This window comes from Copidosoma floridanum, unplaced genomic scaffold (genome assembly GCF_036245765.1).
Source record: "Copidosoma floridanum isolate Cflo_tuat_1 unplaced genomic scaffold, Cflo_Japanese_pri ptg000028l, whole genome shotgun sequence".
NCBI lineage: Eukaryota > Metazoa > Arthropoda > Insecta > Hymenoptera > Encyrtidae > Copidosoma > Copidosoma floridanum.
The window spans coordinates 5,074,561-6,227,993 of record NW_028321905.1 but is presented as its reverse complement, the minus strand read 5'-3'; the positions used below and the strand labels follow the sequence as shown (position 1 = coordinate 6,227,993).

The 1,153,433-nt window shown below is 33.9% G+C and overlaps 3 protein-coding genes and 1 long non-coding RNA gene across 5 annotated transcripts in view; 1 reads left to right on the top strand and 3 right to left on the bottom strand.

The window, feature by feature from the left end:
• jef (major facilitator superfamily domain-containing protein 6 jef) overlaps positions 1 to 155,980 on the bottom strand; it is a 467,956-nt gene extending 311,976 nt beyond the window's left edge. Inside the window, exons 1-4 of the mRNA XM_089595806.1 lie at positions 155,442 to 155,980; positions 154,750 to 155,203; positions 113,825 to 114,268; positions 22,344 to 22,465 (exon numbers count right to left, since the gene is read on the bottom strand). Of these exons, the coding sequence (XP_089451932.1) occupies positions 22,344 to 22,465; positions 113,825 to 114,268; positions 154,750 to 155,203; positions 155,442 to 155,842 (1,421 nt within the window). The 5' untranslated portion in view covers positions 155,843 to 155,980. The remainder of the gene's footprint in view (positions 1 to 22,343; positions 22,466 to 113,824; positions 114,269 to 154,749; positions 155,204 to 155,441) is intronic.
• Positions 155,981 to 240,482: 84,502 nt separating this feature from the next.
• nmo (serine/threonine-protein kinase nemo) lies at positions 240,483 to 737,595 on the bottom strand. Its single transcript, XM_023391687.2, has 9 exons — positions 737,166 to 737,595; positions 669,501 to 669,630; positions 623,705 to 623,760; positions 599,934 to 600,040; positions 515,317 to 515,402; positions 430,838 to 431,047; positions 332,261 to 332,449; positions 331,984 to 332,185; positions 240,483 to 240,984 (listed from the first exon to the last, which is right to left on the bottom strand). Exons 1-9 carry the CDS (start codon positions 737,372 to 737,374, stop codon positions 240,887 to 240,889), a joined length of 1,287 nt encoding a protein of 428 aa, XP_023247455.1. The 5' UTR covers positions 737,375 to 737,595; the 3' UTR covers positions 240,483 to 240,886.
• Positions 737,596 to 760,387: 22,792 nt separating this feature from the next.
• On the top strand, positions 760,388 to 851,668 carry LOC106645209 (cytochrome c oxidase subunit 7C, mitochondrial). The gene is made up of 3 exons (XR_016293312.1): positions 760,388 to 760,758; positions 831,447 to 831,565; positions 851,493 to 851,668. It is a non-coding gene; the product is annotated as a cytochrome c oxidase subunit 7C, mitochondrial (long non-coding RNA).
• A 49,015-nt stretch (positions 851,669 to 900,683) lies between these two features.
• On the bottom strand, positions 900,684 to 1,122,458 carry eIF6 (eukaryotic translation initiation factor 6). Of its 2 annotated transcripts, none has more exons than XM_089595814.1 (6): positions 1,122,044 to 1,122,458; positions 1,071,000 to 1,071,085; positions 1,019,632 to 1,019,807; positions 951,661 to 951,837; positions 950,301 to 950,482; positions 900,684 to 900,830 (listed from the first exon to the last, which is right to left on the bottom strand). In XM_089595814.1, exons 1-6 carry the CDS (start codon positions 1,122,148 to 1,122,150, stop codon positions 900,821 to 900,823), a joined length of 738 nt encoding a protein of 245 aa, XP_089451940.1. In that variant the 5' UTR covers positions 1,122,151 to 1,122,458; the 3' UTR covers positions 900,684 to 900,820. The 2 variants fall into 2 exon arrangements, with proteins under 2 accessions (XP_089451940.1, XP_089451941.1); XM_089595815.1 differs by lacking the exon at positions 1,122,044 to 1,122,458 and adding an exon at positions 1,121,901 to 1,121,975.
• Positions 1,122,459 to 1,153,433: the final 30,975 nt, after the last annotated feature.

The following is a 1,153,433-nucleotide window of genomic DNA, read 5'->3' as shown; positions in this document are numbered from 1 at the left end:
CTGGTGTGTATGCCTTTTATGAGGTTTTAGAGAAGCCGTGCAGATCCCAAGAGGACGTAGGATCATACTGTATCGGAGGGGATAAGGATCCTGATCGAGCCTATCTTCATGAGCTCGAGACGAAGCTCTAACCAGGTTCACTTGATAAGAGAAGATAAAGTTTGATCCCACTTGACTCCTAAAAGCCACCGATCCTATAAGATAAGCTTTGCTCTTACTATAAAAAGGGAAATCAGACCCATCAGGACTTAAAGCTTCGCAATTTCGTACAAGATCCTAATCTTGGTCGGTTCCTTCTCAGACAGGGTCTGTGAGATTCTGTAATGCATGACATCACCAGCTAAAGCTCACAACATACCTAGAGCAACAAAAAAATCGTCAAAAAGCCTTGAGAGCTCAATAGGCTGAGATGAAGCACCAGAAATTTCTGAGAGCAGGCAAGCAGAGTTTGAGGCCCATTCTTCAAGTGACATATCAGCAGAGGCCAAGATTTCCCGGAGATCAGTAGCTTTCTTACACAGTCATAATTCTGTGTTATTTCTACCAGAAAATCATCAACATACCAACAATCTTTGACAAGTCTAGCTCTTTAAGACAAACTCGGGCTGCTAGCTCGAGCATACATGCGTTAGCAAGAAACAAGAAAAGGCACCGTGGTGGTGCTATAGGTAACCGTGTTTAAACAGTAATGTATAGGTAGGCGATCCAGAGAATTGCACCACAAAATACTTTGGCAATTGCGATCTTAGAGGCGTACGAAAAATTGGTGAAACATCCTTACGATGTCACACATAAATGCAGGATGATAGAAGCGTCATTGAAGAAGAATGACTCCGATGTCCCCGAGAAGATTAGGGCCTGGGTGCATAAAGGTTTTGAGGGTGATACCGTGACGATCTGTGTGAGATGCGTAGAAGACCACTCGCAGCTTAAAACAGGACTCGCCTCAGATCCCAGGGTGATGAGGAATGTATACAAAGGCACAGAGTAAAATATTGGACGAAATTCAAGCAGCGCCTTAATTTTCAACCAATTGAAACAACCACAAGTAAAAAATACTCAGACAGATATCTGCTATATCATGCCACTCCTACATTTTCACATTTCATAAATCTACAACCCCTAAAAACCACCCCTACCAGACCACAAGCACCTCAACCAACCTGACCCTGGAAATAGAATGATAAAGCGTTTATTTTTCTTAAAATGATTATGTTACATAAAATAAGCAAGATAACCCACCTATGCAGCCCAACCAAAAGGACACGGGGAATAGGAAGTTTACATTCTTATTTCTTCTTTGAAAGCACAATCCCACATCACAAGTGGGCTAACCCACTTATTTCTTATACACAATAAGCTGACCCACCCATCACAACCCTTGAAAAGCACCCCTACCAAACCACAAGCATTTTAACCAACCTGACCTTGGAAAGAGAGTGTTTAAATATTAATACTCCTTCGAATCATCCTATCCCAACTCACAAGCTTACCCACCCACCCCAACTTATCTACCTCAAACTATCCTTCCTTAACCTCTAAAAAACACTTCTATCAAACTATAAGTGAGCCAACAAGAAATCTACTTGTTTTCAACTATTCTAACTAAAAACTGATAATTATGCTACACCTCCTTACTACCCCATTTCTAAGAATCACTTCTAAAACTACTACGCCATATGCTAATAATCCTATAATTCACAAACCCTGAAACTTTAAAACTATTAAATCCTGAAACTAATAATTCTTCTAATCCATTCTTAAAATTTTAAAACTTATTAAAGTACATTTCGCTTTTGAATATTTTCAAAAAGGACTGCAAATATCATATCCCATTCATTTAAAAAAAAAATGATTGGGCAAGTTTAATATTTTATAGATAGACAATGTTTTATTTGAGTCTTAGTTACACTTACACAGTAACAGTTGTGTATAAAGAAATTTTTGTACTGAAATGTTTTTGAGGCTTTAAAATTATTTAGATGCGGTATAAAACTAATTTTTTTTTTTTTTTTTTAATAACTTAATTTTTTTGTTTTTACATTAACCGTTTGAAGTATTCTCAAATTTTTATTTAAACGTATACACAAATAATAAAAATAATTTCTTGACTCTAAATTTTTCATATAATTAAGAAGTATAAAAATTATTTTAAATCTTTGTGTAGGTTTCTACATATTAAAACTTTCATCATACTTATTGTCATGAAAATTTAAAACATCGCAAGGTAGTAATTGTTTGTTTAAAATGTCATTGTACTTGAAATATTCGGAATAATGTAAAATAATTTTGAACAAGAAAAATTGTTAATCTCATATTGATTTGGTTGTTACAAGTCTGAAATGCAAATATTTATTTTCCGAATCGAATAAAAATGAAATAAAAAATTAAATTGAGTAAGACATTAACCGCTTAGTTTAAGGATAAATAGAGTAATGCTTTTCGTAGAAAACATAGTTTTAAGACCAAGTATGACGATTTTTTGCAAAAAAAGGTCTCTATTACTTCAAAAAGTGATTATTCTTTAAATCAATCGACATTATTTAACAACTCAAATTCATCTGAATCAGATTGTACTCTGATTGCAGTAAGAAGACCACGTGTATCTTTTATAGAAGAATCTTCAAAAACGAAATATAGAAGAGCTGTTGAGATTGCTAAAATGTATACCAAAGAACTTCCTCTGGCATTAAAAATCAAACTACAAGAAAGCACCACTCAGGGTACCTTTGAAAATGGAGATGTTTCTGACCCTCAATTAATTTATAAATCGTTAGCTATGTTTTCAAACTTCAATTCATCTTTTTGCAAATATTAGAAACTAAGATCTTATAATTTTATAATAATATGGAGTGATTACTAAAGCTAAAAATGCATTTTATCCTGAATATATAAATATATCTGATACTGGAACAGCAATTAATATTATATCTCTGCTCGATTTAACCTTACAATGGATTTTGACAATGTTAGAAAACCACAGAATTAAAAAAATGCAGTAAGAAGTTAATTTTTTCTGGTAAATACGGAATGGATGGAAGCTCAGGGCAACAAAAAACAAAGCAGCCTTTTACAAACAATTCTTTAGATTACACTTTAAGTGACGATGAAAACAATAGCAATTATTATTGAAAAGACTTTTCTAACGAATCTGTGTTTATTGCGAATCTAGTTCCTATTGAAGTGAAGACTGTTGACGATAAAATTTTGTGGTTAAATGAAAAACCTTTCTTCCACAGTGTACTGCTGTCCAAGAAGCTTAGAAATTGTTAAAGAAAGCGATATTATTACAAAAAATTGTTATAAAACGACTTTCAAATCATTGACCAAAGAAAAACATTATATTTTGAAATTTATGGATATGAAATGAAAATATGATGATGATAATGATGATGATGATGTCTCCAATGACTTTACTATGATAGAATGGTAAAGTAGGACATGTTTTAACAGATCAAGAATCGTCAAATTGTTGCAATATTTGTAACGTTGGACCGAAATGTATGAACGAAATTAATTATATTTTAGATGTTCTTTGTTATACAGAGTATTACAAGTTCAGATTTCCAATATTACACAGCTGGATTCATGGAGTATGTATTGCATATAGCCTATCATTCCGATTTTTAGTAGTAGGTGGCATAAGGTTTAAACAAAAACTTAAAATTAAATCATGAAAGACAAATTCAACAAGCAGTAAGAGAAAAAATTAGAATAACTGATGATATCGATAAAGAAGGTTCCGGTATTGCAAACACTAGCAATGTAGCCCGTGCCCTTTTTTCTAAGTATAAAGATGTTTCTAAGATGATTAGTATTCATAAGGACATTATAAAATGATTATTTGTAGTATTACAAGTTATATCTTCTAAAAGCAAGGTTCGTTCAGACTTATTTACCAATTACTGTTTAGAAGCAGCTAAAAAATATTTAGCTCAAAAGCAGCAAAAGATCTCATTCATGGTTGTAATATAATCGAAATATTTCCAAAACCTATGGGATATTATTCAAAGAAAGCTCAGGAAGCCAGTAACAAGATTTTTCGGAAAGCTTATATTTCCCATAGTAGAATGATGAACAGAATCCAAACAAATAAGGATATTATGCATTGTTTATCATGAATATCAGATACCTTAAAAAGTTAATTAGAAATCGTAGAAAGTAAGAATAATAAGCACGTCATTACTAAAGCAAAAAAATTCCTAATACTTAACAAAAGTAAATAAAAATCTTGATTTTGTTTCTCAATTAACCAGCATAATAACATTGATTTTGCCAACGCGATTTCTGCGTATTCTAAAACGCTAAATCTAAAACTAACCTAAGCATTTAAACAATAGTGTTACAAAAATGACTAGCTCTAAAAGGATAGTTTGCGAGATTAAAAAAAAATCAATAACTAAGCATTAGATGTGTAGATAGGTAATCATAATCGTGTTTTATTAGGGGTAATTCTAAAGGGTTAGAAGGGGGTGGTTTGGGATAGATGAACTGTGGGTGTGTGAGTTAGCGTACTTGCGAGATGGGATGGGATGATTCGAAGAAATATAAACATTTAAACACTCTGTTTCCAGGGTCAGGTTGCTAGGGATGCTTGTGGTTTGTTAGGGGTGGTTTTAAAGGGTTTTGATGGGTAGGTTAGCTTATTGTGTATGAGAAATAGGTAGGTTAGCCGGCTTGTAGTGTGGGATTAGATTTTCAAAGAAAAAATAAGAATGTAAGCTTCCTATTCCCCGGGTTCGTTTGGTTGGGCTGCTTGTGGTTTGGTAGGGGTCGTTTTAAGGGGTTGGAGGTGGTAAGAATAGACTGAATATGTTCGATATAGGTCGGTTAGCTTGTTTATCGCATAGAACATAATTGTGAAAAAAATAGGCGCTTTACGCTCTGTTGCCAGGGTCAGATTGGTTGGGATGCTTGTGGTTTTATAGGGGTGATTTTTAAGGGATGTGATGGGTAGGTTAGCTTATTGTAGTTGAGGAATGGGTGGGTAAGCCCACTTGTTGAGTGAAATTGGATTTTTAAAGTAAAAATAAGAATATAATCTTCCTTTTTCTCGGGTCAGTTTGGTTGGACCGTTTGTGGTTTGGTAGAGGTCGTTTTTAGGGATTAAAGGTGGTTAGAATACGCTAAATAGGTTCAGTATAGGTGGGTGAGCTTGTTCATTGTACGAAACATAATTATTTTGAGAAAAATAAATGCTTTATCACTCTTTTCTCAGCGTCAGGTTGGTTGGGATGCTTGTGGTTTGATAGGGGTGGTTTTTAAGATTGGTGATGAGTAGGTTGTTGTGTATAAGGAATGAGTGGGTTAGCCCGCTTGTGGTGTGAAATTGGGTCTTCAAAGAAAAAAAAAGTTTCCTTTTCCCTGGGTCAGTTTGGTTTGGCTAATTGTAGTTTGGTAGGAGTGGTTCTTAGGGGTTGTAGGCTTAGGAAAAATGAAAGTGTAACAGTGGCATGTTATAGCAAACATCCTTGTGAGTATTTTTATTTATATATCGGTTGACAACTGAGCCACAGCTCGAATTTCGTCCAATATTCTACGCTGTGAGAGGGCTCGAGCAAACCCTTAGCCGCAGGCATGGGACTTATGTGCCCCAACACTTGATACTCTCTCATGAACTTTGTGCATGCTAGACGCAGTGTAAGATTGCACTCTTATTTTCTCTCTATGCCCTGCAGGCATTCGAAAGCAGCTTCTCGTGAACTTACAAGATCAGGTCTTTTGGTTAAACGGTATTTGGACGACAAAACGTCCTGATTCATCGCGTCGCACTGTTTGTTTGAAGTGCTGACTGCATTTTTCCTCGGTAGGGCTGAAAGGCTGGCTAGCCTGAAGCTCCTTGATTTTCCAGAATTTCTGAAGAGCAGAAGAAAGCTCGTGATCAATAAAGACATTAAAGGTATATCTTAAGGTGACCTTGGTGTTGGATAGGTATTTTGAGTACCTCCTATGAATACCCATTTGAATGTAGTACATAGAGCTGATGGCGTGCCTGGAGGTTCTGTGATGAGGCCAGGAAGCAGGGTATCAGTGAAGACTTCAGCTCCAAGCAAACAATTAATCTGACTGGGCGTTTCACAGAAGGAATCGGCTCAGTCAAGTCCAGCGGTGTGGGCCCAGCTCTCCATTTTAACGCTCGTGGATGGCAACTTTGAGGTAAGCTTCGCCATGGTGTGGGCGTTACCCTGTAACTTGAAGGCAGAATCAATGAGAGAATGAACAGTATAGGTGACCACTCCCTTTGCTGTGGAGGTAGAATTACCTAAGCCAGACATGACTGTATATTAACAGGCTCTCTCTAAGAATGGTGCTCGCACACTTGCATACGTCCAAACATATATTTAGCCTGCTGTCAGGAAAGGTTTTATCACTGTTGCTGTTGGCACAATGAAATCTAGAAAGACCACTGGATATTTGGCCCCAATGATGAGTTGTGTACCAAGTCGTATAGATTATGTTCAATAACTTTTTTTTATTGCAATTTATAAAAACAATATTGGTGCACGAAGACATAAAAATTTAAAAAATTGAAGGTAAATCAAAGGATATGGTGATGTTGAGCATTCAGAATAAATATATTTAATCATTCAAAAACATTTCTCATATAAATCAAATAAGTTTGAAATAAATTTTTATCTGGGTCGTTTCTTGACGTTATTTGCCCCGATCAAGTTGTATTTGAGCTACACGTTTACAATATATGTTATCTAATTCACTATAAGAGTTACTAACATTTCGTAAATTTGATTTAGCTAAAGATTTTTTGTTTGTATGGGTCACTGGATTCAGATACTTTCGTTATATTTCCATCAAAATATATCAAAAATTGATTTTTGCAACATTTTATCGATTCAGAAGACAAAAAACATTTGCAAAGTCACGGATTTATTTGAGGAAACTACACAAAATCTTTAATTTTTATTCCAAATCATAAATATGTTACTAGATCAAGGTTTTGGCTTGGGTTGGACGTCCAACCAGCTTGTTCGTCCCAGCATACTGGAGAAGATGTTTTTCAGCCTCTTGGTACTATTGCTCATGGGCTGAGCTGATATGACAGGCAACAAGAGGCAGTACTTCTGCTATTACAGCTGATGAAGTATTGTTCTTTGTATTGTAATAAGTATTTATACGAACAATTCTCTAAATCCATATTTATACTTGCTAGCAAACAGCCGTGTGATACATAGTTTTGCAATTTTTTTTTTTTGATTACTTTATCCTTATCTGTAAAACATTTTGTACCCTAAATAAGGTTTTAATACGCTTATCAAGAGACATCAAAATTTTTTGTTTTGTTATCAAATAGCAATTGACCACTTAATATTTTTACTCGAAAGCAATTTCATCTCCTAATTGTATAAAATATCAAGTGGACGTTAATGTAAATTTCATTTTAATGTATTTTGCAAGGTATCTTTGAAAAATTGGCTTATTTCGTTTGTCTAAGTGCTAATAAATAAATAAATTTAAACTGTTAATGTTGAAAAAAACCTGTTCCAATTTCAATTACCCAAGCAGATGTAACTGCTCCAATCTAAATTTTCTAAGCTATGTCAATAAATGACTAAATGTGATTTAGTTTTTGGACTGTAGGTAAGCATGAAGAAAAAAAAGATCAACATGGTTTGATTTCTTGACCGTTGACAAGGAAGTACATGAAACGACTTGAAACTTGGATATACAATGCAACATCTATGAGGTTGCTTTCAGTCTTTCATCACTTAAAGTACTTACCGCAACTGCTTATCACAAAGAACAACCCATGTCAATCAACAAAACAGTAATTTTAATTTAAAAGACTGAGAATTAGGTGTTTATAAGACTGAAGAAAAGTAACAAGTTCCAAGTACCCACGTCATTGAAATAAAGTATGAATAGCTAAAGGTTCTAAAAGGTTCTAAAAATAAGCAAAAGGTATTCACTACTTTGTTTCTCCAGACACAGTTCTCACTCGTGCATTTCTCCAACAAAAATTCTAGATAGCCCTCCAAAAGCAAAAAGTTTCAGTGCAATAGAAATTACGTTACCTGAAACGGGTTCATCAACTTACTGAATATTTTTCAGGTGGTTCATCAGTCAGTAATATTAACACTTATATGATAGAGATGGCCGATCCTACTAACGATGTGATAGGCTGTTATTTCAGAACCGTCACCGTGCATCTCATTAACTTTGGAAGTCAAAGATAAGCAATTTCTATCGTACTACAAGTTATATAGACAATAGTTTTGAATTTCAATAAATAACAAAAGAAAAGAAACATTTCAGGTTTTACGTGAAAAATTTTTGCCTGATCATTCAGGACCGTCTATGATGAAAAGTTTCGACATTCGAATTATATGTCATTCTAAAAATGTTTTTCTAGTTTCTGATTAACTGCATAAGTAGTACATTGAAAAATTCATTTGTAGGATATCATTATTCTAATGTTTTTATTCTGCTATACTTATAATTTCATCTATTTAAGGGACTTAACAAATACGTGACAAAATTTACCTTCTAGTAAAAAGTTTTAGCCATACCGAAAATGTTACGAACTTAATTATTACAATTGACATCTTCTGTAGGACAATTTTTTTAATTTTTTTACAAAAAACCAAACACAAATCGCTGAAACCGAATAGAAAGCATTATTACACTAGCCTATTCAAACATTTCACCTTACCAAGAAATTCAATTTTTCCAAATCTAATACTTCTATACCCACTACGACGTCATTTTTTTAGAGCATTTCAAAAGTTATGTTGTTATGCGCTCTCTAATTTTAACATAATGTTGCTCCTTGTACATAAATTTACATAAATTGAAAAGAAAATTTTAATGATTCCTTAAAAAAGAATTTTTTCAAGATTTTTGTTACAGGTCTGAAAACAGATTTTTAATTTGTTTTTAAAAACAAAGTTTAACGTGTTCAAAATAATGTACAAAAAAAAATTTGCCGTATTTGTTAAATTTGAACGACAAAATTAAATTAAATTAGTCATTTTTTATAAGAAAATTAAAATGGTATTATTTAATAACAAAACTGTGTTTAAGGTACGATGTTATTTGACGTATGCAATAATTTTTAGGGACTTATGCAAAGGGGCCAAAGCTTCACTAGTATTAATTGAAGGAGGCTTGGGCGATTTTGAATTAAATGCTGGCTAGGTCTGAAATTCAGAGATTATATAGATAAAGTTTGCTAGATTTTTTTAGAAAAACAAAATAGGTAGGTCAACACATTTATTTTCGAGAAAATCGCTTGTGAAAATTCGTCATTTTAACACGCAACCTTACGGAACCCGAAATTAAATAGATTACCGTACCGCAATAAAAAGCTGTGGGCCCACACATTAAATTGGTACTTGTACTTGAAAGTATAAGGAATCTATTATTTAAAAAAAAGAATAGGATCAACACGTTAAATTTTGAGAAAATAGCAAGGAAAACATCGAACATGAGAATTGTTTTGTTCAGGTACTGTAAGTGCGCTTGCGCTGTACATTCATAAACATACAAGCATGAAAATTTAAGTCTAACACAAGTATAGGTATATAATAGCAGATGTACAAGAGAGTACAGTGTCGTCAGCTTTATCGTGGCAGGGCCGTCATCTTTACACAAGGTACCTCGGGAAAACTAATAAATTTTTTAATATCGATTTTCCCAATGACTTTTCCGCATATTACTGCTATTTTGTTTACACATGTGTATAATCAAAATGATTATAAAAAAAATATTACAAAGAATCATTTGTATGACAAGTATCCCACAGGGGCCCCTCAACAGATACGACACCAAACGCCCAAGCCTCCTTAATGTGGCTGTAAGGATTTAAATGGTAGCTAAGCCCTCATACGCCCATTGCTGCATCAAGTAAAATTGGCTTATTTAGATTAATTTAACCTTACAAAAATTTTTTTTGTCGTCTTTTGCCATACCCATCCACCCCTGTCTATTCCCGATCAGCCTTAGGCACTTTTTCACTACCTCTGGATAAAAAATAGTACTATAATACTAGTTACAATCATACTTTTGCATTTAATGTTATTTTCAAGGTACCACCATGGTGCATTAGCCTTTTAAAAAAATTTTAATAAAACTATGGTAGCCATTGCAACTTCATCATAAAAAACTATTAAAAATAGTTTAAACATCAAATAATCATGTTTAATATAACGTAAACAGCATACATTAAAATAACTGACTTTTTTATAATCATATCACTTTAAGAATCACCCAAAAACAATTTTCTGATTAGTTACCTGAACAGTTAGCTAATAACATTTTTTTCTATACAACGGATTTGTACGTATTATAATGGTAACTAAGATGCCCCACTTTCCCATCACCCTTGCTGTATCTGTTTTAATCTAAGAAATTGCTACTAAAACTTTCAATCGCTAAAAATGATATTATTTAAAAAATTATCTATCAAAAGCTCCTATCCAAATAGTATTCTTAATCTTAAATTAACTGTTTGCCTCTCCCTGTCTTTCTCTCTCTCTTTCTCTCTCTCTCTTTGACTCTCTATGTGTGTATATATATATATATATATATACACTAGTGGGACTTCACACCTCTGTGCCCTCTGCACACCAACCCCCCTAAAGAGATAAAAAATTGTCTACATTACCAAATATTATTTTTACGTAAATACGATCAACATAAACAAAGGTATCATAAATCACTAACAGCAAAGTGTGGTACTTCTATCGTTTTAGCGTATGGTTAAACAGTAAATTTTAATTTTTGCATGTACCCAAAAAACTTACTAAGAAATTTTCTTCAACAAACATAATTAAATAAATTATCATATTTTGTTGATCTCATGATTTTTCTATTATTGTCTCTATTAAGAGACTTGGGAGAAGTACTAATTATTTTTTAAATTATTTAAACAATAATAACAAACAATCAACTCTTTGACAATATTACTTATTCAAAATATCTTACAGACCGAAAGAACAAAATTTCAGTCCTTAATCACATGCCAGAAGATTACCTTAACAAGTATTTACATATGCTAACGTTATAATTGAAAATAATTGATTAAATTATGTAAGAAACATTAAAAAAAATTTAAAAATTAGGTGTTAATAAATCTGACAGCATTATTTATATCAGTTTTGCAATTGAATTTCTAAATAGTGTTCGGAAAGGTCTTCCACCCCATGAGCTTCATTTAAAAGTTGGAGCATTTATGACATTATTAAAAAATTAAAGTACATGTGACAGTTACTGCAATAATACGCGATTAAAAATTGAAAACTTATTTATCAAAAATTGGATAAGGACAAGAAAAATAGTGTAAGGGCTGTAAAGGCGTTGTGAATGGATAAGGGGTGATAAGATAATGGTGTGGGGGGCTGTGGGGGGTCTGTGGCGAGATAAGAGAAATGGTGTGGGAGGCTGTGGAGGGTCTGTGGGGGAGCTGTGGGGGGTTTCAGAAAAATGTGAAAAATGTTAATTTAACGGTGAAAAAAGTCGAATTTTATCTTATTTGTGGGGGGGGGCTGTGGGGGTGTAATGAATACTTCACACAAATAACTATATAATATAGGGATATATATATACACATATATATATATATATATATATATATATATATATATATATATATTTGTTGTGGATTCTTATTCCTTAGAAGAAAAACCTAGCACAAGAAAAGAATACCAAATACCATCACAAGGTTTAGTCCAAGCTTATCAAAACTTTGTTTTTGTAATTTATATATTTTTATCCTAAGAGCTTCTATGAATACACATTGTTTTTTGCAAAAAGTAAAAGGAAATGATGAAAAATTTTCCATAAGTAGAGTGGTTTGCAGGATGAAAAATTTATTTCATGCGTTATTACCTATCATAGTTAATTCAAGTTCAATTTTGAATTCTAGTAAATGAAGTGAGAGGCCATTATTTACACTTAGCCAGAGTAAAGTTTGTTCTAGAAGTACTAAAATTTATTTTAAAAATCATCCGACAAATAAATTCCTAAATAAAAATGTAGCAAATAAAATATGTATGTACCGTAGTCAGGAGGTTGGGAGATCGGCAAGCAGAGTGAGCAGGGGGACTGAGCTCTACTAGTATAAATACGTACATATATCTTATTACACTATACAATAAACTGTATGGAACACTTCCCATAAACCTCTTTAGTGCGCTCGCCATCACCCCCAAAGGTACTTCCACTGTTACACTATCATTATCCTCTCTCTTACTTATTACAAGAAAAATAATATTATTTATCTGCTATTTTTATCTAATACTGATTGGTTTAAGTATACTTTTCACTTTTTCTTACATTTTTAACGCCTTGTCACTGCCCCCTTCTAAATTTTTTACACCTTCCCCATCACCCTACTACTGCCCTCCCACATGATTGTTGGGATAGAAATTTTCAGTCAATTTTATTATTAATCGATAGTGAATCACTGTAATTTAATTTGGTACCAGAATAATATGATTCAAGTGATCATATGAATACTACAATTATTATTAAATAGTAAAGCATGACACGATTTACTCCGATTTCATAATTTCATAGTTCTGTCTCAAAATTATGTTAGTAACTTTTAAAAAAACTATGTTTTACCCATTAGACATATCTATTTAGGTTAGTATTAGAGTATAAATAATTAATTTAGCTTTGCTAACTAAATAAAGTTTTTCTATAGTTACTTAAAGTATGTGCTAAAAATATTATTAAAAATGATATTATGTTATTTCATCTTTCTCATACGCATCTAGATTTATTTGTTAAGGGTATGAATTAAGCATTAACCAAGAAACAGCCAAGCTCCTTTAATTAAGTGTTACGTATGAAAATTATTTGCCTAAGTTCATTGTTCTCATTTTGTCACGATTTTCATTCGATACCTATTATTAAAAGAAGGGACAAGAGAGTTCTGTCTCTTTGACTTGATAAGACAGTGAAATATATCTCATGCAAACAAGTCATTTTGTCAGGCCAATATTCTAACAGTTTTTATTATTCTGTTACATAGCATAATTAATATTCCTATGTAAATTGTAATATGTTATACAATTTTTGTATAAGGCTTTAAATTTAATTTTTTTAATTGAAAAACAGCTTTTTTATAGTATGGACTGGAATCTTCTTAATCTATTTGTCTAAGGAAATAACAAGTCGTCAAACACTTATCATAAGAGTTAGATAATCTCTTAGATGCATCATTAAAATGATAATTAAAGAATCAGAAAATTGCACTAAGTTTATGTTATTTTGCATAAAACAATAACAATTCTCAGTAAAGCCTTAAAAATAGTACGTCAGACTGTGCAAGATTCATACAACAATAATGTATCTTTTCGAGTTACCCAGTTTTACATGGAACATAAAAATCTTGTTATATTTAATAAGTCGTCTTCACTATTTTTTTTATTAAAAATAAAAACCTTTGCCAATAAAAAATGTAATTGGTTATACAAATTTCATTTTGCCTATTTTTTTTTTTTTTTTTTTTAAATCTCTGTCTATAATTTATCTATCATAAATTCTCCTCGTATGTTGCAAGTCCTTAAAATACAGTAACATTAGTTTGGCTCGTTTGTAAACTAGTAACCACAAACACAATAACAGCACTGTCGGAGACCACCAGTTTGAAGTGAAAAAGAAAGTTTATGAGTCTCTAGTTACAATACCACCAAAGCATGAACAATATGTGTACAAGAAATTCAGAAGACTCTTGTTAAAGAGCAATAAGATTAGACGGAAGACAGTTCATCCTTGGAGTTATGTCAGATAAAAACATTATTCGGGCTTGAATTAGAAAAGTAGCGATGACACACATACACAAATAGTTTATCTTACTATAAAAATATCGATATGTTAGCTACCGACGCCGTAGATTTCTTAAATCTTGTCAGTCATGTTCATATATAATAGATCATTAAATCTTCCTCTTATACATTTTTAATTGACTTGACTTGGATGACCTGACTTTTTTTCGTTATTTAGTCTTATTTGGTCCACATCTCCTTTTTTCAAACTTAGATTAAATTTTTTCAAATTTAGTGGTGGAAATTGTTTTCGCCTGACACTGTTAAGAATGTATTTCAGTAAATTAGAACCACTGGTCCTCCAGTCACCAAGTTTACTGAAAGACACAATCCAGAGAAGTGTAAGGTGGCTTAAGAAGATTAAAAAAAGTAAGTAAACTGAGATATATGTAGTTTTTCAGTTAGTTTCTGAGATAGTTTAATTCACACAATCAAAAAAAAAAGGTGGCTATTAGCATATACATCAGACTGCTTGTTAATTTAATGCTTGTACTTTTCTAAGCTTATTTTCTATCCTGTCCTTATATAACTGTTTTATAAGTTTTTTTTTAAACTAATTTTTTTTTTAACGTTTACAGAGCTTATGATAATTGCAGTAACTTTTACTGATATTATTCATTTAACTGTTATCCTATCTTTTGAACTGTTTAAATACAATTTTTTTTAATGTAGTCTTAAAAATGTTTTTCAAAATTTTTAAACAATAACTCATCAGGTTCCAGGTTATTCTATCGTATATTTCCAAAATATTTTGAACTTTTCGTTTATTTCTAAGACATACAGGCCATAATTGTCCATCTTAGATCAAGGAACTTCATGGATTTTAAGGTCCAATTCAGTTCTTGCTACAGCCCTCTACATGTAGCCTTCTTACTTGTTTTCATTTTATCTCTTTACTCACAATTCCTAAGATGATGACAAAATTGTCATGACGAAAAGTTATTACTGCTTTTGATAAAATAACAGTTGACTCATCTTAAGCTTGTTTTCTTGTTCATCGTTTATTGGAAATCTTAGCTAGGCTTCTTACTAAGGTTTTGAAGTTCTTCTTAGGTACTTCTCTTAGATAAACCATTGAAGGATGTTGGATGTTCGAGAGAGAAATGTTCTTATGATGTCTTTGTAAGACCAAGCCTTGTATAGTGGTCTGTTGACTACTGCATTAGTGAGAAAGAGAGTGATTATACGCATGAACGCGTGGGTATGTGTGAGTGTGTGTGCGAGCTTAAATACTCTGATCTAGCGCATTGTGCCATGTCACCAGTATACGTATGTCCACTACTTTAGTCACACCACTTGTAAAACCACTCATACTTAAGTAATCATTGATAAGTCCCCAGGCAATAGGACTCAGCCTTACTGAATTTAGAATTGTGAAACTCGTTCACGAAATCTTCAACTATTTTTTAGTTACAATACAGTTTCGCTAAAAAGATATGTCGTGTTAATTGATTTATTGCTTGATAAGTGTTAAGTACATGCTGCACATGTGTCCACTTTTTATTAGAAGCATAAGTCAGCTTATTTATTCTACAATGAGCTTTGAAAACCCCTAAGATTATTTTTTGAAAGTTGTTGTTTTATTCACGCACTGATGTTATTTGTGACAAAAGTTTTATGGTTGTTTGTCAGTCCATCCAACATACCCCATGATTTTTGTACAGTCATAGTAAAATCTTCTCTGACCATATAATAACTATTTTTGTTTCCCAACAAAGAGCTCACAAAGCTTTACCATAATAACTGCGTTGACTATGGTGTATCTATCAATATTACACTCACATAGAAAATTTTTCTAGCAAAAACAGCATCACAGCTCATGCAGTATCTTGCCGAAATTCAGTTTATCCTTCTGCTGATGCTCATCACCTCCCTGGTCAGCACTTTGTTACTACAGATGACTCAGCACCAATTAACACAATTGTGAACCCAAAAATAGTTACTTACGTAACAAGTGCGGAAAAGACTATTTCCTGCACGAGTCGTGATTGACTGGCACGAGTGGCCAGAGTTGATGGGAACGAGTGCCAGTTGAGCACACGAGTGCGTAGCATGAGTGTGATCGCACGGCACAAGTTACCGTAACCGGCCACGAGTGCGAGTCTATCACACGAGTGCGGGATATCGTCCCGCACGAGTTGCATACAAGTTTTTTTGCAATAAGAGTGCGGAAAATAGGTGTTTTCCGCACTGATATAAGTGTGGAAAATCGATTTTTCCAAATAGTGTGCGGAAAAGGTTTTTTCCACCCTCGGGTGGTTTTGGGAGGCTGGTACTTCCTCGGGCAAAAAAGCAGTTTTCCGATACTTGTTCGAAAAGTCTCCTTTACGAACTTCGTTACGGACCTCACCTTCGGCTCGGGCCGCAAACCTCTCGGTTCGCAAACAAAGACTTTTCAAACTCGTAGGAAAACTTCTATTATCGCACACTTTTTCCGCATACTGTGCGGAAAAACCTTTGCCATCAAACAAATCAACTTCTTTGTTAGTAGTACGGAACGTTACTTAATAAGTCCCACATTGGTATCTAACACATCGTCCACCTTTGTACCCATATTACGGAAGCGACTATCCACCATACGCGTGCGCATCGCAGACGTGCAAGTTAAGTTGATGCGTGCGATGTTATCACATGGAATGCATGAAGTATTTGTCAAAAACCAGTAGGCAGTGGGTGCTTAGGCACCCTAGTATGGAGTAGTACTTCTGTAAAATTATATGGCACACAAATCCTATTACAAATATAATTACGCCTTTTATGAAATGATTTTGCGTACGAAGCCAGTGCAATCATCTTTAGAATGAGAATGCCGATGTTAGTTGGGTATGATTTAATTAATATTTTAATATTTAATGAATGGACGATTATAAAGAATAAATCACTTAAAGTATTTTGTCAAAAAAATACTTTAATAAATAAAAATGCTTTTATTACTAAGGCTAAAACAATATTTCGAAAAATTTTAATGTTTGTCAAATATTTAGGAAAGTATTAATTGTATTTACAATAATTTATAAATAATCTCAATTTCAAGGTTATACCAAGCCACTGGTAAACTGTTATTTAAATGACATTTAACAAATTGTTTATGTATAAAAAATTTACAGGTTTTAATTGGAAACTTCCTTAGTCAGCACTTAATAATATTATATGCACATTATTAAAGGAAACTAAAGATTAAGAAAAAGTACAATACTTGTTATTCAATTTTTAAATCATCCAAGTAGACAAAGACTTTTATTGGTTCTTTGTTGGCAGAAGTTTTAAATAATAATGAATACATAATTGTTTGTTCCTCCATTGTTAATAACAATAATAATGTCCTCTACAGACTTTGAAAAAATATTAAAATCATGAGAGCAACTTAGGCTAGAGTCACATAGCTATTCTTATGTCTCATTTGTTGATTCGAAAAACCTTACCAAATTTGACCAAGTGATAGACAAGCCAACTCAGGATACTGTAATAACTATTTGTTTGGAGATTGTTCAGTGTCATCTTCAAATGCTTCTTGAGTTCATCTTTTTTAATGTTTGTTATACTTTCTGTATTATGTTTTAATAGCTCTATACAAAGAAAAATCATTTAGATACTTATTTTTAAATTCACATAAAATTTTTGCTACATCTGATATCAATCCACTTGGACCTTCGAGAGTAAAATCAGAGAACCTTTTAAGTAAAACTATTTTAAATACTTAATTAATCGACAATTTATTCTCTATGTTCGGAATTTAGTTTTTACAGAAAAACTAATAAAAGCTTCAATCTTTCAAAGTATGTAGAATTTCTCCTTGGCTTTTCTCTTCAGCGTATAACCAGATTCCATCATGCAAGTGTAAAATGTCTTTTTCAAAAGTATATTTCTAGTGGTGACGTCAGACATTACGTTAAAACCTGCTAGAACGGTTTCGTTACTAACAACTTTGTCACCTCGTTTTACAAGCGGTAAAACTTATCTAAATAGCCAGCATGAAACAAAACGCGTCCTCGTTGGTAGGAAGACCCAACAGAAAGACTTTCAGTTCTTCTTTTGCTGTTTTCTAAACTGTGCTCAGACTTTCAACATCACCACTTCTTTGAGTGATGAAGTAATCTTCGTAGGCAACCATTATTTTCAATCAACGCGGTTGAAGTGGAGCGTCTGTGTGGATGTTCGAAAGTCAAAGGGTATGAGTCTTCTAAGACTGTCCCTCATATTGATTTCAATGTAGTGAAATGAGTTAATTAACAATGGTATATAAATAGAAGATTAGAAAATTTTACTTTTGGCACAACCGTATACGTCAGCTTGGCGGTTCAATGACACTACCTGCAACAATCGCAATTCAACGCCTGATACGATGTATGGATCACAAATATCACTGATGATCTTGAGAATTGGCAAGATTTTCTGGTCAAACGGATCAAACTTTGTTGATTTTCAAGAGTAGATTTTTTGTTCTTTTAGAACCCAAAGCCTAACATAATTTTTCGGATGATACTAAGCAATATGTGTGTAACTACACACTGTTTTAAAACTGAGAAACTTAGCAACTATGCAACTAACTCTTTTCTATCTCAAAACTACGTGATCTTACAGAGAACAGGAACTGTTGATTTCTTATATTATTTCTTAAATATTTGTGTAAAGACCAATGTATGAACAATAACTTACATCAGTTTAATGACGTTCTGTGTATACATGATCGTGTGTTGTACTATGTTTTTTGCTGTAACCTTTCTCGTGCTACACTTTTGCTGCATGTTATAACGTCACTTTTATACCAACACTTTATTGTCCTTCCAAAGAAGTTTTCGAAAGTAAGCTAGTAACATAATGCAAACTAGTAGTATTAGGGTAGTACTGCATACTACTTTCTATTACCCAGGGTATTAACGTAACTACTCATTACTTATATAAGTACTTATTTATAATTTCGATAATTTTACATTAATCTTAATTTTAGTCATGGGGCCCAGTACCAATTTTTAACAAAGCACCTAATGGTACAGCCTACGACTAACTAGGTGGTGACCACTGACCACAAGTACTAACGCAGCTTTTAGTGTATAAGAGATACTGCCTAGTTACTCGACCCATAACAACCACTGGGTCTTTGATCGCTTGGAAAAATTCACGCAATGGCAGTAGCTAGAGTATCACAGTTTTCTTACTGCCATTCAATCTTAACAGCCAACTTGACACCCCGGAGACAATTCAAGCCACTCCTAACTTCCTATGTTAGGAGCTCTCCACTAAACAGGCACCTATTTACGTATCAAAATCGATAATTGTTCGGTGTATTTTGTTGAAAATGTTAAGAAAAACGTCTACAAATAGTTGAGAAATAGTGTTCTAGTAAGCTTTTTGCAAGAATCAGGGATTATCTAGGCACATGTCTTGTCCCAAAAGAAGTTGTATTTAGACACCATCTTGTTAATGTTTAAGCATTACAATGTGTTACAAGGTTATACTACGTTGACTGTCACCTTGATAATATGTCACCTCACCTTTATATAATAAAGTTCATGACACCTATGTTGCAATCGAGTATCCATACCGTCAAACTTAACTCTGTGAAAAAGCTAAGCGACGGTGGTAGTAGATAACTTGCAGCACCGTAGGTGCTATTAGAAGATTAGTACTGTTAAAAGAGAAATAATTAGACAAAAGCTTAATGGTTTTAGAAAAACAGCACAATAGTGTATCGATTTATCTTTTCAAGAGACCGCGAGCGCTTTCGGAGTGCTAGCGCAATGGCATCATGGTGTATTATGCAACCAATCGGTGATCCCTAAATTATGCACCAAATCGCTAGTGCTAATCAAATCGACTGTGAATATTGAACAATAACGAAAATACCATGCTGGAGGCTGTAGGCGTTATTAAATGGTTGCTGCTGATGATATCCAAGCTGTCACTGGAACTGATGGAAGACTGGGTGGTGATACGTAGTGAGTTGAGACAATAGCCAGTATGATTAGCTTTTGACTTTTCCAGTCCCTTAAATGGTACAGATAATTGACGTGGACAATAGTAGTTTGAAAAAGATAAGAGTAAAAAATAACATAGCAAGATTATAGTGTCAATATACGGAGTCGTTTATTGATTACGCACTGCTCTAACCACTGCCATAACATAGAATTTACCAAGTGAGTAAATAAAGTGACTTTCAAATACTGAATTTTTATAAAACGATTAAAATCATTCCACAAATTAAGTTATTACATTAACAATTAATAATTATAGAAATAATACTCAAGATGGTAGCAACGTTTTGAAAGAAATCAGCAAAAAGAGTAAGGAAACGAGATTCTCTGTTTTTTATTCTATCCCTCTCTTTTATTATTGGAGCAACTAAATTAGCAAAAATAAAGATAAGAAAAAGTAGTGTATCTTTAATTCTATCTCTCTCTCTTTTATTAATATTCCAACTACAAGTAGATGTCATAAATAAAAACAAACATTGAAAGTTTTATAACATAAGTTATTTGATCGTGTAGTATCAAACATGTCTAAGCTGGTTTCGTGACAGCTACTGCTTTTAGAAAGCCAGAAGAGAACTATGGCATGGGTATATCAGCAAAAAAGTTTATTTTCACAATCCGTCCATGACTTACAAAATTGTTCGTGCATTCAGAGAGCTAGCTAAATGATGATTCTGGTGACGAACAAAGAGTTTTTGGCATGGTGATAATAAAACTATGAGCTGTAGCCACAGCCGTAAATTTGTAGTCTATGGATAGTTGACAGGCAGCAGCATCACGCATGATACATAGTACTTGCTACAGATCGAGTATTATGCTCACTGAGACCCATAATTACCCTCACAGAGCATAAACATGTACTACACTTAAATTAGTACGTAGCAGCTGCTACTGTGCATCATTTTCACTGATTTACCCTTTGCTGAAACGTTTGCGCTCTGTCCATCATAGTATTGCACTGTTTTCTGTTTATTTTCTTAAATTTTCTGATAATTAAAATATTTTAAATGTAATACAATCTTATTACAGAAACAAGACATAATTGTTAAAAGTTAAGTATGTAAATCAGATCACGGATTCACATTCCCAGAGTATTGTTATCAACATGCATGCAAGTACGCTGAGGTAATATTAGCAGTGAAAAAAAAAGAAGTGTATAGGGTAACATAGTGGTCAATTTGTAATGCCTCACCAATTACTATCAAACCTTTTCGCTCAGAACAATCTTTTTTTTTCAAGTTTTCTGCTTCTCCCTCTCTTTTTTTTTCCATCTTTTTTCATACAATAATTTGATAAACTTTATATATAATAGGGCAATATAAATGTGACACCACGTCTTTTTCTCTCTCTCTCTCTCTCCACTACTCCAAGATTTCGCATGTCTTCCCACGCTCAGCAAAATTTTATATTCTTCCTACCCGTTGTACCATCTCTTTTTCTTAGGGTTCAGGTAAACATAAACAGTAAAGAGGAGGGATAACGTAGGCCTCCCATTTCTTAAAAAGTAAACGGTGGTACGATTGCCCATTTGTAAGCTTTTAGTTATCTAAGTAGTAGGAGTTTGTTCTGATAGACTACTGTGCTGAAATAACAACTTATGTGCAAGTTACCAAACTTAGAAATCATGTCCAAGTATTATAATAAACAAAAGTACAACAATTCTAATCATTTTTTTCCTAAAAATAAGTAAAACTATGCATCCCAACTTAGTTTTCAAGTACACTGAAAGAACATTACTGATACTTGAACAAAAAAACAAGAAACCGTTCTGTTTGGCTTTGTCACAGCAAGTTTCTTACAGCAATTTATGGTGTTTAAGAAATTTACACAAACAAAACGTTAGTTTTGAGATGATGCAATCTATTAGAAGCATAACTGGAAGCCAAAAGTCTATAGGACATCTATGGCGGCCAGTTTAGAAAAAGAAAAATGTAGAAAGACTTCCAGTAGCGATGTTGGTTGAAAACAGCTGGTGCAAGAAAAGACTGCTTTACTATACACAGAAACTGTAACACAGTAAACAGAAAATATGACAGCTCTTTGGCCTTTAAAATAAGCTTTGACTGCAAGAATCACAAAAGAAACCATACACCACAAAACACAGGGTAATAAGTATCTTTCAGTCGTCCACAGAGTAAGATAAAACAAGTGGTCAGAAGGCTCACCACAAGAAGCTTTGCAGTCCTTCGTCATAAGATTGTGGTACTAATTTACCAAATGGATCAGTATTTGAAATTAAATGTCTGTTTATATCATATGTTAATGATACAAGGCATTTAACTTTACCCTCTCTTACACATTTTTTTTGCCACACGTTGCCCATATTCTTCTATAAATACTTTGTCTCAATAATTAATATTAATCCATCAGTCAACCCAAAAAAAAACCTATTAAGCATTATAAAAAAAAGAATTAAAAATGTTGTTTATCTATTTTACAACACTACCTTTGAAGCCATAAGACAGGATAGATACATTTTAATAACATAAGCACGAATAGTTAGCCTAAGTGAACTGTACATTGCTACTATTTCTTTTACTGAGGTAGTACCATCAAAAATAATATATAAAAATGATATATTTACCTATCAGCATCCTCTCCTAAAAGAGTGATAACAGCAGAGTCTGCAAGAGTGATTGCAGGAGCAGAGAAAAATTCTCCAACTATCACCAACAGTAGAAGAAGAAAAAAAGTCTTCTGAATATCCTGAAAAATTATTATTTATTTTGTTAGTATTCACTGAACGTATTATTTGTGTTAATAAGATCTTATTCTTACAACATTTGGTAAATTTGATAGATAACTTATGAAATATATTCGTGGTGCAAGTATTACTATCAAAAGCCGTAGTTAAATTTTTCTTTCGTATTTGACGAAAGTTTTTGTCCGACGTCTTTTTATTACTGAAAAATTTCTAGTAAAACCTGTCTAAAAAATTTTTCTTTTGTTTTTATTAAAAATACTAAGGAATTATAAAAAATTCCCTTGAAAAATGAGCATTAAAATGTTATTAATCGTGTCTGTTTGAATAAAGTTTTATAAGAAATATAAGTTTGTGACAGTGCAAAGTGATTTTGACAGAATTAATGCTAAATTCGTTTGCATGTCTTAAGCAATTGCACTATATTAAAACTAGATCTCAAAACTGGAACTAAAAAATATATGAAGAAAAAGTGTTGTGTTATATTTTTCAGGCAGACTTACAAAATCGTCCACAAAAAGTCAAATAGTAAAATACAAGTAAGGTTCATAACTTTAGCATGATATTGCTAAGAAAAACGTTTGTACAGTGAAACAACGTCATAACACAGAAGAACTTTCACTGTAATTTGTATTTAAATTATGAATTAGCGTTAAATATTGTAAGAAACTTTACATAGAATCATACGTATATCGGCAATATCTGCGCTTTCTTAGGAAAGTCGTAGTTGATACAAATTAAAAAAAAAAAATGTTGATTGCAGTTTGGCAATTGTGTTAATAGATCACATGAATCAGCCAGTGCGTGGACTCATGGCACTTTTAATTTTTTTGTAATTGCGATTAATTCTTAATGAAGCTTAAGATTTTTTCAAAGTACTGTTAAAAGCGGCCTTTGGAGGTGGGCGACTTTGAACAAGGGGGTGTAGTTGGAAGAGATCGGAGTCACTCTCAAGTGTCTCAAGCCTTTCCTGTAGGTTAAACCACGATAGTGGAACTATGTCCGATGTTGTTGGTGTAGTGGCTCTGTTTGATTTCTCGGAATCCGATTCATAGGAAAGATGTGGCGTTTCAGCAGTGATGCGTAGAAGCCTTGATGGGTTGGTCGCCAGGTTGACCGATGGGTTTTTTTTTTTTTTTTTTTTTTTTTTTTTTTTTTTTTTTTTTATTACAAATTTTCCATATAACCTGTCACCATCTTTCCTACCCTCGCCTAGGTCTCTTGGACTCGCCTCGATAATCGTCTCTCGATCGAGAGGTCTCGGAGTTTTGGAGTGGGGGTAATACCTGGACGACACTCCGGATAAGTGGCTTGGGATCCTCCACCACCTCTGGGCTTGTAGCTGGTGAGGGTGTACTGGGTGGAGGTGGTCGTCGAGAGACAAATGTACTTGGTTTCAGTGGGGTGGTCCGAATCCTCTGGGTGGGGTCGCTTCTATGCTGACCAGTGGAAGGAAGGGTTGTACCTTCAAAGAAATCCTCCAGGAACTGGATCGCCACGTCTCGAGTTGCCTTCCTGGGTTGGAACTCAATGGAGGTGACTACTGCATATCCCTGGGAGATACAATCGTCGATTTGTTGGCCCGGGGTCAATTGTCTCCACTCCTGAGTTACAGGGGGGGAGGTCATGAGCACCCCGAAACGAAGATAGGATTTAGGAAGAGGTTTTGGTGGAAAAGAAGTTGTAAAAAAATTGTCTTGTATTGGTACAGTAATATTTATTGAATATGTACTTTAAGTTATTTTGAGTGGCTTAGGAGATATGCAATACACGTATTTGCACATCTCGGATCGATACAATCAGTCGTCGCACAGTCCTTCTTATATACTTTACTTCGCTTTCTTACTTGCGATTTTGGTCGCCACCTGGCGATTGATAGGTAGTACTATCAAGTACTAGTTGGAAGTCGGTGCTGCGCGCGAAAGTTCAAAATTCAAATTTATGTTAAACGATCGAGTTTAAAGAAATTAGTTATTTAAATATAATATAATTATTAAAATAATACCCCTGACGGTAACAGTACTTTGATATTTTTGAATATTATCGCAAAAGAAAATTAATATTTTAAGTACAGATTTCTTTGTTATAACTGTGTTTCATAAAACGTACATCTAAAATTTGAATTTCTTGGTATCAACCATCCATCCATTAGAAGTAGCGATTTGCGTGTACCATATTTACATACACTTTGAATGTATGCCTATGGTCTGGAAAGTGAAATAAAGCAAGATCACCTAGTATTTACTGGTAATTAATGAGTTCCATTGCTTTACAGTGAGGAGAGGGCAAATTAATGATTTTGAAGTTGTTGGTACTGTTATTGACATTAATGGTAAATTAATTATTGTCATACAGTGAAAATTCAGGAAGATAACCTCAAAAAGTTGACTCTTAAAAGTAACTGTATAATTATTCAGTGATAAGTGATTATTTATTGATAGTAGATTGATATTTCATAATGAACGGCAAAAAAGAGCAAAAAATAGAGACAAAAAGATAATGGTGTAAAGAAAGTTTTAAGTAAGAATAATGTTAACAAAAAACAAAGGTTGTTATTGGTGCCAGAGCTAAAAACCTTGTAAAAAGGAAAAATAATAAGAAGAACATTAAAAAAAAACCACTAAAGCATACAAAAACTCTGGTCTTTCTTTGATAAAGATAGCTTTAGGATATAATGTACCTACAAGTACATTATAAAGTAGAGAAGAAAATCTGCAGCTTAGAGAGATAGATCACAAAATCTTAAAGGAACAAAAAAAAGAGATTGATAACTAGATTCTGTACAGAACTGAGAGAGAATATCCAGTCACAAAAGATGATCTCCTAGATGCAGTCTAAAAGTACATTGTCACAATAAACAAAGAGAATCCACCTATCCACCGTCCAGGTATTCATACAGTATCTCATAAATTATGGAACTATTTGACTTGCATACTTTATTCGTTTACTTTAGTATGAGGTTTTCAAAAAACAGCACTCAAGTTTGTCTTTTAAAAAGGTCCAAAAGTTAGGTTCAAATAGGGCTAGAGTAATGACTTATGATTTAAAACAGTGGTTTGAGAAACAGAAAAATTATTTGACAAGCAAAGGCTTACTTAATATTTTAGCTGAACGAGTTTTTAACTATGCCGAAGCCAGTGTACAACTGTGTCCTGATTTAGGCAAAACACTTCTCAAATAAGGATCTTCTTAAGCCTATACAATTACTGATGGTAGTAAGGATTGCTTGACAGTCTTCAGTATGTACACTGCTAAAGAAATCAGAGCCCCACTTCTATTAATGTTTTCATACAAAGATTAAATTTTGAAAAAAACGATTTAGAATACACTGAGTAGTTGGGATCTTAGTGTCTCTGACGACGGATGGATGACAACTAAGTCGTCTTATGAATACTTAAGAAACGTGTGTTACACTTGGCTCATCGCTAAGAAACTACAGTATCCAGATATCATTTATCTTGACAATCATTTATCTCACGTGAATCCTCCAATAGTTAAATTTTTTCTTAAGAAGAATACTAAAATAATCGCCTCACTTCCCAATGCTACTAATATGTATCAAAAATTGGACATTTGATTCTTCCACCTATTTAAATTAACGTGGAAGAAGAGTGTACCAAAATAAAAAATGACAAGAAAGTTCATCGCATAAGCAAAGAAAACTTTCCATTGCTTTAAAAATACACTATGAATCCAATAAATGAAAAAAAATTGTTATTAATGCATTAAGAGCATCAAGTGTAAAGCCATTTATTTGTAATAATGGGGATTGATCAGTTTTAATAAAAGATAAGAATGTTTTTGCAAACTATTTGCACATAAATCCCGAACTTAATCTTTCTAATCTACATAGTATCGCATCGATGGACCCATCAATCGTAATACTATTTCTGAGCGCTGGATGTTTGTTTGAAAGATGAGCTAAAACCAACGCTCCAAAAATATGAGAAGTTAAAACGACTTCCTCAACTAAAAGGGGCAACCCATCATCGCTTATTACATACCAACTCATACGCAACTAACCTTACACATATACAAGCAAGAAACCGACCATCAATAAAGCTGGAAGTAGGAAAAATCTCATTTAAAAGAGCTCTTTACATTTATGGGGTTAGGCAGGTACACGTGTCAGGCACAATTTTCAACCAATTCTTGAATAGCTTTATCAGAGATATGTTAATAAATGTGTCACTGAATAACTCTGAATTAATTTCGGAAATCATCATTAAACACTAAACAAAGCGAGCTTTTAAAACAACCCTTAGAAACTCAACTAACGGTTTTCAGCATCATGAAGTGAGAAAGCTTATAAAATACTCCAAATAGGATCAAGCCAAAAATCGTGAACGAGGGAAGTCTTTATTCAGTACAGCTGGCATGACATACGCTCCCCTTTTGGAGCAATTCCCGTTAGGAGGGAAAGGCTATAAATAACATAAAATTCCTCAGCAACGAAAATTTTGTCTGCTTGCTGCGCTTCTACCACTTATTATTTTTAAGGTAATGAAGATTACATTATGGTAAGATTTAAAAATCTGCTCATGGTATTATTTTTCTGTAAAATGCACTTCAATCAACATTCTGAAATAAATTATGTCAACATAATGTCAAAAAATAGGACAGATGCGACAAGTATTAAAAATAAAAGCTACTCAGATTTATTTGATGTTTACGTTATAGTTAATTTTTTCAATAACAATATTTAAGCAATTGAAAATTAAAGAAGTAATCTTAAATTAAACTAATTTTCTTTTGAAATTATTGATTCTAGTCATTATGATATATGAGACTTTGAAAACCTTACAAGAAATTTAATTGATAATATCTTACAAAATTTATTTAGAAAACAAAAAAAATCTGTCGTTATAATGATAAAAGTATTGATAAAAGAAGAATTGAAACCAATTACTCAACAATACTACAAGTCAAAGACACGAATTTAATTTCTTCTGATACATCATATAATATAATAAATTATTATTATTCAGAAAAAAATCTTTCTAAAAATAAAAAAAATTTAAATCCTTGAAGAATAAAAGTAATATTTGAACAAAAGTTAAAAATTCGATTGGTAATAAATTAAACATAACACAAACCAAAACCTTAAAATAACTCAATAGTTAATCGTACTAAACCTAAACAATGTAAAAACTCTTTGGATAATAGCTTATATAAAAGAGATGGGAATGAATTATTCAAAATTTTTTCTCTTTTTCTTGTATTAGAAAGACTTTTTTTAATTCCAAAACAGTTTTAATAGTAGTTTGAATTATCGGGAAAAAATAAAACTTTTGTATTAATTTTATTTTTAGGAATAAATATTTCAAAAATGAGAGAATTGTACAAAACCATTTTAAAATATTGATTAATTAAAAAACTTATGGTACGTCAATTGAAATACAAAGTTTTGGGGATATAATAAAATGACAAATTACAATTGTTATTTAAAATTGTATTAACGTGTTACATTTTTGTAATTGTTCAAACAATTTAAAATTGAATATTTAGTTCTCAGGAACTGTGTATCAAATTTTGAATGGTATTCTAAATAAAAATAGTGATTTATTAGTAAACCCTGCGTTTTATAATGGAATGAGTTATAAGGGTATGTATAATTTAGCAGTAGTTTGGCTAGAAGAAAGGAAAAGTTAACGTGTTGTCATAAGGACAAAGTTTGTGTTAGTCCGTTGAGTAAATATAATTCAAAATTGAAAGAACTTTTACTCCTTGATAAAAGTTTAAGGATACTTATCAAGTACTATAATAATGTTTTCAGTTTTGCATCTTTAATAAGTAGAGAAAAAGAACAATAAAAAAAAGGTATACAAAATATTAAAACATGCGTACAACTGTACAAACATGTATATACGGTGATAATGGAATTGCTAATGATCTAAGGTTGAAATGTATGATTATTAGTAAGATTCCTAAAAAACATTAAATCTTTGACAAAAATTATAAAGGAAATGCAATAGAAAAAAAGTAGAAACATTAACATCCTATTGCAAATGTAGAAGAACTACGTAATTATAAAATGATTTTTTTAAGAAATCCAGCAAGCAACAATAAATACCATAAATCATTGACCGCAGAATGTGGTGCTATTAGTTTCTAACTCTGGACTTCCAGAAGCTTTGATCTTTGTGTATTTCCAAAAAAATTATCCAATTATAAGATACGACTACTCTGGAACAGTACAGTTTTCGATGTAGTGAAGAGTGTGTATATATATATATATATATATATATATATGTGTGTGTGTGTGTGTGTGTGTGTGTGTGTGTGTGTGTGTGTGTACGTAATGAGTTCGCATGCCATTCGTTAGATAAGTCTGGATTATAAATACCACGCAGAGGGATGCCGAAGCAAGAGAGACATCATCCAACTCTAATGGGCATCAAGCGCAAGCGTGGACCCCAATGTTATATGTGTGCGTTCAAGTGCATATTTATAAAAAATTATGAGATAGAGGGGTAGGGGGTGAAAATGCTTTTGCATGGCACGCTTTTGTCACTGAGAAGTACCTATACTTACGATATCGTTAAGAATAATAATTTAGTCCTCTCTTATTTACGATTTTTTGGATTGGGGGTCAAAAATTGAGACTTGTACTCACAGGGGGTGGGAAACTCAAGTGCCCAATTTTTTTTTATCCACTCCGTGGTTTCGAATCTCCGACGAGTCGTGGTAATGGTATTGATGCAAAAAAAAGCAACAATTTTTTGGGCATATTTTACAAGAGTAGCTTACTTTTTGCGTTCCATTGACTACTTGAATGTCAAAACAATTGAATTTAATTAACTGTTCAATCAAAATCCTAGTGATTCACGCACAATTGCTAACTGTGTACAGAAGGGTAGTTTTACGAAGATTTCAAATAGCAACGACTCTGCCAAACTCGTAAAATTTATGTACCATGGTTTTTCATCTGCAATGGAAAACAGCAAAAACAGCTGGTCAACGCTGCACTGCAGCTCTCTGGTGCCAATGCTTTGAGGGATAATAGTATTCTGATGGGCTTCCGATGATATCGAGTCTTATTTTGTACCGATTAGCTGACATATATATACATATAGTAACAACGGTAATGTCATTCGTTGTTACTATTGTTATATTTAACCATTCTACTGATTAAAAGTTAATAAGTAGTGGGGTCGTAAATGCTGTAAAATACGAGTGACTTAATGCGAAACAATCAGAAAAAATTATCTTCAAGTGGATATTATTGCATATCTGTATGATGTAGATAGAATTTACATAACATATTATTTGTATGATATTTGAAATTGTATTCTTTTTCAATGATTTTGAGTAAAACATACATACATACGTATATATATATATATATATATATACATATATATATGGTGTTTTATGAGTACTTTACGTGCTTTGAGGCGTCAGAGATGATTAAAAAGATTTACATAAAAGAGCAGTATTGCAGAATCTACGAGGTGCCGCACGCATAAGCGTAAGTGGCCAAGATTTCGAAAACCTCGAAGCATTTATAACCCATTTAAAGAAAAGATATGCAACAGGAAAAATCGTTGCTTACTATCAAACTCAGCTACAGAAAGGGCGCCAACGACAAGGCCAATCGGTTGGTGAATATTATGATTATGTAAACCTACTGCTAAGCGGTGCTGAAAAAGCCTTGATGAAAGATAAAGGCAATACATACAACGCATATATAATGACTCCTATAAAAGACATGGCGTTAGACATGTTCATAAAAGGACTAGCACCTATGATAAGCCAGCAGGAAGATGCGAAAGAACCTGCTTCTCTAGCTGACGCCTTCGATTACGCATTGAGATTGGAGAGCCAAATGAGAGCGGGTATAATTCCGGATATGTGATATCAAGGACTACCTCGTAGTGACTTTAGAAATAATTTAAACAATTCATATCAACAGCAGAATAGGTATCCCGATCAGCCATTCTCATCACATCAAGTGGCACAAGTTAATGAACAACAGATCGACAATGAGAATAATCACGCTGATAGGCAGTATAATAATTATCAAAATTATAATAGACAATATTAACAATAAAATAATTGACAGAATTACTCTAAAATTATCAGAATCAGGAAAAAAATTGGAATTTTCAAAATCAATCGAGAAACTCAAATTATCATCCGAATAATTTCGGACGATATAATAACGAAAATCCTAATGATTATTACACTTAAAGGAATGCTAATTTTAATTCTGGTAATAATCAAGGATACCGATGCAGAGGTCAGGATTATAAGAGGTACCCCCGAAATAATAATTATAATAGTTATAATCAACAAAAATTTAATCCTAACTATCAGAATTAGAACTTTCAAAATCAATACCAACTAGAAGGCGACCGTTTGCCACATCATTTAAACTCTCAGGTGGCTCACCCCAATCGTCGTTTAGAGGTGAGCCCCAAAAGACAGAATTCAATCCCTACACCGAATGTTTCAGCGCAGGTAATGAAAATAGCAACAGAATTGAAACCATCCACATTGGTACCTGCCAGGGACTTAGCGTAGATGATGAACCTACAAGCATAAGAATATTAATCCCAGGAAGGAAAAATCACTTTATAACACTCATGCTCGATAATGGCGCCGCCACAAATCTGATTAAATTAGATCAATTGCAACCATATTCACGAGTAGAGACTAGTGAAATTATTAACCTTACTGGAATCACACTTCACCCAGTTTTAACTAAAGGAACAACGTATATGACCATACAAGGAAAACCTACAATTTTTCATGTGATCCCTAACGATTTTCCGATTAAAGATGGCGGTTTATTGGGTCGAAACTTTTTTAAGGAACGACGAGCCACATTATCATATCATCATGATGCTATACTAGATGATGACGTAATAAACCCTATCCCTTTTTTAAAAACTCTTAAGAAAATAGAGCAATTAAAAAGAGATGAAAAAAAACAAAAAACCATACTACTCAAAAAACAAGCACGGGAAAATCAAATTTTAGCTAAAACCCTTGATACTAACAAAGAGACAGAATGCCTTAAAGATAAAGTTAACCAACAGAAATTTTATGATGAATAGGCCCACCCGAAAGGTCAAATATACCTAAATACGAAAAATTTGGAGAAATAAAAGCTGATTTTCATTTTCGAGATGAGTTTGACAAATTAATCTTATTAGAAAAAGGTAAAAATCTTATGAAGGCCACTGATAATTAAACTGATAAAAGTGGGATATATATTAAAAAAAATGAATTAGTCGATCAACCCCATGCCATTAAACAGAATAAAAATACTCCTAGGTTAGAATATTGCCCTAATGAGGAACAAAAAAATACCAGTTAAGCAACTAAACATACGATTAAGGCTCGAAAACGTCAAATAGTAAGAATTAATTTAATTAATACTAATTTAACTGAAGGATACTTACCGCGAATAGATGTAGGGTGTGATAACACACATTCAGGAGAAGGAATAGTAAAAAATGAGAACGGTCAATGTAATATTATGGTGATAAATACTTATAAGGATGATATTACGATTGAAATAGACCTAAAGAAAATCCTACCTTTTGAATACATTGCACCTGAATTTGATCCCGAAACTAGCAGCGAACATGAGAGACCAATTGTTAAAAATAAACGAGATAGAATAAACTACCTAAAAGGACTTGTGCGCACCGGTCATTTAAACTTGAAAGAACGAGACCAGATATATCAATTGATTTCTAAATTCTCAAAAATCTTCTTGTTACCAGGAGACACTTTACCTTGTTCTAACCTCGTCGCACACGAAATCCTGACGGAAAATAACATCCCTATCAACACTAAACAATATCGTCACCCACCAGTACATACAAAAGTTTTAGAGGAACACGTAGCAAAAAACTAAACGATAGAATAATTGAACCTTCGTGATCACCGTATAATTGACCTCTTTGGATTGTCCCTAAAAAACCTGATAGCCATGGAAACCCAAGATGGAGGGTAGTAATCGATTTCCGAGATCTTAATAAAAAGACCATTGGTGATGCATATCCATTGCCTAATATCGCAGATATTATGGACCAGTTGGGAGGAGCCGTATATTTTTCAGTTTTCAATTTGGCAAGTGGATTCCAACAAATTCCCATGGATGAACATGATAAGTATAAAACAGCATTCGCGACACCCCATGGACATTACCAATATAAACAAATGCCCGAAGGCCTGAAAAACGCACCTGCCACGTTTCAACGACTAATAGATCTCATATTGAGAGGCTTATTGAATGATGAAATGCTAGTGTATTTAGATGATATTATTATTCACGCAAAAGATCTAGTAGATCACGAGCGTAAAGTTAGGTTATTTTTCGATCGGTTAGGATCAGCAAATATGGTACTTCAACCAGATAAAGTTAAATTTTTGCGAAAAGAAGTAATATTTCTTGAGCATATAGTGAGTCAACGAGGAATTGAACCGGACCCTAAAAAGATACAAGCCGTTAGAGAATTTCCCCAACCAAAAACTATGAAAAATATGAGAAATTTTTTAGAACTTGCAGGATACTATAGACGTTTTATTAAAGAATTTTCAAAAATAGCTGAACCATTATCAGATTTATAAAAAAAAGGAGAAAAATTTGAATAGACTGAAGTGCAGGAAAAAAGTTTTGAAATACTAAAGGATCACCTATGCCAAGAGCCTATTTTACAATTCCCCGACTTTAGTAAATCATTCAAGTTAACAACAGATGCATCTGACTATGCAATTGGAGCGGTATTGAGTCAAGAAAAAGATGGGTTTGATTATCCTGTCGCTTACCTTCCAAGAACTTTAAATAAAGCCAAAATAAATTATTCCACGACTGAAAAGGAATGTCCAGCCGCACTATATGCAATGCATCACTTTCGTTCGTATTTTTTGGAAAATAAATTCGTTCTCGTAGCCAATTATGAGCCATTGAATTGAATGCATACAAGAAAAGACGCAGATCAGTGTTTGATGCGCTGGATGTTTAAATTCACCGATTATGAATACACTTTTAAATACAAACCAGGAAGACTCAATACCAACGCTGATGCATTATCTAGAAGACCAGTAGGACCATTTCTTCATGCAGAAAATTATATAAACAATGGATTACCATAACTAAGAGTTATGATGATGGGTCGAAAGAAAATAGAGAAAAAGAAGAAAACAGAATTACAAAGTCAGAGAAAAGGAAGAGTAAGAGCACCCAAATTAACGATGATCAAACCTAAAGCATTGCCAACAACCTTGAAGGAAATAATAGAAGTAACAAAACCAAGAGGCATGACCAAATTAGAACCAGATGTACCTAAGTTAATCAAGGGCCCTGGACGACCCCTTGGTTCGAAAACAAACAAAGAACGGCCGAAATTAGATCATAGTGTGATTGCTCAAAGAACCCGAACAAAAACATTTCCTCAGCGACGGAAATCATCTTTATATCAACCAAATATATTAAGAAATGTCACTAAAAATACATCAAATGATTCTAGCTCATTAAAAGTGAATTTTTTAGAATCAGTAGCCTCAACTACACACGCTAGCGATACGAATTTAAAATCTACAAAACTAAAACATAATAGTTCCAAAAATAAAGAAATGCCACAATTACCAGTAAGAGATATAATTAACCTTGGTGCATCGTCAAGAACAAGTATGTTCCCCAAAAATGACCCAAGCGATACTGAAGAATCGTCAAGAGAAGATACTCAAGTACCAATATTTAACCCTAGACGAAGTGGATTACGGCAAGAACTGACTGAAACAGAAATAGACTCAAATACGGATACTGATTCAGACTCAGACATGACAAATACTAAAATTTCCGTTACACCAATTTTACTTAGCAAAAGTTCAAATGATGATGTTTTGGAAGACCAACCTAAAACTACAACAAATAATACTGATGAAGTTACTTATTAAAAAATAGAAGGGTTAACAAAGAGATTTAACTAAAGCCTTCAAGAATATTTGGACAAGTCTTACAACGATGACGAGCCTGAACAGGCCGATTTTTTATAAGTAACTAGATTTTCTGATGGAGATAAACCGGATCCCGAAATTCAAGACATATTAACCGAAATGGACACCTACGATCCTGATAATTTTGATGATTCTGTATTAGATGAAAGAATTGCTGATATATTAAGACGTACAACAGATCTTGAACCCCTATTCGATGGAAAAGAAATTTTAAGAAAATATAGGACAAGTGGAAAATTATCAATTACCCCACGTATTCAGGAAAACATACCCTTAAGTTCTAGCACACCGACACAAACGAGTGCTTTTGCTACTGCAAAAAACAGACGATCTTAAGCGCCGGACTTGCAACAAATAACAGAAGAAACCCCAGATAACTTAAATGAAAACAACAAATAAACTGTAATGAAAATAAATCAAGGAATCGAACTATTGCACCTGATTTCATGTTACTATCAGACTTATACTCTTTTCAACCCATCAATCGATACAAACAACAGCACGAAAAAGTGTATGTAAGTCTTAGTGATAGTAGCAGTAGTACTGATAATTATAAAAACGAAAATGAAGCTAAGCTAGTAAACAATGTCATTACCACCAGATATTGCCTTACATACAAAAGAGACAATATAGTTCATATGGTTAGCAAGGATTGTCAACCAGTCACATCTATCTCAAGACTGTTGAGATCGATAGGTGCACTGGACTTTAGCTATTGGAAATCGAAGGAACCAAGATTTGGCCGAATTTTAATAACACCTTATGGAGGACGTAATATACTGTCAATCGTTATTAATGAAACGTCGAGCTATTTAGTATCTTCAGAAAGTCTTACCAAAGCTTTTAAATCGCTTAAAAAAATATTGTTAAGACAAAAACTTAAAACCTTCTGAATTTCAAGAAGAGGAGATCTTACAGGCAAATTAGAACCTGGATTGATAACAGAAATGTTATTAACAATTTTTGATAAAACACCCATACAAATTACTGTCTGTTATGGTAAGGTTGATTTTCCAAAAATCCAAGAACGTAATGAAATATTACAAACATTACATGACAGCCCTGTTGGAGGACATAAGGGAATAAACATAACTTACCGGAAAATAAGAGAACGATTTTATTGGCTCCGAATGAGGAATGATATTCCTTATTATGTACGTAAATGCAGCAAGTGTCAAGAAAAAAAATTGAGCGACTAAAAACAAAAGAACCCTTAGTACTTACAGATACACCTATTGAACCTTCCGATAACGTTTCCATTGATACCGTTGGTAAATTATGAATAACCCCAAATGGTAATTGCGATTTGCTGACCATACAGTGTAATTTGAATAAATTTATCATATTAGTCCCTGTACCAGATCTAAGATCAAGCACTCTTGCCGATGCACTCGTACAAAATTTAATATTAGTTTATGGTGCGCCTAGAGCAATTCTATCAGATAGACATGCTACATTTATGTCTAATGTATTGGAACAACTCATGAGAACCCTTAAAACCAATCATCTAACTACATCAGCTTACCACCCTCAAACAAACGGATCACTAGAAAGAAGTCATGCTGCCCTAGCTGACTTTATACGACTTGACTCTGAAACATATGATGACTGGGACAACTTAGCAAAATTTGCAGCTTTCAAGTATAACTCGAGTGAACATGCAGCTACAAATTTTACGCCTTATGAACTAGTATTTGAGAGAGTAGCGAGGTTGCCCTTAAAGATACTTAAAGATGAAAGATTACGAACATACCCACTATATCTACAAGATCTTATAAGGCGACTTTAAGAAATGCAAATTGCGGCAGGAAATCAACAAATAAAGATGAAAGTACAAACAAAAACAAGATATGATGAAAAATCAAAGCCTCTAAATGTCAAACCAGGAGATTACGTTTGGGTAAAGAAAGAAGTGCGTCCCTATAAATTTAATCGCTTTTATAATCAAACCCTAAAGGTTAGAACAGTTTAAGAGGGAAATAATGTGTTGCTTGAAAAAACCAATGGTGAAACTATATGCAAACATACAGATAAATTAAAACTAGTTCCCCGATAATAATATCTTGTAAGAAACATATTCTACATGTCTTCCAGAAAAAAAAGAAACACAACGATGCAGATTATATTGGCCATCTTAATGACAATAGCGTTTGAAGGTCACGCAGATTTAAACTATGCTAATCATGAAAACTACAGCATAGAACCACTTAAAAAAAACCCTGGAATATACTACTAACCAATCGGTATAACAAAAATTAGGAGAGCCAATTGGAAGATTGTGATATGGCTGGATGTTGATAAATTCATATTGGAACAAACACCTACTCAAGAATTAAACGAAACTTTTCGATATTGTATTGTACAGTTTGGTTATTCTTATTGCCCTCGCTACATGGAATTGGACCTCATGAATTTAAAAATAAAGCGATTGACAAACCTCAAAGCAACACTATTGAACATAATACATACTGTGGGAATCCATGCAGGAGATAACATTATTCCACCCCCCAGCATACGAGCAAAAAGACTGACACCTTTTGGAATTATTGGGAGCATTGCTAAAGGACTTTACGGCTTAGTCACAGAAGATGATATTAACGTTATGAACACTAACATCAACAATTTGGATACCAATCAAAAAGAATATATGAAATTGTACGAACAAAATAGCCATATTTTTGCAGCCGCATTCAAAGAATTATACAATACCACTAAACGCCATGAGCACATTTGAAAACAAGTTGCTGATATATTAACTTCAGGACAGGATTTTACTCTTGACAGATATTTGATTTGTTTGTCAGCATACCTTAGAAGAACTGAGGCTACCCTAGATCACATTATTCGTTTCCATGAAGATCTGATTGACATCTTGCATGATTTACAAAGAGGTCAAGCACATCCAAAGCTATTTTCTCCAAATATATTTAGAACAGTAGCCTGGCATGTAAGGAACCTTGTGGGAAATCTAGAATTTGTAGCACTCATAGAAAACCTTTATGCTGGCGAAATAAGTACCCTAAGCAAATAAGATGTTGTACATCAAGAAAATAGAACCATGGTGATATTACATTTGCCACTCGTAGATCGAACCCCTTACAATCTTTATAGACTGCATCCAGTTATGATACCCCAATCTGGACAAAATGGATCTGCCTACATAAAACCGTCGTACCCTTACAGAGCCGTAGCAGCAGACCATAATTCTTATTTAAGACTAAACGAAGTTACATTTAAACAATGCGATAAGACGGTATATGGTTATATATGCTCAGCTATGGAACCGCTGAAGGAACCCTATTCTATGAACGAATGTGAAATTCTTTTGTTATTATGACCTGGACCAGAAGTATTCAAATACTGTGAAATTATGTTCACGCCGAAAACCGAAAGTCAATGGATTTATTTACCAGCTGATAGTTCATGGTTATTCTCAACACCCAATGAAGAACAATTGAACATTATCTGTCCTAATAAAATGGATCAACAAGAAAGAGTAAAAGGTATAGGTCTTTTACAAATGAATGATGGATATACGGGAAAAACTCCCGGATTAACTTTAACCAGTAAACATAATATTATCACTCAAATACAATATATCTAACAAGTAGAAGTGAACTTAAACTTAACAGTACTACATGAACCCTTTAAAGACACTGATGACTTCCATGACGCTATAAAATCGATTCAAGAATTAAACTTTAATGAACAAGCATGGACAGATAAAGAATTAAATGTACAAAATGTAATAAATCAAATGGAGAAAATACGGACCCGAAAGTTGGAGGAAAAACAAACTTCTCTTTTTTCTTTAATACGATATGTCATTGGAGCTATTATTATTATGATTATAATAGCAATACTCATCAGCAAAGCAAGAAGCTGTTTCAAGAAGATTATGAAACGTAGTGTCTCAGAAAAATTTATAAAACCTACCATCAACCCACTGAACGCAGAACCCCGAGTAACCATAAAAGAAGAACCAAATGAACACAAACTAACTGAACTGTACGTTGAAATTAAAGAAAAACAAAAATACCTAAATCATCTAAAGCTAGACCTATATTAAAGACACGGAGTTTAATACTCCCACGCCATACACCCCAAAAACTGGAAATGGACTCATAAATCAATAGTCATTTGATACTATTTTCCTTCCAGGTACAACAATGAACCCCGATTATGAAATAACAATAAATACTAGAGTCAAAATAAACCAACCTTCACATGAAGTTATCGAACAATTAAAAAATAAAGAAAATATTAAGAAAATTCACATACTTATGGATTTACATAGTTATGAACATCGAAATATAACTGCCAAATACAATAGTTATTCATTTACTAAAGTAACTGATGGAACCCTAAATACAGGAGAAGAAGTTCAAACACTTTCTCCTTTAAAGATGAAATCCACTATTTGTCAAGCAGAAAAGATCTCTTCACCAACGCCATCAAGAAACGACAATGATACCCCAAACATTGGTCCAAAAAGACTTATGGGTCTTCTGCCATGGGATATAGAAAAAAGGAAAAGGGAAAGAGATTTCTTTAATCATTTCTCTCAATTTAGCACCCTAAAATATTGTTATGCTGTTAGAGATCGGCGGGGAAGATTATCCCAAGGATATGTAAAATACATGGATTCTAAAAGCGCTATTTTAGCATTGCAGAACGATGAACCCGAATATAGCACGAAATACGCTGAACCAATTAAAAGGATTACTAAATACAAAATGAACTGAAAATTGACTCACCAATTATGTTAACAACAAGTTGAGTTAATGACCTATTACAGACATGTGATTACATGCAGAAGACAACGCTGTACACAAACTACAGAAACGAAGTCAATCTTTACCAAAACCATTGATCTACGAGAAAAGATCAAAAGTAGCAGAAAATGAACCCAATAATTGAACCCTACCATTCAACTGGCCACCTCCTACGTCGAATACACATCACTTAGGTCTAAGATTTTAACTTCAAGCTTTGTAAAATTAATTTTTCCTTTCACGTATTCTTTTTTCTTAACTTCACTTCACTTTATTATTTAATTTTATCTGTAGGATTTATATGAAGTACGTTTATTATTAGTAAAAAAAATATATATATATATATATATATATATGTATATATATATATATATATATATAAATTAATAAATAAATATCATAGTTATAAAAATAATAATAATTAGGCTTTAAATTTGAAAGCGCATGTTGTATTCTGTTTTAACTGCATGTTACGCTATTGTCCAAATTTTTTTTTTCTTCTTTTTTGTAACATTAAGCTTTAGCATGTATTAAAACTACTTATTCAATTGTATTACATATACGCAAATATTTCGGCATAGCATGATAAGTAATAATTGTATCTATCTATGTATTTCCTATACATTATCCAATAGTTTTATAAACCTAATTTTATTCTCATATCTGCATTCCATACATCACTTACAAACAATAACAACACGAAGTACACTACAAGAACACTCATACATGTACAGTATCAAGTGAGGATCCTCACAACATCCATCATATTTACGCTTGCAGAATTACACACACAATGAACAAACAAAACGCTAATATCATAGAAGCAATGGCTGATGGATCCCAGCTTAGCATACTGCTGCAGGGAGATTATAGTAGGCTAATGCTAAAAAAAATCCTAGAAAACTTCGGGATAGTGAGGTCCATCAAACGGGAACCCTGTGCTATGGGGTACTCAAGTTACAAAGTGGCATTCCTTTCACCACGGAAAGCAGCGCTAGCAGCTGATAACCTAAATGCAGCGCCAACGCTACAGGAGCTATTCGACTCATTGTCGAATGTATCAGACGAGAGGAATTGGGCAAAGTCAACTGCACCTGTCCCCTTGCCAAACAAAAGACAAGTCAAGGTCCACAGTATATCGGAAAATGGACGTTGGTTAAACATAATGACCGAAGAACCAATTAATAAGCGCCAATTGGAAACATCGCTTAACAAATTTGGTCCGATGTTATTATTAGAAGAACAGCCATGTTCGGCCCCATACACCAGCTACGAGGCCGAATATTACCAACTATGTGATGCAGCAGTTACTGCAGCAACCTTAAATGATACAACAACCATTGAAATAGAAGACAAATCATCTTTACGAAACATCGAAGCACCAACTAAGAATGTAGAGTCAACGTCGGAAGTCAAAACCCTTTAAAAAGTTAATGAAGAAGAGCTTAGTCCAATATTAAGATTTGTAAGAGTAAATCGTACTGGGACTCAGATAAGCGTCATTTAAAAAAAACCTATTAACACAAACTATATTATTGAATTTTTCGAAAACAAATATCCAATAAAAAATATTCATTTTTCAACCAAAAAACAAACATGGAAAGATATTATTCTCGTTCATATAACGTATGGATCTGCTGAGTGGGCAGAAAACATGCGCCAGATAGTGGTGTATTGCATAACTCAGCAGCCAAAAAATGTAATCACAAAAAAACCAAAAACAGAAAACACGATTAAAATAAATAACGATCCAAAAGACAATGACTCACTTCCGCAAAAAGTAGTATCTAAGGTACCGGCCGTTATGATTACGGATGAATACACCCGGTTGTTAATGACCTTTGGCCGTTTGAGCCATTTAAACTACAACCCATTAGATGTCAAACGCGACGATGGAAGATAGTTATACCTAAGCTTCGCTACATACTGTAACGAAGAATCGATGGAAAGGGCCCTCAAAGGACTCAAAATGTATGGGGCGAATTACTCCCAAAAAGACTCGCAAAAAAGCCGTGAAATAATAACACATTCATTGTATGGAAATTTAATATCCAAATGCCACCTTGAGGTGCACAGTCTTCTGTGCAAAACACAAATGAAATTAAAAAAGATCTGCCCATCATGCCAGGAAAATATCAACTTGGTAAAATATGACTGGCACTATAAACTATGCCTTGAGATAGGAGTTTTAGCAAATCTTGATGCACTTAATAGACTAGTAATTAATAACACAAAATCAGGGGCCAAGGAGGAGAAGAAGACGTAATATTCACGAGTCCATTCCTTCCCTTACTCTCGGTCCCTAACAAACAAATGTAATAATTCTGTAAATTAATACTTTATTACATTACTATAAGGATAATTGTAAAATGTTTATGTCTCGTTACTACTCAATGTTTACCTGTAAGATGAAAATATAGCAAAAAAAAAAAAAAAAAAAAAAAAAAAAAAAAAAAAAAAAAAAAAAACCAGTAAAATAATATAATGTAATATATTCACCGAGGACGGTGATAGTCTTAAGAAGAGGAGGCTGTTAGGTTACGACTTGCATAAATTAATAAATTTTTATTTTTATTCTATTTTATTCTGTTATAATTCATTCCCAATGATGAAATTTTAAGACTCTTTACAGAGTCATACTCAACGAGAGTCGTCGCCTAACAAAGCTGACTGTGAACTTCGTGGGTCTTGGAAGTGTCAAGTGACAACCGAAGCGAACCATGAAGCCTAAACACATGAAGCCAGCAAGTACCGGCCCCATAGCAAGTAAGACAAATAAGTTTTAACTAAAACTTCGTTTAAGGTGCATTTCTTTGCGCGGCGTTTTAGTTAGTAGCCCGCTGCCGCTCATCAAGTGCAGACGTAATAACTAATTTTTATAAGATTAACCAGACGTTTCGTCTATTTGTTTTCTTTTCTGTTTTATTTTATATGTATACTAGTTACATAAAATAAAGTGACATACAACTTATTGGAAGAGAAATTTAAATTATAATAAAATAATAAATAACAAATAAATAAATATTAGAATAAATAATTATAAATCGACAGAAAGAGGAAGTGCAGGTCATCCGAATTAATAATTAGCGGAAAGAAAGGTAAGTTAATCTGGATATTATACTTAACACTCTACTTTTTCCTTCCTTTTAATTTTTCTTAAACAAACAAATAATTGGACTATCTGCTGTCCCACAGCCTGTGAAGGAGCGTGAGACTGTAGTCCACAGTTTTTAGTTTTTGATTTGAAGCTGAAAACAAATTTAAATAACATTAAACGTTATTCACCATATATATATATGTATATATATACATATGTACATGTATATATATATTTCCTATTTATCCCGTTCCTACCGTAGACAAGCATTGTGCCAAGCAGCAACTGCCGAACCTGCACCTGCAGGGCTGAGGTTGTATGGAGTCAGGCCAAGTCGGATAGTCGGGCAGAGTAAACATTGTATAGAAATACTAATAAGTTCTGAGTTATTAATAAATGCAAATAAATGCTTGGATGTATACTGATTGCCAGCTCCCTCTCCTATCTGCTTAGCCCTGTAGTGAGTCATAGTAAAGAATAATTTTATATTTGCCGTGTCTTGCTGCTGACTGCAAGGTGAGCAAGGCACGACACATCACATGGCGCTTGACTAGTTGTACAGGTAATTGCTCGGCACAGGGCTTTAAGCGGCCATTTCGTGTGCGCGCCGTATGCTTAGGCAGGTAGATTAGCTTACGTACACTGCCTGGCCTCTGTGATTATTTTACATGTATGTGTAGGGGATATGATCGCTTGCTGTACCGTTACATGAATTCTGATGGCAAGCTGTGTTTATAATATAAAATAATAAATATGCAATTATGATGCACAGTGTGTCATATTTAAGTATCTATTGTGTTTGAAAATTTTATTGTCTGTTGGTCATTCGTTTTTGCACTACCGTTTTGCCCTTGCTTGCGCGCAATAAAATAATAATAAAGTATCTTCTTTTTATTTTGAGGCGTGACCTTGTACGGTATTAATAGTCATCATGCAATGTAAATAGTATATACTGTATAGTTTCTAAAGACACGAAGTGAAAGTTCGATAGTAGGATCAATACAGTGTTTACATTCGTATAGCAGATTGCTAGTACGAAAATACGGTATTTTGAAAAACTTGTTTGAATAGAGCCCTGTAAGAGCCTTACAGTATAAACAAAGTGCTACAAACGTACAGTATATTCTCTATCGTCCGCCTTGTTTTGGGTAACCTCTAGTACAACGTACACATAAACATCATGGTTCTATTTGAGGACTCGGAATTTTCCTTTAGTGCAAGCGTGACCGGGGGGGGGGACGAACTGCAGGCATTAAGCCATGAGACGATAGCAAGAGTAATCGCAGATATTGTTGAACAGTTTATGGACGGGGAAATATTTAATGTTAATATTTAAATATTTAATATTATTAGGATTGAGAAGTAATGGGACCGTAATAGAAGCTAGGGATCGGTTGCAGCATTTTTTAAATAGAAAATACATTGGACCAATAGTTAATACATAGAACAAAGACATAGACGAAATTACGCGAATAGATCGAGATAATTCGGCCATGGAGCTTTCGGACACAGCGGAGAGGCCGAAACGCCGCGAAACCAGATTCGTACCTAACAAATCATTGACGACGAACACTAGCGTGGCAGATGACGATCACGCCAACACCTTGACAGCCGCACCTCGGCAATTCCATGAAGTTGTAAGCGAGCAAGTGCGTCGTGGTCTCAATAACGCAAAAGCAGTAGACAATCGAGATGAAATAGAATTGGTAGTGCGTGATGCACAAAGGTTGACGCACACATACGAGGAATCGCAATCCTACAGAAGGTCATACGAATTGCCTAAAGAAGATGCAATTCAAAATCTCACGAATAGACCGTCCAACGTGTTGGCTGCAAATCCGTTACTTAAGTCTGGGGCTAACTTGGCACCCACGATGGGGGCAAGTGGGGCTCCTAGAGAAAATATAGGGGCAGAAGTAGGACGGGATGACGGGGAAACTTGGGCACTTGGTAACAATGGCCACCAAAGAAATTTGGGAGCCGCGAACAGGGTAAATTGCGATGCGAGCGTACGTCGGGTAACATGGTCAAACGAGAATTCTACAAATGATCATCCAGAAGCCCCAACAACTGGTTGTACGGTTATAACACACAACCGGCATACCACGACACACTCCACCATGTACAAGGAGGAGGTGGGCATAACCCCGCGGCGGCATCCCAAATGCCTAACTTACGCCAGTACAGCTTGAATATACCCCAAGCGCACTCAACTATTCATCCGTATAATCCCGACATGACACCTCAACAAAACGTACCCCTGCACTTACTAAGACATTATGCGAGTATACATCTACCAATAACGGATAGCATCAGCCAACCACGGGTGGATATACACAGCCACAACACGCATAACTTCCCTGCGTACGAACAACGATCCAACCCAGGAACCCAAAATACTTACCGTTCGGTCCCGAGTAGCGATTTCGTAAAAAGGGGGGAGGGGGGTCTCCATACGAATGCTATACATGGACCACAGGGGTTGCCAGGAGCAAACGCACAAATGTCAACACACCATCGCGAATCACAAATTAGGTGCGAAAGATACACGCTAGACCTTTTGGCTTGCTAAAATGTGGAATTTCGTGGACGCGCTAAAGACAACCCGGTATTTTTTGACGGAGTTGTGGAAATGCGTGACAACATACAACCTATCGTTAGAGGAACTGTTAAGAGTGTTACCAGCAGTGTTTGACGCGGAAACCAATAATTGGTTCCGACGAGAAAAATACCACTGGCATACAATAGGTGAATTTATCACTGCTTTCCAGTTGCAGTATGGAATATACGACTTACAGAGCTCCGTTGAAAGATGTGATGCTAGCAGAAAGATGCCAAAATGCACAAGCATCAACCTCCAATGAACAAAAATCAGCCGTCCATAACACGAAAAATACGGGTGAAAATGCAGCTACAGAAAATAAAGACCATTCGTGTTTTATTTGCCGAAATGTTGGACAATGGCGTAATGATCGCCCCTACTGGGGGTATTGTTGTTATACCAAATGCGGCAAGATAGGGGACAAGCGTTATAAGTGCTCTAAATGTAATACGGAGAGGCCGGGAAACGCCAGAGGAGGGGGGCAATAGGAGTAGGTGCCACCTCACCGGAACAAACCGAGACTCCAGACAAACTGGTGGCAACAGTAAGAAACACCGATGAAAACAAGGAACGACAAAAACTTTTTAAAATTGGTTCAGCAATAAGACTTGCAATACTGACATTTTTAACATGGTTAGTAGGTAAACTAGGCAAGGCACAAATATGTAGTATACGGCGAGTGTGTTTGCTGGGAAATTTTTTAAAGGTGGCTCTGTCAAACTTCCAAAATCATTGGATAGATGCTATCACCGCCTTAATACGCTGGACAACCGAAGTGATGAAAAAAACCAGTTCCATAACCGACCATGTGCACAGTAAGGGCCTAGGTGCTGGGGAAGGAAAAGGAAACATCCATTGCCGAAGCAACGGACGGAAGAAACGGCCGGAGCCGAGTTTTCTACCGTCCACCGAGGACGTACTGTCCGCCACAGGTCGAGGACTTGGGTGGGGACACATGGAACTGGAAAAGTGATAGAGGTTTTAGCGTTGGCCGGAGACCCACGTCACTATCTACCACTTGATATCGCAGGTATTAGAACACAGGCACTCGTGGATAGCGGTGCGGTACATTGTTATTTCGGAAAAGGAATAACTAGGCGACTGAAACATTTCCTACCATGTCGTGCTACGATTTCTGTTGCCAACGGAAAGATACGGCACGTTCAAGGAACCATAGATGTTCCGATAACCATCGGGCAAACGACCAAGACACTGACATTGGGATTAGTAGATGAGTTGGAGTACGAAGCCATTTTTGGGATAGATTTCCTGAAAAGGTTCCAAGTTATCGTGATTACGGTAAAGATGAATGGTGTACTCCCACAAGTCCATGTCATACGTTCAAGGGCAATAAGAGCGATCAGGAACGCCCAACAGCGGTCGCTGCTACGGGAGGATTGATAACGATGACTTCTTCCGAGGAACAAGAGTTAGTAAAAATCCTCGATAAACTGATCGTTCCTCGCCCGGAAAAGCTTGGCATTACCACCGTAGCCAAGCATAGCATAGACGTCCACGGCCACCCCCCAATTAAACAACGTCCCCGATGGTACGCGCCTAAAGTCCTACAGATTGCATACGATGAGATCGATCGGCTGTTGCATGAGAAAATCATCGAGGAATCCGAAATCGCGTGGTGTAGCTGTCCACTTCTAGCACCAAAAGCCAATGGGAAATTTCGATTTTGTACAGATTACCGGAAATTGAATGAAATTACGCGAAAAAACGCTTATCCCATGCGACTCATGGACGATATTTTGGACAAACTGCGCCGAGCCAGGTACATATCAAAAATCGACCTTAGTGAGGCCTATCATGAAATCCTTTTAGATAAAAAGAGCAAGAAATACGCAGCCTTTGCTGTACCTGGTAGAGGGTTGTGTCAATATGTGCGCATACCCTACGGACTGACCAACGCCCCAGCAACATTCCAGACCATCATGGATCAGATTGTTAAACTGGAGTGGGAACCCTACGTTTACACGTACATGGACGATATAATAATTGTCAACGAAACGTTCAAAGAACACATTAAGTGGTTGAAGATTGTTTTGAGGGCACTTAAGGAGGCGAACCTCGTGATTAACCGCGAAAAATCAGAATTCGGATGTGGAGAAGTTAAGTACCTTGGGTACGTGGTGGACGGGAAACGACTTAGGACAGATGTTGACAAAGTCCGGCCGATCTTAGAATACCCCGCACCCACCACCCTCAAACAACTTAAGAGATTCATAGGAATGATTAGATGGTATTCCAGGTTTATCCCCGATCTTGCCGAAAAGAAATCGCCCCTAACGAAACTAATGTCCAAAGACATGAAATGGCAATGGACTGAGGAGCAGCAGTCAGCCTTTGAGAGCCTCAAGCAAGCCCTGACCGAAGCCCCTGTCCTATCGAGGCCTGACTTTACGCAACCGTTCGTCCTACAAACAGACTATGCTGTGGCCGCAGTGTTAACCCTAACCCTTGAAGGTGAAGAACACCCGATATGTTATGTCAGCCACACACTAAGCAAGCCGGAGCGTAACTACACCGTGACTGAGAAGGAATGTTTGGCTGTGCTGTGGGCTATAGATCGATTAAGGGGATATCTGCAGGGGGAACGGGTAACAGTAATTACTGACCACAGCAGCCTGTTATGGCTCAATAGATTGAAGGACCCAGTAGGAAGACTGGCTTGGTGGAACACTGCGTTGCAGGCATACGATTTGGAGTTTGTTCATAAGAAAGGAAAACTACATCAAGTTCCAGATGCCCTATCCCACGCCCAAGAAAATCCAGTCGCAGTAATCACGCCCGATATCGAGCAAGTACGCGATGAATGGTTTTTAAAGCAAGTCAAGGTGCAGGCGGTCCCACGGAAATTTGCAAATTGAAAATATGAGAACAGAGACCTTTTCTTCCACAAACCAAACCCTATCGTTAGCTCAACGATGGAGGATCTCGATTAATGGAAAATCGTCCTACCAAAGGAACACCGAGTCCAGGCACTACACAATGCCCTCGACGCTCCCCAGGCAGGTCACCTAGGTGTGGAGAAAACTTATGCTCGCCTCGCCAATTATTATTATTGGCCCGGGTATTTCCAAGATGTAGTCCAGTATGTCTGGGAATGTCAAGATTGCCAACAGCAAAGAGTCCTACAGAAAGCTCCTGCCGTTTTCATGGGGGAACGAATTACTGAACAACCATGGATGGCCATAGCAATGGATATCGCAGGGCCAAAACCTCCATCGAAAAATGGACACAAACACCTACTTATTATTCAAGACCTATTTACTAAGTACGTCGAGTTAAAAGCACTCCGAAAAGCAGACAGTAAAAGCATCTGAAAAGCGATGGAGGAACTAGTAATAAGCCGATGGGGAAAGCCAAAATACATCTTAACTAACAACGGTACGGAGCTTGTCAACAGGGAACTAAAGGAAATGTGCAAAATTTATGGCATCGAACACTCGACCATTCCACCATACCACGCACAAGCTAATCCAGCAGAGCGCGTAATTCGCACTTTAAACCCGATGATAAACTCGTTCCTAGATAAGGATCACCGGTTGTGGGATGCACACTTGCAGGAGTTTGCATTTGCAATAAATACGATGGAGCAAGCATCCACAAAATTGACTCCAGCGTTCCTGAACTTCGGTCGGAATCCAACACCAATAGCACTTCCGAACCGTGATACGCCGGCAGCGCCGTTAGATCTGACTGATACAACGTTGTGGGCAAATAGGATTAGCCACCTAGAAATGATTAGGGATTTGGTAGTGAAGCACCTCGAATTAGCGCGAGAGAAGCAGGCGAAATATTACAATCGGGGGCGAAGGGCAGAATCATTTGTGTTGGGAGACTGTGTGATGCGGAGAAATCACGTACTATCCTCGGGAACCCAAGGATTTGCCATGAAACTCACGCCCAAATTTATAGGTCCCTGTATAGTAACTGAATTGCTCTTGGATGTAGTAGTGGAAGTGAGGGACAACGCGACAGAAAAATTAGTAAAAACTCATATTAATGACCTCAAGCGGTACACCCCCCTCCCCCACGCCTGTTGGCTGACAATGAATCTAAAGTAAGCTATATCTCTACAGATATCAATCATAAGAGGTCAAAGAATCCTACGCCAACCAACCGGGCGCAAGGCCTGGGCAGACGCGTCGAGGCGAGGACGGGATTCCTGGCTCGACGACCTGTATCGCGAGCCAAGCGAAGAGGAGTGGAGACGACCAGGCGTGGTCACCCACCAAGCACGATTGACCATCCAATCAATGCCACCAGCGGGGAGGAGACAACCGCCCAGGGTACCAACCCAAGCCGACGGCCAGTTACGAGGTCTCGGGGCCGAGGGGCCACCTACACCAAGGGAGATCAGTGAGCCTCCGGCACCAGTGAGGGAGGTGGATGTGGTTCCTTTCCCTCCAGGGTACAACTTGCCACCACTGATCCCAACCCAGGCTCCCACAAGAACCATGGCACGCCAGATCCGTCCCAACCCAGAACCGGTGGGCCAACTGAACCCTGAGATGTTGGACCAGCTCTTGGAGATCGCCAGCACCCCGGTGGAGGAACTTTGGTCAGTGGGTGATATGGAGAGGATCCACTTGGTGCTCAAGCAGATCCATCTGGCACAGCGAGGATACGTGCCCCTGACAGCATCGGCGCCGTCCTGCCCACTATGACGAGCAGTACCACTATCCCTTCAGGTGATTCCAGAAACGGAGGGAATTTCACGACTCCTGGACTTGCAGGTGGCATGGCCAAAGGGAGCGCCTGGACCCCCACCGTTCATCCCAGAAGCTGACCTCCAGGCAGAGGAACCGGTGCACATTCCGGAAGCCATTTCGGCTCCTTATCAGGGATGTTGGGAGTGCGGGGATCTGGGGCATCGTTATGTACAGTGTCCGACGCACGACCCAGCGAAAAGGTTTTGCCACAAATGCGGCAAAAAGGGCGTAAGCGTCGCGAACTGCCCACATTGTTGTGATCTCTGGGTGGCGGAAAGGCGAGCCTGTTTGGCAAGGCAGGCGTGCACCAACACGCCACACTAGGAAGCGTACAGTGACTATCCCTACAGTTAGAAATTTTTTTTTTCTTTTCTTCTACCCCTTTTTATTTTTCTTCATATTTTTCCTTATTCTTTTTGCTTTCTCTTATTAATCCTGAATGGAGGATTTATTTTTTTAATTATTCCTCCGAACTTCTGTCATTTTCTATTATTATGTATTTTTTTTCTTTTATTCTCGATATTGTATAATATTTTGTAATAAATGTAGTCCTTTGACCGGAAGATAATGGCTTTACAATTTATTTACCCACACAAAGAAAAAAGTAAAGAAACGAATGATTAACTAAAAAAGAGCAGATAATCAATTAGCGCATCAGGCAGATCTATATATTTATTCTAATTACGGGGGGACGGCGGCATACGTTTTTTTTTCCACACACGTCAATAAAACACTTTACTGTTTCCTTCCATCCCGTCTATTCCCTATCCCAATTTTTTACTGCAGCTTGGTGATCTCCTTCGTCTTGTTACCAGCCAAGGTGTTGGCTGAGTTTGGGCGCGGGGAGGTACCGAAGGGCAGGTAAGTAAAATTGTAAAGTGCGAATAGCACTATAGCATTTATGGGGGGAGCAGGGAAGAGCCCTTACGGCTCTGACCAATCAAAAAGGACGAAGTCATTTTTTTTATCGTTTCGTAACATTAAAAATTTACTTATTTACGTAATTTGCTATTTCTAACAAAAAAGAGTCTTTTTGTTTAAGTTGTGCAACTTTTAATTCATTGCCACAGTCAATTTTTTTTTGTGTCCGATAATACGACATCCCTCAATATCGGGCATCGTATGTTACTTTTAAGTTTAAGTAAGCACAAGCGAGTGCACCTGCGTATAAGACTATCTGACAATAGGGAAGCGGTAATAACTAGTGCTTAACACTAACACCACACACAACACCGCGACAATACACCGATTATTACACTGACAAGGCCACCAATGTAGGCCGACCAGTATTTCCTGCCAAATCCTGAAGAAGTAGACGACCTGCGATACTTATACGCAAACAGATACTCTACACCAATTTACACACCCGTTCTCACAGGGTATTTAGCGTCAACAATTGCTCACCCCTTAGGACTAGCGGAAAAATCAGGGTGAAGCCAAGGTTTGTAAAGGGGGGTTTGTGACCTGATAAACCGACGTCACAGTAGAAAGGTATATCATAGTACACCATATTACATGTGTGACAAAAAATGATTCAGGAAAGGAAACCTTCTGCACCACCTACAATGACATGAAAATGAAAAGAATACAAGGGTCACAAGTGTAAAAAGTAGTTTGCCGCTAAAAAGAGTTTCAACACATATTTAAATAAATATTTAATAGTACATCACAAATTTTTTTACTTTTTCACTATCTTCTTCAGTAAAAAGAAAACTGTGTCATGCTCTTTTTATACTTTTTTTTGAACCTTCAAACATCTTTTGTATTGCAGTAATATCTTAACTTAATTAATAGCACTTTCACGCTACTTGATTTCTTAATAAATACAAAAACATTTTCAAGAAAATAGTAAGCCAGCATTAGAATGTATGAATTTGCCATAAATTATGGGAAAGAACCAAAAAAAGTCCGTATGCATACAAATAAAATTATGTTTGTTAAAACTAATAATATATAAAATTTTGCACACTAACTTGTTTACGTCACTATTTTACTTCCGACACGATAAAACATACTGTAAAATGTGTTTTACATGTTGTTGCATTACACATAGGTTAGTAAAAAAAGTTACTACAGAGAGTTATAAATATGTCCATTCTGTTGTACTACACAAAATATTTTTTATCTCAAAATAGTAAATAAAATATACATAGGAATTTTTACCATCGAACTTAATTTATTTTTAAAAATAAAACAATGTACAGTTATCCACATAAGTGAATATATTTTTTGAATTACTATATAATACGACCTATTTTGAAAAAAAATTTTGGTCAACGTCATTTTGGTCAATGTACTCAAATTTTATTTAAATTTAAAAAAAAATGGTCAATCTCTTCAATAAAAAAATTTAATGCTTTGATTTTCCATGAAATCTTGATGTCTCTTTTCTTGTAAACAGTAACATGCTTTTTTTAAGGAGTAATGAGGCCTTACTTTTGTTTGAGCTATTATTTCTATCATCTGAATAAATTTAAAGGGGTTGCTCAACCAGTCAATAACCATTCTTAAGAATCTTCTCTGACATTAGTGAATCATCAGTTAAGATCACTTTTTTTTATTAATTTAGTGATAAGTGTTAAAATAGAGATCGTAAGACTTGCTTCACTTGATACATATTTTTGGGGATTACCATGTAAGAGCCTTGTCCTAGTACTCAAGGATGGTGAAGGTACGAAGCAGGTTGCAAAATAAACGAGCGAGCGAGTTTTGAATTACTTAACATTTATTTAACTGCAGAAAAGATGAATTAGGCTTAATTCGTTTGCAGTGAGGCTCATGCCATTCCTCAAATGTGCTGGTTGGGAAGCATCGTCATTGACATATTAATAATAGTGGTTCTAGCCCAAGCTATAAGAACCACAACCATCTTGGATAAGCTTCACGATGGTACTATTCATTTTTAAGTACGTTATCATAAACATACGTTAAAATGAATAGCACCATCGTGAAGCTGCTGCACTTTTTAATAAAACTTGGTAATGGAGCAATGAATCGGGCAACTAAGAATCCACAAGCAACACCATAAGGCTCTGCGAAGTCCTTTACTGTGTCCTTAACTCTATGGTATATGCGCAATGCTGCATTGGTACCATGGTTTCCACGCTATTACTTCCATACCTAAGTAATATTTGTTAACAAAAAGACTGACCGTATTGGCAGGAAAGAGAATTTAGTACGGTACAATACATCTTTAATAAAAGGACCGTGTAGCTCAAAAGTATCAAATATATCACCTAAAACTTGTAAGAAACTGAAATCATTGTATGATGGCTACTACTGGTCTTACGGCAATTTTTTTAGTTATACTTATGTAAGCATGTTATACGCGAAAGTAAATCAACGATTTTGGACTTGTAACCTTCAGAAAATGTGTAACGAAAGTGGATTTTTCATGTTGCACTCCTTCCACCCCACCTCCCTTGTCATACTCCCCCGCTTCGGTCCCCTTCAAAACCACACCACACAATACTACACAATGCCACGCTATCACAACATGAATTAAAAAATTTTTTCTTCTATTTATTCAATTAATCCTGAAAGGAAAAAAAAAAAACACTTTTTAACTGGATATGAGCCTCTGACCTTCCGTACCCAAAGCGAGTTCCTAACGCATCCTCGTGTTAGCAGGCCTAGTACAGGAAATTTAATTACTTCTTGTTACGGTACGATTCATAACTTATTTTTCATGTGAATATGCATTGACTGCTTAATTATTAATTAAGTTTGATTATAAATTGCGTTAAAAAATAATTATTTATTTGATAAACTAATTTTTTTGGTAAAGTGATTTTTTTCAACTTAAAAACTTGTATCTTACAGCAGTGTAGCTTTCCTTTGTCTTATTAGATATTTATTTATCGTTTATTCGTTTTTTTTTATAATAAATATTTAATTTTTGAAGCAATTTTTCATTTTTTCTCAAAATTTCCAAAAAAATTTTAAACTTCTTTTTTTGTATTCTCTACATACAATAACTGATTTTTTGCGTGTCATTCTTGCGCAAGTGTTCTATTCGTGCCTAAGGTGACTTTCTTACTTAAGGAAGTTTATCACAATTAGCGGCGAAGAAGTTCAGAGAGGTGAGTGGAGCAGAAATACATACAACAGCACAGGCAATAATTTTGATCATTATTCTTTTACATATAAAATTGAGATTTTAAAAAAAATATTAAAAAAGGTACAGTTAAATAAGCTAAAATTTTTTGTCGTTTTTCGCTTGTTTTAAGAATGAAAAAAAAAAAATATAAAGGCTTAATAATTATATAAAACTACGAGATAAGCTACTTTAGATGGCTAAATAGTTTTTTTTTTACAAAAGATTACTATTTTACCCAGTTTTTTTGGGTGAAAACTTTTACAAAATCAAAGAATTCGGAAAAGTAAGCAATGATTATATGTGAATACTTCTAAGGAATGACTAAACGCTTTAAAAAATAAAGGAGAAGATGTACTGTCAATTAGAAGCTTGTAGCCTTTCATATTTAATGATCCAAAAGTAAGTCATTAATTTTAAAGTGGAACATACTGGCATGACTGATAAACTTTGTTTTGGATGCCGAGATGAGAGATGATTGAAAAAATTTCTAGTGTCGCACTAGAAGATTACAAATTATAGTGGTGTTCGATGGCAGAGGTTATAAACATACTAAAAGAACGTGTAGGTGAAATTGTTTCAGATTTCAAAAGATTTGTGCAATGTGAGTGCCATGTTTGTTAATATCTGATAAAAAGTTGCAGAGAAAATTTTTTTGCACTAGAAATGTAGGACACTACCAGAAAAATCCCTGTAAATTTTTGTAACAGATTGTTACCATGAATAAAACTTGGATACAATACTATACTACAGAAATCAAATTGTAGTAAAAATAGTTGATTTCAAGAGGCGAATCAACTTCGAAAAAGGTAAAGCCAATTTTGTCAACCAATAAAGTTATGACAAGCATTCTATGGAATGCACACGAAATAATACTGATTGATCTAATTGACTAATTAAAGAAGGTAAGTTTCACTAGTGGCTTGTAAACAAGCTTATTCCAACAGCTAAGTGATAAGGTAAAGAATAAAAAATCCTGTTTAGCAATAAAATCGTGTTCCATAAAGACAATGCTCCAGACCACAACTCAGTCATTGTAGTTGACAAATTTTGTGAATTATATTGCCTGATCTTTTACACATTGATTATCACTAACTTTTTTATTACCTATAAACTAATGTCAAAAAATTTCTTGAAGAATAGAAATTTCACAGCAAGGAAGAGATCCTACATGGGGTAAAAAATTACTTTGAAAATCTTAGTTAGCATTATTAGAGATGTTCAGAAACATGAAAAATATATATTCGTCCTCCTTAAGATAACAGTATGGAATAAATTTAAAAAATCCGCCATGAAAGGCTTATCAACCCCCGATCCAAATAAAATCTGTTTCGATAGTTCATAAGCGTTTGCTATAAAGTCATTACAATGTGTATTACAAATATTATGTAAACAAATTTACATTAACGAGTTTCGAATAACTTTTGTTCATTAATCATGAAATGAACGAAAATACATCATGTAGTTATAACAAATAAAAGTTGAGGAGCTGTATGAACTTTTTTTTATTATTAAAACTTATTAATTAATCCTCAAACAGAATAGAATAAGTTATTTTTTTGGAAACAAAGAATAACGATTCAGTATTAAAAAATTAATGAAAGTTAAAACGTATTCAATTATTATTCTATTGGCAGTAATTTTTATCTCACAAATAAAATTGTTTAAACTTGGCATCTAAAAGTTGTGTAAGTTGCTTTAATGATTTATTTGAGAACCCGACGTTAAAGTCTCTAGCTAAAATAAGTGAGAAATCACAAAATTTTTTATTGTATCTGCTAAGTATCTAAGATACATATTAGAATGTTGCAGTAGACCCAAACAAATAACGTTTTTAAGGTTTTATTTTTTCTGATTTAGTGAGGCGTAGACATCCGGTGTCATAAAAAAAACACCATTTTTCATTACAAACCTTGCCTTTTGCATACCTTTCATACGTGTTCTTCTTATGAGCCCATTATAAATAGAACTTATAATTACGTGTATATTTGGTAAAATTTCGTTGGTTGTATCATTATAGTTTTGATATGGTGCAGCAATACCTGCATGTACTGAATTACTTTTAAAATAAGCTGTACAATTAAAATTTTACAAAGATAGTACATTTATCGATGTTATCTAGCTATGTCTTAGATAGAGATAAAATGTGGTTTCTTTTAGTAACAAAGTCATTTAAATCAATGCAATGTTTTTGGAGACTTTGAATATAAAAAATAAATGTTGATACACCTTTATTAATGTTCATCAAATCAATACTACTTTGTGCTTTAAATTTTAGTTGATTAAACGATAGTTTATAAAACTCTTCAATTAAAGATACACTTGCTCCAGCTTTTCATCATCAGGTGTAACGATACGTAATCCTTCAATGCTTGTTTCATGAGACAGTGCAATAAAAACAAGTTATTGCTAATAATTTTTTTTCGTATCCCTAAACAATTTGATCAAAAAGTTACCCTTTTGACTCATGAAAAGTCAATAAATAAACCAAAATTATTAAAATGTATAGACATTCAACTATCAGTGTCTCATTCCGAAGCAGCTTTTCTTACTCTTTTCATAAAGTTGTTTTAAATAGTGACTTTTGTTTATGCTAAGATAATTTTTTCGCAACGCCTTAGTGTTTCTATACTAAGTTCAGAGAGCACAACAAAGTATCTCCCGTCACTTCATCTGCTTTCCATTCACAAATGTATGAGTAACTTGACACTGAAGACCAGTGAGTATAATATATGAGATACTTCGTTTTTTCATGGTAAAATTTAATATTTTTCTCGATAAAATTTCTGTATACTATTTAGAGCGTTCAACAACAAATTGTTATTACCATGGTATTACTAAAGAACACGATAAAATGATCATCTGTTGACATAAAAACTAAGTCCAAGGGGTAGTAAAAAAATTTGTTCTGTATTGAGAAAACCTGTGTTAATACTATTCATTGAGTGTAATATAACGTTTAGAGTTCTGCGGGGTGGCGAGATTTTCGCAACCTATTTTATCTAGTTTGTTTACTTCTTATAGATACTATGTGAAAAATCAGAGGTACCGCGAGACAAAGTAGTATCTAAAATTTTAATTTCTTAATATAATGTTAGCACATTAAACTGGGAGCTTACTAAATAAAAAAATGTAATTTTCTTTTTCACTGCAGTACAACTGACGTTTGAAGAAGAGGTAAAGTGTATTTTTGTAGGCTAGTGCAGTAACCAGCATTACAAACAGTAAATGTGTATAGTGATATTTTGTTGTGCCAATGGACTTTGAGTTGTGGTTCTGTATTTCATAAATATCTTTCAATTCTAGTCATAAGCAGGAAAAGTACTGTTTTTGGTTAGTATTTTTATAAACTACCAGTCCTTTAGAACAGAAGCATTTTGATGGTACATACGATTTTTTTTCATACTTGATGAGCAAAGAATGCTCAATGCTTTGTATTTATAATTCTGATAACAAAAGGTTCTAAACCATGAAGACTGATGTTAGGATGAAGTTACATAATATTACTTATTGTTTGGATAGAAGTTTTTTAGCCAGTTCCTTTTCTCCATTTCTTTTACGTTAAAAATATTAATATTCTTGAAGAAATTTTAGACAACAAAAGTCGCTGCAGAGTAATATAAGTATAAGATATAAATATATTATGATTAAAAATAAATATAATGTAAGATATGCTCCCTAAATCTTTGGGTATCCCATGCAAGTTTCTCTCAAGTCAAGCATCAACCAAACGTTCCTGAAGCAAAATTTTTGACCATTTATATGAAGCATAAAAAAAAAAAAAAACTATTCATTAAGCATTTTACTTTAAAGAGAGGATAACAAGCTCCAAAGAAATACACATTTTTAAGAACTTTCAAAGCCCAAAACATCAATAACATAGTCTCTGATAAAGGAAGTGTGATCCCTTGATTAGCTGGTTGACAACTGGGCTCTCTAGCATTAGTGAGCCTCTTATATTTACTCTCCCCCTCTTTTCTTACATTTCAATTATTCTATATCACCATAACTTTTTAAAAGAGAGGAGTGACAAGAAAGCTAGGAGACTCAGTCAGGGCTCAAAGTCGTAGACTGACACATCTATCCTTAATAGTATCTATTCACTTACTGAGCTCTTCATCTCATACTTACTCTTTTCATTATCTCTACTGCTGATCTTATTTTATGGATCTGACTCAGAAGATGAGTGACAGCTTTGTCAAGGCTGCTTACCACACGTTTCTACTAACACTATAAAAAAAGTGAATGTGTCGTAAGCATAAAAAGTCAGGAGAAAACGTAGAGGCTCAGTCTGTACAAAGAGGTCAACAAAAGGAGAGCTACCAGCACTGTCTCACAATCACTATGGTATGTCGTCATTTAAAGTAGTAAAGTAAGACCCAGAGCTAGAGACAGAGTTCCCTGAATTTATTATCAACAGTTTCTGAAGATCGGTATTTATGATAACATTCTATTCCATTTAGGCACATCATACATGTTTAGGACTCTAAGTACACTGTAGATTTGCTACCAAAAGCCTTGAGGCAGATTTCTGAAGTAGACGATAACGACCTATAAAAATGGTTGGAGTTCAACAATTAAGCACCTTGAGCATTGAAAACGTACATCTGGACAGCATTATCCAGATAAAAGATACGATTCTATCAATCCATCTGGGCTACTTTGCTCTGCATTCAAGACAAGTTAAGAAGTTTACTGAATAAGCTGGTGCAAAATTACTGCAGCACCTTCCTGAGCAGAAGTATAGTGAGCAAAACAGTGCAAATAACCACTACAGGGATAGTGCAAAGAATAGAGCGAATAACTCTAGTGCGCAACAAAGTGACAGTAAAAAAAACATTGCAGATGATTTCAGTGTACTATAGAATGTTGATGAGCAATACGGTGTAGATCGTTCTAGGGTGCAGTAGAAGAAATTACCATTAGCATTTAAGGACTACTTAGCAATTAGTGTGAAAATTAATTGTAGACACGTAACATAAATATGGCTTCTTTCCTCAATGGTGCAGAAGTTATTGTTACGTATAAGGGTTTTAGTGCTATAAAACAGCATGATGCTTTGAAAGTTAATTTAAAGCTTGCCACAAAGTATATATTACAAAATAATAATGCAAAAGTCATTGATCTAAAGCATTTTAACACTGAGAATGCTTAAGTGTTAAGGTCAACTAACACAGTAAACTGCGATTGGTTTCATTTAAATATAAAGCAGCATACTATGCATCAAATAAAAGAAGTTCAAATAATAGACTTAAGCTGCTAATTTTAACAAATAATTAGTTTGGAAAAGAATATTCATAATCTTGTCTCTTTGAAAGTAATCTGCTATATATTTTTCATTGTCTGATTATAAAAGATAGACAGAAACTTGTAAGAATATTGAAAATAATCTTAATAAGAGTTTTATAAGTGCAGTACTTTCCGCTTTGTACTGAATTAATGGGCCTTTATGAGAAGTTAGTCATTATGTGGTAAACCAAATGAAATTAAACTAAACTTTAACGGGAAAGAGTTTCCAATTTCTCTGAAGCAAACAAGAAAACTTGAAAAAGAAAATCCTGTCTTTGTTTATATGCATTTGTTGCAGATATGTGGTAATGAACATAGGGTCTGACCATGTTACATTACCTCTATGAAAAAAGAGAGTAATACAAATTCATTTCTTATGCCAAAGTTTTGTAATAATAAAGATAATACGGATGAGCATAAAGATGATAATGTTCCAGAAAGAAAAAATCACTGTGGTAAGATAAAGAGTCTGTTATGATTAAGAGAAGAGCAGATATCAATAAGACTAATGAAATGTTCGATTAGTAATGCATGGTTACAATGTTTTCACACTTAAGACAAGCTCAAGAACCATAAACTTCGTTGTACTAACTTGAATAAGTGTCTTATTAGATTCCCAACAGAAGAAGATTATATCATAAAGTTTAAGAACTTATTATGCCAAACTAGTCCCTTAGTTCATCCATGCGGACTTTACGTCTTTATCGATGTAATTAGATGTATGCCCTTCCCTTTAGAAAAATTAGCATTCCATTGCGATAAGCATAAGATTATAAGCAGTATAATAAGAGCAGACAAAGTTCTTGTTGACGAATAGTATCTTACTTTACAGCTATGTTAGTTCTTTGCGGATGCTAAGAAAAAGAGAGCTACCATTAACAGTAAAAACCATTTATTCGCTATTGACCAGTCATAGGAGAAACATTCACACTAAGTTTGTCTGCAATTTGTTCTGGATCGAAAACACAATATGTTTCACCCATTGAGTAACTATCGAAACATAACTATATTTTTGGCACAGGGGAGCTCCTAACATTTGATTTTATTTACAATAATAACAAAGGTTATAATTATTTTTTGTGTAGCTTATTAAGAAATCGATCTACTAACAGGCAGCTACAAAATTAAAGACGTAAAATTTTTTTTAGGGGCTGTACAACAGCCTAACGATATAGCTATCGATATAAAAATCAGCAACAATACTTTTCGTAGAGTAATTACTTATAGTCACACATTTAATTTAAAAAAAAAAGATTTAATAGGCTGGCCTTTAGGTTTTACTAAGCATATTTTTGAAGATCGCACTTCCTACAGCTCAAAACGATCTATAGCTATTTTCAAACTGGACGCACTGGTAGTTTATTACTACTGAAGCCTATACAAATGGTAAAAGAGTTCATACAATTTGCGAATTTTTTTAGCTGTACTACCAGATTACAGTATTATTGAAGTAGCACCACCCATTTTCTACTTGGTAATTGTTGGACGCATCATCGACTACGTACAATCATACATGTTAAACAGGATGGTATTTTAGTCAATTTTCGCAAAGAAGTCATAACTTTCAAGTAGCATAGTATAAGACCCTCATTATAATAGGGATCGTTTACAACACTCAAAGCCGTATAAGTAGTTAAACATGCACTCTAGAAGTCACTTTACGAAAAACATTTAAAGTGTCACCACATCAGTAATCAAGATACTAAGAGGTTAAAACATTCAATTCCTGAAAAGTTCAGCTTTAAAATCGCGCAAACTAACTTGTATATTCTTATTTTATTGTATAAAGCATGAAAGATGTTATAATTTTTGAGTCTCCTATCATCTTCAATAAATCCATAGCGTGCCATTTAATATTTGCCTCTCATTTGACACCATTTACCACTTCAAAACAAACTCTTATAAGAATGTAAAGAAAATTTGTCAATGGCGTCTGATTCAAATATTTTGCTTAATAAGATTTATAACAGAAAATTAATGACAATAATGGCAGCACCATAAAAGCAAATAGCGAATAAGATTGATGCTCATCAGCCATACGTTTCAACAACTTACAGTAACAGCAATAAAATCTTTACTTTCAGTCAACATCAAGACCTATGTTTATTACCATCTTACAGCTCGTTACACATTCATAGAAAATTAGTTGCAGCAGATTAAAATAAAGCAACTACAATTACTAAACTAGTGGAAGCCGCCATTTTCTACCTTTTTGCAGAATCAGATATCAGATGAACGCTATTCAGATAGATAAGTGTAAGAATGTGCGTTTAAGAACCCTCATGAAATATAAATTAACGTTAAGCCCTGATCTAAAAGTCCTAAGTGAGAATGCAGATTAAAAAAGAACTTGCGCCTTCAGTCTTACTAAGAATAGCTACTTTGATGTCTTGATTCTTCTTTGCATAGCTTATGGTTTTGTTAAAAATTATCATGGGATTTTTTCATGGTGCTATTCCTGCTGCTGCACATGCTTATTAGCCATCAACTTAGAAATAGTTCAATATAGTCGTACTGAATATCTTATGCCTTATGTGTGATGTAGGATTCTCATTTAATTTGTCTGCTTAATTGTTTGTAGAATAAAACTTATCAATATCTATGAGTTTCCGTACTTAAAAGTTCTATAAATATTCAGTCTTACCAAAATCACCGATGCATGTGTAAGCTGTCAACACATTTATTCAGTTGGAAAAGTCACGTTATATGGCTTATTAGACAAACGAAAAGAATCATAGAGTTGCTAATGATAGCAGGTTAAATCACTGTAGATATAGAGAAGATGTGAGACTTGTTTAGAATTTACAATATAATCCTTTTGTAACTTCAATCTTGGTATGACGAACAATCAGTATGCACTGCTTCACGATATGTTCATTCTCATACTTTTGTTCGGAGCTCACATGATGTTAAGGACCGCGCAACTATGTTATATAAATATTATTTTCTGGACGTCACGCCTCTAACTATAATTGATTGCTCTTAGCAAAATGAGACATTGAAAAATTTTCTTGTAGATATACGTTTGCAACTTAAATCTCAATTGTCCCACCCATACATCAGTGTATTGCTTGATTTAACACGATCGTATTGTTGAATACAGTCCAACGAGCTGAGACGTAAAGAAACGTATGTTCAGTAGTAGTGGATGTAGGCTATATAAGATGATGCATGGTTTTTCTAACATCATTAGTCCTTCGAATGTTAAGAAGAAAGGTCAAGGCAATGTGACGAAAGTAATACATAATACCATAAATTATTGGTGAAATTTGACAAAAGATACGTAGAAAAGTGAGTAAAAAAAATCTAGGGAAAAACCGGAGTATTAAAAGTGGTAATAATTTTAATAACTGATTTTTTTAAAAACATTTATGGACAAATTGCATAAGCCGACCATAATGTCAACAACTATACCAATGACGTAATTTATCAAAAATTGTCCTCTAAGAATGATGATAATAAGGAAAAATCGTGGTTAAGGAATTTAACAGAAAAGCTTTAAATTATTTAATCATTGTTATCTAAACATGATGGTTCTAAGAAAACTGTATTTAATGGACGACATAGTTCACATGCAAGAATTTAAAAAGCCTGTTGATGATTTAGCTCTTAAGGAATAAGCTACACTACCACTTTACTCTGATAGTGGACCTGCAGTATTTGTTTTTAAAAAGCCATTTCCATGGTAAAGACTCTCAGACACATATAGAAAAAAATACTTGTGGTTAAAACATTGTTTCCATGATATACGGCAGCATTTAAAAAATTTTCTGGACAATACTATTGAAACAATTTTTCAAGAATACCTACACAATACAAAAAGAATGTATGTATTTGGCTCATTGAAAATACAACGGTTAAGGTGATTTAAGGTTTTAGTTCATGATATTCCAGATTTCAGATATGCTCCTACTAATAAAACAGAACTGTCCTTAGTTTGCCCATATCATAACTGCATGCATAAGGCCAACCTTGCTCAACATAATGTATGGCTGACATAAGAATTCCTCCTAGATTTGCTCGAGGCCATGGAATAAAAGTAATACTTGTCTTTAGTGTTTTATAATTTTAATTAATTTTCAGGATGCCATTTTTAACTAGATGTACAATTTCAAGGTGTTAATGGGCGATGAAATTAATACGACAAAGGATAAGACAAAGCTTTTTAAAACATCTAGTACACATACGGGTATATATCAAGTAGAAAAGTCATGTTTAATTTATTTTAAGTTATCTTTTAATTGATTTAAAGACTTTTATTAAGGAAATATCAGATAATATTAAATTCATGTTTAAGTTATGTTTAAGATATTTTGTACTACACACTGTGATTTTCAAAATTAAAATCAGAACACTGTTTTGACACAATAAAAATCCAGCAGTACAACATAAGAATAAAGTGGTGCACTACTGTATAAGCATTAAGACAGTTCTACCAATGAGAGAGTGCACTATTATCTCTTATACATATCAGTACACGTACTTGCTAACTGTTCAATAGCACAGTTGGTACTGTATCTGTATATCACCTCAGTAACCAATATGAGGTTAAACTTCAATAGAGGGAACGAAAGTTTTGTATTTAAAAAGTTACTTGTATACTTATTACAATGGACTAAAAAAAAATTAGAAATGCACGCTCGTATACATCTGGTCAGAATAACTAATTTTATTTAAAAATCTATCTTACAACTTAGTCAAAACCAGGGGAGGAGGAGGCCTCGTACCCTGTCTATTAATCTATGAGAGCAGTTTTATTTAACAGTATGTGAATTACAAAATTCAACAACTGTATTTCTTACTTATAACAAACGGTGACAAAAATGAAAAATCAAGTTATATTTTATTAGTCTGCTATGTAACCTTTTACTTTTCTCTGTACACTCCAAAGAATGTTGTTAAATGTGGGCTTGACTAGTTATTCAAAAAAGTGAAAAAATTTCAGCCATTAACCATCTCTGCTGCATCCTTCTTTCGTGTGTTTAAATTACGTTTGCTGTTCGTGATAAAATAGAGACTTAGATTTTTCTGCGAAAAAATCATACTGGAATACTGTTACGGTATTTAAGTGAGAGGGAGAGCTTAAATCCCAGTGCCAAAAAAATACAAAAGTAAATTTCATAGAAAAATCTGTAATAATTGTCCTCATTGGTAAAATAACCACATTATTTCTGCAATAAATATAATAACTGTTATCAAGTATTTTATTCATTGATGTATTAGTAATTTACTGGTAAAAAACGAATTCCTGTTTACTTCCTTTTGTTGTAAATCAAGTCACTAGAAAGCTTGACGAAGAAAATTTAAGAAGTAAACGATGCCTTATTAGCCATGCTACCATGTACTAGAAAATTTAGAGAGCAAAAAAATATAATTTTTTTAAAATTGTCTTATACATGTTAAGTAAAAGCAACCTCTTGAACTTCAAACAATAACCATACTAACAAATTTTATTTCAAAACGCCATATTTAAGTTGCCAAGAAATGACAATCCTGATATGCTCTAATTAAGATTTTTCGAGTGACTGTTTCAAAAAGTCACCAATAGTGATCTTACTTTTAAGTTAGCTGAAAGTCAAATGATTCCAACATTGCATACAGATAAGCATACTTTTAAAGATACAAAATTCTGCCAACACTGTAATGTTAGCAAGAGGATTTTTACTGAGCTCACTCTCCCATGTTCTCGTTTGCATCAGAAATTTGAACACTGTAGCACGGCAGCAAGTTTTTTTTTTTTTTTTTTTTTTTTTTTTTTTTTGTTTGATGGAGCGGGGAGGGGAAAATCTTCATAGACACCCCAGCTAATCCGGTGGTAGTGTCGGATTCACCCGGTGTGCCTACCGACTAAAAACTAACCTCCCCGCACGGGACAGGTCCGTGAGGACCACTCCCCTAGAAGACAAAAGGGCATAAGAGGAGAAAGAAGAAGGAAAATAACGGAGAATTTCGGAGGCCACCTCGCTCTCGAAGAGATGAGAGGAGGGGGCACTTACGCATCTGGGCAAAGCTCGAATCTTGGCTTGCGCCGGAATAGAGTTAGAGAAGCTTAAATTTTGTGTTATTGTATGTGTGTGTGTGTGTGTAGATGTGTGAGTCCGCTGGGTATTGTGTATTTGGAAGCGTACTTGTGATTAGTGTAAGTGTTTTAATAGCAGCAAGTTTAAATATCCTTCCACCAAACTTATTCTGTTTTTACAATATGACTCAAAATATAGATATTTAACTACTCAATAATACAATAAATGGATCAGAAAGTCTTTTTTGTTTTTAAAAATTCAGCTTTGCTTGTAATGCAATGATATAAAAAAATGAACAAGAACAATCAATTTTCTTTAAAATTGTTATTTCAAACAATTTTAAGTTTTTTGTCAGCAAGATACTTTCATTGCTTAAAGCCTGTTATAAAATAATACATGGAAACATTAGTACCAAGAAATCAATATACAAATATCAGTTACATTCAAAGTACTTTAAAAGTGTCCATTTCAATTTTCAACCCATCGGATGGAACGAAATGTCAAACACCGATTTTTACACTACTAGAAGTGTGCTTGGTATGATTATGCTCTTTTTTAGCCTTCATAGATTTGCAGTTATAACACTTGATTTAACTTTACACTTGATTTTAAATAAAAGTACTTTGTTGAGAACTATTTTAATACTGTTTGAAATCACAATCTTTTGTTGTGAGTTTTCACTATTAAGTACCAGACACAAAGTGAAGACCACAGTTCTCTGTAATCCGAAGAAGTAATTGGTCTTTACAGAAACAGATCAACTAGTGTACAAGTATATATAGAATCTTTTCCCATCTAATTAGATGAATTTAGACGACGGAAAATAGGATGTACAGACTTATAATATTGAAAGTCTGCTTGATGTATGAACTGAAGGGCTGAAAAAGTTTTCTAATTTATTAAAACTTTCTGATTTGGCAATTTTTAACAGGGAAAAGTTGTTTTCTCTGAGTAAAAAGCTAAGAACTAAGGCAGCTACTAAAATTAGTGAAGTAGGCCCCGGGCGAGTGAAGCAAGTTTGCCAGCCCAGCTGAGAGGGCATTAAAAAAGTTCCTCTAAGTGGGGTTTATGGAAGTAAGGATATAATTTTAAAAGCATTTGTGATTGACTCATCAACATTTAAGGCACATGAGGAATTTTATTATTTATTTACTTACATATATCTTCCTATATTATATAGTTGTTAGGGCAAGGCTTACGACACTACTCTTCACAACTCCCCTCTGCCCACTATGATCCCCCCCCCCCCCGAAAAGTAAGAAAGAAATTAAGTGATATTAATTTTATTTTACCCTAATAAGACAATATCCAAAGACCACCAAGGGAGAATACTGTAAAATGTAAAAAGTTGGAGACAAGCACCAATTTTAGAAATTATTGTTGGTACGTAATCTTTAGACCTCCTGGATCATTCATTCCTACTAACCTTTGCCTCAGGAGAAAAAATAAATCAATGAGGGTAACTTCAAACACCCCAAGTTACCCCTAAAAGTAGATCTTTTGTAAACATCGATATTTTGCCTTTAAAATGTGCTCCAGATGGTTTATTTTTTGTTACTAATCATAAATCCAACATCTTAATAGAGAAAAAACGAATAATTTAACCCCCTCCCCCTTTTCCAAAGCATCCCAAAAAATTGCTTTGCTGTAAAATTTAATAAATCAATATTTTGCCTTAAAAATGTGCTTTAGACGGTTCTTTAGATCGCTGGTAACAAATCCGATGTCCAAATTAAGAAAATACTGATGGTTAACCCCCAGTGGTTAATTTGAAGACCATCTGATCGCCACTTACTATCACTGTTTTCTGTTCCACTATCTTTCACAAATGCTGAGAAATTTACTGCAGAATGCGCGAAAGCACAAGTGGTATCAACATGATGAGGCTCCTGCACACTAAGTTCGATCTGTTATTCATACACGTGACAAGATTTTCTCTGAACGTTGGATTGGCAGAGAAGATTATTCATCAGTCTGTTCATTATACGTCATGAATATTTCCTTTTTAATTAAAAAAAAAATATGCTTAATCAAATTTATGAAAGCACTGTTCTTATTGACTAAATTCAAAGAATTATAACTATTTGACTTAAAGTCAGTATCTTGCTAAACAGCCCCAGCAGAAATTTGAAAACGTAACAAAATGTTAGAAAAAGTGAGCATGTAATAATATGTCGTAACCCGCAAGAAAATGTAAGAAAATGTAAGAAACTGTAATAGTCTCATGGATTTCGGATGTTTCTTACACTTTATTATGTTGTATTGCGTTTTTTTACAATTTCTTACGTTTCAATATGATTTACCACATACTGTTACACTTATACTTTTTCATAATAGTTACTCAAGTTTTTTTTCATTTAAGGCAAATTTTAATTAAAAATGTAAGGAAATGTGTCCAAAAGTTATCAACGATAATAAAATATAAAAAAGTGTAATAAACTGCAAAAAACTACAAGCTGGTATAAAACATTACAGATGACAACACTTCCTTACAGTTTATGAAAGTTTACTACAGTTGCTTTTTCACGTGAGATTCGAGTGTCTTTTTAGAATTATAATAAAATGTAACGAATCGTAGGATAATGTGTTGGACTGTAGTTGACTATAATCAAACGTAACAAAACGTAACAAACTGTAACTGTGGTTCGAAATCCAACCAAACTGTACATTACATCGCAGAAAGTTACGGTTTGCTACGTTTTTTCACACTAACTTTTTCCGTTGGGGAGTGTTTGATAATTTTTAGTTATGATAACTTGATTACGATAAACATTCTAGAATTTTCTCAAAATCGATATCTTCCATAGTTTTTGAGGTACCAGTGTGTGGTTAAAATATTGGTTTTGCAGTAAAATTAACTATTAAGAACCTACTGCAGTACTATTAATCTCTCAATCTTTATGAAATATTTTTTACTCACGATCTGTGCATGCCAGTAGATAAACTAGGCCGATACGAGCACACGCCGAATCCAGCACACGTCCCCCTCCCTGCTCACGTGCACGACTGTGCGCGGACAGCTACGACTCTGCACGAAGCGCTAGGGGTTGTGCACAGCTTCCTTCTCTCTGGTTTGCCTGTAGGAGAGCGTGTTGTTTTGTATGTATATGGATGAGAGCCCCAACCACACGCTTATATCTGTGAGGTGTGAGGTGTGACAAATAAGTGTTACCTTTCCAAGGTAATACGTGTACACATATACATGTTTATCTACATACATAGATAAATACTTACGTACGATGCGTGTATGTATATATTTTTATAAAGATTTTTAATTTAAAATGTATGATGGATAGGTAATAGGGTAGGATTAGAGTTAATGATGTAGCACAGTATATTTAGATCGAGTGGTCATTGGTTTCAATTTGACTATGTATAGATTTTTTTATGGGTGGACTGTTTATGCACAGCAGGAATAGAATCAGGAAAATAAGAGCAGTAGGAATCATCTTGTTAGTGTATTGACAGGTCCTTCGTTTGAATTTGACTACCAGCCTATGTATAATGTGTTTTATTGGTGGACTGTTGACGCACAGGTAAAATCAGCAGTAGGAGTTATCTTGTATTATTATAACCTTTCTACGTATAACTAAGAGATCCAACGATACACTTACCTATAGGATACATCAGTAGCCAGAACTATCTTTTATTTATGACCGAAGTGTCTCAGCCATACGCTCTTTCGCATGCAGTACAACCAATACTTATTACTAAGACAGGGTTTATCTGAATAGATACGAACACGAATGGGACAAGGATGGAATTTTGAAATTATAAGGTGATAAGTTTCGTTAAAAACAAATTTTATTTAACTTTTTTATCATTTATTTTTTAAGTAATAAAAACATTTGTTTTACAACATTTTCATGAAATTTAGTTTGTATATAATACTTCAACGTTCTTTTTTTATATAATACTTCGACATACTTTTTTTTTCTTCTTCCCTCCATTGATGGTACTCTTCCTCTTCCTTTTTTTTCTGACGGTTGTCGAGTTTTTAAGTTCAACTGGTGGCGGTGGGGGTGGTAGTGGTGGCATATTATCCTGCTGACTGAAGTTTTTAGTTGATAAATCCAGAGGCTGCAGTACATCACTATTCGGGCCAACTATTGGCAACGCTGCCTCAGACATCACCAATTGTTTGACGGGTGACCATGTAAGATCAGTTATTGGTGGTAATGCAGGTCGCGGTGACAGTGATGTTGCCCGATGACTAGTATGCTTCTTTTCGAACTCCTTTGTAAATGAAGGAGTTGGGCTTGATGGTGATATCAACGGCAAACGTATATTTAGTATTACTGGTGATATAGGGTCAACATTTGACAACATTGCCTTTGATACCGGTGACCACGTGAGGTCAATTATAGGCGGCAGTTCAGGAGGTGGCGGTGACCACGTGAGGTCAATTATGGGCGACAGTTCAGAAGGTGGCGGTGATGTCTGACGTCTAGCGATTTCACGCTGCTCATCGAACTCCTTCGTAAAATAAGGAGTAGGACTTATTGATGTTATCGGTGGAAAGGGTCCATCGAATAATAACGGTGATATTGGGTGAGCGGCCAATCTCTGCCAAAACAAATCATCGTCGTTGTGGTCATCACTTTGTAAATATTCAACTAATTCACCCAGCTCTTCTTCAACTGGCAGCGATGGAAAAAGGCGATCAGCGATGAGCGGCCCTGCATCCTGAGAGTTATGTGGTTGCAGCAGCAATTGATGGTCAGCGACGACTTGTCCTGCATCCGGAGAGTTGGTGGTTGGTGAAGACTCAAACAACTGCTTGCAGACTTCCATTTCCAAACGCTCCGTCGGTGTAAAAGATACTTGGCGAGAATCCATGTCGATGAATGAATGAATTTCTGAGGGACTAACTTCTCGTTTAAATAGGCAGTCGAACAGCTACGCCGAAAAATTGTAGTATTAGAAAAGGATACAATTATGTCTGCTACTATCTCTCTTCTTCAAATGCAAATAGCATTATACATATAGAAATTCGTGAGAAGGGGAAAACTACGTCTTTCATCTATTGGACCATCAGTGAGCAGAAATCCATAAGTAAGGGAAAATTGTATTAGAAAAGGATACAATTATGACTGTATCTATCACTCTTCTTTAAATGTAAACAGCATTATACATGGAAAAATTCATGAGTAGGGGAAAACTGCGTTTTGTAGCCATTGGATCATCATTGTGCGAAAATTCATGAGTAGGGGAAATGGCACATCCAAAATACACCCCCCCCCCCACCTAATACATACATGTGTATGTACGCAAGTTAGTCATGCACTTGATTTTCTTCGAGTGGCAAAATAAATTTGCCCACTTTTACAACAGCATTCAAGGAAGCAACAAGTCTGAAAGAAGAAAACAGCAAACAAGGAGCTCAATTCCAGAAGGAAAAGGAAAAAGAATATCAACGGTAGCCGAAACAGAAGCAGCAGTAAAGGAAGTGGTCTATAAATTTGACGCAGCAAAAGTAAGAGTGCCTCGATTTTAAAATCACAAAATCTTTAGCTTTTTTCCCTTACATAGTTGCCTAAATATGTATGTCTAAAGTTGTTTCTACTTTTTCCTAAAACTCGCTTGACTAAAACTATCTCTCTGAAAAACTTTTCGTAAAGAAAATATTTTTCATAATTTTTTTTCTGACACATTTTACTTTAAAATTAAGCTACTAAAAAATTTTTTTTTCAAAACTAAAAATATTTTTTATCGTAGTTTATTATATCCATCTACATATGTTTAATACAAGCTACCTTTCATAAATTATTTTTACTTTTCTTGTACGCGATTTAACGCAACAAAGGTGAGAGTGCTTTGACTTTAAAATCCTAAAATATTTTTCTCTTACAAAGTTAACCAAATCTAAACTTCTAAAATTATTTCATACTCGCTTGACTAAAACTTTTCGTAGTGAAAGTATCTTTTCCCAACACATTTTACTGTAGCTACTAAAATTTTTTTTCAAACTTAAAATATTTTTTCTCAGTTTTATTATATCAATCTACATAGGTTTAATACCAACTGCTTTTCATAAATTATTTTCTACTTTTTCTTATACGCGCTCAACTAAAACTATATTTCTAAGAAAAAATTTTCCGAGTGAAAATATTTTTCCTGACACATTCACCGTTTACTTATTTTTTATTCTCAAAGTGAAAATTACTTTTCCTTTCACATAATTCATTACATCTACTACATATGTTTCATTCACACTGCCTTTAAATTTTTTTTTATTTTTCAAAACTTAAATTATTTTTGTTCGTTTTAGCTTGACTCAATTTCTGTACCCACACCAGCATTAGGAAGAAAATAGCTAGGACGATAAGCAGCAGCAAGCAGTGTGCCATAAAGTTACAAGGACTGAAGTATCCCACGAGACCCATCCAGCAGCAGCAAAGGTAAGTTATCTGTATTACAATGATTGGTTTTATTTTTTCTTTCTACGATGTATTGTGAAAGAATGTTTTCACTTTCTACTGCGGTCATGATCTTCATATTATAAATTTCAACCATTTCTCAGATAGAAAAAAAGTATTTTTATTTTCAAATAATACATAATGCAGTGTTCATTCACGTATTCCTATTTTTTTACAGCATTACGATGGTCAATACACTATTGACTCATCATTCAGGAAAAAATTCAACCTCACGGTCTAAAGATCGATCAGTAGAAGAAAAAGGAACAAAAAAAATAGAAAAAGGTATCTTTTGATATTTTTTAGTTTTTCCAATTTTACTTGCTTATAATCTAACATCACTTTTAAACTAAAAATTTTTTACAGAGCAGATGTCAGTATTATTTGACGATATCTTCGAACAAGTCATCCCGTTACCACCACCAGTTTCACCAATTCAATCAGATGGTCCTTTATGGTGGCTCTTTGATGAAGAGGATGATGACAACGACGATGAATTACCTCATTAAAATCAAACACAACCAAAAGAAAAATTAGAAGTGCCAGCAATAAAAGAAGATGTCCTTTTAATGCCACCTACAATAGAAGTAAAGGATATACCGCTACCATCTCCTATATCATGGAGCGAGTGGATGGAGCTGTACAAGCAACCACCACCACCTCCTCCATCATCAACACCACCATTACCACCAGCTCTGACTCTACCATCACCATTTAAAGAATCACCGCCACTACCACTATCACCAACACTACCACCAACATCATCGCATCAGCAGCAGCAGCAGCAGCAGTCACCATTGTCAATTCAACCGCTGCCAGAGAATATTGAGGAATGGACAGAAGCTGATAAAAAAGAACTGGATATGAGAGTCCAAATCTTGCTAAAGCAGAAGGAATTAAAAATAAGGGCAGGTGAAATCATAAAAATGATGAAAGTTCGGTTGAAAATAATCGAAAATAATCGGAAAAAATTAGAAGTAAAAGAGAAGCGTCAAGCTGCCCAGCTAAAAAAAAAAACAAAGCGATTGAATCAAAAGAAAAAAAAGAAAAAGAAAAAATGAAGAAAGTGAAGAAAAAAATGTTAATGTAAAAAAAAAAAATTATAGTTGTTAAATAATAAAAATTATATTTGTAATTTCGTAAGAATATAACTGTATTGTTAAATGTAATAAATATTATTTAATTTTTTTAATATTCAGTCGTTTATTGTAACATAATGTTAAACTTCTTTTTAGATAAGAAAAAAAACTTTTAAAATTAAAGTTTTACCACAATTATTAATTAACTTTTTGTTTAATGTTAATACCTTTCTAATAACTATATTATTATCATACCTGTAATACTGACTTGTAAGGTATTTACCAACACCCCAAGTCATCTTTTTCTCTCATTAACACACATACACACGGGCTTCCCACCCCTATTTAAATATGCTTTTTTGCTAAACTCTGAAGGTATTTAAAGGAGTTTACGTTGACAGAGCAGTCCATTTTAACCCAGTGACTCGATTACTAAGCTTCCTTCTGCAAGAAGTCATGGCTACTGTACAGCATTTCAAGGATTCGGCTACTTGCCTGTGGCAATCACACCAACAAGTTGTTGAAAGTAAAGTCAACGCTGCTCAAATTCAAAGACTGTTAGATTGTAGTCTTGTAACACTGAAGGATGCTGATACTTTTAGTAAGAGTTGCAAGTTAACAACCTCTGAAAAACAAAAATTTCAGGCAGCTGTGGCTTTACTCAAAACTACCGTACAGTTTCTTTATGACCATTTGGAAATAGTAGAGGCGGAGAGAATTTTTATAGATGAACCTCAAGTTTTTGTGGCAGACAGTGAGCAAGAAGTGACAGCAGCAGCCAAGGCATTCGAAAATGAACCTGCAATTTTTATACCAGAAAGTATACAAAAAGCAGGCCTTGCAATAAGCGTCCAAGGTAAAGGTGTGACTGAAATGGGCCCTACAACAAGCATTTAAGATGGAGGTATCATAGAAGCGACAGCAGCTCCCATTCTTCAGGATGATAGATCAGTAAATTTAAATGACGTTAATAGTGCATTTGAAAAACGCATTACGACAGCTTTGATCGTAAATTTAAAACACCTAGATCTGAAAAAGTTTTTAAAAGACGCTAAACATGAGTTTGTAAAACGGATCCATCGATCTCTTAGTGAATATGAAGCGTTAAAAGTAAATACAGTGTTGGCAGCTGAATATGTAATAGTTAAAGATAATTTTAAAAATGTAGATTTAAAATACTTTAACACAAAATCACGAGCTATATTCCAGACAACAGACTTGAATGAGTGCTTTGATGTGAATATACAACAGCCAATAGAAAAAAATATGGATGATTTTAGTGACAAAGAATCAGGCTGGTCTTTGCTTTCGATTTTGAATTTAGTTGTGAATATTAATAAACTGAATCCCATGCGAGGTAGTTCTTTTATAGATTTGCCTGGTTACATAAAAAACAAAAATGCTTGTGTAAATGTAGTGAACAGAGACGTTCAGTGTTTTAAATGGGCTATTCTGTCAGCAATACATCCAACAAAAAGAAATCCAAATCGGGTCTCGAACTATGTTCAGTACGAAAATGAGTTAAACTTTGATGGAATTGATTTTCCTGTTAACCCAAAGCAAATTAGGAAATTTGAAAACAAAAACAAAGTATCGGTGAATTTATATTTTTTAAAAAAGAGAAATGATGTATACAATGTTTTTCCCAGTCACTTAACAATAAATAAAAAAGAAGTCCATGTGAATCTTTTACTTCTTGAAAGCTTCTATGTAGATCATGAAGAAGATGATGATATAAATGAAGGTAATAATCATTTAAACGAAGAATACAAACATCATTACGTTTGGATAAAAAATTTATCCCGCTTGGTATGTAAACAATTATCTAAACATGGACATGCAGTACATACATGTGATCGTTGCTTTCACTATTTTTCGTCAAAACAAAAGTTAGAAAAGCATGAAGTCAATTGCAAAATTCTAAATAAGTGCAAAATTATACTGCCCAATAGAAATCAGAAAGATGAAATACTACAATTCAAAAATTTTACGTATAAAAACAAAGTACCTTTCGTTGTATATGCAGACTTTGAGTGTTTGCTAAAACCTACGAAGAGCAGTCGTACTTATCAAAGTCATAGAGCATTCAGTATTGGTTATTTTGTTAAGTGCTCTTACGACCATAGTAAATCAGAATGTAAGAGTTATAGAAAAAGTGACGAAAACGATGATGAAACACCTGCTAAGTGGTTTGTACGTTCTCTGTATCTTCTTGCTCTAAAACTAGAAGAATTATACAAAAATCCTATAAAAATGATAAATTTGACACTTGAAGAACAGTTTAAATATAATGAAGCTTCTTTGTGTCACATATGCAACCAACCCTTTGGCTTGGATGATATAAGAGTTAGAGATCACTGTCATCTCACTGGAAAGTAAGTGTACTTTTTTTTAACATATTATATCATAAAGCGTACAATATTTTTTTATTTTAGATACCGTAGTCCCGCTCATAAAAAATGCAATCTTAATTATCAAGACTCAAGAATGATACCCGTAATTTTTCACAACTTGAGCGGATATGATTCACATTTGTTCGTAAAAGAACTTGCTACATGCTTCTCGGGAAGAATCCAACTTCTACCACAAACAAAAGAAAAATACATTTCATTTACAAAATATGTTGAAGGGACTGATGTCAGTCTTCGATTTATTGATTCCTTCAAGTTTATGACTTCATCTCTTAATAAATTGTCATCTTATTTAAAGGAATTAAAAATATTGGAAACAGTATTTTCAAATGATAATCATTACACTACAGATAAAATAAATTTATTAAAAAAAAGGGTGTGTACCCTTACGATTATACATCTTCTTTTCAAAAACTTAAGAAACGTAGGCTACCATCAAAAGAAAGTTTCTACAGCAGCTTACTCGAAGCCCATATCAGTGATGAAGAATATGAACATGCTATAAATATTTGGAATACTTTCAACATACAAACACTTGGGCAGTATTCCGACTTATATTTAAAGACAGATGTATTGTTACTAGTTGAAATATTTGAAAACTTTAGAAATAATTGTCTTGAGGCATATCATTTAGATCCAGCTCATTATTACACAACGCCTGGCCTAACATGGGACGCGATGTTGAAATTTACAAATGTGCGTAATATGTGTAAGGTATTAAGATCGTTACACATATATAATTTATATAAATAAAATTATAATTACAGGTAAAATTGGAACTGTTAACTGACATAGATATGGTTATGTTCATCGAGCGTGGGATTCGTGGTGGTATAAGCCAATGTTGCAATCGGTATGCCAAGGCCAATCATTCGTACATGAAAGAAGGCTATGAAGCTAATAAAAGTGATAAATATTTGATGTATTATGATGTTAATAATTTGTATGGATGGGCTATGACCAAACCATTGCGTTATGGAGGCTTTAAATGGATTCATAATGTTAGTCCAGTTGGTATTTTGAACGTGGCAGATGATGGAGAAATATGTTACATACTTGAAGTGGACCTTGAATATCCTAAGACTCTTCACGATGCCCATAAGGATCTACCTTTCTGTGCAGAGCAAATCGCACCTCCAGCGTCCAAGCAAAAAAAATTGATGACTACACTATACGATAAAAAACGATATGTGATCCACTATCGCACGCTCAAACAAGCCGTAAGCCATGGTCTTCGCATAAAAAATCATAGAGTTTTACAGTTTAACCAAAGTCCATGGTTAAAGGAATATATAGACTTTAACAGTGAAAAGCGTAAGAATGCAACGAATGACTTTGAGAAAATGTTATATAAATTATTTAATAATGCTTTGTGTGAAAAAACGATGGAGAATGAGCGCAAACGTATTGATGTCAAGCTTATTAACAAATGGGAAGGACGTTACGGTGCAGAGAGTTATATCGCTCGACCAAATTTCCACAGCTGTGACATATTTGATGATCAGTTAGTGGCTATACAATTATTACGCACTGAAATCACCATCAAGAAGCCAATATATGTTGGATTGAGTGTCTTGGACCTATCTAAGACACTTGTATATCAATTTCATTATGACTTTATGAAAAGTCAAATGGCAGATCAATGTAAACTTTTATACACAGACACCGACAGTCTTCTGTATAAAATATCAAATAACAATATCTACAATGTGATGCGTGAAAATATCATAGAATTTGACACATGGGACTATCGTATCAATAATGATTTTAACATGCCTCGTAGAAATAAAAAAATTGTTGGCCTTATGAAGGATGAGTGCAATGGAAAAGTCATGTTGAAATTCGTAGGATTGAGGAGCAAAATGTATAGTGTAAGGATTCAAGACCAAAAGCCATTGAAGAAAGCCAAGGGTGTCAAGAGCTTAGTAGTAAATGCTATGATAGACTTTGATGATTACATCAAGTGCTTATGCGAAAATTCTAGTATGACTCGAGAGCAAAAAAGTATCAGGTCACGACATCATCAGCTCTTTACTGAAAAAGAAACAAAAATTGCGCTCAGTACACATGATGACAAACGCTATTTTCAATCTGGTTCTACTGACACCCTACCATGGGGTCATTACAGCATAGTAGTGAGGGGATTAGTACACCAAGGTAAAGAGCTAAAAGGGGGAAAGACAGCTAATCTGATCGAAAATGAAGAAGTAGGGATCGAAACAGCAAATCAGAATAAAGAAACAGGAAGAGGGAAGACTGCTCATCTAAAGCCATCCAAAATAGAGGGGGAAGTTGCAGTGGAGGGGCAAGCCACAGTAGAGGGGCTAGCTCCATATAAGGAAGTGTCACAGTCAGCAGAGCTCATTATACTACAAGCCAGAAGTTCAAATAGGACTGGACTGAAAAGACAACAAGAGCCCCTATCACCATCAGTAATCGTTTCTGACAAGGTTACACCGAGTAAAAAGCCTAGACTTCACACAGGTTAGCATGATTTTTTTAATTTTTTTTCTTAAAAAAAAAAAAAAAAAAAAAAAAAAAAAAAAAAAAATGTTGCAGATGGATCTTGCACAACTCAATAACATCGCTAACAAAGGTTTTCTGCTGAAGAAGAAAATTTCCGACATGATTCCATACAAAAAATATATGGTGACCAAACTGAGGAAGGTCAACACTAGATTTGGGTCAACAGTAGTAGCTGAGTTGGCTAACGATTTTCAAATATTTTTACCGTTTAAAATATGCATAGCTCTGTATGATAATGATGATTTTTATAACGAACTGCTGGATGCTGTTTATAAGTTTAGATTATATTTAATGTACAATGGGAAACATATTGTATTTTCTTATGATTAAGAATAAGTAAATAAAATGACAATTTCTCTCAAATTTGAAGTATTTATTTCTCGAATACACTTCCTGTTACAGTTATAACGATTTTTTTCTTAATATAATATTCAATTTAATACATCATATTAAACAAAATTTTCTTAACACATTTTTTAAAAATTGAAAAAGTTTTATTTTAATAATTTATTTGATCAATTATATAAAAAGTATTTTTTACTTGTTATGGAAAAAAGATTTCTTCATAATTACGCTTATCAATCCAACTATTGTAAGTGTTGTTAAAACCCAACCACTTTACAGAAACTTGCTGTCCAAGTCTTCGAAGAACTTTTTCCACCAGGTAAATATCAGAATTTTTTGTTTTTTGCAGTTCCTGCTCATAAAAACCTCCGGAGATAGGTTGATCTCGATAATCTTTGAGACGATACGTAGTTGGATTTGTTCCTGCTACATTAGTGATTGTAAATAATTCTGTTGACCAATTAGGAGTATAGCCTTTTTCGAATACTTGTTTTATTTTGCTCACACGTACTTTATCACCAACTTTGAATTTTGGTTTTGGTTTGCTGCTACGTTTGCATCTTTTTTTAAATTTTGTCAGGACTTGAATTTCGTTTTCAGTAGTAACATCTTTTGGTTTCATACCAATTGTTTGATGTTTTTTACTATTATATAATTCGATCAATGTTTGTAAAACATGGAACCATTTGTAATTGCCATGTAAGCTAAATTGTTTCCACATAAGGTCTTTTAAAGTACGATTGAGTCGTTTGCATATAGATGCTTTGAGGTTGCTGTAGGTTGAGTATAAGTTTATTTTATATTTTTGCATTAGATTTTGAAACTTAAAATTGTAGAATTCCTTGCCATGGTCAGTTTGCAAGTTTACTGGCACCCTTCCGTCCTTTAATATAGACTGCATCGCTGTTGACACTATTTCACCTGTTTTTTCCTTTATCGGTACAGCCCATGCATACTTTGAAAAAACATCTATTACAGTAAGTATATACCTATAACCTTTGTTTTTACTAGCGTAAGGCTGCATCTCGACAAGGTCCGCTTGCCAAGTCTCATCTAAGCCACGCACGTCAAATTTTCGACGAGGATAGTTACGTCTTGCTGCCTTGTGAAGTTCCTCGACAACTCGTTCCATGTGTTAAATGTCTAAATTTATTTTTGTTGAATCAGCTTGAATAAATGGGAATTTTTTTTGTAAATTGTATATGAAAATTCGAATGCTATCTATTTCTTTTTCAATACTTATAATTTTTTCAGTTAAGTAAGCACGATTTACAGCATCTCGAGGTTGTTTCGGTGCTGCAACATTGCACAATCTTTTATTATCTAAGTCATACTGTCCATCTTCAGTAAGTTTGTATCCGACCCCAGGAGGACCTTGGGTACCGCCTTTACTCCTACCTAGTTTACGACCAAATACATCAACACTCATTGTGATACTGAAAGAAAATGACTGCTCACCTTAATATATATACCGTGCCTCACGTAGCTCTTCAATAATTGATATTATTTGATTGTCATGACTTGGATTTCCTGCCGATCTTTCAGCTGTGAGTAATCGTAAACGATCCACAAGTTCGTTGGGATTGTCCCAGTGCACGTAATCTACATGCTGTGTTTTTTGAGCGATTTTGTATTGTGGTAATAATGATCCTCCAGTTTTACTTGGAACGTAATCGAACATAGGAGCAATAATTTTATTAAATTTGTGACTGTTATGTTGCCTAAGAGGTTTATTTTTATCAAATCCTCTTTTATGAACACTCGAAGTTTTTAAAAGCATATAATATTTTTGCATATCCTCTTCCGTTGTAAGATTTGTATTCGGGTGTTTTTTATGAGTAGCTCCATTAATCCGTCAGTCATTGGAAATTCGAGTTTGTCCATTGTAATTTTATTATTATCAAAATAAATTGGTAAATTCCCAAGTTTATATGTTCTATTTTCTTTTCGTACCCCATACATCAAATCCAATAACTTTTTTTGATCATTATCAAGCATTTGCAAATATGAGTTCCTCGATAAGTTTTCATTGATTTCAACATTATAAGACATATATTAAATAGTTTTATTTATTTCATCAGTATCTTCATTCATATTATCATCACTTTCACTGGCAGCAGACTCGAACACCGTGCTATTATCATCGTTGGGTGGTTCTTTAGTTTTTGCTTTCGTAACATCTTTATATTTATCGTTATTTAAGTAGTTATAGGTAACAGATAAATTTCTTTTATTTTTCTTGGTTGTAGTAACAATTTCATGTAAAGGTTCTGTTATTGGTTTAAAAGTTTCGCTTAGGACTTTTTCAACTTCACCTTTTTCCAACTTTAACTGTCTGTACTTTTTTTTCACGGCCTCTCTTGCCTTTACTAATTGATTAAGTACGTCTTTTTCTCCTTCATACATGTTGATGCTTTAATGGCTTTCGTTGGACTACAAATTTTTGCTATGTATCTCTTATATTTAAAGCAAAATTGTCAAAACCTTTTCTATATCGACCATTTTTTATCTGTACATCCTTGTTTATAACAACAAATCCATATCGATCATCATTCCAACAGCTAGAGCATAACTCTTTAAATTTATCATATGGCATATCTGAATTTACATGATCATTATACACATGTCTCAAATTTACTTCATCCTGACGAAATAAAGCTAAAAAATTTACGTTGTCTCTCACAAGATGTTTTGGTACTTGAGCATATGACTGACAAAGATAGAAACAGTCTACATTTTTATGTCTTCCCATGCAGAAAAAGGCTTTCACATTATCTTGTTTTTCACAAGCTATATCATCGAAAATAATAATAGAATTTGGTAAGGCATCATCTGGTGGGACTACTGCTTCGCGTTCACTGAAAGGTAAGTACTTCACACCATCTATAGGTTCTAATAGCTCTTTTAAAAATTTGTATTTGGGTTGATTCAATGACTTTGAATATACGTATATATTTTTGAATTTCAGTCCGTTAGGATGTACTATTAATGCTAATAAGCTATTGGTTTTACCACAGTTGGATGGACCACAAAATACAGCACGAATACTATCTGGAAGGAGCTCACCATGTCGATTTACACGCTTTTCTTGTTTTACAATAGCATCAAAATTTGGAACTTGCAATGTTACAGACTGTTCTTTAAATTTCATGTCTGTGCTGTATAACGTAAAAGTTACAACTGAACTGTGAGATAAAATGATACTGCCCTTTATACTCTTGTATTTTTTATGTTATACTATGACTACATTGCAACTGATCTGATGAGTATAAGTATACATATTTTTTTGGCAATACTCAGTCACAATCCAACCTTCAAAGTGAAATGATCATACATTGTAAGCGAGGATATGGTCTTGCAAATAAAATCATAAATTCTTTACCTGTAGAAATTCATTTACCAGGTTATCAGTACTGTGGTCCAGGTACTAAGCTTACGGAACGCCTTGCTAGAGGTGATCTTGGAGTAAATCCTCTGGATATGGCGTGCAAAGAGCATGATATAGCTTATTCGAAAAATCGATACGATCTTGAGACTAGAAACAAAGCAGATAAAATTTTAGCTGAGCGAGCTTGGCAAAGAGTTAAGGCTTCAGATTCGAGTATTGGTGAAAAAACAGCTGCTGTTCTGGTAACAGGTGCAATGAAGCTTAAGAGTAAATTAGGTATGGGTTTGGAACAGAAAAAGAAAAAGAAAAGAGGTTCAAAAAAGAAATGCTGTATAAAAAAAAAGCTAAAAACTACTATGAACATAGTTATTCAGGCTGCCTCGCATCAAATGAATACTAAGAGCAAAAATGCTCGTAAAGTAATCAGTAGTGCTTTAAAAGGTGCTCGCAATGCAGTTAAAATGTGTGGTGGTAAAAAAAAGTATTAAAATTCCTCGTATTTTACGCGTTCCTGCTCGAATTGGTGGAGTTTTACCTCTGATTCCTTTATTTGCTGGCTTGAGTGCAACTGGCGCTTTGGCAAATGGTATTGCAGGAATTATGAAGAGCGTAAACGCGGCTAAGTCTGCAAAAAAAAAACTAGAAGAAAATCAAAGACATAATAAAACTATGGAAGCTATTGCGTTAGGAAAAGGTCTCTATCTTAAGCCTCATAAAACTGGATTGGGAGTATATTTAAAACCATTTGGTAAAGGTCTGAAAAAAAAAAAAAAAAAAAAAAAATTTCTAAGAAAGTAAAATTACCTTTAAGAGCTTTAACAAAAGTAGATTTAATAAAACTCTCTAAGAGTTTAAGAATTTCCTTTTTTTCGTGGAGTATTTATGCGAAATGACTTACCCAGTGATGGGCCATGGTATTGTGAAACAGCTATAGTAAATCTTGACGACAAGAATGGACCTGGAACTCACTGGGTGGCGTATCGAAAATATGGCCAGAATGTTGTTTATTATAACAGTTTTGGAGATTTTCAGCCACCTATTGATTTAATGTTGTATTGGGGTGTTGATACAGTTCAGTATAATCACAAACGATATCAAAAATTTAACTCTTACAACTGCGGTCATTTGTGCTTAAAGTTTTTGTCAAAACATATATAAGTACTTCAAATAGTAAAAAAAATCTCAGTTTTACATTGACGGTCATGGAAGAAACATTAACACTTAGTTTGTCTGGTACCTCTTCTACCCTGGAGGCGCAATATTTTCCACCTATTGAATTATCACCAAAACACAAATATGTTCTTGGTTTAGTAGAACTCCTAACGTTCAATTCAATTCCTTATATTGACGTAAATAACAATAAATTTTACGTGGGTGATCAAGTGGTAGTTATTCCAACTGGCAGTTATGAAATTGAAGATATTCAGTCATTTTTAGTCAATGTGTTACAACCGAAAGATAAAAGTATCAGTATCAAGCCAAATCATAATACGCTTCGTAGTGTTATTAGGTGTAGTCATACTATTGATTTCAGACCAAAAGATTCTATAGGGCGACTACTAGGTTTTACTGAACGATTACTACAAGATAACTTAACTCATGACTCCGATTTACCTGTATCCATTCTCAAGATTAACGCATTACGAGTTGAGTGCAGTATCACTAGTGGAGCTTATATAAACGGAAAAAAAGTCATACAATTCATGAATTTTTTCCTGCGGTACCACCAGGATATAAAATTATTGAAGTTCCATCACAAATAATCTACTTACCTGTCATTGGACGAGTCATAGATCACTTACAACTACGCGTAGTTGATCAAGATGGTAATTTAATCAATTTTCGTGGAGAAGTCATCACGATAAGATTGCACATTAAACCTTCATCGTAATGGGTATCATTTATAATCACAAAAATTATATAAACAGCTTGACATGTACTTCTGCGCTCAGTCAACGGCAAGCTTTTAAATCGTCGAGATGTCAGAAAGGACAACTGAAGCATCAAAAATTGACCAATCAAAACATACAGTTTCTTAAAAGTCTTGGCTTAAAAATAAAAGGTGTAAACTAACGTTCAAATTGTTACCTTAAAGATGGATGACATTTTAAGCATTCAGTCCCCCGTTGCGTTTGATGAGTCTATCGCACACTATGAAATTCATGCTCATCAACCATATGCATCATTAACATATAATAATAGTGATGAAATTCGTATATCAATTCAACATCAAGACCTATGCCTGCTACCATCCCGCAGTTCCTTACATATTCATGAAAGGGTAGTCAAAGCAGATGGTACTACGACAGCTGCAAATACTAAATTAGTAAACAATGCTATCCTTCATCTATTTGAAGAAATAAGATATGAGATTAATGCTATAGAGATAGATAAGTGTAAAAATGTAGGTTCGACAACTCTCATTAAAAACTGGCTAACGCTCAATCCTGATCAAGACGTATTAACTGAAAATGCTTGGATCTTTAAATGAACTTAATCTAACAAATAATAATGGCTACTTTGATCTTTTGATTCCTCTCAGTATGATTTTTGGTTTTGCTGAAGACTATCGTAAAATAGTTGTTAATGTAAAGCATGAACTTATACTCACAAGATCTAGAAATGATTTGAATGCAGTTTTACAAAGTGAAATTCCTGCTGCAGAACCTAATGGAGTGGCAACTTAGGAAGACTTCAAGATTTTAATATTAAAACTAGAATGGCTTATGTCTTACGTTGTAATGTCGGATGCACATAAAATTCGTCTACTTAATTATTTGCAAAAAGACAAATTTGTATCTATGAGCTATCGAACTTGGGAACTTTATGAATATCCACTTTTACCTACTACATCGAAACATATATGGACGGTCAAGACGTCCATTCAGTTGGAAAAGCCACGCTATGTTATACTAGCCTTTCAGACAAATCGTAAAAATCAGAGAGGTATTAATGCTAGCCAGTTTGATCATTGTAATATAAGAAATGTAAAACTGTATTTAAATTCACAATATTATCCTTATGGGGATCTCAATATCAATATAACAAACAATCATTTTGCATTGTTATATGATATGTATGCAAACTTTCAAAATTCATATTATGGTAAAGATCGTGCACCTTTGTTAAGCAAATATCAATTTTAACATGCTGTACCTTTGATTGTCCTTGACTGTTCTAAACAAAATGAGTCGTTAAAGAATGCTCCCGTAGATGTGCGATTAGAATTCGAATCTCACGACAATTTTCCTAATAATACATCAGCTTACTGCTTAATTTTACATGATCGTATCGTTCAGTACAGTCCCATGAGTGGGGATGTCAGAAAACTTATGTGAGGCTATAAAACCCGATGCATGACACTACAAACTTCATTAATCTGTTAACCATCATGGAAAAAGGAAAAAGGTCAGAGCAGTTGGACTAGAGAAAAAGAAGAGAATAGGCGAAGGCAAGAAGAGTGGAAAAAATTTGAGAAAAGACACGCTGAGGAATGGAAAGAAAAAGAAACTAGGCAAAAATCAAAAGATCTTAAATGTTGTAAAATCCTTTAAAAATAAAAAAATCAACTTGCTCAAAAAGATATTTATTGATCAACATGTCTCATAAGCCAACCATTAGCAAATTCACTACTGATGTCAAATATCAAAAAATTTTAACCAAGGATGATTATGATGACGGAAACAAAAAATCTTGGCTGAAAAATTTAACAGAAAAGTTCTCAACTAATAAATCATCATTTCCTAAACGTAAAAATTATGAACGATTCTAACAATAATTTAAGGTTTTTATGTAGAAAAAAAGATAAAATGGAATACATCGTAGACATGCAAGGCTTTAAGAAGCCTGGCAATGATTACGTGCTTAAAGAATTAGCTATTCTACCGCTCCATCCAAACGATGCTGAAGTACAACTGTATCTTTTCAAAGCACCCTTTGCTTGGCGTAAATTATCACAGAAATATAAAGATCAAAATTCATATCTTAAACATAACTATCATGGACTAGCCTGGAATATAGGCAATATAAAGTACACTGAGATTGGGAATATTCTACGAGAGAATCTTAAAGATGCCACCAAAATTTTTGTGAATGCAGAACTAAAATAAAAGTGGCTTGAAAGATTTGGATTTAAAGTCACTAATATGACAGATTATCCTTTGTTTGAGCTCCCAAAACAGGTTACCAGTTGCCCTCATCATAATGGAGCTTACAAAACCATGTGTGCTCTTCATAATGTTAAACGCATGAAAAAGTTCTACTTATATACAGAATGGGAAGATGAAAGTGATGATAATAAAGAGCTGTATACTTAAATATTTAAGAATTATGTAATTCGTACTTTGTAAATTGTAATTCAAAATAAATTTTCTAAAAAATAAGAATAAATGTTTTAAGATTTACTATTATTTTCCTAAAAAATAAAAATCCACTCCTTGTCCTACCCACTCTCATTATACATTTTAAATTAAAAATCTTTATAAAAATATATACATACACGCACCGTACGTAAGTATTTATCTATGTATGTAGATAAACATGTATATGTGTACACGTATTACCTTGGAAAGGTAACACTTATTTGTCACACCTCACACCTCACAGATATAAGCGTGTGGTTGGGGCTCTCATCCATATACATACAAAACAACACGCTCTCCTACAGGCAAACCAGAGAGAAGGAAGCTGTGCACAACCCCTAGCGCTTCGTGCAGAGTCGTAGCTGTCCGCGCACAGTCGTGCACGTGGGTAGGGAGGGGGACGTGTGCTGGATTCGGCGTGTGCTCGTATCGGCCTAGTTTATCTACTCATGACCATACCCCTAGTAGGGGACTTGTCTAACACCCATTCTGAAACCCCAAACTAATATAAGAGTTCTTATTCGATGTATGCCTTAGAATTACGCCCCTTCCAATAGTGTATATTTGTGGCATTAGTTTAGCTTGCCTCAGTACATACAAAGTAATAACAATACAAAATATTAATTATTATTTCTTTAAGCTCTACACTTCTACTCCAATATTATTGCAAGGTATTATTAATAATTTTAAGTACTTATTTACAGCAACTCACAGTATAAACAGCAGATATATAGTAATAAACTGAGCATCCAAATGGGCTGACAGACACCGAGATGTGAGAAAAGGAGCAGGACTGAGTAGAGCTCGTTTTCTTTCGAGCAATGGCTGGCACTTTGTCTTTTAATTCTAGACGTCAGCCAACTTATTTGAATACTTAGTTAGTCAGTATATGGTGTTACAGGTACAGGGAATATGGCAATGATAGAATTAAGGTGGCTCTAGCGCCTAATGCCGTATCAAAATGGGGAGACTAAAAATTATTAATTATTTTCTTTAAAATATGGTATAAAATTATCGTAGAGACTGTTGTAAGCCATATTCTACATTTTATCTGTTACTTTAGTGAGTCAATATAAAAAAACAAAAAAGTTTTATGGTGCCCTAATTGATGAACTGTTACGGTACGCTCCTAAGTTCAAGAGTAGTTATACCTATATATATATGTGCTTTGCAGAATGCAGACAGCTGAGAGCTGACTTGCACTCGCAAGTGTATACTTAGTCTCTGATTATTTAAAGATTTTGTTCGATAACAATACACTTTTCTCATGTCATCGAAAACTGCGTAATAATATATACAAGATAGTATGTTTTTTATACCTTACGGGTTATTTATATAAGTGCAGCAGTAGGTTGTATATCGCGTAAGCTTGCATTTCCTATCCAACCCGTCTTAAAACTACGATTTTGTAAGCATGATTTCTTACAATTTTCATCGTCAACCTTAATTTTTTTTTATAGGAATAGAAAGATGGGAATTCAAAGAATATAATTCAATTTTATTAACCTTGGTTGGGTTATTTATAATTTTAACATTGAGGCCACTGGAGCCACCATAAGAGAATTGATGGGATACAAATTATTGTCTTATGGTTTTTACAACTAACAGTACATACAACTAATTGATTTTTGTTAGTGAGTGTCATAGAGTTGAAGCTCACGTGCCATTGCAATGAGTGTAATTTGATCCAAATTCATCAAAATACGAAGACTGTGATCGTGATACACATATAATGGATAAATTTAACATTTCAAATGAGAGCCATAAAGGACAAATAAAAAAATGTTAAGGGCGGCCAGACCTTTTTTCTTGCATACTTGTGGAGTGTACGAATACATATGATCTCCTGTGCTTTCTCTTGCATTTCTATTTCTATCTCCTGTTCACGAAGGTGTGCAAGGAAGAAAGACTGACTGCTCTCAAGGTCTCTATATTTTTACGTAAGCTTTACAGTTACTAATTGCAATATGTACCATATTCTTCATACGTCTGCTCGAACTGCCAAATATACAAACCAAAATTAAAATTTATACGATCTACTAGGTGTGATTGCGTATTTGGTGAGCGATAATGGCCTGGTAGCACAATCTTACGCACTGGCATTACATAAGGAAGAAAACGATTTATTGCCAGTGTATGAAGGCTTCCAAAATGCCTTACAAAAAGGTGCACTCAACGCATCAAAATTATTAAACATTTTATTTTTGTTAAAAGCTATTTTTAAGGGGATATCATAACTTTTTAGGAAAATATCATTATTGGTGTTTATTTTAATAAACTGAATATAATAAGATATCGCTTATATTAGAAATTACTAGGTAAAAACTGAGTCTGTACAACTACAACGTGATCTACAATGGTCCTACTAAATTTCTACTTGAAGTTGCTGATATAAAAATGTTTTGAATACATGACGGTTTTTAGAGGATAAGTTTGTACAAATTGCTCATAAATTTACGGAACGAAATAAATTTTCTTAAAAAATAAAGTTTCAGGATTTTTGTTTATGATGATTTTATTTTTTATGAAACTATTTTATCATATAACTCTCTGCAGTTATTATTTTAGCTAACTACATAAATTAAATTACTCTCTTTAACAAAATTTGTAGGTAAAATACTAAGTAGTTATACGCATCAAAATCCTAAATTTGTCACTTATTCAACTAGCTTTTACTATTTATTATGTCCTTTTTATGCATTGATTAAATCAAAACATTATTAATTAAAGTTATTTAGTAACGAAAGAAGTCTCACAATAAATAATTAATAAGTTTGAAAATACCTAGAATAATCGTAAAAGTGACTTCAATAATTGATTTTATAAAATGATTTATAATTTTTCTACGACTTAAAAACTTGATTATTAATATATGATTATAAACTAACCAAATCGCTGAGATTGTTAAGGTTTAGGTTTACACCTTGTGAATCAGGGCACCCAAGAACTATTTATAGTTTCCTACCTTATCTATGAGATTGTGTTGACACTATAATAGCTCTATTACACGATGTATTTTAAATGGTTAAAGTACAAAAAAATTCAATCGCTGATAATTAATTTATTCATTACAAATCCTAATTTAGATACTAAAATTAAGGTGTTTACGTTTATTGCACACAAAATTCAGGGTTGCAATAATAGGATGTTGATATATTCTAAGTATAAAAATTTTGATTTATATGTAAAATTTGCCGCTGAGTAGGTATCTTACCTCAGCAACGTCACGTCTTGTTAAATGGCTGTAAGCACGTACATAAATATACAACTTGGATTTGCCCCATATGTCTTATGATTAAAATTATTGATTATTTATTGGATGATTCAACTATGAGAAAGTCATGCACCCAACTCCTCTTCTGAGGCATCGTTATTCTTTACTATTATCTGCAAATCTGCATGTCACGGTAAGAAACATTATAACAATTACCTACTTAAACGATATTCTAGTAATTAAGTTATATAAAAAAGAGCACAGAGTTACCCAGAAGACAGTGACAGAGTAAGGTCTCGAACCCGAGCCCTCCAGGCGGAGAGCAAACGCTCTAAACTCTTAGCCACTGAGAACGTCCTATTTACTGTGAAATTAGAAAGTATCTGTAGCTGATATTACACTATTAGCACCTCAGCTTGATTTTAAAAACAAGCCTATCCTAATTCTATTGTTCCGTCGGCGCGACAAATTATTCAAGTCTAAGCTTGTGCTTAATAACTTAGGACTCACACTGGGTGTGTAGGTGGAACGCAGGGCTAGATGATAATTGAATAACGTGATAGAACATGTAAAAAAGGGGTACGACTGTTTTCAAATGAAGAGAATCAAGCTTCAATAAATCAAATTAGTCGTTGTGCAGTATTCCGATGCACTTACTCTCGGCACACCTAAGATTAGTCAATGTTACCCACAGCGGCGAATTGAAGATATCCCGTTTGCAATCTAGTAACTACTAGTTCCGTCATGAATAAACGTGTTGTTCTAGATGTTATGTAAAGGACCAAGTTGTCGTTTGATTCGTGACTGGTCTAGAATCTACCAACACTACTACGAGTGATGGTGTTAGTCCTAGATTTTATGTGTAGAACAATCGATTATTTATTTTCTGGGGTTCCGGGGGTACCATTACTGTCGCGAGCAATGGTGAGCACGTTGACCCTATGCTTGCACCAAAAAAAAGAGAAGAAAATATAAACATTTTATAAATTTTAAGCACTATTTCTTATTTCCAAAAAAAATAATTATACACACAGCAAACCAGCGCGAAATATCCGAAACTGAAATTGAAACCGCGCTCATGGAAGACCAAGCAATAGAGGCAGACTCTAGCTATCCAGTTGAGCGTTCGAGGGTACAAAAAATGTCCTTATCTCGTGATGGATTGGGAAGTAGCAGAGGCACACTTAAACTACTCAGTCTACCGTTTGATGGGTGAAAACCAAGAGAGTGAGTTTTCGAGGCCTCCAGGCCTTTTTATAGGGAGGAGTGGACCTCGGTTACGCACTGGTTCAAAATGGATGCAGGGAGGCTTACCAGAGGAAAATCTTAAAGAAAAGACAATAGCCGAAAATTTAATTAGCTAAAGTGGCTCTAGCTTAGCCACTCAGAAATTGGCACTTCCCACATCCGGCTTGCTCTCCTGCATGCATCAAGAAAAGGAAACTTAATTAATTTACTCTTGCCCTTCCTTTCTCTTTTACATTAAAATTTTACAGAATTATATTGTAAACTTAGTATTAATATTTAGATAGAGTATTATTATTATTTACTAATGATAAGCACTTTTGGCTTATTTAATTAAACTTCTTGTGAAAAGAGTGGTGGAAATTGCTTAACATCTAAATTTAACACTCTGGTGAATAAATGGTCGGTGTGTCACGATATATCAATAAGCACATATACTTAAGCAGTAGTTACGGTGGCCGTTGCTATAATAACTTATAATTATAACATTAGTGGGAGTAGTAATAATAATGATAATAATAATAGTAATAACAGTAAGAATAAGAGTAGTAACAATAATAATAATAATAATAATAATAATAATAATAATAATAATAATAATAATAATAATAATAATAATAATAATAATAATAATAGTCGTAACAGTAAGGAGAATAAAAAAGACAAAAGTATTACGCGGGCCACGAGTTAACATTATTAGTATTACGGGTAGTTTTAGCTGATTATACTGTTGCACGAATAAATCAGAATTTTGGATAGAATTTTGGTCATCACGTCTTTTACTGCTAGTCATTGGAGAGAAAGTCGGGTCGTGGTGCCCTTAGAAATCAGAAATTCCGTTACCCTCGTTAGAGGCAGGAGTACAGACTCACTCTTAACATATCTGAGTCAGGAAATGAGGGAAAATCTATGACTTTTTCGTTTTTCGTTACATTTAGAAAAGTAACAAAATTTAACCAGAATACTTATTATGTTATGATATTGCAGCATACTAATTAAATTGTGAATGCGATAAAAAAAGAGTCACTTGTTCATCATGCACCTGCAAACATGAACGGTACGAATCAGATAATTCTTTGAAAGTTTATAAAGTTGCTTCGCTAGGTCCACCGTAGTTAATACTTCTATCGGTAATGAAATGTTATTGCTTGCTAACAGTGTAGCATGTATATAATGTTTCGAACTATACGTAACAATTCTAGCTTTGAATATTGTTTTCACTTGCTTCTAATCTATATGTATTAACTGTGTTAAGTTTTACGTCATTTAATCTCAATCTATAAATAATAAATTTATTCTAGAATTCATTATTACATCTTAGTGTAGCTGTTCCCATTCAAGCATTTGCATATATTAGTTTTTACAGTTATTTCATTTATCTGTACTAAAAAGTATTTCGGTTGCTTTTCATTTCCAGTCAGCATAAACTAGTGTGCACGAGCATGAATCATAGTTGGTCATTGTGCTGCAGCTACAAGTAAACTTGCAGATGATTCACTTCTTTTCTGATGCACGTTGGCCCATACTTTCAAACTAACATGAAAAATTTTAAATAATTAGCGAAAACAAAAATTTTTTAGTAATTGTCGTTTACTAACACTTTTTGTTTAACGACTTCCTGACCTACTTTTTTTTTTTTTAAGCTGTAAAGTTGAATTAAGGAGACTACATTTAACCAAAACACATCAGGCATACTAGCAAAAACAATTGTTTTTCGATGTTGGAAAATTTGAGTATGCAAATCTGAAGTTAATAGTATCACGATCACCAAGGCTTCATCTGCTTCTCAAACTTACCTTATTATATTATTACCTTCCGAGTAACTCGATTTGTTTGACGTAGTGATTTGTTATAGTAAATTTTAAAAATAATTTATGAATGCATAGTAATTATTGACAACAAACCTGTATTTCTCAGCTGCCCTGGAAAATTAACTGAGATGTAAACCACTACCTTTTATTTATGCATAGCTGCATATAAATTTTGTTCAATTTTCTTTCAGCTATTTTATTTAAGTAGTTCTGCAGATAACCTTGGATTCCTTATGTTTATCACCAGTGGTAGAAAGACTGAGCAAACACTCTTTACCCGTACATTACATGCAATTTCTTTAGATTTTACATTTTGAGTATTTAATCTTTGAGATATATGACCGTAAGCTATTTATATCATACCAAAAAATTTTAGTTAAGTATACACCGTTGGCAAATTTAATATTTTTACGTAATATTATCTACAAATTTAAACACTAATAAAAAAAAGTGTACAATAAGACGTTGGGTTGTGAACAAAGAAATGCAAGTAATAGAATATTAGAGAGAAAACAGCATGTTGCTATTAAAGTACTAAAGATTTCCATATACTTTATAAAATGATACGATTTAATACAAATTGAAAAATTACGGTGTTTGTTAAACGTGCCGTTCTGCTCCCAATTGTTTCCATGATTTCTTGAGGTTTTGTGCATAAGTACACGATCAGTAAGAGCTAATTTAGGAGTGAGAATAAAAACTCCAAAGTCAGGTGTTAGTTTGAGCAACGTTTCGTTGGTCTTAACGCCAACCTCATCAGGCTCAGTCTATATCGTTAAGACGATCGTTACAGACTTTGTGGTCTGTCAAGAGTCAGAACGAAAGTCTAGAGTCTGTAACGATCGTCTTAACGATATAGACTGAGCCTGATGAGGTTGGCGTTAAGACCAACGAAACGTTGCTCAAACTAACACCTGACTTTGGAGTTTTTATTCTCACTCCTAAATTAGCTCTTACTGATCGTGTGCTTATGCACAAAACCTCAAGAAATCACAAATTGAAAAATTTTTTTCGGAATAATTGGGTCGCAATAACAGCATTCTCAAAAAATGTCGTGTAGAATTTTTTTAGACCAACCGCAAAACACACTTTGAAGTCACCCTATCACCCTGTGATGCAAATGTAATTAGAAGTTTTTAAACTTCCATTGAATGACAATATGAAGAATTTATTAAATTTTTCAATAAAACCGTCAGAGTATAACAAGCACCTGACTAAAGCAACCATACCTCCACTGTGTTACAGATCATGGCATGCAGTTATCTTAATAAGCACTATGGAAAAAAAAATCTTACTCGCAAACTAAAAACATGTACCTTATACATTTGTTTCGTATGTAAAAAAGCAGAAATTGTGTTATTCGTTTCAAACTATTATTCAACATTAAAAATCTTATATTGTTTTTTGAAGTTATGTTTCTGTTAAACAATAGGTGAACGTCATGACCTGATAGAGAGCTATGGGTTTCTCTGTAAAAATTTGTGTATTTTATGTACACAACATTTCGATTTAATTTATTTTTTTGATACTTTGACCAGATATTTACTCTTAAGACATAAGTCTTAGTCAATTAAACTGTAACTAATCCTTTTTGAATAGCTTAGTAAAAGTAATTCAGATACTAAAGTTATCATAAGTTTTGCAATAAAAATAAAAAAACTCTTTCTATTTTATATTTCTTGTACCTCTTGATTCTCACTGAAAGTTAGTAAAGGTTTTACTTCACAGAGTTGTGCTACGGAATTTGCCTGTACATTTTCAGCTTCACACGCTTACAACAAAACGATGTGATACAAAATAACGTTTCTTAATTTTATTACATTCGTTGAGAAAAAAGGCATGTAAAAATTGTAACAGTATTAGAAAAAGTAGTATTAGAATATTAATACATGTTAACAATGAGTATTCAAGTTTGCACACATAATGCTACAACGTAACAGAAAAATAAATATTATGACCTATTATAACTAAAAGCAACTGCTTTAGCAAATTGAGCCTGTAAGATGCGTTGCTCATAATGAGATACGATGTTGTCGATAAAAAAGTGTGGAATAAGGAAAACCAGATCTGCTGATGTCTCACTTGGAATTTAAAAAAATATTAACACATAAAAAAAAAGCTATTTTAAATCCAAATTTAAAACCAAGTTATATCTTTTTTAATTACTAAATAAATGTGGTAAGGTCTGAAATATTCGATTTTTACAAGTGATATGAATTATAAAGTTTCGATTTGCATTGACAATGTTTTAACAGTGTACAGTTTTCTTTAACTTAACTTACTTTTATGATAGTTGGTTAGCCACTGCTTGCGTACACGCAGTCGCAAGATCTTACAAGGTTGACTACAACGATAATTTTAATCCTACACGAGAGTACTCGTGGTGATGACAATAATGAGACTGCTATTTCTAACTTTAAAACTTAAGTCAACGGTCCTTTCTTTTTTTGTTCCTCATTGATTCACTTCTGATGCAAGTCTACAGTGACCTGATTTACTTGAGCTTTTCTTACACAGCTTAGTCATCAATCTAAGTCTTATATTTGCTAGAAATCCACGCTTCTTACACGCAGCTGAATCACCGAATTCAGTCTTACATTCGCTGAGAAGACGCAACAGAACTTACTCACCAAACTTTATAGTTAGTTAAGAGCACATGATCAAAAAGAAAACGCATATATTGGTACGTGCAAGGAGTTTTCATACCTTGCTCTTAAGAAGGACACATCAGATTGGGGGCAGATCGAACGAGCGACCAATCAGATCTTAACCTAATATCTCTCGATTGACACGAGCACAAATGTGGTGCAACAATTATACAGTAACTAATGGTTAAAATTGCTGATCTCTCGGATCTTATATTAAGTAAAAGTTGCGGTCGAAATTTCGTATGATATTTCTGGGGACATACAGAGTAGAGAATATCAAAATTATTGGTTTTTCTGGATGTAAATGTTATTGACATTTTTGGATGTAGTAGTACGAGCTGATGTTGTAAGATGAGCGCTGTATAAAATTGTTTGGAAATTGCACGCGTAGCTTCAGTTTTGCAACGGTAGCTTGTTTCAAAAGACATAGATTATACGTAACGCGATTGCAGGTACACAGCTCAATGTTTGAAGATCACTGAGTATTCGCTTTTTATAATTTTAGAACGAATCTCTGTGTTTTAGGGTGATAAATATTAAGTATATGACTGGCAATGTTACGCGGTCGAGTCAAGAAGATACTTAGTTTTTAATTCAATGGATCTAGATTGCATCCTGTATTTTACTATAAGTGTTGTTATTTCTTATGAATTTTAGTAACGACAATATTAATAAAAAAATTTTTTTCAAATTTCACTATACATTGATACTTTTCTTATTTTATTCTTTTTAATTAAATAGAGTTATGTTCTAACCACAAAAAAATTGTTTAGAATTCCGAAGCAATCGGAAATTTGCGCTTACTTAAAGATTTAAATGTGTTTTTTTTTTTTTTTATTACTCTTTGGTTGAACGAATTTTTCTGGAATTCTTATTGACTGCATGTCATAATCTGTCTACGTATTAGGAAATTACCTTTACACCACGTAGATTCTTAAAAATAAAGTATCCTATTTACGATTTTTAAAATTATACGGTTCTATGCTATAAAACCCCTTTATACTACGTCACAGAAAAAAATAAAATTCAACGGTCGTATGTATGTACATACATCAGTATGTGAAGATGTGCGTATATAATCTACTAATAAAAATATTTTAATTATTACTATTTTTACGTAATACAGAGTAACAAGAAATTTCTTTATGCCTAACAGACTAGTAAAGACCACTATCATTTATTAAATGGTTTTGTATTATGACTTTATCTCATTATATTTCAACATACGTAATATTTAAATAAATAACATAGAGAAAAAAAAGCTAGTTTTTGGGATTTTTGAAAAAGAAAACAAGTCGATGAGCACAAATAGAGGAGTGTGAGTATATACAAACCTAACCATTATTTCAAGCATCTTTACCAAATAAAAAAAAAAGTTTAAGCAAAAATTTTTTTATGTGAAGTCGATAATCACAAAAATTTTTTAAAATATTTTCTGCATTTATGCGTGTGAGTCACTTAAAAATATTGAAAAGACGTTCTATTTTAAAAAATAAGCCAAAATTAATCTAAAATAACTACTTATATAGGTTTTTCTTACAGAGGCATGACCTGACAATAAACAAATAGAGAGATAACGATCGATTTTTAAACACAACTTAAATTTTATGTACCCCATATTTATTTTCATGCAACGGAGAGATAAAACCGGGAAAAGTTTTATTATTTGTAGAAAATAATTTTAAAAAAAAACATTGTTTCGTACAGTCAGATGGAAGCACCTCCAAATATTAAAAAATTTACCATCTTATCAAAGAGTATCTATATACTTTAAGACAGCTAGACCTAGCCGTATCTTCAAGATAGACCACAAAGAATGAGTCTTATGTGTTTTCAAAGAAGAAAATATGACTCACCGCACAAATAAACGTGTGTTTGTGGATATACAAACAAAATCTTATTTTTATGTATTTTAAATGTATCTTCATTTATTAAGGAGAAAATTTTTCATCCATCTATAATAAAGCTACAATTAAGGCAAAGTATAACTTACTTCTGTATGCAACGAAAGAAGTTTAATAAGCAACGGTATTTTAGTGACATGTTAATATACTATTACGCGCTTTTTAATTTCAAATATTTTTTTTAATAAACTTGTAAAAACTTAGAGCTATCGGTACTAAAAAAATTAGAAATATTGAAAATATCAGTGTCACTACAAGTATTATTGTGTTCTATTCTCAGATGTAAGCTCACTGGAATATTCTGGTAGTTTGATTTGAAACCATAATAGAAATTTGCCTGTGCTTGCCTGGCTGCCTATACAGGTCCTAAGTAGGAATAAATTAATCTTTAACAATAGATGTATGCACAGGGCCTGCTCAGGCACTGGATCTCTGTGCCTGAACTGACGTTCAATGTCGTCTGCAACGCCAGTAAAAACAATTTCTAGTTTTTTAAAAGTAAATAATCAACAGTTTATCTCTTTACATACAATGTCAGGCTTTAGACTATATGCTGAAAGACTGCCTGAGCAACGGTAATTTGTTTTAGTGCCTGAGCAAGTTCTGTGCCTAACTCTGTGGTAAAAGTTCTGTTTATGCCTGCTCAGAGCCTGAACTGAGATCAGGCATTTGCGCCAGATCTACTCAGTGCCTGAGCTCAGTTTCTTTTCGGGAATATGTATAAAGTTAACGTGGGCCCCTGAGTTACAAAGCTTTTAATAGGAATATTGCTTCGTTAATAATCTGGTTTTCAAATGCATAACAAATTATATATCGTCTGATCATCATAAATAAATTCAATTAATCGTTTTAGTCATTAAATTTCGTAACGATTTCTAGTGGTTTAATAGTATTACTTACACATATAGCTGCAATCACAAGTTTAACTTAACCAATAAAACAATAGTATTGTTGACATTAAACTCAAATTAAACTAACCTTTTTGATTTTCTAGAGGAACCAATAATATTAGCGGTATTATGTATGGGTCTTATTTATTTTTTTTTTGTTTATTGTACATACCTGATTCTACCTAACGTTGAATTTGTTCGGATGATGTTTACTGAATATTTTCTCTAGTATCTTTAAAGACATTTGATATTTCTATAGCTGTCAATATCATGTTGACGGCACTACTAGTTTGCTGAGGGTCTAGAACTTCAAAGTTTGATTAATTTCTGTTGTAAACATTCTACATATTGTTTGAACTCTCTAACAAATCCTAAAATAGCTTTTTCCACGTCAAAACTATTGAAGTCTATTGAAAGACAAAATAGTTAAGAAAACAAGTTCAGTTTTCAGTTTTCAAGCATTTTTTAACTAATTTAGGCTTGAAAATGTCAACTATGGCATCATTTTTTTGTTGCTCTTTTACATGTAATCCAAAAGAGTTTTTTAAAAACTTTATAAACTATCCACCATAATAACAGTTTAAACATTTTAATCGTATTTACCTATAAGTTTGATGTACAATAAATAAATACCGCATAAGTTTCGCACCTTAAATGTACTGCTCACGGCACAGCAGCAATGAACACATAGTAAGTTAACTGTTTCATCGACTGATCATATTTCTAAAAAACTTATCTTTGTTTCCATTCGAAATTCTATTTATAGTAAAGTGATTTTGTCTTTTTGTACAGAGTTTTCTATAGAGTTCCGATTCATTCTACACATGCTCGTATTCTGTTATTTCCATTTCTATATACCTTTTTTGGCTCCATCTCTGTATGTGTAATGTAAGCAGATATTTGTTTTTTCTTTTTTATTACGGCAAGAACTCAAAAATGCCCTTTCTATGATCTGACTTTTCTTATTCTTCTAGTGCTTTTTTGGATTCACGTAGTCTTTAATGAGCATTGAATGTAACAGCATTTGTCCTAATTGATTTGCTCTATGGTCCTAATTAAATAAAAAAATCAGGCCAAAATCTAGTTGCCATCACCTTTAATATTCCTTAACTTGCACTCCTTACAGGGTTTTGCAAAATTTTTATCTAAATTACGCATTTGTTCATTAAGTGCTTTACTCATTACAAGTAACCTAACTTCTTATGTTTCTTCATTTCTCTGATAATCCAACGCCATAGAAATTTCATCATTATTGAAGAATAGCCTCTATTATTGGTCATCCCATAGAAGGTTTGCTTATTCACTGTTAGTTTTACTTGCACTATTTTCTTCCTTACTTTTGTTCTTTAACTTTTTACTCTCTTCATTCACTTTTCTTTGTTGTTCTTTGTCTTAGTTACTATTTTTACTACTCACATCTGACGCCTCGTTTGCCATCTTCTCAACATTATCTAACTTATCTCATTCATAATAATTTATTAATTATGTGTCTTTTGACGCTCATGTAACAAATGACAAACATTTTTTTTAGGTTACAAAGCTTAGACCAAAATTATTTTAAGAAACGTCAAGACTGCACGAAGGCCCAAGGTGATCTTGGTCAGACGATTGGAAAGCAAAAATTTTGCTCAGGTCCTGAAGGTTAACGTATCCAGGCTCAGAACTGGTGTGGGATCCATTAGGAAAATAAGAATAAAAAGAACTTCTGTTGTTCTTTATTTCACCCTCCATAGTTTTAATTTTAGATAGTTTTGATCTTTTGGTGTAAATAATTGAAAAACACACGATAATGTCGTGCGACGTTTCGACAGCTAGTGCGTTGCCCTCATCAGGCTAAGATGAGCGCACCAGCTGCTGTAACGTCTCACAACATTGTTGTATGTTTTTCAAGTGTTTGCTCCAAAATATCAAAATTATTAAAAAAAAAAAAAAAAAAAAAGGAGAACAGAAAATGTTTTTATCAACGCTCGTGGCGTAAGGGCTCTGACCACACACCTGACCTCAAAGATTAGGGACTTTAGCAATGCAAGATATGGAGGTTCCATTAAGGGGCTGTTTTGATAAAGGGAAAGGGGGCATGACCATATGGATATTGTCTGGCACTGTAAGGGTTATCCAGGTAGCTTAAGTTAAGGCACCTGCAATGGTAGCAACGACCCTCGACACAAGGAACCATATAATGTTGGGCTGGGTAAATTACAGGACGTAGCCTAAATCAAGAACTGAATGGTGCTTCAGATCCATGGGATTCAGCCCCATGGCAAAGCAGTGGGTTACCTGTGCTACCTATGTGAGAGCGTGGACCCGAATCTGGACAACAACCACGTTGCTCGGACTGCCAGGTGTCAAGTGCTTTAGGCATCTATGGCTTATCACTGTTACAGTAAAGGGACTAGATGTACGGCCATCCTGATCTGCAGTGACCAGTTCTCCATATCCAAAAACTGCGGTGGAGATGGATTCATGTGGATTACATGTAGCCGTATAACCTACGATGGTTGCTATTCATCTTTCAACATAGCGATTAGCGTTTTCAGAGAACAGCCAGCTGAATTAAAGACGCCATTCATGAGTGGAAAAAGTGTTCTGACATAGTCCTGGCTGATGACTGTACACGTCTAGAGATAACATATAATTATAATCTCTTACATTGTGACGAGGCAGTCTAAATTTTAATAGTACAATGGGTCGGGGAACAGTGACGCAAAGAGGTAAGTTTGCTCCAGTTTCACTGTATTCAAAACCCACACTTACAACGGAAGAATTTAAGTTACAGCATGTATCTTTATGAATTATAAAGTGAAATATATAGGGCATACCACACAAATCCCCAGTGGCCACATTACGTACTTTTGTCGACCTCTGCAGAATTTTTCTGGGGTTTTTCCTTAAAATGCATGAAATAATGAATAATTATTGGGATTTGGTTGCAAAGTGCGCCAAAGGGTGTAGCCCTTCAAGTATATCTATAATACAGAAGCTGATGTTAGGAATTACTTACACACCTTCCAGAAACCCCCTTCCCCCACTTTCCTCCATACACTCACACTAAATCCTACTGAAGCCTACTTTCTCCGACAAAATAAGGTAAAAGTTTATTTTTTTCCCCTTGATTCGGCATAATTAACTTCTTGCCAAGATCTTCCACCCACAACCCCTATATTCCAACAGTGGCCTCTAAAATCACTAGTGCATTCTACAGAATATTTATAAACCCCTATATTTACAGTTTCCACATTATTTATATGTAATCTTACTGATATTCTACTAAACCTCACAAGCCCCAGCACCTACCAACATACATGCATGTACATAAATTTTTTTAAATATTTTTTAACAAGTACGTACCAACGTAGTGTACTTTTTATTAGGCTTTACTATAAACAAATACATAAAGCCTTGTTGCAGTGAGGCACATTTTCTTATTATTAGGTACATCTTACCTTATTGGTTACATTTCACATTTATGGTTATAGTTTTTTAATTCGTTCATGTGATGATAATCTTACATAAAGCACTTTAACAGCGAAAGATCTAAGTGGTAGATAACTTTGCTGTGAGAGAGTCACTAATATTGTTTACGAGGAGCATTTTGTGGTGAAAAAGCACATGCTAAAATTCACAGAGGTGCTAGCTTGAAAGAGCTGCACTGGCTGAGAATCAAACCATGGTCCCCCACGTGCCAATCCATTACCTAGCTGACTGAGCCACCACGCGCTCTACGAAAGAGAAGCCTACTTAGATGAAACCTAAGCTTTGAAGATAAACTAATACACATATGTATTTATGTAAGTGAAAATTATTTGCTCATAACGTGCATATAAGTAACATAACAAACGTATGCGGATGGGATATTCCTTAGTCTGGCTTAAATTTATTATCAAGGTACCAACCTGCCCTCCACTAACCTCATACATATTTACATATATATATTTTAAATACATATTTTTATGTATTTTCAACAATGCCAAGGACGCCAATAGATGGACTTTATGCTAACGAATAAATAATAATACTTAATATATTTACACTACTATGATTAAGATTATAACCAAGTTAATGTTAACTCTTTATTTGTCTTTGTATGACATTTTTATAATACACGCATACATTTAAATAACACTTTGGTTCACAATAATAAAAACGGCAGAAGTGTTGCCTTGTTAAGAGACGGCTTATTGCTGTCAGTCATCTGACAAAACCTGTCATGTTATTTGGTAAATATTAATTGTGCTGTCAGTTGTTTACACGTTTATAATGATATTTCGTAATTATTTGTTTTTTAAGTAGGAAATAATGAAATGAAAATACCTTTCTTGTTGAAGGTAAAGAAATTATAAACATCATATAAAGATGGAAGCAGTAAGTTTACTTAAAAACTAATTGCTTATTACCATAAAAGTTTTATCACGTGAAAAAATGTTTCTTATTGTGTATATCATTATATTACGGAGAAGAATGAGATCAAATATTGCTTCTTATACTATTATAAATAAAATATCAGAATCTAAGAAATTTATAAGAACAGGAGATACATTCAAATAGTTTCTTATTTTTGCACGTTTTCAAAACAAGAACTAATTTACGTTTCACAAATGCGTTTTTTATGTAAATTTTTTTTTTCACCCAAGAACAATTGTCAGAAATAATTATGTGCATTGGCTTGTAAGAAGTGCAGGTAGGCAGGGCATATACAGCTCAGTAACAAGATGTTTAGGTAAGAAATTTAAAAAACGTCTGTATACATTATTATTTCCTTAAGCAGTGTGTGATTGGCAATTGTTTATGCAACAGTTCAATTTCGTTTGTGTATATATATATATATTTAGGTGTTAATCTACACACAGCATCAGTCTGTTAAAAACGAAAAACAGTTTGCTTAAGGTACCAGTAAAGAAAGCTGCTGCTTAGTTGTAAGCTCTAAGGCTGAAATCGCAAGTAAAGATTAACGAACGAGATGTTATTTTAGCCCTGATGGGTCTACCTTATACAAAATACATACCTAACACCTGTTTATTGGTTGGTTGTTTTTAGCACTAAGTGTGAAGATTTCTAAAATGCTTTAAAGTTTTCAAAGCTACTCCAAAAAATATACATGAGTTGAACTAAGACAAAATAGTCAAGGTATCTGTATTACCTGTAATGGTGTATGTGAGCCAAAATTGATAAGCACTCTTAAATGACATAATCCTTAAACAAAGGAGGATTTTTAAACTAAAGGCATACACAGTACTAACAGGATCTGATCGAAAAAAAATACAAAATAATTCACTTAACATTAACTGTGTGAGAGCTTTCAAAAATACTTAAGAAGTTAACACTTTACAATCTTTAATAGCAACTAAGATGGAATGAATAATAGACAAATAATCAAAGATTACTTTAAACAACTCGTAATACACTTAAAACATTAGTAAAATAAGGTTTTTTGAATCGAGCTGCTGAAACTGATGAAAATTTTAATGTTATGATGTTTCTTAGAACTCAAGCTGAAGGTGTACTTAAATTATGATCTTGTTTGCTAAGGGGGGGCTTCAAAAAGCCTGATCATGATCGTTAAAATAAAACTTGTGAGCTGGTGACCACTATAGTCTGAATAAAAATTATAATTACGATAAGAAATGTCAAAGATTTTTCTAATACATCAGATAACACTGCAAATGCATCCCAAACTGAGCAAGTTGCTGTTTGTCTCAAAATAGTTTCCAAAGACTTACTTATAAAATAATGTTTCAACATATTTTTCTAAACCAAAAGTACTGTATCTAAAACGTTATTTGATTTTGTAAATAATATTTTTATTGAACATAACGATCTCTTATCAAAGAGATTAATATTACGACGACATATCGAATTTTTTAGGCAAATTTACAGGTTAAAAAAAATTTAAAACACGAAGAAAATACTTATCAAAAATAATTTAAATGCATATTTATTTGATTCTAATGATAAGGCTTTTTCACTGAAAATAGATTTCGATCATGACTTGCAAAAGTCTGAATTATGCGAGATTGCATAATGTAATAAAGTTAAAGCTCTAACCTACTTTTAAAACGCCTGTTGTAAATGAAAATTTAAAAAAATGTTTGATCAGAGCATTAAAATCAATATTGATATTAAAATTGGCAAACTTTCAGTTCCATAAAAATGGAAAATTTCTTAACATCTTCATGGTGAGAGGAACGATACCATAGTGAAAACACCTGAAATTGTTTTCAGAACATCTTATTTTCAAATTTTTTACCACCAAATGGCTTTTCTAAAATGCCAATTTAATTACGATTTCACTAAATTATTGAAGTCTTTGATTTAGTTTTTACTAGGATATCCCACAAATAAAGATATTTCTATCAAATTTTTCAGAGTTTACTGTAATACAGATTCACAAAAAATAATGAGGCCATGTCGTTACAACTATTTAAACGACAAAATAAGCAGGTCAACAACTCAAAAACTGTAGTGATCTTCTTTAAAAATTCGATTGGATTTTAGGATTCCTTTCAAACTGTGTAAGCTTCATTCGCTTACGCTAACTAATTTAGATAAAAGAATGATTATGTTCTAATGAAAAAAGTTTTTTTTTACGGTGACTTAAGGTAGCTCCCTTGTCTACTGCTCTAGTCAAGTAGAAGAGTTTCACTTGAGCATGTATACGTATGTACATACATCAGTGTTGGTATTCTGCTACTGTCTGTCATTTATAACCATGAAGCTGATTTTATCGTCTTTCTTGGCAAATATCTTTGGAAAATGCCCTATTACCAGCATTTGACATAAAAGGATTGAAAAGAACCGAGATTTTTCTGCAAGTACATCATAATTTGTCTGCTCGGATTTTTTATTGTGAGTTGGGAAATACCTGTAAAGCTGATTTTTTGGTGCTCTGCCATTTGAGCTCGTGTTAAACAGTTTAACTTTGAGCTTAAATATCTAGAGATTTGGCTCCACTTTCGGTATAAACAAGGACACCGTTGGATTCAGTAAATCAAAATCTATTGAATGAAACATATTTCATTCCGTAGGTTTTCGCAAGGGAGCTAACTTATAAGTAGCTTAAGGATAACAATATTACATGATCAGCTTCGTTCATATATGCATTAAAATTAATTGCAGGTTAGTTATCTTATCCTTGGATTAATATAAAAAATCAATATTTGCTAGAATCATATTGTCTTATAAGAGAGGCATAGTTTTCTTATGGACGAGACACTGAATATCATGTCTCATGAGTACGGATACCTTCTTAGCAAACATACCTTTTATAAGAAAAGTATATGTTTATTATTATGTACAACAAGCTTCATCAAAATAATACTTTACTGTACTTTATGTTTATAACTGGCGATTCCGTCTCAGTTTTGCACAAGATCCACTAAGTGGAATATCTCACTGAGTAAATACGTGTTTGATATATATTTGACGCACGTAGCTAAATTTTAGTATACGCGTAGAAGCAAGGAGTTCAGATACTAAAGCACTGCACTGTAGCATAAAAGTTGTATAGTTTGATTTATTCCTGCGCAGTCTGCCAGTAATTTAAGTCTGCCAGTTTTAATTTTCATTTGTTTTGGTGACAGTCAAAATAGTTTACTTCAAATTGCATGATATGGGTTCTTTCAAATGTTTGCATTTCTTCGTTCATGAATTTGTGGAACTCGAGACACGGAATCTGCTTGTTTTTGCGTGGAGTAGGCTGGTATTGTGACAGGGGAGATACATGCTATTGCCAATGCAGTCAGTTATTACCGAGAGAGACGCCTTAATGTGGAAAGGGGAGGCACGCGTTACGGTTATAGCTTGCGTTTGGCCGAGCAACGTAAGCTCGTTTTCTTATATTACGGCTAGTGGCACTCGTAAAACAGCAAATTCTGATATTCAGCCATTTTCTCTCTTTCTATGCCTGTCGTATATTATGCGGACGCCATTTCTACTTTGGATATACTCACGTTTGCTTTTTATGTCACTTGCATAAAAAGTTTACTGACCTCACCGGCACGTGGACACATAGAAGTAGAATACCTTTGTTTCTTCATTCCCTATCAATCTGAATATGCTGAACGATGCCTATAAAAAGATTGAAGACGATCCAGGGAAACTTAATGAGGTGCTTGTTATTCCTAAAAATAACCTGGTTATGTTTTCCAGGAACAATGAGACTGTTGCATAAGCGGGTAATATAACTTGAAAATTTATTAAATTTGTGTCTAAGTCTGCGAGAACTATGCGGTTGCGGTAAGCAGCCTCAGATATGTTACGTTCGCATACTCAGGATGTCTACCGTAGCACGTCCCGAAAGTAGCACGCATTCATTCCGTTTGTGTGAGCACCCCACTTGTGTCATTCCCTGGGATAAAGCTTTATCTGATTAATCATATACTTCTTCTCTTTTGTCTTTTCTTTCTTTTGACTTGGTTTGGATTATTTTAGGAGGAGATGCACATCAAAACCACGACATGCTAGCTCTGTTTAATTTAATAGAAAAAAGTACCGGAAAAATTCGACTCATTTCTAAATAACAGCGTATTCCAAGTAAGGCTCCATGGATAGAAATACATATTTGATTGATACTTTGCCTAAAGATCACAAGCTTTAAAAGTTAAATAATGGAATGATAGATTTAATTGATACCTTAACTAGAGATAACAAGTTAAAAGACTTGAAAAATAGAAATATATATCAGATTGATACTTCAATTATAGACGATAAATTTAAAGATCTACAACATAGAAATAGTTCCCTAAAGAAAGAGCTAGATAGTTTACATAAAGAAATGGCACCCGCAAATCATAAACTCACGATAGAATTAAAGAAAAAAATCTCTCAAAATACTGTATCTCATATCTTTAAAAACTCCTAAAATAAGATTTCAGGAGGCGCCTTCACGAAAGATATTAAACAGATACAGAAATTGATATAAAAAAAGAGATTTTAGCAGAGCTCCTGGCTGTCAATAAGGTTTGAGGCTGTTGGCTCTCAACACAAAGATGTTGTTTAGCTGCTCAACAAAGAAAAATAGAGGATCTCGAGTGAGAGTTAGCCAGAAGATATATACACAAGGTAAAGAAATTCACTATGGCTTATGAACCCAAATTACGTAAAGAATTAATTAATTTAAACTCTGAATGCACTGATAATTCACTAATAATTGAGCGTGGTTCATTTGATAAGAGTTTCAAGATGACAGTCAATAATAAAAAATGGCTTAGGTTTTTCTAATTATTTTCTTAGTATTTAAGCTAAAGTTGAAATAGTTTTACGGTACTAGCAGTTAGAAAAAAGATTAAAAAATTACTTTTCACAATTAATCCAAAATTGGAAGCTACTATTAATATTACTCAAGAAAAGATGGAGGAAGATGAAGAGCAGGCCTAACACGTTATATTTGGTAGATTTTCCAAAGACTACTCAACCAGTGGATAGTGAGTGCTTGGGTACCCGAGTATAAAGCTATACTTCTATCAAATAATATGGCAAACAATATAATTTTGAGTATAACAATACCTTCTATGAAACAATATTGTGTACAAAGGTGGTGCAATTATCTCGGGAATGAGTTTACCTACGTTGATTGGGTGTGATTTTCACTAATATTTAATAAGTTAATGATTACAAACAATGTATTATGGCACAATGCAATAAAAATAATATATAGGCTGGCCAGTCCAAGACTGCCCACTTTCATCGAATTTCCCGGTAATTTCAGAACAATATTCTACTGTCTAGGCTGATTACATCTGTAACGTCACGCTCACATCTATCACGTACGATCCCACACTTATTTGTCGTCGATATTTAATACTCGAAATACAATTAAACATAGAAAATTCAGAAAAATCATCCTGTAATATAGTTTTATTCAATAGGGTGGTATTGCACGCCAGTAAATGTCCCTTCAAGACGTTCATCACACATAGGTTCTTTGAACAGATATTATTCAAACCTCAAACATACATTAAAATAGCATAAAAAATACTCACGAACATTGCAGCTCATTTGACTGTACCATTATTTTATACGTCATACATTACATCAAAAAAAATGGATATTTAACATGTGATTGTATGCAAAGAATACATCAAATATCATTTATATGATTTGTAGGGATCTCCTAATGCTTTGGGTACAAAAGATTACTTTTAGCAAAACCTATCGAATTTTTAAATAGACCTACAAATTACATTTTAAATAAATTTAGAAAGAGGGGATGGGGTGTGCGTGAAAACATCTATATGAGTACATCGACGTAAGAAAAAGAATTGCTAGCTTTACTCTACACGTTCCTGTCATTTCTCTGAACTTTTTTCCACAAACTATGTGAAGAACGTCATTAAAACAAAAAACCACTTGAATTACGAATAAAAAATTTTTTTTTAAATAAAATAGAGTAAAAATTAACTGTTGTATTCGTACAGTACAAAAAAATTTTTTATAATTGTTGAAAATTTTGATAAAATATGTAAGACATGTATATAAAAATTATTTATTTAGTGTAAAAGTAACAAATTGAATACGTAGGAATGGATATTCATTAATCAACGGGAAGGGTGCTCTACTAAAATATACTAATTACCAAGTTTTTATAAAACATTTTTTTTAAAATTTTTTTTGTAAATAAATAGTTTCTTTATGTAATTTATAACCAAACCAAATAAATAAATGTACATTAAATAAAAATTTCCGTGATAAATAAGTAACAAATTGTAAGATAAGATGAAATTATTGATTTTCCTATGTTGGGCCTGCTCATAGTAGAGTAAGTAGGTGAGAGCCGTGGCCAGACAATAAAAGGTCAGGGGCTTTAATATCTTTGGAAACTACATTTTTTTTTTTTTTTTTAGAGTTGGTTAAAAGAAAAAAAATAAAATTCATAAAATTTAAAATGTGTGGCATGGAGATGTGGTGTGGCATCATAGAGTGTAGAGGAAATCAGAAGTACGTCATGAGGGGTGGGGAAAGGGAAAGAATCAAGCAACATCCACTTCCATCACAGTTTTTCTCAAGGTCAAAATCTGAAATCGTTGATGTACCCCCGCGCATAACGCGCCTATAGAAGTATAACTTCAAAATGTTTTTAGATATTACCAGCCCCTCGATAATGGTGCAAGAAATTAAAGATATAAAAAGAATTAATATAAGCTCAATGCATATCAGATACGTAAAAAAATTTACTCTGTTGAATTTGATCCCAAACACCAAAGTGCTACTAAATTTTTTAAGTTTTATGATCGATGTACTCAATATACTCATTTTTTAAAGTAAAACTCATAGTTTCTTTGAAGATGAAAAAAGAGGAAGCTTAGATTATGCGATTATCAATGTAGTATAAGATGTAAAAATTACAAATTTTAACAGATTACTTAAAGGTGAGAATGGTTTGTCTTATAAGTATTAACGTCAATATAGTTTGAAACAGGAGGCTGAAGGATTACTACCATGACCACAACTAAGAGCAAGCCAAGGTGAAGCTGGTGCTGAAGCAAGATGGAGTAGATGCTGGGACAAGCCAAGATGGGGCAGGTTCCTGGTTTACTACTACCGTGACTGCTGCAAATGCAGCCTCAACCAGTATTCTTTGTTACGAATGTAACGACAGGGATTACACTTCAAGAGACTACGCGAGAAAGGGGCAGAATCTTTGGTGGTGTTACACCTGCTAACAATTTGTCCAAAATTTAAAGATCTACATTAAAAAGTGCAAAGGTAATTTAAATAAGATTGACAATTGAAACTTTAAATGTAACAGTTGTAGTAATGCTAGTAATAGTAATGAAAATAATAATAATAACAACGGACAGAATAATAAACAAAAAAGTCATAGGCAGCATGCCAAAAGTAACAACAAGAAAACTAAGATTGATAACAAGAAACAGAGTCAAGAAGATAAAAGTAACATAGAATCACTTAGATCTAATGCATATACTGACTTGTTTCTTGTTAACCCCTAACTCTGCTCTTTAGGAATACAGAGGAAAATCTTGTAAAAGACTGTAACAATAATAAAATTAATTTTGTAGCAGACTCAGGTACTACAGAACTATTTGTTCAATCCAGACTGTTTTTAAAGAATTTTAAAGGTTGTTAAAAAAAATTAATTAAATGCAAAAATGAAGATTTTTTCATGAACTGGAGAGCAAAGAAAGAAAAATGTGTCTTGGATAGTTTGAATGGAAACAAAATAGTCCTAGATGGAGTAATACGTGCTAAGGCACTTGCTGAAAACTTGCTGTTGCTTCACCAGCTTGCGGAGAGAAGTATAAGTATGTACTTAAATAACACAAAGTGAGATATGTTTGACCAGTGCTCTAACGAGACTCTTATCTCTGGCGTCTATAAAATTCCTCATTAGATAAAGGAAACAGTACAAGATAGCCAGTGTACAAGTTACAATAAAAGTTTAAAGAATTCATAGATTGTTTGATGATTAAAAATTTCTTCACAGCAAGGACTGAAAAGGTTTTATAAATCATCACCAATGATAGTAGGAACTGACCTAAAATCATAAACAATGTATCTGATAGTGCTTGCTTGGATACTACTCAAAAAAATAATTTTGAGAAAACTATTTAAGATAGGAAAACTAATAATTGTGAAAAACTTGTGAGTCTACGGACTCTGTAATAAGGTCACTTGAGAAAATTCCCGCTGACATAATGGGACTGATCAGCTCAGCCAATCATTCTAGAAGATACAAATTTTATGAAAAGTGACCTCCTGGGCTTTGATGCTAAGATATGCTATCTGCAAACTAATTGAGACACAGAGTTTACAGGAGATCAAACGGTAGAAATTATTTAGAGATTGATGGCTGAGCTTTAACTAACCCTTCTAGATACTCCTAAATACAATAGTGTCTTAGAGCAACTTAATCGAACATTGCAAGACAAACTGTCAGCCTATATGTACGACTCGAGTTTAATGGCCAACATAAGGAATTAAGCTATGAACACTGCAGTTTACACCAACACAACAATCGCATACCCTACCGGTCTAACGGAATGGTATCCCCTTTTAAAAAGCATCCAATTTTAAGATAGATGTGACATAAATCCGAAGATTTGGTTGTATGGTATTCATCAAGATACAAAAAAAGATTGAATCTAAATTTAAAGTACAAGGTATACAAATAACAATGGTTGGTTATACAATCACTAAATATATTTTGCTAAGACCAGAAAACTGTAAACCTAATGAGAGTTTGGATGTGAGATTTTATGAAAGATTTGTATCCAGAGATATCTGGAAAAAAGATAAGATATCAAACTGGAATAATCACAATAGAGACATCAAACAATAAAAATGGTTTTTTAAATTTCATAAAGATAGTCCTCAAAAGCTATTAAAAATGAAGGGAGAACAAGGAGTCAACAGAAAGTGAGGATGACGCAAGAAAAATGGAGAGCTTGTTTAAAAAAAACTTCAGACAACCTGCTACTATTAATAATACGAGTTTTACAGAAGTCACTGAAACACACAAGTAGAATTAACTGCTTTAGTCTGAGGGTGATGTTAATTGTTTTATCACAGAGGTTGGAGATGAAATGGCACACACCCTGATTGCTGTATAGAACAAGGATTCCGCAAACTACAAGAAAGCTGTTGCAGTTCCAGATCAAGATCAATGACTTGAAGAAATTAACGAACAACTAGAATCAGTGAGTAAAAATTAAGTACGAAAAGTTGTAGATAGGCCAACCATAAATGCTGGAGGAGGCAAGCCAAACGTCATCAACTCTAGCTGGGTCATAAAGAGAAAGATAGATAAAGACGGAAATACGGAATTTTAAGAGAGGTTAATGATTCTTGCCTTTAAATATAAAAACAAGTACGACCTACAAGACACTTATGCTTCAGTATCTGGGTTAGCCCTTGTTAGATCAGAAATATCACTATAAATAGATATAATCTGGAGACTTGCCAACTTGTTGTCAAGACACATACCAGTAAGCCTTGGTTGTATACATGGAGAAAAGAAAATGATTTTCTTGTTTTAATTCTAAACGTAAATAATATAATGATAGTAAAAATTGTGTAAGTAAAATTAACGAAATCAAGATTAGTCTGCAATCTTAGTTTGAGATGTCACATCTTGGATAGCTCAACATATTTTTAGGTATTGAAGTAGAAATAGATAGAAAATAGGGAACAATTTTACACCATATGTCGACAAAACGCTAGAAAGATTTAAACTCAACGATTTGAAACCAGGAAAGCCCAATAATGACAAATTAACTCTTCAATTAGCAAAGAAAAGATAGAGAAGAATCTGAAAATGCTGGTAAGCTGAATTAAATAAGAACTAAGAAAAATGTGCCATACAGATAAGCAGTTGGTAATCGTATCTGGCCAACAGAATTAAACTAGATATCTCATACAATGGTACCCAGCTGCATGACGGACAGCTCCATTTTTGACGTCTACCACTGAACGACTTTATTATTACAATACTCACTGATTTAGACTATGGGTGGACAATGCCACTTCGTGAATTCTACTGAACTGAATCGCAAAAGAAAAGATTTTTATTAAACTTCAAGCGTACTCAATGTTACTGTAAATAACTTTTTCAAAAGAAGCAGTATGCAAAAACTGCATAAAAACTCTCAAAAGTCAGTACGCACAATTTCCAAATCGGTTAGGTAGTTTTTATGGATAACAATCCCAATGCCTTTTTTGGACTCTGCTTTCTGTGTATGCACATATGTATGTATATATATATACTTTTGGAATTATTTCTAAAAACCTTTTTTCTACAAAAATATCTCATGAGCATTAAAATCATCATCTACATAAGCCTATTACCTCAGTCAGTTTAAAAAAAAGCTACTAACGGTAACTTGTATCAAACGTAAAAGAAAACCAATGGCATTATCGTCATAGTGAGTAAATAGAGTGTAAGGGTAAATCCTACTATAGTTCTTAACAACACTTTTTTATGGAGTTATTAATTGATTGTGGTTATTGAGTAATTAAAAACTTTTTTTCTACTCCTCATATATAAAGTAAATTATTTAAAAAAAAAAATATAGTGCTACTAGCAACTCAAATCAATGGCATACTTATGTTTTTTTTATGTGATGTACTTTCAATTATTTAAATTAATTTGATCATAATTTTTTATGACAAAATTTTTTTACCATTACCGTTGTTTTATTAGTATTGATGTAGAAATTAGCTTTTTACTATTAAAACTTATCACAACTGGAAAAAAAGCACAGAAGATACAAACACTCTTTGGATGTTTTATTGCTCGTGATACTGTATTTTCTAATTTATGTAATTGTTGACAATCTATATTAACTAATTCAGCGTAGACGTAGTGTGAGTAGGCTAAACATGTCAAAGCAGCTTGTGTAGTAAAATAGTTGGACTGATATAGTAAGCTACAGCTGCCAAGCATGCATGGAGTCAAGAAATTTGATGTCTGCTAGATATACAATAATAGCGGTAAAAACTCTGTCATCTCCTAAGCTGATCAAGCAGCATATTAATAAACAGTTTACTTCTCTGTTAAATATGCTAATAAAACATACCCTTATCCCAACTTGTTAAGTACAAAAAGGAAGTTAGTCATCTTAGCTACAAATCCGTCACGTTTATTTAGCTGTCATAAGATTTTTCACTGTTATATTTATCTGACTTCAGTAAAAATCAATTACCATTCGAATGTCATTTTTCAGAGCTCTTACGCTAATTTTTTAACGCTAAATGGGTCAGAAATTTTAAGTATGAGAATGTTTGGGCTTAAATAACAACCTCTTAAAATTTCATGCAATTCGTGAGACATTTCAGTTCACAGGTAAATTACCTAAATTAACAGTTTATTTGCTGGTCTTGGGATAACTTTTTTTAATGAGCATTAGCAAAAAAAGTGTCGCAAACAATTAAATTCTTGAGTAAACTTAAAAACGTTATGTTCTGTATTTTTACTTAAATAACAGCTACACAAAGAATTTTTGTGTTAATTTTAAAGTAGGCTGTCAACTTTTTTATTGTATTCAGTTATTTTTACATAATAATAAAGGAATTCCTAATTTTAAAGGTGAAAAATAAAAATCTGAATCAGTTATCTTACAACATTAGGTAAATTTAGCTTGAAACTCTGACTACATTACGATTTCACATCCATTTCGTAAGAGTCAGAGGTATGTTATACATGTAACTTAATTTGCGTTTATTATATTTTACTTGAATTTGTATTGCAAAGAATTTTGTTACTCGTAGATTTTTGTACCTGATGAGGGCCGGGACGTTGTCCAAACGGCCGAAACGTCGTTTTGTTTTTTAGGAAATTCAAAATATGACAGTACCACCATTGGACGTTGTTTTTAATTAAACATTAGGTAAACTTGGTTTTTTGCCGTTCCTTTTTTTTTTTTTTTTTACTAAAGACAGAAAGGCCCTTTTTCATTTTTATTTTATCAAACTGCTTATTCATTAAACAGCCCTTCGAAAATTAGTAAAAAAAATATGTTGTTGTGGATAATACATTTTTTTATAGACAATCATACATTTAAAAGTTAAATAGAATCAAAACAAAGTCTTACCTGTAATTTATAAACAATTGAACTAAACTGTGGCTTAACCCATTCCTTATGTTTGTTTCCCTTGTAATTTGCAGCAAATGTCACTGATAATGGACTTTGCCCAGTGGGATATTGAGAATTTCTGATTTGTCGTCGTTGCCTCGGGAGATAAAACTGAGGTGTTGTTACTTTTTGATGTTCTAATATTATACGATTCTTAAAAAATTTCTCACTCTTACTCGTACTAGCAATATATGGTCTACCTGGCAAAGAGCTTGTTATTATATTACTGTCTTTTGTATAGTCTTCAGATATGTTTTTTGAAATAGAAGCATTTAAGGATTGTAACTGTAGTAACTTATCTCTGGTCGTATTGTTTGTAGAAAATAACTGTGTCACTGTGTTAGGTTTGAGCTTGATGGTTGAGGAATTTTTTTTATTCTCAACTGCTTCATTCACACTATTCTGAAATGAAATAAATTTTTAAATTTAGAATTTAATTTCAGCATGGTGGTCACCATTAAGTTTTATAGATAAACAATGATAATTGCATATAGATGTAATAAATGTATGAAAACTGATCATGCACTTTGGTAAAAGTGTTATTTTTTTTTAGCCTTTTATTATGTGTTAAGTCTTAAATTGTAAGAGCTAATATAGATTTCCTTAGGGTTAAAAATTTTAGTGATTTGTGTTACATTTATTTGTTTAAGTAAACCGTACAAGATTCTAATTGCTGACCATTTCACTCTTAAATTTGTGCTTTCACTATAGTTACAAATTCTGGGAGCACTAATCTTCAAAGTGTGAGCAAAGAATTTTTCCAACGTTAAAATCATTGCTTATTTTTCCTGAATTTAATTCTTATTTCTATACCTACTAAGTAATGACTTTGTATAAATACTTAAATTGACTTTACTAAATAAGCACAGTACAATTTGGCTGTGCGTTGCTCTGTAACAGAGCATTTAACTGTAAAAAGTATTGAATTTGAGCACAGAAATGTATAAACAAAAGTCAAGAAAGATATGTTTAAAAGTGATAAAAAAATAATTTTTATAAGATCTTTAAAATTTTTATTTAATCAATGATTACAATAAATTTCTAACTGTATAATGCGAAGTTTGTTAGGTTTTGTTTTTTTAAATCAGAATTAAACAAGAGTGTTTTATTTACCACAAAGCCGTAGTTATTGTCTCATAGAATTTGTGTACAAAAATGATGTTTTGATTGATAATGCGTACGATATAGTATACCGACGATATGTATACCTACAATATAGGGCTCATTTTACTAGTAATATCATGTACTACAGGGAAATTGTTTTCGTATTTCTAGGGACTTGTCTAAAATAGGTTCTATAACTTGAAATATTCTACCACTTGATTAAAACGTTCTATGTATTAACTAGGAACCGCTTTGATGCTATAAAATAAGACAAACATGTTTGTCCATACGTTGAGAGTGCTGCAATTAACATGGGTGAATAAAATTCTTGAGTGTCATGGTTTTTGTAAAACCCTAGGGAGAAGTTTCAAACTACTATTATCTTTAGAATTTTCTGTTAGCTGTAAATTTTTTAGCGGCCTCATTGATTTTACTATTTAAAATTTTCTAAGTGTGATATAAGCACTCAAAAATTTCATACACACGTATTTTTTGAGACTTATGAAGATTTTTAATTCTTTTAGACATCATATTTGATCATTCATTTTCAATCGAAAATTCTGATAAATGATCCGTAAGAAGTACTCCAAAAAATCCTCTTATACTTATTGTTGAGTATGTTAATGAAGGAGGATGCTTTTTACACAATCTAAGTACACTTAAATAATATAATGATGTAACATTTTTATCATAAACTTATGCAAATGATTAACAGAGAAGAAGCAAGGAATAATGAATACGAAATTCCTCATGGGCTACACCCAAAATTTTTTGAGTACTCATGCAGAGTCGGTAGTGCCTTATTTAATGGCCGAGTGCTAACTACGGAGTCTTCTTCTACAATGTTACTCGAGGAAGCTGCTGCTTACTTCACATTTTAATTGTTTGGTAGTTTGAGCCCGCTACTTAGTTATTGGCTTATATAGGGCTGATAATCTAATTCTTACTACGTCCAATAATCAAAAAGATTAAAATAAAAGTCTCTTTTCTAAGCACTTATTTTTGTGAACTTTTATTATTTTTTTTGCCTTCGTATTGAATCCACTATTTTGCATTTTCAGATGCTGATATTAGAAAAATAGAGAAATCTTGTAGCCTGCTAAACGATGATGGAGTCAATTACTAGTTGTAACGAATGCCTTACAGGGCAGCTTACATCCAGTAGAATTTTTTTCTTATTTTGACCAGTTTTATGCTATTTTGTTATATCTTACCTTTAATGTTCACAAAAAGTCATTTCATTCGGCAGCCACTATTTTATTGATTAAAAAAAAAAGAAGTTTTTGACCACTGCACAGCATAGTCACTATCTCGATTTGACACCAAATTTTTTATATGAATGTTGTCACCTCGACTTAGTCTTGCAACCCACCGTACATTTTTCATATTTTTTTGAGTGCTCACAACTGCATGGGGTACTTGCTTGGAGTACAGAAAGATTTCAAAACTTTTTTTTCTTTGAGAAACTAAATCCCTTTAAGGCGCAAGCATCTATTTTTGCAATTACTTTTACTTTGTTTATTTCCATTGTGTCTTTCTATATAACTATGTTTTTACTTATCAGGAACTTCATAAAAACAATCTGCAGCTTGCAAGAAAGGTAAAGTTCTTTACAGCTGATCCCTAAATCCCTAAAGCGCGTCGCTCGTTACAGTGGAAGTAAGGGAAAACTTTATGTCTTGACATGGTCAGCCAAAATTTGATGACTGTGAAAAGCCTAAGCTACCCGTGCTCACACAAGTTTAACAAAGTTTTCTTTGGTTTAGCTTGGATCACCACGGATGATAATTAGCAGATATACACAAATGAATAAGAGCACGTGATTATGCATGGAAAAGGTAGTCTTCAAACAGACAAATCCAGAGATGCCAGAGAGAAAGAAGACCTTAGTTGATTGGGACCCTTAGTGACTGAGATGAGTTCTGAAGGAACGCTTGTTCTTTTGTTTACTTGTATAAACTGTGGTGATCACGAGTAGCCCATGGTTACCCAATTCAGGTTTCTAAACAAAACTATAGAATGCCCTAGAGAATTTTATTATTTTCGGGCATCTTTAGCTGTAGAGTACCAGTTGACATTAAAAATATAAATGGCTTCTTTTAATGGCTATCTCTGCTGATTACGTTTAATACAGTTGTTTTCAATGATAAATTGGTGAAAGTTAATGGTAAATCTGATTAAAAATATCATTAAATGGTTAAGTGAAAAAAAAAGTTAATAAAGAGAATGGAGCCCTGAAATACGGTCTCATTTGGTCCATCGTAATGAGCTTCGAGGGGTAAACTCCATTTTTTTTTTTTTTTTAAGAGAGGAGTCATGCATTGACATATACTGCAAGGGCAGCCGTAGTGTAAAACTCCATGGTTTTTTTTTATTAGACCATTAATATCCACTAAACTCTCTTTTGCTGCGTGGCTTTCGTTCCATCCCAGAACTTCATTAGCATAACTTCAGGGTGGAATCACCAGAGAGAGCATTGCATTTTATAGCACAAGCGAATAAGCTCTTCACCAGTTGCTAGAAGGACTAATCCTTTTGATCACTGGACTTAAAGTCTCTAAGAACTTCACATATGTATCTAGTGCTCATTCTTAGGCTGCATTTTTTCCAGATGCCACTATATGCTTAAAGCTCTCCCTAGCTGACCAGTAAATGTACTCAGTGTAACATGGATTTGCGTTAAACTCTTTTTTCTTTTAAAAGCCTTGCCTCTTTAATTACACCTTACTCAAGCCTTTTTGTTATGACCCATTCCAGTGCTCTTCTTAATATAGGACAGCTTCTACTGCCAGCCTCGTAATTTATATTATCTTTCAAAGACAACACCATAATTGGGTCAAATAATCCTTCTTCTGGTAGTTGCAGCAGTCACAACGAAGGCACAGCTTCATTCCATTCACTTTTTCACATTCTGATGAGATATGTCTATATTGTAGTCATCAACTTGTCTAAAAGTATAATCAACTAGGCATCAGAAACAACTTGTCAGTATTAGACTTATTCTAATACGGCAGAAGATACATCCATCTTGAATCTTGCTACCATGCTCTACTATTTTAGCTCCTTTTTGTCTAGTCGTACCAACGCCACTCTTTGTCCTTGAGTATTCCATCGTAAGAGTTGAACCATCACTTTTTGATTATGATCACTGATAACTTTAGAAAATGACTCCTTAATTTCGTTTTCTGGAACAATAACGTATAGGTCTTAGACTTCGAGCATCGTTTTTCATACAGTAGTAACTGAATTTTTTTGGCCAACTACTGACTCTTTGAAATCTGTAAAATTCAGTGGTATTTTTATACCTCTAGCTTCTCAAATCTAGTCTCCTTCTTTGGTGGCAACAACACTCTCCACAACAGCTTCTGCCTCATCTGGGTTAAGACGATCCGTCATTGTTTTAAGTACCCCCAGCAAGTGATTTCCCTTTACCTCGCTTCACAAAAACATTAGCCATCGTGTTGAAAAATTCATTTTAAAATTTCTGAATACTTGAAAAGTTATCTTTATACTTGCCATCGCTTTTTTTCTTTCTCTAAGAAGATACAGTTCTTTGACTATTCTCGAGGCTGTTCGATGGACTCTTGTTTTCTTTAACTCATTCTATTTTTTTGAGGAGAGCTCTGTTTGAATTTTTTTTAACATGCTTACCAAAAGTGTCTCTTCTCTGTTTCCTAATTTTTAAGAATTTGACTCTCCTTCCAGAATTCACTGTTGTGTACTTCTTTATAAAAAATGTCTTATCTTATTATTGATGCTATTTTTGAGTGCTTAAGAGCAGCCTTAAGGCCTTTCTCAACGATTTTTTCCATGTTCCCATACTTTTGATTAATAGTTTTAAGCGGTATACATAGGTTACTACGGCAAAATCTTCAAAAATGAGCGCCCGAAAGGCAGGATTGTTGTATGTTGTTCTCTAAGTCGCGTACAACGTTTTTCTTACCAAGGGTACCAACTGCTCTTTCGACTACTTTTACTATACACAGCACGTTTCTTAAAATTTTTAAAAAACTCGTTCTCACGTACTCTCTATCTTCCTCTTTTAACTTACTATTTACACTGTTTATCTCCTTCAAGATTTTCTCATTCTAAGTCTGTTGAGCTCTTTCTTTTTACTGTGTATTTTCCATTTACCTATACTCGAACGTTGTTTTTTCACTTCATTCCCTTAAACACGTGCCGAACTTTCTTTTTCATAAAACTTTTCAATCCTTTTGCACCTCAAAAAATTTTGCAATAAAACACATGTGTAACACATCACTGCACTTATTTTATACTAATGTTTTTAATACTTTACATGTTTTTTATCCCATTTTTAATTTCAGCCTTACTTACAAGTTATGTTACTTACAAGTGATTGTTATGTGCCTCTGAAGAGATACGTGAAAAAAAAAAAAAGAAAAAAAAACGATACAGGCAACTCAAACCACAGACTGCTACCAAGTTAAAAAATAAACGAGCCTGGAAAAATAAACAGTTAAAAACATATCTTCTATAATATACTGGAATTTATTATACTTGATATTCCATATGAAACACAAAGCACCTTGCCTTAGCAACGGTTACCTATTCACTGAACATCTGTATCGTCATTGAACATGTATCAATCATGCAACCCGAGAGCTCTTACGCATGCTGATGGCGTATAACTCTAGCACCACACACGTCATTTCAAATTTACTTTTATAATAACAGTAAACAAAGGTAAGCAATGATAAACTTAAGCAAGAAGAATCAGAAAATAACTTAAATTTTTTTTCAGAGAAGAAATTTTGAAGAATCTGTCAATCGAACACTAATGTCTACGTAAAACAGAGGATACTTAACAGAATATTTTACATAACGTTAAAACACAAGCACCTTGTGTATCGACCAAGTTCTGTGAAATCAATTGATCCATGTCCTACATAGTTATCACTGGTGCAAAGGCTTCATTCATTAAAAAATCCGTCGTTCCACTTAACATAAAAACTTTCTAAGCTATTGTTTTGCACCTAAAAGGCACAACAGACGAAGAAAATAAACCTTCATTGTAAGTTATACTAAGTTTACATAAATGCCTTTTTGAATTTCACATTAAAGTCGATAATATCTGCACAAGGTACGGCCTCATAGAAAGTAAATATTTTTTAGGCATCAAGTACGAATTTATTACTATCGAAACTACGTAAGAATCTGAAATTACGTAATACCTATTAAAATCAGAATAAATAACCCACAGCAATCTTAAAAACAAAGTTTACATCTTGTCTTATGCACGAATATTTTATTCAACTTCTTACGCTTTAAAAAAATAGAGCACTCTTACTGAGAACTTTCAAAAACCGTAAAATCCGAACTCATTAGTAATCAAAAAAAGAAAGATTCCAAAGTATAGGAATCCTTTGAAATTTGAAATCATCAAACAAAAAAGAAAATTATAAATCAAGTAACCGTATTTGAAAATCCAAAAAATACAATTTCTTTAAAAAAATAGTGAAACTACCGACAATTGCCAAAATACTTAGGTCAAAAATCATAACAACATATTTCAAAAACTACTCAGAACTCGATACACGCAAAGTTATCATACAAACAAAAACAATACGGAAAACAAACTCCTTGGAAGCCTCAAAAGTTAAGAAAAATAACTTATGCATGACAATAAAGACTTCGACTACACTGAATATTCAAACCTATTCAAAAAATGCTCAAACACTAAGTACTAAGAAGGGCTATTACTGAAACAAATGGACGTATATTTAAAAGGTTAAAATCCTTAGAAAATTATAAATGCGAAAGAACGCGCTATTAATTGTATCAAGAACCTTAAATAACAAATAAGAGGATTGTATACTATTAACATTAAAAATAAAAAAATCTTTAACACATCGATTTTTGAAACTTAATACCTCGTAAACAAAAGATTATAAGTTTATTATAACTCGGACACATTGAGCATAAAAAGCTAACAACCATAAAAAAAAAATTGTGTACTATGCCAAAAAATATTAAACTGAAAGTAAAATTTTACCTGCTACGGACATCATGGAGCTAAGCATCCCAACAATAACTAGTACCCCCATTAAAGTTAAGCATTTTTAGCAACCTTCTATCTTAAGAGGACAAAATAAATAGATAAGTTAAAAAACGCTTGACAACGAAGTTACTAAGCCTATCATAAGCACTTACGTGGCATCTATTTTCTGTGTACCAGAAATACTAGGACCAGACAGACAAGAGAGATTGAAAATTGTAATAGACCTTAGAAAATCAACGACTTAGTATCTGGCTGTCACCGTTTCCAATATAGCAGATATTTTAGACAAAATCGGCCCTTCTGAATATTTTACAGTTTTTAATTTAAAAGCTGGTTATTGCCAAATCAAAAGAAGTAATAGAGACAGACATAAGACCACCTTTATGTGCCATCCAGCGCTTCTTCATTTTAAAAGATGCTGTCACGTACGATATCATAGCTACTCATACATGTGCGCTCCCTCTTTCACGGGCCTACTAAAGACAGTTGTAGTGGGAGAGAGGAAAATAATTAGTAGATAAAATGCTAAAAGGAGCCCTGTCTCTGGTTGAAACTGCTAAGGACAAAGGTCTTACAAACACGATGCACTCTTCTCTCGTTTTGGATAAATTAAGAAGTTGATACTAGTTCCTCGACTATTTACTTCCTTAGCACCAGAAGGCCACATAAGTGTACGTAACTGTTTGGTTTCAAAAGTAGGATGGTCACTGCACATAAATAAAATAAAAATTAATATTTTTGTGGTTGTCGGTGGTCAAGCATCGACTCTTGCGATTTTTGGGAATCACACAAAGTTTTGTGCCACAAAGTGAATAAGAAACTAAGTATCAATTACTCATAGAAAGACACTAGGTTTTTGAAGCATGACTATTTATTAAGCAAAAGTTTTTATAAATCAATATTTCACCATTCCGCAGATAGCCTCTTTAGGATAACAAACATCATGTAGGTGCTAGGATAGTATGTTAATCAGACAGTAAATTAATTCTCAAATTTTATACATTATAAATAAATGCTTAATAAATAGTCATGCTCCAACAACCTAGTGTTTTTTTATGAGTAATTTATATTTAATCATGACAAAGGAGCAAGTGATAAAGTGTTGTACTACATTGAATAAGGAACTGCTATGAGAGAGATCGGCGAAACAAGGAGTTGCCAAAGCATAGGAAGAAGCAACTTCCAAATAAGGACCAAGGCAAAAAAGGACCTGGGACTACAATAAGAGATCAAGCAAACAAGGATGGTAAGAGTTTTAGTCAACATCATTCTAGCTGGGAGCATATAGTAAGTACAGTATAGGGAGCAAAGTGATACAATGAGTGTTAGGATATACCAAATTCCTTTGAATCAGAAAAACGAGTCAGAGTCAGACATGCAAAGGACGTCGTAATTTGATTTCCTTTTGCAGAGAATAAATATAAATTGGGAGTTCCTTCTACACGAACAACATCCGGTTCAACCAGGTGTGGTACATACCAGCACCATAGTACACAAACAAGCTGAATACATGCAGCCTTCGAATGCACACAATATACTATCTCCAGAAAATAGCACATCGGAAGGCATCCAAATATTTAACGGGGATCCAATTAAATTCCCGCTATTTAAAAAGATGGTATAGACAGCGAAAACAACAACTTTGTGGCCGTACATAAAATATTTTATAGGAACATTAGACGGTAAGAGAAAGGGTAAAGCTGCAGGGACTTGAAACAAGGACTGTTCAATTCCTATGCAACATAAGGAAGTTACCATAGAGATAAAAGGTATTCAAAAATAGGTGCATGAGCAACCAATGATGGACCAATGAAAAACACAGACACAGAGTACGAAGTGAGTGGGTTGGACAAAGACGATATATAGAGTTCATATTGTACAGGACACTACAAACAACTACTAGGGAAAGCAAAAAGCTGTATAAAGATGCACTCACTAGAAAAATAACAAATCCTGATAAGCCGCCCAACGAACCGTGCGAAAAATCTGCCGTAAGGGGGACCAAAAACTGAGCTACATAAAATAACTCATCTTATGTTACGTGGCAAAATGGTTTTAAGGTTGAAAGTAATAAAAACTATTTTTAACAGAAAATATAAGCATGGTGGCAACATACTTCCTAATCATTATAACTATAATAATAAAAACTATTATAATAATTACTATTAAAACAACAATAATAACGATTCTTACATCAGCCAGTGGTCACAGAATGGTTATGCAGGTAATTATAATAGACCAAACGAAGAAAATCAAAATTTTGATAATAGAAACAGAAATAACAGCACAAATTAGGGTAATTTCTAAAGGGGGTAGTATCAATACTGAACGAGTTATAATAACCAGGGCAAACAACGAGGAGACGAGGCCATGCATTTGAGAAAGGAGTCACAAGCGGCACGAATGAGCGAGGGGAACTCAAACTCCAAAGATGCTCGATGCGCTCCACAAACGTCAAGCATTCAGCAATAGGCAATGAGATACAAATGCAAAAGTAGAGGAGCAGAAGGCATATGTGTGGATAACGAAACGCATGAAAGTGTATACACATGGCAGGTAGAGACAGAGGAACTCAATAACAATACTCCAAGCTTAACACAGCCCGTAAGAGAACTTGTTGGTGAGTTGTGTGAGATAAATATTAAGGAGAGAGAATCACTGACTACGAGCGCGTACTTTGATAGGATGATGAGTAAAAATAATCTGCTTCAAAACAGCCTGCAAATGGAAGAGAAAGAATGAGGAGATAGTGGATACAAACTCTCTTGTAGAACCATGAATATATTTAGAGCAGGTAAGACCCCCCTCTTAATATATATGAAAAGCTCTTAGCTACGAAATAATAAAGTAAACTTTTACGCTGACACAGGTGCAGAGATACCAATCGTAAAACAAGATAGCCTTCATTGAGACACTTTCGTTGGCAAAAGAACCCAAGTTAAAATTATTAAAGTTACGTACGACAAGCGTAGCCCGTTGGGTATAGTAGAAATACCACTAAATAGCCTCGTTTTTATATTACATATGGTCCCACATGACTTCCGGATAAATGTGGAAGGTATAATTGGTTGGGATATTTTTAAATGTACAATGTCCAAATATGTAACCATAAAAATATTTTACAATTAGAAGGCATAAAAATGAAATAAGAGCCAGAGATGCTCAAAATTTCTGTCAGAAGAAGGCAAGTGGTATATGCTCGTGCAAATATTACGAGCAAAAATGTTTATATTGGTTGGGTTCCTTTGCAGAAAATGGATAAAGAAGGCGTACTTTTCGGAAATTTTATAACCATACAGAATAAGGAAAAGGTCTACGCAGAGTGCATTAGTACAAAAGATGAAAGGGTTAAAGTATCGGTTTTCAATATTGATTTATTAGAATACAAAGTAGTCCAAGAGGCTGAACCATTCAGCGTCGGAGGGGATGATGCGAGGGGCTTGAATGAAGCAATGATAGGACTGTATGAAACAAGTGGAGGAAAAGTTAAATTTGATGGAATAAAAAAATATGAACATAAAACAAGCAAGAATAATTTTAATTTAATGAGTGCCCATAATTTTGACGGTGCATTGAATAAAAATAGAATTCTGAGATAAGAAATCATAAAAGAAAGATAAAAATAGAATTCAGAGATAGAAAGCAGCGATGACGGAAACTTTAAAATTATAGTGGAGGGAAGAGTAGAGAGCAGATCAATAAGCTGAATAATGCATTATGCGAAACAGAGAGCGAGAATAAAACTAACAGTGCCATACACTCACTATCAATCGAAAAGTATACAGTGTGCAGAACATGCTTGCCAAATGAGATGCCACCACGGGCACCAAAAGAGGGGGAACGTCCACCTTTATGCCAAAAACTCAACAAGATTGAAAACCATCCCTCTAGGTATCTCAAAAACCTGGCGTTCATGACGGTAACAGAAGCGGTACCTAATGTGAAAGTGATAGATGCCTTACATAAAAGAGGGTACATAAATCTAACGTGCATGAAGAACGAGAAGAAAGTCGTAGGTGAAGCTCAAAGAACTAAAGAGAGAAACGTAACGGTTATACATATGTATGTCAAGAAGTATTTCGAAGAAACGGTACTTAAATCAAACATTAAAAAGTGTATTAAAGTGCTTAAAGAAATAAAAGTAGCAAACAGCATTAAATCAATTCGTATTATCAGTGATCTAGCGATTCTCAATTTCACCTCATGGCGGTACTTTGTCGACATTTTTCATACAAAAGAAAGACAGGAAAATTAATATAAGCCATCAAAAAAGTTTTTTACAAGCATAGTCACGAATAAGAGAGGCCTTACGCGTAAAGCAGCAGGAACCCTTCTGGGTTGGACGCTGACACATCAACAGGCACAACAACGAACGTACCATGGTACGAACAGCCCACAGTCACGACTTACGAAGCCTCCAACTCTAAAATGTCACAGCCAGATTGCAGCTCAGAACCAAATAAAGATCAGAAAAAAGTCTGGAGAAAATCCTGGAACAGCACGGTAAACAATCATTTGGTTAGGCAATATACGTCGCAACTTGCGACGCCACCACGGTACTTATACCTTTGCACAGCGAAATACCTAAAAGAACAAATAAGAGTCACAGCATTCAGTGATAACGAACAAACACTACAAATAACAAAGAACTACGAGAGAATACAGGAAAAGTAAAAGAAAAAGGGCTTGAAACATCCTAAGATTGGGTAAGCAGATATGATAAAATGTCAGAAATAAGCGGCTGACCGATGAACAACAGCAAAATTCGAAACAGCAATGGATATAATACATTTAGTAAGTCGAGGAATATCGCAGCCTTAAAAGTGATACCCGAAGCAGCCTAAAAAGCGATATCAGAGGCGCAAATATTGGTAAGGCAGTTCAGACCAGATCTCAGGATCCCAGGAGACGAAGGCATAACGACAGAGGAGAAGATAGGAGAAATAGCAAAAATGGCGATAGTAATACTTAGTAAGAAAATAATATATCACATTGAAATACTGTTGGTGACGAAAGAAGAATGAGACCTACTTAGAATAATACCGCTAACCGCAGAGCAAGAAGAGTTAAATATAACAAACATGGTGGCATACCTAAAACTAACGTACGAATACATAGAAGGTAGCATTAGCAAAAAAAGGTTTGCTCTGGTATCGTGGCAAGCAGTCGACCAACATAAGATATTAGACCAGATAAACATATGCTCACAAATAGAACCGATGCAGGAGGTAAAGAAAGATCACTTTTGCGAGATATGGCTCATTCTAAGAGAAAGGATAGACAACCTGGAGGAGTGTCCAATCGTCTTAGTGAAATTAAAAGGCTTGTACTGGACTCACCTCTACGCAATAAATTAACATGCGTTTAGCACCAGGAAAGAGAAAAATGTACATGTTTAATGCAAATACACCTAACACGGGACGATAAAAGTGTTCTACGCTGGAGTAGTAGACTTGGCAAAAGACTGCACAGCCCAAGCGTCGGAAAAAAACTTGAACAGGGTCAGGAGGAAGGTAAGAGTCACGTCCGTAACTTTGAAGTCCCAACTCTGAAGTCAAAAAAAATTGTACATAGGATCAAAGGGTAAAGATAAGAAATTCTGAACTTAAATAAACAGTAATAAAAAAGGATGGAATACAGAAACATGATAGCCAAGAATACGGACCCAAAGATAAATTAACAATAGATACTAGGCTAAGGTATATAGTCCAAAGAGTACGCGAAGTAGATTAAACGGAAGAGGAATTCCCCAACTAGGAAGAGTACGCATGTATGGCAGCAGAAATAGCTTTAGGTGTGGCGGTGGAGTAGTTCAGATTCTTAAAATGGCAGGCCCCGTTATACTTAATTTAGCTAGAATATTGACAGGTAAACAAACAGATCCAGAAGTATAGGCGCAGCAGCGGGTTTAGTGACAATGAAACCAATAATGTTACAGAGCATACAATGACCAGGTATACCAATCACATCGCAAAATAGAATGTGCGTAGCAATCAAAGGCGCACCATCAGCAGCTTAAAATATGCGATGTCCGCGGGAATAAGAGGAGAAAATAAAGAAGCAATCGTTATATCAATAATAATAATAATAATAGTAGCTTATTTTTATATATATATATATATATATATATATATATATATATTCCTATATTATATGATTAACTCAGTGGGGCATTCCACACAAACCCCCCATCACCCCCTACAAAATAAGGTAAAAATCCATTATTTTCTTGCTTATTTTGACATATCGTAGTTTTTCTTAAAACCCCGGACAGCCCCCCCACCAACCCCCCACAAAATATCATATTTATAGTATAGAAGTATAGTATGTCTTTAGTTAAGCCAGGGGGACAATCACGTATGGCTTCATGGGATAATAACAATGTATGTTTCAATATTTGATCAAATAGTTACAGATTAGTGCACAATACTGTAATCAGCTAAACTTGAATACAATCAATTGTATTTCGATTTATTTGATCCCTTGGTTTCATTGTAAGCATAAAGTTTTTGGTGGGCTGACTCTTTTGTTAGCATTTTGTAACGTTGCATTTTGCCAGCCCTGTCAATGTGTTAAAGTCTATTACCACATTCCTACCAAATCACATGGAAATATTGTATAGTATTTTTTCTCAAAACATCCCACATCCCCCAACCTACCCCCCACGGCCCTTCCACCGAACCCAACGAACTTTTTCATGGCCCCCACCGTCTCCCCACACTACTTTTGGGGAACCTGACCGTGATCATACCGTCTTTACCTATCTTTAGACAAAACTTTCTTATTGCCATGATTTATTTCATCGTCAAGAAAAAATTTAAAGTCATATATTTAATTTATAGGGGGTTGTTGCTCAAAACATCATTAATTATACAACTAAGTACGTTTAAAAACCAATTTATGTGGAGTTAAAAATATTTTGAAACTAAATAATATATACACATATATTGGTGCGCATAATTATTATATTATCATCACTTACATAGTCCTTTAATACACAACACTTCTTTTTACGTACATAAATATAAGTTGAATTTAGAGTATCATTAATATAAACAATGAAAGTTTCGCATCACTTTATGAGTCATCTTATAAAGCCTGATTAAACCACGAAGACTTACGTCCATTTCTATTCTGTTTTAAATTAATGCTTAAATCGGTACAATAGATGAACACGATATGCATCATTAATTAATAAATTTTACCTATACATAAAAAAATAATAATTAAATCTTGTTATAAATATTAGATACATTATTATATTCAAAAATTTCTTTTCAAACTATATTTTCAATCTCTAAACTGTTTTCTCTATCGACTTGAACAAAAATTTTTTTCTTATTTTTGCACCTTGATGAAGCCACGTATAATTGACCATGAAAAAATAAAGGTTTTCTTAAGTATAATCCCACATTAACAAAACTTTGACCTTGAGACTTATTTATGGTCATACCAAATGCTACAACTAATGGGAATTGTTTTCTATATAAAATAAAAGGTAATGATGAAGTATTTCCAGTATTTAATGTAATTCTTGGAATGAAAACTTTATTACCAATTTTATCTCCTTGAATGCTTTCTGAAATCAAAAACCAAGCAAAAAATTGTCTTAACTGGTATGGAAACATAATTGTCATGGCTTCTTTAAAAATATTGTCGATTTTAGAATCATGTTCTATTGAACCCATTGCAATTGCAGTATCCCTGAAATTTTTGTATGTTATTCTATTATGTTTTTTAACGTCTTCAAACGATGAAGCCCCATGTAATTTATGTATTTCTTATAAAATATTCAAAAGTTGGGGGGTTGGCGCGCAGTGCGCGCAGGGGGGCGTAAGCCCCACTAGTGTGTATATATATATATATATATATATATATATATATATATATATATATATATATATATATATATATATATATATATATATATGAGTGTGTGTGTAAGTTGCACTTCCTTATTATAATTGAGTTACAGTATTAACATATTACACAAAATCTACAATTAATAAATTAAAATAGAATTAAGTAATTACGCTAAGCACTAAGACTAAATAATAACCCTTTACTGTTAAATTTGAAGGATTTCGTTACATACAACAATATGGTGAACGAGATCGAAAGAACGGAAATAATAAAACCTTCCAGCCATATATTTCATGTTGAATAATGTTTAATAACTCTTTGAAAACCTCTTAAGATTAATACTCTCTAGGAATGAGTGAATAAGAATTTTGCAATACTGCACTATATTATTAAAAGAGAAGAGTGTGAACAAAAATAATAAATGCTTACACACAAAAAAAAATCAGCGTATTTATGTAAAGGAGAAAGAAGGGCAGAATTTATTTTCTCTCTCCACCATTTTACTCCTATATTAGGAATCTCATAGACAACGCAAATAACATAACATCATCATAATTATTTAACACAACCCACTAAATAGTACAATGAGTATTACACCACCAAGGACGATAGCATCGTGGCATCGGACAAGTCACGTACAACATACTAGCTTGAAGAACTTGTGACCCCTCTTCCTTGTGCCTACTCGAGACAGTTGTAGTAGTAGAGAGAAGAGAGATGAGTAGATTTGATGCCGAAGGGGCATAATATGTCGAGATAGAGAAAACACAACAAACATAAAAACAGAACTAAATGAGACACTTTGATCAACTTTAACAAAATATATTTGAAAAAAAACATATTAACAGCTAGCATTGCTCAAACTGCTGAATTGTGAAACATAGAAATCCAAAGAATATTGCAAACGTTATAAAAACACATAACTGAAACAAACACAATAGTTTGTTTGGGAATAGTATAACACGCACCTCCGAAAGAGAGTAACAATATCATCAAAGAGATGCATAAGCGTACTGTAGGAGGATACAGAGAAGTTACTAAAACTTTCAATGAATTAAAACACAAATACTTTTGGGAACATCAGAAAGAAGACGTATGAACATGCATAAAAAAATGCCTTGAATACCAAATAAAAAAGGAAGTGCATGTAAAAAGTAAACAAAAATCAACTGTTACTGACACACCCACCCACCAAACCTTTTGCAAAACTTGCTTTAGATATGATGGGTACGTTACTAGCAAAGCAACAAAATAATGAGTACATTTTAACAATTCAGTGTTTATTTTTAAAATACGCTATAACCGTACTACTAAAGGATCGAACTGATGTATCAATAGCAAACGCATTTGTCCAGAAATTTATTTGCCCAGTAGCCATACTGATAGGCCAAGGCACTAACGTACTTTGTAAACTAATTAGAAAAGTAGCTAGTCAATTCATAATAAAATAATTCAAAACATCAGCCTTCCACCTGCATCAAACGGCTATCTTAAGAGACCATATTATACACTTGTCAAGTACCGTAAAATATTTGTTATAAGAGAACAACAGTGGGACGAATGGGTAGACTCAGCAACATAAAATTTCAATTCTAATAAATACAAAACCACACGATACACACGTTTCAAATTAGTTTTGAGAAAATGGCATGGCTACGTAGTTAGTGTTGCCTACTTTTTTTTTTTTTTTTAGTAGCTAACTACGTTATTGACGTCAAGTCGATGGCTGATAACCTTGCAAATTAATTGTATTATGTATATTATCTACATTCGAAGTTGTCTGCTTCTGCTCTCAGCTTAGTGTCTCGTGTACCTACATATATGTACGTATATGTGATGTGTTTGTGTTTATACGCCTAAACAAAAAAATATCACTAGAAAGGTAGATATGTTTTGAAAAGTAGGTACTTCATAAAATCAGACACACCCTTTGACTTTAAAAATACCACCAAATGACACTACAGATCCGAGTAGTAGCTTCTGCTCGCTGTAGATACAACGTTGCAAGACGTCTTCGATTTATTTTATTTTTATTATTCTGTCACAAATATTTCCATGATATCAATTATAACGACAGTTAAAACTTTTTTCAGTTGTTTCTCATACTTTATTCTCTCTGTACCTCAAATTTTGTTGTCTTGTGTGGTTTTCATCACACTTTTTAATAAAAAATTTACAGCTGTCCCATAAGAGCATGTGCTAACCATTACATTTTCATTGTCACATTTCTTACTAATTAGTACTAAAACGTACGTTTTAAAAAAACGTGTGTATTCTAGACGCTTCTTATATTCATATACTTGATTTTCATCAACTTCTGTGATTATTTTCAATAAGTAGGCAATGTCCTTAAAGTAGACAATTTACTATCCATATACGCACAATATAAAATCGATCTAGTCACCTAACCTGATATCCTGCATAAGATTGCTTAAGAAAAATTGCTAGTGTCTAAAAACAAAGCAAAACAGACAAAAGATAAAAAATAAAACTCTCAATTATTTAAAATAGGAGACAATGAAGGACTCCTATAGAGCTCTGAAAGTTACAAATTCATAGATCAATATTCAGGACCTTACTTTTATCTTGACAAATGGGAAAATGAAAATGTAAAAATTAAGATCAATGAAACAGACAGCAAAATAGTAGACAGCAACCACTTACGCCACTTATATATTTCACGTAATTTCGAAAAAAAATATACAGACGCATGCACTATCTACAGATAAGTATAACTTTTTTTCTTGTTTTGTTCGCTCAAAGCTTGCGTATGCTCTAATTGTAGTTTTTGTTTAATGTTCTGTAAAATGATCCTGCTTAAGCACCGAACCATGAAATAAATTACAGTAAGCAAATGCAAATTGGCTCTTTTTACGAATAAAAACAATTGTATGGTTAATTATCTTTGACAAAGTCTTTTACCAAGACACAGCAGCTATTGGATATAATTGTGGATAATCTTTTGCTAATTTTACAATATTTTCTCTAGTCAATAAACGAGAACGCGATACTTTGGAACCAACCATAAACTCCACTAAAGAATACGTAAGCTCATTCAACTAAGCGACTATGCATCTCCATGTATTATACATTGCAAAATAAAGCTTAAAAGAAGAGTACAATATTGTAGCATGTGGTCGCATAATCTGGTAATAAAGAAGTAGAAAAATAGAATACCTCACAAAAATAACGCAAGATAAATGTTGTAAAATTCATTTACATAAAAACATAATACTACATGAAAACACAACGCAAGATATCCTCGTCAACAATACAAAAAAATTTTTTTTGGAAATTAGTCAGCTCCGTAGGCTTTAATGGTGCCTGTCAAAATCAAGGATCATATTCAGATGCGTACGGTAAAAATAAAAATTCATTTCCAAAAGGTTGCGCTACAATTTCATTAAAGTAGCATTACAACGCCATTAATTTAAGCAATAACAAGATTAGACTTGAATTGCAGATGATTACTGTATTGACAGCGTTTATGGACCCGTATTTTAGAATGTAATCCCAATTAACTTACGCAACCGTAATCGCTACACAAATCTCTTTACAGGATACGTAAAAAAGATACTTAAAATCAGAAATAAATTTAAATTATCGAGGTTTTTGAATCAGACCATGTGTCATACGCGTTCATACATATAAGTACTGTAAGCACATACTTCTTCTTGCTTGTTAAAACAGAGCATTTAAAAATATTTTCATTACTGGACCACAAAAAGCAGAGCTTTCAAGTAGAAGAAAACGTCAATATTAACAATATAGATGTGCTTACATAATTTAATTTAAAGTTTATCTGAAAAGAAAGATACTCCAGAAAACAAATAAAATAACGATATGGTAGAGATGTACTGTTAAAATAATGTGAATCAGAAAGAAAAGCAATCGGTAACGTGCATAATATCGCCACCATTTGACTCGATAATTTTGCATATCAACTGATGGTCAGCCCAGGTTACATTAGCTTCTTAGCTAGGAAAATTGCACACGTTATAAAATGTGAAAAAGTAGAAGTACGCATAAGAGGAACCAATAGATGCTATCGAAAATTACCAGTTTTTTAAAATGAAAAACCTTACTTTTTAGCGCCACTCAAATACGTACTTAAAAAATATGATACCAAAACAGGATGCAATGTAGTTATTCCCATAATATTTGATTCGAAATCATGATAGTACACAATCATACTACCAATTACAACGCAAGGTGACCCACAGTTACTGTAAAAAAAAATATGAATGTTAAAAAAATAGATCAGTCAGTACTCTCTCAAACATTGCACACGTGCGAAATAGCTGAAGAATATTTTCGGTTGTGCCAAGGTACGTCTGATACACGGGGCCACGCATGAGGCATGTTGAATACCACTGGAGAATGTCTGACAAGTGCATGATTACAAAATCTGGTTAGATGGGATTGGAGTCACTGGTCATACGCAAATGATTAGTGGCGCTCAGAGGATAAGATGTGCTTGTTAGCCTTGGTACGCATCGCCTGTAATACACAAAAGCACGTCAGATGGTACGAAAGTACACCTAATATATATGTATAATTATGAAATTAAGATGCAAGGAAGCTATGGTAGCATAGTGATAGGCTCAATTTTTCTATATTATACTATCTTAACTAGAAATTGGGTCGCTTAAAAGTGCATATGCAAGTTCAGCAAGGCATTGCCCAATACTTTCATGTTATATGCGTCTTATATTCGGGGTTTACACGAGTTGCCTTAGCAGCTTGGTTGTATAGGTGTAGTTCAGGTGGTAATTGAGATTGTATGTGCTTTATTCTAGGATGAGCTCGTAAAAATTATAAATTTTCTAGACAGTTCGACAATGTAAATTATCCACTCAATAGTTTGGAACGCAATAATTTGGACGAAGCAAGATAAAAACGAATATGGACAATAAATCACTCTCTAAAAATGATCGTGTACGTCAGTTATACGTAAGACCTGGTAAAATAGCACATCTACACTGAAAAAATACAAACTCTACAGAAGTGTGAAAAACTAGAAATAGCTTGCTTTATAAAAAGACTTAAAACTCTAGTAGGTAGATATATGTGCCCTATCGCACACTATTTAACTTTCAAAGAGTGTCGTTAATACGCTAAACACTATGATAATCACTTACAAGATCTTAAAAATATAAAACTGCAGCAGTACTTAAAGACAATCATGGGTTCTTTTAATAATTGGGTAAAAATGATTGTCCTATTCTCATTTAGAATATCTTTATTCTATTTTTAAATATCAGGAATATTTTTCAATCACTTTATATTTACTATGGTTGTTATTACAACTGCAGAGAAAATACCTGAATTTTTTTAATGAACAATAATGAAAACCTGAACATTTTCTGAAACAACTGAAATTTTAAATCATATGCGTAGCACTAAACAACAAACCATCGCTAAACCTGGAAAATGCTTTCAGTATATTTACAATGAAATAAGCTGAAGCGAAAAAACGGTAGCGGCACGACTGCAAAACCTACATTTCAATCTCACTAAATTAAAAAGTATCACAAACACACTAACTAAGATGCAAGAATAAGCAGACGCCTTATTATAAGAAACTTACCACATCTTTATTATTATTAAAAATCTTATAAAAAAAATTACTAACCTAATGCAACAAAACAAGTCCATATTCTCGGTAAGACTAATCTATTATGTTAGTTATTTTATAAACACGATTACTAGAAAGGAAATGCTGATCCCGGTAGATGCAATAAATACTCCACCTTCATACAAATACAGTCAACTTTAATTTCATGCAATTGATAGTGAAATCACAATACAACTAATATTTTTACTAGCACAAATAATAAATTTTAAACTACTCTAGTGTTTTTCATGGCCAATTTATCGAGAAAAAAAAAAAAAAAAAAAAAAGTAGCCGTAATAGATCTACCGCAGCTCACAATACTCACCACGGATAACTCAGTGCTAACGGATGGCCACCTCGAATACTATTTTATGAACCAGTCAGAAATGAAAAAATATCCTTTTGTCGACCCGTATTTATACTAATCACTACCATATGGCATAGATCAAACTCTTGCAAAGTAGAAGTATTTCGAATCCCTTAAATTATCCATCACATTGTATTGAGCGCTATGCCATCATATTTTACTAAAACGATCAGTTCCTTTTGTTGGCATTAAAAAAAAATCCAGTATTACAGTTCTCTGCAGAGAAAGTAAATATCGCCCACCATCCTTTGAATATAGCATCATAAATGCCAATTTCAGATAAACCATAAAGGACGCAGAAAAATACTGTGACTCTCGAATTAATAGATCCGTAAACAGCAATGTAATATCTCATTTTTTACTCTTACCGTATACGAACCAGAAAAATTTTTTAACTATACTTGATCGTATTTACCAGAACAAAAACGAACATACATAACAGTTACTTCAACAGTTAAAACAAATTTTTCTATAGCAGCAACAATAATCTTAATGGACATAATGCTTTTTTTTTTAGTCTTCAATGTTATGCAGTATTTACTACAAGAGCTTTAAAAAAGTTTATAAAAAAGCTAGACCAAACCAGAATCAGCTATACACCTATCTGTAGTATTAACCCCGATTTTTACTGCGATTTTAAAAATTCGACACTCACTTCAGAGTGCAATATGAGTCCCGCAACCAAAAGGACTGAGAAAATATATAATGTCCGTAAAATCTCCCCTATAAGAGTGGTTCACAGCCTAAGATCCATAAATAGCGACAGAAAATGAGTCACAGTTGCAAAAAAAAAGGACAATAAATGCAGTGCATTTTTTTAACGTTAAAAAGACAATTTAATGACTTTTTAATGATGACATTAACACCCCCCTTATGCTCACGTAAGGAAATGGGAGTGATTGAAAGTATACTCAGTATCCACATGGTCTAATTAAATTTTTCAGCAGCCAAGCCATATTTTCCAAGTTTTCCTGAACTTAAGACCTTTTTTTCCAGAGTTCCAATTAACGTAAGGAGAGCATAGCTAGTCACGCTCTTTTTTATGCACAATATCTAAACAAGAGGATCACAAATGGTATTTGAACATGATCATGGCACATTTTTTTTATTATTTTTAGTCTTTCAAACTAATCAATATTGTTGCCTCGAATATCTTCTGTGCAAGGTAAGATGGCCTCAATCGCCCAGTAACAAGAAAGTCTAGCCGCAGAAGTTTTGTACTACGTAATACGTAAGCTTGCAATATCGAGTATAAACTTGCCCGGCGAGTGAGACCCCAGGAGAGGCTTGTCACATCTTGTGATGTCCATCCACCGTCGGTAACAAATACCGTACTGCGTTCCTTGTCTAGCAGCCAAACCAACGGATCAATACCAACGCATCATGAATCTGAATCCTACTCATGGATTATTTCTGCTCCCTAACTTCACCCCTGACAAATTTAATATCCAGCTTAGGCCTGCAAGCTGTACCTTCCTTTCAGGAATGTGTTAATTATGTCAACCTCCCCTTCCTAACTCACCACAACTTTTACCTACGATTATTTATCCAATTTAGAGTTTAAATAAGACCACGCCCTGTGGGCTCGGCCTCTTTCCTGGAGAAGCAGCCGGCGAGTCAGCAAGTAGTTGGTATCAATTTAGCGAGTCATATTTATAAGTGTTCATCTATTTGTTCCAATTTTTCTTTGTAACATTTGTGACTGATTAAAATAAAGTTTGTCGTGTTACTCAATCAAGCTTTTTTAACTCGTGAATGAATTGCTAACGCTATAGCTAATCTACTTAGATTATAAAAGAAGAGCTCTTTAAAATCTTTACCATAATTATAGAGCTAAGTAACTGTTGGACGATCAATACTTGAATATATCAAAAGTAATGTCTCAAAGCCTTCAGAGTAAAAAAGCGCATCTCAGGTAAGTGGTGTTGGAATTTTTACCTATAAATTTATATAAAAAAGGCCTAATCAGATTTATTAAAATAATTTTCAGTTGTAACAACTATTTGCTATACTGACTATTTAATAAATATATACATACATCAACTTTTTTTTCAAATGATTAGATAAGCTTTTAATTACTTATAATCAGTTTACTTATTTAAAGTCGTGTATATTTTGTTTGCACTCATGCTTACAGGTGCAGTGAGTCTGGATTTTGTCTCTATCTTGACTTTTTCACACAGTTTCCTAGGCAGTTTTTTTGGCAGCAGTCACCTTTCTTGGCACAATAAATAAATTTTTTGGACTTTGTTGACCTTACAGGGCGAAATCAAAACTTAAATGTTAAGTAAAACTTGATGTTAAGTAAGAATAAGAAAAATATCCTTCCCGGGTGCGAATCGAATAAACATCCTCTTTAATAGACAGTTGCTTTACCACTTGAGCTACCAAGGAGTCGTACATTCACTTGCTTCGTTGGTTGAGATAAATGCCCCTTTTTGATAACAAATGCATAGCCATATTCAGATCATAGACTCAAAGATATATAATAATAACAGTATAACCTTTTTCAGGAATTGATAAATGTAAGAGTACTTGTAACGAAAGTTTAGCTATCTACATATATGCCAATTTATCCAAACGTAAATGTGTTATTATTTGATGTATAGCTCTAAGAGTCATATTAAATTTCTGACTTATCTACAAGCATTAAAATCATTTTTTACCGTACCTATTTAAATTAAACTTGAAGTAAAAACAGTTGAAATTAGGTTGAAACAGTTGAAGAAGTTAGGTTGAAACAGTTGAACAGTTGGTAGAAACAGTTGAAGTAAAAATTAGGAATGGGAACTTATCTCAAGCTACGGTGCAACTAAATGTACAGCTCCTTGGTAGCTCAAGTGGTAGAGCAACTGTCTAGCAAATAGGAGATTATGTGTTCGATCCGCACCCAGGGAAGATATTTTTCTTACTCTCATTTCCACACCACCTTTGAGGTAGTGCTATGGCGCACGGGTATTTTTTTCTTAAATTTCTAATAAGTTTATTAGTTGCAATAGTGAATTCTTATAAGAACATGACATAATATTTTTATACCTAATTAAATAAAAACGAATAATCTTACAAAATATTTAAACCATGGACCTTGCTTGTAGCCTTATTAACCACTAAAAGATACCAACTATCTTGTCCTCTTTATTGAAATATGTCAGATAGTTAAATTAAGTTTCCCATTTTGTCTTCAACCCAGATAATGTGCATCGTACTACAAAAAAAATTAATATATAATAAAAACTTCATGTTGTTTGTCAATTTTGATGTTCATACATTTTTAAAATATTTGTATAAATGTTGTAACTCAATGTTTTAATACAACAAATATGACTTTTTTAAGTTAATCAGTAATAAAAAAAATTTTTTTTTTGGAATAAACAGTTAATAAAACTAAATGGTATACATAAAAATAATATTAACGTACAAAAGTACAGTATACATTTTATTTTTAATGTGGTTTCTTCGAATATAATCCAATATTATTTAAATTTTGACTTTGGAATTTATTTATACCCTTGAAAGACGCTAAAGAAAATTATTTTCTGTATAAAATAAAAGAGACTAACGTTCAATTTTCTGTATTCAGAGGTATTTTTTGTATAAGAAATATCTTTTTACTTTTTTCTTCAGTAAGAGTTTTGACTTTAACATTGTAGTTAGGTAATTTTGTAATTTGTATTTTTTTACCGTTACATAAGCCATCAACTATACTAAAATTTCGTATAAACATAATAATTGTTCCAATTTTCAAATAAGACTCATGCAGAGAGATTTACAATTGATTTTTGGAAATTCCATAGAAAAATTTATATAAATATAACTATGAGATTTATCAACACCCTTGTAAGAAGCATAATCTATGCTGTAATACGTTTTAATATCTCCACATGCACGATTAAAAATTTTATTATTCAAATAGTAAGTATACTTGTAAATGAAAGTATCTTTACCAAAAATACCGGAACGTACATTTGTTGTTTTTCATTCATTTAACCCTTACAGTAATTTAATTCTTCTTTCTCTGATGTTTAATAATAAATTTTAAAATGTTTAGTCCATTAAACAAATATTGATAGTTAATTTTATATTACGAAATAATGACAAAAGATAAAATAATTAAATACTTTTTTGTATAATCACGTTTCTATTTTTTTTTTACAAAAATCTATCTGTAACTTACTCCTAAGGCAGTAGATTTATTACCGAAAACGGCATTTGTATGATACGAATTATGTAATGTTCTTTTAAATATTTCTAACGATTTTTGTAAATCTTATGGAGTCTTCTTCGAAGGCCATAGCGTGTTAATATGGCGGCATCTGCCCCAGCATAGATCTTTATTTTTAATGAACCAATTCAAAGTACGAACTAAAAGAGTACTTGAGCCTAAATTTCAGTCCCCTAGGTGATAGTAGAGTACTGGTATATCAAAAAACGCGCTTTTTAAAAAAAATTGCACCCGCTTAACTGCTCTATCCAAAAAATCTGGAAAACCTCATAGACGTTTTTGTTCTTACTAAGGAATGCTATTTGTTTTTTCAGATTTTTTAGATCTAATCTGGATGAAGAAAAGGTATTTCAATTTTTAAATCATATTTTGTGTTATGTTTAATTTTAAATAACTATTTTTTTTCATTTATTTGTGTATACCACGACCCAGCTATAATAATTGTTTTTTAACAAGAACATGGTCAAAAATCGGACAAATCTGGTATGTTGCATTTTTTAAATATTTCTGTAATGTAACCTGAAAATTTTATAGTGTTATATATTTTTAGACATCTCAAAATACTCTGCGATTATTGAAAATACTATTTTTTTGCGTAAGTACTGTTCTCAGACCAAAACATAGTTAAAATTCGTTAGAAACCCTTTTTCCACCCTTTTTTTAATTTTCAACATAGCCTAAAAATTTTATAATTCAACTCACCTTAGAACACCTTAAAATAATTATTACTTACACATTTTTTACATTTTTGTCACGTAACCTCAACATTTAATAACTTAATACACTTTGCGGGTCTTTGAAATACACTCTAAAGCACCGGAAAACACTCTGAGATCCTTTAAAATACTATTTTTTATGAGTAAAAGACTTTTTGAATGAAGTGTTACTTTGCTGTTGCTACATAGGGCCTGCAGTAGATACTGGGAAACTTAAATATTTCATGAGTTAATATCCATAGTAAAAATGAATAAATTAAACTAATAGCTTTATTTTCACATGTTTGTTGATTTAAAAAAACAATAAAATAATTATGAATGAAAATATCTAAACCCATGGTCTGCCTTTTGTTTGAGCCTTGATTTCTTTTCACACATTGACACCGTGGCCCACGCGTCACATTAAAAGCATGGCAGTTGTTTTTAAATTTAATTTATTTATTATTTTTTTCGTATACAAATACATTTAGCCTAAGACATTTATGGATCAGATTATAATACAAATCGCTATTACATAGATATCGCTCAGTACATACCTTTTTTATCACATAAAAAGCACATAATACATATTTGATGTACATGTTTGAGACTTTCTATTTCTAGGTATTAAAACCCATATACACAAAGATCAGTAAAGTTTTTATAAAGTCACTTTTTGCACAAACACATTTGGGCAATTTCATTGCGTGAAGGTCGTCTATCTTCTTTACGAGGAGCATTACAGTGATAAAACACATGTGAAAACTCGCCGAGGTGCTCACTCGAAATAGTCGCACTAACCAGGAATTGAACCATGATTTCCCGCGGGATGCGTAGCAGATCGAGGCCACTGCTAAAGCCACTATATTCGCTTTGAGCGCAATTTCGAAAGGGCACCCCCACTGGGCATTTTGAGAACGATTAGTGGTGATTAGAAAAGGACAGTACTATGAATTGATTTCCATATGCTTGTAGAGAAGTGACATTTAAGGGTTGGTCACCTGGTGAATGAAGCTGGAAGCTCGATTTCATAATAATTACCTTTTCTCATCACGACCAATCGTTCTCAAAATGCCCAGTGAAGGCGCGATTTTGGAATTGCGCTCAAAGCGAATAGCGTGAGCTCGGGGCTCCAACTGAGTATACTAGCCCAAGCTTGTCTCTCCGTGTACGGATGTCTATCTTATGTCTGCTATAAATATGAAGATGGGTTACAAGGTATAACTTTATTGATAGAATGATTAACTCCAATTAATAGAAAAATTTTTTGGCTATCGAAGCTGTAACAGCTAGATGGTCTGGATCCAGACCGACTATTTTAACCAAATTGACAGCCCGAGAAATCCCTGATTTTCATGAAATAACTAAAAGGGATTTTAAGATATTTTTCACAGGTTCCTATCAATTAGAACAAGCTATCTGTTAAATTCGTAAACCGATGGATGACAATGAAAACATTGATCTGGGGGATATCAAAATAAAACTGAATATTATAAAAGTTTTAATAAAGTCTACATACATAAAAAGTAAGACCCGTAAATGCTACGTTGAGTACAAACCAGGTTCTATCGGATATAGTGGCATTTTGCAACACAGGTGTGACTGTACAAACGGATAACGAACTCTAGGTTCCTGCTCACATACTGCAGCAGTTATTTATTATCTGAGTAGTGCTTAATACAAATCAAAAATTATTAGACGAGCAAGAGTTCTTTGGGATATGTTTGCTGCATCAGACAGTTATCCCGTTTTAAATGAAGATAGTAATGAAGATTGACGGAACTATAAATGTGGCAAAAATCTGCAAAATATTTAGTTGTAACGAATTCATCATTCACAATTATTTCATTATTCTCTAAAATAAACAAAATCATTTATTCTTAATATAGACAATTACTCATGAAATATTTAAGTTTGTCAGTATTTACTACAGGGCCAATAAGGCAAGAACAAAGTATTACTTGATTTAAAAAATCTTTCACTCATAAAAAATAGTATTTTCAAAGATCTCAGAGTGTTTTCAAGTGCTTTAGAGTGTATTCCAAAGACCCGCAAAGCACAGACTGTTTTAAATTATTAAATTTTGAGATTATATGACAAAAATGTGGAAAATGTCTAATAAAAAACTATTTTTATGTGTTTTAGAATATGTTGAGATATTAAATTTTTAGGCTATGTTACAAAAAAAATGTGGAAAAGGGTTTTTAGAAAATTTTAATTATGATTTGGCTTGAAACCGGTGTCTATGCATAAGAAATAGTAACTACAATGATCACAGAGTATTTCGAGGAGTATTCAAATGCATTGAACTATAAAATTTTGAGTTTACGTTACAAAAATATGAAAAAGATGCAAAAAATCAGATTTTTCGATTTTTTATCAAGTTCTGTTTAGAAAACGGTTGTAACAATAGCAAGATCGTGATATACGTAAATGAATACTTAAAAAACAGTTATTAAAAACCTAGCCAAGTAAAATTAACATAACAAAAAATATGATTAAGAAATTGAAATACTTCTTTGTCTAGATTAGATATAAAAAATTTAAAAAAACTAATAGTATTCACTAGTAAAAACAAAAACATCCATTAGGTTTTCCAGATTTTTTGGATAGAGCAGTCATGCGGGAGCGATTTTTTTTTGAAAACACGTTTTATGATATACCAGCACTCTACTATCACCTAGAGGGCTGAGAATTTTGGCTGAAATACTTTTTTAGTTTGTACTCTGAAGTGGTTCATTGAAAACAAAGATCTAGGCTAGGGAAGATTTGACCATCTTAACTCACTATAGCCTTTAGAAGTTGAGTTTAGCTGTAATAAATCATTACTCTTTTTCTTTTTTTTAAAATCTATAATAAAAATCTACTTTTTTCCATGAATTTTTGCCACACAAGTCATACGACATTAAAACTTCAGAAAAAAATTTTCTCAATTGGCACAGTAGTATAACGTTGTATGCTTTTTAAGAAATATTATGAATTTTCGAATCGTGCTTCACTTAACCCAAGCAGCATTTTCAAATCTACTATGGAGTATTCCGTCAAATATTGTAAACATTTTGAACGAATCTGCTTCATTGATGCAATTTAAAATTAGTTTCGAAAAAAAACGCTCAGAGTCCTTGAGGGTTACTACGTTAAGTCGATTTATTGTTGAATTATTTTGAACTCTACCGTTTTACGCAAAGTCTTGTTATTGAGTTAAAATAGTTATTTTCCGAAATATTACAATAGCAAATTTTGTTCTGCAGAATTTGGGGAAAGTGAGGCACAAAAACCTAATTTTTGTGAACGTCCATAAATATTTTTACCCGCTTTGAGTCTGTATGGTAATAAATTCAAGCTTGTATTGCTAATTATTGATCATATAATATAGTTTTTTTAATATCACAGTAATGTTTCCTCTTTTGCATCATTGACTGCCACTGTCGTATGTGACGAAAAAAAAGATTATTATAATTTTAAAATTGATGGTCATGTGTGTCACATAGCAACTAGATTTATTATAAGTAATTCTCATTATTGCTCATTTGTTGACACATTTTTGTGTCCAAATTTATTACTTTCTATTTTTAATTTATTATTTGTGATACTACAAATTTTTTTTAAAGAAATTGTGATATTCACATTATTGTGCATTTTTTTGAAAAATTCTAAGAACATATACGCAAAATCCTTTATATATTGGACGTTCCACGTCAACCATGACACCTGAATGGACAAAATTCAACGCAATCTTGAAAATTCGTTTTGGGCTTAAATTGTTCGTATTATCATAGGCTTTTGAAAGTTATCTGGTCTTTTAAAAAATTCAAAATGGTGGATCCAATATGGCGGCCTGATTCCGAAAAATTAGAGGATTTTATTTTTTTTAAATATTATCATATACTAATAATAATTCCTAGCAAGAATTAGCTCTTGCGAATTTCTATTTAATTTCGCCATTTTCGAGAAAAAAAATTATAAATATTAACAAATATGTCCAACTTGATAAAAACGCGTGTTTTGGTCCAATACAGAAAGAGATAGCTAACTGGAGAGCCTAACTGGAGAAGTTTGCAAAATACGTTGATGTTTAAGGTCGCTGACTACGAATCCAAGGTCAGGTGTACATAAATTAAAAATGGTGGATCCTAAATGGCATTGAAAAGGATAGGAAACTTTTAATATTTAAATTAGGTTATCAGTAAACCGCCATTTTTCTACTCAATGAAAGTATGTGATAAATTTCAGCATCATTTAATAGAATTTGACATATTTCTGTACTGTAGTGCATATATAGGTACCATAATATCCACACTGTGAATGTGCTATTCAGTTTCCAAGTGGAATATACAGGGAATCGATAAAGATTTCACTTGTATTATTTTATGTTAGATTTTTCAACGAAGTTTACATTTGAAGTAGTGTCAAATCAATGATTTCAGTTACGAACATACCCTTGCCCTTATTATATACCCATAGCTAGGATAAACGTACGATAAAGATAAAGCACTCAATGTTATTATCTTAGAAAATATTGTAAGCTCTTCAAAATAACCTGACCTTTGTATCTGATCGTGATATTTAACCTACCTTTACGGTCAGAAGTATTTTTTTGTTCAAGAGTCTAACCTCTGTATCATACCTGGTACAGAGGTTAGATTTATCAACGAAAAAAAATATTTAATCGTAAAGGTCGGTTGAATTTTAGGGTCAGATAAAAAGGTCAGGTCATTTAACATCCCAGGCTATAGGGCAATCATATCTTAGCAAGATAAGACGCTTAAGACGATCCAATTAAATCCATTAAGATATGTTTAACAACCTTGCTAAGTCTCCTTTAGTAGGCCGCTTCCATATAAGAGCGTGCGGACGCGTGCGTCCCGTGGATTTTAAAAATACTGGAGGTCTGATAGACTTATAAGACTTGGATCTGATAAATCTGGTAAGTCTGTTGTAATACCACGCATTATACAAAAAAGTATCAAGAGAACATTTCTACTTGAAATGGATTACCGATACCAGAAAATTTTTTTTACATAAGTTACTCTTTTTAATCTTTAATTAAATAATTTTTTTTCAAACAACCAAATACCTAAACTGAAACCATGCTAATAGGTATTATCGTGTAACTCAAAATCTCGCGCTGACCGATTAGATTGAAACTGCACATATGATGCATGCAATATCTATCATACAAAAATAGTCATACGATGAAGAATACGAAAATTAATTTAGTTAGAGAATACGTCAATAAAAATATGTTTTATTCATAATTGAGATAATAATAAATTTTGAGAAGTAATCTAAAATTAATTTATTGATAGGTAAATTGAAATTTGAAGTAGCTTAAGAGCAAATACAGCAATATGTTACTTTATATAGTAACAAGACAGTATCTTTTTTCCAGCTTTGTGAAAATCTAGTAGAAAATTTTTTCGTGCTGTTTTCAGGAGCTGCTTGTCAAGTTGATAATATTTTTTCTATTTTTATTACTGTCGTGTTCATAACATCTAATATATTGTTATCAGTATGTCTACATTTCAGAAAAAGATGTATACTGATAGATGTGTTAATTTTTATAATAACCCAGGTCACGTAGGCAAAGAGCTAAGATGTATTTCTAAAAGTATGCAAGCAGCATTCCCAAGTATCCTTTCCACAGCTAGAGTATGTAAAAATTGTAGACAGTTGTTCTCGGTAAGTCAACATTCAGTGAATGAGACTGATAGCCAGTTAGTTCAGATGATCCAGTACCCGATTCTTCGTGTTTAGTATCGGAAGATTCAGATGATGAGATGCTTTCACCAAAAAAAAAAAAAAAAAAAATACGTATATCAAGAGAGACTGCTCTAGAAAATATTTTACAAAATTTTGACGACAAGTTTTCAAGTTTATCTGCAAACGATCGTCTGTGAGTAACAATTTTGACTATAGCACCAAGTTGCTGGAGTATACGTGACACTGCGGAAGAGTTTTGTACCTCTCAGAGAAGTGTTGTTTAAGCACAAAAGCTGAGAAAACTTAATGGTGTGCTAACATTTCCTCAGATAAAAACTGGAAAATCCTAACCTGATAATACTGTAAAAAGAGTTGTAGAGTTTTATAAAAGTGGTTTGAACAGTCGGATAATGCCCAATAAAAAAGACTATGTTTCTGTAACAATTAATGATGCTAAGATTAAAATGCAGAAAAGATTATTGTTACGTGATATAATGGTCCTTCATAGTTAATTCAAAGAACAAAACCCTACATTTTCCATTGGCTTAAGTAAATTTGCAGATCTCCGACCGAAATGGTGTGTACTGACTGGTGCCAGCGGTACACATTGTGTATGTGTTTGTGTACTACACTAACACTTTAAGTCCATGATCGATGCTTTAAATTTACCTAAATTAACTCTGAATTATAAAAATAAAATAACATCTCTAACAGACTCGTTCAAGATTGTTCTGTGTGACAATCCATCGGCATCTTGTTATTTGGGTGATTGTAAAAACTGCCCAGATAGTTAAAAGTTTTCGAATTTCATTTATGATATTTCGAGGGAAAATGGCATCTTGGAGGCTATTTTTTTAACTTGGCAAACAACTGACCATTGTACTCTTAATAAAAAATATCTTCCAGTCGATGATTTCGTTGATGATTTATCTACAAGACTTAAAACTCTTTAACCCCATCATTTCATTTCCAAAGCACAGTCTCAATTTATATCAGACTTAAAAAATAATTTGAAAGAGGATGAAGTCTCAGTACATACGGACTTTTCAGAAAATTATGCATATGGCTTCTAAGATGCAGAACAGGGATTTCATTACAATAATGCAGAATGCACCGTACATCCCGCTGTTGTACATTATAAAGAAAAAGGAGTGGTACAGCATAAAAGTTTTATTTTATTGTCTGACTGCTTAATACACGACACTACTGCAGTGTACATAATGCAGCAACTGGTAATTCCAGAAATTAAAGAATTTTGCCCACAAGTCAATAAAATAATATATGTCAGCGACGGGGCTAAGAAGCACTACAAAAATAAGTATCAAATGAGCAATTTCATCAGCCATGAGAAGGATTTTTTTGGTGTAATAGCTAAATGGCATTGTTACGCTACTGCACACGGTAAGGGCGCGTGTGACGACACGACGTAGGAGCTGTCTTTAAACGAGAAGCGTCCCGTCCTAGTCTCCAAGCTGATTGGGCTAAAGCAATGTTGACACCAAAAAGCCTACTCGATTGGGCAACAGAAAAGTTTAAGAACATAAAGTTTTTTTACTACAGCCCACAGCATCATGAAAAGACGCTAAAACATTTTCTAAAGCTCCTACTGTATCAGGAATATCTACGGCTCATGCATTTACTGTGATTCCTAGTAAGAAATTAAAAGGTTATGAGATTTTCAACAGCTCAGGATCCAATACAGATTTTGCAATATTAGAAGTCGTTAAAAGAATATAATATTTTAAATAAGATTTTAGGAAAGAAAACTCTTTATAGTAAAAAAACTGCTATTTGAGTTTAAGTCACAGAAACCTTGAGTTACATTGTTATTATTGTATCAAATTATGTTAAAATTTATTAAGCATTAAATAATAAACATAACTGTTAACTGATAATCTGAGTTAATTATTAGGAATTTTCTATCCTTTTCAACGCCATTTAGGATCCACCATTTTTAATTTATGTACACCTGACCTTGGATTCGTAGTCGGAGACCTTAAACACCAACGTATTTTGCAAACTTCTCCAGTTTAGCTATCTCTTTCTGTATAGGATTAAAATATGCGTTTTTATCTAGTTGGACATATTTTTGAATATTCAAAATTTTTTTCTCGAAAACGGCAAATTTCAACAAAAATTCGCAGGAATTATTTCTTGCCCAGAATTATAAGTAGTATACCATAGAACTGTTTTAAAATACAATCCATTAATTTTTCAGAATTTCGCCGCCATGTTGGATCTGCCATTTTTAATTTACGTACACCTGACCTTGGATTCGTAGTCAGCGACCTTAAACACCAATGTACTTGAGAAACTTTTCCAGTAGGGCTATCTCATTCTGTATAGGACTAAAACATGCGTTCTTATCAAGCTGAACGTATTTGTAAATATTTATAATTTTTTTTCTCGAAAACATCAAAATTAAATAGAAATGTGCGAGAGACAATTCTTGCTAAGAATTATAATTAGTATATGATAGTATTTTTCAAAAATAAAATCCTCTAACTTTTCAGAACCAGGCCACCATATTGGATCCGCCATTTTGAATTTTTAAAAGACCAGATATTTTTTGTAAGTCTATCATAATACGAACAATTTAAGCCCAAAACGAACTTTCAAGATTGCGTTTAATTTTGGCCATTCACGTGTCCCGGTTGACGTGGAATGTCTGATTTATATAGTCACACTACGTTTAACAAAAATACAGATTTTTTTTTAGATTAGTTTTAAGTCTTATCTTCGGATCAGTTCACAAACTAGTTTTTTCATTGATTTTTATACTTATTTTAAGATTGATTTCGTAACCAATTTTGCGATTAGTTTCAACATCAGTTTTAATATTTGTTTCAGGAGCAGTTTTGAAATGATTTATAAACCTCATATATATAAGTGAGGCCAATTTTTCGACCAGAATTTCGATTAGTTCAGGGGCCTGAATCTATTCTAAGATTTGTTCTAAGACTACCCAAAAGAAAATAGTGTAAGTAAAAAAAAAAGTTAGAGAAAGATACAGAAAGTTAATAAAAAAGAAAAAACAAGAAAAATAAATTGAAACGATAGAAAACCAACGAAACAAAAAAACGGTTTTGTATACTGACTGTAACAAATGAAAAAAAAAAAAAAAAAAAAAAAAAAAAAAAAAAAAAAAAAAAACTAGTGGACAGTGGGTGCTTGGGTACCCATGTATAAAGTTTTATTTACATGGAATTATGTGGCAAGTATCATTATAAATATACTTTGTAAGAAACGATACTGTGTACGAAAGTGATGCTATTGTTGGTGTGTGTATACTTACGTTAATTAGGTGAAGTTTTATCTAATGTTCTAATGTTTCGTAAATAAGCGATTGTAAAAATATATTATGTCACAATACAATGTAAACGATTTATAGGCTGGCCTACATCTCTAACGTCACGCTTACATCTGTCACATATGCTCAATTCCTACTACACATGTTTTGCTATTTCATATCTTATACCCAAAATACATTTGTATCAAAAAAGTCAAGAAAAAACCATCCTGCATTACCGCTTTCTGTAATAAGCTAGTATTAAATGTCAGTGAATGTTCCTTCATGACGTTCACCACACATAGATTTTTTTAACAGATATTATTCGAAATAGCAGAAAAAGTACCCACAAAAAAATTTATATTTTCTTTATCTGTTACCTCTTTAAATTGTTGAATTCAAAAAAATTGCAATTGAACATGTAACCTTATAAAAAAAACCACATAAAATTGTATTTATATGATCATTAGAAACCTCCCAATTTATGTTTGTATGAAAGATTGCTTAGGAACAAACCTATTTAATTTTTAAATAGATCCACAAGTTGTTTTCCATAATACATGTATAAGATAAGCCATGGATAACAGACAATTAAATCCTTCTATTGTTCTGATTAATGAATAAAAAATTTCCCTACTCAGACAGAGATTTAATTTGCGAGGATACGACTTTATTTTAAAACGCGTGTCTACTTAGGATTATCTTCTGACTGAAAAGTTGAATAACTTAAAAGATTGAAGTAAGTATCCATTTCATGATATAAAATTAAACCCATCAACATAACGGAATATTTATCATGATACTTTGTTTCTGAAATCTCTGAAAATTCTTCGAATATTTTTAATTTTTGTTAAGCATAATTCAGAAAAGAACACTGTATTGAAAATTGATTGATTTTCACTGTTGTTATTTTTACATACTCCCACAAAACAAACAATTTCTTCTAATGCATAGTTAGTGTAACAATAAATTAATGTTTCATCAAAACAGCTGCCTATATCTCTCGTTAGTAGAATTTGGCCTATAGTCAACATAACAGTTATAAGTTTCTTTAGATACGTGCATTGATTTATACTATTGTAGGTGTCTGCTTCAAGTATGACACATTTATTTTACTTTTTTTTTAAATGTTTCTGACAATTACGATACAGTTTAATGTAGTTCATAAGATCCTGTAAAAATTATTTTCAAATCTTTTTTGGTGAAAATCTTCAAAATCTTGAGATTTATAGCACTTTAACCAGTACTTAGCCGATAGCCAACATAACAGTCATAAGTTTTCTTAAAATATGTGCCGAGATTTCATACGAAACTTCACTATTTTAAGTATCTCTTTCAAGTATTCAACATTCATTTTATTATTTTTATTTACTATTTTTGTCATATTTCCAGATTTCTAAGATTTTTTTTTCATCTGATGCCATGGCTTAAGAAACCTGGAAAAATTTAGAATAGTACAAAATCGGATTTTTTTTTTTTGGAGCTGCGCACCTAATAATTACTTTTAATGACGTTCTGAAATTTTTAAAAGACAGCCAACATTTTAATTTGGTGCCCAAAGCTTTGAAAAATTATTAGTAAGCATAAGTTGTATTTATTCTTAACCTTCATCGGAAATTCTTGTGATCGGTTAAGAAATGGCAGAGATAACTTGAAAGAACCAAAATTTATCATTGAGGGCCTGTGAATTTCATGAGTTTATCTTTTTTTGTTTATAATATTGTGAGACTATTTATAAGGCAAGCAATAACGTTTCAATAGTTGTATAAATCTCCACTTGTTGTGGTAATCTTGGCAATAAGGAGGCAGAAAAATAACTAAGAAAGTGAACTATAGTTAGGTGTTTCATTAGCATATATAAATATATTTTGTAAATCTTAATAAAATGCTTAGATGATTAAGCGTAATTCAACGTTATCATTATTATTAAAAACCATTGTTACAACTTTAACTTTAGTTTTTAGATGCTATCAACTTAATACTGTTAAACAACATGCAGATATTCCTTGCAGTATTATTTCCGAAATCTTTTTTTCACTATGTTCATACTTTTGAGAAGATTGGCCTTAACATATAATACATTAATTTTTTTAACAAGTGATTAAGATTGGAAAACTCTACGAAGCAAAATAACTTCCATGTGTACTGCAGCTTAAAGGCACGCTGTCCCGAGTCATGAAAGCTACAAAGTTTTTCTTACAGTACATTTTTTGGAGACACGCTACACTACCTTTTAACCTTTATGGATTTTAATAAGAAAGTGATTGTTAGATATTATTCCTTCATCAAAATATCTGGTGTAAGTCACAATCTGGATCAAGGAGCTAGGTATCCTTAACTAGAACTTTTACAAAAATTAAAACTAATTAAAACCAATACAATACAATCTAGCTTTGAGAGTGAAAAAAATAAACTACCCTTGACAATATTACACGATTTAATAAATTTGGAGTAAATCGAGGAGTAAATTAAGATGATCCAGTGTTTATAAGAAGCCTAAGGACTTTTAAATTATTTGAAATAAATACCTTGCACAAGAAAATAAGAGTTCTTTGAGATCCAAGTTTCCGTACTTTAAAAAAAAGTATAATTATTCGAAAGAAGTACTTTACTTTAAAAATTACTAAAATTTTCTTTGGAATATCGTAAAAAGAGAGCTTGGGTTCATTTTGAATTTCAGTTTTGATTATAGATTTACAGCTCATTAATTTTTTAAATGCAAACTTCAGAAACTATAGATCGAAAAAGCGCTAAGTTACAAAAGAAATTTCTGTACACTATTTCTACAATGCTAAATCAAAACTTTTTGCATTGGAGGGTCACGATGTTTATCTTAATGATAAAATATTTTGTAGCACGTCTTTCAGAATCTACGATAGTTTTTAGCTTTAATATAACATAAATATCTTAAATTGACCCAGATTCTAGCACTGCAGTAGGTTGGCTGCTAAATCAATGATACTCTCAATATTTCGTTACGCTAACGTGAGTAGCGTTGTGGGGAGATGTATCAGCAAGGTCTATAGCGATTTGAAACATGCGCGTTAGTTAAATTATCATTATCTCTGCTGTTTGTTATCCCATAAAAAAGTTATTGCTAAGCGATTGGGTTGTAGCTTTATGATACTGAACAGAAAGTTAAGTGAGAGTAAAATAATAAAACATTAACGCTTGAAATATGTAAATAGGGTCCATCAGTAATTATTACACTTAGACACAGATGTAAACCTTTTTACAAAATTCACGACTTTCTTTGTTAATAATCGTTTTGTTATCGTGGAAAATGTCATGTAGGACTATAATAAATTAAAAGTTACACATTTAAAGCCATTTCATCAAGAAATTGAAGAAAAGTTTTTATAAAAGAATGTGTTATTATCTTTAGCAAAAGCATATGAGTTTAAAATAGGACAAATTTTGAAATTTTAAATAAACTGTGGAACATTAATACAATAATTAACAAAATGTTTAAGCCTGAAAAAAAATCATACACCCATGTTCTAAGCAAAGTTAATTTGGATTGGTGTTATTACACAATGACAAGAAGAAAAGATATTTTTGCTAACGCATACGTCCCTAAATTATTCGCTTTGGCCATTATGAGGCCTTAATGCTTAAATAATGCTATCGGTTTATCAACACGATGCAGCAATTAAACACGATGGACTGTAAAGTTCACACAAATATGAATAGAGAACAAACTTCTGCGTAAATGAAGGACTGCTATCTGATTAATTAATTACATTAGACATAGTATTGAATGTAGACAAGTATTTCAGCTTTTAAGTGACCTAACGCAAAAATTTTTACATTATAATTATTATAAAAAATAGTGCTTATATTATAAACAAAGTTTTCCATTAGAATCGTTAGAACTGCTTGTAAAAATTTGTTTCGCAACAGAGAGCTTTATTTTAATGAACTTTCTGGTGCCCATATTGTAAAAATTAGTTAACAGCATTAAAATTATATTTGACGCTGAACAACGTGAAAAAATTAGCTCCTTCTGCTTCTACTCAAGTTAATGAGAATTTTAATAATATTGTTGCAAGCAAGTGTCCAAAGTCTAAACATTACTCAGGATCGGAATCCTTGAACTATCGCGTGGCAGCTGCTGTGTGTCAAAAAAATTTGGGGCACTCATACATCGATAACGTTTATAAAACATTAGGAATTAGTCCAACGCGTCAAGGATTGAAATCCAGGAAAGTCAAAGATAATAAAGTTACAAAAAAAAGATTATTTGCAAGTACCAGGTATGGAAAAATTAGGCGTAAGTCTTTAAAAAACAAAAAATTATCAAAAGCAAATAATGCTCAACGTACCGAAGGACTGACTTATCAAAGCAACGTTGGTCTAAGTGGAGTATTAGATATACCTATTGACAAACTTGATTCACCTTTCATTGATTCGTCAGAAAGTGAAATTAAAAATTTCAAAATTGTTTACTTCGATACAGAAACAACTGGCCTTTTTTCTTCTGACCAAATACTTCAAGTACGTACGAAATAACATTATTTTATTTTTCTTTATTTTTCTATTGTTAATACATTTGAGGTACCCATTAACAAATTTCACATTGAAGATAGCAGCCTACGACGGTCAAACACTTTTCAACGCATACTCTGTCCCGACTGTGCCGATAAAGCCTGCAGCCACTGAAAAAACAGCATTGACTTCTAAAAGGGGAGAGCTTTTTTTGAGAGGCAAAAAAGTTAATACCATGTCAAAGGAGGCAGCCTTTCAACAATTTTTGTTAAATAAAATTTAATTATAGTATTAATTTATTACTGATATTCATCATTTTTATTATCAATTTTGTACTAATATTCATTCATATTTATTATTCATTAACCGATATTTTATGTTTAGTGCACAAAAAACGAAAACAAAATTGACACCACAAGCATTTTCGTTACTACTCGCTTTTAAAAAACCGTGCGCTAACATATACCAATATGGCGGCTTCCCCGACTTCCTCTCGTAATCACAAAACCAGTATTTATGTTCGTTTTTGTTAAATATTTCGAGAAATTGGCCGTCAACCCATATTGTGCTCAACACGATCCGAAAGAAGAGGATTTTCTCTACAAGTTCCATATACTCACTTTACTCAGATTTTTGTGTTTTATTCGTAATATGTAATTACGTCACATTTTCCTCGTTTTTTGGTATGCGCCTGTATAAAACATTCGAACTTTGAGCTTTAACATCTCGAGATTTTGCCCGTCATTGGGCATAACTGAAGGTACCATTGGATTCAGCGAGTCTTCATCTATTTAATTACATAAGTCTTGTACCCCAGATTTAGGCGGAGGTCCAACCTTAACAAAACTCTTTTAGTTCAGTAACGGTACCAACCTACGACCTAGTGGTAACTAACGAAGATTACAAATATCTCTTTTCCAAATTCACTCTGAATTTATGAAAAGAAGCTTTTTTTCAATTATTTTTAAAGTGGTTTCAGGTGACATACTGTATTACGTAATCACCGTTTTTGCTAAGTAAATGCAAAGTTGTGTTACCCATGGATGGCTTTAAATTTAATCCAGGTTTGGGAGTGTAAAGTCTTGGAAAGTTATAAATCATACTTATATTTTTTATAAAAATTATTCAGTCTTTAGTAGATCATTAATCATGCAGGGAGCATTTATTATAGGGCACCTCTTAATTCCTTTTATAGAAGCTTTAGTTGAGTAAAAGTTACATATTTAATAATCTCAGTTCTGATAACTCTCGTCATTAAATTCTATTTTAAAAGACTTTCATAAACATCGAGAGATAAAAGCCATGAAATGTTTTTTTACGAAATGCTTTCTCATAAGTAAATTAAAAATTACATAAAAATTATACTTAAACTGTGTGTACTAAGCGTGTATACACCCCTTTTATAGTTTATATTATCTTCCTTATGCATTTTATTTGAACAAAAAAAATTATTGTGAATGAAACCCCTAAGATCAAAATTTTTAAAGCCTAACTAAAAAGTAATTACTAAACTTACCTTGAGCCAGTTATTATATTTTGGTGCGTCATCTAATAACATATTTGTTTGTGTAGAATTTTTGATAATATGTTTAGCTTCATTGTAAAAACTCCCGTGATTATTGACTGATATGTTAAGAGCTGTGTTTCTCTCCAACAAGTTATTTTCACTTATATCGTAGTGGACAGCATCAGATTTCTTATTGTACCCATTAAAAGATCTTTCAAATAGTGTACCGTTAGTGTCATAGTGAGCATTCTGATAAGAAAAGACTCTTGAATTATACTGATTATTTCTAATACTGACAGATCTTTTAACAATTTTTTGATCAGAATCTGGTATATACAAGTAATAAGTATGATTTTCATACAACATACATGATGTAGCTGGTGGTTGAATAAATCCAAGTGGTAAAGTAAATATTATCCAACAAGATAATGATGCCAAAAGAAGTTGTTTTCCTTTTTGCCACCTAGTACAAAAAGTATTTTAAAATTCATTTACATTATAAAAAATTTAGTCAAGTGATATAGTGTTAACGACATTAGAAGTATTAAATTTTAGATTATTATAATTGAAACTGAGAAGTAGTTTGTTTTAAACTGGGATGACGAGATAGACGAACTAAGAAGTTTTATTATATTATTTAAAATTGAATAAAAATAGTGTTTATTAGTATACTTTACTCTTGTTATTTGACTATAACTCACCTGTCAGCCCAAGAACCCCAAAAAGGAGCACTGAAAAATTCAACAAATGGCCTTAAACCTATAATTAATCCACATTGACCAGCATTCATACCCATTTGCTTAAAATATACGCCCATTAATGGAAACAGAGAACCAAATGCAGAATAAAAAAAAAAGTAGAAAGTCTTGACTATAAGAAGTTCTTGATCAACTGTTCCAAAGAGGTATTCTAAAAAATCATTTTTTCCACGAATTTTATGAGTAGCTTCTTTGGGTTGTGGATACAGGTTAGGATCAACATTTCCTTCTGCAGATGGATCTACTATGGGTCGAGCTCCAAATATATGAGCTGAATCGTTCGATTTGATTGTTTCACTTTTATTTAACCATGCTTCAGCTGTATGATTATTATATTCTTGCATCTTCTTACAATTTAAGAGTTATTTAAGGTACCAGCGTATAGTTATAAGAAAAATGATCTTTAAATTTTAATGTAAAGGACGTGGCTTTACTTTCTGCAGTTTCCGATACATTAGAATTTCTCCTAACCCTCAAATAGAATGAAATCGATGCTTGTGAAGGTAAGAGCTTAATTTTCAAAGCAATCAATACTGATGTATGCTGCGCCCGCGCACCAAACACACACATGCATATGTATACATGTACGCATACTTACAGATTTGTGTGAATGGGTAGCAGCGTATATTAAATTATCATGTAGAAATCAACTGTTACACTAATTTTTCTATTAAAGTTATAAAAAATACTACTTCCTGAATGATTTATTATATTCCTTAAATGTATTATTACCATCACGATAAACTGTTAATGGTACATCCTATTAATATCTCATTAACTTTATACGTATCATAAAGTTAATGCATATGGGTTTAATTCTGAAAAAAACGACATATATTAACAAAACTTGACCGTTAGTTTTCAACATTAAATAATTGAACTATAAAAAGTTACTCTTAGAGAGATAATGAATTATTAAAATGTTAGAATCATAAAAAATTTTGCTCTAGAAACCTCACATATTTTATTGAAATTATTTTTCTTGTTCTGAGTCAAAAGAAAGGAAGGGCTGAAAAATTAATTATTTACTTTGTCTTATATTAAGCAGGGTAAGCAGGTCAGAATTTGACCAGCTTGATAAATAGCTATCTTAATAATAATGGCATAAATTCTTTCAATATTATTCATTAGAATTTTTATCAAATTTTCCCCTAATCGTTTCAAATTTTATGTAATAAACATGAACATGAGATACCTACAGTTACATGTATTGAAATACGGTGATAGTCAAGAAATAGTGATAAAGCTAGTAATTGGTTAGCACAATGTAGTAATTAAATGCAGTTAAACCAGTTTTTGACTGTTTTATAAAGTGTTTTTATTTATAATCTAAACTATTGTTTTATTAAATATTTTAGTAAAACAAAAATGTTTAAGAATAACAACACACTAATAATATCTACACTAATGAAAGATATATCCAACTGACTTCAGGGTTGAGTTAAACAGAACTGAACGATCTAATATCAAACTTTTTTATTTTCCCTAAAACTAGCCAAAACTCTTTCTGGACTTAAAGTTTGTTTGAAACAAATTCCTCTCAACCATAGAGAAAGCTTTGTTTTGAACACATTAAACATTGAAATGGTATTATGCACATAAACGTGTTTCATGAGTACTAGAATAAAAAAAGAGAGCTCTAGCTAATGAACAGCTCTAACTAAATCTACGACTATCTATTTATTCTAAATATCTATTGAAAAAAAAAAATCATCACTAAAAACATCTGAACCTTACAAATTTTTAATGCGAGTGAGTGTGCGTATGAGTATGTATATTCTAATGTTTACCAAAGTAGTACCTTATTTCACCATAACACACGTTATAAACATTAAGTATCTGTTTAAGTTACATTCACCAAACACATGTATATGTGTGATTAATCAGATCTCAAGATACCATAAACTAATTTATATGAAGCTTGGCTTGCTTTCCTACTCCATATTTATCACTGCCAAAAACTTATACTTCAGCTGTACAATTATATTTATTCTATTCAAGTTCATGATTTAAAAAATTAAGTTGCCGTTACAATATTCATTTTTTAGTTTATCTCACTGTTTTACAAGATTTTCTGTAGTAAACTCTAAAATGTTCCAAAAGTACGCACAAAAAATATAAAAAAAAAAAAAATACAAAGAAACACCTATTTTAATTCCATTTACTTTAAAAAATTAAATTTTTAAGTATACATTTTTCTCTGTACTAGCATTATATAGAAGGCGAAGTGGAGATGAAAAATCACATACACAGATAATGTGATAAACTATGTTTTTTTATATTTAGAATCACAATAAAGTCATTTGGCAAGAGGATAAATCACTTGCCTCCCTCTTTCTAAAAAACAAAAGTATAATAAGTCTTTGTTCCAAAGTTAATAAATAAATTACATAAGTGTGTTTTGCAATTTTTATTATTCACACAATACAATTTCGGAAGGCAAGTTGTTTACTGGATCGTCAATAGAAACTGCTCCGTTTACCCTATATGGAGAAATTTTATCATTTAATTTGATAAATGGTAAAAGACATATGACTGTTTGAAAATTTTTAGATATTAGTAACTTTGTGTTTTTTAACTAATTAAGGTTTAAAAAATTATACTCAGAGGCAATAAATTTAATTTATTCGGACGACTTGTGAGTTTTGCAAGAACGTAAAATGAAAATTAAAAAGATTGTACTTAACATTTGTTTTATCTGTTAGTAAAGCATATTTTGTTCCTGAAATATGTTGTATTATATTATTTTGTTCTCATATAAACTAAAACGAAATCAAACTATGTAGTTTTCACTCTTAAGCGGTACGAAATGCGAACCTCATATCAAATATATTGTTGTTTTATAACATTATTAGAATATAAAAACTTTAAGAAATAAGTTAAATCCATTTATTCAGATTTTTACATACAATACCAGTAATGAGTAAAATCACACTATTCGCTTCGTGCAGCAATTTGAAACAACGCCACCTGCAGAGAAAAAGATGTCAATGCTAACTAACAAGAATACACCCCAATACGCAGAAAAATTATTTTAATAATTCTATAAGAACTCCAAAAGAATTCTTTTTTCGCGAAAGTAATCAAAAAGACTACTTTTTAACTTCTTTAAGTAATCGTGAATGTCCACTATATTAAAATTCTCAAAGAATTTCTTTTGTTTAATGAAAAAAACTGTATCGGGCGTAAAAAATATTATTTTGTAGTAATAAGATTACTTTGAAATTTTTATAAGAAACGCATTAACTTTAGTTTTTTCCAAGAAGACGTTAGAAAAAAATTTTTTTACTCATTTTAATAGTACTAAAAACTAAATTTTTTAGGTCTAGTTTGTTAGTTATACCATTGTCTATTTATATAAATTGTTTAAGAATCCTGTTAATATTATTAGCCCTTGACTAAAAATGATTAAAAATATTTGCAGTGACAGAGAATTGAATTTGGATCCTTTGGAATGGTACGTTGGCTGACACTTAAACGGTTAAGCTAAAACAGACTTAGATAGGTGGTGTAATTTTAATAATTATATACTGAAACTCAAATTCAATTGGCTTATAATGGAACTTAAGTTTACTTTTATTAATGACAACTGCATTTAATATTATTTTTATGTACATTTTAAATGAAATAACTTTTTTCAATATGTGCCAGTGTGGTTCATAAACAAGTTGACTCTAATAGTTGAAAGAGGTATTAAAGTCAATCGACTAGTATAGTCAGAAATGGCATGGAACTTACAACAGTTCTTATAAATAGCTGGCTCAGTCAAAAATTATTAGCTATTACTTTACCGATAAATTATAGCTACATTTACAGCTATAATGACTTATAATAATAGCTATAACTGACTACAAAGTAGCTATAATCATGTACTAATGATTACCATAAAACGTAGATATTGACAACTATAATTTTTGCGCGACTTTTATGCGACAAAATTTAGCTATTAATGTTCCCAATTATAGCTATAAATACAGCTATGATTAATAGGTAAAATAATAGCTGATAATTTTTGACTGAGGCAATACTAAATTGTTCAAGTAAATTTTTCGACATGAGATAGTTACCTGAGATCTTAGGTGAGATTTCATCTGATAGTCATAGACAGGGATAAAAATATTTGATAAAAATATTTCTTCATGACTCAATCATTTTTTCATTAAAAATACTTTATAATGACGTATATTTACACGGAGAAGTAAATAAATGTAATTTTTACCGTGAAAGCAACGGTAAAAGTGTGACACTGGGACATTCACTATATTTTTTACCGTAGTTTAGGGGTAATTTTTATCCCAGTTAAATTTGTCTTGAAAAGACCGTAATTTTTACCGTGAAGCAACTGTAATTTTTACTCAGCTGTTAGGTAAAGCTAGGGTCACGTGGTACAGAGCAGAAGCTATAGGACAGAGCAGACGTCTGCTGCATTTGCTTAACCTGCAAATTGACACGTTTTGTGTTGGCATTTATCAGCAGAGTTAATAATTAAAAATTTGTAAGAAAAACATTACCCACGTTCGTACCATTCACTAACGTGTTTAGCTGTTGAAATGAAAATATTGTGATAGAAATTTATTGATGAACACAATTTTACTTAGTAGTACATTTTTTACAGTAACGTTGTCTTTAGATGTATTTACAGATTATGAGGCAATACAATCACTTAAGTCTGTATCCGGGCACTGGAAAATTATCTAACAAGTATCAACAAACAGGCGTTTCTATATTGTCGACCTCTATTGCGTGCGAGTTTGATTTTTATTGGGCAGGATGCAAAAGACGTTTATGAGCAGACAAAATTGCTTTTCTTTTTAGATTAAACATTCACACTATAATAATTTGCAGTTATTTACATCGCTTGTACAAATTCAAGACGTGTCAATTTGCAGGTTAAGCAGGTGCAGGAGACGTCTGTTCTGTCCAATAGCTTCTCCTCTGTACCACGTAACCCTAGCTGTACCTTAACAGCTGTGTAAAAACTACAGTTCCCTGTCTTCAATGATCAGGTGAGATCTCACCAGGATTCTCAGCTGATTTATCAGGTGAAATTTCATGCCAAAAACTCAGCTGAAAATTCAGCTGAGAAACCACCTGGGATCTCTCCTCAGATTTTTGAAAAAAGTTCTTCTAGGAGCTTGTTGTTTTTTCATTTCAAACAATTTCTAGTCGCGTAAGCTATTTTGAAAATTTTTTTTTCAGTTTTTCAACCTCATATGCATTGAGACTTTAAAAATTTTCGAGAATGAAAAAAAAAGTCATCTCTAAATTAGTTTCGTTGTAGTTACGGGCATATTGTCTAATTTATCGCAACTACTCCTATAAAGATAATAACTAGAGTGGCTTTATTCCTACAACATAATGGGTGACGTCATTGGAGATATAATATGGCGGGTGGCACAATATGGAAAACGAGCTTCTTTTTCACGCACGCTCTAATAATATGTATTTAATAAATGGGTTTAACATTTATTATATTAAATAAAGTTAATAAGCGAAACGCCAATTCCGATTCAATATGGTGGTCAATACAAAATGGCGAATTACATATGTTTTTGCGACTCCCATGATATGGGTGTCACATAGTAGGGCTTAAAAAATGGAGTACACATAACTAAGTGGCCCTACACTTAGCTCAATATGGCGGCCACAACAGAAATACAACACCACGTGACTAGTTTTAAATATTACCTTAGTAAATAAATATTAATCAAGATTTCATTAGTCAATGTATGATTGAAGGATCAAGAGAGCATTGCCGTATGATTAATATTTTAATCGTCTAAAATCAATTAGGAAAAATATGAAGAATTAGTGAGACTGAGTCGTCACAGTACCTTGCATTTTTATGACACCGTTTTCAGGACTTGATGGCTGTTATTAATGCTTATTCAGAAATAGAGCTTTTACCTTAAGTTTACATCTAATCACATAAATAGAAATTTTTTGGAATGTTGAAAGAGGGGCTTGAAAATATGGTTTAACATCACAGATGACTCATGAATACATTTATTACTCTGTTCTCAAATAAATAATAACGAACTGTCATTACATCGTCCCATGTTTCGTACCCTAATTTTTTCACATATTGTGTATTACATATAATGTATCATTACAATTTATACTGATTTCTTTAGCATAACAAGCTGAGTGAACAAAGGTGTTGTATCTCATAAAATATAAGGATTTGTCGTAAGTTATAAGGTGATTTTTTCAAACTTTCTTAAGCAATAAAATATATTTTAAAAACCACATGATCTAATTATAACGGTATTTTTTAAAGAAATGCGCGGTAACGCAAGTCAAAACCACTTGGTTTATAACGCAAGACCACATGGTTTTATTTGATTAATACAGTTTTTTTGATAATCAATAATCAATAATTTAAAATGTTTGGTACTGGGCATACATGCATCACATCTAACACTTTAACGACTACGCAAATCTTGTCGATGTCTTCTGTAAGAACTATTACATCTGTTTCTTCAATTTGTTGTATTAATTGCATAGCTTCGCATATAACTTATTGAACTTTTTTGTATGTACTTTATTGCACAGCATAACATCTAAATGTCTTTTATAATCTACAGTGAAAGCAACTCTATTTAAATATACTCGCCATTTTTTAATTCGCAAAAGTTATTTTTTTTTTTTACCATTTTAGTATAAATACTAGCCTAACTTAACAAACTTAAGTTGTTAGTAAAAGACACTTAGTTTTGTGTACTTCATTTTATTAGGCCCTACTATGTGACACCCATATCATGGGAGTCGCAAAAACATATGTAATTCGCCATTTTCTATTGACCACTACATTGAATGGGAATTGGCGTTTCGCTTATTATCTTTACTAAACATAATACATAATTAATCTATTTATTTAACATATATTAATTGAGAGGGTGTGAAAAAGAAGCTCGTTTTCCACGTTGTGCCACCCGCCATATTATATTTCCAATGACGTCACACATTTTATTGTAGGAATAAAGCAACTCTAGTTAATATCCATAAAGAAGTAGTTGCGATAAATTAGACAATACCCCCGTAACTACAACAAAACTAATTAATAGATGACGTTTCTTTTCATTCTCGATGCATATGAGGTTGAAAAACTAAAAAAAAAAATTTTTCAAACGTATAGCTTAAACGACTAGAAATTGTTTGAAATGAAAAAATAACAAGCTCCTAGGAGAACTTTTTAAAAAAATCTCAGGTGAAATCTCAGGTGGTTTCTCAGCTGAGTTTTTGGCATGACGTTTTACCTGAGAAGTCAGCTGAGAACTCTGGTGAGATCTCACCTGATCATTGAAGACAGAGTTGCTTCACGATAATAATTATGTTTCAAGACAAATTTTACTGGGATGAAAATGACCCCTAAACTACGGTAAAAAGTATCGTGACTGTCGTAGTGTCACACTTTTACAGTTGCTTTCACGGAAAAAATTACAGTTATTTCTCCGTGTATGAAACAACGACGTAAAAATAGATTATTTTGGCACCCAAATGCAATGCATATTTTTTTTTACCATCAAAAATACACAGTTAAGTGTCAAGTAGGATTCCTAACATTGCAATTTATTAATATTTTCTCACAGCACAAGAGTTTTGTAAGTGGTTTTTTATTAAAAATTTCACTATAACTTCCATACTGCAGTATTACATAAGATTGCTTAAAGAATACCAAAAAAATACTCCCTCCACTTTAATAAAAATTCTTTTTGTTATCTTTTTGAACTATTCAAAAATTTAAAAAAAACTTTTTTATTATGGACATTCGCGTATTCTTAAAGAATTCTTTTACAGTAAAAATCTGCGTATTGGGACAACATCAGATAGACAATGATAGATTACAAGAGTTTATTTTAACAATAAATATTTAACAACTAAAATAAGTTTTTTGAGTCCCAAGTAGCATATTACTAGTAAATAATACTCTTATTTTTTTTGTTTCATGAAAAAAAAGTAAATTTCTAGTATGAAACGGGTATAACGTATGAGTAAGCACAATAAATATTACTTGTTCATGTGCTGATTTAAAAGTACTTCACAAAATAAATTTATTTTCGAGAAAAATTGCAATGCTGACTTATAAAATACAGCCATAAAAGGAAAAAACAAAATTTACGTCAGTTGTCAAATATAAATTACTGTTGAAATAAACGATTGTAAAAGATCATTGCCCATAAGATTCTGTGTATTCTTGTTAGTTAGCATCGACAACATTTCCCTTGCAGGTGACGTGGCTTCAAACTGCTGCTGGAAGCGAATTCGATTTTGTTAATGTAATAGTACAAGACATGATAATACTACGCGTGTCAGACAAAATGTATGCTTTAACAGCAAACGAAACAAAATTTTACCTTTAATAGACTTTCATTTCAGTACTTTGCAAAGTTGTCTCACTTGACTTTTCTGACTTTTGTCAAAAAGTTGATCGTTATCAATAAAAAAAAAACTTTCATTTATTTAAAATCAGTGCTTCGAGTAGTGATCTGAATTAACGCCATTACTTCGAGAAAAAATAGCTGTATAAATTCCAAACATACACATTTTTTATGGAATAATTTTTTCTTCTATAAAACAGAAAAAATTATATTTATGTAATTATAATTTTATAGTAACACTTCACACTCAATAGTTACTTTGTTTGTCATAGGTATGTAATTGTGAATAAAAATGGACAAAAAGACATGGTCTCAGATAAGGATATGTGTTCTGGAGAAAACGTGTCACAATTTTTTTCAGGCGCCATTTAAAATTGCTGTGAATAATCCCACTACATAAGTACCTAAGCAATAAGGATAAACGGTTTAAAAGTGTTTGAAACAGAATACTTTTTTTTCTTAAAATGTGACGATCTTAGAACTTCTTATTTATGATGCAATTTTTTCAATGATCAACTTTATCAAGTTTTAAAAACAAATTAATTCTTATTCAACACAATTTGTACATAAGACATTACGCAACTAAATACCTTTCAACATCCCTAGTGTATCACTAATTTCACTAGTTTTCATTACTGTCGTATTATAATAAATTGACAATCTCCAAGGATTCTAAGGAATATTGATGAAACACCTACCTAATTTTGCCTAATTTCTATACAGTCAACTTACCCCCTATCGCTTATGAAAGTTCTTGACGTGAAGTGCAATTTATTAGTATTTTTATTTGAAAGATCTTTAATTTATTACGACTAAAATCAGTGCCTCTAAATGTACAATCACTGACCCAAGATATTCACTAAAATAAGGCATTGGTATGCAACTTATTACCTCTATAGCCCTCGAGCACTCCAAAAACAATTGAAGTTACGCACTTTATCGATGAGACTATATATTGTTTACATAACTGTTTATGTTGGGCAGGCAGACAAGGCCTTAATAAGTTATCAATACCGAACTTTCTGTGATAATGATAAAAATTCTTTGAATTACTTCGTATAGTGATCAGAATACAAGGAAAAGTAATTTTGGGGCATAATCATTCCTACTTTTTTCATTACTAAAACATAAATAGTTAGAATCAGCTGGATTTTTTTAAATTTAGCTAATAACTTTCTTTGAGGCATTATATTGCATAAACAACCTAAGATAATTCAGGTGTTCTTTGAGTTTTTATCAGTTAGTGCTGTTAGAATTATCTAACACCTGTTTTTAAATTGTACAGCAAGAAAAAGCAAAAATCGTCTTTTGAAATTTTGATTTCAAAATTTTATTAAAATTCACATTTTTTAATAAAAGGATCTTAAAATTTGTGTTTAATATCTCTCATGGGGATCTTTAATCACACGCAACGATTCTTATCTAATCTTTCAATATACATAACCAAACTATTATAAATTAAACAATTTATTTGGTTTGCCATGAACTTTACAGTACGGCTAAATTAAATTTTCAAAATAAGTACTAAATAAAATACCAAGAACACTAACGTGAAAGAGAAAAAGAGTTTTTCTTCAATTTTGATTGTAATTTCTTACAGAAACTAATTTTGCAACATCAATTGGAGGTGTAAGCCAACTCCTAGCGCCCCTAGCATATTCAATCTGAACTCGAGTTGGGTCAAGCCACCAACGATTTAAATTTAAAGGGAATCGTCTTGGTACGTAATTTGATGCCAAAAAGTGTGCACTGCATACAGTAGACTTGGATCCAATCTGCTTGGTTATATTAAACCTTCGTATCCACTTATTTTTACGATCAACAGATTTTGGAAATTTAAGTAAGATTATTCCTACTTCGGAATTTTTTCTTTGAAAACATTTGGGAACACAGCATTTACAAACACTCGTCATTATTAAATCAGTCTTATAATGTTACTTGACCAAAAAACAATTTTTTATTTTTTAGAATTTTTGAAACTTTAACTGTTTTTTAATTTAAGAAAAAATTTTTCTTCTGCAGGATATTTTCTATCAATTCATATGCGTTAATAGATGACGCATACATTAAACTTAACATTTAAAATAATACAAAAAAATATTATACTCAAACACTTAGACTTGCTGTATCATTCTTCAAATAGTAGGTTGCATGCATCTGGGCTTGTGCCTGCTAGATGGAAAAGACGAACTACTTAGAAATCGTCTGTTTATAATATAAAACACATTTCAAACCCAGTGCAAGGGTACTCTGTGTTGGCCACATATTATGTTGTAGGTATGGATGTATATTTATAGGAAATAAAGTTTTCCAACTATCTTTAGTAATAATAATTTAAAAAGACTGAAATTTTATAAGTAACTCCAGGTTGTACGTATAAACTGATTGCTTCAATGTAAACAAGTTTCATTCATGGAAGGAAAAATTTTGACAGCATTTTTAGAGCAGCACTCTTAGAAACTTAATTGATTGTTATAAAGACTAAATTAAGACTCGATAGCTGTCTTTTATTCGGCTTTCTTTGGTTGTACTCAGCTAGTAGCTCCTACTCACGCTACGTGTCATCAGAACTATACATTTATAGTAGCCACTGTAAGTACATACGTATAGCTTAACTCAACATACAACTTATTAGTGTCTCCTCTCTCCCAACACCACTTGCCATTGCACAGATTGCACTGGCTTTAAAAATGGCTGTGTAGTCCATTGCTCAGTATAAAAAAATAGAATTCAATCTTATGGTTTCTAGTAGTAGAAAAATTGGTCATTTATCTACAAAGTTTTTCTAGGAGTACGATAAAAATAGTTTTGTCCTAATCAAAAGTTGACTTATTTACTTAACAATGTAAGAACAATTGCCATTTTTATATAGTTTTCGGCTTTTATCGCTTCTACTATTTGTGGAGACATTTAACGACCTTCAATCCTTTTATCATTCAGTTTTCTCCGAACTAGAAAATTTCAAAAATTTCGTGTTCATAGTTTCTGTGTCATAATATGCTAATGCCAATAAAATACTAAAAAAATTCTTGTACTAAAAAAACTTTTAATCAGCGTAGAAAAAACTACCATACAACATTCAACGTACCCGCGTAGAAATTTTTTGGCCAAACTTGCGCAAAAGTTCATGTTTGGCGAAACCTTAGCCAAGCTTGGACAATTAAAAAATCCCAAACTTGAGTTCTTGATTGACTGGTGCTTAGCTCAAGTTTGGCTAATTTTCGGACAAGCTTTGTAATACGCTACCGTTGTGCTTAAGTTTGTTGTTACTCACGTGAACATTCGCCTCATTTTTGTGCAAGTTTTGCTGATCTTTGTATGAAACTTTGTTAAAGACTTTTGGTACATGTTTGGTTTAACTTTTGCACTAGATTTCGTTAAATAATATTTATACAAAGTTTAGCGCAACTTGACGCATTGCATTACCAAAGTTACGCTAAACTTTACATAAAATTTGATAAGAAGTGGATTTTATTGAACAAAAGTAAATACTGCTTATTCAGTAAAAAAAACTTTTTTTATTACTGTTTTAATAAATAAATAATAAATGACAATAAATAATAAATGATTCACATTAAATAATTTATATTAATTGCTAATGAGCTATAAACGAGGCTACAAACTTCTAAGCCACTTATTTTTAAACAGATTTGTACACAAGTGTTTTAATGTTAATTTTTACAAAGATACTGTTAATTTGATTTTTTCTAAACTAGTAATTTTTTTAATTTACTGTTTCAACAAGTAAGCATAGATTTTTTAAACTAATAATAATGATCGATACATTAACTCTACAATACTTATGACTTCTTAAAGTTGATCTGTAATTTTAATGACATAAATATCATCATCCAACGGTATGTTACAACATCGTTCGTCAAAATAGATATTTTTACGAGATTACACATAAATAATTCTTTTATTTCACACTTAGAAATTGTAGCAAAGTTTTTACAATTTTCATTGCACTCAAGATAAAGAAGTAAACATTAACAGCTACATATCCACAGAAGACTTGTAATTAGACCTATGCTTTCAATATTATTGTTTACAAATTTTATGCAAGAGGAATTTGTTTTTTTTTTGTGCATATTGGGCAGTTTCACAGCACACGTTGTCCTACTAAGAAGTCTTTGGAATACATGACTTTTATTTTTATTTAATACACTATTATCATTAAATATCTTTTTCACGAATAGAGGAAAAGAGTCATATTTTGTATCTTTCCCAATATAATAATAAATGTTCTTTCACTGATATGTTTTAGTTTAATTCTGCAAGTGCCCTATTTTTCTGCGTTTTTGAAAAAACCGTATACTGGACTATTTTTGTTGTTATAAATTTGTCTTTGGTCTTGGCAAAAGATATACATAAAGATATATATATATATATGTAAAGATATATATAAAAATATATATATAAAGTTTTTACAGTAGTAATCATTTGTAGCATAGAACTATTTAAGCCATGTACGTAACTTTTCAGAGTGCGATTTAACACGATGTAACCTACAGAGTTGCGAATTTTTTTTACTTTATACGGTAAACGAAGTAGAACGTGAATGCTACGAGTCATTGATTTTTTGCTGTACAAGTACTCGTCTGACATACTCAGTCAATAAAATCCTCAATAACTCTATTATTTTAACGCTGATTCTACTCAAACTTTGTAGTTAAATTCCAAATACCAAGACAATGTAATGATGAAAATATCTACAAATCATAATATTTTTTAAGTTTGGCAGACTGTAAACTAATAAAAAGTTTTTTTATTCGTGTGCTTTCTAATGTACATAATCCAAAACTTAACGTGGCAATCGTTCAACAAATGACAAATGATGAGGGAAGGTGCTAATGTTTTAATTTGTTTGTCTTTTACGTTGATAAATTGATACAATGATGCGGGGTGATTACTGTGTTCTGCGTCAAACCAGAAACTCATAATTCTTTTAACTACTCCCTGGTGAATGCAGTGCATTTTATCAATTGCGGTTGATTCAACAAAATTATAGACAACTAAATTGAGAATATTTGGGTCTTTAACTCCTACAACAGGTTTGTTCGATTGTACAGCTTGCCTAGCATAACGATTGGTTTGTCTTGCAGTTGTTAAAGTTATATTTTTCTTAAACGGGTAAATTTGAGCATTTTCAATTCCTCGAGCTTCTACTTCACAGTTAGAATACTCATGCTTCCCATAATACTGTTAAAAGTTAAAAATAGAGCTTTCGCAGGAAGATCTACCGTACCATTTATAATCATACCCCTTACTTTAACACGTTCTTCTTAATTGAAAAAATTAAAAATACACACCGTCATACAAACCTTCTAGATCATTTTCAAATACAGATAAAAATGAATTAACTTTCTGTTTATTTGTACCAAACCACAACCTGGATAATATTATGTTTTCTTTTTTAACACGTATAATTCTGGCGCCAGTTCATTAATGGACGTATAAAATGGCTAAATACTAATTTTAGAAGATTTAAATAGTGAAACTTCATCTCAGTTCCACGTGAAAGTAATATTGTTTTTCGTTATTAGTGAAATTTTATGGCAAGGGTTGATAGATAGAACCATCGTTAATATCCTTATAATTACCATCTTTTTCTTTGCGGCGCAGAAAACGGTGACACAAATTTTCTTTAAAACCTTTTCGTTTAAACGCCAAAGCCAATTGATCAAAAATTGGAATTGCTATAAAATAGTTAATATTTGCATTTTGATCGCATTTGTTACAAGAATTCTCGACTGTAGAATAACATATGTTAAAATATCTTATCATCGGAGTATCAATGGTCGCAAAAACTTTTTAAAATTCATATAAGGTTTTGATGCAGTAATTTGGCCGTATACAATGTAGTTCTATTAGAGACAAAATATGTAATAAAAGTACTCCAGTAATTGAAAAACGCATTATTAAAGTAGAAATGAATAAAATACTCTCTGCAGTGGTAACAGTAGGTGCACCTAAATACAGCGGCACATTTTCGTTTTGAAATAGTTCATCGCTGCTAGTATCATCTTCAGACAAATCGTCACTTTCCTCCAAGGGTTCGTACTGTGACGAATTTTCACCTTCTAAAGAACTTACGGAAGTATCAGTTCGGAATTCCTCTCCATTAGAATCGTCATTTTTAATATTGATGTTCGTTGCAATAACTAGAAAATCCCCGATTGTAAGAATGAGTGCGTTACAATTGTAAGTACAGTAATCTCGTAATTGAAAATGTGAAGTTAAGAACTTTGAGTTAATTGATGATTTTATTCATTTTAAGCGATTGCTACTGTTTTGCAGTTTTTTACGTCTGTAAGTCCAGAAAACTTGTACGCGTACGCAAATATTTTAAAGGCAGTGAACTGATTGCTTCCATTTTATCTTTTGATTTTGTATCCAAGCAAAAAGAAAAAGTCTGAGGATAACAATAACCATTATTCTTTCTCTTCTAAAATCTCATGATATTTTTTGGCTGAAATTGATTCAAACTTGTAGTAGAAACTATACGAATTTATTTTTGAAACTACATAAAACTACTTGCAATTAAAACTAGATGAAAATTGTAATAACAAATCCTAATAACACATAAATATTTGTACTCGATGACTTAAATAACGTATGTAAGCAACATTAATACTTTTTTATTACTGTTACAACTTTTATTTTACAAGTTTTTATAGATACTGCAAATTTTATTTTATAGATAGTACTATGGATTTTGTTATTGTTATTATTATATTCATATTATTATTATTATTGTTACCATTATTACTATCATTATTGTCATTATTATTAATATAATTATTATTATTATTATTATTGCATAATTATTGCAGTAGTTCAATCATACAATTCCAACTAATAATTATTTGGGTTAAATAAACGAGTTTTTTTCAAAAATAAGCAACGGTTTTTTAAGCACATAACAGTAGATACAGAAGGGTTTTCTTAAGACACATATCTTTGTTTAGGTTTTAAGCTACAAAAGCACATTCTTACGTAATAAGTTATATTACACTTCTTTTTATTAGTTGTATATTAAAATTACAATATAACTGCTGAATGTAATTAATTTCAACGATATTCTGGCTTATCTTAGCTTAAGAGTCAGTAAATTTCATAAAACTGTAATTAAATTTTTAGGTTGATAGGAAAACAATACCTGTTCTGTTGAAAAAACCATCGAATTCTGAATTGCTCTCACTATTTGAGTCACTGCTAGGATTATTCGGATTGTGATCAATATCATAATCGAAAGCAGTATTTCTGTTTTTCAAGATTGCTAATAAATTATGCATTTAAATATGTACAATTTGCAATAATTAACTATTTAATAATATACTATGGTTCAATAGGGCATTTTCATGGTTAAAAAAAAAATCAATTTTTTTATTAAATTACTCAAATAATTATTAAAACCTATTTTTTACATTTCCTACGAAGTTATGAATTATCAGAATTCTTGCTCATCGAGCTTGAAGTCTCTTTTAGGTCATTTGGATCGTGTGAGCTTCCTTCGTTATCATCACTTGAACTTTCAAGTGCTCTTAACACTCGGTACTTGCTTGGCAACGAATAACTTTCAAAATCAATTCTCCGCTTGGGCATGGTGTTTTTCTAAAATACTAAAAAAAAATTTAAAGTATGTATAACATTGCCTTGCTACTTTTTTACGATTCAAGAGCAAACTAAGACATTCTTAACAATAAGCAAGTAGAGTCAGTATCAATAAATATGTCATCGAATACAGTAGTTAGGTTTTGCTGATAAGTACCCGTAAATGATTCGAGTCCACGAAAGTTTTGTTTTTCATTTGATGTATTTTGATCTATTACAAACGATAAATTATGGTGTTTGTTTTTATTTTTTTTGTAATTAATTTTTTACTAACCAATTTTAACAGCAAATTAAAAAAATAATTTTTCATACTTGACAAAATTTATTCAGACTTTTTGTCTCGTTTCATCACAAAATGTTTGTATACAAAATTTACGTTAACTCAATACTTTTTGCGTAAGAAAATCTAAGGCTCAAAAAAATAATGTTTCCATCATTTTCAACCACGTACCTATTACTTAGCCGTTACTGCATTATTTTTAGCTTACCTGATCCAAAGCTTTACCTGAAGATATGTAGTTTAAGATAAAAAAAGATTTATAACAATCTGCAGCTTGGCAAGTACATTATTGTTGATCAACGCTCGATCGTTTTTAAGTTGTTTTTAGGCTCTTTTGTACCGTTGGTCAATAGTCCAGACAAATTGAGCCAAATTTGTGCATTATAACTTTTTTTGATAGTTTGTAGAAACAATTTTTCTCATTATACTTGCATTATTTCAAGCAGAAAAGTTCTCTTGGTAAATTTTTTTAATCCCCGTTGGTTAAAATTAAAATTCTGAAAATGCAGTTTTCAACTCTTATGATTTTTCCTACACAATATATAGGGTTAAAAAAATTTATTAATAAAACTTTTTATATTGAAATAAAATAAAATATGATAAAAAAAATGTTTTCCTCAAACATCGAAAAAAATTGTACTGCACAAATTCGGCTAGATTTGCTTGTACTGCTGTAAAAAACGATCGTCTGTTAACCAACAATAACGTACTTGCCAAGCTGCAGATTGTTATGAATATTTTTTTCTCTTAAAGTACATGTTTTACGAAAAAGTTTTAATTAAGGTCAATTAAAAACAATGCAGTAATGACTAAGTAAGACACGGTTAAAAATAATGAAAACATTCTTTTTTTTGGCTTTAGAATTTTTTTTTTGCAAAAAATATTGGGTTTACGAAAATTTTTAATACAAGCATTTCGTTGTTAAATGAGCATGGAATCTAAATAAAGCTTTTTCAAGTAAAAAACTTTAATTTTTAATTTGTTGTAAACAATTGTCAGGAATAATTAATTGCAGAGAAATAAAGTCAAACACCATAACTTATTGTTTTTAGGATGTCAAAATAGACCGAATAAAAAAAGAATTCTGTGGACTCGAATCTTCTACGGGCACTTATCAGCAAAACGTAACTAAAGCGTACTTTTCAAATATTAGATATTAATTGTTTTTATATTAACCTTTTACGACTGCAAATCTAATTTTTGACCGTTTTCAAAAACAGAAAAATGCAAGAAGAAAGACATTTCTCCCATACATATAAAGAGACAGCGAGAGACAACATGAAACGAGCGGAGAGTAAGACGGAAAGGGAGTAAGCAGACAATTACAGAACCGCTGCTGATTTGTTGTCAATTTATTATTTCCGCCATTTGTGGCTAAGGGATGTATACATCTATTAGTCTTATAGCTTTGTCCATACTCTCCGAGTAGAAAACAACATTGATACACAAATACGCACACACTTTTTTGTGCACGTACATACACACATACTCGCACACGCACATACACACATACTCATGTACGCACATACATACATAGTCGCGTACGCACACAAACACACATGCACACGTGCATGCAAGTGCAAAACGAAGGACGAGTGAGCAGGCGGTAGGTGCCAATAGTTATACATCGCGACATGACTTCTCAGCCACCACTAATAATAAACAAATAATAATAGCTTATTTTTATCAGCTTACCAATTCTTACAAACACTTTGATAGACAGTGTAGTCTTCGCCCTGCAAGCAAGCTATCAGTTTCCGTTCCATAGTACAATGTACCTCTAATTACTACTTTATTGGCTGCAGTTTGATTCTTTTTATACACTTGCACCAGCACTATGACATTTTTTGATGCACCATTGCTTCTTTTGATAATATCCAAGTGTTGTGTGTCAACTGACACCAAAAAAACATAATCCAATAAGTAGCCAAACAGTTAGCTTAGACTTCCACACAGAGATAAAAAAATCAGTGTTGTTGTGCTTAAAATGATAGAAGAAGAAAACACAATACAGGCCTGTATAAGAGGGAATACGCGCATGCATGCGCTTAGTCGAAGACACAAAAAGAGAGCTCGCTGACTTACTTTTAAGGGAACCGTGGCATGGACCATCGAAGCAACTAGCCTTTCAACCACTAGAAAGTCAGAGAAAGCTGCGTCAATACCCAGAAGGTGGACGTGGTAAGCAAAAAATCGACCAAAGAGTAGGTGACGAGAGTTTAAAAGGGTGAGCGTGTCGTGGGTACCGTTGTGAAGGACTCAAAAGTTAGTGGTAACAAAAAAAAAAAACACAAAAATATGAAAGAAAACCAGCACGAAAAAGTTGTCTGTTGAAGTTGACGGTATTATAGATCATACGACGTAAAAATTTCAAGAGGAAAACGTAATCAGTGACTCTAACGGCGAGTACAAGTGTATGTTCCGAAACGAGTAAATAATAACTAGTATCTCGAATGAACAATACAAAAAATGGGAATGTTCACGAGGGGAGGGATTTATATGTTTGTGTGCGCATACATGCATACATGCGTATGTATGTCTGTTGATGTAGGTGTGTAAATGTGTAAGTGGCTTAAACCGGGCAAGTGCGACCAGGACGTTAATTAATAAATTTAGTTTTAAAAACAAAGTGTATGTATATATATATATATACAGCATAATATGTAACGGTGGCATTTCCCGAGAACCACGTGTAGAGCGATTTTTTCTGACGCGAACCCCGTTGGAATTAATTTTTTAGAGCAAATAGCTTTTAAATGGGAGCCGATTGTAAATACGTTCCAAACTACCCCTAAATGGAGTTGGAAGGCTATAGCGCCCCCGCATAAACTCGCGACGTTGCCACATTGTTATTGGAGCTTAGTCGGTAAGCAGTAGGAACTATATCCATGTGCACACGCAAGAGCGTCAGCTACTGCTGGTAACTTGAAGGTTGGATGTAAAAATGTTTACCCTAAGGTAAATATTGTCTGCTCCTTATGTTGTCAGTTGTTTATCCACGTGCTTACTGTCTATCTCACTCTCATGTTGGACAAAAAAATCTTTAAATTTTTATACTTAAGTAATGTTACCTCAAATTGAAGAGAAAATACCATATCAGTAGGGATTTTTTCACTCTACACGATAGTATTTTTGCAAAAATAGTCGACCTCACGGTCAAAAATATTGTTGTAAGGTATGTCTTGCTTACGTTCCCGGGAATTCCGTCTGTACACGATTTAGAACGAGTTCATTTATAAATTGCAATAATTAAAGTATATAACAGTTGATATTGCTCATAAAAATCGTTTATTTATCATCCAAATTTACATACTTTAAAAAAATACGTTTGAAAATGCTCTAAATACCATCTAATTATTTCAACAAAAATTATATAACATCTATTTTAAAAAATCATAAACGTTACAGTGTATTGAATGATAATTTAAAAATGTCACGTTAATAAAATGTTTGTTTGATGTACATCTTTATTCAGTTAAAACTTAACCATCAATATAAGCTGCCACAATGAAAATAAGACATAGTTTACAACATATAGAAAATAAATTTAATCGAACTAAGTCCCCACCAAGTGCCTGGGAAGTACCCGCCAAGTACCCGGAAAGGGCCTGGGAAGTACGCGCCAAGTACCCGGCAAGTTCCCGAGATGTACCAGCCAAGTACCCAGGAAGTGCCCGGGAAGTACCTGCCAAGTACCCGGGATGTACCCAAGGAAGTACCTACCAAGTACCCAGGAAGTACCCGAGGAAGTGCCTGGGAAGTACCCGCCAAGTGCCCGGAAAGTACCCAAGGAAGTACCTGTGGAAGTGCCCGGGTAGTACCCACCAAGTGCCCAGGAAGTACCCGGCAAGCGCCCGGGAAGTACCCGCCAAGTACCTGGGAAGTACCCAAGGAAGCGCCCGCCAAGTACCCGGGAAGTCGCCACCAGGTGCCCAGGAAGTGCCCGGCAAGTACCCGGAAAGTACCCAACAGTATTGTACTTGGCGGAGACTTCCGGGGCACTTGGCGGGTACTTCCGGGCACTTGGCGGGTATTTCCCGGGCACTTGGTGGGTACTTCCGAACACTTGGCGGGTACTTCCCGGGAACTTGGTGGGTACTTCCCAGGTACTTCCTGGGCACTTGGCGGGGACTTCCCGGGTACTTGGCTGGTACTTCTCGGGAACTTGACGGGTACTTGGCGCGTACTTCCCAGGCCCTTTCCGGGTACTTGGCGGGTACATCCCGGGTACTTGGTAGGTAATTCCCGGGCACTTAGCGGGTACTTCCGGGCACTTGGCGGGTACTTCCCGGGCACTTGGTGGGTACTTCCGGGCACTTGGCGGGTACTTCCCGGGCACTTGGTGGGTACTTCCCAGGTACTTCCTAGGCACTTGGCGGGGACTTCCCGGGTACTTGGCTGGTACTTCTCGGGAACTTGACGGGTACTTGGCACGTACTTCCCAGGCCCTTTCCGGGTACTTGGCGGGTACTTCCCAGGCACTTGGTGGGGACTTAGTTCGATTAAATTTATTTTGTGTATGTTGTAAACTATTTCTTATTTTCATTGTGTCAGCTTATATTGATGGTTAAGTCTTAACTGAATAAAGATGTACATCAAACAAACATTTTATTAACGTGACATTTTTAAATTATTATTCAATATACTGTAACGTTTATGATTTTTTTGAATAGATGTTATATAATTTTTGTTGAAATAATTAGATAGTATTTAGAGAATTTTCAAACGTATTATTTTAAAGTATGTAAATTTGGATGATTAATAAATGATTTTTATGAGCAATATCAACTTTTATACACTTTAATTATTGCAATTTATGAATGAACTCGTTCTTAATCGTGTACAGACGGCATTCCCGGGAACGTAAGCAAGACATAACAATATTTGTGACCAAGAGGTCGACTATTTTTGCAAAAATACTATCGTGTGGAGTGGGAAAATTCCTACTGATATGGTCTTTTATTTTTTCTTCAATTTGAGGTAACATTACTTATAAGTATAAAAATTTAAAGATGTTTTTGTCCAACATGAGAGTAAGAAAGACAGTAAGCGCGTGGACAAACAAGTGACAACATAAGGAGCAGACAATTTTTACCTTTTCACATCCAACCTTTAAGTTACCAGCAGTAGCTGACACTCTTGCGTGCGCACATGGAAATAGTTCTCACTGCTTACCGACTAAGCTCCAACAACAATGTGGCAACGTCGCAAGTTTATGTGGGCGCGCTATAGCCTTCCAACCCCATTTAGGGTTAGTTTGGAACGTATTTACAATCGGCTCCCATTTAAAAGCTATTTGCCCTAAAAAATTAATTCTAACGGGGTTGGCGTCAGAAAAAAATTGCTCTACACGTGGTTCTCGGGAAATGCCACCGTTACATATCATGCTGCATATACACTTTGTTTTTAAAAACTAAATTAATTAATGATTATGTATTTACAAGTAGAGCTCTGCCTCCCTGCGCGCTCCGCGCGCCAACCCCCCCCCCCTTGTTGTGTTATAAGTCTAATTTTTTCAGAATAAGCTTTGCGTTGATATTTTATAAGGCCTTAAAAATGATTAACATGCTTTGTTGTATACTAACAATTAATTTAAAGTATATTTGACAAAATTCGAAAGACTACGGCATTTTTTGAAAATACTCGGGAGTACATGTTCTACGCTGGGAAATGATTACTGGGCTGCTTTTAAGAAAATATGAAAAACGAGCTGCTAATTTTAAATAAACTTAGTAAAGTTTATATAAAAAAAGAGATGTGCCCTTGACTTTTTTTGGTGAGCTTTATTATCCTCTGTAGTGGTCCCGTTTTTCATATGAGCTATCTATCCTGTATGTATCATTAGATATTTCTAAAACCTCGTTCTAAACTCTTATAACTAAATCTGCCCCCTGCGCGCTCTGCGCACCAACCTTCGTAATTGCAAATATAGATTTACGAAGTACATTGTCAGAATTACAAATTGATTTTATTTTAACAGTATCAGTAGTTGATTGGTCTTATTCTGTCCATTTTTATTATTAAAATTTTGGCCCATTTGTATTTTTTTCTCCGTTTACTTTTACTTCGTCAAATTCATTTAAAAAAGTTACAAAATATCTAAACCAAAATGTGACAGTGAACTAGACTCCCAAATTGGAACGAAAAAAAAATTCTTCCTTTTACATCTACAGGGAACTTTCTCACAATAGCTTGGACAAGTATTGTTTCTATTCTGCTTCCAAAGAAAATGACCACTCACAGAACTTTCAGATTTCCTTTAGACTTAAGCACTATAGAAAGTGCGTTCTTCCAGTTTGAGCCAAATAAACAAAAATTACGTAATGTATAAGTAATTATTTAGAATGAAGCTTCTATAATACCGAAAAAAGCATAAGAAATCGTTGATAAGACTTTAAAAGATTTGTCTAGTAGTAATAAACCTTTTGGAAATAAAATAATAATTTTAGGTGGAGACTTTCGTCAAATTTTCCGAGTAGTAAAAAACGGAAGCAAAATTACTGTTGTTCAAGAAACCATAAAATTTTTCAGTTTCTGTCCTTTGTTTTATATTTGTTATTTAAAAAATAATAAACGTTCGTTTGATAAAAAATTTTCTTTATTGCTACTGGTTTTAGAAGAAGGCAAAATTAAAAGTTTTAGAATTCCACAGATACAGAAAACAAAAGATATATGTTCTAAAATTTTTAATAATTATGATCATTCTTCTATAATTAAAGCTGTATTGACATCTCACAATGAATCGACACATTTTTTTAACAAAAAATTTTTAAATAATATGGTGGGAACATTAGTAACGTATTATAGTATTGATAAAAAAACTCACAAAGGAGTAGATAATTCAGACGATAATATTTACATTAATTTCCCTACAGAATATTTAAATAGTATTAAAGAAGGTTTTCCTCTAGACAAATTGAATTTAAAAATTAACGCTGTTGTTATGTTAATACGAAACTTAAACATATCTGAAGGACGTTGCGATGGTACAAGATTACGAATCACAAAATTATTCAAATACTACATCGAAGCTAACGTAATCACTGGTGAAAAAATAGGAAATAAAGTCTTTATTCCAAGAATAACACTAAATACAAACAATTCTTCTTCACCACCATTTATATTGTACAGAAAACAATTTTCATTTACCTTAGCTTTTTCTATGACTATCAATAAATCTCAAGGTCAAAGTTTTGATGCCTTAGGATTATACTTTAGAAAACCATTATTTTATCATGGGCAATTATATGTTGCATTGTCTAGATGTAGAAACCCAAAAAAAATGTTATCCAAATTGAATCAGAAAACAAATTTGAAATTGAAAATATTGTTTGGAATAAAACTTTAGAGTAACGAAAAAACTATTCAATAGTTCATTACTATTTTTATACTTCTTGCAAATTTTTGCTTTCATCAAAAGAGCAAATTTTAATACCGTCTAGTACCCATTTTGTCAAATCATAAGCAATCCGTTTTTTGGTAATATGTTTTCAGATACACCATCATGGATGCAAAATTTTATTAGTGTGACAAATGTAACTCAAAATTTTTAAATTAAGAGTGTCTATCCTCGCTCAAAAAAGTTTACAAAAAAAAATTTTTTTATGTGATCTATGTAGCATTATAATATTTAAAAAAAAAACTATTTGCGTTACACAAAGGAATGCCAAAACATTAGGAAATATTTTAACTATATTAAATGCCGGAAATGTTTTAAAAGAAATAATCCCCTACAGAGACATTTAAAAAGTCATGAAAAAAAACGTTCAAAAAGATATTTTTCAAAGTTGTGGGAAAGGTTATGTAAGAGCAGAGCACCAAAAGAGACATTTCAGAGTATGTAATCAAAATAAACGTCGTAAGTAAGTTAAGTGTAACAAAATTTTTTGTTATGGTCAAATAAAATTATATGTAAAAATTAGACCATTTGTAACAGTTAATTTATAAGGCTTTACAAATTTATTTACATTATATATGGGAAAGCTGAAGGAGAGCTGGAGGTGAGAATAGGGAGGAGCGGGCGAAGGTGGGGGAGGGGGAGCGAGGGGGGAGCTAGCAAAAAAGTAGGATTACCCGAAAAATGCAAAAAAATGGAAGAAAAACTACCTTATTTAGGGGGAGCTGAAGGGGGATCTAGGTGGAGTGGGGGGGTGGGGGGAGCGGGGAGGTGCTAAACCTCGCTCTAACTCTTACGACTATACAATATAGGAAGAAATATGTGTATATATATACATGTGTATCAATTATACAATTAATTGTTACTGTGATTAAATCTAAGTATGTAAATTAAAATCTTACCCCTCATTTTTATTCAATTTGCTAAATACCAGTGACTTGCCCATTTCGCTTCAAATCTTTCTTTTTTTGATCTCAGGTCCTTAATGTAAACAATACTTGCTTTCTTGTTCTCTCTCCATGAAACAAGGGCGTACATTTTATAAAGATTTGTTCTACAGTCGGATTAGCTTGTCATCTGTGAAAAATATTAAGTGCCTTATGGAATTGATTCCCGAAATTCAATCCATATCGTACTCGCCTAGTTGTTATCACTTACAGCTAGGATACAATACGTACGCATGCATTGACGAGCTATAGGGCTACGCACGGACGCATACACACATACACCCTTCCTCTCATGTCAGTATCAAATAAGACCGTTCAAACACTTCATTCTCTCGATAAATTATGAATTAAATTTAACGCAAATACTACGTTTTGATTAAACTCTAATGTATACAAACTTTATGTTTGTAAATTTAAATGTCGAACTGGGCTGGTTTTAGCCACTTACACATTTACAAATCGACGTCAAGAGACATACAAACGCATGCATGTGCACACACACACTTTCGCTCGTCGCCATGTTAAACACGACTGTTAAAATTCTTTATTCTCTCGATATTCTTACTTTTTTTTTATATAAAATAAATACCTACTAACGTAGTGTATTTATTTTTTAGGCTTTATTGTAAACAAGTACATAAAGCCTTATTATACTATAGCACACTTTACATTATATTGGTACATATTACAGTATTGGTTACATTTTACTTTATTGATTACACATTTTAACATTATTGGATACAGTTGTAGTTTGTTGATGCGGTGATGATGTCACATAGATCACCTTGAGAGCAAAGGATCTATGTGGTAGGCTATTTTGCTGCGAGAAGATCGCCCATTTCTTTACGAGGAGCATTGCGAGGTGAAAAAACACATACAAAGATTCACAGAGGTACTTGCTTAGGAGAGTCTCACTGGCTGAGAAACTAGCCTGCATTCTCCCGCGTGCCATCCCACCAACCATCCGACCGAGCCATCTCACGCTCTCTCGATATTCTTATGATTGAAATTCAACGCAAACACTATTAGAGTACAATCGACACGAATATATCTTCCTAAATTATATAGTTATCTCAGTGGGGCATTCCACACAACCCCCACAGCCCCCCCCACTGACCCCCTCCACAAAATAAGGTAAAAACCCGTCATTTTCTCCCTTATTTTGATGCGTCGCAGTTTTTCCTAAGACCCCCCACAGCCTCTCCACAGCCCCCCACGCATTTTATCGTGACCCCCCACCGCCCCCCACCACCCCCACACTCTTTTTGGGAAACCTGACAGGGATCATACCGTCATTCTCAGACCTTGATGTGTATACAGACGTCTACAACTGTGTTATCAACATGATTCATTTTATCGTCAAGAAAACATTTAAAGTCATGGTTGATTTATAGGGGGTCGTTGCACAAAGCGTCATTATTATTATATTTACTAAATTATAAAGTTAACTATTATATTATATAGTTAACAATGTGGGGCATTCCAAGCCAATAATAACCTGTTTTTTTTCTTACAATAAATCTTTTTTTAATAAATACAAACCGTGGAAGTTTCGCATCAAAATGACTCATTTTATGAGTCAACTTAGAAAGCCCTATCAAACCACGAAAACTAAGTTACTATTCTGTTTTAAATTAGTTGAAATTGGTAGAGTAGGAATTGAGCATAATATACATTCATGGGATACACTCATTATAAGTAATAGATTTTATCTATACATACAAGAATATTTGAATCATGTTGTTATGATTAGATACAGTATTACTTATAATCGAAAATTTCTTTCTAAACTATATTTTTAATATCTAAAATGTTTTCTCTATCCAGTTGAACAAAAATTCCATTTTTAATTTTGCATCTCGATAAAGCCACGTACGATTGACCATGAGAAAATAAAGGTTTTTTCAAGTATAATCCCACATTATCAACACTTTGACCTTGAGACTTGTTTATAGTCATAGAAAATGCTACAACTGATGGAAGTTGTTTTCTATGTAAAGTAAAAGGCAATAATGAAGTATGTCCAGTATTTAATGTAATTGTTGGAATAAAGACTTTATTCCCAATTTTTTTTCCCGTAACTATTTCGCCTTCTACGTTATACTTCAACAATTTAGTAATTTGCAATCGTGTATCGTTACATAATCCGTCTGATATACTCAAATTTCTAATTAACATTACTATTGGACCTATTTTGCCAGGATTTAGAAATTTTAAATGTTTCTATGTCCCTTTCTCCAATTCTTAACAATAATTTTGAAAATTCTTTATCACTGGAATGAATTTTATTTTGTAATATTAAAATTTTGAAGCAGTTCTATAGAAATGATGATTTAATAGTTTCTTCCATTATCATAGTTCTATTACCGTTTTTTCATAACTGGAAGGATTTGTCGAATATCTTCCTTTATTACTATTTATTTATTACTAAAGAAAATTTTTGTATTACACAAGTCTCTCAACGTACTATCAACAATTTCTAGAGCTTTTTTTGAAATCATAGAAGCCTTGTCCCATATAATTAATTCAACTTCCCTTATTCTTTTTTTTTTCAGTTTAAAATTTTACAAATACACTCTCAATATTATCTAAGTCTAGAGGTAAACGAAAAGTTTTATAACTGGTCATACCTTCCGGTAGTAATACAGATACAATTACTGTCCAAGCCATTGACAAAATTTTTTTACCTCTAGAAAGAAAGTAATAAATAAGTGTCTTATATAAATACTAGTAGGGATTCGCCCTCCTGTGCGCTCCGCGTGCCAACCCCCTACTGTTCTAACTTAAAAGGAGAGTCTTTGAATTTTATCTGTTACTGGGGAGAGGTAAGTGCACAGAATTTCGTGAGGAAGAAGAGTTTTTAATCTAAATCGTTAAGCATTAGTTACATATTCATCAGTAAATTTCCACACCACTCAGAAGGTACTATTGTGGTACGTTGAGAGTTTTTTTTAGAACTCTCCGTTATGTTTCGAGAAAAAAGGTGAAAATTATTTTTTTATTGATCCAATTCTAAACAACAAAAAGTTTAAATTACTTCAATCTCTTATTAATTATTTAAATTTTATATTACTAATACTTTACATTATTTTTGTAACTATTATGTATCTATATTTTATCAATTGATATTAGTGGTTAAAAAAATTTTTCAGTTTCAGTTTCAATGACAAATATGGAAATTATTTTTTCACAGTATTACACACTGCAAATTTAAAAAATTGTTTGTACTTTGTAGTATTAAAATTTAATTTAAAATCAAACTAAATAGTTAAAAAAATTTTTTTAATGAACAATATAAAAGTTAGCATAAAAGGGGACGGAAATTGTTTATTCAGAACTTTTTCTTATTTTCTATACTGTAACGAAGATTTCTACATGAGAGCTCATTCTTTAGTAATAAATAATGTTGTAAATAAATAGAAAAATTATTATAAACTGATTGTAGGAAACGATTATTATCAAAATGTAAAAAGAAGTGAAAAATATATTAACATAATTTTAAAAAATGGCACTTATGGTACAAGTATTAAAATTAAAAGCTTCTCAGATTTATTTAATGTTCACGTTATAGTTAATATCTCGAACAACAATGTTCAAACATATGCAAATTCAAATAGTAATCTTAAACTAAAAATTAAACTTGAAGGAAAAATATAATAAGAAATATTGCAATTGGTCGGTTGAAAGTTGTATCTCCAAAAGATCATGAAAGATTTTTTTTTTAACTTGTATTAAATAACGTAACTGGTTCGACATCGTTCAAAGACATTAAAACATATAAAGGAATAACTTATGAAACTTTTAAAGATACTGCAATTGCAATGAGTTTAATAGACAATGATGAAAAAATCGATGATATTTTTAAAGAAGCAATTGCTGTTGTGTTTCCATATCAATTAGGACAATTTTTTGCTTGGTTTTTAATTTCAGAGAACGTTCAAGGTGATATAATATAGAATAAATACAAAGAATTTTTTACGAAGGGTTTGCCTAATAATAAAGATAATTTAGCTCTTTTACATATTAACCAAATTTTAGAATCAGAAGATAAATCATGTGGATGCTTTAATTTACCTACACAAAAAAAAGGAGAGTTAAAAAGAAGATATAGATGATGAAATACGTTTCATTACAGGAATGTTTAACTCCATGCATAAAAAATTAAATAATGACCAGAAAATATATTTCTTATCATTCGCGAATAAAGAAATGATATTTCCTTTATAGATGGTCCTGGAGGGTCAGGAAAAACGTTTTTATACAAAATGTTAATTTATTTTTTTATTTCTCAAAATAAAAAAATTATGTCAATGGCATGAACTGGCATAGCATCAATTTTGCTTCTAAAGGGGATAACCAGTCATAAAACTTTTGGACTTCCTTTACATCCTAATAATATAGAGAGTGCATTTTTAGAATTCAAGTCAGATAAAAAAAAATCAAGAGAAGTTGATTTAATTATTTGGGATGAGGCTTTAATGATTAAAAAAAAAGCATTGGAAATAGTAGACAGAACGTTAAGAGATTTATGTAATGCTAAAAAATATTTTGAAAATAAACAAATTATTTTAGGAGGTGATTTTCGTCAGATCCTCCCAGTGATAAAAAACGGCAATAGAAGAATTATACTTGAACAAACTATTAAATCTTCATTTTTATGGAACTCATTCCAAATTTTGAAATTAGAAATCAATATTCGTTCTAGTGATTAAGTATTTTAAAAATTATTATTAAAAATTGGGGAAAGGGAAATAAAAACTATTAACATTTCTAAAAATTGGATCTCAAGTGACGTATTTCCTCAAATATTTTCTAATATCTACCATTGTTCGATGAATACTGTTATACTTACATCGCATAACGAGAACATCTCTTATTTAAATAATAAAACTTTTAAAAAATTAGCTGGAGAAATTACAACTTACTATAGTATAGATAATGCAACTTATAAAGGGGTTAATAAATCAAACGATAAAATTTATTTAAATTTTTTGGTGGAAATGCTTAGCAATATTCTTGAAGGATTACCACTTCATGAACTAAATCTAAAAATTGGTACAATAGTGATGTTGCTGAGATATTTAAGTGTATCATATGGACTCTGTAATGGAACATGTTAACGAATCACAAAATTATTACAGTATAATATAGGAGAAATAATAACTGGAGAAAAAATTGGAAATAGAGTTCTTATTCCAAAAATAATTTTAGACACAGGAAAATCTTCAACACTACCGTTTATTTTGTATCATAAACAATTCCCAATTGTTGTGACATTTGCTATGGTGATAAGCAAGCCCAAAGGTTAAAGTTCCGATAATGTAGGTTTATATTTAAAAAGACCTTATTTTCTCATAGTCAATTATATGTGGCTTCATCAAGATGCAAAGATAAAAATAATTTATTTATTTAAGTAGAAAGGCAAAAAAATACAAAAATAGAGAATGTTGTTTGGAAAAAGATTTTTACATAATTTATTGACTTTACTTAATAATTTTTATAGATAAACTGGCAATATTTATGGTAATAAATTGAAAGTCACTTATAATTATTTCATCATTTAACAAGTATGCATGACATGATGTATAAAAAATTGTGTAGAGGGCCTGTGGAGGGACAAGCAAAATTATGTGGGAGGCTGTGGGGTGTCTGTGGAGGGGCTGTGGGAGCTGTGGAGGGTCTGTAGGAGGCTATGAGGGGGTATGTGGAATGCCCCACGCAAATAACTATACAATATATAGATACATATATATTTAATTGTATCTTTCAAAAAGTTTTCCTAATAGGAAGTAATAAAATTTGTTTTTCAAAAACTAATCTCAGCAATAAGAAATAATTATTGCGCTTACATTTTGTTTGTACAAAATTTTTGTCATGAGAAAAAATTGATAACACGTAAAAGTTGTATCATGGGTATCAAATATTACAGATAAGGAAGACTGGCTCAAGTCCCTCTACGTCTAAATTGACGGCGATATTATTACACCTGAATGTTGAGCTTCAGTTTCGAATGAAAAGCTCGATTAAAAACGGGCCTACCAGAAAGAAGACAAGCTGTCACGTGAAAGAAAAGTTTCAAAAATTAAAGACGAAGAAACTTTTACAACAGTTTTACAAGTAAAGGGAAAATGGAAGTGTAAGTTTTCTTCAACCAAGTTAAAATTGTATCTTACAAGTATAATTATATTATCTTCTTATTTTTCTTCACAATTTTTTTCTCAAATTATTTTAGAAATTATCTAATGTAAATAAAATGAAAAATCTAAGCACAAAGATTCAGGACAAACTATCATGCCAGAATAAAGACGTCTCAACATTAAAACATAAAGAGATCAATTACGTCGGAAGGAAAAGCCAAAGTGTAAATTTAAAAAAAATGTATATTATCTACTACGCATCAGCATATTTTCTTTCATTTTTAATTTGAGATTCTTTACTTCAACAATTGTTTAAAAAATTATCTAGGATAACTAAAAATTTTAAACAAAATAAATTTCAGTACAGGGGTTAAAAAAATGCTGATGCTGGTTTTTGTTCAAGTTTAAATGGAAAAGTATCATAAGCTCAAGATGTATATAACAATGCTCAGTATGAACACGACACAGATGGGAACAACACTCTCATAGATGATGATCATTTGAAAAAAATTAAAAGGATTGCATCTGTGCTCAATTTCCAAAAAGTAAAAACTGTAGATTTAATGACAGCAGCAATTATTTATTACGATTATTTAACATTTGTTCCAATGTAAGCATTGTAAACGGTTTGTTCCGTTTTTATAGCGATATATGACATTATCCATGTTGTTCATTTAATAATAAATTTTTTTTTAAATACTTTTTTTTCGAGATGGACGGTGACATGTAACAAAACAGGTAAATAAAAAATTACAAAGAATTTTTAAGGGCTTATGATAAAATTATTAGTTTCTATACATGCTTATCTATTATCTGTAAATATTCACGATTGCTCATTAAAAAACTCGTTAACCCAAATATAGTTGGCGTTAGCACGCAACTTCTCAACATAAGTCTGGAAAGTGACGTGTAACTCATTCCGTTATATTTTATGGTGAAAAAAAATTCTTCCATTAGTTATGCTCACATAATAAAGAACAGATCGAATGTAAGTGTAATTTTTGAATACTTTTATGTAATTGTATAACTTGTCGTGCATTAGTGCGATCGTGTCCATGTTTACTTATGATTTCGTAAACACATTTTAACTCTTAAATAGGTATCAGAACATTTGTATTGAAATATAACAATTATTGACAGGGTGTTGCTAAAAGGAATTTTTCTGACGACATGAGTTTTAAAACAAGAGGTGATTTACAACATAAAAATGTAAGTATAATTTATTCTTCAATTAAATTGCTTTTTGATTACTTGTAGTTATAAAAAAAAATTATCATTTTTTAGATACAGTTAATTAATGGAACAGAAATTTACGTTAAAGAGTATAAGTTACAGGAAATCACTTTAATATACAAAAATGATCCCAATGAAATGGTAAGATGCATAATGAAGCTGATTTTAGGAGAAGAAGAGTTAGAAGCAAGTTCAGCAGCAAATAAGAATAATTGAAAGCCTATTCCTGAAAATATTTACAAAGCTATTTTTGGTAATTATTGAAATTCAAGAAATATTTTATTTATGTTATTTATGTCACTAAAATAAAAATGTTTCAGCATACGTCAATAGAAATGTTGCCAAACAAAAATACAAGCTTACTTCACAAAAATATCGTTGCGTTTCAACTGCTATGTGTGCAACCCTTCAAAACTCAAAAAATGCTGTCAAAACCGCAAAACCAGAGAGGCTGGAACGTAAGGGCAAACTTGACCTTGACGATGATGTTGATAATGTCGATGATGTCGATAATGTCTCAAACGTCTCAGAAGAAGAGAAGACATGCTGCAAGCTCCTTAGTGAAGATGATTAGCTCGAACTCATAATCACTTCAAAATTTATGTTGCCGTTTTTTGGCATATTTGTCTTGTTGAAATGTTTTATTTGATAAAAAATAACATTAGTTAAAATTATTCTTTAATATTCAAGTGGTTTTTCTAAAATAATAATACAAAAAAAAAAAGGAAAAAAGGCTGCTTGTTAATTATTAAATGTTAATCATTCATTAAAAAAATAATAAATTACGTTCTTTATATTAAACAAGCAGTATTTATTTTTCTTCAATAAAATCCACTTCTTATTGAATTTCATTAAAGTTTAGTTTATTTGACGGAATCTAGTGCAAAAGTTGAGCCAAACATCTACCAAAAGTCTTTTACAAAGTTTCAGAAAAAGGTCAGCGAAACTTGTGCAATAATAAAGCGAATGTTCACGTGAGTAACGACAATCTTAAGCGCAACTGTAGCAAACACTATTGCAAAGCTTTTCCAACATTAGCCAAACTTGAGCTAAACACTAGTCAATCAAAAACTCAAGTTTGGGATTTTCTCATTGGCCAAGTTTAGCCAAAGTTTCGCCAAACATGAACTTTTTTGCAAGATTGGCCAAACTTAAAAATTTTTACGCGGGTAACCATGAGAAAACACAGTGGAAACGTTGCACACTAAAAAGCTGTCTGTAAAATAATACAATCATTATTGGTTTTTTAAAAAGAATTTTTTAAGTGAAACTTTGAATTTTTTTTATAAACTTTATTGTCAGTTAACAAGAATATTTGTGCTGTTGTGTTAACACAGTAACAAACCATTTTTACATTTTTTTTTATCTCGTAGGGCATGTGACAATATTAAACAAAATTTGTAACTGAAAACAAACCTTGCATGTACTCAAATTACTGATTTGTTTGGTCAATTCACTCTTAAGAATATTGTTGTTTTATTAAAAAATATTCTTGTAAGGTACCGTTATTTATTTTATATATTATAAATATACTTCATCCTAAATTTTTAATTGAACTAATCATTTTGATGTTTTGTCCTATACATTATACCTGTTCATAGGCAACGTCTACCAAAATACGAATGAAACTTCGTTATGGCTAAGGGTCCATAGCTCGCTTAAGGCTGGTTTTACTACCTTGACTAACTTGATATTCTCATGCCATGAAATCTTACCATGATGATTGATGTGCTGTAAAGCTTTGAATTTGACAAGCAGATGTAGTCTTGAATTAAAATAACTTATTTTATTTTATAACAGTTTGGCATCTTTAATTACTTTCCTATCAAAAATCAGTATAATAGCTAAGAGGCTGTTAAGCACACAAGCAAAATTTTTTTAAGTGCTGATATGGTGTCAAATCTTAGTGACAAACGAGTTTCGCCCAATCGTTTAGTATGATTCGTTTTTAATTAATAGTGATATCATCCTTTTATTTGCTCCATTTCGGTAAACTTTACCAAAAAATTTTCCAGCCTTACTCAAAACTTCATTAAAAATTTTCAATGCTATTATATTTTCTTCCAAGTCATTTCAGACCGAATTTAAATTGTGATTGTAACAATGCACGTATTTGGCATTTTTTAACTTATCTTGAATTCTTGCTTGAACAACACTGTATGTATCTCATGTTAAAGTTGTCGGTAAGTGTCAGAAAGCCTTTTTAAAGCAATGTCTCTCCAGCAATGTCCATAGTATTATTTTATTAATTATTAATTATTAATATAACTATAATTTATTAAATTCAATCGCTTAACGTAACTTCAATTTTTGAAATGTCTCGCGCAGCTCCAATTTCAAACTGTGCGCTTAATAGTACCGCCTACTGTTCGCTAGGTGGCAACTACTAGTTTCTAGTGAACATCACAAGTAAGAAAGTAGCTTATCATATATAAGCAGGGCTCCACGACTTTTCATAACCATCCTCCCGAATCACCCGATCTAAGTCTAGACCAGGTTCTCGCTTAACGAGACCTGTGCTACGGCAGTGACTACAGCGACAGTTAAGTGCAATAAATACTAATGTATAAGACCAAGCAAAAAGCTTCGTGTATCGACTCTTACTTCACCCACTCTCTTCATCATTGTCTGCATTATGTGGCATTATTGTCCAGACCACTGCGAGGACCAGACAAATACATTGGCAACGGACTCTCCTCGACTGCTGAGAGTCACTGCCCAGACCAGTGGCACCCAACTCCAGAGGTGAAAAGGAATTCTAGCAGAAGTGCACTACCTCTCCACACCTAAAGTCTCTAGCAAAGGGTGTTTACTGCTGCTCGATCCCGACTGCTGATCGATACCCTCAAAGATGACTTTGGCCACCCTCAACTGTCCCTCTCTGTTCAATGCTGCCTACCCCTAAAAGGCCGGTTTTAACACCAAAAATTCTAAAAAAAAAAAGTTTTTTGCCTGTTCAAGGAAAGTGCAAGGATGGCAATCAGATGTACAACTGGACCAGCTATACGCCCTCCTCGATCCTTGCACCCCAGTGGCATTCTCCTCCCTCCCCTGTGCTACAGAGGTGTTTTTTGGTGGACTTTGGCCACCCTCAACTGTCCCTCTCTGTTCAACGCTGCCTACCCCTAAAAGGCCGGTTTTAACACCAAAAATTCTAAAAAAAAAAAAGTTTTTTGCCTGTTCAAGGAAAGTGCAAGGATGGCAATCAGATGTACAACTGGACCAGCTATACGCCCTCCTCGATCCTTGCACCCCAGTGGCATTCTCCTCCCTCCCCTGTGCTACAGAGGTGTTAATTACGCCAGTAAGTCTGAACTTGCTTTTATACAATGCCTTAAGATCTAGGAGTCAAAAAATTTCTATAATTTCGGAACTTTAATTAACAGTGAAAATTTAAAAATGAACAAAACAAATTTGTATAATGACCTGTTCTTTAAATTTCAAACAGTTTTTTTTTTTCGAAAGAGTACAGCTACTTATTTTAATCTTCTTTTTTAAACAAATTTAAAAAACAAAATATAACATTATTATAAGCAAAACTACACACTCACATTAAAAATTGTTGCTATCTACGATAAATAATTATTTAAAAAAAATGTTTTTAGACAAAAAATAGACCACTTTAAGAAAAAATTTTCTAATTTCGTAATCAATCGTCAAATATACTGAAAAATGAATTTAAAAAGTGTTGTTACTGTGTAATAATTTTCAATATGTTTTAAGATGTGAATATTTTTTTAACTATATATTTTATAGTTGTAGTTACTTACAAAAACAACTAGAAAAACTTTTTCCTATAAATTGTGAACATAGTAGATTTTCATATACAAAGTTTATGTTACATAAAATACTGCACGAAGGTCTATATATATGTATTTGCAACATTATTGTATTAAATGGTTGTAAACTATTTTAACAAATTTTTTGTGACTATGCACTAATCTTTACTAAACGATAAATTCTTTCCTTTAGAAATCGTGCGAATTACGAGGGCCTAGCTAGAATAAATGAATGCCTAACTAGGCCCATGTTGCAGCCAAAGTACAATGTTCGATCAAGAACAAACTTTTTCTAAAATACAAACATTTTAGTTTTCAAGTCTTAATTACGTACCGATGGTCTAAGATATTTAAATACTTACCAAACAAACAGTACTAAAAAAAAATACTATTAACTAATGAATTAGCATACTTCTTGTACCATAATGAAACTCTTCAATATTTTTTTGTTCTATGCAGTTCCACTTTTCACAACAAATTCAAAGTTATTGGTATTTAGTCAGTTGTGTTTAGGAAATTGAGAGTTTTTTAAAAAAATTCATTTGCTTGCAAGCGTAAGCATTTTTATTTTTTGAAAAGTGTACATAGTTAATTAAATTTATGTTCTAGAGTATAAAAAAAAAAAAAAAGTTCCTGGTTACCGTTGAGAGGCTGCGCACCAGTTTAGCACATATTTTAGTAATGACCACATGATAAACATAATGATTTTATATTGTTTCTAATAATATTAATTGTGTTTATTGATATTTACAACTATACGATAGTTTACTATAGTAATATTATGAGTAAATAAACATATTTTTATTATTGCTCCTTTTTTAAATATAAATTTGTTTTTTACAACTTTAATCAGATAAAGTTTCTAAAGACTTAAGTAAATGTAACTAACTACGTAATTTTGCTTAAATTAAAAATCTGTATTGCTTATTTTATTTTTATTTCGTCAAAAAACACTATTTGCATTTTAATACAATTATACGTTTATTGTTGTAATGGAAAAAAAGTATTTCTTGTATGATTTTTTCATTAGTTTCATTAAACTATTAAATGAAAAAGCTTGAGTTGTTTTTAATCTGTCGGAGTACTTAATTTGATGAATTAAATAGTATGATTTCAGAAAAATATTTCTATTAAAATTTAATATAAACCTTTTTTTTAATGCTTAAAAAAGTATCTTAAAGCTTTTCAACTTTGCCTAAACATGTATGTAAGCTCCATTAAGGAGGCTTGGGCGTTTGGTGTCGTATCTATTGAGGGGCCCCTGTGGGGTACTTGTCATACAAATGATTCTTTGTAATATTTTTTTATAATCATTTTGATTATACACATGTGTGAACAAAATAGCAATAATACGCGGAAAAGTCATTGGGAAAATCGATATTAAAAAATTTATTAGTTTTCCCGCGGTACCTTGTGTAAAGATGACGGCCCTGCCACGATAAAGCTGACAACACTGTACTCTCTTGCTCTCATCTGCTATTATATACCTATACTTGTGTTGGACTTAAATTTTCATGCTTTTACGTTTATGATTGTACAGCGCATGCGCACTTACAGTACCTGAACAAAACAATTCTCATGTTCGATGTTTTCCTCGCTATTTTCTCAAAATTTAACGTGTTGATCCTATTCTTTTCTTTAAATAATAGATTCTTTATACTTTCAAGTACATGTACCAATTTAATATGTGGGCCCACAGCTTTTTATTGCGGTACGGTAGTCTATTGAATTTCGGGTTCCGTAAGGTTGCGTGTTAAAATGACGAATTTTCACAAGCGATTTTCTCGAAAATAAATGTGTTGACCTACCTTTCTTGTTTTCCTATAAAAATCTATCAAACTTCATCTATATAATCTCTGAATTTCAGACCTAGCCAGCATTTAATTAAAAATCGCCCAAGCCTCCTAAAGAGACTGCTAAGAATATCAATCCAAAAGTGATAATTACCAAAAGATCATTAAATATTACAACTAAGAATCAGAAATCTATTGTCACGTACGATATGCATGACACATTCAACGTGATGTCACCACCAAAGTCACTAAGTGACAAGGGGTGGAGTAATTCTGAGGGATTGAGAAGAAAGAAGGCTCTATGGAGCGCCACTCTTGGTCAGACCTCAGATTTGAGCGGTCTCGAGCTTTCACTTGGGCTCTTTCCTTGGTTCAGTTAATAAAAGTGTTGACTAATAATTTCTGTGTCCCTTTCATTTCACATGTACCTTGAAGCCATTATACTCTACGTAACAATTTTGGTGTCAGAACTGGGATTGGCTATCGCAAACAAATATAATTTTTTTTCTCTTATCGTTATAATTGATTCCAGGAAACACAATAGTGTCACGCTACGAAGTATGAAGAGTCACGAGAACGAGTAGCAGCACTGCAGCAGAACGTTGAGACTTAAGAACACCATCTTGAGATCAATTTAGAAACTGGAGAGCGCCACCGGGAGTCCAGCATTGACAGAGGGAGAACGACAAACGCATTAAATAAACAGTATACGGCAGTCGACTATGTTGGGACATATCCTGTTAATCACCATACTAGCAGGATATGTTAGGTAAGTAATAATGATTACTTATAAATATATTTATGCTGTTTCGTGGATTGCTAAAATTTATGTATCATAGAAAGGCACTCGTTAAGATTTTTAATGCATGCTCATTGTCTTACAAGGTAAATCTTATAAATATTTTTCGTAAAAAGTTATCTTCAATTCTATAATAACAAAGCAAATTTGGGACCCAAAAAAAACCTTTTTTATTGTTCTTGAATTGAGTTTACAAAAAAAAAAAAAAAAATCAGTGGACTGTGGGTGCTTAGGTACCCAAGTAAGAAGTTATACTTCTATACAATTATATGGCAGATAATGTAATTATAAATATAAATATACATTTCATGAAACAATATTGTGTACAAAAGTGATGTAATTATCGTTAGAATAAGTAAACCTACGTTAGTTGGATGTGGTTTCAATAAATATTTTAATATTTAATAACTGAAACATAATAAATAATGTATTATGGCACAATACAGTATGAACAATGTCCCTTCAGGAAGTTCATCACACATAGATTTTTTTGACAGACATTATTCAATCATTGAAAATACCATAAGAAATACCCAAACAAAACTGCAGATTATTTAACTGTACCCCCTTTCACATGTTTAATTTTTAAAATTTGCAATTAAACATGTACCCTTATGGAAAAATCTCTTTAAATTACATTTATAAGATCTGTATAAGGCAAGAAAGAAGGGGTCAAGTATGTGTAAAAGCGTGTTTGTAAGCTGATTCATATAAGAAAAATAATTTCCAGCGTTGTTGTACAGATTTGCGCTCCTCCCACCTCTCTGAATTTTGTTCTCAATCACAAAGGGAGTTTTGTGAAAAAAAAACGCAATAAAAATTAATTATTATATTTATATAGTACCGAAATTTTTTTTTTTAAATATGAAGATTATGAAAAAAAGTAAAAAATTGTATAAATAATTATTTACTCATTTTAGAAAAGACAAATTAATGATAAGTGAGTAAATGTTTATTAATCCATATGAAAGCTGCTCAGCTCATAATTACTAATTTACGAATTTTTGAAAAAAAACAGATACCAAAATATATATTTTATCATATAAATTATTTATTTATTTAATATATAACTAAACCAAAAGCAAGAGGACGGGGTTCCAATCTCTTTGAAAACTGTTTTTTTTTTTTTTTTTTTAAGTGGCTAAAAGGAAAAATAAAAAGAATTCAAAATGTATGCTCTGGTGTGGTGGGATAATGTTATGTGGCGTGGTGCTATGACGTTGTGTGATGTAGTACTGGGGACCAGAAGTAAGTCAAGAGGGGTGAGGCGAAGGGGGAGAATCAAAGCAAAATCCACTTTCGTTACACTTTTTCTCAACGTAACCAATCTGAAATGATTGATTTACTCTGTAGGGCAGAGCGTGCCTATAACTCCAAAAAAAAAAAAAAGTTACGACGTAAAAGATTTATAAGAAAAAAACATTAAAAACAGAGGGTTAAAAAAAAACTTGAAACAAAAATCATAACACACCCCGTTATGACCGAAAATACGAATAAATTTAATACAAATAATAGTTATTGAGTAATAGAGTACCATTATTTACACTTCTTATATCTACTACAGACAATCTTGATGAAACAATGACATGTTAGAAGATAGTTTTGAACCAATCCTTTTCTGGGTTAAAAGCAAGCAAGGGTCAGAAATAGTGACAATATTTTAAGAGCATAGTCCTGAAGCTCAAGCAGAGTAGAATAAGATGGGTAAAAAGCAGTGCATCCTTCTGATGAAATTAAAAAAAAAAATAATGAAGCCCACGATAATTCAGATATAGAACCTCTCAATGAGTAAAAGTACAGTAAAGGAGATGAACCCTCTTGAAGTAATATAAAAAATTCATCGTCGACTTTTATATGCTCAGAAAATTAATAAACGAAAACATGAAAGCAAGCAAAACGTTCAGTATACAAGGTATGATACAACATCCGGCCAAAAGAATAAGACAGCATCATACTTTGCAATAAATAAGGGACTTATCGAACCAAATAGAAAGGGGCTTATTGTTCACTTATTGGAGAAATCGTGAATTAAAACCACACGTGACAGAGGGTCAGAAAGTATGCGAAGGATACGAACTAGAGACGTCGGATTCCACGAGAGTTGGCATACATCACGTTGAACACAACTCAGAGTTTACGTATACATTTGACAAAAAGGGAAAAAATCAACAAGCCGCACCATCGCATGACAGATCCTCTGAAAATCTTAACAAAAAAATAGGGCCCTCTTAACAAAATGAAGGGAACCCAATACATCTAAGCACAGCATTACGAAGCCCAGCTATCAGCTAGCAAGTTGATTATATGCCCTTTTTTACGCACTATTATGTATTGTCCCAAATGAATAAAGCAATAAACAGCATGCCCATATTTGGCAGCAATCTAACTAATTTTTCTCTTTTTGAGCAGATGGTAAGAATAGCCAAACCATCTGTCTCGACACTGTAATCTGTCTGTCTCTGTAAGATATGACAAATGCCATATCGGAATACTGGGAAATAGACTTAGAAAATGGCAGCAGATTAACTTTGGGTCCGACTCTCCCTTTTTAGGATAGAGGTCAACTTTTTATTGGCACTCTTAAAAAAAAAACTAGATTTTTTGGGGTCACTTATGCCAAATATAAAATCAATCATATGAAAACTTATTCCCTTCACCTATTATTGAGCAACCACTGGCATAATATATCACCTAAAAAAAAAAAAAAAGAAATAAAGTCATTTATCACTTGCAAGGTCTTGGGGTCACTGATTACGAATGTCATGTTGAAATTACGGAAATTTACCCCCTATACCCCTGATTGACCACCCTTTACATGAAATATCGCACATTTTTTAAAAACAATCGTTTGTACCGAACAAAGTTTAAACATCTGCAGTTGGTTTACTGATGATTTTAGAGTTTTTTTCATCATCTGTTCCGAATTCAACCGCTTGATTTAGCCAACTTCTGTTTTTTTATAGAAATCTTCACTCTGTACTAAAGCTTCTTTCTAATTTTGCTGTAATTTTAGACAATTGTGTTTAAAAGTTGTTCTTAGAAGGCTTAGATAAAGTATGATGTAATTGTAGCTTTGTAGATATTAATTCTCTGAATAACAAATATCCTTGCAATGCAGTTACATTCGGATTTTCCGAAATTAAATCGTGAATCTTCTTTCTAGTCAATCTATTTGGTGAAGTACTAACAGCAAGAGAAAAGAGTAAATAATTTGATCTCGCATTTTTCCATTCGTTCAACTTATTTCTTGACTTATTAGATTCTTATTTATTATTTGTTGAATAATGATTTCAAAACCATTCTTAGTTATAAAACTGCCAGGATATTTTATTATTTAATATATTATTGTCAACAAAACAAAAATATAATTTGTTTATTAATATAAAAATATAATATCATTTTCAATATTATATTATTTTCAATTCATTTTTTTAGATTGAAAAAGTTATCAATATATACAACGATACTCGAGAAAAAATGTGTGTTTAATGTTTTTTTCTTATGAATCCTTCACATCGTAACTTTTCTTTTTTTTTTTTTTTTTAATGACAATTCTATAGGCACGTTCTGCCCTACGGGGTAAATCAATCGTTTCAGATTGGTCACTTTGAGAAAAAATGTAACGAAAGTGAATTTTGCTTTAATTCTCCTTCTTCACTTCGCCGCTCTTGACGTACTTTCAGTCCCTAGTACTACACCACACAACGTCATAGCACCATGCCACACAACATTATCCCACCACACCAGACCCCACATTGTGAATTTTTCTTATTTTTTCTTTTAACCAATTTCTAAAAAAAAAAAACAGACCCCGTCTCTTGCCTACTGGGCAAGCTTCTTACCCACTCTGCCAAGGATAGTTCAAATTCCCTTGCTGGTAGTTCGTCAACGTGACAGTTATAGATTTTTGTCACCTTCTACTACAACTGGGTTCCAAGAGAGAGCATCTTCTGCTCTGTTGAATATGCCTAGATTACATATTACGCTGAAATCATAACCTTTTAACTCTGCTTTCAGCCTGACATTTTTCATCTTATGGTAGTGCTTCAGTGGCTCATGGTCCATGACAACGAAAATTTTTCGTTCATACAAGTATGGCCATAATTGTTCCTTTGCAAACCTTACGGTTAACCATTTTTTGTTATAACATGGATAGCTTAGTTCACTTTCTCGAAGACACCAGGAGGCATATTTGCACAATCTATCTTTCTCAAGCTTACCTTGACCCAGTAGTGCTCCTATAGCGTTATTCAAGGCGTTACGATAAAAAAATTTGTCTAAATTGGGTGCGGTAAGTACCGGCTTGTTACACAATGCATTAATACGTGTTTAGGAGTCTCACTTATGTTATTCTTTCCATTTTAACTCTGTTTTTTTTTCAAGAGTTAAAAGAGCAGCTAATCAATTTTTGCATAATTATTGATAAATCGTCTATCCCATCCGACAAATCTAAGAAATTGCTGTGTATTTTTTGCATTCGTGGGTTTTACGTATTTTCCTACTGTCTTTAGTTTCTTTGGATTTGTTTTTATTTTTCCACCTAAGACAATATTTCCCAGAACTTTTTTTTCTTTCTTAAAAATTAGTATTTTTCTGGATCAATTGTTAGATTGGCCTTAGCCAAATAATTCAAAAGTCATATTTAATACCAAGTAAAAGCATTATTCAATACTAATAGTGCCCGTCAGGCTTAAAAAATACTGTCTTTGATGTGTATCGGCTTCGTGAATTTATACTTGGAAAAATCCTCGTTTTAAATCTATCACTGTATAATAACAAGTAATCACCAATTGTTTTAGTATATTGCTTTAAAATGGCAAGCGGTGACAATTTCCAAGAGTGATTTTATTGAGCTGTCTAAAATCAGTCGCCATGTACCAGTGCTTTTCTCTGTCCAGCCCTGCATGTTTCAGCAGTATTAAAATATTCAAGTTATACGGCAATCTCGAGGGCTCAACTGTACCTTGCTCGAGAAGTTTTCTTATCTTGATTCTCATCTGCTCTCTTAATGCGGGTAAATATTATAGATAAGTATCTATATCGCGTTTCTGTCACAGGTTCATCTGTAGTTGTATTTATGCAATGTTTTAGAATTTTTGTTGCCTTTAGTGGTTGTCTGTCTAGACTGAAAACAAACAGATAATATACTTTAAGTTTTTGGACGTGTGACTTTCCCAACACATTGCAGCTTGATACATTAATAAGTCACATTATTTCGTCAACTTGTCTTTTTCTGTTCATTTTTACTTTTTCGTGTTAGCAGTATCGGCTTATGAGCAGACGACTTGGCAAATAAATGTACACCACTCGTGATTTATTACCAAACACAGACACGTCTATTATTACTATCTTTAGGCTTAACTATCTTTGTACAGTAGCAAAAACAAACAGAAAAGTTAGGATCAAGTATAAAGGTTATACGAATACAGAGAGTGCGTGTACGAACAGTCTGAATGACCACGCGAAAGTGAACAAACTGTAGTTACTTGACGCTGAAGTGAAGGGTCATGGCGTTTCGTCTTCTTGCTGTTGCGCATGCGTAATAATTCAGTTACGAGCGCCAACAATACATCCAACACTCCCTCCCGTTTGTATCTGAATTTATGAAAATTAAAAGAAAAGACATGTTTGAACATTAACACTGAGTATGAATGAATTAATAATCAGCTGAGGATGTGGAGCACGTGGGCTTCTGGGTCACTCATTGTAGTTGATTGCGATGAGCTAAAACATACACAGAAAAACACATGTATCGCCATGTCTACTATCATTATCCATCCCCTATCAATTCATAAATTTTACTATCTCAAGTTCGAATTTAATTATTGTGCAATGTGCACTAATTAACATTCAAAATTTCTTTCGTTAGTCTTTCATAATGTTCAAACGGTAGGAGTTTTGTAAAAATATCTGCTAGTTGTGACTTGGATGGAATCCATTTAACAATTGATTTTGCCTCCGGATTCACATTCCTTAACGTAGTGAGCCTTTATCTCGGTCATGTGTCTCAGTCTTTTGCCACCATCTATCTTAGCACTTACTCCAGCGGCTTTGTTGTCACACCAAAGGTCCACAGGCAACAGAGTGTATAACAATATTAAGCTGATTGAGTGTTCCAATCCTATCAGCTCCTGATTTGCATTACGCATCGCCACGTATTCTGCCTCGCAGGTTGAAATTGCAACGTAATTATGTTTTCTCGTCTTCCAAGCAACTGTATCGCTATTTAATATTATCAGGAACCCACCTGTCGTAATTGAGCCTTTACAGTCTGCCAAACTCGCGTCTGAAAAGGCTTCCAGTCTATTTTTCCGGCCTCTGTAGGTTAATCCCAGAGTTTTAGTGTGTTGTAGGTATCGAAAGACTCGTTTGACCGATTTCCCGTCATCTTCAGTTCGACAGGTTCGGTGTCTGCTTAGTACATTCACAGAGTACGAGATGTCTGGTCTGACTGTATTGGCCAGATACAGCAAGCTTTCAACTGCTTTTCTGTAGGGTACATTTTCTTGAGTTTCAGTTTTGTTCCGTTCTCCAGTTTCTTCCGATTCTTCTCTGTCTTTTATTTGCCGATTCAGGACTTAGTTTGTCACCATTGGTGTTCTTTGTAATTTTGAGTCGTTAAATCCAAACCTTTCTACAATTTTGTCTATGTATGGTGTTTGTGTAAGTAAAATTGTATTATGTTTTCTATCTCTTTCCACTTTTATGCCTAGAAATGTGCCAACCTTGTAAAGATCTGGCATCTCAAACTCAGATTACAGACCAGTCTTAATGTCATTTATTTTGCTTACACAATTGCTGGCTATCATTATATTATCCACGTATAAGATCAGGACTAGAAAGTTATCTGCTTCTCTCCATGTATAGAGACAGGGCTCGCTCGTATGTGACTGTAGTCCCAATTCAGATGCAGTCTCGCAAAACCGCTCATTCCATCTTTTTGGGCTGATCTTAAGTCCATAAAGGGCTTTCTCCAATTTGCAAATCTTAGCTTTCTTGAAACTATCGTCATCAAGCAGGCCTTTAGGAGTCACCATGTACATCTCTTCTTTGATAGATCCATTTAAGAAAGCTGTCTTGACATCAAGTTGGCAAGTCTCCAGATTATATCTATTAATCATTGATATAACTGATCTCACAAGAGCTAGCCTAGACAACGGGGCATAGGTTTCTTGCAGATCATACTTGTTCCTATCTTTGAAACCACGAATCACCAACCTCGCTTCAAACTTCGTGTTTCCATCTTTGTCCATTTTTATCTTCAAAACCCATCTAGAGTCGATGATGTTTGGCTTTCTTCCTTCAGCGTTCATGGTTGGTCTTTCTACAAGTTTCCACACGTGGTTTTTTCGCATTGATTCCAGTTGTTCGTCAATTGCTCGGAGCCATTTATCGCAATCCGGAAATGCGACAGCTTCTTTGTAGTTTGCAAGATCTTTGTTCAGTCCAGCAATCAGCGCATGTGTCATTTCATCTTCGACTTCTGCGATCAAACAATCAACATCGCCCTTCGATTGAAGCAGTTCATCCAACTTATTTGTGTCGATGGCTCCTGCAAAGCTCGTATCATTTATTCTAGTGGCTTGCTTAGGGTTTTCTTGACCAAGCTCTCCAACTTTCTTGGGCCGACCACGCTTTCTTTTGACAACTGGTTCTCCCTCCGTTTCAAATGACTCTTTAGGGCTAGTCTTATAAAACTTAACGAACCATTCATATTGTTTAATATCTGTCTTGTTGTTCCCCCAGTTTGCTATTTTGTCTTTTCCCCAGATATCTCTAAATACGAGTCTTTCTTGGAATTTTACGTCACGACTCTCATAGAATTTTCCATCTTCAGGCCTTAAGAAAGAATAGCCAGTGGTAGTATAACCAACCAGCACGACTCGTATCTCTTGTGGACCGAATTTGGTTCCAGTGCTCCTTTGTTTCTTGATAAAAGCGACGCAGCCAAATCTTCTAATTTGGGTTATGTCTATCTTCAGATTGGGCGCAAGCTTTTCCAAAGGGGCTATCATATCGTTAGACCAGTGAGGTGTCCGATTGTAGGCACATACTGCACTGCCCAGGGCTAAGTCCCACATGTTCTCCCTAAGCCCAGAGTCATACATGTAGGCTCGCACCTTGTTTTGTAAGGTACGATTAATTCGTTCTGAGACTCCATTGTGCTGAAGGGTGTCTGGACAGACCAACTGAAGTTCTGCTCCCAACCTCTGGAGAACTTCTACCGTTTGGCCTCCTGTAAGCTCCGTGCCTTGATCGGTTCAAAGATAGCATATCTTTGCATCAAAATCCAGCAGGTTTCGTGCGCTTGTCACAAAATTGTCCAAACAGCGTCCTGCTTCACATTTTGTTTTCACTGGATATGCCCATAGTCAATCTTGAGTAGTCATCCGTGTAGACGGTTATAAATTTATATCCTTTAGGATAAGTAGCTGGGCTGATCGGCCCCATTGTATCAGCATGAACTATCTCGAGTGGTTTGGTTGCCCTATCTCTGCTAGTACTGAAAGGCAATCTCTTGATTTTAGCAACGTGACACACCTCGCATGTTATAATGAAGCTGTCAAAGACGGCCTTATTCAAATCTTTATTGTCCGGATACTTTCTTTGCAGCGCCTTGAGATATTCTGCTGAGGCATGTCCAAATCTTACATGCCACAGTCATTAAAATTTTTGAAATAGAGTTTAGAATTAGCAAAGTGCTCTGTAGCGCCTGAATCTGCTACGAACTCAATTTTGTTGCAACCGTTATTTCGTGTTTCCTCCATGCGCGTAAAGAGCAAAGTTTCGGGGTTAAAAGCAAACAAACCACTGCATGCATTGGGCCTAGGTTTTTCTACATTATTTTTACCTTCTTCGCCTTGTTTCTTGTTATCGAGCTTGGCTTTCTTGTTGTTTTGATTTGTATGCTGTTTTTAAGGTTTTCATTTATTACTATCTTTAAAATTATTCTTATTGTTACCACTACCAGTATTGCATTTAAAATCCCAATCGTTACTTTTGTTAGAGTTACCTCTGCACCTCCCTATGTGCTCTCGCAGGTTCTGCACCAACCGTTGGCAGGTGTGGCACCACCTAAGGTTCTGCCATTTTTTCGGGCAGTCTCTCGAATAGTGCCCGTTATTATTGCACTCGTAGCATAGAGTGCTGGCGGTGGCCGCGTTAGCAGTAGTTACGTTGGTAGCTGGTCGAGAGCCTGCCCCACCTCGGCTTGGCCCAGCGCCGGTCCCACCTCGACTCGGTCCAGCGTTCGCCCCACCTCGGTTTTCTCCAGCACCCATTTTTGGTAGTAGGAGTGACCCTTCTGCCTCCTGTTTCAGGATATATTATCATAAGTACTTAAAATATAAGCCATCCTCGCTTTCAAACAGCCTTTTAAAATCGGCTATTCTTACGTCCGGTACTCCATCGATAATCACATGATAGAAACTATCTCTTTTCTCATCTTCGGGAAAACTGTTAGTTTTACTAACTAGTTCAAAGTCTCTTACGAGTCCATAAAAAAATTCACAAAATTTAGTAGCACTTTGCTTTTTAGGGTCAAATCTAACGGAATGTATTTTGTTACGTATTTGATATGCGATCATTTTTGTATCACTTCTTTTCATATCTTTGATTTTTTGTATCATTATTGATGGATCAGTAATGTGATATACTTTGTTTTGGTAATCTAGGGACAACCGATCTAGTATTACGTTTAGGGCCTGTTCTTTGTCTCCTTCCATTTTTCCTTGAGTAATATTCATGGTGCCTTCCAGTTTTGAATCAATTGTGTGAAGCAGTTTTTTACTTTTTAGTTATGACTGTAACTGTTTTAAAAATAATTCTAGTTTAGTTGCATTAGTAAGGGAATAATTAAAGCACCCTAGACTACCTTTATTGACGACTTCTATGTTTAGACTATCATTAGGTACAGCGCGTTCAAACATCAGCGAACTATCAATGGAGTCGGAGTTTAGGTTAATTAATCGTTAACATAATTTAGGTCCCGGAGTAGATGTAGTAAATTTATTTACCTCTTGTATTCGACTTCTGGCCAGTTCTCGCTCAAGAGACTCCATCTTTCTTTGTTGAGTGGCTAAAAGCTGCTCGAACTCGGTTCGAAGTGTCTCTTAGGCCCTCCTATTTTCCTCCTTTTCTTTTTCCAAGGCCTTTTTATATTGGGAGGAAACAGCCTCAAATCTCATGGACATCTAAGAGCTCTGCTAGTACCTCTCTTGTTCTATCAGTTTCTTGATTTCCTCGATATCTTTCTTTGAGGCTTCTGAAATTTCGTTTCGTGAGTTTATAAGGTTTTTAGATTGGATATTTTGACAGGTTCTTTTTATTAGTATCTTTCCTGTTTCAAAAGTCTTTAAATTGGCTATCAAACGAATCGAAATTTTTGCTTTTTAAATCTTTAACCTTGTCGTGAATTGAGGTATCAGTAAAATTTATTTTTCTATCTCTCGAATCTTTATTCTTATCTTTAGATGAGGTATCAATCAAATTCAATCTTCTATCTTTAGAGTCCTTCCTTTGGATGCGCTGTTGAGGAACGAGTCGAATTTGACTAGCACATTTTTCTATCAAATTAAACAGGTCTAACATGTCTCGATTGTGATGTGCATCTCTTCCCATGCATGCAACAGTTTTATCATTTATGGAAATCATGGGCAGGTTATTTTTACGAGTTACGAACACTTCGTCTAGTTCCCCTAGATCGTCTACAATCTTTTTATTTGCATTATTTATCATGTTGATGGCATTCATACCTAAAATTAACGGGGAATAAATAGGCAAAAGTACTTTATTTTATGTATGCGTGTGCGTAAGGCTAGTGGTTTCCTTGTAGAAGTGACACAGAGATCGAGCGTGAGTAAATCTGAGAGAAAATGGCCCTAGCATCAAATATGACAGGCATAGAGAGAGAGAGAACTAAAATGGCCAATAACCAGCGTTTATTTTACGACACGCACCACTAGCCATAGCGTGAGAGGACGCGCACGCTCAGTTCGGCCGAACGCAAGCTATAACCAAGGCGCGCACCTCCCCTCCTCACCTCGAGGCGTCCCCCTTGGCAATGACTGGCAGGTTTAGCGAGAAACGCGTCTCCTTCGTCACGATGCAGGCCCTTCCTTTATATAAACAAACGCGTGTTGGCTCTCTTGAGTTCCGCGAATCTCCGAACAAGGAAAGCCTTCTAATAAAGGGAACCTTAATCATGCAATCTTAAGTAAGCTGTCTTGTTCCATCTTAAGGCAAGACACAAATCTTTTAAGAAAAACGGTAAATGAGCATGAGTTAAAGACAACAACGCTCCTCGTAAATACCGAGTCTTTAAAGCAATACATATTTTTAGTACTTACTGCTGCTCACTCTCTTCTTAATGCCGTCTTTTGTTATTGCTCGGCCCGAAGCCTCGAGAGTTAGGCCATCGTTCGCATCTCAAGGTGATTCGGCTGCTGCACCTCCATCCTGACTCTGCTCTGCCACCTCCTGGGGCTGACCCTCGCCCTTTTTGAAGGAAGTTGGGGTAAGAGGACTGTCAAGCTCTTCCATCTCACAGTGCTCGCCACCCGACACAGAGCTCCCGGTCGCTTCCACCATTACTTTAACACGTAAAAAAAATAAAGGGATAGCACACAGGGAACGCGCGATGAGCTCAAGCGCGGAGTGGAAAGAAGAAGGAAGAGAGAGAAACAAGACGCGATCGAGCAAATTCCACGCCCACACTACAATTAAGGGCCCATAACCTGTTAGCAGTATGGGTTAATGAGCAGGCAACTTGGCAAATAAATGTACACCACTCATGATTTATAATCAAACACAGACACGTCTATTATTACTATCTTTAGGCTTAACTAACTTTATTACAGTAGCAAAAACGAACAGAAAAGATAGGATCAAGTATAAAGGTTATACGAATAAAGAGAGTGCGTGTACGAACAAACTTGACTGACAGCGCGAGAGTGAACAAACTGTAATTACTTGACGCTGAAGTGTAGGGTCATGGCGTCTCGTCTTCTTTCTGTTGCGCATGCATGATAATTTAGTTACGAGCGCCAACAATATATCTAACATTTCGTCATATCTATAATTATTAATTTTTGCCATATTGCTGCTATTACAGCCTATATTTACAATTTCTTGTAAACTCACGTGTTTATAATTATTCCTGTCCGTTTTATTGTGTATTATGTCTTTACCTTCAGAAAGAAGTATTTATGCTCCACCCATTACTCCTACATCATCACCGTGGACATTACACGAGTCAGCAGCTGTAATGGTCTTGCACTTTAATATATCTACAATCGGGACCGATTCATTTAGTATCTCGTTGATTTTATTTGTACATTCTGAATACACCTTACTATTTTTATTTACTGCTATTAAATTACCTGATAAAATATCTTACGTAATGTTTTCAAGGGAAACCAGCCTACTTCCACGTTTTTGTGCGGTTTACTTACATACGTGTGAAAAACTTCTCTTGTTCTAGCAAATATTTAAAAGCTCTCTGGCTCTGTAAACGAGATCTTAATTCCAACTAGTTAGTTAGTTTATTACTTCATCTACAGCACTTATTTGGCCGTTATGCAATTTAAAAATATTCTATTCTATGATTTCTTCCACTTCTATTGGGAAGTTTTGTGGGACTACATGTAAATTACACATTAAATTATTCAGGGATATTCTTGTCAACCCCAACGTTTGGTGAGCTCCGTGAGTTACACCTATTATTTTAATTCATTTTCTTTAATTTAACTGTATCCTGAAATCTAGAAAATTCTCTTTTACTATCAAAATTTCTGGTCCCATGTCTACGTAAAACTTTGCATTTTTATTTCGGTAAGGGCTTTCTAAAATTCCTGAGGGTGGTGTGTGTCTGATACGACATATGTTAATTTTTGCAGTGCGAATGGACTGCTTCTCATTTCTTATTATTTTCTGAGCATGCTTCCTCCGATTCGGGGACGATTGCATTTCGTCAATGCATTCGATATTTAAGGGTATTTCTTCTGTGTCCCCCGTGAGCAACACTTCACTTGATACAATTTAACTTTCTTTTTCTCTGCTGTAGGCATCTATATCTATAAAAAATGAGAAGCAGTCCATTCGCACTGCAAAAATTAACATATGTCGTATCAGACACACACCACCCTCAGGAATTTTAGAGAGCCCTTACCGAAATAAAAATGCAAAGTTTTACGTAGACACGGGAGCAGAAATTTTGATAGTAAAAGAGAATTGTCTAGATTTCAGAATACAGTTTAAATAAAAAAAGAAAATTAAAAGAAAAGATGTAACTCACAAAGCTCACCAAACGTTGGGGTTGACAAGAATATCCCTGAATAATTTAATGTGTACTTTACATGTAGTCCCGCAAAACTTCCTAATAGAAGTGGAAGAAATCATAGAATAGAATATTTTTAAATTGCTTAACGGCCAAATAAGTGCTGTAAATGACATAATAAACTAACTAACTAGATGGAATTAGGATCTCGTTTACAGAGCCAGAGAGCTTTTAAATATTTGCTAGAACAAGAGAAGTTTTTCACGCGTACGTAAGTAAACCGCACAAAAACGTGGAAGTAGGCTGGTTTCCCTTGAAAACATAACATTAAAATATTTTTTCAGGTAATTTAATTGGAGTAAATGAAAATAGCAAGGTGTATTCAGAATGTACAAATACATTCAACCGTTGAAAAACTACTGGCATTCATAATAACATCACAAGCGGAAAGTATGTGAAAAAAGTTGATGATTGCTAACTGACGCACCATCAGAAAATACAAGTGAGTCGAGAAACGAAAAAAACAAAAAAATTGCATTGACGCTGGCAGACAGACATGACGAGAAATGCAGCTAGGAGATACAGAAAATGGAAGAAAAACAATAGAAAAGAGGTTTGTACCAATATTGCAGCAGGCAGTAGATCAGTGCCAAAAATTGGAGAAAATAAATATGCGTATACGAATAGAGCTAACGCAAAAGATGGAGGAAGACCACCCCTGAGAGGTACGACTTACACTAGGTGAGGCTATAGAATTAAATAATGCATGTTGGACTAACCTTCATGCAGAAAATCTATACGCATTCAGTACTGGGAGAGAAGAAAAAGTACACCTGCAGTGCAATCACTCTGACCACGAAACACTAGAAGTAACGTACACTGAAATTATAATTCTGGCAAGAGGCTGCACATCTTGAACGTTGGAAACAAGACTGTAATCGGGTCTAAAGAAAGGTAAGGGAGGTGGTCAATTTTGTGAGTTTGAATTCAATTTTTATCAGACTCATGCAAATGATAAAACGGATAAAAGAAGATGAGATGCTAAATCTAATAAAAAGAATAATAGAAGAGATAGATAGAATGAAGTTGGTAGTCAGAAACACAAACCTGACGATAGATGAACCACGGATATAAAGCTTACTAATATAATTAAACGTGTACTTAAAGTAGATCAAGCGGAGAAAGAATTTTTTGACTTGGAAGAAGTACGCATGGAGGGCAGTAGAAATAGTACTAGGCGAAGCGGTGGGGTTATTTAGATTTTAAAATAGGTAGACCTCTTGATTCTTAATTTATTGAGATTGTTTGTAGACAGAAGAAACAGAGACAGTATGGTAAGAAACGAAAATACAACCAATCCTATATCACTGCAACCAAAAGTCATCCAAGTACAGGGTAATCGGCCACGAAGAAATCAAGTGGCTAGCAGCAATAAATAAATTTTACGGTAAATAAACATTTTTTAGCTAAATAAAGCGCTAGACCTTAATACTTATGCATAATCAGTGATATCCTTCGTAACAAAAAAAAAAAAAAAAAAAAGAGACGAAAACAACTAAAGCATAAAATGCTTTTGTGACAAAAATATATACATATACATATGGGTAATTCGGCCATAACTTGCTCAGATCGTGTCCAATACTCATACTCGTATGCCATAATGAAATCCAAATTTTTAAAAACGTTAAATTGTGTTGAATGTTCTCAACTTTACTTGACATATTGTCTTATATTGGTATATTGATCCCTTCATTGAGATAATCGATCAGTTAGAGTCGAATTTCAATTATGACCCATGTCCACAACTCAATTTTACTCATAAAAACTTTCACTGGTAAAAAATGAGGCTTATGTACCACTTGCGTGTGTAAGCATTATATACTTTATCTAGTGGGGATAGGATTTGTACCTTAGGCCCACCAAAAATTGACAAAGACGAGTTAGTTTTCACTGCATAGATTTTGTCCGTATATTTGCACCATAATAAGGGTTTTAACAAGAATCAGTTCAAACAAGTAACTTTTTGGATTGAAAATACTAACCAATGATCACTCTTTGAAGTATAAGACTAAAGTTAAAAAATACTTACGACAGGAGTACCAGAAGTTGTTACCTCTCGAACAGCCAAGCTTTTCTATTTTCGTATTTTGTGCGTACAAACATTTTATTCCATTCCGACCCCCCATGGAACAACCACTCGGTGTACGTGTGCAGGTACGCAAACTTCAGTTTTTTATTGCATTTGAGGGTAGTAAACTCAGTATGGGTGGACAAGTCATAGTAATACGTCTATGAGTCATACGAGCACTATAAACTCTAAAAATTCCATTCTGACCCTAACTGACCTTAAATCGCCGTTTTTTTCGTTTTAGAGCGATCAATCCCAGCCACACCTTTTTTTCATTACTGTTGGGCTAAAAGACGAGACATGTGTCTCGGGGTTTCGTCCAATTGGTCTCTTCTTCTTTTCGCTACATGAATGCAAGAACGGTGGTGCTACTTCTAAAGTGGGTAGCCAAGTAGTGCACTCCATCAGGTGGCTTTATGTGGGATTAAATGAAAGCAAAAACATAGTCGTAATGATTTAAACATAAATCTTTGAATTTTATGCCCTGAATAAGAAGTTATAGTGACTTTGGAAAAATACTGAATTTCAGCCAAAATCACATTATTAGCAATATTTACGGTCTAATTAAAACAGCTGTAACTTTTGAATGGAGGCACAAAATCGGACAAAATTCTTTTTTAATCGATAGATTTTGACCCTAGCTTTAATTCAAGCCCAGTAAGAACACTTAAATTATTGAAGGAGCTTAGCTACACTTATTAAAAAGAGATACAATTTTTTAAAAATTGATGAAAACTGACTTTTACTAAGTTTTGTATAACTTCTGACTAGCTAATCTTGCCGTTTTATAGCTTTGAATATTTGTTACTGTTGTTGCGTACTGTAGAAATACCAAGAAAAAACAATTTTTTGAACCACCTTCTTTTTAGACAACTTTTTAAGTCGATCTGAGTAAGTTACGACAGAATAACCCATACACGTACTGAAATACATAAATAAAAGTATATAAAACTGTTACAAGTAGATACCCAAATAGAAATCTATAAAGTGCTGAGACTTAGCTGATCTTGTTGGGTGTAATAAAAACTTGATGCTAAGCAAGAATGAGAAAAATATTTTCCCCGGGTGCGTATCGAACACACAACCTCCTGTTTACTAGACACTTGCTCTACCACTACAAAGAAGCCGTACATTGACTTGCACACGTGTTTTCTTAATACCTAGAAGATATGCTAGTTTTTTCACTAGACAAAAATTAAAAATCCTATCTGGATTCGTATGCACCTCTAAAGGTATACCATAACATTGAGCCACTTCGTTAACAAAAATCTAAGTTGATGCCTTTGTCCTAACGCTTTAAAAAAAAAAAAAGCTTTTACTAATTAAATAGAATTCTTTAATGTAATAAACATTTTTATTGCATAGCAAAAAAATTAAAAGTAGACCACGACATCCGTTTTGAAGTCTTTTAAAAGATCCTCTTGAGTTTAAAAATTTGGGCTTACTAACTGCTTTACGTAATGGCTTTCTCTTTGCAATGTAACTAATATGCCTACAACACGATATTTCAACATTCTTTTTGCAGTTGGACTAGTTAAACCACTTTCTGATTTTGTCTACTGTCCTAATAAATCCAGAAAATGTTCTTACTGGTGAATTATAAACTTTTCGTATGACTAAATCTACCTAATTCTTCATACAACTAATAATTGAGTCTTGATCCTTAAGTTGAGTAACATCCATTCTTTCTACTACACTAAGTCTTTAATGAGAAATGAATTTCAGCAACTTCAGATAAACTCCATAAATTCTTCTTTTAGTGCAACCTGCTGTAAGTTATAGGCCTTCAATAACAACTCACATACGCCATAGCGCAGGCTCAAAAACACTTACGTTTTCATAAATGTTAAAATTACGTAGATAACTAAATATAAAGGCTAAAAATATAATATCAATGGATTTTTACATTACCATTATCCCTATCACTGTCAACATCAACATCAACTTGATTATAATATTCATTATGGTAGGTGTGACAATTATCATCCTAAGCAATACAATAATTTATGACAATTATACCACTAATGTCATTGTCACCATCATAATCATTGCCATTATCATCATTATCATTATCATGAATATTACAATTGTCATCATAAAAACTATCACTATTAACACTGACATTATTATGATCATCACTGTTTTTAAAATAAAGAATATTATTATTATTTTTAATATCACTGTCATCATTACAATTATTGTCGTCATTGTGACAAATATGGTATCTACTAGAATGAAAATGACTTTTACCAGGTATATAACAGTTAGTATGATTACAATAATTGTTATGAATATTTGTGTGATTACTGTTTTTACAAAAGTAACATTACTTATTTTTATAATTATAATAACTATAACTATGATTTATAATATCAATGAATTTTTTAATATTCCCATCATCTCTATTGTAAATGTCTTGATGTTATCATATTCGACATCATCGGCATAAACGTTTTTATTATAATCATTAACATCATTATTAACAGTATTCTTATGATCGTTGTTACCATTATTATTACATTCATAAATATTAACATTATTATCATCATACTAATCATTAATACTATTATCATTTTCATTAAAAATATCATGATAACTACTTTTCACACCATTATAATTATCATCATCACCATCCTCCCTTTATCCATAATTTTAATTATCTAAATAACTATCATCATAATCATAATTATTATTAATGTTATAATTATTACTGTTAGTATCAATACAATTATTTAAACCACTACGCATGCCATAATGATGTTCATCGTCATCGTCGTCAGCATCAACATCATCAATAAAAATGCTTGGTATAATTGTAGCTACCATAATAGTTATTTTCATCATCATTTTTATCATTTTATCTGGTATTATCATAATTAATACAATCATATAAAATGTTAAAATTACAATATTTATTGTTAAAATAACCAGAATTGTCTACTTCATTACCAAAAAAATAATCATTAACATTATTATTGTAATCAATATGAGAACTATTACAATAATCAAATTATTATACATTGACCTCTTTCCATCTAAATTGCGCTATGTATATTTTTTATAGGAATGTCGCGCTTATTTTAAGAGTGAAAATCGCTGGAGTGCGAGAAACTTTGTTGATTAAAAATTACAAAGCAGTGAAAAAAGTTATCTGCTACGGCCAGTAGTCGAACATGGGCCCCCTTCTTGCTGGGAAGGTGCGTTAACCAACTTTGCAACCGAAGCCTTGGCAGACACCCTTCTCCACTGCTCTGCTTATGCGTGTCCTTAGGTCGAACGCTGATATTATAGATATTAATGTAATTACTCGATGGGCGAGTATTATGTCAAATAATTATACATTGACCTTTTTTCAGTTGAATTGCGCTATGAATATTTTTCATAGAAACGTCGCGCTTTTTTTTAGAGCGAAAATCGCTGAAGTGCTAGAAACTTTGTCAATTAAAAATTACTAAGCCGTGAAAAAAGTTATCTGCTTTGGCCAGAGCAGTGGAGAAGGGTGTCTGCCGAGGCTTCGGTGGCGAAGTTGGTTGACGCACCTTTCTGGCAAGAAGGAGGCCCAGGTTCGACTCCTGGCCGAAGCAGATAACTTTTTTCACTGCTTTGTAATTTTTAAGTGACAAAGTTTTTTGCACTTAAGCGATTATCACTCTAAAAATAAGCGCGACGTTTCTAAAAAAAATATACATAGCGCAATTTAGATGGAAAGTGGTCAATGTATAATAATTTGACATAATACTTACCCATCGAGTAATAACATAAATATTTATTATATCGGCGTCCAACCTAAGGACACGCATAAGCAGAGCAGAAGAGAAGGGTGTCTGCCAAGGCTTCAGTGGCGAAGTTGGTTAACGCACCTTCTCGGCAATAAAGAGGCCCAGGTTCAACTCCTAGCTGAAGCAGATAACTTTTTTCACTGCTTTGAAATTTTTAATTGACAAAGTTTTTCGCACTTCAGCGATTATCACTTTAAAAATAAGCGCGACGTTTCTATAAAAAATATACATAGCGCAATTTAGATGAAAAGAGGTCAATGTATATGATTTGAAATAATACTTACCCATCGAGTAATAACATTAATATTCATCACAATTGATAATTTTTATACTCATTATTATCATTATCGTCCCTGCCTTTATTATCATTATTGTTATTGTTATGATAATCATCATCATCATTATTAACTTTATTATCACTTTCAATGCCATACTTATCATCATGACCATAATCATTATCATCATCATTATTGTCATAAATAAAATCATTGTAATTAACCTTTTTATTATCACTATCGACATTATCATCATTATTGCCGTTAACATTATAATTATAATTATTATCATTACTATTATTATAACTATTATCATTATCATTATCCTAATCGTACTCATTATTAGCACTATTGTCGTCATTATAATTATCATTACATTGGTTTGGTGATCTTCATCATCATTTACATCCTTAATAACGTAGTTATTATCATCATTGATATAATCAATACTATTTTTACTTCTAAATATTATTATTATTATTATCATTATCATTATTACTATTATTACGACTATCAGAGACATCATTATATGATAATGATCATTTTTATTATTGTTATTATCATTATTAATTATATGTTATTGTAATTATTATTTTTATTACAATTATCATCATAATCACAAGCATTATTACCATCATCATCATTATAATCATTATCATCATCGTCGTCATCATAATTATTTTCATCAATATTATTATCTTTCTGAATATTATCATTATTGTGATTTTTATAATAATTATTATCATTATTATCATACCCATTATAATCACCAGTATCATTATCGCAATCATTGTACACTTCTATAAACATGTTATCATCATCATCATCGTCATCTTAATTATAATTGATATCATCTATATTACTAGTATCATCATTATAATTATTTCAACCACTACATTTGTTATAATTATTATTATTGTCATCGTTGTCAGCATTAACAACATTAATAAAAATGCTTGGTATGATTGTAGCTAACACAAAAATTATGATATTCATCATTATTTTTTTTATTTTATCTGCTCTTATTTTTATCATTATGATCATACATGACATTACAACTACCATCACCATCGTTATGATAAACAGCATTTTTTGCTTTATTTTTAGAAGAATTACCATTACCATTATTTTTATAATTGTTATAAGAACTATAACGATAATCGTTAAAGTAAGTATTATTCGCCCCGTTAAAATAATTGTTGTCGTAAATTTTTCTTCTGAAAATAACAGATACTGTCATTACTGCCAACAATAATATCATCAACGTCACCATCATTACGGATTTAAGGAGGCTTGGGCGATTTTGAATTAAATGCTGGCTAGGTCTGAAATTCAGAGATTATATAGATAAAGTTTGTTAGATTTTTTTAGAAAGACAAAATAGGTAGGTCAACACATTTATTTTCGAGAAAATCGCTTGTGAAAATTCGTCATTTTAACACGCAACCTTACGGAACCCGAAATTCAATAGACTACCGTACCGCAATAAAAAGCTGTGGGCCCACACATTAAATTGGTACATGTACTTGAAAGTATAAAGAATTTATTATTTAAAGAAAAGAATAGGATCAACACGTTGAATTTTGAGAAAATAGCGAGGAAAACATCGAACATGAGAATTGTTTTGTTCAGGTACTGTAAGTGCGCATGCGCTGTACAATCATAAACATACAAGCATGAAAATTTAAGTCTAACACAAGTATAGGTATATAATAGCAGATGAGAGCAAGAGAGTACAGTGTTGTCAGCTTTATCGTGGAGGGCCGTCATCTTTACACAAGGTACCTCAGGAAAACTAATAAATTTTTTAATATCGATTTTCCCAATGACTTTTCCACGTATTATTGCTATTTTGTTCACACATGTGTATAATCAAAATGATTATAAAAAAAGTATTACAAAGAATCATTTGTATGACAAGTACCCCACAGGGGCCCCTCAATAGATACGACACCAAACGCCCAAGCCTCCTTAAATGGACTACTCTTGTTAAAACTTTTTCTACTGTTTTTGGCATTAAGATAATTACGATAAAAAACAGGATTATTACCATTGACGTCATTATTATCAGTTGAATGATTATTAAAAATATCATTGTCAACAACATTATTATTATTAATAATATTATTTTTATCATCATTACCATTACCATCCTCAACGTCATCATTATTATTGTCTTTCAAAACATGTTCATTCAAATATTTACAACTATTACCAAGAATATCATCATTGTTATCACCAATATTATAATTGGTAAAATGATCATTATCAACATTATCATCTTGACCATCATTATTTTTTTTTTTTGCACCGTTATTATTATCAAAACTATTATTATCAACATTCTTATTATAATCATTATAACCATCACTATTATCCTTATCATTATTATCATTGACATCAATATCATTATTATTATTATCATTTTCATTACTATCATCATCATCTTAATTATCATTATCATCATTATTGTTATCATCATTATTATTATCATTATTATCCTTATCACCATTATCAGTGACATCAATATCATTTTTATTATCATCTTCATTATTATCATCATCATCGTAATCATTATTATTATCATTATTGTTATCATCGTAAATATTATCATTATTATTTTTACGATTATTATCATCATCAACATTATTATCACTATCAATGCCATTATTATCATGATGATCTTTATCATTATCATGATTATCATTAATATAATCATTGTCATTATTCTTTTCATTATCAACATTGACATTATCGTCATCATTATCGTCACCATTACCATTATAATTATAATTTTTATATTTATTATTATTATGATTATTATTATTATCATCATTATCATTATCATCATCATTATTATCATCATTTTTATTGTAATTATTATTGATGTTATCATTATCACTTGTATTATTATTATAATTTTTTTAACTACTCCGTTTGTCATAATCATTGTTATTGTCATTTTGGTCAGCATCAACATCATTAATAAATATGCTTGGTATAATTGTCGCTAACATTCATCTGACGAAGGGCATCTGCGTCAACTGCTCCGTTTATGTTTTCGTGTAAAAGTTTTGGCAATATGTCTGTTTTTTTTTCTTCTTTCAAGGACCTGTCTAAAGACCCTGCACGCTCCAGTTCCAGGCACATGGTTGGTGCATTTTCCTCCATGCGCAGATTCACTGCAAAGGATACATTTCGGTTCGGCCTTGCAGTCCTGAACTCTGTGCTTGTCCTTCCCGAATCTTCAGCAAAGACCTAATCAGTCTAGACCTCTGTAGTTGTATCTTGTGGGCCCATATCCCAGGCACCTGTAACATCGCTAAACGATTATCCTGTGCCTTAGTCGGCACCTAATCCATCTTACTGTTATCTTCCCTCTCCTTTAAAGTGACAGAGCGCCAGCTTTGTCCTTTTCGGCCGGCGCCATTTTCTCTTGCCATCGATTTGGTGGTAGCATACCTATTTTGTTTTCGCCTGGATCTTCTTCTACGGTTTAAGCAGCCTCTTGGATGACTGCTATATTTTTCTATCAATCAGCAACTGCCTCTTAGTCCAATAACGCCAAAGTAACTCTAGGTTTCCTTAATTGTACTTTTTCTGCAGTTCCGATAACAGTGAGATGGCCTCTGTCAACTTCCACTTGTTTTTAGTGCATTTTGCGAGCTTTTTTAAACTACTTTGCCTTTCCGCTTTTTTTTTGCCATTTCTGGCTTATTTTCATTAAAAGTTGGTGTACTACCTAGCGGCCTCATTCTATCAGCCACTTGCTCCTTGCGGTTACCATGTGTTTGCATTCTAGTGTTTACGATTTTCTTTCACGGTTTATCGTCGTCGCCATTCTTGCTTTTTTTTTTAATGCGCTTTGATCCTTAATAGCGCCATCATCCGTACCTCTTTTTTTTTGGAAGCTGTCTGATCACACGAGCTGGCCAAAATGTCTTCAACACTAACATCTGTTCCACAGTCTTCTGGTGGCAGCATTCAAGGTCCTTTAAGAGCCAAATGACTTTTTCCAGGTAATTTCTGGCTTCCTTAACTGTACTGCTGACGTTCGGCTGCCTGTCAATTGATTTTTTAATACTTTGTAGAATGTCTGTCATCTTACCTAGAACTTTTTTCTCCTCCTTTAATGTATCACTCAGAGTTTTCTGCAGGTAAGGAACAACCATTGATTCAGCCGGCGTCAGCTAAAATTTATTTTGGCTGTTCTGGTCTACGTTCTGTAATATTTGGGTCCAATCGATTAACCAGATTCCAGTTAATACTTGCTTTAGAAAGTAACAAAGCATAGCACTTTCGTGCTAAACACCTACGTGACCTCCTTAATAATCTATAAGGCCACCAACAAAACTTCAGGCTTTCAACGGGTCAAAGTTAGTGGCGAATTCCCTCTGAGAGGTTACCGCCTGAGGTAAGTTGTTTTTACTAGTATCGACCATGTTGGGTTTCATATAGAAATAAATCATAAATGTTTTTAAGAAGTCTTCTCCTCAGCGTTTGGTCCACAGAAACTATTTTATTTCGTTTCAAGCACCAATTGCCGCAGCGCATCGAAACCATACATTTACAAAAAGCTTGCTTTCATCTGCTACCCAAAGAACGCACTATAATTATAATTATTATGATTGTTGAAATAAGTATAACAGTTATTATTATTATTATTTTATGAGCAATATTACTATCACGAATATAAAACACAGCTATAATTGTTAGTATTACTATCGTTATCATTATTTTTATAATCAGTAACATCATCGTTATTATAATTATCATTATAGTCATTACTATTACCATCATCATCATCATTATTATTAGCATCATCATTATGAATATCATAACTACGATCATGATGACCATCATTATAACTATTATAACAATCATTAATATTACTATTATCAAAATCATCAACATCATTATCATTACATTATCATCAACATCACCACCGTCATCATCATCAGCATCACTATTATTGTCATCATTTCCATCATCATCATCATCTTCAACATCATCGTCGTTACTGGTATCACTTTTAGGATAAACATCACAATTGTGATTATTATTTTCATCATTATTATCAGCGACATCATTATTAACAATATAATCATCGTAATTATTGTATAATTATTATCATCGTTATTGGCATCAATATTAACGTTGGCAACATTATTATAATAAATATTATTCGTATTGTCAACATTGTTATTAATGTTATTATCATTATTTATTTACCATCATCATAATAATTTTTATTACTCTTATCATCATTATCATCGTTATTATCAGCATCATCATTATCATTCGCATCATCATCATCATCATTATTATCATAAGCGTCTATATCATCACCAGAGTTATAAACATTATTATAATTATCTTTATCGTTATTATTATTATTATCATACTTATTTTTATTATCATTATAATTATTAGTATCACAATTATCATCATAATCATCGTCGTCATTGTCATCATCATTATTATCATTATCATAATTTTTATAATTAGTTTTATGATTACCATAAGTATCATTATTATCTTTATCATTATGATCATTATCAGTATTATCATTGTTATCCCCATCACTAATTTTATCGTCATTATTATTACTTTCGTTCGTAATATTATACCAAACATTAGCGTTATTATTATTAATATCAGATTAATTATCATTATGGTCATAAAACATTATCACCATTTTTATATAATCATTATCATCATCATTTCTATTTTTTTATTATAATCCTCGTTATTATCTTAATCATTATTATTATCATAAAATTTAGTATTATTATTACAATCATAGCAATCATTATCATTATCATCACCATCATCATCATCATTATCATCATTATTATTATTATCATCATTGTTGTCAATATTATTATCATCACCATCGTCTTAATTAATATCAATCTCATCATTTTTATTATTGTTATCACTATTATTATCATAATAATTGTAATCATTATCATCATTTTTCTCACTATTGATGTCATTACTACTATCTTTATTTTTATTGTCATTACTATTATTATTTTTATATTAAACGATATAATTACTCTAATCATTAACATTATAATCATCAACAACTTCATAACTATCGTCATTATTAACAACTTTATGACTGTCGTCATCATCAACATCATCATCATCATCCCCATCATTTTTATTATAAGTATTTTCAGTATCATTTTTATTATCATCATTAGTATTATTATTATTACCATTATAATCCTTATCCATGTCATCATTACTATTAATATTATTATCTTTGTTATCATTTGAATTATCATTATGATACATACAAACATAATCATCATCATTATCATTTTTAGAAATACCATTATCATCGTCAATTTTATTGATAATATAATAATTATTATAATCGTTATTATCATTATTTTTATTATAATTTTAATCATCATAAACCTCATTCTTATTATCCTTATCATCATTATCGTCTTTGTCATAATTTTTATCATAAACTTTGTGCATTTATTTATTTTTTTTTTTTTTCTTTCTCAGGTCATCCAGAATTCCGTTATTTTTTAACGTTGTTTTAACGAAGTTTTAACGTTGAACTTTTAACACAGAAGGTATAGGAAAGTGCCAGATTGGGGGTCGATTTGTGAACGAAATTGCTCATATCTCTAAAACGCTTCTTACAATGTTTCCAAAAAAATAGTATGATATAATTCATATTATGAAGCAACTGTAGTTAAACTTTGAAAGGGCTCAGCAACATAGTTTTTTAATACGAGCCTGGCAAAATTGATAGCTTTAGTTCAGCTGCATGAGAATAAAAAGGACAGCTGTATATTACGGACCTCCTAACCTATGCATATACTACAATGCAGAATGGCACGCACTGTAGAGCGCTCGACTACTACCTTAATGTTTTTTTGGGAAACTCTGGGCATTATGTCAGGTATCTTTTTCTTCTGTCTTGGATATATCTAAAGGCCCTGCATGCTCCAGATCCAGGCACATAATTGATGCTCTCTCCTTCGTGCGTGGATTCACTGCATAGGACATACCGTGGCTCGGCCTTGCAGTCCTTAGCTCTGCGCGTGTCCTTCCCGCATCTTCAGCAGAAAGCTATGCAGTCCAGGCCTCTACAGTCATATCTTGTGCGCCCATATCTAAGGCACCTGTAGCATCGCTGAGCGATGATTCTGTGCCTTAGTCGGAACCTAATCCATCCTACTGCCATCATCCCTTTCCTCAGGAAGGACAAAGCGCCCACCTTGTCCATTTCGGCCAGCGCCATTCTCTTCTGCCATCGATTTGGCGGTATTATAGCCACTTTAATTCTACCTGGGTCTTCTCCGATTTAAGCAGCCTCTTAAATAGCTGCTATAACTTCCTTCCTTTTCATCGTCGACTATCTCTAAGTGCAGTACCTCCAAGGTAATTCTAGGTTTCCTTGATTGTACCTTTTATGCGGTTCCGATAGCCAGTGAGTTGGCCTGCGTCAACTTCTCCTTATCTTTGGTGCTTTTGGTGGGCTCCACCATAATACAACCAGCCTTTGTGTTAAGTATTCTAGTAACTTCCGCACCGCAGTCCCTCGTGTTGTTACGAAATGCTCCCAGTAGTTCCGCGTATAACTTTCCTACTGCTGGTTTCACGAGGATGGCCTCGTTCCTCTCCTTTGCCTTCCTCTGCTTCTTTATTTCCTTTCTTAGCTGATTTTTAATTAAAGTCGGTGTGCTACTTACCGGCTCCTTTTTAGCAGCCACTTGCTCCTTGCAGTTCGCAAGTGCCTGCTTTCTTTTGTTTACGACTTTCCTCCACAATTCATCGTCGTCGTCATTTTTACTTTTTTTTTAAACGCTTCGATCCTCGGTAGCGCCATCATCTCTACCTCTCTTTTATCGGAGGCTGTCTAATCACATTATCGCCATCATAATCATCATTATCATTATCGCCATCGTCGTCATCAACGTCATTATCATCATCATCATCATCATCATCATCATTATCATCAAAACATTCAAACAGAGCTTCATACCACTGAAGATAGGTATACATTTAAAAGTAAAACCATGCATTTGTCTTCACAACATTAGAATCAAAATTATATCTAAATACGCTGATATCGATTACGGTATGTTAATCTTATTTATCCTGTGATTCGATTCTTGTAACATATGAAAGCACTAAAATTTATCTTAAAATGGAAAATCTCATGTAAAAATTTAGAACAAGTTAGTTAAAGCTGTCTCTAAAACAGTCTTACACGCATTTTGATGTGCTAATTAGAAACCTCTTCAATTTTTTCTGTTACATCATGATGTTTACATAACCTCAAAAAAGGAGGCATTTGTTTTAGTGCTGGTACTGAATATGAAGTATATCATGGCCTTTTTCTTTGAAAGTAGTATTTATCATGTGCATAACTCTCCTATTCACATGAGAAACATGGAATGTTTTGTGAAATTGAATTTCATTTTACTAGTGTGGCGTCAGTTTAGGCATATGGTTGTTAATTAAATAAAATATTCTACTTAAGTAAATGTTTTAAAATTTTTTATTTGTTATACAAAGAAAGAAGTAGACAAATAAAAAATGTTGAACATTGAGTAAAGTAAAAATAATGTATTTTTTATCAATAACCATATACCTGAACTAACACCACGCTAGTAAAGTAGAATGAAAAATTTTTATTGATATGTAGCAGGTAATCTTACCAACAAATCAATCAAAAAATTATTAATTACTGTGGCATACTCATAACACAGGTCACTTACATTTGGTAAACTACAAGAGCGGAAATTAATAAAGTGTCTTTACATAATTGCTTACATAGACTTATTTTGATATATTTTAATGTACTCGTAATAATTGATAGGTATATTTTTATATACTTTGGCGTATGTGTTTACAAGACTACTATATATAGCTATATGATTTCTTTTTTTAACTTACAGATGACAGTTCATTTATGCTGTTACTTTTTTTAGCATTAATCTTTTACGGTTTAAAAACAATTTTTTTTACGTACGAGTTCTTCTAAAATGCCTATGTTTCATAATAAAGATAAATTTTGAGTTGTTTGTGGACAATATTTACCAACTAAAGTTAGGAAAAATGTCACAGATACATGTAGAGAAATGTATAAGAACTGTTATGGTATTGAGCTGTAGATAAGTAACGATTGGACCTCCCGAGTCATTTGTATAAGATTTTTAGCATCCATCTCCAGTTTTGATAAAGGAAACAAAGAAGCAAAACGTTTTTCAAAACCTATGTTCTGGCGACAACCTGAAAACCATAAAAAAGACTGTTTTTTTTGTTCATGGGAGACTAAGGGTTTCAATTCTGAAAACAGACATAACATCAAACATCCTGAATGTAATTCAGTAACTCACCCTGAAAAGTTTACTAAAGATCTATCTGAATTGAGCTTGTCCAAATCTGATCGATCTGAGGAGTACCACGTTGACATGCAAGTATCTGAAGAAGGTTATATTAATGTTTATTAACTTTAAATGTTAATTCATCAGGTATTTATAGTAATAAGATAAATTTACCACTATGTTAGAGGCTGAAGAAGTATTAACTAGTAAGTTTGAGGATACAGATACAGATCTTACAAGAAAAAAAATGTTTGATCAAGATGAACTCAGCGATTTTATTAGAGACCTGGAACTGTCTGAAGAAAATGCTGAATTATTAGCCTCTAGATTAAAAGAGAAGACTTGTTTGACACCACAAACTAGAGTGAGTTTTTACCGCAACAGAGAAAGTAAATTTAGGCAGTATTTCGCAAAAGAAGAGAGTTTAGTATACTGAAAAGATATTAATGGTCTAATAAGCGAATTCGATAGTATTTTATATGATCCAAATGAGTGGCATCTTTTTTTAGACTCTTCAGCAAGAAGTTTAAAAGGTGTACTATTACACAATGGTAACGTATATGCACCAATACCAGTAGCTCACTCTGTAGTGTTGAAGGAAAATTATGAAAATCTGCATTTTGTATTAGAAAAATTGCATTATAATGAGCACAATTGGCAACTATGCGGTGATCTAAAAATTATTACAATTATGCTCGGACAGCAAAGCGGATTTACTAAGTTTCCATGTTTTTTATTCGAATGGGACAGCCAAGCTCGTGATCAGCATTACGTCAAGAAATAATGGCCAACCAGAACAAATATGACACCAGGGCAAAAGAATGTTTTAAAACGTACTTTGATACTGCTTGACAAAGTATTGCTACCACCTTTGCACATAAAACTGGAACTTATAAAACAGTTCACAAAAGCAATGAAAAATAATAATAGTGAAACTTATAAGCACATTTTTCTAAAATTTCCACATTTGTCAGAAGCCAAAATTAGTGCAGGAGTTTTTGATGGGCCGCAAGGTAGAGCTCTATTAAACGATGGAGATTTTGAAAAAAAAAATGATAAAAAGCGAAAAAATAGCTTGGCAAAACTTTAGAGAGATTACCCATGGCTTTTTGATAAAACAGAAAAAATTCAGAGTATAAAGCCATCGTCCAGGAAATGGTCAACAGTTTCCATGAATAACGATGCTTCATGAGTTTAAAAATACATTTCTTGAACTCGCATTTGTAAAATTTTCCAGAAAACTGAGGTAATTTTAATGAAGAGCAAGGTAAAGGATTTCATCAGGACCTAAAAAGCTTGGAAGAGAGATTTCAAGGAGTTTGGAATGAGAAAATGTTGCTGACTATTGTTGGATAATGAAAAGAGACACGAATATTTTACACAAAAGAAAGTCCATTCGAAGATCATTTGAAGATGAAAAAACTCGCTACTCAAGCAAAAAAGACTAATTGTATATGTGTATATTGTAGAAAACCCAGGAGTATATTTATTTTTAAACTGTAAGATTGTTATTTAAAACTCTAAGATACTGAGCAAACTACTCGTGAATTCCTTTCATTGACGAATTTCAATTGATTTTGTGCTTTCTTTTTGGTGGTAAACATTTTTGAGATTTTAAGGTTATAAGATTTTTATACTGTCATAGATATCACTAAAAAGTTCGGCTTACTTCAACGATAGCAAATACGAATGTCTTTTTATATATCCTTATCGTTTATTACCTTGCACTAAGGGCCAAGAATTCTCAATTTTCATGTTAAATTGTGGTATTTTGGACGTTATGTAGAAATGATGATGTTAAGGAATAATTCAGAGTGAGCATGCTTTCTCATAATTCTAAGATATGTTGCTAACTATGACAACAACTGTTTTATAGACAAATTGAAATCGATCCTGATCTTTTCCGTCGTGATGCCTTTTGGGTAGGTGGTCTCAATAGTGGTGAGAATGTCAGGGGGAGACTTAAGTTACCTTTGAAGGTGTGTAATCGGCTACAAGATTCGAACAACGATAACGGGATGGTACCAATGGTTCTATGCGTGGTATGATATTTACCTTGCTGAAGTCTATGTTGTCATTAGAGCAAATAGGAGACCAGGTGGTTTGCAACGGGCGAAATCATCAGGGATTTAGTGCAACTGATTCGTTTTTGGTCTTTTTGTAACTTTAAAAAAAATTCATTTATGCAATCGTATACTAAATATATACCCTTTACTCATCTCCTACACTCTTTCGTTTCACCTTTAGGCTGTGTCACTTCTGGGTCTGGGCGTTAGGGTGCAACTGTATAACATACCTCAAGAATTATTACTGGTGAGGGAGTTGAGAGGGTGGGAATTCGAGGATGGAGGACGAAAATGTTCAGATTATGGGTTCTGGGGTTCTATTGAAGTACTTATGTTCATTCTCATGAATTAGTACTTTTAAACATATTGTTGACATCTGCATGTGTGCAAAAGTTATATTTTATCATCTGCATATTCGCAGAAGTCAAAAATTCGCCTAAAAGATCTAATTTTCATGTATCTTAACAGAAGCTCTTGGTTTGTTTAGTTGGATACAAAAATTTAAGGAGGGTAGAATCTTTTTGACTCTTCAAAAAAGTCCTTAAAAACTAAGTTGCCTTTTTTTGACTCTCATTTGCGATGACTCTGAAGTTTGCAATGTTGGGTGCAACGAATATAAAAAAAACTATTTGTTTTTTTTTTCAGTTAAAATGCTTTAAACGGTTTAACGAAAAATACGGAAAGCTCCCATCAATTTTAAGATTATAAAAATGTACCCGTCTCGAGATATAAGAGTTTAAAGATTGATTCGAGTAAATAGGAGTAAAAAATGCGTTTAGGCATGTTAAAACGATAGTAGTAAGATTTATATAATGAATACAAATCAAAGTAAATGTCCGTCTACTCAATAACTCATAAAAATCTTCAAAAAAAGAGCTTCTTGCTATGATACCGTCACGATATAGCAATGACCTATATAACCCAATAAACCAACAATGTTAAAATAGGCTGTATACGCATGTACAAATGACTTAAAAAATAAAAAATTCATTTAACCAAAACTGTAGTCTTAGTGGTAGTAAAATTAAATAATTAAAAATGTATATTTTCCGTGATCGAGAATTTAATATACTAAGATTTCATTTTGGAAATATTCGTAATAAACAAAAAATACGAAACATTCTTATTCAAAAAGGCTGTACGACACCAGAGATAGCAGGAACAACAAAATAATCAATAAAAATGTAGAACAGCTCAAGTACTTTACGTCTTCCAAAACTTAATACTTATAAAGATTATCATTGATTTTTTACTTATAGTCTCTTCTTATTAAAATTTTTTGCTTATGTACTCTAACAGGGGAATATATTTTATGATGATATTCATATCGCAACGGCTACTATAGAAGAGCATTTTGAAACTTTCAACGAGCTTTTTAAAATTATTGGTCAGTTTCATTTAAAATTTCGTCTTGATACCTGTTATTTTGTCATATGAGTCATTAATTATTTAGAGTATCAAATCAGTTCGGATACTATCCAACCCATTGACAGGAATATTTCAGCCATTTTGATAAACAACATCCTACGCAACGCCAAAGGTGTACTACAACTTATTTGGCTCTCAGGGTTTGGTGCTTTATAGAGTAACAATTGATTTTAACAAACGTTATTTATTCCCCTGTAAGTACAAGTAAGTACAATAGCATGTAAATAATTTTTCAAGATGTATTAAATTTTTAACTATGATCGAAAAAATAAGAGAGTTTTTTAGTCAGTATTTGAAAACATAAAATTACTTTCCCTACCACACATATATTAACGTATATATCTTCCTATGTTTTATAGCTGTTTTTAAGTCCAGGCCTACTAGCCACCCCACTCTGTCCCTCGCCACTCTGTGCCATCCCTCAGCCGATCCAAGTTGCCCCAAAATCACCCCATAGAGATGTATGCCAATAAAGAGAGATGTTTGCCCTGTCGTAGGCAGGCATGTCAAAAAAGCCTATAATACTTGGATCTGATAAGTCTAGTAAGCCTGTTAGAAATAGCAGACGTGTGATAGGCTTATAGAAGCTGCGTCTTATGAATTCAGTAAGTCTGATAAACAGCCCCAAGTAATAGTAATTGGACTGAGGTCTAATAATAACTATCAAAAAAAAATGTATTTCCTACGTACAAAAATAAAAAAAAGCGATAAAAAAATAAGCTGATAGTGGCTAAGTGCAGTTGTTACGTACAATAGCATACAGCTTTGCATGCGTACGCTCCCAATGGTCTAGGTTCAAAAGAGTATAGGAATAGAGAAGTCAAAACATAGAAAGGGAGACAAAGCAATAGAGGAAAAAATTTATTATTTATATTATTTATTCCCGCACCGTAAAACTCATGTAACAGCTGGTGTCAGAAGTGGGATACAGACAAAAATTTTTTACCGGTTGTCCCGTGCGCGGAAGTCCCTTAGTCTCGAAAAAAAAAATTTATTTTTTCTATTGATAAACGCAATAAAATGAAGAGAGAAAAAAATATATGGCTCATCGTAAAGTGAAAAAAAGTGTCAAAAGTGCCATACCCCAAATTCAGTGGTCCAACCATCTTAATAGAAGGGATCTAGAGAAAGCGTGAAAAGAAAGGAAGAAATAATCAGAAAAAAAATCTTCAGCACTGCTACCAGACCAGTACAGTAATAAGAGAGGAAATTGCATTTTAATCCAGCAGACCAATTTAGCAGAAGACTAGAAGCAACTACCAATTACTGAAGTCAGGGAAGTACGGACAAAACAAAACGAACACGGTACGCTGAGCCCAGATAGCAGCCACAGACGGGACACGGGATATATCTCTCAAAAGTAGGAACAAGGGGAAAAGCTAAGGCAGGTAAACTCAGGGGAGGATCAAAGGCCAACCCATGGATATACACAGGATCATCATCATACAGACTATCGTGACAGGATCTGATAAGTAAATATTCATTTTTCTTTGTATACTCGAGTCATAACTACCAAGAAAGATATGCGCTCAAAGAGATAATTTCTATACATTGATATTATTACTAAATTGGAAAATTCGAGGACTTTGGTTGCAACACATAATCATATGCACAATCATATATTTATTGTACAAGCGACAAATACTCCATACAATAATTTTTTTTTATTAATCAATAAATAGAAGGAGTAGAACCAAAAAAAAACGGACAAAGGCTATTGACTAAAGCTCATTAAAAGTGCACATATCTATCAAAAGAATCCAATATACCCAACAACCTAAGCGTCTAACGATTAAACTAAATATACGAACGATTAAAAAAAATATACGAACACAGAAGACAAACTACAGAAAAAAAGCTAGAGGTCAACGTTACAAAAGACGTTGAAATAAACGTTACACTGAGAGAAGGAGTACAGAAAGTCGAGAGGTGCATGGATACACACAAAATGTGATCGAATAACATAGACGACTAAGTGATACGAATTAACCTAGCAGAAAGACAGCAAAACCCAGAAACCTTTTATGATGAAAATTCTGAGGAAGTTAACATCAAAGATAAGACGCGGACAGTTGTCTCATAGACAAGACATAAGCAATAAAAAAACTGATGTGCCACCCCATACAGAAATATATAGACCTCCTTTATTTGAAGAATAAACTCCCTAAACCAAGCACGGAAATATTACGACTAACATGAATTGACCATTTACTAGTCATCCTAGCGATAAAACCCAAGTCAAACACTACTCAGACCTACACGATATCATTAGAGAAGCAGCTACGCAGGCTGTAGAATACTATACGAACCAAACAGCATCTACATTTACACAATCAAGATGTACACCATCACGACAGACTTGTGGAGAGGCTACACTGCGTTAAACACAAACGCTAATCCCGGTTGTTCAAGGCGAACAAGTTATCAGGAACGATTGCTTTACTCGCAATGCAAGCCACGATAACAATAATTATAAACAAAATACTATGGGACAACCTCAATCTGCAGAAGAATTTGAGACAGGTTTGGCAAACAAAAATTACTTAAACACCCAAGACCAATTTACAGTACCCCCGCATTACATAGGAAATTTTAATTACGAACGCCCAATTCAGAACATGTCATCGTCACTTAGTCACTAAGCAACAAACGTGCCAGTCTTTGACGGCGGCTCCGTTAAGTTACCTCTATTCGAACAAATGGTAAAAATGGTGTCATGGACTGTGGGCCCTTTGTACAAAAAATTCTTTGTAGGTTCGCTGGCAAACAAATTTTAAGACACGGCAGTCGAATTCATAGAACACCTAGCACAGTTCTCCTCCATCGATGAATTTTTAGTAGAACTGAAAAATAGATACAGTAGCATCGGTAGCGTCAATACATTGTTGGCGAAACTAAAAGTCGTCAAACAATACAGAGGCGAACTAGTAGAAGAATATAGCAGCCACGTACAAAAAACGTAAAATGGAATAATAACCTTATACGACTCGGATACGACACTACTCCCTAGCCAACGATAAGCATTGAAAGGGATCGCTGAAAAAGAAGCCATATGTAAGCCTACGTGAAATAATGCCAGCACGAATCGAGGCTCACATACACCTAGCAAGAACAAAGACAAGAGATCCGGACAACCGTGTGCATAATCAAGAGCAAGCAAAAGCACGCGACATGACAGAAAAAAGTAAAAGAACCAGGGATTATCAATTTTGCTCGAATTGCAATAAATACGGGGAGCACCCTACAAAAAGAAACTGGTAGCAGATGCGACGAGTAAGAAAATCTAAAGCCCGGAAATAAAAGCAAATGATCAACCAGCGTAGGCAGCACCAGATAACCAAAATATAAGGGGTAAAAATTGCGCTTACTGCAAACGCGGGGGGCACGATAAAAACAAATGTCGCACACTAGTGAAAGACGTAGAGAGTGGGAGGATAAATCGGAGCAACGGATGGGAACAATACAGCTATGATAACCGGGAAAATACGGAAGGAAATTTTAACTACCGAAATAATTATAATTACTCCCCTAATCCATGATATGCATAACCCAAACTATAATAACAATTATAAAAGGAATCCCTATAATAATGCGGGTTACAACAGATAAAACAACTTCAACAGCGACGCTGATTAGCCAAGAAGTAACAATAACAGTTACAACAGCCAATACGGTAACTACTATAACTATAGAGGTAATTATGACCAAAAGAGGAACTATACTAAGGGTGGAAATTGTAACGACAGAGGACCCCCGAATAAAACATCGAGGAGAAATAAGTCCAGTATTGGCCGCTTTGCTATTATCTTCACTGTCAATAATTACAGCGTTGTCCATTCAGCACCGCGTCGAAGGTTACAGATGAGGTCCTTACCAAAAGTACAACGAAAAACTCGCTTCTCAGTGGTTTCGCTAAATTGTCGAAGTATCAATTATTAAAGAATGCTGTCTCACTACAAACAAGCGCATAGAGAGCTGAAAGAAAGTCCTAATAACTGGCGTTACACACAGAGAATAAACCGACAAACAGATTGACGTTCCAGTAACAGAGGTAGATATTCTCGAATGTGAAATCGGACAAGGGGTAGAACTATTCAGCATCGCTGGGGATTTTAAGGTATAAAAAAACCCGTAATTGGGCTTTTTAAAGTTAAAAATTCAGATTAAAATACAGAAGATAATGAAGTTATGAAAGAAAAAAGTGCTAAATGAGGTAAAAATAATGACAATATTAGGAGTGTCATTAAAAATCCTGAGAGTATTAAGAAATTGGATATGGCAGCTCGAGTAAAAAAAATAATGAAAATCGTCGATACATACGGCTGCAACACGGAAGAATTAGACCACATCCAGAATCTCATAGAGTATAATCCGTTCGTATGTGGCTTCAACGGCGAGACACTAAAGGCTACAAACATACTTAAACATAGAATAACAACGTCAACAAAAGAACCAATCATTGCCAAAATGGTACGCTATCCAATAAAACTAAGAGAGCAAATGCAAATAAAAGCAGACAATTTACTACAGCAACAAATAATTGAACCCTCGACATCCCGATGTAAGTTAAATATGTGGATTGTCCCGAAAAATGTGGGACCGAACGAGCGTTTATAAAACTAAAGGATGCTCTATGTAGTAAGCCAGTACTGAAAGCTACAGATGTAAACGAACTCTTCATTGTAACAACTAACGCATCCAACTACGCCATCGGAAAAATTTTAAGCCAAGGAGAGATAGGTAAAGATCACCGTTGTGAATACGGGTTCAGATGTCTTAAAGGCAGTGAATTACTATACCCAACATACGATAAGGAATTATTGGCAATAGAGTACGCCAAAGAGCAATTTAGACCGTATTTGTTCGGTTGTCAATTTACAGTCGTAACGGACCATGAACCGCTCAAGCGTTTCCCCACATCAAAGAAACCGGACTTAAGACTCACAAGACTGAAAGCAGAACTTCCGGGATGTAAGTTCAACGTTGTTTACAGACCTGGACAGAAAAATAAAGCACAAGATGCTCTTTCTCGTAATCTAGTTCTAAGAAAAGGGGAGGAAACTCAAAACTACCATGCCAGGAGCTGTATGAGCTTGCAGAAAAACAGGAAAGGGACAATTAGGCAAACGTAAGCGCACCACCAGCACGACTTTATAAAATACGTACAAGGAAACAGAGGAATCTGATACGAAAAAATAAGAAAGTCAAAATGGAAACATTTGACTTAGACGAGTCAGACGAGAAAGTAAATAAACAGAAGCCCAGGAAACTTAGAGAATGCGAACACGTATCAAGCACCAGCAGTTACAGTGGTAGAAATACGAGCAAAGAAAAAAACATGGAAAAAGAAGTAAGAACGACAAGCACACCATTTATAAGCGAGGGTATAGCAAAGAAAATACAACACACAACTCGTAAACCTTAATTGGATACACTACATAGAAAAATTCCAGATTTTCTTACCACCGAGCAACCACACAACTCGAAGAAAATTATTATCGCGCATTGTAATACCCCAGCAGCAACGCAGAGGAAACATGAGCCAGAAAAACATTGCGTATACCAATTAGCGCGGAAGAGCGAGGCAGTGGAAAGAGTAGAAAAAGAGAGAGAGCGGAAAGCTAGAGAGAGACAGTAAAAAAAACGGCAGCAGCAAAAACACCTAACGTAGACGAAGAAGGTAGAGAGAAATCGCAGCATAAAAGATAGTTTATTCAGAGGCAGTGGAAAAAGCAGAAAAATAGAGAGAGAGCGGAAAGCTAGAGAGAGACAGTAAAAAAAACGGCAGCAGCAAAAACACCTAACGGGGACGAAGAAGGTAGATAGAAATCGCAGCATAAAAGAAGGGTTCATGAACAGCGAGAGAGAGAGAGTAGAGCCAAAGACAGACAGCAGGTAAATGAGCGGGGAACAAAAATCACCAGGCCAAGCCAAACAACACTGAACGAGTTCGCGTTTAAACAACCACCATATGCACAAGAACCCGACGGCGAAAACAATAATTACAATAATAACGGAAGCCCAATTAAAAATTTAGAGTCAATAATTAATTAATCAACCAATTGATTTCTAGCAAAGGTCTCAATCAACGTCGAAAAAAAAGATATTAGGGGAAAAGAGAGCATTGGAATCGAAGTATGGGAAAGTGACGATACACCGATCGCGATGAACGAAGAAGACGACGCAAATACTCGAGTATCGGGGACTTAATGCACAGAAACCCACAAACAGCTAATAATGATCGATGTCCCTAGAGACGGAAGCTGTCTGTTTCATTGCCTAAAACTTCTGTACGGGTTGGCGGAATCAGCAGACGAGCTTAGAGAAATACTATGCAGGTCAAAATGGATAAATAAATGTAAAGACCTAAAAGGAATAAAAAAAAATACTCTTTTTTTTCTCACAACAGTATGAAGCAAACGTATGCATACACCTGCAAGTATCACCCGATAAGACAATATACAAACACTTCATGGGGAGAAAGACGCGGAATTTAAGCACATACATCTTAAAAGCCAATACTATCAAGCCCTCACAGAGAAAACCAGTAGCGACTTCTCACCTAAAAATAATAATAGAAATCAAGACGACGACCCTGATAATCAAGAACCTCTAGATAACATAGAAGAAAATCTTGAAGGTAATAGTAACGACCAATCTGTAAACAAACGAGACAAAGAGAATGACGAAGAGGACGCATGGGATACGTAGAGCGGTGAAGAAAGCGAGAAAGAGGAAGAAAGGGAGAATGCTGATAAAGAGCGCATCATGCCCCCATCTTGACCTCCACCACTGAACACTAACACCAAACGAGACTCTCCCTCTTCAGGCTTAAACAAAGCTTTAATAGAAAAAAGCGACAATAGTCCTGGTGAGGAGAAAAAAATTTTTGACAAAGCGGGCACAATGGAAAAGTATGGAGTATGCAGAACACGATTATCACTCGACATACCTCCATGGGCCCCACAAGGCAGATCAGATCCCACCCCGTTTTACAAAAATGAAAAAAGTCGAAGATCACCCGTTCAGATATCTCGACAACCTAGCAATCTTTACAATAACAGACGATATCCAGGGCACAGAGACCATAAACGCGCTATACAAGCGTGACTATATAAACCCAGTAGTCATGAATAATGAGACAAAGGCAGTCAGTGACGTCATGGTGTCCAAAATAAGAAAAGTGTGTGTTACTCGGATGTACGCAAAAACTCACTTCGAGGAATCAGTACTAAGATGCGACAGAAATAAATGTGTGACAGCTCTTAGATCACTGGTAATGGTGAACAAGTTAAAAACAATAGGATTGGTAAGAGATTTAGCGATACTAAATCTTAACCAATGGATATACGTAGTCAAACAATTTGAGGAAATCCTCAAACGCATAAAAATAAGTGCCACGTTATACACAAACACTTGAGTACTGCCACCTGTAGATCAAAGATATAAGCTAATAAAAGAAAATTATGAATTAGCAATAGGAGGACAACAGGGTATTAATCAATCATATAGAAAAACAGCGAAAGACTTCTATTGGCAAAACAGGCCATGGTAATCACGGACAATCTAAGCAGACTATTCGAAAAGATATCAATGGATTTTTATGGGCCAATAAACAAACAATCGTCACACAACAATACACATATCTTATTAATACAGGATTAGCTAACCAAATATGTAGTGCTGACCCCTATCCAAAAAGCGATGGCAGAGGAAGCAGTGAGAGCCCTAATGGACGAATTCATATTATACTTCGGAGCTCCAAAAAAATTATAATCTGATAGGGGGACACACTTCATGAACAGAACCATGGAGGAATTCGCTAAACTATTTAAAGTCAACAAAATCGGGAGCTCAGCTTACCACCTACAAAGCAACGGTGCAATCGAGCAAATGCACCACGTCCTGACAGAATATTTAAAAGCATACGTCAGCCAAACCGAAAAATGGAACGAAGTAGTACAACTATGCGCTCTGGCGTTCAACACGTCAGAGCAAGAGAGCACAGGCTTCTCCCCATACGAGCTCGTATTCGGTCGACGTGTAAAACTTCCATCAAGCTTCAAACAGCCGAAAAAAGTACATACGTACACAGAACTGCTAGAGCAAATGAAAGAAAACCTTACACGACTAAGAACGCTGGCAGCAATGACACATACACAGAATAAGTATGGATCAAAATATTATTACGATAGGAAACTGAATACAAAGTTCTTCATGAAAAGAGAAATGTTATATTTATTAAAAGAACCGCCCAAAGGGAGGTACCACAACCATTTTTAAGGACCATATGAAATAACGGGCATAGATTACAAACATCACAACATGAAATTACAAAGAGTCAACGAAAAACGCGTAGCGCATGTGGGTAAAATCAAGAAAGCGTGTATACAAAAATTTCACCATTCAGCAAAAAATGAAAGGAAAAAGGAGCAAGAAACTATAGAAGAAACACTTCTATAATAAATACTTTATTATACAAAACATACTTTTTCTTTTTCGCAGCCCTCAGACGAGCCGCGACAAAAACCACAGATTATATAGAAAGGAAATATGAAATCATTAATAAACTGCAACCAACGGACGTTTTGGCAATCAATTACCCAGTTCTAAAGAAGCAATATTAGTTGAATACGTACAAAAATAAGAAAATGTTTTTCCTTTCGTGGCCTTCGGACCCACCTTGAAAGACATACATCGATAGAAGCAGGTAAATAAACGATAACATTAAGAGAAAAAAAAAAGAAACACATACATGCACACTGGTAAAGGTAAGAAATTATAACAATAACATACGAACGATATGAGAACAAAACATGCAGCATACAAGATACACGTTTGGCATTCTCTAACGAAAATGTAACGAAAAAAATAATAATAATGTAAATACTAACAATAATAGTAAACATAATGATAACAAAAACAATAAGATAGTAAACAGGTAGCGTTACCAAAACAAAATTGAGGCACTACAATCAACGAAAAATTATGTAACACGTATACACATGACAAAAATTAGGCTGTAGGCATGGAACATGCAGGGTCGAAAGGACGAACAAAAAAAATCGAAAGGCAGAGAGGAGTCTGAAAAGAAAATGGATCAGATTTTAGGTGACGCGATGACGCAAACTAACTGTTCGTGATCACGGACTGCGCAGTAAACTCTCTTAGCTGACGGTATTATCCGGGAACAGACAAAATAAGCAACACATTGAAATTCCCAAAAAAAAACGAAAGTAACGTATTACCCAGACGCTAGGGTTAGAAAAATAACCAGCAACGCTGCCGAAAACAACACCCACAACTTCTGCTGAAATGGGCCCGGCACCTTAGGGCGTGGGACACACCAAATACCCAGAGAAATTACGGTGGCAACAAACCACCAGAATAATGCAGCAAAAAAAAATAAAAAAAGGAAAAAAATGGGAAAAGTGGTTTAATAGTCTAGACAATCTAAACATAGTATCTAGAGCATGTAAAATGAAGCGTATGAATTGACAAAAAGCCGTAATATAAGATAACGGAAAGGAAAAGAAGAAAGTGAAAAACAATAAGTGCAGTAAATGGGAACCAGCGCCGCCAGATCATCGAAATCAATTAGGCTTCATTATAATTTCATTTTCATGCATGACACACAAGAACGGAAGGAAAGGAGCGGGAGAATTTTACGAACAGAAAATTGGACTAGACTTATATAAGCCAATTAAGCCTCTGGCACAAGTTTGACAATCTTTCCGGTCTCGCCTTTGTTGGGGTGTAATGATAATTAAATATGTTCATAAAAGTGTACTCATTCAATTACTGAGGAGAAAGAGAAAATACAATAGAAAAAAAAAAAAAATAAATTGAAAAAAATATTAACGACAGAGTGAGAAAACAATAAAGCATGTAAGCGTAGCCGTAGTAGGATAGCGAGGAATATATATACACTAAATAGTGCATGCCGCAACATAAGATAGAAAAATAGATTTATGTAAAGAGAGTGCCACACTCGCAACTAAAAATAAGCACACGGTTCTTGAGTGGTATAATGCATTGAATCTTGTCATAATTGAGTAAACCACCTTCCAGTTATATACATGTGCATGAGCGTAGATATAGAAAAAGAGAAACTTAGATGGAACCGAAATGAAGACAACGTATAGCCATACGGCCAACCACTCTCTTTTCTCCCTCCTCACTCTCTCTACTGCGGTTCTTAAAAGATTTCAAAAACAAAAATATATCCACAAGAATGGAGTAGGGTACTCGAAATAAGAAAACATCACGGTGGCACGTATCACCAAACATACGAATACGAGGTAGCGCAAGTAAAAGGAGAGCTGTTAGATTGGATGGATTACGCATGGATGCTGGCGAAAATATTATTAGGAGGAGATGCAGGATAGTTCGGGTTTTTAAAAATGGAGGGCCCCTTTTACTAATCTGTTATAGATTGTTAACAGATACCTACCAGCGCAGTAGACAATGAACGGTGATAAAGGCAACATCAGAAAACAGCATCTCTGCAGCTGATGAATGAACTGAAAATATTATTAGCAATAATGGAAAAAGAGGGGGGATAGCTATAGTAAAAAAATTATACTTACAGTAACATGAATATGTATAAATAATAATAACAATAATAATAATAAAAATAATAATAATAATAATAATAGTAGTAGTAATAATAATAATAATAATAATAATAATAATAAAAATAAAAGTAATAATAATGTTAATAATACTAAATTAGGCCAAACACAGTGGACGTTGACCAGCGCATCCTTAACAATACTCATAAAATACTTGCTAGATATAATTACCAACAGTAAAATAAAAAAAAAAAAAGAAAGAAAAATTACGAGTTTGCTATAACTTAAACGTAGAAGTCCTTTCAAAAAAAAAAAAAAAATGAAAAAATTTAGCAAAAAAAACTGTAAAAACACTAGGGTACCTGTCCCAATTATGGACACTTTAAGAAAAATTTCGAGCTCAACTTTATTTTGTGTCTAACAGTCAATAGAACTACACCTTGTATAGTAACGTATAAGTCGTTTGATTCTTTTTTAAAAACATCAAATTTTTTTTTTATCAAAAAGTTTTGTTATTTTTATTTTAATGATGAAACAAGAAAAAAAAATTTTTTCTTGACCCCCTCGATGGACTTTGAACCTATCGTGGACCCCCCTATTGCGGACCCTCTCCATAATGTGGACCCCCCTATTATGGACCCTGTCCATAATGTGGAACTCCTTATTATGGACCCTGTTTAGAACTTGGACCTCTGTTCTATGAAATCTACTAAATAGGAAAAAGTAAAAAAATATTTGTATGTAATTAAATAAACATTTGAGATTTATTTATAAGTACTTCTCACACTTTTAAAAATATATATGACTAGGCACTGTTTGAGATAAGTTTTTAAGAACACATTTTTATACAAAACTAATTTTGTGATAATCACTATTACTTTTTTTTATCATAATGATCATATATTTTTTATGACTTTGTTATGGTTGTTTCGTCTTCTTGGTGCGTTTTTTAAGAGGAATTTTTCGTTGTTCTTTCTTTACTTTTAGAATGAAAACAACAGCTTGAAGTTATGGATTTGAAGGTTATGTATGCACTCAATACTGGCGGAATAAAGGGTCCATAATAGAGTCAGAGCCGATAATCATGGCTCTATTGTGGACCCTCTAATAATGTATATAAATATACTTTTTAGGAGTAAAATTTGTTTTTATTATTTTTCTGAAACTCTTCTTAATGTATTAAACAATTTTTTGAGTTCAAATAATACTCCTAATTTTTTAAATAGCATTTCAAAAATATGAGTATCTTACGGTTTTCAACAAGGCGTGATGAAGAAAATAGTCAAAAGCGTTGTGTAACTTTTTAATATATTATTTCAATGATATAACATTATTTAAATGCTATCATACGTGATTATTACAGTGAATTAGAGAGAAAATAAAAACTTAAAAATTAATTCATTGTGCTATTGAAACACTCGTTTAACTTACCATTAATAATGTGATAATGGGTCTACGATAGGGACAGGGTCTATAATTGGGACAGATACCCTACATTTGTAATAAGACTTAGCGATAAGATGTAATACTAACAATACCACTAGAAATAAGTCAAGCAGTAAATTTCTTGATCCTTGATATCTGAGACTACAAAAAAAAAAGAAAGTATGAAATTAACAATTATAATAGTATGAAGCGGTTGCTTATAAATCAGTGCAAACTTATTATACAGCTTATGTGTAAACAAATATAGAAAAAATAAGGAAAATATATGTTAGCAATTGTATACCATAAGTAACTAAGAAAATCTGAAAACAAATTTTTTGTATAAGGGGAACGCGCAGACATAAAAAAAAAGTATACACATACAATACAGCGAAATAAACCATTAGAAAAAATAGGAACAGGGCACTTAAAACCACCCTCTTCCCTTTAACCGAAAAAACTATACAACACAAACACTACTCTATTATAAATATACAATTAAGAAGGAAATCGCCGCCGAGGACGTCGGCGTCACGGCCTTGGATGTGTCTCGTGCGATAGTATGTATGTATCTATTCATGTAAGACTTTATTGAAACCTTGTGATGTAACCACGTATGGTTTCAAAGGTTATTACATAAATTAAGTACATAATGTTTACAATATATATAGAAATATATGTATAGCTATGCATGCGTCCGCTCCCGCTGGTCTGGGCCCAAAAAGGTAGGGGAATCGATAATTGAAGGCATAGGAAGGGGGACGAAGCAATTGAGTGAAAGGAAAATCAGCTAGGAAAGACCGGGCCCGTGAGATTAAAATACACGCGCAACTTCCCTCGAATATAAGTAATTCTGATAAAGCATAAATTACAACAAGTAGGCCTATTATTCATTACCGCACCGCAAAACTCACGTAATACAGTATAATAAACCTGTTTTAGTAGTGGAGGGTTGGGGCTCAAAGCGAGCAAGAAAACGGAGCCCCACTAGTGTATATATCAAACCACCCTCCCCATATGTAGCAGCATCGATGTGTATCATTGTGTGTCGAATTATTCACACTGTTCTATCTTAAAGTGGACAGAAAATTTAATTATTTCAAGGCACTTTTGTCAATATAATAAATAGTCACAGTTTTACACATCTTCCTACGTTTGGCATGCCATCACTGTGCTAAAATAAACTATAATTTCACCTTTTTTTGACTTTCGTCTCACTGCTTTGCAAAGCAAACAATTTATTTAAAAAAACAATATTTATTGCAACAGTACAAAGATCCCAAAAGTTCTCAGAAATCTTTTAATGTACCACGGCGACTTTACTAGACCTTTTACATTTATAACAAGGTAAATTCTATAATAATATAATAGTTTTTCAGAAAAAAATCATTATAACGTTTTATTCAATACACGTAAAGTAAATTAAACAATGTTCATACAACAACATACTGAATGCAAACAAAATCTAGCTGTAGTTTATCGTAATTGTCTCACTTAATTTGTTCTGAAAGCTGCTTCACAATGTTTACAATACTTAAATCTATGGTGAGTTCATTTATAATTATAATCTAAATATAATGTTGTCAAGCTAAAGTAGATCTTAAAATTCAACAGTTCATAGAAATTCTTTTTTTAATTTTTTTATTTATTTATTTATTTATTTCTTTTTTTTTATGAATTACTGTCCTAAACTCTTTTGTAGTTAAAGAAATTAAGTAAAAATTGATGATTTTATATGAACTAAGTGTATTTTCTGATTCGTTGTTTTTTTACCATACTCCGCTAAAAGACTACTTTTCTTCCCTGATTCCAGGAACGAAGGAACCAAATTTATCCTAAGTAAAAACTCTCATTCCCTGCTTCTTCCAAAGTATTTTGATAAAATCTGCTCAGGAATTGCTTCCCAAGCTTTAGAAAAAGGTAACAAATGTGCAGATTATGGCAAAACTACTTTTTTATGATAAAAGAATGCCAGCTTTTGCCCAGAAGGTAATATTGCGCTCTTGACCCTGAAATCGTCGGAAAAACTTTGTATTTTAAAGGAAAAAAGTGAAAAGTAATTAACGCTATACACAAAAAAGTATGGAATTGACTATTAGATCTTTCCTTACCTTGCTTTCAACTCGGATAAAAATTATAAACACCTGAATGAGAATACCATACTTTCGTTTTTTCTGGCGTAATATAATATGTATTAAGAAAATTGGTGAAAATTTTGGGAGCAAAGAAAAAAGTAGTAATCATTTAACTGACATATTGACACATAAAAAATTTTATAAAACGTAGTTTATTAATAAATAGTCTCTATGTACGTTATTTTGCATATGAATCGTAGTCGACAGTTTGACACCATGATTTTTTAAACTATTAAGGCGATGACTAAGTTATCGTTTAAGATTATTTTTCTTTATAGTTCTCTTCTTCCTAAAATCGAAATTGTAGTACTTTGCAGAATAATATACTAATCATTTAATGTTTCCTAATCACTAACAATTAGAACTTATAAGTGCAGAGTACTTCATCACTTGTTGATTGGTATTCAGTGAGAAGTTTTCACTTATTCTTACTTTTTGACAAATTACCCTATCTTGTGTTCTCCATTTCGCAGTTTCTTATACTGTACTTATTAACAAAAAAAAGTGATTTAAATTTTTTACATCTTTGATGAGTAGTATTACATCGTTAAAATATGAAAGTAGTCCATAAAATTTCATCTTGCAAAACTTTTAAATGCAGCCGACTGTGGATTTATACATAAAGGTACTCTCGACGTATTTAGCTGTTCAGCAATGAACTTGTGCATTTCTTCTGTAAAAAAAAACAAAAAAGTTATACTCAACATTTAAATACCTTTTACTAGTAAAAAAATTATTTTAGAATATTAAAAACTATGGCGCTATTATCAATTTTAATAAAAGACTTGAAAATGTATATAACATAATTATGAGCACAAGTCTTGTTTCGAAATAAAATTCTAAAAATCCTTAAAAAGTGATGTTAATTTATTATACTGTCTATTACTAAACAAATTTTTTTTCTTTGAAATAAACTTTATTTTATTGTATTCTTCAATGTTAGTAATTAATATAGTCCCAATAAAATATTCTATTAGGCTAGCGCTGGAGTAGCACAAGTCCAAGAACACTTTTAAAACTATATTTTTGGAACAGCCTTAAGCTCTTGCGATGATTTACTTGGTTTATCTGTACTTGTTATGTAACAATCCTTTAGTACTACTCTTAATTTTTTAGGTTGCAAAAAACTATTGGAGGCCATACTTCAGAAGTATAAAAACTACACTAAAAGAAAGTCTTCTACAGTTTTAACTAAACTTACCAAGCCGTTTTAGCGGTAATGGCACTAGTAGTTCAAATCAAGGCCAAATCCGGAGTAAGCCTTGTGGTTTTCAAATGGCTTGTCTACTACAGTCACAGTACCAGTGAGTCATACAAGTAACAAATGTGTAATACAAAACACTTTTAATATAATATTATTTGTTAAGCATATTTTAGTAAAGTCGAAGTTATCTTCACTTTATAAAATATCTTAAAGTAAGATTTAGTATGTCTTTTATTGATTTAGGAGTTGTACGTTAACAGTATATTTTAAAGTTGTAACTTATAACAACAAAATGCATGAAAACGTTCAAGTAGAGAAATTTTAAGTGTAAGCTTTAATGAGTTTTCATTAAAAGCAAATTGATAGTGACATTGTCTTATAAATAAATTTATTACTCTTATGGACTTCATAAACTTTTAGTACAGCAATCTGTGTGCCGTCATGATAAGAGTATAAGAGAAAAGAAATGTCTTAACAGGGCATACTATAGTTTTATCATTTTTCAAAACACCAGTATTACTATTAAATCACGTCGTATGTTTAGTTAAAGAGGTAGATATTTCTCAGTGCGAGGTATCATGGCACTGTTCTTTTTGATAAAAAATAAATAGGAAAGAAATGATGTGTAGATAAGTTTATTGTAATCACACAGAAAATCTCAATTTCTGTATCATAAATTACTTCGCATTTCAAGGCATAAGCCAATGAAAGTTAATTAAAAAGAAATTGTATTGTACACTTCCGTAACAAAATTAGTCAACCAATGCGTGCTATAACCAAACACATTGCTTAGGTTTGGTGTATGCATTTGTGTAATAGTGGTAATAATAATAATAATAATAATAATAATAATAATAATAATAATATTTACAATACTTATAATAGTAATAATAATACTTATAATAGTACTAATAATAATAAAAATAACAATAATGATAACGATAATAGAGACAGAGAGAATAAAATAATAATAAGAATAAGAATAATAATAATCCCAGGGCTAAGGCACTCAGCCTCTGGGACGCGTTCCTCCCGGTGACAGATAGAGAACTTCCGCGGGTGTGTGGTTCTAGGTTGCTACGGTATTCGGAACTTGTGCCCGTAGGTAATTGGAACGAAATAAAATACTTCCCATGGACCAAAACGCCGACCAAAACACCTCATAAAAAACCTAGGGTAGGTTCTCGAATAAGACCTACGATGGGCGACACTGATAAAAACTTAGTACCCCATGCGATAACATCTCTGAGAAAATCCGCTACCAGTTCCAACCTGGTGAGAACCCGGGTGACTAGTGTTGGCCTCACCGATTATGGGGGAGGCCACAAAGGCGTCCAAAATAAAAACGAGGAGACAACCTCCGATAAAAAAACACTTACAGAAGAGCTTCACATTTCTGCCCAGCCATGGACGAGACAGGCTGCTAAGCCTGTAGTAGTAGAGCGGAGCAAGTGACGTCAGTACTGATGGTTCTTTCAGCAATAATACCGAAATGGATCAGAAATAAACCAGGAACTTAAGATCAGAATAAACTATGAAGCAGTTATCGGGGATATCGTAATTACTGAACTCGAGGAAATAATCAAAGATAAGGGAGAAGCAGCAACAATGACGTACATAAAAACAGTAACGCTGATAAAAAAAGGTATAAACATAGCATTGAACTTTCTGCATAAGTTTAAGGACTTCCATTAAGGGTCAAGGAAGAAGATAGAAAACCTCCTAGAACAAGCTGATGATAGTCTGATGCGAAAGACGTATGGATCAGATAAAAGGGTGAGAACCATATGCTCTATTTAATCTAGATTTATGTAAAACGTGTTGACAGGCAAGCAAAACAGGAGCCCAGAAGGTCTGAAGAAGACTCCTAACCTGTCCATTAAAAAAACAAGATCCGGGAAAATTAAATTTATCCCCAAGATAAGAATTAATGGCAATGACAGTGGTCAACGAGATAATGTAACAGGTTAACTTTATAGGAATAAATATTTATTAATACATTAGAAATCTTCTCTGATAATATACACTAATTTTTAAGTTTTCTGAAAAGCATGAAAAAAAAAAAATCATTTTACGGAATAAATTATTTATTAATTTTGTTTCATTACAAATAATTTGACATTTAAATAATATCTATCAAAAAAATCTGTGTGTGATAAACGTCCTGAAGTGGCATTCACTGGTATGTGATACTATCCTATTATAGAAAGTGATACGACAGAATGGTTTTTCTGAATTTTCTAGATACAATGATATTTTAGGTATTAAATATGGACTAGTCATAAGTGTGGGAGCGTATGTGATAAATATGAGCGTGATATTACAGATGTAATCTGAAAATTAATTTTAAACCATCAAAAGATTCAATAAAAGCGCAATATGGTTTCATAGAAGACATTTTTTTACTCATTATTGTTTTGTTTGCCATATAGTTTTATAAAAGGGTAACTTCATACCTTAGTATCCAAGCACCTACTGTCCACTGGTTTATATAAATCTATTATACTAATGGAATTCATTATTCGTGCAATGTAGATATCTTAGAAGGGAGTTAAATTGTTGATTTCATATTCGACTGTTAACTGTGTAATGTCGGTAGGCCTAATTACCAACAAATTCTTTTTTCCCTGCGTATTCCGTAGGAATGTTGTTTTGAAAGCACTTAAGCAAGGACCAACGTGCATGTAAAAAGAGGTGAATCACCTGCAAGTTACTCGTACTTGCAGTACAATAATGATTCATGTACATGCACGCAGGCCTATACTGACCGAAAATGAAAAACAAAATATTTTTTGACAACCATAGATGCAAAAGTTCAACTGGAAATAGTTGAACTGAACGGTAATATTAAAGGCGAACATAATTTTAGATTAGGATTAAAGAACATAAAGTTAAATATTAGGATAGTTCAGAATTCATACATACAAATAAGTGGAAATATTAGTTAAAGCCAGAATCATCACAAGCAACCAGTACACACTACGACACTAGCAAACAACTGCATGACATATTAACTACGACAAGCCTTGTAAACAACTTTATTAACTTTCAAGGGATCACCCAATTTTTTTCATTCAAGTTCGCAAGCACATGATTTACCAAGTAACCTTTTTTGCATCACATTAATAATTTCATAAACATACTGCAATAGTCTAATTTATAATATAGTCAATTGCTAACACCTTTTTCCAAGTGTAAAGGAAAACGGAGAGTTAACATTTCTCCTTTTCTTGACTCGGAGATGTCAAGAGCGAGAGAGAGAGAGAGAGAGAGAGTCTATACGCCTGCCTCCAATAGAGGTAACGGAGTTTCTGATTCCCTAAGGTACCACGAGACCACTCCCTCTCCAACGACTAGCAGCAAAAAAACATGTTGACTAAAGTTCTACAAAAATTCCGTATTATTTTTGCAACATTATAAACATTCAAAACTACCAGTAAACCTAATTATGTTAACTTGCGACTGGCAAAGCACTATTATTCTCATGATTATTCCAACAACCACTATTCTTATTATTAGTACTACAATTATTATTATAGTTACTATTATTATCATTATTATTATTATTATTATTTTATTATTATTATTTTATTATTATTGTTATTATTATTATTATTATTATTATTATTATTATTATTATTATTGTAACTACTACCACTAATATTATAATTATAAGTTATTACGGCAGCGGCCACCGTTTTGGCGTTTAAGTAGTATTATTAACTGATAAATCGTAACACACCGATCGTTAATTTACCCTAGCATTAATTGAATTGTTAAACAATTTTTACCGCTCTTTTTGCAACGAGTTCAGTTGAACAAACGACTGGTGATTAGCATTACTAAATATTAATAATAATCTGTTTTAAAATTAATGTTAAGTCATGTTGAAATCCTGTCAAACTTGTACGTAAAAATGAAAGGACGGGCATAAACAAGTAAATCACCTTACCTTCTCTTAGCGCCAAGAGGAGAGTAAATCGGATGTGGGAAGGGCCAATTTCTCAGTGGCTAAACTAGAACAGTTCTAGCCAATTGGATTTTCAGCTATTGTCATTTTTGCAAGATTTTCTCCCGGCAAGCTTTCCTGCGTTGTTATCGAACCAGCGCATGACCGAGGTCTACCACTCCCTATAAAAAAGCCTGGAGGCCCCGGAAAAGGCGGTTAATTTTGTTTTTCACGCTCAAACGGTCGACTGAACAGTTAGAGTTCGCCTCTACTATCACTTAGTCTTTCACAAGCGCGGTACATTTCAAATCGGACGTCACTCGCCTCATTCTACACTGGTTCGCCGTGTACTCCTGTTATATACTTAAATAAAAGTAAGTGTTAAAGTTTCTATCTCAAATTTTTCTTATTCCCTCTTTTTCTGTTTTTTTTTTTTTTGACCAGGTCCATAACGAAACAAACGAGCACACCACTATCCACCACGGTATTGGTACCCGTGGATCACCGGAAATTACTGAGTTTTGTTTCTTTTACGCGCACACCATTATCCGCCACGGTAGTGGTACCATCAGAGCAACAACTAATCGGATTAACACAAAAACCAGTACTCGCGACGGTATTAGTACATCCGAGTCAGATAGCGAGTCAAGTTATCATTTACCCCCACGTAACCTCTAGAAACAATACCTTTACCCGTAACGGTGCCGGTAATATCTAGATCGCGGACGGGATACCCTTCGGTACGCCACCCCGGGTAAAATCGACCAATCTTAGACGAGCCACGAGTAAGTGCATTGGAATATTGCCCAGCAGTCGGTTCCAGTCGGGTGAAATAGTCGTAGCCTCCTTTGCAAATACCGTGTCGTTAATTAGAACTTCTCGTTCAGCCCTGTGTCCCATTTACGTGACCAGCGTGTGTTCCAAGTTATTAAGCGAAAGCATTAACTCAAATAGTACGTCACGCCGACGTAATAACTGAATAAATGGATTTCAATGGTTGAAAAGGTTTAGGACATAGTTTGTTCGATCAGTTTTTATATCTTATCGGCAATCATCAACATATTTCAAATACAGCAAAACAGAATAATGGCAGCCATTCAGTACTAAAGTCTCCAAAGATTCTAATGTAACTTCCGTGAACCTAGGTAAACAAAAACTTTCCATGGGAGCTCAAAAAGGTTACTTATATGTATACCTTGCCATTGGAAAAAAATTTTTATTTTAATATAATTAAATAAGAATTAAAGTAAAAAAAATAATTATATAAATGAATAATATCAATATTGAAGAAAGTTATAAAAACAGTTTTAGGAAATTTACATTCGTACCTATTAGGCTCTCGATTAAGGACCACTGTTCTCTTGAATTTGAAACTCTGCAGACAGTGTGTAGAATGGCAGTACAGGGTGGACCTGTTATAACTGTTTTTAATGTAACGTTTATGTTTTTGCAAACGCACGTAGAAGTGTCTCTTACTTTGGCCAATGTAACATAGACCGCACTTGCAGGCAATTTTATGGACAATGCTACTTACGGTAAAAAAAACAAGAGAATAATCATCTGAAATTACTAATTTTTTAATTTTTTCTTCAACTCCATAGGAATTTGTTACAGTATATTTAGATTTGCTTAAAAGTTTGTTGATAAAAGTTGAAAACCATTTATTTAGTTAATAAATGGAAGAACCAATTGAAGACACGATTTGCCTTGCCAGAAAACCATCCTTATGTGCCTTTATTAGACCATAGGCCCTGGATAACTGATTTTCGTTTAAATTTTAAATATCAGGCTCTCAAATCTCTATTGCGTACAAAACCCTTTTGTCTTCCCATTTCTCGATAAGATTCTTCAATGAGCTTATTACTTGGCAAAGGACTCCTCTGGTATCATTGCCTTTTAATTCAATGTAATATGAATAATCAGACAAAACGGCATTCACCTAACAGAAATAATCTTTTTTATACAAACCAACAGCAGTACCTCTTTTGTCTGTCCTAGTAACTGAAAATTCAGTATGGTCTTTTAAAAAGTTTTTGGTTAAATTCATATTTTTGACAGTAGTATTATCAAAACAACAAGTCCCACAATTTTTAACTATCTGACTTTTTAAAGTCTGTTTTCACTTCAAAACAAGGGGCCTAATTTGATTTTACACTTTTTCCTGGTTCACAATTTATTATTAAATTTTTTAAATCTCTGAACTGCACTCTAACTCTTAATAAATTTGACAAAGATCTTTATACAAATATTAATAAACGTGCTTAATTTTTTTTTAAATCAGATAGTAAAAAATTATAGGACTTCCTATTTTAATAATATAACTTTTAGTAATATGAATTTCACTAAAAGCTTTTTAAAATACCACTCTAAACATTTAGTTATTGGGGCAGACAAAGGAGGTGCCACTGTTGTTTTGTATAAAGACGATTATTTATGTAAGGTCAGTGCCATTTTTTCAGATGTTTTATATTATACTTAATTAAAGGACAATGATAGCAAAGGAGTCCTTTTCCAATTGATTCACTCTGTTAAGAATCTTATCACGAAATAGAAGGACAAGGGTGTTTTCAACGCAATGAAGTTTCCAGAGCCTGATGGTTCCAATTTAAATGAAAGTCATTTGTCCAAAGCCTATGGCCTAATTAAGGCACATAAGGATGGTTTTCTGACAAGATTAATCGTGTATTTAATTGGTTCCTCCATTCATCAACTTAATTAATAGTTTTCAACACTTTTGAGTACATTTTTTAACAAACCAAAATATTTTGTAAAAAGTTTCTATGGAGTTAAAGAAAAAATTAGAAAATGAGTACTTCCAGATAATTATTCTTTTGTTTCTGTTGACGTAGTATCACTATATACAAATTTTTTTTTTTTCTAATCAAAAGATGTATTTTGCCAAAAATTAACATTTTTTTAACCTCTCAGATACAGACTGGACTAAGTTCTTAGATGAAATTGACTTTCTCATCAATTCTAATAATTTTTCTTTCCATGGCAACGTATCTAAGAAATCTTCCGGAGCTCTCACCGGAGGTTATTATTTACCTTGGTTTGCAGAAGTCATGTTAGAATCTTGAGAGAGTTAAGTACTGAATGGTTGCCATGATTATATTTTTCTGTATTTGAGATATGTTGATGATTGCCTATTAGTAATAAAAGCTGATCGAATAAACCATGTCTTAAACCTTTTTAACAATTTGGATCCATTCATACAGTTTACAGTCGAATACGAAGTCAACAATCTCATTGCTTTCTTAAATATTTACATTACACGTATAATCAATTTTATTAGTACAATAGATTTATACAAAAAACTCTTAGATTGAGATAAAATACTCAACTTTTTTTCACACAACCCACAATGCTAAGATAGTCATTGTGTTTTCTATGATTGACAAAACTTTTAAACTTGCCGATTAATCGTTTGAATCAAAGAATATTACAGCAGCTCGTAAGACTCTTACGAATAATGCTCATCCTTCACATTTTATAGACAGATGCATGAAAGATCAAGTCAATTTTCCTAATAGACAGAAAACAGGTTTCCAGGAATCTCGCATCAAAAATCTACAAGAATGCTATAAAAGAGTTGCTTTTCGTGCTTCAAATCTGTCAGTTTTAAACAGAAATGTGTTCCTTGCCCTTCCATTTTTCCAATCTATGGAAATTACTTTACGTAAGGCCTTGTCAAAGTAAAATAAACATGTTGTTTACACAGATTCTAAGGATTTAATTTGTATTATCAAGATTAGAAAGCACTCAATAAATAAGTTAGACATGAGTAGCATTATCTATAAGATTGCATGTAGGTGCGGTCTGTATTACATTGGCCAAAGTAAGAGGCACTTATGCGTGCGTTTGCAAGAACCCTAACGTAACATTAAAAACAGTGACAAAAGGTCCACCGTGTACTGCCATTCTACACACTGTCCTCACGGTTTCAAATTCGAGAGAACAGTGGTCCTTGATCGAGAGCCTTATAAGTACAAATGTAAATTTTCTGAAATTATTTTTATAATTTTATTTAATAATTATATAAGTAGATAATTAGATACATAAGAACTCAACAACTCTTACGAAAATTTTTATACAAAATTAGACAAAAAAAATGAAAAATTAAATTAAAGGTTTTAGTGAAACATTTTCATAATCAAAGCAACGAAAAATCTCATATTTATTTTAAGCTATTTGTATACAATTCTACATATATCTTTTACATCCTTGGTATAAGGTCTCTTTCACTGATGGCTGTTTTCTATGATGTATATTAAGTAGGTGCACCGATCTTAGCTTACTTTAACTGTTTACATGTCTACGCTGTCCTTAAATGACTTTTGGGAAAAAACTTTTCTGATTAATATATAATTGAATTTTAAGAACATGACTGTTATTGTCACTAATTTAAATTGTTGCAATATGTGGACGAAATTTTAGGCGCTATGGGTGTCTCTATGACGTGTTGTCTTGGCACCTACATGGTATATCATTATATTTATGAATATTTGTACATACAAATTGATTGTTCTACTTTTGTTAAACTTTTACTAAATATTAATTCGATTATAATTGTAGATCTCCAATCCTGAAGAGGATGTCAGCAGAACAGCGAAATATTGATTTATGTAATTGATTACCTTAACAAATAGTCATGCTTGTTAATACCAAGTTGTGGTTCTTAATATTATTAATTATTACTATATCTCTTATTATTACCATAAAAGTAATAATGGTAATTATTAACATACTAGCTTTTTTCTCACGTATGCAAGACCTTGACGAAGATCACGCTGCTTTTAGCGGATTGGGTGAGATAGCTTTAAACCAAAAAGCATACTACCCCATTTTATGTACAGGTTAATGACGGTTACAGTATTCTTTTCAAAGCATTCACTACACTTACACTACACTAACGTAGGTTCACTCGTGGGCTGTCCTTAGAGGCTAATTACATGCATCGTTCCTTTACAGCGTGGAAGTTTTGGCGGAACAGTCAAGCCAGACGACAAGATCTGGATAATGCCACGTAACTGCATCTGACAAGGCTGTATGTCTCATTTATTAAAACGTGGTAGGCTACATAATATCGGCTTACTACCGCTGAAGAGGCTACATGGAGATAACCCAGCCGGCACTGCCAGACTCGTGGGACTGGGGGTTCGTATACAAGGCTGCCTTTCTCTGGGGCACACGTAATGAACTACCATGAACATATACTGCACATACACCTTCTAAAAAACAGTTTTCACATAATGCCAGAGCAGTTCTCTGTGGTAGAAACTGAGAGGAGTGACGTCTCCTAGCCAGTCCGAGCAAGAGGCGAGGTAACAGGGAGGCCACTGCACTGGTAAACAATTGTCAGAGGTTTTCATTGGAACAAAGAAGGGCAGCACTGTCCCTTGCCAAGCAGCACAACTCACACAAGGTCACAAAGAGCAAATATAAAGAGAACTAACTCGTAAAAATTCTTCGTGCAAGGGACATCAGATCCCTCAATAGTGGCAGCTGTACCAGCGGGAGGATAGGCGTCGTCATCATGCAACTACCCAAAGGTAGTGGGAAACCAAGCTACCTCTTTTAGCACTACACTCGAAAGGCTAGAGGAGACAACCTTTAATACAAAACACTCACAGAAGGGCTCCACATTTTTACTCAGCCATGAATGAGATAGGCTGCTAAGCACTGGAGTACCACAAACAATGTCAGTGCTATCAACTTTTTTAGCAACAACACCGAGATGGATCTGGTATACATCAGCAACTCGAGATCAGGCTAATGGCTGAGCAGACAAAGGAGGACTTTATTTTTACAAAACTTAAACTGACGATTAATTAGCACGCACTAAAAATTACAAAATAATTTGGACATTTATTTTGATGACTCAAGAGTTTTCCCTTTGCCAAATCTTCATTAGATCGCAGGTTAACATAAATGATTTAAGTTCAAGATATTCAATAAATAATTACCTATGCAAAATGGTTAGAAGTAAGTAATCATCTTTATTAAATATTCACTATGATTTACTATGAAAGAAAGCATGGAGCGTTTATGTAATCTTTACTTTTTTGAACAAAACGCTCCAAGCTTTCTTTCATAATAAATCATAGTAAATATTTAATAAATATGATTATCTACTAATAACTATTTCGCATGTATAATTATTTATCGTTTATCACGAACTGCAATTGTTTATGTTTACCTGCGATCTAATGAGAATTTGGCATTGGGAAAATTCTTGAGTCATTAAACTAAATGTCTAAATTATTTTGTTATTTTTAGTGCGTGCTAAGAGCCTGTTGTTAGTCCTTTAAACAACTATTTTTTTATTTTCTTTGTCTGTGTCTGTTTCACTCAATTTAGGTTTTTTCTCTTCGCACTTTCTTTGTTCTTTATCCACTCGTCGTTTTCTCTGCGTTGCTGTTTCTAATGGTTTTAGTTTTTTTGTTTGATTTTTCATCATGTTATTCCCAGGAATAGTGGACAAAAAGACAGTCGACCCCCCCCCCCTTCAGAGGTTCATGTAGAAACGCAAGGCTAATTACAATAGGTTTGCGCCCGGTGCCCTAAGGTGATGCTAGCGACGTGATATTTTTTACCACCCTCATACCATTCTGCCCTCGGTGCGTATCCTACCTTGGCTTAGGTGGGATATCATCGACTTAAAGTCTAATCTTCGTACTCCTCTCGTCGAACCTTATTAATTGATACCCATGACATGATAACTTGGTAAGAAAATGTCATTTCGCATTACTTTCAACAAACTCTTTCATTTTACACCTTAATCATAGGGTTGCATTTTAAATAGCCAATCCACCACCTTATATGGCCGCCATGTTGGATTTAGGTCACTTGATTATTTTTTTCGTCTCCCATTTAGCAAACTCTTTCATTTAATACCTATATTATGGGGGTGTATTTCTAATAGCCAATCCTCCATCTTGGATGTCCATCATGTTGGATTTAAGTTACGTGACTATTTATTCGTATTTCTGACAGCAAACCCTTTCATTTGATACTTATATCATGGGGGTGCATTTCCAATAGCCTGTCTACCATCTTGGACGCCTGCCATATTGAATTTAAGTCACGTGACTATTTTTTCCGTATTCCTGACAGCAAACCCGTTTATTTTATATCCATTTCATGGGGGTGGATATTAAACAGCCAGTCCACCATCTTGGGGAGGCCATCATATTGGATTTGTAATGAAGTTTCTTAGCTAGTCATGTATTGTCATTAGAACTCTGAGCGTGTGCAAAATTTCATCCTAATCGAAGACTGGGAAGTGGGTCAAATTAAGATTTCAAGATTTTCTTACATACATAGTTAGTTACAAGTTAAGCTAATAAAAGCGTGTTAAAAAGCTTGTTGATAAAAATATAGTGGAACCAGCAACAAAAACTTGTTCAAAAAACAGTGATGCCCATAAAAAAAGATATAAAAAAGACATTTAATCTTCTGTATAGGTTTTTATATACCCGTGAAGGAACAAGAAAAAAGATGAAAAATCTCCTAGAATAAGCCAACGAAATAATGCCAAAAAAAAGTAGGAAAAAATTCTTGTTTAAGTCACGCGAAGGCAGGGCTTCGCTGGGTTTCTAAAACAGATGAGGACAGATTTTAAGTCAAAAACAGCTTAAATCACAGTTAAAGGAGTAACCACGGCCTGCAAGGAAGATCTCCATAAGGTCAGAAGAGTTAAAATCATAGAGGCCCTGGATAACAGTCTAGCCAAGACTGTAGAAGGGCTAGGATCAGTTAAAAATGAATAAAAGAGAGTTACACTTTAAATACATGACCTAGATCCAATCACAAGAAAAGAGGACGTGAAATTGGCGCTAGGCAAGACTTCTGGGTGCTCATCGTAAATAAGAACGGTGATGCTGGTAGGAGTGAACAAAAAAGGGCAAAAGGTCACTCGGGTTAACACTGGAGAGGCCGATGCCAGAAAGATAGATGGTATGAAGAGTTTACTAATAGGCTTAACTAGCTGCCAAAAGAAAAGACGTATCAGTCATCAGGCGCTACAGGTGCCTGGAGTACGAGCACATAGCTCAAAATTGTGAAAAGAAGGACCGGTTAAAGTCATGCTTTCGATACTACAGCTAAGATTACCAGAAAAAAGATTGCATGGTGAAGGCCCGACGTTTCGCTGACAAAACAGAAGAAGCAAAACATAGAGCAGGTAGCAGTGGCTGCTTAGCATTTAGGAAGGCACTAAGAAAACCAAAAATAAAGTGCCCTCAAAGCGTAAATAAGATCTTGAAGAATAAAAGTGGAATACTTATTGCAGACCTTAGCTGCGCTTAATCATCCAAACCATCAGGGGAAGCAATGGGAAATGATGAATTGTCAGTGACTATCAAGTGCAACTTCTGTGACAAACAAGGAGATTTAGCAAAAGTATGCTTCAAAAAAAAAATTCGCTATTTGCAATCGAAGAAGAGACAGCAGTGGATACGGATTACATAGAGGTACTAGGTGTTTAAATGGAAGGCAGATAAGAAAAATTATTTCAAACACTTTCGGTCAACTGAAAACAAGTCAACTTTGAAGTCAACAAGGGAGCCGCCATTACGCTCATGAGAAGAGAGCAGACAAAACAACTTTTTCTAGGAGCACTGGTGCTACGAACAGATCGACAGCTAATTACGTACTCTAAGCAGAAAATAAATGTTATAGAGTACATTAAAGTAGATTTGAAGTGCGAAAATTTTTGTAGTACAGGGAATTCATTCATTACGAGTATCGAAGGATTGCCACTTATGGAGCGTAAACGGATTAAAAAAATTATTTGAAAAAATGGATTAAATACTTAATTTGATCGAATTTTACAAGTATAACTTTCAGAAGTACAAAAGAGTTCATTAATTGAGAAACTATTAAATAAATAAAAAAAATTACGAGCGAGAATATAAGCACAATAAACAACGTTTAAGTGTCATTCATATTAAAAGAAAACGTTAAACCTGTTTTTCTACAGCCTAGGGTTTTACCGTTAAAATTGATATTTTTGGTGGGTAAAGAATTAGACTTACTTGTTAAAGAAGGTGTTTTAGAGAAAGTTAATACTCCAGATTTTACCACTCTTATTGTACCTGTGCTTAAAAAAAATAATCAAGCAAGAATTTGTGGAGACTACAGCGTTACAACAAACCTAAAATTAAAAATAAGTAAGCTCTCGCTTCCTGCAGTAGAGTAAGTTTTCTCAAAAATGTCAGATTGTACTGCATTTACAAAATTAGATTTCAAACTAGTTTATTTACAATTACAAGTCAAAGATAAGAGTAAAAATGTACTAACGAATTGAACATATCGAGGACTATTGAAATGCAGTCAACTAATGTACAGTGAAGCTCCAGCACCAGCAATTTAGCAAGAGAAAATGAAAAACATACTTTGCGGTTTTATAGGCATTAAAAATTTTTTAGAAAATTATTTATGGAGCTTATGTTAACGTTAGAAGAAGTTTTTTAGGTACGGAATAAATACTATATAAAAATAAATCGAAAAAAATGTAAATTTTTTGCTTCAAGAACATATTACCGCTGTAACCTAATCGATAAAAATGGATTACACAAAGATACACAAAAATTAGAAGCAATAAAAAAAAAAGAGACCAACGAATATTTCAGAGAAACAAGCTTTTGTTGGATTTTTTAATTATTACGGTAGATTTATGAAAACCATGAGTTTAATTTTAGAACCCTCGTATGAACTCTTACGCATTTAAAATAAGTTTACGTGGTCAAACAGTCAGAAGAAAGCATTTCTGCAATCAAAGAAATCTTTTATCAGGGGAGAATACTTAAAGCATTATAATCCAAATTTATCTCTCGTGCTGGCAAAGGATGCGAGCCCATGCGGAGTCAGGGCAGTGTTATTGCATTGTTTGCCTGATAAAATCCAGAAACCAATACAATATAGTTCACAAAATACAAAATAAGGTCAGAAAAATAAAAAAGCGTTAGCCATTGTTTATGCGATTAAAAAATTTTACCAATACCTTTACGAGAATAACTTAATACCAATGGCGCACCACAGACCACATACACAGATTTTTGCCAAAAACGAAGAATTTCCTCGGGACAGTACAGTCAGAATACAACATTACGCAATCCTTACACGTGGTTTTGAATATAATATTAACTACAAGAAATCAGAGAACAATGGCAATGCAGGCGAACTCTCTAGACTACAGGTAATTGACAAAAAGAAAATATAAATACTGTTGATTTGTTCTGTATTTATACTTTTGAAACTTCATCAGTCAATCCAAGTACCATACTAAAAAGAGCACATCCAGATCGCGAATTACAATATGTGATGATTGTAGTAAAAAACGTGAAAAGTCTTACGGCAAAGGAAGCATGGTATATTGATCCACGTGAATATACTTTGAAACAAGGTATACTAATGCGAAAACATCAAGTTGTTGTGGTGAAGGAATTACGAAATACGATTTTGCCAGAATTACATAACGATAATTTTGGAATAGTAAAAATAAAAGATCTTGCTAAAGGGCTTGCTGGTGGCCAAATACACGTAACGATATATAAAAGAATATAAAAGACTGTTCACAATGTCGAATGTACAAAAATAATCTTATAAAAGCAGACATACACATATGAGACCTAGCGAAAGCATATTTTGATAGCGTCCATTTAGATTTTGCCAGCCTATTTTTTAGAAAACACTTTTTTATTCTAATAAATGCGTTTTCGATTTGACCAGAAGTGTATACTGTAAGCGATGTGTTAAGTAAATCGACGATTACAGTTAGTACAGAAACTTTTGGAGAATTTGGAATTCCAAAGATCTTAGTGTCTAAGAATGGTCCAATTTTTACTTTCACAACATTACAAAGATTTCTAAAGAGCAATGGTATTGATGACTCCGTTTCATCCAGTGACAAACGGTTAAGCTAAAAGATACGTACAATCAATAAAATTAGCACTAAAAAAATCACAACGTAAAGAAAAACTTCAGTTGGATTTGTAATTGATTTTGGCACAATTTTGTCCAATGCCTCATACAAACACAGGGGGTTTGCCAATAGAATTTATGATGAGTAGAAAAATAAGATGTTAGTTAGATTTAATTAAAGCAAGAAAAATTATAAAATGATTGGAATATAATGACAATAAAAAATACAAAGAACTTTCAGTAGAAGATAGCATAGTGGCAAGAAAGTATAAAAGAAAAGAAAAGTGGATTTTCAGTTAAATAGTGCGTTGAACAGATAAACTGCATTATAAAGTTAGATTGCATGACGGGAGAGTATAGTCACGACATATAAATCAATTGCGGCGTATAGGAAATGTGTAAGAGAAAGAAAAACTTCCAGAATTTTTTATTCTGGAAGGAGAGGGATCTATTACGCATAAACAATCCAAATCAATAAAGAATAACCTTACAGGCAGCAACGTGTCTACAAAGCCAAAAGAAGACAGTGCAAATGACACCCTTACACCATTTTCTAGTCATTAACGTACTAAAGTTGTATCAATACATATTATCTATATGGATATCATTTTCATACGTAAATTGCGGAAAACGGCTCTCACCTCCCCTGAAACTCGTGTTAAAAGTTTATTCCTTATAGTAGTATTTGACTTAACAAGTAAAATGAGTCTAGTTTTACAAGTGTTTTTCAGAAAATTTTTTTTTATGAAAATGTGAGACAAAAATATAATTTTTCCGTAGATATCTTTCTATGTATATACTAGTAGAGCTTGACCTCTCTGCACGCTGTTCGCACCAACTTCCTGTTAATAAATTATAATCCTCTATATAGGCTTTGAGGTAGGAGGTAAACAGTTTTTGACTAAAAATAAATTTTTTTTTAACTCAGCAACACAAGTTGTATAAGTAGTAAAAATATATCATTAATACCTTTTATATGAGTTAAGTACAGTTGTAACAAAAACATTAGCTTCATTGAATCTGTGGTAAACACTAAAAAAAAGGTCCGTAATAAATGTGAATAAAAAGTAATTGTTTAACTTCTAAAAAAAAAGTTTCCAGCATGGTACTCAAGAAATTTTTACTATAAATATTATTGTGTATGACTTTTATTATATTAATTTTATCTTTTAAATTTACATAAAACACTTGAATATACTGATGGGTACGCATAGACGTTTGATTTTTTGTACAAAATTTTCAATTTAACATGACTGCTATTGTTTATAGTTATTCACATAGTATAAAAATTTTTTATGTACTCTTTTCTGAACTTTCTTGTAAAGATTTCTTAGTGCATTTTTTCTTAAAAATTTTTTTTCCATAATGTTTACAAATTTCATTGTGCTTCGGATTGTGTATGTGTAAATGTCTTATTAAATGTGTTGCTCGTGTAAAGTTCTTGTTATAGATAAGACATCATATAATTCAACCGTACGTATACTATCTTACGTGGCGTACGTAATGATTTGTCTATCATAACTAAGTGGAATCCACTACATTGTAAGAATTTTTAATTTTTCTATAGTTCCAAAAACATATAAGAAATATTCAAAATTCAGTAAACTGATTGACATGAAATTATGAAATAAATACCTTGAATTTTTAATTTTTTTGCTCAAAATTTAACAGTATGAGAAAAGATTTCAGTAATTAATCTCATTACGGAAAGCGCCCCTTTATTGTTACTGAAAATATATTTAGTATGTACATTTAGTACATGCTTGCTAACTATTGATTCTTATACTTTAATCTACTTTATTGAGCAAATCTTTATTAAATATTTATTTTTGCTTGTTAATACTCCTTTAAATCAGAACAGAAAATATTTAGAGACTATTGCTCAGGTGATTCCTACAGTTTACCGCAGAAGGTGTCTGTATAAAAATCTAGTATGAAGAAAAGAATTAAGCCAGCGCTACTACTATCATAATTAAACACTTTACGTTGAAAAAAACTAGAGCAACAGAAGCTGATTTTAACAGATTAATCATTCTATAATTGTTAGAAATGTCCTATTGTAAAAGGTCAATTTATAAAAAACACGTGAAATTTCCATTCAAGTACGTTATGAATGAATCTGGAACATTAAGAATTTTTTTCTACAATTGGAACGTGTAGTGGTAATTTATTTGGTATTGATATGATGACTAACTTGAGCTCTTTCAATTCTCTTTTAATAACTGAGGTAAAAACTTTCTATTTAATTTATAAATCATGCGAAACATTTTTAGTACTTTTTTTTTTTCTTAAATTTTTTTTCAGTGGTATTGTTCAACTATGTTTTTTGCACGTATAACATATTATGTCTAAGAAAATTTCAACAGCACATTAAAGATACTTTGAAAAAAAGTTGATTATTATTAAAAAAACATATAAGGTTATTAACCTCATATAACCTGATGAACTTACTATTTCAGTATTTGTATACTTACTCTTTCTACATTTAAAATAAACGTTCTGAAACTTCAGAAACTTATAAATTTTGAGTACCATCTAAGCTTTGACATTAACCATACTTAAGTATTAGGGAAAAAAATGTACAGCTCAAAATTTATTAAATTTCTAATGAGCAGAAAAAAAAATAACAACACCTCCTGACAGGCGTCAGAGAATAACAAATTTTGAACTGTAAAAGAACTTTTCTTAACAAGATAAAAAATCTATATTAGAATTCAAATTTTTTTTGAGAAATTATGTAAAATTGTCTTCTGCATTAAAAAGTAGGGCTTAAGGTCGTCAAACTGTTGGTTCAAATTACTAAAACCTCTTATTGTCTTGGTTTAATATTAATTTATTTTATATTGCTGTAATTCGCTCGATTAGCAGAGACTCTGAAGCTAATTGAACGTTGAATAACCTTTGCAAATATATTTATACACTCTTCTCTTGTCGTACATCAACATCTTGGAAATTTAACAAACCTTGGTATAATCTTCTGCAGGTAACAATTACAAAATAAAACAACATTAGAATCATTATTCTAAAAAACATAGCAACTTGTTCATTCAAATGAAAATCCGTACACTGAATTGAGTCACAACCGCGTGGAAAAATCGCGACATAATAACAATTTATTAGGTGATGACAAAGAAGAAAAAACATCTTTAACTGAGAATTAAGCTAGATCTTTTTTGATTCGCTCAATGTACAACTTGATTTGCTTGACGAGCGTACTTCTCAAATTAAAGAAAATATGATTGAAACGATACTGAAAAACTTTCCGTAGGCCTGGACAGATACAGGTGAACTCGGACGAGGCGACACAAAATGGCTTGAAAAAGGCCCTTAAAGCGGTTTTGATACTCATTGCTACGAGAAAGTTGCTGACCCTGGCGAAGTTTACCATGCTTCATAAGATGCGTGCCAGCCTACTGCTGACCAAAGAGTATGTAGAGGCTAGCGCTTGGCGTGAGCTCGAGCTCTCGTCTCAGTTAAAATCGCTGAAAGAAGAGGGCCACGTACGCACTATACTAGTACGTACACACACAACGGACTAGAATTGTACCTGAAACTAGGTAGACTTAATGCGTGTGTCAGCGTACGCCCCTTCCAGGCACTACGTGATAGGTAAGAGCTTATCTCGTTGCGAAAGTCACCTGCCTTTGTCGATACTAGTATTTTAATGTGAATAAAAAAAAGAACATCAAGTCACTCTTTAGAAAGTTCCTTTTAAATTAGTAACTTACTTCTGCACTCAATGAGCGGCAGCGGGCTACTAACTAAGACGCCACGCAAAAAAATGCACCTTGTACAAAGCTTTAGTCAAAACTTTTTTGTCATACATTCTATGGGGCCAGTACTTGCTGACTTTGTGTGTTTAGGCTTAGCAGCTCGGTCCGGTTGTCACTTGATACTTCTAAGAGCTATGAAGTACACAGTCAGCTTTATTAGGTGGCGACCTTTATTAAGGATGACTCTTTTAAGAGTCTGAAAATTTTATAATTGAGGAAGTAACTATAATATAAAATAGAATAAGAAATAAAAAATTTATTAATTTACGCAAGTCATTACTTAACAAGTTCTCGGGGTGGTGCATATATTACCCATATTAATGTTCTACAGAAAATACGAAGCAGACTTGTAAAAATTGTAAATAAAAATATTTATATAACAGATAAACCCTTATCTGTAAAACAACTCTTTGATTTTGAATATGTTCGATTCTATTAATGTGAATTACAAAAACAACATAAGACTTCGAATAGTATAACTAGAAATAAACTAATACAATTACCAAAAGTAACAAAAACTGTGAGGTATAAAGGCAGTTACATATGTGCTATAAAATTATTTAATGAATTAACAAAAAAATCTAGGACTATTAGATATTACAAAAAAAAAATCTAGATAAAATAAGAAAAATGGATGTTGTATGAAAATATTTTTGTTTACTTTTACAAAGAACATCATATTATTTTGCTGTTTAGATGTTAGCCAAAATGGCGCTTGAGTTCATAGTTATTAGTTTATAAGATTTTTATATATTTTTTATATACATGGTAATTAGAGTTCAGGTTAACCAGTCTGCCTTGCTCTATACGTTTTGTACACTCTGGTTGTAAATAAATATAAATAAAAGAAAGTATAAATGAAAAAAGCGAAACACAAATTTTTATTTGGTTAAAGCATGCTTTACGTGAAAAAAGGCTTAGTTCCCCACAGGAAAGCCTATTTGTTAAGTGCAAATTTCTAAGTGAAGGGTAGAACTCGTAGATTTGATCTACAAACTAATAATTATAATTTCTGTTTGTCAGGAACAAAGGAACAGTTGCGTTGGCCCAAGGGCCTTGTTTACTTTAACTTAGAGTATGTTTTTTATTGAAACCGTTGCTTTGACGTTATGTTATTCTGGTTTACCGAGTGATATGTACGGCATGGTATTGGTATGCTCTATTTTTAACTGAATTGAAACTACTGTACAAATTTCTGTGTACTTTATGCGGTAGTTAAGTATGTCAATTCGTCTTTTTATCTTACGTATAAGTGAAGGTCTTAATCATTTGTGAGTCAGTTTTTTTTGCTTGGAATAAAATTTATTAATTAAAGTAGAAATTTTGTTTTTATCAATTGGAATTTTTAATTTTGAAAAATTTATAAATTTAGAAAATAAAACTTAATTAAGAACCCGGTTTTGTCTTATGTTATGTCTTAATAAATTAGGTAAGGCCTTAAATAATTGAATTTTACGAGGATCTGAATTATAACTTGTTAAGTTTGCATTTACAACGTTTTAGCAAGTTTTAATTATTGTCAATTTATTTTACTTTTATGGCCATTAGTTAGCTGCTGCTTGCGTTCACGCAGTTAGAATATCTTACGTGGTTGACCTTAAGGATATTTATAATTCTGCAAGACAGTACTCGTGGCTTTTAACTTTTTTAAACTTTTTATTCATTTTAAAAAAATTTAAACTCTAACCATCTAAAACCAACCATACTAAAAACAAAATGAATTTTATTGAAAATTTTGCAATATACAATTGCTACAATGCTAATGTACTACAAATTTTATTTTAACATTGATTTCAATGTTAAATTGCCAATTCATGTACACGGCTATGGCAGTGGTGGCAGTGGTAAAATAACCTATAATATAAATTTATTTATACCTTTCCTTACGTGCTTTGTACCCCTCTCCCTCGGACTCCATCAAGCTGCCTTTTTTGCTTATAACTTAATAACATTTCTGTATCTTTCTACCTCTACCCCCTTTCGTTTCTAACTCCCCAAGTTGACGATTTTGGTACACGGTGGCAGTGGCAGTGGTGGTGAATGAACTGTATAATAAGGCGAGATACACCTCTTTAACTTGAGAAAGTTAAGTTTACAGTTGAGAAAGAGAAAAATGTGATAAAAAATAGAGTAATTTAAAATAATTTATTTATTTATTCATCCAAGTCGTCACTTAACACCCCACACATGAAACCTTATAATATAGTAAGATTCAACTTATTAATATACCTCTAAGGATTTTTGCAGGATATGGACTTAGCATATAAATAAGTCTTAATACTAAAAAAATTAAGTGGAAAATTTGAGGAACGGTTAATTTTAAAATTTGTCGGGCCCTCTGAAATACTTTAACGTACATATATTACGTAGTTATACTTAGATAAAAAACATTACTACACCTTAGAGTCTATGATTTTTATAGGTTGTGTTAAGAATAAGCTTAAATACTTAGAAATTATAAGAAATTTGAGAAACGCGTATTTTCAATAACTTCTTGGGCTCTTTAAACAGTTTTTTCACAAATATATGTAATATTTCTATATACAACACATTATTTTGCCTTTAAGGGACTGAGATTTCTGCAGGTTACGGCCTTAACATATGACTCAGCATTAATACTCAGAAGATTCGGTGCCTACATTTTTTAATTAACCTGAATGTAACACATTCGAATACCATAAAGAGATTTAGATCCATGCAGGTTCTAGTTGAAGCATATAAAAAGCCTGAATACGCAAAAATTTAGTGGGAATTCTAAAAAACGCTTACTGTTAATAAGTTTGTGGGCTCTTCAAATAACTTACATGTGTGTATGTATGTGTACAAACAGCATTTGTTATTAGGATGATTCTGCAGTATGTGGCTAATTGCGTGTCCAGGGCTCATGCTACTTACTACATGAAACTTAAATTAAAATTCTAATCACATGAAGTTCTGTTACAAGTGTTAAACTTTTTTAGAAAAAAAAAATTTTAAGCCGATGTCTTAACTACTTAATGGGATGATTAAGAAAATGAAGTCAAATTATTACTTCTATACCTTGTCCCAAAATCAATTTCTTATCTAAAAGCTCCCACTAGAAAAAAATTAGTTTTTCTGCCATATTTCACCGTATATAATGTGTGATACATTAATCCCGTAATAAAATTAATTTTCAATCCATAAACAAGACTTATACCAAATCAAATATCACATTTATTAAATACCAAATCTCTTATGACTTGAACTGAAATGTCGATCATAGCGTAAATCACTTTAAAACCCACACTGTTGTGTTTGGTAACACCTTGTAGTAATCACTTTTTTAATCTCACATTATAATAAGAAAAATGCATAAGCCAAAGTTGTCAAAAATTTTAATCTCTTTAATTGATACATATTTAAATTTTCAATTTACGTGTGCACAAAAATTTTGGTCACTTCTGTAGGATCCCTGGCCCAAGCACTCAGTTACTCACACATATAAGTAAAACTTTATTTCCTGTACTATTTATTTACTAGTACGGACGTTTTCTAAGCCAAAAATCGTTCATGTTAAGCCTAAGAGCCACAATAGTACTGCAATGCTCGAAAAGTCAGTTCCGTACCCTTAATGGTAAAAGTGTCTCTTGCTAGCTTTCGTAAGTTCATTGGAGATTGAGAAAACTTTTTTCCTAGTATCGTTGGAATAGAACATAAGGCACTCGGCTTAACGTTTGGTTTCATTGGTTTTTTTTCGTGAGATACATTAATAAACATCGATTCCACTTCCAACATTAGTAGAAAAGGAGTACACTACTTTAGGTGGTCCAAACTAGACTCAAATGATTACTGAAACAAAGCTTTGTCAATTACAAACGAAATTTTCGAGTTTCGTGCCACCCTTGGAAAAGTACAGCAACTTTTTTAAAAACTACGAACTTCCGGCAAAAATACACGAAATTTCATTAGTAGCCATTTTTATCGCTCCTGTTTAAACAGCAATAACTTTTGAACGGAGGCTATAAATGAAACAAAACTTTTTTTCAATCGATAGGATTTGATTCTAGCTTTAATTTTATCTCATTAAAACCACTTTAACCATACAAGCAGCTAAGCTTCACGTATGAGGTGCAAACAAATCAATTTTAAAAATTTACGAAAATTGACTTATACAAAATACCGCATATCTTTTGACCTAAAACTTTTGTAGTAGAATCGCTTCATATATTCATTGTAGATGGTATATGAGATAGAACTACTACGAAAGACAACTTTTTTAACCAACTCTTTTTTAAACTATTCTTCAAGGCATTTGAAGCCATTCAGACATCAAAAGATTTTAAAGATTAATTTTTAAAATACCTAATTTTGATTAATTCTTAGGCTTTTCGTGCAATTTTCTTACTCATGTACGTAATAAACCTATATATAACACATTATAAGAACCCTAAGTCATTAAGATACAGGTTTTACAGCCTTAGCATATAAATAAGACTTAATAATAAAGAAATTCAGTAAACGTTTTGAGGGACACTTATATTTGACAATTTATTGGGCTTCTTAAGCCATTCTTAAACAAATATAGGTAAGATACCGAGTCACAATGGTAAGTAATAAGTAGGGCCGTCCTAATAGTTGGAAGCTAAACCAATTTTACTACTAAGTACATAGTTTAAATTATAGACGCGCCAATAGAGTCAAAACAAGAGGAAGATATTTTATAAATAAGTCTATTAGATTTATTTAATGATTTAGGTGGAAGATCCTGTAATTACATTAAAAAACAAAATGTAGCAAATACAAAACATATCTTTTACTGTGTGATAAACTCTGAGTCATCGTACTATCATATTGATGTAGTCTATTTATGTTGGAAATCAAATGATTTGTTAGGAAAACCATATAACCTTGATATTGAAATAAGTCTAATGTAACATCGGTGTATCCACATTCATTTTTTTTCCGTTTCTTCAAAACTTTCCGTGCCAATTTTAGAACACGAAACGCAGGGGCCAATGTGCATCTAAAAAGAGGTGAATCACCTACAAGATTGCTCATAGCTAAGGTACAACGACCATGCATGACTCACATACATGCACGCTGGCCCATGCTAACCGGAAAAGAAATCAAATGAAACACTTCTCAAAGCGTAAAATAATAAAATAACTTTAAAGATCTTACAGATGCAAAAGGTTAGCTAGGAACAGTTGCGCTGGTAGATAAGAACTAAGACAAGTAGACTAAGATAGAATTAATGTATAGTTGATAAGCAACCACAATATGAGTAGTAATATGTTAACTACTGTAAACCTAACAAAGCGAGATTATTAGTTTTTCGCTCGTTTTTGATACATGAGTTGCCAAGCTACCCTCTTACACCGTAGAATTTTTATACCATTCGCAAAAACCTAATTTTTGTAATCTGGACAAATGTTGCTACTTTTTAATATGTAAAGGAAAGCGGGAAAGTTGAGCCAACAGTCAACAATAGCTCCTTCCCCTTTTCCTGACTCAGATATGTTGAGAGAGAGAGAGAGTTTGTACGACCGAGCCAATATAAGTACCGGAATTTTCAAATCCCCAGGGCACCACGTGCCGATGTTCTCTCTGACGAGTAAGTAAAAGGAAGAATGAGAACTGATCATGCTTCTAACATTTCGAAGTACATCTATAGCTAACAATAACTGACAAGCTTAGTTAAGTTAACAATTAATGGGTCGCGTTAAGCACTCGATATGTGTTTGGACCATAACTACAGCTGCTTCACGGATAAATGGTTGGACCGCTGTTAACAATTACTCTTTCCGGCTATCAACTTGTTCGATTAATGTATCTGGCAACTCTAGCAACTATTATAGTTATTAATGTGTAAAAATTACTATTACTAACCCTATTATTAATATAGTAACGCAGTGAACGATTATTCAGTCAATATCTACATGAAATATTGGACGATTTTCACCGCTCTTGTTGCAATAAGTTTGATTGAATAAACGAACAATGCTTAGTCTATGTAAATTTTAGCAATATGTCATCCTAATGTTAGTATTAAATAACATGGAAAATCTGTAAAATCTTGATGTAAAAGAGAAAGGAAGGGTGCAAGTAAGTGAATCACCTTCCCCTCTCTTGACGCATGTAGGAAAGCTAGCCAGAGGTGGGAAGTGCCAATTTTGAGTAGCTAAACTAGAGCAACTCCAGCGAATTAGATTTTCGGCTATTGTCTTTTCCCCAAAAATTTTCGGCGACAAGCTTTCCTGCATCATCTTCCAGCCAGCGCGTGGTCCACTACTCCTTATAGAGCCTGGAGGCATAGTGAGAACAGTTACAGTTCAATTTCACCCTCGACAGGTTGACTAGATAGTTAGAGTCCACCTCGGTTATCTCACGGTCCTCCATGAGTGCGGTTTTAAAATCTTCGATCTCGGACACTTCGCGCTGGTTCGGTTCGCTGTACGTTTCATACTGAAAATAAAAGTAAGTCAAATTTAAATACTAAAGAGACAAGTATTTTTTTCTTCTCAGTTTCAACGCAAACGTGTTTTTTTTTAGAGTTCGAAATTCGGTATCGGTAAAATACCACGCTACGAGATTAAATAAAAGAATTATTCCTTATGTAAGGTCTAGGGCAATCACATTTACTCCGGATGGTACTGGTGGATCCTAGACCGGTTGCGAACTTAAACCATTTTACCCCCTTGCGTAACCTCTAGAGTGCAACTACCTTTGCTCGTTGTGGTACTGGCAACCTCTAGATCGCGAACGGGATACTATTCGACACATTGTACCAGGTATTCTCGATAAATCCGAGGCGAGTCGCAAACGAGTGCATCGCATTATTGCTCGACAACAGCGTCGATTTAATCAAAACGGCCGTCCTTGCCCCCATTCAAATACTCAGAAAAGAAAGGTAACTACCTTTTGGCCTCGCGTTCCACCTACGCGCCCAGTGCGAGTCCCGAGTTATTAAACGAAAGCTTAGACTTGAATAATACGTTGCGCCAACGTAACACTGATAAGCTCTAAAGAAATGTAATTATATTGTTTGGCTGTTCTTGCTTTGGAGTAAGCTGTAAGCATATTCTAGGCATTTTAACACAGTTGTCTAGGTGCATATGGTTTGAAATGTTAACAATATCTGTATAATCAATATCTTAGTAGTCACACACGATGTATCATATATTTTCTATCATGAATTAAATTACTTTCAAAGAAGTTGACTTTCCGAAAACGTTAACTACAAAACTTCTAAAGATAGTGCCTTTTTTTAGTTATGCAGCACGCCTTAATCCATTACATTCGAATACTAGTACTATTCAAATTGCTATCACGGCCAGACACACTACATACTTACACTACAAGGAAAGTAATATGACAAGTACTATGTACAAGACACTATCACACCTGAAAGGGACTTAGATTATTGCAAGTAATAGTATCAGCATATAAATAAGCCCTGATACTTAGATAGTCACAAAAAAAATGAAAAAACGCTCAATTTTAATAATTTCTTAGGCTTTTTAAACAAAATTTGCATGAATATCCGTAATATATTCATATATAACACATTATTACACCTTTGTTTTGTCCTAACTGTTAAGTAACGGGTGGAACTCATAAATTTGGTCAACGAACAAATAAGTTTAATTTTTTTTCATCGGTAATTAGCCGTCACCTCAAAGGCCTTATTTGCTTTTACTTACAGAATACTTTTGTTTTAAAGCACTGTCTCAGCGTTGTGGCGTTATGTTTCACCGAAGAATATGTATAGAGTGACGATAGTGTGTCGTACGCTGAGCTGGCATTAACCAACTGTTTAAATTTATATCAATGTAATGCAATAGTAACGTATCTTGTTCACCTTTTTATCTCACGTTCTTGTAAAGGTCTTTGTCATACGTTATCTATTTCATTTTTGCTTGGTATTTAATAAACTTATCAAACCTGAAATTATGTTCCTATCAATCACAGCTTCAAATCTTGAAATATTTGAATAAAGAAAGTAAATTTAATTAATATATGAAGCAGCCGTACTTCGGCTCTTCAAAAGTTTGTCAAGTTCCACCCCAGTATTCCTCAAGTGCCGCCTAAGTACTGCACAAGTTCTGCTACCTAAGTACCTCTTAAGTGCAGCCCATTTGCTGCTCAAGTTCTGCCTAAGTACCACTGCTCAAGTGCCGCCCAAGTACCGCCCAAATGTGGCCAAAGTACTGCCACTTAAGTTCTGCTAAGGTAAAGCCCAAAAGTGACCATAGAATGGCGCATGTGCCACCACTTAAGAGCTGCCTAAATTCGGCCAAAGTCTTTCGCTAGTGCCACAAAAGTACCATTGCCTAAGTGCCCCTAACGTGCTGCCAAAGTACCGTTTGTAAAATGCCACCGTAGAACCCGCCACGTGTGACTTAAGTACTGCTCAAATGCCTCCCAAGTTCTGCCTATGGGCCATCCAAGTACCGCCGAAGTGCCACCCAAGTACCACTTATGTGCTACCTAAGTATCGCCCTAAAGCCAGCAAAGTACCACCCAAGTGCCACCACTCGAGTGCTGACCAAGTACCGCCCAAGTGCTGCCAAAGTACTGCCGCTTTACTTCTGCTCTAGTAACGCCCAAGTGTGACCATAGAATCGCGCATGTGCCGCCACTCAAGAGATGCCTAAATTTGGCCAAAGTCTCGCCCTAGTGCCGCAAAACTACTGCTGCCTAAGTACCCCCAATGTGCTGTCGCGATACCGCCTGTAAAGTTCTACCCAAGGACAGCCCAAGTGACGCTTGAGTAACACCCAAGAGCCGCTGGTTAAATGCCGTCCAAGTACCTCCCAAGTGCTGCCGAAGTACTGCCGCTTCAGTTTTGCTCAAGTTATTCGCAAAAGCAATCAAAGAACCGCGCTTGTGCCGCCACTTAAGAGCTACTTATTACCAGCCAAAATACCGCCCTAGTGCCGCAAAAGTACCACTGCCTAAGTGATCCCGAGGTGCTGCTAAAATACCATTTGTAAAGTTCCACCCCAGTATCCTGAGCTCTATCCCGAAGATACTCGATATTCCTGATAAGCTATCCTACAAACCCTAGTAGAAATTATTTATACCTGGCATTGTTCTGCAACTCCATTAGATACCATCTACCATCTGCCACTGGCCTCTTGGTGACTGGAGATACTCGCTAACGTGGTATGCGTAATTAGCAATCTCATAAACATTCGAGCAACGACAATTGCCTCACTTGCTTTATTATTCATCGATTTTTTATTTTTGTTGCATTTTGCTTAAAGATAAACATTAAAACTAATAAATATAAATCATTGCACCCTATGAGACAGCACTGCCATATTACAAGGCGTGATGAAACACAGCGTAGGTACGGCTTACCTCTTATTGATCGATGATTTGGTTATGGTACGACTGCAGCTGTTCTATCATTATGATTCGATGTTTGGGGTACGATGGGGTATCCCGCGTTAAAAAACAACGAAAAACACGAAAAAACATAACTAATTCAAGGTTTTGTCAACATTCATGAAAATATATTTTTATTTTTTATACTACTTTACATTAACACTTAATACAGGTTGACAGTAGCGCCACCCGACGGTATTACCACAACCTACGTAACTTAAATGCTGACAGCATTTGCGAAATACAGCCCATGATGGATAATGAACTCGTGTTATTCGCTCCGTGCACAACTTTGAAAGAGTGCCACCAGCCAAAATTTTTTTTCAAACTTACTTAGTAAAGCACATGTACTTCTAATTGGAATTTTTTTTTTTTTTTAGTAGAAAGCAGCAAAAAAATTATTTTTCACTCAAAATTTGTTCACAACACTAAAAAAAAAAATAACTTAGTTATAAGAGATTCGTTAATGCCTCAAAAAAAATGTATAAGGCGTTATGGCACATAAAAGGCTATATTATTCTTGTGAGTAAGTACCACCGTTTTTACCCATGCAGTTGGCGCTGTTTCAGAATGTTGCAGGAAGCGAATGCACCACCACTTCTTTTTGTACAAATAGCGCTGCTGTAGACTATTCCGCAAGCCCTGAAGGCCAATAAAAGAGTGTCAAAAAAGTGAACACTAGAGATCAGACTTGTATTCACCCTCTCTACCCCTATCGCTACTTGGTTTGCAGTGGCAATTAGCAGAAGACAACCTACGACCGTTGCATCACAAATAGTTACACAAATACACACGTATGCGTGCATATGGTAGTGCAAATTGAAGAGACTTGGCGGATACTTGACAGGCACTTGGCGGGTACATGTCGGATACTTGGCGAGTACTTTCCAGAAACTTGGCGGGTACTTAGCGGGCAGTGACGGGGACTTGGCAGATACTTCCCAGGCACTTAGTGGGTACTTGCCGAGCACTTGGTGCGTGTGTGGCAGGCACTTAGTGGGTACTTGCTAGGTACTTGGCGGGTACTTCCTGGATACTTGGCGGGGACTTGGCGAGTATTTCCCGGGCACTTGGCGGGCACGCAGCAGGCACTTGGCAGGTACTTGGTGGGCACTCGGCAGGTACTTGGCGGGCACTTGGCAGGCACATGGTAAGTAGTTGGCGGGTACTTGACAGGCACTTGGCGGGTACTTGGTGGGCACTTGGTAAGTACTTGCCGGGCACTTAGCGAGTACTTGGCAGGCCCTTGGTGGGCCCTTGGCAGGCAATTGGTGGGCAATTGGCGGGCACTTGGGGCACTTCATGGCTGTTTGGTGGGTATATGCAGGCATTCGCTAGATACTTTTTATGTACTTGATGGCAAATTGGTTGGTCTTGGTAGATCGTTTTTTCTCTTGTCTTTCTTTTAGACATATACTCGTGTTGGGTATGCACTTTTTGAATACATGTGGTACTTAAAATTATACCTGTTTGGTTGTTACAAGCATTTATAGTCTTACTATTTGCGTTTTATGATTAGTTCCTTTGGTTTCGATGTATTTTGTATTAATTATTATAAAGTATTGAATAAAAATGATTTTTGCAAAATAGTATAGAGTATTTAGATTAATTTTTGTATTAAAACTACTTCTGCAACAATCGGGAATTTTACTTAACTCTAGGGTCTCACGTTATTACGGCTGCACGATAAAACTTACCATCCAATGCTCCCTTCCCTTTTGCGGAGTCCTGCGAGATGATGTGTATGTATGGTAAATGTAATAGGATTGCTGCTGCAACAGCCTGGCTCTACGCTGAACGCTCTTCAAACCACTGGCATCCGCATCCGAATGTAATGCGTGACGCTTGTAACCACCTGCACGAAGACGGCAATGTTATGCCTTTGGCTGGACGTGGTGGTGATCATGGTGGACGCAATGTTAGCGCTCCTCGAAGAGTCCATAACGTACGGAATGAAGAGTGTGTCCTGCGGTATATGAAGGAGGATTTGACTTGCAGCATTAGGAATGTTGCCAGAAAGTTGAATTTATCTTACTGGGTAGTATAGAAAATTCTCAAAGAAAATCGTTTACGTGCGTATCACTACACTCGTGTACAGCAACTCATTGAGCAAGATTATCCTGCAAGGTTTTAAAGTCGATAGTTTTTAATACAATATGTATTTTTTTAATTTTTTCTGATATTATGGTGAATCTGAAATTTCTTATCGGTATTTTTATTTAAATGCAGTAATATCATATTGAAAAACCCGTTATTATAGGACTGCATTTTTCCAAGAGATGCTCAACCGTATAGCCAATGATCCGAACTTCCATAAGAGGATTCTATTTACGAATCAACTTTCAACATTCGGTAGAGATGGGACATTCAACATCTACAACAACCACTGAGGGGCTGAAGTGAATTTTAATGTGGTAGCTGTTCGCAACTACTAAGTAAGGTTTTCAACTAACAAGCGGGCTGGTATTATTAGGAACAAGGGGGTATGTAGAACATTCCAAATATTCATTGTACTTTTGATGATTTGATATATTTTGTTGATTTAAATCGTAATTATACGAGTAAGCTTATTGTATAATATATTGTATGAGCTTGTAGTAACCCCACATATATTCTTGATGATAGCACAGTAGGAAACTGACTAAGGGGACAAACAAGCTAATTTTAAACTAATAGTAACTGAACAGTTATTAATAGTAATTTTGTAATCGGGATGGGTTGACCTTATTAGTTAAGTGTTGTACAGAACTTTTTACTCTTGTTTGGATGACGGACAATTTTATCTTCATAATTTACTAGTTTATTATAAAGGAAATGAAGTCCTCGTGAATAGTTTAACTTCATTATGCCCTTCATCCTAATCTTGTTTAAGGTATTTTTAAATAGTGGTAGAATAGATTAAGCCTTTCCTTAGTTATCATACGACTGAATCTTCATGGTTTAACAAAGCTTATGATTCAGCCCGACTGTTAGCTAATTATTTAATAGGTCATCTTTATTCACAGGATCATTAGTATATATAGTCTAGTAACTGTTTATGTAATTTATAAGAACGACTTTAAGGCCATCTCTTTTCTTGGATCTAATCCAATTTATCTTATCAGTTATCACTTTATTCTAATACTTTTTTTGTCCTCAAAAATCTGAAGATACATATGACAAGGAATAAGACATGGTTTTTGACTTTGTTTTGAATCTGAGCTCGTAGTTTTTTTTCCTGTCTAATTGTGATCCTCCATTGTATACAAGTATTTAAGATCCGTATTACATGGAACTGGACGTAGTTATTAGTTGACTTCAACAGAATACTCCGTGATTGTAGTCTGTCTTTGGTCACTTATGCCTAATTCTAATAATGTTTCTTTATAGCTTCTGGATTTAACTCGATACAGTTAAAACATGTTGCAATCGGTGTTTTTACAGCCACAACTAATAGAACGTAGCTCTGCAATTGTCAGTAAAAAATTATAATTGTTTTACCTTTTAAATCATTGAATCTCATATCATATGTCTGATATTTGGTGATCGATAACTGCAGTAAGCTTTCTTTTAATTTTTTATTTGTACCTCTGTCTCCACTAACACAACGTTATAACCATTTTCAATTTTGTAAATAATTTTTGTATACTACAAATTACATTATTCAAACTAATAATAGATTGGGCGTGATCAATTTGAAGATGGTCTGATTGTCATTAACTACCGCACTTTTTTAGTACACCACCTTCCACAAGTGCTGCAAAATTAACCACAGAATGTGCGAGAGCACATGTAGTATCAATTTGTTGGGGCTCCTGCGCACTAAGCTCAACTTGTTATTCATACCCTTTTCGAGATGTTTCCTGGACGTTGGATCAGCAGAAGAGGTTATTCATTAACTTATTTATTACATATAATAAATATTTTATTCCTTAAGCTTCCAAAAAATATGCTTTACTATGTTAATATAAACATTGCTTCCATTTGCCAAATTACCGGGTCATCGCGACAGCTTACCGGCCTAGTCAGTAGAGCCAAACACTCACCACCTATGTGTAAGAGTGTATTGCCGCACCTATTTACCAACCACCTAGCTGTTATCGTACCTGTATGACATGGACACAGTAAGAGTCTTTCCGGTAAAAACCTACCTAATCACACCTTGAAAGAGAGACGGCATGACTGGGTAAAGCTCGCTTTTTCTCTAACACCCGCTTATATTTTGCAATTCAAGTCCTGAAGTTAGCAAATTTATTGAAATAGTTAGTTAATTAGTATATGTTATTAACAATACAGGGCATATTGAGGCAATGGCACAGAATCAATAAGCTTTAAATTATTATCGTATGGTTTTTACAATTAACAGTATAACTTACAATGAATTACTTTTATTAATAAGTGCCATTGAATTGACACTCTGGTGCCATTGCCATAAGTGTACTTTGATACGAATTCGTCAGAAATAGAGATAATTTGTCAGAAATTCGCCAAGTATAAGAAACTAAATTAAAACATACAATCAACTAAGTATCGTTTTGTATTTGCTGAGCCATAATACTCCTATACATATCAAAAACAATCACAGATATTAATTCCTAAATATTTCCATCATTACCAGCGTCATTAAGTTATCCTTACTACACATCAAAATCATAATTTTTTTAGTTATTCTTTATCCTTTTTTTTCCTTTTTTTCTAATCTTATGCAGGGCATAAGTGCTGCATCCTTTTCCAATCACTAATCCTATCATTACCCTATCCCCGCTCCACAGACCTCCATTATCTGGATTACTTTCTCTGGGGTATGATAAAAGATGTAGTCTACAGACATTCAGTCAACGATGCGGAAGATCTGGAAGACCGCGTAAGAGCTGTTTTTAAAAGCGTTACATCAGAAATGGTGGAGAGAGCATTGGACAATTTTAAATGCAGACGTCAATGCTACCTTGACCATGATGGAGAACATTTCGAGCAGTATTTATAATTTTATAAGTCTATTTTTGTAGTACTTTATTTTTAAATTCTTGTTTTTATTGCATCTGTTCCATTATATTTCCACTAATTACAGTTCAAATTTACTTATATTTCTATATGAAAAAATAAATATAGTCCTTAAACTAACTGATTATCATAATTAATAAACTTATACCTGGCTATCTAAATATAACGCTTTTATTTGTTATGATAATCAATGGTACTATCTCGACTTAGGATGCGTATTCCATTTTAACTCTTATGAAACAAAAATAACTCTAGCGGCTACCACTGACGTTTTAGTCTTTTCTAAAAAAGTACATGTTAAAATGATAAATGATGCCATATCACCTCTCTAATGACATTATCAGAGCGAATTAATTATGGTTTTCAGTATTTATGTATATATGTATATATATATGTACTACTTATATACTATTTATAATATTAAACTTGTAATGAGTATAAAACGTCAAATGGAGAACATGTCAGCTTACAATGCTTCGACATGCGCTACATGCAGTAGCACTGTTGTACAAAGTTTGATGATCGTTATCTAATAAAAGTACTTGATAAGCCAGGTTACCTTCTGATCAGCCTGAGGCTGATTGATTATTTTCTATTTTCAACCTGAAACTTTTACCATATTCTTAATTTTATCTACACTTACATGTTATCCATTAAATTTTAAAATGAAATAAAACCGATTGATGCTACGTGGGAGCAATTCGAGGTTAGATGCCTGGCTACGGTTTAAGTTCTAGTTGTTGCCACATAATGTTTATTTACATAATAGAATGGCACTAAATTTTCGCACTATTCTTTTGATCACGTAAAAAGGCTGAACTTTTAGATTCGACTTTAGCCACTTCATTTACTTTTGTACGGGCTCTTCAGCGCTAGTAGTCGCGGCTCACATCGCATTAGGAGAAGTGAGTGCCCAGGCTGATTGTACAACTTCTTCTTCAAAGAAAAACTAGTTATTTCACTAATAACAATCGTCAATAGAAAAATACTTATTAACTTATTTAAATCACAAATTTTTTAATGTTTAAACTAATAACATTATTTACAAATATTATAGAAAAAAATGAGGGGCTCCTTAATCTATTACACATTTTGGTTAGAATTATCCTGAATTCACTGCGCAAGAGTTGCTTAACTAGCTCTGTTTTATCATTTACGAAATCTGAAAAAAATTTGTGATGAAAATATTAATTTTACCTGTAAGTAAGAAAAAAAGTAGTATTCATAATTTGGTGTATATAATTGTACTAAATAGCTAGGACAGGAGATTTAAAAAAACTTCCGCTATGAGACACTCATTGATACTGTTCTATTTAAACAAGTAAATACTTGAAACTAGAATAAAAGTAGAGTAAGGAGTGGCAAGAAAAAAAATACAACATGGTGATCAACAGTAAGCAGTTTAGTAAAAGGAATGTGCAATAAAACATATAATTTTAGTAGAAATAAAATCGTAAAGGATGATGGAAAAATACCGGGAAAGGCAAAAATAACGGAAAAAAAATAAGCAAAAATTATATGCATCCCACAAGTGATAAAAAAAGGTCGTGCATAATCTACGGTATCAAAATTAAGGAAGTCGGTGATTTCCTTGACAACGATAAATAAAATGATTTTAAGTCAGACAATAAGTAAAATGCAAAATATGTCAGTAAGTTCATTATTTTATTACCGTAATATGGGTGTAATAACAAACAACTTTTAAAAGAAAACATAAAAAAACTGAGAAATAGACACACTAATTATGAGCATTATCGTAACGATATATTTTCATGCTGTATAGCTGAATACACTCACCTACGAATGAATATGGGGAAAATTACGTCAACTGTCCCAGCGCCGCGGTGGACGGCCCGCGCGGTCGTCAAACACGACGTTTTTAACTCGTGGTTTCGGTGTCAAAACTTTGATAAAAAAATAATCTTAAAACATATTCTTACGTATTTTTTCCTCAGCTTTTCAGTGGTGGCATCAGTTTTTCGAAAATTTGCTCTCATAACCTCGAAAAATGCACTTGTTTGAAAAACACGTTTTATCTCCATTATCTTCAACTTTTGGAATTTTTTTGATAGTCTAGATCGGAAGATGAGACAATTTTACGTAGATATCGACAATAAAAAAGAGGGGTTTTTCGTTTTTATAACGTATTTAAACGACAAACGAGACGATGCAGGGAGCCACGGCAGCCGGGCCATGCGCGGCAGGAGCGCGCCGTCTGCTACCGTCTCTCTGACTGGATGTAAACAAATACACCTAACCGTGACGGTTTGCACTTCGCAACAAGTTTCGATTGATTAATAAAATATAAGTATTTATTATTTTTATGACTTGAGGTTGTGCTATCGTAAGTCGAAGTTTTCGTAGGTTTTACTGCAAAGAAACGAAGGTTTTTTTAGTAGCAAATCTGACTACGAAGAAGCTTCCTTAAGATTAAAAGACGAAATTTCCAGTGCGAAACTGATTCCAGGGACACTGAATTATCATGCGTTTATCCCCATTAAGGATAATAAATTAATGTTGAAGAAAAATTCTTTGAGTAACCAGTATGAAATTTTTCCGAAACTGGAAGAACGTAAAACAAGTGTTACGTGGGAATTGTGGAGTTTCGGGGTGTAAGGGGATTGAATACACGTGGAAGAAAGTATATGTTCGTTTATTAGAGTCTCAAGGCGAGAGCAGTCACGTGCGTGGCGTTAGGTTCAGAGGCTGATCAGAGAGAGCAGGCACGGGAGAGCTGATAACGCTCGGGCCCGCCGCCGAAAGGTGATCATCATACTCTGTATCTACTGCTCATGCGCCGTGAGAGGTGAGTCTTGGGCGCGAACTTACAAAGGTTTCAGATACTGTACGTCACACGTCCGAGGCCACGCGGTCATCGTCCTCGATGGCCATACTGTTCGTGTGTGCGAGTATATTTGTGTTATGTTGTCTGTGAATTATTTGTGTATACATAATTGTTCTTGTTTGCGCTGCTCTCTTTACATTACTTTTGTATATTTATTATTTATTTAATTATTCTTTTTATTTTTAATTTTATTTATTTATATATATATTTTTTTTTAAATCTGTACACATCTTATGTATAACCCTTTTTATTTCATCGTCGATCTCAGTGATCATCGTGGATTGGTTGTTAACTGAGCTGGTAGTCTTCTGCCTTCTGATCCTACCCGCTCGCCCAGTAGCACTTGTACCTCTCGTGCATTAACCATGGCCCTCTGGGTTGGCAAGTCTTGTAGTACTGAGTTGGTGTTTCCGCTATTCCTCTCCCGTCCGCCTGTAATCATTCTTAAACCTTTAAGTATTATTGGACCCCCCCATTTTAAAAATCCAAAAGATCCGGCATGGTTCCAGCCCTGAAACCCAAGATTTGTATTTTTTTTGTTCATACCGTTTCGATTGCTGATCTCGTAAGTCAGTAATATGTTCAGAATGCAGTAAGATTTTTCTTAGCTGCTTTGCTGTTAAGTCCAGATCGAACAGTACAATAAGACTATAAAACAAGCAATTATCATCGCCCTTTACATCTAATAAATCCCACTCTTTCCATGGCTCTGCACAATTTCCGTCTGATCCACGTTTTTGCTCATTAAGTGCAACGTTTGAAATCAATTGGTTGTTTTTGCTTGATTCTTCATCATTCAAATTATCGAACGCCCCAGACGTCTCACCATGATTTAAGGATAGCCTTTCTCCCTGATTATCCCACGGAAGATTTGCTCCTTCGCTGCTGGTCTTGCCTTCACTTTTCTCTTCCTCACTTTTATCCTCCGTACTAACGGTTCCCTCTTTTTCTTTGTTTCCATCACCTTTTTTACTTAAATCCCTGCTGCTATCTTCTACCTCCCATACATCTATTCTGACTCCTGGTTTTCCCTCTACCTCTCTTTCTCTGATGTCGACAAAAACTTTTTTTTTGAGTCTATCTGTCTTTTTTTGTAACATGCTGGTAAGGTCGTTAAGTTTTTTCGGATCCTTTATTGCAAAATAGTTAGACTCTTTTTGCCTTTCTCGTCGTGGATTTTCTGTTTTTTTTTTCTTCCCTGGACGTTCGATCCTCCGAAGTGCTACGACTTTTTGAGCTTCTCTCCCTACTGTCGTCTCTCTCTTTCCCATGCTCTGATCCGTTCAAGCTTATTTCAATTTCCTCCAAATTATTGTGTTTAATTTCTGGTCTTTTTTCCCAATTCACTATTATATTTTCTTCAGTCTGTGTGTTTTTTACAGGAGTGACAGAAAAATTCTGTCTAATTCTGTTTAGAGTGTCGAGCTGCCTTTGTCTTTTCTTCCTTTGCTTTTGCCTTGTTTGGTGGTCTATGACGACATAAGGTGTGCTCGTTTTTTGTACCCCTTTTATCCAGCCCTTCTCTTTCTTCATGTGCTCTAATTTATTCTTTAGTGGCCCCTGCGATAAGATTTTCTCTTCAGTTTGTTATTTTTCATCAACTTCTTCTTCCGAACACAATTCCACTTCAGTCTTTTTCTTCTTGGGTTTTTTATGTGATGAATCTGAGTCTGATTCCACTACTACCTTCTTTAACTTACCGTCAATCCGTATTTTTGATTCTGCCCTAATTTTGAACATACGCGCTGGTGGGCCATCATTTACTACACCCTCTTCCTTCTCTTGTTCATCTGCCATTTGATACAGTTCCATTCGTGGTAGTTCTGGGTTCTTTTCGCCCTCTTTTACGACTGGATTTCTTGAAAGAGCATCTGGTGCGTTGTTTGAGATACCTGGGCGATAAATTATATCGAAATCGTAACCACGCAACTCTGCCTTTAATCTGTTGAACCGAATGTCGGGTTTTTTGGACGTGTTAAAATGTTTCAACGGCTCGTGATCCGTAACCACCGTGAACTTCCTGCCATACAGATAAGGTCTAAACTGTTCCTTTGCAAAAACTACTGCTAGCAACTCCTTATCATACGTTGGATATCTAAGTTCACTACCCTTGAGGCACCGTGACGCATATTCACATGGTCTATCCTTACCTATCTCTCCCTGACTAAGGATTGCTCTAATGGCATAATCCGACGCATCTGTTGTAACAATGAACGGTTTACTTAAGTCCGGTGCTGTTAATACAGGTTCCGAACATAGCGCATCCACTAGTTTTTTAAAGGCCTCTTCCTCTTTTTCGCCCCATTTAAACTCCGTATTCTTCTTTGTCATTGTAGAGAGTGGTCGCGCTATCTTTGCATAATCTTTTATAAATTTCCTGTAATATCCCGCGAATCCAAGAAACTGCTTAATTTTCCTTGTATTTGACGGTCTTGGATATTCTTTTGCGGCTTCGATCTTCTTCGGGTCCGTCTTTATCTTACCATTTCCAACCACGTGACCAAGGACTTTGGCTTCCTTCTTCAAAAATTGACATTTTTTTGGCTCTATGGTCATGTTTGCTTTTGCCAGTCTTTCTATCAATTTTTTGAAGCGTTTTTAATGTTCTTCGAGAGTTGCTGCGAACACCATGATGTCATCCATGTATACTTCAATTTCTCGCCCTTGTTGATCGGCTAGAGCTAACGTTATCGCCCTCAGGAATGTATTTGGTGACTCTGAGCACCCCATTGGCATACGTTTATATTGATAGTGTCCGTCGGGTCTCGAGAATGCAGTTTTATGCGCGTCCTCTTCTTGAATTTTAATCTGGTGGAATCCACTCTTCAAATCAACTACTGTGATGTACTTAGCGGCCGCTAAGTGCTTTAATATGTCGCTTTGAAAGGGTAGTGGGTAACAGCTCCCAACAGTTATTTTGTTCAGCTGTTTGAAATCTGTGACCAGTCGCCACCTTTTCTCGCCGTTTTGTCCTGGCGGTTTAGGCACTATCCATATATTTGAGTTATATGGGGACGTTGACGGTTCTATTATATCCAAATCCATCAATTTTTGAATTTCTCTCCTGATGTTTTCCTTTACCGCGGGCGGGTATCTATATCTTCTGACCACTACTGACTTATTTGTTGTAGTCTCTATTTTGTGTTTAATTAAATGAGTTGTTTTTAACGGTTCTCCGTCCAACCCAAACACAAACGGGTTCATCGATATTAATTTTCTTACGTGCTGTAACTCTTCTTCGTTACAGTCCTCAGTGTCGATCAGTGTCATAATTTTTTCAATTCTTTCTTCGACACTTCTTATATCACGGTCTTTTTCCGCGTACGTGTCGATTTCTTTACCTTCATCCACGCTTTTATATCTCAATCTGTATTTTTTTTTATATTTCTTTTTCTTCCAATTTAACTTCCTCGAGCAAGTCTACAAATGCAGTCTCTTCTTCTCTGGCGCTGTCCCCCACGTTGCCAGTTATTTCCATTTTCTTCACTTCTTCGCACTCTATCAGATCCACTTCCGGTACTGTAATTCTCCTTTTTTTGTTTGAAAAATTCACGCATTCCGCATATATTTTACCTTTATTATTAGTGCCGTGAAAGTCTCCAAAATGCACATGTTCTCCCACATCTTGAAGTGGCACAAATCCAACTTGAATCTTTCCGAATTCTTTTTTGACTCTTGCATATATAACCTGCCTGGATCTCGCTGCTATCTCGAAATATTCTGCCGTCTTCAGTGGGGTTTCTACACCACCTAGGCTAAGTGTATTTGTTTTTGCGCTCACCTCGCCATTGTATTTTTTAAACATATCCCATCCAAGGATTCCGTCTACTTCGATCGGAAAATCCTGCGGGACTACATGGAAAGTGCACTTCATACCATGGATCATTGTGTCCACCGTGCCCTTTGTTTCACGTTCTCCATGACTCCAATTATTTTTACTTTTACATTCTCATCCAATGGCGAATTTTCTTTTATATAATCTTCTTTTAGTATCGAGATCTCAGCACCCATGTCAGCATAGAAATCTGATCTTTTATTTCGGAAATCTTCACTCTCCAGCGTTACTGTTGGCGGTCTGCGTCCTACTGCTGCATAGTTAATTAGTACCGTCGTGACTTCTTTCTTGTCTTCTTTTCCAATCGATATATTTTTATCTTTTAGATTTTTTTAAAAATTTGGTTCGATTTGTTGACGAGTATTAATTTTGTTTTCGTTTACCTCCTTTCCCCACACCTCCGACTGTATGGGTTTTTCTTCTTTCTCTCCAATTTTTACATCGTTTACTTTTGGTCCTTTAAAAAACGTAGCCACTTTTTCCCGATGCTCGATGTTGGGGGAGTACTTCGAGCATCGTTCTAAAAATTCGGCTTCTGTGTACTAGAGATATCACCCCGTCTAGGTTCAGCCTCCCTTGCGTCTTGTGTCCCGTTTGTGTGTCTAGGCTCATAACGCTCGTTACTTTTCCAATCATAATTATTTTGGCTATCATCCCTGCCACTTTCTCTTTGGCCATAATTTCTGCCATTCGGCTCATAATATCTATTATTACTATTATTATTGTTGTTATTGTTTTTGCGATAAGCATACCCTCTTTCAAAATCTCTCCCATATCTGCCGTAGTTGTATTTATTCTCTGCCTGAGCCATATTATTATGTCTGTAGTCTCCGGGTCTTCTTCCACTATCATTATATGATCTTCCACCTCTTCTTTCTTCACCCCTATCCTGATACCTTGTATAGTACGGTGTTCTGGTCTCCTCACCGCGACCTTTCTTCACCAGCAGCCCCTTTTCTATGTCGTGCCACAATGAACGACACTCTTCTGCTTTGTGCCCAATTCGGCCACAATAGTTACACTTATTTACCTCATCTTCCTTTTTGTTAAATTCTTTTTCCCATCTCTCATATTTATTGCTGTCTACTCGAGGTGATTTCATAGCCATCATGTCCTCGACTTTCAATGCCAATGTAATGGCCTTTGTTAGCGTTATGGGCCTATGCATAGAAACTTCGTGGTTGTACGGGGGATTAAGGCCTAATATATATTGGGTCACTACTTCTTTTTGAATATTTTTCTTAAATTCCTGCCTTAACATTTCAGAAACTTCAAGGTTTGCTTCTTGAAGCCCCATAGCCCTGTTAAACAATTTTTGCATGCGATCTGAGTATTCTTCTACAGATTCCCTATCCCTTTGTCGTTCCGACCTAATTTTTGCCATAACTGTCTCTGTGCTACTGATGGCCCCGTACCTTTCCGTAACCTCCTCGAGAAATTCTTCAATAGACTCAAACTGTGTGATTCTATCATTTAAATGTGCGGGTCCCCTGTAAATATTAGTATTGTTGGGATTATTGTGCTCAATTCTTTAATTGAGTAATTTATATTCCTTTCATACTCCCGGTGATGCGACGATCTGTGTGTAAATCCACCTGTTGTTTGCTCCCACCTCTCCTGGTTATTTTTAAAATTTTCGAACTCCCGCATCGGTCTAGCTTTCCTTCTATCTCTATTGTGGAATTCTCTTTCATTTTCTCCCCCCTCCCTTTCTGGCCATCTCTGGGGCAACTCTGTCTCCCTTCTCCAATTGCCAAGCTGATTCCTAGCGGGCCCCCTATCTGACTCATCCTCTTCTTCTCCACTATCATCACTACGCAAGGGCTCTAAATATGATTCTGAGGCTTCGTTTTCTCCAATTATTTGCTTAGGGCCCTCTTTTTTTTTATCTCTTAGTACGACCGTCTTCATGCCCTTTAAAATTTTTCCAATTAAGTCTTTTGTTCTTTTGTTCGACTTTTCTAACTCCTTGACCGCCTCGGGATCGTGGCAAAATTGTAACCATAAACTGTCGTCTGTTACGACCTCCGCGTCTGCTAAGCGGTCCACCGCCCCACCTACAACGTTATCAATTTTTCCCGACTGCATTTTGTTTTATTCGCTTGGTTATTTTTTTTGTGTTTTTTTTTTTTTTTGTTTGTTTGGTTGTAATTGTTTGTTATGGGCCAATTTAATAAAACTTATCGCCCAGCAGTAATATTATTTACCGTTTATATAAATTTTATCTACCTGGACAGTATTGTAAGCAGTATGATCCAAAGCATTTCCGTGTCCGTAAACAAAGTGTCCAAAGAAAAATATTGCTACCAGAGGGTGCGTGGTGTGATGTAGTTTCGTGTTTTGGCTCTCCCTTGTTTTATTTCCTGACGGTGCCGGCCTCCTAGATGGCTGCTGAGCGCCCACGCTGGTACTTGACACCTGCTCGTTTCTCACGTGTCTCGCCGCGTGTGTCTTCTTAACACTGTATTTTTTTTCTTTTCTTGTTATTATTCACTGTTTCTTCTTTAAATTCTTTTTTTTTTCTTCATTTCACTTTTCTTTTCACAATAATTCTTTTTATTTCCACTTACACTGCACTGTGGGTGCTTTCCGACGACGAAAGATAACCAAAAAAAATTTTCTATTACTTTGTCGTACACAACTCGCCCCACGTCGAGCGCCAAAAATCGGGGGTTGGGTTATCTACAACCTCCTGTTACGTGGGAATTGTGGAGTTTCGGGGTGTAAGGGGATTAAATACACGTGGAAGAAAGTATATGTTCGTTTATTAGAGTCTCAAGGCGAGAGCAGTCGCGTGCGTGGCGTTAGGTTCGGAGGCTGATCGGAGAGAGCGGGCGCGGGAGAGCTGATAACGCTCGGGCCCGCCGCCGAAAGGTGATCATCATACTCTGTATCTACTGCTCATGCGCCGTGAGAGGTGAGTCTTGGGCGCGAACTTACAAAGGTTTCAGATACTGTACGTCACACAAGTGTCACTTCGATTACCATGCCTAAAAAAAAAAAAAAGAACGAAGTAGGACAAATTTGTTTTTATTTTTTGCTTTATTTATGTAAATATCTAATGTTTAATCAATATTAATCATTATTTATTTCTTTATTATAAAATTGTTGTATATATGAATAAATTTTATCAAAACATTTATTATTTATCCATTGTAAGCCCCGGTTAACTAATTGTTGTTTACATCGCCACTACTACATTATATATTATATAGCCAAACAGACTCACCGTAGCAGACGACACACGGCGGACGCGCTGCTACCACGCGTGGCCCGGCCGCCGCGGCTCGCATCGTCTCGTTCGTCGTTTAAATACGTTATAAAAACGAAAAACCCCTCTTTTTTTACTGTCGATATCTACGTAAAAATGTCTCATCTTTCGATCTAGACCATCAAAAAAATTACAAAAGTTGAAGATCATGGAGATAAAACGTGTTATTCAAACAAGTGGATTTTTCGAGGTTATGGGAGCAAATTTTCGAAAAACTGATGTCACAACTGGAAAGCTGAGGAAAAAATACGTAAGAATATGTTTTTAGATTATTTTTTTATCAAAGTTTTGACACCGAAACGACGAGTTGAAAACGTCGTGTTTGACGACCGCGCGGGCCGTCCACCGCGGCGCTGGGACAGTTGACGTGATTCTCTCCATATGTTGCACATTGAAATTCATGATTAATAAATATCAAGGTATAAATGTTAGTTTAACGACATACGTATGTATAGCTAACAAATAATAGTAATAAAAGTTGCAGTTAAATTTTCGTTTAAACCCTCAGTACAATGGTATAAATAGTACATTAACTAACTATTTGTAGCAATAAAAAGTATTAGACCAACAATAAAGTGCGTACGAAATATGCAATCATAAATGGCACTGGAAATCTTCTTGAATTTACCTTTCCTAGTTGGTGTAATTTTCTTGAACTCTTTTACTCCTAAAATCATTTTTATGACTTTTCTGGCCACTTCAGCACTGTTATTCAATTTTGTTATAATTTTATCTAGTTCCCTTTTCGAAACATAGATATTGTAATTGATGTGGAGTTTGATCTATAATTTAAAAGTATGAGTAAGCATATTTTGTTTGATGTAATCATTTATTGTAGTGAGTTTTATAAATAATTATATTAAAGTTCAATAATGATAAAAAACAAACCTTTATTCTAAGCTGCCCTGAAAAATTAATCGAGATGTAAATCACTACTTTTGTTTATAATGTAGAAAAGCTATATATACATTTTGTTGAACTTTCTTACAAATACTTCATTCGAGTAGTTCTGCACGTAATATCAGGTTTCTAACATGTATCATCTGCGATAAAAAGACGGCCAAGCTTGAATTTTATACCCAAAATTTTTGGTTAATTATACATTGGCGACCAATTTAATATTTTTACGTAATATCGTCAAAAAATTTGAACAACAACTCTAAAAAAGTATACAATAAGACGATGAGTTGCAAACAGAGGAATGTAAATAATAGAATCTGGTTTAACAGAGAAAACAGCATGTTTCAATGAAAATATTAGAGATTTTTATAGACTTGTTATGTGACACGATATAATACAAACTGGGAGATTTTTGTCAGATAAACTAATTTGCAAAAAAAGGCATTCTTAAAAAATGTCATTTTAAATTTATTTAGACTAACCAAAAAAGACACTTGAAGATTACCCTGTGATGCAGATGTAGCTACAATGTTTGGAAATTCTATTTAATGACAATACAAATAATTTTTCGAATTTTTTAATGAAACTGTCAGAGTATAACAAGCACCCAACTAAAGTAACCATATCTTTACTGGATTGTACAGATTGTGGTATGCAGTTATCTAAATAAGTATAACTGTCAGTATCAGTGGACAAAATTGAGCTCACAAACAAAATAAATATAATTTAAACATTTTTTTTTATATGTAAAACAGCAGAAACCGTATTATTCGTTTAAAAGTAATAATCAACAAAAAAAATGTTAAGTTGTTTTTGGAGTGACATTTTTACAAACAACAGACAAATGTCACAGTCCCATACAAAGCTATGGGGTCCTCTGTAAAAAATTTGTGTATTTTACGTACACAATATTTCAATTTAATTTATTCTTTTGATACTTTGACAAGATATAGATTCTTAATACCTAAGTCATAGTTAACTCAACTGTAACTGATATTTCTTGAATGTCTTAGCGTACAATTCAAAAATTAAAGTTATTATAAATGTCGTAACAATTAAATTACCTCATCCTCTGGTAAGGAAAGTTGTTTTTTAAGTACATATTTTGAAAATTTTAAAATTAGTATATATTCACAGAGCAATTTTCATTATATGTAATAATAAAAATTAATTTACTTATCTTTAATTTGTTACTATTGAAACAAATAAATAACAGTTTACACAATTTTTAATACTTTTTAAACATTTTCAACATTAAAAAAAAATTTATGTTTACTGTACGAATGCAAGAATCAATATTTATTGTGTTTTATTCACCTACAATTTTTCCAATCGTAATTAAAGTCATTTTGTGACTTAAGGACGTTCTTCAAATAGTAACTAGGGAAAAAGTTCAGAGAAGTGAGAGGAACGCTAATGTGTGCAGTTAAGCTAGCAATTGCTTTTCTCATGTGGATGTCCTTACATACATGCGTTTACGCGCACTTCATCCTCTCTTTCTAAATTAATTTGAAAACCAACTAATGGGTCTATTTAAAAATTCGATAAGTTTATTTACAAGTTATCTTTTGTACCCAAAAAATTGGTAGATTCCGACAAACTATGTGAATCCCATTTAACGTTATTTTTATACAATACAACATCTTTTTACTAATATGAGATTTATCACATGTATTTGTTAAAAATTAAATTTATTTGTTTGTAGAACTGTAGTAATTTATCCTGTATAATGGCATGTAGCAATAAATACATTATTATATGCTGGCACCATTGAGCGCGTATAAGTGTATGTGTGTATGAGTGTTTGTGTTGAGTATGTTGCTATCTGCTCGTTAGGTATGCGCGTCTCATGCTTGCCTCTTTAGCCTCAGTTAGTCCCAGCTCAACAGGCAATAAAGAGCCTACGTTGTTACACATATAAAGTTAGTGTGCCTCTTATTTCTCACCCACGTTCAAGTCCCACAATCCTAATAACATCAGGTTATGGGCCCAGGATAAGTGCAACAAGCGTGGTAAGAAATTCTCTCGTAAAAGTATACCTTGAGAGCAGTTAAAAAGTTTTAAAATGGTGGACAGAGGCATGTATCAGTCGATCGAGCGGCTGAGTGGTAGAGATAATTACCACACGTGGGCGATTGACATGAAGGCATATCTTCGTCTCGATGATCTATGGGAAACCGTGGAAGCTCCAACAGGTGAGAGTTTGAGTACCGACGCAAAGAAAATCGTCAAAGCACACTCAAGGTTAATTCTAGCCATCGAGCCACAGCTCTACACACACGTACAACAAGCCGACTCAGCCCAAGAAGTTTGGAAGAAGCTCAAGGACGTGTTTGCTGATGACGGCGTAATGAGGCGTGTAAGTCTTTTCAAAGAATTTATTTCTGCGACTTTGGAAAACTGTGCCTCTGTAGAAGAGTATGTACACAAAGTCATTACGTGTGCGCATAAACTCGAAAACGCGCAAATGACGAGTGGCTGGCAATTATTCTCTTAGCTGGTTTACCAGAGGCATACAAGCCTATGGTTATGGCGCTTGAAAGCTGCGGTAAAAAATTAACCTCAGATCTTGTAAAATCCAAGATACTTCAAGAAGTCAAGATAGACAGTGCATCGAGCCAAGGTGATTCACATGCATTTGCAAGTATGCATCAGAATCAAAGAAAACCTCCTTTTGACAAAAACAAAAATTCAAACCTTTTGCAAAAAAAAAGGCTCCAGTTAAATGTTATAACTGCAATAAGCTTGGTCATCTTGCTAAGGATTGCAAGATGCCAAACAAGCGTGCAGGGCAAGTGTACATCGCACAAGAAGCATCAGATTTTGACACAGATGACGAGGCAACAAGCATGTGCGCTTATCAGATCAGTATGGCCAAGGAATTGAAAAATATCTGGCTCATCGACTCTGGAGCATCAAGGCACATGTGTAACGATAAATCAAAGTTTGAAGATTTCCAAGAAATCACCGAAAGAAGAATTGGTGTGGCAAACACAAGAAAAATTATTGCTTATGGTGTTGGTACTGTAGAGATGACGTTGTATGCCAAAAGTAAACGCAAAGTCATATATTTTAAGGATGTTTTGCTTGTACACGAAGCTGCTTTCAATTTTATTTTCGTTGGGATTTTAACCAACAAAGGCTTTGATGTCAAATTTCTCAAGGACAAGTGTTGTGTTTATTCAAAGCAAGGTGATTTAATCATAACAGGTGTAAAGCTAGGAAACAATATATACACTTTGCAAGACACAAGTGATATTCAGTGTAATCAGACTTTTGACTCTATGTTGATGGCAAATTCCGCCAAGTTAAGTGTTAATTTGTGGCACCAAAGACTAGCCCATTAAAATTTAGATTATTTGAAGATTTTAAAAAATAAAGCGGCCACAGGAATAAGTTTTCAAAGTGAAAGTACACTAAAAGACTGTATAAGCTGTATCGAAGGAAAGTCAGTCCGAAGATTTTTTTCGCAAAATTCAAAAACAGCAAAACAAAAGCTTGAATTAGTGCACAGCGACGTGTGTAAAGTTTTACAAGCATCCATAGGTGGAAACGAATACTTTTTAACATTTTTAGACGATTACTCTCGTCATGTGTTTGTCTATTTTTTAAAAAGCAAAGCTGATGTACCAAAATGTGTTGTAAATTTTGTAAATTTTGTCCAAAATCAAACAGGTAACATGATCAAAGTTTTGAGGACTGACAACGGTACGGAGTACACCAACGAAAAGGTCACTTCCATCCTGGCGTCAAAGGGTATTGTGCACCAAACAAGCATCCCATACAACCCACAACAAAATGGTCGCTCAGAGCGCATGAACAGAGTTCTACTCAAGAAAGCAAGGGCTATGCTTTCTCCCTCAGGCTTGAGTGATGGTTTTTGGGCTGAAGCGGTTGCCACTGCAAGCTACATCCACAATAGGACGCCAAAAAGAGCTCTTCAAGGTACCACTCCTTATGAAAAATGGAATGGTGAAAAGCCAGATTTGGCACACCTAAGAGTGTTCGGATGCACTGCTTATGCTCTTTTGCCTGAGCAACAGCGAAATAAAATCCAGGCAAAAACTATTAAATGTATTTTTATAGGTTATGCACCAAATCAAAAGGGCTACAGGCTATGGAACCCTGCCTCGAAGAAAGTAATTTCAGCTCGTGACGTGAAATTTGATGAAGAGGCATCAAGTATGCATCAACTTAAATATGTTTTTATGCCTCTAGATTTACAAGAACACCCTTAACAACAGCCAGCCGTTGAACAAGTTAAAGAAATGAATGTTGATGTACAGGGTATGCAAGATCTAGCTGAAGAGTCAGACGAAGAGTCTGACATTGAACCACGAACTCCGCGTCGTACATCAAGACTAACTAAGCATCCAAAATATCTGGACAACTACGTATGTTATTCGGGTGCTCTTGATATTGTTGAGCCTTCAACATACTCGGAGGCAGTGTCTAGTACGGAAGGAGCCCAGTGGCGCAAGGCTATGCTAAACGAAATCATGTCCATACATGATAACAAAACTTGGACTCTCATTGACCTACCATCAGGTCGTAAACCTATTAGAACAAAGTGGGTATACAGAAAAAAGGTTGATCCACACAATCAAACTATTTACAAAGCCAGGTTAGTCGCCCAAGTTTTCAGCCAAGTCAAGGGACAAGATTATGAGCACACCTATGCGCCCGTTGTACGTTTCTCAACCATTCGTCTATTAATGGCAGCTGCATCAAGAACTCCGGGTATATTAATTCATCATTTGGATATTGATACTGCTTTCCTACACGGAGAGTTAAACGAAGAACTCTACTTGAAACAGCCCCAAGGTTTCCAAGATCCTCAACATCCGAACAAGGTCTGTAAACTCCATAAAGCCTTGTACGGTTTGAAACAAGGGAGCAGAGTGTGGAATTCAAAATTACACGGTGTGTTTCAAAAGTTTGGATTGCTTTAATCAAACAACGATGCTTGTAAATACTATTATTATTCAGGGCATTGTTTCATTATAATTGCCATTTTTGTGGACGACGTGTTGATTTTTACAAACAATCAGAATTGCCTGTCCAGTTTCCAAATGTCCTTGAAATCATATTTTTCAGTAAAAGACTTGGGCCAAGCTAAAAAGTTTTTGGGCGTAAATGTCACGATTAATCCAGAAGGCAGTTCAATAAGTCTAGACCAAACAGATTATATATTCTCTATGCTGAAAAGGTTTAATATGGACCAAGCAAATCCATCACACACACCTCTACCAACTGGTTATGTTTTAAACAGCTCAACTGCACGTAATCCAGATATATCTCCACAGGAATTGCAAATTTTAGATCAGATTCCATATCAAAACGCAATAGGTTGTTTACTTTACATCAGTCAATGTACAAGACCTGACATTTCATACACAGTTGGACTTTTAAGCAGATTTAATTTCTCTTATACCCAAGATCACTGGAATGCAACAAAACATCTCTTCAGATATTTAATTAACGCAGCTAAGTTTAAGTTAACCTACAGTAACAAATCCAACAGAAATATTCAGGCTTACTGCGATGCAAGTTGGGCAAGTAATTTAAGTGATCCTGGCTCGACTACAGGCTACATATTTTTACTACAGGGAGCTGCCATAACATGGAACAGCAAAAAACGACCTACGATTGCCCTATCAAGCACAGAGGCAGGATACCTCTCCTTGTCGGCTGCAGCGTAGGAGGCATTATGGCTGTTGAAGTAAGTCTTGGAATAAGGAATTCAATCGAATACATCAAAAGATATTTATTGCGACAATGAGGGAGCAATAAATCTTGGTCAAAATGCAAACTTCAGTGCGAGGACCAAACATATATCCGTCAGGCATCACTTTCTCAAGGAAAAGATCAACAACAAAGAAATCAATATAATTTTCACTCCATCAAACCAGATGCTAGCTGATCGTTTAACGAAGATTGTGAATGGAAACTTAATCAAGTTATTTTATGATAGGATAGGCTTAAGATGAAGTGCATATCTTACTAATATATAAAGCAAAGTCGCTAAAACCGTTGTAATCGCTAACCGCGAAAACTACTGAACCGATTTTGCTGAAATTTTGCACACTGATTCATGATACTTCCTAGATGGTTTTAGTATAGTTTTTATCTTAAAAAATTTAATAACAATAGCAATAAATGAGCTTAAAGTTTTGCAAAAATACGCTAGCTTTTTACTTTAGTTCAGTAAAATCCGCTAGGTGGCGTCGACATAAAATCGAAGCTACCTGCAACATAATTAAATAAGTGTGGTTATAATAGGCCGAAGCGTATCGTTAGATCTGTAGTCGAGCTTCGGCAGCTCATCAAGCTGTTCAGAGAATGCTGGTGATAGTCCTGCAGCTAGGTATCCCGGTTACGGACGACACTCTTCTCTAAGGGTGAAGGGACCCAAGTGTCCCTTCACCCTGAATCTCGACGAGTGCAATCAAAGAAAAATAAATTAATTCCAACCGATGCCGTCTCTGCCAGAATACCAGGAGACATATCTAGCCAGAGCACAATCTGCACCAACTCTTCAGAGTTGTGTGGCAGTCCCACCATTCCACCTGGTGTAGTTAAAGAATTTGTGGCTACAAATGTAAGCAAGGAAAAACAGCTCTGATGGGCACGGGAAGCCACAACGGCTAACTTCTTGGTAGTCGCGTCCCCAACGCGCTTACCTACATGTTCCCGTCTAAAAATGAGCAATCGAGCAGTTGGTTATCCGGGGAACGACCCGAGACGAGATATTCTTTGGTCAGCGGCGTACCTCCCTCCATCACAGTCTCCGTACATCGAGACTCCCAGGGTAAGAATCAAGCAACCCGTAGCCAGCTCTTCATCATCAGGAATAATAATAAAGAATAACCTGGAAGTTTCACCACTGGCGTTTTTCAGGGCCATTATAAGTATTTACGTTCCCTACTTAACCATCAATTTCATCGGTTCTTTTTAGGGGCCACCTTAGTGTAAACTACCTTGCCAACAAATACATTTTTATTACCATTTCCGGAAGCGATTCGTCAACTAAAAGACTATATTAACTAAAGACGGGCACTATTAAACCAAGTCAGCTATTCACTGGCAGACGTCACCAGCGGAGTTGTTCTTCGCAAGGCTGGGAAACCCGGTGACCGACGACTCGATATTACCCTCTCGACTCTAAGCATTCAACCAGGAATCACTGATCCTCTCCAAGGTCTGCGCTGGGCAAACCTATAACAGCTATAAAGGAAAAAAAACATTGAGCCAACGGGACAGCCTCCACTGGACAAGTATCACTAACCAATCTCCCCATCTAAGATCACCAAAACAACTAAATCTGCAAAATAAAAAAGGTTCTTTAGACACCAACGTCTTTGACGTTATACCGGGAGACGTTGGGATAGAGCACTACAACTAGCCCTAAAGCTTCGGACTTAGTAATTTTTCTCCCAATCAGTCTGGGTCTTTAACAGTAAGCCAGAGAAGATCACCCTGAGGTATCCAGGCAGTCACAATTGCTGTTAACTGCAGTCAAAAAAGAGTTAACTTAAGAAGCTCACCGGTCTTTTTTAGGGCCATCGGACGTCGAACTACCTTGCCAACAAATGTATTAAAATTAACAAAGTTGACTGAAAATAGCCTTTAGGAGTCATAAAAGTCGTAAGCATACCAATAGTCGCAAAAAGGTATATTGGAAAGAAAACCTCAAATGTATCTAATGAATACAATTTGAGGCGTCAAGAAACTGACGCAGAAAATTTATCGAGATTGAAACAGCAGCGTCAAAATCGTCAACTTAAGAGTCCATTACGTGAGAGATCAGCTTTTCATTGTACCCTCACAGCAATCTCTGAAATCTTTAAAGATCCTACTTCAGATTTTTTAATGAGTAGAAAATGTATTTGTGTTTTTGTGGCAATAAAAATGTTGGGTTTAAGGTCCAAGACTTTGTTTCTCTGGTAATAAAATTGTGAGATATGAGAAAAAACAATTTTTTTTTAATATTAATTTTTTGGGGGTTTTAAATCTTAACAGCTTTAAAAAATAGCCCTTTTCGTGAATTACACAGAAGAAACCAAATCAACAACTTCTAATAGCCATCGATTATTTTATGGCATAAAGAACGCACAGTACTTTTCAGCATAATTATTTTTTTGAATTTGTACACCTTATTATTTGACCAAATAAACTATATGGATTCCGAAAAAATGTGTTTTTAATAAGAAGATTTTTGTTCTAAGATGTATCGGGAATATGTGTAATTAGTTAACTAAAAATGTTTCACATTACGTGTCAACACATTACGGTGTTTTATTTAGTAAGTCTCGGGCGAAGCCGAGACGGGAGGCTGCTAGTATTTAATATTTTTAAACTTATCAAGTTATTTTGGAATAATATAGACTTAAGATGAAGTGCATATATTTAATATTTTCGAACAATTATTATATTGTTGCTTTTTTTTTTGTCAAATTGTTATTTGTAAAAAGAAGCTCCAAATGTCTTTATTAAGGGAGCATGTTGTAATTTATTCTGTATAATGACATAGAGCAATAAATACGTTATTATTTACTGGCACCATTAAGCGCATATAAGTGTATGTGTGCATGAGTGTTTGTGTTGAGTATGATGCTATCTGCTCGTTAGGTATGCACGTCTCATGCTTGCCTCTTTAGCCTCAGTTAGTCCCAGCTCTACAAGCAATAATGAACCTACGTTGTTACACATATAAAGTTAGTGTGCCTCTTATTCCTCACCCACGTTTAAGTCCCACAATCATAATAACATCAAGAACAAATCTACGAGTTCCGCCCTTCACTTTAAAGTTTGGACGTAACAGCTTGGTTAAACGTTAGCATAATTGAATGTAGCGAATAAAAAGGGACTGTCTTTGGAATCTTGATCGCAAAATTACGTAACACATTTTCCAAGGAAGAAAGAGGTTTAAGACATGATTAAAATATTATTGTTTTTTTTTTTTACAACTTACAATAATTGTAACGAACCTTGTAGTTTAAGTTAAAAAAATTTTTGCTCTACGCATTAAACACTTTTTGATAAAATTGCACATAAGATAAGGTGTACAGCTAGACAAAAGTAATATAACTTAGATGTAAATATAGTAGTGAAAAGAACAGAGAAAATGTAAAAAACAAAAATAAGGGCAAGTAATGATAGCAATAAGTAAAGATATTAATGCAAAACAATAACGAGAGAAAAATAGTTATCAGAGGGTGGAGGGTAGAGAAATAATAAGAGCAACACATTTATATGTAAATGCAAAGAAAAAGGTATTTGACTGAATGTATTGACAATTACAACTGTATTTGCTAACGTGTTCCAGCTATTTTACTCTTACTGTACTCTTTTTAGTCGTTATTACATTAAAACTAAATTTATAATTTCTTTAAGTTGATCTTTTGGGGCAAACTTTAAAAATAAAAAACTCACACACACCGCACATTTTTTATACACAGCAACGTTTCATCGACTGGAGTGTCGACCTCTTCAGGCTTAATTACAAACACTGAAGGGTTTTTGAGTTACAAAATTATTGGGTTAAAAAATTACAAAACTTATAAAAAATTAATAACTCATACAAAAATGGAGGGCGACAAACATCATCATTACCATAACTATCAAAACTAAATTGTCAACAACGTTTAAATCGTAAATTATTTTTATTACCCGAGGCTAATAGCAATAGGTTGAATACTTATCGCACACAGTCAAACAGTTAATTTAAATCTGAGCTGAGTTAAGACAAATTACTGTAATATACCACAATTTTTTTCTCTTCTTATTTTTAATCCTTAGTTTAGAAATCTCTTTTTTTTTTTTTAATCCATGAAAGGTCATTATACCTACAATATAAAAAGCGCGTGGTGGCTCAGTTGGCTAGGTCATGAATCAGCACGCGGGAGACCGTGGCTCGATTCCCGGCCAAAGCGATTTTTACGGGCAAGTACCTCTGTGAATTTTCACATGTGCTTTTTTACCACGCAATGCTCCTCGAGGAGGAGATAGGCGGCCTTCTCGCGACAAAATTGCCTACTTTCCTTTTACCTCCCTACCAGAAAGGAGGCCTCCCATCCCTCGTCCTTTTCTTCTCCCAAGTGTTAAGTGCTTAAAATAGTGCCCTTTGTAGGAGCCAGACGTAAAGCACTATAATATGAAAAGATAAAAAATCGTCTTTATAAGTACATTTAAACTCTAAAATTTTGTTCGCATAGTAGTGGGTGCCTGAATAATTGTCAAGTACATATTTAAATTATTTTAATGTATGTTTTAAATCTCTTTTTGTTTGTTCTAATACATTTTATCGCAATATACACACATACAAGTTTATATTGGCTGGATTTCTTTTTGGTCTTTTATTTTTATTTTGTCTTAGTTTTCTTATATTCTTTTGATTTAAATGTAATATACTTTATGTAATTATAATGTAATACTTAAGATGTGATTGAGTAAGTTTTAATTTATTTTAAAGGCTTATGGTTTATTACTTTTTTTTTATTGTGGCCTAAGGGAAAATATTTTCTACTGTTATTTTACATAGTTCTTTTCTACCAAATTGTGTATCATATACTTAGGCTGTTGTTATTGTCGTATGTTATTTAAGAGAGTCCTATTTCTCGATATAGTCAATAAACAACACTCTATAGTTGAGTGAGATGGTAAGATAATACAGAGTTTCTCTACTATTGGCACCAACATTGTTGAGTTTTTGTTTCGAAAATCGACTGTACCGAGATTATTGAGAGTATCAAGTCGTGTTAAAATATTATGCTGGTGGTCGTATGTAAATATAACTTGCAAGCACAGTACACATGAATAAAAATTACATCAAAATCAGGAAAGTGTAATAAAAGTTAGAAAGAGCAAAAGTCAGAAAAAATATACTTCTAGAAAGAAAAACATGTAACAGAAAAAGTGTATTCACTAACAATAAGAGAAAAACAGAAGAAAATTGGAAAAAATTTAAGAAATATTCATAGAACTTAAACCACAATGTCTTTTTTGTAGAACGTTGTAAATAAAAGCCTTAGAGGAAAAAAATAGTACATTTGCAAACTCTGGGACAAAGTTTAATTTGTTCAAGTTGTAAATCAGTGCTATCATTACTCACGAACAAACTTCACTGGAAGTGCGTTATGGATCAGCGTCATATTTTTTTATGGAATCTCATTAGTGTAAAATAATAAATAAAGTAACGACTGGAAAAAAAACATAATATTTATGGGTAAAAGTCACACTTCGATACAAACACAAAGCCAGTCATAGGTTTGTATAAATTTTTAGTTATGGAGACTTTATGTTCAATATAGTTACTAAATGCACTCTTTCTTTCAGGCACAATTAACGGAGAGATGGGTAACACCCACTTAAATAAATTACTATCTTCATTGAATATTCCATTAACGAATTTAAAAGCATTCAAAACATACGAAAAAAATTTAGTAACATCGGAGAAGTTATGGCACGTGAAAGCTGTATTGTGGCAACAGTTGAAGAGTGGCAGCTGACTGTTTAATATGTTTTAGAAAAACAAAAGCTTCTGTTATTATGATCTTACATTCATTTACACAACCATTGCCAAGGTTTGATCTCATATCTTAGTATCTTTTACAAATCACATACTAATTCTTATTTATTACACACATCCTTCTAAAAATTTTCATTTTTTTATTTCTACTTATTTTTACAAAAAGTACATTTTTCAAAATGTATTTTTATAAATTTTTATACAATACTGACTTTATAAGTAGGTAGAAAATAGATTTAATTGTTACGTGGGAATTGTGGAGTTTCGGGGTGTAAGGGGATTGAATACACGTGGAAGAAAGTATATGTTCGTCTATTAGAGTCTCAAAGCGAGAGCAGTCGCGTGCGTGGCATTAGGTTCGGAGGCTGATCAAAGAGAGAGGGAGCGGGAGAGTTGATAACGCTCTGGCCCGCTGCCGAAAGGTGATCATCATACTCTGTATCCGCTGCTCATGCGCCGTGAGAGGTGAGTCTTGGGCGCGAACTTACAAAGGTTCTAGATACTGTACGTCACACGTCTGAGGCCACGCGGTCATCATCCTCGATGGCCATACTGATTTGTGTGTGCGATTATATTTGTGTTATGTTGTCTGTGATTTATTTGTGTATACATAATTGTTCTTGTTTGCGCTGCTCTCTTTACATTATTTTAGTATAATTATATTCCTTGTATAGTTATTATTTATTTAATTATTCTTTATATTTTTTAATTTTTTTATTTATTTATTTATTTATTTTTTTTTAATCTGTACACATCTTATGTATAACCCTTTTTATTACATCGTCAGTCTTAATGATCATCGCGGATTGGTTGTTAACTGAGCTGGTAGTCTTCTGCCTTCTGATCCTACCCACTCGCCCAGTAGCACTTGTACCTCTCGTGCATTAACCATGGCCCTTTGGGTTGACAAGTCTTGTAGTACTGAGTTGGTGTTTCCGCGGTTCCTCTCCCGTCCGCTTGTAATTATTCTCAAACCTTTGAGTATTATTGGACCCCCCCATTTTAAAAATCCAAAAGATTCGGCTGCCACTCCTAGTGCTATTTCCGTTGCCAACAATGCGTATTCCTTCCAATTTGAGAATTCCTCCTTTGTTTGTACTAACTCGTGTGCCCGTTGGAGTATATCCGCTAGCTTAGTACCTGTTTTTATCTTATTGTCAAGTCCGTGCTCCTGGTTATCGAGTTCCTGTAGTCCGTCTCTTTTTATCACTGCTTCCATTAATTCCAATAACATACCTCCTTCAGTCCCTTTCACCTTTTGTAGTATATCCTTTAAGTTTAGACTTGCGCTTTTAAGCTTCATTATGCGATTTTCACCTTTCTCTTGTCCTGGATCCAGTCTTGTATCCGATGCTTGAGCTATACAGTCCCTTGCTAAGCTGACTACCCCAGAATCCACCACCTTCAGTGTCTTGTGTTCGGTGTGTTCACACTGTATGTGGACTTTGTCCTTTCTCGTGGTGGTAAAGACATGTTGGTTTTTAGCATGGAGACGTGTCCAAAATGTGCCCTTTAACTTGGCTAATATTATCGGACATTCTTCTGGTTTCTTCACTGCAATCCCCAATATGATACGTATCTCACAGGGGTGGTCCTCTTCGACTTCCTGTGTTGGCTCCATTTGTGTGCATATTCGTATTTTTCCTAGTCTTTTACATAGTCTTATCACCTCTTGTGGGATTGGCGTAAATCTTTTCTCACTAACACTGCTCGCTATGTATTCGTATGTTGGCTGCAAATATGCCACTAAATCCGTAGTATTTTAGCCTTTTTGTTCCACTGGCAATGATGATATCCTAAGAAGGTCCAATTTTTCTTTTGTAACCAGTGGTATCCGTATGTAATATATTATTCTGCCGTTAAATGCCATGGTCATTGTTTCTGAGATTTCTCCAATTTCTTCTTCTGTACTTATATTTTCGCTTACTGGGAACTGTAGATCTGGTCTCAGCTGCTCTGCCAAAATTTTTGCTTCTAAAATCGCTCTCAATGCCGCATCTGGTATATGTGTCGTTCCCCGACTCGCCAAGTATATTATGTCCACCGTTGTTCCAAATTTTGTTAAGAGTTTCTCGGCTAAGTGTTCAAATTCGCCCACCATTTCTGTAACTCTGTCATAATTGCCGAAGTACTCTGCAAAAATTTTTAAACCTTCCTCCGTTATTCTTCCAGCTTTATCTTTAAACGTTTTTATATCTTGAAGGTATCTTTCATGGTTTCCATATGTTATGACTCTAATTTGTTCCGTTAAGTGCTAAGTCGTTTCCATTGTGTTAGTCGGGATCGCCTCTACTAGCTTTTGCATTTTCTCTTTTTCCGCGTCAGTCACACCCCCCTGCAGCGCCTGCACCGTCTTGCTTTGATCATCGATCTTTTGGCCTACTACTGTTCTATATGCCTCTTTTACCCTATCCAAGGCCCTTATGACTTTTCCTGCCGTGTACTCTACTTGTTCTATACATTCGTGTTCCTTTTTTATCGTCACCCTGCACTTCCATTTTGCTTGCTTTTTCGCGTCTAAAAACGAATTTACCTCCTCGACAACGTCATTCCAATCTACATACCATATCATTTTCCAAGTTGATGCGACTGCTTGGACTGGGCCCAAGCTCTCCACGAATATTCCAGGGTTTCTTTCAATTTCCTCTATCTCTCCAGGTTGCTGTGTCACCGGCATGGTTCCAGCCCTGAAACATAAGATTTGTATTTTTTTTGTCCATACCGTTTTGATTGCTGATCTCGTAAGTCGTCCGAAGGCCACGCTTACGAGAAAAGTATACTATTTTGGTCTTGTTGTTTCTGATATCTCGTTTTTTTTTTTTTTTTTTTTTTATTTGCTTCTTACTCTTATGCGATTTGTTTTTGTCATCCTGCTTTATTCCCTGAGTTCCCTATTATCTAACAATTAGATTTTTATAACGCATGCTTTCTTGATTTTGTCCACGTGTGTAATTCTTGTTTCATTGCCACGTTTCAGTTTTATATTGTGGTTTTTGTAATTTATTCCTACGATTTCGTATGGTCCTTCGTAGTGATCCTCATATTTCTTTCTCGGCTCTTTAAGAACATAGACCATTTCCCCTTCCATGAAAAATCTTGTGTTCAATTTTTTGTCGTAATAATATTTGGACCTGTACTTCGCCTGAACTTGATTCATGGCTGCTATTGTCCTTAGCCGCGTCATTGTTTTTATTACGTCTTCTACATATTCATCATACGTTTGTTCATTCATTGTTTTCTTGAAGCTAGATGGAATTCTGGCTGGGTAGCCCAGCAATACTTCTTGAGGCGCTATCCCTGTTGCTGAGTGTTTTGTCGAATTGTAAGCGCACATGCACATGCCCAAATGATTGTCCCAAAAGTCATCTTCATTTACGTACGCCTTTAAATATTCTGTTAATGTATGATGCATTCGTTCTATTGCGCCGTTACTCTGTGGATGGAAGGCTGTTGTTCCCATTTTGTCTATTTTAAATAACCTTGCAAACTCTTCCAACAGTTTGTTTTGGAAATGTGCCCCTCTGTCTGACAGCATTTTCTCTGGGGCGCCAAAGTATGCAATTACTCTGTTAAAAAGTGCTTTTGCTGTTTCTAACGCCGTCGCTCTCTTTACTGGTACAAGAATTATATATTTCGTGAGCCAGTCCTGAATTGACAATATGTGACTATTGCCATGAGCCGATGGTTTGTTTATCGGGCCATAAAAATCAATTGATATTTTTTCAAATGGCCTAGCTGGTGTATCTGTTACGACTAGAGCCTGTTTTGTTCTTACTCTAACAAGTTTCTTAGATTGGCATGATTCACAACCTAACACGAACTGACGGACGTCAGGTCGCATATTTCGCCAGTAATAGTCTTTCGCAATTTTGTTGTAAGTCTGGTTCATACCTCTGTGGCCTCCTACCGATGACTCGTGGTATTCTTTGAGTACATCAAATCGTTGCTCCACTGGTGGTACTACTAAATTATTCAAGTACAACACTGCCGATAATTTTGTGTTTTCGAAGGTGTTTTCAAATTGCTCTGCGAAATAGTCCCACTGTGATACGCTTAGTATTGCTAGATCTCGTATAATAATAATACCTACTGACGTCAACTTGTTAAACAACATGAGCTGTTTTAAAGACGATATGCATTTCTTAATATCCGATTTTAATCCCGCACTGTCAAAGTGCTCTTTCACGTATAACTGCATTACTGATACTTTTCTTGCTCTAGATAGGAAGTCCTCTCCAACCCTCCTATGTTCTTTATTCATGGCTGTTGGATTTATATAACCTCTCTCGTGAAGCGCGTCTATGGCTTCTGTGTCCGGTATATTTTCTGTTATTGTACAGAAGGCTAAGTTGTCAATGTATCTAAATAAGTGTTCATTTATTTTCTTAAGCCTTTGGAATGGTGGTATATCCTTATCTTTCTCTGGCTTCCAGGGTGGTTTTTGTACTGGTAGTCGTGTCCAGCAAGCTCTGTACCTATCTAAACCTGGTATACTTATATTGATTTCGCCATCATCTGTACTTTCGGCATTATCACCTGCCACCATGTTCGCATTAAGTAACTCCTTTCCATTTTCATTATCACTAACTTCTTTTTCGTGACTTTCATTGTTTACGTCGTAATCTGATATTTTTGGTGTTTCTTGTTCCACTATTGGGCTAGGCTCATCCGGTGGTTCCAGTGGAGGTGGTGGCAGATCGCGCTTCTTTGGTATTCGTTTTTCTTTTGATCCAAAATCTGACTCATCACTCGTCTCGTGATCTGTTTTGTTGTCTTCCTTTGTTTTCTTATTAACTCTACCCTTGATTTTCTGTCTCGTATATGGGAACTTGTTTTCATTCCTTTTCCTCAATGTTGCTCGTCTCACCCCTCGTACTATCTTACTGTCTTTATCACTTGAATTTTTGTATAATTCATCCATTGATTTATAGCGTTTTTGTCTTTTTTCGCAGAGCGCCTAATAGTGCTCCAGCTCATACCGCATGTGCTCATATTCATCTCCTTTTATTCCTGTGTAATAATGGCACATTGGAGGTCCATCTCCATTTACGTAGTGCACACATATGTTCTTTTTGAACTCCTGAGAAAAGACAAAAATGCACTCTCCATCCCCAAACTCGTAATCCTTCCTCAAAATTCTCTTAGTGTTTTCCGGGTCGACGCAGTTTTTAATATGTTCAGAATGCAGTAAGATTTTTCTTAGCTGCTTTGCTGTTAAGTCCAGATCAAACAGTACAATAAGACTATAAAACAAGCAATTACCATCGCCCTTTACATCTAATAAATCCCACTCTTTCCATGGCTCTGCACAATTTCCGTCTGATCCACGTTTTTGCTTATTAAGTGCATCGTTTGAAATCGATTGGTTGTTTTTGCTTGATTCTTCATCATTCAAATTATCGAACGCCCCAGACGTCTCACCATGATTTAAGGATAGCCTTTTTCCCTGATTATCCCACGAAAGATTTGCTCCTTTGCTGCTGGTCTTGCCTTCACTTTTCTCTTCCTCACTTTTATCTTCCGTACTTACGGTTCCCTCTTTTTCTTTGTTTCGATCACTTTTTTTACTTGAATCCCTGCTGCTATCTTCTACCTCCCATACATCTATTCTGACTCCTGGTTTTCCCTCTACCTCTCTTTCTCTGATGTCGACAAAAACTTTTTTTTCAGTCTATCTGTCTTTTCTTGTAACATGCTGGTAAGGTCGTTAAGTTTTTTTGGATCCTTTTTTGCAAAATAGTTAGACTCTTTTTGCCTTTCTCATCGTGGATTTTCTGATTTTTTTTCTTCCCCGGACGTTCGATCCTCCGAAGTGCTACGACTTTTTAAGCTTCTCTCCCGACTGTCGTCTCTCTCTTTCCCATGCTCTGATCTGTTCAAGCTTATTTCAATTTCCTTCAAATTATTGTGTTTAATTTCTGGTCTTTTTTCTCAATTCACTATTATATTTTCTTCAGTCTGTGTGTTTTTTACAGGAGTGACAGAAAAATTCTGTCTTATTCTGTTTAGAGTGTCGAGCTGCCTTTGTCTTTTCTTCCTTTGCTTTTGCCTTGTTTGGTGGTCTATGACGACATAAAGTGTGCTCGTTTTTTTTAACCCCTTTTATCAAGCCCTTCTCTTTCTTCATGTGTTTTAATTTATTCTTTAGTGGCCCCTGCGATAAGATTTTCTCTTCAGATTGTTGTTTTTCCTCAACTTCTTCTACCGAACACAATTCTACTTCAGTCTTTTTCTTCCTGGGTTTTTTATGTGATGAACCTGAGTCTGATTCCACTACTACCTTCTTTAACTTACCGTCGATCCGTATTTTTGATTTTGCCCTAATTTTGAATGCACGCGCGGGTGGGCCATCACTTACTACACCCTCTTCCTTCTCTTGTTCATCTGCCATTTGATACAGTTCCATTCGTGGTAGTTCTGGGTTCTTTTCGCCCTCTTTTACGACTGGATTTCTTGAAAGAGCATTTGGTGCGTTGTTTGAGATACCTAGGCGATAAATTATATCGAAATCGTAACCACGCAACTCTGCCTTTAATCTGTTGAACCGAATGTCGGGTTTTTTGGACGTGTTAAAATGTTTTAACGGCTCGTGATCCGTAACCACCGTGAACTTCCTGCCATACAGATAAGGTCTAAACTGTTCCTTTGCAAAAACTACTGCTAGCAACTCCTTATCATACGTTGGATATTTTCACTACGTTACTACTAAGTTCACTACCCTTGAGGCACCGTGACGCATATTCACATGGTCAATGCTTACCTATCTCTCCCTGACTAAGGATTGCTCCAATGGCATAATCCGAAGCATCTGTTGTAACAATGAACGGTTTACTTAAGTCAAGTGCTGTTAATACAGGTTCCGAACATAGCGCATCCACTAGTTTTTTAAAGGCCTCTTCCTCTTTTTCGCCCCATTTAAACTCCGTATTCTTCTTTGTCATTGTAGAGAGTGGTCGCGCTATCTTTGCATAATCTTTTATGAATTTCCTATAATATCCCACGAATCCAAGAAACTGCTTAATTTTCATTGTATTTGTCGGTCTTGGATATTCTTTTGCGGCTTCGATCTTCTTCGGGTCCGTCTTTATCTTACCATTTCCAACCACGTGATCAAGGACTTTTGCTTCCTTCTTCAAAAATTGACATTTTTTTGGCTCTATGGTCATGTTTGCTTTTGCCAGTCTTTCTATCAATTTTTTAAAGCGTTTTTTATGTTCTTCGAGAGTTGCTGGGAACACCATGATGTCATCCATGTATACTTCAATTTCTCGCCCATGTAGATCAGCTAGAGCTAACGTTATCGCCCTCAGGAATGTATTTGGTGACTCTGAGCACCCCATTGGCATACGTTTTACGATTCGGACACAATAGTTACACTTGTTTACCTCGTCTTCCTTTTTGTTAAATTCTTTTACCCATCTCTCATATTTATTGCTGTCTACTCGAGGTGATTTCATAGCCATCATATCCTCGACTTTCAATGCCAATGTAATGGCCTTTGTTAGCGTTATGGGCCTATGCATTGAAACTTCGTTGTTGTACGGGGGATTAAGGCCTTATATATATTGGGTCACTACTTCTTTTTGAATATTTTTCTAAAATTCCTGCCTTAACATTTCAGAAACTTCAAGGTTTGCTTCTTGAAGCCCCATAGCCCTGTTAAACAACTTTTTCATGCGATCTGATTATTCTTGTACAGATTCCCTATCCCTTTGTCGTTCCAACCTAATTTTTGCCATAACTGTCTCTGTGCTACTGATGGCCCCGTACCTTTCCGTAACCTCCTCGAGAAACTCTTCAATAGACTCAAACTGTGTGATTCTTTCATTTAAATGTGCTGCCGCTCGACCTTTTAGCCTGCTGGATAGCAATGCCAAAAAATATAGGACGTCTCTATCGTCCACCTGTCGGCCTATTGCCCTTACTACCCTTGTGAACGCCGACAAATTTATTGGGTCCCCTGTAAATATTGGTATTGTTGGGATTATTGTGCTCAATTCTTTAATTAAGTAATTTATATTTCTCTCATACTCCCGGTGATGCGGCGATCTGTGTGTAGATTCACCAGTTGTTTGCTCCTACCTCTCCTGGTTATTTTTAAAATTTTCGAACTTCCGCATCGGTCTAGCTTTCCTTCTATCTCTGTTGTGGAGTTCTCTTTCATTTTCTCCCCCTCCCTTTTTGGCCATCTCTGGAGCAACTCTGTCTCCCTTCTCCAATTGCCAAGCTGATTCCTAGCGGGCCTCCTATCTGACTCATCCCCTTCCTCTCCACTATCATCACTACGCAGGGGCTCTATATATGATTCTGAGGCTTCGTTTCCTTCAATTATTTGCTTAGGGCCCTTTTTTTTCTTATATCTTAGTACGACCGTCTTCATGCTCTTTAAAATTTTTCCAATTAAGTCTTTTGTTCTTTTGTTCGACTTTTCTAACACTTTGACCGCCTCGGGATCGTGGCCAAATTGTAACCATAAACTGTCGTCTGTTACGACCTCCACGTCTGCTAAGCGGTCCACCGCCCCACCTACAACGTTATCAATTTTTCCCGACTGCATTTTGTTTTATTCGCTTGGTTATTTTTTTTTTGTGTTTTTTTTTTGTTTGTTTAGTTGTATTTGTTTGTTATGGGCCAATTTGATAAAACTTATCGCCCAGCAGTAATATTATTTACCGTTTATACAAATTTTATCTACCTAGACACTATTGTAAGCAGTATGACCCAAAGCATTTCCGTGTCCGTAAACAAAGTGTCCAAAGAAAAATATTGCTACCAGAGGGTGCGTGGTGTGATGTAGTTTCGTATTTTGGCTCTCCCTTGTTTTATTTCCTGACGGTGCCAGCCTCCTGGATGGCTGCTGAGCGCCCACGCTGGTACTTGACACCTCCTCGTTTCTCACGTGTCTCACCGCGTGTGTCTTCTTAACACTGTATTTTTTTCTTTTCTTGTTATTGTTCACTGTTTCTTCTTTAAATTCTTCTTTTTTTTCTTTTTTTTTTTATTTCTTTTTTCTTTTCACGATAATTCTTTTTATTACCACTTACACTGCACTGTGGGTGCTTCCCGACGACGAAAGAAAACCAAAAAAAAATTTTCTATCACTTAGTCGTACACAACTCGCCAAAAATTGGGGGTCGGGTTATCTACAACCTCCTGTTTCGTGGGAATTGTGGAGTTTCGGGGTGTAAGGGGATTGAATACACGTGGAAGAAAGTATATGTTTGTTTATTAGAGTCTCAAAGCGAGAGCAGTCGCGTGCGTGGCGTTAGGTTCGGAGGCTGATCAGAGAGAGAGGGAGCGGGAGAGCTGATAACGCTCTGGCCCGCTGCCGAAAGGTGATCATCATACTCTGTATCCGCTGCTCATGCGCCGTGAGAGGTGAGTCTTGGGCACAAACTTACAAAGGTTTTAGATACTGTACGTCACATTATGTTTTAAAAATCAAGATTTTTATTTACAAAAATGTATACATGCATATTTATCGATTTCCAGATAACTCCATTTGGACAGCTCCTTTATTTTTCCAAGTACAATTAACATTGAAAACTTTTCCAACAATACATTAATTCTCCTTGGATTATGACGCCACACAACCTACATCAAAACCAAATTTTTAAACTTAAATGACAAAAAACAAACTAAAGATGTCTTTTTCACTTACTTTGTGTTTTCTGATGTTGCAAGTAAATTTCACGTTTAACTTGACCACCGACCGCCTTATTAAGACCACCATCTTCCGTTTCGTGAAATTTTTTTCTCTTTTTACATCTTTTATCTCACTCGAACAAAGTCTTTTCTTCAATGGAAAAGATTTTGAGAAAAAAGAAAAAACCTGATGATTTTGTAGTGAACTGGGTAGAAAAAAAAGGGGAAGTAAGAGGAAGAATTTACTTCATAGAGTTACTAAGGTTTAGGTCACGCGTGTGCTCCAGAGTGTGCACACCAGCTCTAAGTGTCTACGGGCTCAAACGTATACATGTATTATAGAATGGAGCTCGCACGAAATGTACAATACTCGTATGTATACTTCCTTATGAATAAAAATCTTTCATTTTCTCTATTATACATATCTTTCTATGTTATACATTTCTTAAGGAAGGCTGTCCACATCCCCTTTACCTCCTTAGCCTCCCTTAGTTTCCTTTAAAATAAGGCAAAATTTCTTTTGTTTCTCTTAAAAATTAACTGTATTTAATTTTTATTAAACCTCCTTGCCGTACCTCTTCCCTCCTCGGCGCTTCTCACACATTTCTCTTGTCCGCCTTTTTTTCGTCCCCCTCAACATAAGGCAAACTTTTTTTTTACTTGGTAAAGTTACTCCAATTAAATTTTAGTTAGCCCCTCTCACTTTCCCCTTGCCACCCCTCACACTATGTATTTTAATTAAACAAGTCGTCGCCCTTTTCGGCTTCAAAACAGGATACAACATTTTCTTTATTTGCACGTAAAATCAACCCCATACCACTTGTGTATATTTTTTTCACACCGCTTATGAGGCGAAATCGACTGATGCATTGAACTTTTTTTTGTTTTAACTATCTAAATCATTCGGTAAAATAATTTGAATATACTTATTTTTATCAGATGACATACATACGTGTAATAATACTTTATATAATGGTAAAAAAATAACAGCCATGCAGGTCGTCATTACTAGTTAGTCTTTTTGTAAAACCATGAAACTCTACCTTATTTGGAAAATAACTAGAATATTTGCACTTTTATTATAATGTCCGTTCCTATACTGAAAGTTTGTATGTATGTTAAATTGTTATTATATTGTTAAAAAGTAACTGTAAATTAATGTTCAACGTCTCCATCTAAGGGCACTTTTTTATGATACCGTAAAAAATTTTTGTGGAAGTGATAATTTTAAAAAACATCACAAAAATGCACAAAAAAATACATGATGTAACAAAGAATATTTATCAATAAAACTTAGTAAATCGTTTCCAAGTGTTGATATATTGTATGTATTTTTCAGGTTATTAAAATAGTCAACAAACTAATATTATAATATACGCGCATCTTCAGTTACGATGACTCTGAAGTTTGCAACGTTGCATGCAAATAATACAAAAAAAAGAATTTTAGTTTTTTTCTCCCATTAAAATGCTTTAAACGCTTTAACAAAAAATTAAAAAGGCTCCGATCGATTTTGAGATCATATAAGCCTACCCTTCTCGAGATATAAGAGTTAGACGATTGGTTTGAGTGTACAGGCATAAAAAATGCGTTTAGGCCTTTAAAATTATTAAAATAAGATTTATGTAGTGTATATAAATCAAGGTAAGTCTCTGTATACGCAATAACTCATAAAAATCATTAAAAAAAGGCCCCTTGGCATACATTTTAGTTTCCTTTGTTGTCGCTGTTAAACTCAAAATACCAGCAGTGAATGCTTGCCTATGCTTTCAGCAAAGCGACAACAGGTTGTGTGGCGTCATAATCTAAGGAGAATTAATGTAGTGTTGAAAAAGTTTTCAATGTTAATTGTACTTGGAAAAATGAAGGAGCTGTCCAAATGGAGTTATCTGGAAATCAATAAATATGCATGTATACATTTTTGTAAATAAAAATCTTGATTTTTAAAACATTAAATCTATTTTCTACCTACTTATAAAGTCAGTATTGTATAAAAATTTATAAAAATACATTTTGAAAAATGTACTTTTTGTAAAAATAAGTAGAAATAAAAAAATGAAAATTTTTAGAAGGATGTGTGTAATAAATAAGAATTAGTATGTGATTTGTAAAAGATACTAAGATATGAGATCAAACCTTGGCAATGGTTGTGTAAATGAATGTAAGATCATAATAACAGAAGCTTTTGTTTTTCTAAAACATATTAAACAGTCAGCTGCCACTCTTCAACTGTTGCCACAATACAGCTTTCACGTGCCATAACTTCTCCGATGTTACTAAATTTTTTTCGTATGTTTTGAATGCTTTTAAATTCGTTAATGGAATATTCAATGAAGATAGTAATTTATTTAAGTGGGTGTTACCCATCTCTCCGTTAATTGTGCCTGAAAGAAAGAGTGCATTTAGTAACTATATTGAACATAAAGTCTCCATAACTAAAAATTTATACAAACCTATGACTGGCTTTGTGTTTGTATCGAAGTGTGACTTTTACCCATAAATATTATGTTTTTTTTCCAGTCGTTACTTTATTTATTATTTTACACTAATGAGATTCCATAAAAAAATATGACGCTGATCCATAACGCACTTCCAGTGAAGTTTGTTCGTGAGTAATGATAGCACTGATTTACAACTTGAACAAATTAAACTTTGTCCCAGAGTTTGCAAATGTACTATTTTTTTCCTCTAAGGCTTTTATTTACAACGTTCTACAAAAAAGACATTGTGGTTTAAGTTCTATGAATATTTCTTAAATTTTTTCCAATTTTCTTCTGTTTTTCTCTTATTGTTAGTGAATACACTTTTTCTGTTACATGTTTTTCTTTCTAGAAGTATATTTTTTCTGACTTTTGCTCTTTCTAACTTTTATTACACTTTCCTGATTTTGATGTAATTTTTATTCATGTGTACTGTGCTTGCAAGTTATATTTACATACGACCACCAGCATAATATTTTAACACGACTTGATACTCTCAATAATCTCGGTACAGTCGATTTTCGAAACAAAAACTCAACAATGTTGGTGCCAATAGTAGAGAAACTCTGTATTATCTTACCATCTCACTCAACTATAGAGTGTTGTTTATTGACTATATCGAGAAATAGGACTCTCTTAAATAACATACGACAATAACAACAGCCTAAGTATATGATACACAATTTGGTAGAAAAGAACTATGTAAAATAACAGTAGAAAATATTTTCCCTTAGGCCACAATAAAAAAAAAGTAATAAACCATAAGCCTTTAAAATAAATTAAAACTTACTTAATCACAACTAAAGTATTACATTATAATTACATAAAGTATATTACATTTAAATCAAAAGAATATAAGAAAACTAAGACAAAATAAAAATAAAAGACCAAAAAGAAATCCAGCCAATATAAACTTGTATGTGTGTTTATTGCGAAAAAATTTATTAGAACAAACAAAAAGAGATTTAAAACATACATTAAAATAATTTAAATATGAACTTGACAATTATTCAGGCACCCACTTCTATGCGAACAATATTCTAGAGTTTAAACGTACTTATAATGACGATTTTTTATCTTTTCATATTATAGTGCTTTACGTCTGGCTCCTACAAAGGGCACTATTTTAAGCACTTAACACTTGGGAGAAGAAAAGGACGAGGGATGGGAGGCCTCCTTTCTGGGAGGGAGGTAAAAGGAAAGTAGGCAATTTTGTCGCGAGAAGGCCGCCTGTCCCCTCCTCGAGGAGCATTGCGTGGTAAAAAAGCACATGTGAAAATTCACAGAGGTACTTGCCCGTAAAAATCGCTTTGGCCGGGAATCGAGCCACGGTCTCCCGCGTGCTGACCCATGACCTAGCCAACTGAGCCACCACGCGCTTTTTATATTGTAGGTATAATGACCTTTCATGGATTAAAAAAAAAAAAAAAGAGATTTCTAAACTAAAGATTAAAAATAAGAAGAGAAAAAATTGTGGTATATTACAGTAATTTGTCTTAACTCAGCTCAGATTTAAATTAACTGTTTGACTGTGTGCGATAAGTATTCAACCTATTGCTATTAACCTCGGGTAATAAAAATAATTTACAATTTAAACGTTGTTGACAATTTAGTTTTGATAGTTATGGTAATGATGATGTTTGTCGCCCTCCATTTTTGTATGAGTTATTAATTTTTTTAAGTTTTGTAATTTTTTAACCCAATAATTTTGTAACTCAAAAACCCTTCAGTGTTTGTAATTAAGCCTGAAGAGGTCAACACTCCAGTCGATGAAACGTTGCTGTGTATAAAAAATGTGCGGTGTGTGTGAGTTTTTTATTTTCAAAGTTTTCCCCAAAAGATCAACTTAAAGAAATTATAAATTTAGTTTTAATGTAATAACGACTAAAAAGGGTACAGTAAGAGTAAAATAGCTGGAACACGTTAGCAAATACAGTTGTAATTGTCAATACATTCAGTCAAATACCTTTTTCTTTGCATCTACATATAAATGTGTTGCTCTTATTATTTCTCTACCCTCCACCCTCTGATAACTATTTTTCTCTCGTTATTGTTTTGCATTAATATCTTCACTTATTGCTATCATTACTTGCCCTTATTTTTGTTTTTTACATTTTCTCTGTTCTTTTCACTACTATATTTACATCTAAGTTATATTACTTTTGTCTAGCTGTACACCTTATCTTATGTGCAATTCCATCAAAAAGTGTTTAATGCGTAGAGCAAAAATTTTTTTAACTTAAACTACAAGGTTCGTTACAATTATTGTAAGTTGTAAGAAAAAAAACAATAATATTTTAATCATGTCTTAAACCTCTTTCTTCCTTGGAAAATGTGTTACGTAATTTTGCGATCAAGATTCCAAAGACAGTCCCTTTTCATACGCTACATTAAACTATGCTAACGTTTAACCAAGCTGTTACGTCCAAACTTTAAAGTGAAGGGCGGAACTCGTAGATTCGCTCTACAAACCAATTAATTTCAATTTTTATTTGTCAGGAACCAGCCGTCAGCCCAAAGGCGTTATTTGCTCTTACTTACAGTAGGCATTTCTTTTAAATCGTTGATCCGGCGTTGTGGTGTTAGGTTTCAACGAATGGTATGTGTAAAGAGGTGTTGGTGTATCGTACGCCGTGCTGGCGTTGACCTACTGTTCGAATTCATCTGATGTAATATGGTCGTAGCGTATTTTATTCGTCTCTTTATCTCACGTCCTTGTAAGGTCTTCATCATCCGTTATGTATTTAATTTTTCCTTGGTATATAATTAATTTATCAAAGTAAAATTAATATTTCTATCAATGAAAATTTAGATTCCTAGAATACTTTATATAATTTAGTAATTAGAGTATTTCAATTAAGAAAAGAAATATAATCAACAATCAAGTTATGTCTTATTTGATGATTTAATAATTTAGTGATGCCGAAAATAAATAATTTGACAAATAATATAAATTATAAAGGTTCAGATTCGCGTTTACAATATTTTAACAAGTTTTTATTTTCTTGCCTTACTGCAAGAAGGCACTTCTATCACCTAGAATTTATAATACACGCTTTACATTTATATTTATATTCTTTTATTTATTTTATTTTCTTCTAATAAAAAATCCGTCTCATAGACAATTCTACATTACACATTTTTTCATACATATATTTAATTTCTATTTGAAACACGAAAATTCAAATTTGAACGCCGCGCGCGGAGAATGTGCGTCTAGTACGTTAAGAAAACGCTAGAACGCGTTCACCCAAAGAAGGGAAAACCTGCTACTCAAAAGGAAAAAACGTTAGCATAAAAGGCACCAGCGCGCAATGTAAAAAGAAGTCCTCTTCCAGCGAGCCTGGGACGCGGAAACTCCGTTGCTCGCCCAGACCTGGAATTTTCCCGTGCACCGGTATAATACCGCGACGAGCACAAAGGGAGAGAAAGAGACGAAGTACGAAGGCTGATAGCTGAAAAGTAAGTATGTACACCACCAACAGGTAACACTTCCACTTACCGGTATCTACTTTCGGTGCTCGACCGCTTTAAGCGTGGAGACGACGCATCCCCAAGTAGTCGAGGCACTAGGGTTAGCAACCACGTTCTTAGGCGAAGTTCCTGGGTCGACGACTTGAGCAGTGCTCAAGACACCCAAGGGCCCTGAGAACGACCTAACCTTACGTGACTTGGTATGATAGGTAGTTACCTAACACTAACTTTCCGTGGTTGTAATAAAAATTCGTATTAGTCTAACCTAACGTGTTTAAGCAGAGATATTAAGGAGGAAAAATTCAAATCGTCATTTATGTAAAATTCTCTATCAAAAGGGTGGATAAATTTTAAGTAAGTTATCGAATATATGATATATTTTTTTTTAATATTAACGTAAATAATTGCGATTACTCAAATATAATTAATACATGTAAAAATTGAAGATATAATTTCCTTAGAATCATATAATTGAATAAATATAAGATAATTAAAAATAAATTGATTGTACTTATTCAAGCAAACCTCTTTCTCCACGTAAGATTGCGAGTTCTTTTTATAGTTCAAGATAAAAACTAGAAAAATAGCTGTTAAGATTTCAAATCGTTTATATAAACTGAGAATATTATCTGTACCCCAAAAAGGGGCAGGAATAAATAAAAAAACGATATTAGATTAGAAAAATATGGAATAAGTTAAAAAAGATATTCAATTATTAAATTAATTTAATTAAGGGAATATTCAGGAGAATTCAATAAAGTAATAATCAATAAACAATTGCTGTATATGGTGCAGGAATTAATTGATTATTTAACAAATAAATTTTGAAACTTGATAATAATTATTTTAAATATTGTATATAATCGGCAATCTGCGCAATTTTGCTCTTTTACACAGGCAAACGAACCCACCCTCCGACATATAAACACTATTATTGTTTGTGTGTTGGTTCCTAATCTTAGAGTTTCCTCGGTACAGATAATATTCTTAGCCGATTGTTACCACCACCAATTAACCGGGGTTATACTTAAAGAAAGGGAAGTCGTATACTTCTATGATCGTTGGTTAACCGCTGCTTGCGCGCACGCAGTCACAAGATCTTACAAAGTTGACCGCAACGATGATCTTAATCCAACACGAGAGTACTCGTAGCGATGGAAATTATTAGGCTGCTGCTTTTAACGTCGGAACCCAAGTCGACGGTCTTTTATTTCTTGTTTCTCCTTGGTTCACTTTTTAGGAAAGTTTACAGTGGCCTGGTTTGCTCGAGCTTTTCTCACACAGCTTAGTCATCGAACTAAGTCTTACATTTGCTTGAATTGCACGCTTTTCACACATAGCTTAATCACCGAACTAAGTCTTACATCCGCTTAAAATTCACTCTTTCAACACGTAGCTTCATCACTGAACTAAGTCTTACATCTGCTTAAAAGACGCTACAGAACTCACTCTCTAACCTTTATAGTTACTTTGGAGCACTTGATGAAAGAGAAAAGGCAATTATTAGTATGTGCAAGGAGTTTTTATATTCTTGCATTTGAAGAGAGCACGTCAAGTTGGAGATCCGAACGACTAATCAGAGCTTAACCCAATTATTCTCAATATACACAAGCATAAACGTGGTGCAACAACTATACCGCGAACAATGGTAAAAATCGCTGATCTCTCGGTTTTTGCATTTGGTACAGTTGATGTTGAAACTGTTCACAACATTCGCTGTGGATCATTCTCAGTAATAAATGTTGAAACTGCTGATGCTATATAAGATTATTTGGAAAATGCACGCATAGTTAGAGTTTTGCGATGGCAGCTCTTTTCAAAGGAAGTAAGCTATATGTCACGAGATTGCAAAAGCAGCTATACAGCTTAATGTTAAACAATCGCTGAGCATTCGCTTTTTATAAGTTTTTAACAGAGCTGTATCTTTCAAAAATAATGAAAATTAAGTTTATGACATGGGATGTCACAAAGCCACAAATAATAATAACAATAACAACAATAATAACAATAATAACAATAATAATAATGATGATTATTATTATTATTAGAGTAATAATAAAAATGATAATACTAATAGTAATAATAATAATGATGATAATAATAAAAATAATAATATTAATAACAACAATAATAATAACACTAACAATAAAGACTAGGTGTGGGCCTCAGCACCTCCAGCAGAAGTAAAACTCGGTATAAGAAAAACTAAAAAAACCAGATTACACCTAATTCTAATAGGTCTTCGATAATCCGATATTAAAGTAATAAGAAATTTATTATTATTACATATTGAAGCACGCACGTGCATAAAATGAATACACTTATACATACTAGTTATATTACACGTGATTCGCGCATTTTAAGTAATTCCATGTTTGCTATAATATATGTATTATCACTTCTACGAATTGTTGGTCATCTAATGCAGAATAAAACAAAAGTTTTTACCATGCTGCCCCAAAAAAAGGTTCTTTTTTCCTGTTACGTGGGACAATTTTCCTTTTATTTAAAATTACTCGTCGTCCATTTGATATGACATCATACATATACAATCAATTCTTGATGGAATCAGTTTATCTGACAAATAAAAATTTTTTTTAATTCTGGCTACCATAAAGGTAAAGTAATCTTTTCTATTTAATTGAGATTAAAAAAAACGAAAGACATATAACTTCTTTTCATTGTAAAAATGTAATTTTTCATTCAAGTCGTTTTTTATTTGTCATTTAATACTGAAATTTACCCGCGCTTATAACTAATTTCTACTAATCTTCAATTTAATAATAAGAATATATATTTTGGTCACGTTACAATTATTCTTATATTGCATGATAGAGAAAAGAACATAAATCAATTTATAGATAAGATATGTAGAATGTAGCTTTGCCTTTGAGATATGACTTATTGTTTTTCAAATTATTACGATTGTTCATATAAATCCATGTAACATGTATTCTAGCACCTCAATAATTATTTTCAATACGTAGAATTATTTTTGGTCTATCTGCTTTCCTTTCGAGATACGACTGATTTTCTAATTTTGAGAGGTTATGTCGTGACAAAAATTCTTCGAAGATTTTAGCAACGTCCGTAGTCCGTATTAATTTTTCAAACATGCTATACTCATTAAAAATTTTTTTTAATTAGTACTGTTTAAGATGCAGTCGAAAAACGAAAAAATTAAAAATATGTTTGTGCATAGTATAACCTCTTTCTACTGTCCGCGTCCAATGATTTCCCCTTTTAGGAAACCCATATAAATGGTTATTTTGAGTCTATTTAGCTTTCTATTCGGGATATGACTGTTTTTCGAATTTTAAGAGGTTATGTCGCGACAAAAAGTTTTCAAAAATTTTTTTACTCGATCTTTTCGGAGTACATTAAAAAAAAAATAATAATTAAGTACGTTTATGTATAGTCGAACCTCTCTATATTTGTGCACCTCAAATATGTAATTCCCTTTTAGTAAACCCATAAAAATAGTTATTTTTACGCAATTTTGCATCCCTTCCAAGATACGGTATTTTTTCTTGTTTTCAAAGGTTAGGTGTTCGAATTTCAGATATTAAATACTTTATGCAAGTTTTTTTCTATACGTGTATACTTATGAAAAGATAAATAAGAAAGTAGAACAATTTTTACTATGTTTTTTTGAATACTTTGAAGGAATCGAGCACTATTATACTATCCTGTATACGAACAGTACACAACAGCAACGCATTAACTTATAAATTTCAAAAAATATTATAAAATCTGCTTGTGGTTTCGTTTTTCTTTAAAAACGCTTTCGTCAAAATTCTAAGATAAATGAAAAAATAATATATCACCATTTTTATTAATATGGTAATATTTAATCAAATTTTAATGCTAAAATTTTACTTACTTTCTTATAATATGTCTTAACATGCCTTTTTTTGAATCTTTCCTAGACAATTTTAGAATACTTATCAGGTACTACAATGATGTGTTTACTTTAGCATCTTTAATAACTAGAGAAATAAAACAAAAAGAAAAAGGTTTATATAACATTAAAAATCAAAGACAAATTTTTTATGTTGCACAGAACATTTAATTCAGATCTTAATGAAAAACCAAAAAAAATCAGCTATATATATATATAATGATGATGAAATTGTTATTGATCTAAGGTTATAATCCATAAAAAACAGTAAAATTTTAAAAAAACATATCGAAACTTTAATAAAAATTATAAAAGAAAATTCAACAGCAAAAAAGTGCAAACATTTACATTAAATCACGGATGTAGAAAAACTACCATTGACAGCAAAATGCTGTGCTATTATAGTTTCAGACTCTGGACTACTAAAAAGTTTCGATCATTGTGTATGCCCGAAAGAATTACCCGATAATTATTCTAAAGTAACGTTTTTTAATAAACTGTCTCATTTTATCAATCCCATGGTACTTCCATTATTTTTTCCCTTAGGAGATTTAGGATGAAGTACCGGTTATTTTGAAAACTTCTTAAATAAGAGCGAAAAACTAACTATGCGACATTATTGCTACAGACTGTCTTACAGACCAAATGAAATAAATTTTAATCTATTATTTTACGAGGGACGGCTGACACAACAATTTTTTATTTATTCTTACATTATGGTTGAATATAACCGTTTAAATTATTAAAGATATAATAAAAAAAACTTAAGAATAGAATGTTATCAAGGTTTATTAGACTCAATTATTAATAGTGCATCCATCATTTCTAAGAATTTCAAGACAAAGAAAAAAATTTGAAATCTTTTTATACTCCCATCTGCATACATTGGAAGCCCAAGATGTATGCAGAAACGTGATCAAAATGCAATGTCTATAATGGAGAAATGTGGTGGACCAGATTAATTTATAACAGTAACATGCAATCTTAAATGGATGTAATTAAAGTTAGTTTTTTTTAAATTTCTTAGAAATACGCCACCAAATAATATTCCAAACTAAACTGTAAGACTATTTAACTTGAAATTAATGTCAGTTTTGGATGACATCATTAAAAACGATATATTCAGGAAAGTATTAGCATACGTTCAAACCATCGAATTTCAAAAACGTGGTCTACCTCATGCACATATCTTAATAACTTTGCATCCTAATAAAAAAATTGTTTTACCTGAACGAATTGATGCAATAATTGTTAAATGATAATTAATATCATGTAATTTTGCCTTTGGTTTAAAACCAAAGATCGTGGACTACAATCTCACGCTCCTTCACAGGCTGTGGGACAGTAGATAGTCCATGTATTTGTTTATTTGTATATTAAGGAAAGTAAAAGCAGAAAATATAAATAAAGAGAAAGAGCGTTAAGTTTTGTAAAATATAAATGTCCACAAAATTTTTCTTCCTTTTTTATTTAATTTTATATGATTCCTTAGTTCTGCTTTTTTTGAGATGATTAACTTTATTGAATTTCAATGAATAAAATGTTATGCACAGTCAGGTATATTTTTTTTAAATTTTATTAACCTTTACAATAAATTACAATAATAACTATGAATTTTTCAAGCAATGTGACTATGAATTTATCGAGCAATATAACAAGTTAGATTGAAACATTTGGGGTTGTGTAAAAGGAAATGGAGTCTCACAAAACGGTAAACGTCGATGTGATTCATGATATGTGAGATAAACTTAAAATGTAAGTAGTAATAGTAATATGTGTATCCTACGTGTTGATTTAAGAGGAATTAGGTTCTAAGGGTGGCGGTGCGTCCCACACTTGAATCTCATGTTCCACATCAAGCAATGTCAAATCTGTTGTTGTTTTATTAAAGGTTGTTAATAACATTTCTGTGATAAATCCAGGTTCTAATTTGTCTGTAAGATCTCCCCTTCTTGAAATTCGGAAAGTTTTAAGATTTCGTCTCAACAATATTTTTTAAAGTGATTTAAAAGCTTTTGTAAGACTTTCTGAAGTTACTAAATCGGTAGATGATTAATGGATAACGATTAAAAGTATATTATGTCCTTCATAAGGTGTTATTAATACTTGGCCAACTTTTGGTTTCATCGATTTCAAATAATTAAAGTCCAGTGCACCTATCGATCTCAACAGTCTTGAGACAGATGTGACTTGCTAATAAAATAAACTATTTTGTCCCTTTTGTACGTAAGAAAATACTTGGTGGTAATAACGTTGTTCATTAGCTGGGCTCTATTTTCCTTCTCATAGTGGTCAGTATCACTGCTACTATCACTCAGACTAACATACACCTTTCCGTACTGTTGTTTGTATCGATTGATTGAGTATAAATTCGATAGTAGCATAAAATCAGGTGCAATACTTGAATTTATTGATTTGTTTGCATTGCAGTTTATTTGTTTGTTGTTTTCATTCAAGTTAGCTGGGGTTCCTTCTGTTATTCGTTCCAAGTCCAGTCCTTTAGACCGTCTGTTTTGTGTAATAATAGAAGTACTCGTGTGCGTTGGCGTGCTAGAACTCAAGGGTGTATTTTCTTGAATACGAGGGTTGATTGATAATTTTCCACTCGTTGTACATTTTCTTAAAATTTCATCTCCATTAAATAGGGGCTCAAAGTCCGCTGTACGACTTGATAGATCTGCAATTTTTTCATCTAATACAGAATCATCAACATCATCGGGATCATAGGTGTCCATTTCGATAATTATGTCCTGAATTTCAGGATCCAGCTTGTCTCCATCAAAAAATCTAGATACTGATGAAAAATCCGTATCAGCTTGCTCGGGTTCATCATCGTTGTTAGACTTGTCTAAGTATTCTTGAAGACTTTGGTTAAATTTTTTTGTTAACTTTTGTATTTCTTAATGGGTAACCTCATTAATTTTTCTGGTCATAGTTTTAGGTTAATCTTTAAAGACGTCGTCATTTGAACCTTCACTGAGTAAAGTGGGTGTAACAGAGATTTCAGTATTTGTTGCGTCTGAGTCTAAGTCAGTATCCGTATGTGAGTCTGCATCCGTTTCAGTTAATTCTTGCTGTAATCCACTTCGTCTAGGGTCATATACTGGTGGTTGTGTATCTTCCTCTGATGATTCTTCAGTGTCACTCGGATCGTGCTCGAAAAACATACTTATCCTTGACGATGCATCAAGGTTAATTATATCTCTGACTGGTAACTGTGGGATTTCCTCATTTGTGGAACTACTAGGATTCATTGCGGTGGTTTCTGTACTCGTATCACTAGCGTGTGATGTTGAGGCTATTGATTTCGAAAAATTCACTTTTGAACATGAGCTATAACCTTTTGATGTAATTTTAGTGACATTTCTTAATATACTCAGTCGAGATATAGATGATGTCTGTGGTTGTAGAAATTTTTTCGTTCGAGTCCTTTGAGCAATCACACTATGATCTAACTTGGGCCGTCCATTATTTGTTTTTGGAACCAAGGGGTCATCCACGGCCCCTGGCTAATTGAGGTCCATTTGTTTTTGATTTAGTCATACTTCTAGGTTTTATTACTTCTACTGTCTCCTTCAAGGTTTCTGGCAATGCTTTAGGTTTAATCGTTATTGAATTAAATGTTCTTACTATTCCTTTTCTCTGACTTTGTTATTCTGTTTTGCCCTTTTCCTCTTATTTCTTTCGACCCATCATCATAACTTTTAGTAATGGTAATCCATTATTTATATTGTTTTCCGCGTAAAGAAATGGTCCTACTGGGTTTCAAGATAATGCATCAGCGTTGGTATTGAGTCTTCCTGGTTTGTATTTAAAAGTGTATTCATAATTAGTCAATTTAAATAACTAGCACGTTAAACGCTGACTCGGATCTTTTCTGGTATGCATCCAATTCAAGGGCTCATGATCAGCTACAAGAACGAATCTATTTCCTAATCAATACGAACGAAAATGATGCATTGCGTATAGTGCTGCTAAGCATTCCTTTTTAGGCGTAGAATAATTTATTTTAGCTTTCTTTAGATTTCTTGAAAGATAGGCGACAGGATGGTCAAACCCATCTTTTTCTTGACTTAATACCACTCCGGTATTCGCTTTTAGCGTTTGAAAATTCTTTTTTTGCACTCCAGTCCATAAAAATTTTTCTCGCTTTCTTAATAAATCTGATAATGGCTTAGCTATTTTTGAAAAATCTTTAATAAAGCGTCTATAGTATCCTGCTAATCCTAAAAACTTTCAAATATTTTTCATAGTTTTTGGTTAGGGAAATTCTCTTACGGCCTGTATTCTGGTTCTCTAACGGTCTTGTTCAATTCCTCGTTGACTTCCTATATGCCCAAGAAATATTACTTCTTTCCGTAAAAACTCAACTTTATCTGGCTGGAGTACCATATTCGCTAATCTTAACCGGTTGAAAAGTAACCTAACTTTACGATCATTATCTATTAGATCTTTTGCTTAAATAATTATGTCATCTAAATACGTTAACATTTCAACATTTAAAAAACCTCTTAATATGAGATCCATTAGTCGTTGGAACGTGGCAGGTACATTTTTCAAACCTTCGAACATCCGTCTGGAACAATCCAGAGGGGTGAATTAAACGGTGATGACGAAGGCTCAATTATACCATCATTAAGTTTTTTGCTACGTGCTCTTCTAAAACTTTTCAATATACCGGTGGATAACAATAGTGTTTAGTGTTAATAAGAATACTATTTTCCGTCGGGATTTCATGTGCAACAAGATTATTACAGGGTAAGGGGTCTTCTGGTAACAAGAAGATTTCTGAAAATTCGGAAATTAGTCTATAAATTTGGTCTCATTATTACAAGTTTAAATAACCAGTACGCACAAATTCTTTTAGGTTTTTTATTATTTCTTGTTTGTTTTCGATAAGTGGTCTTTCATATTCACTACTAGTTTCGGTATCGGATTCAGGTGCAATATATTCGAAGGGTAGAATTTCTCTTGGATCTATTTCAATCGTTATATCATCTTCATTAGTGTTTATCGCCATTATATTGCATTGATCCTTTTTATTTTTTACTATTGCTTCTCCTAAATATACATCATCATGCTCTACGTCGACTCGTGGTAAGTATCCATCAGTTAAATTAGTAATAATTAAATTAATTCTTACTACTTGACGTGTTCAAGCCTTGATCGTATATTTGGTGTATTAGTTAATTAGTAATTTTTCGTTCCTCATTAAGGCAATGTTGTTCTACACTAGGTGCATTTTTACTCTGTTTAATGGCATGGAATTGGAGTGTATCTTGGTCGTTTAATTCGTTATTTACACTGTGTATCCCTCTCTCATCACTTTAACTATTAATGGGCTTCATAAAATTATCACACATTCCTGATAAAATCAATTCATTAAATTCATCTCGAAAATGAGAATCAGCTTTTGTGTCTTCAAATTTTTTCTATTTAGGTATATTTGACCTTTCGGGTGGACCTACGATGTATTTATCATAGAATTTTTGGTTGGTCAATTTTATCCCTAAGGCTCTCTGTCTCTTTGTTAGTAGTAAGAGTGGTAGCGAAAATTTGATTTTCCTGTGCTTGTTTCTTCAATTTTATTGCTTTTTTGTTCTTTTCCATCCCTTTACAATCACTCTATTTCATCAAGAGTTTTTAAAAAAGGAAAAGGGTTCATTACATTATCATCTAATACTTTACAATCGTGATAATACGATAATGTGGCTGATTGTTCTTTACTAAAGTTTTGACCCAATAAACCGCCAATTTTGATCGGAAAATCGTTAGGGATCACATGGAAAATTGCAGCTTTTCCTTGTATAGTCATATACGTTGTTTCTTTAGTTAAAACTGGGTGGGATGTTATTCCGGTAAGATTAATAATTTCACTAGTCTCTACACGTAAATATGGGTACAACTGATCTAATTAAATCAGACTTGTGGCGGCACCATTATCGAGCATGAGTGTGATGTAGCAATTTGTCCCTTCTGGAATGAACAACGTTATGCTTGTAGGCTCGTCGTCTAGGCCAAGTCCCTGGCACGTACCGATGTGGATGGTTTCGATTCAGTTGCGTTAGTGCCACCCAAGTATCGCCGAAGTATCGCTACTTAAGTACTGCTTAAGAACCACCCAAGTGCCGTTAATATCTTCCCTTCCAAGTACAGTTGTTTACATGCCACCTAAATGCAGCCGATGTACCGCTCCACAATTGTTACTTTAGTGCCTCTCAAGTACAGCTTGATAGCCGCTCAAGTTTATTAAGTAATTATTCTCATTATAAGTATTTATTACATTTATTATTGTTATTACTAGTATTGTTTATAATTGTACTTTTACTACTCTGACTATATTTATCATAATGTTTATTATCATCATTATCATCATTATAATGAATTTTATTTCATATGATGCTTATAATAATAATGATTCGACAAAAATATCTTGGCTAAACTAAATAACTTTTTTGTGCAGTTATTTATCTATTTTACGTTTCTAATACTCAGCTCTTCACCTCCTTTCAATAACTTTACAGCTACGCATTTTTACTAATTTCATCGCATCTAAGCGCCATCTCTTGCCCACTAGGTTATCTCTTTAGACTTTGTTTACCGACCTACAGGTTCATTGCTATGTTGCCGATAACAATGACAACGCACTTCATAGCAGCCCGCGCCATTGAAATTTTTGGTCGAAACACGCTAAATAGAAGCACTTTTATAAATTCATTTACTTAACGAATAATTGTCTGTAAACGAATTTTGACTCAGAAAAAGCTGCTCTTCACGCCGGTTCTCGCTCTTCAAGTACTTTTGAATATTCCTATGTGTGTATATACATATGTGTCTCTAATATGAGCGTTTGTTTGGCGAATACACGCGCAATGAGTTTGCTTTAATTTTTATAGGTATACGTCTGCCGACGGAACGATAATTGTACTATGTGTATGCCCGGAAACTAAAGTGAGAGAGTGTAATCAAGCACGCTTGTATGATATCATCTGCTTTAAGCAAGTAAGAATATGGCGCAGGGATTTCTTATATGGCCTGTGCAGCTATGTATCGTAATTGCTGCGCCACTGTAATGTAATGTGTGATTAAAAACTCTCTCTCTCTGCGTTGAATAAAAGTATTCACCTTCTAGCACACTCAAATATGCTGTTACTGTATCTACTTTCGACCACTGTTTAGTAAACGTATTGTTAACAGTGTATGGATCTGTGTTTGTATTTCTACGCATTTATGCGAGCATCTGACAATGTAAGCGCTGACACCTTAATGCCAATTATACTGTATGTTTTAATTCAGTACTGATATGCTTGCTTATATAAGGTCTTGGGTCTTTTTTTTTATTTACTATGGTTATACATTACTAAAATATATGCACTACGACCTAATACAGGATAATATTGAGTGTTCTGTATGTGCAACGCGCAATTTATGTGCCTATGAATCATGAATAAGGAAGGGAAAAATTATAAGAAGTCTCGAATTATTAGTAAATTTTAGTTAATTTCCAGACTTTTTATTATCTTCCTTCTTTTAATTTTGCGAGTTTCCTTTCCGCAAAGATAATCGACTTGTTTATTCTGACTAATTATCGATTGATTTCTGTTTTAAAATTATTAATTTTACTTTTCGATAATTCAGTATTTAATTCGTGTAAGTTATAGAAATTTTGTATTTGATCATTAATTAATTCCAATCGTTTTTCTAAAACATCTTTCTCTCTCATAAGCTCCTGCACAAACAATTTTTTACCACTTCTTTTACCTTTTTTATTACTCGCAAAATTAGGTGGCGGAGGTTTCATTATTTATTATTTTATGAACGATTGTGTGTATATAAGTGAAATTATTAGCTTATATAAAATCCTTTCTCCATTTTTGAGAATATTTTTCCTACAACTAACAATATTAAGTGCGAATACGTTTGTGTGTACGTATTTATTATTTTGATAGATCGCTTTAAGTAGCGGATCTAGGGTAAAGAGTGTCTACTATTTTAGCAGGACTAATGGGAATAAACCGCTCCAGTTAGCAGATTCAGGGTAGGAGTAGAAAGACCGCTCTGGTTTGCAGATCTTGGGTATAGAATGTGCGCTACTTAAGCAGGACTAAAGGTATGAACCGCTCTGGTTAGCAGGTTCAGGATGGGGATAGTGTATTTGTTCTGTCTCGTAAGTGTATAGTATACGAGATCATCTTTTTTTTTCTTTTTCTTTTTTTACTATTATTTAAAACACAATATTATTTAATTTTTACTTTACTTTTTTTAAATTTCATTTCATACCAGTAACCTTTTCTTGTTTATTTTACCATAAATTTATGAATGTATTATTATTTCTAAGTTTTTTTTTTATTCACTTCTACTTTTTTAATTATAACCATGTATTGCACATACTGAGCTATCCGCACAGGCACAGCACATACGTGTCCACGCACACTTAACTATATAGGGTGTTACGCATCATTCATGAACATGCTTCTTTGTATGGTGTTTAATAATTCTTAAGAAATAGCACTAAGAGAACTTGTAGTAAAAAAACAAATAGCTAGAGACCATTAACCACGCTCTGCTACCATTTTTTGTTAAATGATAATTAATATCATTTAATTTTGCCTTTGGTTCAAAACCAAAAATTGTGAACTACAGTCTCACGCTCCTTCACAGGCTGCGGGACACCAGATAGTCTAACTATTTGTTCGTTTGTATATTAGGGAAAGGAAAAGCAAAAAATATAAATAAAGAGAAAGAGCGTTAAGCTTTGTAAACTATGAATGTCCACATATCTTTTCTTTTTTTTTTATTAAATTTTATATGATTTCTCAGTTCTGCTTCTTTTAGATTAGTGTCATAGAAGAAGAGATTATTAACTTTATTTAATTTCAAAAAATTAGGTATTCTGCGCAGTCAGGTATGCTTTTTTCTTTTAATTTTATTTACCAATACAATAAATTACTATAATAACTATGCATTTTTCAAGCAATGTAACTATGAATTTATCGAGCATTATAACAAGTTAGATCAAAATATTGAATTAAGAGTTAGGAACCACACTCGATGAACGGTGGAAAGATACTAACTAAGACGCTACGCAAAAAAATGCACCTAGCACAAGGTTTTAGTTTAAATATCTTTGTCTTACTTGCTATGGGGCCGGTACTAGCTAACTTCATGTGTTTCGGCTTAGCGGCTCGCTTCAGTTGTCACTTGAAACTTCCGAGAGTCACGGAGTACACAGTCAGCTTTGTTAGGCAACGACTCTCCTTAAATACGACTCATATAAGAGTCTTGAAATTTTATCATGGGAATAAATATAATACAAAACGAAATAAAAATATAATATTTATTCATTCACGCAAGTCGTCACTTAACAATTATTTCAGCTGAAAAATTTCTTCTGATAATACGAAGCTCACGAAATTAGTGATTTAACACATGCTTTATGGACCTTATACAGAACAAAGTCCTTGTAGCATTCATAAAAAAAGTACAGAAAATTTTTCCAAATCTTTTACAAACGTAACTTCATTTCAGACGAATGGTAATGAAAAAGAAGAAATAATACTTCTGAACAACATGTTTATAAAATTTAGAGAAAAGATGAAATTTTGGTGGATAATTAAATGGTCGTAACGTATGATAAATTTTTGTTAAGGAAATATAAATGTCATATTTAAGTCAAACTCTGTGCATCTATTTAAAGCATAAAACATATTTATAACTATACACATAAAGGTAGTGACAGAGCATACATCAAAATTAAGAAATAAAAAGACCAAGATAAAGAAATATTTAATGAAATTAGTAGTTACGTTGATGCTAGATATGTAGGTCCAATGAAAGCAGCTTGGAGATTACAAGACTTCCCAATTTGCGGTAGAAGTCGTACAGTTGCAAATTTAGCTGTTCATCTTAAAAACAAACAAAAATTGTTCTTTGAAAAAAATAATATTGAAACTGTTATAGAAAACTACGAGATACAGTTAACACTTTGGTTCAAGTTAAATGAACATGATGACTTTGCAAAATCCGTAAAGTATTTAAACATTCCAGAATACTACATTTTTAATAATAAATTAAAAATTTGACGGAGAAAAAAAATACAATAAAAAACATTGCAATAGGTAGATTAAACATTGTATTTCCAGAACATCATGAAAGACTTTTTTTTTTAATTTGTATTAAATAAAGTAACTGGTTTGACAGCGTTCAAAGATATAAGAACATATAAAAGAATAACTTATAAAACTTTTAAAGAGACTGCAATTGCAATGGGTTTAATAGACAATGATGAAAAAATCGATGATATTTTTAAAGCAGCAATTGCTGTTATGTTTCCATATTAATTAAGACAGTTTCTTGCTTGGTTTTTAATTTCAGAAAACGTTCAAGGTGATAAAATATGGAATAAATACAAAGAACTTTTTACGGAGGGCTTGGGTAATAATAAAGATAATTTAGCACTTTTACATTTTAACCAAATCTTATAATCAGAGAATAAATCATGTAAAAGCTTTAATTTACCTACACTAAAAAAAAAGAGAGTAAAAAAGAAGATATAGATGATGAAGTACGTTTCGGTAAAAAAATGTTTGACTCGATGTATAAAAAATTGAATAATGACCAGAAAAATATATTTCATGTTGTTTGCGAACAAAAAAATTTTCTTTATAGATTGTCCCGGAGGACCGAAAAAAACTTTCTTATATTAATCGTTAATTAATTTTTTTATTTCTCAAAATAAAAAAAAACATCTCAATGGCATGGACTGGCATAGCATTAATTTTGCTCCTAAACACGATGACCAGTCATAGACTTTTAGACTTCCTTTACATCTTAATAATGTAGAGAGTGTATTTTCAGAATTTAAGTCCGATGAAAAAAAATTAAGAGAAGTTGATATAATTATTTGAGATAAGGCTTCAATGATTTCAAAAAAAGCAAAGGAAGTAGTAGACATAACGTTAAGCGATTTATGTAACACTGAAAAATATTTTCGAAATAAAAAATAAAGTATGCATGTGTATCATTATAAATATTATTTAAATTTATGATTGGGTGCCAGGAGTTTTGTCTCTTTATGGTTATGATAGAGCTAAATTTAGTAAGTTATTTAACATGTAATCTTTTTAAATTAGGCGATACTTCCACGATTATTTTTAATTGATAATTATGTTACGTTCTAATTTGTATATGTAGTTGTATAATGTTATATATAAACATATAAGAAATAATGAATGTAACATTGTTTCAAAATAATAGTAACACAAAAAAAGTTGAATGCACCATGAACCTTACACTTATTAATGAGTTTCAACAATTTGATAATCATTATATAACGATTTTTACTTAATTATTCATTAACATAATTACATAATTGAACAATAATTTTATGTTTCATCAATATGTATAAAGTCTATCTATTTGTTTTCTTGGCGGTGTGGAAAAATAGATGAAAATAATAATTTTTAAAACGAAGTAAAATTAATATTTGCTGTTAACAGGGTAATTGATACTGAATGAAAAAAGTTGTAAGGGGACAAGAAAAATGGTGTGGAAAGGCTTTGGGAGACAAGAAAAATAGTGTGGGGGTCTGTAGGGTGACAAGTAAAAATGTGTGGGGGCTGTGAAGGGGCTATGCGGGGTTAAAAAAAAAAGAGAAATCTCGATTTAAAGGTAAAAACTGTCGAAATTTAAGCTTATTCATGGGGGGTCTGTGGAGGGGCTAAAAAAATTTATGTATGCGTCTCTTCCTTTCTCCTTTCTCCATACCTACACATTAGCTTGAGCAAACGCATCGGTGTAGTCGTAGCGTAGATACATACATACTTATTAAATATATATACATATTATAGGTATAAATGTTTATACGCTACGACTAAACCGATGCGCTTATTTGAGCTGAGGTGTAGGTATGGAGAACGGAGAAAGGAAGAGAAAACAACAACTGTAAATATACTAGAGGCAAAGTATATATGTGCATCTTGTTGTTTTTCAATACGTGTGTAGAGTAAGTCTTTGTTTACACATAGATATGCGTAAATTCACTGTACGGTAGATTTTCAGCGATTGGCAGAAATTTTTCTGAAGCACCTGTTTTTACATTTTCTTGATTTTCGCGAAAAGTTATAAGATTCTTGGAATAAAAAAAAAACTATGAATAAAAGACTAACAACCCTGCAATTCGAGCCTTAGAAGATTTTTCTACAATTAATACACGTGGAGTAATTGATTCTCAAAAAATCGAAATTTTTCGCTGTTTTTAATTGCTTACGCAAAAAGTTATTGTTCGGTTTAATTGTTTAAAACTTATTTTTTGTATCTTTTTAAGCGTTATAAGCGGCCGTATCTTTTTTTTCGATTTTCTTTAAGTTTCAGCACTTTTTTTACAAAAAACTTGTTTTCAGCACCTTTCCGAATTTTTTTAGCCATGTTGCTAAGCACCGATTTTTTCCAAAAGTTATACATAACATTCCTACTATTTTTCTCCTATTTATCGTGGTGAAAAACTTTACTGGAATGAGATTTAAAAAAAAAACCTCCGGTTCCTATAACTACCCATATAATAAAGACTTAATCATACATTACTTGAAAAATTCAATGATTAAATAATAAAGTAACTTATACCCCAAGCTTTTGAACCCAGTAACCCAGTGTTAGCAAGTTGATTACATAGTTAATAAGTAGATCATGTTTTAATTAAATGAACTATTGATCGAATAACAACATAACCTAAGCCAAAAGCTTTCTAACCTAGTAATGAGGAGAACAGCGAGTTAATAATTCTAATATAATAAATATTATCAACTTGCTGTCCCTGAGGTTGCAGGGTAAAGAAGCTTAGAATTTAGGATATGTACTGTATGTCTGCGTTTATTAAAAATATTAATTTTCTTATATACATAGTAATTTTAAGTAAAAGTTTTAAAACTTTTGTTTGCCTACCTAGAAAGGATACAAAACAATGGAATACTTTCTATTCAATTATTTTTTCGCTCTAAGTGGAATTTTGAAAAAAATTTTTAAAAGTACATGTTACACGTAAAATTTTGCGTGAAATATCATGATGTTTTATAATTTTTAAAATTTAAAAATTTTGAAATTGTTGGTAACCATATTGGATCCGCCATTTTGAATTTTGAAAATCTGACTTAAGATTCGCAATCAGCGATCTCAAAAACTTTAGACTGTACAATAGTTTTTTTTTAACAACTTTTTATACCGAGATACAGCAGTAAAGCCATGGATTTTTACGTTTGGGCCCTATTTTGGGCCTCTTCTGAGTCGATACCCATTATTAACTAAATATAAAATAAAAAAGATGAATAAAGGAACATTAAGGAAAAAAAAAAAACTTATCATGGCATACTTTACGAAAATCGAGATTTAAACCTTTAACCCCCCCAAAAAGGGTGAAAGCCACCCCCTTTGAAATTAAAAAAAGTTTTATCGTATTCTACGGAAAAAATACTAACAAAATACTATTTTGACAAATTTTTCCGATTTGCACCAATTTATCCAAAAAAATCGCAATTGAAGAGTCTAGATAAAAGTCTGAAATTTGTGACGGCTACAGACGGTAACGGTGTGGGTTAAAAAATATGAAAAAATTCCTGTAATGTTTTCTTGGCAAGCACTATTGATTCCTCTATGTTTCGGAAAAAAAAATTCTTTCGTCATTCCACGTTTACATGGAATGACCCATATATATATATATATATATATATATATATATATATATATATATATATATATATATAGATGGAGAATTTTTTCTCAACCGGACACCCCATCCTCTCCAGAATTCGTAAGGCTGCGTATACATGGAGTCCCGAACTTCCAGGACCAGCTATAAGCCCGTGTGAGTGCGACAAGGAGAGTATTTGTTCTTGCTTCTTACTCGCACTCACACGGGCTTATGGCTGGTCCTGGAAGTTCGGGACTCCATGTATACGCAGCCTTAGTCTCTAAAATATTGTCCAGCAGTGCAAATGAAAGCTTGGAATCTGTACTTTCCAATGCAATCTGGTCAAATTCGTACAACTCATTTTTCGACACAATATAGCGGCTTCAAATGACAATAATAACTGAGTTGAATAATGATTTTAAAATAATTTTTGCACCACTGATTATAGTTTGGCGCCATATTGGATCTAATATTTTTTATTATTTTATGTATCACTTATGCCTAGGCTTATTGAAACGTGAGTCACTATGAAAAGTCGGTTGAAGAAAAATCTCAAAATAATATTGGCTCTGTTAATAAACTAAGCCACATTACGAAGCCGCTATATTGTGCCTTAAAATAAGTTGTACGAATTTGGCCAGACAGCATATGAAAGAAGAGGTTCCAAGCTTTCATTTGCACTGCTGGACAATATTTTGGAGACTAACAAATTCCAGAGAGGATGGGGTGTCCAGTTGAGAAAGAATGCCCCACATATATACAAGACTCTGACTATATATATATATGTGTGTGTGTGTGCGCGTATGTGTGTGTAGTACCAGAGTGAGGGGGTGGAAGCGCGCAGCGTATATGTGTGTGTGTGAGAGAGAGAGAGAAAAAGAAAGAGAGAGAGACAAAGGGGTAGACAGTAGAGTGGCGCGTGCTGCAAAAAAGAGAGAGACAGAGCGGAAGGGAGTGTGTAAGAGAGGAGATCAAGGAGAGGGCTTAGGTCGCCGGGTGAGTTGCAACGTTTTTTCGTAACGCATTTCCTCTCACGGCTATTCACGGTCCAATGTAAAAAGTTTCACTCCAATAACAAACCCCAAGCAGAGGCAGTCAGCCTGTAGGGCGCGTTACTCTGGGTGGTAGATGGAGGAAAACTTTCCGTGGGTGTCTGTTTTTAAGGCGCTCCAGCGGTTTAAGCATGTACCAACGGGTGGTTGGAATAAAACAAAATAGTTCTTATGGACCTAAACGCTGAGAAAAAAACCTCAATCAAAAATCTAGGGTAGGTCTCCGAATGAAACCAAAAATGAGTGACGCTAAACAAATAATAGTACCCTAGGTGGTCACATCTCAGAAAGAATTCACCATCGGTTTCATCCTAGTAAGAACTAGGTCAACTGTTGTTGGCCTTTCGGATTGAAAAAGAGGCCACAAAGGTGTTTGGCATAAAAGTGAGGAGACAACCTTGGATTAAAAAATTAAAAAATGTAATAATTAAATCTTTACAGTTTTGCAATTCAAAGAATGAATGTTTGGACATTGTGCATTTGTGATTTCTTTCAGGATTATATTTTTTATCAAGGTCATTGATTCACCCCTATCCAAAGAAATTTTCTAAATAAAAATAATGGAAATTCATATGCGGGCTAGGTATGCCTCACCCGGTATGTCAATAAGTGGGCAAACCAAGCCATTTTTATATCATTTTTGTAACTTACAAAAACCAATCATGCAAATGGCAAAGGACATTTTTACCAGTTTTTTGTTCAGTAGCAGTGATCAGTCTATCAACTAGTATTTTTTTTTTTTTTTTTTTTTTTTTTTACTGATACACGCTTTACGCCCTGCCTTTCTCTATAAATACTACAATGCAGTATACTTTAAGCATACAAAGAGATGCAACACACTTATTACATTATTTTTGAACATATATTTTTACCTTTTACTTGCTGGATATTAATAAGTTTTTTCTCCCAAACATCGCTAAAAAAATGGGGGGTGACAGGTTCAAAGTCTGTTGTATATTGTCTTACAGCAGTATTTGATGTGTAACAACATTTACACATGCACGAATGATATCTGAGTCTTCCTTCGTCTAAATAAGGATGCGCTAATGCATTACCTATTGTTATCCGCTTATCCTGTCAAATACGAAAACTTATAAGTGATAATTATAATACGGTTGTTGTTTTAAAAGCGTAAAATTATTTACTTACAGGATCAAAAACAAGCATTTGGCATAATAGATGAACAGCTTCATGAGTTGCTTGACTACTTAGAGTATATAAAGCTGTCAAAGCTGGCGGTTTAGGTGCTCGACGAAGCATATGAGATTTTGCACCTTCACATGCGTACTTCATATCTTCAATTGTGGGTGTCCCAAGGAGTTCTGTTATTAACTCCAACTTTTTGAATATACATGAACAAATAAATTTATAAGTAATCAAGCATTTTAATATATTTTAATAGCGTAAAAAACAAATATGTATTATTAAATAATTACGTTTGACCATTATTATGTAGAAACTGAAAGAGGTTGACTACCTCAAGTGATTGACAGTCAGGTTGAAACACAAATTTGTGTAGAACTTCAAAAATGTATCAAAATATTTATGTAAAGTTTCATTTACCTTGGATGCTTACACACTGAGAAATTATTGAGACAAATTTTATCAATTTGACATACGTCTTTGTATGAGATGTCAATAATTTAGAGACTGTTAAAAGTGACTCTAATAATAAAAAATTTCAGTACGATTAACTGTTAGGTTTGTGTAAGACTGTAGTCAACAGTAAATTAATATCTGTCTCATAATTACATATCATAATCACACCTTTCAAATGCTCGTAAAAAAGTTATTAATAAATAATTTTGAGTGTAAATGCAACTTAATGTTAAACAACAGGACATGCACACACATTCGTAACCTAAAAAAGGCACAAAGTCTGACCCTTCTCTCGCCTAAAGGAAGTCAACCACCTTAAAACAACTAACTATTTAATACCAATAGAAGCACCTTATACGTCAAATAAATAACAAACAAGTATGATTTGTTTTATAAGATAAAAGAAAGATGCTGTTTACTAAAATTTATTTATAAAAGCGATAAGTAAACAGAAAAAAAAATTAGCTGTACTACAATCCTTTGTGTACATATCGTAGTAGCTTACATAGGTTTTCCCATGATATGAGTAGATGCAAAATGTTACGAGGAACCTTATCACATGTTAATATATGTAAGTACATGTACAGTGACCCCCCAAAGCTCTTTGTTAAATTAATGATTTAATCAATGTATTTAAGGTGCAATATCTAAAATTTATACAAAAATTGTTTAGTAGAAGATTCTATCCCACTAATATGAAGCAAGATTTTAAAAACCATTGTAATCAATGTGATCACTAACCCCAAAAACTACTTTGCCAACTTTGCTAAAATTTTGCATACTAATTCTTGAGGCTTTCTAGATGGATTTCGTATAGTTTTCATCTTAAAAACAATTAATAACAATGGAAATAAACCAGCTCAATGTTTTTAAAAAATTACGCAACCTTTCAACATTAATTCAGTGTGATCCACCACGTGGCGTCGAAGTAAAATCTTAGCCACCCTCAGTCAAAACAAGTGAGCCTGGTAATAATATCTCCGAGCAAATGATCGATTACCACAATTGTTTAGCAGCAGTTCATAAAGAACAAAGTTGTTAGTCGTGCAGTTAGGTAACCCAGCTACTAACATCACCCTTATTTAAAAAACAAACGACTGACGTCGAATTTCACCCCGAATCGCTAAGACTATCAAACATCACAAAAGAATACGCACTCTAAACGCAAAAATCTCCAGCATAATATCTGAAAACGTCCAGCCAAAACACTTTTTGCTACAACAGCAAGCAAGAAAAAATAACCCTGATGAGTTTTAGCAGCCACATCATCTGGAAATTCCGTTAGTCTTCTCCTCAGTTGTTTGTCCAAATAACATATCTACGAAGCAGATATTCTCCAGGCCCACTTTCCAAACCATCGGTGAGTGGTTGGTTATCCGGAAAATGACCCAAAGACGAAATATTCTTATGCCAGCAGCGTACCTCTCTCCAGCACGCTCTCTGTATACCAAGACTCCGAGGGTACGACTCAAGCTACATACCTGGCTTTCCAACATTAGAAATAATAATAAGGAGTGACTGGAAGTATCACAACTGGCCCTGCAGTCTTTACGTTCACTCAACCAACATTACTTTCATTGATTCTTTTTAGGGTCATCTAATGTTAAACTACTTTGTTAACAAATATATATTTACAACAATTTCAGACAAAAATTCGTCCATCAAAAGACTATATCAAGCTACCCACTAACAGATCAAGTCAGTCATTAACAGGCAGAAGTCACAAACAGAATTGTTCTTCAAGAGACTAGGAATCCAAAACACTAACTATTCTCTCGACTTTAAGCATTAAAAAAAAATTAACCGTTCTCCTCCAAGGTCTCTGCTGAAAGAGCCTGGTGCAACATCAGCAGGCCAGAGAAGACCACCCTGAGGTATCCAGAAAGTCACGTTTTCTGGAAACTTCAGTCAAGAAATAGTTAAGCTCACTGGTCTTTTTTAGAGCCACTAAAAGTCGAATTACTTTGCCAATAAACATATTGCAACTTAACAAAGTTGGCGAAAAAGCAGCCCTTTGGGCTCACAAAAGTTTTAACAGTTCCTACACTTGCAAGAAGGCAATTAGGGAGAAAGCTTTGAATGCTTCAAATGTACACAATTTAAAGAGTTAAGAAAGTGACACAAAACAGTCATTGAGATTGAAACGGCAGCGTTAAAATCCGACGGATAAAGAGTCCGTTAAGTAAGAGATCAGATTTCCATTATAACCCAGACAGTTATTATATATATTTTTCAGCTTTTAAAATAGGTAGAAAGTTTTGGGACAAGGAAAAAATTGTTACGATACATTTGTCGTCACTCTTCAATCTTCACAGTTCTAAAAAAAGGCCCTTTTTATTTACCATAAGTTGCGAAAGTACTACTCAACGGATTTTTAGGGCTAACAACTATTTTATGGCGTAAAGAACATACGGTTCTTTTGAGCATAAATTTTAATAACTTTGTTACAGCTTATTATTTGACCAAAACTGCATGAATTCCAAACAAAATTTTTTAATATTTGAAGTACATTACAACGTACCATGGTGCTCTACTCAGTGAATGTCAGACAAAGCCAAGACGTGGAGTCGCTCGTTCAAAATAAACGCTGGTTGGACACGCCACGCAGTGGGGCCGATTGCCAAAATGTTGGCCAACATTCCAAGAATTGAGTTATTGGTCCCAAATTCAGTCCTTGTGAGTTTTCTGGGTTACTTAGTAACAGATATGGTGTTAAAATTTTAATAACTAACTTTCTTGACTTTTACTGACTTCTTCATACTCCAAATATCACATCCATTGTAATATAATCCAAATGTATTTCATTTTCATCGTTTCTTGGGCCGTTTAGACCAAATCTTTACTATCAACAACTGAATAACTTACATATGTATTATTGATTCTTAAATATCAAAAAAAGCAAGTATAAATAAATACTAACAGCAAAAAAATGATCAATTTATTATGAGAGCATATTATTATTTTTGTTTTAGGAACTTCCAAACGCATTTTTAAAAGTTTTTTTTATACTTGTATTTGTTGTTGGACTTTCTTTTTATTCTTATATTCTGACTCACTAGAAATCTAATAAATCTATTTGCTTCATAAAAAAATTGTTGTTATGTCTAACTGATTTTTATTATTAACACTGTTTTGCATGTAAAGTTGTCATTAAAAAATTTGAATTTTTAGTAGAAATTATTCCAATATTCTTAGTAATCCCCAGTCTTTTAATTTTTAAATTAATTCAAAGTCTAAAAAATATAAAATTAGGCATTATTATTTAGTTAAACTTTATTTTTAAGTCCACACAACAGCTTTCCACACACCTTCATTGAGCTCCATACTGTACTCCACTGTCCCACCACAAATCAAGGTATAATTTTGTCGTTTTCTTTTTTTTATCGGCTAAGCTTACTTTTCCTGCAGACCCCTTCTACCCTCACAATCTCGCACAGCCGCCTAGTGGTACCCTGACAAATCCCACTGCCCGTGCAGAATTGTTCTTATTATAGAATATTATTTCAAACGCCAGTTTTGAAATTATATTGGTACAAGAACTTGTACAAGTTTTAAAATTATTTTAACACCTGTTGGTTATGAGATTACTGTTACATGCAAACCTCTTAGGAGATGACTTTAGTTTTTATTTACGCGACCAGTTTACAGATCAGTTTTGAAATCAATTTTGAGACCTATCTTCAGACGTTCTTTCAGATCAGTTTTGATGTCAGTTTTAAGACATTTTCAGACGTATTTTTCAACGTTCTTTCAGACAAGTATTAATTTGGGACCTGTTTAGAGACGTACTTAAATACCAATTTGTAGGTTTTTTTTTACCTTTTTTTAAAATATGTTTCGAGACATATCATGAGACTTGTTCTAATACTTGCTACGACACCAGTTTTTAAATGTGTTCCTTATCCTGCTTCTCGGTACACATTGTAACTTATTCTGAGATCTATTTTATGGAATATTGAAATCATTAATAAGGTGAGATTCAACTGTAGTTATTAACGTTTGTTTAATCCAAATTGAGGATTTATTCTTAGAACTACTTTCCGGTACATTTTAAGTATTGATTTAAGGTCTATTTTCAAACATATTTGAATTTCATTAGATAAATTAAATAAATTAGACATACATTACAACTTGATTCAAGATTCGTTTTAAGGTATTTTACAGACCAGCTTAGAATTCCATTTTGAGACTTACCTTAAGACGTACTTTGAAACCAATTATAAGATAAGTTTTAAGACCTGTTTTGAGATAGCACGTCAGATTTAAGATCAGTCTAGGGGTCCGTTCTAAGACATATGTTTTGCGATCTGTTTTGAACCATGTTTGAAGACCTGTACCGATTTAAACTGTAACATCAGTTTTTATATGTTTTTATAACCTGCTCTTCAATCTACTTTAAATCTGATTCTGAGACCTAGTTCAAGTCGTTTTGTGAGACCAGTTCTAAGATATGTTTTTAAATCTACTTTGAGACCCGATTTAGAATATTTTTTAAGTCTGTTTTCAAACTACATTCTTAAACCAGTATTCTGATCTACTTTGCGGGCAGCTTCTATTCCGGCGCAGTATGGCCTAAATAAGGGGAGGGCGATGTTATCTAATCTGTAGTAATCAGGAAAAAGTATTTTTAATTATAAAAAAATGATAGTGGCACAAAAACTAAAATTAATTAATTAAACGACAATTTTTGAACAAATTAGGAGTTCATACATAAAAAAAAAAAATATGTAATCTTTTACTGTAGAACAACAACGAGGAACGAGGAGAGAACCAATGTAGCCCGGCATTTTGAGGATTCATCAGCATAGCTTTTGCTCTGACACAGCATGTTCTGAACAAGGAAAGAGTGATTTCGGTCATGTACCTACATGACTTAACCTGCTATATTAAAGAAAACAAATACAAAATAAAAAACTAGAGTACTACAGCACAAAATAACGTAAAAATTGTGTTGTACCATGGTGGTTCCAACCCAATTAAAGCTGAATTATATCCTATCAGCTCTCTCTACTTTCGACTGGCCTCCCACTTTGCCACTAGCTATATTTTGTTGCCACTGACGAGAGAACCGTCACAAAACATAGTGAAACTCTTTAAATTTGAATTCAAAGTCTATTTTTAAGAATTCTCTCCCCACAGTCCTCTCCAATAACTTTGGTAATGTATTTGTCAAGTCATTATTATACTATAAGTTAATTTGGGTTATTTGCTTAGATTTTCACAAATATTTACGAGTACTCCCAGGAGAAGCCGAAGTCTTTTGAATATGATTACAGCCTTTCACAACAACATAGGTTATTTTGTTGTTAGGTCAATTTTAATGAATATTCCTGAGTACTCTCGAAAAAGCCGTAGTCTTTAAAACCAGTCTAAGCTCCCTTCCACAGGCCCTACAATAATCTTACGTTGTTTGGTTGTTAAATTATTAGTTAGTGTGCTTCCAATCAGGTTGTTTAAGTTATTGGTGCAGTTCATAATACGCATCTCGTAACAGTTCTAAGAGAAAACGAAGTCTTTCTAAAGTTTCTTTTTAAAGAGCATCGAGGGAGTAAGCGGACAATGTATCCATATTGTAGTCCTTTTTATTTGAATTTAATAAGGTGAACATAGTGGCTAATGATGCTACTAGACGCCACATTGATCTAAACCGAAAGTCGTGAGTATACAGTCTTATCGCTTTATCAAGAGTCAACAGGCCTCTGAGGGTCAAAACGCCACCATATAGCCCTGTCCTTTAAAAGTATAGATAAAATGTTTTTGAAAGACTAACATTCATTACTTGAAACTCATAAAATAACTTTCTTTTATATTATAAAAACAATGAGTTTTATTGACTGAGGAGTTAAATTTAATAACTTTAATTGATATATGTTATCCCTTATGTCGTTTTCCTAAACAAATTTCTATACTTTTTCCAAAACCTTTTACTGATGTTGGGAAACATAACTTAATCATTTAAATAACTTTTCAAGGCTTAGGCAAGAAAAAAAAAACATTTTTTTTGAGAAGATTTTAATTCAAGCATTATCTGTCACCAGAAAATTAGTGCACAAAGCGAACAAGGATGGAAGGTCTCACTTAACTGTATGTACAAATATATGTCGGCTATCGGTTAATTATGCGGGCAGTGTGCATAATAATATAGACTCGAGGTATATAGAAGGAGCGTTAAATGTTTAGTTTATTTGTGAAAGGCCTAATAGTTAGAAGTATTTTGCGAGCTCAGAAATTTTTTTCTATCAGGAACATTAAATCGAAGAATGAGTATTAAACGTTGTGTCAAAAATGAAATTAAGTGTCTTAAAAAACTTTAAAAACACTAAAAATTTTAACTGCGGCATGCGTTGAAACTGTTCCAAGTAAGAACTAGAGAAGCGTGGGTGCTTTGCTATATGAATAATTAAAATTGATTTATAACTGTTTAAAATATTCGACATACAATGCCAAAAAAGTCGAAAATTTTATTACTTTTTGACTCCGTCAAGAAATTTTTAACAGCTCTCATACTCTCTAAAAATGTGTTTTTTGTAAGCATAAAACTACCTATATTTTTTGTAAAAAATTTTTTTAACTTTTTAAGAAAATGCGTTTATTTATTAAAAATGTGTCAAATATTCAATTAAACCTGACCTGGTTGCTGTCATCCGACAGGGCCCAGTGGGAGAGCTAATTTTTTTCGTTATAACGTCTTATTTATAAATTTACTAATGGCAAATCAATCTTTGAGACTTTATTCCAAAAAAATTTTTTGAAATATTTTATTAACAGATTAACATATTAGCATAACACTAGTATGATTAAACAGTTAAGATTTTTTCACAAATTAGAAAAAAAATTGTTGTAAAATATTTACAAGCCGGAACAACTTTATGTGTTTCTTACGTCATTCATTTGTTTAACAGCACAGACATTTGAAATTTTTACTATAGGTTGATGGATACTAGAATTTTTGTATTCTGTATTTTTTTTCTTCGAAATATTATATTTGTTGGGGCTAATTTTAAAGTTTATTGACAACCATCTGATCAAATCACAAAGACACGCCGTCATTTTTGTCTGAAACTTTTTCGATCGAACGACTCTAAATTCACACCTTGAGGAAAAAAACTTGTATCTCATCCAATTGTGATCCGATTTTGACCTCCTTTTCTTATTTTGGGTAGCGTGATAAAATATTTACAACTACCGTATTGCGATTGTTGATAATTTGTCAATTAATTGAGTATAAACAAATAATTTTTTATTCTTTAAGTATGGACATTGGAAAATACATGAAAAAAAAGACATTGTTGTTTTACTACTGCATTTGCAAATAGTTGTCAGATATAGTGATCACACATTATTTTTTAACCCTTTTGATTTTGCTGATGTAAGAAAGTCGGTAATTGGATTTTAGATTTGTATTCATAAATTATAAATACTATAATGACACAGATTATGTATTTTAAAAAAAGATTATTTATCTGTATATATTATTAAATTATTAAGTGCTCCTTCTTTTGCTTCCTCATCTCCTTTTCTTCTCTTTTGCTTAATCCTATTTTCAATAATGCAGCAAAAATTTTAAAAGGTAAAGAAAGACCTATTGAGTACTTAATCGTACGCCAATACAAATTTTTTAAAAATAAATGAAAAAATATAAAGTAGTCCATGACAAAATTTTTTTGCAATGTCAAAATCATACAGTTCGTACAAATTACAATTTAGGTGATGAAGTGCATACATTTAAACAATTGTCAACATTCATTTTGACATCAGAACCTTCATTTACAGCGCGACCCTTAAAAAAAAATTATTTGTTTATAATAAATTAATTCACATATTATCAATCTTACTAATAAATAAAGCAGAAGCGCTAAAACCGTTGTAATCGCTAACCGCGAAAACTACTGAACCGATTTTATTGAAATTTTGCACACTGATTCATGATACTTTCTAGATGGTTTTAGTATAGTTTTTATCTTAAAAAATTTAATAACAATAGCAATAAATGAGCTCAAAGTTTGGCAGAAATATGCCAGCTTTTCACTTTAGTTCAGTAAAATCCGCTAGGTGGCGTCGACATAAAATCGAAGCTACCTGCAACATAATTAAATAAGTGTGGTTATAATAGGCTGGAGCGTCTCCATAGTGTTGTAGTCGAGCTTCGGCAACTCAACGAGCTGTATTGAGAATGCTGATAATAGTCTTGCAGCTGGGTATCCCGGTTACGGACGACACTCTTCTCGAAGGGGGAAGGGACCTAAGTGTCCATTCACCCTGAATCTCGACGAGTGCGATCAAAAAAAAAAAAATTAATTCCAACCGATGCCGTCTCTGCCACAATACCAGGTGACATATCTAGCCAGAGCACAATCTGCTCCAACTCATCAGAGTTGTGAGGGAGTTCCACCATCCCACCTGGTGCAGTTAGAGAATTTGTGGCTACAAATGTAAGCAAGGGAAGAAAACAGCTCTGAGCTCTGAGGGGCATGGGCAGCCACAACGGCTACCTTCTTGGTCGTCGCGTCCCCAATGCGCTTACCCACATGTTCCCATCTAACGATGAGCAGTTGGTTATCCGGGGAACGACCCGAGACGAGATATTCTTTGGTCAGTAGCGTACCTCCCTCTATCACAGTCTCCGTATATCGAGACTCCCAGGGTAAGAATCAGGCAACCGTAGCCAGCTCTTCATCATCAGGAATAAGAATAGCCTGGAAGTTTCACCACTGGCGCTTTTTAGGGCCATTATAAGTATTTACGTTCCTTACTTAACCATCAATTTCATCGGTTCTTTTTAGCATCCACCTAAGTGTAAACTACCTTGCCAACAACTACATTTTTATTACCATTTCCGGAAGCGATTCGTCGACTAAAAGACTATATTAACTAAAGACGGGCACTATTAAACCAAGTCAGCCATTCACTAGCAGACGTCACCTGCGGAGTTGTTCTTTGCAAGGCTGTAAAACTCGGTGACTGACGACCCTATATTACCCTCTCGACTCTAAGAATTTAACCAGGAATCACTGATCCTCTCCAAAGTCTGCGTTGGGCAAACCTGTAACAGCTATGTAGGAAAATAAACTTGAGCCAACGGGACAGCCTCCACTAGACAAGTATCACTAACCAATCTCCCCATCTAAGATCACCAAAACAACTGAATCTGCAAATAAAAAAGGTGCTTTAGACACCAACGTCTTCGACGTTATACCGGGAGACGTTGGGAAAGAGCACTACAACTAGCCCCAAAGCTTCGGACTTTGTAATTTTTCTCCCAATCAGTCTGTATCTTTAACAGCAAGCCAGAAAAGATCACCCTGAGGTATCCAGGTCACAATTGCTGTTAACTGCAGTCAAGAAAGAGTTAACTTACAAAGCTCACCGGTCTTTTTTAGGGCCATCGGACGTCGAACTACCTTGCCAACAAATATATTAGAACTTAACGAAGTTGACAGAAAACACACTTTAGGGGTCACACAAATTTTAAGTATGCCAAAAGTCGCAAGAGGGTGAATCGGAAAAAAAACTTTAAGTGTATCTAATAAATACAATTTTACTTAGGCGTCAAGAAACTGACGCAGAAAATTTATCGAGATTGAAACAGCAGCGTCAAAATTAACAACTAAAGAGTCCATTACGTGAAAGATCAGCTTTTCATTGTACCCTCACAGCAATTTCTGAAATCTTTAAAGATCCTTTTTCAGATTTTTAAATAAGTAGAAAATGTTTTTGTGTTTTTGTGGCAATAAAAATGTAGGGTTTAAGGTCCAGGACTTTGTTGCTCTGGTAATAAAGTTGTGAGATATGAGAAAAAAAAATTTTTTTTAATATAAATTTTTTGCGGGTTTAAAATTTTAACAGCTTTAAAAAATAGCCGTTTTCGTGAATTACACGGGAGAAACTGTAAATCAACGGCTTCTTATGGCCACTGATTATTTTATGGCATAAAGAACGCACAGTACTTTTCAGCATAATAATTTTTTCGAATTTTTACACCTCATAATTTAACCAAATAAACTATATGGATTCCGAAAAAATATGTTTTTAATAAGAAGATTTTTGTTCTTAGATGTATCAGGAATTTGTGTAAAATTTTTAACTGAAAATGTTTCACATTACATGTCAACACACTACGGTGTTTTATTTAGTAAGTCTCGGGCGAAGCCGAGACGGGGGGCTGCTAGTTATCACAATACGGCAGTTGTTAATATTTCATCACGCCACCCAAAATAAGAAAAGAAAGTCAAAAGTGGATTACAATTGGACGAGATACAACTTTTTTTCCTCAAGGTGTGAGTTTTGAGTCGTTCGATCGAAAAAATTCCAGTTAAAAATGACGGCGTGTCTTCGTGACTTGATCAGATGGTTGTCAATAACCTTAAAACCTAGCGCTTACAAAAATTATCTCGGCTTGTAAGCATTTTAGAACACTTGTTTTTTCTTAATTTGTGAAAAAATCTCAACTCTTAAATTATATTAGTTTTATGCTAATATGTTAATCTATTAATGAAATATTCCAAAAAAACTTTCCGGAAAAAAGTCGCACTTTTGAAAGACTATTTTAATAATGAAAAATCGCGAAGATCGTTTTGCCATTAGTAAATTTATAAATAAGACGTTACAATAAGAAAAATAAGCTCCCACTGGGCCCTGTCAGATGACAGCAACCAGGTCACGTTCATCAAACACATTCCTTATTAGTGAACGCATTTTTTCAAAAAGTTAAAAATACTTTTTAGGAAAAAATGTAGGTAGTTTTATGCTTACAAAAAATACATTTTTAGTAAGTTTGGAAGCTGTTGAAAGTTTTTTGGCGAAGTAAAAAAATAATAACATTTGTAACTTTTTTGGCGTATTATGTCGATTACTTTAAACATTTATTAATCGATTTGAATAATTCATTAAGCAAAGTGTTCATTATAATAATCCCTTCTAATAACATATCACAAAATATAACTTTCGTAGATTACCCTAAAGATGTCATTAAAAAACACGATTTTTTACCTCTTTTTACGTCGTAAACATGTCACCTTATAGAAAAATAACCGAAAATTGCATTTATATGAAGTAAAAAAATCTCCCAATTTTTTTTGTATTGTAACAGAGGACTTTCAAATTAACCTATTAAATTTTTAAACTGATCTACAATTTTTTTTTGTAAATAAAACGAGAAAAAGGGAATTGAGTATGCATTAAAGCGTCTATGTTAGTATGTCTATATAAAACAATATAATTTTAAGCTTTGCTGCATAGTTGCTCTCCTCTTACTTTTTCCAACATTAACCCCACTAACTGTGATGAACGTCTTCGAGTCAAAAAATCACGAATAAAAAAAATTTTTGAGAGTAAAACGCTATGAATATTAAATAATGTTTTATGATACGTTGTATGAATAAAATATTAATAAGAAGAGGATGGATAAAATGTAGAGCTGCTGAATAAATTTGTGAAAATTTAAGAAAAAAAGAAAATTAAAAATTTAATAAGCATTTATTGGTTTCATAAATTGAAAAAAAGCCATGAAACTGTTGGTTTATTTTCAAGTTATCAAATCAATGACGAATAAATAAATATTTTTAACTACCATAAAAAGCAATTAGTAAGAAACATTATCGTCAAAGTCTAAAAAAAGTAATTAAAACAAAAAACTAGCTTATTAAATTAATAAATAGTCTATTAATCGATACCATTTATAATTGAAAAAAATTAATAAATAAACAGTTGACGAATATTTAATAATCATTTTTTTATATCAGAACCATCCATAGGAGAGTAGTTGAGGAATTTATTTTGTGTGCAGAAGGTCACTGGTTAAGACAAAGGACCTCCGAATAAATTAGATAATGCACTAAATGGAAGAACAGCTGAGTATGAAACGGAGCATTCAAATTCTCAGAATACTCATCGTACTTCCCAAGCACTAAGCAGGTCCCGAGAATAGAAATAAAGGTAGACAGTACATGAAAAAATAAAAAAGAAGCAGTCGAAGGGGAGAAGGATCTAATATAGTCAGACAATGTATGCACCCGTGGTTAATTTAATGAGATATTGTGTAAAAAAAAGTATACAGAGAAGAGAACACTAAAAGTACTACTAGAAACAGACCTCTAGCAGGCTCCTCAAACAGCTGAAAATAAACATGAGTACTCAAGATTGTAACACGTCAATTATAATAAAAAAACTAATTTGATTAAACTTCTAATTATTTGACTCTAAAGGCATTACTTTATATATATATATATATATATATATATTTATATTTATATATATAAAATATTACTTTAGAGGCTATGTAGGTAGTGAAAAGTAGTATTTTTTTAAGACTTACATTTTTCGTCCACTGGGTATGTACTAAAAAAGAAAAACTTAACAGATAAACTGAAAAACTGATTCTCATTAACATTTGCAGGTATGGAGTGAAAATGAAGTCAAAAACAAATGGGAGCCCAATCAGCGGCAAATTTTTAATAGTAGAAAATGTACATGTCTTCGTACATACATACGTTTATTTGTAGAACCTAATACATTAATGTTATCTGTTAGTAAAGTAAAAATAAAGCTACAAACTAAATTAGAGGTAAATCCGATATTGGCATACAAAATTACTTGTATATCACGTTTTCATCTTCGTATAATTAAATATATGGATAGTAACTAAACTGCCAGGATATAATGGTGAGATGAAGGTGAAACTGGCAGACATTTTCTGGCAGAGTAACCGTAAAATTAAAAATTCTTTTTTGGGTACCCTTAAAATAAGACAAGGTACCCTTTTAATTTACTAAATTGGTACACTTGAATGGGCCTGAGTATACAAAAGAGAAAAGGACAGTAAATACAGATACTCAAGGAGTCGTAGGACTCTGAGAGGTCGAATAATTGTGCAAGAAATAAAAATAGAATGCTCAAAGCAAGAAGGCTTAAAAGAATCAAACGATTTAGAGAGTAGCCTTATGGAAAAAATGGATGGACACAAAACGAAAGTTTTCATAGACGTAAGAAACAGGAAAGCAGACAAAAAACCGGAAGTCAGAATCGATATATGGGAAGTAGGTGAGGAGAATGAAAATATGAGCCAAAATAGTGATCGAAACAAAGAATGAGAAGAAAAAGCGAACGGAAATGATAAGAAGGCAGAAGAAAAAGCTACCAGATATAGAAACTATAGATGTGCTTCATGAAAGAGGCTATATGAATACGACAGTGGTAAACAGAGAAAGTAAAAGGGTTGGAGAGGTCACTTTCTTTGAGGCAAGAGAAATATCAATAATGAAATTATATGTAAATCAACACTTCAACAGTGCACGGTTGAAGTTGGATATCAAGAAATGCATATCATCACTAAAATAGTTTATGTTATGTAACAAGTTTGATTCAGTGGGTATAGTATGGGACCTAAAAATATTGATCACAGCACAGTGGGATTACTTCACAGTTCAGTTCAAGAATATCTTCAAAAATACACAAATATTGGCGGTGTTATACTTAAATAATTTAGTAGCACCACGGATGAAATAGCAATTCAATTTACTAAGAGAATATGATGAATCATCTATGTGAGATCACAGTGGCATGAAACTAACTTACAACAAAATTGCAAGAGATGAGTACTGGAAGAATATGTGGCCAGATGTGCGTGAGTTTGTGTTAAGTTGTGGTTTTTGCCAATCGAAAAATCTTGTAAGGGTCAAAATAAAACAGCTGATTCTTATAATAGATATATCAAGATTGGCTTACAAAAGATATTATCCTTATACCAGTAAAGACGGCAAATGTCTAAATGTCTTGGAACCAGCAAAAGCACTTCTGAACAGAGTAATAGCATACTTTGCTACACCAGAAAAAAATAGAGGCGCGTATTTTTAAAGTAAGTTATTGGAAGACTTTGCTAGAGTTTTCAAAATAGATAAAATAAGCACTACAGCTATTCACATACAGATCAATGATGCTATGGAACGAACACATTATACCTTAGCTGAATATCTAAAGGCGTACGTGGAGGAAGCCGACCATTGGGATGAGCATCTAAGAATGTGTATGTGCGCATACAATACAACAAAACACTCAGCTACAGGAATTGTGTCTGAAGACATATAACTTGGAGATCCATCCAGAATACCTTCAAGCTTCAAGAAAGCAGCGGACGGACAAACATATAATGAATATTTAGAAGATTTAATGAAAGCTATAACGTGACTTAGAATGATTGCATCCATGAATCACATGCAAGCGAGGTATAGATCTAAGTACTATTACAATGAGAAGGTAAACGCAAGGTTTTTTTTAGAAGAAGAGATGGTGCATGTTCTTGAGGAACAATGAAAGAAATTTTAAAACCAATTTAAATGTCCGTACGAAATTGTAGGAATCAATTGCAAAAATCACAAGATAAAGCTGAAACGTGGAAATATGACAAAAGTGACACATGTGGACAAAATTAAGAAAGCATCAGTTATGAAAACTTAATTTTTGGATAATAGGAAAATCAACAACAAAATGAACGATAACATATTTTAGGCAGTCAGATTTTACAAACATCGGTAAAGCGATAATAGTAACAGCAATATAAGTAAGGCAAGTAACGGAGCACGCTACATCGTAAGCGTAATCTTTAGATTGTTACGTAAATAACTTAAAAAGTAAATAAAAAATAAAAAGCAGAATGTCAAAAAAAGTGTGACTTAAAAAAAAGCGAAATGTTAACTATGGAGATAAAAAAACAAATAATTTGTTATATGTGGACTTTCCTCGTAAGTGTGGCCTTCCGACAACTTACGAGGTATGTCCACATTCGAGTGTGTGTAGAAAAAAATGCAAGTTTAGTAAGGTAGCGATTAGATGACATCGTTCCGGAATATTTGATTAAGCTGCTGAAAAAAGGGGGTAACATAAGATAAAAAAGGCACATATTGACAATAATTCTATAATGTTAGTTGAAAATCTAAGTCCAATTCAATCAGTCGCGTAAACATGGAAAATAACATGGTACATCGATCGGAATCAGTTGGTAGATGAAGTAAAGGCTCTGTCAAATGCAAGCAGACAAGCTAAGTGGAAATGTAGAGCTACAAGGAGAAAAGAAGACGAATGTATCATACAAATACGGCAGGCCACTTAAAAAATCTTAAAAGCACTAGAAAAAATGGAAGAGGCTTGCAGAACAGCAGTCGAATAGAAAATTAATGGTCAAGCTGGAACAAATGAGAAATACAACGTTTAATAGTCATGAACAAGAACTTCAAGACATAAAAAAATTCAAGGATAAAACGGGGAAAATAACACAGAAAAGGTTAAAAATACTCACAGAATAAGAGGGTGCTATAGAGTATCAGGAATAATGAGCGAATGTAACAATGAACTGAAAAACTTGTAACTATGTTTGGAATATCAATAGATATAATATATTTAGCAAGTCAAGATATATTTCACATACTAAAGACAGCATTCAAAACGGTGTCCAAGACAAAAAACTTGTTGAGATAGCTCAGACCAAATCTCAAATTCTTAGAAAACAAAAGAACGACAACAGCAGAGGATATTGGAGAAGTCGCAGAAATGGTGACTGTATCATTTAATAGAAAAAATCAAATACCATACAGAGTTGCAGCTTGTACCAAAAGAGACCTTAGAGCTTGTTAAAATATCACTGTTACCAGTGGAACTAGAGAAGTTGCGTACAAAAACAAGTGCGAGTACAAAAAAATTTGGGCTTATGTCCCACAATGTGATCGAACAGTAAAACAATCTTTAAAAAATACGTGTATGAACACAAATAAAACCAACACAAGAGATACAAGAAGACCACCCATTCGGTATGGAAGAAGGAAAGGTGATTGTTCAGTGTAAACACATTAAGCATAAGACACTAAAAGTAAGACTCAGGAGTGACAAGCTTAGCAAGGAACTGAACAGTTTGAGACAAGATTAAACCCAGAGCAAAAGAAAGATAAGAATCGTGTGATAAAATAATGTTTTTGTTCATGCTAATATTAATAGGGAAGCCGATAATTTAAAAGGATCGCAAAATGGAAGATGGGATACTTAATGAATTTCGATCTCGTCACTGAATTTAACACAAGTAATTTTATTAAAGACTTTCTCGTTATTTTGCACTGTTTTGTTTACGTTGAATCACGTGTACTTTTAAATCAACGTTGGATGAACATCTCACGTAATTACACAATAAACCCAGAGTATTATTTCTCGACCAACTACATATGCACACAACCAAGATTCACTACGCAATGAGGCATATACTTATATATAACGATAGAGTTCTTACATTTATGATTGTGAAATAGAAATTTAAATTGAACTCAAAAGAAGTAATACAGAAGACAAAAGGGGGAGGAGAGAATAAGCTGCTAGAAATAATAGAGAAAGTGATTAAGTGACATGGGTTATAGGAGCTTCATAAGTAGGAACACGGACCAGATAATTGGCTAAAAACAGGCACAAAACTGGCAGATACAGTCCAACGGATACGTGAATTAATGCTCACGGAAAAGGAATTTTCTGATTAGAAAGAGTACGTGTGGATGGCGGTGAAGATGGCACTAGGCTTGGCAGCAGGGTCATTTGAATATTTCAAATGGGGGGCTCTGATATAACTTAAAGAACTGAAAATATTCATAGGTAGACGGGAGAGAAACCACAGATATATTAACATGGTGTTGCAAGACTTATCAACACGATAAATAGTAGCTAAAAAATAAGAAGTAAGAGGGCTGTTGGGTGAGTGGATTGAATAGAAAAAGAGAATGCAATCAGCTTAATGAACAACAAAGATATGACCAGCATAGCTAGTCGTACGAGCTCGGAAGCGGTCAAGTGTTGCCGTCTCAAAGGCCTTCTCTGATCTCTCACCAACTTCGTATTCGTATTACTACGTCATACTGTATACTTATGCGGCTGCATATTTCATGTACGTTATTTACATGTGTGTATATGTGTGTGCAGTACACACACACATACATTTTGATAAATTTCAATTATGACTATTTGCAAATGCAGTTTTTGCAAGACTTTTAGATAACACAACATCGGTAGTATACGCATCATATTTCAGTTATGATCAACCTATATTTACATTTTTTAAATAAGATCATCATACAAATACACGTGAGTGTTCAACTACGGTTAAAAACAGTCAAAATGCGGATCAAAAAAGAGCCAAAGTACTCTTAACAGTGCCAAACGTACTGTGTAGTATTATTTTTACAAAACTAACAAGAAAATTTCATTATTTATCAGTTGATATTAGAATATACATTACATTCATACGAATTGTGTCTAAACTTCATATATACTGCCATACTCTGTCCGAATAACAATTTTTTTTTTACCTCTATTCATTTTCCTCATTTTTTCAATTTTATTAATTTTTAATTATATTAATATTCATTTTCTTTCAGCAAACAATGTATACTTACATATTTGACATTAAATTGTTACATATTAGTCCCAGAAATATATGTGTGTAGGAGTGTGTGGGTGGGTTAGGGTGTGGGTGCTTGCGTATGCTTTGGCATGTATATATAAATATATATCTTCCTATATTATTTAGTTGTATTGACGAAAGTAAGTCTCAGCCCCCCTTCTCCTCGCTCCCTCCACTCCCCTTCAGCTCCCCCTCAATTTACGTAGTTATTTGCTTGTTTTAACGTCATTTTTAGTCAAATTATTGAAAAACATTTACATTTCAAATCTCCTTCTGGTCCATGTCTACTTTACCCAAATATAAAATTCTTGATTACTTAAGGACTTTATTAAGTAAAAGACAGAATTTAGGAGGAGGTAAAATTAAATAGACAAACACAATTAAGCTTTTAAAACAATAATTCATTCCGTTAGCTTAATGCTGTGATATTTCATGTGTCATTTCAACCCATCTGTTCTTTTAAAACCCTTTCCACATTTTTCACATATTTGTTTTTCATGGTTTTTATGAATTAACATACGTCTATTTGAATGTGACGATCTTCAAAGTTACATATTTTTGAATTACTGAAAAATTTCTAGCTAAACAATATTTTCAATTTCTGATTTATTCTCGGATGCAATTTGAATAAAAATTCTTTTTGGATTCTTACATCTTAAAGAAGCAATTTATAATTGTCCGTAAGAGAATAAAAGTTTTTTAATATACAATCCTAAAGAATTAAAACTCTGTTTTTCTAATTTTTTAATAAATATAGAACATGCTAATACAAATGGAAGCTGTTTTCTATAGCAGACAACAGATAATGATATAAGGTGCCAGTATTCAATGTTATTCTAGGAATAAAAACTTTGCTGTTTTTCTCCCATAATTATTTCTGCTTCTATATTATACTTAAATAATTTTGTTATTTTTAATCTTGTGCCTCTACAGAGACCGTCTGATATACTTAAAGTTCTTATTAACACTACTATAGCATTTATTTGTAATTTTAATTCGTGTTATGGAAGACCTTCTCTAATATTATTTTAAAATACTATTGGAAAATTAATATTCATGTTAATTTAATTATGTTACGTTAATCATATGTTTTATCAACTCCTTTGTGAGTCACGGATTTTGCTGCTGTGAACTAATTTTTAGCTTGCATTGATAAATACACGAGTAATGTCGTTATTTTGTCTACTCAATCTGTTAGTGGGGGGGTTGGCGCGCGGAGAGCGCAGGGGGGCGTTAGCCCCACTAGTATAGATGTGTATGTGTGTATCTATAAACATTATTGTACAATTAATGTCAGATGATGTTTCGCTGCCACATGTATGGAGCAGCTTCGCTTCTGTCAAGGGTTTCGAGACTCCTCACACTTGGTGTGTTTTTTTTTTTTTTTTTTTTTTATTCACCGGGTAACAACGACAGCCTACTGGTCTAGTTGCTGGGGCCACCCACTCACCAGTTATGTGTAGGAGTGTATTGCTGCATCGATTTTCAACCATTGTGCTTTTCAAACATGTCCCATCTAAGGATTCCGCCTACTTCGATTGATAAATCCTGCGGGACTATATGAAACGTACACTTTGTTCCGTAGATCAGTATGTCTACTGTGCCCTTTGTCTCACATTCTCCATGAGTTACCCTACTTATTTTAACTTGCACTTATTCATCTACTAATGTACTATGGGTGCTCTCCAGCAACAGAACATGAAAAATTTTTTGGTTTTGTCATTCACAAAAATTGAGCGTGGTGTAATCCATATAACTTTCTGTTATGAAGGAATTTCGAAGCTTGCAGATCCGAAGAAAATAAATACACATAAATTTAAATAGCTTTATCTTTTTATTCGTGATTCTATAAGAGAGCCGATGCGCGCGAGATGTTAGTTTTGAAGGCCGATCGTACAGATAGAGCCAGCTTGGGCAGCCTGCTATCATAGGTGATTCGTTTACTCCACTTTCTCTATCTCCATTGCTCATGTGCTACGAGTGCTGAACTTTAGGCACTAACTAACAAAGGCTTTACCGATCATACATCACAATACCATAAGCTTACTTATCCATGCCATTTGTAGTATTGTTTTAAATTAATCATTCCTCAAGAGATCTTTTAAATTTTTAAACTCTTTAAGCTAAAATACTTTCTAAAAAAATAACTTTATCTAAATACATAACAAGTGCAGTAAAATATTATTATTGCTTCTTAAAAAATGATTATTTTTATTAGATAAAAAGGTTGTAATAATTTTCTATTTTAATATTATGCTAAATAGAAGGTTATAAGAATTTATCAAAGAAATTTTTTTGATATGATACACCTATGTAACTCTAAATATATTTTGCATATATATTTATCCTAACAACGTTAGCCTTGAGATTGTTGAATATGTAACGACGCCTCCGACAAAGACACGTACTTAATAAGCTTATAGGCTTAAGCTTATATAAAGCGTCGATAATATCTTGAAGAAACAACAAAATTCATTAAAAAATTTGTTTTTCGAAATCATTAAAATTTAATGGGAATTAATCAATCAACGTATTTTCTAGTGAAACGATCTGCTGGTAAAACGATTTATATGTAAAGCGACCCTCCAGAAAAGAAATTAACCTATTAAACGATTTTCCAGTAGAACTAACAAATCACTTGCAAAACCATCCGCCTTTGAACTCATCAATCTTCGTAGCAACCCACCAGTGAATTGATCCACCTATTGCACTATCAACGGTAGAGGGAGTGAGCTTTCTTCCACCTCTGGCATAGAACACACGGACAGGATTAGTAAAAAAATGAGATTTAATGACACATTTCTAACGAAAACTAGTATTTTTACTAAAGAAATTGATAAGAATTTGCTGCACCCTGACTAGGAAAACAAGCATTTTTTACTTATCTACGTCTTCTAGGGAGGTCAGAACGGTCTCTGAAGCTCAAGGACAGCAATGTAAAAATGCATATATTTTACGTATAGTGCTATGAATTATTTAATATTCACTAAAAAAAAAAGTTTTTTTAAGTTTTTTTTTTATATCTGTAGCTGACGCATGAATAAATACAGAAATAATGTTTTAATTTTTTTTTTCTTAGTGTAATTTAATTGAAATTATTTAAAAAAAACTATTTTCATATAATCATCATAGAACTTGACACATAACCCATGCTAAACAGTGATATAAAAGAAGAGTAATATGAAAACAATAAATTAACGTTTACTAAGAAATATGTTATCGAACGAAAAAAAATCAGCCAATGAGACAAATAAAAAGTTCGCAAACAACTGAAAATAAGTTTGTTTCTCTATATAAAAGTTAAAAATTTTATCATCCCCCACTGCGTCACTATGCGTCGGCATACTTAAAAAAATTTAATTATTATTGCTTCATAAATTTTGAAACTGCTACACATTTTCTGTGTTACTTTTTTTTTTTAAATGACATCGTTTTTTACCATTGCCACTAAATCTTTTGTAGACATTAAATGTCGGCTAAATAGTGATGTTAATTTTTGCTGTAACTTTTACATTCGTAATTATTGATTTAATTTAAACAAAAAGCTAACTATCTTATCCCTTATTTTATCAATAAATAAAAGTGTTAGAATCTTATTTACTTGCAATAGAAAAAGCTTACAAAAAAATTTTTTGGAATACAACTCGATTATCAAACCTGCTAAAAAATATGTAACTTTTAAGCAGCAGCATGGAAATGATACCAAAATAATCATGAATTAAAAGAATAGACTTTGTTTTTACTGATCTTGCATTCGAAAATATAACAAAATATTAGTGGACTCTCGTCAACTTTATGAATTTCTTGTTTTTCGTTAAATTAGGTCCAATTTTTAAATAGATATTAAATGATAACCTTATTCTAAAGCAAAAGTAACAAAGATTATAAATTGGTAACAACTTTTTAAAATTCTTCCGTTATTTGGTAAAAAGACAAAACTCAGCCTATAAAATAATTTAGTTAATTTTTAAAGTATGGAGTACTATGTTCTGTTATGTCACAAAAAAGATCTTTTAGATCGAAAAATTAATTAGTCTTGTATAATGAGACTAAATTGTACAATAAAATTAAGGAAATGAAGTGAACAAGAGTCGTATAAAGATAGTAAGAAAGATAAATAAAGGATCATTATGAGTGGATGATAGCTGTAACTGACGTGAGAGACTGTCATACTCTTATTCGGTCGCCCATGTACAGGCATAATTGTGATCTAATGATGATTTTAAGAGATAGAAAGACAGAAAAAGAACGAGATGAATGGATTGTAATTACCTTCCATCTTCTCCTTCTGGCTGATGGCAAAAAAAAAAGGTGCAACCAATTTCTTCTCGCTTCCAGCTTTAAAAATGGCACGGAATCCATTATTAGCCTATGACTATTTCAAATGATATTGGAGACTGGTCCACTTGCCTCTCACAAAACGTACACGTAAAATTAGAGCCCTTATCCTAATCCCCTTGGTGGCACGGTATAGCCATAGTTGTGTATATCTTAGTTATAATAAAAATTGTTATTAAAAATTCTACCTAACAATTCTTGAATTTGAATTTCTTAGTGAAAGGAAAAAATTAACCTTCATGATCATTGCTTAGTCGATCTCAATCCTTATTATTTACGTTTTGGTCATGTTGCTGCTTTGGTCTCTTTGAAAAATGAAACTCGCGGAGGGATAAATTTTTGTTGAACTGAACCTTATTGCTTAGCAACACAAAAGAAAGTCATCATTTTTGTTTTTCATAATTATAAGTATTCGAAAAAATATGCATGCATAACAGCCTAAACATTTTTTTCACAAGGGTGCTTACTCTCTGCTCTCGTAGACAATTAACAAAAGCTCTAGCTACGAAGTGACCTGTATCGGTTAATCTCTGCGATTAACGGAAACCGACAGCCACCAAGTAACCTGCGTTGCTTACTCTCTGCTCTCGTAGACGATTAACATAAACTTCCTAGGTTACTTGGGAAAAGTTGATTCTAATAATTTTATCTACGAGAGCAGATTTTTCATTAATTACTTGTATACATCGACGCCCCTGGCGAAAAAAATCTTTTCAAAAATTCGAGAAGAAGAACATATTTCTAAATTTTTTAACGAAAAACATTACTTCTTGAAAATATGAAACGAAAAACATATTTTCTTTGAAACTCTAGAAAAAAACATGATGGTTTGAAAGTTTGAAACGAAAAGCATTACTTCGTCAGAATTTGGGACGAAAATTTTCATTTTTTGATCACGTCTTCAACTAACGTTAGTTCCGCTACACTGGGCTACACCAGCTCTTATTCATTTGCGACAAGAGAAGTCAGAATCATGTCTCAAACGTATTCTCACAAATTGTGATAAAACCAGGCCTTTTGGGGGTAGGTGGCTTTGAACAGAGAGGGAGAGTTAAGTATGGCCAGAGTCATCTTCCAGGGTATCGATCAGCAGTCGAGATTGAGCCGCAGTAAGTAACCTGTGCTAGAGATCACAGGCATGGAGAGATACAGAACTTCTCTTAAATTTCGATGCCACCACCGGAACTGGTGCCACTGGTGATAGGCTAAGCAGTGACTCGCAGCAGTCGAAGAGATCCCGTCGCCAGTGAATTTATCTGGTCCCCACAGTGTTTGGACAACAATGCCTCGTAATATAGACAATAATGGCAAGAGTGGATGAAGTAAAAGTATCGAGACATAAAGCTTTTGCGTGGTTTTTTACATCAGTATTGATTGCAACTACTTACCGCTCCAGCCACTGCCGTAGCGCAGGTCTCGTTAAGCGAGAACCTGGCATAGGCTTACATCGTATGATCGGGGAGGATGATTTCGAGAAATCGCGCAGCCCTTTTTATATACTATAAGCTACTTTCCTACTTGCGATGTTTACCAGAAACGAGTAGTTGCCACCTAGCGAGCGGTGGGCGGTACTATCAAGCGCACAGTTTGAAATCGAAGCTGCGCACAACAGTTAAAAATCGAATTTATGTAAAACGATTGAATTCAATGAATATTAGTTATTTTAATAATTAATAAATAATAAAATAATACCTCGGACGCTAACATAGCGTATTGTATATATCTAACAGTATCACTAGAGTGCAATTTTTAAACTTTTTTAAATTTCTATGGGTGTCGAGTCTCTTTCGCAATATATCTTACAGTTTCTCTATGACCATCCTCAAAATAATACCAATAACATAAATTAAGCAAAAAGTTTCCAATATTTATAAGAATTTATAAATATCTGAGAAATCTAGTTATCTTAAAAGAGTGGGTAGTCGTAAGGGCCAGTAATTTCCAGACATCTCTGACGTCATCGTCTAGCGCGGGCAGTCAAGGCCTAGGATAAGTATTTGGTTCATGGGGAGACATCCTTGCTATTGGAAAAGGGATGGCTAGTGGAGAAGAATAATTAAAGGGATCCCTGGCTGAATATTTTTGAAGCCTTCGAATAGTGGTACAGTTTTAAGAGAGGTGAAAAAATAAAGTCGCTTGAATTGGGGTAGGAAAAATTTATTCATAGCAATCTATAAAATGATACATATAAAAATACAATGTTACAACTTAAGATAATTATTCATAGAATTATATTCGTGGTAATATAATTAACACATACAAGGTGTGATCTCAAAGTAGGACCAATGTTTTTATGTCACGTGCGCTTTAAACGCTAATTTAAAATTTTTCTTCTTGTCGTGTTGGTACACTTGCCACAATCACATGCCCACAGTTTTAACTATATAACATGTGTTGTTCTTATGTGAGAGGTATTAAGGTTACTCTCATGTTTCTGTCTTCAGCGATTTTTTTCTGTTGAAAATAATGAAGCAGAGAGTTTGTATTAGTTTTTGTGTACGAAACAGTATTAGGTACTCAAAAAATTTGCTATCATTAGGGAAATTATGGCTCCATCGCTGAAGGAGCTAAAGGTGATACCGAAAAGTTCACTTCAGAAATGTTTTGACAACTTAAAAAGCGCTAGCACAAGCGCAGTGTATCGTAAGGAGATCATTTTGAAGGAGGTAACATAATTATGGATAAATAAATGAACATTTTTTTATGAAAATAAAAAGTCACCTTACTTTTTGATCACATCTCGTAAAGGTAAAGTTGTTACAGACAAAAAGTGTTGTTATTCTAAGAGGTTATAATTTTTCACAATATAAGTAATAAGAAGAATGCACGATGTCTAGTTGTATTTTGCGATGTATTTCAACGCAGAGATGGACATTTCTAAATTAATTAAAGTAAAACATTTCTGGACTTAAAATTTTGATTACATATTGAGGATGTAATGTGCCTATTTTCTACTTTCTCAAGTCAAGTTATTTTATGGGACAAAGTTACACTTATTTCATCATTACCTGATGCAGTTCTTAAAAATATTTTAAACCCAAATACCCATAGTATAATAATGATACATAAAAAACAACAAATCGATACAGAAACGACCACACACTCGAGAGTCCATCCTTTGCAATTGTTGCACGTTCCACTCGTAAGTTATACAGCTTCTTTTTACTCGATCAACACGGTGTGAGACAGCAGGTAGCAACCCATAACTGTAAAAAAACTTCATGTCCATTGGTATCCACATAGAAGGTAACCCAATGCATAACAGGTCTTGTGCTCTAGGCTGCAGTAGCTACAAAGGCACACAGTCTTGTTCAAATAAATGGTAGCTTATCTGCTATAAAAATTTCGACTGTTGGCGTCAGAATATGCCTGAGCGCTTGTTGTAATTGTTGTAAGTTCATCTTCCGTTACTTTGGCGTACACAGACGCAGTAAAGTCCCCACTTTTTCTATATTTCCAAGGAGTAATGTTTTTCTTGAGATCACTGTCCTGTTTGCAGCACCAGGGAAAGAGGAAAACGACGACGGTTTTCAACGTGCAGGTTTTCTTATCAGCCCTTTTTTTTCAATACAACGCGTCATCTCATGTAGGATAAGAGAGAATGATTTTTGTAGAATGCACAGTCATATTGATCCAGGTTTGTAACTTATAAACACAAACTAATGCACAGCTGAAAGTTTTCTTTTTTCGACCATGATAATCGTAAAGATAATCATTATCACGAGACAAGTTTTTAAATGATGGACAAGAGGACTCTTCAAAGTTTATCATTTGACGCTCCAAAACTTTCTCAAGGAATTTTTGCTTTTCATTATCTTGAACGTAAATAGACAGAGCACTCTTTGCTATGCCACGAAGAGCACTTTATACATCTATGATATTAGCTTCACCATCGAACCACTTGAGTCCGTGAAAATAACACGTTAAATAACTTTTTATAGCCAAAAATTCTTGTCATCAATTCTGTAGAGTTGTAGGATAAATTTCTAATCCAAAGTGAACTAAAATTACAGTCAACACCCACCACTGCGATTTCTTTTGGTAAAAAATCATTATTTTTATCGTAATGTGCTCAAATGTCTAGAGACTATGGAATAAAAAAAAAAGTATGTGACGTATATGCGATTTGCAACAAAAACAAAAAGTAAAACAACAAAAACAATAATAGCAACAACAACAACAACCATAACCATAACAACAACATTGTTGTTTATAAATAACAGAATTGCGGGTGTCACTGTGATTGTGCTTTTGCGCAAAAAGGTGGTGGTGTTGCTAACGTGCGAGTAGAAAAAACTATTCCTCCGATGATCCTCCGATCATGGACTAAAGGATGGAGATTTTATTAATATAATAAGCGATGTAAAAAAATATATTGAGGCGTTAAGATAAACAGGGCATCCTATTACCTTAAGATGCTATTCCCAAGTGAAAATAAAGTAACGCTTGGTAAATTAAATAGTTAATTAGCTTCTGTGATGGAAGAATTCATAGGTACAATTACAAACTGTTATTCCCAACATAATTATTTGGTAGAAGTGTCAATAGAATCGGACAAATTGACAGATGGTGCAAAAGGTTTATATTATAGGCCTCTTCACACTCTCTGAGCCAAAGATTTTCTGGAACGGTTTAAAAGGATCGAACAAAGTAAGGGAATCTTCAATGTTTTAAAAAATATAGTTGTTAAGGTAACATACGTATAACTGTCTCAGAGAATGGATGCCTCGATAGATATTGTAAGAAATACATATAATAATGAAGTACTCAGTATTTAAAATAATGATTATTTATCTCTAGCGAGGGCTCTTGTTTGCAGCAACGTCTATATAAAGAAAAGTAGCACTGACAAATATAGGGAAAAGGGGAAAAATGTCGAAAGTAGAGTCACTGTCATAGGCCTATCCCATATCGTCAGTGTCACCCAATTTATTAATGCATACAGCCAATTCCGCAAGTCCACGAAATAGGGTCAACCAACCATCACCTCGATCAGTAACATCTCCACAGCCCTAACAAAGTAGCACCCCATATATATTTATAATGATTGATTAAATAAAAAAATTCATTTACTCTTGCTTGCTTCGATATAACAATTTTTTTCCTGTAATCTTAATAACCCTTCTAATTATTCATAATCGCTCTCGGCGTTTCTTTTCCTGCTTTCAATGGTCTGTGTAAAAATCTAAGTACTAACCATTGATGCCGGTCGGTAAAAAAAGTTGTTTTGCTCAGCTATTATATTCACTGAAATTGGTAACAATTAAATTATGTAAGGAATATAATTGTAAAAATTAATTTGATTTAAAGTCTTAAAAACAACTTGCTTATTCGTTAATAGTGCTCAAATAATAGTTTCAAATAGATAACGTGTCGTAAGTCGTGCAGTAAATTGCCAGCTATCACAACCACAGCAATATCGCTGTTTTCATACAAATCCCATACAATACACTCGTCTTGTTAGTAGAAATGAGCCCTCCAAATATCTTTCACAACACATTTTTAAGTTCTTGCACTAATGCGTTCGGTAGAACCATGTTAATATATACCACCAAATATTTCAATTTAATCGCGTCATGAAGCGCGAATCTATACATAGTACACTGCAATGACACAGAGTAAAATTTTTCAATTATCAGATTCATGAAAAACACTTTAGTTATTTTCAATAACTAAAGTTATCAGTTTTGGCTACGGGTATCTGACAGAAACTAACTTTTTTTTGTAGTTTTAAGTTCATCACCAACTCTGCATCTTCTTTTCTTTCACCCTTCTTTTAAGAAACACGCAAAGAGAGGGGAGTATGCAAATCATATAAACAATAATTAAACCCATTCCCTTAATTTTCGTACAGTGTTTTTTTTTTAATTTTTAGGAGAACTCTTCATAATCTGTCTTTGACTCAAAAGAAAGCCAGAGTCTTCTTTCCCAAGGCCATGCATCTTATTATCTTTCACCATGCCTTTGAGAAAACGCAAAGATGAAAGTGTATAAAAATCGCATAAATAATAAGTAAGAACATCTCTTGATTTTCATGCGGTACAGTTTTTTTAACAAATTTGAAAGAACTTGTAAAATTTAGCTTTGCTTCGAAAAAAAGCCGCAGACACTTCTTTTCCGAAGTAATGTTTCACTTTTTACATCTCCAAAGTAAACACTCACATGCAATTTCGAGTGATACAATTTAAGGACTTGCTGTCGGCTAAGGTATGCACTATAGCTCTCATATGGTTTTGATATGCAACTGTAACACTCGACGACTTTATGACTTTCAATCCGAACAACTACAGTTTCCTTGCAACCATCCTCTCAAAGAAAAGTATAAGATAGTAAAAAAGGATAGAAGGATAAAGAGAGAAAAAAGATGAGGATCGAGACTAATATCTGATAAACAGTCAGCTTCATTTTTTTTTTATCTCAGATCCTGTTTTAGCCGTGTGTCAGCAGCTGCGCAACCGATATGTTGATACCACCCTAAACAGCCGTAAATAGCGCATTTTGTTATCGCAAGTGTGCAGTGGTAAAGTGGTCACTAGTACAATAAAATTTTTATATTGTTTGAAAACGGCAGCGGAAACAGTTGTTTCGAGACGTAATAGGGACGTATTTCTTTAATATAAAGACTCCTGTCAGTAGAAGACGAGAACACTGATCCTTTGTCTTATTCTAGCTTAAATGTATAAACTACTACATATGCTTTAAACAAATCTTGTACAAAAAAAATCTCTGTTGGATTATACTACGATTTTGACAAACAAATGTTCAAACCTTTGATTCTTTTATTGAGAAATAAAATCACGAAAAGGATAAATTTTATTCTAAAAATGTGGAGTAAAATACAATGTCATTTTACAGTTATCTCGGATTATCTCAATATTAGGAATACCAAAGAGGTGGACCGAACACGTTTTACTGACATAGAGTTGTTGGAGCCACATCTTATGGAACAAGATCTGTAATACTTGATTTAGAACAGCAATAAGCAAGATAAGGGTAAAAAATCCTACGGTACTACAGTAATGATGCAGAAACCAATTTTTTGCAAACTCACAGTTGCAAGTATTTATTTGGATGAAAGACTTCATCGTATTGAACGTGTTACGATATTAGTCAAAAAATGTAAGAATATATTAACCGAGGAGACGATTCTACTGTTGAAAAGGACTGATACTGTTATAAAAATTGATGATTTGGTAATAGAAGATGTTGTCAAGGAAAATTTGAATAAATCAAAAAAATTGAAAAACAAAATTCTAGTCTCCAACCAACAACGTATTTGTGCAACATTATAAAGAAATTATTTTCTTGAAGTTTATAAGCATGTATGTAAAAATATTTTTACAGGAATTAAGTTCAAATTTGGGGAATGAATAGATTTCAAGATCAGTAAGACATAAATAAATTTGTTAAAAATTATAACTTGAATATTTCTTATGTTTACTTCTGTTCACGTCTCATTTTGTTCTTAAAACAACTTACTCTAAAACGATCACGTAAAACAAAATTCCATAAATATTAATTTTGTTTAACTTCTCTAAAATCCTATCCCTCCAATATTTTTGAGCCCACCTACCCGTGACTTTCTTTTTTTTTTATACACATATTTTAAGTCCAACTGCATCGCGCATGTTTTTCCATCTGTTACGCCCTTCATGTATTAAAATTTTCCCCGTAACAATAAAATATTATAGCTCTCTGACTCCCATAGTCCTTTCAATTCCCTTACTTACTTGATACATTTTATCTCATATGTCAAAACTCTTTCTTTTGGCTAAAAAAAGTAACGCCTTTCGCTTTCACAGTGCAGCACACTGTCAATTAAGAAAGCAGGTTTTTCCATTAAGTTGTGAAACAAAAAATAACTCTTTTATTCTACTGGAACCCGGATTTTCTTACCCTAAAACTTGGTTTGTCACGAGAAAATGTTCACCGCAAGTAAGGATATTATGACATTCAGTCTGCATTAACACCGCTCACAAACCAACTTCTTATATCGACCTACTATCCCGATACTTTAGCACTACTTGATACCGTCCAGGGTATTATTTTATTAATTATTAATTATTTGAATAACTACTATTCATTCGTTCCAGTCGTTTAATTTAAATTAGATTTTTAAAATGTAACGCGCAGTTTCAATTTCAAAGTGTGTGCTTGATAGTACCACCTACCGCTCGCTAGGTGGCAACTACTCGTTTCTAGTGAAAATCGCAAATAAGAAAGTAGCTTATGGTATATAAGAAGGGCTGCGCAACTTCTTAAAATTATCCTCCCAGATCACCCGACCTAAGCCTATGACACGTTCTCGCATAACGAGACCTGTGCTACGGCAGTGGCTACAGCGATGGTTAATTGCAATAAATACTAACGTTTAAAACCACGTAAAAGCTGTATGTCTCGATTCTCTTTAAACCTACTTTTGCCAGCCGTTGTCTACCACCTTGGCACCATTACCTAACGGCTAAAAGAAGCAGACAAATACCCTGGCAACAGGCTCTTTTTGACTGCCTCGAGTCACTGCCAAACCACTCTAGGCTCTTTTCAACTGCCACGAGTCACTGCCAAACCACTCATCAACGGCACCAGCTCTAGCGGTGGCATTGGAATCCAGCAGAAGCACTGCCTCACCACTCCTAGAGCTTCTGACCCAGCGTTCTGACCATTGATTTATCTCTACGGCCAATTTGACATCCTCAGAGAGGATTCTTGGCCATCCCGACTCCGTTTCACTATTCAAAGCCGCCCACCCCAATTGGCCGCTTTTAGCCATTTGGCCTCTCTGTGCAGACAAGCTTGGGTGATGGCAGTATAGTTTTGAGGCAGTTCGACCTGTAGACCGACTTGCCTGATGAGTTGGTTGAACTGGATGGATGGAGGCCTCTGCATGTTTCTTGAAGGATAACAATGCCATCTGCTGATGCTCTGCTTCATGGGTGAGAAGTTACATTCTAACAGTAGCTGGGCCCGAGGAACTTCAGTGGATATTTTACTGACGATTATTGAGGAGGTTCATACCTACTCCCATTTTCTTCGAAGCTTGTTGCAGTGTGCAAGTACCTGCTATGTAACTGACGCTCACGAGTTTCAAAGTTAATTGGTTCTTCAAGTCCATATGTTTTTCGTTCTTGTTGTTGAGTTTTTGTAGGTTAGGTGTGTCAAGCGTCACTAGGTGTTTCTCCCCACCTATAAGGAGTGCTATTGGTTGCTAATGAGGTGTACGTCAGTCGGTGATGATGATTGACTCTGAGGCTCGAAGACACCTCCCTGCAGCAGCAAAGAGTTCTTCAAAGATGGCCACACATCAAGCGCCACATAGTTTGGAGGGAGGAAGGCGGCTTTAAACAGCAAAAGGAAGTCGGGATAGGCGGGAATTCTCTCTCAAAATGTCGAATTGGCCGTAGAAATGAATCGACGGTGAGAACGCTGCATTGGAGGCTTTAAGCATGGTGAGGCAGTGCTTCTGCTGGATTCCGATGCCACCGCTGAAGTTGGTGTCACTGATGGGTGGTTTGGCAGAGACTCACGGCAGTCGAGAAGAGCCCGTTGCCAGTGTATTTATCAACTTCTCTCAGCCGTTAGGTAATAGCGCCAAGGGTTGTGGACAATGGTTGGCAAAAGTAGGTTAAAAGAGCATTAAGACACCGAGTTTTATGTGGTAGTAAACATTGCTGTTTTATTATCATCAATTAGTACTATAGCCGCTGCCGTAGCATAGGTCTCGTCGAGCGAGCGAGAACTTAGCTTTGGCTTAGATTGGGTGATCCGGGAGGATGATTTGAAGAAGTCAAGCAGCCCTTCTTATGTACTATAAGCTACTTTCTTATTTGAAATGTTTGACAGAAACTAGTAAATGCCACCTAGCAAGCGGTAGATGGTACTATCAAGCACAAAGTTTGAAATTCAAACTATGCACGACATTTTAAAAATCAAATTTATGTAAAACAATTGATATGAATGAATAGTAGTTATTTCAATAACTAATAATTAATCCTATAATACCCCAGACGGTAACATACTTTTCCACTTGCATCAATAAACAAAAGAAGTAATACATGTCTTGGACACCACCATTTACCAATATCAAAGATGCAAGGAAGGCAGGATCAGTTTAGAAGTCCTATATCTCATCTTTTCTTTGAACTTCCTTCAAGAGTCCAGCCGATTTACAAAAAACGCACCTTTGTGGCCGCACTCCAAAAATGCAAAGCTGGGGACCTCTCTTCTTTCTCTCCTCCACCGTCCACTTCTCCTCCAATAGCACAGCTACATTTCCACTAACCAAACACTCGCCCCAGGCCCCAATTGCCTGCACCAGACGGTGACGTCAGAGGTGTCTGAAAATTACTTATCCTTACTACTGCGGCTCTCAAAGGGCAATCTCTCACAGATCTGCGTCTTGAAGCTTAACAAGAATGAAGTAATCCGTTCTGCTCTTAAGTTTTGTACGGTACTGAGGATTAAATTTTTAATGAAAAATTGTTAAATTATAATATTGTAAGAGAAAAACCACTACTATACAATAAGTTAAATAATATAACTCGTAGTTTCTAAATTTATTGAAACATATTAAGGGGGCATCTCTAGTCTTTTTGCATAAATTTTAAAGTTCTTTTTTCTTGCAGTAAACTTTATTATCACACTACAATTTTTTTTGTATTGAAAAAATACATATTGAACAAAATACATATTTTTTTTTGCAGACTTCCATATGTATTTTTTTAATGTAAAAGAAATTGTAGTGTGATAATAAAGTTTACTGCAAGAAAAAAAATCTTGAAAATTTATGCAAAAAGACTAGAGATGCCCCCTTAATGATACTTTTTTTCAAAGTATTAACAAATTGAATGATCAATTATAATTCGCTTATAAACTTATTATTTCTTATAAAAGACATTAATTTTAAGCAAAGATTTATAAGTTATGTAATTGGCTGAAGATTGACACATCCCTACGATTTGAATGAGATTCGCGTATAAAACAAGGACAGAATGTTGATGACATACAGTTTCTAAATTTTATTTAAATTGTTTAAAAATAATTGTCAAACTATGGAGTAAAGATTACTTCAAAAACTAATTCTTTATTTTAAATAATAAATCATGTTGAAAAAATAATTTTAAAAATTAATAGAAAATTAGAAGTTACGTATAATATGTTTATTCAGCTGCATATAAATCCGATAAAATTATCGAATTGATCAAAACTTTTCTTTGTAAAAAATAAGTAATAATTACTATTTCTAAAACTGTAATAACCATTATGCTGGATGTTGCGCACTTTTTTTAAATATTCTCAAAAGTTAGGTTGTAAATACCAGATTATTTTAGTACTGTTGTTAAATAACGTTTAATGTCATTCAAGTTTGTTTTCAGCTTCAAATCAAAAACTAAAAACTGTGGACTACAGTCTCAAGCTCCTTCACAGGCTGCGGGACGGCAGATCGTCCAACTATTTGTTTGTTTAGAAAAAATTAAAAGGAAGGAAGAAGTAGAGTGTTGAATATAATATCCAGATTAACTTACCTTTCTTTCCGCTAATTATTGATTCTGATGGCCTGCACTTCCTCTTTCCGTCGATTTATAATTATTTATTTTTTTATTTATATATTTGTCATTTATTATTTTATAATAATTTAAATTCCTTTTTCAATTAGTTTTATATCACTTTATTTTATATTACTAGTATACATATAAAATAAAACAGAAAAGGAAAAAACAGACGGAACGTCTGGTTAATCTTATAAAATTAATTATTACGTCTGCACTTGATGAGCGGCAGCGGGCTACTAACTAAAACGCCGCGTAAAGAAATGCACCTTGCACGAAGTTTTAGTTAAATTTCTTTGTCTTACTTGCTATGGGGCCGGTACTTGCTGACTTCATGTGTTTAGGCTTCATGGGTCGCTTCGGTTGTCACTTGACACTTCCAAGAGCCACGAAGTTCACAGTCAGCTTTGTTAGGCGACGACTCTCGTTGAGTATGACTCTGTAAAGAGTCTTAAAATTTTATCATTGGGAATAAAATGTAACAGTATAAAATAGAATAAAAATAAAAATTTATTAATTTACGCAAGTCGTCACCTAACAGCCTCCCTTTCTTAAAACTATCACCGTCCTCGGTGAATATATTATATTATATTATTTTATTGGTTATTTTTATTTTTTATTTTTTTTTATTTTCATCTTATAAGTAAACATTGATGAGTTACATAACATTAACATTTTACAATAATTTTTATAGTAATGTAATAAAGTATTAATTTACAGAATTATTACATTTGTTTATTCGGGACTGAGAGTAAGGGAAGGAATGGACTCGTGAATATTACGTCTTCTTCTTCTCCTTGGCCCTTGATTTTGTGTTGTTAATGACTATTCTATTAAGTGCATCAAGATTTGCTGACACTCCCATCTCAAGGCATAGTTTATAGTGCCAGTCGTATGTTACTAAGTTGATATTTTCCTGGCATGATGGGCAGATCTTTTTTAATTTTATTTGTGTTTTGCCCAGAAGACTGTGCACCTCAAGGTTACATTTAAATATTTAATTTCCACACGATGAATGTGTTATTATTTCACGGATTTTTGGCGAGTCTTTTTGGGAGTAATTCGCCCCATACATTTTGAGTCCTTTGAGGGCCCTTTCCATCGATTCTTCGTTACAGTATGTAGCGAAGCTTAGGTATAACTATCTTCCATCGTCGCGTTTGACATCTAATGGGTAGTAGTTTAAATGGCTCAAAGGGCCAAAGGTCATCCACAACCGGGTGTATTCATCCGGATTCATAATGGCCGGTACCTTAGATACTACTTTTCGTGGCAGTGAGTCATTGTCTTTTGCATCGTTATTTATTTTGATCGTGTTTTCTGTTTTTGGGTTTTTTGTGATTACATTTTTTGGCTGCTGAGTTATGCAATACACTACTATCTGGCGCATGTTTTCTGCCCACTCAGCGGATCTATATGAACGGGAACAATATCTTCCCGTGTTTGTTTTTTGGTTGAAAAATGGATATCTTCTATTGGATATTTGTTTTCGAAAAATTCAATAATATAATTTATGTTAATAGATTTTTTTCAAATGACGCTAATTTTAGTCCCGGTACGATTTACTCTTACAAATCGTAATATTGGACTAAGCTCTTCTTCAGTAATTTTTTTAAAGGTTTTGACTTCCGTCGTTGATTCTACATTCTTAGCTGGTGCTTCGATGTTTCGTAAAGATGATTTGTCTTCTATTTCTATGGTTGTTGTATCATTAACGGTTGCTGCAGCAACTGCTGCATCACATAGTTGGTAATATTCGACTTCGTAGCTGGTGTATGGGGCCGAACATGGCTGTTCTTCTAATGATAACATCGGACCAAATTTGTTAAGCGATGTTTCCAATTGGCACTTGTCAATTGGTTCTTCGGTCATTATGTTTAACCAACGTTCATTTTCCGATATATTGTGGACATTGCCTTGTCTTTTATTTGGCAAGGGGACAGGTGCCGTTGACTTTGCCCAATTCCTCTCGTCCGATACATTCGACAATGAGTCGAATAGCTCCTGTAGCGTTGGCGCTGCATTTAGGTTATCAGCCGCTAACGCTGCCTCCCGTGGTGAAAGGAATGCCACTTCGTAACTTGAGTACCCCATAGCACAGGGTTCCCATTCGATGGACCTCACTATACCGAAGTTTTCCAGAATTTTTTTTAGCATTAGCCTACTATAATCCCCCTGCAGCAGTATGCTAAGCTGGGATCCATCAGCCATTGCTTCTATGATATTAGCGTTTTGTTTGTCCATTGTGTGTGTAATTCTGCAAGCGTAAATATGATGGATGTTGTGAGGATCATCACTTGATACTGTACATGTATGAGTGTTCTTGTTGTGTATTTCGTGTTGTTATTGTTCGTAAGTGATGTATGGAATGCAGATATGTGAATAAAATTAGGTTTATGAAACTATTGGATAAAGGGTAGGGAATACATAGATAGATACAATTATTACTTATCATGCTATGCCAAAATATTTGCGTATTTGTAATACAATTGAATAAGTAGTTTTAATACATGCTAAAGCTTAATATTACAAAAGAGGAGAGAAAAAAAATTTTGACAATAGAGTAACATGTAGCTAAAATAGAATACAACATGCGCTTTTAAATTTTAAGCCTAATTATGATTATTTTTATAATCATTATATTTATTTATTTATGTTGATATATAAATATATATGTAAATTTTTTTTTTTTTTTTTTTTTCTAGTTTTACTAATAATAAACGTACCTCATATGAATCCTACAGATAAAATTAAAAAACAAAGTGAAGATAAGAAGAAGGAATACGTGAAAGAAAAAAAATTGATTTTACAAAGCTTACAGTTAAAATCTTAGAACTAAGTGATGTGTGTTCGACGTAGAAGATGGCTAGTTGAATGGTAGGGTTCAAGTATTGGGTTCATTTTCTGATACTTGTGATCTTTTCTCGTAGATCAACGGTTTTGGTAAGGATTGACTTCGTTTCTGTAGTTTGTGTACAGCGTTGTCTCTTGCATGTAATCACATGTCTGTGGTAGGTCATTAACTCAACTTGTTATTGACATAATTGGTGAGTCAATTCTTCGTTTATTTTGTATTTTGTACTCATTTTAATTGGTTCAGCATATTTCGTGCGATATTCGGGTTTATCGTTCTGCAATGCTAAAATAGCACTTTTAGGATCCTTGTATTTTACATATCCTTGGGATAATCTTCCCCGCCGATCTCTAACGGCATAACAATATTCTAGGGTGCCAAATTGAGAGAAATGATTGAAGAAATCTCTTTCCGTTTTCTTTTCTTCGATATCCCATGGCAGAAGACACATAAGTCTTTTTGGATCAAAGTTTGGTGTATCATTGTCGTTTCTTGGTGGTGTTGGTAAGGAGATCTTTTCTGCTTGACAAATAGTGGATTTCATCTTAAAAGGAGAAAGTGGTTAAACTTCTTCTCCTGTATTTAGTGTTTCATCAGTTACTTTAGTAAATGAATCACTATTGTATTTGGCGGTTATAGTTCGATGTTCTTAACTATGTAAATCCGTAAGTATGTGCATTTCCTTAATATTTCCTTCATTTTCTAATTATTCGATAACTTCGTGTAAAGGTTGGTTTATTTTGACTCTAGTCTTTATTGTTATTTCATATTCGGGGTTCATTGTTTTACCTGAAAGGAAAATAGTATCAAATTACTATTGATTTATGAGTCCATTTCCAGTTTTTGGGGTGCATGGCGTGGGAGTATCAAACTCCGTGTCTTCAATATAGGTCTAGCTTTAGACGATTTAGGTATTTTTTGTTTTTCTTCAATCTCAACATACAGTTTAGTTGGTTCGTGTTCATTTGGTTCTTGTTTCATGGTTACTCGGGGTTCTGCGTTCAGTAGGTTGATGGTACGTTTTATAAATTTTTTCGGGTCACTACAATTCATAATCTTCTTGGAACAGCTTCTTGCTTTGCTGATGAGTATTGCTATTATAATCATAATAATAATAGCTTCAATGACATATCGTATTAAAGAAAAAAGAGAAGTTTGTTTTTCCTCCAACTTTCGGGTCCGTATTTTCTCCATTTGATTTATTATATTTTGTACATTCAATTCTTCATCTGTCCATGCTTGTTCATTAAAGTTTAATTCTCGAATCGATTTTATAGCGTCATGAAAGTCATCAGTGTCTTTTAAGGGTCCATGTAGTACTGTTAAGTTTAAGTTCACTTCTACTTGTTAGATATATTGTATTTGAGTGATAATCTTATGTTTACTGGTTAAGGTTAATATGTGAGTTTTTCCCGTACATCCATCATTCATTTGTAGAAGACCTATACCTTTTACTCTTTCTTGTTGATCCATTTTATTAGGACAGATAATGTTCAATTGTTCTTCATTGGGTGTTGAAAATAACCATGAACTATCAGCTGGTAAATAAATCTATTGGCTTTCCGTTTTCAGCGTAAACATAATTTCACAGTATTTGAATACTTCTGGTCCAGGTCGTAATAACATAAGAATTTCACATTCGTTCATAGAATAGGGTTCCTTCAGCGGTTCCATAGCCGAGCATATATAACCACGTACCGTCTTATCGTATTGGTTAAATGTAACTTCGTTTAGTCGTAAATACGAATTATGATCTGCTGCTACTGCTAGGTAAGGGTACGACGGTTTTATGTAGGCAGATCCATATTGTCCAGATTGGGGTATCATGACTGGATGTAGTCTATGAAGATTGTAAGGGGTTCGATCTACGAGTGGCAAATGTAATGTCACCATGGTTCTATGTTCTTGATGTACATCTTATTTGCTTAGGGTACTTATTTCGCCAGCATGAAGGTTTTCTATTGGTGCTACAAATTCTAGATTTCCCGCAAGGTTCTTTACATCCCAGGCTACTGTTCTAAATATATTTGGAGAAAATAGCTTTGGATGTGCTAGACCTCTTTGTAAATCATGCAAGATGTCAATTAGATCTTCATGGGAACGAATAATGTGATCTAGGGTAGCCTCAGTTCTTCTAAGGTATGCTGACAAATGAATCAGATATCTGTCAAGAGTAAAATCCTGTCCTGAAGTTAATATATCAGCAACTTGTTTTAAAATATGCTCATGGCGTTTCGTGGTATTGTATAGTTCTTTGAATGCGGCTGCAAAAATATGGCTATTTTGTTCGTACAATTTAATATATTCTTTTTGATTGGTATCCAAATTGTTGATGTTAGTGTTTATAACGTTAATATCATCTTCTGTGACTAAGCCGTAAAGTCCTTTAGCAATGCTCCCAATAATTCCAAAAGGTGTCAGTCTTTTTGCTCGTATGCTGGGGGGTGGAATAATGTTATCTCCTGCATGGATTCCCACAGTATGTATTATGTTCAATAGTGTTGCTTTGAGGTTTGTCAATCGCTTTATTTTTAAATTCATGAGGTCCATTTCCATGTAGCAAGGGCAATTAGAATAACCAAACTGTACAATATTCCAGGGTTTGTTTCAAGTGGTTCTATGCTATAGTTGCCATGATTAGCATAGTTTAAATCTGCGCGGCCTTCGAACGCTATTGTCATTAAGATGGCCAATATAATCTGCATCGATGTGTTTTTTCTCTGGAAGACATGTAGAATATGTTTCTTACAAGATATTATTATCGGGGAACTAGCTTTAATTTATCTGTATGTTTGCGTATGGTTTCACCATTGGTTTTTTCAAGTAACACATTATTTCCCTCTAAAACTGTTCTAACGTTTAGGGGTTCATTATAAAAGCGATCAAATTAATTGGAACGCACTTCTTTCCTTACCCGAACGTAATCTCCTGGTTTAACATTTAGAGGCTTTAATTTTTTATCATATCTTGTTTTTGCTTGTACATTCATCTTTATTTGTTGATTTCCTGCCGCAATTTGCATTTCTTAAAGTCGCCTTATAAGATCTTGTAAATATAGTGGGTATGTTCGTAATCTTTCATCTTTAGGTATCTTTAAGGGCAACCTCGCTACTCTCCCAAATACTAGTTCATAAGGCGTAAAATTTGTTGCTGCATGTACACTCGTGTTATACGTAAAAGCTGCAAATTTTGCTAAGTTGTCCCAGTCATCATATGTTTCAGAGTAAGTTCGTATAAAGTCAGCTAGGGCAGCATGACTTCGCTCTAGTGATCCGTTTGTTTGAGGGTGGTATGCTGATGTAGTTAGATGATTGGTTTTGAGGGTTCTCATGAGCTGTTCCAATGAATCAGACATAAATGTAGCATGTCTATCTGATAGAATTGCTCTAGGCGCACCAAAAACTAATATTAGATTTTGTACGAGTGCATCGGCAAGAGTACATGATCTTAGGTCTGGTACAGGGACTAATATGATATATTTAGTCAAATTACACTGTATGGTCAGCAAATGGCAATCACCATTTGGTGTTATTCTTAATTTACCAACGGTATCGATGGAAACCTTATCGAAAGCTTCAATAGGTGTATCTGTAAGTACCAAGGGTTCTCTTGTTTTTAGTCGTTCAATTTTTTTCTCTTGACACTTGCTGCATTTACGTACATAATTGAGAATATCGTTTCTCATTCCGGGCCAATAAAACCGTTCTCTTATTTTCCGGTAAGTTTGGTTCATTCCCTTATGTCCTTCAACAGGGCTGTCATGTAATCTTTGTATTATTTCATTACGTTCTTGGATTTTTATAAAATCAACCTTACCGTAACAGACAGTAATTTGTATGGGTGTTTTATCAAAAATTGTTGATAACGTTTCTGTTATCAATCCAAGTTCTAATTTGTCTGTAAGATCTCCCTTTCTTAAAATTCGGAAGGTTTTAAGATTTCGTCTCAATAATATTTTTTTAAGCGATTTAAAAGCTTTTGTAAGACTTTCTCAAGCTACTAAATCAGTCGACGTTTCATTAATAACGATTGATAGTATATTATGTCCTCCATAAGGTGTTATTAAAATTTGGCCAACTCTTGGTTTCTTCGATTTCAAATAGCTAAAGTCCAGTACACCTATCGATCTCAACAGCCTTGAAACAGATGTGACTGGTTGACAATCCTTGCTAATAAAATGAACTATATTGTCTCTTTTGTATGTAAGGCAATATCTGGTGGTAATGACATTGTTTACTAGCTTAGCTCCATTTTCGTTCTTATAATTATCAGTACTACTACTACTATCACTAAGACTTACATACACTTTTCCGTGCTGTTGTTTGTATCGATTGATGGGTTAAAAAGAGTATAAGTCCGATAGTAACATGAAATCAGGTGCAATAGTTCGATTCATTGATTTATTTTCATTGCAGTTTATTTATTTGTTGTTTTCATTTAAGTTATCAGGGGTTTCTTTTGTTATTTGTTGCAAGTCCAGCGCTTTAGATCGTCTTTTTTTTTGCAGTAGCAAAAGTACTCGTTTGTGTCGGTCTGCTAGAACTTAAGGGTATATTTTCTTGAATACGTGGGGTAATTGATAATTTTCCACTTGTCCTATATTTTCTTAAGATTTCTTCTTCATCGAATAGGGGTTCAAGACCTGTTGTACGTCTTGATATATCCGCAATTCTTTTATCTACTACAGAATCATCAAAATTATCAGGATCGTAGGTGTCCATTTTGGTTAATATATCTAGAATTTCGGGGTCCAGTTTATCTCCATCAGAAAATCTAGTTACTAATAAAAAATCGGCCTGTTCGGGCTCGTCATCGTTGTTAGACTTGTCCAAATATTCTTGTAGGCTTTGGTTAAATCTCTTTGTTAACTCTTCTATTTCTTGATAAGTAACTTCATCAGTATTATTTGTCGTAGTTTTAGGTTGGTCTTCAAGAACGTCATCATTTGAACTTTCGCTAAGTGAAATTGGTGTAACAGAAATTTCAGTATTTGTCATGTCTGAGTCTAAATCAGTATCCGTATTTGAGTCTATTTCTGTTTCAGTCAGTTCTTGCCGTAATCCACTTCGTCTAGGGTCATATACTGGTATTTAAGTATCTTCTCTTGACGATTCTTCAGTATCGCTTGGGTCACTTTCGGAGAACATACTTGTTCTTGACGATGCACCAAGGTTAATTATATCTCTAACTGGTAGTTGTGTCATTTTCTCATTTTTTAAACTATTATGTTTTATTTCTGTAGTTTTTAAATTTGTATCGCTAGCGTGTGATGTTGAGGCTACCGATTCTGAAAAATTCACTTTTAATGAGCTAGAATCTTTTGATGTATTTTAAGTGACGTTTCTTAATACATTCGGTTGAGATGTAGATGATTTCTGTGGCTGTGGAAATGTTTTTGTTCATGTTCTTTGAGCAATCACACTATGATCTAATTTCGGCCGTTCTATGTTTGTTTTTGAACCAAGGGGTCGTCCGGGGCCCTTGATTAACTTAGGTACATCTGGTTCTAATTTGGTCGAGCTTCTTCGTTTTGTTACTCCTATTATTTCCTTCGAGGTTGTTGGCAATGCTTTAGATTTGATCGTCGTTAATTTGGGTGCTCTTACTATTCCTTTCCTCTGACGTTGTAATTCTGTTTTCTTGTTTTCCTCTATTTTTTTTCGACCCATCATCATAACTCTTAGTAATGGTAATCCATTGTTTATATTATTTTCTGCATAAAGAAATGGTCCTACTGGGTTTCTAGATAAGGCATCAGCGTCGGTATTGAGTCTTCCTGGTTTGTATTTAAAAGTGTATTCATAGTCGGTGAATTGAAACATCCAGCGCATCAAACGCTGACCTGGGTCTTTTCTTGTATGCATCCAATTCAATGGCTCATGATCGGCTACGAGAACAAATTTATTTCCTAATAAATACGAACGAAAGTGATGCATTGCATATAGTGTGGCTAGACATTCCTTTTCAGTCGTGGAATAATTTATTTCGGCTTTATTTAAAGTTCTTGAAAGGTAAGCGACAGGATGGTCAAACCCATCTTTTTCCTGACTCAATACTGCTCTAATTGCATTGTCAGATGCATCTGTTGTTAACTTGAATGATTTACTAAAGTCGAGTAATTGTAAAATAGGCTCTTGGCATAAGTGATCCTTTAGTATTTGAAAACTCTTTTTCTGCACTTCAGTCCATTCAAATTTTTCTCCCTTTTTTAATAAATCTGATAATGGTTTAGCTATTTTTGAAAAATCTTTAATAAAGCGTCTATAGTATCCTGCTACTCCTAAAAATTGTCTAATATTTTTCATAGTTTTTTGTTGGGGAAATTCTCTAACGGCTTGTATCTTTTTAGGGTCTGGTTCAATCCCTCGTTGACTCACTATATGCCCAAGAAATATTACTTCTTTTCGCAAAAATTCAACTTTATCTGGTTGGAGTACCATGTTCACTGATCTAAACCAATCGAAAAGTAACCTAACTTTACGCTCGTGATCTACTAGATCTTTTGCGTAAATAATAATATCATCTAAATACACTAGCATTTTAACATTCAATAAGCCTCTCAATATGAGATCTATTAGTCGTTGGAAAAAGGCAGGTGCGTTTTTCAGGCCTTCGGGCATTCGTCTATATTGGTAATGTCCATGGGGTGTCGTAAATGCTGTTTTATACTTATCATGTTCATCCATGGGAAATTGTTGGAATCCACTTGCCAAATCAAAAACTGAAAAATATACGGCTCCTCCCAACTGGTCCATAATATCTGCGATATTAGGCAATGGATATGCATCACCAATAGTCTTTTTATCAAGTTCTCGGAAATCAATTACTACCCTCCATCTTGGGTTTCCCTGGCTATCAGGTTTTTTAGGGACAATCCAAAGAGGTGAATTATACGGTGATGACGAAGGTTCAATTATTCCATCGTTAAGTTTCTTTGCTACGTGTTCCTCTAAAACTTTTCTATGTACTGGTGGGTGACGATATTGTTTAGTGTTGATAGGGATGTTATTTTCCGTCGGGATTTCGTGTGCGACGAGGTTAGTACACGGTAAAATGTCTCCTGGTAACAAGAAGATTTCTGAGAATTCAGAAATCAATTGATATATTTGGTCTCGTTCTTCCAATTTTAAATGACCGGTCCGCACGAGTCCTTTTAGGTCGTTTATTCTATCTCGTTTATTTTTAACAATTGGTCTTTTATGTTCGCTGCTAGTATCGGGATCAAATTCAGGTGCAATGTATTCGAAAGGTAGGATTTCTCTTGGGTCTATTTCAATCGTAATATCATCCTTATTAGTATTTATTGCCATAATATTACATTGACCGTTCTCATTTTTTACTATTCCATCTCCTAAATATATGTTATCCCACCCTACATCTATTTGCGGTAAGTATCCTTCAGTTAAATTAGTATTAATTAAATTAATTCTTACTATTTGACGTGTTCGAGCCTTAATCGTATATTTAGTTGCTTTACTGGTGTTTTTTTGTTCCTCATTAAGGCAATGTTCTACACTAGGAGTATTTTTATTCTGTTCAATGGCATGGGGTTGGTCGACTAATTCATTATTTTCACTGTATATTTTACTTTTATAAGTTTTATTATCAGTGGCCTTCATAAGATTTTCACCTCTTTCTGATAAGATTAATTTATCAAACTTATCTCGAAAATGAAAATCAGCTTTTATGTCTCCAAATTTTTCGAACTTAGATATATTTGACCTTTCGGGTGGGCCTACGATGTATTCGTCATAAAATTTCTGTTGGTTAATTTTATCTTTAAGGCATTCCGACTCTTTGTTAGTATCAAGGTTTGTAGCTAATATTTAATTTTCCTGTGCTTGTTTTTTGAGTTTTATGGTTTTTTGTTCTTTTTCATCTCTTTCCAATTGCTCTATTTCCTCAAGAGTTTTTAAAAAAGGGATAGGGTTCATTACGTCATTATCTAGTACTATAGCATCATGATAATATGATAATGTGGCTCGTCGTTCCTTACAAAAGTTTCGACCCAATAAACCGCCATCTTTGATCGGAAAATTGTTAGGGATCACATGAAAAATTGTAGGTTTTCCTTGTATGGTCATATACGTTGTTCCTTTAGTTAAAACTGGGTGAGGTGTGATTCCAGTAAGGTTAATAATTTCACTAGTCTCTACTCGTGAATATGGGTGCAACTGATCTAATTGAATTTGATTTGTGGCAGCACCATTATCGAGCATGAGGGTTATAAAGTGATTTTTTCCTTCTGGGATTGATAACCTTATGCTTGTAGGCTCGTCGTCTACGCCAATTCTCTGGCAGGTACCAATGTGGACGGTTTCAATTCTGTTGCTATTTTCATTACCTGCGCTAAAACATTCGGTGTAGGGGTTGAATTCTGTCTTTGGGGGCTCACCTCCGAACGACGATTGGGGTGAGCCGCCTAAGAGTTTAAATGATGCAGCAAACGGTCGCCTCCTGGTTGGTATTGATTTTGAAAGTTCTGATTCTGATAGTTAGGATTAAAACTTTGTTGATTATAACTATTATAATTATAATTCCCGGAATACCTATTGTAATTCTGACCTCTGCCTCGGTATCCTTGATTATTACCAGGATTAAAATTAGCATTCCTTTGAGTGTAATAATCATTAGGATTTTCGTTATCATATCGTCCGAAATTATTCTGATAATAATTAGAGTTTATCGATTGATTTTGAAAATTCCAATTTCTTTTCTGATTCTGATAATTTTTACAGTAATTCTGTTCATTATTTTGTTGTTGATATTGTCTATTACAATTTTGATAATCATTATACTGCCTATCAGCGTGATTATTCTCGTTGTCGATCTGTTGTTCATTAACTTGTGCCACTTGATGTGATGAGAATGGCTGATCGAGATACCTATTCTGCTGTTGATATGAGTTGTTTAAATTATTTCGAAAGTCACTACAAGGTAGTCCTTAATATCGCGTATCCAGAATTATACCCGCTCTCATTCGGCTCTCCAATCTCAACGCGTAATCGAAGGCGTCGGCTAGAGAAGCAGGTTCTTTCGCATCTACCTGCTGGCTTATCATAGGTGCTAGTCCTTTTATAAACATGTCTAACGCCATGTCTTTTATAGGGGTCATCATATGTGCGTTGTATGTATTGCCTTTATCTTCCATCAAGGCTTTTTCAGCACCGCTTAGCAGTAGGTTTTTATAATCATAATATTCACCAACCGATTGGCCTTGTCGTTGGCGCCCTTTCTGTAGCTGAGTTTGATAGTGAGCAACGGTTTTTTCTGTTGCATATTTTTTTTTTAAGTGGGTTATAAATGCTTCAAGGTTTTCGAAATCTTGGCCACTTACGCTTATGCGTGCGGCACCTCGTAGATTTTGCAATACTGCTCTTTTATGTAAATCTTTTTGATTATCTCTGACCCAGTTTTCTCCATTTCTAACATCTTGTATATAATTCTTCAGTGGAATATTTTTCCTATCGAATATAGGGATGGATTTAATCGCATGCTGAAATGAGAAGTTAGCATTGAGAGACTCCATCAGCGCTTCGGCTACTGTGATATCGGCATCATCGTTTCCATTGACCATTTTTTTAGTTGTATAATACCTTACGTGCGGTTTTTTTTTTCTCCTTTTTTTTTATTTATTTTTTTTTTAAACCTTTTTTATTTTAATTTTTTTTTTATTCTTTACGTGTGTCATACTAACAAAAAAAAATTATACTCCTATTTTGTTTTGTTTCTTTGTTTTGGAAAAACATTCCATCAAATCCTTGACATTTATCGCAGAAGAAATAAGAAATAATTGTGCGTGTGTATATATATATATATATGTGTATTTATTCATGTGTGAATGTGTATGTGTTTAATGTGAGCGTTTGCTTAACGCATGCAAGTGCAATAAGTTTGTTTTAATTTTTATAGGTTTACGATAAGTGTACTATGTGTATGCCCAAAAACTTAAGTGAGAGAGTGTAATCAAGCACGCTTATATGATATCATCTGCTTTAAGCAAGGGAGCATACGGCGCAGGGATTTCTAATGTGGCGTGTGTAGCTATACATACAAATTGCTACGCGAGCATCAGCTAGTGCGTGGTGTAATATTGAAGGGCTCTTTCTGCACGAGAGTATCCGACTTAACTTAACACTTTTTCCTCTTTAAGCAAGAATAGGCTCGACGGTCACGGTTTAAATACCGTATTAATAATTTTTTTATACATTCGTATGTATATAAGTAAACTCCTGCCTATGCGTTTATATGTTCTTGAGTGCCTTTAAGAAACTCTTTTTTCGCGAAAGCAATTAATTCATCAAATTGTGTATTTAATCGAATTTTAAAATTATCGCTTTTCCGCTGAACATTAATTTCTGAATTATAAAAATTATTTTTCTGAAACGTACGTACTACTTGTTTTTCGATTTTTTTGTTTTTTGATAAATTACCGTTTAATGTATTACAGTTATAGTAATTTTGTAACTGATTATTAATAAAATCTATTTTTTTTTCTAGAACGTTTTTCTCTCTTACAAGCTCCTGTATAAACAATTTTCTAACACTTCTCTTACTTTTTTTATTACTCGCAAAATTGTTCGTTGGAGGTTTCATGAAATATTATTTTATAAACAATTGTGGGTATATAAGTGAAATTATTAATTATATTAAATCTTTACTCCGTTTTTTTAAGAATTCTTCTTCTACTAACACTATTACGTGCAAATATGTCTGTGTGAATGTATTTGTTATTTTGATAGACCGCTTTAAGTAGCAGATCTAGGGTAAAGAGTGTCCGCTATTTCAGCAGGACTAATGGGGATGAACCGCTCTCGTTAGCAGATTCAGGGTAGGAAAAGAAAGACCGCTCTGGTTAGCAGATCTTGGGTATAGAATGTCCGCTATTTCAGCAGGACAAGAGGGATGAACCGCTCTGGTTAGCAGATTCAGGGTAGGAACAGTGTATTTGTTCTGTCTTGTAAGCGTGTAGTATAAGAGGTCACTATTTTCTTATTTTTCTATTATCATTTAAAACACATTATTATATTATAACTTATTTATTTTTTTGTTATTTTAACGACAGTTAACTCTTATTTATTTTTCCGCTTATTTATTAATGTAGTTGTTCGGGTTTTCTTACCGACCAAGCGGGGACCCACACCCTGCCATGCAACGTCGGTCGCTGCGCTCTCTCCCGGCCTCCCACCTCGTGCGTCACCGCGCTCGGCAGGTGGCACTCACTCGTGTACGAGGGCTCAGCGAGGACAGTCGCACGCCACGCCAGAGAAGGAGAGAGGAAGAAGACGACGATTACATGCCTAAGCGACTATCCTTTGTGCCTTTCTTTTATTTAAAGCGTTGAAAGCATTTTGTAATCCCCTGCAAAACAAATAAAGCAGTAAAAACATTCATTTGGTCCTTCGAGCCGGATCCCGAGGAGAAGAGCAGCCAACGCCGCAGCTAGGGTGGTCACAGTCTGCGATTCGACTTACACAGCGTAATGTAAGTACAGTTTAAAGAAATGTTGTGTAATGGAGGTCGTCGTGGTCGACACAGTTCCCACGATTCGACACAGGTGTTGGCCGCGACGAAGTCGTGCCGCCATTAACGCTTTATCAACAGCGTGCACACGGTGGCTACCACGGTCGCCACAGAGCCCGCGGTCCAGCAGCTGTGCTTAGCCACGGCAGAGATAAGGCCGTACGGTTGTCGATGCGACGCTTTGTTCGACGCCATTCGAACGTCGGAAAGCGAGACTTTCGCGGCCGCCATTGTTAGCCGCGATCAAGCGCTCGCGGTGTCCTCATCGGCCGCGGCCGCCATGTTGGCCTCGTGTCGCGCGCGTCCGCCTCGCGCGGCGGAGCTGTTGCGCTTCGCTGGCGCGGGGGGTCGACGCCGAGGGACAGGCTTCGAAGCTTGTGTAGCTTGCGTGCGCGTTGGCACGCGCGTGGTCTACGCACGTCCCTTCTGGCATCCTCGCCCTTTCGTGTTCTCTCTCACACTCTTTCTCTTTCACTCTCCTTCTATCTGTTTTGTCTGCCGTCGATGCACCGCACGTCGACAGCTGTGTCGAGTCTGACGATGACATGGCCCCGCCGCTCGTGGCCCGGAGGCAAGACATGCTTCGTGCAAACGTCAAGCTAGTGATCGTTTTTTCAGGTCGAACGACGACTGGACGAGCTTGCTCGGCTCCCAGAGCGCCCTCGCCGGCGTCATCAGCCGGTTCGCACGGGACGTCGAGAAGATCGACCCTCCGAACTGGAGCCTGGGTCTCGTGGAAGTAAGGCTCGAGCTGCTGGACAGCTACTGGAACACTTTCCAGGCCAATCACGTGAGTCTCCTGGAGTCACCGCCGCCCGAGAAGCTGGAGTCTCTTGACCAGATGTACTCGACGGCAGAGTCGGACTATATCGCCTCTCGATCACGCCTTTACAACGCAAGAAACACCCTCACGCCTCTCCCTGGCCCGGGCGGCGCCGACCTGGACCGTCATAACTCGAGACACGGAGCCCGCTTGCCCAAGATCAGCATCCCTTCCTTCTCGGGGAAGCGAGAGGATTGGGAAAGTTTCCGGGACCTCTTCCGCGCGCTCGTCCACGACGATAAACAGCTCACCGACGTGGAGAGGCTGTTTTATTTGAAATCCTTGGTGGACGGAGACGCCAAGGCAGCTCTCGACACCGTTCAGACCATCGGTGCCAATTACCCAACGGCTTGGGCCTTACTCGAAGCACGTTTCGAGCACCGCCGTCTTCTCATTCATGATCATATCACGGCGCTCCGTAACATCAAGTCTCTGAAGGAAGAGTCAGCTCGAGGGCTTCAGGGTCTCCTCGACACCCTGGGAAAACATCGAGATCAGCTGGAAGCTCTGGGTCGTCCTGTGTCTCAGTGGGACGACTGGATTGTCTCCTGCGCGATGACTGGCATGGATCCGACGACCCGGCGCGCGTGGGAGGACGAGATCGAGCGACTGGAGAGCGCTGGCACGGACACCACGGCGGATGTTGCCACTTTTGCTGCCTTGACGACTTTCCTTCGTCGACAGTGCCGTGCGCTCAGCTCCGTCGAGGCCTCTCGCCCTGCTCGACCAGCCAACACGGCCAGCATGCGCTCTCCGGCCCCCCCGTTTCCTGGACGAAACTTTAGAGCCCTTGTTACCAGTAGCTCGCTGCCGCCATGCCCGTCGTGCAAAGAGTCGCACTACCTGGGTCACTGCGCGCAATTTCAAGGCCTTGACGCGCAGGCCCGGCGACGCATGGTCTATCAAGGGCAGTTATGTTTTAACTGCCTGAGACCAGGTCACGCAGTAAAGTTCTGCCCTTCACGGTCCGTCTGCCAGCAGTGCAGGGAGCCCCACCACAGTCTGCTGCACGAGAGCAACCATCGGCGCAAGCCTGAATCGGATCAGCGTCCCTCTTCGCCCAAGAAGCCAAAAGTCGACCCCGCGGGCCCGTCCACCACCGACTCACAGCATCAGGGGCCTCCATCGTCCTGACTAGCCGTACTTCCGACCGCTCTTGTCCAGCTAACCGGTCCCACCGGCCGACGTGTCGCTGGTCGAGCTCTCCTTGATGCGTGCTCTGAGGTTACACTCATCTCCATCCGGTTGGCCCAGCAGCTCGGCGCAGCGCTAGAAGTCAACGAGGCGAGCATTCATGGGGTTGGGGGAGGGTTGACCATCCCTTCGAGAACCCGAGCGCATCTACGCCTTGAAACTGGAGAGCATGCACCGCCAATCCACCTGACAGCACTCTGCTTACCGCGGCTCGGGCTCACCTCTCCGTCTGCCCCCTTGCACCCAGCCGTGATGAGACAGTGGCTCGATCTTGAGCCTCTGGCCGATCCAGCGTTTGGCACACCTCGCCGTGTAGACATTCTGCTCGGAGTCGACGTTTACCACCGCCTCATCGAACCAGGTTACGTTCAGCGTGACGAGCTCGTCGGACAGCGCACGGCTCTTGGCTGGACTCTCGTCGGCCGGGCCCCTGGCCTGGGCTCGAACGCCCTCATCGCAGGCACAACTCTGCACACGAACACTCAGTCGCCCTGGGATCAAGAGCTGGCTGCGCAGCTCCAGCGATTCTGGGAGATCGAGGAGGTGCCACATGTCAGCCGCCGAGCGCCTGAGGATGTGAAATGCGAGCGAATCTTCGCCGATTATCATCGCGCTGACGACGGGCGTTACATTGTGCGACTTCCGCTGAAACATGACGCTGTGCGCCTCCTTGGTGACAGTCTGCAGGGCGCCACCGCGGGTTTGCGCTCGTTGCATCGTCGGCTGCAGCGGACTCCTGAGATGGCTTCTGAGTACGCCCGGTTCATGGCAGAGTACATTGCCCTCGGTCATATGAACCCCCTTACTGATGACCAACTCGCTGCATCGCACCGTCCAGTGCACTATATCCAACATCACGGCATTTGGCAGCACGGCGACCAAGGTCGCAAACTGCGCGTTGTTTTCAACGCATCGAGCCCGACTTCCAGTGGCTATAGCCTAAACGACGTGCTCCATGCTGGTCCTCGGCTCCAGACGGCTCTTCCCAGTGTGCTCCTGCGTTGGCGTCGTCACCGGATTGCGTTCTGTACTGACGTTCGCATAATGTTCCGCCAGATCCTGATTGATGAACGCGATGTCGACCTGCAGCGCATTCTGTGGAGCTCCGACCCAAAGCAGCCACCTACGCACTACCAACTGCTCACCGTTACCTACGGTGCCTCGTGCTCCCCGTACCTGTCACTACGGGTCGTACAGCAGCTGTGTGAGGATGACGGCCGCCGCTGGTCCGAGGCCGTCCCAGTGGTGATGAACGATCGCTACGTTGATGACATCCTCTCCGGCGCTGATGACATCGGCTCGGCCAAGCGTCTGCGCGACCAGCTGATCGGACTTCTTCAAGCGGGCGGTTTCCCTCTGCGAAAGTGGGTTGCCAGCACGCCCGAGCTTCTTGAAGACCTTCCCGAAGACGTCCGCCTCCGTCCTACTTGGGATCAGCTCAGTGTTGAAGGCCTCGTCAGCGAACTGGGCGTAGGCTGGGACCCGCCCTCGGATTTCTTCCATTTGACGCCGCCCGTTGTCGAATCTCAAACCACAAAGAGATCCATGCTCGCCGCGCTCGCAGGCTTGTTCGATCCGTGCGGCTGGCTTGCCCCGATCGTGTTGAACGCCAAGCTTTTACTGCAAGACCTGTGGCGCGCGCGCTTGGACTGGGACGAGAACGTACCGTCCTCCATGACTCGCCGCTGGACCGCTTTCACCGCCGAGCTGCAGGCCATTTCCGGGTTTTCTCTGCCTCGTTGGATTGGTATGTCTCCGTCGTCGAATGTCCAGCTGCACGTGTTTTCTGACGCCAGTCGCCGTGCTATGGCCGCTGTTGTATATTCGCGGCTGCAGTCCTCAGATGGGCCCGCTCTCTGCCACATGCTTCTCGCTCGTACTAAGCTTGCGCCCATCTGCGCGCTCAAGCCGATGACCGAGCCCGCCGCTCGCATGACCATCCCACGTCTAGAATTGCGAGCGGCCCTCATCGCCGCCAAGCTTCTTCGCTCAGCAGCCAGCGAGTTGGGAGTCGCGATCGAGCACTGCCACGCTTGGTGCGACTCTCAAATTGTGCTCCACTGGATACGCTCCGATCAGCCGGCCAACAACGTGCTCGTCGACAACTACGTCGCTCAGATCCAGGAGGTCCTGCCACCCAGTGCCTGGCGATACGTGCCGTCGCAATCGAATCCGGCCGACCTAGCCACCAGAAGTGCCGACATGAGTGGTCTCCGACAGCAGCCCCTGTGGTGGAGAGGCCCCACGTGGCTGGCCCAGGACGACAAGTCTTGGCCCCAGGAGACACTGCCTCCACCCACGCCCACGCTCTCACTCTGCTGCGCCTTCCGCGCGCCTGAATCGGACCTGCTGCAGCTCTTCTCGAGCTTGCGCGCTGTATTGGGCCTCCTCGTGCGCGTTCGTCGATGGGTGCGACACCGCTTGCGGCGCATGCCCACCCGTTCTGTGCTTTCGCCGTTGACGCCGTCTGAGATTCAGGACGCTTTTCTGGCCTGCGTTCGGTTGAGTCAATCGATGACGTTTGGGGATGAGTTGGTACTCCTGCGGAAGCGTGAACGTCTTCCGAAACGGAGCCCTTTGACCTCTCTTGCCGCCTTCCTCGATGCCGACGGAGTTCTGCGTGTTGGCGGGCGGCTCGATCACTCATCGCTGTCTGACGAAGAGAAGCACCCTCCCATCCTCAGCGGAACATCGCCGCTCGCTCGACTCGTGGTCTCTTGGGCTCACGCACGCGCCCTCCACGGTGGATATCGCGTTACCAGCGCATACGTCTCCAGGCGTGCCTGGATTCTCGGCGGGCCACGCAGAATCAAGGCTCACATTAGAGGGTGCGTCATCTGTGCCCGGTTACAGGCGCGCTCTTCAAGCCAGTTGATGGCTCCGCTGCCCGCGTCTCGCGTCACGCCGTCTCGCGCTTTTGGTCGCACCGGAGTCGATTACGCCGGGCCCTTCTCCGTGCTTACATCGAAGGGACGGGGGATCCGGACCACAAAGGGCTACATCGCTGTCTTCGTGTGCATGACCACCAAAGCCGTGCATCTGGAGCTTGTCGGCGACCTTTCCGCGGCCACCTTCTTGGGTGCTCTCACCCGTTTCACCGGTCGTCGAGGCCGACCATCCGAGCTTTGGAGCGACAACGCCACCTGCTTCCGTCGAGCTGATGTGGAGCTCCGCGAGGCGTTGCAGGGCGCAGAATTTGACTGGGACCTAGTCGCCGGGACTCTTGCCTCCCAGGGGGTTTCCTGGCAGTTCATTCCTCCTGGTGCGCCACATTTTGGAGGACTCTGGGAGGCCGCGGTCAAGTCGACCAAGAGCCATCTACGCCGTGTGCTCGGCTCTCGTCATCTAACGTATGAAGAGTTCTCTACGGTTCTCGTTGGAATTGAGGCCGGACGCTGGCCTCTGGGCCGTATCACCCGCATACACCCTGGATCCGATGGACTAGTCCGGGCTGCTGCCGTCAAGACAGCCACCGGCGAATACGTGCGGCCCATTGTCAAGCTTGCGCGTCTCCCTGTGGCATCTGCTGACTCTAGCCTCCCTGCGACGGACGATCGAGGGACTCCCCCCGCTTCGGCGGGCGGTGACTAGGGTTTCGCTCTTGGATCGAGGCGGGCGGGATGTTCGGGTTTTCTTACCGACCAAGCGGGGACCCACACCCTGCCATGCAACGTCGGTCGCTGCGCTCTCTCCCGGCCTCCCACCTCGTGCGTCACCGCGCTCGGCAGGTGGCACTCACTCGTGTACGAGGGCTCAGCGAGGACAGTCGCACGCCACGCCAGAGAAGGAGAGAGGAAGAAGACGACGATTACACGCCGAAGCGACTATCCTTTGTGCTTTTCTTTTATTTAAAGCGTTGAAAGCATTTTGTAATCCCCTGCGAAACAAATAAAGCAGTAAAAACATTCAGTAGTATTATATTTATTATTTTCTTTTTTTACTTTTTTTAGTACGGGCTATAGCCACTTTCTTATACTTTAATAATCTTTTTTAATTTTTCATTTCAGAGCTTCCTGTGTCAAGATATGATGTCAGCCAAAAAAAAGCAAGCTTCGTTGTGGCAGCCATATCTGGGCCATATTGGATGAAAAAAAAAAATTTTTTTTGCAGACTTCCATATGTATTTTTTTAATGAAAAAGAAATTGTAGTGTGATAATAAAGTTTACTGCGAGAAAAAAAATCTTGAAAATTTATGCAAAAAGACTAGAGATGCCCCCTTAATGATCCTTTTTTTCAAAGTATTAACAAATTGAATGATCAATTATAATTCGCTTATAAACTTATCATATCTTACAAAAGACATTAATTTTAAGCAAAGATTTATAAGTTATGTAATTGGCTGAAGATTGACACATCCCTACGATTTGAATGAGATTCGCGTATAAAACAAGGACAGAATGTTGATGACATACAGTTTCTAAATTTTATTTAAATTGTTTAGAAATAATTGTCAAACTATGGAGTAAAGATTTCTTAAAAAACTAATTCTTTATTTTAAATAATAAATCATGTTGAAAAAATAATTTTAAACATTAATAAAAAATTAGAAGTTACGTATGAAATCTTTATTCAGCTGCATATAAATCCGATAAAATTATCAAATTGATCACAACTTTTCTTTGTAAAAAATAAGTAATAATTACTATTTCTAAAATTGTAATAACCATTATGCTGGATGTTGCGCATTTTTTTTAAATATTCTCAAAAGTTAGGTTGTAAAATACCAGATTATTTTAGTACTGTTGTTAAATAACGTTTAATGTCATTCAAGTTTGTTTTCAGCTTCAAATCAAAAACTAAAAACTGTGGACTACAGTCTCACGCTTCTTCACAGGCTGCGGGACAGCAGATAGTCCAACTATTTGTTTGTTTAGAAAAAATTAAAAGGAAGAAAGAAGTAGAGTGTTGAATATAATATCCAGATTAACTTACCTTTCTTTCCGCTAATTATTGATTCTGATGGCCTGCACTTCCTCTTTCCGTCGATTTATAATTATTTATTTTTTTATTTATATATTTGTCATTTATTATTTTATAATAATTTAAATTCCTTTTTCAATTAGTTTTATATCACTTTATTTTATATTACTAGTATACATATAAAATAAAACAGAAAAGGAAAAAACAGACGGAACGTCTGGTTAATCTTATAAAATTAATTATTACGTCTGCACTTGATGAGCGGCAGTGGGCTACTAACTAAAACGCCGCGTAAAGAAATGCACCTTGCACGAAGTTTTAGTTAAATTTCTTTGTCTTACTTGCTATGGGGCTGGTACTTGCTGACTTCATGTGTTTAGGCTTCATGGCTCGCTTCGGTTGTCACTTGACACTTCCAAGAGCCACGAAGTTCACAGTCAGCTTTGTTAGGCGACGACTCTCGTTGAGTATGACTCTGTAAAGAGTCTTAAAATTTTGTCATTGGGAATGAAATATAACAGGATAAAATAGAATAAAAATAAAAATTTATTAATTTACGCAAGTCGTCACCTAACAACTGTTAATTGTTGACAAGGCCCATAGAAAGACTAGCAACATGAAATTTTTGTTATCCGAATTTGTACTAGTTCATATTGGGATGGTTTATTTATCGATAATAATTCGAAACATAAAAATAGCATATATTTGTATACTCTATAAAATTCACGGTTACATGTTTAGTGTAATAAATAATAATAATTAAATTTGACATTTCCTTTCATGTCAATTACAAAGCATTTTTTTCAACTTACTTGCGAAATAAGGCTTTTGTAAGGTAGTAGATTCCTGGAAATCCTTATTAGTACTATCTCATCGCTGCTCTAAAATTTTTAATCGCATTAACACATATCTCAAAAATGCTTTACAAAATACGCAAGCGTCTTGGCACATGATCAAGTTCTCATTAATTATCCATTACGTATAACAATAATTAGTTTTCTATACTACGAATAGGAACTAAAAGTATAAAATAATAATCAATATTACTGTATCAAACAATTAAAATAAAATGGTCAATTTAATGCAGTACATTATTTTTTTGTAAATTTAATTTCATTTCTTTAAATTACTTTACGCAAAAAATAATTAGATAAAAGAACTAATTTTTATGGTATTGTACTGTTTCTTTTTTTTCGTTAGGGACAGCATGCACTATTTAAGCTCGATCCCCAAATCGATGTACTCGAATACAGAGAGAAAATTCCTTTCCTAAAAACACGTCTGCGTAGCAAAGACGCAGGCATTAAGAGTCCGATTTATTACTCGCACATGTACTGCAGTTAGGCATTTGCAGCATTTTTTCCCTCACCCCCCCCCCCTTAAGCTCGTCTAAGGTTTCCATTCATTTCCACGGAGGGCCGCTATTGGAATGCAAAATATGTTAGCGACGACGAACTGGCTTTGAAGTTGTGGTGCATGTTTTTGGCGTTTAACAAAACATGCAGTCATATAGGAGGTAAGGAACGTATTAGTTATAGTGAACGCGACAGAAATACTATTTCCTAGTAATTCCGCGGGAGAAGAAAATGCCTCAGATCGAAGATTGAGGCAAGCACTTTGAGAACCGGAAATCTGTGAGCAAAACTGGAGCAAAGGGCGTATTCACGGGGGCGCAAAGAGAAGCCATAGGATTAGATCTGGAGGGCCGCTATTGGAATGCAACATTAAAAGTTGTCGAATTTTGAAGGTCTTCTAGTGACTTTTCTGGTCACATTCAATAAAAAATTATAAGTTTAAGACTGTGGACTTCCTGCAACATCCAACGAGGATAATGAGACCGTAACGACCGTAAATGAATATAGCGCTAGCAGCAGAATTTGTAATAGTGAAAAACGACACATAGACTGTTGAAGTTAAATATTTTAATACTAAATCTAAGAGCATTTTTCATACAACAGACTTGCATGATTGGTTTAAAATGAATGTTCAAAAGCCCATCACGACTGACATTGAGAAATTTCAGAAGCGCGACTCAGGATGGACACTGCGCTCAATTTTAATTTTAGTTATAAATATAAATAAGTATTATGCAATGTATGGTACTTCTTACATTGAACATCCCACTTCTATCATAAAAAAAAGCTTGCGTGAATGTGCAAAATTCAGAGCAGCAATGCTTCAAATGGGCTATTTTGTCAGCACTACATCTAACAAATGAACAAACAAATCCAGTGTCAAATTATACAAGATATGAAAACAATTACAACTTCAAGATGATCCCCATTCCAAAGCAACCACAGCAAATATCCAAATTTGAGAAACAAAATGATGTGTCAGTTAATGTGTATTGTTTGGAAAAAATAAAAAAATTATCAAACTTTACCCCTGCATTTGACAGCAGAAAAAAAATAAACATGTAAATCTGCTACTCATAGAAAGTTATTACATGAATATGGATAGTAATGGAAAATCAAAACGAAATAAAAATACAAAACAAAAAATCATTTATATAGAGAATGATGAGTTTTTTGTGATAAAGCAACAAAAGAGGAAGAATACGAGGTAGAAAAAGAAAATTTAGAAGAAAGTCGAAATGTTCACAGCAGTGCTAATAATTATAACAATAAAAAATATCACTATGTATGGATTAAAGATTTATCTCGACTTGTAAGAAGTTTTCTTGATAAACACAAGTGTAAAATATACATTCGTAACCGTTGCCGTTATTACTTTGTAACTAACAAAAAGTTACAAATCCTCACAGTAGAGTGCAAAAAAGTAAATAAGTATCAAGTGACTTTCAATAATGAGACAGTATACAAAAGTGCTCGTCCTTTAATAAAGTCATGCTCGAATTACCACTTCATATACTGTCTGATTATTGATTATATGACTATGGGGCAAGGGTTATGATGATTTACCTTTACATAAAGTGACTTTGCCGAGGTATGATAAGGTCTTTCTAAATTTTGAAATTTGTAAAAATAAAAATCGAGTACCACTTATTATTTATGCAGATTAAGAATGTCTATTGAACCCCATTCAAAATAATAAGTGTGCTATTCAACATCAGTATTGAGTATGGAATTTTACGTAAAGTATAGTTTTAATGACGCTAAATCACGATACACATACTATGGACAAGAAAATGAGAGCAATCAAGATCCAGCTACTTGGTTTGTAAGAAAAATGCATAATCTTGCCTTGGAGTTACAAAGCATATATGACAATCCACTACCAATGACCTTTTACTGATCAGGAAGATTTTGATTTTTTGATGCTGACAGATGTCATATATGTAAAAAAGCAATTAAGAATATTCACAAAGTTCATGATCATTGTCATTTAACTAGAGAGAGTAAGCAGTATGCGTTTATCATATTTAAAACATTTATTTCTCAAACTTGAAATCTAATTTTTATTATTTAGGTATCGAGGACCTGTAAACAATGAATGCAATTTCAAGTATCAAGATTGTCAATTAATACCCATAGTTGTTCGTAAACTAAGTAATTATAATGTACATTTATTTGTACAATAACTTGTTACTAGTTTTCCTGGATGAGTATAAGTCATTCCCCAAACGAAAGAAAAGTATATTTCTTTCACAAAATATGTTAAAGGGACAAGCATTAACTGATGCTTCATTGACTCGTTTCGATTTTCACCATTATCTCTAGATAAATTGGCATCCTACTTAGAAGAGTATAAAATTTTACAGTTTGTTTTCAGTTAAGATAATAGTTACTCTTTTGTCCAAATTAACATGCTCAAAAGGACAAGTATATTTCCATACAATTATGTGTCGTCGTATGAAAAACTAAGAGAAGCTACGCTCCCTTTTCAAAATAATTTTTACAGTAGATTATATGACACTTATATAAGTAATGCAGATCATGTACATGCTGAAACTATATGGAAAACCTTTGATATTATGAACCTGGGAGAATACTCAGACTTAAATCTTAAAACTAATGTGCTTCTATTGACAGAAGTTTTTGAAAACTGTCAAAATAATTGCTTTAAATTATATAAATAAGATCTAGTGCACTATTATGCCACACCGGGATTTACTTGGGATGCTATGTTAAAAAAAAAAAACGTTAGTTGTTACATACTAAATTACAACTAATATTACTTACGTACAAATTAATAATTAATAATCATTTTTTATATTTCACTGGAACTTATTACCAGTATTGATATTTTTTTATTCATTAAAAAGGGAACTAGAGGTGGAATCAGTAAATGTTGTAACAGATATGCTAAGACCAGTAATCAGTACAGGAAAAATTATTAAAAAGATAAAGCCGAAAAGTATATAGTTTATTTTAATGTAAATAATTTCTATGGTTGAGCAATGACTCAACCACTGCCTGATGGGGGATTTAAATGGGTTAAAAATATTCAAAAACAGCCTCAAGATTTATATAAAGTTGACAGTGAAAGTGTTTACGGTTGTATTTTAGATATTGATTTGGAGTACCCGAAAGAGCTTCATAATTTTCATAAAAAATAACCATTTTGTTCAGATCATACAGCAGCTCCAAGATCAAAATAGACAAAATGAATGACAACATTGTATGATAAGAAAACTTATGTATTGTATTGTAAAGCTCTTAAGCAAGCCGTAGACCATAAATTAAGAGTCACAAAAATTTCATCGTGCTTTGACATTTTGGCAGAGTGCATGGCTCAAGGAATATGTTGACCTAAATAGTAATCAGAAAAAAAGTCTAGAAATAAGTTTCAAAATATGGTTTTCAAACTGTTTTATAATGCAATTTTTGGTTAAACAATGGAAAACTAGAGAAAACGTATCGATGTTATGCTGTTAGATCATTGGAGTGGACGATATGGTGCAAGATTTTATATTTCTCAACCTAATTTTCACAGCTGTGATAATTACGATGAAAATTTTGTAGCCATTCAACAGCAGCGTACATAAGTAAGAATTAGAAAGCCTGTGTGTATTGGACTTAGTGAGTGAGACTTATCCAAAACTCCTGTTTATCGCTTTCATTATGACTATATGCTATCCAAGCTAAAAATTATTTATATATTACTCTATAATGATACAGACAGTTTAATTTAAGAAATTACAAACAATGATATTTATAAAATTATGAAAGCTGACATACAATAATTTGATGCATCGGATTATCTAGAAAATAAAAAATTTATGATGCCCTTAAAAAATAAAAAAGTTGTTTAACTCACAAAGGGTGTGTGCAATGGAAATATTGTATCAAAATTTGTCGGCCTAAGAAGTAAAATTTGTAGTATATTAATGAAAAATAAAAATGTAAAAAACGCAAAGGGTATTGAAACTAACGTTGTGAAAGCTACAATTGAATTTGAAGATTACATCATCTGCTTGAATAAAATAAGCAACAGTATCGAGCGAGAGCAATTGAATATTAGGTCTCGCCATCGTAAAAAGTATACGGAGAAGGAAAATAAAACTGCTCTCAGTTCCCACGATAATAAGCGATATATTTTTACTACTTTCACAGATACATTAGCTTAGATAATTACCTTAGGGACATTATGAAATAGTGGATGGGAAAAAAGAAGAGGATAATAAAAGGGGAAATTACGAAGAAATGACTTATCAAGAGGAAAATATTGAGCAATAGAATGATCTAGAAAATTTTTCAAAAACGGATGAAGAAGACGTGCAGCCACAAGTTAAATGCTTACGTATTGTGGGATCGAATTAAGTTTTCGGCAATGGAAACTGAGACTAGCTCGAAAAAAATATGTTGTAGAGAATAAAGCAATGCCAATCGATTTTAATGAAATCGAACAAAAAATATTTTTCGCTAAGGCTTCAAAAAAATGGCAAAAATGGTAAAACACGGTTTTGAGCGTTGGAAATAAACAATAAGCCTTAAAATAAGAAATGAAAACTATCTCTTTCGCATAAACATTAGGAGCTAAAATTTGGCAGAGTTGTAGCTTTAGTAGTTTTTAACAACCACATTAAATTTCAGCAAGATTTAATCGATAGTTTTTGCAAACAGCAGCTAAATGCAAAAAAAGGTACTTTGGCAAAAGGGCCCAAAAAAAGTTGTTTACAACGTTGGAAGTAATTTTTTTACGTGACCGTATATTTAATACCTACTCTACAATTTACCAAGTATTAAATTTTTTTTATACGTGAAATTTGCTTAAACAATGATAAACCTAATGGGTATTTTTTCCGCACGGCGGTACCACGCGTGAGGGGCAATGAGCCGTCATAGCCGCCGATGCATAAACGTCCACTCTCCAAAGCTCGACTCCGGTGTTATCGACCAAGTACGGTTAAATTGCAAATCCTCTTAAAAATAACGATATCTTGGGAACGAATAACCAACTTCTACACCAGTGCTCTCGACAGTGGCACCCAAAGAAGCGCGAAGTTCAAATTAGCTATATGGAGCAAGACGTGAGAACCCAGATATCACGACAGTATTTCATACACAAAAAATTAATAAATAAACCCTAAGCTATTTAACCCAATTACCCAGTGAGCCTACTGGTCGCTTTGTCATTAAATGAATTTAATAACACAAGCGCCAATCACCACACAACCCGGGGCGCTTACTGGTCGCTGTGTTATCAGAAAAATTAATTTAATAACACAAGCGCCAATCCCCACACGACCCGGGGCGCTTACTGGTCGCTTTGTCATTAAATGAATTTAATAACACAAGCGCCAATCCCCACACGAACCGGGGCGCTTACTGGTCGCTTTGTTATCAGAAAAATTAATTTAATAACACAAGCGCAAATCCCTAAACAAGCCGGGGCGATAACTGGTCGCTTTATTAATAAGTAAATTAATTTAATACCACAAGCGCCAATCACCACACAACCCGGGGCGCTTACTGGTCGCTTTATTAGTAAATAAATAAATTTAATGACACAAGCACCAATCACCACACAACCCGGGGCGCTTACAGGTCGCTTTGTTATCAAATAAATTAATTTAATAACACAAGCGCAAATCCCTAAACAAGCCGGGGCAGTTACTGGTCGCTTTATTAATAAATAAATTAATTTAATAACACAAGCGCCAATCCCCACACAACCCGGGGCGCTTACTGGTCGCTTTGTCATTAAATGAATTTAATAACACAAGCGCCAATCCCCACACGACCCGGGGCGCTTACTGGTCGCTTTGTTATCAAATAAATTAAATCACGCAAGCGCCAATCCCCACACGACCCAGGGCGCTTACTGGTCGCTTTGTTATCAAATAAATTAATTTAATAACACAAGCGCCAATCACCACACAACCCAGGGCGCTTACAGGTCGCTTTGTTATCAAATAAATTAATTTAATAACACAAGCGCCAATCCCCACACGACCCGGGGCGGTTACTGGTCGCTTTGTTATCAAATAAATTAATTTAATAACACAAGCGCCAATCCCCACACAACCCGGGGCGCCTACTAGTCGCTTTGTTAATAAATGAATTTTATAACTCAATCGCCAATCACCACACAACCCGGGGCGCTTACTGATCGCTTTCTCATTAAATAAATTTAATAACACAAGCGCCAATCCCCACACGACCCGGGGCGCTTACTGATCGCTTTCTCATTAAATAAATTTAATAACACAAGCGCCAATCCCCACACGTTCTGGGGCGCTTACTGGTCGCTTTGTTATTAAATAAATAAATTTAACAACACAAGCGCTAATCACCACACAACCCGGGGTGCTGACAGGTCGCTTTGTTATCAAATAAATTAATTTAATAACACAAGCGCCAATCACCACACAACCCGGGGCGCTTACTGGCCGCTTTGTTTTTTAATATGATAAATAAAATAACACAAGCACCAATCACCACACAACCCGGGGCGCTTACTGGCCGCTTTGTTTTTTAATATAATAAATAAAATAACACAAGCGCCAATCACCACACAACCCGGGGCGCTTACTGGCCGCTTTGTTATCAAATAAATTAATTTAATAACACAAGCGCCAATCACCACACAACCCGGGGCGCTTACTGGTCGCTTTGTTATCAAATAAATTAATTTAATAACACAAGCGCCAATCACCACACAACCCGGGGCGCTTACTGGTCGCTTTGTTATCAAATAAATTAATTTAATAACACAAGCGCCAATCACCACACAACCCGGGGCGCTTACTGGTCGCTTTGTTATCAAATAAATTAATTTAATAACACAAGCGCCAATCACCACACAACCCGGGGCGCTTACTAGTCGCTTTGTTAATAAATGAATTTAATAACACAATCGCCAATCACCACACAACCCGGGGCGCTTACTGGTCGCTTTGTTATCAAATAAATTAATTTAATAACACAAGCGCCAATCACCACACAACCCGGGGCGCTTACTGGTCGCTTTGTCATTAAATCAATTTAATAACACAATCGCCAATCACCACACAACCCGGGGCGCTTACTGGTCGCTTTGTTATCAAATAAATTAATTTAATAACACAAGCGCCAATCACCACACAACCCGGGGTGCTTACTAGTCGCTTTGTTAATAAATGAATTTAATAACACAATCGCCAATCACCACACAACCCGGGGCGCTTACTGGTCGCTTTATTAGTAAATAAATAAATTTAATAACACAAGCACGAATCACCACACAATTTGGGGCGCTTACTGGTCGCTTTGTTATTAAATAAATAAATTGAATAACACAAGCGCCAATCCCCACACAACCCGGGGCGCTTACTGGTTGACTTATTAATAAATAAATTAATTTAATAACACAAACGCCAATCCCCATACGTCCTGGGGCGTTTACTGGTCGCTTTGTTATTAAATAAATTTAATAACACAAGCACCAATCACTACACAATCTGGGGCGCTTACTGGTCGCTTTATTAATAAGTAAATTAATTTAATACCACAAGCGCAAATCCCCAAACAGGCCAGGGTGATGACTGGTCACTATCGTAATTATTAAAGCTATAAATAACAGTGAAAACAGTAATGTTTACATGGTAATAGAACTTGCATCATTGACTGGCGCTCTTGTTATTAAATTTATTTATTCAATAATAAAGCTTCCTGTAAGCGCCCCGGGTTGTGTGGTGATTGGCGCTTGTGTTATTAAATTAATTTATTTGATAACAAAGCGACCAGTAAGCGCCCCGGGTTGTGTGGTGATTGGCGATTGTGTTATTAAATTTATTTATTTAATAACAAAGCGACCAGTAAGCGCCCCGGGTTGTGTGGTGATTGGCGATTGTTTTATTAAATTTATTTATTTAATAACAAAGCGACCAGTAAGCGCCCCGGGTTGTGTGGTGATTGGCGATTGTGTTATTAAATTCATTTATTAACAAAGCGACTAGTAAGCGCCCCGGGTTGTGTGGTGATTGGCGATTGTTTTATTAAATTTATTTATTTAATAACAAAGCGACCAGTAAGCGCCCCGGGTTGTGTGGTGATTGGCGCTTGTGTTATTAAATTAATTTATTTGATAACAAAGCGACCAGTAAGCGCCCCGGGTTGTGTGGTGATTGGCGCTTGTGTTATTAAATTCATTTATTAACAAAGCGACTAGTAAGCGCCCCGGGTTGTGTGGTGATTGGCGATTGTTTTATTAAATTTATTTATTTAATAACAAAGCGACCAGTAAGCGCCCCGGGTTGTGTGGTGATTGGCGCTTGTGTTATTAAATTAATTTATTTGATAACAAAGCGACCAGTAAGCGCCCCGGGTTGTGTGGTGATTGGCGCTTGTGTTATTAAATTAATTTATTTGATAACAAAGCGACTAGTAAGCGCCCCGGGTTGTGTGGTGATTGGCGCTTGTGTTATTAAATTAATTTATTTGATAACAAAGCGACCAGTAAGCGCCCCGGGTTGTGTGGTGATTGGCGCTTGTGTTATTAAATTGATTTAATGACAAAGCGACCAGTAGGCTCACTGGGTAATTGGGTTAAATAGCTTAGGGTTTATTTATTAATTTTTTGTGTATGAAATACTGTCGTGATATCTGGGTTTTCACGTCTTGCTCCATATAGCTAATTTGAACTTCGCGCTTCTTTGGGTGCCACTGTCGAGAGCACTGTTCTACACTGTAAAAAAATTCAATACTTTGGTAAGTTGTAGAGTAAGTATTAAAATATATAATTCTGCAGAAAAAATGTATCTAACGTTGTAAACAACTTTTTTTAAGCCGTTTTGCCAAAGTACCTTTTTTTTGCATTTAGCTGCGGTTTGCAAAAACTATCTGTCTGATCTTGCTGAAATTTGGTGGTTGTTGAAGACTACTAAAGCTCCAACTCTGCCGAATTTCAGCTCTTAATGTTTATGCAAAAAAGAGTTATGAATTTTTAAATATTCGCTCAAAAACGAAGTTTTTTGCATTTTGCGGGGAAACCACTGGACCAATTGAGATTGACTAGAACTTATTTTGTTTATCTTTTTTACCACGCATACGCCTATATTTTTTATTTTTTACTTTAAGACTTATTGTTCATTTCCGACACTAAAAACCATGTTTTAGCATTTTTGCCATTTTTTTTGAAGCCTTAGCGAAAAATATTTTTTTTTCGATTTCATTAAAATCGATTAGCATTATTTAATTCTCTACAACATATTTTTTTCAAGCTAGTCTGAATTTCATGAAAAATTACTGACATTTCAGCTAATTCGATCCCACTAGTAACTGCAACAAAAATAAAGCGCAAACCATAAGTCAAAGAGAGTTAGTCCATATGACTAACTTATTATCATTTAGGAAGAAATGCAATCTAACCAATAAAGTACAGAAAAATAAGAAAGAGGAAGAAGAGTGTAAAAATTACACAGAGATAACAAGTGAAAAAAAAAAAGATGTGGATCAGCTAATTGTAGCAAAACCACTAGAAGTGGTAGGGGGTTCCTTATATAAAGGAAAGCTGCAACCTTTGCAAGTTTTGTCAAAGCCTAACAACTTGACAAAAATTTTATTTCCACGTCGACGGATGATTTTTTTAACAAAGGTGAGTATCTGGATACTTAGTCTTCTGCAGTTTTAACTAGAAAAAGCACCCAGAGATTGACTGCTTTTGGTAATCCGTCAAATGGTATGTTCGAGGCTTCGCAGGTACCACTCTCACAATAGTAAATGTCTTAGTTGAAAAATTAGGTGCATACCCCTTTTAAAAAACTTGCTTAGAATTACTCATTCGAACTTTATCACACACGCTAAAGAGTGACTCCAAAAATATCTCGAAATTAGCCCGTTTTTTCAACCTCGAGAATCATCCCAAATTGTTTATCAAATCATTGTTTATCGTTTGAACATTCACCTGGTAAATTTTCAAGAGGGAATCAGCTTTGGTTTTTTAGATATAGGAGGTAGAAGATATTGAAATATCACTAATGACTGTATAAATGAGGTTTACAGTGAGTCTCACAAAATAAAAAGTGTTTTCGCGTAGCTTACCAAACCACTATATTATTATGTTTTTTGGGTCACTAATTCCAAATTCGGGGTCAGATGACCTTCTTTACGGATGGTTCAAGCTCATTTGAAGGTCAAATCTGAATGAATCGTAAAAAAACTCTGAAATCACCTCCAGATAAGTTTTCGTAGTCGCTGATGACGCATCTGAAGTCAGGTATGCAAAATTCAATACACCTAATCAATAATTTCATTTAGAAATAATAAGAACAAAATATTGTTTTAACGTCATAAACTACAAAGCTTTATTTTTCTATGGTTATAGAGACATTTAATATATCTAGGTTAGGAATCCTTATGACATTATATTGACCGTATCCCAAGTACCATATAATAGTAGCAATGTGGCTGTAGCATCCAACTGTCCGTGAACCACTCTCACATGTGCAAAAATATTCGAAGATAGCCAGTCTACTTCTCTTAGCTCGATCAACAAGTACAAAAATATAATGGCTTTTTCCACTTCTATAGCGAGATTTCATATGTGATTTCACGAGCAGTGGATCGATAACGTTAATGCCATACTTAAAAAAATCCAAGCCTGCGGTTCTATGTCTTGCATAAGGATTGAATTTTTGTACTAAAAATATATCTTTCGCCACATATTCGGCGTAGTATGATAAGGCATTTTTTAATTGATAAGGGCCTAGGCAAACTTCATATAAATCGTCCAATGAAAGCTGAGGAAACTGCATTAGCGAATTATTTTCTTTATTATCCAAAGAAGTGAAAGCAGTGTCATCGAATGGAACTCTTTGTTGAGAAAGATTAAGATCAGTGACAGCTACTTTCAATTTATTCGGTACATTCAATCTTGATTTCATGGTTTCCCCAACATTTTGATATTCATCATTAGACAGAATTGGTTTGTGGAATAAATTAAGTAACGTGCAAGCAATTAACAGGTAATCAAAGTCATAGGACAGTATGGCATTATAAGCTGATACAGCAAGCAACTTAAATTTTTTTTTAAGTCGCCCAAATTCTTGCTTAATTATCCATCGCTCCTTGATAACAAATCTGGCTAGATTAGCTTTATACGTATCGCGCTCTCCAATTCCAGGAATATATGCCCTAAGCTTTTTTTCATCTTTTCAAAAGTCCATTACATCTCTAAATCTAGTATCGACTAAGACAACATCATTTTTATGAAGCATGGATTATAGCTTATCATATCTTTGAAAGCAATCATTCAAAATCTGTGCATCGTTATGGTTCGCATTGAAAGGACCCAAGACAAATAGTATAAATCCGTTTGGCGTGCATCACACCATGGGTTTAACAAGTGGCAATTTCTTTTGCTCACTCCACAACTGCTTTTGACCAGCAAAGTTTTTTGATTTTTGAGCTATCCGATAAGTGGCATCAAAAATAATACAGCCCTTATCTTCAGATATGTTGAACAATTCTTTTGCCAATAGAGTATTATTAACTATTATGGTTTCACGATTGGGAATGTTGAGAAAGTAAGGAACCAAATTTTGATTTAAATCATTTCTTGCTTTTTTTTAAATGGTTGAGACATTGATGAAATACTTTGATATCCAAAGATATAAGTCAATTGTTAATGTGAAAGTGCAGTACGAATTTTACACAAAAGAATAGCTACATCTTTTGATTCACAGTTCTAAGTGAATTTACATATTTTATTGAATTTATTTTTTTCAAATCCGAAGAAAAAATTAAAAGGCCCATCTGTCATAGTCTCAAGTGTATTGATATCGAATGTACTATCCACATTTTTGTTTTCGTTCTGATAGTATTCGAACATGATATCGCTTACAAACTTTTGCTTCGTCGGTGATACTTCTTCAAATATTTGTTTCACTAAAGGCCAATAATCGGCATCATTGAAATGTTCAGAGCACATACGGGCATTAGGCTCAACAAAGAACTTATAATTCATTAAAAAGAGCTCACGTTTATTGCTAGGAACAGCAATTAATTTTGATGGGTTCTTACACCCAAATGTACATCGATTATGTGAGCTTAAGTCTTTTCTATAAATGGACAGATCTGGCAACGTAGAGTAAGTTTAAATGCCAGGATTTTTTTGAACAGAGTCGTAGCACAGTCTGCATATTTTGCTGTCCACAGGAATTGTTTCTATAGCTTCAAGTTTTCGTTTTCTAGTATTATAAATAGTTCTCAAATTATTGATAGCCGATGAACTTAGATTGTTGGCACAAAAAAATTTTTCATCCTTTGATTTCTTTTTATGCTCACAGCCAAGACATGTCACAGAGTAAGGCATTTTTTAAAATGAATCGTAGACTGCAAATAATGTAAAAACATATTGGAAAGATAAATGGAAAGGATGATAAGTTGATTATAATAAAAAGACAAAAGTCTTTGACTATCGTACCTGTATATATTGTTACGGGGTGCTGCCAATGCGGAATAACGAGGCGGAACTGGCAACCTCAGCCGGGCCTGTGTTGCCCGGGTAAACTCGGCAACACCTCCAATAAACTTTATACGCGGGTCTCGCTCTCCGAGACACCACAGGGGCTAAATACCACGGCGACTTTGAACGTCATCGCCTCTCGCGACGACTTTAACACGGCACAAAGGGGATCGGGCACACACAGAAAGGAAGCACTCACGAGTAAATTTAAAATAAGGAACATATTTAAGATAAATATAAAGTATATAAAATTAATCCTGGGTGTTTAGGTGTGTGTGTGTGTGTATGTGTGTACGCTCGTCGAGTGCGAATACTCGACGAGCACGTGGCGCAAACTCGCAAACCGGGCAGACAACGAAGGGCTATTTGAGGGCCGCTGCCCTTTACAATCCACTGCCTGCTGGCAGGTACTTACGGCGATGCGGGGTCGCTCCCCGACGATGCCTCTTGCAGGCCAAGTCTACACGGGAGCAGTGGAGCGGCTACGCTGAGGTTCGTAGGCATCCCTACTGGTAGCGTTTGAAGGCCGAGATCGACGGTATCGGCCTTCGTGACCCTGAATCCGGTGTCACCTGCTATCTCAGCAGGATCCGGACACTCAGCACCAAGCACTGTACCAAGGACAGCTCAAGCACAGCCGCCACGACAACAATCGCAGGAACGGGAACACTCCAGAGGACGCGTCTCACGTCCCCCAAAACAGAATTCGCTTCTCGCGTGGAAATCGCCTTGGGGAAATTGCTTCTCGCAACCCCCAACGAAAATTCGCTTCACGCGCGTTCGCAGGCCCAAGTTAATCTGTCCTCTCTCGGCCTATTTCCCATTCCCCTACTTTCCCTTACCGCTTTCCCACTTAAGCCCTTTATCGCTCTCTCCCCTTTTCCTTGCTTTCCTACCTGCCCTAGCCTACTAATATGGCCTAACGTTGGGGCACCGTTACAATATAGTTAATACTTATTAGTGGTATAATTTATACATATAAACAGGTTAGCTTTAATTATTTTAATAATGTATCTCAGGAGCCCATAAGATCAACTCTCATATAAAAAAAGATTATGGATCTTAATAAATACACATTTCTGTACAAAATTATTCTTAAAGTCAGATATAGAGAAGCTGAGACTCAAATCATCTAAAACACTAGTTATTGACTTTAACTCAAAAGGATTCTGAATAATAACATTAAGGTCTATGTACAGAAAATTGAAGAGGCGACTGAATGAATGTCAATGATAAAATTAAGTCCTGTACACGAAAAATCAACGAGACACATTCCTCGACCAATATAATATTCATTCTAAATCAAGTTTATCTTGAGCTGTGATTATTGCAATCGTTTGCTTCCAATGAATCTATAATTAATTGTAAATTAGTATTACGTACTATACGCAATTGCGAAAGTTGCAGCCATGAGAATCAGTGTTGGAATCTAGTATATTCTAGATTTGGGAATTTCATTCAGATTCGACCTTCAAATGACCTTGAACCATTCGTTAAGAAGGTCATCTGACCTCGGATTCGGAATCAGCGACCCATAAAACATAATAATATAGTGGTTTGGTAAGCTACGCGAAAACACTTTTTACTTTGGGAAACTCACTGTAAATCTGATTTATACGAACATTAGTAATATTTCAATATCTTCTACCTCCTATATCTAAGAAACCAAAGCTGATCCCCTCCTAAAAATTTACCAGGTGCATGTTCAAACGATAAATAATTTGAGACAATTCTCGAGGTTGCCAAAACGGGCTATTTTTGGAGTCACTCTTTATGTTTTTTTTCCACTTTTGCTACGGATATAAATTTTTTCAAAACCTTATCTTTATTAGCAGCTGACACATCCTTAGGTTTCATCGCAATCGGTCGGTGTTTGTACTTGTTAGTTGCTGTAATTATCTTGAGTAAAATATCGGTCTACTTATAGCTACCACGCAAGCTAAATTTTTTTCACATAGCATATTTTAAAGTACGATTAAATCGCTCACATATTGATGCTTCAAGATTACTATCTGTAGAGTATGAATCAATTTTATTCTTTTGCATAAGACTTTGAAAATTTGAGTTGTAAAATTATTTTCTGCGATCGGTTTGGAGATTTTTTGGTACTCGTCCTTTAACTAATATAGATTTCATAGCTGCCGTTACACTTTCACCAGTTTTATTCTTTACTGGCACAGCCCATGCATGCTTGGAAAATATGTCGATGACAGTAAGCATATATCTATACATAGATATATCTATATATAGATTTCTATAGCCTTCATTCTCACGAGCATAGGGTTGCATCTCAGCAACATCTACTAGCCAAGTCTCATCTAAGCCACACATGTTAAATTTCCGATGAGGATAGTTACGTCTAGCGGGCTTGTGAAGTTTGTCAACAACCCCATTTATGTTTCAAGTTCCTAGATTAACAGTTGTTGTCTATGCCCGAATAAATGGACATTCTTTTTCTTAGTTGTCTGTGACAGTTTGAATGTTGTCAATTGTTTTAACAATGATTTAAAGTCTTTCATCCAAGTAAGCATAATTTACTAAATCCTGAAGCTGTATCGGTTTTGCAATATTGCACAATCTCTTGTTATACAAATCATACTGGCCATCTGGTGTAAGTCTGTATTCGATGCCCAGAGGGCCTCAAACGCTGCCACCTTTAGTTTTACCTAGCTTACGTCCAAATAACTCAACGCTCATGCTGATACTGAAGTCAAAATTAATTGTCAGCTTAATGTATAATACCACCTTCTCTCAACTCTTCGATAATATAATCCAAATAAATTTCAGGTTTGTGGCTAGGTTTACCAGCTGATCTCTCAGTAGTTAATAATCGAAGACGATCGACTAGTTCATTGGGATCATCTCAATGTACGTAGTCTGTCTGCGTATTTAAGCATGCAATTTTTAGTTGTAGTAATACACCCCCTAGTTTTTTGCAACAACCTTATCGAACGTTGGTCCAATTACTTTATTGAATTTCATACTATTCTTATTTCGTACACTTTCACTTCTGTCAAATGTTTTTCTATGTATGCTTGAAGTTTCCAAAAAAAGATGATAATTTATTAAATCCTCATTCGTGATAAGATTTTATCAAAACGTTTTTCCATAAGCAGCTTCATCAATTTATCAGTTATAAGATATTTTTACCATTTGTTTAAATTTGATTATTTTCAAAACTTATTTATGAATTACTTAGCATATAAACTTCATCCTCTTTTCGTACACCATAAATTTGATCTAACTGGTGCAATTCATTAAGATCCAATATTTAAAGATACAACTTAATATTATCAGATGAATCATATTCGGTATCACCCTACTCAACTACTGTGGCATAGCCTCTTTAAGTCCTTTCCAAAGAAACATTGACGTAATCAGTGCTATGACTCATGAGTGTTTAAGACGTTTGAGTTTGGAAAGTATGCTTGGCTAGATTGGTAGTATTATCAGTAAAAACATCAGCGTCACTATCATAAATAATGGATGACAGTAACAGTGAAGATTTATGAGCATGTTGTTTTCTTTTCTGCATGCGTTTATTTAACTTCTTTTGATCAGCTAGGGGTATAGACACTTGAGAAATAATGTTGATCTTGCTTTCTTTAGTGATTTCTTGAAGAGAATCGGTGATTGGTTTAAAGGTTTTACCGATGGCTTTGTCAAAATTTGATGCTTTATTTTTTAACAATCTATGCTTATGCCTTATAGCTTTTCTAAACTTTGTAATTTATTAAAAAACTTCTTTTTCTCGACAAAATTCAGACATGTTGACTATTTGCTGAATATTAAAAGACTAAAATAATTGTTAGGTGCATGTGTTGTATTTATAGCGAAACAATAAAACCCTATCTATATGTACTTTTCTCAACATCTCTAACATTACCTGTCACGACAAATCCATATTTTTTGTATTTCCAACGTTTTATGCGTAAGTTCTTAAATTCTGCAAAAATCATGTCTGTATTCGCATGATCAAGATAAATGTGTTTTTGAATTTATATCATCCTGTCTAAATATTTTCAACAGATGACCAATATCTTAAACCACATTTTTTGGAATTTGTGCGTAAGATGAACATAGATAGAAACAATCAACATTTCGGTGTCTCCACATACAAAAAGTGCTTTAACATTATCTTGTTTTTCACTCGCTGTATCATCGAAAATCATGATAGAATTGGGGAGTATTTTGTCAGGTGCTATAATAACTTCATGGTCACTAAATGAAAGAAATTAAATATCCTTAATATATCCTTATATTTTAAATGATTCAGTGACTTTGATTAAATATATACATTTTCGAATCTTAATCCATTAGGATGTGTTATTAAACTGAGTAAGCTCTTTGATTTTCCACAATTTGAAGGGCTACAAAAAACAGCCCTAATAGTGTCGGAGAGTAGATGTCTATGATGTTTTATTGTTTTATCTTGCTTAACAAGTGTATCAAAATTTTTGTTTCTATGCCTAACACTCACGAGGGTTATAATGAACTTAACGTGGGTGATGACATGGTTATTCTACCAACAGGTAGTTATAAAATCGAAGACATATAAACTTACCTCATCACTGAACTGACATCAAAAAATATGTTATTAAGTTTGAGGCCAAACAAGAATACGCTTCGCAGCTTAATCCAGTGCAGTAATGCAATCAATTCTCGATCGCATACTTCTTGGGGTCAGTATTGGGCTTCACAAAACGTATACTTAGATCAGACGTCACTCATAAGTCAGATCAACCTGTAGCAGTACTTTAAATAAATGCACTTCGAGTTGAACGCATAACCACTGGAGCATATAATTATTGACATAAAGCTCATACGATTCATAAATTTTTTCTTGCAGTTCCACAAGGCTATAAAATCATTGAAGTTCCATCACAGATGATTTACTAACCTATTGCAGTGAAGACCATAGATTATCTTTAAGTGCGTATTGTTGATCAGGGTGGAAATTTGGCGAATTTTCGGGGAGAAATTATAACAATAAGACTTCTTGTTAAACAATCGATATAAGTATAGGTATTATTCATAATGTGTAGAAAATTGGTAGAAGGAATATAAACAAGCTAACATTGGAAAAAATACTGAGTTGTCAACGAACAAGCAAAGTTTTAACACATCAAAACGTACAGTTCCCAAAAAGCTTAGGTTTCAAGGTAAACGTTGGCTAAAACTTATCTGCAAATTTTCCCCCTGCTTTTAAAGATGGAAGAAATTATAAACATTCAGTCAAGTGTCACATTTGACGAGTCTATTGCACACTATGAAATTCATGCTTATTAACCATACATTTCATCAGTATTAAATAATAGTGATGAAATTTGTATTTCGATTCAACATCAAGATTTATGCCTGTTAACTTCGCACAGTGCTGTACATATTTGTAAGAGGCTCACATTGACCAATGATGCTGTAGTTACACGAATTGCATTAGTTAATAATGATATTTGTTATTTGTTTAAAGAAATACTCTACGAACTTAAAGGCATTGAAATAAATGAGTGCAAAAATGTTGGCATAACAACATGGATGAAAAGATGGGTGTCGCACTATCCCACTCAAAGGTCAATGCTAGGAAACGCGGACTAGTTAGATATTGCAGAGACAAGCAAGCTGATTAATGATGCAGGTTATTTTGACATTTTCATACCTTTAAGAATGATACTCGGCTTTTCTGAAGACTGTCGTAAAGTTATTGTAAACGCAAAGCATGAATTGATTATCACAAGATCGGGAAATGCTTAAATGGAGTCATACAAACAGATGCTCATTGATGCTTAGAAGGATTTCAAAATTTCATTAATTCGTACAGAGTGGCTCATGCCTTATGTCAATGCGTTGGATCAGCGAAAAATTCGTTTACTAGATGTTATTGCAAAAGACCGACCTATTTCTATGAGTTTTTGTAATTGGAAGTTGTATGAGTACCCTCTCCTCCCATCAACTTCAAAACACGTTTGGACTGTCAAAACATCAAATCAGAATAAGAAACCGCGCTCCGTCATTTTTGGGTTTCAGACGAATCATGAAAGTCAAAAAGCAACAAATGCTAGCCACTTTGATCATTGTGGTATAAGTAATGTTAAATTATTGCTCAACTCACAGCATTATCCCTAAGGTAATCCTAATCTAAATTTGGACAACAATCAGTTTGCATTACTCTACAGTATGTATATAAATTGTCAAAATTCATACTATGGTAAAGAAATAGAACTCATGCTTGGTAAAAAAGATTTTATTACACACATGCCACCTCATCCTTATTGAAAGCTCGAAACAAAATAAAGCTTTGAAAAGCGCGCCAATCAATGTGCGTTTGGAATCTGAGTCAAAAGATAATTTTTACTAGGAACAGCTGCCAATTGTCTAATTGAATACGGTCGCATAGTTGAATATGATCCTGTGAGTGGAGACGTGAAAAAACTTGTCTAGACTTGTCTAGGGATTAAAATACTTTAGTATTAGTCATTCAAGTTTTTTTTTTATCGTGATGGAGTACATAGTCGACATGCAAGGTTTCAAGAAGCCTGGTTATTATAATGTGTTCAAAGAGTTGGCAATTATTTTGCTTAATAAAAATGTTGAGCCATGTGTTTTTCTCTTTAAGGCACCTTTTTTTTGGCGTAAATTAGGTGATGAATACAAGCGATTGAATTTATGGCTTGAGCTCAACTATCATGGACTAAATTAGCAATCAGGTGGTATAAACTACGCAAGAATTGGCAACGTGCTTCGAGAGAATTTCAAAGATGCTTCAAATATTTTTGTGATCAGTGAGATAAAAAAAAAAATGGCTCAAGCGATTTAATATTCCGGTTACTGATATGTTAGACTATCCACCATTTGAGCTACCATTTTTAGCAAGTGCATGCTCACATCATAATGATTCGCATAAATCTATGAGTACCATTCACAATGTTAAGAAAAGGAAAAAACTACATTTTCAAATGGAATGGGGAAGATTTCATTAGCTCTGATGAAAAGAAGTTATAAATAGTGATTGCTCAATATATTTTTCGCAATGTGGGAAAGTGGTAAAAGAGACATCAAAGAGAAGAAGAAGCCCCTAGTCAACGGCGGAGACCAGGAGAAGAAGAATAAATTACTGTTTTTGTTTCAGAAAAAAATCACAACCGATAGATACTAAATAAATGAAAAATCGTTTTCTAAAAATATAGGTTGTAAAAGTGTGCAGCAGTTTTTAACATCATAAATTTCATTATAGATATTCAAGGCTTTTGTGGTGCGAATAAAAATTACATGCCCAAAGAAGTTGCTGTGGTGTCATTACAAGGAAACATTTTTGGGCATTGGATTGGAAGCCACCTTGCGCTTACAATCAATTATCGCACAATGTGAAATTGTATAACAATCATCAGACGCTGGAAGTGCAAGGTATTGAGTGGTATGATGATGACAATACAACAAATAATTTTAAGTATCATCTTGCTACTCTTTCTAAAAATCGCAAAAGAATTTATGTGTGTGGTAATTGTTGAGCCAAATACTTCAGTTCACTCTAAGCACGTTAAGTTTATGATTTGTAAGCAATTTGTCTTTTCTTAGAAGAAATCGAGGATAACTCTTCACCCATATGTCTTACCCATACACAACAGCATTTCAAAAATGAACAGCTATTCTGTGAATTACATAAAGCATACTTACTAAATGAATGGTTTATCAAGACTATTTTTAAAAACCTTGACGTATCACAGTGATAAGTGTTTAAGTGCATACAAACATTATGTATTAAACAAAAAAAAATTCAGACTAGATTACAGGTAAGGATGTTATCGATAATGTAGCAAAATGAGAGAAATAATCTATAAAATTTTTACTTGCACATGTTAAAGTAAGATTATAATCATTAAGTTATAAACTAACACATTATGTTTTCATTTAAATTACCTATACACAACCTTTACTTATTACTTGCTCACAAAAATTTAAAAATTATGAAAAGATATTTTGGGAATTAATTTAAAAATTAAAATAAAGAAATTAGAAGTTCAAGTCTTCAATGGATCAATACGATTAACCATTTCATACCAATGAGATATTTAATCAACTTAGCTATTAAGGACTTACATATTACAGAGCACGAATAACATGTACGTTCCGCAATAACGGCATATGCAAATGCAGATTTTTTTAAGCACTGAACTATGTTGCTGTTTGCATAATAATTAACGATTATGATTATACTTATCTAAACTCGTGTGAGAGCTCGTGCGCTTGTGCGTGCATGCGTAAGCTCACCCGCACTGCAAACGTACGCTCACACGTGGTGCATGCGTACGATCGCGCGTGTGCATGAGAGGTTAAACATACATACATACACTGTACATACATACAACATTGCACGTTGGTCAAATGAGAATCAACTTCGCCCTAATCACAAAAAGACTAAAGTCATGATATTGGCTAGCTCCAATTGTCTTCGCACATTTGATCTCAGAGATGTCTCGAAGGTTACGATCAATGGGATGGAGCTTGAATATGTGACTGAGGTCAAGAATTTAGGTCTTTGGCTTACTCCTTCACTAAATTGGGACCGACATGCTACATATGTCTCCGGAAGAGTTTTCCGTTCGCTCTATTTACTGAAACATTACACACATGCACTCTCATTCCCTAATCGAAAACAGCTCGTTGAGAGTCTTATATTTCCACTGTTCGATTATATGTCCACAGCCTACCACTCCATCGACTCAGTGTCTAATCTCAAGCTTCATAGGGCATTAAATGCGTGTGTTAGGTTTGTATTTGGTAACATCAACCACTCCTCACGTGTTACACCTTTTCGTATAGCATTGGGCTGGCTATCGGTTGGTCGTCGACGCGACTATTTTCTAGGATATCAGTCATACTCTTTTATATCATCTTCTCACCCACAATACTTATCATCTCAATACATTCATACAACTGACCTTAATCATCTTCGTCGATCTGCCCGGCAGCCCAAAGAAGCCCTAGTATGTCCAAGATTCCACACTGAAACCTACAGGCACTCATTTCTCATTCAATCCACTCTCCTTCTAAACTCGCTGGGCATTACAGTTTTCGACACAAGGTTAAAAAATAAATTTCAAACATTTCTGTTTAATAAATTGCTTGATTCTGATTCTCAAGATTGGAACCGCGAACAAGGCATTATCTCATGACTCTAAAAACTTTTAAAATTATTTTTAATAAAAACAAACTTATACAATCTTACAATAGCTACAATAGTGTTAAAATAAGTCTAATCAATTACGTTAAATTTATTTATTGCCAAATTATACGATTATTACTATTACCAATTTTATTAATTATTTTGTCAATTATAATTATATGTATTCTACGAACTATTACTTTTGTCATCTTCACTGTATTCTTATTCCATTGTTATTAATTATGTTGATAATTTGTTATGTATCTTATTACTCTATTAATTATCTGTAAATTATTTGAGAACCATACGTGGTTATACCACAAGGTTTGAATAAAGAATTAATCTAATCTAATCTAATCTAATACATACATACACATACATAGTCCACTTGAATAATGAACCCCTTGTCTAATAACAGGAGGAAGAAAGAGAGCACTTTGTGGAGCAATATATCGTCCTATATTATACAGAGAATTTGGTGGCTGTGGCGATAAGACCCCCACCCCTCCTCCAATAGCCACCACAGGCTTCTCACACTTCCCAATCGACGAACCACAAGTTAAGGCAAGATCCGCCCATTTTCTTCGATGATTTGACCTTGACTTATCATTCATTGCCCTCACTGTCCCCTCACTGCCCTCTCTTAAGATTTGCGTACAACCCTTACATCCTTCACTGTCCCACCACACAATCAAGTAAAATTTGATAAATGTCTTTATTATTTCCATTGGGTTCAAATTTCCAATTGCCCTTCCACACCGTCCCCCCACAAACTTTAGAAATACCCCTTCTCTCACACAGGCCCCTCAACGCCCCCAACATGATAAGCAGATTTCCACACCACCTGTGAGGTATTGCTAATCGCGTGTTGATTTATTTTTTCGATTTTCAATAAGTTTATCAATGATATTAGTCAGAAGTATAATTTTACTACATTATAAAATTATACTAATGTAATATAAAAATAATAAAACAGTTGAATCAACAAACCAGCCATGGACCATGCTTGTAGCCTTATTTACCACAAAAAGATAGAAATCATATTTATTGAAATGTGTCAAATAATGTGCATCGTCATTAAACAATATTTAAATAATAATTTTATTCATTTAACAAATTGATTCATTATCTGAATTAACTGAGTAGGAATATGTCAGACAATTTTATACTTTTGCTAATGTAAAGAAATTAGTTTTTTTTTTTTACCAACATTAGATTAGTTAACATCAAAAATTTCTTTCTAAGCGATATTTTCTACTTTTAAATTATTATCACATTCTATTTTAGTATAAATTTAATTTTTATCTGTGCATCTTAATAACGCAATGTATAATTAACCATGCAAAAACAGTAGTTTTCTCAAATATAATTCAATATTTTCTTAAAACTTCAACGTTAAAAGTACCTGATAGTCATTGAAAACGCCTAAGACTACAGGAACTTTTTTTCTGTATAAAATAAAAGGTAATAATAATGAATTTTTCGTATGAAAACTCTCTTTCCAATTTTTTCTCCACTTATAATTTTTGCCGCAATATTCTATTCAAGTAATTTTGTGATTTGTAATCTTGTACCATTACATAAGCCATCCACTATACTTCAATTGCGTATCAACATAACAACTGTTCCAATTTTTGAATTAAGTTCATACGGTGGTAAGCCTTCACGAAAATTGTTTAGAAATTCAATTGGAAAATTATTATTATCATTACTATTGTCCATTATTATTATTATTATTATTATTACTTGTAAGTAATATGATCTATGCTGTAATATGTTTTTATTTCCCCTTCTACATGATCTAGAATCTTATTACTTAAAATAAAAGTATATTCGTTATGAGAAATAAATATAACGGTTTTTATTGAAAAGTTAAAATTTTTACCAAAAATATCAGAATAAACATTAGTTGTTTTTATTCATTTGGTACATAAACTAATTTAACTTTTCATTCTCTAATATCTAGTAATAATTTTAAAAATTTTTTTGTCAACCAAACAAATATAGATGATATTAATTTTTAAAATACAAAACAACGACTAAAAATATAATGATTTAATACTTTGTTGTATAATAATGTTTTTACCGCTATTTTTTAAAACTAGAAAAATTAGTGCAAAATCACCTGCTAAAACTATTAATTTATTACCAAAATGGAAATTTGTATCACATAAGTCACGTAATGTTCTTTTGACTATTTCTAAGGCGTTTTTTAAATTATAGAAGTGTCGTTCTTATCTGTACTTAATATTAGGCCTAATCAGAATCCCATATTAGGATGTTACAGTGAAGTAAAAAGAACCTATGAGACTTTTTTCCGGAAACATTATATTAGTAATAAAATGATGCAAAATATTTCTTAAATTTCATCTCCTTTGAATATTTTGCGCGATTAGAAACGAGGTAAGAATTTATAAAACGGTGTTTATTAAATTTACACTACTTCTGTTTTTATTCTCAATCTACTTTACAAAGACATTTTATTTCTTAAACTTCAAGAAGCAAACTCAAAAAACAAAGTGATTAATTGATTTAAAAATTGGAACGTGAGCGCACGGAGCGCGCAGGGGTGCAGAGCTATATATATGTATATATATATATATATATATATATATATTTATTTAATGCATGGGCCCAGTCTACAGCACAAGGCTTCAACACTGACACAGTATCGTACTATCGCCACTACCATGCTGGGAATGTTGGAGAAGGAGAGAGAGAGAAAAACATATAACGAGTAAATACTTGTCTAATAGAACAAGGAGAAAGAGAGAGCACTCCGGAAGCAGGATGTATATATATATATAACGGTTGGACTCATCTAATATTTCTCTTCATAGTACTCCCTCCACCACTGGTACAATATCGCTCTCCCCCACCACGATGGCCTGATACAACAGTAGCCCGTACGATAGTGCGAGCCACGCTCCCTCCACCACCATCTCAGGGGGAGCTAGGGTGGGTCCAGAACTCCATAGTCCATCTACTAACACAATCCCGAATCATACACGTTTGGTAAAAGATTAAATAAAGAGATGCGAGTTCTCATGTTAAAAATGCTTAAAAATATCAAACTAAAAATGTTATTGAAAGAAATTGACCTTGTCAACGTTTCCATCTAGTTCGGGAATGCTAAGACAACTCAATTTTTCCAGTTAAAACTACAGATTTGTAGAAAAATCTCTGTACGTAGCAATGGAAACAAAGTGTCACCTTGACCAGGATTTGAACCTAGAACTCTTTTCTTGTCGGAAAAGCGCGTTACCAATTTTGCCATCAATGTCTCAGCAACTTCTCTCCTCAATTGCTACATTTTATAGTTTTTTCGGCGATTTTTTTGTCAACGCATGCTCATATGGTACATAAGAATATTAGAAATTAATCTTATTTCATCGATGGGTAAGTATTAATGCGAGTCCTTAAACTTATCGACTTTCTTATCCAGTTCAAAATTGCCAAGGCAACTTGATTTTTTTAGTTAAAACTACAGATTTGTCGATAAATTGTCATACGTAGCAATTGAAAAAAAGTGCCACCTCGACCAGGATTTGAACTGGGAACTCTTTTCTTGCTGAGAAAGCGAGTTACCAATTTTGCCATGGAGTTCTTGGCGACTCCTCTCCTCAATTGCTACATTTTGTAGTTTTTTCGGCGATTTTTTTGTCAACGCCTGCTCATATGGTACATAAGAATATTAGAAATTAATCTAATTTTATCGATGGGTAAGTATTAATGCGAAGGCGAAATTGGTAACGCGCTTTCCCGGCAAGAAAAGAGTTTCAGGTTCAAATCCTGGTCGAGGTGGTACTTTTTTTCAATTGCTATGCATGATAATTTTTCTACAAATCTGTTGTGTTAACTGAAAAAATCGAGTTGCCTTGGCAATTTTGAACTGGATGGGAAAGTCGGTAAGTTCAGTGACTCGCAATAATACTTACCTATCGATAAAATTAGATTAATTTCTAGTAGTCCTATGTACCATACAAAAGTATTATTTAAAGAGAGAAATTAAAGCTCGAAAACGAATAATGCATCAAATGGGGCTGCCAGGTTATGAAATCTAGGGGTAGAGGTTGAACATTTTCATTTAAGAGGAAGGGAGCCGAGAGTGCAGTGGAAAGTTGATATTAATTTAGATAAACTAATTAATATTGAGAGTACATCTGGAGGCAGGAGAAAACACGAGAGAAATTAGGCATTATCTTACTAACATGTAAAGCAAGGTTGCTAAAATCATAGTAATCACTAACCACGAAAACTACTCAACCGATCTTGCTGAAATTTTACAAACTTATTCATGACACTTCCTAGATGGTTTTAGTATAGTTCTTATCTTTAAAAAATTCATAACATTAGCTATAATGTATACAAGGTAAAAGATTTGCAAAAATAGGCTATCTTTTTACTTTAGTTCAGTAAAATCCGTTAAGTGGCGTAGAAGTAAAGTTGAAGCTACCTGCAATATAATTAAGTCTAGTTATTATATCATCGGCAGCGCATAAATCATAAAGCTAGGAGTCATGCAGCTGAGTATCCAAGCTACACACTGTTCTCACTGTGAAAACACTATTCTCTAATAGACAAGCAACTTACGTCAAACTTCATTCCGAACCACCAAGACTGACGAGTGTCACCAGATGAAAGGCGTTCTGAGCACCAACGTCTCCAGCGTAATCCTTGGAGACGTCTAGCCAGAGTACAATCTGCTCTAGCAATTTTTCTAACCAATTTAGTGCTACCAGAGCACATTTTGCTACAACATCAAGGCAGAAAAAAAACTCTGAGGAATTTAGGCAGCCACAACGCCCTACTTCTCAATGGTTTATTTTAACAATGTACCCACAGGGCAGGTATTTTTTAAGCCCACTTTTTCAACCAATGGTGAATGGTTGATTAGGCGTATCTCCCTTCTGCACGATTTTCGTAAGCAGGGACTCCGAGGGTAAGAGTCAAGCTACCTGCAGCCAGCTCTCAATCATCAAGAATAATAATAAGAAATGGCTGAAAGTATCACCACTTGCCCTTTTTAGGGTTATCATAAGTATTTACGTTACCTAATTAACATCAATCTCATCGGTTCTTTTTAGGGCCATCTAACGTTAAACTACCTTGCCAACAAATACATTTTTACTATCATTTCAAGTTGTTCGTCGCAAGGCAAGGACCCCCGGCGACCAACAACCCCACATTACCCTCTCAACTTTAAAAATTCAACCAAGAATAGCCAATCCTTTCCGATATCTGCGCTGGGCGAAACCTAACAGCTGTAAAAGAAAAAAAAAAGCTTTAGAAAACGGAACAGTCTCCAACGGACAAGCATCACGAACGAGTCCCCCACTTTAGATCACCGAAAAGACAAAACGACTGAACTCTGGAAAAAAAAGTCACACCAGGAGACCTTATGGAAAAGCTTTAACACTAGCTCCAACACTTCAGACGTGTTAGTTTTTCTCCTGATTAGTCTGGTGCTACAACAGCAGGCCAGAGAAAATCACCCTGAGGTATACAGGCAGTCACGTTTACTGGAAACTTTAGTCAAAAAATAGTTTAGTTCATCGGTCCTTCTTAAGGTCATTAGATTACCTTGGGAACAAATATATTTTAACTTTAAAAAGATGACAAGAAATCGCCTTTAGGACTTACAAAAGTTTCAACAATGCCTATACTCGCAAGAGGGTAAATTGGAAGAAAATTTCAAATGCTTTAAGTAAATACGATTTTAGGCGTCAAGAAACTGACGTAGAATATTTATCAAGATCGAAACAGCAGCGTCGAACTCGACGAATAAGGAATCTATAAAGCAAGGGATCAGCTTTCTACTATATAACCCTGACAATTATCATGTAAATCTTCAAGCTTGTTAAATAGGTAGAATAATTATTTTTATTAATTGTGGTGAGTAATAAGGCTCTAGGATTTTTTAGCTTGGGTAATAAGATTTTGGTATTGGAAAGAAAAATTTTTAATGAGATATTTTTTGACAGTTTTTAGTCTTTACATGTTAACAAACAGCCTTTTGCATTTTTTATAACAAGGAAAGTACAGAACAATGACCCTTTAGGGCCATCAACTGTTTGATTGCATAAGGAACGCACGGTACTTTTCAACATCATTTTTAGTATTATTTTTACTTTTGACAATTTATTTATTTGACTAAATAAACTGCGTGAATTCTGAACAAAAAGATTTTTAAAAAGTAGTTTTTTGTTTCAAAAAGTGACAAAAGTAGATGTTAAATTTTTAACTGGAAACGTTTTACGTTAAGTGTTAACACACTACTGTGTTCCGTTCAGTGAGTCTCGGGTGAAACTAAGGCAGAGAAGGTGGGCTTCTAGTTACGAAATAAACTAAGATCGGGGAATAGAAATCTGGGGAGATACTTTGACGACGACAATGACAGTAGATTCAAGGAAGACGCACATATAACAAGAGCATAGAGATATAAGAATAGAGAGCGCCAAACCGACGTAACCTTGTACCACTGTATGATGGAGACCCCGAGTAATTTCTATTACTCGAACAAATGATTAAGATAATTGAAATTAACAATTCCTGCCTAATAGAAAGAATATTTTATACGATCTTAGGAAAATAAATTGCGGGGCATAGCGGCTGATCAGTTCCACAGGAGATTATCATTATTTAACTCCATTGACGAGTCTTTGTCAGCTCTCTCTCGAAGATGTGGTAACATGGGAGGGGTAGAGGCACTTTTAGCATAGTTTAAGACTATTAAGCAGCGGAATAACAAATTAATTATAAAATTTTGCGGACAAGTTTAGCAGTTGCACAATGGGATTACAATGGCACATGATGCGAACCCATACTTGACGCTGGCCGAGACGGAAGCGTCAAAAAATAAATCAGACGTTGAAGCAGTGAGGCAGTTCTTGTGCAGCTTAAAGGCTACGTATAACTGGAACGTTGCAGAGTTCAAGCCAAAGACATTAGAAATGGCTATTGAAGTAACTATCACTGTAAACAATGAATTTGGTCTTCGCAGGTCAATGATAGCTCAAAAGAGTAGATAACACCGAGAGACAGTATGATGCCATGGTAAGCCTTGTCGGCAGCTATGTGCAAGTTGGAAAATCAGATACGGGCGAGTAGAATGATGTGGACGATGTAAAATGGTGTTTATATTGCTGAGAGCACGTCGCACATTGTACTATCGAGTGTGAAAAATTGTGGTAAGACAAAAAAATAATAAAAAATCCATGTGGACGAAGAACCAAAAAACGAACAAAAGAAGAAGGTAACAATGAAGCGGCATGCAATGATTATTATCATCGCTACAAAAACGAAGGAAATTTTTTTAGGCAGCAAGAAAACATTAATATCCCTGATAGGCAATCAAGGCAATCAAACAATAAATGGTAAATCACGGGTGCTCAAGATCAAGGTGGGTAAGGAACAGCATAAAATATTGGAGACTCATACTACGACGCGTGTAGACAAAGCCATTGACAGCAATAAGGAGTTACTTGGAAATCGATCAAAGAGTAGGGAAAGTGATGAAATCGAAAAGCCAGCACATACAAAACATAGAGAGAAAAAAACTTACGGTTTTTCAGCAAAATACAAAAATAACAGCGCAGTCATACACAAAGATCGAATAAAAAGCTGATGCTAAGAAAAAAGAAGATATAATGCTAAGATATAATGTTTTAAACTGACACAAGCGCAGAAATCTCAAAAATGAAGAGGATTACTTAGATTTTGAAATAATAGTAAATGACAGGGGAAAAAGTTTCAAGGCCCTTATCAGGTTCAAATAAAATCCACACAAAAATTACAATTAACTATTAGTATTAATAAAATATACAATAAAATTTCACTTCGGCGCTTAATTAAAACTTACAATTGACCGCTCAAACGGGTCGCATCAGGCAACGCGCTAGATGTTATTATTGCGAATAAAAATATGTAAAATTCGCAAGCGCTTACATAGCTTAAATTGTCTATGTATTAGAATGTAAATATACGTTGTGATAATAAATACAAATGCTATCCCTATCTATAAGTCAATAAGTGTGGCTACTAAGATATCGAAATACTAAACGCGAGAAGTACAAGTATAAATCAATAATTTTAAATAATTATCAATGAAAAGCTTATAACAATTTTGTAAATTATTAGTATCAAACATTCTATTAACGTTATTATTATTAATCTGCATGTGTAACATTTCTGAAAATCATCTTTTGAATCTATTATTCTCAACGTCCAACATTTTAACGTTATCAAAATCAAAGGATTGCAATGTTTCTTTCATATATTCTACCAGTGCCATTTGTCTCTTAGGTATTTGCAATCACTTCTATGTTTATTAACTCTTAATTTAAGACGTCTGGAAGACTGACCCACATAACAAGCCTTACCATTACTTGAATTTATTTTATATACAATATTACTTTTCTCGCTGACATCAACTTGGTCCTTGCCTAATTTTATGAATTTAGAAAACTTATCTGTGCATTAAAAAATTAATGTAGTTTTATTTTTGTGACAAATTTTTTTAAGTATTGGAGCAAATTTATTGTAAAAAGGAAAAACTACTAACTTGTTGTTATTAATAGTTTCTCGGTTTCAAACTATTTTATTCGTAGAATTTTTTATTTGAGCCAATCTTTTATTAAAGTATTTATTAATAAAATTGATAGGGTCATTATTTATTAGAAGGAACTTTTTTAAGATTTCAAGATTTTGTTAATGGAATTTAGAGTTAGACAGTTTTATACCATGATCAACTAATGTGTATTCTATTGCAATTTTTCGAGATAAGGGGTGGTGGGAATGATAATTCAAACAACGTCCTGAATGTGTAGGTTTTCTATACCAATTCGTAATAATTGAATTGTTATTCTGAATCATTAGTTTCAAATCGAGAAAATTAATTTTATTGTCTTTTGTAATTTCAACTGTAAAGTGTAAATCTTTATAAAACCCACTGAATATTTGTTATACTTGATTAATTGAGGATGTAGAAACACAAGCCAAGATATCATCGACGGACCTAATATTAAATGGTACAGCAAAATTCAGTTTTTCAAGGCAACTCTCCCCCAAACGTCTCATGGCTAAGTCGCACAAGACAGGACTAACTGGGCTGCCCATAGCAGAGCCAAACGTATGGTTATAAAATTTATTATTAAATTGGAAGGAAGTCAAATTCAACACCAACGAGACACCTCCACAAAACTCCGCTCAAGAAAGATTGATTTTATTGCGTAGATATTTCCAGTTGGCTTCAATGGCCTTTAGAATGATGTTTTAACTAGAATTGATAAACAAACTGACAACATCTAGACTTATTAGTGTGTAGCCAGACGGCATTATAAACCAATTTATTTTCTCTTTGAGTTCTGAAAACTTTTTTTTATATATGATTAAGTTTTGGGGATGTTATGGTTAAGGAATTTAGTTTAAAATTTAAAAAAAGCGTAAGTGGGGGAATTAATAGCCGAAACTATGATGGGATGAAAAATCCTATCTTAGGCACCTTAACCAGTTCGTAACACCTTGGTAGATATGAATTTTTTATTTCTGAAGCATCCATATGAAACCCGCCATCTTCGAATATTCCCCAATTCTGCCAACGTTCCATCCTGAATTAATCAAGTATTACAAATATTCAATGGGTTTTATAAAGATTTACACTTCACAGTTGAAATTACAAAAGACAATCAAATTAATTTTCTCGATTTGAAACTAATAATTCAGAATAACAATTTAATTATTACGAATTGGTATAGAAAACCTACACATTCAGGACGTTGTTTAAATTATCATTCCCACCACCCCTTATCTCAAAAAATTGCAATAGAATACACATTAGTTGATCATGGTATGAAACTGTCTGACTCTAAATTCCATTAAAAAAATCTTGAAATCTTAAAAAAGTTCCTCCTAATAAATAATTACCCTATCAATTTTATTAATAAATACTTTTATAAAAGATTGGCTAAAATAAAAAATTCTACGAATAAAATAGTTTGAAACCGAGAAAATATCAATAACAACAAGTTAATAGTTCTTCCTTTTTACAATAAATTTGCTCAAATACTTGAATAAATTTTTTACAAAAATAAAACTACAGTAATTTTTTAATGCACAGATAAGTTTTCAAAATTCATAAAATTAGGCAAGGACTAAGTTGATGTCAGCGAGAAAAGTGATATTGTATAGAAAATAAATTTAAGTAATGGTGAGGCTTGTTATGTGGGTCAGTCTTCCAGACGTCTTAAATTAAGAGTTAATGAACATAGAAGTGATTGCAGAATACCTAAGAGACAAATCGGCACTGGTAGAATATATGAAAGAAACATCGCAATCCTTTGATTTTGATAGTGTTAAAATTTTGGACGTTGAGAACAATAGATTCAAAAGATTATTCTCAGAAATGTTACACATACAGATTAATGATAATTATGTTAATAGAATGTTCGATACTAATAATTTAAAAAATTGTTATAAACTTTTCATTGATAATAATATAAAATTATTGACTTATGGAAATCGAAAGTGATCAGTGATCCGTTGGGGGCGAAATGTAAGAAAATAAATAAATACAAGTACAGTGTATTTAAATTTTCTTGCGTTGATTTATTATTGCACAACGTTTTGCTGACAATATGCGTCAGCCTCATCAGGCTACAAAATTAAAATTTAAAACACACAATAAGTAATGTTAAAGACTCAAACACAAATACAATAAATTTTAATGTAAATTATTACTGCAGGTACGCGAGAATTCGTCAGTTAGGTGGACTTACTCGTCACCGACAGTGCTATCGACTGACAATAAATTACAACAACAAGCCAGCGCTTAAATAGGTGGAGCCGCAAAGGTAGACAGTAAAGGGCGATGAACTCGATCAGAAAATTTAAACTTTCGTAGTAAAGGAAGGTATGCTCTATTAAAGGAAAGCACATCCTCCTTTCTATTGATGTTGTGTTTGTCGAGTTTTATATAAAGCATTTCGGAAATAATTTTTTTTATGTAATTGGATTCTTTGTCAAGGATTTTAAAGTTATTCCAATCGAATTCATGGTCAAAATTTATTTGGTGTGCACTAACAACGGAATCAGAGTTTTTAATTTTTATATGTTCACTAATGCGGACCTCCGCCGCTCGCTTTGTTTCACCCACATATGACGCAGGACAATTTTTACAATAAAACTTGTATACTACATTTGTCTGTTTATGTTTATTCGTTGTATCTTTTCCTAAGCGGACGATATTGCTGCAGTTTATTGTTACTAAGAGGGTAAGTGTGAATATTGTAGGGTTTTAACACGGTTGGAATTTTTTCAAATTCATTATCAATGTATGGTATGCCAATTTTGCAGAGAGGGTAGGTGTTTGTAGTGCTTCTGTTATGATTAATATACTTGTGTTTTTTTAATCTGACCTTTATGTTTTTATTTATAAAGTTAAAAGGGTAATTGTTTGTTATCAACAGGTTCTTCACCCTAGCAATATTCACACCGTGAAAACGTGTACTAGCAAGTAAGATCACCCTATCAACTGAATTCAAAACAATATTTCTCTTATAGCTAACTGGATGACCAGAAAAATAATTTAAGATTTATCCGGAAGAAGTAGGTTTTTCAAACCAGTCAAAATTAAAATAATTAGAATTTCTTATTATCGTCAAGTCTAAAAAGTTGAGTTTCTTGTCAATCTCCATTTCGTATGTAAATTGTAGTTTGGGATGATATGAATTAAAAATGTTTAAAATTTGGTTAATATGGTCAACATTAATAAAAAGTAATACATCATCTACGTAACAAAAATAAAAAGATGGAATAATGTTATAATTATTTTTTAAGATTTAAAGACAATCATTTTCCAGGTCATCTATGACAAGGTCTGCAAACAAAGGTGAAATAGGAGAACCCATTAGCATGCCGAAAATTTGTTGATAAAAAATGTTGTCAAAAGTAAAAAAAGTGTTATTGAACAAAAATTCTGTACATTGTCGAATTTTATCAACCGGGATGCCCCTTTACGTTCTATCGTCTCTGTTATCAAAAGCCCTACATATTTTCTAGCAAAAGTAATTTGCGATGAACTCAAGAAGTCAGTCAACGTTCCAATATCACACATTAATAATAGCTTTGAATTGAAAAACAAACTAAAAAAAATAAAACCCACTACTAATAATAGACTAATGTCTTTAGATGTCAGCTCCCTATTTACTAATATTCCTCTAGAGTTGGTACTACGGAGTATCGATCGACGTATTGTGACCATAATGAACAAATGTCGAATCCCGGTTTATGAAATTCCACAATGCACAGAATTTTTGTTCAATAATACTTTTTTTACTTTTGACAACATTTTTTATTAACAAATTTTCGGCACGCCAATAGGTTCTCCTATTTCACCTTTGTTTGCTGACCTTGTAATGGATGACCTGAAAAATGATTGTCTCTCCATCTTAAAAAATAACTATAACAGTATTCCATCTTTTTATTTTCGTTACGTAGATGATGTATTACTTTTTATTAATGTTGACCAAATTAACCAAATTTTAAACATTTTTAATTCATATCATCCCAAACTACAATTTACATATGAAATGGAGATTGACAAGAAACTCTACTTTTTAGACTTGAAGAAAATAAGAAATTCTAATTATATTAATTTTGACTGGTTTGAAAAACCTCCTTCTTCCGGACGAATCTTAAATTATTTTTCTGGTCATCCAGTTAGCTATAAGAGAAATGTTGTTTTTAATTTAGTTGATAGGGCGATCTTACTGGCCAGTACACGTTTTCATGGTGTGAATATTGCTAGGGTGAATAACCTATTGATAGAAAACAATTACCCTTTTAACTTTAATGATAAAAACATAAAGGTCAGATTAAAAAAACACAAATATATTAATCATAACAGAAGCACTACAAACACCTACCCTCTCTGCAAAATTGGCATACCATACATTAACAATAATTTTAAAAAAAATTCAACCATGTTAAAACCCTACAATATTCACACTTACCCTCTTATTAACAATAAACTGCAGCATATCGTCCGCTTAGGAAAAAATGCAACGAATAAACATAAACAGACAAATGTAGTATACAAGTTTTATTGTAAAAATTGTCCTGCGTCATATGTGGGTGAAACAAAGCGAGCGGCGGAGGTCCGCATTAGTGAACATATGAAAATTAAAAACTCTGATTCCGTTGTTTGTGCAACCAAATCAATTTTGACCTTGAATTCGATTGGGATAACTTTAAAATCCTTGACAAAGAATCCAATTACAAAAAAAGAATTATTTCCGAAATGCTTTATACAAAACTCGACAAACACAACATCAATAAAAAGGAGGATGTGCTTTCCTTTAATAGAGCATACCTTCCTTTACAACGAAAGTTTAAATGTCCCGATCGAGTTCATCACCCTTTACTGTCAACCTTTGTGGCTCCACCTATATAAGCGCTGGCTTGTTGTTGTAATTTATTGTCAGTCGATAGCACGACAGGTGACGAGTAAGTCAACCAAACTTACGAATTCTCGCGTACCTGCGGTAACAGTTTACATTAAAATTTATTGTATTTGTGTTTGAGTCTTCCAGATCACTCATTGTGTGTTTTTAATTTTAATTTTGTAGCCTGATGAGGCTGACGCATATTATCAGCGAAACGTTGTGCATTAATAAATCAACGGAAGAAAATTCAAATACACTTTACTTGTATTTATTTATTTTCTCACATTTCGCCCCCAACGGATCACTGATCACTTTCAATTTCCAAATTCACCGGAGGACACTGATATATCCGAACAAACCATTATTGACTTATGCTTGTACTTCTCGCGTTTAGTATTTCGAAATCCTTAGTAGCCACACTCATTGACTTATAGATAGGGACAGCATTTGTATTAATTATCACAACGTATATTTACATTTTAATATATAGACAATTCAAGCTATATAAGCACTTGCGATTTTTACATATTTGTATTCGCAATAATAACATCTACCGCGTTGCCTGACGCGACCCGTTTGAGCGGTCAATTGTAAGTTTTAATTTAGCACTGAAGTGAAATTTTATTGTATATTTTATTATTACCAATAGTTAATTGTAATTCTTGTGTAGATTTTGTTTGAACCTGATGAGGGCCTTGAAACTTGTTTCTGTACGAGCCAAAACGTCGTTCAATAATAAACAGAAGTTAACAGTATAACCATTTGAGTTTACTGATTATTTATTAATCTATCCACTGCTATTAGAGTACGCCTAATGCTCAAGTTATTGAAACAGCTTAAACAGCTGACATCGATGGAGACGACGAAAAATCATTAGGTGAAATACTTATACGAATGTTTCGGAAAAATGAGAAATTTGAGATAGAGATAAAGTTACTTAGAGAGAGTGAAAATAAGATAAAACATTCAAATAAAAATAAGAAAAATGTAAGAAATAAAGATAAAAGTAAACATGGCAGAAACGTTGATAATATAATAATAACGAGAAAATTCAGGCTTATGAGAGCGTGTACAGTTATAACGGAGAGGAGAAAAAACACGTTCAAGAACTAATAGAATTCAATCCATACGTGTTTAGACTTGAGAAAGAGCCTGCATTAGAGGAAATTATCATAGCAAACTGTAACATACCGACGATTTTATACGAGAAATCTTAGCCAGCAAGACTTTGGGGATTTCAGCTAGCCTAAGCCAGCTTAGAGAACGGAAAACATGTAAAAAAAAAACAAAAACGGCAAAGGAAGAAGTTATAAAAATAAGTTTAGATAAGAAGCGCACTTGGGTTATCAGCCAGCATAGGCAAGTTTAGCTGCAGAAGCGTCTGAAAAGGAAGAGAGAATCCTCAAGATAATAGATACTATGAAAGTAACGAATGCAGCCGCAATTCTATTGAGCAAGAATAAGAGTAAAAGAGGAAAGGAGGGTGGCCAAGATGTGCTCCAAGATAATAACAGGCAACAGGCAACGATATCGAGTACTATCTAATCAAGCCAAACAACGCCAAAGAAAAAGGCACAGAGTGGACCTACAACTAAGAAAGTAAGCGATGGAGAGCGAAAAAATGACTCACTATTGTACATACAAGTAGGAGAAGGTCAATAAAAAGGTACTAGAATAAACAAAAAGATCAGGGCCATCCTTCACGACTGTAGAGACAATTTTCAAATAAAATTCAACTATACGTCAAGCACCGAAATTTTGAAGGAGTGCCAAGCCTCAGAATAGTTGCATGGGAATCCAATACTACCACAAATCGACTACTATGCGATCTGCTGGAGAATATAAGAGGTGATTCGGGAACACAAAAACAGCCTCTTAAATAAAAGACCACCCACCTGAACCATCACCATCACTAGACCCTTCCATCAACTCCAAGCCACTAACTGATGACAACTTACGGAGGTCAAACAACAACATGATAACATTACTAATAATTAAAAAATAATAATATTAATAATAGTAATGATAATAATAATAGTAATAATTTTAATAATAATAATTATTATTATTGCAATGATAATAATAATAATAATTTTAATAATAACAATAATAATAACAATAATAATATTATTATTAATAATAATAATAACAATAATAATAGTAATAATATTATTATTAATAATAATAACAATAATAATAGTAATAATAATAATAATATTAATAATAATGATAGTAATAATAGTAATAAGCCCCAGGCTAAGGCAATCAGCCTACAGGGCACGTTCCTGCGGTGACGGACGAAGAAGGCCGTTCCGCAGGTGCATAGTTCCGAGGCGCTGCAACAGTCGAAGGTTGGATCGAAATAAAATAGTTTTAGTGGACCAAAACGCCAAGGAGAAGACCTCAAAAAAATGAAGGGCAGGTCCCCGAACGAAATTAAAAATGGGTGATGCTAATAGAAACCTTATACCCCAGGCAGTAAACTTTCAGAGGAAATCTGCTGTCAGTTCCGAGCTGCTGAAAGCCCGGGTGACTGGTGTTGGTACTCACGGACTCTAGGGGTTGCCCCAAAGGCATTCACTACGAAAGTGAGAAGATGACTTTCAATAAAAAAACACTTACAGAAGCGCTTTACATTCTTTCCCAGCCATGGACGGGACATGATGCTACGAACTGGACGGGGAGCGAGTGATGTCAGTGCTGCCAGCTTTTTCAGTAACAATACCAAGATGCATCTGGAATATACCAGCAACTTAAAATCAGAGCTAACTGTAGATCAGACAAAGGAGGATCTCGTATTTACAGAATTAAAAAAAAATAATTAAAGGTATGGTAAAAAAAGCAACAACGACCTTCAGAAAAACAGCAATGCCGATAAAAGAAGGTGAAAAGTGGCATTGTACCTATTGTACAAGTTTAAGGATAGCCATTAGGGACAAGGAAAAAGATGGAAAATCTCCTAAAATAAGATGATACTCTAATGAGAAAGACGTACAGATAAGAAAAAAGTGAGAGAATCACACGCTTTATTTAATCTAGATTTGTGAATAGCGTGCTGACAGGAAACTAAAACAAAAGTCCAGAAGCTCTGAAGGAGACCCCTAATCCCACTTCTCAAATATGGAAAAAGTTCCGAAAAAATCAAGAGCATATCCCCAAGATAATAATAAATGGCAGTGACAGCGACAAACAAGATAATACCAGAAAAAAAGAGAAGAGAATTTTCGTTGAAGTCACGGAAGGGCAGAGCTTTGCTAAAGTACTGAAAAAGATAAGGACTGATTTCAAGTCGAAAGAGGTCGAAATCACAGTCAAACGAGTCACTGCAGCTAAAAAAGGAGATCTTCCCCAAAGTAAGAGAAGTAAAGAATAGAGGGAACCTTGTTAGCAGTACAGCTAAGACCGTGGGAGGGCTAGTATATGTTAAAACAGATAAGAAAAGAGTAATACTTGAAATTCGAGATCTGGATCCAATTACCGAGAAGGCTGTCGTCAAACTTGCATTGAGTAGAATTTTTGGCCATTCGCAACACATAAGAGCAGTGACAATGCTAGGCAATAGGCTTCACAAGCTGCCAAGTGAGGAGACGGTTTGAAGTCCTCAGATACTCCCGGTGTCTGGAGTATGGACACATAGCCCAAAACTGCAATAAGGAGGATCAGTCGAAGCTTTGATTTTGATGTGGCAGCTGCAATCACCGCAAAAAAGATTGCAAAGAGGAGGCCCAATGTTTCACTTACAGAATATAAGGTGCCAAATACAGAGCAGGTAGCGGCAGCTGCTTGGCATTTAGAAAGGCACTAGCAGAGGCTAAGAGTAAGGTGCCCACAAAGCCTAGATAGAGTTTAAGAGGATGGAAGCTATATGACCATTGCAGACCCAAGCTGCGCTGATTTACCAAAGTCATCAAGTAATAGCAACGAAAATTGATGTTTTCGCAAAACAGCCGGCGACTAGACGGAATAAAGAGAAGGCAACATCACGACAGTAACAACATTCCGATGGAAGGCCACGTCAATGGTTAACACTCCGTGGCCTTGGCTCAAAGTAATAATACGAAAGTGGATTCCGAGCCAGGTGTCTCGAAGATAGGTATTGCCAGTCTCGTGAGTATTCAGTCAATATAGCTAAGAATGTCGTAGCGAGAAACAAGCATTTTTAGGCTAACTGCGAGTTCCATACACGGCAGGGGTTTGTACCCCCTTTTATTGTGCATTAAGACATTCTAGATGACCATGGATAAAGAAAAAAAAATTACAATAATAATAATAAAAACAATAATTATAACAATAAAAAGAGAAATACTAAGTATAATGGTGATAACACTGATACATTAATATAGTACGATGCAGAATAACGGGATACGCATAATTATATATGTGTGTAAGTATTTAAAAAAGTGCTACTTTCCTTTATTTTTTACGGCCCCAGGACGGGCTGCAAAAAAAAATGGATTATTCTTCAACTTAAAGAATCGTCTGCCTTGCAATCACAGAAAAAAAAGTTATGGTTGCGTAATTGATCATAATGTTCAACTGGACTGTCTCATAAATGATGTCAGAATATTTTAAGAGCAGAGACACCTCTAGTGTAGTTCCGAAAAAAAATTAGAACCTACGTATTAAAGTATTGTTCAACAAAATAAAAAAGCTGCCAAACATGTACCTTTTACCTTAGAAGAGAACAAAAATCGACAAATTTCTAACTAAAAATTCTAACGACAATGCCTATGAATTTTCTATCTAAAGATACTTTGTCTTACATATATATCAACTGTTGAAAATAGCTTTGAGAGTACCGATAATTTATATCTAACCAGAAGAAAGTATACACTTGAATGTGATTCAACTACTCAAGCAACAACACATCCATTGTAGTCCACTAAAGTAACATAAAAAGTGACATTACAATAACATGTAAATAAGAAAACTAATATGAGAATTTTGTAGACGAAGAAATCAGCTATAAAAAATTTAAGTATTAGTCAAACACCAATAGGTGTAAAAGGGGTGCCAAATATAATAAACTAATGAAAGAAATCCTTTGACATAATTTGCAATCATGCAGATATCATTTTTACCCCGGTACGTTGGGTGTAAAAATCCATCACAGTGGCGCTACGCACCTTTTTTTTCTATATAACGTTTCTGATGAAGGTGCCTTGTTAGAGTGGTGGAGAGGGCCGAAAACAGTTAATTTATCTAGAACTATTACAGGTGGATAGAGCGGAATCACTATCGCAAGAGACAATGTGACGATGAACCCTACAGTATTGCGACCAATAATCATCCAGATACAGGGTGATAGGCCATAAGAATATCATTTAAGCTATGGCAACATTAAATAAACAATTAAAATAAATAATTGGTGGACGAAGAATGAATCAATAAGGTTTTTGTTACCATCGTCTTCATGATGAATTGTACACGTATGTCATTATATATGTAAAAGAAAAAGCCAGTATACAGTGGGTACTTGGGTACCCAAGTATAAAGCTATACTCCTATAAAATTGTATGGCAAACAATGTAATTTTTAGTATAAAAATATCTTCTATGAAACAATATAGTGTACGAAGGTGATGCAATTATCGTGGAAATGAGTATATGTATGTAAATTGGGTATGATTTGAATTAATTTATAATGAACTAACGATTATAAACAATACATAACGGCACAATAAAAATAGTATATAGGATGCCCTGTACAAGACTATGCTTTCATCGAGTCTTCGGTGATTTCCGAACAACCCCCTACTGCCTACACTGATTACATCTGTAACCATCACGCTCACATCTATCACATACGATCTCATACTTATTCCTAGTCTATATTTAACACCCAAAATATAATTATATACGGAAAATAAAGAAAAAGTATCCTGTCGTATAGCTTTCTTCAAAAGAGTAATATTACGTACCAAAAAATGTCCCTTGAGGACGTTCTTCACATATAGGATTTTTTGACCGATTTTACTCCAACGTCAAACATATATTAAAATAGCATAAAAAATACTCACAAAAATTGCAGCTTGTTTGACTGTACCACTATTTTATGTATGTTACATTTTAAAAAATCGATATTCAACATGTAACTGTATAAAAAAGCTCACGTTGAACAGCATTTCACGTTTTTGTTATAAATGAACTTCATACACACAACACAAATAACACGACAGATACTCAACACTATTAGAGAGGAAGAACTGATCACCACTAAGGACGACGACGTCGCGGCCTTGGACGTATTACGTACAATAGCATGTATAGCTATACGTCCGTGCGTCCCTTCTAATTTGAGCCCTAAAGAATGAAAGAGCAGGAAAGATAAGAGCTGTTGGTTGAGAGAGTAGAGCGAAGTCTGCCATGAGAAATGAGATGAGTCGGTCGAAAATACACTCTTCCCTTACTAATATAAGTAATAAAGGATTGTCAAATATAAAACGTTCTTATTATCTTGCGTGCACCCCAAAATACCTTTTTCCCACATAGCACTACTAAAGAATTAAGTTTTAATAGAAAAATTATTTACAAACAATGTATTGTTATTACTTATAAGTTTGCAACCGTGTGATGTACCAAGAAGTATGCAAACCTATTTTTCTTTAAGTTTTAATAAGAACAGCTTGTACTACTACACTGTGATTTACCACTGGACCTATCACATAACTTTTACAATACTACTCTTTAAATAAAAACACTGCTATTTAAAAATATTTTTCAAAAACCTAAAATTTATCAAAAAAACTGCACTAAGTTTGTGTAAAAAAGTAGAAGAGTATGAAGTGGCATGTCAGGTAAAGAGGGTCATGTCAGGAACTTCTATAACGGAGTAAGAAGCAGATAAATTTAGTTTTATTTCACGAGGAAAAAATTAAGTATTTTTCTCATTTTATACCAAGCAGTAATAATGCTCAGTTCTTCGTCTCACATATAATAATAGAATTATTATATTACTACGGTTTAGTGTTAAACACTTTTTCACCCCATTTAAGTTGGACACTATAAAAAAGAATGATAAAGAAGTACCATAATTCAAGGTATTTTTCACCTGTTGTACTGGGCTTTGTGCTTGAAACAAAATTCGGCGCCTCAAAAGCTCTCCAAAAATACATCCTACACTCCATATATCAACAGCAGTTGTGTAATGTCGAGCACCCATTAAAATTTCTGGAGCTCTATAATACTGTGTTACAACTTCTTGTGTCATGTGTTTCTTTTTATCAGGTTCTTCTACTCGTGCTAATCCAAAGTCACATATCTAAAAAAAATAAAAATATATAATATTTATAGTTGATAAAAGAAATTATACATTCTTAAATATGTCAGTTGAAAATAAATATTTATATCGTTGTTATTAGTCATAATTTCAAATCATAGTTAAGACAACTTCAAAAAATTGTAATATTAATTATTATGTTGCGTACGATTCTATGGTCTTAGGGTGTGCACGAAGTAAATAGTCGAGGAACTAGTATCAACGTCTTTATTTATGCAAAAACGAGAGAAGAGCGCGTCGCGTATGTACGACCTTTGTCCTTGCTGGTTTCAGCCAGAGAGGCCCAGCTTGCTTCAGCATCCTATCTGCTTAAGCTTCCTTTCTCTCCAATTAAAATCATCTGCAGTAAGGCCCCAAAAAGAAGGGGCACGGGCGAATTTGGTTTTTTTTACTCAAAACCTAATATCTCGCGAACATTGATAGATAGATAAGTAATTTTTTTTTATCATCTTTCTTTATTGATAGAGATTAAAGGAAAACTATAGAGGAGACAGAAAAATTTGAACCTAACCTACGAATTTGTCGTAATCGTCGATTTTTCGCAATTTCAGGTCTATTTTTTCTTATTTAGCTATAATTAGAATAAATTTCGGCTAATTTGACACCTTATTCGTTTTTTGTGTGTTCTGGGCAATACCTACTTGATGCTAACGTATCAATTAAATTATATATTAGTAAATATGTACGAATATATATGTATATATCTATTTTATAAGCATCTAGTAATAATTATCAATGTAAATGATTAATAATTAACTTGTAATGATAATAAAAATATCGACTTACTAGGTATCAGAAGTGGCAAAACGCAGAGACATACGGTAATAGTTATTCATAATAATTTGTATGTATATATATGTGTGTGTATCCATGTATGTACACGGAAAAAGAAATCAAGCATCTGTAGCATGAATACCATCCATATATCGACAGTGTGAGAGAAGTATTGGGTTAAACGCATCGGTTCACATAGCAACACTGTGCGATACAGGTATACACGGTATAAGATGCGCTCAAACGAATGTAGTATGGTCTACTAGCGTATACTCTGTGACACACATGGTCGTAGCGCGTGGAGCCCACGCGCAAAGTGTTTCGTGTGTATTTATACTGATTTTGAATGAGAGACATGCATGAGATGCACAGGCATCTTAGGTATTCTACGTACCTATCATGGGGTTGGTATTTTACACTGTACTTACTAAGGTATACGTAATCTATTAAAATACACATTACTGTAAATTCAAGGGCTGTCCTATGATGAAATATTACGTACAAAAATTTTTTTATATATTTATATAGCAGAAAAATCCTAATAATTTGATATAATCAAGACTTAATAATAGACAATTATTTGGATATAAATACGTAGTTCCAACTTCTACTGATATTAACCGATGTGATTGACATCATAGTACATAATTAGTTAAATCCATCATTTTAACACATAGTCGTAACAAAAAATTATTTTCGTATTTACCTAAAGTAATTTTGATGATTTGTTTGTATATATCAGTGCCTTCCGGTGAATTTGGAAATTCAAAGTGATCAGTGATCCGTTGGGGGCGAAATGTGAAAAAATAAATAAATACAAGTAAAGTGTATTTAAATTTTCTTGCGTTGATTTATTGATGCGCAACGTTTTGCTGACAATATGCGTCAGCCTCATCAGGCTACAAAATTAAAATTAAAAACACACAATGAGTGATCTGGAAGGCTCAAACACAAAAATACAACAAATTTTTATGTAAATTGTTACCGCATGTACGCGAGAATTCGTAAGTTTGGTTGACTTACTCGTCACCTGTCGTGCTATCGACTGACAATAAATTACAAAAACAAGCCAGCGCTTATATAGGCGGAGCCGCAAAGGTTGACAGTAAAGGGCGATGAACTCGATCGGGACATTTAAACTTTCGTAGTAAAGGAAGGTATGCTCTATTAAAGGAAAGCAGATCCTCCTTTCTATTGATGTTGTGTTTGTCGAGTTTTATATAAAGCATTTCGGAAATAATTTTTTTTTTGTAATTGGATTCTTTGTCAAGGATTTTAAAGTTATCCCAATCGAATTCATGGTCAAAATTGATTTGGTGTGCACAAACAACGTAATCGGAGTTTTAACTTTTCATATGTTCACTGATGCGGACCTCCACCGCTCGCTTTGTTTCACCCACATATGACGCAGGACAATTTTTACAATAAAACTTATATACTACATTTGTCTGTTTATGTGTATTCGTTGTATCTTTTCCTAAGCGGACGATATGCTGCAGTTAATTGTTAATAAGAGGGTAAGTGTGAATATTGTAGGGTTTTAACATGGTTGAAATTTTTTCAAAATTATTGTCAATATATGGTATGCCTATTTTGCAGAGAGGGTAGGTGTTTGTAGTGCTTCTGTTATGATTACTATATTTGTGTCTTTTTAATCTGACCTTTATGTTTTTATTAATAAAGTTAAAAGGGTAATTGTTTTTTATCAACAGGTTTTTCACCCTAGCAATATTCACATAAAGTAATTTTAAAAAATTTTACAAAAACTATGAGGAATATTTCTGTTGGCATTGTCAAACTGTTTAATTTTTTTGCGCTAGCACAGGTGTTCATTAATGTACCTTTTGCCGTATAACCTTCAAAATTGTAACTTATACTGATGTTGTTTCGGTGATTGTCTCCGCTCTCTTTCTCTCTATATGTATATACATATATATGTATATATAATGCACTCAGCGCAGGGTGTTGACAAATAAAGTTGAGCACAATTCACATGTAGTACACTTGAACAAAATATTAGTAATTAATGATGAACAATCGCCACATTAATTTAGTACTCATGAAAGAAATAACTATTACCTTGGTTATTCATCATTATACACATAAAATCACACGAGCATCACACATATCACATCAGTATATCAGCTGTAATGAATGCGTATTGCAGACCGCGTATGTTATGTATAGGGTATGCCTATAGCTCCCACTCGAATTCAGCGTGCGTACACGCGAAACACTTTGCGCGTGGGCTCCACGCGCTACGACCATGTGTGTCATAGTGTATACGCTAGCAGACCATACTATATTACTTTGAGCGCATCTCATACGATCTATACTTGAAATCCAAGCATTGCACACGTGAATCGATAGTCATACTAACGCAGTATAGATTCTCATGCTACAGCTGCTTGATTTTTTTTTCAGTGTATGTATAAATGCTTTGCCATCAAATATCCGAAATCACAGTTTCTCATACGACTTTATTAAATATTATTATTTTGAAATAGCTGGCAGGACACGATACATTGATACATATATATAGATGTATGCTAATAGATGGAGCGTTTTATATACATACATATACATATAAACTTTTACTTTGGATAATTTGGTTTAGAACACAGCAAGTTTTGCGAGTATGGCTTCACACATACAGACAAGCTTTAGTGTACATACATAATCAAATTTATTCCTTTCTGTAATATATATATATATATATATATATATATATATATATATATATACGTATACATAAATGTGTATTTACATTTATAATTACTTTAACATGCGTAAGTCTCACATTCATTACCTTTCAGCATCACATAACAATAAGTTTTTAGAAATATGAATTAGCTTAGCGTACTTCAGAACCTAATTTTGGAAAATTAATTTCATCTGCTAAGTGGTATGGATAGAATAATGGTTTTTCATTTAAGTATTTTTGAAAATTTTTATAGTTAACTTCTGCAATACTACTTCATGTTACTTTTTGTAGCATAACACATTATAACGCATAGTACAATATTTATAGAATTTATTTTCATAAATTATTTCATCGCTTACCTTTTCTGAAATAACTTTCGTTAGAAAATCAATGCAAACATCACAGATTTCTGCAAGGATTTCCGCAAGGATTTTTGCATGGAAAACTATTTTACCAGAATTTTGGCAGGTAAAATTTTACTTCGAAAATTTTTACGATCCATTGAATTATTTTCACTTTCGATCTTTCGTAAAAAATATACAATAAACAACTCTTGTAAAACATTTATTTTTGAGGAATTTTTCGAGGAATTATAATCGATAAAATCCTCAAGCAAACATTATCTATCTACACGAAAATTCTTACGGATCTTTTGCGGAAGTTTTTGGCGGAGTAACACTGTGATCTGACATTATTGTTTCTTGGATTTATGTAAATACCTAAAAATAAGAAAACAATAACATATTTTTCTACAGTATTGTTGATATTTTATTGAAAAAATCAGATTCCACGTAAATATCCGCATATAATATTTAAACTCCAGTTATCTAACCTACAGAAAAATTGAACTTATTTATGTACTACCTGACTTTCGTTCACTTGCAGCTTTTAAATGTACTGTACTACACCTATTGCACCTTAGAAAAATATCTAATTGCCATTCCTACCTTCCTACACCCTAAGGGTGCAGTTCTATGGAGTACGGAGTTCGAATACGGGACCATGACAGTCAGAGAGAGGTCTGAGAGGAACCTGTGCACTTCTTTCTCACTTTCATGACTCAGGGGTTTCATATTGCGCATTTAGTGTGTCTATGTGCCCGCAGCCTATTGCTATAACGAAATTTAATCTATCTGTAACATAGTATTCATGTGGCTCTGTATTTCAGGTATTAAGCGTGGAGTGAAGAACAACGGATTTACGCATTTTTCTAGGCTAGGTGAATTTCCGATCTAATATTGGCTTCAATAATAGAGTAGACGACAATGAACAATCACTGGGCGATAGTCATGCCAAGTCAGGCCAAGCTGTGCCCAAGTCAGTTCCATATTACGATCCCGCCTATGGTCAAGCTTGGCACCCTGTGCTGGGCCACGCAATCTGGCTGGGTAGCCCACTTTAGTTTCAAATATGGCGATATCTCGAAAATTACTGCGAGACTTACAGTGCGAGTTTAAATTGTCGATTTTGCAATGTCTCAATTACTTTGGTATAGCTTTAGCAGTTTCGAGAGAAGACCCTTATGATCACACGTTCGTATTTATATACTCTGCACATAGTTTAATCATACAATCATGGCATTAACAGACTGACGGGAATATTTTAGAGAAGATAGTACATGTCGAAGGTATTTTATAAAATACCAGTGCTTTACTAATATGATAGGTTATATAGAATTAGTATCTAATGTAGTGTATTGTCTCTAAGTTATTTTATAACTATATGAAAGAATGCATGAGTATACTATATGTTTTCAGTTTATGTATTATTGCATCATGGTTTAATATATGTTACGTATACAATATTGAAGATGCATGACGATATAGAATATTTATTCATCTTGTTCACGTATGAAATATACTATATTTATGTAAAAAGAGTCATGTTATTCTGCATGAGAAAGTTTAGTGTGCATATAAATATATAATTGATTAAAATGAAACATGTTGTATACCAACTAAAATAGTTTAATTCCATCAAAAGAACTCATACAAATGCGTCTTGTTCTCAGAAATTTAAAGTGTACAATAGTCATTGTTGATAAATTCAATAATAATACGGTCAACTGCAAAAATAACCTAAAAAATAATTTTAACGTAAGATTATTGATTATCAGTAATAATCATCCCAAAAGTAACCCTCCAAAAGGTAGGGCTGTTGAAATAGCAGGCAAATTTCTTTAGTATCATCAGTTGGCAACATTATATTATAAAGCAGGCCTTTACAATTAGTTTTCAGTCTGCTACACGTCCGCTAGTGTTGCTTGCTTATGTGCTTGTTTTTTTATCTGTCCCTCTTTCTATCTGTGTATATAGTAATTTTTACAGTTAATGATTTTTCAAACTGTAACTGTGCATTATTTACTATTCACTGACTCTGACCATTCACTCGGTCTGCTGTACGGTAGGAGAGAAAGAGGAAGTGAGAAGGCTGATAAGTAGGTCTCTCTCTTGATGAAAACAAATTTTATATAGACTGAATGTATTATCGATTGCTAGTATTGAAATAACATAAAACTTTAATGCAACAATCTTTATTATTTTCAAGTGTAGTTGCCAAAGGGCTTGAATAACATAAATAAAATATTTTGTATCGGGAAGAATTATTAAGAGAATATTTAAAATCTCAATCGTCTACATTAACATGAAAGAGATCACGGTCTGTCATTGTCGTTATAGTTAACCTACTTGCAACTGTGCATGACAATGTAATCTCTCGTACTGAACAAACTATATTTAATTATTCAAGTAAATACGTTTTATATATTTATTTTCTGTTAGCAAACAACAGTTATGTACGTAGGTGGAGCCGAACTGATGAAATCATACCTAAATGTATAAAGATAATTTGACTAAATTTCCTTCAAATTTAATTGAAACCCCTTTTAGTACATTGAAAAATTTAACAATACAACATTCGAGAATTAATAAATTAATTCCAATATTCCATGTGTATGTTTGTAAATAGTACTTTGATATTAAATTCAATTTATAACAAAACAAAACAAATTTTCTGTGATGTAAATTTTCCTTACTCTGGTGCCATTTCAATATAACTAAATAATAAAATTTGAATTGAAATTCAATTGATTGTGCACCAATAATTTATATACAAATTAGTAAGCTGCGCGTAAGATGTAGATCGATATTATGCGAGATAGCCCAGATAAACTAATTTCCATTAGAGATGAGAGGGGGCTCTTACTCTTGTCTTCCTTACCTTGTGTCGCCTTTGGTACAGTTAAGACACCTGGGACCTTCTGCCATCTCGGGGTCCGTGATGGAACCACCAGAGATTTCTTGACAATGTCTAGGCAAATTATAAACCACTTTAAATTTCTCAGACTTTCGGGTATTACCGAGACAGTTACGAAATTTCGAGTTGAGATGATTATTGTCCAATTATCCTTAATTAGAAATCTCGTAACAAAAATTTTTTACTTCTTGAATCTAGACGAGAAATTTTTCAAGATTCTTATATCCCGAACACCCCTCAAATAAGTAAATTTGTCAGTAGTAGAAAGTGTATGTAAAACTTATTTCTGTGTTATAACTATGAATAGCATTTTTCAATACAGTAATATAAAACATGGAAAAAACTATTTCACTATTCCTTATTACAAAATAAGTAAAATGGAAATTATTTTTAAATCTTGTTTTTCGAAAAAATGTTTTACATTATTATGATAGCATGTGAAGATCTAAAAGAAATGTTTTTTTCATGTATAAGCTATATATTACGTTACTTTCAAATTATAGAACGTTTGTAACAACTGTGAAAAAGTAATCGACAAGTGAGCTAGTACATATAAAAAATGGAGAGTTCAGAAAGTAAAAGTACTGGGGGCCGACCTAAAAAGATTCCGAGAGTACGAGAGAATAGTGGAAGAAAACGTGTAAATGTTTCTGAAGCTTCTTATAAGACGAAACGCAGGCGAGCCAAGGAATTGTTAACCAACAAAGACATTGATATCCTGAGAGCCGCGGTTAAGCTCGCAGAAAAATAACATCATGATAAATCTAGTCAGAGTGAAGATAGTTTTGTAGATGAGTGCTCTGATATGGATAGGCTTGAACATATTAAAATAAATAATGGTAAATATTTCCACAAAGTATGTCTAAGATGTTTATAGAACTCTCAGTTTAAAATATATGCTTCAAAGACACTTCAAATTGATATTAAGATGTTAATTTTTCAATTTTTCTTAGGAAACATGCGTAAACACACAAAAGAGAGTGCACTTGCTTTTTTTTAGAATCTGATATGAGTAAAGCCTCTTATAGAACATTAGTAAAGGACTGCCTTGCAATAAACTGTAAGATTTATCCTGGATATGAAACTATTAAGAAAGGTATGATGAACTGCAAGCCTACAGATATTGTTTATACTGAAACAGTAGTTACAGTACCCCTCCAGAGTAGGTTAAATAAAACTGCGGAAAGGCTCTGTGAAGCAGTGGCCCTTAACTGGAGTAACAAATCCTTGAAAAATCTAGTTTTATCAGCAACTCTTGGTTGCGATAGCTCATCAGGCTATCTTAATGCACAACAGAAATGTGAAGCTCCAGACAATGATTCCCCAGATGCGCAACAATCTATGTTTGTAACGTCATTACTAATCTGCCAGTTGGAGTCACGAACAAGTAATGAAAAGTGGACTAATCCAACGCCACAATCCCATAGATTTTGTAGAACATTGCGCATTGCCATGGAAAAAGAGACCGATTATACGACCAAACTTGAATATGACAGATTATCCAAAGAGATAAATGAGCTTAATGATCATTCTTTTCGGTTGTCAAATGGAAATCTTGTAACAGTTTCATTTTGTATAACAAAGACACTCTTCGACGGAAAATGTGTGAATTGTATTGTCGATAACAGAGCAACGCAAAGATGTCCAAAGTTTTTTTACATGATGAGCGATTTTGACAAGAAAGATATTGATTTTAAAGTTAAAGATAAAGACATGCTCCGTCTTTCATGTGGATTAGGACTTTTGCATTGTTTGATCAAGGTTTTCGAACATTTTTTACAGATGTCTTATAAAAAAACATAAAAATCGTGGAGTTCAAGTAAATCAGGTATGGTATAACTCGGAAAAATAACGGAGTTGGCTACTTATTTTATTTTGTACGGTCAATCTAGTAGTTTTGTCTAAAAACTAAATTTTATATTTAAAAATAAACTCCATGACATAAAGATCATTGAAGCTCAATTCTAAGAATCAAGTGACATTGTCCGCAAATTTTTACATTAAAACCATTTTCGTGTATTCCTACTGTATGTTTTATTACAAATAGAATTTAAAATGTTCTCTCTAAATGCAAATAATTAACTTGCAGACTTACGAGAATACGTTAAAAAATATTCATTTGGAAATTGAATTTTATCTTACAGTGATAAGGCTTCATTTACTTTTTTACAAAAAAAAATTGTTTTATTAATAACAGCCTTAATTAAAGTAAGACAACACACGTTCACAAAATTAATCGTAATGTGTAGGACAACTTAATAAGATTCAGACACTGTTTTAGTCACCAACTCTAGTATTTCTTAATACTATTATGTTGTGTCTACTTTCCTTCATGACAGATATTATTTTAGATTTGTTTAAAATTGAAAAAGAAAAAGTTCAAAAGGAGTTGTTAAAACAGTTTAGTGTTCGAGTGGACCAAGTTTTGCAGGGTAAGGGTACCAGCAATACAGGTAAATTGTCAAGGAGGTGCTTGGATCATCCGCAAAAATTCGCAGAAGCTTTGGGGATAAACGAAGATCTTGTAAAAAATATGGCAACAATCTTAGTTTTATTTAGATGTGGCAGAATGCTCAATTATGAAGAATTGGAAAGACTGTGTGAAAAAACTTACTGGCTTTATTTTCAATTATACCCATGGGTACAGCTCAGCCCCACAGTGCATAAGCTACTAATGCATGGTTGTCAGATAGCAAAGTCTTTTCCAATGCCAATGATTTTCTATTCCGAAGATGCCAGTGAGTCATGGCATAGATTACACCAACTGCAAATGACTAATCATGCCCAGCAAGCCAGCAGATTATTCAGACTTATGGACGTTTTCGATCGAGCTGTATATTTAACGGATCCTATTATATCATTATTGAATATTCATGAGCGACTAAAACAAGGAGAGTCCAAAAGATTACTACCAAAAGAAATGGACAAGTACCTTAAGTAATTAGGAGTGATAAATACATTATCAATAGGAAGGATAGCTTAATGCATTCGTCCGATTTTCATTTAATTTATTACAAGAGTTTAAATACGTATATTAAGGACAACAAATAAGTAAATGTGTATATGTGTTCTTTGTGAGTGCGCTAGTAAAAATAGCAATAACAATTCGTATAAATCTGGTAGATAACACAAGGAAATAAAACAATAAATACTGTATGTATCGAACCTTGGAAACACTGGTGGCAGAAAATTGAGAAAAATAATTTTAACAATGTTTCTAATACGAATATATTAATATAAATGTTAAAGTGTGTGAATGTACCAATGTAAATGAGTGTGAAATGAAAATAATTAAAAGTTAAATCTATTTTCTCTAAAACTTTTTGTCAAAAATCATCAAAGACTTATTTCAAAAAATTTTATAACAATAAATGTATGTCTTATTACATTAACATCCTTCACTCAAATAAAAAAATTTATTTGGCTAAGTTTCATACGTGTCTTATGTATGTACAAGTAATTCCACCAATTTTTCATTTTTCAAATTTTATGAATTATCTTAAAGGCTCATTAATAAATGAAGAAAATAAAATCACTAAATACTGAGTATTATGGATAAGACTGACTAGTTAATGTCGACGAGGTAAACACTTAATACATATGTTATACAACAAAAAGTTCAAAGTAACATATGTAAATACATATATATCAATATGTATAATATATATTGTAAAAAGGAATGTATTTCATTATTTATGTACACTAAAGTTTATCTGTATGTGTGAAACAATACTCACACAAAACTTGCTGTATTCTAAACCAAATTATCCAAAATTAAAGTTTATATATATATATATATATATATATATATATATATATATATAAAACGCTCCATATATAAGCATACATCTATATATATGTATCAATGTATCGTGTCCTGCCAGCTATTTCAAAATAATAATATTTAATAAAGTCGTATGAGAAACTGTGATTTCGGATATTTGATGGCAAAGCATTCATACATACATACATGGATACATACACATATATATACATACAAATTATTATGAATAACTATTACCGTATGTCTCTGCGTTTTGCCACTTCTGATACCAAGTAAGTCGATATTTTTATTTTTATTACAAGTTAATTATTAATCATTTACATTGATAATTATTACTAAATGCACATAAAATAGATATATACATATATATTCGTACATATTTACTAATATATATAATTTAATTGATACGTTAGCATCAAGTAGGTATTGCCCAGAACACACTAAAAACGAATTAAGTGTCAAATTAGCCGAAATTTATTCTAATTATAGCTAAATAAGAAAAAATAGACCTGAAATCGCGAAAAATCGACGATTACGACAAATTCGTAGGTTAAGTTCAAATTTTTCTGTCTCCTCTATAGTTTTCCTTTAATCTCTATCAATAAAGAAAGATAAAAAGAAAAAAAAATTACTTATCTATCTATCAATGTTCGCGAGATATTAGGTTTTGAGTAAAAAAAACCAAATTCGCCCACTGTCGGGCGCACGTACGTGTAGCTATGATATCGTACGTGACACGTCCAAGGCAGCACTATCGTCCTCGATGGCGATTTCCTTTTTAATTTGTATGTTTATGTTAAAGAAATTTTCGTGTGATGTTGTTTGTGTTGTATGTGACATTTCTAACATAGGAGTAAAAAGGTGGAGAGAAAAAAAATCTTGTCCTTGATCCTTCTTTACGCATGTGCGCTCAATTATTTTTTTTTGTGTAAGCATTTATTGATTTTGTTCACGCTCTTCTCTCTTTATAATATAGTGCATTATTGCAAGATTCTTATTTATAAATTCATAGAGTGTAATAATTTTGAAGTTATTTCTACTAGTTATTAACTAATTATTTAATCCTACTCTAAGTTATTGATGTTGAATTTGAAAAATATGGCATTACGGTATGTTATAATGTATTGTATAAATATGCAATAAGTCGCTCTTATCAAAGTTTCTTTAATTCTGTCCGTTTTTAAAGACTATGTACGTTCTTAGAATTGTATACTGATAATGTGATATGTGAACTGAGGGCTCGGGTCATCGCACTGCGAAACCTGTATATGTTTGTGTGTGTGTCTGTTTGTTATAAAAGCGGGGTACATTGCGATGTTGGGGCCTTTGCCAGTTTGACTTGCGTGTGAGCCATTTGCTCGATACGTTAAATGAATTGTCTTTCACGGTTTAAATTAAGGTAATTTATTTGTCATTTCTACATTATATGTATCTGTTGTTTATATTAGTCATTGTAATAATTTATTATTGTTAATAAAGCCTGAAGAGGTCGACACACCAGTCAACGAAACGCTGCTTAAACTAATTGTTTTCATTTGCCCCAGAAGATCAACGAAAGAAACTTATATTTATGTATAATATGGAGGGCGAGAAAGACTCAACTATGCATTGTATAATATTACTTATTCTCCTACTGTTGGTTCAACCATCATTTTAATGTTTTTGTTAGTGTTGCTGTTAGAATTGGCTACGCTACGAGCCTATTAGATGTCTTTACGTAATACGTTTTTGTTCGTAAATATAGTAACTAAATTATAATAAGCGAACGTAACTTAGATACATGTATGTATGCATAATTTAATTTAATTTTTTTTTTTCCTCTTCTTATGCACGAGGACGTTGCATACTGTTAGCTGCCAGAGATACACCTTTGACCGCTACGCGTACTTGGTTTTGTGACGCGACTGGTCTTTTTGTGGTCTGTAGCATTATTGGTTGCACTGTCACTGCACCCACTGCTGCGCCTTTACTTACAAAACTGCACTTTCTACCTGTAAGCATTCTAGCCAAATTTAGTATTAAGGGGCCCCCCATTTTTAACAATCCAAACGACTTCGTCGCCGTGACTAATAATATTTCCGCCGCCGTCCACGCGTAACTCTTGCAGCCTGACATCTCTTGTTTTATTTGCACTACCTCGTATTCGTATGCTTGGTGATACACGCCACCGTAACGTTTTATTATTTCGTATATCCTTCTCTATTCCCCCAGGTATATTCTTGTTTTTGACATCTTCTAAGAACCGCAGTAGAGAGAGTGAGCGGAGAGAAAAGAGAGCGGTTGGCTGTGTTGTCTTTGTTAACGTTCTATCTATGTTTTTATTTTCCTGTATCTACGCTCATGCACATATGTGTACCTGAAAAGTGGTTTACTTGAATATGACGCAACCCAATGCATTATACCATTCAAGAACCGTGTGCTTATTTTCAGTTGCGAGTGTGGCACTCTCTTTACAGATTTCTATTTTCGCATACGCTGTACAGTATACATACATCTTATTTTTGCTATTTTACTGCGACTACGCTTTCTTGTGGCCACATGCTTAGTATTTCCTTACTCTGTCGTTATAAGAACGAAGTTCTTTATGTCACGTTACTCGGGGGGCTGGAATTTTAAAACCGACAGATTTTTTTTTTTGAAAAGAAGTCTCTTCCTCTCAAGTTTCCCCCCTTACCCCGTCTCCCTCACTGACTGTTCTCTACACACTTCCCCTCTCCCCACTATATACGTATATCTGCCAACCGTGTCGTGTTACTCTTCTACACACCTTTACCCACCATTACCCCTCACACTCCCAAACAATTAATTTTCAAACAAATTTTAATTTAATTTTCTCACAATCATTTTTGTTTGACTTTGGAATTTTTTCTTTTACAATTCTTAAAAAAAAAAAAAAAAAAAAAAAAAAAAAAAAAAAAAAAAAAAAAAAAAAAAAAAAAAAACCAGGGGGTATTAATGGGTCAAGGGACCCACGGTAAGAACGAAGTTCTTTAAACATGAGATGGGTATAGACACAATTTCTCAAGTAACAAGGAGGTCGCTAGACCCACAGGAAGAACGAAGCTCTGTAAATGTTAGCACTGCATTCATGTTGTTTACTAAAACAAAAACTTGAAAAACGAATGAAAAAAAAAAAAACAATAAGTAGTTTAGTACTCACGATGGTTAAACTTCGTGAGTACTGTATTTATGCACGAGGTTCTCACGAAGTTACACCATCGTGAGTATTAAACTACTTATTGTTTTTTTTTTTTTCATTCGTTTTTCAAGTTTTTGTTTTAGTAAACAACATGAATGCAGTACTAAAATTTACAGAGCTTCGTTCTTCCTGTGGGTCTAGCGACCTCCTTGTTACCTGAGAAATTGTGTCCATACCCATCTCATGTTTAAAGAACTTCGTTCTTACCGTGGGTCCCATGATACCGATACCGTTGTATCAGTAACAAGCACACTTACCACTGAGCCAACGCCGCTCTTCTTACTCTGTCGTTATTATATCTTCAATTTATTTTTTATTTATTTTTTTTTTTTCTTTTATATTTTTTATTCTCCTCGGTAATTCAATAAGTGCATTTTATTAATATATTTAATTATTATTATACTCCAACAGAGGTGGGTCCAGAAAGATTGTCAATCTTGTGTCAGATGCTCAATTGGCTTATATTAGTCCGTCTGATTTTCTGTTCGTAAAATTTTTCCGCTCCCTTCCTTCCATTCTTGTGTGCCATGTATGGAAAGGGAATTATGATGGAGCCTTATAGATTTCGATAATCCGACGGCGCTGGCACCCATTCACTCCAATTATCGTTTTTAACTTTCTTCTCTCCCCTTTTGCTAGTTTGTGTGGCGGCTTTTTGTCGATACATACGCCTTATTTTGCGTATTGTAGCCACTATCTTTGCCCGGGTTGGTGACTACTCAATCACTTTTCCCAACTTTTTTTTTCTGTTTTTTTTTTTCTTTTTTTCTTGCTGAATTATCCTGATGGTTTGTCACCACCGTAATATTACTGGGTCTTTGGAGTGTCACACACCATAAGGTGCTGGGTGGGTTCATTTCAGCGGAAATTGTTGGTGTTATTTTCAGTAGCATTGTTGGTTATTTCTCTAACGCCACCCTAGCATCCGTGTAATCCGTTACGTTGATTTTTTTGTGGATTTCCATGCGTTGTTTGTTTTCTATTCTCCCGGATCCTAGCATCAGCTATGGGAGTTCACTGCAAAGTCTGTGGGCCTTCGCCGGGTTATGAGAATTGCTTTCAATTGCTCCAGGTCCGTACCAGAAGGATTTTGGAGGAGCTTCTTAGGGTAATGGGGTATTCTTAGGTTATTTTCGAGGAAGGAATGCGTGGTCTTTAAACACCACAAATGTGATTGCTTTAAGAAATCATAGTGTCTAGCAATAACAACAACAAATTTGCGTTACCTAAAATCTGGTCGATATTCTTTTCGGACTCTTCCCTGCCTTTCGATTTATCAATTTTTTTCGTCTATTTAACCCTTCATATTAAATGCTTACAGCCTAATTTTTGTCATGTTTGAACGTGTTGTATGATTTTAAAAGACTGTAGCGCCTCGCTTTTGTTTTGGTAACGCCACCTGTTTGTTATCTCATTCTTATTATTATTATTATTATTATTATTATTATTTTAATAACTAATTCTTCTGGTTACATTTTTCGTTAGAGAATGCCACGCGCGCATCTTGTATGGTCCAGGGACCACAAAAATTTAAGGAAAAAAAAATTTGTACGTATTTTATTAGTATTGTTTCTTTAGAAGGAAGTAACTTAATTGCCAAAATGTCTTTTAGTTCAGCAGTTATCAGTTATTTTATATTTTCTTTTCGTATAATTTGTTGTTCTCTCGCGGCTCGTCCGAGGGCCGCAAATTTATGAAAAATGACGCTTTTCCTGTATATATTTATACACGTACATTTCTGTGTACCCTGTCTTTCTATACAGACAATATTGGTATACTAGCTTTACTATTTTTATATTCTGGTTAGAATTTTGTATTAGGGGCCTGTAATGGGCGTTCTCGCCGTTACCTTCTAGATGCAAGTAGCCGACTTCTTGGTTGTCCATTACAATATAGTGCATATTAATATGATTTCCCCAGTTTAATTTCAGGTGTACACACACGTTTTTCTTAAATGTTTGCGAAAATATGGATATAAATTCCCCGTTTCTATATTCTGTACGCGACTTTCGTATGTTTTCTGTTTATTCTGGCTCTTTACACTTTCACAGGTATTCTGAATTTTTTAACATCATTCTCAGCTCATCAGTCAACAGATTACGATTAAATAAAAATATAAAGCTATGAAATAGTACTAATACTCTAGAAAGTATTTTATGAGGTTGAATACACTCATTCGTTTCTCTTCATGTAGTATTGTTAAGATATGCCAGCCACTTATCTGTCAGCGCCGATGTGTCTGACGGGAGGTTGGGTTCCTTCACTATTTGATCCCCCGGTTTTTTAAACTGGACTTGCTTATAAATTTTACGCAACGTTGGATCTGTTTTTTCCATTTCCTTCGGTGACACTTTTTCCTCAGGTACTTTTTCGTTGGGCTCCCACATATCAATCCTCATTCCCGACCTTCCCTCTACATCTCGCCTCCTTACGTCGATCATAACTTGCGGCCACAGTTCGTCTGATCTTCTCTTCAATAAATCGTACATATCCGGTTCCTTGTCTGCCTCTGTTATTGGAGTAAAGTTTGTTTTTGCACTCACTGAGGGCATCGCTCACCTTCGTTCTTCTTCTTCTGCATTTTGTGTCGTTGTACTATTTAACGTTTGTGGCGTATCACAATTAGCTATTACTATTTCCTCCGAAGGGCTCATTGTTGTCAGCGTAATAGAAAAATTCGGCTTTTGTCTGTTTAATGTATCCAGTTGTCTCTTGCGCAATTTTCACTTTCTTTTCTCCATTAGTACTGATGCTGATGTACTAGTCGTTTTCACTCCCCTTCGAAACCCTGGTTCTTTCATAATATAACTTAATTTTCCGTCCGTCATTCCTTGAGAAATAGGATCATCTCCTGCAGTAGCAATCGGACTAGCAATTTTTTTTGCTTCATCGTCTGATGTATCCGAACCTGTGCATTCTATTTCCATGTCACGCTTATTTTCATTCTATCCCTCACATAATTGTTTTTTTCCTTGCACCCTTATATTGCATTCATTAGTACCGTCAGTAAGCTGCTCATTTGCTGTATGCTCGTACTGTAGTGGCTCCCTTTCACTCTCTCCTTCCTACGATCTCTCTCGTGCTTGATTGGCTCTCTCCGATACTTGAAAGCTTCTGCTCTCAAAACCACCTTTCCCAGAAGTCTTGGTACCCCCTATTACCTCGTCTGCTTCCATTAACTATCGGGTGCCTTTCACTTTCCTCGCCTCTTCAGCCACCAAACTTGCTGGTATCAGCTGCCAGCCCCAATCATCGAGTCCCGTACTGTGATTTCCTGATTCGCTATTTATTACTACGGGTACTCCGTAATTTGCAAAAATAATATCTTTTGACGGACTCTTGTTGCGTTCCGTAATATGGTGCTTGCTCACGAGTTTTCCGTTCTTCTAGTACGACCTTATTTTTTATCGCTAGTGTGCTTGTTAAATTTACTCCATGTTGCATTTAGTCCTCCCTTCGTATATAGGCTAATCTATCGTTCATCGGCCCCTGTAAAATAATTTTATCCGTTGCCTCCGTGTCTGTTTCTGTTTTAAAATTGCTAACTTTAATATTCTTTCTTAGACGACCTCGTTTTCTCACTATTTACCTTATTTTTTGTTTATTTCTACTTTTTCCTCGGATTTGGAATCTCCCTCACCATAAGCTTGACCATCTATTTTCGTATCTCATTTATTTCCTTTCCGTCCATCAAAATTTTGTTGTTTCTTCTGTAATTTCTTATCTCAATCCTCTGAATTAGAATAAATAATTTTTCCTTTTTTAGTATTTCCCTGAATACGCTGTTAACGGTTTGCTCGCATTTGAAAAATTGGCGCCGGAGGCCCATCACTATCGGCTAGTCCTTCTTTCACCTGTTCGTCCACCAGCTGATTCAGTTCTTGGTATGGCCACTCAGTGTTTATTTCTCTCTTTCCTATTACTGGATTTCGAGAGAGCGCGTCAGGTGCTTTGTTTGAAATGCCTGACCAATAAACTACGTCAAACTCGTAGCCTCGTAGTTTCACTTTCAACCTATTAAATCTTATGTCGGGCTTCTTTGACGTATGATAATATTTTAGTGACTCATGATCTGTTACCACTGTAAATTTGCGCCCAAATAAGTATGACCGAAACTGCTCTTTTGCGAACACGATGGCCAACAGTTCCTTATCATACTTTGGGTAGCTAAATTCGCTCCCTCGAAGGCATCGTGAAGCATATTCACACGATCTATCTTTCCCCAGTTCGCCTTGGCTTAATATTGCCCCTATTGCGTAGCTTGACGCGTCCGTTGTAACTATAAAGAACTTCTTCAGATTAGGTGCAATGAGTACCGGCTCACTACATAATGCTTTAGCTAGTGTTTTGAAAGCTTGCTTCTGCAACTCTTACCATTTGAACTCTGTTCCTTCTCTCAAAAGTTTGGAGAGCGGCTGAGCAATTTTTGCATAATTCTGGATAAATCGTTTGTAATATCTAACAAATCCAAGAGATTGTTTGATTTTTTTTTTTTGCATTCGTAGGTCTCGGGTATTTCTTCGCTGCTTCAATTTTTTTTTTAAATATTTTTGTCTGTCCATTTCCTACTACGCGTCCCAGTACTTTCACCTCGCATTTCAAAAATTGGCATTTTTTTAGCTCAATTATTAAGTTTGCTTCCGAAAGCCGCTTTAAAAGTCTAATAAAACGCCTCCGATGTTCTTCGAGGTTCAGAGTAAACACCATGATGTCATCCAAATACACTTCAATTTCATGCCCTTGTAGACCCGCCAAAGCGAGTGACATCGCTCTTAAAAATGTATTGGGCGAGTCCGTACTTCCCATTAGCATTCTCTTAAACTGATAGCGACCATCTAGCCCCAAGATTGCCGTTTTATGTGCGTCATCCTCGTGACCACATGCAACCTACACATAAGGCCATTCAGTAGTATTTCAACTACACCTAAAGTGCTACGCTCTCCATGCGTAACACCCACAATTCTTACTCGGTTCCTCACGTCAAAGAATGCATTTGGAAGATCTGTCTTCCTTTATAATGGAAATTTCAGCTCCTTTGTCCACGTAAAATTTTGCTCCTCTACCTCTCTGTTGAGTGCTTATCATATATCTTGAATCGCCGCGCTAGAGCGACTAAAAATGCGTCTACGGTATTAAACAGCGATAACCGGGTGCAAAATTGATCTGCCACCATCCCCCTAAGTTAACCACTTAGTGTACCTATGAAATATGTTCCATATTGCAGCGGGACTGCTAGATTTGCTGTTCTCGACATCTGTTTGAAGAGTGTAAAGTTTATTGGATCTCCATTGAATGAGTTGGGGTTCATGTAAGTTGGATTTGGCTGCGCTTGATGTTGCTGCTCTCGCAAAATGTATTCCTTGTTCATGTTATTATGCCAAAACAGCCAGTCAGATGACGGTGCTGTTGCTTGGTCTCTCACCCTTTCATTTTTCGGGCCTGCAGGTTCATAGCTGGGTCCAGCATCAAGCATCCTCGCGCCCAAAAAACCGTTTTTCTCTTCGTCTGAACGCATGTTGAAGCGTATCTTGTGTATCCTTTCTGTCGAACCTATCTTTCGACTGCAAGTTTACGTCCCTTGAAATTTCGCTCATTCCATTTCCAGCTGTATAATCTGCATTCTTTAAGGGTGACATATTCGACACGTCGTTTCTTACGGTGTTTAAATATTCTGCACCTGTCCCCATTATGCATGACGTTGTTTGTGAAACTTTCTCCCTAATTACCCCTGGTTTCATTTTTTTTAAGAATTTTAACATTAGCATACGCTGTTTTTTGCCCATTTTTTCCCGTTCCATTTGAAATTCGGGGCTGTGCTCTGAAAATACAGTCAGTATTTCTGACTCCTATTCGATTTCCGGATACGAGGGAATGTCGTCCTCCCTAACACTAATTACGTCACTTAGCGCTTTATCGAAGTTTTCTATCGTAGATTCTTTATTATTCCTTTTTTTTGGTTTTTCTTTATTTCCTGCCTGTGTGGGAGCGCTCAAACACTTATAAGTAAATTTCTGTACGATTCTTCGCTTTTATATTTCACGATGATAAACACGCTTTACTGTAACATTTATCGTGTGTCTAATTTTTTATTAATTTATTTATTATTTTCTCGCTTTCAACCTGACCTACTTTTTTTCAAGACCCGAAATCTTTCTGACACACGATAAATTACTGCAGTGCCGCACTACCTATATTATGAGGAGGACAACGAACCCAAAATGAGTATAACAACAAAAATAAATTCACAACGCACTAAAATTTTTAACAGAACCCCTGGGACAGTTAAATGTATATGTTTATTTACAAATCTGAAGTACTTACCATATTCTCCCGGCTAGAAAGATGGCGACCACGACCCTAAACATCCTTGTTTTCTCGATTTCTATCGTAGTCCCGGGTATCCTCCGCCTTGACCCTTGATTTGAAGCTGCCTTTTTTCCGTACTTTAGCAACTCCCTGTTTTGCCAATTTCTCTCGTAGCAGTTCCTTGTTCACTTCGTGGCACGACACTATGTGTGTTTCCCAAAAATCGCGAGAGTCGATACTTTACCGTCGACAAAAACCGAAAAAAAAATTATATTTTCATTTGATCGCGATGACCATCTCACTTCTGACACCAAAACTGTTGCGTAGGATTCTATGGTCTTAGGGTGCGCACAAAGTAAATAGTCGAGGAACTAGTATCAATGTCTTTATTTATGCAAAAACGAAAGAAGAGCGCATCGCATGTGTACGACCTTCGTCCTTGCCAGTTCTAGCCAGAGAGGCCCAGCTCCCTTCAGTATCCTATCTTCTTAAGCCTCTACTCTCTTCCACTACAATCATCTGTAGTAAAGCCCCAAAAAGAGGGGGTGCACGTACGTGTAGCTATGATATCGCTCGTGACAATTAAGTGTCTATGTTTTTATCAATTTTATCATTATCATTAGTTATATGATGATGATTATGATAAATAGTATTTCACGACTACAATCTAAGCTTATTTTAGCAAGAAAAAATAATAGATTTAATCATTTTACATAATTCTACGACTGCACAAAAATTACAGGCAGAAAAGCCAAAATCGTTTAATGATAGATTCAGAGATCTTTAAGTTTCTACATTGTAGAAAAAAACAAAACTCTGTTTCGATGTATCCTATGCAAAACTAATAAACGGAAAGCTTTACTAGTACGAAATTAAAAAGATAAAATAGCAAGTGAGGGTACAAGTCAACAAGACTCGAAAGTGTAAGAACCGATACACATTGTACTAGCTAACTAAAAAATAGCTATAAAGCTGCAATAAACTATTTAAATCATAAATGACCAAGCAATCAGGTAAGAACACACAAAGTTAAATGCAAAACTAGATGCAATAAGAAGCAACGAATCATGCAGAAACTACGTGAGAAATGAAAGAATTCAAACTTTTTCAATTCGTAGATTTTATTTAAATTTTTATTTATATGTTATTACGTTAGTTCTATTATCAATACATACAGACCACATAACCTAAGGCATCAAAAGTTTTACTTACATTTTTTTTGTATTTTTGTATTTTTCGATCTTGGATAACTAGCGTACTACGTATTCCCTATACTTATTCTTAGTCACCATCGATTTTAAATGTTTTTTCAAACGTACATTAGTTATTATTAAAAAAATAATTTGAAATAACAATGTACACAATGTATGTTAGGAATATTATTTAGTTACAAATATACAAATATACTCGACGTAACATATGTTATAAGTTCTGCAAAAAAAAATATAACTTGACTTTAAAATTAGGATTACGTATGAGAAAAATGTCAAGTGCGAATTGTTAAGAAATAAATTTAGGCACTTTCGCCTATGCTTTTTAAGAGTAAAGGCTACGGACGCTTATGTTTTCTGTTACCCCGCCAGTACAATCTTTGAAATAATTTTGGGATTTGCAGTTTAAAATTAGATTGTAAAAATGCATTTAAATAATGGTAAAAATGATAGTCCATAGTATGAGAAAAAAAGAATTAAGACAATCTTAAAAATATAGCGAATCAAGTGAACACTTAAGACGTTGAGAATGAGATGAACACGGAAATTTTTGAAGATCAATAAGAAGTTCAAAGTAATAGAATCCTGTCCAAAGAAGGTAATTTTAAAGTCCCAAGAATGTGTCGACTTAACGTCGAAGTTAAATTGTTTAGGCGAGAAGTTAGAATGTAAAAGCATGTATTTAAGGATGCCATTTAAAGCTTTTAAGTGAAACGAAGGAAAAACAGACCTAAACGTAGAAAGGTAGTGTGAATAGAATTATTAAAAAAAGATCGAGAGAAATAAGAAGTATGATCATTCAAGACCATATTAAACCTTAAGCAAAAAATTAATCATTGTAAGAACGACTATAAGACAAAAAAAAGCGTTATGAAATTTAACTTTTCAGAAAAGAAAAAAGTCAGGTTAGTTGAGTATGTTAAATTCAAAAAATTTTTTTAATTACTGATGCCTTTATGCAGGTAAATATTATCCAGTTAATCTTGTTGAGTTCAATAAACAATTTTTTTTTCGATGCACCGTACTTCTTGCACGATACTCTTAGTAAAATACTGTGTAGTACTACTTCATTAAAAAAATCTAACTGTGTAATTTTTACAGAACAAGTTTATGGGAGAGGGGCTTTCAATGAGCGAAGAATGTTAAGGACGGATAGTGGGAGCGTAGGGGTGGACTTGATTTTAGATTTCAAAAGAGCATGGTATCCGTTCTGCCAGATAGTAGGCTGGACGAGCAGCAAGCTCCAGTTAGCCAAACAATTCTGCGCGTTATGTACATACTAGTGTAACAGAATTCAGAAACCCTGACTTATTTATAACTACTAGTTGTAATCCAGTACGAGAAAAAGTAAAGTTTTAAAAAATCTTGTAAGATATATGGCTCGTAAAAATAAAAAAATTGAGTCATTTAATCTAGACGAATTCTAGACGAATGGAAAACAATGAATATTTGCGTAATCAATACAGATGATGTGAATGTATCTTTAACTAAACAAGAAGATGTAAAATACTTGAATTATAGATAAAATCGCATTAAATACTAGTATAGATGCTATTCATACGTAAATAAGTAATTCTATGATTTATACAAAGGTACTCTATAACGTATAGCAAAGTAATTTTAAGTAGAAATCATAATAAAATAAAGCAAATTACAGAAGAAAGAGTAAATTTAAATGCTTCGAGAATTCATCATCACAACACACACTCTACAAAAAGCAATTTCCTACAAAACTTGCAGTTTCAATGACAACTTATAAAATAAAAGGTCAAATGATAAGCTAAACTAACATTTTATTTTTTAAAATCCTCATTTTTTTCCCAGCCATATATATGTTTTTAAATCAAGGTGTGGTGGTCTTGAAAATGTGTGCATACAAAATAATTGAAAACAATTATTTCGATAATACATATTTATTCGTAGATTCGAAAGCAAATCAAATAGAAACTGACAATATGTTATGGCAAAAAAATTAACTATGATTATACTGATCTTTTTAGTTCATTTATAATAGCTTGTAAGCTTTCTAAGATTTAATGATTAAATTTTTATTATCTTATACAGATGTACAAAGATAAATATTTAAGGAGGTTTAAGAGAAAAGTTGACGTGCCGAAAAACTGTATGTTTTATACTTAAGCAACTCAACAGTGCACGTAAAGTTTTCAGATTTTTACCAGAGAAATTAAAAACATTATCAAATATTTACAGTTTAACACAGTTTCTCATGAGAGACCAAGCTAAGGTTGCAAATTAAGGTGCATTATGAGATAGGGGGAATTAAAAAAAAACTTTTTTATATATACCCAAGTAAAAAAGAAGAATGCTTGACAAAAAAAAATCAAGCCTTGCCAGGCAGTTTTCAAAAATATAATCAATTGCAGTCGAACAGTTTCAAGCTTATGGAATAATGTAAGCAAACTAGATGAAAACTACACCTGTTTCAAGAAAATTCAGACTGGGCCAAAAAAATTTCTGTGTATAGACTTTGAGCCCAACAACAAACGCGACCACTTTAGGGTCATTGTACTGGGACTTCTAGCAAAAAAAATCAGCCCACATCAGGACTGACCTTGCCCTCGTTAATTCTATTTGGAATACAATCTCTTTTGTAAGCAATAAAACAAAAAAACAAATTTTTTACTAAAATTTACACGGAAACATTCCCAAACGCGCTTTTAATTTGGTCCAGTATCATGGTTACTCAAAGGATAACAATTTTTTTAAAATTTCCCTACATCATATACCGTTTTTTTTTTTTTAATTACCTTAATAATATCATGTACAAGGTTATTGCAGCTACTACTCAAGCATTGTTCTACTTTTTATAGATGATTGATCCTTATTTATTATATTTTCATTTTAAACTTAATGAATGGCTAGTAAGTTGTTAATATATTTATCATAAAGCATTCAAAACAAAGTAACGAGGTATACTTTTTTTACATAAAATAGACTATCATGTAGGGTTTTAATAAGTGTGACCCACGGAATCCCGACAAGAAAGAGAACTTTTTATTAAGTACTGTTGGAGCCATAAACGACTGTCTGTTTTCCGTAGTTCACCTTGTTACTTTATTGTGAACGCTTTATAATAAATACTTTTACGGCTTACTCAATAACTATTTTTTAAGTGTGGAATGGAAATAAAATATTCTAGTGTAGTAATCTTTCAGGCACGTATTTCATTGCGATAACAGTATAGATTATAACAGTTCAGGAAAAAATCTCAAAAAATAAGTACATAAAAGCTAATGTATCAAAGAAAAATTCTAGTTACTAAATATCTAGTTCTGAAAATTACAATATCATGGGTACAAACAACTGTTTTTCGTCAATATGTTCTCGCTTTTATTTAGTTAAGAGATTTTTTGCCTGACTGTTGGTGCATTGCCAATATTTCTTGCGTTAGAAAAGTAGATAATACTACAATTTAGTTCATCAGTGGATGCTGCTTCAGAACCTTGCTCACTACTGCATCTGGATAACCAGCACTGCTCCTATTTAAAGAATGGTTTGTTAAAGAATAATTAAGTTTTCAAATTTGTTCATTATTAAAAGAATTTTATCTCGAGCGAAAGCTAGTGTTGTTTCTTGATTCTTGTTGAAATATCTGAACATTTTTGTAACAGTAAGGATAATTGTGCATTAAAGCAGTTTGTGAGTTGCCAAATACACAATGTTGTAAACTTGTGTGAAAGTAGCTTCAAATAGGCTATTGATTTTGGTATTGTACTAGTGGTGTGGAGCTAAAATTTTAGTGATTTTTTCACGAGTCGTTCAAAGATCGATAAAATTGCGGTCTATTTGATTTTTAAACAAATTTTACAGATTGATCAATAGAGTCTTTATTTGTATATTGGAGAGCTGGATGTAATACTATTTTCTCGTCCTAACTAAACGTAGTAGGGAGAAATTTTGTGTCTTCCCGATTTTAATAGTAAGATAATGCGACTGCAGATGTTGAGATCGTCATATTCAACTTGTTGAGTATTGTTTTGAGTGGGCTGAAAACATAAAAAAAGGTTTTTGTCTGCCTCATAGGTGTACGGATACTTCTTGTCTTTCTGTAGGGTGTAACAGCTAAACAAGGTACGAATGTGAATTATTATTGTACATGATAGAATCAGTATTCAGGTATAATATTTTACCAACTTCTTCAACTTCATAAGACTACCTGTAAATTACCAACAATATATAAGGTAGGTCTTGTATAAATGCTTTACGGCCAACCATTACTTGATATAATTTTAAATTAGGCTGTTAATGTTCAACAAAATTGTTGAAAGTGGCTTCAATTTTTCTGCTCTTGCAACTTGGTAAATGAGTTTGAAGATTCTCTTGTAAAAATCGCAACTAGTTTTCCCCTGTTTTATTAAGGAGTTATTAATGTCGGTAATGTATAAAAAATAAATTCAACAGAGATCTAAGTGTGCTATTGAATAGGTGTGTGTCATCATCATCTGAATAACTTCTTACCCTACCTTTTAGCCTTGAAATAACTCTTCTTAAAAACATGGATTCTTCTGTATCTAAGGTAAGGGACCTGCTATTTTTAATATCTAGCAAGAAATCTTTAGGTGGCGCAATTTGGCCACTACATTTGAGTAGGTGTAAGGCAACTTGATTATTACGTAAAGCTGAATTATTACGGGGTACGTAAGGTGATAATTTATGAAACTCTAGTTATTTTTCGGCTTCCCCTGCCTTATGATAATGTTCTAGTAATTATACCGTTGTAGCTAGTTTAGCTATTTTTCAAGTATTCTTAAGTGTATGGTCCAATTTAAAAAAATTTTGAAAACAGGAAAGATAAGAGCAAAAAAAAAACAAAATAAAATAATAGCAAAAAAATTTGAGATGAACATTTTAGATTCCATTAACGCATGCTTCAAGTGATTTTCAACAGTTAAAAGATAATTGTTTGCTACATCATTTCAACTCGCAAGCAGCTTACCGCCAGCCAGTTTCAATCACAACCAATCGCCGAGTACTACGGCTCAAGTGATGAATATTGCATTAAAATTGAAACCATTCATATCAGCACATGTCAAGGACTTCGAGTAGACGATAAGCCAAAAATTATAAGATTATGCATCTCTAAAAGTAGGAATCAGTACACAACTTTTATGTTCGATCATGGAGCTTCGACGAACTTAGTAAAAGTAAACCCATGAGATCAGGAAATTTTAGTGTACTTAAATAACATAGTTAATTTGAAATGAATAACACTCAATTTCGTTTTGACGAAAGAAAATCTACAATTTTTCATATTGCCCCTAATGTTTACCTACAAAAGATAAAGGATTACTTGATACAAAATTGTTCAAGGACCAACAGGCCATATTATCAGAATATTGCGGTACTATTGTGTTAAAGAATAATGTTTTAAACCTCTTTCTATTTTTAAAAACACTTAAGCAAATGGTATTGTTACGGACAATTGTGTGATATACAGGCAAATATACAGTTTCAAAATAAGTATAGTCATCGACAACTCGACCAAGTATATTAAGAAATTTTACTAAAAAAACATTAAAAGAAACTAGCTTATTGAAAGTGAATATTTCAGAATCAATAGCCTCATTATCATATGCTAGTAATACGAATACAGTAATTATCAGAATAAAACAAAATAGTTCTAGGAATAAAGAAATGCCACAATTACCAATCAGAAAAGGTGTAAGCCTCGGTGTACCATCAAGGACAAGAGTGTTTTCCGAGAATGACCAGAGTGACACTGAAAAATCTCCAGAGAAAAATACACAACAACCAGTAAATGACCCACAAAGAAGCAGATTACGACAAGAAATAACTAAAACAGACTCAACCATTCATAGAGACTCTGATACAAAAGACACAAATATGAAAGTTGTAGAGATACCTATTTTTCATCAAGTAAATGACAACATTAACATCGAAAAAAATTAGAACCATGGAAGAAGGAATAAAATTACTCACCAAAGAGTGAAGAATCTGACAATAAGACTTTATCAAAGTCTACAAGAAATATTAAATAAGACTAAAGAAAATAGCGAGCCCAAACAAACAAATCATGACTTTCTCTATGTAAGCACATCCACTGAAGGAAATAATCCAGATCCTGAAATTCATGATATACTAAATAAAATTGATACTTATGATCCTAATAATTTGTATGATTCCATAGAAAATGGTAAAACTTCTAAAATGTCGAAAAATACTACAAAATTTTGAACCTATACTCAACGATGATCAAATTTCACAAAAATATACCACAAACAGAAAATTGTTAATTACTCCACGTATACAAAAAGAAAATCCCTTAAGCTTGAGTACACCGACACAGACGATCCAAAGTACCCGATTTAGAACAGATAACTAAAGAACCCTCGGAGCACTTAGATCAAGATAACACAACCTTAATGAACCATAATAAAAAAAATTTAATCACTTAAAGTACTGCACCTGACTCTATGTTTCTATCAGATTTGTACCCTTTTTAATCAATGAATCGATTAGAACAACAACATGGAAAAATGTATGTAAGCCCTAGTAATAGTAGCAGCAATACTAATAATTTCAAAATTAGACTAACTCCGTTTACGTATAGAAGAGATAATATAGTACATTTAATTGGTAAGAAGTGCCAGCCAGTCACGTTTGTCTCAAGACTATTGAGAGCGATAGGTGAACTTGACTTTTACTATTTAAAATCAAAAAAACCTAATGTAAGTTAAATACTAGTGACATCCTATGGAGGGCACAATATACTGTCAATAATTATTAGTTAAACCTCCACTGACCTGATAACTACAGAAAATTTTTTAAAAGGTTTTAAATTCCTCAAGAAGTTATTGATTATACGAAACGTAGAAATATTTCATATTTAAAAAAGGGGAGATCTTACAGATGAATAAAAACCTGGATTAATAACTAAAACATTATTTAAAACACTCGACAAGATACCTATACCAATTACCGTCTATTACGGAAAAGTTAATTTTTCAATAATTCAAGACCCTACCAAAATAATACAATTACTTTACGATAGACCTGTTGGATGAGGATGACGTAAGGCAACTAATCAAACTAATTAAAAAATAAGAGAACGATTTTACAAGATAAAAATCATACTCTTAATTACGTCTGATAATGCAGCAAATATAAAAAAAAAGAAGATTAAACGAATTAAAACATGAGACCTGCAGTACTTATAGATACACCCATTAAAGCTTTAATTGAAGTTTTAATTGATACCGTTAGTAAATTAAGAATGACACTGAATGTTAATTACGACTTGTAAATAATAAAGTGTAATTTAACTAAGTACAGAAAAAGTTCTTGTACTTAATTTAATATGAAGCACTCTAGCTAAGCACTTGTACAAAATCTTATTTTAATGTACGGTGAGCCTAAAGCAATTTTATTAAACATGCATGCTACTCTTATATCTAATTTATTAGAACAACTTTTAAAAAACCTAAAAACCAATCATCTAACTACATTACCCTATCATTTTCAAATAAACAGATTACTAGAGCGGAGTCATGCCACCCTAAGTGACTTGATGAGAACTTACTATGAGACTTGTAATGACTAGAACAATTTAGCTAAATTAGCAGTTTTTACGTATAACATGAGTGTACATACAGGATCAAATTTTAAGACCTTTTAACTGGTATTTAACAAAGTAGCAAGATTGTCTTCAAGAATACATAAGGATGAAAGGTTACGAACTGACCCATTATATTTACAAGATCTCATTAGGCGACTTCAAGAAATGTAAATTGCAGCAGAATACCAACATGAAAATGAAAATACCTAAAACAAGATGTGCTAAAAAAATAAGACTTTTAAATGTTAAACGAAGAGATTACGAGAGGGTGAAGAAAGAAGTGCGTACCCGTAAATTTGACTTCTACTATAATGAGCCTCTTCAAGTAAAAACATTTTTAGAAGGAAACAATGCATTAGTTGAGAAAAATGGTGGTCAAATCATAAAAAAACACACAGATAAATTAAAATCAGTTTTCCAATAATATCCTTTCAAGTATAATATTTTACACTTCTTCCAGAAATGATACAGCTATGTGGATTATATCGACTACCTTAATGATGAAAGTGCCTAAAGATTGCGCAGATTTAAGGGTAGTCCGCAGATAGCTCAAGTTTTCTACCTTATCTGTAAGATTGGTTTAATTGTGTACTTCATAACATTATTTATTTATCAGCTAGCTATTTAGCCAAAAAAATAAAAGTAAAACCATATTCTTGACACTTTAAAAAATAAATTTATCCAATACTTGACCAAATACATTGAAAATTTAAGGCAAGATGTGTGAAATCAGATGCTGAATTGATAAGGTGGAATCTAATTTTTAATTTTTTCATCATATTTAAATGAATCTTGTCAAAATCAAGCAATATTTATTCTTTATAGATTCAAGAATATGCATCTCCAATTTTTCGTAGATGTTAATATTTCAAATCAACTAATTATTGTAAGCTAAGTAGAATATCTGTTGATCGGTAAAGTAAAAAGCTTAGTTATAAATTTCTTATGCCTTATTTCGTTAGGTGATGTTATTTGTGTTGGTAACTGACGCTAAAAAATTTTTGGGAAAAAGAAGAGTAGACGCACATTTTTTAATCTACAAGAAATAAATACAACTTGATTCAGCAAGATTTCTTGAAGTATAAAATAGATAAGTGAACAATTAGATCATATCTTATCAGTCCAACATCTGATTTTTCACTTCTCGCCTTGAATTCTCAATTTATCTTGCCAAATAACGGCTTGTTTTATTCTTTAAGGTGTCAAAAACCCCCGTTTACTCTTAAAAAAAAAAAAAAGTTAGCTAGCTGTTAAATAAATCAAACTAATATACGAAGCAAAGTCGCTAAAACCGTTGTGATTGCTAACCGCAAGAACTACTGAACTGATTTTGCTGAAATTTTTCATACAGATTCTTGATGATTTCCAAATGGTTTTCGCATAGTTTTTTTTCTTAAAAAAGTTAATAATAATAACAATGTATAAGATTAAGGGTTTGCTAAAATAAGCTAGCTTCGCGCTTTAGTTTAGTAGGATCCACTAGGTGGCACTGAGGTGAAATTAAAGCCACACACAATCAAAGATAGTGAAGAGTGGTTATAAGATGCCCCATCAAGTTGTCGATTATCGTAGTCGTTTATCGGCAGTATACTAAGAACAGAGTTCTTAGTTGTGCAGCTGGGCATCCCGGCTACCCAGATGACACTCTTCTTTCATGAGCAAGCGAAATAAATCGGTTTGTAACCTGGATCGCCAAGATAACCAAGTGCCACAGAAAAATAGGCGTTCCAAACGTCAACGTCTCTGGGGGGAATACCAGAAGATGTGTCTAGCCAGAGCACAACCTGCTCCAACACCTTAGAGTCTTGTGGCTGTTCAACCATCCGGCCGGGTGCCGTTAGAAAATTTTCTACTTCGAATGCAAGCCAGAGAAGACAGCCCCAAAAAGAGTACGGGCAGCTACAACGGCCACCTTCTTAGTAGTCGTAACAACGGCATACTTACAGAGAAGGTATTCTCCAGGCCCACTTTCCCGACTAACGTTGAGCGGTTGGTTATGCGGGGAACAATCCAAAGACGAGATATTCTCTGGTTCGTGGCGCGGCGTACCTCCCTCAAGTACGGTCTCCGTACATAGAGACTCCAAACTTTAGAGTCAAGCTACTACCTACAGCTGGCTCTTTATCATCAAGAATAATAGTAAGGAATAGCTGGGAATTTCACCACTGGCACTTTTCAGGGCCATTATAATTGACGTTCTCTACTTAACCATCAATCTCATCAATTCTTTTATGGGTTATCTAAGTTTAAACTATCTTGCCAACAAATACATTTTTACTACTATTTCCGGAAACGATTCGTCAACTGAAAGACTATGTAAAGCCGGCCACTAATTAACTAAGTCAGTCATTCACTTGCAGACGTCACGAGAATAGTTGTTTGTCGCAAGGCTGGAAACTTTGGTGACCGACAACCCTATATTACCCTCTCGATTCTAAGCATTTAACTAAGAATCACTGATCTTCTCTAAGCTCTACGCTGGGAGAACCAAACAGCTATGAAGTAAAAATAAACTTGAGCGAACGGGATAGTCTCCAACGGCCAAGCATCACGAACGAATCTTTCCACGTTAGATCACCAAAACAATTGAGTCTGCAAAAAAAGAAGGTGCTTTAGACACCAACGTCTTCGACGTGCTGCCAGGAAACGTTGGGAAAGAGCTCTACAACAAGCTCCAAAGCTTTAAACGTTGTAGTTTTCCTCCCGATCAGTGTGGTGCTACAACAACAGGCTAGAAAAAATCAGCCTGAGGTATAGTGGCAATCACGTTTGCTGAAAACTTTGGTCAAGAAAGAGTTTCCTTCAGAAGATCACCGGTCCTTTTCAGGGTCGTCAGAAGTCGAACTACCTTGCTAACAGATGTATTGCAACCTAATAAAAATGAAAAAAATAGCCTTTAGAGCTCACAAAAGTCTTAACTCTGCGAAAAATCGCAAGAAGTCGAATCGGAAGAAAAACTTTAAATGCGTCTAATGATAACATTTTAAAGCGTCTAGAAAATGACGCTGAATTTTTATCGAGATTAAAGCAGCATCAAAGTTGACAAATAAAGAATTTATTAAGTGAGAGATAAGCTTTCTACTATAACTCTCATAGTAATCTCTTGAATCAGATTTTTAAACGAGTAGAATATGTATTTGTATTTTTATGATGATAAAACATGTAGAAATTAAGCTCTAGGACTTTGTTGCTGTGGTAATGAACTTGTAAGATAAGAAAAAAAAAATTTTTTTAATTACATATTTTTTGTGAGTTTTGAATTTTTGCAGCTTTAAAAAATAGCCCTGTTTATAGGTAACAAAGAACAAACTGCAAATTAACGGCCTTTTAGTGCCAACGATTATTTTGTGGCATAAGGAATGCATGGTACGTTTTAGCATAATTATATTTTTTCCACTTTTTATAGCTTCTTTCTTGACCAAATAAACTGCATGGATTCCGAACAAATATGTTTTTAATGAGAAGATTTCTGTTCTAAGAAGTTTAAAAAATAGATGTAAAATTTTTAATTGAAAACGTGTCACATTACGTGTCAACACACTACGGTGTTTTATTTAGTGAGTCTCGGGCAAGACAGGGGAACACTAGTACAGTTATAAAGCTATACAATTAAAGTTATCTCATCAAGTAGATAGAAAACTGTAACTATCACCAGACTGCCCTTAAACTATGCCAATCATAGCAACTATAATATAGAACCACTGGATATGGACTCTGGAATATACTATGAACGAATCAGTATCATAAAACTTAAAAGAAACGACTGGAATAAAGAAATATGAAACGAAGAATAAGTATAATTTGGATTGAAATGGATCGACAATAAAGAGATATCAACCTCTTACAAACGCATAATGGGTGTATGGAAAGAACACTAACTGGTAAATATAAAATTATTACTTAGATACAATATACTCGTTAGGTAGAAGTAAACTTAAACTTAATTGTTTTACAAAAATCTTAGGTAGATACTAGTAACTTCCATGATACTATTAAATTAGTTCGAGAACTACATTTTAATGAACAAGCATAAACATATGAATAACTAAACGTGCAAAACATAATGAACCAAATGGAAAGAATAGAACTCGCGAATGGAAGAAAAAATAAACTTTTTTATTTTATTTTATTACGAAATGTTATTGAAGCTATCATCATTATAATTGTAATAGCGACAATTATCAACAAGGCAAGAGTATGTTTCGAACAAACTATGAAACGTAGCGTCTCAGAAAAATTTATTAAAAGCACCGTTAATCTAATAAACACAGAACCTCGAGTAATCATAAACAAGAATCAAGGGAACATAAAATAACTCAAAGTTATGTCAAAATTAAGGAGAAACTAAGAACATCTGAATTTTTCAACATGGAGTTTGATACTCCCACACCATAATACACCCGAAAATTTGGAAGTAGACTAATGGGTCACTAGATATTTGATATTATTTTCCTTTTAAGCTTTATAATGAACTTTAATTTTGACATTTAAGTAACAATGAATACTTAAGTCAACTTAAATCATTCTTTACATAAAGTTATTGAACAACCAGAAAAAAAAGAAAACATTAAAGAAATGCTTATACTTCTAAATATTCATAGTTATATCTAACGAACTATAACTGCCATTTACGGCAATGACTTATTTATTAAAGAAACTGATGAAACACTAAATTAAGGATAGAAAGTTCTTCACCAACATCATTAAAGAATGGCAAAAATAATATACTATATATAGACCCAAAAAGACTTATGTGTCCCTTATCATGGGATGTAGAAGAAAACAAAAAACAAAAAGAAAGATAAGAAATAAGACGGCTAAGAACAAGGCATGATAATACACACACCGTATAGAAACTATGCTTCCAAATGCTCTCTACAATGAAATATTATATTGCATTGGATTCATATCAACATGGAAATAAAATGCAATATTTTCAATAAAAGTGTCAGTCTCGTAAAATATAACTAGAATCATGACTTGTGTCGTAGAACAAGGCACACCATTCTTAAACGTATACAGAAACAAACATTAGGAGGTGATGCAATCAAACCTTTTTTCGTACGAAAGTGTAAAAATACCTTAACTCCTATACCATGAAACCTGATACAATCATTCTATCATCCAATGCCTAATTTATCAACTCAATAGAAATCATATTTCCTTCCAAAGAATAAGTTTCAAATATTAAATATGTATTTGTAATTAAGTTCATAACTTTGTTTTGTCTGAAGTTTAGGGACTGGAATGAAACCCATTATTATTTTAAATAACTATAGTTATGCGTTTGCTTAGGAAGGCAATAGTTGAAAGAAGGGGTGTTTGTTAGATGATATCTTATGAATTTAAATTAACTTATTTTTCTTCTTAACAATAAAACTTTAAGTATCTTGTAATAGAGCAAAGTCATACCCTACTAACTAATTCTACGCTTTGTCGCTTTTGGAAATTTCAAACGATAATTGAGGCAAGCCGTGAAGTATCGCTCTAAGTATGTAAGTAAGAAAAAAATAATAATATGACTAAGACTTTGCGTAAGGTCTACTTCTTTGCACAGCGTTATAGTTAGTAGTTTTCCACCACTGAGCGTATACATGATTGGATCAATCTCACCAAGTATGCATACAAGTGTGCACTTATAGAGGTTATTCTAAATAGCTTGATATCGCTCTCATTAATATTAATATGAATGTAATAAAAGCTAAATTAAGTTAAAGAAATAAAAGTTTGAATTTTATTCAATAATAACGAAATCGGACGTAATGAATAGGTGATCAGATAAAAGTTTATGAAAGAAACACGGATAGTGATAGCTAACAGTAATAACATAACAAAGAAAGATTAAAAAGACATATAAATCTCAACAATTAAAAAGATAAAATAAAAATAAGTTCTACTAATTTAATATCGATGATTCTTCTATACGCACACAGTCCCTCTCTCTTTTATCTTTCTTAACAAGTAAATAACGGAATAGCTAGACAGTTCTTACAACATGATGAAGTTCAGTAAATATTACAAAGTATTCAACAGACCATAAAAGAACAGGGATTTTTATAACTAAAAACAAACTTTATTAAAGCTATGACCTTAAAACTCCTTGATCGTTATTAAAAATGCTAAGACTAGAGAATTATAATACAGCTAATAATTCCTTGTGATATTATTTATAACTCTGTGTGAGGACTTAATCCTTTATTGCACCAATATGAGGCCATTACAGAGAATTTTGGAACAGATCATTATGAAAACCGTGATTTTAAGGTCAACCTTAACATATTCCAACTATGCGAACGCAAGTAGCAGCTAACGAACGGTCCTAAAAGTAAAATAAATTAACTCTAATAAAAACTTGTTGAGACGTCGTAAATGCAAACTTGAAAAGTTACAATCCAGATTCTCGTAACATTCAATTATTTTAGGCTTTACCGAATTGATTAAAACATAAGATAAGACAAAACTCAGTTCCTAATTAAATTGATTTTTTTAATTCATATATTATTTAAAATTAAAAATCCCGATTTATAAAAACAAAATTCCAGCTTTAATAAACAAACTTTATTCAAAAAAACTGACTTACATATGATGAAGACCTTCACATAGCCGTGAGATAAGAAGACGAATTAACATACGTAACTACCACATAAAGTACACAGAAATTTGTACAGTAGTTTCAATTCAGTTTAAAATGAGGCATACCAACACCATGCCATACATATCACTCAGTAAAATATAAAAATACAACGTCAAAGCAACGGTTTAAAAGAAAATCATACTCTAAGTTAAAGCAAACAAGGCCCTTGGGCCAACGCAACTGTTCCTGACAAACAGAAATTGTATTTATTAGTTTGTAGAACAAATCTACAAGTTCAACCCTTCACTTAGAAATTTTTACGTAACAAATAGGCTTTCCTGTGGGAAACCGAGCTTTTTTTCACATAAAGCATGCTTTAACCAAATGAAAACTTGTATATCGCACCCTTATTTATACATTTTTTTATTTTTATTTAATTCATAACCAGAGTAAACAAAACGTACAGAGCAAGACCGGCTGGTTTACCTTAACCCTAATTACAATGTATACAAAAAAAATAATAAAAATCTAATAACCTAATAACTATGAACTTAAGTGCCAGTTGGGCTAATATCCAAACGGCAAAATAATATAATGCTATTTGTAAGAGTTAACGAAAACATTTTCATATAATATTATTATTAGTGATAACATTACTGTGAAAGATAAAATAAAAATATCTATAAAAGCTTATTAGTGCATTTCCATTTTTCTTATTTTATCTGGATTTGGTTTTTTTGTACTATCTCATAGTTTTAGATTTTTTGTTAATTCATTAAATAATTTTTGTAGCACAACTGTAACTGCTCTTATAACTCACAGTTTTTGTTATTTCTGGCAATTGTATTAGTTTATTTCTAGTTATACTATTCGAAGTCTTATGTTGTTTTTATAATTCACTTTAATAGAATCGAATGCATTTAAAATCAAAGAGTTGTTTGAGAGATCGATTTTTGTCTATTATTTGCCTATTTTTATTTACAATTTTTACAAGTCTGTTTTATATTTTCTGTAAAACATGAATATGGGTAATATATACACCACCCCAAACACTAGTTAAGTGATGACTTGCATAAATTAATAAATTTTTTATTTTTTATTCTATTTTATATTATATTCATTTCCTGAATTATAAAATTTTCGGACTCTTAATATACTTAACGAAAGTCGTTATCTAACATAGCTGACTGTGTACTTCGTGGCTCTCGGAAGTCTCAAGTGACAATTGAAGCGAGCCACTAAGTCCAAACACGTGAAGTCAGCACGTACCGGCCCCACAGCACGTAAGATAAAAAAGTTTTAACTTAAGCTTCGCAAAAGGTGCATTTTTTTGCACAGCGTTTTAGTTAGTATCCCGCTGCTGCTCATCGAGTACACTACTTATTTAAACAAGTAACTTGCCGAACATTTCTGTTAAAGAGAGACTTACTGTTCTTTTTTGTTTATCTTCGTCACTTTATACGATTAATTTGTATCCAAACCAAATGGAAAATAAATCAATTGAAAACAAGGCGAATAACGTAAAAAAAATTAAAACTAATTCACCTGAAGAGGCTATAAATAGAGAAAAAGCCAACAAACGACGGACTGATACCAATAGAGTATAATACAGGAAAAGCGAAATCTCAACTTACATTTTACAACTAAGGAGAATAAAACTAGATATTTGATCTTTTATCATCTATATATAAAAATAACATTCTACGAAGGAAAGTAAACAACCGAATAGTTGGACATACAGCTGGTTCCGCGGCTCATCAGGGAGCATTAGACTAAAGTACACAACCAGTTTTTACCGTATGACAATGTTAAATAATTACGATTAAATTTTTAACCCAATTATAACGTAGCTCATCATGCTGTGAAAGAAAGCAAAATACTGTATTTTTAGTGTATCACAATTCATACATTTAGAGATCTTATAAAATATAAATACTAAGTACTTAGTTTCTTAAATAATATTTTTAATAAATTTGTCCCATTTTAAATTAAAATCAAAAATTAACCCTAAATATTTGTGATATTAAACCCTTTCCATTTTTTCATCCCTAAGTGTATTATTTAATGCTTATGGTACGCTATCACAGTGGTTTTCAAATGTTATAAATACTGATTTGTCTATATTAGCTAAAAGTTCATTTAGAGCCAGCCAATCGGCTGTATGCGCCAAATATTGGTTTACATCACTTTTCGACTTCACTCCAAGAGTCTTCAACAGAAATAATTGAAGTTTTGTCAGCATAAGACATAATACAGCTATTAGGCCTAGCTATTTATAGATCATTAACATATATTATAAATAGTAAAGGACCAAATACTGCCCTTTGTGGTACCTCGATAATAATTTTTTCCATATCACTCCAATCTTGTCCCATTCTTACACACTAAAACCTATTGTCAACATAGCTTTCAATTAAGTCCAATGCATTAACCCTTATATTATAGTTATATAGCTTATTTAGAAATATAGCACGACTTTCAGTATCAAATACTTTTATCAAATCTATAAATGATATCGCAATTGACCTACCTTTATGTAAGTGATCACATAATATCGTAGTAATATATTTTAGCAAATCTTTTAATTCTTCTGCTTCAATAAAATCATATTGATTTTCAGTAATAATATTATTTTAAGATATAAAATTTATAAACCTGTTGTGAATTATTTTTTTAAATATTTGTATTATATGAGATATAAGCAATGTAGGACGACAGTTTGACATTTATTTTGACTTTCTAGACTTAAATACAGGTGTAACTTCAGCAATTTCTAATGCATCAGGCCATATCAATTCATTAATGCACATGTTAAAAATGTGCACTAGTACATCACTAATATTTTCGGATATTAAACTTTTAAAATTTGAAACTAGAGCGTGACTGTATTTCGATAACAATCTACAAAAGCCAATATTTCGACATCCAACCGATGTCCTCTTCAGGGCTACATGGTATAAAAATATATACATAGTAAAAAAATATAGGTAATAACAAATGTATCATAAAATTAAAAAATATATAATACCAATAAAAGTGCGAGGATAAAACGTGATTACGTCGCATGAAGCGCGCAAACAAAAATTAGTTACACATGGTTAATGGATGATAACACGCCAAACAAAAGAGACCTATAATTTTTTTCATGATTGACAAAGTATTATACTTAATGATGATTGATATAATAATTGACAAAGTATTATACTTACTAATCCTTGTTTTCGAACAAAAAATATTTTTGAGGTTAGGAGAGTTTTGACTCTGAATACCTATCCTTCTTTTTTTGTGGAAAACTATATCAGAACTAGGATTAGCATACCCTATAGAACTTCTTAATGTTCCAATAATAGAATCCAAGGTAGATTCTCAGACCTTATGCACAGAGTACCGTTCTCATGAGCTTCCCTATATAGAGTACTTCCATACTTTGAACCATTAGAGCATTATCTTAAAAAAAATTTTCCACACACAATATTCAAGTTATTTTTTTCAACACTTGTACGTTAACCATCTTTAAATCTTTAGATTAGGTGAGGACACAACGCCAAAGGGGCAGATTAATGGCATTGTTTGTGTTGTATTCTGCGGGAGTAGAACCTATTGTATTGGCCAAAGCAAAAGACAACTAAATATTCGCACAAGTAAACATGTTAGATTAGTTAGGAAACATGATACTAGATCTGCAATAGCCTTACATTCTAACGAATTTCAGTACTCTTTTTATTTTTTATTTTGGTCAAGTAAGAATCTTAAATCGAGAGAAGAATGCATTCAGGAGGGAATTCTCCAAAATTATCTATATTATAATTTATGACAATAATGTTAATCGACAGCTTAATACCAAAAAGTTAAGTCCTGTATATTAGAAGTTCTTGCTTGATCTTAAACACAAATTTATGTAAGCATTTCGATTGTTAATTAGTTACTACTGCATAATTTGATTTTGTTCATCTTATCTTTCGTGTATTACATGTATATTTCATCTTTTTTCATGTGTCTTTACATCCTCTCACTTTAGTCTCTCACCTAGTATTAAACCTCTACAGTTTCTTTCTCTATGTTTTTCCTTTTCCTTGACCTAAAATTAAAACTTTTTTTTAATCAATGTATTTACAAACTATGCGGTTCTTTTGTTCAGCCTGTCATTATCCATTAGCCATGTGTGACTAATTTCTGTTTACGCGCTTCATGCGACGTAATCACGTGTTATCCTCGCACTTTTATTGGTATTGTATATTTTTTAATTAGATGATACATTTGTTATTATCTACATTTTCTTTTAATACGTACATATTTTTATACCATGTACCCTTGAAGATGACATGTGCTGGATGTCGAAATATAGGCTTTTGTAGATTATTATCAAAACACAGTCATGCTCTATTTTTAAATTTTAAGCGTTATTTATTTATTTTTTGACAAGGAAGCAAGCGTTTGGGAGATTTTTAACTTTAAAAAAATTTATTTAAAGCTGTATGTCAGTTCATGTACTGCTTTTATATCCTTCCAACCGTAGTTATTAGCTATTATTTTTAGTTCATAGTAATTAAAATTAGATTTCTGCCTATCTTCTATCATTTTTTAATATTTCTTCACATCAATGAATAAAAGATAATAATCAGGCAAAAGTTGTTCTAATTTAAAAGTCCTTGCTTAAAAGCTATTGTTTTCAATAAAAATATCAATACATGAGCCATTTTTACTGAAATCTTTTGTCCAGTTGTATTAATAAAACCTGGATGATATCCTTTTCCGTTAGATTATTTAAAAATCTTCTCTTATCATATTGCACTCTGCTATATTTATGTGAAAATTTCTGATTATCAAGTGATTTTTAGTATTTTAGACTTTTTGAAATAGTTAAATCATAGTCATCCTCCATATTAACACGAAATGAGAAAATTGATAAACAATCACTCGAGGATAATAAGTAGATACCACTAATTTTTAATAAGGCGACGTTTCGCTGGCTTCTGTTATGCCAGCCTCATCAAGCAAAAATAGTTTATTGACTATATACACACAAACTAACATACAATAAAATACAAAGGTTTTATAGTATAAAGGAAATGAATATTAATACTTGATAATACTTGCCACAAAGGTGAATACGCTCTACTAAGCCCATCAACGTCTTCCTTATTATTGAAAGTATTTTTATTTAAATTAATATAAATCATCTCTGATAACAATCTCTTTTTGTAGTCAGGGTTCTAAAGGATATAAAAGTGATTCAGTTGTTTCCGAGCATGTAAGTAATTTAAGACACAATTTCAACTGGAACTCTGTAATTATATGTGACAAAGAATCTAACTAACTACGAAAAAAGATGGTTGTCAGAGATGATTTGTAATAATTTAAATATAAATATTTTAAATAAGAAAGAAGACGTTAATGGGCTTAGTAGAGTGTATTTACTTTTGTGCCAAGTTATGTCAAATATCGATAGGCACCAAGCGGTCTGATATCTGTTATTGATGTGGTGTTGCCAGCCGCTGTGCACAGATATAGTCAGACCATTACTCGATGTAGACGTAAGGTTTACAAGAATGAATTCGCACTCGTACCTTTTTCAGTGACGCCAATTTGTCGGCAATAATTTTCCAATTGTGATAATTGTTTATTAATTTCCTTTACATTATAAACCTTTGTATTTTATTGTATGTAGGTTTGTGTGTTTATAGTCAATAAACCATTTTGGCCTGATGAGGCTGGCAGAATCTAAGCCAGCGAAACGTCGCCTTATTAAAAGTTGGTGGTGTGTACTCATTGTCCTCGAGCGATCTTTGATCAATTTCCTTATTTTTTTTATTTTTTGTACAAATTTTTTAATACACAAATTTAATTTATTGCAAGCAAAATCATGACATTCATATACTAATTTTATTATTTAGCATAATTCGAGTATGTAACATTAGTAGTTTTCGTATTTAAATTATTTCTGTGTTCTTATAAATTTTATTTTTATCCTATACTCCATCAGCTTTGTTAATTTTTGCAAAATTAGAATATACCTTGTACCCTTGTATAACATATTGTTGGTTATGCTCAAGAATATTATTTTATTTTATTGTTTATTTTTCTCTTATCTTTCTTATTTTCAAAATGTTCTCATATTGAGTCATACACTTGATTATATTAACAACGTAGCTGATGTAGCTACACAGGTAAAATTACTGGAACAACACCATAAGGCAACAAAAGCCAAAAAATCATGAGGATTCCTTGAATTATTGCGTTATGGAGCCTTTAATGATCCAGCTTTACGTACCAATCAAGCTGCCCTACACATACCCAATATGGTAGCTAAAATACACCACATAGAGATTTCTTGCAAGATACTGAAAACGGTAGGTCCCTTATCTCAAAAACAGAAGAAACCCGAATGTTCTTAAGAACAGTCATTTCAAGGCTTACAGGTAAAGCAAGAAGTTGTTTGAACGAAGAAACATTTAATATATAAAACAATCTTGTAAGCCATTAAATAGCACACTATTATAACTCTACAACTTACGCTTAATACATTTCTGACATTAATAATTATTTAATGAAACAGAGGGAAACTGTTCGCGATTTCACGAGAAAATCTCCCAATCTATCATTTAACGTGCAAGAGCAGTGAAAATAAAAGCCACTACCGACAATATTCCAGAACACTACCTGCTTGATTCAAAGTTATATCTAGAATTGGTTTTCCGTGAAGCATTTATACGAGGCCTATTCGATGGATACTAGGCCAAGACGATGTCAAACGAACCAAAAACTTCGGCTGGCACGTTACAGGTAGCCTTACAAGCCGAAAAAGTTAGAGAAATATAATACCTTAACACTCTCGCTATGATGTACAATCAAAATTCACACGTGTACCTTGCTCAGCAGTAACACCCAACAAAAGACAGCAAGACTCAGTACATTAACAACGCCGACAAGGACATTTTTTATATGTTCAACGCAATCAAAACAACATACAACAAGTTAAACATGACGATACCAAAATTTGAAATTAATATAATACACACCCAGCTCTCCAATATAAAAATAATGACTTAACTGATCAGTCTGTAAAATTGTTTAAAAAATCGAATGAAGCGCAATGTTACTAACTTTTGAACGACTCGTGAAAGGATCATTGAAATTTTAGCCCCACACCACCAGTACAACATCAAAATCAATTAGTAGTCTGTTTAAATAGCTCCTTTCAGACAAGCTTATAGCAATGTGGATTTGACAACTCACAAACTGCTCCAATGCAAAATTACTCTTGCTCTTTTAAAAATATTTAGAAATTCCTATAAAAATCACGAAATGACACTAGCTTTCTCTTGAGGTCAAATTTTTTCAATAATGAACAACTTTTAAAACTAAGTTCTCTTTAAACGAACTTTTTTTCAGATAGGAGCAATGCTCGTCGCCCAGACGCAGCAGCAAGCAAGGATCTAAATCAGCGTCCACTGACGAACCAATTGGTGCAATTACCTAATTTTCTAACGCAAGAAACATCGGCAATGTATTATCAGTAAGGCTACAAATCTCGCAACTAAATAAAAGCGAAAACACATTTATCATACATACAGGAGCTGACGCCAATGCCGTAAAAATATCTATATTAAAATCGAATATTATTATGAATGTGGATACAAAAATTGCCCTTGTTAGATTAGTTTTTCAAAATATCATGAGATAAAAAATGGTGCCATTCAGTATACTTAATAAAAATGACGGTTTTCACGTTTCTCGCAAGCATAACTATAAAGACACGAATATTAAGAAATTTATTTGTAGCTAAAAAATGAGCCAGGCTTTGTTACGATATAAAAGCATCGATACTAGAAAGGAGACCTAGAAGTCCTAATCTGTTTATACAGAGAATTGCAATAATAAGTGACGAATAGCGTGGACTCAAATTGCTGGAAACAACAGTAGGATATACAAGTAAACAAGAACATTTCGATAAAATTATGGATAATATTGGCATAAATCAAGAACACTCGTAATATCTGCCAAATTCTCAACATTTTTAACTTATAAGAGTAACTATACAAAATAGCAGCCAGAATGAGAGTTCCAATTAAAAATTTTTTATCGCAAACTAACATTCAATGACAAGTATACCTGCAATAAATGAAAATCACTAGTGGTACATTCATAGACAAAGCAGCAATAACATACGATAAAGGTTACTGTTTTACGATAGCTGTAAACATTAGAAAAGAGCCCGTAGAAATCGAAATCTGTCCTCAAAATCTTGTAGATTTTGATTTGGATGACTTGGAAAATTTTCTTGTCTTCGATTTGAGTAATGATATTTTTAACATAATAACAAAAAAAAGAGGATTAAATAAATTTCAGAAAAACTTTGCTGGAATTATGATGATGATGTGAGCAACCAACCAACTAGTCCGATAAGTAAAAAATATTCAAATGTATTTTAAACTACAGGCGATGTTGCTCCACGTGCATCGTATGATTTTACTTAACAATATAAGTACCCTTCTGCTCTACACAAGAAAGTTAAAGATAAGATCGATAAATTATTTGAGAAACAGCTATTAGATACTTTTTTAACTCATATAATAGTGCGCTTTGGATGTTCCCCAAAAGCCAGGAGCCAACAGATAGAAGAGACATCAGTCTCGTAATAGATTATAGAAAGTTAAACGCTAAAACTATCCCTAATGCTTATCCACTGCTTAATATTCTAGAGATATTAAAAAAAAATTGGTAACCAATGTTTTTCTTAGTATTGGAGCTAGCTAACGGATGTCATCGAATTAAAGTATCTCCAGAAGGTTGCCACAAAACTGCTTCCAGTACTCCGTACGGACATGTTGAGTATACAGGTACGCTATTTGGATTATACAACGCACCAACTACATTCCAAAGACTCATGGATTCTGTATTATTAAAATTACGAAACTATTCATATTTTTAAATGACATTGTAATATGTGCTAAACTTTAGCAGAGAATGAAATAAAAGTAAAAAATTATTTAATAGACTAACAGATGCTGGATAAAAGTTACAGCTAGATAAATGCAAATTTTTAACCCTGGAAGAAACATACTGAAAACATAAAAACGATGCTCACGGAGTAAAACCTGATTATGAGAAACTCGAAGCAATTACAAATATTTTAATTCCCGACAAATCGTACAAAAATTCAAAAATTTTATAGACTTACTGAATATTATAGACAATTTATCAAAAATTTTGCTGGAACTGCAGAATCTTCAACTCTATTTTTACGAAAAAGTCAAAAATTTAATTGGACTAAGACTCAAAAAGATAGCTTTAGTCAAGAAGTTCCAGTACTTGTACGTATCAATCTTGATAAACCATATATTTTAACTACTGACTTCTCCAACTAAGCTATTAGTGCAGTTTTAAGTCAAAAAGAGCCAGGACAAAGTCAACCTGTAGCCTTTGTGTCCCGTACTCTTAATAAATGCGAAAGAAGTTACTTCACTACTAAAAAAGGGTGTTCAGCAAATTAAGCTGAAGTGTAACGCCTTTGACACTATTTCTACAGATGAAAATTTACAGTCTATACAGACCACAAACCTTTAACATGGATCAAATCACTAACAAATCCTATGAGGTGACTAAAATGGACCGACCATTCACAAGATTGTAAAAATTACTCTAAATTACAACGAAAAATCGGGATATCAAATGTACGAAACATCAAATCAATGGCGTAAATAACTACGTATGAATTGATGCAAAAAACTAATACCTCTGTTACACCTAAGACAACTACTAAGAAATATTGATTAACTGCAATTCGAGCTACAGCAACTGTTTTTACCAACCATTGAAGTTTTCAACTTGACTTCAAACGAATTTTGTAGCATAAAAAGAAGGGACACTTCTTTTGAGCACATGGAACAGATGTCAAAGAAAATTTTAGGAAAAATGGATACAAACAATAGAGAAGATATTGCTTCCGAACAAAACAATGTCAATTTAAAAACAGAAAATATTTTCGTCTTCGTTGCAAATCAAACATTTATTACACGATCAAACTTAGAAATGCTCGATAAGGAAACAGAACAAACAAAAACCAATAACTTACAACTAACATAACAAGTACGAAAATAACAACAAATACTAGGCATTTATCAGAACAGGGAAGAATTAAAACATTTTACTCTCAATGTACACAATTAATATAAAAATATACATTTTTAAGAATTCTCGTATTACATCCAACAATCCTGTAATAAATTACCCAAGGCAACTGAAACTACCACCGAAATTCATTTTTACTCCTACTACTTTTTCAAAAAAAATCGAGGCATATCGTAAAGAAAATTAATTCGTTCGATGAAAAACATTCCCTACCCATAGATAAAGAATGAATCACCATTTTTAAGTTACATACCTTTTATCGTACAACAGATATTATTGATGACAAAAGATAAGCTAAAACAATAACATTTCCTTTAATTAGAAATGATAAGTGTAGTAGTCAAAAGATGCATCCACTACCCATTGCGCTACCTCGTATTCGTGTACTTAGTGATAAGTGCTACCGTGATGTTTTCTTATCTCATATGTCCTACTCTATTTCCGAAAGTATATTTTTGTTTTTAAAATCTTTTAAGAACCGCGCTGGAGAGACTGAAAGGGTAAAAATAGAAGCAGTAGGCCGTATAGCTTCGTTTAAGCACTATCTGAGTTTCTCTTTTCCTATATCTACGTTTACGCAGATAAATGTACCTGGAAGGTGGTTTACTCGAATATGACGCGACCCAATGCATTGTACCATTCGAGAACCATGTGCTTATTTTGAGCAGCAAGTATGGCACTCTCTTTAGAAATGTCTATTTTCGATCTTATTTTGCAGCATACGCTATGCAGAGTACAATATCTATTTCTCGCTATCCTAATACGGCTACACTTCTTTGTTGTCACATGCTTCATTTTTTTTTCTTACTTTTTTTTATTGTTTTTTTCAATTAATTGTTTTTTACCTAATTTTTATTTTTTCTTTTATATTTTCTCATTTTCTTCGGTTATTGAAAAAGTACACTTTATCAATGTATTTAATTATTATTATACTCCAACAGAGGCGAGTCCGGGAAGATTGTCAATTTTGTGTAAAAGGCTCAATTGGCTTTTATTAGTTTAGTCCAATTTTCTGTTCGTAAAATTCTCCCACTATCTTTTTTTTGCTCTTCGTATGGAAAGGGAATTGTGATGGAGTTATTGATTTTAATAATCAGACGGCGCTGGCTCCCATTCAGTGCAGTTTCTCTCTCTTTTCGTTAGCTTGGGTTGCGGCTCTTTGTTGATTTGTACGCTTTATTTTGTGTGCCGTAGCTACCATGTTTTCCCGATTTAGTCGCAACTTAAACACCTTTTCTTTCCTCTCTTTTTTTTTTTTTTTTTTTTTTTTTGCTGCGTTATCCTGGTGGTTTGCCGCCACCATAGTTTCCCGAATCTTTGGTGTGTCCCACGCCCTGAGTTGCTAGGCAATATTATTTCAGTAGGAGTTGTAGGTGTTGTTTTCTGCAGCGTTTCTAGAGTGCCACCCTAACATCCAGGTAATTCATTACGTTCGTTTTTTTTGTAGATTTCAATGCGTTGCTTGTTTTGTCTTCTCTCGGATACTAGCGTCAGCTAAGGGTGTATACTGCGCAGTCTGTGGGCCTCAATCGGGTTACGAGAATCGCTTGCGATTGCTCCAGGTCCATGCCTAAGGAAGTATCTTTGTGGAATTGTTGGATATAGTGGGGTGCTCTTAGGTTATTTTCAAGGAAGATAGGGGTGGTTTTTAAACGCCACGAATGCGACTGCTGTAGGGGACCACGGTGTCCAGCGATAACGACGATAAGTTTGGGTTACCTAAAATCTGATTGATTTTTTTTCAGACTCCTGTCTGCCTTTCAATTTTTTTTGTTCGTATGTTCAACCCTGCATGTTCCATGCTTACAGCCTAATTTTGTCATGTATATACCGACGCTTTGGACGAAAGCAAGTCAAGTTCCAATTTTTCAATGTTATTTTAAACGGGAAAACTTGAACTGGACTTGTTTTCGTCCAAGGCGTCGATACGTGTTTTATGTTTTTTCGTTGATTGTAGCGCCTCACTTTTGTTTTGGTAACGCTACGTGTTTATTATATTATTGTTATTGTTTTTGATATTGAATTGTTGTCATTTCAACATATTGTTACTGATATTGTTATTATTTACATTATTCTTACTACAAATTTTATTTTGTTACATTTTTTGTTAGAAAATGTAACGCGCGCATCTCGTATGCTTTATGTTTTTTTTCCATATCGTTCATGTGTTATTGTTATGAGTTCTCACTTTTACCAGTATACATATATGTTTCCGATTGTTTATTTTGACCTTGCCCTTACCGTTTGCTTACCTGATTCTGTCAACGTGTGTTCTTTCGCGGCGCATCCGAGGGCTACGGAAGAAAGAAAAAAAAAATTTTTTTAACGTATTCTATTGATATAGTTTCTTTAGAAAGGAGTAGGTTCATTGTCTAAATGTCTGTTGGTTACGCAGTTATCAGTTATTTTATATTATCTTTCCATTTAATTTGCTCTCTCACGGCTCGTCCGGGGGCTGCGAGAGAATAGAAAAAGGATTTACATATATATAGTGCTTATTTTGTGGGACCCTGCTTATTTTCCTCTTCAATTTGTGCTGGGTGGGGCAATTTTAGTATACACGTTTTTTAAATTCTATCCACATGCGCTACGCGAGTCTCGTTGTCCCTTTGTAATTTTACACTGATTTTTATAGTCTATGCCAGTTATTTTATATGGCCCCTCGAAATGGTCGTCGTACTTTTCCTTTAGATGGTTCTTTTAATCTATAAACCATTTTCCCTTCCATGGAGAACTTCGTCATTAGTTTTCTGTCATAATAATATTAAGATCTGAATTTATTTTGTATTTGTGTCATGGCAGCTTGTGTTCTCAATTGAGTGAGTGACTGTGTTATCGATTTGAATAAGTAAGTGTACGTTTGGCCACTCTCTGGCGACTTAAGGTTGTATATTTGTCCATTAAAAAAAATCTACTTAACGCTTGTTAATTTATATCATTGATTTCTGATTTCGATCCAAGACCTCTCATTTTCTTGAGAAATAATTATCTACAATCTCAACTTTTTTTAATTGTAAAATATTGATTATTTCCGACAAAAAAATAATTGTTTAGGATAATTTTTTTACAAAGTAACTTTTTTGACATAAATCATTAATATTTTACAGTGTACGTATTTTACAGTGTAAGTGTACGTTTGGCCACTCTCTGGCAACTTGAGGTTGTATATTTGTATATTAAAAAAAATCTACTTAACGCTTGTTAATTTATATCATTGATTTCTGATTTCGATCCAAGACCTCTCATTTTCTTGAGAAATAATTATCTACAATCTCAACTTTTTTTAATTGTAAAATATTGATTATTTCTGACAAAAAAATAATTGTTTAGGATAATTTTTTTACAAAGTAACTTTTTTGACATAAATCATTAATATTTTACATTGAAAAAAAGTTACGATTTTAGATAATGAATTTCTCAAGAGAATGAGAGGTTTTACATCAAAGTCGGAAATCAATCATATAAGTTAACAAGCGTTAAGTAGATTTTTTTAAATGGCTATATTCTTATGAATGATTGAGTGATTTGTTCAAACAACATTTTTTCTTGATTTAGCCATACTATATGCTCATAATTCATTAGTATTATTATCGTTGAGTATTTAGAAGACTTGACAAAAAAATTTTGTTTAAAACGTGCACTCTAGCGTAAAAAAGATGTCCTATACAACCTTAAAACTTGTTGGAAGTTTAGCTCGATGCCCGAATATGAGTTCGTATGGCATGAAATTCGTCGATTCATGTTCAGCTGTATTGTAGGTTAGCATGCATAGTGGGAGCAGCTCGCTCTATCTTTTAATTTTGTCCAGATATTTTTGTAAGTATTCTGACAAGACGTGATGCATGGGCTCTATTGCACCATTCCTCTACAGGTGAAATGTTGTGCTGTCGAATTTTTCGATTTTAAATAATCTGGCTAGTTCCCCCATTGCCTTGTTTATAAAGTTGGTTTGCCTATCGAACAATAGTTTCTCCGGGGCTGGGGCTCATGCTTTTACAGTTTCTTCGGCGGTTGTGCATCGTACTGACGCTAATACAATATATTTTACCAGCCAATCTTGAATGGATAGAATGTGCGTATTTCCTTTGTCGGATAGTTTATATACCGATCGGTAGAAATCTATTGATATTTTTTTAAATGGTCTGCTTGCAGTGTCTGTAATTAACATGGCTTGTCTTGTTTTAACTCTTACCAGTTTTTTTGTTCGATATGACGGGGGTCTCATATTTCTCCAATAAAAGTCTTTTGCTAATCTTTTGTAGGTTTTTGCTAATCTACTGTAATTTTTAGGTTTTTTAAGATTTTTTCGAACTGCTCAACGAAGTACGTCTATTGCTTACATTTGCTTTATACTGTTGTAAGAATATGAGAGCGCACCGATTTACTGTCCCAGAGAGCGATTTACTGTCACCGAATTCTTTGCTGTTATTGAGTATGTATTTATTTGGCTTCTTTTGGGTCTTTACATTTATTTATCCATTCTGACCCGCGTAGTACTTCTCTAAGTTTGTATGTTCATTTTGCTAGCCCTTACTGGGGTGTAAGGCAATGGAACAAACAGCTTCCATCTCTAAGAACATTGATCATTACTAGCTGTTTGTGGGATTCTGCAAATTGGATCAACGGTACTCGAGTCCTTGCATCTGCTTCATCGTTCATCAGGATTAGTGTATCATCGATTTTCCGCACATCGATTCTTATGCCTTTTTTCTCCCTAATGTCTTTCTTTTCCATGTCAATTGAGACCTTTGCTCGTAGTCAATTGGTTTATTCAATAAGCATTGACTTTAAATTGCTAATTGGGCCTCTGTTTTTATTATAATTATTGTTTTCACCGTCGGATTCTTGTGTGTATGGCGGTCGTTTAATCGTGTACCCATGCGGTGCCATCCGACTTGGCCCAATCATCTATCTGCTGTCTGTCTTCGACCCTACTCTCTCTCCGTTCATGTACCCCCCAACTTATTTTTCGTTTTTCTTTTACCTTTTTTGCCTACGCCAGGTATTTCTGCTCCTGCGGTTTCATAAACTGCCTCCCTAGCTTTCCAGTATCTTTTTTTCTGCTTTTGTCACTGTCTCGCTATTCCGTGCTAGTTGGTATCTCCAATGTTTTGTTAGCTCAGGTTACCTCTGCGTTGCTACCAGTGTATTACAATGCGCAATAATAACATTCTTTGAGTTTCACGATTACTAAACAGTGTTGAAAAAATCTGGAAATTTCCTATGTAGCGTATCCAATTGACGTTTACGAGTTTTGTGTTGTATTTTCTTTGCTATACTCTCGTTTACAAACGGTGTGCTCGTTGTTTTCTACTCTTTTTCCATTTTTTTTTTTTCTGTTTGCGCATGTACGCTAGCTTATTATGCATTGCTCCCTTCAACAAAATTTCCTCTTTGATGTTAACTGCTCCAAGGGTATCTTTTTCTGTCTCATCTTTTGGTTTTTTTCGTTATCTCTCACTTGGATCCTGTATCTTTATCACCGTAGCTGCTGGTACTTGATATGCGCTCGCTTGCTCTAAGTTTTCTGGGCTTCTTTTTAACCACTTTCTTGTCTAACTCATTTAAATCCGATGTTTTTATTTTGTTTTTTCTATTCTTTCTTATTACGTTTCTTCGTCTTCTTGCACGCATCTTATATATGTATGCCGGTGGCGCGCTACTCTTCGTGATTGTCTTTTTTCCGTTTTTCCGCAAGCTTATACAGCTCCTGGAGCAGCAGTTCTGGATTTTTCTACCCTTCTTTTAATGCTGGAATACGAGAAAGGGCATAACGGTGCCTTGTTTATTTGCTTAAGGTCACATTTTCAAGGTCATTGATCAAAATCGTTAGCTCAAAAAATCTTAAATTTCAATTTTATAAATAGATATAAAAGAGTGGCTTCACACTTTTGCGCACTGCGTACGTCAATTTCCTATTTCCAATATTTTAAATTGATTAGTAAAATAAGAAGCTTCTTTTTTTTATAGTCTTCAACAAAAAGTTACCTCATCAAAAATATTACTAAAAATAAGGCAATAAAGAAGACCACTTACTAAAAATAATAATGAAAAAAGGCAAAAATGTACAAATATAAAATGTATCTACATATGTACAAACGTAGTAAATATATGGGTAAAATGAATAGATGAACGTAAAAGCCACATGTTTCAGTATTTATCTTCAAACTGCCTTCTTAAAGACCGTGCACACGTCTGATTAGCAATGACTTCCACGGTTATTATTATTACATATTTATATGAATTTAGAATTAGCATACTTATATGTAATAAAAAAATGTATTTACTGATGTATACATAATCACAACAACAACAAAAGTCAGCGCGCCTGTCTATTTGACTAATGGGCAGTGTTAAAAAAAGTAAATCAAGAAGGTGTCCATTTTTTTTCAATTCTATAAAGGTTGATATGAATTAGGATATTCTAAGTAACAATATATAAAAGACAATCCAATTTTAAAAGACGTCAGGCGACAACAAAAATAAAGGTATAGTATTGGTAAAATGGAGCCGAGTGTTCTCCGATATGGGACGTACTTTTACAAACCGAACGCTTTTCTGACTTTTCTATCGTTGATTCGGCAAAAATTTTTTTTACATGTTCTTCAAAAAAAAAAAAAAAAAAAGATAAATATACATATATGTACATTTTATTCTAATGTTATGAAATGGATTTTTAGCTAAGAGACTAACTTTTAAAGATTTACAATTCTAGTTCTATATAAGCTAAGGTCTTTCTTTTTATTTTGAAGGTAACAAAACAAGTATAAGAAAAAAATTGTGAAACAAATAATTAGGAACAAATTTATATAACTATAAGCAATTGACATGTTTAAATCGATTATTAACGATTGCCTCACCCCAGTAGCTAGTTTTTAATGTTACCATCGTATTTTACGACAAATTTCCTATCGAAAACGTATTTTTGTTTACTAGGGAAGTAATTATTACCATTAAAAAAAAATCAATTTATGTAGTGCAGTACGCCTTATCGACGCACGGATTCTATCACACGCCTTATTTTCTTGCACTATGTCGCTTTCCTTATCAAAAAATTGGTTAACTGTATTTATCAGTTTAAGACAAATGTTAATAAATAAATGGTTATTGAAATTCATTACTAATTATTTTTGTTCTTTAGGGTTTTTTATGATATTCATAACAGATAAAGCTTATCCGCTAACTTTTGTATTAGTCATACCTAACTTTCACATACGCGTATAGGTACGTAGCTACGTAGCTACGCACCTTATTACAATACAATTGTTTTTAATGACCCATATTTTTTAAATCCAATTACGAATACGTGTGGAAACCTTAATATACAGTATTGATAAATTCTTATAATTTTAATTTAAGAAACGGTTAAAGTGAATTACTAATACATTTTTTTTTTCAGTTAACAAAAAGAATTTTCAAATGAAACTGAAACAAAGTTAAAAAAAAATAAGGGCATCGTAATTTGTGAGTTTTCTGAAAATTTGCCTTTATAATTCAAAATTCTGTTTAAGGAATCCATTGAAACAATGACAAAGAAACAATACATTCTTTTTAATACATTATAACGATGACAAAGATATAAAAACAAAAAAAATTTATAAATCTTACTTATCATATGGATGATTTTAGAATAGCAGCTGAATGGCACTTTTTTACAACTTTACATAGTAAAGGACTATGTCATGGAGTAGGTGGAGCAGTAAAACGACTTGCTGCTAGAGCTAGTCTTCAGAAAGTTAATAGTCCTCTCCACCGATAGAAATGTTTAACTGGGCGTCTGAATATACTTACTCAGTATATCGTGTCACTATTCGACTAACAGTGATAATAAAGAAAAAGAAAAAAGATTATTAATCGTTTTCAAAAAGCTATAAAAATGAAAAGCATTGTATTTGATTGCTTAATGGTTCTAATTTCTCCTGAAAAATTGGAAGCAAAGCGATTCTTATTGCATGAAAAAAAACTATTCTGAGAATTTATAATTAACAAAAACCATACATGTAAAGTATATGTATAGTATAGCACAGTATAGTGTAGTATGTGTAGTATAAGAGTGACTGCCCATATTTAACAATGTAACTGAGAGCAAAATACTTATTAACTAATAATATTATGTTGCGATCCTTACAAAAACGAGAATTCTTTTGCTAAGATAATGTTCTTTATTTATTAATTTTTTTCCACTTTTTTATGGATTAATTTAATTTGATGATCAATACTATTTAATTGAAAATACCAAATAATAACTTATGTGACAGAAGAAACGATGAACAGCAAGAAAATAAGGTGTGTGATAGAATCCGCGTGTCCAGAAGACGTACCCACTATATAAATTGATTATGAATAGGAAATTTGTCGTAGAATATTATGGTAACGTTCAAAACTAGCTACGAGGGTGGGGAGTTGTTAAAAATTGATTTAAATGTTTTTAATGTTCCTAATAATATGAATTCGTTCATACTTATTTGTGTAACAATTTTTTTCTTAAAAGCCGTTTTGTTACCCTTAAAATAAAAAAGACAAAAAAAATGATGTCAGCTTGAACAGAACCAGAATTATAAATTTTGTAAAATTAGTGTTTCCGCCAAAAAACATTACATTAATGAATTATTGATTGTTTCTTTTCCTCATAAAATTAAATAAAAAAAAAAGTATTTTTCTTCGATATAGAGCATGTTACAAAAAAAAATCTCAGCCAAATCGACGATGTAAGAATCAATTTTTGTCAGAACCTATCTGGTTTGTAAAAGAACGTCCCATATACAAAAGAATCCACCCAACTAAAAATTGTATTTTTTTTCTTATTTCATAATAGCATCAAAAAACAGTAAAATAAGACGTTGTTAGAAAAGGGTGTGGGGGGGGAGTCGTAGACATACAATTAGTAATGTAATTTAATAGAGCACCGAGACTTTCCACCACATAAACTACCGTTGTTCCAAAAGTTTATATCTATAATTAAATTCATAGTAACTTAGACAAGAACTGATAAAACAGAAAAATCACAAACTGAAGTTATTGAACAGTGGAAGTGAGGTGTAGTCAAATAAGAAAATAACAAGTCTCTGAGAAAAATTCTGATCTTTTTATTAAGAAGGTGGGGGATCACGAGGAAAGTGCATTTGGTGGAGTGCTGTGCAACAGCTGTAGGGCGAAATAGGAAGCTATCCGAGGATGGGTCTTATTTGATTCCAAGTTTGCCTAGAAGCCTCGGCCTATCCTGTTTGAGTGGCAGGCGCTTTATGTATCGGCCGTTCGGGGCACGTCGCGTCAGTGGTCCACGAAGCTGTACTCATATTCGATCTCTTAGAGAGATTGTCGATGGACCTGTGGAATATTCTCAAGCTTCCAACACCATTGCAGCAATGCAGTGAGCTGACGGTGCCACGGTGAGCCATCAGATTACTGCAAAGTCGTGTAGATGGCTCGTGTGGTCAATTTTCCTCCCGACGCGCAGCCTGTGACTATCCAACTCAGAGCTGACTGCTGGCTCATCATATCACCACGTTGAATAACGTCAGCCAGTTCTAGTATGGGATACAGGACAGCTCATATGAGGAGGTCAATGCCCTGAGGTGTGTCGAACAAGGAGTCGACCAGCCACTAGAGATCCCACCACAATAGATCCATGAATAGATGCAGGGCTGCTGAAGGTAGTACGATTTCAAGTCAGCCAAGGCACGCTACGGAGAAGGGGAGTATGGCTGTATGGCTCAGAAGATTAAGGATCAAGCGGGTTCTAGCCATGGAACGAGCTGCACGATTGCCTCCAACGCCAGAGATAAGCAGGTCAGTAGGCTTTAGATGAGCATGGAGCCTACGGGCGAGATCAACAGATACAATGGTGACTTCCGACCACGTGTCTAGCAGAGCTTGGGCGGAGACAGACCAACCAAAAGGCCTGCTCAGCTGAACTCGGGCCATGAGCAATACGACTAATCAAGCCTGTGAACTATTCCTAATCTTGCTGTCGTCAGGATTTTGGTTGTCTAACGAAGACTCTTTCAACGGTCGGGCGTTATCTCGGAGGTCAGGACGGCGCTGACAGCTGGAACCGTGCAGCAGGCTGTAATGTGATGCTTTGTAGTGCCAACAGAAGGACTTGGAGGGGAAGTCTCTTATGAAATAACCCGACCGGAGATAGTTAAAGCATAGATATTCGCGGCAGACAAGCTCCTCCTTAGCACTAGACTCGAAGCCCTGAAACCTGGTGCAGTGCACTAGGAATAAGAGCCTCGTCGCAAACTGGGCACGGCGGGGACTGGCCACTGGTCACGAATGAACGAGAGGTGCACCCAACCATTGTTGACGCGGCTGGTCACAGGCTGGACGTACTGGACAGGCAACTCAGCCGTAAAGTCTCGATGAAGCTAAGCACGTAGCTCCGACGACGCTTCAGGAAAGTCGTTAAGTGCGAAGAAAGTCACCACATTTTTTGCGCCCACCAGATTGGCATCTTCTAGTTTTTCCGTCTCCTCTTTCCAATTACGCCCGGTTGTCGGATCCATGGCTGAAATAGCACAGGAGACGGACTAGTCATCCCAATGATCTACCAAATATCCTAGTGTTCTAAGTTATTCTCAACGACGTTCCAGCGTGTCCAAGATACGCTGCAATCCTACCACAGACTCGTCACGCAGTGGCTTGATATTGCGCAAGGTGGCGATGTATCCGTGAACGAGTTAACGCCACTGCTCAAAGAGGGCCTCCAATGCTGCCCAGGCTGTCACGTTATTAGCGTGAGCTACGCACGAGGGTCTTAGGGTGTGTCAGGCGCTCGACATCAGTGAGCTGACGGTCTTCATGAATGAGGGCGACTGCCAATAGTGAAAACTTAAAGCACTGGAAACACCTTTATACTACCTTTTATTTTGTATAATAAACAATTCCTAATAGTTGTGACACTTAGTATGGCGGTCAATTATTCTTAAGGTGAAAGTTTTTAAACGTAGATCAATAATTAAAAAATCATAATTTTTTGCGGCCAATTCTACGTAGCCTTATCAAGACAAAAAAATAAAAATAATATATTCATTAAAGTAGAAATAGATGTTAATTAAGAAATTTAATGTATTGCTTGTTAAAACAAACATACTTTAGCAAAAGTTGTAAGTGTATTTGTTAAAGTATACTTACTAAAGTAAACTTACTATATTATAGTTGTAAGACCAAATTCAGTCACCAACCCCCTTTCACACCCCCTCTTAAAATTTTGAATGTTTCCTTGAGCCCCCTCAAAATAAGGAAAAAAAACTCAAAATTTCTTCCTCAAGGCTTTTCAATAGTGTATGACCGTATCATTTTAGGGGTCCCGTTAAAGTTACTTTGTTTTTAAGAATGCATATGGTATGAGTTAATTTATACACTTAACAGTATCAAGCTGTATAAAATGTTTTGTCTCTTATGGTGTTAAATAGAAAAAAAAAAAATTTTTTTAGGTCCCCCATCAGTTAAATTCCTACGATACTGGAACAGCAGAATAGGCAATGCCACATGATATATATATATATATATATATATATATATATAGAGAGAGAGTATAGGTATATATATGTGCATGAGGCATATATTCATGTATATATATATAACTATGACTAACTTCTCGTCTGCACTGTCTGTAGCTCTCGCGTCTCTCGAAATTTTCATCCATCTTGTAAGTAATAATCGAAAAATGCCGTTTCCTCACGTAACTCATGCGACAACTGGAAAGAAGAAAGAAACGTTTATGAAAGTAAAGGTTAAAAAAGCTCTTGATAATCTCTTTGCAAGAAATGAAGTGCGTAGAAGCAAGAGCGATAGCAAGAGTCAAGTCAAAATCGAGGTTAGATGTTAATGTTTCCAAGCCCTTGTTAATAATCAATAAATCATTTGCGATTTTTTGATACTGTACAATTGTTTTAGTATAAAGTTATAGATGGTCAAATGATTGTTAAAATAAAAAATCTCTCTAAGGACTTGTGGTATCAACTTTGTCAACAACCACTATCATTGCTGTTCGTACTCGAGCAGAAAAATGAAGAAGTGGCAACTTGTTTTCAAATACAATGTCAAAATTACTCAAGATTTATAAAGTTGAAACTAGTACTCGATCGCAAATTCGTTTTATACTTGAGACTAGCAAGAGGTATGTAATAATAATTTATTGAAAATATAGATGAATGTATAATAATGCATATTTTAATTTATTTGCAGGTGCATACACACACATACCTGCAATTAAATACCATGCTTTCTATAAACAAAAATGATTTAATTTTTTTTTATTGTTTAACACTCGCCAGTTGATGATGAAATTTATCGTTCTAATCTATAAAATAAATTATTTAACTAAATTTTTATGATATTGTTAGTATTTAAACATCAGCGAATTGTTAATAACTCTAACAATGAGTACAAATATGATTTATTGTAAATACTATTTATTGTCTTTTTGACTTATTTTCATAGTGTGCATATATTTCGTAGAAATTTTTCGTACACATTCAATTATTTTTTAATACTGTACTCTAAAAATAATTAGAAATTCATACGACCAATAGTATACAAGCGAATGTTGATACATCTAAATCATTGTATCAAGAATTTCATATCCATAGATGGCAGCATTTCCAATACAAGCACTCTGTATCCTCCATACATGCCATTTTTTCAATATCCAATATATTTACTCAAAGCTCATAATATTACACCACATTAATTCTTCTTCAAGAAAATTTTATTAAGAAATGAATAAGAATGAGAAAAATATCCTCCCCAGGTGTGGATCGAAGACACAACCTCCTGTTTACTAGACAGTTGCTCTACCACTTAAGCTACCGAGGAGCTGTACATTCACTCGCCCCGTAAGTTTAGATAAGTTTCTCCTTCTTAACTTTCAGAGCTATCTTTTCACCTTTTTTAAACATTCTTATTCATTTCTTAAGAAAATTTTCTTGAAGAAGAATAAATGTGGTGTAATATTATGAGTTTTAAGTAAGTATATTAGATATTGAAAAAATAGCATGTATGGAGGATACAGAGTGCTTGTATTGAAAATGCCGCCATCTATGCATATGCACCTCTTGATACAATGATTTAGATGTATCAACATTCGCTTGTATACCATTGGTCGTATGAATTTCTAATTTACCGACACGCATTAGAATCACATATCTACTTTATCGGGCTCTGGTAAAAAGATAGTTCTGAAAATTAACAATGAGAAACTTATCTAAACTAACGATGCGAGTGAATGTACAGATCCTCGGTAGCTCAAGTGGTAGAGCAGCTGTCTTGTAAACAGGAGGTTGTGTGCTCGATCCGCACCCAGGGAGGATATTTTTCTCATTCTTATTTATTTCTTAAGAAAATTTTCTTGGAGAAGAATTAATGTGGTGTAATATTATGACTCTTTAGTAATTATTGGATATTGAAAAAATGGCATGTATGGAAGATACAGAGTGCTTGTATTGAAAGTGCCGCCATCTATGCATATGCAACTCTTGATACAATGATTTAGATGTATCAACATTCGCTTGTATACTATTGGTCGTATGAATTTCTTATTTACCGACAAGCATTAGAATCACATATCTACTCTAAAAATAATTGTAATCTTTCACATGATAAACTGTACATAAGATTTATATTATTTAAGAATGGCAAAGCTTGTAGAAATATTTAAATAGAATTAAAAATAAAAAATACTTCAGGAATTTGTAAGCAATATACCCAAATTGTGTAACCTACTTTCTTTCACGTCCCCACATACGGATATTTATATGCATATAGGTATGTTTTTTTTGTTGGTGCCATAGAATTCAAACTTCGGATTTGATTTTCATGGAGTCTAGTTAAATTACCGATTTTATTGCTCTTTATGACGTTGCCTGGATTAAAAGAGGACGACAGCATAACAGTCTCAGCGGTAAGCTATATTTATTGAAGACTTTAGTTAGACCTAAACAAATGTTTTTGTTAATGTTTCTCACTATTCCTACACGTTACGACACGAAATTTTTGTAGAATTATTTTAGAAAAAAGTATTCGTATACTTATGCTACAATATTTCCTGCAGGCAGTGTAAAAAACCCCCAACAAACATCTCAGCTGTAAAAAAAAAACCACAATGGATCATCCAGATCTATGGAAGTGGACATGGCCGTTGAGTATATTTTGAAAAATGACAATATTTTAAAATTAAACTATAAAATTAAAATCTTCATGGGTGATAATGATTTATCGGCTCTTGCCACGCTTCAAAAACTTTCACCTTGCACTATTGAAAAATGGTCAGATATAAATCACGCGACAAAAACTTTGAATGAACAACTTTACGATTTGGGATTAACTCCAAACCTTCGAGAGTATTTCTCAAAATGCTTTGCACTGGCCATAAAAAAAACAAAGGTGATCAAGTTCATATAAAAAAGATCGAATGGCAATCGATCCACATGCTTTTGGAGAGCATGAAAGTTGCGACGCTTTTTGCAATATCATTTATAAGAAACTAGAACACAAATAGATTGAGGATGGTAAGAGTATATTAAACCTGAATTCAAAAGCAAAACTGGAAAAAACTGTACGACCTTTTTCTAATCATTGCAACCAAATTGCTCCTGGTGAATCTTCTCAAGCAAATGAAAGCTTAAACAATACTATATGAAATAAACTTCTTTTATCAGTTTAATATGGTGGTTCAGAGTCACACTCTCATAGAGTTAGATTGGCAGTATGTCAAAAAAATTTAGAATACGATTGTACTCGACTATCAAATGCTTCTTTAAACATTCCACCTAGTAAACACATTGGTACTTTCCACAAAATAAAGCAAGCTAGAATTGATTATAAAAAAGAAAATCAAAGTACAATACCAGTTAAAGGCAACGTTGGGTACTAAAAAAGCAAAGATCATCTAAAAATGCAGCAATCATGAAACGTGCAGGAATCAGTTATCAACCTGGATATGGATATTTAAGTACTTCAGACTTAATTAATCAGGCTGTGGTGACAGGTAAAAAATAAATCTTATGTGCTAATGACGAGTTAAATTATATGTAAGAGCAACGTTTTCTAATTCTTTCAGTCAATTTTTATTATGAAGACTGTTGCATATTTGTGTTTGATCTTGAAACGATGGGCTTGCAAGCAAACGATCAAATCGTGCAGCTATTAATTTTTCAGTATTTCAATATTTCAAAGTACCTGATGTATTTTACTAACATTGCAGTACTATTAATGTAGTAATATTCCACAGATAGCAGCTGTCTCCGATAATGATACTGAAGTTGATGTTTATGTTTTACCCATCGGAAAAATGTGACCAAGCGCTTTTGATGTGACCGGAATAGTAATTTACAATGAGAAACTGTTTCATAATACAAAGGAGGTAATTATGTTATCTTCCCGAGAGGTATTTTTAAGTTTTATATTTTTTTTAAAGAAACAGAACAAGCCGTGCATTTTAGTATCACATAACTTCTTTAGGTAATATGTATAACAACAACATTAGCATGGTCATATTTCAATTTGTACTTATTTCGTTATGTATTTATTATCTAGGTTTGACGTACCCAGTATTATAAAACTAGCAATAAACTTAGGCTTCCTCAGCAAGTTCTCAACAAGTTTTGTAAAAGGATTTTGCGATACACTACTTTTGTTTCGAGCGGCTCTTCCACATAGAAAAAAACAAAAAAGCCTCAGTTAAACAACACTAGTCAGTGATTATTCAAGTCAAGCTGATATTGTTAACGCGCGCAATGCTTTAAATAATGTTGTAATGTTAAAAAAATTACTTGTAATGCTAAAAACAGATATTCGTAGTATTATTAAACGTACACGTAGCTGTGATAGTATTATTAATGCAAAAAACTACAGACGACACTAAAGTAAGAAAAAGTTGTATAAAAAGTTTAAATACATCGGAAGTAAGATTGCCAAGGCTAGCACAGATATTACGATTTTAAAAAAAGCTCACGACAGTAATGGCTTGTAAGACTTGACTATTCTGTTAAGCGAAAGTTTCACCGGTAGAGTTCGTGTGACTAGTAACAAAAAAATTATCTTATTAATATGTGATTTAATTTCGATAATATCGATAACTAAAAAAACGTGACAAAAATTTTTTGACAAACACCAAGTCATTTTGTTTTGTATTTAAATAAAAAGTATCAAATACGTGTAATACTGCAGGATTTTGTAATTATTTAGTATTCCAATGTTCTTCTCGTATACACCTCTTGTACATTTAAACACATACACAAATTCTTTCATACGTATACTTACCTAAGATACCATTGGATAGCAGACATCGTTTGACTCTCCGCTCACTTTGGAATGCAACGTTGACATATCTACCAAGCATGCGCGCACTGATAAAGCTCGCTGGCTCAGCTAAAATGTTACTTCACTTTCACTTTACATTTCTCATAATTTTTCACCATTACCTTTTTATTTTTCGATACAATAGGAATCTAAAATATAAAATCTACGAGCTCTTAGTTTTTTATTAAGATCCTTTTAGTTTTTTCGACGAGATAAGTTAATTTATATCTAGGTTCTGCTTATTCTGTATTCCACCCATATTAAAACCAGAATTTCCAACAACGATTGGTTAAAACTTTTTACATTTACTCTGTATTTTTTATATCAATCTAAAGACGAATAATTTAAAGGTACTTTCTAAAAATATAAACTGAATCCATTTCCTTTCAAAAATAACTCTACGAAAATAAAGACCCCCCTCGCCACTCCAAACAGTTTGAGTGGCCCACCTCCAGCCCCCCCCTCCTCCAATACCCTTCATGGTACTAGTTGAAATAAAATTATTAATCATAATTCATGACTACACAATAAAAAAACCAAGCAATACGCAGTCATATTAACCTTTAGGTGATCATTTTGTTAACGTGATACATTTGTGTTAGTTCTAAAAATTTACATTGGTGATGAAAATTGTTTTATTATTTATGTGAACAATAACATACTTCATACAAAAGTATGATTTGTGATAGATACTCTTGTATAAATATTCATAAATGAATCAAGTAAAATTTCTTCCCAGATATTGTTAATGTCTGTAGTATTAAATAATTTATCGTTAGGATGCAATGTAACAATAGTGTGAGCCTGGTAGACTTCTTTTTTTAAATTCAATTGTGTAAACGTACGGAATAACTTTTCCGAAAATATTTTGTTTGCTTTAACCTTCTAATAAAGACTTAAGTTTTGTATGACATCATCTGAGAGTAATATTCAGTATATCTGTAGGAGTGGTAACTTTAGGAAAATTTTTCAAAACTTTCTTTATTCCATTCCATTTTAGGTTAAACACGATGGTAATACATAAATCAGGTTTTCTGAACTTTCGCATAATAGCTATTGCTTTTTAGTAACGTTTTTGCATATACTTTGCATCACCAATGAATGTTGAAGATTAAATGAAAATGTTTTCTACTTTAAAAATTTTTTTTAATATTTGATGCACTACGCATCATATGATCCATGACACCTTTGCAACATTGAATCCTTAATATTTTTTAAATATTACAAAAAATTTTGATTCCTTTGCTTTGTATCATAGTATATGCGTGCAACAAAAATTGTTGCGTTAATCTTTTAGCATACAGTATAGGACTGAAAACGCACTGCTCAGTCGATAAGAAGTTCTGTACAAATATTATTGAAATAACGTAAGATTTTGTGCTTCTATAGTGTGTTTTGCCTTTAAGTGCTTCATTCTACATCTCCTCATGCAAAAAGTAAAGGAAAAACTATTGTATCAATATCCTGTGTTAATTTATTAAAATATGTGTGACTTAGAACACTATTCAGTCAATCATTTGGATACACTTGAAAGTCATAATCTGCAATATTTTATGATTTTAAAGCGGTTATAGATCTACATTCTTCTGTTTAAGGTTCATTGTACTGATGATTTTTATAATTATATTTTCTTAAAAATGCTAATTTTACAGTTTTGAAAACTTTCTATATTTGTAATTTTGATTCAAATGTTTGTATTTTTTTGCATTATGGATTTTATTGGACATTATTTGTGTAAGTATTTTAATATGAAGCTTGGATAACATTGGGTTTTACTTTGAACATTTCTCTACAAAAGTGAAGTAATCATATCATACATAATTGACTATATCACTAATTATTAGGACTGTTTACAGTAGATTTGGATGTCAAGTGACAAATTTGACCTTGACTTTTTAAATTATGAAAAGCATTTTTTTCTCACGACATTTGCACTAAATGGTAAAAAAAAGATAAGACTACTGTAATATTAAATAAAATGTGTAAAATCATTACGATTCAGCAATAACAGCATTAATTCATATTAATTAAAGTTTTAGTTTCTTCAAGTCATTGAAGTTCTAGATTCTTTAGGATTTATAGGTAACAAACGAGATTTTAATAATATTTCTTCGTCCAAAGAATTATCTTTATCATTTTCGTCTTTATTTAGTTTGTATTGAGTCTACCAGGTTTATATTTAGGAATATAAATATAACTTTGAAGTCTTGCTCTCCATCTATTTAGCCTACTCATAGGATCTTAGATGGACTCAATCGAAAATAGTGGTTCACGATTTCCGTAAACCGTATATTTTCTGCCATGTAAGTAATGTCGAAAATATAAGACTGCTGCAACTACTGCTGAGCAATCTTTTTCCGTTGAAGAATAATAGCTTTATTAAGAGTTTTTAGAATATATGCAATTAGGTGGCCTTATCTTCATTCTTCTTAGCTTAATACTGCTCCAGTAGCTATATTAGATGCGTCTACTGTTAATATCAATGGCTTATTTAAATCAACGCAAGCTAATACTGGTGCTTTGCATAATACTTTCTTAAAACTCTTCAAAGCTTTTTTGCTGAGTATCTGACCACTCAAATTCCTTTCCATTCCTTAACAAGGACGTTAAAGGCTCTGTAATTTTTGCAAAATTTTGACAAAACGACGGTAATAGTTTGCTAACCCTAAAAGTTGTCTAACATTCGATTAATACTTTGGTTTCGGAAATTTTTCAACAACTTCTATTTTTAAAAAATTTGGTTTAACATTGTAACTACCTATTTTATGTCCTATATGAATTACTTCGTGCATTAACAATTCACATTTGTCAAGTTGTAATTTTAAAATTGGATTCAAAAGCTTTTCAAGTAAATGAGTGATTTTTGTCAAATGATCTTTAAAAGTTTTTGAACATACAATGATGTCATCAAGGAATATAACGTTAAAATGTTACAGGTACATTGCATAGTCCAAATTGCATCCTTACATATTAATAATGACCGTTAGGTGTGCTAAAAGAAGTTTTATGTCCATCTGCAGGGTCAACTTCTATTTGATGGAATCCACTGGCTAGATCAAAAACGGAGAAATAATTTGAACCTCCGATTTGCTCTATTTGCTCTAATATTTCAGTAATTTTTAGTAGTGGATAAGCATCAAGGATGGTTTTTTCGTTTAGTTTACAGTAATCTCTTACTAATCTGTATCTTTTTGTTTCATCAGGTCCTTGTTTCTTGGGTACTATCCACAGGGCTACTGTAAGGGCTGTTTGGTTTTATGATTGTGTCGTTTGCTAATAATTTTTCTATTTGAGTTTTAATTTCTTGGTGTAATAATAAGGGGTAGCGGTATTGTTGGACATTTACAGGACGGTCGTCTGTTGTAGGTATTTTATGTGTCATAATAGAAGTATGAGGAGCCAGATCACCTGGAATGTAAGAAAAGTGAGCGTATTTTTCTACAATTTTTCTTATTTCTGATAAACTAGCTTTTGAGTGATAAAATCTTTTAAGCTTATCCATTATAAATTCAATGCGATCTTTTATATTGTTTAAATCGTTTTCTTCGAAGTCCGTGTCGAAAAAGTCTTCGGATTCCATGACATCAAAAGGCTCATGTTCTTGAGCAGGTATTTCTATTTTTGACGGCTCATTTCTTGTTTTTATAGCTATTGTATGACAGTGACCTTCTTTGCAATCTACTACCGCCTCGCCTATATACACTCCGGGTTCGGTAGCATTTCTACGAAGATAAGCACGGCCGATGATCTTATTTTTAGTCGATAATTTAATAGCTACTCTTGTTCTGGCTAGTGAATTATATTTTCTTTTTTTATTTACTTTAAATCCTTGAGAATAAAAATAAAAAGTATCGCGTCAAGGTGTTTGTATTTTATCTCCGTCGTAAAACGGAAAAATAAATTTTTCAAAAGTTGATTCAAAATTTTGTTTGGTTTTCAGTCTTAAGGATATTCCTTGTTTTATAATTAATTGTATATAGTTGATTTTATTATCTCGGTATAAAAAGGTATGGATTCAAGTGGTCTGTTTCTTACTATAAATGAATTTAATGTATTTAATCCATAATCGATTTAAGCGTTTGCTTGTGTAAAAAATTTATCTCCTAAAATACTTACATTATTTAGTGGCAACTCTGGACTCGTGACGTGAAATTTGCGACCTGTATCAAATAAATTTACCGTAAGAGTACCTAGAGTGTACATTCGCTGTGGAGCTTGTTCTTCTAATTCAATTGTATTATCACAATTAATTTCGATTCTGTTTTTTAATACGTTATAACTAATGTCATTGGACATACTTTTGCGCCTAAATCTAATTTAATAATTTCCGAATATTTTCAAAATGTTTCGCAACGTAACTTAACTGCTGGAAAATTTCCTATTGTTTTTGCTCGGAAGGTTCTGTAGATTTCATTGCCATTATTGATTTTGGACGCATGATCGCATTTAACCTCACAGTAACGTCCTCACGGCTAGTCTCCTTGCCGTTTTTGGAGAGTTAGGACGAGAGTTTCGGCATCGTTCTTGATTATCATTTTGATTTTTTTTTTAATTGTGGTATTGAAAAGGGGCTTGTTAATGGTAAGAATAGCCTGGAGTATGAGAACAGAAATTAAACATTTGTGGGTAGTAAGGTGAATGAAAGAGTGGTGGTTAAAAGTATAGAAATTTTTGGAAATTTGGAGGGTACTAATAGTAGTTAGGTTCATTATTCCAGGGTAATGGTGGTATACGGCATGGTGGCGGAGTACTTGATCGTCGTTGAGGTGCGTAGGTAAGTGCAGGATGTACAATTTTTCGACCATACTCGTCGAATTTTGGTTGAGTCATCTTGACATCATTTTTATCGTAGGTATGTTGGAAATAATTTCTATAGTGGTTCAATGGGCCATTAAAACTGACGTATTTTCTTTGGTGGCCAAACTCAGTAGGTATAGAAACAGAAATTTCGGTAACGTTCGGTACCGAAGATTCAGAAGTCGTAGAAGTAGAGGTCGAGTGTACGGCCTTGTAAACGTACTTGGCCTGATTGTACACTGGTGGGCAAGTGCGTTCAGTAAGTAAAGCAGCTTCAAAAGCTTCGTGAATATTTTTAGGTTTTAAAAGTGCTATACTTAATTTTCACGAGTCAGGAAACCGTTAGGAAACGTTTGTAGTACTAATTTTTTAAGTTGTGGTTTTTGTGTCGTCTTTATTTTGTCATTATTTCATTCAGTCAAATAGGCAGTCAAGGTAGTTTCTGTTAAAGAAATTATTCTATGATAAAAGTTTTAAAATGTTTCATTTTGTTTCATTGTAGTATTCAAAAGTTCTGCCATGTATTCATGATACAATTTGGTTGGTGAAAATTCTTGTTTTAGATATTTTTTTAACTGATCGATTCATGCAAAAGTAAAACTTATTAAATTTTCTTGACCTTTGCCTTTAAGTCTATAAATAACTGTGCGAAGGTACATATTTGGGAGTCCTAGGTTGAGACTCGAGGCAGCAGGTCAAAGCCAGCGAGGTTTTGCTCGTCCCGATAAATGTCAGGGTGCCGCACTGTGATGTTGCTTGGCAGCATGGGCCCTCGAGACGTATGGAGCACCTGAGAAGGCGATGCCGCTGCGAGTGCGTTATCCGGCGGGACCGGGGGGGGGGGCTGCTTGCCTCCAAGCTGACTTGACCCACGGCCGCGTGAACGCGCTAGCCCTAGACTTCGAGTTTCCACTATCATATGCCGACTCAATACCACACACGCAGAAAAAAAGTTTTTATTTGAGGTTATGTCACTCACCACTCTACGGACTGTCTCACTCTCGAGAGCATTTATTCGCACTCGAGGAGGGTAAAGTCACACATACACGAGGAAGAGTCACTGTCCGGGTCTGTATGTTGCTTCACTGTTCACTGTTCACTAATCGGGGTCACCACTTGGAGAGTCCTAGGTTGAGACTCAATACTTTGAGAGTTTCACGCGAATACGTGAGCGAGAATTTGTGTATTAAGGGTGTGCACACACAAGTATGTTTTATACGATTTTAATGCTGCAACGTCGAGCTAATGTACATAAATATGCACCAACGCGTGCGAGGGAGAAAGAGCTTGACTGAACTAGTCAAAGTCCTCTCTCAGCTACAGCGCTTGCTTGCAACGTTGGCACGCCGTCGCGTCGGCGGGCTGGATAAAGACGCTACACATAGATTCTTGAGCAGCTGTTATTATAAGTCCTCCATTTTCTACGTTTTGTGAAACATTTATCAACTGTTGTATGAGAGAGTAGTCCACTGATAAGTTTGCTACACTATTTTCAGAAATTTTTATTAATTTTTTTTTTTCTTTATTTACACATAATTTGTTTGAAACTTTTTTTTATTTTTTTTAACAAAACTAAAATTTGAAGAGCACACAAGGGATGCTAATTTGTTATGACAGGAATTGTTTGAAGTATGGCTTTTATTGATTTATTTTAGTGTCATTCATGGGTCTCTCAGGATTCAGCTCGTGAGCTTTTTTTTTTTTTTTTTTTTTTGTTGAGTAACAATGTTTATTTTTCTAATATGAGTAATTTTTATTCATATATTTTTTTCTGAAAACAACTTAATATAGTTTTTTTTCAATACAATTTACTCGGGTTACCTAAACAAGGTTCGGCGTTAATTATACTACTGATAAATAACTTACATCCATTACTGATTGTTGTTACAGCTGCTTTGGCCTAATGCTTCGTACAGTTTTTTCTAGTGGTTCCTTAAACTAACAAATGAATTTGTGGCCAGTAAGATTTGCGGTTTCTGCTTTCTCTGAAATGGCCGTAAATATTTTCGGGGAGCCTTTTCGTTGTCCTTCGCTCTTTAGTGTAGTCCAATACTATTGATGTTCTCGAAATACACTCGAGTTGCCTCAGCCAATACGTTATGCCTTACGTGTATAAGGTACTCACGAGTCGTGGGAGTCAAGAGTAGACTAAGACTTCAGAGGACAGGTGACAGACGTAAAAAAAAAACAATTTTTCCTCTTGATGGTGCGTTTTTAGAGCGTCAGAGAAGTAAAAGAGGCCTTTGGTAAAATTAGGTCGACCAATGAGCGATGTTCTTACAGACTGCGTCGACAGCAAAACAGTAGGCTTGCACGATGATATTTCATGTTATGATTTTATGTATCAGGAACCGAAAATGCAACATTACCAATCGCATCTTTCTGACACGTGCGATGGAGGTTTTTGGATCAGTGATGATGAAAGCTCGCATCAGCAATAAAAGAAGCGCCAAATACAAGTTGAGGTTGACGAATAAGTTTACAAGTTTTTTAATTAAATCTTTTGGGGATTTCACAATCAATTTTCAACATAATAACATAATGTGTTAAGTACAATTTTTGAATTAGTATACATTGTTAGAAATGGACAATTAATGTGCAAGTGAATTGTTTATTCTTACATACCATACGATTTATGCATTCATACATGTAACGCACAATTTTAATACATACATGCATTCTTACGAGGCTAGCCGTATTTTATGTCAGTATATTATGAAACATTCCCCTTAAGGCTATCACACACACACGCATACAAGGAGGACACACGTATGAGCTCCTCTTATCATATAAGCTTGCTGTATATACGCAATACGTCTTGAATCAATTTGACGGATGGATTGCGTTTTTACTTATAATATAATTAGTCTGTATCAACTAGAAATGAAACACAGCTATTGAAATAAATATTCCAGAGTTAGGTTTAGTAACGCAAAGTGGTAAAGTTTTTTGTAGTAACTATGCGCAAGTCAAAAATAATCTGGAAAATGATGGATGCATAAATACTGTATTGTATCTTAGTAAATATCACTTATTTTAGCTCTACGTATGTGATTCAAGTCTACTGATTTTCGCAATAAAACACTACTTAAAATATGTTGGTTGGCTTTTTAGTTCTACGATTGTTCTTTTCTCCATTCTTCTACCAAGTAAATTTTTGTATGCTGGACAACATTTTAAATAAATTTTTCTATTTTTATTAAATGCAAAATATAATTTTATTTTTTAATAGATATTTATCATGTACATCTTTGTTAAGACCCTCACGGGGCAAACTAGGACCCTTGAAGTTAAAGTCTCAGATACTATCGAAGACCTCCAGTTGAAAATTAATACTTAATTTACATTGTAATGAGAATGCCACTCTAAACAGTATCATGCCAGTGTTGTCATGACTGCAATAGAAGATAGGCATTACTGCGGCAAGTGCGATTACTCACTTGTCTTTAACCAGCTTGAAAGCAAAGAAATACGAAGTAATTAAACTGTTTTTTAATTTTTATTATGTAATAAATTTCCAGTTAAATAAAACTACTAATTTTTAATTTTCCTTCCATTTGATTTTCCAATATCTGATTCTATGACGTCCATTATTCAATTCAATAATTTTATATTTCTGGAATGCTTCTATATATCATTTTGCAATCATCATGCTGTTGTGACATCCCATGTCATATGCTTAATTTTTATAATTTGGAAGCACACAGTTTTGTTTTAAGACTACAAAACGAATGCTCAGCGAACTTCAAACATTGAGTTTTATACCTGCTTCTGCAATATAACCTACTTCTTATGAAATGAACTACCTTCGCAAAACTTAAACTACGCGTGCAATCCCCAAACAATCTAGTAAAGCGCTTAGCTCACAACATTAATTTACACTAGTATATCCAAGAATGTTACGTGGCTGTTCACCCTGCGATATTTTTATTTCTGGTTTTAATACTAAGATAACTTTTTTAGAAATCGTGAAATGAATGCTTATTCGCAATTGTGTTAATGACTCTTCTGTCTATTTAAGTGAAAAAAAATCAAATATTTATCCAAAAAAATTCTGAAGTAATTTCCAAACTATTTTAGTACTTGTATTGTTGTGTGTAAGACTGGAATTATTTTACTTCAACAGTATGTAAGCTTTTTCGCTGTTTAAGCAAATTTATTTAATTTTCTTCGGTTTTTGGTGTAGTCCTGAATAATTAGTATACTCAATAAATTAACTTGATAAAAACCACTAAAAATATTTTAAGATACTAACAAGAAAATCTGAAATCACTTTAAAACTTGTAAATCTAAATTTGTTTACATGTTGATCTTTTCCAAGTTTGATAAATAATCTATAGTTCAGTAAACACTTAATTATTTTTAAACGTATTACAGCAATATAAATTATCCAGCTGAAAGTACAATTTACTTCTTCATGCTCATCTGAAACTGCAAAATTTAAAACAATTAAAAACTAGACTTTAGTTTTTTTCATACAAATTTATTGTTTAACCTACCACTAATTTTAGGATTGACAGGCACTCTGAAATTGATGGTTAATAACTTTAAACTGTATAATCTAAGAAGTAATTCTGTAATAAACCAACAAGAGAAGTAGAAATATTACATACACTTCTTTCAATGACCATTGCACCACCCATGTACACAACATCGTTTCATAAAAGGTATACTTATATTTATGTACTGTCTACCATGAAAGTATAACTTTATACTTGGGTACGCAAGCACCCACTATTAACTAGTTCTTTGAAACATTGATATCCCGTTAGAAATTAAAAAAAAAAAAAAAAAAGTGCCTAGAACATCAAACGCATTCTACGCGATTACGCAGCCTAATTCTTTTATTTTTAAAAACTTACTGTCGAACAATAAACTTACATTTTTTGAAAGTCTTATTACCTAATCAAAGAAGTGAATAACAAAGGGCGATAAGATGACGCACGTCAAGGGCGTTAATATAGCATAGCTCTTTCACTTTTTATTTCTATTGTGTTTTTAAAACATATTACAATCAATAAATTACAACCATGAGAGTACAGAATATTCACTTATCGAAGAGGAAAAGGGGGGTTTACTCCAAAAAAATAAAATAAAATAAAATGCCAACCAAGATATTTTGACAGAACGTGATTCCTCTTTCCTTAAGTATTAATATTGAAAACAACCTGCAACAGCTCAGCTAGATGTTAGATTTTCGATTTAATATGAATACATACGAATATTAAAACAAAATTATGTCAAAATATCTCGTTTGGAATTTTGTTTGTAACATCCCTTCAACCGATTCTTTGAAGCCAATCAATTCTTATAAAAAAAAAATAAAAAAAAAAAAAAAACTTACAAACAAACAAAAAACAGTTTGCAAATAGATACTAACTCCAGACCTCTAGCATATTATCTGAGGCCGAGGCCGAGGCCTTTACTCACTCTGCCATGAGCGGTCCCAATGTAGGAAATTCCATTACTTCTTCTTATGCTGTGGTTTATAACTTATTTTTAGTGTAAATTTTTATTTACTGCTTATTAATAAATTTTTATGTACTGTTTATCAATAAATTTGACTGGATTATAAATGACAGTAATAAAAAATAATTTCTTTAGCAAACTGAATTTTTTAGTTGAAAATTTTTTTTTTGAAAACTTAGAGATCAGTATATTTTAGCTTTTTCACTTATTTCCTAAATGGTAATGAACATTTACCATTACCGATCGTCTCCAGGGTCGGATAAGTACCGTCGTCTCCAGGGCTATTTTGCTGCCCGAGAGACCTGCGAAGACCTTATGAATTTACGAATATGTACTTTTATCAGTGAACATTTTAGATTAGAAAAGCAAATATTTGATTATTTTTACATTTTTTTATTCATTAACATTGAAACACAGAACAATAATATAGATAACAATAATACAAAGACGGGTTAAGATGGAGTTTGAATAAACGTAATTGGAAGAACCCAGGAAACTGGAAAAAAACTCCTGTTTACAAAGAAGAAATTTCTAAGAAACGATGAGAAAATAATACTAATTCTAATGTTAATTTATTATTTTCTACAAGAGCAAAATATTAATAAAAGCAATGAAAAATGCTTACCTATATAAGTACAATAAAAAGAGAGCAAGCGCGACAGTAGACGATCAATATCACTCTCTTTCTCACTTACTCTTACAGGTACTGCCAAAATAAAAAAATGCCAAATTTTTTTTTCTCAACATTTTGAGCTGTCGGAACAAAATAAAAAGTGCTTATCGATACAAAACTTTTCGCCCTACACGCTGATATTTTCATATTTTCTGTTTATCAAACTATTTTAAGACATAAGCAAAACGAACTTTAAAACACGATTTTAGCATTATGAGAGCACTTAAAAATAGTTTTAACTATTTCATTTTAAATCAACGGGCTGAATTACATATAATATAAAAAATGCTTAATTATCGTTCAATTTTCTAATTTAGAAGACTCTCAGTTGCATATAATTTTATAATTTTATAGAAGTACAACTTTGTCCTTGAGTACTTAATCACCCACGGTCCAATAGTTTATTTATTTTTATTCAAAATTTATTTTAATTATACATAATTGAATACCTACTCAAGCTAAAAATAGCATTGTTTACCTGTGTGATACACGTTTTGCTGCTATTACGTCAGTATGTAGCAGGGAGGTAGGTAGGTAGGAAGGCACCTACGCCAAGCACGGTGGGTTTTTAAAGTTTTATAAGGTACACAGATATTTACGAATAGCTAGACTACATTGTAAGTTTTTAGTTAAATGTAGATATTACAATTTGTTACCTAATCATATTCAAAATAGATTACCGTCTTTTCAAAATCTTGCATTTAAGAGTAGATACGCAAATCATAAAAATAAAGAAATTATTGCTAGATTCAGTAAATCGATCCTAAATATTGAAATATCTGATTCCAATACACATAAAAGATTTTTAATAAACTCAATATCAATAATTGAAAAAACATTATTACATATGAATATCGATCATAACATCATATTACATTTTGAAAACTTTGTATTTTTCAAACTAAAAATTAAATTGCAAGCTTTAGAACGAAAACTTGAAAAGAAATGACATAAAAAAAATTTATATGACATAAAGTATAATAGTTTTAAAAGTCCTTCTTCGGACACACGCGTTGACGATACGTCTGAGGGTCAACGATCGTTTAACCAAACAGCGTCTCCCACTCCTGTAGCCAACAACAGCAACGATTCAAAGTGGCTGTTCAATCTTTCTAATGTTACTATACCAAAAGAAGTCCATAATATTCTGAAAATGGGAGAGACTTTTAATTTTACGACTAATATTAATACACACTCAAAGTTTGAATTTTTTAAATTATTAGAATCTAGCTTACATTTCGTACCTATTGTTACTGATAAAATTAGAACGAATTTCTCAAAAATGTTTGACAAATTTTTGAAATCTACAAAAGCACAGAAATTTCATAATCAAACAATAATAAATGATATTAACAAAACTGCTTTATTTTTGAAACACAACAAAGAGTTATTAGTAACTAAAGTAGATAAAGGTAATGCCACTGTTGTTCTAGACAGGAGTGAATATATTAATAGTGTAGAAGAACAGCTAAATAACGATAAATATTATACAGAGTTTTCAAAAAATTCATTGAATGAACTGACTAAATCTGTAACTACTTTTGTAAAGCGTTGGTGCGACTTGGGAATTTTTGAGGATTGCGAATTCAACATACGATTGTCCGAAATAAGCAAAAATGATTTATCGAAGTGTTATAGTTTGGTTAAGGTACACAAGGCTGGAAATCCCATACGTATTATAGTTTCTGCTTTTAATTCTTCTACTTATAATTTATCAAAATTTTTTACAAAATTTTTAAATGATAACATTCCAAAATCGAATTCATACATAAAAAACAGTTTTCATATAAAAGAAAAATTGAATTCTTTTATAATACCACAACATCACACAATAATTAGTTTAGATGTTGTTAGCTTATTTACAAACGCAAGTGAAAATATTATTTTACAATCTATAAGAATTAACTGGAAGTATTTAAGTAATAAAATAAATCTTTCTTGTCAAGAGTTTTGTGAAGGCGTTAGCTTAATTCTGAATTCTACCGTATTTCAATTTAATAATAAATTCTACAAACAAATTTTTGGATCAGCTATGGAAAGTCCAGTGAGTCCAGTCTTGTGTGACCTAGCGTTGAGATGTCTGGAGGAGGATTGCCTCAAAAAACTGAGTTTTTTTGTTCCTTTTTATGTACGTTATGTCAACGATATCTTGATTTGCATGCCGAAAAATTCCATCGAGGAAACATTAACAGTTTTTAATAATTATGACAGACACTTGCAGTTCACCGTTGAGACCTCCGTTGATAATGAGATCAGTTTTCTACATTTAAGACTCATATTTGAAAGTGATGGTTCCATAATAACCAACTGGTACAGAAAATCAACCCACTCTAAACGTTATTTAAATTATAACTCCCATCACCCCTTATCGCAGAAAATAGCCATTGTTTATACCCTAGTCGATTATAGTATCAAATTATCGGATAGCAAATTTCATAAGGAAAATTTAGACATTTCAAAAAAATTTTTATTGAATAATCAATATCCGTTAAATTTTATTAACAAATGTATCAAAAAAAGACTGACAATATTGTCTATAAATACACCTTTAAATCGAGTAGTCTCTAACAATAGGGGTCTCATGATATTACCTTACTTCCAAGGCTTTGACTCTTTAATTAAGAGATATTTATATAAAAATAATATTAACGTAATTTTTAAATGTATTGACAAGTTCTCGAAATTTATTCGGTTAGGCAAAGATCGAACGAAACACACAGATAGATGTAACGCTGTTTATAGAATTGTATGTCATGATTGCGATAGTTGCTACATAGGTCAATCCTCCAGGCGCTTGAAAACTAGAATAAATGAACACATGAATGATTGTAAGCATCGCAGGGATAAGTCTGCATTGGTTGACCATATTGCTAAAACGAATCATTCTTTTAATTTTGATGAAGTAAAAATTCTTGACACGGAAAGTAATAGGTTCAAGCGACTTTTCTCAGAGATGTTATACATACATAGTTACCGAAATAGTATAAACAGAATGCATGACACACAAAATTTGAAATTATGTTACAAAAATTTTATAACCGAACGTACATAGAGCAACAGATTTACTGTAATTTAAATAAGCGAGTTCGTTGACTTGTACTGGGGAGGGGTGGCTGTAGCGTTGTGTGACTTAAATATACTCATGTACAGTGACACACTTACACTGACCGATAGTATATAAGCACGATCGGGACTTACGAAGTGCGTATTTTTCGATCTATCATCTATCGTGATACCTATAGTCGCTATTGTCGTGGCTATGTGAGTGTTCATTATTGTGCAATTTTCTTATAAAGTATTGTTGACTTGAAATATTATTGTTTTATATTTTTATATTTTCACAATTGTTATTTAGAAAGTTGTACCTGATGAGGGCCTTGTAACGTGGGTTACTGTACGAGCCGAAACGTTGTTCACAGCAATAAACGATTTTGATAGCATCACCAAGTAAGTCATTATTTCTTTATAATAATTATCTGCTATCACGAGAGCCACTGACAAACCAAAACCTTATTTTGTTTAAGAATAACAAAGTTTAATTTGTTTGCAGATTGAGCACATGTGCCGTAAGCAAGGCAACTAAGTGTTAGTCGCCAATAGCAAAGTAACAAATACATGGTGAAACAGCGTCTGCTTAAAAATTTAACTTTTTTTTCTTTATTTTTTTTTTTCAACAACACTGTGTTACGATGCACTTTTTTTATACAGTTAACCCATCTTCTCACTTTTTATTTAGCAAATTTAGCTTAGTAATGTTTTCTTTTCATTTAATTATATAAATTTTAAGATTACTTAGAGTCAAAGCAACCACTTGTTTGTTTACTTTACTTCGTAATTTGCTGCTACTTTAAGCAAGTATTAACACAATGTATGATTGGCAAATCCTCACTTTGTTAAAGACCAACAAAACGTAATTTTTTTTAACGATCAAGCAGGTTTGCTGTAAGCAGGGTTACTAAATCTAAATTACTATTCGGAAAGTAACAAACACATAGCGAAATACAACAGCGTTTACTTAAGAGAGTTGGAGCGCGATTCACTGAACGATTAATACGTTTGAAAGAAAATATATGTTATAAAGAAACACTGCATAGATTAAGTCACGAAATTTGAAGAAAATCAGGTCTTCAGATTTTGAGAGAACAATTCATAAAGTTTTTCTTTTTCGTCATCTTTAACATGGGCACAAAATTAAATTGTCACAAAAATTTTTAAGAAATACCAATACGCTTGACATAGCAGTTAGAATGTTTTATAAAACTAATATGTTATTTATGACAACTTCATTGATACACTTAAAAAATTTTAACGAAATCGCATCTGCAATAATGAAGATATTTGCACAAATATGAACAAATTTGTTTCCAGCTTGTATGTTGCATTCATACGGAAGACAAGAACGTACTAAGAACACTGTCTGCCGTCAACTCGACTTTCTACGTGGCACTATGGCTTTCTAAAAAATTACTTCTAGAAAGCGTTGAACTCAAAATAATGATCTAAAACTTGGTATAAACCTTTTTATGGCGTGATACTTTAATGATATACCATAATAATCTTAACTTTCGAAAATTCATAGCACACTTTCATTGAAAGAAGATGACTAAAGAAGCCGTTTATTCTCTATTATTTATCTCCTATGAAAAAAGTATTTATAATATTTGATTTATACCAAAAGAAATTTTATACTTTGCAAAACGTTCTGTAACTTTTTAAAGCATATTATTAATACACTAACGAGTACTGGCAAGTTCAACTCAAATGCATTGTCCGTAATCGAAAAAGCAGACGTTTTTGACTTGGTTAGTACAACAGACGTTATCACGGCGCCTTATGCACATATACATGCTCCCCTTCATTTCTCTACGGAAGCCACCCAACGCCGATGGAAAAACCATCGATATTCGATGCACTTTTTTGTACAGTTTGCCTATCTTTTCGCATTTTATTTAGTGAATTCAATTAAATTACCATTTCCTTGAATTTAATTACTTAACATTTAAGATAGTTGAGAATCTAAGCAAACAGTTGCTTCGTTTACTTCACTACATGTTTCATTGCCACTCTGCACAGGTATGTATGCGACGTCCGATCATGTACGCTATCAATAAATCCTAATTTTTTTTGAAGAATAACAAAACATTTTTTTTGTGACTGAGCACGTGCACTTTAAGCAGGGCCACTGAATGTTAATTATCAGTAGCAAAGTAAAAAATACATGGTGGAACAGCGTACGCTTTAAGGATTTTTTTTTTTTTTTAATGTAAAAGAAACGAGACCTAATGTACTTCCTCATGTAAAATTTTACCTACTTTCCCGCTTTTTTTTAAAGCAGGTTTGGCAAAATGAGCTTTTTCTTATTTTACTTTCTTTAAATTTAAAATAATTTAAGGCCTAAGTAAACACTTTCTTCGATTCCTTTGTTGCATTTTCGCTATTGCATAAAGTAGGTATGTACGTAGCGCATAATCATGGGCGCTATCAGTAAATCCTTATTTGATTAAAAAATAAGAATACGTAATTTTTTTTGGTGGATTAAGCACACGCGCTCCAAGCAGGACTACTAAATGTGAGCCACCAATTGTTAAGTAACGAATACGTGGCGGAAAAGCGTCCTCTTAAAGGATTCTAAGCAAACTTTCTTAACTATCCACTTGTCTAAAAAGGTGTCGTCAAGATGACTCCTGATAAAAGCTGTAAAATGGGCTGAGCCTTTATTATGCTTGTAAATAAGTCATAGTTGTGTCACGAGCGACACGTTTTCCAATAGTCACGGCATCCGGTTTTGTAAAAAATCTAAAAATCTAAATACGCTGGACCATTGAGAAGACGAGGCAAAAATACGGGACCAATCTACAAATTAACCATCGTTCTATAGCGTTACAGACTTAATTGATGATAAATTACGTACTTATAACGGAATTCATTAATAACACTTACCAATTTCATTATTTCATTCTAACAAAATTTTCAGTAAATTATTTTTTCTCGTAGTATAGAAACTTGCAAAATAAAACTTTGGACGTATTTGAATGCTTTTAAAATATTTTTGTTGTACAAGTAATCATTTAATGATCCTGTTTCTATACTTTCTTATACTTTTCAGATAATAATACTACAATGCTATTAAAAAATAGCTTCAAAATACTTTATATCATTTTGTAAAATCACACACATATACTTATCCACAGAATTAAAATTTTCTTTAGACACTACAAAGATTTTCATGTAAGAAATAATACAACAAATATTAAAGAACTCACGACTTCATTTTAAATGATTCCTGACTCAACATTGATACTCCTGCGAAACTGAAAATTCATCACCCGCGTAAGGCGAGAATTTTCAAGAGACCAATTTTGTAATTATGTTGATTGAGTGTGCCGTTCCTCGTAAATGTGCACTCATCGGTCCACAAAATCGGCATTAACACGTACTTGAGCTAATAAACTACCACAGGAATAAACACGGTTCTAATGATCACGAAGAAGCAACGCTGGCACACGCCAAAAATGGTACGAGTGCTTCTTAGTATTTACAATAACGCCGTGCACTCTGCTGGGCATAACGTTTCACCAGTGTCCTAGAGCGCGAAATAATGTTTGAAGATCATTCTAAAAGATTTTCTCAATCCACTTTTCTATTTCTGGCACTAAAATCTTACCTAGATGTTCACCATCCCCTTAAAAAGGTGGAACCTAACTTGTTTCCATAAAATGACGGCGACTAGCACCAATCGTCTCTGGATCTAGCTGATTACCGTTAGGCCAAGGAACACGATATTGGTAAGCATCTTCCACAATATTTCCACCAGCAAGATAAAAAAATGCACTATCTGCGCATATTACTCAAATGTGCAGTTCTGCCAAGCACTATCCATTATGATACTCACAAACAGACACAACCAACCACAGAAGCCTCCTTACACAAAGTAATGAACACGCGGACAAATCTTTTTGTTGGAAACAAGTTAGCCTGACCTACAATGACATAAATGCCTACGCGTAACATATGCTTAAATGAGTCATTTAGTGTACCAAGCAATACAAAAATTGATAAAAGATGAATTTGAATGCAAGATCAACGTATCTTGTATCAAACACATTACCAAAGTTACCAAATTACATTCTTGCTTCAAATACATAAACTGAAACTATAATAAATTTCTTTTTTATTTAGAATCTTTCACTCATTTTTTTATATGTCAAGAACAAAACCTTACTGTGTTACAATAAAATGAACAAAAACGAAAATTCTAGTTTAAAATAATTTGTTAAATATTTGGATAACACAAGAAAACAATCGCGACACATCGACACGCTTTCCGCACGCGATGCTCCAACACATTTCATACTAATGTTGAAATACAAGATCTCAATGTTTTTTTACATCGAAAAAAAAATTAAATCCTTTTAGCGGACGCTATTCTAAGTTGTAAAAGTTACTTTGCTTTCCTGACATGAGAATTTATTGACAGCACGTATTATTGCACGTGGAATATTAACCAACCTATAGTAGCAGCAAAACACGCAGGAAAAACTGGGCTGGTGTCCGTATCAATTCTAATATGTCTTAAATTTTAAGTATTAATAAAAAGTAAAGCTAATTTTTTCAATTCACTAAGTAAAAAGCGAGAAGGTATGCAAAACGTATCAGAAGGAAGCACATCGAATTTCGATGGTTTTTCACATTGAAAAGAAAAAAAAAAAATTTCAGTCGGACGCTGTTCCACTGGGTAGCCAATTTTTTCTAAGAGTTAATTGCACTCTACAGTTAAACTAAATATGCACGTGCTCAAAATAAAAGAAAAATTACAAGTTCTTATTCTTGCATGAAATTAGAATTTCTCAATCGCACTTATAATCGCAGGTGACGTATCTACTTACCTCATTTTCAATACGTTTATTTCATGCACAAGTTAAATGTACAGTATGGCGAATATTAATCTCTGGCTCTTGAGAGTCTTAGGTACTCGACACACGCGATGCTAGTGTATTCGGATGTTTTTTTTTTTTTTTACTTGTGGTTACATAAAATTAATATAACAACTGCAGACACTTACGATTAAAATTCGTTTTAAAAAAGTTGAGAAGTTACACAAAACCAATGCAATTTACGTAAGCTATAATCTTGTAGTTTCGTATTTGTAATTCACTGATTATGAAATGTACTGTAAATATGATAGAAATTAAAAAGTAAAAGGGCTGTAGTATATCAACGTCCTCAACGCGCGTAATGTCATCAGCCCTTTTATTATTTTGATTATTAGGTAAAATATTATGAAAGTTTCAATTTTATTGTTTGAAAGTAAGTTTTTTTTAATTAAAAGACTAATGCGCGCAACGCATTCAATTTTCACGGCTTGTTCTTTGAAACATTTCTGATATGATACTAATATTTCAAAAAAAAAAATTTTAATCCAATTCTTTCTTAGTCAAACTTAAAGAATGAGAGAGCAGCACTGAATACACGCACTCGACGCCTGTGATCTTATTGTCTTTACTGAGTTTTTTCTAACTAGGTGATAAAGTTTAAGAAAAATTTAAATCTTGTCTTTTTAAAGTAAATTTTTAAACGTAACAGAGTTGGCCTCAATAAATGTGCTCGATGTACACACTCTGTTTGCCTTGTTTGTTTCAACTTTCTGGTATGGTACGAATGTTTCGAGAAAAGTTAAAAATAATTAAATGCTAAAAGTTAAAGAGTTGCGCTGAGTACAAGCGCTAAACGCAAGAGACTTTCTTGTATCCTAGGATATTTTTTTTTTTATGATTAAGTGATAGAGTTTTGAAAATGTTTAAATCCTGTGCATTTAAATTAAATTTTTAAAACTGAAAGAGTTGCGACTATAAGAGCTGCACTATATAAATGCCAGCTATGTGCGTAATTTACTTGACGTCTCTAATTAATTCTTTTGATTAGGTACTAAAGTTAAGAAAAAATTGGAATCCTTTTGTTTGAAATTAGGTTTTCAAAATTTTCCACAATGATAGCAGTAATAGGGAAATTTGAAGCTGCTTACAAAGACCCATACAAATATTGATCAAATAATTAGTTTTTTTACGTTCCTACTAAGAAATGAAACTAATTATTTAAGAGGGACTTTCTATGGTAATAAATAATGTACGTATTTTACACAGGATCGAAAGGATAACGCGACAATAAATAAAAATTATAAAAAGTTGTCATCAGCCTTGATCGTATAATTTTGTCATCCCCCAAACGTTTTCTCAACCAACTCTTACACCCAATGTTTATAATTTGAAAAAGATATCACCCCTTCCCCCAATCCGAATAGTTACTACTGCCAAATAAAGTTAACTCCTTACCTACATCCCAATGAAAACAAAGACATTAACTCTATTATAAAATTAGTTATTTGCATTCTACTCCACTCTGATTTGAACTGAAAAAACATTATCTCTCAAACAACTAACCCACCCATCTTCAACCTTAACAATAATATGAATGCCAGTACACCCACTATAGTGTCTTTTCTCAATTTTTAGGGGGGGGGGGCACAAAAGGTACATGGATTGATACAATCTAGTCGTCCCATATTTTTAAGTATTTATTTATAAAATAATTGAGCAAAGAGTAAATCAACACTACCTAAAAATCTTTTAAAAAATTATGAATTTAAAGACCACGCACCATCATGGTAAGCTTAATAAGCTAGACAAACACTAAAGCGCAAATGTAAGAAATGAGATAAATCCTTTAGAGAAACAGTGCCAAGAGAGTATAACATAGAACGATAAATTATTTAGAGCAGTACAAAAAGTGCTCAGAGGCAACTAAATACGATCAAAGTTAAGTGAGTTCTAACTTATTGAAAAAATAATATAAAGATAATTTGTATTGACAAAGATATATGGAAACAAGCGTATTATTACTTGAACTGGTGAGCGTACTCTTGTTAACAAACCTGTGACTTTAAACCATCCCTTGGAACAACAAGTAAAGTGACCTAGCTTTAAATGAAAGGAATAAACGTCTATAGAAACAAAGAAAGTGTACCATGAACTTCCTTACGACAAGAAGCTTACATACGTTAGGCAAATTACCTTGGGAGACAATCAAGGCATACAATACCCCAGAAATCTTAAGTACGACTTCTACCATAATCAGAAGATACGTACAGTGTTACCACAAACTAGCTGATTCAGTAAAATTAGTTGTGATCAGGAACACTTCAAGATAAATTTTTGCCAGTAACCTTACAACCATAAAATAATATATTTCGAATTCTGTGTTATAAACTGTAATATTACATTTAGTAACAGCATAAAACACATAAAATATTTCAAGAAGTTTTCTTATTGTAAACTCAATTGAATGAATTGTAATTCTTTTAAAAGATAGAAAAAATCGTGTGTTCATTTATAGGTTTTCTATTTCTTATCATAAGAGAAACATGGGTAATAGGTTTATTGGGATGGATGATGGGTACGTGTAATAAGTTTTGCGTTATTAAAATATCCAGTACGTTGGCTATTAAACGCAATATAACAATAAAAAAAGACGCAACAACGTTTTCATATTTTATTTTCATTAATCTTATTATATTTTCATCTTTATCATTAAATAGAAGAGTATAATACTTAAGACCCTAAAAAATATTTTTCTTATTCAAATAAAAAAGTATGATTAATTTCTTTACTAAAGCTCTAGTCTGCTCATAATAAGGTTAGGGATATTGGAATGATTTTTGAAAACTGAGTCATTACAAGTACTGGGATTTTTTCAGAACTGTTAATGTATTTTTCTTTATGCATCTAAATCTATGATAATTTTCAGGTACAATATTTGGAATTATTTTATGCTTATTGTTTTTAAAATAAAGTAAGCGTTATGAAATTGGCATTAAGTCCAACAAAACGTCACTTTAACTCACAATTTTATATTTTGTTGAGTATATTTTCTCTATCTAAAAAACCAGGTCTTTACAATCATATAACTTCTGCATCTAATTTCTCAAAAGAAAACATTTTCGTTTCAGTAATTGAACTAGTTACTACTACGGTTTGTGGAAAATTTTTAAAAATAGTTATAAATTTATTTACTAATTTAAACTGGGAAATTGTAGACTGAAATAATTTTTGTTTTCTGAATATTTATAGCATCAGCTAATCTACTAGCTTTAGTTTCTAGTACATATATAAGCTTCTCATTTTTTTTGCTTGCAAATTCTAACATCCAAATACTATATCAAATATCGTTAGCATAGAGATTTAAAAATGGTATTATGAGCAGAAAAGTGAAATTTTTCTCCCTCTAGAGAGAATACGACTAGCCTAATGTACTTGACAAAGAAAAAAGAGGTTTAACAGTAAAATGTGTCATTTTTTTAATCTGTTAAAAATGAGCTAAGCTACTTGGCACTTACTTATTAAAATCTATTTCTTTGGGTGTCTGAATCAGCGTATTAAATAACATTTTGTTTAGTAAATATATAAAGGATATTCTTACCTTCAAAATGCAGTTGCTATTCACCAAAAGATTTCCTGGCTTTATATCTCTATGCAAAATCCTAGCAGAATGTAAATATTTGAGACCTATAACCGAAAACACATTTCTCATTTTAGATACAACATGCATTCTATAATATTATGTATAGGGAAAAGTGGGGTGTACAGAACCAGGCGGTTAGAAGGGGCCACCTACTTTTCTAAATATTTAATTACTTTTGGATATTCCTTAATTTTTTTATTAGCAGCAGTAAACATAAGGTATTTGTTGGGCACAAAAAAGTTTTAAAAAGTTACGTAGTTTTGTAGTAAAAAAAAAGTAAAAATTTAGAGGTTAATGTGGTCATTTGGCATCATTTTTGAAACTTCTGGAAAAACATGAAAAAATCCTTAAATGGATTCGAAAATATATTTAATCGAAAGTTGGAAGTTGTAACTTTTAATACAAATTAAAAAATTTTTTTTTTACTGCAACTGAATGTCATCATCGCTTATTAAAAAAAAAAAATGTGGGGCATTTATTACCGCAGCTGGTGGAGCAGACACATTCCAATCAACGGCTCTGTTTATACTGCGTACCTAACCTCTCCAATGTCACTGCATGACACTCAACTAATTGAACGTAAATTATAGTGAAAAATTTTACTCATAGCATACACAAATAAGTAAGGACTGAGGGTCGATAAAATTGAAGTCTCCTTCGTTAGCCAAATCGGCAGAGCAATAATCTACGAATCAGAAAGTAGTAGGTTCAAATCTCTCACTCAAGAGTGATTTTTTCGTCCTTGATTATGATTCACATTTTATTAATAAGAAATGTTCTTGTATTCTTGTCTTAATATCATTGAAATTGATGAATTATATTAATAACTATAAGGAAAATAGGATTATAATAGGGTAGTTCATAAAAAATTGAATAAAAAAAGAAAAAAAAGATTTCTCTGCCTGGATAAAAACGGGTGTACATTCATGTATAATAGTATTAAAAATCATTTGATAAAATATTTATTGTTTATCTTGAAGAGAACAATTCAAAAAAGAAAAATCAAAATAAACAAAAGTATTTTCACATAATGAACTGTTGTATACGTACAGTATAGTCTAAATAAACAAATTTAGATTGTGTATCAAGTAAAATCATCACTATATATATTCACTCATTGTGTACAGTCGTCAAAATTTGACATCTGATTTTAGGGCTCGGTATGCTGCCTACAATCAATTAATGAGTAGGAGTGGTCAGTCTATCTACGAGTGCTTTTTAAATTTTGATTTGTCTTATTGTACGTTTTTTTCGAGCATTTACTTTTACGATGTCAAGTATGCTCCACTTCCCTAATATTATTCTAGATGATAAGAAGTAAGAAATCCGATGTTATTTTAAGAAACTAATTAAAAATTTATAAGATTGGTTTTATAAAAGGAGATTTGGTTTTGGTACATTTTAATTTAAAGCCCATTATTTTACAACTTCTGACAACAAAACTAAGATCATAAAAAAAATTTACTGAACAGCTACCTACTATAAAATAATTTATTGTATTGAATAATAGTGTATTTAATTAACATTTGTGCTCAGCCAAGTAATTGTTTGTTAAAAAAAATAGAAAAAAATGTTCAAAATACGGATTACTGGATAGTAGCAGAGAGAAAGGATAAGGCATATAGAAAAATAAAATCAGAATGCAATATATGTTGCACATAACAAAAGATAATACGCATATCTCCTACACCCCCCATATATATACGCATAATACAACAAGCACACTAATATAAAAATGATGTAGTATTGAAGCATCAGCCCAAGAGGGCCGAAAGCTCCTAAATTCAAACCTAATTGCGTTCAAGTCAACTCTAATTTTAACTGTCTACATTTTACTTTAAGGACGTTTATAACAGTTAAAGGGAAAATGTAGAGTGTGCAATGAGGGGGAAACGAGCATGCAGCAGCGCCAGCAACTGTTTTGCATTTATTTGTATACCTGGACATAGGCGTGTGACACTGTTTTTTTTCTTGAATTGCAAAATAACTTGTCAATTCCTCTGAAAATTAAATATAATACCAGTATTATGGTATTGCATCATGCAAAAAAAATAGACGAATTCTACCAACAATTTTCTCATCAATTTCATTTTTATGAGACTCTTCCGTAAAGGTTACATGTTAAACTGAAGTTTTTTAACATTAAATATCAAAAAAACGGTGTTGTGAAACAGTTTTAAATTTTACATGTGACTTTCTAATATTATTACAAATACCCTGTCAAAATTTCAGGAAGATTCTAGTCAAAACGCTATGTGTAATAAACATCCTTAATTACATACTTATTGTCATTATATTTACTATAATGGGTACACACATGGATCAATAACAATTTATTAAGCGTACATTTTCTCACTTAAGAGAATATTGCAAATCGATATCCTTACTTCAAGCATGATGCACTATACTTTTATACAGTATTATAACGTAGAATAGCATATAGTTATCCATCTATGCATCCCCTCTTGTTTAGGCCCGAAAGGATATTATATCAGGAAAAATAAGGAGATAGAAGCTGAGAATTGAGGCCAGTCCGTGGGAGCTAGCAAGCGAGTCAGTGAGTAGACAGTAAGAGAATCGATCAGTAAAACACTCGTTTCTCACTAATATAAGTAATAAAGGATTGTTCGATATAAAACGTTCTTGTGTGCACCTCAAACCACCGTTTTCCCACGTAACAGTTTGGTGTTTAGTGTAGAGTTGGCTTTTGTTGCATAAAGCTCAACAAAAGCTTGAACCAACGGCAATTTTTTTAGAGCACGATTTCAAATTGCTAAAAAAAATTTTGAACCAAAGATCTTATTCAAAGAGAAAAATTAGAACTTAAAAACAAATGAAGCAACAAATGAGGTTGCCGCGTCGGGTAATCTAATACCGGGAGTTTACAATTTAAATTTAAGAGAGAGAAGTGAAAGGAAATAGTGAAAAGTAAACAGTGAAAAGTAAACAGTGATTTAGAGGAATAAAATAATATAAGAAATTTACATAAAGGCGTAAAAAAAAGCGGAATCAGACATTACTACAAACTAAACCAACGGGAAATAAAAATTTCCTAAGACACTTTAACGACGATGACAACAGTAGATTCGAGGAGGACGCATGTATGACAAGACGAGAGGGTACAAAAACGAATTACGAGCAGTCCTATCGTCCACAATGCAACTGGGCTCCATTACAACAGTCGAAACGATAACAGTTTTTATCCCGAGAATACTAAGAATAAAAGGTTGATGCTTGGATAAGGCGAAAAACTACTTTACATACTTAAATAACCATCTAAAATCCAAATGCCCCATTTGATAGTTTGCTGGAGCAACCAATAAACCAGCAGATGAAAAACAGCTGACTAAAGGTAACGTTATACAAGAATTTTCCCAGCACTAAAACGTAAGACTCCCCCTTCATATGCATCGGCAGCCGTCAAAAAGCCAATTTTTTTTACAAACAAATTTTAATATTTTAACGGATCTGGATACAGAAGGTGCCACGAGCAGTATACCACTGAAAATAGTGGATACTCTGTAAAGTTTCCTTTGTTCAAAAAAATTATTAGAACTATAAGATCAACATTTCCAGTTCAATATAAGAAATATTTAACAGGACTTTTGGGGAATAAATTACGGGGTATAGCAACAGAACAGTTCTGCATGCGACTATCATTATTTAACTCTATTAAGTAGTTTTTGTCTGCTCTCTTTCAGAGATTTAGTAACATGGAGGGGTGGAGTTAAAATTATTATGCAACGGAACAATAAACTAGTCATGGAATATTGTGGGCGTATTCAGCAGTTGTACGATAAAAATATAATGGTATATTAGGCAGACCTGTACTTGTACTAGACACAAGCCGAGAAAGATACGTCAAAAAAGAAGTCAGACGGAGAAGCGATGAGACAGTTCTTGTATGGCTTACAGGCTCCATATAACTAGAACGTAGCAGGTTTCCAGCCAGAGACATTGTAAGCGACTATTGAAGCAACTATTACCCTACATAATGAATCAAGTTTCCAGCAGTCAACAATAGCACAAAAGAAAAGGTTAAGAACAAATGACACCAAGAGACAATATGGCACTGTTTACTTAAGAGTGAATATTATGAGAGAAGGCTGTCAGGATCAGTGTAGTTAACGCGTTCTGTAATGTCGGCACGAGGAGATGGAAGCCTGGCGTAGTGGGAGCACACACACTTGGTCGTTGACTCAGGTAATTAGTACAATACCAGCAGGTGTGGGTGCTTCCTCTCCCTCTCCGGCCTCGAGCGCCGAGTATCTTTGCTGGCGAGCTCGCGTGTTCAGCTGAGCTCCTTCTACTAGCACGCGAACCTTTCAAGTAGCAAGTCGCTCCCGCGTAGTCGAGCTTGATATTTAAAGTCACTGCAGCATTTCTATGGCTGAACTTGCAACCATTGTGACAGGATCAGGGCAGCCTTCTCATCGTCGTTAAATTGTCGTCTAAGGTCTAGCGCACACTTCTTTGAGTAGAGGTGATTTTGTTAACGAATTAAAAGGTTAACCGGATCAGCCTGATTCTTGGAGGCCAGCTAGTTTGACTAGTTTCATTGTCGTCTCGAGCTGAGCCTTTTTAAGGTCTTACTTGCTTACGATTTAGTCCAAGGCCATCTCGAACGACTCGCTACATCGTCGTCTCGAGCTTCGTCCTTTACACCACGTACTGAGATTCGTGTTTCCTCGTAGCGAGCTCGTGGTCAAATTACATTTTGTACATCATTTTGTTAAATACAGCTTACCATTACTTAATAGTCGAGTTTGGTTGTTTATCTCTTGTCAATCCCATGTAAAGTAAGAAAGGAGATTTCTCGGAACTGGAGCATTATTATCCAGGGAAAAAAATTTAAATGTTTATTTAAATTTTTGAGCATAAAAAAACATTTCTGCTCATTTCGTGACCTTCGTATCTTCAGGTCACGAAAGCAGAAGAGGTTTAAAAACATATAATAAACAGGCACCATGGTGGACCTTGCTGGCGGCGATGCGCCCCTTAGGAAGTCCAATAAGAACGAGTGGAATAGTATGGAGGGTATAAAACGGTGCTAATATTTGTGGGAGCACGGCCCACATTTAATAAGCGTGTGTAAAAGGTTTTGGCAGAGTGCGAAAAAAAAGTATTAAAAAAAATCCAAATATTAACGAGGAACCTAAGCCAAGAAAAAAAAAAGAATACAATAAAAAAGTGATGTACCAGTTATTAAATTAAGATAGATATTTTTTTAAATCAAGATACACGAGGACGACGCCTATGAAATAGCATTTTTTAGATGGGATGATCATTATCAGTATGAAAGAATTCCTATGAACTATACTGACTTTCCAAATACTGTCTTAAGAGCCATGACTTTATTAATTACAGGTCTACAGAGACACAAGATAGAGGTTCATCTTGACGGCATAATGGTGTTTGTTTCTAATCTCGAATAACACCGAAAACGATTTATTACGCTTTTACAACGGTCGTCAAACGCAAACCTAACAATTAAGCCAAAGCATTGCCAGCTTCTTTAAAACGAAGCAAATATTTTAGGACACATCGCGAGAAATGGCCAGATAAAAACCGACCCAAAAAGATAAAAGTTGCAAGAAAATATGTAAGACCTACAGATGCAAAAAAAATTAAAGTTTTCCGAATTCGTTGAATGTAAATAGAAGATTTATGAAAAATTTTGCAAAAATCGCTCAGCCTCTTTCATAACTTCTAAAGAAAGAAACAAGGTTTAAATAGGAGTAAAAGCATCAACAAGCATTTAAATTCTTGTGGACGCACTTTGCAGTGAGCCGATATTCAAAGCACCTGATCTGAAAAAACCATTTGTGTTAACAACAACTGCATCCAACTATGCTTTCAAAGCTATATTGAGTTAAGGAGAAATAGGGAAAGACCATTCATGCACGTATACCTCTGGATGCTGAAGCAACAATAATAGCATTTATGAGCAAAAGTAAGTTAAAATTTCAAGTTAATCTAATAAAGTTAATAATCAACGAAAGCCGACGGCTAGCGATCAGCACCTTACTACCGTTTCTATAATTATAAGTGTTTTAACTACAGTCACCACTGTTGCTGATTAATCAATCTTTTATTATTACTAACTGACCTAATGAATATATATATATATATATATATATATATATATATATATATATATATTAGTGGGGCTCTGTCCCCTTGCGCGCTTTGAGCGCCAATTCCCTAACTATCGGTTAAAGACTTCACTATTAAATTAATCACATCTTGGAGCATAGGAGTAACGGACAGTGGCTGAGGAAGGCTAAAACTAATTAATTTGGTAGAAATTAAATGATAATCAAAATTTTTTTTTATATTTTTCAACCATTTTGACGAACGGTGAGTATAACGGCTCTGCATTGTTGTGTTACTGTGCACGTATATGCTATCGTCATTGGCATAGTAAAAAACCTCGTCAAATTCAATTGTGACATCAATTACTTACACAACCAACGATTGTATAATCTTTCATTAAGTATGCTACAATTTAATTTATGGCACTTTACAAACACACAAACATATGCTGCCTTCTGGTGATTAATTTTTTTATTCTCCAGCGTTGGCCGTGATGGTCAAAAGTTTGCTGCCAATCGCAACCTTCAGAGCGCTTCTATAAAGATAACAGCACCACTGCCGGCCAAGGTGGTAACTATCACTGTGAACTACATATAGATATATACATATGTGTACATCAGCAACAGTTCACAGCTTGGCCAGCGGTGGCGCTGATAAAGAAGCGCTCTGAAGATTGCAGTCAGCAGCAAACTTTTGACCATCGCGACCAACGCTGTGATTCTCCCTCATTGTGGATTACACCTCAACACTACTCAATACTACTTGTACGCTCGATAACGGAAGTCAGAGCGTAAACATGTATTTTTATCAAAATGGTGGTGAGGGGACTTTTTTCTTTTTCTGCTGTGACTCTGGCTGCTTCCACTGTATGTAACCGTAGCCTAGAATTTGCAGTTTACAGGGTACTCTTATAAACATTATTATAATGTTTATATTTTTATGTCATCAAGCTGTGATTGATATTGGACTTGAGAGGTATTAAGAGATCTAACTGAGACTAGAGGTAAGTAAACGTTGTCAACAAACATTTTATTATGTGTAAACTTATACTGAAAATCGTGTAACTAAAATTTCTTAACTTCAAGGTCTGGAAAAAAACGGTTTTGGACTAACAGCTTTGTCTTCGATTGCGATTATCAAAACCTGTATAGAATTTTAAGATTATAATATAACATTCGTTCTAGTGATAAAGAATTTTAAAAATTATTGTTAAGGATTGGAGAAGAAGAGATAAAAACATTTAACATTCCCAAGTCCTGGATAACAGATCATGTCTGTACCAAAATATTTGGTAATTACAGTAACTGTTTTGGTTATGACGGAACACTCACTTCCCATAGTGAATATAGTTTTTTTTTAAACAATAAGATTTTGAGTAAATTAATTGGAGGAACTAAAACTTATTACAGCATCGATAGTGTAACCTATAAAGGTGTTGATAAATCAGATGATAGTATTTATATAAATTTTCCCATAGAAATGGTAGACAATAGTCGTAAGGGCTTGCCACCTCATGAAATTAAATTAAAAATAGCTACTATAGTAATGTTAATTCGAAATTTTAGTATATCAGACGGATTATGTAACGGTAGACGATTGCGAATTACTGAATTGTTAAAGTATAACGTAGAAGGCGAAATAGTAACGGGAGAAAAAATTAATAATAACGTTTTTATTTCAAGAATTACATTAAATACTAGAAATACGTCATCATTACCTTTTATTTGATATAGAAAACAACTACCATTAGTTGTAGTATTTGCTATAACTATTAACATGTCTCAAGGTCAAAGTTTCGACAAAATGAGATTATTCTTGAAAAAACCTTTATTTCCTTATAGTCAATTGGACGTGATTTTATCAAGATGCAAAATTAAAAATAAAATTTTTGTTTAAATCGGTGTAGAATATTAAAAATAAAGTTTGGAAATAAATTTTTGACTATATCTAATAATGTATCTGATAATAATAACATTATTTGTATATTCTTATATGTATAGATACAATTTATTACTTACTAATGTATCCCATGAATGTAAAGTATTCATATATTGTACCAATTTCAACATTAATTTAAAAAAGAATAGGAATAGACCTAAGTCTTCGTGGTTTGAAAGGGCTTAATAAATTGGCTCATAAAACAAGTCATCTAAATGCGAAACTTCCACGGTTTGTATTAATAATAAACTAAATGTCTTTTAAATTTATTCATCTATTAGTATTATTAGCTCATAAAAAAAATAAAATAATACATTGTGTGGTGTTTCTTGGACATGGAGAGGTACAGGTCAATTAACTTGATCTCGTGTGTACGTGTTTTCAAATAACTTTAATGCACAATCTTAGAATTTCATTACAAAAATATTTTATGTTGTGTCTCTACTAACAATTAGAAAATGAGTCACTTAAGTGAAAAAAGACCAAAACGTCCGGAGCAAAATATTCCCAATTGCAAATAAAAGAAATAAAGGATCTCACTACACAATTTTTCGCGTGATCATTTTTTATAATTTTTTAATACCCTGTGATATTAGTTCACCAAAATCTTAAAATAAAACAATGAAATGAAACTCAACTTATATTGAATTAATAAACACTTATTGAAACAAGAATGAAAAAAAACAAAGCTAATTTCACGTTTTTAAATCTGTCTGTTCGGGAATGACCAGCGATTCCAAAAAATCGGCCGAACAATAATCATAAGTAGGGAAGTTCTAAGAAATCTAATAATGGATTTATGATCGCAAAACAATTTGTAAATTACAAATTGTTTTTATTTAATATCTTTGAACTAAATAAATCTGTTTATTAACGATTAACTACTAACTTAACACAATCCAGCACTTATACTATAATATCAAATTATGCAATATGTTTTTTAAACACAATTCAGTTTAAATAGGTAACTTATAAACAAAATAAAAGCCCAACGCAATATCCAACAAGATCTTGAAATTTAAACTACACGGTATTACAAAAGAACTATTCAAGTGAAATCGAAATCTCCTGGCATGAGATGAGTGAAATGAACGTAATGTCACCCATTAGTTTCTGGTTTGATCTTAAATCTTGCAATGTTCTAATAATTGCTTCAATGTCAGCTCTGTGACTCGTTGTGTACTCGTCCCATACAATAAATGTATTATCTTAAAGAATGTTTCCAAGTGGGCCAATTTTGCGTATCAGGCACGTGTAATCTTCTCCAGAAGAAACGCATACTGGGAGTTTAAAAGTGGAGTGAGCTGTTTTATCTCTACTCAAGAGAGTGGCAGCAATGCCAGAAGATGCGACGGCAAGGGACAGTTTCCCAGACAATCTTGCTTGGGCCAACATAAAATGAATTAGCAATGTTTTTCCAGTGCCTCCAGGAGCATCCAGGAAGAAGACTTTTCCACTACTATTTAAGACACTATCAATTATAAGATCAAAAGCTTGTCGTTAATCTGGAACCAAATTTGAAAGATTTTGCTGAACGTAATTATGTAAATGGTTATAATCATAACCAGGTCTAATGGAATGCTCAAAAAGATCAGAGTTCATCTCGTAAAGAGTTCATCTCGAACCGATGAATTTAGCCCAAATGCAGCCAAATTTTTTTCTGAAAGAAAGATGATCTTGTCTTCAATTTCAATTCAACCTTCGTTGGACATTTCTTCAGAGAATTTGATTTTAAAATCGTTGAGTTAAATTCGTCAAGAGTGAAGAATATATTCGCATAATTGTTGTTTAAACATATCCCACAAAATTTGAGGTTGCGATGGCTCACAAAAAACTAAAATAATTGCAAAGAAGTCACATAATTTAGATAGATTTTCAGATAAAACAGCATCTGCGAGTGTTTTTTCCATTGATCATCATTTTCCAATAAACCAAGTGCGTAGCACGCAGCTTTAAAAGTTGCGTAAGTAACACCATCAAGGGTTTTCAAGTACTGAAATGAAGTTGAGCCTCGAACATATTGGAGTAACATTCAAAGATTGAAGCACTCCGACTGAATGGGATAATTCGTATAAACTCTACCTATGGCTGAATCTTTTCTTACTCCTGGCCAGCCTGAAACATATTTTCCTCATTTCCTGTTCACAATTTTATTATTGTCCTATCAGTAATAGGCGGCAACTTCGGAATACAAAAGAGTTTTTGCAAAATCATCCATAATGTAAAGTTCAAAAAAAGCAGTCAACGTTGTTTTTCTCGGATTTTCGAGAATCTGTTGAATGTTTTTCTGATTGATTAACTCTCTGATAATCTAAATGTAAGACTGTAGGATATGACCATGCGTGAATCTCAAAATCAAAAAACGCCAAAATCCCTTAGAGGAACAAATATAGCGTCCATTGGCATAGTTTGCAATTCCGTCAATATTTCCAGCTGAAAAAGTAATACGATCCGATCCTTTGTCGACATATTTACAAATATATTTAATTGCTTGCACTGAGTGACAAAATTCGACGTTAATGTGTGCATTGAAACATCAAGATAAGATGGGTGAGTACGGTACAACCCAACGTTTATTAATATGTACATCTTCGCCACGAATTGTAATAACGGAATAATGACCTCCATCGGCAGGAGCTCTTCTACGATAGGTCGGGTAGCCATTATCTGCAGTTAGGGTTTTTCTAACAAAATTTCGAGGATACTTTTTTGTACATTTTCCGTTATCCATACATGGTGAAGCCATGTTGAATTCGCCGCAAGGTCCATCAATCATACTTTTTGAAATGATATTAAATACAAGGGATCTTGTTGAAGATCTGGTAATTCAGCTGAAATGATATTGTCTATTTCATCTGGTAGAATTTTTGTTTTAAGCCATAAAAGTATGTGCACATGAGGTAGGCCTTGTTTTTGTCATTCAACACTATAGGTACAAGCATCAACTTCGCCGTATATTGCTCTCTTAGTGAGGGCATCTAAAAGTTTCCTTAATTTCAAGTGAAAAACCCTTGAAACAATGTCATACCTGTCTGAAGGTTTTCGATTTTTGTGTAATTCATTTTTTATTTCTAACCACTCAGAGTTACATGTGAAGGTGATAAATAAACATTGACGCCCAAACGCACGTACGTAAACTGTTGCATCTTGAGTTTTTTCATGTATATATCGCGGTGAGCCAGTGAATGAGGATGGTAAAATTACAGGCTGTCCGATACTGGAGGGTTTAATGTTACCATCACTATTTATTGCATCTCGTAGATGAATGTAGTTTTGTGTGTTTTCAGCACGCAGTTGTTTTTGATGTGTTCGCAAGTAAAGCAAATGCTCTGTGATCATTTTTGCCATCATATCAACAACAAATTTATTGAGTATGTTCTTATGATAAAGTAGATAATTTATACGATCATTTTTTAACATAAACCTATAAGAGTAGAATTGCACACAAGAAACAATTTTGTTTGGAAGACTGTGAAGTGGTATATCCATAAAATATCCCATTTCTCCGAAAACAAACATAAGAGAATATTGCAAGGAGTCGTATAACCAGTGGAGCTCAGAAACTCACTCCAACCGCCCATATCGACCATGTTAAATAATGTCTCTAGGGACTTTTTCCTCGTCAACTATTAGTGCAATAACTTCATCACTCATTTGTGAACACTGCAGGTTTTTGCTCTGTTCAGGAAGTAAGCTGTCTATTAAGTGGTATATTTAACCTTGAACTTTAAAAGTTGGCATAAACTTTCCTTCTCTCATCTCTTTACCTCCAAATGATGTCATTTGAAATTGAGTATTGTAACATCTGCCATTATCAAATAAATGTTTTGATAGAAAGTGTTCGTCCATCAACAGACACCTTACTAATTCAGGAAGATTTTTCAATGGATCAAGAAAAACTTTACCACTAGAACAACAAAGCCCTGGAGCTTCATCTCTCCATTTTTTAGCACCACAATAAGTGCAAATACAAACCATTCCACCAATTTAAATTGCTGGAAGATTTAAGTAATTAATGCCAGGGTTGTAATAGAAAGCAGATCTGTCACTTAAATGGTTATTCATTCATTGATTTTGCCGCTGCTGTTCTAATCTTGATGAATGTTCTGCATCAGTTTCTCGACGCCTGAAGTTGTAAACATTTAAAGCATTGTAAGTTCTTTTTCCGACTTACTCTCTTGCAATTCGAGGCATTGTTGAAAATTTTTGCGAGCCCTAGAGAGGGCTGTTTTCTTGCAAACTTTGTCAAGTTATGATATATGTTTGAGCCAATTTGTTCAACGGTTAAAGGTCCTAAAAAGAGCCGATGAGATTGGCCAAGTTAGCTAAGCGCTAACCTTGGAGGAAAAATAATTTCTGCTTTAAGTACTCGGAGTGTAGAGGGTCGTCGGTGGCCAGAGTTCCCAGGCTTACGACGATCAGCTCTGCTCTTGATGTCTGCCAGATAATGACTGATTTTGCTTTAACATTGACTGGCTTTATTAAATCCTTGATGGGCGGATCGTTGCAAGTTGCTATAAGACATTAGTCTAAAATAGCAGTCTTAGTAAAAATACATTTTTTGGCAAAGTAGTTCAACGTTTAATGGCCCTTGAAAAAACTAATGGAATTGATGGCAGTTGACTTAAGGCAGAATTTATTAATGGCCCTAAAAATGGCCAGAGGTGACACTTTTTTTTTTAATTCTTAATGATGGACAGCTGGTAGAGGATCGATAATCTGACACACTAGATCAGGTGCCTTCAAAGTATCTGCGAATGGAGAACGTGCTGGAGGAAGGTATGTGGCTGGCCGAAGAATATTTCGTCTTCGGGTCGTTCCCCATATCACTAACTGCTGACTGTTAGTCTAGGGAATACCTCTTTTGTGGGAATACTGTTGCACTTAACCATTGAGGAGGAGGCTGATAAAATTTTCAGCTGATGTGTCTGCTCAAACTACTCGAGGTTGTTCTTCCTGGGGCACTCTTGTAGCAATAGATGATATGACAGTACCAGTTTGAATGGAAGAAGGGCTTCGAAACCCTGTAGTGTTGGTGGAGCAGGTTGAGCTCTGGCCGGACGTCTCCTGGTATGCCGCCTGAGACGTTGACGTTCCGAACGCTTATTTTTCAGTGACACTCAGTTATCTTGGCAATCCAAGGTAAAAGCTGATTTATTTCGCTTGCCCATAAAAGAAGAGTGTCAGCGGTAGTCGGGATGTCCAGCTGCACGACGGACTCATCTGTTCTTTGTGTAGTACCAACTGCGATGATGGTCTACTGGATGGGGCTTCTTATAACCACTGTTCACTATCTTTCGTTGCGGGTGGCTTCAATTTTACCTCGACTTTACCTAGCGAATCCTACTAAAGTAAAGCGCAAAGTTAGCTTATTTTCGCAAAACTTTGAGCTTATTTATTGCTATTGTTATTATCTTTTTCAAGAAAAAAACTGTGCGAAAACCATCTAAGAGTTATCAAGAATAAGTATGCAAAATTTCAGCAAAATCGGTTCAGTAGTTTTCGCGGTTAGCGATTACAACGGTTTTAGCGACTTTGATTTGTACATTAGTAAGATTAAATTATAATTTTCATTCAAGGACTTTGAGTAAAACACAAATAAATACATAATCTTTTAACTACCAATATAAATGGTTTTGTATGGTGGAACGTTGCTTGGAATGCCCGCATAGTTAACTATATTCTATAACAGTCAACTTTATAATTTAATATATAATAATAATGATGCTTAGAGCAATGATCCCCTATAAATCAATTATAACTTTAGATTCATTCTTGGCGATGACATAAATCATGGTGATAAGATAGTTTTGTCTCAAAGTAAATTAATAATAAAGCAGATTAAAAATAATAGATTAATCAGTATACGACAAGTACACATCTATATACACATAAAAGTCCGAGAAAGACGGTATGATTCCTGTCAGGTTTTCCAAAAGTAGTGTGGGGGTGGTTGGGGCCACGAAGGAATGTGTGGGGAGCTGTAGGTTCTGTGGGGGGTTTCGGGAAAAACTGCAGTGAGTCAAAATAACGGAAAAATGACGGATTTTTACCTTATTTTGTGGGGGGTGGGAGTGAATAGGGATGTGTGGGGGGTTGCGTGGAATGCCCTACCAAAATAACTATATAATATAGGAATATATGTATGTACGTGTGTGCGTGTGTGTATGTGTGTGTGTTTGTCACCGACTGTAAATCTAGCAACTTTCATCGCTGTTACCTTCTTACCGTTACTACTATTATGATTATTATCATACTATTACTACAACGCACTAATTTTTTTTTCAAAAAAACATTTAAGCAAAATATTAAAAAACTTTCACCGCTCGTTTTGCAACGAGCTTAATGGAATAAACGAACAGTGCCTATGTATATATTTTATCATAACGTTCATATTAAGTTACAATGAAATATTTGTAAGATTCAGATGTAAAAGAGAAAGAAAGTGCATGAGTAAGTGAAACACCTCCTCTTCTCCTGAAGTATGTAGAAGAGCAAGCTGGATGTAGGAAGTGCCAATTTTTGAGTAGCTAAACTAGAGCAGCCCATTAGATTTTCAGCTATTGTCATTTCTCGAACATTTTCACCCGTCAAGCTTTACTAAGTCGTTTTCGAACTAGCACGTGATCAAGGTTAACTATTTCCTATAAAAAGGCTCAAAAGTCCTGAAAAGAACAGTATTTCTAATACCCTTGAACGGCCGATTGGGTAGTTGTAGTCCACCTTTGCTACTATACGGTCCTCCACGAGTGCGGTTCAACACTTGCTTTAGACGCCTTATTTGTAGCCTCTACAACTCTCAAGAACAAATAACAAGCTTGTTTTCTGCGTAAGCTCTAGGACAAGTAGCTCTAGCTTCTGGACCGGTCGTCCATTGAAAAAATAAATTACACCCTGCGTAAGCCCTGTAGCATGCACCACTACTCGGGACGTCAGTGGCAGCCTCTAAATCACGAAACGAGACATCTTCTAATTTCTACATGCATATTACCACTGTAGGTAGTCGTGACAACCTCTAGGGGCATAACGAGTAAATGCATCGTTGTTTAGCACGGTAGCCGCTCCGAATAATTACAATTTCGATCCCACACTTGAAGATATTTTCACCCCTTTCACTCGGTAAAACAAAAGTAATTACGACTTATAATTCAGTTATTTTGCCACATACTACTGACGATTCATTAGCCCCTCGTTCCACTCTCACGCACTGCATATATCCCGAGTTATTAAATGCAATCTTAGACCCAAATAATACGGCGGATTGACGTTACACACGCAAAGAGGAAAATATAGAAAAAGAAGTGAAAACAATAAGCACACCGTATGTGAAGCAATAAGCACTTCAGGAGTATCGTCGCAAACTCCGTAAAAGCCAACTAGATACGTTGCATAGATACCTACCACATTATTGAGTAATGTGACAAATAGAAAGAATACCAAAAGAAGTAACTATGGCGAATTGTGCAACACCAGTGGCTACATACAGAAAATCTGAGCCAGCAAAACAGTAAACATTTTAAATAGCCAAATGACTCTGAAGCTTGCAACGTTGCGTGCAACAAAAATAAAAAATAAAATTTATGTTTTTTTCAATTAAAATGCTTTAAATGCTTCAACACGTGATAAAGAAGGCTCCCAGCAATTTTAAGATCATAAAAATGTACCCTTCTCGCGATATAGGAGTTTGAAGATTAATTCGAGTGTATAGGTGTGAAAAATGCGTTAAGGCCTTTAAAACTATTAAAGTGAGATTCATATAGTGTAAGGTAAGTCTTTGTCTACGCAATAACTCATAAAAACCATTAAAAAAAAGTTCCTCTTCATGATACCGTTACTATGCAACAATGATCCATATAACCCAATAACCCAAGAAAGTTAAAATAAACTGTATACACATGTACAAATGACCTAAAAAATGAAAAATCTTCCATAAAGAAACTATATGCCTAGTACTAGTTCAATTAAATGACTGATATTGTATATTTTCCGTCCTCGAAAACTTACGATATTAAATATTTCATTCTGAAAATATCCGTAATAGATTAATATTTTTAAACATTCTAATTAAGAAGGCTGCATGACACCAGGGATGGCAGGAAAAACAGAATAAAAGATAAAAACGTCCTACAGTTAAAGCAGTTTTCGTAATCAACAACCTGTTATTTATTGAGTTTATCCTTGAAAAAAGACTGAAAAATACCTACATTTTGAAGGAATCTGATATCACAAGCTGTACACCACCGATAATGCGTAGAAATTGAATAATATTACGTAGTACTTATGAGGGTCATAAGTTGCAACAATTTTCGTCTTCCGAAATTATTAATAATGAGTATTATATCACAAAAATGACCAAAAAATACAGAAATTTAGGGAAAATTTATTATCACAGGCTGTATGCCACTGATAATGCATAGAAATTAATAATTATTACTTTGTACTTTTAAGAGGTGTAAGTTTTAACAATTTTCGTCTTCTGGAATCGATAATTGTGAGTATTATATCTCAAAAATGACCGAAAAGTACGAAAATTTAGGAAAAATTTATTATCAAAGGCTGTACGCCACTGATAATGCATAGAAATTAATTAATATTACTTACTACTTATAAAAATTATAAGTTACATCAATTTGCGTATTTCGAAATTATAAATAACAAGTATAATATTGTAAAAATGACCGAAAAGTACGAAAATTAAAAAAAAATGTATTATCACAGGCTGTACACCACTTATAATGCATAGAACTTGCTCAACATCATTTAGTTTTTATAAAGGTTATAAGTTTCAACAATTTCCGTCTTTGAGAATCATTAATTACGAGTATTATATTACAAAATTGACCGAAAAATACGGAAATTTAGGAAAAATTTATCATTAAAGGCTGTACGCCACTAATAATGCATAGAAATTCATTTACATTACTTTTCACTTAAAATAAAATTAATTGAATTCTATGAATTGTCCCTCAATCTCCGTAATTTTTGGTCATTTTTGCGATATAATACTTGTAATTAATGATTCCGGAAAACATAAATTGTTGAAACTTATTTTTTTATAAGTACAAAGTAATATAAATCAATTTCTATGCATCATCAGCGGCGTACAGCCTGTGATAATGAATTTTCTTTAAATTTTCATACTTTTCGATCATTTTTGCGATATAGTTCTAGTAAATAAAGATTCTGGAAGACAAAAATTGCTGGAACTTACGTATACCTCTCATAAGTACAAAGGAATATAAATCAATTTCTATGCATTATCAGTGGCGTACAGCCTGTGATAATAAATTTTCCTTACATTCCCATACTTTTCGGTCAATGTTGTAATAGAATACTCGTGATTAATAATTTCGAAAGACTAAAATTGTTGGAACTTATACCTCTTAAAAGTATAAAGTCATAATTATTAATTTCTATGCATTATTAGTGGCGTACAGCCTGTAATAGTAAATTTTCTCTAAATTTCCGTATTTTTCGGTCATTTTTTTGATAAAGTACTTGTAATTAATAATTTCGGAAGACGAAAGACGTTGGAACTTGTACTTCTTAAAAGTATCAAGTAATAATTATTAATTTCTATGCATTATCAGTGGTGTACAGCCTGTGATCAGAAATTTACCTAAATTTCTATACTTTTTGGTCATTTTTGCGATATAATTCTTGTAAATAATGATTCCAGAAGACGAAAATTGTTAAAACTTACACCTCTTAAAAGTACAAAGTAATAATTATTAATTTCTATGCATTATCAGTGGCATACAGCCTGTGATAATAAATTTTCCCTAAATTTCTGTATTTTTTGGTCATTTTTGTGATATAATACTCATTATTAATAATTTCGGAAGACGAAAATTGTTGCAACTTATGACCCTCATAAGTACTACGTAATATTATTCAATTTCTACACATTATCGGTGGTGTACAGCTTGTGATATCAGATTCCTTCAAAATGTAGGTATTTTTCAGTCTTTTTTCAAGGATAAACTCAATAAATAACAGGTTGTTGATGACGAAAACTGCTTTAACTGTAGGACGTTTTTATCTTTTATTCTGTTTTACCTGCCATCCCTGGTGTCATACAGCCTTCTTAATTAGAATGTTTAAAAATATGAATCTATTACGGATATTTTCACAATGAAATATTTAATATCGTAAGTTTTCGAGGACGGAAAATATACAATATCAGTCATTTAATTGAACTAGTACTAGGCATATAGTTTCTTTATGGAAGATTTTTCATTTTTTAAGTCATTTGTACATGTGTATACAGTTTATTTTAACTTTCTTGGGTTATTGGGTTATATGGATCATTGTTGTATAGTAACGGTATCATGAAGAGGAACTTTTTTTTAATGGTTTTTATGAGTTATTGCGTAGACAAAGACTTACCTTACACTATTTGAATCTCACTTTAATAGTTTTAAAAGCCTTAACGCATTTTTTACGCCTATACACTCAAATCAATCTTCAAACTCTTATATCGCGAGAAGGGTACATTTTTATGATCTTAAAATTGCTGGGAGCCTTCCTTATTACTTGTTGAAGCATTTAAAGCATTTTAATTGAAAAAAAAACAACATATTAATTTTTTATTTCCGTTGCACGCAACGTTGCAAACTTTAGAGTCACATAGCCAAAGCAAGTCTAGCAAACGAAAAATGTAAAGCAGAGACGGAAACGGCAAATAAAGAAATAATAAAAATGAATTTAAATAAGATCATGTAATGGGGCTTACGAGATAGCACAGGCGAGCTTAGCAGATGAAGCAGCTAAAAACAAAGAGAAAATCCTTGAACCGTAGGAAAAACACACGCCATCACAGGTATATTAAGCGTGAAAGAGAGTGAAAGGGAGGAGGAGAGTGGACGAAATGCTCAGGCTCACGCGCAAGGTGTACTTCAAGAAAATTACAAGCATTAACCAAACAGAATAAATACGGTCGTATTGAGCCATTCAACGCCGAAAGAAAGAGTGCAGAACGGACCGTCTGGTAACAATGTAAGTGCTCAACAAGTAACTTAATAACGAAAATAAATTCCAGGAAAGGGCGCCAGATACAATAAAAAAATCAAAGCGGCACTTGACGATTCAATACACATCGTCCAAGCAAAATGTATACTAGATGCTAAGCACCGAGATTCTTAAGGTAACTCAGGCATCAGAGTGGATGCTTGGAATCCTGATACAACCACGAATCGACTACTGAGCGATTCACCAGAAACTACAGAAAGAATACAAAAGTGCCTGGGCAACAAGAATAAATAGGCTTAAAAGATAAAGATTACGACACAAGCCAGGAAGTAAAAATAAAAGAGCGCCAGACGAGAAAAGGGAGCAGGGACAAGAAAGTAGTAGAAAATTGTAGGCGTCAGATGCAGGAGTAACATGAAGGGAAAATAATATCAATACCAATTATAATAAGGTAAATATTAATTATAATAACAAAATTACTAGCAATAATAATAGTAATAATAATAATATATTAATAATAATTAAAATTATTGTAATATTAACAATAACAGTAATAATTCTGATGATAATGCTAATGATGATACTAATGATAAGGATAGTGATAATAAGGATGATAATGATAATAATTTCAACAGCAATACTAAATATCATGACGGGAACACTAATATCCTATCCAATATGGCACTGTACAGGATGACGGGAGAAATAAATACATATATCTGTGTACGTATAAAAAGAGGTTTTATTTTTCTTTTTACAACGCTTAAACGCGTTACGTAAAATGAAACAAAAGTAAATTAAAATTAAAAAGGTTTATAACACGCACAGTAAATGCCAAAATAATAATAAATAAGTGTAATACGGATGTATTAAGCAAATTGGTATGATAAATAGAAGATACATGTCACCTATTTTTTATTCTAAAATGCCTCACCGCATCACAAAAAAGATATTATACGAAAAGACATAAACAAGATTTTATTTCTTACCCAAAAAAGCTTAAGTTAACTTCTATATTATTGCACTTATACTCTATCAAGTATATTGAAAAAAAAAAGATGAAAAGAATACATGTAAAAAATTTTAATATAGCGTGTGGCTGTACATATAAAATTCGAGAATAAAGTTATTGTATGAATAATTAGTTTATCATATTTTGCAACCTTTAAATATAAATTGTTAGAAGCGATAACGACTATTAATTATAATAAGAAAATCATATGTCAATATAAATTTATAAGGATTAACTTTAAGAATTGTACTTATATGTATGTGGCGACCCTCTAAAGATTAATGCAATTAATAGATTTTAGAGGACGTAAGACATGCAAAGTTTTTAGACAATGACATTATTTACAAGATATTTTCATTTAAATCATTGAGAAATACAGTTTTATCTAGAAATTTTTATTGATCGATTTATAAACATCTTTGTACTCCTATCCTACTATCAAAGTTATATGCTAAAAGAAATGTTTATTGTTTAACTTAAAGAATCGTCTGCCTTGCGATTACACAGAAAAAGTTGTGATTGCGATATTGGTTATGATATTAAACTTTATCATGATATTAAAGATATCTGGAAGAAAATTCGTTCAAATCAATTAATTACTGAAAATGTGTACGTACACATACTAACGTGTCTCTATAAAAAAAAAAAAAAAAAAAAAAAAAAAATGGTGGTAAAAAAGGAGTCAGACCACTCTAGGAGTGGATGCACTTGCAGTCAAGTTCTGAAAAACCTACAGCCGTTATAAACTATAAATTGCCAGAATAACTGATTGAACCTGCCACTGAACCAACAAATCCAATCGTAGCGAATGTTAGCCGCACCATGGCAAAAAAGTATACACATCAGAGCAAAGAAACAGCTCGTTGAAAAATGACGTAAAAGGAGATTAAGAGCCCAAGTATAATAGTATTATTGAACAAGAAAAAAGTGCCAAACGTGTAGCTGTCGTCCTAGCAAAAAAAAAATCAATAATTTTTTACTACGAATTTCCATTAACTGCCTATGAATTTCCTATCAAAAAATACAAGTCTTACGTAAAGAAAAAAATACTTTTAAACATATCTATGAGAGCAATTTAAATCTGACGAAAAAAAAACACATTTAAAAATGATTTATAATTAAACAGTTCGACCACTCACGCAACGCATCTTTAACCACTCTACTAACACATCCTATATAGTCTACTAACGTAAGTAACGTACATAATGATATTATAATGATATGTAATAATAACACTAGTATAAGCATTGTGTGCACAGGAAAGTCAGCTGTAGAAGTACAAGACTTAATTAAAAATAAGCAATAATATTTTTAAAAGGAGGAATGAAGAAAATCAATTAACATAATTTGTAACATGCAGATTATTTTTACTCCACTACATAATGTGCAAAAATTCAGTACAGTTACTCTGCGCACCATCTCTTTCTTCCTTACAAAGTTTCTTATCAAGATGCCTTTTTAAAGCGGGAGGAGGGGGGCGATAACACTAAATATGTCAACAATATTCGCAGGTATCCGGGCAAAAATAATATTACAAAAGACGGGGAGTCAAAGATGCTACAGCACTGCAACCAATAATCATTTGAATACCACGAGAGGATCCGCCAGGCTACGCAACTAACGGCAATATAGACCAGCATAGTAATTAAGTAAATAAGAAAATTTTAAGTCAAATTAAGTACTATAACCTAACATTTATGCATAAGTAATAATCATCTATACAAAAAATGAAAGTGTGCCTTTTTAAAAACAATTTATATAGAATATCCGTGATCAGTGATCCGTTAGAGGTTCACTATAAGGTCATTAAATATTTACTCAATGTATCTTAACAAAAACCATTAATTTCTAAAAGAGACAGGAAGTGTGCTAAAAACTTGAAATCTGCCAAAATCTTTTTACAAAAAATTCCAGACATTTTTTCACCTTCACTGATAAAGACAATATTACAGCATGCTTCAAAGAAACTAAGTATGTAACTTAAAAGCATGAACTTCTGCAAGATTTATTTTCTTATGAAATTATTTTAAAAAATTCTCTTTCCACTCTCTACAAAAGAAGACATCAGCTATATTAAACAATCTCGATAATAACAGTCTCCTTTCTAGAAATTTCCATCGTAACGCTTTGTCCCTCACAGATATTACTTTGGCTAAATATTACGGATTGCCGAAAATTTACGAGGTCAATACTCCCTTTTGTCCAATTATTTCCTCAATAAATATAGCTCTATACATTTTCTTGAAAAAACAATCTATAACGTACTCAAAAGTGCTGTTAGTATCCCGAAATTCCACGTAAATGATAGCGTTGAATTACAGAAAAAATTACAAGATGTACAACTTCCTACTGATCACAAATTCATATCGTTAGATGTTACATCATTGTTCACCAACATTCTATTAGAATTAGTGATAACAAATATTCATCGAAGAACTTTAACTCTAATTAATAAGTATCAAATTCCTATTAATAAAATTTATGAATGCATAAAGTTGTATTTAATAACACTTTTCCACTTTTGATACTGAGTTTAACTAACAAATTTGTGGTACTCTCATAGGATTACCCGTTTCTCCTCTATTCGCAAAACTTGTAATGGATAACTTGAAAAGTGACTGTCTCTTAGCTTTAAAAATAAACATAATATTCTTTTAAACCTTTTATTTTCGTTACGTGGACGACACACAACTTTTTATTGAAGAAAATCACATTCACAAAGATTTAAAAGTTTTAAATTTATACCACCCTCAATTACAGTTTACTCATAAATCCAAGATTTTTAATAGAATTAAATTTCTTAGACTAAACAATAATTAGAAACTCTAACGATTCTATTTTTGACTCATTCCAAAAACCTACTTCATCCACACGAATATAAAATTACTTTTTAGGTCATCTAATTAGTCTCAAAAGAAGCATTGTTTTTACTTTAATTGACAGGGTGAAATTCAATCAAGTTCAAACTTTCACAGTGCAAGTATAAGGTCAAAAATATTTGGATCAAAAATAACTACCTGTCAAGTTTCATCAATAAAAATATAAGACAGACATGAAAATGGCAAAAACGCCGTATTTATAAGAAAGCGTTGTGAAATACTCGAATTTTTCGCAAAATTTTCATACCATACATTACAAAACAGTTTGAAAAATATCAACAGTGTTAAAACCTTACAACATTTGCACTTATTCTCTTATTAACAAAAACGACGAATGATGTTTATAACTTTTATTGTAAAAATTATTTTGCGTCGTGTGTAAGTGAGATCAAGCACGCCACAGAAGTTCGCATTAACAAGCACAAAAAGAATACTAAGCCTGATTCTGTCGTTTCTGCACACTATAGTACATATAATATTCCATACAAAGTACCATAATATTTGATTGGGGTAATATAAGAATCCTTTACAAAAAGTCAGATTATAATAAACGAATCATTTCAGAAATGACTTACAACAAACTTGATATAAATAATGTCAATAAGAAGGAAGATGTATTTTCTCCAAAAAAAAGTATTTATTCCCTCAAGATGATAGCTTAAACATCCCAATGGAATTCAACGTACTCAACTTCCCTTGCCTATCTTTGCTTCACCATCTACATAAGCGTGATTGGCACTGTGTACTTTTAGTCTATCGTTTGCTTTCCAATAAGTAAGCCAACATACTCCCAAAATGTTTATGTAATTAACCCTTAGCGTACATCAAATAAAAAGACATATTTGCGTCTCATAATAACTTTGTTATTAGTACATTTTGAGAAAGTCTCTAAGAAGTGTATAATTAATTTTATTCAGCCTTATGAGAATGGCGCAAATGGTCGACGGAATGTTACAATAATAAAAAAGCAGTGAATCTCAAGTACATTTCTGTATGTCTTTATTATCTCCCTGCCAATGGGACCCCAAAGGATCACTGATCACGGACGTTTCTTAAACCTTCTCGGAGAGTACTGATTAATTTCTAATACAAAAATTTATATACAGTTATAAATGGATAAATAAAATTATTAGTTAGTAAAAAAAAAAAAAAAAAATTATTAGAGAACTATATAATGTAGAAAGAACATACAAACAAAAAAAGAAAGAAATAGATCTTTAAGAAAATTAGAAAAGTAATAATTATAATAATACGGCTGCACCGGTGATAGTGTTCATTTAAAAAGAAGGAACAAAATAAACAACTTGTTCTTATAATTAATTGTATAACGCAGCTCTTACGTATGTAAAAAATAAAGGAGAAAATAAAAGTATGTTTATAAAAAATTATGTACCATAAGTAGGACATAAAGGTATTCTGAAATTTATACAACAATTGTAAGAGGTAAAAGTGCACACAAGGACACATATGTATACAGTCACTACACAACGTGAGAATTCAATAGAAGAATAGGGATTAGGTAATAAAAATCACCTTTCTTCTTCTAAATTGATTTGATACAAACAACATAAACAACACGACTCACACATAACACTAATAGAAAGGAAGAAATTATCGCCATCGAGGACGACAACGGCCTCAGACGTGTTGCGTACAACAAAATATAGCTATACGTCCGTGCGCCCCTTCTAGATTGGGCTCTAAAGGATAGAAGAGCAGGAAAGATAAAGAGATAGGAGCTGAGAGTTAAGAGCAGTCAGTGGGTAGCCAGCAAGCGTGTCGCTCGGTAGACAGCTAGCAAATCGGTTGGTAATACACTTTTCTCTCACCAATATAAGTAATGAAGGATTATTAAGTATAAAAAGTTTTTATAATCTTGCATGTAACAAAAGCTAGCGTTTTCCCATAAAACAGTACTTCAACACTACGAATATCACTAAAACAAAATTGGCGAAAACGACAAAGCCCGAGTTCATTTATAAAAGTTTACTTGTAGGGTAACTTCTTTACACCTTTGGCAAGAGTCATGTCCTCAGTCAATAAAAGATATCTAGCTGCTGTTTTTATAACTTCAAGGTGATACATCCATCTTTCATTGTAAAAATACATTAGTCCTGATACTCACATAATCTATGTGTTCCTATGTATTTTTTGCCACTAAATATGAAAATATGAAAAATGATTTTTGTATTCATTACTTTTTTTAGTAATAAAGAAGTTTTGTTGGAAATTTAATACTTGTCAACAGCTGCGTAATTCAAAAATAAAAATAAAAATTGCATGTGCAATTTTCACGTAAAAAATTTTTTGTACATTTTTTCGAATACTCAAAAAAAATCTTTTGAAATATCACTAAATGTTGAAAATTTTAATGATATTCGTTTGTTCAGATAATTTCTCATCTACTTTGTACATCCTTATATCAATTAAGAAATATTTTAAAATACTTCCCCAAATCAAAATGATTTATTAAATGTGGGACCAAAGTAGTGATTTTCTGAAATTCTATGAATTACAGAGTTTTGTTTCTCGTCATACAAAAAATCTTTAATGAGTTATCGCCCACAAAAGATGAAATCGAACAGCATTATCAGAAAAGTATTTTACGTGCCACATTTGCAAGTGTTTTGTTTATATCCAATCTTTGAAATATTAACTCTATTAGATTTTGTTTTATTAACAAAAATAATGTTTCTAATCACGAAAATTTAATAGAACTTTCCTACAATTATTTCTTAATTGTGATGGCAAAATATGTTCTTTAACTACTCATAGCTGTGTTCATACTAAAATAGAAACTTGTGAATACTGCTCATATTTAAGAAATGATTAGTGTAAAAATAGTTACAATTTAAACTAATACAGTGAAAATAGATATAGTTTGTCAAGTACTTAATAAGAAAACATACATAGCAAGAGTTAATTAAAATTAATTGAAAGGTGAGTAAGGTAGTGATCCACCATCAATCATCATAAAAAAATGATATAATTTCGAACATTTAAAAAAAAGATAATTATATTGCAGAGCCTACTAAACTTCTTAAAATATTTATTCTAAAATATGTCAAAAATGTACAAGAATTTTTTTTGAAAAAATTTCTACATCGAATTCGTTATAAAAACTTGTTAATAAACCAAGTATCGACAAATATTCGATTTGCAACAAAGAATCACAATTCAAAAAGCCATTCAACCCTAGTTTTTTAATCTAAAAAAGTTATAAAAAGCGCTATCTGTTAAAAACCGTATTTAGCAATTTTTGCAGGTAAAACCAGACCACATTATGATACAGATAAATAGAAGAAAATTAAAAGAGAACAATCTTTTTTTATAAACCAAAAATTACTGTTTTGTTTTAAATTTATTATTATTTTAATGGAATATATAAGCATTTTTCCCAACCTTCAAATAATAATAACCATTTATGCTTCGATATTTTGTCTGTAACATGTATCTATATAACTTTAGTTTATTTTGGGCAACATTAGGAAAAAAAAATTTGTCAAAACCGATTTTTGCTATTTTTTCCATGCAGTGAAGCAATCGTGTGACAAACAAAATGTACCACTCTTTGTTATTTCTAAACAACAAATTTATATTCTGTGATAAAAATTACATCGAAAACATACGTTTTGTTAACTTATTTCGCATGACCAACGGGACGAATTCTAGTGTCAGGACGATATCCAGTGAAAGCTCGTAAGTGTCTTAGCTAGCATCAATAAATCCTATGATAACAGCATTATCTTGTGAACAATTAAACTTCACTTCTAATGAAATAGCCTGGACACAATGTATACAAGTGTTTTTAAATTCCTTCTGACTGTCCTCTAGAGAGAAGGGTCAGGAGGGACAACCATCGAGGTACCGTGCCAAGGAAAAGTAGAAGTGGCTACGACTACAGTGACAGTTTACTTTAAGAGAGACCATGGAGCCACGTTGTCCAGGAAAAATCGATCACTACAAGAAGTCGTTAATGAACAAACGGCTGGTCTTATTACAGATTTATTTAGTATCCATCTTTGGTGCTAGTGTTCAGCTTATCTAATCCTACCACTACATACTATGAGAAAATAAGTTGAAAGAGGAGTCGTTTTAAACACATCCCAAAGACAAGGTAGCAGCATTAATGCTTCACACTTACTGAGATCAATAGGTAGACCAGGAATATGCACTCCTGCCTTATTACCCATAAGATGCAACCATTCAAGTTTTACTACTTTCACGAGTTTATCTTACTTCTCTTATCACGTAGCTCATTGAGTCGCGCATTGGCCCCTGTTGTCAGTTTCACGACCAGATCTCAACAGACGGTAAGTCCTTGTTTTTTTAAAAAGAAGCTGTATTTCAATTCTTTAAAGACATGTCATTTAGTACGGGAACATCCTTCTAGGATGTAATGGCAGCTTTGCCACACTAAGTGACCTGTCTTGTACTTTTCAATCAAGAGGGGGAATAGTTATATTTTTTAATGTTACTAAACTTTAAGGAAACCACGCCCACAATTTATTTTATGACGTTAAGTTCTGAAGTGAGGACTTACAAACTGCTGAATGACATTCTATACTTTCACAGTAGTATATAGGTTAAATAGATGTGGTGACAGAAAACTCGATTTTTGATTGAAAAATCCAGACTGGACAAAAAAAAATTTTATTTGTATAGATCTTGAGCCCAACAACAAACGTAACCAGTTTTGGACAGAAAAATTTTTAGCAATAGGTCCAAAAAAATGGCACAAATGGCCAAAACAGATTTTTTGCTTCTACCGGACAAGCTATAACTCGGACAAGAAAACATTTTACATAAAAAAAGTGCGCAATTTTAAGATGAACAAAAAATGGGCCCTGGTGGACCTAAATCAGCATTGCCGTTTTTCTTAAAATTTCCAAAAAGTGCCAATTTCGCACAGTTTTTCGGTAGTTCGTATTTAGCGTTCTAATAATTACTTTAACTTCAAACTTTAACAGAACATGAGTTTTGTGATTCTCAAAAACCCTACAAAATTTCAAGACGATCGGATGCAAATTTTTTACTAACCGTCAAATAAACCAAGGCTTTCCGAAAAATTCCTCTTAAAAACTTATTAGACCACATAGAGCCACTTTTCAGAATGTTTTCTCTTAATACGATGTTAATCTAACACTGGTAAGATTTCCGTATCGCTAACTTTTTCGTAAGTATCCTTAAAAATATATCGAAAAATAATTTTTTTACGCAATGTACCAGCAGCGGCGCGGCGCTAGCTTGGGCACACCAGCGACTCAGGCCACACCCTCTTCCTTGCTGCCACGCCGTGCCAGTCCAGCACCAGCGCTGGTACTTAACAAGAAAATAGTAATTTCCAATACTTTTTTAGGATACTTACGAAAAACTTAGAGATATACGAGTTTAATTAGAATTAAATTAACATTTCATTAAAAGAAAACATCTCAAAAAATGGCTTTATGTGGTCTAACAACTTTTTTAGAGGGATTTTTCGGAAGGACCTCAGTTTATTTGACGGTTCGCAAAAAGTTTGTATCCGATCGTCTTAAAATTTTAAAGGCTTGTTAGGAATCATAAAATCACACTATGGTAGTGCCTCGTCTTAATATATTTTTATGAGTTTTTTGAGCGTTGGGATGAAAATAAATTATAAATCTTACAATAATATGAAAATATCAAGCTTGATTATTTATTCGAAAAAATTTCAAAAATTACTAATCCAGTATTTATTTAATTATCAGTAAATTCGTTCAAATTTCAATACATTTTTATGTGTTGTCGTTTGTAACAAATAGCAAAAACATAAGTTTCACTACATGCATGGAGTTAGAGTACGACATCAAACTTATTGGAATTCCCATAGTATGCTCAGTTGGTATCTTAAGGTAGCTCCCTTGTAAAAATCTACGTAATAACATATGTTGAAATAGATAATTTTAATCTGCTGAATCCAGTGGTATCCTTGTTTTTACTTCAAGCTTGAGAAAATCCCGAGAAATTTTCGTTTGAAAAATTAAATTTTTTACGCCAGCTTTGATGGAATATCATCAGACAATGAGTTACACATTCATTTTTTAAAAAAGATTGAAACATCTGAGCAGACAGGTTATAACGTATTTGTAGTAAAAATTCCTCTTATATCTAATGCCATTTTAAAAAATGCGGGTAGCGAGACATTTTTTTAGGATAATCGCTAAGAAAGAAAGTAAAACTTTGCTTTAGACGGTTATAAGACAGTGTGCGGCCAAAATTTTCTTGTCACTGATCTGCGTAAGTTTTACCAAATAAATAGTATCAAATATAACAATTGATGAAATTATGATTATCTACATCAAATAACTTTTGTTTTGCAAGTTATGAAAAATTAATGTATAAGGGTATAAATAGGTTAAAAATAATCAAACAAATAATAGAAATAATGACTAACAATAATTACTAAGTGCAATCAGTAATTTTTTTTTGTAGTCCAAGCGCATTTTTTTTTTCATAAACTGACCTATTTATGTGGCTCTGGAGATACTTGTCAAAGGCATCGATGATTTTTTGTCCAAGTATTCACCCGTTTTTTACTTTATCAATACTGAATTTAATTAGCGTGCTACGCACGCTGAATATACTATTGAGTATAAATTATCAAGCAACGTTGTATTGAACTTATGAGCCTATTGTTATTGGAAATCAACACATAATCATGTTATAGAAATTCAATCAATCGATGTAAGGTCATTATTTTTGGGATGTCACTTCACTTAGAAAATACATGAAAAAAAGGCACATGTATTTGAAGATGCGTAGTCTGCATGAATTGAACAATATGTCAATTTATTTATATTCAGACAAAATTGCTAATTACTTCTTGATAAAAAGACATCTTGAAAAATCTCGGTAAGCACGTCGTGAGATAGGTCAGAACTACTAAATCTATTGCAAATCATTCAAACAATTTGTTTCTTATTATAGATATTATTGTAAATATCTTTCCTACTATTGCAAAAATTTATAAGTCTGTGATAAAGCAAATTGCTCTATTAAGCATGACATATGATGATTCTCATTCAGTGAGTGTACTTTAAAATTTATTTGTTTAAGTAAGTTTGTCAAATAAAAACAATTTTAAGTGTACAAACTATTATGAAATAAGTTTAAGAAGGTTCAGGCAAAAAATATTTATAACACCAATAAAAAATTACGTTATCTCTAAGAATGTTTAACGTACGACTGAATTTTTTAAATATTTTTTTCAGACATATTTTTGAGATAATAATTATTTAATTCCACAGTTTAATATAGGCTCTTATAAGTGTCACTAATTTAATTTTATAAAATGAAACTTTTTTGAACATTTTTTGATGAAATTATTATTATTCTTTATTTAATTCCTTTTTTTAATAGACAGCTTTTTTTTAACTATTTAGAAAATTTTTTCCACTGCTTTTGAAAAGAATTAAGTCGTTAGAATGGTAGTCTGGATACAACTGACTGAGAGCCTGTATCAAATTGTGGAATCAATTGATTTTTTTCTCGAAAATATGTCTAGAAAAAAATATTTGAAAATTCATTCGATGCTCATATAATGTTCTTAAAAACAACGTATTTTTTTCAAGGTTATCTAATATTTTTTATTTTAACCGGAACCACCTCAAGCTGAATGTTATCTAATATAAGTTTTACCAACGTTAGCCAATACATCACAAGCTGATGTATGTATATCATCATGTAAATCTTTGTACGTATTAGCCTTTATTTGTTTTTGGTGATTTTTTTGAAGTTATACGTCGATCATCATTGTTTCGAATCGTATTTCTGTACCAACCTTGTGTACCATAGGGATAAAATCAAGAATATGTACATGGTTTGATAATCGGAAATACTAAGCTTGTCAAATTTAATTGTTTTGTGTTCTTGCTTCGCAGAGTAACATAAGATTCTGGAATTTCTTCATCAGCTGTTGTGCTGAAGATAGTTGCAACTTCACTAATAGTTTGAGGATTATATCTTCGTATATCTTAACCTGGTTTAAATGAAAATACCAAGTGTAACTCAGCATGTTGCGTTTTGCTATTCAATAGATATTGAGCATCTATTTCTTACTTTATCATCGCATAGGATTTCGCAAAGATACAATTATTAGGAGTAATAGAATCTAACATAGATATAAGTTTGTAATCCAAAATAGGATTCTCAATCACCCTATAACGCACAGCTTCTTCTTGGTCGATGATAAATAGTTGTCCATTAGTTAAAGAATCAGTATTCGAAGGATACAAGGAAGTATTGATTTGATAGTATATTTGGCCTTAGATTTTAAAACAATGTTCAGGTCCAGGACGTCGAGATTGGAAATCCACTAAGCTGGCGTTAAAAGAAGCAAAAGATGAAGAATTATTGTAGTAACGAACACGCTCAAAAAAAAAGGTGAACTTATCACTTTCTCCTATGAATAATTTGAATAAATCCTGAGGAAAATCTGGTAACAGACTTAAAGTGACAGAACCGTGACTGCAACAATTGCTAAAAGATAGTCCTCTATTTAAAATTTTCAATCATTAAAGTGTTTTGCATTACAATGTAAACAAAAAATATCCATGAGACCCAACTAATCTTCTGTCACACGATTACTATCAATAATAAGCTGTCGAAAAGCTTATCTCCTTTGACGCTGATTCTCTGCACGGCGATCTTGCTTTTCTCTTAGAAATTCTCGTTACTGTTCTTGTGTGTGATTTGATAAACGCGGCATATCAATTTTAATATTTAAAAGGATTGAAGACTTATCATATTATAATGACGTATTTTTAATAGTAACCTTGTAACTATTGCTATTATGCGTTATTTAAAACGGAAATACGGTTTTTTGTATACTTTTCTTGAAACAGTCAATTTATCAAATAAAATATAATTAAGGACAAAAAATAAGTAAATGAGTAAAGGAAGTAACAACAGTGTCATTAATTCAAATCTAATCATCAATGTAGTGTAATAAAAGCTTAAAGAAAAAAAAAAATAATAATATGGTTCAGTTATTTTGGTGATTTCGATTATGCTTATGATTTCAATTACAGCAATGATAAGGGTAACGATTATGGTTGCTGTAGTTTTTTTAATCAGTTGTTGTTGCTAATTTCGTTGTTGATGTATAAGTTCTGTCTGTAACTATAATTCAGTTGTTTAAAGTTGAAACTTTCTTAATTTGTAAATTTTGTTAAGGCTTTAGATCACAGTCAAGTTTGGTAAAAGTTTGATAAAAAATCAGTAAGAGTTTGATAAAAAAATTAGTAAAAGTTTGGTGAAATTTGAGTTTAAGTTAGGTGAACGTTTTCTTTTATTACAATGGGATTGTGCATGAAATTAAAAGAAAAATGAGCTCTTATAATGTAAGTAGAAAATAATTTTATTTGTACATAATTACATAAGTTAATTTTATAAATATAATATAAATTCTTTTTTTTAACTTTTGTATTGACGCAGCTACTGCGGAGTATAATGTATACCTGAAAAAGGCATATTTAAAATTAAAAAAATAATGTAATACAAGAATGTTAAAATTTTCCATACCTAAATATGTATTTGTGACAGTAACAGCAGCCTAAAAGGCATGTTATGTCAACATTAAGAAAAAGTACAAGATAAACTGATTATAAATTTTAACTTATACATAAAAATGTAAAACCTTTTGGTACACAAACACAAAAAAATTTGATTTCCCGATGTTATCATTTTATCGTAATTATATATAGTTTTCACGATTGACGTGTTTTTCGAAACCAGGTAAGCCAGTTGTAAGTATGATTACAAAAAGGCACTTGAAGCTCAGCTATCATAATTAAAAACTTAATAAGTTTCAGAACTGACAACGATAAACTACTGGTATTATCCTACGTACATGTTAAAACTCATTATTTAAGTTAATGTTGTCATCCTCGTGGATGTCAAATAAGCAAATAAAAAGAAAGGGCTAAAATCGTCAATGTCACAGTAAAAATAAGCTTCTTAGATGATATTTGATGATGATTTTGCATGAAAAATAGAAAACAGCATGAGCTTATTGTTTTAATTCTAACAGTAATATTCTACTTAAAACTATCATTATTAAAAACTTGGAAATTTGCAAAACTCAAAGTGACAGGCTGATTTTGCTCTGTGTATACACTAAAATTCGATGTCTGATGATATTTCAACATCCTCATGGATGTCGAGCCATCAAGTGAAGAGAAAGAGCCTAAAATTCAAATCTCATTTAAAATTAAGCAATCGCCTTACAATCGGAACAAAGAATATTGAAAATTTATATGACGATTTCTTTTGGTGATACTGAAGTTCGAAACGTTCCGGGAACAAAATTTTGATACTCAAATCAAGCCGCTATTAGCGACAAAATATGTCAAAAACACATTCTACAAGTGTTATTAACAATCCAAATAAATAATAACGAATAATATCAACAATTTTTTTTATTACCACAGACCGTTTATTGTACGAATAGCTAGCACTAGACTGAGTTCTTACTTCTAGCGCTCATAACTTAAAAGTCAGAGCGAAGGCCCTGCTAAAATTGATAGAGATTGCTTATTATTACATAAACAATGAACTTAAATTAAAAAGTCTCGAGAAAATACGGAGGAGGGGTGGTTATCCCCCGATTTTCCATCGTTCGTACGACTCGTAATCAGACAATATCCGACTTCTAGCGCTTATAACTTGAAGTTCGGAGCAAAGACCCTGCCGAAATTCATAGAAATTGTTTATTATTGCATAAACAATAAACTTTAATTAACAAGTCTAAAGAAAATACGGAGGACGGGTGTTTTTCCACCGATTTTATATCGTTCGTGTGACTCGTAATCACACAATATCCGGCTGCTAGCGCTTATAACTTAAAATTTGGAGCAAAAGCCCCGCTGAAATTGATAGAAATTGTTTATTATTACATAAACAATAAATTTAAATTCAAAAGTTGGCAGGAATAATGGAGGACCAGTGATTTTCATCACATTTCCTATCGTTTGCATACCTTGCAGAGACCTATTGTCTAAACCCTGCAATTTATGTATGTATTTGATCGGACTCCAACGTACTGGCGTTGCGGCTTGGCAGCCGGCTGCCGTGTGCAAGTATCTAAAGGCTTGTTTATACACTAGATTGTTAGGTTACATATAGTCGCAGCGATATTGTAGTTTTGATTGGGTGGCATGACACAATGCTAATAGCCAATGAAGTAGCATTTTTAGAAATAGCTTTGTTGCGATTGGGTTGTATTTTACCCTACTCTGTCGGTAACGCTGTGCTGATTCTCTGTTGAAATGCAGCTTTACATTTTGTTATTTTCAAGTTAGAAAACAAGTGAAACATCTACCTACATATTTATATAGATATTTATGGGTCTTACAATTACTAGCGCTAGTAAGCACATGTACTATTAAGGTTAAATTTTGTTGTTATTTGGTTAAATAATGAGGTGTAAAAATTCAAAAAAATTATTATGCTGAAAAGTACCGTGCGTTCTTTATGCCATAAAATAATCGGTGGCCATAAGAAGCCGTTGATTTACAGTTTCTCCCGTGTAATTCACGAAAACGGCTATTTTTTAAAGCTGTTATGATTTTAAACCCCCAAACAATTTATATTAAAAAAAAATTTTTTTTCTCATATCTCACAACTTTATTACCAGGGCAACAAAGTCCTGGACCTTAAACCCTACATTTTTATTGCCACAAAAACACAAATACATTTTCTACTCATTAAAAAATCTGAAGTAGGATCTTTAAAGATTTCAGAGATTGCTGTGAGGGTACAATGAAAAGTTGATCTCTCACGTAATGGACTCTTGAGTTGTCAATTTTGACGCTGCTGTTTCAATCTCGATAAATTTTCTGCGTCAGTTTCTTGACGCCTAAGTAAAATTGTATTTATTAGATACACTTGAAGTTTTTTTTCCGATTCACCCTCTTGCGACTTTTGGCATGCTTAGAATTTTTGTGACCCCTAAAGTGTGTTTTCTGTCAACTTTGTTAAGTTTAAATATATTTGTTGGCAAGGTAGTTCGACGTCCGATGGCCCTAAAAAAGACCGGTGAGCTTTTTAAGTTAACTCTTTTTTGACTGCAGTTAACAGCAATTGTGACCTGGATACATCAGGGTGATCTTTTCTGGCTTGCTGTTGAAGACACAGACTGATTGGGAGAAAAATTACAAAGTCCAAAGCTTTGGGGCTAGTTGTAGTGCTCTTTCCCAACGTCTCCCGGTATAACGTCGAAGACGTTGGTGTCTAAAGCACCTTTTTTATTTGCAGATTCAGTTGTTTTGGTGATCTTAGATGGGGAGATTGGTTAGTGATACTTGTCTAGTGGAGGCTGTCCCGTTGGCTCAAGTTTTTTTTCCTTCATAGCTGTTATAGGTTTGCCCAGCGCAGACCTTGGAGAGGATCAGTGATTCCTGGTTGAATTCTTAGAGTCGAGAGGGTAATATAGGGTTGTCGGTCACCGGGTTTTCCAGCCTTGCGAAGAACAACTCCGCAAGTGACGTCTGCTAGTGAATGGCTGACTTGGTTTAATAGTGCCCGTCTTTAGTTAATATAGTCTTTTAGTCGACGAATCGCTTCCGGAAATGGTAATAAAAATGTATTTGTTGGCAAGGTAGTTTACACTTAGGTGGATCCTAAAATGAACCGATGAAATTGATGGTTAAGTAGGGAACGTAAATACTTATAATGGCCCTAAAAAGCGCCAGTGGTGAAACTTCCAGGCTATTATTATTCCTGATGATGAAGAGCTGGCTACGGTTGCTTGAATCTTACCCTGGGAGTCTCGATATACGAAGACTGTGATGGAGGGAGGTACGCTGCTGACCAAAGAATATCTCGTCTCGGGTCGTTCCCCGGATAACCAACCGCTCATTGTTAGACGGGAACATGTGGGTAAGCGCATTGGGGACGCGACGACCAAGAATGTAGCCGTTGTGGCTGCCCATGCCCCTCAGAGCTCAGAGCTGTTTTCTTCCCTTGCTTATATTTGTAGCCACAAATTCTCTAACTGCACCAGGTGGGATGGTAGAACTCCCTCACAACTCTGATGAGTTGGAGCAGATTGTGCTCTGGCTAGATATGTCTCCTGGTATTGTGGCAGAGACGGCATCGGTTGGAAGTAATTTTTTTTTTTTTGATCGCACTCGTCGAGATTCAGGGTGAATGGACACGTAGGTCCCTTCCTCCTTAGAGAAGAGTGTCGTCCGTAACCGGGATACCCAGCTGCAAGACTATTATCAGCATTCTCTGTACAGCACGTTGAATTGCCGAAACTCGACTACAACACTATGGAGACGCTCCAGCGTTTTATAACCACACTTATTTAATTATGTTGCAGGTAGCTTCGATTTTATGTCGATGCCACCTAGCGGATTTTACTGAACTAAAGTGAAAAGCTGGCAAATTTTTGCCAAACTTTGAGCTCATTTATTGCTATTGTTATTAAATTTTTTAAGATAAAAACTACACTAAAACCATCTAGAAAGTATCATGAATCAGTGTGCAAAATTTCATCAAAATCGGTTCAGTAGTTTTCGCGGTTAGCGATTACAACGGTTTTAGCGCTTCTGCTTTATACATTAGTAAGATATACTACAACTCGGTGGCGCTCGAGTGTCATCGTTCGCCTCCGGATTTCGCTAGATGTATATAGTCAGCATAAAGTGTTATGTATATGCATATGGCCGTGACGTAGCGTATGACTGTGCACGTACTTATTCGTAATTCACACACGTATGTAACTATGCATGTGTGCGTTACTTGTGCACATAAGATCATGGAATATTGAAATATGAAACTACACGTATGAGTGTGTATGTACTGTCTACTTCTAGTACTTCTACTGTGTAAGTGTATACATGTGCGCGCTTGTGTATATATAATATAATAGTTAATATTCAGACTATGTAGACTAGTTAGTACTATTATTTTAATAAAGAATGTATTCAAAACAATTTTGCATGCATGGCAGAGCGATTCATACAGCCAGTATTGATTAAATGGCTTTTTGTTATATACTTTAACCTCCAAATATTAAAAAATACGCCATATCTTTACGAGTTTCCTACAGGAAAAAAAAACATTGTGGTGCACACAAAGAGAGGCGTTGAGTTGTGTAAAAACATAACATCAATTTTCGATGTTTCTGATGTACCTATATAAAATTAAGGGGTCAAAGTTTGCAAAGGCTTTAATTTACGAACCGAGAGGTTTACGGCACGAGCCGAAGGTGAGAGCCCTAACGAGATTTGTAAAGAAGCCTTTTTGAACGAGTTTCGTATACTTACTATTTTTCCGCCTGAGTATCCAAAATCAAGCGGTTAAAGTGCTATTTTCAGGTTAGAAGGGGGAAAAATTTTATTACGTTAAGTACAGGACAACAATATTGCAGAAATTATTTTCCACGGTCATGCGTGCACATAACCTTTAAATATTAAAAAAATACACTTCAAAAGAAAGCACAATATACCAAAAATAACGATTTTTATGGGTTTTCTAAAGAAAAAGACAACACCGTGGCACACGAATAGAGAGGTGTTTATTTATGTGAAGACATAACTGAAAATTTCTGTATTTATGACATTTCTCTATAAAATCGTGGTAAAAAATTGTAGGAAAAATTATAGCATATTTGAGAAATTATTACAAATGCGTAGGATATATTTTTCGTTTTACTGCCCAAAAAAAATCTTAAAATTATTTTAAAAATGCAAAATCGCCAACGGAAAGATAGATTGACGAAACATAGATACTTACATGTTCGCGTGCGTGTGTGCAATTTCAATAAGCAATTTTATTATCAATGCTGGACCTTTATGACCACAATATAAATACTCTAGACTTTCTGAAAAACACATCAATGAACATGTTTGTGAAGAGATTATTTCATTTTGTGGATAGTTTCATTTTTTAACTGTACCCATACTAGTCAGGGCGCCAGAGCAAAATAAACAGGGAAAAGTGGTGGTCCTTTACAGCAATACGATATTTAACTTAAAATTTTAAGAAAAATACGTAGAATAACACCATGAATCATCTATTTCGATGGAGATACGCATCATTGTTGTTTTTATTGCAAAATAACTTGGAAATCGGCTTTTTTCAGTTTTTATTAAATATCTCGGTCAGTTTTGGTTTTAGAGCAAAATGTTGACTGCAATAGTTGTTTATCTTATGATTTTACACAAAAAATAGGCGCCAAAAAAAAAAATAGACAAATTTGTCTATTGTTTAAACAAGCGAGGAAGCTGAAAAACGCTAAAAAATGAAAATGCATGAAAGCACACGTTGCAGTATTCAAAATCGAATATTTAATAAGCATTAGAAATTCCAAAATGGCGGCCTACTGTGAAATTGTTAATCTAAAATTTCGATTGTGTATAAAATGCGTCACGGACATGTAATCAAGATCTAACTTTTGGAATCAGTGAGTTGTAACATTGTCTTTGCTACCTTACAAATTCTATTTTTTAAATTAACAAATAAAAAAGTTATTAACATAAAAACTTTAAACAGAGACAAAAATAAGTTGGTGCAAGTGTTTACACTTATTTTTACATGAATTAAGAAAAAAGTTGCTACAGGACCCATAGAAGCCGAGATACGATACTCAAAGTTTTGTATGCTTTCCGGCCGTTATATTTAATTTTTCGACTTTAGACGTGCACGACCATTTTGCTTAAGGTTTATTGTACCGTACAAAATTTTTTCCCTTTTGATTTTGTCAACCCTGTCGCATACAACGACTACTTAAGTTAGAACAATAGCGCGTGTACCGCGGCACTTTAGCAGCTGCAGCCAGAGTTGGGGGCAGTGTGCGGCATTCCACTATAAATTATTCATTTTTTTTTATTAGTATCATACGGCCGGCTCCTAATAAGGGCACTACTTACGGCACTCGACACTTGGAAAAGGAACAAGGAAAGGAATGGGAGGCCTCCCTTTTCAAGGAGGGGGGTAGGGGGAAATAGGCAATTTTGCTCAAGAAGGTCGCCCTATTTCTTTACGAGGAGCATTGCGTGGTGAAAAAGCACATGTGAGAAATCACAGAGGTACTTGCCCGAAAAAGTCGTACTGGCCTGGAATCGAACCACGGTCTCCGGCGTACCGATCCACGACCTAGCCGACTGAGCCACCACACGCTCTGTAAAATGTACATATATTATTTATATATAGATATACTTCATACAAGAATGCAGCAGTCTGCCCCCAACATGCAGCCAGCGGCGCGCCGCGCCGCGCATGCGCAGCATCACAATAACCGCTGTAGCAGAGCCTTTCTGCGTTGTGCCTGGATTCTTAGTTGCACAATTAATTACTCCATTAACAAGTGTCGTTGAATAGTGCAGCGTAATTTTTTCTCAGCATAGCGATGGTGCTATTTACTCTTACGTATATTCAGTATAATTTACCGTAAATAGCATTTTTTTAACATTTTTTACGTTTCGCCGAAATAACGTGCATATTTCGATATATTAGAGTTGTTTGTATTTAAAAATGTTATTATCGCATTTGAACGATGAATTACTCAACTACAAAATTCGGCTGAATAAATATTCAGTTACATATTTGAAGTACAACAGTAGATTTATTGACTGTTAAGCGTCTCCTTCATAACACACTGAATGTAAATTTACTTGTTAACATTATTTTCTGGACTTCATATAGAAGACTGCTCTCGCATTCATTAATTATACAATTTATTTGCAGCCGATCATAGTTTTGGGAGATTTTGGACCTTCGTTTATTAGGCTAATAACAAGCGGTTGAGGAGAGAAGCAGCCAGCCAGTCCCAACTACGCTGCCTCACAGCGTCACAAACATATACGAGGTGAGAAAGGAAGTGGTGGACTCAAGCTGTGGAGCCGGCAAGGAGGAACAGCATAGTACGTTCTCGAACAAATTTGAAACTATCGAGTGCCGAGTGAATTACGAAAATTTTTACAAGTTCCCATTTTTTTGTAATTGATTAATAGTAGTTTTTGTACTTGGTGGCGTATGTCGTCAGGGCAAGCACCAGGCCCGAGAGACTTATGAAGCACAGCCTCAAGGACTCCTTGTGCTTGCCCTTATTGGATGTACACGAGGTGTGAACTTTATTTTTCCTATTGAGGGTGCAGTAAACGTTTAAAACTTAAAAAAAAACGCCTGCAGTAGAAAAAAAACTTCCTTTAAGGTTTCGTGCATTTTGGCGACCTTAGCGAGGGGCAATGTCTCTCATTCGACGGTACCAGCTGTATTAGGTGCATAGCAAATAATTATTTTCAAATTCTTTTCTACGAACTATTTTTATACAATATCTGATAAATTTAATGTTGTCTTCGAAAAATTGTTTTTCCATATTTACAATTTTTAACCTAACATGAGGCCATGTTTAATCGATAGGAAATTCTCGATAACGGAAAAAGCTGGATTCTCTCGGCAAAACTTTTTTCTCCGTTGAAACCTTTTTTTAGAACTTTTTTGAAATTTTCGTCATCTACTCGGCAGTCGAAATTCTAAAATTCGCTCGAGAACGCACTGTGCTGTTTTCCACCACCACTGCTCGATACCCCCTCTTTCTTTGTATTTCTCACCTCCCACGCTTAGGACGTGGCAAAGTAGCGTGGTGAGGACTGGCTGGCTGCTTCTCTCCTCAGTTCTTGTTTTTTTATGAATATATTTGTACTTTTATACCATGCTTAAAGAATACGTTGTTTTATTAATATAAGCACAAAAAAAATTTATATGTTTACTTAAGATACAATTTCAGAATTTGAATATTTTCTAGAACCCTGTCAGTGAGATTTTGGAAAGTTTTGGGATTGAAATATTTTTTAGAAGACACACCATACTATCCAGCAATTATTTACATACGCATAATTATCAATACTCAACACCTGTTCATCGGTTGAAAGACGTTGATTATACAAGGTTTTTCTGATAAATTATGTTGGACCATTAAACATATATTTATTACACCATCAAAACATTCTGCACAAAATCTCTGATCTATTTAGTGTACCTATTTTTATAATTTAATTTTTTTTAAATCTTGAACAATATTATAGAAGAATCACGTAAAATAGCATTTGTAAGGAATGTGATCTGTAGAAATTTACTAATTTTATTGTATGATACAATATTATTACGCATTGTATTGAATTTTCAAATGGATCCACTACTTGTTTTTCCAATGAAATAAAAGTTAGAGTGGGCGTCAAAGATTATGTATAGGTATATTTGCACAAGCAAAACAATTGCCAGCGTTGCTGCACATAACTCCCCTTACCTCTCTGAAGTTTTTAACGATGATGAACGCACACGAAGTTAAAATCTGTTGGTACAATGTGTAATCTATATATATTTTCAATTCTTACAAATAATTATGTTGTACATATCATGTAATTACAGTAGCTACACATAATTAGAGATTGGGTTTCAACTTTCAATTAAAAACAGTATCCTTACATGTGAAATGTATTTCTAATCGGCCAAATTATTTTGCCATCACAAGTATTTGTCATTTGTAGAAAGTAACTTAATAAAATGCATTTGAAACTAATAAATGAAATAATAAATTATAATGCGATGTCGAAATAATGGAAATACTTTAACACTTTTAAATAGAAATTCACGTAAAAAAAATTATCAAAGCGAGAAGCAATAACAAGAACATTAAAAAAAGTTGTGGGGTGGAGTATGTAAACGGTATTGGTAATAGGTTTAAGTTTGAATAGATAATTTGAAATAAAAATAATAAACGATTACTTACCACACAAACTTTAAACAAGTTAAAAAATGTGATGCCTGATTGAATGGAGCTAAAACTAGCCTCACGCCAAAGTAGCCTCACCAGGGACGAATCGGGCCTAGGGGGCCCTGTGGTTTACCATTTTTTTTATAAGCTTATTTCAGCTGGAAAACAATAGATATCGTTGCACTTCTCGCACGGACGACTTCTACAAGTTTTTCAAGCCATAGAAAGCCGCTAGGCCTCGAAAATTAAGAGTTTTCCGCGGATACGCATAGCAGCGTATACGGAAAAAATCAGGAAATGAATCATAACTTTTTTTTGGCTCTTGTGCCACGATAAAAATAAATAGAATTCATTACTGTTATATCTATTCATAATCTTCATGGGATTTTCAAGCTCTGCAAGGCCACCAGCCATTGAAAGTAAAGAGTTTTCCGTAAATACGTATTAATTTTCGAGGCCTGGCGGCTTTCTACGGCTTGAAAAACTCGTAGAAGTCGTCCGTGCGAGAAGTGCAACGATATCTATTGTTTTCCAGCTGAAATAAGCTTATAAAAAAATTGTAAACCACAGGGCCCCCTAGGCCCGATTCGTCCCTGGTGAGGCTACTTTGGCGTGAGGCTAGTTTTAGCTCCATCTGATTGAGCATTGCAAATAATGCATTTCGTAATAATACGTGGAAAACAGTTATTTCTAGCATTGTTTGTACTGTTACAAACACTATTCGTATTGTGAGATCTGTGTGGGAGATACCTATTTTCTACGCAAATAAAATTTGTACTGCGTGCAGACGTTTTCTGCAGTCGTTACGTAAATAACATTTTTTACATAATTTTATTCCATCCCACGTAAGCATCAGTACCTATCATTTTTCAGATTGCTTCGAAATTACGTATACCTTTTAATAAACTATTAAGGAATGACGTCGTTAAATTATGGAAGCAAGGGACGTTGAAATCAGGAGTACAGAAGCTTTTAAGTAATAGTAATAATAATACCCATCAGAATCAGAGTGTGAGTAGTAATGAAGTTCCTAATGTAGGATTTAATAACATCGAAAATTCTTATGTTCTTGAACATGGCACTGACAACACTGAAATTCATGATCTAAAAGAGGTATACATCGGTACAAAAATGTTGAGCACTAAATGTGTTACTTCACTTTCACCTTCGTCATATAATGACCTTAATACAAATGAAATAAGTGAAAATCGCCTGCAAACTTTTAAAGGCATGGAAAAAGTGAAAATTGGCCTCAAAAGGTTTTTTTTTAAAAGCATTAGAGGTGATGGCAATTGCCTGTTTAGAAGTTTCTCATTTCACGTTTATGGGAATGAAGATGCTCACCTAGAGATAAGAAACCAAGTTGTACAATATGCTGTCGCGAACTAGAAAAATACTTTAGACACGTTAAAAGCTACATGTGTTGAAAGACACTACATTGATTCACAACATTATAGAAAAATTATGGGGGCAAACAAAGAGTGCGGCACTGATTTTTAACTTGGATCATTTGCTAGGATACACCAAATACACACAGATGTGTATACTAAAGTAAACCTACTGAGTCTGCTACGTCTTTTTTAAATCTGTTGTTTAGTGGAGAAGATAGAGGGGGGCACTGGGAAGTTATGCTGGAAGATAAATATTATGAAAAATGTACAGTAGAAGTAGAAAATGTTTGTCAAAAAAAACGTGAGAGATTTAACGAATGCACAATAACAAATGATAAAATTGTTGATGAATGTTAAAACAATAGTAATAAAACATTACCCATTTGCAATGAGAACCGCAAGTTAAATAATGTCACTGACAGCGAAAGTACAAATACAGTAGAACCGTTACATGAAAGTTTTGAAGGAAATGTTACATTATTTGATTCTCATAGTTTAGACAACCCTTCACATTCAGAGCATCATTATTTTAAGGCGAAGACATCACAATCTACAGCGTCGTCATATGATTCATCAGAGGAAATAGATGTATGTAAGTTATCTTCTGGCAAAACTACATTCAACACAAATAGTCATAATTTCCTAAATACTGACACAAATATTGATTCAGAATTTGCATACAGTACAAACATTAAAAATAAAACAATAGAAAGTAACGGAAATTAACAAACGGCAAACAACAGTGTAACGAGTTGCTTAGAAAGCTATAACGAAAACACATCTACAATAGAAACTACAAAAGAAAAAAAAAATATATGTGTTGCAAATGTAAATCCTCAAAAGGAAGTCAAAACAGCAAACGATGCGACACTTGGAAAATTGTTAACACATGTTCCCGATGAGTTTACATTTACTGAAAGCGATGAAAATGAATTTTCTGACATCGAAAGTACCATTAGTAGTGATGATAGTCCTGTAAATTGTAATACAAATTCACTCATGTCTGACATCGAGGAATCACCTGAAATTAACGATGATATTGCAAAGTCGATGGTTAATGAACAAAATAAGAAAATATATTGCCATACAGTTTGTCAGTATCCATAACCATCCACATGTATGGTGGATAAATTTGGAGGTAGGAACTTTGACATAATCCGAGACACTTTAGAGGATATAATGTTGCATGTACTGGACATAAAATGTTCTTTGAGATTTTATGGTGGAATTCGTATAAATAATCAGGATCTTGTAGGCTATGCTTTTTGCAAAGATTCCGAGCATGATATTCATTACAGATTTTATGTAGAAAGAAAGTTTCAGCGGCCAACTGTTAACATTAAGTACCAATGACAGTTATAAAACATTTAAGCATACAATTAGTCCCAAGCTCATTAAACAAATACGTCGTCGTAAAAGAAAAGAATTTAAAATCAAGCTAAAAAATCAATCAGCTATCTCCCTGCAACAAGAGATAATAAATAAGACTGACCGAGAGCTGGCATGGGACGGTCACATGCAAAATTTAGTACGCTTACCAACACTTCATAAAATTTCCTCTGAAGATAGATGTAATAATCATTTAACTTTAGAATCAAGAGATATGGCAGATCTTTTACTGTTGTGGATAACTGAACAAGAATTAGAGGACAAATTCTTTCGATTTTTGTTGATGCCTTTGGCGGTAATTTTGTTTACGAAAGAAGACTTACAAATAGTCATGCAAGAAAAGAAAAAAAATAGAATCATACATTTTGATGCAACAGGCTTAATTGATAGATCACCCAAAGGTTTTGAAAGTAAACGACTACTTTATTACACGGCAGTAATAAGGTTAGAATATGAAGTCCTTGAGATGTTGCGCATGCTTTTATCTGAACATGGTATTGGTGCAATAAGCAATTGCTTGTATCGATATAAGTATTTTGTAATGGAATTTTATAAGTGGCCAATATTCAAAGCTGTTGTTATCGATTGGTCTTGGCCTTCGATTCAATTACTATCCCTAGTGTGGAATAAAATGATAATCGATCAATATCTCAAAGTTATGTATAAATATTGTGAAAACGGGGAAATGATTTTTAAGTCAGATATTATTATCTTGAAAATATGTTTTGCTCACTTTTCACACATAGTAGCGAGAGCTATAAAAAAAAATGTAAAAAACTGAAAAGTAACAAAAGTATTACATTAGATGTCATTGCATTGTTATGTTTATCAAGAGACATAATGAAATTTGATGAAATATTTCATCCATATTACTGTCCTGAATTTTTAAATCACGTATTAACAACGTGGATACCTTATGCTTTAATGTGGAGTGGTCAGGATCTGGACCTTGTGGATGAAAACATTTCTAGAGTCACAAACGCTAACGTGGAAAGCACTCACAAAGTCAATAAAGATAGAGTTGTTGATGATACGAAGAATACATCGGTAGGTGACTGCGTGCGATTATTGAAAAATCATCGAAAAGATGTACTAAGTAGAATATACTTAAAAATTGATCTAAATAGTATATCAAACAAAAAACTACGAAACCCTTCAACGGCACCAAAATCCAAGTATAAAAGAGGAATGGAAGGAGAGAAAAACTAAACGCAGTCAAGGACACGTAAAGGGCGAGAAAATTTTAAAACATTGTAAAAGTGTTCTAGAAACAGCAAATGAAGAAAAGACAGATGCTACTGTTAACTTGAAAGAGTCTGAAAATGGAGATGTTGAGGTGTTTAATGCGGATAAACTGTATAATCTTATTTGCGAAAAAAAAATCAAAGCTAAGAAACAGAAAAACACGGAATTCCAAAATCCAAGCGGCACTGACACTATAGTCAATAGTAACAAATTAAAAAATGAAGTTAAAAACAGCGACATTAAAGCCCTAGAAGACACTGAAACAACCAAGAGCAGTGTGTCTTGTGGTACCGAAAGTGTTGATAAACGGGCCAAGACATGTAAAACTAGAATGAGTGAAAATCGAAGCAATTATAGTTCAAGACTTAGAGAGAAATTGATTAACAGGAAACGCAAAACGAAGCATTCAACAAAAGTTCCCGCGAAAAAGTTTAAAAAAAATGACACTTACTCATCTGATAGTAGTGTGACCAGCAGTCATAATGAAATCGATAAAGAAGTCGATAATCCTATTGCAAAGCCAATTGATGAAGAAGAACACGAAAATCATGAATATCAACACATTGGTTTGACTGCATCGGACATTAATGCAAGTGAGAGATATTCAAATGGGTTACTAAAAAACCACCAGTATTATAGTACATGTTTAACTGCTAATGTAGTAATAACCCGCTACTGTACTAACAAATCTTTGAGGATAAAGCAGTTTGATTTAACGGGTGCCGAATTTGGTACTTTGTACGGCGCACGATGGCTAAATGGATTAGTAATAGATGCTTACATAACTTCACAGATTAATGAATGAAAAGGTGTTACATTCGTCCCCACAGACGACACGCTGTCCATTCAAGGTAACTTAGCAACAGAAGAAGAGCAGCGATCGAGACTGTATACTGTTAATGAGCCAATAGACGATATTCTGTCCATACATCCGTACGGTAATACTTTACACGAGAGTCGAGTTATTCGAGCATTTGAAAATTTTATAAAAAAATGTGCCCCTGGATCTACTTTTCATAAATTGCATGGAGTAAAATGGAAAATTTGTAAAAAAAATTAAGCGCCCGTTACAACAATTGAATGATGGACACAGTTGTGGACCAATTGTCTTACATTATGCAGAATGTATACGACTTCAAAAAGAATTTAAATTAGAATTTAACTCTTCTTAATATCGATAACATGTAATACAAAAATTGTTACTAAAATCTCAAGACATAACTGACTTATGTTTGGACTGTGCAAGACCAGTAGAAGAACCGTGTGTTTAATGTCGAACGTGTAGTAGAAAATTACATGAAAAGTCTGCATTTTATTCAATTAGTCATGACGATGGTGTTAAAGACTCAGAGATACTCCAAACTTTACAAGAAACGGCAGTTATAACTAAAGGATTTCACTGTAAGTTATGCAAAACACATATTAATATCTAAAATTGATTTCCTGATTTAACGAACCCATAGTAACAAATATAAGTATGGACTATTTTCAACAGTGAAAATTGTAACGGGTGTTCAAGAGTTTATAGTATCCGTAAGCATGCACAAATTCTTTAATAAAAGAATATTTCCGATCGTTTAAAAAAACGAACCAAGGTAAAATGAAAAGCCGATTTATTTCGTGTCCGTTGCTCTTATGTAGTTTTTCTTTCTAAAGAATGTATATGCACCAATACTCACGAATTATTGTCATAAAAAACATTATTTATCGTAAAAATAAACAAACGAACATTAAACACGAAAACAGTGTTTTTCGTACAACAAAACTTGATGTAGCTTTTTTACTATATATTATAATATGCATGAATATGCACGTTTTAGAGTAATAACAACTTTCCCTACCGTTAAAAATAACGAAAAAACGAAATTCTCCGTACCACGGAATACTTAAAAAAGGTAATAAATGCATGAATGGGCACAAATTACTTTTGTAAAAAACATTCCTTATTTTTAGAAAAAAAAAAAAAAAAAAAAAAAAAAAAAAAAAAAAGAGGGTGTATGTCGTATAACAATACAATGTACATAGAAACTCTACCAAAAATACCCTGTGTGGTGCCCAACTTTGTAATAAATATTTTTTCAGGCACACCCACAAGACAGAGTTGAATTTAATAACAATGTCATATATTGTGAGGAAAGACAGGTTTTTTATTATTTTGTTATTATATAGTTTAAAATTGTATTATTTTATTAGGAAATAATTATTAACACAGGTTTCAGTATAAGTGACACTGTTTTTCGCAATTCACTTGCAAAAACTGTATCTATATATACACTATGTGTATTGATATAATGATAACATGTTGATCACGGAAAAGGGTAACATCACCACGGAAACACGCGTTTACGATGTTTCCGTCCTGGTACGTGACATTGTGAGCAGAATCAGCCCCATCTTAAGGGTGTGCCTCAAAAGAATGATTGTTTAAAAGCGGAATAAATTCGTGGATTTGCTCCTATATCTTAGTTTTCAATTACGAAGTATGATATAAATATGTGCATGAATACGAGCGAAGTACTGTACTAAAAAAAAAAATTCTTATCGATAACAGAACGTATGGAAACGAAGAACCAATTTATTTTTAATCACGGGTCATTACGTATTTCTGTTTCGTAAGTGGATGTATACATGGATAGACACAAAATACAGTCACAAAAGTCGTTCCTTAGTTTTAAAAATAACAAACAAAAATGATACAAAACAACGATGTTATTCGGATCACGGAATATTGTGCAATTTTTTTTTTTTTTTACAGTTTGATTATACATAAGTGTGCCGAACTAATTACATAAAAAACAGTCATTATTTTTAAAAACAACGAAAAAAAAAAAACAAACAAAGGATGTTTGTAGTATCAATGGATGTAATGTAATTTTTAATTCTAAAAGGTAAAGTTGCACGAATACTCACAAATTATTATGAAACATTATTGTGGGCTATATTGAACAAACCCAAACGTAACAAAAAAAAAATCATGGACTATCATGTGCGTGGTTAGTCCTAAGTATGTAAATGAATGAACGACCAGTAGTAACTCTCAAAAAAATGAGTCACGAAGATTAAAAAACTAAAAAAAACACAAACTTCAGTTGCTAAGCGTTGCGTGGTGTATATGTATTATATATGTTAATGTTACAAAGAAAAATAAAATAAAATTAACTGTTAATAAATGTCACTTAATAACACATAACAAATTAAAGCCACTCTATATGTGCTGCTACCTAACAATCAACAAAACATTGTGAAATTTTAAAAAGTTAAAAATTGTTAAATGAAGCATAAATTACGTAAATAATAATAAAAAATATCTTAAAACGTGAAGGTAGGTTTAAATACGGCCGTATTTTTACGTCGGTCTCAAGACCGAATAAACGCAGAGAGAAAGTATACTACACAAATTTGAGCCAATATTATATCGTTTTAAAAGTATCTTCAAACTAGATAGTAATGTTACATAAAATAACCTGTTTAACTGTTATCCATAGAAATAGAATACAACGTAATGTAGCATGATGGTTATTTTTCAACACTACTAGATGGTAACATAAAGTAAACATCAACTGACAATAATTCTTCCTCCTAATCAGAATTAGATTATCATAATCCATTGTTAATGAATTATTATTTTTATATTATCAGCAAGGCTCCCGTTCCGACTCGTAATGTAAAATCATCATAACTCATACTTTACTGATTGCAAGCTATGCAAACAATAAAAAATGTGTAAAAAACCATTGGTCTTCCATATTTTTACTAGCTTTGATTTTTTCATTTATTGTGTATGTAACAATAAACAATTTCTATAAATTTCGGTAGGGCCTTCGCTCCAAACTTCAAGTTATAAGCGCTAGAAGTCAGATATTGTCTGATTACGAGTCGTACAAACGATGGGAAATCGGGGGAAAACAACCCATCCTCCGAATTTTCTCTAGACTTTTTAATTTAACTTTATTGTTTATGTAATAAAAAAACCTTCTCTATCAATTGTAGTGGGGCCTCTGCTCCGAATTTAAAGTTATAAGCGCTAGAAGTAGGAACTTAGTCTAGTGCTAGCTATGCGTACGATATACGGCCTGTGGTGATAAAAAAATTGTTGATATTATTGGTTATTATCCATTTGGATTGTTAATAACACTTGTAGAGTGTGTTTTTTACATATTTTGTCGCTAATAGCGGCCTTATTATATTATCAAAATTTCGTTCCCGGAACCTTTCAAACTTTAGTATCGTTTCTTTTGTATACAAGTAAATTTTATCAATATTATAGTGGATGTCAAACGAAAAGGAAAAGTGAAAACATGTGTTATGCTGTTTAACGATGGTATATTTCAAGAAAAACGTAATTAAGTTCTTCCAATCAGTATGAAAGCATACCGATACTGCCACTTATACGTAGGGTATGTTTATTAAAATTTTAATTATTTTTACCTTTAATGGTATTGTCTTTCGGTGTCAACACGCAGTACTCGTTTACGATTAATTTTTAAGTTAGCGGATTTTTTTCCTCAATTTAAGTCTTTCAAAACAAACACTTAAAGTCACACAGCCCTTTCCATGCCAGCTGATACCTTCGTAGGTTATATCTCCGAATCACCCTGTGTTTATCTTCTGGTAATTCGCATTAAATAGGACTCGTCTTGCAAAATGGAGAACAGTTGTAGGATTAAGTTGTTAGTCACCTCGTACCTCCTCCATCCATCTTTCCTATATCTCCCATAGAGTCAGGACCAATATTTAAAAAAACTATCTTTTTACATACGGTTAATTTGGATGTCTACTTTGAGTGCTGCATTAGGGCCCATCAAAAGGGAGAAAAAGTTGTATACGCATTCATACCACTAACTTATACAGGCTAAAATCCGCGGAACTGCCCTTCCAATTATTTCTTTTTTTTTGTCTCAGTGACTGTACAATTAACATAAATGAAAAAATCAAATAATAACTTCAGACTGTACTTTTGTTTAAACAGAAAAGAAGCTAAGCCCAGAAGATGAAACATAACGTTTTATATTATAATGTAATTAAACTACGTTTCGTATTTTCGTAATCTTTACACACGTATTGTTATGATTAGTTAATAAAACGAACACGTATTAAGTTTAGTCAGTGTTACTACTGTTATACATGTCAATTAATATTAAAGTGCTTATATCTTAATATGATTTTCTTTACACAGAAAAATAAGTAAAAACTTAGAACATTTAAAAAATAAGTATGAAAGTTTTTTTAATAAGTTAAAAAAATCAATTCATTAATGAAAATCGTAAGAGAACGCTTTTCGTTATACATCATGTTTAAGTTATCATATGAAAAAAGTTAAATTATAGAAAAAAATGACTCAAATTATTAGAATCCGCGAATCCTTCTTTAGGAGTTCTTATCCAAGCACGTCCGTTTCGAAAACATGTTTAACAGAATTATCCAAGTATACTCCCGAAGAATCTTTGCACATTATAACAATTGATGCGTCTGGAAAATATTTAAACAATGCAAAATATATAAATAGAATGTCGTTAAGTATGAACTACTATAAATTAATATGTTTTTTTTTTGTGCCATTAACATAAATGTGCTTTCCCTTTCGAAAATTAAGAGGTGGATAATTAGTTATGTTGATTGTTATTTTGTGAGTCAGATCTGTTATCGCTTCTGATCGATACGTTAAATTGCCAAAGCAAGTTGGGACAGCTTCAAACATAGTTCGAACAAAGCCTCTAATGCCTGAAAACATTTACACACAGGCGCACACGCGCGCACGCATATATAGAAGTTAAAAATAAAATTAAAATAAAAGGGTATTGAAAAAAAGTAATAAACAAAGGAAAATAATTGTGACCACAGTTTCTACAGTTTCGGATATTAGTATTTTTTGTATACTAACGAAAAAGAGAGCCAGTATCTTCGTCCTTGATGGTTTCCAAATTGACATCTTGAATGGAATATGGCTCCTCCAGCGCTTCCGTATAATGCATACCCAAAAATTCAATGTCCGTGTGATTCTGAATAATTAATTCGAATAGAACTAACTCTTGTGCAGAGTATGAAGACTTAGTTGCTTTGGTGTACTCACGTTCAATGTGGATTATTTGTGAATTGAAAAAAAACATTAGAAGATAAGTATGATAATAAATATTTAACAATAGTGCATACTATAAAAATTTAACTATATTTTTACCTTTTAAACAGTAATGTCATCTTTGTACTTTGAGATAAGTTCGTCACCCCACATTATACATTGAATTTTTGGCCAGTTCCATTACTGACAATGAATTTCATTAGATTCTATTTTTTGCTTGTATCAACTTCATATGGAGCTGTCACTTAGTCAATGTACCCTATAATCTCACTGTAATAAAAAATAATACAAAAACTAATAGAAAATCGGAATAAAAATATAATTAAAAACTTTTTTTTAAATTAACTTACGCATTTGTGTTCTTGTTAGATATTTCAGCAAAAAGATCGTTTGGAGATAACTGGATAATCATTCCGTTTCTTTCATAATAACCTACGAAATAAAATAAATAAAAAAATTGTAAAATAACGTTATGGAAAAATCGGTGTTTAAGCACATTTTTACCCAATAATCTCAACATTTGTAAAAAAATACATTGATACACAAACACGTGGTGCAGACATAGACTTAATGACTCATGCCTTGGTGTACGTGCATTGACGTACGTACAATTGATCAACCGATTGATGCAAGGAACAACTGACATGCATGTACATTATTGGAACCACGTGCTCTCATCCTTAACAAATATACATATACACAAACTAACGCATAATACAAATGCCTTTTCTTTGAACATAATTTTACAAACAACAGATTGCATACACCATTATTTAACTGACTTGAGCGGCTTGAGATTTCGTCTCCAGTGCGTTTTTTTTACTGAAACAAAACAAATATGCTTTGATATGACATGTATGCACGAGACTGGCACAGGGCTCTATCCACTCTCCCTCACATCAGCACATACTACCTTCAGTACACAAACTAATATTATGGTACAAATGAAAAACTGTCAAGATGCCTGTACATGGACACGTCTTAAACCTGTAGGTTCAAGTCGGAATATGAGTACAAGAGAGATAACATAAACTTGCTTCTCTCTCGTATTTACATTCTTAACTAAACCTGCAAGTTCAAGACGCGTCAATAAACAGGCAGCCTTATACACACCAGCCAACGTACGACTTCCCTTCGAACACATTTACAATTAATAACCGATTAAAGCTAACACTCAAGCCTTTTTCTTAATACTAACTAACTGACTGACGAACGTTTTTCACCTTCATGTCAAACATATTCTTTGCCCAAAATCACAAAAAGATCACGTTACACCTTGCATACGATTACAACCTACAATACTGCATCCGTTGTATACCCACGCGCTTAATTGATTCTCGCGATTTATTTTATAAAATAATAAAAAAACCTCACTTACACTTAAATCTCCGGTTGAAATGTAGCAGTACCGCAATAATGAAGCACGTAGATGGTTGCTGGTTGCTGTAAGCTAATGACACGTCTTGACGTCCATTCACTGCTACTGCTCGATCGGAAATAACTGCTTTTGTCTTCAGTATGATAAAGTAATAAACTCAATCATCTTATTCCGCTTATTCATGCATGTTACACCTTACAGACATAATTAACACTAAATCAATCAGCGCACTTTATACGAACCGCCACTAGTCGACCAGATTGGAACGTTACTTATCCATCACATTGTAGTCAATGTTATCTATCAATTTTATTTTCGCTTAATCTTATATAATGTAACGTAAAAATAAATATTCGTTTTTAAGTAAAATACTATATTATTATTATAAATGGTAAACTACATATCAAAATAAATATAAATACAAACACTTTTAAGTTCAAAAATCACTAATACAACTGATGAGGATAAGACTATTATTCCAATTTATTTATATAACTAAGTGCTCAATGAACAGAAAAAAAGAATCTATATTAAATTGTTGGATGTGTTAGATAATTTGTTTAAATAATTTATTTAAATATCAATAATTTTACTATGAAAGTTATGGATGTAAAACTTGAAATTACAGATTGAATAAAATTAAAAAATTAACTCAAAAATTGAGGTTTAACTTACAAGCCATGAAAATTTTTAAATAGAAACAAAATAACAAGCGCCATATATGCACCAAACGTAAAAATACTCTTTTCTAAGGTGTACATATATCTATAGAGATGTGTGCTCAACAGCAGCTAAAATTTTGCTGTCTTGGCTACGTTTAGCTCTACTTTGGTTTCGGTAACGTGACTGTCAAAGTCTCCATTCTATATGTATACAAGGTAGCTACGTTAAACTCTCCAACAATTGGCGGTTGTTTACATAAATATTCACCAAGAACAGAGATTTTCCTGCAAGCAGCCAAAATAAAATGTTATTGAAGAAGTGATTAAAAATTACAACTAACAATCAGTTGATATAGCCAAGAAAGTATCACTGTATATATTTTCTGATAGTAATGTCAATTACTTTACTAGCCTACAAAAATTTCCTTTTTCCTACCTTGACCCTTATTTTTATTACGATCAACAAATGATTTCAAGTTTTCAACAGCTATTCAGCTTCCAAATTTATTCACTGACATAATAATTTAAAGTTTAAATTTTAAATACCGTTTGTTTGACCGTATCTTTCATTTTTGGTATAACGTCCATAAGACGTTAACACACTGGGAGAAGTAGGCGAGATCTCACTATGATACAGTACGTGATAAGCTACGTTTCATACACTTGACGGATAGTACTAATACATGCTTCATTAATAACGCTCAAGATTTTTTTCTATGTGCTTTGGATTCAGTTTTTATATTATTAGATTATGATATTATCGTGTTCTTTACCCCTCCCATGATGATTGGAATTTTTCGTTGGCTACAAATTGTATATTGTGTAAAATAATGTTAAATTTGAGCTTTAGAAAAATTAAACATCTCAAACATTAATAAATAGGAAGTAGATATAACAATAGGAGAAACTTTGCTGTATATTTTGGAATTATTCTAAATGCCATTAAGACTTGCAAAAAGCTATATGTAAATACAAACAAGAGCAAGTATTCATAACAATATTATATAGAAAGCGGGCAAAGCTTCAAATTTCTGTAATAGGAATAGTATAATTTTTAGCAGTCCTTACTGTCTATTCTTGGTGCGGCATGACGACTTTGTAGGCTTTTAAAGTTCATCGTTACGATGAAAAAAGGTAAGAGTAATTTTTAGTAACTCAATAGATTTTTATTGTTCATAAGTTATTGAGCATCTAATCAGCAATAACTTTAAATGACCTTTATTATTGTTTAGTTGTTTAAAAAATTGGACAATAGAAATTTATGTCAAGATTTGTCATTATCAAAAAGTTAGTTATACTAAAATACATATGCAACTGTTAGCGACCACGATAGTACAGTTGTTAAGGCTGCAGATCTTATAGTTCGGCGTGCACGGTAAAGCAGCTTCAACAGGCTTAGGTCTCGGTCTTTTTTCACTTGGCTCGCACCTCTGCTCGAACCAGCAATCTTCAGCACGTGGGCCAAGTAACTTACCCATTCTGCGACGAGCAATACCGATAATAAGAAATGTATACTTTTTATCAAAATATTTATTTACTGTTCGTTTATTGAATATTTTGTCTGGGACTGTAGAGTTTAGAGTTAAAAAATTTATGTTTCAACCTATCCAGAGGTTCGGAGTTTCAGGTGAGTTGGTTTAATGACAATCGTGCTGAATGCCAATTGGATATCAAGAAATTGGAGTGTTATGGTTACAAAACAAATCATATTCGAAATTTTTTTAAACTGCAACTAAAAGTTATTACTTACTTGTAAAAGCTTGTAAAAATTATTAACTTTTTTGACTTTTTTGACTTATTTTAGTAAATCTACCATTTCGGCTTTATAAATTCTGATGACAGATTATCATAGTTATTGAACAACAAGACAGACATATTAAATTAGCCATTTTAAATTTAAAACGTATTTATAGTTTTTTTTGCAAGCGGTATTTCATCTTTTTAGGAATAAAAATTCGTAAAAATGCCAAGTGTAAACGCAAGTTCTTAATTTTATGGTTTAAAATTTTTTTTTATAGAGATTGGATAAGTATCATCAAATAACTATAAAAAAATATTTTATTTTCTATAAAATATGGAATACATCAGCTAATGCTTTAGTCAGTGTGAAATTTTTGTCCTTGGCACGAGAAGTAATTTTCATTTTGTTTTAAATAAAATAAAAGTTAAAGATCAGATGGCTAGAAAGAATGGTTGTTGATAGTAAGCTTTACGGATGGTTTGCACCCATTAGAAATGCACATAAACAGATAAAAAAACACGTTTTTAATATTTTTTCATGTTTTACAGCAAACCAAAATTTTATTCCAATGGGCGTCTAAGAACTCTGATACTTTCCTTAAAAGTACTGGTAAGAATGCCGAAGTCTTTTAAAATCGACCGAAGCCACCCCACAATACGAAACAATTTGTTTAAATACAGTGTTGCTTTTATTGGCTCATTTTAATGAAATCCAGCCTTATACCAAACATCAACGATTAGTTCTGTTATTTTGGATACCTATAATGTAAGTTGCTTATGCTTATTTTCGGAGTTTCTGAAATTTGTAACAAACGGTTAAATTTTTGTAAAATGGCCAAAACTTTCTTCTGCTACAAAACTGTTCAAGTTCATTCGGTGTAAAAACCAACGAAACTTACGTTATTCTTAAGGTTTTTTCAGCAGAATAACAGAACTTTGACACCAAAAAAAAAATTAACTCAAGTATTGAATTATTTTGCTCATGGTCATCGCAATACTTCACAAGTACAATTAAAAGCAGAGTGTCCCTTAAGTAACTCACTGAACTTAAACTGTTGATTATGTATATTTAATAATATTGTTAATGAAGCATACTTTGCAATTTTTTTGCAAAATTCTATACGATACTTGATGTAATAATAGGGTGTGTAAGAGTGTCCTCAATTTTCAATACGCCTTACTTAATTCTGCTATTGACTAAAAGATATTGTTAATAGTACTTGTGCGTTCAATTAAAGAAGGTAGCACATTTGAAAATATGTTCCGTAAATAAGCTTAGAGGTTTAGTATGTTTTTTAAATTGTAGTGTCAACAACAAATTTTTTCGTTTCATTGAAAACGTCAAATTTTGTGTTTATAAACTGTATATGCGCAAGGTCTTATTGCATTGCTTCTTTTTTAAAGAATACTGCAACTAAAAGTTATTACTTACTTGTAAAAGCTTGTAGTCATAACACTTTATCTGAAATAACTATTAGAAAAATGTTTCAGCAGTTGGAAGGGGATCAATACGATGCAAGAGACAAAAAATTTTCTAGCACTCCAAAACATTTGAGGGTAAACAGTTAGAAACATTAGTTTGGAGAACAGATCCTTAAACAAAAGGATAATAACCTTTACGCCAATGAACGAATCAAATCATGGGAGTGTAGCTCACCTAGTAGGAACACCTTGATAGCCCACGCCTCAGTCTCACCACAAATAATCCAGTGGAAAGAATTTAATACCTAAAAAGTGTGTCAAACAATTTTATTCGAGTCAGCTCGACAAGTACAACTAGCTGATCAACTCACGCTCATAAGAGAAGCTTAAGGCGCTTATCGTGAAATTCCTTTCCTCCCCGACATTTCTATAATACCTGAAAACCGACCAGACGAAAGACTTCCCCCTTTACCATGCCACGCCATGCTCCGCTCCCTTGGCCCTGACGATTATTATAAAATAATACATAACTTGATGTATTCATATCTTACAATAACACAATTTAAAAGAAAGTACTCAATGGAAATCAGAGTAAAAATGATACTTTTTATTTATCACATACAATCAATTTTAGCATAATTACTTTTTATAGTGCCATCTTTAGGTTGGGCGGAAATGACTCTATTTCCAGGGTCCCTAACGTTCAAATTCTTCACAACAACAATAGAAAACTTTTGTTTTAGTTACAAAAACTGCACGGTCGAACTGAGAGTATAATAAGAAATGTGTTTTTATTGAAGCATTTTTTAAAAGTTGTAATGACTGGCTATAACCTTGTAGCAAATTGAATATTGTCAAGTTCTGAGGTTAGACTTAAGCTTTGAGTTAGTTATGATAACTTAGATTATCAGTTTCCGTTTGATGTTAGAAAAAAAAACACCAAAACATTTTAAAGAAACACTACGTTATAAGGAAAACCAAAAACTTATAACTTTCTTACGTTTCACTAAATACTAATAAAAAAAAATACAAGTTGCTTAGAAAATGTTTTCTTTTATTGTTTGCTTGAAAATTCATGTAGTATTTCATGTTATGTAAAATACGTGTAAATACATAAGATTTTATACTTATTGTTATCAAATAGGTAGTTTGTCTAGGGCTATAACATTTCTATAATAATTCTTTAAAAGTTTCAACATAGAAAAATATCTTTAACCTTCGTACTTTTTATTAACTCAATATTCAAGGACAAATATTGAAAACTGAAGCTATATTTTTTTCTCATTAACAAATTTAATTTATAAGATGAATAAATAAATATGAATTATTAAAATAGATGAGTTTGTATCATCCTACGTTTCACCAATGTAAAGTGTAGAGTGAATACATTTGGAAATTACATAAAATATGAATACAATGCTTGTATTATCTAAAAAACTTATAGGTCTCATTTTATCGTCATTAGTCCAATGTATTTCTTTGCCTCTTTTCTCAAATCGTGTTATCCAGGTACGTTTTTCAAGTATCTATTTTTTTATGGTTCTTTTTCGATTATTTTATGATGATTTGTATCTTTTTAAGTACGTAAAGGTTTTTATTTGCTTAAAAAAGAAAGTAGAATTGATTTTGCACTAAATGAAAATTACTCTAAAGATAAAAGTAGTAAAGATGCCACGTACACAAGGCTCCCAGAATTTCGGGAATTTGTTACATACACCATGTGCAATCATTCTTTCCTCTGCTAAGCAGGCCCCCTCCTTTTACTGACAGTTAAGCCCCACTCACATCTCACAACTTAAATATTATGTCTTTCACTTCACTGACATGATGGTCAGTGGTCAAATGAGCTGTGTTTTTTGCTTCTGCCAGGCTAAACGGCTTTTATTCCCACTTTCGTATGTATACATATTGTTTCTTTTATGTTTTTATTAAACACAGTTACAGTGCATGACTAATTCTTTACTCTATGAGGGAATGCTCTTAAACAATTATTTTTCTTGTTACGCAAAATTCAAATGCGAAATTCAAGTTTACATAAGGTTACTTAAGTTTGATAAATAAATATTTTTTTAATTTTCATTAATTAGTTAATTTTAAAATAAATAAATAAATTACTATTTATACAAACTTTTAATTTTTAATTTTTCAAAATTTTTCAAGCAGTTTTACAAGTTTTTCACTTTTTTTCGATTAATGGTTTTTCCATTCAAGCACCTATTAATACACTTATTCATTTCATTCCGATTAATCCTTTCATAACTTTTTTATTCGTGACTAATGTAATTTTTTGATTTGAGGATGTTCATCGTTTGATTGTATGGTTTACATGGATATTCGCTCTTCCCACACCTTGAAACAGCATCACCAACAGAAAAAATTGTTTATGCTTACTCATTAAAGCACATGTATTTCTTATGAAAAAAGATTTTTTTTTCGGCATGAAGCAATGAAAAAACTATTGTTGGCTCGAAACTTGTTAACAACACTAAAGAAAACTCAACTTAGTTATAAGAGATCCGTGAATGCCTAAAAAAATGTATGAAACGTCATAGCCCATAAAATGCTATGTTATTCTAATGAGTAAGTAACGCCGTTTTTACCCATGCAGGTGGCACTGTTTCGGGTTTCTACACGAAGCGAATACCTACATATACGATTTCACGCATGTTTTACCGCTTCTTTTTTATTTTATTAAAAAAACAACTGGTGAATCGATTTGAGAATTTTATATATTAATTTAATAGTATTTTACTGTATAAAAAAAAGAGAAAGATTTCCTTATAAATACAATTCTGGATGATCTTTTTATGAAATAACATGTTTTATTAGGATTTTTAATGAAATCATTTACATTATTAAATAACTAACGTAAATGGATAATCTATTTCTAAATTTAAAAAAAAATGTTTTCTAGTAGCAGCTTTTTTATAAATTAATAAACGGTTCTTTGATGTTCATTAATTTCTAGTCCTTTTTTTAAACACAAATTGTTAGTGTTGTATAGGCAACCAACAATGAGTGTGTAAGCATGTGTCAGGTTAAACGTGACGTTAGAAACGTTATAAGCTTAGAAAGTTGTTTTAAATGTCTTATTCTTTACAATTATTTACTCATTCAATATTTAATCATTGATTAAAACCACACCATCAACCGTATATCCTAATTCTAAGGATAATTGCATCATCTTTGGTACTTCGCAGTGGGTAGTTTAATTCACCGTTTCATAATAGGTACATCTACATTCATAAATTATCAGCCAGAGGAATATAACTTTATACTTTGATACCCAAGCACCCGCTGATAGCTGTTTTTTTTTTTTTTTTTCATAACAATTCTGTTTGTAAAAAAATTATAAACTTATAATTTGGTATAAAACTGTTTATTTGAGCAAAAATTTTTCAAAATTTATTGTACCCTCTCTTATGTATGTAAAAAGAAAAATAATTGGCCATGAGCTTTCGTTCATAGAAAAATGAATCAGTTATTCATTACAGTTGTATTTAATAAAAGCATAAAAAAGTGCATACAACAGCGGGAATCCAAGCGGCTTGTGGAAGCAAAAGAATTTTTAGAAAGACCAAATGTTTTGAGAAATAAATCGAGCCAAAACTTTTTTCAATCGGAAACTACACTTCATTGTTTATAATCTTTTTTAAAAAATTCAGTATATTATAGGGAGTTTTTAGTTTATTGATTACTTTATTGCAATAAATCTCTATTATTTCTAAATTCAAGAGCCATTTTTACATAAAATAATGAGTTGACGTACAAAGTTAGTACTTTGACAAACTTATAACGCCTAAATTTACTGTTATTAAATGTGCATTGAGAAAGAAAGCTTATCTTGTGATTGTAAATTAGAGAACACAACAATAATAATCACTCGATGTAATTTTTCTCTCTCCATCAACATTTATTAACAACAAGTTTAGGCATGGTTTATTCTTGAAAACATTAACCTTGTGTGTCTTCTCATTATTTTTCATTAACGTAAGCATAAGACTGATTATTAATTAAAATAAATCGGAGTAAGGTAGTCGGTAAGATAAAAACTCCGAATGGCACGTTGGATTCCCTCAAGTGAAAGTAAAGGGAGAGAGACTTTCCCACTCGGAATTACTCAGTAGAGAAAACGCTGATGGGGCACTGAGTTTGTTCCCCATTCCCAAAAACCTGGGAGCCTTGGACACGTACAAGTTAATGATTTATCATCATGAATGTATATGTATTAATAATTTAAATAAAAATATCATAATAAATAACGGTAAAAATGTATTGTTAAATAGAATGTTACCGAAGAGCTTGAGATTGATGTCTTAACTCGTTGTGTTGAGTCTACTATAATGAAAATATAATGCTATACTATTGAGAGCTAAATAAATTTTATCATATTTAGAATAAACAGCTGAGAGGATGTAAATCCGTATGTACAAAAAACAAATATAACTTTTGTTAAAATGAAAAACAAGACACATAATTTGGTGCACCTATTTAACTGTTTGTGATTCAACTAAACATAGAAAATACACAGCGTAAAAGGTATAATTAGAATTCTTACTCATTTCACGGATTTTGGTTCGAAAATCTGCACATTGCCATATCAAGTTCTATATAACACATCTGAATTATTACTTTACAAAAATTCAATATTATTATTATTACTTATTTATATAGTATTTTTCAATTACTCAGCACCGTCATAATTAACAAAAATATGCCTCAGAAACTGTTTAATCGTTCTTAATTCTGTGACGTAAAGAATAATAAAACCAGCTGATCTACATGGGTATTATATTGTTTCGAACCTACAGAAATCAAGCAGTATTTTTGACTTCTTTACTTCTTCAATTGTATGACCCATTAAAAAGAATCATAATTGATTAAAACTTTTAAGATTTCTCAATAGTTTTCGTTATGTATTGATCCAAAATAACGGTTTTAAGTTGAAATGCAAAAGAGAAGGAAACACAAACTGTATCACGTCTTAATCCAGCGTAGTCTCTTAATTAAGAAAATTTTCTTAATTATTATGCTGTTCTATTATGCATAAATCTAGGTGTTTATTTGTTTGTTTTGATTTACTTAAAATTATAGGTCATTCTTAGTATAATTTGATTCGTTCATGCTCATCAATACGGTAAGAATGTTTCTAATCAGTAAAATGACAAGGAGAAAAATGACCTTTTTTACATAAAAATATTAACATTTTCTATACAATGTAAAAACTGGAGATACTTTTTTTTCACTGTGGGTTTTTTTTTATGTGGTAACAAAATTTTTTTGAAAATTATATCAGCATCCATTTTAATGTTCCAAATATGCCTTACTGAATAAGAAATTTTTTTGACTTATTCTTTTGTTCACTTGTATTCGTAGTAATTATACTATTTCAAGCTTAATTTTTTTCTTATAGTTTCCGCACTCAGAACTTTTTCTTTTAGTCGTTTAACTTTCTCACTTATAATTCGTTTAATGCATGGATAAAGAAACGAATGAATGAGAATAAACAAAAAGAAGATTCATGGGAGTATGTGTGTAAATATATGTAAATATGTATATACATGTTTATGTGCATATAAATATTATGTTTTAAAGGTTTTACATATGTACACGTATTCCGACATCAGGACCTGGCCATAAGCTGTCGATCAACTCATTACAATACTGGCCAAATACTCCCATTTCCATTATTTCTTTATCCTACTTTGCTCCTATCGCATTTTTATGTCAAGACCCAAAGAGCCTAAGAATTGTAAGATTTCTACGACCTGTTTCACTTATCAGAGACTTATTTAAATTACCAATCACTATCCAGCTATACTTGTGGAACTCTCTCATTAGCTTCTTTCATTACACAGTACGCAGACTTTAATTGTAGAGTCTATTTTTTATATTAGGCGTAATGTGATTGCATCCTTTTAAATAGTTATGCATTAAATACAAAAAAGCGAAAAAACGCTGAATCAGACTCAACTTTTGGTCAAATTTGGGTAACTAGTAAGCACGGGTCACCAGCAGCCATCTAAACTTGATTCCCTAACATATTTTTTAATTAATATTGTATGGGCAATAATAACGGTGTGTGTATAATTCGAGCAAATTATCGCAAAAAAAGATTGAAGTTTCCTAAACGAACACTTCAAGTGATACTGTGTCAGAAGTTATGCAAGAGTGTATTAATTCTCAAACAATAAGTACGTCCATTATTTATAAACTATTTTATCTTTATAACTTAAATACTCATATTAATTTAAGATAACTATTTCAATAAAAATATTACGAGCTATTAAAGTTATAAATCATAGCAGTCTCACGGTAAGAGGAATGTTTATAGTATACAGCAATAATAAAATACTATTACTGAAGCACTCGTAATAATGTGAATATCTCAGCCGCATACGTTGTATCTGTTAAAATTCTTATGTGCATAGTATCAAACTAGTTTATTTAGAGAAATTTTGAGAGGTTGTGTTGTGACAAAAACTTTTTAATGATTATGTAAATGTCCATTTTAATTTTTCAAACACAATGTAGAAAAGAAATTTTTTATTTACTCGTTCTTTTCAAGATACAGTAAAAAAGGGAGTAAATAAGGTTCTGTTTGTGCGTCGTCCAAATCCTCTATATTCGTGCACCTATCTCTACAGGAAACCATTAAAAATTGTTATGTTTAGCCAATTTTGCTTCCTTTTCGAGATACAGCAATTTTTCATGTTTTCGAAGGTTAGGTTGTTGGGTTACACATTTTTAATACCTTATGCACGTTTTTTTAAGTACATGTACAAATATGAAAGGATAAACACGAAAGAGAGAGAGAGAGAGAAAGAGAAAGAGAGACGGAGTAGTAGACACTAGAGTGACGCGCACTGCGAGAGAGAGAGACAGGGCGGAAGGAAGTGTGTAAGAAAAGAGATTAAGGAGAGGGCATTAGCCACAAAGTGGGTGGCTACGTTTTTTCGTAACGCATTTCCCTTACGTGGCTGTTTACGGCCCAACATAAGAAGTTAGTTTTACTTCAAAAAGAAGAGGGCATAGAAGGTTGTAAGGCATTGAGAACTGATACTGTAACACATGTACACGACACAGAAACCTACAGCAGAGAACGAGAAGATAAGCTGCTTTTAACAGAGAGACACACTGTGTCAAATAAATTGTTGCACACGGAGGATACAGAGAAAAAAATCGGAAATATCGAATGCACTGACAAAACGCAACCATCCACAAAACAGAGGAAACATGTTAAAAAAATAATAAAAAACGAGGAGCAGCCTATTCACGCGGTAAAAAAACATATCTCGTATCGGAAATACACCAACATCAGTAATTATAGAGAGCCCTTACCTAAATAAAACTAAGAAGTTTTACGCGTACACGGGAGTAGAAATCTCGATAGTAAAAAAAGTCTTTAAATTCCAGAGTATAGTTAAATGAAAAAGAGAGAATAAAAATAAAAGGCGTGACTTACAGAGCTCGCCAGACGTTAGGTTTGCAAGAACGAGGCAGGTTAATCACGCGTATGTAAGTAAATCGCACAAAAACGTGGAAGTAGGCTAGGTGCGTTTAAAAACATTTCAAAAAGATATTTTATTCGGTAATATAATAGCAGTAACTAACAATGGTAAGGTGTTTGCAGAATTTATAAAGACATCAAACGAGATGATAAATATATCGGTCCCAATATTGGATTTATTCAAGTGCGAGACCATCAAAGCGGCTGACTCGTTTATCGTCAACGGAGATGACGCGGATGTAGGAGCAATGGGCAGAGCATCAATACAGCTTTTTGAAGCTGAAAAAATAGTAAAGAATAAAACAGGAAGTATCGATTATAAATACGCGAATGAACAAGAAAATGGAAGCATAGGCTGCAATACGGCCAGAATAAATAATTATGGGTATGACAAAAAAGTAAAAATGGACATGAAAAGATAAGTTGACGAGATAATGCGACTTATTAATGTATTAAGCTGTATTGAGGAAAAGTCACACGTCCAAAAACGTTCAGAATATTATCCATTTGTATTCGGTTTAGACGGAGAGCTGCTAAAGACAACAAACATTCTAAAACATCGCATAAATACAACTATGGATAAGCCCGTGACAGCAAAGCGATATAGATATCCACCCGCATTAAGAGAGTGAATGAAAAGTGAGATAAAAAAACCGCTTGAGCGAGATACAGTTTAGTCTTTGAGATCACCATGTAACTCAAACATGTGGATAGGGCTGAGACATAAAGAGCCGGACGGAGAAAAGTTCTGACGGGTGGTGACTAATTCAGGACAGATTAATAAAATCACTGTTGAGAGTTGTCAGCCCTTGATGTTTCAAAGCGATATACTAGAGCACTTAACGACCGCTCGTTATATCATAGTAATGGATTTGAAACAAGGATTTTTCCAAATCGAATTTTATGAAGCCGATGCACATGAATCAACATTTTCCAGACCCGACAGGCACTATCAGTATAAATGAATGCCAATAGGGCTTACGGAATCTCCAAACACATTTTTGAGAGCAATGGCTTTTGCCTTGGGGGGCCTACAGAGACTGAAAATTAAAGTGTATTTGGATGATGTGATGGTATTAGCACCATCACTTGGAGAACATGGAAGGCGTTTTAAACGACTTTTGAACCGTCTGACAGAGGCCAATCTAACAATTAAACCAAAAAAATACCAAATTTTAAAGAAAGAACCAAAAGTTTTGGGGCATATGGACGGAGAGGGGCAAATAAAAACAGATCCAAAAAAATCAAGGCAACAAGGAAGTACCCAAAACCTTAGAATGCAAGAAAAATTAAACAATTTCTTGGTTTTTTCGGATATTATGTCATGTAAATACGCCTCATGCCGCCTTCGAGGAAGCAAACTACGCTATGCTACTTATGACAAAGAATTGTTAGTCAGTTGTTAGATAATTAAGGCCGTACGTATACGGACGAAAGTTTACCGTCGGCACGGACCACGAGTCACTTAAGCACTATCATACTACGAAAAAGCTCAATATACGGTTTAACAGGCTGAAAGCAGAGTTACGAGGTTACAAATTCGATGTAATACATCGTTCTGGCTAATCCAACAGACACTGTCTCTCGGAATCCAGTTATAGAAGAAGGTGAGAAAAATCTGGAACCATCACGCCGAGAACTATACGAACTTCCAGACGTACGAAAAAATGAAGGGCTCGTCGATAGCGACGGACCACTGGAACGGCTATGAAAGGTACAAACAAGAATAAAGAAAAACAAAATGAGGAAAGATAAAAAATGGCATGTAAAAATACCAGATTCGGAAAATTCACGTAATAAAGTGAAAAAAAAAAAAAAAAAAAAAAAAAAAAAACCACGTAGATTGAGTAATGCCAATAAAGATTTTTTAAGCAAATAGAGTAGGATGGAAGTAGAATTTTTTCATTCGATTTACATTGTGGACAGCACACATGGATCTATATGCACCATTTTGGTGGGGACATGCAGTAGCCAATGTTGGAAGCTCAAATGGTGGGTAATAAGTCATATTAATAACTTGCAAATTAAACCTTTCAAGCCACTTTTTCTTCGATTCTCCAATTACAAAAATCTTTTTTGCATCTTTAAGATTTTCACGAAGCACATTACCCATTTTCATATAGTCAATATCTCCTGATTTCCAATCTAATCCATGATAGGCTAGCTCAAGCCACAAATTCTCACGTTTGTATTTATCATTTAGTGTGCGCCAAGGAAATGGTGGCTTGAAGAGAAATACTTGTGGCTCATCATCCCCATGGAGTAAAAGAATCGCCAACTCTTTAAGCACGTAATCATTGTCAGGTTTTTTAAAGCCCTGCATAGCTACCACGTACTCCATCATATTGAAGACTGCAAATATTTTTCCATTTCATAGACATGATTAAACAAGTTTTCTTACGTCGCCACTGATAGGACTGTACTCTACGATACGATCATGTAGAATAAGACAGTAAGCAGATACATTTTCCGGGAAATACTCTCGTGCTTCAAACTCCAAGCGTACGTAACTGGCGCGCTTTTCAAAGCTTCATTTTGCTTAGAACAGTAAATTACAATGATATGTCTATCTGATGCAGTCATGTAAGGCACAAGCCACTCAATCTGAGTCAATGTAAGCTTATACTTTTCAAAATTTTGATTGTTAGCTATTTGTGCAACGGCGCTAACATCATCTCTTGATCTTGTTAGAATTACTTCATGTTTTGTATTAATCACAACTTTGCGACAGTCCTCAGCAAAACCAAATATCATACTCAAAGGTATTGACACTTAAAAATAAGAATGATCATTGATAATAGATTTGTTCTTTTTAATGTCAATCCAACCAGCATTTTCAAGCATGAAACTCTGACTGGAAGAGAAAGATATCCATCCTTTCAGTAAAGTTGTTAATCCAACATTTTTACACTTGTCGATTTCTATACCATTTAGTTCATATCGTATTTCTTCAAACATATGGCAGATGGCGTTGTTAACTAGAGTTTTTCTTAACAAAGCACTATCTTCTTCATTTGTTATACGTCCAGCAATACGTAGAGAACTTGGAGAAGGTAAAAGACATAAATCTTAATGTTAAATCAAGATTCGAATCTCATCACTGTTATGAAATGCTGATGCAATGTAGGGTCGATGTGCATGAATCTCGTAGTGCGCAACTGACTCATCATAAACGACACCTGACTTAATGCTGAGAATCTCTTCCATCTCGGTGTTTTTTTGTTTGCAGATAGCAAAAGAAAGCACAAGTTATTAGCCACCAGGAGTTCTTACTTTCAGGCCTAAGTTTTTTAAGAACTGCACGTTTTGACGTGTTAACGCTTTGGGCATTTGTTGACAACTGATCCGTCTCATCTATTTTGGTTTAGTTTTATAGCTTCGTCTAATTTTGGTGGCTCGTGAATGACGAATTGTTCTTCCCTCGTTAATTTATTTTCATAGCCTCGTCCAACTTTACTTTTGTTGTTGTTGTTGTTGTTGTTGTTGTACACTATGCCTATTTTTAGTTAAGTTGTTTCAAGTGTAGCCGTATATTTATAACTTCACCACAAAAATTAATCAAGTTACCATCCTGATCAATAAGGCACACATGAAGATGATCTATTATTTTCACAGCAACGGGTAAATAAATTATTTGCGATGGAACTTCGACAATCTTGTATCCTAGTGGTTCGGCTGGAAAAAATTCGTGGATGGTATGAACTTTTTCTCCGTTTATATAGGGTCCAGTAGTGATATTGCACTTAACTCTCAATGTATTAACCTTGAGAATAGCAACAGGTGAATCTGAGTTATGAGAAGTGGTATCTCTAAGAACTCTCTCATAAAGCCTAAAAGACGGTCTATAGAATCTTTTGGTCTGAAATCCATAGTATGACTACACGTTATCACGCTGCGTATTATTGTTTGATTTGATGCTAATAGGTATATCGTTAGGTTGTAGTACATCGATCAGAAATGACTTAATATCTTGAATTTCGTAGCTGCCGGTTGGAAAAACAACCACTCGATCGCCTACGTTAAATTTATTATTACCTTCATCAATATTTGGAATTGAATTAAAAGTTGGAAGTTCTACTAGACCAAGAACGTAGTTATGTGCTGATGACAACTTGATAGGTGGAAAGTATTGCGCTTCGAGAATAGATGATGTTTCTGATAAACATAATGTCAATGATTCTCCCATGGCGGTTTTTCAATGACTAATGTTACTTGAGTATTGAGAAACGTTTATATAGGCGGACGATAGAGTTTTTTACAAAGAAAGATTAAGCAAAGATGACCGCAATTGTATGTACCAAAATCTTGGTACCTCTGATAATTATATTTGACATTATTAACACCATGATATAGCATTAAATCAATTGGTGGCTGCAGGTCACCAAAACTGTCGAAATACGTCACGTTATTGCCTTATTTTCTATAGCCAACCCAGTGAGTACCAAGACCATCTTTATCATCGAAATTGACAATTCAGTCATATCTCCCGATAAGGCACTACCCAACTCCATAATAACATTCGACGACATTGCCTGTGAAAAACAAGATAATGTGAAAGCGTTTCTCTGCATAGGACGTCACAAAAGTATTGATTGCTTTTATCTTTGTCAATTATATGCTCAAGTTCCAAAGCATTTGGTCAGAGATAATTTAAATCTCTTGGTGATATTTCGACAAGATGATATGAATTTAAAGCACATCTATAATGATCATGTTAATAGCGACATGATGTATAATAAATTCAAAAAATTATGTGTAAACTGTTGGGGAGTTCCAAAACATGGGTTTATTGAAATAGATAAGGAAAGAGATGTGAATGATGGTAGATACAGAAGAGATTTTGACGCTTTTGCTATAAATATTAATTATGGTCATTAAGTGTGTATTAGTCTATTGTTAATCATCGAGCGGACAACATGGATGCTTTTTGTGAAGAAAAACACATTCTTCGTCAAGTTGAAAAAGCAAGAGAAGCTGCTAGACGTAGGCATCGATTATTAAAGTCAGGCCAAGAAAACTTTAAAAAACAGAAAAGGGAGACTTTCAAGCCTATTACTGATCCACTTGATAATATCATCTATGACAAAAAGAAGGGAAAAAACCTTTCACCGAGCTTTGAAATTCCACCTGGAGAGCCTTTCAAGCCTTTTAAGCCAAAAATTAAAAATATCGACACATCAACATTCCAGTCAGCAAATAGTAATAGTAATGATGAAGATGATACTTCTTCGTTGGATGATACTATCAAAAACTATGATACCATTGTTGAAAAAAGTGATGATGATGATTTAGCGCATGACATCGATGAAAATTTATCCATGAACCCATACGTACAAATTCTTGATAGAAATGAGCCAGAATTGGATCGAATGTATGAGATGAGAAAAGAAAGAGACGGACGACATATAATTGGTGATTCACCCATATATTTCAAAAAAAGTCAAATTCACATGAAAGATCTAAGATACCCAATGACTGATGAATTAATGGAGTTACTCATAAAAAAACATCCTGATAAAAAGCACATGACACCACATAATTTAGCTCATTATAAACAAATCTTCAAAACTTCAAGTGCACATAAAAGAAAATTTGACAAAAATGAGACGATTCGCGCATACAACAGTAACAAATTTAATAATGTAATTGCCCCTTTATTTAAACTCACACAAGTAAAGAAGAAAGGTGGTGGATCCATACCTTCGTTCAAAATTGCTAAGCTCAACACGTAAATGGACTACGTTCATTGGGACGACCCTAATGAACTGGGCAATCGACTTGGATTACTAGTGGCAGAAAAGTCAGCTGGTAATCTTAGTCATCTAAATAAAATAAATTCAATCGTTGAGGAGCTTCGTGACGCTAATATTATATATTAAGCTTGGTTATCAATTTGATTTCAGTATCAAAATGAACATCGACGTATTCGGACGTTGATCAGCTAAGTCGAAAAGTGGTAGTCGAGAACCTCGAGGATTGGGATATAAGCTCACCACAGACGGTCAATTTGATTTGGAAAATAAAAGATTGTGCAATGTTGCATCAGCTGTTCAACCTTACGATACTGTAAATCTCACTACTTTACAGAAAGAAAAAAGTTTCATTTTAGATGAACAAGAGAGAACAAGTCTACTATTAAGCAATTTGAGTGATGTATTCTCAGAAACAGTACTAAATTTGCAGCGTGAAATACACACAGTCAAGGAGACTGTGGCGCAAATATCTAATACAACTCGAGAAGACATTTAGGAGAGATGAAAAAAGTAGTGAAAGAACTTTATAAATCTGCCAGACGTAACTATCTCCATCGAGAGTTTGATTTTCAGTTTGAGTTTGGCTTGGATGAAACATGGCAAGCTGATCTTGTGAAGATGATACCTTATGCTCGAGAAAATGAAAGTTATAAATATAAGCTTACAGTCATTGATGTATTTCCAAAGTTTGCATGGGCTGTGCCTGTAAAGAATAAAATTGGTCAAGATGTGACTGCAGCTATGAAGTAGATATTAATAGAGGGGAGAGTTCCAACTAATTTACAAACGGATTGTGGTAAAAAGTTTTACAATGCAAATTTTCAAAGTCTCATGCAAAAGTACAAATTAATTTGTACTCTACTTATAGCAATTTCAAAGCATCCATATGTAAGCAATTTAATGGTACACTGAAGCATGCCATGTGGAGAAAATTCAGTTTACAAGGTCGCTATAAGTGGATTGATATTTTACCTAAGATATTGGTGGACTACAATGATAGGAAGTACCGAACGATAGCTATGTAACCTAAGGGTGTTTCAGCTGCTAATTCAAATAATGTTATTAAAAATTTCATATCTAAAAAAACATTAAAAAGGAAAAAAACTAAATTCAAGTTGGGTGATAAAGTACGAGTGAGCAATATCAAGCAAATGTGTAAAAAAGGATATACACCAAACTGGTCTACTGAAATTTTCACAATAGCACGAGTAGCTCCTACTTACCATTTAAAAGACTGTTAAGAGCAACCAATCTCTGGAATTTTTCTATGAACAGGAACTCCAGAAAACCAAATACCTAGATACTTATCTTGTCGAAAAAATTATAAGTCGTCGAAAAAATTGCGTTCTTGTTAAATGGTTGGGTTTCAACAATATTCATTATAGTTGGATTGATAGAAAAGATTTATTACGTGTTTTTCCAAAACTTGATGTTAATATAAAAAAATTTGCAGAGAGTTAAAATTATTATTGCTAATTGAATCAAAAGTAAATAAATTAGTTACACAAATTTACATTGAACATGTTTTCTATTTTACACTAAAATTATTAAATAATTATGTATATGAAAATACAACTTTACTTTCCTTAACACACATAAATAATTTCATTTTATTTGTATCTCCTTGCAATATCATTAAATAATTTTCATCTTCTAGTACCGCATCTACAATAATTTTTGGAAGAAACATTTGGAATTCATCGTTCAATTCGGCAACAATCTTCATTCCATACTGCGTATTGACTTTCTTCTGTTTTGAGAGCATGAAAATGCGATCATTTTCCACTTCTCTCAGTTTTTTGGAGGGGAGATATTGACCACTAGCAATACGATCCAATTTATCAGGATTCATCTGTTACACAAAACAAAATATTTAAAAGCTTGTGTTAAATAAAAAAAATTCATTGATAGCGTATTAACTGAGCAGCTTAAAGCATTTAAGGAATTATCAGTGCATGCATTGATTTAACAAAAAAGATACATTGAATTTTTACTAACCTTTAGTTAATTGAGGCTTTTTATTCAAGATGGTGTCACAACCTTCAAAGTTAGATGAGTGTGCAATCCTACTAGAACGCACTGTCTTGTCTGTAAAATTTTCAATGTTAATTCTTTTGGGGTTGTCGACAGATTAAGCTCAGTCAGCTGTTGAAGCTCCTCATATATGGCTCTCCCCCCTTTGTTTGACAGAAATTTGACTTGTTGATTGGTAGGTTTCCCTCCAGGTTCGCTCCTCTGATAGGTAGCTTCTTCTTCATTGATAAGTCTTGGAATGATGCTATAGTGGCCCCAGGGTAGGGTATCTGTTGGACCATACTATAGATAACGCTTATCGTCATACGCACTCAAGGCTATTTTATTTTCTTTTTCTGAGTAGAGTTGATGATGACGTGATCGGATACTTATCTGCTCTTGAGATAGGCTTATATTTTTACACAGACATTTTATATAATCATCAAAAGTGATTGTAGCCTGTACCACATTGTTTTTTACACCTTTTGCTTTTTTTAATGGCTTTCGATTTTTAATGTTAAATGGATTGTTTTCAGCATAATCCCATGTATCGAATTCTTTAAGATTATCACTCATGACTTTATACATATTGGTGTTAGTTACTTCATATTCAAAAGACTATCAGTATTAGTATGGAGTAGTTTAGATTGATCCCCTACATAATTTTTCATAAAGTCATAGTGAAATCTATAAACGTGTATTTTTGATAAGTCTAAGACCATTTAATAAATCCAAAGTATATAGGTTTTTTGAAGCAGATTTCAGTACGTAACAACTGTTTTGCAACAAGCTGATTGTCAAAGATATCACAACTATGAAAGTTCGGTCTAGAAATAAGTGCTTCTGTACCATATCGTCCTTCTCACTTATTAACGAGTTTTACATCAACATAATTTCGCTCATTTTCCATTGTCTTTCCATAAACTGCGTTGTTAAACACTTTGAACAACATCTTCTCGAATTCGTTTTTCGCATTTTGGCATTTAGAACTATTCAAGTCTATATACTCCTTTAACCATGTACTCTGTTTAAATTCCAATACTCGATAAATTTTTTTCAAGTAGAGACCATGCTTTAATGCTTGTTTAAGTGCTCGATAATGTATGACGTAGCGGTTTTTGTCGTATAAAGTTGTCATTAATTTTTTATGTTTGGATCCTACAGGTGTTTTATGTTTAGCGCAAAATAGTAAGTCCTTATGTGCATTGTGTAGCGTTTCTGGATACTCAAAATCTACTTCAAGAATGTAACAAATTTCAGCATCATCTTTCACGTTCGTGATACACACCGGATTCATATTTTGTGTCCATTTAAAACTACTATAATAATGGTTGAGTCATAGCCCACCTATTTAAATTATTGATGTCATAATACATAAGATATTTCTCATCTTCGTTAGGTTGATAACCTTCATTCATACACTGGTTATTAGCTTTGGCATAACGATTGCTACATTGACTAATGCCTCCTCATATACCACGTTAAACAACCATAAGCATCTCAATATCTGTAAATAATTCCAATTGAATCTGAAAAAATGTCTTAATTTATAAGATTCATCGATAAAAAATGTATGTATTTAAAAGCACAATCACTACCTTTGTATATTTTAACATTGCATCCCAGGTTAACCTAGGTGGAGTATGATAATGAGCTGGGTCCAATTCATATGCTTTAAGACAATTGTTTCGAAAATTTTTAAACACTTCAGCAAGGAGCAAAACTTCTGTCTTCAAGTATAAATCGGAATATTGTTCGATTGTCTTAATATTAAATGTGTTCCATACATTTATGTCATGTTTGTACTCTTGATCAGGAATATGAGCTTCGTATAAACTGCTATAAAAATCATTTTTTGAGGGAAGACTGTTTTCTTGGAGCTTTTCAAATGAAAAAACATAATCGTAAGGAAATACACCTTTCCTCTTACGAATTCGATTTGCTCCACACTGTATTTATCATCGTTCATGAATATTCTTTCTAACATTTCAAAATTATCTAGATATGATGATTTATCGAAGGAAAAACCCATGGATTTAAAGGAGTCGATAAAACGAAGATTTATGTTGGTCCCTTCAACATACTTAGGGAAAGACATGTATTTTTCTTTTGTTCGTGGGAGAAGTTGCACCTGGCCTGGAAAGCTCATTGAAATTTCTTTTATAAACAAATGTGAATCATAGCCACTTAAGTTATGAAAGATTATAGATATTTTTCTTGAGTCTTTGTAATTAAGGTTACACTTTTTGTGTGCAGGACCTCGATATCTGAAATATATTTTATACATAATAAATTGTCTACATAATACAAATAGTACCATAAAGTAATATTTCGTTGTTTGATATTTACTTTACAGTAAAGTCACAATGGTCTCGAACCTTCTCTGCTTTTGATCTAAAAGACTCATTACAAATATGACACAGCAAAGCATTACTAAATTCATCTTGTTCTTGAGTTGTCAAATTTATCATTTTGTATGGATTATCGTATAAGTACTGTAATTGAAATGCTAAAGCTGCAAACTCTTTACAAACCACATAGCAGGTGCTTCATCTTCTTTACAATTATGTCTGTAACTCTTGTACTGTGATTTACGATTATCATAACTACACTTAATAAAAAATCCAATGCTGAATGCCTTGTGCTCTTGAAAAACATGATCACGCTTAACAGGTTGTAACAAACATCCAAAGTCTGCGTATACTACATATGTTACATGATTTTTATAGGTAAACTTTTCAAATTCAAGTATGTTTTTATAATCATTGTTTTTAGGAAGTGTAATTTTACATTTATTTATACTCTTACAATCAGTTTCATGTGCTAGTAATTTTTGGCGCTGTCCAAAAATGATGAAGTCAACGATCACATATGAATGATGCACATTTTTTAGAGAATGTTCTGTGTACCAAGCAAGAAAGATTTTTTATCAATATGTAGAGAAATTTGTTGGATACATATACATTATTTTCTTGATATTGTTCTGTTTCTTTATTTTTATTAAACTCAAAGCTTTCAACCAACAAAAGATTCACATGTTTATCATTTTCTGAGAAGTTACTTGACAAGGGAAAACATCATATGCATTTCTTTTTTTTTTTTTTTTTTTTCAAAAAATATAAATGTATTAAAACATCACTCTGTCTTTCAAATTTCTTAATTGTCTTTGGATGTACTGGAAATTCAATATCATTAAAATTCAATTCACTTTCATACTGAGTGCAGTTGGAGATACGATACGCATGATTCTGTACTGGATGCAACGCTAATAGAATAGCCCATTTAAAGCATTGATTATCATTATTCATCACATTTATGCAAGCCTCTTTATTTTTAAATATAATTTGGCAATTCAATGTAAGAATTTCCTCTCATAAGATTAAGTTAATTAATGTTTATGACTAAATTCAGTATAGAACGTAATGACCAACCAGATTCTTTGTCTTGAAAATCTTCCATATATTTTTTAATTGGTTGTTGTGCATACATCATAAACCATTCATACAAGAAAAACAGCTTGTAACTTTGCATTCAAATATTTAATATCAACAATGTCATTTTCATCTTTCACTTTCACACACTCAGCAGCGAGAACTGTATTCACTGTTAACGCTTGATGTTCGTCCAGAATTTTTTCATTCACTTAACAAATTGTTGTCGAGCGTCTTCCATAAATGTGAGGAGATCTAAATGTTAGCGATTCACGATTAAAGCAGTATGTATTCGATTTTCGGAAGCACTATTATTAACCTCCCAATCCACTGATGCATCTTTAAAGGATGTTGTGGCTATAGTATCTGGCGTCGCTATTGAGATTCCTACTCCTTGTGTTACTTTATGGTAATCACTTTTTAATAGCTGAGAGTGTTCAAAGAAATCAGGTTCACTATCAAATAATTTGACCACCTCTATTAGTTCTAATCGATCGTAAAGTCGTTGCATCAGAGTTTTAATCAGAGCAACAGCAGCTTGAAATTTCTGTTTATTTGATATTATTAAATCTTGACGTTTGCAAAAAATGTCAGCATTTTGAAGAACTGTGTAGCAATAACCTAACATTTTATTTGTGTATATAATATCGCTCTCACTTGTTATAACTTCTTGATATGATTTAAAGATGCTTATTGCCTCATTTTTAAAATACTGAGCAGAAAACATGATTTACTTTTTTAGTAGACAAGTTTAATTCTCTTCGATAATTTTCAAGAAACTGAACGGTTCATGCTAGGACTCGGGTTTTATATTTACGCATATCAGACCAGTGAGTTGGCAAACTCAGCAGAGGGCGTAAAAAAGAGAGTCCAGTCAATGGGAGTTATCATAGTACATCTATATACATGCAAAATATATATATATATATATGCCATCTACTGCTTATGTCTACTATCCTATACTATACATGGTAAATTCTCATTGGCTGAAGGCTCTTCTTTTTTGCACCCTCTAAGCTAAGCTTGCCAGCTCCACAAGACATAAAAAGTGTTAGTCATGACATCAATAGTATTAATAGTGGGGAGGGTGTATAGTGCTTATTTTTAAATGTACCGTTCTCCACTGTTCCTATAGCACTGTATTCTACGTCGCAATTGCTTATATACACTTGCAAATGAATGATTTTAGTCAGTAACGTGATGGCTGCCATCAATGACATGTTACCTTATGTGAACTCCTTGAATCTGCATATGTTGCCAAAGAAAGTTCTTCTTAAATACTTTGGCGATCAAATAGATACTATATATAAAGCTCTAAGTGAAAACTTAAAAAACGACTCTGATATTAAAGAACACTTACGTTGTTATGATCATTATAATACAGGAAGTGATTAAATTGATGGTCCTGCACCAATGAAAAGAGATTGTTTAATGTGTAATCTGAAAACGACTGCAGGTACTAGTGACAAAAGAAAATTTATAGTCGATGTTCAAGGTTACCAAATGAACTAAAATAACTTCATTTTCAAATAGGTAGCCAAACCGGACATGAAGACCGACGCAAAAACATTAGTATTTCTTTTTAAACCTCCTTATACATGGATATTTTTATCTAAGACAAACATGCACCAAGTATCATGGTTGGAAACTAACTTTCATGAAATACTTTGAGATCGGGAAAAATATCTTATGATAAAGTGCAGCATACAATACAATCAGTCATCAATATGAGTGATGAGGTATATGTTAAGGGATTAGAAAAAACTAAGTGGTTTGCTAGAATTCTGCCTAAATGGTAAGTTTTCAAGTTTAAGACTGGCAAACAAAATCATTAAACTAATGAAATTGGTTTTCAGCTTAATTCATAATCTCGAAAATTTTGGGTGCCTAGCGCTAAACACTTTGTATCATGGATCAATATTTTGTGCTAATCATAAAGCATGCAACTATATGCTGGCCCAGTGCGCCTTATGTAATACTTATGCATTAAAAAAATGGATACAAAATTCAAAATGAGGTAACAAAAAAGTCAAGATTGACATTTCAGATAAATATTATGGATAATGGATAAACGTTATTCATTCTAATAAATTGCTTACTATTTTAATTGTAGTGCATTTTTAGTTTGAATAAAAAAGTATTTAGTTTATAGCAAAAATATTGTCTCTTTTTCATTGAACTTACCAATAAAACATTTTTTTTTTTTTAGTTTGGTTTACAAAATTTAAATCATATGGTTAATCATAACAATGTAATTAAATTATTTTGACTAAGAACATAATTAAGGTAGTTATTAAGCATTTCTACCCTAATAAAGTATTAATACCAACTTGAGGGTCCCAATGGTCTTAAGTTTTATTTATTTTAAATAATAACAAAGTATGCATGAGTAATTAGTAAAAGTAAATATCTTCTCGACAAAATACTTTTTAAATATTTCTTTATTAATAAAATTACGATCAAACATGTAAAATATGTATTTTTATATATTTAAAATAATTTTGACAAAAAGAGTAATTAGAATAGTTTTTAAAACATAACTGAAAGGATTTATTGAAATATTTCAATAATTACTTTGATAACCATGTATAATGATGATAATGATGACGACGTTGATTACTATTATTGCGATCCACTTATTCGAATATTTGAATGCAGAGACTGCATATCCACTTCTTCAAACCATTAAAATAACACCACTTTCGTCCTTTCTTTCCTTTCTTTTTATTTTGATTATAATATTTGAGCTGACACAACGAACATTTATTCTTGCGCGAGGTTTCTTTTTTTTTACATGTCCAATCATCATTGGTTTCATTATCGTTTGTAATAAAAATAACCGTGTACTTTCTTCATCTTTCGAAAAACTAAAACTGAAACTAAAACTGAAGTGTACAAGATATTCAATCATTATATTTTTTAATATCATAAAGATTACTTTACTCGTGACTTTATTCTTGGTACATGTTTTGAGGATATATGAGAGCTACTCAATGTAGAGATTTACTTTTTGTATGTATCGGTTATTGGGTCGGTTACCTTTACCACGAAGAAAGTATTGTATTGTTCGAGTATCTCAATATTAGAGCTCCTGTTGACTCATTGTGGCTCGATATTTTCTCTAGTGGTGTCAGAAGTGAATAGAGCATTATATCTCAGCTCATCCATATAATATGCATTGTGGAGTAAGACACATCGAGTCGAGCACGTTTGTTCTTTCATCTCTTTCGAGTAACATAAGAACACGTGCTATGGACATCTTTCGTCAACGATAGTGTGTATAAATTGGCAAGTGAGTGAATCAAGTCCACACTGGCAGGATCAAGAGTAAGATATTACATTACACTTGATATCTGTTTTTGTGGCTCGATATTTTCTTCAGCAGAGTCATACGTAAATAGAGTCTTATTTTGCAGCTCATTCATATATGCATTGTGGAACAAGACGCATCGAGTCGAGCACGATCTGGCGCTAGTAGGTATGCCTGACTAGCTCCGTATGGGGATACGAGGCCAGAGTGGATCCGGCGCTAGTACGTATGCCTGACCGGCTCCCGAGAGGGATACGAGGCCAGAGTGGCTCTGTAACGTAGGGGGATACGAGGCCAGAGTGGCTCCGTATCCGTAGGGGGATACAAGGCCAGATGGTCCCATATCCCCCTAGCTATACTACTAGGATCTAAAAAAAGTCAAGCAGATTCTTAGAAATAGCCACGCATTTGGGGACGTAGAGTGTGCCTTTATTTTTTTTTAAGAGTATAAAAATACATCTGTGTACACTTTAAAATATTTTCAGAAACAGTGGGAACGGAATACATACACCAATATCACGAGAATCGGCATTTACAATGCTGTTAACAAGCAGACATGCATGTATCTAACACGCGACAAAAAAAATTTTTTTGAGGGAAACAGAGAATTCTTAAGGGTTAGACATACATAGTACAACAAAAATATACACATATAAATACTAAATTAATATTGTCCTGAACGATATACTTTAAATGTAAAGAAAGAGCCACACTCGTAACTTTCCGTAATAACCAATTAAGTCTTGGTACGAGATTGTACTAGGATAAGCTTTTTTGGAGCATGTTTAAGCAATTATACCACTTAGGCGTTTGTATAAACGCTTAACAATAAAACAAAACAAAACAAGTAAATAAAAATAAAATAGAAAATGGTAGAACTTTCTTCGTTTTTCTTTTCTCTTTTCTTTAACCAATTTAGGGGCTTAAGAGCCTAAAATAAATGGGAGTGAGAACAGAAAAAAAGGATTACTATTTTATGTTTTAGGGCTAGAACCGCACGGGTAGGGCAACAGTTGGAAGAAATAGAGAAAATAAAGAGAAACCCTCAGATCTTAGTAGAAAATCTGGGTTCAGTTTAATCAGTCGTGTCAACATGGAAAGTTAGACTATGTATTGAAGTAGTATGTTGTCCATACGTATAATATAAATCTTCTCTAAAGGATACTATGTCGCATATGTTTATTGGCAGCGTCTGGCCCCGTATGTGTCTGCCCGTCTGGGTCCAGGGGGGATATTAAAGTATTAGTGCACGCTCACTCGCACGAACGCACTCACGCAGCGAAGTTGACAGACTGAGTGTGCATGCGTGAGACCACCAAAAGAAGCAACTCACTGTTTTCTGCGTCGGTAGTATTAGCACCTAATAAATATTATCATCGTTGCAAGTAACGACTAACGATGCCGTCGAGAGTGACGTGTTGTCAGTAAACACAACGTTAAAGCAGGGATTCTTTCTCGCTGTGTATTGCCTGGTTGTTACCTTGGTTTGATCAGATAGAGTACGTATCGCTAACGTTTAATAAGTAATTCCAAATCTGATAACCATAGCCAGTATATGATGAACCTGGAATGACTGGGATCAGAAGGACCTTCAGATGATTCGTAATTTTTATGTCAGTACCTATGTTATCAAGATTAAAGAAAAAAATGGATTCAAAATATTGATAATCAGCTGAACAATTCTAAAAAAGATTTGACAACTGAAGTCCATTATTAAAAATGATGCAGCATCCTCATGATTTGGTTAAGCAACAGAGTAGTCTGCATCAAAAAGCTGTGTTAATTAAACTTTTTTTCTTAGTATAACAATACCAACTACTTAAGTGTTTGTTACTATAAATTTTATTTCCTTTTTTAAAAATGAATTTCAGATATTTCTTGTTTAAGAGTTTCTAGAAGTTGTAACATGTAAGAATTAAGTTTTAACAAGAATACAAAAAAAAGTTTATTTATTTTACGTTAGAGATTTATGTAGAGAAAAATGACAGATCCGGTTGCTCTGCACTGATTGGCTCCACCATATTCCGGCCTCGTGTGGCAGTAACACTAAAAGTTATACATATCATATTTACATATGCGACTCATATTTATATGTATCACATCATCTGCCATTCTCCTCTTTCACCCTCTCTAGCACCAAACAGCCGCTACAACCACTGCCACCGCCATCATCTGGTATGCGATAACAGTACATCACTACGAATTTTCTTCAACATGCGAGCAATTTAGACGATATATCGGTGTTCCCGTAGAAACTTCAAAATAAAGTCACCTATGTCTTAGTTTAGGATGTCAGCTACCTACATTCCAAATTTAATAGTAATTGATCCATCCGTTTAACCGTGAAAAAAATGCAAACATACACACTCACACACAAACACTCACCTTGATAATATTGACAGGCCGTAGGATTGTATTTAATTTCTTACTTTAAAATATTATGTATTTTATTAAACTGTTAATACAAATAAGCTCTTTTGTACAAATTTTATCATCGAAATTAAATTTCTAGGTTGATTTTGGTGATTTTGTTTCATGTAATTAATGCAGATTCCGCTAAATCATTTTGTGATTGTTTCTTTTCGTAATAACTTAGATGTATCATTAATTATAAAAAAATTTCATTTACCTAAACAGCTCAAGTGTCAATAGATTTTACTGAAACTGAATGATTTTGAAAGACTCAGTTAGTTTTTATGCTATCCCAACAGTGCCAGCTCCAGCTTCTCTATTTTAGTAATCTTTCTAGTATTTTCAATAGCTCCTTGGTGTGACAGATTTGGCGTAGCGTGCCTGAGACTAATAGGTGTGGCTGGACTTCGTTCTAATAATGAGGCAGGTGTATTAGTACTGGCAACAGAGGTAATTGTATTAGCTACATGCAGAGACTTATGCTCACTTTTTCATCAAGGTCTGAAAATGTGGGATCTAGCTCTTAGTGCTGCCATTTACGCCTACAATCTTATAGCCTACAAATGGAATACGACAGATTCTTTACAGAAATTTGCCCCTAAAACTAAGATAGACGTAGCTCAAATCAAAGGATTGCGTTGAATAGGGTTTGTAAATACCCAAAGGAATATGGGACTAAAATTTAGCCCACGAAGTATTTAGTCTAGTAAGTTGTCAACACACCGACTTGCTATGTCGCTCTTTAACTAGAATATAAAAAATTTTATGGAAAATTGATTTTGAAAGACATGTGTAGAAAAGGAAAGACAGAAAGCTAAGAGAACAGCATGAAAGATATAAAACTAAAAGTGAAAACGATGAAAAAAGAAGAAAGTGTCTCCTCAAGAAAATGTAAAGGGACCTACACGTATAGACGATAGTAAATAAACTAACAGTGAATACTAATGGTGGCAAATCAAACACCGTTGACCTAAGATGGGTGTTCAAAAAAAAAAAAATAAATAAAGAAGAAAACACCAAATTAAGTACAAGATCGATTATTGTGGTTTTAAAGATAGAAACAAGGTCAACTTTCACCCTTTTTTATTTTTCATCTCCTTAGCAGCTTTTACAAATATCCTGCAATACACGAACCATGTTTTTTCGTGAAAAATTATTTTTACGAAATGTAAAAAACTCTGTTATCTTCTAACAGCCCCGTTGAAGTATTTCTTTCACTTGGTTCTTCTTTACAAAGGATTGCTATAAAATATTTGTCCTTCTTCAAAATAACATTATAACTGATCAGGTTTATTATCCCGTGGTACAGTTTTAAAAAATTTTTTTTTAAAGATATGGTGGTCAACAAACGGTAGAACTTCGGCTCTAAACTGGTATAAGCGAAGAACACGGAGAAAACAGCTGTAGTGCTATTAAGTAAATCAGCCACGTTAAGGAGTGTGTAGAAGAATAGTAATTTAGTATCCTCATGACAGCATAGTTGAATTAGTTTTTCGGACCAGAAAATTCTGATATAGTACTATTCTGACATATGACTATTCAAGTATAAATGTCAGCAAAAGCCCCCAAAAATGACAAAAATGGCCAAAATATGTTTTTCACGTCTCGAAGAAAACTGAAGGATCGTACATTAGAAAGTCTTGCATAAAAAAGATGTTAAATTTTAAGACAAACAAAATGAGCCGCAATCGGTTCAGATCGGTTCAGCCATTTTTTCGCAAATCGCAAAAAACTGCCATTTTTAGCCATTTTTTTTTAAACCTAATGATTCGAGTTCTATAAAATATTAAGAGCTAAAATTTGATCACCAGCCACATATTATAGCCCTCAACATACACACAATATTTCAGCTTACTCGGATCCAATGCTTTTCGCGAACCACAGTAAAAACTGAAAAAAGATCCTTTCGAAAAATAGCCATAAAAAACTTGTTAGCCAACATAGGTACATTTTTCAAATGTATTTCGCTTCGTCTATATTTATTTTAAAACCACCTAAAACGCCATTTATTTTAACTATTCTATTTATGTTGGCTAACAACTTTTTTATGGCTATTTTTCGAGAGGACCTTTTTTTGGTTTTTGCTGCGGTTCGTGAAAAGTTTGAAACTGAGTAAGCTAATATTTTGCGTGTACGTTAAGAACTATAATATCTGACTCGTGACTAAATTTCAGCTTTAAATATTGTATAGATAGCGACTTATAAGGTTCGAAAAAAATGGCTAAAAATGGCAGTTAGTCAATGCGTGTAGCTTGCGCTTCAACCCTCAGTAGCTCATCATTCTAAGCCAAGCCCTTAGCAATAGTCACGTCACAACCGCGAGTCAGTACACACATGCAGGGCTAAGATTGGATCCTAGATATGTGGTGTTGTCTTTCCTAATTCTGTAGAACTTTCTACGGAATTAAGTGTAGTAACGGCCGGGTAACACACGAGCCTCTCTACACAGATTCAGTGCACCGCTTACTACATATTTGTAGAAGATGATGTCACGCGCCATCATGTGTTTCGCACATCAATTACTCATCGGTAACTCTAGTGCCAAACAGTTATTTTGATGACAAAACTACTACTACTAAAAGTCTTTCTTGAAAATCCAAGCTTCACCAAACTCTTTCTAGCTCCTTCTAGCTAAGTCCCAACTAACAGTCGAACTTCCAAAATGCGTGTCTGACACACACATACACGCACAGTACATAGGCATTTGCATTTCAAAATTGTGTGGGTAATTAGTTTAGATGTTTTCAAAAATAATCGTTAAGTAAACTGTACTTATTTCATAAAGCAATGTTTGTTTGAATACAGTTTATGTTTTGTTACGAAATAAATAATTTGTCATAATTTGCACATCTGTATTAATGTATTTTATGTTTTAAATATTTAAACTTAACAGTTTTTCATAAATTTTAGCGATGAAGAGATTCATATATATAAAATTGTGACTGTATTGTTAACAATTTTCGATGTATTTAAAAAAAATCAGAACATCAACAATTTTGTGTACTTAAAATATTACTTCAACTGCTGTAAAGGTCCGCTGTAACACTCAGTGTGTTTAAAAGTACTGTATCTTTACATTTTGCTTACTGATAATTGGGTTGTCAGACTTTTACACATTAAGTACGCAAAAGATGTAATTTTTTACTGACATATAGTAATTAATAACATGAATTATTATTAATAATATGAATGAGATTCTTACCTCTAAGAATTTGATAAAGAAAAACCTTTATATGATCAGAACTGAGATGCTGTGGACTAACAATAATTTTATGAAGATCACTCTGAAGAAGCTCTGTTATAACATATCTGAATTAAAAATGTAAGAAAAATATAAAAATTGTTCACTTGTATTCTACTTCAGGATTATGCATGACATGATACTTTGCTGTGGTAATATAAGAAAAAAAAGTTTTATCGTTTACATGACGCAAAATATACATTTTCTAGAAAATTTTAACATGAGCTTCTTGGGTTGCTATTTACGTTATGCAATTTTAATTATAAAATACATCTAAAATATCGACGCCCCGGATAAAGACTATACCCTCCTCCGAAGCCTTAACTAAAACTATGCCTTTTTCCTAAGTTCGGACGAAAACTTTGCCTTTTACTCTAGTCTGAACAAAAATTGTGCCCTTTGGGAATTACAGACGAAGCCTATGCCCTTTTTCGGAGTTTGGACGAAAATAATGCCCTTTTGTTTCGTCCGGACGAAAACTATGCTCTTTTAAGTCCTTGCATGAAGACTATGCCTTTTTCCAGAGTTCGGACGAAAACTGTGTTGTTTTGTCTAGTCCAGACGAAAACTATGCTTTTTTTCTAGTCCGAGTGAAGATTATTCTATTTTCTGCGAGTCTGGACGAAGATGTTGACCTTTTCTTGAGCCCGGATGAAGTGAAATTCATTTAGGCTCACTTTACACTTGTGTTTGTAATTAGATGTAGAAATTATATTTTAAAAAAGATTATTCTCTTTTTTTTCCAACACTTATTCAAACTCAAAATACTAAAGCCGCTGCTAAGTAATAGACTGCTAGGAATAACGATTACGTGTTATTTTTTTACAAAGGCATCCGTAAATACTTGGACACAAGTCTCATGAAACCTTAATATTATATGTGGAATCGTTTTCAGGAGCTTCATATTCGTGCGCTTCTTTCAGCGTACGAGTGTCTGTTAGCCTCCAAAAGCATGAATCAGTAAAACTGGAGGGTTTTTTTTTGTTTTAGGGAAAGTACAACACAAGAGGGGCCAGTCAGTAATACTTGGACGTTTTTTAACTTAGTTTTCATCCAGACGTGGGTATAGTTTTAGGCCAGACTCGGAAAAAAGGGCATAGTCTTCGCTCGGACTAAAAAAAATCATAGTCTTCCTGTGGGACCAAAAAAAGGCATAGTTTTCGTCTAGACTAGAAAAAAGGGCATAGTTTTTGTGCAGACTTAGGGAAAAGGTATAGGATTCGCCAGGATCCGGAAAAAAGGGTATAGTCTTCGTCTGAACTATAAAAAAGGGCATATTATTTGCCCAAGACGTCGAAAGGGCATAATTTTCGTCCAGGGCAAATCAGAGCATAGACTTCGTCCAGAGCGTCAAATATGATCGTAACAAAAGTTTTGAAGCTGTAAGCACTCTGTAGCATTAATATTAGCGGTTTTAGGCACAACTGATACTCAGGAGTGAGTTTATGCCTAATTAATGCAGTTTTTGTTGAATTGGGCAGAAATTTCACTAAGAGCTTCGTCTTTTATATCTTGCGAAATGGTCAAAAATCGGCAATTTTTTCTATTTTTGAAAAAAATGGCACTCATTTTAAACAGTGAACTATTTACATGTATATATATATATAAGTATAGGTACTTTCAGTGGAAAAAAACAACAGATTTTTAGCTATAACTTTCTTACATAACATTTTTGACGTTTTCTGTAGAAAACAAAGTTATACACATGATTAAAATACACTTTTTTTGTACTTGACATTTTCTTTTAACATATAACCCAAACGTTCTAGAAGCCAAAAAATGCTTAAAAATCGAAAAAACAGTTTTTTTCTATCTTACTTAGTTGTTTTACATTTTGGATGATAAAATTAGATGTTTAAGTTGTGAATCTCATTGAAAAACTCTTTTTTGTACTCAAAATTTTACCTAGGATATAATCTATACGTTTTATAAGCCAAAAAAGGCTTGCAAAATAAATAAAAAGTCGTTTTTCCTTATTTAACTTTCTTGTTTTGCATTTTATATCCTATAAAAAATTAAACGTAAAAATTTATGATACCGTCGAAATACAAGTTTTTTGTCCGTTATCGTAAAATATTTCAAGATATTCGATGCCAAAGTTCGCTTAACGTAACATAACTGTTATGAAGCCGTGCTTCGAAAGGTCTGTACATATACGTTTGAGCCAAAGCTATGGGCGATAATTATTGTGTTCTAAGGCTTTCTTCTCTTCGTCTCGTAAGATGTATAAATTTTGTACCAACCCTGCACTGAAAGGTTCCGACATCGACACAGTGTGGTTTTGCGCAGTTTTTTCATAATTTAAGACACTTCTTATGTCAAAAATAATCGATATTTTATGAGTCAGTATCACTTTTTATCAACTTCATCTAGTAAGAAATCGATGATCAGAATGGTATATCTATATTATGCAACATCAATATATTCTAAGCACAGGTTGTTATAGCCGTTGTGATATTTTTGAATTTCCGGGTTTCCAAGAGAAAACTCTCATCGATCCAATTGATAATCAATTTCTCTGCTTGCACACCCTCCATGATAAGACTGCGGAAAAACAGTTAGCTTCTGAACGTGAATAAGAATACACGTGGCCATGAGGCTGATAAAAAAGGAAAAGAAAATCAGCTCGCGAACGATACTTCACCACGCTCGTTACTTTTCGCTTAAACTCTTCTACAAGTTGCTCCCGCCGTCTTTGAATGCGCATCAATGTAGTTCAGGACAATAATTCAATAAACACAGTGCGTTAAATTGTCGTATATCTGTGTGTCACCTCACCAACTCCTATTTCTAGTGTTGCTCGACCCAGCGAGTGTAAGCATACTTTAATCAACGCTCAATTCATCAGCACGAACATTTGGTCCTTCGAGCCGAATTCTGAGCACACCGCAACGCTATCTAGCCATTTGATTTAATTACGTTAATAAGGCCTAATCAAGCAGCCATATTTCCGAAAATGGATTAGAGGGAAGACAACCGCGACGGCAACGTGGAGAAGGCGAGTGCTAGTCCAAGTAACGCTGCCACGCTTATTAAGTGAAACACCATACAGCTCTGCACCAGAAAAGACAACAATATCCAGCGTCAGACTTTTCAGCGAAGTGCGCCCTGACCACGATTTCAGACCAAGAGGGCTCCCAAGAGGACGTCGAGCAAGAGACAACCAGCTGTGCAGCAGCCACTGGTAGCACGTGACTGCTGGCTACCACCATCGTGACACACAGGTATCTTTACGTACCATCCGACCCTTGAGCTACTTGCTAGGGGGGTTGAAGCTCGTTTTTAATGAGGATGATATCGTTCAGCTGAAGGTTGGGGCACTCCTTACACCACTTATTCCGCTGTTGTAGCTGGACTTGGAATCCCACGCTATATCGAGCCCAGAAAGTATCTCTCAACACTTGCACGCGCTTTCACTTAAAGTTGAGGTGTCCCGAGTCGACATGCTCCTCGGTATCAGGGGGTAGCAAGTAAGGCTGCACCGGTGAGAAAGTGGCCCACGTTGGAGCTGATCGAGCTGATCGGACGAAAGTTGAAGCAAGCCTCAACCTGCATCCTGGGCGTGCTCAATTCCTGTAAGTCATCAGCTGTTCACCTAGTATGCGGTTCAAGTGAACTTTGAACGATTGGACGACTACCTCCCACAAACCACCAAAATGAGGTGCGCTTGGAGGTATACAATGACATTCAACGCCTTTTAAAGCGACTGCGGCAGTGACTTTTCGACACAAGGCGGAGTCCTGACGGAGTATACGGCGAAGCTTGGAGTCTGCTCCTCGAAAAGTGGTACCGCTGTCACTGTAGAGCGCACGATGGAATTCTCGTCGTGCCGTGAAACGCCGAAAAGCAGCAAGGAACGTGAGTGAGGAATAGTCAGAGACTGCTTTTATGTGCACAGCCCGGGTGGAGAGGTACACAAAGATGGCTAGATAGCTTTTCAAAGCCCTTCTGCCCCGACCGAAAGTGGCCTTGTACCAAAAGGTACCGGCGTAATCCACCCCGACGTTAGTGCAGGCGCAACTGAACTCACGGGGTGGGCAAAGAGCCCATCACTTGACTCATGGTACTGGCCCTATGCCTTGCGCACGTGACAAATTGGCGCACGACACGTTGAAGCAAAATCTGCCTGTTAAGGAAGCTGAACGTGACCAAGAGCAAGGTTGCTGGGTGCTTGGCTGGCAAGATTATCAGGTGTTTCTTCACCTTCGCAAGGTCTGAGTTCTGTAGCGATCCTCCTATTCAAATTACATACTTGACGATCATGAACGGATTTAATAGGCGAAGGCGACTGGAGGGGCTGACGGGCGGGTTGGACAGCAGTGACTCGTACTCTTGCAGGAATTTTAGCTGCTAAGTTAAGAGCCACAGATATGTGCGTTCAGCGGAAATTTTAGCGGCCGTGAGCTAGGGCAAAGGTCGCCATTCTGGATTAGTTGACATTGCCTTGAATCGATGAATATGGGCTAAAATCCAGACAGTCTTTTTAAGTGATGGATGAGAGGAGAGCCACTGCTGACAAAAAGTTGCGTCTTCCGCGATGGCAAGGAAAGTATCTCTTACGTGGGCCTCCAAGTCCGTGCTGGGTTTCTGCTCGGAAGAGTAAGCCAGTGCGACTGCGGCTGTGTCAGCCACAAAGGTCCATGCCACCAAATCTCGAGATCACGAAGTTGAGCGACAGATTAGCCCAGGAGGCACTGTCGGCCAGGTTTTGGCTGGTCAGCTCATGACGAAAGGTGGCTGAAAACGAGAGGGTGTGGATACCACTGACCCGATTAGCTGTAAACATCTTCCATCGGGCTGGATGTCCACGGAGCCAAGCAACCACAACTTGAGAGTTCGTCGAGCAGGGGGTCTCAGTCACATCCAGGACAACTTCCGCAAGTACAAATTTCAGAAGTAGGGCTATACGCAAGACCAAGAGTTATCTTGGTCTTGTCTTGGTCTTATCTTGGTTTTCAAAACAAGAGTCAAGACAAGAGTCGAAAAAAAATGTCGAGACAAGACCAAAAGACTGGAGACCAAGAATCTTGTTTTGACACCATACTTAATCTTATAACTATAAAATAGTATATTTATTTCTAGTAATTTAATTTATTTTAATGCAAACCAGTTAAAGTAAAAAACCACATAAAATCATTGAAGTTTAATGAACATGAATAAGAAATAATGAATTAGGATGAAACTGGTGTGATTCAATATATACAAACAAAATAATATTCATAGTAAAATATTTAAATCGATTCCACGAATATCTTTCGCTATTCACGTTTAATCCACGAGTTAAAGCACAGCAAACTGCAAAAGGTTTGACACCTTAAGGTGGTTCTTTCATGAAATGATTATGAACGGAATAGTATGAAATCTTACTAAGCATTTTTTACTCAAGTTGTAGCCTAGCTATTTATTTATTGAACATAATTAAGTAAAAAACTGACACAATAAAGCTTATGCAATCCTAAACATACTGCGATCATGAATATGTGTTCACAGACTTAATTAAAAAATATTTTTAAAAACACAGGCATACATTTTCGTTTCTTTTGTTGAAAGCATAGGCAAGCATCCACTGCTGGTATTTTGAGGTTAACGGCAAATTTGAGATAATCATTCTTACGAACTTTTATATTGTATATTATGATCTAGAATTTTGAATCAGTACTTAATTTGCCTCAATAAACAATATTAACAAATAATCTTTTAAAAATTAAGCAGCATTATTAAATACCAACTCGACAGTTACACCTTTGACTCGGGAGTCATGAAAGGAACACCTTAACGAGGTTCTCCTGTTAGTTATTATAAGTGATGCTTCCAAAAATATGCGTTTATGTACAACTGTTGACGAGAGTATACTGAAAATATCACGCGTCATTCTTTCAAAAGATGAACATAATTTTTTATGGTCCCACCACCAATTTACTACACTGATTTCCGCCGTAGCTCTTAGTGCTTCATAATAGCTTTAGAGCTCATTTTGCCAGGATCAGTCACTTGTTCGAGTATTTGATAAAGTATTGCTAAAATTCAAAAACTCCTCTTCAATGTCAACGGCATTACTTTCTTTACTCGAAAAGTCCACAAAATTTAATTCACAATATTAAGATTTAAACAGAACGTCGAATTTTTCTTCACTTGTTTGTTTTAGATTTTTTCCCCAATCAATCGCATCAAATTCTTCTACTCTATGACTTGGATCTCGGATCAAAGATAGACAGTAGATCTAGTCCCCCCACATCCCTCATTACAAAATTAGAATTTTTCTTAGATACCCGTTATTTTCATGTTTGTCTACACCTTTTCTTAACTGATCAGTAACTTTAATGTGTTTTTGCTGTTTTATTAGTTTATATTTCAATAACAATAGTTTTAATTATAAACAAAAAATTTTTGAACAAGGTAGTTTATGAAGTGGATAGTCTTAGTAGTATATTAAATTATATTACGTTTAAATCTTTCTATGGTGTATAAATATTTTGGTGGATATGTCTACACCTCCTCACACCCTTTCCTAAAAACGTCTTGTTTTACTGTTTTTAGAGGCCCACTATAAAATGAGGGAAGAAATCCAATTTAATGTTAGGTTGATTTTTTTTGTATATTGTAGAACACACTACTTCATTTTACCGTAACTACACCTTCATTTTGATTGTCCCCTGACATTATGAGGACAAAAGTGGAATTATGCGGACGTCCGCATAATTTTACCATGTTATTGAAGTATATGTTAGAAGAACGTGAAGTCCGCATGAGTCACTATTTATAAACATATATATACACTTGTGAGGCTCCGCCCCCCCTGCGCTCCACGCACCAACCTCCCTTTTTATTGTGTTATAAATGTAATTTTTTCAAAGTAACGTTTGTATTAATATTTTTTAAAGCCTTAAAAAATAATAAAATTAATTGTTAGTATGAAAATAATATGTTAAAGTATATTGTACAGAATTCGGAAGACTATGGAATTTTTCGAAAATACTCGGGAATAAATTTTCTACGCTGGGGAATGATTACTGGTCTGCTTTTAAGGAAATATAAAGAACAAGCTGCTAATTTCAAATAAAAGTGGTAAAGTTTATATAGACAGAGAGATGTGCCCTTGACTTTTTGTTGGTAAGCTTTATTATTTCTTCTAGTGGCTCCCTTTTTAAATGAGCTGTCTATCCTGTATGTGTCAATAGACATTTCTAAGCTCTTATAACTATACATGCCCCCTGCGCGCTCTGCGCACCAACCCCCGTAATTGCAAATTAGGTTTACAAAGTATGGAAAAAAATCCGAATCATTTTAATTGTTACTTAAAATTTATGTATGTGACAAATGTATACTGATGATAATGAATGACATGAATTTTTAACAATCACTTTTTATTTTCCCTGACTAATAACAGCTATTTCTATGGAATTAGTAGAACACGATTTTCAAAACGATATAATTTTTGAAGAAGCATGTAACGTTATACTGCCTTTTCAACTACGAAAATTTTTCGCATAGTTTATTATGTCTGAAAATTTTTTTGGTAATATTATTTGGAACAAATACAAAAAATTTTTCATTAAAGATTGTAAAGATTATCAAATTAAAGCTCTTTTACATCTAAAAACGAAATTTTTGATTCTGAAAATATGTCTTGTAAAGATTTCAGTTCACCAGAACCAACAGAAACGATAAAAAAAAAATATTGATACTGACAATGATGAAAGAATATTTTGTAAACATGAATTTCATGAAATGTTTTCACAACTTAGTCATGATCAACGTCGAATTTTTCAAGAAATAATAAAATTTAAAAAAAAAATTTTTTAATCGATGGTCCTGGTGGATCTGGAAAAACTTTTCTATACAAAACTTTAATTTATTATTTCATATCAATTGAAAAAAAATCTTACAATGGCTTAGACAGGTATTGCTTCTATTTTGCTCCCAAAGGGAATGACCACTTACAGAACTTTCAGACTTCCTTTAGACTTAAGCCCTATAGAAAGTGCATTCTTCCAGTTTGAGCCAGATAAACAAAAATTACGTAATGTCGAAGTAATGATAAGACTTTAAAAGATTTATCTAGTAGTAATAAACCTTTTGGAAATAAAATAATAATTTTAGGTGGAGACTTTCGTCAAATTCTTCGAGTAGTAAAAAACGGAAGCAAAATTACTATTGTCTAAGAAACCACAAAATTTTTCAGTTTTTGTCCTTTGTTTTATATTTGTTGTTTAAGAAAAAATATACGTTCGATTGATAAAAAATTTTCTTTATTGCTACTGGTTATAGAAAAAGGCAAAATTAAAAGTTTTAGAATTCCACAGACATGAAAAACAAATGATATATGTTCTAAAATTTTTAATAATGATGATCATTCTTCTATAATTAAAGCTATATTGACATCTCATAATGAATCCACACATTTTTTTAACCAAAAAAATTTTAAATAATATGGTGGGAACATTAGTAACGTATTATAGTATTGATAAAGAAACTCACAAAGGAGTAGATAATTCAGACGATAATATTTACATCAATTTCCCTACAGAATATTTAAATAGTATTAAAGAAGGTCTTCCTCTAGACAAATTGAATTTAAAAATTAACGCTGTTGTTATGTTAATACGAAACTTAAACATATCTGAAGGACATTTGGATGGTACAAGATTACGAATTACAAAATTATTCAAATACAACATCGAACCTAAAATAATCACTGGTGAAAAAAAAGGAAATAAAGTCTTTATTCCAAGAATAACACTAAATACAAACAATTCTTCTTCGCCACCATTTATATTGTACAGAAAACAATTTCCATTTACCTTAGCTTTTTCTATGACTATCAATAAATCTCAAGGTCAAAGTTTTGATGCCTTAGGATTATACTTTAGAAAACCATTATTTTATCATGGGCAATTATATGTTGCATTGTCTAGATGTAGAAACCCAAAAAAAATGTTATCCCAATTGAATCAGAAAACAAATTTGAAATTAAAAATATTGTTTGAAATGAAATTTTAGAGTAACAAAAAAACTATTGTTTAGTTCATTACTATTTTTGTACTTTATTGCAAATTTTATCTTTCATCAAAAAAGCAAATTTCAGTACCGTCTAGTACCCAGATTTATGTAATCATAAACAATCCGTTTTTTGTAATATGTTTTCAGATACACCATCATGGATGCATAATTTTATAAGTGTGACAAATGTAACTCAAAATTTTCAAATCAAGAGTGTCTATCATCGCATGAAAAAATTCACAAAAAAAAATTTTTTGTATGTGATCTGTGTAGCATTAAAATATTAGACAAGAAAAACTGTTTGCGTCACACAAAGGAATGCCAAAACAATGAAAAAATTTTGAAGTGTATTAAATGCGAAAAAAGTTTCAAAAAAAATTATCACTTACAGAGACATTTAAAAAGGCATGAAAAAAAACGTTCAAAAAAATATTTGTCAAAATTGTGGAAAAGGTTATGTAAGAGCAGAGCACCTAAAAAGACATTTTAGAGTATGTAATCAAAATAAACATCGTAAGTAAGATAATTGTAAAAAAATTTTCTGTTATGGTCAAATAAAATTATATGTAAAAATTAGACCACTTGTAACAGTTAATATATAAGGCTTTACGAATATATTTACATTATATATGGGGAAGCTGGGGGGGAGTCGGGAGGGGAGCTAGGGGGGAGCGGGGGGAGCTAGCAAAAAATTAGGATTACTTGAAAAATGCAAGAAAATGAAAGAATAACTATCTTATTTGGGAAGGAGCTGGGGGGAGCGGGGGAGGGAGGTGGGGGGTAGCGGAGGAGAGCAAAACTTCGCTCTAACTCTTACGACTATATAATATACGAAGATATTCCCTTAAGACACCCTAATTCATATCAACCTTTATAGAATTAAAGAAAAAAAAAGTAAACAACTTCTTTATTTATTTTTCCACAACGCCCATGAGGCAATTACACAGGCATGCGGACTTATTTTCGTTGTGATTATTCACGTATTAGCACATAAATTCATCCATTTAATACATATCAGTATGCGATATGATATACACACAAGTTCAACGGTTCAAAATTATTACAATGATATAATCAAAATAACTGTGGAAGACATCGCTAATCAGTCTGGTGCCCAACCTTTAAAAGGCTGTATAAAAAAAAATACTATAACATATGGCATTTACGTTCTTCTACTTATTGTGCCAATACATTTTATGTATGTACATGTGTAGATAAAATCAATATTAATATATATTTTTTTATTGTTATCATTATTTTTAGTAAATAGTTTTATTTTTTTCATTATTTTTACTAAAATTTTTGATGAAGATACTTTTTATTAAAAAGTTGTGAAAAAAAATTAAACAAAATAATTGGAAACTTTTTCATTTTTTAAATCAATTTTAATTGCTACAAAGGGGGGTCGCCGTTTAGGAGGGTAATGCCCATATATATATTCTGGAATTCCGGTAGAGGAAGATCGTCCAAAATGCACGTGTAGGGCTATGACCAGGTGATACACAACGTGAAGACAAACAGAGGCTGTAAGTGGTTTTGGTGACTTCGGGTTATAAAGGGGATCAGCGTGATCAAAAAAGGGCATTGAAGGATTCAGTTATTTCATCAAAAAGCTTGACTACAGATATCAACCTATTTTTTTCCTGGTAGTAGCCATCGTGCATGTGGTATGATCATTTTTCTCGTTGGCAATTTCGTCCAGCTTAAACACTGATCGATTGGTTACCGTAAGTAAGGACAATTGGATTCCGACGGTCGAGTAACACTCACGAGTTCTTGCTGACGATTCTTTATCGTAGAAACTGCAGTAATCTTTAAAGTGGTATCGTCAACGTGCTTTATCTCGTACGAAAAGGGTCATGCTTGATTTGAATGAATTAATCATATGTGATACCACGTAGTTTAAAGGCTGATACATCATTGAATATCGTGTCATGCTCCAGTTTGAGTAGTTAAATTTTGCGATTTATTCAATTGGATGTATCTCTGTTTGAAAATATATTTTATAATCTGATTTCAAAGAATAAGTGCTGTACCTTGCGAATTAATAAGGTTATTAACAATAAGATTCATTCGTCTTTTAGTCAACCTGCTTGGAGTATATCTTTGACTTACTGTAAAATTACAGAGGTATTTTAGAAAATCGAAGTGAATATCATTGCTACTAAAGTTATACTATAGCTTTTAAAATGTGTTGTTTTTATAATTACTTTTTTACGATATATCAAAAGAGTTGGTCATTCTAGACAAATTAAAACAAGAAAAGCAAAAATGGTTTTTTTTTTCAATAAATTATTTAGAATTCTTAGACAACTCATATCATATTAAAGTTTTTTTTCTTATTTTTTGCTTTCTATCATTTACCAACTAATACCACTGCGTATTGGAGTCTAATTAAAAGAGACAAGAGAAAGCGTAAAAGCGATTATCGCACGAAAAATTCGAGGACTTTTTTTCTTTCCTTTTGTTTTGTAAATTAACGATATTTTATTTTTAATATTATTTTATTTTTTACACAAAACTAATCTATCGGATATTGGTTTGTAAGAATACTATAAAACTAATTGTGTACGTTATTAATTTGGATATTTCATATTAAAGCTTAGTCTTTAAAAGTAATGGCTTACATGATATTTATTTATTTGCCTGTACAGTTTGTACAACGTTTTTTACAACTTGTATAAGTAGGGGGTACGTGGGTGGCACTTGGGCGATACTTTAGTGGGACTATGGCGTCTCTTGGGTAGTACCGCTAAGGTTTTGCACAAAGGCCACTGCTTAAGTGTCGCCAAAGAATTGCTGCGTAAGTGCCATCCAGGTACCACCCAAAAGCCACTAAAGTTCTGCTGTAGTACAGCTCAAGTACCGCTGCTTAAAAGCCACTAAAGTACCACCCAAGTGCTATCCAAGTACCACCCAAGTGCCACCAAGTGTCAACCAAGTCCTACCCAAGTACCACCCAAACGGATCACCGAAGTATCGCCAAAATTCCGCCAAAGTACTACCCAAAGCCGCTGCTTAAGTGATGCCAAAGTACTCTTGCTTAAGTGCCGCCCAAGTGCCACCAAATTCCTGCCGCAGTATCACCCAAAAGTCACTGATTAGAAGCCACCGAAGTACCAGACAGGTGCAACTGCTTAAAAGCCGCCGAAGTATCACTAAAGTACCGTAAAAATACTGCTGCTAAATAAGCGTACAAGTACTACCCAAGTGCCACCAAAGTGCCACCAAAATACCGCCCAAGTGCTGCTTCTTCAGTGACGCCAAGATACTGCCTAAGTGCCACCCAACTACCACCTAAGTTTCACTTAAGTACTACTGTTTAAGTGCCACCAACTGACCGCACAAGTACCATCTAAGTGCCACTGGAATGCTGCCAAAGTAACGCTCAAGTGCCGTTTCTGAAGTTACACCTAAGTACCACCTAAATGACACCCAAGTACCGCTGCGTGAGTACCACCCAAATACGATCCAACTAACACAAAAGTTCCATTAAAGTACCATCCAGGTGCTGCTGCTTAAGTGCCGCCATAGTACTGCTAAGTGGCAATGTGGTAAGGACGGGTATAAGATGTTTTACACATTTTGTGTTGGGTAAAAATCATGGAGAAGTGTAGAAAACTTTTCTTTATTTTGCGGAGATGTTTGGGAATACCATAAGGGTTTTGAGAAAACAGAATAATTATAATATTTTCTAGAAGTATTTTAAATTTCTGTGGGGGTAGTGAGGGGAATGCACGAGGGGCCAGAAAATTCGCGAGGGGGCCATGTTAGTTAGTAAAACAGGGTTAAAAAACTATTTGTTAAACTAAATTCACAGCGAAACAAAAAAATTCTACCGTTATTTTGTGGGGGGTTGTTGGGGGGAGCTGTGGGGAAACCATAGGGGGAAGTAAAGACAGACCTACCAAAATAATTGTATGATACAAGAAGATGCATATGTATATTGTAATACAAAATATTTGTATGCAATTTACGTTATTTTTTAAAACATAAAATCCCAGGCTCGTAATTTAAAACTATGAAATTAAGTAGTTAAATGAAATCGCACAACTATTCTTTTTGCAAGCCTCTCAATACTATACTTCAAAAGAATAGTTGTGCGATTAAATTTAACTACTTGATTTTTAGTTTTAAATTATGAGCCTACGATTTTATGCTTCAAAAAATGACGTTTATAGCATACAAACATTTCGTATGACAATGTGATGAATAAAGCATGATATTTATTGTGAAAGATAAGATGATATTGCTTAAATATATATGAGTTGTTCTGTATACTTAATCCATTTCGAATTTGATACCAAGCATGGATCCAGAATAGATCTTATACTAATAATTCTTTTCATTAAGGATACAGAGCAGATACAGTTGCTGCACTTCAATATTAAATTAAACTACATGAATGCACATTAAATATATTATAAAAATACAGTCAAAAACTTTAATTCACAGTGATTGGGTCATTTATCGTTACTGCAATAAACCAAAATAATGAGTTTCGGCTCTTGGGCGGTCCAAGATATGTCTCTCCCACATTTTATGAATTAGTCGTTATAAGTAAGAAGGCGCTTATTAAATGCTTATTTAAGGCTTTTATCTTATGGATAAATAATCATACATCCACGAGATAGCATAATCTCACTAAAGACACTCCCCAATGTCCTCCTCTAAAGATGCTTTTACCTTGTATATTTTGTCTACCATCATATGCAATTACCCGAATAAAAACAACTTTAGTCATTTGGTATGATTATAATCTAGTCCAAATTCATAGTATTGGTCAGAATTAGGGTGCAGTCACATGGAGCACGCAATTCGTCATACGGAACCACTTAAGCATATAAGAATGAAAGAGAGGCCCACAGAAATAGGGTGGAAGAGACCTCTCCCACTTTCACGAGCTTGAGTTGTTTCGTATTGTGGATTTCGTGCTCCATGTAACCATGGCCTTAGTAAGCACTATTTGTTAAGGCTTTTTTATGTAACAACTTTTTTTTATTCGTTTTTTTTTGTTAAGCATGGTTTAAAAATTTAATGTACCAAAAACATCGAAGCATATAATCAAAACTATTACTTGGAAAATCATTACATGACTGATTTAGACTGTATTTATCCATCATGCTTTACATGGAGATATTAACCCTTAGGTAACGCCACCTATGCCGGAGTTCAGTACCAAATTTCCCAGAATTCAAGCAGCTCAAGGAAAAATAAAACTGTGCTGCCAATCCAAACCACATGGAACACTTCAAGTAACCAAGCTTGGCTACGAATGGGGTCGCAAAAACATTAGCAAACACTGTGGCAATAATACAAAAATTCATACAAGCTGATTTATTAATGACTGTTGCAGAGTGACCTAAACTAAAAATAAATCAAGCTAGTTTCAAATTTTTCTAAAGGTACAACTCCTACCGACATACCAACTATTACTGTCAGCTAATTTCATACAAAAATTAAATCTATATCAGATAATGTAACAGACAATTTTACAATAACATCAAAAAATGAGATTTTGTTGTATAAATGTAACTGTCAAAATAATGTTAAATATTAAGCATCTACTTTTTTTTTTTTTTTGGTTTCCGTGACAGTCTATGGGCCTCATTATTGGGCCTGTGTGTGGGGGCGTATTTGCCGTACGCAACTCCAAACTCATTAATATTATACCTAATCATATCATATGGGCACAGTGTGTGTATCTCTGGTAAAACAGCTTGCCAGTTAAGATACCACTCTCTACACCAATGATGCATCGGGTCCACTCGACACTGTGCAGCCTTTTCCCGAAGAAGACTCCATATTTTAGGACGTCCACTCCACAATGGTTGAGCCCACGCTTCCTGCCGAACCATCGGATCCAGGCTAATTAGTATCCCCAGAGAAGCCCCATCTTACAGGGAGCACTCCTCGAAGATAAGGAACTCATAGAACATAATTATCATTAGATACGACCAACATTGAAAGTTCTTTTTAAGAATATCAATCTGTAATGAAAAAAATTATGTGAAGTATATAAAGTAAACTGAGATAAAGCTTTAATAATATCGAAAAAGCTTTAAAAATTATCAACAAAGCATCAAAAGACATAAGTAATAATGACATGTCGTTTAATGGTAAAGTATTTTATGAGGAAGTTTTAGGAAAATACTTTCAGTGGTCAAGCATGAGTGTATAAACCTTAATAATTAACAATACTATAAAATACTCATTCTTATGGGACCACTTAAAAATTTTTTAATTAAAAAATAACGTGAGTTGCATATTAAAGAATTTATTTCGTTGTTGATAAGATTGGAAACGAATGAATAAAATTGTTTAATATTCTTATGAAATAAGAAATTGATGTTATTTGTAAGAAGACTTATAAAGATCAGGATAGTATAAATGATGACCTTAAAAAAGTTATTTTAAAAACTCACAACGAATTATCTTACATCTTAAGGAACAAAATTTTAAGTTTAATTAAAAAATCAAACATACATATCATGAGATAGATTATTCAAAATATAAAAGTCGTGATAGCACTGATAATAATACAGATATAACTATTCCAATCAACAAGCTCATTGTACATGAAGGCTTATCACCACATGTTTTGAATTGAAAAGTGGGTGCAATTGTTTTGTTAATTAAAAAATTGAGGTGTTAATAGTTTGTGCTATGGAACTAGACTTCATGTAACTAAATTAATTAAATATTACTTTAAAGCAGAAATAAAAACTGAAGAAAAATCAAGCAATAAAGTGATTATAACAAGAATCACATCAAATACGGGTGATAATTTATCTTTACCGTTTATGTTCAACAAAAAATAATTGTCTTTTGTTCTAGTTGTTTCTCTGATAAGTAATAACTCACAGGACTAAAGTTTTGACAAATTAGGATTTTATTGTAAAATATCCTTATTTTCTCACAGTCAACTTTATGTATTGCTTCTGAGGTGTAAGAATCCTAATAATATATTTATATTAAATGATTTCGAAAATACATTAAATATTGAAATTATAGTATGGGAAGGAATTTTTGTGATTAAGAATTAACAATTTTTTTTTCTAGCAAACAGTCACAGACAAGTTTTACACTGATAAAACTTGTTCCTTCACACAACCAAATGGAACTTTTGCTTTTCGTTGTCACATAAGTCTCTTCAGAGTATTCTTAATACCAAGTGTACTAGTGAAAATGTTATTTTCGAATGGAATATGGCATTATTTATAGAAATAGTAAGAAAATTATTAAGCTAAGTGTAAGTTTTTATAATTTACACAAATGCATCATTTAATTTTACTGCATACCGTTTAGTATTTATATCATGTAGTCATAAATAATGATAAAAAATTTAATTTTAGTAACTACCAAGAAGGGTATTGAAGGAAGGCCAAGTTAAAATGTGACAAAGGCCCTAGGGGGGCGAAGAAGGTCTTTATTTTCGTAGGATTTTTTCATTGGATTTCCTTAACGGAAAAATATCGAGTTTTTTCCCTTATTGTCTCCTATTCTGAGAAAAAAGTTGTGGGGCTAAGAAAATTAACCAGAAAATTAAATTAAATATAACAACATCCGAGCTGTAATAGTTTTACTTTATTATTCGTGGCTACAGCGGGGCTTAGCATGTCAGAAAAAATTACGAAGTAGGAGCTGACATTAAAATTTTTGCTTATTGCATGACAGACAAAATAAAATAGTTTGTTCTTATACTGAGAATAGGCTAAGAAATTCGGAAGCTGAGTCACGACATCTGCATGAAAACGCATAAGCACGCACAAAAACAAGTATAAGTGCATAAAAACACTTACGAGTACACAAAAACATGCACGAGTGTACGAAAGCGTGCACACAACAAGTTGCAAAGCAAACGATTTCTATTTTATTCACTCAAGTACAGCCTGTTACGTTGTTACGTGGGAAAGAGATTTATTTAAAATATCACATTTAATACCACCTTAGAAAAATGAAAGAGACTGAGAGGAAGCTAAATGTCATTATAAAAATGGTAGGGGGCTGACGAAAGACAAAAGGTATTATCCAAATAAGGGGATTCAAGGGTGGAGTGGCGTTGGCTCAGTGGTATCTCCCTTGATACCGATACAACACCATTCTAGGGGTGGTGGGTTCAATTTCCGGTGAGTGCAGATTTCTTTAAAACTCTTCTCACCGGAAAAAGTTCCTCTACAACCCCCGCTGGTTCCGAAAGAGGTTTTCAGTAAAGTTTTCCATCAAGTAATTCCAGGAATTTTTCCTTCCCCCACACGTTTTTCTGCCTGGGTGAATGCGAAAAAGTGTCAGGGCTATTGGTAGAGACTAGCAGATCAAATGAGAGGCGCAATGCAGGAATAAACGGCCTCACCAACGAAGATTGGTCCCTGAAACATGAAGCTTCTTCCAATATGCTAAGTAGCATGGATCCAATGCTTCAAAAGAGAGCACCAGCTTAACCAACAAGAAGTGGACATCCTAAAATACGGAGTCTTCTCCAGAAAAACATTACACAGAGGTGAGTAGACCCAATGCATTACTGGTGCAGAGACTGTCAGCTCAACTGGCAGGATATTACACCAGAGATACTCCCACTGTGCCCATGGTATGATAGATATGGTATCAGTTAGGAAATTGGTTAATAGGTGCGGTAATACATACCCACACATAGGTGAAGAGTAGGTATCACCGACCACTAGGCTGATAGGCTGTCACGGTAACCCAGTAGAAAAAAAAAACCCAGCCATTAGGAGTCTACGGCCCCTTAGTCAGAACGAAGATCCATTCGCTTTTTTGTAGCTATTGGCAGTATACAGTCATAATTAATAGGATAAAATATCAAGTTCATAAAGTAAAAAAATGTATGATTAAGTATTTTTTTCATGTGTAAAATTACTAACGATAACTTACAGGAACATAAGAATAAATACACACACACATTATTGAGAGTGAATCAACCAAATAAATCAGTGATTCAAGTAGAAAAAAAGGTTCGAGTGCAGTAATAAATTTCGTTTGGTGTTGGCACATTTCCTTAGTGATTAAAAAAAAATAAGAACATGAATTGTGACTGCGTCAACACAACAGCATTCTTGTAAACCAACAGTTAAGCTTATAATAGCTCCTCAAAGTATGACTTTAAAAAATGAATTAACAACAACAAAAAATTATTTTATGAATAGCTTTTTTTATGCAAGGTTATACCTATGTTTCAGCACGGTTACTTTCAAATTGACAGGGTAGTATTTTTTCTACGCCAATTGAAAGTTTTTTGGTGTAAAACAATTTTTTCCTATTTGTTACAGTTAGTGTATTATAACAATTCACAATGAATTTTTGAAAGTGTCTATTTTTTAGAGAGTTAGAGAAAAAGAGATTAACTGTCGTAAATGTGTTTTATGAGCAATAGAAGAGGAGATAAAAGCAAAAAACTAAATAAAATATTAGCAACTAATTATAAACTTTTTAATAGATCAATATAGTCAACTTTTGATTCGGAGAAAACTATTTTTTCCACATTCCTGATAAAATTCTGTAATAAAGTAATCAATTTTTTCTCTACCGAAAAACATAAAATTGAATCATATATTTTTGTTTTCAGTCAATAAATCAAGCATCCACTTTTAGATCCAGTACAATCTGTGCGATAGCAAGGGGTGGGGGGAGTACGGAGAGACTAATACGTTACATGTTGAGTCAAGCTATCGTAAGTATATACTTACAGCGTCCACCGTACGTGTGCGGGTAGTGCTAACGGTACGCGGCGCGGGAGGTGCTACAGGCCCACTACAACCAAAGCAGGCCAAACAAAAGAAAGTCGTCGAGTCCTTCGATGCACGAACAGGAAGGAAAAGAGAGCTGCGTGCGACAACGGATATGCATTTATACACGGCTATATTACTACAGCAGGGCCGAAAGAAAGTCTTATTACACGTTTTCTGGTCTAGCCCCTATTCTCCCAAAACTAATAACTTGAGAAAAAAGAACTCCGTCAAAAAAAGGAGGAGGGTTGAGGGGACTTTAAAAAAATCAATCCTAATAGTATAATGGATACACCGATCAAATTTTACTTCATATTAAGGGAAACTAAGAGGGCTGAGGAGAGGGACCTAAGAATAATAAGGGAGAAAAAAAGGGGTTTTCTTTAGAGATATTAAATTTTTTTATCAAAAGAGAGCTAAGGGCTCGGAGCCCTTTAAAGCTCGGCTCGTTACAACGGTAGAGCACACTATGTAAGCTTCTTCAATCAAAACATTGTATAACAGTGGTCATAGCCACCGGTATTTTTTGTATAATTGGTGGGGTTGAAGAAGAAGACATTTAAAAATTCAAGCCAATGGGAATGACAGAGAAATTAAAATAATTCTACCTTATTTAAGGCGAAGGTGAAAGGGGTATGTGTGGAATGACCCTATATAATCATTACGTAGAAAAAAATCTCTTCCTATATTATACAGTGATTTTTAAGGGTCACTCCACAGAACCCCTTCGACCCCCCCCCCCAACAGCCCACGGCCCCACTCTAGATAATGTAAGATTCCATTGATTTTTACCTTATTTTACACCCCCTCCAACCCTTCTCTACCACCACTTAACATCCCACTCAACTTAAAAAGTCTCCTCAGCTCTCTAACTACAACCCCTCAGCCGCTCTTCACTGAAATATAAACCTCTTACCAGACAACCCATTAAGCGTCCCTTACTATTTTAAAGAATTCCCTCCAGCAACCTGCAGCTGCATCTCTAAATAAGGTAAGATTATGTGGATTATTATTTAATTTTTAGTTAAACTATTTTAGCACCACTCCTCCTCCCAGCTTTCTTTTCACTTTTTAAGAAATCCACCTGTTTTCTTACAATTTCTAATCACATTATCATACTTACGTTCCAATATTTGTTCTAGTACTCTTCAGACGTTTTCCACCCTTTTCTTAAAAAGTATTCTATCAATATAATTTGTTAACTCATTTTCACAACACCCTTGAGGTAGTGGGCTTATTTGATCTTTAATTCTCATCATGTTTATTAATTTCATTTTTTCATATCAACGTAACAATTGTTCCAATTTTGAAATTAAGTTCATTAAATAAGCCTTCACAAATATTGTTTTAAAATCCAATTGGAAATTGATGTAAGTATCACTATCAGATTAATTATCATGGATGTAAGTAGCATGATCTATGCTGTAATATGTTCTTATTTCTCCTTTTGCGTGATTTAGAATTTTATCATTTAAAAAGTAAGTATATTTGTTATCTTTAATATGTTTTGTTTATTAAATTATTTTAAACTCTTTCCCGATTCACCTAAAGTTTTTTTACTGAATTGAAACCGTAGTATTCTAAAATATTAGCATTGCTACTTTTTTGTGCAAAATTTTGACAAAGATTTCTGAATGACGAAAACTCAATAGTTGTAAACGTGTAAGAATATTTTCACCTGCTTCAAGTGTGTATAATGATGAATTAAAGCAACTGTTGAAACACTGATGATTTTAAATATTTTATTCGATATCACTACAATTTTTTTTTTTTTTGCATTGTTTAGCGCCAATGTCGTAAGTAAAGATAAAAGCAATTTATAATTTAAAAATTCAAAGTTAAGTTTGTGACATGATATCTAAATTTCTCATAAACAATTCTGATAATCCTTTTCATAGTAAATTATGTATATACACCAACACTTATTACAACGTATCAGATTTAGGGAAAACTTAAGGAAATTATGAAGAAAATCATGATTCTGATATTAGAAAATTGCAAGAAAGTATAAACAACGATTTCTATTAAAGAACAAAAATAGATACAAATAAAAATAATATACTGAAAAACAAAAAATTATAAGAACATGCTATTTTAGTGAACTTTTTCTCACAGAATGGGAGTCATCATTTATATATGTATATATATATATATATATATATATATATATGTATGTATAAATTGTTTGTTCTTTACTAGAAATAGTTATGTTTATATTAACTCTCTAATTTCAAAATCATGATTACTTTTGTTTATAATTTCCTTTAGCTTTTTTTAATTCTGATACGTTGTAATAAGTCACAAAATAAGCCCACTATCAGTATTACTAATAAGTAATAATTCAAATTACTTGAACTATTTTCGATAGTATGGGTATTTAAACCGTTACATTCAATTTTAACAAAAATGTCATAAATGTAACAAAAACCTTTTAATTTAACTTCTATTCGAAACGTTCCATTTCTTTTCATAAAAATATTTAAATGCAGTATAATATGCTACATCAAAGCCTATGTAAAGGATTATAATTTGTTAGTAGCACAGTCTAAGCAACGCTTTAATATTTGTTTTAGCTCTCTCCAGACTCTTTCCACCATTCCCACTATAATTATATTATCTATATAATTTATTAACACACTTTAACACCACCCTTAAAGGAGTGCCATACCACGGTGATCTTTTTTTCTTTTTTTTCTCTTAAATTCTCAAAACGTTTAATGATTGCATTATTGAATATGTATAAAAGTATGACATGATATTGTCGTACAAAATAAAAAGACTACAAATAATATAGAATATTTAAACAACAGACCTCAGTGGTAGCCCTATTCACTACAAAAGGGTAGAAATCATGTTTCTATTCATACAAATATGTGAAATATTGATAATGCGCAACGTTTAAAAGAAAAATATTCACGTGCAATAAATAAAGACTAATAAGAAATAAAGACTTTATATAATTAAAAAAATTTATGAACACATTATTTTAATACAATTGTATTTGTGTTTGAATTTTATGTTTTAATGTTACAAATTTAATTAAAAATGAATCAGTTATTGAAGACAAAGTTTTTTTTAATCAAAGATATTTAATTAAATTAAACAGTATACATAAAAATGATATTTATGCATAATAATACAGCATAATTGATTTTTTTTATCAAAGTAAGCAGTATAGAGTAATAACTAAAATTTACCTCATTATGTCATAAGACAATATTAACATAATTTTATTAATTTTATACATTCATTTAATATTTAAATAAATCGTGCAATAGTATAATGTACAATTTTTTACTTTTGCAAATGTATAAAAATTCAATATTTCTATCTACTTCAGATTAGTTGACGTCAAAGATATTTTTCATTTCCAAATAGTTATCTCGTTCTATTTGAATAGAAATTTAATTTTTATTTTTGCATCTTGATAAAGCGACGTATACTTGACCACACGAAAATAGTGGTTTTATGCAAATATAATCTAATACTATTAAAACTTTGACCTTGAAATTTATGTATAGTCGTAGAAAACGCTAAGACTAAAGAAAATTGTTTTCTGTATGAAATAAAAAGTAATTATGATGCATTGAAAAATGTTCTGTTAATTAAGCAAATACTGATATTACGTTTTAGAACATGAAACAATGCTTAAAGATATGATGATTTAACACTTTCTTGTACAATTATGCTTCTATTATTTTTCTTTAAAACTGAAACAATCAGTCTAAAATCTCCTTTTAAAACTATTGATTTACCAGCATAATGGATATTTGTATTACGTAAATCACGTAATGTTCTTTCAACTATTTCTAAGGCTCTTTTTGGAATCATAGAAGCCTCGTCCCATATGATCAAACATACGTCTCCTTAATCTTTTTTTATATTTATATTCTAAGAACAAACTTTCTACATTGTTTAAGTCTAATGGTAAACAAATTGTTCTATGACTGGTCTTTCTTTTTGGAAGTAATATTGATGCTATACCAGTCCAAGCCATAGATAAAATTTTTTTTCACAAGAAATGAAATAACAAATCAACGTATTAAATAGAAATACTTCTCCTTAACTTTTTGGGCCATCAATAAAAAAAATTTTATTTTTTTGATGACACATAATTTTAAAATCGTACTTTGATTGTCATGTAATTTACCATACATTGAATTAAACATTTAAGTACAAAAAAACAATTTTTTTTATGGTACTGTTATTTTTATTTATTTATTTATTTTTTTTTTTTGATACATGAACCCCACTTAATAAGGTACACTTATTACACCAGTACATCAGTGATGGCTGAAAATTTGGGTCCTACGTTTCAACGCAATTTACAAAGTAAACATAACGACTTGACAGTTATAATTAACAAGAATTTTATGGTAATGATTCATTTTCTTACTTCTTTTTAAGACTAGATTCGCTTTATTTAATTTTTAGTAAGTTTGAATCCATTAACCAATGCTTAATCAATTTATTCTAAAATATCCTGAACGTTGATACTGCACTTAAGCAAAGGGAGTTTTTCAGATACAGAACGTTCACATATCTCATATTAAAAAGCAAAAAGGGATTTCTCAAATACAGCACATTTACATAATTCACCATCAATATTTTAACTTTTTTTCAAAGTTAAAATAATATTTATTTTAATATTTTAAAACAACATTTCAAAGTTTAATGTACATTGTAATTAAAAATAAAACTCAAACTTTTCTAAAACATTATACGCAATCGTATTTTTGCTATAAGAAGAGCTTGCAAGGTAGCATATACATATATATATAACATACAGCAATGTAAACATATTCATTTACAAAAGGCAGAACTTGAAGAGTATAAGACGTTAGTGTAGATCTATATATGCGTTTGTTTACTTACTTTTTTTACGAGTAATGGCATGCCTAAAAAAATTTCAATCAAGTCACCACACAAAGATTAGAAAAAAAATTACCCTTGTAACAGTTTACGACAATCGCATTTATATAAGGATACATTTCTTGAAAAAAATCAAGATGTGGCGGCTGTAAAATATCTAAAGCTGAGAGAACCTGTAATATAGAAAATGTTAAATTTGAGAATTACATCATTAAATTGTACTACTCAAAGAAAAAAAATCCTAAGAACTATACATAATTTGAAAGAATACAAAAAAATGTTTTTAATACTGTAGTATCATTTATGATGATGACTAATTTAAAAATCACTTAATATAGTAATCGTTCATATCGTAAGTCACATCTCTAGTTCAACTAATTAATAGACTATCTTAAACCGAGATAAGGGTGAACACAAAATAACTGCCATTTTCCAAAAATATTATGTAGTAATATTAAATGTAAGAAAATACACGAAAATTAAAAAAAACTGTACAGCGTAAAAATAATGGAGAATTTTTTTTTAAGAAACGTGTTATTCTGTCACATTTCAAGTTAATCTGTTTATGTTTTAAGCTCTACATAATTTAACAAATATGGTAAAAAAAAACTCAATTGTTTAAATAGGATGACAAAAAAGCTGTATGATTAGTTAAACAGAGCACACGAAGCCTGATGGGGCTATTCAACTTTTCTCTTTCTTTGCTTACTCTTTTTTTATTTCCAAAAGTTGTGACGGGTCACTATCCCCTTCAGTATAACAAAATTATAACTAGGTAAAATAAAACTTAATACAAAAAATTTACATTGTAACTACTTAATTTAAATTTTCTAAATATGAAGAAATATTGCATTTACGGCGGTAATTGTACGAGTAAATTAAAAAAAAAACTTCCCATCAGTTGATTTTTGAGTATTATTTTTTTTAAAATATGTTAATCTACTACTAAATTTAGTACTAAAAGAAAATAAGGCTATTTTATGAATCGCTTACTGTCCAGTTTGGGCCGGGCCTACAGAATTTACTTAGGGCTCGAATTCTTTGCAAGATATGGGATGATCTTTCCTACAACTAACATAAAAAATACTTATTTTTCATTTTTAACTTAAAAAAACCAAATTAAAATTGTCACACTTGTAGGATTCCAATTTTGCGGTATAGTTCTGTAGACTGATATTTAACACATTTTATCAATAAAGAAGCTTTTTTTACATTTGTACGAAAAAATTGAAAAAATCAAACAAAAGCTAGTTAAAAAAACATTTCAAAGTATTTTAATTCAGTAGCAATTTTTTTGAGTGATAGTTTTACATGGTGATTTAAGTTTATGAATAAGAACACAGGTTAACGTTAGTAATTTTTTTTTTTAATAGAAAACAATGCTTCTTTTAATACAAAAATGTAAGTGGAAATAGTATTTTAAACTCATCGCTTCTTTATTATCTTGCTATGTCCCTGAGTTATACGTATTCTCTGTCTTTTGTTCAGCAGTAAAATCAGATGAGCTAACCTTTTAGTTGTGACAGTTTTTTCGTCACACTTCAAACAAACATTAGTAAAGTTCAAATTCAACGCATTAACATTAGTCGCCGTCAGACCTTGTTTCGCATCAGCATGCAAGTTTTTTGACAATCACATTAGAAATCAGATAGTCACAGGTATAAGTCGGTACTAGGATGCTATTCTGTATGGTGACAGTGCAAGATAACGACAAGTTTAAGATACTATTTTTACTTTTAATTTATGTAATTAAGCCAGCAATAGTTCTTAGTAATCGTTAACTTGTATTTTTATAAATTTAATTGAGTCTATACATGAAAAAACCAAAACAAAACAAGGTGAGGAGTTTAGGGACCACCGGAAGAACTTTTCTTCGCAGTTCATCGACAGTATCGTGTATCATGATATTCAGTGTCATGATCGTTAGCATTATCGTTAATGCACGACCCAGACCCACTATCATCACTAACTCAGTGTTTCTAAACACTCACTTCAACAACTTTGATAATGTAAATTATGTGATACAAGTTTGAAACTGGGCAACTGCCTTTGCCTGTCGAGTATTGGAATTTTAATACGACTACATTCTTAAACAAAATTATTATTTAAATAGTCTGAATCGGCACTTTAATAATTATGTGGTCCTTAAACTATTGTTTGTTGCTTATCTTGTGAGACGTAAGCATGATGTTTCTCTGTTTCTCTGTTTTTTAAGGTCACCTTGTCATCAGACCATTGTGAAATAATCTTTGCTCGTTTATATTGATATCCTGAATGTGCTATAATTTTAACTTTTTTTTAAACAAAGAATACCGTTTAAGTAAAGTAAGATCTTATGGCTGTGTTTCTATACGGACTTATTTATCTCTATTATTGTTCCTCAATATTTTTTTTTTTGTAACTCATAAACTTTCTTTTTTTTACGTTTTAGCATTAACTTAAAGTTATGACACTTTTTAATTTTTTCGAGGTCATGTATAGGTCTAACACCTATCTATTAGTGCGCTCTTATGATTTTCTCTAAGTTTAGACAACAAATAAAAATTTTTACATTCCGATTTTGTTTATTCTTCAGAATACAACGTTCTTAACGGTGTTTAATAGTCATACTGTTATTTTCAAAAAATTGAATACCGAGTATACATTTGTTGTAATGTTTTACAAATGTAGTATTAAAATTTTTGCTCTCATTTGTTAAATTTACATATATTCATTCAATCACATCCAAAAAGGTCACGTGACCCCTCCATGTAGGTCCTGTATAGTAAAGATTCATGTAGGAAATATCTACACTTTCTTATGTGTTTGATAACCCGCAGATAAGACGTAAGTATACAAATATACACAGATTCATACATCACTCCTTGCAGTGTATTGCAGTGGCTACTGCTAGAACTGACTGTAGTATTTCCCGACTGTAGTGTGTATGTGAACGTAAGTAACCATGTATATAATGTTTAAATTTCAATATTCTAAATGTAAATACTGCCGTAGAAGTACTAAATAAAAAGTGAAAGAATGAGGGAGAGAGAGAGAGAGAGAGAGAGAGAGAGAGAGCAATACAGTAAACATCTAATATAAAACAGTATTTAGGCTGAAACAAAGGTCTCGCAAGAGCTCTAGCTTAATCGTTACAATTTCTTCATATGCAGCAGCATCATTAGCATAGACAGTATCGTCATTTAATAGTGCAAGCAATAGAAAAATAATATACCATTCGTATAAAAATGAGCCGAATTACACACATACGTGTGTGTGTGCTATCACGTATACATACATCTTTCTATATTATATAATTATTTAGAAGAGGCCACAGTTTACACAGTTGCAACGCTCTGATATGAAATAGCGTCCATACATTAGACATCTTATACATACAAAATTATACCCTTAAAAGCATGGCTACTGCGCGCGCATATTGAATGACCTCCAAAACATCTCTGACTTTTTACAATAAGACATCCAAAAATAGATTTTTATTATGTTTTAGTATAATACATGTAGTTATGTTCGTTACAAATATTTTAGATGCCTCTTGTTTATTGTAAATACTTATTAATCAAGTAAGCTGGGTAAAGTAAAAGGAGATTTTTTATGTGCATACCTACATTGCAAAAATGTATCAAAACAATGCAAGAAGATCCGTTTCTCAGATTCCAAAGGATGCTCACAGGTAAATATGTTCAGAGTAGTCGCATAAAAAAAAAGTTAAACCAATTGAAATACTTCATGGCAGATGTTAATTATGGACTTAATCTTGCGGGCGTGTGGATTTCAGTATGACCTGTACATCAACAACAGAGTTTTTTCAACAATAGTTTTATTACAGTTCTTAAAACCATAACTGTAAACAAATATTTAATAACTACATCTCTTTATAAATAAGTTCTAAATATATAAAATCTAAATTCTTTATTTTTAAACGTTCCCGGGCTGTACTCTTGGGAGCATGGTACGAACACTTGAAAGTACAAAGTGTCACAATTGCGGAAACTGTGACGAGGCTGCTTACACCGTCCCTCCTCGACCCCACTTGTGCACCCCTTACCACTCCCTCAAAATCAGGCTGAACAGCGATCGTTTCTCTGTAAAATGGTTTAAGGATATTTTACTTTAACCCCCTTTACCTCTCTCTGGCCCCTCGGCAACCCTTAAATTTCTTTCACCCTATTCAATCCCTTACAGCCAGCCCTCAAAATAAAGAATGATTCGCTTTCTCGCTCTGTAAAATTAACAAAATTAAATTTTGATCTGCCCCCTGACCCCCTTATTGCCCGATGACACCACTCAAATTTCTTATGCCACCTCCTCGCCCTCCTTAAAAAGACTGTATAAAACTGATTGGATGTGCCCAACGCTTTCCTCCTCAACAAAAATGTTCATTTGCTGCCCTCATGTTTAAAAAAAAGGCATTGCAAAAACGTACATTAGAAGAATAAATAATTTGAAAATGCTAATCATAGATAAGTCCTATTACGTTATTTTTGAGTGTTGGTTGAATTGAATGCAATACAAAAATAAGCAATAATACATTAACAGATACATGTCACGTACGGTATCATAGCTATACGTACGTGCGTCCCCTCTTCCTTGGGCCTACTGAAGACAATTGTAGTAAGAGGAAGCAGAGGGATAAGTAGACAGGATGCTGAAGTGAGGTTTCTCGCTAGTCCCAATATTTAACGGGGACCCAATTAACTTCCCGCTATTTAAAAAAATGGTAAAGATAGTGAAAACAACAATTTCACGGCCGTCCGTAAAATATTTTATAGGGACATTAGTGGGTAAGTTAAAGGGTATAGCTGCAGACTAGTTTTGTGCACGGCTTTTACTATTTAATACAGTCGATAAATTTTTACGAGCACTCTCGCGACGATTTGAAAGCATAGGGGGCACGGAGACGCTGTTAGCAGAATTGAAAATTTTAACGCAGTACGCAAGTAAATGAATTGCACAATACTGCAGTCAGCCACTAAGATTATGTAATAGAATCATGATAACCTATGATTCAAATCTACACCTGGAGGAGTGGAGGAGACAGTAGCGAAAAACAATTCAGATATTAAAGTGGCTAAACAATTTGTATACGGCCTCAGGGCACCATAGAGTTAGAACGTAACTGGACTTAGACCGGAAATGATAAAGGAAGCTATAGAAGCCGCTACAAACGTAGACAACGAGATGGGCTTGCGTAACACGGGACACGGACTGTACAATTCCTATGCAACACAGTAAAGTTACCATAAAGATAAAAAATATTCAAAAATAGGTGCAATAGCAACCAATGATGTACTAACGGAAAGTACTGTCACAGAGTACGTAGAGTGGGTTTGACAAAGACGATTTATGGTCTTCATATTGTAGAGGACTCTACAAACAACTACTAGGGAACGCAAAAAGCTGTATAAAGATGCACTAACGGAAGAAATAACTAATCCTGATAAACCACATAACAAACCGTGCGAAGAATCTGCCAGGAACAAGAGGGAAACTGCGTGTAATAACTCATCTTATATTACGTGGCAAAATGATCTCAACTTCAACGGTAATAATAATTATTATCAACAGCAAAAAAAATGAAGATGGTGGTTACAGACACCCCAATAATAACTGTAATAATGACAATAACTATTATGATGGTAACTATAATGAGAACAATAACCACTCGTACATCAGCCAACGGCCACAAAATGGTTATTGGCAGGTGATTATAATAGGTCAAACGCAGCGAATCAAAATTTTGATAATATAAACAGATATAACAGTAAAAATGGAAGTTATTGTTAAAGGGGGCAGTATCAATACTGAACGAGTTATAATAACCAAGGTAAACAACGAGGAAACAAAGCCATGCATTTAGGAAATGGAGTCGCAAGCCACAAGAATAAACGAGGGGAATTTAAACTCCAACGATGCTCGATGCACTCCCCAAACGTCGAGCATTCAGCAATAGGCAATAAGGTGATAAGCGCGCTCAGTGGTAGCGCGGCAGCAGGCACACGTGTAGACAACAAAACGCATGAAGGTGCATACACATGGTACGTAGAGACAGAGAAGCTCAATAAAAGTACACCAAGCCTAACACAGCCCGCAAGAGAACCTTATAGTAAGCCGCGTGAGGTCAATATTCAGGTAAGAGATCCACTGACTACGAGCACGTATGTCGATAGGATGAGGAGCAAAAATAATTCGCTACAAAACAGCCCACGAACGGAAGAGAAAATACGAGGAGATAGTAAATGCAAAGCCTCTTGTAGAACCATAAATATAATTATAGAAACTAAGACCCCCCCTCCTTAATATGTATGAAAAGCTCTCGGCTACAAAAAGGTGAAGTAAAATTTTACAACGATACAGGTGCAGAGATATCAATCGCAAAAGAAGATAGCCTCCGTGCAGACACTTTCGTTGACAAAGGTATCCATAGTAAAAATTATTGAAGTTACGCACGGCAAGTGTAGCACGTTGGGTATAGTAGAAATACCACTGAATGACCCCGTTTATGCATTAAATGTGGTTCTAAGCGACTTTCCAATAAATGTGGAAGGTATAATTGGTTGGGATATTTTTAAAATGCATAATGGCCTCATATGTGCCCAGGAGAATATTTTGTAATTGGGAGGCATGAAAATAAAATAAAAGCTAGAGATGCTCGAAATTCCTGCCAGAACAAGACAAGTGGTGTATTCTCGTGTAAAGAAAACGAGCGAAAATGTTAATATTGGTTGGGCCTCTTTACAGAAAATAGATAGAAAAAGCGTATCATTCGGAAATTTCATGGCTATAGTGAATTAAGGAAAGATTCATGCAGAGTTCATTAATACGAGAGATGAAACAGTTAAAATATCGGTACCCGAGATTGATTTATTAGAATGCGAAGAAATGCAAGAGGCTGAACCGTTTAGCGTCAAAGGGAACGACGCAAGGGGCTTAAATGAGGCAATGATAAGGCTGTTCAAAACAAAGGGAAAAAAAAAAATTTAATGAAATAAGAAAATATGAACATAAAACAAGCAATAGTAATGTTGATTTGATGAGTAACGATAATTTTGACGGCAAGTTAAATAAAAGCAGAATTGCAAGAGTGGAAAAAATAATAAAACTCATAGACGTGTCTAGCTGTAACGAAGGAGAAAAATTACATGTCAGAAAACTAATAGAACATAATCCCTTCGTGTTTGGTCAGGATGGAGAGCTGCTAAAAGCCACTAATATATTAAAGCATCGCATCAAAACTACAGCAGATAAACCCGTGACGGCTAATGCTATAGGTACCTACCGGCAGTAAGGGAACAGATTAAGAAAGAAATAGGAAAATTGCTAGAAAAAAGTATAGTTAAACCATCGAAATCGCCATACACTTCTAATATGTTGATCGTACTCAAGCATGCAGGACCGGACGGAGAGGAGCATTGGCACGTAGTAACCGATTTTAGACAGTTTAACAAAACTACCGTAGAAAACTACCATCCCTTACCATTCCAGAGTGACATACTTGAGCATTTAGCGTCAGCTAAATATATCACAGTAATCGATCTAAGACAAGGGTTTTTTAAAATTGAAATTTACGAAGAGGACGCACATAAAACGGCATTCTCTGGGCCGAACGGGAATTATCAGTATAAAATAATGCCAATAGGATGTACGGACTCGCCCAATACTTTTTTAGGGCACAAAATAGAGGTGTACCTAGATGATATAATGGTGTTTGCTGAGATCCTTCAGGAACATGGAAGACGCTTTATTAGACTTTCAAATTGCTTGGCAGAGGCTAACTTGACTATCAAACCTAAGAAGTGCTAATTTCTCAAATGGGAAGTGAAAGTGTTAGGGCATATTGTCGGGGATGATCAAATAAAAACAGACCCAAAAAAGATCAAGGCAGCAAGAAAATATCCGAAACCTACTAATATCAGAAAAATTAAATAGTTTTTTAGATTTGTCGGCTATCAAAGACGACTCATCCAGAATTATGCAAAAACTGCTCAGCCACTATCCAAGCTCTTAAAAATATAAAGAGAGTTTAAATAGGAAGAGCAGTAGGAGCAAGCCTTTAAGACACTTATCAAAGCATTATGTAGTGAGCCAGCACTCATTGTACCTAACTGCATGAACTCTTTATAGTTACAACGGACACGTCAGATTACGTGATAGGGGCAATATTAAGTCCAGGCGAACTGGGGAAAGATAGACCGTATAAATATGCTTCACGATGCCACCGAGGTAGTAAATAACGCTATCCGACGTATGATGAGGATCTGTTGGGCATAGTGTTCGCAAAAGAACAGTGTCAGCCGTACTTATTTTGGCGCAAATTTACAGTGGTCACACATCATGAACCACTAAAACATTATCATACATCAAAGAAGCCCGACATAAGATTCAACAGGCTGTAAGCAAAACTACGAGGCTAAGAGTTTGAAGCAGTATATCGGCCAGGTGTTTTAAACAAAGCACCTGACACACTTTTTCGAAATCCAGTAATAGGAGAGGAAGAAATAAACACTAAGTGGCCACGCCAAAAACTGTATCAGCTGGCGGACGAATAGGAGAAAGAAGGACTAGCCATTAGCAATGGGCCCTCGGCGCGCATTTTAAAATACGAGTGACCCGTAAACAGCATATTCAGGGAAATACCAAAAAAAAAAAAAATCATTTACTCTGATTCAGAGGATTCAGATAAGAAAGTACAGAAGAAGAAACAAAAAATTTTGATGAATGAAATGGAAATAAACGTGATATAAGAACAAGTAAATGGGCAAGCTGATGGTGAAGGAGACTCCAAATTCGAAGAAAAAGCAGAAATAAACAAAAAGTTAAGCAAAAAAATAAGGAAAACAGTGAGAAAACGAGGTCGACCAAGGGATAATATTATAGTTAACAATTTAAAAACGGAAACAGACACGAAAGTAACGGATGAAATCATTTTATAGGGGCCAGTGAGCGATGGATTAGCCTATATACAAAGGAAGAATCAAATGCGACATGGTAAAATCAACAAGCACTCAAGCGATCAAGAGGAATGTGGTCGTACCAAAGGGACAGAAAACTCGTAAGCGTCAGTTAGATACACTTATAACAAAGTAAGCACTGTTTTCTATTACAGAACGCAACGAGAGTCCGTTAAAGAATATTATTGTGGCAAGCTGCGAAACACTAGTAATGACAAATAGTGAATCGGGAAATTACGGTACGGGACTCGTGATTGGGGCCGGCAGCTGTTAAAAGTAAACTTGGCGGCCAAAAAGGCAAGGAAAGTGAAAGGTAATGAAGAAATTAATTATACCTGAGAGTTAACGGAAACAGATGAGGTAGCAGGAGATACCGAGACCTTTGAGGAGGAGATATTTGAGAGACACAATAAAAATAAGCGCGACATGGAAATAAAATGCACAGGTTCAGATACATCAGACCATGAAGCAAAAAAATGTCGAGAGGATGATCCTATTTTCCAAGGAATGACAGACGAAAAATTAGGTTATATTATTAAAGAACTAGGATTTCGAAGGGGAGTAAAAACAACGAGTACACCAGCAGCAGTATTGATCGAGGGAAGAAAGCGAAAGTTGCACAAGAGACAGCTGGATAAATTAAACAGACAAAATCTCAATTATTTAATCACGCCGTTAATAACGAGCCTATTCAAAGAAGTACTAATAACTCATTATGACACGCTACAAACGCCAAATAGTACAACGGCACAAAACACGGAAGAAGACGAACGTAGGTCAGCAAAGTCCTTAAGGAGCACAGAAACAAATTTCGCTCCAACAACAGTGGTGGACAAGGAAACGGACATACACAATTTGTTGGAGGGAAAATTAGACAAACTACGGGGGCAAGTTATGATCAACGTAAAAAAGCGAGATGAAGAGGGAAGACTGGGAATAAGGATTAATGTGTTGAAACCTAACGAAAACATACCTGAGGAATAAGCATCACATGAGAAAGGGCAAAAAACAGATCCAACGTTGCGTAAAATTGATAAGCGAGTCCAGTTTGAAGAACCGGGGGATCAAACAATAAAGGAGCCCAACTTACTATCAGACACAAAGGCGCTGACAGACAAGTGCCGGGAGTATCTTAACGATAATGCACGAAGAGAAATGAATAAATGTATTTGACCTCATAAAATACTTTGTTAAGTACCACGACTACCGTATGACCCACCGGGAAACTGACTATGTCATAGCCTAATTCTTTCATTTAATCTTAACCTCTCGATTGACGAGCTGAGAACGGTATTAAAAAGTTCAGAATACCTGCAAAGGTGTACAGAGCCAGAGTGAACAGAAAATATACAGAAGACCCGTACAGAATATGAAAATGGAGAATGTATATACATATTTTCGCAAGAATTTAAGAAAAACGTGTGTGTACACCTCAAATTAAACCAGTGAAAATATATTTATACGCACTATATTGCAACGGACAAAGAAAAAGTCGGCCATTTACATCTAGAAGGTAATGGTGAGAGCGCCCATTATATGCCCCTTGTATAAAATTTTAACACCGAATTGAAAAGTGATTCACATAACGATGACAGCAGTAGTAGTGAAAGGCGTGAAGAACGCAAGAGTGAGCCAGAACTAGACGGAAGAACAGACCAGCGTTAGCGGGGAAGGAATAACGGAAGTTAATCAAGAATGGAGAAAGACCTTATTGATGGAGGGACCGACTAGCAGCGATGACGAAAAATCTGAAATTACAGTGGAAGGAGAAGTAGAGCAGGTTAATAAGTTAAATAACGCATTATGCAAAAGGGAGAGCGAGAATAAAACTAACAAATTTATACACTGATCATTGATGGAAAAATACACAGTGTGGAGAACATGCCTGCCAAATGAGAGGCCGCCATGGGCACCAAAAGAGGGTGAAGATCCGCCCCTGTGCAAAAACATACACAAGATTGAAAACTATCCCTTTAGCTATTTTTAAAATCTGGCGTTTATGACGGGAACGGAAGCGGTACCCAATACGGAAGCAATAGATGCGTTACATGAAAGAGGATACATAAATCCAACGCACATGAACAACGAGGAGTAAGTCGTAGGTAAAGCTAAAAGTACCAATGAGGGAAAGGTAACGATTATACACATGTATGTAAAGAAGCAATTCGAAGAAACGACGCTCAAATCAAACATTAATAGTTCCAATTGTTTTAATGCTGTTTGCTACTATTATTTCTTTAATAGCTTTAATACATTACTTAATGTTTGATTTAAGATCTAGCGACTCTTAATCTTACCCAATGGAGGTACTTTGTCAACATTTTCGGAGAAGTATTCAAGAGCACTAGATTAGCCGCAGTGCTTTAAACTAACACACTAATAATTCCACCTACAAATCAAAGATTTAAAATCATTACAGAGGAGCACGAAGTAGCAATAGGCGGGCACAGAGGTATGAACAAAATATATAGTAGGGTCGCAAAAGACTACTACTGGAGAAAAATGCACCTAGACATAAGGCAAGTCATTTTGAGTGCCCCTCATGTCAATGTCATCATGTTCAAACGAAGAAACTTGTAAGAGTAAAAACGAAACAAGACATGCTTTTTACGGATACACCAAGCAGATCTTTTGAAAAAATCTTAATAGACTACTGCAGACCAATCAGAAAGCCATCAGTAAATAAATACACACATACTTTATCTTTGCAAGACTGGCTAATGAAGTTTATTTTTTTTGTACTAGTGAAAACAGCAACAGTTGAGGAGACCGTAAGGGCAATCACCGAAAAATTTACAGCATACTTCGGACTCCCGGAACATCTACTATCTAACTGAGGTACTCACTTCATAAATAAAAGCATGGACCAACAAGCAAAATTGTTTAAAATAGACAATGGGTAGTACAGCATTTCACCTTCAGACAAATGAAGCTATCGAACGAATGCATCACACGCTCACGGAATACATAGAAGCCTATGTAAAAAAAGAGGATCAATGGGATAAACACTTACTGTTGTGCATGCATTCACATAATACAACGGATGATGCGACTACAGGATACTCACCGTATGAGCTTATTTTCGGACAGAGAGCGAGAACACACACTAGCTTTAAACCATCATCCGATGGCAAGACGTCAAACGATTATGTAATAAGCTTATAACGACACTGACGGAGATGAGAACCATCGCCGCAATGAATCAGGTGCAAGTAAAATACTGGTCGAAGTATTATTACGACCACAAATTAAACACCAGATACTAATTCGAGGTAGGAATGGTTTATGTGTTAAAAGAACCATCGAAAGGGAAATGCGACGCCTTATACGAGAACCCGGACGAAATCACCGGCATTCATTTTACAAAAAAGAATGTGAAAGAAAAGACGAGGTGAGAATATCCTACGTAGATGAAATAAAACAATCATGTGTAGTTAAAGCCCCGACAGAAAATGCGAACACGAAAAAAAACACGGAGGTATAAACTTAAACTGCTAACTTCGCTCAAATTTTCGCGGCCCCCGGACGCACCGCAAAAATATAATGGAAAAAGGTATGATATGGGCAATGGCAAGTAGTTTTATTTGAAATACAGTAAATATAATAAGGTATCAATTATTTAATTGCTTAAGCAAAACACAAGTGAGGCAAGTGGCGCTACCTTTTATAATAAGAAAAAAAAAGAAAAAAAAATTAAACGTGCTATCGACGGTTTTGTCTTTATAGCATCATTGTTATCGAAAGATTCATTATATAATAAGTCTGTAATTTATTAACGTACAAAAAACAAATAATATAACAGGAAGACGCAGAGGCATGCAGAAAGGCAGAACAAAATTCGCGAGTTTTTGATTTATACAACAATCTTTGTTATTTTGTATATTTAAGTACATAAATTTTTTTCTTTCTCTCTCTTTTGTTCTCTTTTCTTTTGTCACCCCCTTTTTCTATTTATATATGTCCCTTCTTGCGTCCCCGAGGAAGACGCTCGATAGCCAGTTCCAATAAGAGATGGCTCACGCGTTTAACAGGCCGCTGCTCCAGCAGGAGCCCTTCTGGGTCTGAAGCAGATATATCGACGGCCACAAGGACGAATGCATTGTAGCACGAAAAGCCCACAGTTACGACGTACGAGACCCTCGACTACAAGACGTCGCAGCGGGTTCACAGCACAGAACCCAACGAAGAGCAGAGATCAGTCTAGAGACAGTCCTGAAACAACACGGTGAGCGACCAACCAGAGGGGCAATATACGTCGCAACATACGACGCTGCCCCAGTACTTATACCTTTGTACAAATATATAAAAAGATACTCACATGAGAGCAGCTCTAGCACCTTAGGACCTGTTCCATCACCGAGTCCTCCAGGATGAAGCAGACGCCACCGTCGACCGCTACAAACCTGGTAACACGAGTGCTGTCGTACGGTAAGCTCACAGAGTCACGCAGCCAGCGCACAAAATAAACTTAACTCACAGAAGAAAGTGCTATTTTCGTAGGATAGTACAAAAATAATAATGTTAAAAAAAAAGAAGAGGAGTAAATAACGCCAAAACCAAAACGCACAACGAGTACATAGGAGAAAAGACAAGAGTCACTAGAAACCGAGTAGAGAAATTAACACTTTAGAGTCAAAGCATTCACTGAAGAAAAAAGCCAAACTATTCAACAATCCTTACTGTCCGCTCCTTTCGAGAAAATAGAAAAGGGAAAAATTAGCATGGGAATGATAAAACAGGTAAACTTAGAGGGAAAGTATGTAAGATAATCACCAATCCGCAGTACTACATGCGTCTTCCTGTTGTAAATGACTCACAGTGCCGGAAGTGCTGATAGACAGACGAAATACGATAATCTTGTCGTATAATAATAGGTTCTGAAATACATACATACAGCTCTGTCAAGCACACCTTAGATGTAGCAAGTGAGGGAATAGTGCGAAAAAAAAAATATGTAAGCACAACAAAATGTACGAATCTAACACACAGAATGCAACGGCATATATATAAACTTCAGATAACAATCAACTTATAAGTACACTGAGAAAGAAGTGGGAGAACAGAACTTTTTCGAAGGAATTCTGCTTTGCCAAACAGTAGGGCTACTTATCTCCACTCGAAAGCGGCAGCTGCTGCCCTATAGCCAGAGACTCTTGCAGTGCATACACTGAAAAAACTATGGGCCTATACAGCTACCAACTTTGTTTCATATGAATTCAAGCTCACGAACACTCAAGTAGCAGTGCCCCGCATGTTGCACTGTACCACTCACACGATTATGGAACTGTGTATCTGCCAAAAATGAGGAGGTATGCATCCTATTGAAACGTGCCCGCAAGTCGCATCGTGAGACTTGAGCACCACCACAGGTAACTAGTCGTACGTACCATCGTGCAAGGTATCGAACCCCGACTCTGTAGGACCGAATCAAGACCATAGGTGGGCGCGCACAGCAGCCATAAGGGATCGTTTATAGTGTCGCACGATTAGCCATGTTATGAGTGTACAGTGGAGGCCGTTTAATTCGTTAAGCGGAAGATTTTAACATTTAATTCCTATTGGTTGATTCAGTCGTATAACCTCTTTTATTGGTAAATTTTATACTTTCCACTCAACAAATTAAATGGCCTCCACAGTACCTATATTTATACTTATAACTATAGTTAGCCGCAGCTGTAGTATATATATATCCTAGGTATAAATACTACAGCTGTGTGTGTGTGGGTGTGTGTGTAGTGTGAGTGTGTGTAAATTGTATTTGACCAGTTCTTTTTTTAACCAGTTAAATTAGAAAGTATAAATTTTTTCATATTATGTAAAATGTCTATGATAAATATCTCGTTATAGTAAAAAAAAATATCCAAGGTAAACGTATACAAAATTATGTTTTTTTTTTAAATTTTTCATTGTACACAGACGTAAGTATATACAAATTGTTACGTATTTCATACATCTTTCACACAAAAAATGGTATGATTAACGCTATTTATATCTGTACAAAAAAGTATTCCTTTTTTAAATTTCTCACTCATAATTTTTATGTTATTTAGAATTTCAGATTAACACTTTTGTATTATTTTTGGAATCAAAGCATGAATTTCATCATCAGCGTTTTCTTTGTCAATTGATCCTGCTCCATAATCTAAATCTTAGTTTAAGCCATTTACAATTGATGTATACATCTCATGTATCTGTATAGACGTTTACATTGACGGTCACGCATGGAGTCTATTGTAGATGCAACCTTATGGTTGCTGCGCACATCCACCTACGGTCTTGATTCGGTCCCACAGAGTTGGAGTTTGAAACCTTGTACTATGGTACGTATGACTATCCACCTGTGGTGGCGTGCAAGTCTCACGATCTGAATTTATTACGGCCACGTTTTAATAGGATGTATACCCCCCATTTTTGGTAGACACACAGTTCCATAGTTTTTTCAGTGTACACAATCTCACTTGGCGAGACTGCAACTGTCTCCTTTGTGGTATCCGTACATACTTAATCCGTAACAAAACATCGCGCATCGAGGCAGTCAGTGTTCTCTGTATACGTTTCACTTTCATGTCAATGTGTAGGATACTATAGTTCAAGATTAATTATAATAGCAACATTATTTTCAAATGGATGCATTTTTTACGAAGTATCAGGAGCTTGATAAAGTGCGACCGGTATTAAACGGTAAGTTAATGTAAATTTATGTGATGACAGCATGCGTAGTAAAAATAGAGGTTAGAATACCCGGGAAAAAACGTGGTTTTCAACTCACAAAAATTCACAAAAAAACTTGTATGTCTATGTTCTCATAGAAATGTATCCACTATATATATTTGGTTGAAACTTGAAACAAACGTTATTTATACACGTAAAACGAGATTAAGATCTTCGAACAGGAAGTTCGCCGTTTTTTAGGATGCTTACTTTATTGACCACCTATTTGATATCTTATATTTGTATTTTAACAAGGACTATGATAATAAATTTTGTTTTTACGGTGAAGAGTCATACATGCAACTTGAATCAATGTCATGATATTCTAGAATCATTTTTTATCCAAGAGAATCCTATTGAGATTATTCATAAAGAATAAAATGTTTTATAGATAAACATAAGCTTTTAACATTTGTCAATCGTCAATTTCTTTATTTCATATTTTTTTTTTAATAAAGGAATTCTTATTTACTATAAAGCAATAATCACTGTTAAAACGGCTATTTCACTGACGGTGCGATTTTGTCCAGCCAGTAGGACGCCACAGCTCCCACTCATGCAGGATACAAGCGATCCTTCGAGAGTGGAATACCTGTTGTATCGTAAGTGGCGCGACATACGCCCTACAACTATGAGAGCTTAACCTCACCACCGCTGGTAAATCACCGCTCCCACTTATTCCTCATTGTATCGCAACATTTACAGGTAGAGCCACATTTCCAACTTGACTTGAAAAAATTCAATTTTATTCGTACGTAAGAATCATTGTTTCGGAGATTGCCATTGTCCGTACGAAATATTAGGATTGAAAAAGGGTGATCATAATTTGCACACTAGTCACGTTCCGGAAGATTTTTTTTCCTTCTCTTTTTTCTCTTTTCTCTCCAATGATCTAGAAATTTATTTACATAAAGGTAAATGCAAGTATCATAAAAGAAAGTACCCATTCTATGTTTTAGGAGAGAAGCCACACCGATTGGAAAGCAACTGGGAGAAATAGAGTTTTCGAGAAGAATCCGGGAATATTATTGGAAAATCTGGGGCCGACCGAATCAGTTGCGTCTACATGAAAAATAATATGGTATGTAGATTGAGATCGAATAATCGGGGAAACAGATGCATTTATGAAAGCAAGCAGGAAAGTAGAATGGAAATGTAGTCACAAAAAGAAAAGAAAACGACTGCATTAGGTGCATAAGAACGGCTACTTGCAAGACCATGGAAGCGCTGCAAGGTGTCGTAACAGCGTACAGAACAGTAGTAGGGCAGAAAGTTTACAGCCAAGTAGAAGCAGTAAAAGTACTCCAGGGGCAGATACCAGAATCTAATAAGGATGGAAAACAGGAGTTGGTGGAATCAGATTTAACAAGTACGACCGATACAACAAAATACCTCAAAGAATAAATAAGAGTCGCAGGGTTCAGTGATCACAAAAAAACACTACAAATGATAAAAAATACGAGGATAAGGTGGTAAAAGTAGAAGAAGAAGGGCTTAAAATATTTTTAGATTGGGTTAGCGAATATGATAGAATGTCAGGAATAATTATAGAATTCGAGCAGCTGGCCGATAAACTAGCAGCAAAATTCGAAACAGCAACGGATTTTAATTATTAATTGAGTTGAAAAATATCGCATCTACTAGAAGCAGCCTTAAAAACAATATCGAAGGCAGAAATATTGGTAAGGTAGTTCAGACCGGATCTCAGAGTTCCAGGAGACGAAGGCACAACGACAGAGGAGATAATAGAAGAAATAGCAGAAATAGCGATGGAGGCACTTAATAAAAAAATAATGTATCACATTGAATTACTGTTGGTAACGAAAGAAGAATTAAGTCTGCTCAGAATAACACCGCTACCCATAGAGCAAGAAGAATTCAGCAAAACAAACACAGTGGCATACCTAAAACCGACGTGAGAATACATAGTAGGTAGCATGAGCAAAAAAAGGTTCGCTCCAATATCCCGACAAGCAGTCGACCAATGTAAAAAATTGGGCCAGGTAAATATATGCACACAAATAGAACCAATGCAGTAGGTGGAGAAAGATCACCCCTGTGAGATACGGCTCATTTCAGGAGAAGGGATAGACAACCCGGAGGACGATCCAACCGTCTTAGTGAAATTAAAAGGCGAGTACTGGACTCGCCTCCAAGCGAAAAATCAGTACGTGATCAGCACCGGGAAAGAAGAGACAATACATGTTCAATGCGAGCACACCAAATACGGGACGATGAAGGACGCTGGGACAATAAACTTGGCAAAAGACTGTACAGCCCAAGCGTCAGAAACGAGACTTGAACCGGGTCAGGAGGAAGGTGAGTGTCACATCGTTAATTTTGAAGGCCCGACTCTGAACTTGAAAAAAATTATACAAGAGATGAAAAGAGCGGAAGGACATGAGTTGCTAAACCTAATAAAAATGGTAATAGAGAGTGGCGGAATATAGGAGCTTGGTAGCCAAGAACACGGGCCCAGAGGTAAATTAACGATAGGTACCAAGCTAAGAAACATAGTTAAAAAAGTACGCGAAGTAGATAAAACGGAAGAACAATTTTTAAACTGGGAAAAGTACGCATAGATGGCAGCAGAAATAGCTTTAGGTGCGGCAGCAGGGTCGATTGGGTTCTTAAAATGAAGGGGGAGGCCTTAATACTAAATTTGGCTAGAATAATTACAGATATAAAATACAGATCCGGTAGTGAAGGCACAGCAGCGGCTGTAGTGATAATACAACCAATAATGTTACAAAGCTTACAAAGGCCTGGTAGAACAGTCACATCGCAAAACCAAGTGCACGTAGCGATTAAAGGCTATACAGAATTTTACGTAAAACATACTTTCATAAATTTTATTCCTACGTACAACATACAATAAGGCAGCATTTACGTTAAGATATTGTAACATTATTTGACCTTCTCCCAAAATATCGTAGCCCCACAACTCCTACTTCGTTTTGTTCAACCGTTTCAGTACCTTTTTATCTTTTTGAATCATTAAAACGAATAGTTATTTTTTCTTGCACTACTTTGACAACAACATATTTTTTTAGTCAATTTTGTTCAACTTTAGTGTAAAAATTGATTACGATAACATTTTGTTGTAATTTGTTGGCAAATTTTCAAATCAACATTAAAGACATTGCTAAATATTGCTACAAAAAGCTGATTTTTTTTATCCCTAATCAGTTAATAAATTGTGTTATTAAACATGGATACAAACATAATATGGTAAAATTATGCTCAGTCAACAAACAATATATAAGCTTACGGAATCTTTTTACAGTAAACCTTGAGAGTATCCCTCTGTACCACGTCAAGATAAAAATCTTTTTTTTTCTAGTTTTAAAATATGAAAGTTACTTTACATAAGTTTATTAAAAGCTTTGAATTTAAGTTTATATTCGTTAGTTATTATGAAAAACAATAAGACTAGAGAAAGTTGTTTTCTGTATAAAATAAATGTTAATAAAAATAAATTATTTGCATTAATAGTCGTGTATAGTTCAGAAACTAAAGTTCTAAATTTTCCTCTGTTCATAACTTTATAAAGAACTGGAAAAAAGATTGTGTAACCGAATAGTAAAAAAGCATTCGAATTAGATAATAATTATTACTAGTAAAAGTCTGTCCGTAAAATATACGTTACTAGCGCCCCCCCCCCGTCTCGGCTTCGCCCGAGACTTACTAAATGGAACACTGTAGTGTGTTGACATGTAATGTGAAAAGTTTTCAGTAAGAAATTTTACATCTATTCCTGATACTTCTCAGAAGAAAAATCTTCTTATTAGAAACATATTTGTTCGGAATCCATACAGTTAATTTGGTCAAATACTAAGCTGTAAAAATAAAAAAAAATATAATTACACTGAAAAGTACCGTGCGTTCCTTATGCCATAAAATAATCGTAAGCCATAAGGGTCCAACAATTTGCAGTTTCTCCCATATAATTTACGAAAAGGGCTATTTTTTAGAGCAGTGAAAATTTAAAACTCCCAAAAAGTAAATATTAAAAGAAATATTTTTTTCTCTTATCTCACAACTTTATTACCAGAGCAAGAAAGTCCTGCAGTTTAATCTCTACATTTTTTATCGCCACAAAAATACAGATACATTTTCTACTTATTTGAAAATCTGAAAGATTTAAGAGATTTCTGTGAGGGTACAATAAAAAGCTGATCTCTTACGTAATAAATTCTTTATTTGTCGATTTCGACGCTGCTGTTCCAATCTCGATGAATTTTCTGCATCAGTTTCTTGACGACTTAAATTATATTCATTGGATACATTTAAAGTTTTCCTTCCAGTTCACCCTCTTGTGACTTTTGGCATGCTTAAGAGTTTTGTGACCCCTAATGGCTGTTTTCTGTCAACTTTGTCAAGTTCTAATAGATTTGTTGGCAAGGTAGTTCGACGTCTGATGACCCTAAAAAAGACCGGTGAGCTTCTTAAGTATACTCTTTCTTAACTGAAGCTTACAGCAGTTGTGACTGCCTGGATACCTTAGGGTGATCTTCTCTGGCCTGCAGTTAAGGCCCCAGACTGATCGGGAAAAAAATTACAAAGTCTGAAGCGTTGGAGCTAATTGTAGAGTTCTTTCCCAACGTCTCCTGGTATAACGTCGAAGACATTGGTGTCTAAGGCACTTTTTTAATAGATTCAGTTGTTTTGGTGATCTAAGATGCGGATATTGGTTCGTGATGCTTGTCCATTGGACACTGTCCCGTTGGCTTAAGTTTTTTTTCCTTTCATAGCCGTTAGGTTCACTCAGCGCAGACCTAGAGGATCAGTGATTTCTGGTTGAATGCTTAGGGTCGAGAGGGTAATACAGGGTCGTCAGTCACTGGGGTTCCCAGCCTTGCGAAGGATAACTCTGCTCGTGACGACTGCCAGACTGACTTGGTTTGATAGTGGCCGCCTTTAGTTAAGATAGTCTTCTAGTCGACCAATTGCTTCTGGAAATGGTAGTAAAAATATATTTGTTGGCAAGGTAGTTGAAACTTAGGTAGCCCTTAAAAGAACCGATGAAATTGATATAATTAGGGAACGTAAATACTTTCAATGGCCCTGAAAAAGGCCTGTGGTGAATTTTTCAGCTATTCCTAATTATTATCTCTGATGATGGAGAGCTGGCTATCGATAGCTTGACTCTTACCCTCGAAGTCTCTATGTGCGGAGACCGTGATAAAAGGAGGTACGCCGCTGATCAAAGAATATCTCGTCTTCGGGTCGTTCCCCAGATAACCAATTGCTCATCGTTAGTCGGAAAAAAGGGCCTAGAGAATACTTTCTCTGTGGGTATGCCGTTAGGACGACTACTAAGAAGGAAGCCGTTGTGGCAGCCCGTGCTCCTCAGGGCTGTCTTCCCTAGCTTACATTTGTAGCATAAAAATTCTCTGACGGCACCAGGCTGGATGGTGAAACGGCCACGTTACTCTCAAGTGTTGGAGCAGGTTGTCCTCTAGCTAGGCACGTCTTCTGGTATTTTACTGAAGACGTTATCGGTATGATGAATTTTTTATTGGTGGCACTCGTCAATACTGGAGGATTAGGGTGGAAGTAGACCTAGGTCACTTGTTCATTGGAGAAGAGTGTCGTCGGTAACCGAGATACCCAGCTGCACAACTATCACCTACATTCTTGATGCAGTGAATGTACTGTCGATAGACGACTGTAGAAATTTTCGAAACGCTCTGGACTGTTATAGCCACACTTATTTAATTCTATTGCAGGTAGCTTCGATTTTATGTCGACGCCACCTAGTGAATCCTACTAAACTAAAGTGATAAGCTGGCGTATTTTTACAAAACTTTAAGCTTATTTATTGCTATTCTTGTTAAATTTTTCAAGATAAGAACTATACTAAAACCATCTAGGAATTGTCAAGAATCGATATGCAAAATTTTAGCAAAATCAGTTCAGTAGTTTTCGCGGTTAGCGATTACAACAGTTTTAGCGACTTCACTTTATATATTAGTAAGATAATGATTTTTTTTTTGGTACCGATTTGTTTAGTTAAGAAATTTATCACTCAAATTAATAGTTGTAGTTTATCAGAAGGATTGGACTTTTTTTTATTAGGAACAATATTTTTTATACTAGCTAGTTTTTAAAGCAAAAAAAAAGAATTTAATCCTCAAATATAGAATAAAGACAAATTAAATAGTTCTTAAAATGCTTTTCTTATGATTAGACTTAATAACTTTTTAAAAAACAAAAAAGTATCTAACATAAATCTGTTTCTTTAACTTTGAAGTTATTTTTCCGGAAAATTTTCAAACAAATACATAAAGTAAAGTCTCGTCTTATATTTTCAAAGCTTTTTTGTAAAATCATACAAGCATCATCTATATAATCAAATGCAATCTTCGTTACTTTTTGTATTTTGATCTTGTTAAAACGGTTATACTATTTGTCAAATTTGAAGCCAAACATAAAGTTCGAATGAGATCACATTTTTTAATTGTTTAAAGTTTGTTAGAAGGATGCAATCATAGTCTAGGCCAGTGTTTCTAACAACCAAGAGTTCTCGCGCATGTGCACAACGGTTTTACTCTCTCTCCGACCAGGCTGGCAGTGGAGGGAGAGCTCCCCCTACCTTTTTAGGACGATTTACAATGATTTTTTAAACAAAGTAGCATATTTTAATTTCATGCGTGTATTGAGGTTATGTTGAGTCAGTATAAGAAATAAAATCAGTATAAAATCAATATTCGGGTATAATGGCATCAATGTATTTACTTTTACATGTTTTTCAGTTGTTACTTTTTTTTTGAGCCTGTTTCTTGATTTTTCTGGAAAATAACCAAGAATCGGACTTTTTTTTGAGGTTAGAACAATGTATGTTATACTCCCCTATAATTATAGGGGAGTATATAAGAGAATTCTCCTATATTCTGCTTTAAGTGAACTACAACATCCAAAAAGAATTATCAATCTATCTATTTCTGTTCGCGAGTTCTACGATTTTGGAACGAAAAAACCCGTTTTTGCCCACTGTGTGCCCACTTGCTCCTGGCCAGCTCACTCTCTGATCTTTCTCACTATCTCAAAAACTTTTCCAAACTCACATTATGACAAGATAAACGCACAAACCAAAGCTATCAAAAATTTTAATCACTTTGGTTGATACGTATTTTAATTTTCAATTTTTGTGACTACAATAATTTTAGTCACTTCCGTCAACCCCTGGCCCCAGCACTATGTTACTCACACATGAAAGTAAAATTTTATTTTCAAAACTTTTTACTGACGGCGGATGTTTTGTAAGCGGGAAATCGTTTGTATTAAGTCTACGAGGCGCAATAGTACTCTAAAGCTTAAAATGTCACTCGATGAGGAAGTGTGCCTGCTACTTGGTTGCATCGAGTACCAGCTATTCGGAATTCAGATTGTGGGTGCTCAACAGTGGGGGTACTATTCCTCAACTTCAGAAAAGCAGCTCTTAAAAACTTTTTTCAATGTATAGTTGATGCCATTTATGACATATATAAACGTTTCTTACATTTTTGATTATTTCCGACATGTACGTTATTCTCAATTCTCAATTGTCATTGTCATGTGATTCTCAAACCTGAACTGTGTATCATTTACCCACCCCTGTCTATAACCCAATTGACTTGAACCTCATACCATAAAGGACGACGAATAATTTACTAAGTATTTACTGGATTACTTTCTTACTTTTTATCTCTGGCACAGTAATTTCAAACCACGTATTTTATGATGGATAAACGTATTAAATAAAGATTTGTCAATGAAACCTTTTTAATTTTTGGACGAAAATAACAGCAGACAATATACCTGAGGAAGCATCGGGTCCGTCCTCCCAGTGTGAATTACTGAGAGCGAAGAACACGCTAATTGGTTGGTAAAGCCAAGGCCTAATTGAAAGAGATAAGGGTCACTTTACAAAGTGCAGTTAAGTATTAAAAATATTACTCAAATCTTTATAACATAGTGAGCTTCAAGGAAGTGAGCAGCAGAACCACCGCCATTTGTTACAAAATTTACATAAATTTGTTACAAACAACTTTAACCACATAATGAAAATTAAACATAATGAATCTTAATCTAATAACCCCTGGGGCAATAGATAGTCAAATTAAAAAGTATTTAGTGTTGAAAATAACAATAATTAAAAAATAAATTCAAAGAAAAAGCATGACAAGTAATTCTTAGCCCACTTAACCAACTTAATGACCCAGGAGTCTACAAATGACTCAAATTAAGAATATAATAAATGACTGAACAAAAGATTACTTATCGTTAAGATTAATTATAAATAATGAATTATTGATTACTAACAGAAAAAAGAGAAAAAGTTTAGATGAATATTTTGATCTGTAGTAACTCAATTTCATAATTGTCATATATATTAAAGTATAGCTGTTTTACATTGATGTAAGTGTAGTATTGAATCTCAATTTCCATTGGTGCGTCCCACTATCATTTTTCAACGAATTTTTTAAAGCATTGTATCTACATTTGATGTTGGATTATCAACTTGGAAAAAGATTTGCATAGCAGAAATGCTGATGGTGAGTAAATAATATAGAAGAAGTAATAAAGTTGAGTTCTCATGAAGTGTGCTGTTATTTTAATCAAAATAAAGTTTTATATAAGCCCATAACGTATCTATTTATTAAAAATAAAATAAAAAGTTTTTCTCGTGCAGATTTCAAAGCCCAAAAAATTATTAATTATTGTGGTCACGGACAGTACGAAAAAAATATTTACGTTATGAACAAAGAGTTGTGTGAAGAAAATTGAAAATACTATATGTACTATATAAAATAATTTAAACGTAATGTAATTCAATATACGTTACCATGAGGACTTTTCACCTCGTCAACTACCTTTATTTAAATTATTAACAATGAAATTTATTGTTGCAAAGACAGAAGTTGATGAAATAGAACAAACACTCTTTAAAGTTATTATACAGTGGAGGTAAGATGTCGACAAATATAAAAATAACAGATATTTGAGAAATATTCCAATTTTACGATTAAGGGAAGGGTTAATTACTTTATATATACCCTTCTTTAACGTATTTTTATTAAAACAAGATTATTATCACATTGTCTCAAAATACTTTAAGTTTTAGAGGGGGGTCATGGGTGACCACTAAATTCACGTGGCAGCAGTAAAGGGGTAGTAGGGGGGAGGGCGTGGAAACTTCACACAAATTTTGTTGAGTTGAATTCACAGAGAAATAAGAAGGATTTTCCTTTGTATTGTGGGGGCTTAAAGGGGCTGTGAAGGCTGTGGAGGAACCATAAGAGTATAGGGGGGACGTGTTGACAGCCCCACCAAAATAACTATATAACATAGGAAAACATCTTTATATGTGTGTGTGTATGGTGTGTGAGTGTTGCTTTGAGTGTTGAACAAAGGGGGTGGCCAAGTTAATAGTGAGTGTTCTCTTTATGTATATATAATATACATAATTTGTGTACACATATATGCGGCATTCTCTGTAAACTCGACCACCGCGTCTGTGAAAAAATTGGAGCAACTGACATGATTCTATTTAGGCTTATTCCAAAGCTTCTTAGTTGTAGATTCTTTCAAACAGTGGTCTTTATAAAATTGTTATAATGATAGATAAATATGGCCGCCACAAATGAACTACCTCACCGTTAAAGGATGATTTTTGTGATACTGTACGTAAAAAACTGAATGTAACAATATTTACGAGTTTTTTTGTTATCTATCTGTACATTTTAAATAAAAATAAATTTTTATTTCTTATCTAATAGTGTTTGTGTCGTCTCTAACCTCAAAAAACCTCTGAACAAGGCAATTTTCAAGCGTTTTGGTTTCTTAAATTATTGTAAATTTGTAGAAAAGTACTACTTTGAAGCTGTATCACTTGCTTTATACCAACATAAACTTATTCTTTACAAAAGTTTTCTTAAATTCCTTCTAACCTCAAACAATCCCTTAATGAGACGTTTTTCAAGTATAATTTTCTTTTGCATTGCCGTAAAAATATGGTAATTCTTCATTTCCCTTCTCTTGTACTCCGTTAAGATAAATAATACTATATTATTGACCAGAGTCTCTATCCGTCATTTTTTGTCTCAAGAAACTTTAAACGAAGTTTTTGTAAGATTGTGTAAAAATGGTACATCGATCCGTTTCAACCTATTGTATACTGAACGAATACAACATGTATTGGAAATTCTACTAGTTGTACCATACTTTAAAAATTTTCGTTAAAATGCTAATTTAAAATTGATTATCAACCTAGCTGCTTGTGAAATAATGTACATTTTTACACATAATGTACATTTATAAAATAATGTATATTTTTGAAATATATTCGAAGCCTTGATACATCATCTAAAATAACTTAAGGATACTTTTTGAAGAATCATTCTTCATTTATAAGGACTTTTATTGTCAAATTCTTGGACAGCACACCAAAACACTTGAGAATACCGATTTTCAGCATGATCGATAATGTATGGTATATCTACGTTATGGAGACTGTAGAAACATGTTATAGTTATTTGCGATGATCAGCACCACGAAAAAAATAGCTGTATTTTTTGTCCGATATATTAAGGCACGATACGTCCACAGTGTGTACCATTCAGAAATATTTAATTCCAGAAATCATAAAAAAATCAAAAATTATCAAGAAAATTATATATGCGACTGATACAGCTAAGCAGCACTTCAAAAACGTATATCAAAATTCTAACCTTTGGAATCATAAGCGAGATATTGGAATTGATGCGTAGTGGCATTGCTCTGCAACGGCCCATGGCAAAAGTGAGTTAGAAATATAGAAATATTAAAATACAGTTTTTCACTAAATTCGATCACTATGAATCGTTAAGGCACTTAAATAACATATTTCAATCAGCCTTGCTAGTACCTGAAATCCTAAAGAATCATTCGTTTACTATGAAATAGCAGAAAATAGTTATAGCACGATATTAAAATGCTTCAGAAGGGATGGACTTCATCCAAAAATGACTATAGATTCTCTGGTGTGTGTGGATTTGAATTGCTGAACTTTCACTTATGAGTTTTTTTTCTGAAAATGATAAGCTTCTTATTATGCTAAGAATTGTTTTTTAATCCATCACACAAGCCTGTAAATTATGTAAATACTCTTGAACTTGTAGAATATAAAATAATAAAGATATCTGGGTGATCTGCAAAAGTTTATATGCCGAATAAAATCCTTTAACTGTAATGATAAATACTGACTTGCGTCTTTAGTTATATGTTGAATAGGCGTTTTATGCATGTATGTTTGTCATGATAAGTGCTCCCAGTTTTCTGAAAACGTTTTAAAGTGGGGTGAATAGTAATGCAAGTCAGTATTTATCATAACAGTTAAAGGATCTTATTCGGCATATAAACTTTTGCAAGATTTGTTTACATGCGTCGTTAGTTATATGTTGAATAGGCGTTTTATGCATGTATGTTTGTCATGTTAAATGCTCCCAGTTTTCTGGAAAGGTTTTAAAGTGGGTTGAATAAAAATGCATGTAAACAAATCTTTTCCAAGAAGTTTTGACAGCTTATGGATAAGAAAAGACATTCAGGTTATTAATAAATCAATATCCGTAAAAAAAAGTGCGAATACACTGAGGATATTTTTGTTGATTCCAACGTATTTACATTGTATTTATATTTTTATTTCAATACGACCTATCATATACTTTTTTTACTACTTTCTTGACTTAAAAAACAAGAGATAAAGACTCTGATCAATAATAATGTTATACTTAAAAAACTGCTCTTCAGGAGATTTTTTGAGGTTAAGGAAAACATAAGGAAACTTTGGTAAGGAATAGATTTATATCAGTATTAAGCAAGTGAAACTGCCTCAAAATGGTATTTTTCTATAAATTTACGATAACTTGAGTCATCAAAACACTCAAAAATCGCATAATTCAGAGATTTTCGAGGTTATGGTGTTACGTCGGCGCAACGGATTATTTGAGCCTAAGCTTTCGCTAAATAGCTCAGGATTCACACTGGGCGCGTAGGTGGGACGCGGGGTTAAAAGGGTAATTCAGCTTAAAGACGCGTTACTCAAAAAGGGGTACAATTGCTTTCACGCGACTAAGACTGAGTGCTGTGCAATATTCCGATGCACTTGCTCGCGGCTTTCTTTTGTCAAGAGCGGTGTATACCTCGTTCACGATCTAAAAACAGTTAACACCGTCACGAGTAAGGATATCGTCTGTAATTTGACCTTGACACACTAATATCACGGTAGGCATTTGCCTTAACTCGATCGTTCGTTGTTATTCTGATAGTATTATTAACACGGAGGGCAACGGATTGTCCGTGGCAAATTTGCTATTACCGGTGATCGAAGGGTGCCAATACTGTGGCGAGTAGTGGCGTTCGCGAAAAACACTTTATACTTCCCGGTGATCCGCGGGTATTAATATGGCATTCGCGCAAACAAACACTTTATACTTCCCAGTAATCCGCGGGTATTAACATGGCATTCGCGCAAACAAAACACTTTATACTTCCCGGTGATCCGAGGGTATTAATATGGCGTTCGCGCAAACAAAACACTTTATACTTCCCGGTGATCCGCGGGTATTAACATGGCATTCACGCAAACAAAACAATTTATACTTCCCGGTGATCCGCGGGTATTAATATGGCGTTCGCGCAAACGAAAACACTTTACACTTCCCGGTGATCCACGGGTACCAATACTCGGGCAAGTAATGGTATTCGCGCAAAAGGGAACAATTGGTCAAAAGAAAGAATATGATATGTAGTCACTAACTTTCATTTAAACGTGAAAGTTGCTATACAGACGTTGAACCAGCATGGATGTAAGTCACTCTCGAAGAAGATCAAGTGGCAGTAGAGACGGACTCTGGCAACTAGTTGATCGTTCGAGGGTGGTAGCGAAATTCAACTGTGTCCTCGCTTCGCAGAAGACTTGGTTGTAGCAGAGTCGGGCTCTCACTACTCAGTCTACTTCGAAGGGTATCGTCGGATTTCGCGTGCCGAACTGAATTGAATTTTTCTCTGGGCCTACGGGCCTTTTTATTGCGAGAAGCGGACCTCAGTCACGCGCTGGCTCGAAAAACGCAGGAAAACTTGCCGGGGGAAAATTTTGGAGAAAAGACAATAGCCGAAACTCTAATTGGCTAGAACTGCTCTAGTTTAGCCACTCAGAAATTGGCACATCCCACATCCGGCTTGTTCTCCTCTGTGCATCAAGAGAAGGGAAGTTGATTCACTTACTCATGCCCTTCCTTTCCCTTTTACATCAAAAGTTGACAGAATTTTATCATAACTTAATATTAATGTTAAGATGTAATATTAACAAGTATTAGCTAATCGTAGCCGTTGTTCGCCCATTCAATCGAACCCAATGCAAAAAGAGCGGTGAAAATCGCTTAATATTCAGGTTTGATTGAATAAGTGTTCGGTACTTTATAAAATTAATAATAGTCTTAGTAGTAGTAAATAATTGTAATAATTGCTAGTTTTTTCGCTGCACACGTGGGAATTGATCGGACTGGTGAATTATCATGAATGATTATTTAACAGTAGCGGTTTCTTTGGTTAAAACACGGACATCTATAGAAACAGTAGTAGGGGCTCGTTGCGAATTATTATATTGTTAATTTACTTGAATTTGCCGATAGTTTCCATTCATTGTTAGTTGTGAATGTATTTCAACATGTTAGTAACATTTCGTCAACTATGGGTTTTTCTTTTGGTCGTAGGAGAGGAAGTCGGCTCAGGGTGCCCTGGGGAATTGGGAATTCCGTTACCCGTGATGGGGGCAAGAGTGCGGACTCTCTCGACATCTCTGCGTCAGGAAAAGGGGGAAGTGCCATGACTTTCCCGTTGTCCTTTACATTTGAAACAGTGACAGTTTTTAACAAGATTACAATTTGGGCTATTGCAGTATGTTTATGAAATTGTTGACGTGATACAAAAGGGTTGTACAGTAGACTATGAGCCTACGAACATGAATGGTAAAAATCGGATAATTCTTTGAAAGCCGATAAGATTGCTTTCGTAGGCTTATGTAAAATTGTTGCTGGCTAATGGTATGCAAGTTTAATGGTGCAGCGTGTACAGGTTGTATTAGCAATATACAATAATTTTACCTTTTGCTGCTATCTTCGCTTAGCCTATGGGTTGTGACTCTAATTTATTTTAGTTTTTAACATTATACTAATATCTAATATTAAACTTCAGTGCAGCTGTTCCTAGTTGGATTATTGCATCAATTGATTTTCATAATTATTTCATTTTTACTTTGCTCGTTGTTTCCGGTCAGCATAGGCCAGCATGCATGTATGTGAATCATGCATGGTCGTAGTACCTTAGCTAGGAGCATTCTTGCAGGTGTTTCACCTCTTTGCAGATGCACAGTATTCTAAAATCGGCGCAGAAAGTTTTGAAGCAAGAGGAAAAAAAATTAATGTGGATGCACCGATGTTACACCCTCCTCCTGGGACTGGTACTAGGGCTTTCGGTGTAAACAAAGAGGTCTTGGAACAGTTTGCTGAGTATAAACAACTTATTTACCTAGTTTACAATTGAATCTACGTTTTACAGTTAGTTATTCTTATTTATCGATGACTTATATCTATTTATTGGCCCGCATTTGCCCAGGGTGCCTCAAGGTATGAAAGAACAATGAGGGCCTCTGTGGTATTGTGAAAACAGTAATTAAAAACCTTTACCAGGACCAATGCTATATCTAAGTATAGTTTCGCTTACACTAAAAAAAAAATTTTATTTTTTTTGTATACATATAGGGTTGCGCTCCCCTTATCACCCCCCCTCCTAAAACTGGTACTAGGGCTTTTGACAAAAAGATCTAGAAACAGTTCGCTGAGTACCTGTTTAGGGAGAAGTGTTACATTTGGTTTGGCGTTACGCACTTGTGGGTTGTTATGAAATGGCGTAAAGTGGGTCTTCTTTTGGGGTAGTATCTTGGATGTTCGGAGCGGTAGGGTTTTTGACCTGCATGTATCCTGGTACATGGATTTGGTATTCAGCTTCTTCTTGTGGTGCAGGGTTTCTGTTTTTTCGGTGATTTGGGTGGTCTTGTCCGATAAAAAGTAGAAACTTCGTAAGGGTGTTCCAGATTGCGCCAAGCATGCGTACTGACCACCCGTAGGTTTGGTGCAGTAAGTAGCTGTTGATTAAACCTTCTGCTATTGTTTTTATTATATGGGTAATCAGGTAGATGGCCACAAATCCTGCGCTAGAGTTGCCGAAAGCGGTCAGCTTCCCCCATACACGCTTCCAGGCATCATCAGCGAGTTCCTCCAGTGATGCCTCGTTGAGAAGCCTGAAAATGGAACTTTGATGGTCGATTGCTGGTTGCCCATGCATATCTCGGGCGATATCGTTGAGAAGTGCTGGCTGCTCAATAGGGAACATGATTCGGTCTCTGAGCCTCTCTAGATCATTGGGGGTGTATATGCCGCTTGTTGCCAGGTTTGACAGTTCTGCGTATTGCCAGGTGGTTTTCGTCATCGGCTTTAATGCTTTTGGGGTCTTCACTTCTGCTAGGGTATCTAGTACTTGATACCATCTGCTGTTTATCCTGTATAGTTGAGGAAATATGTGGTCGCATGGTATCCTTGTTCCGTACTTTTTGAGTACGCGCGTTTTCGATGTCAGAAACATGGTGGTACCGTGAGTTTTTACCGGCAATTCCGCGTAACAGTTTTTTTCTTTTGCTAAGGTCACTTCGACGGGTATACATTCGATAATTCGAATGGCTTCCCCAGTGACAGTAGCCATGTAGCCGGGTCCTTTCATGATGGTGTAGGCGAACTGGTCAGGGGATCTGTCGGCTATGGCGAGTGCGTTTTCTAGTGTCATGCGCTCCACTCTACAGCGCTGTTCTCTTATGTCACGATACAATGATTTTACTTGCGCTCTAACATGCCTTTCGGCATTAACAAATTTTGAGTTTAAATACGCGAAAAGGTCCATGTTTTCGGGATTCCCGGGCCCCTTTGTCAAAAAGGTTTGTCCTTTTTGTGTCTCAAAGACGAGGAGCTTCGGGTGCTCGGTCTGAATCACGCTGTAGCCGCATATTTGGTCCAATTTCTTCTTTGCCAAGGCGAACGTTGTATCTTCTGATTCGAAAGAGTAAATGATTTCTCCTTGCGGGTCGGCGGGGTCTTCGGTACGATCAGCTAAACCTTCGAAGAGAACTTCGTACATCTCGAAAATGCAGTTAGTTTGAGGGAGTACGTTCCAATAAGTGCTGCTTCCATCTTGGTCTGTACATTGACCCATACTGAATGAGCAGCGTATGCCGGAATTCAGTATAATTTTGTCTTCCAGCAGTTGGACTCTAGCGTAATACTCTTGAACTGTTACTTGGAGTGTACCTTGTGCTGTCACATCGCTCCAAGAGCCATATCGATCCGCATAGTAGGCTCCTTTGCAACCCCCATCAGACGTGAGCGAACCAGCAAAGGTAGCTGCAGTGCTGGTGGTTTTGTTAACCACGACTCCTTGCACAACTAATAGATCCTTTCTGTACAATCCTGAGTTGTATATTCTCATGCACTTCTCTCGATCCATTTCTTCAATGAAGTTTGTGTCTCCATTGTGTACTGTAAAGATGTGAGAGTGCATGCCGCAATGGCGAATGTGGCGTTACATTACTACCTTGCACTGTACAATGTGTGTTCGTACATAATGGTTCATTTGTAGTAGTTGTATGTAGCGCTTCGCTGACTTGACGGTATCGGTCGGAATATCGCAAGGGTCTACCTCTAGTAGTTGTAGAGTAGTTACATTCATAGTTTGCGCGCCACAGTCGTACCCTACCAATGCTAGGGCTACCGGAGCCATGAGGGATATTAATACACAGAGTAGCTTCATCATGCCTTTCTTCTTGGGCTGTAATCAATGAAGACCACGGTTATGTATTATTGAGATTTGTAAGGCTGAAAAAAAGAGAGAGAGATGGGAGTAAGATAGGCTGGCAATTAAAAGGTAAACCCTGCCATATTCACTAACCCACTTATTCGGAGCTCTCGCTATCAGATTCGTGGTATTTATTATTCTGAAGATCTATTTTTAACTGTCGTAATCAATTAGCATGCACTATTCTATGTTCATTACCTATAAGGTATTTTACATTTTTTTTACTTAATATTTCTAAAACTTAATGGGGTCCTGAAAAATGGTCTCCAAATTTGCCTTTTTTGACCCCCTTTAACAAAAAGACGTAATCGTCTACCTTAAACGTTTTTTCATTTATATTCCTATCGTTATATTCTTTAGATTTAAGTTTGGAGTTTACTAAATTTGCATATACTACTTTCTTTATATTAGTTAGCTTAGTTACTAAGTTTACAATATAATCATTATATGTAGGTAGGCGGTCTTCTTCCCTCAGCGGCGTGGACGATGATAGTCTAGCTAATCTTCCAAATACAACTTCGTAAGGAGTGTGCTTGGTGCTTTCTTGTATACAAGTATTGTAATTAAGGACGGCCAACTCTACCCATTGGTCCCAATCGTCATCACTGTCGGCATACTGCTTGAGAAATTCGCCGAGTGCGTGATGCGACCTTTCTAGCGATCCATTGGACTGCGGGTGAAAAGCCGTAGTTTTGACCTTTTTAATTTTGAAGCGTTTGGCGACCTTTTGCATCAGATTACTCAGGAAATTTCTCCCCTGATCTGTGAGAATAACCTTAGGCGCTCCAAAAGTGCAGATGAAGTGTTTCACGAATGCATCGGCAATTGTGGCTGAAGGGGCATTTTTCAACGGCACTGCTAGGCAAAACTTCGAGAGTTGATCTTGCATCGTTAGTATATACTCATTTCCGTCTTTAGTTTTGGGTAGTCGGCCAACAATGTCGAGGGCTACTTTATCAAACACGTTTCCAGGTGTGTCGGTTATGAGCATAGGTTGTTTAGTTTTTACTCGTACTAATTTTTTTAGTTGACACTCTAAACATTGCTGGATGCGTCTTTGGATGTCGTCCTTTAATCCTTCCCAGTAATACTCCTGCCGTATACGTCCGAAGGTCTTGGACACACCTCGGTGACCTCCGATAGGGGATTTGTGCGCTTCATAAAATATTCGATCCCTATCGTTGTTATCTGCATATGCTAAAGTATTTTTACAAATTATAAATTTGACGTCACTATCCGAGAACTTATCTTTTAATAAGTTGACCACTACCGACCAGTCCAATTTGCGTAAGGTCTGGCTTTTGGCTATACTGACTGTGCTTATATGCTTTTCAGCTAATTTGGTCTTAAGTTTTTCATACAGTATTTGTAGTCTATTTTTAATTATTAACTGAGATTCTTCCTTCTCTCCCATGAGGCAGAGCGCGATCTGATATCTCTTGTTAGTCAATTTTTTCATGGTGATACTTTCTAACTCTGTGGGACGAAGTGCGGCTATTTTGTTGGCCTTCACGAGCCTGCGAGCGCCTTCGTCGAGAGATTGGCCAGACGTGTCCGAGAAGTACACTACATTATCATGTCTTTACTCTAAAAGTTCTTTAGTTTCTACGAAACGGCCTTGTTGAGGGCTAACGTCCGGTTCCTGATCCAAATCGGGGCTCCCATTCTTTGAAGATGTTTCGTCCCTAAGGCATGAGTAATCATTAGCTTCATCTTCTGACTGGGCGTCGTCACTGGATGAAGGATCGCTCAAGTCAGGTTTCGGGAGGGTTGAGACCCTTTTGGGACACCCTCGTTTTTTTTCACCTTTCCTTGCTCTAATGTTTGTTGATCTAAGGCTTTTACTTGTTCAACATTGGGTTTTTCGGCGTTTGCGGTTTTTCTAATGGTTTGGCTGCAGATTTCATCCTTATCGGGTGGTATTGCTGACTTAGAGTTCCGTTGAGCCGCTTGTCGTCTAGTCACAACGTTAACTTGAGCGGGTGGCGCTGGGTTCCTTGATAATGCGTCAGCTGGTGCATTTAGCCGACCAGGGCGGTGGATTATTTCATAGTCATATTCTGAAAGTTTAAACCTCCATTTCTGCACTCTTGTATTGAGATCTGCTGTTTGGAATTACACTAAGGGTTGATGGTCTGTAATTATTGTGAATTTACGGCAGTATACGTAGGGGCAAAAGGTTTGTACTGAATGTAATACTGCCAGAGCTTCTTTCTCATAGGTGTCGTACCGGAGCTCCAGGCCTCGTAAAACACGTGAAGTGTAGGCGATTGGTCGGTCGCTGCCAAGTTTCCCTTGAGAAAGGATACCGCCTATAGCGTAACTGGAGGCGTCGCATGTCATTATAAATGGCTGATCTAAGTCTGGAAATTGCAAAAGGGGAGCCGTGCACAAAGCTTCCTTGAGTGCTTGGAAAGCGTTTTGTTCTTCACTATTCCAGTGAAAGCTTTCGTTGCCTTGAAGGAGCTTGCTCAGTGGTTTGGCTTTCCTTGCGAAATCTTGAATAAAGCGTCTGTAGTATCCTGCAAATCCTAAAAATTGTCTTACATTTTTGAGATTTTTGGGTGTAGGGTATAATCTTACTGCTTCTAATTTCATGGGGTCCGGGTTTAGTCCCTTTTCACTTAATAAGTGGCCTAAGTATACTACTTCCTTTTGCATTAATTTGCATTTGCTGGTTTCTAATTTCCAGTTGGCTTCACATAGCCTTTCCATTACTAAGTCGAAGAGCCGTTCATGGTCTTCGAGAGTTTTTCCGTAAATGACTATGTCATCCATATATACAAATACACCCTTGCCGATTAATCCGTCGAGGGTTCTTGTCATAGCGGCTTGGTATTCCACTGCTGCATTTCGTAAGCCGAAAGGTATTCGGACGAACTCGTAATGCCCGTTGGGAGTCGAGAACGCGGTTTTGTGGGCATCTTCGGGGTGCAGCAGGATTTGGTGAAAGCCTGACTTACAATCGATTACCGTATAATATTTGGAGTCGCCAACTTGGTCGAATATATCTGTTATATTGGGGAGGGGAAAGTTCATAGGTATAGTTTTCTTATTAAGTGGCCTAAAATCAAGAACTACTCTCCATTTAGGGGTGCCATCAGCGCTCTTTTTGGGTACGATCCATAAGGCTGTGCTGTAGCCCGATCGAGATCGTTTCACTATGCCGTTTTCTAGTAACTCTTGTACTTGACACTCTACTTCTGTTTTTAATGCGTGAGGTAGCCTGTATTGCTTAGTGACTACTGGTATGTCGTCTACCGTAGGTATGCGGTGTGTTGCAATGTTGGTAGCTGTTAGTGTATCTCCTTCAAGGTGAAAATACCTGTGGTGCCGCTCTATTAATCTTCTAGCTTGGGCCATCTTATTGGCGTCGAGCGATTTTAAATCTATTAGCATTTCTAGTTGTTTACCCTGGGAATGACAATTATTGGTGTTACTGTTGGTATTTTGGTTATCGCTGGAGTTAATGGGGGTTTCTTGAAAAAGGTATATATTTGTTTCGCTGTCACCCATATTTGGGATATCTAGTTCGTCAAACAGTTCATTAGTTGACTTGAGGAATGTTTCTCTTTCCCCGAAGCTGCAAAATTCATTGTCTAAGGTTTCACAATCGAGGGAGTCGTCATTTTCTTCGTCGTCAGGAGCCGCATCATTTACGATTGCTTCTTTGCCAGTAGGTAATTGCAATTTTTCGTATCTTATACTAAGGGGGACTCTATCGCCCTGTAAGGTCAATAGCTTGTTAGTAAAATTGATCTTGACCTTATTGTGGGTAAAGAACTCAGCTCCTAGGACTCCTTCGAAGGGTAGTTTCGAGTCATTTGGTATAACTTGGAATGTAGTTTCTAAGGCTCCAAGGCCGATGACAGTACTTCCGAGTGTTTCCATTGCTTTAGTTCCAAACCCACTAATCCTTCTCTTGTCGGTTACATTAATTTGATATGCTTCAAGAGCTTGGCTGTTTTTAATTATACTGACTTCTGAACCGGTATCTATCAAAAGCTGTCTGGTTGGTTTGTGTATATTAAAATATAAAAAATTCTCGAATGACTCATTAATGTTGGAGCAGTAAGTTTCACGTAGGCCTATATCTAAATTTTGTTTAAATTTTGTGACACGACCAGGGAATTTCAATAATTGGTACTCGAAGCTCAGTTCGCACTTTGTGTCTAAAAGGAAGCGTATTCCTAGTATTCCATCGTAAGGTATATTAAACGGCTCTTCTACGACACGGAAGGAAACCACGAAGTCGAGCACCTTTAGTGTTATTGTTCCAGTTGACGAGGTTGTGTCACCACCCATGCCATGAAATTTCATTATTTTGTTTGTGTTGATGCAGACATTAGTGGGGACGCTTTTATGTTTTATCAAATTTTCGTGGGAGCCCGAATCGATCATTAGACTTATAGGCTGGGTGCCTGCCGTAAAATCTAAATAGGGCACATACTTTGGTTTAGGGTTTAGCTTGAGAGCATTAATTCTTGCAGAATTTGGTTCGCATCCACCGAGTGCGTTACTGCTTCGAGGGCGCTCAGAGCTGCACTCATTACTCGGGCGCCGGTGGGGTTTCCCTGTTTCATGCGTTCATTATATTCGCGCTTCCTACATTCCAGTATCGTATGTCCATGATTAGAACAGTAGGCGCACGTTTTACAATCTGCAGCGACGTGTCTTTTGTTGCGGCATTGCGTGCAACGTGGTTGAGCGCTAGGTGGCGGCTCGCGCCGTCTGCAGTTGAGAGCAATATGTCCAGCTAAGTTGCGTATTTGACAGACTACTTTGTTCGTAGGGCAGTTATTCGTCGTATGGTCTTGTCTTTTGCAAATAGAGCAAACTATTGGACTTTCATTCATATTTGTGCAGCTCAATACGACGTGACCCATGGTGTTACATAACTGGCACGTTACTGGTGGTGTACCAGCTCCTCCCATATTTATCTGCCTTAAGTATTTGTAACACTTGGTGGCTATGTGGCCCCGTTTCCCGCATACTTGACAACTAATAGGGGTTTCTTTTAGCCGTTGCTCAGTAGGGGTGGTATTACTATGGACTGTTGTGGCAGATGGTTTGCATTGGTCGTCGGTGTGGCCTTTCTGCTTACACAACTGGCAGGTGGTTTGAGAATCACAGTCGGCATCCGTATGATTATTAGATAGGCAATATCGGCAGTGTAAGGCATAGCGCCGTTTCTCTGGTTGTGACGTTACCTTCACTTGGCCCCTAAGTGCTTGCCTTGTTTGTAGCGCCTTTTCTACCTGAATGGCTCTTTTAATTATATCGTTGAAACTTTCTGAATCTATAGTGCTTAATTTGACCTCAATTTCTGGGTTGAGGCCGTTCTTAAGACACTATTGCTCCTGACTGTAAGGACGTGATGTACGTGGCTGGGACTACTCCCTCGTCTTTTAACCTCTTTACCTCTAGTATTTGTTGCTGTAGATCGCATATTCTATTGGCGTAGTTAAGCACTGATTCTTCTGGTTTTTGAAATTCATTACCCATTTCACCGAGGAGTTGATGTATCGTTTTGGTGGGGGCGTAGATAGCCTTGATGTGATTTTTTAGTTCTTCAATGCTTTCACAGGTTACTCTACGTATAGCCATTCGGGCTTCTCCTATTAGTTTACACCTAATTAGTTTAGTAAGATTGTCCTCGTCAGCTGCGCTTACCATGTTTTTAGCTTCGTCACAGCTTTCCAAAAACATACTTAAGGGTATATTGCTACCACTAAACTCTGGGATTACCTTTAGGGAGTCTTTTAAAGCGATTTCTTGCACCATGATTACAGGTTCGTTCCTAAACGGGTGGGGTTGCGGTGGATTTTCTGTGTCTTCCTGATTTGGGTTGTTAACACCAGGAGTATCGGGTCTGGGTTGGGGTGGCTCGATTAGATTTTCTTGCTGACTTGTACCTTCTTGGGCAGTAGTAATGAGGTTTTCGGTCCCTGTTGCAGCCGTTCCTTCGTGTTCGTTGAGATTATTTAGGGGTGCCTCGTTCTCTGAAGGACTCTCTGCTAGGTGCTCTCCTGCGTTCTCAACACTGTCTTCTTGATTTTCCTCGGTTTTTACCGGCGTCCGAGCAAAATTCCGTCGTGACGAGAAAGGGTTGAGTGATTCTAATTGGGCGCGAGGAGTACTTGGGTTTCGCGAGGTGGCGTGCCTTTCGACTTCTTCTCGTAACTTGCTATTACCTTGTGCCTGGTGGCGAGTAATGCGCCTATTGCTCATGAGATGGATACGTTGTATTATCTAATCGCGCACACTCAGGGTTGCAAACTGTGATGCTAATCCGTCTATGTTAATCTTATTCTTATTGCAGAGGTGCTCGATGACTGTGTGCAGGGTAGTAACGTAACTTCGAAGGCTATGGACTTGGTCACACAGCGACGCGACTGTTGCCCAACGATCCTCGTCATACAGCTCTAAGGCGTTAAGTCTATCGTTGACGTAGGGTGTGTTGACGTAGGGTAGCTAAATTATGCCGCGTTTTGGCCTCAACATGCTCTATGTGTATTTCTACTTCACGGATGTCATCCACTTCAAGCATGGTTACGCTTGGAGCATTACTGCTTGTTTTGCCAATGAAGTTTCAGGGCTTCAACACGTTCTCTGACTACTAGGGTAGAAATCTGTTCTTCGACACCGAAAATATAGCATTTATCTAATTGTTTCTCGTATTCTTGCCGAGTCTGCGAAAAGGGTTTAAACAATATGCATTCTGGTACGTCGAGTATATCTTGATTAACTTGTTCCAGCTTAAGATGATACCCATGGTATTTTACGAATGCAAGTGGGGTGGGGAATAGTCAGCGTAACTCTAAACTGTATGCTGCTGCTCTCAACCTTCTTCCAAAAACTTTGGGAATGGCGTCGAAGGTTACTGGTGTAATGCAACCACAAGCAAATTCGAAGTATCGTATCACTTGGCCTTTATAATCAATAAATTTTACTATCTTGTTGGATTCCCTGTGCCAGAAGTATACCTTGGTATTGTTACCTTGTATTTCTAATGCTCTCGAAATTCGACCAGCAGACGCGAAGTGTAAATTTAGCACGGCTTTTTCAAATTCGTTAAATTTTGGGGGGGGGCCTTTTGGGCATGGCGTGGGTTGAAGAAAAAAAAATATTGTTCAATTTTTAGTCAAGGATAAAACAGTTTATCAAGATGTTCTGGTTTATTTATTCCTTATCGCTATACTATCGTTCACGCTAATCTGACCGATAGGGGTCACTATGATCGCCGAGATCCCATAAGGCGTCTATAAGCTGTAGCTCTCATTGAAATAGTGTCTTTATTTCGTTCCACAGAGTTTTGAGCGATTATGAATTTCCGCTCTTGATTTCTTAATTCGCTGAACGGTGGCTGCCGTGCTTGCCGACAGTTGTATATGAATACCGAACTCCTGTGGGGCTGCTGCCTCTGGTGGTGCGGCCTCTTGCTCTGCTACCACAGGTGGGGCCGGGGCTTTTGTCTGGCTTCCCTCGTCCCTTTGATCTTGGCGAACCTGCCGGAGTTCCTGTTGACCTCCTTCTTTTGCGATATATATATCGGACGTTCCGCGTCTCCCGAGACTTAAGTTGTTCGTATGTTTTAAGGATTTTCCTTTCGTGAGTTTTTTTAACCAAAACAAGATAGTGAATCCGAAGTATAAAGATTAGATTTTTTAATCGTTTATTTTGTTTATTTATTTTTATTTGAATTTTGATTCACGAATTTTAAACTTTATTGCAACCGCGGTTTAGGTAAAAATACTTGTATTCGGGTCTGGGAAAATAAGGGGTTGTACGCTTAAAGTTAATGAGTTATTTAAATTTATTAAATTTTTATTTTTCCGTAAGTTCATTATATTTAATTATTTTGGGTTGGTCGACGGGTGCGGGATCGAAGAGGGCCTTGATGTGCCCTGATTTTCGTGACCGACGGGCTTCAGGCAGTTGCTGGCCAATATACCATTTCCCTGGGGTAACGGGGAGTTCTAGTGCGGCTCGTGTCTGTGGGGGTGAAGGCTCTCCCCCAAGTTCCTTCCAAGTATCTAATAATGCAGCCCTTTGCTCTCCCAAGGCCTTTAGTTCTCGCCTGACGTTTGCTAATTTCCCAGTTATAGCGGGTTGCTCTAGTTCGTACGAAGCTGTAGCCGATGCAGTTGGAGCGATGTTCGTTGATTTTACTGCTGCGTGGGTAGGTAACAGTGTGTTACTAACAATCTGGGGCTTGTTTGGTGGCTTCTCGGTTTCCTTTGGAGCTAGTTTGATTCCACGGTAGGATGGAGGTACGTGTTCTGGTGCCGTGCGCTAGTTAAAATTCCTTACCCATGGTGGCAAGTGATCCTCTATTAGCTTGCAAAGGTAGTTCAAGTGATCCTGCTTTGCCTTGCGCTCTTTATTTACCGCGTATCGCCAAGCCTTACGGTAATATTTTTCTAACTTTCTTCTGCTGGTTTCGGATGTGGCTTGGGAAATCCGCTTGTGTGCGATCTCTCTTAGATTACCGAAGTCCACTAGGGGCAAATAAAACAGGGTTTTAAGATTTTATTTCTAGGAGTTGGCACAGAGGAGAGTAAAGTCGTTGGCTAATTCGTTTAATTCCTCAAAATAGAGGCCACGAGTTCTCTGAGGGCTGGGTTAAGCCGTTCTATCAAAGCTCTTTTGCAGCTGGTGAGCTCGTTGACGAGGGTAACCGCTTCGTCTCGGATAACTATGACGGGGGGCTCTGGGTCGCCCGTAAAGTCTATAACCGGAGGTTCCTTGGTGACTACCACTGGCCTTTTCACGGGTTGGACTGCCTGGATGGGCCGTTCAAGGGTGCTTGGGTAGTTTAACCTAATCCAAATAGCCCTTTCTTTTCGGCGCTTTTGCACTTTTCCAGCTCGGTGCCCAGCCACTGGAGAAAAACAAGTAAGGTTAAAAGTTGTATTTCGGTTATTAGCCCGCTCAGGAAACTCCTAACAAAACAATACGCTTCAAGGGCACTGTGAAGCGCTCCAACGCACGTATTTTGCCAGAGTGGCCTGATTACGGTTTGCGTGCCGAGAATAAGAAAATTTGAAGTTGCTAGACTCAGCAGCTATCCGCTCAGTCAGCTCTTAACAAAATAATGCGCTTCAGGGGCACTATAAAGCGCTCCGGCGCACGTATTTTGCCAGAGTGGCCTGAATACGGTGTGCTGACAAGAATAAGGAAAAGTTGGAGTTGTTAGACTCAGCAGTAATCCGCTCAGTCAGCTCTCAACAAAATAATGCACTTCAGGGGCACTGTGAAGCGCTCCGGCGCACGTATTTTGCCAGAGTGGCCCGAATACGGTTTGAGTGCCGAGGATGAGAAAAAGAGAGAAAGAAAGAAAAAGAAAAAAAAAATGTAGTAAGAACGCGAGAAAAGAAGGTAGTACCCGACAACCATGCAGTACTACAAGACCAGTGATATCCCTCCGGAGCCTCCAAAATTTCTATGTTACGTCGGCACAACGTATTATTCGAGCCTAAGCTTTCGCTCAATAGCTCGGGATTCACACTGGGCGCGTAGGTGGGATGCGGGGTTAAAAGGGTAATTCAGCTTAAAGACGCGTTACTTAAAAAGGGATACAATTGCTTTCACGCGACTAAGACTGACTGCTGTGCAATATTCCGATGCACTTGCTCGCGGCTTTCTTTTGTCAAGAGCGGTGTATACCTCGTTCACGATCTAAAAACAGTTAACATCGTCACGAGTAAGGATATCGTACGTAATTTGACCTTCACACACTAATATCACGGTAGGCATTTGCCTTAACTCGATCGTTCGTTGTTGTTCTGATAGTATTATTAACACGGAAGGCAACGGAATGTCCATGGCTAATTTGCTATTACCGGTGACCGAAGGGTGCCAATACTGTGGCAAGTAATGCGGTCGCGAAAAACACTTTATACTGGAGATTAATTTGCTATTACCGGTGACCGAAGGGTGCCAATACTGTGGCGAGTAGTGGCGTTCGCGAAAAACACTTTAAACTTCCCGGTGATCCGCGGGTATTAATATGGCATTCGCACAAACAAAACACTTTATACTTCCCGGTGATCCGCGGGTATTAATATGGCATTCGCGCAAACAAAACACTTTAGACTTACCGGTGATCCGCGGGTATTAATATGGCATTCGCGCAAACAAAACACTTTATACTTCCCGGTGATCCGCGGGTATTAATATGGCATTCGCGCAAACAAAACACTTTATACTTCCCGGTGATCCGCAGGTATTAATATGGCATTCGCGCAAACAAAACACTTTAGACTTCCCGGTGATCCACGGGTATTAATATGGCATTCGCGCAAACAAAAACACTTTATACTTCCCGGTGATCCGCGGGTATTAATATGGCATTCGCGCAAACAAAACACTTTATACTTCCCGGTGATCCGCAGGTATTAATATGGCATTCGCGCAAACAAAACACTTTAGACTTCCCGGTGATCCACGGGTATTAATATGGCGTTCGCGCAAACAAAAACACTTTTTACTTCCCGGTGATCCACGGGTACCAATACTACGGCGAGTAATGGTATTCGTGCAAAAGGAAACACTTGGTCAAAAGAAAGAATATGATATGTGGTCACTTACTTTTATTTAAACGTGAAAGTTGCTATATAGACGTTGAACCAGCGTAGATGTAAGTCGCTCTCGAAGAAGACCAAGTGGCAGTAGAGACGGACTCTGGCAACTAGTTGATCGTTCGAGGGTGGTAGCGAAATTCAACTGTGTCCTCGCTTCGCAGAAGACTGGGTTGTAGCAGAGTCGGGCTCTCACTACTCAGTCTACTTCGAAGGGTATCATCGAATTTCGCGTGCCAAACTGAATTGAATTTTTCTCTGGGCCTACGGGCCTTTTTATTGCGAGAAGCGGACCTCAGTCATGCGATGGCTCGAAAAACGCAGGAAAACTTGCCGGGGGAAAATTTTGGAGAAAAGACAATAGCCGAAAATCTAATTGGCTAGAACTGCTCTAGTTTAGCCACTCAGAAATTGGCACATCCCACATCCGGCTTGTTCTCCTCTGTGCGTCAAGAGAAGGGAAGGTGATTCACTTACTCATGCCCTTCCTTTCTCTTATACATCAAAAGTTGACAGAATTTTATCATAAGTTAATATTAATGTTAAGATGTAATATTAACAAGTATTAGCTAATAGTAGCCGTTGTTCGCCCATGTAATCGAACCCAATGCAAAAAGAGCGGTGAAAATCGCTTAATATTCAGGTTTGATTGAATAAGTGTTCGGTACTTTATAAAATTAATAATAGTCTAAGTAGTAGTAAATAATTGTAATAATTGCTAGTTTTTCTGCTGTACACGTGAGCATTGATCGGACTGGTAAATTATCATGAATGATTATTTAACAGTAGCAGTTTCTTTGGTTAAAACACGGACATCTACAGAAACAGTAGTAGGGGCTCGTTGCGAATTATTATATTGTTAATTTACTTGAATTTGCCAATAGTTTCCATTCATTGTTAGTTGTGAATGTATTTCAACATGTTAGTAACATTTCGTCAACTATGGGTTTTTCTGTTGGTCGTAGGAGAGGAAGTCGGCTCAGGGTGCCCTGGGGAATTGGGAATTCCGTTACCCGTGTTGGGGGCAAGAGTGCGGACTCTCTCGACATCTCTGCGTCAGGAAAAGGGGGAAGTGCCATGACTTTCCCGTTGTCCTTTACATTTAAAACAGTGACAGTTTTTAACAAGATTACAATTTGGGCTATTGCAGTATGTTTATGAAATTGTTGACGTGATACAAAAGGGTTGTACAGTAGACCATGAGCCTACGAACATGAATGGTAAAAATCGGATAATTCTTCGAAAGCCGATAAGATTGCTTTCGTAGGCTTATGTAAAATTGTTGCTGGCTAATGGTATGCAAGTTTAATGGTGCAGCGTGTACAGGTTGTATTAGCAATATACAATAATTTTACCATTTGCTACTATCTTCGCTTAGCCTATGGGTTGTAACTCTAATTTATTCTAGTTTTTAACATTATACTAATATCTAATATTAAACTTCAGCGCAGCTGTTCCCAGTTGGATTATTGCATCAATTGATTTTCATAATTATTTCATTTTTACTTTGCTTGTTGTTTCCGGTCAGCATAGGCCAGCATGCATGTATGTGAGTCATGCATGGTCGTAGTACCCTAGCTCGGAGCATTCTTGCAGGTGATTCACCTCTTTGCAGATACACAGTATTCTAAAATCGGTGCGAAAAGTTTTGAAGCGAGAGGAAAAAAAATTAATGTGGATACACCGATGTTACAATGGAAAACAAAAATTAATTTTCGTTAAGAAGCAGATCTATATTAAATTGAGCAAACGAAGATGGATCGAAATTATTATTTTTTCCATAAATTTTAGATAATATAGGTGATTGTAACACTCAAAAATCACCTTTTTTTAGAGGTTTTTCAAGGTTAGAGACGATAAAAATACTTGTAGATGAAAAATAAAAATTTATTTGTATTAACTAGGTACAGATATGTAGCACAAAAGCTTGTAATTAATCTTTTATTTCGTTTTTTACATACAGTATCGCAAAAAGCATTGTCTAACCGTGACATGGTCCATTTTTGGCGGCCACACTTCTCTAACATTATGACTTTTTAAGAAGGCCACAGTTTGAAAGAATCTACAATTAAGAAGCTTTGAAATGGGCCTGAAAGGAATCATGTTTGTTGCTCTAATTTTTGAAAAGAGGGGGTGATCGAGTTGACAGAGAATGCCCCATATATATATATATATATATACGTATGTAGATGTGTGTGTATATTTCTCATACCTCAATATAAAAATTATTTCTAAACAAAGTAAAAATAACTATGTCAAATAGAAAATTTAAATATAATCTGATTTTACTATGTAACATAGTAATTTTTATAATGTAGCAAGTACGTCTTAGCTTTTCTATAAAATATTGTAATTTTTATTATGGTTGTAACAATTTTTCTGATACTACTTTTCTCAGTGTATTAATCGAAATTCTAACTAATGGTAAAGTTCAATTTTTAAGTACACAGAAAATATTGAAACTTGGTAGCTGTACTGAATGATTTTTATAAGCCTAATCTGTTTGAATTAATACATTTAAAACTGTTTGTATTTAGGGTGGATTTGGTATTTGTTTATGTATTTTATTGAAGGATAAAATGTGTTATTTTCTATCTCACGCGTTTTTACATTCTACTTCTTAATTAGGCAAACTAGCTTGATATGTTTTAGAAGTAGTAAATAGTAAGTGCATGTATTTCCAATTGCAACTGTCATAATGGCTTAACATAAAATATTTTATTCACAGAAGAACAGTCAACTTACGTTTTCATGTTTGAAGAAACAAAGCATTTTCAATTCTCTGAACACTCTTTTACTGCTAATTAAGCTTTGAAAAACATTTGGCAATTTTTTCAAAGCAACTCTTTTTCCATCTCTTGGATCCGTAACTGCCCTAGAATCAAAGTATTTTCATAATATCTGAAAATGTAACATTATTCACACTACTGCGTTCAAAAAATGGTAATGAATTAAGAACAAAGTAGTAAAGGTAAAACAAATTTAGTGATAATCATTAAGCTAAAATGATAAAATTAAGTGATTAAATTAAGTGCTTAATTGAACTGAAGAATTCATCCAAACTTTACGTAGGTATTTAAAAACGGTTCAAAGGACACCTTAACTATTTCTAGTCCATGTATTTTTACAAATTTTGAAATCTTAAATTATAAACTAAGAGAAAATAAATTTAAAATACCTGCCTGGCCATGTGTGTATACGTATGTATGTGTGCATGACTTTTGCTATTAAAAAAAAAAAAAAAAAAATGATAATAAATTTATGATTTAATAAAAAGTTTCGCATTAGTTCTTTTTTCCCTTTCACACTACAGTAAATTTTACTTATTTTATTTGTCGTCAGATATTTCACAGATCTCTAATTAACAATTAATATATTACGTAAATAAAAGTATGTATTGTCAGTTTAAATGTTTTATTAACTAGATAGTAATTTAACTGAAATTATACATCTGACAACTGGGAACAAAATAATTTGAGATCGATTAATCAATTTCCAGACATGATGTTTATGAATATGTCATCTTAAAAATATTGAGAGTCTATGTTAAAAATATTTGAAAACTTCGTACTTAAAATGTGTCTGCAATATTTGACCCTGAAAGAAAGGTGTAAGAATAGTTGTAATGAATTGCAATAGATGACCTAAAAAAGACTTTCTACGTTTTTTTATAAACTGAAATAAAATGTTCTTTTAATACTTTTTTTTGCTATATAAATTAAGTAATCGTAAAGTTTAGGAATATAAAAGCGAATTTGTAATCAGTGACTGTTAAAACTCCTATATGTAAGCTTGTGCAAATTTTTTTTTTGGGGCTTTAAAAAATGTTCATGGTGGTTCTGTAATAGAGAAGGTAAACCTTAAATGGGGGTAGTATTCATAAAAATGCCTAAACATATTTACTTTATCTGTTTATTTTACGTGTTAACATTTTTTACAACTTTTAAGTTTCTTCACAAATTTTTATTACAAAAATGTTGCCAAAAAATATGGATTTTTAACCCTTAAAAATAGAGGATACAACCCTTCTTGTTTGAATCAAATTACACAACTTTTGTTTTGTTTGAACAAAACAAACAAAAAATATGGAGGCGGGGGCGAGTTATGTGGAAAAAGCCGTGGGCGATCTTTGAGAATGGTTTCCACCATTTTAAACTGTCCTGAAGTACGGCCTTTGTTTTCTCGGTGAAATTGTAGTACCTCGATCAGCTTTTGGATCACTGTTTGCCCTGGACTTCTGGCAATAACATTTGCTTTCGTCCAAAACGATCACTACTTTCGGATGACAGTGTATCCGTATCAATAGCAGTTCATGAATTTACAAAACGTAAGTATTGAACAATGCCTACCTATGTTTTCAAGTGTTAATGTTTATAAATAAAAAAATATCGAGTTTAATACGGAAAAAATTTATCTTGGCTTTTAATTCGTGTAAAAGTACCAGCTATTTCCCTGTCAAAACAACATGACGTAAGGCTCTTGATCAATCATTTTTATGGACTCCAATTTTCACAAAACCATTGAACATTTAATGCCTTTTCATAAACAATTCTGATTTCTCATACACGAAAAAATATTTTTTCATAAAAAATTAATGGTACATTTAGGGCCATGAAAAACATATTTTTATTTATTTTCATAGTAGTACCTTTCTTCTTTAAATTAAAAATAAATTAAAATTTTGCAATTGTGACACAAATTTTTAATATATCCATGAATAATCTGCCCAATTCAATTTAACAGGTCTCAAATTTTTCGAACTTTTTACCCTTACAAAATAAAAAAAAGTCTAACTATTTTATTTTTAATATGCTTTAAGTAAAATACAAAAAAACTCAAATTAGTGCGATTTTCACCCGTTATATTGCTAATGTGACAATATTCCGAACCTTTGATATGGGATCGACTTCAGGACGATATTCCTCATACACAAACGAACAAAATTAGCTATGTGCCATTCTGTGCGTTATTATTGCTTCGTTTTTTCTAATTTATCTGGCTCTAGCCTGCAGTTGTAGCACCGAACTGATTTTGAAGGAAAACTATGACCCTTACAAGCGTTAGAGTTAATTGCAGTGCTTTTTCCCAACGTCTCTTGATTTTACACTGGAGATATTAGCATCCGAAGCACCTTTCTGTTTCGTGGAACTCTGTCGTTTTAGCGGTCCAAGGTGAAGATTGGTTCCTATCGATTGCCTGTTGAAAACTATCCAATTTGCTTAAGTTTATTTTTCCTTTACAGCTTCGATATTAGGTTTATTAAGCATAGATCTCGAAGAGGTTCAGTATACTGAATTATAATCCTTGGTTAAAAGGGAGAGTAGTCAATAGCCAAGATTTCCAACCTAACGACGAACAGCTTCACTCGTTATATCGTCCGTCAGTGAATAACTGAATTGGTTGTAAGGGGGCAGACTTTATATAGTATGTTCGTAAATAAATTATTGTCATAATTATCTCTTAAATATATGCATTTACATTTGCCAAAAGAATTTAAAAAAATCTATTTGTCAGTGAGGTGGTTCAACTTAAGATAGCCCTAAAAAAAAACTAGTGAGATTTATGGTGTTCTAGTGAACGTAAAAGCTATTTATACACCCAGGGCGGTTAAGTAAAAAATGATCCAGATCACATGTGCATTGTCACCAGAGGCGAGTTCGAGAGTTACAAACACGAGATCTAATTATTCTTTACTTTCGCTCGTGGGGTGTATATAATTTTACGTCATCTCGATAATTTTTACTTATAGAGAACCAATAACATAAAGCTTTATAATGGCCATAAAAAGGACCAGTAGTAATACTTTTTGTCGGTCTTTATGAAAAACTTGTGTTGATTATACAATCGCGAATGTGTACTGATATGAACATGTACATACATATAAATAGCATGACGCATGTGTAACTAGTAGCAAGCAAAGCCTCCATTCTGCATGGACAGCATGGGTAACGAGAGCACATGCTCTCACCATCGAGCTAATAATATATAAAAGAAATAATTTTGTAACCTTTCTTATTTTTTCTTTTTACCACTACCTAATGCTAAGCATCAAGGTAAAAATTTTATGTTTGCGTGAGGAAGCCTGCATAATTAACCGTTGTTGATGTCGCAAGCACAATCTCAAATATTAGAAGTTTAATTGTGAAATTATAAATAAGACAGATAAAGGCACAAATGACGATATAAAAAACAACAATGTTTCTGTACACTCTAAGTTTTGCAATACGAAGCTGTAAAAACAAGAAAGTTGATTCCACTAAGTGAAAATATCTCATCAAATCATTTTTTTTTTTTTTATATATTTTCAATCCCTGACAAACGCATCTTAAAAAATCATTACTAATGCAAAAAAAATTTGTTTTTAATGTTAGGAACAATATGTTTATAACATTCAAATGTTTAATTCATTTTTGTGCTACCTCGGAATAAGAAATAAAAAGTAAAAATCGAATGAAATATAAAGGATACACGGACTTTTTTCTCCCCAAATTTATAGTATCTTAATCGACTGTTGGATCATTGTTTGTCCTCGACGTCTGATAACACCATTCGCTTTTGTGCAAAACGACCACTATTTTTGGATGAATGGTCATCTGTTTTAATAGCAGTTGTGATAGTGCAATTCATGAATTTGAATTCTTAAATATAAGCTCAATAGCACCAGTGTAAGCTGTGTATTCCCACAGCCATTAAACAAAGACAGACAAGACGTAGCGTTGATAAGGTAGGATACTTACTCAGCGGCAAATTTTAAATACGCACAAAGTTTTGAATATATTGAATACATCGATATCCAATCATCCTAACCCTAAATTTCATGCGCTTTTAACGTGAACACCTTAGTTTTGTTATCTGAACAGGGATTTGTAATGAATAAATAAATTATCAGTAATAAATTTTATAATTTGTTAGTAACAGAGATAAGTTATTACTCGTACCATTTTTACAGTTTTCGTAGACGAATTAAATGTAGAAAGAGTTTGATTTTTATGATAAATATGAATTATGAATAATCAAAAAGGAATCGAAATTTTTTACCTGGATAATAAAATCCTTTCAAGAAACTCGTTAATTAAAAAAATTTACCAAAAAAAAGCATTGCCGCCTAACTCTACCATTCCTCATAAATAATCAAGCCTACATTTGGCGACATATTTTAGAGCTCTAGGCAAAGAATGCTCTAGAAGATAAATGAGATGGCAGACGACTAAAACATGACCTTATTTTTCGTTTTTTTAACCGTGTAACATGAGTCAAACAGGCAATCGAGAAATTAACTGATTAACGTGTAGTTTAACAAAGCAGCTTCTTACAATAAATCTTGAAACACAGCTGTAGTAGTATCAAAAAAATCTGATGGATAATGGAAAACTCTTATTCTTTTCCAAACTAAATAACAAGTTGTAAACCTAAGCCTTATTTAATTTAGCGATTTGGGTAGTTAATAATAATATACTTACAATCAATTTTCTAAGTGGAAGTAAAATAAGAAATTGTTATTAAATAATAACAATAATTGCTTTTATTGAAAAGCAATTATTCAAGTCACTTGTACATCGCTTTTACGGTTTTCGTACGTCTTTTCGTAATAGATAGTTATTTATTATTAGAATCACTTAGTTATTGAGTGACTGTAATTTGGAAAGTTTAGATTTCAGAAATACATAAATAGTGCAGTCATTGAAGCGAAAAATACGGTCTTACCTCCGAATTTTTTAACTGTGAGCCGATTTGCATAAAATTTTGGAATTAGGATCATCTTACCCTTAACTTTAAAAGTGAAAATGATCTGAACTCCACCTATTATTTTTAAGGTGTGTAAGCAACCCCTTAATGGAAAAATTGACATTGAGCCATTTTATCGCTAGAAAACATGTCTAATAGTAAGTGGTGAAATTGTAAAGTGTTTTTTAACACAAGTACCTCATATTAAAATGATTTTTAACCCCTTGAAAATCTTCCAAACCTTGCAAACAACCTTTTAATTGAAAAAATCACAAAAAAATACTTTGGTATGACATAAAAAGATGTAAGTATAGAGTAAGTAATATTTTATATTCTCTATAATAATTATCAAATTTTTAACCTCCTTTCAACCCTTGAAAAGTACCCCTTAATAAAAAGTTGTTAAAAAAATTTTTTTGATAAATTGAAAAGGATATCAATATTATTCCACAGTCTCGAAAATGATTATCATATTCTTAAGCTTTTCTACCCTTAAAACTACCCTGAAATTAAAACAGTAAATATATATGATTACATATTTAAAAACAATTTAATTTAGGGTAAAAAATTGCCATTTATTGAATAAAATATTCACAAATTATCCAAAATTGTACTATTATTATTAAAATATAATATTATTATTCATGACTCAATGTCGGAGTCGCTGTCACATTCAACATCTTCTGGCTGAATTGGAGGGCTGTTTTGGCAGTTATCTCCACTGCACGTTCCACAGGTACTATTACAAAACAGACCAACTTTTCTGCATCCACAAGACGCATATATATTTTCATTAGATTTTTGGATGATAAAATTGTATCGCACAATTTTAATAAGATATTATCAAACAAACAGGTTTTTTATCGACTAACATTTTTTTATTAAACAAAATGTATTGAAATTAGGTGTCTAGTTAAAATATTATATTAAACACGTGCTCATTCCTTTGCAGACGGAAATATACTGGTCACATTATAACGAATAAACGGAGCACGCACAGCTCATCACCTGGCTTTTTCGTTGGCCCCTTCACTCAAATGTGTTATATATACATATAAGAACATTGGTATGTATTCATGCCTGCGTTTCCAAAATATATGAGCCATATTATGTATATATATACACATTACAATAGTTTTGGGTCTTTATTATACTGCGTACTTTCACATTGCTCCAAATATTCACACTCCGAAATTTTCAGTTACTAAGTAGAAAAAAATATGATAAGTTTTTGGACCATAACTCCTTCAATTTTTATGCTATCACAATTGATAAAAAACCATTGTAAAGGTAATTAAGAGAGCTACAACATCCTTTATTGCAATATATAGTAAGAAACCTTTTTTTAAAACCGTGAAGGGTTAAAGGGCTTAAGAAAGGCTGTAATTGCGCTGCCATGCGCTCTTTAAACAATCATATCTCCGTTAATATTTGTTTGACAGAAAAAATAAAAAAACGAAATTGTTTGTCAGAAAAATACCTAAATTTTTCATCCCTTCATTTTTATACGTATCTGTCGTCGCTTTTGAGATATTATGAAAAAAAGGTGGGAGTTTTAAAAATTTGATTTTTTTATTTTTTTTAATCGTGACTTTTTTTTAAAATATGTGTTCTAAAGCAGCCAAACTGATACAATCTATCAAACTCTTCATAGTTAAGTTAATTCTAGGCGGAGTACGATTGATTTTAATTTTGGTGGAAATGGCATTTATAAAACCCATTGATTTAAAAGAAAAAACGTTAGATGATCCTCTTATTTGCCATACAGCTCACTTATTCTACGTGAAAAATTCTTGTAATAGTGCTCAATTTAAAGTTTATTTCAAGCACTACAAAACTCTTTTTTATTAGAATGCATAAAATGCATCTGCTCGCTGCTAGATGGCATTAAACACATCGATTAAATTTCAGACAAAATAAAAAACGGCTTTGATCTTTAATATCTAGCTTAATATTGCACTTAAAACACTTTATAAAAAACCAAATTGTTTATTTGTTTACCTGCTACAATTTTGTTTTCGTAAAATTTTCGATAAAACGTATATTTTTGGAGATATTGGCAAAAAACCGATGAAAAACGTGAAAAAATTGCGAATTCTCAATTGCCAATAACTTGAAAAGTATTGGATTTTTTGAAGAACTTTACATATAATTTTTTGCTTAAAATTACGCCTTCTATCGATATCTGACGTTATTTTGAAAAAAAAAATTCACCCCCGAGAAGGGGTGGCAACCACCCCCAGGGTGGTTGCGGAGTTCAAATTATTTTTACTTTTTAAGTTAAGGGTAAGATGAACCTAATTCCAAAATTATATGCACTTCGGTTAACAGTTACAAAATTTGGAGCAATAGTGCTTCAATGACTGCACTAAAAAAAAAAAATGATAAAAGATTGTTAACTGAATAAGAAATTTGAGATTTTTGATACGTATGATTACTAAGTATTACATAAAAGAATTTTGTTGGAAAGAGTAATTTAATTTATGTAATTAGATTGAAAAATGAATTGCTAAAGACTATATGATTAAGTAGTTTAATAGAAATAGGAAAAAGAAAAAGCACTATACATAAAAATTCTAAAACTGTATTTTTCAAGAAAATTTATTTCGTTCGGTAAGTTTATCTATTATTTGTACAAATTAACTTCCACACACATTCATATATTTAAAACATCTTTATTCGAACAACTTCATAAGAAACGTTAATGGAACCATTGTAGATTACCGTAGATATGTTGTACAGGCTTTGTGTCTATATCCAGTACTTCGTAATATTAGCCATATTTAATGTGTATTATCATACTGTCTCAATATATTTGACAATTTGTGTATACAATATTTTCCCCGTATTCTCCATTTTTTCAAAAACCTAGCAGTTCAGTTGTAGAATTCTTGACTGACTTCAGCACATAGTGCTCGTTAGCTTGAAAGTACCGAAGAATTTTCTTGACGGAGCTCGATGTTTATGCAAGTGGTTGCAATTGAACTTGCTGAGGTAATTGACGCTGTGCGCCAAGTCTGGTCCCATTTCGTGTGTAAAGTAGAGAAGTACTTCAAAGGTATTTTGATATGGGATATGCTTTCAACTAATTGCAATCATTGGGTCGTAAAAATATTCAGATAAAAATTTTTTGCACCATTTCACAAAAAATGTGCTCCTGTTTGAGGAAGTATAGCTTGCCAGGTACCAATATGTTCAGAAATTGTTTAAACAAATGGTTTTGAAACAAATTCGTCAAAGTTATTTCATTGGTCAAAAAAAAAAAATTTTCATATTCTTTGGCACATTTGTAACAATTAACTAATCGGGATTTAAATACTTAAACCCCACAGTTTTCTAGTAAAAAATTCTAAAAGTTTCGAAAAATGCATTTTTTCCGATTTACAGGGCTCTACGAGACAACTGAATAAGGACATTTTTATATATTACAACACACGAACATTAACTACAAACCTTCCTCTACAATCTCAAAAAAAAAAAAAAAAATGTTAAGAAATTAAATGGCAATATTGTTTCTTGAAATAAACGTTCAAGGCGTTTTAGAGCACGCTTACATGTGAGTTTATACCTATATATATATGTTTCGTGGCCTAGCGTGTAGCAAACATATATAGATATACACTCACAAATGACCGCCCTCTGGAACGCCCTGAAGGTTTACTGCAAAAAAAAATCTTGCCACTCAACTTTTCAACATTTTTTTAGGGATTGTAGAAGAAGGTTCATAGTTTATATTCGTGTGTTGCAACGTATGAAAATGGCTTTATTTAGTAGTCTTGTAGAGCCCTGTAATTTTTCCTCGAAAATCGTGGGGTTTAGATACATATATCCCAATTAGTTTATTGTTACAAATGTGCCAAAGAATATGGAAATATTTTTTTTTTTTCTCCAAAAAAATTACTTTGACGAATTTATTTCAAAACCTTTTGTTTCATCAATTTCTGACCATATTGGCACCTGGCAAGTTGTACTTTCTCAAACAGGAGCACATTTTTTGTGAAATGGCGCAAAAAATTTTTATCCGAATATTTTTTCCCGGTAGATTGACGAAATCCTCCGGACTACGACCCATTACTGAAATTAGTTGAAAACATATCCCATAGCAAAATACCTTTGGAGTACTTCTCTACTCAACACACTTGGCGCACAGCGTCAATTACCTCAGCAAGTTCAATCGCAACCACTAGCATAATCATCGAGCTCCGTCAAGAAAATTCTTGGGTACTTTCAAGCTAACAATCACTATGTGCTGAAGTCAGTCAAGAATTCTACAACTGAACTGCTGGGTTTTTGAAAAAATAGAAAACATGGGGAAAATATTGCATACACAAATTGTCAACCATATTGAGACAGTATGGGATCGTTCAGTATCTAATATTTATGCAATATATTTGCAGAGATGCACCAATATACAACTATATGATTACAGCAATCACATAACAAAGCGCACCTCAAAGTTGTTCAGATTAAAACTTCAGCATGTAGATGGAGAAGAATCGCTGGAATTCGATAAGGAATACAACAGTGTGAATTTTAAAAAATTTAAATATTCGGAGGAAGGAAGCATCAGACAGTAATTTAGTAGATCGAGAAGTTTTTAGTACTAGTAAACCATACTGTAGCAACCCGTATACTAACTAACCTTTGAAAATGTAATTTTACTTCGTAAACCCTTACAATTAAATCTACCCTTTTTTGTGCTTACTGGTGTTTAGTACAATAACATAAAGTGGATGCTATAAAAAACTAAGAAAAAAATTATTAAGTACACATAATAATATTATTAAGTCAATACGTGTATTTATGTGTAATTTTTTGTAAATTATAGTCAATAATAAGTTATATGCACAAATGTTACGTGTAAGAGCGTTAAAAATAATGTTCTTAAAAATGATGACCTTTTCTAAGAATGTTTAGGCATGGATACTACTTCTCTAAACATAATTAATGAATCGAGTGAATCATGGAAAGTGGAAGTAAATTTGGATAACATTTTTTTCAAGAAGAGATATGACTATGGTAAATGTACATATTTACGCTGAAAATTCTTTTGATTGTGTAAGCTATTTAACCCAAAAATTATTAAATCAATACGTGTAAACTGTATGTATATAGATAACAAGGAAAACTTTTACTTGGAAAATAAAGAATTTTTCAGTGACTCTGAAAATAAAAGTTACACGAGTACTGACTCTGCTATCGAATATGATTTGTGAAGGTGACTTCAATGAAAAATTGTATCCAGGAGCTTCAATGACAGTTCGCCGACTTGCGTTATGTGTGGAAACTTTTACGATAAGCTTACATCAAAAAAGATAGCCACACTATTCATATACTCGAATTAACCTCAATGGTCTTGCCTAGGCCCAATAAGTTTCCAACGAGTCTTTACAACTTTTAAAAAATTATCAATGCCAGTAGCAAAACTATTATACTAGTGATGGCAGAGACTTTAATGACACAAAATAATTAACTAAACGTGACAGCATGTTTTTGCGAAAAAAAAAGTTTACTTCACTGATTTCTCTGACTAATCAATTGAAGGCTATGTATCAACGGCCAAACTTTTATAACCTCTTGAAACGTAGCACTGATTCAATCAGAGAGCAAATTTAAAGATGTCTACGATGGCTCAATTTACAAGGAATCATCGAAATCCAATCGTATTTTGTCAAATACAAACAATATTTCATTTTTGTGGTATACTGACGGAGTGCAAATTTTTAAGTCGTCTGACTTCAGTACATAGGGCTTTTTTCTAATAATTCCTAAGTTGCCTTACGTAGAGCACTATGATCTTTAAATTGCTTTATTAGTTTCCTAATGGTTTTATGACAAAAAACCTATACCTAATTTATTTTTAGAACTACTAAGAATGCCCTTAAAAAATCTATATAAGGGGGTTAATTTTTATGTTACAGACTTAAATAAAATTGTGACGATACGTGGTACGATTTTGTCTTGAACAGTTGATTTGCCTGCCAAAGCTTTATTTCAACGATGAACCAATATAATAGTAGGTTTAGCTGTTCAATTTGTTTATATAAAAGTCGTATGGTTAAAAGAACACGAACATACCCCAATAGAGAAAATCTTATTTTACGTTCTACAAAGGGATTGAAAAAATATTGTTTAGATACTCTGCCTACAATTTTGAAAGGTCGACGATAATATAAAAAATTTGCAAGAATTTTATTGAATCTACAGCTATTGAAGTTATGCACTGTGTGTTTAAAGATATCAGTAAAAAATTAGGTGAGTTGTGGGTTGACACATTGTTCACAAACGAAAATTTTACTGTCTCGCAGTTGATTAAAGTCGTAGATTTCAAGCTCTGTTTGAAACCTCCGTCGTTTATTCTAAGACGCCCATGGCCTATCGAAACTCATTTTAATTATTGAAGAGCTTCGGTATTAAAGAATTGGTTCTTTTATTATTCTTTCCCAGTACTAAAAAATACATAACCTCAAACTTATCTAAATCGTTATATACATCTTGTACTTGCAGTATACACGCTTTGTAAAAGTGAAATAAGTGTGAATAAAGTTGATTTTGCAGAAACATTGTTGAAAGAATTCTTGGTTCAATTTGAACATCTTTATAATATAAAATACGTCACCTGTAATTTTGTGTACATGCTTATATTTTCAGTAATTCCTTGTTATCTCTCAAAAATAAAAAGCAAATAAAATAAAATTAACAAAAATACAGAAATCACTTTACGTAGTAGGCACATTTAGCAGAAATAATGATTTGATTGTTAATCAAAATTCACTAATTTAGCAATACCTGCTATTAATATTTTTTACTTTAAGAAACTTCAGTATCAGCCCAAAAAGAAGCACTTGAGCAGTAAAAAATACTACGTAAAATACAATAATTTGAATTTTACATTTAAAATTGTGCAAAATTTTATTCGAGTTATAAGTTGCAGGTATGATAAAATTTGTGAATGTCCTTAATGTAACTATGCCCGCATAAAAAAATGACACTATTAACCCATTTTCTGTAAACATTTACAAGGTACATAAGATTATATTCATGAATGTGCATACTGATGGGACATCATATCTTTAATTAACGTCTCTGAATTAATTACTGTATGTATAAAAGTGAAATTTAACAATGGAAACACTTTGTTATGAGAGCCTGTCCGTATGGTAGACCGAGAATGAATACAACATTCTGTATTTTTGTGTACTAAATTATTTTAAATAAAATTCACCTTTAAATAGCATTATATTAAATTTTTAATAAAAATTATAGCTTATTTATTACTCATCATAATTTTAATATTATGATTTTTTATGGTTTCTAATAAAGCTTCTACTTTTTTTCATTAACATTGTCACTATATAGGCAATGTATGAGCAAGTGCACCTCTGCAGATATATTGCAAATATACTTGATATTGAATGATCCCATACTTTCCTACATACTTTATCAATAAATTGATAATTTTTACATGCAAAATATTTCTCATATTTTGTGTTTTTTCTCGAGAATTTGTTTATTTTTTAACATACAAATAGTTTCTTACTCCGAAGCAGCTAGAAAATGCTTTTTAAAACACAGTATTCTTACCCTTATATCTCTACTCTTTTCTTTATGCGGCCAGATGGTAAACCGAAACCAGACAGCCGCGTATTGATATGTTGAAAAAAATATGCTAGATTGATACATTATTATACGTTTTCTGATTATTTCTGCTGATAGACCCTTCACACGCAAATGCGATAAGAGCAAGGAAAGAGGAAATAACAGGAATAAGAGGAATATCAGCAGAATGAAGCAAAAAAAACAAAATGTATTAATGTTTTTTTTAAACATTAGTCAAGATATCAACCCAACGTTTTCTCGAATTATTGTAAATGAATACATAAACACATTGTTATGCTTATTCCATTTATTTTCGCTGGTTTTCCTCTAACTGATATTAATTTCTTATTCTGTGAGCTTATCGCATCTGCGTGCAAAGAGCCCAATATCAGCAAAAATAAACGGAATAAGCATAATACGTACTCACGTACTAATGTACTGCAGTTTTTTGTGCAATATAAGGCTGATAGCCCAACTGATGTTTTCAGAAAAGTATAGTACATTTGTACACTATTTTGGTTATTTAACGTATTCCCGATAATATTTCCCTTATTTTCGTTATACCCTTTTTCCTTGCTCTAATCAAATTTGCATGTAACGACTTATACTGCCCTTACTCCGTTATTTCCTGACTTAGTATTGCTGTTATAGTCTGCAGTAATTAAGCGACTTTTGATGGAAATAAAAACAACTCACCACAGACAACAATGCATGCAAAAATATCATCATCATAAAAGAAAAAACTCTAAATTTTCTAAAACGTAGGATAAACAGAAGAGCATTGTTGGAAAATATATTTTAAGTGAAACAATTACGGATTTTTAAATAACTCCAATAAAGGTAACGGAAGATTAACTTTGAGTATTGTAATTTTTTTAATTACACGGCGTATCACAAATCAACACTTTCTCCACATACATAAATTGTATGTGAGAAATGTATTTATTACACAACGAAAAGTACACATCTAATATTGACACTGATTGAACCTCCTTTGAGGTTCCTCATATTATCTTAGTTTTAGTCTCTTTGACCTTACCAAATTAGGTAAACACGATTAAAATAATGAAAATTACTTAAGATGCATGTAAAAAGTAATAAAGATGTATTTTCCAAAAAAAATTTTTAGCATAAAAACTGTGAGTCATATTTTTCCTCGAACGTAATTTTTTCATCTAGTATGGGGAAGATTACGGTTTGTATGAAACGAATTTATGATAGTATTTTAAATATAATTTAGATGGGGCATAGGGATTTTCGTAAACGCTGATTACGAATATGACGATCACGAGTTCGTAGGATTATTACGGTGAATGGACGTCACATGCATAAGAATTTTTTCGATCAAATTACAAGTTCGATCTTTTAAAACATATTCTAAAAAGTTAATTAAAAAAGAATAAACTACTTTATTTGTAGTTTAATAACAACTGTTGAGTAAAAGCAGTGCTCTTGACTGCGGCACAGTGGCAGAGAATCAAAGACGTGACCGTCATAAAATTCCGTAATATGAAAACATGACCAACATTTACACGAAAAATTACAAAAAATAATTCCGACCAACAATCCTCGTTCTGAAAACGCTCCAAAAGAATTCATATAAAATCTAGCAACCCTCACGATCCCCCAAAAAGTTTTGGACATAATGTCACTGGGTCCGAACTTTAACATACTTTTGACAACCATGACACACTTACGGTAATAAAAAATATAAAAACAAACCTATCCTAACTAAATTATGACACAGCACACGATAAAAATAAAATACGAACAAAAATTACCGAACATTTACACTCTTCACATCAGAGACAATTCCGAATTTTGAACACGGACAAAAACTACGCACAAAAATTAAAAACTACCAAAAAGTTTTAAAAAAAAAAATCCACAAATGTTCTTCACTTCCACCGAAAGGCTACGCTACTGTTTGTATGTTTAAAATTGTATGTACAAAACTGGTTACTGTTCAAAAATGAAAACTCTCTTAAAAAACAAAAATACGCGCACACTAGATACCATTAATACACTGTTGTCTTAACGACAGAAAATGAGCTCATTTTAAAAGAATTAAATATTAACGGCTTTCTTTTAAAAACTTACTACAACAATGTTCTGACTTTAACAGACACAATGCTAGCCAAATACTACGGGCTACTAAAGATTCACAAACAAAACACTCCCTTAACTCCAATAGTCTCTCTGATTAATACCTCTACTTATGTACTTTCAAAAATAATCCACAAAGAAGTAAAACACTGCATAGCCACTCCCAAATCTTACATCAATAACAGTTTTGAATTAAAAAATAAATTATAAAACATTTTAATAGATAACAACTACTATTTTTTCTATATATTAGCTTCTTATTCACCAGTATTTCTCTAGATTTAGTTCTAAATAGTATCGGTAGACGCACTGAAACTTTTTAACAAAAATCCAAAATACCCATTAAAAAATCAGGGACTGCATCCGGTTTTGATTTGACAATATATATTTGACCTTGGATAATAATTATTACAAATAAATCTTCGGTACCTTCATGGGCTTTCCAATTTATCCTTTGTTTACGGATCTTGTAATGGATGACCTAGATAGCGACTGTTTAATTAGACTAAAAGTGAAATTTAACTGTACATCTAATTTTTACTTTTGACATGCTGACGACGTAATACTTTGTATGAAAAAGAGACGACATAGATTTCACTCTAATAGTTTTTAGATTGAACTGTTATCAGAACAGCAACCACCTTCAATTCGATTGGTTTTTAAAATCTACGTCCACAGGACGATAACTGAATAACTTTTCGGGTTATCTAATGAATCTAATAAAAAATATTTTATTGAATCTAATCGATCAAGCTATACGACTATCTAACAACCGATATCGCAAGAAAAACAGTACCAGAGTAAAAATCTAGACGTAAGTAACAGTTACCTACAAGAGTTCTTCATAAAAATATTAAATAAAGATTAGGAGAGCAAACATATATTAAAAAAAATAAAAATAAAAATTATTGCACAATCTTAATTTCGTGTTCTAAAACAGGCTTACCATATACAGATAAAAACTATTATAAATTTTCAGCGATATGAAGACCTTATAATATATCTACCTACTCGATTATGCATACAAAATGGAACGGAATTTTACGATTGGATAAGAACAGGATCGAAAAATAGAATGAAACGAATCTTACTCATTTACAAAACAAAGTCGCCAAAACAGGTGTTATCGATAACCGCGAAAACTACTCAATTAATCTTGCTGAAATCTTGCATACTTATTCTTGACACTTCTTAAATGGTTTTAGTAAAGTTTTTATCTTGAAAGAATTAATAGCAATAGCAATAAATAAGGTTCAAGTTTTGTAAGAATACGTAGCATTTTACTTCAGTTTAGTAGGATCCGCTGGGTGGCGTAGAAGTAAAATAGAAGCTACCAGCCATAGAATTAATTAAGTGTGGTTATTGTATCTCTGAGCAAAGTACTGAGCACCACAGTCGATCATTAGCAGCGCATGAATCATAAGCTGGGAGTCGTGCAGCTGGGTATCCCGGCTACCAACAACACTATCCTCTAATGGACAAGCGACTTACGTCGAACTCCAACCCGAACCACCGAGATTGACAAGTGCTGCCAATAAAAAAGTGTTCTAAATGCTAATATCTCCAGCGAAACACTAGAAGACGTGTATAGCCAGAGCACAATCTGCTCTAAAATTTAAGGGTTTCATAGCCATTCTTCAAACTGACTAGATGCTACCAGAACAGGTTTTGCTATAACAGCAAGCCATGGAAAACAACCCTGAGAAGGTCAAGCAGCCACAACGGCCTTCTTCTTCGGTGGTTCGTCCTAAAAGTATATCTACAAATGTATTTTCCAGGTCAACTGCCCCGAAGAACAGTGCACGGTTAGTTATCCTAGGAACAACCCGAAGACAAGACATTCTTTGTTCAGCGACGTAGCTCCCTCCAGCACAGTCTCTGTACACAGAGACTCTAAGGGTAAGAGGCAAGCTACCGGCAGCCAGCTCTCCATCATCGAGAATAATTATGAGAAATAAATGGAAGTATCATCACTGGCCCTTTTCAGGGCCATCATAAGTATTTGAGGTTTCTACTTAACCATCAATCTCATCAGTTGTATGAAAGGACCCCTAAGGATAAACTACCTTGCCAACAAATACATTTTCACTACTATTTCCAGCAACGATTCGTCGGGCCTCCTTCGTTGTACCTCGATCCTTAGCGTAGTCCGCTACCAGAGATGAGCAGAGAGATTTCTAACACGAATGCTACAATGCGAGATGAATTTTGGCACTGATCGGAGTGCCCCGCCACGGCCAGCCGTCAAATCGGGTGCACATTTTACTACTCGTATCGAACAGCGTGCGCCTACGAGGAAAAGAGTAGATTCTCATGGAAATGATCATATAGGCGCAAATTTTGGAGAAACGTAGATGGGGTATACTGGATGTGTGCCTACGAGGAGAGGAGTGGAAATGTTGACTATAGCTATATATCTGAGCGCACAGCCAAAGCAAGCGACGACACGAGTTTTTCTCTTATGTCTACAACCGAGTATATCCTACATATATTGAACTGACTTATGCTCCCGTTTTTTTTCCCCTACTTTTAATACTTATTTTTGAATTCAGTATTATTTTGAAGAAAATTTTCATCTGTTTTTTTAAGGATGGCAGTTTAGTTATAATCCCTAATTTATTATTTTTCCTCATCATTGTTATAAACTGTAGAACAAACTCCGGAGGTTATTAATTAACATAAGTGACTTTAAGATTTCCAAGGACCGAAGTTTCGATAGCTAAGTTAATCGATGCTTACGCCACCGCTCGAATTGTTTTGCTATCACGGGATCGATTCCAACTGTCGGCAGATTTTTTTTTTTTTTTACTGCAGTTAATCAGTCTGGTTAAATTTCTTTTATTTATGTTTGATTTGAATTTTAAAAAAATGTTGCCAACTTTTTTTTTTTTTAAATAGTTGAATTAAATTTATTTTTTATACTAAATCTATTCAATAATTTAGTAAGTTGATACTTCTCGTTGGCAAGGCCATTTTGCAATTTCATAATAATAAAATAAATTTCTTAGGATGTAAGTAGAATTTGTACATTTCAAAACTCACAAGAAGTTATAAACATCTAATATATCAAGAGAGAAAAAATCGAAGGCACGAAAAAACTTATACAAAACTGCCTAAACATTTTGATTTGCGTCTTTTGTTGTAAAATCTAAAAAATCACATTAGCGCCCATCTACTGCAATTACTGCAGGTTAAAATTTTAATCAGTAAAAACATGCAGTTAACAAATAAGAGAACAAATCCAAGGGCACAAGAAAACTCACTTTTCTTACAATAGCATCAAATATGATTATTACCAGACAAATTTTTACGTTCCTTATAATTTATACCATGTGGTAACAGCTACTTGTTAGTTAATTAATTAATTTATAGTGAGTGTGTGTGTCTGTTTTTTTCTAGGGAAATAATTAAGCTGTTCCGATCAATAATATTCTATACCATAGTTAATTATCCATCAAAATCGTTTAAAATACGTAATAACAAAAACACCGCTCCTAACGCTTTGATTTAAAAAATAAAATATTTATTATTCTGCATCACTTCGATCAGTTATAGTTTCTTTTTTTAACGAACAAATTAATAATATATTTTGAAAAATGATTATGTTCGGTTATTTTTGTTCGTATTTTATTTTTATTGTGTGCTGTGTCATAATTTAGTTCGGATAGGTTTGATTTCATATTTTTTGTTACCGTAAGTGTATCATGGTTGTCAAAAGTATGTTTAAGTTCGGACCCAGTGACATTATGTCTAAGACTTTTTGGGGGATTGTGACGGTTGTTAGATTGTATATGAATTTTTTTGGAGCGTTTTCAGAAAGAGGATCGTTGCCGGAATTATTTTTTGTAATTTTTAGTGTAAATGTTGGTCATGATTTCATATTACGGAATTTTATGACGGTCACGTCTTTGATTCTCTGTCACTGTGCCGCAGTCAAGAGCACTGCTCTTACTTAACAGTTGTTATTAAACTACAAATAAAGTAGTTTATTGTTTTTTAATTAATTTTTTAGAATAAGTTTGAAAAGATCGAATTTGTAATTTGCTTCAGTCGAAGTTTTTCCGCTGATTTTCGTGTTGCAAGTGCCGTTTGTTGTAAAAACGAAGGAGAAAAAAGTTTGTTGGATATTAAAAAAAAATTAAATTTACCTGTAAAGGAATTTATTACTCCACACGGATCTAGATTTGATACAGATAAAAAAAATAAAACGATAAAAGCAAATACCAAAGAAAAAAAATACGCCGAATCGAATTACGAAATAAACGTGAAAGTTTAAAAAAATTCAAAGAGAAACCTGAAGGAGTAATGTATCAGTCTAATGTTGGTATTAGTAACGAATCAATAAATAGTCCCGCTTACAATGTGAATTCGCAGACGATTGATCATTCTATCGTATATTTCGATTTGAAAACTTCCGAATTTCACTCTAACGATGATATACTTCAAATTGGTGCGAAATGTGCAAATTATAAATTTAGTGTATATATATATAACCACACCTAAAGGAATTTCTTACTCAACAACGAAAATCAATCGTCTGCGTATTAAAAATGTTAAATTACATTTTGATAATGAATAAATATCCTATGCGTTAAAAGACACTTTAATTTCTTTCAAAAATGTTTCTGTACAAATCATCATAAGATTTTTGTAATCTTTTTTTAATGGAACCATTCATGTGTGGTTTAATTAGAGATTTTGCTCTTGTGATATTTTCGTTTGCAATAAATTCATTCATTGTTTCATCGATCCATTCATTTACTATTGTAGGAAAGATTGCGATTAGAAGTGACGATGGAAGTGATTTTATTTGTTCTTTATTTAAGGAGGCTCCCTCGCAACAGTTTTAGGACCTAGACCAGATTAATTCAATAGTTAAAAAAGTAATAATTCAACGATCCTTTTATTTATATAACTTACCCTGTGAAATTTCGAGATATCATTAATTTAAGATGGTTGATCCAAAATACCTTTTTCTACAGAATCCTCCAAATTTGGTGTATCACTTTATAAAGTGGTTATACACAAGTAATTAAAATTTTAATAAGATCGTCTGTACCGTTTTGAAGATGTAAAGCCTTAAAGTTACCCTCTTTAATACGGTAAGTATAAAAAAGATGCACAATGAATTGATATTTCAATCAATTAGAAGAAAACTGCTCTACAGATCTTGTTAAGAACTAATATATTAAAACTGACGTGTTAACAAATACATTAAAATCCAAGAATTGAAAATCGTCTATACCGTTTTAAAATAGTTCTTCTGTGAATTTAGATATTTTTGATGGTTTCTTCTAGAGAGCATGGAGCAGTGGCAACAGCCCGTATTGTAGAATTTGTACATAGATATAAGCACCTACATATACAGCGCATGTCTTTTGCGCACGTCTGCTGTAAATATAGAAATATAGAAATGTACGAACAAATCCTCCGTGGAGAACTTTTTCAATACACTTACATCGTAATAATATATAAATAATTAACCATCAATAGTTACGAATAATTATTTTTCGGCTATCAAAAAATTAAACACGTTAAAAGTAAATTCTATTAATAATTATACATATTTTTTTATTAGACATTAAATATTTTATAATAAATAATTAAATACATTTTGTAATTAACATTGTTACGTGGGATTCTCGGTGCGGGAATAAATAGAAGCGTGACTTGTTGTTACTTATGCTTTATTAGAATTACTTATTATTGAGGGAAGTTGTGCATGTATTCGTTTCGCGGACTTCGTCCTTACTCTCTCGCGTCTCTAGCTGATCTTCCTGTCCCTTCTCTCTACCTTTCTTATCACCTCTCTTCTCTATTCCCCTACCTTTCAGACCCAAGCCAGCAGAGGCGCACGCACGCATAGCTATATGTTATCGTACGTAACACGTCCGAGGCCGCGACGCCGACGTCCTCGGCGGCGATTTTCTTTTCGATGTGTATGTCTGTGTTATGTTGTTTGTGTTGTATAGCATTTTCCGGTTAGAGGAAAGAGGGTGGTTTGAAGCGCTCTATCCCTATTTCCTCTATTGGTTTTATTCGCTGTATTTTATGTGTATACATTTTTTTGTTTATTGTTTGCACGCTTCCCTTGTACAAAAAATTTATTCTAGAATTCGCTTAGTTACTTATATTATATAATCGCTTAATTACAGTTTCCTTGCTGATTATTTATGTACATATGTACCATACAGGGTTATTAAACAGTTTATTCTCGCATTGGATAAAAATTAATATAATTGTCAGTTTCATATTTTTTTTTTTTTTTTTTTTTTTTGTGTCAAGGATGTCGAGAGTCAAGGTCTTACTGCGTTCATTAATTTTAATTTTCTTCATTTTAGTTGCTTGGACAATTATTGCCCTTGTATCAGTATGCCACTTAGGTTTGTCTTGATACCTTCCTGTAAAATTATTGCTGGTTTCAATGCCAAACTATTGTCCAGTGACGTTTCGTTGGCTCTCTAAATGGTGTTCTTTCGCTTGTTACCTGAAATCATTCTATAACAAGTAAATAGCGGGGCCCCCCGTGGGGATGGCACTTAAATTCGACTATTGCTATAAGAAAGAGAAGGCAAGCCGAGTCAATATGCTGAATCTTTGCATCTAACGTAACAGGATAAAAACGATTTGTTTATTATTTATTATATGCTAATAGATTTTGCTATTAGGTACTTATTTGTTTTGCGCATCTTTTACACATTATATTTCTCTGGCCTCATGTTAAATTCTTATTTTTATGTTTTTCGTTACAAAATGCTTATTCCAATTTCCTTATAAAATATAACATTGTTTTTTTTTTTTGTTTTTTTTTTCGCTTACATTAGTGGACTCTAAAGGATGTGTTGATTGCATAAGCGATTCAATCATATATGAAATGTGTTTTTTTTTTTTTTTCGTCTAATGTCAATTTAAAATATTTCTCAGCTATAATACATGTTTGTTTCTTTCTTTGATTGGTGACCATGTACGTTGTTGGAAGGGAAATTTATAGGAATCTCGTTGGTATTTTGGCGTTAATTTGTTGGTTTTTTTTTTTTTTTTTTTATTTCCGTATGATTCGCGAATGTTTGGTTTTTTTTTCTCTGGATACATGTATCTGGGTCAGACAATACGAGGGTTTTTGACTTTCCTTTACGTTGTCATAATTGAGTTGTTGTTTTCTTTTTCTCTGGTGTATGTCTCTTCTGCCCTGGTGGTACGAGAATTCACTAAAAGTATTGTGTAGTGTTTCTGTAGCAGGGTTGCTCCATTGTTCTGGCAATTAATGTTTTATGTTTATTGTGGGTTTTGAGGAATTTTCATCACAGGTGTCCGCTTAGAATGTTCTGGCTTCGTTTATGAGACTGATGACTTGTATTATAGGGTTTTTCCCATGTAACACATATGTATATACATATGTAATGTATGTATATGTTTTTTTTTTTTTTGTTATTTTGTTCAGAACTATCCCCTGTAGGCTCTGCTATGTTGTATGACCATGCATGTAGATGCCACTGTTATTGTCATGGTGAAATGCTGTTTCAGATTTAATTGTGATTTTGATCCCTTATACAGTGGCGGAAATCTTATCTTATCTGGCTTCCAACTAAATGTGTGTGACTATTTCCCTTGTTCAGTTTTATTTTAGTCTTGTTATGTAACCGAATCTCCAGAATTTTCAGTAGTTGTTGTCATCCTCTGATAACCGTTGACTTTGATAGTAGGTAAGGAATCTCAGGATTGGCTATGAATAGAGTACTTGACGGATTATAGCTGAGTGCGCAATTGGTAAAAATTTTTCAATTGCAGATGTATTTCTTGATAATTAAAATCAAAACAATTTGAAAATAAGACTTTTTTTTTTTTTGTTAAAACTTTGCATGTCTCACGTCCTTTAAAATCTACTAATAACACTGTTCTGAAGTGCGTCACATGTAATCGTAATTGTACTTGTAATTATTTTGTTATTAAATCCCTTTTTTTTTTGTTGTATTGTTAACAATGTTTTACTTTTGATTGTTTTTTTTCTTATAGAAAACAATGATAATTAATATTATTTACCTATTCATTATTCTTATTATATTTTTTCTATGGTTTCGAGTATTAACATATAATGTTCTTATTATAAACAATATTTCATATTGGTTTTTTTTTTGACAATGCCTGTTTTTTTTAAAGGTTGCAAAATACAATAACTCTATCTTTTATCCTATTACTCATTTTTCTGTAAGTTGGATGTTGTACAGCAAAAAAATTCCACATAAGTGTACTATTCTCTTTCTTAAATTTTTTTTTTCTTCGCCTTTATTTTGCGCGTGCATCCGAAGGTCTAAACGAGAAAAAGTTTTTTTTTTTTTTTTTTTTTATTTGTTTTTTTATTTTATCGATATTATTCCTTTAGATAAGGGGGGTGTCAATTGTCTGAATGTCCGTTGGTTACGTAGTTATTAGTTATTTTATATTTTCTCTTCATATAATTTGTTGCTTTCTCTCGCGGCTCGTCCGAGGGCCCCGAATAAATGAAAAGCAACGCTTTTCCCTATATATATTTATACATGTACGTTTCTGTGTATCCTGTCTTCCTATACAATATACTATATCGGTATACTATCTTTATTACTCTTATACTCAGTATTGCTTCTGACATTATTATAATTATTATATTACTATTATTATTATTAAAATTATTGATATTGTTATATCTATCGTCGTTGTATTCTCTTTAGTTAATGGCTCACAGTCGCTTTAAGGTCGCTTTTCGTTGGGCTCCCACACTCCTTCTTGCTCCCTCTCACTCTTTTCCTCGCTCTCTGTATCCCATACACCCTCTTCATCGTTCTCTTCGTCTTGTTCGTTTACGGCGTGGTCGTTGCTATCTCCTTAAAAATTTCTCTCTATGTTATCTCGAGGTTCCTGAGTATCGGAATCGTCGTTTTGATTCACATTATTATATTTGGGTGAGTGATCGCCGCTAGTTCCTTCTACGAGGGCTTGATAGTGTTGGTTTCTGAGATGCATGTGTTTAAATCCTTCGTCTTTCCCCCCCATGAATTGTTGGTATACTATCTTATCGGGTGATACTTGTAGGTGTATGCATATGTTTGCTTCATATTCTTGTGAAAATATAAAAGCACATTCTCCGTCGCCGAATTCATGGCTGCTGTTTAATATTTGTTTGGTTCCTTTTGGGTCCTTACATTTATTTATCCATTCTGATCCGCGTAGAATTTTTCTGAGCTCGTCTGTTGATTCTGTCAATCCGTATAGAAGTTTAAGGCAATAGAACAGACAACTTCCGTCTCTAGGGACATCGATCATTATTAGCTGTCTGTAAGGTTCTGCGCATTGGGTCCCCGATACTCGGATCTTTGCATCCTCTTCTTCGTTCATTGCGGTTGGTGTGCTATCGCTTTCCCATACATCGATTCTTATGCCCTCTTTTCCTTTGATGTCTTTCTTCTCAACGTCGATTGAGACCTTTGCTCGGAATCGATTGGTTGATTCATTAAATATTGACCTTAAATTGGTCATTTGACCTTTGTTATTATTATCCTTATCGTTTCCGCCGTTGGGTACCTGTGTATCTGGTGGTTGTTGGCTCTCGTGTTCGTTCGGTGCCGTTCGGCTTCGTTCGGTCATTTCCGTCCCCCGCTCATCTACTTGCTGTCTACCTTTGGCTCTACTCTCTCTCTGGTCATGTACCCCTCCTTTGTTTTCCAATTTCCCTTCGCTTTCTTTGTCTCTGTCAGGTGTTTTTGTTGCTGCTGTTTCCTCTATTGCTTTCTTAGCTTTCCGCTCTCTCTCTTTCTCCGTTCTTTCTGCTGCCTCGCTATTCCGCGCTAGTTGGTAACCCCAATGTTTTTCTTGCTCGGTATCCATCTGCGTTGTTGCCGGTGTATCACAATGCGCGATAATAATTTCCTTTGAGTTGTGCGGTTGCTTGGCGGTGATAGAAAAATCTGCGATTTTCCTATGTAGAGTATCTAACTATCGTTTACGGGTTCTGTGTTGTGTTTCTCTGTTACACCCTTGTTGATAAATAGTATGCTCGTTGTTTTTACCCCTTCTTCCATATTTTTTTCTTTGCACATGTATGCCAGTTTATCGTCCGCTGGTCCTTGCAACAGAATTTTTTCTTCATCGTTTACCGCTGTAAGGGTGTTTTTATCTGCCTTATCTTTTAGTTTTTCCATCCTTTCCCGTTCTGATCCTGTGTCTGTACTACTGTAGTTGTGGGTACTTGATACCTGTTCGCTTTCTCTAAGTTTTCTGGGCTTCTTTTTAATTGCCTTCTCGTCTGACTCGTCTGAGTCAGACGTTTCGATTTTTACTTTCCTGTTCTTTCGTATTAGATTCCTCTGTCTCTTTGTACGCATTTTGTATATTCGTGCTGGTGGTGCATTTATGTCTTCGTAATTGTCCCTTTCCTGTTTTTCCGCAAGCTCATACAGCTCCCGGCGTGGTACGTCTGGGTTTTCTTCCCCTTCTTTGAGTACTGGATTGCGAGAAAGAGCATCCGGTGCTTTATTTTTCTGCCCCGGCCTATAAACAACATCGAACTCATATCCACGGAGTTCTGCCTTTAATCTTGTGAATCTTAAGTCCAGTTTCTTTGACGTGTGGAAATGTTTGAGTGGTTCATGGTCAGTTATGACTGTAAATTTACAACCGAACAAATATGGCCTGAATTGCTCCTTGGCGTACACTATCGCCAATAATTCCTTGTCGTATGTCGGATATCGTAATTCACTGCCCTTCAAGCATCTGGATGCATATTCGCAAGGGTGATCTTTGCCTATCTCTCCCTGGCTTAAAATTGCTCCGATAGCGTAGTCGGATGCGTCGGTTGTTACGATAAAGGGTTCGTTTATGTCTGGAGCTCTCAGCACTGGCTCACTGCACAGAGCGTTTTTAAGTTTTGTAAATGCATGTTCTTGTTCCTCTTCCCATTTAAATTCGGCTGTTTTTCTTGTAAGCTTTGAGAGAGGTTGGGCTATTTTTGCGTAATCCTTGATGAAGCGTCGATAGTACCCCGCCAACCTGAGAAATTGTTTCATTTTCCTCGCATTTGTTGGTTTAGGAAAACTTTTTACTGCTTCGATTTTTTCCGGATTTGTTTTGATATGGCCGTTGCCTACAATATGACCGAGCACTTTCGCTTCTTTTCTAAGGAATTGGCATTTTCTTGGCTCTATTGTGAGGTTTGCATCGGCTAGCCGTTTTAAGAGCCTTTTGAATCTTATCTCATGTTGTTCCAAGTTTTCTGCGAATACCATGATGTCATCCATATATACCTCTATCTCCCGTCCTTGTAAGCCTGCTAGTGCCAGTGTTATCACTCGCATGAATGTACTTGGCGAGTCTATGCATCCCATCAGCATTCGTTTATATTGGTAATGTCCGTTTGGTCCTGAGAACGCAGTTTTATGAGCGTCCTCCTCGTGAATCTCTACTTGGAAAAACCCGCTCTTTAGATCTACCACGGTTATATATTTTGCAGCCGCTTAATTTTCCAAAATTTCATTCTGGAATGGCAGTGGATAGCACGTACCGACTGTTATTTCGTTCAATAGCCGGAAATCTGTTACGACCCTCCAGCGTTTTTCTTCGATTGGTCCCACGTTTTTCGGGACAATCCACATATTTGAGTTACATGGGGATGTCGATGGCTCAATTATTTGTTGCTGCAGTAGTTAATCTATTTCTACTTGCATTTGTTCCTTTAGTTTTATTGGATAGCGTACCCTTTTGGCGACTATTGGCTTCTCTGTTGCCGTTGTTATTCGATGCTTAAGTAAGTTTGTAGCTTTTAGTGGCTCGCCGTCGAGGCCAAATACGAATGGATTGTACTCTATGAGGCTCCGGATGTGGTTTAATTCTTCCATGTTACAGCCAGATGTATCGACGATTTTCATTATTTTGCTTACTCGAGCCGCTATATCCGATTTCTTAATATCTTTGAAATTTTCGCTGTTGTTCTTTATATCCTCATTATTTTTACCGCTTACAGCATTTCTTTTTTTTATAATTTCATTATTTTTCACCTTTCCATCTGAATTCTTAGCGTTAAAAAGCCCAATCATGGCTTCGTTTAACCCTTCAGCGTCGTCCTTATTGATGCTAAATGGTTCCACCCCTTGTCTGGTTTCACATTCGAAAACATTTACTTCTGGTACTGGCACGTCAATTTGTTTGTCTGATATGTTTATAATTTCCGCATATATCTTTAAGTTTTTATCATCTCCTATAAAATTTCCGAATAAGATTCCCTCCTTTATATTTTGTAGAGGGAGCCAGCCGACTTGTACGTGGCTGCTCTCATCTTTTATACGCGCAAATATTATTTTCCTCGATTTTGAGGGGATTTTAAAATATTCTGGTTTTAGTAATGGGATTCTGATGCCTTTTGATTCTAAATAATTTTCTTTGGCGCTTATAGGGCCATTATACAACTTAAAAGCGTCCCAGCCAATAATGCCTTCCATTTCTATCGAAAAGGTATCGGGGACTACGTGCAGATTCATTATTATACCGTTAAGAGGTATTTTAGTCGTCCCTAACGTGCAGCGTGCTCCGTGTGTGACGCCAGTTATTAGGACTCTTTCTCTGCTCTCTATATGCGTGTCTGTAGTGAGACAGCATTCTTTTATAATTGATACTTCGGCACCAGTATCCACGTAAAATTTTGCGCTAGAAGATTGCAGCTGATTGCTGTTTAATATTACTGATGGTGGTGTGCTTCCAGTACTCGATATATTTACCCTGCGGAGAGGTAGGTTCATGTTTTCATGGATTTTTTCTTTACCAGCTAAAGGGCTACTAGTTATAAATTCTGTTTCAATTCTTTTTTCTTTGTGAGAATTCTCAGCCTTTTGAGGAGCCTGTTCGGAGTCTGTTTCTAACGATACTTTAATTGTTTGATTTTTCATATACTTTTCTTTGCGTGATGTCTCGCTATCTTTACCTCCGATGTGTATTTTATTTGACTCTGTTTGCTCCTCTCCTTCAGCTGACTCCGTTTCATTTTTGTACTCTATCTCCTTCTCTATTCTCGGGGCCCGCTCGGCGCTTGGGGAGCACGACGAGCGTCCTGCGAGTTTAAATGTTCCGTGCTACGCGTGGATATTTTTTCATCAGGTGCATCATTTGTTCCATTCGGAGGTCCTCTGTCGTTATAATTTTCATCCCTATTATAATTTCTGTTCTAATTATAATTTCCTCTATAATTATTGTTGTTACCGTACTGGTTGTTCTAATTGTTATTATTATTTCTTAAGTAATCAGCGTTTCTGTTGTAGTTATTATATCTGTTGTAGCCTGTATTGTTATAGCGGTTCCTTCTATAATCGTTGTTATAGTTTTGGCTATACGTGTTAGGGGGGTAATTATAATTATTCTGGTAGTTAAAATTTCCTTCCGTATTTTCCCTGTTATTATTGTTAAATTGTTCGCGTCCGTCGCTCCGATTTATTCTCCCATTCTCTGCGTCTCTTACTAGTGTACGTCGCTTGTATAGTGCCCTCTGCGTTTGCAGTAGGCGCAATTTTTATCACTTACGTTTTGTTTATCCTGTGATACCTGCACTGGTGGATCGTTTGTTTTTATGTCTGGGTTTTGAATTCTCTTATTCGCTGCGTCTGCTACTAATTTCATACATACTTTTGTAGCATGCTCCCCGTATTCATTGCAATATGAGCAATATTGATAGTCCCCTGTTATTTTATTTTTATCTGTTGTGTCGCGTATTTCTGCCTGCTCGTGGCTGCTCGCACGATCGTCCGTATCTCTTGTTTCTGCTCTCGCTTGGTATATTTGGGCCTCGATTCGTGCCGGCATTATTTCTCGTAGGCTTAAGTCGCTTTTTATTTTCAGCACGGCTACTATAGCTTCGCCTAACGTTTTCGGGTTAAGGCATGTTACCCTGTAGTTGTAAGGTGGTTGTATCCCGTACGTATATTGCTTTATAGCTTCTTTTTTAGCGCTCTCCTTTAATGCGTGTCGTTGCCCGGGTGATAGTGTCGTGTCCGAATCGTATAGAGTTATTATTCTATCGTATGATTTTTGAACGCGCCTGCTGTATTCCTCTACTAATTCCCCTCTGTACTGTTTCACTACTTTTAATTTTGCTAATAACGTGTCGACGCTTCCGATGCTGCTGTACCTATTTTTCAATTCTACCAAGAATTCATCTACAGATGAGAACTGTGCCAGGCACGGTATAAATTCGGCGGCTGCTTCTTTTAGCTTATTCGCTAGTGAGCCTATAAAAAATTTTTCATATACGGGGCTTACCGTCCACGATACCACTCTTACCATTTGTTCGAAAAGGGGTAGTTTAACGGAATCGCCGTCAAATATCGGTATGTTTGCTGCTAGGTGACTTAGTGACGACAGTGTGTTCTGAATTGGGCGTTCGTAATTAGGATTTCCTGTGTAATGTGGGGGTACTGTAAATCGGTCTTGGGCGTTTAAGTAATTTCTATTTGCCCAACCTAACTCGTCCTCTCTTGCAGGATAAAGTGGTGCCGCTGTGTTCTGTCTATAATAATTATTGTCGTGGTTTGTATTGTGGGTGATGCCGTAGTTTCCGATTTCTTGCTCACCTTGAGCTACTGGGGTTCGCACTTGTGTTTGACGCCGTGTAACTTCTCCGTACGTCTGTTGTGATAATTGATGTTTTGGTTGTGTAGGTGTAGGTATTCGATTTGTATATTGTTGCACCGCTTGTGCCGCTGCTTCTCTTATTATATCGTGTAAATTAGTGTCATGTTTGGCTTGTGTTTTATTGCTATGTGGATTAGTGACTCGTCGATTCATGTCAGTTGTCGCGTTTTCACGTTCGGTAAATGAAGTTAATTTTTTAAATACGGGGGGTCTATGTGTTTCTGTGTGGGATGGCGCATCAGTTTCGTTATCGCTTATGTCCTGTCTATAAGATAACTGTCCGCGTTTGATGCTTGGCGTTAGTTTCCTTAACATTTTCATCATAAAAAGCCTCTGTTTTTTGCTAGCCTTCTGCCACTCTGTCCATGTTTCCGGATCATCTTCTAAATTAATCTGTATTACTTCGTCATCTGTGTCAATTGGTCCTGTTTCGTGTGTATCTGTGCACCTCACGGCTTCTTGTACTCCCCTTCCCAGTGTATCATTTGTTTCTACGTCACTCATATTGTTGCTCTTAAGTCTTTTTTTTTCGTTTTTGTTTTCGATTGGCTCCTTGTATTTGTTGACTAATTTAAAAAATTTTGTATGGGGCGTTTGTCGTTTGTATCGGTTATATGCTTGTGCATGCAATTATGGGTTGCCGCTAAGGTCTGAGGATATTGCGATTTAGAAATAATATCGATATTTAAGTTTTTTCTTTTAGGTGCGTATTTCCCTCGGGGGTTATGAGTATAGTATATACGAGTAATGAAAATTCACTTACCAGATCGCCGTGACGATGGTCAGCATGACGATGATCCCGTGCATACTTATGGGTTCCTTCTTTGATCCTTCCTGAAGTTGCTCAGCTTCTGCCTTCGCTCGTTGTTCCCTTCTCCTGTGCCGTGTATCCCGTGTTCTGTGGCTGTAGTCCGGGCTTGGCGTACCGTGCTTTGTTCTCTTTGTCTGTATTTTTCCGAGTTGAGTAAATGGTAGCTACCTCTAGTGTTCTGGTATATTGGTCCACTGGCTTTACATGTAGTTTTTCCTTGTCTGGTATCCTTGCAGTATCGAAGATTTTTACGATTATATCTTCCTGTTCTCCTTTACTTTTTCAATTTCCTTATATTGTGGCACTTGACACACTGAATTTGGCGTCTGGCACTTTTGACACTTTTTTCTTTGCGGCGAGAGATATATAATTTTTCTTTCTTTTATTTATTATGTTAATTAAGACAAGAAAAAATTAACTAAAAAAAGTTTTTTTTGTTTCGCGAGACTAAGTGATTTCCGCACACGCGACAGACCGTAAAAAATTTTATCTGTATCCCACTTCTGATACCAGCTGTTACGTGGGATTCTCGGTGCGGGAATAAATAGAAGCGTGACTTGTTGTTACTTATGCTTTATTAGAATTACTTATCATTGAGGGAAGTTGTGCATGTATTCGTTTCGCGGACTTCGTCCTTACCCTCTCGCGTCTCTAGCTGATCTCCCTGTCCCTTCTCTCTACCTTTCCTATCACCTCTCTTCTCTATTCCCCTACCTTTCAGGCCCAAGCCAGCAGAGGCGCACGCACGCATAGCTATATGCTATCGTACGTAACAACATATTATAAAAAATATAATTACATTTGAAAAGCACTCTGCAATTTATTAATTATTTTTCGTAATGCTTTCTCGACTCTCATTACATTTGGTTCACCATTTTCAGACGCATTAGACAGCATACTTACAATAGCTTTTTCTCCTTTCTCTTTCAATATATTTTGAAGGTCTTTGTATTTCATGTTTAGCTTAGCCATTCTTTTTATTATTTCATTGGATACGATTCCTTTGAAAAAATAAAGATTCTAGATCATTGGAATAAGTTTAATGTCTGGTACATAATCATCGTACAATTTAAAAAATTAATTAGTTCATTCTCTTGATAAATTAACTGAACTAGTTGTTGTAGACTATCTAAATCGAATAAGGCATCGTGAAAATTATTATATGTAGTTTCAAGTAAATCAGTAGCTAATGTACTCAGCTTTAACGCACCAGAACCTTTTCGATCAGGAATTACTTATTTAAATACACGCAATGTATCTATGATAACAACAACAAATTGAAATTCGTTTTCTAATTTGTTATTAACTACATCGTTTATCAATCTGGGTGCGTCGAAGTAAGCATTATGCGCAACAAGAAGGATCAGTTTTTTTGTTATTAAAAAAAGTTTTTGAAAGAAATTAAAGCGTCTTTTAACGCATAGGATAATAATTTATCATCAAAATGTAATTTAACATTTTTAATACGCAGACGATTGATTTTCGTTGTTGAGTAAGAAATTCCTTTAGGTGTGGTAATATATATATATATATATATATATATATATATATATATATATATATATATATATATATACACTAAATTTATAATTTGCACATTTCGCACCAATTTGAAGTATATCATCGTTAGAGTGCAATTCGGAAGTTTCCAAATCGAAATATACAATAGAATGATCAATCGTCTGCGAATTCACATTGTAAGCGGGACTATTTATTGATTCGTTACTAATACCAACATTACACTGATATGTTACTCCTTCAGGTTTCTCTTTGAATTTTCTTAAACTTTCACGTGTATTTCTTAATTCAATTCGACGTTTTCTTTTCCTTTGGTATCTGCTTTTATCGTTTTATTTTTTTTATCTGTATTAAATCTAGATCCGTGCGGAGTAATAAATTCCTTTACAGCTAAATTCAATTTTTTTGCAATACCCAACAAACTTTTTTCTCCTTCATTTTTACAACAAACGGCACTTGCACCACGAAAGTCAGCGGAAGAACTTCGACTGAAGCAAATATTTTTGGGAGCTTTATGAGCTATAATCCCGTTCACACTTTCATTACATTGACTCAATGCCAAAATAAAAAATTTTAATGAATTACTCGCATACTTGTTAAAAATGTCATTTAGTTTCAAATATAAATTTCCATTTTTACAGTTTGATATTCTGTACTTTCAAGATGCTTACACCAACTTGGGCAATTTTCATGCAATCTGGGATGTTACGCAGAGCAGAAGCAAGTTCATTAGACTTTCCTTTGATTTGCTAAATGCAGTACGAAAAACATTTTTTTATGCGATTAATTACGCCTTTTTTATTTAGTTCTTTGTAAATAGCTTTTTTTGTCCTAAGTAAACTGTAAAGATCCTTACTAAAAATTTTTATTAGATGATTTTTATTGGATAGTTTGAATACTTGATTTGGTGAATTTTTCCGAACAGCAGCGATAGTGCTGCTATCATCATCACCAATGATAACTCTTACAGTCAGTTTCGCTTCTTCTAAGATCCGATTTTTAGTAATTAATTGTACTACCGCATCTCATTCCATGGATTTCGTACTACCGCGATAAATTAATTAGCAATTGAGGAGCTGGAAACGAAAAGGGCGCATAAGTTGAGAAACACGTAAAAGTATTGTCCAAGGAGTAAATTTTTCAAACTCACCATATCGATTTTTAAAAAATACTAGCTTGTATAGAATGAAAATCCACACCTTTTTTACATTTACAACTTTTTGAATCAAGTCGTACTTTTTTAAATAAGAAATAAAAACCGCATTTCTTGAAAACTCAAATTCAATCACTTTTAAAAACATAAATTGCTGTTTCTCAGTCAATTATGATCGAAATCGTTTGAAATTTAGTACGGGTACGTGAAATGCCTCAGCGCTGGCGATGAATTAATCAGATTTAGTTAAATTTTTTTTAATTAATTAATATTTAATTAGAAGTAGGTAGTGCACGGATTACGAAGGTTGTCAACTTCAATGAAATAAAGTGTGCGGGAAAGTTTCAGCTTGACAAAACTTTCAGCGACAAAGTTGTTCCTCAATATTCGAAGAAGTTTTCCTAAAAGTTTCAAATCGATTTATCAAAAAACAGCCGAGATAGAGAACTTTGTATAAATAGAACGTGCACAGCTGACAATAACTGAGCCACGGCGGTCGCCCAGCTCAACAACACCATCAGGTTAGGCCGTCTGCTGCATGCCGATGACAGCTTATTGCCTACCATCCGTGCACGTTGTTACAAAAAGTTCTCTATCTCGGCTGTTTTTTGATAAATCGATTTGAAACTTTTAGGAAAACTTCTTCGAATATTGAGGAACAACTTTGTCGCTGAAAGTTTTGTCAAGCTGAAACTTTCCCGCACACTTTATTTCATTGAAGTTGACAACCTTCGTAATCCGTGCACTACCTACTTCTAATTAAATATTAATTAATTAAAAAAAATTTAACTAAATCTGATTAATTCATCGCCAGCGCTGAGGCATTTCACGTACCCGTACTAAATTTCAAACGATTTCGATCATAATTGACTGAGAAACAGCAATTTATGTTTTTAAAAGTGATTGAATTTGAGTTTTCAAGAAATGCGGTTTTTATTTCTTATTTAAAAAAGTACGACTTGATTCAAAAAGTTGTAAATGTAAAAAAGGTGTGGATTTTCATTCTATACAAGCTAGTATTTTTTAAAAATCGATATGGTGAGTTTGAAAAATTTACTCCTTGGACAATACTTTTACGTGTTTCTCAACTTATGCGCCCTTTTCGTTTCCAGCTCCTCAATTATAATCATCACGACTATGACCACGACCGCACTTATTGCACTGACGATTACGAGTAGCGTAACTAAGAATCTTTAAGTGGTTAAAAATCCAATTATCGTAGCATACCCATTCAAGCTGTCATAATTTTTACCTGTGCCTCTTTTACTCAATCCCATGTCATAGGATACAATAATACTTATAATATCTTCAAGTGCAGTATCAAAAGTAGAATTCTTAGGATTATCATTGGATGACGATTGAAGAACTTGTAGGTTTAGGAAAATGTCTTGGGCAGTGGAATCAGGTCTAGAAAGTAGTTTTAAAAATTTATTTAAAATCATTACAATACATCATTAAAAAAAATGTAAAGATAGAAAAAACGTATTGAATAAAATGTTAACTAAAAAATCAGCAAGAGTACACTTTCATGTACATATACGTAAAAAAAGCTAACGTTAGATTCTTAGATGTCTTAATATTTTTTTTAATGAAGTCAGACCAGTGCCAGAATGCACAGCCTCTGTAAGAGTATTAGTAAATTGATAGGTTATAAAAGTCCATAAACATGAAAAATTTTTCGCATATTAACAACACTTATCTGGTACAGCTTATGTATTGATGTCAGAACAGACTTTGTTATTATAGAAATGGGTTCAACTGGTTGATACATCACACCATTTTTTACAATCATCACACTGTATGGTGAAAGTACTGTGGAGATCGCGTCGTTGTTCTTTCACTGCTTTTTTAAAATTCAATAAATGATTGCACTGGTGACATCTCAAATCCTCCGCTAAATTATTTATATCAACGATTCTACAGTCTTGTAAAACTTCATTTTTTTAGAACTTCCAACTTGACTTACTTGACTCAAAAGTTTTTTTTTTTGCAGCGTTCATAGCGTATAACATTTTGATTTTTGTTTTCACATTTTTGTACAGCAAATTTACATTGATATTTATATGGCTTTTTTGCGGTTTCAATATTTTACTGATAATCATAACAAACGAACATAACCCTCAATAATCAAAAGTAACGGGTCGCAAACGTTTGTTTACAGCAAGCACTCTGAAGTCTGCAGTTACATTTAGCTTATTTGAGCTACGCTGCCAAATCTCTGGACTCACTCACGTATATATGTGTAGGTATACACATCACTATTAATATGTGTACATCAGTGGTACTTAAACATTTTGTGCTGCGTCACTTGCGCTCATATACGAACCGCCGCATTAAGAAAATGAGAACCATTTAGTTGGATCAACTACCTTGATGTTGCTCTCTTTAAAACGTATTCTTATAGCGGAGTACGCACACCCCATGAATATAGCTTTATAACTCAAATAAATGAGCAGTTTCAGGAATAAGACTCTATGCGTCTTGTACAGAAAAACTTGCTCTTCCAAACGACACTAAGCAAAGTAGGTGTTTTATTGTGAATTTTTGAGATTTTTAGCTTAGAAGGTCAGATAACAAAACCAGCTAGATAAGAGGGGAGCTGCGGTGGCGCGGAAAATTTTGTTTACCTTACGCGCCGGTGTGTATAGCGCACACATTGGAATTGAATTAATGTTTCTATCAATATTTCTCCACGTTTTTTTATCCACACCAACCGAGTCTTCACTCATTTTTATCACTGTAATCGAACGTAAAAGCAATAATAGCACAAACGATAGTAACGACTACGCGAAAATAAATGCATGGCACCATCGGCTGCTTCAGCTCGTCGACTGCTAAGCACTGATTCAACCATTATCAGTCTATAAGTTGGTAACCCTATACTGACTTTTATCTATCTCAATTATGGTTGGCATCTCTGCATGAGGTAGCCTCTTTAAGTAACTGCCGTCACGATGCTCGGTAGGGGATGTAAGTAAAAATTGAATTTCTTCTAGAACGCTATTATTTAGTATTTCATTTATCTTATCGTAACCATCCCACCATAGTGAGTTTTAATTCTATTCTTCAATAAATTTTTCTCTTGTCGCAATCTTTGTTACTGTAAGTATTAATTCTTGAATCGGTTAACTGCTCTTTATTTTTACTTGTATGGTTTACTTGATCTTGTACGGAGCGTCAAAAATTAGACTGAAATTTTGGTTTCATTAAAGTTATATTTAAAGTTCCTTCGTTAAAAGGAGAAGAGTCTTCGTCCAGTTAGACCATTACAGATTTCTGATTAACGTCATTGACTCAAAATGTACTAGGTTTGATTGGAATATTAGTTCGTCTTGGTGAAATTACTACATTTTTTTCGACTTTTTCTTTGATTTCACTGATTTCCGAATTTTCGTCACTTGAGTTTTCCATTATATTCTGAGGGGTCTCCTTTTCAAGTGCATTTATTAAGCTTGGCAAAAATGATCGTTCTTGTAATAGAATTGGCGCATCGGATTGTGGGTCACTAAACTGTGAAGTAGACGCGGTGTCGGGTTCCGATGACGAGTCTTGTGATTAAGCTCTTGGTGTTTCTTTTCTTCGTCTCGCTTTCAATCTTTTCGCTATTGTAGGTGCATTTAAGTCACCCTGTCCGCCTTCCATACCCCGAGGTACTTTTAATAGTGTATCTCTAGATTTTTTTTTCTTACTTTAGGTGCTGATCGTATGCTTTCAATGGTATCGGAATGAGATTGATTGGTTTTTGACATATTTTGGAGAGCTATCGAAGTTTCAGTTTGTTTAGGTTATACAGGTAGCAAACGAGGTTTTAATGATATTTCTTCGTTCAAAGAATCATCTTTATCCATTTCGTCTTCATTCCATTCTATTGGATTTCTCGATAAGGCGTCCCCGTTTGTATTTAGTCTACCAGGTTTGTACTTATATGTATAGCTATGACCCTGAAGTCTTGATTTCCATCTATTTAGCCTACTCATAGGATCTTTGATAGACTCAATCCAGGATAGTAGTTCATGATCTCCGTAAACCGTAAATTTCATGCCATGTGAGTAATGTTGAAAATATTGGACTGCTACAACTACTGCTAAGCATTTTTTCCGTTGTAGAATGATTTATTTCAACCTTATTTAGATTTTTTGACATAGACGCAATTGGGCGGTCTTTTCCTGGTTCTCCTTGGCTTTATACTGCCCCAATAGCTATATTAGATGCGTCTGTTGTTAATATTTATGGCTTATTTAAATCGACGCAAGCTCATACAGGTGCTTTGCATCATATTCTCTGTAACTCCTTAAAGCTTTTTTGCTGAGGATCTGTTAATTTAAATTTCTTTCCTTTCCTTAACAAAGACGTTAAAGGCTCTGTAATTTCTGCAAAATTTTTGACAAAACGACGGTAACAGTTTGCTTATACTAAAAATTGTCTAACATTCGTTTGATTTTTTGGTTTCGGAAATTTTTCAACAGCTTCTAATGTTTTTGAATCTGGTTTCACGTCGTAGTTTCCTATTTTGCGTTCTAAATAAGTTACTCCAGGCATTAATAATTCACGTTTGTCCAGTTGTAATTTTAATTTTGATTTCAAAAGTTTTTCAAATGAATAAGTAATTTTTGTCACATGATCTTTAAAAGTTTTTGAATATACAATTATGTCATCAAGAAATATAAATAGCTCAATGCCTTGCAGTCCTGATAAAATTGTGTCCATTAGTCGTTGAAGTGTTGCAGGTGCATTGCATAGTCCAAATGGGATTCCTACATATTCATAATGACCATTAGGTGCGCTAAAAGCAGTTTTATGTCTATCTGCAGGATCAACTTCTATTTGATGGAATCCACTGGCTAGATCAAAAACGGAGAAATAATTTGAACCTCCAATTTGCTCTATTTGCTCTAATATTTCAGTAATTTTTAGTAGTGGATAAGCATCAGGGATGGTTTTTTCGTTTAGTTTACAGTAATCTCTTACTAATCTGTATCTTTTTGTTTCATCAGGTCCTTGTTTCTTGGGTACTATCCACAGGGCTACTGTAAGGGCTGTTTGGATTTATGATTGTGTCGTTTGCTAATAATTTTTCTATTTGAGTTTTAATTTCTTGGTGTAATAATAAGGGGTAGCGGTATTGTTGGACATTTACAGGACGGTCGTCTGTTGTAGGTATTTTATGTGTCATAATAGAAGTATGAGGAGCCAGATCACCTGGAATGTAAGAAAAGTGAGCGTATTTTTCTACAATTTTTCTTATTTCTGATAAACTAACTTTTGAGTGATAAAATTTTTTAAGCTTATCCATTATAAATTCAATGCGATCTTTTATATTGTTTAAATCATTTTCTTCGAAGTCCGTGTCGAAAAAGTCTTCGGATTCCATGACATCAAAAGGCTCATGTTCTTGAGCAGGTATTTCTATTTTTGTCGGCTCATTTCTTGTTTTTATAGCTATTGTATGACAGTGACCTTCTTTGCAATCTACTACCGTCTCGCCTGTATATACTCCGGGTACGGTAGTAATTCTACGAAGATACGCATGGTCGGTGATCTTGTTTCTGGTCGGTAATTTGATAGTTACTCTTTTTTTGGCCGCTAAGTTATAACTTCTGTTTCTAATGACTTTAAATCGTTAAGAATTATAATAAATAGTATCGCGTGGGGGTGTGAATATTTTATCGTTATCGTAAAATGGAAAAATAAATTTTTCACAAGTTGATTTGAAATTTCTTTTGGTTTTCAATCTTAAGGGTTTTTCTGGTTTTTTAAAATTTCAAGAGGTTTGTCTGTTTTGTTTCCAAGATATTGAATTTCAAAGTTCAGTCATTTTAACACGATCGCTTATGGAAAAGCTTATAAAAACTCAGTTTAAAAAAAATTGGCTTGATAAATGTCTCCAATTTTTCCATATGTCACAGATAATTTTAATAACTATATGTACACAAAGTTTCGCGACGATCGTCTGATTAGTTTATGAAAAAAAAAATTAAATAACAGTTCGACAAAAACGCAACGGCAATGTCGCAAGAAGCGGGAAATTCAAATTACTCCAAGACGTATATCAGTAAATATTTGAATATTACTGTATATATTTAGATATTTCTGTATAAAAAATAAGCTTGTATATGTGTGTGAGTGTATGTACATAGGTTCCACCCATCCCCATAACAAAACAATGTATCATAATAACACATACTTATTTTTCATAATTAAATTCTTAATTTCTAATTTTTATACAATCAAATTTTTTTACACAACATAACAAAATCACATGCTTGTAACAATTGCAGAGACTAGAGTCTGTCCTAATCATTTAACATATCACTTTCAATGAGACTTTTCAATTCACATAAAAATTCAAGAATTTTATCTACATTAGCTTTTATTTTGACAGGAGGATTTTGTTTATTTAATAAAAAAGATCTTTAACTAGCGTCACCTTCCATAAATTTATCAACAAACGTTAAAATCCACTCGACGAATGAGAGCAACGAATATAATTGTATGTACACATATCTGTCACAAGTCTTTTTAATTATTTACTCATTTTTATTACATTATTACAACGAATAAAAATCAAATACTTACATCTTTAGCACAAATACATTACAAATATACACATACGCTGCCGTAACCGATGCAGCAGATAGTGCACAGTGCAGACACTGCAGAGAGAACAACAACTGATGTGTGTTTATATGTGTGTACATGAACACTCACACATTGGAGACCCGTGCGGCGATGCCAAGTCTTCACTCTTAGCTACTTCCCCCTTGCCCCGCAACTGGTTCCCCCCACTATCCCTACCGAACGTACTTAATTAGTCTGCTTTCGACTATCAATGCATTTAATCCGTAATCGATTCTAGCATTTTCTAGCGTAAAGAACAGATCTCATAAAATACATACATTAATTATTGGCGATTTTAAACTCATAACGTGAAATTCGTGATCTGTATCAAATAAATTTACCGTTATAGTACTTAGAGTGTGTATTCGCTGTGGGGCTATTCCTTCTAATTCAATTGTATTATCACAATTAATTTCTGTGCCGTTCTTTAATGCGTTATAACTCATGACATTTACTTCAGCACCTGAATCTCATATAAAAATTAAATAAAGGAAATTTAAAAAAAAGAAACGAACCAGGGGGTACTGTATTTATGCATGACGTACTCACTAAGTTAAACTATCGTGAGTACTAAACTAAATTTTCTTATTTTTTTTATTCGTTTTTCAAGTTTTTGTTTTAGTGAACTACATGAATGTAGTACTTATTTTTATAGAGCTTCGTTCTTCCTATGGGTCTGGCGACTCCCTTGTTACCAGAGAAATTGTGTGTCCTGATACTGATCTCATGTTAAAAGAAATCGTTCTTACCGTGTGTCCCATGACTCATTTATACCCCCTAGTTCGTTTTTTTTCTTTTTAATTTCCTTTATTTTATTTTATTTTTTTATTTTTATTTTTCTATTTATTCATCTATGTTTCTATTCATATGTTTTTTTCATTTTTTGATATTTTATTTCCTGTATTTTTATTTCGTTTCCTTTTCCATTTTTAATGTCTTTTCTGATTTCATTCCCTTTTTTTGATTTCACTTTTTAATTATTTTTCATATTATTTTCCATTTCATTTTTTTTATCATATCACATTTATTTATTTATTTTATTTTTATTGAATTTTTTTATTTTGTTTTTATACATTTCTTTCTATTTTTATTTTTAATTGTTTTTCATTGCATTTTGTTTTAATTTTTTTCATTCAATTTTTGTACATAAATTTTCTTCAAATTATTTTTTTTATCACTTATTTTTTTGCAATTGTATAGCCAATTAATAAAATTTTTGTTTTATTTTTATTTAATTATTTAATGGCATTATGCCATTATTTGTTTATCAAACTCGAAACAAGCGCCCTTAAAAACCATCAAAATGATACGTAACTCGAAATATACATATATTATGATCTTACACAATTTATTCATATTTGATTTAATAAATAACTATATCTATATGAGCGCGTGGTGGCTCGGTCGGCTAGGTCGTGGATTGGCACACGGGAGACCGTGGTTCGGTTCCCGGCCAGTGCTACTTTCGGGCAAGTACCTCTGTGAGTCTCACATGTGCTTTTTTACCACGCAATGCTCCTCGAGGAGGGTCTAGGCAACCTTCTAGCAGCAAAAATTGCCTAATTTCCCTCTACCCCCCTCCCAGTAATTGGTGGCCTCACATCCCTCTTCCCTTCCTTCTCCCAAGTGCTAAGTGCCCATAGTAGTGCCCTTATTAAAAGAGCCGGACGTAGAGCACTATAATATAAAAAAAAAAAAAAACAATATCTGTATAATTATATGACATTGTAACATAATTTGTTTGTCAAATTCGAAATAAGCGCCCTTAAAAACCATTGATACGTTCTGCAACTCTACTGTATACGTTTATTATGATAATTTATTTATTTATCTAATAATTTATGTACAACAGTAATTATTAGCATTATTTTAATGATAAAAAAACATCAGGCTTAAAAAAAATCAGTCGGTATTTCATGCATTAAATGCATAAAATACCAATATTTAATGGGTAATAACGCGCCTTGTTCGATTTAATGTACATAACCATATTTGTGCTAATTAAATAATTTTTTTTTTAAATTTATTATTTAGAAAAAAAACTCTGGTTAGGATGAAGAGACTTCTAGTAAGCGACTTCCGTTTTATGGAAATCTGTCGTTTTTAAAATTACAGCCCCCCAAGCACGCGACATAAAGGACTTCGTTTTAATAAATAATCAAATAAATAAATTTATCATTAATTCAATGTATTATCAGTGAATGCATGTGAAAATGAGAAATAAGTTACGAACCACACGATAAGTATAAGAAACCGAAATTCTACAGTCGGCAGCGCTCGTAGCAGAGTAGGTAAGGTACTTGACTCGTATGCAGGAGGTCGAGGGTTCAAATCTCTTTATTGGAAAGTTTTATTTATTTTTTTTTATTTTTTTTTTTTTTTAGAACTGTAGAAGAAAAAAATTCAAAGTTAAATAAAAATTATTGTGGAAAACGTTAAAATTGGTTTAAAAATTAGTTGCTTGGGAGTGTAAAGGGGATGGTGGGCCTAGGTGTGCAGGAGAGTAGCGCAGCACGGTTGGAAGATATATGGTGGGGTGAGAAGAAGTGTGTAGGGGACTGACGGTGAGGGCGACAAGGTAAGAGGGGAAATACAATGAATTAGGAGTAAGAGATTTCCGGTAAGCCACAACCGTTTCATACAAATTTGTCTTTTTGAAAATTCCAGCCCCCTTCGCCCAGTGCGCGACATAAAGAACTTCGTTCTAAAAATTTTCGAATCTTCACGAAATGTTTCGCAACGTAATTTAACTGCTGGTGAACTTTCTATTATTCTTGCTCGGAAGGCTCTGTAGATTTCATTGCCATTATTGATTTCGGACGTGTCATCGGATGTAAACTCGCAGTTGCGTCTAACCGGCGTGTCTCGTTCTCGTTTTTTGGAAAGTTAGGGCGAGAGTCTCGGTATCATTCTTGATTATAATTTTATTATTGTTTTTGGTTGTAGTATTGAAACGGAGCTTGTTGATGGTAAGCATAGCCTGGAATATAAAAATACAGATAATACATTTGTGGGTAGAAAGGTGGATAAAAGGGTGGTTGAAAATATGGAAATTCTTGGAAATTTGGAGGGTAATAATAGTGATTAGGTTCATTATTCCAGGGTGGTGGTGGTGTACGGCTTGATGGCGGAGTACTTGATCATCGTTGAGGTGCGTAGCTAAGTGCGGGATGTACAATTCTTCGACCATACTCGTCGAATTTTGGTTGAGTCATCTTGACATCATTTGTATCGTAGGTATACGGGAAAGAATTTCTATTATCGGTCAATGGGTCATTAAAATTGACGAATTTTTTTTGGTGGTCGAACTGAGTAGAGACAGGAACAGGAATTTCGGTAACGTTCGGTACCGAAGATTCAGAGTCGTAGAGTAGAGGTCGTGGGTACGGCCTTGTAAGCGTACTTGGCCTGATTGTATACTGGTGGGCAAGTGCGTTCAGTAAGTAAAGCAGCTTCTAAAGCTTCATGGATATCTTTGAGCTTCGAAAGTGCTATACTTAATTTCCACGAGTTAGGTAAACCATTAATAAACGTTTGTAGTCCCAACTTTTCAAGTTGTGATTTTTGTGTTGCCTTGAGTTTCTCATTATTCAATTCAATCAAAAGGGCTGTTAAGATAGTTTCTGTAAGAGAAATTATTTTATGATGAAAATTTCAAACTGTTTTATTTTGTTTCATTGTAGTATTTAAAAGTTCTGCCATGTATTCATGATACGATTTGATTGGTGAAAATTCTTGTTTTAGATGTTTTTTTAACTGATCAATTGATGCAAAAGTAGAACCTACTAAACTCTCTCGACCTTTGCCTTTGAGTCTAGAAATAACTGTGCAAAAGGTACATAGGTTCTTGAGCGGCTGTTACTAGAGTTCGTCCATTTTCTACATCTAGTAAAAAGTCTTTAAAGAGAGTCGAGTATCTGTCATTAAAAGGTATGTGTTGAGATGCTTGATTTATGAACATTAATGAATTAGTCGTACTTAATCCTAGTGAAACATTTAAAAACTGTTTTATAAGAAAGTCGTCTACTGACGAGTTTTTTCCAATATTTCCGGGCATTTTTATTTACTTTTTTTTTTTTTTTTTTTTTTAACAAAACTAAGATTCGAAAAACACATAAGGGATGCCAATTTGCTACGACCAGACTTGTTCAGAGTATGGTCTTATCTGTTTTATTTAAGTGTCAATCGTGGGTCTCTTAGGATTCAGCTCATGAGATTTATTTATTTTTTTTAAATGAATGATTATTTTCATTTAAATAATATGGCTAATTAATGTATTTCTTCATTAAAGCAATTTAATGATAATTCGATCTTTTAAATATAATTTAACCAGGTCACTTTAACAAGGTTCAGCGTCAATTTTATTACGGATATTTTACTTACATCTATCACTGATTTTTACTGCTGCTTCGGAATTCCCTAATGCTTCGTAGCGTAGTCCGATACAATTGATGTTCTCGATACGCACTCGAGTTGATTATTTTAAATATAATGAAGTAATGTGTGAATTACAAATTTTAAACTAGTATACATTTTCAGAACTGAACAATTAATGAGCAAGTAATTATTCATTCTTACATACATGCATTTTTACAACGAGGCTGGCCGTATTCTATGTCAGCATATTATGAAGCATTCACCTTAAAGCTAAAACACACGCGCATACGTAAGCGACGTACGAAATCTTCTTGTCATATAAGCTTGCTTTATATTCACAATACGTCTGATCTGAATTTGACGGACGGATAGTTTTTAGTTATAATATAATTCGTATCAACTCGGGATGTAACATCTTTATCTTCAAGATGATGAATGTCTGTTATGATCTGGTTTAAAAATTGATGCTATCCAAATTCTTTAACGTCTTTTTTCTCGCTACGAGCGAATAGTTTTATATTCTCGACTTTTGAACGTATATAAGGTTGCATATTAAACATAACCAGGTAAACACCAACAATCTTGAATTTTTCAGGTGATGATCCTAAAGGATTACATACTTTGAATCCATCTGCTTACAATCCAATTTTAACCGAATTCGATTAAGAAAAAAAATCATTTGTTTTGATGATTGTTCCATCATCTATGTCACAAAGTAGGTTCAAAGCACTCTTGTTATTTGTTTAATTTTTATTAAATTCGTGCAGGTTTCGTAACATTATGTCTAGTGTTTTCATCAGCGGAACTTATACAAAATCACATTTACTATTACAACCGTTCGAATATTGAAACGGGATTATCTGAGGCTGTATAGATGTAGGCGATCATGTAAAAAACTTTCTTCTCATGTACGGAGTGCACAATAACCCAGACGTTGGGTGTAGCTATGACAAAATATCTTGAAAACAAGTGGCCACAATATTCTTCATAATAGTTTTATCATTTTCACTCAAGTAAGAGTTACTTGAGGGACCTAGAAAATTTTCTCAACATTTAAGTACCATTTCTTGCATGCTTGTAGTAAACGGTTGCACAAGATTGTCCGTAGCAAAGTACGTTGTATACAAAACTCTTACTAATTCAACAATCTGGTGTTTAATATTGCTCTAATTAATACAATTTTTATCAATGGTTTTTATCACAACTGGCAGTATTAATTAATTGCTTCAAGGATTTATCGAACGAAGCATCCGTAGAACAGTTGCTGTGAGAGACAGGAATGTCAGTATGGAATGACAGGATTGAAATTAGCGGTGATTCTTCCATCTGCGATTATTCGTGATTTATATCCATTTGTGATACTGTCTTATTTTGCAATACTGACAATACTATTCGTAAGCCCAAGTCACGGCATACATCATGCCTAATAAATCTGTTTTTGTGATGTCTGAAAATATGCACATTACGAGCTGTTTGTGTTGAAAATACTTTTATATTTTCACAAAATTCACAAGTAATATTAACCTTTCAAAAATAGCTTTTAACAAAACTTAAATGTTAAGTAAGTTTGATGTGTTGAGTTCATATTTTGTAAGGAATTTCTAAACCTTTATACACACTAGTAATGAATAATATTACCAGTATTAAAATATAAGAATTTTAAATTTTTTTTTCTCTGCTGCAGCATACATTTCGTATAACTTTCGTAGTATAATACTGTTTAGTACTCGTACATTAACAAAATCAAACAAAGTAATATTATATTGACTTTTACCCTAAAATTTTCATTTCCATATACTTTCGACATGGCAAGGAATAAATGTATTTGATGTGAGGTTTGCATGAAGTAGTAGTCAAAAGTCAATATTACTTAGTTTGATTTTGTTAACGTACGAGTACTTAACGGTTTTATACTAAGAATGTCATACAAAATGTATGCTGCAGCAAAAAAAAAAAAATTACCGTTTTTATATTTTCATTTCAGAACTTTTCAAGGCTACAGATTCATTAGGAAGAATACCAGTGTGTATGAAGGTTCAGAAATTCCTTACAAAATATGAATTCAACACATCAAACTTACCTTACATTTTAGTTTTGTTAAAAGCTATTTTTAAGGGGATATCGTAACTTTTCACAAAAAAAACAATTTTCGAATGTTTATTTAAAAAAACTTGATAACATTAGATATCGCTCATATTAGAAAATACTGTATAGAAGTTTGTACAACATAGCTACGGTGATTTACAACGGTCCCACTAAAATTCATTACAAATTCAAATTTAGATACTGAACTTAGGGTGTTTACATGTCACGCACATGAAATCCAGGGTCAGAACAATAGGACATTAAAGGATTCTAGAAATTCAAATTTTCATTCATTTTTAAAATTTGCCGCTGAGTAGATATCCTACCTTAGCAACACTACATATTGTCTGTCGTTGTTTAAATGGCTGGGTTTTACATGGTACATTTTACATGCTTATAAATTCGACTTTGATTTGCTACATATGTTTCATTATTTTTATCATTTAGAGGACGATTTTACTATGTGAGAGTCATATCCACCACCCTCTCTTCTGAGGCATCGTCGTTTGTTACTATTAACTGCATATCTGCATGACACGGTAAAATGCTATAAACCAGTCGCCTATTTATATGGTATCCTAATGATTAGGTCATATTTAAAACACCACCTAGTTACCCGTGATGAAGTGACAGAATGGAGTCTCGAACCCGAGCCCTCGAGGCGGGAAGCAAGCACTCTACCACCTTAGTCACTGAGAACTCCTAACGCTGCACGTTATATACTGTAAAATTAGGAAGTACCTGTAGCCAATATCACACAGTTGGCAGCTCTGCTTGATTTCAAGAACATGCCTATCCCAATTATACGCAGGAAAAATCTGGCTTGCAGCTAACTTAACGATAGGACCATTTCTCAGAGACTGGGCCTAAAAAAAATCTTGTTTTGAGCATTTTGAGATACACATGTATCGTTATCATTGTTCTAACGACTTTTTGGCCTATATTTTTCGGTAAAGCTATGGAGTACGATAAAAGAGACTGAATTAAACCAAAATACATTAAGCATACAGGCAAAAATACTTATTTTTTGGTATTTGAAAATTCGAGTGAGCAAACCTGAAGTAAATAGTAGCGCAGTCGTCGCGGATTCGTCTGCTTTCTCAAACTTACCTCGTCGCGCTCCCGCAGCTTGATGGTTTTTTCTACGTGTTTCAAAGCATGTGCTTTCAAAGCAGAACTACTGTGACAATTGTATTTGCAATTTTTATGCTTGCAAATGAACACACTTTCTAGAAAATTTATGGTGTCGCAATAAATGCTGTTTAAAAGATAAATACCTGCGACGCTGTGTTAAGCACTTAACATACAAATAATGAAATTTTAAGTTACAATCTCTACTATGAAATTTCTGATGTTTATTATAAAAAAAATGTTTGTAAAACTTGATGAGCCATTCCGACACAGATACAACATGGTTATACGTAGGAATTGAAGAATCGAACAAGTGGGATGGTAAGATTTTCTGTAAGGCAGGAATACTTAAAAGCTATGCTTTTGCTGTGATTTCCAAATCTTATTGGCGTTTTTTCCATCAAGATATCTAAAATATATATGCACAAGGGTATGGAATATAAAATTTAGATTTGCTTATCGATATAATACAGTAGATACGTACTAATTGTTTCGAAAAAAATGTTTAGTGTAAATAAGAGTAGTAACACTATTGGCCTTGAGCGACATTCTGAAACAGCGCCCCTATCGAGAAATATTGGAGCGATTGGTCGTATCAGAACAGGATAGAGCTATATGAAATTGCTTTCGACTCTACTCACCAGGTAACTAAGCTTTAAAAATTACTTCTCTGCAAGCGCATTAAAACTAATTCATGTAATACTATCTTCTTGTAGTATGACCAATCGTTCCCAAGGTGTTTGAGGGGGGTGCTGTTTCAGAATTGCCCTCGAAGCTAATGTAGGCACAATTTTTATTTTCCCTTCTACGTATCTCTCGACGTTATTGTGCATAAAATAAATATTCTATACCATACAATAATACAATTATGCGACAGATGTTGCAAATCAGAAATTAAACTACTATATCATGTAATCTCTGTGCCCCAGATCGCTGGGTTAAAGAGATGGAAATTTAAGTTATGTTATTTTCATAACACTTCAATTAACAATAGTTACTTATAGTATAATACATAGGTATTACAGTGAAAATGTAGCAGTGGAGACTGCGTAGGCTGCTGTCTGCTGCACAGCTGCATGAAAATGTCATCAGCGATGCTATACGCTGGGTGCATGAGGGTGGAGGGGAGGGCTGGCGCCACTAGTAACTTTAACATTGTAGGTTGTGGACTTTTAGGGGAACTTCGCCAATAACGGCTACTTGAACTATTTTATTTCCATAAGATTTAACATGGCTTTTAGGGCAAAATGAAGCGGACCGGTCATGCACCTGGCGTATAAGAAATACTATCGTAGGTTTAATACTCCGTTTGTAAAAATGTACTTGGACCGATGTTATAGAAGTACTTCTGACTAGTAATATTACAAATTCTTACGTCAATTTACTATCATTGTAGTAATTCGACTATGCTCAGCGTTGAAAAAAATCCGACCATTGCTGGACATAGTAACGTTACAACTCATGTCGTACACTTATTTCACTATGGCTGTAGTACAATTGCTAGTGCCAAGTAGCATATATGCAGTGGTAATAGTAAATCTACAATTGGCATAGTAGAGCCGAAGTTATGTGTTGGTAACAAAGCAAACCTTACTACTGGAGTTTTAAATACGACTCACGGCACTTTCTCGTATAAAGTCATGAGGCGAACAAGCAAAGTTTGTGTACAGATATTTATTGTTGAGTATGGAATTTAATAATTTTTGGCAAATGTGAATGAGTGACTGTTAGATCAGATAATACAAAGGCATGGCCAGCTAGACGTGCAGTTGATTGTAAGTTATAATACAACATAATTATTGCCATAAGTAAAGTGCGTGTGATACTCGTACCTTACGAGCGAATATTTGTATTTCCAGAGTTCTTTTATCTACCTCATCAATGCAGACATTTTTACACGAACCGGAATCTTGTAAAATATTTTGCAGCTTGTGATCTTTCTTTTCTATCAATTGCCGTTCTATTGATGTTTTAAAGTGATTACATTTTTTCTTTGTACAAGAACAATTGTATTTAAAATAGGTAGTGTCATGCTCATTAACTTTAACTAAACAGTTTTTTTTCCTGTGACGAATGTCTTAAGTGCAAGTACAGCATTAGGACAATAAAATTTTATTACTGTTCACACGATGAAATTTTGATGACAGTAATTTATGAGCAATGATTTAGGATCGCCGGTACCATTGGATGCACTTATTTCTTAAATGGCATAGGAACTATGGTATATTCAGAGTATTTATAATATAATACTCATCTAAGCTGAAACGCGGAAAACCAGCGTACCTTTAGTAAAAATTTAAATTATCCCTGGTCAATTTACAAATATCAGATGTCTTAAACGAAAATATTGATTCTTTGATTTCCTCTGGGTGCTTCAAATTTAACGAAAGGTATCATGTCACGATTACATATTATTCATGTTTTTTCGAAACTGTATCATAAAAATATACTATTTTAACAAAAAAGTATGTATGCGGAGGGAGGAGGGGTTCATCACTCACATTTCAGAATTTTATCTATAGGTGTAGACGCAAAATTTTTTTTTTAATACGCATCACACCTAAAAAAAATTTTGACTTTATCGGTATGGTGTCTACTATTGTATGTCAGTAAATCAGATGTAAATTGTTTGCTATTTTCCGAAAATGTACTTTTTTATAATCTTGTGTGAAAAATTAATATTCTTCGCAGTGTTGCAAGGGTTACATTTTCCACGTGGTCTAAAATAAGGAGCTGGAAATGGTTATACTTACTGGTTTTTCGCATACTGCGCGTGAAAATTATTCCTACATTGGAATACATATTCTCCCACGATTGAAAAGTTTGATGTGCATCCGGGTACCAAACTAAAGACCTCTGGCATCGCGTCAAGATAATACTCGTATATTATATTAATAAACTTTACCTGTTGAGTACACTAAATATTCCATTTTTTTTTTAATTAAAATTTGTCTCTACTAATCATTCATTGTTTATCACTTTCTTAAAAATTACATCAACTGTAACTTTTTATTCAATCAAATTTTATTTGATGATCAAATCAAATTTAACTTTACGTGTTGACGTTCATTTAATAGTTCAAATAGTTGTACACAAAAAATAATTACATGTATTTGTTCGTGCGAATGATGTGTGGTCCACGGCTCTCGGACGTTCAAATGAGCTGTATGGGCAAAACCGCAAAAAACCAATAAACCTAAATCGCAAGCAACCTACTGACCCAGGGGATAGCGAGTAAATAATATAGAAGTAAAATTATGCAACTACTAATAATTTTCAACTTATTTATTTACGCCGAACTGTTGGGTCATAAACGTTATATTTTGCTACTCTTAAACCATTTCCTATGCTTTTCATGCAGTATTTTGTCCCTATGACGTCAGACGGGAACAACCAATGGCAAGGCGTTTTTAAGAGGGGCGCGGCACAGTTCTGATTTTGCACTTTGGATTATTTATTTAGAATAAAAAATGAGCTTTAAAAATTCTGAAAATAAGAAATTTGTTGATAATTATGCCTAAGTTTATTTTAAAGTTATTTCTGAAAAACAGTCAAAATGCTTATTTATTTTTGTTTTCTGAATCATTAATCATATTTTCCAAGTTAGCCGAGCTGACGTACTCTCTAATGCTGTACCGTTTTATTACTAGAAAGCTTTTTGACGCCGTCGTACTGCTTTGCACTGTCAGTGACAAATTGTAATTATATGAGCAACGACTAAATTTTAAATATAAGGCCATAGTTTCAGTTCAGTTTCTGCATTCAGTCAAAGGAAGAAACCTTCTTTGTCTTGTTTGCATAATAGACCTAAAACGACTATGGTCATTTGCTCTGTAAGCCGGCCACGATGATACTTTCGTTTGGTTAGGCAAGTGTCATTGATTTAAATAGTTATTTTCTTGCCGATAAGTCGATGGTTCAAATTCGACGCCACTACTGCTGCAATTTCTCTGCAATAGTTGAAATAGTCCGTAATGGTATTCATGCTAAGATGTTTTTTTCTATCCAGACGTCTACAAGAATTAATATGATCGTGCAAACAACTCAGTGACCTTTATTTTGCAACAAAGCTAATTATTATTACTAGCGTATGCTAAAACTATCCTAATTTAGATAGCGGTTAATTTTTTACAACCATCGGTAGATTTCAACATTTCGGAAGCGTTCGATTTTTTGATGGATATACCCCACTTCTTGTAAAAAAGCGATTGCGTTCTCATTAGTTTCAACTACTTAAGTTGTTTAATAAATAAAAATAGAAAAAAAATTTCAAGAGTCAACTTGAAGTTTTATTTTACCTTTTTTTCTTTATTTAACATTAATTTGGACAGTCAGGGGTCATGTTATTTTTCGAATAACGTAAACACACAAACAAAAATTACAAAGGTGCACTCTGCCATAATGACATCTCTGTACATATGTGTATACTGTTACGTAGGATTCTAAAGGTTCGGGGTGCTTAATAACAACGCGACAGTTAAACTCAATCAATCACTTTATTGCTATATTCCTTGAGGGAAGGCGCTTTGCGGTCCCGGGTGACTTATCGCGACTCACCTCCTTCTAGTCCCGACGTTCAAGAGCCCTGTGGCCACTGCTGCGGGCCTTTTTATGCTCTCTCTTCCCCCACTTGTGCTCCTTCCTAATACTAATAGCTGAAGCTCATCCCACGTAGTATGTTCCATACATACTGTACGTGACACGTCCGAGGCCGCTTCGTTTTCGCCCTCGACAACGTTCTTTTCTGTACCACCTCGGGAATGATTGTTTAATTAGTGTCTGTACCATGTTGTTCGTGTTGTAATGTATACTAACCATATAAGAAAAATTAATGGGGTGTTCCTATGAACAACCTCGTTAATTTCTCTTTAACAGGCTTTGATTAGTTTTCCGCAAGTTTATAATTGTGTTATTACATATATTGTTCGTGTTTGCGCTCTTCCCTCTTACATAATAAATTGATAAATATGCCCTTGTGGGTCTTACTTTCATTGATGATTATTCAATTACCATTTATTGCTTATTACCTAATTTAATATTTACTTATTTACTTACATTTTTTTTTTCTGAGTTGTTTCATACATATTCATTTTCCTCATTATGATTATTGTTTTCCTTCTTTCGGTTTTATTTTACTTACAACTTTTGTTTTGTGTATTCATTTCCCTTTTTTTTTATTTCCTTTTTTTTGTGTTATACTATATTCATTACATTTAACGCAGCGTCTTCCACCACAACATGACAAAAATCTTTTTATTTTTTATTTTATTATCATCATTATTACATACGTATTCTTTTTTTTTTTTACTAGACATCGTCAATGCTTAGGTATTAAGGCTCTACTTTTAACTTAGCTAAGGTTTGTTTGTTTCTTATGGTAACTGTTTGTTACTGCCCGTCGGTTGATCTTCTTGTCGCCGCTCACCCCGTACTTGGATAAGTATTGGCTGTAGTGCCATAGAATTCCCCGGATTTTCATTTCTTGCGACATTGTTTCTGGTTCTTCTTTCTGCAAACATTCTATATAAATTTAGTATAAGTGGTGCCCCCCATTTAAAAATATCGACCGATCCTGCAGCCGCCCCCAACGCTATTTCACCCCTAAAACATGAAATAGTTATCCTTTTTTCCCGTTCTCACTCCCATTTATCGTAATCTCCTAGGTTCCTAGGTTACCCTTGATTAAGGAAAGAGAGAACAACTACGAGAGAGAGAGAAAAATTTTACCTTCCTTCTTATTTTATTTTTATTTCTTTATTTTTATTTTGTTTTAACGTTCTGTGTAAATACAAATGACCATGCCATACAATTCATAATACATATTTTCCTAATAATCATTAAATGCAATCTAGTATTAGGGCTTGACTGGTTATTACGGTAAGTAGCGAGTGTGGCTCCGTCTTTACATTCAGGGTATATCGTTGCATATAATATTAATGTTATACTTATGTACATCTATATTTGTTACACTATGTATGTGTATGCTATAAACATAAGGTACATAATAGTCTTATTCCTTAGGAATTTCTTTTTTTTTGCTCAAAATTATGTTTTCTTTCCCACGTCGCGGGTTAGGTATATGCGTGTCTGTATGTTTACAGCGTTGTTTTCGCCGATTCTTGCGACATTTGTGTATGTATTTGTTTATTGTACCTTTGGAAGGTACCGCTTTGTATTACAGTCTGTCCCTATTTTGGTTGGGATGAGCCTGGAGGAGTAGATGATTTGATGATCGCGCCTTTCCGTAGTGAGCAGTATGTCATGTTGGGACCAATACTTCACTCGTTTCCCCTAATTATACCTTATCTCCTTCCGTCTCTTTTTTTTTTCTTTCTTTTCATGTGACAGAATTCAAGAAGGGAATGTCAAAGGGATTCTGTTGGGTTTTCCTTTTCTCATTGCTGCTCTCCCGGCTGTGTACTCGCTGATTTTTTCCGGTACTCTTCCTTGTTGTTTCCACACAACGCAAAAAAATTTTACTATGACTGGTGCAAGTGCGATTTTTGATATTTCCGTGCGGTTGCCCGAGTTTCTGAAGTTTAAGAAAAAATTTGTTTTAGTTGGGTACGCGGCTCGTTGTTGATCCGTACGCTTATTTCGGCGTACCGAAGCCTCTGTGTGAGCAAGGGTGGTCTCACAACGTGGCCCCTTGCCCTTGCGGTGGTACCCATACTGTGGAGGTGTTGAAACCTGTGAGGTTCGGTGCCCCTTAGGGGTACCGTTTCTCCTTGTTTTCCAGGACCACGAGGAAGCGGTGGCGTGCACGTCATTCGACGGCCGCGTGCTGAAGAAATACTGTCGAAGTCTTGAGTCCGGGGCGACTTATACTATTGTTATCGGGTGTACTTGCCATCGGGCCTTCATGGTGGTGGTAGTCGACGTGCAGTTTGACGCTGCTTCCTATCCTCTCGACAGCTGACCGATAATCCAGGTGCGCTATCAGTTGATTTACTTCTCGTCATAGTTGCCAGTTATATACTTTTGTAAAGAAAAATTACCTTAGGTGGACGGTCCAGTGGACGGTCTGTTCATCGCCAAGGACGTGACCGCCGATTCAGTGTTGTCTCATGACGACTGCGTGCGCCGTTCACGGGCGCTGTTATTATCCAGGAGTGACTATGGCGGGGGCAGGATAGTCCCTGACGGCGGGCGAAAGAAGGAGGGAGGAAGAGGGAAGAGGAAGATCTGTCCTAGTTCGCGAACTCGTGGCCCACGATAAAAGTGTGATAAAAATTTTTTTTTTTGCGGTTACCCCCCATTATTTCTATTCACCGTTCCTCCATGCTCCTCCCGGCCGTACAAATATGTAACTCAAAAAGGTTTTTTTTTTTATACATATATATATGCCTATATTCTGCATATGTCTCCTAAGTGTACACTTATGTGATAATTGTATTGACATGGTTTTAACGCTAGTTAGATAGAGCCACACGCACTTTTTACCCACCTCAATCATCGTTCATGTAAAGAGTAACAAAGAAAATAAAAATAGAATATCACTTTATTATACAAGTTATTTATTCATTCCCTCTCATTATTATGATTGTTATTATTATTCTTATATTGCATGTTTCTCTCTTCTCCTTAATTCCTCAGTCTGTGATAATTTTGAACGTAATTTATTTGCCTTCGTTACGTGTCTTCTCCCGTATGCCTGTATTTAATGAATCTTCGCGGCGCGTCCGGGGGCCGCGAAAGAAAAGGAGTTCCCGAGAGAAGTGGTATTTATTTTCACGTCTATTTCTACCCCCTATTCGTCTATAATGCTATTATTCGCAAGTAACTTTTGGGGTGGGGAGCAAGTTGCCGCTTGGTTCCTTTCACTTTTCTTCTTCTCCTCTTCTTATCATCTCATCCCTAGGACGCGGAGATTTCAATACACAAGCTTTTTTTATTTTGTCCACATGTGAGACCCGTATTTCTTCATTTTTCTGTAACTTCACATTATGGTTCCTGTTATCTATGCCGACTATTTCGTAAGAGCCCTCGTATTGGTCATCAAATTTCCCTTAAGATGGCTCTTTTAGTACATACACCATCTCACCTTCCATAAAAAAATTCGTGTTCAGCGCCCTATCATAATAGTACTTTGATCTGTATTTGTTCTGTGTTTGGGTCATTGCTGCCAACGATCGTTTGACTCACCTCTGGCCTCTTGAAGCTTGACGGGAGTTTTGCCTGCTGACCAAATATAAGCTCGTAGGGTGTGTAGCCTGTACTCTCGTGTTCCGACGTATTGTAAGCAAGCATACACAACGGCAATAGTTCGTCCCATTTTTCGGTCTCGCTAATGTAGGCTTTTAAGTATTCTGTAAGAACGTGGTGCATGCGTTCAATTGCCCCGTTGCTCTGAGGATGAAATGCCGTGCTCCCAAGTTTTTCAATTTTGAATAATCGCGTCAACTCGTCCATCGCTTTGTTCATAAAATGCGTTCCTCGGTCTGATAATAATTTTTCTGGCGCTCCAAAGTATGCTAAAAATTTATTCGTTAAGGCTCTTACCGTTTCTTCAGCTGTTGCTCTTTGTACCGGTATTAATACAATAAACTTGGTTAGCCAATCCTGTATTGACAGGATATGTGTATAGCCGTTTGTTGAAGGCTTATTAATTGGTCCGTAATAGTCAATCGAGATTTTTTCAAACGGTCTGCTGGGCGTATCTGTAACGAGCATAGCTTGCTTTGTTTTTACGCACACTAGTTTCTTAGTCTGACATGATCTGCATCCAAGTATAAATTGCCTTACATCGGCCCTCATGTGCCTCCAATAATAGTCCCTTGCTATCTTATTGTAGGTTTTATTCATTCCTTTATGACCCCCGATTGTTGATTCGTGATACTCCTTAATAACCTTATATTTTTGATCCACTGGTGGTATAACTAAGGTGTTCATGTAAAAGGTCGCTGTGACCTTGAGGTTTTTGAAAGTTTCCTCAAATTGTTCCACGAAGTAGATCCATTGGCTCATGTTGAGTATTGCCAAGTCACGTATCACGCCTATAGACTTTATTTTATTTATCATTACTAGTGCCTTGAGTGACGTAATGCATTTCTTGATGTCCGATTTTAGCGCCGTATCTTCAAAATGTGATTTAATATACATTCGCATTACCGCGACCTTTCTCACATTTGCTCTCATGACGTCACCAACCATCTTTTTTTCATTATTTAGGGCTATTGGATCTATGTATCCGCGCTCATATAGGGCGTCTATTGTTTCCGTATCAGGCACACTTTCTGTTACCGTCGCGAATGCTAGGTTATCTAGATAATGAAATGGGTGATCCTTTGCTCGATGCATTCTTTGGAATGGCTGTATGTCTGTTTCTTTTCCCGGTAGCCACGGTGGTTTTTCATGTGGCAACCGTGTCCTGCATACTCTGTACTTTTTTAGCTGTGGGAGGTTTGATAATACTTTATTTTGAAGGTCTGCTTCCTCTGGTTCGCTTTCCGACTCCAGTCTGGCCTTGTTTAAACCAGCCCCATCATCACTCTCATTGTTTAGTAAGTCTGAACTACTTGAAGAGTCTGGGGGTGGTGGTGGATCAGGTGGGGGCGTGTCCCCATCTTCATAAACTTCCTCATCCATGGAGTCACTTTTATTACGCTCTATTTCTTTAACTCCTTCCTCTTTTCCTTTCCATGATTCGTTTACTTCACTTTTCCAATTTATATTGGCGCCCGATTCGTCACTAACCCACGATTCCCTTTCCACCGGGCTTTGTTCCTCCTCGCTATGCCGGGATGCGGCAACGAGTGGCCTGAAGTGGTTGTTGAGGAGATGCAAGTGTACATATTCCTCATTGGCATTAATCGTGAAACTTTCGAAAATTTCACACTTTTTTCCCCTCTTAGTACCCTGTAGATGTATACAAATATTCTTCCTGAACTCTTGTGCAAACAACGATATGCAATCATCATTACCATATTCTGTATTGGACTGCAGGATTTTTCCTACCTCCTCCGGGTCAACACATATATTTTTCCACTTCGAACCTTGTAGTACATCCCGGAGTTCTCGCGCCGTCAATTGCAAGTCACAGGAAAAAATAAGAGAGTCGAATAAGCAATTACCTGGTATTTCTACCGGAAGTTCTTCGATGAGTTTTAAATTTTTATTCGACTCCATGCAGTTTTGTTCTAAATTCCGTTCGGCTACATTTCCGCCTCCTGTTTTACTTTCAAGCTTATTACCTTCATCGGTATAATCGTCCGTTACCCCTCTTATTCTTTCATTCCCCGATGGGTTTTCATTTATCTGTGGTGATTCACACGGGGTATCTTCCTCGCTCAAGAATTTCTCTCTATGCCCTGAGCCCGTTCTCTCCTTCGAGGGCTGTTGAGATATGTTTGTATCATTATCTGTACTTACCGTCGGATCGCTCAGAAGTCGATCGGTGATAGTATCGGATTCCCAAGCGTCTATTCTGATTCCCGGCTTGCCTTTAAAGTCTCGGCGCTTAACATCTAGTCTAACTTTCGCTTGGAAGTTATCTATTGAGTCATTAAGTAACGCTCCGATCTTTTTGTTTACTTTCGTTCCTTTTTCTGGACTTTCTTTCGTCTGTGTACCCCGTCGTGATTCATTTATTTGCTTCTCGCTTACACTCTCACTAGACGGTCTGCTTTGTGCCCCTTCCTTCGGCGTCGGTCGGTCCCCTTCGACCGTATTCGGTATTTTCTGTTGCTGCTTGTTACTCTCTTGGAGCACACTTTGCGCGTGAGCTTGGGCCCATCGGTCATTCTCCTTCTCTCCTTTATTCGCATTTCTGCTTGAGATACCTGCATCCGAACTCATCATCTCTATGGTATCTATAGGGTCAAGCATTCTTTCTCTCTTTCCGATCAACTCTGTAACCAGGCCTTCCTGTGCCTGCTGGTGTCCCCCGTGCTTATCATTATTCGCATTTATGACTATAATCTCTGTACCTACAGTTTCTTCTTCCTCTTTACCTTCCTCATTCGCTAGGCTAGCTGCGGCTAGTTGGAATCCCCAATGTTTTACCGGCTCGGATTTTCCTTTTAAAGCCACCGGTGAGTCACAGTTCGCTATGATAATTTCCTTCGACACAGTTTCTATTTGCGGTGTTACTAAAAAATTTGGCGGGTGCCTATGCAGCGTATCCAATTGTCTTTTGCGATTTTTTCGTTGCACCTTCGGTTGTATTTTTAGTTCTAAATACGGTGTGCTTGTTATTCCCACCCCTTTTTTCAAATTTTCTTCTTTGCATATGTAAGCTAATTTATCCTCCGTCGGACCCTGTGATAGGATTTGTTCTTCGCCATTGTTTAAGGATCCTATTTGAATATTTTTCCCCTTATTCCCTTCTGCGATCTGTACTATCTGTTTACGCGGCCTGCCTCTTTTCCCTTGTTTCTTATGTGGTTTTGCTCCTTTACTCTCTATATTTTCACTCGCCACCGGCCACTCTGATTCTGAATCAGCGTCGCTGTGTTCATTGACCGTCAACTCATCCGAGTTATTCGTCTTGCGAGGCTTTTTCCTTTCTACCTCTTTGTTCGACTCGTCTGAATCAGATATTTCTATCTGCCATTTCTTATCCTTTCTTATTATGTTTCTCTCTCTTCTTGTCCGCATTTTGAATATTCGTGCGGGTGGCGCATTTATGTCACCATGACCATCTCTTTCCTGCTCTTCAGCAAGTTCATATAACTCTCGTCGCGGTAGTTCAGGATTTTTCTCTCCATCCTCTATGATCGGATTTCGGGACAGTGCGTCCGGTGCCTTATTGGCTATTCCTGGTCTATAAACAACGTCAAATTCGTAGCCCCTTAATTCAGCTTTAAGCCTATTAAATCTTATATCTGGCTTCTTTGATGAATGAAAATGTTTAAGAGGCTCATGGTCCGTAACCACTGGAAACTTTCTGCCAAATAGATAGGGTCGAAACTGCTCTTTTGCATATACTATTGCGAGCAATTCTTTATCGTACGTAGGGTATCGAATTTCGCTGCCCTTTAGGCATCTAGAGGCATACTCGCACGGATTGTCTTTTCCTATTTCTCCCTGACTCAATATTGCCCCAATGGCATAGTCAGATGCATCCGTTGTCACCACAAATGGTTTTTTTAGATCGGGTGCTTTAAGTACAGGCTCGCTGCAAAGTGCATCTACGAGCGATTTGAATGCTTGTTCATGCTGCTCTTCCCATTTAAACTCTGTACCTCTTTTCAGAAGCCTCGACAGCGGTTGAGCAATTTTAGCGTATCCTTTAATAAATCTTCCATAATATCCAACAAATCCAAGAAATTGTTTGATTTTCTTTGCATTTGTAGGCTTTGGATATTTTCTTGCAGCCTCGATTTTCTTTGGATCCGTTTTTATTTCACCATTCCCTACAATATGGCCTAACACTTTTGCTTCACGTTTTAAGAATTGGCACTTCTTTGGCTCAATTGTAAGATTTGCCCTTGACAATCGCTCTAACAATCTTATAAAGCGTTTGCGATGTTCTTTAAGATTGGACGCAAACACCATTATATCGTCTAAATATACCTCTACCTCATGGCCCTGCAGCCCTGCCAGTGCAAGCGTTATTGCTCTTAGAAACGTGTTCGGAGAATCCGTGCAACCCATTGGCATTCTTTTGTACTGGTAATGCCCATCCGGTCCCGAAAACGCTGTTTTATGAGCATCGTCTTTATGTATTTCGACTTGAAAAAATCCCTGCTTCAAGTCTACCACTGTAATATAGCGTGCTGTCGCCAGATGTTCCAGTAGATCGCTCTGGAAGGGAAGTGGATGACAACTGCCCATTGTTATCTCGTTGAGTTGCCTGAAATCTGTTACTACCCGCCAGCGCTTTTCGCCATCCGGTCCTGCGTTTTTAGGTACGATCCACATGTTTGAGCTGTACGGTGACTCTGAAGGCTCTATTATGCCTTGTTCGAGTAATTTCTTAATTTCAACTTTCATTTGCTCTCTCACAGCTGGCGGATATCTATACCGTTTCGTTACTATCGGTTTATCCGTAGTCGTGTTTATTTTATGTTTTAAAAGATTTGTCGCTTTCAGTTTTTCCCCGTCGAGTCCAAAAACGTACGGGTCAATCTCTATAAGCCCTCGCACATGTTTTTTCTCTTCTTCGTTGCACCCCGATATGTCGACTAACTCCATTATTTTGTCGACTCGCTCTTTCCTGCAACTTAGGACGTCTGTTTTAATGTTTTCCTCAAGTATTTGAGTATTCTCGTTGTCACGGCCGTCCTTATCACAACCCACGTTTCCCACGATATTTTTCTTCGAACATGTGCAGCTGGCGTCGTTTCTTATCTCATCGCCTAGTTTTTCATTCTCTTCAGGGTTTCCAGTTTCTCTAAACATCCGTACAAAGGCTCTTTCTAATGCTTCTACGTCATCCCCATTGACGTCCGATGAGTCAGCTTTCTTCGTCGTCTCGCACTCTAAAAGGTCCACCACTGGGACTGGTACATTTATTATTTCATTTGATATATTTAGACATTCGGCATACACCCTACCATTATTGTTCGTTGCGATAAAATTACCGAACAAAATACCCTCTGTAAGCTTTTGTAGTGGGACCCAGCCCACTTTAATTTTCCTGTGCAACTCTTTTATATACGCATATATAACTTTCCTCGTCTTCGGCACAATTTCAAAACTTTCTGATTCTCGTAGCGGAATTCTCCTTCCATTCAATTTAAGTGTATTGTCTTCGGCATTTATCTGACCGTTATACAACTTAAAAATATCCCATCCTATGATTCCTTCTACCTCTATGGGAAAGTCATGGGGGACTACGTGTAGGGTACACATAAAGTTTTCTAGGGGTAATCTTATAGATCCCAAAGTTTGGCGAGCTCCGTGCGTTACGCCTTTCATTTTTAATTTTTCCCTACTATTTACCGCTACTCCAATATCGAGACAATTCTCTTTAATTATTGAAATTTCCGCGCCCGTATCGGCATAAAATGTCGCACCTTCGTTTATATAAGGGCTTTTTAGAATTACTGTGGGTGGTGTGTATCCTATTTTCGATAAATTTATTTTCACTGTGCGAGATAGCTGCTGCTCATCTTTTCCCTCAGCTTTAGAATTTTCACGCGTCGTGGCATAAGTCTCCGATACCTTATGCTTGTCATTATCCATACCCTCCTCTAACACTCCTAACTTCCTCTCATAAATTTCTTCATTTATTGCTTTGTCATGCCCGACGATTGGGGATCGCGTCGAACATCCTGCGAGTTTAAATGCCCGGTTTTCGAGCTGTTTACCCTCGCACTTTGACTATTAAGATTATCTCTCCTATAATCATCCCTGCGATTATCCTGATTGGAGTATTGGTTATTTTGCCTGTACCGATAATCGTCCTTCCTATGGTCATATCTATTATAATTATGACCTACTTTTCTGTCATTGTAACTATTTCCACCATAATTATTACTGTTATTATTATTGTTATAATAATTATTACTATCGTATGTATATTTTCTTCCCTGGTAGCGATTCCCTTGATTGTAAGGCCTTTTACCATTATTCCCTTGTTGTCTATCAAAAATCCTATCGTTTCCATACCGACGGTGATAATCATTATACGCTACCTTCCTATCATACCATCCTTCTTCTTCTATTGTTTCTTTTTTTGGTTCTTCGTCAACGTTAGGATTTTTTATTATTCCTTTTTTTGCATCTTGCCACAATTTTTCACATCCACTAGTAGAATGGGCGCCGTGCTCTCGACAATACGAACAGTATTTTACATCAGCCACACCGTCCCACTCGTCCGTATCTGACTTCCCCACGGGTGCGTCGCTACCGATAAGGCCCACCATGGCGTCATACCGTCTCTCGGCGTTATTTGCTCTCAATCTGCTCTTTTGCACTATCATTGAGCGGCGGAGGCTTAATTCATTATCTACAGTAATGGCAGCTTCAATAGCCTCCTCTAGCGTTTTTGGTTGGAACCCTGCGACGTTCCAGTTATACGGTGCCTTTAATCCGTACAGAAACTGCCTCACTGCTTCACTGTCTGATCTCTTTTTCGACGCGTCTTTCTCGGCCCGCGTCGAGTATGGGTTCGCCTCATGTGCCATCATGATTCCATTGTGTAGTCGCTGGACTCGCCCGCAATATTCCATAATTAATTCGTTATTCCATTGCGTGACAGTTTTAAGCTCCGCTGCAAGTGTCTCTATTCCTCCTATTTCATTGAATCTTCGTGATAGAGCCGACAGAAGCTCGTCAATCGAATTAAATAACGATAATCGCGTGCACAATTGATCGTCCGCTATGCCTCGCAATTTATTTCCCAAAAGTCCTATAAAATATTTTTCATACTGGGCAGGTATTGTTCCCTTTATCATCCTTACCATTTGCTCAAATAAGGGGAACTGCACGGGGTCTCCATTATACAGTGGTATACCATTTACTGCGTTGTTTAGGTAGCCTAATATATTAAGATTCGAGCCTAAGGCTAACGGTACCCCTGTTTGTTGCCTATTACTAGGAAAAAATTGCATGGTTTGATGCTGAGGAATATCACGTATGTTACTTTGTGTCCTTTGAAAAGATTCTGCCTGATTATTTATCGGCAGCTCGGTTGGTCGGTCACATGCAGGGAAAAGATATTCTGTATTTGTATACACGTCATTATGATTTTCTTCGTATCCAAACCTCAGCCTATCTGTCTTATTGTTTGATGTATAGTAGTTATAATTTTTGTCATTTGAATGCAGAGGTGGCCAATCGCAGAATGGTATAAAAGGTTGTTCACTGTTTGTATTTTCTTGTTCTTGCCGTTTGGTATACTTTTCCTGCCAACTCGTTTTGCCTAGCCCTTCCATGCCTAATTGATCACGTTTCCTGTCTACCCCTATGTTCTCCTTAATCGCATTCTCTTTTAATTCTGATTTTTCTGGTGCCATTTCCAACATCTCTATTTCTGCTGTTTCGTTCGTTGGCTCTGCTAATTTTGTATTAGGATTTTTCTTAAATGAAATTTTTGGTTTTATTTTTTTAAATATCTTTAACATAAGAACTTGATTTTTCTTATCCATCTTCTCATAGAGTGCATACGATTCGGGGTCGTGTTCAAGCATAACCGTTATTGTATCTGAATCTTCCTGTGTCATGGAAAAAGTTTCGTTTAAACCATTCCTACCGTTATCAATCTCCTCCCCGTAGTCGGACATCATTATTTCCTTCCCCCTTTTTTTTATATTAGAGTGATGTAAGCTTAATTATATTAGTTGCTTTCAGTCCACGCACGAAGAAATAATAGAAAAAAAAGGATCCTTATTTTATTTCCGATTCTGTATTTCTATTTTACTGGCTTCTAAAACGAGCGGAACTAGCCGTATTCGGGTTAAGTATTATTTTATATTGTACGTCGTTTCCTTAGCTAAAAACCCGAGGGACAATAAGTATATATATTTGGGATGATAAATAGAATTATTACTTACTCTGAAAGAAGGCACAAGACGGTGAACGCCAATATACTCCAAGTCATCCTCTTTACGATAGTTCCTTTTAAAACTGGATGTTGACCCTAGTCCTTCCTTACTCGATAGTAGCTGCAGGTGACTGCCTTGAATTTTCTGCGCCTGTTGTTGCACTGCACTATGTGTGCTTCCCGATTGTTGCCCAAAAATTCCGAAATATCACGTGTAAAAAAAAATTTTATTTCGCGACAAAACCTACCCCACACCTAGCACCAAAACTGTTACGTAGGATTCTAAAGGTTCGGGGTGCTTAATAACAACGCGGCAGTTAAACTCAATCAATCACTTTATTGCTATATTCCTTGAGGGAAGGCGCTTTGCGGTCCCGGGTGACTTATCGCGACTCACCTCCTTCTGGTCCCGACGTTCAAGAGCCCTGTGGCCACTGCTGCGGGCCTTTTTATGCTCTCTCTTCCCCCACTTGTGCTCCTTCCTAATACTAATAGCTGAAGCTCATCCCACGTAGTATGTTCCATACATACTGTACGTGACAATACTCTCACAGCTCCTCCCAAGTTCAAAATTTTATTGACAAATTTACCACTTTATTGTGCTCAACTTGGTCAGTAAAGAGAGTTTGTCTCGTTCTCAAGATACTTACAAAATCAATTGCCCACGAAGTATCATACAGATACTTTTCAGTAATTCTGTTCCACAAGTGTGCCAAGCTGATAAGAACAGATTTATTTATTTATGTAATACAGAATTTACCTATGGGTGATATACCTTAATATGTGTCAATTGGCTGAGAAAAAATTATAAAACAAAATAAAATATTATTACTATTAATTTAATAGTAAATTTCAATAATCAATGATATTACGTACAAATTAAAGATAATTAAAACTCAATGTTCGTCTTTCGAGACGCAACATGTGGAAAAGGAAGTAAGTAGAAATTTTATCATTTTTTAAAATTTTTACTATCAACTTATCCAGAGATCATCCTTATTCGGCGTGATAACTGTACTACCAGCACTACTGTGGTGGCTAAAAGTGCAACTATAATCTGTTAAGGAAGTTTGGGAGAAAAGTTCAACATGGACAAACGTACTAAAAAAAATGTATGTTATATTTGAGCATGTCAGGAGTGCACATGAATTTTTTCAGATTTTTCACCAGGGGAAATTTTCGAAAAAAAAATTATGAAATATTGACAGTTTAACACGGTCTTGCCTTTTAACAGTTTTGCCTTTTAATTGAAATTAAGGTATATTCTAAATGTGTTGGAATAAAAAAAAACGTTTGCATAGATTACTTGGTAAAAAAAGGAAGATGCTCGACAAAAAAAATCAAGCCTTGTCAGGCATTTTTCGAAAATACAAGCAGTTACAATCGTACAATTTCAAGTTTGTAGAGTGCAAGAAGAGGTGCGCGGAAACGGGGTCCACATGCGCGGACAGGGGGGACTCCCCGTTCCTCGCCTCTCTGAATGATACTCTCAAACCTCCTTAAAATGATCGTAGTGTCTATTCGCACCGTATATCCACGTAATTACGTGGGATGCGTTCCGTAAGCACTGGCCGTTTAATCTAAGTATTTAGATAATGTGTAGATAACTTATTAATGTGAGAGAGATAATATGTCATACTTCTTCCCTTGCACTTAAATGTCATCTAGGATACCGAGATACTTGAAGATTAAGTGCTGGAGCTTAAACGCACCCGTGGATATACTGAATACGCATGCAAGGTGGGCAACTCTACTGTCCGGTACTTATAGGGTCCAAGTTTATTTTTTTTCCGAACGAGCGAAGCGCATTTGTATACGTGAATATAAGGTGCGAGTAGACAAAGTGTAAAATTACATCGTTTTTGAGATTTCTTGCGGGCTTCATGGTAATTGTAATGTGTTCTATATTTTGTGCTGTCTACATAATAAATTATTAACTTTGATTTATTCATTTATTTATTGTATTAGGCTAAACTTAAATTATGACGAAGCTGGCCAAAATTTGAAAACAAGGAGAAAGTAGCAGGTTATAGTTACATTTTCAACTACGAGGGCAGCGCTGGTAGTACTATTATCTAGAAAGATTATAAGTGAGTGTAGCTGAAGTGTACGAAAGTCACTGATTGGTTCCACCATTTTTTTGGATTACCTGAGAAAATAACAAGCCAAGTGGAGATGTGTATATGTTTGTGTGTAAGTCTGTGTTTCCCTCTCCACCGCTTCTCCCACCTGCGCGGTACCGAAAATAATGTCTTCAGCCCCAGTCCCTTAAGAAGGACCCCTCGTGCAGAGATGTCAACCCACGTCGTAGGTCACAAATATGCTCACAAAACACAGGCACATTTGGCATCAGTTGCGTAAGAGAACATAGGCTAACCTGTGGAAATAAAATGACTCGATCCATTTTCTAAAGAATATCTCGAAATTTTCCAGGGTAATACTTCATTGGATAGGTGTCGTTTGAAAGAAGAAGTTGTTTTCTACAAAATGTTTGCACTTTTATTACGATATTCACTAGTTTATTCAAGTTATTAGGTTACTTTCATCGCGTGTGCAAAATCTGCCATAAGAATACATGTTAGAAAGTGCTACAGAAACACCCTTAATATCTTGGAATGGGTAAGCGATGTAAATAATTATACCATTGGATTTAGTGAATTTTCAGATAAAAAATTAAACTGGTCTAGGTTCAGGAACTATTACGGGACAGCCTCTTTAAAACTATACTAGGGGTAAAAATGTAGTTTAGCCCACCCTCCGAGAAATTAGCTTGAAAAAAGACAGTGCTACCGTAACAACGTAAGGTGCCAAATTCATAAGTGTAAGTTGTGAGAAATGACCAAATTATATCGATATTTTTGGAAAACATGAAAAAAAAGGTTATAAATATAATCAGTTATGGCTCCCTCGCAAGCTTCACTCGCTCGTTTGCGTTGTAAAAGATTACCAAATCCTATGAAGGGGGAGATTCCGAATTTTGTGGCGCTGCAATCTGAGTGTGGTTTCTTATGTACATTGATGCCAAAAATACAGGAAAAATAATAGAAAAATTTCTTCTTACCTCCTTTTCGAGATATCAAACTCAAAAGTCGAAAAAATCATATTTTGTATACATCCGATATTTGGGTTACTTCTTGCTTATTTGATAGTGATGAATATGAAAAAAATACTAAAAAAATTTCTAGTTACGTACATTTTTATTTTGCTTCATTTTAAATGTGTATTTCTCCTTAAAAAACATTTCAGGTGTGTTTTTTTCGTGTAAAGCATGATAAAAATAATATTAATTAAGAAAATAACAACAAATCGTTGAAGGAGCAAAAAAATAAAAAGTTGGCTAACTTTGGATGTAACTGCGGATGTTTTGACATTGTTACACGCACAGAACGAGCCACAGAACAATAAACAGTAAATACTTAGAGATGTTACAAGATTTACCGATTACACTGAGCTTTTATATTTGAAATTTTTACGCGCTAAAAAAAACAGCGACCGATAGAGGCGCTGCATGCTCGATGAAGCGCTCGAGAATTTGAATTTTGAATAGCCCTTACATAAAGAGCGTATCAGATACCAAGCTAATAAAAATAGATAATACACTTTGATCTGTGTCAGTGTGCCGGAAAGCGATGGTAAAATTAATATAAATTTCATCGTTTTTAAATCAATAAATAATATTCATTCTTAAAGTGTTTTTTATATTAAAATAAAATATATTTAAAATGTGTTTTTCGACAATCAAGGCGCAACATCTCAAAAAAAAGCAAGTATAATTTTTTTAGTTATTTTTTTTCATATTTATTACTATCAAATAAGCAAGAAATAACCCTAATATCGCATGTATACAAAATATGATTTTTTCGACTTTCGAGTTCTATATCTCGAAAAGAAGGTAAATAGGAATTTTTTAATTATTTTTCCTGTATTTCTTGCATCAACATACATAAGAAAACACACTTAGATTGCGGCGCCACAGAAATCGGAATCGTGCCAGTTGGTAGCACTGTCGTTACAAGCATGTTATGAAGCCAACTTCTCAAAGGATGGGCTAAACTGCACATCTGCCAAAACTGTAAATGCGATAAAATCTCATCAGGTTTATGTTTTAAATCAACTAATTATCTTAATTACTTAACTATAGTAAAAAAAGTAGAACAATATCATATTAGTTACACAAAAATCTTCAGAAAAAGTTCTGCACACTGTTCTTACCAAACAACACCAAATGCACCATACCCTATAGGTCGATCAGGCTGAATAGATTCATAAGCAGCAGGTTGTGATTGAGCTTTTCCAGAATTAGTATGGTAGTAAGTTGTTAAGGATTGAGATACAGCAGCAAGAATCGTTTGAGAAGAATTCGCTTCTGCTGCACCTCCTATTGTGCTGCTATTCTGCATCAATGATGTGGACAAGTTCATTGACAATAACCCACATTACTTGACACCACTAACACCTTCAATGATTACTAAAATCTTAAGATAAGGGTCATCCTTATTCGTGATTTTACTTGTGTCACTAATGCTCATGGTATTAATACTTTGAAAATTATTGTATGATACACTTGTAATTCATAAGATGTTCACTAAATCAGTATGAGCTACTGTTACATATCAAGTTTTTTAAAGTATATTTACTTATAATGCAAGTACTTTTTTTAAAACTTATTTAAGACAACACAATAATTCTTGCTCAAAATACTTTGACAACACAATAGATACCATTGTAAAAAACTTAGGTTAAGAAAGACTAACCTGTAAACATTAGGACCAAAAGAAGGAATTGACTAATTTTTGTCAACAAAGTAGATTGCTACAAATAAAGTGAGCAGGCCTTCAATAACGGTCTATTCACGGTGGAGCCAGTAAGCAAAAAGCACTGGGCACGATTGTTCGTTTCGTTCGTTTCGCTTTTACAGTTCGCTTATATCTACTAAGTAAGCTCAGACATTTTGTATTCATTGGCTTGGGTCATCCAAATCTGAAAGTAATAATAGTCGCCAACTGTCACAAAGGTTTTAAATTATTGTCTTTTATATTATTATGTGAGCTTATTTTAAAATAGACACCACGTTCAACGAGCATAAGAAACGACTGAACAGCACAAACTGTAAGAGCGAAACAAACGAAGCGAACGAACAAACGATGAAAATCGAACGTGCCGAGCAGGCATCACGGCGATCACATTCGAGGTGAGTGAGCATAGACATATAAAAAATAGATCGCTTATTAGCAACTGGGGCTGTAAGGCTCGCGTAGAAAGAAAGAAAAGACGAGGGCAGTGAGTCTTTCTCTCTCGTACACTTACGAAGTGTGGTTGTAGGTTGTAGGTCGTAGGTGGCCGTAGGAGACTTGTGAAGTTGGCGCCTGTAAATATTTAATATTAGTATTTTTCATAAAGTATAAAAAACTTTGTTTTAAGTGCTAAATTTGGTTAAAATCCAATTCTACCTATACGATTCGATTCCTCCTCATTTAAGGAATACGGAGGTATATGAATTAATGTAATTAAATGTCACAAAGATTGTAAATAATGAATTTAATTATTGAGTAGAAAATCCAGTAACTTTTGTCTAGTGACTTTTGGTCCAGTGCTCCGTTCCTGTTGTTCGATACATGTCGTTTCCTCCGTCCAGCGGGTTCTACAAAATTTTTAGCAGAATAGAAAAATTTAGTAGGTATTAATCTATTAATTATTAGTTATGAGTTATTCAGCTTTTGGGTCAATACACACACACACACAATTTTCGATGACTATGCAATCTAGAGTAAACCCATTTAATAAATATTTTTTAAAATTAAGTACTTGTAAATTTGTTACTGGGGCTGTGTTTGCATAGGCTCCGTTTGGAGTCTGTTAAGGTCACGTGATCATTTATGATAAGTGTGCGGGAGACAGTATGATGTCACCGTTTCACTCGCACTTATGATAAATAATCACGTGACCTTAACAGACTTAATAACAAACAGAGCCTTACAGAGCCTTAGGCGAACACAGCCTGTGTCACTTTTATCCGTTTCCACTGGTCGGTAACTTGATCTTCAATTCGCCTGATTGATCATTTACGCGCGAAATTGAAATGCTTGAGCTGATTTCTAAAACTTTTCCTAACCTAATTATTACTTGTGTGCTTAGCTGTGGCTTGTCTTGTAATGATTGTATTATCTGTACTGCTACTTTTTAGTTGTGTTGTTATTTGTTTCTTGAATAACAACAAATATTATAATTTCGCGCGTAACGAATAAATATTAGTCAACAGTGTTTGCCACAATAGATTCCAGATATTAGATTCTAAGGATAAAAAATCTGTACCTAGTGACAAATAAATTTTTCCTTGAGTTTGAAGTATGTAATGTATGTGTGTGTGTGTGTGTGTGTGTGTGTGTGTGTGTGTGTATTGACCCAAAAGCTGAATAACTTATAACTAATAATTAATAGATTAATACCTACTAAAGTTCTCTATTCTGATAAAAATTTTGTAGAACCCGCTGTACGCAGGAAACGACATGTACCGAACAACAGGAACGGAGAACTAGGCCAAAAGTCACTAGACAAAAGTTACTAGATTTTCTCACTAAATAATTGAATTCATTATTTACAAACTTTGTGACATTTAATTACATTAATTCATATACCTCCGTATTCCTTAAATGAGAAGGAATCGAATCGTACAGGTAAAATTGGATTTTAACCTAATTTAGCACTTAAAACAAAGTTTTTTATACTTCAGCGCCGCGCCCATTTTTAACTTTTTATTTTGCAAATATCTCGCAAACTATTAATCTGCAAATAAAAATTTAAGTGGAGGATAAATCCGCAAATAAGGAGGAATCGTTTAAGCCCTGAATGGGTGCAAAATATTAATATTTAATATTTACGGGTGCCAACTTCACAGGTCTGGCCGTAGGGGCGCAGACAGGAGGACGGAGCAGAGTCACCGATGCATACTCCTGGGTCTGTACCATATAACTTTTTTTAGCTTTGCAGGCCTATGTTATAACATAGGCCGATGTACTGAAAAATAGTTACATGGTACGACCCCAGCCTGTACGCCCACTGATCCCTGGTTATCGGGTTCGGAACATCGGTCGGGGTAGAGGTTAGGCAAAACATATGCTAGCGGCTAGCCTCGTGTTGAGGCTAGAGCACAGTGAAATATAACAAAAATAACGAAGCAAAAGTAATAGTGTGATTCGTGTCACTTGCTTAAAAATAAAATTATTTACATCACAAGCTACTTAAATAACCTCGCTTCATGATATATATACAGCTTACGTCATTTTTTGGTGCACTATATGGTGTTGAACCACTTTTACAGTCTTTTAAATAAAATTTTCTACTTTTTCAAATTAATTTATGTTTAAATCAATTAATACGAATTTTAACATAATTATACAATTACATTTACTATTTTTGCTTCTTCCTTTCAGTTTTTACTTGCTGGAGGATGCAGGTGCTAGTATGCTCATATTTGAAGGGTCGGCCGCTTAAGGGCCCGATGTAAAAAATACAGGCGGTCCCGTAGTGAGGACGTTTTTTTTTTGTAGTCGGTCGGTCGATCGGTCAGTCCAACTCTTAAAAAAAGTATACCTATACTCACTTTGTATACAGATATGGGTGATTCTGCTGTATAACTTGCTCAGATCGTGTCCGGTACGCATACTCACGTGCCGTAATGAAATCCAAAACTTTAAAAACGTTAAATTGGGTTAAAAATTGACAACTTCACTTAACTTTGTCTAATACCAATAAATTAATTTCTTTATTAAAATAATCGATCATTTAGAGTCGAATTTTCCATTCTGACCCATGTCCACAACTCAATTTTACTCATAAAAACTTTCACCGGTAAAAAATAAGTCTTATCTACTACTTGGGCGTGTAAGTATTATTTTCTCTAGCTATTGGTGATAAGATCCGTACCTTAGTCTCACCAAAAATCAACAAAAACGAGTGAGTCTTCTCAGCGTACATTTTCATTTTGTCCGCACATTTGCCCTATAATTGTGGTTTTACAGAACTCATTTCAAAGTAGTAACTTTATGGACTGAAAATGCTAACCAATAGTCACTTTTTAAAGAATAGGACTTGGATGAATAAATCCTTACGATAGTAGTATCTGAAGTTGTTACCTCTCGAATAGCCATGGTCTTCTTTTTGCGTATTTTGCGCGTACAAACATTTCATTCCGTTTCGACCCCCGATGAAACAACCACTCGGTGTACGTGTGCAGGTACGCAAACTATAGTTTCTTATTGCATTTAAGGCTAGTAAATAAAGTATGGGTGGACAAGTCATTGTAATACGTCTATAAGTCGTACGAGCACTACAAACATTGAAAATTCCATTCCGACCTTACCTCACCTCAAACCGTTTGTTTTCATTTTGGAGCAATCAATCCCAGCCAAACATCTTTTTCATCACTGTTAGGCTGAAAGACGAGACACGCGTTTTGGAGTTTCGTCCAATTGACCTCTTTTCGCTACATAAATGCAAAAACCGTGGTGCTTCTACCAACTTTGGTCGCCATGTGGTGCACTCTATTAGGTGGCTTCCCAGGGCTTAAATCAAAGCAAAAATATAGTCCTAATGATTAAAACAAAAATCTTTGAATGTTAAGCCCCGAATAAAAAGTTATAGTGATTTTATGAAAAATACTGAATTTCGCCCAAAATCACATTATTAGCAAAATTTACGCTCTAATTGAAACAGCTGCAACTTTTGAATGAAAGCACAAAACCGAACAAATTTTTTTTTAATGAATAGGTCTTGATCTCAGCTTTCATTTCAGCCTAGTAAAAACACTCTAACTGTTGAAGGAGCTTAGCTACGATGTTAGAAAGAGAAACAATTATTCAAAAATCAATAAAAACTGACTTTTATAAAATTTCGTATAACTTTTGACCAGAAAATTTGGTACTTGCATCACTTTAGATATTTGTTACTAATGTTGCGTACAGTTGAAATACCATGAAAAAAATTTTTTTTCAACCAACTTCTTTTTAAAAAATTGTTTAAGTCGATCTGAGAAAGTTACGGCAGAATCACCCATATAGAGTCTAGAGGAATCGGACCGATCGATTGACCGACTAACTTAAAAAAAACGTATCCAGTATGGTCTGCGAGCCTGAACAGCATGACATGCACTGGCGTAGCGCGTGGAGCCCACGCACAAAGTGTATCGTGTCATCGTGTCTCAAAGCAAGTAACTCCAAAGAATGTCTATCGGTCATAAGAAAATAATTTAATTCTTAGTTTATTTTAATTATTTGAAAATTATACAATACCAAAAAATGGGAGAAAGTATCTTGCAAAAATATATAAAAATATATAAGTTCGTGAACTAATTTAAAATAATTAACGCAATTAGTTCAGATCAAGCTATAATAATGATGTACGAAATAGAAAAACGTCAACAATAACTATAGCCCACACAATACTCTTTAATGCTGCGCTTAGAGGATAGGGCCACTGATCATTAAGATATTATAGATAGAGTAGGAAAGCCTGTAAGTGGAAGTGTTAACACGTTAAAAAGAGATGCAATATCGACCTACCCTTATATCTCTCTGTGTGGTCGCTACTAATTGCCTCTGCCTACTAGACCGAGCTGAGACCAGAGGGTGGTCAAAATTTTAACCAGCTGCCACTCTCACTAGAATTGAGGAACTTCATGATTCGTAGAGATCCGAAGTATTTTTTTTATATTTCGTAGTGGTGAAAAGTTATGTGGTAATTAAAGTAGTGCCGTGTGGTCTTTTTCCGCCTTCTTACCTCAAAATAGCACGTCTTGCCTTCGGCTCGTGCTGTCACCAATAACCCCAATAACCTAATAACCTCTCGGTTCGCAAATCGAAGCCTTTGCAAACTCGTACGTAGTTTAATATTTTATTAACCAGCCGCAACTAACACCAATGAATAGTTAATAAAAATATATTGTCGCTTAGTGCCATTTGCGGCAAGATTATGATGCATATTGTACCCGAAACTCGACCTCTAAAATATTAGATACTATATTTTTATCTTTAATGCTACCTATAATGCCTCATCTATTATCTTAGATAAATATTATAGATAAGATCCGGTTATCGGGTAAGGAGTTTAAATTTTTGAAGGTCAATTTTCGGATATAAGATCTTGCCGCAAATAGCACTTTTGGTCAACAACTATTTATTAGCTATCCATTGAGGTATATACGTAAAACATTCATAGAGGTATAAGAATAGAGCACGCAAGTAGGCGATTTGCGCGCGCATGATCAGCTGAGAGAAAGAAGACTGCATAAGGGGGTTCTGTCTCTCTCTGACTGTCTGCTCTACCTTGCGTGATCGCGCAGAGCAGGAGAGAGAATCGACCAATCACAGCGCTTGGCTAGACAAGGACACGATTCCTCTTATGTGCAGCTATCTCTCTCTACGCTGAATCTTGCTACAACTTTCAGGCTGACATATCGCTTGCGTGCTCTATTCTTATACCTCTATGAAAACATCTGTAGCCCATCAGCAGCGAGCACAGAGAGAGATAGAAAGGCAGCTAGATGTTGCATCTCTTTTTAACGTGTTAACGTTTCCACTTACAGGCTTGCCTACTCAATCTCTAATATCTCTATGTCCCTGATGTCTGGCTTTTATGCCTATAATCTACATACCATACACACACACACACACACACATACATATATGTATATATATATATTTATACATACATTTTTATTTATGTAGTTATTCACCTGTCTATGCGTTTATACGTTCATGAGGGCTTTTCGGAAACTTTTTTTTCCGTGAAAACCATTAATTTATTAAAGCGTGTATTTAATTAGGTTTCAAAATATTTGCATTTCTACTAAACATCAATTGAATTGTAATAATTATTGTTCTTAAGCGTACTTCTTCTGTCTCATATTTATTACTTTTTGGTAAATCAGTGCTAGGTTTATTAAAATCAGAGTAACGTTTTAAATTAGAAAAAGATCGCTCCAACAAGCAGATCCTAGATTTATAATGTCTGCTATTATAGCAGAACACAGAAAACGAATCGCTTTGATAAGCAGATTCAAGGTTAGAGTCAATAGACCGCTTTAGTTAGCAGATCCAATGGTCGGATTAATATCTATATGTTTAGTGCAAAAAGTTACTAATTTTGGTTTCTATACCATTACTTAATGCAGATTGTTATCTTACTTTTATTTTTTTATTTTTATGTCAGTAAAACTCCTTTTTTGTTTATTTTACTGTTCATTCAGCAACGCATTATTATTTTTATTTATTTTTTTTAACTACAACGATAAGTACAGCGCTTTTCCCCTCTATTCTTATACCTCTATGGGGCGAAGCGCCAAAGAAACAGGTAATCGACCTTCGAGAATTGAGAGCGCAGGCAAAAGGGTGAAACCTGAATGGTGACCAGACGACCGTCCATCTAAGTACTAACCGCACCAAATGCAGCTTAACCCATAGAATATTAGAAATGTAGACTACTCGTTCTTAAGTACGGTGCTGAAGAAGAAAGAGACACAGCATCGAACATGGTTATCTGTCTCTCTCGCACATTGCCAAAGGTGAGGATCAGTAAACTAAGGGCGGCTGTTGCAACCTCCCCATCGTAAGCAACGTGCGAGAGAGACAGATAAGCACATTCGATATTGTGTCTCTTTTTACTTGCGCTTTAGCAGCGCCGTACATAAAAACGAGCAGTCTATTTTTTATGTGTCTATGGCTCAACCTCAGAGATTGACGGAACTGCAACTCTATATACTATCTAGTGGGCCCCCCCCCCCTGCGCGCTCTGCGAGCCAATCGCCAATCCCATAGAGGTATAAGAAAAGAGGAGAAAAGCGCTACACTAGCCCATTAGCGGCAGCGACAGTATAATTAAGTGTAACGGGGCATCTGTCCTTGTTGCCAAAGCCACATTATTGGCTACTTCTTCGTCCTAAATCCTACAGTTGATTCAATCTCATGTAGAACTCAACCTATAACATAACTGCCAGACAAAGACAGATGCCCCGTTACGTAGCGAATTCTGCTGTCGCATATCACGTCCCCTTTTCTCCTCTATTCTTATACCTCTATGGCCAATCCACTACTAACAGATTGAGCAGAAAAAATAACGACATTACTCGTGTAATTATTAATGCAGGCTAAGAATGAGTTTAAAACAGCAGAATACTTGACTCACAAACGAGTTAATATAACATATGATAACATAAATATTAATTTTCTAATAAAATATTTAAATAATATCAGAAAAGGTCTTCCACCACACGAATTAAAATTAAAAATAATTGCTATAGTAATGTTAATAAGAAATTTAAGTACATCAGACGGTCTCTGTAGTGGCACAAGATTAAAAATAAAAAAATTATTTAAGTATAATATAGAAGCAGAAATAATAACGGGAGCAAAAAAAAAAGAAGCAAAGTTTATATTACTAGAATAACATTGAATACTGGCACCTCATCATTATTACCTATTGTCTTCTATAGAAAACAGTTTCCCTTTGTATTAGTATTTTCTACGTTAATCAAAAAATCACAAGGACAGAGTTTTGATTCTTTAGGATTGTATATATTAAAAGACTTTTATTCTCTTACAGACAATTATACGTTGCTCCATCAAGATGTTAGAATCCAAAAAGAATTTTGATTTAAATTGAATCCAAAAATAAATCAGAAATTGAAAATATTGTTTAGCAAGAAATTTTTCAGTATTTCATAAATATGTAACTTCAGAGATCGTCACATTTAAACAGACATGTATTAATTCGTAGAAACCGTGAAAAAAAATATGTTAAAAATGTGGAAATGGTTTTAAAAGAACAGATGGGAAAAAACGACACATGAAATGTCACAACATTAAATCAACAGAATGAATTATTGTTTTAAAAGCTTAATAGTGTTTGTCTATTGAATTACCGTCTCCTGAATTCTGTATTTTTGTAAAAAAAGTCCACAGTTAATCAAGAATTTCATATTTGGGTAAAGTAGACATGAACCAGAAAGAGATTCATCCATAATGTAAAAGTTTAATCATCAAGTTAAACAAATAATGGTCCTTCAGAAACATATAGTGAGTAAGGGGGAGAGAATAGACAGAGGGGGACCTATGATCAGTGACTTGAAAAACCCTATACTAAAAATGAGGTATGCCTTGGGTACCAAATTACATATATTTTTTAACATTTCAAATGGTAAAATATTCTATTAATAAGTATTTTTTGGGGGGGAGGTGGAGGGGTAGCGAGGGGGAGCTAAGTGGGTGCTGAGGAGAAGAGGGGGAGCGGGGGGGAGTTTACTCAAATATAATTTGATCTAAAATGACGTAAAAACAAGCAAATGACTATGTGAATCGAGGGGGAGTTGTGCGGGGGCTGAGGGGGAGCGGGGGCATTGGAGGGGCTTAGGCTTAGACTCGCTGTTGTTAATACAACCATATATTATAGAGATGTATACACACACACTTTTACATATATATATATATATATATATATATATATATATATATATATATATATATATGGCACTGCTGCTCGTAAAAGGTACGACACATAACGGCGTGTATAGATTATATATATTATACCTATGGCCTTTACTCTAAATTAGCATGAGTGCACACAATACACCTTGCGCGTGAGCTCTACGCCCTACACTTATGTAAGTCATAGTATGGCAGCTAGCAGACCATACAATATTGTATTGTCACATCTGATGTAGTATTTACATGAAATCCAAGCATCTCTATTGAAAATAACCACGTGGTTTTACCACGTGGTAAACCACATAGTTTTACCACGTAGTTTTTGTCTCAAAATGCCACATGGTTTTTAAAACCAGGTGGTTTTGTAGTACCACGTGGTTTTTTCACCAAGAAGTTCAATAGTTTTCACAAATATAACCTTCTTCTTTCTAGTTCTATTGATAAATTTTTTTCTTGTCTTGTTATATACTATCGTAATAAATACTTGTACAAACAGTTTTCTGAGCGATTTCTGTTCCTCTATTGAAAAAAATCACGTGGTTTCACCACGTGGAAAAACCATGTGGTAAGCCACGTGGTTTTATATCATAAATCACGTGGTTTTGTTTCAAATTAACACAGGGTTCTAAAAATCACGTGGTTTTATTACGACTATGTGGTTTTTTTAAAACCATTCGGTATTTTTAGACAAAACCACGTGGTTTATGATATAAAACTACGTGGTTTACCTCAAGGTTTTTCTACGTGGTAAAACCACGTGGTTTTTTTCTATTTTTGAGAATATTGGATAAGACAAACAAACATAGCAAATAAGGTAATCTTTATTTTATATTTAGAAGCTGCAATCAGTTCATCAATCACAATAAATATTTTTCTTACTACCTCCCCCGAAAGTTCGAGTTTTGGTGGCTGTAAATAGGGACGAAAGCCGATATTCCTTCTCTATCGATGCGACATTTATATCGCATAGAGGGGTCGGGAGAAAAGCTCCCTGCTCCTTACTTTTCTTTGCGTGAGAGAGAGGTAGAGAGAGTGAGCAGCAGTGCAAATGTTCATTAGTATTAAGTATTTACCTACGCAGCGTTTATTAATTTTTTTTCAAGCTGTGAGAAAATTTGGAGCACGTGTCGAACTAGAGTGTGATCATAAATTTGTCGTGCAATACATGTTATCTCTTTTGGTAATGTGTAACGTAGTTAATTTCTAACCTAAATCTGAATATAGAAGCAATCGTAAGATGATTGTTAAAAAATCTCATCAAAATCTAACTCTTGACTTTTGCAGCAACCAATGCCGAGAGTCGAAGAAATAATCATATTAGCGTATAAATGATTGAATGCTGTTGATAAGCAAAAATAATATTTATACGACATCATTTAGTACCTCATAAAATTTAAAGGATTTTTAATAAAATTAAATTGTTTTGACCGACTTTTTCGCATTTCGGGCCTGTTAACATCCACTAACCAACAACCCTCACTTCACTTGGGTCGTAAATGTTATTGGATGATACAGGCTCTTTACTTTTGCCCTAAACATAACCTACCACTACTGAAGCTAATTATTTTCTGATTGTTAATGAACCACAAATTTTTAGCCGAAGCTGCAGGAAAAACAGTATACATTACACGGAACGTCACTTAATAATGCGTTCCGGCGGTTTACCCCTCGGCTTCGCCTCGAGGGGCAACTTCACCGCCGGAGCGGAGAAGTTGTCCCTTGTAATATAATGTACTATGAATTACATGTTGTGTGTAGTTTAAAAATCTAGTTAACACATGTTAAAGAATGATGTTTCTATATTTCAGAGTGTCTTTTTTGGGTTTTTTGTGTCATAACAAATGTAAAAGTACAAAATAATCATACACTTCAGTTTAAGTTATAATTAGTTTAAGTTAATTAAATTTCATATATAATATTTAAAAATAATATATTACAGCGTCTTACATTATTTTATGGATAATTATATAATTAATTAATATGGTACGAGAATCACGTGAATTGTCACGTAAAAATCTCGTGATTTAAACTGTGATCAATCACACGATGCATAGCATGATATTTTATTTAAATTAACGTAAGAAAAATATTATATTGTAATAAGTATTACAATTATCAAAATTATGATAATGATTATCATGACTAAGATAAGTACGATTTTACTTGTAATTACAATTATTATCGTTCAAAACCAGGATTATTAAGATACATGTACGTAATTAAGACTATAATCATTATTAAAATAATTATGTGATAATTATGATTATTCTGATTTTTTAATTATTGTGATGATAGTAATATTTATAATAATAACAAAATAATAATAGTAATAATAATAATAATTATAATAATTTCTACAGTTACGACGGTGGTAACAAAAGTTATGATGATGATGAACATGCTCATTCTTTTTATGATTAAAATGAGTATGATAATGATAACAACGATTATGATAATTATAAAATTATGAAGATACTAATTACTATGATTTTTTTATAGTAATAATAGTTATTCTAATGAATGAGATGAATGCAATTGAACGAATCACAATGATAATGATGATTGTGTTTATGATTGAAATAAATGTTATGTCTATTACAATATTTATTAAGACTGAAATGCACACACATACACGCGCGGGCGTACAATGACTATGATAATGTTTATGATTGCGATGATTGTAATTATAATTATAGAAATTATCAATAGTATTATTGTTCTAATCGCCATGATAATCATCGCCCGATACTAAAAATCCATATCAATCCATACAGTTTTCTTTATTGGGCGTAATTATCGTCATAGTTAACATCATCTTTATCACAACAATCATTATCGCTATTAATATGACAGTCATTGCATTTGTTTTCTTAATTATTATCATAATCACATCAATAGCCTAAATAATTCATCCTGATCGTAATCACTACCATCTTAATTGTTATTACAGTCATCTCAATTATCATACTCGTTATGTAATCGTCACGACCATAAACATCACCCAATTTTCATTATTATCATAACAATCCTTATAAAAACTATAACCACCAGTGTAATCATCTCTATCTTCATTATTATCATAATTTTGATAATTGTAATACTTATTACAATATGATATTTTTTATTGCGTAAATTTAACGAAAATAACGTGTTTTATCACGTGACTTTTTCATGATGTGTAGCGTAACATTTTGCTCGAAAATATCATGTGATGCATTGTGTGATTAATCACAGTATAAATCACGTGATTTCTTACGTGACAATTCACGTGATTTTTGTAAGTAGGATATTATACTTTGAAAAAAAGTTTGCCTCATATGCGAACAACGCTAATGCTTAATTATTAACTATTGGAGATGTGTGGACTAAGACGCTGAAGTCATAAGATGCAATAGTAAAACAATGAAAAATTTTAGTCAAAGATGTTTGAAACATTCATGTACGAATCGCTTAAAATTTTTACACTTTTCAAAACTTAGTTTAAAAATAATCACGTCGTATCTTGAAGGAAAAGCAAAATAAATCAAAAAATAGGACTAAAGCTACATTATATAATTGATAGTCAACTGATTTTATTATTTTCACAGAGCTTTTAACTATAAATTATTTATACACTTCCAAACATTTACTTACGTTATGATTGTTACAGACCATTATATATACATCTTTATTTGTACTATACATATTATATATACATAGTTTATCTATAATTAACTGAAGCATGCATCTTTATTGTAGACACTGTTGTACGTGCTGCGCTTGGCAACAAACTTTTGTTATTTGATCTGTAATTAGGTCCACCTACGGTCCCTTAAGTATATAATTAAATGAATAAATAATCTAGAAAAGGTATTGTAAACGTGGTGCTTACAGGAGAACAAAAATATTAAGATGCACCAAATGAAACGTATATTATTGATATAAATACTTATACTGCTATACGAATTAAAGGTACGCTGTTGAAAAAGTTATTAAATTTAATAAGAATTTTATTAAATTTTATAAACTCTTACGATGTATAGGTATACTTAATCTACAGAATTAATAAAAAGTTTAATGATACAATAATACAAATTAATGACATTTTATAAAGTTTTGCCGAAAAATTTTCAACGGTGTACACATCAAGAAAAATATAATAATACTTTTTAAAAAATAATCACAATACTATAAATTTCGAGCATAAACAGCAAAGAAATGTACGGAAATCGTGCCAAATAGCTACATTTTGTTTACAATATATTATATAAGACATTATTATTTTAATCTTTGATAAATGATTAGTATTGAATATAATAATCTCCAAAATTATGATCATTTATACAAAACACTTCTTGTTCTTCAAGCTGTAAAAGATAAATATACAGATATGAACAGATTAAGAATGATTGAACAAATTGTAGCAATCAATTACTATTACAATCACTAAATTATATATTATATAAGAGTATAGATAAGTGATCTGTTGGGAGTGAAGCGGGAAAATGACTATACGAAAGTATTTAACATTTTCCATGATAAAACTCTATAGGCAGAGCTCTTTTTGATGCATACGTCCAATAGTTGCATTGGCCCAGTATACACAGCAAGGTTGGGTATAAGAGGAAAAAAGAAAAGGATTTGAACACGTTTCGTCCTAGATCGTTGGCGGGACTCATCAGTGTGGCTGTGCCAACGATCTTAACCATAGACGCTGGTGTCGCAGGATGGAATTTTTGCGTATGATATGCATTCACATACCACGGGCGTATGTATGATGGAGCAGAAGGGCTGGACAAACAGTGCAGGATGTTGTGCAACATTATTATACGTCGCGAGTCTAACTCTGATCCAAGACTCAAATATTACTATATTCAATTAGTTAAAGCACCCTCCACTGTCATATGATATAGGAGTAGAGATAAGTGATCTGTTGGGGGTGAGGCGGGAAAATGACGTATACGAAAGTATTTAACATTTTCCATAATAAAACTCTATATGCAGAGCTCCTTTTGATGCATAGGACGAAACGTGTTCAAATCCTTTCCTTTTTTCCTCTTATACCCAACCTTGCTGTGTATACACTGAGAGAAACCTAGCGCGTGATCCGTCCTTAAGGTGGCGCGGTTGAGCTGCCGCTTGTTTGGAACGCACGGGACACCAGACTAGCGCGTCAGCTGCACCACTAGACTGGCTTGAGCGTTGAGCTGTTAGGCTAGCGCAAGTACTGCATCATACAGTGTACCATACGTTAAGCATGAGAATAAAATCGTATCTGTATTTATTCGTCGATCAAAATGCGATAAGTTTGAACGCATTATGACTCAGAAAGCCACTTTGTTTCATTTTCCGTTATGAAAAACTTGTTCATTTTCATCAAAAATTTGAAATAAAATATTTTTTACAAATACTACCACTTTTATCATGAAAAAACAAATATTCCAGCATTAGGTGACTGATAACAAAAATAAAATGTTTTCCTTATTATTGTAGCCAGTATACTGTTCAAACAAACTTCATTATATCTTAAATCCCCTGTCAACCCGGCAATACATACTAAACGATTTATGAATATAGTTAATATAGGTAAAAGTTGTTAATTTTTTTAAATTAAACTTATTTCCGTTATTTCATTTAAATAAAGGCAAGAGAAGATTATCACTTACATTATATTAATATAAATGTACTGTCTAATAAAAATAAGGTTATGTGAGTTAAAAAAAAGGTCATTTATCATGACACCACTTCATAAAGTCATCGGAATATGCTGTATACCTTTAAAAGAAGTGGTCCATCTTTCATTTAACGTACATCCGCAGTAAATACTGAAGCACTATACGTTACATGAAATAGTTATAAAAAGAGTAAGTATTTATATACGGGTTGCTGTACCATATACCAAGTGCTGTACCGTATGTTTGACTGGCTGACGGACTATAGATACATTTGGTAGCTGCGCTATGTACAGTACGTAATGACGATCCACACTGGACGCTCAGTCGGCCCAAGTGGTGCAGTTGATGCGCCACTGATGTAGTCAAGGGCTGCTTGGTTAATTCGCACAACGGCTGTACTTGTGGAGCAGCAGACGCGCGAGTTCTTTCTCAGTGTACTGGGCTAATGCAACTAGGGGTAAGTGTACCTATCTGCGTGCTCTGCCCTATTACCGTGGATTTTGAAAAACTGATGATTACTTGCTTAAAATAAGAAATGTTTCATATAAAATAATTTTTCAATTTTAATAATCTATAATGAAGTTAATGTAGATGCAATTCAAACAGAAATATTTGTGTATATTTTGAGTAAATAATTATTTTCCACGGTATTCGGTACAACACGCTCATTAACTGATTGTGTACGCATTTCCGCGGTGAGCGTACGTAAACATAACCCTATACTTACAGAACGCACGACAGTTAACGCGTAATCAATTAGTAGGTAAGCACGTCGATCTAACGTAACCAAGATGAAGAAAACTAAAAAAGGGAAGAAAGGCAAGAAATCGATCGAAATAAAGAAAAACAAAAAGTGTTACTCTCCAGAGACATTAAAATTAGCTTTGAAAAGTATCTATTCTGGAAAATCTATTGCTGAGTGCTCAAAAATCTATAAGATTCCTACTAAATGAATGAGCAAGTACAAAAAAAGTAATGTATTTTTAAAACAATAAATAAGTCATGTAGAAAGTGTAGGTGAAATTTGCATTTTTTTTTTATATTCCGCAAATACAACTTTCTTCACCCACGGTAATACGGACACGGTGATTGGGACATCCGCGGTAATACGTACACGGTAATAGGTACATAACCACGGTAATACCAGCATACCGTTTTTATTCGTTTTAAAAATATTCTACTGCAGTTTTTAGATTCATAAAATTTTTTTAAATATTCCGTAAGAGATTATGTAAGATTTAAAAAAAAAATATTCCAAAAAATTTTAGTATACCATTTTTTATGGTGCATTTAAGTTGGAATTTTCAGTACGTGCCACGGAGATAGGTACACTTACCCCTATTGGACGTATGCATCAAAAGGAGCTCTACATATAGAGTTTTATCATGGAAAATTTTAAATACTTTCGTATATGTCATTTTCCCGCCTCACCCCCAACGGATCACTTATCTCTACTCCTATATCATATGACAGTGGAGGGTGCTTTAACTAATTAAATGTACTAAATTATATTGTTTTTTTTGGCAGTCTAAGTCAGTTATTCTTTTAATAAACTGGCTTTTTCTTCTGCTTTTAAAGATTTTGGTAAAAAGGCATTAATTTCTTCCAAGTGTTTATTTGTTTTTCATTTTATTAATAACAAAGAAAAGCTCATATAAGTTTGTATCTAAGAATTGACATAAGATCTTACTTAAGATCTTATATAAGTTCTTATAAATTATTTTTTCCTGGGCATACGTTAGTTGAAAAGCTTACTCTCTCACTTAAGACATTATTATTATTTATTAGTGTTTATTATTACTGTTAAAATAATAATTATCATGATCTCCAAGGTATAGTGGTTGTAAAATGTAATTGATAAGACATAATTATGTTTTATGTAATAAATAATACTTTTGATGTTTTTTGCCATCCAGAATTTTTTACTGTATACTATTCTTTCTATCCTTTATTATACATACGTATTAAAGTATAAATCATACATAAATAGTATGTCTCAACAGTCGTGTAGACTCTTATGCCTTACCATCTATTATAAAATTGCGAGAACAGGATCCATAAAATCAAGTTGTATAACTAAAGAGACCCTCTAGTGGATCATACAATGACGGATATTAAAAAATGTGAAGAGTTGGTACTCAAACATTTCGTAAACAATCGCTTGATATTTCTATTACGTAGATTAAAAAAACGTATCCTTGCGCAATAATCGGAGTCTATAATAAGGAAGTATATATAGCTTTCTAGTACGTTTAGTTTAGTTTAGTCAATTAATGTACAGAAAAAATATAAAGGTCATTATCTAAACTAATAGCATTCCTTGATGCCTTTTGAGTGGAATCTTAAGTTAAGGATTCTATAGAAAAAAACACGTGGTTATACCACGTAGAAAAACCATGTGGTAAACCACGTAGTTTTATATCATAAACCAGGTGGTTTTGTCTAAAAACACCACATGGTTTTTAAAAAACCCCATAGGTTTAGTAAAACCACGTGGTTTTCAGAACCCTGTGTTAATTTGAAACAAAACCACGTGATTTATGATTTAAGACCACGTGGCTTACCACATAGTTTTTCCACGTGGTGAAACCATGTGATTTTTTTTAATAGAGGAACAGAAATCGCTTAGAAAATTGTTTGTGAAAGTATTTATTACGATAGTATATAACAAGACAAGAAAAAAATTTATCAATAGAACTAGGAAGAAGAAGGTAATATTTGTGAAAACTATTGAACTTCTTGGTGAAAAAACCACGTGGTATTACAAAACCACCTGGTTTTAAAAACCATGTGGCATTTTGAGACAAAAACTACGTGGTAAACCACGTGGTAAAACTATGTGGTTTACCACGTAGCAAAACCACGTGGTTATTTTCAATAGAGATTTTATGCATGACTCAAAAGTAACACTAACGGCAATGAATAAAGAAATAATGGAAATAAAACAGCAAAAAATAAGGAAATATTAGGAATAAGAGGAATAACAGCGGGAATAAGCGCAATAACGTAGTGATATACCATCAAGGTCCGTACCATATAACTTTTTTTTGCTGTGCAGGCCCATGTTATAACATAGGCCCGCGAAGCTAAAAAAAGTTATATGGTACGGCTAATACCATACTTTTTTAGAAACATCAGGCTGATAGCCCCGACAAATTCTAAAGCCCAAGGTCGAAACCACATGTAGTGGACGAAGAGATAAGGCCCGAGGCCTGGGGGGGTCAAAACCTTAACCAGCCGCCACTCTCATCAGAATTCGATCCTTATGATTCGAGGAGATCCAATACATTTTGATCATATCTCATTCTGGTGAAAAGTTTTGTTGGTATTTAAGAAGTGCCCAATATAGTCTATTTTTTGATCCAGCGGCTACTTAAACCAATGGATAGAAAATAAAAAGTTGTAACCTGGAAGTGCCATTTAAGGCAGATTCAAATGCATCTTGTACCTTCGGGTCGATTTTCGAATCGACCTTTAAAGAAACAGACCCCATATAAAAAAACAAAACCAAGCCACAACTTTGCCAATTGATTTTTTTACAATTTTTTATTCCCCAATTAAAAGTTCCAGCAATTTTTGGATTCGGTAAAGGTGAGGAAATGGCCTTTCTGTACCAATCATCTAACGCTCATTTAACGCTGATCGTATCTTTAATACTTGTCTAAGATAATAGATGAGATATTGTAGATACGATTATAGATAAGATCATAAGATTACAATATCGATATTTTTGATGGTCGATTTTAGGGTATAAGATGCATTTTTATCTTGCCGCAAGTAGCACATTTAGAACTTGTGTTTTCTATTTATTGGTTTAGGTTGCAGCTGGCTTATAAAATAAACCATTTCGCACTTCTTAAGTACCAACAAAACTCTGTATCAGAATAATGTATGACTAAAATATTCCAGATCTCCACGATTTCTGAGGTTCTTTAATTCTGGTGAGATTGGAGGCTGGTTAAAATTTTGATCACCCTCGCCTCGGGCCTCAGCTTTTGGTCTGTAGTGGAATGAGCCTGGCGTCATGCGTCATTTGCCAGGTTCATTCCAGTTCGTGTGATTTCGGCCTCATTTATAGAGATATAAGGATAGAGTGCACTTATTACACATATGTACGTAAGGGGGAGTGATACGGGAGCTATTCACATAGACATTTTTTGCTTATTTCATTGTGAACGTTCACATTGAAAAGGGGGTTCCACTGTTCCACTAAACTCAAAGTGAGTGAACAGACTGAACAGACTTATACCTCTTTTTCCATCAGGCAACAAAGCCTATGGTCGCAACTATGTTGACTGACAGAGAACACAGTATAAAGGAGATCGGGGTAGTCTGGCCACCCTAACTTTATCACGTTATTATGAACGACTACTTGATTGTAGAATAATTTAAAAAACACAAATAAAAGGGGCCGGATGTGTAGAAATAGTATCCAATTTGTTGAGTTATTCATTTATTATAAATGTAGTTTAAATATGAAAAAGTGAATGTGTCTCAAACTTGCCATTTTACCCAGGGCCGGGGTAGAGGTGGCCATACCCCGGGGTACAGTGGCCATCGACTTAAAATGTTATTTTAAGTGTTGCTACTAAACTTACGTCTAAAAGTTGAAAATTTATGTAAATTAATAATTACTTACATAACAGATCGATAAATAAATATGTATATCGACATAAATATTATTCTGTCAGTATACACATAGAATAAAGAGAAATATATATTTTTCGGTAAATCGTAATTGCAATTGGAATTCATTCCAGCCTTTATTTACAGTTTTTCTCTTATACTTACGCACCATCACTTATTTTTATTGCACCTTTAATACCGAATTGACTTAAAATATGACTAGTTACTTAAGTACTACATAACTTTCACCTGTCACTGTTTGTTTTGTTTTGGCTATAAGTACGATTAAAAAGTTTAGGTTAGGATCCGCAGATTAGCAGACTGACTCAGTATTGACGTAAACAACAAACTCGATGGCCACTGTACCCCGGAGAGATGGCCACCACACCCCAAAATAGGACTATTTTAAATTACTTATAATTATATTTCTAAATAATATTTGGTAAAATAAAAAAAAGCAGATTGTAGATTGAGGTTTAAACTTTCAATTTGTGTCAATTTTGAATCGATTTGATGTATTTTTCGCTTCAGGCAAGTTTAGTAATGTAGCTGTTCCTCCAAATTTTTTAACTATCAAATTTAATTATTTAAAAATTTAACAAAAAGTCATTCTATGGTTTTATTTTATTGGGGGCATATAAGTAGAGATATATTTCAATAAAAAAAAAATATATTACATTTTTATCCTAGTTAAATGGTTGAATATATCTAGTGGCCTGTTTACCCAGGTGGCCACGATTACCCCGGTCTCCCTTAGGTCTGTTCAGTCTGTTCACTCAATTTGAGGAGCTGTTCACATAGACATTTTTTGCTTAATTCAATGTGAACGTTCACATTGAAAAGGGGATTCCACTGTTCCGCTAAACTCACATTAAGTGAACAGACTGAACAGACCTATACCTCTTTTTCCATCAGGCAACAAAGCCTATGGTCGCAACTATGATGACTGACAGAGAACACAGTATAGGTCTGCTCAGTCTGTTCACTCAATTTGAATTTAGCGGAACAGTGGAATCCCCTTTTCAATATGAACGTTCACATTGAATTAAGCAAAAAATGTCTATGTGAACAGCTCCTGAGTTTAGCGGAACAGTGGAACCTCCTTTTTAATATGAACGTTCACAACGAAGTAAGCAAAAAATGTCTATGTGAATAGATTCACGGTAAAAGAAAGAGATGGTCGCCAAGTGTCCTCTCCATCTCTTTCTAGCTGAGCGCTGTGATTGGCTGCAGACTTGTGAAGCTAGCGCCCGTAAATATTAAATATTGGTATTTTGCAACCATTTGAGGCTTAAACGATTCCTCCTCACTTGCGGATTTATCCTCCACTTGAATTTTTATTTGCGGATCAATAGTTTGCGAGATATCTGCAAAATAAAAAGTCGAAAATGGGCGCGGCGCTAGGAGATGAAATCTATTATTACAAGTAGTAAATAATGCTGAAAATAAATGTTACCCACATCATTCGATTCCTCCTCACTTGCGGATTTAGAAAATGTTAACGTTTGTTGAGATTAATGTTATAAACATCGGAAATAATGATTTTATTATTTAATGAAAACGTATGGTAACCGGTCCCCTGTTTCGTATGTTCCAGTTCCGTTCTCTTTGTTCAGGCGCCAAAAGTAAAATTGTAAAGTCTGTAAAATCATAAAAAAAATTTACACAACAAAAAGGGAGAAAAACAATGAATCGTTCTTTCTTTACAAGCGGATTCTAAATAAAAACTATGTGATCTAATAGATAAATTTTGTATAAGTATTATTTATTATGATAAATTTATTAACGGGACTATGAGGCTCTTTTACCGTCAAGCTTGAATCAGATGGCGCCAGGGCACGTCGCGGCTGTCATACTTACACACCGTCAAATTTACAGTTGTGTATTGCGTTCGTGAGCCTATCTGTGTAATGAGCAAAGCAGAAGACATAACCTTTGTAAATGATTGCTGTTGTTTGCAGACAATTTTTGTTTGCATTTACGTTTAAAGATAGTAGGAAAAATGAAGTGCAGTGTAATATCCTGCGATAAGAAAGTGAAATTTAAATTTTCTTCTGATAGTGTGATAAAAAAAAAGTGGCTCGAAGCAATTGGGAGACCAACATTTTTGCCGCTCCCAAGTCATGGCTTACCTGTCCACGAGTTCTGCTTTTCTTTCACTGACTCTTGCTCCTTTCCCTTTTAAAAGCTTTTTCAATTCTGAAACTTTTAAGCTCCCATAATATTCTTTCTTGTCTTTCTTATTCATTTCAAAATTTAAAATATTGCGCTTTACCACTACACTTTAATTTCCTATGTACATACAATACTGAAAAGTAATGTTGTGTGAGTGAGACGGCCATGACAGCCGCGACGTGCCCTGGCGCCATCTGATTCAAGCTTGACGGTAAAAGAGCCTCATATAGGTATATATACATATGGATACAAGTAATCAGCTTGGCATTTGGTGGCTCAAAGCAAATTTCTGAAGGCAGCATCCTTTCTAATTTACCTTTTCGGTGGACTCTAGTTTACTTAAATTAAAAAATGTCAATACTTGAGTACTTTTTTTTAATGTTGCAGTAACGTTACTGCAGCTGTGCTGAACAAAAAATAAAAACAAAATATGTGTTGTATCAGTAAATGAGGTTAAGTTATTATAAACATACTCTGATTTTTTTTTTCACACAAAAAATTGAAAGAAAATAAGTCAACCAATGAACGGAAACAAGAATAATAGACATTTCAAGTTTGGTAAGGCATCATGTGAAACAGCTGGTTAAGCTGGCATACTTGAAACGTTGATTTCAAAAGTATGTCTTGTCCAGCTGTATATTTCTTTTTTATGGACTCAAATATAGAATGTGGCAAGTTACCAAAGTTAGTATACTGTCAATGAGAATATCAGACATGCCAAGCTGATTACTTGTATCCATATGTATATATACCTATATAGTGCCGTTAATAAATTTATCATAATAAATAATACTTATACAAAATTTATCTATTAGATCACATAGTTTTTATTTAGAATCCGCTTGTAAAGAAAGAACGATTCATTGTTTTTCTCCCTTTTTGTTGTGTAAATTTTTTTTATGATTTTACAGACTTTACAATTTTACTTTTGGCGCCTGAACAAAGGGAACGGAACTGGAACATACGAAACAGGGAACCGGTTACCATACGTTTTCATTAAATAATAAAATCATTATTTCCGATGTTTATAACATTAATCTCAAAAAACGTTAACATTTTCTAAATCCGCAAGTGAGGAGGAATCGAATGATGTGGGTAACATTTATTTTCAGCATTATTTACTACTTGTAATAATAGATTTCATCTCCTAGCGCCGCGCCCATTTTCGACTTTTTATTTTGCAGATATCTCGCAAACTATTGATCCGCAAATAAAAATTCAAGTGGAGGATAAATCCGCAAGTGAGGAGGAATCGTTTAAGCCTCAAATGGTTGCAAAATACCAATATTTAATATTTACGGGCGCCAGCTTCACAAGTCTATTGGCTGCTGCTCAAGGGGGTATTCTGGCCGTCAGCGGCAGTTACTGGGTCCGTACCATATAACTTTTTTTTGCTTTGCAGGCCTATGTTATAACATATAGGCTGATGTACTGAAAAATAGTTACATGGTACGACCCCAGACATAGGTTATTGCCTCTTGAGCATCAGCCAATCACAGCGCTCGGGTAGACAGAGACGGAGAGGACACTTGGCAACCATCTCTTTCTTTTACCGTATCGCTGTATTCAGCCTCTAGCGCACTCTATCCATATATCTCTATGGCCTCATTGCTTGTGAAGAGGCTTGTTGAGAAAATTCTGGGAACAAACGATTAAGTTTATGCAGTGTTCTCTTTTCTATACCTACTTTTAAGTGGAGTAGCTATACCATTCTTGAAATTGTTGTACATAATTTAATTCAAACACTTGTAAGTCAATAACAATTTTTTGAACATGGTTTTTCAAAGATTTCTGACGCATAATTTAGTGAAACGTAGCTTTACGAAAAGTGCTGTTCGAAGACATGAACATGATCTTGGAGGAGAACCAGGAAAAGTAAGTTTGTATGTTACGCAACGCTCGTGTCTTTTAACCACAGCTTAGCCGTATTTGTTTTTGATGATCGTTGTTATTTACAGCCCGCATTCTTAAAAAAATGTCTATGTATAAAATGTCTTTTATGGTTGTGATAGATTGAAATGAAAATTACTTATTTTCGCAAGATGTTAATGCCATATGAAGATATCAACTTTACTAAGATACAAAAAAAGAAGTAGAATTTTTTTTTAATTTTTGATTTCTCAATGTTATTAATTTGCCCGAAGATAATTAGTTATATTTATTAGAATTTTATGAATATGCTTTGGAGTTCCATTATTTATCTTAATTTCAACTAATATGCCTCAGCTTTGAGTTTATCCATGCATGAATGTGCATTATAGAGAAACAATGACATAAAAAAAATGTCTCTTTTCAATGTATTTAAAGTTATATCGGACCAAGTTCAGATGAAAATAATTGATCTAGTTATAGAGGTTCATATATTGTTACAAATTCAGTTTGTGACTAATGCTTGAATGGAATTTTCAAAAACTCAGTACATCAAAGTAATAAATAAGTATCAGTTATCAAGCCTGTCCCTATCATCTTGGATATGTGTCATAATGTGTTGAGCAACGACAATGTGAAGTACAAGTTTCACCAATTATTATTAAAATTAAAATTAATTTTTTCATTGAGTTTTTTATCTAAATATGTAATAAAAAAAATTATCAATTTTAAAGTGTCATTAATAACGTAATGAAATTCGTCATTTTAATTATCATCAGTTACTATTTTTTTTGTCTTTGTGAAAATTAAGTTGAGAAATATTTTTCGTTTCATTATTAAATAACAACAACCAATAGTTTTTATGAAGTATTAATAAGTTATAGTTACTATTATCAGTTACTTATAAATGTACGTTAACTGATGACTAATAATATTTATTAGACCTAGCCTTTTGGATTCGGAAACTTACTTTTGTTTTCATGTTATAATTTGAACAGATATGTAGCTACGTGTGTACTTAAAATTAGTACAGACTTTTATACTGATCTTCACATCTTGTTACATCATCAACACATTGTTTTGGTTACTTAAGTTATTTTTTTTATTATCACTTCAAGATAATTGTTTAACGCTTCTCTTATCATATAGGCCTAGCTACCTATATCCTCATTAGTAAACCAGCTAATCCTGTCATTTAGATTTAACTATTTTGTAACACCACATAAATTACCCCTTAGCATTCATGTAATATATACTCAAAGGTTTCATTTACTTTATTATAGAACAAGCAGAGCCTTTTTCCCTCCCTTAGAAAGTACTTATTTTCTACCATCTATGTCAACTTAGCACATCGAATCGCAGATACCATAATAAAAACACAGAGAATGAGTAAGGTAAATGTACCCAACGTTGGCCATTTTAGTAGACCAATTTCTAAAGTACTCCATAAATATAAAAAAAAAAAAAAAGTAAAATTTCCAGTTCTAGTGGGGATTCTTTTATAGTCATAACACTATTTTAAGCTGTACCAAAAAGAAATGATTTTTGGCATACACAAAAAAAGCTTTTATTTATTATTTGACATGATGGAATGTTTCATTTCTTGGCCACTGTAGAAAAAACTTGTCCCTGTGGCCAAAACTTCAAGTCCCAATAACTGGCCAGTCGTATGAATTGTACGCAATTAACATTGGCCAGTTATTAGAACACACTAAAAGTGAGGTTACGTTGACAGATGTCCCAAAGTCTGGCCAGCCGACCAAAATCGCTTTAAAGAAACACTTGTTTCTAATTTTTTTGTTAAAATATTATCGAGACAACTATTAACAATGAAGTTAATATAATTTTTAAGCGTAAATATTAATAAAAAAATTTTTTACAGCTGCACAAATTCGTGCGAATCTTAAAATTGTGATTGTGGCCAGTCTTTGGGACCAATTTTTTGGTGGCCAAGCATTAGTACATTTACCTTAACTAATTTGTAGTAAATTTTTTAGTTTAAACGTGAATTTTGTGGAGCTTTGAAATAAGTGTCTATGATTATTAGACCATCCAGGTTACAAAATTTCCGGCAGGCAAAATTTTAGATGTAACACGTTTTCGAGTGTGCTAATCACGGGAAAAATACTTAAAAATTCGAAATCGGCCCTGATCATTGTAGAATTGCCGTTTTTTGCAAAGTTTTCAGAAAAACGCAAATATCTCGAGATCGCTAATGCGTAGCGAAAAACGGGTTGTGCCATTCGAAAGAGCGCAAAAAAATGCATTAGAAGGCACTTTCATCTAGATTTTGACAAGCTCAAAATCTCGAAAAAAACAGTCGTGAAAATGATGCAAAAAAAAGGCTGACAGCGAGAGGAGAGGAGGCCCGCTATAGCTGGATCCTCACCGTTCCACCGCCTGCTCGGAAAATATACATATATCTTTTTTTTATCATAGTGCTTTACGTTCGGCTCCTTTAAAAAGCACTACTGAGGGCACTTAGTACTTGGGAGAAGGAAGGGAAGAGGGATGGGAGGCCTCCCATTACTGAGAGGGGGTAGGGGGAAATTAGGCAATTATGCTGCGAGAAGGTCGCCTAAACCCTCCTGGAGGAGCATTGCGTGGTAAAAAAGCACATGTAAAATACACAGAGGTACTTGCTCGAAAAAGTCACACTGGCCGGGAATCGAACCACGGTTTCCTACGTGCCAATCCACGACCTAGCCGACTGAGCCACCGTGCGCTCAAATATACATATATAGTGATGAGAGAGAGGCGGTGGAGGAAGCCACTGAAGTGTGCTATATATGTGTGTATATCTATGTTTGGAGAGTCGCGTTGCGGCTATGGCAGTACATAGTAATAAAGAACGCGTATCATTGTTTTGTGTACAATTGTGGCTCAGTATCCATCATCAACGAATCCTAGATTATGCACGAGGATTGTTTATTGAATAAGCTTCTAGAAAAAACCAAAGAATCACACGTAATGAAGTGTGTTGTAAATAAGACGCCAGTTTTTAATATGAACAAAATAAGCTAAGTGGGTTCAAATTCGTTCTGCTGTTTTTTCGCAAATCACAAAAAACTTTCAGTTGGAGCCATTTTTCGAAATTTTTAAACTACAACTGTAATAATTTGAAAACTACACGTTAGCTGCAAAATACTTTGTTTTATTGCATTTCTCTGTATGCCCCGCATCGTGAAAAGACGTGTTAGCTTGATATCAAGATATATATATATACATGTGTGTGTGTGTGTGTGTGTGTGTGTGTGTGTGTGTGTGTGTGTTGGCATATCTGAGCGTATTAGATGTAGCCCAAGTGTCAGCAGGTTTCAATATTGCACCTGGACAGAACACGACAAAACTCGATATTTATGAAAGCTTATCTTGCAAACAATAAGCTATTCAATAAATTACAATTAGTGAGCTCCGCGTCAATAGATATTGTTGCAAAATAATTTAAAAAACGGCACTTTTTCAGTTATTTTGCAAGAATCCAAAAACTGAGCATTTTAAAGAAAAAATTTTAATGCAAAAGTTGTTCTGCGAATGATTGTAGGCAGGTATGAGTTTTTAAACATATTGAAAAATCGTTATCAAGTTGAAAACACACCGTTATGTTGAAAATAAGAGAAAATCAAAAGTATTGATAAGTACGCTTTAATATATGCATATATATTTAATGAAATTTGGATATAACATAGATACTAGTACTGTTAACAAAATGCTTCCGGTCCGGTTTCTCAAAAACAAAATGGCAATCTATTGCAAACTTGTTAATTTAGAACCTTGAAGCGCTTCTGTTATTGTCAAAAAACAAATTTGTTAGTAACAAAAAACTCATTTTGACGTGTTTATTACATGCGAGATAATCTTTCATTAGAATCGAGTTTTGTCGTGTTCCGTCCAGGTGCAATATTGAAAACTCTGACACCTAAGCTACATCTGATTCGCTTGGATGTGCAAACTGATATCAAGCTTTCACGATGCGGGCAAACAGAGAAATCAAATAAAACGAAGTATTATGCAGTTAACGTATAGCTTTTAAATAATCACAGACCCAGTTTTTATCTTTTATTAAAGTCCAAATTTGTCATATTCCGTCCAGGTGCAATTTTGATGGGTTTCAGCTCCTCTGACACCCAGACTATTGTATCGACTCACCTCAATGACAGTTTTTTATCTGGCTCGCTGAGGACTCATCAGAACGAGCTGCCTTTTAGAATATCGTCATATAATTAATAAATGAATGACACCCAGGTATCATTATCAAGATACTTGATATTTAGTAAGTGCACTTTTTTTGATAAAACAGTACGGAAAAAGTCCATGAAGATAGACAATGTGATGTCATCAGTTGTCAGCCTGGTCAGATGTTTATTTATCAGTTTGATGACGATTCTTTCAATGAAAACTCGCTCTGACAAGTTTCCATTGAGCAAAGTAAAGAACTGTTACTAAGGTAAGTCGGTACAGTAAATCATATGCATGTCCTTAAGGTATCCTACCTGGGCTATATGCATATATAAAAAATTTCGTTGTCTCATGACCGAAACCTAAATACAGTTGAGTGCATTACAGTCTATAGGCAGCTACATGTAGCTGCACTCGACTACATATTTATAGGTGTATAGGTATGTATGTACACTTATCTGAGCAGAATTGGTATGGTAGAATTAGCTTCGAATCATATCGATTTTCCGAAAATTCTGACTTACCTGAAAAAAAAGGGTAGTTTTAATGTATGGTAAAAAATTGATAAAGAATTGAACACATAGAAATGTCAGTGAAAGCCTCACATAAATTGCAAAAACAGCTAAATCATGTATTTCGTTCCTACAAGAAAACCAAAGAATCGTATATTAAAAAAGAATCATGAAAAAAATATGCCCAATTTTAATACAAATAAGATGAGCCACAATGGGTTCAAATTGGTTCAGCTGTTTTCTCGCAAATGGCAAAAAACTGCCATTTCGAGCCATTTTTCCGTAACTTAGTAGCTTGCGTTATATACAATATTAAGAGCTGAAATTCTATTATAAGATGGATATCACCCTTAATATACACATAAAATTTTAGTTTGATCAGTTTTAAACTTAGCGAACCGCAGCAAAAACCGAAAAAATGTCCTCTCGAAAAAGGGTCATGAAAAAGTTGTAAGCCAACATAGGTTCATTTTTAGAACTTATTTCTCTTTGACTATATTTACTCTTTAATAGTTGTTGGTTTTCACCTTAGAGCATATACTACTGGAGGCGGCATTCAGTGAGAAAAAAGTGTAGTCAGGCAGGAGGAATAGAATGACATGCTCTCTCTCTCTCTCTCTCTCTCTCTCTCTCTCTCTAGCAATGCGTTTATTGGTTACAGCGTCTCTGTAAACATAGATGTATGTGAACAGTAGTGTAAGATGTTGGGAGCACGCGTATATCCTGCTTTCATCGGCTAATTTGTACATAAACTGAAACTAAAGTGACGTTTTTTTTTTTTTTAGTTAACGCTTTTATCTTGTTTCTTTCTTTTAATAATACATTTTAATATTATATCAGTACTTATGCGCATGTTACTGTTCCTGTACTTCACTCAACTCTAAACTGTGAGGGAGATTTTCATTTTTGTTTGAGGTGAGGTTTATCAAAAAGAAAAAATAAGATAAAAGCGTTAACTAAAAAAACGTCACTTCAGCTTCAGTTTGTATACAAATTAGCAGATGAAAGTAGGATATACGCGTGCTCCCAACACCTCACACTACTGTTCACACACATCTATGTAACCAATCAACGCATTGCTAGAGAGAGAGAGCGTGTCATTCTATTCCTCCTGCCTGGCTACTCTTTTTTCTTACATAATGCTGCCTCCAGTAGTATACAATGGAAAAAAGTTGGAAGTGACGCTCACCCAAAATCCCTCTAGCGGCTCACCCAAGTTATTGGTTTGACTGTTTTCTCGGTTTGGGTGGGCAGTTCACCCAAGACAGGGAAGCAGCAGCACCAAGTCCTTGGGTGAGCAGATGCTGCAGTTTTTGATTGAACAGCTTGATTAAAATACTATTCACTACTTGTACACGTAAATAACTCTTTTAATCATTATGTATAATCATATATATCATTTTTTTATTTTAATACATATGGGAGACATGCTAGATATGTAAATTACATATTTTGTATGCATAAATAAATTACATACAAATTTTTTTAAGCTACAAGGCTGTACGCTCGATAAAATCAAATTATGAAGATATATTAAAATACAATTTACAAACTATGCACATTATAATTAATCGTAAATAAAAGTAAAAAAATGTTTACATAGGAAAATAAGTAGGTTACACCAATAAGTCTTGTTTCGCATACTCTTGGGGTTAAAAATGATTTTTCACGTGCTTTCAATCGTTTAGGATTTTTTTTTTATTTATATGGAACTAATTTTCTTTGATTCATTTGTTAATATCATTAGATCAATAAATTGCATACGTTAATATTTACGTACCTACAACTTTTTTTGTGCGTATTAAAAGTGAATCAGAAATAATTCCTATGATAAAATTTGCTTATGATCATAATAAAAAATATCTTTAAAATTGTTTGTTAAAAAGATTTTATTCACCAAGGATGAAACCAATTTAAAATTACAAAAAGTATTTTGTTACAACATAATGAGTATCACAAGCTTGAATTGAAAAACAAGTAGCTACTTTTGGTTCATCCTTATACACTGAAAATGAAATAGTGTACCTGCTCAACTAGAGGTAGAGCAGTTGTTACCTCGCTCACACTAAAGCAGAAGAGGCCCAAGACTAGTGCTGTTGCTGCGCGAGACTTGGGCAGCAGCTGCACAAGTCGTATGGTGTACGTGTTGAGCAAACTGCATGGTGCAGCAGCAACGCTAGTCATGGGGTATTTCAAGAAAGCTACATAACAATATAAGGTAAAGTACCCTCTATTCGGACTCATAATTTTAGGTAATCCACTATTTCTAACTTCACAAAGAAATTAGCTGTTTTTACGAAAAAGACGGTTGACATATAGATAATAAAGTAATTTTTCTGTCACTTGAAAAAAAAAAGTTCTTTGTGACCGTGTGATCATTGTTTAAAATAGTTATAAAGATTCAGTCTCAAAACCCCTATATTCGGACAATGCATTTCTAAATAGTCCGAATATAGGTCCCGTTACGACGTAGGGACCATAATCCGGACAGTTGTGAACATTGAGAAAATGAGGTTATGGCAGATCTTTATGTACAGTTATATTTTACTTTAATGGCTTTAATTTGTTTAACAAATGCAAAAAACAAATTATTATTATATTTTACTACATTGTATACTATTTCTTTGCACTTGTAAGCTAGTGAATTGCTGGATTATGTGTGTCCGAATATGAGGTACAGTTTGAACCGTAGTATCCAATTTCCGGACAGCAGCCAAACACAAAAAACCTTGATTTGCAAGAAAAAACATTTCTTTTAATGAATTATCAAATTAATACGACATATGTTGTAACTATCCTAAATCAATTCGATTCTATAGATTACAATTAAATTTTTTCATTCATAAATTGTAAAAAAATTATGTAATAATCGCTGCTGTCCGGATATAGGTCTGTACAAAACTTTTGTCCGAATATAGTGTACTTTACCTTACGCATTAAGAAAAATCGGTATAAATTCATAACACGCTTACGCATAAAAGTATAGTGCGTGGTGTAACGCACAATTTAACAGATAATTGATTGATCAGCCTAGATAAATAACAAGGTTCACGCTCTGATTGCACTGCTCACAAGAGACAAGAAGCATCTGATGCATAGAAGGCATGAGTAGCAGACACCTTAAGATGCGAGTGCCACTGACGTACAAATCTGGAATGTGAGCTCCCCTGACTTGTGCGACTGCTGCACAAGTGACTGAGATCAAAAGTATTAGGGTATTTTGTGTGATTTTTGCACGTGCTGTGGCGGAGGATGCACAATCTCATTTTCAGTGTACTTAATTATTTTATTTAAATAGCTTATTTTTTCTACAACGTAAGCATGAAAATGCTCATCAAAAGCCATTTCTCGGTAAATTTTTACATCAAAATAAAAATCATCAGCATGTACTATTATCTTATGAATCTCTCCAAAAATTTAATCAACCAACATTTCAACTGTATGATTTTATAAAAAGTGCTATCTATATCTGTATGATTACAACATCTAATCTGTTCTACATTATTAAAGTAGCTGTTCATCGGTATCGTACACCTGCTTTTGTCAAATTTCCAAATTTAATGTTTTTTTCAATGTCAAAATTATAAAACGTTTGCTCATTTGAATAACTTGTTTTGTAGTGATTGTTTGCATTAAGTTTTTGCTGCCTCTTATTGATTGAGCACTTACTTTAATTTTACGATGATTAGCTTCAAATCGCATGCACCATAAATGGACAGGTGGTCCATTTTTTTATCAATAATCTAGGGTAATGTGTAAATACGTGGAATTTGAATGGTAATGATCCGTATAGTTTTAAATACAACGTGTGATGATTATTGATTAATTTTTTAAATAAATTAGCATCTGGTCTCGTGATGCGAGGAGACATTACTATATCCATGATGCGTCTCAAATATTTATACAAATTCCAATGATCATCATCTCTATCAATTACATCACCAACGAGAAATCCAAAGAAATTAAAAATGTTATGAATTCTGCTGCCGACATTTTCAAACCAGATTTTTGTTTTAATCTATTCGAGGAAACAATTCGAGGCTTATTAACGCAATCGTCGCCAGTAAATTTTAAATTTGCAATTTTCAAATTCAGAAATTCTAAACTAAAGTTTTTTTTTCAAAAATATATGTGTAAATTAGGAACTGTAAATCGTCAGCACACAGATACGGAAGCGTCTAATAGCCATCTGCTTGTGAAGTCGGAAGCATGCATATTTCTCTGTTAACAATGCACAAAACGATCGTGTAGTAGTATCCATGCTATGTACTAACAACGCACGTTGTGCTCAACCATGAAAGTTTGCTTGTTATAAATTTACGAAAGTTGGACCTTGGAATAATGAATTAAAGTAGTTTTTAACATCTACGATTAAGGTTTGTATCACTGTTGACTAAAAAAAGCTCATTTGAGTGTAATTACATTTGCAATAAGTATTATAGATTCTGTTCAAAAGTTTTAGGGTCATTTTCTGATGCCTTACTCTATTATTTAATAAATTAATCAATTACAACATTTAATGGTAATTACACAAATCTAATATAAATTCATATAAAAATTATTTTTTTTAATAGTTAAAATTTTATTTGTTTTAGATTTTAAAAATGAACCCATTCATTGTGGGAAAAATAAAAAAATACTCTTATAAGCTAATATTGCACAAGCACAAAAATGCTGTTTTACGTATTTTATTATCACTTACAGGCACATTCATAACTTTATCAGCCATACTTAGTTGTACTGTCTTACTTTTCACAGACATCTACAATAAAACATCAACATCAATATTTCAGTAATTTATGCTGCTTTTAACATTCCTTCATTTTTTACGAAATATACCTTTTCTCAATCAGCAGCAAGTCTCAGCAATCAAACATTAATAACACATAATAAGCACCAGGATACGTCGTCAGAAAATGTAAACAACCACTAAAATATTTGAAAATAGCCTATAAAACTTGATTGCAAGTATGATTACACTCAAATGAGCTTTTTTCAGTCGACAGTGATACATACCTTAATCGTATAAGCAAAAATCTGCTTTAATTTGTTAATTTAAGGTCCAATTCTCGTAATTTTATAACAAGCAAACTTTCATGGTTGAGCACAACGTGCGTTGTTAGTACATAGTATAGATACTTCTACACGATCGTTTTGTGCATTGTTTACAGAAAAATATGCATGCTTCCGACTTCGCAAGCAGATGGCGCTTAGACGCTTCCGTACAAAGACCTTCTAGACAATCATGCATCACATATCGATGCTTACATCATCTAGAATGTGAAAGTCATTAATATTATTGAATTTATATTTTTCTTTAATACCAGTTTCTTGTTGATTCAATTTTAATAAATCTAGTTCATAATTTTCTTTGGTCCTGAGTAGTGCTTCTTTTTCTTCTGTTAAACTGTGTATTTGATCTAAATTAGCTTTACAAATTCGACAGCAGTAAGAAGTATTGAATAATTGAATAAAACCAAACATAGAATTAAGTCCAAGGTTATCACTAAGCACCAGTATTGTTTAAAATTTAATATTTATTACTTCACCATCAATAGTAACATAAATGTAGGCAATGCGGGTATAGAAATGTAACCTGCGCCAAACTTATTGGTACCACTTTGGCTCCCGAGAGCATTTCCTGTTTCTAATTCGTCAAAAAAATACAGTAGTTGAAGGACTTACAAATTTATTCGCGTACTTAGAGATCCACAAATTTCCTTGAATTATATAAGATACTGTGATTTTTTTTTTTTTTAAGTTATTAATGTAACTAAAAATTTTTTTACACATACCTAGGATTTCTAAAAACTTTTGCAAACTTTCTTAAAGGAACACACATTCCATACCGTGGTTCTGGTACATAAAGTGTACTGTTGCCGATAACTTCTTTTTTTAATGCTGACCAATAAGAAATTGTTGTGAATCAAATCATTGCCCTCTATTTTTTAAAAACGTCAATCTTTTTGACTCTGTTATAAAGTCTTCAAAGATAGACTCGTACTCTTTAAAGCATAGATCTAGTTTAGAGTTATTTATACTACAATTATTTTTTTTCAGTAAAGCAATAATATCATTCTTTAAATTGTTTAACCGAGCGTTGCGCTACTAAGAAAATCATTCATAAAATCAACTATTTCTTGTACGATTTTTCGTGGGTAGTTAGAATTCGCATGGAATGATAAAATGTACTTTATTAGAAAATCAAATACTATCGTTTTATTCATTGTTACAACAACTTTGGTAGACGAATGATTACAAACGAATTAAAAAAGGTTTTGACAAACGTACAATCACAATTACACTTGCTTAATGACTTCTCGTCTCAACTTAGTCACCGCTGCATAACACTTTTCGATTGGAATTTTAAATGCGTATTAAGACATAATCATCCAAATATAATCTGTCAAATATGGCCATATTTTTAAAGCAGTCAAACATTTAAAGCAAGCTTCTACAGCTTTAACCAACGTAGGAAAAGTGTTTTTCATTATTTATAACCATATATACATGTTTTATGTCAACCACTTCGCCTGTGGAAACAATGTATGGATGTACAGTTTGTTTGTTAGACTGAAGCCAAGACTCAAAATCTAAAAGGCTTTGTTTTTCTGCGATAACATACTAAAAAATAAATTAAAACCTATACCAAGGTGTAATACTCCCATTTTATACGAAGAAGCATGTGCATGGATTGTTTTTAAATTATCATAATAGGTACTTTCATAGGAACATAAATATTCTAGTCTCATCTTTATGCACTTGGCAAGTAATACAAGAATTTTTTCAGCTACTGTTATAGTTAATGTAAGCATAATATGCAAGTTAAATACTTTTTAACTTTGTGATTATAACTCAAGAGCAAATGATGGGAATATATTTTTTATTTTATTTCATACTCCGTCCCTTTCGGGTTTGGAGGGCTTCCGTTACATTTCTTATCGTTATCTTTGCACATTACTTTTACATATGTTTTACATTTTCATTCATGATTTTCAAGTTACATAACCTATTCTTATTAGTAAGTAAACAAAAACATATAATAAATTAAAAAAAAAACTTTTCAAAGATAATTTGAATCTAATTTGAAATTCACATTAATATTTATATTCAAATTTAACTACAAATAAAATAAAATGAAATCTATTAATAATACTGAAATAATTAGTCACTTTTTCTTTCAGATAATATTATGAACCTAAAACTTATCAAAGATAATTTGCTACTAATTTAAAATTCATATTAATATTTATGTTTGAATTTAACTAGAAATGAAATAAAATGAAATCTATTAATAATACTGAAACAATTAGTCACTTTTTCTTTTATATAATATAAGAAACTTTAAAAAAACAAAAAAAAATAAACTATCCATATAGCCACTGCAATTAAATGAATTAAATCTTAAATACTACAGTCTTTTTGAAAGTATATTTACACTTCACTTTACACTTTACACTGTTTTTCTTGATCCTTTCTCTTCGCTCTTCTCTCTTCTCATATCCTTCCCTTCTTCCTTCTTGATTTCTTCATCCTATTTCTCTTGGCACTCTCAGGAACTCTCCCCTTCTTTTCTTTTCCTAACTACTCTTCTCAATATTTCTATTTCCTTTGCGCTCTTATCAAGTATATCTTCTATTACTTTTTCGCTCCTTGTTTTTTCGCATCTCTTCAGTATGTGTGTATGATTTTCCTCCTCTTCCTTGCATAATCTACATTTCCTTTCTTCTTCTTCCTTCCAATGTTCTCTGCTTTTACATTCATTACCACATCTAAATCTTGCCATTAATTTTCTATCTTTTATTGGTATTTCCATCTTCAGATATTCTGGTTCATCCTCTGTTATTATGTCCTTGTATATCTTATGATATCTTGAGTTTTTTATCTTTTCTAATCTTTTTTCTTTCTCCTTTCTTCTTATACTCTCTATTATCTTAAATCTTACTTGCTCTTTGAATTCTGTCCCTCTCATGTATCTTGTTTCTGTTACTTCTTCTTCCTTTAATATTTCCATTCTCTTTTTTGCTACTCTTCCTATGTTTTCTCTTTCTTTATCTTTATCTTTTTCTCTTATGCCTTCTTTTGCTAATTTAATTTTTGAGTCCCTAATCTTTTCTTCAAATTTTATTGCTCTTCTTAGCGCCTTCATTTTCATGCTTTCCAATTTACATTCTTCTTCAACTAAATAATTTGGTGTATTCCTGTCTAATCCCAATAACCACTTAATATATTTTCTTTGTATACTTTCCAATCTCTCATCTTCTTCCCAGCCCCATACTTCTGCTCCGAATAACGCTATACTCTCCACTGATGCCACAAATAACTTCTTCCTTCTTTGATAACTATACTTAAATATCCTCTCACCTATACTCCAAGCGCTTTTCATCGCCATTATAGCCTTTCTCTTCCTTTCTTCCTAATGCCTTTCATTACTACCATTTTTTTGTAAAATATATCCCAGATATCTAATTTCTGTCACTTCTTCTAGTTCATTTTCTCCCCATTTCCATACTCTATCTTTCCTTGCTCTTTTTTTGAATACTAAAATTTTTGTTTTTCTTTCGCTCAAAATCATTTTCTTTTTCTCAATGTACTTTTTGAACCTTTTTAACATATCTTTTAGCTCTTCTTCTCTGTCTGCTATTAAAACTATGTCATCAGCGTAGGATAAACTCCATATTTTTTCATTTCCTATTCTGCATCCTCCTACTTGCCCTTTTCTCATTTCCTCTTCTAGATCCGCTAGGTACACATTAAATAATGTTGGGCTCAATGGACACCCTTGCCTTACTCCTCTCTCTGCTCAAAATTCATCTGATATTTCATCTCCTACCTTCACTATATTTATAGTTTCTTAGTATATATCCATAATTCTACTTATCAATATTTTACTCACCTCCATATCTTGCAATCTTTCCTTTAAAACCGTTCTATCTACTCTGTCAAATGCCTCTTTTAGATCAATGAAGCATGCGAATATTTTTCCTTTTGGTTTACTTAATTTGTCTTCCACTATGTGCTTCAGCATATAAATTGTTTCCATCACTCCTCTTCCTTCTCTGAATCCAAATTGACTTTCTGCTAATTTTTGTTCAATCTCTTTTTTTAATAATTCATTTAACATACTTGCGTATATTTTATATGCCGTGCATGTCAAAGTTACCCCTCTGAAATTATCCAGCTCTTCTTTATCACCTTCTTTATAAATTGTGCATATCACTCCTCTTCTCCATTGTACTGGAATCCTTCCTTTTTCCCATACTTTCTTCATCAATTCCCATAGCGCTGCATCCACCTCTTTTGGCATATATTTCCATATTTCGTTTTCTAGTTTGTCATCTCCTGGTGCCTTCCTCGGTTTTAACCTATTTATTAACCTCTTGAACTCTTCTTTGCTTAATTCTTCTTGGTCCTGTGTACTTTTCTCTATTCTTGCATTCTCTTCTTCCACCTTTTCTATCATCATAGCTTTTTCATCCTTACCGCCTAGTTTCCTCATAAAATGCCTTCTCCATTCTTCAATTTCTGTCTTATTATTAACGCCTGCTTTCTTCTTTCTATATCTATTTATATAATTCCAAATTTCCCTTTCTGATTTTGCGACCTTTATATTTCTTTCCTCCGTTATTTCATACCTTTTTCTTTTCGCCTCGCACCAATTTCTATACTCTCTCTTTTTGTTAATTAGATAGTTTCCATCCACTTTCTTTTTTCTCCATAGCTTCATTATTTTTCTCATCTCCTTTTTTTTTGTTTTCCATTCTTTGTCATACCACTTTCTTTCTCCCAACCTCCATACCTTAGACTGTTTTTTAGTTTTTCGTACTACTGCTTCTATTGCTTCTTTTATTTCTTCCCAACTTCTTTCTACTTGTATCTCTTTCCAATTCCATCCTTCGCACCTCTCCTGGTATTGGTCTATCAATTCTTGCGTCCATTCTCTTCTTGAAATTTCCTTTTCTTCCTTTCCCCTATCTTCTACCATCTCTATTTCATTTTCTAAGTATATTTTTAATGGCATGTGATCTGACTCTGTTCTTTGTCCTATTTTTAATTCTTTTATCTGATCTAACGCTTCTTGATTACTTATAACATAATCTATTACTGACTCACCTCTGCTGCCAATGTACGTGTAGTTTCCTTCTTCTCCTTTTTGTCCGTTAACTATACCCCATCCTTCTTCTGTTATTTCCTTAATTAACCTTCTTCCTTCCTCGTTGATTGTTTCATCTTTTGATTTCCTGTTACTAACTTCCTTGCTTCCAATCTCCATCTCACTGACCCATCCACCTTCCCTGCCAGTCCTCGCATTCCAATCTCCTGCCAGTATAATACCACCTTTTTCCTGCGTTCCTATTTTTTCTTTTATAATTTCCATTGTCTTTGCCACGTCTTGGCAATATACTCCTACAAATGTCCACTCTCGTTCGCCATATTTAATCTCTTGTTTTACTATGTTACCACTCAATTCCTCGTAATTTTTAATTTCTAACTTCTTATTAATTCCTGTAATTATTCCTCCCTTCGCTCTACCTTTTTTATGTTCTCTTTTTGCTGCAACAAATTTCCATTCATACTTTTTCGACATCTTACTTTCTATATCTTCCCATTTATTTTTCTCTAACTATGTTTCCACTAACATTATAATATCAAAATTATTTAAATATTCCCATACTTTCACGTCCTTATTTAACACTCCTGCTATGTTCCAAACGCATATATTTACACTTTTTTTTTCTCCTCCTCCAGCTCCCTCTCCTCATTCCCTTCTTGTCCTCTTCGATCTTGCGATCTTCCTGTTATCTTCCCCTGTATCCTTCTTCTTTCTTCTAGAAAATTTCCCTTCCATTCGTTGTATCTATACCACTTATCATCAATCATCAATTTCATATAGCCAATTTTTGTGGTTTTTCCTTCGTTTCTTTGTTCCTTTGATTTATCTAATATCAATCTTTGTATTTCTCTTTCTTTTCGTGTCAAATCATTTTCAACATATATTCCTTTTTCAAGCTTCTTCTTGTTCATCATGATACTGTCTTTCATTTCCTTGCTTTCCAATTCTACTACTACCATTTTCATATCACTTTTTCCTTTCTTTACCACTATTTCAGTAGCATTTTTCACCTTTACATTGACATTAATTTTCTGTTCCACAAACTCTTCCACCTTCTTTTTTATATTTTCTTTTTTTATAATTGCACCTTTAATGACAAAGTTCTGTCTTCTCTTCTCCCTTTCATTTTTTTCTAATTCCCATTCTAATCTGTTGATCCTTTCTTCAATAGCTTTCTTCTCTTCTATCCACTCTAGTCTTTCTTTTAACCACCTGCTTCTTTCCTCTCTCCATTCTTCTTCTCTTTTTTCTAATCTTTCCATCAATTCAAACATACTATCTAATCTCTTTTCTATCCTACTCATCTCATCATTTTGTTCTTTAACATCCCGACTTTCATCCTTTTTTTCTTTTTCTCTCTGGAAATTCAGGGTGGATTGTTCTTTGATTTTTGGATTTGTGTTTGTATTACTCCTCGTGTTAATATTTGCGTTTTTTCCTGTCATTTTCAAAATTTTACCGACTCTACAGATATCTTCCTTACCGACCTTGTCAGTTCCGGTAATTCAGGAATTCTTTTTATCTACTGCCAGTAACCAGGTTGTCAAAAACTTCTTTATCTACTGTCTCTACTTTCTCTGTCGGTAACCGATAAAAAGAAATCACCTTTCCCTGCCCGTGCCCTTCCTTCTTACTGGGTTTCCTAACCTCACTTTTTTCTATACCCCTGTTTGCCCACTTTTTCACTATTCACTGTTTACTTTTCTTTAATTATTATCACTTCTTTCTTTCTCCCTTTTCCTTCGTATACAACTTTTTCCTTTGTTCACCCGATTGCACTATTCTTTCGCGACTTGCATCGGCGTCTTGTTCGTCTCTCGCGTTCTCTGTCCTACCTGTTTTTCAATCCTCTATAATCCTCCTGTTTCACTTTCTTTTTCACTTTTTGTCACTGTTTATTATGTCCTCATGTATTTCACCACTTTTCAAAGACTTTATTACAGCTATCTACCCTTGCTCTTTCTTCTATTCATTGCTTTATTCAGGAGCTCACTTTTACACGTCCTGATGGGAATATATATTATCACACACTATAAAAGTTACCCACACTTATATACATCGTTATAAAAAAGTCGTGTCTAGAAATTAAAAATATGACTTTGATTTGTAGAATAAATGATTTCTGAATCTGTCCCTTACTTATGTTAACAGACGCTGTAGGATTCCTTACAGATTTTGCAACTGCAATGTAAGTAGTGTAAAATTGCTTTACTGCGACGATTTTAGACTTTTTAAATAAAGAAGAAGTTTTGGAGCTAAAGTAAGCCACCTATGTGAGAAGGTTGTATTGTACGCTGACTCTGAATCTTCTATTCCTTCGAATGTTCTTTTGATAGTTCCAGGCAAGTTATTCGTTGCAAATCAGATTCTAGCTACAAAAAATAATCATTGTTGGTTTCTGCCAATACACACAAAAATGAGATCATTCTCAAACCAATAAGATGCCCGAAGAGGTGTCAAGGTACGGGAAACTCTGAAAGTACTCATTTAAAAACTCTAGATTTATTTTTATATTTTTATTTATTATACAGATGTCTATCATCAAAACTGGCTTTCCATTCTTGTAATATTACTTCTAACAATTGATTATCTTTATCTTGACTTCTTATAGAATCGTAATTTCGATGAACTGTTATCACTACGTAAATTTATAAAATAATAATATTGAGGTTTAAATATAACATACTAATCTTCAAATAATTACTTAAAATATTTTACTCACGTGGCTCAGAAACATTATTTTGAGCAGATTCTTCCAGTTTGCCTGTAATTCGTAATCGCGTTCGCCAGTATTTGTATGTATCGTATAAACAACCTCCAGCACTTACTACTTGCTTATTTTCACGTGTGTAATGCGGTTTGCACAAGTATTGCTTATCCTCGCTTGGAAAAAGTTCGATGAACTGTTGACTGAGCTCACAGAATCTTTCATTCCTTATTCTGTAAATACATTTTACACCTCAAAAAAAAATATCTAGTTGTTGAAACTTGTTTTATTTCATATCGCACACAAGTGAGATAAATACTTTAAACAATAAATGCTTGAAAAATTGACAAGTAATTGGGTCCCTGGCGCTATGAATACTTTTTTTTTTACTTATCACAAAACAAGCACACTCAGAGGTTAATAATTATCAGTATAATAAAATTTGAATTACAAGGCTTCATAGTTTTATTTTATCTAAGGCGTGAATATCACATTTTTTTAAAATAGTAATAAATTTTTAGTTTCAACAATCATACAACTTATTTAAAGAATGGCTCATTTTTTCCAATTCATCCAAAATAATAATTTGTTTAACACGAAAATAGTCTACTTTATTATTTGTAACATATAAGTCTAGAAGAATTTTTCCTAATATGCCTTTTGATAAAATTATCTCATACAACTCATTTTTGACGTATTCGGTACCTATGTAAATGATAAATAAAGCATATAAATAAAAAAAACTTTAACATGTTATGGAAATAAACATCACAAATTGGTTAATAAGGTTATGAATTTTACGTTAGCTGGGAAGGGAAGTATCTTCATCAGATTTTTGTTTAGGTATGGGATTATGGTGTGAAGCAGATATCTCCTCTGAACATGAATTATTAACGTCGCTTCCAACTTTTTTCCAGTGTATGCTCTAAGATTTTCACCAATTAAAAGTATCTTAAACATCGATTGCACAAAATGTAAATAATTGAAATGATTTTCCAGCAGGAAACCTAAATACTTACGTATAAGAAAGTTATTTTGATTTTTTTTAAATAATTGAGTTTACTGAAAAGACTATTTAATAATTTATAGAATAATTGTTAATCACTACTAATAAATTTGTTTAAGGTAAGGTAATTATAATTATAATAAAACTTGCAATTAAATATGAAATTTTACCTTTATAAGTTAAAATAGTTTTAGTATAACGTAAGATATTATAAAGCATAATTTAATTGAAAATTGTTAACAGTAGTCTCGTTGTCACATTTGTCAGTGTTACAAAGACAAGAAAAAAATTTATTTGTTCATTTTTATATGGTTAACTCACTAGTCACATATTTACACCACAAATCGCCGCGCACATGTGCAACTACGCAGTTGAACTTGCATGGGTAATTGGTACCATTGGAAATACACTATACACTTATACAGTCATACTGTAACATGCACAGTATACAGTTTACAGCACACACATTGACATATGGCATAAAGCTATATACCAATATAGTACGTAGTTACACTAGTTAAAAGTTACCTCGGTACCTGACTCAGTAGTTACGTGCTATACGTATATCATTAACCCACACATGTGCGGTCTGATTCAAAATTCAAATGTGCACTATACGCACTGCGCAGCTGCTGCCGTTAGACAAGGAGAGAGTACTTAGCTTTTGTCGGCGCGGTGGAGTGTGGTGGGGTATGGTAGTATGGGTATGCAATATGGCCATACCTCGCCGCACTCCACCACGCCACCAAGCTACTCACTCCTTCTCTATAGACGGCCAATATAGAGCGGACTCCCCCTCTTCTCCCGCCCCCTCGCCACCATTTTATTCTCTCGTGCTCATACGCGACTCTCTGCAGGGATCGCCTTGCTTTTAAATGAGAGCGATCTGACGGGAAACCAACAGTTTTTCCCCATCCAAAATCGTCCAACGCACCTAAAGAAGTTGTCACTTCAAAAAGGTGCTCTTGTGATTTCAGCTCTTCATGTTATATAGAGTGCGAGTTATTAAGTTTCGAAAAAATGACTCCAAGTAGCAGTTTGCGATTTGTGAAAAAACAGCTAAACCGATTTGAACCCAACGTGGCTCATTTTTTTTGTATTAAAATTGTGCATCTTTTTTACAGCACAATTTATTATGTGGGATTTTGTAGTTTTCTTTTAGGAGCGAAAAATGGGTGCCTTCGATAACATGTCTACACATTAAATTCTGTGTCAATTTCTTACCGTGTATAAAAATTACTTCTCTATTTTTTTGTTTGTGCTAGCAAAAATTTGCGGAAAATCGATATAATTTTTAGCTAATTCTGCTATACTAATTCTGCTTGGATAAGTGTACATACATACCTAAATAGGTATGTGTAGTCGACTGCAGCTAGCTGTAGCTGCCTAAACTTTAGTGCACTCGGCTGTACTAAGGTTTCGATAAAGGACTGTGGTAGTGAAGTTTTTCTACATCTATTTTTAAATATAGACAGCGGAGGGTACCTTAAAAACATACATTTAACTTACTGTACCGACTTACCTCAGTAATTTTTCTTTACCTTGGTCGCTAGAGACTGATCATAACGACTTTTCTTTGAATGAATCGTCATAAAATTAATACATAAATATGATCCGGTGGGGCTGACAACTGATGACATGACATTGTCTGTCTTCATGGACCTTTCCGTACTGTTTTATCAAGAAAAGTACACTTGCTAAATATCAAGTATCTTGATAATGATACTTGAGCGTTGTTCATTTATTAATTATATGCGCATGCCCTTAATATCACCTGATAGGCTCAGATGTGCCATCTTGATATCAAGTTAGCACATTTTTCCACGATGCGGGGCATACAGAAAGATGATGTATTTTGCAGCTAACATGTGGCTTTCAAATTATTACAGATCCAGTCTAAAAGGTACCCCGGTGAAAATAGAGGGTACCACCCCATTCTAAAATCAGCAAAATTTTTCCAGAACTGCTGTCTACGTCAGTATAGCAGTTTTCAAAGCAGCTCCAAAAATCGATGTCTACGTAGATGACGACAATCGGGCAGTTGTAAATGTAAACCGAAGTTGAGTGACCACTTACGTCGTCTGCTAAGAGACAGTCTCTATATTACATAGAAACTGTCTCTTCGCATATATGCAAATAATTAAACTTACCTATATCCTAATAATCTCCTTTTTTGTACAAATTATTGCCATTAATTAAGTCTACTTTCTTCTTTCTGTTTCAACTGTAGTTTTCAGTACAAAGAAATAATTTAAAAATATATTTAAAAAATACCAATGTGTTTAAAATTACAGTGAATTTCTCAATCTGGATACATGCATATAAACATATGCGTTAACACTCTATAGCATTGTCATCCATAATTAGTACTTCCGTCAGAAATATGCATATTGCGTTATAAATACGCCAATAGAAATACGCAGGCGGATTCTGCACAATTGTAAATAATCCACATGTTAGTTTTGAAAACTTAAATGTACTAAAGAATAAAAAATATCTATGGTTAGCTAAAGCACAGACAATTAAAAAATTGGTTTAAGTAATAGCTAGTTGTTAATGGAACGTTGTTAATAAAATTGCTGAAGGTGAGCAAATCAGTTCTTCTACAATAGTTTAAAAACTACAGATTTATGAAAAAAACTTTGAATACAGAAAATGGAACTTGTGAAAAAAATTACAAAATACAGCCAAAATTTTTTAATCTCATAATTTGTATACGCAAAGTAAAAACATCCATTCAAATAAGGCATTTTTCAATTGTGAATAACTAATAACCCTTTTATCCACATGTTGCTAAACCAAGCTCAAAATGTGCGTCTTTATGGTGCTAATAAGTGCTCTAAGCTATACTGGCGGATTTTTATCTTCAGAGTAGTTTTTCCTAAAATTCAATTATTCGTTCCAAAAAGTTTATTTGTTCATAGGCTGTCATTTTTTTGTAAGCATCTTCGAATAATGATTAAACCAAGGGTATTGTTTTTAAAAAATAAATTATTAGGTACGATTTGTACCTTATCAATTTTTTCCAGTAAAATTCTTAAAAATTGCCCTCAAAAAGAGGTATGTTTAAACGTTATAAACAAATGGATTAACTTTTTTATTTCTTATTGTACACCTTTGTATTTATGTTCCTCGTAGAGAAGCAGTTTTTCTAACAAAAAAAGCTGCCTTAGGTCACTGGGAGCGGAAGAAAAATTCTTTTTCCCATGTGACCGTTGCTTCGTTAAAAACAATATGTTTCTACCAAATTTGCACAGTCATTCAATCAGTTGTTTAATGAATGTACAAATCGTGATGTTAACAAGATTAGAATCAATAAAAATCGGTTTTTCAAGCTTATCTTTCAAAAATAACATCACAATGGACTATATTTCACTTCTTTTATGCATGTTCGGTCATTTAATTTAATTATAATTTCAGTATGAACCTTGCTTTTTTTTCAGCTTTTCCCTAGATACCAAAAAGTCTCTAGAATAAAGTAAAGTCGGTTTTTTTTTATTGTATCTTAAAAAGAGACAACAATGGACTATATTTTTTAACGTTTGTGTATATGAAGTCCTTGTATCAAATTATTATTTTACATTAAACTTTATTTTTTTTTAATGTCAACACTGTGTTATGTCTGCGTATTTTAAGCGCTTAATTTGAATCCTTCTTTTATCTGGCATACATTAGTTTTACTCTATTTAAGTAATATTTAGGAATAATTGGAATTTGTTATTCTAATTTAACAAACATTCTTCGGTAGCTATATAAATACTGTTGGGAAAAGGAGGATCTTTAATCTGAGTCCCCACCCAGTAGCTTATCCTTTATCTCTGACAACGGCACAAAGATATCTTCTCCATTTTTTTTCTCTTTTAGCATCATCCAAGATCAACGACGTAGACGTAGCAGGGATATGATCTCTCTGGGGTGCTTGATTAGCGTGAGTCCTCTTGCCTCTCACGTTGTGGGGTGCTTGATTAGCGTGAGTTCCCACCTCCACTTTCAACTTTCATTTTACCGTAACGTTGTCGTTTATCTCCAAAGCTTCGTCGTAATGGTTATCGTTTGCATTTTTCACCTGTTATTGTCGCTTTTTTTTAAAGTTCCAGCAGTAATTAGCCAATATGTTTTAATCCCATCTTCCTTAGTATTGATAATCCATCTTTTTCATGTCCTGGTGTAACCACTCTCCTTGCTCCTTACTGTAGTCACCCAAATTACCGGGAACTTATCCAGGTGTGAATGAAGGAAATGCAACTTAAGATTTTAACTAAAATCTAAACTTCTGTAATTTTTCACCAACTTGAATACTATTTTCTCATCATCATCATTCTTATGGTTTCCCAAAAAATATTTTGTTACGTTTTGAAGATTCATCCATACAGCCTTTTCTGCTTTATTCATTTTGTTGATAAACTCGATATCTTGAAACACTTCACGGATTTATGTTCCCTCTAATATTCCCTTATTGAACTTTAAATCAGAAATATTAGACAACTTGTTCTTTACGTATGCAAAGCAATTCCCTTGTTTATCTAAGGCTTTAAAAAATTATTTTATGAGACCTAATTTAATGTGTAGAGGAAAGAGAATTTTAGATGGATTAACCAAAAGATTGTTTATAACGTTCTGTGAACTAGAATTAAATGATTTTCTCTCTGACTATTCTTTTTTTTTTTTTTTTTAAATGATACCTTCGGTCTCGACTATCCTATAAACATAAGTATCAAGAATTCTTAGTAAAACCACTTTGTTGACAAAGTGTCATGACAAAAATCTTCAGATCACCACATATTTACCACTTTGTGTATCAAGTAATTACATTTTTTCCAAAAACTCTCACTATTTACATACTTTTCTTACATTGCTGTTGGCTGTGCTAATGGAACTGCTGCAAACATATTGCTGTTACGGAACAAGACAGCTTTGAACGCTGTTTAGACGACTCAATGTCAATTCTACTCCATTTTACTGGAATAGAAAATAATAATTTTTTGCTGTCCTTATTTTTTGCATAACGTCGAAACATTAAATTACATGACCCACAATACAATTCGGTACCGACTCTGTCATCTCATCCAACATTTTCAACCCAAAACACTCTTCGATTGTACTTCTCAACTTGTCATTTATTAAATGACAAGTTTTTAAAACTACAAATTCAGCGCAAACGTAACAGAAAATATTAGGGTTATTCTTACATAGATTACCATGTAGTTTTCTTAAAATTAAGGGTTCAACAACGGCCAAGTAACCCAATTCTGTTGGACTGCGGTTGCTTGATGACGACACCTGCTGGCCCGCTTTCCAACCTTGACCAGCCGCCGATACTGGGCTTCTGACACCCTGCATCGTAACACGATTTCTTCGTGTATCTGTTATGATAAAGGTGAAACTGGTAAACAATTTCTGGCAGAGTAACCGGAAAATTAAAAATTCTACTTTGGGTACCCTTAAAATAAGACAAGGTACCCTTTTAAATTACTAATCAAAGGTTACTCTGCCAGAATTTGTCTGCTAGTTTCAGCTTCATTCTGCTATGATGGCGTGGAAGCCGTGATTCGGCAAAGCCCTGAATCACGGAATCACTCCGTTACCCACCCACCGTCACCACGTAAACTTGCCCTAGACGTTAGATACAAAACATTTTACAATGTGGAAGAGCTTAGAACGTAAGACCCAAAACATGTTGCGACCAGCTAAAAATTTATCAGGTAACAAGGGTTTTGTGATTGGACTTTTGGAATCATCTAATAAATTGAATTTAACGACAAAATATATGCTAAAGTAGTGAAATAAAGTCCACTGTGATTTATTTTTTGAGAGATATGTTTAAACACGATTTCACACAATCCTAGAGACGTGTTGGCTTCTAATAAAAACTAATAGATGCTGAGTTGATTTTAAAACCAGGATTGATTAAGTTTAATAATTGAATACATGCAATAGTAGTGAAATATAGTCCATTGCCATTTTTTTTTTTTTTTTTGGAGGTATGCTGAAAAAGCCTATTTCACTTGATGCTACGGCAACGTTGTCATCGAAACCTGCTTTTCCAAATCCTAAGTTTTTAAAACATTTAAAAACTTAAAGAAGTTTTCAATAAAATAATTTCGTTATTAACTTTCCGAGGTTTTTAAATATTTTAAAAACTTTGAATTAGGAAGAACAGATTTGCATGTCAACTTATACGATGTTATCAAAATCTGTTAATCCTATTATACAGTTTTTTAAATATTTAAAAACTTTGAAAAGTTAGGAATAAAATTATTTTGTTCTGAACTTTTTAAGGTCAAATATTTAAAAAATTTCTTATTTAGATAAGATGGGTTTGATGACAGCGCTATGCTACGGTCTTCTCGGCTTTTAAAGAAAGAGCTTAAAATGCTAGAAATATTCAAAAACCAGAAACTTTACAATCAAAAATACGCCAAAGTAGTGGAATATAGTCCCATGTCGTTTTATTTTAAATATGCTAAAAAGCCGATTTTAATAGATTTTAGGGACTTAAAAGCTTTTAGAGGAAAACTAAAAAAAGTCAAGTTTTTTATAAAATAAAAATTTGATACAAGGACCACACATACACAAACGTTAAGAAATATATGGTCCATTGTTGTCTTTTTTTTTCTAAGATACGATGAAAAAACCGACTTCACTTTATTCTAGAGACTTTTTGGTATCTAGAGAAAAGCTGAAAAAAAAGCCAGGTTCATACTGAAATTATAATTAAACTAAATGACCGAACATGCATAAAAGAAGTGAAATATAGTCCATCGTGACATTATTTTTGAAAGATAAGCTTAAAAAACCGATTTTTATTGATTCTAGAGACTTTTTCGCCTCTAGTAGATAACTGTAGGGTGGTAGGTCTATTTTGAAGCCACATTTGGATTCAACAGGCAAAAATTCGCTAGTGCAGTATAGTCTGAATGACAATTTTTTTTTTTTTTTTTCTTGTGAAGCTGTGTAACTAACGTGTAGAAGACGTCATTAGCCGTATTCGAGTGGTTTCGGTTCGGAAGCCCTACAAATTGGTTCCACCGAAAAAAAATGCATTATGTTAGCAATTATGTGTCGTAGAACGACCTTTTTTTTATTTTAGTCAGTCTAGAACCTTCTTTGATGAGATAAAAGCACTCAGGGGTGAAATTGATCAAAATAGTATTGATTTAATTTCAAGGAGTAGCCGAATTTTAAATTCGAATCCGTATTTCGATGAGTGTAGTATTTTACGCACTAAAAATCGTTTAGAAAATTTTAATTGCCAAAATTTCCAATCGTGCTCGATTATTTTAGACGCTAAAGATATTGTCGCTCAGCTAATTATCAAATCGTACCACAAGAAATTGGAACATTTTAATCATGAGAGTCTCATTAACGAGTTAAGACAAAATGTTTGGATAGTAGGGATGAGAAAAGACTTACGTCGCTTAGTGAGTCGTATGTAAGTCGTAAACTCTTACGCACGGAACCAGCAAATACGATGATGGCAGCCTTGCCGTCTGCTAAAGTAGGTTATCGTTTGCATCCCTTTCCTTATTGGGGACTTGATTATTTTGGCCCGTTGACTATTAAAATAAGAAGATTATGAGAGAAGCGCTATGGCGCATTATTTACCTGCATGGTGACTCAAGCGTGCCATGTCGAACTGGCCTATTTACTTAGTACGGATTTCACACTTATGGCTCTGAAACGTTTTGTCGATCATGGGGAACGTTCTTTTAAACACTGATTCGTTCTGTAAAGACTTCCCTTGACGTTGTTTTAAAGGATCAGTGTATGGCAGAGCAAACGTTATTAACAATTTTAGCTGAGATTGCGCATTTGTTATATTCGTGGCCTCTGACTCATGTATTTGTTGACCCTCAACATCAAGAAGCGCTAGCACCTAATCATTTTTAAATCGGGGCATCCTCAGGAAAAATAAAATTCGGTGGTATCGATACACGGATAAGTTGTGTAAACATTAAAGAGCAGCTGAACATTACGTAGATTGTTTTTGAAATCGATGGTTAAGAGAGTATCTTCCTACGCTGATTTCACGAAAAAAATAGCAAATAAAAAAAGAATTACATTTGCAAGCACATCAAAAGTTGTTACATGAAAACCCGTTTAAACGTTACTTTTTTGCTTTCCTCCTTTGACGGAAGTAATACTACAGGCTTTCTGGGAGAAATTAAGTTATTTTGTTTCGTGATAAAAAAGATGTTTAACACTAAAAGTTATTGAAGTACGTCTTTTTAAACTGTAAGAGTTAAGTTGATATTTTTGTTTTATTAGGTGAAATAATTTATTAGAGCCGGAAGCAGTTATTTGACTTTACAGAGTACAGTTGACTAAAAACTTTTCTGCTGCTGCTCTTATGCCCTTTAAAGGTAATCAAGTAGCTTGATGTATAGGGTGAACTATACTCCGCTTCTTCGAAACGCTGTTTTTAGCGTTGATTAACTTTTTATCACTTGAAAAAGAAACCAACCTAACTCACACAGTGTTAATATATATATATATATATATATATATATATATATATATATATACAGGGATATTCTTGAGTACTTGAGGAGCGGGGACCAGCGTGTGGATCAGCTTCCCCTAAGTCAAAATCCGTTTACAGAATAATTTTTTAACAATTATTCATTAGGTAAATGGATTTACAAAAGTGCTCAATTTCAGCGTGTTTAGAACGCAAATTTCAATGGCGCGGGCTGCCATGAAGTGCAGTGTCATGGATCGCAACAACATAGCAACAAACCTCTAGGTCGGTAAACAAAGTCTGAATAGATCCCCTAGCGGTCAGGAGATGGCGCTCAAATGTGATTAAAACAGTAAAAACGTGCAGCTATAAAATTATTAGAAAGAGATGAAGGGCTGAGTATCAGAAACGTAAAAACAAATAAATAAGCGTACAAAAAGGTTATTTAGTTAACCAGAGATATTATTATGAGATCATTCTACATACGATGAAATTGACAGTGACGATAAAGATGATGATGATAATGCTTAAGATAATAAACATGATAATTAATGTGATAAAAAAAAGAAGATACAATTGTAAACAACATTAATAATAATAATAAAGAAAATGTTTAGCTTGAGCGGTTATCAGGTAAGACTTGGGCCGCACTTGGGTAGTACTTGAGCAGTGGCGCTTGGGCGGCACTTGGACGGCACTTTGGCGGCACTTGAGCAGAATGTGAAAAGCGGCACTTGGGCGGTACTTTAGCAGCACTTGGGCTGTACTTTGGCGGTACTTGGGCAGAATGTGAAAAGTGGCACTTGGGCGGTACTTGGGCAGAATTTGAGCAGCGGCACTTAGGCGGTACTTGGGCAGCACTTTGGCCGTACTTTGGCGGCACTTGGGCAGAATGTAAAAAGTGGCACTTGGGCGGTACTTGGGCAGTGTGTCAGTGTGTAAAAGCGGCACTTGGGCGGTACTTGGGTAGAATTTAAGCAGCGGCACTTTGGCGGTACTTGGGCGGTACTTGGGCCGTACTTTGGCGGTACTTGGGCACAATGTGAAAAGCGGCAAGTGCCGCCCAAGTACAGCACAAGTGCCGCTTTTACATTTTGCCCAAGTACCGCCAAAGTACGGCCCAAGTGCCGCCCAAGTACCGCACAAGTGCCGCTTTTACATTTTGCCCAAGTACCGCCAAAGTACGGCCCAAGTGCCGCCCAAGTACCGCACAAGTGCCGCCCAAGTGCCGCTTTTACATTCTGCTCAAGTACCGCCAAAGTACGGCCCAAGTGCCGCCCAAGTACCGCACAAGTGCCGCTTTTACATTTTGCCCAAGTACCGCCAAAGTACGACCCAAGTGCCGCCCAAGTACCGCACAAGTGCCGCTTTTACATTTTGCCCAAGTACCGCCAAAGTACGGCCCAAGTGCCGCCCAAGTACCGCACAAGTGCCGCTTTTACATTCTGCCCAAGTACCGCCAAAGTACGGCCCAAGTGCCGCCCAAGTACCACCCAAGTGCCACCCAAGTGCCGCTTTTACATTCTGCTCAAGTACCGCCAAAGTACGGCCCAAGTACCACCCAAGTGCCGCCCAAGTGCCGCTTTTACATTCTGCTCAAGTACCGCCAAAGTACGGCCCAAGTGCCGCCCAAGTACCACCCAAGTACGGCCCAAGTGCTGCCCAAGTACCGCACAAGTGCCGCTTTTACATTTTGCCCAAGTACCGCCAAAGTACGGCCCAAGTGCCGCCCAAGTACCGCACAAGTGCCGCTTTTACATTCTGCCCAAGTACCGCCAAAGTACGGCCCAAGTGCCGCCCAAGTACCACCCAAGTACGGCCCAAGTGCTGCCAAAGTACCGCCCAAGTGCCGCTTTTACATTCTGCCCAAGTACCGCCAAAGTACGGCCAAAGTGCTGCCCAAGTACCGCCTAAGTGCCGCTGCTCAAATTCTGCCCAAGTACCGCCCAAGTACCACTTTTCACATTCTGCCCAAGTACCGCCAAAGTACGGCCCAAGTGCCGCCCAAGTACCGCACAAGTGCCGCTTTTACATTCTGCCCAAGTACCGCCAAAGTACGGCCCAAGTGCCGCCCAAGTACCACCCAAGTACGGCCCAAGTGCTGCCAAAGTACCGCCCAAGTGCCGCTTTTACATTCTGCCCAAGTACCGCCAAAGTACGGCCAAAGTGCTGCCCAAGTACCGCCTAAGTGCCGCTGCTCAAATTCTGCCCAAGTACCGCCCAAGTACCACTTTTCACATTCTGCCCAAGTACCGCCAAAGTACGGCCCAAGTGCTGCCCAAGTACCGCACAAGTGCCGCTTTTACATTCTGCCCAAGTACCGCCAAAGTACGGCCCAAGTGCCGCCCAAGTACCACCCAAGTGCCGCCCAAGTGCCGCTTTTACATTCTGCTCAAGTACCGCCAAAGTACGGCCCAAGTGCCGCCCAAGTACCACACAAGTGCCGCATTTACATTCTGCCCAAGTACCGCCAAAGTACGGCCCAAGTGCCGCCCAAGTACCACACAAGTGCCGCTTTTACATTCTGCCCAAGTACCGCCAAAGTACGGCCCAAGTGCCACCCAAGTACCACCCAAGTGCCGCCCAAGTGCCGCTTTTACATTCTGCTCAAGTACCGCCAAAGTACGGCCCAAGTACGGCCCAAGTGCTGCCAAAGTACCGCCCAAGTGCCGCTTTTACATTCTGCCCAAGTACCGCCAAAGTACGGCCTAAGTGCCGCCCAAGTACCGCCCAAGTGCCGCCCAAGTGCCACTGCTCAAATTCTGCCCAAGTACCGCCCAAGTGCCGCTTTTCACATTGTGCCCAAGTACCGCCAAAGTACGGCCCAAGTGCCGCCCACGTACCGCACAAGTGCCGCTTTTACATTCTGCCCAAGTACATCCAAAGTACGGCCCAAGTGCCGCCCAAGTACCACCCAAGTGCCGCCCAAGTGCCGCTTTTACATTCTGCTCAAGTACCGCCAAAGTACGGCCCAAGTGCCGCCCAAGTACCACACAAGTGCCGCTTTTACATTCTGCCCAAGTACCGCCAAAGTACGGCCCAAGTGCCGCCCAAGTACCACACAAGTGCCGCTTTTACATTCTGCCCAAGTACCGCCAAAGTACGGCCCAAGTGCCACCCAAGTACCACCCAAGTGCCGCCCAAGTTCCGCTTTTACATTCTGCTCAAGTACCGCCAAAGTACGGCCCAAGTACGGCCCAAGTGCTGCCAAAGTACCGCCCAAGTGCCGCTTTTACATTCTGCCCAAGTACCGCCAAAGTACGGCCTAAGTGCCGCCCAAGTACCGCCCAAGTGCCGCCCAAGTGCCACTGCTCAAATTCTGCCCAAGTACCGCCCAAGTGCCGCTTTTCACATTGTGCCCAAGTACCGCCAAAGTACGGCCCAAGTGCCGCCCACGTACCGCACAAGTGCCGCTTTTACATTCTGCCCAAGTACCGCCAAAGTACGGCCCAAGTGCCGCCCAAGTACCACCCAAGTACGGCCCAAGTGCTGCCAAAGTACCGCCCAAGTGCCGCTTTTACATTCTGCCCAAGTACCGCCAAAGTACGGCCTAAGTGCCGCCCAAGTACCGCCCAAGTGCCACTGCTCAAATTCTGCCCAAGTACTGCCCAAGTGCCGCTTTTCACATTGTGCCCAAGTACCGCCAAAGTACGGCCCAAGTGCTGCTAAAGTACCGCCCAAGTGCCGCTTTTACATTCTGCCCAAGTACCGCCAAAGTACGGCCCAAGTGCCGCCCAAGTACCACCCAAGTACGGCCCAAGTGCCGCCCAAGTGCCGCTTTTACATTCTGCTCAAGTACCGCCAAACTACGGCCAAAGTGCCACCCAAGTACCGCCCAAGTGCCGCTGCTTGAATTCTGCCCAAGTACCGCCCAAGTGCCGCTTTTACATTCTGCCCAAGTACTGCCAAAGTACGGCCCAAGTGCCAGTCAAGTGCCGCTTTTACATTCTGCCCAAGTACCGCCAAAGTACGGCCCAAGTGCTGCCCAAGTACCGCCCAAGTGCCGCTGCTCAAATTCTGCCCAAGTACAGCCTAAGTGCCGCTTTTCACATTCTGCCAAAGTACGGCCCAAGTACCGCCAAAGTACGGCCCAAGTGCTGCCAAAGTACCGCCCAAGCGCCACTGCTTAAGTACTACCCAAGTGCGGCCCAAGTCTTACCTGATAACCGCTCAAGCTAAACATTTTCTTTATTATTATTTTTAATGTTGTTTACAATTGTATCTTCTTTTTTTTATTACATTAATTATCATGTTTATTATCTTTATCATTATCATCATCATCTTCATCGTCACTGTCAATTTCATCGTATGTAGAATGATCTTATAATGATATCTCTGGTTAACTAAATAACCTTTTCGTACGCTTATTTATTTGTTTTTACGTTTCTGATACTCAGCCCTTCATCTCTTTCTAATAATTTTATAGCTGCACGTTTATACTGTTTTAATCACATTTGAGCGCCATCTTCTGCCCGCTAGGGGATCTATTCAGACTTTGTTTACCGACCTAGAGGTTTGTTGCTATGTTGTTGCGATCCATGACACTGCACTTCATGGCAGCCCGCGCCATTGAAATTTGCGTTCTAAACACGCTGAAATTGAGCACTTTTGTAAATCCATTTACTTAATGAATAATTGTTAAAAAATTATTCTGTAAACGGATTTTGACTCAGGGGAAGCTGATCCACACGCTGGTCCCCGCTCCTCAAGTACTTAAGAATATCCCTGTATATATATATATATGTTCATTCGTTTTCGACCAATTAGGTCCAGAAAACGGACTCAGTACAGTGATCAATACAAACAAAATTGTAACATTACCTTAATCCTAAGGTTTTTACCTTTACATAATTTACATAGTTTACATCATCTCCATACTTAACATACTTTACATAAATTATTTAAATCACAATCCCAATTTTTATTTACTAATTCCACAATCTTTTCACTTATTATACAATAAGTTTCAATAATCTATTTATCTTTCTTGCTACTATGTTAACATGAATATTCATTCAGCGCTTATTACAGTTTCGGCCCTTTTTTCTCATACAAATTACTTAATGTACCCCATACTTTTGCAATTTTACACGAGCTAACCTCCTTTAACATTTTTTGTACATCTAGCTCTCCGTTCATTAGGTCACATACCTTGTTTTCCTTTAGAATTCTACATTCCTTTATTAAATGTTCCAAACTCCCTTCCTTACAATTACACAATTCGCATAGCCTTTTATCATTTTCTAACCAATACCTATTTCCCCCATCCAGATTCCCACATCTGGCTTTTGCCACATGACTTATACAAATCCCCCTGATTTGCTTGCTTAAATACTCCTCCCTTCCTATCCCCATAATATCCTTATACCTAGGGTTGTACTTTGAGTTTTTAATTTTAGCTTCCGTTACTTGATTACTTATATCACTCATACGCTCTCCTATCCTATCCTCTACTAATATGTCTTGACTTCTCCATATCTCTACTAATTTTTCACTATATCCTAGATTATTTAGAAATATATTCCTTTTCTTTTTTAACATCCCTCCTGTCTCGTTTTCACACGCTTCCTTATAGCACAGTTTCGTGAGCCTGTCCTCCCCCTGCTTGTACATTTTTTCATTAAACCTTGTTGCTACTTTTCCAAAGTGTACGCATAACTTTTCTAAACCTGTCTCTTTCAATACGATGTATCTAGGCATGCAAAAATCCAACCTTAAAACCCAACGATAATAGTCCATTTGAATTCTTTCCAACACTTTCCACTCTCTCCACCCAAAGATTTCGGCCCCGTAACTTATTGTACTCCTAACTAGATAATTGAACAACATCCGCCTCCTCATAAAATCTTCCTTACACAACCTCTCCCCTATTCCCCACACTTTCCTGACCGCAAAAGTTCCCTTCCTTTTTAAGTCATTTATGTGATCAGAATAGTCCCCTTTTTTATTAAATGTGAATCCTAAATACTTAAAGCTTTTTACCTCCTCTATTTTCCCCTCTTTTAATATCCATCCTTCTTTATTTACTTTCTCCTTGCTGTTAAAAACCATTACCTTTGTTTTCTCAAAACTTATACATAAATCCCTTTTCCTGCTGAATTTTCTTAACGTATCTGTCATATCCACTAGAGCTGCTTTGTTAAAGGCCAACAACACTATGTTATCTGCGTATGCAAGCGACCACAACCTTATCTTGTTAATCAAAATTCCTCCTATATTCCTCTCTTTTAATACATTTTCTAACTCGGCAATGTATATATGCAAAATAGAGCCGGACTTAACAGACATCCGTGTCATAAACATTTAAAGTCCAAAATTCACCCCCTCATTACCCCGAATCCTTACCTTTGTCTCGGTGTATAATTCTTTGATTCTACTGATTAAATTTTTACTAAATCCCCTTCTGCTCAATATTACCCACAATTTTTCCCTGTTCACCGTGTCAAATGCTGCTTTAAAGTCCACAAACAGTGCAAATACTTTATCTTTCCCTCTTATCAAGTCTTCCCTTTGCACTATATGATTCAGAATGAAAATATTATCCAGAGTCAATCTACCTTTTCGAAACCCCGCCTGCCCCTCCGGTAGCACCCTCTTTTCTTCCATTTCCGCTAACTGCTTCCCTTTTAGTATCTCTGTTTACAACTTATAATCCGTGGGGAGCAAGGCTATTCCTCTGTAGTTTTTTGGGACATTACTGTCCCCCTTTTTATACAAGGGGACTACTACCGCTTTTTTCAGGCTTCCGAAACCCTTTCCCCCCTCCATACCTTATTTAGTAACTCCCTTAACCCATCTTTAACCCCTGACCCGGCGTAGATCCAAGCTTCGTTCGGTATCCCATCGCGTGCCACTGCCTTTTTTCTTTTTAAATTCCTAATTGCCACCTCTACATCTGCTTTACTTGTGCCCTCTTCTTCATCCCCATTGACTCGTTCGTTTTCCCATAAACCTACACATTTCTCTCTTTTGCCTTCTAGCAGCTGCCTAAAATGTTCTTCCCATGCGTTCAACTTTATGTGATTGACAACATTCTCCCTCTTTTTCCTGAATTTATTGAGATATTTCCAAACTTCACTCTCGTACTTAATGTTTCTCAGTTCTTCGACCTGTTTTTTCTTCAAATCTCTTTCCTTTTCCTGGCACATTTTTTTCCATTCTTTCCTAGCTTTAAAGTATTCCTGTTTTTCTATCCACCCCTTTTTCCACCTACTTACTTTTTATTTTTACAGTCTCTGTCCCACCAAATCCTGTAACCTAATTTCTTTTCCCTGAAAAAACTCTTTTTTAATCATGGCACCCGTTACATGCTTGTTTAGTTTTCTCCACAACTCCTCCGTCCCTCCTGTACTAACACCTATACTTTCTTCTGTTCCTAGGGGTAAAAGGTACAGTTATTGACACCTTAAGATAGTGATTGACCCCTGTATAATTTGTATATCTATATATAAAGGCTCCATTTAAAAATGCATGTGGCGGTCAATCACTATCGGGGGGTCAACAACTGTACCGTTTACCCCTACCTTGTATAATTCAATACTCTCCTCCGTCCATGTATACACCTTTTTTTTGCTAATTCTTTGTTTTCTGCCTTTGTTAGTTTCTTGGCCGTCTATAACCCCACCCCCTACTAATACTTCTAGCGGCATATGGTCCGACTCTATCCTATTTCCTACTTTAAATCCCTGGACAAACTCAAACATCCGATTTCCCCCTGGCACCTATATATGTGTATTCCCCCCATAATCCCCCTTCATTGACCCGTTCAGCAGAAACCATCCTTTGTTTTTATCAGTTCTATAAGTCGTCTGCCCTGGTTACTTATCATTTTATCTTTACTACACCTTTCTTCGCCCCATTCCTCCATTCTTTCTACATTGCCACAGCTCACGTTTCCTATTCTTATATTAAAATCCCCCCCTATTATTAATCTATCTACCAGTTCCAATTTTTCTAACGCTTCTAAAGTCCTTACCAGGTCCTCTCTATTATATATTGAGAAAACATTTATCCTTTCCCCACTCCTCCCAATCTCATTTAATTCTAATTTAATTATACCATTCTTAATTACTTCAACCAGCTTACAATTTGCCCTGTAAAAACACTTTTTCAGCCCTTTAATAAAACCGCCTTTTGCTCTCCCCTTTATATTAAATTTAACCGCGTGCACTGCCTCCCACACAAATTCCCTTGACAGTTTTTCTTTCAAATTAACCCAGCCTTTTTCTTCTAACCAGGTTTCAGACAGGCTCACGAAATCTGCACCTTCTACAAAGTCCCAGAACTCACTATCCTTGTTACTAACTCCCGCCACATTCCAAAAAATAATTTTCCTTATATGATCACTTTCTTTCTTTGCCTCATTAGGTATCACCTTCCGTTCCTGGCTTATGCAAAAATCTCCTGTATAATTTCCTCTCCTATCTGACCTCCCCCCATCGGGTCTGACCTCCTTCTGTCGCTCTTTTTTCACCTACCCCTCCTCTCTTCTCCTGCACCTTTTCTTTTACCACCCCTCCCCTACCTCCACTTCCGTCCCTTCAATGCTTGCTTCCGCATACCTTACACCATCACCTTGCAAAAACATATTCTCACTCCATTTATACCAAATACCCTTAAATTTTATCTTACCAAACCCAGTCTACACCTCCCAACCCTCCCCTTTTTGCTTTTTAACCCACCTTGTTATCAGCTTTTGCCTTTTTCTCTCATCAAAGGACAAATCGTTTTCTATATACATATTCGTTCCTTTCAACCTATACTTATTTCCAATAACATACATTTTATCCTCGAAGCAATTCAACTTAACAATTAAAACCAGGCCACTCACTCTTACACTAAAAATTTCCATTTTAATTTTCAATACATTTTCAAACATGTTCTCCACCCACACTTTCGAATTTCCCCCATTTACACTCCCTCCCTTTATGATGATATTATTCGCCCTTTCTTCTTTATCTTTTTCTTGTACCGACCTTTAAACTCGCAGAATGTCCCTGACTGACAAACGGCTCACCGCACTCGTGCCTGACGTTCTGCTCCGCCTCGACGATCTCCCAATGCTGCTGATGCTCGAAGCCCCTCCTGCTGACTTCTCCTAGTCAGAATCCACCTCCTGCCATCTAGCGGACCACGCTTCCTCCAACTTCTTCTCCAGCCTTTCCAATGTGCTTGCTGTCTGTAGCTCCCTCTCCTTAACATCGACTATCTCTTTCTCCAACCTTAACATGTTTTGTTTTAACCTCTGTATCTCTTCTGTGTAACTTTGCCTTATATTAATGATCTCCTCTCTCTCTTGTCTGCATCTCATTAATTCTTCTTTAAACTCCTAGTACTTCTCTTTTTCCACTGTACTGTTATCAGTTTTCGCGATCTGCTTTCTTAAAATCCTCCATCCTTGTCTGCCTCCAACTCACACTCTTCTCTTTTTTGCCCTCACTATCGTCGTCCTTTGTCTTTTCGACAGCCGTCTTCCTCGATTTTTCCTCTTTTTCTTTAACCTTGTGCTCTAATTGAGATTTTGCAGGTTTCAAAACTGATTTCAAATGAGCGGTAACTACACGACCTCCCGTGCGTGTGTTTAGCCTTTCGGATGCATTTTCCTGCCTTGTTGTCGCCTTTTCTTTTTCTTTCTCCTTCTCTATCGTCGGCCCCATCTCGTACTCGTTGCCTATACGACTCTCCCGCGCTTTGTAGCTGCGGTTTTCTAACCTTCAATTGCACTCTGACTCTTCCAGCCTCTTAACTGCCTTTTTTCCTTCTCCGCCTCCTACCTTCTTACTCAGGATCCTTTCCCTTGTCTTTTTATCTTTTAACTACACTTTAATCACTTTTTAAGCCAAGCCACACCAAAAATATGCACTCACAGCACGGACACTATTGATGGGACGCCCGTACGCTGCGGCGCTCTCACACCGAGTCCCCACACAGTGTTAATAAAATATGTACTCCAATAACTGTTGGCCTTCAACATCTTTTTCATCCCACTGATATATAAAGCTAAGCTGCTAAAACCGTTGCAATCGCTAACCGCGAAAACTACTGAACCGATTTTGCATACTAATTCTTATGATTCCAAAATAGTTTTTGCATAGTTTTTTTCTTAAAAAAGTTAATATTAATAGCGATAAATAAGCTCAAAGTTTTGCTCAAATCAGCTAGCTTTGCACTTTAGTTCAGTAGGATCCGCTTGGTGGCGTCAAGGTAAAATGAAGCCACCCGCAATCAAAGATAGTCAAGAGCGGTCACAAGATGCCCCATAGAGTTGACGATTAACGTAGTCGATCATTGAAACTACACCAAGAACAGAGTAGTCCGTTGTGCTGCTTGGTATTCTGGCTACCGATGACACTCTTCTTTCATAGGCAAGCGAAATAAATCGGATTTTACCCTGGATAGCCAAAATAACCGAGTGCTACTAAAAATAGGTGTTCGGAACGTTAACGTCTCTGGTGGAATACCTGGAGACGTTCCTAGCCAGAGCACAACCTGCTCTAACACTTTTGAGCTTTGTGGCCGTTCAACCATCCGACCTTGTGCCGTCAGAAAATTTTCTACTTCAAATGCGAGCCAGAGAAGAAAGCCCTAAAGAGTACAGGCATCCACAACGGCCTCCTTCTTAGTCGTCGTCCCAATGGCATACCCACAGAAAGGTATTCTCCAGGCCCACTTTCCTGACTAACGATGAACGGTTGGTTATCCTGGAAACGACCTGAAGACGAGATTTTCTTTAGTCAGCGTCGTATCTCCCTTCTGTACGGTCTCCGTACACAGTGACTCAAAGGATAAAAGTCAAGCTACTTGCAGCTGGCTCTCCATTATCAAGAATAATAATAAGAAATAGCTGCGAGTTTCACCACTGGCCCTGAAAAAGGCCATTACAAGTATTTACGTTCTCTACTTACCCATCCATCTCGTCGGTTCTTTCAAGGGCCACCTAAGATTAAACTACCTTGCCAACAAACACATTCTACGATTTCTGGAGACAATTCGTCAACTAAAAGACTATGTAAACCTGGCCACTGTTAAACCAAGTCGGTTATTCACTGGTAGACGTCACGAGCAGAGTTGTTCGTCGCAAGGCTGGGAATCCCGATGACCGATGACCCTATATTATCTTCTTGACTTTAAGCATTCAATAAGGAATCACTGATCCTCTCTAAGGTCTGTGCAAAAAAAAAAAAAGGTGCTTTAGACACCAACGTCTTCGACGTTGTACCAGGAGACGTTGGGAAAGAGCTTGATAACTAGCTCCAAAGCTTAAAATGATATAGTTTTCTTCCTGATCAGTGTGGTGCTACAATAACAGGTCAGAAAAGATCACCCGAGGTACAGAGGCAATCACGTTTGCTGGAAACTTCAGTAAAGAAAGAGTTTACGTAGGAAGCTCACCGGTTCTTTTCAGGGTCATCGGACGTTGAATTACCTTGCCAACAAATATATTATAACCTTAGAACGTTAAAAAAAGTAGCCTTGAGGGCTCAAAGAGTCTCAACTATGCCTAAAGTCACAAGAAGTTGAATTGGAAGAAAGAACTTCAAATGCATCTTATGAATACAATCTTAGGCGTCAAGAAAATAACCAAAGAATTTGCTAAGGGAGAAATTAGCTTTTCACTATAACCCTCATAGTAATCTCTTGAATTTTCCAGATTTTTAAATAGGCGAATATGTATTAGTTTTTTTTTGCGATAAAAACCGTAGAGATTAAGCTCCAAGACTTTGTTGCTTGGGTTTAAAGTTGTATGATAAGAGACAACAATTTTTGAATTAAATGTTTTTTATCAGCTTTACATCCTTACAGCTTTACAAAATAGCCCTGTTCACAGATTATACGGGAGAAACTGCGTATCAATGGTCTTTTAAGGTTAACGATTATTTTATGGCTTAAGAAATCCACGGTACTTTTAAGCATAGATATATTTTTTTTACTTTTTACAGCTTTCACTTGACCAAATAACCTGAATGCATTCCGAGCCAATATGTTTTTAATCAGAAGGTTTTTGTTCTGAGAAGTGTCAGGAATAAATGTACAATTTTTAACTGAAAACGTTTCACATTACATGTTAACACACTACGGTGCTCCATTTAGTGAGTCTCGGGCGAAGCAAAACGGGGAGGCCGCTAATCACAAAAATAAATACAAACAATAATACTCCTATAAGGCTCTTAGTATTTTTCCTCTAGTATTTATATAAATATGACTTGATCACTTGGTACAGGCATATTCCTAATAATGTGTATTTCTTAACGTGTATCCTCCTTATGTTTGCTAGTTCTAGAAAGAACCGTTAAAAGGGATAAAATTAAATTTACAGTTTTTATACTTTTCTAAGAAAATTTTTTTTTCTTAGCTTTATGACTAAAATTTATTGTTTATTTTGTATAAAAAAAAAAAAAAAATTAAAAAAAAAAAAAGAATAAATAACCAATAATTATAGCAAAACTTTCATTGCCATCAATGAAACCTATAAGATTATTCAGCCAGGGTCACTCTGAAAAACGATCATCTGTATTAGCAATAGTTGCTTATTAATTGATGAATACCATTGGCTTTTTGACTTTCTCAACTCATTTTTAAGTGTATGAGTGCCACCTCCTGGCCGTTGTCAAACATACTGCTACACTACCTACCAACGTACAGCTTATTGCTATGTAGTTTATCGATCAACAACATGCTCTTTGCCAGCCAACACTACCGGAAAAGCGTTCCAAACAGGCCTCAAACAAACAATTTTGAAATGGGTCTTACTTAAATACTAATTGTCCGAAAAAATTTTTTCAGCGCTATTCGACTCATAATAAACAGCTGTACCCGTTGGTTACTGTTGTTTAAGTACTTTAGAAGGTCCCTGTATATCCCTATGATCAATAGTTGTATGGACAAAAGTAAGTCTTATATCAGAGATTACTATTAGTAGGGAGATTGTTGACTGCAATGCTACGGAGTGTGCCCAATTTTTCCAGTGGTTCGAGCGCCCCGCCGCGCCGCTGTATAGCTTAGCGCATAGCCAAACTAGCCAAAGCAAGCAACGACAAGAGTTTTTCTCTTTTGAGTCTTTTGGCTCTGCAATCGAGTGTATGCTATGTATATTTAACTAACCTGCTCTCGCTCTGGCTTCAATGCCATCTATAAATCTTATTTAATTCAATCGTGGAACTTAATGCTCATTAATTATATGTACAGACTTTTGATTTCAGTACATTATTTTTTAACTCTCCCGTACTCTTAACATTCCCAAATCCATGTATGTTTTGAAAAAATATATAGCTTCAACTATTTTTTAAGGTTTTCAGTACAGCTTTTACCACTACTTTATTAATTTTACACATCCTAACTGCTGTGAACTGTATGACAAGCTCCGGAGGATATCCATGAACATATATGGCTTCGAAAGAGAATTCACGTGTTCTTCGGATAGCTAAGATGGATAAGACTTATGCCACTCCGTAGATTGTTTTGCTCTTAAGGGTTCAAATCCACATCATGGTAGATTTTTTTTATTTATTTATTAATTTTTTTATTCAATTTATCATTTTGTCTTCATTTCTTTTATCTATGTTTCGTTAAAAAATATATATGTGTCGTCAACGTTTTTTTTAGGATACATCAAAATAAATATTGTTACTTTAATACTTCTTGTTAGCATGGCAATTCCACAATTTTATAGTACTAAAATAACTTTTAAGGATTTTAACATAATTTTTGCATTTTAAAACTCCTAAGAAATTATGAACATCCTATTTACGACAAAAAAAAGCCGAAGGCAGAAGAAAACTCATACTTTCACTGCGATTGTATCAAATATAATTATTACCAGTAAAGTACAACTTATATCCAATTATACGTAAATATTTATCTATGTACATATATTATATTTTTAGCTTATATTTACATTCCTTATAAATACCATGTGGTTATTGCAATGACAAAATTCGTACTACATATATGCACAAATATTAAAGCAGATTCTTTAGTCTTTATAAATAGTGCGTATTTTAAATTAAAGAGTCTTACAGATACTGAACAAAGCTTTTTTTATTCAAGACATATTAGTTTCAACCACTTGTAACTCGAAGTATGGATTAAAAAAAAAAGTTTTATTATGTATAAGCAATTAGCCTTTTTACCTACAATAAATGGTTATTGTAATTTTTCAGAAATAGTTACCAAAATTTTTCGACAGCGCGTAAATCATATACCGTTAACAACATTTTTTTTCCTCTGTTTTAAAGGTGGCACTATATATATTTTTATTGATGAAAAAAAAGCTAAAGACTTTATATTAAAGCCTTTTTAGGCGAATGTAAGGCTTATGCCACGGAACTTAAAGTAGTTTTATTGAAAAAAATCTGTAGGTCATGTCTTATTATTGCCATTTTGGATTTTATGGCAAACAAAAAAAATTTTTTGTGTACATCTTTTGATAGAAAAGCTTAAGACTTTTTGTACAAGCATTTTAAGACCCCTGTAGGGTTCATGCTGCGAAATTTATAGTAGTTTTCTTGAAATAAAGCTGTTAGTTACGTGTTATTGCCGCTATTTTGAAATTTATAGCAGACAAAAAATTTTTTCCATACTTATTTTGATAGAAAAGCTTAAGACTTTTTATTAAAGCTTTTTTTTTTACCCCTACAAGGTCCATGCCACGAGATATATAGTAGGTTTATTAAAGAAAGTCTGTAGGTCACGTGGTTCAGACAGCAATATTGGATCAGGAATGTTGACTCAATGTATATGCCAGTCCGCATTGAAAACTAGATGCTCAGACCTTTCTTTTGACTACCCATAGAACTTGAATAAATTAAACTAATTTTGGAGAAGAGGGAGTCATTCGTTTACAAAGAATACCTCATATAGATGTACAACATGTATAAATGCAGAAGCAAAAGGTCTTTTCATCACAAGTAAATTTTGTAAATTTAATGCGGAGATATGTGATTTCTTCAACTATAAAGAGTACGAACATCAAGTCGAGGACTTTAGTACTGTGCGTGATGTTATTCCAGTAAACACTTTTAAATTTTATGATTTAAATCTAGGGATATAATCAAATATTCATTATGATGTAAAGCATGACAATAATAATTGTAATTCACATAACTCTAATGAACCTACAATAGAAAACTTTATCATAGATGAAAAATTAAGGCAGTGAGCTGAAGTGTAGGGTGTAAAATTTAACACACTACAATAGATACTCAATTATCTCTCACTTCTAGGTTCTTATTGTACTATTTTTGTAGTAGCGATATTGATTAAATATATATTAGTTAGGCTTCGCCCCCCTGCGCGCTCTGCACGCCAACCCCCTACTGTTCTAACTAAAAAGGAGAGTCTTTAAATTTCATCTGTTATTGGGGGAGGTTGGTGCCCAGAATTTCGTGAGAAAGAAGAGTTTTTGATCTACATCGTTAAGCATTAGTTATATATTTATCAGTAAATTTCCACACCACTCAGAAGGTACTATTGTAGTACGTTGAGAGTTTTTTTTTAGAACTTTCCGTTACGTTTTGAAAAAAAAGGTATACATTATTTATTTAATGATTAAATTCTGAACAACGAAAAGTTTTAATTACTTTAATCACGTATAAATTATTTAAATTTCATGCAACATATACTTAATATTATTTTTGTTACTACTATGCATTGTAAATTTTATCAATTGATATAAGAGGTTAGAAAGAATTTCTCATTTTCAGATTCAATGTTAAATATGGAAATAATTTCTTCACAGTGTTCCACACTGTAAATTGGAAAAATCGTTTGTACTTTGTAGTATTAAAATTTAATTTAAAATCAAAATAAATGTTTAAAAAATTGTTTAAAATAAAAAATATAAAAGTTAGCGTAAGAGGGGACGGAAATTATTTATTCAAAACTTTTTCTTGTTTTCTGTATAGTGACGAAGATTTCCACATGAGACCTCGTTTTTTAGTTATTAATAATGTTGTGAATAAATGGCAACATTATTATGAATTTATAAAAGGAAACGATTATTATCAAAATGTAAAGAGTAGTGATAAATATATCAACATAATGTCAAACAATAGGACTTATGGTACAAGTATTGAAATTCAAAGCTTCTTAGATTTGTTTAATGTTCACGTTATAGTTAATTTTTCTAACAACCATATTCAAACACATAGAAATTCAAATAGTAATCTTAAAGTTAAAATTAATCTTGAAGGAAAAACATTAAAAAAAATATTGCAATTGATCGATTAAACATTGTAACTCAAAAAGATCAAGAAAGATTTTTTTTTAAACTTGTATTAAATAAAGTAACTGGTTTGACATCGTTTGAAAAAATTAAAACATGTAAAGGAATAACTTATGAAACTTTTAAAGATACTGCAATTGCAATGGGTTTAATAGACAATGATGAGAAAATTGATGATGTTTTTAAAGCAGCAATTGCTGTTATGTTTCCATATCAATTAAGACAATTTCTGCTTTGTTTTTAATTTCAGAAAACGTTCAAAATAGTAAAATATGGAATAAATACAAAGAATTTTTTACGAAGGGTTTGCCAAATAATAAAAATAATTTGGCTCTTTTACATATTAACTGATTTTAAGAATCAGAAGATAAATCATGTGGATGCTTTAATTTACCTAGACCAAGAAAAATGGAGAGTAAAAAAGAAGATATAAATAATATCATACGTTTCAGTAAAGAAATGTTTAATCCGATGTGTGAAAGTTAGAATAATGACCAGAAAAATATATTTCATTTCATTAGCGAACGAAAAAATAACAATTTCTTTATAGATGGTCCTAGAAGGTCAGGAAAAACTTATTTATATAAAACGTTAATTCATTTTTTGATTTCTAACAATAAAAACATCATGTTAATGGCATGGACTGGCATAGCATCAATTTTACTTTCAAAGGGGATGACCATTCATAGAACTTTTAGACTTCCTTTAGATCTTAATAGTGTAGAAAGTGCATTTTCAGAATTTGAGTCATATAAAAAAAAATTAAAAGAAGTTAATTTAATTATTTAGGATGAGGCTTTAATGATTCCAAAAAAAGCATTGGAAATTGTAGACAAAACGTTAAGAGATTTATGTAATTCTGAAAAATGTCTTAGAAATAAATTCATTATTTCAAGAGGTGATTTTCGTCAGATTCTCCCAGTGATAAAAAACGGTAATAGAAAAATTATACTTGAACAAACTATTAAATCTTCATTTTTATGGAACTCATTCCAACTTTTCAAATTAGAAATCAATATTCGTTCTAACGATAAAGGATTTTTTTACATATTAAAAATTGGGGATTGGGAAATAAAAACTTTTAACATTTCTAAAAATTGGATCTTAAATGATAAATGTTCTCAAATATTTTTTAATATCTACAATTGTTCGATGAATAGTGTTATACTTACATCGCATAACGAGAACTTCTCTTATTTGAATAATGAAATTCTTTTAAAATTAACTGGAGGAATTAAAACTTACTATAGTATAGATGACGCAATTTATAAAGGGGTTGATAAATTAGACGATAATATTGATTTAAATTTTCTAGTAGAAATGTTAAACAATATCCGTGAAGGATTACCACCTCACGAACTAAATCTAAAAATTCATACAATAGTGATGTTACTGAGAAATTTAAGTATAATAGATGGACTCTGTAATGGAACAAGTTTACAAATCACAAAATTATTACAGTATAATATAGAAGGAAAAACAATAAGTAGAGAAAAAATTTGAAATAAAGTCTTCATTCCAAGAACTATTTTAGACACAGGAAACTCCTCAACATTACTGTTTATTTTGTATCGTTAACAATTTCCCATCGTTGTGGCATTTGCTATATCAATAAACAAATCCCAAGGTCAAAGATTTGATAGTGTAGGTTTGTATTTAAAGAAACCCTTATTTTCTCACAGTCAATTATATATGGCTTTATCAAGATGCAAAGTTAAAAATAATTTATTTATTCAAGTTGAAAGGCACAAAAATACAGAAATAGAAAATGTTTTTTAGAAAGAGATTTTTACACAATTTATTGTCTTCACTTGATAATTTTTATGGATAAATTGGCAATATTTATGGTAATAAATTGAAAGTCCCTTATTAATGTTGTTTCATTTAACAAGTATACATGATATGATGTATGAAAAATGGTGTGGGGGGTCTGTGGAGGGACAGGCAAAATTGTGTGGGGTGGCTGTGGAGGGGCTGTGTGGGGTCTAGGGAAAAAGGTAGAAAATGTCAAATTAGCGATGAAAACGGTCGAATTTTAGCTTATCTGTGGGGGGACTGTTGGGGGGCTGTGGGGGGATATGTGGAATTTCCCACACAATTTTGCCACACAAATAATTATATAATATAGGGAGATATATATATATATATATATATATATATATATATATATAGCATCTTTTGTCTTGTATATATATACGACAAAAGATGCTTCACTTGTGGTTAGGTATACGGCTATTGAGGATACCTATAGAGGGCTGTTATACTAAACCCTGTTATTTATCCATTGTAGGTCCTCGGTAGGCTATTTAGGTATCCTTTAAAGGGCCTCCCGACAACCTCAACAATATTTCTGATCGGGTTTGAGCATGTTTCAACTTGCTCCATCAGAGCTGCTTTCAGCTCCCACTTTGCGCCTCCTACTTCTTATTAAAAACGTGGTAATATAAAAAAATTGCACTACACAAAACTAATATAATTTTTATAGTTTTTCTAGTGGCTGATCACAAATCCGAAATCAAATTAGCATTATTTTAACCTCTCACTCCCTTTTCCATTACTTCATGGAGTGGAATACCCTACATGCAATGCAGTAGCCGTGACGCACCTCGTTACTAGGGTTTCACATGTTGCCAATTACAGCTCCTTCTTTGCCGCTGCATACCCTTCCTACCGACTTACTATATTTCTCTCAAATCATATTATTCGTTTTACGTTATCTAATTTATTTACATTTGAATAATCTTTCTCTGATCTATGACTCCTTCTCCAACGATAAAAAAACTCTCAATACGATGCAGTAGTATCTCCTAAGTGATGTAAAAATACATAACTAATGCTTAACAATGCAGATTAAATAGTTTTTTTTACTATGATATTTTTTACTTCAAAAGCAATATAGTTGGTCAGTTGTGGATTTTTGATTTGCTAACCTTTAATCAAATTTTGAAGAAATTAAGTAGCATTAAAGATTTCAAGAGATAGGAATCTTGATTCTGTGTACTGATTGCGGAGCAGCGTGAGGTGAGGCAAGGCTTCGTGCGCCAATCCAACCCCCACTAACAGATTATGCTATGAGTATTTTTTTAAAATATAGGTTTTGTATGAATAAAAAAAATTAAGTGCTTTTGTACATTCAAAATTAAATAAAATGTATAAAAATAATACTAAACTTTTGACAGTATGTACTTTTACTAACATGGCGGCAATCTTATTAAAGAAGTTTTAGAATTTTATTGAGTCATTTTTTTAATAAATAGCGTTTTAACATGCAGTGTGCTAAATTTAGAACGATACATTTTTAAAACAATTTAAAGGGGCTTCTCACTAACAATAATACTGAAAAATGCGATGATCATTTAAGGGATAATTTATGAAGGTACACTAAATATTCTCCCGAAATTTCAGACCCCGTTACCACTGCAATTTTTGAAAAAAAAGCGACTTTAAAATCGACTTCATAACTTAGCCTTTTATGCAGTTTCGTAAAATGTATGTCGTTAGTTATATGATATCTCAGCAAAAGTACCGTAGTTCTTAATAAAAAAGGAAAAGCAGATGAACGAAATCATAATTTTTCTGATAATATTCAGATATTTAGATGTTACCAACAAATTTTTAAAAATATTTTGTGAAAATCTTACTAATATATAAAGCAAAGTCTCTCAAAGCGTTGTAACCTCTAACCGCGAAAACTACTCAACCAATCTGGCTGAAATTTTGCATCATGATTATTGATACTTCATAAATGGTCATAGTATATTTTTTATCTTGAAAAAATCATTAACACCAGCCATAAATAAGCTTAAAGTTTTGTAACAATACGCTAGCTTTTTACGTTAGTTTACTATACACCGCTAGGTGGCGTGGACATAAAATCGAAGCTACCTGCAGTAGAATTAAATAAGTGTTATAATAATAGGCTAGAGCGTCTCTGAGATTCCTACAGTCGTCTACCGGAAGTACATCAAGCGTACAAATGGTAGTCTTGCAGCTGGGTTTCCCGGCTACCGACAACACTTTTCTACAAGGGACAAGAAACGTACGTCTAATTCCATCCTAAGACACCAAGATTAGCGGGTGCCACCGATGAAAAAATTTTTGTGATGAAAACGTCTCCAGCAGAATTCCAGGAGACGAACCAGAGCACAACCTGTTCCAACACTTCAAAGTTTTGTGGCCGTTCAACCATCCGACCTGGTGCTGTCAGAGAATTTTTTACGACAAATGCAAGTCAAAAACGACAGCCCTGAGAAATTTGGGCAGTTACAACGGCCTCATCATCAGTGGTCATCCTAACAGTGTACCCACAGAGAAGGTATTCTCTAGGCCCACTTCCCCGACAATCGAAAAGCAGTTGGTTATTTGCGGAACGACTCGAAGACAGGATATTCTTTGGTCAGCGGCTTACCTCCCTTCCATCACGGTCTCTGTATACAGAGACTGCGAGGGTAAGAGTCAAGCTACCCACAGTCAGCTCTTCATTATCAAGAATGATAATAAAGAATAGCTGGAAGTTTCACCACTGGCCCTTTTCAGGGCCGTTATACGTTTTTCCGTTCCCTACTTAACCATCAATCTCAACGGTTCTTTTAAGGGCCACCGAATATCAATCTACCTTGACAACAAAAACATTTTTACTACCATTTCCAGCAGCGATTCGTCAAATAATAGACTACATAAAGCCAGCTACTATTGAACCAAGTCAGTCATTCATTGGCAGACATCACGAGCGGAGTTATTAGTTGCAAAGTTGAGAATCCCCTTGACCGACGATCCTATATTATCCTCTCGACTTTAAGCATTTAACCAGGAATCACTGATTCTCTCCAAGGTCTGCGCTGGGAGAACCTAACAGCTATGAAGAAAAAGTAAACTAGAGCAAACGGGACTGTCCTGAACGGGCAAGCATCATGAACCAATCCCCCCACCTTGAATCACTGAAACAACTGAGTCTGCAAAAAAAACAAGGTGCGTTAGACACCAACATCTTCGGGGCGTGATACCAGGAGACGTTGGGAAAGAGCTCTACAACTACCTCCAAAGCATCAGACTTTGTAGTTTTTCTCTCGATCAGTCTGGTGCTACAACAGCAGGCCAGAGAAGATCACCCTGAGGTATCCAGGCAGTCATTTTTGCTGGAAACTTCAGTCAAGAAAGAGTTTACTTAAGAAGCTCACCGGTCCTTTTTAGGGTCATCAGACATCAAAATACTTCGCTTACAAATATATTACAAACTAATAAAGTTGAAAAAATAGTCTTTAGGGCTTACAAAAATCTTAACTATGCCAAAAGTCGCAAAAAATCGAATTGGAAAGAAAACTTTGAATGCATCTAATGAATTAAACTTTAGGCGTTGAGAAAATGATGCAGAACATTTATTGAGGTTTAAAAAGTAGCGTCAAAATCGACAAATAAAAAATCCGTTGCGTGAAAGATCAGCTTTTGATTCTACCCTCTCAGTAATCTCTTAAATTATCCAGATTTATAAATAGCTATAATATGTTTTTGTGACGATAAAAAATGTAGAGATCAAGGTGGCTCATCATCCTTGTACTATCTATTTGTGTGACATTAGACTATCACACCTGATAACATTGAGTAGCAGGCTCGATATGTATACCTATAGATACGAATCCGTTTGTTTACGTGCTGAGGTTAGCCTCCGGTTTCGGACTTTCAATACGTCGTGTTTTTTCTTACGCTCGTCAAACTTGGACTTTCGCAATTACATTAGAAAGAGGATTATTTAAATAACCTGCTTTCAGTTTCCGTGGCACGTGGCTTGACTGTTTGCCTAAAAAAGTTTAAACTTTTGGTGAAAAAATTCAATTTCCCCATAAAACCAATGCTAAAATTTTGAGTTTTGAATGAGTTTTTCATTCGATTTTCGTCGGAAACATACTCTGAAATTTTATCTGTACATCCATTGGGTGATATTGTTCCATAGATATTAATGTGGGTGCAATGGCCCGACTTTTAAAAAAGTGTTGAGCCACCTTAAGCTCCAGGACTTTGTTGCTCTGTTAATAATGTTGTGAAATAATAGAAACATGTTTTTCAATTATATATTTTTTGGGAGTTTTGAATTTTCACAGCTTTAAAAAATAGCCCTTTTCTTAGATTATACGGGTAAAACTGCAAATCAACGGCCACCGATTATTGTGTGGCATAAGGAACGCACGGTACTTTTTAGTATTATTATATCGTCTTTACTTTTGTTCAAATAAATTATATAAATTCCGAACAAATATGTTTTTAATAAAAAAATTTTTATTCTTAAGAGTGTCAAGAATAGATGTTAAATTTTTAACTGATAACGTTTCACATTACATGTCAACACACTACGGTGTTTCCTTTCGTGAGTCTCGGTTGACACCAAGACGGGGCGGCTGCTAGTAGTGAATATCTGCCAGTCACTAGGAGTAAGGCGTCTGCTACATCGAAGAGCAAAGGCAGCAGACAGGCGCAGTAGCCATTTAAGAAACTCCACTGCCAATTAGAAGCGGTGTTACAGGGTCTAGACTCTTCGTGTATATCCATAGTAAGAAGCCGCCATAAATATTAAATTTAAAGTGCCGTATGCTGTTAACTGCTAATCCATCATTTAATTAACCTTTGCCAAAATGATAGATGTGAGCTGAATTGATATTACTTAGAAGTCAAATTAGTAGGGGGTTAGGACGCAGTGCGCAGGAGGACGAAGCCCCACTAGTGTATATATACACATTATGGGGTTTTGTCCGCATTATCTCAAGTTGAAGCACAATACGCGAATGTTAAGAACCTCAATATATCTACTCATTTATTAATATAAAGTTATTACACGAATAGACAGGTAAATAATGTTTACCTTCACATAATAGATTTAATGGATATTTGTGATATAATAATCTTTTTTTTTAACGATCAAGTTCTGTAATAAATTAAAAAAACATTATCTTGACAATATTACATAAACATATCTTAACAATAGTAATTAAACTGAAGTTCTGAAGTTGTTATTAACGTATTTGCTTAGAAAATTATGATTTATTACATTTTAATGAGAAAAATTGTTTTATTTTGAAATAATTTTTCTTATATTTAGTTATATGTATTCTTATCAATAAAAACACTAAAGGAATATTTATGCAAATTGAACGTGAAAATAATTCGGAAGTAGCAAATGTTGTTTGAAAAGAAATTTTTAATTGACGGGTGATAATTTTAGAAAAAAAAATAATAATCAGTTACGAATAGTTTTTTGAATTTAAACTACACTATAAGATATTATATGATTTTTATCTTATTTATATAATTTTTTAAATCCAAAGCATTCCTTTATCTTTTCCTGAAAAATTGGTTTATGTTTGTTATAACTTTGTATTTATTATAAAAATACTAATTTAAAAAAAGTAAATTTAAACATTGTCTATAGAAATTATTTTCTGGTGGAAATTATGGTTCTAAATGAAGATGACCTTCAGTTATTTTTTAGTACGTACATATAGAAAGTTTTATGTTGGAAACGGACGGGTATCTTAAGAAAAAAAATCATAAGGAATTACATAGCAATTAAAAGAAACTATTGTTACTGAAAAAAATATTAATAAATTGACCGATTGCCATACCAATTAGGTGTTGTTGTTTTTCTTCTTAAAATCAAGAGTCGGAGTGTTCTGGGTTTTTTCAAGGCTTTATAGGGCTACTGCTGATACCGCCACTCTATTACTTTTTTCCCACTCAAGTTTCAATAAATATTTACAACCGAATCCCGTCTTTAAATTACATGTATTTGAAACTTACCATATGAAAAAAATAATAATAAAAAAAACTGGTGCACGTCAGATTTAATACTTACCAAAGCTTATGTAAGGAGATATACAAAACAATTTTATTCAGTTGAAATAAGGGACCCATTTTTAAATTTTTTCAAAAATTTTTGGGGTGCTGGAACAGTAATATGTGTTCCAAATATAGTGCAAGGAGTGTCGAAGGGGCCACAGACGGCACAACGCTATTTTGGCCCGGCTTGCCTACTAAAATCACATTAAAAGTTCTGTGCTAACTGTGTGATGGTAGAGAGAAAGTCCCCCTTCCTTTTCTATTGCTCGGTCAGTTTTATCAAGCTTTCAACTGTGGCGTCATCTTGGTACCAGAATAGGTACTACCAGTGAATATCTTTGAACGATCCAACTAAATGTAACGTTCTACTTCTGTCTGCTTGTATTGCACATAATATAACCTTTATCTGTGATACGAGTTGGTTGTAATTGTATTGAATTGAAATTTGAGTCAGTACTAAAAAAAAGGGTATAAAAAATCTCAACATCGAATGTCTTTTGCCAATGAAATAGTATTTAAAAAACCCTGTGGTTATTTGTTGGTAAGTAGGTAAGATACTTTCTCTATTTTACTTTCAGCTCACCTGCTTGTTTTGTCAACAACAAGGAAGATGTAATATTGACGCAGCGTTTGTATAGCCTAAGTTGCGGCATCTCTTGGAATTCTGGTCTAGTGCAATATTAAGTATTCAGCTTTTCTCTCATTACTTAAAATGCCTCCAGAAAGAACAAGGTGGAAAGGAAGATTTATTGTAAAAAAATGTACGACTACCTCTAATGCTTCAGTGTTAGTAAAGCTAATAAAACAATACATGTACCTAAAAATGAGGTAACACATAATTTATCAGTTGTACCTGTAAAAAGAAACGGAATAGTAAATATTCAACACCTGGCTAAGGGTATGTTTTGCTAACCATGCGATAATGGACTACTACTAACAGATATTTAAACAAAAACCACTTGAAAGACTGTCGTCTATTTTTTACATAAAATGCCGTTACTATTAAAAGGTCAATCAAAAGATAAGTGGTCCAGAAGGCTTCAATCATAATAGTAGCAGAAAATTCAGCCATATTAATACACAATTATTGTCAAGTACATAATAAAAACCTGTATTTATGAACTTTCTTGATGAGCGTTTTTCTTAGTATATAAACTTTCTTAAATATTTCAGGTGCACTGCATGCTGGTTTTGGTTCTACACAAATAAAAATATTGTTTGTGTCAAGTACAATTCACGTTCCCTTATTTGATGACAAAACGTTTAAAAATCATGCAAGAATGTCAGGGCCTCTTCTAGAACCTGTAGCAAAGGAGAGTTGTACAGAAACAGCAAGTCTAGAGTGGTCACTTCCAATGCAAAACACTGATTCATTAAAAAAATTGTGTTAGTGTAAATTCCAAAATTTTTTTGTTGCATAACATGTCCATGTTGAGAAAGATCGTATTACTTGGAATACTAAATAGTAAAATATAGATGAATATACACATATGCATTGATTTCGTATCAGATTTTTCGAAAATTTATGTTATTTTAATGCATATGATCAATTTGGTGTACTGCGTTATTTATTGTTTTGAATTTATATTTTGTTTTTGGATTTGGTATCATAAAATAAAACAATTTTTTGTTCGTAATAACAACAATTTGTAGTACACCTTCAAAAAGATCCACACACGCATGCATGAATATATTATTTTATTCATTACATGCCATAAAATTATTCATCACTGTAATTGGTAAAATAGTAAAAATTAAGAAGTGTTATTTTTGCGTTTTTTAAATAAAAAATAAAAAAATTGTGTTTTGCACAATTTTTGTACTATTTAAACTTATATTTTTTTATCGATCCTTACTACATATTTTTATTTTATATTATTTTATACATCAACAAAGCTATAGACTGGCTTTCTGATTCTCTGAATCAGAGCGGTTAAATAAAAAAGATAATGCCGTCCGAGTTTTTGCTACATTTGATCTGGACTAGAGTCAGTACATGAATGGATACAGATGTGATAGTCTTAACAGTTATTGGGCACTTATGCAGACTCGTAAAGTTTTGGGTTTCTTTACGAAGAATAGTAAATGCAGAGCTGGCAAAGTTAAAGCAACCACAGGAAAAATAAAACCTTACAATTGCAGGCTAAATTTTTTTGGAATTTCAACATTCATTGGATGTGAATGGTGCATGCAAGTAGATGGTGCTGTCCAATTAGTTACAAAAAGTAGCATATTGAGGAATGCTAACGTTAAAGTTGGAGTAGTTATAGGCGTCAAAGAACTGAGTTCAGAGGTCATCAAACACGTCTAAAGATGTTTCACTTATGCAATAAAACAGAATGGAGGAAATAAACAACAAATAAGCGAATCAACTGTAAACATTCCGTTTCATTTATTTTATAAGCATGAAAATTGTAATGAAGCAAAAACTAGCCCCAAGTCAGAGTAACCTCGCAGGGGACGAATCGAGCCTAAAAATTTTTTTTGGACAAAAACGATGCTAAGTCGAAATAATGGTGGAAACGACGAAATTTCACTTTACTTAGTGGGGGTTAATAAATGTCTGTGGGAGGCTGTATAAGTTGCGTAAAATGCCCCACACAAACAACTACGTATATAAAAATCGGCATGTTAACCATACGGCTAGCGCCAAAAGTCAACGAAAGTCCCTATAAGGTGGCAAAAGTTCGAACCTTACATAGGCGCAATCGACTATTCTAAGCCATAGGAGTGAAAAAGACAGAGCTAATGACGGTTAACACCCCGAATCAGAAGATGTATTTATATCCGCCCCCCTTGCACTTTGCGCGCCAACTCTCAAGTGCCAAGAAAAAATTCTCAATATTAACTTACAATCAAATAATATTGTTTTAAATTAGTCATGTTCTTTTGCTTGCTTACTATTTATTCACTTATGTTATTTTCTATTGTTTTCCTAAAACGTTAAATGAAATGAATAGAAACATGTTGTACTTGAAAAAACCTGCGTCAGATGGATAAAAACGTATTGTCATTAAGTGTTTTTTAAATGACAATTTTTAATACATGAATAAAACTAAAGTTGTTCATGCTACAAATAACACTTAAGATTTTAGAAATAAATCGTTTTTACGAAAGGATGAACAAAACAAAAAGTTTTCCTTGCATGCACAGGCAAAAGAAAAGTACTGTCGCATATTAACATAAAAAGTAAGTGTTTATATTTTGTTTTATGTTATACTATTCACCCAAAGTGACAATCTGGTTAAGACAAAAAAAATTGATTATGTCTTAAAAACCAGTGAGTGCTTGGATACTTAAATAAGAAATTGTATTCTATAAAATTATATGGTAGATAATGTAATTTTATATATATATATATATATATATATATATATATATATATATATATAGTACAACATGCCAGTGAATGTCCCTTCAGGATGTTCATCACACATAGGTTTTTTTGACAGATATTATTCAAGCATCAAAAGTATACTAAAAATACCATAACAAATACCCTTAAAAAATGCAGATCGTTTAACTATACCCTTTTTCACGTGTTTAATTTTCCAAATTTGCAATTTAACATGTAACCTTATAAAAAAATCACTGGAAATTCCATTCATAAGATCTGTAAAAAATTCCTAATTTGTGTTTATCTCAAACAGGACTTGTAGATAAACCTTTTTTGTTTAAATACATGTATAATTTTTTTTTCTTCTTGAATAACACAGAAAAGAAGGGTTTAGTGTGCGGAAAAGCCTGTATGTAAGTTCATCCATATGAGAAAAATAATTTTCACCGTTGCTGCATACTTTTGCGCTCCTCTTACCTCTCTGAATTTTGAGTTAAACTTTTCTGCTACTAACTATGTAATAAACGTCCTTAAGTTAAAAAATCACCTCAATCACGAAGGAAAAATTGTAAAAGAATAAAACGTAAAAAAAATCAATTAATGTATTCATACAATACGGAAATTTTTTTTTTTATTCTGAAAATTATGTAAAAGTGTGAGAAATTGTATAAATTTTTATTTATTTTAAAAGTAACAAATAAATGATGAGTAAATAAATGTTTATTAATACATATGAAAGCTGCCGCGCTAATGTATACTAATTTCCAAATTTTTGAAAAAAACATGTACCAAAAAAACATGTTTGAATAAATAACTTTATCATTTACATAATGTAAAATGAAACCAAATGAATAGATACACACCAAAATAAAGCTTACATTAAAAATAAGTTACGAACTGTAAGATAAAAAGAAGTAAATCGATTTTGAAATAAAATTCCAAATGTGTGCTGTAGTGTGGTGCTGTGACATTGTGCGGTGTTGTGTGGTTTACAAAGGACCGAAAGTACGTCATGAGGGGTGGGTCAAAGGGAGGGGGGATCAGAATCAAGCAAAATCCACTTCCGTTACACTTTTTCTCAAGGTCACCAATCGGAAATTGTTGATTCACTCTGTAGGGCAGAACGCACCAATAGATGTATAACTTCAAAAACACAGGAACTTAACAAAACACTCAATTGTACCCACAAAGATGATACTCTTTCTTATTTTGTGATTCTTAGTCGTATGACATGTTAAATTATTCTATCACTGCTTTAAAAACTGAGTCATTGCCAAGACTGAGTCCAAGATGTAGGTTGATTTCATTTGAGAGGTAAAAAGTAGACAGTAAATTTTCTCAATGACCTAGTTTTTGCAAGTTTTTTTGCTTATACATAATTGACAAGTCATCATATCAAGCATTAACTAAGTATTCGTTCTCTGTGTGTGTGTGTGTGTGTGTGTGTGTGTGTGTGTGTGTGTGTGTGTGTGTGTGTTATAGGCTTAAACTTATAAAAATTTTCCGCAGTGTCCCTGTTTCGCATGGTACATTTGTGATTCGCTTTAAGAATTAACCTAAAGGGGATAAGACAATATGTGCCAGCGTTATTAGTACGAGCTAGTTTTATCCGATGTAAATAACTGCTGGCATTCTGTCATCACAACCGTTACAAGTTTTATAAGTTCAAGTAAGAACTGTTCGTTGCGTTTGCTTAAATATGTGTATGTATATAACAACACTCAGAGCAAAACACCGAGCAGCCGCACCGTTTGGATAAACTATATGCTATATATGCGAGTACATCATCTTTTCGCAGGCTCTTTATACTTTCAACAGTTGTAGTACGAAAACCCTTGCTTTGATAACCATGGGATAGAAAGACTCTCAAGGTAAATGCCCCTATTCTGACCACAAATTTCATCATATTTGTTTCTTTGATCTTTTTTTCTTAATGGTGAGCTTTTCGTGGTATTAATTTTGAATTTTGGTGGTACACTATGCATTAACCATTATTATTCTAATTTTTAAGTATAGTCCTTAATTGTAAAATTACTTTGTTTTATAAAAAGGTTGTAAGACCAAAATGTACATAATTATAAAACATTGTACCTATTGTTTCATAAATATGTCCCTATTTATGAAACTTTTTTCAAAACATAAATTTAGTATATTGAAGACAATTGAAGTTTTTTCCACGAAGACTAATCTTCCAAGTATTTAAATAACATGTGTTGGTACTTCATATGCTTATATGCGTGTATTGAATCGTTTAGGCATGTCATGAATCATTTTTATTTAATAATCTTTTTCTTGGCGTAAATAAAGTTTGATACAAAAATTTTGACGAATGAAATAAATTATTGGACTCTAATCACATACTATCCATAAGTAGTATTTTTGTCAAAGTATAAAGTGTACATTTTGGTTGCATATTTAAAACATTTTTTAAGTAAAAAGTAAGCAACGTCGAAAAAATTCTTAAAAAATTACATAACAATAGATATACCGACGCTTCGGACGAAAACAAGCCCAGTTCAGATTTTCCTATTTTAAATAACATTGAAAAATCTGAACTGGACTTGTTTTCGTCCGAGGCCTCGATATTAAGTCAATTTATAACTAACGGTCTTGAACGTGCACTGAAGTAGGAGTATGCTGTACGAGTCTAATAATTTATTTAATTAATCAATTTCACTGTCGTTAGAGTCAACGAATATTTGTTTGATGGTTGGTGTAGAAAATATAATTTTTGATGTGAAACATATATTGGCGCGCTTGGGGGTTCAACCGACGCGATGAAGTGACCCGTGCGGTGACTCGGCTTGGCTCGGCTCTCTGTCTCTTTCTCCGCCCGATTACTGCCGCCTCTCTCTCTCGTTTGTATAGTGTACCATCTGTATACATAGCTAAATAACCGACACGATGGCTCAGCGGTAGAGTTGCAGTCCCATCGATCACCGAGGTTAAGCAGCATTTGACGTGGCTAGTACTTAGATGGGTGACCGTTCAAGTCTCGCATTTCGCCTCTGCTATTCGCTTCGTGGATTAATTGACTGTTTCTCTGTTTCTTCGACATCGTGAGCGGGAGGGGTGACAAATTTCTGCCTCGTTATCTAAGTCTGCAGCTTAAACATCAGGTCAGAAATAAGGCAGATACACCGGGCTGTTCCAGATCAGGTTTTTCCTACTGAAGATTTCCCGGGGTTTTCCTGATCCACATTACAATTTTCAAGGGTGAATGCGGAGCAGTTGTTAAGGCCCTCCCAATCCCATCCGAATTCCTTGCTAATCCCAAGTGCTAAGGGCCCTAAGTCGTACCTTTATAAAAGAGCCGGAAGTAAAGCACTATAATAAAAAAAAAAAAAAAAATTATATCGCTAAATAGAAGAGTATATAATAATTAAATATCATATATATATATTTATATATATATACGTGTGTGGCGGTTCCTGCTAGCCAAAGCGTAAAACAAGAATCGCGCAGGTAACAACAGCTCATCCCGTGAGCGCAATGATAGAGCGTGCCATCTTCAGCAAGAAAAGCACTCTAGAGCGCCCACCTTTAGGTGGCGAGCTCGGCCCGACTCACTCACGGATCTCAACTCGACCAGCGTAGACTTCAGCACGCGCCCGTCTGCTGCGATCCAAGTCACGATCGTAATCGAAAGTTCTTTTCTGTTCAACAGCCATTACTCTTGTATTCAATAAACCTAAGTTCTATTTTACTCGCTGTCTCATCATTGTATCATTGTGTTGCCTGCTTCGGACCTCCGCTATCCTCGAGCCCGAGATAAGCTCAGCGCGTAATCAAACCCCAAATATATGTATATGTATATATATATATATAACTGTACTTAGCGCTGGCGATTTTGGACCTTGTGTCCTTAGCTGATTAATAAAATCTAAATCTAATTCTAAATCTAAATCTCTCTCTTTCTCTCTCTGTCTTCCGCTCTCTCACATAGCTGTACAATTGGAAATCACAATGTAGCTGTTACAGCTGTTACAGGGCCTTACCTAGATACAATCCCACGTCAAGTGCTTTTTGTATCGCTTTCTTTCTTCCATCGGCTAATAGTATTACGGCAACATCGGCATTCAGATCCAACTGTAAATACATGCATACACACGCACACTCACTCTCTTAAACACCTAAGTCGGCGAACATTATAGGTAACATTGTGTGTGTGCGCATGTAAGTGTTTGTAAGTGAGTGAGTGTGTACCTAACCAAGTCCAAAAAGTATCTAAAAACATCGTATCTTGAAAAAAAGCACAGTAGCTCAGAAATCACATTTTTAACTCAAAAGTGTTTGTATTTTTAAGCTATATTACGGTGCGACGGTTGTAGTGTCTTCTTATCTAGCTTAGCCGACTATGTATTCAAAGCAAAAAGTTGAGAGGCCCTGCCTCTACGCTTATCTACTATTTGGTATTATCTGTCACTGTAGTCGTACTTTAAACTTTACATCAAAACGAAAAAGTTTCACAAAAAGGTATGCCAATATGGTGGAATAACTTTTGAAGCAGTTTTATGCAATAAAATAATTTTAAAGCAATCTTGATTGAAATTTAATAATTAAGAATTCTTGTAACTGTTTCTTGATCGATTATAGTCGCAGAGGCTGCCGATTTTTTTCCAAAGATAATGACCGCTTATAAAATGTGGTGAGATTAGTCAGTAAGAGAAAGTATCAAACTATGTTGGTGGTTTTGCAAAATTTTATTCAAAATATGGAAGAACTTTCGTTCAAATTCCAAATACGACCAAATATGAAACCATGGCAGTTTGTGGTTAAAAGATTAATTATAACCGAAAATCATTTCTTACTTCTGTAGATAAAAAAAAACTAGTTCTTACGGTATGATAAGTATGTAAAAATTACCGTCGGATTCGGAAATCTGACTGTCAAAAAAGGTTTTTTAGAAGCTTATAAACTATATAAAGAAACAAGAATTCTAATGGCTGCATTGTGGAGCAAAATACTTCTTACACGCATTTGAAAGTACCGATCACAGTCGTCTTGCCTCGCATTCTCACTGCATTGACGCTCATTTATTTGTGTAAGTATGATTAAATACATCTAATTGTAAGTATTCTAAGGTAATTGCATTACATTTAAGCTTTTATTTTGCAAATAACATTGATTTTTACGATGCAGTACACAATATTTCTGTAAATTTAATTAAAATCGCTGCTGAATAGTAATTCATCTAAAGTTTTAGAGTCGCTAGAACAAGAAAAAACATTGTAAACTTTATCATTAATATTGTCGATATTATTTAGTTTATTACTCAACATAGAATAAAAACTCTCAGCTTGAAAATTATACATAACACGTAATGTTAATATATACATTATCATTTTGAATTTAAACAATTTTTAACGCTGCAATTATCTTCAGCGTTGTTTTAGTATACGCCCACAGGTTTCAATCTAACCAAACTTATCCTATGAGATGCTTAGTCTTTCAGCTCTAAGTGTATTGCGTCAGACAGTTGCGACGTATGTTGAACACAAAATGTGTTGCAATAGCTCGCTTTTACAGGATGGAAAAAAGAACTCGAAAAAATTTTTACATTTTTTTGCAATTAACATTTTTTTTTCTATTGTTAATTTTATTAAAAGCTGCTAATCTATCTTCATTGATGTTTTTAAAGGTTTTGAAGTCGTACATCTCAAAAAAAATTCTTTCACAGTACCGATTGTATGTGTTTCGATAATATTTTTAAAGCATTCAATGATATTCGGCTTATTAAGTAATAGTTGTCGTTTCTTACTCGTTTTTTACCCTTTGAAAAGAAGTAAAATTTGGATCACAACCTGTCAAGTCACAACGGATCACAGTCTCTCATCCGCTTTAATCTCTACTGCGTAAAATAAAATTTTGACTTTTCGATACGCCTTTCATTGTATGCTCGTAGTCTTTTATGGATGACGTAAAGTACTGATAAAGTGGTAATGGTGATTTTCTTAGCTGTGCTGCACACAAACATTTTTTTACTGTTAGTTAATCCTTTCATAGTCAGACCAAGATTTATGAATTTAAAGGTTTTAACGCGTCCCTGCGTGCCAGAAAAAAGTATTTTGTGAGAAAAAATTTGCCAACCGTTGTGTGAATTTACTAATCTCTTTTACAGCTTTTGTTTCATGCAACAGAGTTTTATAAAAACTATGTTACGAATGGTAAATCTAATTTCACGTTAGTAGCCTCATACAGCAAAATAACTTTCGTGTTGCTAATAACGTGAATTGAAATTTTTCTATTAATTTATTAAGCGGCTTTTCTACTAAATAGTAGATATGAATTATATTCTTTGTTGTCTCGGAATAATTGCTTTCAATTTTATTTTTGTACATAGCTTCAATAAATTTACAAAGTAAACTTTCGCGCAATTTAACGACGTATTCGCGTATGTGCTCAAGAACTACTGAAAAAGCCTGTTGGTTCTTGTTGTGAATGTGGTGTCACTAATTTTTTTCAATTTGAATTACTGAAAAATAACGAAATCTATTTACTAATGGTTTTCTCCAGACGATATGATAATAAATACTCCAATCCTTTAAATTTATTTTGCGAATAACTGCAACATCACCAAAGTCTGCAGCCGTAGCTTTCAGGTTTTCTATGGTATACTTGTTTGTAACGTTCGTTAGAAAACACGTCCTGACTCAGAAACGTTTTAGGGTTAAATTATACATAATTCAATTGACATCTTCCAGATGGTCTGCTTTTCCTGCCGATTCGACTTCTTTTGTCGTGTTATTGACTTCAGGATTCTAACGAAAAAAAATTATCGTTATAATAACAGAAAGAGCGCCAACTACAAAGTCATCGTATTTTATACTTCCATAAACAATATAGCATTGCCATTTGTCACTAGCCATAATATTTTCATTAGCAGAATAAGCAATGGATTTGGCACTAGCAGCACTGTCGTCAATATTCACCCTAAACATAGAAAAAATACAGTTTACGTATAAGTTCTGTTAAAAAACAAATAAATTGTGCTTGTGACAAATGTTGTTATTCATACCCATCATCATAAATATTAGTAGTATCCTCAATAAAAAATGTATTGTTTGATGTTGTGTTGCTGTCTATGCTATAATAATGAAAAAGGCTATATAATACATATCCCTACCCAGAATTCTGATTTAAAAATTAGAGCATACGATCCCGTGAACAGGTTTTTAATATTTATACTTACAAGATGAACAGTAGCTCGCACGCCTATTTTTACTGACACGGAAAGTTATGCCTCCTGACGGAATTCGGATAATAACGACACGTGTATTAAAACAACTGTAGGTAATAGATTTTCTGTTTTTCGTACGAAGTAAATTTGAGCAGTTAACTTAGAGAAAAACAAAAAAAGAGACATCTTCATGTAATGTTGAATATAATACAGGGAAAATGTATATAAAAAAAAATTTTAAGACTTTCAGATCAGTATCAGAAGTTTTAATATTTTTGGTGTCACTGGATGTTGATATACAGGCTTGTCCACTAAGAGCGGGATACCTTGCGCGTGCGAGACTTTTTTTGCCTGAACACGCTGTGTTTAGCTCGCTCATAATGGCTGGGAGAGAGCTAAAAAAATTAGTATAAAATACAAATCGACAGATTTTTATCTGCTCTTTCCGATAGTGGTATTTATTTTTTCTTAAACCCTTTTTTTCATAGGAAAATTGAGTTAGGAATTCAGGAAGTTTCTCTAAAATTTGCTATTGTTTGAAAAAATAAAATTTTCAGGAATCGAAAGAGCAATGCTAAAACATTAACTTCACAAATTTTTATAGTGGGAGAGCAAAATTTGGGTGAATTACAAGTAAATGAAGACGTTGGCATGAGCAAGTTTCACGGCGGCGGTGGCAAAGCGGCAATATACAACAAACTCATTAGTAACAGTGTGTCGTCGCGTGGCAGCGTAGTACAGGCAATAACTGCATGCCTCGCTGCCGTATACTTGCTCATGCCATCGTCTTTATTTACTTGTAATTCATGCATTTTTCGCTCTTCCACTCTGAACATTTGTAGAGTTAATGTTTTAGTATTGCTCTTCCGAGTCCTGAAAATTTTATTTTTTTAAACCATGGAAAATTTCTCAGGAACGTCCTGAACTTCTGACCTATTTTTCTCCACGAAAAAAAGGTTTTGAAAAAAAACAAACAGCACTCTCAAAAAGAGCAGATTAAAATTTGTCAATTCGTATTTTTTAATTATTTTTTTAGTAATCTTCCAGCCATCATGAGTGAGTTGAACACAGCGTGTTTGGGTGAAAATAGTTCCTAACGCGCAAGGAGGCCTACTCTCAGTGGACAAGCTCATATGCGAAATAGCGTTTTATTCTTAAGCGCAGTAAACGTACGATGACAGTCAAAATGGTAAAATGTATTGTCAGTCACACTTGAGGGCAAATAATTCGGACAATACCTAAGCTTATGGGCCTTCCGAATAATTAACATTTTTTTATACTTTCATAATTGCTAACTTGTAAATAAAATGAAAGGTCCACATTTTTTATTACAGAACACACACAAATCTAATACAATTTCACAATTTGATCCTTGCTTTTCAACAGGATTAGAACTCTGCCATATGTTTTTAACAGTCGAAGCAACTATGCATAATATAGAGAAGAGCACAAAAGAATTTAAAAAGGGATTTGGTACGTAAAAAAAAAAAAACAGACAAATGAAACCGATAAGATGTTTTTAGGCGGCAAATATTAGAAGTATCAACGTTTTTGACTTACAAATATAATTACCTAACCAACCATTCTAGAACAAATAGTGAACCACGTGAGGCTATACTATAATTTCATAGTCTTAAAGTGCTTACCATTAAATAATATTCCATCATACTCACACAAATTGATATGCATGAATGCGGTGAAAATGCGGGGCTAGATTACTATGAGCAGTACTATTGCAAGTAGTTTGCCTTACGATGCAGCTGTAAAAAAGGTATTTTGTATCTTAATAGACCTTATAAGTTTCCTAAAAACATCTTTTTTCCACTCAGATTTTGCAATCCGACAGAAATTTGGACATACTCATTGACATATAAGATTTTATCATTGGCAGCTATCGGAAAAGAAACGTTAATAGTATAACTTAGACTTACTACAAATAGTTTAACGATAAGCGAAATTCTGTAATTATTAATTTGAATCAATTATTGCATGATAATAGTTTTATTTGACGTTAAAACAGAATTAATTAATTTATTGTTGACAGCACAGTGACTGAGATAACTCTTTATCCATCAGTCTATAAAATTACTGTAACCAATATCATAGTTAAATAACTAATTAAGTAGTTGCTTAAATGTAATAAACAAACTCTTCAATGATTTTCTTAAAAAAACTTCTTTAACAAATTCCTAATATCACTGTTAAGAATGCAAAATTATTTTAGCTATGAACAGTTAAGATTGATAGTAATGGACAGCTTGAACTTTGATAAAGTTAGTCGAGTTTTAATTTATTCTTGATAAAATATAATTGTTTAGCTAAATATATTTTAGCACTAAATTTATTCCGTCTACTGAAAGAAGAGTCTTGACTATAATATTGGGTTAACTAAAAGATACTTGCTTCCTAATCCTACAGAAGACATATGTTTCCTACATTTATAAGTATGCATTTAACCTGAATATTCAACTGATTAAAGCTTTATTGCATCGTAACAAGTATGCTTTAGTTCAAGCTCTGAATAATTAAAAGTATCTGACCATGAGAGTCATGTGTATGTCCGTAATCTCAATCGTAAGTATAACTAAGGTCAATGTCCCAATTATCGCTCAGTAAAGTATTATTGTTGTTATTAATAATTTATTAGGAGTAAGATAATGTTTACAAAATTTACATCGTAATCTTTGATATTTAATTGATATATGTAGTGATTCAAAAGTTCGTTTTAATTAAAATTTACCGCCAAAAAAACAAAAATTGTCTCGCTATTCTGATACAGAGCTATTTTTCACAACATACTGTTGTTCTACCTATCGAGAGTACGGGTGCTTCTCAAGCTTTTTTTGGTGAGTAAATTAAGTCAAGATAGTTTAAATTATATATGAGGCGATAGAAAAACTCCTGAACTATTACTTCCAGGTGTAAGAAAATACGAATTTGCGATAGTGTAGTGAAAAAAAAGGTGATCGGTGATGTTGTCATAGACATAACCTAAATGTACTAGATACCGCTCACCTAACACGTACGTAAGTACCGTTCATGCCTTGTACTTACTTTTTTATAAGTATGATATCTTTGTTGCATTAAACAAATTAAATACACTATTGTAGGTTAAAGCTATGTCGAAAAAGAAGGCCAAGGTTGTTAAAAGTAAAAAAAAACATGTGAAAGTGAAAAGGATGCAGTATAAAAAAGAAGACCTAGTCCAAGCATTTGCTGCTGCTAAATCAAAACAATTGTCAGTAAGAAAAGCCAGTATAAAATACCAAGTATCATTCTCCACGTTGAGAGATAAAATAAAACAAAAACAAGATCCTGAAAAGAAGCCTGGCCCTACCAGTGTCTTGTCGACAGAAGAGGAAGCAAAGCTCGTTGTCTGCATAACTTCATTAAGCGAAATCGGTTTTCCTGTTAAAAAAACTATGTTACTCGACAGCGTCTATCTTCTTTTGAAAAATGTACCGAGAGAAAATCCATTCATCAATGGTAGACCTGGACGGCATTGGTTCAAGAGTTTCCAGACTCGGCATCCTCAATTATCAATGAAGAAAGCAAGAAATTTATCCAGTAGCAGAGCAAATGTTAATGAAAGTTATATTCGTAACTGGTTTCAGGAAATAACGAAGTACTTAAAAGACAAAAATTTATTAAAGATAGATTCAAACAGGATTTTTAATTGTGATGAATCATCATTTATGCTAAATCCAACAGGGGATAAAGTTTTGGTACCCAAGGACAACAAAAATTCTTTTATCATGTGTGGATCAAATGACAAAGAGTGTTTGACTGCTTTAATCACAGGTAATTAATAAAATGAATTTTTAAATGACGATTCCAATGATATTACATTTTAAATGTGTTCAATTTCAGGTAGTGCAGCAGGAGATTTAGCGCCTTCATTAGTGATTCACTAATACAAAAAATTGCCAGCTAACATTGTTGAGTCAACGCCGAAGCATTGGGGTCTTGGCCGATCTAACTCTGGCTGGATGACGGCTGAAAACTTTTATGAATACGTTACTAACGTTTTTTATCCTTGGTGTTTGAAAGAAAATATAGAATTTCCTATTATCCTTTACGTTGACGGCCACTCTTCACATGCAACTCTGCCGTTGAGCGATTTTTGTGTTGAAAATGGCATTGAATTAATATTGCTTCCTCCTAATGCAACGCATATTATACAGCCTATGGACGTATCAATATTCAAATCATTGAAAAATTCTTACAGAAAGTGTGTAACTCAATTTAGAATGCAGCATGGTGGAGATGCTTTGAGGAAGCATGAATTTGCGCCCGTCCTTCAGGAAGCTTTGTTATCGATTGATTTACGTACACTACTATCACATGGATTTAAAACCTGTGGTTTGTCACCGCTTGATGAAAATGCAATAAACTACAACGTTTTACTTGGGAATAGTGAAAAAAAAAGTAGTTCTTTGACATTGGTTGATGAAAATAATGAGATGCTTAATATTCTGTGCCAGAAATCTTCAGATTTCTTATCAAGAACACTTGATGAAACATTAATTACAGAATTTAAAGTCACAGAGTTGCACAATGGAGATTGGACTCGAGAAGATCACTATAAAGAGTTTTTTAATTTATGGAAAAAATGTCACAAGTCATCCATACTGGAGAATGAAGAGATTCTGGTTGATGAAGTTCTATTTATTTCCAACAAATAGTTTTATATAATATTTTCTTTAATAATAGTTTACTCAAAAAATTTATAATAATTATGTTTTGTTATAAATATTTGTTTTAGAGTTAAATTCAATACAATCAACTTTTTAAAGAAAATGTATTAACTTTAAATTAAATAACTTTTTTAATGTTTTATAATTTATTATTACAAAATTGTAGATTTTGAGTAGAGCCATCCCTGAGACACCCAATCATAGTGGCATTGATAAAAATGAAGATTTTTCTGGTATTAGTATCAGTTCAACAATTCATGAGGAAATAACAGATCATGCATCTCTTTTAGAGAACATACCTATTGAAATAGTGGACTCCGAAAATGCTGTTGATGAAAATAGTTTTGCTGAAGCTGAAATCGTTTGTTACCAAGATTTGCCATTAACTACTCAGTTAGACGCGACTGAACTAATCAGTGTTGGCACACCAGCGAGTAACTTGATGAACGACTTCAAGAGTAATCAGTGAAGACAAAAAAACAGAGGACAGTGAGATTTCAAATATTTGTGGTAAGAAAATATTTCGTTACCATTATTTACATTTGTTCTGAAAAGTATACACAATTTTATTTTTATGCAGATGATGTCCAAAACGGTATACCGGATTCATTCAAGTCAACTTTATTCTGGCCTAATAATTTACCTACAAAAGCAAAAGATACAAGACACGTAAAAAAAGTCAAGCTGCCTGCAACTTTCACATCTGAAAATTGGCGTAAATTTAAACAAGACGAATTGCAGAAAAAGAAAAAAGAAGAAGACGAAAAAAAATTAAGAAAACTTGAGAGTATCAGAATCAAAAAGGAAAAGCAAGAAGAAAAATTGAAACTGCAAACACAACGTGAAGACAGAAAATTAAGAATGTTAGAAATGAAAAAGGAAAATACATTTAAGGCATTAAAAACCAGAAAGTTGAAAAAGTAAAGTAATTGTTAAAAGAATTTTTTTTTAAATCTTTCTCATTTTTGTTAATTTCACGCAATTTTTATTGAACGACCGAATAATGTATATGACCTCAAAAAGATATGTATGAGAGTTTGATAGTGTATTATACGTTGCATTATTTATAAAATGAAGATCATTTGATCTCATTCACTCTTGTTTCACTGCATCTGAGCTATTAAAGTCTGTTGAAAAATATATTTAAATGTATGAGCGATAATTGGGACATAAGGTGAGCGATAATAGAGACAACTGATTTTTCGTGAGCGATAATTGGGACAATGAATGCGTTTGTTTAATTCAAATTTTTTGTATGATTTCATGATTCAATAAATACTTTTCAATAGCTATCAATGATTAATAAATTATTTTTAAAAAAGTAGTGTGATTTTCAATTAGTTTTCTATTTTTGAGTAAATACAGTCAATTATAGAGTGGGAGCAGAAGCTTAAATGAGCGATAATTGGGACATTGACCTTATAGAATCTACAATTTTAATGAGTGGTGTTTTAGTCTAATATTAACTAAGGACTTAGGTTATAATCCACACCTGCACGTATAAGTTGGAAGCATCAGTGCCACCGCAGCGGGGCAACAGTTGTACTACTCGTATGAAGTGACTAGCGTACTGAATTGGTGCAGTAGCCATTCAGTTCTCATGACGAGTATATGTCATAGGTACTGTTATACTAGTAGTAAGGGCACTCTTTTTTCAAAATTTCAGAGTGTGTGTGTGTGTGTATATTTTTTCGTTACGGCTGGCGTGGCAGGCGTAGCCAGAGATCCTGCTTTAAAATAATATTAAAATGCGAACTTCGTAGTTTGGAGCATGACTATTTCTTCACAGTTTATTTACATCTATCAATATTTTGTTGTCTTGCTGATAGTCTCTTCAGGATTAAAATCATGTAGGTGTTAAGATAATTTTAGATGAAAAAATTTTTATGTTTATGACAGTATTGTATTCTTAAGAACATGACTTCGATTGAAGTAAGTAGAGTTTGTAAATATATGGATTGAATTATAGGCACAACGGGTGCCCATAATGCGTGTTATTTTAGCACCTACATGATTTTAATCCTGAAAAGGCTGTCATCAAGACAGCGAAATACTGATAGATGTAAATAAATAATGAATTAATAGTCATGCTTCAAACTACCAAGTTCGCATTTCAATATCATTTGATGACAAAGGAGCAAGTGAAAGGAGTCTATAGATATGTATAATGAGAAATAAAATTCAATAAAATTAAAAATGGGTGCTGTGCTTGCATGTCATGTCATGGATGCATGGACAAGAAAAACATTAACTCGGTGCACAATAAATCACATGAGTGGGGAGTATAAAGTCTAATAGCCCGAGTACTCGAGTCTTTTTGAGTCTCTAATGCTAGGCCATCGTGCATCTCATACATAGTAGCTCTTGAGTCTCGTTTATCACGGCTTTTCTGTTATAGCAGATGCAATTTTGTGTATTTTTTTGAGCATTATAATTTTATGATTACTTCTTTCATAATATAAATTTATTATATAAAACAATGAAATCTAAAGAAAAATTTTATCTTGCAGTTATATAAAATAACGAAAAATAAGCATTCTAATGATGATACACAAAACTAATACAATGTTTTCGAGAATTGTAGAAAAGCTAAAATAAAAAAATGATGAGACTCCGCATTATAGAACAGCATAATAGAGTATTAATATGAAAGTGTGTAAAATGAATTTGCAATTAAGAATAGCAAAATGTGAATAAGTTCTCTGTTATAGTTATTCATTGGTACTAATGGAATTATTTAAACATTCTGTTGTTTTCTTGTTCTGAAAGTAAACAAAATGTACATAACAACATGATACGACTTTTAATTATAATGTGTGTGTGTGTGTGTGTGTGTGTGTGTCTTCATCAATGGTGACTTATGTGGACAGTATTATGTAAAAAAAGGTTATTATGAGGACAAAATCGTACTTATGCGAACTGTCCTCATAACTTTTCAATGTTATTAGTATATAATCTAAAAGCACGTAATGTCCTCATAAGTCACTTCACATACATATATATATATATATATATATATATATATATATATATATATATATATATATATATATATATATATATATATATTTGCGTTTTTAATAAACAATATTCAGTTGTATTACTCTTTACCACTGAAATTGGTGGGGTTGCATTTATTATTATGTTTTTATTTAGTATAACCATGAAAGAGTGCTTATTTATAAATTGCTATTTTTAATTGCATATTTATATTTAACTCTTTTATGTTAATACTCTATTATGGTGTTTTACAATGCGAAGTCAGATTTATTTATTTTTTTCTTTTTTTATCTCAAATCTTTCTTACAAAACTCGAGAACCGTGTACAAGTTTTGTGTATCATTAGAATGCTTATTTTGAACTATCTTAGACAACCGCAAAATCAAATTTTTCATTAGATTAAATTAGTTTATGTTATTGTAAATACACTTTTATTATGAAAGTAACGTACATAAAATTTTAATGCTCAAGAAAATACACAATATTGCATCTGCTATAACAGAAAAGCCACGATGTATGAGACTCAAGAGCTACGATGTACGGGATGCAACTTGGCCTAGCTTCAGAGGTTCGAAAAGGCTCGAGTACTCGGGTTATAAAGCCTCATACTCCCCACTCATGTGATTTGTGTGTGTATTCCGTCAACCGTTCTACGCATGATAGTATTGCTTGCGATGCTAGTCACCTGATGGACTAAACTCAGGGTTCTCTCCGATCACCGAGCCCATATTTTTCCTCTCTGTCTAAAATCAGTGTGGGGCAGTGTGGCTAGACGGGACGAGGCAGTTTGAGGGGAGGGGGGTGATAAAAACTTTGAAACTAACACGAAATAATGACCTACATGTGCTTTCGCATTAAGTTTGGTATCTTTACATCATTGTAAGTTATTGAACATAGCCGATATCGCTATTTTTAAGAGACTGTTAAAAAAGAAACTGAGTCACTCTGGTGTTAATCTCTTTGACAGCATCGACAGCATTGATGGCTGTGGAAACATTTAAGTGTATAAAAAAAGATATTCAGTATATTTCTATGTACACATGTGTCTTTATGATTACAGTCGAATTATTAAATATGTTCTTCATTGTAGTATCAATTATATTGAGTATTTTTTTAAATGTAGTAGTGTGTGCAACACTATAACTAAGCCCTGTGCAGTACTTAAGAGTCCTTTGTAATAGCTTGGATAGACTGACCACAAATGTTGAACAGAGTGGTCTTTGCTAAAAAAGCAAAAAGTATGTTATTAGGCAAAAATATCTATACATATTTCTAGGAGAACCTCAAAAGGGTTAATCAACATAAGAAATTTAGTTATAACAGTTACTTTTCTTTTCGATGTTATTGTAATACTTAACGAAACTACTATTTTGTGTAAAAAAATAGTATTAAACCTTTAAGTTAAAATAATTTTCTTGAAAATTAATAGTTGCTTTATTCGTATGTTATTTTCAGAACCTTCCATTCGACATACACAACAGATACAAGTTTACGTTAATTTTCACTCTTTTCATAAGTTCTGGAATGGCTATACCATTTTTGGCTGTTCGTCATCAGTTATTGAAATAAATAATGTAAGTAATTTTTATGACTTATAATATTATAAATTTATGTATACTTTCTTGCTCAACACAAAAGGTAGTAAGAATTTAATTATTAATTCTAACTAGTATTAGCACTTTTTGTCCGATGTAATGAAATATAAATTGAAAAACATCATTTTATATACGTAGTTCCAAAGTCTTTCAACATTTTTTAATACTAAACTTGCAATGTAAACTTAGTACATACTTGCAACTTTGCATAAAAAAAATCCAAATAGATGCTGTTGCATCGTCTCTAGAATGTATACAAATGTGTAATCAACAATCATGTGAAAATTATGAACATCAACAACTGGTAAAAGCTATACAACAATGTATTTTCCATAAAGCAGAGAGTAGGCGTTTTTAGGCTAGGCTAGTACAGCTTTTTTTGTTGCAGGAACCTCCCGTTACACTTAACTCTGCCTCTTGTAAGAAATCATTAAATCTCTTTAACTGCAATGAGTATTTTACTGTTATACAAAAAATGCATTTCTCTGTGTATTAGCAATCGTCTCAAAAACTACTGTACCAATCATTTTAAGATAGTGGCAGAAGTTTCATAACACGTAAAAATTAGCTATAGGATATAAAGAATTACTAGCAATGGTTTTAATACTTTGCCTAAGCTTATTGAATAATATTATCATTCGAACAAATATTTCAATTTCTTGAGTGGTTATCTAATACGAGTAGCTCGTACCTTATTTACATACTACAGTTAGAAGACTCCCCAACTAAAAAAAAGCTAACGCCGTTGCTTTTGAGTATTGCATTTCATCTAAAAAAAATTGACTTTTTTACAAGATAAACTATTATCTTGTTCTGGAGTTTTTTCTCGTTGATTAGTGTAACAATTTGTTTAACTTAAACACAATAACTAGGATCTTTATTAGTTCCTTCATACATTTATTAACAAAGCTGTTTCCTGCTTTGAAAATATTGATGGATATGCGACCATTATTAACAGTACTCATTTCAATTTGTTTTATACGACTAGTTCTCATTTCCGTCACGTTTATCATTAAGCAAATTTAAAAATTTATTATTAATCAAATCTAAAAAATAAGAGTCTCTGTTCTATAGTTATCAAAGTTATATTTCTATAGGCGCTTTATGCGCGAGAGTATATCAACGATTTCAGAGTTCTGACCTTGAGAAGTGGATTTTGCATATTACTGTATGTTCGAATTATTTTTGCATTTTTGTATGAATTTGAACTTCGTGCCAACTTAAACTGATATCGTGCACGATTAAAGCTAGAAGGCGCTACGGGACGGCGATTCGGAATCTGGTTTCACCGTGCAAGCAAAAGTGTGAGAGAGAGTGATTCGAGCAGGCATAGCGAGAGCATCCAGATAGTAGCACTTTGACCAGCCACTATTACGTAGTTCAGAAGCAGAGAGTTCGATCGAGTACCGTGCGTCCTTTTCAGGATCGACCAACACAGATTTTATCTCCAAGGAAGTAAAGATACCTTCCGTATAATTGAGCCTTTCACTGCGGGCACGTGCGTGTGTGCATTAGACACTGCGAACATCTATCGCGAAAATTGTACCGTCTTTTGCGTGAAGGAAAGTGTGGACTGTTGTGACTTTATTTTTATCTTGGTGTTATTTCGTGTGAAGGTGCGAGGCGTCACGAGTGTGGCAGTGTGGTCCCCCACCGTGATCCCTGTGATTGATGTACCGGGCCTTAACCTAGACCTCCATTGCTCGGGTTCCATAATCAGCAGCGTGTAGAAGCGACTAGGGTGAGTAAAGATTTTGCTTATTTTCTACAGCGTCGTGAGCTGATTTAGAAACGACGGTTGGTTGCAGTAATACTTGTCCTGCGGCGTGTTCGGTTTGGAACCGACGACTTGCAATATTTGAGGTAAGAGAGCTATCTTAGCGATTAATCTAAAGATCCTCGTGATTTTGCGTGTGGGAAAAATATATATCTTACTAATATATGAAGCAAAGTCACTCAAACCGTTAAAACCGCTAACCGCAAAAGCGGAAAGCTAAGCTAGAAACTTTGTTGATAACAATAGCGATAAATACGCTCAAAGTCTTCCTAAAATAAGCTCGATTTGTGCTTTAGTTCAGTAGGATCTGCTAAGTGGCGTTGAAGTAACATTGAAGCCACCCGCAATCATGATAGTGAAGACTGGTTATAAGATGCCCCATTGAGTTCGCGATTATTGTAATCGTTCATTGGCAGTACACCAAGAACAGAGTTGTTAATCGTGCAACTGAGCATCCTGGCTAACGTTGAAACTCTCACTTCATGGGCAAGCAAAATAAATCGGTTTTCACCCTGGATCGCCAAGATAACCCTGGAGACGGTGAAATACCAAGAGACGTGGCTAGCCAGATCACAACCTGCTCAAACGCCACAGAGTTTTGTAGCCGTTCAACCATGTGGCCTGGTGCCGTCAGAGAATTTTCTACTTCAAATACAAGCCAGAAAAGACAGCCCTGAAGAGTACGGGTGGCCACAACAGCCTCCATAGTGATCGTCCCAACGGCATACCTACAGAGAAAGTATTCTTCAAGCACACTTTCCTGACTAACGATGAGCGGTTGGTTATCAGTGAAGCGACCTAAAGACGCGATATTCTGAGTCAGTCATTCACTGGCAGACATCACGAGCGGAGTAGTTCGTCGCAAAGCTGGGAACCCCAGTGACCGGCGACCCTATATTACCTTCTTGACTCTAGGCATTCAACCAGTAATTACCGATCCTCTCCAAGGTCCATGCTGGGAGAACCTAACAGCTATGAAGGAAAAGTAAACTTGAGCCAACGAGACCATCTCCAATGGGCAAGCTACGCGAACCGGTTTTCCCGCCTTAGGTCACCAAAACAACTAAGTCCGCAAAAAAAAAAAAAGGTGCTTTAAACACCAACGTCTTTGATGTTCTACCAGGAGGATGTTCACCCTGAGGTATAGAAGTAATTTTGTTTGCGGGAAACCTGAGTCAAGAAAAAGTTTCCTTAAGATGCTCACCAGTCCTTTTTAGGGTCATCGGACGTCGAAGTACCTGGCCAAAAAATATATTCCAACCTAATAAAGTTGAAAAAATATACTTTAGGGCTTACAAAAGTGTTAACTATGCCAAAAGACGCGAAATGTAAAATTGGAAACAAAACTTCAAATGCATCTCATGAATAAAATTTTAGGCGTTAAGAAAATGACGCTGAATATTTATTGAGATTACAGCAGTATGAGAATCGATAACTAAAGAATTTATTAAGTAAGAGATCAGCTTTTTACTATAACCCTCATAATAATCTCTTGAATCTTTCAGATTTTTAAATAGGTACACTGTAAAAAATGCTGTAGTAAAATCACTAGCGGATAGTAACTTTTTTACTATCCTGAGCACAGTGATTATGATATCCGATAGAGAAAACTATGTCTTGAGCATCGTAATTTCACTAGCAATGTATTGATATTACTATCCGCTATTAAAATTAATATACTCAGCATAGATAACAGTGAGACCTATGCTCAGCATAATAATTTTACTAGCTGCATGATAAATACAATCGGCTATTAAAATTACAAGACAACGGAGATTCTACGTTCTGATAGTGAAAATACGTTGAACATCCCTCGGAAAAATACGAGATGATAGTAATATTGCGCTCCGATGGTAAAAGTACAGTGATCCAAATTACACGAGATAGTAAAAGTAATATCTAGTATTAAAGTTACATGCAGCTATTACTCTTAATGGGGGTAAGGGAATCTCGCATTGACTATATTAATTTACATGTATATTTCTACCTAATTTACGGTTCGTGCTTCGCGCTCTCGCGCTATAATCTATAATTGTGATAAGGATTAAAAGTAAATTTATCATCAGTGCTCTTACAAATTCGTAATCAGTAAGTATTAGGTATATTGTATACACAGCGATAGCATTCTGGAAAGTAAACTTTTTTCAGGTTATGTATCATTTCATGACATCGTGGGTATACACCTTAGTAGACAAATAGCTAAATATTTCGGATCTCTACAAATCATCACGTTTCTCAGTTATGTATGAAGATGTGTCTGTAATGTAAAGAAATAATAACATAACCCTTTTAGTGAAAATTAAACCATGAACAGTACGATAGTGCTTCTCATATCCAAGATATGACTTTTACGCTTGAAATAGTAAAATTACTACGCGATCGCAAAAAATTTCTGAATATTTCGGCTTCGCTGGAAATGACTATCTTGACATTTAATTTTACCATCCAGGAGAAACGTTTTACGAACCTATAGTAAAATCCCTATGCTGAGCATTGGTCTTTACTTTACCTATGCTGAGCATAGTGATTTTACTACAGCATTTCTTACAGTATAGAATATGTTTGTGTATTTTTGTTGCGATAAAACCTTGAGATCAAGCTCCAGGACTTTGTTGCGATGGTGATAAAGTTGTGAGATAAGAGAAAAATTTTTTTTTCTTATACATTTTTTGTGAGTTTTACACCTATACAGCCTTAAAAAATTGCCCTGTTTATAGATTATACGGGAGAAACTGCAAATCAACAGCCTTTTAAGGCCAACGATTATTTTATGGCATAAGAAATGCACGGTACTTCTCAGCATAAGTATATTTTTTCACGTTTTACTGCTTCTTACCTCACCAAATAAACTGTATGGATTCTGAACAAATACATTTTTAGTAAGAAGATTTTTGTTTTAAGAAGTGTGAGAAATAAATGTAAAATTTTTAACTAAAAGCATTTCTCATTACATGTAAACACAGTACGGTCTTTCATCTAGTGAGTCTCGGGCGAAGCCGAGACGGGGGGAGGCTGCTAGTGTGTGTGTGTGTATATATATATATGTATTCATAAAAAGTGACTTATGCGGACTTCAAGTGCTTCTAAAATATATATTAATAACATGGCAGAAATGTGCGGACGTCTGCATGATTCCACTTTTGTCCTCATAATTACCCTTACATACATGTAAGTCTCCACATAAGTCACGTCTGCATAATCATATAAATATATATATCTCCCTATATTATATAGTTGCATTGACAAAAGTAAGTCTCAGCCCCCCCCCTCAGCTCCCCGTCAGCTCCCCCACGATTTACGCAGTTATTTGCTTGTTTTAACGTCACTTTTGATCAAATTATATTCAAGTAACCTCCCCACGCTTCCCTTCAGCTCCCCCTCGCTCCCCCTCCACCTCCCCCCAAAAATACTTATTTATAGAATGTTTTACCATCATAAATATTAAATAATAAACGTAATTCAGTACCCAAGCCATACCTCGTTTTTAGGGTTTTTAAATTTTATTTTAGGGTCTCCCTCTGTCTATTCGCTCCCCCTTACTCACTATACGTTTCTGAAGTACCATTATTTGTTCAACTTGATTGAACTTTTACATTTCAAATCTCTTTCTGGTCCATGTTTACTTCACCCAAGTATAAAATTCTTGATTACCTTAAAGCTTTATTAACAAAAAAACAGAATTAAGGAGGAGGTATAATTTAATAGACAAACACAATTAAGCTTTTAAAACAATAATTCATTCTGTTAGCTCAATATTGTGACATTTTATGTGTCGTTTTAACCCATCTGTTCTTTTAAAACCCTTTCCACATTTTTAACATATTTGTTTTTCATGGTTTTTATGAATTAACATACGTCTGTTTAAATGTGACGATCTTCAAAGTTACATATTTTTGAATTACTGAAAAATTTCTTGCGAAACAATATTTTCAATTTTTGATTTATTCTCGGAATCAAATTTAAATAAAAGTTCTTTTTTCATTCTTACATCTTGATAAAGCAACGTATAATTGTCCGTGAGAAATAAAGGTTTTTTAATATACAATCCTAAAAAATCAAAACTCTGTTATTGTGATTTGTTGATAAATATAAAAAATGTTTACACAAAGGAAAACATTTATATATAAGATGAAAGGTAATGATGATAAGGTTCCAGTATTCAATGTTATTCTAGTAATATAAACTTTGCTTCCTTTTTTTTCTCTCGTTATTATTTCTGCTTCTGTATTATACTTAACAAATTTTGTTATTTTTAATCTTGTGCCATTACAAAGACCGTCTAATATACTTAAAGTTCTTATTAACACTACTATAGCATTTACTTTTAATTTTAATTTGTGCTGTGAAAGACCTTCTCCGATTTTATTTAAAAATTCTATTGGTAAATTAATATGTATGTTATCATATGTTTTATCAACTCCTTTGTAAGTCACGTATTCTGCTGTTGTGAACTAATCATCAGCCTGCATTGATAAATGCACAAGTAATGTCGTTATTTTGTCTACTCAATCTGTTAGTGGGGGGTTGGCGCGTGGAGCGTGCAGGGGGGCGTTAGCTCCACTGGTGCATATATATATATATAGTAGACAAAATAATGACATTACTCGTGCATTTATCAATGCAGGCTGATGATTAGTTCACAACAGCAGAATACGTGACTTACAAAGGAGTTGATAAAACATATGATAACATACATATTAATTTTCTAAAAGAATTTTTAAATCATATCACAGAAGGTCTTTAACAGCACCATTTAAAATTAATAATAAATGCTATAGTAGTGTTAATAAGAACCTTAAGTATTTCAAACGGTCTTTGTAATGGCACAAGATTATAAATAACAAAATTTTTTAAGTATAATACAGAAGCAGAAATAATAACGAGAGAAAAAAAAGGAAGCAAAGTTTATATTCCTAGAATAACATTAAATACTAGCACCTCATCATCATTACCTTTCGTCTTATATATATAACAGTTTCCCTTTGTATTAGCATTTTCTATATTTATTAACTAATCACAAGGACAGAGTTTTGATTCTTTAGGATTGTATATTAAAAAACCCTCACGGACAATTATACGTTGCTTTATCAAGATATAAGAATCAAAAAAAAATTTTCATTTAAATTGGAATCCGAGAAAAAATTAAAAATTGAAAATATTGTTTCGCAAGAAATTTTTCAGTAATTCAAAAATATATAACTTTGAAGATCGTCACATTTAAACAGACGTATGTTAATTCATAAAAACCATGAAAAACAAATATGAGGCATTTCACGTCAAATCGCACATGCTGCGCGCGAGACCACTTTTCATGCTTTGATTACAGTATCAAATTATTGAGGAAGATAAATCGGAGTAAGCATTTCCGACGTATTTTAACCTCAGCTTTTCAATGAAATTATTAAAATTACAAAAAAAAGTCAACATAACCTCAAAAAAATATAAAACATGTTATATCTTCAAAAGGGTGTATCGAATCTTTTTTTTTATTATCCAAAACGAAAGAGGAGGTTTTTTTTACGTTGGAATAGTGATTTTCAGAGTGTTCACTATTATATTATTCGAGAAATCTAACGTCAAAGTCTATGCTCTCGTGCCGCCGCGACGGACGGCCTGGCGGTGGACGTTCGCCGCATTCGTACCATATCTTACGTTTGAAAACAACGCAATATTCCTAATAAATGTTTTATAATAAAATAAAGTATTGACATGTTTACATAATAATAAACAATTTGTATTTATTTAAACTTTAATTTAAACTTTAATACTGTACATTATGCAATATATTATTGTATCGTATAAAAACAATTAAATATTTTTCTTTACCTTTGCAGTTTTCTTGAAAGTAGATTTTTTAATTTTTGGATTGGAAATTTTCGGAAATGTTTGAAATATTGAACTTAAAGATGTATGACGCAGCTTAAATGTGTTTTCATCAAGAGGGATAAATGCGTGATATCGAAGAGTTCCTGGTATCATTTTACCCTTACTTTTTATTAAAAAGACAACTTCTGAACCTTCAGTTGTACTTACCAAATTTTTTCAAAATTTAATAAACTCCACAAAGAATAGCAAATTCACAAAATACATTATTCAAGCAAACAAATCTCAGAATTATTTGATGCCGTAACCTTTATCACGATTAATAGAGTAATAAAATTTTGCTGCTGTAAATGAACTCAGAGGAGGAGAACCGCGCCTGATATCAACACTATTATTGATATGTCTAAATAATTATTGTAAAAAATAATACTGTATTAACATCAACTAATAATTTAAGGCTAAAGAAGCAGACTTCTCGGTTCGGTGGATCACAAATTGCTATATATAGCACGCATGCAGCGCCGCACCGCGCCCCACTGGCCAGGCCGTCCGTCGCGGTGGCACGAGAGCATAGACTTTGACGTTAGATTTCTCGAATAATATCATAGTGGACACTCTGAAAATCACTATACCAACGTAAAAAAACCTCCTCTTTCGTTTCAGATAATAAAAAAAAAGATTCGAGACACCCTTTTGAAGATATAACATGTTTTATATTTTTTTGAGGTTATGTTGACTTTTTTTGTAATTTTAATAATTTCATTGAAAAGCTAAGGTTAAAATACGTCGGAAATGCTTACTCCGATTTATCTTCCTCAATAATTTGGTACTGTAATTAAAGCATGAAAAGTGGTCTCGCGCGCAGCCTGTGCGATTTGACGTGAAATGCCTCATATGTTAAAAATGTGGAAAGGTTTTAAAAGAACAGATGGGTTAAAACGACACATAAAATGTCACAACATTAAGCTAACAAATTGTATTATTGTTTTAAAAGCTTAATTGCGTTTGTCTATTTAACTATACCTGCTCCTGAATTCTGTCTCTTTGCAAATAAAGTCCTCAGTTAATCAAAAATTTTATATTTGGGTAAAGTACACATGGACCAGAAAGAGATTTTGAATGTAAATGTTCAATCAAGTTGAACAAATAATGGTACTTCAGAAACGTATAGTGAGTAAGGGGGAGAGAATAGACAGCGGGGGACCTATGACGTGAAAAATCCTAAAAACGAGGTATGACTTAGGTACTAAATTACATTTATTTTTTAACATTTTAGATGGTTAACTATTCTATTAATAAGTATTTATCGGGCGGGAGCGAGGGGGATCTGAGGAGGAGCGGGGGGGAGGTTACCTGAATATAATTTGATCAAAAATGTTGCTATGTCTTTATTCAAAACTCGATTACTTCTTGTAATTTTATGGTTCTTAACATATTTATAATGCAAATATTTATTTGTTATTTGTTTAATTTATCCACAAAATATTTATCTTATTAATTAATTTTTTTAAGAAAATAATTTTTACAATCATTTCTATGAGTAAACACGTAATGTAAAATATTTTAAAGGTGTCAACATAACAAAATTTTTTATCTATTTTTGATACGTCTTGTGATGGAAAAATTTTATTTAAAGAAACTTTTGTTCAGAATTCATGTAACTGTGATGAAATAATATGCTGTAAAAAAGTTTTTAAAAAAATGGAGATAAAAAGTACCGTACGTTTCCTGGGGTATAAAGCAGTTTTTGGTCCCAAAAAAGGCCGTTGATTTGCACTTTTACACGTTATGACATACGAAAAAGGCTGCTTGTAAAAGCTGTTGAATTTCAGTACCGATAATGAATGTATGACATAGATTTTTTTTTCATCATAAAACTTTACCATTAAAGCAACAACGTTCTGGAGCCTCATGTCTCCATTTTTTAGCGGCACAATGAATACGAGTTCATAATTTATTTTTATTCTGCGTATTAAATAGCTGAAAGATTCACGTAATTAATTTCAGAATTTTAACTCACAGTTGATCTGTACTGTGGAATCTATAAGTGTATCTGTAACTTTATAGATTAATTATTAATTCGGCGAATATAACGTTGCTCTTTCAATCTGAATAAATGTTCTGCGTCAGTTTCTTGATACCTAAAATTTTATACATTTAAAGCATTTAAAGTTTTCTTTCCAATTCGCCCTCTTGCAACTCTAAGACACTGGTGAAAAATTCTGTGATACCTAAAAAAGCTGTTTTTTTCACACTTTCTTAAGTTGTTATCTATTTATTAGTCAAGTAATTGGACGTTAGATGGTCCTTCGAAGAACCAGTGGGCTAAACTCTTTCTTGATCGAAGTTTTCAGCAACGTGACTGATTGAATACCTTAAGTTTGTCGTCTCTGGCTGGCTGTTACAGTATCTGATTGGTTCCCAGCCTTGTGATGAACAACTCCACTCGTGATGTCTACCGGTGAATGACTGACTTGGTTAAAAAGTCGACGTCTTAATGTAGTGTGTCGCTGGACAAATTTTTATCAGAATTTGCTGTAAAAGCAGTTGCAAAAAATTTATTTGTTAGCAACATGATTTGACTGTAGATGATTCTACTAAAAATCAGTAAGATTGATGGTGGTTTAGTGATCATAAAGATTTAAGATACTATGGATAAAAGACCGATAATGGTAGCTTCAATCAGTCTTCATTATGTGTAACGGTAAAGAGACAATAATGTGTAAAAAGCATATGTAAAAAATCACAGAGGTACTTGCCCGAAAAGTCGCACTGGCCGGAAATCGAACCACGGTCTCCCGTGTGCCAATCCACGACGAAATTTTTAGGATAATTTTTTGCCTCGTTTCTATTCACAGAGAATACACGAAAAGATAAAATTAAAAAAAAAATTTTTTAATCATTTTATTAATTATATAGTGTTTCCGAAAAAAACGTCTAACAGGTTCTTTTTACTTGAGTTTAACATCCTAATATAAGATTCTAAAAAATACGTTTCAGTACTTTCAGAATCCCAGCTTTGATCACGAGTGGAAGGTGCTGCAGTCATTCTCGGAGCAAACATTTCAATTGTATGAAACATAATTTTTAATAAAATTATTCGTACAATTTTAAACAAATTTAAGACATTTTAATGTAAAAATACGTTATGTCATGTATTATTATAAAACTGTGAATATTCTATTGATACGATACTAAAGTCATATTGCTGTGTTGCATGATTGTTAAATAATATGACGAATATTTATGCCCAATCAGCTTTCTAGAAGAGACTCACCATTATTTATGGATTGATTTAGAATAAACATAGCAGCAGTTCTTGAATTGCTCGTCTTGCAAAGTTTCAACAATGTATTTTTAATTGAATAAAGTATTTTTTTTTTTTTTAAACACATTAAAATGTTGGTGTACTTGTTATTTTTTAATTTATTTACATGAATGATAGCTATATTTTGCTGTACAAAAATAATCGTTTTATTTTTTTCATATACTACGCATCTTGTTCATTATAAATGATGTGTTAATTTTCAGAACAGGAAAGGCTTTCTTAATTGCATAAAAAATGTATAGTCCTAGGGTAAAACCTGTACTCCCAACATCTCACGTAAGATTTGACTCGGGGAAAGAGTACAGCCACATCTTACCACATTTAACCAAGGAAAAAAAGGTCCAAAATTTTCCAAAAACGCCTTATACAAATTGTGAATGCCCCCTAACCCATCTACCTTACTTGAATTACTGATTACCACCACTTATACTCCAGTTAAGAAAAAATAGAAGACTTCATAAAACTAAAAGACAAATAATTTGTTAAGTTTGTGGTAAGAAACAATTATAAGTATTAACATCAATTTAATCAACATTTTTATAAGTCTATTCATCTATACTATAATAAGTAATAATTTCTCTTAAAAAAAAATGCAAAATTGTATTATTTCAAAATTTTTTATGTTTTTTCTATTATAAAAGTTGCTCCATTTTAATTAAACTGTATGTTGCTATCCGATAGTTTTAAACTTACATTATCTGTTACTTACTTTTTTGACAATGTATGATTTATATTCTCTATTTTTAATAATATTTAAAAAAATTGAACGTTACTCAAACACCGTCTATTTTTTAATTTCACTGTCTCACATAATGGCCATGAATATAAAAATGTTATTGTTTCTAATATTCCTCCACTTTTATTACCATATTTAACGTCAGAAGATTTTGTTTTCAAATCACTACCTAAATCAATTTGTTTGTTTCCAAATGGTTTATTATTGTTGCATTATTCATATCAACTTTAATCAAAGATTTCGAAGGCTTTGTTCGTGCGTTGAAGCTCCATCCCAAATAATGAGATATATTTTTTATTTTGTATTGTAGTTCCAAGAGTGGGATTTTTATATTGACTGCGAGCACATCTCGGGTGGCATCAATCTCTCTTTTGGAATGATTCTTTTTTAATGAACTAGAATTCTATTTTTATGTGGTAATTTATGGAATTAGTACTTATTACAAGATATTTCTTTCTATAATTAGCAAAACAATCGATAACCTTCTTTATGAATACAAATAAAAATATCTATCACTTTGTAATTATGTACAGCACTCAATATTAATATCGCAAATATATTTAATTATTAAGAAATGTATTGTACGAAATAACTATAGAATTGACTGCTTAAAAGTTCAGTTAATAAGCTAGAATGCATGGAGAAGTTGGAAAATAGCATCGATTTAAAAGAAAGTCTGTGAAACGTAGGACCCCGAGAAACATTCAGCCAACTTAATCTTGTGATGAGGAGGCGTTGAGCTCTAGCTGCGGGCATCTATGAATGCCTCAACAACTGTCCCTACCTAAGAAATAACTACAAGATTTTTTTAAATGCTTACTGGGGCCTAATATTGTCTTCTAGAATGTATTTTTGCAGGCTGATTAAGAATCCGATGTCAGATTACATGAATTGTATCACGTTATCTGTAAACCATGCCATTTTTTGCCAGAAATCCAATTTTTGAGCACAAAAACAGAAAATTAAGTATTTGTCGTTTAAACGATGCTGTAAGAAGAATTTGTGGTCCCTGATCATGAATCTGACATCAGATTACACGTGTTACGTCTTGTATTCCGAAAGTTGTACCACTTTCAGTTGGAAATTTAATTTTTGGCGTTAAACGGCATACTAAGTATTTATAATTTAAACTGTGCTCCAAAGGGTAGCATAGGTCCCTGATAACAAATCTGAGGTCAGATTTAACGGATTACATCGCGTATTTTGTAAATCGTTTCATATTTAGCTAATAACTGAACAATAATTTTTTTTTTCTGAGCCTAGTATCTAAAAACTTCTAATCCCTTAATATAATTGCCTAAATGTAAATTTTCCAACGTGTATTTATATTTTTTGCATAAATAATTTAAATGAAAAAAATTCGTGTCTTACAGTTGAAAATTAATTGTTTTCACACAAAAATCAGTGTTATGAATACCAATTACATTTATGAATCCAGAAAATATAACAATCAGTGTAAAAAAATGAAAACATTCAAGAATATGTAGCATAATATGTTGCATCTGATGTTGAATTTGTACTAAGGGACTAAAAATATCTCCTACAGAACAGAACAGATTTTTTGACAAAAAGTTGCATTTTTAGCCAAAAATGGCGTAATTTACTGATTACGAGACATAATTTGGGTAACCTGACGTCGAATATTTAATAATTGACCAAAAATAGCTCTTCTAAGACGGTTTTGATGATAAATACTTATATTGCCGTTTTTATGCTAAAAAGTTAAATTTCCGTATAAAAATGGTATACGCTCCACGAAACACGTGATGCCATCCGTGTAATCTGACATCAGATTTGTAATCAGCCACCTAAAAATTATACTGAATCATAGCATTCGGCCCGATTAACCATAAAAAAAATTTTAGTAGTACGTATTAATGTTGTAAGATGAGCGCTTTATAAGATTGTTTTGAGATTGCACGTGTAGTTCGAGTTTTGCGACGGTAGCTTGTTTCAAAAAAAGTAAGTTATACGTCACGCGATTGCATAAACAAGTTTACACAGCTCAACGTTTGAAGATCGCTGAGCATTCTCTTTAACAATTTTAGAACGGGACTCTGTATTTTGAAGTAATAAATATTAAGTATGTTACGTGATATGTCATACAATTAAGCTTCAAAACAAAAAATGTTCGCTAAAAACTTGAAAAGTAAAAAAGCTGTTGTCTTAAAATTTGGTACTTTAATTTATATCAGTGATGAAAATAATTTTTGAAGTTTCTAAGTTTGCAGATGTTTTTTTTTTCTATTATGAAATGTCGAACAATTACCTTTTTTCAACTTTAAACACTATTTGGGAGTCAAAATTGGCATATAAAATATCGCAAAGTGTCTCATTTTATAAATAAAAAAAAGTTTTATAATCGTTTTGTAGATAGTATGTACCGATTTATACACCAAAGATAAAATATTAATAAAAAAAAAACTGGAAGAAACACAATTTTTTTACTGATTTTAAAAAAAGAAAAAAATATATATACCGATGTTCTTATGCACTGAGTCAAATGTAAGGTTGTTTCTCTGTTTTATTATTATAATATGAAATGATAAAGTATAGCTATTTTAACCCGTAAACTAAAGGAAAAAATCCATAAATGCAGTTTACAAAACTCGAACTACACGTGCAATTTAAAAACAATCTTATTTAAAACACTCATCTTACAACATCAATTCGTACTACTGAATCCAAGAATGAGAACAATCAATTCTTGCCCTTCCATTAAGTGCTCTAAAGTAACTATAAAGGTTGGAGAGTGAGTTCTGTTTTGTCTTCTTAGCGAAAATAATACTTAATTTGGTGATTAATGAATTTTAAGCAAATGTAAGACTTAGTTCGGGACTGAGATTTTAGTTCTCTTATTAAATTATTATACTGTATTTGTTACTTGCAACTATTACATTTTTCAATTTTTAAATTCGTTTCCATAGGACTATCATGTAATCTTACATTTCTTACATTACATTTTATTGCTAGTGACTGAACATACTTTTGTTGATTTAATTTTATTGTTTTTTTCTTCATGGTAATCAATTTCAATCCTAATATAATCTTTTACTTCACCTATATCTTTAATTACAAATTTTTTCTTGAGTTTCGATTTTGTTTATTTTATTTTATTGAAATCTTAACTGCATATTAAAAAATCGTCAACAAAAATTAAAATGTGTATTTAACTTGATTTTATTTTTACATACAAACCAAAATTGTGATTACTTTATTTGATAATTTAAAAACGCTGTTTCAACATTAATTTGTTTGATGAATAAATTGTTTTTACAACAATAAGATAACAATATTTTTTATGTTTGCATCTTACTAACAAGCGAATATACATTTTTTACGTGCTCTGTTTGTTGAAAACCTCTGACTGCTAGCCTTACTTCAAATGTTTCTTTATTTTTCCTTTTAAATACCCACAAACAACACTTTTAAAAAAAGTATAAACCTAGCCAGTGGGAGTTTTATGGCAAAATTTGTTTGGTACCTGCACTAAGTTTGCTTATAACTATTTTCATTTTTCAAATTACGTTGTATGATGTGGATATCAAACTAATGTTTCATTTATTCTCTATACTTGAAGGTTATCCAATGATAATCTGCATTTTAATATGGTATTTGCTGACCATATTTATTATCTAAACGTACTGTTGCATGATTAATTTTCAAGTCTTTCAATTATTTTATTCTACAGTTACATCTATTATAAATTTTGATAATGTAGTTACTAATATAAAGAAATCGTGCATAAGTAAGTTGTAAAGTCTGTTGATGAACTGGCAAGTACTTTTTCACGTACTTGAATTAGAACGTCCGTGGATACAATTATGTTTGTGAATTTATATGCAATATTTAAAGAAGAAAAACAATCGTATCCATATCGTATGGTCATTACACGTTTCTTTATACGATGTTTTACGACATTATGTTCATATAATAAGGTCGGTACTATCACTGTCGAGTAATTAATTTATTTTGTTACGTATTGAACGGTTATTTGATTCTCTCTTATCGTACTCGATTTGCACGCTCCATGCATATTCCGAGTCTTGCTTTTATTGTTGATTTTCTTCGCTTGTTGCTGTAGCCTCTGCCTCTGCTATTTTCCTTGTATGTACTTCTGCCCCTGCTGTTACCTCTGTAGCTACCTTTTCCTCGCTGCATGTCTTTGGTTTGAGCACCTTATTGAAAGTTTGATGGATCTCATTTTTTCAGTTTCAGTTATTTTTCTTTCAGCAGCCTCAATTCCATTTACTGTTCGCTCAAACTCAACAAAATTCTGCTATTTCTTAAAAGTTTTTTATCTTCTTTTATTATTCTTTATTTATTTTATTACTTTTAACTTATTTTATTTTTCTTGATTAATCATGTGTAATGCTCTTCCAGAAATTTCTTTAGTATGAGTACTTCTCTTGTTATCTTCACGTTTCTTTTTCTCAAATCTTTTATATCTTTATCTAGACTTAATTTTACTTGTTTACTAGCCATGTACTCATTTCAGCTTTTGAACTTAATTTTTACTTCTAAAAAACTGGTTACCTAGTTTGTCCTTACCACAAAATTGACACTCTTACTATTAGTTATCGCTTGTGCTATTCAAGGTGGTAAATGAGTGGCCTCGGTGGTGATCGTTAGGCCAGTGAACTGTCCTGGTGACCTGAAACACACACACACACACACCCAAATATATATATATATTTATAGAAAAGTGTGCCACGGGCGCCAACCTCTTAAAGAAAAATAGTGTTAACAGAAATCGTTACTAAATAGAAAAAATAGAAATACTGTTTTATTAAAATATCTCTAAGTACAGAAAATACCTCTTCTTTACTATTTTTTTTACAAAAATCAATTTTCTTTAGTGATGGCATTTTCAAAAACCATAAATTAATTGCACGGTTAAAGTTCCGATAGAGTTGGATTAAATCTTAAAAAATCAAATAACATCAATCAAACAGAATCTGAAACTAAAGAATAAATTTGAAATGTTGTTTGGAAAGAAATATTTAAGTTATAATAAACCAATTGTGATATATTTTTTAATCAACTCAATTAACGCTTTTATAATGATCAAAATAAATTATGTGTATGATTTTTTTAATTACGTTATTTACTTTAAACTCTTTTTTCATATTTTAAAAAATAGTTGTTAAATTTATTAATGAAATATTAAACACATAAAAATCAAAAAAATTTAGAAATATTAACCAACTAATTGATATAGCCTCCTTTTTTGCGATACAGAAAAATCATTTTTGGGTTAAAATATCGTGAATTGCATTTTAGATCGATTTATAAAAATAAACGCCGGCTTACTGGCGTTTTGAAGATAGCCACCTATTTAGTCAACTTTTAGATTACTTCTTCTTCCTATGCACGGAGAGAGCTCTGATGCTATAGTAGTATGCGTATCTGTATACTACCGGAGTACAGTGCGTTACATAATACAGTAGCGCCCGTAGAACGCAACGGTAGTATCGAGAGTCTGCTACGGTAGTATAAAGACCTGTATACAACTGTAGATCGTGCAACCCACTACTAAAGCTTCTGCTTTATACTACAGTAGCACCCTTAAGGCGCTGCAGAAGTATCGAATCTCATGTACTAAGTTAACTCGGGACTAATACCAAATTGGTATGGCTCACGGACAAACGTAGTATACGTCGTCTGTACTACGCCACTATACCGTTATTTGGCGGCATAACCTTTAAGACCGAATTGCAAATGCAACACGTAGTTGCATAAGTACTGCTTTTTTAAGATCTTCATTTGTATTTTTATATCAGATTTTTTTTTTGAAGAGACGTTGTAATGTTGAATTTGTAAGCTTAAATATTTTGTTGTGAACGATAGTAAGTGAAAGAAAAAATTCAGACCTCCGATATGCTAAGATTATCCAAAAGAAGCATTGTAAGACCGTACATTTTTACTTTTTTACACAAATATGTTAGAACTGATTGAAAAGTCCTTTGTTGTCTAGTATTATTTCTTTTACCATAAAAAACTCTTATAAACCCAATACAAAAATGATAACTACGATAATCAAAGTAACTAAGATTTTTTGTTTGCATACTTTTAAATCTCAAAAATTTTGTAAGATACATTAACATAAACATTTCGATGGAATGGTGGCGATAGGTATCGGTATAAAAATATGTAACAGTTTCTAAAGTCAACGTGCTGAGTTATTGTAACAAACTTACTAAACATCTTCAACCAAGTTAAGATTTGTGCTTAATAGTTTACTCAAGGAAAAAAATACAATGATACGAGTCTATTATTTTTGGTATAGGTTAATTTTGCTAACAAAAAACATTTTCTAATACGTTCCATTGAATAAACCTCATCAGCATGGGCATTGTTTTAATGATCCTAAAGTTATAACAATAACTTGCAAACTTACTATTAACGGTATAGTGGCGTAGTACAGACGACGTATACTACGTTTGCTCGTGAGCCATAGTACTTGAGATTCGATACTTCTGCAGCGCCTCAAGGGTGCTACTTAAGCACTTACGCACTGTACTCCAGTAGTATGTAGATACGCATACTACCATAGCATCAGAGCTCTCTCCGTGTGTAAGCAAAACTTCTTGGGAAGGGTGAAAATCTACTTTAAAACTAGGTTTTATAAATATTTCAAGTAGGGAAAGTAGGTCAGGAAACAATGGGGAGGCTAAATAAATTTTGTGGAATACAAGTGTATCTAGTCGCAGTCTCATTCATGTGTTTGTATAATAGCCTATAGATAAAGTACTGATTAAGCTACCACTAGCTGTACCTAACAGTGTGCATAGGCAGCTCCTACTCCTTATTTTAAACAATCACTCAGCTGTATATAGTGATCTATTTTTTCCACACCGCCCAGGAGGTTAAACAGATCGATGTTATACTTATAAATATTGAGTATCCAAAACGTTAAATATAGGTATTACTTCAAATAAATATTAATAAGTATACAATTTGAGGTGCATTCACTTTTTTGTTTTTATTAATTGTTCCATACATTAAGTCTTAAATACATTCGTGCAATCGTACGTCATGATATGATCATATTTACATATTTTTTAAACCCAAGTGGTAAGTAAATAAAGAAACTGTTAAAGTCATCGCTAATAGCCCTACAAAACTACAAAGAGACAGAATACCCCGATATAAAATTCCATAATTAACCTCTAAAATCTAAACATAAGTAAGTGGCAACAGCAGCAACTGTAACTATACAACTCACTGCTGGTATTACATACAAATGTAATATTTAAATTTAGACTGTAAGTAGAACTTGGAGATACATATGTAGACTGCAATAAAGACCTTACAAACTCTTCATTATTCTTAAGCATTAAGATATTTGATGTAGTGTAAAAAAAAATTATGATGCTTACACATATGCACTTTAGTAAATTTTATTCCCGTATACTACATACACTATGGCAGCAGTCACGTAAATATATTATATAACATAGTTAAACCCACGTTCAGCCAGCAAACACGATTTAAAAAAAAAGACGATGTGCTCACTAAAAAAAACTAATTTTAGAAATGTCTATAAATGTTCACCAAAGCTTACTTAAGTAGGGAGAGAAGTTAAGGTCAGATAGCCAGTCAGTCTCTCCAGTCCTTCTCTCTCGTACTCTTGCAAAGTGAGTGCATTAAGAATTCCTGCAAAAAATGTTGTGTGCAAACATTGCCAGCAGTGGGTTTGTTATCCTGGGGGTTGTAAAAAAAACAATTTCAGTTCCAACGGCCCCAGGAAATAGTAAAATTTCGTCAAATTCCGTAAAAATTCTCATAACAGGTGATATTACAGATTTGTAAACTGTCAGTCATAAGTGTACAGCATGTCGTTGGGCTTATGCTCCTACGTTGTCGAACTCCCGTGGTTATGCTAGCTTGATGTTAAGCTAGCCCTTACTTGATTTTAAGCTCCCTGATGTCCCCAGTTAACAATTTGGTTTTGACTTTGTTATGTACTGACAGTCATCGGCAAATTGTGAATGTAATTTTACTAAGGTGTACTAACCGTGAGACAGTCATCAGCGCTCTATTTTAGTTATTTATTTTAGCTGTCATTTTGAGTGCGACATTGCACAATGATGAAACTCAATTATGAGTGAAAATACAGTTCATGTTTACGACAAACACTAAAGTTATTTATTTCAATGTATTAATAGTACACTCATTACCTAATCTAATCTAATAATTAAATATAATTTTTATTGATAAGGAAATTTTTTTTTTACAGGTAAAGGTTTTCTGCAATCATCAGCTATCCTACAAATTCAATGATCTACTTAAACTTGAGAATAAAAATGAGAGGAATAGAACTAAAATAAACAGAATATTTCTTAAAAATCTCAAATGTAACCACAAATTATAAAATTATACATGATTCTTAATAAAGTTATTTCACATAGTTGAGTTTTAAAATGAATTATAAATGATTTCTGTGTCAAGTTACTGCTAAAATAAGAACTAAAGGTAGAGTATTAAGTAAGTGAACAATAAAACTTTAATATAAAGAGTTGGGTGAATATCTATTTTGTCAAATCTCACAACAATACAAGTGTATCTTCAAGGTCTTTTTATCATAAAAAAAAAAAATTGCTTCAATACTACTTGTAAACAAAGTCTTGGAAAATTTACTGGAAAGAAATAGAATATATATGTATATTAGAGGGGCTTTGCCGCCCTGCGTGATACGCGCACCAACCTCCCAAGTTTTGAATCAGTTTAATACTTTAGTTTCTCAGTTTGCTTTTTGGATTTAAAAAGAATAACAAAATCTTCATAAAGTAGTTGAAGAGTAAAAACAGAAGTAGTGTAAATTTGATAAATTTCTTTTTATAAATTTTCAAGACATTTTTTGGCCTCGTTTCTAATCGCAGTAAATATCCGAAAAGATAATATTGTAAAAATATTTTTAATCATTTTAATAATTACATAGTGTTTCCGGAAATAAGGTCTAATAGGTTCTTTTTATTTCACTATAACATCCTTATATGAGATTCTAAGTAGGCCTAATATTAAGTACAGGTAAAAACATTCAAAGATGTAATAAAAATGAAAAAATGGTGGTTTTACTCTCTGGCCGTTATAAATCTTACCTCTTATTTTATACAGAAAACATTTTTCTTTAACTCCGGCGTTTTAAATGACTATTAATAAATCTGAAGGTCAAAGTTTTAATCATATTATATTATTTTTGAAAAAAATTACTGTTTTCGCATGATTAATTATACATTACGCTATCAAAATAAAAAATGAAAATGAAATTTATTTTCAAATAGAACGTGATGATAATTCAGAAATAGAAAATACAGTTTGGAAAGAAATTTTTAACGTTAATTAATCTAAAGTAGATAAAAAAAAATTTAATCTCTTTGCATTAGCAAAAGTATACGATTGTCTGAAATATTCTTGCACAGTTCATTTAAATAATAAATAAATGTATTAAATCAATGAAATTATTATTAAAATATTGTTTCATAATGATACGCATTATTTGACATATTTCAATAAATATTATTTCTATCTTTAGAATCTATCTATCTATTCACAGTGGATGCAGAATCCTGGACCATAAGCAGCATTGGCTAGAGTATATCTATATCTATGAAAACATAAGTCTTCTGATTTCTGCTTTTTTAAACATACATATACAAGCCAATGCTGCGTATGCTTTGTTCTTCCACCGTGAATAGCCCCTAATATATGAAAGAATGCATCAGAGTAGTATTTGCTGGGCCCTGCATACCTCCAAAAAATTATTTGAATATCCGAATGACCAAGCCAAAGTGCTTCACTTTGTGTTGGATTCAAAAGTTCTGATAATGATGATAATGGTGAAAGCTGTAATAAAGACGATGATAACTGTGACAATAATCACGATGATCATAATGAATGTAATAATAATAATGATGATTTTTATGATTATAATGATAATGATTATGGTTATCACAATCATTATGCTAACTATGACAATTATATTTATAATTGTAATGAGTATGATAATAATCATTGAGATTATAGGATTATAATAATTATAATAATGGCAATGATAATAGTAACAATGATGATGATTTTGAATAATACAATAATTTTGACTACTATAATGGTTTTATCTATATTTGTTACAGTAACAATAACTACAACTGTTATGATAATTATAACAATAATAATGACAATGTTTTCGATCAAAGTATAATTGATTGTTTTACTGTAATAGTTATTAACATATAACGATAATTTGAAAAATAATTATTAATTCATTTAAAAGTGAAAATAACAAAACAACCATATCAGCTGTTATTTATAAAGATGTTTTGCATGTATCACTTTTTTATAATTTTTATTTTAGAAAAAGTTTGAAACTTTTTTCAGAAGAAACGAGATTATTGTAATACTGCGATTTTTTTTACTTAAACGTAAAAAAAATTACGTGATTTATCACGCAAAAAATTGCGTAATTACTTGTGTGACTTTTTGCTCAATAACATTATGTGCCAAGTCCTTTAATTAATCACAGTGTCAATCATGCGATTTGTTATGTGACAAATCACGTGATTTTCGTAAGCAGGGGGGGATTAGGGTGAATTTAGGTTATGTGGAACTTTTATGTGAAACTCTGCATGCAGAACTTAAATTAGCTAATGAGAGTCTGCGCATATATCACTTCGCAATTCAAAAGTCTCCGCACGATTTCAGTTTTGTTTCTCATACGTCACGAGTTTGTTGATATCTTGCAGGATAGAAGTTATGTATTCAATTGAGTTACATCGTATTTAATTATATTATTAACATTTTTTTAATGCTTTTAAACATAATGATCATTGTAGTTAACTTTTTTTTCGTTTTTTTTATCAAAGATGTACAAAAACGCATATGTATTACCTACTTGTACACTGTTTTGTATACGAGCCATAACCGCATCCGCAAGAGTTTTGTGTCCTCCGTTGATACTATGGGCGCCGCTTAAGCCTGTGAGGCTGAGAGAGTAAGACATACACCTCTCGTCTTGCTCACTCTAATGGGCTCAAATGGCATTTCGTATAGAGCGTGTCGCATAGTGTAAGCGGGGTTACAAAATTTTTGCAGACTGACAGATGCAAAGCCTCTTTTTTTGGCTGACTATAGTTCCGCATGTGGAGTTTCGCATGCAAGCTCGGCATAGTCTAAATTCACCCTTAGAACCAATGCTAAATAGGCTATTCACGTAGGCGTAACAGTTTCACGTAGTCTCATTTAAAACTAACGGTAATGTGTCGTGCCGTTGCGTCTATATCAACAGCCTCTTAAGAAATGTACGGTTCAACGAACGATTCATGTTTCCCCACGTTGTTTAAGCATTTGTTCCAATTGAGTGCAAACAAACGATTTATGGATAATCGATCTCGTCCAGATTTTTCATGTAAGAGTAAAGACTTGTTTGTAGTGTCCAACAAATCAATTCTCTAATACTCTTACATCGCGATGACTTGATAGTTAACCGCGGGATGGTGCTGATGTCAAGACACACTTGACCTCCTATTGGGATTCCAAAACGTCACGTGATTTTCACAATATATGTACATGTATATGTATGTATGCATGTATGTATGTATGTATAGTCAAGTTGTGGTAAATTGACCCAGGCGTTATGGTGACAAATCTGTTTTTACTTTTTTTTTACGCCTGCAACGATTGTAATACTGTCAAAGCTTGCAAGTAACAGATTTTCGAGAAAATAACGGTACTGCAACTAATTTTTTCCCAACTCAGTCGTTATTTGACGCTCAAAACCTTACTTCGAAAGTAAGAATGCTTATTCAACCTGTAAGAAAGTCCTATTTGTACATCTTTATATAGACAGCGACGAGATGAATTTGTACACGTTAAATGTGTATTTCACACTTACGAAGTGAGGTTTTAAGCTTCAAGTAACAAATTAGTTGGGGAAAAATTAGTTGCTGTACCATTATTCCCTCGAAAACATGTTATTTGAAAGCTCTTATAATATTACAACCGTTGTAGGAGTAAAATAAATAAAGACAGATTTATCCCCAGAAGGTGTATGTCAATATCTCGGCTATATATATTGCGAAAGTCATATACGTTTTGGGATCCCAATATGTAGGAAGCACAGTGACAGCGAGTAAAGAGCCTATTTGGGATTAACCGGATTGGGGCTATTGGCTTCGGGCAGCACCCACATCGACCATCTTAATAACGATTGGTTTGGAATAGAAAAGGACATTACTAAGTTCATTTAGTTGTGTTGACATAAACTATACGTACACATACATATGATCAAGTGACACAGGAGCGCCAGACTAGCTAAGATAAAGTACCTAATTTCCGGACTCTTTTGCTAGGTGAAAATAAAAAGTTTTATTTATAAAAAGTGTAAGATGAATACGTTAAAAAAAAATTGCAAAAGAAAGGGAAAGTTTCCTTCTTTCAGTTCCAAAAAAAAAATCCAAATTCCATCTATAAAGAGTTTAATAAAAAATTTGAAAGAAAAAATAAACATTTAACACCAATTTCCAGACAATTATTTTACGGTAGCAGGTATTTTGGGACATTTGGGACGAATTTCTGGACAAAAATAAAAAACAATATTTTAAATATAAAAAATGTGAAATAAAGCTTAAGATGGAAAAAATTAGGTTAATAATTTATCATTGGATCATTAGGTTAACAGAAGAGCAAGTTATAAAAACAAATTATTTTACTTTGTAATTGTTCATAGCAATAATTTAAAAGAAGATTGCTCGAAGTCAAAAAATAAATATACATTATATAAAAATTAAAATAAACCAATTCTGTATGCATTTACTGTTTTTCTTCTTTTATTTTCATTTTCTGTTGTAAGGCATTTATTTCATGCAATATTATTGATTTATGGATTTCACTAAGTTCTACAACCATCTTACGTTCTTCTTGTGAACTTTAAATATTTTTCTTTTGACTGTCTAATCTAATTTGTTTTCTGAGTTCTCTAATCTTGAAATTAATTTCTTTCGTTTGCCTCAAAAATGTTTGCTTTGTTTCTTTTAATGAGCAAATAATTTTTTGTTCTTGTTTAATTTTTTTTGCTTTTTTTCTATCTTCATTATTGATTTCAATCTGCTTAGTTTTTAGTCTTTTTTTTCCTCTTTTGCTTCAAAAATAGTCATAATATCCTGTACAACAGCAACTACTGGAACAGCTACTGAATCAGAATTTCGTTTTTTCTTATCGTTAAAAGTAGGAACTAAAAAAGACTCTTTAATAGTTAAAAATTTTTTTATAAATTATAAATTTAAACTGTTAATATTATTCTTACCGTTTGATAACCCAATTTGTTTGTTAGAGCAGAAATTACGACCTAACTTAGCAGAGTCCACTAATTAGGTATCTATTGAATTAAGAGAAGGTATTTCCGGACTGCTATCATTTTCAAAATTATCGAATATTTTATTGAATATGCAAAAAAAAATTTTAATTCCTTAGCTCATTTGTTATTTTAAATTAATATTTATTATTTTTAGTAAATAAAATAGATATCTTACGTTGTTCAAAAAAAGACATTTTACCATTGACATCTTGGGAACATCGACGAATTTTTGATGACGTGTGCTAAGATTTAATGATATGCTTTATAAATTTTAACTACCACTCCAACAAAAATATGATTTATATACTTCAATACTTATGACTCTCTACAATTTCAACCATATTAAATATTTACTATTTTGATATACTTTAGTATTTTAAATCTTATATTTAACTTGCTGTCCTAAAATAGCTCCCAGTTTTCGTGTTGTCCGAAAATTGGCTCCTTTACCTTAGTAGAAGCATGCCAGGGCTGCGCCCACTTCCGTTAAATTACGCCAATTTTGCATGCTGAATTTTGAAAATCATGCCATTTATTTATTTAGGCGAATCCATGGCTAAATTAAAAAATGTAGGCTACAATTAACCTAAAGATTAAAATTTAAAAAATCCTGTTAAAAAAGTCACATTTTAGTGATATTCCACGCATTTGCAAACAAAACGTGCAGAATTTAGTTGAGAAATCATCCGTTAGACCAGAGAAGAGATAGATAGAGTAAACAGTTTACTTGAGAGCAAGTGAGTAGTGAGATGTGACTAGAGAAGAAAAAACGAAGATGAACGAGAGAAAAAGATGGCTATAGATAAAGAATTGCAGATGATGGAGACGGAGAAAGCCATCTCTAGATCTAGAACTAAGGTCTGAGGTGATTAAAAATTAATACCAGCCACAACTCTCGTAGGAATGAGAAAAACCTCATTATTCGCTCAGATTATTAATATTTTTGTCATATTTCATTCTAATGGAGAGTGTCATGTGTTTAGTACTACATACCAACCGCAACCTAAATAAATGAATAGTAAATAATAAATAGTCGCAAGGAAGTGTCATTTGTGGCAGGATAAAAATTTATTTACGATCCGAAAATTGACCTATAAAAATGGACGCACTAATCTTATCTCTAATGTTATCTTTAATGACTTATCTACAACCTCGGATAAGTATTTATAGATAAGGTTAGCGTTAGATAAGTGGTGAGGTTTCCACATTCTGACGAAAGACAGATCATTTTCTTATCCCCTTAGTTAAATCTGAAAATTTCCGCAACTTTACTTTCTTATATAATTTATTGTGTCAATAAAATTGGCAAAAATTCGGCAGGTATTGTCTTTGTGTAGAGGCGTCCATTGTTTTACAAGTCGACTTTTGGGTGATAAAGATATCATAATTTTGCTGCAAATAGCCCTTCCTTACAACGGCTTATTATTCACTATACGTTGGTTTGGGTCACCGAATATTTATTACATGGCACTTCTCAAATACCAATAAAATTATTCACTAGACTGAAATATAACAGACATATCTTTAAAAAAAAAACATGGCCAAATGGAGCTAGACATTGATATTTATTATTCTTAGAAACTTTGTAATACATTTTTATAAATACATAAGTCTTTCAAATTCTCCGGTAACATCTTAAGTGCTTTCTCAGATGAGATATCAAATGAGATCTCAACTGAGGATTTGAAAAATTTGTTTACTCTGTATAAAATAACATAAGACACTTTTAAAAATTCGTTTTTTGATGTACCATTCAGATGGTATCCTAATCGGGGAAGCTTTGAATACTGTAAAATTAATTTTCGACCCGCCGTGCGTGGGGACTTCGATTATGAGTCATCTGTTGTGGCTCTAAGGACTTCGATTTACGCACGCGACTCACAACTCGTGTGAGTGCGTGTGTACGTCGAGATCTTTGCAGAGCCACATTAGATGGCTCATAATCTCGTTCCCCACGCACGATGTATCAAAAAGTATATATATACACCACAGGTGCGGAAGATTGGGTGATTAAAAAGCTTGCGTCAGTCGCCTTCTTCGCGCACTAGTATCGTAATGTACTATTTTTTTTTTTTTTTTTTTTTTTGAAGTGAAAACTTCTTATGGCGCGTTGGGCACTTTTGTGGGTGAGCATTTTCAGCCGTTCTCGCGACAGACGAGATTTTACACAGATATACTCCGCGTGTATATGTATAATATATGTATACTACACGCGCTCTTTGCATGAGCATTCGTTCGTGCTCTCGCGACAGACGAGATTACATACTTATATGTATACTCAGAGTGTATAGGTATGCGAGAGCGCTGCATGCTATACGCAGCAGCGTTGGTCTGAGCATTGTTCCACGCTCACAGTTCATGCTTGATCGCACATAGCGCCGCTGCCTGGATCTCACCGCGAACTACTTGGCGCGAGAATTCAAATTCAAAATCGTATGATTTTTTTCAGCAGACAGTAGGCGCAGAAATTCAAATTCGAAAGAAATCTTTGTATGTATTGGCTAATTAATGCCTAAAAATATTGGATAATTTTGTATGATTACAGACATAAATAGTATACCAAGAATTCTTTCGAATTTGAATTTCCGCGCCGACTGTCTGTTGAAAAAATCATACGATTTGGAATTTGAATTCTCGCGCGAAGTAGTTCTCGGTGGGATCCAGTCAGCGGCGCTATGTGCGATCAAGCATGAACTGTGAGCGTGGAATAATGCTCAGACCAACGCTGATACGCAGTCTTTGCATGGGCATTCGTTCGTGCCCTCGCGACAGACGAGATTGAGAGTTTTTTATATTTATTTTATTAATGAATATTAAACGGAAAATTTAATAATTTAAATATTTCATTTGACTTGTGTTGCTGCTATGGTATTGTGTTAAGAAAATTGATGAATTTTGTATTTACTATTTACTAATATTGACTCACTTAAATAAAACCACTTCCTTCGAATATAGTTTCTATATTATTATACTTTATGTCCATTCAAAAAGTGCCCACATTGCTTTGATAAACTTGATTTTTTATGTACAATTTCTCATGTCACGAGCGTACCTAAAAATGCTCACCCAAAAAAGTGCCCAACGCGCCATAAGTTCAAGTTTTCACTTCTGCCTGCACTCCCGGAGTGCTTCGTTTTTTTTAAGGATAATTTTTGACAAATCTTAGCTGACATCTCAAATAAGTTTTTGGTGTGATATAGTTATCTGATCTCAGGTGAGATCTTACCTGATGGTCGTAGATAGGGTCCTCGCCTCCATAACGAAAAAGGATGCCATTCCACTTTTTCTTCTTGTCCCTGCTCTTTTCTTCTCAGCAATCGTGTCGCCAAATTTAGCATGATATCAGTAACACCAGCGCTGTTCTAGTGGCTTAAAATACAACTATAACCTCTCACACTTGCATTGTTTTGATTTTTTTGTGGGTTTTGTGGTAACTGCAAAGTAGTCTGTACTTTCTACTGTCGATACAATAAATTATTCACTGTAAACGAGCTGTTTAGGTTATGTCTTTTTTCTTCTCTTAAGCTAATTTGATAGTAAGAAATATAAAAAAAATATTTAAAAAACTTTTTCTTGTGTTCTTTTTGATTTTGCTCCATTTACAATATTTATTCCTTCCTTAAAAATGTTTCTTATTTTTTATTTTATTTTTTTTTTTTTATGTAAAACATGACGAAAATAATAAAAACAATTGAACAAGAATTAAATTTCGACTTCCAAATAAAAGTTATGTTAGCCTCTAGCGTTACCCAGAGTGCACCGCGAGGAGATAGACCTACGTACACTCGAATGTGTGTATTGGTAAAGGTATATGTTCATGTATGTTTGTGTAAGCTTATGCACATAGTATAAATGTATGTGTAGCGTGCATAAGCTTGATCGTCAGTTTTAAAAAATACGTATATCTTGTCATTGTCCTCGTACTCGTCCTTTTTGTCCTTTGTCTCGTCGATTTTTTGGTCAAAGGTGGACATACGAGCACGTTTAGCAACAATGCCTTCGACATTCTCACATATAACGGTAGGAGAATCTATGGCTTATAATTTTAAGCCCACACGTTCTTCACCGTTGACGGTACCGAAATAAACTTTCTTAATATCGACGAGGAACTGCATGATTTGAGAGCCCTAATCGTCTTTGAACTCTCTCTCCAGGCAGTTCTGACGATAGAAAAAAAGTGCCAAATTTACTCCGTGCACAAACGGTAAAAATTGAGACTTCGATACCCAAATCCCATTTAAAATACATGCATTCACCAACATTAGCGCCAAAGTGATAGATTTAGTGCTAGTGTCGGTAATTAAATGTATTTTAAATGGGATTGGGGTATTGAACTTCTGATTTTTGCCTTTTGTGCACAGAGCGAATACTGATAGAGAAGTTTCGGCAATTTCTGGCACCCAATTGCACTTTTTAGTAATTGATTTTGGTTTTCCAAATCGTTTATTGTGTTCGTCGCGTCTGTCTTGTCAACGTATTTATCAAAACTGATAAGTCGTTTTGTGAATCGTGGCCTCAAAAATTTTGTCAACACCAACGTACTGTCTTGCACTGTCTGTGCAAATAAAACTAGTCGTTGTGTTATCATACTTTTTTATATAGGGCCAAAGATCTTCTGTGCTCTTAGAGTTGACCCTGATGAACAGCTCAGTCTTCTTCTCCTTGCAATAAAGGCCCAAGACAATGATAGTTATCTGCTTCGTGATGCGTCCTCGATGATACTTTCTCTTCGTAAGGAACATCTCATTAATTTGTATGCTTCTTTCCTCACCGCCAAGTTCATAGACGACATGAGACGCTATAACCTTAGCAAACTCACGGCAGTAGCTGTAGTACACCTTCTTTCTTCAAGCTTTCACAATAGGATTTTACATCCCTTTCGTAAGAGTCAGAGATTTTTGTACTGATGAGGGCCAGGACATTGTCGTTTTGTTTTTTAATAAATACAAAATATGACAGTTCCACCATTGGACGTTGTTTTTCAATATAAAATACACTTTGACATGTGTCAGTGTTCCGGCAAGCGGTCGTAAAATAAAATTAAATCTTATCATTTTTAAATCAATAAATGATTTGACTTCATCCAGTGTGTTTATATCAAAGTTAAATATATTTGATATTGGTTTTTTAACAATTGAGACACAATATGTTGAAAAGGAAGCAAGTAGGAATGTTAACATAATTTTTTTCATATCTCTTGCTATTAAATGAGCAAGAAATAACCCTAATATCGCATGCATACGAAATACAATTTTTTTTGACTTTCGAGTTCAATACCTCGGAAAAGCGGTAATTAAAATTTTTTTTATTATTTTTTATGTATTCCTGGTACCAATATATTTAAGGAACCATATTCACTTCGTGGTGCCACAGAAATCGGAATTGTGCCTAAAATTGAATTATTACAAAGCCTACAGGAATTTCAGAATAACGCGAATGTAATATATCATAATTACATTTTTAAATACCAGAATAGTGCTGGTAGTACGGTTATCATGCCGAATATGCTTGGTACGTGATAGTAAGTAAAAAAAAAATTGATAAATTTTTGTTGGAAATTTATGTGGATACATTTTTTGCCATAGCATGAGTACAAGTGGCCTTTTGTTTATATACAAGTACATATACTGTAGCTAAGGTATTACATTGATTTACATTGTATTACAATTTTCAATTACATAATTCATAGAACAGTTTTGATGTTCAATGCATATTACATTCTGTCATACAGATCACATATAGGTATATTTTACTTTTGTTCTCAAAATCATTTTTGTTACGCATACGTATTTTTCGGAATCATAGATTATTTTCCCGACGAGAATATTCTCAAAACTCTAATTTTACATAATAATTCTCAAACTTCTTGGGGTATGTCTGTGGATACTCAAATAATCCTCAAACCTTTATCTTCATAGAAAAAGCCTTAAAGACCACCCTCTGTCAAGTTTGAATTCTATAACTCGGTTAAGATTTCATTTCTAAGCTTATAAATAAATGGGATAATAATTTTATAGTTTAATACTTTAAACGTTTTAGGCATGGCTACAGATACAATCCTTAAAGATCCATCTCTATATTTAATATTGTAAATCTCAAACTACGTAGTGTCTAAACTTGATGATTGAGTTAGGATTCATTAATTAAGATAACATTTATTTACAATTTTAAAACTACGACAACAAGAGTTATAAGCAAAAAAATTATTATCTTATGTAAAAGTAAAATTCTAAATATTCTCAAACTTTTCATAGCGTATACCGATAATCCTTACATGTCTTATGTTACCCCTATCATCCTCAAACTTCTCGTGTTATAGCTACAAATGTCATCCTTAAACCTTCGTCTCCACAGAAAAAGCCTTAAATATGGCCCTCCGTATAGTTTAAATCATATAACTTAGTTAAGATTTCATTAATAAATTTATAAAAAATTAAAAAGTAATTTTATAACAAGAAACTTTGAATGTTTTAGGTATGGTAGAATAAAAACAAACTACGTAGAATAAAAACTTATTAATTAAATCAAGATTTACTAATAATTTACTGATAATCCTCAAATGTCTAATGTTTGAACAGTTATACTCCTAGTGCTATACCTACGGCTACAAATATAATCCTTAAACCTTTATCTTCATGGAAAAAGCCTTAAACATTGTCTTTCGTATAGTTTAAATTATATGATTCAGTTAAGACTTAATTAGTTAACTTGGAAAAGGTAAAAAAACAGTTTTATAGCTTAACACCTTGAATTTCTTAGGCTGGGCTACAAATAAGTTCTTAAAGATCTATCTTTAAGATCTGTCTTAAATATCTTAAAGATCTATCTAAGAGATAACAAAGGGTAAAGGGTTTACCTGTTTTCGGTGGCTACCCTGACTTATGACACTTATCCTATCTTTAAGACGCTGTTCTCTCCCCCCTCTAGTCTCCTGCTGTTTCCTGTTTTCGACCGACCCGTCGAGTTTTTGCGTTGAGTCACTGATTTTTCTTCCTGTTCTAGAATTCTTTTATCACGTGCATCGTTTTCCCAGCAAAAATTCTACAAATCCAATGCGTTTTGAGTCTATTTTATCGCGTGATTTATGTTTTGTGCTTAAGAAAAAACGCTCTAAAAAGGGGAGCGGACGAAATAATAAATTTATTTATATTATATATACATATATATATATATACACACGGCGGATAAGTAATATGTATATAATATATATCAAGAATAAAAAAATAAAAACCCAACGCTCTCATCTCTACCTAATTAGTGCCTCTCCTATTTTGCCTTGGGAGTAAGGGATACAATTAATTTTACTACAAAAGTACTTACAAACACGTCGATATGCACGTCAATAAAAATAAAATTTCTGAAACCATTTCCCTTGCCTCTTGTCTTCTTGATCCTGTGATTATCAGCAATCGTTACCCTAGTCCTAATGGCTTCCGGGCTGCTGTAACCGCTGCTTGTTCACCGGTCCTATTGCCTCTGATCGGATCCTCGGCTTCTTGATTTCAAATCGTCGTATTCTCGCGGCACTGAACTATGTGTGCTTCTCGGTGGAATTTTTTTTTGAAACGCGTAAAATAAAAGAAAAGAAAAAAAAATTCCGACTCTTACCAAACCCCACACTTAGCACGAAAACTGTTACGTAGGGAAGATATTGGTAAGGAGGTGCTTCGCGAGAATGATCAGCACTTATTACTTCAAGGACCTTTATTCAAGATACTGTAATCATAGGCAAGATAGCGCGTGTGTTCCCTTCAAAGGCTCGTCGTGAACTCCCCGAATAGACTCTCTCCTTGCTCGCACTTCCCTTCCCTTGGCCCGAAGGCCCCTCGTTATGAGGTTTGAGGAGAGGGAGCGTAGAGTCTCACCTATACTATCGTAAGTTACAAATCTCTGTGCTATAGGTTTTTTTTATAAATTATCAATTGATTTAATGTAAGAAACGCAATCTTCAATTATGACAGAATTGAATAATCAAGCATCGCTGTGATATATAAGCCAAGACATTCATGAGAATTCATAGAACTTTTTTTAAACAGCATGATTGAAAGATGGTCTTTTAAGATTCTGTACCATCTCTGGAAAAATGTTTCACTGATTCTAGTTCAAGTGATATGACTTCATTAGAATAAAAGTTCGTATTTCTAGATTAATTGTCTGATTTTTGGTGATGTAAAAAGTTATTTTGATCAGTTATGTAAATGTGAAAACAAGAAAAATGTTAGAAAAATACTTCTACATCCTTTATTACAATTCCGAAGCAAGATGAAAATAAATATACCAAATATTTCTTCAATAAGACGGTTGAGAGCTACTTAAAATTATGACGACCAATGGCCCAGAATTGAAAATGAGACTAAATATTTTTTATCCTACATACCTTCTACAAGCACTTTGAAACAGTTCAGCGGAACATGATAGATATAATGCGAGCAATTGAATTTATCAATATTTCCCATCCAGTTCGAGATTACCAAGGCAACTCGATTTTTTCAGTTAAAACTACAGATTTGTAGAAAAATTTCTATACGTAGCAATTGAAAAAAAGTGCCACCTCGACCAGAATTTGAACCTGGAACTCTTTTCTTGTCGGAGAAGCGCGGTACGAATTTCGCCATCGAAGTCTCGGCGACTCCTCTCCTCAATTGCTACATTTTATAGTTTTTCAGCGATTTTTCTGTCAACGCCTACTCATATGATATATAAGAATATTAGAAATTAATCTAATTTTATCGATGGATAAGTATGAACATTATAGATATGATGTCAGTAAAATCTGCAGTTGCAAAGTTACAATAATATTTCTAAGTACGTAGACAACATGAGTTATAAAATAATTTTTTTGCTATTGTGAGAATTATTATTTTTTCAATTCTTGTTTGGTTATAATCTGAAGCACCTGATGAATACTTCATAATAATTAACAAGAAAAGCTATGTAACATTAACTAACGAGGAGATACAAAACATTTTAGATATTGAACGTTTCGATTTGCATATTTACTGTAATTTAGCACAATGCCAAATCAATTATATGTATAAATTTATGTATAGTTTCACAGTTTTTCTTGTTAATCTCATGGTGTAAAACTATGCAAATTTGTTTAATTATTTATTAATGTAGTATGAAAGAGCTTTTAAGCTTGGTTAACAAAATTCGCAATAAACAGCATTAAATATCACAAAATGACTTTAGTTTAGCTGGCATAATTGCTATATCATTAACACTTAATATTTTAAGATCCATCAACTATGGCATGGCACGTTTCAATTACACGTCATTTTTTAAATAAATTTGTTGCAATTGCATTTTTTTTGTAAGTGGCGTATCAAACTTTCATATAATATGTCTAAATGCTGGACGAATCTTTAAACTATTTTGCAGAGTCAGTTGCAACAACATTTTAATAGTTCATTTTCAGTTCTATACTTCAGCTACCAAACATAGTTATTATTTAAAAACAGTATCTTTAAAAAATATCAGGGGATAAAATAATAAATTCGAAATGATATGTATGAATTTTTTATTTTTTAATATAATAAGAAAGTAGCTTTATTATATTTCGATAAGTGTGTGAAGAAAAAAATGTTTCTGTCAATAATTAGGCTACTGCTGAACAATCAACGCCATGTATATTTGCACTCTAAACTTTATAACAAAAAATTCACCCTTTATGCTTCTGAAATTCGCAGCCCATCTTTTTATGACAAGAATAAAACCAACTCCCTTCAAGTTACGATGGTTAACTTGTTATTTAAGTATTTAATTTTGAAATTGACAATGTTCCACACTATCCTACTAATACTTGAGCAATTCACAGGCTTGTTATATTACATTAATTATCTTGAATCTCTCTGAAATAACAAACGTTATCTTCAAACTTTTAATGTAACTCTGAATATCCTCAAGCTTCTATAATCTCATAAAAGTCCATATATATAATCCTCAAACTTACATCTACATATAACAAGCTTTAACTTTGCATGTCAGTATGGTTTGATACTTCATTACAAAGTATCCATTTAATTAAATAACCAATAAATATGTAAACATGAAAAATATACTTTTATCAATATATTACATTTTTATTTAGATATTTGTAATAAAAATGTTTAATAAATAAGACCTAGTCTCGATTTTAATTTTTAGCTGATAGTTGTCATAATCCCAGGTAGCACTCAAACATCTCGTTAAAAATATTTTCTACATTACTATTATTCTGGTTAACAAGTGGAAATAAATGACATCAAAGTATTTTTAGGACGTTTTGATTGTTTTCACAGTAACATAACACAATAAAGTTGATTTTATAACACTAATAAAATCAAAGACAAACTTCTTAAAATACAGATTTTTAATCACCGGATTTCTATTACTAAGGCTTCAATCTACAAAATTCATGTTTCCTGAGACCGTAAAAAATTCTTAAATTTTCAAGCCTGTTTTAGTAGCCCAATAGTCTTTAAACTCCGATTGTGATAAAAACTATTTTCAAACTTACAACGTTACACCGACTATCGTCAAACTCACTTGATTACCTATGTGTTCAAATATAATTCTCAAACCTACGTCGGTGTCTCTAACTTATGTATGTACATCTTGTGACACGCAAACTATAAGAAAAAAATTTTAAAAAATTAAATTTTTGGGCTTATTGGGATCCCAAAAGGTCACGTGACTCCTGCGATATATACAGCTAATTGGCTAAAAAATTACAGAAGCCTTGCGGGGACAATGTGTTTTTATTTTTTTAGACTTTCAACGATTGTAATATACGATAATGATATGCAAATATCACGTTTTCGGGATGATAATCATAGCCTGGATATTTTTTTCCCCAACTGAAACAGTCATGTAGAGCTTAAAACTTTTGTTTGAATGTGCGAAGTGTACATTAAACCTGTACACGCAAAAAAGAATTAAAGGAATTTTTACCGTAAAAGCAACGATAATCCTGTAATAATTTGTCAATACGTAAACTTTTATCACAGTGTTACATAGATTTTTATCGTAGTTTATCATCATTTTCATGGTTACTGTAAAATTTTTTCCAAGATTCACTATAATTTTCTCTGTACGGCAACGGTAAAATTTCCCTTAAAAGAGCATATAGCTGTAGACTGCAGGGTCACGTGGACTGGAGGGGGATGCCGAGCATCCGACCTGTTGTTTGCTGCAGCATGGACTAACCTACAAATTGCAGACCTTTGCGGATATTTGCATTAACAGAATTTATACTTAACGTACACTGAAAGAATGTAGGGAGTGAGGCTTGCCCAACAGACACAACTTCCATTCGGGAATGCTGCGCGCTTCTTTGAGAACGCTCCCTTCTCATTCAGGGCAGGCAGCCTGCCCTAAATGTTAAGCAGTTTACCCGCTGAGTAGGTAAGGCAGTGGACCTTCTGCGAGAGCCGTACGGTAGCCGATGAGTGATGCGTTTCAAAAAAACGTATCTTGTATAAACAAATGTGTATGGTAGGAGTTGATTTCTCTACTTTTGTATGCCGTATTTCATTTAATGTAAAAGATGGATTTTTTCCTAGACGCGCATAATTTTTTTCATTTACGTGATCTGTTTGTAGGGTAGGATTTTTGTGATGAAGTTAAAACTTTAAGGCTAACCTAAAAATCTGTCATTGCATGACACAGATTATTTTCTCTCTTATGCACATAAGGAATATGAAACAAAATGTATTAAACTGATGAAAATTTAAAAGTGTACACAAGCATACAGCTGTAAGCTGTTCACTGTATACGAGATGCTTTATTAGAGGTTACTTCTCACCAGTAAAAAAAACAAGTTTACTCATCAGTAAGTTTAATGTACGCACGATGACTTTTTTCAAGCTCAAAGGCTACAGCATTTCACAAAGGACCTATAGGTGGACCTTATACGGTAGGACAGCTTTCTTACGACATATGTAGCGACTCCCGCTCTATTCACAGGGTGCGCAGCGCGCCCGAGCCGAGGCAGAGGTTGAATAAAGATAGAGGGGGTGCTGCGTTTCCAATGATGGTTGAGCTGCTTACCAAAAAATTTTTCAGTGTACTGTTGGAAACATGATGCAGTCCTCTTTTGCTTAAAGCCATTCATAAACAATGCCCTTACTTTTATCTTTACGTTGATTTTGGTAGAACAGATGTTACGTCTATCTCGTTCTCTCATACAGGTTGTCTATAGCAATACGCTCTTTCAGGGGAAATTTTACCGTTGCCGTACAGTAAAAATTATAGCAAGTTTTGAATATATTTTACAGTAACTATAAAAATCATCTTGAACTACGGTAAAAATTCATGTACCACTGTAGTAAAACTTGACGGAATGACAAATTATCACAGGATTTTCGATGCTTTTACGGTAAAAGTTCTTGTGATTCTTTTCTGCGTGTACAAACCTCTGCCGTTCCCAAGTGTATATAGGAAAACAAGCAGGATTTTTATAAGGGTAAATGTTTGTTTTCGCACTTTTAAAGAGAAGTTTTAAGCTGCAAAAGACTAATTGAGTTAGAAAAAAAGCTGAAGTATCGTCATCTCCTCGGAAATGCTTCATTCAAAGGCTTTTATCTTATTGCAATCGTTGAACGTGTAAAAAAAATAAAAATAGAATTCTACCCATAAGGCCTTTCTTTTTTTTCCCAATGGGCTTTATAAATCGCGAGAGTTACGTGACCTTTTAAAATCCCAATACAGCTTGGGCTACCATATGTAAGAACATGCTTGCTGTGATCGTATTTAATCCTGAGAAACTATTTTGCGAACATGCTCATGAAAGTATAGTCTGTGAAGACCTATGGATATATTAATCCAAATATTGTAACGATACTTGATAACTTAATTTACAACCATAGGTAATTAATGACGTTTTCAGCAATAAATTAAAAAAGGCTTTTTTCAAATAACCTTTGCATGGCAATCATTTAAAAACACAAGTTTTTGAAATACACGCGTGACAAAATGATTTTAAAAAACTTATTAAAACCTTTTTTTTTTAATATGAAGAAACAGTGGCTTTATTGTGTTTCAGAAAGTGTGTGAAGATAAAAATTCATCTGTCGATAATTTAGTTTTTGATGGACAGTAAACGCCATGCTACGTATGCACACTAAACTTTAAAACGAAAAATTTACTTTCTATGCTACCATCGTTTCATGACAAGAACAAGTTCAATCTATTTCAAGTTAAAACGAGTGACTCATAATTTCTGTACTTAATATTAAATTTCACAATACTGTTCACATATTCTACAAATAACACAGCAATTCATAGGCTTGTCATATTCCATTAATTATCTTGAATCTCTCTGAAATATCAAACATCATCTTCAAACTTCCAATGTTATACCGAATATCTTCATAATTCCACAATCTCATAAAAGTCCAAATATAATCCTCAAACCTACATCTACATATAAAAAGTCTTAAGCTTACGTTACAGTATGGTTTAATACTTGATGACATCAATAAGACTAAATACATTAACCAACAAGTATATCAGCTTAAAAATTGATTTTCTTTTACGTGTTGTATTAGTATTGGTCAAAAATTTGTGAAATAAAAAAAAATTATTAGGTTCCGGAAGACTTTAATTCTGAATTTTATGCCTACTCCAAAGTGTAGTTATTGATGGAAAAAGGTAATCGGAAAGTATGAGTTCTTTCATTAAAAATACTTTGGTTAATTTTTTACTGTCTTAAAACAGCCTTTCCAGGACCGGTCATAGCGGGTGCCTCAAGCACACAACAAAGACAATCACAGGACTATTATAACTTGCGCGCTTTCCATTTTTATTTGCTGATATTGTAGAATTATAATTAAAAACGGATATTAAGTGCAAAAGTGCAAATCATGCAATGCAAACTCATATGGAATTATACTATCTGTGTTGTGTGCTTGAAACATATCCGGCCATGATTTTAATTAGTAAAATTATGACTACAGTATTTCCAATAGAAAAATTTGAGCTATAAATTTTTTTTTTGTGAATCAGGAAGACTTTCTCTGATTCTAAATTTTTAGCCACTGGTCGACATACCTAAAAAATGACTTGAATTTCAAGTTGTAAAAATAAGTGCTATGTTAATTTTAATCCTTAAAGAGTTGTAATAAAGAGTATAAAAGTATTTTCGAAATATTTTCATTGTTACGACAATAACATAATATAACGATGCATATTTTGAATCACCGAAAAAAAAAAAATAGTCTACAAATTCAAATTCTTTATCTCTTGGGCTTACATTGCCTTGACTTTCAACTGTGAATAAATGTATTTAGATTTTGTATAGGATTCTGAAGAACTTCGCTGTAAACATCCTTTTTTTAAAAAGAGCTACAACGTCTCATATATGTCTCTATAACATTTGGTTCCGAAAATATATGGCGTAGTTAATCGATTACACTTTTGATAAAAATTATGACATGAATCAATGAATAAATAATTTATAAGAATGACAATAACATTAAAATTATCTGATAATACATGTTTTTTAATAATATGAGGAAATTAAAGTAAAAAAAAAAAAAAAACCGAATATCTTATGAAAATCTTTTTCTTTATTTGATACAAAAAGAAAGTTTCCTTTTATAATTCAGTAAGTGTTTGGGGATAAAAATTATTCTTAGATTATCAAATTTCCACTAGATCGTTCACGTATCGCTATTGTGTGCTTAACATGTTAGCACATTATTGGGATCCGAACAACGGTTGGGGTGGGGGTAAGGCAGAGCATACGCTAGCCTCCTGTCAAGGCTTAGAAAAATCGCCACCTTATGTGAATTTACATAAGATATTGGTGCTATCAGCGTTGTTCGGATCCCAATACTTCATAGCGTAAAGAACCACCTCTTATACTTTCAGGTTGTTTGCACTTATCTTCGTGAGACAAAAAATCTATCACGTTTTAAGTTACAAAAATTTACTAGTTATTTCTGTACGCAATAACGAAGTTGACAATATTGTACACATGTTTTACAAAGACCTCTGCATCCTAAAAACTTGGTACATTACTCTTCAAAATAACAAACAGTATCTTTAAACTTTTAATTATACACAGAATATTCTCAAATTTTTACCTATAAGTCCCCATATAACCCTCAAAGCTCCATATATGTATAAAAAGTCTGAAAATTACGTCCCTGTGTGATATGACATTTGTTCATACAACTTACGTTGAATTAATCAACCAGCAAACTAGCAGACAAAAATAATATTAATAATAGAAATAAACATTTTCTTTCTTCTATACACAGTTGGTATTTATTTTATTAAATAAAAAATAAAATTGCATAAAAAGCATACTGTAATTGATACATAATTTATGATTATAATAGCATTAGTAAAGAATATGTAGAAGAAAAACTAGTCTCATTTTTAATTCTTGGTAGACAATCGTCATATCCTCAGGAAACACTCAAATTTGTCATTCTGTAAATATTTGCTATGTTATTTGCAATCTTGCTTAAAAGTTGTTATAAACAACGTTGGGCTAATTCTAAATTGTTTTTATTGCTTTAATATAGTCATAACTAAATAGTGTATGTTTTATTATATCAAAAATCAGAAAAATACGTCTTGAAATACAAATTTTTATTCTCATAATTTTATATCCACATTTTGGAACACAAGTTGGAGCCACAATTTAAATACATGTTTCTAGAGATCGTTAACAATTTAAAAATTCTTAAGATTGTTTTCTTGCACAGATTATCCTCAAATCCTCCATGTTTTAAAAATTAATTATTATCTTTTAATATGCAATCTTACACTGATTATCCTCAAACTTCCAGATTTATATATTTGTCTAAATATAATCCTCTAACCTACGTCAATATTAAGAAATCTTCAAAGTTACATGACAGTATAATTTGATTCTTGACACAATAATTGTCATTTATTTAATTAAATAACTAACATAATGATATAAAAAGTTCATTGTTTTCGATGTATTGTATTTTTATAACCGCATTCGTGAAAAACATGTGATAGAAATAAGTCTCGCTTCTAATTTCCAGCAGACGGTTGTCATAGTTTCTAGAAAAATCTAAATATCTTATTGTGTAATATAATGTAAATATTTTCTATGATCATTTTAATCTTCTTTTCAAGTTATCATAAAGGACGTGCAATTTAATAATAACATAACTTAATAATGCAAGTTTGATAACATTAAGAACAAAGAAAAATCTCTTGAAATACAAATTTCTATTTTCTTAACTTTATATTGCTGAGGCCACAATCTTTAGACGCATGTTTTTCAAGATCGTACAAAATTTCAAAATTCTCAAGTTTTTTTTCTTACATGGCTCATCCTTAAACTTCAAATGTTATATAAGTTATCTTTCAACTTTCGGTTTTACACTGATCATCCTTAAACTTCTAGGTTCACGTATTAGGCCAAATATAATCCTCAAACTTCCATCGATATATCAGAATTCTCAAACATACGTTACAGTATGGTTTGATTCTCGAAAGTACAATTTACATTTATTTAATAAAATAACAAATACATAGGTCTAAAATCTATATTTTCGTTAGTAAATTGTCATCTTATTGCAATATATTAATTTAGTCTTGATATATATTAACAAATACTACATATATTATATAAAAGAATCCTTAAACTGCCAATTACACACACACACACATGCACTCGTTTATTTGTAGTATTTTTATGAGAAAAGAATCATCTCTAATGGTTGATATACAATTTAAACTAATATTGTTCGTTTATAATAGATGATACCATCTATTTGACTTCTTGAATGCTTTTTAGGATGTATATTTCTACTACTTACGGGATAGTAAAGAAAATATTGCATTAAAGAGTTTTTTTATTGGAAGTAAGGCAGCGATTTTTTTCAGACGCATGATTTTCAAAATTGAGCTTAAGGTCGCTTTTCCTTTATTGATCACTTTATTAAAATTCAAGTTGAACGGACTATTAGCCGAAAATGTCACTCCAAAGCATAAAACTTTTTTGACCATTCTTAAGGGCTTGGCAAGTCTACTAGGTTTCTATTTGTAATGGTACATAATCCACTACTTGCTCTTCTACGTGTTTTAATTTTTATGTCGTAGCACAATGTTAAGTTCGGTAGAAGAAAAATGGTGTCAAAGTATTGCTTAGCCAGTAGTTGCTCAACTGTATCTTCTTGCGCTCTCGGAAGCAGCTTGACTTGCCGACCTCGCTCATGAGATTGTCAGTTTGATCAGCGCGCGATCACTTCGTTCAATTAAACGCCCCTCCCAACACTAGCCCGCTCCCCCGCATATTTATTTTGCTGTATATATACAAAACAAAAATTAAAACACTTGGAAGAGTAAGTAGTGGATTATGTACGATTACAAACAGAAACCTAGTAGACTTGCCAAGCTCTTAAGAATGGTCATAAAAGTTTTATGCTTTGGAGTGACATTTTCAGTTAATCGTCCGTTCAACTTAAATCTTAATAAAGTGATCAATAAAGGAAAAACGACCTTAAGCTCAATTTGGAAAATCATGCATCTGAAAAAAATCGCTGCCTTACTTCTAATAAAAAACTCTTTAATGCAATATTTTCTTTACTATCCCGTCAGTAGCAGAAATATATATCCTAAAAAGCATTCAAGAAGTCAAATAGATAATATCATCTCTTATAAACGAACAATACTAGTTTAAATTGTATATCAACCATTAGAGACGTTTCTTTTCTCATAAAAATACTACAAATAAACGAGTACCAATACTTCATAGTAATATTCCTGAAGTTTGAGAACAATTATTTAACAATATTTAACAAAGAAAAGCTCAATTAAACTTAACATTTTTGCTGAGTACTCCATAAAACAGACCACGTGTATCTAGAACCATAGCACATAGAAGATGCAGAAACAGTTAAGCTGGCTGTACCTTTGAGCACAGCTATACTAATGAAAGAAAGCTTTAAAGTGGGGTACAACAGGTCCTGAATTCTTACATTCTTGTCTTTTTACCATCAGCTAATAAACCTACACTTAATTTCCTTCAAAACCTACCACGTACTAACCTTAGCATTTGCTTGCTTATATTAAACTGATGGCTAACTATAGACTATCCGACAGATCTACTACATATTTTAACAAAATATTGGGTTGGAAAAAAGGAATTTCGGTATTTATGTATGTTTTGCATAATAATTTATTAATTATTTTATGTATATCAAATTCCGTTTTGATTTATGACCTCTTACCACTTTCTTAGTAGAACTATGATTCCGTCATCATATAACTTCTGAGGATTTTGGTCAAAAAACTGAACCAAGTGCGGGCTTTACGGTGGATGCATTAAAATTTCCCAGCTAAGCTCTCTCAACTTTTTCTGAGTCATTAAAGATATGTGTGGTCTAGCGTTGTCGTGATGGAAAACAACGCCTTTCTGTTAGGTGAATTCTGGCCTTTTTTTTCATCGCCTGCTGCAATTGCATTAGTTGTTAACAGTAGAGAGTCGAATTACTTGTTTAACAAGGTTCAAGCAGTTCGTGATGAACAATTCCTTTCCAGTCTCACTAAATACTCAGCATCACCTTTCTTGGCGTTAATACAGGCTTTGCAACCATCTGTGAAGCTTTTCTGTATAGAGACCACGTTTTTTTCACACAGTAGTGTCGTACATGATCCATTTTTTATCACTCGCAACATTCGTTTAAAAAATAGCTCGAATTCATTTCGTGTGAGCAGCAATCCATAAATGGAAACTCGGTCCATTAAATTTTTCTCTGTTGATTCATGTGGAACCCAAGTTTCAAGCTTTTTTTTAGTATCCAGCCCTATGTTAACGTTTCAAAACTGTTCTAGGGTCGATTTTCAGTTACATCGCTATGTTGCGAGAAGAAATATATCGGTCTACCTTGATTTTTTGAAAAATTTCATCAATTTTTTTAACGGTTGTCCGATCAAAGCAAGGTTTATCTCTAACATCGAAATTTCCAGAACAAAAACGAGCAAACAAATTCTGACACTGGCGTTTACTTAAGCACTCATCACCATAAACACTACACAATTTTCGATAACCCTGCGCTGTATTTTTCCCTTTTCGGAAGTCAAAAAGCAAAATATGACGAAAATGTCCTTTTGGGATCTCGATTTTCAAAGCGCAATAACTTTTGCCTGAGTACACGAATGGTGCTACTGTTACATTTACAATGTTCTATGGACTGTTACCTTGCTATCATATGGATTCTTTGAATAACTATTACTAGCAATATGCAACTTTCTCGCGATCTATTGGAAAAACAAGAAATTACTTTTCCCCAATCCAATTTTCAATAAAATACACGAATTAACATAAATTAGCTAGCTGCTCTTCTTGCAGCATCGAAAAAATATTTAACCATATTGTACCAATCTGCCTGATGTATTAAAACTTCAGGATAAATTCCTTAACACTAATAGCATTCTAGAAACTGCCAATCATTACAACTTTTATATTATGATCATTACAGTGCTTCACAACTAGACTCATGGATAATTGAGGCTTGAAATAATAATATGCAGTTAATTATAAGTATAACTAATTTAGAGCTCGGTTAAAAAAAACAGTACAAACAATAAGTACCACACACATATACAAAGTATAAAATATATTCATGACTTTATCCATTATATATAACATAAGAGAGAATTACTATGAGAGAATTAATTTCTACATCATTCAGCATTAAAAAAAAATTTGGTTACTTATCGCCATCATGGTTTGGTTACGCGCTTACTTATTCAAAAATTAATTTACTTATTATTTCTATCAGAAAAAAAGTTAGGCTTCTTGTTCCCTACGCAAGCTTGCCTAAAGATTCATTTAAAAATAAGTCGTATAACACTTTTCGACACGCCATGCGTTGAAACTCGATTATGAGCCATCTGTTGTGGCTCTAAAGATCTCTATTTACACACGTGACTCACAGCTTGTGCTGCGCACTCGTGCGAGTGCATGTGTACGTTGAGATTTTTGCAGAACCACATTAAATGGCTCTACATCTCGTTATCCGCGCACGTTGTGTGGAAAAGTTGTATACACCACACTTGCGAAAGGTTATGTGACTGACACACGCGTGGGTCAATCGTGTTCTCCGTGCAATAGTGTTGTAATGTACTAAAAAAACAATTTAGGTTACCAATTTCCAGTGTTAGTTCACCAAGAAAAAAAATGTTCTGTCATTCAAAACTAGAAAGCAAGTACTTCTCGCCAGCGATTACTTGACCAAGAAATAATTTAATTATTATTTATAATTATAAAACAGTCGAACTTCTCATCAATGGCGCTTGATTGCTCAAACATGAATTTTTTATAAAATTTTTTTTTAATAAAATTTAAATCAAAAATAGTTGAGCTACTTACTTCGGGCGCTTACTCTCCGAAAAATTATTTCAACTTTATCATACACAACTAAAAATCGGTTGGGTTTTTCATTGCTGGTAAATGCTAGTTTAAAAACTAAGTTATGGTTATTTACTAAAAAATAGTTGAGCTACTTACCACAGATGCTAGCCTGTCCAACGATTGATAAATAAATATTTTTTAAGAAGAACTTTGTCGAATGTTATCAATGTGAAAAATAGTATAGATTATCATGGCCAACATAATTTAAACGAGAAATCTTTATGATTTGAAAATGAAATACTAAAATTTTTTTAAACGGTACTGTATTTTTAGAGTTACCTATTCATGATTGACGATAGGGAAATATAATGTTTTTACATAACTCTAAAAACTGATAAGGAATGCATGAGTAAAAATTCGGTTAGTATTTTCTATGAAAAAGTTTTTCAAATTTCAAGCACGAAATAGTTGAAAATTATATATTTATAGTTGATATTTTTAAAAAATGTGTGGTTTTTAATTTCACCTGCTGTTCAGATTCAATAACAAATTTAGCACAACAAAAGATTAAGATAAGAGTGTGTATTGGAGTAAATCAAGAATAATTATTTTTAATGGTCTTATTAATTTTTAACTGTTAGCTTAAACGGTTTGAGAATTTGGTATTATTCGTGTATTAATGCTTTTAAAAAGCAAGAAAATGAAATGTTCAATATTAAATAAATTTAATAAAATGGTCAAACAATAAAGACAAATGAACTATGCTTTAAAATTGTCATACAATGTATAGATTAACGTTATTTATTTAATAGACTTCTCAACTATAGTTTTAACTTATAAACATGAAACAACTGATACGTAAGTCAACTAATTATTGAATGCATAAGTACTATAACTGAAAAGTATTGAGCTTAACAGATAATTATGATGATGTTGTAAAAAAAATATTTTCACTTATACATAAAATATAATAGTTACTTACCACGTAATCAAGTAATTTTTAAGACTTAAATACTATACTCAGTCAAAAATTATTAGCTATTATTTTAACTATAAATTATACCTGTGTTCACAGCTATAATCAGCTACAATAATAGCTATAATTGACTACAAAGTACCTATAATTATGTACAAATAACAACTGTAAAAAGTAGCTGTTTACAGCTATAAATTTCTTGCAAATTTTAATTGACAGAATCTTTTTTTTGTAAGGTATACCAGCCGTATAAGGTGATATTATCCGTATAATAACACTATAAGAGGGGGGTACAAGTATTTTTGAACAATAAACGAAGAAACAAAAAAATGTTACTGTTAAAATTTTTTTCATTTATTGTTCAAAAAGACTTGAACCCTTACAAAAAAAGGATTATTGAATAAATTCTGTTAATTTAAATTCGCTAGAAATTTATTGCTGTAAACAGCTACTTTTTATAGTTGTTATTTGTACATGATTATAGCTACTTTGTAGTCAATTATAGCTATCATTGTAGCTGATTATAGCTGTCAATACAGCTATAATTAAAAGTTAAAATAATAGCTAAAAATTTTTGAATGAGTAGCTTAAGTATTAAGACTTTTTATAAGAGGATGTTGCAGATAATAAGACTTCTTTAGTTATTCGATATTTGCTACAAAAAATTAAATAAAACTTAAGTATGGTGACAGCAATATAATTTACTGAATACATTGGAGTTGTAAAATCATGATGTATACACCACGAACTTTATTATTACTTAATGCAAAAAAGTAAACGAGTGCCACTACTTTAAAATAATAAATTAACTATGCCTCATAGTTAAAGTATCAAAAAACAGACATGCCTGAATTTTTAAGACCAAAGTAATTTTTTATTGAATGTCTCTAGCAATTCAAGAGTTTATAATCATAAATCATACCTTAATCACTTGTAACACTTCCATATTGCATGCATAAGTTTCCCTGCTGTGTAGACTGTCATTAATTTTTACGTATTATTACTCAGAACCCGAGCGACAATTGTATTAACTTAAAAGTTCCGACGTAGTTAAACGTAAGCTTAAACGAATCACTTAATAAACCATTCATCACTTAGTAACATCTCAGCAGAAATATCAGACCTGAGAGTCTGAGTCTCATGCGCGTATCGTACTAAGGCTTAAGTTTTTTCAATATACTTACCAGTCCTATAAGACTTAGGTCTGATAGGTCTCCAACGATTCCAGGGGCGTGGTGGATTATAATTTTATGCAATAAAAAATATTATCTGGAACTAATGTGCAATTTGCGCGATCTGCATAAACCGCCTGGGTTTAAGAAAAAACAACAATGGGCTTTTGCAGCTTGATAACACTCCTTCATACACGTCGTTAAATTAAAAAAAGCCTCAGAAATAGTAGACAGGACTTTGTGTGATTAGTGTATTACAAATATTATTTGATATTTGAATATTAATAAATGAATATTACAAATATTTATTTTTGAAACAAGTAAATTGTGTTACGAGGAAATTTTTGCTAAATGCTTGCTGTCATAAAAAACAATAATAGAAGTATAGTAATGGCTGAGACTATGAATTTATAAAAGTATTACTTGTAATCGAATTTTTTCATACTTTAATATTATTCACAAATATCTGTTCGATGGACATAACTTTTCCTAAATTGTTACTAGAGATTGGGAAAGAAGAAAGTTCATTAGGATATGAAAACTTTATTTCCCAGTTTTCACAGTAATGTTTATTTTATCATTTTGTGAATAACATGTACCACCTTAGTTAACTAATTGATGATTAACATTTTGTAAATGTATATTTTACATTATTTCGTGTCTCTTAATACCTTCGTCAACAGTAAATCTAGTAATTGATTTTACAACTTATTTTCGTTAACGGATTTTACTTAAACTTTACAGATACTTTACTTTTCAAGGGAAAGAAGTCTAATTTTAAAAATGTGATAAATTTGTTTTAACTGCTACAACAAAGTTGTGGATTACCTTTTCCTCTTTAATACTTTAATGTGCGTATCGAATACCAGCAGAAATGTCTTTAAGATAATGCTTTTTATAATCTCCAATTCTACTTAAGATAACATTTTCCAAATTTTTGTTTGTATCTAATAGTTTTCGAAAAAATCTTATTTTATGTATAAGCTTACGTTGCAGGAATTCATATAATTTATCTAAGCACTGTACAAATAAGTGAAAAATTTTTTTTTGTGCTTGTATTCGATACGCACATTAAAGTATTAAAGAGAAACAGGTAATCCACATCCTTGTTGTAGCAATTACAACAAATTTATTAAACTTTTATAAATAGACTATTTTCCTTTGGAATGTAAAGTATGTGTTAAGTTTAATTAAAAACCGTGAACGAAAAGTAGTTATAAAATCAATAATTAAATTTACTGTTAACGAACGTATTAAAAGACACGCAACAATGTAAAATATATATTTATAAAATGTTAATTATCAGTTAGTTAATTAAGGCGGTAAATGTTATTCACGATATTTATTTTAATAAACATTAGTTTTAGATGTACCTGATAAGGACGTAAGTTCTGTCCCAAGTGTCTAATCCATTCTGGCCAAGTGGTAAAGACACTCGACTACCAATGTTTTCGATCAGGTTTAAGTACCTTTGCTGGAGCTAAGGAATGCTTTTTTTTGTTTTTACTATTTATATTAGCTATTCTAACAGCTTTTAAGCAGTTAGAAGTACAAGTTTTACTTTTTCATTTTTGAATCGCTAAAAATCTAGCTTATAAAAATCCACATGACACTTCTGTATGGTAAATGGCACGACTTTTCACCTGACAAGTCACCTGAATATTTTTAGTAGGGAAATTTTTAAATACCACAAAACTCATTATCAAAGTAAAATATGACAAAAATATTTTGGATCTTCTCAAATCATGAGGTTTCTTCATTTTCGTGCAAGTTGCAGCTGATTATAATTTTTTTAGTACCTGCTTTTTATACAACAATAAATGAGTCTCAGGGTCGAAGTATTAATGACGTTGGAAAGTTAAAAAAAAAATCGTTTTTTCACATGGTCAGGAATACGCAGTATTATAAGTTACAATAACTCTGTCCGATTTTTTAAACATAAATCACATGTAATTGGTTTATTTCTTGAAATATTTAGTTGAGTTAAATTTGTAAGGTAACTAAATTGAAGCGGTCTATATGCCTAGTTAAGAGAAAAAGTATATAGCCTTGGTCGTCAATATTAGTAAAGTAAGATTGTGAATTTTCATGTAACTCTTACGACTGTCGCAGTTAATGTTTATGGGAAAAAACTACTTTAAATACATTTTTCTCTTAACATAGCAAAAATTTTCGTAAAAAAAAATCTTAATGTACTGTACTAGTGCCTCCTGGATGGTGTGAAAATCTACTAAAATAAATAACTTATTACAATGTAGGTCAAATAGTAATTTAATATACTTTACTTTTTCGTTGCTGATCTTGACAGTAATAGAGTTGTTCAAGTTGAATGATGCTGCCAATCTTCAATCAAATTGTAGAGAAATGAATTAGCATTAAAGATTTTGAGAGATACGAATTTTCAAATGGTAGGGCGGCAATGAGCAGCGTGGGGTAGGGTAAGGGGGGGACAACTACTTTTTTTGGAATTACGCAAAAACAATCATAATTTTACATGATTGTGTGGGGCAGTCACAAGGTGGCAATGGATCGCATAGGATAGTTAGTAGTCATGGACCTAAAATTAACTATATAATGTAGGAGGATATAAATATATCTTTCTTTATTATATAATTACTTGTATGGAGCATATCACACAAACCACTTCAGCTCCAAACATACCCCCATTGACCCTTTCTGCTCTGAGACTTTGCTTTTGGTGCATAAGTAATCACCACAGGCTTTTACTGTCGCTCTGTTTTCTGACGATCTCTGCCTGCGTGCATTTTTTCTTGCAGTGTAGTTGCTTGCTCTTTTACGTAACTAACTCTGTGAGAGTTATCTCCGGTGGAAGTTGCATATTTCTGACTTACGGTACAATTTTTTTTGCTCTCAAATCCAACCTGCGAATTGAGACCGATCGGCTGCTGCTTAGCGGTGAGAGTCTGGCTTCTGAAGGCATCAAGTTTCCGCGCTTCGTTTCCTGGAATTGGCGGCCATGTGCACTGTCTGCTACAATTGCGTGACAGCTGATCTTCATCTCTGCTGTCTCTCAGGTGTAAAACAAATGAAAAGATCATCGTGCATTGAATGCAGGCGAACAGCTCGCACGGGAGCGATACTAAGAACTTATGCCAGATGCTCTAAGATAAAAATAGGCAAGACGAATACGCGTATGTCAAATGTATAGCGACAACAATACCGAAACAATCGAATAAAGGCGCTGTTGCCTCGGTATCCAAGGTAAGTGGAGCGACCGGCGGGAAAGGGACACATACATCGACGGTACCTGTTAAAGTAGAAGTGTGCATGTCAATTTTCTCTTCTTCTTCAGCAATTGCTAGCTCACGCACTAATAATAACAAAATCAACACTAACGCACACAGCAGAAATAAACCTACACGGAAATCACCTGCCTCCATAGCGATGCCGTCGATCGCCCCCTTTCTCGCTGCCGTGCAGCGTCAAACTGGCACTGACGCTACGTTACGCGGAAACATTAATAATAATACACATACACAGGCACTACCATCGCCTATCGACAAGCGTATAGCGTCGTCTCTGCATGCCGATAATGGTCCGAGCGTGGATGGAGTGATTGGAGAGTCCGACCGCGAAAATATCATGCGTGGGAGGTCTAAATCACTGATGGGCCCCGCGATCGACATCAGTAGTAAGCTCGATCTCATTACCCGAGAGCTGAACAAGCTTGACGTAATCATAAAAGTTAATCGCGATCTCAACGATAAAATCATGTTTCTCGAGAGTCAGTGGACGCATGTCAATTTGCTTCTCGATAAGCAGTCATCTAGCATCGCGGCGCCAACAGAAGAAAACGTGACATTGAGACGGGCGATCGCTGATACGGGTCAGCCAAATTAAATCGTTTGTCCCAGAAAATTGTAAAAGAAACAATACTTGCACAAGAATGTTGACGTTGGTAATTAAAAAAAAAATTCAACAATCGTACTTAAAAAATTTTATTTGCTGTTTATTTTTATTATTCTTTGGCATTTATCACTTTTAGAATACTAGTTATAAACAGCAATAACAATCTTAGAGGTAAATGCCAGAGTCGTTGGCGTTCAGAACGCCTTTTATTTGTGGCACTCGTTAATCTTGGTGCATCGGGATGGAATTCGACGTAAGTCACTTGTCCATTGGAGAAGAGTGTCGTCGGTAGCAGGGGTACCCAGTTGCACGACTCACACGGCTTGATACGTTGCCGGTGCACGGAAAGACCTTTTTCATTGAAAATCCCCTACTTCAATATTTGATCACAGGAAGTACTAGACCAACGTTATATTTATTGCTTACTTGCACAGAAATTTTTAGTCTCACCTTCAGTGATCTTAAATTATCTACTGAGTATACTGATTTTAGGACATTAGTACGACTATTTATTGGTGGTGGTACGGTTTTTTCCCTTACCATCAGTAGCTATGAAAAGTAGATGCACCCAGTCAGTGTATACGACGTACTATAGTGCGCAGAGCAGTACTTATTATTTTTTTTTTCTTGTGGTATGCAGTTTTCATGCAGGTATGTTAAATAAATAACAACTGATAGTAACTGTTACGAATTATAACTCATTGAAACTTACAGCTGAAAAAAATTGCTATAAATTATTACTAACTAATTATAAAAATTAATTACTGTTGCTGTATGACGTAATAAATTTGTATTTTTGAAATTAATTTTCGCAAAAAAGAAGCAAAATAAATACTAATCTTTGAAAAAAATAAATACTCTTTTAGTCTCAAATTGGGACTTGATTGTTTTTTATTGTTAGTTTTTATTTGTTCCCTTTATTTATAAAAAATCAAATATATGAGTTAATGCTTGCTTTATCAATACCTTTACATTTCTGTAATTATAGAATTTCGACATTGTATCATGTGAAGACACAGACAAACATAATCAGCTATAAAATGTGTGTATAGCTATAGCAAGAACACATGTTCATACTGTCACTTTTAAATGCATACATACATGCGCGCGTGCGCGCACACACACACGCGCGCGCGCGCGGGAGCGCATACGTGTGTGTGTAGTAAGCCTCTTAAAATCTGACACTGATATATACTTGGAGAGTAAATATACAGTACTTAACACTAAAATAATATAACCTAACAGTAGAAGAAGACTAACGTATTTGAGTGTAGGTTTTAAGTAGACCTGGTACGGCAAAAATCCTTACCAAGCTAATAGTGCACATAATTCAGGATTTTACAGTTCATACATCCGGGTGCATCAACATTATTTGTAAATTATCAAATAAGTGTTACATTTTCATTGATATCTAAATATAATATGTATTTTATCATACCCAAATATTCTAAGCTCACGATTCGATTACTTTGTTTTTATGAAAAATACTTGTTTTATTATCAAGTTAAAATAAGTGAAAATCCTAAGATATGTATAGTAAAATATTCATACACATACTGTAAGGAATTTTGGTGTAAACAACATTTAGGTTCAATTGTTTGTTTTACACGGATTTTTAATCTATAGTAAATTAAATTTTAAAGTTAAATATGTATCGTATATGATTTCCTAAATTACGTATCTAAGAACACTAAAGGTGTCTCCCTACTACTAAGTAGTGCAAATTTTTTTAATTAATAATAAAGCTGTCTGTTGTAATACAATAATAAATATACAGTATAGTGCGAGAATAGAGTAAATTGTAAGATAAAAAAAAATTACTTCATAAAATCACCCATTTGGAATTTGTGTATGTTCTAAATTTTACTACCTCACATAAAAAAGATAGGAATTAAAAAAATTTTTCATTCAATTGTAATTTCTAAAAGCTTGTTGTACTGTTTGGAAAATCTGATACAGTGTCACTATGGAAGGTTGTCACCAAATATTTAAAGCGTAAAGACATAGATGCAATAGTTTGTAACATCTTATGTTGAATTTTTTAAAGAGTAGAACAATCTTCAAACAATTAAAATCCAACAAAAAACGAAGAAGAGTCCCGTCTTTTGAGAGTGTGATTCTAAAATTAAAAATTCAATATTAATTTTATGCAACTAATTTTTGTCTATCCTTACAAGTACCCCTATTCCATGTTATACTACCTTTTTATTATTATATTTAATCGGGGAACCTTATAAATCAATGAAAAAAAAATTTTTTACCCCGGCAGTCATAAGCATCTGATTAAGAAATAAAAAAAGTTATTTTTAGTCTAAATTAGTCAGTAAAACCTTGAGATGAGTCCATCTATACTTCAACACTTACACCTATAGAATTACTCTTTAACCTAGTACCTTATTTTTCGGTGAATTTTGTGATCATTTAAAATACTTTCAACATGATATGGAAAACATTAAGTACCTGAAAATAATTTTTTCCATAAAAAATACAAATTTAAAAAAAACTGTTGAAACTCACGTAACTAAAGTTTATAAAAATAAAAATTCAATACCAGCAGTGCCAAGGATTTTACGAAAAAAAGCCATGTTGCATCAAAATCGGGCGAGTAAATCTTGAGACACAACCGATGACATACATACATAGACTAACATTTTTGCCATATTTAATAAATGACGTATACTTTGATTATATATACAACACACAGAAGATATTATATCAACATGTTGTTACTTGGGTACTACAAAAAGCTTTTTTTATGCAGAAGCAAAAAGTCATCAGGCAATTTAATCCACTTCAGTTGTATTACTTTCTTTCTAATTAATTATATAAGGTTATCATCTATTACGTCTGAGTTGTAGCGTAACTACTTTATTTAAATACAGGAGATTATTATCTCAAAAATCGGAAATTACTAGCACTTAGATATCAGTATGAGTCCGTTATCTTATTTGGTATAAGTATAATGCGAACAAAAAAGTACAGGTCTTGATTAGCGTATTGGTGCTCATACGCTACCATTTAGGAGCAAGGCGCTTCCAAAATTAGGGAAGCGTATGCACCACAAAGTTAGTATGTTATTGTAACTACAGTTGGCACAGTGCCACCAACGTTCACTGAGTGCAGTCATCCCCATGAGTCACCGGACGTCCCAGAGTTAGAAGCTGCTCTTGACGATTTTCCAGTATGTCCAAGAGACGCTGCAATTCTGTCACAGACTCGTCACGCAGCGCGCAGTAGCGTGATATGGTCGTGGACGAGTAAACGTCGCAGCGCTCAAAGCAGGCCTCCAAAGCTTCGCAGACAGTTGCGTAGTTGGCATGGTCTATGCACACTGCATTGAGGACTTCTTTAGCTTCTTTCTGCACAAGGGTCCTAAAGTGTATCAGGCACTTGACATCCGTGAGCTGACAGTCTTTATGGACAAAGGCGTGAAAGAGATCTTGGAACGACTACCAATCTGATCTTTGGACATACAAGATCGGGACGCTTATCGGTACAAGCCTTGACCCACGCTGTTGCGTGGGGAAATCCTGGTTGGAAGTAGATTCCGTTGGCGCAGCCAGCGGCATTTTAGCATGTAGATGTGCTCTTTGGCGCTAATGTAGCTTGTATCTGCTGACGTGTACAGCGTATTAAGGTTAGAAGCGTCCTCGGGAAAGATGGTCCTTAATAGATAAAGGTGGGTGGCGGTGAAATCACTTCACGTTCACGAGTCATGAGAGCGGTACCGCAGAAAAACTGTTGGACCACGGCTATCATGGCGGCCGTGGCAACGTTTCACGCATGCGGGGCCATGTGTCGTAATAGAGGTGCCATAGGAAGACTGTGGTTGGGCCTTGGGCATGATGGCGGCCGTAGCAAAGTCTCGTGCACCCGAGCATCAGTGCGGGAGCGTGTTGTCCTCCGTTTGTATAGCAGCACGGTATTTAGCGTCGTCGAAGGTAGCTAGAGCTGGACTATGACGAGACAGGCGGTGCCCGTGGCAGGGTTCGTACAAATTTTTTGTTATGAAATTCTAGGAGTTTTCCAGGATTTTTCAAGGATTTTTTCATGATTTCCATGAGTCAACTTTACAGAAATTTCAAATTTTTTGGTACAAAATTATAATAAATTATAGGATTTCAAATAAATTATTTTCTACATTATATTATTTAAGAAACATTTATTTACAACGCTTTCACACAATTGCACTTACTACAATGAATAAATTAGAAATATTTATGAAAATTATAAAACTATTAAATTCAATACTGTTTCTTCAAAAGATTCAGTTCATGCTCTATGCTTTGTAATTCTTTTTCTTTTTCCTCTGCAATCTTTCTTTTTTTTAATTCTAACTCAGAAATCTGTTTGAGCTTCCGTTTCTTTTCACTTGTTCCTAACAACTCCAGAGCTTCCGATTGTTTTTGCTTTTTCAGTTCTTCTTCATACATGCTTCGCGAGTTCCTCACTGCATGAATCATTCTTTTATCAATATTTATATTTCTTATTCCACCAGCATCATTAACAGCGTGCCAGACGTGTCTTACAGCTATTAGTGATTGTTCTTTTTGATTTTCAAATAAACATTCTTTGTTTGCCGAAAAACCTCTTTCTACGTTTGCATTACCGTGGAATAAAATAAAAATCATTTGTAAAAATTTTGATAATTCGATAGCCGAACTTTTATATTTTTCAATTGATTCAATCCAGAAACTGTTTACACGATTCTTGTAACGATCAAATGCTTTTGCATCCAGTAAAAACTTTTTATTTTGTAAAATTTCTCTAAAATCATTTTCAATTTTATCTGCTTTAAGTGGACTTAAACGATTTGAGTAGACAAAAATTTTTAAAGCTTCAGTGATACGTTTTAAAGATAATTTTTTTTGTCTACCTATTAGTGCTGGATCAGAAAAACTTATGTGCTTAACAAATGAATATTTTAGTGGCGATTTATCGAGAATTTTTTGAATCATAGTCTTCAAAATTGAACGACAGTCTCTTTGAAATTTTTTATGGTCATCTTGAGATAAGATTTTACATTGGGAAAGAGCTTGCATAGTCTTGTGACCCAAATTCATTTTTCCGAAAGGCAAAAGATTATCATCTTTCGTAAAATCTATTTTGCAAAAATCTGTCTGTTGTTCAAGGACATCACTTTTTATAAATCTCAGAAGTAAATTTCTCACGACGATTCTAAGTTCGGTGTACAGAAAAGGCATTTTTGGTTCGTCAGATTGAAATTCTCTCAAAAAGGGTTCTACGTCGTGAGAGATCGTAATAAAAAATGCTAATTTTGGTCCAAGTAATTTATCTCTAAGATGAGATGCTATTGTTATAAAATTTTTGTTAGATTTTGTAGAAGCTACAGAGTTACCTTTACTTTTTTCGATGAAATCCACATACTTTATTAAATTTTCAATATCTTTTTCTGTTTTTTCAGCTACCTGAGAATTTTCTACCCATCTTGTTGGACAAAATTTCTTTGGTACATACTCAGTTCCATTGCATTTTAAATAATCACCTCTTTTGGCAGGAGATTTATTAAATAAGTAGTAAAGTGAAGATAAAAATCTACATATTTCCCACTGACTAACTTTAAATCCACACTTAAATGCATTATGAACTGTGTGCAAGCCGCACGACCCAACCTCAAATAATTTGTAATTTTCTTCTTCTTTTTCTATTAAATTTTTCTTTAAATCTTCAAAAAACTTAAAATTTACTGTTGGACCACCCATAGAGACTTGAATCATTTTCATTATATCAAGAGAGTTCAGTTGATTTTCAAACTCTATCAACAAATCAGCTGCTCGAGTGTGTGTAAGAAAAGCGGAGCCTAAATATTTAGTCTCCGCTTGATTTCTTACATCATTCCAAAATCGGACGAACAAGTCCATTTGTTCCTTTTTTGATATACTGTTATAGGATTCATCAAACGAAATACTGTAAGCGTCGCAACTCAAAACTTTTTCTTGAGTTTTTTTAGAAAAATACGGCCCCAAGCCATAAGTAATCATGTATGCCAATTTATTTGAACCCAATTGAATTTTTTCAGTTGAACTAGGATTGAAAATTTCTAGTATCAATTTAATGGAATCAACACATTTAGCACTAGTGTTCATAGACAAGTGGTTATAAACGCTAGTCAACGCCCATATTATTTCTGCTTTTGTGGTATCATCTTTTGTCAAATAAGGAATGAGGCTTAATGAGCTTGAAGCAACTGGCTTTTGAGTACCTGCAGCAATGTCAGAGGGATTTTTGTCCGGTATTTCAGTTACCTTGTTTTCTGTGTTGGCTTTCGATTTTAAATACGAACGAATATCTTGTATGGGCCCTTGAGCATTTTGTTTACTAATATGTTTACTTCCTTTGGCATGACTATGAACCGCCTTAATACCCGTGTTACTTAAAGAAAATGTCGAATTACAGATCTCACAATCAGCATTGTACTTATTTTTACTTTCTTTTAGCCAAGGATGATTTTTCATCCATTCAGGATTAAATTTAACCCTATTACCGACCGACATCTTTCAATATTTATATTAATAAATATTTCTGACTACACATAGAAATATGTGCGTAAATCACATAAATATGACTAAAATTTATTTTATTTTTCATCACAGTGCATCGGTCGCCTTTTTAATTGCATTTTAATACTAATAAATTAAAAATTTTATACCTGAAATATATATTGGTTATCAATTTAAAATTATAACTACAATTTTTTAAAAATTAATATTACTTTTATACGTACCCAAATACTTTTTTCAAATATGTATAATAGACGTCATTTTAAAGAGACCTTATTTTCTACTGTACACTTGAATGCAACAACAAATTTTATTATCTAGACCTTGTTTATCTATTTATTGAAATAACCTCCTTACGACGGATATCTATTAAATAATATACAATTGATTATATACTCAAGCAGAATTAGTTAATTAAAGCATATTTCTGACCAATGATAGCGTTGTACATTGTGGTATAATTTCAAGACAATGCGCAGAGAAACATAAATAACGCTGATTGACTTAGTGGTATGCGTAATTGAAACGAGCAAGTACATACGCTTTCTCGGTCTAACTAAGAGTACAGTGAATATGTACTGCAGTGAATCAAATAAATTTAATAAAAACAAAATAAATCACCTGGCAAGCGTGAGCTCTATACCAAGCGAACGCAGAATATAGCGAGTTTATGCAGCTGTGTACTGATTACATAAAAATTAATCAGTTTATTTTGTTTGGTACAATAGAAAAACTATATTTATCAACGCACCAAATGTACAAAACTGTCTCTGACGGTAAATTTAATATTTGATTTACCTTTTACTCGGGCGACGAAAATTATCTGTGTCCACTCGCGCAATCTGGCTTCTGAGACTTTTTTCATCCTTCGGCTGAAAGTAACGAACGAAAAAAAACACTACTTTGGGCTAGACAGCAAAAACTACTATTCTTTCAGTGATAAACTCATTAAACACAAACAACTATCTACAAGGTACCTGCAGTTTGACACACGAGCTTAACTTTTAACAACCGTTCGTACGTAGAGAAAAACAGATACTTAAGTATTGTGTTGCGGTTAAAAAGTTAGCCAGCGCGAGTTGATATACGTGTAAGTATACCGCGGTGTATACTTTAGCCGCACCGGAACAAATATGTCGCTTTCGTTTGTTTACATTTTGGTAGTAACCTTAAGACGCATTTACATGCAGTCGCCAGATGACTAAAGCCAATGCACTGGTTGGACAAAAAGTTCTTCTAAGAAAGCTGACCGCAAATTTTCGTGAGGATAATCGTTTCGGCTTCGATTTTGAGGAGAGATGTAATTGATCACGAGGATTCGAAAAGTATATTTGACTTAGGTGAGAATCCGGGGTGTTTTTGCAATAAATACGTATTACTAACCATTTACCGACGCAAACCGCAAGGCAGCAGAAAACGCACGAAACTCGTATATACCGTCGATAACGTAGAATCCTCGTTGACCTGTTCGAGTCATCTAGAGTGATCTACACAGCCAGTGCACATTTAAAAATATAAAATATTATAAGCTGTCTTACTCAAATGGGTCTGCCTCGCGGTTTGCGTCGGTAAATAGTTAGTAATACGTATTCATAGCAAAAACGCCCCGGATTTGCACCTAAGTCATAAATACTTTTCGAATCCTCGTGATCAATTACATCCATCCTCAAAATCACAACCGAAACGGTTATTCTCACGAAAATTTGCGGCCAACTCTCGGTCTATAAGCCAAGCATGGCGTACTTGGTATACTTATTTCAGGGGCGTAGTCATAATTTTTTTCGGGGGTGGGGGTAATAATTTGTGTATGGATATACACACACATATATGTATTTTTCGCTACGCCCCTGCTGACTCAGTGCTGAGTATACTATTTTAATGTACCTCCACACTAACGCGACTTAATCTATACGATATACCTTGTACAGGAGTGGTATTGCGTAACTTTGCCTGCTTTTTGGTAAGGATTTGCACAAACTTTTTTTCATCTCAAAGGTATTTTCAGCCGTCTTTACGATGAAAATTAGTTTGTCCAGAACTGCATGTAGAAGCTAGCAAAGTTACGCAATACCACCCCTGGCGGCTATAAGGGCTCATGAGAGCGAGAGATGGAAAGCATACTTTCCTCTTTTTCCTCTCTGATACGCATATAGACTCATGATCGCCGGCATTTACACAATATACAGTGTAAACGAACACCTACACGTGAAAACAGACATAGTATCTATGCGTAAAAACTTGCTAGAACATAATATATTTTCATGATTTATATTGATTTTTGCCTTGGCAACGTGAAAAACATTCAAACAAATAAAATAAAAATCATGAAACTTAAATAACATAAAAATCGAACTAAAAATTACTTATTATATGACACAGAGTGAAGTTTCAAAAATTTCCCGGATCAAAAGAAAAATTCCAGGAGTTTTCAAAGATTCCAGGAGGTAAAATTAAATTCCAGGAGTTTTCCAGGATTTCCAGGTTTTCCAGGATCTGTACGAACCCTGCCGTGGCTAGTGACACTAGTTCAGCTGTCGTGGCTAGGATGCAAAAGCTATACCAAGGACCTGATGGCAGCCGCGGCATCCTTACAAGGCCACATTGATCGAACAAGAAAATCATACACTCGATCGCACTCTAATTACATGTTAATTACCTATGCTGGATATAGCCTCCTTATTCGTCACCGCAATCCGGCTCAAAGGATCAATGTTCATTTTAATCACAGACGTTTGTTTTAGATCAGTGATTTATTGAATTTTTTTTGTCTGGGATACAAGATACTAACGTCACGGTGGAGTTCAGACTTCTGACGATACACGGAACGAAGCAATAGTAGAGATGACAGCCGTGGCTCGATTTCCATTTCCCTTCTGTTTTTTCTCGAATGAACGCTATGCACTTGAGCCCATCCACTGATAAGAACAACAAATGAGTTGCAGTTGAGGCCAACTAATCGACAAAAACAAGTTACAGTTGAGCATAACAAATGATGAAATTATCTAGATGAGTTGGATGTAATAACACAAGTAAACATTAAAAATAAAATCATCTATTATGAAGATACCTACACTTTTATAACTAGCTGTAATATACCCTTAAAACACACATTTAATATTGTAATACAGTTATGTGTCATTTGTTTGAATTGAGTTGGGAAAATATTTGGATGTTTGTTGTAAAATATTTTATATGTTATATGCAAGTAAAGTGACTCGCAAGTATTTGTAGTTTTTTTGTAGTAATGTTTGCACTTACCCACAATTTTGGAGGATTTAACACGGATACTTCCTAATATGTCTTTGCTACATGTATGAGAAAAGCATCAATCTCTCGAGTTACTACTTCAGAAGCACGAGTCATCAAAATAATAATAAAGGCTATTTTGACTTCGTGTGGATCCAGAAACATTAGACCAAAACATCAACGTTGCTAAAATCCTGCCTCTGATTTTTTACCTACATGGTGCATGGTGGAGAGACCTGCATATTATTAAATTTATTACAAATGAAAGTGGCTAATGCTATATTATTTTTATTATCATTAGGTCTTATTCATTTTTATACACAATTTGATGCAAATTTTCAACACATAGAAATATTAGAATATTTGAATTGCGATCATTGATCAATACAAAATTTTCTTCATCAGCCATTTTCCAATACGTTTTGTGTAAGGCAATGTGTACTTCTTGTAAATTTTTTGGTAATTTCGGCATAAACACAATATAAAATTTGCGAATGCGTATTGTAATATTTACCCAACCTACCCAAAAATGGTAATTGTCATCTACCTATGCTACCTATGATAATACTATTTTAGCAGGCTCAACTGTAATAATCATCTGGGCTCAAGCGCTATAAAGAAAAGATCGTTAAAATGGGCTCAACTAAAGGATTTTTATTAAGATGGGCTCAGATGCCATCGGCCCTCTCGAATCTAGTACGCTGCAGTCACCGTGTTAGTCTTCCTTTCCTCACTCCCTCTCCTTCCTTGCAGTTCTCGGGCTTGCTCACTAGGTCACAGCACAGAGCCAGCGCCAGGACCTCGATGACGCATAAGAGGAAATTAACATTATCTCTAAGTAATCTTTCATAAAAACTTAATTTGGAGATTTTTACAGGATATATAAATGTAATTTTACTGAATTTTTCTATTAGATTACATGTTATACTGCGGCCGAAAAATGAAGCCGAAGATCATTTGTGTACCACGGGAAAAGACCGGAAAGGTAAACAAACCGGTTTTCCTATCACCAGAAGATTGTATATAAAGACATCAAGAAAATACTCCCTTCTGAGACTAAGATGTAACCACCCCAGCTTATTGTAATACTGTGCAAGTGAAGCGTTACGTCCCAGACAGAAAATATACTGAACCACCATATTGCATGAGCGATCAAGTTGAACCGACAAAAATTTGGACAAACCCATATAGACCAGACAAGCATAATCAAAATGCGGGATAACGAGGCTTGTGGCAAGCATAATTTCAAACTGGTACGACAAAGCGCTACCCCTGTATCTGAGCTGATAAAAGATCCCATGAACCCTCGAGCAGACGAACGCTACAGAGGCAGCAACTCAATGTCAATCCGCATCTGATATACTGACACATAGCGAAAAGCAAGGCATGCATTTTTCCACAGTGGAGCTGAACACCGAGCTTATTCACCCAGGTAACAACTCTCGTGATTTCCGCATTAAAGGTCCCAATGGTCTCAGGAAGCTCGGAGGGCCTGCACTGTATCTAGGCATGCCAATCATCCACGAATAATAGCTCAGTACTATTGGACAAAACTGAAAAAATAAAATCAATAACAATCAGAAAAAAGATGGGTCCTAAAAATAACCCCAGCGTAACACCTGAAGTGAAGGGAAGAAAATGCGTCAGGCCACTGTCAACAGGACTACTCGAGCTTTCCCTTACGTTCTTTTTACGGTACTGGACGTCCACTACGACCGTCCAGTCCAGTCCATTACCTCTCGACCAATTCACGCTATTGGGCGACATCCCAACCCTGTTGGACGTCCGCTCGCTGCGTCCAGTCCATCTGTCCAGTCCATTAACAACCCTGCTGTCAAGCCCTGAGACGGCCTGGGAGCGACCCAACAAATAGGAATGGAACAACTTAGGAAGTCCGGGTTGAAATCCATTTTACCCAACATATATCTCTCAACACTACCGAATGGCTGATTCGGGAGCTAACTGCTCGCCGAAAGTCGAACAAGACCAATGTTGTCACCTTTTTGATCTCCATTCCCAAGCGAACATCGTCGGTCAGCCTAAGAAGCGCCAACTGCGTGCTATGGCCAGCGCAAAACCCAGACTGCATAGGTAAAAAGAGCCCATGACTCTCTAGATTCGTCGTTACCTGACGCACCATAAGCAGAACCTGGACGATCATAGACTGCTGCGAAATAGAATGGTATCTACCAGTAGCAACCAAATTACTAATAAGGTGCATAAGAAAAGGTACTGTTTCAGAAAATAAGCCACAAAAGTAAGAGAAGGACAGCCCGCCAAAGCTGCGGCCCCTTAAACGTACGTTGCAGTGGGCCACTGCCTGACACAACTCCACGGGCTATACCAGGGTAATGAAAAGCTACAGGCAGACAGACACGCCCCTCAAGAGATCCTCAAGCTCCCAGACAGTGAACGAGCTGAGCTAACGTTAAAGGCAACATAGAATGTAACACCGAGAGTGGCATCTCACCAATAATGTCAAATAGTTGAAGAATACCTTGCACAGAGACGAGTCACGAGTACTTTAGATGGCTCCCTGTAAATACGCACCGTGAGCCACGTTTATATCACGCTACAAAGCCAACCTCATCTCTTTGTACTGTAAGTAGTAAAATTGGTTACCGTACACCCAACCGTTCTATACATTCGATCACGCGCCCTGCAATGCTCGCGTAGTTCACCGGTAAATCAAGGGACAGGTCTACGACGCGATTGGCGCTTAACCAGAGGCGCGTAAGTATCAAGAGCCGCGGACAGGATCCCACGGAAACAGTCAAGCAATTTATTAAAATCTGTTTCGGAGTTAATGTCAATGATAGAGAGTCCCAACGAGATCTCCGTAGAACATACATAAAATTTGTGACTGAGAAGCACCTAAAATCATAGATCCATGGAAGGACTGGAACCAAGGGCACCATAAGCGCATAATCAATATAAAGAAAGTCATGTCCCTTGAAATACGAGACATCGGGTGTAACCATTGACTGACAGAACTTTTTTACCAGAATCAACAATGATAACGTCAACCCATGTGTCAGAAGAAGGGCGGTGGTGCGTCACAGTAGGTACAAGCTACAAAGAATTCTCAGATATTAAATGTCACAGGTGGCCTGCGTAATAATCATAACCAAGCATATTGGAATTCAGATCATCCGCGATCACTAGGTCTGAGAAACGCCCAGAGTTTGCCTGTATTACACTAAAAAAGTTGGTTAGGACATCACCCTTGGGATGTTTGTAAACCGACGTGAAAAGCATCCGCCACCCCCACCAAAACGAAGATCCAGTAACAAGTACTTAACTTCTTTTAAATGAGTAATCTGAGGTGCAGCCAGCAGTTTAAAAGAAAAATCCCGCCACACATAAACTGGTTACAGACTTACGGGTCAAGACAACTTACAGATTCACTAGGCAGTTATAAGATAAAGACAGTAGGAAACATTCAAGAAAAATACGCGATTATGCGGGAGAATCGAACCGTCGATAAGTACTAAAATTAAGACAATAAACGGACATATAAACATGATATAATGCAAGTAAATGTTACAGTAATAAAACAGTAATCACGTAGGCTTAAAAATAAGCATATCAGCACAAAAATAAAACACGAATGGATGGTACAAAGGTAACTAGAGTTATACAACTACGCATATTGAATAGTAGGCCGTTAAATGTAATGCTTAAACTGGGTGACATGCCTGCCACTTTTAATGTAAAAAGTATTACGCTGCAATGCTGGTACCACTGTTAATAACACTAAGGAATTCGAAGTATAAACACTAGATACATGCTATGACATACATCTAACACATACCTATAGTACACTATCGGGTTGTTGATTACTCGTAGGAGTGCACGTCTCTCCGTATTAAAAGTCGTAACGTAACATTAAAAAGAAAGCCAACTTAAGCAAGTCCTGTGATTATCAATGACTTACAGTGCTATAACTAATTCTCGGTAAGCAGCAAAAAGTATAACTTAAGAGCTTATAGGTTAGACAGTCACACTAGTTGCTATTAGCACACCATCAGCAGCACTGGCAGAATAGCTGCACCACCGGTTGATGATAAAGCAGATCTCAATCGCAGTGAACAGTGCCACCAATCCCTGTGAATAAAGTGCCTCGTGTACCTCGATTTGTCTCAGGAGGTTGCACCTGGAGATCATCACGGCACCCCCAGAAATCACAGAGCATCCACACAGCTTGCAGGTTCGGAATCGGTGACACTAAGCGATCGTCGATTAAGCGAGCGACGCTGGATAATTAAGGTTGAGGCGACACATCAAAACAACAAACTCCATTCCCGAGCTCCAGGAGGCCCCGAGCACCAAACTTCCAGGTGAAAATCTTCCTCGGCTCTGGCAGAAAGCAGGCCTAGCAACATAACTCCAACGGGGGTATTAGTTACGACGTCAGAAGTAAAAATAGGAGAGCACTTGACCGTGTACACTTTTACGCACCTACAGTAAAGTCAGTAGAGTAGAGTAATTTTATTATATCAAGGACCACGGTTCCATCATAGCCATAACATTAACTACATGAGATAAGGTTTTGGAGGACGCGCAGGTATAGTTACATGACATTTGCAGGTAACAGTGATGATAATAAGCAAGTATATAAAGGTATAATTTAAATAAACAGAAAATATGATAATTAATACAGTAAGCTGATTTACTAAGAGTTCAAGATGTTTTTTTTTTCCTTTATGGCTAGTAAAAGTCAACTTTTAGACCAGGTGTAGGGTGAATCGATCCGCCGATTAGTAGGAAGAGAGTCCCACTCTCTAGCAGCAGCAATAACAAATTAATGTTTGTAGACGTCAAATTTAGTATAAGCTAGTGGCAGTCCTAGAGCATCGGACTGTTTAAGTCTAGAGGATTTGGATTTGAATGTGAAAAGATCTGCAAAATTCTTACGGAGACACAGTATTATGTATAGCCTCCGACTGAAAAAAGTGCTGGCATTGCACTTCTTGTAAAAAGGAGTGATATGATCTGATTTGCGAAGATTGTCAACATAGTAAAGAGCAGAAATCATCAGCATAAATGTGACAACTGCAGTTTAAAAATATCTGGAAGATCGTTGATGAACAAAGAGAAGAGTATCGGACCAAGTAAGCTACCTACGTATGCAATGTAGTACAGTGGCATGATTTCGGGGAATAGAAAAAATGCCAGACTAAAGTAACGAATCGAAGATATTGGTCAGTACTAGGATTGTTGGAAGACAGAGCATGAGAAATTTAAGATTCAGTCTATTCGAGCCACTTGCATTTAAGCAAGCTGACTTGAAAGCTACCAGTATATCATTCGGCTCAGCATGCTTGAAATAAAAGCGTTCATCTGGAGAAATCATAGAATGCATAGGTAGTGGAGTAGGTGTAGGCTCTTCAGGCTGTATAAAATGTTTGTTAAGCTCAGTGAGCAAGACTGGGAGCTGAGTAGGACACTCGTCTCTACCGATGGTATCAAGAGATCTAACGATATTCCGCGGTAGTTTTACATTTGAGGAATCTGTCACAATGGTAATTCTGAATGGCATTTTTTATGTTGGATTGCACCTTATTATGCAGCCGTTTGTACAACAAGTGGAGTTCTTCGTTCCTATAGCGCCTGAAATCGCACCAGGATTGATTATGATCTCTAATCAGTGTGCAAATCGCAGGTGCGATTAAGAAGATTGATTAATACACTTGTTAAGAGATGCACCTTATCATCGACCGTTATTGATTAATCAAGGTACCTCCAGTCAAAGTTACCCAAATCTTCAGTGACCACATCTTCACTGAGGTGTCGGTAATTGCGACAGCACTAGGTTTTTCTTAACTTGCGAGGAGCCGAAATTGCAAGGTTGGCTATGAGGATGTCGTGCGCAATCGTCGACCAAGATGTTAGAAATTGTCTAAAATCGGAGACAAGGTGAGACTCACTGGTGCAGATATAATCGATAGTGAAGTATGACATCGCCGTGTGGTGAGTTAAGCCAAGGGGAACTCTTTCCAAGTCTAAGAATGTCAGCGATTACTTCAAGGTAGTTGGGTTGGTTGCAGTAAAATTCTACTGAATGCTAAAGTCTCCCATAAGTATTAGGTGATCGAATGAGTAAGGGCTGTTAATGATTGCAGACACGACCTTGTCCCAAAAACCAGCCTTAGGAGGACTGTAGATAAGTGCTCACAGGTAAACATATCGATCACTTTCGATCTTAACTATTAAACACTCTGGTCAATTTGTATAAACTTGAGGAGTATCAGACGTATTCATAATTTTGAACTTTAAAGCATTATCAACGTACATAGCCACGGTTCCACAGCCTTTGCTGATACGGCCATGCCTTCGTAGATTGTTTCTTAGAATAGACGCTATAGAATTGGGGACATTAGGTTTCAGAAAAGATTCACATATGCCAAAGACAGATATAATAGTTTCAAGTACTAAATATTAAGAGTGAGCAGAAAGGGACTGGAAATTTGCATGTGCCAAAATGAACTTATTCGGAGCCAGGCTTGGAACGTTATGCTTTCATAATTGATTGAACGAAACTTACGTTTAACACTGGCTTGGAGAACAGTGCACTTGGCTTTGTCAAAAGCGCTATGCGAAAAATTAGGAGCTTTAGCGTTCATACAGTTTATGCAGATCAGATTAGATTTAGCTTTACAGCCTTAAGTAGGATGCTGCCCAGAGAAGTAGCCACAGGTCTCTTCACTGTCACAGTTTGATGCAATAAGGCCTATTTTGTGACAATTATAATGCTGTAAAACGGAGATATGGTCGCTTAAGCTAAACTGTGACCAATCTACACTTATTCTGTCTTTATAAAATAATTCCTTCTTTGCTGCAATACGTCAAGTTAATTGAGTTTATTTCACTGTATTCCATCAAATTTTTTTTTTAGTTAGTTAAAAAACCGGTAAAAAATGTTTATCACTGGTCAAACTATACTTTAAAGACAAAGATGTAGAGGTTATTCGTTTTTTCAAATAAATGATTAAGCAAACAGGTCAAATAATTTCTTTTAAACAGCTCATTAAACTGTCACAGTTGTTACATACATACCTAATAACCACAAAATTTCTAATTAATTTTTTTCTCTCTGCCTATAATTTTATAAAACAATCGTAACACTCCTGATGAATAAAAAAAGTTAAAATCTACTTCTGCATACGTCAATAGTAGTACGAATTCCAGTGATAATCAACAATATAACAGTAAAATACTAGTATACTAATGCAATTTCAACTTACGTCAATTATCACGATTACAGTTAATTGAGGTACAGTGTAGTGCACGAAGAATCTTGCGGAAAAAAAATTAGGAACGCTTTAAGTCATAGGCAAAATAAGAAGTATGATTTTTTTAATATTTGACTCTTTACGTATAACTATCGTATATAACCACTGAGAACTAATTCGCACAAAGCTCCTTTATCTTTTTTTTCGTGATCTTTTTTTGTTGAACACTTCATTCATTTTTAATACGTTCTTCTTATCAAATCATTCCAATTTTTTTTATGTTTAACAATAAATACATAATATTATCTACCCTTACGCTTAAATATTTAAAATTCTATTTTAACACATTTTTTTGTTAGAAATTTGTGATCGTCAGAGTTTCAATACATTAGTATGTTGAAAAAAAAAATTTTCAAAATCGACGTCATTGAAATTTTTTTAAGCGACGACAGATATCTCAAAACAAAAAAATGCCTCAAGGTTTATAAAACTCGGAAGTGCTAAGATATGATTGATTACACTTATTCACTCATTCACAAATGTTTTTTAGCGTACTCTACGTCAATTTTGAACATCAGTCAACATTTACATTTTGTGTTACCTTAGTACGTATTTTCGAAGAGGCAGCAAAATCATTCTCATGATTAAACTTGGACCTTGATTTTTGGAAGTTTTCAACTTAAATGTCTAATGCAGAAAAAAACAGATTTTTTCATTATTTCTTTATTAAAATAAATATATAAGACATATTGTTGTTCGTAACAATATTCATTATTATACTTTGTTAATTCTAAAATTGATACTGATGTAGAGCCAAATCTTCTTTTATGATTCAAGTCCGTTTGAAATTCTAGATTTTTCTAATTTTTATGACATGCTAAAAAAAAGAAACAAAAAAGGATTAGTTAATAATAAACTTAAATACATTGTTCTATTTAAAAAGTATATGCCTATAAATAATAGATCGCATTTGTGATATTAGAATAATAAAATAGGAGAATAGGGACTTCCAATCTGTTAAATCAAGCTTGATTTCAACTTGGCAGTCAGAGTAGCACATTTTTGAATGTGTCATAATTAAAGAATAAAATAAGAAATCTGCTCTAAAACCTTCTAAACCCATTAGTTTTAGTTAGTAATGTTACGTACGATAGCATACAGCTATGCGTCCCTGTGTCTCGACTAGTTTGGGCTCTAGGGGATAGAAGAGCAAGGATTATAAAGAGATAGGACCAAGAGTTAACAAAAGTCGATGGGTAGACAGCAAAAGAGTCAGTCGGTAACATACTCTTCCCTCACTAATATAAGTAATAAATTATTGTTGAACATAAACCGTTCTTGTTATCTTGCGTGCACCCCTAGCTATCGTTTTCCCAAGTAACAGTTTGGTGCTAACTGTGGGGTAGCTTTTGTCGCAAAATTAAATTTGTTTTTGTACGCATATAATACTTTATTGTTTGGAAATTAAAAGTGACTATCGGGTAGCACACATAGGCAAGTGCCGCAAGCACACTACATTAGACACATCAGAAAAGAATCAACGAATGACAGAAATCTCAATGAAATCACAGATTCACCTGGAACAGCTCACATAGACACTTAGAGACCTATACAAATCATTTAGATTTCACTACGGTATCGGAACAAAGGCCGACAGCTACCTTAAGGGGGCTCACCATCACGAAGATGTAGATAGCCATACTAATTTTTATCATTTTATCTGCGGGTATAAATTTAATGTTTTGATTTTCTTTCTCTCATAGAAGAGGGAAAATATTTCAACAAGAAACTGCGGGAAAAAAAAACGATAATTAATCTTTCTAGTGCACTGCTTTAAACTTGACAAGAGTTGGAGCCAATGGCAATTTTTTTAAAGCATGATCCTGGATCATATGCACTTTGGAAAAAAACCAATGAAGAGACACGAGTTCTTACGTTAAAATTGCTCAAAAATATTAAACCAAAGATTATGATTGAAGAAACAAATCAGAACTTAAAAATAGATGAAGCAACACATAAGGTTGTCGCGTTGGATAATTTTAGATTGGGGTTGACGATTCAAATTTCAAAGAAATGGGACCGAGAGAACAGGGAAAGGTTAACAGCGACTCAGAATTTAGGCAAGAGAAAAAATAAGCGGAATCAGACATTACTACGAACTAAACCGTAAAGAAGCGCATTACAATCAGCCATATGCTCTACTATGCGCCTAAGTGTCTCTACCTTCCTATTACAACAATAGAAATAATAACAGTTTTTACCCTTAACATAATCAAAATAAAAGGTCAATATGTAAATACGACGAGAACAACTAGTTTACGAGCTCAAATAATAATAATCAGAACGCCTCGCTGAATTGTTAACTAAAATAACCAATTAACTAACATATCGAAAACCGGCAACTACAAGATACCTTACAAGAATTTTCCTAGTGCCAAAACGTACGATTCTTGCACATTGATGGTAGCAGCTGTCAGAAAACCAATATTTCTTAGGGATGAAATTTAATATTATAATACATCCGAACAGCACCACCAAACGAATGCTGCTATAAAGTGGAGGCCTAGTACAATTTCCTTTATTCGGACAATTGAGTAAGTTTATAAAACCAACGATTTCCGCCCAGTATAAAAAATATTTTATAGGACTTTTGAAGGATACATTGCGGAGCATAGCAGCCTATCAGTTTTGCAAGCGACTATCATTATTTAACTCTGTTTATGAGCCAGTTGTCTTAGATAGAGTATAATAATATTTAAAAAATTTTTTAAATCTTTGATAGTTTCCGATAGTAGTAGATATTTTAAAATAATTTTTGCAAGCATAAGGACTTTGCTTTGGAAAATTAATACTTCTCATTAAAAAATATCGAAAACTATAAAAAATTATGTGAGATTATTTGATATTTTTGTCGTTATTAAAGTATGAATGTCGAATTAAAGCAGACATATGCTAATATTTTATACTCTATATACACCATGTATTATTTTAAACTATGTACATACATCTGTGTAATCAAAATTAAAAAAAAAATTATACATATGTAAATAAAATGTACACATACATGTATACATACATGTGTGACACGCACAAGTATGTAAACATATCGGGATCTGTGAAAATCAGTAGGGTCTCCGTCAGGTTCTCTAAAAATGGTGTGGGGGGCTGGAAAAAGGGTGGGGGATTTGGACGAAAATTAGGATTCATTGATCATATTGTGACCGGACTTGTTTAAAGTATGGTCTTAACTGTTTTGTTTATATGTTATTCGTAGGTCTCTTAGGATTCAGCTCCTGAGCTTTATTTGTTTTTTTTAGTCAAGTAAAAATAATTTTTTGAATAATACAGATAATTTTATTCAATTTTTAATTTTTTTATAAAAACAATTCAAAACAGGTATTTGCTTAGATACAGTCTATTTAGATCACTTAACAGATTATGATATTAATTACATTACTGATGAAAATTTACATTTATTACTGACTGTTGTTACTGCTGCTTTGGAGTTCCCTAATGCTTCGTGCAGTAATTTCCAGGGATTACTTTTACTACACTAATGAGTTCGTAGCCTGTAAGGGGTTGCGGTTTCTGTTTTCTCTATTGCCGGAACCATTTTCGGTGGGCCTCTTTCGTTGTACCTCGCTCCTTAGCGTAATCTGATATTATTGATACTCTCGAACTGCACCCAAATTGCCTCAGCCAACAAGTTATGTCTTACGTGTATAAGGTCCTCGCGAGTCATAGGAGTCAAAAGTAGACTAAAACTTTAAAGGACAGGTGACAGACGTAACAAGAGCGATTTTTCCTTTTAATGGTGAGTTTTTATAGTGTCAGAGCGAGTAAAAGAGGCCTTTGGTTGAAGTAGGTCAACCAATGAGCGATATTCTTGCAGATTGCGTTGACAGAAAAATAGTAGGCTTGCACGATGATGTTACATGTTATAATTTCATATATTAGGAAATAACAATAAAACAGTACCAATCGCATTTTCCTGACAAGTACGATTGAGTTTTTTTGGGTTAGCGATGATGAAAGCTCGCATCAGCAATAAAAGAACGCCAAATACAAGTTCAAGTGTGACAGTTTATAAATTTCGAAATTGATCCTTTTGGAGATTTAACAATCACTTTTGAATAAAAAGAAATAATGTGTTAATTACAAATTTTAAAATCTGTATACGTTATTAGAAGTGGACAATAAATACGCAAGTAAATAATTTATTCATACATATAATGTACAATTTCAATACATACGTGCATTCTTACAAAGAGGCTAGCTGTATTATATGTCAGCATATTATTAAACATTTACCTTAAAGCTATTACACACACGCATATAAGTGACGTATAAACTCCTCTTGTCATATAAGCTTGCTTTATATTCACAATACGTCTTATCTAAATTTGATGGACGGATAGCATTCGGTTATAATATAATTCATCTGTATCAACTCAGGATGTAACAATCATAAAATTGTATTTGCAAAGCTTTTTTATTCTTTAAATTTATCTGTTAATTAAATGTCATAAATTTCGTTTGATTTAGAGATAAGAAAATTTTTTGTTTTCTGTAACTATATACTGAAGTATATGAAAAATAAAATAAATTGTACGCATATGTTAATAAAATGTATACACCTTCGTGAATGCATACATATACAACACTCAAACGTATGTATACATATCATGGACCGTGAAGATCGATAGGGTTTCCATCAGGTAGTCCAAAAGTGATGGGGGTAGTAGGGGGTCAGAAAAAAATACGTGGGGGGGGGGGAAGTGGAGGGTCTGTCAGAAATTTTTTGTAGTTTTAAATTTTGATACTATTATAGCAGAGCATTCATATTCTATCAATTTATGCTTTTTTTTGTTATTACGTAGAAAATACATTTGTTAATTTGATAACTAATGTATTATTGTAATTTTTTATAATGGTTTGTAATTTTTTGCTATGAGATATCCTTTCTTTTACGTTTAAAAACTTTAAAGTGATTTAAAACCATATTTTTTTTTAATGACTACGTTTTTATAATGGATGCGATACAATTATACATATATATAACTGACTCCTTATTCTTACTTCGAGACAATAAAGTAAAAGTGCTGATACGACAAACTTGACCTTGTTATTTTGAATTACAAATTGCTTGCCATCAGTTTATTTATTTTTTTTTTGCTATCCGATTTTTCCTGCAATTTGATTTAAAAATGTAAGGATAGTTATCAATTAACTTTTTGTGTAATGGTAATATTCTTCAAATGGCTACAATCTTAATATAAATGTGTAACTGATTCCTTTCTTTAAAACCCCCAAATGAAATGATAAATATTACAATTTTGACCTTATTATTATGAATGATACATTACTTTTTATTTCCTTGCAGAACATTAGCATAAAATATTGCAAACCCAGAATATTTATAATAAAACCCAATTAACTAACGAAATTTTCCATAATTTATTAATAGATGCTACGTACATTTTTTTGAGTAACCTGAAGGTGGTAAAATCATTTTACCTTTGATGTCAGCAAGTGACAGCCTCATAGCAAGTGATACAAAGAAGTTTTGACTAAAACTTCGCGCGAGGTACATTTCTTTGCACAGCGTTTTAGACAGTAGCCCATTGCCGCTCAACAAGTGCAGTACTTAATTATCAAAGTAACTAGCTGTAAAGTGACTCATTGGTCTTTTCTTTCTTTTGTCATTTTTTACGAGTAATTTAAAATTAATTAATTTTAGACAAGTCAAAGAAAGTGAAAAATATTCAAACTAATAACCTAATTCATTCGAAGCTACTAGAAGAAAGGAAGGAAAATTAATAGGCATATTTTATAAAACTTTCTCTTTTTTCTTTCCTATAAACAAATCAATATTTAGACTGTTTGCGGGTCCCACAGCCCGTAAAGAAGAATAAGACTACTGTCCATAACCTTTAGTTCTGAACTAAAGGCAGCGTTAAGTGATAATAAAAAACATTTGAAACAAATGGTAGCAAAGCGTAGCTCTGATCTTAAACTATTTCTTGGTTTATTCTATGTTTCTTTGTTATCATTTTTGAGGCAACAATAAACACAATTTAATGAAGCACGTAAATGAATGACATAAAACGCCCCATGTATGATAGTGCAGTATACGCAGACGTGTATATGATGTGAGTATGGGAAGAGGACAGTATTTTTAATATACTTATCGTTGTAGTTAAAAAAATAAATAAAAATAATAATGCATTGCTAAATGAACAGTAAAATAAACAGAAAAGGAGTTTTACTGACATAAAAATAAAAAAATGAAAGTAAGATAACAATCTGCATTAAGTAATGGTAAAGAAACCAAAATTAGTAACTTTTAATGCTAAACATATAGATATTTATCCGACAATTGGATCTGCTAAATTAAGCGGTTTATTGACTCTTACCTTGAATCTGCTTATCAAAGCGATTCGTTTTCTGAGTTCTGCTATAATAACAGACATTGAAAATCTAGGATCTGCTTGATGGAGCGATCTTTTTCTAATGTACAACGTTACTATGATTTTAATAAACCTAGCACTGATTTACCAAAAAATAATAAATATGAGACAGAAGTAGTACGCTTAAGAACAATAATTATTACAATTCAATTAATGTTTAGTAGAAATACAAATATTTTGAAACCTAATTAAATACACGCTTTGATAAATTAATGGTTTTCACGGAAAAAAAAGTTTCCGAAAAGCCCTCATGAACGTATAAACGCATAGACAGATGAATAACTACATAAATACAAATATATATATATATATATATATATATATATATATATATATATATATATATATATATATATATATACTAGTGGGGCTAAAGCCCCCCTGCGCGCCCTGCGCGCCAACCCCCCAACTTCCGAATATTTTATAAGAAATACATTTTTACAATTTTTGTGTATTTATTCTTAATTATTCTTAACTTTTTCAGTTACACAGTAAAGTAATTGTTAGAAAATGATATATGTTGGAATATGATAAATTTGACGTCACCACGTCAAATTTTTAGTGGGAATTTGTGATTCCTGATACATCAAGTTATCTTGAAACATTCAAGTTATTATCTGAAATAAAAAAAACACGTAAACTTTTTAATAAAATCCAATATTCTATTCATGTTAATTAATGATAATAAACATACATTAAAATAGGAAAATCAAACGAACTAAATAAAGAAATAGTAGATGAAATTAGTAGTTATGTAAATGCTAGATATGTAAGTCGAATGGAAGCAGCTTGGAGACTACAAGAATATCCAATTTGTGGTAGAAGTCATACAGTTGTAAATCTAGCTGTTCATCTTAAAAATAAACAAAAACTCATATTTAAAGAAAATAATATCAAAAATGTAATAAAAAATTATCAAACACCCCTTACAGCTTGGTTTGAATTAAATAAAGTAGATGATTTTGCAAAATCACTAAAATATGTTAACATTCCGGAACATTACATTTTTTACAATAAATTTAAAATTTGAAAAAAAAGGAAAGATACACTGAAAAATATTGCTATAGGTAGATTAAACATAGTATCTCCAGAAGATCATGAACGCTTTTTTTCAAAACATATTTTAAATAAATTACATGGGGCTACATTGTTTGAAGACGTTAAAAAACATGATGGAATAACACATAAAAATTTCAGGGATACTGCAATTGCAATGGGTTTAATAGAACATGATTCTGAAATCGACAATATTTTTAAAGAAGCCATAACAATTATGTTTCTATACCAGTTAAGAAAATTTTTTGCTTGGTTTTTGATTTCAGAAAACATTCAAGGAGATAAAATATGGAATGAATATAAAAAATATTTTACGGAAGACTTCGATAATGATAATAATAATTGTGCTCTTCTACATATTAATCAAATTTTGGTATCGGAAGGTAAATCATGTGAATCTTTTAGTTTACCGACACCAACCATTAGCAACTATATAAATAATTGCAATATTGAGGAAATATCTTTCAGTAAAAAAATGTTCGATGTAATGTACACAAATTTAAATGAAGATCAAAGAAAAATTTTTAAAACTATTTGTGAACAAGATGAAAAAGTACATTTCATAGATGGTCCTGGTGGATCCAGAAAAACCTACTTATATAAGACACTCATTTATTACTTTATTTCTAGAGGTAAAAATATTTTGTCAATGGCTTGGACAGGAATTGCATCTGTATTACTACCAGAAGGTATGACCAGTCATAGAACTTTTCGTTTACCTCTAGACTTAGATAATATTGAAAAAGTATTTTTAGAATTTAAAACTGAAAAAAAAAATTAAGGTAAGTTGATTTAATAATATGAGACGAGGCTTCTATGATTCCGAAAAAAGCTTTAGAAATCGTTAATAGAACGTTGAGAGACTTGTGTAATACAAAACTTTGCTTTGGTAATAAATTAATAGTATTAGCAGGAGATTTTAGACAAATCCTTCCAGTTATAAAAAACGGTAATAGAACTATAATTATAGAAGAAACTATTAAATCATTATTTTTATGGAACTTCTTAAAAATTTTAGGATTACAAAATAATATCTGTTCTAGTAATAACGAATTTTCAAAATTATTGTTAAGAATTGGAGAAGGGGACATAAAAACATTTAACATTCCTAAATCCTGGATAACAGATGATGTCTGTACCAAAATATTTGGTAATTACAGCAACTGTTTTGACAATAACGTGATACTAACTTCGCATAATAAATATACTTTTTTTTCAAACAATAAGATTTTAAGTAAATTACATGGGGAAACTAAAACTTATTACAACATCGATACTGCATCATATAAAGGTGTTGATAAATCAGATAATAATATTCATATAAATTTTCCCGTAGAAATGTTAAACAACATTCGTGAAGGCTTGCCACCTCATGAACTTAAATTAAAAATAGGTACAATAGTAATGTTAATTCGAAATTCAAGTATATCAGACAGATTATGTAACAGTACACGATTGCGAATTACCAAATTACTGAAGTATGACGTAGAAGGCGAAATAGTAACGGGAGAAAAAATTGGTAATAAAGTTTTCATTCCAAGAATTACATTAAATACTGGAAATACTTTATCATTACCTTTTATTTTACATAGAAAACAATTCCCATTAGTTGTAGCATTTGCTATGACTATAAATAAGTCTCAAGGTCAAAATTTTGATAATGTGGGATTATACTTAACAAAACCTCTATTTTCTCATGGTCAATTATACGTGGCTTTATCAAGATGCAAAAATAAAAATGGAATTTTTGTTCAAGTCGATAGAGAAAACAGTTTAGAGATTGAAAATATAGTTTGGAAAGAGATTTTTGAATATAATAATGTATCTAATATTCATAACATGATTTAATTATTATTTTTTTATGTATAGGTAAAATTTATTAATTAAGAATACATATCATGAATGTATATCGTGTTCATCTATTGTACCAATTTCAGCATTAATTTAAAACAAAATAGAAATGGACGTAAGTCTTCGTGGTTTTATCAGGCTTTATAAGATGACTTATAAAGTGATGCGAAACTTTTATTGTTTATATTAATGATACTCTAAATTTAACTTAAGTTTATGTACGTAAAAAAAAGAATTGTGTAATAAAGGACTATATAAGTGATGATGATATAATAATTATGCGCACCAATATATGTGTATATATTATTTGGTTTCAAAATATTGTTAACTCCATATAAATTGGTTTTTAAACGTACTTAGTTGTATAAATAATGATGTTTTGCGCAACAACCCCCTATGAATCAATTTATGACCTTCAATTCCTTCTTGACGATGAAATAAATTATGGCAATAAGATAGGAAGATTAAACGTACTTAGTTGTATAAATAATGATGTTTTGCGCAACAACCCCCTATGAATCAATTTATGACTTTAAATTTCTTCTTGACGATGAAATAAATCATGGCAATAAGACAGTTTTGTCTAAAGATAGGTTAAGACGGTATGATTACGGTCAGGTTTCAAAAAAGTGGTGTGGGGAGGCGGTTGGGGCCATGAAAAAATTCGTGGGGGTCAGTGGGAGGGCCATAGGGGGTAGGTGGGGGAATGTAGGATGTTTTGAGAAAAAATACTATACAATATTTCCATGTGATTTGGTAGGAATGTGGTAATAGACTTTAACACATTGACAAGGCTGGCAAAATGCAACGTTACAAAATGCTAACAAAAAAAGTCAGCCCACCAAAAACTTTATGCTTACAAAGAAACCAAGGGATTCAGTAAATCGAAATACAATTGATTGTATTTAAGTTTAGCTGATTATAGTATTGTGCAGTAATCTGTAACTATTTGATTAAATATTAAAACATACATTGTTATTATCCCATGAAGCCATACGTAGTTGAACCCCCTGGCTTGAATAAAGACTTATACCATACTTCTATACTATTCATATAATATTTTGTGGGGGGGGCGGTGGGGGGCCATGAAAAATTGTGCGGGGGGTCAGTGGGGGCCGTGGGGGGTTTTGAGAAAAACTACGATATGTCAAAATAAGCAAGAAAATAACGGATTTTTACTTTATTTTGTGGGGGGTTGGTGGGGGGCGGTGGGGGGTTTGTGTGGAATGCCCCACTGAGTTAACTATATAATATAGGAAGATACATATATATATATATATATATATATATATAACTATTAATACATTATAGAAGGGTGGACCATAGTGCTCTCTCCTAATCGAAACAGGAAAGTGTTAAGTTACACGCCGAATACTCTCTCTCTGTGCAGAAAGAGCCTTTAATCATACATCGCGCCCTAAACGATGCTGACGTAGCAATTGAGATATATAGCTGCGCATGCCATTCGAGAAATTCCGGTGCCGTATACTCTCTGCCTAGTTTGAAGCAGAGGGTACCACATATGCATGCTTGATTGTGCTCTCTCACTTTAGTTTGTGAACATTACATACAGCATCTTATAAAATATTTTTTTAAAACTAATAATCAAAATTAAAAAGAAGAAACTATAAATTTTTTCTTCTCCCGAACATAACTAAATCTAATTTAAAAAAGAAAAAGTAGTGAAACATAGAATAAGAGTATATGTATATAATACAATAAAGAGACAGAGTGCTACACATGTTCATGAAAAGACTAGCACCTCTGATAAGCTAGACGGTATATAATTTTAGTAATTTTTATCAATAGCAGAATAGGTACCCTAACAAGTTATTCTTATCGCATCAAATAGGATAAGTTAATCAACAACAAACTAACAATCAGAGTCACGATGCTAATAGGCAGTTTACTAATTATCTGAATAATAATAAACAATAACAACAATATATTAAAGGACGCAATTATTACGGAAATTATTAAAAATAGGAAAGATATCAGAATTTTTAGAATCAGTCGGAGAACTCCAGTTATCAGAATTACCGGAATAATTTTGGACAATATGATAACAAAATCCTAACGATTTATGTACTTTAAAAAATGCTCACTGCAATTCTTGCATCGTGAAGCTCCTGTATTCGTGAGATCTCTTAACGAAAAGCTTAAGAAAAATTGTATTTTAATATTGTATAAGAAATTCACTACCTTCAACAAATACATCGCATAAAAGTAACGGCAATATCATAATACCTTTTACTACGCGATAACAAGTTGATTTTTAAATTTTCTATTCCTATTTTGTTTATTGACAACAAAGTCGATAATATGGGCACTATTTGCACCGAGCCCCCAATATCGAGCCATATATATATAGCGCCAACGCCGCCAGCAGCTGTAACCTAACCATAACCTGCTGTTAACTTTGTATTCAATCCTGGCAAGATGGATCAAAGTGTGTATCAGCTATTTACAAATAAACGCTTAATAATTGACATCCTATATAAACAAACTTTAAAATGTAGGTAATATAGTCGTTACAATGACAGGTTATGTAAAACTCAGAGCTCGATAATTGGGACTCCAAAATACGGACAGGCCTCCATGATATGGTCTCGATAATAGGTACATAGGCTGTACAGGGGCTCAACAATGGAGCCAAAATATAGTTTTGATGTTTAATCAATAGTTATTGTAATCATTAATTTTTTACCGCGGAAAAATTCTCACGTATAGTTCATGAGTTAAATAACCAGTTAGTACTCAAATTACGACAAAATAATTAAATCTACGTTGATAATTACATTCATTTTTAAAAAATTTTTCTTAGACCCTCGATAATAGGGACATCTACCCCTATATTAAATACGTGTATTTTCAAAGCACTACTATAAATATTGAATTCATGGAAAGCTAAATGTATCCATCAAAAATATTTCATTTTTGAAAAAAGGAACATGAATAAATGCATTGATACTACGTATATACTATACTAGTTAAGGTAATAAAGTATTGAACTTATTTTTTCAGACAGTAAGATGAATCTTAATGCAACTTTTTGCGTTCGCTTTATTTAGAGCGTCAACATACGATGTGACCTAAGTTATCGATACATTTCTTTGAATAAGCCTTTCTTATAAACAAAATGCATTTTAAAACAGTATTTTGAATAGATAATAAATACTCAATTTACAAAAGGATAAATAATGACATAAGTAAGTTCACTTCTGAAATTAAAGGGTTTTTAGGGTCGCTAAGAACGACTATCACGACGGCAGCGGTCTTCGAGGTACCTGCAGTCCAGGATAGATAGTATCCTTATCGTCCTCTGAACTTTAATTGGTATTAGTAATATAATTAGTCGAAACTTGTTACTCGGGGGTTTGTCACTTCTCACCAATCTAAAGTTACTTTTTTTTAGCAACCTTGCTTGACAACTATTCGAATAAAGATATAGATATGAAATAACAATTGTCATTCCTCAGCAGTACAGCCCTCTTAATAGATATATACATCAATCCTTTGGAATTTTAAAAAAGAATTCAACTATTTACTACCATAATATCAGCTTTTTATTGCAAGTAATGGTTGATGTTTCGTTTAAAACTGTATAAAAGAAATCTTACTAATACATAAAGCAAAGTCGCTAACCGCAAAAACTACTCAACCGGTCTTACTAAAATTTTGCATATTAATTCTTGGCACTTCCTAGATGGTTTTAGTATAGTTTTTATCTTGAAAAAGTTAACGTTAAAAAAATAACAATAGCAATAAATAAGCTCTAAGTTTTGCAAAAAACGCCAGCTTTTCACGTTAGTTCAGTAGGATCTGCTAGGTGGCGTCGACATAAAATCGAAGCTACCTGCAACATAATTAAATAAGTGTGGTTATAATATGCCAAAGCGTCACGGAAACTTTCACAGTCAACCACTAGAAGTACATCAAGCAGCATCAAGAAGGTTTATGTTAGTCATGCAGCTGGATATCCCTGTTGCCGACAGCACACTTCTTTAATAGGTAAGTGACACAGGTCTACTTCAATCCTGAACCTACAGAATTGGTGAGTGCCACCAATAAAAAAAGATTCTAACCGATACCGTCTCCGGAGGAATACCAGGATACGTATCTAGCCAGAGTACAACCTGCTCCAACACTTCAGAATTATGTGGCCGTTCCACCATCCAGCCTGGTGCCGTCACAGAATTTAATACTACAAATGCAAGCCAGGGAAGATAGCCCTGAGGAGCACGGGCAGCCACAACGGATTCCTTCTGCGTAGTCATCCTAATGGCATACCCACAGAGAAGGTATTCTCTAGGCCCACTTTCCCGACTAACGATAAGCAGTTGGTTATCCAGGGAACGATATGGAGACAAGATATTCTTTGGTCATTGGCGTACCTCCCTCCATCACGGTCTCCGTACACAGAGACTTCGAGGGTAAGAGTCAAGCTACCTGCAGTCAGCTCTTCATCATCAAGAATAACAATAAGGAATAGCTGGAAGTATTACCACTGGCCCTTTTCAGGGCCATTAAAAGTATTTACGTTCCCTACTTAACCATTAATCTCATTGATTTTTTTAAGGGCCACCTGAGTTTTAACTATCTTGCCAACAAAAACATTTTTACTACCATTTCCGAAAACGATTTGTCGACTAAAAGACTATGTTAACTAAAGACGACCACTATTAAACCAAGTCAGTCATTCACTGGCAGTCGTCACGAGCGGAGTTGTTCTTCGCAAGGCTGGGAACCCCGGTGACCGACGACCTTATATTACCCTCTCGACTCTTAGCATTCAACCAGGAATCACCGATCCTTTCCAAGGTCTGCGCTGGAAGACTCTAACAGCTATGAAGAAAAAAAAACCTTGAGCCAACGGGACAGTCTTTAACGAGCAAGCATCACGAACCAATCTCCCCACCTCAGTCACCAAAACAACTGAGTCTGCAAAAAAAGAAGGTGTTTTAGACACCAACGTCTTCGACGTTATACCAGGAGCCGTTGGGAAAGATATCTACAAGTAGGCCTAAAGCTTTGAACTTTGTAATTTTTCTTCCAATCAGTATGAGGCTTTAACAGCAGGCCAGAGAAGATCACCCTGAGATATCCAGGCAAACACGTTTGCTGGAAACTTCAGTCAAAAAAGAGTTTACTTATAAAACTGACCGGTCCTTTTTTGGGCTATCGGACGTCGAGCTACCTTGCCAAAAAATATATTAGAATTTAACAAAGCTAACAAAAAACAGCCCTCAGGACTCACAAAAGTCTTAACCATACCAAAAGTCGCAAGAGGAAACGTTATGTGCATCTAATACGTACAATTTTAGGCGTCAAGAAACTGACGCAGATTATTTGTTGAGATTGAAACAGCAGCGTCAAAATTGACTTATAAATAATCCATTGCGTAAGAGATAAATTTTTTAATCAGTACCTTAACGGTAATCTCTTAAATCTTCTAGATTTTTAAATATGTAGAATTTGTACTTGTATTTCTATGTTGTAGTTATATTTGTAATTATATATTTTCAATACGAAGATTTTCATTCTGAGAAGTATCAGGAATAAATGTAAAATTTCTAACTGAAAACTTTTCACATTACATGTTAGCACACGACGGTGTTCCATTCAGTAAGTCTCGGGCGAAGCCGAGACGGGGGACCGCTTGTTATTTATAAGTATAGGTACTTGTATTTTCATGGAATAGATTTCTTATCTATAGTGAAATATTTAAATGTCCGTCACTTTTGTTTATAAGTCCACGCGCTAAAAATTACATAATGTTTGCCCGCAAAAAAGTTCATTGGCTCTCCCAGTGAGGTGTTGTCGCTGCTGCTCCACGTTGGGGAGAATCAGTCTTCCAACGGAAGAGAGTACCTCTCTTAAACAGCGGAAGAATGTCTTTCCTCGTAAGTGCCTCACGTAGATAATCCATACCAACTCTCTCTCAGTAAAGGGAATGAAACAGTAAGAAACGTAAACGGCTAATGTAATTTTACTGCAATAAATAACGAGAACGATGTTACTATTAAAGTAAATACAAGGGAAAATCTACCCTTCGAATGAATTAAGCCTTCATTTGATTCCGATACTTGTTGCGAATACAAGAGACCAATGATTAAAAACAAACAAGATAAAATAAGAGAGCTTAAAGGACTTTCGTGTACCCGTCACGAGAACCTAGAACAACAAGACCGTATTAATCGACTGATTTCCAGATTCCCATCCACAAAACATTGATGATACTGACATCGTATGGATGCCAAATTGACGCCGAATTCCATCACTATGATGTCTTTTAGTTATCAATTGTCAAAATGTTATCTTCAGACAACTGATAACTAAAAGACGTCTTAGTAATAGAATTTGGCATTAACTTGGTATCTATACGATATCAGTCATGATCATTGTTTTATGGGCAGATATCTTCTTGTTACTGGGAGACACTTGACCTTTCTTATTCTACCTTTATCCTGTACTAATCTCGTTGCGCATGAAACCCCGACGGAAAATAACAACTTAATTAACACTAAACAATATTGTCACCCACTAATACATAGTAAATTATTAGAAGATAACGTAGTAAAATACTTAACAAGGGAGTAATTGAGACTTTGTCATCACCGTATAATTCAAGTCTTTGGAATATTCCTAAGAAATCTAATAGCCATGGAAATTCAAGATTCAATGTAGTAATTAATTGCCAAGAACTTTTAAAAAAAAAACCATTGGTGATGAACATCCATTGCCTAACATCGCTGATATTAAAAGGATCCATATATTTTTCGGTTTTACATTTTGGTCAGTAGACTCCAAAAAATTCCTATAGCTGAACATGACAAATACGAAACAGCATTAACGACACCCTATGGCCATTACCATTACAAACGAATGCCCAAAAGCTTAAAAAAGCACTTGCCATGTTCCAACAACTGATGGATCTTATATCAAAAGGGTAATTAAAAGTTAAAATGTTAGTAAAAGTAGATGATATGTAGTAGAGAATGACCATAAAGTTTCGTTATTTTCGATTAATTAAGATCAGCAAACATGGTATTCAGCTAGATAAATAAAATTTTTGCGAAAAAAAAAGTAATTTTTTTAGGGCATATTAGTAGACAAGCTATGGTGGTTCTAGAACAGCCCTTCTCTCCGTGGCGTGTACCCCTCTGCAGCGTGCCCCTGCTTCCCCTGCGACTAATGGGCGAGCGGGTCCAGCAGTTTCCTTTTTTGGCGCGCGCCGCTTGAGTTTGTGCGTTCTACCTGCAGCGCTACTGGAGTTGTGCGCAGTGCAATGCGCGTCTGCAGCGTTGATTTGCGCGCTGCTTTAATATGTAAAATCTTGTGCAGCTTGCACACGCAATGGTTATATGCATTTTTCAATGTTAGCGAGTGTGTTGCATCATATGGTAGGATGTGAGGTGGAGGGAAAATAATTGTTAACATTGTTGTTTATTTTCGATCAATCAGTTTATTTTAAAATAAAAAAATTTACATGTACAAAACTTAAATTGCAAAATGATTTGTTAAACACCTTATTCTTGAAATGCAATACACTTTCACAGCTCTTTATTATTATCGTAGTGGTTGTCGTCGTTGTCGTCAGAAACATCAACCCATTCCATGTTAAAGTAAAACTTTTTCATTCTTTTTTTTATTCGTTGACGTTATGAAGAGCACACATGGATCTGTAGGCACCGTTGCGATGAGCACAAGTATTATTTAATCTTGGAAGTTCAAACGGTTGGTAGTCTGTCACACCAGTGACTTTAAAGCCAAATCTTTCAAGCACTTTTATTTCAGATCTCAAATAACAAGTATCTTCGTATCATTTTCAAGATTCTCCCATGAAATATTTCCTATTTCTAAGTACTCAATTTTTCCCGAGTCCCAGCTTAGTCCATGAAAGTAAAGTTCAAGGTATAAATTTTTATGTTTATACTTTGGTGGTAATTTTCGCCAGCTGAAGGGTGCTTTAAACATAAATACGTGTGCTTCTGCATCGATAGCACCGAGCGAAAGGATAGCTAATTCTTTGAGTACATAATCATTACCCGGTTTCTTAAAACCTTGCATGTCAACGAAATACTCCATTTTCTTTGCTATTATGATATTAAGTTTAATTTTTTTAGCTTTTCATAACCTTCATTTCTAGACAAGATTCTTTGGTGATTGAATACTTACCGACAAAGTTTTTCAACTAAGATTTCTCATTTTTATCATCATCGTCCTTACTAGAACGTTTTTAATACTTAACATTAGTCGTAAAATTGCTTGCAATCGGTTTATGCGACATATTGATTAAACAATTCTACAGTCTTTATCTTTTGATTTTTCCATAGATTTTATTTTTCCAACTTTCACAGCTTTCTTCTCGTTTCTCTTCATAAATTTTTCCCACTCTTCTCGTCATCGTTTATTTTCTGCTTCTTCTTTACTCCGACTGTTGCTCTGACCTTTATCCATGATGGTTGAGAATAAACTGATACTTGTAGAGCCTATAAACTAGCTGTATGTAGCTTTACATGAGTTTCTTAACATCCCTTCTCATTGGACTATACTGAACGATACGGTAATGCAAAATTAAGCAATGAGCTGATGTATTGGCAGAAAAATTGTTATGCAACTCAAATTCTAGCCTCACATCTACTGGAGCATTTTTTAATGACTCGTTTTGTTTCGAACAATCAAGGATGATTTAAGGTATTCGATTGAGAAAGTGATGTTTGCCTAATGAATGCGTACAATCTTTGCCATAGTATAAATTTTGAAAATTAGCATACATATTATATAGCAATGCATACTGATTATGTGTTACATCGAGATTAAGATCACCATAAGGATAATTTTGTGAATTTAAATGGAGTTTCACAATTCTTACATTGCAGTGATCAAACATGCTAGCGCTTACGTTTTTTAGATTTTTTCAATTTGTTTGAGAGTCTAAAATAACATAACGTGGCTTTTCCAACTAATTTAAATCTAAACTGTCCAAACATGTTTTAATGTGGTAGATAAGAAGGGATACTCATATAATTCCTAAGTTTAAAAACTCATAGATGTAAACTTATCTTTTTGTAGATAATTTAGTAAACAAATTTTATGAGAATCTGACATTACCACATAGGGCATAAGCCACTTAAGCTTTACTATTACTATTTTAAAGTCTTCCCAAGTTTCTGTGACCGCAGGATCAGCAGCATTAGCATTAACTGGAGTTTGCAACACGGCATTTATATTGTTTCTTGCTCTTGTAACTATAAATCCATGTTTTACATTAACAACTATCTTGCAATAGTCTTCAGCAAAACCTAAAATCATATTCAGTGGAAGTATGATATCAAATTAGCCGTTATTATTGGTAAGGTTATCATCTTCTTCTTCTCCAACGCCAAGCCAACCAGCATTCATCATAGATTTGTTTTGATCAGGATAAAGCCATAACCAATTTTTCATAAGGGTTGTGAGACCAACATTTTTGCTCTTGTCTACCTCTATAGCATTTATCTCATATCGTATATCTTCAAATAAGTGACAGATGGCGTTATTTATCAATGCGGTGTTTGTTACTGCTGTATTTTTATCTGCTTTGACCAATCTTCTGTAAACATGTTAACAATTTCTGGACGGTAAAAGACACAAGTCTTGATGTTGAATTGAAATGCGAATTTCATCGCTATTGCCATATGTCGATGATGCATACAGCTGATGAGCATGAATTTCAAAGTGCGCAATTGATTCGTCAAATGTGACTAGAGACTGAATACTTAGAATCTTGATTTTGTATACAACAAAAAAGTATCCAATTTAGTTTTCACCAGGGCTTTTTATTTTTAGACCGAGACTTTTTATAATTTGAATGTTTTGATGAGTTAGTTTTTGACGTGCCAATCGTTTTCTCGGATGTCTCGATGCTTTAATGGACTTTTTTCTCTGACGTCTCAACGGTTTGAGAGCTTGTTGTTGACTGAGTGCTGGAGTGCATATTGAGCTGTCTATATGATTTGTCTGATTATAAATGATACCCATTATGGAGTGGGTTTTATGTGCAACCTTATAGTTATGACTTCTCCACGAAAATTGATTATATCACCATCGCGATCTACAATGCGTAGTTGTTTATGATCAATGATACGTTCAATAATCGGTATTCGGATATATCCAGGTGGTACAGTGGGAAAAAATTCATGAATCGTGTGAACTTTGTGACTTTTTATGTAAGCTCCACTTGTGATGTTACATTCAACTCTTAATGTGTTTATCTTTATAATAGCTACAGGTAAGTCTGAAATATGAGTGGTATTATTTTTTAGAACTCTGAGTGAAACCTAATAGACAGCCTATTGAATCTTTAGGTCTAAAATCAATAGTATGACTGCAATTGATAAAACTTCGAAGCGTATTATTGTTTGGCTTGAAATCGAGAGTTATGTCGCGAAGTTATAATACCTCAATCAAAAATTATCTGATACCTTTAATCTCATAACTGCTTGTTAGTAATACAATAACTTGATTGCCGACATAAAATTTATTACAATTTTCATCAATATTTGGGATTGAGTTGAATGACAAAAGTTCTACTAAGCCAAGAAAGTACTTGTGTTTTGGTGATAATTCAATCGGTGGAAAATACTGTGCTTCTAAAACAGAGGAAGTACTAGAAAGGCTGTGTGTAAATGTTTCTTCCATGGTTGTTGAAGTGTAACTGAGTGGTTTCTCCCCATGTAACAAAGCTACATTTGTTTTAAAAGAAACTTTAAGCACAAATGACCACAGTTGTAGGAGTTAAATTCTTAATATTTCTTATGATAATATTTCAGTTTACTAACTTTCAGATACAACATTAAGTCATTAGGTGGCTGTAGATCTCTAAAACTGTTAAAGTACACAACAATATTACCATATTTTCGATAAGCCACCCAGTGAGTTCCGGGTCAATTCTTATTATCGGCATTCACTATAGCTGTTTCACAGAACCATCGACCGTCAGCAGGCGAACTGTTTCTCATGAATACTCCACGAAAATGAGGAATTTTCAAGATTTTAGAATATTTCACCTAATCTATGTTAGTCAGAGCTCAATCGCGTAATTTTATTTCTTTCACTTTTTTTTTTTAAGGTTTTTTTTCTAAACCTTTTCCAGCGCAAAGCTTTAAATAGACTCCTAATCCAGTTTTATGTGGTTTGAGATAAAGACCTTTTCTAAGAGCAATAGCTTCCATGGTTTGATTATGCCTCTGACTTTCTGCTAGCTGCTTTTTAGCTGACTTAACAGCATTAATGCTCTTCATAATTCCAGCTATTCTATTAGCTATAGCACCAGTTGCACTCAAACCAGCAAACAAGGGAATCTAAGGTAAGGCCCCACCAATCTGTGTAGAAAAGCGTAAAATGCGCGGAATCGTTACATACTTTTAACCCCCCGATTTTTTACCTGCACTACAAGCACCTCTCCAAGCACTACTAATGACATCTCGAGCACTTTTACTTTTAGAATTCATGTTTTGCGAGGCAGCCTTAATAACTGCACTTAAAGCATTACATTGTTTTTTCTTTGACCTACCCATCCTTTTTTTATTTTTTCTAATACCCTGTTTTTTCTACTCCATCAACCCCATACCAAATTTACTTTTAACCTTCATAGCGCCGGTCACCAGGGCAGCTGCTGCTCTTTCACCAATACTTGAATCTAAAGCTTCAACTCTTTGCCAAGCCATCTCAGTTAAGATTTTATCGGCGTCGTGTCTGGCTTTTGAATCGCGTCGATTTTTTGAGTATGCTATATCATACTCTTTGCATGCCACATCCAGCAGATTTCCTCCGGAGTCCGCTCTAGCAAGACGCTGAGCAAGCTTAGTACCTGGACTGCAGTTCTGATAGCCTGACGAATGAAGCTCTACTGGTAGAGAATTTATGATTTTATTTACAAGACCATGCCCTTTCTTACGATGCATGATGATTAGTCTTCAGAGGTTGGATCATGACTAATCGTTCGAGAAAATAAATAATGTACTTATCGTAGACAAATTCGTTGACAAATAAAGAGCCGTAACTATATAGGCGTTGTACTATTTCATTAAAAGATTAGTTTTAACTGATTATTCATACAGTATGGACATGGAGTTCAAATAGCAATCCATAAAATTACAAGTTCCTAATTTTTACGCTATTGTAAAACAAGAAAAGCGTTCGGATCGACATGGTGAACTACTCCCTGACAGTATTCGCGAGGTATTTCGTGGTCCATCTTATTGTGGTAAAACTAATAGCTTATTAGCTTTAATTATACATCCCAATGGAGTTAAATTTAAAAATATGTACGTGTATTCAAAATCGCTACATCAACCGAAGTACAAGATTTTAAAAGAACTATTAGAGCCTGTAGAGGGTTTGAAATACTTACCTTTTAGCGAACACGAAACTGTAGTCTCACGAGATGATGCTTTACAAAATTCTATAATGATTTTTGATGATATAGCTTGTGAAAAACAAAATAATGTAAAAGCTTTTTTCTGCATGGGTAGACACAAAAATGTGGACTGCTTCTATATTTGTCAGTCATATGCTCAGGTACCAGAGCATTTCGTAAGATATAATGTTAACTTTTTAGTTTTATTTCGTCAAGATGAAGTTAACTTGAAGAATGTGTACAATGATCATGTAAACTCAGACATGTCCTACATTCAATTTAAAAATTTATGCTCCAATTGCTGGAATGATGATAAACATGGATTCATTGTTATAAACAAGGATAGGCAAATAAATAATGGTCGCTATAGAAAAGGCTTTGATAATTTTTCTGTACATTAAGAACATATCCAGCGCAATCATTACAGTCGGTTGCAAGACATTGGAGCATCATTATGTATCAATTAGAGAAAGACGTTCTACTTCAGTTAGTGAAGGCGCGAGAGGCAGTTAAAAAAAGTATAGACTGTTGAAGTTTGGGAAAAATGAGGCTGAAAAAGTGCTTAGTGAAACTTTCAAACCAATTGCAGATCCTTAAATGGAAATTTTTGCCGAAACAAAAAAACAAAAAAATAGTGATAACTCTGTTACTCACAATTATTTTTATAGTCAAAACGATGAAGAAAAAAATAAAATTAATAAAGTGAATCAACAAAAAAACAGAGAAAAATTCAGTGAAAGTGATTTAACATTCGAGTCTGCCATTAGTGAAAGTGATGATGATGATGATGATGATTTAAACGATACTATTCAAGACCAATCTCATGATTCTGTTTAAGTCAGTAAAAACTTATCAAATTATTTTTATTTACAAATACTTGATCACAATCAGAAAGATTTATAAGATTCAAAGTATGGAGTGCGAAAAGAAAATAAGCTGTACAAACTTGGCGATTCATTTCATTTTTGTGAATTTGTTTCTAAAGATTAAAATTACAAGATTGTAATATGTATCAAATAATAATGAAAATGTTACATAGAAAGAATGTTAAATAAAAACTCAAATTTAGAGAAAATCATAATTTATTTTGTCATCTTTTTTTATATTACGCATAAGAAGCTATAATGTGTTTTTCATTATATACTATAAACAATTTAAATTTATTTACAGCATTCAACAATTCGTTATGAAATTCTTCGTTTTTGAACAGAGCCGAACTTATTCTAGTCTGCAGAAAAATTTGAAATTCATCGTCAAGTTCTGCAACTATCTCAGGTCCGAATTTTAGTATACACTTTTCTTAGTTTTGACACCATAAAGTTTTGATTAGGTGTCGATCCAGAAAGTTTCTTCGTAGGAAGAAAATCGCTGTCAGCGATTTTGTTCAGTGCTGCAAGATCCATCTTTAACAAAACAAAAAATTAACATGACAATTAGCATAAAATACTGATATATTACATACTACGTGTAAATATGAGTAAATCTTTGCTGTGGAAAATATATTACCTTTAATGTATCTAGGTTTTTTACACGGCATTTCGATTGAAAGAAAACGAGATAAAGCGGATTTCAGCTTCCGTTGATTAAGTTCAACCTTACTTGGATCTCTGCTTGAGAGTAGACTGAGCTTGTCTCGGTGCGACAACTCCTTATACAGTGCTGACCCCTCCACTATCAACTTATGTGCTAGTATTCTGCCTACTTTTGGCGGATCCAATACAGTAACTACCTTTACAGCTTCTCCTACGTGATTGGATATCCCTTCTGTCGAGCCTTTCCTCTTATTGGATGATCCTACTCCCACTATGCTGTAATGACCCCATGGTAGAGTATCTGTACAATCAAGTAGCAAATATCGTTTGTCGTCATAAGCACTTGGTACAATTTATGTCTCTTTTTCACTAAAACGCGATCCAATATTTTTTTGCTCTCGTTTAATAATAGTATTTTTATGCAAACATGTTATGTAATCATAAAAAGTTATTGCTGCGTTTACAATGGAACTTTTAACACCTTTTGCTTTCTTTACGGGGTTTTGATCTTAAATTTTCACACTACACATTTTGCTTCTTAGTCCCACGAATTCCAACATGATTTTCTCATGGCATTCATCCTTCATCAAACCAACAATTTTTTTATTAACGAGTGATATATTAAATCTATTATCCGAATGATAGTCTAAAGTATCGAATTTTGAATATTTTCCTGCATTATATTATAAATATTTTGGTTTGTTATTTCGTTCACTAGACTATCAGTATCTGTGTACAAAAATTTGCAATGGTCTTCCATTTTAGTTTTCATAAAGTTGTAATGAAATTGATACACAAGGGTCTTTGACAGGTCTAAGACACTTAATCCAACATATATTGAATTTTTTATATAAACGTTCGTACGAAGTAATTGTATAGCCACAAGTTGCTCATCAAAAATATCACAGCTATGGAAATTCGGTCGTGCAATATATGTCTCTGCACCATATCTCCCCGCCCACTTATTAATGAGTTTAACATCAACTCGTTTACGTTCATTTTCCATAGTCTTTCCATAAACGGCATTATTAAATAATTTATATAACATCTTCTCGAAGTCATTCTTAGCATTTTGAAGTTTTTTACTATTCAAGTCGATGCATTTTTTCAGCCAAGGACTCTGTTTAAACTGTAGAGTTCTATAAATTTTTTTTATACGTAGACCATGACTTACAGCTTGCTTGAGTGCACCGACCCTTTTCAAGGCTTTAAGAGCTTTCGTAACAATTTTATTTTCAAGGAAATTTCCTTTATTGACCTTGACATTGATATTTTCCCGGTCGTCATTTTACTTAAACCACCTTTTCCATTGGAGGACTTATAAAGAAAAAACCAAAAACAGAATCAATGGTTGGCAGCTAATTTTCATGGTATAAACTGGAATTCTGGTAATATTTCTTACAAAGGGAGAATGAAAAAATTTAAACGCATGCTGTTTGACGTTGGAACAATTTACGTCAAAGGTCATGAGAAGAAAAATGGTTGCAAGACATACTATCATGCAAGTATGTATTATTAACTGAATAAAAAGACTACTGAGGGTGATATAAGAAAACGTCTGATTAATCGCGCTTTACAACGATGTATAACTTCTGATCAACAATCTCCTCCAATAGAGCTTCCTACAGAAAAAATTCCAGAAGTGATAGTAGAAGAAACAGCAGCACCAATATCTGTAAAATTAACAGCTAAAGAAATGGAGGCAGTGCCAACAGCAGCAGTAGTAGATAAAAACGGTAAAGTAGAAAAATTCACTTTTTGCACGTGTGAAACATTCTAATTCCCTGAAGTGCGTTATTAAACTGATAGAATTAGATTTCACACCGTTAAAAAAAAAAATTAATTCTTATAAGCGAATAAAAAATTGGACTAGTGACATGAAAGTGGTAGAAATCGCTGCAACCAAAAACGAACCTCTGAATTTGTCAGCAAAGTGCCCAAAAAAAATGGTAAAAGTGCCAAAATCACCTAAATTGCGAATAAATCGAAAACAGTAATAGATGGAAAAAAAGTTAAATACAAAAAAGATCCGCCTTTCCAAGCCGCACAAAAGTAGCCTTGTTGAAATTAATTTCATTAAATAGTTTTTTTGCAAATTGCTAAAAACTGCAAATTTGGCCGTTTTTTGAAAAATTTCTAACTCAGTCCCATTTGGATATGAAGAGCTGAAAATTTTATGCAATGTTCCTTTTGTAGTCCTTAACATATGCTCCAAATTTCAAGATGATACAATTAATAGTTTTTGCAAACCGTCGTGTTGAAGAAAAAATGGTCCCTTCGTAAAATGGCTCTAAAAAAGTTTTAAGACCACTAACGGCCATTTTTTAAACGCGCTGCTCTTCATCAGGTGTTAGTGTTCAACATGCTAAAATTTCTTAATCCCATCTTGTTTAGAAGTACTGTTAAAATTGCATTGAAAAACAGTGATTTTCGCAGGAGGCCATCGGCAGCGCGTGGTGGGGCGAGCCGCCGAATGAGGCCACGCCCACGTCCTCGCTGAGCGCTCGGCGCACTTTCGAACGTGTAGGTTTAAAATTACTACGCGTTGTAAAACCAACGATATCTCCGGAACTAAGCATCAGAATTTGATGTTTGTTTTTTAATCTGGGGTAGCTTTCAATAATATTGAGATTGCACGTATCGACATATTAATAAAAATAATAATAGTCATGGAAAAACGGTACTTCTGGAAATTATTCTACTATTTGTTGCCAATTTTAGTACTTTTGTAATAGATGTTACATATTTCTAATTGTATTACATTATCACTATTACACATGTCTAAAAACGCATTATGAAACTTATTTCCTGTACGTACAAATTAATATTTTTATAAGTATTATTATAATGATGATAATATTAATAATAATAATAATAAAAAATTATTGTTATTTATTGTAATGCCGACAGTAATTATGACATACATACAGTCAGGAAATGGAAATATGTAATATCTATTACAAAAGTACTAAAATTTGCAACAAATAGTAGAATTATTTCCAGAAGTACCGTTTTTCCATGACTATTATTATTTTTATTAATATGTCGATACGTGCAATCTCAATATTATTGAAAGCTACCCCAGATTAAAAAAAAAAACATCAAATTCTGATGCTTAGTTCCGGAGACATCGTTGGTTTTACAACGCGTAGTCATTTTAAACCTACACGCTCGAAAGTGCGCCGAGCGCTCAGCGAGGACATGGGCGTGGCCTAATTTGGCGGCTCGCCCCACCACGCGCCGCCGACGAACTCCTGTGTGAATCACTGTTTTTCGATGCAGTTTTAACACTATTTCTAAACAAGATGGGATTATGAAATTTTAGCATGTTGAACACTAACTCCTGACGAAGAGCAGCGCGTTTGAAAAATGGCCGTTAGTGGTCTTAAAACTTTTTTAGAGCCATTTTTCGAAGGGACCATTTTTTCTTCAACACGACGGTTTGCAAAAACTATTAATTGTATCATCTTGAAATTTAGAGCATATGTTACGGACTACAAAAGGAACATTGCATAAAATTTTCAGCTCTTCTTATTCAAATGGGACTGAGTTATGAATTTTTCAAAAAACGGCCAAATTTGCGATTTTTTGCAATTTGCAAAAAAACTATTTAATGAAATTAATTTCAACAAGGCTACTTCTGTACGGCTTGGAAAGGCGCATCTTTTTTGTATTTAACTTTTTTTTCCATCACTATTACTGTTACTCTTACTGTTTTCGATTTATTCGCAATTTAGGTGATTTTGGCACTTTTACCATTTTTTTTTGGGCACTTTGCTGACGAATTAAGAGGTTCGTTTTTAGTTGCAGCAATTTCTACCACTTTCATGTCACTAGTCCAATTTTTTATTCGCTTATAAGAATTAATTTTTTTTTTAATAGTGTGAAATCTAATTCTATCAGTCTAATAACGCACATCAGGGAATTAGAAATTATGTAGGGATTTTCGTTGAAGGATCTTGGGTGAGCATATTTAAATATACAAACTGTTGTAGTGTGTATATATTATTTATTTTATTTTTGCTACGTTTCGTCCGAGTTTCTCGGACCTCATCAGGCAACTAAAAATTAACACATGTACACATATAGAATCATAAATCAAAAAAGGGGGGTTTTACAGAGAACGGACGCACAATTTAAAATTACCTGATGGAGATTAAACTTTAAACATTAAATAGTAGCCGAATGTAACTCGTGTGAAACAGACGGCAGTCTGCACCCTACTGACCTAGTATACGCACTATGTAGAATGAACGAACGCAAAAATAATACGAATACGAAGCAGTAAAGAAGAGAGAGTTATGTGTACAATACATTATTGAGAAGACGTTATGAATATTTGTATACCGAATATATATATATGATGAAAAGGTAGTATAACTAAAATTGTCTGTACTGATCAAAATTATTTTTTTGAGTTTCTTATTTTCGAGAAAATCGGATTGTATATTTTACTGAGATATTGGATATCTTCACGTTTGTTGATAGTATTTTTTGTTAAATTGATGTAAATCATTTCTGAATAAATACGTTTTTTGTAAATAGATTCTTTGTCAAGAATTTTAACATTTTTCCAATCAAACTTGTGTTTATGACACTGCATGTGCTTATTTATTACGGATTCTGGATCAGATCCACGTTTATGTTCATTTATTCTCTCTTCTGCTTCCCTTTTGGTCTCTCCAACATATTTTGCAGGACAATTTTCGCAACTTATTTGATACACAACGCCCGTATTTTTGAGGGTTGGTGTGGAATCCTTACCCAACTTTATAAATTTATTGAAACTTTTCGACACTTTTGGTATTGTTATTAAATTATAATTTTATTACAAATGACTAAATTTTGAAAATATTTTTTGGTTGATGAAAGGAATGTTTATTGTATTATAGTTTATTTGTGGTGTGTGATTTGTCTGTGAGTTATTATTGTTATTGCTGGTGTTGTTACTGTTGGTATTAATGTTGTGGATGTTGTTGTTCTTAAGTATGAAGTATCGAGATTTTATCAACTTTTCGAAAAAACTTGGAGGATAAGAATTCTTACGCAATAGTCCTCTTACAACATCAAGGTTAGATCTGTGAAATCTACGATGAGACAAGAGAACGGCTCTGTCTATACCAATTAGAAATTATGTTTCACACGTGCAAAAAGTGAATTTTTCTACTTTACCGTTTTCATCTACTACTGCTGCTGTTCGCACTGTCTTCATTTCTTTAGCTCTTAATTTTACAGATATTGTTGCTGCTGTTTCTTCTGGCATTTTTTCTGTAGGAAGCTTTATTGGAGGGGATTGTTGATCAGAAGTTATACATCGTTGTAAAGCGCGATAAATCAGACGTTTTCTTATATCACCCTCAGTAGTCTTTTTAACCATATTTATGCTGAAAAAAATTAATCAATTAAAGTGTCTACGCATTTTACAAAGTTGGAAGAAAAAAAATGAAATTATGAGTCAGAAATATAGGAAGTAAAACTCTAAACATCATTTCTGCGTCTCGAGTTGAATATAAAATAGTAGAACTCTCAACATCATTTCTGCGTCTCGAGTTGAATATAAAAAACTAGAACTCCCAACATCATTTTTGCGTCTTGAGTTGAATATAAAAAACTAGAACTCCCAACATCATTTTTGCGTCTTGAGTTGAATATAAAAAATAGAACTCTTGACATCATTTCTGCGTCTCGAGTAAAATGTAGAAAAATAGAACTCTCAACATTATTTCTATGTTTTGAGTAGAGTAAAGAAAAAATTTACTACATAAAAAATAGTTATAAAGTTTCTACTATACCTTGATGAGTGTGTATTGATCTATGCGCTGTGCTACCTCGTAGTTGAAGTCCTTTACTCCTTGGTTGATTCGAGTAGTATGACTATGATGCTTGAGGGCAGTCTAGAGCATCCTTCACAATATATTATTGGGGAGAGGACTATGAATGCGTGGGAAAAAATTTCATATGTGCACTAAGAGGGATTCAATTTTCCTCTCTTCCGGACGTCCACACATGATTCATAGGTGGTGGAAGTTCAGTTTTATCCTTTTTCAATGCTCCAATTGACTTATGCGAAAATTCTAAAAATTAGAATAAGGTGGGGAATAAGCTACAGCATTCGGAGTAGCTGTTTCAAAGTTAATAAAAGGAGGGTTGAGAACTAAAATATTTAGTTTTGTAATATCATTGAAATGGCTCATACACGTCCATCGCCTACATTCTATAAAGAAATGGAACTCATAGAAATAGAGAGTTTTTGGAATATTTTGGACAGTATGCTACCACAAGATTTCAACGATAGTGATTTAGAACCTCACACGTCGCCACAACGCGTATCTACAGGCTCCATTTTTAATACACACGAGTTGGAAGAACTGGAAACCCAGCCACCGCATTCACCGACAACGATAGTTGAATTGCATCCACCATCAGTATCTGACTGCGAAGAGAAATTTTATGTGCTCCTTGGTAAGTTACATTTTATTGAATATATTTTTTAACGTATTTATGATAAACCTTAAATAATTGTTGTATAACTTTTTTTCTATCTCCTCTAGAATCAATATCTTTTTCTTCATGGCTAACAGTGCCGCTCTCAAATATTGATGTAGCACTGTCAAAGGTAGTAGAAACCGATTTTGCAAGTTTTCCTCCATGACCGCCTTGCCCTGGAATCGCCATCCCAATGGCGAATATATCTTCAGCGTCTCCTACATCTTCCTATACAGAGAGGTTTGAGACGCTTGAAATAGTGCGGTGGAGTTCACCTACGGCTGCAGCTCAAGATTTTAATCCGCGTTTTGGTAAATTACTCTGCTATATTTAATAACTTTTCTTTACTTATTACTAATAATTTATACAATTATGTTAACTTTTTTCTAGAATCAATCTCTTTTACACCATGGGAAACAGCATCGTCCTCAAACATCGACGTAGAATCGTCAGTACCATTAGACTCTGAGAGTCTTTTTCCAGAGTCTCCTACTCCTTTTTTTACGGAGAGGTTTGAGATCGCAAACTGGAGTTCACCGCCAGCGGAACCTCTAAATCTAGTGATGCCAGTTATAGATCTAACGACATCGCCGGTAGTGAATAATGAGTCATCAATAATTGATCCAACGACATCGCTATTGAGTAATAATAAGGAAATAATTGATATATCATCACCGTTAGTTAATGATATACCATCACCTGAAATCGTATGTGAAGTTACGTTCGTAAATAAAAGGAAAAGAATACAAGAAGCAAATAGTAAAAGAAAAAAAGTGTGTCGTTCTCTAAAATTCGATTGAAGTTCTTATTTTTATTTTTAACTGTAATATAATAAATTAAGATTGTAGTTTTTAAAATATGTAATGTATTTTTAATAAATAAAATCTAACTGACAAAAAAATCAGCATTTTTTTTTGTTCAATAATACCTATTTACTATTTTCAGTAACATTATTTAACATATGCAGTGAGCATTTACAATAGTTTCAGAAATTTTAATTCTCAAAATAAAATCTGCCCATATTAATTTCATTTCTTTTAATAATTTTAAAACAATTATCTAAAATTAAAAATAATTTTAACTTTCTTCAGTAAGCACCTTCAGTATAACGTTGCTTAAAAATTTTTCTATGAACTACGTACTGCTTTGTACAGAAAATGCTCCAAACCTGTCGAGAAAAGAAGTCCCGTTGGGAATCGTTGATCTTCGGATTAGTCAGCATACGTAGGGGCTTTGAACTGTACATGTAGAGCCATAATTATATGAGACATATAATATATGAGCATACCTCATGCTTTTGACACACAAATCATGCGAAGAAACGAAAACTATACTCGAACATTTAGCTGTTTTAATTCATCATGGAGGGAAAAATTTGGAGCGACTCCTAAGCTTACTGTGATTTAACTATACTTCAGGTCTTAAGAGTATCTACTTCTCTCTATTGAAAGAACAACTCTTCTAAGCGGAAAGCATGAAAAAGCAAAGTGATACTTTTAACTATACAACTGTTCAAGTATAGTCGCAGCTTTTTTTAGTATACTCACAGCTTCTTGCGAGCTTTGATATACTCGGCTTAGCGGCTTAGGCTCGCGGAAAAAAGAGAAGCTGCATCTCATACTCGCTCACGGGGGGGGGGGTCAAAGAGAAGGGAAGTTGCATCTCATATTTGCTAACAGAGAGGGGGTTGCAGAGATTTTACGCAAACTCAAGCAGCGCTGCGGGTGGGAAGATGTCGCTAGCTCTCATAAAGAGAAGTTCTAAATAGGGGTTGTATCTTATTATTTTCTCAGTTTCACTAATGCGACACAAGTAGTAACAGCAAAGGCGAAAAAGAGAAGCAAGTCAAGTAGAGAAAACATTGAGAAAATAATTTTCAACCTTCAAATCCTCAACATGTAGATACTCATCAAACGCATCATCATGGATTTTATCATCAGTATCAATGGCTTTCATAATGCTGATAAATACTTCATACCAAAAGAATTTTCCGTGGTTTCATTGCAAGAAAACGTTGTTGGACACTAGATAGTCAGACCACCCTGCAATTTCAATGATTTACCGCTGGATATAAAAAAGCATAATAATTACCAGGCACTAGAAGTCCACGGAATCGCATGGTTTGCAGGTGACATTTCATTAAATGACGAAGTATCGTCATGAATTTTTCAGATTCAGTTATCAGTGATTTCTATGGAACAACTAGGTCTTTTGCAACTTGGTGATGTTGCAAAGTGGAAGGTACTAAATTCAGATTTAGAGTGATCCGTTTGTATTAAAAGACATACTTCCAGAAGAGATGTAAAACTATTTTTTGCTGCTACATGTAGCATTGAGAATATTGTAGAGCCGTACTTTGCATAAAAAAATTAGAACATGCAGAGTTTAACATCAGAAGATTTGTAAAGATTGTTGGTCCTTTGTATGATGTGGAAAATCTGATTTCAAACATTCTCAGCTTAATTCATGTAACTAAAGATAAAACTTGTAGTGGATATAAACCACTCGTTCAACTACTTTACGCTATTGAAAAAAAAGTTGATAGACAGTCACAAAAGAGTAGATTAGAAGACCTCTAAAATTTTGAAATCCATTAGAAATCCTCAGAAAATTTATTCAAAAAAGTGGTTTTCAAGGAATATAACATTTTAATTCACTAGCCAATTAACAATGTTTTAACAAAGGGCTATAAAATAATAAAAATTAGTTAAATGACAATGATTTCTAATACTTCACTGGATCAAATGGAAATAAGAGGACGTAAATAATTATTCTTGGCCCTGCATTTATTTACTTAAGTGACTCAAGAATCTCAAATACGTATGAAATTACAGAAAAATGTGTTAAAAAATAAGAAAATTTGAAGCTACGTGATGCAATCTCAAAAATGATTTTATTCAAAATTTTGAAACAATCAAATACTGATAGCAAGTTGTATGGTATAACTTTACTGCATTGATGAAAAATTCTCAATAATATGCGAAAAAGTTTTTGAATTAAGTATGGTTCAAAATAAAGAGTAAATAAATTTTTGTATAAAAAAGGTTTGTGTAAATATGTATAGGTACTTCTCAAATATATTTCCTTAGTCTGCTAAGCTCATTCTACTGTAGTCAGTCGTAAATACTTAGTTATTTGTTAAACATATGCTATACATTTCAGTAATTAATAGCTTTGCAGTTAGTATTTGTGTGTAAATAGTGTACATAATATTCAAGTCAGTCGTGGTTTTCATCATCAATTTTACTTTTTATTAAATAAGATGAATATTTTTTTCATCGTATTCTTACTCCGACCTAAAAATAATTTTGGAATAACTTGTATTGCAGATGAATCAAGTATTCTTTTTTATAGAAGTTATTAACTCAGCTAGAGAGTTTTCTGAGTCGATCATAGTGTTTTCATTCATAGTGAGTGACTCATAAACAGGCCAACTTTGTACTCGTTATATAGCTCTTCTTTTGACAATTGATAATGTTGAAGATCTAAAAAAATTTGTGAGAAGCAGTGCCACACCACTTATGAGCTCAGTAATATACTATTTGTTTTGAGAGACATTCAGAGCTGCTCAAAAAAGCTTTCAGACAGCGAGAAACATTTATCAGAATAAAAATTTGCATACAAGGCAACTACAATGCATTCAACATTACATTGTTACGTCGGCGCGACGTATTATTCAAGTCTAAGCTTGCGCTTAATAACTCGGGATTCGTACTGGGCGCCTAGGTGGGACGCGGGGTTAAAAGGTAGCTAAATTCCTTAACTGGGCGTTCAGAAGGGGGGGAGCCCGACTGTTCTGATCGAATTGAAGCGGTTGTCAAGCAGTAGTGCGGGGCACTTGTTCGCGGCGCAATTCTGATTTTTCAAGAATACATGACACGATGTGTCAAAATAGTATCCCGTCCGCGATCTAGAGGTTACCAATACCGTAACAAGTAAAAGTAGTTGCGCTCTAGAGGTTGCGCAAAGGGCAAAATAGTTTAAACTCGCGACCAGTCTAGGAGCCACCAATACCATTCCAAGTAAAGGTGATTGCCCTATAATTTACATGAAACACAACTTCATGTAAATTCGGAATTTCGGTAGAATTTTAGTTAATATGTTTTTTGCTTCTAGTAATTGGAGAGGGAGTCAGTGCGTGGTGCTCTGTGAATTTGAAATTCCGTTACTTATATTGGAGCAGCCACACGGACTCTTTCCCGACACATATGAGTCAAGGAAAGGGGAAAGAGCTATTGTTAATGATCAGCTCGGTTTTCCTGTTTTCTCTTACATGTTAAACGATTTTAAAAATTTTGGCTATTGCCGATGGTATATGAAAAATTTCGGGAATGTGATTTCGAAAAAGGGTACCTCAGCGAGTTATGCATCTATAAAAATGAAATGAAAAATTGATGATATTGTAGTATGTATTATTATTTGTCTATACGTATTAACTCTACGTTACTCTAATTTTTAACATCGTATCAAGTTGTGCCAGCATTTAGTGTTGCACTCCAGTTTAGCTGTCCCCAGTTGGACTTTTTGCCTTTATTAGTTTTTAAAGTTATTTCATTTTTCTGTATTGAAAAGTATTTTATTATCTTATTTGCTTTTTATTTCCGGTCAGCATAGGCGAACGTGCGTTTAAATGAATCATAGTTGGTCGATGTGCTGCAGCTACGAATAGAGTTTGCAGGTGATTCTTTTTTTTTCAGATGCACGTTAGTCCCTGCTCAAACATTATTTCAAAAAAGGAACAAAAATAATTACATATATTTCTAACTAATTTGTACTCTTGCAGATACCTCAACAGTAATTAACAAACAAGCAACGACTAAATCCGTTTAATATTCCAGATCGAATTACCAACAAGCTTGAGAAATTATTTGCTGGTTTTAATATTTATGAGGATATGAAATACTCAAATATAGACGCCATGACAGAAGAGATTGAAGGTTTGTGTATTCAGAGAAAGCTAGCAAGTGAAATTATGAAGATTGTTACCTTTCAAGACTTTGAAAATAAATATACAAACTTTAAATTTCCTTTACAAACAATGGAAAAGTTTCAATTATTATCAGAAAATCTAAAATTTGATGTCAACGCTCTAAACCGACTTGGTACGTTCATCATTTAAACAACAATTTCTTGGTATAGAATAATTATTACACTTTATTATCTAACAATTATTATATTTCATTTGAGATACAACAATAGATTTAAGTTCTTAATTTTAATACTGATCTATTGAACAACTTGCTAATTATAATACAAAGATTAATGACCAGACATGTTATTTATAATTTTAAAGTGCAGAGATCCAGGACTGGGAGAACTCTGTTTAAAGTTAGAGTTATATAATACTATTGAAGGTATAATTTTTAGTAGCATAATGCATTTATTGGATTTTTTAGTAACAAGCTGTACTAATTTTTAGCTTGCTTGACGTCTATCTACAACAGAAATTCTCAGATGTGTAAAATATAACTGAAAAAGACTTCTTAAGCACTCTAGGTACTGTTTTCATGTACTCTAAAGACTGGGACGGTAGGAGAGCTGCTAGATTAATAAAAGATCAAGAAAATCCTTGAACATGGGGAAAAAATGATTTTTTACTTAATATTTATTCTCTTAACTGTAATATAATAAGTGTAACATTATCTGTCCACAACATGTTAATAGAAATAAAATGCTGTTTTTATCTAGTGCTTTCTTGTTCTTTGTAACAGTACATTATTTCTTACAGTTAGTTAGCTAACGAGGCTCCCTACACAGACAGAATAGCGGAGCGCTCTCTGTCGTTTAGGTGGCGCGGCTGAGTTATCAGATACTTTGGGACGAGAGACAACCCAGAGTGGGACGCCAGGCACTCCACTCTTGCGGGACAAGCAATGTACGAAAAGTATGATGCTTTTAACGTGCTATTGGCGAGTACATTAGATGTACCCACAGTAGCTCGCATGCTGAGCGACGAGTGTAATATATTATAATGTATACCCAAAGCGCATAATATGCCTATGTAATGCGTATGCGTGCATACATATATGTATGTATACATGTTTATTATTTTAAGCGTTTGTACGTATAAATGTTTATAAATCGTGTCACTATGAAATACACTAAAAATTATACGTTTTGTTTTAGGGTTGATCAGTTTATTCGAGGAGTGCATATTCTTTGTTATAATTTGCCACTTGTTACATTATTGTAAAAAGCACTGGTAGCTTATACATTATAATAATTTTTAATCTAGTTTTACATCAAATAAATATCATAAAAATAAAAAATGAGAATTCATTTTTCACAATAGTTTGTTTAAAAAAAAATTTTTATTTTCCAGTTTGAAGGGATGATTTTTTATAAAATTCAGTTATCAAGTTAAAATGTATAAAAGTTGTAAAAAATAGTGTAAGAAATTTTGAACTTTCGATACTTTAAAAATCATTTTTTTTTAAATTGACACTTTTTTAGCTTCGTTCTTTTCTTTTGTTTTCTATTTCTTGGACTAAAAAATTTATTACAAAAAAAATGTATTTGAAAAAAGATTAACTATTCACGATCTTCATATACTTAATTACTAAAAATGTAATAGTGCATAAAGCGTTACAATATACTAAATACCATTTTTATTATTATACGTGACCTATTACATAGCTGAAATTTCATCTAAACTAATGACTCTATTGTTAAAGCTATTACGATCAACAATGCATTATCTATAAGATACAAGTAAGTTATCTAATAAATATTATAGATAACTTGTGTCGTAGACATATACTGTACCACAAACCAAAACAAACCATGCACTAGATACCCAGACAACTGCTGCACTGTATAGATAGTACTGCTGCTGTACTATGATGGTTCACCTAGCGTTCACAGTGGATCGACAGCTGTCTCACTGTCTGGGTCGGAATGCGTACGTTACATCAGAACTTTATCCGACCGTGCGAGGACAGAGGATGTTTCACTATTATCTCAGTGTAGATAAGGCCTACCTCACCCCACGTTACATGGCATCATCTAACTCTATACACGAGCCTTATTAGGTCCAACGTAGGCTAACTAGGCTGCCTAGGTAGGTCCAAGGTATTGAGAATATGCCTGTACCACGTGACATGGATACACACACACACGCACACACACACACACATGTATATATATTTTTACACACACATATGTGTATATATATATATATATATACACAATCGATTTTTTATTACTTATGTCTTCTGCGATAAATGTCAAGGATTTAATAGAATATATTTCCAAAACAAATAACCACAACAAATAGAAGTATAATTTTTTTTTGTTAGTATTACACACATAAAGAATAAAAAAAAATAAAATAAAATAAAAAAAACGCACGTAAGGTATTATACAACTAAGAAAATGGTCAATGGAAACGATGATGCCGATATCACAGTAGCCGAAGCGCTGATGGAGTCTCTCAATGCCAACTTCTCATTTCAGCATGCGATTAAATCCATCCCTATATTCGATGGGAAAAATATTCCACTGAAGAATTATATACAAGATGTTAGAAATGGAGAAAACTGGGTCAGAGATAATCAAAAGGATTTACACAAAAGAGCAGTATTGCAAAATCTACGAGGTGCCGCACGCATAAGCGTAAAAGGCCAAGATTTCGAAAACCTTGAAGCATTTATAACCCATTTAAAAAAAAATATGCAACAGAAAAAACCGTTGCTTACTATCAAACTCAGCTACAGAAAGGGCGCCAACGACAAGGCCAATCGGTTGGTGAATATTATGATTATAAAAACCTACTGCTAAGCGGTGCTGAAAAAGCCTTGATGGAAGATAAAGGCAATACATACAACGCACATATGATGACCCCTATAAAAGACATGGCGTTAGACATGTTTATAGAAGGACTAGCACCTATGATAAGCCAGCAGGTAGATGCGAAAGAACCTGCTTCTCTAGCCGACGCCTTCGATTACGCGTTGAGATTGGAGAGCCGAATGAGAGCGGGTATAATTCCGGATACGCGATATTAAGGACTACCTCGTAGTGACTTTCGAAATAATTTAAACAACTCATATCAACAGCAGAATAGGTATCCCGATCAGCCATTCTCATCACATCAAGTGGCACAAGTTAATGAACAACAGATCGACAACGAGAATAATCACGCTGATAGGCAGTATAATGATTATCAAAATTGTAATAGACAATATCAACAACAAAATAATGAACAGAATTACTGTAAAAATTATCAGAATCAGAAAAGAAATTTGAATTTTCAAAATCAATCGAGAAACTCTAATTATTATCAGAATAATTTCGGACGATATGATAACGAAAATCCTAATGATTATTACACTCAAAGGAATGCTAATTTTAATCCTGGTAATAATCAAGGATACCGAGGCAGAGGTCAGAATAACAATAGGTATTCCCGGAATTATAATTATAATAGTTATAATCAACAAAGTTTTAATCCTACCTATCAGAATCAGAACTTTCAAAATCAATACCAACCAGGAGGCGACCGTTTGCTGCATCATTTAAACTCTTAGGCGGCTCACCCCAATTGTCGTTCGGAGGTGAGCCCCCAAAGACAGAATTCAACCCCTACACCGAATGTTTCAGCGCAGGTAATAAAAATAGCAACAGAATTGAAACCGTCCACATTGGTACCTGCCAGGGACTTGGCGTAGATGACGAGCCCACAAGCATAAGGTTATCAATCCCAGAAGGGAAAAATCACTTTATAACACTCATGCTCGATAATGGCGCCGCCACAAATCTGATTAATTTAGATCAGTTGCACCAATATTCACAAGTAGAGACTAGTGAAATTATTAACCTTACTGGAATCACACCTCACCCAGTTTTAACTAAAGGAACAACGTATATGACCATACAAGGAAAACCTACAATTTTTCATGTGATCCTTAACGATTTTCCGATCAAAGATGGCGGTTTACTGGGTCGAAACTTTTGTAAGGAACGATGAGCCACATTATCATATTATCATGATGCTATAGTACTAAATGATGACGTAATGAACCCCATCCCTTTTTTAAAAACTCTTGAGGAAATAAAGCAATTGGAAAGAGATGAAAAAAAACAAAAAACCATAAAACTCAAAAAACAAGCACGGGAAAATCAAATTTTAGCTACAACCCTTGATACTAACAAAGAGACAAAATGCCTTAAGGATAAAATTAACCAACAGAAATTTTATGATGAATACATCGTAGGCCCACCCTAAAGGTCAAATATACCTAAATACGAAAATTTGGAGACATAAAAGCTGATTTTCATTTTCGAGATGAGTTTGACAAACTGATCTTATCAGAAAAAGGTGAAAATCTTATGAAGGCCACTGATAATAAGACTGATAATAGTGGGATATACAGTAAAAATAATGAATTAGTCGACCAACCCTATGCCATTGAACAGAATAAAAATACTCCTAGTGTAGAACATTGCCCTAATTAGGAACAAAAAAATACCAGTAAAGCAACTAAATATACGATTAAGGCTCGAACACGTCAAATAGTAAGAATTAATTTAATTAATACTAATTTAACTGCAGAATACTTACCACGAATAGATGTAGGGTGTGATAACATATATTTAGGAGAAGGAATAGTAAAAAATGAGAACGGTCAATGTAATATTATGACAATAAATACTAATAAGGATATTACGATTGAAATAGACCCAAGAGAAATCCTACCTTTCGAATACATTGCACCTGAATTTAATCCCGATACTAGCAGCTAACATAAGAGACTAATTGATAAAAATAAACGAGATAGAATAAACGACCTAAAAGGACTTGTGCGCACCGGTCATTTAAACTTGGAACAACGAGACCAGATATATCAATTGATTTCTGAATTCTTAAAAATCTTCTTGTTACCAGGAGACACTTTACCTTGTACTAACTTTGTCGTACACGAAATCCCGACGAAAAATAACATCCCTATCAACACTAAACAATATCGTCACCCACAAGTACATAGAAAAGTTTTAGAGGAACACCTAGCAAAAAAACTTAACGATGGAGTAATCGAACCTTCGTCATCACCGTATAATTCACCTCTTTAGATTGTCCCTAAAAAACCTGATAGACATGGAAACCCCAGATGGAGGGTAGTAATCGATTTCCAAGAACTTAATAAAAAGACCATTGGTGATGCATATCCATTGCCTAATATCGAAGATATTATGGACCAGTTGGGAGGAGCCGTATATTTTTCAGTTTTCGATTTGGCAAAAGGATTCCAACAAATTCCCATGGATGAACATGATAAGTATAAAACAGCATTTACGACACCCCATGGACATTACCAATATAGACGAATGCCCGAAGGCCTGAAAAACGCACCTGCCTTTTTCCAACGACTAATAGATCTCATATTGAGAGGCTTATTGAATGTTAAAATGCTAGTGTATTTAGATGATATTATTATTTACGCAAAAGATCTAGTAGATCACGAGCGTAAAGTTAGGTTACTTTTCGATTGGTTAAGATCAGTGAACATGGTACTCCAACCAGATAAAGTTGAATTTTTGAGAAAAGAAGTAATATTTCTTGGGCATATAGTGAGTCAACGAGGGATTGAACCAGACCCTAAAAAGATACAAGCCGTTAGAGAATTTCCCCAACCAAAAACTATGAAAAATATTAGACAATTTTTAGGAGTAGCAGGATACTATAGACGCTTTATTAAAGATTTTTCAAAAATAGCTAAACCATTATCAGATTTTTCAAAAAAGGGAGAAAAATTTGAATGGACTGAAGTGCAGGAAAAGAGTTTTCAAATACTAAAGAATCACCTATGCCAAGAGCCTATTTTACAATTCCCCGACTTTCGTAAATCATTCAAGTCAACAACAGATGCATCTGACTATGCAGTTGGAGCGGTATTGAGTCAAAAAAAAGATGGGTTTCACCATCCTGTCGCTTACCTTTCAAGAACTTTAAATAAAGCCGAAATAAATTATTCCACGACTGAAAAGGAATGTCTAGCCACTCTATATGCAATGCATCACTTTCGTTCGTGTTTATTAGGAAATAGATTCGTTCTCGTAGCCAATCATAAGCTATTGAATTGAATGCATACAAGAAAAGACCCAGGTCAGTGTTTGATGCGCTGGATATTTAAATTCACCGATTATGAATACACTTCTAAATACAAACCGGGAAGACTCAATACCAACGCTGATGTATTATCTAGAAACCCAGTAGGACCATTTCTTTATACAGAAAATAATATCAACAATGGATTACCATTACTAAGAGTTATGATGACGGGTCGAAAGAAAATAGAGGAAAAGAAGAAAACAGAATTACAAAGTCAGAGGAAAGGAATAGTAAGAGCACTCAAATTAACGACGATCCAACCTAAAGCATTGCCAAAAACCTTGAAGGAAATAATAGGAGTAACAAAACCAAGAAGCATGACCAAATCAGAACCAGATGTACCTAAGTTGATCAAGGGCCCTGAACGACCCCTTGGTTCAAAAACAAACAAAGAACGGCCGAAATTAGATCATAGTGTGATTGCTCAAAAAACCCGAACAAAAACATTTCCACCGTCACAGAAATCATCTACATCTCAACCGAATATATTAAGAAATGTCACTTAAAACACATTAAAATAATCTAGCTCCTAAGAAATAAATTTTTCAGAATCAGTAGCCCCAACACCACACGCTAGCGATACGAATTTAGAAACTACAGAAATAAAACATAATAGTTCCAAAAATGAGGAAATGACACAATTACCAGTTAGAGATATAATTAACCTTGGTGCATCGTCAAGAACAAGTATGTTTTCCGAAAAGGACCCAAGCGATACTGTAGAATCGTCAAGAGAAGATACTCAAATACCAGTATATGACCCTAGACGAAGTTGATTACGGCAAGAACTGACTGAAACAGAAATAGACTCAAATACGGATACTGATTCAGACTCAGACATGACACATACTGAAATTTTCGTTACACCAATTTCACTGAGCGAAAGTTCAAATGATGACGTTTTTGAAGACCAACCTAAAACTACGACAAATAATACTGATGAACTTACTTATCAAGAAATAGAAGAGTTAACAAAGAGATTTAACCAAAGCCTTCAAGAATATTTGGACAAGTCTAACAACGATGATGAGCCCGAACAGGCCGATTTTTTATCAGTAACTAGATTTTCTGATGGAGATAAACCGGACCCCGAAATTTAAGACATATTAACCGAATTGGACACCTACGATCCTGATAATTTTAATGATTCTGTATTAGATGAAAGAATTGCGGATATATCAAGACGAACAACAGGTCTTGAACCTTTATTCGATGAAGAAGAAATTCTAAGAAAATATAGGACAAGTGGAAAATTATCAATTACCCTACGTATTCAGGAAAATACACCCTTAAGGTCTAGCACACCGACGCAAACGAGTACTTTTGCTACTGCAAAAAACAGACGATCTAAAGCGCCGGACTTGCAACAAATAACAGAAGAAACTCCAGATAACTCAAATGAAAACAACAAACAAATAAACTGCAATGAAAAATAAATTAATGAATCGAACTATTGAACCTGATTTCATGTTACTATCGGACTTATACTCTTTTAAACCCATCAATCGATACAAACAACAGCACGAAAAAGTGTATGTAAGTCTTAGTGATAGTAGCAGTAGTACTGATAATTATAAAAACGAAAATAGAGCTAAGCTAGTAAACAATGTCATTACCACCAGATATTGCCTTACATACAAAAGAGACAATATGTTTCATTTTATTAGCAAGGATTGTCAACCAATCACATCTGTCTCAAGGCTGTTGAGATCGATAGGTGCACTGGACTTTAGCTATTTGAAATCGAAGAAACCAAGAGTTGGCCAAATTTTAAAAACACCTTATGGAGGACGTAATATGCTGTCAATCGTTATTAATGAAACGTCGACCGATTTAGTATCTTCAGAAAGTCTTACAAAAGCTTTCAAATCGCTTAAAAAAATATTGTTGAGACGAAAACTTAAAACCTTCCGAATTTCAAGAAGGGGAGATCTTACAGACAAATTAGAACCTGGATTGACAACAGAAATGTTATTAACAATTTTTGATAAAACACCCATACAAATTACTGTCTGTTACGATAAGGTAAATTTTCCGAAAATCCAAGAACGTAATAAAATAATACAAACATTACATGACAGCCCTGTTGGAGGACATAAGGGAATAAACATAACTTACCGGAAAATAAGAGAATGGTTGTATTGGCCCAGAATGAGAAATGAAATTCTCAATTATGTACGTAAATTCAGCAAGTGTCAAGAGAAAAAAATTGAGCGACTAAAAACAAGAGAACCCTTGGTACTTACAGATACACCTATTGAAGCTTTCGATAAGGTTTCCATCGATACCGTTGGTAAATTAAGAATAACCCCAAATGGTAATTGCCATTTGCTGACTATACAGTGTAATTTGACTAAATATATCATATTAGTCCCTGTACCAGATCTAAGATCAAGCACTCTTGCCGATGCACTCGTACAAAATTTAATATTAGTTTATGGTGCGCCTAGAGCAATTCTATCAGATAGACATGCTACATTTATGTCTAATGTATTGGAACAACTCATGAGAACCCTTAAAACCAATTATCTAACTACATCAGCATACCACCCTCAAACAAACGGATCACTAGAGCAAAGTCATGCTGCCCTAGCTGACTTAATACGAACTTACTCTGAAACATATGATGACTGGGACAACTTAGCAAAATTTGCAGCTTTCACGTATAACATGAGTGAACATGCAGCTACAAATTTTACGCCTTATGAACTAGTATTTGGAAGAATAGCGAGGTTGCCCTTGAAGATACCTAAAGATGAAAGATTATGAACATACCCACTATATTTACAAGATCTTATAAGGCGACTTTAAGAAATGCAAATTGCGGCAGGAAATCAACAAATAAAGATGAAAGTACAAACAAAAACAAGATATGATAAAAAATCAAAGCCTCTAAATGTCAAACCAGGAGATTACGTTTGGGTAAAGAAAGAAGTGCGTTCCTATAAATTTATTCGCTTTTATAATGAACCCCTAAAGGTTAGAACAGTTTTAGAGGGAAATAATGTGTTACTTGAAAAAACCAATGGTGAAACCATATGCAAACACACAGATAAATTAAAACTAGTTCCCCGATAATAATATTTCGTAAGAAACATATTCTTCATGTCTTCCAGAGAAAAAAAAAACACAACAATGCAGATTATATTGGCCATCTTAATGACAATAGCGTTCGAAGGTCACGCAGATTTAAACTATGCTAATCATGAAAACTACAGCATAGAACCACTTGAAACAAACCCTGGAATATACTACGAACCAAACGGTATAACAAAAATTAAGAGAGCCGATTGGAAGATTGTGATGTGGCTGGATGTTAATAAATTCATATTGGAACAAACACCTACTCAAGAATTAAACGAAACTTTTCGGTATTGTATTGTACAGTTTGGTTATTCTGATTGCACTCGCTATATGGAAATGGACCTCTTGAATTTAAAAATAAAGCGATTGACAAACCTCAAAGCAACACTATTGAACATAATAAATATTGTGGGAATCCATGCAGGAGATAACATTATTCCACCCTTTAGCATACGAGCAAAAAGACTGACACCTTTTGGAATTATTGGGAGCATTGCTAAAGGACTTTACGGCTTAGTCACAGAAGATGATATTAACGTTATAAACACTAACATCAACAATTTGGATACCAATCAAAAAGAATATATTAAAATGTACGAACAAAATAGCCATATTTTTGCAGCCGCATTCAAAGAATTATACAATACCACTAAACGCCATGAGCACATTTTAAAACAAGTTGCTGATATATTGACTTCAGGACAGGATTTTACTCTTGACAGATATCTGATTTATTTGTCAGCATACCTTAGAAGAACTTAGGCTACCCTAGATCACATTATTCGTTCCCATAAAGATCTGATTGACATCTTGCATGATTTACAAAGAGGTCAAGCACATCCAAAGCTATTTTCTCCAAATATATTTAGAACAGTAGCCCGGGATGTAAGGAACCTTGCGGGAAATCTAGAATTTGTAGCACCAATAGAAAACTTTTATGCTGGGAAATGAGTACCCTAAGCCAATTAGATGTTGTACATCAAGAAAATAGAACCATCGTAATATTACATTTGCCACTCGTAGATCGAACCCCTTACAATCTTTATAGACTGCATCCAGTCATGATACTCCAATCTGGACAAAATGGATCTGCCTACATAAAATTGTCGTACCCTTACTGAGCCGTAGCAGCAGACCATAATTCGTATTTACGACTACACGAAGTTATATTTAACCAATGCGATAAGACGGTATATGGTTATATATGCTCGGCTATGGAACCTCTGAAGGAACCCTATTCTATGAACGAATGTGAAATTCTTGTGTTATTACGACCTGGACCAGAAGTATTAAAATACTGTTAAATTATGTTCACGCCGAAAACCGAAAGCCAATAGATTTATTTACCAGCTGATAGTTCATGGTTATTCTCAACACCCAATGAAGAACAATTGATCATTATCTGTCCTAATAAAATGGATCAACAAGAAAGAGTAAAAGGTATAGGTCTTCTACAAATGAATGATGGATGTACGGGAAAAACTCACGGATTAACCTTAACCAGTAAACATAAGATTATCACTCAAATACAATATATCTAACAAGTAGAAGTGAACTTAAACTTAACAGTACTACATGGACCCTTAAAAGACACTGATGACTTCCTGACGCTATAAAATCGATTCGAGAATTAAACTTTAATGAACAAGCATGGACAGATGAAGAATTAAATGTACAAAATATAATAAATCAAATGGAGAAAATACGGACCCGAAAGTTGGAGGAAAAACAAACTTCTCTTTTTTCTTTAATACGATATGTCATTGAAGCTATTATTATTATGATTATAATAGCAATACTCATCAGCAAAGCAAGAAGCTGTTTCAAGAAGATTATGAAACGTAGTGTCTCGGAAAAATTTATAAAACGTACCATCAACCTACTAAACGCAGAACCCCGAGTAACCATTAAACAAGAACCAAATGAACACGAACCAACTGAACTGTATGTTGAAATTGAAGAAAAACAAAAAATACCTAAATCGTCTAAAGCTAGACCTATATTGAAGACACGGAGTTTGATACTCCCACGCCATGCACCCCAAAAACTGGAAATGGACTCATAAATCAATAGTAATTTGATACTATTTTCCTTCCAGGTAGAACAATGAACCCCAATTGTGAAATAACAATAAAGACTAGAGTCAACATAAACCAACCTTTACATGAAGTTATCGAACAATTGGAAAATAAAGGAAATATTAAGGAAATGCACATACTTACGGATTTACATAGTTATGAACATCGAACTATAACCACCAAATACAATAGTGATTCATTTACTAAAGTAACTGATGAAACACTAAATACGGGAGAAGAAGTTCAAACTGTTTCTCCTTTTAAGATGAAATCCACTATTTGTCAAGCTGAAAAGATCACTTCACGAACACTATCAAGAAACGACAATGATACACCAAACATTGATCCAAAAAGACTTATGTGTCTTCTGCCATGGAATATAGAAGAAACGAAAAGGGAAAGGGATTTCTTTAATCATTTCTCTCAATTTGGCACCCTAGAATATTGTTATGCCGTTAGAGATCGGCGGGGAAGATTATCCCAAGGATATGTAAAATACAAGGATCCTAAAAGTGCTATTTTAGCATTGCAGAACGATGAACCCAAATATCACACGAAATACGCTGAACCAATTAAAAGGAGTACAAAATACAAAATGAACCGAAAATTGACTCACCAATTGTGTCAACAACAAGTTGAGTTAATGACCTACCACAGACATGTGATTACATGCAGAAGACAAGGCTGTACACAAACTACAGAAGCGAAGTCAATCCTTACTAAAACCATTGATCTACGAGAAAAAAATAAAAGTAGCAGAAAATGAACCCAATAATTGAACCCTACCATTCAACTAGCCACCTTCTACGTCAAATACACATCACTTGGTTCTAAGATTTTAACTTTAAGCTTTGTAAAATCAATTTTTCCTTTCACGTATTCCTTCTTCTTAACTTCACTTGGTTATTTAATTTTATCTGTAGGATTTATATGAAGTACGTTTATTATTAGTAAAAAAAAAAACATGTATATATATATATATATATATATATATATAAACATAAATAAATAGATATAATAATTATAACAATAATCATAATTAGGCTTTAAATTTAAAAGCGCATGTTGTATTCTATTTTAGCTGCATGTTACTCTATTGTCAAAATTTTTTTTTTCTCCTCTTTTGTAATGATAAGCTTTAGCATGTATTAAAACTAATTATTCAATTGTCTTACAAATACGCAAATATTTCGGCATAGCATGATAAGTAATAACTGTATCTATACATGTATTCCCTACCCATTATCCAATAGTTTCATTCAGTAGCAGTAGCAGTAGCAGTAGCAGTAGTAGCAGCAGTAGCAGCAGCAGCAGCAGCAGCAGCAGCAGCAGCAGCAGCAGCAGCAGCAGCAGCAGCAGCAGCAGCAGCAGCAGCAGTAGCAGTAGCAGTAGCAGTAGTAGTAGTTTTTTTTTTTTTTTTTTTTTTTTTTTTTTTGTGGAGGGAGGGGAAATGAATTGAGGCACACCGCAGGGACAGCGGTAGTGTGGGACTCGGTGGATTTTTTTTATTAGACCACCCATACCCACTAAAACCCCCCCCTTGCCGCGTGGCTTTTGATCCACCCTGGAACCGCGTTAGCATTACTTCAGGGTGGAGCCACCAGGGAGACCATCACGTCTCACAGCATTAACGAGCTAACTCGCCACCGTTTGCTAGAGGTGCTAATGCTCTTGAGTCCTGAAAAGGACTCGGGGTCCCTGAGGACCAGCACCTTGTCTAGCGCTTCATAGTAGGCCGCCTACTCAGCCAGCACCACTATAAGCTTAATGCTTTCCCTTGCTGATAGGTAAAAAGTAGATAGAGTCACGAGGTACCTCTTGTAGTTTTGTGCCCCCCTCGAGTCAAGCGATTAGTCACTTATGCTTGGAGGCATTACAGAGTCTCATTGATAAATAATCAAGCAAGCGTTTGTAAAGATAACAGGATTCGCAGTGTTGTGCCCGATGTAGTTGTGTATACCGAGCTAGCTGAGTACAACGTTATAATTATATCGACGCCCCGGGCGAAGACTATGCCTTTTTTCGCAGTCCGGACGAAAACTATTCCCTTTTAGGATCCCGGACGGAGACTATGCCCTTTTCTGGAGTCCAGACGAAAATTATGCCCTTTTGGAGTCCCGGACAAAGACTATGCCCTTTTCTGAAGTTCGGACGAAGACTATGCCCTTTTCTTGAGTCCGGACGAAAACTATGCCCTTTTTTTCTAGTCCATGTGAAGACTATTATATTTTTTCCGAGTCTGGACGAAAATATTGACTTTTTCTGGAGCCTTGATGAAGTACAATTCATTTAAGCTCACCTTACATTTGTATTTGTAATTAGATATATAGTCAAATATACTTATATAGTGGTTGTTATTTACATTTATATAAACAATTTTAATTAATAATACACCATTATAAAAGAATAATACGAACTTAGGAACGTTTTTACAAGCATAGTAATTTGCAATTCATTAATTTGAAAGACTCTTTTATGTTTTATTTCCAAATTTATTATTTTTTCTACATTATTGTTGATTATAGTAAGTAGCTAATATAATTTTTGTAACTTGAAGTTAAAAAATTAATAAAATTTGTACAATTCGAGATATAATAAAATATAATATTCGTAAGAAAATTGAGAAAAAAGTCAACATTTTTTAAATAATTCATGTTTGTAAGACATGCATATTTGGATTACAAAGTATTTTTTAACACATGAATAAATAAGCAGGTTTAAATTAATTACAGTTATTGTTATATACAATTTACGGAATCATTAAAAAAAAAGATCAAAAACCCCTTTTTTTAAACATTTACCAAAACTCCAAATACTTAAGCCGTTAGACCTGCTAAGAATAATGATTACATGTTTTTTACAAAGGCGTCTGTAGATTTACGTACATGTGAATCTCGATGTGAAGATAAAACTTATATCGATGTACACATATACACAAGTATCGAGAAATCTGAAAATGTTAAATCGTTTTCAGAAGCTTCGTATTCGTTAGCTTTTTCCAGCGTACTAGTAGCTAGAAGAGGGGTTTGTATATAATATGGGGGTGTTTTTTAATCTAGTTTTCGTCTGGACGAGAGAAAAAGACATATTTTTAGCCCAGACTCAGAAAAAATGGCATAGTTTTCGTTCGGACTAGAAAAAAGGGGTATAGTCTTCGCTCAGGACCAAAAAAGGGCATAGTTTTCGTCTGGACTAAAAAAAGGGCATAGTTTTCGTCCAGACTAGAAAAAAGGGCATAGTCTTCGCCCGGGTCATTGAAAGAACATAGTTTTCGTCCAGGGCCAATTAAGGCATAGTTTTCGTCCAGGGCGTCGATATGTTAACAAAAAAATTTAATTCTTATAACTTATCGTCCCGTAGACTCAAGCAATATATAATTTTACAAAATCCTAAACTAATTTTCCATTTACATAGATAGAAAATTTTATTAATGGCACGGCATGTATTGCATTAATGTAACTTTCTGAATTTACGATAAGCCACAGAGGTTTAAATCATCGATTGGATTGCATCATAAATTTGTTTCTTTACTTTGAATTCGATAAAAAGTAACTTAGAGGAGTAGATTGAGTTTTATAAAAAAAGCATTAATTATGTCTGTTAAGGAGTGCGGGTAAGCTATAATAACAAATAGAGGATAAGCAGCTATGTAAAAAGTGCAACCCAATGCAAGTAACAAAAAAACTACCTAATTTTTCCTCACTTTTTGAGGGAGCCCTGCCAAAAAAACTGTATAATACAAGAGAAAGTGTGTGTGTGTTGAACATTAAAAAAGGGTATCTATAATAAATTAAAAAAAAAATAAATAAATAAGTAACAAAAAAAAATCAAAAATACTAAAAATAAAATATGAAACATATCTCAAAAACTGAAGCTGAAGAAATTCGTTTACTTTTATAGGAAAGGCAAATATTAAACAAAAACTCTGTTAATCCTTTCGTAATAGCACTTTAAATACAGTGGAGAACTACAACATTTAGAGTATTTCTAAACAGCATAGTAAACAGTTGTTATAACTGTCTTTGAAGACTCGGAACACCTATATCCTACTTAACAAAATTAAAAGATAACTTTGTTAAAAAAAAATTCTTGGACCTTATAGCTTTTGATCTATGTCAACAGTGGTTAATTTACGACAAATAGTGGGTTTTGGTAGAGTTGTTTGAGTATTATCAAACCAATTTCATACTTTTGCACTTAAACATCAAGTTGATAGATTAAGCAAACAGTTTAAAAAACAGTGTTGAAGATGAGAAATACAGCAATAAAATAATTACCTTTCAATGAGTGGAGCTCGCATAATAGACGTAATTGCGTTCAAGGGGCTATCATTAAGTTTAAAGACACTTTCAATAACAGAAATTTCTGTTGATGTGGTATCCATACCACAAAAAGATATCCAGTCGTTAACAACCATTCCAGCAGCAATCACATCACTTCCCCTATTTATTGTTCCAGCCTAAAAATATTAATTATTATTACTTGAATGTGACTCAATTGACACTGTTATTAATGAGAAAGTACGTTTTAAACATGAAGCTGATCAAAAGAATTTTAAAAAGGATCATAATATAAATTATTACTGCATTTTTCACCCCTAAAAATTTTAAGTATAGTAATCTTGAAGTAAGTAGTACTAAAATAATACTAACTACTTTCATATTGAAATTTGTTTGAAAGATAAAAATTCTTTAACTTGTCATAAATAACTTTGTGTTAGACAAAAAGTAACGGAATTAAATTTGAATTGCTTTATTATAAAAACATTTTTGAACACTAATGTTGACTTTCAAAAGTTACAGATGTACAAGTAAAGAACAATTCTTGAAAATATACACTACGGAAAAATATTTTTTTTAATAGCTCTAAAGTGAAGCTCATTAAGTGTTAAACAATGTTTCACGCATTAATAAACGTGTTATTAAATAAATTAAAAAAGGTTTGGTTCTATCTCATTTACTTTAAATTACTTTTATCCGCATAGTTAGCTCAAAAACTTTACTGTGAGCGATTTTTTCGATTTTTAACCCCTACTATTGATTAACAACTATTAAAAATTAGAATTTTTAATGTTTTTATTGCATCAAAGTAACGATTTGCAAAACGAAGCACATAATATTAATCATCATAAACATTATAACAATTTTTTATATCTTGACTGTTATATCAAAATAAAATAAAAACTAATGTTTTACAAAACGAATAATAAGTCTTTTGTTATACGTGAACTTGATTTCCCACCGTTCTTCCACAGCTTAAAAATCACTATTATTCAACCAAGCTACTTTTTTCCTTAAACTGTTCACGGTTTTCGGATACGACTTCTGAAGTGTAATCAATGTTGCTCTTTGAAAATTATACTCTATAAAACTTTTTGTGCAAATGTCAATACAAAAGTATTAGATAGTTTCGAATAAGCATAATATTGTTAGATGTCTGTGAGCGTAAAAATAATTTTAGAAATGTTTAACTCTCAACTTTTTTTTGGATGTACTAACAAAGATATGATATTTTCAAAACAAAAAAAAGGAATTTATATATATATATATATATATATATATATATATATATATATATATATATTTACATATATAAATGCTTTATTCTACATCATATAAATAAATATTGTTTTCTTACCACTAACGGTACTTGTAATAAAGAAGAAAGTTCATCTTGATCTTGTATGGATGTTTTGGGATGCACAAGTCCGCCTTGATTAGATAAAATAGAATAAGAACCAACTAGAACATTGCTTGCAACTGTTTGTCTGAAAACTTCCACATTTAATGTATCGGTTAGAATTTCCTCTGTTTCCTGTTAAACAAAATATATTTTATGCTACGTAATAAGTTAAATATTAGGTGTAGAAAAGCTCCACATAAAAAATACATTATAATAATAATAAGATGGATGGCAATAGTATAATAATTAAGGTATGACGCACAGAAAGATTCATGATAAATTCTACAACTTGACTAGATCACAAACAATACATGATTAAAAATTAGGTTCGAAAATATTTTAAATTTATATTTAGAATACCATATTATGCTTAAGAGTGTTGTTTTGCTCATTTTGTTGTAAGTAAAAAATTTCAACTACCTAACAAGGTAATATAAAGTTTATTTAAGAGTTCTGCAAAACTATTGAATTCCTTAAACTAAAAAGTTATACATCGATGCAAGCGAGACCCAGCAATAAAACTTGTCTAGATGTAAGTAGATTGGCATTGTAGAAAAGTTACCGAAATTTTTTTAAGTTATAAATTATTAGACAAATGCTCAGAACACATGCTTTAGTGCAACAATTCTAATTTACTAAATTGCTTCTTTACTTTTTCTTCACAATAATCAAGATTATTATTTTGAACACACGTCCTTGACAGGTTAATACATAATTCAGTATTGAAAGAGGTATTTAAAAATTTCTGATTTTCGAAATTTTTAAAATTATTTTTATGGATTGAAGCTATGATTTTCAAGTAAGAATTTTTTTCAGAAAACCACTTCACTTTCTAACTTAAGAAAAAAAATTAGATAATAGAAATACAATGTTACTCTACAAGGTACACAAGAAATATTGATACATTTGTTGTCAAATCACTTGGCACATATTTGTGGTTTTTAGAGTGTTTATCAAAAAGTTCCACCATTCATATATTTACCAAATAATATAATGACGAATGTATTAGTATTGCTTGTGTACCTTATACAGTCACATTCAATTTTTTTTAGATAGAGAGAGTTAAAAGTTTGAGTTTCGTGATTTTTATCTTAAAGACTCATCCAACGCTCATATAGAGATATTCTTTCTAACCAGAGGGTTCTTTCCAAGCTAGGGTGAATTTTTTTTTTTTGAAAATAATAAAGTAAATTTCAAGAAAAAAATATTTACAACAAAATTTATAAACAATTTCATACTGTTAGTATGAAATTGTTCATAAATTGTGTTCTAAATATTTTTTTTTAAAACTGCAATCATCGTATTCTACGTCGAATTTTCTATAGAAAACATGTTTTTTATTAATGGAGACATTATTATTACTGGGAGAGATACATTAATTTATGTAGCACGGGCGCGGTGAGTCGTATCGGCGCACGGGTATCTCTGCACGCCTCTCATTCTAACCCTACATCGTTTTTCTTAATAACATTAATGGTTATCAAAATAACAGTATGTTAGTAAGTGAAAAAACATATTTATTTCTATTTTTAAACATGACTTTTAATAAACTAATTGTCTACTTAAAGATTTTTACAATTGTTGTTTTATCATTTAATGCAAATATTTTTGCTTTTAGTCTCTGAAGAGAGATTGGTATCATGCAATGGAATTGTAAAGTGCCGTTTACTGTTAAAGCTTTTTGAAATCGTTCTGACAATATTTGTTCTTTTCCATGATACGAATGTTGAATAACGACACGTTATGCTTTGCGAAACTACAGTTGCCTAAGTGAATAATTCGTGGGGTGTTTGAATAGGATCATTTATCCTTTGCAGACTAGCTCTGGCAGCAAGTCGTTTTAACGTCCTACCTATTTTATTGCATTGTCCCTTGCCATGAGAAGTAGGGAAAAAATGTCATTCGGCTAATACTCCAGAATCTTCTACATGATAGTAAGATTAATAAAGTTTTTCTTGTTTCTGTACTGTGCGTTTGCACCATCCAAAAAATATATTAATTTATCAACACCTTGTAAATTTGTCTAAATAAATTCTTCAAGTTATTTTTGAAAAAGTTGAGCAGCAACTGTATTTTCATGACAGCATCTAGAAATGCTAACGAAACTTTTGACATTCAAGTCATCTTTTTCGTCCTTATAGTAAATTGAGAAAGGATGCACAGTTGCTTGATCATTATCCCAGTGAACACCTTGTACGGAATGTTGTAAAACAAATGCATAGTTTTTGCAAAAATCACGTATAACAATACATTTATTCTTTATTAGTTTTTTTTTTTTTTTCAAGTCTAACAATTTCATTTGTTTTTTGACCAAAAAAGAGTGAACCAGCAATTTATTTTAGCTGTTACTTAAAAGTTGTAAAAATTCATCTACACTAGATATCAAAGTTTGTAGAAAAGTTTTATCTATTGTCACCCACTGTCTGTATTGCACAATTTCGATGAATTTGGTATCGAAATTTTGTTCCAATTTTTCAATAATATTATCTACACCAGGCACTCATCGCATAATCCCAAAAATTAATTGGTAGATTAAATATCACACGTCATACTTTTTAAACAATCGTGATGATTAGTTATTGGTCTTTTAGAGTCAACTGTGATACGTTTTAAACTCGCTCTATCTATCATGAGTTTAATATTTTCATGTATTGGACACACACATACCGAATGAGTGCCACTGGCTTCTGCCGGTACTCAATGTTTTGGTCGTATGCTACCAAACTTTGAAAAACTATACTTTATGTTCGGATATTTTTTTCTAAATAGTTCATACAATTCTTTTAAATTATTCGAAATCAGTCGTTTCTGCAAGTGTATTTTGTGCCATACACTATCATGGAGACGAAATCTTTTTCACCGGGCATAATTTGTGTGTGTTTATCAGATTGATAGAAATTCGTTATACTGTTAACAAAATCCACTCCTAAAGATAGATGACTTTTGGAACTTGGATTGCCTAATCTTTATTTATCTTAAACAACATTTTTTGCAACAGTTAGATTCCGATTAGCTAGCTGAGGGAAAGTTTACCTGGATTTTCTAATGAGACCAGTGTCTGAAAATAGTCAAAATTTTCACTTTATAACATCAGTCTGTACTAGTCTTAAAACTTTCTTGTAAGGTTTTTAGAATTGTGACATCATCATCATTTTTATCAACATCATCTGGATCACTGATGTTTACATGAAAAACTTTCTGTTTGATTGGCTTAGTAATTTTTGTAATTTTCGCCTCAGAATACCGTTTTTGTTTTAATTTGTGCTTTTTAAAAGGCCATGATCCCAAATCATTTATTTAAACGATCAAAACAGTCATTGAATAACTTTTGGTTTTCACCTGAAGATCCCGAAATTCCATCACTACTTAATTGTACATCAGATACTTCGTTAGATGACTCTAGTTCATCTTTCTGCTGTAAACGATAAAACCTGATTTTGAGCATCAAAACTTAATTAAAAAATAAGTATACTCCATGGATCTTATGTCATATAATTAATACTATTTTAACTTCAGCTGTATCTTTAATTTTTTTAAAACACTTTTTGAGACGTGGAGGCGACAGGAATTGCAAATTTTTTGTTGTAAAGCCTTAGCAGTAATTTTTACATTAGGTTGACGTAGCTGATCTGTAGTAACTTTTTGCAATCGTGACGCTTTACTTTAGTGACCTTTCAAATTCAAAGGGTTGAAACATTTGTCGGTGCGAACGTTCATGCTTATTGTTGTAGGCATCGTGTGGGTATTCAACTTTTCCAGTGCGGGCGCTTTCACGTGCGTGTCAGCCAAAATAATCGAGATAACTCGTTGCTTTTCTAAAATACACACTTCAAAGATGGTTTCGTAACCTATAAATTTATATACGTGAGTCCAGACGAAGCCACAAATTCCAAGTAGTTTTCACAAAAGTTTTTATCAACTACCAAACAAAGATCAGAAAAACTATTGATTAAAAAAAAAATAATAAAACGATTCTAATAACAGCTTTCAAATAAAGCTTCCAATGCTTTTACAGAGAAAAAGGTAGTAACTCTAACAATGTACTACATATACTGGAAGTTGCAGGCCAGCGTGCCAGCCATGGTGACCAGTATATCTTGAACACGTGTTGATATATGTAGTTTATTCGTAACCAAAATCCGCCAAATTCAAAAGTACAAACCAATAATGAAACGATAAAATAGACTAATAGTTTGATAACCATTAATGTTATTGAGAAAAACAATATAGGGTTAAAATGAGATAAGATGTGCTGCGCTACATGAATGAATGTGTCTCCCCCAGTAATAATAATTCTTAATTCATTAAAAACATGTTTTTCATAGAAAATTTGACGTATAATACGATGGCTGCATTAAATAATTGTTAAATTTAGGGACTATAGTTAAAAATCGATTTCAACATGTAAATTGTTGATAACAATATGAAATTGTTTTTAAATTTTGTTGGAAATATTTTCTTTTTAAAATTTACTTTGTTATTTTCGAAATAAAAAAAAATTTACCCTAGCTTGCAAAAAATCATCTTCGAATGAGTATTTTTTTTTTTGGTTTAGAGCACATAAAAAAATTTTTAGCGAAATAGAAAATGTGACGGTCAGAACACTGTTAGGTTTGTAATAGAATTAGCCATATATCTATTAAAACTAAGCTTGCGAGTGAATGCTCGGGTCCTCGGTAGCTTAAGGTGGCTCCAACGCCTAGTGCCATATCAAAATGGGGAGACTAAAAATTAATCATTATTTTCTTTAAAATATGGTATAAAATTATCGTAGAGACTGTTGTAAGCCGTATTCTACATTTCATTTGTTACTTTAGTGAGTTAATATAAAAAAACAAAAAACTTTTATGATGCCCTAATTGATGAACTGTTACGGTACGCTCCTAAGTTCGAGAGTAGTTATACCTATATACGAGTATATGTACTCTGCAGAATGCAGACAGCTGAGAGCTGACTTGCACTCGCAACCGTATACTTAGTCTCCGATTATTTAAAGATTTTGTTCGATAACAAGACACTTTTCTCATGTCATCGAAAACTGCGTAATAATATGTACAAGATAGTATATTTTTTACACCTTACGGGTTATTTATATAAGTGCAGCAGTAGGTTGTATATCGCGTAAGCTTGCATTTCCTATCTAACCCGTCTTAAAACTACGATTTTGTAAGCATGATTTCTTACAATTTTCATCGTCAACCTTAATTTTTTTTCATACGAATAGAAAGATGGGAATTTAAAGAATATAATTCAATTTCATTAACCTCGGTTGGGTTATTTATAATTTTAACATTGAGGCCACTGGAGCCACCTTAAGTGGTAGAGCAACTGTCTAGTAAACTGGAGGTTATGTGTTCAATCTACACTCAGGGATAATATATTTCTCATTTTTACTTATTTCTTGACATAGAAGACAGTAACTTTGAATTTTTAATCTTTAGCGTATTCGTTATCGAAATGGGCATGCGTAATTTTAAGAGTGCTAGTATAAGAGTGTCGCCATCCACATATGTGCCAATTGGTATGATAATTAACGCATCGAAATTCCTTGTGTATTTCGTAGAGTCACATTAAATTTTTAAGTTATCAAAAAGTATTAGAATCATTTTCCAATGTATTGCAAAGAAACCGGTGTAAGGACTACTTCATCTTTACTTGTAAAGCATATGTAGCCCCTTTTTACGTCCCTTAGTAGCACAAAATTTAAATAATGTGTTAACATTGCCACTTGAACTAAATTTCGCTCTAAAGAATTTCTTTTGGTGTGAATTTACTTGTGTAGTACACTTATTTTAGAATCAGTTTACCTAGCATATGTTCGTTACTGTGTGTATTGAGTAGGTGGAGCCGAAGTCACCACAGTTTTAGATATTTTTGCCTGCACACAGCACGGAGAGCTACAGTCTCTCATGTGTGACGTCAGGTAAGAAAAGAAATATCACTGATGCACACAGATTTTAATTATTACAGTTTTATTCAATAGCTGACGATTTGCACACAAGATATAAATGTGATCGAGTATGTGTAACAGACTCGACTCTCACAATTGGACGGACTGCCAAGGAATGACTATATAGTCGGCTCGGCCGACTCGCTTGACTCCGACCCCCATCAGTAGGTGTGAGAGAGTGCACTATACATTGCCTATAATCGTAAAGCGGCGTAGCCCCTCAGTACCTCCCCCCCCCCTAGTAAACGGCTGGTGTAAAAAAAATATTGGAGGGTTTTTATTTTTATCTTATACAATAGATAAATAAGATCAAAGACGCATTACAGCTTTAATTAATAACTTATAATACTAGAAAAGAGAGAAAACAAGATTTTGTTTTAGTTTGCATGAATAATGAGGGGCTTATTTTATGTTGATTATTATATATGTATATAAAAAATAGCTATCTTATAGGTAAGCTTACACGTCGCTAATATTAAATGCAATAATCTTTTATCAGTGTTTATTATAATGCATTTGTAACTCGTTATAACCTATTACGCGTGTATATAATTTGCATTAATCTTAGTTTAAACGTTTATGAATCTTCAGCACTTTTATCAAGTATCATAGTAACTTTTTTATGAGTGCTATTATTTGTACGCTTATAAGTTTTTAAGATTATAGAACTAGATTTAGCAGACTGACCGTCTACAGTAAAGTTACACACTTGAGTTTCATTAAGATTTTCATTTATGAAATATGCGGGTTTAAGCAAGTCGGCATTTACAGTGGGAGAAGCTTTACTTATTTCAATTTCAAAAACCCTACCTGATATGCGTTTTAACACCTTGTATGGACCAATATATGGTTTTTCCAGTCTTTTTTTTTTGTTATATTTTTGATAAAGACATATGAACAAGTATATAAATCTTTAAAAACAAAAGTGTTGAGGTTAAAATTATGTGTTACAAGAACCGGTCTAATTCTACGCATATATTCACGATACTCCTTCGAAAAAAATTGTGGATCTTGCGAAAAATTATAGTGAGAGAAAAATTCGCCATGCAGTCACAACAGAATAGCCAGCATAAATTCTGCCGGTGATGCGTCCATGTCCAAGCGTATTGCAAACCTTAAGCCTAATAATACGGTGAAAAGAGTTCGAGTCCAATCAGAGTCTTTTTGACATTTGAGTGCTACTTTCATTTGTCTATGTCATCTTTTAATTATACCGTTAGCTTGAAATTGGTATGCTGTAGTGCGGATGCGCTTAGTACCGATCAATTCCAGTAACGCAGTAAAGATGCGTGATTCAAATTGTGCGCCGTTATCACTGATAAGAAAGCTTGGACATCCGTATCTTGCTACTCAGTTATCAAAAAAAACTCTGGTAACTTCTTGGCAGAAATTTTACGCAGAGGAACGGCTTCAACCCAACGTGAGAATAGATCTATCATGGTAAGTATATATTCAAATTTGTCGTGTTTAGGGAGAGGCCTAACTATATCAATATGGACATGTTGAAAACGTCCATCTGGTCCAAATAGATTTAATTTACGCGTTAGTTCATCGAATGAATAAAATACCTGTTTGGACGACTCCTCTTTCCGTATCAAGGACTCTTCTAGTGCTTTAATTCGATCTTGTAGATAAATTGGTGCCATTGGTAAAGAAAAGAAAAAAAAACGCTTGAACCCGGACGAGCACCAAGTACATTACTTTCAATAACGGATTTCATATTTACTAAACGCCTCGCATGCCGATAACAAAAATCTATTGAGCGCCGTCACTTAAATATATATATTTTCAATTTTGAGTAATGTATTCGATTGTAAGTGTGCACACTGATCAATTAAGACACATTACAGAACTAAAATACAACGAAACCTTATTTTACGAGAAAATAAAGCATTTGCGTTGTGGCGATCAACAGAAAAAAAATCGCCCGAACACAGTGAGCCAGATACGGAGAAATCTGTGACTATACCCTAGCAGGTACGTACGTGTATATAATATACCTAAACATATACTATATTATACAGTTATTTGTGTGGGAAATTCAACACATCCCCCACAGACCCTCCACAGCCCCCCACAGATCACCCACAGCCCCCCCCACAAATAAGCTGAAATCCGACCGTTTTCATCGGTAATTTGACATTTTCTAACTTTTTTCCTAGACCCCCCGCAGCCCCACCACACAATTTTGCCTGTCCCTCCACAGACCCCCAACAGCCCGCTATAGGCCTACCACACTATTTTTCATACATCATGTCATGTATACTTGTTAAATCATGAAACATTATTAAGTGACTTTTAATTAATTACCATAAATGTTGCCAATTTATGTATGAAAATTATCGAGTGAAGTTAATTATTTATGTAAATGTCTCTTTCCAAACAATATTTTCTATTTCTGTATTTTCTTCTCTTTCTGCTACAGCAAATTAACTGTTTTTATTTTTGCATCTTGGTGAAGCATCATATAATTGACCAAGAGAAAATAAGAGTTTTCTTAAATACAAATCTACATTATCGAAACTTTTATCTTCAGATTTGTTTCTTGTCTTAGCAAACACCACAAAGATTGGAAATTGTTTACGATACAAAATGAAAGGTAATGTTGAGGTGTTTCTTGTGACTGAAGTTATTCTTGAAATGAAGACTCTACTTCCAATTTTTTCTCCAGTTATTATTTCTCCTTCTATATTATACTGTAATAGTTTTGTGATTCGTAAGCGTGTTCCATTACAGAGTCCATCTGATATACTTAAATTTCTCAGTAACATTACTATTGTACTAATTTTTAGATTTAGTTCATGAGGTGGTAATCCTTTACGAATATTGTTCAACATTTCTACTGGAAAATTTAAATAAATATTATCTCTAATTTATCAACCTCTTTCATACTTGCGTTATGTATACTATAGTAAGTTTTAATCCCTCCAGTTAATTTTAAAAATTTTTATTTATCAAATAAGAGGTGTACTTGTTATGCAATGTAAGTATAACACTATTTGTCGAACAATTGTAGATATTAGAAAATATTTGAAAACATTCATCGTTTGAGATCCAATTTTTAGGAATGTTAAAAGTTTCTATTTTTACTTCCCCAATTTTTAATAATCATTTTGAAAGTTCTTTATCGTTAGAACGAATATTGATTTATAATTTTAAAATTTAAAATGAGTTCCATAAAAATGAAGATTTAATAGTTTAATTAAGTATAATTTTTCTATTACCCTTTTTTTATCACTGGGAGAATCTGACGGAAATCACCTCCTAAAATAATTAATTTACTTCCAAAATATTTTTCAGCATTACATAAATCTCTTAACATTCTGTCTTCTATTTCTAATGCTCTTTTTGGTATCATTAAAGCCTTATCCCAAATAATTAAATTAACTTCTCTTGATTTTTATTTATCTGACTCGAATTCTAAAAATGCACTTTCTATATTATTAAGATCTAAAGGAAGTCTAGAAGTTCTATGAATGGTCATCCCCTTTGGAAGCAAAATTGATGCTGTGCCGGTCCATGCCATTGACATGATTTTTTTATTTTGAGAAATAAATAAATGAATTAACGTTTTATATAAATAAGTTTTTCCTGACCCTCCAGGACCATCTAAAATGAAAATATCATTTTCTTGTTCGCAACTAATATGAAATATATTTTTCTGGTCATTATTTCAACTTTTATACATCGAGTTAAACATTTCTTAACTGAAACGTATTGCATCATTAATATCTTCTTTTTTACCCTCCATTTTTTTTGGTGTAGGTAAATTAAAGCATCCACATGATTTATCTTCTGATTCTAAAATTTGGTTAATATGTAAAAGCTAAATTCTCTTTTTTATTAGGCAAACCCTTCGTAAAAAATTCTTTGTTTTTATTCCATATTTTATCACCTTGAACGTTTTCTGAAATTAAAAACCAAGCAAAAAATTGTCTTAATTGATATGGAAACACAACAGCAATTGCTTCTTTAAAAATATCATCGATTTTTTCATCATTGTCTATTAAACTCATTGCAATTGCAATATCTTTAAAAGTTTCATAAGTTATTCCTTTATATGTTTTAATGTCTTTGAACGATGTCGAACCAGTTACTTTATTTAATACAAGTTAAAAAAAAAATCTTTCATGATCTTTTGGAGATACAACTTTCAACCGACCAATTGCAATATTTCTTATCATATTTTTCCTTCAAGATTAATTTTTAGTTTAAGATTACTATTTGAATTTCTATATATTTGAATATCGTTATTCGAGATATTAACTATAACGTAAACATTACATAAATCTGAGAAGCTTTGAATTTAATACTTGTACCATAAGTCCCATTTTTTGACATTATGTTAATATATTTATCACTACATTTTAATTATAATTGTTTCCTACTATAAATTCATAATAATTTTGCCATTCATTTACAACATTATTATTACTAAAGAACGAGCTTTCATGTGGAAATCTTCGTCACTATACAGAAAATAAGAAAAAATTCTGAATAAACAATTTCCGTCCCCTTTTACGCTAACTTTTATACTATTCATTTAAAAAATTTTTTCAAATATTAAGTTTGATTTTAAATTAAATTTTAATAGTACAAAGTACAAACGGTTCTCCCAATTTTCAGTGTGGAACACTGTGAAGAAATTATTTGCATATTTGTCATTGAATCTAAAAATGATTAATTCTTTCTAACCACTTATATGAATTGATAAAATATACAATGCATAGTAGTAACAAAAATAATATAAAGTATATGTTATATAAAATTTAAATAATTTATGTGTGATTACAGTAATTAAAACTTTTCGTTGTTCAGAATTTAATCATTAAATAAATAATGTGTACCTTTTTTCTCGAAACATAACGGAGAGTTCTAAAAAAAAACTCTCAACGTACCACAATAGTACCTTCTGGGTGGTGTGGAAATTTACTGATAAATATATAACTAATGTTTAACGATTTAGATCAAAAACTCTTTTTCCTCACTAAATTCTGGGCACCAACCTCTCCTTACTAACAGATAAAATTCAAAGACTCTTCTTTTAAGTAAGAACAGTAGGGGGTTGGCAGGCAAAGCGCGCAGGGGGGCGAACTTTCACTAGTATATACATATGTATACATATAGTTCGTAAATCTTGATTTACTTAAAATTTATTTATATTACTTTTACTGCATTCTTCAAAAGTATTGAGGAACCACAAATGTAAAAATTTAATTTGTTTCAGTATTTTTTACCAAACATAAAAATTAATATTCGAAATTTTTATCTACACACTATAGTTATATCAAGATATTTAATAAAGTATTTAAAAGCTGCTCATGGTATCATTTTTCTTTAAAATACACTTTAATCAACATTCTGAAATAAATTATATCAACATAGTGTCAAAAAATAGGACAAACAGAACAAGTATTCAAATCAAAAGCTTCACAGATTTATTTGATGTTCGCGTTACAGTCAATTTCTTTAGTAACGATATTTAAACAATTGAAAATTCAAATAGTAATCTTAGACTGAATTAATTTTTTTATGGAATTATTATTTATATTTTTTATGATACATTGGTGATTCTGTCGTAACTTGCTCAGATCAACTTGAAAAATTTTTTTAAAAAGAAGTTGATTTAAAAAAAAATTTTTTTATAGTATTTCTGCTGTACACAGCATGAGTAAAAAATATCTCAACTGATGCAACTAGAAAATTTACTGGTTAAAACTTATACGAAATTTTATAAAAGTCAGTTTTCATCGATTTTCGAAAAATTGTATCACTTTCTAGCACGTGTAGCTAAGCTCCTTCAACAGTGCAAGTGTTCTTACTGGGCTGAAATTAAAACTGGGACCAAGACCTATTGATTGAAAAAAATTTTGTTCGATTTTGTGCCTCCATTGAAAAGTTACAGTTATTATTACGAAGTTACAGCTGTTACAATCAGAGCGTAAATATCGCTAATAATGTGATTTTGGCTAAAATTCAGTATTTTTCATAAAATCACTACAACTTTTTATTCGGGGCATTAAATTTAAAGATTTTTGTTTATATCATTAGGACTATATGTTTTGCTTTCACTTAAGCCCAGATAAAGCCACCTATTGGAGTGTACCACTTGGCTTCCAAAGTTGCAAGTAGCATCACCGTTTTTGCATTTATACAGCGAAAAGAGGCCAATTGGACGGAACTCCGAGACATGTGTCTCGTCTTTTAGCCCAACAGTGATAAAAAAAAAGTTTGGCTGGGATTGATGGCTCTAAAACGAAAAAAAAACGGCACTTTGAAGTGAGGTAGGGTGGGAATGGAAAAGTTTGGCATGGAATTTCATTGTTTGTAGTGCTCATACGAGTCATAGAAGTATTACAATAACTAGTCCACCCATAATTTATTTACTAAACTCGAATGCAATGAGAAACTGTAGTGAGCGTACCTTCATACGTACACCGAATGGTTGTTCCATGGGGGGTTGGAATGGAATAAAATGTTTGTACGCACGAAATACGCAAATAGAAGAGCTTGGCTATTCGAGACGTAACAACTTCTGGTACTACTGTCGTGAGGATTTGTTAATTTTAGTCCTATACTTAGTTTGATCTGATTTTTGTTAAAACCATTATTATGGTGTAAAAATGCGGACAAAATGCATGCAGTGAAAACTTACTCGTCTTCGTCAATTTTTGGTGGAGCTGAAGTACAAATCCTATCCCCAATAGCTGAAGTATACAATGCTTACACACCCAAGTGGCTGATGAGCCTTGTTTTTTTCCAGTGAAAGTTTTTATGAGTGAAGTTGAGTTTCGGAGATGGGTCGGAATGGAAAACTTGACTTAAAATGATCGATTATCTTAATGAAGGAATTAATATATTAGTATAATATAATTTGTCAAGTAAAGTCCACAACATTTAAAACAATTTGACGTTTTTAAAGTTTTGGATTTCTTTACGGCACGTGGGTATGAGTACCGGACACGATCTGAACAAGTTACAGCAGAATCACCCATTTAAGATTTTGAAAAACTAACAAAAAATGTAATTGATGATATCTTACGAAAATCATTTGGAAAACAAAAAGAAATCTGTCGTTATAATGATGAAAGTATTGATAGGAAAAGAAATTTAAAACAATTGTACATCAATACTTAAATTCAAGGACACGAATTTAATAAAAAAAAATTTCCGATAAATCTTATAATATAATAAATTATTATTTAGAAAAAATCTTTCTAAAAATAAAAAAGATTCAAATCCTTAAAGAATAAAAGTAATATTCGAACAAAAGTTGACAATTCGATAACTAATAAGTTAAACATCCAACAAAAAAGAAAATCTTATGATAACTTAATAGGTAATCATACTAAACCTGAACAATTCAAAAACTTATTAGATAATAGTTTATATCAAAAAGATGGGAATGGATTATTCAAAACATTTTTTTTTTTGTATAATAAAGACTATTTTTATTCCAAAATAATATTAATGATAGTTTAAAATATCGTGAAACAATACAACTTTAACATCAATTTCATTTTTGAAATTTTGAAAATTATTTTGAAATATTGATTAACTCAGGAACTTATGGTACATCAATGGAAATACAAAGTTTTGTGGATATAATAAATCCACACGTTGCAATTGTTATTTGAAATTATATTAACGTGATGTTGTTACATTACGAGTTGATACGAATTATATTATAACTAAAAACTATCCATCCATCAAAATTCAAATAAGACGTATTGTGAATATAAAGCAAGCTCATATGACAAGAGGAGCTTGTACATCGTTTATGTGTGCCCGTGTGTGTATAAGCTTTGAGGTGAATGCTTCATAATATGCTGACATAGAATACGGTTAGCCTCATTGTAAAAATGCATGCATGTATGAATGAATAGTTACTTGCTCATTAACTGTTTAATTCTGATGTATACTAATTAAAAATTTGTAATTCACACATTACTTCATTATATTCAAAATTGATTGTAAAATCCTCAGAAAGATTAATTTCGAAATTGTAAGCTTACTGTCACAATTGAACTTGTATTCGGCGTTCTTACATTGCTGATACGAGCTTTCATCATCACTGACCCAAAAACTCAATCGTATTTGTCAGAAAATGCTATTGGTACTGTTGTATTGTTATTTCCTAATATGTAAAATCATAACATGTAACATCATCGTGCAACTGTCAACGCAGTCTGCAAGAACATCGCCCATTGGTTGACCTAGTACAACCAAAGGCCTTTTTTACTCGCTCTGATGCTATAAAAACGCAACATCAAGAGGAAAAAGCGCTCTCTTTACGTCTGTCACCTGTCCTCTAAAGTTTTGTGCTTGTGAGTACCTCATACACGTAAGGCATAACGTGTTGGCTGAGGCAACTCAAGTGCATATCGAGAATATCAAAATTATCGGACTATGCTAAGGAGCGGGGTACAGCAAAGGAGGCCCGCCAAAAGTGATTCCGGCGATAGCAGAGAAAGTATAAATCGCAACATCCTACTAGCCACAAACTTGTTCGTGTAGTTTAAAGAAACACTTACGGTTACAAAACGAAGCATTAAGGAACTCCGAAGCACCAGTAAAAATAATCAGTGATAGATGTAAGTACAACATGAAAAATAAAATTTACGCTGAACCTTGCTAAAGTGACTAGATTACATTGTATTTAAAAGATCAAATTATTATTATTATATTGCTTTTATAAAGAAGTACATTAATTACCCATATTATTTAAATAAAAATTATTATTTAATACAAAAATAGAACAAATAAAGCTTAAGAGCTGAAATCTAAGAACCCCACGAATGGCACTTAAATAAAACAGTTAAGACAAAACTCTGAACAAGTCAGGTCATAACAATGTATTTTGGTAATTGTTCAACTGATTTAAAATCGAATATTTATTTCTCTGGAACTATAGATTCAGGTATATTTAAGTTATTGTGTTATCAAAATAGTGGTATTGAAAGAGAACTACGAAATCGAATATACTTTGAATCTAAAATAAGAAAAAATCTGAGTATAAATAAATGAATAATACATTTAATAATTAAAATTTAAATCAAATTTTGAATGGTATTCTAAATAAACATAATAATTTATTAGTAAATCTTGCATTTTATGGTGAAGTGAGTTATAAGTGTACGTATTATTCAGCAGTAGTTTGGCTACAAGAAAGAAAAAAGTCAACGTGTTGTCATAAGAAAAAGTTCGTCTTAGTCTGTTGAGTGAATATAATTTAAAATTGAAAGAACTTTTACTTCATAATAAAAGTTTCAGAATACTTAACAGGTACTATGATAATGTGTTCAGTTTTGAATCTTTGATAAGTAGGGAAATAGAACAATAAAGAAAAGGTAAATAAAATATTAAAATTTAACAATAAATTTTCCATGTTACGCAAAACACATTTAATTATGATTCTAATAAAAAAACAAAAAATAGTCAACTGTATATAAATGTACACATGGTAACAATAAAATTGCTATTAATCAAAAGTTGAAATCAATGATTAATAGTAAGATTCTTAGAAAACATATCGAATGTTTGACAAAAATTATGAAGGAAAATCCAATAAAAAAAAAAGTACAATCATTAACATAAAATCAAAAATGTAGAAAAACTACAAAATGATAAAATAATTTTTTTAAGAAAAACTGGCCAGCAAAAACATACATACAATAAACCATTGACCGCAGAAAGTGGTGATATTAATTTAAAACTCTGGACTTCCGGAAAGCTTTGATTTTTGTGTGTATCCAAAATAATTACTCGATAATCATCTTAAAGAAACATTTTTAATTTAACTATATGATTTTATCGATCCTATAGTGTTTCTATCATTTTTTCCTTTAGGAGATTTAGGATGGTTATTTTACAAAGTACTTTAATAATAGTAAAAAACTCACTATTTTACTATTCCTACAGACTACTTTATAGACCAAACGAAATATGTTTTAGTACATTACTGTAGGGGGGACGGCTGACACAACAATTTTTTATTCATTCTGACATCGTGATTAAATATGAAGCGTTTAAATTATTAAAGATACAATAAAAAAATATTAAGAATTAAATATTATCAAGGTTTACTAGACGCAATTATTAATAGTGCAGCCAACATTTTTCATTATTTCGAGAGAAAGGAAAAAATTGGTAATTTTTTTACACTTCCATCTATATGCATTCGAAGTTTAAGATATATGCAGAAAATTTATCAAAAGGCAATGTCTCTGAAGAGAAAATGTGGTTGACCAGATTTATTTGAAACAGTAACATGGAATCCTGAATTAAAAGAATAGTAGTTAATTTTATCTAAATGTCCTTAAAGTACGACACCAAACAATATGTGAAACATAACTATTAGACTATTTTACTTAAAATAAATGTCAGTTTTGGATGAAATCATTAAAAACAATATATTTAGTGAAGTATTAGAATCGAATTTTAAAAATGTGGTCTACCTCATGCACACATTTTAATAACTTTGTATGCTGATAAAAAAAATTATTTTATCTGAACGAATTGATTCAACTATTTCAGCTAAAATCCCTTATGATAATACAAAATTTACAAAATTAGTGATTATACACATGCTTCATGGACCTTATACGAACAAAGTCCTTGTATAATTAATAAAAAATGTACAAAAAATTTTCTCCAATCTTTTACAAACGTAACTTTATTTCAAACGAATAGTAACCCTAAATATTAAAGAAAAAATAATACTTCTGAACAACATGCTTATAAACTTTGGAGAAAAGATAAAATTTAAGTAGATAATTAAATGGTCGTACCGTATAATAAATTTTTGTTGATGATATTTCAATGTCATATTAACGACCAATTCTGTGCATCTATTTGAAGCATAAAATATATTTATGACTACAAACATAAAGTTAGTGACAGAACATACATCAAAATTAAAAAATTGGAAAACTGAGACGAAGAAATATTTTATGAAATTAATAGTTACGTTTATGCTACTTATGTAGATTTAATGGAAACAGCTTGGAGATTGCAAAAATTTTCAATTTGTGGCAGAAATTTTACGGTTGTAAATTTAGCTGTTTACCTTGAAAACAAACAAAAACTTGTCTTGGAAGGAAATAATATTGAAAGTGTTGTAAAATATTACAACGCACAGTAAACAGCTTGGGTTTAATTAAATAAGCATAATGACTTAGCAAAATCCATCAAGTATGTGAACATTTCGGAATACATTTTTAATAAAAATCAAAAATTTGGCAGAAAAGTCAAAATGTAATAAAAAAACACTGCAGTAAGTAAATTGAAACAATTTATCTAAAAATTGAAATTAAAATTACTATTTAAATTGATACAATGTATCTCCAAAAGATCATGGAAGATTTTTTTTAACTTGTATGAAACACGGTAACTAATTCAACATCGTTCAAAGATATTAGAACATATAAAACCGTTAAAGATACAGCAATTGCAATGGGTTTAATGGATAATGATGAAAGAATAGATAACATTTTTAAATAAGCCTTTACTGATATATTTCCATATCAATTAAGACAATTTTTTGCTTGATTATTAATTTCTGAAAACGTTCCAGTGATAAAAAATAAAATTAAAACAAAGATTTTTTCACGGAGGATTTGCCTAATAAAATAGATAATTTAAATCTTTTGAATATTGAACAAGTTTAAGAATCAGAAGATAAATCATGTTAATACTTTAATTTACCTACACTTAAAAAAATAAGAAAATAAAAGAGAAGCTGTAGACAAAGAAATACGTTTTAGTAAAAAAATGTTTAACTCGATGTATAAAAGTTTGAATAATGACTAGAAAAATATTATATTATGTCACGAGGCAGGAAAGTAGTACATTCCTATCCGTGTGTATATTGCCACCCAAGGCGAAGCCGAGGGTTGCAAATACGTGGACAGTGATATGCTAATTTCTTGCCAAGTGGCGTATACGATTTTCCTTCATACCCGGCAGGAAGTTCGCGACCCAAAAAAATAGTTTGTTGCTCAATTTTATATAAAATCAACACGCAGTCGTTCTGTCATTCATCGTGAACGCTTATGCGTTTGTTGATCTTGGGACTCTAGGGAAATAAGAAGCAAGCGAGATGGAAAACAATATAAAGCGAATCCGGTACTATATGCAGCAGCCACACTCGTTGAAGTAGATTAATTATATATGAAATTCAACCATACACAAAATTTATGTTAAAATCATTTATACTGGCGCTATGGGAATTGTATAAGTATATAAATTTACTTGGATACAAAACAGACCTACAGGTATTCCACCAAATACATAAGCTTCTGAGTTTCATTCACATACTCACAGAATCGCTTCCAAAACTCAGACGTATAGAGTCTGAGTATGTAACTATTTTCAATTGTCAAGTATAACACTCCTCACTGGCTAAAATCATTAATTTCACATTCTGCAATCCACACATATTCACGGCATAAGTATTAAGGTTATGATCCGAGTGTTTTGGTTTTCGTCAGCTGAGTATAGTACATTGTCGACTATAGCTATAGATACATAAAAAGCTGACGACTGACATGAAAAAGTAACTCGGAGAAAGCTACGTAGTACGTTAGTGGACAACAAAAAAATTCTCGTTCCGTTTAGAAATGCATAACTTACCAGCCTGAAATCAGGACGGGAATGCGAACTTCCCGTCAGGGTTTAATGAAAAATATTTTATATTATTTGCAAAAAAAAATGTTTTCTTCATAGATGATCAAGGAGGGTTAAAAATAGTATATTACTCACCTAGGGAGAAAAAAAAAAGAATATCTCAGATTGCAGGCAATGGACGCCCTCGACTTCACCTCGGACGATAAACATGCGATCTGAGGGATTCTTTGTTTCCTCCCGTCGGTTGTATACGATTTTTTATCAATCCTGCGCCCAGAAAAGAGATTTTCGTTCCGCGAAGCAGAACGAAAGTTCCTACTTTCGACGCAGTATGATGAGAAACCTTATTCTTATAGAACGTTAATTCATTTTCTTATTTCTCAAAATAAAGAAATTATCTCAAAGGCATGAACTGGCATATCATCAATTTTGCTTTTATGACAAGTCATAGAACTTTTAGACTTCCTTTAAATTTTAATAATAGAAAGTGCCTTTTAAGAACTCAAGTCAAATAAAAAAAATTAAGGGAAGTTGATTCAATTATTTGTAATGAGGATTAAACGATTTCAAAAAAAGTATTGAAAAAAGTTGACAGAACGTTAAGAGATTTAAATAATACTGAAAAATATTTTGGAAATAAATTAATTTTTTTAGGAGATGATTTTTGTCAGATTCTTCAAGTGATAAAAACGGTAATAGAAAAATTATAATTGAACAAACTATTGAATCTCTATTCCTATGAAACTCATTTTAAATTTTATAACTAGAGAACAATATTCGTTTTAACGATTCAGCATTATCAAAATAATTATTATAAAATAGGGAAAAGAAAATAAAAACATCTAACATTCTTAAGAGATGGATACCGAATAATAGATGTTTTCAAATATTTTCTAATATTTATAATTGTTCTATGAATAGTGTTAATATCACATAACGAGTACACCCGTTATTTAAATAATAAAATTCTCAAAAAATTAACTAGAGAAATTAAAACTTACTGTAGTATATATAACGAAACTTATAAAGGAGTTAATAAATCAAATAATAATATTTATTTAAATTTCGCAGTAAAAATGATGAATAATATTCGTGAAAGACTACCACCTCATGAAGTAAATCTAAAAATAAGAACACTAGTTTTGAACCGAGGTTGATAAATCAGAGATAATATTTATTTAAACTTTCCAGTGGAAATGTTGAACAATATTCGTAAAGGATTACCACCTCATGAACTAAATCTAAAAATTGGTACAATAGTAATGTTACTGAGAAATTTAAGTATATCAGACGGTCTGTGTAGTGGAACACGCTTGCGAATCACGAAATTATTACTGCATAATATAGAAGAAGAAATAATAACTGGAGAAAAAATTGGAAGTAGAGTCTTCATTTCAAGAATAACTTCAGTCACAAGAAACACCTCAACATTACCTTTCATTTTGTATCGTAAACAATTTCCAATCTTTGTGGTGTTTGCTAAGACAAGAAACAAATCTGAAGATAAAAGTTTCGATAATGTAGATTTGTATTTAAGAAAACTCTTATTTTCTCATGGTCAATTATATGATGCTTTACTAAGATGCAAAAATAAAAATAGTTAATTTGTTGAAGCAGAAAGGGAAGAAAATACAGAAATACAAAATTTTGTTTGGAAAGAGATATTTACATAAATAATTGACTTTACTCGATAATTTTTATAGATAACTCGGCAATATTTATAGCAATAAATAAAAAGTTAATATATTTATGAATATTTCATTATTTTACAAGTATACATGACATGATGTATTTGTTTTTATGATGATACTTTGTTGTTGAAATAATTTATTTTTTAATTTTTCAGAATAAAAAATCTTAAACTTTTTTAACAACATTCATTATAGTATAATAGCCTGATATACATGGTACAAAAAAAATATTTTAGCTGCTTTTAAAAAGTTTGGTTAATTTTATCATCAATTGAATTTTAAATTGCAGTTATAAACTTAAATTTTAATTTATTGATGTACAAAATAGAAAAACAACAATAATAATTTATGTATAACACTGTTAAAAGCGGCCGTTGGGGTTGGACGACCTTGTGTAGGGAAGTGTGGTGGAAAGAGATCGGAGTCACTCTCAAGTGTCTTAAGCCTTCCCTTTAGGTTAAACAACGATGGTGGTACTATGTCCGATGTTGTTGGCGTTGTGGCTCCGTTTGATTCCTCGGAATCTGACCCATCGAAGAGATGTGGCGTTTGAGCAGTGATGCGTAGAGGCCTCGATGGGTTGGTCACCAGGTTGACCAATGGTTTCTTTTTTTTTTTTTTTTTTTTTTTTTTTTTTTTTTTTTTTTTTTTTTTTTTTTTTTCATTACAAATTTAACACATAACCTGTCACCATCTTTCCTACCCTCGCCGAGGTCTCTTGGACTCGCCTCGATGATCGTCTCTAGATCGAGAGGTCTCGGGATTTTGGAGTGGGGGTAATACCTGGACGACACTCCGGATAAGTGGTTTGGAATCCGCTACCACCTCTGGGCTTGTAGCAGGCGAGGGTGTACTGGGTGGAGGTGGTCGTCGAGGAACAAAGGTGCTCGGCTTTAGCGGAGTGGTCCGAATCCTCTGGGTGGGTTCACTTCTGTGCTGACCGGTAGAAGGAAGGGTTATACCTTCAAAGAAATCCTCGGGGAACTGGATCGCCACGTCTCGAGTTGCCTTCCTGGGTTGGAACTCAATGGAGGTGACAACTGCATATCCCTGGGTGATACAATCGTCGATTTGTTGGCCCGGGGTCAACTGTCTCCACTCCTGAGTTACAGGGGGGAAGGTCATGAGCACCCAGAACCGAAGATAGGAATTAGGAAGAGGCTTTTGGAGGAAAAAAAAGTTGTAAAAAATTGTCTTATATTGGTACAGTGATATTTATTGAATATGTACTTTAAGCAATTTGAGTGGCTTAGGAGGTATGCATTACACGTATTTGCATAACTCGGATCGATATCTATCAGTCGTCACACAGTCCTTCTTATATACTTTACGTCGCTTTCTTACTTGCGGTTTTGGTCGCCACCTGGCGAGCGATAGGTGGTACTATCAAGTACTAGTTGGAAGTCGGTGCTGCGCGCGAAATTTCAAAATTCAAATTTATGTAGAAACGATCTAATTTAAGAAAAATGATTATTTTAATATACGATAATTAATGAAATAATGCCCCGGATGGTAACAACACGTATCCGTCAAAGAAATAGGTAAGAGACCGACGGGTTCTTTTAATTGAGATAATATATATAAATATACACAGAAATTATTAATGTGTTCAAAAAATATATTACTTGATTATATATGTCACACACACACACACTGGTGGGAATTTAAATCTCTGCACGGTTCGCGTGCCAACCTGCCAAGAATATCGAAAACTTGAAAAATTAATAGCAACGTATAATTTAAAATTAATATCTACAAAATGATGGGCTTGTTAGACAAATAATCAATTGTTTCTCAATTTGTTTACTTTTCTTAATTATGTTTCTTATATACCAATATACTTACAATATACACACAACATATAGTTTTGTATCACAATTTTTCATTATATAATAAATACAACTTATATTTTGATTTCAAGTATTCAGAGATAAAAATTTTATTAGAAACTTTTTTTTGTGAAAGAAAACTGGACACATCTGTATAATCGTACGAATTAAAATAATTAATAATTAATATTTAACATTATTACAACATAGCAGCAATATGGTATCTGGAACAAAAAATAAAAGTATAGAATTTTTATAATTATGAAATCGGCGTATGACAATGTACGACGATTTTTGTCACTATAAAATTTCTATTACGAAATTAAAAGCTGTACTGTCCTTCAATTTTGTAGCATTAATTTTTTACTAAAATTTAAAATTTTTAAGATGAATGTCAAAGTTTTAATATGCATGAAAAATTTTGTAATGTGAGTATTTAATTTTTTTTTAGTAAAAGAACATAAGAATACAGTATTTTAATGTATCAGTTTTTTAATGTTTTCACTTGTTAGTTCTAACTTTTAAGATACATTCTATCTATTTACAAAGTATGATTTCTTAGAAAAAATAAAAGATTATGAGAAAAAACTTTGACGAACAAATGATAAAATAGTTAACGATCAAAAATTTCTTGCCATACAATGTTTTTAATGTTTGCTTGGTTCTCCAAATCATTTTGTATTAATATATTTTCAGGACTTTTACATCTTAATACCAATACGTATGAGTGACCATGAGAAAACAAAGGTCTTCCGTAGTCAAATCCTAATTTATCAAAACTTTGACCTTACAATTTATTGATTCTCATGAAAAAGCTAGAACTATTAGAAATTGTTTTTTGCATATAATAAACGGTTAAAATGAATTATTACTGGTATTTACCCTGAATTCTTAAAATGAAAACTTTATTACCAGATTTATCACTAGTTATTACTTCTGCTTCTCAATTATATTTGAATAACTTTGTTATACGTTGTCTATCCAACGATTGCACTATCCGTTGAATATACTCAAGTTTCTTATCAATATAACAATAGCATCTACTTTAGAATTTAAAACATGTGGCTGTTATCCTTTATGTATATTATTTAAAGTTTTTATAGAAAAATTTGAGTTTATATTTTTATCAGTGCGATTACTACCTTTATATTCTGCATAATCTGTGCTGTAATAAGTATGTTTTTTTCCTTTAATTGAACTCAAAATTTTATTATTTGAAATGTACGAAAGTTCGCTATGAGTTGTCAAAATTACTTAGTATAGGTAGCTACTTATACCATCACTATAAATTTTTTCAGAAACATCAGTTTTCTATCCCTGTGAAATTTCGAAAGACTTTATTGTTCCATTTCCAATGTTCATTTACAATAATGAAAATTTTAAATCTGTACATAGAATATTACTTTTCAATTTCATAATTTTACAGTGTTCCAATAGAAATAAATACATTGTAGTTTCACTAATTGTAGAACTTTTACACTGATGATTTATTACGTTGTCTAAAATCTCTTCCTAAAATAAATAATTTTCCACCAAATGAAAAACTGTTATCACATAAATGTTTCAAAGTTTTATCTACTATTTTCAAAGCTTTTAAGGGATTATTGAAGCTTCGTCCCAAATAATTACAATTACTTTTTGCAATTTTTTAAAAGTAAGCTTTGTATTTTAAGAAAGAAATTTTAATGTTATTTACATCTAATGGTAATCAAAATGTTATGACTTGTCATTTCTTGAGGTTATAAAATTGAAACAATTTCTGTCCAAACAAAAAAAAATTAATGTTTGGTATGAAAATGTTCAATGTTCAAATTTAATTTTGTATTACTGTTAACATTTTCATTGAAAATTATTTTTTGATCACTATTAAGGTTAGCAAATAAATCCTTAAAATTAGTTTCTAAATCAATTACAGTTTTATCATCTTATTAATATCTTAAGCAAATCCGCTAAAACCGTTGTAATTGCTAACCGCGAAAACTACTAAACCGATTTTGCTGAAATTTTGCATACTGATTCTTGACACTTCCTAGATGGTTTTATTATAGTTTTTATCTTGAAAAATTTCATAACAATATTAATAAATAAGCTCAAAGTTTTGCAAAAATACGCCACCTTTTCACTTTAGTTCAGTAGGATCCGCTAGATGGCGTCGACATAAAATTGAAGCTACTTGCAACAGAATAAAATAAGTGTGGTTATAATACACCAGAGCGTCGCGGAAATTTTGGCCATCGTCTACTGGCAGTTCATCAAGCTGCATCGAGACTGTAGATGATAGTCGTGCAGCTGGGTATCCTGGTTACCGATGACGCCCTTTTCCAGTAGGCAAGTGATCTAGGTCTACTGTCACGCTAAACCTCCAGGATTGATGAGTGCCACCAATAAACAATTTATTCTAACCGATATGGTCTCCAGCGGAATACCAGGAGACGTTTCTAGCCAAAGCACATCCTGCTCAAACACTTCAGAGTGGCCGTACCACAATCTGGCCTGATGCTGTCAGAGAATTTTTTTACTACAAATGTAAGCGAGGGAAGACAGCCCTGAAGAGTTCGGGCAGCCACAACGGCAAACTTCTTAGTGGTCGTTCCAACGGCATACCTACAGAGATGATATTCTCCAGGCCCTCTTTTCCGACTAACGATGAGCGGTTCGTTATCCGGGGAACGACCTGAAGACGAGATATATTTTGGTCAGCGGCGTATTTCCCTCATGTACGGTCACAATCACACAATCTCTCCACCTTGGGTCATCAAAACAACTGAGTCTGCAAAAAGAAGGTGCTTAAGACACCAACGTCTTCCACGTTATACCAGAAGACGTTGGGAAAGAGCACTAGCCCCAAAGTTTCGAACTTTGTAATCTTTCTCCCGATCAGTCTGGGTCTTTAACAGCAGGCCAGAGAAGATCACCCTGAGGTATTTAGGCAGTCACAATTGCTATAAACTCTAATTAAGAAAGAGTTAACTTAAGAAGCTAACCGGTCTTTTTTAGGGCAATCGGACGTTGAACTACTTTGCTAACAAATATATTAAAACTCAACAAAGTTGACAGAAAATAGCCTTTAGGGGTCACAAAAGTCGCAAGAGGGTGAATTGGAAGGAAAACTTCAAATGTATCTAATGAATACACTTTTAGGCATCAAGAAACTGACGCAGAAAATTTATCTAGATTGGAAAAGCAGCCTCAAAATCGACAAATAAAGAATCTATTACATAAGAGATCAGCTTTTCATTTTACCCTCACAGTAATCTCTTAAGTCTTTAAAGATCTAAATTCAGGTTTTTAAATAAGAAGAAAATACATTTGCATTTTTGTGGTAATAAAAAATATAGAGATTAAGCTCCAGGACTTTGTTGCTCTGGTAATGAAGTTGTGAGATAAGAGAAAAAGAATTTTTTTTAATATATATTTTTGGGAGTTTGAAATCGTAACATCTTTCAAAAATAGCCCTTTTCGTAAATTACACGGAGAAACTGCAAATCAACCACTTCTTGTGGCCAACGATTATTTTATGGCATAAAACGCACGGTACTTTTCAGCATAATTATATTTTTTTTAATTTTTACAGCTTATTATTTGACCAAATAAACTGTATAAATTTGCAAACAAATATGTTTTTAGTTAGAAGATTTTTGTTCTGAGAAATGTCAGGAATAAATGTAAAATTTCTAACTGAAAACGTTTTACATTACATGTCAACACATTACGGTGTTTCATTCAGTAAGTCTCAGGCGAAGCCGAGACGGGGGGCCGCTAGTCCAAAATATTTTCAGTTTTTACTGTTTCATTTAGTTCTGGTAATCCATAATCTTTACATGAATTTCCTTTAAATTTGAAGATTTCATTTAAATGCGATAAAGCATTATTTTATTTATCGTTTTTCAAATGTTCAATCAAGTTTTTTTAGAGTGATTCCCAAAAAGACTTACCACAAACGTCTTCAGACTTTAAAAACCATGCACAAAGTTTTCTCAGTTGATATGGCAGCATAACGTTACAAGCTTCTTAAAATATTTTCTATATTTTAGAAATGTGTTCAACTTAACCATAAGCAATAGCAGCATATCTTAACAAACTTTATTTACTGTTTCCAAACTGTTAAAAGATTTAGCTCCACGCGCCCGATTTCAAATAAATTAAAAAAAAAAAAAAAAAAAAAAAAAACGTTTAGTCTTTAGGAGACACTATATTTGGTCTCCTTATTGTTAAATTACGTGAAACTCTTTCTTTTCCAACCCAAGTTTATACTGTCGAATCAAAATAGTAACATTCTAGAATATTCACGTATCTAATTTTTTGCGAAACTATCTAATTTACTCAATCCAAAATAAGCCGTTAATGCTGTTTCAGAGTTTTCTGTTGCTTTAAGCATTCTTTTTTCTTGAAAAACTATTTTGTGTATATTTTCAATATGTACTGATTAGTGGCCCTCAGTCTCGGCTTCGCCCGAGACTTACTAAATGGAACATCATCGTAAGTTAACATGTAATGTGAAACGTTTTTAGTTAGAAATTTTACATCTATTCCTCACACTTTCCAGAACAAAAATCTTATTATTAAAATGAATTTGTTCGGAATCCATACAGTTGATTTGGTCAAATACTAAGCTGTAAAAATAAAAAGAAATATAATTACGCTGAAAAATACCGTGCGTTCCATATGCCATAAAATAATCGTAAGCCATAAAGGTCCAATAATTTGCAGTTTCTCCCATATAAATTACGAAAAGGGCTATTTTTTAAAGCAGTGAAGATTTAAAACTCCCAAAAACTAAATATTAAAAAAAAAATTATTTTCTCTTATCTCACAACTTTATTATTAGAGCAACAAAGTCCTGGAGCTTTATCTCTACATTTTTTTATCGCCACAAAAATACAACTACATACTCTACCTATTTAAAAATCTGGAAGATTTGAGAGATTACTGTAAGGGTACTGATTAAAAAGCTGATCTCTCGCGCAATGGATTCATTATTAATCAATTTTGACGCAGCTGTTTCCATCTCGACAAAGCGTCAGTTTCTTGACGCCTAAAATTGCATTAGATGCAGAAAACTTTTTTCTTTCAAATCGCCCGCTTACGACTTTTGGTATGGTTAAGACTTTTGTGAACCCTAAAGGCTGTTTTTTGTCATCTTTGTTAAGTTCTCATACATTTTTTGGCATGGTAGTTCGACGTCCGATGGCCCTAAAAAGGACCGGTCAGTTTTATAAGTAAACTCATTTTTGACTGAAGTTTCCAGCAAACGTAACTGCCTGGATATGTCAGGGTGGTCTTCTCTGGCCTGCTGTTCAAGCCTCAGACTGATGGGAAGAAAAATTACTAAATCCGAAGCGTTGGAGCTAGTTGTAGAGATCTTTCCTAACGTCTCCTGGTAAAACGTCAAAGACGTTGGTGTCCAAAGTACCTTTTTTTTGCAGACTCAGTTGTTTTGGTGACTAAGGTGGGGAGATTGGTTCGTGATGCTTGCTCTTTAAAGACGAGCTCGTTGAAGGGTCGTCGGTCGCCGGGGTTTCCAGCTTTGCAACGGACAACTGCGCTTGTGATGACTGCCAAAGATTGACTGACTTGGTTTAATAGTGGCCGTTTTTAGTTAACATAGTCTTTTAGTCAACGAATTGTTTTTGGAAATGGTAGTAAATATGTATTTGTTGGCAAGGTAGATTAAACTTGGGTGGCCCTTAAAAAAACCAATGAGATTGATGGTTGAGTAGGGAACGTAAATACTTATAATGGCCCTGAAAAGGGCCAGAGGTGAAACATCCAGCTATTCCTTACTATTATTCTTGATAATGAATAACTGGCTGTGGGTAGCTTGACGCTTATTCTTTGAGTCTCTGTGTACGGAGACCATACAGCAAGGGAGGTACGCCGCTGACCAAAGAATATCTCATCTTCGGGTCGTTCCCCGGATATCAAAGCGCTTATTGTTAGTCGGGAAAGAGGGCCTAAAGGATACCTTTTATGTGGGTATGCCGTTGGGACGACTACTGAGATGGAAGCCGTTGTGGCTGCCCGTGCTTCTCAGGGCTGTCTTCTCTGACTTGCATTTGTAGTATGAAATTCTCTGACGGCACTAGGCCGGATGGTGGAACGGCCACATAACTCAAAAGTGATGGGGCAGGTTGTGCTCTGACTAGATACGTCTCCTGGTATTCCACCGGAGACCGTGTCAGTTAGAATTTTTTTTTTTGGTCGTACTTACTAATCCTGGAGGTTCAGGATGGAAGTAAAACTAGGTCTCTTGCTCATTAGAGAAGTGTGCTGTCGGCAACAGGGATATCCAGCTGCACGACTTACATCAACCTTCTCGATGCAGCTCGATGTACTGCCGGTAATCGACTGCGAAAGTTTCCGGGACGCTCCGGCATGTCATAACCACACTTATTTAATTCCGTTGCAGGTAGCTTCGATTTCATGTTGAAGCCACCAAAAACGTGTTTTTGCAAAACTTCGAGCTTATTTGTTGCTATTTTTATGAACTTTTTTTAGATGAAAATTATACTAAAACCATCCAGGAAGTGTCAAGAATCAATATGCAAAATTCAAGCAAAATCGGCTGACTAGTTTTCGTGGTTAGCGATTACAACGGTTTTAGTGACTGCTTTATGTATTAGTAAGATAAATTTAAAAACAGAATGACTTCGTCCACGCTCAAATAGATACTTTAAATAGATGTACAATACTTAACATTTATGTGGCAATTATACTTCGTTAATAAAAATGAATTGTATGGTACTACCATTGAAGTATTAACTAAAAAATTTTGATTACTATTTGTGATTCTATACATGTGATTATCACTTCTATTGTCACTTCTTTTGTAATTTGGGTATCCATTTTTGTAAAAACTGTATGATTAGTGAAGTATTTTAGAAACTTTTTAGTACAAATTTTTTGATGACTGGTAAGACATGGGCTATCTTTACTATGCGGTCTATGAAGCACACGTTTAAAAACTAATTTTTGTATTTCTGAATCGAGTGAAATTTCCACTGAAATATATTTATCCGTGTCTGTAGTAGTAAATGATTCATTGTTTCGATGCAATGTTACAATCATATGAGAATGAGGTAATCCTCTTTTTTAAAATTCAATGGTTTAAACGTAAGTAATAACTTTTCCGAAAATATTGTGTTTAGTTTTATCTTCTAAAATGAATGTCAATTTAGTATGAAATAATCCAAAAGTTATACTCGGTATATGGTTCGGAGTGGTACCTTTAGGAAAGTTTTTTAAAATTTACTTTATTTATAAAACGGCTTCGGTGATTAAACAATGAGGTTGTCCAAACTTCCGCATTATTGCCATTGTATCTTGATAGTGTTTCTGCATATACCTAGTACAACTGATGTACGTTGTAGGTAAAATAAAAATATTTCCAACTTTATTGATCTCAAAATTTTTAGAGTTATTTGAGGCACTGCGCATTATGTAATCTATTAATCTTTGATAGCATTCAATCCTTAGAATTTTACGATTATTGCGAAAAAAATTTATTCTATTGCTTTCTATCATAATATATGCATGCAAAAAAAATTGTTGCGTTAATCTTTCAGCATAGAGTATGGTACTTAAAATTTTACTATTTGGTCGATAAAAAGTGATATAAGTTATATTGAAGCAACGTAAGATTTTCTGCTCTTGTTAAAAATTGTTGTCTATCGTATGTACTCCATTCTACATTTTCTACCGGAAATAATAAAGTAAATATCATTGGATCGACATGCTGTATCGGCATACAGCATTGATAATGCAACCTTTAAAGGTGTTAATAAATCAGATGATAATGTTCACATAAGTTTTCCCGTAGAAATTTTAAACAATATTAGTGAAGGCTTGCCACCTTATGAATTTGAATTAATAATAGGTACAATAGTTGCGTTAATTCGAAATTTTTGTACATGAGACGGCTTATGTAACAGTACACGATTGCGAACTACTAAATTGGTGAAGTATAACGTAGAAGGCAAAATAGTTACGGAAGAAAAATTGGTAATAGAGTTTTTATTCCAAAAACCATAATAAATACCAAAAATACTAAATTACTACTTTTTATTTTATACAGAAAACAATTCCCATTAGTTGTAGCATTTTCTATGACTATAAACAAGTCTCAAGGTCAAAGTTTTGACAATGTGGGATTATTCTTGAAAAAACCTTTATTTCCTCATGGTCAATTGTACGTGGCTGTATCGAGATGGAAAATTAAAAATGGATTTTCAGTTTAAATCGAGAGAGAAAACATTTTAGATATTGAAAGAAAAGTTTGGAAAGAAATTTTTGATTATAAGTTATAATGTATCTAATAATAATAACATGATTTGAATATTCTTATATGTATAGACAAAATTTATTACTTAATAATACATCCCATTAATGTATATTGTGTTTATCTATTGTACCAATTTTAATATTAATTTAAAACAGAATAGACATAAACATAAGTCTTCGTGATTTAATAGGGCCTCATAAGTTGACTCATGAAATAAGTCATCTTAATGCGAAACATTCACGGTTTGTTTTAATGATGAAATAAAAGTAATTTGAATTTATGTATGTATTGGTTTTATTAACACGTATACAATATGATATAATACATTCACATAAAAATTAACATTTTATACACAGTTTATCATAAATGCTAACAAAAAAAAATTTAGCGGACCAAGAACTTTATAATAACAAATGAATTGAAACACTATTGATATGAAGTGGTTTCTAATCGCACCCTTAGCTGTATGAATGGAATGGTTAATAATTATTCGTATATATTAAGTCTACCTATTTGCCATCTGAGCGGTGTGGGAAAATAGATGAAAAAAAGGTTAATTATAAAAAAATCATATTCTTATTATTTAACATTTTTCACAGAAGAGCATTTTTACACTACAAAAATATGTATGACATTATTTTTATGATGTATTAATCTATATTTTCATTGAAAGACTTTGAGTAAAACGTGAATGAATAAATAATTTTGTAACTACCAATGTAAATGGTTTGAAATGGTAAAACGTTGCTTGGAATGGCCCACACTGTTAACTATTTGATGTAACATAACTTTATAATTCAATACATAATTATAATGACGCTTTGCGCAACGACCTTTTACAAATTAATTATGACTCTAAATTTTTTTTTAACAATGAGATGAATCATGTCAATAAGACAGTTTTGTTTTAAAGTAATTTAATAATGAAGCAGATTAAAAATAGTAGATTAATACATTTACGATACGTACACGTCTGTATAGACTTAAAGGTCCGAGAAAGACTGTATGATCCCTGTCAGATTCCCCAAAAATAGTGTGGGGGGTTACGAAAAAATGCGTGGGGGTCTATTGCAAGGGGCTGCGGAGGGTTTTGGAATAACCTGCGATTGTCAAAATGAGGGAGAAAATTACGGGTTCTTACCTTATTTTGTGGGGGAGGGGGTAGTGGTGGCGGTAAAGGGTTAATGGGGGTCTGTAAAAGATTGTATGGAATGTCCCACCGAGATCACTATATAAAATAGGAATATAAATTCTTATCCTTATTTAAAATTGGGTACAGGGAGTTCTGTCTCTTTGTGGTTATGATATAGCTGAATTTCATAGGTTATTTACTCAAACTTTTTAAATTAGGCAATACCTTCGCGGTCATTATTATTAAAAAATTATGTAAAGTTTGAATGTGTATGTGTATTTGTAGTATGTCATATACGTACATGTAAGAAATCACGAATGTTACATTGTTTTAAAATAATGGTGACACAAAAAAAGTAGAATGCACCAAGAACTTTATACTTATAAGTGAATGAAAACATTTCGATGATCATTATATTATGATTTTGAATTTATTATTTATTACTATTAATGCATAGTTAAACATGAATTATGTACTCCATTAATATGTATAGAGTCTATCAATTTGCCTCCTATGCAGTGTTGAAAATTAAATGAAAATGATCATTTTTAAAACTAAGTAAAATAAAATATATTGTAAATAGGGGTCATTAATACTAAATTAAAATGGTTGTAAGGGGACAACAAAAATTGTGTGGAAAGGCTGTAAGAGGACAAAAAAATGGTGTTGAGGGGCATGAGGGGGGACAAGCAAAATGGTGTGGAGGGACTGTGGTGGGTTTCAGGAAAAAGTGAGAAATATCGTTTTAAAGGTGAAAACAGTCAAATTTTAGCTTATTTGTGAGAGAGGAGGCTGTGGAGAGTCTGCGGGGGGATATGTGTTATGCCCCACACAAATAATTATATAATATAGGGAGTTACATATCTTACTATAGTATGTAGTTGTTTAGTGTGGCGCTGTCACATCCCCCCCCCACGCCTTCCATAGCCCCCCACATAAAACTTTTTTATAAATAGCCCCCCCACAAAATAAGGTGAAATTCGGGCGTTTTATACGTGATTTGACATAGTTAAAAATATGCTAATCCTGTATTCAGCCCCCCACGCTCCTTCATGCCCCCCTAAAGCCCACCTACACTATTTTAACTTGCCCAGCATAAGAATAAAATTTATGCACTTGATTGCTCTAAATCCAATACCTTTTTTTTCTTTGGACTATGTTTTTCTCCAGAGCACAGTGTGATGCAATGTCGGCACACGAAAGTGTTAATGGCGTCGATGAAAACACGCTACACCTTGCTCACACCAAGACGAAAGAATCCACTGTACCAAATCAATGCGTAGAAGGTGGCAGCATCAAGGATGAGCACGCTGAGATGGTCGATCGATGAGTTAACCAGATAGTCGAAGGCCCGCAAAAGCTGGCAGTGCAAATTGCACAAAGACGAAGGAGATGCAACTAGTTAGCATGGCTTCGTATATCTTGTTAAAAAGAACAAGGTTTTTTTCACTTCATCACAGTAGTCTTCTTTACCACAGACATATATTACTTTAACTTCTTAAAGTCGGGGTCACCAATTGTAGATATTTTGGCCTGCACACATCACGGAGAGCTACAGACTTTCATATATGACGTTAGGTAGGAGAGGAAATATCACTGGTGTACACAGATTTCAATTATTACAGATTAATTCAATAATTCACGATTTGCATACAAGATATTAATGCGATCGAAAATATGTAACGGACTCAACACTCACAATTGGACGGACTGCCAAGGAATGACTATACAGTCGGCTCGGCCGACTCGCTTGACTATACCTCCAACACTGGGTGAGTTATAAATTGCCTATAGCCGTAAAGCGACGTAGACCCTACACAGTGTCTATACTTTAGTTACGCATATATTATATGTCCGTAAAAGTTGTGACCAAGGAAAATAAGGGAAAAGTAATTTTTATGATCTGTAAGGGTGCTGAACGTGAATCTAGTATTAATTTTGCGAAAAACAATATATATGCATTTCGTTCAAATATATATTAAACAAAGGAAGTTCTTAATTCAAACAATGCATGATAATCATTATTTTGGAGGTTTCTATTAGAAAATTGTTAATTATTTTGAAAAAATCAATTGTTTAACAACTCATATAAACAAATAATTGGTACTAAATTTTAAACTACGAGCAACATTTTATTTTCATAGTTCTTAAAATCTCTAAATATAAACCTGTTCTGTGCTTCTTGAAAATTTGTATTTTAAACAATTTGTTAAAATAAACATTAAGTCAAAAATGTTTAAGATAAAAATTAAATTTTTTTTACGGTTTTCGCAATTGCTAATTAGGAATCAGACGACCTGTCATACAACCCTAACAATAACGTAAATATGCTAAGAAACCGGATTCTTAATCTGGAGTACAAGAAAATATCACGAAAGAACGATTTCTTCTAAACAAAATTCACTTGAAGACATTATTACACTTTTATTGGGTTTCGTCCTAGTACGCGTGCGTTAACGCCTCGCCAGCTCGGCTTATTGCAATACGTAATGATTAAGATCTGGTCATCAGCCTGGATAAGTCATATACTATTACAAATAATATAAATTATAAGGTTTAAGACTTGCGTTTACAATTATTTAACATTTTATTGATTTTCTTGACTTCACTTACTTTTGTGATCGTTAGTTAGCCGCTGCTTGCTCGCACGCAGTCGCAAGATCTTACAAGGTTGACCGCAACGATGATACTAATCATACCCGAGAGTACTCGTGGAGATGGAAATAATAAGGCTGCTGATTTTAACGTCGGAACCCAAGTCGACAGTCCTTTCTTGTTCCTCTTTGATTCACTTTTTAGGCAAGTCTACGGTGGCCTGTTGTACTCTAGCTTTTCTTACACTACCAAACTAAGTCTTACATTTGGTTCAAATGCACGCTTATAACACGCAGCTCAGTCACCAAACTAGGTTTTACGTTTGCTTAAAAGACACAACAGAACTCACTCACCTACTTTTAGAGTTATTTTAAAGAACTCGATAAAAGAGAAAAGGCAAATATTAGTATGAGCAAGGAGTTTTTATGCTTCTGATTTTATGGAGGACTTGTCAGGTTGGGGGTCTGAACTACCAATCAGAGCTTGGCCCAATTACTCTTGATGTACACAAGCATTGTTGTGGTGCAATATTCATGCAGTAATTGATGGTTAAAATTTCTGATGTCTTGGATTCTACATTAAGTAAAAGTTGCTATTATATTTGTGTACAATATTTCTTATGGATATACGCAGTAAAGAATATTAAAATTGTTGATGAGTCTCATTTTTGGACAAGGAAGTACGAAATAATGAAGTAAAATAAGCGCTGTATAAAATTGTTGAGATTGCACGCGTAGTTCGTGTTTTTTAACGGTAGCTTCTTTCAAAAGAAGTAAATTATGCGTCAAGCAATTACAGAAGATATGATTATATGATGTATCATATGATTAGATAATATGCTCGATGTTAGAATATCGCTAAGCATTTGCATTTTTTTGTAATTTTAGAACGAAACTCTTTGTATCGAAGTGATGAGTATTAAATATTTAACATGGGATGTCATACGCCTTCTTTTAGTTAATTGCCAACCATAAGAATGAGTCTAAAGCTAGCCGCTTACTCAGAGCCACCGATTTACGATTTACAGAGGTTCTCAACCCGAATACCAAACATCAAGAATCACCCTAATAAACCAGTTCACAGTTCACAAGGCCATAAAAACAGAGTATATAACATGTATGTACACAGAAGAAGCACACCCGATCAGAAACCTTAGTGGGGTTCTGATGGGGTCCATACTAGGCTGCCAAATTAACCACATGTGGTCCTAGAATGGCATTGTCACGGGGCGAAGATGTGATCCTCTCTAGTGTGCCCCAATAGGAAAGAAAGTTTACCTAACCCTGTTTATTTTTTGTGTAGGTACATCATTACATTTAATACAATTATTATAAGAGCATGTGCCTGATTTACCATCCGTGCTATGCAGATTATGGAGTTTATCGGCCGTGCAGATAAGGGAGAATTAAATTACGGTCACATATATTTAACCCAAACAGAGAAATATAAAATGTTTTCAACAGTTTTAGCTAGGTTATTGGGGCAACCTACGATGGACCATCAGTTCACCCGTGACGCGCCTAATGGGGTACCAACTAGGCAGCCTAAGGGGGACCCCATTAACTAAGGTGGCAAATCCATTAAATTTCTGATCGGGCAAACGTAACCTAATATATTGTTATCTGAAAAAAGAAATGCTTTTAATACGAGTTCTTATAAGAGATAGTGCCACTTTAACAGTGCATATTGCGATCTAAAGCAGTTAATTAAACAAAAATATTTTCTAGAGTTCTTTGCTCCCTCTACAACTAAATGTATACACTAAATTACAGAACAGTTTTAAAAAAAACACTATTTAAAAACAGGTTTGAAAAATCAAGCAGCCTTCCTGTGTTGCTCAATCAGATGATGACTAAAAATGATCGTAGTTTAAAAACTAAGAATGCCCTATTCATTAAAAAATCGTTTGAATAATTTGTTGGTGTCTTAAATACATCGGCAAAGTTTAAGTAAAATAACACTTCTCAATAAAAAGTTATAAACAAATCAAGCACCCTTCCTACGTCACTCAATCGGCTGACATCCAAGAAAAATTACTGTAGCTTTGAAAGTAGGGGTGTTCTTTTTTTAAAAGTCGTTTTAATAGTTTATCTTAGTGTTTTAAACGCATAGGCAAAGTTTTAGATAAAGAGCACTTGCCAAAAAAAAGTTATTAATAAATCAAGCACCCTTCCTACGTAGCCGAATAAGCTGATGACTAAGAAACATTACTGTAGCTTTAGAAGTAGGGGTGTTCTTTTCATAAAAGTCGTTTTAATAGTTTATCTTAGTGTTTTAAACGGATAGGCAAAGTTTGAAATTGAGTGCACTTGCCAAAAAAAAGTTATTAACAAATCAAGCACCATTCCTACGTAGCCAAATAAGCTGATGACTAAGAAAAATTACTATAGCTTCAAAACTAAAAGTGTCCTTTTCGTAAAAATCATTTCAATAGTTTATCTTAGTGTCTTAAATGCATAGAAAAGCTTTAAAAAAAAAAAATTATTAACAATTTAAGCGATACTCATACATCACCGAATTGGCTGACGTCCAAGATCAATTACTGTAGCTTTAAAAGTAGGAGTGTTCTTTTTCTGAAAATCGTTACAATAGTTTATTTAAATGTCTTTAATACATAGGCAAAGTTTGAAAAAAAAAACACCTGCCAAAAAAAAGTTATTACCAATCAAGCACCCTTCCTGCGTCACCAAATCAGCTAATGACTGAAAAAAATTATTGTAATCTAAGTGTGCCCTATTTATAACAAATTGATTAAATAATTTATGTTGGTGCCTTAAATAAATAGGCCAAGTTTAAGTAAAATAACACTTGCCAATAAAAAGTTATTAACAAATCAAGCACCCTTCCTACGTCACCAAATCGGCTGACGCCCAAGAAGAATTACTGTAGCGTTAAAATGTGGGGTGTTTTTTTTATGAAAATCGTTTAAATAGTTTTTCTGAATATCTTTAATACATAGGCAAAGCTTAAAAAAAAGAACACTTGCCAAAAAAAAGTTAGTAACAAATCAAGCACCCTTCCTACGTAGCCAAATAAGGTGATGACTAAGAAAAATTACTATAGCTTCAAATCTACGACTGTCCTTTCCGTAAAAATCGTTTTCATAGTTCATCTTAGTGTCTTTAATGTATAGCAAAAGAAAAAAAAAAAACACTTCTCAAAAAAAAATTATCAACAATTTAAGCGGTACTTATACGTCACCAAATCGGCTGACGTCGAAGATAAATTACTGTAGCTTTGAAAGTAGTGGTGTTTTTTTTCTGAAAATCGTTACAATAGTTTATTTCAGTGTTTTAAATGCAAGGCGAAGTTTCAAAAAAAAAACACTTCTAACAATAAAGTTATTAACAATTTGAGCGGCACGTATGAGTCACCGAATCAGCTGACATCCGAGAAAAATTACTGAATCTTTAAAATAAGGGGTATTTTTTTATGAAAATCTTTTAAATAGTTAATCTGAATGTCTTTAATACATAGGTAAAGTTTTGAATAAAGAAAATTTTATAAAAATAAATTATTAACAATTTAAGCGGTTTAAGGTATATTCTAGATATTCATAGGACTCAAACAATGTGAGTAATTTTTATTAGTAATTTTTGATTATGATTGATCTTATTGTACACTTAGTTGTGATAATTAATTTTGTTTGACAGACCGTGAATATTTTTATCTTGGTTTACGTTATCCTATGTATAATATATAAGCCGAAATAAAAACTTGTGTACTAATAAAAGTGTTAAACTAAAACAGCATTTATTACGACACAACTTTAGCATGCTTCTTATTTTTAAAACTAGTCGACAACTACAATGCTGATTTTGAAGTTCAAAAAATGTAGGTTCTCTTATTAAAAATTATTTTTGATTTCTTGTTTTTCAAGGTATACTGTTTGTGTTTAATAAAAAAACGTGAAGTGTAGTTTCAAAATTCTTTCTTCTATTTACGTAAATAAAATCTGGAAAGAAGTATGAAAAAAATTCATTTTATTTCTTATTAACAGTTTTCTTAAGCAACATACATTATACTGACATATAATTATAATTTTAATACAATCATTAAATTAATGATTCCAAGCATGCTATAAAATTGAATAGACTGATACTACCCACTGGCGGTTTAGTTGAAATTTTAATTTTGCTCACATCAACAACTTGGAATTTTTTCATCGTACTTTTTTCTTTATTTTCGTCTACATGCTCTAACACGTCTAATTCAATATTTGATTCTCTTGCTTTATTAATTTTACGGTAAATCCACTGACCTGCATGAAGCATATCTTCTTCCGCAAATATTACATATTGATTAGTCATTACGATGTAACCCCAAACACAAACATGCACTCCATAATTATTCGCCCCTCCAAAATTACGTGTTTGTAAAGGAACATCACAAGGGTAGTGAATGGTCCACTCTTCCCAATTGAATTGTACTTTGGTTAAAAAAATACTTTGAATAAAACCACACAGTCTAGTATATACGACACTACTGTTCCTGCCATGCAAAGAGTCGAAAACAATGATACATTTTAGTGGAAAGATGACTACGATCAAAGTCCAGTGTCCCTTTTCACACTTTGGCATTATTCATACTTTGCATGTCCATGGCTTTTCCTTCAGAGCCCACTTAACGCAGCCATTGCGCTCTAAATTGCTAAGCATTGAAATGAAAAAGGGTGACTGGAAAAGCAAAAATTCTTTATCTTGTACTATATTGCTTATTATTTTTAAGAAAGCGTTGATGACGTTGTCATCCAGCATTTGGCCTCGTTGCAGCAACTGTATAGTATTTTTATCGATTAAAAATTTAGAAATATAAAAGCGTTTGAAACTTTTAAACTACATGCTACTCAAATCATTATTTTAAAACTCACTTCAAGATTTCCATATACTTGTTTCGTTTTGTGCAGGAAAATTATAATTCTTAATGTTTTCTGGATCAATTTTCATTGCCTCGAAACTTTTTTTTCTGTGTTATAAGTAATTTTAGAATTTTTCCATTCATAATAATCTTCCTCAAAAATTTTAAAGCCAGCCTTAAATGGAATGTATTCTTTTCTTTTCTTTTTCAAGATTCTTCGCATAAATCGAAATTAATCTCATATCAATTAATCTTGGATTTTGTCATGTTTTTCTGGTAAGTCATTCTCACTGCATTCAGATAAGGTGCCGTCATTTTTTTTTTCACAAGTAGCAAAAGTATGAATAGAAGTATTTAAGTTTTTTTTTCTTTTTTTTTTTACTATTTCTTTGAAGTTTTTTAGTAGGTTCGTATTCGGTACCACTTCATGATAAATCATTTTTTTCGACACTCTCCCATTTTCTTCTTTTTTTGATTTTTCTGTTGCCAGGATGTCAGTCGATTATGATTTCGTTGGACTAATCTTATGGCAACATTATCTTTTAATTGATCCAACTTCCTACTGCAGCATTGAAATTTCTTCGAATTCCAAAATTTTTAATCAAAACTGCAGACCATAATGGGTAGTAAGGAAGAAGTTCCTTCCATAACGAGTGAATAATAAAAAATTCTTGTTTCTGATTTAGGGGGTTAAGCAAAAACAGATCCGGTAGCATCAAAATGTAAGCCAAATTTTCTTTTTTTTGCAGTATCAACAAGCAATAAAATCTGTTGTTCCATAAAGAGAGTCACGTTGAATGTGGGATAGATAGTATAACCTTGTATAAAACCGTTTATATACTTGCCATTTAAAGTTACATCTTCTTCAAATTTGTTTTTCAACTTAATTAAAAATATATACAAATCTTTATCTAGATCATTCTTTTTCTTCCATTTAAAATTTTATGTTATGCAAAATTTGTGCTGATGCATCATTCCGATTCCCACTAACGAGTACGTCTTCAGGTAGGTTAGCCAACATTCTACCTGCTAAAACATTTGCGTGGGTGCATTGCAATTTTTTAGCTGTATTAATTCTTTGGTCACCGTTTGTGAATCGACGCTCACATACATCTGCTGAATGATTATAGGCACCATTATACTTAATATGCACAATGTTCTCATTATCAAGCAAGATAGGCTCCAAGATTTCGAATCGAAATTTATAACAATTTTCAAATTTACAGTGAGCGTCTGCAACTAAAAATTGTTTTTTGTGTTTGCGCGACACTCCTCGCAGTTTATGTCTCTCTATAGATACAATACATTTTCTCTCAATAGTCGCAAAAATTTTTAAAAATTCTGTAGTCCATCTACTTTTAAACCTAGCATCACTCTTCCAAAATTATAATAAAAACTCTTTTGTTAATTGGAACGAACGCTCTTCACGAGTATTTAATAATGAATTATCAAGCTCAATACTATCATCAAGATCAGAGAAGCTGTCACTCGTGTTATCATTATTATCAACTTTATCACTATTTTTAAAGTTACTGGTATGACTTGTTGCTGCAACATTTTTCGTACGAAAATCCTTATCATACTCAGACGTAAATAGCGTTGTGTCCTGAAATTTTGTCTGCATGACATTTTTAGTCTCATCTGTTAGAGAGCCAACTAGAGAAACACATTCATTTGGCTTGTTTTTATTCACTACGTCTGTTTCAATACTGCTACTAAAATCAAAGTTATCCTTAGACACTTCCATGTTAGTCAATTTTTGTACTATTTTGTTTTTATTTAATTTAAATTTTAAAAATTTAGTTTTTTTATCGATATCGAAGTTCAAATTATTTTTTATCACATCTTAAACATAATCATTTCGTTGATGAATTTGACGATTACTATCAAAAATATTAAATTTTTTTACAATACTAAGTAATTTTTCTTTGGTAACTTTCATGACGAATTAACAAAAAAATATAAGTTAGCACTTGCATCTATCATTACAGTAATATAATACTTTTGTTCATGAAATGTATAAACAATACTGGATGTAGAAATATGGCAGCAACAAGTTTATAGCAATAAGTTCAATGGAAGACGAAACTCTCCAAATAATCCAACACTTGTTTAACACAACGTAAGACAATAAGAGGAAGAAAAACGTACGTTTGATACATAATAACCATGATTGTAAAACCGCTATTTATTGTGCGCTACTTCTGCGCACCCTTAAATTTATGTGTGCTACCTGATTTCAATAATATGGGTGGATATTGCTTGAAGCAGCCACCACTGGCACATTACTTAGACTTTTCCATCAGCTTTTGTATTGTGGTATCAGCATATTTCTTCAATGACTTGCACACATTAACCATACCACTCATTCTTCAATTACACTGTTGACCGTTCTGTAAGAGCATTACATGTAGAGAACACGTGACTTACAAAATCTTTGTAAATGTCTGAATGGCTCACAAAATGATACTTCAGTTAGGAATATTCCGATAACTAAATAAAGAAATTAAGAAAAAAAATTATGAAGCAACCAAATCTGTTATAAAATACTGCAGCATAGTATTGATAACTCCTAATAACACAAATAAGTCGCGAACGTATTAAATATAGCCTTATGAAACTGCTTTGGCATGGGGCTAGATGCAGCTCCATTAAAAGATACAAATTCTATTTGGTTTTAAGGAGGCACAAGGGTATAAAAATACGTATGAATTTTATTTTTGCTTACATGCGTATAAACGTATTGACAAAATACTCTGTAGCCTGGCGGCCTTTGCTGGCCTTGAAAATGCATAGAGGTACCGACGGTGTTAAATCACAATGTCTATTGGTTTTAAGGGTGAATAAGCTAATAAAAAAATTTTAATGCCTAACGGTCTTCCATGTGCAATTCTTCCTAAGTGGGGCTAGTTTCATGTGGAGCTAACTTCAGCTACGTTATCAGGGCCTCTTTTTTGTAAACTTATATGTATGAAAATTAGCATGGTTACGTGTAAAAATTTTAGGTGGGGATTAAAACATCATTATTATTATTTGACATTTTTGCAATTCATTTCTATTATTAGTAATTGTTAACAGTATTCTATGATACTTTTCAACATATTGAGCTGTTTTAGAAGTAAATTCCATTTCCAAATGTCGTTTCGGAAAATTTCTAAATTCAAGTGTCGTCGCACCAAAACATAAAATATTATAAAAAAGTAAACTTTATCCAAAAATAGAATATTTTTTTTAATTGTAAATTTCTGACACCAACATCACAATATAGCATCAGGATCGATGCTACATGACTCGATGAGCGAAACATTTTTCAAGTTTCATCCATCGTTGTGATGTGGAATATATGCACTTAAGAAATCACTCAAATCATGTAAAATATAAAGCTGTTCACAACGTCAATGAAAACAATTACCTAGACACAAAATTTACATAACAAAATGCTGATTTAAGTTAAGCTGAAACTGACTCAGTTACAAAAAAACATAAATGTCCACACTGTAAATAATAATGGCTCCATCAAAGAATGTACCTAATTTTTGAATGCTACATACTAGAGCTTCGTAAAAGAATTTGATAAAAGTTCTTATGCTGTTAACGGCCATTCACTAATACAGATAGAATATTGAAAAATATTATATTACGAGAACGTCACTTATATGCGTATAACGAAATAAAGCAAAAAATGCAGAAACAAGCGCAAGCAGTGCAAGCATCTGCACGTGATGACAAGTGACAGCGCAAAGCATATGGGTCAGTACACATGAGAACGTTATTCAGATGTATCTGGACACGCTTGGACAAAAAAATTAATTTGGGCATAAAACACCTCGATACATATAAGCTCGCATTTTTTTAATTTAGCCACCCCTCCCTTCTCTCGTTGTATATATTTCATCGAAAAAGTACCTCTGTAGCACTATTATGTGTTTGTGTGTGCGTGCGTGCATGTTTGTGTGCAAATTCGCACTTGCCAGGAATTAAATCGTGGTCTGCCGCGTTCCAACCCACAACCTAGCCGGCTGAGCCACCGCACGCTCGACTACATATTTAAACACCGGTGGTAGAAGAGAGAAGCAAGCAAAAAAATAAGGCCATCCAGTCGCACCAGTGTAAGCGCAGTTTAAATACACGTTTACGAGAGCCTAAACATACGGTAGTAGTCCACTCGTTGAATCATGTCGAATGCTCGGTAAAAGACGGAGCCAACTCAGAAAAGGGAGTTATTTCGAATTTTTGTTGAAAAATGAGTCAAGTCAAATTTTCGTTAAAAAAGCAAACAACTCTGATGCAGGATAAGAAAGTAGTCCACAAGCAAGGAATTTTTTTTCACAAAGTATTGTCATGGCAGAACTGACATTTACATTTAAGGTATACACATTTAATGGAAAAGATTACTTTTTAATCATGCAATGTCACAAAAAAATAATTAATGTTGTTGTAATAGCGCATTACAATCATTTCATTGTGTGGTCAATTAGTCTACTGCGATCATAGGTAGAAAACAATATTTTGTATAATTAAGAAAAATTTGATTTTGGTACAATGCTTCCAAACAACAAATGTTGTGAAGTAATAAGCGTTTCGTACAGAATTTGCAAATTATAATCGTAGTAAAAATAATATTTGTAAAAAAATTGTATTAAACATCTCCTGAAGAAACATTTTTTCATTTATTGCAACAATTGTTTACACAATAACAGAAGACTATTTGTAAAACAACAAAAACAAATTCATTCCTAGTTGTAAAATAAAACAGTTATTAAATAATCGTAAAGAATCCTTAATTTGTACGCAACTATAATTCTGACAGTGTTCTTTAGCTACAATACTACACATACGCCTAAAACACTAACAATGACTAAAATAGACAATTTAATAGCACAAATATTTAAACCTTCAAAGTCACAAGAAGATAGAAAATTTAAATGACCGATTTGACATACTGTATATAATTATGAGCTTGTTTGAATCTTTTTTTAGAAAACTATTTTTTTACCAATTTCCATTTAGTTAAAATTATTTTATAAAAGGACTTATTTGCTGTAACTGTGCACACTTTTCCGAGGCACTACAAGATTACCTATCGAAGTAATTTTTTCACGATAAACGTTTTTAGGAATAATGCTCAAGTAATTTTATAAAGCCATCAGCGAATTCGATAACGTAGAAGAACTACAAGATTTATACATAACGTTTTTTGAAGGGCATTACTTTGCGAAAACTTGTTTAAAGTACTCTGAAGACCAAGGTCGAGAATCATTCATTCTTACTTGAAAAACAATCATAGATTTAAAGCTACAGTAATTTTTCTCGGACGTCAGCTAATTTGGTGACGAAGGATGAGCCGCAAAAATTGTTTATAATTTTTTTTTGTAACGTGTTTTTTTTTGTAAACTTTGCCTATGCTTTCAAAATACTTAAATAAACAATCTAAGCGATTTTAATAGAAAGAACACTTTTAGTTTCGAAACTACAGTAAGGTAAAAGTACGTATTATGGAAAGAAAATCAGTCATGAAGATTCGAATAATTATTTTAAGCCAATACAATCGTACACAAAAAAAAAATTTTCACTAGTCAATAAATAAGTTTTCAATAAACAAATTCATAACTTAAAGAAGAAGAATATATAGCAATTTAATAAGTCAATAATTAAAAGTTCATAATATTTTTATGTACGTATTATGAAATGAGAAATTTACTGTTGTCCCTGTATTTCATCACGTATGTCCCTATTATGAAATCAGGCTTACATTTAACTTAAAATAATAGTAATTTCAGTATGTATTCATGAAACTCATAATTAACAAAGATTATTAAGTAAAGGCAAGTGTTATAAAAATTTATATTATTAATACTCAAATATACACTACAATGGACATGAAATAGTATAATGTACGAAGACAAGTAACTTTGAAAAAGTTGTGTTTCTTGTTCATTGAACGAAAAAAAGGTTATTATAGTAAAAAATAATAGAATAAATAAATAAATCATAGTTTTTCTTTTTTAATACTTCTTTGAACTTCTCGTATCTTTTCAGTTAATATTTTTTGTTCCTGAGCTAATCTTTTTTTCTCTTCTGTTAACTGCTTCTTCTTTAATATTTGTTCTTCTTTAAGTCTTTGCTCTTCTCGTTTTTCATTGTTACATTGAACCCACTCGTCTGATGTGCCTACTGCAGGTTATTTTTGTTTCCGTTTTTTTTCTGCCACAATTTTTTTATTTTTGGGCCTAAATTCGCAAGGGAACGTAAAAGCTTGTGCAAAGCTTTGTTGCGAATTATCTGATAATTTTGAGTGTTAAATACATGTACTTAAAGATACAGTTATTTATTATGGTATGATTTTTTAATACTTACTGCTTGTATGAATAAGTTTATTATTTTCCTTACAAATGGCAGATCCTTTATTTATTACAGTTGGAGCAGATTCTAAAAAAATAAAGTTTAAACATAGCAAATCATTGGAAAATAATTAAGAAGTCTCAATGGTAAAATAAATAGATAATTAATAAACCTATTTTTTTCTCCATGTTCAAAGAATTGGATACAGTCAGATCCATAATGAATTCACAATTGTTTTCAAAACTTTGCATTGGAGCGATTGAATTTACATTATCTGTCGTTGACAGCTCTATCGTATTTGGATCGTATATAATATCAAGATCTTGTATTGAGTAGTGATCGGGATTGAATCGATAACTGCACTATTCTTATCATTTGGTAAAACATCCAGCTTGATAAATTCATGGAGTGAGTTACTTTTCAATTCATTACTTATTGGTGATAGTGAATTTATCGTTAGAATAGGTGAAGGTTCCAGTGTCTCAGGAGGAAGTTCTTGAATTATCACCTTATGATTATTTAACGTTTTGATATTATTAATAACAGGCTTTGAACTTGATTTAGATTCTAAATTAAAAATAATACTAATATCAAAAATGATACATTGTAAGTAACATTACTTATAAAAAAAATAATAATAAAATAATAAAAATAGAAATTGTAAGTATAAAAGATAAAAATAATTGTTACAAGAATTTAAAAATAAAAGTAATTTTGAATAAAAAATTGAAAAAACAACATATGATAGAGCTTTTCAAAAATTTTGTAAGTATAAATCGTGTAAATTAAAGATAATTAAATGGTAAAATAAAAGTAATTAAAGAAAAATTATTATTGTTATTTATGACAATTGAACGAAAAAAATCATAAATAAAATACCAAAAATTGCTCTTGTAAGTAAAAATCATTAAAATTAACCAATTTTGTCATAGTAAAGTAAGTATCAAAATAAAATAATTTCAAATGAATAACAATTCAATGTAAGTAATAATAAAAATAATGAGAACCACTAACATTATTCTTTTTTCTCAGCCAATATTTAAATAATCCTCTGTTTTCTATGTCACCTTCCCATACTGCTATAACTTCGCATGCTAAATATTTATTTAATAAATCTGAATCTAGGTCTTTCTCGAATTCAAACAAAAACTGATCCCTTGGCAACTGTGAATCTAATTTTATATTTGTACCAGTCAATGAGTTCTCATCTTCGTTAGTGTTTGATTTTTTCTTCCCTTTGTTAAGAACGTTGTAATTAATTTTGTCAGGATTGAATAGATAAAGTCCAGTGGCTTTAAAACTATTTATAATAGTATTTTTCTCATCTGGCATACAATCTAAGGCATCCTTTAAAACAATAGCGAATTCATCTTTCTCTAATTTCATTTTTTCATGTTGAGCTAACCATCGGGTAACAGTTTTTTTCCATGTATTCTTAAAGGAATGAAAAAAACCTATGTCTAATGGCTGCATAATGTGTGTTGAGTTGGGAAAGAGTGAGATCAATTCAATATTTTTTGCTCTGCAAAATGAAACAAGAGGCATCGTCATGTGAGACGAATGTCCATCAAAATATATTATAACAGGAAAGTTAACGCCACTCTCCAACAACCAAGGATAAAAAACATTTGTAATGTACTTAAAAAATGTTACAGAAGTCATCCATCCAGATTCAGAGACTCCAATCCCCCAACCTTTTGGACAATTTTCTGCTATTTTTGTGGGCACTTTTTCTTTGTATTTATAGAGAATCATTGGAAGAGCACGAGTACGGTTAGCAGAATACATAAAAAGGACAGTTAGACACTCCTTTTCGTGTCCACCAACGACTTTGTATACAGTGCGAGCACCCTTCTCTGACAAAACCTTCTGTGATTGTGGGCACAGCTGTATGCTACTCTCATCACAATTGAATATTTGAGAACTTTCAAGATTCAACAGACTTTTACCTGACAAATATGTTTATATACCAGCAAACCAGTCCCTAATATCAGCTTCAGTCACTGAAGCCCTGTCCAAAGTTAAATTTTGAGGTGTTCTTATGGACAAATCAGGATGTCGGTTGGGAAATCCCTCATACCAATGACGACTTGGCCTGTCATCTTTAAATGGAGTTTTGATTTTTAAACTTTTTACATACATCTGTACAGAATCCAGAAGTTGTACTTTTGTGATTGGTGCTTCTGTTGCAGCCCGGTATTTGATCCATGTACTTATGTCTTTCTTATCTACTTCTGACAAAATAGTTGGAGGACAACTTTTACTTGACAGCTTCTCTGGATTCTTGATTTTTCTGAAGAGAGTAGTTATTGGGACCCCAAACTTTTCTGCTGCCTGCTTAAACGAGGTTTTTTTTCCAACACACTTAATAGCTCTGCGTAAATTTTCTGCAGAGTACTTTTTCCTTTTCACTTTACCTTTTTTGTATGTGGAATGTTTTTTTTAACTCTTGACTTACTATCTTGTTTGACTTTTCTCTTTTTTTTTGGCATTCTTTATCACTTGAATTTTTCTTTTTTTGGCTTGGAATTAAACTAGTTTTCAATTTTACTTGTTAGCACCAATCTATGAATAAAGATATACCATTAATCTAATATTTTTATAACAATCATCAAAATTGTGTTGTAAATTTTTGTTATTGTTTAGAGGTTAGAAATACTCACGAATAAAAGATTAACCATTAGAGATGTAGGACGTACTTCTGCATACAAATAACTATCCAACTTGAGACTGCAATACATACGGAATAATTTTTGACTAAAAGGTATGCACTAGATAAACAATTTAACACATCTTTTGCATTGTAAATTACAATAAAAGTCAATCGACTATACAATGTGATTCATTTCATAAATACGTACATTAGCTGTTAAGCAGCCTTGTTCGTATTATGAAATTTTTGCAACTTATTTTTATAAATACGGCATCGGCACTAAATGGATGTCCACTATTTGGAATCCTTACTTTTGAAATAAAAAAATTAAGTGGCTATTATTCTTAAATTCAAGACTAATCTTTTAAGGCTCGTCAAGTTTTTTCAAGTACTTTTACATATTACAATGTTACTAAAGTTTCAGAAACATCAAAAATAAAAGAGTCATTTGTAGCGTCTGCTTCGACTTAAAAGGCATACAGTTCAATAAAATTATACATCAGTGAAATTATAATTTTTTTTATCCCACTTAGAATAAGCTCACATGATTAATGTAATATTTCTACAGTGTTATTATGTCACACCTTTCAGTCATATTTTTTATTTTGCTTTACAAACTAAGAGCTGTTAGGTATTTATTGATTTATTTCTGATTTTCATAATAGTGACATAATCCACGAATACGTACTTTTACAACCAACACTGTTAGTTTTGAAGCTGTAGTAATTTTTCTTAGTCATCAGCTTATTTGGCTACGTAGGAATGGCGCTTGATTTGTTAATAACTTTTTATTGTCAAGTGTTATTTTACTTAAACTTTGTCGATGTATTTAAGACACCAATAAATTATTCAAACGATTTTTTATGAATAGGGCACTCTTAGTTTTCAAACTACAATCATTTTTAGCCATTAGCTGATTTAGCAACGCAGGAAGGCTGCTTGATTTTTTAAACCTGTTTTTAAATAGTGTCTTTTTTTTAGACTGTTCTGTAATTTAGTGTATATATTTAGTTGTAGAGGGAGCAAAGAACTCTAGAAAATATTTTTGTTTAAATAACTGCTTTAGATCGCAATATGCATTGTTCAAGTGGCACTATCTCATATAAGAACTCGTATTAGAAGCATTTCTTTTTTCAGATAACTATATTTTAGGTTACGTTTGTGCTTCTTCTGTGTATATACATGTAATGTACTCTGTTTTTATGGCTTTGTGAACTATGAATTGGATCATTAGGGTGATTCTTGATGTTTGGTATTCGGGTTGAGAACCTCTGTAAATCGTAAATTGGTTGCTCTAAGTAAGCGGCTAGCTTCAGACTCATACCATAAGAGCGATAACAATCGAACCTATGTCAAGTACTTCAAAAATAGTTTTTTTTTTTTTTTTTTTGCTATTAAGAGTAATGTATTATTTTAATTTAAGAAATAGGGCACAAAAATTATGTTAACATATGAAAAAATACAACTAATAATGTTATAGAGTCTTATTTCTTGAGGTTTTGGCTGTTGCAATATTTTTTTGCTGAATTCATCGCCGGTGATGTTGTGTGTATCGTGATTTATGTAGTAAGGCGACTTGAAGTTGTTGGTCAGTTTTCCTTTCTTAAGGCATTATACGTTACGGTGATTGCGCCTGCACTGTTACTGAAGTAGATAATATGGTTAATATATATCTGTAATCTTAAGCGAATTCGCGAGGGATTGATCGCTGAGCATGTTGATTGTCTGTAATGTGAAGTCAGAGACTTCGAGTTGCTGTTTACTTTTCTTCTTGATTGTAATAACAATTGGTAGTGTTATACAGTAGGCGTAGATGCTTTGCATTTCACGAAGTATCCTCATACCGTTAATGATTAAAACGACATTACTACAGGATTCGTCACGCTTCATCGACATGAAGTAAGAAGAGATACTGGAGTTTTGCAATCCTGTTTTATTACATTGTTGTTATTCCTGCATAAAAATTGTGTTAGAACACTTAGAGGATTATTGTCATTGTTGTTCTGTAAGTCTGAAAAGCTCTTTGCTAACTACTAGATATTATTTTTACTGTAAATCTTTGTTATAATTTTACACCACACTAGTATCAAACTAAGCATTGTTAAAAATCAGTGCTAGGAAATACATCTTCGAACGTGAAACATTTCGTTGATGGTCTTGCATGTACGTACGATTTGTTTTATGCTTACATGTTATACAAAATACGGTAAAATAATACAATTTAAGCGTGCAGTGTACATAAGTTTATTTGTTAAAAAAATTTTCGTGAAATTTTATTTGATTATATTATTTATAAGGATTTTTATAAATATGGATTAAAATTTGTAATATTTATCTAATTCCCTTCTCCAAGGTTCTTTTATTGCGTTAACTTTCATACCAACTTGTAAATTCTCAAGTATAGCATGTTTGTCATAATTTTGTTTAGTTTTATGTATACATTTCATGAGCTCATCACGAGCTTTTTCATGCATGCCTTTTAAACGACAGATCAAATCAACAAGAAAATTATTAAAAGATTGCATTTGATTTTCGGTTGGATAAAAATTTAGTGGACATGCCTTCCTGCAGTATACTAACTCATATAGTGTATATGCAATAGCTGTATGCAGTGAAATATTGTTTTCATGTGTAGCAAAAGGTCAAATTTTGTCTTCGTCCTGTTTAGTTGTAGCTTTTTTTCTTAAAAAACTGGCAAGCATAGCATGGCTACGTTCTACTGAACGTTAGATTAGGGATGGTAAGATGTCGTGGTCTTACGGTTGAAACCAGAAATTTGGGTTACAATTGATAGTGCATTCTTTCGAAAAATTTTACCATTATTGCTGAAAACTATTTTATGCACTCTATACAAAACTATTAAGTGTCTTGCCAGAGGGTCTGCAACTGTTATAGCTCGGATGTTTAATATTGCTACTGCTACACAGTATTTTGGAAATAAGCATTGTATAGATAATATACGCTTATTTCCAGATGTTGTTGTGGCTAACAATCCTACAGTATCAATAGCTTTTTTTGAGAAAACTTTAGCTGGAGTATCAGTTAATATCAAAGGTTATTTAATTTTTGTTGGTGTTAATTTTTGTTCGTGACAATTATTACATTTTTGTACAGAATTTTCAATATTTCTTCTCATACCTTTCCAGTAATACAATTCCCATATTCTTCTATGAGTTTTGTTCATGCCCCTATACCCACCAAAGAGACTGTTCTGGCATTCTATTAATTTTTGTATAAAAATTCCGTTTTATAACTAAGCACATTCACAAAAACATATAGTTATTTTAATGTTTATACGACTGAGTTCTTTATAAATTGCTGTGGGCAATATTCCTCGGGGAAAATTGGCGGTTACTTTACCCTTCCTGGATATTCTCGATGTTTCTATATTCTTATTTTTCATTACTTTGGGTGAACCTACTGAACACGAGTAAAGATCTTCAGACAATACTTTATTTCTTTTTGTTTCTTTGATAGTTAAACAGAATACTCATTTATTTTTGTAAATAGTTGTTATTACGCCGCTTACTTGTGGTTGTGTTTGATTTAATTCAAGTTTTAAAATATAATTTATAATTATAATTTATTGTTAGTAGAATTAAGTGTCAAGTCAGGCAAAATCAACGTTGCAATGCTGTCTTTTATGTATGTTAAGGAGGTTGACTACCTTTGGAGAGGGGTGCGAGAGAGAGGCCCGACTTTGTGCTTTTTTTAGGTTAAAAGAGCGTGCGCACGTCCTGTAATTTAATATTTAGTTGTATTTATATTCCAGATTATTTATTAATTTTTATTTTTACAAGGACCAAGTCAACGTGATTGTTTTACATAATAAAAAGGCAGATGTTAATATACTGTTGACTACAGTTTTGTCCAAATCTGACTGTTAATTGTATTGAAATTTTTCATTATAAGAGTAGCTTTTGACTATCTCTCGTAAAAACGCATGTAAAATTCATTAATTTCTCGTTTCATAAGTACCCACAGTTATTGAAACTTTGCATGAATTTGTTTTATACGTTTTTGAAGCTCTGCACAAATTTTAGTTAAAAACTAACTATCAATTGCTTTAACTAGTCAACCTTCTCAAACATTCTTGTGTACTTAAAATTTCAAAGTAATCAAATTCTGTTTTTATCAAAGGTCTAATTATAGTGATTTCTTAAAGTGTAATAAGATCACGGCGTTCAGCATTCCATTGCTGTTTCAACATTTCGAATGCGGCTGTAGGACGAGTAAACAGTGATAAAGTTTCTCTGCTTTGGAGTAAAATGCTGTTTTTTGAAGCAGGTGTAAAAGACGTTCGCATAATTTAAGATATATGCTTGAGACACGCATGAATAGGATTAAAAATTTTAGAGCGGCGATGAGATTGTACCAACACAGATTTCCAGGAATCTACTGCTTTACAAGAGCTACATTCGCAAGTAGGTACAAAAAATGCTTTGTATTCGATGTGAAACAGAATGTCTAAGGTAATTATTACATTAAACATTTAACTGTGCATTTCTTGCAATATACAAAGATATACTTTTTCAACGTTTCATATTGTTATTGACAAATAAACGATCACAATATAAACCAGTACACGTCCAGATTTCAAATAGTATTTCAAGTGATTATGTTGCTAATCTGTCTTTGAGCGTTGCAAACAATTAGTGGTGTAAAAATTTATTGGTATTTTACTGTAACCTAACCTTCGATAATGATTTCAAAAAGTGCAACATTTCCAGCATGAGGGTTATCATAATTATAAAATCATCACTGTTATTTATTATTTACTAAGAAGATCCAAACTTTAATCAATTAGATAATTTTATCGTGTATATGTATATGCAGCTGAAAAAAACACGCATAATACGTAGCTTATGTATTGAATTTTTTTTTTTCCATAATTTTTTTTAATTGATTCTTATTTTAAAATAAAAGGTAAGTTCATACAAAAATTTTCACGTTGAAATTTGATAATTACGTAAAAAAAAATTAAAATAGAATTTTAATTGAAAACAACGTCCAATGGTAGTACTGTCATATTTTGTATTTATTAAAAAACAAAACGACGTTTCAGCCGTTTGGACAATGTCCTCGCCCTCATTAGGTGCAAAAATCTATGAGTAACAAAAATTCTTTCCAATACAGCTTTTAGTAAAATACAATAAACGCAAATTAAGTTAAACTTATAACATACCTCTGACCCTTACGAAAGGGATGTAAAATCGTAATGTAGTCAGTTCCAAGTTTAGTTGCTTTTACACCCTGCACATACACAAATCACATAGTACACGCACGTAATACAATCAAATAAGAATCGCAAGCAGTTCATTGTGAGACATACATAAACAGCTCATGATTTCCTAATACTATAAATGAAAGGGGCCCTCAAATCATGTAAATCAAGTTAGTCCCCTTTCCTTATTGACTTAACGAGAGACTTATGACAACTTTTTAATTTCTCTGTATCTTGTTGACAGTCAATATTATTATTGAAGTAACGTATACTTAACATTTCGGAAAAAAGGCGCTTTTTGTAATTTTGTTCTATGCCTAAAATTTTTATTTTATCAAAATTGAAGTTATGTGTAAATTCAATGCTATGTTGTGATAGTAGAAAACTATCCTTTTTTTCTCTATGTCTCTTTTGTGTTCTGCCATTCCTAATTTTCCAGCTCTCGATGTTTGACCAACATAGCAGCAGTTACAATTCACACATGGTATGTGGTAAACGACAGGGTTTTTATCGAATGGCTCAGATACATCATTTTGAAGTGAAAAAGATCGAATTCAATTTATTGTTTACACTGTGTACAATACCAATGTAAAGCTTTTTACAATAAAATTCAATAGGCCTGTGCAAATGGGGAATATACGGTAATGATAACATTAGTTTATAGTTATTATTATTTCTATTGCGATTGTCAATCATTTTTATGTTTTTTAAGGTATTTATTCTTTTATTTGAAAATTTATCAATGAATTTTTGAGGATAGTTGTTAGCTAGTAAAAATTTATTAATCAATTTTAAACTATTATTATGGAATTAAGTGTCTGATAATTTAATTAAAAAATCTATTATTGTATGAATCATACCTATTTTATGTTGTATTAGATGAAGGGAGAGAAAATTCAAGTATCGGCCTAAATGTTTGGATTTTTGGCACCAATTATTTAGTACTGTGTTATTTTGTTGAATGATAATTTCCAAATCTAAAAAACTTATGCTGTCTAAAAAACTATTACATGTCTTAACAGTGAATTGTAATTCAGGACAATAGCTATTAAAAATGTTTTTAGTACAGTTGAAATATTTAATAGGCACACATGAGGATATCATCCACATACCGTACATACAGTGGAACATCAAAACATAACTTCTTTAATTATAAAATTTCAAGCAAACGCATTACAAGATCACACAGCACCGGACTACAGGGACTGCCAATTGAAGAGCCAAAAACTTGTTTAAAAAACTTGTTATTAAAATGGAAAAAAGTCTAATTCAAGATTAAAGACACACCCGTGCAAAATTCATTGAGAGAAACATTGACATTACCATTCAAGAATTTCCAAAAATGTTTTACTGCATTTATGATTAAGTTTTCACTACAATTAGTTAATAAACTATTTACATCTAGATTAATAGGAGTGGAACCAGGTAAAATGATAACATCTTTTAATTTATTTTTTAATTTATAACTATGTGTAACATCGGTGTATCCACATTAATTTTTTTTCCTTGCTTCAAAACTTTCCGTGCCGATTTTAGAATACTAAACGCAGGGGCCAATGTGCATCTGCAAAGAGGTTAATCACCTACAGGATTGCTCGTAGCTAAGGTATTACGACCATGCATGACTCACATACATGCAGGCTGGCCTATGCTGACCGGAAATAACGAGCAAAGTAAAAACAAAATAATTATGAAAATCAATTGATACAATAGTTCAACTGGGAACAGCTGCGCTGAAGTTCAATATTAGATATTAGTATATATAGATCGAGTTTAATGTTAAAAACTAGAATAACTTAGAGTTAAGACCCATAGACCAAGCGGCAATATTAGCAAGTGCTAGAATTATTACGTATGGCTAATACAACCTGTACACGCCGCACCATTATACCTGTACACCATTAGCCAGCAACAATATTACATAAACCTACGAAGGAATCTTGTTGACTTTCAAAGAATTATCCAATTTTTACCATTCATGTTCGCAGGCTCATGGTTTACTGTACAACCCTTTTGTATCACGTTAACAATTTCATAAATATACTGCAATAGCCCAAATTGTAATCTTATTAAAAACTGTCACTGTTTCAAATGTAAAGGATAACGGAAAGTAAAGGCACTTCCCCCTTTTCCTGACACAGAGATGTCGAGAGAGAGTCCGCACTCTTGTCCCAACACGGGTAACGGAATTTTCGATTCCCCAAGGCACCCCGAGCCGACTTCCTCTCCTACGACAAGCAGAAAAACCCATAGTTGACCAAATGCTACTAACATTTTGAAATACATTTACAACTAAAAATGAATGAAAACTATCGGTAAATCTAAGTAAGTTAACAATATAATCGTTCACGACGAGCCCCCACTACTGTTTCTATAGATGTACGTGATGAAAGAAGACTATTATTAATACCATAAAGTACCGAACACTTATTCAATCAATCCTGAATATCAAGTGATTTTTACCGCTATTTTTGCATTGGGTTCGATTGAACGGGTGAACAATGGTTACTATTTGTTATTACTTATAAATACCACATCTTAACATTAATATTGGGTTATGATGAAATCTTGTAACTTTTGATGTAAAAAGGAAAGGAAGGGAATGAGTAAGTGAATCACCTTCCCTTCTCTTGACGCATAGAGGAGAACAAGCCGGATGTGGGATGTGCCAATTTCTGAATGGCTAAACTAGAGCAGTTCTAGCTAATTAGATTTTCGGCTATTGTCTTTTCTTCAAAATTTTCCCCTGGCAAGTTTTCCTGCGTTTTTCAAGCCAGCACGTGACCAAGGTCCGCTTCTCGCAATAAAAAGGCCCGTAGGCCCAGAGGAAAATCAGTTCGCAGTTCGCAGTTCATAGTTCGGAGTTCGACTCGACTCGACTCGGCTTGACGATAGCCCTTCAAAATGGACTGAGTAGTGAGAGTCCGACTCTGCTACAACCCAGTCTACTATGAAGCGAGGACACAATCGAATTTCGTTATCACCCTCGAACGATCAACTGGTAACCAGAGTCCACCTCTACTGCCACTTGATCTTCTTCGAGCGCGGTTTCTGTCTACGTTGGTTTAACGCCTGTAGTAACTTTCCCTTTTAAATAAAAGTAAGTGACAAAGTATCAGATTTCTAAAGATTCTTTCTTCCTATCAAGTGTTTTTGTTTGCGCGAATGCCATTACTCGCCACAGTATCGGTACCCGTGGATCACCGGGTAATATAAAGTGTTTTTCGCGAACGCCATTACTCGCCACAGTATTGGCACCCGTCGGTCACCGGGAATATCAAATTAGCCACGCACATACCATTGCTTTCCGCGGTAGTAATACCATCAGAATAACAAGGACCGATCGGATTAAAACAAATACTCACCACGATATTAGTGTGTCAAAGTCGGTTGCGAGTTAACACGCCTCTTCCACGTACGATACCCTTACTCGTGACGGTGTTAACAGTTTTTGGATCGCGAACGAGATATACACCGCTCCTGGTTAAAGAGAGCCACGAGCAAGTGCATCGGAATATTGCACAGCAGTCGGTCTTAGTCGCGTGAAAGCAGTCGTAGCCCTTTTTTGAGTACCACGTCGTTAAGTTGAACTACCCATTTAACCCTGCGTCCCACCTACGCGCCTAGTGTGAGTCCCAAGCTATTAAGCGAAAGCTTAGGCTCGAATAGTACGTTGCGCCGACGCAACATATGTTTTATGTGTAATTTCGCCAACGAAATATTTTTTGTGTATTTTTATTAGTCTGTAGCATTTAGATAAGTCTTTTTTATGAATACCCTTATCAAAATTATTTAATTCATTCAAAATACCATACTGATCCCATATGCTTACAAAATTTTTAGTCACTTCAATCAGTTGCTTTTAAAGATTATTTTCTAGCTGTATATAATATTTTTTATCACTTAACAATTCTCCTACTTTATTAACATAAGTTTCTTTGTCAATGACAACAGTGACATTACTTTTGTCTGCTTTAGTAATTAAAATGTGTTCATTATTTTTAAGAAAGGCTCGTGTCCACTTTACGTTGTCTTGGAGAATTCTATTATTTAAAAAAAGGCAAGTAGATATATTATGTCTATTGTTACTAATAATGTTAAAAAGCACCTTTTTTCCGAAATGTGAAATATAAATTACTTCGATACTAATATTAATAGACAACAAGATACAGAGAAATTGAAAAGTTGTTATAAGCCTCTCGTTAAGTCAATAAGGAAAGGGGACTAACTTGATATACATGATTTGAGGAGCCCTTGTAATTATACTATAAGGAAAACATGAGCTGTTTATGTACGTCTCACAAGGAACTGCTTACGATTCTTATTTGATTTTATTACGTGCGTGTACTATGTCATTTGTGTATGTGCAGGGTATAAATGCAACTAAACTTGAAACTCTGACTACATTATGATTTTACATCCCTTTCGTAAGAGTCAGTGGTATGTTAAAAGTTTAACTTAATTTGTGTTCATTGTATTTTACCAAAATTTGTATTGTAAAGAATTTTTGTTACTTACAGATTTTTGTACCTGATGAGGGCTGGGACATTGTCCAAACGGCCAAAACGTCGTTTTGTTTTTTAATAAATACAAAATATGACAGTAACACCATTGGACGTTATTTTTAATTATTAACCAACTGTCGTTAAACGTCTTATGAGAAAATAAAATTTTATAACTGCATACCATCGTTTTTCAGATCTAATACCTTTTTGGCTTTGAGAAGTTTTAAAAGATACACGTTACTAAGAAACATCGACGACTAGACAAAATATGATTGACAGAATTACATGAGTAATTACAGACGTAACTTCTTAAGTGATAAAAAACGCTTGTCAATCACTTCAAAAAAGAATAAACTTTCGGATCATAGTAAGAAAAGGGAATTTTGAGGGGTTACTGTGATTTTTAATTAGCATTATTAACGTTTTTATTAATTGAAGTGTTTGTACATACATATAGTTAAAAATGTAGGCAAAATTATATGCATATTTACAACGATGTATTAAGAAACTGTTCAGTCTTGTATTACTTATCGCACAACCAGCGTAAGCTAACAGCAGATGTTGCACCTCTTGATGCATATATACTTTTCAGGCACTAGACCTGCAATCGCGCTAACAGTTATAAGACTACGTAAACCACGTGCATGCAGTCAGCTGGGCTGAGAAGCTCCAATCGGCACTGGCTGTGGCCAACTATTACGGCAGCGCGAGCCTGAGATTAGGGCAGTAGCTGGCCTTAAGGTTCTCCTGTGGTGACGCAGCCCCGAGCCCTGGCGCACACCCGGCTACGAGAACTATCGTTATCGTTCCAAGGTGGGGGACCTCGAGGGTGCCTACGTCATTTCTCGCCTCAATATCGAGGACTTGGACGCGAGTTCTACCTCGACTCCCCTTTTCCTCGCATTCCCACGCACTATACTATGGTGGAGTATGCACTTTGTTACAATTACTCCTAAATAGGTTTTAAGTAAAAATATTTCTACAAGTTAAGTGTATAAGTACAATAATAAAAAAGTTATTTAACGCTACTCTTAGGTTGTTGAAACAGAAAATGTGTAAGGTTTCAAAAAAATCAATAAATCTTATATCGTTTATTGACCTGCATAGTATGTTAAGCACGTGTAGCTATTAGTAAATTTTGAAGATCTTATTTAATCTGTCAAATATGGAAAACAAAAAACTTGTTGGGAAACTTTTGTGGAAATCTATATTCATGCTTCAACATATGTAATTTGAAATAACTATATCATTTGAAAGACTGCATATGTTGAAGTAAATAGTTCTTTTACTAGTAAATAGTTCTTTTGAACTAGACATGGTCAGCAATTTCAGTTATACTACATAGATCTTAAATAACACATAGATACATCGTTTATCATAAAAAGATCGTGATAATGCAAAATTGAGAATCTAACTATAGTTTTAAAGTAAGGAAGTCCATTTTAAACAAAAAAATTATATATTTTACATAAGGAGAGACTGTATTCTAAAAATAGTACTAGTTAATACTTACAATACATTCGAAATGATGATACTCACTATCATCTCTTTTTAATTTCTCGGAGTTAGAGCAAACGTGCACTTTTTAATGTCTCTCAGATAAAACTGTTCAAGTCTGACCATAAAACTTATTAAGTAAGATGATCATCATCGTAATGAAGCTTAGATCTAGACGGTTGGACTTATTTACACTACATAAAATGCATCTAGAAAACATTAATATTTTACTACAAAAATGCAAAATGCAATATAATTTGATTTTTTTTGGACGTTTCTGAAATTGTAAATATTAACTCTACGTCAAGAATTTTTAATGGCTCCTATAATCACTTGACTGTTTTTCTTATGCAGTACACACTCACTTTTTCTATTCATATGTTTCAAGTATTTTTACAACTGTTGATAACCCATTTCTCCTTTTAGGCTTAAGCTATATGCTTTACGTATCTGACAGATTTAAAGAAACTATTTTATGGGACTTAAACTACGAAAAAATGAGGAAAATAAGTTGAAAAATATATCTGGAGTTTCAAACGTTGGAAACCAAAGAAAATGTAAAATCATTTTTTTTTGCTTAATAACTCGAATAACCTACGAATATACGTCAAAGTAACATATAATGTAGTAATTCATGATGGAAAATGTCATAAAACAGTTTTAATGTTCAAGAAACGATATACATAACACGCAACACGTTAAATTGAGGGTATAAATGGAAATGTTCAAACACCTTTACCTATTTGCTTATGATTTTGAAATAAAAATATTTTTATTATGAACTGTGTACTCCAGTACAACTAGACTAAAAGTATCAGCATTTGAAACATAACGTCTATTAGTTGTGTGCATAAATGATCGAAAAAAGGGAGCAATCCGAATTTTTTGCTAGTAGTGCTTTATTAACCAGTACTTCTTATGTGAAATCTCCAAAAATTCACATTTATTCAGCGATACTCTTCCTCTTACCAGTAATATAAATACAAAAAAATATTTCTTGTACCTCTAGTGCATTAAAACAACTAAAAACTAGTGGACAGTGCGTGCTTGTGTACCCAAATATGATGAAATCAGGTGCTGCTTGAAGTGCTTAAACCGGAAATGAACGATTAGAAAAGGATATACTAGCAGAAAAGATATCGTAAAAAAAGGGCCTTGAAAACGCACCACAGCATCGAGCACAGTTACTATGATAGCGATAACGTAGTGATGGACAATATCCGAAAGCGACATATAAAAATGTAAACAATATAAAAAGAAAAAAAAACATTTGTAGAAAAAAATTAATCAGATCAGTCACGTAAAAAATACCGAGTAAGCATAAGGTTTAAGAGGGTAAAATAAACATAAAAAAAAGATAGAGTAGAAAAGTAACTTAAGGAGGACGAAAGAGCGAAGCAAATAAAAATATTGCAACAGTAATTGGTAAGAACGTCAACAGAAGTATCAATGATACAAGAATTATTAAAAAGTGCGAACATAAACAAGTGATAAAACAGCAGTGCAAAAACTAAAAACTATGTAACAAACAGGAGCTACAATATGTTACATGAAGGAATAAAAGAAAAGAAATATATTCGTAAAGGAAATAAGCATGGTCAGTAGGAAAAATGTGGATAAATAAAATAAATTTTTAAATGATAAATCGAGGGTATAAGTGCATATAACTTAACTCAGAAGTAGAGTAAATAGAAGTCACTAGGAAACACGGTGAATTCAACGGAAAAAAGGGAGCTATAACTATAGCCAAATAAAAACTATATCAACATGGATAAAAAATATCATAAGGCTGATTATCATGTGGGTTAAGGAAGAGAAAATAGAAAAGTATTTTGGAAGATCGATCTCAATCGAAGAACGATCGGTGAAAAGTGATGGATGTTTAAAGGCAAGCTAGTAAACAGGTTAATTGCTTTATAGAATCAATAAGATGTATATCCACATTTGTGGGGCATTATTTAGTTTCTTATTATTATTTATGTTATAAAATCAATTACATCTTATTTCACAATGACCTCTTTCTGCGGTGCGCTGTGTTTAGTGGAGAAACGTGTAACACATGCTTTGCTAATCTTAATCGGAAGTTTATCAAGGAGGAGATAATTTTTAATACCACGTGCATCCATAAATATGGGAGAAGAATGGAATTAAAGAATGCTTTTTATGTTACCACTGAACGAATATGGGGATTTGGAAAAGTTTGAAAAGTGGAAGGTATGTGCAAACAGTTTCTTGTTATTGCACGTATTTCAAGCCAGAGCTGTCTCGTATTGCACAAATACATTTTACATGTAAATATGTTTTTTATTTTCCAAAAAAGCATATAAGAGCAAATAATTATGAGGATTGGTGGGAGAAGCGTGCAGGGAGGCTAAGCCTTATTAGTACACATGCATATTACATATAAAATGTGTGTTTGTGTGCATACACGCATGCATGTATGTATGTATGTATGTATCCTTTTTTGCAAATGGTGGAGAAGATTTAGTTTTAATTATTAATGTTAGATTAAAAATCTTCGTTTTGTCTCTGCACACAACATTCTTTAAATTTATTAATAAAGTATCAATCTCCTTTGATGTATAAATGTTTAAATGCAGCACAGTTTCAAAGTATTGATTAAATTAAAGTATCAGTTGATAGAATTGCAAAATTATAAGTCTAAGTAAAGAAGCGTTTAAATGATTAAAGAGTCAGTTTAAATGAGTCACTGACATTATTAAAGTATCACGATAATTTTGTTTGGCTAAGAAAAAAATAATTATGCACTCCTAACCGTTTAATTACTTTAAACTGAAAAATTTACATGGTGTACTTACAGTGAAGATTTCGAAAGAGAAATGCTTGTTTACTCCTCAACATGAAAGTAAATAAACTCTAGACTCTGATTTTTTTTGCAAAAATGAAATAGAAGATGTTATTGCTTTTACAATGATTTAATTACTCAATAGTTTAATTACTAAACCAAATAACAAACTTTTGAAATTATGACGGAAGACCATAGTGATGAAATATGAAAAAAAATTATATTACCTCATTAGTAGATGATGAGCCGAGAAAATTTACAAATGAAAAGTAATATATAGCACGGATGGTTTTAATAGTAATTAAGATCTTTTTTTTTAAACTGAATGTAAGTTACATTCGCAAATACGTTAGCCATGGAAAACAGAAGTTAATACTTTTCACTATCCTAACTTAATTTTCTCTCGGACTGTTTACGAAAATGTATGTAAACAAGTGTTTCTTGCAAAATACAATGCAGATTTTTGATGGGCTACCTCGAAAATCATAAATCATGTGTCACATATTTTTGAAAATTGCCGTCATAATAATCGATAAACTCTTAATTAGAACAATTTAAACAATACTGTTGTGCTACAAACTAGCAGATTTTTAACCAGTAAGTACAAAAGCTATAGAAAATATGTCACGTATATTATACTTTATCATCAAAAACGTTACATAGAAATAGAAGTATTTTTGGAATCAACCTTCACTGGAATATTTTTTGTGTCGAGTACTAAACAAGTAAAACTACAATCAAAAATAATTTTTTTAACAAAATTCTACTAAATTGGGCATTGGGACCCTGATTTTTGCGTTTTGTCCTACTTTAAGCTCGTAAGAGGCAAATAATTTTAATGCAAATTCGAGTTTTTACATCTATTTCTGCCTAGATTCTTGTGTGGCTTAGTTCGAAACAAGACCATTCGTTCGATAGTCTTAAATAAGTCCATTGCCCGGAGCCAAAAAAAATACGATTTGATCTTATGTTTTCCAGTAGATAAAAAAATTGGTCATTCCCCTTTAGAATTTTCGAAGGAATATGGGAAAAATAGTTTTGTCCAAATTAACCGTCGGCTTCATTTATTTATTTAACAATTTATAAAAAAATGCCAATTTTTCATTTACCTTTTTGCTTGTATCTTCGCTATTATTGCTCCTAAACAAATATTTTTACCACCAATCGCTTTGTCACCAAATTTCATATGAAATAGATACTTTTGCAAATAAATTATTAATTATTAATAACACGTTAAGGGCGCAAAAGTGCGAAAAAAATTTTTTTTATACCGAAAAACTTTCAAACGACATAGGAAAAAAACTATTTTGTCAATTTGAATGTAACCATGAGAAAAATTTAGATATTAAGTTGTACAACAAAAAGCTGTTTGTACAATTACAAAATAATTCTTTTTTGTTTGTTAATTAATTTTCTAAAGTAAAACTTTGAAGTGTTATTACAAACTTCACTGATGGTTTATCGATATTTCGTTTTGGTAAAAACGTTGTATTTAATATAATTAATGATAACGAAAAAAAAATTGGATTTTTGTCCATTTTGACGTTTTTTCACGGAAAATTGTATTCTGCAACTTAAACAATTGCAAATATCTCAGTCAATTTTGCACATTCTTATTTGCAACAAAGGGTGTTGTATTTGTCATAAAAAAAAAAAAAAAAATGCTTTAGTTTATTCTAAAGCTGAGATAATGTAAGGTATTAATGTTGTTTGCAATAACAGACTAACAATCAAGTTTTATATTGCGAAAACATTTTTTATCATCTTCATGTACATCTGCATCATACTGCCGGAGCACTTTATCAATTTCAATGAAAGGAAAGCTAAAAAAAATTAAGAATGTTGCATTGTAACAACCAGTGGCAGCTCAGTGCTCCCATTTGTACCCCTCTCTTGCGACTAGGTGACCGAACGGTTGCAGTGCACATGGGGGAAAACACGGCCTGCGGATGGCGTTTGAATTTAACTAAGTTGCTGTACATAATTGAATAGTAAAAACATAGCATTATACATTGAACATGCTGAATTGAAAAATTTAATACAAAAACGGATTGTAAAGAAGTAAATTTTTTTAAATTTTCGTATACGTTAAATTTCAGATTTTTTTGACACATTAAAATTTAGCTTTTTAATTAAATAATCTTTTAGGCCAATGTAAAAATTATTTTCCTACGTATCTCTCAAATCATTATGTAGATGAATAACAGAATAGAATATTAATGAATTTTTTTTTATTTTTTATCCAATCCCTTTCAAATTTTCGAGGGCTTTCGTTTCATACAATAGAATAAACACTATAAAAGTTAGATTCATGAGTAAGCTTATTTTATACACATTATAAAAAAGTTACTTACAAAAAAGTATAGTCAAATAATTAAATTAGTTAGAAAACTGAACAATCTCAAACTAGGTGTTCAAAATAGATAAGAAAATGTAGTTACCGTCATTTTGTCGATTTTAATAGAATATCATTGAATTCATACTCTAATTTGATAAAATTTAATAAAATCAAAGTTTCTTGTAGTCATTATGATTTTAAACAATGTTTTACTACACATTACCAGAAATATAACCTTCTACTTGTATTTATACATATAGATATATATATATTTTTTTTTTCATATAATAGTGCACTACGTCCTTCTCTGGGCACTCAGCACTTTGGGAACAGGGGAAGGATGGGGATGGGAAGTGTGTGGGGGATTTCGTTCCTCATTTGCCAGGATAATTAGTTCTGCGGGTGGGGAAACCACTTGGGAAAAACCCATCCCAGAACGGCCGGTGTATTGCCTAAGTTCCGAACAAATGTCTATATTGTCTATAGACGTTAGGCCTGAACTTCTGCACACCTCCCGCTCACGTTGTCGTAACGGTAAAGAGACAGTCAATCGATCTGAAAAATCACCAGCGCAAGCAAACGAAATAATAGTCGAGCGATCACCTATCCGATTACCAACGGCAGCCAATTCTGCTTGACCTTCCAGATCGACGAGACTGCAACTTTACCGCTGCGCCACAGTGTCGGTCTTCTACTTATATTTACTACACTTTCACTCTGCTTGTATATTTAACATTTTCATATCCATAGTGAGCTTTCTCGCAAATGCTGTAAGATACGACGATCTCTCTAGGGGCCCTGGCTTTCAAGTTATGCTGACGCGGTTCGAGAGTAGATCTGAATGCACGTGGCATGGGAGAAGGGTTAGAGAGTATTGGTGGTCTAATAAAAAAATTCACGAAATTCTACACTACTGTAGTCCCTGCATTTCTTCGCCCACTACAGAAGAAAAAAAATACTTTTACACTGTATACCTGCGACTTCCATTCTTCTCATTTCTTAACTAATTATCTTCTATTTTTTTTTTTCCTACTACTCTTTGTAGTAGTTCCTTTTCTTTGGCATTTTTGCATAGTATTTCCTTTATTCTACTTTTATTTTATTTTTTCCAATACCTTTAATTTGTGCCTATGATACTTTACTTCTTTCTTGCAAATTCTAAATGTTACATTTTCCTCTTCTTTTTAAAATTTTTTTCTTTCATTTTCATTTGCATTCATTTTCACCAAGTGACAAACTTCTTGTCTTTTCGTGGCATTTCTTTTTTCAGATACATTGATGTGATGTTCTCAATTTACAGATCTTCTCAATTTTAATACAAGACTATTATACAGTTAACTTAGTACACATTTGTATCATGTACTAAACAAGGGCAGCGATACTTTTGAATAGAGGAGGCTGTAAAGTGAAGTCGTAGATTGTTTAATTTTTGTTCACTATATTTCTTATTTTATCTATACTTAGTTGTTTAGACATAGTCATTATTGAAGAGTGTTAACTGCGTACTTTGTGACCGGTAAAGGTGTCAAAACACGTATTAATTAGTTATTTATGACAAAGACATCAACACCCAATGTATTTTAGTGCAACAATTTAACAGTCAGTAGTGAACTACCCCGTATCGAGAGTCATTGGTTTAATATAAATTAAAGCGCAAATTTAACCAGTCAAGTGGTAATTCAACAAATCAAGAGTTAGTTAAAAATCATAACAAGCACGCATCGACTAAAAAACTATAAACAACTAACAAGAATAAAAATTTAAAGTGATATATAATGTGCACATAGCATAAATATAATTTTTACTTGGAATTAGCTAATTATTATATATTAATAAACATTAAATTAGAGAGTAGTTTGACTAACTGTTGGTCTCATACCGGAGCCTGTATTGGGGTGTGAGACCACAACCTTCCAATATGAATGGGAAGAAAAATTTAAGGGATTTCATAAGCAACGTAACATTATATTTGAAAAAAAATATCCAATGGGGTTATTAAAATGTCAAATCCTCATTTTTTAATTAAAACGTTACAGTTATATCGAAAAGTTATAAGTTATAAGGGTCTAATAATTTATATTTATTATAAGCACGTACTTTTAAATGAGCTGTGGAAAAAAAGAACTTAACCATATCGATTTTTTGCCATGGTTTAAGTGTAAGGCACTGACTTCTGTGCAACAAGACTTAATGTGTAGGGTTGCTAAACTTCGCCTTTTCTCGAAATTCAGAGTGCGCAGAAATAAAGATTTAGCGAGAGAAAATTGTACATGACTTGATTAAATTGCTCTACATACATGTACATGCATAATATTATATTTTACTCCAAAACTATAAATAAACATCGAGCATTTATAAATTATCCAGCCTGTTAAGTGACGACTTGCGTAAATAAATAAATTTTATATTTTAATTCCGTTTTATATTATATTTATTCCCATGATAAAATTTTAAGACTCTTAAAAAAGTCGTACTTAACGAAAGTCGTCGCCTAACAACGCTGACTGTGTACTTCGTGGCTCTCGGAAGTATCAAGTGACCACTGAAGTGAGCTGCTACGCCGTCAGCAAGTACCGGCTCCATAGCAACTAAGACCAAGATATTTAAACTAAAACTTCGTGCAAGGTGCATTTCTTTGCGCGGTGTTTTAGTTACTAGCTTTCTACCACTCATCGAGTGTGGTTCCTGAATATTAGTTTAACATTTCAATCTAACTTGTTATATTGCTCGATAAACCCATAGTTATATTGCTTGACAAATTTATGGTTATTATTGTAATTTATTGCGAAGGTAAATAAAATTAAAAGAAAAAGTATACTTGACTGTGTAGAATATTTTGCCTGTTGAAATTCAATAAAGTTAATAATCGCAAAACAAGCAGAACTGAGGAATCATACAAGATTAAATAAAACAAACAAGAAAATGTATTTGGACAATTATATCTTACAAAACTTAACACACTCTCTCTCTCTTTATTTATATTTTTTGCTTTTCCTTTCTCTAATATACAAACGAACAAATAGTTGGACTATCTGCTGTCCCGCAGCCTGTGAAGGAGCGTGGGACTGTAGTCCACAATCTTTGGTTTGAAACCAAAGGCAAAATTAAATGATATTAATTATCATTTAACACAGCCTATCGTAATATAATGGTGAAATGTGCTTTTGTACTATTTATACGACAAAAACGTTGTCATAGTACATATTTTAAAAATCCTGTGGGTGTTGATTTAAGCAAAAAAAATGTATTAACTATGTACGCAGTATTAAAAAAGCAATTTAATTATCTTGCTACAAACTACCTTTTAATATGACATAAGTTTCTAGTGAAATTAAAAGAAACATTCTTTAATTAGTACTAATTAAGACAATTACAAGACAAACACAAATCATAAATTAAGAAAAAAGTTTTACTATTTTATATTGTAATCTTCGTGATTTCTTGAATGATGCCTACTGCAAAGTCTACATTAATTTGCATAATCAGAAGAGACGTAATGCAAAAATTGACCCAAAATATAAGACAAATATAAAATGACAAGTCAGAAAGTTTTTTTGAGCTATTATTTAAATATATAATGTTAGGTTTAATAAGCTTACCCTATCAAGATCAGGATGGACCAGAGCAACGTAATCATTACAAGCTACAACATTTCCTAAAGCTGACAATCGTTCTTCGACTCTATGAACTTTGACGTTATCAGGTAGAGAGTTCCTAATATGCAATAATTCGGTATCTGTGGCAGTATTTGGTATAACGAGGCCATGTTTGTTACCTAGAGTAATAATAATAATAATTATAATAATAATAATAATAATAATAATAATAATAATGAATTGTTAGTAAGTTTGTTCTAGACAAAATAACTTTCAACTTTTAACCATACAATTATTGTGTAAGACATGTAAAAAGAATTGCTATTAAATAATTATGTTTAAATATTTTAGTAGCTATTGTTTTTTTAGTGTGTTTATTCTATTTTTAAAACATATAAAACGCCTTGCAACGAAATTAATCATCGGCCAGGTTTCCCATGAACTTGCAATTAACATTTGAAATTCTATGGGAGAAATTGTACTAAAAACTTCCCAAGTTAGTTATCAAACGAAGTTTTTTTAAAATTGCAATTATCATTTCATTTTTTAAATTGTGCGTAAGAATAGTTATCATTTAAGAGTTATTTTTAACAAATGTACATGGATAATAAACAACCAATTCAAGTGCAAATTGTCGTTGATATAAATGAACATTACGTAAAATTTACTCAAAGATTTTATTCAAAGTAAATAATGAGAAGTTATTAATTTTTTATAAAACGTAAAATGTCACATTCATGGGTCAACAAAAGGTTATGGGTCCATATAAAGTGTTATAAATAATTTTGCGATTTAGATGTTTCTAAAAAGGTAAGAGACACTTTTCCAATATTTGGTATATTCAATAAGACTAAAAAAGATGACGTCCTGACTAAAGTTTCGTAACTTTTTTTCCATCCTAATCCTTAAGGACCGAATGTAAGATTTCTACATTTATTTTTTTTACTTTTCGTTATTTGTTTGAAGAGTTTTCGTTTATTATGAAGAGCAACTTAAATAATTTCAGTCAATCGGAGATACTTAATGAAGATGTGTCCTCCAAATAGTGACTGTTAAAAAATTCAACAAAAAGTAGTCTGATGCTTCTAAGAAAAAACCACTTAAACGTAATTTTTTAAGACAGTTGTCGATTATCGTAAATCGATTATTACAAATATTTCAAGTGCCATTGACAGTTTTTTGTCAAGATCTTAAGAAATCAAGTTTCGATTTTAAGTATCCATGCAATTACATTACAGAAAGCGTATTACAATTTTTTCCGCTGAAAACTCTTTTATGTAACTTTTTGTAGATCATGAGCATTTGGCATTTTGTTTCACGGCTGTGACAATAGATGAGTGGTTATTAAGCCATAAACTTTGGCCCCTTGTATGAAAAACACTACAGCAATCGTTTAATATTATAGAAAATTATGTTCTGAATGATTTGTCACACTACCGTTAACTATGGAAAAATTGTTCTATCGCTAAAGGACTTAATGCAATATAAAATTTCTGAAGCGGAATATTTTAAGAAAATTTTAATCTGAATAGTAAGAAAAAGAAACACTGTCTAAAAATAAAAGTTGATGTTTACGCAACGTTTTGTAATTAATCTGCTTTACACTTGTTTTTATTTTTTATCTTATTTTTTGAACCATTAAATATACTGTAACTTTAATGAAGCTATTATTTAATTTTAGTACGTTAAACTATTATATGCCAGATGGGTCGTGGGAGGCTGTATCCTGCACTGGATAGAGGCTAGAACTTGGAGGGTAAAGGCACAGAAAATAAAAATAAACGCGGATGCATAAAATATAGCTTGACTTAAACTATTTTGAATCAGCTTAATTTCTTTAGAATATAGATTTTTAAAAAGAAAGAAAATGAAGAGCTCAGCTCGGAGCGGCTGGCTCTCGTACTCATCGTAGCGTAGACCGTGCTGCTTCTACGCGGAGCACAGAGTTAAGACCTACACTCTCTGTAGACAAACGGTATACACGCGTGGAGCACTCAGCTCAAACCGTTTCTGACACACACACACACACACGCGCGCGAGCGCGCAGGCGCACACACACACGCACGCACGTACACACATCATAGAGTGTCTGATGTCATACATGTTACAAAAATAAAATTAACTCAGCAACTTAACTTTAAGCCTCCTCTCCTAATTTTTAAGAATGTTGCAAGCCTACCTTTAAGGGCTCAATGTGTAATAACAAAATTGTTAGTTGTTCTCTGCAAGCCCCTATGCATGCTATCTCGCAGTCCCCTAAGAACCACTATGTAGGACACTACGAATAGAGAATAGAGATAAACAAACAAATTTAATATGATTTATAAAATACAAAAGTAAAGAGACAAACGTAAATTCAAACTCCAAATAAACATATTAAGTCAACATATTAGAAATTATCTTTACAGCATAGGTACATAGAAAAAAACAAATACAAAAAAATTTAAAGTTAAAAAAAAAAACATGCACAAAACAAACTAAGACATTGATGGAGAATAAAGTGACAGCGAAATTCATGACGCACGTGTAGCAAAATTAAATATAAAGTAAAAAAATGATGAAATGGCAAAACACAAAATAATGCCAGAAAAATTAAATTGGGTGCTATTGTTCGATCCTCTAGAATAACCAACAAAATTAATCTTCATGGCCTACCTAGCTTTTTATTTTAGTTTTATCATTTTTTCTGCAGGATGTGGTGTGATAATATCTTTTAGAAATAATTCATGCCTTTTATTCTATTATGTAAGACATGCTAGACTTAAAAAAAATCTTAACATTAATTTTATCAAAATATTGTCACGTACAGTATAGCACATACTGCGTGGGATGGAACACGGCTTGTTAGTAAAAAAAAGACAAGTGGGGGAAGAAAGAGCATAAAAAGGCTCGCAGCAGTGGCCAAGGCGCATTAGAACGCGGAGGCTAGATGTAAGCTGGTTGTAATAAGTACCTCAGGACCACCAAGCGCCTTCTTTTCAGAAAATATAACAATAAAGTGATCAACTCCGTTTAACTGTCTTGTTGTTATGAAGCACCCCGAGCCATTGAAACCCAATGTAACAGTTTTGGTGCTAGGTGTGGGGTAGGCTTCGTAACAAAAGTAAATTTTTTTTCTTTTCTTTTTAGTCAGGACATTTTGGAGTTTTTGGGTTACTATCGGAAAGCACACAATTGGTGAGTAAGCAAGGACAAGGATTAACAGCCACTCACAAAAGGACCGACCATAAAGATGTTGACTAGCGTTATACTGACGCTTATCATTTTGTCCCTTGTCTTTAAGTAAGTTATGTTTTTTTATCTTACCCAAACACATACTTATTGTCCTTTAGGGTTGTTTAACGAAGGAACGACATACAAAAAGAAAAGTAATAAATACACTGAATACCGCAAGTTACGCTTGCTTTGGTAGCCAACGAAATAAAAACATATATATAAAAAAATAAAAAAATAAAAAAATTAAAAACGAAACAGCAGAAATGGAAGAGTTAGGAACTAAATCAGAAAAATTATAATTAAAGAAGAATAAGATTAAAGAAAATGTGGGCATGGAAACAAAACGTGATTAAGTAAATATGAAAGGGCTAGGCAGAACGAGCTGGTGAAAAAAATGTACCAAGAGGCTAGAGCACCCGGAGCCATCAGATTCCTATGTAACAATATATCACACATACGGAGAATTAAAGTTTTCTAGTAAACTCCACGAAAATCTCTTTTCATATTATGCTCTGTAATGTTTACTAAGGCTTTAAACTTTTTTCTTAAGTACCATACTTGCTTTCGTTGTTTGACGATGTTGGGATAAGTACAATGAAAAATTTGAACTAATTTTTGTTAAACTACACTTGAAACTCAACACTAAATGATTCCTTTAAAAAAAAATTGTTTCAATACTCAATAAATAGAAGTATAAATAAAATAGCCTACAAATTGTAACCATAATAAAGTTTTTTAAGAGTAAGTTACGTATTTGAAATTACATCGTGACACTTCATTATCACTGTAGTATGTTTATTGTTTTCAATGATTGCGACAAAGTGGACACTGGTTTGACTAAAAAAAATTAATATTTAACCTACGATTCTCGTAAAAAAAATGTCCATACACATAAAAAATCACATTAAACGCTACTAAGAAAACGAGAAGCTTATGCGTTAATAATACAGGCAGCTGTAAATTTGGAATTCAGTTTATATAGGAAGTCCTTGTAGCAGTAAATTTTAATCATATTTTTTCAACAGCTAGAGCTACGGCTAACAAAAACAATTTATTTCCTAAAATTAGAAAACAAAAAGATTCATTGATGGATTATTAGTCAAAAATTGAAGTTGTATAATCTAAAAAGTGAAAAATTGATACTTTTACGCATTGTTTCCACTATGTCACAGTGAAATAATCTGGGTTTTTTTCTCAAAATCGTTAATTTTAAGAACTGAGTAAAGTAGGACTACAAAACTTTGTAGAAATTGAAACTTTATAAATTAAATAATAAAAGTCTTAAGTACTTAAAAAAAATATGGGAATATGTCTTTCATAGTTCTAGACCGTCAAGTTTTCATACGGAAATATTACTTTGTTAACAAAAAATTGTAAGTTTAAAAAATAAAGCTTCAACTAGCTTCATCTTCAATAGTTTTATGAAAGTTGCCGTTGGAGAGCATGATCGCAAAGTAGCCAAATTCCTTTGTCAATACCTATATTTTACAACAATCCTATGAGTGTCGCCCATTTTTTTTTCTCAGACCATCAAAATTGTGTCCGAAAAATGTGCTTTTTTTAAAGGTATTACTTTTTGCAAGGTGCCGAAAACAAGAGACTGTAGGATCATGCGGTTTTTACAGGTAAGTAGTTGGTAATTTTGGACAAATTTAAAAAAAAAACTCATTTTACCATAAATAAAAAAACAAGATAATTAAAAAAAAAAATAAATTTACCATTTCCTCCTTTACAAATACTAATACTTCAAATCATAGGTAAACAAAAGTTGATCAACACACTTGAAACTTTGCGCAAAAGTAAAAGAATGTATCATCGTTATTTTTCTTTCCGCTTTCGCCTTTTTTTGTGTAAGATAGCGCAAAAATGTAACTATAACTTTATGGTTCAATTATTAAATTATTTAAACATTTAAATGTTACAAACTGTTACAGTGAAGCCGAGCACTTCAAGAACGCAAAGATTTGTTTTAATAGTAAAAAATTACGAAGGAAATGAAACTTTCAATGGTTTTAACGGTTCTAAAATAGCATATACTTAATAGTGTATATGTAAGGTAATAGCAGTAAGAGAAACTGAAGGCAAAGTAAATGTTGGCTCTTTGCACGCGTTCAGACGTATCTGTTTGGTAATATTATTAGTGGAGGAATAACTTCAGTAAACTATATAAAGGCAATCTTAATCAGAACCAGAATTATTCACAATATGTACATTGGCTATTACTTACAGTAACTTAAGCGGTGTATCATATGGGTTAACTGTAACAAGGGAGAACCAAAAACTTCATTATAGGTAGGGTGGAATAGTGTACCACACAATAGTTAAGGGATACGTAGTGATTTTATGAAAACCTATTTGAGTGGCTACCCGATAACTAAACAATTTAACCAAAAATCTCTGTTTTTGGGCCTATTTTCATACATAACTTAGAAATAAAGACTGTACGAAAAAGATGTTACGTAACTATTTTTGTTCCTTGTCAAATTTCCTACAACATAAGGTTCTTTAAATCATAAAATTTTAACTGATTTTTTTTTGCAAATTGACAAATATTTTATAAAAGTACACTGCGACTTTAACGCGCAAATAATTCATTAATATTATGAATCTAAAATATCATAGCATAAGGTATGCAGAATATATTTAACACTTTTTCACAATAGACAGTATAGTTTTTATACATTGCAATTTGCAAGTGAGGATTTCAAAGAAATTAACTTTCATACTAGCGCTACGTACTGAACTCGACATTTGTCCTGATTTATTACATATAATCTGAGACTTTAACTATAATAAGCAAGCCAAAAGAATTTTTTTTAATTTTTTGAACACTTTTGAAATTTTTTTTCAAAAATGCCTTAGTTGTATAATCAAAGAACTGGGTCATTATCAATAATTTTAAACTAAATTTAATACACAAGTAAAGGGATATGAAACAAAGATTTTAAGACATAGTGAGCCTAAAGTGTATTTATATAACTGAAATTAAAGATGTTCATAAGTATTTGACGATCATTGCTGGTATACTAAAGAAAAGAATCGTTCGTTTTTAAGGTAAAGTACCCAGTAGTTAGACAGAAATAAAAATAGCACCAGTAGTTTGACAGTCCAATATAATTAACATTTTCGAATAAAAGACGTTTTTAAATAGAAAAAAAAAATTTATTTATAATCCATCAATGCATAATAATGTCTGATAAAAAAAAGATTGATTGCTGTCCAAAAATAGATCCCTTTAATAATATAGGAGTGTTCCTAAACTCAGTACTTGGACACGGAAAAAATTGCTGAAAATTATAATTTATAGTTAGGCATAAAACGTTCAAGTTATTTTCTAACTAAAGTTACCTTGCAAAATGTATATTATTATAATTTTTTTTAGTTTATCAGAGTTAAACACATCAAAAAATATAAATAACTCTGTCCAAGAATAGCTTCTATTCGACAACATGAGATTTTTCCTATACCTGGTACTTTGACAGTAAAAAACACTTAAAATTATTGATTATTACTGAATATAGCATGTTAATGTTACTGTTGAAAACTAAAATAAAGTTGAATGGTGACCGGAAACTATACCATGTAGTGAAAAAGATAATAATCATTGAGTAGTTGAGAAATGTAAGAAAGCATTTTGAAATTAGGTCCCTAACCTCCTTTTTATTTATTTAACATGAGGTATCCAACTACTAGTCCCAAGTCTCATTTTGGTCCCAGTACCTGGACACTGGTGTCCAGATACTGGGTCTTGATGATTTTTCTTTGATATTAATTTTTTCTTTGTTTGTTAACCTAATTTTTTTTTTCTTCTAATAAATAAAAAAAAATTTTAAATAATTAATGCAATGTTTTTTTGAACCCCATTTTTTGTTAGTTTTTTATAAATCAGCAAAGAAAATTTCGACGGTCAAAAGTGTTGAACTACTGGGTACTTTACTACAAATGACATGGCAGAAAATAAAAAATAATTTCACAGCTTTTACTGTACAAGTTTATGCATTTTTCTTTTAGTGGTGGTAGCAAAATTAAGAACGACTAATAGCAATCATAACAATGTAAAGAACTTTATTCAATAACAATTGTTTTGACAAATTTACAAAAACCTTATAAATCTCTGCAAAATTTTGTTTTTTTCTTGTTATTTGGTACATTTTAAGACAAAAATATAGTAATTTTTTCCAAGTACACATGAAATCTCAGTTTGAGTTAAGCTTTTATACTTACGCCGGCCATTTACGGGAGGGTTGAGTAGGTTTCCCTATTATTACAAAAATATACAAGAACTTTTTTTAAGGATTATGTATTATACTAGTTAAATAAAATAAGTAATTACATAATGCATACCATGTAAAATATTCAATTTGTCCACCAAATGCTACAACAAAGGCATATTTTAACGTTGGTACATATATATATATAGTCAAGTCAGTGCGAAAAAAATTTTTTTTTGAGGCAATATAAAAAGAAAGCCTATTTAAAACCCCTAGCAAGAAAGAGTCTTCATAAATTTTTGAGTAAGCTTTAGAGTGTAGTCTATTTTTAGCGCCATGATAAATTTTCACTTTAGAGATGCGGTAAACAAAAATACGTAAAAAATCTGAAATTTCCCGTATAATTCAAAAAAACTAAAATACAAACAACTGTTCATTACGGATCGATCCTTGCAAATCTGATGTTAATAAATTAAAAAATAAATTTGTAATTCGAAAAAAAAATTTTTCACGAAACTTAGGAAAAAGCAGCTCTTATCTGAATAAAACATGACGTTTTCGAGAAATCAAAAAATTTTTTGAAGTTTTTAAAAAAATTGAAATTTTTGAAAAAATCATGTTTTTTTAAAAGCTTCATACCTTAAAGACGCTTGTATTTTTATACTCCTTTTTAAGCTTAAAATGTTCTTGAAATATCGTAGTTATGTTTATTATTGCGCGTTTTTTAAATTAAACAGTAATTTTCAAAAAATCGGTTGAAAAATCGGGTATTTCTTAAAAAATCTAAAAAATGATTTTTTTCGAAATTTTATTTTATTTATTTTTTTTTTTTGACAACAGTATTAAATAGCTAGGATTTTTCAAATAAATTTACAAAAATAAAATTTTTATGCACGACCCTTTAGAGCCGAAATGAATTTTTTTTTTTTTTTTTGCAAAAAATCTAGTGCCCTTAACTTTGCATATTAGGGGTTGGAATTTTCGGAGTTTTTAGTTTAATACATGTCCTTTTTTATAAAAAAATACTAGTAGAACATATTCGCTCCCTTTTATTCAAAACTTAATGGCAAGCGAACCATACTTGGGGCCCACTTCTTTGCTGGCAGTACCAATAAGTGATTGGGGGGGGGGGAGAGAAGGGGCATCGGGGTCCTCGGAAATTACACTTTTTGCTTCTGCTCCTTCTTTAACTGTGCAGTGTGAAGAGCACATGGTCAGCAAAAGTGTTAGTGTTTTGACTTCATTATTGTGTTTTTTTTAACGATTGTTGTTTTATTTCGAAACAAACGTACGTTGTAACACTGTTTTTTGCTGCTACGATAACATTTATTATTTGCGGGTGCTTTATTTGTCATATTAAAACTAATACGTCTTCTGCATGAGCTTACCATTAAAAAATGTATTTTTCCTAAGCATGTGTCGACTTTTCATCGCATTACTCGTTGGGGGTAAAGTGTAGTACAATTTTATATCCTTTAGTAGTGTGTGACACGTTTGACTGTGATATTTGTGGTTTCCTGCAATTACATATAGCTCTTCTTATCATAGTTTGCTTAAAAAAATGTCAGACAAGAGTAAAGAGGTGGAGGAGCTGGATCAGGCAGCAAACTCGGAGCAGGGGACGATGGCAGACCTAGAGCACCTGGAGTTAGGCGAGGCAGGCAAGCCAGCGCAGGCAGTGCATACATGCCTAATTTGCGATTAATCTATGGAAGCTGAGCCGATAATTACGGTGAAGTAAAAGGTACTGAATAAGCTGATTGATTCCAGTAAAAAGCGGAAGGACAAAAAGTTCTATAACTTCGGACGGTTCACGTCTCTGATGCGGCATAAAAATTGTCAGGTACTGTACAATAGCGATAGGGGTATTAAAACGGCTCAGAACCTTTTAGATAATAAAAAAGCTAGTGATGTAGACCAATGTAGATGATAATGATGATGATGACGATGATGATGATTATGATGATGATAATGATGATCAGATAGAAAGCGAAGCCTACTTTTCCGAACTCATTTCATACAGCGAAGACCGCACCAGCGTTGAGGGGGGGGGGGGCGTGCGAAAACTGCTCATCAATTAAGTACCGTACACTTTAAAATTAACTGACAATTTTTTATAAGTAATATGTTAAATAAATGTTTATTTTTTACAAAAAAAAGCAATGGTTAACAATTATTATTTACCCAACGATTCTTTAAAATTTTATTCAAACCATTGCTTCACAACACATCATAACTCTCAAGAGACAATCATTTCAAGGCTCCATGTGCAGTTCAAGCTACGACACGGTACGTATGGTAAAAGCATATTTTTACACATCTACGTGCGTGAACATCATCCTCAAACGGTCCCTCTGCTCCCACACACCAGTACTGCCAGCGATGGAAAAGACCCCAAGTATGCTTCACTTGCCATTGAGTTTCCAAATAATAGAAAGCAAATATGTTCTACTAATATTTTTTTTATAAAAAGTACGCATATTAAACTAAAAATTTCGGCCCTTAATGTGCAAAGTTAAGGGCACTAGATATTTTCCAAAAAAAAAAAAAAAGTTCATTTCGGCTCTAAAGGGTCGTGCATAACAATTTTATTTTTGTTAATTAATAAAAAATGCTAGCTATTTAATACTGTTCCGATAAAAAAACTTTTTTAGAAGAAAAATCGTTTTTTAGATTTTTTGAAAAATACCCAATTTTTCAACCGATTTTTTTAGAATTGCTGATCAATTCAAAAAGCACGCAATAATAAATAGCACAACTACAATATATTGAAAAAATTTTAAGCTCAAAAAGGAGCATAAAAATGCAACCTTCTATGAGATATGGAGCTTTTACAAAAACATGATTTTTTCGAAAAATTTAATTTTTTCGAATAGTTAAAAATTTTTTTTAATTTTTCGAAAACGTGGTTTTTAAGTCAGTTAAAAGCTTCTTTTTCCTCAAGTTTTATGAAAAAAAATAGTTTTTTTGCAAAGATATGGGCTTTTTACGTTAACACTTTTTTTTTGGTTTTTTGCGAATTACAAACAATTTTTTAAATTTAATAACATTAGATTTGCACGGATCGATTCATAATCTATAGTTCTACAACTTTTGTTTAAAACTTTTTTTAATTTGACAAGCCTGAAGAAAGTAAAGTGGAAAAAACCATATTTGGCACACTTTGGGCCCCATTTACTGTGGGTTATGAGTGCACCAATTGTTTGTATTTTAGTTTTTTCGAATTCTATGGGAAATTTTAGATTTTTTACGTATTTTTGTGTACTGTATCTCTTCCGAAGGGTCAAAATCTGTAAGACAGACTGCACTTTTAGCCCTTTTAAACTCTGGAGTAAATCTTTTCAGAAAATAGTTTATAACTTGATTTTAAGTTGGTAACACACACAAAATAACGAAAAATCTCATATTTATTGTAAAGTGTTTATATACAATTCCACAGACATCTTTTACATCCTCAGTATAGGGTCTCCTTCAATGATTACAGTTCACTATGATGTATACCTAGTATGTGCACCGATCTTAACGCACTTTTACTTTTCACATGTTTGCGCTGCGCTTGTATGACTTTTGCGAAAAAATTTTCTGATTTTTTGGTTGTTATGTAATTAAATTAAGAACATGACTCTTATTGTAACTAAGTTGAGTTGTAATATGTGGAAAAGATTCTAGGCTCCATGGGTGTCCCTATTACGTGTTGTCTTGGTGCCTACGTGGTATGTCAATATATTTATGAATATTTGTATATACAAATTGATTGTTTTATTTTTTTTAAGCGTTTACTAAATTTTTATACCATTGTAATTTTAGACCCCTAATCCAAAGAGACTGTCAGTAGGACACCGAAATGTTGATTTATGTAAATAAATAGTTATGCTTTTTAATACCAAGTTGCAGTTCTCAAAATTATCATTCACCAGATATTTAAAACGCGCGTTAGATCTTAAATTTATTGGTCCGTGAAGTTTCAGTAATTGAAAATAAGTGTATTAACTAAGAAGCTTATCGGGTAAATAATATACGTATGCGTCATTTTACAAGAACCGTCATATTTGAAGGACCTGAATAGACAAATACTTAAAATGGATTTTGAATGTTACAATTTCTTTTTGCATTGTCTGTGATCATAATAAGCTAAAATATTTTGGACCTTGCTTGATCTGCACAAAAAAATTTTTTGATGTTTTTTTGTTTTATTGTTAAAAAATAAGAGAGTTACGAGTTCTTTAAAAATATTATTATAATCGTAAGAACGTCACTGTCAATGATAATATGACTTTGATCTAACATTTTTATTATGTACTTACTATTTAAATCTGTACAACTCACTATACGAGTTTATTATTCAACATTGATCAAAAATACTATGCGTGTTATCGTTACGGGACAGTGTTACAGGTTCTTAGCCTCAACAGAAGTGCTACGGCCTCTTATAAACTTGTTAAAATATTGATATTATGAAACACAGAGTCTTTTCAGACGCACTAGCTAGAGAGAGTCTTTTGAAACTTGAAAACAAGAGAGAGCTTTTCCAAATTTTCGATCAACCAAGAGCCTTTTCAAAATCAAAGGCAAGAAAGAGTCTTTCCACGATTCCAAGCAAGCGAGAGTCTTTTCAGACTCGAAGATAAAAAAAAACTTTTTCAGATTCCTGAGCAAGAGAGAGTCTGTTTAAACTCGAGGGCAAAAAAGAATATTTTCAAATTTTATTTTTTTCTCCATTTCAAGTTGGTAGCATACGTAATATATAGGCATATACATGTCTGTACTTTCACTTGATAGTGTGAACAATGCAGATTGCGGCAACAATTTTTCTTTCAATTTGTTTTATTAGATTTTCTGATTATATAAATTTAGTAACTATTCATTCGTCAAGCTTTGTTTATTGAAATATTTCTTTCGAAGGCGACCAAGCACCAGTAATGAGAAACCCCAATGTTTTTTGGTATTATTAATGAATAAAATGGGCGCTCAAGCGAGCAAGCATCGGCGATAAGAAACCCGATTGTGTTTTGGTACTAATTATTAATAAATTTATTATTCAGGCAATCCAGCATCGGCGACTAAAAATCCCACTGTTTTTTAGTATTGTTTATTAATACATTTCTTTCTCAGGCAAACAAGCATAAAAAATTATAAATCCAAGTGATTCTAAGTATTGTTTATTAATAAAATGGTAGCTAAGGTAAACAAGTATTGGTGATTAGAAACCCTCATGTACTTAATTACTTTAAAAAAAGTGTCCTTAGGCAAAAAAGCATGGGTAATTAAAAACCAAGCTGATTTGTAGTTTTATTAATAGATAAAACTTGCCCACAGGCAAACAAACTCTGGCAATTACAAACCTAACTGTATTAAGTATTGTTTATTAATAACAAGTGCCCACAGGCGAAAAAGCATTGGCAATCAGGAACCAAATTGTTTTTTGGTATTATCTATCAATACATTTTTTCTTCAGATAAGTAAGGATTTGCGATTAGAAATCTAACTGGTTTTTGTATTGTTAAATAATAAAATATGAACTTGGGTGATTAGAGACCAAACCTTTTTTCAAGTATAATTAATATATTAAATGAGCCCTTACGCAACCAAGTATTGGTAAAAAGATACCTAAAAATGTTTCTTTTTTTCTGTGTCTATGCAATTGTGCTACGTGTAGGATGATCAAACCACTCATATAACCACACACACACTCACTCGCACGCGGGAGAGTGCCATTCTACAGAAAAGTACTTTCCTACTATAAGTAAACAAAAGAGGAGATTTAAGGTATAGGACATTTCTATTAACGGTTTCCACTTCTTAGTGGATTACTTTCATAAACTTAAACATAAAAAACTCAAAAAACTTTTTTATTCAAATTCTGACTGCAAAATGCGATTTTCAGTTATTCAAGCGCTAAGGCGCTTTTATAGACAATTACTGTACACTTCAGGAGCTCTATACAAATTGAATGTGATGTTATTGTAGATTATCGCATGACATTCAAGTAGCATTTCAATATAATATCAAATTCACGGAAGGGAAAATGTATAAATAATCGCTGTGGATGTCAAACGCATGTTTAAAATGCTTAAGGCTGCGCTCGGGCCGTCATGAGGAGACTTGTAAAAATGATAGAAAGACGATATCATTTGAAAACCTGTTAAATAACAATGATCCAAGAAATATTCAAAATACTGGTGATGAAAATGTGTGTGAATTCATGAATAAGAAAAAAAGGCACAAATGACAATATAAAGATCGACATTTGTGTACACTACAGATTTATGCAAATCAATTGTGAAAACAAAAGAAGTTGATGTTAAAGAATGAAAACTTGTTTCCACAAATCGTTTTTTTTCCGAATACTTCAGACGTACACCTCAAAAATCGTTACAAAAGAAAAAGAAATGAAAATTTTTTTTATTTAATATAAATTATATTTTGTTCTTAACATTTAAACGTTAAATAATTTGATTTTGTTACCATATAGTTTGTGTTACGTTTTTTTGCAACCCTAGCTTAAAAAACGAAGTCAAAAATCGGATGAAAAGTAACGGAGATACGGACTTCATTTTTTTCCAGCAATATGAAGTATCTTAGTCTACTTTTGAATCAATATATTCATAAACGTCTGAAAACGCCATTTGCTTTCGACTAAAGCAATCATCGCTTTTGAATAAAAGTGTATCTTTATCAATGTCAGTTGTGCCACCACCATAAATAGAATTTGCAAAATGTAAGGATTTAACAATCCATGCACATGATTAGCATACAGATAATAATGCATATAGATTTAAGGCGTTAATTATTGTTGATGTATTAAAATAAACAAATGGTAAATTTATTTTTGCAGATATCGCAATGATTTTTTTCTTAATTTAATACAATTACCAGCAAATTATCTGTAAAAAAACGCTTGACATTACAGCTAATTAGTTGTGAGATAATACAAAGATGGTACCTCCGAAAAAAAGCATATTTTGTGGACGCTATTTTGATGGTCATACAATAAAAATATGTCTATGATCGCAACCTTAGCATCATTGTAAAATTCAGGTCTTGACTTGACAGGTCAGACAAAAAAAAAAGAGCTCTTGATCAATCAATTTTGTCGATCCTAACTGTCACGAGATCATCAAACATTCAATGCTTATTTCGAAATAATCGCAGCAAATGAATTAATATTTTCTTACAAAAATTGAATAGTATTTTAAAAACTGTACAAGATATATTTCTACGAATTTTTAAGAACATAAGACTTTTTAGATACAAATTTTTTGCATGTCTAATACCCAAAGGACAAAAAAAAATCCAGTTGTATTTGTATTTTATTTAAGGCACATTACCAAAAGAAAAAAAAATGATTTACTGCTATTTTTGCAAATTATATTGTTGTTTTGGTTATGTTCTAAACCTCTGTCTTAAAATGAAACGAACTAAATTAACTATGTCCTATTATGAGCTTAATTTGATAGAGAAATAACTTTTTTTCGTTAAAATATTTTAGTCTATTTACAAATACTATCCAAAACTTAAATGCTAAAATTTATATGAACATTACTATCAAATTGTAGTAATATTACTATTTTCGTATTAAACACGATCTATAATTTAGTAAATTGATACGCATCTCTGTTCAGATTTAGATTCAAAATCTTTTTATTAAGGACATAACTGTACATCTTGTTGAAAATCATTCTGTCTCTATTTATGCCAAATATTGTTTTTAGTTTTCTAATGTCCAAGCAGTTAGTTATCACCAAACTTCTACTATTATTTCAATGACAGGCAGCATTTAGCGAAAATTTCCTCCAAAAGCAATTTATTAGTGTTAAAAATGAATGTTGTGTCAACTATCTTTTTTAAGAATCGTAAAGGTGTCATCCTAAATTAATAAATTAACTTCGCGGTATCTTTTTTTAGATTCCATCTCTAAAAATACACTGTACATACACTGCACGATTTCAAAGACGAAAGAAAGGTTCTATGACTGGTCGTTTATTTTATGAGTAATACTGATGCTATGTCAGTCCAAGCCATTATCAAGATTGTTTAACCTAAAGAAATAAAAAATTAATTATTGTTTGGTAAAAAAAAATTCTTCAGGTCTTTCTGATTAACTTTTAACTGAAGCTACATTCATAAAAAAATTACAGACCACGAATTCTTGAGAAGTATCGCGTTAGTTAGATTTTTCAAGGTAGGTAGATTCTCCGATGAGCGCGATTCATTCATAGATTAATAAAACTCGACTTACGTCTGGTAGAGCACGACTTGTACCATGAGATATATTCTGTAAAAAAAGTTTTATATTTTCTGCACAAACCATCGTCATAAATGTTTCCCTTAATTAAGAACCACGCAAGAGCGGCGGTGGCTCAGTGGTAAGCGTGCTTGTTACTGATTGTAGGGGTTCTAGGGGTTGTGGGTTCGATTGCCGGTAAATGCAGATTTTTATCTAGAACGGTTATCATCAGGAAAAGTTCCTATGTAACCCCAGCCATTTCGGGTTAAGTTTTCCCGTGGAATTTTCCTTCAGAGTAATTCCACGTTTCATTCCTTGCCCCATAAGTTTTCGGGCCTGGATGTATGCGGAAATGTGTTAGGGCTATAGGTAGGGATTGCGGATCTGATGTGCCAGGCAGGGATCGCCGGTCTTACTGGCGAGGAGTGGTCCCTGAAACATAAGGCTTCTCCAAGGAAGCTTATTAGCTTGGATCCGATGGTTCAGCAGAGAGCGCCGGGTTAACCAGCGAGGAGTGGACGTCTGGAAATATAGAGTTCTCTCCGGGGGAAGGCTACATAGTAGCGAGTGGACCCAGTGCAACACTGTACCGTAGAGAGTGTCAGCTTAACTGGCAAGGTGTTTTACGGAGATACTGACACTGTACCCACGGATTGAGTATAATATCAGTCAAAGGTTTGGTGATGGGAGCGGCAATACATTCCCACACATAGGTGGTAAGTGAGTGGCCCTAGCAACTAGGCCAGTAGGCTGTCGCGGTAACCAGTTAAAAAAAACAAAAACAAAAACAAAAAATTCAAGAACCACGCAAAATCTTGTTGTAATTTCAGAGGAAGATAAAAATTACTTGGATGCAAATTGTTTATGATTTCAAGGAAATATTATATTAAATTAGCAAATAGTGTACTTTTCTTTTTTTTTTAATCGTAAGAATACTGTTAGAAATATATTTTTCAGAAACATACACGTTCTTTAAAAATTTCGTAATATGATCGATTTTATTTAACTTCAACTAATTTGTTCCAAGCGGTACTCAGGTTTTACTACGTTTTTAATTTTATTTTTTACAAATACAAATTCTTACTTTTTTTTAAGATATACGTCTTTATATACTAATTTAAGACTTTTAACACAAAAATAAAGCATACAGAAAAATATGAAGTTATACTTAAAAAAATCACAAAAATCTTAAAATTTATTTAGTAACTATTGCATTGTACAATGCATCGTAATTATCGTTTGAACACTAGAATAAAAGTTAATGCGTTAATTAAAATCAAAATAAGAATAATGCAAAACACCTTAAGTCTTAATTTATTTCTGGGATTTCTGTTCGCAAAGCCGTCGTGGCAGGTTCATAAATGTATATACATACATACATACGTAGCTTTCTATGTTATATAGTTTTTTTATTTTTTTTTTTTTATGTTATAGTGCTTTACGTCCGGCTCCTATAAAGGGCACTTCACAGGGAACTTAGCACTTGAGAGAAGGAAGGGAAGACGGATAGGAGGCGTCACATTACTGGGAGGGGGGTAGGGGAAATTAGGCAATTTTGCTGCGAGGAGGTCGCCTAAACCCTCCTCGAGGAGCACTGCGTGGTGAAAAAGCACTTGTGGAAATACACAGAGGTACTTGCCCGAAAGTCGCACTGGCCGGGAATCGAACCACGGTCTCCCACGTCCCAATCCACGACCTAGCCGACTGGGCCACCGCGCGCTCCATGTTATATAGTTATTTCGAATGGATTCAGCTTCTAACCCTCCTTCATCCCTCACCCAACCCCCTCAAAATACCTTGATATTCGTTTGTTCTCTCACCGCTTTGTCTATTATATTACATCCTCCTCCAATCTTCATGCATTTCCCTTTATCCCTACCTTACTTCAAAACAACCTTAACAGTTTAGAAAATGATTGCGTTTTGTTGGAAAGTTGTTTTGACAGCGCGAATCAATTCAAGTGTTGTACGAGAAACTTCGACATGTTTTTAAAAAGTCTTAAGCTTGTATGATAGTAAAATTTGTTTTAACAAAATTCCATGATAATAAAGAAAAAATAAGCTATTCATGCACCAAAACAATAATTTATTCCGAAAACATTGTACTTAACACTTTTTTTCACACATTTGTTTACTTTTACATTAACTGTGAATTTTTATGTCTATTAAAATATGTTAATCTCTTAAATGTTTTGTTACAATATATTCATGGTATTCTTGTTACTACACTGTGTTCCTTTTGATGTATAACATAATTTCGTTTAAAAGTAAATAAAATTTTACAAGTGTCACAAGCGTATAATAATTTCCGATGTGGCTTTTTATGTTGTATTAATTTTTCAGGGTTCAAAATTTAAGTTTTGCATACATTGTAAATGAATAAATCTTTCTAACTAAAACATTGTTTTTTATTACAAGTTGTATTTGAATAATTGTGTCAATTCAATGATATATTTTCACCTTAACTGCATGGCCAGCTGTCACCTAAAATAAGTAAAAAATTCAATTTTTTTAAAATGATAATGTCAATTCATTGTTATTTTTTCTGCATTAATTTTTACTACGTTTCAAAAGAACCTGGAAAAGATTTGTGTACATATCAAAACAAATGATTACTTTTTTTTCTGAATTTTTTATTTTCCAAAACATAATTTACAAAATTTGCAAATTTTACTAATTACGGATAACTGTTACGTAGGTAAGATATTGGTAAGGAGGTGCGTCGCGAGAATGACCAACACTCGTTATTTCGAAGACCTTTTTTAAGTTACCGTAATGTTGTGTAGTTCATTCTCTTAAGAAATACGAGTCCCAGTGTTTGATAAAAGTCGTAAGATTCGTGCGCGCAAATTGACAAAAGAATGTAAAGAAAAGACGATCGAAATATATGAAAAAATCTCCGGCTTTTTGCGCATAAAACTTTACTTCTCACGAAACTCTTTCTCTGATCACACGTCGTTTTAACCTTCGTGTTTAACCCTAAAAAAAGAAAATTGAGATCGACTACAAGCTTGCGTCAATTGTGACCAAACATCGTCTCCCAGCGAGGCATTAACGATATTTCGTGGCAACGAAAAAAGCGGTCCTAATATTACGTTTATTAATCTTTGTGAAAAATCAGGTTCTAAGATTGTAATTAGATTTGTACATATCCCTTGTTCAATTTGAATACATGTAAATTTAATCATAAGTACACATTATCAACACACACATTAGTCAAATAATTTTTATTATAAAAATATTTTGCTCATGTTTACGTTTCGCAAACGCGGGGGAGTATTAAATATTAATATAAATATTAATCATAGGCAAAGTAGCGCGTATGTTTTCCTCGAAGGTTAGTCGTGTACTCTCCTGATAGACTCTCTCCTTGCTTGCACTTCCCTTTCCTTGGCCCGAGGGCCCCTCGTCCCGAGATTCAAGGAGAGGGAGCGTAGAGTCTTACCTATACTGTCGTACGTTTCACGTCCGAGGCCGCGATGTCGTTGTCCTCGACGACGCTGACTTTTCATTTTATGTGGAGCCTGTATACTTATTTGCAATCTTATGTGTGTGTGCTGTTCTGTGTTCTGTTGTTTATGTTGTTTATTGAAGTTTGGTATTTTACAATCATTTTTCGATTTAATTATAAGGAACCGCTGTTCTCTTTACATTATTATTTTTGCTCTTTTAATTACTCAATTTCCTCTCATCGTGTGTCGAGTGTACAAACTTCTTATGATTAGTATTCAAGTAAAAAAAGGAATCTTTTTTGGTCTTGTCCTACGGACAGTCGAGCAACTCCGAGCGCTCACTTTCGTCTGCTTATTCTTATCGTTATTATTATTATTGTAGCTACAATCACCTTTTTTTTTTACTTTATTTTATTGAATTTTTTTTTTTTTTTTCATTCTATTTTTATTTATTTTTCTTTTTCTTACAATAAACCTTAACATAACTTTCTCGCTATGACATATGTTAAAATGTTAAGAAAAAAAAATTCTTTTTAAGTCTCGTCCTACGGACTGTGCCCCCCGATATCGTCGAGCGACTCAAGGCGCTAATCTTCTTTTCCTTATCACTATTGTTATTGTTATTATCATCCTTGTAATTGTTATAGTTATAGTTACAAATTTTTTGATGCTAAATATTTTGAAAAAAGAAAAATTTTTTTTTCAGTGTCGTCCTACGAACTGCGCCCTCCAATACAGTAGAGCGACTTCCGGCGCTCATACTCGTTGTCTCTCGTATTGTTAATCCTGTGTCACGGCCAACGGCAATTCTAGTATTCGTCTAGAGGGTTTCAGTCGCCTTTTTGCTCCGAGTTTTACTGTCAGCACGGTTTGGATTACTACCAATTCTCGTGCTTCCTCTTGAGCTCTTTGTTTACCTGTGAACATTTTATAACATATTAGTAGTAGGGCCCCCCGATGGAGAAGGCACTTATACATAAGAAAAAGAAATTCTATTCCCGCGATTATCAGTCCTGCCATTAGGTAAACAAGCCAATTAAAACTTATAATTTCTTTTCGTGTCTGTTGACTTTCTGCGAGCCCACGGGCCTAATCTCTCCTAAGGGTGTCTCATCGGCTAGTGGGTTGGTCCTGAAGTGCCCTGGTTTGTTAAGTAACTCAAGCTCCCCTTGTGCTAATAGTGTGTTAACACCATCTGAAATCACGTTATCTTTTAATGTTCCGTCTCGTTCTTCTAATATTCCGTTGATGTTCATGTTTTCCATCCTAAAGTAGGTGGTATTTCGCTTTTCCTCTTTATTTGACAAAACTGTTATGCGCATATTCGTATTGTGAACAGCACAGCTTGTATTAAGCCGTAGAATGCCCATGCTTTTAAGTGAAATTGTTCTATGGTTTGAGTCATAGCACTCTATAAACAGTGGCTCCTCTTGTACTGCTGTAAAAGCCGAAAAGTTTGGTGCATGGAATCGGGCCCAGTATGTATCTTGCAGTATAACGATTTTAACTGAACATTCTTTACAATTGCTTTAGCTATGCTGTACTATGAGCCGTGCTTCGCACGAATGATGTTGCCTTATCTCTCTTATCAGTTCCGTATGGTCGCAGATAAACAACTCGCGCAATTTTTTACAGCTGAAGACTTTGAGAGCCATTATTGCCATGTATGAGTTGATTTTCTTATTTATGGCCATGTATTCGTGCTTTGGCCATATATAGACATAAGTATTTGAGCTGTTTAGGCCTTCCTGCTTTATCGGTAGAGGTAAGATTCTGTATGAATCTGCGTAGTCTTTATCTAACAGCGGGATGCTTATGTGGTATAGTAACTGATTGTTCTGCATAAAAAATGTTTATCTAGATATGTCTATTATCTCGAGCGGACTTATCTGAGATCCCGCAATAAGAATTAGCTCAGGTCTGGATAGTTTTGCCTGTATTTTGGAGTTATCCAAAATCGCAGGCGATATGAGCCTTGGGTGTACTAGTCCTCTTACCGTAAAGAGGACTGTGTTTATTATGAAGTCACAGTCTGTCATGTACTACTTCACGCTTTCATCCAGTGTATTTACAGCTGCAATTGTTGAGCTATCTATTTTTTTTGGTCAGTTATGTTTTCCATTTTCTTTATTTCTACTTCTATTTTTTTCACCCCGTCCTCTACATCGCTTACTCTGTTAGACATTGCTTTTGTCTGTGTGGTCAGGAGTTTGGCTATATTATGTGTATCGTTTTTATTTAAGTCGAGCAAATACTTGTCCTAACACTATTTATATGTACCTTGTACATACACTACCGTATGTACCTTGCCTTTTCTTTTATCTTTCCTCTTTTTGCAAATTTCTTCTTAAATCGTTTAGAGAGAGAGAGAGAAAACGTTCCAACTTTGATCGTTATTGGGATCGTTTTCTATTTGCCCTTCTGAAGCCTGACAGCCTGACATATTGTGCAGGCAATGACAATAACCGAAGCAATAATTTTACTACGCGAACGGGGCTGTAAATTGCAATTTAAGTCGGAAGTATGGCTTTACCCTTACATTTTGCGGTGCTTGTGTGCTGCTTAAGAGCTACGAAATATTTTTCGCTTATAAAATAATTGAAGATTGCTTAATATTTGAGTACCTGCTGATTTAAATAGTATAAACTGATCGCGCTTAACATTTTACAAAATTTTCGGGAAGAGAGAGGAAAAAGGGGAGAAAATAGAGGAAAGAAAAGAACTTTCCCCTCTTTTCTCTCAGTCTGTTAGAGAAAGTGTGGTTAACATCATTTCCTTTGTAATGTGTCGCTGCGGTTCATAGTGGACACTGAAAATGCTAGTCTAGTTGTCTTTTCCTTATGTGAACGGTACCATATTAGTATGACGCGTGTTCGAAGGAAGCGTATGTGTTCATTGAAATTTATGGCTCGTGCGAACAGATTGCTGCGTCCACTTTACACTGTCGCATCATGTGATGCCGTGTATGGTTTATAACAGAAAGGTGCATGTGGCGTATGGAAGTTTAATCTTTTATCTTTATCATCATCTTATTCTTCCTCCCTATTAGATTTGTCCGCTTTATTATTTCCCACTACAACTTTCCCTCCCACATTTTCTCCATGGGAGTGGAAGGTAAGGATTGTTGCATTGGATGTTCTGATTTTTCTTTTCTTCATCATCGCTCACCCTGGCTTTGTCGCATTGAGATCTCTGTTTATTCGCTTGCAAAGTATTCGGCGTCTACTGGTTCCGGTTTGCTCGTTTCGCTCGATACGTTTTTTTTTTTTTTTGAACGTTACACATTTTTATTTTTTCTCCCCTTTTTCATATATCTATTTAAATAAAATAGCTTCGTCTGCGAGTGCTTGTGATTTTGTGCGTCGGCTTCGCGACTTCGTGAGCCTACCTTTTGCCGCTACGCGTAGCCCGGGATTTGCCGCCAGTGACGGCAGGATATGTGCTGTATTGGACGGGGACATAATCGAGGAGGTGTTGGTGTGCTACGAGTGCTCTTACGTAAGTACTTCTTGTGGTCTTTTATTTACGTTAGTTCCTGTGTGTAACTGGTACATATCTATACATATCTTGCTTTTCTCCTTTAGTCGATCTTGTTGTATATTTTTCGGCGCGTGTTCTCCGTCGGCCACACTCGCGGGGCCCAGCTTGTAGTAGCTGAGGGGCAAACAGTGTTAGTCCCAGTCGTCTACCCGACTCACGGGGTGGTAGGTATTTATTTGCGTTTACGTATATGTATTTGTATTATTATTATTTTTTTTTTTTAAATTTGTTTTGCAGTTGCAAACGCGGTTGGTCGTAGACCCTCACAAGTTTTTCGGCCCGCCACGACCTTTAAGTCAGCCTGGGTGGCCGTTGGACGCCATGCCTTTGCCGGTGCAGAGGTACAAGTATCGTGGGGGCGTTGCGTGTTGCGATGATTACAGTCCGTCCAGGCAGTTGTTTGTCATGATTTTCCAGGACGGTTCTCAGAGTCCTTCAGTTGTTCCTTTAGGTCGAGTAGTCCGGATCCGTTGTGGCGTCCTGGATTATGGGGCCTCCTACGCCACTTCGTTGGGCTGTACGTGCCATGGTACTTTCCTTGCCCTGGTAGTTGAGAAGGCAGCGGATGATCCTGACAGATTCCCGTTGGAGGACCGCCTTTGCATACGCGTGAGTATTAACTTTTTCCGTGCAGTGTTGATTTTTTTTTTTTTTTTATCGGCCTACCATAATCTTCTTGTTCATTCTTCTTCAGGGTTTTTTTGTAGGTGCAGCCTTCTGCCGGAGGGCTATTTGCTATTGCCGGAGAAACAGCGGCACCCCAAGATTGTGAAAGCGGCCGTGGCATCCTTGTTCGGCCGACGGTGCCCGAGAAGGCCCACGTCCCGCTTATGGAGGGGGTGCAGGGGGCCGCTGTCGTGTCTCTGTCTCCAGGACGGGGACGGAGATGGGACAATTTTTAAAAGGGTAAATACGAAAGAAAAAAAAAGAGGGCACTAATAGATGTCATGTGTATATACATAAAGAGAAAGACGAAAAAGAAACATAAATCATACATGTACATCTTTGTTAAAATAAAATACCGAAAGAAGCTTCTGCGCTGTTCTGTTATATACCTTTCCTTACGAGTAGTTTATATATTGATTCTAATACCACACGCACATTAGTTTATCAACATATTCTTCCGTTTACATTGCTCATGTTTTACGTTCGTATAGTTATACACGCACACACACACACACACACACATGTATATATATATTTTACATCCCACATTCTTAAGCTCCTGCTGTCATTAATAAACTAAGTATATGAGGTAGCGCCACACGCCCAACTTTTATTTTGCTCCGTGAGAGTATGATGCATACATTCGATGGCGTTGTTTGTTTGTGGGTAAAATGCTGCACTACCCATTTTGTCTATTTTAAACAACCTTGCGAGTTCGTCCATGCTTTTGTTCATAAAATGAGTGCCTCGGTCTGATAATAAATGTTCCGGCGGCCCAAAATACGCTATAAACTTATCTGTTATCGCTCTTACCGTTTCTTCGGCTGTAGCTCTTTTCACGGGTGCGAGGACGATAAATTTCGTCAGCCAGTCTTGCATAGATAGTATGTGTATGTACTGATTTGCTGAAGGTTTATTGAAGGGCCCGTAGAAAGCTATGGAAATTTTTTCGAACGGTCTACTCGGTGTATCAGTGATCAGCATGGCTTGTTTCTTTTTAATTCGGACGAGTTTTTTTGTTTGGCATGATGCGTATCCCAGAACGACTTGTCTAACATCTGGGCGCATGTTCCTCCAGTAGTCTTTGGCGATCCTGTTCTATGTCTATGTCTTATTCATTCCTCTATGTCCGCCTATTGCCACCTCGTGGTATTCTCTGATAATTTTAAATCTTTTTTCTGTTGGTGGGATTACTAGGGTATTCGTGTATAACACCGCTGCTAGTCTAATATCTTTGAATATTTTCTCAAAAGTATCGACAAAGTATCCCCACTGGATTTGATTAAGGATCGCTAGGTCCCTAACAATCATAATAGTTTTTATTTCATTTGCTACTATTACCCCTTTAAATGCTTTCATACACTCCTTAATGCTAGATTTAAGCGTCGTTTTTTCAAAATGCTCTTTTGCATACTTGTGCATAATTTTTATTCTTTTTGAGTTCATCATTTTAGTTTCTCCTACGCTTCTCTCTTCGTTGTTCGTGCGTATCGGATTAATGTATCCTCTCTCATGCAGCACGTCTATTACCTCTGGATTGGGCACTGCCTCTGTTATTGTCATAAATGCTAGATTGTCTAAGTACTTGAATGGATGGCCCTTAATCGTATACAATTTTTGTAGTAGGGGTGGATCTTCCCCTTTTTTTGATGCCCATGGTGGTTTTTCCGTTGGTAGGCGTGTTCTGCACACTCTACATTTCTCCATTGATGGTGAGTGTATGATCGTGTTGGCTTCATTTTCGCTCTCTGTTTCGCATAGCGTGTTATTCAACTCGTCAGGTTGCTGTATTTCTTCCTCTACTGTCCTTCCGTTGCTGTCGCCATTGCTTCCCGATTATCCATTTTCTCCCCGTTTTTCCGTATGCTTATTTGTATCCGCTGCTCTTGCCGGAGTGCCTTTCTCCTTTGCTGAATGACTTTCATTCTCCTTCCCCCACTTCCCTCTGTCAACTCTTTCATCTAGCTCCGACTTATGCTTATTCTTCTCACTTCTCTCACTACTGCTATGGTCTTTCAGTGGCTCTGTTCGTGACTCATGTTCCGTATTTATCGCGCTGGAGGCCTGTATGAAAGGTGTATAATGTGCATTGTCACCTACACCTTCTAGAGGTAAATGGCCAAATTCACCATCTGTCGTAGCAATATAATGATTGTTAGTATAACTTCCATTGGGTAATGCAAAATGCACACAAATGTTTCTCTTGAATTCTTGAGAGAACAGATAAGTGCAATTGCTGTTCCCGTACATTGTGTGTGACTCCAAAATTTCTTTCGTTTCTTCCAGCTCTCTGCATTTTTGTAACAAATTAAAAATGCGCAGAATTGTTTGTAACTCCACAGTTGAGATGTCGAGTTCGTACAACCATATAAGGGTGTGAAAGAAACAGTTTCCGGGTGGGTCGAATGGTATTTCCGATATTTTTGTTAGGGTGTGTTCCGGGTTGTGCGCATTCGCACGTTTTCCTTCGCGTTTGTTCTTTAATTAGTCAAACAACTTATCTTGGGGTGCCACTTCTGAATGCTCATTGCGTTCGTTTTGTGCCACGTTCTTATTTTCCTCCGACTGACCAACTTCTTACGACAAAAGGTTTTTTCAAGTCTGGGGCGATGAGTACAGGCCCACTGCACAGTGTGTCCACGAGAACTCTAAACGCCTGCTCCTCTTGGTCACCCTGTTTAAATGCAGTGTCCGCTTTTAGGAGACTCAATATAGGCTGGTCAATTCGTGAATAATTTTTTGATAAATCGCCTATAGTAGCCAACGAATCCTAAAAACTTTTTTTGCGTTCGTCGGTCGAGGGTTATTTCTGTCCACTTCGAGTTTCTTTGGGTCAGTCATTATCTGTCCGTTGCCTATAATGTGACCTATTACTTTTGCTTCTTTCTTCAAGAATTGGCATTTCTTAGGTTCAATCGTGAGATTCGCCGCTGCCAGTCGTCTTAACAGTTTTGTGAATCGTCTTCCATGCTCCTCAAGGTCAGGGGCAAAGACCATAATGTCGTCGAGATACACTTCTATTTCACAGCCTTGTAGTCTCACGAGTGCTAGTGCGATAGCCCTTAGAAATGTGTTGGGCGAGTCTTTGCACCCCATTGGCATCCTTCTATATTGGTAGTGTCCGTCTGGGCCCGTAAATGCCGTTTTATGTGCATCATCTTCATGTATTTCTACTTGAAAGAATCCCGATTTGAGGTCCACTTCTGTGATCTACCGTACTGACGCTAGATTCTCTAAGATGTCGCTCTGAAACAGTAGCGGGTAACATGAACCCACTGTCACCTCACTTATTAGTCGAAAATCTGTGACTACTCTCACCCTTTTTTCGTTGTTTGGCTCCAGTTGTTTTGGCACTACTCAGGTATTTGAGCTATACGGGGAGGTGGAGGGTTCAATTATCCCTTGTTCGAACATTTTCTTTATTTCAATTTTCATTTGATCTCTTATTGCTGGAGGATATCTGAATCTTTTCGCCACGATGGCTTCATCCAACGTCGTTATAATTCGGTGGTTTATCAGGTGTGTTGCCTTGAGAGGCTCACTGTCGAGGCCAAATACATAAGGGTTTGACTTGATTAGATTTCTCACATGTTCTTTTTCTACATGGTTGCAACCGGCTGTGTCTATGAGTTGCATTATCGTATCCACCCGTTTTTGTTTCTCTAACTCTTCTTTATCTTTTTGTAAAATTTTCTATTTTTTCTTTATCATCATCTATTTCTTCGTTAAATAACCATATTACCGCTTCCCCCAAGTTTTCGACATTGTCCTCTTCAACATCTTCTAAGTGCTCCGATAAATTTCTTCGTAATGTAGCAACTCTACTTCCGGAAGAGGCACGCATTTTATCTTATCACTTGTATTAATGCATTCTGCGACTGTTTTTTTGTTGATATTTCTAGCTATGAAGTTTCCAAATAATATTCCTTCTTCCATCCCTTGGAGGGGTATCCAGCCGTTTTCTGCATTACTTCTACTCTTTTTTACTCGCGTATAAATAATTTATTTTGATCTTGCAGGTATTCTAAGACACTCCAGCTTTAACAGTGGTATCTCTACGTCATTGAATTTAATCATATTCTCGGCAGCGCTTATCTGGCCCCAGTACCTCTTGAAAGTATCCCACCCTATGATTTCTTTCGCGTCAATTGGGAAGTCATGGGGGACTACATGTAACGTGCACTTTAATCTGTGCAACTGAGCCCGTACTGTGCCTAATTTTCTGCGTACTCTGCGAGTCACGCCGACTATAGCTACTCGATAACTACTGTCTGTTAGCATGTCTATGCTAAGAAAATTTTCCTTTATGATCGAAATCTCTGCGTCTGTATCCGCATAAAAAGTCGCCTTTCCGTTCTTTAACTGTGGTCCCCCTAATTAGACCGATGGTGGCGTGTGCCCTGTTCTCGCGAGTTTTATAGTTATTTTGGGAAGCTACTCAATTTCTTCATCATTCTCTGAAAGCTTGGATTCGTTATTCTGTATATGTGTGTCCGGCGCCTTTATTCGATTACTCTTTTTGCGGGGCTTTCTACCTTTTCTTGTGCGTTTGCCTCTCCGCTATGTAGGAGTATCTTCGCTCTCTACTTTGTTACGTTCTACTTTTCCCTGTCCTAAGTCAGTACTTGGGATGTTGTGGTGTGTTTCCGTCCCTACTGTTTCTAGCTCCGCCTTCTGCGGCCTTTCTCGTACATTCTCCTTCGCTGGACACGCTATTCTCCGTCTCTTTCTCTAATTCATGTTCGACGGTTGGGGACCAAGCCGAACATCTTGCGAGTTTAAAGCTGCGGGTGCGTCTCTCCTGTTTTCAGGGCTGTATGCGCCATTTTCTCGCTGCTGTAGGCCCCTATCCTGTGGTGGCCCGTTCCTGACTGGATCTCTATTACAGCCATCCCTGCTGTCTTAATTTCTGTAGTTGTTTCCATAACGGTTTAATGTTTCCCCGTTGTTGTTATTATACGGGTCACCATTTCCGCGGTTGGTGTAATAATTACTGCCTGTGGAGTTGTAGTTATTATACCTGTTATCGTTATCATTCTTGTTATTGTAGTTGTTATTTCTATTGTTGTAATTGTTATTTCTGTCATTTTCATTATTGCCATTGTTGTTTCTGTTATTGTAGTTGTTATTTCTGTTGTAGTAGGTATTATTTCTGTTGTAAGGCTCCGTTGAGCCATTGTTATAGCCCCTGTTATTATGATTATCATTATAGTTGTTGAGATTATCATTTTCGTTCTCGTAATTATAAGTGGTTCTGTTAGTACTGGTGTTATCTGAGGCTGGTTATGCCCTTCGTTTCGCTGTCTTTTCTCTTCCTCTCTGTCTTGCCTACGTTAGCGGCAGTCTCTCGCAGTGTCATGGTCTCTAACAATAATTGCAGTTTACCTTTGGTTCCCTCCCGTTATCTCTTGGCGTTTTTCTGTCGTTTATCACCACTATCAGTTTTCGGCATTCCTCAACTGAATGCCCGGTTTAGCAGTCGCAGTATATGTAGCGTTTTACGTTTGCTGCTGCTACTTCTTGTGCCTCATTGGTAATTTCAGTTGCTTTTTCTCCTATACTCGCCACGTTTACTAGTGGCCCCCACTCAGTTCTTGCTTTATTGTGTGCAGGCACTGTACTTACTGGTATTGCATGCCGTAGGCTAAGGTCGCTCTCTACTTTCAGCGCTTTTATAATTGCTTCGCAGAGGGTCCTCGGGTTTGAGCATGTAATTTTACATCTGTATGTTGGATGCAAGCCATATGTCAATTGCTTTACTGCCTCTGCCCCTGCACTTTCTTTCAGAACCTACTTCTGAATCGGAAGTAGGCTTGGATTTGAATCATGCAGCATCGCCTGTTATACAATCCTTGTACTCTTCCACCGCAGTCCTCTATTAATCCTTGGTTTTGCTGTCTGATTACATTCCGCTGTGCCATCAGCGTGTCCGAATTATTTATGCTACCGTTTTACCTCGAAAGTTTCCGAAGAAATCTCTGGACTGTCAAAAATTCAGCCAGTCTGGGCGCGAAATGTTCAACTACTTTTCCCTTTAGTCTGCTCGCAAGTGTAAGAAGAAAAAATGATTCATTTTCTGGGCCCAGCCTTTCCACTGTGATCTTTACTATCCTTTCGAATAGTGGCAGACCGAAGTTTGGAAGACCTTCTCTGATATTACGGTGTTTGTTGAACGTGCCGTTCTGCTCCCAATTGTTTCCATGATTTCTTGAGGTTTTGTGCATAAGCACACGATCAGTAAGAGCTAATTTAGGAGTGAGAATAAAAACTCCAAAGTCAGGTGTTAGTTTGAGCAACGTTTCGTTGGTCTTAACGCCAACCTCATCAGGCTCAGTCTATATAGTTAAGACGATCGTTACAGACTTTAACGATCGTCTTAACGATATAGACTGAGCCTGATGAGGTTGGCGTTAAGACCAACGAAACGTTGCTCAAACTAACACCTGACTTTGGAGTTTTTATTCTCACTCCTAAATTAGCTCTTACTGATCGTGTGCTTATGCACAAAACCTCAAGAAACTTCTCTGATATTATTTAAAAGATCTATTGGAAAATTATTATTTATATCATCATATGTTTTATCAACTCCTTTGTGAGTCACATATTCTGCTGTTGTAAGCTAATTATCAGCCTGCATTGATAAATACACAGGTAATGTCGTTATTTTGTCTACTTAATCTGTTAGTGGGAGGTTGGCGGGCGGAGCGCGCAGGGGGGCGTTAGCCCCTCGAGTATATATATCTTCCTATATTGTATAGTCGTAAGAGTTAGAACGAAGTTTTGCTCCCCCCCGCTCCCCCTAAGCTCCCCCCAAATAAGGTAGTTATTCTTTCATTTTCTTGCATTTTTCGAGTAATTCTACTTTTTTGCTAGCTCCCCCCCCCCCCCCCAGCTCCCCTCCCAACTCCCTCAGCTCCCAGCTTCCCCATATATAATGTAAATATATTCGTAAGGCCTTATATATTAACTGTTACAAGTGGTCTAATTTTCACATATAATTTTATTTGACCATAACAAAAAATTTTGTTACCATTATCTTACTTACGATGTTTATTTTGATTACATACTCTGAAATGTCTTTTTAGGTGCTCTGCTCTTACATAACCTTTTCCACAATTTTGACAAATATTTTTTGGAACGTTTTTTTCAAGACTTTTCAAATGTCTCTGTAAGTGATAATTTCTTTTGAAACTTTTTTCGCATTGAATACACTTAAAATTTTTTTCAATGTTTTGGACTTCCTTTGTGTGACGCAAATAGTTTTTCTTGTCTTATATTATAATGCTACACAGATAACATACAAAAAATTTTTTTTTGTGAATTTTTTCGTGCGATGATAGACACGCTTGATTTGAAAATTTTGAGTTGCATTTGTCACACTGATAAAATTTTGCATCCATGATGGTGTATCTGAAAACATATTACAAAAAACGGTTTGTTTATAATTATATAAATCTGGGTACTAGACGGTACTGAAATTTGCTTTTTTGATGAAAAATAAAATTTGCAAGGAAGTATAAAAATAGTAATAAACTATAGAAAAGTTTTTTTGTTACTCTAAAATTTCATTCCAAACAATATTTTTAATTTCAAATTTGTTTTCTGATTTAATTGGGATCAAAATTTTTTTTTGGTTTTAACATCTATACAGTACAACATATAATTGCCCATTAGAAAATAATGGTTTTCTAAAGTATATCCCTAAGGCATCAGATCTTTGACCTTAAGATTTATTGATAGCCATAGGAAGAGTTTAGATCAATAAAAATCGTTTTCTGTACAGTATAAATGGTAGTGAAGAAGAATTGTTTGTAATGAGTGTTATTCTTAGACAAAAGACTTTATTTCCTTTTTTTTACCTGGAATTATTCCAGCTTTAATGTTGTATTTAAATAATTTTGAAATTTGTAATCTTGTACCATTGCAAAGTCCTTCAGATATGTTTAAGCTTCGTATTAACATAACAATAGCATTGACGTTTGAATCTAATTCGTGTGAAAAAAGACCTTCTTTATTATTATTTAAATATTCTGTAAAGAAATAAGTATAAATATTATCGTCTAATTTATCTACTCCTTTGTGAGTTGCTTTATCAATACTGTAGTACGTTACGAATGTTCCTACCATATTATTTAAAATTTTTTTGTTCATAAAGTGATTTTATTCATTGTGAGATGTTAATATAGCTTTACTTATAAAAGAATCATCATTATTATTAAAAATTTAAGAACATACATCATTTGTTTTCCATGTCTGAGGAATTATAAAAGTTGCCTTCTCCTATATCTAGTAGCAACGAAGAAAATTTTTTAACAATTGAACTTATATTATTTTTTAAACAAAAAATATGAAATAAAGGCCAAAAATTGGAAAATTTAATGATTTCTTGAACAATAGTAATTTTGCTTCCGTTTTTTACTACTGGGAGAACTTGACGAAAGTCTCTAACTAAAATTATTATTTTATTTCCAAAAGGTTTATTACTACTAGATAAATCTTTGAAAGTCCTATCAACGATTTCTAACGCTTTTTTTGGTACCATAAAAGCTTCATCCCAAATAATTACTATTACATTACATAATTTTTGTTTATCTGGCTTAAACTGGAAGAATGCACTTTCTATAGTGCTTAAGTCTACAGGAAGTCTGAAAGTTTTGTAAGTGGTCATTCCCTTTGGAAGCAGAATAGAAGCAATACTTGTCCAAGCCATCGTAAGAATTTTTTTTCAATTGATATGAAATAATAAATTAATCTTTTGTATGGAAAAGTTTCTCCAGATTCACCAGGACCATCGATAAAAAAAATTTTTTTTTAATTTTATTATTTCTTGCAAAATTCGACGTTGATCATGACTGAGTTGTAAAAAAATTTCATGATATTTATGTTTACAAAATATTCTTTCATCATTGTCAGTATCAATATTTTTTTTTCATCGTTTCTGTTGGTTCTGATGAACTGAAATCTTTACAAGACATATTTTCAGAATTAAAAATTTTGTTTGAATCTCAAAGAGCTTTATTTTGATCATCTTTACAATTTATAATAAAAAATTTTTTGTCTTTGTTCCAAATAATATTACCAAAAAAATTTTTAGACATAATAAACCACACGAAAAATTTTCGTAGTTGAAAAGGCAGCATAACTTTACATGCTTCTTCAAAAATCATATCGTTTTAAAAATCGTGTTTTACTAATTCCATAGAAATAGCTGTTATAAGTCAGGGAAAATAAAAAGTGATTGTTAAAAATCCATGTAATTAATTATGATCAATATACATTTGTTACATACATAAATTTTAAGTAACAATTAATATAATTCGGGTTTTTTTCTATACTTTGTGAATCTAATTTGCAACTACGGGGGTTGGTGCGCAGAGCGCATTTATGGTTATAAAAGCTTAGAAATATCATTTGACACATACAGGATAGACAGCTCATTTAAAAAAGGGAGCCACTAGAAGAAATAATAAAGCTCACCAACAAAAACTTAAGGGCACATCTCTCTGTCTGTATAAACTTTACCACTTTTATTTGAAATTAGCAGCTTGTTCTTTATATTTCTTTAAAAACAGACCAGTAATCATACCCCAGCGTAGAAAATTTATTTCTGAGTATTTTCGCAAAATGCCATTGTCTTCTGAATTTTGTAAAATATACTTTAACATACCATTTTCATACTAACGAATAATTTTATTATTTTTTAAGGCTTTAAAAAAATATTAATACAAACCTTATTTTGAAAAAAATTACACTTATAGCTCAATAAAAGGAGGGGTGGAGCGCGGAGCGCGCAGGGGGGCGGAGCCCCACTAGTATATATATATATATATATATATATATATTATTACATATATTTTTATATGTTATTCCATTATGTTTTTTAACGTCTTTAAACGATGTAGCCCCATGTAATTTATTTAAAATAAGTTTTAAAAAAAAGCGTTCATGATCTTTTGGAGATACTATGTTTAATCTACCTATAGCAATATTTTTCAGTGTAACTTTCCTTTTTTTCCAAATTTTAAGTTTATTTTAAAAAATGTAATGTTCTGGAATGTTAACATATTTTAGCGATTTTGCAAAATCATCTACTTTATTTAATTGAAAACAAGCTGTAAGGGGTGTTTAATTATTTTTTATTACATTTTTTATATTATTTTCTTTATTTTCAAGATAAACAGCTAGATTTACAACTGTATGACTTCTACCACAAATTGGATATTCTTGAAGTCTCCAGGCTGCTTCCATTGGACTTACATATCTAGCATTTACGAAACTACTTATTGTACTTTATATTGATACTGCTTTGTATTGATGCACAATATTCGGAAGTTGGGGGGTTGGCGCGTAGTGCGCGCAGGGGGGCGTGAGCCCCACTAATATATATATGTGAACGCGTGCCCGAACAGAAATTGAGTTCAGGCACTGAACAGATTCTGGACAGGTGCCTGAGCTGCTTGCGTAGGACCTGTTTAGGCATTAATGGAATTTTATCCAACGATGTGCACAGGACCTGCTTAGGCTACTGCACAGGCAGTCTCAGCTCAGGCAACCTGGACAAATATAATCTAGTCCCGAACTGACTCTTACACAATTAAATAGTAAGGTTATGTTACATAAAAAAATGTTTTTAAACGATAAATACTAAAAAAATGACTAGTAGATCATGTGTGAAATCATTTATTAACACTATTTAGTTAAGTTTATAAAAACTATTTTGTCACAGTAAAAAAAAAAAAACTCTATGTTATTAAATTAATCCTCATGTCTTTCTTTTGACAGCTCTGACTCACTTAAAGTTTTCTTCATCCTCCTTATCCGATTGCCACCCCAGTCACGAGCATTGTTCATCAATGAACTTAAATTTTCTCTGATGTTATCAGCATTGTAAACGACATCTTTAATTGTTATCGATGTCAGAGCATCTAAGAAATGAAACAATTTATTAGAACACATGTAATTGTTAATACGTGATTTATAAAAATGATAATGGAGTAAGTTTAGCTTTTTTTCATTATTTCCGTTAAATTCGTTTGGTTTTCTTTTTTCCGAAATTTTTCTTTTACGAATAATTTGCATTCTATATTTATTTCGCGTCTTTCGTCGAGAATAATGGTTTTGCTCCATTTTAGATTAATTAAAAAAAAGGTTAAGACTATACTGTAGTAGCAGACAGTTAATGTCAGTTCAGGCAAGAGCACCGGACCTGTACAGAAACTGTGCACAGCCTGAACTTACATATACAGAAAATACCTATCTTGCCTGTGCAGGTCCTGCACAGGCAGTCAGGCAAGCTACGGCACATTTCTATTCGGGTGGTTTGTTGTATCAAAAAGATAATGCTGAGAGACCCTCTTACCAGCTCTCGATACGTTACATGTTATGTTCAGGCCATAATGTTTGGTCCCTTTCACCTAGCTGCAGCAGCTTGAGAGAGAACAAACGGGCGAGAAAGTTTCCCTACTTACCGTGCTTGATCCAATTTATAACACTTATTACCTCCTTAAGACGCTCTCTCTCTCCTTTCTGGTCTTTGCTGTTTCCTGTTTTCGACCGACTCGTTGGGTTTTTGCGTTATGAGTCACTAATTTTTCCCCCTGTTCTATAATTATTTTATAACGTACATTGTTTTTTCAACAAAAATTGTACTAATCCAATGCGTTTCAAGTCTATTTTATCGCGAGATTAATGTTTTGCGTTTAAGAAAAAAAAAACACTCTAAAAGGGGGAGCGGACGAAGTAATAAATTTATTTATATTACATATATTGTGACGTGGGAAACCAACGTCACAGTAGGAATGTATGTGGTAGTAGCAGACAAAAGAAGAGACGGCACAATGCACACCAACACTACCTCACCCAAAGCTCTTGTACCGACCTATCCCTTCACCTATCCCTACTATAGGCAGCACTGCCAGCCCTTGACCGTGTGCAGCGGCGGGTGTGTGTGCGCATCGACGCAACATTGCAGCGAGATAACATTGTGTACTGCACAGAGCGGCAACAGAAGGCGCAGCAACGGCTACCTGTTGGCAACCCGGACTATTACGACAACCTTCACGCACACACTACCAAGGATTGTTAAGTCCAAGTGCCGACTCCTGCTCGTCGGATCTCCCGGTGCCCGAAGCTAGTGCTGCTGAAAGATCCCTACAGTAGTAAAAACGGTAGGCCTATTTCCTATATATCCTATCCCTACCGTGTATAAGCATTGTGCCGAGCAGCAACTGCCGAAGCTGCACCCGCAGGGCTAAGGCTGCATAAAGTCAGGCCAGGTCGGATAGTTAGGCAGGATCAACTTTGTATACAAGTTATGCTAAGTTCTGAGTAACTATTAAATGCAAATAAATGCTTAAATGTTAATCTCGCCCGTTCATGTATATTAATTGCCAGCTATCCATGCTATCTGCATAGCCCTATAGTGAGTAATAATAAAGCAAAAAATTATATGTGCCGTGTCTTGCTGCTGACTGCAAGGTGAGTAAGGCACGACACATCACAATATAAATACGGCGGATAAATAATATACATATATTAGAAATAAGAAAATAAAAATCCAACGCTCTTATCTCTACCTTATTAGTGCCTCTCCTATTTTGCCTTGGGAGTGAGGAAAACAATTAATTTTATTAAATATGTACTCACGTGCTCGTCGATATAGACTCCAATGGGACTAAAATTTCTGGAACCATTTCCCTTGCCTCTTGTCGTCTTGATCCTGTGGTTATCAGCAATTGTTACCCTAGTCCTACTGGTTTCAGGGCTCCTGTCACCACTGCTTGTTCATCAGTCCTATTGCCTCTAATCGAATCCTCGGCTTTATGATTTCAAATCGTCGTATTTTCGCGGCACTGAACTATGTGTGCTTCTCGGCAAAATTTTTTTTTAAACGAGTACAATAAAAGAAAAAAAAAATTCCGACACCTACCGACCCCACACTTAGCACCAAAACTGGTACACAGGTAAGATATTGATAGGGAGGTGTGTCGCGAGAATAACCAACACTTGTAAATTCGAGGAATTTTATTCAAGTTACTATAATCATGGGCAAAAGAGCGCGAGTGTTTCCCTCAAAGGCTAGTCGTGTACTCCCTTAATAGACTCTCTCCTTGCTCACGCTTCCATTCGCTTGGCTCTAGGGAATCCTCGTTACGAGAATTTGAGGGGAGGGGGCGTAGAGTCTTACCTATACTATCATACGGTACATAATATTACAAAATATAGAACATTCGTAGATGACTGAAAAAAATTTTACACTTAAAATTTTTTTTAACTTTTCTCAATGTGGATAGAATTAAAACATTGACCTTGAGATTTGTTCATAGTCATCAAAAAAGCCAATGCAAAGGAAAATTATTTTCTATACAAAAAAATAGGAGTTGATGATGAACTACTTGTCCTTAATATTATTTTCGGTATAAAAACTTTAGATTCTTTTTTGTCAGGTGTAATTATTTCTGCTTCTATGTTATATTTAAATAATTTTGTTATTTTTAACCTTGTACCATTACAAAGGCCGTAAGAAATACTTAAGTTTCTTGTAAACATAACTAAAACATTAATTTTTAAATTTAATTTGTGTGATGAAAGTCTTTTTCGAATATTATTTGAAAATTCTATTTAAAAGTTCCTGTAAATATTATCGTCTGTTTTATCTACTCCTTTATGAATAGCATGGTCTTTGCTATAATTTCTCTTTTCATGTTTTCTAAAATCTTATTGTTAAAAAAAAAAGGGGATTTATTATGGGACAATAATATTACGGTATTCATTAAAGAACTATTAACGTTACTAAAAATTTTTGATCAAACATCGTTGGTTTCCCATCGTTCAGGTATTTTTAAACAATCTACTTATCCATTACTAATACACAATAAAATCGACGGAAATATATTTTGTCTATTGATCTAATATTGGTTTTCAAATGTGAAATTTGAAATATATTCCAAATTTTTGAGTATTCAAGTTTCTTCTATCATATTAAGTTTATTACCATTTTTAACTACAGGTAGAATTTGACGGAAACCATCTCGTAAAATTATTAGTGCGTTTCTGAACGGTGTGTTTGTATGACACAATTCTTTTAGAGTTCATGTAAACGTAAAAAAAACTGGATTTTCATTATCTTCACAATCTTCAACGAAAATTTTTTCACATTTAAGCCAAATTGTATTTTCCTGAAAATTTTCGAGATATAATAAACCATGCAGAAAAATTACGTAATTGAAATGGTAACATCACGATAATAGATTTGTCAAAATTATTGTTAATTTGTGAATCATTTTTTACTAATCCTATAGTACTCAATAAGCATATATTAGGTTACTTTTTGATAAAAGATTGTATAAGAAAAACGAAAAATGAGAACCTTTTTTTTCACTAATTCATTTTAAACTGGAAATGGAGGGTTGGCGCGCGAAGCGTGCAAGGGGCAAAGCTCCGCTGGTATATACAAATATATCCACCCTCCTCGTGCGTAACCCTTCGATTTTTGAATCAGTTTAATACTTTATTTTTCAGTTTGTTTTTTGAACTTTTCATAATAGGTTCTTATTACTTCACTTTAACATCCTGATATGGGATTCTAATCAGGCCTGATTATAAGTACACATGAAAATGTTCAAAAAACTAGTTATATTATCCGGCCGTAATGAATCTCTTTAATCGTAAATCACGATTTTCAAAATTGTATGAGAACAAACAAATAAATTTTTTCTCATCGATGGACCAGGAGGTAAAAAAAAACATTTATATGTAAAACGTTTATTTATTATCTCATTTCTCATAGAAAAAAAAATTTTGTCTATGGCATGAACTAGTAAGGCATCAATTTTACTTCTAAAAGGAATGACCTGCCATAGAACATTTCGTTTACCATTAGACTTTAACAATGTAAAAAGTTCGTTCTTAGAATTTAAATCAGAAAAAATAAAATTGAAAGAAGAAGATTTAATTACATTGGACGAGGCTCCTGTGATCCTAAAAACGGCCTTAAAAATAGTTGAAAGAACATCACGTGCCTTATGTGATGTAAATATCTATTTTGGTAATAAATCAATTGTCTGAAGATGCGATTTCAGACAGAGTCTTCCAGTATTAAAAATTAGCAATAGAAGCACGATTATACAAGAAGGAATTTAATCATCATATCTTTGGTTGTTTGTATCGTATTCTAAAACTTAATATTATCTTTAGTCGTGTACAGTTTTTGCCATTTTTTTGGAAGGTTGCAACAATTTTTTTGCTCGCTTTTACGTTTAATTTTTATTGTTACAATTTACTAAATAAATTTTTTTCACACTAGTCAGAATTATGTGAAAATTACCGACATTTTCCGCTGAGTCTACTAGTTTATTGAGTATGCAAATCAAGCTTTTTTTTAAATTGATGTTACTTTGTGCTATTAATTTCTGTACATTTTTAAAGATTTTTTTGTCGTACAGTTACATGACGTATAATATTCAGTTAAAATATTAACTGCACTTGACTATACTTTTAGCAAAAAAACGGATATACGTGTTAAGTAAAAAAACCAAATATTAATACGACGCTCGGTTTTGTTGCGCTTGTGTGCGCTCTCATATTCGTATGCTGATCTTATCACTCGTCAGTTATTAGCGAGCTGGTGCAAATCTTTACGCAGCTAGTTATGATACTGAGTCAGCTCTGTGTTTCATTGCTGCATACGGTCTTGTCTTTACAGCTGCGCAACCATCTTGTCTCGCCTTGTCTGAGTGTTACTGACCTCTATTCACGTCTTGCACAGTACCTACTAAAGGATTTATTGAATATCACTTTAATTTGCGTATGCTTTTTAAAATTACAACCCCATCCAATGAATCGAGTTTTATCTCTAGTATTATGAAACAATTCTCACATTGTTATTCAGTTGAAGTTTTCTGTATTCTCCTGATCTCGTCAACTGAATTGGTAGCACGTCTGGGTTTGTCTTTTCTCGTGATAGTGATCAGATTCAATGTACGATTATTTTTTAATGAATTAATTAATTCATTGCATTATTCAGAGTAATAATTCAATGTTTTATTTCGCAATTATTACTCGAAATTTTATTTGTTGCAAAATTTTGTTGATTTTCCTCGACGTCTATTTTCGATAAAAATAAAAGTATATTATCACGCACGTGATTTGGGTCTCAATTAGTTTTTGATCTCGTTAATTGAACGAGTCATAGAAAAAAAAACAATTCTTTTTCATTTATTGTTGCTAGTATGATAAAGGTTAAACAAATGTAATGAAAAATGTAATAACTGTATATGTTTTAGAAACATTAGTGACTTAAGAAATCGCTATTTTTGTATAGAGTTGCGATGATCAGTTCCAGAAAGAAAGAGCCTATGAAAAAACTTGTTAAGATTGCTTCCTATCAAACTTGGAAAAAAAATGTACTTCCTTAGCTTCTACATATTCAATTATTTATTTTTTTTTTTTTTTACTTACGATGGCAAAATAAGAAATGACTAACGATGGTGAAAGAAGTATAAATAATTCTATTTTGCAACAATTATTAAAACAAGTTTTATTAACTACACAAATCGCTGAAAAAAAGTTTTTCTTGTCATCAAGTATGTTAAATAAAATAATTGTCTGAAAATTTCCCAGAAATGTTTTGTTCTGATGTCACTAATTCACAAACATTCACAACACGCAAATACTACCTTCACTTTTTTTACACAACGCCAGGGCAGTCTGCGGGTGGGACTGAGGGAGAGTGGCGACTCTCAGCCGGCTCGACCAAGTAGCATTATTCTCTGGAAACACAGGGCTGCTGCCTTGGTTTTAACCCTTTCCAAATATTTATTTTGGAAAAAACGGGTAGTGCTGACCTTCGCCGATCAACACGTCACAAAAAAAAGCACCAAAAATGAAAAACGTCGATGTAAAACTTGTACCCCAAGCGGTAACCTCGCAGAGGGAATCAGCCGGCAGTTTTGGTTTGGTGAAAGCCCAGGTGGCTGTCACAGGCTCGACGGATACTTGGGGGGGGGGGGAGGCACCAAGACGTTTTTGGTGGTCAGTTGTATTGTAGTATGGTTTGTAATGGATTCAGCAACTAGACGCAAAGAGAGCTTGCTTACATGGAAATAAGAAGCGCAAAACTTAGGCTGAAACAAAAAAAACAAATTCAGCGGGTTTAATCTACAACAAATAAGACTAAGAAAGAACTCGAAAATATCAACCAGAAGTATAATAACACAGCTCAAATCAGCAGAATTGATTAGAGAAGAGAATATTAGTGCTGAAGAGGAACACTAGTTGTATTGGAAAGAGAACTTTAAATTCTTGAAGTATAGGGAGCAAAAAAAGGTATTTACCACTAGCATGTCCAGAGGAAAACCGTAAATACCGCTCTAAAGGAAATGGAATGAGCTGAAAGACTTGAAAATTATTCAGAAAGCCCTGAAATAAGGCAAAGTACGGTGACAACTAAAACGAAAAGGTTTGGTGATAGCAAACCGGAGAAGGGCGCTCAGAACAGTTAGAGAAAAAATCGAAAATCCCTAAAAACGACGACAAAGGTACTGGTGAAAGTAGCTGAGAGACAAACCTTCGCTGGAGTACTTGAGTCCATGCAAGCTAGTTTTAACCCAGATGAAACGAGAGCTTTTGTAGAAAGTGTTGTAGCCACTAAAAAAGAAGATTTGCTTTTAAAAGCTTAATAAGTAAAAGGTATTGTAAGTTTCTCTCAAAATTTAGAGAAGTCAGTGGCTGGCCAAAAAAAAGTGGTAACCACTACACGAAAAATGACGTAAAAAGTTCCCGATTTGGACAGTATCGTCGAAGAAGCAGAAGTAAGGCAGTCTATTAAGGGGGTTATTGAAAGCAAGAACCAAGACTTAAAGGTTTAGCTTCTTAAAGCAAACGCTAAGGGACAAATTCTAAATATAGATACAACTTGCATAAAAAAGTTTAATTTTCTCTACTTAACAGCATCAATCACTATTGGTTACGAAAATCAACGTTCTTTAGATAATTTTTGAGGTTTACTAATAACTCAAGGATCACTGGTAGATAATATTGCTACAGGTACATTTGGCCGTAAGAAACATGTGAGAAAGTTGTCAAACTGCAAATTTCAAACAGGCAGAATTAAAGAAAAGTACGTAAAACTTTTATTTTACAGTGATGTCTGTTGCTTGCAGCTGCCATATTAACACTGTAATTTTGAATTTTTACAGAGTACCACTTGGCATTTAAAACTAGAGATCATGAGCTATGGATTTCTTGATATTTCGTTAAAAAAACTCAAGGAAATTTGGGCAGCAGATAGTGGCCGAGTTGACATAAAGTGCCTCATATATATATATATATGTATTCTATATTATTCAGTGATTTTGCAGGGTCTTACAGTTGTTACGTAATTTTTATTGGGTTAAATTATTGGTAAACCCCCCACAACCCCTCGCTCAATTTCGATGAGCCTCCCCTCAGCCTAACCTCCGCCCCCCCTTTAAAATAAGGTGGAATTTTTTTAGTTTTAACAATATTTTTATTGAGTTAGGTTGAATTTGTTTTTAGAACCTCCTCCAACCCCCTTATAATGGTATAACCTAATTACTAGATAACCCAGTAAGCCTCTCTTCCAGTTCAAAAAAACTCCTTGTATCTTTCCATCAGTAGCATCCCTAAATGAAGTAAAATTATATCAGTAACTAAGTCATTATTAATTTAATTACTTTTTGCTCCCCCACTTTTAGCTTTCTCAGCACTTTTTAAGAAAATCTCTCAGCCTTCTTACAATTTCTAAACAGATAGTTTTCACCACTCTTTAGCTCCACGTTATTATTTCTTATTTTGATGACATACAGATTTTAGCTGCTTAATTTATCAGCACATTTTCAAACTGTCAGTTCTTACCTATTTTTGTTGGGTTGAATTTCTGTTTAGTTTTTCCTTTAGTTTTTTGTCCCTCGAGTCACTCTTGAGCCACGTCTCTAAATGAGGTCAAATTATATCGGTTTCCGTGTTATTTCCAGTTATTTGACTATTTGCGCCTTTTGTCTCAGCTCTCCTAACAGTTTTAAGAAAGCCTCTCATTTCTAGCACATTGGCACATTTCAACAATACCGTTGAGATAGTGCTATGGTGTGCTGGTTTTTTATTTCTTTAATTTTCTAAAAGCTTATTAATTTTGTTATCAAATATGTATTAGAAAGTGACGATCCATTATTATACTTAATCAATAACAACAAAGAAACTTTAAGAATATTTAAACCGTGGACCTTGCTTATAGCCCCATTAACCACGAAAATATAGAAATTATATTTATTGAAATATGTACAATAATGTGCATTATCATAAAACAATAGTTAAATAATAACTTTATTAATTTAATACATTAATTATTATTTAAATGGACTGTACAAAAATATTTTGGACAATTTCATACTTTTGCTAATGTAAAAAAATTAAATTTTTTTTTATTTTCTTAAGATAAAGTAACGTTCTAATATTTTTTACAAATAATATTTTCTATTTGTAAATTATTATCACATTCTGTTTAAATATAAGTATTATTTTCATTATTGCATCTGAGTAACGTGGTGTGTTATTGACTATTCAAAAACAAAGGTTATTTCAAATATAATTTAATATTATCGAAACTTTGACCTTAAGTTTTAGTGACAGTACTTAATAACAATAGGACGAAAGGAAATCGTTTTCTGTATGAGATAAAAGGTAACGATAAATGATAAATTTCCTGTATTAAGAGTTATTTTTTAAATAAAATATACAATTTTTCTCAAGTTATAACTTTTGCTTCAATATTGTATATAAGTTATAATGTAATTTGTTATCTTGTACCGTTACAAAGCCACCAACTATACGTTGATTTCGTATCAATTTAACAACTGCTCCAATTTTCACATTAAGCTTATAAGGTGGTTAGCCTCCACGAATATTGTTGAATAATTCAATTTGAATATTTCTATAAATATCATTATCAAATTTATCAACACTTGTTAGTAGAATGATGTATGCGATAAAATCTTTTAATTTCTCCTTTAACATGATTAAGAATTTTATTATTAAAAAGTGAGTATATTCGTGATAAAAAGTAAAATTGACGATATTTATTGAAAAGTTAATATCTTTACCAAAAATATCGGAAAAAACATCAGTTAATATCATTTATTTGGTAATAGAAAGGATTAAATTTTTCTTTTTCCAATATCTATAATAATTTTGAAAATGTTCTGTCACTTAAACGACTTAAGATAATATTAAGTTTTAGAATACGACACAAACAACAAAGGTATGATGATTAAATTCCTTCTTGTATAATCATGCTTCTATTGCTAATTTTTAATACTGGAAGAATCTGTCTGAAATCGCATCCTCAGACAATTAATTTACTACCAAAATAGGTGTTTACATCACATAAGGCACGTGATGTTCTTTCAACTATTTTTAAGGCTGTTTTTAGGATCACAGGAGCCTCGTCCAATGTAATTAAATCTTCTTCTTTCAATTTTATTTTTTCTGATTTAAATTCTGAGAACGAACTTTTTACATTGTTAAAGTATCATGGTAAATGAAATGTTCTATAATAGGTCATTCCTTTTGAAAGTGATATTGATGCCTTACTAGTTCATGCCATAGACAAAATTTTTTTTTCTATGAGAAATAAGATAATAAATAAACGTTTTACATAGAAATGCTCTTTTTTAACCTCCTGGTCCATCGATGAAAAAAAATTTATTTGTTTGTTCTCATACAATTTTGAAAATCGTGATTTACGATTAAAGAGATTCATTACGGCCAGATAATATAACTAGTTTTTTGAAAATTTTCATGTGTACTTATTATCAGGCCTAATTAGAATCCCATATCAGGATGTTAAAGTGAAGTAATAAGAACCTATTATGAAAAGTTCAAAAAGCAAACTGAAAAATAAAGTATTAAACTTATTCAAAAATCAATGGCTTAACCCCTTGCACGCTTCGCGCGCTAACCCTCCATTTCCAGTTTAAAATGAATTAGTGAAAAAAAAGGTTCTCATGATTTGTTTTTCTTATACAATCTTTTATCAAAAAGTAACCTAACATATGCTTATTGAGTACTATAGGATTAGTAAAAAATGATTCACAAATTGACAATAATTTTGACAAAGCTAGTATCGTGATGTTACCATTTCAATTACGTAATTTTTCTGCATGGTTTATTTTATCCCGAAAATTTTCAAGAAAATACAATTTGGCTAAAATGTAAAAAATTTTTCGTTGAAGATTGTAAAGATAATAAAATACATTTTTTTTTTACATTTAGATGAACTCTGAAAGATTTGTGTAATACAAACACACGGTTCAGAAACACACTAATAATTTTAGGAGATGGTTTTCGTCAAATTCTACCTGTAGTTAAATATAGTAATAAACTTACCATAATAAAAGAAACTACTGAATACTAAAAAATTTGCAATGTATTTTAAATTTTACATTTGAAAACCGATATTAGATCAATAGACAAAATATATTTCCGTCGATTTTATTGTGTATTAGTAATGGATAAATAGATTGTTTAAAAATACCTGAACGATAAGAAACAAACGATGTTTGATCAAAAATTTTTAGTAACGTTAATAGTTCTTTAATGAATACCGTAATATTATTGTCCCATTATAAATACCCTTTTTTTTTTAACAATAAGATTTTAGAAACCATGAAAGGAGAAATTATAGCAATAAGACCATGCTACTCACAAAGGAGTTGATAAAACAGACGATAATATTTACAGGAACTTTTAAATAGAATTTTCAAATAATATTCGAAAAGGACTTTTATCACACAAATGAAATTTAAAAATTAATGCTTTAGTTATGTTAACAAGAAACTTAAGTATTTCTTACGGCCTTTGTAATAGTACAAGGTTAAAAATAACAAAATTATTTAAATATAACATAGAAGCAGAAATAATTACACGTGACAAAGAAGAATGTAAAGTTTTTATACCGAAAATAATATTAAGGACAAGTAGTTCATCATCAACTCCTATTTTTTTGTATAGAAAATAATTTTCCTTTGCATTGGCTTTTTTAATGACTATGAACAAATCTCAAGATCAAAGTTTTAATTCTATTCACATTGAAAAATATTTTAAAAATTTTGAGTGTAAACATTTATCAACCACCTACGAATGTTCTATATTTTATAATGTTATACGTGATTTGTAAATTTGCAAACTGAGTCAATTTCATTTAAAAAAATAAAAAATTCAGGAAGAAAAGTCATTATTTGTTTTATATCTGTACACAAATATTTTCTAGGTTCTCTGGAAACGTGATAAAAATTGATGCAGAAAAAATAACAATGAATTTACATTATCAATTTAAAAAAATTAAATTTTTTACTTATTTTAGGTGACAGCCGGCCATGCAGTTGAGGTAAAAATATATCATTGAATTGACACAATTGATCAAATACAACTTGTAATAAAAAACTATGTTTTAGTTTGAAAGATTTATTTAATTGCAATGTATGCGAAACTTAAATTTTGGACTCTGAAAAGTTAATAGAACATAAGAAGACACATCGAAAATTATTATACGTTTGTGACACTTGTAAAATTTTATTTACTTCGTAATGAAATTATGTTAGACATCAAAATGAACACAGTTTAGAAACAAGAATTACATACATACATTGTAATAAAACATTCAAGAGATTAACACATTTTAATAGGCATATGAAAATTCACGGTAAACGTGGAATTAAACAAATGTGTGGAAAAAAGTGGTAAGTACAATGTTTTCGAAATAAATTATTATTTAAGTATACGAATAGTTTTTTTTTTCTTTATTATTACGGAATTTTGTTATAAAAAATTTTACTATCATACAAGTTTAGGGATTCTTAAAAATATGTCTAAGTTTCTCGTTTAACATTTGAATTGATTGGCGCTATCAAAACAACTACCCAACAAAACGCAATCATTTCTAAACTGTTAAAGTTGTTTAAAAATAAGGAGGGGATGAAGAGGAATGCATAAGGGTTGGAGGAGGATGTAATATAATAGACAAAGCAGTAAGAGAACAAACGAATAACAAGGTATTTTGAGGGGGTTGGGTGGGGGATAAAGGAGGGTTAGAGGCTGAATCCGTTCAAAATAACTATAAAACATAGGAAGCTATGTATGTATGTATGTATATACATTTATGAACCTGCCGTCGCGGCTTTGCGAACAGAAATCCCAGAAATAAATTAAGACTTGAGGTGTTTTGCATTATTCTTCTTAGGATTTTAAATAACGCATTAACTTTTATTGTAGTGTTTAAACGATAATTACGATGCATTCTAAAATACAATAGTTACTAAATAAATTTTAAGATTTTTGTGATTTTTTTAAGTAAAACTTTATATTTTTCTGTATGCTTTATTTTTGTGTTAAAAGTCTTAAATTAGTATATAAAGACGTACATCTTAAAAAAAAGTAAGAATTTGTTTTCGTAGAAAATAAAATTAAAAACGAAGTAAAGCCTGAGTACCACTTCAAACAGCTTGGTTAAAGTTAAATAAAATCGATCATTTTACGAAATTTTTGAAGTACGTGTATGTTTCTGAAAAATATATTTTTAACAGTATTCTTACGACTCAAAAAAAAAAAAGAAAAGTACATAGTATAATTTTACCTTGAAATCATAAACATTTTACATCCAAGTAATTTCTATCTACTTCTGAAATTACAACAAGATTTTGCGTGGTTCTTGAATTTTTTGTTTTTGTTTATGTTTTTTTTTTAAACTGGGGTGTATTGCCGCACTCATTACCAACCCTTTGACTAATATCATACTTAATCCGTGGGTACAGTGTGAGTATCTCCGTGAAACACCTTGCCGGTTAAGCTGACACTCTCTACGGCATAGTGTAGCACTGGATCCACTCACCACTGTGTATCCCTTCCCCGGAGAGAACTCCATATTTATTTCAAGACGTCCACTTCTCGCCGGTTAAGCCAGAGATCCCTGCCTGGCACATCGGATCCGCAATCTCTACCTTTAGCCCTAACACTTTTCCACATTTATCCAGGCCCAAAGACCTATGGGGGAAGAAAAGAAACCTGGAATTACTCTGAAGGAAAAATCCACAGAAACCCCCCTCCCCCGCTTTGAATTGGCTGGGGTTACATAGGAACTTTTTCTGATGATAACCGTTTTGGATAAAAATCAGCATTTACCGGGAATCAAACCCACAACCCCTAGAACCCTTAGAATCAGTAACAAGCACGCTTACCACTGAGCCACCGCCACTCTTGCGTTGTTCTTAATTTAGGGAAACATTTATGGCGATGGTTTGTGCAGAAAATATAAAACTTAATTTACAGAATATATCTTATGGTAAAAAATCGTGCTCTTCCAGACGTAAGTCGAGTTTCATTAATCTATGGATGAATCGCGATCATCGGAGAATTTACCTACCATGAAAAACTTAACTAACACGAGACTTCTCAAGAATTCGAATTTTGTAATTTTTATATGAATGTAGCTTCAGTTAAAAGTTTATCAGGAGGACCTGAAAAACTTTTTTGTAAGAAACATTAATTGATTTCGAATTTTTTTAGGTTAAAAAATCTTGATAATGGATAGGACTGACATATTATCAGTATTACTCATAAAATAAACGACCAGTAATAGAACCTTTCTTTCGTCTTTAAAAATGTGCAATATATGTTCAGTGTATTTTTAGAGATAGAATCTAAAAAATAGATACCACAAAGTTAATTTAATAATTTGGGATGACACCTTCACGATGCTTAAAAAAAGCCTTAGGAATACTTGACACATCATTTATTTTTAAGACTCATAAATTGCTTTTGGAGGAAATGTTTGCTAAATGCTGCCTGTCATTGAAATAATAGTAGAAGTATGGTGATAACTAACTGCTTGGACATTAGAAAACTAAAAACAATATTTGGCATAAATAGAGACAGAATAATTTTTAACAAGATGTACAGTTATGTCCTTAATAAAAAGATTTGGAATCTAAATCCGAACAGAGATGCGTATCAATTTACTAAAGTATAGATCGTGTTTCATACGAAAATGGTAATATCACTACAATTTGACAGTAATGTTTATATAAATTTTAGCATTTAAGTTTTAGATAGTATTTGTAAATAGACTAAAATATTCCAACGAAAGAGAGCTATTCCGCTACCTAATTAAGCTTATAATAGGACATAGTTAATTTAGTTCGTTCGATTTTAAGACAGAGTTTTAGAACATTACCAAAACAATAATAAAATTCTCAAAAATAGCAGTAAATCATTTTTTTTTCTTTTGTAATGTGCCTTAAATAAAATACAAATACAACTGGATTTTTTTTTGTCCTTTGGGTATTAAAAATGCAAAAAATTTGTATCTAAAAAGTCTTATGTTCTTAAAAATTCGTAGAAATATATCTTGTACAGTTTTTAAAATACTATTCAATTTTTGTAAGAAAATATTAATTCATTTGCTGCGATTGTTTCGAAATAAGCATTGAATGTTTGATGATCTCGTGACAGTTAGGATCGACAAAATTGATTGATCAAGAGCTCTTTTTTTTTTTTGTCTAACCTGTCAAGTCAAGACCTGAATTTTACAATGATGCTAAGGTTGCGATCATAGACATATTTTTATTGTATGGCCATCAAAATAGCGTCTACTAAATTTGCTATTTTTTGAAGGTACGTTCTTTGCAACATCTCGCAACTAATTAGCTGTAATGTCAAGCGTTTTTTACAGATAATTTGCTGGTAATTGTATTAAATTAAGAAAAGAACCATTGCGATATCTAAAAAAAAATAAGTTTACCATTTGTTTATTCTTATACATAAACATTAATTAACGCCTTAAATCCATATGCATTATTATCCGTATGCTAATCATGTGCATGGATTGTTAAATCCTTACATTTTGCAAATTCTATTTATGGTGATGGCTCAACTGACATTGATAAAGATACACTTTTATTCAAAAGCGATGATTGTTTTAGACGAAAGCAAATGGCGTTTTCAGACGTTTAGGAATATATTGATTCAAAAGTAGACTAAGATACTTCATATTCCTGGAAAAAAAAGAAGTCCGTATCTCCGTTACTTTTTATCCGATTTTTGACTTCGTTTTTTTAGGTACTGGACTACAACTAAATCTACCAAAGTCTCAGATTGTAATATATATTATAGAAGTAACTCTAATGAAAAAATAATTTTATAATATAAAATACATAGTAAAATTGTTAATAGAGAAATCGAAATACTTAATTTAGGAGTATTGTTTGATAAGAACTTGAAATTAGATATCACATACAATACATAACATCGAGCATCTAGGTCTTTATTCTATGTTTTGCGTAGGTCTAAAGATTTTTAAGATACTAAAACATTTAAGACTTTATACATTGCTTATGTCAGATTAATACTATCTTATGCAAGTCCTGTTTGGTCGTCATGTTTAAATTACCAAGTTTGACAATTAAATAAAAATTCAACACATATTTTTTTGAAACAATATCATTTTAAATAAACATACATATGCATAGATGTTGCCATAATTACTTAAAAATATATACTTCACTAAATATTTGCTCTATTAAATAAATTAGACAAGCCAATGATATATTATTTTTACATAAGATAATTCTTAATAAAATATGACCCATTCAATTAATAAACAGGATCAAACCTTACAGCCAAAATAGAAATCTTAGACAACGTCGATTAACATTTACTACTAGTCCTAAAAAAAAGGTATTTGAATCGAAGATCATTTTATTGATAGATTGCTTGCTCATTGGTTAATCAAAGTTATAATGATGTTTATTCTTTTTATACATCTCAATTTCAAATGCAGTCTGTCATCAACGAATATGTAAGTTTGAGTAACTTAAAAAAAAAAAAAAAAATTATGAATACTGGATTTTCTATAAAAAGGCAGAGATTTTTTTTGTAATAATTATGTTGCTGCATTGGAACAGTCATTACTATATTGCGTTATATCTACTAATGTAAAATTATAATATTTGTAACTAAAGGAAAAAAAATTTTATCTCGTATTTTGAACAAATAAATACATAAATGAAAAAATAAGTCAATGTTTTAAGTCCCCTAAACAAACCTATGTAATATCATAAAACTTTTTTTAGCTAGTCCATTTTGAATCAAAGAATAAACAAAAATTGTAAGAAAAATTTTTAATCATTTAATCTACAAAACGGGCAACAAAAGCTAGTAAAAGAAAACAAACAAGTTGTGAAAGTTATTAGGAATAAACGTACAGAAAGCTTCTACAATCGAATGCATTTGGCAGTATGTAAAGAAAAACAATAATATAATATCATTCCCATGATTCATGTATTTACAGGTAATTATTTTAAACTACCTACAATTATTAAAATGTATTCACATGATGTTTTAACAAAAAAGATAAACGAAATGTGTATGACTTTATGTGACGAGGGAAGAACTAAAGCTTAGTGTTCGATGCGTTTTTTACTGTAATTTGCCAAGTAAACCTACATTGCATCGCAAAAAAAGTGTTGCTACGAGAACTTTTAAGAAATAAATTCGTATAAAGAATTTCGTTTCACTTATTGACTCTAAAAAATAGCAGATACAAAACGATTGTCTTTTAAAATCTCAAAATGTACTGGCTACTTATTTCGGCTATTTTAATACTTCAATTACGCAAATTATTATCTTGAACATTTATGACAATGTAAACAATTTTCATTTTACCTTTATTATGTAGGAAAAATACCTTGAACACATTTTTTATAATTATTAAGAAAATAAAAATTTGTCAACAATACTTGCATTGGCCATAAATTAGCAAAATATCCTGTATAATGCTAATTAAATCGTAAGTAAAAAGGTTAAGACTTTATTGAGTAAAAAGTTTTAAGATTTTGTTATAATTCAACAAATTAACAAACAATATTTTAGTTGACTACAAATCACTTAGAAATACACTATTTGAAAACAAAAAGAGGTTCTGCAATTTGAAGTGATACTATTAGAGCAAGTCCGAGTGGATCAAAATTTTAAGCTGGTGAGAAATACGTACCAACACACAAACGGCCAATTATTCGACATCCCGCTAAAGATGTGTGTATTACTGGAATAACATCAGCCAATTCTGCTTCGTAAACACTGAAAATATAACTTTATATGTATTTTTGTAAACATATAATGATAAACAGATTTACTTTAAGTGAAATGATGATGATGATGATGATGATGATGATGATAATAATAATAATAATAATAATAATAAACAATAGTGATCAATAATTATAACAATAATAATAAAAAAATTATAACAATAATAATAAAAAAATTATAACAATAATAATAACAATAATTAATTATAATAACAAGAACAACAGAAACAAAATGATAATGATTATAATCACGATGAGAACAATAAAAATAGTAATAATAACTCCCCTGTATGGCATTAAAGACCAATACAAACATCGTGCTGCTTGTAGCTTAGATTAGATAAGGGAACTTTAAACCAAATAGCAGACCACACCGTTATGTATATGGGTTAATGACAGTTAAAAGATTTCCTTTAAGGCATTTACCACACTTACACTACATAGCCATAGCTTCTTTCATAGGCTGTTTACTGGGACCGACTGTGTGCATCGTTCTTTCACGGTACGGGGGTCTTGGTGAAACAATCAAACCCAAACATAAGGCCTGGTTAGTACTAAGTAATCGCACTTGATATAGCTGTGCGTCTCCTCAAAAAATAAGGACGTGGCGAGCTGCATAATACTAGCTTACCATAGTATTTATCGTGGAGGAGGATACATGGTGACGCGCTAACCAGTTTCACCGGGCTTAAGGACTGATTAGGGGTTTGCGTGCATTTCAACTTTTCTCTAAATCACTTGTTCTGAATGACCATAAATATGCGTTATACATACACTTTCCAGAAAACACTGATCCACATAATATCAGCGCAGTCTCCTACAGCAAAATTGAGGGAAAAGGGCGACTCCTGGCCAGCATGAGCAAGAGTCAACCGTCTTAGTAATCGGAAGGCTACTGTGCTGGTTTACACCCTTCCCAGTTTTTCGTTAGAACAAAAAAAAAAAAACCAGTACTTCACTCAATAGACTGAAATACACAAGGTCACAAAGACTAAATCCAAGGAGGTGCAATCGATTGGAATTTTTCATGTAAAAGGCATCGGAACCTTCAGTATCAGTGGCTATGCCAGTAGGAGAAAAGGCGACGTCATCATGCAACCACACAGTTGCAATGATGAATCGTACTATCTCTTGTAGTACTGCATCCGTAAGGCTAGAGACATCCATGGATTAAAAAACACTCACAGAAGGGCTCCACTTCCTTGCTCAGCCACGGGAGTGATAAGCTATTGAGCAAAAAAAAATAAAAATAAAATAAAAGACACGCTTACAATCTAAAGTACTTAAAGTCGCATCTCAATAGAGCCTGTTTTTTTCATTCGAGACCTTTATTAATGCTTATTTTTATTTATGTTCTAATTTTCAAATTTTAAATGAAATTTGTTGAAAAAATAGAAAATCACAGCTGAGATATCAGCTGAGATTTTGTCACATGATTCCAGCTCAGAAACTACTAGAGATCTCAGCTGAGAAATTACCTAAGATTTTTCATTAGGGTTAGCTTTAGCTATAGTAGATGGCGTAGGTGTAAGTTTTACATCCGTCGTAAGCTTTGTTCCAGGAGTTGGGGTCGTAGTATGATGATATATAAGATGCGTTATATGCATATACATGACAGTTCTTTAGTACACACAAACACACGCGCGCGCGCGGTGCGTGTATACTGGTATCTCCGTACGCCTGCTATACATAGGTACTTTATCGTCAGAGCCCTGAAACATGCAGATACACGAAAGACACTTCCAATACCATTTATTTTATTTCTTTTATATATTATATCTAAATATTTTATTTATGGTCATTAAAAGCTTTTAGAATAGAGCAGTTTTTTTAGTAAATACATCTTTTCACCAGTGGCAGCTCAAACAATTGGAGTAGGTTAGTATATTATAATAATAATAATAATAATAATAATAATAATAATAATAATAATAATAATAATAATGATAATAATAATTATTATAATAATAATGAAAATAATAATTAAATTACAGATGTATCCATACAACATTAATTGTCACTTTCTTAGTTTTTCATAAATCTAATTTTTGTTTTCTACAAGTAGAACACTGCACTATGATTTTGTACGTACTAAATAAATATAAACATTACGTATTATAAGAAAATGTGAGTATACGGTATTGCTCCCTTTATTGCTCTCTATACAAGACCGCAGATAGGCTCACATACACAACTGCTCTCCACTTATGGTGCAAAGACTGTACCATACTAAAGTTTCATGTTTGAGACATAAAACCGGCTCAGCCAGAACTTCAATGAGACTTTTTACTCCTGAACTCGAAGTCCACGGTACCAGAAACACATAGTAAATAGTATGTCGTATACGTATCAATGATATTTTTCTACAGCAATAATTTTATAGTAACGTGATAGCTTTAGCAACTACGTCACAATCTATTAACTACCTTTATATTTAATTACCGAATATTTGTATCTTTTCTTTTTTATTTGTGTTGACCTCTTTTCCTCTACGAAGAGTTTGCTTGGTACTAAATCTGACATTGAAATCACATACCGTTGCAAAATCCACTTTTATCTCCAAATTAAACAGTGCTAAAAATTTACCAATTTCTCTAAAATTTCAGTATTGCCCCTAGAGCATACATTTACAATATTATTGTCAATTAAAAAGTGCTATATTCGTTTTGCCTACACTATTACAGCTATTTACACTTGTTAACCAAATTTCCTATTGCATTACTTAAAAAATGCATTTCACTCTATACTGGAAAAAAAAATTGAACAAAAAAAATTCTAAGTTTTTGAAACATTAATATTAAAAAAACTTCAACTTATTGTAACCCAAATTTCCAGTTTTTCTGGGTACAATCCCGACATACATATTTTCAAAAATCTCAAACCACAAACATTAACGACTGCCACGGATATAAGGCGATAAATGCTAACGGCTCCGGCTTAATACCAGAAGACGTCTTGCCAAACCACGGTTTGCTCTAATAATTAGGAATTTTTTAGACTTTCTCTTAACTGACCTGATGCTATCGGAGCAGGTTTTTCTACAACAGCAAGCCTGAAAAAACAACCCTGACGAGTTCAGGCCGCCACATCAACTGCAAATTTATCAGCCTTTTCCTTAGTGATTTATCCCAACAGCATACCAACAGAAAAGGCATTCTCTAGCTCCCATTCCCCGACCACTGGTGAAGAATTGCGACAGAAATGAGTAAGTTTAGTTATTATATTTCCAGGTATAGTACCGAGTATCACAGTCACTCACCGGCGGTGCATGAAGAATAGGGCTGGAAATCGTGCAGTTATGGGTATCCCGGCTACCGAAAACACTGTACTTTAAAGGACAAGCGACTTACTTCAATCTCTATTTCAAAACACCAAGATTGACAAGTGCCACCAACAAAGAGGTGTTCAAAATGCTAACGTCCCCGGTGATATATCGGGAGATGTCTAGCCAGAACACAATCAGCAGTAGCAATTTGAGGGTTTCATGGCCGTTCTTCCAACCGAAATGTAAAGTCGGACACTATTGAACCAAGTCAATCATTCACTGACAGATATCACGAGCAGAGTTGTTCGTCACGAGGCTGGGAACCCCGGCAACCGACGACCCTACATTACCCTCTCGACTTTAAACATTTAAACAGGAATCACCAATCCTGTCTGACGTCTGCACCATTATAATGTTAAATGAAAATGCTCTTTGTGTTGTTGATCTGTAGAGGTGTGCTGCCTGGCAGCTTCCTTGCATCTTTTCTGCGCGTTGTAAATAAGTGCTTTAGTAACAGGTGTTGGTGTTAAATCAAAAAGCTTTTTAGTAATATTTAATTACAGAGGTCAATACTGTCTAGCAGTCTTCCTGCATGTTTTCTGTGCATTATCGATTGCTTTGGTGCTAGATATTTGTGTTTAGTTAAAGTGCTTTTAAGTGATATTCAATCATAGTGTTAGATGCTTTCTGACAGCCTTCTTTTATGCTTTTTACGCGTTTAAAAAAAAAACGCTCTTTAATTTTGATAGTATAGTGTGCAGACAGTCATTCATAATTAATAGTTTTTTAATGTAAGCTGCAGTTTGCATGTGTTACTAACTTATAAAATATTGTATAAAAAAACAGAAAGTGGTGTATTAAATGTATTTTAAAGAGGCTTTGTAACAAGTATTCAAGTCAACAGGCGTACTGTACAGAAAATTTTTATTTTTCCAAATTTTTTTAAAAGATCCAACATTTTGTTTACAAGTTACAATTAATAATTTTCATCCACAATTTCAGTAGTTCTAAAAATTCGAATACTTCTTATAAGCTCCAATTCCTTTCAGATTCAAAAATACGTTTGTCCATCTTCTATCTTTATGTTGACTCGAAAAAATCTATGAAATTAAAAAGTAATACATCTGTAATTTTTAAATAAATAAAAAGCCTATTTAAGAACACAGTTGATCGGGTGCATGCAATTTTGCGGGTTCTTAATTTTCGTAAAACAAACTATTGAAAATTTAGTACACTAAATTATCTCTTTTCTTGTTTTTTGCTTGCGGCATGCAACTTTATAAAGCATGAAGTTTTTTTTGCAATGGTAAAGTTTATCAAATTTAAAAAGGCAGCATTTTTAGTAGTTTTAAAAGAGTTTAAAAGTTTTAAAAGAGCATTTAATTTCCAAAAAATTTTCAAAAAATTTGTTTTTCCGTCATTATTGTCTTATTTTTATATTATTTTAGTTAGTTACTGCAAAATTAAAATTTTAACTACGAAATAAATGAACATGTCTTCCATTGCAAAAAATTTGTCAAAGCGGAAACTAAAAAGTGGCACAGATATAAGCATACAAAAAGAACCCAAAATCATATATTTTCATTGATAGGTGATTACAAGAGCTTAAATTCAAACACTGGCTTTCCAAAGATGAATTGAATCTCGAAAAGCATGCTGACTGTTTCCTGTGCGGTGTTAATCACTTGCTACAATAAGTAAGATTTGATCATGCACGCTAAAACTCAAACCCATAAAGATAACGTTAATGTTGCTATAAAACAGAAAAACATTTGTGTTGTAAGTCAAGAGGAAAATGATTTTCTACTTAAAAGATTTTAGTTACAAACTGCTCTATGTTTAGCATAACATAACGTTCCTGTTCAACTTATTAACGACCTCATCCCTTTTATGCAGACGATGTGTAAAAAGCCAGAAATCGTCGCACAAATAGGCATGAAAATAGACAAATGTGCAAGTTTAATTACTAATGTTTTAAGCGTCAGCGAACGACAAAACGTACTAAATCTTCTTAAAAATCAACGATTTTCCATTTTGATTGACAAATCAACGGAAATTACTTTTAAAAAAATTATGTGCGTGGTTGTAAATTACATTGATCCCAAGGATAGTAAATTTGCATCACATCTTTAAACATTGATTGAACTAGACGCGAGACAATGTGATGCTAAGGAACTCTCTGAGTCGTTTTAAAGCTTTTTTGTGAAGAATGGAGTTCCTCTTTAAAATATTACAAGTTTAGGCTGTGATAATGATAGTATTATGACCGTCTCAAAACGTTCTTTCTATACTTTGTTGAAAAAAACAGTTCCTAACGTTATTGTACTACCATGTATATGTCATACATCTATTTTGGTTGCCAAAATTTGCGTGAGTATTCCAGTAGAGTGCCAGCAGTTGCTTCAAGCTTTTCTCAAGTATTTTTGCAACAGTTCAGAAAGATACGTTAATTTTAAAGATTTTTAAATTTTTTATCAAATTTCAACCAAAAAATTTTAAACTACCTAACACCAGATGGCTCTCTCTTCGTAATTGTACTTACCGCGTTCTTGATAATTTGCCAGCTCTGAAGTCTTTTTTCTTTTTCAAATGTCATAGAAGTCCGCCTAACAGTGGCAATGATGAAAAGAGCTCGCCATAATTTATAAGCAATTTGTTACATGACGATAAAGTAATAGCGTATTTAGAATTTTAAACCACATTTTAATACACTTTAATAAGTGTAATGACGCTTTTCAAACAAAAAACCCTATTACATACAAAGTCAGCAGCTCACATTCAGAGATTTCAACATCTATCAGCTCAAATTTTCTCAATGCCACTGCTGTAAAAGAAACCGCTTCAGATAGTAATTACAAAGTGAGTGATAAAGATCATAAGCCAATAGAAGATGTAAATGTAGGTGGTGCATGTGCTTCGATTTTACAGAATCTTCCAAAAACAGATGAGTTCGGAGTTCGAGAACATTGTTTGAAATTTTACACAGCAAAGTTAACAGAAATTTAAAAATTTTTATTTTAAAATAATGACGTTTTCCATTCACTTAATTTTCTAAAATTTGCAAATGCTTTAAACAACGAGTTTTAGAGTGAAAACCCGATCGTAGTACAAGATATTGAAAGGTTTTTTCCTCATATTTCTCAGAACAAAAATCTTCTTAATAAAAACACATTTGTTCGTAATCTATACAGTTTATTTCGTCAAATAATAAGCTGTAAAAAGTGAAAAAAGTATAATTATACTGAAAAGTACCGTACGTTCCTTATGCCATAAAATAATTATTGGCCCTCCAAGGCCGTTAGTTTTAGGCGAAGCCGAGGGGGGCCGTTAGTACTTGATAAATTAACAAAAAGCGCGCACAAGTGACTGTTTTGAGTTACTGAAGATTCAGCTAACGAGCTGTTAAATACTTATTAAATAAATAAAAGTGTGACAAAGACAGCGCTAGAAATTACTTAAAGTCAGGCTTTTGAGCTATTTAATACTTATTAAAAAAAAGCACACTCAAGCAAGCGTCTAAAATTCTGTGAAATGAGGCCCTTGAAGTTACAATACTTGTTAGATAAATAAAAGCCGGCCAAGCGAGCGCTTCAACTTACTCTGTATGTGGCTCTTAAAATTTGAAATACTTGATAAATAAAGAAAGAGCACACACAAGCGCGCGTTTTGAGTTACTGGAGAAATAGCTCTTGAGCTATTAAATACTAATTGAATAAATAAAAGCGCGGTTAAGCAAGTGCTCTAAAGATCTTAGGATGAGGCCGTCAAAGTTAAAAGTACTTATTAGATAAATAAAAGCGCAGCTAAACGAGCGCTTTAGATTATTAGACATTGAAATACGTTTTTGAACTGTAGTATATAGTTAATTGATAAATCAAATTTTGGCCAAGCTAGCACTCCGGACCACTTGACATTATCATACGCTCCTGACATGTACATTACTTAGTTAGGAAACAAAACGGCACGCAAGCGTGTGCTTTGGATTAGCGGCAACGGTGATATCTTAAGGAGGTTCAAGTTTTTTCTTGTCACTAGTGGTATCTCCACTGTAATAAATAATTTTCTTGTTAAGTGCTACTGTTGCTATATCTGATATTTCTGCTATCTCTTACTCTATCGTGTTTTTCTTTCCTGGAAATTGAGGTCTTAATTGTTCTGCTGATATTTCTGCTTACAACATCACGTCTTACGTTGCCTCCGGAAAATATGATACGCCTCAACCCGCTAAATATACTGTATACATCACTGTTTCATACGTAGCCATGAGTGCTTCGATCAATTTCAAAAATTTGTTAATATACACGTTACTTTATCGTATTTTTCTATGAGTTCTAGAAACATTTTTAATCTTTCTTCCGTTATTTTTCCTACTTTGTCTTCAAATCTCTTGACATTTTAAATAACATGCTAGTAATTAGCAAACGTTATAATCGTTATTTTTTTCTTCAAGTATTTTGTGGTATAAGTTGTGTGCTTGAAGTTTAATTCTATAAACCGTTTTAACTTTCTCTAATCTGCTTCTGTTATTTGTTCCTAAAGTATTTGCGCCTTTTCAATCTAGCTATTATCGACTTTTTGGCTTACTACTGCCCAGTATTTCGTATTTATTCCCTGTAGTGCTCCTGAGACTTTGCTAGTAGCTCATTCTACCTGACCTTGATACTTATCTCTCTTTTTTATTGTTACTCAAGATTTCTACTTCGTTTGCTGGCTTTCTTTAAAATCATATCTGTCTTTTCGACTATGTTGTTTCAATGTACGTACCACATTACTTTCCATGTTGTCACGACTAATTGGATTAGACCTAGATTTTATGCTAGTATCTCAGGGTTTCTCCTAACATAATTCTTGTAGGAAGTAAAAAAGGAAGTAAAAACAAAAGGATTACCTTATTATGATTTTTTTTTACTATTATATTATTATTATTATTATTATTGTTATTATTATTATTGTTGTTATTATTATTGTTATTATGATTGTTATTATTATTATTATTATTATTATTATTATTATTATTACTATTCATTTATTTATTTTTTTCGGGGTTCATCTATTACAAAGTACAAATAAAAGAGAAAAAAAATTTTTTTTAATTAATTACAGCATGTCGGTACAATAAAAATAGAAATATTGAATTGTTGGATACAAATAAGCACTAACTTGTATACAGCACAATATAAAAAATATTGAGTGTAGTGGTTGTTGCTGGTCGGCACTTGTTTTCGTCTGTATTATTCGGATAATATTAGCGAGCGTATTTTCATTGCACTAGACAGGTAGCTATAGAGATTTTTAGTGCTTTGGGTTTCGTAATTATTGAGGATGTTCAACAAGCTGTTCGCTCAGTTCAGAAAACGCTCTCTTATACATTTACAGGCTAAACAGATAAACACTATATGATACAGCGATTCAGCTATGCTATAGTTACAGAATATGCAATAGTCTGTTTCTTTGATTTTTCAAACGATTTTATTATAGGTCATGTAGATGACCGATCTGCCAGCTAAGCAACAAGTGCTCAGGATTCCGACATAGGGTAGCGGGAATAACAGGTATTTTTCCTGAGTTACTTCACCAGTTAGGTCTTTTAGGTGACGACAGAGAGGAGAGTAGCCGGAGTTCTGAGCACGCTGAGTATCCTCCCTGATGCTATCTTTTATTAGAGTACCCATGATTACAGGTGGGACCAGCTGGATAGTGTTGATGTCAGTCGTTTCTTGTAGGTACTCGTGACCTACTTTACACAGCAGCAAGCATAGTGATGAGTACCAATTAAGTTTGTATTTTAGTTTGATGTCCTTGATGCAATGTAGTTAAGTAACTTTACACTGTCCGTTCCGAGTCTCAATGTGTAGTCTGGAATGCTCGTGGGACTTGCAAGAATTTTTGGTTCGTCCTTTGTTTTTGAAGAAGAGTACGACTGATTTGTCGACATTGAATTCTAGTGCTTTTATCTCGCAATACTTGGATAATGTATCCATTTTGCTCGAAAGATCTACTGGGTACTTAGAAAGTAGTGTCAGATCATCAGCAAACAGTAATATATTTATCAAGGAACTAATGTTTTTATGGCATTTCTCTTTGAAGAACATTGTTATGTCATAAATTAGCATTGTAAACAGAAAAAGGCTTAGGAAATCTCCTTGAAGGACTTCTTTAGTTATTTCAATATTTCAAGTTGTCAGTCCGCCTTCAAGTCTGACTTTTATATTTGTACGGTGGTAGAGGCTTTTTGTTGTTTTAATAATTTTTCCACTTAAGGTAAAGGCACTAGTTACTGGCCGCGACCAGTACCTGGCCACTTTAAAAAATAATTTTGAAAAAGTGGTGGCCTAGTACTAGAGCACTTGTACATAAAATGTGTACATAACCTCACTTCTGCGAGCACTAGTAGCCGACCACCTCGATTTATGTACATTTAGCATGGGGTGGCCAGTTACTGGCTCTTAAATTTGGGCCACTAAAGCAACCTTTTTTTTCAGTGGCCATGTACTAAAGCATCTGACATACTCAGATTATTATAAATTTTTATTGTCTACGGTCGGATATACGACTTCTATTTATCGTATAGTTTAAAATACAAGTACATTCATAGCTTTCAAATGATACCTAACAGAAGTTAAAGTTTTGAAAGCTGTTTAAAATATTTGATGTTCTTTTGATAACAGCTACTAAGTGGCCAGTAACTAGTACTTTTATCTTATACCTGCTAAAAAAGGGTGCCCCACAGAACAGAGTGTTCAACTTAGTCAAAAGCTCTCCGAAAATCAATGAAGACCACAAATAATTTGCCCCGTGGTTTGGACAGCTCTACGCATACTTTGGCCTGCAGCGTTAATATTTTGTTTTCGCAGGATCTACCTCTTCTGAAGCCGGATTGACACTCTGGTAGAATAGAACTTTTCTCGCACCAGTCAGAGAGTCTGCTAACAATTATAAAGGTAAAAGGTAAAGATCTTAGTCGTTGTATTGGTTAGTGAGATGCCTCTATAGGTAGCAGGATAGTGTTAGTCACTTTTCTAGTACAGTAAAGTCATCAGACCAGAACACTAGTTTTCTGATACTTCCTCCCCTTTAAGTACCATATTAAAAAGTTCTACAAAGTACAGGATTTCGTCATAGGATAAATTCTTGAAAATGGGGTTGGATATATACCATCCGGTCCTAGTGACTTGTTTTTTGAATTTTTGACTGCTCACAGGACTTCAACATACGTTATCTCTTTATCTAGGTCAGGATGTCTGCAGTCGACATACAATGTCACCAAGAGAGTCCTCACCGGGTGGACGGTTGAGTAGAAATTTCTTATATATGTAGAAGAGAGGAGGAAAGGTGTATATTATTTCCTTTTAAGCCTTTTAACTGTAGACCAGAAAAGTTTTGGGTTATTGGTATTATTCAAGTGCCATCTTAGAAGATTATAGTATTCTTTTTTCTTGGATTTAAAGAGTTTTCCATAATCAGCTCTCGCTTTTACAAAGGCATTTCTAAGCTGGGATCCACCCCACCTTGTCCATCTTCCGTGTAAGCGTCTCTATTCGAGGTTAGCTTCTCCACAATCTTTGTCGTACCTGGGCTTGTCTTGACCTTGTTAGTGTAAGAGGGGGATATACAGATAAAACGCTCTATGTTTAGTTATCTGGCTGCGGACCTAATTATTTTTATTCAGTTTAGAGTTTATCGTTTATGAAGGACACCTCTCTCTCCGAGGGGAAGAGGATGTCCGCCATATAGTATAGCTACTTTAAAGTTAATGACTCTACCCATTTGAATTTAAGTGGCTGCTCGTTTGATTGCAAGGGCTGTGAAAAGATGGAAACAATCGGTTTGAACATGACCTTAATAGGTAAGTGGTCGGGCTGGTCCGTGTTCAGAATCTCAAAGTCAACGAGTGAGTGGAGACCTGTAAAATTGGTCTAGACCATATCTATGACACGAGAACCATTGGGGCTGATGAACGTTAAAGTTCTATGGGGATCCAAACTGCTTGCGAGCCTAAGCGAGCATTCAAGTCCCCTCCTACTAACATAAATCCGCCGAAATTATTTAGTTTTATCTTAATAAAAGAGGTAGGGTAAGGTCTGCAAGATTATACTAAAAACTTTCGGAATAATCTGAATTTAAGTAAACACTAATTGTATTAAATTTCATGATCTGAACTGTGCACTCGATTGCTATAAAGGTTTTATTGCATGATAAGATTGCAGAAAATATGTCCAATTGGTGGTTAGAAAAAGAACATAGACCCCCACTTGCCTCACCCAGAGCTTTGACTTTTAGAGCTGGGCAGTGGTAAATAGTGCATCTGGATAGGGAAGAAGGGCTCTTTGAGACGTTTTCGAATAGTCAAGTTTCTGAAGTGCTTAGTAGAGCGCAATTGAGTAGATTGGAGTTGACCTTTTCGTTAGTTAGGTTACAAACATTAGAGTAGCTGTGGACACTCCAAAATACAAAGAAAATATGCTCAGTTAGAAAGGCAGGATAAGAAGGAGTCACTCACCACTTGATTAGGGCTACTTAAGTCTTCCAAGGGGACAAAGTTAGACAGAGAAAAGTTGTGAACATTACACAAATGCTTAACTGACTGGTCGGTCCCATTTTGCTTAGGACTACTACTATCCGAATATGTACGTACATTCAACTTTCCTGCGTTATCTTCTTTATTGAAAATATTGCCTGAGAGGTTCTTGTGATACATGAAAGGGCTATACAGATTGAGAACGCCGAGTCAGTTCGGCTTCAATGAGTCCACGCCCCTTCTTCCGTATTTTGGCTTTACCACCTACAAGGATTTTTAGGTGCCCAATTTTCCCGTCATGTCGTTTACTTTTTTCTTCTATAGTACATGCGGTGAGTATTTGATGTGAAAACATTTTATACGAGGCTTAGACTCTTCATTTGGGCAGAGAAAATTTTCAAAGTGTAACGCTTTTTCCGTCACGCCTAAATAGATATACGAATACCGTTCTCTCTCTTTTTGTACTAAGGAGCCCTGAGTTTACGCTGCTGCCAGAAAAAATATACCGATATACGATATCATATTCGTCTACAAGCAGCTAAGTATATATGCGCGCGCGCGCACACACACACACACACACACACACACACACATGCTGTGCGCGCCTGCTGGCTAAGTGGAAACTGGGAAGCACGGTGTATATATGTATATCAGCGTAGAGCAGAAGCAGCTGAGAAAAAGAGAGAGAGAGAGAGAATGTCTGGATATGAGTGTATACGTGCACGAATGTAGTGCAGTGCAGCAGTCGACAGTTGACAGTCGACAGTGTCGACAATCGACAGGTAGGTTCGAGTATAACTGTACATAGTGCTTCATATAGGTACAACCTTTTAATTAGTGCATGTATTCATTACATTTTCTAAATAATTGATATTTTTTTGAGCATGCATGACAACAATGGTGATAATTCATCGAGTGAAATAACAGCTACAGCAGCGATTACAAATACATAGCAATACAACAGTGAAAAATTATTTTGTCCAATTATATTGTTGGTTCTCTTTCAAGCCGGTCCCACTAAAATTGCTACAGCACTTTATTCAAGATTAAAATATAAGCTAATAATTATGTATAAAATTATCGGTCGTGCTCCAAGTACGTTTTCACATCTTTCGAGAGTCACTCACGATACTTCCTACTGTTTTTTTTTTTTTTTTAATTTCACGTTCCCACTTAGTAATTTCAATATATATTGGTATTGTACTTCTAGCTAGTGTTTTTTTTACCAAGATTAGGTGTCTTTCTTTCATTTTAGAAGGTTTAAATATGAAAAAGCTGTCTTTCTTGAATTTGATGGGAGTGACGTCTGCTATGTTTACTCGTACAGAGAATTTTTTTAGCAACGAGCTACGTATTTCTTCTTTATAGTTATCGGATTTTGCTGAAAATTCTTGTAGGTTAAGATTTTGCCTAATTTCGCGTCTGCAGTGTGCTTTTTCGTTATTTTCATTGGGCATCGTTGGAAGAAATAACCACCCTTGTCAGCTTTCGGTCTCGCCAATTGAGCTTAACAAGCATTTCATTAAACCTGAGGACCCCATGCCCACCCCTCTGTCACTATTACCAAGGATCACCCCTGATGATCGCTTTCACTTCAGACACGTCAAGCCCTCGGGTTGTGAAAGCCATTAATTCAGCACATTCAAATGCAAATGGCTCGGATGGTTTAAATCTGAAGTTTTTGAAACTTTGCCTTCCAATGATTCTTCTCATTCTTGTTAATATGTTTGACGCTTAATTTCAATCGGGTGTATTTTTTAACTTATGGAAATACGCCATTATTGTGCCCATTGCCAAAATAAAAAACGCCACTGCCGCACGCGACTTTCGACCTATTAACATACTATGCACCGCGGGTAAAATACTTGAGTCTGTGGCTCTCAACCAGATTATGCAGTACACTGAAAGCAAGGTCATCTTAGACCACTTCCAATCAGGGTACAGAAAACTACATAGTTGTCATACTGCTATAATCCGGATTGTTGATGATATGAGGAAAGCTATGAACGAAAAGAAGGTTACACTTCTTGTAGCAATTGATCAAACCAGAGCCTTTGATCTCGTTAACTTCGACTTACGCATAAGCAAACTTATTGCCATTAGCTTCTATGACACAGCTGCTGCATGGATTATATATCATCTGACTAATAAAACACAAACAGTACGTTCACCTGCCGGTGAGTTGTCCCAAAAACTTTACAGGACCTCAAGGCAGCTCACTTGGCCCCATACTTTTTTTATTGTCTATTAATGATCTTCCACAAGTATTCAATGATTGCAACCATCACTTATACGCTGATGATTTCTGTTTTTACGTCCACGGTAATGCCAGTGAGGCAAAGAATGTTATACTACATGCCAACCGTATTCTCGGCTGTCTCTCTGACTGGACTTAATGGACTCATTGTCAATGTGCGCAAAACTCATGCTATCTGGTTAGGTACCAAAAGCATAAGCAATCGACTGCAAAAAGCTGGCACACTACCCGACTTGGTACTCAATGGAATGACAATCTAACCTAGTGACACCGTCAAATTGCTAGCCGTCACTCTTGACAGCTCGCTTACGGGGCGATCTCACTGTGCATTAGTTGCTAGAAGCTGTTACTCAATGTTAGCTAGACTAAAGCGTTTAAGCTATAGTCTACCCAGTGACACCAAGCTACTTTTCATTCGCTCGCTAGTATTTCTACACTTGAACTTTTGTGCATCTTTACTATATGGGCTCTCTGTCAAGATGGAAACAAAAATGAGCAGATGTATAAATGCAGCACTCCGTTTCGTGGACAACCTACGTAAGTCTGAACACATTACTCCTGTGTATAAAAAATATGGTATCGTCTTATTTTCTAGCAGAAGGCTGTATATTATGCTAAGCCTCCTGGAGAACGTACTCAAAACTGGGTCCCCTTCATACTTGGCCAAACTCTTCAAATTCAAAACCAGATCATCCAAAGCCATCGCCCTTCGCAACACTGATCCCTTAGAACTGCAAGCGCCACCTGTCAATTTAGACATCTACAACAACTCTTTTACCATAAGAGCTGCCAGAGAGTGGAACGCTTTACCTCCTTCTCTACGCCATCCACTGCTTACCTGGACTAAAAACCAACTCTTAAAAGTCATTTAAGAACATAACTGCCGATAAAATTCTTAACTATTTTTCTTCTAATTTTATTTAATCTACATTAATTATTTACAAACTTAGCTCAAATTTTGAAAATTAGAAATAATTCAGCATCTACGACGTATGACATGCATTATATTTACCTTAATATTATTTACTTTTATTATTTATTATCAAACTGACCATTTACTCATTTGTACACGATTGAAAACCATGTAATGTTCCATATAAATTTCTGTAAGCTGTCTAAATCAGCTATGTGTATACACTGTAAGGTTATCATGGACCGTTGGTCCTTAGCCTAATAAAACTACTCTACTCTACTCTACTCTTTATCTTTAATCTTCAGCCTGTGCTAACTTTGAAAGTATTAAATTTTCCTTTATTATCTATCAATTTATGCTTATCTATATTCAAGGAATCTTCGTATAACGTCCTGGGGCCGCGAAAAAGAAAAAATCACCCAGAAAAGTGTTCATTTTTATGTCTATTTCTTCCCATATTTGTCTATAGTGCTATTATCTGTGAGTAAACATCAAGACGAAAAGCAAGTTCGTCTTAGTAAATCCTGAAATTTTTTGGTCCCTTTCACTTTTCTTTCTTTTCTTCTCTTATAACCTCACTATCTTTTGGACATGGAGCTTTCCCAGCAAACACAAAGTTCTTAAAGACATCTTTTACGATGTCTTTACAAGATTTCTTTCAGAAACTTTGTAAAGTCATCTAAATGATTTCTTATGACAACTTCCTGAAGTTATCGTTTAAAAAGACATTTTTTTAATGTCTTACAGAAGATTTTTTAAAGAAATTTCGTAACGTCATCTAAAAGATTTCTTATGGCAACCCACTAAAGTGATCGTTTATAAAGAAATCTTGCAGATTTCTTGAACAAGAAATTCGAATCCTTATAAATAATATGTATATGCCCATAACAGAGATATGTCATGAAATAGTATCGGTAGCAGCATTATTTCCAATCCAATTTCACGTCAATCCGTATCTGTGCCCAGTGGGAAAATATCTTCTTATATCTACCAAAGTAAGAGTATTAAACCATATATTAATTTGTAGCACTTTTTGTTTTCATTAAGCTACCATGTGTCTAGAGTACATTAAGTTCGATAGGTTGCTTTTAGCATGGTTATCAATAAACGGATTTTTTTTGTGAGTCTTTTTTTTAAGTGAACAAGCTATGAACTTTTGTTTTTTCAATTTTATTTCAATATCTGTTATTATCAACATTAATGTATTTTTACAGTTACCTCTAATATGACAATTTAAAAAGCTATTCTTTTACAGATTTAAAAAATTAGTAACATCGGTGGTAATGACATGCCAAAAGAAGTGACAAAAATAATGGAAAAAAACTACTATAGATCCACTAAGAGCAAACCAATGGCACATCGTCCTTTAACTTCCCAAAAATAATTGAAGATAAAAAATTTAAATTTCAGACATCCTATAAGAAAATTATAAGTTCCACAAATTGATTATGAATATATAATATTTATTGATTATTGTATTTTTTGAAAAATAAAAATTAGTGTTAAATTCGCAAATCAATGAAACAAGTAGTAAAAAGACCGAGGTCAAATTAAATTCAAGCTTATTAAATCTTATAACTTAATTATGTTACTACGTTGCCAGTATTCAAGTACAGTTTGTGAAATTTGAAGTATTAAAGTTATAAAAGATATATAATATAATAAGCTTGAGTTTAATTTGGCCTTGGTCTTTTATTGCTTCATATACTCTTTATATACGCCTCTGGAAAGATATCTAAGAGCCTAGTTTGAAAATTTTCTAAAAGATATCGTAAAGACATTTTTTCATATTCCCTAAATAAGACTTTAAGATGGATATTAGACATCTAAAAGATGTCTTTAGGTTTTCTTTTAGAAATTCTTGCAGAAATCTTTCATTTCAACAAGACGTTTTGTAGACATTTTAAAGATTTCTTTGTATTTACTGAATTCAGTACACAGGCTTCTTTAGTATTGTGTAAAATTCGAATTTCTTTGTTTCTCTGCAATTTCACACTATGATTTCTGTAATCGATGCCAACTATCTCGTACGGCTCTTTGTACTGATCATCGTATTTTCCTTTAAACGACTCTTTTAATACACATGCCATTATGTCTTCCATAAAAAAATTTGTGTTCAGCGTCATGTAATAGTAGTACTTCAACCAGTATTTGTTTTGTATTTGGGTTATGGCTACCAATGTTCATGATAGTGTGAGCATCTCCGTTATTTGTTACAATAACTTTTTATATGTTTGGCCCACCTCTTGACTTAAGGCTTGACGGGAGTTTTGCCTATTAGACAAATACAAGTTCATAAGGTATGTAGCCTGTGCTCTCGTGCTCTGACGTATTTGAAGCGAGCATACGCAACAGAAGTAGCTCATCTAATTTCTCGGCCTCGCTAACGTAAGCTTTCCAGTATTATGTTAGGACGTAGTGCATACGTTGCAATTCATTGCAACGTTGCTCTGAGGGCAAATTTTCATGCTCCCAGGTTTTTTAATTTTGTACATTTAAAATTTATTTGTTAAGTTTGTTGAAGGCTTATTAATGGACCCGTTATCATCGAACAAGATTTTTTCAAACGGTCTTCTAGGTATGTCTGTAATAAGCATAGCCTGCTTTGTTTTTACACAAACTTATTTCTTAGTCTGACATGACTTGCATTAGGCAAGTATAAATAGCGTCACGTCAGTCCTTGTGTTCCTTCAATAATAGTCCTTCGCTATCTTATTGTAAGTCTTATTCTTTCCTCTATGATCCTTAATTGTTAATTCGTGGTATTCCTTAATAACTTAATATCTTTGATTCACTAGTGGTACAACCAGGGTGTTCATGTAAAAGGTCGCCGTGATCCTGGATTCTTCAAAATTTCCTGAAATTGCTCCACGAAGAAGATCCATTATCCAGATTGATCCAATGGGCTCATGTTGAGTATGGCCAAGTTACGTGTCATGCCTATTGATTTTATATTATTTATCACCACGAGAACCTTAAGTGAAGTAATGTATTTCTTAACATTTGATTTCAGCACGGTATCCTCGAAGTGCGATTTTATATACATTCGCATTACTACGACCTTCCTTACATTTGTTCTTATGACGTGGTCAACTGTCTTTTCATCGATACTTAGATCTATTGGGTCTATGTACCCACACTCGTAAAGGGCACCAACCTTTTTTACATCAGACACTCGTTCTATTCGGGTTGCGAATATCGAAATAAAAGAATATAGGTGATCGTTTGCTACATGCATCCTTTGAAACGGTTGTACATTTAAATCGTCTCTCGGTAGCCACGATGGTTTTTCGTGTGGTAACCCTGTTCTGCACGCTTTGTAATTCTTTAGCACTAAAAGGTTTGATAATACTTTTCCCTCGAGACTCGCTTTTCCTGGTTTGCTCTCCAATTCTTGTCTAGCCTTGTTTAAGCCCGTCTCTTCTTCACTTTTATTATTTAGTGAGTTTGAACTTCTCGGGGAGTCAAGGGGGGGATACTAGATAGGGTGAGGGCAGGTTCTTACCTATATGAATACGTACCCTCTCTTGTGAAGTTATTTTTTACATACTCAGTTTTCTGATCCCCTTTCTCTTTTTTTTCTGGTTGCTCGTTTACCTCAATTTCCTAATTTATGTCAACGTCTCATATGTCACTGACCCACAGTGCCTTTCCATCTGGATGACTTTGTTTTTCTTTGCTTTAATCATTTACGGCAACGGGTACTCTGAAATGATTATTAAGAAAATGTAAGTATACATACTCCTTATTGTTGTTCATTGAGAAACTTTCTAAAATTTCACACTTTATTCTTTTTTTAGTGCCCTGTAGATCCATACAAACATTTTTCCTGGATTCCTGTATGAATAGAAATATACAGTCATCGTTACCATACTCTGTATTGGACTGCAAGACTCTTTCTACTTCTTCCCAGTCAAAGCATGTATTCTTCCACTTCGAGTATCGTAGTAAGTTACGAACTTTTTGTGTTATATAACTTTTGGGTTGCAGGCAAAAATGTACATTTATGCTCTGGGTTTTGATTTGTTTGTAGTGACCCACGTGACATGTTTTCCTTACTTATCGAGGTATGTTTGTAACATAGTAAAGTATGTACCATACTTTTCGTCAATTCCCAAGCATCTATTCTGATGTCTGACTTACTTTTAAAATCTCAGCACTTAACATTTAATCCAACTTTTACCTGGAAGTTGTCTATATTAATCACTAAGTATCGCCCCGACTTTGTCGTTTAATTTGGTCCTATCTTGTCTTTCTTAATGCACGTATATACCGTCGTGATTAATTCATTTGTTTGTCGCTTACACTTTTACTAGACAGTCCGCTCTGCGCCCTTTTCTTCAGCGTCGATTGGCTCACTTGGACCGTACTAGGTAAATTTAGTTGCTGCTTGTTATTTTCTTGATAAGTCCACGTTAAACGTGAGCTTAGGCCATTCGATCATTATTTTTCTTTCTTTCATAATGATTCTCGCTCGACATACCTGCGTCTTCTGAATCTGGGCAGTGGATTTTTATTTTCTCAGGATTGCCTTAGATTTTTTTCTCGGAATTGTGCGTAATTTGAATAAATGTGCCAGCAGTCAATTGTTATCAGCTAATTTTTCATTCTCTTGTTTGTCTACTATCTGATATAGCTCTTGGAGTGGCCATTCAGGATTTACTTCTCTTTTCCTGAGTACTGAATTTCGAGAGTTTTTCTAGGGCGCTTTATTTGATACACCCAACCGATGTATTATGTCAAAATCATAGATTCTTGCTTTAATCTAATGTATGGTTCCTTTGACGTGGAAAAATGTTCAAGAGGCTCATGAATAGTAACCACCATAAATTTTCAGCTAAACAAATAAGGTCGAAACTGCCCTTCTTGCGTATAGTGTTGCGAGGAATTCTTCATCATATGTATGGTATTGAAGCTAGCTGCCTTTTAGGTATCTTGAGGCATGGTTGTCTTTCTCTATCTCACCTTAACTCAATATTGCTCGAATAGCATAGTCTGATGCGTCTGTTGATACCACAACTGATTTTCTGAGATTAGGCGCCTCCAGTGCAAGTTCGCTGCAAAGTATGTCTACGAAAGGTTTTAAATGCTTGCTTATGCTGCTCCTTCCGTTTGAATTATGTTCCTTTTTGCAAGAGTTTGGAGAACGTTTAGCAATTTTCGCATAATTTTCATCAATCTTCAGTAATATCCAGCAAATTCGAAAGATTGTTAAACTTTGTTTGCATTTTTAGTAATCGGGTATTTTTTTGCCACTTGAATATTTTGGGATCTTGACTTATTTAACTATTTCCTACAATATGATCTAACACTTTTGCTTCATGTTCTTAAAGTTAGTACTTTTTTAATTCAATCGTAAAGTTTGCTTTCGATAATTGCTCTAACAATTTTATGAAGCGCTTGCAATGCTCTCTGAAATCCGATGCAAACACAATTATATCGTCTAGATGCAATTCTACGTCCTGCCAGTGCTAGACTTGTTGCTCGTAAAAACGTGTTTCAAGAGTCTGTGAAACCCGTTATAATTTTTTTAACTGGTAGTGCTCGTCTGGTCCAAAGAACGCTGTTTTGTGAGCGCTGTCTTCGAGTATTTTGATCTGAAAAACCCCTACTTTAAGTATACAACTGCAATATATCGTGCTGTTGCCAAATATTCTCATTTAACACTCTGAAAAAGAAGTAGGTGACTACCTATTGTTATCTCGTTTAATTGGCTGTTATCCGTTACCACACGCCAGTGTTTTTGGATGCCTGGTCCTGCATTTTTTGATACGATCCACATGCTTGAGTTGTATGGCGATAAATGTGGACTGGAAATAGATCTCTTTTTTAAAAAAACTTGGTTTGACTAGTTTTATACTTTTATAAAATACGTCAAAGTTTGCAAGATTCCTGATTTAAAGAAATTAAAGAAATGGTTTTAGTATAACAGATTTCCTTGTTTTACCACTGCTCTTTCATTTTAATTATTATATGTAGAAGTATATGCGATAACATAAAAGACGGTTATTGTATATTGATGTATTATTATCACTTTGTTCCTTTATTTATTTTCAAAATACATCTGGAACTCTTTCTGCAACTAATTTTATGCGCCGATGAATTTATTAAAATAAATTCTATACATCAGATAAAGATTGCAAGCATTTGTGGCAGAAAGTCGAAGTTTAATGGGAGAATATCGGAAAATTCAAAAATTTCTCACAGCTTCATAGAAAATTTACAATTCAGCTTTTCTTCATACACACATTTTTCATTCTTATAACTTTTTCTGGTGAAAAAAAATTATATATTTCTAATGGGTAAATTTTAAAAAGTAAAAAGTTTCTTATTAATTTTCTAACAATTCTTTTGTACGAAAATAAATTTTTAACTTCTTTTATATCTTGAATTAAATATTGGAACCAATGCTGTAAAGTTTTGGATGCCCTCAATTATTATCATACGGCATCTGTTTTGTTTTGTTTTCACATTTTTCATAAATCTGAAATAGCCAAAAATTTTTTTTTCATTCACTTCTATTATGAATCAATAAGAAATTCGAATATTTATAAACTATAACATAATTATTGTAAGTTAGATGTTAAATTTTTGATGATTAATGTAGTTTTAGTCAGTGCCCTTCGACAAATTTGGAAATTCAAGGTGATCGGTAATCCGTTAGGGGCGAGATACACGAAATAAATAAATACATACAAGGTTTATTTAAATTTTCTATGTTGTTTTATTAATGCAACGTTTCGCTGACCATTTGTGTCAGCCTCATCAGGCTTCAAAATTAAAAACACAATAAGAGATCTGGTAAAACTCTCACACAAAAATATAACAAATGTAAGAAATATTATTATATAAAATTATATAAGATTAATTAGTGTTCTACCTCTGACCCTTCCTACCAAGTTTCCAGACTATTAAACAAAAGCTTAGGCCAAAATATAAAGTTTCCTGTTACGCCACCTTTGGTGGTGCTACAAGGGGAGTAAAAGTTTCCTCAAAAAGGGGGGAGGTAGATAAAGAAGCATATCAAATAATGTTTCTCCGCTCAGTAAGAAAACACTATATCAAGGCAAAATGATTTTGTATGACTTTATTGTGTAAATCTGAAAGAATTTTGCCTTTTCTTTTATTAAGTTAATTTATAACCAACCGAGGCTGCTAAAAGGCAGATCAAATCAGCACCGTCCATAGCAGATAAGAAGCAGCTGCTAAAATATATGAAAAAATAGCAGAGGTGGAATATTAACAAAAGAAACAAAAGATTGTATTCAGAATACAAAAGACAAGGAGAATCCGTGGTAACATCTGAAAGAAATCCAGATCTAACTGTGCCTCCAAAACTGTTGATCGCAAAATAGACAATAAACGTCCTTGCCCAAAAGCTTACAACAGCTGTGACACGATCTAGTACCCACGCGTAAACAAGTGACGCCAGGAAAGTGATATGTGAGTGTGAGTAAAAGACAACAGAAAAATAATAATCAACTTATACATATAAAGAACTTTTTACCAGTGAAAACAAGCTTTAAAAGGGCATCTAATGTAATAAAAAAAAAAAAAAATTAAAAAAAAATGAGAAAAACAAGTTCGGAAAACATTGTAGAAACAAAAATGAACTACTTATACAAAAAAATTAAATTGAGCTACAATAAAGCCCTATATTCTATTAAATAATAACAAGATTCGTTTTAAATTTTAAAAATTTTCAAAGAAAGTACGTTTGTTACGAAGGGAGGTAATGAACAGACCAGTTGCAGATAAAAGAGTGGTCAGGAGCACCACTTTAACAACTCGAATAGGACAACATTTACGAGCTAACAAATGCGAATACTGAATATTATAGCCATAACATCACGGACTTATACCCACGACCACAGTTCCACTAATCCCAAAACTGAATCTGCTCGTGCCTAACCAAGCTGCCTAATTACGCGCCATGCAATGCATTCTTATATACGTTACAGATGTTATTGAAATCAAATAAATGACTATGAAAATGGCCATAATAAAAGTCAAGGGTAAAAATTTTAATGATACTAAAAAATTCAAAAGTAAATGAAAACCACTAATGGTTTTCTACTTTGTATTGCCTTAATTAGAAAAAGAAAAAAAAAATATACCAACAAAATCATTGCCCCACTCGGTTACGTTAACACACTAGCTTAAGTAAAGATGAATTAAAGTTTATATAAATTAATCAACTGAACGACAGGGAACAGTTCAGGCCGTACCTATATAATTACAATAGTAAAAAAATTAATGTAGGCCTAAAGTAAAAGCAGTATAGAAAAGACAGAGAGAGAAAGAGAGAAAGAGAGAGAGATAGAGGCAAGAATTGCAAGCAACGCCCGAAAACAATAACTACTGTCAAGGCTCTAACAAAAGGTCGATAATTTACAAAAAGAAGTTCGAGATCAGAGAGAGAAAAATAACACGAAGAGCTTGCCGAAGATGATAAGAGCCAAACCTCACAACCAACTTAACGTTCTATAGGTCTTTTTATATATGTATGATACAATAATGTTTATACTTTCAGAAGCATAAAAGACTTATCTTCGACCGATTCTTCAATTATCGATGTAATTTATACCAATCAAGCGAACATATCGAAGACGATCGTACACTACGGGCTAGCGGCCAACTATGTAGAAAAAAGAGGGAATATGTCAGTCAAATGTAACACAATGAATCAAGACACTACCAAAAAATGTAGAATTTGTCGACATAATAACCAGACTAAAGATCAACAGATTTTAACAATTAATCTGAGAAATATGCTAAAAGGTAGGGCTCACGGCAAGAAATTGTTTTAAAAATAATACTCAAGCCACTAAAATAATATGCCAAATGTGTAATGTCTTGAATTATATACTGCCAGAAATCGGACTAACAAAGCTATAACATTTTTATCATGCAATTTTTGCAAATAAGCAAGGGTATGAGAGCGACAACTGCTATATTACTAAAATAATTGGTCAAATGTGGGACAAATAAGGCTACTTAGCTGGAAACTGTCCGCAAACTCAAGTAAAATCTAAAAATTCACTGCATTAGCAATTATGCAATAAAAGTGGTCATACTTCTGCCACCTGCACAGGCCACGCAATACGAGAATGTAAGAAGAAACAATACAATGAGCTTAAAAAACAAGAAAATCCGGGAAACGATTGGGCCCTTAAGTTATCAGCACAACTTTAGGGATGCCGAACAACCCAACACGCTCAGTCGACTAAAAACTCTTACTCGACTAACTAATACCCTGATAGACTATAACGACGCAATAAAATTTCATGGGATGGTAAATGAAACTCTTTTGTCCAATACAAAAACTATCTTTAGGAAGATTAAATTATACTATTAGGATAAATTATTTAGGTAGGAAATCCTTTTTTATGTAGTTGAACAGTTGTTTGCAAAACCGCATAACGGAATTTTAAAAATGAAATTTTTACAAGATATACAGTGTCAACTGCACTTGGATCACAAACTCTTGAAACTCCCAAGACGAGTTATCGGTTTTCAACAAAATTTTCTGGGTAACCCCACTTCTACATATAACTTGAATATTAATAAAACTTACAGATAATTTTTATACTTTAATCTATACATATGTATAGACCTAAAAAAAAGCTACTAGTAGACACTGGATCAAAAATTAGCAAAATAAAAAGGCAACTAGTTCTGAAAGATTGCAAAATTGACAAAAGTTACACTTGAATTATATTAAGAATCGAGAAAACTAAGAAGGAAACTCTCAACTTAACTGTGATTAATTCAAGAGGTATTTATGTAAATTTTTTAAGTAATTGACAACGATTTTAAACCACCATTCGGAGGGATTCTCGGCTCGGACTTTCTCACCAAATCGAATTCTAAATAAAGTAATAGAGATAAATAAGGGAAAAAATTACCCTTTCAGTTCGGGACACAGATGTAGGATTAAATAATTAACAAGAGTCTGAGCTTGGATGTAGGAATCTGAAAGAGTCAATAAATGATGAGACTGATACGTGTAAATCACAAGCAGAATCGCTCTTAGAGCTAAAGAAGGATGATATTGAAGATCTTTTTAGTGACGGAGCTACAATCAATAAATTTTCTAGTCTTGGTGAAAGAGGAGCATACATAAGCTCAATAAATTAAACTTTTAATAAACTCGATACACTAAAAAAAATCAACAAATCAATGAATATTTATTTTATACAAGAAGATAACAGCAAACCTGCACACTCTATTGCTGTGTCCAAAAAAGCTTAACTTATAAAAACAATGGATTAAAGTAATCTAAGTAAACCAGAAAGGGAACAAACTTATAAGTTGCTTGCCTGACACAATGAAAAATTTTATTTAGAAGGTGACGAGCTCACTGATACTAACATCGCTACACGTCACATACCAACAATCAACGATCTTCCTGTAACTACCAAGGAGTACCAACTTCCTCGTTATTTAAAGGATGAAGTCGAGGGTAAAGTACTGGAACTGCTCGAAAATGTTAACATACGGGGGTCGAAATCTAGCTATAATACAGCTTTTTGGATTGTTTCAAAGAAGACGTCTGATGAAAAGCCTAAACAGCGTGTAGTTTTTAATTTTGGACCTTTGAATGAAAAAATAATATCAATAAGCTTTTTACTCCCCATTATAACAGAAAAATCAGATCAAGTAGGAAACTTTAATTATTAACCAATCATAGATTACCAGTTAAGATTTCATCAAATTTTGGTTCACCCCGACGACCTACATAAAACAGCGTTATCTACTTAATAACGGAGGAAGTACTTAAAATTTACCAAAACGACAAAAATTCATTATCAAATACAAGTACGCAATAAAAAATCCATATGGATCGATGTAGATTTTGTTCCAAAACGCAACATACATGAAAAAATTGAATCTACATCTGACATAAATAGATATAGTTTAACATGGATGTGGCGTGTTAGAACTGAATCCATATCGATCGATATTGATTTTTTTCGTTGGGTACATACTTGCAGTGTGAGGTGCTCATAATTTTCATATGGAATACGACAGCCAAATAAAGTACAAAGTATATTGATCCTAAATAAGTAAAATAATGTTGTGTTGTATTGCATATTTAAAAACTTAACGTATTTTTAAAAAAGTTGTACTTTAGCTTCATAAGAATTGAAAAAAATATCTTACTTTAACAAAGAAGCATGACATACTATAAGTATAAATACACAAAATATTTTATGTAACCCTTTACGCACTTTTTAAATACACTATTATGTATATACAATTGACAGCGGAAACAACTAATATTTACATTTGAACACACAACCAAAGGTGTTAAAAACTTTTTTTTTCTTTAACTACAGCTTATGTCTTGTAATATTCAACTCAATAAACTACACGACATTGCTTGTGATGGGAAACATACTTTACCTTTTAAATGAAGTATCGTCACAAGGAGGAGAAGATAGACGATTTCATGACTGTACAATTAAAATTAATGTAATGGATGTAGTGTAATAAGGCATTTTTTCTCGTACAAAAATTTATAGAACACTGCGTATACTATTTTATTTCATTCAATTTTTAATTTATTTTTATACTAGAAAATAATTCATCAGAATAAGTTAAGTACATCACATTATATTTAATAAATATGCGCAATCAATCACGCGCAGAACGCTAGATAATTTATGTGCAAGGATTATTAGCAAATGCGTAGAATCATGAGTGTGCAGTGAGGTAACGCAGATAACGGCGGCGAATTATCTGCCAACCACCAATAAAACGCACTGACGAGCAAGGAGAATTACCCTTCTCCAGCGAGCCTGGGATGCGGAAATCCGCTGCTTACCCAGACCTAGACTCTCCCATGAACCGGTACAAACTGCGACTCACACACATCGAGAGGACTAAGAATAGAGCACTAAGGCCAACAAAGCTAATAAGCGTAAGTCTACCGTGTATCATTAACTCAAATAGCCCTGGATTTTCTAAGGTTAGTTACGGCGTTCCTTAGGTGAAGCACCTGGGTCGATCACTTGAACAGTGCTTAAGACACTTAAGGACCTCAAGAACGACCTCAATAACCCAACGTGACCTTTTCGTGATAGGTATAGAGCCCGTTACTAATACTCCGTAGCTGTGCTAATAATCATATACTCTAACCATTTGTGAGTAGAAGAAAATTTAAGTGCGGGAACTTTTAAAATCATTTCGTTCTATACACAACATAATTCACAGTTTGTGTGGGCAATTTGAATTCAGAACAAAAATTCATTTTGATGTTTAAGCACCAACTTTGAACTGATTCTGGTTTCTCAATTTTTTCAAAAAGAATAAGTAAAATTATTAAATATTCTACAGTTGATAAAAAATCTAAATAAAAATAATTAACTCAAGTGGCGATTAAATAAGAAATTTTCTTATTGTATAAATAAATATAAAGTTGAATAAACCTAAAAAAATACTATATTTTGAAGTGTGCTCATTCGTTAAAACTACACCTCTATAGGTGATTGCAAGTCTTTATGTTGCTTTGAGTTTAAAAATTAGTACATTTTAAATTTTGATTTTAATTTCAACAAAAATTCATCTAATCTTTATTTTACATTAAGTGTAACAATTTGTTGATTTAAAAGTTTGATTTTTGTTCAATAAGAGTTTAAGCTTTACCTAAAAAAAAAAAAAAAAAAGTTTTACTAGAAAAAAGAGAAATTTCTATTATGACTATAACTAAAAAAAGGTCTGGATTTACTTTGCACAAAAATTAATAAAATAATAATATAAAATAATCGCTTTAAAGTGCATTGAATTCATTAGCAGAGATAAGTAGATTATTCCACAAGTTAATTCAGACAACCACAAAGACCACTTTTAGATTTTTTTCATCATTTTTGTATTAATAGTAATGGTGACACGAGCAATTCTTATCTCTTACTTTTGCTACTTTGCTTTGCTACTTTACTTTTGCAAAAAAATGTCTGTCTACATCAACATTGATTATATGAAAGAAAAAATAAGTCAGATTGTTATCGATATCGATAAACGTACAAAAAATTTTAATTATCCTGGTGCTGGACAATAATGAGAAAAAAGTATTTTGAATTTGAAAATTTCAAAGTTACTATTAAAAAGGTATGAGAATATAAAACTGTTATTGCTAGAACTCTTAAGATGTTAACAGGACTAGGATTAGATTTAAATTTATGAAATTATATTCACAACACACCAGTTGGTTAGAGCGTTATAAAATTTTAAATAAAAAAAAATTTTTCCGTGTTATTCAAGTAACAAACTAAAAATTTGCGATAAGGTACCTTTAACTTTAATATCAAGAGGTCAAAATTGTTTAGGATTCGTTTTATCACTGTGAACAGTATATTTTACGGTGGATATGAAAAAAAAAAAAAACTTTTTTTGGCTCTCTCATATACTTATAGTAAATATTACGTAGTCCGTGACTTCCGTTGTGAACGTGAGAGTGAGCGAACGTGTCAAGTGATCGGACAAAAGAAAAAACCTTTAAACCCAAGATTAAACAAAAATAAAGGCGCGAAAAAGTTGACGAAGCGAAGGAATAGCAGTAGAGGAAGTGTAAAGTGGATAAATAAACTAAAGTAGAGATCAGTGAGGAAGTGCTGGGAAAAGAGATCGAACCACATGCAGGTGGACAAGCAGTTGGTGAAGAAACTAAGGAAAACAATGAAAGATAAAGAAAACGAGAAAGTGAGTGGGACAGTAAAAGTTGAGGAATTAAAAAGGTGGGAGTAGTATTTCGTGCCATGCCAAAATATAAAGGTGCAGTCAAGTTGGTCAGAAAACGTGAGGTTAGAAAAGAAGATAAAAAAAAGGATTGGCACGGCTGCTTAAGAAAAAAAAAGAAGAAAAGAGTTGCAATCTAAATATATCGATAAAAAAGATATCTGACCCTCCAGCAGTCGATAAATAGAAAAGGTTAAGAGTGGTCGAACATCAATTGGTTAAGAAAGATTATTACCATGTGCTCTTTCACGATCGCCAAGGAAGTTCGCTAACTGATCGATCACGTCAATAAGGCAAATAACTTGTTTGCCGACGACGGTAAGAAAAGGTTTTTTGCAACAAAAAATCTAAAAAATTTTTTTTAATTCGAGAATAAGCTGAATCATCAGGTAAACAAGGTAATACAAATGTGAATACGGTGAGCTATACAAGTATAAAACTGAAAGATCAGATGCTGCGGAACTTTTACAAAGAATATCAGGAGAATAAGAAATTAAACGGAAACATGAACAGGATGAAAAAAAAAATTAGAAAACTTGATAAGTATCTTGGAAAGGAGAGAAGAGGAATGGAAAAAGGAAAAGCAGATGTGGAGAAATGAGGGGCAGCAGTGAATAGAAGAAAAGAAGGACCTGGAACAGAGAGTAAGCAAGTTGGAATGGGAAAAAATGGGAGAGAAAGAAAAGAAGGCATAATATTGTTATAAAAAGTGCAAATATTAAAAAAGAGAATTTTAAAAAATGTTTAAGAATTAATTAAACAAAAAATTAAAGTAAAAGTCAGGTTGGAGAAAGCGAGAGAGATAAAAGTACGCGCAGGATAAAGGGAGAGAAAGTTAGTTGGAGAACAGAGAAACGAAAGAAGAGGTTATGAAGAATAAAAGAAATTTAGAAAGAGGAGTTTATATAGAAACTCATCTGACAGAGAAAGAAAGAGAGATTCAAAAAATAATTATTTGGTAAATCAAAAGAGCAGAGAAGCAAAAGAAAAATCAATTATAGCTAGATACATGAAGATGTTGTTAGATGTCATGTGGCTCAGATATGACAAGTGGAAGAGAGACTTCATTGGAGAGAGAGAGAGAGAAAGAGAAAGAGAGAGAGAGAGAGAACATATTCAAGAATGAAGAAAACAAGAAAATACAGAGAGGGGAGAGAAAAGAAAAAGTGTTTGTGCATGGAATGTTGCGGGAGTTTTTAATAAGGACAACGAAGTGTGCAAATATTTAAGTCAGTTTGATGATATAATCTTAATGGAGACGTGGGTAGAAAAGGACAAGTGGCCAGGTCATTTGTCAACGAGTTATGAATATAAATATATAGCAGCGAGAAGAGAGCATGCAAAAGGTAGGGCAAAGGAAGAAATAATAATAGAAGTTAATAAAAAGCGAAAAGTAGGAATTTTGAAACTTGGAGCGAAAATATCGTAAGTCAAGAGATATAAGAAAGAGATCAGCATTGGAGAATACTAGGAGTATATAATCAAAATGTAAAAAGAACGATGGAAATTATAAAAGAGAAAATTAAAACGAAGGGAAGGAGAAAAGTACTACTCATAGGAGATTGGAACGCAAGAACCGGATGAAAATGAGGATGGATTAATGAGATGGAGTGGGAAAGCAAAGAAGTTATCAAAGAAAGTCAAAGGATAAGAAAATAAACGAGAAAAGAAGAAGGTTAATATAGAAAATATCAAAAGGAGGGTGGTGCATAGTGAATGGACCAAAAAGTGAAGAAATAGAGTTTACATATGTTGGTAGCAGAGGGAAATCGGTTATAGATTACGCAATGGTAAATCAAAAATCTCTAGACATAATAAAGGAATGGAAGATAGGACAGAGAACGGAATCAGAGCATATACCTTTGGAGGTATATCTAGAACAAGAAGTAGAGATAGAAGCAATAGAAGAGGAGAGGATCAGACCGAGAGGGGAGTGGTCTTAGAAATTGATAGATCAGTACGAAGTAACATACAAGGATTGGGTAGGAACAGAAAAGAGGTAGAAGGAAGATGGAGAGAAATAAAAGAAGTGATAGAAACTGCAGTACTTAAGGTTGAAAAATAGGTCAAAGCATAGCAACTGAGAAATATAAGATAGTACGATAAAAAATAGAAAGAGAAGAAAAAGGAGCTACATAGGTTAATGAAACAATTAAGAAAAAAGAAAGTAGAAAGAATTGACTATACAGACCAAAAAAAGAGTATAGGAACTGGTGTGAAGCAAAAAGAAAAATGCTCGAAATGGTGGAAGAGGAAAACAAAAAAAAACGTGGCATCAGAAAGTGAGGTATGAAAGTATATAAAAAAAATTCAGAAAAAACGGAAGGAGTAAGTGAGTAGGGAAATAAAAATAGAAGAGTGGAGAAGGTATTTTACGGAAAAATTAGATGGAAAAAATGAAAAAGGACTCCGACTAGAAGAGGTAAGAAAAGAGGAATACACAGGACCAGGAAGAACTAGATAGAGAAGAATTTAACAGACAGGTTATGTAGTTAAAAACAGGGAAAGCTCCACAGGAAGACAAGACAGAGAATGGAGTATGAAAGTACATACCGTACACAGCTTTTGGGGAACTGTTGAGGAGAGTTTGGACAAAAGAACACATACCAGAGCAGTGAAGAGAAAGAGTGATATGTTTGATTTATTAGAAAGGTGACAAAGAGAAGCTGGAAAACTATAGATAAGTTACATTAACATGTACGGCATATAAAATTTACAGGAGCATATTAAATGAAATGTTGAAAAGAGAAGTTGAAGAAAAATTAGCAGAAAGTCAGTTGGGATTGAGAGAAAGGAGAGAAGTCATAGAAGCAGTATACGTACTGAAATATATTGTAGATGAGAAACCAAGCAAAGCAATAGGAAAGGTTTTTATATGTTTTATAGATTTAATGGAAGCATTCAATCAAGTAGACAGAAAAGTGTTATTAAAAAAGTAAATAGGGATAAAAGTGAACGAAAAATTAAGAGAAAGGGTTATGGATATTTGCACGAAAATCAGAAATGTAGTCAAAATAGAAGAAAACGCGTCAAATAACTTCTGGAAGGAGAGAGGGGTAGGACAGAGATGTCCACTAAGCCTAACGTTGTTAAATGTATACGTGGCACACCTAGAGGAGTTAAGGAAAGGACAAGCACGTAGATGCAGAGATACAAAAATGAAAATTCTAGTATTTGAAAAAAGGAACAATAGATAGAACATGAATGTATGGCAATAATAAATTCAAAGTAAAGGAAATAAGGTATTTAGAATATATATTGCAAAAAAGTGGGATGAATGATGAGCATCTAGAAGAAAAAAGAAGAAAAGCAGTAATAGCGATAAAGAACGCATGGAGCATAAGAGAAAAAACATTGGAGAAGAGTTACACAAAAAGGGGAAAATTATTTAGTGGAGAGATTAGTGGAAACTATGGCATTATTTGGAGCAGAAGTACAGGGTTGGGAAAAAGATAAGAGGCTAGAAAGTCTTTAAAGAAGGTATATAAAGTGGATACAAGGGTAAGATGGTAATACACCAAATTATGTAGTGAAAGAGGAATGTAGAATAGAAATTTTGAGTATAAAAGCGCTGATAAGAGCGTTAAAATCTGAAGAAAGAATTCGCGACCCAGATATAAAAGTAGTAAAGGAATGCATAAGAGAGAAAGGTAAGGAAAAAAAGAAAATAAGAAAAAAATTAAGGAAGTGAGCTCAAGTCTTACGGAAAGAGAATGTAAAAGAAACAAGATATATGAATGCAGTAAAATTCAAGGGAATAAAAGAAAAGATATTGAGGAACAAAGAACAAAAAAAAAAAAAAACAAAAAAAAAAGAGAAAATGGAAAAATTAAAAATACAAGATACAAAAAAGTGTGTAAGTATTTATAAGCAAAGAAAAAGCCAGACTATTTGAAGATAGATAGAAAGTTAATAGCAGCGTTCAGATATGGGAATAAATGTCGAAGAATTTAGAAATAGAGAATATTGGAAAGGGGAGAAAGAGAAAAAGTGTAGTGTGCAAGGAAGAAAAAGACGACCATGTGCATGTGTTGCAGATATGCAGAGAAACGAGAAGCGAGGTAGAAATTGAAAAAATGTTAAATCATAAAGCACAGAATGATAGAAATATTAAGAATAGTAATTAGAAAAAGGAAAGAAGTGGAGAACAACTAAAAAATAAAAGAAATATAAGGATAAAAATAAATAGAAATAAATCAAAGATGAAGACTGAAAGGAAATTATAATAATAAAGAGAGAGAAAAAAGCAATGCGTCAAGTCTGAGATATAAGAAGAAAGAAGAGGATAAAATAAAAAAGATGACTTGAGGGTCAGTGCCTAAGCACACGATCAGTAAGAGCTAATTTTGAGAGTACGAATGAAAACTCCAAAATTCAGGTGTTAGTTTGAGCAACGTTTCGTTGGTCTTAACGCCAACCTCATCAGGCTCAGTTTATATCGCTAAGACGATCGTTACAGACTCTGTAGTCTGTCTAGAGTCAGAACGGAAGTCTAGTAATTGCAATTATGAAATTATAGAATAAGGTTGTATAAAGTTATCCATGAAATGTAACGGAAGCCCTCTACATTCGAGAGGGATAGAGTATGAAATAAATATAATAATGAAAGTAAAAAAACATTACACTATCCGTAATTTACCAAAATCAAATTGTCGACAGTCCACCCTTCAGAAAGTATTCCTTCTATCTCAAAATACAACTGTATAGCCGCAAAACCGAAAAAAGTTCGAGTTGACACGTGCCACTAGAGACACTTATATTTCCCATTGAAATAACATGGAATTTCGAAATTTCAACTAGATTTAATTTTTTTGACAACTTCAAGTATTGCTCTAGATTTTTACATTAAACTATTGAATGTAATATTAGTTGGACTTAATGTATCAATTTGTTTAGCTTGATATAAGCAAGTTGAAAAAATTCGATTTAGGCCTCCCAAGCTTTTGTATAACAACAAGTCCAGAAAATCAAATTTTTTTCACAAGCTTATTTTGAGAATAAAAAAATTAATTTCTGAAATTTAATTTTCAACGTTAAATGGGATTTAAAAATACAGAAAATACCATACGTGCTCAATAAAATTTAACAAAGTTGAAATTTTGAAACCCGATTCTATTTACGTGGGAAGTCAAAATGTGCCTGGTGGAACATGTTAACTCAAACTTTTCTTGATTCTTAGGTTGTACATTTTTATTCTATGATGCAACAAATAGTTTTTGAAACGGTAGATCATCAAAAAATCGAATTTGGGAAATAACGAACACAGTAATATACGTATATACAGCATGATATGTAACAGTGGCATTTCCCGAGAACCACGTGTAGAGCGATTTTTTCTGACGCGAACCCCGTTGGAATTAATTTTTTAGAGCAAATAGCTTTTAAATGGGAGCCGATTGAAAAAACGTTCCAAACTACCCTTCAATGGGGTTGGAAAGCTATAGCGCGCCCGCATGAACTCGCGACATTGCCACATTGTTATTGGAGCTTAGTCGGTAAGCAGTGAGAACTATATCCATGTGCGCACGCAAGAGCGTCAGCTACTGCTGGTAACTTGAAGGTTGAATATAAAAATTTTTATCTTAAGGTAAATATTGTCTGCTCCTTATGTTGTCAGTTGTTTATCCACGCGCTTACTGTCTTTCTCACTCTCATGTTGAACACAAACATCTTTAAATTTTTATACTTAAGTAATGTTACCTCGAATGAAAGTAAAATACCATATCAGTAGGGATTTCTTCACTCTACACGATAGTATTTTTGCAAAAATAGTCGACCTCTCGGTCAAAAATATTGTTGTTAGGTATGTCTTGCTTACGTTCCCGGGTATGTCGTCTGTACACGATTTAGAACGAGTCCATTCATAAATTGCAATAATCAAGTACCCGGGAAGTTCCCGGGAAGTACCCGCCAAGTACCCGGGAGGTACCCGAGGAAGTGCCCGGGAAGTACCCGAGGAAGTGCCCGCCAAGTTCCCGGTAAGTACCCACCAAGTACCCGGGAAGTACCCGAGGAAGTGCCTGGGAAGTACCCGCCAAGTGTCCGGGAAGTACCCGCCAAGTACCCGGGAAGTGCCCAGAAAGTACCCGCCAAGTGCCCCGGAAGTCCCCGCCAAGTACAATACACTCGGGTACTTCCCGGGTACTTGCCGGGCACTTCCTCGGGTACTTCCCGGGCACTTGGCGGGTACTTCCCGGGCACTTGGCGGGTACTTGATTATTGCAATTTATGAATGGACTCGTTCTAAATCGTGTACAGACGACATACCCGGGAACCTAAGCAAGACATACCTAACAACAATATTTTCGACCGAGAGGTCGACTATTTTTACAAAAATACTATCGTGTAGAGTGAAAAAATCTCTACTGATATGGTATTTTACTTTTATTCGAGGTAACATTACTTAAGTATAAAAATTTAAAGATGTTTTTGTCCAACATGAGAGTGAGAAAGACAGTAAGCGCGTGATGGATAAACAACTGACAACATAAGGAGCAGACAATATTTACCTTAAGGTAAAAATGTTTACATCAAACTTTCAAGTTACCAGCAGTAGCTAACGCTCTTGCGTGCGCACATGGATATAGTTCTCACTGCTTACCGACTAAGCTCCAATAACAATGTGGCAACGTTGCGAGTTCATGCGGGCGCACTTTAGCTTTCCAACCCCATTTAGGGGTAGTTTGGAACGTATTTTCAATCGGCTCCCATTTAAAAGCTATTTGCCCTAAAAAATTAATTCCACCGGGGTTCGCGTCAGAAAAAATCGCTCTACACGCGGTTCTCGGGAAATGCCACCGTTACATATCATGCTGTATATACACTTCCTACCCCATTTTATCTGCTGAAATCCGTATTCCGCAGATTCGTATGCACTTTCTTAAAAATCTATTTAATGTTCTTCTACAATTTTACTTAAATTATTTTAGATTCTCTGACTAAATAATTAATCTCATGATTTTTTTAAGTGAATCCAATTGATTGTGCATAATGATTTATTTCACTGGCCTACTAACTCTGTTTTTAAAATTATTAAGAGCTTATTCAATATCATTAGTGTCAAAGTACCAATTTTATAATCATTAACCATCAAATGAATCAGTGTCTAAACGATAGTAATTCGGCTTTGTCTATTTTTGTTGTTTCATGTATAAAAATAAAAAAGTATATTTTATTAACTATCTGGTGAATGTTAGTAGACCACAACACTCGATTCACGTCTAGTAGACTAAAATCATGCAATGTTACTGCATGTTTTACGTAAGGATAAAAAATAGTCATTTATCTTCAAAATCTCTTTAGAAGTACGAAAAAAGTAGTTTTTATTTTATATGACACCAACTTTTTTTTTAACAATTCATAAAAAAATTAGGATTTTGTTTTTTATTTTTTGTACATATCTTTCCTATGGCAATCATAGAAAATATAAGGCTATCTTTTTCTTTGTTATATAATTTTCTAAAAAATACACTAGTATTTTATACTTCTCTTTATTGTTTATAATAAAAAAATTTTTTTTAATTGCGGACAAAACATTTTTTTGGCAAAAGTTTTTTAATTTCTGTGGAATAAAAAGCTTTGGATGAATTTTTATGTAACACAGGGAATTTATATCATATAACTGATAAAAAAAATCGCATTTTTAACCGTTGTAAAACATTGCATATTTTTTTTGAAATAAATTTTTTAATCTAAAATTACGATGTCTTATTGTGAAATAAGATTAAAAGGTATTGTTGCTAGACTTCCGTGAATACATGATGATTTGATTTAAATAATAAACAATAAACCAAAAGAAATATATGATTTTTTTAGTATTGATGTCTTGGCAACAACGAAACTCATTTCGCAACATAGACAGTTGAAAATAAGTCGACCAATTTTGCATGTTTTTTTTTTTTAAAACGACGATATAGAAAATACAAACTTTAAAAAAAAGTCTAAGTACTCTAGCTTATGTAGACAGAGTTATATGGCTTTTACGTTTTTTGCAATTACGGCTAAACGAATCATCTTTGCAATGCAAAAAAATCCTGTATGTTTGTTCTGTATGTTGTAAATAATGGCATCTATACATATTTGAGGCTTTCATCCGGTCACTGATCAAATCCGCAGGAGATAGCGGTTCTTTCATTACTTTATTATTTTGTAGAACTGCAAATTTGGCTCTTGAATTGCTAAAAAACTGCTAATTATGACCCCAATATGATAAATCGGGTCGAAAAGTGTCATGCTAACTCCATATACGACGCAATCACTTACTTTTGATCAAAAACTTATTGGTTCTTAAAATCAATTATAAGATCTGAAAATTCAATAAAGAAAAATTGGAATCGAACTACAATCGATACTTACAGGGATCTAAAATGTCAGTTTTACCATAGTGATTTCCTCGAGTTTGCTTTGACAGTATTTTCCATGTTTTCTTTATTGTTTTTTAAAGAACAGATTGATAACAAGCAAAACCTAAGATTATATACCCCAGACAATATCGTTATTTATTACTCTACTAAGTTTAGAGTAAACTTTTAATAACAGAATAAAAAGTTTTTGCACTGACTATTTTTTTATTCGGTGCAAAAATTTGATTTTGGGTTTTGCTAATTCAACATCCGTTATTTGATAACAACAGAAAAAACTGTAAAAGTTACTAACACAGGCAGATGGCGAAATAGGCATCAATTCATATTTTACAGCATCTCTGATGTAATTAAATTACTTGTGCTATGATAATACGTACAAATGGAAAGGACGTAAACTCAATTAAATTAAGCCTATTCAATTTAATTTTTAAAAAAATTTTTCTAAGACCTTTTCGTTCAGCAAAGCAGCTAGCTTCGGCTTCATTCAAGATCACCGTATCCTTTAATATGTTCGTCTTGTTTAAAAGCATAAGTAGTAGTAGGATCTACTACACTTAATAAATTGTTTCTTATTTCACTGGCATTTTTGGTTTTTTTTTAACAAAATAAACTAGATACTTAATACATTTGTGCGCCAACCCCTGAAATATTAAATCCTAAATTTTTTTTACAATTTCTCAAAAAATTTAACAAATTAATAATTTTTTATTTTATTTTTTTATCTCTATGCAATGATATAACATACTATTATTTAATTTTTAACTTTATTATCTCAAAATTTGATTTTGAAGTGTGACATTCCGTGTCATATACGTAATATAAATAACTTGGAAACATAGTTCCGTTCTTAAATTATAAAAAGCGAATGTTCAGCGATCTTCAAACAATCTTTGTTTCTTGTTATAAGAAACGAAAGTGTGTTTTTAGGGCTATCTTAGCCATGTAGTTATTAAGATATTTTAAATAAAAAATAAACATTGTAACACGGATTGATATAGAAAAAAATGTTATGACCAAAAAATTACACACCTTAGTAATAGTTGAAAAATCGAAAAAAAAAAAAAAAATATTTCGATGGTTTAAGTACTGCGGATTTATGTGAACTACCGATTGTCATCTGTATTTATACTCATTATAGGGAAAATCATAATTTTTCGACGTAAAAATAAAAACTTTGGTTAGATTTGTAAGATTAGTGCATTTTTACCATGAAAATGAAATGTATAACGCTCTATCGGTAATGCTACAAACTTCCGATACTCCTGGTCCCACTTCACCACCCTGCTGTAAGGCTACATCGAACCTCCTTAATCTGATTTCCATAGGGAGACATTGAGTAAGTTATTTCTTATACATAGAAACACATCAGAAAAGTTTATTCTCATTGTTAAACATTATGTAACCATTGGCATTTTAAAGCAAAATATAGTCACATATTATAGGCATGTGGTTGATTAAAAATTTTTTTTTCCAGTTTATCGTTTGATCTACGTATTGTGTGAAAAGAAATTAACATTTTTTTGTATGAAATAGTTTTAAATTACATCTTATTATAAAAAGACTAATTTTTTTCTTTAACTAATCAACAACAATTTCAATATTTTTGATTTCTTTCAAAAAAAATTATATTTATTTAAAAAAATGTAAATGCAAAGAAAAAAAAATAGAAAAATCTTATTAATAAATGCATTATCTACTATAATTACAACGTTTTTTAGCAAATGTAGGATAATGAAATTGTAGGTATGAGGTTCAAGAAGAAAAGTAGACTTTATATACCACAGTCAGATGACTTCCGTTGTGGACACGTAGGAGAGTGGACGTGTAAAAGTGAGCTCCTGAATAAAGCAATAAATAGAAGAAAAAGCAAGGGTAGATAGCTATGATAAAGTCTTTAAAAAGTGGTGAAATACATGAGGACATAATAAACAGTGACAAAAACTGAAAAAGAAAGTGAAACAGGAGGATTATAAAGGATTGAAAAACAGGTAGGACAGAAAACGCGAGAGACGAACAAGACGCCGATGCAAGTCGCAAAACAATAGTGCAATCGGGTGAACAAAGGAAAAAGTTGTATACGAAGGAAAAGGGAGAAAGAAAGAAGTGATAATAATTAAAGAAAAGTGAACAGTGAATAGTGAAAAAGAGGGCAAACAGGGGTGTAGAAAAAAGTGAGGTTAGGAAACCCAGTAAGAAGGAAGGGCACGGGCAGGGAAAGGTGATTTCTTTTTATCGGTTACCGACAGAGAAAGTAGAGACAGTAGATAAAGAAGTTTTTGACAACCTGGTTACTGGCAGTAGATAAAAAGAATTCCTGAATTACCGGAATTGACACGGTCGGTAAGGAAGATATCTGTAGAGTCGGTAAAATTTTGAAAATGACAGGAAAAAACGCAAATATTAACACGAGGAGTAATACAAACACAAATCCAAAAATCAAAGAACAATCCACCCTGAATTTCCAGAGAGAAAAAGAAAAAAAGGATGAAAGTCAGGATGTTAAAGAACAAAATGATGAGATGAGTAGGATAGAAAAGAGATTAGATAGTATGTTTGAATTGATGGAAAGATTAGAAAAAGGGAAGAAGAATGGAAAGAGGAAAGAAGCAGGTGGTGAAAAGAAAGACTAGAGTGGATAGAAGAGAAGAAAGCTATTGAAGAAAGGATCAACAGATTAGAATGGGAATTAGAAAAAATGAAAGGGAGAAGAGAAGACAGAACATTGTCATTAAAGGTGCAATTATAGAAAAAGAAAATATAAAAAAGAAGGTGGAAGAGTTTGTGGAACAGAAAATCAATGTCAATGTAAAAGTGAAAAATGCTACTGAAATAGTGGTAAAGAAAGGAAAAAGTGATATGAAAATGGTAGTAGTAGAATTGGAAAGCAAGGAAATGAAAGACAGTATCATGATGAACAAGAAGAAGCTTGAAAAAGGAATATATATTGAAAACGATTTGACACGAAAAGAAAGAGAAATACAAAGATTGATATTAGATAAATCAAAGGAACAAAGAAACGAAGGAAAAACCACAAAAATTGGCTATATGAAATTGATGATTGACGATAAGTGGTATAGATACAACGAATGGAAGGGAAATTTCCTAGAAGAAAGAAGAAGGATACAGGGGAAAATAACAGGAAGATCGCAAGAATGAAGAGGACAAGAAGGGAATGAGGAGAGGGAGCTGGAGGAGGAGAAAAAAAAAAGTGTAAATATATGCGATTGGAACATAGCAGGAGTGTTAAATAAGGACGTGGAAGTATGGGAATATTTAAATAATTTTGATATTATAATGTTAGTAGAAACATGGTTCGAGAAAAATAAATGGGAAGATATAGAAAGTAAGATGTCGAAAAAGTATGAATGGAAATTTGTTGCAGCAAAAAGAGAACACAAAAAAGGTAGAGCGAAAGGAGGAATAATTACAGGAATTAATAAGAAGTTAGAAATTAAAAATTACGAGGAATTGAGTGGTAACATAGTAAAACAAGAAATTAAATATGGCGAACGAGAGTGGACATTTGTAGGAGTATATTGCCAAGACGTGGCAAAGACAATGGAAATTATAAAAGAAAAAATAGGAACGCAGGAAAAAGGTGGTATTATACTGGCAGGAGATTGGAATGCGAGGACTGGCAGGGAAGGTGGATGGGTCAGTGAGATGGAGATTGGAAGCAAGGAAGTTAGTAACAGGAAATCAAAAGATGAAACAATCAACGAGGAAGGAAGAAGGTTAATTAAGGAAATAACAGAAGAAGGATGGGGTATAGTTAACGGACAAAAAGGAGAAGAAGGAAACTACACGTACATTGGCAGCAGAGGTGAGTCAGTAATAGATTATGTTATAAGTAATCAAGAAGCGTTAGATCAGATAAAAGAATTAAAAATAGGACAAAGAACAGAGTCAGATCACATGCCATTAAAAATATACTTAGAAAATGAAATAGAGATGGTAGAAGATAGGGGAAAGGAAGAAAAGGAAATTTCAAGAAGAGAATGGACGCAAGAATTGATAGACCAATACCAGGAGAGGTGCGAAGGATGGAATTGGAAAGAGATACAAGTAGAAAGAAGTTGGGAAGAAATAAAAGAAGCAATAGAAGCAGCAGTACCAAAAACTAAAAAACAGTCTAAGGTATGGAGGTTGGGAGAAAGAAAGTGGTATGACAAAGAATGGAAAACAAAAAAGAAGGAGCTGAGAAAAATAATGAAGCTATGGAGAAAAAAGAAAGTGGATGGAAACTATCTAATTAACAAAAAGAGAGAGTATAGAAATTGGTGCGAGGCGAAAAGAAAAAGGTATGAAATAACGGAGGAAAGAAATATAAAGGTCGCAAAATCAGAAAGGGAAATTTGGAATTATATAAATAGATATAGAAAGAAGAAAGCAGGCGTTAATAATAAGACAGAAATTGAAAAATGGAGAAGGCATTTTATGAGGAAACTAGGCGGTAAGGATGAAAAAGCTATGATGATAAAAAAGGTGGAAGAAGAGAATGCAAGAATAGAGAAAAGTACACAGGACCAAGAAGAATTAAGCAAAGAAGAGTTCAAGAGGTTAATAAATAGGTTAAAACCGAGGAAGGCACCAGGAGATGACAAACTAGAAAACGAAATATGGAAATATATGCCAAAAGAGGTGGATGCAGCGCTATGGGAATTGATGAAGAAAGTATGGGAAGAAGGAAGGATTCCAGTACAATGGAGAAGAGGAGTGATATGCACAATTTATAAAGGAGGTGATAAAGAAGAGCTGGATAATTTCAGAGGGGTAACTTTGACATGCACGGCATATAAAATATACGCGAGTATGTTAAATGAATTATTAAAAAAAGAGATTGAACAAAAATTAGCAGAAAGTCAATTTGGATTCAGAGAAGGAAGAGGAGTGATGGAAGCAATTTATACGCTGAAGCACATAGTGGAAGACAAATTAAGTAAACCAAAAGGAAAAATATTCGCATGCTTCATTGATTTAAAAGAGGCATTTTACAGAGTAGATAGAACGGTTTTAAAGGAAAGATTGCAAGATATGGAGGTGAGTAAAATATTGATAAGTAGAATTATGGATATATACAAAGAAACTATAAATATAGTAAAGGTAGGAGATGAAATATCAGATGAATTTTGGACAGAGAGAGGAGTAAGGCAAGGCTGTCCATTGAGCCCAACATTATTTAATGTGTACCTAGCGGATCTAGAAGAGGAAATGAGAAAAGGGCAAGTAGGAGGATGCAGAATAGGAAATGAAAAAATATGGAGTTTATCCTACGCTGATGACATAGTTTTAATAGCAGACAGAGAAGAAGAGCTAAAAGATAGAAAGAACTAGAAGAAGTGACAGAAATTAGATATCTGGGATATATTTTACAAAAAAATGGTAGTAATGAAAGGCATTTGGAAGAAAGGAAGAGAAAGGCTATAATGGCGATGAAAAGCGCTTGGAGTATAGGTGAGAGGATATTTAAGTATAGTTATCAAAGAAGGAAGAAGTTATTTGTGGCATTAGTGGAGAGTATAGCGTTATTCGGAGCAGAAGTATGGGGCTGGGAAGAAGATGAGAGATTGGAAAGTATACAAAGAAAATATGTTAAGTGGTTATTGGAATTAGACAGGAATACACCAAATTATTTAGTTGAAGAAGAATGTAAATTGGAAAGCATGAAAATGAAGGCGCTAAGAAGAGCAATAAAATTTGAAGAAAAGATTAGGGACTCAAAAATTAAATTAGCAAAAGAAGGCATAAGAGAAAAAGATAAAGATAAAGAAAGAGAAAACATAGGAAGAGTAGCAAAAAAGAGAATGGAAATATTAAAGGAAGAAGAAGTAACAGAAACAAGATACATGAGAGGGACAGAATTCAAAGAGCAAGTAAGATTTAAGATAATAGAGAGTAGAAGAAGAAAGGAGAAAGAAAAAAGATTAGAAAAGATAAAAAACTCAAGATATAATAAGATATACAAGGACATAATAACAGAGGATGAACCAGAATATCTGAAGATGGAAATACCAATAAAAGATAGAAAATTAATGGCAAGATTTAGATGTGGTAATGAATGTAAAAGCAGAGAACATTGGAAGGAAGAAGAAGAAAGGAAATGTAGATTATGCAAGGAAGAGGAGGAAAATCATACACACATACTGAAGAGATGCGAAAAAACAAGGAGCGAAAAAGTAATAGAAGATATACTTGATAAGAGCGCAAAGGAAATAGAAATATTGAGAAGAGTAGTTAGGAAAAGAAAAGAAGGGGAGAGTTCCTGAGAGTGCCAAGAGAAATAGGATGAAGAAATCAAGAAGGAAGAAGGGAAGGATATGAGAAGAGAGAAGAGCGAAGAGAAAGGATCAAGAAAAACAGTGTTAAGTGTAAAATGAAGTGTAAATATACTTTCAAAAAGACTGTAGTATTTAAGATTTAATTTATTTTATTGCAGTGGCTATATGGACAGTATATTTTTTTTTTGTTGTTTTTTTAAAGTTTCTAATTTTATATAAAAGAAAAAGTGACTAATTGTTTCAGTATTATTAATAGATTTCATTTTATTTTATTTCTAGTTAAATTTAAACATAAATATTAATATGAATTTTAAATTAGTAGCAAATTATCTTTGAAAAGTTTTAGGTTTATAATATTATCTAAAAGTAAGAGTGACTAATTATTTCAGTATTATTAATAGATTTCATTTTATTTCATTTGTAGTTAAATTTGAATATAAATATTAATATGAATTTCAAATTAGATTCAAATTATCTTTGAAAAGTTTTTTTTTTAAATTTATTATATGTTTTTGTTTACTTACTAATAAGAATAGGTTATGTAACTTGAAAATCATGAATGAAAATGTAAAACATATGTAAAAGGAATGTGCAAAGATAACGATAAGAAATGTAACGGAAGCCCTCCAAACCCGAAAGGGACGGAGTATGAAATAAATAAAATAAATTTAAAAAAATACCACAGTCAGATAAAAATTAAAAATATTTAAATACAAATGGTGTTATTTGATGATTTACATAAAACGTTAATGAGTAAATAACAAAATTTGAAAAAAAAGTTTTATATTTGACTTTGGTAACTGACTGTATTAAAAAACAAGAATTCTTAAGATTACATCTTGTTTAACAAACGTTACTTATTTGTATGATACATATCGATTGTTACGTACGATAGCATACAGCTAAGCGTCTGTGCGCCCCTTTCGGCCTGGGCTCTATAAAGTAGGAGAATAGAGAAAAGAAGCTAAAGGGAAAGAAGAGCCAATCAGGGGACAGCTAGTTGGAGATATTAGCTAGAGACACAAGAGCGAGGAAACCAGATCCATAAGAGCAAAACACGCAGTACTTCTCTCACAGATAAGAAGTTCTTGTAATGTAACTTAGCCACAAACTATGCCTTTATTTATTTACGAATCGAGAAACCCTCGTAACATTCTAAATCAGTTGACGATTACCTTACCTATGAGAAATGATTACGTAACAGATAATTCTAATTTGATAAAATGACTCATACCAGTAGAATTTTAATTAAACAACAGCAGTTGTGCACTTGTATTAAAATAGGCAAATCCATATTAAATTTTGTTAAAATAAGATTTTTGTGTAAAAAAAATACGTAACAATTCTTACTACACCTAAAAGTAAGCGCCTGGAGTCATGATTTATTATAACTAATACATTTTTATCGAATGTAACTCTCAAAATAAAGAATTCTGGAAGACGAAAATTGTCGCAACTAATAACTATTACAGAAACTAAGTAATATTACTAAGTGTCTAGACATTATCAGTAGCGTGCAGCTCGTAATTCTGTATTCACCCTAAACTTCTGTACTTTTCGGTCATTGTTGCTATGTAACACTCGAAATTAATTATTCCGGATGACAAAAATTGTCGAAACTCATACTATTATATGTACCTAATAATATCAGTGGCGTGCAGCTTGTGATATCAGATTTAGTTAAAATGTAGCTATTTTTCAGTCTTTAATTTTAATAATAAATTCAATAAATAATAAGTTTTGGAAGACTTAAAGTGCTTTATTTGTTGTGCGTTCTTATCGATAATTCGGTTTTTCCTGCCATCTCCGGTGACGTACAGCTCTTTTAATTAGAATCTCTTGAAATGTTGGTTCGTCACGGTGATTTCCACAACGAAATATTTAATATATTAAGATTTTAAGGGCAGAACATATACATTTTTAGTTATTTTATGTCTCTAGCACTAAGGACATAGTTTTGGTATTGATGATTTTTCGATTTTTAAGCCATTTGTACGTGCGTATACAGCTTATTTTAACTTTGTTGGGTTATTAGGTTATATGGGTCATTGGTATATCGTGATGTTATCGTAGCAATGAGTTTTTATTTAATGGTTTTCATGATTTATTGTGTAGATAGAGACTAACCTTGATTTTTACACACTACTACAATCTTAACTTAATAGTTTTGAAAGCTTGAACGCTTTTCTCCCGCCTTTACGCTTGAATTAATCTTTCAACTCTTATATCTCAATAAGAGTACATTTTTATGATCTAAAAATTGTTGGGTGCCTTCCTCATTACTTGTCAAAGCGTTTAAAGCTTCTTAAATAAAATTTAAAAAAATAAAATAAAATAATTGCATTTTTGTTGCATGCAACGTTGCAATTTTCAGAGTCATAAGGTCGAGAAGAGCGGACTGGGAGGTGTTAGTAATGAAAAAAAATTCCCGTACAATCTTAAAGTTAGGAATCGCCTCATTGTAGCAAAATTATGTGGTTTATGTAATAATACAAACCTCTATTAGTACTCGAATTGAAATTTACAGATTGCATGTATATTTTATTATGAGACATAACAACAAAGGGTACACTTACACAATTTAATTAAACAGTATGTACAATTTATTGTTGAATGGATAAAGTGTATTATTGCAACGACGGCGGGTGACTGACAACTCTAAAAGGCTACAGTACAATGCGGTACGTCTACCAACTGCCTAGAGTACTGTGTCACCAAATTGTCCAAATATTCTTCACCACTAACTGACTCATTTATCCAATAATTAAGGTGGCTCATCGCCCTTGTACGATCCATTTGTGTGACATTAGAATATCACACCTGAAAATATTAAGTAGTAGGCTCAATATATATACTTATAGATACTAATCCACTTGTTTACGTGTTGAGGTTAGCATCCAGTTTCGGACTTTAAACACGTCATATATTTTTTCGCTCGGTAACCTTCGACTTTAACGATTTCATTAAAAAAAAGATTATTTAAGGGGGCTCCTACGACTACTGCTGAGGTCAAAGACAAGCAAAAAATAAAGTTTTGTTTTTCAATAAACAAATATGTCTGAAAATCATTATGATATTTTCTATAACGTATGAAGTGGGAAAAATGATATTTATGTGTGTAGTTTAACTTTGTACGAAAAATTAATTATTGTTTTGACCAGTCTAGTGCATACGAGGGTACACCACCAGACCACCTGTGTTGGTGTAGTATAGCGACGTAATATATAGGTATATGGTATATATATGTCGTGTTTGCATGCCTTTCTGCTATTACTCTACCTCTATAGTGTTTAGTATCTGTATGTCATTAACATCATTTAATTGATAAACAATGGATGACGATCCTTCTAATCCACCTAAAAAAAAGAATACCACGCACATTGAGTCTCAAGAGGATGGAGGAAAGGCAAGTTCATGAAAAAAAGTATGTAACAAAATATGATGAAAAAAAAGGCACTCAAGAGGTTATACCAGGTATGTTTGTAAAGTTAATTCTTGGATGAAATATGAAATGAAGACGTATTAAGTGATGTTAATTGTAAATACAATTATTCGATAAAAATAATGCTAGGTATATACAAACTTCAAGCTATACGAATCTCAACTTTTGGAAAACTCGCACGATTAGGTGAACAAGTACGTCTGCTACCCACGTGACCTCCTGACCTCCCGGACACTATTTATTTATTTCCATCACAAATATCTCGCTAAAATGGTCCTTTATCCACAATTTTTAATACAGCATATTACAGAGGAAGACTTCATCTACAAAACGTATATATTCAGTCTGCTGGGACATTTAATTTAGGTTTATTATAAACGAAAACAAATTGTTTTTCACGCTGCCCCATAGGAACACGTGCTAATAGTTACGACTTTGAGCTCGGATTTCTCAAAATTTTGACCCATTCGAAATATAATTTAGACCACCATTAAATTCAGTAGACTTTTATTTACAAGAAATAATATATCTCTGTTTGGGGACTTTCGTGAAGGAGCCCCCTTAAACAAACCGCTCCTAGTTTATGTACAACAACTTATTTAAATTCAAACGCTAGTCACAGTCCGTGTTTTCCCCCATGCGTACTGCAACCGGTCAGTCACCTAGTCGCAAGAGAGGGGTACAGATGGGAGCGCTGAGCTGCCGCCGGTTGTTACAATGCGATATTCTTAATTTTGTTTTAGCTTTCTTTTCATTAAAATTGATAAAGTGCTCTGGTAGTATGATGCAGATGTATATGAAAATGATACAAAAATTTTTTCGCAATAAAAAAACCTAAGGTAAAGTACCCTGTATTTGGACAAAAGTGTTGTTAGGACCTATATCCGGACAGCAGCGATAATTACATAATTTTTTTACAATTTCTGAATGAAAAAATTTATTTGTAATCTACAGTATCAAATTGATTTAGGATAGTACAACATACGTCGAATTAATTTGATAATTCATTAAAAGAAACGTTTTTTCTTGCAAATCGAGGTTTTTTGTGTTTGGCTGCTGTCCGGAAATTAGATACTACGGTTCAAACTGTGCCCCATATTCGGACACACATAATCCAGCAATTCACTTGCTTACAAGTGCAAAGAAATGGTTATACTACGTAGTAAAATACAATAATAGTTTGTTTTTTGCATTTGTTTAACAAATTAAAGCCATTAAAGTAAAATATAACTGTATATAAAGATCTGCCATAACCTCATTTTCTCAATGTTCACGACTGTCCGGATTATGGTCCCTACGTCGTAACGGGACCTATATTCAGACTATTTAGAAATGCATTGTCCGAATATAGGGGTTTTGAGACTGAATCTTTATAATTATTTTAAACAATGATCACACGGTCACAAAGAATTTTTTTTTTTTGAAGTGACAGAAAAATTACTTTATTATCTATATGTCAACCGTCTTTTTCGCAAAAACAGCTAATTTCCTTGTGAATTTAGAAATAGTGGATTACCTAAAATTATGTGTCCGAATAGAGGGTACTTTACTTTAAATAGTTAGTCCGTTATTGCAAAAAACGTATATTTCTTATATCTCAGCTGCAGAGTAAACTAGATCATTCTTTTTATAAAAATTTTTTTTTTTTTTTTTTTTTTCATGACAAATACAATGCCGTTTGTTGCAAATAAAGATATACAAAATTGACTGAGATGTTTGCAATTGTTTAAGTTGCAAAATACAATTTTTTACAAAAAAACTTCAAAATTGACAGAAATCTAATTTTTCTTTTTCGTTATCATTACATATATCAAATACAACGTTTTTACTCAAACGAAATGTCGATAAACTATCAGTGATGTTTGTAATAACACTTTAAAGTTTTACTTTAGAAAATTAATTAACAGAAAACTAATAATTACTTGCAATTTTACAAATAGCTTTTTGTTGTACAAAATAATATCTATATTTTTTACAATTACATTCAAATTGACTAGATAGTTTTTTACTAAGTCGATCGAAAGGTTTTGGGTATAAAAAATTTTTTTTCGCGCTTTTCCGCCCTTAACGCGTGAACAATTAATAATGTATTTGCAACAGTATCTATTTTATATGAAAATTGGTGACAAAGAGATTGGTAGTAGAAAAGTTTTTCTAAGAGCAATAAAAACGGAGATACAAGCAAAAACGTAAATAAAAAATTGGCAAAAAAAATTTTTTTTTTAAATTGTTGATTAACAAATGAAGCCGTCGGTTGATTTGGACAAAACTATTTTTCCCGTATTCCTGGGAAAATTCTGCAGGGGAATGTCTAATTTTTTCTTAACTGGAAAACATAAGATTAAGGTGGTACTTTTATGAAATAATTATGAATAGAATGGCATGAAATTTTGAGGAATCATTTATTAAGTTACAATACACTACCTCTCAAAATTTCGAAATAGGCTGACAAATATAAACGCAAGAAAATGATAAATGAAAATTAAATTTTAAACATGTGCTTTCATGGCAACTAAGAATTTTTTACTGAAAGTTGTAGCCTAGCTATTTATTTCTTGAACGCAACCAAGTAAAAAACTGACACAATAAAGCTTATGTTATTCCGAATAAAAGAATCACAGGCATACATTTTCGTTTCCTATGTTGAAAGCATGGGTATGCCTTCACGGCTTGTATTTTAAGGTTAAGCGCGAATTTTAGATAATCATTCCTACGAACTTCTATATCGTATATTATGATCTAAAATTTTGAATCAGCACCTAATTTGCCTCAATAAGCGGTATTAACAAATAATCGTTTAAAATTTAAGCAGCATTAATAAATATCAACTTGTCAGTCGCACCATTGACTGGGGAATCATGAAAGAACCACCTTAAATCGTTTTTTTTTGTCTCTGGGCAATGGACTAATAGTAATTAAGTCCTATCCCTGTTGTTGCGGTCCAATAAAAACCAACATAATTTAACAATAGGATTTTTCTATTGGTTTGTTATCGGTATTTGCACCCATAAATCCAGATAAAATTTGTAATGGTCAAAAATGGATTTTTAATGTAACCAAGACATCATTGAACAAAAATAATCACACAAATTCATGTTCTACCATCCGGATGGCAACACCAAATCAGAGGGACTAACGTATTTTTTACAAATTTCTAAAAAAAATTAATAACCAACTTTACTTTCAATCTACATGTACAATACTTTAATCCCCCCCATTTTGAGGTTGCCATCCAGATGGTAGGACATAACTTTGTCAATTTATTTTTTTTTAATCATGTCTTACTTAGATACAATAAATGATACATAAAATCTATTTTTGACCATTTCAGATTTTATTTGGATTAACGGGTGCAAATACCGATAAGAAACCAATAGAAAAATCTCATTGGTTTATATTGGACCGCAACAACAGGGATGGTAACCATCTCTACTTTCATCACTCTATATTTTAGAACAAAAATGCCAGCTTATCAGAGTTATTAATATTATTAAATAACTTAAGACTCTGTACATAATTCATTAATGGTTAGTTTTTATATCAATCACCCAGACATTACATTACTCAGCTATGAGAGGTTAAGTTAAACAGTTTGTAATGCACTTTAATTTATTTTCAACACTTCCACTATTTAATGACAAATTGGAATATATTCGATAAATTATCATTAGCAGAGAAGTATTAAAAAGGGTGATAGTGCAATCATAGAGAGTATACTATTTAAAATTACAAATAAATAATCAAAATAATGCAGAAAAATATTGCATTCATATTTATCAAAAGGTACACAAATACACGAAAAAACTACTTTTTTTGGCCTAGGGCACAGTATCAACAATTTAAAAAATGAAAAAAATGACACAAAACACAATAAAAGTGATCAATATTTGTTTAAAAAATCATGCCCATACAGCAATGAACATGTTTCACGTACAATGGTTCAAAACGCAAGTCAGCTATGCCTTTATAGATGATACCATGCAGCATTATGTGCTACTAAATTTGAATACTAAGTTGGGAAAACTTACTTGTAATTGTCCATACTCATAAAAATCTGAATTAATGATAAAAAATCACATTATCTTTATTCATTTGTTGATATCACTGCTGCAATAGTTAACATTTAATACCAAAAAAATTACAGTAATGCAATAATTTACAAAAAGTTTACCTATAAAAATTTTCAGATCCACCAATAGCCACAAGGCAATACGAATTTGTGAGTTTAGAAAAAACTCCTATTTCGTTATTATTTTCAAATTGAAGACGAACAGCCATGACTTAGGAAAGATTTTTTTAACTGCAGAAACAAGACGTTGAACTAATTTAAGTGTTAATAAAAAAACAGTTCTAACTCGTTCGTGTGCGAGACATCAACATTCTACAGTTGCTGAGAGTTCAGATGTAGTAATAGATCTCTCCAGTTAACAAGAGACGAATTTCGTTCCCCAAGAAACTAACTACCCGCGTCTATAGTGTGGCAGTGAATGAAGGTACAATATATCAGAGATCATAAGCATAGAAGAAATAACGACTGTTCGTTCTTATGTACGGCGCTGAAGCTAAAATACAAGTAGGACACACAAAATCAAACGTGGGCAACTGCCTCCCTCGCACGTTCAAACCGTTGGCAATCGCCGTACACAAGAACGAGCAGTCTATGTTCCTTATATGTTTATGTCAGGACCGACAGAGCAAAGCAGCGATCACTCGTCTACATGAAAGAACTAAGGATTAAGGCCATTTAGGGTGAATTTTTTTAGACTAGTTGCGTTCGAATAAACCGTATTCGTACCCCAATCGCATTTATGTCGGGTCCCCACACATTCTCGACTGTAACGCCATCTCTGAGGTATCAGATATTAAATCAGCGTTGGGCGTTGGGTTAGGCGGATTCAATATCGGAACTTTTTCCCTAGATCGTATATATAGCTATACGATCTGGGAAGAATGTTCCGTCGAGCAGACAGCACAGCAGTGAAGGGGCATTGCCAGAGAAACGCGGTAATTACAAATTTTAATATTAATAACACAAGCGCCTATCACCCAATAACTCGGGCCGCTTACTGGCTTCTCTATTAAATAATAAAGTATTAATTAATAGCACTAGCGCCTATCACCCGATGACCCAGGGTGCTTACTGGCCTCTCTGTTCAATAATAAAGTATTAATTATTAACACAAGCGGCTATCACCCGATGACCCAGGGCGCTTACTGCACGCTTTATTAAACGATATATATTATTAATAAATAGCACAACGGTCATCAGGTAATAAGTGCTTGTGCTGTTAATTAATATTTTGTTATTTAATAGAAAGGCCAGTAAGCGCCCTGGGTCGTCGGGTGACAGGCGCTTGTGCTATAAATAGATAATACATATACTTTTAAAAAGCAACCAATAAGCGCCCCGGGTCACTTGGTGATAGGCCCTTGGGTTATTAATTAACCTTTTATTAATTTATACAGTGGCAAGTAAGCACCCTGGGTCATTAGGTGACAGGCGCTTGTGTTATTAATCAAGAATATATGTCTTAATAAAGCGACCAGTGAGCACCCCGGGTCATTGGGTGATAGGCGCTTGTGTTATTAAAAATTATTTATTTAACAGAGTGGCCAGTTAGTGCCCCGGGTCATTGGGGGATAGGCACTTGTGTTATTAAGATTTCCGCGTATGTCTTTGTCAATGCCCTTTTACTGCTGTGCTGTCTGCTCGACAGAACATTCTCCCTAGATCGTATAGCTACATACACGATCTAGGAAAAAAGTTCCGATTTTGAATCTGCCTAATCCAACGCTGTCTGTCTAATTTTAATAACACAAGCGCCTATCACCCAATGACCCAGGGCGCTTACTGGCCACTCTTTTAAATAAATAATTTTTAATAACACAAGCGCCTATCAACCAATGACCCAGGGCGCTAACTGGCCACTCTGTTAAATAAATAATTTTTAATAACACAAGCGCCTATCACCCTATCACCCAATGACCCAGGGCGCTTACTGGCCACTCTTTTAAATAAATAATTATTAATCACACAAGCGCCTATCACCGAATGACCCGGGGTGCTAATTGGCAACTCAGTTAAATGAATAATTATTAATAAATAACACAAGCGCCTATCACCTCATGACCCGGGGCACTAACTGGCCACACTGTTAAATAAATACTTATTAATAACACAAGCACTCATCACCATATAACCTGGGGTGCTAATTGCAAATCTAGTAGAAAAATAATTATTAATAAATATATCAATCACCTTTTTCCTAATGATCCAGGACACTTATTTATAACACTATTAAATAAAAAAAAGTTGATCGAGAACACATGTAAACATATCACAATTTTGATTGCCTATCTAGTACGACAAAGATCTTTTGAAATGGCGCTCTTGTAATTACTTGATAATTTATTATTCAATAGTAGCCAGTAAGCGCCCCGGGTCATGAGGTGATAGGCGCTTGTGTTATTTTAATAATTATTTATGTAACAGAGTGGCCAGTTAGCGCCCCGGGTCATTGGGTGATAGGCACTTGTGTGATTAAAAATTATTTATTTAACAGAGTGGACAGTTAGTGCCCCGGGTCATTGGGTGATAGGCACTTGTGTTATTAATATTACAATTTTGTATTTCCGCATATGTCTTTGGCAATGCCCATTCACTGCTGTGCTGTCTGCACGACGGAACATTCTCGTTAACGGAAGTTCCGATATTGAATCCGCCTAACCCAATGCTGTCTGGGGTACCCCCTCTCCCCCAGCCCAAGAAAGTATTGAAAAAAAAAAAAAAAAAAATACACTTAGAAAGAACAAAAAATGCACCCTCTGATTACACAGTTTGTTTAAATTGAACCCTCATAAATTTTGTAGAAAAAAATTATTAACAGTTGCCAAGTTGTCTTGTTTTAAACCTCCGATATCGTTGGAAAACACTTCTTTTTCGATACAAAGTTGGCTTATAAAAAATGAACCTTTTCTGATTTAAATTGAGCTTATCTTACATTTGCAAATATTAGCTTAGTTTTTTATTAACGATTAATATATAATACTGGTCTAAAAGCTAACCTCATCTCTATCATGCATATCAACTGCGCATGCGCTCTGGGGGCTTGTGTACCCGCAGAGCGGAAAAAGCTACCAACGCCACCCTAGCCCGAGAAAAATTAAATATTCAATAAACAAATTGATGGAATCGACGTATTAAAAACTGCTCTTTCCAGAAATGCAATTAGTAAAAACTGCTTCTTTCTACTTATTTAATTAATGCAAATTAAAGTGCCCGGTAAAAGGCAATACTTCGCGAGTCATTATAAAGCTAATAATCAATATTTAAAAGAAATTTTTATGAGAAAAAACTGCTCTTAGGGCGCTTCAAATTGCTCTATTATTAATAAAATATGAAATAACAGATAGCTTGGGTGAACCAATATATGAGTTTTTGTTGCTGTGAGTTGGCTACACTTGCCAAGTATTTTATTGATATTAATTACTTTGAATCTGCAATTAAATCATAGAGCAATTCGAAGGCGCCCTAAGAGCAGTTTTTTCTAATAAAAATTTCTTTTAAATATTGATTATTAGCTTTATAATGACTCGCAAAGTATTGCCTGTTACTGAGCACTTTAATTTGCATTAATTAAATAAATAGAAAGGAGCAATTTTTACTAATTGCATTTCTGAAAAGAGCAGTTTTTAATACGTTGATTCCATAAATTTGTTTATTGAATATTTAATTTTTCTCGGGCTAGGGTGGCGTTGGTGAAAAAGCTCACGTACTCAAAAATTATAAAACAATAACACGTAAGGATTAATAGTAAAGAGTCAAATAGTATTTACTGAAAAAATTTACGCCTAAACCATTATATTTTGAACACTTTTGATAATGAGGCTCCAGACTTATTTACCACTTATTTATAATCAATATAAATTTTTAAAACGATAATATAACTTGAGTTTTTATAATTGAAGTACGTAATAATGAAATATTAACTGTTTTAATACAAGTTTGTATGTATGTATCAGAGGATCCACTGCAAACATTTTTAAATGGCCGTAAAACTTTGTTTACTTGTACGAGTAAGTTCTTATCAATTTTTTTTTTATTTCCAGATTCTCTTTATGTGTCTGCATTTTTTTTTTTTTTCTTTTTTTTTTTTTTTATATTGTATCAACTAATATATAGTTTTTAATTCCCATAAGAATTATTTAAACTTAACATGTATTGAAACTAAATATGTTTAAATTATTTCAAGAGAAACACATTACGTACTTTTTTTAATAATATGTTGCAAAAGTTCTAATAACGCTTTAGCGTAATCATAAAAGGATGTGTAAAAAAACTGAAAATCATTGAAGAGAGACACAGGCTACTTAAAAACACAAAACAAAATTCCATCGAGTTTTAATCATCTCGAATCTCGAATGCACGTTATTGGGTGTAATCCGCAATCGCCGCCAGCAGTTACATATGTACGACGTGACAACGTTGCGTGGTTGGGGGCGCTACTGTCGATTTACTGGTGATGTGATCCGCAATCTCACCAGCAGTAAAGCAGACGACGTCGGTCTACAAGCTCTTTTTCGTGACATTTTCTGATTGTAAACAAAGCAAAGCAGACGATAGAATGTCGGAAAATGTCACGAAAAAGAGCAAGTAGACCGACGTCGTCTGCTTTACTGCTGGTGAGATTGCGGATCACATCACCAGCGTTGGGTTAGGCGGATTCAATATCGGAACTTTTTCCCTAGATCGTATATATAGCTATACGATCTAGGGAGAATGTTCCGTCGAGCAGACAACTCAGCAGTGAAGGGGCATTGCCAAAGACACGCGAAAATTCAAAATTGTAATATTAATAACACAAGTGCCTATCACCCAATGACCCGGGGCGCTAACTGGCCACTCTGTTAAAGAAATAATTATTAAAATAACACAAGCGCCTATCACCTCATGACACGGGGCGCTTACTAGTCACTCTGTTAAATAAATAATTATTAATAACACAAGCGCCTATCACCCAATGACCCGGGGCGCTTACTGGCCACTCTTTTAAATAAATAATTATTAAAATAACACAAGCACCTATCACCCAATGACCCGGGGCGCTAACTGGCCACTCTGTTAAAGAAATAATTATTAAAATAACACAAGCGCCTATCACCTCATGACACGGGGCGCTTACTAGTCACTCTGTTAAATAAATAATTATTAATAACACAAGCGCCTATCACCTCATGACACGGGGCGCTTACTAGTCACTCTGTTAAATAAATAATTATTAATAACACAAGCGCCTATCACCCAATGACCCGGGGCACTTACTGGCCACTCTTTTAAATAAATAATTATTAAAATAACACAAGCGCCTATCACCTTATGACCCGGGGCGCTTACTGGCTACTATTGAATAATAAATTATCAAGAAATTATAAGAGCGCCATTTAAAAAGATCTTTGTGGTACTAGATAGGCAATCAAAATTGTGATATGTTTACATATGTTATCGATCAACTTTTTATTATTTAATAGTGTTGCAAATAAGTGTCCTGGATCATCAGGAAAAAGGTGCTTGACATATTTATTAATAATTATTTATTTACTTGATTTGCAATTAGCGCCCCAGGTTATACGGTGATAGGCGCTTGTGTTATTTATTAATAATTATTTATTTAACAGAGTTGCCAGTAAGCGCCCCGGGTCATTGGGTGATAGGCGCTTGTGTTATAAATAATTATTTATTTAACAGAGTGACTAGTAAGCACCCCGTGTCATGAGGTGATAGGCGCTTGTGTTATTTTAATAATTATTTCTTTAACAGAGTGGCCAGTTAGCGCCATGGGTCATTGGGTGATAGGCACTTGTGTTATTAATATTACAATTTTGAATTTTCGCGTGTCTTTGGCAATGCCCCTTCACTGCTGAGTTGTCTGCTCGACGGAACATTCTCCCTAGATCGTATAGCTATATATACGATCTAGGGAAAAAGTTCCGATATTGAATCCGCCTAACCCAACGCTGCACATCACCAGTAAATCGACAGTAGCGCCCCCAACCACGCAACGTTGTCACGTCGTACACATGTAACTGCTGGTGGCGATTGCGGATTACACCCATTGTGTCGGTAATACCGACCACATGAACTGGGAGGAGGGAATGATGGACTCATGGACTAATAGATAAACAGCTTCCCTACCTAATCAGTGCATGGCATTGTGTTTGTATTTGTAATCATCAGTCGTGGCATCGTTATATTATATAATTATAAGTTTTGAAAGCGATCGAAAGAAGCTGGTGCTAGGATTCCTACGATTAAGTAATCCTAAAAGCCGATTTTACCGGAACTCATTGTTTTGTTTAGATTTTGTGCATAGTTATCGAAAAGTTGCGTTGCTCTCAGCTTGTCGGCTGCTGCTGTATTATGTCTGCTACAGCTCCAAAATAGACAAAACAAAACTTCAAATTGGATAGTTATCAAGTATTAGTCATTAACTCATTCATGAGTCGTAGCTAGTTCTTTAATGTTTATTTCTCTCTTTTAAACAAGGCAATATAATACATACATGCCAGCTAAAACAAATTTCAAGAATAGTAAGTACAAATCTGTTATCATACAAATTAACAGAAACATCAATTGGATAAAATAACTGAGGGATATACAAGCACGCCAACTCACATACCTATCTCAGCCATCCCAGGATTCCTTATCGTTAGTTTTTTTTCAGGCTAACGAACTGAAAAGTCTACGTCAGATAAGTATTCCAGTTCAAGAACTTAGTAGAGTGTTAATTTAATAATAGTCACTTTGATTCTTTGTTTAAATTTTTTTTCTCGTTTTTCAGAAATGATGTAATTCATGTAGTATGGTATAATTCAATCTAACATACTTACAAGGGCCACCAAAATCTTCGAAGAGCATGGAAACAAATTTTTAAGAGAGCTGAAGTGTTCGTACATCCTTCGAGTCTGATGTAGCATCAAAGTGCTTGTACCCGTATTAGAAAACTCTTGAGTGTTGTAGTTTTTTTAAAGAACTTTAGGCTGACAGCTGAATATAATGTAACTATTGTCTATCTGTGACGTGCTAAAACCTTTGAAAATTGCTTTACTTTTTAAGCTTCTTTTTGGCAGATAGTGATTTTACTGTACATTTTTATTTCTTATAATTTTTAATTTATGTTAATATTTGTAAGGATTGTTAGAATAGGCCCAATCTGTGTATGTACAGATGTATGTAAGTAAACATGTATAAAATAGACTCAAGAAGCTCACAAATAATCAACTTAACAAAATGTAGGTTGTATCTTTGTTTGTACGCCTACCTGATAGTTTTATTTACGACCATTTTAAATGAAAGAAATAATTATTTATATGTTTCAAAGTTGCAAAATGCAAAAAATGTTTTATTGTATTTAATCAGTAAGTTAACACGTTAGTCTATAATTATAAAAAAAAATAGTTGTAAGTACAAGAAAATCAAACTTTGTGTATTACATATAGACCAAGAGCTGAGGCCTGAAGGTGGTAGAAAATCTAAATCAGCCACCACTTACATGTTTAGTTTTAATAATTCTTATGGGTCTTTAAAAACTATTTATTAGTTGATACAATATAAAAAAAAAAAAAAAGAAAAAAAAAAATGCAGGCACATAAAGAGAATCTGGAAATAAAAAAAAAAATTGATAAGAACTTACTCGTACAAGTAAACAAAGTTTTACGGCCATTTAAAAATGTTTGCAGTGGATCCTCTGATACATACATACAAACTTGTATTAAAACAGTTAATATTTCATTATTACGTACTTCAATTATAAAAACTCAAGTTATATTATCGTTTTAAAAATTTATATTGATTATAAATAAGTGGTAAATAAGTCTGGAGCCTCATTATCAAAAGTGTTCAAAATATAATGGTTTAGGCGTAAATTTTTTCAGTAAATACTATTTGACTCTTTACTATTAATCCTTACGTGTTATTGTTTTATAATTTTTGAGTACGTGAGCTTTTTCACCAACGCCACCCTAGCCCGAGAAAAATTAAATATTCAATAAACAAATTTATGGAATCAACGTATTAAAAACTGCTCTTTTCAGAAATGCAATTAGTAAAAATTGCTCCTTTCTATTTATTTAATTAATGCAAATTAAAGTGCTCAGTAACAGGCAATACTTTGCGAGTCATTATAAAGCTAATAATCAATATTTAAAAGAAATTTTTATTAGAAAAAACTGCTCTTAGGGCGCCTTCGAATTGCTCTATGATTTAATTGCAGATTCAAAGTAATTAATATCAATAAAATACTTGGCAAGTGTAGCCAACTCACAGCAACAAAAACTCATATATTGGTTCACCCAAGCTATCTGTTATTTCATATTTTATTAATAATAGAGCAATTTGAAGCGCCCTAAGAGCAGTTTTTTCTCATAAAAATTTCTTTTAAATATTGATTATTAGCTTTATAATGACTCGCGAAGTATTGCCTTTTACCGGGCACTTTAATTTGCATTAATTAAATAAGTAGAAAGAAGCAGTTTTTACTAATTGCATTTCTGGAAAGAGCAGTTTTTAATACGTCGATTCCATCAATTTGTTTATTGAATATTTAATTTTTCTCGGGCTAGGGTGGCGTTGGTAGCTTTTTCCGCTCTGCGGGTACACAAGCCCCCAGAGTGCATGCGCAGTTGATATGCATGATAGAGATGAGGTTAGCTTTTAGACCAGTATTATATATTAATCGTTAATAAAAAACTAAGCCAATATTTGCAAATGTAAGATAAGCTCAATTTAAATCAGAAAAGGTTCATTTTTGATAAGCCAACTTTGTATCGAAAAAGAAGTGTTTTCCAAAGATATCGGAGGTTTAAAACAAGACAACTTGGCAACTGTTAATAATTTTTTTCTACAAAATTTATGAGGGTTCAATTTAAACAAACTGTGTAATCAGAGGGTGCATTTTTTGTTCTTTCTAAGTGTATTTTTTTTTTTTTTTTTTCAATACTTTCTTGGGCTGGGGGAGAGGGGTGTCTGGGGTCTGGGCCCTGGGGGCGAACTCCATGGCGCTGTCCGTGGCTTGCCTACTCTATTTACAATATCTCTATGGAATAAAAGGAGCAACAGCGGGAATAAGGGTGCACTCACATGGTGTCTTATGTTTTTCAGAACCATGTCTTAAACATAGAGATATCATAGATATAATATCTATCTGGATTAATATCTATGATATCTCTATGGTCTTAAATCTTTCAGATTTATATGTCTTAAGGCTCGGGCACATAAAGCCGCGTAAAGCTTAAGGCGTATCGCGTATCGTATCAAGTAAAATTATAGGATCAGGAAAAGTTAGGTAAGGTACGGTTTATGCGAAAAAATTCGTCATCGTGCACATGGGAGTAAAAAATACGCGCCTAAGTGTTTTTAAACCAATCACAGTGAGTATTTCGTTGGCTTTGCACATGCTATCTCACTTGCACTCATGGCAAAAATGAAGTTCCGTCCGTATTTTTATAACCATGTGCACGATGACAAAGTTTTTGTGTAAAGCGTAAATAAAGTACGCAACCTGTGAATACAGTCCGCAGCTGATGTCAACAACAAGAATTATAGTATCAGTTGTATAATTAATCGAATTCCCGACGTGGATGAAAAACAAATCATAAGAACTTAGGGCAAATTATGGAAAGTCTATACGACCTATGCAATGACCCAATATCGCAAAGTAAAAGTGAGAAGTGTAATGATGAAGCTGTATGAAATGTATTTATGGCTCTCAAATAAAAAGAAAAAAAGAAGTATATCCTTGAAAACCTTTTTTGGACATGTACAGGTTAGAATTCATTTGCGTTGAGAACTTCGGAAGATTTTTTTGTTGACAAGACAGCAGATTAGTCAACTCCTCTCTACTTCGGACTTACACGATACGTGAGGTTTTTACGCCTTTTCTATGTGACCTCAAATTGGCGTATACCTAACCTTCCTTACTTTTACGCGATACACTTTACGCTTTACACGGTTCCATGCACCCGAGCCCTTACATGTATAAATTTTATTGTCTCAAAACTGTCAGACATCCCGTGCGAATTGTGATTATAAACACAATACCGCGCAATAGTGTATCATAGAGTCAAATGATATTTTATTTATAGATTGTCATTTCATCTCGTTTGTAAAGGACGCCATTTATATCTTGTAATTTTCACTTTATTGATAGTATCGCCTACTGAACAACAATTTGCTGAGCACTTATAGGTAAATTATTAAATGAGACGTCCACAAATAGGTAAATTTAAATTAAAAGTCCGACTTAAGGAGGCTCCCTCGTGCAGAAATGCCAACCCTTGTCATAGGTCTCGAATTTGCTCGCAAACTTAGGTATAGTTGGCATCACTGGCGCAAGAGAACACAGACTAATCTGTGGAAATACAATTACTTGATCAATTTTTAATAGAATATCTCGAAATTTTCCAGGATAACACTTACTTATTTAGCTAGGCGTCATTTGAAAATGGAGGTTTTTTTCTACAAAACGTGTGCACTCTTATTACGGGAACTGTCGATTTATTCGAGTTTTCAAGTTGTTTTCATCGTGTGTGCGAGTTCCACCATAAGAATACGTGTTAGAAAGCACTACATTAAATTAATATCTCAAAATTTTGCAAGGTAAGCGATATAAATAATTACATCATTGGATTCAGTAGATTTTTAACTATTAAATTCATCTGATCTTGGTTCGGTAACTGTCATGAGGAAGCCTCCTTAAACAAAGAGCTTTGCTTCATCACAATCATCATGATGAATCATTAGTCAAATCAAATCGCGCGGTATGACAGTTTTAAGACGATGCAACTTATATACGTAAGGCTGTATGCAGTCACATAGAGCGCAATAGAGCGTGCAGGATAGAATTGTCCTCATAAGCGACTGTGTTAAGTCTATTGCGCCGCACAATAGTGACATCCTGCAGCACAATAGACTTAACACCGTTAAGAGGGAAATTAGGCAATTATGCTGCGAGAAGTTCACCTACACCCTCCTCAAGGAGCATTGCGTGGTGAAAAAGCACATGTGAAAATTCACAGAGGTACTTGCACATAAAAGTCGCACTGGCCGGGAATCAAACCATGGTCTCCTGCGTGCTAATCCACGACCTATAGCCGACTGAGCCACCACGCCCTGTATATGTATATTTACATATATATATATACTTTTTTTTTCTAGTGTTGGCAAATACCAGTGTATGTAAGGCCCCTACGATCAGCTAACTCATCATAGATGGCGTACTGTAGATAAGAGAAAAATGGCGTTACTGACACACTATTACTGTAAGTGACGACAGTATGCGCGGGTAATGTGGATTTACTTACGTGACAACATATCTATCTGATACGCTTACGTCAGGAAATCACGGATAGTACATTTTTGTCAATGTGATGCCATTTTTCTCTTAGCTACAGGACGCTATCTATGCTGAGTTTGTGGACCGTGAGAACCTTATCGAACAATAAACAGACTGTTTGGTGTTTGTTTTCTATGCGACACCACGTGCGAGGGAGGGCAAGTGACACAAAATGTTGACAAAAATTTACTGTAAGCAATATAGGCAATGGGACCACCTGTATATTTTACACCGTTCCCGCGGCCCAATGGACTCATTCCGAATGGTGTACTGTCGAGAGTGACGAGCGTAGGGTGTAATCCGCAATCATCACCAGCAGTTACATATGTGAGACGTGACAACGTTGTGTAACTGCTGGTGATGATTGCGGATTACACCCATAGTTGGGATCTTACCTAGATATGAGAGGAACTTATTATTAGGAACGTTCCAAATGAAAAAAAACCAGTCATAGTGTCACAGCCGACCCTAAGAAGATGTGAATATATGAATACAGATATGTGCTACTATTTTTTATTGCGTTCTGTAACGTGTAACATAAAAAAATTTAATTTCTTGAAATTTTGAAAAATTTGACCTTACTAATAGTAATTGTGTCTTTAGTAAATAAAAAATGCTAAATTGCATTTCTTATTGATAAAAATTTTTTTTTAATGTAGAAAAAGTATTAAAAAAAAATCAAACTAAAAAATATTTACATGATTGTTTATTGCAAAGCGTGTTGCTCATTATTCTGTACAATAGTATAACAATTGGTTTGTGCTAACTACGGTAAGAAATAAATGTTGTAGAAGCAGTTTTATTAAAAAATCTCGAAAAAATTCCGTCTATAGTCTTACCACCTATAGAGTAGTAGATTGATGTCGATTATTATTAATATGTAAATGTAAAAAATCGTGAAGAAAGTCTATTAAAGGCTGCGAATATTCATTATTGAAATTAACATTCAAACCCCCAGAAATAATCATAGGCAAAGAATTGTAATTTTCTTGCAATGCAGTGGAATCAGTATTTGAATATGGTAGCAAAGGAAGCCGCAAAAAGTGAATAATTTCATTAATGTTAGCATTTGGTGAAATATAAACAACGTGCTTAAAAAGTAATGTTACATTTATACGCGTCAGTTGTAACCGACAGACGCAAGCTAATACACACGCATAGACGGCAACTGTCATCTGATATAGTATATCTATATATTTTGGCTGGCAGCAGCGTAAACTCAGCGCTCCTCAGTAGAGAGAGAGAGAGAGAGAGAGAGAACGGTATTAATATATCTACATAGGCGTGGCAGAAAAAGCGTTACGCTTTGAAAATTTTCACTGCGCAAGCGGAAATCCCAACCTCGTATAAAATGTTTTTACATTAAAAATCGTGGGACATGCCTGGGCCTGGAGTCTGCATGTACAATATACTTATGTACATTACGAGAATTATATAGATGCCCTATGTAATTTGCTCGCGTACCAGAGTACGCTCGTTAGTACACTAGTCGGAAAGAGTCCACTGTATTGGGAATATGCCTGTACCACGTGACATGGCGATATATATGGGTGATTCTTCTCTTGCTCATATTGTGTCCGGTACTCATACTCACGTGCTGTGTGTAATAAAATGCATAACTTTAAAAACGTCAAATTGTGTTAAACGTTGTCGACTTTACTCAACATATTTTCTTATACCAATATATTGATCCCTTCATTGAGATAATCAATCATTTAGAGTCAAATTTTCCATCCTGACCCATGTCCGCAATTCAATTTCACTCATGAAAGCTTTCCTCAGTAAACAATAAGGCTTATTATATGCCACTTGGGCGTGTAATCATTATATACTCTATATATAGCTATTGGTAATTCGATTTGTACCTAAATCACACCAAAAATCGTCACAGATGAGTGTGTTTTAACTGCATACATTTTGTCCGCAAATTTGCACCATAATCACGGTTTTAACGATAATCAGTTCAAACTAGTAACTTTTTGGATTGAAAATGCTAATCAATGATTATTTTTTGAAGTATATAACTACAATTAATAAATCATTATGACAGTAGCACCTGAAGTTGTTACCTCTTGAATAGCCAAGTTCTTCTTTTTGCGTATTTCGCAAAATTTCATTCCGTTCCGATCCCCATGGAATAACCACTCGGTGTGCGTGTGCAGGTATTGGGATTTGAGATTCCAAAAGGTCACGTGACTCTTGCGTCTCGCGATATATATAGTCACTTGAGGGAAAAATAACACAGGCCTTGTAGGTGCAATTGTATTTTTACTTTTTTTTACCCATTCAACGATTGTAATACGATAAAAGCCTTTCGATAACATATTTTTGAGGAGATGACAATAACAACTATTTTTTTCCAACTTAATTAGTCTTTTGCAGCTTAAAACTTTCCTTTGAAAGTGCGAAAACTCACATTTAACCTGTACAAAGTTCTCCCGTTCCCGACTATATATAAGAAAACAAGCATGTGCATTTTCGCACTTTCAAAGGAAAGTTTTAAGCTGCAAAAGACAGAGTTGAAAAAAATAGTTAAGGTATTGTCATCTCCTCAAAAATATGTTATCTAAAGGCTTTTATCGTATAACAATCGTTGAACGGGTAAAAAAAAGTAAAAATACAATTGCACCTACAAGGCCTGTGTTATTTTTCCCCTAAGTGACTATATATATCGCGAGAGTCACGTGACCTTTTGGAATTCCAATGTAAATTACAGTTTCTTATTGCATTTGAGGCTAGTAAACAAATTATGGGGACAAGTCATTATAATACGTCTATAAGTCTTGCGAGCGCTACAAACTTTGAAAATTCCGTTCCGACCCTACCTCACTTTAAAGTGCCGTTTTTTCTTCAGTTTATAGAGCAATCAATAAGAGCCAAACTTTTTTTTTATTACTGTTGGGCTAAAAGACGAGACGTTAGGTAAATGTACCAAACGTTGGCCACTTTAGTAGGCCAATTTCTAAAATACTCCATAAAAATTAAGAAAAAGTAAAATTTCAAGTCTTTCTGGGTATTATTTAATAGTTATGACACTATTCTATGCTGCACGCAGAAGAAATAATTTTTTGCAAATACAGGAAAAAAGTATTTATTTATTATTTGACTTGGCCGAATGTCCCAATTCTTGGCCACTGTAGAAAAAATTTGTCCCTGTGGCTGAAACTTCAAGTCCCAATAACTGGCCAGTCGCATGAATTGCACACAATTAACATTGGCCAGTTATTAGGACACACTAAAAGTGAGGTTACGTTGACAGATGTCATAAAGCCTGGCCAGCCGACCAAAATCACTTTCTACAAACACTTTTTTCTAATTTCTTGGTTAAAGAATCATCGAGATAACTTTTAATAATAAAGTGTATATAATTTTTAAGCGTGAATATAAATAAAAATAATTTTTACAGCTGCAGAAATTTGTACGAATCGTTAAATTGTGACGGTTGCCAGTCTTTGGTACCAATTTTTTAATGGCCAAGCTTTGGTACATTTACCTTATGTCTCAGGGTTTCGTCCAATTGGCCCTTTTTAGCTACATAATCGCAAAAACGGTGGTGCTGCTTCCAACCTTGGGGTGTAACTGTGGGATTTATTGTTCCACAAGAAAAGGAGCACGAGGGGAAATAAGCACACGCTACAGGTTTAATCATAAGAATACAACGGACTTTATTTTGTTATGTACAAAAGGGCTTTTTCGCTCTGCTCACGTCGAGAGCTCTAAGTAGAAGAAAGAATGTATAGCGCCGCGCGACTCTTCTCCCTCAGCTGTAGGGCACCGGCAGTGGGTGTGTGAGTTGGCTCGCGCGTGCGCAGGAAAAGATGTTCCTTGGGACGATGGCCTGCTTTCGTCTTGAGCACGAAACTGGTCGCTGTGGCTGAGACGCCACATCCACTCCCTCCCCAGTGACCGGCGTAAGAGCCGGGAACGAGACATGGCGAGTTGCTGAAGACTGGGCGGCTTGGGCAGTTGGGGTGGACGTCGGTTGCGGCGAGGGCTGATCAGCGGCGCTGGGCGCTTCCGGCTGGGCTGCGGTGTTGGGTGCAGGCGGCAGGGGTTGCGGTGACGGCTGAGCAGGTGTGCTTGGCGCTGTGGGCTGCTCGAGGAAGGAGTCAGCTTGTTCCATGTATGCCGGCTTGAGCGTGTCCGTGGACACCACCTCTTCTTTGCCATTGGTGTCGAGGACGTAGTTGCGCTCATCGAGACGGCGAATAACGCGATGTGGGCCGGTGTAGGGTGGTTCCAGCGGCTTTCGGATTCTGTCGACACGCTTGAAGACATGCGAGCAGGTAGACAGATCTCTGAAGCAGAACGGATGCTGGACTGAGTGATTCGAGGCAGGCACTGGTCTGATGGCTCTGAGGAGTTGTCGCAAGCTCTGCGCGAACGTAGACTGGTTGGCCTGGACTGCCTCGGTGGTGAAGAACTCCCCTGGGATTCTAGGTGAGAATCCGAGGAGCATTTCCGCTGGGGAGGCTTGCAGGTCCTCTTTGTATGCTGTGCGGAGTTCCAGGAGCACAGTCGGGAGGCAGTCTAGCCAAGACTGCGGGAAGCAGCGCAGGGCTGCTTTGAGGGTCCTGTGGAACCTCTCCACCATGCCATTGGACTGCGGGTGATACGAGGTTGTGTGGCACAGCTTAGTGCCGATTATCTGGGCCAGTTCCTTGAAGAGGCTCGACTCAAATTGGGCGCCACGGTCTGAGGTGATGAGGAGCGGGGTTCCGAAGAAACTGATCCAGTGATCGAAAAAGGCTTTGGCGATGGTGGGTGCCTGGATGTTGGACAGCTGGATCGCTTGTGGCCAGCGAGTAAACCGATCAATGATCGTAAGGCAGTACTGCATGCCTGCGACTAGAGGCATCTTGATGATGTCAATGTGGACATGTTCCAGGCGGTTGTCGGGCTCGGTGAATCTGCCTAGCGCTGATCGGTTGTGGCGACTAATTTTGGAGCGCTGGCAGGCTTCGCAAGTTTTAGCCCAGGCTAAGGCGTTTTTACGCACTCCTGGCCAGACAAATTTCTGACTTAGGGTGCGGGCCGTGGCTTTGCCACTGGGGTGTGCGAGAGCGTGCACAACGTCGAAGGCTGTGCGCCGGAGAGACGCCGGTAGGTACGGCCGCACCACGCCTTGCGTGATGTCTCCATAGACGTAGTGGCCCTCAATGTTGAGTTGTTGGAGTACCAGGTTGTTCGTTGGGTTGCCTAGCAGGTCAAGGAGCTCTGCATCGTACGCCTGCTCTTGGGCGATGACGGCTGGGCTGAGGATCGAGGGCATTGCGACGGTGGCGACTGATGTCTGCAGCTGAGTAGTTGAAGCGACGTCGGTACTCGCTACTTCGATTGGTTTCGCAGCTAGTGTTGAAGCTTCGGGGAGCGGTGTCTCGGGGTCGTCTTGCGGCCGGGAGAAAGCATCAGCCACGACATTGTCTTCACCTTTAGCGTAGACCAGGCGTGAGTTAAACCTGAGAATATATTCAAGGTAACGCGCTTGTCTAGGTGAAGCCTTGGTTGCTGGTTGAAAGGCAGCGAAGGTGATGGGCCGGTGATCCGTGAAGATGGTGAATGGGTGGCCCTCTAGTATCCTCTCGAAATGCTTGACAGAGGCGTAGATTGCTAGGAGCTCTCTGTCGTACGTGCTGTACCTGGCCTGCGTGGGGTTTAGCTTGTGTGAGAAGAATCCCAGAGGGCGCCACGACTCATCTGGTTGAAGCTGCTCCAAAGCCGCGCCGATGGCTGTGCTCGAGGCGTCCGTGCGGAGCGCCAAGGGGGCGTCTGGGGCCAGGAATGTTGTGCAAGCGGCGTCAATGACGCTGGCCTTGCATTTGTCGAACGCCTGGGATGCTGGTGTGGTCCATTTAAGCTTAGCTTTTTTGGGCAGTCCCTTGAGCAGCTCGTTGAGAGGCGCCTGCAGTTCCGCGGCGTGGGGGACACACCTGCGGTAGTAATTTATTACTCCCAGGAACCGTCGAAGTTCGGACGCTATGGTTGGCTTGGGAAAAACTTTGATGGCTTTTACCTTCGCTGTTGGTGGCCGGCAACCTTCTGACGAAACCTGGTAGCCCAAGTAGATGACCTGAGGTTTGCCGAAAGTGCATTTCGCCAGGTTTACCTTGAAGCCTGCCTGCTTCAAGACGGTGAACAGCTGGCGGAGGTGCTGAAGGTGCTCCTCGTGCGTCTGTGACGCGACGAGGATGTCGCCGATGTATGCCTTGACGAAGGGAAGCTTGCGCAGCAGCTGGTCCATCGTGCGCTGCATTGTTTGCGCGGCGTTTCTGAGGCCGAGTGACGTGCCGAGGAACTCGAAGAGGCCGAAGGGGGTCGTGACGGCCGTCTTCTTTACATCTCCGCTGGCGATGGGCACCTGGTAAAAAGCTTTGTGTAGGTCGATGACCGTAAAAACCTGACCTTGGCTCTCTTGTAGCATGTCCTCGATGATCGGGAGGGGGTACCTGTCTGGTACTGTTATGCTGTTGAGGCGGCGATAATCGCCGGTGACGCGCCAGGAGTTGTTGGCCTTGGGCACGAGGTGCAGTGGACTAGCCCACTGGCTGCTGGACGGCCTGACGACTCCTTGGTCTTGGAGCTCGGCGACAGCAGCTTTGGCCGCTGCTAGTCGCTCACCGATGAGGCGTCGGGGGCGCTCGAAGACTGGTTGGCCGCAGGTGATGATCCGATGTTGGACTGGGAGGCGGTTGCTAACCGCTGGTGCGCTGCTGCACGCGAAGACGTCGGCGAATTCGTGCAGCAAGGACGAGTAGAGGCTGGCAACGACAGGGTCGTCTGGTCCCAGTTGTTCGATTGTCGCAATCGAGTGCAGGTTGGTGTCGTATAGGATGCCCTGGACAGCCAAACCTGTGAGCGGGTCGATGAGCCGCTTGTGTTTGAGATCTGGGAGCAGACCGTGTTCTGCCAGGAAGTTGGCTCCGATGATAGCCTGGGCGACGTCGGCGATGATAAACTCCCATTGGAAGTTTCGACGTAGGCCCAGGTTGAGGTTGATCTTCCAGCTGCCGTAAGTGTGTATGGGCGAGTGGTTGGCCACATACAGGGTCAATGCCTCTCGTTGGGCCTGGCTGAAATTTGGCGGCCGGGGCAGGATTGACACTACGGATCCGGAGTCGAGTAGGAAGTCGACCTTGAGGTGGTTGTCCCTGATAAGCAGACGGGCTTCCCCTGTTGGAAGGGTGACCTCCGCCGTCTGTGTCGGAGGCAGCCCTAAGCGTTTACCGTTGGTTGGGTGGTTTGTACCACGAAGGTGCAGGGCTTCTTGCAGGAGTAGGCGTTGACGCCGAACTTCCTGTGGAAGTAGCACCAGGTGTGAGCACCTGGGGGCTGGTTTCGTCCTCCGCTGCGCGACCTGTCCCGGCCTCTGGCACCTCCGTTGCCCTTGTTGTTTTTTAGCAGTTCGAGCAGTTGTTTGTTGGTTGTAGAGAGCTGCGTGATCATCGCCTTGAGCGCGGCGATTTCCTGGAGCAGTATCTCGTTGTGCAGTTGGTGTGGCGGGACAGGCGAGGCGTATCCTGAGGAGACAGTCGAGACACCTGCGAAGGTGTGATTTGTTCGCAAGAACGAAGAGTTGCAGACGAGTTCATCTGCGGCCTGTAGTAGTTCGTCAAGTGACGTGGATTTAAAGATGCGCAAGAAAGGTTGCGCCTCTGCAGGTAGCAGGTCCAGCCACTTGACCCTCAAGGTGTCGTCTGTGAGGCTGTTGCCAGCGAGGCTTTTCATCTCGCGGTACAGCTGTGAGGGCTTCTTGTTTCCCAGTGACAGTCCAGAGAACAGCTTGTGCAGCTGTTGGTCCTTGGAGTCAGAGAACCTCGCAAGGACGTGTTTCTTAAGGTCTTCGTACCTGTTTTCTGCTGGTGGTGCTGCGAGGATGTCCGACAGCCCGTCGACGATGATTGGCCCCAACGCTTTGACGACCTGAGCGTATTTCACATCTTCGGAGGTGGTGTTGTTGTTCGCGAAGATGAGCTCGGCCTGCGTGAACCATGTGGCAGCGTGTTTAGGCCAAAACGGAAGTAGTTCCATGGTGGTCATGAGTCCAGCGCTGGAGTTGACACGGGAGTCTGAAAGGACTGGGCTGGGCGCGGGCGGGTTGCTGTGTGTAATGTTGTCGTTAGCCGGAACGTGGTCGACGGCAACGATTGCTGCGTGGCGCTTTTCGTCTCTGTGTACGTCCGGGGATGACTCGGGAGAGTCGCTTGACCTGTCGGCCGCCGCGGCAGCGAGGGCAACGGCAGCGTACGCGTCCGGGTAGAGGTCAGCGAAAAGCCTGCTTCGCAGCACGTCTCGTGGTTCACGCGCGTCAGCCGGGCGCGTTGGAGTGGTGTGTGCTAGCTCTTGCCAGGAGTGGGGGACTGGCAGCAGGTTAAAACCTTGCAAGGCGGTGCTCTCGTTGGCAAGAACGGGCTGCAGGTGGAACCCCAGCAGCAGTGGATCGACAGGAGACGTCTGCTCGACTGTCGCTTCCGTGTCCTGCCACGTAAATTCCGTTGTTAATGGAGAGCGTGGTTGGATGCCACCCAACTCTTGTAATGGCGGCGAGGCGGGCACAGAGGGACTCACGCGGGCACGTGACGTTGCGGCCCGTGTAACGACGTTGGGCTTTCCGCGTGGTCGTAGTTCGGTTCCAGGGCAGGGCCGTGCCCTATTCACTGGCCCTGTTGCCCGAGACGTTAGCACTGGCGAGCGCCGGCCTCTCGACGGCGGGACGTAGCCTTTTGGCGATGACGTCTTGCCCACGTGGCGAGCGGGAGAGCGTTAAAAGATGTCGGTGCGCGAAGAGTTTATTCTCGCCTCAGCTCAACTTTTCATCGCGAACTTGCACTCACGATAAATAAAACAGTTCGAGGGGTCACCACTTGTGGGATTTATTGTTCCACAAGAAAAGGAGCACGAGGGGAAATAAGCACACGCTACAGGTTTAATCATAAGAATACAACAGACTTTATTTTGTTATGTACAAAAGGGCTTTTTCGCTCTGCTCACGTCGAGAGCTTTAAGTAGAAGAAAGAATGTATAGCGCCGCGTGACTCTTCTCCCTCAGCTGTAGGGCACCGGCAGTGGGTGTGTGAGTTGGCTCGCGCGTGCGCAGGAAAAGATGTTCCTTGGGACGATGGCCTGCTTTCGTCTTGAGCACGAATTTGGTCGCTGTGGCTGAGACGCCACATAACCCCCAGAGCTGTTAAAATCTAAAACAAATTTTATGTATCGATTGCGCTGCCGACTGTCCCGTAAGTGAACACGTTGACACGAAAGAAAAGGATGCAAGATTGAGCTACCCGTCTGTCTGTCTTTCGACGCTGTTAATTGGCTGTGGATATTTCGTATATAGAGATGTACAAGCATTATACAATACAGCTGAGTCCAAAGGAAGGAGTAGTACACAGTAAAAAATATCGTTGTAACATTACTGCGTTTAGCATAGGAATCAATCCGACCTATGCTGAACGTGGTATATTTACTACAGCAGTAGTAAAAATTCTACTGTGATAGTAAATTTACTTCCCACTTTGTAAGGCTAGAATTAAAAAGGGGGAGTCGTATCTGAGTTGTTTTTTTACTATTCCAATAGTAAATATACTGAAGTAGTGGTAAGTATGCAACGTATGCAGTAGATGGCGTGACCGCAATCGTAGTAAAATATATCAATTTTATCAACACCCTATCAAAAACTTCAACGCTGAATCAATGCTGAATCAACATTGATTCTAGCGTTGAATCAATGCTGAACCAACGTTGAATCATCGTTGATTCAACGTTGATTCCATGAATGATGGAACACTGACATCAGTCGTAATTTACATTGTTGATTCAATACTGATTCAACGTTGAATCAGTGTTGATACAGCGTCGATCAAAACGTTAAAATTAAATTTTAAAAAATTACAAAGTAGTATAGTAACATTTGGGGCAGATATATTGACGTTTATGGAGGTATTGTCCGGATGGTAACACCAAAACAGGGGGGTTCAGTTATTTGATGTTAAACTGTATTGAATCCGCATTATATTTTTTTTAATTAAATTAACGTTTAAATCAACACTGATTCAACGCTGATTCAATGTTGTATCGGTGGTCATTCAACGTTGAATCATTGTTGAATCAACAATGTAAATTACGACTGATTTCAGTGTTCTATTATTCATGGAATTAACGTTGATTCAACGTTGGTTCAGTGTTTGATGTATCGCTGAAATTAACGTTGATTCAGCATTGATTCAGCATTGAAGTTTTTGATTGGGCACGCATAAAAAGAAATCTTAAATTTAAAGTATTGTACTTTCATACATGAAAATGAAGAAAAATATTTTTAATTTACGTAATCTTATAAATACTCAAATTAACACTTAATTTTGGCGTATAATGTAAATTACAATTAAATTTTTTTAAATTACGTTTGAAGTCTTTTGTTTAATGAGATTTTGTAACTGCTAATACTAAGAATGACTTATTTTTTATAAATGCTTAGATTTATTGCTGCGCTACTTTTTATTTAAGGAGATCGATCACAACACCGATTGATTTCTGAACAACGTGAAAAAGCAAAAACAATACCTCATGGTTCTTTAGTTCTTTACCCCATGACTTGCTTGAGAGTTATGAATATCTGCACTTTTTCGAATTACTACTCTAATAATAAACTTTACTACGTGAATAGGTATTATACTTAGCGAAGCATAATAAACTACGAGACAGTTGTAATTTTATTTATTTGGTAATAAATTTAGTTACTATTGTGCGTAGTACAATTACTACGTTCAGCATAGGTCGGATTATTTCCCATGCTAAGCATAGTAAAATGACAACAGTAGTAGTAGATTTACAAGAAGTTTAGTGAGAACACTACAAACTAGTACTTTTACATCGCGGAACGAAGGAATTTTTACTAGAGGAATTGTAAATCCACTAAAGTCATTTTTTACTGTGTAGCAGAAAACTATTAACAACGCGAATTATTTGTATTTTTGTATATATATATTATTTTGTATACTATATTATTTGTTGGAACAGCCGGTAAACCATGACGTAAGTTATTTACGACGTTCTTATGTGTGTTGTTAAAAATGACTTTAACGTGCTTCTTGCGCAAGGCTTAACATAACCCTTTAGATCATACTCGGAGTTTTCATAAGTAAATAGTATTATTATGTAAATACACAAAAAGTAATATTGATATTATTATTATAATTATTTGATACATTAATATTAATGTGCCCAACTGTTTCACAGATTCCCTCAGAGGCAAGATATCACAGAAAAATGGATGGAAATTGTTGGAATAACGTCTGTGAAAAGTACGTGGACTGTATGTAGTAATCACTTTCAGGAAAGTATTCTCTTCAACAATCTGATAGGTACACGTCACAAAGAAGACTCTTAGCAAATGTAGTACCCATTGCCAGAGCAAACAAGCTAGTATCAGATGATACTTGAGGGGCAAGCAATGTCAATCCTTCTGTAACTGACTCAACACTTTCACGTGAAAAAACCCTCTTAGCAAATATCGCACCCATTCCCAGAGCAGAGAAGCCGGTTTCAGATGATACTCAAGGGGCAAGCAATGTACCTGACTTAACACTTTCATGTGAAAGTACCAGTGTATTAAAAAGTGTGGAAAATCGTGCAGATACAGAATCCTTAGAAAGTGAGCCTTGTGGTGATGTCAGGGATAATCAGCAATGTACTGGATTGAAAAGTGGAAAAAAAAACAAGAAATTTGAAAAGGTCTGAATAAAGCAGTAATAAAATAAAATGAAAAAATATTTAATATTTACTTTTATCAGAAAATCAAGTACAGAGGAAAGTAACCAATCCTGCAAAAAAATTCGGTCCATGGATGGATTTCAAAGTGTATATTTTTAGGGCTTGCCTGAACACATGAAGCAGCTTATCATTAGAATGAAAGACAGAAGTGTAACAGAAACGTTTCCTACAGAATTAAAAACATTTGCACGAACTCTGCACTTTCATTCTCCAGCTGCTTACGAGATGGTACGACGATCTGTTTCAAAATGCTTACCATGCATTGAAACTTTACACAGATGGAATAGTTCTACAAATTTCAAACCAGGAATCTGTCACGCAGTTGTAGCTTATGTTTCTCAGCTCGTTCAAAAAGAGGCAACAGCAGGCCATACCTTAATTTTCAACGTTACGTTTGATGAAATGTATATTAAAAAACACGTATATTATTGTAATAAATCGCACGAGTGGAAAGGTCTAGCTAACTTAGGTAATCAAATAGATCAAGTTTATACTGAAGGGCAAGCAAAAAAAGCCAGCTAAGCTTTATTATTCATGTTAGTGAACATTAATGGACGTTTCAAAACACCTGTAGCGTATTACTTATGTCATTCTTTGTCAGGTGACCATAAATGGTCAGGGGACCATAGCTTTACTGTTAAAATATCTATTAATTAAACTGCACGAAAAAAATATAGATGTTATGAGTATCACGTTTGATGGCGACGAGTCAAACCAAAAATCGTGTAAGCTTCTCGGTGCTAATTTTCAATACACCGACCGCGAAAATTTCAAGCCGTATTTTTTACATCCCGTATCAAATAACGCAGTCTATGTTTTTTTTTATGCTTGCCATATGTTGAAGTTAATGCGAAATTACATGGCAGCAAAAGGACCAATTTACAATGACACACAAGCAATACGTTGGAATTATATCATTTCATTGATTGAAAAGCAGTACGTCGAACAAATGCATTGTGCATGCAAAATACGCAACAGACATGTTCATTTCGTAAAAGAAAAAATTAAGGTTTTCCTAGCGGCGCAAGTTTTAAGCTCTAGTACGTCAGTAGCTTTGCGTTTTTTAGAATTCGACGTACGAGATCCCAATTTCAAGGTAGCTCCAGCGCCTAGTGCCGTATCAAAATGGGGAGACTAAAAATTAATCATTATTTTCTTTAAAATATGGTATAAAATTATCGTAGAGACTGTTGTAAGCCATATTCTATATTTTATCTGTTACTTTAGTGAGTAAATATAAAAAACAAAAAAGTTTTATGGTGCCCTAATTGATGAACTGTTACGGTACGCTCCTAAGTTCAAGAATGTGGCAACATTGCTCAGCTGTAGTTGTACCTATATATTTATGTATTCTGCAGAATGCAGACAGTTGAGAGCTGACTTGCACTCGCAACTGTATACTTAGTCTCCGATTATTTAAAGATTTTGTTCCATAACAAGACACTTTTCTCATGTCATCAAAAACTGCGTGATAATATATACAAGATATAGGCCAATTAATCTACGAAAAAGATGACATTAGTGTTAGCAGAAAACAAAAAATACGTTGATATAAAAGAAAATGATTCAAGAAACATAGCGTTTTTTTTCGGTTATTCAGTGGCTGAGTTAACCTAAAAAATTCGTGAATGTCCGAAAATAACTTTTTTCGCGTTTAAAAAAAAAGTTGACCTCCAATGCCGAAAAATTAAATGACAAAGTTGTAGATCTTAGAAAAACCTATCGATTGACGCGCGTTGGATATAATTTGAGTGCGTAATTTCTGAGGAAACTTGAAAAAACCATCGAAAATCGTCTTTTTTTAATTTGTTAAAAATTTTTTCTTTTGAAATTTTAAATTTGATATTTGGTTAAATTATGAGTTTTTTGTTCACAAATATTCAGTTGTTTTTTTAGCGAAAAATATTAAAAATTTTTCGAAATATTGCATTTTTTTCGAAAAAAATCACCTTTCGTAAAAACTTCAGTAGACGTCAGGAAATAATGCTGGAGCGATTTTTCGAAGCTTAATCTCTTTGTCTAGACTTATTCTATCATGCAACCTTTGTAGTAAGAAAAATTTTTTAATTTTTGATGCCGAAATCGGACTCCGAAAAAATTACTTTTTTTTTCTATCGGGTTTTCGCATTTTTTTACGTATTTTGATAATTGCACGTATATAACTAACTGCAATGCATTGTACTTGTTTTTTTACGAATTAAAAAAAAAAAATTTTCATGATACGACCATGTGGAGCCAAGTTAGGTTTTTTTTTTTTTTTAAATCCCTATGCGACGGTGAAATGCGTAGAACTCTGAAACTTGCACACTTTACTAATAAATACCCATTTTGCATTAAAAAAATTATTTGCAATCGTTAACTTTAGCGGAACGATGAGTATGATAACGTTACAGTTGAGTCTTTTTGCGCGTCACGCATCGACTGCCCGCTGGTATGAGGTGTGTCTACCCAACTATACTGACGAAGCCCAAGTACCGGAGGAAATATTAAAAATAATTGCATGTTGGTGCGAAGGTACTTGCAAAACAAAAAATTGTAGTTGTTTCAAGCACGGTCTGAAGTGTTCCAATGTATGTGCTCACTGCCAGGACTCGCAGTGCACAAATTTTGAAGAAGTAGATCATGCTATCTCACATGAGCAGTCCTTCGTGGAGAATACAGATATTGGTGATGTTAGTATGGGACAATTTTCGATTAATGAAGACATGTTTTGCGATTTGCAAGTACCGGCTTTTAATGATCCAGTACTGGAATGTACCATGGATCATGAAGAAAATGAGGATGTGCTTGATGACATTAATGAGCAACCCTATAAGAAGGTGCGAACGGATAATATGAATTAGTTTTACTTTTTTTAAAAGAATTTGTATTATTGAATTTAAAAAATGAATTTATATATATTGCTTTTTTTCGCTAACCCATTACGTATTTTTTAAGAACCTGTGATAACATCTACAAATAAAGTCAGGTAACCATAATAAAGGTCATATTTACAAGACTTGACGTCCCCAAGCTGCGCTGTCCGAGCGCCTGAGTAAGAGCAACCAGCCAGACACACCTCATAACCAGCAGGCAGTCGATGCGCGACGTGCAAAAAGACTCAACTGTAACGTTATCATACCCATCGTTCCGCTAAAGTTAAGGATTGCAAATAATTTTTTTAATGCAAAATGGGTATTTATTAGTAAAGTGTGCAAGTTTCAGAGTTCTACGCATTTCACCGTCGCATAGGGATTTAAAAAAAAAAAAAAAACCTACGTTGGCTCCACATGGTCGTATCATGAAAATTTTTTTTTTTTAATTCGTAAAAAAATAAGTACAATGCATTGCAGTTAGTTATATACGTGTAATTATCAAATTACGTAAAAAAATGCGAAAACCCGATGGAAAAAAAAAGTAATTTTTTTGGAGTCCGATTTCGGCATCAAAAATTAAAAAAATTTTTTTACTACAAAAATTGCATGATAGAATAAGTCTAGACAAAGAGATTAAGCTTCGAAAAATCGCTCCAGCATTATTTCCTGACGTCTACTGAAGTTTTTACGAAAGGTGATTTTTTTCGAAAAAAATGCAATATTTCGAAAAATTTTTAATATTTTTCGCTAAAAAAACAACTGAAGGTTTGTAAACCAAAAACTCATAATTTAACCAAATACCAACTTTAAAATTTCAAAAAAAAAAGTTATTAACAAATTAAAAAAAGACGATTTTCGATGGTTTTTTCAAGTTTCCTCAGCAACTACGCATACAAATTATATCCAACGCACGTCAATCGATAGGTTTTTCTAAGATCTACAACTTTGTCATTTAACTTTTCGGCATTGGAGGTCAACTTTTTTTTCAAACGCGAAAAAAGTAATTTTCGGACTTTCACGAATTTTTTAGGTTGACTCAGCCACTGAATAACCAAAAAAAAACGCTATGCTTCCTGAATCATTTTCTTTTATATCAACGTATTTTTTTTTTTCTGCTAACACTAACATCAAATTTAACATTGAGCCTTCGTAGATTAATTGGCCTACTAGTATATTTTTTAACCCTTACGGGTTATTTATATAAGTGCAGCAGTAGGTTGTATATCGCGTAAGCTTGCATTTCCTATCCAACCCGTCTTAAAATTACGATTTTGTAAGCATGACTTCTTATAATTTTCATCGTCAACCTTAATTTTTTTTTATACGAATAATAGAAAGATGGGAATTCAAAGAATATAATTCAATTTTATTAACCTCGATTGGGTTATTAATAATTTTAACATTGAGGCCACTGGAGCCACCTTAAAGATGCATCTGCAACGTCTGAATTTTGTTTAATAATTAACGATATCTTTGATATCTTGAATATAAAGAGTAAATTTAGTAAGGTACCAGGGTGAAACGCAATAACTGAAATGAACCTAAGTGAATTTAATGAAAAAATAAACAATTTCATTAATTATATTTCTAAGTTATCTGTTGATGTGCCAGTAAAGACAAAAAAGCAAAATAATAAAAATAGCAATGCGTCGGATGCAAATACAAATGTGATAGTACGTAAATGTGTTCTTTTAACTCCTGCAACAAAAACTGGTTTTCTCGGACTAATCATTTGTTTAACTCATCTTTACTCATTGTGTAAAACTGTACTAGAAAATAAAATTTCTTCATATTTCATATCGTATAAACTATCACAAGATCATGTAGAAATGCTTTTTGCTATTATTTGAAGAATGAATGGATTTACCATCAACCCAAAAACCGTTCAATTTCAATCTGCCATTAAAAAACTACTGTTGAATAACATGGACGTTGTGATTTTTCGTAATGCTAATTGTTTGCCCCAAAATGAAAGCTCAACGGCATCTAATTTTTCTTACAAAAGGCTGTGTCGAAAATAATAAAAGAAAATAAGCATGATATTTGTAGTAATCCCTATTGTTGCGGTCTAATAAAAACCAATAAAAAATTCATTGATTTTACCATAGGATTTTTCTATTGGTTTGTTATCGGTATTTACACCCGTTAATCCAAATAAAATCCGAAATGGTCAAAAATAGATTTTCTATATCATTTATTATAACTAGGACATGATTGAACAAAAATAAATTGACAAATTTATGTCATACCATCCGGATGGTAACATCAAAACGGGGGGACTAAAGTATTTTTTACAAAATTCTAATAAAAATTAATAACTAACTTTTCTTTCAATTTACATATAAAATACTCTAATCCCCCCGTTCTGATGTTACCATCCGGATGGTATGACATAAATTTGTCAATTTATTTTTGTTCAATCATGTCCTAGTTATAATAAATGATATAGAAAATCTATTTTTAACCATTTCGGATTTTATTTGGATTTACGGGTGCAAATACCGATAAGAAACTAATAGAAAAATCCCATTGTAAAATTTTATTGGTTTTTATTGGACCGCAACAACAGGGATAGTAATGAATTGAAGTCGAAAAATAAATCACATGTTGAAAAGCCACGAGATACATAACGGAAAACAAAATGACACTTTCTCATGTTGAGAAATATTATTTACACCTCAACTCTAGTATAATAGAACATGATTATACCAAAGAAGATATATGGGTTAAGTCTGAGTATGTAGAGCACGTAATAAAACATACTGCTGGAGCTGTTATATTTTCAATAACAAAAAAAATTAATTGCCAACGTTGTTTGCATTTGTCAAATAGAGATGTTTCTACAAAATCGAAATTAACTGATTTGAAAAATCGTGGTGCATTAAAATATGCTTCCGATGATGTAAACTATACATTTGTCGACTAACCGAAAAAATTTATAAGAAAAAACAAAAATGTATTATTATCTAAAAATATTGATTTTAAGCTGGTGACTGAAACACTCAAAATAATTCCAATGCACAAATTGAATGATAAAACTCATTTTTTTTATTATGATCACGAAACTGCATGCAAGCATCGACAAAAACTAATTCATCTTATTGTACAAAACGACATTGATAAAAACGCTTGAAACACGAATCGGATAATTTGGGGGACATAATCAGCGTTGGGTTAGGCGGATTCAAAATCGTAACTTTTTCCCTAGATCGTATATATAGCTATACGATCTAGTGAGAATGTTCCGTCGAGCAGACAGCCAGCAGTGAAGGGGCATTGCCAAAGTCACGCGAAAATTAAAAATTGTAATATTATTAATACAAGTGCCTATCACCCAATGACCCGGGGTGCTAACTGGTCTCTACTAAATAATAAAGTATTAATTATTAACACAAGTGCCTATCACCCAATGACCCGGGGCGCTAACTGGCCTCTCTATTAAATAACAAAGTATTAATTATTAACACAAGTGCCTATCATCCAATGACTCGGGGCGCTAACTGGCCTCTCTATTAAATAATAAAGTATTAATTATTAACACAAGCGCCTATCACCCGATGACCCGACGTGCTTACTGGCCACTCTGTAAAATAATAAAATATTAATTAATAGCACAAGCGCTTATTACCCAATGACCCGGGGCGCTAACTGGCTACACTATTATATGATAAAATATTAATTGTTAACACAAGCGCCTATCACCCGATGACCCAGGGCGCTTACTGGTCGCTTTATTAAACGATATATATCATTAATTAATAGCACAACGGTCATCAGGAGATAGGTGCTTGTGCGGTTACTAATTATTATATTATTTAATAGAGAGGCCAGTAAGCGCCCGGGGTCATCGGGTGATAGGCGCTTGTATTATTTATTTAATAGAGTGAAATGTAAGCACCCAGGGTCATTAGGTTGCAGGCGCTTGTGCTATAAATTAATAATATATATCGTTTAATAAAGCGACCAGTCAGCACCCTGGGTCACTAGGTGATAGGGCCTTGGGTTATTAATTATCCTTTTATTAATTTATACAGTAGCAAGTAAGCACCCTGGGTCAATGGGTGACAGGCGCTTGTGTTATTAATCAATAATATATATCGCTTAATAAAATGACCAGTGAGCGCCCCAGGTCATCGGGTGATAGATGCTTGTGCTATTAATTAATATTTTATTATTTAACGGAGTGGCCAGTAAGCACGTCAGGTCATTGGGTGATAGGCACTTGTGCTATTAATTAATACTTTATCATTTAATAAAGCGACCAGTAAGCGCCCCGGGACATCCGGTGATAGGTGCTTGTGTCAATAATTAATACTTTATTATTTAATAGAGTGTCCAGTTAGTACCCCGGGTCATTGGGTGATAGGCACTTGTGCTATTAATTAATAATTTATTATTTAATAAAGCGACCAGTAAGGGCCCTGGGACATCGGGTGATAGGTGCTTGTGTAAATAATTAATACTTCATTATTTAATAAAGTGACCACTCAGCGCTCCGGGACATCGGATGATAGGTGCTTGTGTTAATAATTAATACTTCATTATTTAATAGAGAGGCCAGTTAGCACCCCGGGTCATTGGGTGATAGGCACTTGTGCTATTAATTAATACTTTATTATTTAATAAAGCGACCAGCAAGCACCCCGGGTCATTGGGTGATAGGCATTTGTGTTATTACCCTATCAAAAACTTCAATTCTGAATCAATGCTGAATCAACGTTGATTTTAGCGTTGAATCAACGCTGAACCAATGTTGAATCAACGTTGATTTAACGTTGATTCCATAAATGACGGAACACTCAAATCAGTCGTAATTTACATTGTTGATTCAACACTGATTCAACGTTGAATTAGCGTTGATTCAGCGTTGATTAAAACGTTAAAATTAAATTTTAAAAAATTAAAAAGTAGTATAATAACATTCGGAGCAGATATATTGACGTTTATGGAGGTACTATTTGTATGGTCACACCAAAACAGGGTGGTTCAGTTATTTGATGTTAAACTGTATTAAATACGCATTATATTTTTCTATTATTAAATAAACGTTTAAATCAACGCTGATTCAACGCTGATTCAACGTTGAATCAACGCTAATTCAACGTTGAAACAGTGTTGAATCAACAATGTATATTACAATTTTTAATTTTCGCGCGTCCTTTGCAATGCCCCTTCACTGCTGTGCTCGATGGACTATTCTCACTAGATCGTATAGCGATATATACGATCAAGGGAAAAAGTTCCGATATTGAATCCGCTTAACTCAAAGCTGGGGACATTAAGTATTTGCTATGCGCCTATGTCAGGTGGCGCCGTCGACTGAGAGAAATTGTCCCTCGCTAAAATTGCCAGAATGCATGGAGCCTTATAGGAAAACTTTTTGATAAGTTAAAAAAAAGTTTATTACGAATGAATTGACGAAATGAATCAGTGATTTAAGTGTGTATTATGTTAATGTACAGTAATAAGTTTTGGTTGGTGTTGTCATATGTACTACAAGATTCAAAGATTGGGAAAAATATAAACATGGATTGCGACTGTGCTAACACAA

Excerpts from the sequence above, each read along its gene's own strand:
- eIF6 (XM_089595814.1), bottom strand. The coding sequence starts at position 1,122,150 with ATGGCTGTTCGTCTTCAATTTGAAAATAATAACGAAATAGGAGTTTTT. Across the intron at positions 1,019,808-1,070,999 it reads AATTGGCCGTTTGTGTGTTG|GTAACAAACATGGCCTCGTT; the intron begins GTACGTATTTCT and ends TTATTACTCTAG. Across the intron at positions 951,838-1,019,631 it reads TCCATCCTGATCTTGATAGG|GAAACAGAGGAAATTCTAAC; the intron begins GTAAGCTTATTA and ends TTTGTTTAACAG.
- nmo (XM_023391687.2), bottom strand. The coding sequence starts at position 737,374 with ATGAACTTGTCCACATCATTGATGCAGAATAGCAGCACAATAGGAGGT. Across the intron at positions 623,761-669,500 it reads GTTTCTTCAAACATGAAAAC|GTTCTCTCAGCTTTAGATAT; the intron begins GTAAGTTGACTG and ends TCTATATTACAG. Across the intron at positions 431,048-515,316 it reads ATAGCAACTGCATTTTGAAG|ATATGTGACTTTGGATTAGC; the intron begins GTAAGAATATCC and ends TATTTTTTTTAG.